This window comes from Pelodiscus sinensis, chromosome 10, assembly GCF_049634645.1.
Source record: "Pelodiscus sinensis isolate JC-2024 chromosome 10, ASM4963464v1, whole genome shotgun sequence".
Classification (NCBI taxonomy): domain Eukaryota; kingdom Metazoa; phylum Chordata; order Testudines; family Trionychidae; genus Pelodiscus; species Pelodiscus sinensis.
Window position 1 is genome coordinate 8,607,792 of NC_134720.1, and position 1,018,301 is coordinate 9,626,092.

At 45.0% G+C, this 1,018,301-nt stretch overlaps 4 protein-coding genes and 2 long non-coding RNA genes across 11 annotated transcripts; 3 read left to right on the plus strand and 3 right to left on the minus strand.

Annotated features, from left to right (window-relative positions):
• Positions 1-53,980: 53,980 nt before the first annotated feature.
• LOC102447587 (glypican-5-like) lies at positions 53,981-795,816 on the minus strand. Of its 5 annotated transcripts, none has more exons than XM_075937487.1 (9): positions 794,915-795,807; positions 770,853-771,014; positions 647,387-648,081; positions 560,944-561,077; positions 533,632-533,691; positions 530,361-530,486; positions 394,919-395,039; positions 310,679-310,829; positions 53,981-54,328 (listed from the first exon to the last, which is right to left on the minus strand). In XM_075937487.1, the coding sequence occupies exons 1-9, from the start codon at positions 795,345-795,347 to the stop codon at positions 54,132-54,134; spliced, it is 2,079 nt and encodes a 692-aa protein (XP_075793602.1). In that variant the 5' UTR covers positions 795,348-795,807; the 3' UTR covers positions 53,981-54,131. The 5 variants fall into 5 exon arrangements, with proteins under 5 accessions (XP_075793602.1, XP_006125252.2, XP_075793601.1 ...); XM_006125190.3 differs by lacking the exon at positions 53,981-54,328 and adding an exon at positions 154,860-163,288 and having other exon boundaries at positions 794,915-795,799; XM_075937484.1 differs by lacking the exon at positions 53,981-54,328 and adding an exon at positions 306,128-307,308 and having other exon boundaries at positions 794,915-795,813.
• Positions 333,131-360,265, plus strand: LOC112546138 (uncharacterized). Its single transcript, XR_003089772.2, has 3 exons — positions 333,131-333,421; positions 338,197-338,313; positions 360,077-360,265. It is a non-coding gene; the product is annotated as an uncharacterized LOC112546138 (long non-coding RNA).
• Positions 795,817-920,884: 125,068 nt separating the features above from the next.
• OTOS (otospiralin) lies at positions 920,885-927,281 on the plus strand. Its single transcript, XM_006125189.4, has 4 exons — positions 920,885-920,962; positions 921,373-921,466; positions 921,795-921,821; positions 926,870-927,281. The coding sequence occupies exons 2-4, from the start codon at positions 921,409-921,411 to the stop codon at positions 927,052-927,054; spliced, it is 270 nt and encodes an 89-aa protein (XP_006125251.1). The 5' UTR covers positions 920,885-920,962; positions 921,373-921,408; the 3' UTR covers positions 927,055-927,281.
• Positions 927,282-932,931: 5,650 nt separating this feature from the next.
• LOC142830744 (uncharacterized) lies at positions 932,932-936,272 on the minus strand. The gene is made up of 2 exons (XR_012906196.1): positions 936,136-936,272; positions 932,932-933,381 (listed from the first exon to the last, which is right to left on the minus strand). It is a non-coding gene; the product is annotated as an uncharacterized LOC142830744 (long non-coding RNA).
• Positions 936,227-944,199, plus strand: COPS9 (COP9 signalosome subunit 9). Its single transcript, XM_075937490.1, has 3 exons — positions 936,227-936,359; positions 937,730-937,802; positions 943,872-944,199. Exons 1-3 carry the CDS (start codon positions 936,297-936,299, stop codon positions 943,907-943,909), a joined length of 174 nt encoding a protein of 57 aa, XP_075793605.1. The 5' UTR covers positions 936,227-936,296; the 3' UTR covers positions 943,910-944,199.
• Positions 944,200-962,054: 17,855 nt separating this feature from the next.
• ADIPOQ (adiponectin, C1Q and collagen domain containing) lies at positions 962,055-979,572 on the minus strand. 2 transcript variants are annotated; one of them, XM_006125187.4, is made up of 3 exons: positions 979,416-979,572; positions 972,533-972,745; positions 962,055-964,000 (listed from the first exon to the last, which is right to left on the minus strand). In XM_006125187.4, the coding sequence occupies exons 2-3, from the start codon at positions 972,735-972,737 to the stop codon at positions 963,474-963,476; spliced, it is 732 nt and encodes a 243-aa protein (XP_006125249.1). In that variant the 5' UTR covers positions 972,738-972,745; positions 979,416-979,572; the 3' UTR covers positions 962,055-963,473. The 2 variants fall into 2 exon arrangements, with proteins under 2 accessions (XP_006125249.1, XP_006125250.1); XM_006125188.4 differs by having other exon boundaries at positions 979,427-979,564.
• Between the last annotated feature and the right edge of the window lie 38,729 nt (positions 979,573-1,018,301).

The window sequence follows — 1,018,301 nt, forward strand, 5'->3', positions numbered from 1 at the left end:
TGCTTCAGCACCATGGTGGTTAGTTGAGGGGGCTGGAGTGCCAACACAGGCTCCACAGTGCTGGGGGGAGGGAGCCCTGAGCCTCAGGGGATGGATTCAGGCAAGCCGGGGGCTGCATCTGGCCCCTGGGCCTTAGGTAACCCTCCCCGGTCTAACGTATAGGAGAAGATTCATTGTTTTATCATGAACATCTATCAGCTTTTAAAGTACTAATATCTCATTCATAACTTGTGCTTGTTACCTTTTACAAGACCCATTTGGTGTATAATCTCTGTATCCAATTCAGCACACACATGAACTCAGCAAAACTTATTTCTGGGGGCCCTCGCTGCTCTTCAGATGGGAGGGCTGGTTGCCGAAGGGATGGCTTCCTTAAGGATTAATGAATACAATTTCTGGTCTACTCTTCACTGTCACTGTGATGGCTTTGCCTGTTATTTCAGATCTGATTTGGAGTTTTTTAAAAAGCCAGACCCAGTCTTCAAATGATTCTAGTGCACATCACCATTCATCTTCCCAACAGCTCTTCAAAATGTGTTCTTGCACACTGCTTTGTTTACCAATGTTTTCATTAAAATATATATGGGCCAGATGCTCAGGTAAGGTAACTTGACTTACCTCTACCACATGAAATGCAGCTATGCCAGCTTGCATCAGTTGAGAATCGGACCCCTCGTATGTAACATTCTGATGGCTCTCACTCAGGGTGGGTAAGGAAGCACTTCCTAATGGTTAGAGCTTAGGCGGAAGATGTGCAAGGAGCTTAGCTGCCAGGCTCTGTATCAGGATCATTTATGGGCCATGAGTGCTTTGACAGCTGGAGAGGCTTTAGACAGCCTGCCCTAGACCACTTCTTATCACCTCCCTGCAGTTGATCCAGTTGTCCTCTTGGGGCAGCTGAGTCCAAGGTTTTCCTCTGCTGGGATAGTGCAAACAAATATAAAGGCGATCAATCCAGTCCGGAGCTCGTAGGAGAGGGTAATGCTTTCCCCTCAGTGTGCCTCTGCAGCAGGCCCCTCCCTTTCCTGCAGGGAGGGGCTTTTCTGCAGCTGTTTTTGGATAAATTCTGCCTTCACTTATTTCATCTCTTGGGATCTGCAGGTTACAGGTCTGCCTTCATAGTATCATAGGGTTGGAAGAGACTACAGGAGTTCATCAGGACCAACCCCAACTAAATCATCCCAAGCCAGGACTTAAAAATCTCTAGGGATGGAGATTCCACCCCCTTTCTAGGTAGCCCATTCCAGTGCTTCACCACTATCCTAGTGAAATAGTTTTTCCTCTGTAATTTGAGACCTTTGCTCCTCATTTCATCTGTCACCACTAAGAACAGCCTCTCTCCATCCTCTTTGGAACAGGGGGGGTTCCAAAGTACTAGGTAGTTGAAGGCTGCTATCAAATCCTCCTTCCCTCTTCTCTTCTGTAGACTAAACAAACCCAAATACCTCAGCCTCTCCTCATAGGTCATGTGCTCCAGCCCCCTCATCATTTTTGTTGTCCACCACTGGATTTTCTGTAATGCGTCCACATCCTTTCTGTAACAGGGGCCCCAGAATTGGACACAATAGTCCAGATGTGGCCTCACCAGAGCTGAATAAAGGGGAATAATCACTTCTCTGGATCTGCTGGAAATGCTCCTTCTAATACAGCCCAATATGCCATTAGCCTTCTTGGCTACAAGGGCACCCTGTTGACTCATATCCAGCTTCTCATCCACTGTGATCTTCGGGTCCTTTTCTGCAAACTGCTGCTTAGCCAGTCGGTCCCCAGCCTGTAACAATGCTTGGGATTCTTCTGTCCCAAGTACAGGAGTCTGCACTTATCTTTATTGAACCTCATCAGATTTCTTTTGGCCCAATCCTCCAATTTGTTCAGGTCACTCTGGACCCTATCCCTACCCTCCAACCTATTTATCTCTTCCCCCCTAGCTTAGTGTTATCTGCCCTCTGGGGCACTCTGCTTGGCACTGATCACCAACCAGACATTGAGCCATTGATCGCTACCCGTTGAGCCCTACAGTCTAGCCAGCTTTCTATCCACCTTATAGTCCATTTATCCAATCCATACGTTCTTAGCTTGCAGGCAAGAATACTGTGTATCCACCACCTTCCCCAAGTCCATAGAGCTAGTTACCCAGTTGTAGAAGGCAATCAGATTGCTGAGGCATGACTTGTCCTTGGTGAATCCATGTTGACTGTTCCTGATCACTTTCCTCTCTTCCAAGTTCTCCAAAATAGATTCCTTGAGGATCCCCTCCATGATTTTTCTGGAAACTGAGGTGGGGCTGACCAGTCTGCAGTTCCCTGGATTGTCCTTCTTCCCTTTTTTAATGATGGGCACTACATTTGCCTTTTTCCAGTCATCTGGAACCTCATCTGATCACTGCACGTTTTCAAAGATAATGGACAATGGCTCTGCAATGACACTAGCCAACTCCCTCAGCACCCTCAGATGCATTAAATCCGGCCCCATGGTTTTGTGTATGTCCAACTTTTCTAAATAGTTCTTAAGTTGTTACTTCTCCACCAAGGGCTGCTCACCTCCTCCCCATACTGCATTACCGAGAGCTGATCTTGTCTGTGATGACAGAGGCAAAGAAGTATTGAGCACTTCAGCTTTTCCCACATCTGCTGTCACTAGATTACCTCCCTCATCCAGTAAAGGCCCCACACCTTCCCTGACCACTTTCTTATTGCTAATGTGCCTGTAGAAACCTTTCTTGTTACCTTTCACATCCCTTTCTAGCTGTAATTCCAACTGCGCTTTGGCCTTCCTGATTACACCCCAGCATGCTCCAGCAATATGTTTATTCTCCTCCCTGGTCATCTGTCCAAGTTTCTAGTTCTTGTCAATTTCCCTTTAGTGTTTAAGCTCGTCAAGGATTTCACTGCTAAGCCAAGCTGGTTGCCTACAATATTTCCTTTTCTTTCTGCCTTGTCTGCCCCCAACTGAGCTGCTGTCCTGCCTTTTAACTCCTTCTCCAGTGGGTACCTTTGCCACCGTCCTGGCATGGTCGGGCTGGCTGAGCGCATAGTAGTTCCTTAACCCCTTGTTGTACTCCCCATCACAAACGTGAACAGAAAAAAGTAAAAATGTAATTTACAGTCCTAGCTATCTAATATTTTTGATCTCTAGTGGATCCCATTTTATCTATAGGGAACCATCCCTCTGTAGCTTAGCCAGAGATGAATCCGATATAACAGAGGTATATAGAATAATTAATGATGCGGAGAAGCTAAATCACTTTGCTTATTTAGTGTCTCAAACAGAAGAACAGAGGACATTCAAAGAAATTAAATGACAAATTTAAAACCAATTAAAACAAAATTTAAATAACTTGCAGAACTCAGGTTTCATGTGTGCATATATCTTTGCAGGGTTGGGGCTTTGGGTACCCAGTTCCTGGCACACAAGTGTGCAAATGTTGCTTGCATTAACCCAAAATCAACATGGATGCTTAGTTGGTAACTGCTTAGAGGACCTGATTCTCAAATATTGAGTACCAACTGGAACCAATCCTCTGACAATCGGATCCCTTCAAGGACCTCAGTTTGCACATGCCAAAAATGGGATCCCCAGTCAGGCTATGAACTGTGAATTTGCTATTCTAGATGTCACATGGAAGGAGCTCAGATACAGTGGGGGCGGGCAGGAATATAAAATGCTAAAATAGATAATATGCTCTTATTAATTAGTCTTTCCATTATATTTATGTATTTTTATTGCTGTCCCATGTATCCCTGCACTACATTGCAGAAGAACGCCCCTCCAAAATCTACCGCATCCCCAGTGCCTTCTGAAAAGAATTGTCAAGCATATTGTGATGCTCATCATCTAGGTTTATTTTCCAGACCCTTGATTCAATTTCTCTGTGTTTGAACCCTTTGTGTTTTTTCTATATCTGCTCATTGGAGGCAAAGGTGCTTTCCCATGTCTTACGACTATTTAGCAATTTGAACATATCTATCACCAATTGAAGGTGGATGTTATAGCGGTTATTGCTCTAGCAGCTATATGTCTCCTTTACAGCTTTCATATTTCTTTGACCACTCTCAAGAAATGTGTTCTGTACAGGAGAAATTCTGTAGCCTGGATATTTGCACATAATTGTACTGTACGTTGTATAGCAATCTTCCATTATGAATTATGTCTGTAGTAGGTCTGTCAATTGATGTGCATTAACGCCTGTGATTAACACAGGGAAGGATTAACATGTTAATTTTTTTAACACGTTAATCGCAGGTGTTAATGCTGCACTGCCCCTTTGAAGTGGTGCTCTGTCACTTCAAAGGGGCAGCCATTAGGAGCCTAGGATCAGCTGGAGTCCCCAGCTGACCCTGGCTCCATGCAGCTCTGCCCCTTTGAAGTGCTGGACTGGTGCTTCAAAGGGGCAGTGCAATGTGGAGCTGGGGAACAGCTGGAGTGCCCAGCTGATCCCTGGCTCCATGTTATGCTACCCCTTTGCAGTGCCTGTCCAGAGCTTCAAAGGGACAGCTCATTAGGAGCTGGGGATCAGCTGGAGTGTCCAGCTGATCCTGGCCTTGGCCTTGTTCTGCCCCTTTGAAGCACCGGTCTAGCGCTTCATCAAAGGGGCAGTGAGACAGAGCCATGGTCAGTGGGGTACTTCAGCTGACCCAGGCTCCTGCGGTGCTGCCCCTAGGAAGCACCGGGGCGGCCTTTCCAAGGGGCAGCTCTGCACTGAGCCAGGGTCAGCTGGGGATCCAGCTGATCCCAGGCTTCCGCAGCCCTGCCCCTTTGAAATGCCGCCGCAGTGTTTGAAAGGGGCAGTGCATGCAATTTATTTTGCAATTAATCGCAATTAAATTTTTTAATTGCACAATTAATCGCGATTAATTTTTTTAATCACTTGGCAGCCCTAGTCTCTACACCTGCATAGTACACTAAAATGATTATGCGTCTAAGTCTGTCCTGACAGAAACAGATACAATTCCCATTGACATCAATATAAATTGCACCCAGTTATTCCAGGGCTAAATTTGACTGTACATTATCAACATCAATGCCCTATAAACCTTCATTAATTTATAAGACCTATAGGAGGGCCAAGCATCAGGTCCTGCCATGATAACATATATTAATTTTATTCATTTTGAATCTTCCCTTCATTACTTTGCTCAATTGGGTCAATAATGCTTTTTCTCAGGTCCTAATCATCTCATGATTTGCAGCTGCCCCCATTGAGGCTTAGAAAACACTGGCTGGCTGCTTCTTTTTACCGTTTTTGTATCTCGACTTCTTAGAGAAATTGTGGGCAAGTTTCTTAAAACTGCTGAAATAAACTAGAATTGGCAAGAATAAAACAATCTAATGAGAACCCAATGGGAAATAGGTGAGAACAGTGGCTAGTGGACAGGTGATGGAAAATGCCGTTTCCGGCACAATGTTTTCCTGTCCCATGTGAACACTGAGAGTTTGGCCAAAGCCCTCTGAAGTCATTTGCAGTCTTTCCATTGCTCTAAATGGGCTTTACATCAGACCCTAAATTCTATTCAGAATAGATACTGACAACTCTGGGGAGACAAATCCATCCAGAAAGGGTGTGCAAATGACATCCCCGTCAACCTGACCTTTGATTGAAATACACATGGCACAAAATGGGTTTGTCGCTAACGTCTCTAGACACCGATCTCTGAGATACAAAAGAAAACGAAAGGCAATGACTGTGGGTTTTGCAAACAGAACTGTGTATTGTCACCGCACATAGGGGACCTTTGGCAAAAATGCACATTGCTCTAGCTTTGAACCTGAATAGATTAGGCCTCAGGGCCTTGCTCCCTTAAAGAAATGAATCAAACACAAGTAGTAAGTTTCACAGTGCTCCAAGGCAATGAGAATTAAACACTTCTATTAGTCAATACACTGCACCCTTCCCACAGCACTGTGTAAAAATCAAACTCATCTACTCGTGTACAAGTTATATCAGGAAGGAGACTGACTCCAGCACTTCAATGCAACCTATAAACAGTGACACAAGAGACTTTGGCTTACTAACATTAATAACACATTTAAGAAACGGTGAATCCTGAGGCTCCTATTAAGAAATATAAAGGGAAAATTGGTAATTTTTATAGTTACCCGGTGGGCTGAAAGGCCTTGCCAATTAAAGCCAACCTATAAATCTTTTCAAAGAAAAACACTGGTATAAGTTATCTCATGGAGAAATGTATTGTGTTTTCTGCCTTTGGGTTCGTAAAGTACGTGGATTTTTTTGGTAGTGAGGAGAGCAATGCTATGTGGCTCTTTAATTTAAAGACTCCGGTGTATGTAGCGTTCTGACTTTTCTATGGTGCATCCAAACCAGAATTGTATTTATAAGGTGTGTCCATTGAACAGAGCTACTTAAGTTCTGTTTCTAAACAGCATGGGTCAAGTTTTCAGCTGGTGTAAACTGGGGACTCTATACTGATTTCAATGGAGCCATGCTGATTTGCACCAGCTGCTGATCTCAGCCCATATGTTTTAAGAGCCAGCATCCTCAGCAAGAAAAGATCCAGTGATGTCAACACATTTTTAGCTGACCAAGGAGTAGAGGGTTAGGACTTGTACAAAGTCACATTTACCCACACACACGGCCCAAGTGTTCATGTTATTGATATTTCCCATGGCTCAGTAATGGAGCAGTATCATTAACACCCATGATACTTAGACCTCAGAAGATATTTTCATACTACGTTGTACCCAAGACCTTGCAGAGGTAAATGATTTAGCATGTGTCCTTTGTAATGCTCATTTTTACAGTTACCCGGTGGGCTGAAAGGCCTTGCCAATTAAAGCCAACCTATAAACCCATGACTTTGGACACTAGCATTAACCATCACCATGGGAAGAGAAAGAAATGGAAAGTGATTGTTGAAGAAGCGCTTTTGCATCTTTATAAATGATGATTTCCAGACTCAGGGGAATGCAAACCTCTCAGCAAGCTGTGCCAGGAGCTGATAACCCTCGAGCACTCAGAGCAGGATTTTCAAAAGCATTCAGCATTGACCTCTGCTCCCACTGACATCAATGGAAATTTTAGTAGGCGTGAGGTAGGGCCAATGACAAGTGACTTTGTACAATTCATGGAGATAGAGACTCATAAAATCCATGACCAGAAGGGGCCTCAGTGACCATCTAGTCTGACTTCATGTGTCCACAGAATTTCCCCAAAATAAATCCTAGAGCAGATCTTCTAGAAAAAAAAATCCAATCCTAAAAATTGTCAGTGATGGAGAATCCGCCATAACCCTTAGGAATTTGTACCAAGATAGTAAGATATGCTTATTTTGCCACAGTGAATCTATAGACATCTTAACATAGAACATATGACTCTGCGGAAAAGCTCCGGAAAACCTTGGGAAAAAGGGTAGGCACAAAATATATATCCTAATTTCTGGTACCTTATTGTGAAGGGCCAGACGGCCAACACATTGGCAGGGTTTATTGTATTCCCCTTTACAAAATATTATATGTCCAAAATTCTAACCCCTTTGTTCACTTTGAGTAGAGCCTTATTTCTGGACTAATCCTATTGAATGCAATGGGCTACTCCAGTGGTAAAGTGCTAATATAAAAAGTCCCAGGTTTGCTGGGATTGGGTGTCTATCACAGACACAAGAGGATGGAAGTCAATGGGCCCTGGTCTACACTAGGAAGTTATTTCGAAATAAGAAGTGGAGCGTCAATGCTACCAAGCCCGTTATTTCAAAATAAGAGGCTGGTTATTTTGAAATAATAACTCCTGCTTTCCTTGAGGAATAACGCTTATTTCAAAAGACTGATTATGAAATCACAGTAGTGTGGATGCTCCACTGCTGCTATTTCAGAATAATTGCTCCCCAGAGTCTTTCAGAGTAACCACTCCTCAGAGCTTCCTAGGGCTGTAAGTCAAGGTGGTGTGTCCACATTAACAGAGCCTGCCTTGGCCTAATTTCGATGCTTCCCTGTAGTGTGAACACACTATTTTGAAATGGTTATTTCCTAGTGTAAACATGCACCACTCAACAAGTAAGATTCTAGCCAATAAGAGATGGGCTCATTGTTTTTTAAGAGTCTGTATGTGGGTTCACCCCTCAGAAGGGACCAACTTCAAGGTAGTAGATACCTTCATAGAATCATAGAATAATAGGACTGAAAGGGACCTCAAGAGGTCATCGAGTCCAGCCCCCCGCCCTCAAGGCAGGACCACGCTCCGTCTACACCATCTCTGACAGATGTCTATCTAACCTGTTCTTAAATATCTCCAGAGAGGGAGATTCCACCACCTCCCTTGGCAATTTATTCCAATATTTGACCACCCTGACAGTTAGGAATTTTTTCCTAATGTCCAATCTAAACCTCCCCTGCTGCACTTTAAGCCCATTACTCCTTGTCCTGTCCTCAGAAACCAAGAGGAACAAATTTTCTCTTTCCTCCTTGTGACACCGTTTTAGATATTTGAAAACCGCTATCATGTCCCCCCTTAATCTTCTTTTTTCCAAACTAAACAAGCCCAGTTCATGAAGCCTGGCTTCATAGGTCATGTTCTCTAAACCTTTAATCATTCTTGTCGCTCTTCTCTGTACCCTTTCCAATTTCTCCACATCTTTCTTGAAATGTGGCGCCCAGAACTGGACACAGTACTCCAGCTGAGGCCTAACTAGTGCAGAGTAGAGCGGCAGAATGACTTCACGAGTTTTGCTTACAACACACCTGTTAATACAACCTAAAATCATATTTGCTTTTTTTGCAACAGCATCACACTGTTGACTCATATTCAACTTGTGGTCCACTATGACCCCTAGATCCCTTTCCGCCATGCTCCTTCCTAGACAGTCGCTTCCCATCTTGTATGTATGGAACTGATTGTTCCTTCCTAAGTGGAGCACTTTGCATTTCTCTTTATTAAACCTCATCCTGTTTACCTCTGACCATTTCTCTAACTTGCTAAGGTCATTTTGAATTATGTCCCTATCCTCCAAAGAAGTTGCAACCCCACCCAGTTTGGTATCATCTGCAAACTTAATAAGCGTACTCTCTATCCCAATATCTACATCATTGATGAAGATATTGAACAGTACGGGTCCCAAAACAGACCCTTGAGGAACTCCACTTGCTATCCCTTTCCAGCAGAATTTAGAACCGTTAACAACAACTCTCTGACTACAGTTATCCAGCCAATTATGCACCCACCTTATCGTGGCCCTATCTAAGTTATATTTGCCTAGTTTATCAATTAGAATATCATGTGAGACCGTATCAAATGCCTTACTAAAGTCTAGGTATATGACATCCACCGCTTCTCCCTTATCCACAAGGCTCGTTATCTTATCAAAGAAAGCTATCAGATTAGTTTGGCATGACTTGTTCTTCATAAACCCATGCTGGCTATTCCCTATCACTTTATTACCTTCCAAGTGTTTGCATATGATTTCCTTAATTACCTGCTCCATTATCTTCCCTGGGAAGAAACCTTGGGAAGAAACATAACAGATGAATGAGGCCAAGGGAAAAGAGAAAGTGAAGCATAGTTAAAACAGAAGCAAAAGACAATGGGGTGAGGTGGAAGAAGCAGAAAAAGAGAAGAATGGTAAAGACAGAAGTGGAGGACTTGTAAAAGCACAAAGTGGAAGAATGGTTGTGAAGCAGAAAGGAAAACGAGAGCTTCCTAATCTAACCAAATTCTTTCTGATTTGCAATTAAATGTGTTGACTTAATATCTAGTCTTTTTACCTTTTAGAAACCAAGAGCCATCACTCTGTGTGTCAGTGCAGAATGCAAAGACTTCAGAACACAAGCAATACACAGTAACACAGAGCAAGGAAAGGAATATTGCATTGCAGCTGTCTCCAACCTTTTTAACCACAAGATCACTTTTTCAACTGAAGTGCAATGTAAGATCTACCTCAAACCCAAATACCCTTGCCTGGCTTCCTTCCCCCCTTCTCTGAGGCCCCCCCTGCTCCATCCCTTCTCTGAGGCCTCACTCTGCTCATTCCACCCCCCTTCCTCCCCGAATCTCATTCACTTTCACCAGGCTAGGGTAGGTGGGTTGGGGTGCAGGGTCTGGTCTTGGGCTAAGGGGTTCGGAGTGTGGGAGAGGACACCCTGAAGATAGGGAGGTGGGATGGGTTCTGGAGTGGCCTAGAGGCGCGGATATTTGCCTGGGAAGTGCAGGGTTGGGGGCTCTAGTCCTCTACCCACCCTGGGAGTGGCCAGACAGCCAGCACAGGCTGCCCTGGGGATGGAGCTGGCTCCTGCATTTGGAAAGCAGGATAAGGGACCTGCTGAAGGTAGGGAGGGTGGGCCTATCCTTGAGTGGCCTAGGGGATAGGGCACTGTCTGGGGAGGGCAGGGGGGTGGGCTTCAGTCATTGCAGCCAGACAGCAGTGGGATGGAGCAGTGGAGTCAAGGCAGCTGACTCCTGCCCTGGCCCTGCACCACTCCTGAAAGCAGCTGACATGCACCTCCAAGTGCTGCTCCTCACCCACAGACACCAACCCCACAGCCTCCACTGGCCATGGTTCTCCATTACTGATCAATGGGAGCTGATCAATGGGAGCGGCAGGAGTGGTGTCCGCAGGCAAGGACAGCATGTGGAGACCCCCTGCTCTGACTTTCCCAGGGGCTGTGGGACATGCCAGCCACATCCAGGAGCACAATTCTCACAGGGGATAATTACGACAGACACAACAGGTTCAGTATTTTAGAAGTCACTCCTCAAAGAATTAAATGTAAGCGTGAGAGAGAAAAGAAAGTTATGAAATGCACAGACCAGTCACAAACTAAAAATGACCCACTTTGCCAGCAGCAAAAGTAGTAACAACCCCCCATGTACGTGTTGGGTTGGGAGATGAAAAGGAAGGACAGTGTGTGTGTGTGTGTGTGTGTGAGAGAGAGAGAGAGAGAGAGAGAGAATGACAGAGATTTGCATTGCCAAGCTCCCTCCATCTCCTTCTCTCAGTGTGGAGACAGGGTCAGCGCCCCCCCTTCTCCCTCCCACACCCTGCACAGCAAGCAGGAGGCTCCCAGGGGGCAGCTCCAAGGCAGGGAGCAGGAGCAGCATGATAGCGGGTGGAGGGGCAACTGAAGTGCCAGCACTTCATAGCTTCCTGGCCAAACCAGTCAGGGTCCCCTGTCAGAGGCTCCAAGATCTCCTGGTAGATGGAAATTCTTACTGAAGTTACAGCCTATTACCAATTACAGCCAGGTGATATTACAAGAACAAAATCAAATCAATGAATCTTGTTGAAAAATCTCTGGAGTTGTTTTTCTGTGCTGAGCACAAGCTAGAAATGGAAAACTCAGCCTCTCCTTCACCAGCAGAAGAGTTCACTTCTGTAGGGTCAGATACCCAAGGAATTTACTGGGGCAAACTCCTCTGAGAAATCTGTCCTGCACACAGGGCTTGTAGCAAAGCTGCAATTTAGGCAATATAGTCTTGTGCTTGAATTAAAAAATAAATTAGAATCAATTTTTAAAAGGAGAACTGGCTAAGTGCTATTCTGATTATGCAATAAAACAACAGTGACGAACTTGGGTTATGACTCAATGGCTAGTTGTTCACTCCAATTGAGGCCTAATCAGCGCAGAATAGAGCAGAAGAATCACTGCTCGTGTCTTGCTCACAACACTCCCGTTTATGCATCCCTGACTCGTGTTTGCTTTGTTTGCAATGGTGTCACACTGTTGACTCATATTTAACTGGGCACTTCCCAGGGTAAGCCACAATGAAGTGCTGAAAACAGCCTACAATGCAATCTGTCCAACCCAGTACATTTGCAGGGTTTGCAAAAAGGGCTGGCTACATAATCTTCACCAGAACATCCAAATCCATGTTTTGTTGTTCAAACCAATGCTAGTGCCTGTTCCCAAGCTGCAGAAAGAGGCTTTTTATTGAGTCCAGTGGATTTTGGATCAAGCTCCCAATGTGACTTGCTAGCAAGCTAGTGAGGAGTTTCAGGTTGGAGAGCGGCCTTAGTCTAGCTTATTACAGAACCTGCATTCAGCATATCACAATGCTATTCAGGCTTCTCCCCCTGCCTGCAAAGGAAATAACACTAAATGGTGATGGATCACACTGAGCTGATTCATTCTTGGTATCGCTCCAGGAAATTGGTGGCGGATGAATTTGGCCCAATATGCAATAAGCACTTGAGAGAAGAGTTTGATTTGCCCTAAAGGAGGGAGCATCCCACCAGAGCTGAGTGATTTACTGACCTTGAAGCCTAAGGCTGATTGTCTGGTGCTTGTGAAAATGAAAAATTCATCATCGTGTACCAAAGATTTTTAACTGTCCGAGAAAACCCAAATATTAATACAGTGTGATTGAAACCCCCGAGCGCAGTAAGACTTTCATATCATGCTGGTCCCGGGATTGGCTTTCATTATTCATGTAGGCAGTGGAATGTCCTTTCCCTTCGTATTTTGAGTCTTCCTTTCCAGGTCTGAAACAAAAGCAGTATGTCTTTGTAATGTCTTTGTGGTCTTCCAGCATGTGGGCTCGCAGGCATTCTCATTCTTTTGCACACTCCTTTCATTCAGCCGCTTGCAGCCACGCCTACTTCAACTCCGGAATGGTTTGGACAACAGGCTGGACATCTACAGTGTGGAGCACGCATGGGGAAAAGCTGGGCCCTGCACTCAGCCATTCCGTCTCCACCCTCCCGGAAATGCTGCAAATAGCTCATGGGGTGTTCAAGCTCAGGGAGGAAGAGGGAGAAGCAAGGATGGGAGGATACTTGGGGGAAGAGGCAGGTTGGCTGTGGAGTCCTGCGGCTGGGAGCCAGGAGTGCAGATCAGTAGCTGGCTGCATAGGCCAGGAGCGCTGCCCGGTGGCCATGGGACTCTGTACATTCTTATGGGACGGTGCTCCTGACCCCTCTTCGTCTGCCCCTGAGCACCTCTCTAGTCCTTGCTTGGTCACTGACAGCCCCTCTGCCACTGCTGGAGCAGAGCCCTGCAGCCTGCACCAGTAGAAGGGCTGGCACTCACCTCCACTGGTCAGGCAAATTCCCTGGTTTGGGACCAGGCAGATGTCAAGGGTGCAGGAATGCACAGCTTGTAGTTCCTAAAACAGCACTTCACCAGCGGTGACATGGGCAACACGAGTGCAACTGTGCAGTGCTTTGGCATTTAGAGCAAATTAGGTTTGTTTAATTTGGAAAAGAGAAGACTGAGAGGGGACATGGCAGCCGTTTTCAGGTATCTAAAATGGTGTCATGGAGTGGGGAGGGGGGAATTGTTCTCCTTGACCTCTGAAGATAGAATAAGAAGCAATGAGCAAGGGAGCTTTAGGTTGGACATTAGGAAAAACTTCCTAACTGTCAGGGTGGTTAAACACTGGGATAAATTGCTGAGGAGGGTTGTGGAATCTCCATTATTGGTGATATTTAAGAACAGGTTAGACAGACACCAGTCAGGGATGATCTAGACGGTGCTTGGTCCTGTCATGAGGGCAGGGGACTGGACTTGATCTCTCGAGGTCCCTTATGGTTCTAGTATGCTATGAATCTATGAAGCCTTCCTGTGGAAAGCCCACTGAGGTAACCATTCAGTTTAGGAAAAACTTAAAAAACAACAAATAGTCTAGTAGCACCTTATAGACTAACATGAGCTTTTGTGGTATCATGAGTTTTCGTGGAAATGTTGGAAGTGGTCATCTGAAGAAATCGGTTGTGTCCATGAAAGCTCATGATGCCATCTACATGTTTTGTTAGTCTTTAAGATGCTGCTAGACTATTACTTGTTTTTTAAAGTTTTTCCTTTTACAGACTAACTTGGCTACCCCTCTGAAGATTCAGTTTAGGGTTTAAGTAAAAAAAAAAATCACTTTAAATCACGTTAGGACAAAGCAAGCAGGACAAAGATGTGCCTTGCAACTTTCCATAAAATACAGGGGGTAAGTCAATCAAAATATTTGAAACTGAGTTTGTTTGAATATGATTAAATCCTTCTCTTTACTCTAACTTGTTTCCCAGAACATGGCCACGTTAGGCACTCACATTTCTTCATCACACTGTATTTGTGTTTTCCCCGTGCTGTCACTTCTGTGTCCTTGTTTGTCCCTTTCATGAACATCTGTCACATCCCCCAGCACTATAGGCCTGATTCAACAGCCCCTGAAGTCACTGGTGATTCTTTGTTTGGTATGTTTAATAAATGGCCTGTTTTGTTTGTTCAAGTTGCCATCCATGTGTTGTTCACGTGTTTTCTAGCAATGAAGTTTGAAAGGAATTAAGAGCTCCACACAGTAAAGATGGGTAGAGTGCAGGCCAAGGCTAAGGTACAAGCTTCTCAGTCTTGTTGACCATGTAACTTAAACATGTCTTGAAAAGGCTTTATAGTGAATTTAGTGCTAGATTGAACAGTGGAGGCTGAAGTCAGATTTACTTATTGCTACATGCTATGAGCTTTAATAATGTGATTTCCATCTTTCACAAAGCTGTATCTTCCCTAAAAAGCAGTCATTGTAAGACACACCTGTTAGTTCCCCCTCTTAGCTGTGCTTAGTAACAACACATCAGTACTGAACCTGGAGCAGGAACAAGAACTCAAGTTGCATTCAAAGTCAGGAACCTGCATTACATGTAGAGCTGTATGGAGCTTTATGGAGACGTGCTCTGACTGCTTGTACACTACAGAGCACTTTAGAACGTAGGAGCTGCTATAGTGGATCAGACCCCTGGTACAACTAGCCCAATATCCTGCCACCAGCAGGGGCCAGCCCCAGATACTTTAGCAGACAGTGCAGAAAAACCCACAGCAGGCAGATGTGGATAATCTGAGGTACTTCCATGGCTCACTATCACAAGGATTTATATCCCTTCCAAAATTTGTTAGCACTGACTTTTTATAACTCTGGATATTGCTATTCATACTCATGTCCGATCCTCCTTTGAATGTGGCTAAATTCAATGACATCCTTAAGGATCCAGGCCAGGAATGAGGTCTATGTGGCTGTAACTCCACCACTTCATTGACTTCAGCTGGACTCCATATGGTTGCTGGAGTTTGCTGGCATGGAACTCATAGCAGAACTGAGGCTGGTGATACCTGCTGTATAAAGACCTAAAGTTGTAGTTCTGAAACGTTTATACTGGTGTGTGTCCCCTTTCATACAGCAAGCCTCTGAGTGCCATCCCCCTCGTACATAACCCATTTGTAATGTATTTAACACCATTACAAATGCTGGAGGCAAAATGTGATTTGGGATGGAGGTTGACAGCTCTTGACCCTCCATGTAGTAACCTCACAACCCCCTGAGGGGTCCTGACCCCCATTTTGAGAATCCCTGATCTAGAGGCAGTGAGAGAAGATGAGGCTAGAGATTACTAGACTAACAACCTGCAACATTTCATTAAAATGTAATTGTAAAACCCAGAATCCTAAAATTGTGCTGATATTTATTTATATGGGTAATTTTTGTTCTAATGAAATTAACAGAAAGATTTAGCCAGGCCAGTATTTTTGGTTCAAGATGTGTAAAACAAGGGAAATGAACATGCTTCTAGGCTCAGCACAAGCCTGGGGCAAACCTTTCTGACTGAGGTACACATTAACCCTCTGAAGAGGAATTCATAATAAAATATAAAGCTGCCAGGCTCGACCAGAGCAATACAAACTGGGCCATTGTTAGTAAAACAACTTGCACTGTGGAGTTTGATTGTAAAGCTTCCTGCCCCTCTCTAGGCTGAGAGAGAGAACACAGCAGTGGCTGCAGTCAGTGCTCTTAGAGTAATAGCAGTTATTTTCGAGTTATAATTTGCCCTCCTTTGATTGTACTTCTTCAGCCTCTTGCAGCTGAGCTTCTGCAAAAAACGTCCCACAATCATTTCCCTAGCAAATATGTTCCCCATATTTGATATACTGGGCTATACTTTGCCAATTAAACCTAAGGTCTATCTGTCTAGATAGCCATTCCCCGAGAATCTGAACACCTCCTGCAGTACCTGAACATTGTAATGGAGTATCACAAATTCCATTGTCTCCTCCTGAGCCACCTGAGATGATAATGAAGATACTATAGTCCAGGGCTACTCAACTTTGGAAGCCCCGGGGGCCCCAATGATACTCTCAGCGTATGCCGAGGGCTGCAACTTAAGTGTGCTTGCATATATATGCAAATTAATGCAAATAGCTTCTTCTACACAATGACCTGGCATTCCTGACACCTCCTCCCTAGGGGCTAGAAACTCCCTGTACCTGTCTGTTCCAGCCAGCCCATCTGCTTGTGTCTTTCAGTGCTCACCCCACCTGGGAGATGCCTCGCCATTGTGGAGTGTGTTCCCAGGGGAGGCCATGTTCAAAGGATCCCACCCGTAGGCTGTGTGTTGAGTCCCACGTAAACCCAAACTGCACCATGGGCCACAAACAAACAAGGAAGTTTTGTTTCTGACTATATGACCAACAGGAAAATTTTGAAGAGAGTTTCATTCTTATCAGATTCACATGTGTACATTGTACTGTAAATAATTTGTTACTTATAATGTAATGGGAAATTATCAAATCAAGTTAGTCCAGAATTGTGATTGTATTTAAAAAAAATACACGGTTACTTATCACACTGCTCCAGACCACATTTTTGCATCTGCAGAAGCAGAGCAGATAAGCACGAGTCTGTAATGTAGTTCCACTGCACACAGACATCGACAGTGGTGGGAATTAGAACAGACGTTATGTGAATGGCAAAACTAAAAGTCTAGTTTTGAATGTCCACAGTGAAAACAAGCGTGTTTCCAACATATACCTAAATCAGATGCCATGATGAATGGGGTTGACTCTGCCTTGGAAAGGTATGAAATGTTGCATGCATAAGTGTGCAGTAAAAAGTGAAGTAAAAAGTGAAGAGCAGGATAATGATTGTGGTATGTTCACAGACTAGATAACCCCATCAGTTCTTTTGCCTTTAAGTTATTCACTATGGGAATGAATTATAGAGACATTCACCCCAATACAAACACTTATTAAGGAGACATCAGTCCCCAGCCACACTTATGTACCAGGAGGATATTATTTTTGGAAGGAGGCTTGGATTTCATTACAACATGCTGGAAGAAAGCACATCTTGTTAACTGACTTCAGGATGAGAGCCAATGGCTCATTACAGGCTTTGGTCTTGTCAGTTTGCCAAGGCTATTTATATCCATCAGTCCAATGCATTGACATTTCTAAAAATGTTCCCAGACCTGGAAAACAATATGAACGAGAGAGAAAACCTCTTCTTTCAAAGTCTTGGACCATTAAGTTGCCCTACCTTGATGAAGGCGTAAAACCACAAAACCAGGATGGAACGTATCACGGTGAGAACACCACTGAAACCATATCCCATGGAGGCCTCCAGCCTACTCCCTACTGGCTTTTTCCCACACAATTCGGAGGTGAACTGATGTTCACATAAGTACAAGGTAAAGAGTGGTGATGCTGTGTACTGGGAATGGTGACCTGCATCACTGGTTGTCATTGAGCAGGTCAAACACAAAATCATATAGCTAAGCATTGCACTAGGATACTGAGGATCACACTGAAGCCCATGTCTTCTGATGTCTGTTCTCCATCTACACCTCTCTATTTCCTTGAGATTAAGGGCATGGAAATGCCAGGAACTTGAGACTGACTTCCACTCATTGTGGTGGAGCAAATCTGTGTGCAACATTATTTCTCAGTGCACAGCCTTTGTGGGTCAAGACCATAATTCTTAGCCAGACTTAGTTAGGGCACTGATAATATATTGCTGTGGGAGCAGTTTGCAGATGAGCATTATACACAATGGATCTACCACTGCAGGCAAAACTCTGATGGCCGGAATATGCTTTACAGGATCAGACCCATTGTGTGTGCAGTTATGGTTGTTAATCAAGCTTCCAGTAGAGAGGTTTGTTACTCAAACATTGTCAGTCTTTGCTTGCCCACTAGATCATTCAGGTCCTTGTTGCATTCTCCACTATAAATAGCTAAGGCTGTTCAAAAGACCAGCTCATCTATTTTTCCTCTATGTAAGGACAGTAATGTAGAAATTACTTTTGTGTGTGGAAATGCTGGGATCGTGTTTTTGCATCACACTACGCTTTACACAGCAAAACTATAAGGCATAATTAATTGATTATCTACTTAGGACTATATGGCTGTGTCTACATTGGCAAGATTTTGCGCAAAAGTGGCCGCTTTTGCGCAAAATCTTGCTACCGGTCTAAACTGGCCGTGAGTATTTGCGCAAGAACACTGACGTTCTAATGTAGGAAATCAGTGCTTCTTGCGCAAATACTCTGACGCTCCCGCTCAGGGATAAGCCCTCTTGTGCAAGTATTCTTGTGCAAGAGGCCAGTGTAGACAGGCAACGTCAATTTCTTGCGCAAGAAAGCCCGATGGCTAAAATGGCCATCGTAGCTTTCTTGCGCAAGAGAGCATCTACACTGGCATGGATGCTTTTGTGCAAAAGCACATCTCTTGCGCAAAAGCACATGCCAGTGTAGATGCTCTCTTGCGCAAATACTTTAATGCAAAAACTTTTGCATTAAAAGTATTTGCGCAAAATCATGCCAGTGTAGATGTAGCTCCTAAGTATACTTAGGACTTTAAGTATTCATATAAACCTTTAATTAGGTTGTTGGGAATAGCAGAATTGTAGCAGTTCTTGGATTGTGCGTCTCCTGATATATGTGATTAAGCAACGAGTGACTGAAATGTAGAGAAAAACTGGATGTTATTGAGCTATCTTAATAGTGAGAAAACATGGTAAATAGAAACGACCCTGTTATGAGTATAAGCTAATCCTAAATATCACATTAAAATATTCTTCCATATAGTCAAACATTCTTTATCCAAGTGATTATTTGTAGAAACATTTTTGAGGTTCTGTATTTGCCTAGATTTAAAATAACTCAGGCCTATCCAAACTGATCAGCAATTCTAGTACTGCAAACATTTGTGCAGTACTTGTATTACATTTCCCCATATGAACCCAAGGAAGGGCATTATATTAGATAAAATGCTGGCAGACAATTAATTGTTTAGATGCAGACTGTTAACACTGAAAATTAGTGCCAGTAACTTAAGAGTAAAGAAGGTTATAGAAGTGAAGTGAAAAGGTCCAAGAAATTTAGAGTTAAGCGTCATATACCAGAAGCTCAAACATTTAAAAGTACGGAACAGGACAGGCAACAACCCTTAAACAATCTAACCCCACCCTTCTACTGATGCTGTTCATGGGTTTCTGGAGCTGGCAGTGACCCTTTCCTGTGTAATGGAGGCCAGGATGGAGCTTAAACCTGTGCTCTGGTACTGGAGGGCAGCTGCTCTTCCTCAGCGCAGTTCCTTATCTGGGCATAAAAAGGGTGCAAATTGCACATCCCTGCTCCACAGAGGGATGATTTCAAGCCCACCATTTCCATTTCAGGAATTGGTGTAATTCTCCTGCTTATGGGCTGTGCTTCTGGGAGGAATGCAATTGCAGAGCACTTTCGGGTACCCATGGTCTCCAAGAAAAGATACGGGCTGAGATTTTCAATAAGTCTAGGGATTTAGTCCATTGAATTAATTGTTCCACTCAGGGCAGGATAGAGACGTGCCAAAGTAGGACACTTGGCGAAAGGCAGGTCTCAGGGCACTGGCAGTCCAGTTAGAAGCAGGATAAAAGTCTTCAACAAACTTGATTTTCAAGAAATCACCAGCCCAGTTTTGTGGACCTATGAGGGTGAAATAGTTTGGTAAGAACTGGCATTTAGGGGCTTATCCAAACTGAACTTCTCCCTGCCCTCCCTCTGACTTATTTCAGTACATCCCCTGTGTAATTTAAGCAGAATAAAACACTTGTAAGATGCTCTCTTTCCTCCAGTGAGCCGTTACAGTCCTTTGTTAGTTTGGCTTTCCTCATCTCTCTTTCTAAAACTAATAACAGTAAGTCTTTCCTATGTTGGTGCTTAGAAGCTACTCTACCACTTCATACATGTGGTCTTTAGCCAGACATTGGATCTATTTAATCTTCCTGTCTGTTTGTTCTTGTATTGTTTCCTCACAGTCTCTGTCCCTGTCTGTCTGCTTTTTACACTCTGGTTAAAGGGTGTTGATTTTCTCTTAGGGTACGTCTACACTACAGCGCTAGTTCGAACTAACTTAGTTCGAATTAGTTAATTCGAACTAAGCTAGTTCGAACTAACGCGTCTAGAACTAAAAACTAGTTCGAACTAGCGTTTTGCTAGTTCGAACTAGCAAGTCCACATTGAGTGGACTCTGAACAGGGCTTAAGGATGGCCGGAAGCAGTGCCGGCAGGGCATAAAAGGAGGACTTAGAGCATGGAGATACTGTCTCAGGCTAGCCGAGGGCTGCGCTTAAAGGGTCCCGACCCCCACCCCGGACACACAGTTCTAAGGGGTGCCCCGCTTGCAAAGAAGTTCTGGCTTGGAGTGCCCTGAGTGCCCACACTGGGCACATCACACCACTCGGCCATCAGCCCGGCTGCACTTGCCGCAGGCTGCCATCTGGGGAGAGGGAGTAATTGGGGGGCTGCAGGAGAGCTTCCACCCCCAGAAGCCCGCAGAGTCAGCCCAGTCCTCCCCATCGGGGGCTCGTACCCCATTCCTCCCTCACCTCCTTCCACTTACCCTTCCCTAGCCCCTCTTCTTATTGATGTACAAAATAAAGATAACGTTTCTTCCAACATTGACTCTGTCTTTATTGAAAAAAACTGGGGGACACTGGGAAAAGGAGGTGGGAGAGGGGAAGAGAAAGGCTGGGAGAGGGGAGGGCAACTAACATGATCAGGGGTTGGGAACAGGTCCCAGATGAAGAAAGGCTACAGAGACTGGGACTGTTCAGCTTAGAAAAGAGGAGACGGAGGGGGGACAGGATAGAGGTCTCTAAAAGCAGGGGTTGGGTGGAGAGGGTGCATTCAGAAAAGTTCTTCCTGAGTTCCCATAAAGAAGGACTAGAGGACACCAAAGGAAAGGAATGGGTAGCAGGCTTGAAACTAGTAAGAGAAAGTTGTTGTTGTTGACAAAGCAAATAGTTAACCTGTGGAACTCCTTGCTGCAGGAGGCTGTGAAGGCTACAACTAGAACAGAGTTTAAAGGGAAGTGAGATAAAGTGATGGAGGTTGGGTCCATGGAGTCCTATTAGCCAGAGGGTAGGAGTGGTGTCCCTGCCCAAAGTTTGTGGAAGGCTGGAGAGGGATGGCACGAGACAAATGGCTTGGTCATTGTCTTCGGTCCATCCCCTCCAGGGTCCCTAGGGTTGGCCGCTGTTGGCAGACAGGCTACTGGGCTAGATGGACCTTTGGTCTGACCCAGTACGGCCATTGTAAGCTCAGGGCTCAGTGTCGGGGGTCTCAGTGGACCCCCTTGATTTTCATGCACACCTGGTCCTGGGTGGCCAGGCTGGCAGCTCTCCTGCCCTAGACAGCCACTTTCCTGTGCCTAGTGCGGAGATCGTGGACGAGGTCCACGATGTCCGCACTAGCCCAGGAAGGTGCCCGCCTCTTGCGGTCCAGGGCAAGCTCCCGGGAGCCGCCAGCCTGGTCCCGGCAAGAGGGGGTGGGCTGGGGGACATCGGGTGGGTGGCTCTGTGCCGTGCCAGGTGCAGGGTCTGCTAGCTGGGTGCTGGCAGGCTTGCACCTGGCACGGGCACCGTAGCCAGCCCGTGCCCCTTTAAGGGGTCCGGGGCCGGGAGGGGGGCATAGAGTTTCCCTGGTGTTGGCCAGAGTGGCCACCAGGGAAACCTGGGGAGGGCTAGCCTCCCACTAGTTCGAACTAAAGGGCTACACAGCCCTTAGTTCGAACTAGCTAGTTCGAACTAGGCGTTAGTCCTCGTAAAATGAGGTTTACCTAGTTCGAACTAAGCGCTCCGCTAGTTCGATTCAAATTCGAACTAGCGGAGCGCTAGTGTAGCACCTATTAAAGTTAGTTCGAACTAACGTCCGTTAGTTCGAACTAACTTTGTAGTGTAGACATACCCTTAGTTCTTCCTAATGCTCAGCTAAGTACCTGCGGGTATGTCTACACTACCCTCCTAGTTCGAACTAGGAGGGTAATGTAGGCATACCGCACTTGCAAATGAAGCCTGGGATTTGAATTTCCCGGGCTTCATTTGCATAAGCGGGGAGCCGCCATTTTTAAATCCCCGCTGGTTCGAACCCCGTGAAACGAGGTGTACCGGTAGTTCGGAATAGGCACCCTAGTCCGAACTACCTAGTTTGAGCCCCGTGTAGCCGCGCTGCATGGGGTTCGAACCAGCAGGGATTTAAAAATGGCGGCTCCCCGCTTATGCAAATGAAGCCCGGGAAATTCAAATCCCGGGCTTCATTTGCAAGTGCGGTATGCCTACATTACCCCGCTAGTTCGAACTAGCGGGGTAGTGTAGACATACCCTATTTGTCCCAGTTTTCAGACATTCATGCAAGTAGTAAGAATTATTCTAGGGGCCAACAAAAGACAGCCCATGGTCTGGATTTAGCCTGCCACACCTTTGGATCTATCCCGCAGCCCACTTGGGCCATCAGGCAGACTCCCTGCCTCCCACAGTCCCAAGCTGCTGAAAAAGGCCAGCTGCTCGGGCCATGTGCCTCTAGGCACCGTGTGTCCCTTGCGGGGGGGGGGGGGGGGGGAAGGGGAGAGACTTTCCATAATGCCTCTGTCCTGTATGATCCTCACAGCTCCCATTGGTCAAAAACTGGCCAATGGGAGCTGTGATGATTGTGCTGGAGGCGGACGGGCGGGGCGGGGGGACGGTAGCTCACAAAGTCTCCCTCTTGGATGTGCGACACAGAGAGGGAGTGGCCAGCCCCGTTGAGCAGCTGGTGCTGTGACAAGCAGGGAGCCTGTCTGAGGGTCATGCTGGGCTGCTGGCTGGAAGCCGCCTTGGTAAACACCTCCCAGCCGGAGCCTGCATCTGGCATCTCCCCACCACCAAGTCACCGCCCACTCCTGTCCCAGGTCACCACCCAAACACTGTAAATCCGCCCTCCCCGGGTCACAACTCCTTCCCAGACCCTGCCCCCTTTTCTACACCTCTCCCCCAGGTCAGAATCCTCTCCTTTACCCATACCCCTCCCAGATCCCGCACCCCAACTCCCTCCCCAGGTCACAACCCCTTTCACCCAGACTCCCTCTCAGACCCTCACACCCTCTACTGTACCCCAGTTCCCTATGCTGAGTTTCCTTCTGCACCCAACGTCTGTCCCTGAGCCCGCATCTCCTCCATAGAAAAGTGCGGCCCTTGACCACTTACCAAACGCTTGGAGTGGCCCCCCAGCAAACATTTTTGCACCCTCCCGAATTATCCATAGATTTTTTTGACAACTCAACAAAGCCTCTGTTCTTTCCCATGCAGAACAAACTTGCTTATACTTATGTTGCACTGCTAATTACAGCAAAAATGAACATATGCAAAATACGTCCCCTAAGGTAATGCAGAGCTACACTAACCAAGTCTGAGGTCATATCTTTATTTCTTTCCCAATGGCTAAATTGTGGATCTCAAATAAAATAAGAACTGGTTACAACAAACTTAAATGCTGCTTGAACACTGGAGCCAGTTATCACATGCTGTTTACCAATGCAACCCGTGGGTTGAGTTTATCTTTGAGAGAGAATTATTGGTTATTTTCTTCCAGCGTTACCTAACTTGAGCGAATTTAGCCCATCTGGAGATATAGACGAGGAAATATTTGAATTCCCATGCCCATGATCAGAGCTGGTCAAAATATTATACCGGAGCAAAAGGACAACAGGGTGTCAAAGTCCAAACATTACATTTCTTCTGAAAGGTTTTGATTTCTTAAATGTTTTTTTTTTAAGAAAAATAATGTCTCTCTTTCTTCCCTCCCCCCCCCCCCCCCCCGAAACAGTCCATTTCTGGCCATCTCAGCTTTTGTAGAAAAACCCTATTAGTCCTGTTACATTCATTAGTGTGGATCCACTTGGTCAGCTTTTTAGATTGAGGTCATTTTTATTATGTGGCCTCCCCAGTGTGGACAGCATGAATGATTAATAGGGGGTAGGGGGTCTCCTTTGCTTGACAAGCTTTCAGCCTGAGGAGCAGCATGAGTCAAGCTGGGGTTATTTTGCATGAAAGCCGAGCAATCTCCATTTGCCCTCTGTGACAAGCCTCACACAGGAGAATGTGTCAGTTTGCTGGCTGAAGGCATCATGGGCTATCAGAGGAAAAAGCATATTGATTTCAAATAATTTAGATAAATATTCTTTTATTACCTGCCTTCATTCAGAACAAACCTGACACAAAAATGGGGTCATTTCACCTAATGGTTACTTAGAGTTTTAGGACTGGATTTAGATAAGCATATTTGTGTATAGAGCCAAATTAACTTATAATTTAAAAGAATATGGAGATTTTGATTTTTTGGTGCGCTGTCTGTCTCTTTGGTATTCATATGAGGTTGCTGTTTGTAGCTGAGGCACCTAAGGGCTCTAGATAGGGTACTTTCAAATCCAAATTAAAAACCACTGCATACGCTAGATATATTAATTTATACCTTAATTCTTTTTGTCGTTTTCTTACTTAAAATCCTACCTATAATATAGAAGAAAACATCTGCATTATTCTGTTGTAATTTCAGTTTTATAATACATTCGTAACAAGCACACACCCATTTACATACAGACTATAGATATTTTATAAATATTTTATTTATATGCTTATAAATAAAATATTTGTGAAGGTTTTCAACTGGAATGTAGAACTCTACGAATATGTATATGCATACATACAAATTAAAATTAAATGAAAACACCCTAAAGCTGCTATTTTGCTTGGTATCTTAATCTAATATTATACCTCTATCATAAAATAAAATGTAAGGTATACACTTATGTATGGAGCATTTCTTGGTGAAGGGTTACAAGGTAGTTAAGCACAGGATGTAGGTGTTCAGCACACAGTATAAATCTATCAGCGTTAGATTAGGGCTATAGATTTTATAGGCAGTTTCCAGATGGCTGAGTGCTGCAGAGCTGCTGAATGGGTTGGGTTCAGACAATGATTTTGTGATCCAGGATTCCCCGACTGTGCCTACAACCGCAGGGCACAGGGCTGAGTCACTGATGGTGATTACAAGGCTAAATCAGAACACAAGGGAAGACACAGGCTAGATTTACTATTATACTCCAACAGAGTACGAGCATTTGCATTGAATTCCCTTCTAGTAGAAAACTTGGGCCAGGTCTGTGTTTGTGCAGCACCTAGCACTAGGTGGACCAAGATTAGGGATCCTAAATGCTAGTCATATACATAATCATTGTGATAGGATTTCAGCACTGGTATGGTGCGTGTTGATTATTTACATCTTTCTTGGTGAGTTAGACTAGCTTTTTTTCCCCCTGTATCTATAATATTTCCATGAGTCTGCATGTCTGGAAGATAAGAACATAAGAACACAAGAACGGCCATCCTGGGTGAGACCAAAGGTCCATCTAGCCCAGTATCCTGTCTTCTGACAGTGGCCAAGCCAGGTACCCCAGAGGGGATGAACAGAACTGCCAATCAGTCACCTGGTGATCCACCCCGTCACCCATTCCCACCTTCTGACAAACTGCTGCTGCACATTGAGTGGATGTTTTCAGCAAACTATTCACAATGACTCCAAGAGCTCTCTCTTGAGTGGTTATAGCTAAACAAGTCCCCATCATTTTGTATATACATATACAGTTGGGATTATGTTTTCCAGTGGGCATCACCTTTCATTTATCAACATTCAATTTCATTTTGTTGAGAGATTTGTTTGAGAGATCCTTTTGTAGCTCTTTGCAATCTGCCTGGGATTTAACTATCTAATAGTTATGGCTATTTTAGTAGATAGCTACACTGCTAATCAGTTTCCTATATCCTTAAATGTAGAGTTATTTTTATACACTACTGGGACATGCAACTAACCCAATATAATATTATACCAAATGCTCTAAAAGCGTTCTCCCAAGTGTACCTTACATATAGACTGCTTAGTATAATGTCCTGGTTTCCAACCTTTTTAAGCACAAGATCACTTTTTGAATTTAAGTCAGTCCAGGATCTACCTCAAACCCAAATACCCCTACCCCCGCCCCTTCTCCAAGGCCCTGCCCCTGCCCTGCCCCTTTGTCGAGGCCCCACCCCGTCACTCTGTGAAGATGGGGTACAGAGCGATATCAGCACCCCCTGCCTCTGTCTCCCCCACCCTGCACAGCAAGCTCTGAGGGGGCAGCACTGAGGCTCTGGGCATGCGCAGCAGGGCAGTGCGAGGAGGGGCAGTGAAGAGCCAACACCTGAGAGCCTCCCAGCCAAATCAGTCAAGATCCCCTGTCAGAGGCTCCGAGATCTACCACTAGATCCCTATCTACTGGTGGTGACAGCTGGTAGAATGTAAAGGAGACTCTTTCCCTCTGTCCCCTTCACACTTGTTTCTTCTATGTCTAAATGCCAATGAAATTATTCCCATTGTCTCCAGTTCAGCAGAGTTGCCACTTACTCAGTCTGCAGGATGTTGTTCCAGAGGGGATTCTTCAGTTAGCCCCGTTTACTTTGACATGGCAGCCTGGGCATCGAACGTATAAGGAAAAGGCTGTTCAGAAGAATTAACTGGAAAAAAAGAAGTCAGGGAAGACCATTGCTTAACATGCATTGGAGCTGCTAGTGCTGGAGTGCAGACCACAAAAAGGCCAATGGTCTGGTTGCACAAAACCGACCGATTGCAAACCTGAACTAGGGAGGCAGCCTGCTACTTCTTTTGACTTTTTTGGGTGCTTGTAGCCACTAGCTTCTACCTCCTCTCCTATATGTTCCTAACATCCCATAATAAGCCCTTTCATTCTGCTGCTAAGACACCTGACAACTTCTTTCAACTGAAAACTCCCAGATGGATCTTCAGCACCTACTAATCTCTGTGTCTGAGTCCTGGCTACCTCTCTCTCTGCTTTTGAACTGTAGCAAGAGCCCTTTCAGACCAGTCGAATCATCGATGGAAATCCCATCGGCTAGTCAATTAGTTAATCTAAATTGAACACCTGAGTGAGAAATACTTTATTGACAGTTCTTATCTTGGACTAATTAGTAGAACCTGGCTTGTGGCTATTGTGGCCACTCATGGTGCTCCCCTGTGGTGTTTGATGCTCCCTCCCCAATTTCACTGAAGGGAAAGGAGGAAGTTGCCTTGTTCATCTATATCCCTTTGTAGTAGAAGCTGCTTGTTCTCCCTTCAGGGAAATGGGGAAGGAGAGAGGGGGCACTGGGGCAGGAGATGCCTTGGGAAGACATGACAACTGGCAAAAGCGGTGGGAAGAGTCGTAGGAGGTGAAGAGGTGTCCCACAAAGATGTTGACTGGAGAAGATGCCCCTGAGGGAGCAGCAGTGGTAGGCAGTCAGTTCAGAAATGAACTCTTTAGGAAGAGGCTGAATGGTGCATCTTCACCCTGAGGATATCCATACCTTCACGACAGCATGCACAGCCCTCTGGTAGCCCACAAACGCTGGCTTATTTGGATTTGGTTCCTGGGAAACTGCTACATTGAGTTTGATCTAGAAAAGATGCACTACTTTCTTCCCACCACCATGGTTCTCTGTGGAGATCAAAAGACACAAAAGTCTGCCATTGATTACAACAAACTCATAAACATGGAGTGGGTGGCTAGGACAGCCCAGATGTGTGGAACCATATGTTATAACCAGAAAATTCTCTGCACATTGCAAAATCCAGGGGCTCATGTGCTCAAGTTAACCAAGCATAATGCATTTGTCGCATACGAACAAACAGTTATTGGAAGGCTATTTTTGGCTTTCCAGATGTCTATTGATTTCAGTCTGTTTTGTTTTACTTGCTGCTAAACTACCAGATGCTGAAATGTTTGCCATGATTTGCTTCATGGAAGCACTTCCCCTGAAAGAAAAGATTGAAACACTTCCTCCCCAAACAAGAATATGTGGTTTAGTATGCCCACACATACAATGCCATGACCTTTGATTTGCTTCTCCCTTGATCCAGCAGAACCCAGAGGATGGCTGGTGTAAATTGTGTAACTCTGCTGACTTTAACAGAGCTATGGCAATTTATGCCAGCAAAGAACCTAACAAGTCTTTGGATCTTCAGATCATGCTATACGACTCATCTATGTGGCAGTCTTGGAGGAGGAGGAATAAATAAATCCCCTTGGTGATTTTGAGGGGAGTGATCCTTAAGTCTAGTTGAGTATTGATGGAATCAGTTGGCTATCAGTAAGGAATAGTCTAATATTTAATTTGTTTAAAAATACAAAAAGCTTCAGTAAGATCAAGGATTCTTTTATTGTGTCTAAAAGTCCGAAACAGATGACAAGAAAGGGGACTGTAGTGAAATTACAGAAGGAATACTTAGCTGAATGTAGCCAGACTTTTTTGTGAAAAAGTGTTTTTGAAATACTTTGGCAAACTTGAAAAATGTTGGGTTTTCAGAGACTTCTCTTTTTTCAGTGGCAAAATGGAGAAAGAAAAAAAAAGCAGGCAGTACAATTGAGGGGAAAACTGAAAAAGGAAAGATTTGCGTATCGTGTCGAAAATATGGAAAAGTTAAAAAAAAAGTTTCCATTAAAATTTTTGGGGAGGGAAGAAGAGTGAATAGAGGAGAAGGCTTTGTCCAAACAAGGCTTGAATGAAAATGTGGACCCTCACTAATATTATTATAAAAGTACCGTTTATGTTGATATCTGATCGGCATGGGAGACATTGTGTTACTTGTGCTTGAAATGGACATAGAATGTGGGAAGAGCCAGCAGTAGTGAATGCCCATAGCAAGAGCATTCGGAAATGTCTGCTTTTTGTGGAAATAATGTGATTGAACACTACTCCTCAGCATAGTTTTGTACATTCCATAAATCATCTGTGGCTGTTGTAAACAGGTTAAAGAGCAAATGAAGTGCTGCAAATGAGTAGCAAGTAGTTTACAATATGAACTTGTAATATGAAAGCACCTGCAAGATGCTTTCAGATACAGAGTAAACACCCACACTTGGCACATGTGTGTGAACAGTGGGGCTTGATGTGGGTTACAGGAGCAGCGGGAGGCGAGTTCATATAACATTCAGCTCTGTAGGCTCTCAGGTATGGTGCAAGATGCAAATCATTTTGGTTTTATCATTTTATCCAGGGCTCTGTCTAGGTGCTGCAGAAATCCAAACAAACCTATAAAATACAGAAAGCACAAACCTCCTCCCAATTGAAACCAATGGGAGCTTCACCAGTGCTCCCCATGAGAGCATTACTGGGGGCATACATCTGTGTACAGTACATTCATTCAGCAGATGTGATGTCCTTGCTGAGGTCTCTCCCTGACTGGAGCATTTTTGGAGCCCCCAGCAGAAACTAAAGTTGCACCTCAACAATTTTTGAGGGGGACAGCGGAGAGCTCCTTTTATAAACCCCCTTGAAAGCAGTGGGCATCTCTGGCCCAAGCAGAATGCACTTTACACCTCCCTGCATTGTGGGTGTGAAGTTTAAGTTTCCCTTTTAACTTCATTACAATGTAAATGCATTAAATATAAACAAATAGGCTGTGTCTACACAGGCATGAATTTCCGGAAATGCTTAAAACGGAATACTATTCCGTTTTCAGTTTTTCCGGAAAAGGAGCGTCTACATTGGCAGGCTGCTTTTCCGGAAAAGCCCTTTTTCCGGAAAAGTGTCTGTGGCCAATGTAGACGCGCTTTTCCGGAAAAGAGCCCCGATGGCCATTTTCGCGATCGGGGCTTTTTTCCGGAAAAGACTACTGGGCTGTCTACACTGGCCCTTTTCCGGAACGGTGTTCTGGAATAAGGACTTATGCCCGAGCGGGAGCAGAATAGTTTTCCTGGAATAGCGGCTGATTTTGTACAGTAGAGCATCGTTGCTTTTCCAGAAATTCAAGGGCCAGTGTAGACAGCTCGCAGCTTATTCCGGAAAAGCGGCTGATTTTCCGGAATAAGTGGCCCAATGTAGACACAGCCCCACATTACACCACATGGAGGCTAAGATCTGACTAACATAAAGGCCAGCAAATGCAAAAGATCAAGCTCCTTCTATGATCTTACCCTGGCTCCTTGTGCATATGACTTCTGCCATTGCACAATGAATACTAACTGGAAGTTGAGAAACAGGAAGCAGGCGGTAGAGCTAAGGCTTTACTATTCCAACTTCGGTGTAATGAAAGCATCAGTCTTTACACTAGTGTGTGAGTGTGTGTGTGTGTGTATAAAAGATATAGATTAAGAAGCTGTATGGTCTCCCAGACAGTGTAGGTATATGGGAATCAAGGGCCTTGCATGCCACTCCCATGACTGCCATTGACTCCCTGTATGACATTGAGTAACTGGGTACATAGGAGTTTTCTGAAAATCCTATCCTAAGGGACTCCAGCTCCTAAACCCCAGTTTCAAAAATGATCTAATCACTTAGGAATACAAGTCCCATTTGCATCAATGGGAAGTAGGTACCCAAACTGTCTAGACACATTTGTAAATACTCAATTGCTGCCTAGATACATTTGCAAATTTAGTTCCAAACCTTTCTGACTCAGTTTTCCGATCTGTAAAATAAGGATTATTTTATTTCTCCACTGTTGGGCTCTCCTGAGAAAAGGCATAAATATGAGTACAAAGTATAATCCCTTTTACATAAGATTTCCAATTAACAAAACTTTAATTAATAACAAAGGGAGTAACTTTTAATAAACATTAATTAGACAGGGTCTTTTTCACTCATATTATGAATAGTAGTTCATTTTACAGCTGATAAATATTTTCCAGCTGACTTAATGTTACTGAAAGCCCTGCAGGCAAACCATGCCACCCTAAGTCGAAGTTGCTTCCAGATGTTACAGAAAGTCTCGATGCACACTGACTACACTAGCAGTTCCTATCTCTGCATATACAGTATCAGAATAATTTAACATACAGTGCAATGCTGCTATCACCATTGGTATATAACATGTTACCTGTGACAATGCAGTGCCAGTTTTTGATACAAGAATAAACAGAACAAGAGATAAAACAGCTTCCATGAGTTTCAGCAGCTCAATTTATTTAAGCAGCTGACGAGACGGCATATTGTCTTGCTGTTTTTTCCCATACTTCTTCCATTTGATTATCTATTCTTTATGAGCCCGAAAGGTATGTTCCACATTATTTCTTTTGCACTGAGCTGTGTTAGGATAGGAACCTAGTGAGTCTCAAAACAGTGTCCAGACTTAGCATTGCTGCATAAACGTGCTTTGATGAAACCAAAAATAAAGATGCTATTGCCAGATGAGATTTTAGCTTTGCACAGGATCCCTCTTTGTTTAGCTCCATCACCTCCTCCCTCCACAGATACAAACTATATTATGCTAGAAATAAGCAATGTAAAAGTGATTGCCTCTGAAAAGCTGTTGGAAGAGCCCTGGTTAATTCTCCATTTTTAGTCAAGTCTGCTGGGAAGACCCTAGGACAGTTGAGAGTTTTAATTCCAGACTGGTTTAGATGGAGTCACTCCGTGATTTTTGGAAAGAAAAAAAGTGTTAAGGGAAGCATAAAAAAGCACTGCTGTGATGGCAAAACAAATCCCATCTTGATCAATATTGCTGTGGCCACCTTGCAGTTGGGCAGACACTGGTGATGTGTTTTGAATACAGTCTGAAGCAGAGCCGCATTCTTCCCAACTGTCCTGATGTTTGCTGGTAATGAAACCCACGTGAAGTCACTGAGCTGTCCTCGTTCTGTTTTCTTTTCCTATCTCCTTTGTGGGGTTGCCAGCATCGCAGAGGAGGCTCCGGAGGAAGGGGTTACAGCCTGAATGATTGAGTATGATCTAAAGCCATCCCAGTGAGGTCTGAAGGACTTAGAAATGGGATTCGAGAAGGAGTTAGCCAAGTAATATCTTGGGCCATTCATATTTTCCCCACATATACACAGGCTAAAAGTGAGGGAGCTGGGGGGGGACGGGACGATTAACTATTTATATCATCACAGGCTCAAGTGTTGATTCTCTCACTGGTGAATTTTCTTCCACATATACAGACTTGTCTTTTCCTTAGAATTATTTATGGCCATTGAAACCTTCCATTTGCTTGTTCATATCATCAGACAAGTGTAGTCACTGAGGCTATGTCTACACTTGTGCAAAAATGGCTACTAATTAATTTTGCAAATGAAGTGTAGCAATATGCTAATCCATGCTTCATTTACATAGGCTTTTGAGGAAGAGGGAAGTTGTGTAGACGTAGCCTCAGAGGCATAAGGATCTTGTGCAAAATGCTTGTTTTTGCGCAAAAACGGCTTGAATAAATTATGCAATTGAAGCACGGCAAAATGCTAATCTGCACTTCATTTGCATAGGCACTTCCAGCAAAGCCGGCAGTGTAGACAAAGCCCCAGACTAACAGATTGTGTATGCAGTGTAAAGAAATTCTAGACTGGCTGGCTAGAATTAGTACACGACCACCCCGACAAATTGGCACTTAGGGACAGTACAGTGATTCCTAATCTTACAGTAGGTGGTGCAAGTACCAGGAAAGGGTTCTGTTGTGCTCGGTACTGTACAGACACAGTAAGAGACTGTCACTATCATGAGCAGATTACATGAAAGCCGAAGTTGGCAGGTTGGGGCACAACCTACAGTACAATCAGAAGGTGGGAAACTGAGTCACAAAAGATTAAAGGATTTGGTCAAAGTCATATAGGAAGCATGTAGAAGAGCAGGGGGCTGACCCCACCTCTCCCGTGTCCCTGTCTAGTGGTTGTGACTACAAGACCATCCTTCCTCCCTATCTCTCTCAATCCCAACTAAAAACACAATCTAGCTAACAGTGAGGATAACAACATCCCCTTTGGGTTACCTGCTGCTCTCACTTTGGGGAGCAGTATGTCATACACTTGGACTAATAGTATTTGCACTGCAAAAAAATGAACATTAAACTAAAGAAAGTGTCCGTCTACTTTCAGAAGAATATCATTGTTTGTGAAGCCATTCCTACGGAGCTCATGTACTGAGCAGTGATGTCCTCCTTTGGCTGTAAGTGTAAGAGAAGCAATTTTATGCTGTGGAGGGAGTAGATGGAAATGTAAGGGTAACCAAAAATCCTGAAGTATTTAAAACACCCTGAAATTTCTTCTAGGTCTTTAAGCTGCAGAGCTTTCCCTCTCTTGACTTCAGACAGCTGTGAGCCATGCTGTGCAAAAATAACATGCATTTTCTGCTTTCTGCAGGCTTGAAAACTAGATGAAAACATTCCCTATCTTTGTCAAAGAAATAAACACACATCCAGACAACTACTTCCCATTATCTTAGAAAGGTAAGTTGCCAACTTTAGAAAGAAAGTTAACAACACTCAGGGTACATCTACACAGCGGCACTATTTCGGGATAACATCTGAAGAGCAAGCCCATTATTTCGAAATACATTTGAAATAACAAGGTTGTTATTCCGAAGTCCCATAAACCTCGTGGCACGAGGAGTAAGGGACTCATCAGAATAGCGCTCTATTTCGAAATTAGGGCTGTTTAGACAGCGCCAAATTTCAAAATAGGCTGTCTCAAAATAAGCTATGCAATTTGCGTAGCTCAAATTGTGGAGCTTATTTCAAGCTACGTGCTACTGTGTAGACGTATCCCAAGTGAGTCAATAACTCTTCCTGTTTGCAATGGCACATCCACAAAACCATAGCTCATTCTGGGTACATCTACACAGACTGGAAGAACCTCCAGTAAGGAAGGTGCTGGGGAAGGCTGGGGGGAAGTGGCACAGGGATTTATAGCTGCCACACACCGGTTACCAGAGACATTACAGACAGCTACTCTTACAGGGTCCCTGGACTGGAACCCAGAGTAGAGGGTGAGCCCAGGTCCCCCCTCCATTTCAGTACTAGAAAGAGACTGGCTTTGGTACAAGGGTTGGTCCTACCCTCTACAGCTGGGAGGGGTTGTAAAGATTATGAAGTTTGGTTTGTGCTCTTTTTTCCATGCTGACCAATGATGGGAGCAGCTCAACAAATAGCAAGCCAGTTTCTAAATTGAGGGCTATTCTGAGAAGTAATCTGCCTGAACATGCAGGACCTACTAAAGTTAAAGAGGAGCTTTGTCACACTAGAGTTTGTAAATATTCGGGGGAAAATTTTGCTCTCCATTTAGCCTGTAGAATCCCTACTGATTTCATGGAATACACAACAGTACAGCTACTTCTGGGTCTTGTGTTCATGTGTGTGGAAATCTGGTCATGTGACTCTGGCTGGTAGTGGGTACTGTAGACTTGAGGCACAAGCAGGGATGTGGGTGTTGGGGGCCCTTGTTCAGGGATGTGGGTGTTTGGAGCCCTTGTGTTTGCCAGCAGGATGCAGAGCATAATCAACACAGAGAAGGAGAAGGCGCTGGAGGAGGCTGAGTATCTCACCCTGGTGCTGAAGGAGTAAAGGTTTAAAGAAACTGGAGTCATCACTCCTGAAGAGTTTTGTAGCAGCTGGAGACAATTTAGTTTATCATTGTCCTACGTGGCAATGGACTTTAGGAGAAGAGTTAAAGGTCAAGGCTTATCTGCCAACAGACAAATAGTTTTTCGTAACTAAAAACGTACCATGCTACAAGCAGTGTAAACAGATAGGCTGTGTCTACATTGGCCCCTATTCCGTAATAGGGATGCAAATGTAGCACTTTAGAATAGGCAAATCCGCGGGGGATTTAAATATCCCCTGCGGCATTTGCATTAACATGGATGCCGCTTTTTTCCGGCTTGTAGATAAGCCGGAGAAAAGCGCCAGTCTGGACGCGATCCTCCGGAAAATAAGCTCTTTTCCGGGGGATCTCTTATTCCTACGTGAATAATGTACTTTCAAGTAGGAATAAGAGATCCCCCGGAAAAGAGCTTATTATGGTCGATGTGTGCTTGTGACTATATTGTGTATCATGCTACAGGACAGCCAAGGTGAGCCAATTCCATAAATGTGATATACTTTGTTACTCAGCAGATGGTTAACCGTGGTTTCACATCAGAGTTACAGCATGGAGACCTCATTAGAGAACTCATTCCATTGCACAAGGCAGTACTTCTTGAGCAGTGTTAAGATGGAAACAGTCAGCCTAGTATGTAGTCTCATAACTCCAGAAGAGACCATCTAGTCCAGTGGTGGGTAATAATTTTTGATGGGAGGGGGCACTCCAAGAATTTGATAAGTGGTTGAGGGCCACACTCTTCCATTATATTAATGGAGGAGGTGTGGGGGTCTGGAATTGAGAGCGGGTGCAGAAGGGAGCTTGGGATAAGGGATTGGGGTGGGGGATCTAGAAGGGAGTTTGGGTGAAGTAATGGATCGTAGATTGAGGCGAGGAGGGGGTGCAGGGTCTGGGAAGGGAGTGTGACCTGGGGTAGAGGTTCATGGGTTTGGATTGTGACCTAGGACAGGGACCTTAGGTGCAGAGTCTGGGTGCAGGAGAGGATTCCGGCCTATGGGAGGGGTGTAGGAGGAGGGAGTGCAGACTCTGGGAGTGGGCTGTAACCTGGAACAGGAGGGCAGGAGTGGATGTAGGGATTTGGGCTGTGACCAGGGATAGTAGATTGGGTGCAAGTCTGGGAGGGGTGTATGACCTGGGGAGGGGCGTAGGAGGGAATCCAGTGTCTAGGAAGGTGCATGGAGGCTGGAGCAGGGGTGCAGAAGGTTTACGAGGGAGTAGGGGGTTACATGGGGTAAGAGGCAGAAAGGGGGGCAGAGGGCTGGGGGAGGGAGATGCTGGGGTGCCGGAGTCAGGCTCTGATTGGGAGACCTTACCTGGCTCCCAGCCAGCAGCCCAGCAGGTTCCTCAGCCTGGGCCCCTGCCTTCCAGTCCCTACATGCTCAGGGGAGCGGCAGGAGCCATGTTTACTGCTCTGAACTGAATGCTGTAAGCCGGGAGATGAGGGAGGAGGGGCACTTTACATGCTGCTTGTCTTGCAAACAGGCAGCTGCTATTGGCTGAAACCAGCCAATGGGAGCTACTTGGGGTGGGGGCACCATGAGAAGCCTGTTTCCCCTTCCTCCAAGCTCTCAGAGTTCAGAAACACACGTGGCCCTACCACCAGCTTTCCTTAGTACTGACTGAGTAGGGGTGGGACAGGCAGGGAGCCGGCTGAGGCTCTCGTGGGCTGGATCCAGCAGCTTGGCAGGTCGGATTTGGTCCGCAGATCATCTTTTGCCTGGCCCTGATCTAGTCTGACCTGCACGTTGCAGACCACAGAGCCTCACTCACCCGCCCACTGCTATAATAGACCCATAACCTCAGGGAGTTACTGAAATCCTCAAATCTTGGTTTAAAGACGCCAAGTTACAGAAAATCTACTTCGACATTTGCTCTAGTTCAAACCAGCAGGTGACCTTGCTGCAGAGGAAGATAAAAACCTCTCAGGGTCTTTGCCAGTTTGGCCTGGGAAAGATTCCTTCCTGCTCCTACGTATGAGGATCGTTTAGACCCTGAGCATGTGGGCAAGACCCACTGGCCAGACATCTGCGTAAGAATTCTCTGTAGTAACTCAGACCCTCCTTATCCCATGTTCCATCCCTAGCCATCGGCGATATTTGCTAACAGCAGTTGCAGATTGCCCGTATGACACTGTAGGCAATCTCATCATACCATCCCCTCCATAAACATAGTAAGCTCAATTATGAAACATGCTAGGTTTTATGCCCCCTACTATTTGCTTTGGAAGACTTCTCCAGAGCGTCTTTCTTCTCTCTTCTCAAGGCTAGAAACCTTTGTCTAATGTCAAGCCTAAACTTTGTGCTGTTCAATTTGTGCTTGTGCCAGGACTGGCCCTTAGCATAAATAATTTCTCTTGCTCCTTGCTGCTTAGCTCTCTGATATATTTATAGAGAACAGTCATGTCTCCCCTCGGCCTCTCTTTGTTTAGGATAAATGAGCCAAGTCCTTGAGTCTTCTCTTGTAAGGTAGATTATCTATTCCTCTGAGCAGCTTAGTAGCTCTTCTCTGCACCCAGTCCAGTTTGAATTCATCTTTCTTAAATATGGGAGACTAGGTTTGCACAGTATTGCAGCTGTCTCAACAGTACCTTGTATCATGATAATAAGACATCCCTTTCTCCACTGAAAGTAACTTGCCTGGTGCATCCTAGGACTACATATCAGTGCCTTGGAGTCATCCTGTGATCAGCCATTATATCCAGGTCTTTCCCATCTTCTGTCACTTCCAGCTGTAGATACCAGATTTCTTGGTATTAAACTCCCTCATAGATTTTCACCATCCCTTCAACAGCCACAATAAATCCATTAAATGTATATTGGAGGGATGTTAAATGTCGGTTAATTGAATAGTCGATTAACCTCATGAATCCTTATTGGTTATTCAACTATTCTATAGTCTCCAGGGGTGGGGCTGACAGCCAGTGCACTCTAGCCTCACTCCCGAGGAGCCCCCAGCCATTCTGCATTGCTGCCTCTGTATCAGTAGTGTGGGGTGCCGGGCGGGAGCTAGGCCACGAGGGGAGCCAGTTTAAAAACCAGCTCCCCTCATGGACCAGATACCTGTTGCCCCATGCTGCCCCTTCTGATACAGAGGCAGCAGCGCAGGGTGGAAGCTGCCTCTGTCTGTGTGTGGGGGCTAAGCTCCTCGAACTGGTGCAAGCCAAACCTGAGCTGGCTGTCTGCCCACCTGCCTGCCTGGCTCCTAATACACTTTAAATGCAGAGCTGCAGCGGGAGTAGGTCTTGGACCTGGCATGAGCCAGGACCGAGCTGGGCTGCTGGCCAGCCTGCTAAGAAAATTACTGGCAGGAGGGTGGGGGGGAAGGAGGGAAATGCATGTAGTCTATAGCATTAACCTATAAGCTTTCGCTTATTGGTTATCAATTACACTATTACATCCCTAGTGTACTGGAACATCCCCTCACTAGCATCAACTTCCAGGACACCACAATCTACTCTGACAATGGAACTCTATAGACAGCTGTGTACAAGAAACCCATAGGTCACCACACCTTGATAACTACTCCTAATACATCAAGAAATCAATCTATAGCACAGTATTCAGATACCACAGAAGAAAGTTAGGGATATTCACCTTAATACACTCAAGACTGCCTTTACCAAACATGAACACTCCACCAGAGAGGAAGATCACATCATGGAATGGCCTACACAACTAAGCTGAGAGGACCTTCTTCAATACAGAAATAAGCCCTTATCTATCCACAACCCTCCACGTTATCACTCACCCTCTACGTTATCAACCACCACTCTACACTGGAACTATATGGGGAATCAAATGACTACAATCCATACTCAATAGGCACCTTATCCTGAAGGAAATCTTTCAGGAACCCCACCTTCTGGCCTTCAAACAGCCCCTTTAAGTTCTCCAGGCTCTTCATCAGAAGCAGGATCCTCATGGACCAGAACACATGAATTCAAAGCAACACTGGACCCTGCCAGAACAACTGATTTGGAACCTGCAGACATATCGCCATTGCTATAATGCCCAGCACCCACCCCAACACATCCTACATGTGGTGTACTTCCTCCAGAGCACTGCATACCTTAGTAACAGCTTTATTGGTGCCACCGGGCAATCACTATGAATTCACACAGAAAAAAGAAAAAAGAAAAAAATGCACTATCCTCCATTTATGAATACTTTTCACAAAGCAGTCACTCTGCATCTGGCCTGTCTGTCCTCATCCTCAAAGGAAATCTGCACAACACTTTCAAAAAGATTAGTCTGGGAGTTTAAATTAATAACTCTGCAGGATACTAAACATCATGGACTGACTGAACGGAGACACTGGATTTATGGCTGGTTACAACAATCTGTAACCTATTAACCGCCTGTTTTTGTCCTATGACCGCAGAGTCATTAAAAAAGAGCCACTCTGCCTCACGTGGTCCCTTCAGATGTGCCCTAGCTGCTCATGCCAATCTGTTCCACCTTGTATTTAGCATCTTAGAACACCTTTTCCGGAGCTGAAGAAGAGTGCCGTGTGGCTTGACAATTCTCTCACCAGTTGAAATTGGTCCAGGTAGATTAGATCTATTGCATTTCCTTTGTCCAGAAAATTGGTTATTGTTCAAAAAATAACTAGATGAGTTCAAGGAGGTTAGGTCCACCAATAGCTATGGGCCAGGTTGGATAGGGATGGTGTCCCTAACTTCTGTTTGTCAGAAGCTGGGAATGGGTGATAAGGGAGGGATCACTTCATGATTGCCTGTTCTGTTCCTTCCCTCTCCGGCACCTGGCATTCGCCACTGCCAGCAGAATGGGCTAGATAGACCTTTGCTCTGATCCTGCATGACCGATTTTATGTTCTGTTATTGTCTCAAAGTAACAGATCAGGCTGGTTTGGCACAACCTAACCTTTGTAAAGCCTGGCTGTATTTTATCACATGATCTGCTGGGCTGAACCTTGCCTGGTACTTTTTTGCTCAGTTAATTTCATCATTAGTTTCAAGATTAATGTTTTAGGGTTGGATTTTGAAAAAAGACCTAGTAGAGTTAGAAATCCCATCTCCCACTGAAAGACTGTGGGAGATAGGACCGATCTTCCTTGTGTGTTTTTGAACCTTAATTGTTGTGGGTTTGCAGAAGTGTAACATTTTCAAAAGCACCTAAGATACTAAAGGGTATAAATCCAATAATTTTCAGTGGGGGCACAGACACTTTTAAAAATTCTATCTAAGCAGAAGTTTAAAAACATAGGTGCTGCTATTCTGGGTCAGTCCATGGTCCATCTTGTCCAGTACCATGTCATCCAACAGGTGTCCATAGCAAAACCTCAATGGGCATGTGCAAAACAGAGCAGTTTCAGTGACCAAATTTGTCAAAAATCAAAGCCCCGAAAGCTATGTGAATCTACTGCTGTTTTTAATATTCAAAAACCAACCTAGCGCCTTTGGAGGCAGAACTAAGCTTACGGTTATCTGAACCTCATATCAGGGAATTTTATATGGATTAGACAAACCAGCCATAGCTGTGCCTCCATAACATCCCTTTGATTCTCAGCAAGTCCTACCATGAAATACTGTGTAGCTTTGCCAGCAAACCAGAAAACATTTTAAAAAAATATAATAAAGACTGAATAATGTTTGATGGAAGTTTAAGTTAAGTACACGAGTAAAAATCACATTCCTGTTTCAGTGTTTGATTCTTCAAATATTTATTCCCTTGAATAATCCTCACCTATCTTAGATGGGCCTGTTATAGTCCGTGGGTGAGTATGAAGCTTTGCACGATTTGGAAAATCAGATGTGCGGACTGAGGATTTGTTGTTGTAGAAGTAGGCTCAAACTCTCTTGCTCCAGACCTGGCATTCAAGAATAACGTATGTGTGGATGTCCATGTCAGAGCAGCTCTTTCTCAGCGGCATTAGATGACCCACTCCCAAAATGTGCCATTTATACATATTTATACTACAAGTTTTATATCCATTTAGCCTCATAATATGTATGGCAGACAAGGCCAAAAATAAACATTTCCCACTCATCTGCATGTTTTAGATAATCTATAGCAGAATTATAGAATCATAGAGTTGGAAGAGACGTCAGGAGGTCATCAAGTCCAAACCCCTGCTAAAAGCAGGACCAATCCCAACTAAATCATCCCAGCCAGGCCTTTGTCAAGTTGGGACTTAAAAACCTCTAGGAGGGAGATTCCACCACCTCCCTACGTAACCCATTCCAGTGCTTCACCACCCTCCTAGGGAAATAGTTTTTCCTACTATCCAACCTAGACCTCCCCACTGCAGCTTGAGACCATTGCTCCTCATTCTGTCATCTGTCACTACTGAGAAAGCCTCTCTCCACCCTCTTTGGAACCTCCCTTCAGGTAGTTAAAGGCTGCTATCAATTCCCCCTTCAGCCTCTCCTCGTAGGTCAGGTGCTCCAGCTCCCTAATTATTTTGGCTGCCCTCCACTGGACTTTCTCCAATTTATCCACATCCTTTGTGTAATGGGGGGCCCCGAACTGAACACAATACTCCAGATGTGGCCACACCAGAGCTGAATAAAGGGGAATAATCACTTCTCTAGATCTGCTGGCAATGCTCCTCATAATGCACCCTAATATGCCATTAGCCTTCTTGGCTAAAAGGGCACATTGTTGACTCATATCCAGCTTCTCATCCATTGTAATCCACAGGTTCTTTTCTGCTGAACTGTTGTTTAGCCAGTCAGTCCCCAGTCTATAACAGTGCTTGGGATCCTTCCATCTCAAGTGCAGGACTTTGTACTTGTCCTTGTTGAACCTCATCAGATTTCTTTTGGACCAATCCTCTGACTTGTCCAGGTCACTCTGGACCCTATCTCTGCCCTCCAACCTATCTGTCTCTTCCCCCCTAGCTTAGTGTCATCTGTGAACTTGCTGAGGGTGCAATCCATCCTCTCATCCAGGTCATTAATAAAGACCTTGAACAAAGCTGGCCCTAGAACTGACCATTGGGGCACCTGCTTGATACCAACTGCCAACCTAACATCGAGCCTTTAATCACTACATGTTGAGCCTGACATTCTAGCCGATTTCTATACACCTTACAGTTCATTTATCCAATACATACTCCCTTAACTTGCTGGCAAGAATATCGTGGGAGACCATATCAAAAGCTTTGCTAAAGTCAATGTATATCACGTCCACCACCTTCCCCGTGTCCACAGAGTCAGTTATCTCATCACAGGAGCTAATCAGGTTGGTCAGGCATGACTTGCCCTTGGTGAATCCATGTTGACTGTTCCTGATCACTGGTCTTTCTTCCAAGTGCTTCAAAATGGATTCCTTGAGGATCTCCTCCATGATTTTTCCAGGGATTGAGGTGGGGCTGACCAGTCTGTAGTTCTCTGAATTCTCTTTCTTCCCTTTTTTTAAAGAGGAGCACTACATTTGCCTTATTCCAATCTTCTGGGACCTCCCCCGATTGCCATGAGTTTTCAAAGATAATGACCAATGGCTCTGCAATCACATCTGCTAACTCTCTCAGGGTATGTCTACACTACTCCGCTAGTTCGAACTAGCGGGGGTAATGTAGTCATCCGCACTTGCAAATGAAGCCCGGGATTTGAATTTCCTGGGCTTCATTTGCATGAAGCTGGCCGGCGCCATTTTTAAATGCCGGCTAGTTTGAACCCCGTGCCGCGTGGTTGGGACCCACAGTTTGAGAAACGTGGCCCTAAGCTGCTGCAAAATGCACCTCCTCCCTCCAGAAGGTTCTTTATTGTGCTTTCCTAATGTGGGAGCCAGCTCAGTCCCTGGAAGGGCCTGTGTTGGTTGCTCCCAGGGTGGGCAGATCTTGAACTTACCACCCTGAGCCCACCCCTTTACAGTAGCTCCCTTATCCTGCTTTCCAAATTCAGGAGCCAGAGCAATGGGACTTGAACCCACCACTTTGGAAACTTCACTCCACCTCCTTATCTTCAGCCCATGCCTGATCTTGCCTTCCTACTCAGAGAGCAAGCTAGCTAGCTCTATTCATGGGGCAGCTTGTGTTGGCTGTCCAGCCATTCCCAGGATGCGTGGGAATCAAGGCCCCAACTCTGCACTCCATACACAAATGCCTTATCCCCTGGTCCACTCACCACTGCCGTATCTTCAGACAATGGATGAGCTGGAAGTCAGAAGGATAAAGCCACCATCTTGTTTTTTCTCCAGAGCTGCCTACAGGTCTTCTCTCTCATGTTAGCTGGGTTCCATTGGCTTGCACTAGAAACAGTTGTGTTTGTATTAACGTGACCAAATCTGAGAAAGGAACCTTTCTGTGCGGGAGGATTTATACAAAGAAAGCTTGAAATCACAACAGAGGGGAAAGAGACACCAAAAGGGGAAGACACTTGCCCTGGATCTCAGCACTGATCAGTAGAAGAGCCAGGAATAGAATCCACCTGCCATGATTCCCAGTCTAGTGCTCTATGCACAGCATTGCTAATTCTTGTACAATTTGGCCACTGCTGCAGGTCATCTGGCAGTGATGGGGGAGCTCCAGTCCTTATGCTGTTTGCAGGCCTACCTCATTGATAGGGTGACTCTCTCCCTTTTCCACCTCCTGGAAAAGAGCAGCCAAGCAGGGCTCCCCGAGGAAGCAAACAGCTCTCCCCGCTTCCTCCAGAAGGGTTTTTAGGTAGGAGTGTGTGTTTGTGGGGGCGGGGGAGGGAGGATGAAGTGAACAAAACCAAGAAGAACGTGAAGAAGAAAGGGAGTGGAAAGTGTTCAGGGTGGCTTGTGCAGCCTCGTCTGATGTAACATGGGTCAGTCTGCGCCTCTCCCTTCTTACACTATCCCTGCCACCTGCGAGGAGATCACCCCAGAGCAGCTGTCCCCCCAGGCCATGGAGAAAGGGCGAAGCGCTCCCAGAGCTGCAGCAAGAGCAGAGGTGTGCTGAGATGTGGGGCTGAATGATGAGATGGGGGGCACAGAATGAATTAAAAGTCAGAGGTTTGGAGGAAGCTGGATGCTCCACACCAGCACAGGCAGCATTTCATGCAACCCTGTGTAATGTGATCTCAGCTGGGTCTCCTAGTACGAACGCCTGCAAAGTTGGCGCTACTAATTGCATGTGCTCACGCACACACAGGGTAAGAGGGAAAAAATTGATCTTTTTTTTAAGTATTAATTTGGGCCGATCTCATAGCCTAGCTCACAAATCACACGGCCTTTCTGATCACCGAAATGTATTTCCTGTCCAAGGGAATGAATTTTCAGAGTCAGAGCACTGGACTCTCACTTCATGCACCATTTTTAAAAAATAAACCCATCTTGGGAACTGGCTGTGATCAGGGGAGTGCTTTAAAAATTCACATGATTCCTTTTCCCTAGGATGACACAACTTGTGGGAAAATAGAGCTTGTTGAAGCCGCTCAGAGAGTATTTCCGTGCATGCAGGTCTCCTGGACAGGCTGCTGGGTCTGCAGGTCTTCTGCCCAATTTCCAGCACTGTATCATTGCCTGTGCTGCAAGCCACAAACCCAGGAGGAGATATAAAAGGAGATCAACCGCACACCGCAGCATTATTATTCAAGTCTAGGTGTTCAGCTAAGGATGTATTAAACGTGGCTGTTGGCTTGTGCCTCTCTTTGGAGATAGCAGGCTTTTTCCCCCCATTTCTCCTGGAGGATGGATAACTGCCTATGGGACTATTGAGCATGCTGCTCTTGCACCAAGCATACTATTGCAGACTGCATGAGTTTTCTCTGCTGTGTATGCAGCCTTCACCTGCGTGATGGGTGTTAGAGAATAATTTCCAAACAGGCCACTGAAGTCAAGGGCAGATTTGCTGCCCCCACTCCCCATTGCTTCAAGAATGTTTTGCAATTAGTGATATTTACTAATTCTCTGTGTAGAGAAAACATTATGAAAAATGTAAAGCTTTATATGACGACGGTTAATCTTCTGCTTTTGTTACATTTGCCCGTGGTTTATGGGCCTCTGAGGAGGATAAATGATCAGGGCATGTGTTCACATTGTTATTTGTCTGTACAGAAATACACATGCTCAGCACTAAGCAAGAGTTATTTTTCATGGCTAATGTAGCTCGAGGACTTTTCAAGGTCAGGAGAGAAAAGCAGCAAGTGACTGCCTCATTTACTGCCAGCGCTTCCCTTTTCAGCAAACTCACACTGACGTAGCCTGGGGAGGTCCTAAGAAGACTAAGAAGCATCAAGGAAGAGCTGCTACCGTAGTGAGTGCTTCCACTGCCATCCTCACGTTAGCATAGCTACTTTAATAAAGTGCAGCATCTAGGAGAATGGTAAGTCTCTAGAAGTAGGAGGGCCACGTTCTCGACGGATGGGAACTGATACTGCTCCAGATTCTTGGCTGATACAAGAGAATGCTTTGAAACTGGCCCATGATGCATTTGGTACATTTCAATACCCTCCTCTCCCCCACCCCCAAAAAAGAATGAAAAACAAAAGGAGTCCATAAAGAATGAGAACACTTTGGCTCAGGTTCATTTGGATAACAGGAAGATATTCCTAGATTTTAAGTTTCCCTGAATAGTATCTCAATATCAATAACGCTTTGTGGGTACTAGCATAATCATGGTAAAAGCTATGTGTGGCCAGGGCCTTCTTTTCATTAGGCACGTACAATGCCCAGCACAGCCAGGCCTGATCCCTGATGGGATGCTTTTCTGTGTGAAAGCTGACCAAAGAAAGTAAGGATCATTGCAGCGATCGCGCTCATATTTCTCAATATGTTTTTAAAAATGATATAAATTGACGATCATGCAGTTCAGCATTTCTGAAACACTTTACTCTAAATACAGAGCATCGGTAATTATAGCTAGGATGATTATTTACCATTTGAAAGACGATAAAGATTAGAAGCACCATTATTTGTCTAGCTCTGACAAGCCAACCGAGCAAGCATTTGTCCCTTTCAGAAGTGCGGCCATCAGTATCTGCTCTATCCCTGGAGCTGGTCTTGTTTCAATGACAAGGCCTGATCCAAAGTCCACTGAAATCAAAATGCATCTTTCCATCACCTCCTGTGGGTCTTGGGTCAAGTCCATATTCCTCAAGGAACCTTGATGAAATGTAAAACATGGATTCAGTGCCATGTAAAATGAAACATGTTGCCAAAGTAGATATCAGAGAGTGCCAAGCATCTGCTGTTTGAATCCTCAAAACAAAGATCCATTCATTCAGAAGTGGTATCAAATAGCACACAGTAACAGAGCAACTCATTCACACCTCCAGTTATCTTTGTTCTGGTATTTTGCCCTTCTCTTTGTTTCCAGTCAGCTAAAGATAGCAAGAAAAAATATGAGAATTAGACTCTTCTCCCAAGTCCTTGTCTGGTTAAATCCGTTCCTTAAGGCAGTTCTTGCTTTCAGAAAACCATTACAGTGTTTGAATTTGTGCATCTCAAATCCACTCAGTTATCTCCACTAGCAGATCGAGCAGTCATTATGCCAAAGCAGCTTTATTATGAGAGTTCTGACTTATCTGCCGGAGACGTAAGGGCAAAACACATTTGAATCCAACCGTGGTTACCTAAACATCATGGAGGACACTGAATGTTTTCAACACATCTAAAAAGCATGTCAGTCTGTTCTGGAGACAGAATAGGTCATGATTTAATCATGATGATGGGGAAGTGGCACTATTTGCAAAATAAGAACTAGGGTGATAAATTATGATTTGTAACAACTTCTCATAGTGTTGAGTATCAGAGGGGTAGCCATGTTAGTCTGAATCTGCAAAAGTGGTGAGGAGTCCTGTGGCTTTCGTGGGCAAAGACCCACTTCGTCAGATGCAACAATGAATGAAGTGGGTCTTTGCCCACGAAAGCTTATGCTCCGATACTTTGGTAGTCTATTAGGTGCCACAGGACTCTTAGCCGCATTCTCGTAGTGTGCTAGGCTTAGCTGGCGTGTTTTATTTTAACTTAGTAACTTATTTAACCAGAGATTCTCAACCTTTTTCTTTCTGAGCTTCCCCCTTGGCAAAGCCCCTGAAACCTGCTGACAGATCTCCAAGGTCCCCAGACTCCTAGTTGAGAACTACTGTACTGCCTTATCAGAGAAGTTATTTGTTCCCACTTTTTGAGGAGGCAGAGTAGGGCACTTGGTAGCAATCCGAAGGGCCACATGGTCTACTCTTATCTCCTGTTATAAATCCGTGGTATGCCCACAGCTTCAATACTCAATAGAGATGTGGTCGCCTCATCTCAAAAGAGATCTATTGACATTGGAAAAGGTTCAAAAAAGGGCAACAAAAGTGATTAGGAGTTTGGAATGGGTGCCATATGAAGAGAGATTAAAAAGAGTGGGACTTTTCAGCTTTAAAAAGAGGGGACTTAAAGGGGATATGATAGAGGTATGGTGAAAGTGACAGGTATGCAGAAAGTGAATAAGGAAAAGTAATTCTCTTGTTCCCACAACATAAGAACTAAATTAAATTAGGTAGCAGATTTAAAACAAACAATAGGAAGTTTTTCTTCACACAGTGCACAGTCAACCTGTGGAACTCCTTGCCAGGGGATGTTGTGAAGACCAGGACTTTAACAGGGTTCAAAAAATAGCTAGATAAATTCATGGAGGTGAGATCCATCAATGGCTATTAGCCAGGATGGGTAGGAATGGCGTCCCTAATCTCTGTTTGTCAAAGGCTGGAAATGGATGACAGGATTGCTTGATGATTCCCTGTTCTGTTCACTCCCTCTGGGGCATCTGGCATGATCACTGTCAGATCTTTGGTCTGAACCAGTACGGCCATTCTAATGTTCTCATGTTCTGTTGAATTAGAGGTTACAATCTTTGTTGGCAGAATGGGAGGGAGTTTGGAAGGGGGCTTCATTCCACCAGCTGCACCTCACTCCCACTAAGCCATTTCCTCCTTGTTTTCTCCTCACTCCCTCTCCCCCCCACCTAGCAGTTCCTGTCTCAGCCTGGCTCCACAGAGCAGTTCCTTCTCCTTGCCGTTGACTGTGAGCAGAGCACCACTCCCCAACTTGCTTATTTGAACTGATGTTGTAGTTGAGAGGAGCAAAAGCCTGCTGCTTGTTCTGCTCCATGGGCTGAAGAACCAAACTCTCCATCATCTCGCTAAGGCTTGAAATTAGATTTACCAAATGGGAATTGCCAGGCTTTTTGAATTCCCTTTTTTTTTGAAACACGCACAAATGATAGACAACTTTCCCACCCACCTGAAGTGTGTTACGGGTCAGAAATGAACCTCAGCGAAAGCCAGGCGATTCAGAATCCAGACACACTGTTCATAATACCCTCTGGACTGCAGGATTGTACTAGAGTAATGAAAGTCGTTTGACAGGAATAAATGAATCTGCTGGCAGTACAGGCATGCTCGAGACATAACCAGCTCAGAGAAGAGGAGAGCTACATAAAGCTACTTTAATACTCTGATTCTATTTCAAATATTTATGTTTAGCAAAGTGTTAAGGAGCAAGACTTCCGCTAGCAGAGGCAAAGCTACTGGAGGAGCGGCTCTCTCCTCATCCTTATGCTGCTGCCACTTACCCGTTTTACACTAGGACGTGCAGGCAGTCTGATGCTCCCCCTTTCTACCTGATGCCTCAGAGATTTCAGCATGCTGCATCTTCCAAGCTTCTCCCCCCTCCTACAATGCTGGACTCTGGACACAGCTGTCCTTTATGCCGCTGGCTCCCTCTGTACATTGAGAGCGGGAGCAGCCTGGCAGGCTCCTGGCCTGTCATGATTTGTGTCATTATTACTCCTGGTAGAGCAGATGCCACACTCACGTCATACACAGGATTTATTGCTAGGTTTCAATATGTCTGCTGTACAGGCTCTCATTTCTGCACTTCCCGCTCCATTTCATTGCCAACATTCCGAGGCTCCGTTGCTATTTCGCATGCCTGTCCTTGGAACCACCCGCAAGGGAGCTGACAGAGGACATGTGGACTCTTTAGTTCCTCTCATCTACTCATTCTACACATGGAATTCCAGATGTGTTTCGTCTAGTGAAGAGAGGATTCCCTCCCTTATCCCATAGTTCAATAGATAAGATCCCACCCCGACTTGCATGACACAAGTTTGTCGTCCCTTGCATTGACCAAGGCTCCCTCTTCCCATTCAGAGTGGGTGGGCACAAGTCATAGAAAATAAAAGGTGATCTGCATTATTCCTCTCATGAACCGAACCTCTAGGTCTCTGCATGTGCTTAACCATCTAATTCAGTTTGCATCTAGCTCTTCATCATTATACGTAATACAGCCATTAATTCCTTCCTAATTCCTCACTACACTGATGGCTGTGCTTGTACAGAGCTAATAACTCAGCAGGAATCCATTTCTGTATGTACAAATGTGCTCGTTTTGCTATAATGGCCTTTTTTATCTTGCTGACAATTGACATGTTGATGTTGTTAAGGTTAATGACCCACTGATAAATACCAGAAAACACTTTTAAAATCAAATAATCTCTAGCTATAGTTGCCATGAAACGTGATAAGAATGTGAATGTGCAGGTTCCTGGAACAGTGCTTCCCAAATATCCCAAGCCAGCTTCTACTAGCAAGGTGGCTTCCCTGATGGTTTTGTTGGTGTCAGATTGTCTTGATGTAGTGTATTAGCTGTGCATGTGACTGTCTGGCTTTTCTGTTACAGTTTTTAATGGTTTGCATTTCCTGTTCTGTGTGGTGCTTAGATGCCTTTGATGTACACCTTATAAATGTCTCAGAGGGGTAGCCGTGTTCGTCTGTAATTAAAAAAAAACGTAAAAAACAATGATGGTCCTGTAGCACCTGAGGGTACATCTATACTGCAAGCTTCTTTCAGAATAAGATTTTCTGGAAGAGGCCTCAGAGGATGCCTGGGGTACCAGCTCCAGGGTGATTGTGCTGACCGTTTCCTCCTCCTCCTCTAGCTCCTCCTCTAGCTCCTCCTCTAGCTCCTCCTCTTCCTGGGCTGGGACCCCTGGGCAGGCAACGACAGGCGTCTCCAGCTCCAAGTCCACCACCAGGGGTGGGGAAGGGGCTTCAGCACCCCCCCAGGATGCTGTGGAGTTCTTCATAATAGGGGGAGGAGTGGAGTTCTGCCCCGAAGCATGAGCTGCGCTCCCTCGCCCTGGTGTAGGCCTCCTGCCCTCCTTCACCTTGCTGTGGACCTGCTCAAGGTTCCTATGGTGGCCCCTTGTGGCCAAGGTCTCGGCCATCTGGCCAAATATGTCTGCATTCCTGCAGCTGGAGTGGAGATCCAGGAGGTTCTCTTTGTTGTCCCATGCCTCCAGGAGGACCAGGATCTCCACCCCAGACCAGGATGGTGCACACCTTTTCCGGTCCCTGGCAGGCTCCTGGGAGCTCTGGGCATGCTCCCTGGGAGGGCAAGTAGGCTCTTGGGGGGGCTCGTGGCTGGGACATTGGTGCCCAGATATGTGGCACTGGCAGCCGCGCAGTGTGTTGCAGCTCTGTGGGCCAGCTTTCTCCATAAGCCCTGTCCCCGGTGTCTGCATCTTTAAGAGCTGTCAGGAGATTGGAATTCTAGAGTTGCGATGAATGTGGATGGTGTGGCCCGCAGGGCACCCGAGTTATGTCTTGGAGGCCTCGTTTTTTGAAATAATTCCCTCTTCCATGTCCACACACGCCTTTTTCGGAAAAAGGCTTATTCCTCGCAGAATGAGGGTTACCGCTGTTGGAAAAAGCCCTCCGTTATTTTGACTTTCTGTCAAAATAACACAATTGTAGTGTGGATGCTTAGTATTGTTTTTCCAGAATAATGGCTGTTATTCCAGAAAACACTACAGTGTAGATGTACCCTTAGGCTGCGTCTAGATTGGCATGATTTTTCCGTTAAAAGCATTTGCGGAAAAGAGCGTCTAGATTGGCACGGATGCTTTTCCACAAAAGCACTTTTTGCGGAAAAGCGTCCGTGCCAATCTAGATGAGCTTTTCTGCAAAAAAGCCCCAATCGCCATTTTTGCGATCGGGGCTTTTTTGCGGAAAACAAATCTGAGCTGTCTACACTGGCCCTTTTGCACAAAAGCTTTGCGCAAAAGGGACTTTTGCCTGAACGAGAGCAGAATAGTATTTGCGCAAGAAGCACTGATTTCTTGCAGTAGGAAGTCTGGGTATGTCTACACTACCCCGCTAGTTCGAACTAGGAGGGTAATGTATGCATACCGCACTTGCTAATGAAGCCCGGGATTTGAATTTCCCGGGCTTCATTAGCATAAGCGGGGAGCCACCATTTTTAAATCCCCGCTGCTTCGAACCCCGTGCAGCGCGGCTACACGGGGCTCGAACTAGGTAGTTCGGACTAGGTTCCTATTCCGAACTACCGTTACTCCTCGTGAAACGAGGTGTACCGGTAGTTCGGAATAGGCACCCTAGTCCGAACTACCTAGTTCGAGCCCCGTGTAGCCGCGCTGCACGGGGTTCGAAGCAGCGGGGATTAAAAAATGGCTGCTCCCCGCTTATGCTAATGAAGCCCGGGAAATTCAAATCCCGGGCTTCATTAGCAAGTGCGGTATGCATACATTACCTTCCTAGTTCGAACTAGGAGGGTAGTGTAGACATACCCTCAGTGCTTTTGTGGAAATTCAAGCGGCCAGTGTAGACAGCTGGCAAGTTTTTCCAGAAAAGCGGCTGATTTTCCGGAAAAACTGGCCAGTCTAGACACAGCCTCAGTAAGCAAATTAATAGAAAGAATATAGGACCTGCAAGAGTAATAGCCTGGAAAGACTGGTGTGTCTGATCAAATGTATTCTTATGTGGTCACACAGTTTTGTGAGTGGGGACATTACTACAAACTGACTGATTTTCACCATGATGGTTTGGAGACTCTAATCCTACTATTGCTTTTTTGCATTTTATTGTTAGAGAAATACTAAAGAGTTCATTGAACCATCATTATTTAAATCAACATGGGCCACATAGAGATGGCTAGAGAAGCACTTACCATCCTTAATTTGAGGTCATTTACAAAATGAGGTGTCTGAATGTTAGCACCAAGCAGCTAATTATAGTTGAAGAGAAAATATCAGGCACTTTTCACATTGTTTTCTTGCGATACTGGCTCAGATTCTTTGTGGAAGTACATCAGTGCAATTACACTGAAGTCAAGGGAAGCTGAGAATCTGGCTCTCTGTGGGAATCTGTGTGACTGAATTTGCTTTGCTGGAACTCTGATAGATACAAATATCACCATTTTAAAATCCCAAACAGAACGAAGGAGAGTCAAGAAAAATATTCCAATTCTAAAATACTTACCAATGCTGGGTGGACTTGGATATAGAAGTCAAAGTCAAAACATGCACCTTAGAGCACGTCTACAGTACCAGGAACATTGATGCTCCTGCGGTTGACCTTCCTGGGTTCCACTTAGTGGGTTTAGTAAAGACACACTAAATCAAACTCAGAGGGTACCCCCTTCAGCATCAGTACTCCTGCTCCTCATGAGGAGCAAGGGAAGTCAACGAGAGCATTTGCTGCTATTGACCTCCCACTGTCTGGACAGTGATTTAAGATATGTTGACTCCAGCTACGCAATTAATGTTGCTGAAGTTGCGTAGTTGGGGTCGACCGTCTGCTCCAGTCTAGACCAGGCCCCAAGTATCAACATTAAAAAAACCCAAAGCTTTACTGACAAGAATAAAGAAAATAGCTTGCTTTGCCTTAGAGTTTATTGCCCTCGACACTGATGCTTTAATTCCAGAAAAAACAGCACCTGCAGAAGTAGCCCATGCTTTGCAAACTTTTTCACTATGCTTTGGATGTGGCAGAGCATACAGATCAAATTCTACACTTAGTTGCTTGTGTGTTCACCATGAACTGAAACCTAAGGACTGAGGCTGAGGATAGGCAGACCGTGGAAGTCTGTTAGATCAGTTGAATAGGTAAGGGGCATACTAGTTGGGTAGGACAGAAGCAAGCAAAATGCTCGCAGAGGCTCTTAGGATAGCATCCTGAGGGATGTCTCTTGCCATGCTCTTTGAAGATGCTGCATCAGTTCTCTTGAGAGGGCAGGCCCCTGTCTACTACCACAGGAGTGGACACTGAAGTAGTGGACTCAGGCCAGACCCTATTTGTTCAGAGGCTGTAGCTAGACTGGTCATCTCTCTTACTTCCCATTGGCCCTCTGGCATGTGTAGCCCCAGCAGGCATGCTAGAGACCAAGGAGCACAAGCCCTGGAATTCTGGCAGCCCTCATGGCAGACACAAAAGGGGAAAATGCGCTCATGCACTTACCTTGTGTAATGTAACCCCCTTTTTCCTCCCTGGGTTACTCAGGGGCAGGCCACGCTCACCTGTGAGCCTGGGCATCTGATGTGTTTAACATAAAAGACGATCTTGAGTACCCCAGTGGTGATGTTGAATAGCTGGGAATCCCCTATCCACTCCTTTGCTGCTGTCCCTTGCCTTTAAACGAATATACAATGGTGATGCTTCCACTTGGCTGCCCCTGTACACACTTAACGGTGTGCCTGGGGAGTCTCCAGGTATAAACTTATTCCAGTAATAAACTGAGTCTAACTCCAAAACAACAATTATAAATAGTGTGTATCTAATTGATTAAATTAGAATTAACACAGCTTTACTTAACTTAAAGAAACAGGGTTTAACAGATTAAAAGTGAATACAATCAATTAAAGTATACAAAAATAAAGGAAACTTATCTAACTGGCATGTACACTGCCACCATTTATCCCACCCTCGAGTGCACACTCCTGTGGATCTCAGGGTATGTCTACACTACAGCATTATTTCAAATTAACTTAATTCGAACTTAAGCTAATTCGAAATAACGCATCTAGACACAAAAACTAATTCAAAATAGCGTTTTTCTAATTCGAAATAGCACGTCCACATTGAGAGGACCCTGAATCGAAGGTAAGGCTGGCCGGAACCAGTGCCGGCAGGGCATCAGGGTCAGACTTAGAGTGTGGGGCTGCTGCCTCAGGCTAGCCAAGGTCTGTGCTTAAAGGGACCGACCCCCCATCTCGGACAGACAGTTCTCAGGTTTCTCTGCTTGCTGGCTACCTCGCTGAGGGACAGCAAAGCATTTGTGTCTCGGAGTGCTCTGCTTGCCCTCACTCCAGACACCACGGCACTCTGCAACATAGAACCAGACCTGCCCCCGGGGACTCTGCTGCGTCTCGTGGACACGTTGACGGCAGCCTGGCTGCACTGTCTGCACTTGCCATTCAGGAGGACCATCGAGGGGCTGTCAGGATCCAGGGGGCCCTGCGGGAGAGCTTCCACCCTGAGGAGCGCTGATAGTCTCTCCGATCTGCCCCACTGGGGGCTTGTGCCCCATTCCTCCCTCTTGCCCTTCCACTTACCCTCCCCTAGCCCCCCTTCCTGATGTCAAATAAAAGACACGTATTTTCAAAAATAACAACTCTCTTTATTCAACTCAACTGGGGAGGGGGAATGAAACTGTGGGGAGACGGGGGAAAGGAGGTGGGAGAGGGCAGGAGAGAGGGTGGGAAAGGGGAGGGGGAAAACTGGGAGGAGGGAGCTGGAAGGGGGAAGCAAGGGGAAGAAGGGGAAGGGGAAGCTCAGGGATCATGGGTGGGGGTCTCGCCAGGCCAACCGCCTCCCGGCACAGCAAGGGAGGGGGCATTGGCGTCCCTGGGGGGATGAGGAGGAGGATGCGCCGGTTGAGGTGGGGGGTGTGGACTTTGAGGGGGAGGGTGTGGAGGTTGAGGTGGGAGGGGGAGCAGGAGTGGGAGGAGGGACAGTAGCTGAGGGGGGCAGCAGGCACAGTACCAGTACAGGGCACCATGGTCTGCAGCAGGGCCTGCAGCTGACAGTTCCTTGCTCAGTCCGCCACAAGCTGCTCCCGGTGGAGCTGCAGGTCCTCCAGCATCCAGGCCTGGATGGTGCGGTACAGGGCTCGCAGGGCCCCCAGGTGCTGGTCCCGGTACTCCTGCCACGTGGTGGTGGTTCGGAGCAGGCCGCGGGTGCGGGAGCGTGTCCCGGGCGGGGTGGTGCACCCTGCACGAGCAGCTGGTGCAGCTGCAGAGAAAGAAGAGAAGTGGTCAGTTCTCCCTGGGGACACAGTGGATGATGCCCAGCCCCTCCCTCCCCGCGACGTGAGGGCAACAGTGCCCTGCACTGTCAGAGCTGCTGTGCTTGCACAGAGGCATGGTGAGGATGTCTGGTTCTCCCCGGGATTGGGAGCTGCCCCAGGACCGTACCCATGCCCCTGTGCCGTGTATAGTGTGGCCGGGGCGGGGGGGAGATGTCCCCTGCCTCTGTGTAGAGGGGGCTTGTGAAGGGAGGGCATCCTGCTGGGTCCCGCTCCGGGGTCGGGAGCGTGTCAAGTCTCTTCACACACGCATGTGCCTATTGGGCCACGGCCCCTGGGTGTCACGCAGCTGGAGCCACCTGCCCAAGGGTGGCATGGCACGTGCTCACACGTGCACAGGTGGCTGCGTGATCCGTGGGAGGCATGGCCCATGCGCACGGTCTCTGGTCTCCCTCTCCGCCTCCCCCCCGGCCAGGGGACAGTGCTAGCACTTACCCGGTATGGCCTCCCTGGACAACCCTGCCAACACTGGTGCTGGAACAGCTGGCGGTGGCCCCTCCGGTGAGCCCAGGTCAGGGCCCTCCGGTCCCAGCTTGCTGCCTCCCAGGCTGGCGTGGACTGCCCCACTCCCCAGGAGTTGGTCGAGGGTGGGGAAGTAGGAGCAGGTGGCAGCTCCTGCTGCGGCGCTGCCCCTGGTGGCCCTGGCGTACACCTGCTGCAGCTCTTTGACTTTCAGGCGCACCTGCTTCTGGGTGCACCTGTGTCCCTTTCGGACCATGGTAGCCGCTATGTGGCCGTAGACAGCCGCGTTCCTCCGTCTAGTGCAGAGATCATGGATGTTGGGGGTCTGCTCCCAAACCTCAACGAGGTCCATGACCTCCGCACTAGTCCAGGAGGGCGTGCGCCTTCTACTGCCCCTGGCTGGCCCCTGGGTGCTGGGGGACTGGGCTGGCTGTCACTGGCTGTCTGGCTCATCCTGGGGCCACTGGGTCGGGGCAGAGACTGTTGGCAGGGCTGGCTCTGGCAAGTGCTCTCTGCTACCCCTTTAAGGGCCCCGGGGCTGGGGGAGAGGAGAGGAGTTTTCCTGGTTTGGCCCAGAGTGGCCACCAGGGGGAACTGGGAAGGGCTGGAGGCCCCCTAATTCAAAATAAGGGTCTACCCAGCACTTACTTCAAATTAGCTATTTCAAATTAGGCGTTATTCCTCGTAGAATGAGATTTACCAAGTTCGAATTAAGTGCTCTGCTATTTCAAATTAAATTTGAAATAGCGGTTTGTATGTACAGACGCTATTAAAATTAATTCGAACTAACGGCTGTTAGTTCTAATTAACTTTGTAGTGTAGACATACCCTTCAGATTGCCAGATGCTTGCTTGGGCGAGCTTGAAGATCTGAGGCTGGAGAGGAGACAGCCTGTGCAGGTTGTGCAGGTGTCAGTCCAGGCAAGGCAGTCCAGCAACTCTGGTTCACTTTTTCAGGAAGAATGGCTCTTGCGCAAGAGGGAGGGTTTGTGCAAAAAGGAGCCGTCTACACAGCTTCTTTTTGCACAAAAGCCTCTTGCGCAAAAGTGGCTGCTAATTAATTATGCAAATGAAGTGCGGCGATATTCCACGCCACGCTTCATTTGCATAAGCTTTTCTGGAAGAAGGCGATAGTGTAGCCGTAGCCTTAGAAAAGGGAGCTAAGAATCTGATCCTGTGTGTGAAGGAAGTGGGCGGGGGAAAAAGCTGTTGGTTTATGTTTATCCTCTTTTCCCCTAATTCTGTACTCTCTTCCCAATCCCAGGGGAGTGGTTAATTTGCAGAGTTTAGTTACAACAGAAAGCTCTCCCCCCCCTCGAGTAATTCTGTCGCAGAGGGCTCACACAATTACAGAATGGCATGCATATCACTGGGTGGCAGAACCCAGCCAGCAAAGCTGTAGAAATACAGCAGGTGACCCTTTTCAATTTGAAAATGCAAAGGAATTAGTGCTCATGAAAGGTGCTGGCTTGATAGCACTGCAGACCAGAAGTATTATCCACAGGATGCACACAGTATGGGCAAGAGAGCACTAAGCAAGTCCACTCTTGCCAGCCTATGTGCCTGAACTCTGTTCTGGAATGTGCTAAATTATAACCATTAATACACAAGCTTTAGCAACTCATTAATTCCTAATACTCTTTCTGCTCAGCAGTGTCATCTTTATCCTGTGCTGAGGAAGAACTCAGCATATTAAGACTATATCTGACAGGGTATGTCTACACTACAAAGTTAATTCAAACTAACAGACGTTAGTTCGAATTAACTTTAATAGGCGCTACACATACAAACCGCTAGTTCGAACTTAATTCGAACTAGGTAAACCTCATTCTACGAGGACTAACGCCTAGTTCGAATTAAGTAGTTCGAATTAAGGGCTGTGTAGCCACTTAATTCGAACTAGTGGGAGGCTAGCCCTCCCCAGCTTTCCCTGGTGGCCACTCTGGGCACAACCAGGGAAACTCTTCTGCCCCCCTCCCGGCCCCGGAGCCCTTAAAGGGGCACAGTCTGGCTACCGTGCCCGTGCCAGGTGCAAGCCTGCCAGCACCCAGCCAGCAGACCCTGCACCTGGCACGGCATGAGCCAGCCACCCGCTGCCACCCAGCCCTCCGCCTCTTCCCGGGACCAGGCTGGCGGCTCCCAGGAGCCTGCCCGGGGCTGCAAGAGGCGGGCACCCGCCTGGTCTAGTGCGGACATCGTGGACCTCATCGAGGTTTGGGGGGAAACCTCCAACGTCCACGACCTCCACACTAGGCACAGGAAAGTGGCCGTCTAGGGCAGGATAGCTGCCAGGCTGGCCACCCAGGAGCAGGTTTGCATGAAAATCAAGGTGGTCCAGTGAGACCCCCGACCCTGAGTCCTGAGCATAGAACATAAGAACATAGGAATGGCTGTACTGGGTCAGACCAAAGGTCCATCTAGCCCAGTAGCCTGTCTGCCGACAGTGGCCAACACTAGGTACCCTGCAGGGGATGGACCGAAGACAATGACCAAGCCATTTGTCTCATGCCATCCATCTCCAGCCTTCCACAAACAGAGGCCTGGGATGAGGTTTACCAGGGTGGTCGACAAATACCTTTGATGTCGGCAGGGGAGCATCCAGACTATCACGCTGAGGTGACAAACAGCTGATCAGCTGTTTGTTGGCTCAGCGCGGCAGCCATGTAAATTTAAATGAAGCGGCGATTATTTAAATCGCTGCTTCATTTTACTATGTTCGGTAGCCTAATCTACATGCCTCTGTCACCAGAGGCATGTAGTCTAGATGTACCCTTTATCTCACTTCTCTTTAAACTCTGCCTTCACAGCCTCCTGCAGCAAGGAGTTCCACAGGTTGACTATTTGCTTTGTGAAGAAGAACTAGCTGTTATTAGTTTGAAGCCTGCTACCCATTCATTTCATTTGGTGTCCTCTAGTCCTTCTATTATGGGAACTAATGAAGAACTTTTCTTTATGCACCCTCTCCATACCACTCGTGCTTTTATAGACCTCTATCATATCCCCCCTTCGTCTCCTCTTTTCTAAGCTGAAAAGTCCCAGTCTCTTTAGCCTCTCTTCATATGGGACCTATTCCAACCCCCTGATCATTTTAGTTGCCCTCCCCTCTCCCACCCTCTCTCTTCCCCTCTCCCACCTCCTTTTCCCAGTCTCCCCGAGTTTTGTTCAATAAAGAGAGTTTCTATTTTTGAACACACGTGTCCTTTATTTTGTACAATAGGAAGGGGGGCTAGGGAGGGGTAAGTGGAAGGAGGTGAGGGAGGAATGGGGCACGAGCCCCCGATGGGGAGGACTGGGGTGGCTCTGCGGGCTTCTCGGGGTGGAAGCTCTCCTGAAGCCCCTCGACTGACCCCCTCCCCCGGATGGCAGCCTGCGGCAAGTGCAGCCGGGCTGATGGCCGAGTGCTGTGATGTGCCGAGTGTGGGCATTCAGGGCACTCCAAGCCAGGACTGCTTTGCTGTCCCTCATCGAATTAGACAAGCGAGCGGGGAACCCCTGAGAACTGTCTGTCCGGGGTGGGGGGTCGGGTCCCTTTAAGCACAGCCCTCGGCTAGCCTGAGACAGCAGCTCCACGCTCTAAGTCCTCATCTGATGCCCTGCCAGCACTGCTTCCGGCCATCCTTAACCCCGGTTCAGGGTCCACTCAATGTGGACATGCTAGTTCGAATTAGCAAAGTGCTAATTCGAACTAGTTTTTAGTTCTAGATGCGTTAGTTCGAATTAGCTTAGTTCGAATTAACTAATTCGAATTAAGTTAGTTCGAATTAGTGCTGTAGTGTAGACATACCCTAAGATATTGCTTGACTATTGCTTTCCATTGATCTATTTCTGTTTGTTTGCCTCATCTATATAGATAGCAAGATGCTCTGGGCAGGGACTGGCTTTGCCTGTAAATGGAATGACTGGATCCATGATCTGGCCCTCTCAGTGCTATTCTGGTATTCATTATTTGCCCAGGAGTGCCCCCATCACAGACAATGGCTGAACAAACACAGAACAAAATGATGGTTTATGCTTCACAGCGCTTACAGTGCAAGCGGCAATAACATTGGCAATTATAGAGCATAAAGGGCACAGTTATGAACCAGAGACTATAACAAAACATTAGAGTGCAAGATCTTTGGGGAGGGACTGTTTCTTTGTTCTGCTGTTGCACACTGCCATAGGCAATGGAACCCTGGTGTGCAGTCCTTGCCATAGAAAAAGTGGTAAGTGTTTGAATACATGTTGCGTTTACAGTGTTAGGTTTCTATACTTCACTGGCAATTCCTGAACTTGTGCTACTTCCATTTATTTGTACCCATATTTATGCTTTTGGTCCTGCAATCAATAAAGCAGTCACTCTGATGGAATTCTATTACTGTTTCTAGGAGACTTGGGCACAGAGCCTATGTCTAGACCGCAGGCTTCTTGCGCAAGAAGCGTTTTTTTAAAGAGATCTTCTGAAAAAACGTCTTCCGAAAGAGAGAATCCACACACAGAAGTGCGTTGAAACCAGACTGATTGGACGCTGTCTTGCATAAAAGGCCACCCGGAACCACTTCAGCCAGGGCTTTCGGTCTCCAGCTGCTTCCGAGTGCTGGTGCCGGAGCCTTGCAGAGACACACGCTTAAAGGGACCCCCCTGGGCAGCCATTTCTCTGCTGCTGCTGCCTGCTTGCTACCTCTTCGAGGGAGAGCAAAGTTTTATCAGTGCCTGCTGTGGTTGCCTGCTTTTTCAGATGCCACAGCTTTGTTCTCTGTGCCATGGAGCGGAGCTGCCCCTGGGCATGCGATGGCCTCAAACGGCCACGCTGCAGTTTTTGCAGCACTTTGTGCCAGCTGCCTTCCTGGTCTTGCATGACCTGGACCCATAGCTCATTCTGGGGATCCTCTCCATGGCTGCGGCTGCTCCACTCTGGCAACTGCACCCCACAGTGGAGAGGCGTTTTTGGAGGCTCGACACCAGTTCGGACTGGTGGGACAGGCTGGTCCTGGAGCAGTGGGACGACCAGCAGTGGCTCAATAACTTCTACATGCAGAAGGCCCCCTTTCTAGAATGCTGTGCCTGGCTCGCCCCCGCCCTCCGGAGACGCGACACCCACCTGCGACCCGCCATCCCCCTGGAGAAGCGGGTCTCAATGGCCCTCTGGAAGCTCGCCACCCCCGACAGCCCCGATGGTGGGCAACCAGTTCAGTGTGTGGAAGTCCGCCGTTGGGGCCCTCCTTATGGAGGTAAGGGACTCTCAGGCTGCAGTCCCTGCAGGGGGGTGGGGACAGTGTTGCATAAGGGGGACCCTCGGGAAAGGGAGCTGCAGGGGGTGGAGTAGAGGTGGGTGAAAGCCCTGGGGGTTTGTGCTGTGCTGCCCTCACACAGCCCTGTTGCTGGGGGAGCAGCCTCATAGGAGGTGGCTCCTGCAGTGTTTGGGGGGAGTGCAAGGGAGAGGAGCAGGGCAGGCACCTCCCAAGGGCTCAGGCATCCCCTCTCTCATTCTCTGTTTTGTGTGTTTCTTTGTCTCCTTCTGCAGGTGGTGAGGGCCATCAACTTGATCCTGCTGCAGCGGGTCGTCTGTCTGGGAGACCTGGATGTGATCGTGGTCGGATTTGCTGCCCTGGGGTTCCCAAACTACAGGGGAGCCATTGATGGGACCCACATCCCGATCCATGCATTGGAGCATCAGAAGGGCTACTTTTCAATGGTGCTGCTGCCAGCCCTGGTTAACCACTTTACAGACATTTTTGTTGGGTGGTTGGGCAGAGCACACGATGACCAAGTCTTCAGGAACTCCAGCCTGTACTGCAAGCTGTAGGCGGGCACATTTTTCTCCTGCCATGAACTTGCCATTGAGGACATGCAGATGCCACTGTGCATCATGGGGGACATGGACTACCCTCTGATACCGTGGCTGATGAAGCCATACACCAGCCACCTGGATCCCAGCAGGAACCAATTTAATGCTCACCTGAACTGGGCCCGAATCCAGGTGGAGTGCACCTTCGGCCACCTCAAGATACATTTCCGGTGCCTGCTGACCCGCCTCATGTGGAGAGGAAGGGGGAGGCCATCCTCCCAGGGTGGGGGGCAGTTGCTGGCCATGAGGAGTGAGCCTTCCAGCAGCCATAGACAGCTGCCATCCACCAGGCCCATTAGGCCGGGGTGCGCATCCAGGAGGCCCTGAGGGAGATGTTCTGTGCAGCCGGCTTCTCTCCCCCATCCCCAGCTCACAGAAAAGCAGCCAAGGGAAGTACCACAGTGGAATTCCCTCATGGGTGGCAGAGGAGCCGGGAGCAGCCTGGGCTGTCTGTGGGAACGGCTGCTGCCTCACATGTGCCTCGGTGTGGCATTCCTCGGTCTGTGTGGGGTTGTGCCTGTGCCCTTTTGGCTAGACTGTGTCCAGCCATGGTGGCCTCCCTTGAGCCTGGGAGCAGGGACTGCCCGCTGAGTCCATGTGCCACACAGTAATGCGCCACGTGATTGCACACACACTGCTGCACGATATCCAGCCCGAGTGACACTCACCCCTGCCCCCTGTGCGCCCGCCTCCCCCGCCCTGTGTGTGTGACAAGGTGAGAACACTCACCTGAAGGTCCCTCCCTGGCATCCGAGGAGGCCTGGGAGACTTCCTGACTCATAGGCACTGGCCCCAGGGAGAGGGTCATGGTGCTGTCTCTTTCTCCTCCGCCACCATCGCTGGCTGGCTCTGGCCCTTCTGCTCTGCAGAGACCTCTGGCTGCGTGATCATGGGGGACTTGAGGCTGGAGTCAATGAGGATGGGTGGGGAGGATGTTTCCCCACCCCCAGGATCTCATGGAGCTCCTTATCCACTGGGCCACTGAAGGAGCCCCCCAGCCTCCCTACAATCTGGACCCCCCTTATCTGTCCTATGTCCCAAGGGTGCCAGGTGCCAGAACTGCACTCTGTGGCCCGGACATATCCCTGGTGGAGCTCCTTCACCTTACTCGGGACCTGTTCCAAGATCCATGGTGGGTGTCCACACTCCGCCAGGGACGCGGCCATCTGGCCATAAATGTCCACATTGTGGCACTTGGCCTGGGGATCCTCTAACGTCTCCTCCTCGCCCCACAGTTCAAGGAGGGACTGGATCTCTGGGCCAGACCAGGATGGGTCGCACCTCTTGGTCCCCCTGGGTGCATCTTGGGACCCCTGGGGCTGCTCCCTGCAAGGGCCAGAGGGGCTGCGGGAGGCTTAAGGCTGTGCCATGGGTCTGAATGCCTGTGGCAGGGAGAGCTGTGTGGTCAGGGTGCTGCTCTGAAGGCTTGTCCAGGGTGCCTGCAGCTTTAAGAGGGACCAGGAGACAGGAACTATAGAGTTGTGATTACTTTGTATGGTGTGGTCACCAGAGCACCTGTGTTATTTCCTGGAGTCCTCTTCTTTCGAAAAAAAACCCTCCTCCCCATCCACACACACCTTTTTCCAAAGGAGCTCTTTCGGAAAAGAGGCTTCTGCCTCATAGAATGAGGATTACCGCTATTGGAAAAAGCCCTCTGTTCTTTCAATTTACTATAGAAAAAATGCAATTGCAGTGTGGACGTTCCTCAAATTTTGTCAGAAAAATGGCTGTTTTTCTGACAAAACTCTGTAGTGTAGCCATACCCAGAGTAAGAAAAATTACTTTTGGAGTGAGGTACCTGGCACTAGAGCATATTATGGGTTGGTATTTTACTGAGTCTCTTGAGACTAATCCTGATCTTGGGTAGATATCTGTACAATAAAAAAAACCTTCTAGGTACATTGTACTACTATTCTATTCCTATCATTGTATGTAGCAATGGAGAGGCTGGAAGAGAAAACACAATGGCTGAGTCTAGACTGGCATGATTTTCCACAAATGCTTTTAACGGAAAAGTTTTTCCATTAAAAGCATTTGCGGAAAAGAGCGTCTAGATTGGCACAGACGCTTTTGTGCAAAAGCACTTTTTGCAGAAAAGCATCCATGCCAATCTAGACGCGGTTTTGCCCAAGAAAGCCCCGATCGCCATTTTTGCCATTGAGGCTTTTTTGCACAAAACAGTTTTTAGTTATCTACACTAGCCCTCTTGCGCAAATACATTTGCGCAAGAGGGCTTTTTCCTAAACGGGATCATCATAGTATTTGTGCAAGGTCACTGACAATCTTATATTAGATCGTCAGTGTTCTTGCGCAAATTCAAGCGGCTAGTATAGACAGCTGGCAAGTTTTTCCGCAAAAGCAGCTGCTTTGGCGTCTAAACTTGTCAGTTTAGACGCAGCCTGGGGGATGAAGTAGTCAGGAATGTTAGGTGGGGGAATTGGTATGCCCCTTTCTTCTATGGTAATGAGAACACATGACCATATACCCCCTTCTAGCCGCCAAGTTCTCTTCTGCGTACCACAGATGACCCCAAGTCCTGCTACACTTTCAAGACAAGATCTGGGTCTCTAAAACTCTCACCTCTGGGAATTAAATCTCTTAAGCTTTCCACACTCCCATCTGATTTCTAACAAGCTGCCAAAGTCCTGCAACATGAGAAACTCTTCACTTCATCCTAGCTGCCAAAATTGTTCTTTCAGCCCCAGAAAGAGCTGCACCCAACCCTATACCCAGGATACTGCTTATTGCCAGAGGCTTGGACTGGATTCCTTTTAGGACACACCACCTTGCTCCTTGATTCAGAATGACATGATGTGTCCCCTCCCTTCAGACAGAGCATCTGCAATGCATTCAGTTCTAGGTAACTGGTTGAGTGAAAGGCCTGCTCCGGAAGTAGTACCTGGAAATGAGTTACATTGTCCACAAAGCAACAGATAGCAATTACTCTTTAGAGATAATATTTGCTGCTGTTAAAAATAAATGATTATGTAATTGGGGTCAACACTTAGAATCCTAAGCAGTAAATTTCCGTGCATCTTCAGGATTCAATCTCAGTCTCCTCTCTGCCTATTTGAAAACAAATGTATCCCCTTCACTCTTCCAGAAGCTCTGCCCAGCCTCTTTGTGTATGGACCTTCTCTGATTCCCTCAGAAGCACTGAAAAGGGTCATCCAACCATGCAGAAAGCTTCTGGCCTCCCAGCTCTGGCCTACCCTGCTGGCTTGTGTCTATACATGGAGCTACAACTTACCCCCTGCCCATCCTGCTCTGCCCACAGCTGCTGTTGCTTTTCTAAGCCTCAGGCACCAACCTGCTGGCCAGAGTGGGGCAAGGTGGAAGCATCAGAAGGAGACTCAGAAGGCTGTATAGAAGAGGAGGCATTCTTGGCAGGGAAGAGGCAGGACTGACTCATGAGAAGAGGAGTATCCAGTGTCTTATTTCTAAAAAGCTTCTCTGTGAAAGGAAAGGAAGAAAATCCGATGGCAGGAGAGATCATACAAGCTTGATATGTGGTCACATGTAGCCTTGCTACCTTCTTAGGCAGGTCACTGTCCAAGGCTGGCAAAACGAAGCAGTCACAAGAGAGGCAAAGAGAAGGCAGACAGTGGTGGGACGTGGGACTTCAGGAAATGGCAAGTCCTGACAGGAAATCCAAAGGTGGTGAAGGAACGTTGTCAGATAGAGGAGTTTAGTGGCTCATTATAACGATAGGCACAGGCAGCCCGGCTCCCCGTGACAAAGTCCCTGTCTGTTATGGATCACTCATCTCGCTCTTTCAATGGATCTTTCTACCATTGATAGCATTGTTGCCAGTCCACATCCTGTTAAATTATCTCATCTCAGTGTTCAGCAGTAAAATGATAAGCCATGACATACGTTATATGAAAAATATCGGTGGCATGTCAAACTCTAAGGTTATGGTATTTCGTCTATTTTATATAAGTATACAGGGCCCTGACCATCGCGATAGTCACTCTCACACACCCCCTTTGGCTGATGAGAGTTGCATGTGTCAGGATTATCGAGACCCAAAGGTAGAAGGAAGGAAGGAATGACAAGCTATCTGCAGTGGTTTATTTACTACCAAACACTTCAGTTAACCTACCTCTCTTTAATTCTCATAGGCATCTGTGGAGCATTCCTTGTTGTCAGAATGTCAGTTAATGTCATTAAGCTTGGCTAGTCACTTGCAAAGTCTTGAATGAGCTTAAGGAATAATAATGAATAGAGAAGCTATTCACCTTCTTCATTCTTTCTCTGGCTCCGTCAGCTTTCTGAAAGGTTTCCAGAGCAAGCTGGTACACTTCCTGCCATGAATTCTTCTGTCTCTGGGTCTGTATGCTAGTGCAAGACCTGGTTTACCGAAGGTAGAAATTCAGTAGGCACAGACCCTTTTCGACATGAATGTCACTGTGACAGGGCGCCTGCCCTGCACTGGCCCTTTTAGACCAGGACTCAAGCCCCGAGCCAGGGCTAGGAACAGAGAGGCCAGCTGAGGCTGTTTGGGCTAGGGAGAGCCCAGCTGGTAGCTATTCGCTGAAGCACAATTTGCCTGGAGGGGCCAGCTGAAGCTATTAGGGCGAGTGAGAGCCCAGCTGACAGCTATAAATGGAGAAGCACAGTTTGCTTAGGGAGAGCTAGTGGAGGGCTGACGGCAGAGGAAGCAGGAGCTCCTTGGAGGGAGACAAGCTGGGGATAACCAGCAAAGGCTGGAAGAGGGCCAGCCAAGACTCCCCCTGGCTAGGGGCTGGAGACAAAGCCCCTGGTTTGCGGGCGGATCGTGAGGCCGGCTAGGTAAGCCGAGCCGTTGAGACAAATGCCAATGATGAGCAACCCGTACAGACTGTAACTTGCCCTGAGAGGGGCTAGATGAGGACAGTTAGGGGGCACAGTGGGGGCTTGCACCCTGACAGTCACCATAATTATAACCTTATTGTGCTTTCAACTATGAAGGTTTCCTTACAACACCAGGCTAAGGAGCATCAGAAATTCTGACTGGGGCCAACCTGGGTAATGTTAACACCAGCCACTGTTAATTTGCTCTCTCCTGAGCGTTATTATGAAATCTTGAGCTGATGCCAGGGTAAAACTGGGAGCTGCGCAGATCTGGCACCACACATAATAGTATGTGTACCAGGAGTGGGCAATTATTTTCACACAGGGGCCACTCCACAAATTATGGTAACTCATCACAGGTCAGCTGGGAGGGTGTCAGGTTGAAGGCAGTGAGAGAGACAGACAGTGCGAGTGAGTGAGAGCGATTCCGTGTGTGTGCAGTGGTGCAAGAACAGTTTTTGGAGTGGGGGTTGCTGAGCTGAACTCCCTCTGTCCACACCCCTCACCACCCTTTAGAGCAGCAGCCGGCAGCCAGGCCCCTGCGTGTGGGGGCTGGTGGCCAGGACCCTGAGCAACAGGGCTCAGTGGCTGGGACCCTGGGCAGCAGGAGCATGTGGCCAAGATGTCCAAATCCTGGGAGTACTGCAGGACCCTCCACACCCTTATTTCCCGCACCTGTGTGTGTGTGTGTGTGTGTGTGTGTGTGTGACAGACAGGTTGTGACATAGACTGATGAGGGGGTTGTGACTGTGCACTGGCTGCTGCTGGGTAAGTTACTGAGAGATGCTGTGCACTGTCTCCTCCAGACAGGGAAAGCTCTCCCTGCCCCGTCTTCTCTTCCCTACTCTTCAGAGAGGGTGTGTGTGGGGGGGGAGAGCGGGGAGTGTGGGTGAGAAAGAGGGAGAGCTGGTTGGCTCCCCGAGAAACATTAGAAACACGTTTGCCTCTTTAAAACGGGCCGGCGTCTCAGACACCATTTACACTTCAGTGACCTTGCTGAGTGACCTTGCTCTGCAGAGATGAGGTACAGAGACATGGGGATGCCCTGAGCTCCCTCTTGCCACCTGCCCCGGCTCTGCACAGCTAGCGGGAGGGTCCCGGGAGCACCTCAGTTGCAGGATGGAGCAAGGTGCCGGGAGGGACAGCTGAACACACGCTGCCGGCTGGAAGTCTGCACCTGCTAATCAGCCTGGCGGGCGGGAGAGAAGTGCTGGGTGGGCTGGATCTAGCTCATGGGCCGTATTTGTCCCACGCCTGCTTAAGAGCCTGGCTCAGGAAGGAGGCTTGCACTGACTGAAAAGGCAGGCTCAGTGGTAGCATCTTAAAGGGGGCTACCGGGTCTCAGTCACCATTCTACGTCCTCTCTCACTATGAAGGAAAGCTGCCCTCACTTCAGTGAGATTCACAATCGTATCGGCTTTGCCTCAGTCAGCCAGCCATGACCATTCTCTTGCCTCTCGTCTCTCTGAGCTCTGCCTTGGGGACAACACTGATCTGCTGATAGCTCCTGAGCCAGCAAAGTATTTACTGTACAGACTCCCATTGACTCCAGTGAGCTTTGAGGCCAGCCCATTGGTTTCAGCAGGGCTACTCCTGTACTTAAAGGTTAGCAGGTGCTCATCTTCTCACTAGCCACAGGGGGCTTCTCCCAAAGCAGACTGTTCTAAGGGCCCACCTGACCAGAAAAGCTTTCAGCATCCAATTGCTGCCTCACCCTGACTAGGTCAGTGCTAGTGCCACTGCACTTACGTTGCACGGGTCATGGTTATTCCAGGTGTACCTCTCATCTTGTTCCACACCAGCAGTTGATCATTTTAACAAGAAGCATCCAGCTAATGTTTCTATCTACTAATTTGAATGAAAATTAAAAGATGGGAAAATATTGAGGTCTGAGGTGAGTGGTGGCTTGAATGGATCTGTGGAGGAGAAGAGCCCCCACGGTGGGAAGGGGGAGGTGAGCAGAGGGGTGCTGTGTGTGTGTGTGTGGTAGGATGAGCAGATTCAGGACTTTTAATAGGGAAGCTTTTGGAAGGAGGCTAACTGCGCGTAGGTTGGTGAAGTTTACCACTCTCTGTAAAGCTGAAGTCTTAACCGACCTCCAAAAAAGCAGAAAAATGTTTTCAGATTATTAAACTCTGGAGGGGAGCAGCTGCCTGTGGGGTCAAGTCACTTGTTTGCAGCTGTCAGGCGAGTGAGACTTACGATGGAAGTTGTGTCCTTTTCCCTTCTATTAGGTGGATGAGTGGGGAATGTACTCAGCTAATGATGGAATGGAAAAAAGCCCTGGTGTTTGCTTGGAATCGCAAACTATTCCCAGGCTGTTTCATGAGTGTTCTTTCCTGCTTTCAGCTTTGGCAGCAAATGCTCCAGAAACCTGAGTTTGACACTTGGGCTTGATCAACTGAATCTTTGACATTCGAGGGGAAACAATTTAGAAATTTTAAAACAGGAGACCTAAACACCATATTTAGGTGCTTGAATAAGTGGCCTGATCTTTGAAATTGTAAAATACCTGGCAGCTCCCAGCAGTGGGAAGCCTTATTTGGTTCAGCACTTTTGAAAACCAGGCCACTTTATTTAGGTGCCTAAAACCTGGGCCTAGACATCTCCTGTTAGCCTCCCCGTTTTGCACATTATAACTGCTGCAGAACCCTTTTCAGGAATACTGAGAAGCTCAGGGTGGTTCCATGACACTATAATGTTCTGTTTTGTTTTGGATGGAGTTTTAATAAGAAAACATCTTGAATTGCCATAAATGCTGCTGAATTAATTATTCAGAGTTAATAAGTGGGCTATGAGTGCAAGACTTTTTGGGAACACTTTTGTTTCTGAACAAAGTTTTGCATGTGTCTTGTAAGAAGAATGTATACTTACAGAAAAAGTAACAATGGCTGAGTTTCTCTCTGATTACAATCTTGTGAACAATTATAAACACATATGGTACATATCTTGGGCTCTTTAGATATTGCCAGTATAGCAATTGGAGCTGCAAAAGTTGGGTTCCTGAATAGTCTTAGATAGTATGTTTCATCCACAGAATTTCAAAGTGCCTTACAAAAATTGGTTACATACTATGTCCACGGGAATACTGAGTTAGAGAAATCAATTGACTTGTTCAAAGTTCAACAGCAAGACAGTGGCATAGTCAGAACCGATTGTCCCAGACATGGAACCTCCATACACAGTATGAATAACTACATAATTTGCATTTAAAGGTTCAACAGGAAGAGATCAGCTTGTATATGGAGCTCTCAAGCATAGTACTAGAGGGTTGGCACGCCAACATTTTTTTTTTTGTATTTTAAATAATTTAACCAGTAGTGTTGAATAATAAATGATTTTAAACATTTTATAAAACGTAACCATTAAACATTAATTTTTAAAACTTTCAGTACTTTTTTATCTTAAGTATTTATATTCATTGGCTTGCTCTAAAAACATGGTCTTAATTACCTCCTAGATGAACACTTGCACTGAAAAACAAAAGCAAAATCCCTCTAGTTTTCCTCCTAAGGTTTTTAATGCTTGTGAAAGCAAATTATATTTTTGTTTGTGATTTTAAGTTCTGCATCCTTTACATTTTTTTCCTTTAAGTTTGAAGATAGTATGGTCTTTGGCTAGGAGTAGGGAAGGTGGAAAATTATTCCGTACCCCAGTCGTATCTACTGCACTTCAAATGGATTTTTTTCTAGTTCTTAAAGGTCCCCTGTGCTTAGTAAAAAGGAGCTCCAATTGCCAGTTCTTAGAATTATCTGACATAATGGTAATTTTTTATCCTGGATGCTTCCAATGTGATATATACAGGAGCTAATCAAATGAGACATTAGTTTAACTGTTTCCCTTGTTTTAATAAAGTGAACTGTATAAAGATTGGTTTGGGGAAGGTTGATGCAGGAGGACAAAGTCATGTGTTTAGATTTTTTTATTTTATTTTGCTACAGAAATTCTTCATTAAAAATGTACAGCGAGATATAGCTGAATAATTTACATTGCCTTTATCTCAACTATGCTGCCCAGTGAGTTAAGAGAGACTACGGTCATTCGTGAAGCAGAAAAAATATATCCTAAGACAAGTATATCAAAAGACATGTTATTTTTATGGTTTTTATGTTTAGCCAGTAATTTTCTGTTCTAATAATAGCAGATTTCCAAATTTAAGACTCTACTTCTGTAGTGGATTTGGATCCCAACCCAACTGTTCACACTGTGGTCATGAAAGAAGGACCTTTGGCATTTCAGATCTTGGCCTAATATTGACTTGAATGATCACATAAAGGTTTAGTCTTAATCCTAAAGGCAAGACACCATAACATTTTGACAGCTGCCTTTGTAGTGATTTATGGCTACACAGAGCACATATAGACATCATGAGAGTCAGGAACATACACAATGCAGTTGGGGTATACAACTTCTGATCTTTAGCTCTATAAACACAGACCTCTAACTGGTGGGCAGCCTCATGAGTTAAGCCTGTGAACGTATTGATAAACACCTCAGGAGGTCTGACAGTTCATGGAATGGTACTGATATTAATTCTGTCAGAACATTAAAAGCTGCCTAAGGGATCTGGATACCCAACTTCCATTCCTTTTATTGTGAATGGGCTCATCTAAATCACTTACGGTACATCTATACTACAGAGAAGATTGAAGCTGCCACTGTTGATGTTCCCAGGTTCGAATTAGCGTGTCTAGTGAAGACAGCTAATTTAAAGTGAGAGGGGCACTCCAGTCAATGCTGGTAGTCCTGCTGCCACGAGAAGTAAGGGAAGTCAAAGGGAGAGTGTTCTTCCTTTGACTTCCTGCAGTGTGGACAGCACCAAAAGTCCAGTTAAGGCTCGTCGACTTCAGCTATGCAATTAACGTAGCTGAAGTTGTGTATCTTAATTTGACCTTATCCCATAGTGTAAACATACCCTTAGACTTTGAGAATCCCACCCCGAAGTTCTAGTTACGAGCTAAAACCAAACTCTGCTTCATCTCCAATCAGTGAGTAGGGAGGTCTGCATATATGAAGCATGGAATTCCATGCAAATCTGCAAGTGAAAGAAAAACCTTGGGTCATGCAGAAAAATCATAAAAAACAATATTAAGCCTTTCTTACAGAGCTTGAAATTGGTGCCTCAATTATACACCGTGGAGTTGGTTTTTTTCACTAGACTACAGAGCAGGCATGCGAAAAAACAGCAATCTTGACTTTTCAAAATTCAGTCAATTTTTTGAAAGAAGACTGGAATCTTTAATTCATGCCAGGACAGCTATAAATTTCAGGAGTAGCCCCACAAAATACATAGAATCTTACCACACTGAGGCTGGACCACATGTTGTCAAGTGCCATCACTTTTACAGAGAATGGTTAATTGATTATGGTGTCCTAATCAATCTCAAGCTGTTGGATGGGCAATATCTGAAAGCAGTAAATTGGGCAATTTACAGAGCAATAGAGATATGCTTCTAGCCTTCATTAAAACACATGGAAATCAGTGAATTTCTAGACAGATTAAGTGAAACAATATTTCTACTTTGGCTAAACTATGACCCTCTCCTTTCTAAATGAAAATACTGTAGTAGAGATGCATGTTGTAAATATTATACTATACACTCTGTATTATGTGTGGTAAAGGCATGTAAAATATCTAGGTTGAAAACTGCTCTAATCACAGATTACTTTTTTACACAAAATGCTAATCATATTCTAAATATTTCTGCAGTACATGTTTTAGCAGAGGCTCAGATAAAGCAAGGATCAAATTCAGCCCTCATTTACAATGCTGTAAATCTGGGGTGACGCCACAGAAGTCAATCTAGTTACACTAGTGTAACTGAGAGCACAATATGGCTCTAAAGAATTATTTTAGGAAGCTTATAATACCCCAGCTGTGTTGTCTGAAAATTGAGTGGCAATGTAGAGTATACATCATAGCTTTATTCATCCAGAATCTTAATTTATCTGTTCTCTCACAGATACGCAAACCCTAATAAAGATATCCTTTATTAAGACTGTCATATTAATTTAGAAAGAAAACAACAGTTACACTGTGATTTCCCCCAAAAAAGTATTAGACCAGAATTGCATCTGATGTGTTAATTAGATTAGTACAAGAAACTGCACATGAATTAAAAGTCAGCCTTCAGGGTTCTTTTTCTGAAAAGGTTACAACAAATTGTGCATCTTTCTAATAAATGTGTTAAGCTCTTGCTAAACCTAAGAACTTCTGTCCATCTTCCACAAGCATGGAGCACCATTTAAGTCTCCAGAATATAATTTCTCCATGTCTGACATGGCCTGGAATATTGGACATAATACAGATGTAGCCAATTTTTTATTGCTGGTTTTTATTGCATATTTAGGAAACCAAAAGTTCAAGGAATTTCATGTGCCAACACATTTTGAAAAGAAGTGGAATACAGGCTAATATGGCCATGCTATCCTTTTAAGCGTGAAAACTCTGTCGAGTAGCTGATTTTAGCATCCTTATCAGCTCCCATGATAAATTCCCATTAAGGGCAAGTTTTGTAGCTAAAAGACAAAGCTAACATTTTCAGAAGTGGGTACCTTAACAGAGGCTCCTGCATTTAGGCATCCAATTAAGGGAGCCAATTTTTGATAATGCTTCCAGCAAAGATGTCATCATTCCACTTTCTACATAGTTCACCTTGTGAATGTAAAAGTTTCTCTGCCGTGGTGTGCTTCAGTTGAGATCCAGTATGTTACATAGGGAATCTGTGTGCTCAATATTTTCATACAGAAAGAGGGTGACCAGATGTCCTGTTATTAAAGACCTCCTGCAGACCTCCTACTGTTTTTTTTTTAAATGGGCAAATTGTCCTGTGTTTTCTGTCTTTCCACTCCCATCACTACTGATGGGTCCTACTGCTGTCCAGATCCTTGCTTGCCAGATGCCCATGCACCAGCAGTGAGTGAGGGGGTCCAGTGGCTTATGATGGGGGTGAGTGTGCAAGGCTGATGGTCGGGCAAAGCTGCAGCATGTGGGGCTGGCTGCTCCCCCTGTTGGTCCATATGTGCAGCCCCTGCTGAGTGCCAGCTCCTGGCCAGCATGCTCCTCTCTCCCTCCATTTCCACTGCTTGCTGAAGGGGCTGGTGAGTGCAGGCAGGCGGTGGCTGGTTACATGTCACCTCTGCTGCCCACCCATTGTCTATTAACATGCTGCCCCTCTCATTGTCCTCTCCCTTCTGTGCCCTTTCACACCTCCCATCCCACCACTCCTCCATATCCCCCTAGAGGTCTGCATCCCACTCCTGGTGCTGGGCAGAGAACCAACCCCTGGTGGGATCATTCAGCTCACCAACACCCTGGCTGACAAGCTCCTTGCTTCCCTCACTGCCTCTGGCTGGGCTGGCACCAGAGAAAGCTCAAGACCCTACAGCCCAGGGTGCTGGTCAGGGGGAGCCAAGCCCTTCGTGTACCAAAGCCTCGCACAGAGCTGGCCTGGGGAAGCTTCTCTGCCCCTCAGCTCAGCTCTGGAGTGGCAGGGAAGAAACTATTTGTAGCCTGTTTGCACCACGACCCTGCAGGTCTTAGCACCCTCTTCACATGATGCCCTCTGCCATAGGTCCTGCCCCAGGCACCCTCCCTGCTGAGCCACCTGCCATGTTCTGGTGTGAACCCTGACAGAAATATGGGGGGAGGGGCTGTGAACCTGCCTATCCCCTATATGTTGCCTCGAGAAGACGAGGTGCCAGATACCAGGGGAGGCAGGTCTGTTCCAGGGACCGAGCCAGGCATGGAGGATGTAGGGAACTGGGTAGTGAGTGCTGGGTCAGGTGGATCAGTCACCCTATCCCCATGTGAGGCAAGCATAGGCAGGGGCAGATGACCATTTTGCAGGGCCCAGGGCAGCCCAATTTCACGGGGCCCCCCTTTGCCATGCGCATGCATGGTGACACCACTGCGCATGCGCAGGGCTTCTTGAAGCTCTGGGCCTGGGGAGGCTGCCCCACTCGCCCTGCCCTATATCCGCCCCGAGCATAGGAATGTGTGGGTGTCACCTCTCCCCATGCAAACCTTGAAGATAAGACAGTAAATAAAAAGACTCCAGCTCTGCAATATTTCTTTAACGGGGGCTCAGTCAGCTGCATGTTAATTTGAATGTTTGTACTAACAGTGCTGACTGATTTCTATTGAACTTGCTTGAGAAATGTAAGAAGGTGTCCCACATTCAGAACAGGGAAATACGGTCACCCTACACAGAAACTTTTTGTCTGTTATTCTCCTTAGTCTGGAATAAATTCAATGTAGACTGAGAAAAATACACGCTTCCTCTTTTTTCTAGGGCATATTTTCAGTTCCTCTCATTTCACTACACATGGAGCTTGTTCTTGTCAGTACACATAAACATGGATTTTGTTCCTTCTTGGGGAAGATAGTGGAGACCATTGGCCAGAGTTTACCGTAAATTAATTTGTTTTCCAATTTTAATTTTGGACACTGAAGAGAGAGATGAAATTTGAATAGTGGGGACTTACTTGTAGTAACATGAAGGGCCCAATTGTAAGAGTGACCGCTACATGTCAGGTCACTGGACCCAGGTCCAAATGCCCCTGGCCTTTGCAGCATTAAAAGCTATAGCTGGAACTAAAGCTAAAGTTTGGGGCCTGAGTTCATATTAATTGACCTCCAAAATTAAGAATTTGGCTCCTGCAAGTGGAAATAAGCAGGAGTCCTACTAGTACAGGTAACTGGGATTCTCAGATCCTGTACTAAATGTGGAAACAGGATTTGTTTCTACAATGTCGTCAGCTGTGTTTGGAAACACAGTCCACAGTCTTTTCCTTTTAAGAGGGATACATTTTTGTAGAACCAGACACACATCTGTCATTTAAAAAGTATTCAATGTTGCCAGTTCATGATTTTATCACAAGATACAATAGTTGGGTCTTTTAAGCTTCTGCTCTCAGAGTTGCAAGAATCTGAGCTTCAATTACAAATTAAATACATTTCTAGGCCTAGTGGTAATGAAAAAAGCTGGGAAATGTGACCCCATTGCACACCAGTGGCTCTGAAATGGGAAGACAAATAAAAAGAACTCAAAATAAATTCTCGTTAAATAAGTTTTGTAGGGTTTTGACTCATTTTGGCATGCTTAGGGTTGGATATGCTGTATACTAAGAAGGGCAAACTATAGCTCATGTGGTCAACACCAGCTCTTTTTATTATAAGTTTTCCTAGATCTGGCTTTAGTCTTTCCCTTGGAGAACATGTGCATTTAATAAAATTATTATTTTCCCTGGTTACATTAGGCTAAACCAGGGGTCTCCAAACTACGGCCCGCGGGCCGGATGCGGCCCGCGAGGCCCTCTCATCCGGCCCGTGGAGACCGTCCCTGGGGCGCCGCCGAACGGGCCCTTCTTGCCGCGGGGGGGGCCCTGTCAGGGGTGTGCGGCGTGTACTCACGCCGCGCCGGGGCAGGAGAAGCGGGCTGCTCTGCTGACAAGCGGCCACGCAGCGGCAAACGGCGCAGGGGGCGGGGGTTAGCACGGGCGGCGTTCCCCCGCCCAGACTGACAGGGCAGCCGGCCAATCAGGGGGCAGGATGGACGGTGGTGGTAACGCCCGCCCGACGACGTGCGGGGGAACGTGAACCCCGGCGGGAACTTTAAAAAGGTGACCCCTTCCGCCCAGGGGGGGGGGAAAGGAGTGAGCGGTGGCAAGCAGGAGGGGAGGACAGCGTGCAGAGGAAGGGGAGAGCAGGGGGAAAAGCCCCCCCCCCCTTCCGGGAGAAACGGATTCGCAAAGCCAGAAATGTCTGCTATTTTGGCATCCAGGAAACAATTTCACCATTCACACTAATACAGGTGTTCATGTGTAGTGTATCAATGTGTTATTAAATAATAACTGAATAAAATAATATTAAATAAATAATTAAAAACAACATCCATGTTTTGATTGTTTTTTATTTGGACCTCAAGTGTGTAGTCGGCCCCCGAACTGCTGTTTGATAGTTAATGCGGCCCTCGGGCTGAAAAGTTTGGAGACCCCTGGGCTAAACAAACCCCAACAAGTAGAGCAGAGAGAGCAGATACACTAGACAAGGCTTTTAGGTATTGGAATGAGTTGGAGGGCACTGGTCATCCCCTTCTTAACAAAATTAATATGAAGGCTTTGCGTGAGCATCATGCTGCTGACCAACAATGCATCCGTACCATGCAGTTGGAACTTCTATACTTCGATGTAGGATGAATTTGAAATACAGGCAGTCCCCAGGTTACATGGATCTGACTTACATCGGATCCCTACTTACAAACGGGGTGAGGCAACCCCGCACTAGCTGCTTCCCCCCAGCAGACCAGGGAGATGCGAAGCTAGCGCTCCCCCCCCCCAGCAGACCAAGGAGATGCGGAGCGGCTTTTTTCAGCAGATACCTCAGCTTGAGAATAAAGGACTGAGGGAAGTGAGGTGTGGGAGAATAAAACTGAGCTCTGGATAAATGTTTGGCTAGAGTTTCCCCTACAATATGTACCAGTTCCGACTTACATACAAATTCAACTTAAGAAAAAACCTACAGTCCCTATCTTGTATGTAACCCGGGGACTGCCTGTACCTACAAAAATAGGTTAGCTCTAAATTAGTTTTATGCAATACCTCAGTCAGGGCACTGGTTGAATGTGTCATTCCTGAATATATTCTCAGTGCATTTATTACGGAGGTACAAAGCTAGATTAACGTGTGAATCCATTCTGCCTGCTGAAATTCTCATATTTTAACTGGGTAAAGTATTTCACCTTGCTTCCTGCCCTAGAAACTGTTGTGAAGTATTGATGGCACCTTTATAAAAGAACTGCTACATCCCATTCCAGCCATGGCTTTGTTTTAGTCAGGGGGAGGAGTGACTGGGAGGTTTATATAGTTTTGCAATTATATAAAGAACCTCAGTGCTCTCAAGAAGAGCTATAAACATAAATAAATAATAATTATAATGCTAAGACATAAACAATGCCCATGGGCTTAGGGCCGTTGTTATCTAGGACTAAGAAATGGCCCTTTGATATGATGTTATTGCTTTAGGGCTGAGAATAGCAGATTGCAGAGTGTTTACTTCCTTCATAATAATGTGTTGCACATTTTTCAGTACTAAGCATTGGGGGAGTAGTAGATATAATAGCATGATGTTCAACAAATCTTGGCATTCTCCCAAGCAAATTTAGCTAATCTTCCACACATCTGTAGTGACTAACCTGATCACTTTCTGATCTTATTTAGAATCACAGAACCGTAGAATCAGAGGATTGTAAGTGACCTCAGGGGGTCACCGAGTCCAACCCTTTGCTAAAAGCAGGACCAAGTCCAACTTGAGTATAATAAACATAAAAGTTTTATATCCATTTAGCCTCATAATATGTATGGCAAACAAGGCCAAAAATAAACATTTCCCACTCATCTGCAAGTTGAAGATAATCACTAGGGCTGTGTCCAGACTCAGGGTTTTTTTCAGAAAAAGTAGCCTTTTTCCGAAAAAACTTCACCTGCGTCTAGACTGCAGCCGCGTTCTTTCGAAATTAAATCGAAAGAACGCGGCTTTTCTTTCGACGGCGGTAAACCTCATTTCACGAGGAAGAACGCCTTCTTTCGAAAGTGCTCTTTCGAAAGAAGGCGTTCTTGAATGTAAATAGGGATTCCTCGAAAGAGCATCCAGACTCACTGGGTGCTTTCTTTCGAAAAAGCGGCTTGCTTTTTTGAAAGTTCCGCGTGCAGTCTAGACGCTCTCTTTCAAAGGAGGCTTGCAGTCTAGACATAGCCTAGCAGAATCATAGAATCATAACACCATAGAATCATAGGGTTGGACGAGATCTCTGGAGATCATCAAATCAAACCCCCTGCTAAAAGGAGGAATAGTCCCAACTAAATCATCCCAGCCAGGGCTTTGTCAAGTGGGGTCTTAAAAACTCTAGGGATGGAGATTCCACCCCCTCCCTGAGTAATCCATTCCAGTGCTTCCCCATCCTCCTAGTGAGGATGGCCAAGACCTCCCCCACTGCATCTTGTTTTATCATCTGTCACAACTCAGAACAGCATCTCTCCATCCTCTTTGGAACCCCCCTTTAGATAGTTGGAGGCTGCTGTCAAATCCCCCCTAACTCTTCTCTTCTGTGGACCAAATCCCTCAGAATTTCTTCATAAGTCATGTACTCCAACCCCCTAATAATTTTTGTTGCCCTCCGTGCACATAGCTGACTGATCGCCTATGAACCTGTGCTGCCATGCAACTTAGAGGGAACACTGCGTAGCACCTCATGATCTAGCCAGCTTTCTATACACCTTATAGTCTATGTATCCAATCCATACTTCCTATTTTGCTGGCAAGAATACTGTGGGAGACTGTATCAAAAGCTTTGCTAAAGTCAAGGTATATCACGTCCACCTCCTTCCCCATACGCAGCCAGTTTCCTCGTCATAGAAGGTAATCAGGTTGGTCAGGCATGACTTGCCCTTTCGTGAATCCATGTTGACTGTTCCTCTCTTTCCTCTCTTCCAAGTGCTTCAGAATGCATTCCTTGTTGGAGGATCCCCTCCATGATATTTCCGGGGACTAAGGTGAGGCTGACCAATCTGTAGTTCTCTGATTTCTCCTTCCTCCCTTTTTAAAAGATGGGCATTACATTTGCCTTTTTCCAATTGTTCAGGACCTCCTCTGAGTGCCACAAGTTTTCAAAGACAATGGCCAATGGCTCTGCAGTCACATCAGCCAACTCCATCAGCTCCCTCAGATGCATTAGATCTGGCCCCATGGATTTGTGTATGTTCAAATTTTCTAAATAGTTCTTAACCTGTTCTTTCTGCACTGAGGCTGCCCACCTTCTTCCCATACTGTGCTGCCTAGTGCCGCAGTCTGGGAGCTGACCTTGTCTGTGATGACAGAGGCAAGAAAAGCATTGAGTACTTCAGCTTTTCCCACATTAGCTGTCTCTAGATTTCCTCCCTCATTCAGTTAGGGCCCCACATCTTCCCTGACCACCTTCTTATTGCTAATGTGCCTGTAGAAACCTTTCTTGTTACCCTTCACATCCCTTGCTAGCTGCAATTCCAATTGATCTTTGGCATTCCTGATTACACCCAGGTATGCACGAGCAATATATTTATACTTTTCCCTCATCTTCTGTCCAAGTTTCCACTTCTTGTAAGTTTTCTTTTTGTGTTTAAATTCACCAGATATTTTACTGTTAAGCCAAGTTTGTCACCTACCATATTTGCTTTTCTTACTGAACATTGGGATGCACACTCAATAAGGCTTCTTTAATAGAAAGCCAGATCTTTTGAATTCCTTCCCCCTCATGTTAGCCTCCCAGGGTATCTTGCCCATCAGTTCTCTGAGGGTACATCTACACTAGCCTCCTAGTTCGAACTAGGGAGGCTAATGAGGGTGACCAAAATTCCACTTCTCGTGGAATGAGGTTTAACAGTTAATTCAAACTAAGGGGTTTATCTCAGAATCCTGCTTCTCTGCCACGTGTAGACTCAGGCAGTTACTTCAGGCTAGTCAGTTTCCAAAATGGTGACCGGCTGGAAATATGCTAATCAAGCACAGGATATTTAAATCCCACGCTTCATTAGCAATTTCGGTTGCCCTCATTAGCCTCCCTAGTTCGAACTAGGGGGCTAGCGTAGATGTACCCTGAGGGAGTCTCAGTCTGCTTTTCTGAAGTCCAGGGTGTGTATTTTGTTGCTTTCCTTTCTTCCTTTGGTCAGGATTTTGAACTTGACCATCTCATGATCACTGCTGCCCAGGTTCCCATCTACATTTGCTTCCCCTGGTATTTCCTCCCTTTTTGCAAGCAGCAGGCCCTGAGCATGGCCCCTACTTGGTTCCTTCAGCACTTGTACCAGAAAGTTGTCCCCAACATTCTCCAAAAACTTCCTGGATTGACTGTGTACTGCTGTCTTGATCTCCCATCAGATGTCAGGGTGACTGAAGTCCTCTAGGAGAATCACAACCTCTGGTCTGGAAGCTTGAGTCAGTTGTCTGAAGAAAGCCTCGTCTACCTCATCCAAGGCATCACCCTTGTTGCTCCCAGCTCTAAACTTAACCCAAAGACTCTCAACAGGCTTTGTTGTTGTTGTTGTTAGAACTCCTGAGCATCTTGTGGAAAAAATCCAGAATGAGTTTTGTAGCAGCAATTATAGAGCATGTTGTCCTACCCTTCCAATCTCAACAATCAGTCATATGGTACAAATAATAAATTGTCATAATTGTCATAAATTGTTTGGTAGAGTATCAGTGGCCATGTCAAGACAATGCTGTTACACTACTGATATAGATTTTCAAATTGCCCTTATTGCAGCTGTATAGGATGGACCTGTAGAAATGGTTTGTCTTCTTCAGTTTTTGGCATTTCTTCCTTTGTCCACTCAAAGAGTTGTCTGAACATTTTATTGCCTTAACTCCTGCCTTTCTGGATGTATTCACTGTATTGCTAATATCAATATCTTCTGAATTTTATGGCTTGGTCTCCATCACTACTCTCTAGTCATCTTCCTCATTAGTAGGATCCTTAAGTAAATCTTTGCTTTCTCTTTTCATCTATGGTGTCTGGCATTTCACAATTTCTATATCAAGAAATACATTTTGGGATGTATTGTAATGTGCTCTGGTGTATGATGAATCTAAAGCTAGAATTTTTCTGCATCGTCTACTAAATCAACTAACCCGATACTCAACACATAAATGAAAGAAAATTGTTTTTCTCCTCTCTGTGTTAAGAAGAATAGAGGATGCTGCTTGGGGACATTAGCATCTATAGCATATTTTGAAAGCTTTTTTTAAAGTGTTTTTCACTAGTCTTAGTTCAGCTGTTGATAAAAATGATGCTACTCTGTATCTGGATGCTTGGAAATGCTCGGTATTGAAATGAGCTGTAAAAAAGTAGAGAAGAGACCATCATGATTATGTAGTTTGACCTGCACATCACAGACCACAGAATCACAGCCAAACTCTCCTGTCACAGGTCCTATACTTTCAATGTTTATTTCATTCAAGTCAATTTTTCAATAGCTCAGCAGTTACAATTGGGTCCATAATTTAAAAAGAGCTCTATTCCCATAGGTACCTAAATAAATATGGCTATATTTTGAAAACAGCTCTTCACAAGCAGCTGGCACTTATGGGAGTTGAGTGACATGGACAGTCTGGGTCTTCAAATTCAAATGCTGTCAAGTAATTCCTTTGACTTTAGTCACTTTAGTTCTGTTCACAGTACAGATGTGATCCTGTAGCTCCTAGTGAAGTTAAGAACATAACCCCCTTGTTATCCTGGAATTGAGGGGTGTCTTATCTAGCATTTGATTAAGCTAACTGCAGCCATATTGCATTCAGCTATCATGAATTAGTAAAATAGACCACCAGATGGAAAAGGGTTAATGCAGACAAGCATGGCTTTTGGAGGTAATGTCAAATACCAGCAGAAACCACAAGCCTGCAGTTAATCACGTTTATACTGCAGCAGAAGGTTGAAGTAAGATATGCAACTCCAGCTATGTAAATTTGCATAGCTGGAGTTAACGTATCTTAAATCACATTTCTGTGTCGACCACACAGCGGGAGGCTGATGGGAGCAAAATGTGCTTGTAGGTTTCCTTCACTCCTTGTGAGGAGCAGGAGTACCAGTGCTGACTGGGGTGCCCTCTGAGTCTGATTTAGCAGAAAGTTCGATCACAGTGGTGTTGATCTTCCGTGTAGTGTAGACACGCCCCAGGGGAGGGGAGAGGGAAAAAAAAGAGTCAACACATTTATAAACAAAGAAAATAAGTGGATAGAGAGTTTGGGCACCTTTAATTAGTAACTTATTATGGTTATGATTGCTAGGAATGTTTTATTGGTAAATAATTGAAGTTAAGAGAAGCGATGGCCCAGTAAGGGTCACTATGAGCTATGCAAAAAGTAAGTTATAAAAAGAGCACACAACAGAGTGCACATTAGAGCAATTCTCTGAAGCTGTCCTGAGAGACTTTTCTGGATACCAGAGTCTTTGTCAGAGAAGTGATTGGCTATCACTGGCCTGATGCTAATTACCTGATACCATTACATATGATAATTATTTGGGATTTTCTAAACCCATGTCCTATGTAACCCTTCTGCCAGGTAGCACCGTCAGCAGCCAGGGCCAGGTTCAATATCTCAGCATTCCTCTCCATCCAGAACTGGCTCAAGCCCCCACCCAGTAACCTGGGAAATTCACACACACACCCTGGGCACCTCTGGGAGGCAATGCTTCCCCACTGCAGCAAGAGTCTGAGTGTAGAAAAGAAACTTTTAATGAAAGAGGGAGAGAAGTAACGTGGCATTAACTTGGAACCCCCCCCTCCCAGAGTTCATAACCAAACCACGAGTAACTGTCCCAGCTCAGCTGGGCTGTGTCCTTTGCCTCTCAGGCTCACAGGTCCAGCAATGTAAGTGTCCCATTCACATGCCCAATCCTTGTCTGCACCCCACTCACAGTTGCTGCCCTTGGTCAGGGCAGACCAGAGCTCAGAGGTGATTTGCAGAGCTCATCTCCCATCCACTGGTCACTCGCCATCCACCTGCTCACTGCTCTCTGGCGCCACTTTGCTGGCTGCCTGCCAGCCACTCCCATGGGCTGCCTGCTGGCCACTTGCCACTGCTCCTGATGGCCACCCCACCTGTCGCTCCTGTCAGTTGTCGTCTGCCTGCTTCAATCAACTCCCACCAGCCACTACTCCTGCCAGCCGCCTGCTGCCACTGGCCTTGTGATGAATTTGGATCTGGCCAAACCTAGTGATTTGAGCTCTCTGTGGTTCCAGCTTCTCAGTGATTTTAGCTCTTGGCCCACAGTGCAGGCCAGCAAAAAGATTTCAGCATCCACTGGAATAACATTTAAAACAATAGAGAGACTCATTATGGAATCTGTTTTAGTTCTATCATTAGAAAGGAGTGGGGGCGGGAAGATAAACAGGTTGAACCAGTCTTCCAGCTCATGCCTGGTTCAGAGTTCAGAGTTCTGCTCTTCCCTCCAATTGACTTCACCGAGTCAGGAAGAGAAAGCCTTGTCCATCTAAGATTCTTTACAATGACACTATCTCTTCTGCAAGCATTGGTGGTCATTTCACAATTCCTACATTTAGGGTTAACATGGTTTGTGACCCCACAACAGCCAAGTTACTTACAATAGACAAAATACCATTCTAAGGTCTATATAGCACTGACTTGACTGTATTTACATAACCACACCCAGGATTCCTTTCCCCTTCCATCTGGCTGCATTGGAAGCATTGATTCAGACCCTGTTTACACTTACATCTGTGTGTGCTTAACTTTAATAAATAGTGGCTGAAGACAAGAGCACACTTACTCGTATCAATCTTTCATCGGCTGGAAGCTCTGCATTGCCATTGATTTCTTCCTGATACCACCTGGAGTGAAACAGTTAAGTTACCACTTCTTTGGTTTGGGATTTTTTGGATAACACCCTCTCAAATTTACAATTTAGTCATCAATATTTTGGCCACTGCTGGTCAAATGCTAAGAAATGCAGAACTGCACGATAACCAAATGACCTTATTTGGCATTTTAAACAGGTTCTAGTGACAGTGTGTTTGACGGTTATACAAGCCAGACACTGATTTATATGGGTTTCCTGGTAATTAGAAAGTTCATAGAATTGTGTAGCATTTTGACATAAGTTTTGTAACTGACTGAACCATTTGAGAAAATGTGACTCTTCACAGAAGTCAACAATTAATTTCTTTTTTGGAGAGACATTAACTGCACTGACACACCCTACAATGTGAATGCATAATGGTTTGTTGGGCGTGTGCCCTCGTTTCCCCCTGTGCTCACAGAAAACAGTACAAATGCAATGAAACACTGGCATCCAGAACAGAGAAGCTGAACCAAAATTCTGATCGGACGCCTCCCACATATGTCCTGTCAATAGCTCTCATGTCACCCTCCCTCGGTGGAAAACTGTTTCTTCCTCCCTGTATATCCACTGTTTCCCCAATACCTTCATTCACCCCCACCCCTTTGGGAAGATCCTGAAAAATTCAGACAGGAACAAGGAAGGTAATGGTAATGGAGGACAGTCTGTTGCAGTGATGGCCAACCTATGGTCCTTTGGGGTTCTATGTGTGGATCACATTGTTTACCATTGTCCACAGTTGCCATATTCTGCTGGTTGTCATCTATAGGTATTTTTCCTATGGGTATTACTAAAGTTAGACATACATAAAGCAAGAGCATATGAAGTGAGGTGCATGCTGATTGCACAAAACATTAACCGTGAGAGACATGTGCTCCCTCTGCATCTAATCAAGGCATTACTATGGTTCAATCGTCACACTTCGCAAATTCTAGTTATGCAAAAGCAGTTAGAAAATGACCCTATCCCACGAGAAAAAATCTTGTGGCCCACTAAAATGAAGGAGGAACACTCATGCGGCCCACTTGCTAATCTTGGTTGCCTATCGGTGCAAGTAACTTCAACCATTAATTTCCAAACTTCTGTGAGTACAGGATCAGGTTGTGAATACCTCAAACATCACAGATAAAGCTTGGTTTGAGTGGATGTGTGGTTTGACAGAAGTATTTTGCACAGCTTTGGTAAACACAAACAGAGGGAACTTATTACAGTGCTAGCAAAAAATCACTTAAGAATAATCATATCAGGTACATGTCATCTAAATGCTTGGTAAATTTTTAAAGAATCTGATTGCAGTGAATGTGGTTCTAAGAGATTAAAAAGAAATAAATGATCATATATTACCATCTAATATTTATCTACGATAATTCAACCTGCTAATGGAATCACCAAATCACTTAACATTTTCATTATCACCTTCTTGAGGACCGCAGGTTGGAAGATGTTGGATGGAAATGTTAAAGTAATAACAATAATAGTTGCTTATTTGAGTAAAAGTAAAACAGTATTAAAAACAAAGTCAGTGATGTTTCCTGTAATATTAGAAAATAGTCAAGTTTCTAGAGTCTGAGACGAGAACACTCAGATTGTAGACTGAAAAACATGCTGGTAATATTTACCACTTAGCTCTCTAAAAATGTTAACTAAATATCCCTCTATCTATAAGCATTTTACAGATGGGGAAACAGAGGCATAGAGGCTTCCCAGACACAACTAGAGATTTTGAGTGCCACAGTTTTTTGGAGCTCAACGTAATGCCTTGTAGGAGCCTGAGATTCTGAGCACTGATGATTTGCACTTTCTGAAAATTAGGCCCCATTAAGGTGTTTCAGGATAGGTCCTCAAAAACAGGCACCATGTAAACAATGTGGAAGAAATGTTGGTAGGAGAGGATGAGCTAAATGAGACGGTAAAGGCAAGAGGAGGAGATTGAAGGCAAGGGCGCCACTTCAGTGTGTGTACGGGGTGCACCTGTTTGTGTACTGTGACTATGCTTGCCCTTCTTCCAATCCCCCTGACTCATGGGGAAGAGAAGGAAAGTATACATCTTAAGTTCATTCCTCTCATTCCCTACTGAGGAGTAATTCATGCAAGGGTGGTCCCCAGGTTTGCTGAACATGCCACTGATACCCACCTTCCTGCTCTCTGGGCTCCCCATGACCCTGTCTTGCTGGGACAGATCCTCTGGTCTCCCTTAGCCAAGGCACAGAGTTGGTGTTACCGCCCTCTGCAGTGCAGCACAGACACTGAACCAGTGTAGCTCTGGGAGAGGACAGTTCTAAGAACTCAGCACCCAGAAAACCAACCCTTAAATGGGACTAAAACCCCAAATAAATCCATCTTAGTGTAAAATTTTTACACAGAGAAAGCTTATAAGGACAGCCCCCTTTATCAATGAAAGAGAGATATGCACAATGGTTGCTTACCCACCAAGTAACAAGTATTTACACTCAGCTTGATAATAAATAAAATATTTTTACCAAGTACAAAAAAGTATGATTTCAGTGACTGGAAGTCAAAACAGATCAAAGTAAAAACTTAAACAGCAAATAGTCTAGTAGCACCTTGAAGACTAACATAACATGTAGATGATATCATGAGCTTTCATGGACAAAACCCACTTCTTCAGATGAGTTATCGCACAGCTAGTTTTAATTTACGAAAAAACATGTTACACGCAAATTCTTACCCTAAACAGCTGTTTTTATTTCAGGCAAAAGCTTTAAATCTGTGTTGATCTTATATTCTGATTTGGGTCTACAGCTTCTTTAAAGTTCATTTGTATCCTCTTAGGGTGGGCCAGGCTGTTTCAAAAGCCAGCTGAAGACAAAAGCTGATTGCTTCCCATTGCTTAAATAGACCTTTCCCTAGGGCGGGAACCCTTTCTTTGGCATCACCCATTTCAATGGAAAAATACCTTTTCTTGCCACCTCTTTTTTTTCATATAATGGATTTTCCTTTGGGCTTCAGCCTTGAGTTGCTTGTCTGAATCTTTCTTCTGCTGACATGATATGTTGTTTTGCCACAGGCAATGAACTTTTTTTTCCTGGTTGAGCAGACTGTGAACATCATTCTCCTCAAACCAATCTTGGTGATGGGAGGTGACACAGCCAATTGACTCAGCACATACTGAAAGAATGGCAGGCTTTAATCCCTTCCAGAGGTCATCATCATCAGTTGCAGGCAAACTTCTCTTGGGGTATGTCTACACTACCCTCCTAGTTCGAACTAGGAGGGTAATGTATGCATACCGCACTTGCTAATGAAGCCCGGGATTTGAATTTCCCGGGCTTCATTAGCATAAGCGGGGAGCCGCCATTTTTAAATCCCCGCTGCTTCGAACCCCGTGTAGCGCGGCTACACGGGGCTCGAACTAGGTAGTTCGGACTAGGGTGCCTATTCCGAACTACCGGTACACCTCGTTTCACGAGGAGTAACGGTAGTTCGGAATAGGACCCTAGTCCGAACTACCTAGTTCGAGCCCCGTGTAGCCGCGCTACACGGGGTTCGAAGCAGCGGGGATTTAAAAATGGCGGCTCCCCGCTTATGCTAATGAAGCCCAGGAAATTCAAATCCCGGGCTTCATTAGCAAGTGCGGTATGCATACATTACCCCGCTAGTTCGAACTAGGAGGGTAGTGTAGACATACCCTTGGAGACTTTGCTGAGGCTGAGTCACTGTATCTTCAAGGGAGTTGACGCTGAACTTCTTTTGTACTGAGTTTGCCTGCTTGTGATGCTTTTGATTTATTGATTTATCAAGTGATGCTTGTGATGGCCCTCGAGATGTGGACATCCTTCTGATCTCAAGACCTAACAATAACATAGTCAAGAAGGTGTCAATGCCTAGAGCGAGGGTGTTTCCAGCTGGTCTTATACTTCTAACTTTGTCTAAAAAGAGTATTTGTGATGACCAGGTCAAGTTCTGTGCATTTGCTCTGGTAGAGGATGCTGCCAGAGTTAGCCTTTCACGCTCCATTCTAGAGGTCTGTCTCCTGCCTGACTTGAGCCTTAACATTTCTGAGGAGAATGATCTTGTCCTCCTTGGGAATGCTGATCAAGACTCTGACAGGATCTGTACAGAACTCTTCCTTAATATCTTCAACAGAATCAAGTGCTGGGGGCTAGGCAGTGATGACAGCAGCAGACTGGTAGTTACTTGATGAAAAGTCATAATACATCCATTGATTCCTGTAGGAAATTCTGTAACCTGACACAGTATTCCTGATTGCAAAACCAACACTATAAGTGCCTCTGCAGGTTTTCCTTTCCAAAGGAGTTGTTTCAGTTGACCTTCATCTGGGCACCTTGTCTCATTGAGGAGAGTGATAGCAATGTTGTATTGCCCAAGATCCCGGGCAATTAATCTTTCCAGCTGTACATTGTCATTGTTAGCCATCAGAGTGTGAAAATTCCATGTAGCAAGTCACTGTCTTTTTACAGCTTTGACCACAGGAAGGGTGATCCTACTGGATGCAGTATTCTAACCAAGGCTATGTCTACACTGGCGCAATCTTACGCCAGAGCTATGCAAATGAGGCTAAGTGGAATATCGCCGAGCCTCATTTGCATATCTAATGAGACACCATTTTTGCAGAAGAGGCTCTTGCACAAGAAGGAGCTGTCTACGCTGCCCCTTCTTGCACAAGAAAAACCCTCTTGCGCAATGCTGTTATGCCTGAAAATAATCAGCACAAGATCACACCAATGTAGACATAGCCCAAAAATGTATGAGAGTATATGGGGACTGGAGTCCAGAGTGACCTAGACAAATTGGAGGATTAGACCAAAAGAAATCTGATGAGGTTCAACAAGTACAAGGGCAGAGTCCTACATTTGGGACAGAAGAATCCCAAGCACTTCTACAGGCTGGGGACTGACTGGCTAAGCAGCAGTTCAGCAGAAAAGGACCTGGGGGTTACAGTGGATGAGAAGCTGGATATGAGTCAACAGTGTGTCCTTGTAGCCAAGAAGGCTAATGGCATATTAGGGTGAATTGCCAGCAGATCTAGAGAAGTGATTATTTCCCTTTATTTGGCTCTGGTGAGGCCACATCTGGAGTATTGCGTCCAGTTCTGGACCCCCCAGGATGTGGATACATTGCAGAAAATCCAGTGGTGGGCAACAAAAATGATTAGGGAGCTGGAGTACATGACGTATGGAGGAGAGGCTGAAGGATTTAGGCTTGCTTAGTCTACAGAAGAGAAGAGCGAGGGGGATTTGATAGCAGCCTTCAACTTCCTGAAAGGAGGTTCCAGAGAGGCTGTTCTCAGTAGTGATGGATGACAGAACAAGGAGCAAAGGTCTCAAGTTCCTGTGGGGGAGGCCTAGGTTGGATATTAGGAAAAACTGTTTCACTAGGAAAGTGGTGAAGCACTGGAATGGGTTATCTAGGGAGGTGGTGGAGTCTCCACCCCTGGAGGTTTTTAAGTCCTGGCTTGACAAAGCCCTGGCTGGGCTGATTTCATTGGGAATGGTCCAGCTTTTAGCAGGGGATTGAGGTCTCTTCCAAACCTATCATTCTATGAGACAGCCTAGATTTAAAGCACCTTTTTTAGCCTTTTCCCCATGTGGGGTGAACAAAGGGGATGCTAAAAAGGACTGCTCAGTTATGATAGAAGCTACTGAATTGCACTCCTGCCTCATTCCAGGGACAGATGATCATCTCACTGTTTCCACCTATGTGTAGATTCAGGGCCAGAGGCTGCCAGATTCACTATCCCTATCCCTGTCATCACTATTCCATTGCCAATTGGCTTGGAAGGTTGGATATGTGTTGTTTCCTTTGGTAGAAGCTTGTGCATGATTTGTTTTTAACTGGGGACACAGCCGTGCCTTCAGTCACCACTCGAATGAGATCTGGGGCCAGTGGCAGGGAAAGTCCCAGATGACTGTATATCTCTAACTTGCCGCAGCTTTCATCTGCTTTCACAGCCACTGAGATCCAAGGACCCTCTTCTGCCTGATCCACCATTCAGGACTTGGGTGACTGGACCGTGCTATACAGGTGGTAAAGATATTGTGTGGATTCATCCTGAATCACACACACACACAGCCGCATATGCGTTCACAGAGGTAAATGTGTTGAGAACTACTGCCACCGTCCTGTTGGTGCTCAGACTCTGCAACTTGGCTGTCATCTTTGACTGGGACCTCTCGCTAGGTCCTTGTGATTTCCAGGTAGTGTCCAAATCTCACCTTTCCATTCTGCCTCGTCTCTCTAAAAGATCACTTTTTCTATCAATATACAGAGCTAAAATTTTCAGCCAGGCTTTCATCATCTCACATCTCTATTACTGCAATATCCTTGTATATGTCAAGGCCAGAGAAAATGTAGTCTTGATCATATTTGCCAGAATGCTGCTGCAAAGATCATTCCCCTAGCCTGTTTCGAGAAAATCTACATGCATGTGTCAGGGACAGGGAAAGTGAAAGCAAGGGAAACAAATTCCATTACTGAAGAGTGCAACACCTGTCTTCAATTGCTGTTTACTAGTCTGCAGATAAGAAAATGGCTTTTTTCACTAAAGATGCTAGCTATTAAGGGAAACATGCATTGCTCTCGTTTAAGTCATTAAAACCACAAAAATTTCTCCCTGGGTGGCATGTGGCTCTTTTCTCTTTCTTCACAGAGCGACTATCAATCATTGCACATTTTTCCACATAGTGATGTGTCCACAGGCTTCCTGCCTTCTTCTATTTGTTATATGCCAGGCTCAAAGCACCAGACTGTTGTGTGTACAGTTTCAAACCATCCTGCCCACCAGTAAGAGGCTTCTTATAATTTAATCACAAAGCTGGAGGGGGTGTGTTTCGCTTACGTCATTCATAGTATGGAGCAGAGAAAAATGAAATGAAACAAAAGCTTTGAAATTTTTCTATATTCTGAGAACCCTCTCAAGAATTGAGCACAACAATGAAACTTTTTTCAGGTGCAGATAGTTCAATGCAAGGGCATTATTTCTTGAACAAAAGCTCTTACATAAAATATACTGTATTTTTTCCATCTTAAAATCAATGGGTGGTTTTCTTTGTCTCACTTCTTTTGTATTTAATGCTGGGGTTTGACTAAAGACTTAGCCGTGTATTGGGTTTGTTTAACAAGCAGGTTTCCTGATGTCATGCCTATTGTTTGTACGTAATGATTTAGTTTGACAAACTTCGAGTCTTTTCTAGATGCAGCTTGTACCACTAGAGACGTGGTTATGGAATTTTTGGAAACAAACTATTGAAACAAACTGCTCTGCAATCGGCACTGCATCCAGGAGCAAGCACCCCACTCTGGGGCCACAGACTTGTGGCTAGCAGGGCTTGAGCTGCATTCTAAAAATAGCCACGAATGGGGCTTTGATGTCGTGGGTCAGTCACTGAAGCCACCTGCCACCTCCCAAGACTTCAGAGCCCATGTTCCATCCTAAGCTGCAAAGTCTGCAGTGCTACTTTAGAGCATTAACCTGCTTCCACCACTACAAGTCTTTGGACCAGAGCTAGGAGGCCGGCTCCGAAATGCAGTGTAGACTTGTCCCCTAACAGCCCTGAGAATGTCCATTCAGCACCCCTCTAACAGACACACATTTGCACTCCTGTGGGTAACTATTCCATGGATCTGTTTTGGCACATCTGTACTGCAGAAAACCCTGTAGCAGCCCAGCCCAACTGACTTGGGTTCAGAGAGCTCACGCTGCAGGGCTAAAAATAGCTGTGTAGATGCTCTGACAGGAGCCCAGCTTTCAAGCTTCTCCTGCTTGCTGGAGCCCAAACATCCACGCTGCCATTTTTAGCCTTGTGAGATGAGCCCTGCAAGCCAGAATCAATTGAAACTTGATGTTATGAAGAGAGAGATTTTTGTGATTGCTGCATAGACCATAGACCCTAAATATATTCCCCACCCCCATGTAAGAAGATGAGAAAAACTATCTATAATGAACTAGTAACCTCTTGGTTAACATGTCTCTGAGAACTATCCCTAACGGGAGGCAGAAAAAAGTTAATTGTAACATACCTTGGTAAAAGCTAATGGTGAAACATGAAATAAAAACACCATATGCAGAAGTTATATTGTTAATGACTCTCCAGGAGATAGTTTTCCAATAGCACTGATGAGTTACGAGGACAATTAGGTCTTTAGAGATTACCACATTTCTTATCATAGATGAGCAACTCACCAGCCAATGTACTCCCTGATGGTGGGACATGCCCTAGCAACCATTTAACCCGGCCCCTGTCAACAGTCACTCTGGCCATAGAGTGGACTGCTGCTTCTTGTGGTGTAGCCCTCCAGTTCACTTATTTTTAAGTTTCATCTTTTCAAGGTGTCCATGTGCCACACAACTCTGATGATCAAAACATCATAATCACCATCCTGGGTTCCTCCACTGCATTCCCACTCTTCTCTTCCAAAGTTCACCCCTCAGCATGCAGAAAACGCCCAGAAAAAAAAAAACACAAACCAACCTTCTGCCTGTCTTAGCTCAAGCCTGTAGTCCCTCCCCAGCTTCCTGCTCCAGAACATCAACATCCTCAACACAGGGCTGCTTTCATGAAGCCTAGGGTGACCAGATGTCCTGTTTTTAAAGGGGCAGTCCTGTATTTAAACCTTTCTGTAGGTGACCCTACTTTTACTTAAAAAAGGGCAAATTATCCCATATTTTTTGTCTCTCCCCTGCCATCAGTACTGGTAGGATCCTTGCTCGCCAGCTGCCCCTTCACCAGCAGTGAGTGGGGGGGGGGGGGGCAGTTGACAGTGGGGGCAGATGTCCAAGCCTGGAGGTCAGGCAAAGCTAAAATGTGGGGGGCCAGCCATTCCCCTCGGTCCATCAGTGCAGCCCCTGCAGTTTCTGTTGCCCACCCACTGGCCCAGTCCCCTCCTGCTGTGCCCCTTCATGCACTCAGTCACGCTGCTCCCTGCCCCACAGCAGGGTGCGTCCTGATCCCAGCACTGTGTGGAGAACAGCCCCTGGTCAGATCACTCAGCTCCCCAACAGCCTGCTGACAGGCTTGCTCCTCCCCCACTGTCTCTGGATGGGCTGGCACCCAGGGAAAGCTCAAGACCCTCCAGCCCAAGATGCTGGCCAGGAGCCAAGCCCTGCGTGTGCTAAAGCCCCAGGGCCAGCCTTAGGGCTGGGCAATCTGGGCCCAGGCCCAGGGCGCTGCAGCCAGGGGGCGCCACAAAGGGGTCTGACCCCACCCCCTTCGGCTCTTTTTTTCCTGCCGGTCGGCTTTTCTCCTCCCCCTCCCCTCAGCTTCTATTTCCTTGCTAGCCAGCAGGCTTTTCTCTGCCCCTTCCATCCAGCCCCTCCCCTCCAGCCCCTTTTTCCACCCTGCCCCTCTGGCCAGCTGAGGGCCCCAGTTCCACCCAGCCCCCGCTGCGACAGCGTCACTCTCTGACAGGCACAAAATGTGAGTGACCAGGTGGGGGCCGGGCAAGGCTGGGTTGAGGGAGTTGAGAGGGAACTGAGCTCAGGGAGCAGAGTCAGGCAGGGACCTGCAGGGAACTGTGTGTGTGTGTGTGGGGGGGGAGAACCACACTGGGGATGGCTGCCACAGGAGAGGGGCTGGCAAGGGAAGGGGGGGGGCATTGCCTGGCTTAGTGAGCTAGAAGTGATTGGGCTAAGGGCACCTGGGGAGCACTCTGGTACCCCTGGGGGTTCCTGGGCATAAGAGGTTGGGTGACACCAGGCAGGGAGTCCGTGTGGTAGGTGCACTGGCAATGCAGGGCTGGAGCTGGAAGTGCAGGTGGGAGGGAAGTGCAGGGGCTGGGGTGAAGATGACAAATGCTGGGGTAGGGACACAGTGTAGGAGTTAGGGGAAGGAGAGGCAGGAGTTAATGGCAAAGGGGAGTCCATGGCAGCCAAGGGAAATGGGGGCACCCTGACCAGAGCAGAGGGGGCAGGAGTGCCAACACACAAGTTCGCCCAGGGCACTGTTTTCCTTAAGGCTGGCCCCGCAAAGCCCCACACAGCGCTAGCCCAGGGAAGCCCCTCTGTTCCGCACCTAAGCTCTGGAGTAGTGGGAGGAAGCTATTTACAACAAGTTTGTGTCCTGACCCTGCAGTCTCTGCAGCAGCTTCCCAGGCAGGGGCTTAGCATCCTCTGCACAGGCTGCCCCTGCCCTAGGTCCTGCCCCAAGGCAGTGCAGGGCTGCTCTGTCCCCTGCAAACCCTCCCCTGCTGAGCCACCTCTTTGGCTAGGTTCGCTGAAGCTATCCTTAGGGATTAATCTCTTCTTGCCCAGGCTCTAGCCAGGGGACAGGAGGTGGCTGGGTTATGTCAATGGTCAGCAGCAGCTTGGAGGTGTTAGCTGCCTTTTTATAGGCAGGAAGGGACAAGCTGCTTCTAGCCACAGGGGAGCGGGGGGAGGTGGAGCAGGTTGAGGGAAGAGATTATCTCTACAAAGACACGGGCCAAGCCATCTCTACCTCCCACCCTTACCCTTTGTGGCTGGGAGCAGCTCCTTTCCCTTCGGTCCTGCACAGAGCTGAAAGGCTGCTGCTGGCCTTGTTATGGTGAAATCTGGGGAGGAGTGCCTGTGACCCTGCATCCCCCCTCATGTTGCCTGGAGAAGACACCACACCAGGTACCAGGAGAGGCTGGTTTATCCTGGAGACCCAGCTAGTCATGGAGGGAAGAGAGTACTGAGTAGGAAGAGTTGGGTCAGGTGCACTGGCCACCCCCATCCTCATGTGAGAGCGGGGCATAGGAAGGTGTGTGTGTGTCACCTCTCCCCATGCAAATCTGAAGATAAGGTAAATGGAAAGAATCCAGGTGCGCAGTATTTCTTTTTAACAGGGGCTCAATCAATTTGATGTTAATTTGAATGTTTGTACTGCACAGTTTTGACTGACTACCACTGAACTCACTTGGATACAAGACATTTTACCTGGAGTCCCGTATTCAGCATAAGGAAATATGGTCACACTACTGAAGTCTTGCCCGTTACAGGGCCTGCCACTGGACACTTCCTTTCCTTCAGCTGCCCCTGGCTCCTTTCCAGAATGAGATCTCTACCAATTTCCCCACTGGGTCTTTGTCCTGGGTCCTTCTCCTAGACCTTTCCTAGCTGTGACCAATTCATGGCAATTAAGCCATCCACGCAGGATCACTGGCAGATAGCCTGACCAGTGACACAACTGTTGAGCCCAGCTCCCCCTACAGGACTAGCCAGCCTGACACACAATCCTCAAAAAGCATATTATAACTTCTGTGTCTGAATTCTTTTGAATGTGCTGTTTATCAGTGTATGATGATTTTATGAAGGAACCTATGTAGGTCTGTTATGAATGGGAGGGGTAATACTCTTATCTGGCCATTCCAGCCATTCACTTAACTACCATGAAAAGACTTTAGCTAATTCTTTAAACCTAACCCAATTGTCTTGCCTGTAAGGGTTAAAACCAAGGCTGTGGGTCCTAGCGAGTCGCCAGGTATGCTAGTGAAGTAGGAAGTCAGTTGGCAGGAGGCCAGGAGAGCCAATGTTAATAGAGCTTGGGCTTTTGATTTGGGAGCAGTGACCTTACTGTTCTCAGTCTTTGTGTGACCAGAGCAGAGCTGGACAGACATGAATTAAGCCAGGAACATAGGCATGGAGAATCTAGCAATACCCATGCTTAGGGAAGAACTAAATCTTGAAACTAGAGATGTGTGAGTAGTACAGGGGATGTTTAGTCAGACGCAATCAGGTTATTGTCTTTATTTTTGGGTTTGTTGGACTTCTCTGTGCTGAGCACATGTAACTCCACTTACACACTAACCTTCCAAACTAAATCCCAGAGAAGCAATTCTCTGTGTTTTAATCCTTTTTTAGTTGCTTTGTAATATCTAGCAACCAAGTAATGTTTCACAAAGTATGTTTTCTTTCTTTGTTTTGTTAATAAATATCACCTCTTAAGATCATGAACCACTGTCCCAAAGGGTAGGAGGTTCTGTGTACAAGTGCCTAAGACTGCAGGCCATACTACTAATAGAAATTAGTTTTTCAAGCTTTCTCCAGAGGGATGGTTAAAGAGCTGAAAGGTACCCCAGAGGAAGGGATTCCCAAATATGTCTTCCTGGGTTTTCAGAGGGGTTTCTGCATTTGGGTGGTGGCAGTAACACCAATCCAAGGCCACAGAATCTGTGACCTTAGAGAGTTTTTAAACAAAAGCCATAGTGACAGAGTATTTTTAAAGTCTTTTGCAGGCCCCCACCTTCTGCATTCAGAGTGCAGTAGTGGGGAACAGCCATGACAAGGCCTTTGCTGCGTTGTGGCTGGCTATTATTACTGATAATATTCTGCTCCCTATTTATTGTGAAAAAAATTTGGGAAATGTGGTAAGGATAATAAAATTGCCCTTGCCCGAATAAACCCACAAATGTTCCTTCATAATTAATACAAGCAACAAAGAAGGAAGCATAGACGCCACATCTCCACCTCTCTAGCCCCAAGGGTGTCTGTCTCACCTGAGGTAGTGAAGTGCACAGAAGGAGATTGTTCCTGACAAATCAGCAAAGAGAAAACCAGCAGTGGCAACACGACAACTTTACAGCCAAGATAGGAAGCAGCTTTTCCTTGCAGAAAAGCCTCTTAAACTCAGCACTTAGGAGGGAATAATGAAGCTAATCCTTAGAGCTAGTCCTTTAATAATGAAAGCTAGTCCTTAGAGTGCTCTCACCCATACACCTCAGAGCACTTTGCAAAGGATGTCAGTAGCGGTACCATTGTGCAGCTAGGATACGGGGAAGCGATGTCTCCTGTCCAAGCTTACTCACTAATCCTGTGTTTGAGGTAGGAGTAGAACCAGGCTCCTGAGTCTTAGTCTAATGCTGTGTGATCTGGGATTTTGTCTTTGTCCCTAAGAACTGAAGTGCAAGCAAGATTTAAAGCAAAGGGCACTTTAGTTTACAAGTACCTCTTACATGGATTACTACATTCAATCAGTCTGCACTTAACATGTAAACATACCTTTACTCTGCATTTCCAAGAATTAAAAAAGTCAGTGATTTATGTCTTCCAGTATTTAGCCATTAAAATGCACACAGCTCAGTGATAATATTGACTAGTAGCAGGCAGTAAACGTTGAAGTGAAGCTGTTGCTTCTTTCCAACACTTCTACAATATCGATCTTTCTTTTTTAAGCTTCACACATGTATTTTATGCCTCTGTAAGTCTGTAATGTAGGCCCACTTCTACTGCAACAGCTGTAAGAATTCACCAACTCAAGGATGGTCCAGGAAGCTCATAGTGTTTTTTTAAAATGATTTTGAAATCATCAAGATGTTCTTTCCCAGATACAGGAAATCATGAATAGTCCCATGCCAGTACATTTCTGCACTTCACACCTTGATTTGAATGGCTGTTAACCCAACCATTTTGGGCTGCAACTTAAGAACTACACAAATAGAACTCTAGGATTTTGGAACTAGCTGGCAGATCATTAACTTGTGTGTAAATGGCCGGTGTGCCACTGACTTTGCTGGAGCTAGTCAATAGGGATGTTAAATATATCGGTTAATTTTATAGTTGAGTAACCTCATGAATTCTTATCGGTTAGTCGACTATTCTATAGTCCCCTGTATCAGAGGGAGCAGCATGGAATGCCAGGCAGGAGCTGGTCTGCAAGGGGAGCCTGTTTAAAAACCAGATCACCTCACAGGACCCAGCGTGAACTGGAACTGAGCTGAGCTGCCTGCCCGTCCGGCTCCTAATACACTTTAAATGCAGAGCCACAGCAGGAGTAAGTCCCAGACCGGTCACAAGCCAGGACTGAGCCAGGTTGCTAGCTAGCCTGTTAAAAAATTTACTGGTGGGGCGAATGTGTGTAGTCTATAGCATTAACCTATAAACTTTTGCTTATTGGTTAATCGGTTAATCAACTACCCTGTTACGTCCCTACTAGTCAAAGCAATGTGGGGGTTTTGTGTCCATAAATTGTATTATAATCTTTGTAAAGTCTCAGAAGGGTAGCCATTTTATGCATCCAACAAAGTGGTTTTTACCCACAAAAGCTTATGCCCAAATAAATCTGTTAGTTTTAAAGTGCCACAGGATTCCTTGTAATCTTTGTAAAGAGTATAGTCCAGGTTCTCCTTGTCCATCTAAAGAATTCAAACATCTCTTGGAATACAAAATTAAAGATGACCTTCAAATAGAAAAAAAACGAGCCTGTAGCATTTTGCATTTTTGCTAATAAAAGACCACCTGAGATTTAAAAAAAAAATCCTTTGTGAGTTTAAACTTAAAACTTAGTCTCCTAGGGTAAGAGAACTTAATGTATGGAAATCTAGTGAATGACAACCTCATAAGGGTTTAAGAGAGTGGGGGAGGAACAAGTGAAACAATCTGTATTAAGTTACAGAGAGCTAGCCATGATAGTCTATAACAGCAGAAACAACAAGGAGTCTGGTGGTACTTTAAAGATTGACCAATTTATTAGGGTATTAGGGCATAAGCTTTCATGAGCTACAATTCATTTCCTCAGATGCTGAAGAGGAAGGAAGGAAGAGATATCAGTGCTACTTAAATCAGAGTGGATGTAGCTCATTTCCAAGAATGGTGAGCCCGTGAGTGTACTTGTATGGGAAATGACCTATTGTAACCACTTCATACGCCTATTTAGACCTTGATTCAGGGTATCAAATTTGCATATGAATTCCAGCTCTGCATTTTCTTCTTGCAGTTTGTTTTTGAAGTTTTGCTTGAGAATGGCAACTTGCAAGTCTGAAACTCTGTGTCCAGGGAGACGAAAGTGCTCCCCCACTGGCTTTGGGATGTTGCCATTCTTAATGATTTGTGTCCATTGATTCTTTTGCATAGAGTCAGTCCGATTTGTCCAATGTGCATGGCAGAGGGGCATTATTAGCACAAGATGACATTAAGACATTAGTAGATTTGAACATGGATGAGCCTTTGATGACATAGCTGAAGCAGTTAGGTCGTGTGATTCTGTCACTAGGGTAGATGTTGAACAGAGTTGGAAGTGGGGTTTGTTGTAGGGATAGGTTTCTGGATTAGTGTTTCTGTTGCGTTGTGTGAAGTTGGTAATGAATATTTGTCTCGGGTTGGGGGGCTTTCTGTAAACGAGGACTGGCCTGCTTCCCAAGGTCTGTGAGGGGTCATCATCTATGATAGGTTGTAGATCCTTGATGGTGTATAGGAGAGGTTTTAGCTGGGGGGTGTAGGTAATGGCAAGTGGTGTTCTGCTGCTTTCTTTGTTGGGTTTGTCCTGTAGTAAGTAACTTCTGATATTGGCCTGGCTTTATCAACCTGTTGCATCACTTCTCCAGATGAGTATTGCAGTTTTAAGAATGCTTTAAGCAACAGAACACGAATAGTCATTATCTATAGCTCCCAGCTTTAAGAATGCTTAAAACTCCAGCAAACCCAACAAAGATCTCAAGGGGGAAAAAAGAATCGTTAGAAAGCAGAAACGAAGGAGCTGTATTCCAAGCAGTAAGTTGACTACAGCATGGTTTTTTCTCACAGAGTTAACACCGAGTGCTACATGTTACTTGGTATACAGAACTAGACAGGACAGGGCAGAGATGGAATATATAAAGATTTTCCTAAGAACTCTAATAATGTGAACATGACCCTCTCTACTGTGTGTAATTTGATACATTTAACACTGCTCCATTGAGACATTTCACTCAATCACCACCTTTCCTGGGAAGGATTTAGGAAGGAATACACTATCAATGCATACATGTGATGTAAAATTAATCATCAATTTATGCTATAGTTTCAGACAAACTATCCTCTCTTCTTATTCCCAGGTGATTTGAAGCATGTTTGATACAACTGAGGAATCTCTCAGAAGGAAGGCAGGTATGGATAGTGATAGGTCTGCTGTTGTTACCTGCACAGCATGCGTCATGTTTGTCTTCCTCCCAGAAGAAAGAAGGGATTTCATCTGCACTAAGTGCAAGCTGGTCACCATTTTGGAAGAAAAAATTAGAGGACTGGAGGCCCAAGTATTGACCCCACGTTCTATCAGAGAGGATGAAGACTTCCTCGATAGAAAGCAGCTTTTAATCTTGCAGGAACAGCAGGCTGAAGAGGCAGTCAGGACAGTACAAGACAAGGAAGAAAACTGGCAGCATGTAACCTCTAGAAGGAGAAGGTGGCCAACCCAGGTATCCCCCATTCCTGTAGAGGTAAGTAACTGCTTTCAGGCTCTCTCCACAGGTACTGTGTAGGAGAATGCTTTGGCAGGGACCTCTCAGGGAAGAAATCAGAAGGGAACACCATCTGCCGGAAGGCCTGGGAAGCATAGTCCTAGGGATGGGGGTTCCACGACCACCACCGCCAAAAGAAAATGGGTGGTGGTGGTCGGGGACTCCCTCCTAAGAGGGACTGAGTCATCCATCTGCCGTCCAGACCTGCAATCTCAAGAAATGTGCTTCTTACCGGGAGCACGCATTCAGGAGTTCCCGAGAGTATTCCAAAAGTGATTAAACCTTCGGATCGCTACCCCTTCCTGGTTCTCCATGCAGGAACTAATGATACAGCCAAGAATGACCTTGAGCAGGTCACAGCAGATTATGTAGCGCTGGGAAGAAAGATCAAGGAATTTGAAGCGCAAGTGGTGTTCTTGTCCATCCTTCCAGTTGAAGGAAAAGGTCCAGGTAGGGATAGTCAAATTGAGGAAGTAAATGGGTGGTTGTGCTGGTGGTGTCGGAGAGAGGGAAAAGACGGGATCCACCCAACCAAGAGAAGAAAGAGCATCTTTGCAAGCAGGCCTGCAAACCTACTGAGGAGGGCTTTAAACTAGGTTCGTTGTGGGACAGTGACCAAAGCTCTGAGGTAAGTGAGGAAGTTGGACACCAGGAAGAATCACAAGGAGGAACAAGCAACAAAGGAGGACCCCTGATTCAGATGGAGAAGGCAGGGTGATCAACTGGTTATCTAAGGTGTTTGTACACCAATGAGAGAAGCCTGGGCAACAAACAGGAAGAATTAGAAGGCCTGGCCCAATCGAAGAACTATGATTTGATTGGAATAATGGAGACTTGGTGGGATGACTGGCACACTGTCATGGAAGGGTATAAACTGTTCAGGAAGAACAGGTGGGGGAGAAAAGGAGGAGGAGTTGCATTGTATGTAACAGAGCAGTATGATTGCTTGGAGCTTCAGTACTTAGAGGGAGAAAAGACTGTTGAGAGTCTATGGGTTAAACTTAGAAGTGGAAGCAACAGGAGTGATGTTGTGATTGGTGTCTGCTATAGACCGCTGGATCAGGTGGATGAGGTAGATGAAGCTTTCTTTGGTCAACTGAGAGAAACTTCCAGATCACAGGCCCTGGTTCTCATGGGCGACTTTAATCATCCTGACATCTGTTGGAAGACCAATAAAGCAGTACACAGACAATCCAAGAAGTTTTTGGACAATGTTGGAGATAACTTCTTGGTACAAGTGTTGAAGGAACCGATTAGGGGCCATGCACAAACAGGGAGGAAGTAGTAGGGGAAGTGGAGGTGGATGACAATCTGGGAAGCAGTGATCATGAGCTGGTAGATTTCAGGATCCTGACCAAAGGAAGAAAGGAGAGTAGCAAGATATTCACCCTGGACTTCAGAAGAGCAGACTGAATCCCTTAGAGAACTGATGGGCAGGATTCCCTGGGATGATTACATGAAGGGGAAAGGAGTCCAGGAGATCTGGCAGTATTTTAAAGAAGCCTTATTAAAGGCACAGGAAGAAACCATCCCGATGCACAGCAAGAAAAGCAAATATGGTAGGCAACCAGATTGGCTTACCGGGGAAATCTATGGTGAGCTTAAACATAAAAAGGAAGCTTACAAGAAGTGGAAACTTGGACAGATGACTAGGGAGGAGTATAAATATATTGCTCGAGAATGCAGGGGAGTTATCAGGAAGGCGAAAGCACAATTGGAATTGCAGCTAGCAAGGGATATGAAGGGCAACAAGAAAGGTTTCTACAGGCATGTTAGCAATAAGAGGGTGATGAGAGAGTGTGGGGCCCTTTCTGGATGAGGGAGGTAACCTAGTGCCAGATGATATGGGAAAAGCTGAAGTACTCAATGCTTTCTTTGCCTCTGTCTTCACCAACAAGGTCAGCTCCCAGACAAATGCACTAGGCAACTCAGTATAGGAAGGACGTGGACAGACCTTGGTGGGGAAAGAACAAGTTAGGAACTATTTATAAAAGCTAAACATACACAAATCCATGGGGCCGTATTTAATGCATCTGAGGGTACTGAGGGAGTTGGCAAATGTTATTGTGGATACTTTGGCCATTATCTTTGAAAACTCGTGGAGATTGGGAGTGACCCCGGATGATTGGAAAAAGGCAAATGTAGTGCCCATCTTTAAAAAAGGGAAGGAGGACGATCCAGGGAACTACAGACCAGTCAGCCTTACCACAGTCCCTGGAAAAATCATGGAGGGGATCCTCAAGGAATCCATTTTGAAGCACCTGGAAGTGGGAAAAGTGATCACGAATAGTCAACATGGATTCACAAAGGGCAAGTCATGCCTGATCAATCTGATTAGATTCTATGATGAGGTAACTGGCTCTGTGGATATGGGAAAGTCAATGGATGTGATATATCTTGACTTTAGCAAAGCTTTTGATATGGACTCCCACAATATTCTTGCCAGCAAGTTAAGGGAATATGGATTGGATAAATGGACTGTAAGATGGATAAAAAGCTGGCTAGACTGTCAGGCCCAATGGGTAGTGATCAACAGCTCGATGTCAGGTTAGTTTCTAGCAGAGTGCCCCAAGGATCTGTTCTTGGACCAGTTTTGTTCAATAACTTTATGAATGACCTGGATGAGGGGATGGATTGCACCCTCAGCAACTTTGCAGATGACACTAAGCTAGGGGGAGAGGTAGATGCATTGGAGGGCAGGGATAAGGTCCAGAGTGACCTAAACAGATTAGAGGATTGGGCCAAAAGGAATCTGATGAGGTTCAACAAGGACAAGTGTAGAGTTCTGCACTTGGGACAGATGAATCCCAAGCATTGTTACAAGCTGGGGACTGAAGGCTAAGTAACAGTTCTGCAGAAAAGGACCTGGGGATTACAGTGGATGAGAAGCTGGATATGAGTCAACAGTGTGCCCTTGTAGCCAAGAAGGCTAATGGCATATTAGGGTGCATTAAGAGGAGCACTGCCAGCAGATCCAGAGGAGTGATTATTCCCCTTTATTCAGCTCTGGTGAGACCACATCTGGAATATTGTGTCCACTTCTGGGCCCCGCACTATAGAAAGGATAAGGATGCATTGGAAAAGTTCCAGCGGAGGGCGTCCAAAATGATTAGGGGGCTGAAGCACATGACCTATGAGGAGAGACTGAGGGTATGTCTACACTACCCTCCTAATTCAAACTAGGAGGGTAATGTAGGCATACCGCACTTGCAAATGAAGGCCGGGATTTGAATTTCCCGGGCTTCATTTGCATAAGCCGGGCGCCGCCATTTTTAAATCCCGGCTGGTTCGAACCCCGTGCCGCGCGGCTACACGCGGCACAAACTATGTAGTTCGGACTAGGCTTCCTAGTTCGAACTGCCGTTACTCCTCATTCTACGAGCTTCCTCATTCCCGGGCTTCATTTGCAAGTGCGGTGTGCCTACATTACCCCGCTAGTTCGAACTAGCGGGGTAGTGTAGACATACCCTGAGGGATTTAGGTTTGTTTAGTCTGCAGAAGAGAAGAGTGAGGGGGGGATTTGACAGCAGCCTACAACTTCCTGAAGGGAGGTTCCAAAGAGGATGGAGAAAGGCTGTTCTCAGTAGTGATGGATGGCAGAACAAGGAGCGATGGTCTCAAGTTACAGTGGGGAAGGTCTAGGTTGGATATTAGGAAAAACTATTTCCGTAGGAGGGTGGTGAAGCACTGGAATGGGTTACCTAGGGAGGTGGTGGAATCTCCACCCCTAGAGGTGTTTAAGTCTTGACTTGACAAAGCCCTGCCTGGGTTGACTTAGTTGGGATTGGTCCTGTCTTGGGCAGGAGATGGATTTGATGACCTCCTGAGGTCTCTTCCAGTTTTATGATTCTATGATTTAATGGTGTATACTTTTCCCTTCAACTAGCCATGTGCATTTTACTTCAGAAGATTCCTGTTCGGCTATTTTACATTTTCTAACAAGTTTCATATATTCAAGAGCTTTTTCTGTGTGTAAGAGGGGAGTTGAGGTCCAGCACTGCCCTGGCTGAATGTCTTTGGCATTATTAGCCGTAGCTCCCTGGCTGTCCAGCTCTTTGCTTTAGAGGACCTGTTCCTACTGGAGCGGATGTTTCTTTCTAAATAGCTTTTCAACACTGAGGTCTTCAGCTGTGTCCTCCCCTTCCCCCCACCTAACTCAGCATTTTTTTGGGATCAGTGTTTAAAACAACCTTGTCATATTGCTGATTTACTTGGCATTGTATGTTGCGGCAGCAGTGGATAGTCAGCAAAACTGTCTTGAAGGGGAAATGAATTTTTATCGTTTTTTCAGCGTGATTCTTCAGTGGTTTTACCCATGCATCCTTACGTACTGTGCACTATAGCGTGAGAAAGGAATGATTGTAGGAACAAGAAATCCAGCAGCAGAAGCACCAAAAGCAGGTTCTTTAACGTGACCCACTGCATCTGAAGGTCACTGCCAGTGAGTAGGTTTAAGGTGCTACTGCCAGTGAGAACCAGACACAGGAGAATAAAAAAGAGGAAATGAAACAATTGCTAATTGTTTACCTAGGTGAGACTGTGCATCCAACCAGATTTCTTCCTAGACTCTGAGGGACAGGATTTGGGGACATGGCCAGACTGTGCTCAGCTCCATTGGGCTAATTGACTCAGGCACGCTCCTTAGCTCCCATCTGGGGCATGCTCTCCATCACGGTAAGAATGCACTGTGCCCACCAACTTACTCTGGCGTTGTAGGTGCCCAGTGACTCTGGCAACCAGACCGGGACTGTACAGCATTTCATTGAATTCTTTAATATATTAATTCACTTGTGCACACACAGCGTGTGCCATAAGCAAGACGAAACTTTGTCAGTAGAAACCTGTTTCCCTCCTTCAGTTCGAACCCAATTCATCTAATTTGCTCATTGCTGAGCCAGTATATCCGGCTCTGTAGAAAGTTCTACTTTGCTTATGTTGGACAGCTTTCCATCTTAACCAACCAATGGAGGTGCTAATGGTTCTTATCAGCCTCTTGTAACTATTTGAACTATTTATGCACTGTCCCTTTTTTTCCCTTCCTCCTCTCCTTTTATTTCTCCTCCCCCCTGCTCTCCTTTCCCTTATTTATTCTTGGATTTGGACTTCTAATACTCCTGTCTGAAGAAGTGTGCTGTGCCCACGAAAACTCATGATGCCATCTACATGTTTTGTTTGTCTTTAAGGTGCTACTAGACTATTTGTTGTTTAAGTTTTTCCTGTTACGGACTAACTCGGCTACCCCTCTGAAGCTTTCGCCTGCGTTTGCTTGGAGCCCATATCAGAGGCAGTGACTATGACCATAAATCAGGGGTGGGCAATAATTTGTAAGGGGGAGGGCACTCCAAGAATTTGGAAAGTGGTCAAGGATCACATTCTTCCATGATATTAATGGAGGAGGTGTGGAGTCTGGATTGGAGGTTGGGTGCAGAAGGGAGCTTGGGGTAAAGGACTGGAGTGTAGGAGGGTATTTGGGTGAAGGAGTGGGGGTGCAGATGGTTTGGGTTACATGGAGTAGGGCTGCAAGAAGAGGGCAGATGGTTGGGGAGAAGAAGGAGCTGAGGTGCCAGAGGCAGGCTCTGGCCAGGAGACACTTACTTGGGTGTCTGGTTCCTCAGGCAGGGTTCCTGCCTCCTGTGCCCCTGCAGGGGCCATATGTGGCTGACTCTGAACACTTTGAGCCCAGAAATGGGAGGGGAACAAACAGGCAGCTCCCATTGACTGGAAACCGACCAATGGAAGCAGCAACATTTTGCTAGGGACAGGGCTTTGTGAGTACAAAGCCTTTCCCCTCCTTTCCCTGGACTGGCAGCATCTGGAGAGCTGCTCTAACTGCAGAATGGGGGCAGAGCAGGCAGAGAGCCTGACAAAGGCTCCGGAGGGCCGGCTCGGGTGGCTTGGAGGGCCATAGTCAGCCCGTGGGTGGTATTTTGCCCACCCCTGCCATAAATCAAGCACATTCAGACCCAAAGGATCTTGAAAAAATGAATGTTTAACTCAACCAGTCTCCATCCACATCTGAGGCCTTATCTATGCTTACCGGGAGATTGACACTGCAGGGATCGAGCTCCTGGGGGTCGATTTGGCAGGTTTGGAAAAGACCTGATAAACTGACTGCTGATCATGCTCCCGTTGACTATCCTGGTCCACCAGGTCGAGAAGAGAAAGGGGGTGTGGTGAGTTGAACTAAGGTATGTAGACTCCAGCTACACTATTCATGTTGCTGGAGTTGTGCACCTTAGTTCTACATTGCCCCCAAGTGTAGACCTGGCCTCAACGAACTAAGCAGGCGCACACATTGACATGGTGAGTACAAGCAACTTGGAGTTCCCAGGCCAGTACAGAACTCAGAATAGAACACAGGCCTGGGCAAAATACGGCCCATGGGCTCAATTCGGCTCTCCAAGCCACCAGGTCAGGCCCACAGATGCTTTGAGGAACCCCAAGCAGGCTCCCTGCTTGCCTCGCCCCACCCTCACGGTGCTCAGAAACACAGCTGTAGGGTGGTTTCACTTTAAAGCTGAGCGTGGAGGGGAGGGGGGAAGCTTTAAGAGCTGCTCCCATCCCCAGCACAAGCCCGTTGGCTAGCTTCTGGCCAGAAACTGGCCAATGGGAGCTGCCTGTTTCAATAACAGACAGCCACAAAGCACAAGGGGCTCATAATTATTCACAGAATACATGGCTGCAGCCTGTGCGGAGACAGGGCAGGGCAGGCAGGGAGGCTGATTCAGGAATGGGCTGCTGGCTGGTAAGTCTCCTGGCCAACCCCTCCCTTCCCCAACCCTCTGCCCCCCTCTCCTGCCTCCCTACTCCACATACCAAAATCCTTTTGCCCCCTTCCTGCACCCATACCCCCTCCCAGATCCAGCACTCCAATCCCCTGCCCCAGATCACAGTCCCCTCCTGCCCTAGCTCACAACCCAAACCTCTGTATTCCCTCCCATACCCGAATTCTATGCCCTAGGTCACAATCAAACCCCCTGCACCTCAGTCCAGTGCCCCAGGTCACAACTGCCTCCTTCATCCAAACTCCTCCTTAGCCCAAGCTCCCATCTGCACCCAACCTCCATCCCATTACCTCCTCCATTAATATCATGGAAGAGTTCAGTCTTCGACCACTTTCCAAATTCTTGAAGTGGCCCCCCACCAAAAATTATTGCCCACCCTTGATCTAACAGCATGGAATTTCAGTCGATCCTCTTAATCTGTTCCCTCAGAAATATGATTTTAGCAATGTTCCTCCAGAAGCTACATTTTTCAAATTACACAGGCTGTGGCTGTTTGGAAAATATACAGCTTGTTTTCCCATTCTGTCCTGCATGTTGAAAGGACTGCAGAAGTCTAGCTGATATTTAGCAGATCCAAGCAAGATGCATTAGGCTTTGAGGTTGTTTGGATCACTGAAATGGAGGCAGAAATCTTTCATTTTGTGTATTTGCACTGGTTATAGTGCAATCACAGTTTTTAACAGAAAAAGTTCTTGACAAAAGGATTTAGTCTGCTGCCACTGAAGCTAATGACAAAACTCCCAACAATTTAACTGGAAACAGAAATAGTTTGGGTGTGAGCTTACAGGGTCAACAAATGAAGCACAGTTCATATTTGCTCTTCACTTTCCATCCTCAACTGTTATGAGGCATTTCTGTGTGCTGTTTGATCCTTTAGCACAAAACACACAGTATAAATTGTCCACAGTATTTTGAATGTACGGGGCTGTCTCTTACTGTCTGTACAGTGCCTGGCTGAATGAGGACCAACAATGGTTGAGACCTCTAGGCACTATGACAATAGGAATATGCAACATGATTTGCACCTCTCTCTCGCTATCATGAGATTAAACAGGTTCAAATGAAACATTACCAACACATCACTCCTATATAGGCTCGGGCGTCACTGTTATATAATAGGCTCATTACACTGCTTCTTCCATTATGGAACATTTTAATAGAATCGGTGGACAAATCCATTAGCCATGGAATAATTTCTCTTACAAATGACGTGATCATTACTTCGGAAGAGCTGCTTCCAATAGTTTGCCAACCAGTTTGTCAGCTGTAGTCATAGTGATGTGAAGATGGAAGTCGTTAACATGAAACAGCTTGGTGGTTTGACTACAGCAAGGCTCAGCTTTGAAGCGACTATTTCTGTTATAGGCTGCTATTTCATTAAGGATTTATGAAACGCCAATGTTCCTGTTAATAAAACACAACTGTAGCCTCTCAGAGAGACTGATGTACAATGCTGTGCTTCCTTTATGATGTAATACCGTGGGTGACTGGTAATGTCTTTGGATAGAAAATTAGAGAAAAGATGAATGATCAAGACAGTAGCTTTGGCCACAATTATGCCTCTTACAAGACAGCATGAGCAATGAAGATCCACAGCCCAAGCAAGGGCACCTGAAGGCATGATTGCCACACAAGGACGGATGCCTCCTGTACACTGTGGGTAAAGCACATGGCATGGCAGGTGCAATCAGCACTTTTACAAATGTGAGCATGTTGGGAACAGAGCTCATGCTCCCTTTACTGGAACTTATCACCCCAGGGCCTGTGGGAGCCATCTTTTCCTGATGCTTTTTCCTCCCTGCTGTCTAATTATGATCCTCCTTTGTCTATGTTGCACATCCACAGTGGAGGGGCTAGGATCCGGCCTTTGTGATGAGAATTTCATGAACACAGTATTGGTCCAACCCAGCTCTAAAATTTCCCATCAGCTTCAATGGGACCAGATTTGGCCAAGGCAGAGAGCTTTGCAAAATCTCCCTCTCACTTTGACCAGCATGACAGGTTTTTCTATGCTTGCCTTTGTTTGTATCTCAGGTCAAATGTGTCTATGGTCATTCTGAGTCAGGATGTGACTCTTGTGCACCGCAGGGGGCAGGGATTTGCCACACTGCGTGCTGCTAAGCCTTTAGATTCGGGACTCTAGCATGAGCCTACATGCCGAATAAGGGTTGTTCTTCCCGCCACCTCGTGCAAACAGCATACAGCTATGTCTGTGTGTATGCGGGAGGGAGGTGTTCCTATCCTAGGGGAATGGTCCCTCTCCTGATCTCGGCCGTGCATTTGTGGAGGGAGCTGTAAGCAGCAGTGGTTGGCAACTTTCTGATAATTGGAAGGTGAGAGGAATCTTCCATAGGGCCCAGACAGACAGAGTGCAGGGGCAGATGATCCGGACTCCCCCCATCCCAGGGTGGCTTAGGTTATCACCACAGCAAACTGGGACACAACACAGCTCACAGTCCTCACCAGGAAGCTCTTCAGTATCGGTTGTAAACATCCCACTAGCATGTCAGGCTAAGTCTAGGCTACAAGCTTTTGTCAACATTATCTGTCGACAAAGCCTCTGTCGAAAAAGAGTGTCTAGACTTCAGCCAGTTCTGTCAACAAAGCAAGCCACTAGAAGCTCTCTTTTGAAAAAAGCACAGTGTGGATGCAGTGGCATCTTTTGTCAACAGGACTCTGTCGACAGAAGGCTTTATTCCTCACAGAATGAGGTTTACTGCCGTAGACAAAACTGCCACGTTCTGTTGACTTACTGTTGACAGAACGCGGCGGTAGTGTAGACGCAGGTATAGTTTTGTCCACAAAAGTCTACTTTTGTCGACAAAACCCTGTAGTCTAGACACATCCTCAGCCTCTCCCTAGTGGAGAGGGGCTCACATGTGAGCCAACAGCAGCTGCAGACTTGGCAGCACGATGGGACCTGACCCTCTTGGCAGGGCACAGTCTGTGGATTTCTATTTTGGGGCTGGCAAAATCTCTCAAGAACTCAAGCTGCCATTCATCATCATCCTGAACTCCCAAGCCCATACAACCCATTGACTGCCCTGGGAGTTAGATGGGGCCTTGCAAACAAGTGCTAGGGCTTTTCTGTAATGGGAATGGATTTGAATTACCCAGAACCTGCTTCTCTGCTTCTTCCAAGAAATAAAAGCTAACCTTTGTCTGTCAGGCGTTGCTTTGATAACCAAGGTCTTAGCATAGAATCTTAGGGCTGGAAGAGATCTCAGGAGTCATTGAGTCCAGTCCCCTGCCCAAAGCACGACCATCCCCAACTCAATCATCCCAGCCAGGCATAGTGATCACTTTCGCCTAATCCCACTTGATGTTTTTGTGCAACAGTGTTCACTCAAAAGCTACAAAATGCCCCTGTCAATACACCCCTCTTGGCTCAGGCTTTTGTGGGCACTTAATAGAAAAAAGTGGACATTTACCTTTTTCTTTTTGAATCCACCTCTTTGGTCTTTTCTGTTTTGGATCTCTACCTCAAGTTTCCCAGTCGCCCCCACCACTACTGGCCAGCCACTATCTAGTTTCTAAACAGAAACTAGTTTCGTGCTCATGAAGCACAAAGTGCCCACATAAATTAGCCTTCTTAAAATAGTTAAGAACATTTAGTTATTGTCAGTGGAGAGAGAGAACCCATGAAATAAGCAAATCAGAATGTCATTGGTTATGCCATAGTTATCCCAGCTTTCCATATTTCTGTATAGTTTTTTTGAACCAAGATTACAATTACAGTATGTGGAATAAACTGAAAAAAAAGATTTACAAAGCAACACTACACTGCAGCAGGAGGCCCACTGATGGTGGTGGGCAAAGGGGCCAATTGCTTTGGGGACCAGCAATTTAGCAACAGCAGGGGTGACCAAAGGTCCGGGCCCTTTAAATCGCTGTTGGAGCTCTGTGCTGTGCGCTCCAGGCAGTGCTAAGGGCTGGGGAAGGGCGGGGGGTGGGGGTGAGGGGGAGCAGGGCACCACGCTCCTGACACACAGGTTGTCAGGCCTAGGGTGCAGCAGTGTCCTCTCCTAAAAAAAGACATTCACTGACTCTCTGGAGATAACAAATACATGGATCCTTGATCCTGCAAAGCTGCATATGCTGAACTTTATGCTTTGCTTAAACGAAGCTACTCAGATTGTGCACATTTAAACAGAGCACAAGTATTTGCATGAGTTGTTTCTAACCTTGGTCCCAGTGAAGTCAACGGGAGATTTGACATTGACCTTAAAATAGAGCAGGATCAAACATTATTTTAGTCTGCATATCAAAGTGACAGCATAGCCAGAAAGCCAAAAGGAAATAATGGTAAAAAAGAACAACTGGCTAGAACAATAAAACACCAGATGGGTAGGTTTACGCTTTTATGAAGTTTATAGAACCAAATACCAAACTGCGAGAAGTATTTCCTAGGGCAGGACATGACAGTTGGGTCAAGATCATTTAGGTTATGCTGTTAAAACTCCCTTGAGCAACTGAGGGGGGACATGATTGCACTTTTTAAATATATTAGAGGGATAAATACCAGGGAGGGAGAGGAATTATTTAAACTTAATACCAATGTGGACACAAGAACAAATGGATATAAGCTGGCTAGTAGGAAGTTTAGACTTGAGATTAGACAAAGGTTTCTAACCATTAGAGGAGTGAAGTTCTGGAACGGCCTTCCAAGGGAAGTAGTGGGGGCAAAAGATCTATCTGGTTTCAAGATTAAACTAGATGGGTTTATGAAGGGGATGGTTTGATGAGATAACATGATCTTGGTACCTAATTGACCATTCATTATCAGTGGGAAATAGGTCAATGGAGGGATGATAGGAGTTACTATAGAGAACTTTCTGGGTGTCTGGCTGATGAGTCTTGCTCACATGCTCAGGGTTTAGCCAATCGCCATATTTGGGGTCGGGAAGGAATTTTCCTCCAGGGTAGATTGGCAGAGGCCCTGGAGGTTTTTCGCCTTCCTTTGTAGCATGGGGTACAGACCACAGCTGGAGGATTCTCTGCATCTTGGGGTCTTCAAAGTATTTGAAGGCTTCAATATCTGAGATATAGGTGAGAGGATTATTCTAGGAGGGGTGGGTGAGATTTTGTGGCCTGCACTGTGCAGGGGGTCAGACTAGATGATCATAATGGTCCCTTCTGACCTTAAAGTCTATGAGAAACCCAAGCAATATACAAAATTGGAATACTAGTCACATATTTTCTTAGTTACAGTATGATTTGAATTTTTCCATGAAACTTTCAGCTATTAAAACATATTACATGCAAAAAATGAACAAACAAATGAAAATTAGAGTTTAAACCTGAAAGTGTTAGTTACATTTGATCTTTTGAGCTTTAGGTAAATACTGCCAGCAATTAAATTCTCAGGTTTTTGCAAACACTCTATACACTGCCTATTAAGTATAATTAAACGTGCAGCAATTAATATTGCAGTGTTAATCATGCTGGAAAAAAAGACAGAAATATGAAGGAAAGAAGAAATTAGGTGAAGCAGAGACATGAAAAAGCAAGAAGTGTAGAGTTACACAGAAAAGTTAGAGTGCAGAAATATAAAGTATCTACTTATAAAGCTTTTTTCATATGTTCAGTGGAAGGGAATCTGCTGGCTAAAGAATAAAAAGAAAGCTGTTGCAAGCAGTTAACCAGTAGATCCTAAAACAAAGATGATAGGACAGAAGAGTCCAATGTAAGGATACATCTACTCAGCAGGGCTAAAATCAGAATAAGCTACACAACTTCAGCTACGTCAATTGCGTAGTTTAAGTCAAAATAGCTTATTTCGGCTTTAGGCACTGTCTACACAGCAGGAAGTAGAAGGAAGAACATTCTTCCTTTGACTTCTCTTACTCCTCATAAAATGAGGGTTACCCTGGAGGACGTCTTACTCCCACTCAGCTCAACATTATGTCAAAAAGGCTTGTAGTGTAGACGTGCTCTTTGTTATTTTGGAATAACTGATGTTATTCTGAAATTATGCATCTTAACTGGCAAGTCTTGAAAAAGGTTAAAGATCTAGCTGTGCACCCATACTCCTTTCAGGATGTCTTGCAGACCCCCAAGTTTCCCCCCTCTTACAAAAATTACTTGCTTACAAAAATCCAACCTAAAAATGTAAGTGTCACAGTACACTATTACAGAGAAATTGCTTACTTTTTCATTTTTACCATACTATAAAATAAATTGATTGGAATATAAATATTGTACTTGCATTTCAGTGTATAGTATATAGAGCAGTATAAACAAGTCATTGTCTGTGAAATTTTAGTTTGCAGTGACTTCGCTAGAGCTTTTTATGCAGCATGTTGTAAAACTAGGCAAATATCTAGCTGAGTTGATGTACCCTGTGCAGACTTCTGAGTCTTCCCTGGTTGGGAACCACTGGTTTAGACTACAGGTTGGACTTCCCTGCTCCGGCACTTTCAGGTCCTGACTGGGAGTTTGCTGTAACAGAGCAGGTAACGCCAGCCTGGGCTCCAGGCTCTCCTCCAGCTGCTGGGCTCCCCTCTGACCGGCCCACCTCACAGCTACCCTTCTGGCTGCTGGCCAAGCTGATGCTGTCCAAGCAGGGCTGCCAGCTGTCAGAACCACTACTGCCAGAGTCCTGACCACTAGGGCTCTCTTGTCCAAGAGCATTCATGGTCCATGTTGCGGGAGAGAGAGATTCAACCTGTACATGGTCCAGGTATCTTCTCCTTGCATTGCATCAGTTTATTTTTCTACCTAGCTATACTTCTGATTCTTCCCCCAGTAGGCTAAGATTTTCAAAGTGATTTGGAAGCCAACTTGATGGTGTCCAACTTGAGGTGCCTTAAAAGAGTCTGATTTTGTGAGCAGGTACTCAGCCCTTTCTGAAAATGCCTCCCCCCCTCCCCCCCCCCCCCCAAGCAGAGAGGATCAAAATAACTAGTTCCCTTTGAACATCTTGGGCTTAATGGGCATTTTTTCACAACTGAAGACATCTGACAGACTTTAGAGAGAGGAATCCACATGTTTCAGGCACCTGCTCCTAAGTTTCTAGAGACCAAAGGAATTTTTAATCAGTGATGATGGTTTTAGAGACACTCATCTTTTTCTTGAGCTGGATTATGCAGATTAGGAGAATTTGAAAAGGAGGCCATCAAGTCATACTTTGAAGTGTAGCCATTTCAATCAAGGGTAATACAGGCAATGTTTCATTTTTAAACCTTACTTACCAGAAGCAATTAATGTTGTGTACATTGAGTGTTTATTCTCCTATATAGGACACATGTGCCAAGCAGCCACTCAAAACTAGGGAGCTGCATTTCAAAATCTAAATGTCCTCTGAGCACTTAGCATACATAGCTGGGACATTAATAATGCTGATCATTATGCCACATGCTGCAGACACTGTTGTTTTAAATTTTTGTGAAATGCATGGGTGTAACTACACAGCAAAGTTATTTCGGAAGAACAGACATTATTCCGAAATAACTATGCGAGCGTCTACACAGCAATTTCATTATTTTGAAATAATTTTGAAATAACAGATGGCTTATTCCGACTTCTGTAAAACTCATTCTATGAAAGTAACGCCTATTTCAAAACAGCCCTTCACCAGGGCCATTCTAAGTTATTCTTCCTGGGGCTCTAAATCAAGATAGCACATCTATGTTACAGAAGCCTCAATATTGAGGCTTCCCTGCAGTGTAGATGTGCTATTTCAAAATAAGCTATTTTGGAATAACTGTTCTGGAATAACTTATTCCTAAATAACTGTGCAGCGTAGACATAGGCTATACAATCCCCTTTTTCTCCATCAAATGTGGGCTTTATTTTTAGGGATTCTGCATTACTCAAAGGAACTTATATGGTGTAAAGAAAGACTGAATTCAGTATCACTAGTGCAGTTGAAATGCATGGTGTCCAACATCCCAGGCAATACTGAAATCAGGGATCCTCCAGGGATGTAGGAAACCAACTGTTCATAAGGTGACCGTATTTCCCTATGCTGAATATGGGACGCTTGGTAAAATTACTCGTACTCAACTGAGTTCAACAGCAATCGATGAGAACTGTACAGTACAAATGTTCAAATTAACATCATGTTGACTGAGCCCCGGTTAAAGAGAAATACTGCGCAGTTGGATACTTTTTACCTTCTTATCTTTAAGGCTTCAGGATTCACCTGGAGAGGGGGCTCACATACACGCTCATATACTCGAACACGCGGGTGGAGCTGCCTGACCCAATCCTCCCTGCCTGGCTGAGCCACAGGGACAGACTAGCCTCCAGTCTTCCCAAGGCAAGGTGTGTGCATGGGGCACAAAGGGTCACATGCCCCATTTTTTCAGGGTTCAGGCCAGTACATGGCCAGCAGCAAACTTTGGAGACAGTGTGGGAGGGAAGAGAAAAGAGCTACTTTCAGTCATGCGGGCTGTGGAGGGGGAGGGGTGACCTAGCCCGTGTCTTTGCGGAACTCCTCTCTTCTCTCCCCTTCCCCGCAGTGCTGGAAGTATCTTGTCCCTTCCTGCCCATAGAGAGGCAGCTCACGAGCCGTGAGTGGGGGGTCCAGTGGCTGATGGTGGCGATGGGTGTGTAAGGCTGGCGGGGGGCAAAGATGTAGCAAATGAATCCCTGTTAAAAAGAAATACTGTGCACTTGGATTCTTTTTATTTAACTTCTTATCTTTATGGTTTGTAGGGTTCATGTGGAGAGGTGACAAACACACACTCCCTCACACAGGGACCAACACAGGGACCCTAGCTACCTGGCACACTCTGCCTCCATACCTGGCTGGGCCCCTAGGATGACCCAGCCTCTGCTGATACCTGACACCCCATTTTCCTGAGGCATCATTGGTAGCATACAGGCCTCCCCTCCTTTCCTGATTTCTTCCAGGGTCCACACCAGATTGTGGCCAGCAGCAGCCTCTTGGCATCATGCAGCAGGGACGGGACGGGAGCTGCAGGGAAGGAGTGGGGAGGGGTGACCTGACCTGTGTCACTGCAGAACTCATCCTTTAGTCCCCTTCCTCACCATGGCTAGGACCAGCTAGTCCCAACTAGTACCAGTAGATCTCGGAGCCTGTGACAGGTGATCCTGACTGGTTTGGCCAGCTGCCTCTTCACCCGCTGTCATGCTGCTCTTGCCCTCTGCCTTGGAGTTGCTCCCCTGGGAGCCTCCTGCTTTCTGTGCGAACCGCAATTTGCGCATCTTGAATTTGAATTTCCCGGGCTTCATTTGCATAAAGCTGGGCGCCGCCATTTTTAAATGTCCGCTAGTGCAGACTCCGTGCCGCGCGGCTACATGCGGCACGGACTAGGTAGTTCGGACTAGGCTTCCTATTCCAAACTACCGTTACTCCTCGTTTCACGTGAAACGAGGCCCCACCTCTGAGGCTCCCATTGGCTGGGAAACATGGCCAATGGGAGCTGTGGAGGGGAGGGAGCAGTGCCTGCAAGTGATTGCAGGGCAGTGTGCAGAGCCATCTTCCCCGCTCTTCTCCCGGGGTCTGTGCCCAAGGGTACCATTTCGAGAAGGGGGCACCAGCTGTGCGTATCAGGATGCTGCATGTTTTTCTTCCCATTCCCCTTGTATCAGGGAGCGAGGGGAAAGTACACAGCTTCTGTGCATGCCTCTCACCCCTGACTGGGGAAGGGAGGGGGCAGAAGAGTAATTCACAATTCGATCCTGATATCAGAGGAATGGGAAGAAAGGCAAGTAGTGTCCCAGTAAATATGGCTGCTGCCCCACTCCCACACCCTTGTCTGTGCCACCAAAGAGGTGCTGCCCCTGGTAAGTGCCCATAACCATAACTCTACCCCAGCCCCGATCCCCCTCCTGCACCTTAATTCCCTCCCAGATCCTGCACCACCACCTTCTGCCCTGAGACCCCTCCCACATGCCAATCCCCTTTGTCCCAGGGGGAGCCCCTTCTCGCACTCCAAATGCCTTATCCCCAACCCCACTCCAGAGCCCGCACCCCCCAGTGTGAGCACTCACCCCCTCCTGAACCCAGCCACCTGCCCTAAACCACAGCCCCCTCCTGCACTCCGAACACCTCGTATTTCCCACCCCGGAGCCCCACAAATCTAGTAGCACTGGTCCCCAGAAGAGTTAATCTGTCCCTGCACACATGGCTCAGCTCCTCCTGGCCAGTGCTCCAGGATCCTGTCCAGCCAGAGGCAGTGGAGGAAGGACGTATGCTACTAATGAGCTGAGTGGTGCCACGAAAGGTCGATTCTGCACACAGTGCTGAGAGCAAGAGGTGCCCCAAGAAGGACAGTTACAGACAGTTATGGAGGAGCTGCAGGTCTGGGGGTGCACGGGGAGCAGCAAAAGGGGGAGCACATAAAGGGTCAACAGGTCAGCAGAGGCAACACAGCTTGCCGCCTGCCCACCCTTACTGGCCACAACATTCTCCCAGGGTGCAGCCAATGTCAGCCAGAAACGGGACCCAGGGCCTGGTGACGAAGAGCCAGCATGCAGTGGGAGCTTTGCCGTCGGACCAGCAGCTGTCACCCCATCACCAGCTTTGCATACCCATGGTCATTCTTGACCACTGGAAACCACCCCCCTCCCGACTCAGTGTTGCTGGGTAAGCAGTTGATGAGCAAGGATCTGGCCAGTAGCAGGACTCGCCAGTGGCAATAGACAGAAAATACAGGATAATTTGCTCATTTTTAAGGAGTCAGGACACTTGCAGGAGGTTTTAAATATGCAACTGCCTCTTTAAAAATGGGTTGTCTGGTCACCCTGTTAGATATCTCAGAACCATGACTGTGATGCCCAAGCCAAGCCTCTGAAAAACAGAGCCACAAAAGGATCTAACTACAGAAAATAGGACCATGCTATGCTATTTGTCAGCTAACTTTGTAAGTTTAACTGGTGTGATCCTTACAAAAGCAATGAGCATAACTGTATGTGCTAATGTGTCTAATTGTATGCAGTAGCCTCCTGGGATTCATCATCTCTGAAAAGAAGTGTAGCTTACCTTGTTTGCACTCAACACATTCTATGCATCTGGCCAACTTTTTCTCACTGAAATCTCACCTTACAACTCATTTGTAAGTGAATTAGAGCATGACATCACAGTACATCCATACTGCTCTGGGAAACACAAGCTTGTGTAAGCATGAACTAAAGGAATGCTTCCCTCACAGCTAGCGGGAAGAGGCTGGGTGGGGTGAGGGAGACCCTGGGTGTCTCTAGATAAGAACATAAGAACGGCCGTACTGGGTCAGACCAAACGTCCTTCTAGCCCAGTATCCTGTCTGCCGACAGTGGCGAGCACCAGGTGCCCCAGAGAAGGTGGACCGAAGACAATGATCAAGCGATTTGTCTCCTGCCATCTACCTCCAGCCTCTGACAAACAGAGGCCAAGAACACCATTTTATCCCCTGGCTAATAGCCTTTTATGGACCTAACCTTAATGAAATTATCTAGCTTCTCTTTAAACTCTGTTATAGTCCTAGCCTTCACAGCCTCCTCTGTCAAGGAGTTCCACAGGTTGACTATACGCTGTGTGAAGAAGAACGTTCTTTTATTAGTTTTAAACCTGCTACCCATTAATTTCCCAAAACTTACCGGTCTGTAATTGCCAGGATCACCTCTAGAGCCCTTTTTAAATATTGGTGTCACATTGGCTACCTTCCAGTCATTAGGTTCGGAAGCCAATTTAAAGGATAGGTTACAAACCACAGATAATAGCTCAGCAATTTCCCATTTGAGTTCTTTTAGAACCCTTGGATGAATGCCATCTGGTCCCGGAGATTTGTTAACATTAAGTTTTTCTATTTGTTCCAAAACCTCCTCTAATGACACTTCAATCCGGGACAGTTCCTCAGATTCATCACCCACAAAGGAAGGTTCAGATTTGGGAATCTCCCCAACGTCCTCAGCCGTGAAGACCGAAGCAAAGAAATCATTTAGTTTCTCCGCGATGGCTTTATCATCCTTGATTACTCCTTTTATAGCTCGATCATCTAGGGGACCCACAGGTTTTTTAGCAGGCTTCCTGCTTCTAATGTACTTAAAAAACATTTTGTTATTTCTTTTTGAGTTTTTGACTAGCTGTTCCTCAAAATTTTTTTTTGCTTTTCTTATTACATTTTTACACTTGATTTGACAGTGTTTATGTTCCTTTCTATTTATCTCACTAGGATTGGATTTCCACTTCTTAAAAGATACCTTTTTGTCCCTCACTGCTTCTTTTACATGGTGGTTAAGCCACGGTGACACTTTTTTTAGGTCTCTTGCTATGTTTTTTAATTTGGGGTATACATTTAAGTTGGGCCTCTATTATGGTGTCTTTAAAAAGTTTCCATGCAGCTTGCAGGGATTTGGCTCTAGTCACTGTGCTTTTAATTTCTGTTTAACTAACCTCCTCATTTTTGTGTAATTCCCCTCTTTGAAATTAAATGCCAGAGTGCTGGACTGCTGAGGTGTTCTTCCCACCACAGGAATGTTGAATGTTATTATATTATGGTCACTATTCCCAAGCGGTCCTGTAACGGTTATTTCCTGGACCTGATCCTGCTCTCCACTCAGGACTAAATCGAGAATTGCCTCTCCCCTTGTGGGTTCCTGCACCAGCTGCTCCAAGAATCAGTCATTTAAGCCATTGAGAAATTTTATCTCCACTTCTCTTCCTGAGGTGACATGTATCCAGTCAATATGGGGGTAATTAAAATCCCCCATTATTATAGAGTTCTCTATTTTGGTAGCCTCTCTAATTTCCCTCAGCATTTCAGTGTCAGTATTGCTGTCCTGGTCAGGTGGTCGGTAATATATCCCTACTGCTAATTTCTTATTATGGGAGCATGGAATTACTATCCATAGCGATTCTATGGAACATGTTGATCCACTTAATATTTTTATTTCATTTGATTCTACATTATCTTTCACATACAGTGCCACTCCGCCACCCACCCGGCCTGCTCTATCCTTTCTATATATTTTATATCCCAGTATGATTGTGTCCCACAGATTTTCCTCATTCCACCAGGTTTCAGTGATGCCTATTATGTCAATCTCCTCATTTAATATGAGGTACTCTAGTTCACCCATCTTATTAGTCAGACTCCTAGCATTTGTGTACAAGCACTTTAAAAATTTGCCACTGCTTATTTGTCTGCCCTTCCCTGATGCATTGGATTCCTTTGTATGCAGTTGTTTGTCTGCTCTGGCCCATGGTTCGCCCTCTCTCCTCCTCTCTTTCTGACTACAGCTTAGAGAATCTCTATCAATGGATTCTCCTCTAAGAGAAGTCTCCCTCCAATTTACGTGCATCTCCGTACCAATCAACTTTCCCCCATCTCTTAGTTTAAAAACTGCTCTACGGCCTTTTTAATGTTTAGTGCCAGCAGTCTGGTTCCACCCTGGTTTAGGTGGAGCCCATCCTTCCTGTATAGGCTCCCCCTCTCCCAAAAGTGTCCCCAGTTTCTAATAAATCTAAACCCCTCTTCCCTACACCATCGTCTCATCCACGCATTGAGACTCAGAAGCTCCGCCTGCCTACCTGGCCCTGCGCGTGGAACTGGAAGCATTTCCGAGAATGCCACCATAGAGGTCCTGTTTGCTCAGATGTTCTACAAATTCAGCAGATGAAATGGTATTTTGTTCATTATAATCAATTGATTTGTGAGCCAGCACAAGCTATGTTTGTATTGAATGCAGAGATAGCTAAAATATGGTTGCCAATGCCTGTGTTTATTGTGAGAATATAGAAAAGCAGGGCTGTGCATAGTCTGTTCCAAAAGGGAAGGGTTCACAGTGAGCAGAAAGAACCTTGCTAAGCAGGGGTTTGAGTTTCAGTGATCTAGGACAGCAAGGCCACGTCTTCACTTGCCATACCAGAAATCGATCTTCTGCTGTTCAATTTAGTGGGTCTCATTAAGACCTGCTAAATCAAAAGCTGAGGGTGGCTCTGGTCCGCACTGATTTTCCACATAGTATTGAGGCCTAAGAGAAGCCAGTGGGAGTGTTTAGTCCCATTGGTATCCCTCTGTGAAGATGGTGCCAAGCTCGGCTTAAGGTAAACCGACTATAGCTACAGAAGAGAAGAGTGAGGGGGGATTTGATAGCAGCCCTCAACTTCCTGAAGGGAGGTTCCAAAGAGGATGGAGAGAGGCTGTTCACAGTAGTGACAGATGGCAGAACAAGGAGCAATGTCTCAAGGTACAGAGGGAGAGGTCTAGCTTGGATATTAGTGTAGTCCCCTTACTAAAGGTCCTTCTGCTTATTTTCTTGGAAGACCCTGTGTGCTGCAATCCCGCCTCACAGACTACAATTCCCAAGAGCCCTTGGGAAAAACAGGAAGGAAGTGACTGGTGTGGGAGATCGAGTCTCTCCACGTGCATGAGAAACGAGGCCTAGCAGTCTGGGTCTCTGCCCTTGGATTTTGGAACAGAAGGGGAGCCAGGCTGCTGTGCAGGAGTTTGACCCAGTCCAGAGGCTGTTAGAGTGCAGCTACAGACTGGGACTAGATGCCTTTGGAACCGGGATCTAGCAGGCTGCTTCCGATAGGCACAGCATGAGACTGGAAGTAATTGGGCATTTTTGGTAAAGTGCTGCCTGGGACAGAGCTGCTTCTTAGCTTGGACCCTCATACACACTGCCTACCGAGAATCTCCATTACAGCTGCAGTTCTTCAAGCGCGCCCACGCAAGCAAGAGTCTGGGACTCTGAGTCCAGGGGTGTGCACACTCTGGGACGGGATCAATATTGGCAGTGCAAATGCCAGATCTATAAGTTCTAATTATTGTTGTGCACTGTGTTAATGCTATTCATTGTTAATCTGTTAAACCCTGTTTAAGTTAAGTAAAGATTGTTTATTTTAATGTAATCTATGAGCTGTATATGATTTGTAGTTGTTGTTCTGGAATTAGATCCAGAGTATAGCTGGAATGAGTTTATTCCTGGAGGCTCTCAAGGCACACCAGTGAGTGTGTACAGGGCCAGCCAGGTGGAGGCACCCCGTTGTACATTCTTTATGAGCAAGGGACTGCAGCAAGGGGGTGAATAGGATTTCCCCAACTAAACAACATCACCATTGGGGTACTCAGGATCTCCAGTTAGGTCAAGGCCATCAGGCGCCCCAGCACACCTGTGACTGTGACCTGCTCCCAAGTAACCCAGGGAGGAAAAAGGGGGTTACAGTAGGAAAAACTATTTCACTAGGAGGGTGGTGAAGCACTGGGATGGGTTACCTAGGGAAGTGGTAGAATCTCCATCCCTAGAGGTTTAAGTCTCATTTTGACAAAGCCCTGGCCGGGTTTGATTTAGTTGGGATTGGTCCTGCCTTGGGCAGGGGGCTGGACTCGATGACCTCCTGATGTCTCCTCCAGCTCTATGATTCTATACCTCTTTTACATAGCTGGACTGTGTAGACCTGTCCCAGAATCTTGTTCTGGTCAGAAGGCTATTTACCATCCCTTGCCTGGCTGGTTTGACCTCTCCCTCTCCCTCTCCCCCCCACACACACACTGTTTAAAGAATAGAGTTAAATAGCATCATCAGAAGCTGTTGTTTCTTCTACCCTGCCTGCTAGGAGTTGAAATGACAAAAATTTTGAATGATCTGGCAATCCCCTAGGATGTGTGGGAGTGAACCATCAGGTTCAGCACATTTTCTAACATGTTTACATGGGGCTGCCCATCTTTCAATCCCTTTTCTGGAGCCCAGTCTATCTGGAAAATATTGTTCCGATTGCTCCCTTGGATATGATCGATGGAAGTGTTCTTTGTATGGGACGTGGGACAGTGTTAATATACAACTCATTAAGCATATCTATGAAGTGAAAAGGAAAAAAAAGTTGAAATTGGGGAGCTGTAATTTCTTGAGACTGACGGGCAGAAGTCACAGCCACGAGGCAGATGACAGGGGACGGTGGCTGATAACCAGTTAGGTGCGGGCAGAGAGGCATGACTAGTGGCCAGCCAGGCAGAAGCAGAGAGCTGTGAGCAGGCAGCTGTCTAGTGACCAGCACAATGAGTAAGGTGCCTCTTTACTTTCCCCTACCTGGGGGAAAGGTGAATTCTACAGCTGCATCTCTGAACTCTGGGCCTGCCCTGACCAAGGACACTAGCTGTGAGTGGGAGGTTGGGTATGTGAAGGGGACATTTACATTGCTGGCCTTAAGAACCTGTGAGGAAAAGGATGCTGTCCAGCCCCCTTGGGGTGGGGCTTTGACTCATGCTTTATGTTTATGAACCCTGTTTGTGGTGTGTTCCCAAATTAGTGCCACATTACTTCCCTCCCTGTTTATTTCAAGTTTATTTTCTACTCTCAGACGCTGTGCATGCGTGTGGGGAAGTATTACCACTCACTGGCACCCAGGGGAGGTGTATTAATTTCTCAGGTAGGGCCTCCATCAAATTCTGTGTTGGATGGATAGAAAGGAACCCCCCTAGACACTGAACCCAGCCCTAGATGCTGCTGGCTGCACCTGCCAGAAAGCTTACACTTGTGCGTGTTACCTATGATCTTAGCTTGCTTGTACTAGTTCCCCCTCCAGATCTTTATGATTAAATCAGTAAAGCTTCTTTCTGGAACAGTTAAGGTTTTAAAATTAAATCACGTAGACCTTCATCCTGATTTTCACACTCTCCCCAGTAGATCACATCTCCTTCTAAGTGCTAGGGGGTACAGCTGCAATCATTTCAAACCAGAAAAACATTAATGCAGTTTGCTCAGGCAGTAATCTACTTGAATGGCATACTGAGAAGAAATTGTTACGTTTAATGGCTAATGATTAAATAGCATATGACACCTTTGCAGTCAAATGAAGTGCAGTAGCAGAGTTACTGAGAGGTGATGGTGAAGTCTGGTCTCTTTCAGTTTTGCACAGCAATACACAATGGGCAGCAGTGTCATTTTACTGAATCGTGACCTGTCATTCAACAACTGCCTCTTTAACCTAATGAATGTTGTGACCAAGTTTTATCATTGGGATGAGGAAGAACTGCTGGTTGAGTAACAGCTACATTTTGAAAAGTCATTTCAGATAGAATTGGCAATTATATAAGTGAGCTTTAAAAAAGAAAAGGTTGTGGAGCGGCAATAGCTACAGGTCAGGAGAACGGCGGACCTTCCCAGCACTTCAGAGAGAGAGAGAGAGAGAGTAGTCCCATCCACTGATACTCTATCACTGGTGGCAGATTCTGCATCATCAGCTGTGATGTGTGGAATAATGGAAGCAGCATGGTTTTGGCCCTGGAGCTATAAGTTGAGAAGAGTGATTTAGCTCCAAAGACCTTGTCTGTATTACATTTTTTCAGACTTGACAGCTAGAGTACAGGTAGCAGCTGGAATTTTTAATCACTGTCTGTACCCAGTCTGAGCAGGGGGAGATGGCACAGAGGTAAAGCCAGTATCCTGCCTATACAGTGCTTCCACTGTCAAACTGTTGCACTGGGTGGGAAATTGTCACATTTAGGTTTTCAAGATTTTGAAGCTTGAGCTGTATCAGGCAAAAATAGACCTTTCAAAGTGTTCTGTGGAAAACTGGAGCACCCCATACCAAAGTACCCAAAAGCTTGGGCTATGTCTACATTGGCAAGATTTTGCGCAAATACTTTTAACGCAAGAGTTTGTGCGTTAAAGTATTTACGCAACAGAGTGTCTACACTGGCATGTGTTTTTGCGCAAGAGATGTGCTTTTGCACAAAAGCATCCATGCCAGTGTAGACACTCTCTTGCGCAAGAAAGCTCCGATGGTCATTTTAGCCATCGGGCTTTCTTGCGCAAGAAATTCATGTTGCCTGTCTACACTGGCCTCTTGCGCAAGAAAAAGGGCTTATTCCTGAGTGGGAGCGCCATAGTTCTTGCGCAAGAAGCACTGATTTCTTACATTAGAACATCAGTGTTCTTGCACAAGAACTCCCCGCTAGTGTAGACAGGCAGCATGTTTTTGCACAAAAGCAGCCGCTTTTGCCCAAAATCATGCCAATGTAGACACAGCCTTGGTGTGCTGAGAGGGGTGGAGTAACACCATTTTTTCGACATTCCAGCCATTCAGTTAGCTAAGTCTTTTTTCAGTAGTTGACTCTTTAGAACTAGCCCTAATTGCCTTGCAATTAAAACCATAGACAGTAAGCCCTAGAGAGTCTGCGGGAATGCTTAGGGAAGCAGAAGGTGAGTTGGCAGGAGGCCAGGAGACCCAATAAAAAGAGAATGGGTTTTTGAATTGGAAGCTGTAGCCTTCCTGTTCCTCTGTGGCCAGAATACAGTTCCTGGAAGGACCCAGGTATGGAGAATCCAGTGACATCCATGCCCAGGTAAGGACTAAGTCTTGCAACTGCAGATATGCGAGTAGAACAGTGACTGCTTAGTCAGACATGATCAGGTTATTTTCGGGTCTGTTGGACTTCTCTATTCTGAGCACATGGAACTACCCCCTTAATCTCTTATTTTTCAAGCAAATTAGACACCACTCTACAGAAAACCCACTGATTCCTACAATTACCTACATGCCTCCAGCTCCCATCCAGAATACACCATATGATCCAGTGTCTATAGCCAAGCCCTTAGATACAATCACATCTGCTCTAATCCCACTGACAGAGACCAGAAACTTCAGGATCTCTACCAAGCATTTATAAACCTCAGTTACCCACCCGGAGAAATAAAAAAAAAGCAAAAACAAATTGAAAGAGCAAGGTGAATACCCAGAAACCATTTACTTCAAGACAGACCCAGGAAAACCAACAGTCATCACCTATAGCCCCCAACTTAAACCCGTCCAACGCATTATCAATAAACTACAGCCTATACTGGATCAGGATACTACACTCCGAGAGGCTCTGGGAGACAGACCCATAGTCTCCTATAGACAACCACCTAACCTCAGGATGATTCTTACCAACAACCACACGACATATCACACTAATACCAATACCAACCCTGGAACTTTCCCTTGCAACAAACCCCGGTGCCAGCTTTGTCCACATGTTTACGCTGCTGACACCATTATTGGACCTAACCATGCCAGTTACAAGATCAAGAACACATATTCCTGTTCATCCAGAAATATAATTTATGCCATCATGTGCCTAAAGTGTCCGGCTGCTATGTACATTGGACAAACGTCTCAGACACTTACCAAAGAATCAATGCACACAAAACAGACATAAGACTCTCACAGGGTATGTCTACACTACCCCGCTCGTTCGAACTAGCGAGGTAATGTAGGCATACCGCACTTGCAAATGAAGCCCGGGATTTGAATTTCCTGGGCTTCATTTGCATAAGCGGGGCGCCGCCATTTTTAAATCCCCGCTTGTTCGAACCCCGTGCAGCGCAGCTACACGGGGCACGAACTAGGTAGTTCAAACTAGGATTCCTAGTTCGAACTACCGTTACTCCACGTAGAATGTAAGTGCGGTATGCCTACATTACCCTCCTAGTTTGAACTAGGAGGGTAGTGTAGACATACCCACAGAGAAAGCTACCCACAGAGAGAAAGCTGTTGCCTGTCATTTCAGCCAGACTGATCTTTCACTTAATGACCTTAAAACATGCATATTGCTTCAAAGAGACTTACTCCAGACTTCAACGAGAAGCTTCAGAATTGTCATTCATGCTTAAAGTTGATACTTTATGTATGGGTTTAAACAAAGACTAATTATCTCACCCATTACAAAGATAGCTTCCCAATTATCACCCCTAATGTCACAGAAACTTACCTTCCCCCTCTCACTCCCACTCTGTTCTAAAATTTGATTTGTCAATTTCACATGCGTTCACTTTTTTTTGATTGTATCACTTTGGTATATATGGTTGTGCCAATTTTCTTCCACATATTGATCTGAGGAAGTGGGTCTGGCCCATGTAAGCTCATCACCTAATAAACCAGCTTGTTAGTCTTTAAAGTGCTACATAGTTCTGTCTTTTATTTTCCAAGGTAAGTCTCAGGGAATCAGTTCTATGTTTTTAATCCTGTTTTTTCACATGTTCTGTAACACCTAGGAACAAAGCAATGTTTCACCAAATGTGGGGTTTTTAAACAAACAAAATCACCCTTTTAAGACCATGATTTGATTCCTGTGTCCTAGGCAGAAGGATCTCTGTGTACATGCCTAACACTGCACAGCCAACTACTAAATAACTATATTTCCACATCCCGTTGATCTCAGAATCTGGGTTTCAAGTTCTGTTACACTGAAGTTTCTGACACTGCAGCATGCAGGAAACTAGGAGTAGGTTGGCTTAGGTAAGTAGATCCACAACTAAACATCCACCAGAAGGTGCCTCTATAGGAGGCCCATAATGCTATGCACGGTTAAGGATGCAGTCACTCAGCTAGAGCTACAGCCTGGGGAAGTAGAGGTACATCCTGTCCTCTCAACTCTACTTGACAGAATCTTGTTCTAAGCTAGGAGAGACTTGGCAGGGAGCTGGTGGAGAAGACTTGCCCTTAGTACGGGAATGGGGAACCTTTTTGGGGTTGGGGAATGCTGACCCACAGAAAAATCATTTGGGGGCTGCACATAAGTGAGTAGCAAAAAACAAAACAACCCAAAAAACAACCACCACCCAACCCTTCACAGATGTGGCCTTCCACGGAGAAGCAGAAAGACACTCCCCACATTCCCCTCACACCAGAGGCAAGGAGGCTCAGGCTAGTAGATTTTGTGTTTTCCAGCCTCATGGGAGGATGACAGGGAGACCAGAGCGGGTTTGCCAATTTTGAGGACGGGGAGCTACAAGTCTCTGGGGACGGATCCAGGCAAGCCAGGGGCTGTATCTGGCCCCCGTGCCTTAGGTTCCCCACTCCTGCCTTAAAGGAATGAAATATAATTCGTGTTTTGAAACCAGATTAGAGGTGCTCCATATGAAGTGTTGAAAAATGTAATTGAGCTCAAGGTACGTGCGTATCAATAAAAGCACTTGTAGAAGTCATGTGAATCACAATTCTTCCTGCATACTAAGCCAAGCCAGAAAGGGAAGTTTACTGTTACCGGAAACCAGATGAACTAAGGTTATTGTGCACCGAAGGGCATTGTCTTATAAAAATAGACTCTATAGGATCTGCAAATCGGCATAAGGACAAAATTCATTATACGCTGAGCAGGTGAGGTGCCTGTTTTGTATCCCACATTTCAAAACAAAATATGAAAGACCTTGTTTGCCATCTCCCTGGTTGTGTTTGCACAGGTGAGGGTGAGCTTGCTAGCCCGTTTTGGAAAGCAGCTGGCAACTTCATTAGCTGGTCTTTCTGGGGAGTCACAGGCGGCACTGGCTCAAGGATACCATGCTTTGGAAGCAATAAAATGACCTCTCCTCTCCTCGACAAAACATGTATACAGCATAACCCTAAAACCAATTGTTCAACTTGGGTTGGTTCCAGTTAAGGGATGTCACTCCCACAGGGTATCCCGACCAAATGAGGGTCAATTTTGAAAAATGAAAGCACAGACTTGAAGAACAAAGGGGGGGAAGAGGAGAAGAGGAGGGCCATTGTTTTCCATTGAGTAATGAAACACTCAGCAAATGACATCACGACACTTGCAGAGGCAGGGGGGGGGGGTGAATTAGCATGCCATTCATGGAGCAACAGGCACTGCACAAGTTAGAAGCATTATAAACCCCAACTGCATCTCATCCTCTGCCATCATCTCCAAGGCTGTTTAAATTAGATGTCTGTGCTGCAGGGCAGTCAAAAAAGCCTTGCATTGCAACAGAGCTCTGGAGTCTCCCACGTACACAGCAGCTCACTTAAGCATCTGTAGTAGTTAAGTTTCATACACCAACCACTGCCAGCAAAAGAGCAGGGTCATTCATCCTAATTTGCCTGTTGCTGTCTGTGCCATAGTTCAGTTTTTGTGCCTGAGACTGAGCCCTGCAATCCTATAGAACAATAGGATGAATTCAGGGTGGAGTCAATCCCAAATTAATCTTCTTGCTTTTGGGTTTGAGTTAGACACTAATCTGCATGTCTTCAGGGAACTGCTGGATTAAATTTACAGACTGTTGTGAGGATAAATCCCATGCAAGACTGAAAGAGGAGGGGTTACTCTTATTTTAAAGTTTAAAATACAAAAATCTTTATCCAGTTTCTTAGGTCAGTTCAGTGCATTGCAGCTACCTGACCCAGTAACTGAAACACCCCCAATAGGATTTTTACTGGTGATTCAGACAACTTAGTAAAAGTTATAAGTTAAGCAAAGCTGCTTTAGTGCTGCTGCAAGGGACAAAAAAGGGACCCAGGTTATTCCTTTAGGCCAGCTTGTCTGACACCTATCAACCTTGCAGGGGTTTCACTCAAAATAGGAACAGGGGAGTCAGATTTTTTCCTTCATACCATCGTTTCCTTCCCTAGTGAAGTCCTGTCTTGGGGATTAAGGATTTTCAGCACAAATGAGGACAATGGTTGGAGAGTCTGAGGCTATGAGTACACTACGAGTTTTCTTGGCAAAAAATATGCTAATGAGGGATTCATTTCACGAGTTGCGGTCTCATTTGCAGAGGAGAAGCTCTGGGTTGCAGCAAGGCAGGGAGTCTGCGAAGTAGCAGACCCAGATTCAAGGGGAGAACCTCAGGTGGGCAAAAAGACAGGAGGAGAGGAGGAAGAGGAGAGATGATGTTGCAAGGCCCAGGGAGGGGGTGAGCACCAGAGAGAGCCACACGCACATGTGTGTGGGGAGCAGCGGGGGAGGGGCATTGTCAGAATACCAGATGGTGGTGGTGGTGGTGGTGGTGGAGCCAAGACAGCAATACAGGAACTGCTAGCCATTTCTTAACCAGGGTGTGGGGCAAGGAGCATGCACACAAGATTAACTGTGAACCTGAAACTATGATGCACATTGACAACGAGGCAGAGGGAGCTAAAAAGGTAAAAAACTAAAAAGCATGGCCTGTTTTTAAAACACTCAATTTGTGGTGTTAAAACTCAGGACTTTTGATATTTTGCAGCAGGCCCATCTCTTGTGTTTGCTGTCTTGATGTTGGCAATACTGCAAGTAGGAAGATGAAGCTGCTGCCTACAGACCACAGGACTAGATTTGTATCAGTATTGAAATCAGTGGTACCCAGGAGCCCGAGTATCTGTAAATATCTGGTACTGCCTGCAAATAAGATCATACAAGTAAGATGAATGAGGCCAGTCGCAGTATGGAGACACGGTCAGTAGAACCATTTGCTAGAGAAGGTTCTGTATGGGGAAGAGTTTTCAGGAGGGGAGTTGAAGGGGGATGGAGAGAGGCCTTGGAACATGGGAAGCCAAAGGCTGGTCCAAGTCTAGAGAGATAGGTTGAAGAAGAAATAAGATATTAAGATATGTGAGAGAATACATGACTTTCTAGTCTACTTCTTTAAGAGTGCAAAAGTCTCTTCAGCTACTAATGTGTATCTTACAATAAGTATAGTAAAACTCCAATAGTCCGGCATCAAAATGGCAAGAGCCTAGTAAGTGAGCTTCAGCAAAAAATGAGTCACAAGGTAACAGCAGCAGCAGCTGAACTGAGAAAAAAAGAGTAAAAAAGGTTTAAAAAAACCTAAAACATTACAGTATACAGTATGTACAATAAAAGGGGTAAGAACACTTTATATACAGTATATAATGTATACAGTATATAAAAATATAACCAGCTTATAGTAACTCCTGATAGTCTGGCATATTTGATAATCCGGCACCACCTAGGTCCCATAGGTTCCGGATTATCAGAAGTCTACTGTAGATGCATGATGTGAGTAACATAAATCAGGCAAAACCTTGGGAATCTAAGTAAAAAACCAAGCACCAAGAAATAGGGATGTTGTCAAGTACCTGCTTAGTTGAATACCCGAAAAGCATAAGCTTATTCGGTAATGTGGCAAAGTTTTCTTGCCATGTCTATGGGTCTCACGTTATTGGCAGATAAGATTAGCCTCAGAAACTCACTCCGGTACTATACACAACCCCTTTCTCTTTACAGGAGGCAGGGTCCACAGCTTAGTGAGCCTTGCTCATCACAGGCTAGTCCATGGTTTTGGAGTGAACCCCTCTGATAGTTCTGGTCTCCCTTCTTGGAACAGGCTCTGTGTTGTTGAGCAAGATGTGAGGGGAAACCAGGCCCACCCACTATTCCAGGTTCCGGTCCTGGGCCCCTACAGTAGTAGCAGCAGCCGCCAAAGTTGTTTTTCCTTCTAAAACAGCTTTTTTCCTGGGCCACTTCCCCAAACAACCCTTCTAAAATATTTCCCTCTGGTACCTATTAACCAACTCTCAGCTCACACACACCGCTTCTTCTTGTTGTTCCTCCCTTTCTCCTTCCAATCTGTCACTCTTTATCTTGCCCCTTTCCCTGCTTGGGGGGAGCCCTTTTAAAGAGGCACCACAGGCCTTAATTAGCTGCAGGTGTTGAGTGACTTGCCCGAGGGAGCAATCTAGTTAATGAGCCCCAGGTGTTTTCCTGCCTTCATTTTATTGCAGCAGGCTTCAGTAGTTCACTCTGGAATGAGAAACCACTTATCCAGTGTCCTGTATATCTGCCTTCCACCAGAGTGTTGAGGCTGCTGGCTTAGGTCTGTCACAGTATTCGACTGGAGTATTGACTACTCTCTTCCCTTCCCCCACCCCAAAGGCAGCAAGGGGGAGGGAAACAGGAGCCAGTGCTGGGCAGAGCTGGCTTAAAAGCTGGTTCTCCCCAGCACGATCTCTGCGATGCTGCCTACCTCCTCTCCCCCTATCAGAATCAGCGGGGAGGATGGGAAGGCAGCTGTGAAGCATCCCCTGTCCATGGGGATCCCAGTGGGGAGCTGAGCCCCCTGTGGACAGGGGCTGCTGACGCCAAGTAGCCTCTGTTCATGGCGGCCCAGGCTGGCTGTGAGCAGGGGCTGCTGGACTCAGTGCGAACCAGACCAAGCAATCCTGGCCCAAGACTCTGCACCTCTGCATTTTAAGCAGTCCCGGCTCAAGCCAACTCCTGGAGCTACCCCCATTATGGCTCTGCAGAATGGTCCTTTTCAACTAATTGTGTATAGCCAGATAACAGCAATTTAACATCCTTACCAAGAAATATAGTTTAAAGGCATAATTAGAGAGAATTGTCTGTCCCCTTGGCAAAAGAAATGCCAGAATGCTTCCCCACATGTCTGCTTTAGTTAATTCTGGTGAAAGAAATGACCAGGATGGCACATCATTGTAGATAAAACCTGCTGTGATGGCTGAACTAAATCATCTCTTGGGCACATTTTGGACTATTCAGGTGTCACGGCTCAATTCCCCAACCTGACTCTCTGAGTGAAGAGATGGGGAGCCAGCTAGTAGAATAAACTCTGTAAAACCTGTCTCTGACTCCCAGAGACAAACTTGTCCAGTCTCAGTTTCCCTGAGATCCAAAAAGACAAAGATTGATTTACTCACTGCCACCACCCGGTGAGTAAAAGAAAATATAAAATAAATCTTTTTCCAGAGAAAAGATCACTTGGGAATCTCCTCCATAAAGCAAAGCTCTCCCCCCTTCCCCAACCTCCATTTTGCTTAGAGTTGGGAAAACAAACAGAGGGAATCCTCAGAGAACAATGGGCTCCTCCTGGACAGTTTAGGTACCCAAGCTTAAAGACACAACAATCAACCAATACTAGTTAATCAAAACAAAAAAGAAAATACTTTTATTATCAAAACAAAACTACTGTGACAAGCATAGTAAATGACCAGGTGTTAAAAAGCCATGAAATGAAATAGACTCAGGGGAAATCCTTAGATTATAATCCTTAGTTACAAAAAAGAAAAACAATTAACCAGCTCAGACATGACTTCCAAACCCCCAATGAAGGAAAACAATAAAACCTGATGGACTATCTAAACTTTTCCTTACTTACACATTTTGAGAAGTCCATTCCTGGGAAAGCCCATCTCCTTCCATATCTGGAGAAACTGCTCTGATCTCAAACGAAGAAAAGAGCAGTTTGAAAATGCCTATCTGCATTTTTATTGGCTGATTGCCCAAGCTCCCGCCCCCCTCCCCCAGGTGCATCTCCAGTTGCTTAACCCTTTCCTCACTCTTCAGGTAAATCAGACTCTCCTTAGCAGCTCCTATTTATGATAGCAGGATTCCACAGTCATGTCTGAACCTTGCTGGAGCAATGTGTGATAAGCTTTAAGAGCATGGCATTGGAAACTGTTCATCACCCTGAAATTTTGGAAACAGTATTTGTGCCCACATGGGTAAAGTCAAAATGATATTCAGCCTTAAGGGGAGTTAGAATGTCCATAGGCCAAACTGACATGTAGTTAGCATCAAACTGAAGCACTTGTACTCATCTTGAATATAAAACCAGGGATTTTGCAGCCACTGAGGTGAACACCAACCTAGTCCCATAATGCAGCTTTACACGAAAATCACTTTAGTATTCTATAAGCAATTCAATGATGAGCCATAAACAAGCAGGACAGAGTCAAATGAGCTATCTAATAGGAAATGCTGGTGATTTAATATGACATTAAGCTGATTTGGATAGTTAAGAATCAGAGGGTGCACTTGCAGTACAATAAACACGTAATAAAATAAACAAACAAGCAACTAAAAATATGTAACCCTTTCAGTGGCTTGACAAGTGGAGGTAAACAGGGAGAATATTTCATGCACAGACTGATGGGATTATATAAATGCAACCAGATGTTTTATGCTTCCCAAAACCCTGTGAACCTGTGAAATAGCCACCGAAAGTGCTTTGAGGATATTATTTTGAAATTCAGCCTTCTGCTTCCTTTTCACTAATATTCTAGTTCCCTTTAAAGTGGACAGATCTGCTTGAAGCAGATGTTTAACTTGATGAAAGTCAATTATCTTTATTTTAGCAGGATAAGGAGATGAAAATAACGCGTGTGTCCTAAAGCAGGTTTCTTGCTTGAGTAGTGCTTGCACCAAACAATCAGTGTGGGTATGTCTACACTACCCTCCTAGTTCGAACTAGGAGGGTAATGTAGGCATACCGCACTTGCAAATGAAGCCCGGGATTTGAATTTCCCGGGCTTCATTTGCATAAGCCGGGCGCCGCCATTTTTAAATCCCGGCTCGTTCGAACCCTGTGCCGTGCGGCTACACGCGGCACGGACTAGGTAGTTCGGACTAGGCTTCCTAGTCCGAACTACCGTTACTCCTCGTGGAATGAGGAGTAACGGTAGTTCGGACTAGGAAGCCAAGTCCGAACTACCTAGTCCGTGCCGCGTGTAGCCGCACGGCACGGGGTTCGAACGAGCCAGGATTTAAAAATGGCGGCACCTGGCTTATGCAAATGAAGCCCGGGAAATTCAAATCCCGGGCTTCATTTGCAAGTGCGGTATGCCTACATTACCCTCCTAGTTCGAACTAGGAGGGTAGTGTAGACATACCCTGTGAGATTAATTTGGGAACTCCCCCATTCTCTCAAGAACGTGTCTATATTTTCAGTTTCATTACATTCTGTATTTTGCAGAGTTTTAGAATCTGGGATTTCATGCTACAGTGTTAATAGCAGAATTTAATGACCATGGTGATGTTTTTTATTCTTCCTAAGATTAATATGAACCTGGCAGGAGAGGGCTGGATCATTCAGGCTTTTTCCTGAGGAATGGATAGTTCAGTGTATAGCATATATACTATCTGTACAAATGCAGATGAGATAGGTGAGCTAAAATGGGCATTAATCTGATCTTCTGTTACTCAGACCTGAAGACGTGTGACATGAAACTCCTATTAATATGTGCCTAATAGTGTCTTTTATCGGAATTCACAGTGAACAGTACAGCTAGCTAATGTCTGTCAAGAAACAAAGGATTGCCTCTGTCCTGAATTCCTCATTTGCCAGCTCAGGATGGAGGATCTGCTAACTGGCAATGGTCCTGCCTACATTTATATCTGCAGTTTCATCTCTACCTCCTTGCTGAATGACTGGCAGAGCCTACTAGCCTCCCAGAGGGGACCGACTCCAACCCAAACGTCTATTTCACTCCAAGGCAAGGGCTAGAGAGTTTATGCCATAAGGTGTCCATTGAAGGCTTCCGGTGGCATTATAGGGCAGGAATGAGGCATGTGGCTGTGACTCCTGGTTCAAGGCCTCCCCCTGAGAGAAGACATTCAGCACCTGGCATGCGAGGGTTGTAAATGAAGCACTTTTGGCTGGATAAAAGTATCACTGGGATCAGCTCTAATGAGCACAGTGTGATGACAGGAGAACAGGATGTAGGGCTGGGGTGGAAGGGGGGGGGGCGAAGTTTGTATAGAGCAGCCATATTAGGATTCTCTTCTGCTTTAATTTTATGCTCCTAGCTGTGCCATTGAAAATCAGTACGGAAAGCTAACAGCTGTACAATACATGGCACCAACACTCGGACGAGTTGTCATGACTAAGTTTATAAACGAACAACACACCAGGCAAGTTTTCTCAAGGTAAAATATAAGCAGAGACTGTCCATCGTTTTAGACAGAGCTGGTGGAGTAGAGGCGGTATTTAACTCTGGGAAAGTCAAGATACCAGGCAGCTGAGAATTAAAACAAAGCTCTCCAATTGTTTTCCTTGGGTGTGGTAGCTGAAGGAGATACATTGTGAAGAAGAATCCAGGAACCTAGTAATGCAGGTGATTACTGTTTGAGAGAAAGCCTTGCACAGATTGAAATCAATGGATGGACTGAGCTCAGAGTGAATGTCTTGCTAATTACTCTAGCTGAGACTTGAACGGGGCATTTTGTGATCTATAAGCAACAATTGTTGTTTGTTACTTGTTCTTGAGTGAGGTGAATCAAAAGAGATTCTCTCAGACCTGTGGTTCCCAACCTGTGGTCCGCAGTCTGCTGGAGGGCCATGATGGTACTGCAGGGGATCTGGGGAAAGTTTAAAAATAAGGATTGGACCCACCACAGTGCACCCCATCTTTTCTTTTCTTTCTCCCCCCAGGAAGCGGGGCGGGGGAGTGGGGGTGCATGAAATGTTAATAGATAGAAAAGGGATCTGTATGCTCAGAAATGTTGGGAACCACTGTCTTAGACAGATGTTCAGACTTTTGTGTATCCAGGCTGACCAGCCAGGCAGTACCTAAGCACTAGCCTTGTTAGAGCCATGTTGGGACTTAGGCTGCATGTTTCACAATTTCTGTCTTGTGTTGTCTTCCTTTGGTTGTTGGCATCTGATCATAAAGAGTGTTGTAATATGTGCAAGCCACAAAAATATAATCATGCAGCCCCCACCCGTCCCCTTTGATGCCCCACTGCCAAGTGCCTGAGTCAAGAAATTCTCAGAATCAAACTGGGGAATTTCCTTTGACTCTAGAATTGCTGGTGTTTTCCAAACAGCCAGTGAAATTAAATCAGGGATGACTTTGATCCAACGAGGCCAGATGGAAGAACTTCTCTAATGTTTAGCCCCATTCTGGTTGTCTCATCACTAGGTAGCAGACAAAGTATGGTCCAGTGAAAAAGATGCTGGACTGGGACCAAGCAAAACTGGTTTCTGTTGTCAGTGCTGCCACTCATCTATTCCAGGACCTTTGGCAGCCATTTTTTCTCTGCATCTCTGGTTTCTCCTCTATGCTTTGTCTAGTTAGATATTAAGCACAGGGACTCATGGTCACTCGATACTTGTGCACTGCAGTGGAGGCCTGATCTCAGTTTAACGAGTAATGATGCTAAGCAGTGGTAAAGAGGTGACCAGAGAGGCAGAATGCAGGAGATGGAGAGCAAGTTGGATGTGTGTGGGTGCAAAAATAGTTCAGCTGCTGCTGGTTGCAGACAATTCCTCCAAACAGGCCTAAAGCTGCAAGAAAGCAGAATCTTCAGCATGATGGCCATTGGATTTCTGCTCTTTGCCCCCGTCTTTGTTCTTGATCTGTTGCCTTCTCCTCAGGAGGAGAGATTAAGTCAGGGTAGGGTTGTCAGCTGGCTAATTACACAAACCCAAACAGCATTGCCTGCCCCCCTGATCCATCACACCCCTTCGCCAAGGCCCCATCTCCACTCACATTCCCTCTTCCTCCCTCACTTTCACTGGGATGGGCAGGATGCTGGGGTGAAGATGTTCAGGCTCTGGGCGGGGCTGAGGGATCTGGAGTGTGGGAGAGGGCTCTGGACTGAGCCTAATGTAGGGTTAGGATGCAGTAGGAGATTCAGGGTGAAGTCAGGAGGTTTAGGTGCAGTGGGGGTTCAGGACACAGAGTTTGGGTCTGGAAAGAAGTACAGACTCTTGGAGGGGGCTCAGGCCTGGGGCAGGAGGTTAGGGTGCAGGAGGAGCTCATGGTGTGGGCTCTGGGAGGGGGCTCAGGCCTGGGGCAGAGGACTGGGGCTCGGGCTCGGGCTCTGGCCAGGCAGTGGTTACCTTGGGTGGCTCCTAGCTGGTGTTGCAGCAGGACTAAGGCAGGCTCCATGCCTGTCCTGGCCCTGCACTGCTCCCAGATCTGGATGGCACATCCCTGAGGCTGCCAGGTGAGTGTACTAGCTTTTGGTGTGAGTGAGTTTGCTCAACTGTTTGAATTTTGATTCTGATTTCAGTTACTGTGGCAGTTGGGATTGTGTGTTTGGGAGCGTTTGACCCTTTGTTCACTTGATTGCCTTTGATCAGCCTCAGGATCAGCCTTTCCCTGTGTGGCTAACGAGGGGTAGGCCTGACTTAAGGGAGCAGGCTTTAAAAGCCAGAGGCAGAGAAATCAAGGGAGCAAAGCAGACAGGGGGCTGCAGGCAGGGGAGTGTAAGAGAGAGTCCTGCTATGGCTAGGAAGACCTACAACACCTGTGCCAGCACTGCTTCTGTTGCCTCCGCCTCCTCCTGTGGCCAGACAGACCACTTGAGCATGGATGCCTCTACCCAGATCCTGGTGTGGTTTCACAGGGACTGTGACTTGCAATTCCCACTTACAGAAATTCAGGCTGGGGGGACCATCCAATGTGAAAGGGGCCTGCTGGTGGAATCTCTCAGGAAGCAGGTGGAAGAACTACAGGAGGTGGTGGGTAGGCTGAGGAGTATCCGAATCCACGAGCAATTCTGGGAGAGTATTCATGTGAAGATAGCTGAGGCTGAGGTAGCTGTCCCACAACAAAAGACCACTGACACACCACTGGTAGAGGAGGAGATGGCTCAGGGGGGACAGTAGTAGCTGGTCACTTATAGCAGCAGGCAGTGCTCCACCACTGCTCCCAACCCTTCCACCATGGGAAATCACTACACTGTTCTGGATACGGGAGATAGGGAATTGCCCCTATCGCTGAAGACAAGATGCTTCATAATCTGATAGCTTTCTTTGATAGGATAATGAGCCTTGTGGATAAGGGAGAAGCGGTGGATGTCATATACCTAGACTTTAGTACGGCATTTGATACGGTCTCGCATGATATTCTTATTGATAAACTAGGCAAATATAACTTAGATAGGGCCACGATAAGGTGGGTGCATAATTGGCTGGATAACCGTAGTCAGAGAGTTGTTGTTAACGGTGCTAAATCCTGCTGGAAAGGGATAACAAGTGGAGTTCCGCAAGGGTCTGTTTTGGGACCCGTACTGTTCAATATCTTCATCAATGATGTAGATACTGGGATAGAGAGTACGCTTATTAAGTTTGCAGATGATACCAAACTGGGTGGGGTTGCAACTTCTTTGGAGGATAGGGACATAATTCAAAATGACCTTAGCAAGTTAGAGAAATGGTCAGAGGTAAACAGGATGAGGTTTAATAAAGAGAAATGCAAAGTGCTCCACTTAGGAAGGAACAATCAGTTCCATACATACAAGATGGGAAGCGACTGTCTAGGAAGGAGCATGGCGGAAAGGGATCTAGGGGTCATAGTGGACCACAAGTTGAATATGAGTCAACAGTGTGATGCTGTTGCAAAAAAAGCAAATATGATTCTAGGTTGTATCAACAGGTGTGTTGTAAGCAAAACTCGTGAAGTCATTCTGCCGCTCTACTCTGCACTAGTTAGGCCTAAGCTGGAGTACTGTGTCCAGTTCTGGGCGCCACATTTCAAGAAAGATGTGGAGAAATTGGAAAGGGTTCAGAGAAGAGCGACAAGAATGATTAAAGGTTTAGAGAACATGACCTATGAAGCCAGGCTTCATGAACTGGGCTTGTTTAGTTTGGAAAAAAGAAGATTAAGGGGGGACATGATAGCGGTTTTCAAATATCTAAAAGGGTGTCACAAGGAGGAAGGAGAAAATTTGTTCCTCTTGGTTTCTGAGGACAGGACAAGGAGTAATGGGCTTAAAGTGCAGCATGGGAGGTTTAGATTGGACATTAGGAAAAAATTCCTAACTGTCAGGGTGGTCAAATATTGGAATAAATTGCCAAGGGAGGTGGTGGAATCTCCCTCTCTGGAGATATTTAAGAACAGGTTAGATAGACATCTGTCAGGGATGGTGTAGGTGGAGCTTGGTCCTGCCTTGAGGGCGGGGGGCTGGACTCGAAGACCTCTCGAGGTCCCTTCCAGTCCTATGATTCTACGATTCTATGTATCCCCAAGGCTGGGAGGTCTGCTGCCACCACTGCAAGGAGGACACGTAGGGTAGTGGTGGTTGGAGACTCTCTTCTGAGGGGGATGGAGGCACTCATCTGTCGCCCTGACATGTCATCTTGGGAGGTGTGCTGCCTGCCAGAGGCCCATATCCAATACTTTATGGAGTATTGTTGAGGATTATCCAGCCCTCTGACTACTACCCCTTGCTACTCATCCAGGTGGGCACTTATGATACTGCAAGGTGTGACCTTGAGCAGATCAAGAGTGACTACAGGGCTCTGGGAGTACGGAGGAAGGAGATTGGAGCACATGTGGTATTCTCTTCAGTTCTTCCTGTCAATGGTAAGGGCCTAGGCAGTGACAGGTGAATGCCTGGCTGTGAAGATGGTGTCGCCAGGAGGGCTTTGGCGTCCTCAGCCATCCAAGAAGGACTGCTAAGCAGGGATGGGGTTCACCTTTTGAGGAAGGGGAAGACCACATTTGGATGCAGACTTGCTAACCTACTGAGGAGGGCTTTAAACTAGGTTCGACGGGGTCAGGTGACCAAAGCCCACAGGTAAGTGAAAAACATGGAGACTGGGGAGTTGGGTCAGAAATGGGAGAGAACATGGGCTATAACAGCAGAGAAAAAGGAGGGACTAGGCAGGACTGGGAGGCAAAAATCAAATCAGTATCTTAGATGCCTGTATACAAATACAAGAAGTATGGGCAATAAGCAGGAAGAACTTGAAATCCTAATAAATAAACACAACTATGACATAGTTGATATCACAGAGACTTGGTGGGATAATACACACAATTGGAATATTGATATAGAAGGGACCAGCTTGCTCAGGAAGAATAGGTGGGGTAAACAGGGAGTAGGTGTTGCCTTATATACTAAAAATATACACACTTGGACTGAGGTGGAGATGGACGTAAGAGACAGATGTGTTGAGAGTCTCTGGGTTAGGTTAAAAAGGGTAAAAAACAAGGGTGATGTCATGCTAAGGGTCTACTACAGACCACCTACCCAGATAGAAGAGGTGGATGAGGCTTTTTCTAAACAACTAACAAAATCATCCAAAGTGCAGGATTTGGTAGTGATGGGGGACTTCAACTATCTAGACATGTTGGGAAACTAACACAGCAGTGCACAGATTATCCAATAAGTTCTTGGACTGCATTGGAGACAATTTTTTATTTCAGAAAGTTGAGAAAGCTACTGGGGAGAATCTGTTCTATATTTGATTTTAACAAATAGGGAGGAACTGGTTGAGAATTTGAAAGTAGAAGGCAGCTTGGATGAAAGTGATCATGAAATCTTAGAGTTTGTGATTCTAAGGAATGGTGGAAGGGAGAACAGCAAAATAGAGACAAAAGATTTCAGGAAGGCAGATTTTGGTAAGCTCAGAGACCTGGTAGGTAAGGTCCCATGGGAAGCGAGACTAAGGGAAAAACAACTGACGAAAGTTGGCAGTTTTTCAAAGGGACATTATTAAGGACCCAAAAGCAAGCTATTCAATTGCATTGGAAAGATAGAAAGTATGGCAAAAGACCGCCTTAGCTTAACCAGGAGATCTTGCATGATCCCAAAATAAAAAAGGAGTCATATAGAAAGTGGAAACTAGGACAAATTACAAAGGATGAATATAAGCAAACAATATAGGCATGCAGGGGCAAGATTAGAAAGACTAAGCTACAAAATGATCTGAAACTAGCTAGAGGCATAAAGGGTAACAAGAGGACACTATAAATATATTAGAAGCAAGAGGAAGACCAAGGACAGGGTAGGCCCACTGCTCAGTGAGGAGGGAAAAACAGTAACAGGAAACCTGGAAATGGCAGAGGCGCTTCACAACTTCTTTCTTTTGGTTTAGAAGATAAAATAAAAAAAGAACAAGTTAAAATTACTTAGAAAAGTTAGATGTCTGAAAACCCAAACATTTATGCAATGGCATGTCTGTAGCCTTAATCTCTTCTTAACCATAGGCAGCTAATAGTTGTCTTACGGCCTAAACATGAGGGTTGATAATCCTTATGTCTTTTGATCCTAGCTCTTTATATAGTCTTAAAATATAGGCCATTCATTAATGTACATATGAGATATATTACAGATACAATATTAGCTATGGAAAAGCTAGGTTCTCTTTATTATGTGACACTGTTGCAAAAAAAGCAAACATGATTCTAGGATGCATTAACAAGTGTGTTGTGAGCAAGACACGAGAAGTCATTCAACCTTCTCTACTCTGCACTGGTTAGGCCTCAGTTGGAGTATTGTGTCCAGTTCTGGGCACCACGTTTCAAAAAAGATGTGGAGAAATTGGAGAAGGTCCAGGGAAGAGCAACAGGAGTGATTAAAGGTCTTGAGAACATGTCCTATGAAGGAAGGCTGAAAGAACTGGGCTTGTTTAGTTTGGAAAAGAGAAGACTGAGGGTGTGTCTAGACTACAGGGTTTTGTCGACAAAAGTGGACTTTTGTCGACAAAACTAAACCGCTGAGTTCTACACTACCGCTGAGTTCTGTCGACATAACATTGACAGAACTCAGCAGTTTTTTTGACGCTGGTAAACCTCATTTTACGAGGAATAACGCCTTTTGTTGACAGAGTTCTGTTGACAGAAGGCGTTATTGCATCTAAACTGTCCTTTGCGTCTACACTGCCATGTCGACAAAGCAGCTTGCTTTGTTGACAGAACTGGATGTAGTCTAGACGCTCTTTGTCAACAGAAGCTTTTTGTCGACAGTACCTGTCGGCAAAACTTCTGTCGACAAAAGCCTGTATTCTAGATGTACCTTAAGAGAGGACATGATAGTGGTTTTCAAGTCTCTAAAAGGGAGTTATAAGAAGGGGGGCGGGGAATTGTTTTCTTTGGCTTCTGATGATAGGACAAGAAGCAATGGGCTAAAACTGCAGGCAAGGTTTAGGTTGGACATTAGGAAACACTTCCTAACTGTCAGGGTGGTTAAACACTGGAATAAATTGACTAGGGAGGTTGTGGAATCTCCATCACCGGAGATATTTAAGAGCTGGTTAGACAGACACCTGTCAGGGATGATCTAGATGGTTCTTGTTCCTGCTGTGAGGGCAGAGGACTGGACTCGATGACCTCTCCAGGTCCCTTCCAGTTCTAGTGTTCTATGATTCTATGGTTCTATAATCATTAAAGCAAAGGCCCTGAAAGTTATTGATAAACTTCTTGCTTTGCTTTGTTCTACCTGAGCTCAGAAGTAAATCCTATTGGATCCAGCATAGACGGTTTGGAAAGGAGTTGCCAGCACCTCTTCTGCAGCCTCACAGCCCAGCCTAACCTCCCCTCTCCCAATAATCGAGGATGTCAGGGGAAAGACGCCTCTCTTCCTATGGCTGATATAACAGAAAGCAGGCCAGGGAAGTCAAGCCTGAATGGTGAGGAGTGACTAGTCACTTTGGCTACGTCTACACTGCAGGCTTCTTGCACAAGAACGGTTTTGCGTAAGAGTTCTTGTGCAAAAGGTCTTGTGCTTTTACGCAAGAAAGTCCATGGCAGTGTGGATAGCTCTGGTGGCCATTTTAGCCATAGGGGTTTCTTGCGCAAGACCTCCTGTTGCCAATCCACTCTGCCTTCTTGCGCAAGAGGGCTTATTCCTCGTTGGGAGAGGAATAACTCTTGTACAAGAAGCCTCTCTTCTGATGCTTTACCGTAAAAGTACTTGCACAAAAATTCACGTGCAGTGTAGAATGTGCGTGCAGTTTTTGTGCAAAAATGGCCATTCTTGTGCAAAAAGCCTGCAGTGTAGACTTAGCCTTTGTGTCACTCCCTTTCTTTGTGACCTCACAGCTCATCTCCCAAACCCCGCATGGGATGTGAGAGAACCCTCTGCTCACCCAGCCGCCAGGTCTCAGTCTCTTGCCCCAAGGTTCGGTTCTAGGACCGGTTTTGTTCAATATCTTTATTAATGACCTGGATGAGGGGATAGATTGCACCCTCAGCAAGTTTGCAGATGACACTAAGCTAGGGGGAGAGGTAGATACGCTTAAGGGCAGAGATAGGGTCCAGAGTGACTTAGACAAATTGGAGGATTGGGCCACTAGAAATCTCATGAGATTCAACAAAGACAAGTGTAGAGTCCTGCACTTGGGACGGAAGAATCCCAAGCATAGTTACAGGCTGGGGACCAACCAGTTAAGTAGTAGTTCTGCAGAAAAAGACCTGGGGGTTACAGTGGATGAGAAGCTAGATATGAGTCAACAGTGTGCCCTTGTAGCCAAGAAGGCTAATGGCATATTAGGATGCATTAAGAGGAGCATTGCCAGCAGATCCAGAGATGTCATTATTCCCCTTTATTCGGCTTTGGTGAGGCCACATCTGGAGTATTGTGTCCAGTTCTGGGCCCCCCACTACAAAAAGGATGCAGAAGCTTTGGAGAGGGTCCAGTGGAGGGCAACCAAAATGATTAGGGGTCTGGAGCATATGACCTACGAGGAGAGGCTGAGGGACTTGGGTCTGTTTAGTCTGCAGAAGCGAAGAGTGAGGGGGGATTTGATAGCAGCCTTCAACTTCCTGAAGGGAGGTTCCGAAGAGGATGGAGAGAGGCTGTTCTCAGTAGTGACAGATGGCAGAACAAGGAGCAATGGTCTCAAGTTGTGGTGGGAGAGGTCCAGATTGGATATTAGGAAAAACTATTTTACTAGGAGGGTAGTGAAGCATTGGAATGGGTTACCTAGGGAAGTAGTGGAGTCTCCATCCCTAGAGGTGTTTAAGTCTCGGCTTGACAAAGCCCTGGCCGGGTTGATTTAGATGGGATTGGTCCTGCCTAGAGCGGAGGGCTGGACTTGACGACCTTCTGAGGTCTCTTCCAGTTCTATGATTCTATGATAAGGGGATGGTGGGATGAAATAACATGATCTTGGTAACTAATTGACCATTCATTATCAGTTGGAAATAGGTCAATGGAGGGATGATAGGAGTTGCTATAGGGAACTTTCTGGGTGTCTGGCTGGTGAGTCTTACCCACATGCTCAGGGTTTAGCTGATCGCCATATTTGGGGTCAGGAAGGAATTTTCCTCCAGGGTAGATTGGCAGAGGCCCTGGAGGTTTTTCGCCTTCCTCTGTAGCATTGGGCACAGATCACAGCTGAAGGACTCTCTGCATGTTGGGGCCTTCAAAGTATTTGAAGGCTTCAATATCTGAGACATAGGTGAGAGGATTATTCTAAGAGGGGTGGGCGAGATTCTGTGGCCTGCACTGTGCAGGGGGTCAGACTAGATGATCATAATGGTCCCTTCTGACCTTAAAGTCTATGAGTCTATGAGTCTATGAGGCAGTAATAAGCACAGGGTGTGGGAAACTCAGCTCACCGACTCCGTCCCATGGGAATCCACCATTTCTGGGGCTAGCAAAGATCTGAGAAACTGAGACCAGATTGCAGCTGACCCCCTGGCAGTCCAGCTCCATGCCCACAGACAAGCCACTTGTAAATAGAATAAAGCAACTGATCAGAGTCTGGCCCACCTTCCACTCAGGGCTGCAAGGGGCAGCAGGCATGCAACCATCCCTGGGCTCAGCCACACTCTGCTCAGGAAGTTAAGGACCCCAGGGCTACTACTAATTGAGCTAATCATCTCCCCTGGTAGGCCCGTTTTCCAGCCCTGACCCAGCTTACAGGTGAGGTGTGTGTGTGTGTGGGGGGGGGGCGGGGGTGGCTGTGCTCATTGAAGTTCAACACCGCTGCGGCGGTTGGCACATACTGTCACTGGTGCCCAACCTGGGACATCCTTAAAAGGGTTTGATTTATACTTTGCTAGATACAAAAAAGTCATGGACTGAATAGAGACCCTGAGTTTACTGCTTATTACAACCCCACTGACCACCCTTCCCTTTGTGACTGGAGAGGTGTTCGTACTTCACACCGAATGTCCCTTGCACTAAACATTTACAGGTTGCGCTAAACAGTCTGCCCCCCTTATTTTTAGCTGTGACACTCAGTGCATGGCCCCCAACCCTGCAGAAGAGCCCCATGGAAAGTGCAGCTCACCAACAGATGTGGAAGTTGGCCCTATAAAAGACACTAGCTCACTCACCCTAGTCTCTCCAAACATCCTGGGACCAACATGGCTATAATTCCACTGCATACTTAGTTCCCGTTGGACCTTTAGTGCCTAACCTTTAAGGAAGCAAATGCACATGCCGGAGAACCGCTTGTTTCCAATCCAGTAACACTGGTTTGAAGCAGAAAGTACTCAAGGAGGCTTGTCCTCTGTGCTGGGCAATGCCTGAATGGGATCGTCTATCACTACCGTTACTCCTCGTGGAATTAGAAAGCCTAATTCGAACTACCTACTCCGTGCTGCGGGCACGGAGTCCGCACTAACGGGGATTTAAAAATGGCGGCGCCCAGCAAGATGCAAATGGAGCCTGGGATATTTAAATCCCAGGCTTCATTTGCAACTTTGAATGACTACATTAACCACCCTAGTTTGAACGAGGGTGGTAGTGTAGACATACCCATAGTGTGTATGCAGGGGACTGTGCTCAACCCCCCTCCATCCCATTCCACCCCTTCCCTCTAACCCCCACCCCACCTTTTCCCATGGCCTCCCCCTCCTTTCCAGAGTCTCTAAATGCCATCAAGCGGTGGTTTCCTAGCAGCCGGAGGAGCTGGGAGGGAGGGAGAGCAGCAGATCAGTGGGTTTCCCAGTGATTGGAAGGTGCTGGGGAAAGAGGAGCAGCTGCCGGTGGGTGCTCAACACCCACTGATTTTTCTCCCTGCATGCTCCAGCCCCCGAGCACCGATGGGGCCAGCACGTATGACTGTGCCAACTACTGCACTCATTCTGCCAGATGCAGCTCACACCCGATGCTGTGCCAGGCCTGCTCTGGTGACTGATGAGGAGATAGGGACATGGCTAGCACCTACCTGTCAGCCCTTGGCCTAAAGGACAAGAAATAGCACAGATCACAGTGGTATCCGGCTGTTACCTACATGGGGAGGGGAGAATGCCAAGACTTGTGATCTGGAGGGAATTTCTTGGGGGAGCTGTACTAGGAGAGTTACAGAAATGGGCCTCAATAGCTCAGCTAGTCCAGTTGCCTGCAGTGAGGCAGGACTAAGAATTATGGGGCTTGAAGATACTGGAAAACGTTGTCTCCCACTTCTCACCTGCCCCAGAGTAGAAGCCCAGACCTTTTCCTGTGTTTGCTGATACCAGTGATGGCTTCCCTGCTAGACCATCTCCTGCAAGATGGTCGTGGTACATGTAGGTACCAATGACGTAGGGAAGGGTTGGAGAGATGTCCTGGAGGCCAAATTTAGGTTGTTAGGAAAGAGACTGAAATCCAGGACCTCTATGGTGGCATTCTTGGAAATGCTCCCAGTTCCGCGTGCAGGGTCAGGTAGGCAGGCAGAGCTTCAGTGTCTCAATGTGTGGATGAGACAATGGTGTAGGGAAGAGGGGTTTGGATTTATTAGGAACTGGGGACACTTTTGGGAGAGGGGGAGACTATACAGGAAGGATGGGCTCCACCTAAACCAGGGTGGAACCAGACTGCTGGCACTAAACATTAAAAAGGCCGGAGAGAAGTTTTTAAATTAAGAGATGAGGGAAAGCCGATTGGTGCGGAGATGCACGTAAATCGGAGGGAGACGTCTCTTAGAGGAGAATCCATTGATAGAGATTCTTTAAGCTGTAGTCAGAAAGAGAGAAGGGGAGAGGACAAACCATGGGTCAGAGCAGACAAACAACTGCATATAAAGGAATCCAATGCATCAGGGAAGGGCAGACAAATAAGCAGTGGAAAATTTTTAAAGTGCTTCTACACAAATGCTAGGAGTCTGACTAATAAGATGGGTGAACTAGAGTACCTAGTATTAAAGGGGGAGATTGACATAATAGGCATCACTGAAACCTGGTAGAATGAGGAAAATCTGTGGGACACAATCACACCGGGATATAAAATATATTGAAAGGATAGAGCAGGCCGGCTGGGTGGCGGAGTGGCACTGTATGTGAAAGATAATGTAGAATCAAATGAAATAAAAATATTAAATGAATCAACCAGTTCAATAGAATCGCTATGGATAGTAATTCCATGCTCCAATAATAAGAAATTAGCAGTAGGGGTATATTACCGACCACCTGACCAGGACAGCGATACTGACATTGAAATGCTGAGGGAGATTAGAGAAGCTACCAAAATAAAGAACTCTGTAATAATGGGGGATTTTAATTACCCCCATATTGACTGGATACATGTCACCTCAGGAAGAGAAGCAGAAATAAAATTTCTCAATGGCTTAAATGACTGCTTCTTGGAGCAGCTGGTACAGGAACTCACAAGGGGTGAGGCAATTCTCGATTTAGTCCTGAGTGGAGTGCAGGATCAGGTCCAGGATATAACCGTTACAGGACTGCTTGGGAATAGTGACCATAATATAATAACATTCAACATTTCTGTCGTGGGAAGAACACCTCAGCAGTCCAGCACTCTGGCATTTAATTTCAAAGAGGGGAATTACACAAAAATGAGGAGGTTAGTTAAACAGAAATTAAAAGCACAATGACTAGAGCCAAATCCCTGCAAGCTGCATGGAAACTTTTTAAAGACACCATAATAGAGGCCCAACTTAAATGTATACCCCAAATTAAAAAACATAGCAAGAGACCTAAAAAAGAGTCACCCTGGCTTAACCACCATGTAAAAGAAGCAGTGAGGGACAAAAAGGCATCTTTGAAGAAGGTGAAGTCCAATCCTCGTGAGATAAATAGAAAGGAACATAAACACTGTCAAATGAAGTGTAAAAATGTAATAAGAAAAGCAAAAAAAGATTTTGAGGAACAGCTAGCCAAAAACTCAAAGAAATAACTAAATGTTTTTTAAGCATATTAGAAGCAGGAAGCCTGCTAAAAAACCTGTGGGTCCCCTAGATGATCGAGATATAAAAGGAGCAATCAAGGACGATAAAGCCATTGGGGAGAAACTAAATGATTTCTTTGCTTCAGTCTTCACGGCTGAGGACGTTAGGGAGATTCCCAAATCTGCACCATCCTTTGCGGGTGATGAATCTGAGGAACTGTCCCGGATTGAAGTGTCATTAGAGGAAGTTTTGGAACAAATAGAAAAACTTAATGTTAACAAATTTCCGGGACCGGATGGCATTCATCCAAGGATTCTAAAAGAACTCAAATGGGAAATTGTTGAACTATTATCTGTGTTTTGTAACCTATCCTTTAAATTGGCTTCCGTACCTAATGACTGGAAGGTAGCCAACATTACACCAATATTCAAAAAGGGCTCTAGAGACGATCCTGGCAATTACAGACCGGTAAGTCTAGCTTTAGTACCGGGCAAATTAGTTGAAACAATAGTATAGAATAAAATTGTGAAGCATGTAGAAGAACATAATTTGTTGGACAAAAGTCAACATGGTTTCTGTAAAGGGAAATCCTGTCTTACTAATCTATTAGAGTTCTTTGAAGGGGTTAACAAACATGTAGACAAGGGGGATCCAGTAGATATAGTATACTTAGATTTTCGAAAGCCTTTGACAAGGTCCCTCACCAAAGGCTGTTGTGTAACTTACATGGCCTTGGGATAAGAGGGAAGGTCCTTTCTTGGATTGAGATCTGGTTAAAAGACAGGAAACAAAGGGTAGGAATAAATGGTAAATTTTCAGAATGGAGAGGGGTAACTAGTGATGTCCCCCAAGGGTCAGTCCTGGGACCAATCCTTTTCAACTTATTCATAAATAATCTGGAGAAAGGGGTAAGCAGTGAGGTGGTAAAGTTTGTGGATGATACCAAACTGTTTAGGATAGTCAAGACAGAAGCCACCTGGAGGGACTCCAAGAAGATCTCACCAAACTGAGTGATTGGGCAACAAACTGCAAATGAAATTTAATGTGGATAAGTGTAAAGTAATGCACATCGGGAAAAATAACCCCAACTATACGTACAATATGATGGGGGCTAATTTGGCTACGACAAATCACGAAAGAGATCTTGGAGTTATCGTGGATAGTTCTCTGAAAACTTCCACACAGTGTGCAGCGGCGGTCAAAAAGGCAAATAGGATGCTAGGAATTATTAAGAAAGGGATAGAAAATAAGACCCAGAATATTTTACTGCCCCTGTATAAAACTATGGTACGCCCACATCTTGTATACTGTGTACAGATGTGGTCTCCTCACCTCAAAAAAATATTTTGGCCTGGGAAAGGGTTCAGAAAAGGGCAACTAAAATGATTAGGGGTTTGGAACGGGTCCCATATGAGGAGAGGTTAAAGCAACTGGGACTTTTCAGTTTAGAAAAGAGAAGACTGAGGGGGGATATGAACTAGAGGACATCAAATGAAGTTAATGGGTAGCAGGTTTAAAACTAATAAAAGAAAGTTCTTCTTCACACAGCGTGTAGTCAATCTGTGGAACTCCTTGCCAGAAGAAGCTGTGAAGGCTAGGACTATAACAGAGTTTAAAGAGAAGCTAGATAATTTCATGGAGGTTAGGTCCATAAAAGGCTATTAGCCAGGGGATAAAATGGTGTCCTTGGCCTCTGTTTGTCAGAGGCTGGAGAGAGATGGCAGGGGACAAATCGCTTGATCATTGCCTTCGGTCCACCCTCTCTGGGGCACCTGGTGCTGGCCACTGTCGGCAGACAGGCTACTGGGCTAGATGGACCTTTGTTCTGACCCAGTACAGCCGTTCTTATGTGCCAGCATTCTTGCTTTCTTCTGTTGTTGTAACTCTGCAAATTTGATCATCAGTTATTGCCATGAAGAAGTGTTTGACGCATTTCAGTTGATTGTCTGACCAGTTACATGTCCCCTGTTATGCCAATTAGACTCTCAGAGTAATTCCAAACCTCATGAGAAATAGTTACTGTCTTGTTTAGAAGATACTATTGAAACCTGTCTCCTCTACGTCAGTTCTCTTGTCCCAACATTCAGAGGCAATCACAAAAGCCAGGCCCCCATATCTAAGTTAGAACTTGCCCCACATATGCTTGCATTTGAAGTGTAATATTCCCTATTCAATGGTGAAAGGGTTCCCTAATTTGCTGCTGCAAAGGTGGCAATAATTTTCCTAGTCCCTGATGAACATGGAGTATATGAAAAGGGCATTGCTTACGCTTGGTCCGCACTTCGAGTTTAGGTCAAACTTAGGTGTTTCCTGTCAGCTGTATAAACAATGAGTCTACACCACCAAGCCCAGGTGGTTAAAGTCAATTTCTGCACTCTCCTTGATGAGAGGAGTAATGCTAAATGTGACCTTGTGTGATCAACTTTGGAGTAGTGCAGATGCAGTACCGTGAAAGTCAATGTTCTTGGACTCCAGGAGTTGTCCCGCAGTGCTCCAAAGGGCCGCTCTGGCCAGCACTTTCAACTCTGCTGCACTCCCAGGCATATATGAAGAGCCCCAGAAAAATTGGAATTTCATTTCCTGCTTGACCAGCATGGCAAGCAGAGCAGCGCATCTCAGCAGCACGCCCAGGGTCGCCAACAAGCTCCAGCATGGAGCATGCAGGAGATCCTGGACCTGCTGTGCAGGGAGAGGAATCTGTGCAGGCAGGGCTCTGAAGCAGCAGAAGAAAGGCTGATATCTGTGCCAACATTGCACAGGGCACAGAGGAAAAAGGGTACAGCAGGCACCCCCAGCAATGCTGCATGAAAATAAAGGAACTCAGGCTGCCATGCCAGAAGCAAAGAGGCAACAGATGGTCTGGGTCAAAGCATGGGATTCTGGGGGTGGATCCAACCATGGTCCCAAAACTGTCAGTGGCTACCTCCCAAGTGGCTCTTCAGGCAGCTATGGGCAACAAGGATTTTTTTAATTTTAATTTTCTATTCTGTTTAATTTTCTATTATATATTGCAACTTACTTGCATGTCTGTCGCTGTGAACATAAGTAAACGACAGTAGAAATTCAGCATTTGCCAGCACGGTTACCACTGAGATGTCCTGTTTGGAGCACAAGTAGTCAGCTGCCACTGGAGAGTAACTTGGCACATGCTGACTCTGTAATGGCTCGTCCCTTTTCCGATGGCGCTCACAATATATGTGATTTGATTTGAGAAGCGGGACAACAAGGCTCAGTGAAGTTAACGAACGTGTCTGTGAACGCTGCATTCTAGTGAATGCTGCGCAACACTCGAAGCTGGAGACTAGTTCTGCTTGTGCTCTGACACTAAGTGATGTGCCTGAGGTGAGCGGACAGCTCTCTGAGCACCATTTTCCCGTCCAGACGCTGACCTGCCATCACTTCGCTGAGGTTGGTTACTTTTCCCACAGGTGGTGTCACCACTTTAACTGTCTTTGTATTTAAACAAAGGCCATCAGGTGATTGAGGCACTAAACGCTTAAGAGCTTTGTATTCAATTTGAATGGAACCAAGGCCTAAAACAATTAAGACGACTGACTGCTAGTGACTCCGCCACAGGGAAAGGCTGTGATTAGCGAGGCGTGTGGGCAGGAACGACCTTGGTCTAGCTCCTTTTATTGCCTCTTGGTGTTATCTAGCCCCAGAGCAGTGGGCAGTGCTGGTGTAGCAAGGGGCTAGTTACCGGTAGGTCAGTAACAATCCACAATCAAATCCAACCAGACCAGAGCACTTGCTGGTTGTGCAGATCGGAATTGCTTTATAATAAAACATCAATTTTCAACATGGAAAATCTGACCCCCGCAGATGGGGAAATGGATGCGGACACCTTAGTATTTTGTGTAACAAAATAAAGGAGCGGATGCTGGTGTTAGCTTGCTGCATCGGACCTGGGGAATCATTCAAATCTCCAGCTAGTGCTGGGGGATCTGCAAAAGGCCCCCCCTTGCCCAAAGGATTATTGTAACACTGCTGAGTCTCTACGGGGCTAGTTCCCAGGTGACTCAGCATCCATAATCCCACAGACGACTTGTCTCAGTGCAGCGCTTGGGAATGGCAGCTTGCTGGGATAGTCTTGCCTCACCCTGATGTTTTCCCTAAAAAGTGTCAACAACTACAGCATGGTGCCCTGTTCCCCAGGCGTTAGAGCTGCAACACTAGCAGCAAGGCTTGCTAATGAGTCTGCAAACCAGGGCAGCCACATGGGCCTCTGGATCTCCCAAGAGTTCTGAATCCAAACGCCAGCCACTTGGATGGATCCCAGCCAATTCCACAGTGCAGCAATCCCAGTGGAACAACTGAGAGGTAACCTTGGGTGGGGGTAAGTTGCTTCCTAACTCCTGTGTGAATATTTTCTCCTCCAGGATATGATCCAGGCCCAACTGAGACATGTGGGATGAGCCTTTAAATATTCACTGAGAAGTCCCTGACAATAGAGAAGATTCACTTCTCCAGGGTAATCTCCTCCTCCCTTCTCAGGGAAAAATAAATCCTTTCATAGAGCTGCATTGCTGTAAAATGGTGCTGCAAGAAGTGACAGTGGTAATTTGTGGCTTCCAGTGCACATTTTGTGCCTGGTTAACTGTTGCCTTTGGAATTCCAGCCCTTCCTGTTTGTGTCCTGCACAGTTCACTTTGAATCTCACTGGAAAGCCAGTACATGTCATTAAAATCAGCCTCGGTGCAAGGCAGCAGAAAGTCTTTTGGCTTAGTCCTCGGGAAAGTCAGGAGATAATAGCTGGTTTCCAGGTTATTAGGCTGTGAGGAGCATTCTTTCCAAAGTGATATTTCCTTCAAGCTAGCAAGCAAAGTTTGAAGAAAAGTCTTTGCACTATAAAAAAGCCAGATTGCTCTATTACTGGCTCTAATTCTGGTGAGGCCCACCACCAGATCTAGGGCTGTATCACAGTGGAATTTCCAGAGTGAGGCTAAAAAGTCACCCTTTGTGGGGATTTCCTGCACAAAAGTTGAACCACAGGTCCTTGAACCAGATATTGCTATTCTGTTAAAAAGGGCTTATTTGGGCCCCTGTAGGGACTCCTTACAAAGTCCTCACACTGTGCTACAATCATTTGTCACTAGCAGGAGGGTATGTAGCCCTGTAGCATTGGAGAATTTGGGCCCTCCATTAGGAAGAATTAGCCTTCTGATCACTAGGGCCCTACCAAATTCACAATCCATTTTGGTCAATTTCATGGTCACAGGATTTTAAAAAATCATACATTTAATTATTCCAGCTATTTTAATGGGAGATTTCATGGTGGTGTAATTGTAGGAACCCTAATCCAAAAAAGATGTTTAGAGTTGCAAGGTTCTTGTGGGGTACGGGGAGAGGGGCGGTTTGCTATATGCTACCCTTAGTTCTGCGCTGCCTTTGGAGCTGGGCTGCTGGAGAGCTGCAGCTCCTGGCCAGGACCCAGCTCCGAAGGCAAAGCCACTGCCAGCAGAATGAGGAAACAAGCATGGTACAGCCACCCTGACTTCTGCACTGCTGCTTGCAGAACTTTGACTTCAGAGCTGGGCACCCAGCTAACAGCTGTTGCTCTCCAGCCACCCAGATGTGAAGCAGCACAGAAAGTAAGGGTGGCAGTAGTACCGTGACCCCTACCTAAAATAACCTTGTGACACCCCATACAATTCCCATTTGGGTCAGAACCCCCAGTTTGAGAAAAACTAGTCTCCCCCGGGGAATCTGTATAGTATGGGGGAAAGATCAGATTTCATGGTGATTGATACATTTCTCATGGCTGAGAATTTGGTAGGTGTACAGGTGCCTACTGATCACACTTGCAGGCACTATATATATATTTTGGAGGAAAATGACTATCCAACTGGGAGGGAATCAGGCTTTTAAAATAATTTTCCTGTCTTGGAATATGAAAGGAAAGATATTTTTAATTAATCAGGAAAAAAAGTTCTTTGAAGTGAAGTGAGTCTAAACTTTAGAATGCAGCTGTTCCACAGATTTAGACACCTACTTAACAGGCAGTTCAGTGTGAAAGCTTTCAGATTAAAAGGCCTTTGATGAACCAGAGCTTCAGAGAGCCTGTGATCATCTTCCCTCAGCAGAGGAGAAGCTGCTATTGTCTGTGAATGTGGATCAAACCCTGCAGCTTAGCAAAGGCTACACTGTGCGGACTATGAGCTCGGGCTTTCACCTTAAGTGCAGGACCTGGCATGGGAAGCGTTTTTAATGAAATATGCATGGTGACAAGGGATGCTTTAAAAGGCACAATTCAAAGCAATCTGAATAAGACCAAAAAGACTTGGCCTGATAGGAGGAGGAGGAGTCATTTATATCCAACATCTGGAACAGTGGTTCAAAAGTGTGCTTTGGCTCATTGCTGTGGTCTGCCATGCCGTCCATTGCCAAGAGGAAGCACAGAGATACTACAATACAGATAAACAGTTTAAACAGATTTAATGTCAAGCCAGCTAGGGTACGTCTAGACTACAGGGTTTTGTTGACAGAAGTTTTGTCAACAGATACTGTCGACAAAGCTTCTGTCGACAAAGAGCGTCTAGACTACATCCAGTTCTGTCGACAAAGCAAGCCGCTTTGTCGACATAACAGTGTGGATGCAAAGGACAGTGTAGATGCAATAATGCCTTCTATTGACAGAACTCTGTCAACAAAAGGCGTTATTCCTCGTAGAATGAGGTTTACATATGTCGACAAAACTGCTGAGTTCTGTCGATGTTATGTCGACATAACTCAAAGGCAGTGTGGACGCAGGTATAGTTTTGTCAACAAAAGTCCACTTTTGTTGACAAAAACCTGTAGTCTAGACACACCCCTACTGTAACAGAAGCAGAGCGAGGCTGTTCTGATATAGGGGGGTAGCATGTTATTCCGTAACTGGAAAAACTTAAAAAAACCCGAATAGTTTAGCAGCACCTTAAAGACTAACAAAACATGTCAATGACATCATGAGTTTTCATGGGCACTTCTTCAGATGAATGTGGATTGTGCCCATGAAAGCTCATGATACTAGCTACACATTTTATTAGTCTCTAAGGTGCTGCAGGACCATTTGTTGTTTTTTAAGTTTTTCATAGGGGTAAAAAGTAGCTCATTAAAGGAATTTAAAACTGCCTTGGTCTTCTTTTGCGTGGCAAAGCAACGGCTGAGGCGAACAATCATAGTCAACTATCTGGTGGGGAACATCTAGGACTGGTTTCCTGTTCCAAGGTGAAGAGCTAGCAAAGTCGACTAGTGCCTGCTGGTGACACTAAGCTCAAAGCGGGCTGTTTCTAATCACTGGACATATGATGGCTGATATTAGGATAGGACAGGACAAGGGCTTGGTCCTAGCAAAAGTATGGGGACTGCATTTCAGAAACCTCAGTCTAGTCTTTGACAAAGGGCATTGCTGTTCCAAGGCCCGTCTTTTTGCCACGGCAAATGAAGAGGTTGGGGCGTGTCTGGGTATGGAGCTTTGGTGAAAAGAGTCTTGTTTACTAGTTGCATTGAGATAGTGATTTACTTGGGAGGTTGCTGCCAATTTTGTGTTATGCAAAAGGATCCAAGAATAGTAGATAGGCACCTGTATGCCTCTTTAGTGACATAAATGGCAAGACAGAGAAAAAACAGCTACACACTAAAGAAAATGGTAATTTCTTAGCCTACCGATATGTGTACACAGTGGTTAGAACAGCACTTGTGGGCACACCCAAGAACTCTGGATCAATGTATGCCTACATAGACTATAAGCATGCCTCTTGACTGCAGTGTAGACGTATTCCAAGTGTGGCTCAAAAGGTTTTCTCAGCAATCGTAAACGTTCTGTATCCGTCATTCAAAGCACAATAGGAAGAAGTTAAAATCTTTTTATTTTAGATTTTTTTCAGTTCTGCAACTTACAATAAAAGGTGACGAAAAATATCCAGAAAAAAAAAGTTACAAACCATTCAAACAGAGGACACAATACCCTGTTGTGGATTATTTATTTTTATTACCATTCACAGCTCACTGTCCTTCACAAATCACACCATTTATTACAGTTTCTCAAAGTACCCTTGCTTGTTATTGTCAAGCCAATGATTCTGGACTGCTTTTAAAAAACATTTTTATCAGGTTCAGTACTGAAAACAAACTGAAGAAAATTGATGAGTTTATTCAATCAAATACAAGCCAAAAATGTAGAAAATAATTTTCAAAGTGCTTGGCTGATATGAATAATTATTAGGGCTTGAATATAGCTGAGGGCCAAAACAATCTACTTTGGAGCTTAAAATACACACAATACAATTAATGTAAAAAAAATATAAATGACCTATTAGTTTCAATAAAGGAAAGTAAACTAAAGAAGACCAAGAGACCATAAACTAATTTTTAAAAGCCTAAATGACAAATCAGGAAATTTTAGTGTAACTTCTATTCCTGAAAAATTGTAAACATTCATAGTATATTAGTTTTGATATATTAAAGTATGGTAAATACAATAAATGGTTGTATATTGCAGGTTTAGTATACTGGTTTCTATTTTTTATTCTAGTACTGCCCCATATAATAATGAGGTACTATACATATTGTATATAGTATTACTGCTACAACTGTCCTTTCCAGTAAAGATTTGGAAAGTAGTTTAGGAACATGTTCCATCCATTTTTTATTGCTAATATTAAACTACAAAAGCACCAGTCAAATTAATGTTTTTATTTTCCAATTAAAGAACATGAAGAGAAGTCATATTACTGTTTCCTCTGGGTACTGTTTATTAAAGCCTTTCCAAAATGCAGTTTTCTTCCAAGAGATTTTGATCTGAGGTCGTAAATTATTGTAGTCAGTGGAGTCCATGCTGAAGCAGTACACACCCTTGTGTCCCGTCTCACTCCAAATGAAGCTTGGAGCTGGTTGGAGGACTAAGTAGTATCAGTTTCCAAAATGTGTTTTTTCACCTCCATTTTGCTAGGAAAATTTGTCTCCTCCTCCCAGATGAGTAGCTGGCCAAAGTGACTCTGTGTTTGTCATCTCTAGGCTGGATTACAGTAACCTGGCTGGATAAATACAACTCCTTGTATCTGAGGCTAAATGTGAAGACACACGACCTTCAACTGGTGCAGAACACGAGTACCCACAATCTTCATGGTGTCGGTTAATTTTCACATCAATAATGAAGCAAGACCCGATTTTGATCTGTGACCTCAGTGCTTCTATGACACAATGCAGATCACAAAGCCCAGGATGATGTGTGCACTTGCACAAAGCTTTCTTTGTTGAGTAGATCTGGGTATGGACCAATCTTCCAGAGGAGATCAAGCACATCCAGTCTGACCATCTTTAAGAAATTTTGCAATAATCTTCTTTGAGAGATCAATTGCACCATAAATAATGCTTACAATACCCTGCTTCTCCTACCCCAAGCAGAGTTTTAACCTCCAAAAATGAGAAGTATCAGAGACTCTATGGCTGTGTCTACACTGGCATGAATTTCCGGAAATGCTTAAAATGGAATACTATTCCATTTTCAGTTATTTCTGAAAAGGAGTGTCTACATTGGCAGGCTGCTTTTCCGGAAAAGCCCTTTTTCCGGAAAAGCGTCTGTGACCAATGTAGATGCGCTTTTCCAGAAAAGTGCCCCGATCGCCATTTTCGCGATTGGGGCTTTTTTCCGGAAAAGACTACTGGGCTGTCTACACTGGCCCTTTTCCAGAACAGTGTTCCGGAATAAGGACTTATGCCCGAGCGGGAGCAGAATAGTTTTTCCGGAATAGCGGCTGATTTTGTACAGTAGAGCATCGTTGCTTTTCCGGAAATTCAAGGGCCAGTGTAGAGAGCTCGCAGCTTATTCCGGAAAAGCAGCTGATTTTCCGGAATAAGTGGCCCAGTGTAGACACAGCCTATGGGTTTGTCTAGAAGGGGACACTCAGGAAAATTAATCTGGATTAACTAAAGGTGTGAATTTAATGTGGATTAGTTAAACTGCATTAAACCTCACATGGATACATTAATTCAGAAGGAAAGCGGCTTTAATTTTATTCCAGTTTAAATTCACATGGTTAGGTAATTCAGATTAATTTTCTTAAGTATCTCCATGTGGTTAAGGCAATTGACTTTATGGGGAAGATGCTCAAATTCTCTAGGTATGGATGGCATTATAAAACCATAAAACAGAGAGAATTGTAGCATTGTTCTGGATTTCCATAATGTAAGTAAGATCAGAATTGTGTCTGAAATAAGATTCTGCTCTTTGGGAAGGATTCCCTATTCTTGGTCCAGATTATTTGAAAATGTAAACTGACATAGCTCCACTGAAATTAGTGGAGGGGATCTGCCCCCTTGCTAAGATTCGGTCTCACAAACACACGGAAGAGTCTCAGAACCTCTCTGCTACACTGACATTTATTAAATAAGTTAATCAAATGTCTGATGACATTTTTTGCTGGAAAGTTTGTCTCAAATCTCCTTTTTTGAAAGACCAAACGATCTTACTCAATTTACTGCATATTTAAATAGAAAATATATCTAGCTAAAATCCAGTCTAATCCAATTTCCACAAATTTAACATCATATCCTTGACAGTCCAGTATTGCAACACTTTTAATATAGTCTCTGATCAGTAGAAGTTCCTAACATATGCAGATACAGGATTCCATTAAGAGATATGTTCTTGGTGTCTCATTCCTTTCTTTTTCATTGCAGAATAAAGCAGGCAATAAATCTGATATATTGTAATGAATTATGGAAAAGCGGTGTCTGACTAATTCCATTTTTAAAGTGCATGAAAAAATGTCAGTTCCTATGCTTGGTATTGCAGTCTAAAAGCCTACTGTGTAAACTCAGAAGATAAATGAAAACATTGTTTTCTACTTAGTTGTACAGTAATTTTACAAGTGTATATTTGGAAGGAATTTACACAACTAGCAATACATTATTGGTCAAATCAAATATCCATGCCTTGTAGAATAATATGACCGGGAACTAATTAGGTGCACAGAAAGGCCATAGTGGATAAATTATATATCCCCCTGTCACAGACAAAGTGAATAAACATTAATTGCTTACATTATGCAACAAATTATTTTTAAAAGATGGTTTTCAATTAAATGCTAATATTATAATTACAAAGCATTGGACAATTTTACTAAAGATTAACCATAATGATAAAGTGCAAACTGTAGAGATTGTGCAAGGCAGTACTAATGCATTTTGCACAGCTATGAGAACTACTTTGAAGTAGGAATAAGAGATCCTCCGGAATAGGGCTTTATTCCGGAGGATCGGGCCAGTCTAGACGCTTTTTTTCCGGCTTTTCCCCAAGCCGGAAAAAAAGCGGCGGACATGTTTATTTAAATCCGTGGGGGATATTTAAATCCCCTGCGGATTTCCCTATTCCCACTTTCAAAATTAGCATGCCCCTTCCGAAAAAGGGGCCAGTGTAGACGTAGCCTAGCAGTTGATACCTGCTATCTAGTGAAGTACTTTCTGTATTGCATAAAAGCATCAGTAGATTTGTGTATGCCCATCTATCACACGGCTTTAGAGTAAGAACTGCTCTGGTATGTTAAAAAAGCCCTGCATGGTCAACACTGTGCCATTGTAAGGACTTGACACTGGTTTCAGTCACAAGCTGCAGCTGTGTCCTGGGGTCCCCTCTCACAACTTTGGCAGTGTCGGGGTAAGGCTGTTTTTCCAGAGATGCTTAAGCCAACTGAAATTTAATCATTAGAAACAGATAGGGAAAAATGCAGGAGAACAGCATTGGGAAGAATTCTGGGCTTTTGTGGAGATGGTATAGCTAATCCATCACCCCAATGACAAATGTGGGTTTTTTGTTTGTTGCTTTTCCGTACGAAGGCATGTCACAGCTAAAAAGCTAACTTTTGACCACCTTACACAGCTCCGTGATAGACAATCCATTCACCGCTAAAAGAAGTAATCCTAAGAGCACAATGCTGCATCAGACTCAAGCATATACTATTCCTAGGTTATTTGAAATGTCACCAATGATATTGTTAGAGATGATGTACTACATTGCACATAGGCAGACTTCACTCTGAATAAAAAATACCATCTGCAGAGAGCATGAGCACTCTTTGAGCAGTGCATTAGCCTTATGGGGACTCTCTGTCCGGGGGGGAAATTTCACCCACACGTTAATTATGCTGTTTGGACTCTGCAATTTTAGCCAAACTTTGAACTCTGCTCATTGCTGAGACCCTAATTCTGCAAAATAAGCAGGAGCTTGAGTGAGTTAAGCCTGTACTGTGTAAATAAGGCTAGCTTGCTGAATCAGGGTCATAATGCTCCTATCAGTTAAAAGAAGGCTTTATAAACATCCAGAAGGGAAATGACAGGGCAATCCATTCCTGATTGGAGAATCGAATCAAAATATATGGGTAAAATAGGTGGCATTTAGTGATAACACACCTAGAGAAAATGCATATGTGTTAACGACAGACTGGATCTGGCATATGGAGAGCGATGGAAACCCTGCCCACAGCCAGAACCCTGTACACAGCTATTCTGAAACAAATCTGGCAGTAGATAATTATTGTTGTACTGCCCTGACAGAGCACAGACAGGCACCACTTGTACATCAGAAGTTTAATTCCAGGGCACGAGTCTTAAATTTTCTTATGCAGCGACACAATAGCTTATGTGCTTGAAAAGAGGTCTCACTGTAACAATATGTGGGCTAGAACTTTCCGGCCCCATTCTGCAGTGCAGTAAATTTCACAGAGCAAAAGGTTGCCTTCATATGCACCTTTACAATCTGCAAATCCTGCTGCAACTGTTTGCAGGGCCATCCTCCCTGTATCTTCAGACTGCTGCTCACCTCAGCAGGGCTTCAATAGCTTAGGAGAGGTTGAAAACAGACCCAGGGATGGACATTGCATCAGGGCATCTCAGCCACCCACAACTCCAACAACCACCTCACTGTTCTCTCTGCACAGAGGAACAAATCTCGCTGCTGCTTAATGCTATCAGGAGCATTGCCCTTGTCCTGGGATGATCCTCACTAACATAACTGCATGCCTCTTACATGGGAGTGACCCTCCCTGGCTCAGGAGAGGTTAGTGGAGCAGTGCAAAGTGGCTACCCACATAGGACAATTTTGCTCTCTATATTAAGTAGTACACATTATTACAGACACCCCCAACAAAGCAAAACCCTCGCCTGACTCACGGTAACCCACAAATGTACAAGTTCTCTCTTTTGCTCCCTTTACTTCCCTGGACCCATCTGTGTTTATTAAAATACGGGCTGAATCCAATTAAATGAGTTGATGAATCTCTGTCTCTGCAGTCTGAGCAGTGTCTGGTTAGTTTGAAGGAAGCTGGATCAGCTATTATTTTGTTTAATACAATAGACATATATGGAAACATCAACCAAAATAGATTAAAATGATTAATTTTTCAGTCTTAAACCAGTTTAGCAACACTATGTACGTCTTCATGATGCAGGGGATAAACCAAACTCTGGCTAATGGGGGATTAGGAAGAAAACTTCTCTTGAGCAGGTTATTGCAGAACTGTCTACTTCAGGGTTTCTTGCACCTTCCTCTGAAGTACTGGGACTAGCCACTCTTGATGCTAGAGTAGATGGATCGCTGTGGTGGGATCTAGTGTCAAGCAACTCTTACAGCACAACCCCCAAAAGCAGGGTTTGTAATGTTGGGGATGTTCAAACTCGCAAACCAGAAGTTTTGCATATCTGGAATTTGGGAGAGCAAAATTCAAACCACAGACCCAAATCCATATTTTGGCACCTGAATACACATTTTCAGGTGCTGATATAGTCACCTAAAGATTGATTTTTAGGTTCCTATCTGTGAAAATTCTGGCTTTAAATCAGAGTGACTTCAGTGGACCTTTGCTGATTAACACCAGCTGAGAATCTTGCCCTAGCTGTCTAAATCAGCATGTGAGTACCCATTACTCACTTTCATCACTAGATTTCCCATCTGGTCCTGTGAAACTATGAGCATTATGATGTCACTGCAGGGTACAAAAGGAACAACTTGCATAACTCTCCATGTGAATGTACACTTTTCTTAAAAAGAGGCAAGGGCGGTAAAAATGTGCATAAATGGCCGTTTTACTGTATGCCCACATAGGCTGATGCTGCTCACTTATTCTATCACTGAACTCTGAAAAACTGTATAACAGTAACTTTCATACTATGTTTGCAAGATTCATTCTCATTAATACAATGTGAACTCACTATTTAATGGTATTACTTCATTAATACATTAAAAAAAATCAAAATTCTTAACACTCAATACTGCTCTGGGAGCATCTTATTCCTTTTTATCTTGGTGGTGCCAGACTGATTTTCCAGCATTATAAGAACTGGGATGCTACTCTGCTTGTCTTGACTGCTTTCAGTTTCTATATAACCTCCCCCTGCAACTACATGTGTATGCTTTTGCTTATACAGCTATCATGTACACATTTGTAAAGACCAAATGCAATAATTTCAAATCTCCAAATATAAAGCTAATTAGTAATTTCCGCTAACAGAACGTGAACACATACAAGTACAATGAGACCCAGGCCTCCTATTTTAGACTGTCATATCCAGCATGTGGTTGATATGATATTCAGTTTTTCTTTTGAATAAACATCAGTGCTTGTATAAATCTAAGTGCTGAAAAAACTGTTTTACTCCCTCTCCTCTCAAAAAAAAGCAAATGTCTTTATATTATATCTTATAAAACAGTACCTCATATTTATCATAATAGTTTGCTGCACGAAAATGGCCATTAAATGGTAGATATGGTTATGAAATTAAACAATTGTTACAATTCCAATAGTTTGTGTATTTATCATTAATCACTATACTCATACCAACTGTATATATTTTCAGTGGCACTATAAATACAGTTGTCAGCAAATACACATATTAGTTCTCAACTTATCTACTTATATCATAGTACCTTTCCACCACAGCATTAAAACACATCAAAGTTTCCTTGATTGAAATAAAAAACCCTTTCATCACAATAAAATGAAGATTTTGACACTGTCTAGTATAGAAAATCAAAGTGAGAAATAACTGAGAATGTTGTTCTAGATTTGAGATGGTTTTAAATTTACTTCTACAGTGATAGCAAAGTTCAAAACATTAACTTAATTAAATAATACATGGTTTATGAAATATATTGTACTGTATAGGTCTACATGGAAAGCATTTTTTGGGTAAGAGGTTTCCACACACTTTATATTTCTGACACCTCCATGAAAACAAGGTCTCCTCCAACAGGAAATAGGTAGTCTGTTTGGACTAAATTATCTTTTTCCATATATAACTGCATTCAGCTGATTAAAACATAATGTTTACTTATGTTTCCCTCTGTCGGACATTCATCCTATAAGCTTTGAGCATATGGTAATGAAGTTTTGTGCGACAGGGAAACTCATTATCTATATGCCTCAGTAAAACGTTAAGTGTTTCTAAAAAAAATGAAATGGTTAAGGTAGCTATACTGATACATTACAGACATACCAAATGCTTTTTATAATGTGTCCTAAAATCTAAACCACAAGAGCAAAAACAAAAGGGTCAAACATGCTCTTATCTTCTTGGCCACTTAGGAAATTTATGAAACGAGTAGAAGTACTTCACTGAACATGGTTCACCACTGTAGACATAGGTTATGAGCTGTTCATTAGAGAAATGACATATGTATTAGCTTTCACCTGAAGAATGATCATTCATTTGAACTTATTTTAAGAATCTAACAAACAGAAACAACTAGTGAGATTATCTCAGTGAGTAAAATGGGGGAAATGCCAACAGAGTAATTTACAATTTTAGTGTTACTTCTACCTCACAATAACTTAAACTAACAAGATCCCCAGTTATCAGTCCCTTTATTTTTTGAGTCAATAACATACTATCAAAGACCCTCTTTAGACACAGTGTAAGTGCTGACACTCACTATCAGCCAATCTCAGCCTTTTTTAAAACATTCGTTCTAACATACCATATAACATTAGAGAGCCATTTCCCTTTGTTTTCCACTGGGTAAGGCTGTAGGCATAAATGACAAGGGACAGAAATTCTTGGACAATTGTTGCAATACAATGTTACTATGACAGAGAGTGCCACAAAATCGCCAGTGCTGTTACAATGAAAAGCAAAGAACTTGAGGCTAGATTGCCCACATTTTCTGCAGTATCATGTTTAGAAGATGACTTGACTATGGTTGTAGTAGCTGTGGTGTCAATCTTTTTCACAGTTGGTTTTGGTTCACTCCTATCTTCCGGATACGCCTTCTTTTTTGTGAGTACATCTGACAACAACAAAAAAAAAAAAACCAAAAAAAAAAAAAAAAAAGGGAAAAGAGAAGAAAAGAGATGTCAATTGCTTATCTTAAGGGGAGGCTTATCACAATGTATAATACTAGAATGCCTTCAAAAGTAAGTACTGTAATTAATGCCCTCATCTGAGCATATAGGGAATAAGACTAAGGTATGTATACCAGAGCTGGTCAAAACTCAGGAGCAGCCTGGGAACTTCCCAGTGGGAAGTCACCTTGGAGGTGGGGTCCTACTGCAGAACTGAGAGCCTTTGCTTCAGCTGTGGCTTCCAGGACTGCTGGCCTTCTCTTGCACGGCAAGGGGTCTGAAAGCCTGGGCTTGCTGGCAGAAAGCGAGTGGACATTCACCGAAACAGAGATTTTCCACAAAACATTGATGTGTGGATGAATTCGTGTTTTCCAACAACAACAACAAAGTTGGAAAATTCCCAACCAGCTTTGAAGGTAATACCTTCTTGTGGAAGGTTCTAAACATTGCTTCCTGTTAGTATCCGCATCCAACTTCCCAATCTCAACTGCAATGGCATCTTGCTGTAGACCAATGGCGGTTTTCTCCCATGGTACTGAACTGAGCAAGTGATAGCACAATGTAAATTCAATCACACTGTAAATCATAATGTTAGGGGTCAAGTGTGGGACTGTGTGGCGCAGTGCGTAGGTGAGCTATCTCAGGAGCAGACTGTCTCCTTCCCTTGCTCTCTGAGGCCTGGGAAGATAGTCCGCACTATCCTTTTACTCAATGGCTACGTCTACATTGGCCCCTTTTCCGAAAGGGGCATGTTAATTTCAGAGATCGTAATAGGGAAATCCGCGGGGGATTTAAATATCCCCCGCGGCATTTAAATAAAAATGTCCGCCGCTTTTTTCCGTCTTTTAGAAAAGCCGGAAAAAAGCGTCTACACTGGCCCCGATCCTCCGGAAAAAGCGCCCTTTTCCGGAGGATCTTATTCCTACTTCAAATGTGTGCCCAATGTGTATCCTTTGACATGCTGGTGTAGCTACACTGGTGAGTGTGGTAAAGCTCTGGCTATTCCCCAAGCCTTTCTGTGCAAGGGAAGTGGATGGAGGATGTAGCAGAATGACATCAGCTGCTTTCTTTCTGCCACGTCTACCCATAGAATGGGAAGCAAACAAGGGAATAAAGGGATGTCTTACCCACCCTGCTTTTCTCCTCATTAGAGTTGCACATTCTGGCTCAAGGAGAAAAATGGTCAGAAGGTAAACATGAAAAGACCTTTCCCCCTCATGCCAATCAGATAAATCTACATGGGTTCCCATATTGAAGCAAATATCTTGTTTAGTACGGTCAGTCCTCCATTTATTTAATTACTCTTCTTGGCCATTAATCACATTAAGGGTGAAATATTAATAATTTACAGACGTTATTTTTCCCTGTTCAAATTTCCTTTTAGGGCCCAAACCCATTAACTCCTTTTTGTTTCTGAGGTTCTCTGGTGGGAGTCTGTGGATATGTTTCTTCCTGCAGATCTTGCCTTAGGGCATGTTTTTTGAAATTTCATTCTTATTAGCTCTGCTGTGCCACTTGTATCCTGATCTGTCTGTTTCCATTAGGATTACTCCAACATGCTTTGGTGCATGTTTGCTGCCTGGCCTCTCCTACAGGGTAATGGGCACACTCAGATTAAGAAGTATTTATGATGTGCCAGTCTTAATTTGTACCGAGTGCATATTAACATGGGTGCATGTGTATGTGTTCTGTTTTGAAGCATGCCCAAGTGGAGCATGAAGCCCAGTAGGCCCAATGCAGCAATGGAGACTGGTGGAAACAGGCTCAAGCTGAACCACTCAGGGTATGTCTACACTGCAGAGTTTTTTCGGGAACAGCTGTTTTCCTGAAAAAACTTCACTTACATCCACACTGCAATCGCGGTCTTTTGAAAAAAAATGAAAAGAAGAGAGGGGTTTTTCCGACACTGGTAAACCTCTTTCTATGAGGAAGAAGCCCTTTTCCAAAAGAGCTCTTTCAGGAAAAGGCATGTGTGGACAGGGAGGAGGGAGTTCTTTCGAAAGAGGAGGAAAGAGGAAAAAGCACGGGTGCCCTGGTGGCCACTCTGTCCATAGTAATCACAGCTTAAATGCGAGATAGCGTCCATTCAGTGTGGATGCTATCTTTTGAAAAAGCAGATAGCTTTTTCAATGCACTTTTGCTTTGTAGATGCTCTCTTTTGGAAGAAGTTTTTTTGGAAGATCTCTTCCGGAAACACTTCTTCCGAAAGAAGCCTGCAGTCTAGACGTAGCTTCAGAGTAAATGCAAATGAAGTCAATATGAAGTTATTTTCTTTCTGTCTGGAATTTGTTAAAATTATTTTATTAAAGGGCTCCTGCACATGTAAAACAATGATGGTAGTTTTGCCAAGTCCAAGTAAATAATGACAGCTACTTGTGTATAGTACTGAAATCCTGCTGCCCCTCAGTTCTTTTAGTAGCACTACTGGAAAAATTCCCATGTCATCCCACGCTGGGTGCATTCATTTTAAAACACCCAAGTGTCTAGCAAAACCCAAATAGTTCATTAGTTAGTGGCCCTTGTTCACATCTGTATTTTGTGAAAAAAGAGGATGCAATGTATATTTGCACAGAGAGCAAAGACATCGATTTGTAATACAAATTAAGCAACAGCTCTATTTTCAGATCACAACTCTGAATTATAGAAATACATTCTCGAAAAGAATTCAGGAAATGTAAATGTAATCTGAGCTCACTGTCTGCAAGTCAGTAGCTTTGAACAACCATCAATAAACTCATTTCATAATAAAATGAACTATTGTATTGGAAAAATACACACTGCTCTTTCACCAATCTAAATTGTAAAACAAATGTTACGCATTCCTTCATCTGTCTCATGATATCAACATTAATCTGAGGAGGAACTAATGAACTTCTAGAACTGAAACAAGGTTGAATTCAGAGAAGGGATATAGGCAAGTATGCAGTGGAAACAGATTAGCCTCTTCAGCGGTTCTTACAGTCGCACAACAGCATATAGCTACAGTTTTTCTTTAATAATAATTTTGTGGTAAAGTTAATAGAAGGAGGAGAAACACATGGTGAACATTTAGAAAATATCAGTATTTTGAGAACACTTGGAAAAATAAATCTTCAAGGGTCATTAAAATAAATTAAGAATAAATCACTGAAATAGGTGTGTTCTGACAGGGCTTAGCTTCCCCTTCCATCACTGTCATTCTGCATTTCAAGTGTGGTACCGACACTGTTTCTCCACTGTGGTTTATATCATCCCAGCCTGCTGACTTCAGCTCTCTTGAGCCAGCTGATTAAATTAAGACTTCACTCAGGTAAATCTATTCTCCTTTCACTTGGCCATGCCCAGCATTGTAACTTGATTGGCCTATATAAATCAGGCAGGCTGAACTGTATTAACTCATTTTTTTATATTGACTTGGCATTAAATCTTACCTTAGATTTTTTGTTATCAGAGAGGCTGTTGGTTTCTGAAAGCCTTTGTCTCAGCAGTGACTGCTTAATGCATTACATAACAGTGCTAAATAATACATTAGAAAATTCTGCTTCTAACATTGCCAGGGCAAGGAGTAACATTTTAATATGCTCTCTCTGCCTTAGTAGCAAAGGGTATTCTCTGATGTCATTCACAGACATTTCTAATTTGGGATTTAACTGTGCAAACCTGATATTTTAAGAAGCATAGCTTTTAAAATGCCATACCAGGGTTTAAATTCTTTTTCAAACATACATTCATTTTTTTTATTCTACAAAGTTAACTCTTCTAAGTATTTCACATTTTATTGCACTTTGAGGGTGTTCCCTTTGCTTACTCATGAATTTTGTTTTTGAGATTTGGGTAGAGTGAGTCTCTTTCTCATCATCTCAGAACTGAATCTGGTTACATTCAGATTGGCATTGACATTCACATGGGAAAGAATAGTACCACAAAGTCATAACAATTTATTCTTAAAATAATAAATTTTGGGTCTTATTACTTTATTTTTCTGGGTTTCTCATGAGGTTTAAACTGTTAATTCGAACTAAGGGGTTTATCTCAAAATCGCACTTCTCTGCCACATGTAGACGCAGGCAGTTAATCCGGGCTAGTCAGTTTCCAAAATGCTAATAAAGCGCAGGATATTTAAATCCTTTGTTTGCAATTTCGGTCGCCCTCAAAAGTTACTTTGAAAGCTCTTTAGAGCAGGACCATCTTCATGTTCTGTGTTTATGTTCTTTATATTCTAACACAATGAGGTTCTAGTCCCACCACAATATAAATAATGTTGAACTAAAATTGAAAAGGAAAAATTTTAAAGTTTTAAAAAGTGGCCATTGCAAATGAATGGGAGGGTTTCAATAGTTCCAGCTCTCATGAGGTGATCTTCAAAGAGGCTCAATAACACCATGAGGGGAGTATTAACAAAGAGGTTACATTAACAGCAGCACTAGCATAGTAAGATGAATGTGAATATAGGATTCTAGAGAATATATGTTTATTTATACACACTTTTTGGAGGGATGGACAAGTGTGGGGGGTATGAGTTCCTGCATTTATATAAAGAAGACTCCTCCCCAAACATTGGTACAAAGAATAAATAATTCCACAAGAGTTAGGGGAAGAAAATCTATGAGCATGGTCAGATCAAATTCCAGTTTTGATCTTCTGAAAATACTTATGAACAATTTCCCAGCATTCAGCCAACTCAGCTGACTTACACATCATGTTTAAGGTATGCAATTGTATTTATTTATACTTTTTCAAACATTTATTGATAATATAATGCCAAATGTATCAGAATACTATATAAAAGTTCAGTCCATGTTAGCTGTTTACAAATTATTTTCCTTTTTACTGAATTAATTTTATTGAAGTGAAGCAATATATATTGCTATTGAAGAGGGATGAAGTGACAACAAATATCTCTGGAAAGTTCTACAGTTTATAAAGGAATTATGAGATTTTATTTGGAATTTTTCAGATGCAAGTATATGTAGATGGCATAAATTAAATATATATTCCAAATAAAATCTCATAATTCCTTTATAAACTGTAGAACTTTCCAGAGATATTTGTTGTCACTTCATCCCTCTTCTCCTCCAAATGTTGTATCCAGTCACAACACATTTTAATCAGAGAGTTCTCTCAAGGCTCAAGGTTGACAACTGTCAAAGTACCAAGGATGTTAAATGCCTACTTTAAAATATAGCCGAGATACAAGCCACATGAAGACTTCATTCAAAAGTTTGAAATAAAATAATTATTGAATGTTCCTCAATGTGCCTTTAAGGAAGATAGTCTATGGCTATATCTTCATTGCTGAATTTACTCAAGTAAATTGGTCCTGCTTTGGGTAGGGGGGTGGACTCGATGACCTCCCGAGGTCTCTTCCAACCCTAGGATTCTATGATTCCATGATTCTAAGTTACTCCTCTCAAGTTAGTCTTGCTTGAGTGAGAGCAGTGACGTTTGAGATACTGTGTTCACACTGACACTGCATGCACCCATGACAGTCACTAATGATTCTGGGAGGCTATCCCATGATCCTTTGCACTGAAATAAGTTGAGCTGCTCTAGGATTTAATTCTCAGTGAATTGTGGGAGAACATGTCTGTTCTTGCTTGACACGAGGGGAATTATGAGAAGGCATTGGAGGACTAACAGCACTCACAGTGCACTAGCCTGTCCCTCACTGCAGATTGCTCATGTTAGCAGCCAACTAGTTATGCTCACACGAACTTTAGCTCAAACCCTCACGCTCAAATTAAGGTTTTTTTTGTGTGGCTAGGACTCAAATAATCTCTGCAGTGAAGACAAGTACTATGATTTCCTTGGGTAGGTAGAAAAGAAAAGTTCAGGAAAAGTGCACCGAAACTCAGCAATTAGCACATAAGTATCTTTTCCTTTGCATAATGCGAGGCCTGGACTATGTGCAACCCAGTTGCCTATGGAAAAAGAGAACAGATTGCAAAACACCTGTTTGTAAAAAACTAAGCATCCTGGAGTAGACGCCTACTGTTTCATGCTGGAGAACAGAAATACACTAACAGGTGACAGTGCGCAACAACTACTGAGTTATTGTTTACATTTAATTTGGTCTTTCATAAATCAGCAGTTCAAGCTAAGTCATCAGGTGACCTACAACCAAAGAAAACCTTGCAGCTAAAACAAGTTGGAAAATTCAGAGATTAAAACAGGAATGTTGAAGCTTTGCCTCTTTTCCAGGAAACAGTGATGTGCATACAGAATCTGGATGATCAGTGATAACTTGGCACTGTCAAATCCTCATTACACTAATCACAATAGAAATGAATAGTGAAGGAATGCCCAGATGTAACCAGAGACCTTTGCTCAAGTTGCAGTCAAGTGATTGATTAATTGCAAAGTTCTGTTTCCAGATCAAATGCCAATTTGCTCACAGTGCTGCTGATAAAACCTAGTAATTTGTTGCCAGAGCCTCAGGGAAACCCTAAGAAGAGGGACAATCACTATATTTATTATGCTGGTTGTGTTGTAAAGCTGTGTGAGAGACTGAAATGTTGATTCACTATGAATATTAAAACAGCAAGTTATGAAATATTCGGCAGAGAATAAATTCAAGTCTTTGTTGTTACTGATCAACAGTGAACTTGGTAGTGCTTCTTTTTGCTTATGTAAGCAAGGGATGTAACATTATGGAAAGTCACCAGCTGATGCTATTGCAGATGGCCTTGGTAGTTGTTTCTCTGAATTTTCTCGAAGTAGATCTTGAAGTCAGTCTACGGCTTCCTTTTCTTTCTTTCTTTTTTTAAAACTGATGATTCTAACAACAGAGCCTAAACCTCATTCCTAAACCTCAAAACCTAAGTTTCCTGCAGTAAGTAAAGGTGGCACATTCAAATTCACTGGGGCAATTAAAGTGTTTACAGTGTGGAAATTCAAAACTGAATAAATACGTTGAGGGTTTATTATGATAAAATAGTAATAAACAACTACAATGGGCAGGATTCAGGACTCTCAAGAGACATGCCAGAAAGCCAGTCTAAAACCAATAAGTAGGCCTATGGCACCTTAGAGATTAGTGAAAATACACAGAATCATGAGCTTTCGTGGGAAAAACCCACTTCATCAGATGAACTGAAGTGCGATGAAATGGGTTTTGCTCACGAAAGCTCATGATTCTTTATATTTTGGTTATCCACAGGACTTCTCATTTTTTAAAGTTACAGACTAACATGAATTTAATACCAGTTTAATACTTCTGCTTGTGGTATTAATATATGGTGCCATACAGGCTACATCTGCAATATAGTGGGGATCAACACTTTGAGATCAATCCACCAGTGGTTGATTTAGTGGGTCTAGTGAAGACCCACTAAATCAAATATGCCAGCCTCTCAGCTTACCCTATGTAATGGGTATGGTTGGAACATCCATACATACCAGTGACCCACAGCTGCTAGAACAGCAGGTCAGGGGTCACTGGGAAGTAGGGATGTTCCAGCCATACCCTTTATACAGGGACAGTTGAATGTCAATTAGAGAAGGCTGCTCTGAGTCCTGCTGAGGGCCACATCTGTCTCCGATCAATGAAGATGGCTCAGAATTTGCTAAGATCCCCCCATTTTGCACTGATCCTTCATCCTTGATAGCTGCTGTTAAAGTTGCCTCTTGACAACACTCTCTCCCGCTCTCTCTTTCTCTCTCTCTCTCAACAAAAATTGCTTGACCTTGAGGCTCAGAGCATTTAGCATTATCTTCACCTCAAAGATCTAACCACAGATTGCGATATACGAATGTAAGTGCCTCTCGGATGGAACGGAGAGTCTCATAAATACTCCCTCCAATCAATAGATTCCTTTGGAGAGGCTAGCCAGCATGCTAGGGAAAGTTCAACATGTCGGGCCTTGTATTGTGTCGCTCTCATGTAATTGTTCTGCAGTGTGTTGCCCTGATCTTACCCTTGATAGGGCAAACCAAAGACCATGCAAGTCTTCACTAGTGTGTACAGATACTACTAACCTCTACTGAACACAACCGGCAAGTCTTGCTTAAGTGTGTGTTGGGTTTTTTTACTGACCCTGAGGCATGGGCAAATGAACTGAATGAAAATGAGAACATCTATTAATTTCTGACCTTCTCTTAGATTGAACTGAGCTCAGACCTTTCTTTGATGTTACAAAAAATGTAGTGTGCTGTAGTGCCTTTCCCCAGACACTGATGTATGTACTGAGCCTCCCTCATCCCCTGACAAACAGTGCTTCCAGTGAGGCAAATGGAGAGACTGCCAAGTCCCTTTCCACTGCCAGCAGTCTGGTTGTCAACGCAGAGGGGCAACAAAGTTAAGAGGTAAGAAGAGCAATGTTCTCTAAGTATACGGAACTTGGATAAGCTTCATTTGAGCTGCCCTGGATATTTTCATGTCCTGGATATTTTCGTTAGACCTGCCCTGGGTATTTTTTCTTCTGCGTTTCACTATCTGGTGGCTGCACTGTTAACAGAATGTTATCGACAGGCAACATTTTCTACTTAAGTCCAAGAGGTAAACCCAGTGATGTCTGTGGACAGGAAGTGAGCCATGGCCACGAGTACTATTCCTCAGGCAGCGTGGCTGTGATCGGCTGACAGCTGCGGAATATGTGCACATATGAGGCCATAGTTCAGGGGTGCCCAAACTTTTTTCAAAGAGGGCCAGATTTGATGAAGTGAACAAGCGTGAGGGCCGACCATTTTGCCTGACATTCTTTGAACCATTAAAATTAAATGCAAATTAACTATTTTATGCAAAGTTTATTGCAAACGGCATACTTTTCATTTCATCACATGGATGACAAATCTAAAAAGGTGTTAAATCACTCTGCCTTTCATATCTGACGGCCAGATGAAAAAAAAATCCAGGAAGCTAAAATTTATGTCAGGAACATTGTAAAGTACATTACATATTATTGGTAATAAAGGTTGTCTGTCAACTTTTAAGTTCAAAAAATATGAACAGGAACATAACACCAAGTATACATGTTGTGTCCAAATATATTTATAACTGATTTAGACCAACTGACATTAACTGAGATTTTACAATGTATTCATCTCAATACATATGGATTCGTTGGGGGCCATAAAAGATAGATATTGCCAAATTACCTGTGGGGCCGTATTAAACCGGAACATGGGCCGCAATTGGCCCGCGGGCCGGACTTTGGACATGCCTGCCATAGTTCATTGCACTAGGTGAATGTACAACCCCTGTGGGATTTGCCCTGAAGAGAGTCACTTTGCTTTGAATAAAAGCAAAACCCAAGATATCTGCCTGTTTACTCATAATGATGTGGGCTTGGTTTGTTGCCGAGAGAGCGTCAGCAACAATGGCTACAGCCACTCAACCACCAGGTTAGGATGAAATAAAATAGGCAGCCTGAGCCAGTTCCCAAACACTTTAAGGAGTGTGAGCTTCTGGGGAGAACTTTTGCCTGGGTTTGCCCCCCTCCGCCCCCCCCACTCCTCCCAGGAACTGCACAAAGTCAGAACTGTCAGGTTCCCTCAGGCTTTCCTGGAAGCACGGTACTTCACAACGACAAAAGGGAGCAGTGTGCATATCTGTGCTGGCCTGTGATCATGACTGAATTATCATGGTTGGAAAGAGAGTCATAATATCTGTCTCAGGGGAGGGGTCAGAACCTGCAGTTACGCTTACCGTTGGTTCGCAGTCACTTGGGGTGCATCTACATAGCATCCTAAACTCGAAATAAGATATCTGACGTGTGCTATGCAGATTGCATGTCTTATTTGAGTCTATTTCAAAATACTGTATTTGGTGTGTCTACACAGTACCAAATTTCAAAATAATACACTATTTCGAGATATTCATTGACCCTCGTGGAATGAGGGTTACAGGGATGCCAAAATGGCGCGCCTGTTACTTCGAAAAATATTTTGAAATAACGGGCAGCTTGTTAAGATGCAGGGTAGCTATTTTTAGACACCTCTGGTATCCCAAGAAAGCTGTGCAGTATAGAGACGTACCCTTAGTGAGTCTAACTTCGATCTTGGGCTCTGTGATGGTTGATAGCTTTGTGAGAAAATTAAAGCAATAGCTCTTAAATTACAGTAGGTGCTGCCAGATTATTATTATTATCTTTTATCACCTTCCATAGCACAAACTGAAATTATATGTCCCAAGGAAGGAGCCCTGAAATCTCCAAACAATGTAATATCCATAAAACATCTAATTATTCAACAGCTTCAACAATCTCCAAAGAAAGCATTATCCTAACATTGTGACCAATACTAATTATTTTCAAATGTAGCTGTGGCAGACAAATGGGAGAAATGAAAGATTATCCCTTGAAGTAGGGAATTTGAGAACTCTCAGTCAGTCAAAAAACCAAACCAAAACAAAAGAAACCCTAAAACTGGAGAATTCATAATGCAATTACAAAAAAGTTGGGGGGTTCTGAGTGTAATAGTTTCTGCAGAAAAAATTTCAAGGTAGATAATGTGACATGTATTGAATCAGTCAGAGGTAAGTTTAGCACACAATCTTTTGGCAACAAAACAATCCCTTAAATAGATAAATAGTAATACCTTTTTGGTCCCTGAATATTCATATAATACTCTTAGTCTATGAAATTATTCATAGGAATTTGAGAAATGTGTACCTCATAAGCCTTTCACACCCAAAGCTCCGTGTAGGATCGGGGCTTAAGGCAGTAGTGAAGGAGGAGCTATAAAAATCCTAACAAAAGCCATCTTGAGTTAATACAGTACATAGTAAATGGATGAATGAAAACTTCAGAACAAGTTTCTGAGGATACCTTCCTTTCCCTTCTGGAGAGCTTGATGTGTGAAGTATTAGAGTACCCAGAACTGTAGTGGTTACTATCAAGTTGCCTCAGTTTACTAATTTAAATAGTTATTTCATGGGTTTAGGTCAGGGAGAAGATACTTTGGGAGATAGGTTGTGAGGATTAGCTGTTCTCTATAGCTGTTACCGGTGCAATTACTGCAGAAATACTGGACCAATTCTGATGTCCACATTTCAAGAGGATGCTGGTAAATTGGAGAGGGTTTGGAGAAGAGCTAGGATAGGAGAATCATTAAAGAATGAGAAAACATGCCTTACACTGATAGACTCGAGGAGCTCAATCTATTTAGCTTAACAAAAAAAACTTAACGAGTGACTTGATCACAGTATAGTACAGTATAGTATCCAGATGAGGAAAATGTATTTGATAAGGTGCTCTTTAATCTAGCAGAGAGAAGTATAACATGATCTAATAGCTGGAAGCGGAAGCTAGGAACATTCAGATAGGAAATAAGGTGTACATTTTTAACAGAGAATTATTAACCATTGGAGCAGTTTAACAAAGGTCATGGCAGATTCTCCATCACTGACAATTTTAAATTAAGTTTGGATGTTTTTTCAAAAAATCTGCTCTAGGAATATTTTGGGGGAAGTTCTATGTTATATGTCATAGAGGAGACCAGATAAGATGATCACAGTGACCTTTTGACCTTGGAATTTATTAATCTATTCCACTGAGGACCTCAGGTGAGGGGCAAGTTCTAGAAAAACTAGGTGGGAGAAAGGATGGCCTTGTAAGTCTAGAACTGGACTGGGTCCCAGAATACCTGGGCTGAAGTCCTTATTCTGCAACTGACTTCCTATGTGCCCATGGGCAAATCACTTAACCTGAATACAATGGAGGTAATATTTCTTCCTTTTTCCCACCCTTTATGCATTTTGAATGTAAGCTCTTCAGGACAGGGACTGTGCCTAGCATCTGGGGCACCAAAGTTGGTAGGAGCTTCTAGGCACTACTGTAATAAAAATAAAATGTATATGAGAGAAAGAAGAGAGTGTGGGATTACTCCAGGACAGTTTGAGATGTCCAGCGCACAGAAGTCACACTTAATTTGCAGTGGCAGCCATGTTGCACCACTCTCAGCAAGCAGTCCCCTATGTAAACTTATGTGCAACCAACATTGACTTAGACATACAGTAGTAAGGAAGCTTGTCCCTATATTTATTTTGTTTTTTATATACAGTTGCTACGGAAAGCTAGGCATGATTTTCAGGAGGCGCAATTAAATTCTAATACTTCCAAGGCCAAAAAGATACCCCACAGAGATAACTGCCTCAGTCTCCACAATGGTAAATCTATCCAGACAGGCCAATCTTCATTCCATTCCTTGGGCAGAAATAGTCAAAGCCACCCAACCTGGCTGCATCAGCGGTAGTTCCGGAATCGGGTAGTCATCCACAACAAAAGGTTTCCTAACATTGTGTGTATTAACGTAGGATCCATTCAAATGCAGAGAAGATGAAAGCATGCGTTCAAAATGTGCCACACATGTTTTACATGTCTTTGAAACATCTGTTTTTACTATAGTTAGCAGGCACACTTTTATCTTGATTTCACGTATTGGCTTAATTAGCTTGCCTGGTATCCCAAGTGTACAAAGTGCAGCTGACATTATATTCTGGTACATAATATGGAAGTATCTGTAAAACATGACGTTCCTGGTATATCTGCTTATCTTTTCTTGTAACTTTTCTTCTAATGAAAGAAGTCATTAAAAAGCTCTGTGACAGCCTCGCTCTGTGCTACCATTAATTAGTTATGCCTAGAAATTCTGTACATACCACACTAGTAACCTACAAAAGCTTAAGAGTGACTCACAGCCTGCATGCTTTGCGCACTCAAGACTCCCATTAAAGTTAATTGGCAATTGGGGGATGCAAGGAATGCCAGATTTGCCTTTATGGCTAAAGACAAATGCATGCTCCGAACTTCAAAGGTTAGGTATTCCTGCCAGTCTAGGGCTGGACGCGATCACAGCACCAAGCACTGAAGGCATCTGCTAAATGTCATGCCACAGCTAAAAGCTGTAATTAAGAAAAATATAAACAGACTCAAGGAAGAAAAATATTAGCAATAATTGAAAATGTGTTGGCTGTTGCATTTGTCTTTGTGATTTCATTCATTTTAGTAAAAGGAACAACTCTCACTTTGGCTGACATGGGGTGTGCTTTGTTTGTGTTTTCATTCTACCCCCATCTTTCCCAGTTAACTTTTATTGCTCAATGCAAAGGTCAAACCAAAGATTTAATTAAATTGAATACAGGGAAACTATAAACTTATTTTGGATAGGGGAAAAAAACCCATTTAAAGTCATCTCATTCCTCTCCTCCACATACTCCTCATTTTCTTCAGACTAAAATAAGCTTGTGTTGAGGATAATTATTTGCTTAAAGGGAAACTGCACCTACTTCACTCGAAAGTTTACATAGCAAGAATAGCTTTAGTCCTTTTAAAACAGTTAATAGTATTTACAAAGCTGAAGTTATAAATGACATTTTTAATTAAGATTGGCCAAGTCTTAGGCAGATGAAGCTCTGTCTTACTAAATGTAGACAGCATTTGGGATGCTGCACCGATTGTAAGGAAGTCCAACCTACAGCAAGGATCTGGTCCACTGTACGCATTTATTGAAGTAAATGCAACTACTTACGTGTTAAAAGCACATGCAAGTCTTTGCAGGAGGTTGGCCTAAGCCTGTAAACCAGATTATCTCACAACTAGAGAGTTAAACCTAAATCAGTTGCTCTCATCAGCCTATATTTAAGAAGCCACGATTCTTGCAGCATGCTCTGCAATTCACCAAATCCAAGTTTCCTCCACACAATTGAGCACAGTAATGAGGAAATGAAATGTTTCCTGCATTCCAGCTTTTGGGGAATTTATTGCAAATAAATCATCATTGAAACAATGATACGATAGTCATGATTTACGTTCAGTTACAGAATACACACCAAAGCTGCATTTAAGCTGACATTAGCCCAGCTTTTTATTGCACCTGTTAAATTAGATGATAGTGGAGGTTAGCCATAATGTCAAGGGAACCTTCAGATCCATACATAAATTCAAAGGAAACATTTATTCATTAAATTTTGATACTGTTCGCCTTCAGTGGGAGGGGAAATAAAAGAAACTAAAGCAAGGTATCATTCTGAACTAAACGTTTTAGACATATTAACAGAGCACTAAAGAGAAGATATGATTCTCCTCTCCTTGGAAAGTTTACACGAAGCTTTTCTTATGCTCTAGTTTGGCAATAATCAGCATGCACACACTCTATTGCACGTTGATAAATTTATCCGGCAACCAGACCTTCCGTTCTATATCAGCTGACAGTTACGGATGGAAAGCCACCACTCCACTGAATATCTATAGCAAGGACATGTTACATGTAGAAATATCAAAAGGCTTAGAAACATTATTGTGTTAATAGCATACTGTGAAACTGATGAACCCTTTTCTTGTCAACAGGATGAATATTCAGATCTATGTAAAGGAGACAAACAATTAAGGATGAAAAGAACTCTTCTAATCATTTGTCTTACAAAATGAAGTGCAGAAAATGACATGCAGGCAGTACGTGGCTGTGCAGCACACAAGATGGGAATTCACATTCAAAGCAGGTACTAATTCAAAGCATTCTAATGGCCCAACTCCATTTCTGGGAGTTTGCACCAATGTCTTTGGCTAGAATCACCCAGGCATGTCTAGGGGTGGAATTTGGCTGTTCCCATGGGTTCTAAACTTGTCTGAGGCCTCCTTTTTCATAGCAGGAGCCTTCCTAAACCTCACTCTGGGTTAGCCAGCAGCTGGCTGAGACTTCCTATCCTGCCATTCAGCAATACTGGAGGGGCAGGGTGATCCACCCTATTGCTCCATAGGGGCATGTCTATAGTTACAAGAAGACTGATGCTCCGGAAGTCGATCTTCTAGTGTTCGATTTAGTGGGTTTAGTACAGACCTGTAACTGAAATGCTTAGGGCAACCCCCTGCTGGAGTCTGGTACTCCTCCTTCTGCCACGAGTAAGGGAAGCCTATGGGAGTGTTTGCTCCCGTCAGCCTCTTGCTGTGTGGACGCCGCCCCGGCTTGGCTTAAGGTAAGCTGACTCCCGCTATGCATTTTGAAGTTGCATACTTCATTTTGAAGGTATGAAGTTGCCTAGTACAGACCATGCCTAAGTGAATAGATGAGGGCCGTAACTCCCATACTGGCAATTCCTATAATGGTCAAACATCACATTAAGACTCAAAACTGAGGACCCCACTGGGTCAAACTTTCAGCAGTCCTGGAGGTGTGCTCATGTATTCAAGCAAGTAGTTTTAGAGATATAAAACTGTCTGCTTCCCACAGCTTCGACTTAACTGCAGTGCCCACCAATGGCTGGATGCCTTGGGGCTGAGACCCGGTAACGCAAAGTGGTTTTGTTTGTAAATAGAAGAAGCTGGAGAGAAGGAGAAAAGCAGGTGCCTCAGGGGAGGTGAGGAAAACAGTTGGAGTCTGTTGGTCAGGGAACCAAAGAAGCTGCCTTCCTGCCTATTAACTGATCCTGGCAGGCTCCTAAAAATATGGGGCCCCAGCAATGCTTGCTTGTGTCTGCAAAACAGATACGTACATATGGAATATGGCTGATTCGGTGACTTGGAGATGGGACTGTGGGGATGACACCGCATAGCTCGGCAGGTTGGGAATGGGGACGGAGCATTTAACCTATGTCAATCTGGCCTGCCACTGGCTCAGGACGAGATGTAGTATTTTTTGCAAAACAAATTTTACTTTCTACAAATCAAATGTAAATGGCTTTTGTCCACCATGTAAAATTAGTGTGAAAGAAGAATTAGGCCCAAGGTTAAAAAACGGTATTCTTAAGAAAAGGCCAAAAAGAGTCAGGGGAGATATTAACACCAGTATAAATCACCAATGCTATCATAGGGTATGTCTACACTGCAACACTATTTCTAAATAACTAGCGCTATTCCAAAATAACTTAGTGTGCATCTGCACAGCAGGCAGTTATTTCGAAATAGTGTCAAAATACCATCAAACTGGAGGACTTCTTACTCCTGTAACCCTTATTGTACGAGAAATAAGGGAAGTTGGAAGAAGATATCTATATCGAAATAAGTGCTATGTAGATGCTCCCTGTTTCAAAATTAGATACGCAATTGATGAAGCTCAATTTGTGTAGCTTATTTAGAGTTACGCCCTGCAAGTGTAGACACACCCTAAGAGTGACGAAGACACACAAGACCTATCTATAATAAGCAGACCAAGATGTGAAGGATTAGACCTGAAGTCCAAAATAATCAGCATGACAAGTCAAGATATGGCAAGATTCTGTGAACTACTGGTTTTGCAATTGGGAAATAATATGTTTCATTAAAACAGCTGAGTCTTTATGACTTCACTAGATTTACTCAGTGTTGCTTGGGTCCTTAATTCAAATTATTTTAAAAAATTTCAGAGGGGTTTTTATTTTCTGTTTCATTTTTTGTTTTGTTATTGGGGATGAGGGGTTCACTATGCAGACTGCCCTGGGGAGAGAGGACAACCTGAGCTCTCCCTCACTGTAGTAGCTTGGAGCCAAGTGAGAAGCGTCTGTCCATGACTGTTGGCTATGCTCCAGTCAGCATAGCCAGGGGAAGGTGCTTGTCCCCTGGCTGGGGCAGGACCAAGTTCATCTGCCCCCTGCACTCCCCAGACAGATGGAGGAATGGAGCAAATGGCGAACTTTCCCTTCATTCCATGATGAAAGGGAACAGCCAGCAATGTTCCTGTAAAAATCAGGGGAGGGAAGAAACTTGCAGCTCTCTGTCCTCTCGACAGGATAGCTGAGGGATGGGAAGCTTGGGGCTACAGCAGTCCTGGATGGGGTAGGGAGGAGGGGAGTGAGGCACCTTTAGCCAGCCCCTTTCACCTGCCTGGTGATTCTGTCTCCTTTCTGTATGGTTTTATGTGTCCTTGTATGAACTGGAGGGAGGGAGCTTGAGACCCCTCTCTTTCCTCCCTCCTGCACAACCAAACCCTTATCTTGCTTTCAGCCCGGGGTGGGGAACCTTTTTTGTGGTCAGGGCCACTGGCACACAGAAAAATCAGTTGAGAGCTGCACACAAGGGAGAAACAAACAAACTTCCCCCCAAAACCATCCCTCACCAGTGCGAGCTCCCCAGTGCTGGAGTAGTCCTGTAGCACCTTGGAGACTAACAAATATATATATATATATAGTATCATGAGCTTTCATGGGTACAACCCGCTTCATCAGATGAGTTGAACAAAAACAGACAGACACACACATACACAATCTCTCTCAAATATTTAGTGGACTATTACACATCTGTGGAAGCTGGGAAAGTATTATGTTCATAGTTCAGGTAACGATAATTGCTAAATGTATAAGAGAAAGCGGCTTTTGAGCTTAAAAATAGATTGTAGAGTGGTCCACAGACATGAGTTTCACCTGATGATTCCTAAAAAACAAGATATCAACTTTCCTACTGTAAGGAAGAAACACAAAAATATCAGTACCCTATCTATAGTGGCACTTTCTTCTTGTTTAATCAGGTATGGCCAAATTTTCAAAATACCTCAGCTGAGTCACTCCCATTTAGGTTGAACTGTCTTGGGCTCTTCTCAAGTGATGAAGCACTGAACATCTTTCATTGTGCTCAGTGAAAACTGCTGGGCACTGACATCCTTTGAAAATCTTGTCCTAATCATATATATAGTAGCCCAATGACTGTGACTCTGTAACGCTGAAATGCTGGCTGTTCCCTCTGGGTGGCGCTGTTGTCTCCCGCTGTGGCACTCGGCTGACTTCTGCACTGCTCAGCTGGGCCGCCACGCGGGAGCAAGCAGCACAAGTGGCTGTTTGGGGTCCACGCTCCCCATGCAGCGGGGCCTGGACGGAGCCTGGACGAGCGTGCATCTCTGGAAAGGGTGCCAGATTCAAAAGGAGGAAAGCGGAGCAGACACAGAAGACGCAGAGGAGAATGGAGGAGGCAGAGGACAGCGAGAGAGAGAGTGAGAGAGACGCAGCAGGAGGAGAAGAGAAACATAGAGTGAGAGGCGGGAGGGGGAGAAGAGAAAGAGAGAGAGACGGAGAGAGAGGCAGGAGGCAGACGAGAGTTGAGAGAGAGAGAGGGCGAGGCAGTAGGAGGAGAAGAGAAAGGGAGGCGGTTTGCGCCGCTTGCTTCCATGCGGTGACCTGGCTGAGTGGCACAGAAGTCAGTCGAGCGCCATGGCAGGACGTGAAGGGGGGCGGGGCGGTGACGTACACGCCCAGGGGGTGGGGCCTGGACGAGTGTGCATCCCCAACAGAGACAGAGGAGAGCAGAGAGAGAGTGAGAGGCAGGAGGGGGAGAAGAGAAAGAGAGAGACAGAGAGAGAGGCAGAAGGCAAGGGAGAGCTGAGAGCTGAGAGAGGGGAAGGCAGTAGGAGGAGGAGAGAGAGAAAGAGATACGGTGTGAGAGACCGGAGGCTCAGGAGAGACCAACGTAGAGGAGAAAACTGAAAAATCCCGTTTTATGAGGGGCTAATTGGCTAGTACTATAGTAGTTTGCTAGAAATTATTCCAGTGAATCTACTTTGGTAAAGAATACAGCAGAATTGTTCTTTCAGGAGAATTAAAACTCGTGTTTGCTGAACTTCATTAAATCCTTGTTTAACTTAACTTGAGATTGGTGAATTAACCTTTATATCCCTGTAGTGCTCTTCTTTTTGAAGCAATTGAATCGAAATAGTGTTAGCCAGGGCATCTATCCATTTTATAACCTCAGAGAACATTTATCCAGAGATAGCAAGTGAACACCACTTAATTGGAACCACTCTACAGGAAAGAGGCTGCATACTAAGTTACAAAAAAAAATCTTAGAAAGGAAGAGAGAGACTTACTTTGAGAAGCGATTGGAAATCCACGGCAAAGGTTAGCAACAATGGCTGTGTTACAAAGTGGAGCTAATCGTTTTCTAGGGTGACAGAGATGTGCAGGACACACTGCAACTGTTCTAATCACGGCTGTTCTTGTTGCATTTGCTGGGGTACATGAACTAGCAAGGAAACACTCTCCCAAAAATCATCAAACCAGCAAGACGTTAGCAGACCATCCCTCTGATTTCTCTATTGCTACATTGTATCGCTTTCACTGACCATGGCAGTCTTTCCTTTTCTGTACATCAGTGGTCACCAACCAGTAGATTGGGATCTACCAGTAAATCTTGGAGCCTCTGACAGGGGATCCTGACTGGCTAGGCTGGGAAGCTCTCACGTGCTGGCACTTCAGTTACCCCTCCACCCACTGGCATGCTGCTCCTGCTCTTTGCCTTGGAGTAACCCCCTGAGAGCCTCCTGCTTGCTGTGCAGGGTCTGGGAGGGAGAACAGGGGGCGCTGATGTCAGGGTATCCTTCTTCCTCTCCCACTTACTCCTGTACTCTGCCTCTACATAGAGAGAAGTGGGTGGAGGGAGCTTGACAATGCAAATCTCTGTCACTCTCACACACCGTGTGTCTCTGTCATTCTCACAAACACGCACTGTCCTTCTCGCTCATCTCCTGACCCAACATGTACATGGAGGGTTGTTACTGTTTTTACTGCTGGCAGAGTGGGGTATTTTGAGTTTTTGACTTGTCTGTGCATTTCATAACTTTAATTTCTCTCTTACGCTTAAATTTAATTCTTTGAGGAGTGAGTTCTAAAATGCTGAACCTGTCCTGCCTGGAGTAATTATCCCTGTGGATATTGCTGCTCCTGGAAGTGGTTGGCATGTCCCTGCAGCCCCTGAGAAAGGCCGAGCAGGGGGTCTCCACATGCTGTCCTTGCCTGCAGACACCACTCCTGCCGCTCCCATTGATCAATAACAGAGAACCATGGCCCACAGAAGCTGTGAGGTTGAGGCCTGTGGATAAGGGGCAGCACATGGAGCCCTTGCTGTACATGCCAGCTGCTTTCAGGAGTGGTGCAGTGCCAGGGTAGAGGTAAGCCTGCCTTAGCTCCGCTGCTTTACCTGTGGGGCAGCTGTCCAACCATTTCGAGGGTGGGCAGAGGGAGAGTGGGACTCAATCCCCTCCACTTCGCTCCCCAGGCTAATGCCCTATCCCTGAAGCAACTTCAGAACCCACTCCACTCCCTCCCTTCTGCGGGTCCCTTATCCTGCCTTCCTAATGGGGGAGCCAGCTCCATCCCCAGCACAGCCCGTGTTGGGTGGCTGGCCACTCCCAGGGAGGGCGGGACTTGAATCCACCATGCTGAACTCCCCAAGCATATGCCCAATCCCTACGTCCACTCCAGAAACAATCCCACCTCCCTATCTTCAGCAGGTCCCTTATCCTGCCTTTCCAATGAGGGATGCATTAACAGAAGTGTTGTGAATGACATAAGTCATTCTTCTGCCTTACTCTGCACTGATTAGGCCTCAGTTGGAGTATTGTGTCCAGTTCTGGGCACCACATTTCAAGGAAGATGTTGAAAAACAGGAGAAGGTCCAAAGAAGAGCAACAAGAATGATTAAAGGTCTAGAGAACATGAGCTATGAAGGAAGACTGAAAGAACTGGGCTTGTTTAATTTGGAAAGGAGAAGACTGAGAGGGGACTTGATAGCAGTTTTCAGGTATCTAAAAGGGTATCACAAAGAGATAGGAGAAAAATTGTTCTCCTTAGTCTCTGAGGATAGAACAAGAAGCAATGGGCTTTAACAGCAGCAAGGGAGATTTAGGTTGGACATTAGGAAAAACTTCCTAACTATCAGGGTGGTTAAACACTGGAATAAGTTGCCTAGGGAGGTTGTGGAATCTCCATCACTGGAGATATTTAAGAGCAGGTTTGACAGACATCTATCAGGGATGGTCTAGATGCTGCCATGAGGGCAGGGGACTGGACTTGATGACCTCTTGAGGTCCCTTCCAGTTTTCTATTACTCTGCCTCCCTATCTTCAGTGTGTCCCTTATCCTGCCTTCCTAATATAGGAGCCAGGTCCATCCCTAGGGGAGCCTGTGTTAGTTGTCCAGCTGCTCCGTGGGTGGGTTGAGGGGGGTGAGACCAAGCCCACCACCCTGTGCCCCAGAGGCTGATGCCCAATCCCTGAGTTCACTGGAGATCCCACTCCACCACCCTACCCTCAGCAGGTCCCTTATCCTGCTTTCCTAATCCTGCAGCAAGCTCCATCCCTAGGCAACCTGTGTTAGCTGTCTGGCTGCTCCCAGGGTGGGCACTCCCAACCCTGCACTCCCCCCACAAATGCCATATCCCCATGGCCACTCCAGAACCCACCTCACCTTACTAAGTTCAGAGGGTCTCTTAGCCTGCCTTCCTAATACAGGAGCCAGCTGTAGTCCTGGGACAGTCTGTGTTAGCTCTCTGGCTGCTCCCAGGGTGGGCTGGGAACTCAAGCCCCTGACCCTGAGCTCCCCAGGCAAATGCCCTATATGTGAGGCCACTCCAGAACCCAGCCCACCACTCTAGCTTCAGGGCATCCTCTCCCACACTCCATCCTCACCCCCTGGCCCAGGACCAGAGTCTGCACCCCAACCCCCTACCCCAGCCTTGTGAAAGGAATGAAATTAGGGGAGGAAGGGGGGGTGGAGTGAGCCAGGTGAGGCCTCGGAGAAGGGGTGGGGCCTCAGAGAAGCGGAGGAAGGAAATGGGGCAAGGGTGTTTGGGTGTGAGGTAGATATTACGTTGCACTTCAGTTGAACAAGTGATCTTGTTGGAGATGACTGCTGTACTGCTGTACATGTTATGTATTTACTAGGGCAGAGACTCTAATTTACCGGCTTTACACAGGGATGGGGAACTTAAGGGCCAGGGCTGGATGTGGGCCCTGGCTTGCCTGGATCCAGCCCCTAGGCTTGGGGCGCCTCCCCTGGAATTGGGGAGCCTGCGATAGAGCTCCAGGCCCCTCCACTACTGTTCCCCTCTGGGGCTGGAGCATACAAAATGTACCAGCCTGGGTCCCCCTAGGCTCTAGTGTGTGTGTGGAGAGTCTCTCCTGAGATGGGGGCCACGCCAGTGAGGGATTTTTGTTTCCTTGTTGTTTGGGGGTTGGTTTTTTTTTTACTTCTTACTTGTGCGCAGCCCCTGACCCCAACCCAAGAAAGGTTCCCTGCCCCTGCTTCACAGTGTCTGCTACAATGGGGCCAAGATCCTGACTGAGCCAGCCAGGCCTCACTGCAATAGCCAGGGCTTGCTGAACTGTGGCAAGCCCCGCTCGCCAGCCACGCTGTCCGGAGATCTGTGCATGTACAGCTCGCCCAAACCCGGCTCTTCCGGGTTGCAATCTACTTGCCTCGGGCGAGTAGATTGTATTATTTGTCGAGCCCTGGCAATAGCAATAACTAGAATTAATCCAAGATAGGGACTGTGAGGGTTAGAAAAGAGCAAAAAAGTAAAATTCACAATTTTGTCTTAATTTCACACTAACCCATTCACAGATAAGCACATCATTATTATCAGCCATCTATTAGTATAAAAACTCAAACCACAAGCCTTCATAAATCTGCAGCCATTTAATAATTAATTTAAGTTGAAGGATTTGCAACTGGGCTGTTCATTTCACTGAATCAATCTGCATCGTAACTGAACGATAATTCATATGCTCTAAAATAATATATGACAACAAACTCTCAACAATCCCAAATTTTATAGACTCGGTAATATATGATTACTAAATCTTCACGTTTACAAGGCTATTAACACTCTATTATCAGATAGCTTGTTACGACAGGGAGTGTAAATATCTTCTACTCTGACACATCACAAATCAAATATCAGCAAATTTTCAATAACTCTGTGAGGAAGGGCTCCTGAGAGGAGGAAGAGTACATAGGGATGTGGTCTTACCCTCAGCCCACCATGCCAGAATGCTGTTCCTTAGGGTACTGCATTGCAATTTCGGGATACTGGAAGTATCCTGAAATAGCAACGCTGCATCTTTAAAAGCACCTGCTATTTCACAAAATAGTGGGTGTGCTATTCCGGCGTCCCTGTAACTCTCATTCCACAAGCGTCAAGGGATTTGTTGGAATAGTGCCTAATTTTGAAATTTGGTGCTGTCTACACAGTGCCAACTTTCAAAATAAGCTCTTTCAACTTAGACTGGGAATAAGCCATTCGCATAGCACAAATGGGGAAGTCAAGAGGGAGGGTTTAGCTCCACTGCCAGTGACAAACATCATGAGGTGCGTGTGCCTGGATGAGGCCAGTGTCTTTACAAGCAACTCTTTAGCCCTGAGTGTGCATTTCAAATAGAAAAAAAGCCTCGAGAAGGGACACAAGTCTAGGAAATGCTGCAATTCCTTCCTCTTATCTACCACAAGATTGACATTCACAACACAGCCACAGCTCCTCCAACTCTTAAACCCTCTACCAACAAGGAGAGAGGAAATGAACACAATGAAAATATCAAATACTCCACCCCAAGCAGTGTTTTGAACCTGAAAAGGGAGACATGCCAGACACTCCATGAAACCCAGCTACTGATGTTATGTGGAAGACATTCAGATATGATGGTGATGAGAGTCAGTAAACGTTTGACAGATAGAATGAACAATCTCATAAAACTGGACAGGTCTAAACATGAGCCTTCTCCCTAGACCCAGTTTCTTAGTTTAAATCACTCTGGCTAAGGAAGCACCCTTCCAACAAGAAAACAAGCCAGTTATCCAGCTCAGCCGTCAGCTTTCTGTGCCTCATGGCCACCTTCTCTTCCTGGCTTCTCTGCTTCCCCCCTGGCAATCTCTCCTGCAGTTTTAATTTGGGCTTCATAACCCATTTCCTTTGGGATGTTCTCCCCCTTATGTCAGGGAGTAGGAGAGAAAGTGGTGCAGAACTCCCAACTCTGTTCCACCCAGAGACTCCCTGCTTTGTGCCACAGGGAAGGGGCTGGCCACAAAAATTAATTCTCATATATGTGAGCATCTGCCTTGACTGACACACTGGGAATTGAACTAGGTACCTCTGGAATTGCAAGAGGAGGGATGACACCTTGACATAAAGAGCAACCTCCCCCCACTTTGTGGGTTGTAACAACTCGTGTAGTCTGATGAGCAGCACAGATGGGGCCAGATTACACACAACCACCGGCCCACGTCCTCCATTACACAGGAAAAGCAAAAGGCATCTGATAGGAATCCGACCTAGCCATACCCACACTATGTACCTTGATAGCTTCAGTACCCTAAGGAACTGCAGTATCCTAAGGAACTCTGCTCAGGGAGTAGCAGAGTTAGTCTGTACAGGATAAACTTAAAAAACGACAAATGTTCTGGCAGCACTTTATAGACTAATGAAGCATGTAGATGGTATCATGAGCTTTCGGGGAACAGCCCACATCTTCAGATGACCGGTCATCTGAAGAAGTGGGCTGTGCCCACAAAAGCTCACGATACCATCTACATGCTTTGTTAGTCTATAAAGTGCTATCAGCACATTTGTTGTTTTGTACTTTGAGTTAACCACTAAGTAATTGCAGTGGGTCAGGTGTTACAGACGGGTGGTGAGGAGGGTTCCGGTTTCATCCACAATTTTTGTAGGGTTTCTAATTAGAATACTAGACATTTAAATATCTGAATACTCTTCTGATTCGAAATGTGAAAAATGGCCAAACATGACTCTCTGGAATGTGCACACCCGTGTATTTACAATCTGAAAAGGCAAATGAAAACTCTGATTAGTGTATGGCTGAATTTGTAATAATCTCTAAAACTGACTGTGAAAAGTATGTAGGTGGACTACTCATTAAGAGCGACTGCTGCAGAAGAGGGAGCCGCCTGGATTATAGCCACAAATGGTACGGTGATGGCAAGTGAGATGAACTGTTGAATTGTATAAAACCTAATATGTAAGATGCATGAAGGGTACATGAAGCAGAAATACAGACATAGGCTGTGTCTACACTGGCCACCTATTACAGAATAGGCATGCAAATGTACAGTGAGCCCTCGCTACTTCGCGGTTCGACCATCGCGGATTCACGACTTCGCGGACTTTTTTCATTACGTATGTATATATTATAAAAGAATTATATCGCGGATTTTTTTAATATTTGTGCCTGTTTTAGTTTAGGGTACTGTAGTACATGCATTAAGTGTTCTGTACATTAAAGGGTGGTTTGTTAACAGTACTACGTAAAGGGAGGGTTTTAAAAGTCTGAATATACATGTTAAATAAATACGTAAATATGGTGTCCCTACTTCGCGGATTTTCAGCTATCGCGGTCGGGTTTGGAACCTATCTACCGCGATAAACGAGGGTTCACTGTAGCACTTTGGAAGAGGCAAATCCGCGGGGGATTTAAATATCCCCCGCGGCATTTTCATTTTCATGGCCGCCGCTTTTTTCCGGCTTGGAGATAAGCCGGAGAAAAGCGTCCAGACTGGCACGATAGGGCTTTATTCCGGAGGATTGCACCAGTCTGGACGCTTTTCTCCGGCTTATCTCCAAGCCGGAAAAAAGCGGCGGCCATGAAAATGTAAATGCCACGGGGGATATTTAAATCCCCCGCGGATTTGCCTCTTCCAAAGTGCTACATTTGCATGCCTATTCCGTAATAGGGGCACAGGGCCATTGGTGCTGAATGTCTGTGCAGGCAGCTCAAAGGCTGGCCAAGTTCCTGTTCATTTTCAGGCATTCATTCCAGCAGCTCAGCTAGGGAGAGAACATTTTCTGTGATGGAAGAGTGCATGTGGTGAAAAGCTGTACAGAGGTGGCTGACTTGGAATATCGCCACAAGCTGCCATAACTCCTTCAAGATGGAGAAAGGCTGTTCACAGTAGCGACGGATGGCAGAACAAGGAGCAATGGTCTCAAGTTACGGTGGGGGAGGTCTAGGATATTAGGAAAAACTATTTCACTAAGAGAGTGGTGAAGTACTGGAATGGGTTACCTAGGGAGGTGGTGGAATCTCCATTCCTAGAGGTTTTGGAATTGGTCCTGCCTTGGTCAGAGAGCTGGACTTGATGACCTCCTGAGGTCTCTTCCAGCTCTATGATTCTATGACAATAGTGCCTCTAAAAACCTCAGTTGTCTTGAACGAAACCGTAAAGAGTGAGCTTCAGCATTCCTCAGCATGGGACAACTGGGACTGTGGGTGGAAGTGCGATGTATTTCTGTCACAGAAAACGTCTGACATTTGGAATCTCTTCTGTTGCAGTTTTACTTTCTGAACACTGGGTACATAGCAACACATTTGTAAAGTGCAATAGGAACATTAGTCATCAGGATTTCAGGGCATAGATAATTGTTTCTCTTCCTCTGAAGTCTTCATTATTTAGCTGGTTTTCTCTTTACTGTTTTTCTCAAGATATCCTATTTCCTTCTACTTAATTATATGAAAGCCTTCCACTTTAATCCTCTAAGTGATCACAGAAGAACAACCAAATGGCTCAGAAAAGCCAGAGGACTCTCTTTTGGCCTAGATTTGTTCAAAAGGAGAATGCCTAATGTAACTAAAGCAAAATGCAGGACAATGTAGCACTTTAAAGACTAAAAAGATGGTTTATTAGATGATGAGCTTTCGTGGGCCAGACCCACTTCCTCAGATCAAATAGTGGAAGAAAATAGTCACAACCATATATACCAAAGGATACAATTAAAAAAAATGAACACATATGAAAAGGACAAATCACATTTCAGAACAGGAGGGAGATGCGGGGGGGGGGAGGGGGGGAGGAAGGAAGGTAAGTGTCTGTGAATTGATGATATTAGAGGTGGGGAGAGTGGGACGTATGTGAGCTAATGGTATTAGAGGTGATAATTGGGGAAGCTATCTTGGTAATGGGTAAGATAGTTTGCGTATTTGTTCATTCCTTCCCGGAGAGTGTTGAATTTTAACACGAATGACAGTTCAGAGGATTCTCTTTCAAGTGCAGATGTAAAAGGTCTTTGTAGCAGAATGCAGGTGGTTAAGTTGTGACTATTTTCTTCCACTATTTGATCTGAGGAAGTGGGTCTGGCCCACGAAAGCTCATCATCTAATAAACCATCTTGTTAGTCTTTAAAGTGCTACATTGTCCTGCATTTTGCTTCAGCTACCCCAGACTGACACGGCTACATTTCTATCACTAATGTAACTAAGCACCCTTATGTTTTATTTTGAGTCAGAAATGATGCGTAAATTAAGTATCAGTCCAAATTGTAATCCAGTGTTCTGATGGCATAACTTCATTGGAACTATTGTGGATTAGGATGTTTGAAGGCTGAATCTGGCTCATCACAGTCATAAATGGATTGATTTAGCAGAGGTGGGAGATTACATTGTGCTTCAGCTGGGGAAAATTACCAGGCTTGGCAAAAAGCTGCAAACCTGACCAAAAGTTTTCCCATTGGAAGATCAGCAAGAATTCTGATTATTACTATTTTAAGAGGATCTGCTATAAATGAAAGCAAGGGACAGGGAGAGTTGGCTGCTAAGAAATTCACTTTAATCTTATTCATGGACATACTTAAAAAAGAGAGCAAAATCCCTGAAAATTATGCACAGCTGATCTGACTGGGGCCTGTGAATATTACTGACCCATGTAAGTGTGTGGAGAACTGTGACATGATAGAACTTATTATGCAGAGGTGTAAATGACTATGTAAGGGCCCAGGCAGTGATGAATAAGGACTACAGAATTTTCTTTCACTTTCACCATTAAATGGTTTCCTAGAGTGTACTAGGAAAACCACATCTACAGAGCTGCATGATGCACCAATCCATCATGTCTGCTGTGCAATTTCAGTTGAATGGAGCTTTAAGAGAACAGTGACACAGCACAAGCACTTGTAAAAAAACCAAAATTTTAGGCAGTTGATATAGCAGCATTAGTAGGTATGAACTGCTTTCAATTTAGGCGATATTATGCCCCATCCCAGTATTTTAGCTGGTACAATTACAGTTACAGACCTCCTTTTACTGCTGCTGCAATTGATGCTGTTAATGCACCCATATAAATTTAAAAAGCTCTCCCTGAAAAACATTATAGAAATAAAAATGTAAATAAACAAACAAAACAAGAGAGGCAGCCCATTCTCTAAAACCATCCTCCTGCTAACACCACATACTTTAAACACTTCTTCAGTGGCTGAAGCAATTGAACTTTGGCTCAGTTCCCAAAGCCTCTTTGAATACAGTTTCTGATACATCAGCTAAGTGATCTATATCCTCCCTTAGAATGAGTCCTCTATAGATGCCAGCTTCTATAGTATCGCCTGTTTGCTATTCAAAGCTTTTCTTTCGTATTAAGCTAATCACGTGGCTTATATTATCTTTGTACCTTTTTTACAAGGAAGGTGCCTTTATTCATAAATCCCCTCTCTATCCTTTTCTATGTTTTTGCCAGGGTTGGGATCCCCATATGCTGAATGGTACTTTACATCAAGAGAAACCCCACTGATGTCAACAGGAATTGCATGCTGGAGTAGCTCAGTCTGGTCAGATGCCTCAGACTGAAATATATACCAAGAGTTATTACTGTAATACGCATGGTAAAGGGAAAGGGGTGGGCCGGTGGAGAACCCATTCACCAGACACGGTATGTAAAGCATTGTTCTTGTCGCCGTTAATTTTCTAATAATCAGAATGTTCAGTGGAAGAACGGATCACGCTGAATTCCATGTCAGGCTCTCAAAGTCATTACAAATGCTGATCTGGCAACAGTACTGTGAGATATTTGCCTCCTTTTTCACATGAGGAAACTGAAGCAGAGAGAAGCTAAAGTAATTTGGCAGAGGTCATGCAGAAGCTTGTGATTGAATCAAGAACACTGCCCACGTCTCTGAGTTCTAGCCTTGTACTTTAACTTCAGACAATTTCTAATTAGGAATGGACTCCTGCTTAGTCATTTGCTGCAGGCATTCTGGCTTGGCTAAGATCACAAAGGATTAATTATACAAAGATATAATATCAGACCTTGTGTAGCTAGGAGCTCATCACTCCTGCTCAGACTCCACAGTGCAATTCACTGACTGCAAGTTACTTGGACCCATAAGACTTTCTCCTCGGATGCTTAGTAGAGTCTTAGTTGTGATCCTTCACCTCTGGAACTCCAACCTATAATACATGTAGATCAGACCCTGGCCACCTTCAGAGAACACTGCAAAAATGCCTGTTTGCTCAGGAATAAATAGTAGATATTGGCACCCCTTGGCTGAGTAGCTCTGGTACCTTCCGGATACACTGAGGGCTCGTCTACACTGGCCCCTTTTCCGGAAGGGGCATGTAAATTTCACCAGTCGTCGTAGGGAAATCCGCGGGGGATTTAAATATCCCCCGCGGCATTTAAATAAAAATGTCCGCCGCTTTTTTCCGGCTTTTAAAAAAGCCGGAAAAGAGCGTCTACACTGGCCCCGATCCTCCGGAAAAAGCGCCCTTTTCCGGAGGTTCTTATTCCTACTTTGAAGTAGGAATAAGACCCTCCGGAAAAGGGCACTTTTTCCGGAGGATCGGGGCCAGTGTAGACGCTCTTTTCCGGCTTTTTTAAAAGCCGGAAAAAAGCGGTGGACATTTTTATTTAAATGCCGCGGGGGATATTTAAATCCTCCGCGGATTTCCCTACGACGACTGGTGAAATTTACATGCCCCTTCCGGAAAAGGGGCCAGTGTAGACGTAGCCCCATTGTTATAGGGGCATGTAAAGTGCAGAAATCACACGTTTAGCTGGCACAGGTGTAAAGAGTAATATAGACGGTGAGGCCAGGTGCACATGAGTCCAGGGCCCGACATGAATGAACCCCCAGGGTACGTAACATTCTGCACGGCAATCTCTATGGTGAAGCAGGGCCGTTCCTATCTTCACTGCTATTTTTAGCAGTGGAGTGTCTTGCTGGCAGAACCTTTCCAACCACAGTGACCAGTTCTAGCAGCAGGATAAGTCTGCAGCAGCGGGGAAAGACTCCAGCTGTGGGGAAGTGCTGGAGCCTTTTCTTGCTGCCTCCCCTCTGCCAGCACCTTTCCTTGTGGCAGTGAAATCCTTCCTTGCCACATACACATTCCCACTGTCAAAAGACCAGTGATAAGGTACCTAAGGGCTCCTATGCAAATTCTTTCCCTGTTCTCATTTGTAACACTATTTAATTCACATTCAAGGCCAGGGGAATACTGTCCAATCTCTATAATCGTCATCTGCACAGCCAATTAAGTCAGGATAAAATGCTCCTTTCTTGTCTTTACAAGCAAGGATGGAAATCCAGTAAGAATAATAATTTGTCACGAGTCCCTGAAATGGTCTATAGAAATTTCTAAATTATTAGTGCAGCTTTTGTTACATTTGTTAGCAAAAAAGCCCTTCTCATTTTAGCAGGACTTGCTCTCTGCAGATTAGGCTGTAAAACAGCAGACCAAACCCCCGCACAATCACTGGGGTCTACACAGGCTTAAGGTAAGTTTAAAGAAGTTGATTTTGTACACCTTGATGCTGCTCTTACTGAGACGTCCCCAAAGAAAGTGCTAGATACACATGGGCCAGGCTGCGCATGTCACGGAGGTCACAGAAGTGATGGACTTCCAGGATTTTCTGGGACTTCCAGGACTACTGTGGCCTGTGCACCTGACCCTATGGCTGCCTGAGCTGCTAGGCCAGCCTTAGGGCCAGCCACGCTCCCCAGCCTCCGCAGCAACAGAGGCAGTCCTGGGCTGCCCCACCCACACCAGCAGCAGTGATCCTGGGCTGTCCTCCAAGCATAGTCAGGCTTACCAGTGCCCCACCAGCAGGCTCCCTGGAGCCCCAGTCCCAACACCAGCAGGTGTCCTGGAGCCGCCCTCTGAACCTGTGGGCACCCCAGAGTCCCCCAAAATACCAAAGATTTAGACAGGGGTGTATAGTACAAGTCACAGGGCCATGAATGTGTATTGCCCGTGTCCTGTCCATGACTTTTACTAAAGATAGTGCTGACTTAGCCTTCCTCATAGGTAACACAGTGATGTCCATAAATGTAGCAAGCAACCATTAGACTCCAGCTTTTTGCACCAGCCCTGCAGATTCTATTTTGACTCAGTTAAGTCTTTAGCAAAGTAGGATTGGTGAATTAAGTGGGGTATACATCTTCTGCCTGGGACTGGATTCCACTCTTAGATAATTGTCATTGTGGCACAGGATTCCACACGCACAGCAAACAAAGACAGAGAATTTAATTTCTTCCTTCTAGAGCAGCACCTTTGGGACAGGATGTGATCTAGAGACAGGCAAATCCTAGTTTGGTGATCTATGGCTTGATCTTGCAAACGTGAAGCCAAGGGGACTATTTATGTCAATAAAGTTGGCAGGTTTGACCTTTGGGGTACTTCAGACCAGTATTATCTCAAGCGTCTCTGAACATCTCTGCGCTAGAAACTAGTTAAGAAATCTTGTGATAAATAGTTCTTGTGGGATTTCCTGGTTTTGATCTGGCCAGAAAAATAGATCTCTCAACTTTTCTCATGAAGTTCCATCTTTCAGCCTGAACCCATCAACAATTCAAAGCCATAAAAACAAGTATGTACAACAACAAAACAATATGCAACCCCAATGAAAGTTCCATTTGGAGTGACGCGGGGGATGATCTGAACTTATTATTTTATTTGACCTCTCCCTCCTAAGATCCCAAGTCCTCGCAAGGCCATGCAAGCAAACACTACCAGCTGATAACATGGACACTAACAGGACCATTTGTCAGGGACTGGAGGCAGCTGCAACAGTGTCCCTGAGCAACTGTTGCAGCGATATCCCTGGAATCCCATGTTCTGTTGTATCATTATAGGCAGTGATTGTAGGCGCTCATTGTTTTGTGTTAGGCTTTTCTGTTACGTTCTTCTGCAGCAAAACTTGCCACTATTGTAAGACATGGGATGCTCTTTTGTATTTGTAATTGGATACTTGTTAAACTAAATTGGATGGGAAGAAATTATAGTTTTCTTTTGTAGTAAAATAACATTGCTGCCTGGAGCACTGTTTGACAGTCCTGTTCCAGACAGCTATCAGTCCATTAGGAAATTCCCAACATCTATTAACTGTTGCCAGGCAACACCACCTCCCTGTTAAGAAATGAAGTTATCCAATGACAACTTACTTCTTAGACAACTTACTTACTTCTGTATATGTGGGACATATACAGTGAAGCTCATTTTCAAAAGCCGGTAGAGGAGCTAACTAGCTTTTTGCCTATCAGTTTAGAACTGCTCTATTATTATAAGATCATCATTGAAACATAATGAGTTATCATGGAAAGATAACTACATATTTGGCCAACTGGAAAATATAATTCACATTTTTAAACCACTTAGCACATATCCATTATTGCTGTTATCTTTGCAAGCAGCGTGTTAAAGAGGCCAAAATGTGGCCATAAATAAAGTTAACTGTGTGCACATCAAAGGATGATTCATATCACAAGGATGGAGGCCCACCACAACAGATTCTGTGTATTTCTAAAATGGCTTGCATAGTAATAGTGATGCAATAGAACAAATTTCAATTTATAAGTCTTTGTAATATGAAATTGTTCCACAGGGTTACAGGCTACCATTTAAGTCATGGGTTGCAAAGATTCCTGGCTTCTCTGAATCTGCATGAAATTAGCGTTATCTTCATCAGACAAATTATACTTATCTAAAAACCTTACTGACAGTATAGTAGACCCCTCAGGAGGTCATCGAGTCCAGCCCCCTGCCCAAGGCAGGACCAATCCCACCTAAATCATCCCAGCCAGGGCTTTCTCAAGTCGGGACTTAAAAACCTTTAGGGATGGAGATTCCGCCACCTCTCTAGGTAACCCATCCCAGTACTTCACCACCCTCCTAGTGAAATAGTTTTTCCTAATATCCAACCTAGACCTCTCTCATTGCAACTTGAGACCATTGCTCCTTGTTCTGCTATCTGCCACCACTGAGAACACCCTCTCTCCTTCCTCTTTGGAACCTCCCTTCAGAAGGTTGGAGGCTGCTATCAAATCCCCCCTCACTCTTCTCTTCTAGGGTATGTCTACTCTACAAAGTTAATTCGAACTAACGGATGTTAGTTCGAATTAACTTTGATAGGCGCTACACTAGCGCTCCGCTAATTCGAACTTAATTCAAACTAGTGGAGCACTTAGTTCGAACTAGGTAAACCTCATTGTACGAGGACTAAGCCTAGTTCGAACTTACTAGTTCGAATTCAGCGGTGTGTAGCCCCTTAATTCGAACTAGTGGGAGGCTAGCCCTCCCCAGCTTTCCCTGGTGGCCACTCTGGCCAACACCAGGGAAACTCGTATGCCCCCCTCCCAGCCCCAGACCTCTTAAAGGGGCACAGGCTGGCTATGGTGCCCGTGCCAGGTGCAAGCCTGCCAGCACTCAGCTAACAGACCCTGCACCTGGCACGGCTCGAGCCAGCCATCCGATGCCCCCCAGCCCTCCCCCTCTTCCCAGGACCAGGCTGGTGGCTCCCGGGAGCTTGCCCGGGACCGCAAGAGGCGGGCACCCACCTGGTCTAGTGCGGACATCGTGGACCTCGTCCACGACCTGTGCACTAGGCACAGGAAAGTGGCCATCGAGGGCAGGAAAGCTGCCAGCCTGGCCACCCAGGAGCAGGTGTGCATGAAAATCAAGGTGATCCACTGAGACCCCCAACCCTGAGCCCTGAGCTTACAATGGCCGTCCTGGGTCAGACCAAAGGTCCATCTAGCCCAGTAGCCTGTCTGCCAACAGCGGCCAACCCTAGGAACCCTGGAGGGGATGGACCGAAGACAGTGACCAAGCCATTTGTCTCGTGCCATTCCTCTCCAGCCTGCCACAAAGTTTGGGCAGGGACACCATTCCTACCCCCTGGCTAATACCACTCCATGGACCCAACCTCCATCACTTTATCTCACTTCTCTTTAAACTCCGTTCTAGTTGTAGCCTTCACAGCCTCCTGCAGCAAGGAGTTCCACAGGTTGACTCTTTACTTCGTGAAGAACAACTTTCTGTTACTAGTTTGAAGCCTGCTACCCATTCCTTTCCTTTGGTGTCCTCTAGTCCTTCTATTATGGGAACTAATGAAGAACTTTTCTTGATGCACCCTGTCCACCCCACTCATGCTTTTAGAGACCTCTATCCTATCCCCCCTCAGTCTCCTCTTTTCAAAACTGAAAAGTCCCAATCTCTTTAGCCTCTCTTCATATGGGAACTCTTCCAAACCTCTGATCATTTTAGTTGCCCTCCCATCTCCCACCCTCTCTCTTCCCCTCTCCCACCTCCTTTTCCCAGTCTCCTCCAGTTTTGTTCAATAAAGAGAGATTCTATTTTTGACCACACGTTTTCTTTATTTTGTACATCAGGAAGGGGGGCTAGGGAAGGGTAAGTGGAAGGAGGTGAGGAAGGAATGGGGTACAAGCCCCCGATGGGGAGGACTGGGCTGGCTCTGTGGGCTTCTGAGGGTGGAACCTCTCCTGCAGCCCCCCAATTGCCCCCTCTCCCCAGATGGCAGCCTGCGGCAAGTGCAGCCGGTCTGATGGCCGAGTGCTGTGATGTGCCCAGTGTGGGCACTCAGGCCACTCCAAGCCAGGACTGCTTTGCAAGCAGGGCACCCCTGAGAACTGTCTGTCCGGGGTGGGGGTCAGGTCCCTTTAAGCACAGCCCTCGGCTAGCCTGAGGCAGCAGCTCCACGCTCTAAGTCCTCATCTGATGCCCTGCCGGCACTGTTTCCGGCCATCCTTAACCCTGGTTCAGGGTCCACTTAATATGGACATGCTAGTTTGAATTAACTAATTCGAACTAAGTTAGTTCGAATTAGCGCTGTAATGTAGACATACCCCCACAGACTAAATAAGCTTAAATCCCTTAGCCTCTCATTGTAGGTCATGTGCTCCAGCCCCCTAATCATTTTCATTGCCCTCCTCTGGACCTCCCCAATGTGTTCACATCCTCTTATAGATTATTGCAAATTAAATTTCTGTTAGAAACTCATCAGAATATGACAGGTTATTTTGCCAATTCGTTTTATGGGTGCATTCACAAGTTCTTGTTAAGATGCAGATTGAAGCATTATAGAAAGTACTGTGTAGCTGCAGTTGAAGGAATATCACAGGAAATTCAAGGCCAATTCCTAACCCCTTCTTATATACCTTAATTACATGGCTATGTGCAGGGATACCTTGTAGATAGCTGAAGGTTTGAAATCCTCCCCCAATACATGTTCAGGATACCAGGGATCTGGGTAATCCCTCTGAGGATGCTATGAGAGATTTAGGCCTTAAGGGCATGACTAGACTACATGGATTCCAGTGGAATTTGCATATCTTCTTCTGATTGCTTTTTTGAAAGCGGGGCTTTCGAAAGTGAAAGTAGTCTGGATGTGGGCTTTTTCCGGGAAAAAAACCCTTTTTCGACCGCCCCCCCCCCCCACACTCTTCCTAAAGAAGGAGGTTTACACAGTTTTTCGAAAAAGGGTTTTTCTGAAAAAAACGTGTCCAGATTACTTTTGCTTTCGAAAGACTCTCTTTTGAAAAAGCGATTGGAAGAAGATATACAAATTCTTGTGGAATTTGCATATCCTCTTTCAAAATTAAAACATAGTCCAGATGTGTCCTCAGTGATAACTAGGGCTCACTACGTACCTTCTCTATGTGGAGGTAGGCCAAACAATTCAGATAGCTGTTGAACCAGAGGTTGTGTCAATGCTCCCCACTCAGTCCCTTCATCAAAGCAACCCTTCCATCAGATGCCAACTGTGGAGGTTTCTGAAGCTCACAAAGGACCGTGGAGCTCCCCTTTGTGATCTCTCCACACCTCACCTCTTCCCACTTAGTAGAAATACACTGGTTTCACTGTGCTCAGGAATTCCAGGCAGGGCAGGAAGAATGCTCTCATGCACAGGACACTGGATTGGGATTCAAGAGGCTGGATTTATCTCCCAGCTCAGCTATAGGCTTCCTATGTGACTCGGGAATGTTTACTCTATCCCAAGCCTCAGTTCTCTATCTGTAAAATGGGAGTAGCACGTCCCTCCTTCACAGTGGTTTTACCCTCATCTATTTATATCTGTTAGACCACAGAAGTACCTAAGCAGACAGATCCCACAGTCACGAAAAAGGAAAATTGTAGATGCATCTGAGAAATGTTACCTACTCTTCTTCAGAAAAAACAGGAAAAGATAGTGAATTTCTGTTTGAATACTACTGATGAGACAAGCCTCTTATTGAAACACCTGCACTGCACAAGCTTTTTTATGTTATCAGTCAGTCAAAGGGTTCATTATCTCAATTCATGGGCTGAAGAAAGTGGGAGAATGACTGATTCCCTTATCTTCCTTATTCAAGGCAAATGTACTTTAAGGAGTGAGGAAATGTATGCTGCAGTCTTTCAGTTTGTATCTAACTTGTGAGATTAAAAAAAAGTTTCTTAACTTAAGGAACTTCAATGGAATATGGAAATACTGTTGTACCTTAGAGCTTTTTTTGATCTACCTAACTTCACATTATGCAGGAAATTGTTGCTGCAGCCTATTTACTACCAATAAGTAGGCCCGCTAGCTTAAAAGAGTTTTATCTATGGAATAATTACTTTTCACAGACCCCAGAGCAGTAATAAACATGCATAAATGAGCTCAGGCAATAGAAAAGAATTCTAAAATAAATTTGTCATAGTTACATTGCTGCAATGAAAACAAATAAATAAATATGCAGTCAAACCTACCATAAACTAAAGGAAAATCTGCCAAATATTTATAAATATTGTGGGTGCTAATCCTCCCCTGAGGTTGTCTGAGACGTCAAGTTTATCTGCCTTGGGTCTCTGAAGAAAGAGTGATTAATTTAAAACACACAGTGCACTGAACAACCCTGTGTCCTCCCCATGCACAGACTACCGCGCTGTGCCACCAAACAGCTGATCGGCACAGCGCGGCGGCCATTTTGATGTAAATGAAGCGGCGATTATTTAAATCGCTGCTTCATTTTCCTATGTCTAATAAACTCATCTACATGACTCTGTCGACGGAGCCATGTAGTCTAGACATATCCAGAGAGTCCAGTGGGAGCAGCAAGAGAGAACCTCTTTGGTCACTGTCCAAATCTCCGCTGGAAAGTGGTGGAGCCAGTGGGGAAGCTGGAGATGCACAGTTTGGTGTCAGTGGTGGGTCTGGGGCTCAGTATGTGCTGGTAAGGAGTAAAGGAGGTCTGAGGCCTCAGTTATTGTGAGGTGCTTAAAAAATCTAAACTCCTGTAAGTGCTGTAGTAATTGTTGCAGTGGTTGCAAGTCAACAGTTCTGAAGAGACCTTGGCCTGTACCAAGTGATCTAATGATGGTTGTCTCGCAGTTGAACCAGGAGCATCCATACCAGGGCATCCATACATAGGCTTCCCAGTGGAGCCTATTGCAGAGGCCTCCTGCATTCTGGGAGTACGGTGCTTATATGCCTTCATGCCATTGATACTGAGGATGTGGCAGGGATCTCCGCTGGGTAGTTTGGATCTCACCATGAGGGCTTGAAGCTCTCCTCTGAGAGGTCTGGCATGGGGAATCCCAAGATTTCTTCCTCAGTTCACTGTTCTTGGAGGTGGACATCACCTTGGGGATTGGGGCCATGGATTCGTTACTGGCTGAAGAGTTCCCTCCATAAGGAGCAGATTCTGTTTTAGTTCCTGTTTTTTTCAGGATCTGACATTCAACACCTGAGAGAAGATACACTTGTGTGGAACGTGGCCCTTGCCAAGGCAATGGACAGAGTGATAATGCCTGTCCGTCACTCTAAGGGGCACCTCCGAAATCTAGGAGAATCAGTCAGGCCCCTAATTGGGGGCAATCCCTAGCATGGAGGAAAAAGGTTAAAAGAACTTAAAAACCAGGGCAAGAAAAAACCAAATGAATCTGTAAGGGTATGTCTATACTAGCCCCCTAGTTCGAACTAGGGAGGCTAATGTAGGCATTCGAAGTTGCAAATGAAGCCCGGGATTTAAATATCCCAGGCTTCATTTGCATCTTCCCAGGCGCCGCCCTTAATCTGAACTCCGTGCCCGCGAGGAGTAACGGTAGTTCGAATTAGAAATCCTCATTCGAACTACCTACTCCATGCCGCGTGTAGCCGCGGGCATGAGTTCAGACTGAGGGGGATTTAAAAATGGCGGCGCTCGGGAAGATGCAAATAAAGCCCAGGATATTTAAATCCTGGGCTTCATTTGCAACTTCGAATGCCTACATTAACCTCCCTAGTTCGAACTGGGGGCTAGTGTAGACATACCCTAAGAGACTAAGAAAAGATCAAAAGCCCTAGACCCCAGCTACAAACACATTTCTAAAGATCAGACTGCTCTGATTGTTCTGCCTCTAGCCAGAGCAGTGGGGGTGGAACTGAAGGTATTTCACCCGTGCAGCACTAATTAGCCTCAAGGCAGAGCATGAGTAGGGCAGTGTGCATGTGCAGGCCAAACAGACAGTGCTACCAAAGATCTCTGGTCAGAAGCACAAACACCTACAGGGACACTACTCAAAGAAGAATCCCAGTATACACCGCCCTAGGGCAGTTTGCGTAGTATGGCTGCCCTGGATCCTGGGAAGCCTTAGCATCTCCTACACAGTTCATGGAATCAAAGAGCTGGAAGAGACCTCAGAAGGTCATCAAGTCCAGCACCTTGCCCAAGGCAGGACCAATCCCAACTAAATCATCCCAGCCAGGGCTTTGTCAAGATGAGACTTGACCTCTCCCACTGTAACTTGAGACCATTGCTCAAGCTGAAACTTAAAAAACTCTAGGGGTGGAGATTCCACCACCTCCCTAGGTGAGTGCTCTTTTGAAAAAAGGCGCTACGTAATGCAAACTGTGCTTTTTAAACCCAGACTGCCTGGGTGTTCTCTTTTGAAAAAGTGTCTTGCTTTTTCGACAGTACTGGTAGTCTAGATGCTCTTTTTCAAAAGAGGCTTGCAGTCTAGATGTAGCCATACTGTCCATTCCGTTATCCACACCACTACTGAAAATATTGAATAGTTCCATGCCACGGACAGATCCCTGCAGGTCCCCACTGGATCCATCCTCCCTGTTGGCCAGCAAATCATTGATAATAACTTTGAATATGGTTTTGTAAGGCAAGCAAGAAATCCACAATTGCTTTCCACCTTTGTGCCTGTGCCCACGAGATCCCATTTTTTGGAGGAGCACCTTACCCTCTCTTCTAATGGTTTGGGTAACTTACTCACTTTCTACCAGTAGCTGAGACGTGAACAGATATTTGTAATTCTCAGTATAGTCAGCTGGAGTTGCAGGAACTCAGTATCTGTGAGGATCAGGCATCTTCTTTGTGGAATGCATCATGCCTATGAAACACCGGCAGCATGTCACGTTTCTGTTGGTCTCTGGTGACCCAGAAAACAGGAGTTCAGAGTGCACTCAGCAACCTGGCAGAATAAGCAGATGCTGATTGACCAAGCAGTTGTAGGGAATTGTTTAAAGCCCATGTTAGCACTGATGAAGAATCCGTTTTGCTTAGCAGACAGAAGAGCTATTGTTGCTTATTTGTATGACTCATATTAAAAAAAGAAATGTAGCCTCAGTTGAAAAGAATCTGCTGAAAATACCCACGACAATTTCTCTATCATTTATCTTCAGTCTAAATGTAATCTTCTGCACTGAGCTGCATTGCACACTGTGAACTAATTTTCAGTTACTGTGGAAGGCTTCAGATAAGCAAAAGTTATCTCAGATTCCAAGCACTGTCCTTGCCTTGGTATTTTGGAAAGAGCTATCTTGTGTATGTCTCTCTGTGGTAAAATAATAGACAGAATGGCTTACTAAAGATTAATTGCATTCTTCTTGACAGTGGATTCCTTACCAAATGTGTTTTTCCCATCATCTTGTCTTGTTGAAATGACAGTACTCTGATAAACATACAGACTTTGTATAATTCATCAGCAAGTTAAATAAACATTGTCTCAGACGTCTAATTCCGTCTTCTTAACCCTAGTGGCAGGTTCCAAAATGATAACTTCTGGCGTATGGAAATAAAGACCAGGCTTTGGTACACTAAGCTTTAATGAGGTCCTACTGCACAACATTTGTATACAAACATTTAAACAGACTCAGAGTAACTGAGTTTACTAGTCTAAGGTCATATTAGGGCCGTAGTTCAGTTTACACAATCTGCTAGTTTGTTTATTGGAGTATGTTACCGTGACTGACTTCGTTTTACACGGTCGGAAGTAGCTGAGGTGGGTTGAAGCTCAGCTGGAGAAGATGGCATAGGGATGGGGATACAGTGTGTACCAGCAGTCAGGAGGTATGTAGGGGCAGATAGGGTAGCCTGGGAAATGTGCAGCTCAAAAGCTTGGGGAAGGAGAAAAGCCAAATAGGAGGAGAGAGTCTGAAAGTGCGGATGGGTCTGTGTGTGCATGTGCACATACTACTACACAGTAGCATGAGCCTAGGGCTATGTCTAGACTGCAGGCTTCTTTCGAAAGAGGCTCTTTCGAAAGCATCTTTCGAAAGAGCCTCTTTCGAAAGATCGCGTCTAGACTGCAGGCGGATCTTTCGAAAGAGAAATCCGCTTTTTCGAAAGAGAGCACCCAGCGAGTCTGGATGCTCTCTTTCGAAGACGGCCTCTTTACATTGAAGAACGCCTTCTTTCGAAAGAGGAACTTTCGAAAGAAGGCGTTCTTCCTCGTAAATTGAGGTTTACTGCCATCGAAAGAAAAGCCGCGTTCTTTCGAAATAATTTCGAAAGAACGCGGCTTGAGTCTGGACGCAGGGGAAGTTCTTTTGAAAAAAGGCTACTTTTTTCGAAAGAACCCCTGAGTCTGGACACGGCCTAGGAGAGAGATGGATGCCGTGGAAAAGGAAGAGGAGCAGAGAGAGAGAGAGCTAAGTTCCTAGGGTAGATGTACACTAGGAAATAAGAATGGAGTAAAACTGAGCTGTGCCAAGTTCAAATCCATCAGTTTCTGGTTGGCTTATATTTGGCACAGTTCAGTCATGCCTCCACTGCCTCAGCCCTTGCTACTGGGGTTACACTGCCCTTTACAGTTGCACTAGCTCAATGACAGCTAGCCTGAGTATCACAACAGCAGAGAATCAAGTCCCTTGCTCATACAGTAAGCCAATGCTCCCTCTATTTTTTTTTCATTCTGGTGCAGAACAAGTTTTGTTACATGCACGGAAGGCATGTGCAAATGTGCACCACCAGTAGAAACACATGCTGCCAGCTGTGGGCACTATGGGAGCTCTGCTAATCAGTTGGGCGGCATTTGAATCTCTCCTGGGTGGCTGCCCTTTTGCCTAGCTTACAGGGAGCACTATCTAAGGGTACGTCTAGACTACATGCCTCTGTTGCCAGAGGTATGTAGATTAGGCTACCCGACATAGTAAAATGAAGCGGTGATTTAAATAATCGCCGCTTCATTTAAATTTACATGGCTGCCGCGCTGAGCTGACAAACAGCTGATCAGCTGTTTGTCGGCTCAGTGCGATAGTCTGGACGCGCGGGTATCGACATCAAAGGTATTTGTCAACCACCCAGGTAAACCTCATCCCAGGAGAAAGACCTTTACATGGTGGAATGGACAGAAATAGGCAAAGGGATGATGCAGAAAGAAGACACTGATTTTCAAATGTGTTGAGCATCTGCCCTGGGAAAAGGCCACTGCAAAAGTCAGGAAAACTTTTGTGTATCACTGAAGTCTCACGTCAGCCCTGTTCTGAGGGCCTGACTGGTGAATAGCCCTGGTGCTTGTCTCCTGCAGAGGTCTCCTGTGGGCCCTTAGCGCACGTCTAAAAATCAGGCTGACTATTTAGGTGCCTCAGGGCCAGATTTAGAGGTCTCTAAAGGAATGTCTCACACAGCAACATAAAACCTGCGTCTGGCCTGTGAATCTTGGCTTGGGTTACGGGCTGTTCCATTGCTGCGTGTACTTCCAGGCTTGGGCTGGATCTTGAGTTCTAGGAAGCCTAGTTCGAACTACCTAGTTCGTGCCGCGTGTAGCCGCGCGGCACGGGGTTCGAACGAGCGGGGATTTAAAAATGGCGGCGCCCCGCTTATGCAAATGAAGCCCGGGAAATTCAAATCCCGGGCTTCATTTGCAAGTGCGGTATGCCTACATTACCCTGCTAGTTCGAACTAAGAGGGTAGTGTAGACATACCCTAATAGAAGCTTACAATAGATTAATGCAAGCCATTTTTAAAGTAACACAGAAGATGTTAAAAATAAATATCCTGAGCTTTAAAACGGTCTTTCTTCTATATTTTGATATATGTAAACACATCTGCACCTATGTATACACAGAAAGCAACATTTAATTATTTTCTTTGAAATGATATAAAATTAATTACTAAGCAGATTCTGAAAATATCAACTAGTGTACTTGAATGATTTTAGTCCACCTTCTAAATCCAGTAATTTGATTAGATTGTCTTCTCTTTGTTTCAAAGGTCCTCATGCAAAACGTATTTTAAATCCTACATTTAAAAAAATGATCTACTTGAAATATGTTCATTTCCTCTTTTATCAGCTCTGACTTTCCTATGAAAACCAAATTAAAATCTATGAGCTGTAATTCAGAACTGTGGCTACAGAATAATGGCTCCATTATGAGGGAGCTGATGAACATTTTAAACATTTATTCTACTGCAGCGGCATCTACATAAAAACAAAGATCTAGTTCAGCAGCAGCACAGCCTTCTTTCCCATTGTGTTTCTTACACACACACACACACACACACACACACACACACACACGACTATTTTGTGCTCAGGGGAGGAGACAGAAAGAGATGGGACAGGTAGGGTTGCCAGGTATCTGGTTTTCGCCCGACAGTCTGGTAAAAAAATAACAGAAAATACCGGACATGTAAAAAGGTCTCCTTTTTCTTTTTTTGTTCAACCAATTTTGTCCCCCACCATGTTCAGGATTTTTGTGAAGGTATCTAGCCACCTTAGGGACAGGCGTGGCGGCTGGGGGAAGGGAAAGGGTGGAGCGGTGCAGGAGGAAGTGGGGCAGGGTTTGGGAGAAGGGATGCAGCAGGGTGGGGTCAAACACTTCTCAGCTAGAGCACAAGTTGGTGCCTATGGTGGTTATAATGCTCGCCTGAGAGGACTTACGTATGTTGAGTTTAATTAAACTCTACTGGATGGCAAACCACTGAATCTCAATGTGCCTTGGGTCCCCATCTGAATAACGGAGCCACCAGTACTGCCCAGAGAGGTGCTGTAAGGCTACAGCTCAGACAGACGATGAGGTGCAGACATACTACATTAATGGCAAGTACCCTACCTTGCTATTATAGCAAAGATTGCATCCTGCATCTGTTTATAGTCAACATTTCTAAGGCCTCAAAAATCCACATGCTGAGTCAGATTTCTTTGAAATTTGCCTCAGGATGGTGCAGCACAATGATAGTGACACAAATCTGGAGTCATTTGAGCCGAGCCTTCTGGAGATACAAGCCCTGAAAAAAAGCTATTTTAAGAAAAAGTTTATGAGAGAGGTTTTTGTGCACAGAGCTAGAGATCAAACTATAGACATGTTGTAGGTCAAAATGGTCTCAATCTGTCAAGTTGTATCCAGGATTGCACACAGAACCCACTAGATATTTGGAGGCCCAAACTGAGAACAATATGTAAGAAAATGTACGTTTTTACATTGCACATGTGCCAACACAGAAAACTAGCTAGAAGTTTTTCCCTCTTGCTATTGTATATGCTGCTGCTAGAAGACAGGACACTGGGATAGATGGACCATTGGTCTGATCCATTACGGATGTTTTTGTGCTCTAAAATCCAAACCATTAATTAGATTGCTGTGAAAACTGGTAAGACTCGTGAGAGTGGAGTGCAGGGTGGCATTAGTGATTCCAATTTTATTAGGGATGTTAAAATGCGGTTAATTGACTAGTCAATAGGCACATCCTCATTCCTCCTTTGAAATGTACAAGAGCCCCTGCTGTGGCTCTTGTGCATTTCAAAGGAGGAATGCCGAACTCTGCATACAGCCTGGGTCCAGCGGGAAACCCCACTGACTCTGGGCTGCATGCAGGTGCCTGCTTTGAAATGCACAAGGGTCCTCAGAGTCCCCTGCTGACCTTGGGCTCCATAATACACTGCAAGCCGGTAGGATCCCGGGGACAGCTGAGGAGTCCCCTGCTGACTCCAGGCTCCACTGCCCCTTTGAAATGCACGGAGGTGGTATTTCAAAGGGGCAGTGGAGCCTAGGGTCAGCTGGGACTTCCCAGCTGATCCCGGGTTCTAGGGAAATGTGGTGGGGAGCCTTGGGTTATCTGGGAGTTCCCAGCTGACCCTGGGTTCCATGGTAGCTGCCCCTTTGAAATACCACCTTGGGTTTTCAAAGCAGCAGCGCCACACAGCTGTGCGACCACTTTGAAATACCTCTTCCCCCCACCTTTGCCTCCTCTATCTTACAGAGGCAGCAAGGAGGGGGAGGGGAATCAACTAGTCAACTAGTCAAAAGACTATCCAATAAGCAAATGATAAACTCATTTGACTAAGAGGTTCCCAAGTTATAGCATCCTCCCCGCAAAAGTTTTCTTCTGCTGCCTTGTGCTGTTGCACGGAGAGGCACTGATGACTGCAGGAATCACAAATTTCCTTGAGATTGAGGGCTGTTAACTTACCTTCAATTAATACAATTAGGGATAAGATTATCACAATTCTCCACCTAAAAGAGAAGGATTTTGGACTGAGAAACTGGAGGTTGCTACAATTTTGAGTTATAGGTGGCGATTTTATTTGGGGGGGAGGTGTAATCAAAGTATTTTTTGGGAAAAAAATTAGATGTAAGTGCTTCATAGGAAGGGATGAGTATTAGGGGCAGAGGAATGGGGCAGTAGCAAGGGGAGGAGGGCTACAGGCAGTGTTCCCCGTAATCCGAGCACTTGGGCAGCCATCCAGGAGAGAGTCAGATGCCACCCAGCTGATCTACAGAGTGCCCACAGCTGCCCACAGCTGGCAGCATGTGTTTCTACTGGTGGTCCACATTGCACATGTCTCAAAATTTATTCTGCACATGTCTGGAAAAAAGTTAGAGGTAACATTGAGGGAGGATAAGCAGAGAGAGCAGTTGGGCAATAAGGCGAGAGAGGGCATGAGAGAGGCTGGGCACACAGGTGAGGGAGGGATTGCAACTCCACACCCTCTGCTCCCCAAACATCCCGCAACCTCTGTTCTGCTGGAGCATCGCAACTCCCTTGCACTCCAGAGCTCTGCCAATGCTCCCCACCCCCTTGAGTCTCCAGTCCTGAACCCAGCCCCTGTACTAGATCCCTCTTCCACACCCGCAGCTCTGTCAACACATCCCAACCCCTGCACTGCATCCCAGCCCCCAGCTCTGCCCAACAGTATTCCTCTATAACGTGGTTGCCTTTCGCTCTAGGCACTGTGTAGAAAATTGGGTTACAGGAGGGGGGAAATAATGGCAATAGAAAGATACTTTGTTTTAACCGTGTAAGATGGAATCCAGAGGGTGAGTGTGAATGGGCTGCAGAAGCAGGTGAATAGCTTGTGTATTTCAGCAACTGTGGGGTTAGCAGCAGATTAAAGGTACGTGTGTTCAGGGTGCCGGGGGTACTGGGGAAAGAGGCACATTTTGGGGGTTTCAGCCGGTTGCGTTTGGCTCAAACCAATGTTCTGGAAGGGGCTGAATCTGTGGTAATGTAGTTTTTGCCATTTAATAGATTATAGTGCCTTTGACTGGAATGTAACATTAACCTTTTGACGACCTAGTAGAATGAAATCCATGTGAAAAAACCTTTGTTTATTAAATCCTCATTAATCCTAATGTCAGGTTATGAAATGAGGAAAGAAGAAAACAGCCACTTGGAAATTTAGGCCAGAATCTGAGTTGCTATAAATTGACATAGCACCCCTGATTATTAGCACACAAGGTTATGCTAATTTACACTAGTGGAAAATCTGCCCCCTACTTTGAGGATTGCCTTTAAACCCCGTGCAACATGAGTCATGGAATATGACTGCTTTGAGCCTGCTCGCTCTGCATTTTACAATGAATTTATTGTTTAGAATTGTGCTGATGAATGTAGTCGGTTACCTGTTTGTTTTCTGTTTGTTACTATCTTTCATAACATCTGTGGCCAGGCTATATACAACTCACACTGAGCATGATGTCAAGGTGAATTACGGTATGTCTCTGCCTGTGTGGACAGTTCAGAAGTGGGGACAAGTTAGAGTTTCTCATCTCATCTTACATACGGAACAGGTGGCATATGGAATACATTACTGAGACTTCACTTGATTTTTAACCCTCAATGAGATCAGTAAAAGAAAGCTATTGTGAAAAAAAAATCGGGTTATTTAGGCCATATTTTACAGCACAAACACAAGAGGCAAGATGAAGTTTGTGGTTTGAGCTTTTTTAAAATTTTTGAGTGCTTGAGTTCTCAGTTGTCATGTCACGCACGCACTGTTTTGCATGGAATTTTGCTGCTCTTTTCCAAAACAATTATTTAAAGAAAAAGAAAGAATAACACTATAAATGCAACATGTCAGCTTCATGAACCAGAAGTATGTAGACTGTTGCTTCTTCAGATGGGTTCACCCTCAACTGAGGCCATCAAAAGCTTGCTACTCTTGACAGGCTCCCCAACTCCCCAGGAAAATATTCCCTTTATATTTTATTTGTCAATTTATGCATTGAAAGGCCACTTCTTAAAATGCAACTTCTGTTTAACACCACTTAACTATTTGGCACTAGCTACATTTGTTGTTACTAAACTGAATGTATGTTAATTAAATAGCAGTTATTATCATTACCTACCATTGGGCTAATCCAGTTGTCAATGAAAAATTACAATTAAGAGGCAATTCAGATTATACTCTAATAATTAACAAATGTATTATTTGATATAGCACCAAGCTATATTTCCAAGCATTTTATCAATGACACATGTCTTGCTCCAATGCACGAGTGCAGCCTTTGGGATGGAGGGAAGTAGCCAACCAGTACACAGAGTACTGCTTACAATGACAGGAAGCAAACAACATTCATTAATGTAAAGATCTACTTTTGCAAAATGCATGTGAATCCAGGAAGCTTGAACATATCAGACCTGATGTTTAGCTCAGAAAGCGTATGTCTACACTTCATTTAGACACCCACAGCTGGGCTTGTGGGCCTCAGGCAAAGGAGGCATTTAACTGCACTGTAGATGCTTTGGCCAGACTAAAGCCCAGTCTGGAACCTTCCTATCTCACAGGGTCCCAGAGTCCAGCCCAAGCCTGACTGTTTACATTGCAATCAGCCAACCCCCTAGCCTAAGCCCTTCGAGGCTGAATCAGCTGCCATGGGCCAGCCATGGGCTTTGAATTGCAGAGAAGACATACCTTGAGTTACAGCTCAAGCAGAGTCTAAAAACTCCGGAGCTACCATTGGCATGTTGCTTCTCTTTCTTTTGAAAAAGTGCGGCTGCTCCTCACTCTCATCCATACACTGAAAAATGTGAGGAGAAGAGAGAGAGGAAACAGAACAGAGAAAAGAAAAAAGGAAAGAGTAAGACAAAAGTGGAAAAGAAAAGAACAAGGGGGAGCTAAGGAGGCAGAACAGAATGAAGGAAGTAAAAAGAAAGAAAACAAGAATGAAACAGATGTAGCATGGGATTTCAAGAGCACTGAACATTGATTATTAATTATTATTAATTATTATTATCATCATCATATTTCCCTGTGCTGAAGATGGGACACCTGGTAAAATTACTTATATTCAAGTGAGTCCAACAGTAAAAAATGAGAAGTGTAAAGTACAAATATTCAAATTAACATCAAGTTGACTGAGCCCCTGTAAAAAAGAAATACTGCATAGCTGGATAGTTTATTACCTTGTTATCTTTAAGGTCTCAGGGTTCTCTCTCTGGCTATGTCTAGACTGCAAGCCTCTTTCGAAAGAGGCTTTTTCAAAAGTATCTTTCGAAAAAGCCTCTTTGAAAAAGAGCGTCTAGACTGCAAGCAGTACTTTTGAAAAAGCAAGCCGCCTTTTCAAAAGAAAGCAGCGAGTGAGTCTGGATGTTCTCTTTCTAAAAAGCCCTGCTGGCATTCAAAAACGCCTTTTTTCGAAAGAGCACTTTCGAAAAAAGGCATTCTTCCTCGTGAAATGAGATTTACCGCCGTCGAAAGAAAAGCTGCATTCTTTCGATTTAATTTTGAAAGAACGCGACTGCAGTCTAGACGCAGGTGATGTTTTTTCAAAAAAAGGCTACTTTTTTCGAAAAAAATCCTGAGTTTGGACACAGCCTCTCTCTCTCTCTCTCTCTGGGTATGTCTACACTACAAAGTTAATTCGTACTAACAGACGTTAGTTCGAATTAACTTTGATAGGCGCTACACACACGAACCGCTAGTTCGAACTTAATTCGAACTAGCGGAGCGCTTAATTCGAACTAGGTGAACCTCATTCTACGAGGACTAACGTCTAGTTCGAATTAAGTAGTTCGAATTAAGGGCTGTGTAGCCACTTAATTCGAACTAGTGGGAGGCTAGCCCTCCCCAGCTTTCCCTGGTGGCCACTCTGGGCACTACCAGGGAAACTCTTCTGCCCCCCCTCCCGACCCTCCCCTTAAAGGGGCGCGGGCTGACTACGGTGCCCGTGCCAGGTGCAAGCCAGCCAGCACCCAGCCAGAAGACCCTGCACCTGGCACGGCTCGAGCCAGCCACCCGCTGCCACCCAGCCCTCTGCCTCTTCCCGGGACCAGGCTGGCGGCTCCCGGGAGCCTGCCCAGGTCCGCAAGAGGCGGGTGCCCGCCTGGTCCAGTGCAGACATCGTGGACCTCATCCATGACCTCCGCACTAGGCACAGGAAAGTGGCCGTCTAGGGCAGGATAGCTGCCAGCCTGGCCACCCAGGAGCAGGTGTGCATGAAAATCAAGGTGGTCCACTGAGACCCCCGATCCTGAGCCCTGAGCTTAGAATGGCCGTACTGGGTCAGACCAAAGGTCCATCTAGCCCAGTAGCCTGTCTGTCAACAGCGGCCAACACTAGGTACCCTGGAGGGGATGGACTGAAGACAATGACCAAGCCATTTGTCTCGTGCCATCCATCTCCAGCATTCCACAAACAGAGGCCAGGAACACCATTTCTACCCCTTGGCTAATACCACTCCATAGACCCAACCTCCATGACTTGATCTCACTTCTCTTTGAACTCTGTTCTAGTTCTAGCCTTCACAGCCTCCTGCAGCAAGGAGTTCCACAGGTTGACTATTTGCTTTGTGAAGAAGAACTTTCTGTTGTTAGTTTGAAGCCTGCTACCCAGTCATTTCATTTGGTGTCCTTTAGTCCTTTTATTATGGGAACTAATGAAGAACTTTTCTTGATGCACCCTCTCCACACCACTCATGCTTTTATAGACCTCTATCATATCCCCCCTGTCTCCTCTTTTCTAAGCTGAAAAGTCCCAGTCTCTTTAGCCTCTCTTCATATGGGACCTGTTCCAAACCCCTGATCATTTTAGTTGCCCTCCCCCTCTCCCACCCTCTCTCTTCCCCTCTCCCACCTCCTTTTCCCAGGCTCCCCGAGTTTTGTTCAATAAAGAGAGTTTCTATTTTTGAACACACGTGTCCTTTATTTTGTACATCAGGAAGGGGGGCTAGGAAGGGGTAAGTGGAAGGAGGTGAGGGAGGAATGGGGGACGAGCCCCCGATGGAGAAGACTGTGGTGGCTCTGCGGGCTCCTCGTAGTGGAAGCTCTCCTGCAGCCCCCTGATTGACTCCCTCCCCGGATGGCAGCCTGCGGCAAGTGCAGCTGGGCTGATGGCTGAGTGCTGTGATGTGCTGAGTGTGGGCACTCAGGGCACTCCAAGCCAGGACTGCTTTGCAAGCGGGGAACCCCTGAGAACTGTCTGTCCGGGGTGGGGGTCGGGTCCCTTTAAGCACAGCCCTCGGCTAGCCTGAGACAGCAGCTCCACGCTCTAAGTCCTAATCTGATGCCCTGCCGGCACTGCTTCTGGCCATCCTTAAGCCCGGTTCAGGGTCCACTCAGTGTGGACATGCTAGTTCGAATTAGCAAAATGCTAATTCGACCTAGTTTTTAAGTCTAGATGCACTAATTCGAATTAGCTTAGTTCGAATTAACTAATTTGAACTAAGTTAGTTCAATTTAGTGCTGTAGTGTAGACATATGCTCTCTCTCTCTCTCTCTCTCTCTCTCACACACACACACACACACACTCATACTTCCATACAACTCTCACATGGAGGGCGATGACCAACTGATCCGGACCCTCCTGGCTTATGCTCTTCACCCTCCATGTCTGGCTGGGCCCCAGGAACAGATTAGCCTCTCTTGGTATTTGATGTCACATCTTTCCAAGGCAACATGTGTATAGGGGGTACACAGGTAACATGACACCTGTGATGGGGTGGACCAGGCCCTGAGGCCCCCTGCTGGAGGCTTGTGGTCCTGCCACACCCCATCCCAGAATAAAGGCCATAGACAAGTCTTCCAGGTTGTTAGAGTAGCTGTGGGGGAACTGACCAATCAGCAGCCAGAAAGGCCTTATAAAAGGAGCTGCAAGACCAGTCAGCTCAGTATCTCTGGAGCCCTGAAGAGGTGAAGAGTGAGTAGCTGGCTGGTTGGCTAAGGGAGCAGTGGCAACCTCGGGAAGCCCTGTGTGGGGAGGTAGTGTGAGAATATGATAAACTGAGATAAACCCCTGAGCTAGGGGCAAGAAATTGTCTCCAGGGGGAGAGTCCCTGGAGACACCACTCTCTCCTGAGCAGGGAAACAAACTGAGACTTACAGACACTCTACAGAGGGCACTGGGATAGGCCTCTGTTAGAGGTGTATCCCGGAAGGGGTTTGTGATGCCACGGTGTGACCCAGCCGGAGGGCTAAGCTGCCAAAGAGGCTTTCATCAGCAGGCAGTGCGGGAACTCACACTTGATTAGAAGGGGGCAATCATGAGAGGTGAGGTGCCGCCCCACTGCACTCGCATATTTCTGTCAGATTTCACAGCAGAACATGGCCAGCAGCAACCTTTCAGCTCTGTGTGGGAAGGAAGGGAAAGGAGCTACCTTCAGCCACAGGGGATGAGGAGGAGGGGGGAAGGGATGCAGAGCTCATTGTTTCTCTCCCTTCCCCTCCAATGCTAGAAGCAGCTTGTCCCTTCCTGTGTGACCAGTGTCAAAACCAGCTAACACCGCCATGCTGCTACTGGCCACCAACATAACCCAGCCACCTCCAGTTCTCCAGCTACAGTGCGGGCAGGAAGGGGTTAAGCCCTAAGAATTCATAGTGCACCAGGACCCCAGGAACCTGACTGCAGGGGCTTCAATGATCCTGGATAGAAAGGTGGCTCAGCAAGGGAGGGTGCCTAGGGGATGGAGCAGCCCCACACTTCCTGGGGGCAGGACCCTGTGTGTGTGTGGATGTGTGTGCAAAGGGGGTGCTAAGCCCCAACCCCAGGGGCTGCTGTGGAGCCTGTGGGTTCAGGATATGAACAGGCTGGAAATCAGTTCCCCACCAGGACTCCAAAGCTTAGCTGATCTGGAGAGGTGTCCCATTGCCAGTGGGGAGCCTCATTTGCATATCTAATGAGCTGCCGTTTTGCAGAAGAGGCTCTTGCGCCAGAAGGAGCTGTTTACACTGTCCCTTCTTGAGCAAGAAAATCCCCTTGTGCAATGCTGTTACGCTGATTATTTTCAGGAATAGTGGTATTGCGCAAAAGGGTTTTTCTTGCGCAAGAAGGGGCAGTGTAAAAAGCTCCTTCTGGCGCAAGTGCCTCTTCTGCAAAAGTGGCGGCTCAGTAGATATGCAAATGAAGCTCAGCGATATTCCACACTTAGCCTCATTTGCATACTTCTGGCACAAGTTCGTGCCAGTGTAGACATAGCCCGACTGAATTCAGGGCAGGCTGAGCTTTGACTGCCAGTGCAGAATATTCTTTCTTTCTTTCTTTCTTTCTTTCTTTCTTTCTTTCTTTCTTTCTTTCTTTCTTTCTTTCTTTCTTTCTTTCTTTCTTTCTTTCTTTCTTTCTTTCTTTCTTTCTTTCTTTCTTTCTTTCTTTCAAAACAAGGGGTGTCTTCTCAGGAAGCTGAGAATGCCTGCAGCTTAATAAATGAAACTTTATCTCCCATGGGCAACATCATAGCTTCATGTTCAAGAGCCCCAACTTTTTTCCAAAATCATTCCACATGTCTAACAATGGACCTACATTACTTTAAAAGCACATAGCTCACAAGAACTAAGTTGTTTTGAACCCTCTTGTCCTCTGCAAGCTCATAATTTCAAAGATCCAGAGAGTACAGGAATACTATATTTCAAGTCATTGTTAGTCAATAAAATGAAATGTCACTCCTGTTTTAGCAGATGGCAGCAGAAATGCAATACAAGGAGCAAGAACACTAATATAGAAATCAATAGCTATTACAGTTTAAATCACATTTTGGTCCTGAAATGATATTAGCACTCCTTTAAATCCTTTAATGCTGATCCTGTTTGTATTAGAAATCAGTTCACTGTGTTTCAGGATTTTGATTCTGTTACTGATATAATTACCTCTTAATCTAAATGTCCAAACATCAAACTCCCTCGTCTCCCCACATTCAACACCCCTTCTTTTTTCCAACACAGTAAAGAACCCAGGGAATGAGCTTTTAGGCAAACCAGATGGAACATCTCTGATATCTGTGGCAATGTAATTTAGAATAATTATTTATGTGGGCATCTTTTACACTTGCCTGGCTTCTATTGAGCACTTTGAGACTAATGTAAAGAGGAAATAAAATTAGTCCTTAGAAACTTGAGATAGAGAGAAGCCTTCAATATTTCAGAAAAAAATGCAGAGTTTTTACAAAACAAATTAGGGTTTTTTATATACTCAGAAATGGGAAAAATGAATCACAACTACAGTGGTAAATTTAGTCATTTTTACTGTTTGCAAATTATCTGTGCTATGGTCATGATCTGCCCCAAACTGAAGCTGATTGGCAAATAATTTCAATGAACAAATGTATCCTGTGGCATGTTTTTTAATATTCACAGTAACTTGTCCTTATTTGGTATTCATGATATAGGACCAGTCACAAAAGTAACTTTGTATAGTTTCTCATTCCAGGCTGGAAGAATGAAGTCTCATATAGAAAATGAACCTGAACAAATAATTGAAATTTTGATTCTCTCAGACAGAGCAGGGACAGGGAAAAAGAGAAATTTGGTGCAAGAGAGAGATAGGAGATAAGCTTGCTTAAGGAAATATTTATCCTCTTTTTCTATTCACATCTGGACAAAGAGGAATATTAGGTTTGTAACATAAGTGAATTCCAGATTTGAAAATAGCTGGCTATTTTGAGAGAGAGAGATGTGACACTTATTGGCTCGCTAGGAAAATTTACATTGTGTTCTGATGTCACATTCACACCAAGTACTTGTCTCCATGTAGATGCATGTCTAAATGTCCATTACTAGATGGAAATGGTAGAATTTTAATAGTAATACTGAAAAAGCAGAAGTGTTACATAAATATTTCTGATCTGTATTTGGGAAAAAGTCAAACAATGTACTCACAGCATATTATAATGTTCCAAAAATAACTCTCAGATGTTAAATGCCTGCTACTAAAGATGGATATTGCTAAATCAGTGAGTCCACATAACTTGCATATTTGAGTTTAAAAAGAGCTGGCTAAGAATGTTCCCTCTGGATCATTAATGCTGATCTTTAATAAGTTATGAAATACTGGAGATGTTCCAGAGGATTGGAAGACAGCTAATATATTAAATATTTAAAAGGACCAGAATAATTATAGGCTTATCAGGCTGATGGATATCTTGGACACATAAAGGAATGCCTGATATAGAGCTTGATTAATAAAGAATTAAGAGATGGTAATTAATTAATGCCAGTCAACACTGATTTATGGAAAGCAGATTGCATCAAACTAACTTGCTATTTTTTGAGATTACAAGTTTGGTTCATGATAGACTTCTTGTAAGGCATTATCTCGGTACAGCATGGCATTTTGATACAGAAACTGGAACAATATAAAATCAGCCTGGCACAAATTAAATGGATCACAAACTGGCTGTCAGATCACAAAATGGGGATCATTACGGAAGGGTCTCACAAGGCATGGACCTTAGGCCCACACTGCTGGAGCTATACACAAATTGGAATTTCCATTCCATGGAAAACATTACAGTTCTGTAATCTGGTATTTTCTGAGATCGAGGAAAGGGTCAGAAACGGGAATTTTTCCACGCAACATGTTTTTTTAAATTTCTGGGCAGGAAGCCAGACAGGCAGCGAGCTATCTGGGCAGCCACAGAGCCCAACCACCTGACTGCCAGGTGGGCAACTTGGAAAGCCTGGCAGCTGGGGAGCTGGTTAGCCAGGGAGAGCAAGAGCCCACCAAATGGACAATTGGGAAGTTAGGGAGCCTGGGGACCCTGAGAAATTGGGAAGCTCACTCACATGCTGGCAGGAAACCAGGCACTTTAGTTAGCCTACTTTTGATGGAATGAACAAAGTCTTGCAGAATGTTTCAATTTGGTGGGATCAGCATTTTCCAAATGAAAAGTGTTGTGTTGGCAACTGTTCAATCAGTTCTATATGCTCCCTGCCTCCCTATCTCTACCTGTCCCATCTGCCCTGCTCCCTGGACTTCCTGGTTCTCCATCTTCCTGCCTCCCCCAGCTGCTTGATAAGCATGCTTCAGTTTTCATTGCTCTTCCATCCTAATATGTCCGTACTGAGAAAGTCACCAAACTTGAACCAATGCTGATGGAGGTTCTTGGTGTGTTCAGCTACCGATATCGTTGTTGAGCTTGTCTTGTTCCTTGCTACAGAGAAGCTGATGAAGACGCATACTTTCTGTTATTATTTTTGCTCAGTAACTAGGGGTGTGTCTAGACTACAGAGTTTTCTTGACAAAAGTGGATTTTTGTCGACAAAACTATACCAACGTCTACACTGCCGCTGAGTTCTGTTGACATAACGTCAACAGAACTCAGCAGTTTTGTCGACGGCTGTAAACCTCATTCTACGAGGAATAACGCCTTTTGTCGACAAAGTTCTGTTGACAGAAGGCGTTATTGCATCTATACTGTCCTTTGTGTCTACACTGTCATGTCAACAAAGCGGCCTGCTTTGTTGACAGAACTGGATGTAGTCTAGACGCTCTTTGTTGACAGAAGCTTTGTCAACAGTATCTGTCGACAAAAGCCTGTAGTCTAGATGTACCCTAGATGGTTTCTCACTGTAGAAGGTCATAAGCTGTTCTCATTTGATTTCAGTGGGGTTAGCTGTTTTGAAATTGGAGTAAATGAGGGCAGTATAAAAGTCAAAATATTTTGACGTGCAGCTTCTACACAAACTGTCATGCTGAGGACGTGCTTGAGTCTACCATGTCTTTCTCCTCTAAGTAACTTCTGAAATCCCTCTAGTGCATACATGTAACTCCTACTCCATTAGGGTACGTCTACACTAGTCCCCTAGTTCCAACTATCTTTCCGACTTCTTATCTCTAGTGATGCCAGCTCAAACCTCCATGGCATGAGGTTTAACTGTTAATTCGAACTAAGGGGTTTATCTCAGAATCACGCTTCTCTGCCACGTATAGATGCAGGCAGTTATTCTGGGCTAGTCAATTTCCAAAATGGCGACCGCCCGGGAACATGCTAATGAAGCGCGGGATATTTAAATCCTGCGCTTCATTTGCAATTTCGGTCGCCCTCATTAGCCTCCCTAGTTCGAACTAGGGGGCTAGTGTAGACGTACCCTTATTGTGTACTGCCCCTAGCTATATTTTAAAGAAGAACTTCATTTCATTCTGTTGTATATATTTTACCAGCAGGAAAGGGACATGTACACAGATGTTCTATGTGAATAATAAATCACAAATATGACTTGTGGTATGAGTTAGGTTGATACCTGTTAAACTGGGTAATTTTACCACTGAATACAGAGGTCCATCTGACTGATACTACAAACTTCTTTTCTCCCCTAGAAAATGCTAATCAGGAAGAATTAATCAGACAACAATATGCTGTGTGAATGGAAATCTGATTGGCAAAGATTTGTATATCTCCTTAAGGAGCGCCTGTTGTAACTTCAAGCTGTCAATATCCAATATCCTATCCAGTATAAGAGTAGAGAAGTAGGTATTGATTGGTTCCTGCAAGGTGTGGGAAGCACCATTAAAGGTCTCATAGGAGCACAGCCCACACTATTTCCTTTGAGATGTGTGAGCTGCCAGTAATCACATTATTCCTGCAATACCCATAACACAAATCTGCAGTGCCATGGAGCAGAACCGATAAAGACTTTGTACACAACATGAAATGAACACGGGAATCACATTTACTAACAATGTCATTTTGAAGCAGATATATTAAATAAAGCCCAATACAATGTTTCTGAGTAGTATATTGTTGTCGGAAAGATATTTTGTACAATGGAGATTTCTTATCTCTAGTGATGCCAGCTCAAAAAGCTAAAATGGATTATATTTGATGTGGTAAATGTCACTTAGTTACAATGTGGGATTTCCCTCCCAAACCTCAGGGATGAGTAGAAAACAGACAGAGCTATAGTCATTTCAACCGACGTAGAGAAAATTTAGTCCCAGAGGTCATGTCTACACTAGGAGATTATTTCAAATTTACTAAATTCGACTTCTGAGCAGCCGATTTTAAACTCTGGGGAGCTGCGGGAGGCCTCTCGGAGACCAAATAGTTTGAATTAGTGGTACTGGAGCATCCACGCTAATGTTATTTCAGACTTACAAGTTCAGGAATAGTGTTAATCCTCATGAAAAGCAGGACTACAGAGTTCAAATTCCATGGCCCCTTATTTTGGAATAACAGGCTTGGTAGAGTGGACGCATTACTTACCATCAGAGGAGTGAAGTTCTGGAACAGCCTTCCAAGGAAAGTAGTGGGGGCAAAAGACCTATCTGGCTTCAAGATAAAGCTAGATGGGTTTATGAAAGGGATGATTTGATGAGGTAACATGATCTTGGCAATTAATTGACCTTTCACTATCAGTGGTAAATCGGCCAATGGTGGGAAGATCGGAGTTGCTATTGAGAACTTTTTTCTGGGTGTCTGGCTCGTGAGACTTGCCCACATGCTCAGGGTTCAGCTGATTGCCATATTTGGGGTCGGGAAGGAATTTTCCTCCAGGGTAGATTGGCAGAGGCCCTGGAGGTTTTTCGCCTTCCTCTGTAGCATGGGGCACGGGTCACGGGTCACTAGTGGGAGGATTCTCTGCATCTTGGGGTCTTTGAACCATTGTTTCAAGGACTTCAATATCTGAGATATAGGGGAGAGGATTATTCTAGCAGTGGGTGGGTGAGATTCTGTGGCCTGCATTGTGCAGGAGGTCAGACTAGGGGTATGTCTACACTACAGCATTAATTCGAACTTAGTTCGAATTAGTTAATTCGAACTCAGCTAATTCGAACTAATGCGTCTAGAACTAAAAACTAGTTCGAATTAGCATTTTGCTAATTCGAACTAGCATGTCCACATTAAGTGGACCCTGAACAGGGCTTGAGGATGGCCGGAAGCAGTGCCGGCAGGGCATCAGAGGAGGACTTAGAGCGTGGAGATGCTGTCTCAGGCTAGCCGAGGGCTGTGCTTAAAGGGTCCCGACCCCCACCCCGGACAGACAGTTCTCAGGGGTGCCCCGCTTGAAAACCAGTCCTGGCTTGGAATGCCCGGAGTGCCCACACTGGGCACATCACACCATCGGCCATCAGCCCGGCTGCACTTGCCGCAGGCTGCCATCTGGGGAGAGGAGGCAATTGGGGGGCTGCAGGAGAGCTTCCACCCCTAGAAGCCCGCAGAGCCAGCCCAGTCCTCCCCATCGGGGGCTCGTGCCCCATTCCTCCCTCACCTCCTTCCACTTACCCTTCCCTAGCCCCTTTTCTTGATGTACAAAATAAAGGACAATTGTGTTCAAAAATGGAATCTGTCTTTATTGAACAAAACTGGGGGAGACTGGGAAAAGGAGGTGGGAGAGGGGAAGAGAGAGGCTGGGAGAGGGGAGGGCAACTAACATGATCAGGGGTTGGGAACAGGTCCCAGATGAAGAGAGGCTACAGAGACTGGGACTTCTCAGCTTAGAAAAGAGGAGACGGAGGGGGGACAGGATAGAGGTCTCTAAAAGCAGGAGTTGGGTGGAGAGGGTGCATATAGAAAAGTTCTTCATTAGTTCCCATAAAGAAGGACTAAAGGACACCAAAGGAAAGGAATGGGTAGCAGGCTTCAAACTAGTAACAGAAAGTTATTCTTCACAAAGCAAAGAGTCAACCTGTGGAACTCCTTGCTGCAGGAGGCTGTGAAGGCTACAACTAGAACAGAGTTTAAAGGGAAGTGCGATCAAGTCATGGAGGTTGGGTCCATGGAGTAGTATTAGCCAGGGGGTAGGAGTGGTGTCTCTGCCCAAAGTTTGTGGAAGGCTGGAGAGGGATGGCACGAGACAAATGGCTTGGTCACTGTCTCCGGTCCATCCCCTCCAGGGTCCCTAGGGTTGGCCGCTGTCGGCAGACAGGCTACTGGGCTAAATGGACCTTTGGTCTGACCCAGGACGGCCATTGTAAGCTCAGGGCTCAGGGTCGGGGGTCTCAGTGGACCCCCCCCCTTGATTTTCATGCACACCTGCTCCTGGGTGGCCAGGCTGGCAGCTCTCCTGCCCTAGACGGCCACCTTCCTGTCCCTAGTGCGGAGATCGTGGACGAGGTCCACGATGTCCTCACTAGCCCAGGCGGGTGCCCGCCTCTTGCGGTCCCGGGCAAGCTCCCGGGAGCCGCCAGCCTGGTCCCGGGAAGAGGGGGAGGGCTGGGGGGCATCGGGTGGGTGGCTCGATCCGTGCCAGGTGCGGGGTCTGCTGGCTGGGTGCTGGCAGGCTTGCACCTGGCACGGGCACCGTAGCCAGCCCGTGCCCCTTTAAGGGGTCCGGGGCCGGGAGGGGGGCATAGAGTTTCCCTGGTGTTGGCCAGAGTGGCCACCAGGGAAACCTGGGAAGCCTTAGCCTCCCACTAGTTCGAATTAAGGGTCTACACAGCCCTTAATTCGAACTAGCTAGTTCGAACTAGGCTTAATCCTCGTAAAATGAGGTTTACCTAGTTCGAACTAAGCGCTCCGCTAGTTCGAATTAAATTCTAACTAGCGGAGCGCTAGTGTAGCACCTATTAAAGTTAATTCGAACTAACGTCCATTAGTTCGAACTAACTCTGTAGTGTAGACATACCCCAAATGATCAAAATGGTCCCTTCTGACCTTAAAGTCTATGACTCTGAGTCTATAAATTCGACCTGAAGGGGGGGCTAATTTTGGAGTAAGGTCCTAGTGTAGATCAGGCCCAAGGCATCAAGAGGGACCCAGAAAACACTGCTAACTAGGCTGAGGTGAACAAAATGGAGGAGGGAAGATTAGGAAAGAGAAATTTCAAATACTTGAATTGTTATGAGAGTTTTAAGGATCTATATTTAATTAACTAAGCAAAATGCTTATTAGCATGATACTCATACTAAAAATTATAACTGGATTGTTTACTGGTATAAAATATGTCATTTGAACTAGCATTTCCATATAATACGCTGTAATTTTGCCTCAAGGGCACATGCTTACTCTTTTTTTTTTGAAGAATTAAATAAAAGGCGATTTTTTTCTCAACTGAATTCTGAATAATTATATAGTTTACACATCAAAAGATACGCTGGAAATGGAGTATTTGGAAATGAATCAGTGTTAAGATCTTTTAGCACTTTTTTGGCAATGATCTTTTGAAGCACTTTGGGGAAATATATTTGTTAAAGTATTTTTAGGTTCCTGGTCAGTACAACTAATTTTGGTGGTGCCGTTGCAATATAAAAAACTATAAACAACTATTTTTCAGGAAAAAATGGTCTCTCACTTGATTTCTTTGCAACAGTTTTTTGGGGGAAGGGTAAGTAGACGAGAGTTACTTACAAACAGCCAGAGTTCTTTGGGATGAGCATTTGTAGACCCTAATGGGATATATGCCAAACCACTGACTTATGTCTCCTTAGTAGGAACATGAAGAAGCCCACCTGAAGTTGAACAAAAGGCCATTTAAACCTTGGGTTCTCAACCTGGAGCGGTCCAGAAATATTCTTCCATTGTAACTGGGGGATCAAGGTGTGGAAAAGATTAAAATATATTTTAATTCTTGAGCAGGGGACAACTTTTACTCTAACCAAGCCTCTTGCACAAAAACCTTTGTGGAAACTGAGTGACATCCTATAACTGATGTATATTTTCTCTTGCAAAAAAGAAATAATAGCGACAGTAGCAGTAAGGCCCAAAGAGTTGATATATCACACTGCTATTTTCAAATACCTGAAAAAACGAGCTATAGTGAATTATTGTTAGCACTATTTATTGCACTTGAAAGAGGCAGAGCCTTTTCTATGCCAGTTTGTTATGGGAGAGGACTATAAAAGATTAGGCTGGCAGCAAATATAGTAGAGTGCATAGAATCATAGGGTTGGAAGAGAGGTCAGGAGTTCACCAAGTCCAACCCCCAATGAATCCTACCTAAATGTTTCAGGGACAAGCAGAATACTGTACATATTGCAACTGAACTGATGCTATGAGCGCCACAGTGATGTGGTTATGAAAAAGACTAGTGCTATCCTAGGATGCAGCAGGTGAGGTATTTCCAGTAGAGGCTGGGAAGTGTATAAAGCATAAGTGAGCCTTCATTTGGAATACCATGTGCAATGACTGGCCTCCCATGATTAAGAGAGATGAATTCAAACTGGGCCAGATGCGGAGAAGGACTACTAGGAAGATTAGAGGAATGGAAAACCTGCCTTGTGAAGGGAGACTCAAAGAGCTTGGCTTGTTTAGTCTAACCAAAAGAAGACTGAGGGGAGGTATGATTGCTCTCTATAAATATATCAGAGGGACACATACCAAGGAGGAAGAGGAATTATGTAAGTTAAGCACCATGTAGATACAAGGACAAATTGATATAAACTGGCCATCAACAAGCTTAGGCTTGAAATCAGATGAAATTTTCTAAATATGAGTGGAGTGAAGTTTTGGGACAACCTTCCTATGGGAACTGTGAGGGCAAAAAAAAAACCCGAACTGGCTTCGAGACTGAGCTTGATAATTTAAGGAGAAGATGGAATGATAAGACTGCCTACAATGGCATGTAGCTCATCTGTGACTATTAATAACAAATATCCCCAATGACTGGTGATGGGGCACTAGATGGATAGGGGTCTGAGTTACTACAAAGAATTCTTCCCCACGTGTCTGGCTTTTGGGTTTGCATACATGCTAAGGGTCCAACTGATCACCATATCTGGGCTCTGGAAGGAATTTCCCTCTATGTCAGATTGGCAAAGACAATTTCCAAAAGAAGGAGGGTTTTCACGGGTCCCATATGAAGACAGATTAAAAAAACTTGGAATTTTCAGCTTAGAAAAGAGGAGACTAAAGGGGGATATGATAGAGAGCAATAAAATCATGACTGCTGTGGAAAAAGGAAGGAAAAGTTATTTATTTGTTCCCATAATATAAGAACTAGGGGTCACCAAATACAATTAATAGGTAGCAGGTTTAAAACAAACAAAAGGAAGCTTTTCTTCACACAGTACACAGTCAACCTGTGGAACTCCTTGCCAGAAGATGTTGTGAAGACTAGGACTTTAACAGGGTTCAAAAAAGAGCTGGATAAATTCATGAAGGGTAGGTCCATGAATGGCTATTAGCCAGGATGGGTAGGAATGGTGTCCTTACCTCTCTTTGTCTGGAAATGGGTGACAGAAGAGGGATCACGTGAGGATTACCTGTTGTGTTCACTCCCTCTGGGGAATCTTGAAATGGCCACTATCAGCAGACAGGATACTGGGCTGGATGGACGGTAGTATGGCTGTCCTTATGTTCTCTGCAGCATGAGGCACAGGTCACTTGCGAGTCTGAATCTGAGTAAATGGTGGATTCTCTGTAACTTGAAGTCTTTAAATCATAATTTGAGGCCTTAAGTAATTCAGCCAGTGATTATGGATTAATTACAGGCATGGATTGGCAAAGTTTGGTGACCTCAAGTATGGAGGAGGTTAGAATAGATTACCATGATGGTCCTTTCTGGCCTTAAAGTTGAGAAGATCAACAAAATGACTTGATTTAAATATCAGTGCTTCTGAAAAAAATAAACACTGCCTGTAATAACAGGGTACAGGGTTTTGAGCCTTTCATCAGAGCACAAGAATAAGTTTTGCAAACTCCTTGACCTCTGCCTCAAAACTTAAAGATGATTACTGCTTCCTGCTGTGATATAGTAAGCATGGTAGATAGAAACTCAGTCAAAATGATGCTTGTCTCTGTGCTAGCCACATCTTGATGAAAAAGTGGAAGCACCTATGCTGTGACTTTAATAGATGGGAAAATCTATGCCCCTGGATACATGTGCCAAGCAAGCAAAGCAAGTATTAACAATGAGAAAAGTGGATTAACACTCAGGGAAACATTTCAGCTGGTTACAAACAATAGATTTTCTGTGTTTCAGCTTTTAATACAAGCCAAGGTTTCTTTTGGAAATTGTTGACACTGGAAGTAGTAAGATGTTTGTAATTCTGACCTCTAGATCAGACAGAGAAACTTTCAGTGTATTGAGGGTTTTGTTTTTTCATCAGATAGGTATCTTCAAAATCTTTGACCTTTCAGTTAACAAAGGACTTTAGAGGAAACACTCAAAGGCTACGTCTAGATTACACCTCTCTATGGATAGAGAGATGTAGATTAGGCACGTTGAAATTGCTAATGAAGCCAGGATTTAAGTATCCTGCGCTTCATTAGCATAAACATGGTCCCCGCTTTTTTTCAAAATGGAGCTTTTTCGGAAGAAAACAGCAGTCTAGATGCGGATCTGTCAAAAATAAACCCTTTTTTGACAGATCCTGTATTCCTCAAAAAATGATGTTTACAGGATCTGTTGAAAAAGGGTTTATTTTCGACAGATCCGTGTCTAGACTGACGGTTTTCTTAGAAAAAGCTCTGTTTATGCTAATGAAGCGCAGGATATTTAAATCACGGCTTCATTAGCAATTTCAACATGCCTAATCTACATCTCTCTGTCGACAGAGAAGTGTAGTCTAGACACACCCAAAGTGTCTAATCACACAGCTAATAGTTACAACTGTTTTATTGACTTGATGCTGGATTTTTCAAAGGACTTATGAAGATCTGCATTTTCTCACCTGCACTATTCAGTACATATTGTAGTACAGTTTAACCTCAGGATAAGATAAACTCTGTCTACCCATTACTTATTCTGCTTTAGATCCACCAGTCTTAGCAATGTTGTGAGACCTAGTTTTGTTAAGCTGCTGCAGCTATACCATACTGTCCTGCTCCGAATATTGGTGTCCTGTCTACACTAGGGTTCCAATGAAACTCACATAAATACCACCAAAGGCAGAAATTACCAGAAATAATTTTGAAAACATCCCTAGAATAGGCAGGGGCACTTCGCTACTAGACTTCTGAAACACAGTTCTATTTCAGAATGTCAGTTTAAATGAAGCTTGGGAAGAAGGGAAGTTGATTACTGTAGAGGCCAAGGGAAGCATAATCAATCTTTTTATTATTAACATTTTAGGCATCTTTTTTTCTTTTCTGATCATCTTCCAACGTTCCCTGTTGCTGTGTGTTAAGGTGAGAGATTATAGAAAACACATAGTAATGAATCACTAGCATTTGGGATATTTTGAATTGCAGTCTTCAGGGTGTTTATACAATATTTACTGTTCATGTGCGTTGCTGTCTTGCTCCCCCTTTTACTGATGTCTGATTCACTAGTTCACCTATTAAACAATAACCTGGATGGTGATCAATTTACCAAATAGAAACAATAAAGATTCCCTAAATTATAGCAGCAGCACCTGCTGTTACATACTGGCATGTGAAACCTGTATTGATAGATTTTAACATCCAGTTTGTTTGCGATACCTGATATTCAATACTTGAATCAATATACCTCAGGAAAATCAGTGATAATTATTGTGTCACCTAACAGATGGCTCTTGTTGCTTGCAATATTTGCCTTGACGTTCAGGATTGTGTGTCTCTGCCTATTAGAATCACATAAAGCAAAGCCATACAATATGCCCAGAGAAAGTCTCCTCTAAAAGTAAAGCAGAGCAGTGAAGCCATGTTGCACAAACAAAAACCTGCCTCTGCTGTGGTGTCTTTAAATCGCAATAGTCTGAAAACCACTTTTGATTCTGGAGGCCACTGTAATGACTAATTTGTGCAAACACAACACAACTGTCTCTCCTATATCATGTTCCTACCCATTCACACAAACCAATACCCAGGACAATAGGTGATGCTTTGAACTTAAATATCAGGAACCACAAACCATTAGTCACTTTTGACTATCTTGGCCTGTTTCCAATAGAAAATCATTACAGGATCACTAGCTCTTGTGTTGAAAATAAGCCTTTTTGTTTTCCCTGCCATGCTACTTCATACAGTGATAGGAGAGAACTTCGAGGCAAGCCAATGGTTCAGGGACCTGGGACTTTCTTTCCTCTAGACTGTCAGCCTGATTTTGGCAGACTGCTAGCATGTGAAGGCCAATACTAACAGGTGGGTTTTCAGTACCCTGCGTAAAATGAAGCAAAATGCAGGACAATATAGCACTTTAAAGACTAACAAGATGGTTTATTAGATGATGAGCTTTCGTGGGCCAGACCCACTTCCTCAGATCTAATAAACCATCTTGTTAGTCTTTAAAGTGCTATATTGTCCTGCATTTTGCTTCAACTACCCCAGACTAACACGGCTACATTTCTATCACTATTCTGCGTAAAATGGACTGACACTCCCGTCTAAACCCAGTTTCTAGGGAACAAGTGTCCTTGCTACAAAACTTCCATCAACACAATCAGCCCCGGCCCCAAATCCACTAGTGCAGGGTTGAAACCTCAGCATGGGAAGCTGTCTAAGCTGGTATTTTACCAGGAATGTTTCTGGGGATGAATAAAGAAATGTAATCTATCCACTGACTTCAGTGGGCTTTGGGTTGGTCCCTAACATCGTCAACCTGCAAACTTCCACAGACACCCAAAATAAGAGTTTGAATAGGGCCTTGATTTTCTTGCATGGGCCTTTCTACATATTAAAATGTGAATGTTGATGAAGGATAAAGCAAGTTATTACTGAATGATAGTTTGCTAAAACAGATCAAACTAAGATTCAAATTTTAAGAAAATCCATGTAAATAAAGACAGATATACCAGACAATTTCTTACAGCAAATCACAGAAAGCAAATGACACTAGGGGTGTGTCTAGACTACATGCCTCCTTCGACGGAGGCATGTAGATTAGCCAGATCGGAAGAGGGAAATGAAGCCGCGATTAAAATAATCGCGGCTTCATTTAAATTTAAATGGCTGCCCCGATCTGCCGATCAGCTGTTTGTCGGCAGATCGGGGGAGTCTGGACGCGATGCCCCGACAAAGAAGCCTTTCTTCATCGACACAGGTAAGCCTCGTGAAACCAGGTTTACCTGTGTCGATGAAGAAAGGCTTCTTTGTCGGGGCATCGCGTCCAGACTGCCCCGATCTGCCGACAAACAGCTGATCGGCAGATCGGGGCAGCCATTTAAATTTAAATGAAGCCGCGATTATTTTAATCGCGGCTTCATTTCCCTCTTCCGATCTGGCTAATCTACATGCCTCCGTCGAAGGAGGCATGTAGTCTAGACACACCCTATGTGACATGGATTACTGACAGCAGCCCAGCAGAAGTCACGTCTTATTTCTACATACCAATCGTCTCCCTCAAAATGTTGCCAGCAAATGCTCTAAACTGCAATACTACAGTGCAGCCTCATAAGTTTCACCTTATTAAACCCTCCTCTGTCATTGTAATTTAATTTATTTGGTGCCAAGCCCATTTCTGCTCAGAATTGTTTTTCAATACCTTTGGTAGTGGACCATTTACCTAGAGGACATTTTATTTCATTTTTACAATTTTATTCTCATCTGCAAGATAATGGAATTGTTTTAGCAGCCATAAATTCAGAGACACATATAACAGTTTGATTAGAAAACAAGGAATTTATTTGGGGATGATTTTAAAAATGAATGTTTCCCTAATTTTCTTGTGTAAGATAATTATAAACTGAATGATAATCTTGAGGTTAGACAGAATAAAAAAGGGCCGTGTTCCAGTACCATAATTTTATTTAAAATATAATAAACATAGAAGGATGCTAAATCTTATTTTATTAACAAAAATCTTAATCAGTCTCTGGAAATGGATGATGTTTCTCAATTTTCATCTTGTGCTTAAACTTTCTTTCACATGAAGTATTTCACTACTTAATCAATACACATTTATACCTTTCAGGTCATTGTACTAAATACTTTGCTCTGAGTGGGAAGCAGTTTTTCCATTCTGCAAATATTTTCAAGAGTTTGAACTTTTCCCCTTCTCAAAGTGGAACAGAAAGTAAAAAACTCAAAAATATCCACAAAATGAAAGAGATATTTTTCATTAAGGTCCACTGAAACATTTTATTTTGGTAATTCTGAAATGATTTGTTTGAATTTTAACTTTGCCTTTTGTCCGTCTAACAAGCTTAAATTTCAAAACAGTCACTTCAAAACAGAGGAGTTTTTCATTTGAAAAACAATAAACTGAAATATTTCCATAGTTTCAAAGTATTTTTTCTTGACACTTTTTAAGTTGAATGAGTTATTTATTTCATGAGCAGTTTTGATTATGACAAATCACCATTTCTTGATGAAAAAATTGTCTGACTATTCCCTACTACCTCTCTATCAGCTATTCCTTTAAATTTCTAAGTAATCTGCTCTTGAAAGAGGCAAGCATCCCTTTTGCTTTCTGCTGGATGCAGACTGCCACACAAAGACACACAGACTGTAGTGAGATTTGATGGTTACCCTTGGCATACAGAAGGGTACAGCAGCTATGGGAAAAGCTCTGTGTTAGTACTGAAGATTTAATTCCATGTGAATTTTCCATCTAGATCTCAGATAACAGAGTCCCTGAATATTCTTCCTGTCTATACTACTAATTCTTTTTAGCAAACTTGGGGGGGGGGGGGGAGTTTTGTATTATCAAAAAAGGGCTTGATCTTGAAGTACTAAATGCCCGATTTTTTGGTTCCCAGTGGCATTCTGAAAAGCATGTAGCACCTAACTCTCATTGGGAATTAGGCATCTGAGTATTTTTGAGACTACGTCCCGATGTCTAGCTGCACCTTTAGATGTCTAAATACTTTTAAAAACCTATCCCCAAGAGCCTTTACATTCCAGTTCAATGATAGCTGAGGGTGTACAGTGCCCTAGAATCCTGAGTCCTTTGTTAAAACTCCCAGTTCAGTTATCTCCAGTGGAGAAGAGGATCTGGTTCTGTATCGCCTTTGAGATTTTTCACAAAAGCTGCAATTCAGCAAAGCATTTAAGCATGTGCTTACGTCTCACTGAAGTCAATGGGATTCAAGCATGTATTTCAGCACTTTCCTGCCCAAAGAGGGACAACTGAACCAGGGCCAGATATGACACTGGGGAAGTGCAGTGTATCCAAATTATGGTCTATCTTAGTCCCTGCATATTGCCAAGAGTGTTTCAATGCTTTAAACTGCAGTTTGCAAGATAATCATAGAATCATAGAATCATAGGACTGGAAGAGACCTCGAAAGGTCATTGAGTCCAGCCCCCCGCCCTCAAGGCAGGACCAAGCCCCGTCTATACCATCCCTGACAGATGTCTATCTAACCTGTTCTTAAATATCTCCAGAGAGGGAGATTCCACCACCTCCCTTGGCAATTTATTCCAATATTTGACCACCCTGACAGTTAGGAATTTGTTCCTAATGTCCAATCTAAACCTCCCTTGCTGCACTTTAAGCCCATTACTCCTTGTCCTGTCCTCAGAAACCAAGAGGAACAAATTTTCTCCATCCTCCTTGTGACACCCTTTTAGATATTTGAAAACCGCTATCATGTCCCCCCTTAATCTTCTTTTTTCCAAACTAAACAAGCCCAGTTCATGAAACCTGGCTTCATAGGTCATGTTCTCTAGACCTTTAATCATTCTTGTCGCTCTTCTCTGCACCCTTTCCAATTTCTCCACATCTTTCTTGAAATGTGGCACCCAGAACTGGACACAGTACTCCAGCTGAGGCCTAATTAGTGCAGAGTAGAGCGGCAGAATGACTTCACGAGTTTTGCTTACAACACACCTGTTGATACAACCTAGAATCATATTTGCTTTTTTTGCAACAGCATTACACTGTTGACTCATATTCAACTTGTGGTCCACTATGACCCCTAGATCCCTTTCCTCCATGCTCCTTCCTAGACAGCCGCTTCCCATCTTGTATGTATGGAACTGATTGTTCCTTCCTAAGTGGAGCACTTTGCATTTCTCTTAATTAAACTTCATCCTGTTTACCTCTGACCATTTCTCTAACTTGCTAAGGTCATTTTGAATTATGTCCCTATCCTCCAAAGAAGTTGCATCCCCACCCAGTTTGGTATCATCTGCAAACTTAATAAGCGTACTCTCTATCCCAATATCTACATCATTGATGAAGATATTGAACAGTACGGGTCCCAAAACAGACCCTTGCGGAACTCCACTTGTTATCCCTTTCCAGCAGGATTTAGCACCGTTAACAACAACTCTCTGACTACGGTTATCCAGCCAATTATGCACCCACCTTATCGTGGCCCTATCTAAGTTATATTTGCCTAGTTTATCAATAAGAATATCATGCGAGACCGTATCAAATGCCTTACTAAAGTCTAGGTATACAACATCCACCGCTTCTCCCTTATCCACAAGGCTCGTTATCCTATCAAAGAAAGCTATCAGATTAGTTTGACATGACTTGTTCTTCACAAACCCATGCTGGCTATTTCCAAGTTTCCTGTTACTGCTTCTCCCTCCTCACTGAGCAGTGGGCCTACCCTGTCCTTGGTCTTCCTCTTTCTTTTAATGTATTTATAAAAGGTCTTCTTGTTTCCCTTTATGCCTGTAGCTAGTTTGATCTCATTTTGTGCCTTTGCCTTTCTAATCTTGCTCCTGCATTCCTGTGTTGCTTGCCTATATTCATCCTTTGTTATTTGTCCAAGTTTCCATTTTTTATATGACTCCTTTTTTATTTTGAGATCATGCAAGATCTCCTTGTTAAGCCAAGCTGGTCTTTTGCCATATTTTGTATCTTTCCTACACAGCGGAATTGTTTGCTTTTGGGCCCTTAACAACGTCCCTTTGAAATACTTCCAACTCTCCTCAGTTGTTTTTCCCTTCAGTCTTGCTTCCCATGGGACCTTACCTACAAGTTCTCTGAGCTTATCAAAATCTGCCTTCCTGAAATCCATTACCTCAATTGTGCCGGTCTCCCTTCTACCTTTCCTTAAGATCATGAACTCTATTATTTCATGATCACTGTCCCCCATATAATACCTGCACACATTTCATTGAACCCTTCAGATATCTCTGCATCTGTCTGAAACACAATCATTTCTTCAACCATAGCTGGATGGGTCAGAATAGGTTACATACAGTGACGCTGTGTCTAGACTGGCCAGTTTTTCCGGAAAATCAGCCGCTTTTCCAGAAAAACTTGCCAGCTGTCTACACTGGCCGCTTGAATTTCCGCAAAAGCACTGACTTCCTATTGTAAGAAATCAGTGCTTCTTGTGGAAATTCTGCTCCCGTTCAGGCAAAAGTCCCTTTTGCGCAAAGCTTTTGCGCAAAAGGGCCAGTGTAGACAGCTCAGATTGCTTTTCCGCAAAAATGGCGATCGGGGCTTTTTTGCAGAAAAGCTCGTCTAGATTGGCACGGACGCTTTTCCGCAAAAAGTGCTTTTGCGGAAAAGCGTCTGTTCTAATCTAGACGCTCTGTTCCAAAAATGCTTGTAACGGAAAACTTTTCCGTTAAAAGCATTTCCGGAAAATCATGCCAATCTAGACGTGAGTGACTGGCTTAGCCAAGCATAAGATCCTTGGACTTACTCTACACTATTGAATCTCCTGAGATAGCAATATCTATGGAACAGATAAGAGAATAAGCAAGCAGCACCTGGCCGGAGCTCTGCCACATCTCCTGCCGCAGCTGAAAAGCTGCCTAGGAAGAACCATTAACAAACACAGATGCTTTAGGAAATTTCTATCTGATCAGTCTGAGGGAATGAATTTTGCTTCATCTCAGATCTGGAGTATAAAGAATGCCTCCAATCACAGCCACTGAGAGCAAAAGCTCCCCTCAGACTTGCTGAGTTACCTGTTGAATTATGGCATATTTTGAATTTTTCTTATGTTGTCCATGAATAGATGCCCCTCAACAAAGCCCACGTGGCGAGGGTTAACTAATTTCTGGCCATACGCCTGCAGTCAGCATTAATTAAAGACACCTGAGCCTTCTGGCAGCTTTCTGAATTAATTGTTGCAGCAGGGATCTTGTTTCCAGGGAATGATTAAAGAGGGTCTGTTTCCTGATCCTGGCAATAGGATTCATACCTGTACCCATGATCTCCAGACCTGTCTTAACCAGCCTTTAGAGCATGCTCAGATTCTTCTGGGACTGGCTTAATTGTGTCTCTGTTTCATCCAAGTACAGCAATTTGATATTTTACAAAATCTCCCTACTCACCTATGGGTTATAGGGAGAGGACGAGGCATACAGCTATTTACCAAAGCCCATGAAATCCTGTTTGATCTAATTTGAATCCTTAGTTATCTTTCCCACAGGGGAGAAATTACTGGGGTTTTGTGATGTTGCTGAGTTTTCTTTCCTACCGGTATTCCAGCCTTTTTTCCTTTTAAATAATACTGCTGCATAGCCCAAGGGAAACTAATGTGCTTTTGATTTGCATACATTTTAAACGACAAATTAAAAGAATAGATTTCATCCTATTTTTAGTCTACTGTATGGGAGCCCCCTCCTATTTATTTAAGATTTTTCTCAGTGCATTTCGGGTTAACCTCTTTGTATACATTTCCCCCCTAAAATAAAAAGGGTTTCATTTTGAATGTAAGACTCTCACTTCCAACCAGGGCTTTGCATAATAAAACTGGCTAATGGCTGCATCCATACTAGCAAGTGAAACAACTTTAGCACTACCACTATGGTTACTTTAAAAACTTTCTTTGAAGTTAAACTGAAAGGTGTGGTGTTCTGTTAGAAGGCATGGGGGCAACCCCATTCAGATTTTCTATTCAATGGTGCTGCTATGACCTGACCCACACACTGAGGGTACGTCTACACTGCATCCCTAGTTCGAACTAGGGATGCAAATGGAGACAACCGAAGTAGTTAATGAAGCGGGGATTTAAATATCCCGCGCTCCATTAACATGATCTCGCCGGCGCGCTAGTTCGAATCACAGCTGATTCGAACCAGGAAGTGCGCGCCGGGATGCGTTAGTTCGGACTAAAGCCCTTAGTCCAAACTAATGTTACTCCTCAAAAATGAGGAGTAACATTAGTTCGGACTAAGGGCTTTAGTCCGAACTAACGCATCCCGGCGCGCACTTCCTGGTTCGAATCAGCTGTGATTCGAACTAGCGCGCCGGCGAGATCATGTTAATGGAGCGCGGGATATTTAAATCCCCGCTTCATTAACTACTTCGGTTGTCTCCATTTGCATCCCTAGTTCGAACTAGGGATGCAGTGTAGACATACCCTGAATTAGATAGTTGCTTTGTTTCCTTTACTTAAGTGACTCACCAGGCTTTTTTGCAGCTCAGTTTGTTGGACATTTCAGGATCTAGGATTAAATTGTAGGGTTGGAAGAGACCTCAGGAGGTCATTCAGTCCAACCCCCTGCTAAAAGCAGGACCAATCCCAACTAAATCATCCCAGCCAGGGCTTTGTCAAGCCGGGACTTGGAATCTCTAGGAATAGAGATTCCAACACCTCCCTAGGTAACCCATCCCAGTACTTCACCACCCTCCTAGTGAAATTGTGTTTTCTAATATCCAACTTAGACCTCCCCCACTGTAACTTGAGACCATTGCTCCTTCTGCCATCTGTCACTATTGATAACAGCCTCTCTCCATCCTCTTTGGGATGCTTTTCAGATAATTGAAGACTGCTATCTAATCCCTCCACTCTTCTCTTCTGTAGATTAAATAAACCCAACTCCCTCAGCCTCCCCTCATAAGTCATGTGCTCCAGGCCCCTAATTATTTTGGTTGCCCTCTGCTGGACCCTCTCCAATGTGTCCACATACTTTCTGTAGTGGGGGGCCCAAAATTGGACACAATACTCCAGATGTGACCTCATCTGTGCCAAATAAAGGGGAATAATCACTTCCCTAGATCTGCTGGCAATGCTCCTAGAAATGCACCCCATTATGCTGTTAGCTTTTTTGGCCACTAGGGCAGACTGACTCATATCCACCTTCTCATGCACTGTAATCCCCAGGTCCTTATCTGCTGAACTGCTGCTTAGCCAGTTGGTCCCCAGCTTGTAACTATGCTTGGGATTCTTCTGTCCCAAGTGCAGGACTCTGCATTTGTCCTTGTTGAACCTCAACAGATTTCTTTTGGCCCAATCCTCCAATTTGTCTACGTCACTCTGGAGCCTATCCCAACCCACAAACGTATCAACCTCTCCCCCAGCTTAATGTCATCTGTGAAGTTGCTGAGGGTGGAATCCATCCCCTCATCCAGGTCATTAATAAAGATGTTGAACAAAACTGGCCTCAGAACTGACCCCTGGGGACACCCACCACCAACCTGACACCGAGCCATTGATCACTACCCATTGGGCCTGACAGTCTAGCCAGCTTTCTATCCATCTTAAAGTCCATTTATCCAATCCATACTTCTTTAACTTGCTAGCAAGAATACTGTGGGAGACTGTATCAGAAGCTTAGCCAAAGTCAAGGTATATCCAGGGGCAGATGACTGTTTTGCGGGGCCCCAGGCAGCGTAACTCCGCGGGGCCCCCCCTTTGCCACAGCGCATGCGCCGTGACGCCATGCGCATGCGCGGGGCTTTTTTAAGCACGGGGCCCGGGGCGGCTGCCCCGTTCGCCCTGCCCTATATCCACCCCTGGGTATATCACATCCACTGCCTTCCCCATATCCACAGAGCCAGCTACCTTGTCATAGAAGGCAATCACGTTGGTCAGGCATGACTTGCCCTTGGTGAATCCGTGTTGACTATGCCTGATCACTTTCCCCTCTTCCAAGTGCTTCAAAATGGATTACTTGAGGATCCCTTCCATCATTTTTCCGGGGGCTGAGGCTGACCAGTCTGTAGTTCCCTGAATTGTCCTTCCCTTTTTAAAAGATGGGCACTCCATTTGCCTTTTTTCAATTGTCCAGGACTCCCCATGAGTTTTCAAAGACAATGGCCAAAGGCTCTGCAATCACATCAGCCAACTCCCTCAGCACCCTCGGATCTATTAGATCAGGCTCCATGGATTTGTGTATGTCCAACTTTTCTAAATAGCTCTTGATCCTTTTTGCATCTCAGGACACGTGTCACCCCTTTCCCTTCTTGCAGTGATTGAGGGGACAGTTGTGCCTTTAAGGTCCAGTGCTTGGGGCGACGTGGAGCCAGCGCAGAGAGGAATTCTGCCTGAGTTCCCCAGCTGCTCTGTCCCACCTCCCCACTCTCTTTGGGAAGGGTGCAGAGATGCAGCAATCCAGCACTCCAGGGAGCACATGGGCTCCTGCTGTGTCTCACTGTTGGGCAGGGATAAACGGGGGAAGAACATCCTGCTACCCTCTCGGCAGAATCTGGACACTATTTGGCTCTTTTTACCAAACACCATTTTGTATTTCAAAATTTTGTCTCTAAATACCAATCCCACTGCCACAGCATTTTCTGATGAGACATTGGACCCTCCTGTGTTGCTCCAAAATACTCAGGAGTATTTAAAAGTCCTTCCAATAATCCTGAACTTATCTGTTTCCAACATGTTAACCAAGATAACTCCCAGGAAACATTTTCTTTCCATCCCTGCCTTTCCCTTTCCCCTCAGAACCAAAGGGAATGAAAGCCACAAATTGTAGCCAAAGCACTGACCCTCCATACTGAGTCCTCAATGCACCTTGCCCAACCTCCTCCGTAAAACAGCAACCGAGAACCAGTGACAGTTAATCTGTACAGCCTCTGACAAGAACTGATCTGAAATAAATCAGCATTGTGCTTTTAATCAAGCCAGAGACTCACAGAACAGAGCACAGTAACCATTTATATAACCTCTTTCCCTGACAGCTTTCAGACAGCACATGGACAGCAACCCTTCTGACTCATGAGGTTGAAAAAACATTTCTTAGGTTGATCATAGTAGTAGCCTAACATGGCAAGACAGTGAGTAGATGGATGAACATAAGCACCTCCATGCATAATGGTCTGGTAGTGTGAAAGTATCAAATTGCTTGTGGACGCTGTCTACATGTAGGTGTGTTATCTGCTACCCTAAAGCCCAGATTGATGCTTATGAAGAGGTGGCTGGAAATGGTGAATTGGAGCCAATAGGAGCTATGAGATTCTGTGGTGACGGACCCTTGAGGTAAACAAAATGACGTGGGCCCACTAGTGATTTGTCAAAAGCAGGTCCATGGCCCACTTTGAGAAACACTGGTGTAAAACATAGGGATTGACTCTGGGTAGCAGCTTTATGTTTTGTCTCCAATGTTCTTCTGCACAGTCAATATTGATATACAAACTACATTACAGCTTCTTTCCCCAATATCTTATTATTTTGTTGATCTACTCTCAGAGCCCAAATCTCTCTCTTAACTATACACATAAGAAAAGGCCTCTTTAACTACGTATAGATACAAGGAAGAGTACATTCACAGAAAAATATGCATTAGGAAAGTGCCCATTATCTATAAAAATGAAAGAAGAGGTAACCTTGTCAGAATTAGCAGAGCATGCTGCTGACACAGTGCACTATGCCTTGGGGGATTAATGTTGTGTAACATGCATAACAAGATGAAATATGTTCATTATTTTGAAAATTAGCATTGGAACATACGGTTCGGAGTTTTAATCTCAATTTATTTCTAATTTAAATTTCAACCAACTCTTTCTAAATGATGCCTGCAATGTTTTGATTTAAACTGTAGTCCTCAGACGCCGTCCAATTGTTCATGTTCGGTATGACAGTAAAAGTTGTATACTGTCAAAATTCATTCTTGACTAACATTAGAGAATCTTTTAAAAAATGGGATTGTCTGAAGTAGCTGAAGCATTCTCTGCATTTGCCTTTAAAATGTCTCTAGAAATATTATGACTAGAGAAGGGCTGTTCTGAATGAAAGTGCTTTCTTTGGACTCCTTACCAAGCAGCACTAGTTGTATACAGAAAAAAAGATGCTAGGTTTGTGTGAAAGCTAAATAGAGACACAAAAAGCACTCTATTCCTGGATGAGGAATGCGTGCATATTCTTATGTGCAATTTGCATAGGATCTTACCTACTAACCCAGACAAATATATAACATGTTCTAATGCACTCAGAGATACAAACCACCCACTCCCATTACTACTGGAAGAAGCCCAAACAAACATCTTGTGAGACATTTCTATCACCATTTTCTTCTCTTAGTTGCTGAAATCTTTTCTTCATTTATTATAATGATGTAACTTTTTCATTCAGCAAGGCTGCCCCTGGCCTCCATAAGCTAGTGTAGAACATCAATGAATTTTATGTATTCTGGGGCACTTCATCTCCAGAGTGCTTTCAGGAGGTGCTAAAAGGTTTGTGGTTAGAGTTCTGTGCTGTGGAAGGGAGTGAGTGGGCAGTCTGACTATCCCAGGGGAACACTGCATCCAGGAAGAATGCTTCCCCTTTCAGAAAGGAGAACTACACAAAAATGAGGAGGTTAGTTAAACAGAAATTAAAAGGTAAAGTGCCAAAAATAAAATCCCTGCAAGCTGCATGGAAACTTTTCAAGATAGAAAAAAAAGGGTAGGAATAAATGGTCAGTTTTCAGAGTGGAGAGAGGTAACTAGTGGTGTCCCCCAAGGGTCTGTACTGGGACCAATACTATTCAACATATTCATACAATATCTGGAGAAAGGGGCAAACAGTGAGGTGGCAAAATTTGCAGATGATACTAAGCTGCTCAAGATAGTTAAGAACAGAAGCGGACTGTGAAAAGCTTCAAAAGGCTCTCACAAAACTGGGTGATTGGGCAACAAAATGGCAAATTAATTTTAATGTTGATAAATACAAAGTAATGCACTGGAAAAAAATAATCCCAAGTATACATGCAAAATGACGGGGACTAATTTAGCTATAACCACTCAAGAGAGAGATCTTGGAGTCATTGTAGATAGTTCTCTGAAAACGTCCACTCAGTATGTAGAAGCAGTCAAAAAAGCAAATAGAATGTTAGGAATCTTTTAAAAAGGGATAGAGAATAAAACAGAAATTATCTTATTGCCACTGTATAAATCCATGGTATGCCCACATCTTTAATATTGTGTATAGATGTGATTGCCTCATCTCAAAAAATATATATTGGCACTGGAAAAAGTTAAGAAAGGGCAACAAAAATTATTAGGGGTTTAGAATGGGTGCCATGTGAAGAGAAATTAAAAAGACGGGGACTTTTCAGATTAGAAAAGACAAAAGTAAGGGGGAGATGGATATGATAGAGTTCTTTAAAATCATGACTAGTGTGGAGAAAGTGTATAAGGAAACGTTATTTACTTATTCCCATAATGTAAGAACTAGAGGTCACCAAACTAAATTAATGGTAGCAGGTTAAAAACAAACAAAGGAAGCTTTTCTTCACACAGTGCATGGTCAACCTGTGGAACTCATTGCCTGAGGATGTTGTGAAGACCTGGACTTTAACAAGGTTCAAAGAAGAACTAGATAAATTCATGGAGGTTAGGTCCATCAATGGCTATCCGCTAGGATGGGTAGGAACAGTGTCAGGGGCTGGAAATGGATGACAGGAGCAGGATCACTAGATGATTACCAGTTCTGTTCAATTCCTTTGGGGCATCTGGTATTGGCCACTGTTGGAAAACAGGATACTGGGTTAAATGGACCTTTAGTCTGATCCAGTATGACTGTTCTTATATTCTTATGTTCAGGAGAAGACGGCAGCAAATCTACCAGCTAGCCCATTGCTGCCAAGAAAAGGATGCTGCAATAACTGTACATCCATTCCCTACTCCTACTGCTGTAAAGTCACTAGGGAGTTGGTTAAAATCTACAGAGGAGTTGTGTGAGGAGAAAACCTCTGCAGGTGAATAATTAATGGATAAGTATAAATAGGATGTGTCCACTGGTAAAAGATCAGTACAAAGGATGTGCAGTGTAGTTTATAAGTAAAGGAATAAATGATTTAAATAAATCAAATGGACAGCTTTTTCTGTGCTATAATTGTTGTAGAGAGTTGAGCAAGGGGGAGAAGACCTGGCTTATTCCCAGAATCCACCACTTGCAGGTCTTTCTCAGACAAGTTGTTTAACTTACCTGTGCCTCTGTTACCTTTGTCTAAAAAAATACTTCGCGGCTAAAAAATACTTGCTCCGCCCTTTAAGATACTTTGAATGGAAAAGAAAAAACATGACGATCTGCAAAGTATTAGTGATAATGCTGAAAATGAAAGCTGTATGACTTGGTATATGAATTGGTACTGCCAACTAGTTTTTGCTTGGATTGTCTCATCAGTTTCACCCATTCTTTCCGCACATGTAACATTCTCAGAGGCACTGTCTGAAAATGATGACGAGAATGTGGAAGACAATGGCTGTCTAGTTCTTTAGGGTCAGAAATGTGATTCACGAGACAGGTAGACAGGCTTGAGCTAGCACACTACAAATTGCAGCACAGATATTCAGGCATGGGTGGCAGTTTTTGCTAGTCCCCAAGTTCAAGACCCCTTGGGTCGCAGCTGGGCAGCTAATCTGAGCTGCTGCCAGTGCTGTGACATCCACACTGCTATTTTTAGGGTGCTCTGATCAAACTAGTGCCTAAAAATAGCAGTGTGACCATCGCAGCACAGCTGGAGCTTGGGTTAGCTGAGGACAATCCCGCCCAACCCATTATGTATCCTCTCCAGCAGCTATCCTTAGCCAATGCCCTTGCTGCCATGGCCACTCTGTTATAGCCTGAGCAGAATGAGCTCACCATGTATGTCTAGCCGAACTGAGAATACACCCCCAAGCAGCAACTGAGAAGACATGCCCCCCCATGGAGAAGAGCCCATCAGATCCAGCAGCAATAGGTTTGTAACTAATTGCTGCAGGAAGGGAAAGAGAAGGCACCTTGATTACTCTCCGTTGCTGTGTGGCTGAGCAAGGATTGTCACGACAAGTGCAGGCGTGCCGAGACGGTTAGTCAGTTAAAGGAGTTACAAACACAGGGCAGTCAATTATATCCTAAGGAAAGTAAGTCACATGAGCAGTATAGAAAACATGGCATTCTGTTACAAGTAAGTCCACAGGAGTCTTGTGTAATGGCAGCTCAGCCCAGGAGCAAAATATAAAATGGCAGGAAAAAAATAGGAAGACCATGTTTCCCTGTATTGAATATGGGACACCTGGTAAAATCACTTGCATTTGAGTGAGCTCCATGGCACTCAATCAGAGCCATGCAGGACAGATGTTCAAAGTCATGTCAAGTTGACTCAACCCCTATTAAAAAGAAATACTGCGTAATGCGATTCTTTGTATTTACCTTCTCCTCTTTAAGGCTTTAGGGTTCCGTGGGGAGGACGCACACGTGCCCTCTCACCTGGAGTGTGTGTGACTGAGTGATCTGATCCTCCTTCCCTACAGCTCTCCACCTTCCATGCCTGGTTGGGCCCCTGGGATGGATCTGCCTCTCCCGGTACCTGACACCATGTCTGCCTGAGGCAACATACGGGGGCGGGTGGGCATGCAAGTAACCCCCCCTCCCCAAAGCCATTTGGCACTGCACAAGAGGGAAGCGATAGGAGCTGAATTTAACCACAGAGGGTCAGACGGGGTTACCTGGCCCATGTAGATGCAGAGCTCATCTCTTTGCCTCCCTCTTCTTCCCCACTCCCCTGTGGCTGGTAGCCCTGCTCACCACTGTTGAGAGGCAGCTACCACTTCCAGGCTGGGCCGGCCACTACCATAACCTAACTACCTGTAGCTACAGTGTGGGCAGGACAGGGTTAAGCTCTAAGAATGCATTGTGCACCAGGGTACAGGGAACATGGCTGCAGCGGCTAAGGAGCACATCCAGAGGGATGGCTCAGCAGGAGATGGAGCCTATGGGATGGAGCAGCCCTGTGCTCCCTGAGGGCAGGGCCTCTCGTGTGCGCGTGAAAAGGCTGCTATACCCCTGCCTCAGGGGCTGCTGTGGAGCCTGCAGGTTTGGAGCATGAACAAATGAACGAGCTGGAAATAGCTCCTCCCTCACCACTTCAGAGCTTAGCTGAGGGGAAGAGAGGCTTTCCTGTGCCAGTGCTGTGTGGGATTTTGGCACATGCAGGGCTTGGCTCCTCCTGCCCAGCACACTTGGCCAGAGGGTCTTCAGGCTTCCTGGGGTGCTGCCCAACTAGAGGCAGTGGGGGAAGGAGGGAACCTGCTGGCCAGGCTGTGGTGAGCTCAGTGTTCTGACCAGGGGATGGTTTTCCGCACAGCACTAGGAGTGGGATGCACTCCACAGGGGGGGATATGAAAGAGCAGCAAGGCTGAGGGGCAGAGGGGCAAAGCAAGGAGAGTAAGAGGGGGAGCATATAAAGGGCTGATGCATGAGCAGCAGAGGCGACATGTAACCACCTGCCTCCACACACTGGCCACTGCAGGTCTGAGTGTGCAGCCAATGCCAGCTTAAAATGGGATGGGGCATGACTCTGGTGGCTGAGAGCTGGATGCAGTGGGAGCTGACAGACCAGCAAGACAAGAGTAGTGGAGGCCCCATGCAATGTGTCTTTGCCCCACCACCAGCCTTGCACATTGACAACTGGATGCCGTCTGCTCACCTCTGGTGGGAGGGCTGATGCCAAGCAGCAATCTGGCCAGCAGCAAGACTTGCTAGCATCAATAGGGGAAGAGAGAAAATTCAAGACAAGTAGCACGTTTCTAAGAAAAAAAATGGGAAACCTGCAGGAGGTATTAAATACGGGATTGTCCTTTTAGAAACGGGACATCTGGGGTACATCTACACTACATGGCTCCGTCGACAGAGCCATTTAGATGAGCTTTGTAGACATAGGAAAATGAAGTGGTGATTTAAATAATTGCCACTTCATTTACATCAAAATGGCTGCTGTGCTGTGCCGATCAGCTTTTTGTCGGCACAGTGTGGTAGTCTGAACACTCCGCAGTTGACATCAAAAGCCTTTGTCGACCGCCCCGTTATGCCTCGTAGGATGAGGTTTACCAGGGCGGTCGACAAAGGCTTTTGATGTTGACTGCGGAGCACCCAGACTACCATGCTGTGCCGCCAAACAGCTGAACGGCACAGCACGGCAGCCATTTTTATGTAAATGAAGTGGCGATTATTTAAATCACCAGTTCATTTTCCTATGTCTACAAAGCTCATCTACATGGCTTTGTTGACGGAGCTATGTAGTTTAGACATACCCCTGGTCACCCTGGGTATGTCTACACTACCCCCCTAGTTCGAACTAGGGGGGTAATGTATGCATACCGAACTTGCTAATGAAGCCCGGGATTTGAATTTCCCGGGCTTCATTAGCATAAAGCCGGCGCCGCCATTTTTAAAAGCTGGCTAGTGCGAACCCCGTGCCGCGCGGCTACACGCGGCACGGACTAGATAGTTCGGATTAGGCTTCCTAATCCGAACTATCTGTACACCTCGTTCCACGAGGCGTACAGATAGTTCGGATTAGAAGCCTAATCCGAACTATCTAGTCCGTGCCGCGTGTAGCCGCGCGGCACGGGGTTCGCACTAGCCAGCTTTTAAAAATGGCGGCGCCGGCTTTATGCTAATGAAGCCCGGGAAATTCAAATCCCGGGCTTCATTAGCAAGTTCGGTATGCATACATTGCCCCCCTAGTTCGAACTAGGGGGGTAGTGTAGACATACCCCCTGAAAATAAGGCACATCCCATTTATGACCTATTTCATAGTCCTCTTCAAGTTCCCTCTGTAGTGTTTACTTCATGATCTTAATTGGTTTGATGGGCTCCTTTTCTTCAAGGTAATTGCAGGTCCCCACCTCCTGGCCCCTTGCTGCCTCTTGTAGTCATTCTACACTATAACTCTTTCTTACCACACCCCATTCTTTCCATTGTATGAGTAACAGTTGAATTCCAGGCACATTTCCTTGTCCTAGTGCAACCAAACCCTGACCTTGCTTTAAGTTAAGATAAGAGGAATCTGTATACCAAATCTGGTGGCCCTAGCTTGTATTGTTTAGGAGGAGTTCTTAAAGAAACGGACTCATAGATGGTCGGACAGACAGACAGATGCACGTTTAAAAAGTAAGATGATAGTTTCTAAACTGAAATTGAAATACACTTCGACCCAATGAAATCATCCCAATTTCATTCTCAAATGCATGCACTCTTTTATATGGAACAATTTCAGGAGCTTTTCATATGTTTATACCATGGATGGGTAAAATATGGCTCGCCAAACCTTCGGATATGGTCCCCCCATGATGTCCTGGGCTGCCAACATCCTGCAGTCTAGCAGGATGCTATGGGAGGCTACTTGCCTGCTGTATCACCGCACACCACTCAAAGCGCTGGCTGCTAGAACTATGTGCTTCTCTGCATCGTGCACCCCATGGGGAGGGGGTTGCGTGTACTGCCTCATCTCCCAGCACTATACCTGCAGCTCCCATTGGCTGAAAACTGCTTGCACTTGGCACCCCACCCTGTCACACACTTCTACAGCACCCAACCTCCTCCATTAACATAAAAGAGTGGGCCCTTCATCACTTATCAAATTCTTGGAGTAGTTGACCATCAAAAATTATTACCAAGTTTACATTCAGCTAACGTCCTCCTATCCTGAACAAATGCGTACTGGACATGTCCTGTCCTTACTTTCTCCTCAGATTCTGCTCCATGTCATATACAGCTATTGCTATCATAATCATTTAAATCATATTGGTAAAATACTTTGAAATTAACATTCTATTTTATACAAATTTTAATTTCCTATTGGTCTGAATGGATCGACTGTTATGGAGCCAGCTGTTCGGAATCATTCCAACTTTCCAACATATATGTAGATCCAATTTTTGAGCTAATTGGTCTAATCAATCAGGCCTGGCATAAACAGGCACGGCTCTATGCTTCAAGAGCATTATACCTGCTTATGCCAAGAATGAACTTGGCCCACTGAACATAAATTAATGTAAAAGAGTTAAATTTGCCTTTGTTATTCCATAAAAGAGAAAATGCTATAAAACTTTAATTGCTAGTTAGTCAACTTATTGCAAAAAAATGAATCATTATCTTGCTTAGCCTCATATGGTTTAAAAAAGCATGAAAATTATATGTTCATTTTCCCTAGAGGGCTCAGCAGTAGTGAGCTACTTCAAAGATGAAACAATTTACCCAGAACCCTTTATTTCAGAGTAATCACAAGCCCGCAGTTGAATGTGTATATGAAAGAACTTCAGGATTTCTGAGCGTGAGAGTTGCCTAAATAAACACACAGAGCTTTCCATATGAAATAGGGCTTGCGGAAGTGAAAGTTTTTTTGGAGATAGTTTTCTAGCGCAATACCACTTCAGTTCTGCAAAATACAGAAAAACTAGCTGCAATGCTGTACAGATGCTGTCTTCATGTCAGCCATAAAAACCTGCCCCCTCACACAAATTCTGAAGACATTAAAAATGAGATGCCGTGAAGCAATGGATTGTTTTGCTTGTTGTTCTCACACTGTGAGTCTCTCTGTGTGTGTGTGCATGTTTGTACTTTTAAGGAGTGGCTTTATACCTGCATAATTCATTGGTTTCAATGGAGTTAGTCTAATTTAGACAGTACATGTTAGAGAAGAATCACAGTCTGTGGGCCAGATATCAGGTGAGCTTTTTGCTGCCTTTCTCTCCTGCTGCTCATTCTTGCCCCCAGGCACCCAGAGCATCCTTTCCTGCTCTTCCAAAGCACCAGTAAGAAAGGCAAGAAGAGGTGTGAAATTTAACTGAGAAATGAATATCTGAATCTTCCATAGAGTTCTTTTAAACCTGCTACTGATCTCAGTGAAACAAATGCTAAAGTCTCAGAGGTCTAAATTAATACCTTGATCTTGCAATGAGCTACCCATTGGCAGACACTTGTATCATTATAAACCCATACTTGGAGAACAGAAAACATTCTGTTCAATTTCCAGCATCTGTTTTGGCCACAGGATGTGAAGTGGTGAAAATATTTCCTTTCCTGTACAATAGCCCAGATAAAATGAGTGTTAAGGTCACCGAGCAATTATGAATGTTTTTTCTTCTGCTCTGTGAGCCAACAGTCTTGACTGAATCAGAGCCTATGGAAGTGGGAGAAGGTGCTTTAGGCTGAGGACATAATGTCTGTAGCTCTGCTGATGCACTGGACAGAATCCCAACATTTTCCATTAAAAAGCACACTGAACTCAATATTTGTGCGCATTACAAATATTACTCTGAATCAGTCCCGTGATTATATTTTTAGAACGTAGCTACACTAAGGATTGCCTCTCCATCACTGTGCTCTTTATGGAATTTTAAAAAACACCTTGCAAACCGTAGTGCACATTTTCTGAGATATTGCACACTGAACATTTATTACAAAAGAACATGGAAATAACTAAAGTTGCAGGTAATCCCTAGATAAAGAAAATTCAGGATTTCTTAACATTTAAGTGAGAATGGAAAATGAAAACCCTGCTGTCTTAAATCACATATGTGATCTGTGCTACAGAAAGGTTTGTTTCACTTTCAACATTACAGCCTCCTTTACAGGTTGTTGTAACAACTGAGAATTTTCCTTTGTACAAGCAAAAATTCTGGGATTATTAGAGTGAGAGTTCACTTTGCATTCAGTATATGCATATACAGTAGGGCTGTGTCTAGACTGCATCCCTTTTCCATAAAAGGGATGCAAATTAGACACATTGCAATTGCAAATGGAGCGGGGATTTAAATCCCCTCCGCTTCATTTGCATAAACATGGCTGCCACTTTTTTCCGGTTCGGAGCTTTGCCGGAAAAAAGCGCCAGTCTAGACATGGATCTTTCGGAAAATAAAGCCTTTTCCGAAAGATCCCTTATTCCTCTTAAAATAAGGAATAAGGGATCTTTCGGAAAAGGCTTTATTTTCCGAAAGATCCCCGTCTAGACTGGCGTTTTTTTCCAGCAAAGCTCTGAGCTGGAAAAAAGTGGCAGCCATGTTTATGCAAATGAAGCGGGGGGGGGTTTAAATCCCCGCTTCATTCACAAATGCGATGTGTCTAATTTGCATACCTTTTCCATAAAAGGAATGCAGTCTAGACACAGCCTAGGTGTGTATCCTGCCTGCTTTTTACACCGCTTGTGAATCAACATTATATTCCTGCATGTTCTTCCCTGTAACTCAGAGAGCTTAGCCACTAAAGTCTATGTTCTGCTATAGCAAGACTTCCATGATTATGCTCCATACACAAGCAACAGCACAGAACCTGAGTGATGAGAAGAGGCCTAATGTACAGGAAGATTCCTTCTACCATCTGAGAAGATGTAAAATGGGGCAAGATGTGTCATGCAAAGGAAGTAGTTACCTGATGCAGAAAAAGGTGAATTTCAGAAATGACTATTGCAGGTCATGGGTGAGAGTCTGAGTTTTTTCTATGGGAGTACCAGGGGAGATAAGCACAAGCAGAGAATACAACGCGGTGGAATTAGCTTTCCATGGTGGAAGAAACTTCAGAAATCACGCATCAAGAATAGGGATGGGAAATGCTGAAGAGAACCTAAAAAACTGGCTGCTAAAGGAAATCGATTCTTGAAGGGTCCCATCAGCACTATGAGAACTGAGTTTGCAATAGCTATGAAATGTTGCTGATATCATGCATTCTGCTTATTCTACGCAGGCTAAAATGATGTCTCTCAGCTTTTAATGATTGTTGAACTTAATCATATGATCATAGTACAAGATATAGTCAAAGAAGGAAGGCAGGGCTTTTAATATTGACTACTGATTGGAAGGCAGGAGGGCCAGAAAAACATCAGGCTTTGGGAAATTGTCTCTCAGGAAAATAAAATAAACAAACAAATAAACAAACAAAAAAAACCCAGGTAAGTGAAAAAATCTAGTGTCAAAGAAATTACATTTGAACCCAGCATAAATAGATAAAACGTACCTGAAGCTAACTAAATTGCACCTTCTTACACTCAATGTGAATTTGGCCTGATCTTTTATTGCTACACCACCTCACTGTGCAGTAATGGCTACACGTATAAGGTAGGGAATAGAATTCCTGTCTGTTCTGCTCATCGTAGCATAGGTAGTGCATAAATAAATATACCCTGTGTGGGCTTTGTCCCTTGTGAATTCTTATATGTGTTCACTTAAGGCATCAATATGATGCCTTACTTTAACCCATCACATATCCTTTCTGTACAAGTCTGTAAAATACACACAGTGTCTTATCATTTGAGAAATGTAACCATTAGATTCAGATCACTTTCTTGTCTAAAAACAGCAAAGAATTTACCCAGAAATGTCTGATATCCAAACTGAAATGGAGGTATGTTAGTGGTACAGTGTAGGACGCAGGGGAATTGTGTGTGTGAGACTTCCTAAGGTTAAGGGCTATGTGTGCTATGTTGGGTACAGATCACAGGCTGACGAGGGGAGAGGTGAAATAAGGCCCTTCTGAGTCTACTGAATTAGACAGGTAACGATACCTCAAGTACCATGGCTTTCTCCCCACAGAAAGTGAAAATACCATTTGTTTGGGGGACCTATGACTTTTACTAAATGTATCTATTCCTTTGTCTTCAATACTATGGAGACAAAGGAATAGATACATTCCTTTGTGACTACTATGAAGCTGGTCTGGAAAAAAATCAAAGATTTTAGAAGCCTTTTCCTTTCTTTGGTTAAAAACAATTGCACACATAGGCTGTGTCTAGACTACACCTAGACAGAGAGATGTAGATTAGGCCAAGTCAAAATTGCTAATGAAGCAGGGATTTAAATATCCCGTGCTTCATTAGCATAAACATAGCCACCGCTTTTTTTCGAAACGGAGCTTTTTCAAAAATAAAAAAACCTGTAGTCTAGATGCGGATCTGTCAAAAAAATAAACCCTTTTTTGAAAGATCCTGTATTCCTCAAAAAATGAGGTTTGGGCACAGTGTCTCCTGGGATGGCTGCCCTTCTCTTTGCTCTTCACAGCTGCACCAGCTGCAAATGGGGTGTGAGCCACATCTCCCATGCCAGCCTCCCGATCCCGCGAGACCCACAGGTGCTGCCGGCCCCACAAGGCCCTCAAGCAGGAACACACAGCCTGCTCCTGTTCCCTACAAGGATCTCTGGAGCAGCACAACCGGAGGTTGGAAGCCGATCTGGAGGAGTGCCGTGCTGACTAGGAGCAGTGCCGCACCATCTGGCAGGATCTGTCCCAGGAGACTAGAAGTGTGTGCGTGGCATACTGCACTGCCGTTAACCACCTGGTCGCCTCAACTGAGTGGTCCAGCAGCTGCTCCTTCCCAAGTCCTCACACCTGCATCTGCTACTGCCCCTCCAGCTTCTCCTCCCTGCCCCTCCCCATGGCTGCAGAGGGCTCTGCACATAAGGCAGTGGGACCACCAGAGGCAGGTGCCAGTGTCAGCCCCATCCCTAGCCACTGCTGGTCGTCCCACTGCTTCATGGCGATACGGTTCCACCAGTTGGAACTGGTGTCCCATTGACAGAAGTGGTGGTGCACTGTGGATGTACAGTTAAATGAGCCTTTGATTTGGTGGCTGATGTCATTGGGTCCAGTGATGAAATCACTGGTATAGATGTGTGTGCAGAGTTGGCACCGGGGCATATCTGATTGCAGGGATCTATCTATCTATCTATCTATCTATCTATCTATCTATCTATCTATCTATCTATCTATCTATCTATCTATCTATCGTAGCCCAATGTCTGTGACTCTGTAAAGCTGTAGTGTTACGTGTTGCCTCTGGGGGACACTGTTTCCTCCCGCCGTGGCGCTCGGCTGACTTCTGAGCCACTCAGCTGGGCCGCCGCGGGGGAGCAAGCGGCACAAGCGGCCGTTTGGGCGCCACGGTTCCCATGCAGCACCCCTTGTGCTGCATGGGGAGCGCGGGGCCCAAATGGCCACTTGCTCCAATTCTCCCTCACAGCGGCCCAGCTGAGTGGCGCAGAAGTCAGCTGAGCACCACGGCGAGAGACAAAGGGGGGAGGGGAGGTGACGTGCGGCGTGATAGCGGCTACAGGCCCCGCCCCCGGCCGTGAACAGACCCTGGCTGGGGGGAGGGCAGGGGAACAAGGGGAAGGGGGAGGTGTAGGACAACTGGGAAGTTGCAGGATCAGTGCGGGGTGAAGGGAAACAGTGCAGGGGGGTAGCTGGAGCTCATAGGCAGCCGCTCAGCTGGGCTGCTGCACGGGAGCAAGCGGTGCAAATAGCCGTTTGGGCTCCGCGCTCCCCATGCAGGAGGAGAAGAGAAAGAGAGTGAGAGGCAAGAGATGGAGGAGAGCTGAGAGAGAGAAGGGAGAGGCAGTAAGAGGAGGGGAGAGAAAGAGAGACGGAGTGAGAGACCGGAGGCTCAGGAGAGAAGACCGAGATAGAAAGGGAATAGGATGTGGAGGAGTGATCTGAAAATCCCGTTTTATGACGGGCTAATTGGCTGGTACAGGCAGTCCCCGGGTTATGTACAAGATAGGGACTATAGGTTTGTTCTTAAGTTGAATCTGTATGTAAGTCGGAACTGGCATCAGCCACTGCTGAAACTGATCAGTTTCAACAGCGGCTGAATCTGGACGCCAGTTCCGACTTACATACAGATTCAACTTAAGAACCCCAGGCATCCCCAAGTCAGCTGCTGCTGAAACTGATCAGCGGCTGATTCCAGGAAGCCCCGGGGCAGGGGCTTCCTGTAGTCAGCCACTGGTCAGTTTCAGCAGCGGCTGACTTGGGGACGCCTGGGGCAGAGCAGCTGGGGTGCTGCTGGGTTGGTCCAGTAGCGCCGCTGCTCCTCGGCGCTACTGGACCAACCCAGCAGCACCCAAGCTGCTCTGCCCCAGGTGTCCCCAAGTCAGCCGCTGCTGAATCTGACCAGCAGTGGCTGAATCAGGACGCCTGGGGCAGAGCAGCTGGGGTGCTGCCCGGTTGGTCCAGTAGCGCCCAGAGCGGGCTACGGGACCAACTGGCAGCGCCTCAGCTGCTGTACCACAGGTGTCTGGAGCAAAGCCACGGAGCACAGGGGCAGCGGGACAGCCCAGACGCGCCGTGGCTGTCCGCTGCCCGCGTGCTCCACGGCTTTGCTCTGCTTTGCACCCCCCCCGTCCTCCTGGTCTGCAGACCAGGGGGAGGGGGGGGGCAAAACAGAGCCAAGCAGAGCCAAGCCGCGGAGCGCGCGATCAGCTGACAGCCCAGACGCGTCTGGGCTGTCAGCTGGCCGGGCGCTCCGGGGCTTGGCTCTGCTTTCCCCTCCCCTCCCCCTGGTCTGCAGACCAGGGGGACGGGGGGGGGGGGCAAAGCAGAGCCAAGCCTCGGAGCGCGTGGGCAGCGGACAGCCCTGTCCGCTGCCCACGTGTTCCGCCACTTTGCTTCCTCTCCCTGGTCTGCTGGAGACCAGGGAGAGGAACCCTGTTCGTAACTGCGGATCCGACATAAGTCGGATCCGCGTAACTCGGGGACTGCCTGTATATAAATAATCACCAATAGTGTAATATCTGAGCACCTCACAGTCTTCAACTGGTTTATCCTCACAGCCTCCCTGTGAGGTATGGAAATGCTATATATCCCCATTTTAGAGATAGGGAACTGAGGCAGTATGAGATGGAGCTTCTTTGGAAAAAAACCAAAACCCTGCAGTGGCAAACCTTGAGTTACACACTTCTGTAAGAACACTTACGTGCCCATTTGAGCTCACACCACAGCCCTTTTAAAGTTAACTGCACTGTTTGTACATGTAGTCACTGTATTTTAACCTAACCTCAGCAGCTATACTCATTTAAAAATGTACTAATTTGCTTGACTCCATGAGTTCCATACATGAATCATACTTCATAACAGCGGTCTTTTATCTGTTTTAAAGTCATAGCATTTTAATAACATAAATAGATCTGTTATTATTTCTAGATTCATTTCTCCACTTATTTATACAATGACTTTACCTTTTCTATATTATAACCTGTCCCTTTCTATTCTATTTATTTTGTAAATTGGTGCGGGACACTGAGCATGTGTTTTCATTGAGTTCTTCAGTTATATACTGTTTGTTTTACAGTTGCATTTATGGGCCCCAACCATGATTAGGGCCCCTGACTTTATACAATTGAGAGAGAATCTTTGCTTGGAAGAGCTTTCAGTCTAAACCAGGGGCGGGCAAAAGGGCCTCCGTGGGCCGGATCCAGCCCACCAAGTGAGTTGATCCGGCCCACGGAGGCCCTGCCACTCCCCCTTGCCCACAGGCCAAAAAGGGCCTGGGTGTAGGGGGAAGCAAGCGAAGTCTCCTCCCTTGCAGGATGGAGGCAGGGTGGGAGGAGATTTTTCATCCCCACCCCCATCCCCATCCCCACCCTCACCCCCAGGCCAATCAGGGCTTGGGGGTAGGGGAAGCACCTGAAGTCTTCTCCCACCATGCAAGGGTCTCTGCTGCTCAGCTGGTGGTTGACTCCCTTGCAGGGAGGGGGCAGGCAGTGAGAGACTTTACATGCTTCCCCTCCCAGGCCCTGACTGACCTGGGGGCAGCAGGGAGGAGCACCTGAAGCCTCCTCCCAACACCAGGGTAAGGTACCTAACCTAGAGGGAACTGCCAGCCGTTCAGAACAGCTGTTGGTTCTCTCTGGGGGAGGAAAAGACTGTGCACTTCCCCAAACCCAGACCAATCAGGGTCTGTGGGTGGGGAAAACATGGAAGTGTCTTGGTCCCACTGCTTCTGCCCTAGGCTCCACCTCTTCCGGGGGGCTCAGGGCCACTTCAAAAATGTCTGAAGTGGCCCCCAGACAAAAACTGGTGCCCAGTCTGGTCAAAACAGACAAGGGAGCAGATGGGGTCCAGGGTCACAGAGGGATCACCCAGCAGTTCAGCACCAGAGTCAGCAACAGAACCCCGCTCGCCTGACTTCCAGTACACTGGGCCCTGTCCATTAGACCATGATGACTCCCAAAAGTACCAAGATTTTTTGAGAGATTAAAATTCGCTGAGGACATAAGGATCACAGGGGGCTAGAGTATGCCAACTCCTCAGTTCCATCCAGCAGCACGTCAGAATCTGAGCAGCTTGTTGCGGTTCCATAGAAGAGGAGAAGATGGTCAGGAGCAATGATCCTTCTAAGCTGCGCGGCAGCACAGCTCTGCCCAGTCAGTCAGCTCCGTGCATGGAGCCCTGAACCCGTGACTGGGCAGGGTTGATTAATCACCTGTGCAGTTGTGCTGCCACCCCGCTTAGAGGGAATCCTGGTCACAAAGTGTAAACGTGCAGATTCCATCTTAAAGAACCCTGGTTACAGGTCAGTAGTCTCCATGGGTATGTCTACACTACAACGTTAATTCGAACTAAGCTAATTCAAACTATCGGATCCAAACTAAAAAACTAGTTCGAATTAGCGTTTTCCTAATTTGAACTAGCATGTCCACATTAAGTGGACCCTGAACCGGGCTTAAGGATGGCCGGAAGCAGTGCCGGCAGGGCATCAGAGAAGAACTTAGAGCATGGAGATGCTGACTCAGGCTAGCCGAGGGCTGTGCTTAAAGGGTCCCGACCCCACCCCCACCCCGGACAGACAGTTCTCAGGGGTGCCCGCTTGCAAAGCAGTCCTGGCTTGGATTGCCCGGAGTACCCACACTGGGCACATCACACCACTCGGCCATCAGCCCGGCTGCACTTGCCGCAGGCTGCCATCTGGGAAGAGGGGGTAATTGGGGGGCTGCAGGAGAGCTTCCACCCCCAGAAGCCTGCAGAGCCAGCCCAGTCCTCCCCATTGGGGGCTCATGCCCCATTCCTCCCTCACCTCCTTCCACTTACCCTTCCCTAGCCCCTCTTCTTGATGTACCAAACAAAGATAACGTGTCTTCCAGCTCAGGGCTCAGGATCGGGGGTCTCACTGGAACCCCTTGATTCTCTTGCACACCTGCTCCTGGGTGGCCAGGCTGGCAGCTCTCCTGCCCTAGATGGCCACTTTCCTGTGCCTAGTGCGGAGATCGTGGACGAGGTCCACGATGTCTGCACTAGCCCAGGCGGGTGCCCGCCTCTTGCGGTCTTGGGCAAGATCCCGGGAGCTGCCAGCCTGGTTCCGGGAAGAGGGGGAGGGCTGGGGGGCATCGGGTGGGTGGCTCGATCCATGCCAGGTGCAGGGTCTGCTGGCTGGGTGCTGGCAGGCTTGCACCTGGCACGGGCACCGTAGCCAGCCCGTGCCCCTTTAAGGGGTCCGGGGCCGGGAGGGGGGCAGAAGAGTTTTCCTGGTGTTGGCCAGAGTGGCAACCAGGGAAACCTGGGGAGGGCTAGCTTCCCACTAGTTCGAATTAAGGGTCTACACACCCCTTAATTCGAACTAGCTAGTTCGAACTAGGCTTAATCCTCGTAAAATGAGTTTTCCTAGTTCGAACTAAGCGCTCCGTTAGTTTGAATTAAATTCGAACTAACGGAGCGCTAGTGTAGCGCCTATCAAAGTTAGTTCGAATTAACGTCCGTTAGTTCGAACTAACTTTGTAGTGTAGACATACCCCATGTGTGCTTGTGTGAGGTGCAGGTACATGCACTACTCTGCCCTAAGGACCTTTGCCCAGTTTGTTATTAAATTCTTTGCGAGTTCCTCACAGAATCCTCCCGTGTTTTAACTGAGCAGAGTAAGCAATTCTGCCAACCAAATAAAATAAATTAAATGAAATAAATTACTGACACATGAGATTGTGTCTCAGCCAGTTGGATAGTATTTTGCAATCTAAAGCTGTAATAGATCTGTTTTAAAAGTGCATTTACACTGCACATTTAACAGTGTGATAAATAAATATACATCAGTTTGAATGACCAGAAATAAATGTGAATCCTACTACATGTTTCATGCTAGGTTTTCAGCGGACATAAATTGGCACTGGTCTCAACAACCAATCGTGAATTTTGTCCATATTCTGCAGTTGAAAGGTTACATGGTACAGTGTAAACATTGATTTAGGTGTACATACAGTGGATGTCAGATTACACTGCACTACTGTTTTTGGAAAGCAGCCAACATGTGGAGCACTCTGTGCTCAGTGAATTGTGTTTTAAACGTTGTGTGCCTGTTTTCATGTTAGGGGGTTGATTTTGCTGTACATTTACTGAATGAGGGTTTAACTGCTACATACAAATGCTGACAAATGGCTCAGTTTCTCTATAGATTCTTTCTATGAGCCTTAGGTTCTTGCCCCCTCCCCCCAGACAAAGAACCCTGACATAAGTGTTTCATCTATTTAGAGCAGAGAATAGGTGGATAGACTGAATGATTATAAAAATGTGGTTATTAAGGATCTTTTAATGACCAGACTAAACAAATCATTCTTCCCCTAAGACACTCCACGCCCTAACGATCACTGTTTTTTAAAAAATATTTCCTCCTCTTAACACTTTTGTAATAGGCTAAATGTGGGCTCACTTGTGGCATTGCCATGAGCCCTGTCTATAGGGCACCAAATACTGCACAGGCCCAAGAGGTAGCAATAAAGTCGAGTATAACTGCTCCCAAAGGTGTACTCTGCCCTGTCCACCAGGATGCAGGCACAGCTGAGCCAGACAGTGCATTGTGGAGGCAGAGCCAACTCATCCATTCTCCACCCACTTTGGGGGGAGGAATGTAGAGGTCCTCCAGAGGCTGTTCTCTCTCCAGGCAGGTACCGCTATGAGTGGTTTAGTGGAGGAAAGAGTAACTTTTGCAGCCCTTTTGTTACCCTGGTTGGATACACAGAATGAGCCATTTATTCTATTTACAAAAGATAGTTTCTTAAGCAAATTTTTTGACAGAATGTGGGAGAGAGAGGGTCACATTGTCTGGAGTAGCTCAAAAGTGGGAGTGTGACTCTCAGGGCAGACTGTCTTGAAGCAGGCCACAAACCCCAACTTAGATTTCACCAAGCAACACGTATTCATGGGTCAGACACTAAAGCAGCCTAACCATGGAGTCACAGACAGTCCTCTTGGACACTCAGGTCTCTCTTGCCACTTCTGCTACCCCCTTTCAAATGCAAAAAACAACACAAAACAAAAACAAAAACAGCATCTCCCACAAATAAGGCAAGCCCACGTTAACCTCAACCAGAAGCACCTCCACAACCCCCTTCTTAAACAGCCACTTATAATATCTTAAGAGATAACACGTACAGATAAGATTGAGAACATTGTACATCTCTTCACTCCCCTACGACTCAAACCCTCCCTCACCCACACCCATAGTTCCCTTGCATGTTGGTGGACAGACAGATGCTGTATTTTCAACAGTTTTGATCTTGTCTCACTTAAACTGGTGAAGTGAGAAAACTTGAGCAACTTTAGCTGGACACAGAAATATTTAACATTACATATTCCGGTGTATTGTGGTGATAATGCAACTCTTTAGAGCCATGTAAAAATGGTAGATTAACTTATTTTCTTATAACTGGGAATTTCATTAAAAAAAGGCCAGAGCAGTCAAATACCAGCCAGGTGGGAACCTACTTGCCACTCAAGCTAACTCACCTTTGCCATAGATGGTCCCTTTACATCAAAAATCGTAATATTCAGGTTACTTCCAGTCCCAAAGGATGAGTCAGTAATCCCAGGTCAGTTGCCCCGAGATTTCATGCCAAAGATAATACTTTCAGCCAATACTTTAAAACCAGGCAATCTACTCGCCCGTGGCAAGTAGATTTTAGCCCGGTGCGGCCGTGTAGCGCGGTCTGTGCATGTGCAGCGTGCACTTCTGCACAGCTGGCAAGCAGGGCTCGCCGCCGCTTGGCGAGCCCTGTTTATAACAAACTAACTAAATGTTTATTAAATAAGAAAAAGAAATTAGAGAGATGTCCAAGGTTAAAGCAGGCAAATATACACACCAAAAGAGTTAGTGTTAGGTTTCAAAATATAACAGTTTGCATATTGCAGCAGTTTCTTTCTGTGTCCTTTAGAACTAAGTAAAGCAGCTTGAGGATACCTATGCCCTTACCATATTCCAAGCAGCAAAGTGAGACAGTTCCTTCTAGTCAGGGATTTTTATTCCTTTTCCCTGGAGTTCAAGGTGTTGGGACAAGCGTTTGCACCCATTCTCTTTTCATGGGTGGGAGGGTGGGAGAGAGGGAGCACAAATCAAAAAGTCTATAGCTCCAGGGGGTAGCCAAGTTAGTCTGTACAGTGTAAACTTAAACATCAAATGGTCTTTATAAAGTGCTACCAGACCATTTGTTGCTTTTTAAGTTTATCAAAAAGTCTCTCTCTTTTGATATTTCAGAATGGCTCATTTGGTTTCAGTGGGCCTTCTTGTATGCTGGAGCAGCAATTTGCATTAATTAATACTTCTTTCCAGTTTGATTAGTTACACAAATGAAGTGGTTTATAATGCACATGCTCAATATAACTTTTTATAACCTTTTATCATGGAATACAAAGATTATAAGTGAGGATAATACATGCAGCATCCTACAAGCATTTTTTTAAATATAAACAATGACAATGCGAACACACAGGTTATCCAGACTGATTTCCAGCTATGTATTTTTCAGTGTCCAGTGAGACTTAGGCTATGTCTAGATTGCAAGCTTCTTTCGGAAGCAGCTTTTCTGGAAGAGATCGTCCGGAAAAACATTTTTCGAAAGAGAGCATCCACACAGCAAAAGTGCAATGAAAAAGTGATGTGCTTTTTTGAAAGATAGCATCCAATCAAGAGAGCATCCACATTTATTGGACGCTATCTTTCATTTAAGCTGTGATTAGTATGGACGGAGTGGCCACCAGGGCACCTGTGTTATTCCCTGGAGACCTCTTCTTCCGAAAGAACTCCCTCTTTTGTGTCCACACACGCCTTTTCCCAAAAAAGCTTTTTCAGAAAAAGGCTTCTTCCTCGTGGAAAGAGGTTTACTTCTGTCAGGAAAACCCCTCTGTTCTTTGTCAAAAGAATGCAATAGCAATGTGGACCTAAGTGTAGTTTTTCTGGAAAAACTCCTGTTTTTCCGGAAGAACACTGCAGTGTAGACATACCCCTAGGAGCCTCAGCATGAGTTGGCATCTCATCTTCCAGTATCACAGGGAGTGTCAAATGATGTTTAAAAAAATGAAAATAGGGCATCAGGCTGTGGTAATTTATCATCACAATGGATGTCACAATGTGTATCTCACCCCTTATTACGTTAATTCTCTAGCCTGTCAGAGCAAGTGTGGAGAGATTGCTTCCCTGTGATAGGATCTGAATAGACAAGGACCACCAATGCTTTGTAGACATAAAGTGAAACACTAGGTTAAAAGGTGCATACCTGTAGCCCTTTGCTGACACTTGGGTTGTGAGGGGTTAATGGGGGCGGATGTGAACCTTTCATGTAGTATACAATAACAATTGGGTTGTGGAAGCCAGTGAGTATCTTTTTAATGTCCTGTTTTGTTAAGAACAGATCTTTCGGGATCCAGCTGCTATGAAGTAACAGAGGCACTAAAACTGTTATAAGTGTAAATATTTCCCAGATACCTAATAATCCCTAATGTCTGAGAGAAGATATTTTTCTGTTTTAAACTGGCATCCTGGAGATAATGTGATAAAGGTGCACATCAGAGACTTTTTTTGTTGACGATGATCCACTAAAACCATCTTATTGAAACCAGTTCCAGATTATTCACTGCTGACCTAACCATGCATGGCTCTTTTCCTAACAACCCTAAAAAATTCCTTGTATTGGAATTGAATAAAATCTCAGCTCAACTGGACTCCTCTTTCAGACTAGTGTTATGCAAAGGATCTTGCTAAAGAAGAAGTAACAGCTAATTTTAAGCAGTATAAAGGAAAAGTTTCTAATTTCTGTATTCAAAAGACTTTTGATGTTGCAGTACTTGCATTTGTTGGGCATTGATTTACTTTTAGCAGCTGTGAATGTTATGTTTTATTGTTGAGTCTTTCTATGGTACATGCACTCACTTTCTTGGCTTGAGTTGCAGTTTTTCTGGGGATTTTTCAGGACAGGAATTTGAGCTTCTGTGTTTTCAATTATATAGATGAAGATTGAACGTGTAGCCAGTCAGGACTAAAGTCCTTATCTCTGACTCAATGAATGAGAGTACTTTTTTCTGTGGATCTGCATGCTCAATTTGGCTATCAATCACTGAGAATGAATGCAAAGTGCTAATGGGTTGCATGCTCAATCTTCAGTCTAAATTTCTAGTCAGAGAGACAGAACTTTACTGACTCAGGAAAGAAAATACATACAGACAGCTTCAAAGAGAGCTTGGAGGAATGAAACAGAGTAAGTTGGAGAAGTGAAGAAGCTAAGTTAACACAACTGCTCAGTTAATTTCTGATTAATGTATAAAACGATATATAGTTAAAGAAAGTGCCATTAAAAACCAGATGTTTACCACCAAAAGCTGCTGTAATATTTCCCATACTACATATGAAGGAAATTGCAAATACACCACAGTTAAATACCACAGAGATGAATATGTATTTAGGGATTGAGGGCAAACCTCTCCTCTCAGATCTCCCAAGCAGCACTCAGCTTTGATATTCTGTTCTTCCTAAACTAGCCAATTAGCCTGTCAGAAGACGGGATTTTCAGGTCTTTCCTCCACCTTGGTCTTCTCTCCTGAGCCTCCGGTCTCTCGCTCCCTCCCTCTCTCTCTCTCTCTCTCCTCCTACTGCCTCCCCCCTCTCTCTCAGCTCTCCTCCGCCTCCTGCCTCTCTCTCCGTCTCTTTCTTTCTCTTCTCCCCCTCCTGCCTCTCACTCTCTCTTTCTCTTCTCCTCCTCCTCCTGCCTCTCTCTCCCCCTCTGTCTCTCTCCTTCCTCTTCCCCTCCCGCCTGCTCAGCCGGGCTCCCGCGAAGGAGGGGAGTGGGGCGGTGATGTACACGGCCAGTGGGTGGGGCCGTGTACGTCACCGCCCCCCCTTCCCCTCCTGCCACAGGGGAGACCAAACGGCCCCTTGCACTGCTGGCTCCCCTGGCGGCACGGCAGAGGGGCGCTGCACTCAGCTGAGTGCCACAGTGGGAGGGGAAGGGGGGCAGTGACATACGCAGCACTCAGGGCCACGGCGGGAGGGGGAAGGGGGGCAGTGACGTACACGGCCCCGCCCCCTGGCCGTGTACGTCAGTGCCCTGCCCCCCTTCTGCTCTTACCGGGGCTCAGCTGAGTGGCGCAGCGTCAGTGCCGCTCAGCTGGGCCCCAGAGGGGGAGCAAGCGGTGGCAAGTGGCCGTTTGGGGTCTGTGCTCCTCATGCATGGGGAGTGCGGACCCCAAACAGCCACTTGCCGCTGCTTGCTCCCCCACCGCGGCCCAGATGAGCAGAACAGCGCTTGGCCAAGCCGTCATGGAGGGAGGGGAAGGGGGGCGGGGTGCTGATGTACATGGCCAGGGGGCGTGGCTGTGTACGTCAGAGTTACAGACTCATAGACACTGGGCTACTAGCCAATTAGCCTGTCATAACACAGGATTTTCAGGCCTCTCCTCCACGTTGGTTTTCTCTCCTGAGCCTCCGGTCTCTTGCTCTGTCTTTGTCTCTTTCTCTCCTCCTCCTGCCTCTCCCTCTCTCTCTTTCAACTCTCCTCTGCCTCCTGCCTCTCTCTCCGTCTGTCTCTTTCTCTTCTCCTCCCCCTCCTGCCTCTCACTTGGGGGACCACGGAGATCAAACGGTCACGTGTGCCGCTTGCTCCCACGTGGCGGCCTGGCTGAGCGGTGCAGAAGTCAGCCGAGAGCCATGACGGGAGGCAAAGGGGGTGGGGCGGTGACATTCACGGCCAGGGGTTGGGGCCTGGAGCCGCTGTCACGCCGCACGTCACCGCACTGCCCCCCTTTCCCTCCCACTGTAGCGTTCGGCTGACTTCTGCGCCGCTCAGCTGGGCCGCCGCGGGGGAGCAAGTGGAGCAAGCGACCATTTGGGCCTTGCACTCCCCATGCAGCACGGGCCACCCAGAGGGAACAGCCAGCATTTCAGCAACAGCACCACCCAGAGGGAAAAGCCAGCATTTCAGCAACAGTGCCGCCCAGAGGGAACAGCGAGCATTTCAGCAACAGTGCCGCCCAGAGGGAACAGCCAGCATTTCAGCAACGGCGCTGCCCAGAGGGAACAGCCAGCATTTCAGCAACGGCGCTGCCCAGAGGGAAAAGCCAGCATTTCAGCAACGGCGCTGCCCAGAGGGAAAAGCCAGCATTTCAGCAACAGCACCACCCAGAGGGAAAAGCCAGCATTTCAGCAACGGCGCTGTCCAGAGGGAACAGCCAGCATTTCAGCAACAGTGCCGCCCAGAGGGAACAGCCAGCATTTCAGCAACGGCGCTGTCCAGAGGGAACAGCCAGCATTTCAGCAACAGTGCCGCCCAGAGGGAACAGACAGCATTTCAGTGTTACAGATTCAGACACTGGGCTACTATATATATGATGTGCAGGTCTCCCATTCACATCAAGCAAAATCATTCACATGGAATATTCTCTTCTCTCTGTGGAGGGTATCTAGTTGAGAGCTGTTGGGCAGGTCTAAGGGAAGACTCTTGCTCTATGTAATTTGAGCAGTGGTAATTGGAATGTAATGAATAATTATACGTAGAAAACAGGCATTTGTTCTATAGGCAGTACAATATGTTCTGTCCTGATTATTCTCCATGTCTGAGGTTCCCAAAATGTGATCTGTGGTGCACAGAGCACTTACTAGTGGCCATATAAAGATCTGGCTAGCCAGGTGGTACTCGCTCCAAGTTTCCAAATGCTGAATTACATTTCAAGATGCAAGCAATGCATTAGATATTATTCTTTGGCACGCTGAAGTTGCCAGCGGGGTATCATACAACTGTTAGCGGAAGGGATTCATGCAATTGTGAATCATGGGATGAAGGTCTTCAAGATAATTTCTCTACTGAAGCTATCATTCATCTTACTGTGAGAACCAAGGTGTGTGTTATTCTTACATTACTAAAGTAGGGTATGTCTACACTACAAAGTTAATTCGAACTAGCAGCCGTTAGTTCAAATTAACTTTCATAGGCGCTACACAGGCAAACCGCTAGTTCGAACTTAATTCAAACTAGCTGAGCACTTAATTCGAACTAGGTAAACCTCATTCTACGAGGACTAACGCCTAGTTCGAATTAAGTAGTTCGAATTAAGGGCTGTGTAGCCACTTAATTCGAACTAGTGGGAGGCTAGCCCTCCCCAGCTTGCGCTGGTGGCCACTCTGGCCAACACCAGGGAAACTCTATTGCCCCCCTCCTGGCCCCAGAGCCCTTAAAGGGGCACGGTCTGGCTATGGTGCCCGTGCCAGGTGCAAGCCTGCCAGCACCCAGCCAGCAGACCCTGCACCTGGCACGGCACGAGCCAGCCACCCGCTGCCACCCAGACCTCTGCCTCTTCCCGGGACCAGGCTGGTGGCTCCCAGGAGCCTGCCCGGGGCCGCAAGAGGCAGGTGCCCGCCTGGTCTAGTGCAGACATCGTGGCCCTCATCGAGGTTTGGGGGTAAGCCTCCAACGTCCACTACCTCCTAGACGGCCACGAGAGCTGCCAACCTGGCCACCCAGGAGTAGGTTTGCATGAAAATCAAGGTGGTCGAGTGAGACTCCGACCCTGAGTCCTGAGCTTAGAACATAAAAACATAGGAATGGCTGTACTGGGTCAGACCAAAGGTCCATCTAGCTCAGTTGCCTGTCTGCCGACAGCAGCCAACACTAGGTACCCTGGAGGGGATGGACCGAAGACAATGACTAAGCCATTTGTCTCATGCCATCCATCTCCAGCCTTCCACAAACAGAGGCCAGGGACACCATTTCTTTTCTGGGGTGAGATCACATCTGTCCTTGAAATCAGAGGGCCTTTAAAACAAGAGTGGGAGTTGAAATCAAGGTTCCTGGTACCAGAAGCTACAGTCTTGGAAGCCACAACAGTGATACAGATGCTGTTGGAGAAAGCAAGGATGCTCTTGGGATTCATATGGGAAAGAAAGGACAATCAGGGCTGTGATTTTTCAAAAGCATCTGAGTGACTTAGGAACAAATGCCAGTCCCATTGCCTTGAACTCTTGACTGAGAAGAGATGGTAGAAACGCAGCATGTGATGCAATCACTGGTCAGGTTCCTAACCGAGTAAAATTAACACGCAATGCTGTTATTAGCACAGGTCGTATGTGCATGAAGGGGCAGGAAAAGGGAATTGCTGCAAGGCAACATGCATCATTTTGAAGCCCACAAGGTAACAGCTTTGGAAGCAGACTACAGTGTGCTTTGAATACCAACCCTACCTAGAAACATGATTAATTTGGCAATGCTAAGATGTGTTGAATGCCAGCAAAGGCCGTTCTAGAAATGGGCTACTTTTGTGAAGTCTCCAGTATGATTTTCCATATTTAGCCTTTTGTACAGAACAAGTGTGATTATTGCCTAAGGAAACATTGAGTCTTATTAATTTAGCTCTGTAGGTTGAAATTATACGTTACGATGCAACTCAGTCCTAGTCGTGGTTTAAGGCATTAAGTTACATTTCACCTTTTAACTCATGAAGAGCTTTTTAGATGCATAATAGACATCTCTGGGGAAGCATTTCCAATCAGGTGAATGTAACATACATGATGAAGGAGAGACTGCAGTGTACAACAGCCACAGAGATGCCTTCTCATGAATCTTACATTAGTGGAGAATATTGGTTCTCTTTGCTAAAGGGTTGCATTTCTGTAAGGGTATGAACATGGCCAGATTAAGGTGTCAGCACTCGGGAGTGTGCTTAGCTCCCCTGCTCCTAGGGTGACTACATGTCCCAATATTGGAGGTTTGTCTTATATATGCAGTCATTCCTCTACCCCACCGGCAGAAAAGTCCTGATTTTTCTCACTTGCTAACTGGACAGCCTACCAGCTCAAAGAGAGCACTAATGACCTCAAACTCTCATCTGTTGTGCTTGTTTCTAGCTCTCGCGTTTGTGAAGTTGGCCCTGGAAATATGAATCAAGTGTTCCAGTGATGTCTGAGTGAGTCTGTGTAGAATATTAGGGTTGGGAAAGACCTCAAGAGATCATCTAGTTAATAAATCCCTTCCTCAAAGCAGGACTGACCTCAACCCACTCATCCCAGGCAAGACTTTGTTTAGTCTGGCCTTAAAAACCTCCAATTATGGAGATTTTACCACCTCCCTAGGCAACTCATTCCAGTGTTTCAGCACCCTCCTAATGAAATAGTTTTTAGACATCTAATATACAATTTAGATCTCCTCTACTGCAACTTGAGACCATTGCTCCTTGTTTTGCCACCACTGAGAATTACCTAGCTCCATCCCTTTTGAAACCCAGTTCCCTCAGCCTCTTCTCAAAAGTCAAGTGCTCCAGCAACCTAATCATTTTTGTTGCCCTCTGCTGGACTCTCTCTAATTCGCCCACATCCTTTCTGAAATGGGGGAGCCCAAAACTGGATGCAGTACTCCAGACATGGCTGCACCATTGCCAAATAAAGGGGAATAATCACTTCCCTAAATCTGCTGGCAGTGCTGCTGCTAATGCGGCTCAATATGCCATTAGCCTTCCTGGAACAAGAGCACACTGTTGACTCACATTCATCTTCTTGTCTACTGTAATCTCCACCTCCTTTTCTGTACAACTATGGCCTAGCCAGTCGGTCCCCAGCCTGGAGCAATGCTCGGGATTCTTCTGTCCCAAGTTGTAAGACTCTGTACTTGTCCTTGTTGAACATCAGATTTCTTTTGGCTCAATCCTCTACTTTGTCTAGGTCACTCTGGACCCTGTCCCTACCCTCCAGCATATTTACCTCTCTCCTCAACTTAGTGTCATCAGCAAACTTGCTGTGGGTGCAATCCTTCCCCTCACCCAGATCATTAACAATGAGCTGTTAACACTGAGATCACTATTCTGACAGAATCTGCACCAAGATCCCTCCAGCAGAGCTCTCTGTGGGTGAATTCCTGGCACCACTGTAGTCAACAGCAAAACTCCCCTGGATTTAAATGGGTTATGGTTTGGTCCTCTGTGTGTGTGTGTGTTCGCATGCGCGCAGGGGACATTTGCTTCCACAGCTTCATTATGGCTCTGCTGAGGTGGTGCTGAAGTACCCACTCCTCCCATTCAGAGGCCTATGCTCAGTTGGGTTGGGCTGAATCTTTTCTCCTGTAGGGAGACTCCAGCTCATCTGAAGACACTGAGGGTATGTCTACACTACCCCGCTAGTTCGAACTAGCGGGGTAAAGTAGGCATACCGCACTTGCAAATGAAGCCCGGGATTTGAATTTCCCAGGCTTCATTTGCATAAACTGGGCGCCGCCATTTTTAAATCCCTGCTCATTCGAACCCCGTGCCACGCGGCTACACGCGGCACGAACTAGGTAGTTCGGACTAGGAAGCTGGTTCCCACAAGCTGAGCAGCCAAACCTCTGTAGACTGTCTTTGCCACTTCCATTTCAAGGATGGGGAGCGGGGGGGATGGGACATCTTGGAGGTGTACTTAAAGTAGTACAATCCCCCTAGTGTGGATGGAGTTATACCAGGGTAAAGGTGCTTTTGTTAGGGTACCTTATTCTAGCACAGGATGGGAAATAATGTAAACCAATCTTAAGGCATTTTTATACCATATAGCTGCACGAGTATAGATAGTTTGGTATAAAAAAAAATCACACATACACTCACCCCAATTGACATTATTTTACCAGTACAAAAACTGTGTTGAGACCAGGCCTGAGAAACAAGCAAAGCCAATAGACTGAATCTTTCCTTCCCAATGCAGTACGTGCACTGTGCAGGGAGGGGGAAGGGAAATCTCCATTCTGTCACAATTACTGCATTTTACAATAATTTAAAAGCTCAAATTACTTACATGTGGAGCTAAAATAGCACTAAGTGCATTTTTATTGCTTGACTCTGCAGTTGCCGTTTACAGGTTAACAGCCCTAATGCTTTTACATAATAAGATGGGGAATATATGCACCACACGCTGTTAGAAAAATGATATATGCCCTGTTATTTGGACATAAGTAAAGCACTAAAAGCCCCTGTTCTGTTCTGTACCTGATGTTTTGTTTTGAAGTAGTTTGGTTGTTTTTAAGAAACAGTCTGTAGGATCAGTCAGCATTAAAAGGCCGTCAGTGTGTAAAAAGGCTGTCATTTAAATGTTATGATCAAGAAAATCAAGCTTGTTCCAAGTGGTTACATTTACAGTGGATTGGCAGGTGGGTGTGGTGGACTATAATGTCCAGTGTCACAGTTTTTACACTTTTAATGAGTGGAGTATTACTCTGCTCCCTTTTCTTCTTGCCAGAAAATACCCAGCTGTTTTAAGATTTAAGTACGTATTGAAGCCCTACAATAGCATATAGACTTGATGGGGTGAGCAGAAAGTGCTCAAAGGGATTGTCTGAAAGGTAGCAGAGTGATAGGTAGCAGAGTGACAGGCTGAGGCTTTTCAGATCATTGAGCAAATAGAAAGCAAAGCCATACAGGTGAAATTCACCTTCATATGAAGAAACAGTGTTTCCTGGGCCACATGAGAATAAGTCCTTTTTACTCATAGATCTCAAGCTATAGCTACACTGCCACTTTCTTGCAGAGGAAGATATGCAAATTGAGCTCGCATTTGCATATCTTCTTCCATTTCTTTTTGCGGAAGAGGTTTTGCCAATAAAAGGCCCTGTGAAGACGGGGCCAAATGTCGGGAAAAAAACCCTTTTTCACAAGACCCTATAAACCTTGATTTACAAAGAGGTCTTGCGAAAAAGGTTTTTTTTCTGACATTTGGCCTTTTATCGGCAAAACCTCTTCTGCAAAAAGAATCAGAAGAAGATATGCAAATGCGAGCATGATTTGCATATCTTCTTCCACAAAAAAAAAGCAGTGTAGCTATAGCCCCACAGTGCATTATAAAGAAGCTCATCCTCCTCCCTTAGCACTTTCCACCTGTATTTTTAAATTGTGAACGTTGTGTTTATCAGAAAAATCAGTGGGGAGTGATTCCCCCCGTCCTCGGGAAATGCCAGAATCCTTGTAGCCTGATATTATATTATTGCAGCATTGAGTGGCTTCAGTCAGACCTGAGGCCTCATTGCACTAGGTGCTCACTAATACACACAAAGGCTACGTTTAGACTGGCATGATTTTCCACAAATGCTTTTAACAGAAAAGCTTTTCCATTAAAAGCATTTGCCGAAAAGAGCATCTAGATTGGCACGGATGCTTTTGCGCAAAAGTGCTTTTGTGCAAAAGCATCTGTGGCCAATCTAGATGCGCTTTTGCACAAAAAAGCCCTGATTGCCATTTTCGCGATCGGGGCTTTTTTGCGCAAAACAAATCTGAGCTGTCTACACTGGCCCTTTTGACCGAACGGGAGCAGCATAGTATTTCCACAAGAAGCACTGAATTCTTACATGAGATCGTCAGTGTTCTTGCGGAAATTCAAGCGGCCAGTGTAGACAGCTGGCAAGTTTTTCCGCAAAAGCAGGTGCTTTTGCGGAAAATCTTGCCAGTCTAGACACAGCCAAAGAGTACTTCTACACTACGCGCTTATTTGGAAATAAGCTATTTCGGAATAAAAACTCCCAAAATAGCAATTCTCTGCAAATGCCAACTGAAATAGCACAGAGCTATTTCGAAATAGAGCATCCACACTGATTGGAGGCTCAATCACATTTAACCTACCTCCCCCTCCCCCCCGAAGCACTCTGGGAAGGGCATCAGGAGGCCCGTGCTTAAAGGGACCCCACCGTACAGTCATGTCTCAGGCTCCTCACCTTTGCCTACTTCCTCGAGGGACAGCAAACCCATCTCACTGTGTGCTCTGGCTTCCCTTGTGGACACCACAGCCCTCCCAGACATGGAGCTGGCCCTGCTGGAAAGCAGTCGCCAGCTCTTAGTCCTGCTGCCACACCTCCTGGTGCAGTTAGTACAGGCAGTCCCCGGGTTACGTACAAGATAGGGACTGTAGGTTTGTTCTTAAGTTGAATTTGTATGTAAGTCGGAACTGGTACATATTGTAGGGGAAAATCTAGACAAACATTTCTCCAGAGCTCAGTTTTATTCTTCCACACCTCACTTCCCTCAGTCCTTTATTCTCAAGTTGAGGTGTCTGCTGAGAAAAGCCGCTCCGCGTCTCCCTGGTCTTCTGGGGGGGGGGGGGAGCGCTAGCTTCGCGTCTCCCTGGTCTGCTGGGGGAAGCAGCTAGTGCGGGATTGCCTCACCCCGTTTGTAAGTAGGGATCTGATGTAAGTCGGATCCATGTAACCCAGGGACTGCCTGTATAGGCTGCCCTTGTGGCTCTGCAAGAACAGGACCTGCCGCTCCCTGTGGGCCATCTCCTCTCCACTCTCCACGTGCTGCTCATGCAGCACAGCCCCTCCTGCCATCCCCTACACTCATTAATGGATCTCCAAGTTGCTGTTTTGTTTCAGACCAATTCCACAAGCCAAAAACACAGAGAAGGATTGGAACTTAACTTAATTCGCAAGTTTAATTCTTATACTAATGGTCTGAACTTAGATATAGGATGGCTTGCACACTATCATCCACCTTTTAATGTCTTAAACAACCAACCAAACAATGGAGTTGCTAATGGTTCTTAACAGCCTCTTGTAACTATTTGCACTATCTACTCACAGTCTCTCTTTTTCTTCTCCCCTTTCTTTTTTCCTCCCCCGCCCCGTCCCTTACTTATTCTGGAATCTGGACTTATTATACTCTGGTCATCTGAAGAAGTGGATTTTGCCCACAAAAGCTCATGATACCATCTACATGTTTTGTTAGTCTTTAAGGTGCTACTAGATTGTTTGTTGTTTTTTAAGTTTTTCCTGTTACAGACTAACTCGGCTACACCTCTAAAGCTTAGATAGACAGACAGACAGACAGACAGACAGACAGATAGATAGGTGAGGTAACATGATGTTCTGGTTTGCAAGGAAATGCCCCAATGGCTGGAAGCAAAGATCGAAAACTGCTAAGGGAGCACACTGCGTATTTTATCTCTATAAAAGTATAGATATAGGTTATTTGTGATTGCCACACTCTCTAGAAAATGTGAACATTGTGTTTGCTAAACAATCCTTAATACCAAGGCAGTGACATATTTCTAAGTCATACTTTTTTTAAGAGACCACTTTCATCAGTGTGCAGATACCGTAGCATACCAAATTGTTGCAAGCACCATCCTTGCAAATGTTTTGTACCCATTTGATCAAACAAATTGGCTAGGTTCTTCACTGCAGCGTGGTTCTGAAACACATATGAATCAAAGACTTTTTCAGATATAATGGGGTAAAACTTGGCGGGTGTCTGCTGCTTCTCAGAGCCAACAAGAGAGGCTGTCATTGTTTACTGTCAGCTATGCTACATAAATACAGTCCATTACAGCACTTGGCTCAGTCTTAGTCTTAGTCGGGAGAACTATTAGATTGATGGGACACATCAAGAACCAAGGCACATCTCTCTCCTGAAATTCATTCTGATATAAGAATGTGCCACTGACATATACTGCTTGCAAGGACAGAAAGCCCTGTAGCTTGGGGTGACCTCTTCCATTTCTTAGGTCACTGTCACCAGTAGCAACAAAACATGCAAAAACAAAACAAACAAATAAACAAATAAAAACACAAAGATGGTTAAATATTAGAGCTAGCTGGGAAGTATTGAACAAAGTACTTCTTTCCTCTGAAAGAAGATTTGTCAAAACTGAAAGGGTCACTTGTTTTTTTAAAGCCGACCTTTCATTTTGCCTTTTTGTCAACAAATAAAAAAATCCAGTTTTCCAATTTAGCATAACTTTTGTTTTTGAAAAATTAAACTTATAATAGTAAAAACCAAAAGGAAAAGAACAAATGGTTGAAATCAAAACAAAATATTTTTGATTGACCTAAACTGAATTTATTTTCATAATTTTGATTGGTGAATATTTTTGAAATTTTGACTTTCCATCTGAATTCAGGAAACTTTTTTGATAACTCAAAAAACTGTCACATTACAGAAAATTGTTTTCTAGTCTGTATTACTAGATAGAGTAATATGCCAAAGAGCTATCTAAATTATGTTGTTGTTTTTTTTTTTTTTTTTTTTTTTTTTTTAAAGATTCAGCACATCTCAGATGCAGGATTCTGTTTCAGGGCTAGATTATATTCTGTAGCTTTATAAAAGAAAATCTCCCCTTGTCTACATAATTCAAAAATTATTTTTGTGTTTTCTCTTAGATATTTCGTTTCTCAAATGCACTAAAATTCCACTCCTGTCATCATTAGGTTGAAACTGCCTTTTAAAGAAAACCAAAATGTTTTGCTTTTAAGGCTATTATACTTTTTCCATGATAAATATTTGTCAGTAATGATAACTATCTAACTGACAGCAATGAGATTGGGTGGGGTGTAAAATTGCACCACTGGCACAATTAGTAAATTCCCATCTCTCCCCAACCTCTACTAGTTTTGTGAAATGCAGTGTTTTCAAATAAAATTTAAATATGAAAACAAACACAGTTTTCGTGATGGGAAAATCTGTTCTTCTGCCTAATTGGGAAAAGGAGGATTATGCATTCCTAAACTGGACCACAATGAGATTTTCCAGTCTTATGATTCAATCAGGCTTTTCCTAAGTGTGGTAATAAGGTCAAAGCCTTAAGAAGAAATTTCTCCCAAATTCCAGATATTTCTTCTCAAGCCCCAGGCTCCCTATAGAATTGTTTTATTAGGTGCTGAACAACAAGGAGCAGAGTTCTGGGTTAACAGCTAGCACTGTAAGGCTATGTCTACACTGCAGCATTATTTCAGAATAACTGACATTATTCCAAAATAATATAGTCCATGTCTACACTACAAGCAGTTCTTTCGACATAATGTTGAAATAATGTCAAACAGGAGGACTTCTTACATTCCTGTAACCCTCATTTTACAAGGAGTAAGGGAAGTCAGAGGAAAAGTGCTTTCTCGTGCAGATGTGTAGACAGGGGTGGCTCGTGGCTATAGGCTGACTCGGCCGTCACCTAGGGCATCGCCTTCAATGGGCCTCGGGCCGCTCCTGTGTGTAGATAGCGCCAAAATCCAAAATAATGCTATTTCGACTTAAGCTATGCAATTGACGTAGCTCAAGTTGCATAGCTTATTTTGGCTTTAGCCCTGTTGTGTAGATGTACCATAATACTGTGAGAATTTCAGCTTTGTGTAAGCTGGGGTTGGAATTCTCAGTGTTATGGTATGTCTACACTACACAACTTCTAGCCATGCAGCTGTGTTGACACAGTCGTGTGGTGCTGCAGAAAGGCAGTGTAAACACCTTCTTTGGGTACAGCCCCTTAGGAGCAGTGTTTGCTTTGTGGTCAGGAGAGCACTCTTGCCAACAAAGCACTGTTTACACTGGCACTTTAGTACTTGTGTAAGCAAAGATTTTATCATTGGAGGAGGGAGGAATTAATCACTTATGAACAAGAAAGCTTTGTCGCTCCACTGCCAGTGTAGACAAAGCCTTAGAAGGGCTAATGAAGCAATGTGTACTCTTCTACTTATATACATCCATAAACATAGCACCTAAGCACCACAAACATTAATAGATTTATCCCCACAAGACACCTGTGAGGTGGGTAAGTTTTATCATCCCCATTTTACAAATAGGGAGATTAATTGACTTTCCCGAGGTCACACAGGAAAGTCTGTGGCAGAGCAAACAAGTTCCTGAGTTCTTGTGTCCCAGGCTGGTGCCTTAGTCATCCTTCCCATCAAACTATCACAGGTGATATCCTGGCCCTACTGAAATGACTGGGAACTTTTGACATTGACTGCAACGTGGGTGTCAACCTCTGATTGCACTCATGAAGTGAATACTTCACTTGTTACACTAGATTTATGCTGCTGTAGCTCCAGAAAGTATGCATGCTTGAGAAACGGGAGACAGAAATGTGTTATGGGCAGCATGCGATGGAAAGGCCAACAGTAACATTCCCCTGTCTATAGAAAGCATTAGAAGACAGTGATTCCCGTCAATGACAACCTATATTAATGTGTTTGCTAACTGAATGACAAGCCAAAGGAATTCAAACTATCGCCCTGAAGCTCCTTGAATTTAAGCTAATGGCAAAACTGAGGTAGGTACCACAGGGATTTCTGCTGTAGACCAAGGAGAGCATAAAGCTCTAAGAATCAGATTTGTTTAAATGGGTTTCTCAAAAGGTCAGGTCACTAGAGACAGATCATATTGCTAAGTATTTCTCTGGTCTGAGTCACTTTTTGTATGCTAGGAACACTGCTGAGCGCAGCTCTGATGCCATCCCCTGCCAGATTGATAGAGGGATAAAATGAAACAATTTCCAGTACAAGAGTATGCTTTTTTCAGGTTGATCTAAGCTATGTAGAAACTTCTTATTTTCCAGGCCTTTACTGTAGCTACAGCATCCCAAGCCCAATTAACATAAAAGGTTAAATACCCATTTATTTATAGGCCAACTAGAGCTTATTCAAGACACCAGTAACAGTATGTATGAGTGACAGGATAGTGACAGAGGTAATGCCCATAAACCTTTTACACTGTACCTAACACAATGGACTCTTGGTCCCTTACAGCAATACCACCACTATTATGTTTTCTTAGCATCCACCTCTTCCACTGCTCAACTTAGATGAGGAGAGACATATAGCAAAAGCATGGTGAGTTACTGCGGTAGGCCTGTGAACCTCCTCCAAACTTGACTTGTGCTGCACCAATGGTAGATATCTATTGTGCTGCTCTAATAAGAATATAACAGTAGGAGTCTATTATCAACCACCAGACCAGGACAGTAATAGTGACTATGAAATGCTAAGGGAGAATAGAGAGACTATTAAAATAAAGAAGTCAATAACAGTCGGGGATTTCAACTATCCCCATATTGACTGGGTCCAGGATGAGTCAGGACGAGATGCAGAGACACAATGTCTTGACACCTTAAACAACAGCTTCTTGGAGCAGCTGGTACAGGAACCCGCAAAGAGAGAGGCAATTCTCGATTTAGTCCTGAGTCGCGCATAGGATCTGGTCCAAGAGGTAACAATAACAGGACTGCTTGGAAATAGTGACCATAATATAATAACATTTAACATTCCTGTGATGGGAAGAACACCTCAGCAGCCCAACACCGTGTACTTTAATTTCAAAAAGGGGAGCTATGCAAAAATGAGGAGATTAGTTAAACAGAAATTAAAAGGTACAGTGACTAAAGTAAAATCCCTGCAATCTGCGTGGAAACTTTTCAAAGACACCATAACAGAGGCCCAACTTAAATGTATACCCCAAATTAAAAAACATGGAAGAACTAAAAAAGAGCCACTGTGGCTTAACCACCATGTAAAAGAAGCAGTGAGAGATAAAAAGATATCTTTTAAAAAGTGGAAGTCAAATCCTAGTGAGGTAAACAGTAAAGAGCATAAACATTGCCAAATTAAGGGTAAAAATGTAATAAGAAAAGCTAAAAAGAAATTTGAAGAACAGCAAGCCAAAAACTCCAAAGGTAAGAACAACATGTTTTTTAAGTACATCAGAAGCAGGAAGCCTGCTAAGCAACCAGTGGGGCCCCTGGACAATTGAGTTACAAAAGGAGCACTTAAAGACGATAAAGTCATTGCGGAGAAATTAAATGAATTCTTTGCTTCAATCTTCACGGTTGAGGATGTTAGGGAGATTCCCAAACCTGACCCGTCCTTTGTAGGTGACAAATCTAAGGACCTGTCTCACATTGAATTGTCATTAGACGAGGTTTTGGAATTAATTGATAAACTTAACAGTAACAAGTCACTGGGACTGAATGACTTTCACCCAAGAGTTCTGAAAGAACTCAAATGTGAAACTGCGGAACTATAAACTGTGGTTTGTAACCTATTCTTTCAATCAGCTTCTGTACCCAGTGACTGGAAGATAGCTAATGTAATGCCAATATTTAAAAAGGGCTCTAGAGGTGATCCCAGCAATTACAGACTGGTAAGTCTAACGTCAGTACCGGGCAAATTAGTTGAAACAATAGTAAAGAATAAAATTGTCAGACACATAGAAGAACATAATTTGTTGGGCAAATTTGTTGGTTTCTGTAAAGGGAAATCATGTTTTACTAATCTATTCGGTATGTCTAAACTACAGTGTTATTTTGAAACAGCTTATTTTGAAATAATGCATCTACACTCAATATGCATTTCGAAATAGCATTTTGCTATTTTGAAATAGTGCGTCCACACTGAGTGGACTCTGAATTGCATTTAAGGCTGGCCGGAACCAGTTCTGGAAGGGCACCAGGTCAGGACTTACTGTGAGGGGCTGCTGCCTGAGGCTATCTGAAGTCTGTGCTTAAACAGACTCTCTCCCCCCCCCAGACTGCCAGATCTGAGGTTTCCCTGCTTGCTTGTCTACCTCAATGAGGGACAGCAAAGCATTTTGTCTCTGCGTGTTATGGTTGCCCTCACTTGGGACACCACAGCACTCTGCAACATGGAGCCGGAGCTGCCCCGAGCACTCTGGTGCTTCTCTTGGACGCGTTGCTGTGAGACTGGTTGCACTTTCTGCAGGCTGACATCTGGGAGGTCCATCAGGGGGCTGTCAGTATCCAGGAAGCCCTGCAGAAGAGCTTCCACCCTGAGGACCACTAAAAGCCTCCCTGGTCTGCCCCCCTGGGGGCTTGTGCCTCATTCCTCCCTCACGGTGAGAGACAGGAGGAAGGGGGAAGCAAGGAGAAGAAGGGGGAGGGGAAACTCAGGGCTCAGGGTTAGGGGTCTCGCTGGACCAACTTGATTTTCATGCAAACCTGCTCCTGGGTTCCCATGTGGCCTTTGGTGGCCAGGCTGGCAGCTATCCTACCATAGATGGCTGCGTTCCTCCATCTAGTGCGGAGATCATGGACGTTAGGGGCATCCCCCCCCAACCTGAATAAGGTCCACGATCTCCACGCTGCACCAGGAAGGCGCCCAACTTCTCCGGGTCCTGGCAAGCTCCTGGGAGCTGGCAGACTGCTCTTGGGGAGCAGTGGAGAACTGGATGCCAGTGGTTTGCTGGCTCATGTTTGGGGCCACTGGGTCAGGGGCAGTGACTGTTGGCTCTGGGCTGGCAGGCTTGGAGCTGAGCTGGTACAGGCACTGTGGCCAGAGTCTACCCCTTTAAGGGCTCTGAGGAGGTGGGGAGAGGATGGAGTGTTCTTGGTTGAGGCTGGAGTGGCTACCAGGGCTCCCTGGGAAGGCTGGAGGCCCCCTATTTCGAAATAAGGGTCTACACAGCACTTATTTCGAAATAGCTATTTTGAATTTGGCGTTATTCCTCATAGAATGAGGTTTACCAAATTTGAAATAAGCACTCCTCGAATAAGAGGGAAGATCCTTTCCTGGACTGAGAACTGGTTAAAAGACAGGAAACAATGGGCAGGAATAAATAGTAAATTTTCAAAATGGAGAGGGGTAACTAGTGGTGTTCCCCAAGGGCCAGTCCTAGGACCAATCCTATTGAACATATTCATAAATGATCTAGAAAAGGGGGTAAACAGTGAGGTGGCAAAGTTTGCAGATGATACTAAACCATTCAAGGTAGTTAAGACCAAAGCAGACTACGAGGCGTACAGCAAGTTCGGATTAGAAGCCTAATCTGAACTAGCTAGTCCATGCCACGTGTAGCCGCGTGGCACGGGGTCCGAACTAACCGGTATTTAAAAATGGTGCCGGCCGGCTTCATGCAAATGAAGCCCGGGAAATTCAAATCCCGGGCTTCATTTGCAACTGCGGATGACTACATTACCCCCGCTAGTTCGAACTAGCGGGGTAGTGTAGACATACCCTTAGCTACAACTAATAATCGAATCATAGAATCATAGAATACTTGGACTAGAAGGGACCTCGAGAGGTCTTCGAGTCCAGTCCCCTGCCCTCATGGCAGGACCAAATACTGTCTAGACTATCCCTGATAGTCATTTATCTAACCTACTCTTAAATATCTCCACAGATGGAGATTCCACAACATCTCTGGGCAATTTATTCCAGTGTTTGACTACCCTGACAGTAAGGAACTTTTTCCTAATGTCCAACCTAAACCCCCCTTGCTGCAGTTTAAGCCCATTGCTTCTTGTTCGATTCTCAGAGGGCAAGATGAACAAGTTGTCTCCCTCCTCCTTATGACACCCTTTTAGATACTTGAAAACAGGTTCCCCCTCAATCATGTCGCCCCTCAATCTTCTCTTTTCTAAACTAAACAAACTCAATTTTTTCAGTCTTCCTTCATAGGTCATGTTCTCTAGACCTTTAATCATTCTTGTTGCTCTTCCCTGGATCCTCTCCAATTTCTCCACATCTTTCTTGAAATGCCTTTCCCAGAACTGGACACAATACTCCAACTGAGGCCTAACCAGCGCAGAGTAGAGCGGAAGAATGACTTCTCGTGTCTTGCTCACAACACACCTGTTAATGCATCCCAGAATCATGTTTGCTTTTTTTGCAACAGCATCACGCTGCTGACTCATATTCAGTTTGTGGTCCACTATAACCCCTAGATCTCTTTCTGTCGTACTCCTTCCTAGACAGTCGCTTCCCATTCTGTATGTGTGAAACTGATTGTTCCTTCCTAAGTGGAGCATTTTGCATTTGTTTTTATTAAACTTCATTCTGCTTACCTCCGACCATTTCTCCAATTTGTCCAGATCATTTTGAATTATGACCCTATCCTCCAGAGCAGTCACAACCCCTCCCAGCTTGATATCATCTGCAAACTTAATAAGCGTACTTTCTATGCCAATATCTAAATAGTTGATGAAGATATTGAATAGAGCCAGTCCCAAAACAGACCCACTTGTTTTACCTTTCCAGCAGGATTGTGAACCATTAATACTTACCATCTGAGTACGGTTATCCAGCCAGTTATGTACCCACCTTATGGTAGCCCCATCTAAGCTGTATTTGCCTAGTTTATTGATAAGAATATCATGCGAGACTGTATCAAATGCCTTACTAAAGTCTAGGTATACCACATCCACTGCTTCTCCCTTATCCACAAGACTTCCTATTGTAATAAAATCTGGAAAAAGATCCTGGAGTATATTGTGGACAGCTCTCTGAAAACATCCACGCAGTGTACAGTAGCAGTCCAAAAAGCAAACAGGATGTTAGGAATCATTAAAAAAGGATAGAGGATAAGATGGAGAATATCTTATTGCCCTTATATAAATCCATGGTATGCCCACATCTGGAATACTGCATACATATGTGGTCTCCTCATCTCAAAAAACATATACTGGCATTAGAAAAAGTTCAGAGAAGGGCAACTAAAATGATTAGGGGGTTGGAACAGGTCCTATATGAGAAGAGATTAAAGAGACTGGGACTTTTCAGCTTGGAAAAGAGGAGACTAAGGGAGGATATGGTAGAGGTATATAAAATCATGAGTGGTGTGGAGAAAGTGAATAAGGAAAAGTTATTTACTTGTTCCCATAATATAAGAATTAGGCACCACCAAATGAAATTAATGGGCAGCAGGTTTAAAACAAATAAAAGGAAGGTCTTCTTCACACAGCGCATAGTCAGTCTGTGGAACTTTTTGCCTGAGGAGGTTGTGAAGGCTAGGACTATAACAGGGTTTAAAAGAGAACTAGATAAATTCATGGAGGTTAAGTCCATAAATGGCTATTAGCCAGTATGGGTAAGGAATGGTGTCCCTGGCCTCTGTTTGTCAGAGGGTGGAGATGGATGGCAGGAGAGAGATCTCTTGATCATTACCTGTTCGATTCACTCCCTCTGGGGCACCTGGCATTGGCCACTGTCGGCAGACAGGGTACTGGGCTGGATGGACCTTTGGTCTGACCCAGTATGGCCATTCTTATGTTCCTATGAATTCAGCAGAAAGGTGTTGAAATATTTGTCACCCAGGTAAAATGCAGAGAACAAAAATAAAAAAAGTTCCTTTAGATAGCCATCATCAATCTCACAAACACTTCTGAACTTGTCAGAAGAAACGGGCTCTTTGCACTTCTAGAAAAGATTGGATGTTCCCCTTCCCCGCCTCAAACTCTTGAGCATGATTTGGTCCTTCCAGTTCAATACAATGGCTCAGTTTCTGAGGCTTTTCAGATTCACAGCGGAGTTAAGCCCTGTTTGGGATTTTCTTCTCCTTGCTACTAAAACAAGTTTTGGGTTCCTCAACCAAAGGAATCTACTTGCACAGAAGATCTGATGGAAATGGTTCAATGTTGCAAGACTCCTATCTAAAAGCAGAACATGGGAGGACCTTATTCAAAACCTCTTCTTTGCCAATGACACAGCAGTGATAACCCACAAAGAAACCCATTTCCAAAACAGTTATGGACAATTTTCCCCAAAGTCACCCAAGACTTTGAGTTTATCATAGTCTAACTAGATGAACACAAGGAGTTGAGGAAGCACCCTCCACCAGATTATGAACTATACTCTCATCAGAAAAAGAGGCTATACAGTTTTTTTATGCATCAAATCTTTGGAATTTCCTGGAAAGACAGATTTATAAACACTGAGATGCTCCAGCAGGCCAGAATACCCAGGATGCAAACACTCCTCAGAGACGTCTCAGATGGCTTCGGGATGTGTGCTGGATGAATGCTGAACACATCCCACAGGAAATCCTCTATGCTGAACTGGCATCTGGAAAAAGACCCAAAGGACATCCAGAAGTATGTTTCAAGGATGTATGCAAACAAGCCCTCAAAGAAATGGGCACAGTTGTGAGAACTGGAAGATCCCACTCAAGACTTCTGCCTTTGGAAACAGAAGCTTAACAAAGGTATCCAGAGTTATAAGAGCAAGTAGTCCAGATTAGCAGAGGAGAAAAAAGCGTGCATAAGGCCGAGACAAAGGGTCAAAATACCAGCTTTAAATGTGGCAGATGCAGAAGATTGTCTCTCTTGAATAGGTCTCTTCAGCCACAGCTGCAACTGCCCTAAAACCAGCTAAGTAAATTCTTATCTCTCAGGGGTGCATACCCATGGTCTCTTGAGACCAAAGGATGCCTAATACTATTCAGTGTTGGGATAAGCAGATGAATTGAACTGAGCGAAGTGAGTCTATTTTATTTGGAAGGCTACACAAGGGATATTCCTTTTAAACAGCAGTCTGACACCTGCATGCCTAAAGGCTTATACCCACTGCTTGAAGAAAATGCATTCTATGTATGATATTAGCACATTACCCAGTATGCTAAAATGTATTCCATTTTCACAAAGTCCATAATTCACTGAGAATCAACTTTCATGGAAAATCAATTTTTGACTTTCATAGCCATGTTTAAGTACTTTACCTTGGTTGCTATGTACTGAAATGGCTTTTATGAATGCTTTCTCAATATTAATAATAGTCGCAAATATGACAGAGCAATAAATATGACACTGAGCACTTAAATCCACCTGGTTTACAGTTATACTTATGACTTTTTATTCCTTCTGCTATGGAGGCTAACGTATTTGTCAACATGGCATTTCTCTGACTTTTCCCCACAGGCTTATTGTTTTGAATGTTCCTCTAGGTCACCATTGGATGCTTTCACAGAAGAGGAAAGAAAAGAGATGAGAGACTGTCTCATATAGAACCATAGAAGATTAGGGTTGGAAGAGACCTCAGGAGGTCATCTAGTCCAATCCCCTGCTCAAAGCTGGACCAACCCCAATCCTAGCCAAGGGGGACTTTGTCAAGCCTGGCCTTAAAAACAACTAAAGATGGAGATTCTACCACCTTCTGAGACAACCCACTCCAGTGCTTCACCACCCTTTCCTAGTGAAATAGTCTTTCCTAATAGCCAATTTAGACTTCTTCACCTGAAACTTGAGACCACTGCTTCTTGTTTGGACATGTATCACCACTGAGAACACACTAACTTCATTCTCTTTGGAAGGCTGCATCTACAGAAATTAGTTATCAAGACGTGTTTAAGAACATCTGGCTTTTTATACATATTTTCAAGACTTTCTTAACTAAAACAAGTGTAATTTTTTCTTCAAATACAGAAGCCAGAGGGCAGGGCATGAACTTAGGAAAAGAAAGGAGATGTGAATCAGCTGGCAGATATGGCTGGGAACAGTTGGGAGTAGATTGCCAAATGGGGTAGCAAGTTGAGTGCAAGTGGAGGATGGGTTTTATTTTCATAGGGATGAAAGTTTTTGAATAGAAGGTATTAAAGAGCCAGAGTTGAGAAGTTACAACCTAAGAAGCTGGCAGCTAAGTTCCCCCTAAAGTGCAGGGCTGCACGACAGCACAGCTATTTTCTGAGCCCCACTCAGAGGTTCAAAGCTCCTGCACAGGCAGGGAGCTCAGCTGACCAGCCAGGGGAGGGGCTGTCACACTCTGAACTGAAGAGCTCCTAGAGCAGATAAGCAGATGAGAGAAACAAGGAATAAGTAGCTGGGGGGAGTGAGTGAGTAATTAATTAATTGGCTTGGGAGGAAGTCAGAGGGGAGGGGAGTTTGGAGAGTTCCATCTGCCCAAGGAAAGAGAGAGACAGACAGCGAGCGAGACAGACAGACAGAGGGTACGTCTACACTACAGCGCTAATTCGAACTAACTTAGTTCGAATTAGTTAATTCGAACAAAGCTAATTCGAACTAACGGATCCAGACTAAAAAACTAGTTCGAATTAGCGTTTTGCTAATTTGAACTAGCATGTCCACATTAAGTGGACCCTGAACAGGGCTTAAGGATGGCCAGAAGCAGTGCCGGCAGGGCATCAGATGAGGACTTAGAGCGTGGAGCTGCTGCCTCAGGCTAGCCGAGGGCTGTGCTTAAAGGTACCCGACCCCCACCCCGGACAGACAGTTCTCAGGGGTGCCCTGCTTGCAAAGCAGTCCTGGCTTGGAGTGCCCTCAGTGCCCACACTGGGCACATCACAGCACTCGGCCATCAGACCGGCTGCACTTGCCACAGGCTGCCATCTGGGGAGAGGAGGCAATTGGGGGGCTGCAGGAGAGCTTCCACCCCCAGAAGCCCGCAGAGCCAGCCCAGTCCTCCCCATCGGGGGTTTGTACCCCATTCCTCCCTCACCTCCTTCCACTCACCCTTCCCTAACCCCCCTTCCTGATGTAAAAAATAAAGAAAACGTATGGTCAAAAATAGAATCTCTCTTTATTGAACAAAACTCGGGGAGACTGGGAAAAGGAGGTGGGAGAGGGGAGGGCAACTAAAATGATCAGAGGTTTGGAACAGGTCCCATATGAAGAGAGGCTAAAGAGACTGGAACTTTTCAGTTTAGAAAAGAGGATACTGAGGGGGGATAGGGTAGAGGTCTATAAAAGCATGAGTGGGGTGGAGAGGGTGCATCAAGAAAAGTTCTTCATTAGTTCCCATAATAGAAGGACTAGAGGACACCAAAGGAAAGGAATGGGTAGCAGACTTCAAACTAGTAACAGAAAGTTGTTCTTCGCAAAGCAAAGAGTCAACCTGTGGAACGCCTTGCTGCAGGAGGCTGTGAAGGCGAGACTTAGAACAGAGTTTAAAGAGAAGTGAGATAAAGTGATGGAGGTTGGGTCCATGGAGTGGTATTAGCCAGGGGGTAGGAGTGGTGTCCCTGCCCAAAGTTTGTGGGAGGCTGGAGAGGGACGGCATGAGACAAATGGCTTGGTCACTGTCTTCGGTCCATCCCTCCAGGGTCCCTAGGGCTGGCCGCTGTCGGCAGACAGGCTACTGGCCTAGATGGACCTTTGGTCTGACCCAGGACAGCCATTGTAAGCTCAGGGCTCAGGGTCGGGGGTCTCAGTGGACCACCTTGATTTTCATGCACACCTGGTCCTGGGTGGCCACGCTGGCAGCTCTCCTGCCCTAGACGGCCACTTTCCTGTGCCTAGTGCATAGGTCGTGGACGAGGTCCATGATCTCCGCACTAGAACAGGCGGGTACCCGCCTCTTGTGCTCTTGGGCAAGCTCCCGGGAGCCGCCAGGCTGGTCCCGGGAAGAGGGGGAGGGCTGGGGGGTATCGGGTGGGTGGCTCAATCCGTGCCAGGTGCAGGGTCTGCTGGCTCGGTGCTGGCAGGCTTGCACCTGGCACGGGCACTGTAGCCAGCCCATGCCCCTTGAAGGGCTCCAGGGCCGGGAGGGGGGCAATAGAGTTTCCCTGGTGTTGGCCAGAGTGGCCACCAGGGAAAGCTGGGGAGGGCTAGCCTCCCACTAGTTCGAATTAAGGGGCTACACACCCCTTAATTCGAACTAGTAAGTTCGAACTAGGCTTAGTCCTCATACAATGAGGTTTACCTAGTTCGAACTAAGCGCTCCGCTAGTTCGAATTAAGTTCGAACTAGCGGAGCGCTAGTGTAGCGCCTATCGAAGTTAATTCGAACTAACGTCCGTTAGTTCGAATTAACTTTGTAGTGTAGACATACCCAGACAGACAGAGGCAGAAACCCAGCAGTCTCTTCAACCCTCCTGGGCTGGGAAGGGGGAAGAAAGGTAGGTGGGGGAAAAGGGATGAGTGGGTGCTGGTATCTGTGAAGTTAGGTGGAGGCAGGGGGGCGGGGAGTTTGTTTAGGGTGTCCTTGACTCACTTGCTGAAGTCTTCTCTGTCTGGCTTTATTGGAGGGGCGTGAAGGGGGAGGAGAAGAGTAGGCTGCATGGGGTGCTTGTGTGCCAGGAGGACATTTGCATGATTACATTTCAAACAAAGTTTACATAGGTTTTAATGGCTTCAGATAAGAAAGAAAAAAATCCTTTTAACAGAATTTTTTGAGTTTTGCAGATATCTAAAACTCTGATCTTAATGTTTTTTTGTCTAAATCCTGTGTTACTAATTAATACATGGTAAATTGTATTGCATTAAGGCCAGATCTTTGCTATGTACATTTCTGGCTCTTATGAATCAGAAGCAGCAAGTACTAGGTGTGATGCTAGTTTTGTAGGATGAAAGCTATGTATTTGTATGCATGTATTTGCAAGCTCTTTGACACATGCACCTGTCTACAAACCGTGAAGCCATATGTTACTTTGTTCTGGGGCTTCTACTCTTCCTTGAGTGGAAGAAGGCTAATTCCCTACCTTTGTACAGCACCCTCTGTAGTCACTAAGGGAACCTCACAGCAACTAGACACAGGTGTGTTGTTTTAATATATTTTCTTCCACACATCTGAACTACTTAATGTGTGTGTGTGTGCGCGCACACACAGAAGATTGGTACTGACTAAGAGTATGTCTACACTGCAAAGTTAATTCAAAATAAGAGCCATTATTTCTAATTAACTTTAATAGCGTCTATACATGCAAACCGTTATTTTGAAATTAATTCGAAATAGCAGAGCACTTAATTAGAATTTGGTAAACCTCATTCTACGAGGAATAACGCCAAATTTGAAATAGCTATTTCAGATTAAGTGCTGTGTAGGCACTTATTCGAAATAAGGGGTCTCCATCCCTTCTCAGGGAGCCCTGGTGGCCACTCTGGGCACAACCAGGAAAACGTACTCTCCTCTTCCCCAGCCCTGCAGCCATTAAAGGGGTAGACCCTGGCCACAGTGCCTGTGCCAGCTCCAAGCCTGCCAGCCCAGAGCCAGCAGTCACTGCCCCTGACCCAGTGGCCCCAAAACATGAGCCAGCAAGCCACTGGCAGCCAGTCCTCCACTGCTCCCCAGGAGCAGTCTGCCAGCTCCCAGGAGCCTGACAGGGGCTAGAGGAGGTAGGCGCCTTCCTGGTCCAGGGTGGAAATCATGGACCTTATTCAGATTTGAGGGGATGCCCCAAACGTCCATGATCTCTGCACTAGATGGAGGAATGCGGCCGTATATGGCAGGATAGCACCAGCCTGGCCACCAAAGGCCATATGTGAACCCAGGAGCAGGTTTGCATGAAAATCAAGTTGGTCTGGCGAGACCCCTGACCCTGGACCTTGAGCTTCCCCTCCCCCTCCTTCCCCTTGATTCCCCCTTCCAGCTCCCTCCTCCCAGGTTTCCCCCTCCCCTCTGTCTTCCCCTCTCCCACCTCCTTTTCCCAGTCTCCCCAGAGGTTCACTCCCCCCCCCAGTTTTGTTCAATAAACCCAGTTTCTATTTTTGAACATCCATGTCTTTTGTTTGACATCAGGAAGGGGGACTAGGGAGGGGTAAGTGGAAGGACGTGAGGGAGGAATGAGGCACGAGCCCCCGGTGGGGAGGACTGGGGTGGCTCTGAGGGCTCCTCGGGGTGGACGCTCTCCTGCAGGGCCTCCTGGATCCTGATAGCCCCCCGATGGACCTCCCAGATGGCAGCCTGCAGCAAGTGCAGCCAGGCTGATGGCAAGGACCCCACGAGATGCCCCGGCATGCCCAGGGGCAGCTCTGGCTCCATGTGGCCGAGTGCTGTGCTGTCCCAAGTGCGGGCACTCAGGGCACTCCAAGACAGGACTGCTTTGCTGTCCCTCATCGAGGTAGACAAGCAAGCAGGGAACCCTGAGAATTGTCTGTCCGGGGTGGGGGTAGGGTCCCTTTAAGCACAGAGCTCAGTTAGCCTCATGGAGCAGCCCCACACAATAAGTCCTAACCTGATGCCCTACCGGAACTGGTTCCGGCCAGCCTTAACTTCGGTTCAGGGTCCACTCAGTGTGGATGCACTATTTTGAAATAGGTTTTGTGTGTAGATGCATTATTTCAAATTAGCTTACCTTAATTTTGAAATAGTTAATTCGAATTAACTCGAATTAATGCTGTAGTGTAGACGTACCCAAAGGGACTCCACTTACAGCTGTATGATTCTGAGTGCTTCTGAAGTCTTGAATAAAATAACTTCTCTTTCTCGTCCCAGTTTTTATTCCCAATGTAAATGAGTGTAAGGGAGAGAAGAACTGTGTTTGTGGTGGACAGCATGTTCTAGAAGGCCTGGTGTTGTGCCAGAGATCGAAGGAAGGTGGGAGCTGTACAAATCAAGCTGGGGATGTTTTCATTGAAACAGAGAGACACGGCTTGGAAATCTGAAGGCTGGGAAAGACTTCTCCTGCTCCAGCTAAGCACTTTAGCACATGCTTAACTTTAAATATGAGAAGTTCTCATGTAATTAAGCACATGCTTTAGTATTTGCTTGGAGTGGGGCCTTTGAAGGCCACCCTCATTTATATCCAAATGTAGGCTCTGATTATATAAACACTTATGCACATCAGTTACTTCATCCCACTGAGCTCTTCTTATCCATTGCAAGACTGGATCCTTACCTTCTCCCCACACAAATGTGCTGTCCATGCCCTTATTTTATATTACTACTATGATGGGAAAATGACACAATGTTATTTATGGTAGAAGGATCAAACCTGTATCAAACTTAGTCTGTTACGTAAGTCAGATCCCTTTGACAGTGCTTTCTACAAGGGATTTTGGCAGGAGTAGACCCAGAATGAGCCAGCCGTGTAGAAAATAGCAGCATTCAAATACAATGTTGCTGACGGGAGGGTTGATTTGCTGCTGACACATAAGGCATTTTTAAATTGCTGAGTCTCTCGAACTGAGGACATTTGGGAGATATTTCTGATCAGGACTAGAAGCATAAATAGCCACTTGAAATGTAGGATTAAACGGAAAATGGTCGTATTTATTTATGATCATGTAGAAATTGCCAAGAAAGTGTCAAAACAATGGACCTGTTTTCAGCAAACCCAAGGGACAGAATCCCACCACAGGCTTACTAGGTCGAGTGGGCACAGACAATGAGGACTTTGCAGAGCTATTTTGAATGGGAGGGAAGCAGAAAGGAGAAAGCTAAAAGGAACTTGGGAAATATCAGGAAGGGAAAGGATCGAATTTCCATGCTAATGATGGACTGGATAAGGGGAGTGTATGTGTATGAAGGAAGGGGAAGCAACAATATCTCTTCATACTTGTGAGGGAGGATGGGAGCATGCTAGTCATTCCCCTCTCTCTCCGGATTGTGCCCTGACTGGCAATAGTTTCTCTGCCTGCAGCATGCACCAGCATAAAAAAACCATGTGAGACTCATGGCTTTTGAAATAGGACCAGGACACTAAGCTCTGGTCTACATTAGGGAATTATTTCAAAATAATCCCCCTTATTTTGAAATAAGCAGAGAGTCCACACTACCAAGCCTGTTATTTCAAAGTAACGGGCTGGTTATTTCAAAACCTGTACTCCTGCTTTCCCTGGGAAATAATGCTTATTTTGAAATAGCAGCCCTGTGGATGCTCCACTGCTATTTCGAAATAACTACTCCTCAGAGTTATTCAAAGTAATTATTCCCCAGGGTTTCCTGGGGCTCCAAGTTGACGTAGCATGTTCACAATAATGGAGCCTGCCTTGAACTAATTTCGAGGCTCCCTCATAGTGGGGACATGCTATTTCAATTTTGTTATTTGGGGAGTTATTTTGAATTTAGTTATTTTGAAATAATTTCCTAGTGTAGCCACGCCCTAAGATTAACTTTTTCTTGTAAAAAAAAAAAGTGCCACAGGATCTTCAATGAGCAAGAATGATCAAGGTTTTCGCTTTACAATTCCCAGCCAAACCAGAGCCCTTCCTACTGGTCTACTGGTATGCTCTTTCCCCACTGAGTGCAATGCTAGAACTATGCTAGGACATTTCTTAGCTACTGATTGGAAAGGAAATATTGCACCTACTGATTTACCAACAGTGCTAACACAAGGAGGCACGAAGTAGCAAGAAAACATATGATAGGTATACTACAAAATGTGAAAAAGTATCATTATAATAAATGTATTACAAACAGAATCTGAGACTTATCTTAATTCGGAGAGATGAACTGTCTAGGGCAATGGGGAGACTAGAGGACATGTAGTCTGAGAAATGACATTGAAAGCTAAACTTTTATGGCAATAACGTTATTTTAAAGTTAGATTTTAATGTAGAAAATATAACTATGTACTTCCTCAACACTGAAAGAAACGCAGACCTCTTAAAACTGTCTCTAGTTTTAAAAATAGAATTATATTTTAATAATAAAAACAGCTCAGATACAAAGAGATCTCCGCTAGTAGTATTAACTGATCATTAATACATTTTATTATAATTTGAAACATATTCTGTAACATAAAACCTGACTGTTCTTTTGGCAGGAGACTATTTTCTGTACAGGGCAAATACTACCTGGCTTTCCTTTACAAATATTTATTTTAAAGTTGGAGTTAATATTTTTAAATTTAAATGCTATATTAAAGGAAAGAGGGTTCTCAGTTAAACTCTCTACATATTTTTATTGCTAAGAATGGCAGTAAGTCCACAATCTGATGTGGTAATCCTAAGTAATATATGTGCAGAATAAATAGATGTAGTCAATACTAAAGAGCAAGTACTCTGCTGTTGTACATTTGCATGGGTAAACTTTGTGGAGCTATGTGAGGATATGGCCTCTGTTTTGTTGACAATATACAGTATAAGAGTATATTCTAGCAGGAAGAAGAGAAGCACTTGCAGACGTTTTCCTCTCTAGCTCCCTTCAAAAGCCTGCACGACAGGCTCAGGGAGTAAATTTTTGGAAGGGTTTATACATTATGGGGCTATGCATAAGATTGATGCTGGCCCTCAAAACCTGTGACTATAGGGGCACCTTTATGGCATTGGATTAGAATTGGGCCGTGAGGCTAAATCCTAAGGCATACTTAGTATTTACAACTCCCATGAAGAAATACCAGGCAAATCCTATGAGTTAACTCTTGGAAGCTGACTTTTGAAATTGTAAATTATACAAAGCCCCTATCAAGCTTTCAGTGCCATGAGGAAAATACTCAACATTTAGTTGGCCTCACTACAATAAAGGAAAATAAAAATAGCAACCAGATCTCAAATTCAGGTCTTCCTACAGAGAAAATGAAATTCCCCAACATTAGGTTCCCCAAGAATCTGTCTAAACCACGCACTTCTAGACTACATCTAGACTACATCCCTTTTTCGGAAAAGGGATATAAATTAGACGTATCGCAATTGCTAATGAGGCGGGGATTTAAATCTCCCGAGCTTCATTAGCACAAAAATGGCTGCCACTGTTTTTCCCGCAGGGAGCTTTGCCGGAAAAAAGCACCAGTCTAGACGCTGATCTTGCGGAAAATAAAGCCTTTTCCGAAAGATCCCTAATCCCTTATTTCATAGAGGGATAAGGGATCTTTCGGAAAAGGCTTTATTTTCCACAAGATCAGCGTCTAGACTGGTGCTTTTTTTCCGGCAAAGCTCCGTGCGGGGAAAAAAAGTGGCAGCCATTTTTATGCTACTGAAGCGCTGGAGATTTAAATCCCCGCTTCATTAGCAATTGCGATACATCTAATTTACATCCCTTTTCCGAAAAAGGGATGTAGTCTAGACGTAGCCCTGCAGTTTTTAGGATTCTGTCCAGAGTAACTTCACAAGCCAAATTTAGACCGGAAAGTAATGAAGAAATGCATCAGTTATAAAGGAGGTTGGTTTAGCATTTAAATTATATGAAAGATATCTAGCTGTGTTTCTATCTACACGTGATTTTTATTTGTGTATGGGCAGCATTAAGATTCTTGAGAAAGAAATCTTACTGCCTGTTGTGACGTGATGCATTTGTTTAGATCAGCTACTGTATTTATTAGGGAAGTGAACGGTTAATTGGTTACCTGGTATTGCTCACCCTTAGAAAGTAATCAGTTAACTGGAGCTCAGGAACAGCGCCCTCCTCCCCTGTGTGCAACGAGCAGGCAGAACCACGTGGAGGCCCGGGAGTGGGAGTCGTCTGAGAGCCCTGCAGGGCCAGGATTAGTAGCCTTTGCTCAGGATCCCGTGTAAGCAGTTCGCTGGCTAACCCTAACGTTTTACATGAGTTTTTACTTCCCTAATATTTATATCATAAATATAAACAAAAATAGCCCAATAAAAATATTTTGGTGCAACAAATTAGCTTGTAGTACTTTAACTAGAATATCTTGTTCCTATATCAAAAAGATACTAAATTAACATAATACTTAAAATCATACTTTTTCTTAGCCCTGTATAATGTGCATGCATTATCACAGGCTACCAAAGCAAATACTGATACTAACACTAAAAGATAATTTTAGAAAAAAGTTATTACTTTTCAGTTATTACATCAGTTATTACTTTCATTTGCCTTATATTACTTGAGAATTTAGTAGTCATGCAGATGACGGTCATTGCATGACAATTTTGTCTAATTTCTTTTCCTTAAGTGTATAGTACCTTACAACTTCATAAAAATATTACATCATGCAACTTTCATGTTAACATACTCTACATATAACACATCTATTTTTACTGAAAACTATTCATGATTCCAAGGCTACATCTAGACTGAAAGCCTCCTTCGAAAAAGAGTGTCTAGACTACAACCAGTACTTTCAAAAAAGCAAGCCACTTTTTCAAAAGAGAGCACCCAGACAGTTTGGATGCTCTCTTTCAAAAAAGCTCAGTTTGCATTACATAGTGCCTTTTTTCGAAAGAACACTTTCGAAAAAAGGCGTTCGTCCTCATAAAATGAGGTTTTCCACGGTCAAAAAAACTCCAGGTTCTTTTGATTTACTTTTGAAAGAATGCGGCAGCAGTCTAGATGCAGCGGAAGTTTTTTCGAAAAAGGCCACTTTTTTTCGAAAAAAACCCTGTAGTCTAGACATACCCCAAGAGAAAGCACATTTTAACAATTGGGAAGTGATGTGGGAATTACTGCAAATGTGTGTTTTGCTGTGAGTCTTTAAACTACTCCTTACAGCATGTGCCCACTAACTTTCCTGAGGTTCTGCGTGGACACACAGGATTGCTTGCAGCATTTGTGCTGAGAAGTACAGGTTGTTATAAATATACAGAAATAAAGCAAACCTTCCCAATCAAAGGAATGGCCTGATCATGCAAACCAATGGGACCACTCACATGGTATAGGTTGTAGAACAAGGCCTCCTATGCCTTAGTTTAGAAATTCTTTCAGTGCCAGATCCTGTACAACTGACGGGAGATATGGCAAAGCATAAAAAATCAAAGATACTGAAAGCTCACCGGGAGAGGAAAAGCTTGTTATTTTTTTTTAATGCCTACTTAACTTTAATAACTATTGAACATTTTGGATAAGGGACATCTTTGTTAAAATTCAACATGCTGGCTCTTTTGTTCATTAAACATCTACATAGGTATCCAGGGAAGCACAGATGTTATTGAGACTTCTAAGCAAAAAGAACATGTAACAAACTTAGACACTACGGCTGTGTCTACATTGCACCCCTTTTCTGGAAAAGGGATGCAGATGAGACAAGTCGGAATTGCAAATGAAGCGGGGGATTTAAATATCCCCCGCTTCATTTGTATAAACATGGCTGCCGCTTTTTTCCGGCTCAAGGCTTTGCTGAGAAAAGCGCCAGTCTAGATGGGATCTTTGGGAAAATAAAGCCTTTTCCGAAAGGTCCCTTATTCCTCTTAAAATCAGGAATAAGGGACCTTTCGGAAAAGGCTTTATTTTCCGAAAGATCCCGTCTAGACTGGCGCTTTTCTCCGGCAAAGCCCCGAGCCGGAAAAAAGCGGCAGCCATGTTTATACAAATGAAGCGGGGGATATTTAAATCCTCTGCTTCATTTGCAATTCTGACTTGTCTCATCTGCATCCCTTTTCCGGAAAAGGGGTGCAGTGTAGAGACAGCCTACAAGTTTCAGTCTTATTTTAAGTCATAAAGAAACCAAAATAAGCACAATTCTAATTAAAAATAATTTGCAGGTCATTTTTAAGGAAACTGCAAATTCTAGGTGTTATACATATGATACAAATCTAGCTAAAAAGAGTAACACAAAAAAGAGTTGCTGTAATGGGTTAAGGTATCCTTCATTACTGATACTGTGTGAAGAATTTAAAATTGATGATATGATTTTTAACAAGATGCAGAGAGTTCGCACATGGCTAGTCAATAGTGTGGTACTTTACATAAATGCTTTACAAATGGTGACACAGTAATTACAATTCCAGCAAATGGTTATTATCTATCTGTTCTGCATTTTACAGACTAAGTAGAAATTTCATGCATATTGAGTGCACTTGTGCCAGTTCAATTCATTTTTTTCTTCTATTCTTTTATCAAAAGTTACATTCTATTAAAAATGCAACTGCACTCAAGCCATATGCAATGTTTCCATAATCTTTTGGAGAAAATTGTTATTCTAGCCATTTATAATTTGCATATCTCTTACAAAACCTTTATTTGACATTCTGTAGATTAGATTGATGGTTTTTCTCTCTCTCTCTCTGTGTGTGTGTGTGTGTGTAAATAAATATTTACTGTTGCGTGCATGTTTGCTCCTCTTTCTAGTTGGCAATATAGTCTTATATTTACTAAAATTTATAAAATTAATTTCAAATCCTCTTGAGTAACAAGTACTTCCAGTTTTTGTTTTGACATAGATTATGCAAATTATCTTGACAATGTATATGCAAGCTGATTTAGAAGTAGGAATTTGGTTATAAAGTTTAGCTGACTGTATCTAGCCCTGTGAATTAAATCAAAGGAATTTTGATATGTTTAGTTTTATGTATGCCTCTTTTGTTAGGGTCTATTGAGGAGATTCCCACTGGGAATTTCTTGGTGATGTATTTGTGTATGATGCTGCTGAACCACAGGTATGTCTCCATTACTGTCATGCATCTTTTAGCCTGTCAAGCCTGTTGAGATGTCACAATATGCCTCCCTTTTCCCCTCCCCCCATCCCTATTTATTTTGGAAGCCTGTGTGGGACTTCTTTTAAAGTGGGGAGACCAGTGCACAAGAGTCACCACACTATCCTTGACAGATTGAGGGCTTGAAACCAATGGCATGGACACCACAACGACTGGAGATCCTCTATCTGCTGCAGCCTTCATCTGCCTTTATAGGTGCTGTAATATTACACAAGAGTTTCACCTCCACTGTGTAGTTATCTTCCGTCTGCTCTGCCACTGAGGACTTCTTGGATCACACTTTGTTAGGAACCTCACCTTTGATCCTTCTGCCATGGGTGACCCTAAGGGAGTACATGACTCCAGCCAGCGTTGCTCTGAGGGGTCATTGGAACATGCAAGCCTCTCCACCACTACAAGGTGATGATCCATGGAGAGCATTAGAACATACAGTGTAGGGTGACCTACAGACATCACTTGAAAGTCTTTGAGAGGTATCCCCAACACTGCCTCCACAAGACCTTGAAGATCAAATGGGAAGACTGGTGCATTAACATCAGTATTCTGGAAGAGGCAAAGACCACCAGTATCAAGACTGCAGCAACTTTGCTGGACTGGTCATGTTCAGATGCCAGACCATCACCTCTCAAAACAGGTCCAGTTTTCTCAGCTGAAACGATACTCTAACGTGGGAGGACAACGGCAGCGTTATAAGAACTTGCTAAAGGATAACTCGAGAAAGTGAAACATTGACTGAGACACTTGGGAGACTCCCAGGATTGCTCAAAATGGAGAGAAGTTCTACGTGATGGCCCTCTTGCATTTTGAGTTCTTGCATTTTGAATTTATCTGCCAACAAGTTGAGGACAAGAAGATGCACAAGAGGAAGGGGAGACTTACTTCTAGTCATGTTCAACTGCCTCCTACTGTACCTGGAAACATCTGTTCTCACTTGTAACAGGACTTGTGGTTCAAGGATCTGCCTTATCAGCCACCTGAGGGTCCACAACTTCCACGAAAGATGATCATACTCAGCAATAAATCACCATCATATTCTAGTGCAACCTCCTCTAGTAGTCATCTTTTCACAGTGCAAGCTAGAGAATACACGCCAGTGATAACCCTGCCACTTCCATCCCCAAGCCCAGTTAACACAGGACATGACACCCTATCCCCAGAAAAGTCTGGCATGCACCCCCTCAGGCTGGAAATCCCATACATATAGTTGCAGGAAATGTTCTTATTTTATTCAGCCGTCACATTCCAAAGCCTCAGACTCAAGATAACATAGAGACATATTTAGGACAATTTTTGAGTGCATCCACCCAACCTGCATGTATGTGTGTGTGTACATGGGTCCTTTGGATGTACTGTCACCCACAGTAGGCTATGTTTAGAGGACAATATGTTTCTTGAAAACTTGTCTTTTCAATGGTAAGGCAGTTCTCCCAGGGAAGTGACGTCAATTTCTAAGGAATCAACTTTATTTCCAAAGAAAAAAAAATCTAAAACAAAATGCTCCTGGGCTTCAAATTCATCAGACGCCGACTGACAAGAAACTAGAAGGTAGACTACATTTTTCAAACCCCAACTGCCCTAAAATTTAGTCCTGGTATTTTAATAGAAATGAAGATATGAAAACCAGTGAGTCTGGATACTTGGGCACTTTCAAGAGAAATACTAAAAATGTGTGTGAGCATAAGAATTTTTCAATCTCCAGCAGTATTATGCAAAACCTTTTTATGATGAGTAATAAAAGTGTTCCAGCTCAGCTGATCTAATGCTCTATTGTTGTAATGGGATTTTATAGCTTTTCATGGGATAAGACAGCATCTCGGGTTTGACTGCACACTTGGTCCATCACAAACAACTAATCTAGAAACTCTGCAAATGGCTCAAAAGACTATAAATAATAATGTGATCAATACAGTATCACGTCTTTGCTATTCTTTCACATAGAACAAACAATATCCTTTCAGACATTTTGGTATAATGAGGTGAAATTCCATCAGTATTATATGACTCGCCATAAGTAGAGTAACTTACTCTGCAAGTATCTTTCTTGATGTCAGCACAACTAGTCAACAAGTGCGATCCTCCCCAGAATGAGTAAGGGAATATAAGTCTGACCTTATATTTATCAAGTGAAATTATCATCCTGCTGAAGTCAGACAAAATTTCTCATTGATATCAATGGGACCAGAATTTAGCTCTTAAACTACCATTCAAACCTGTATCAATCCTCAGAAAGATGCATGATATTTCACAAACCTATTTCCTATACATTACACAATTAATTATAAAACAGAGAATAGTTTATGTATGTAAATGTCATTCTTATTGGAACTTGCTGAACATTTTTCCTGATAAAACATCAGGGACAAAATCTGAAAGTTTCTAGTTTTATCTATGGTTTTTGTCAAAAAAACTGAAACCTCAAACTGAAATTGTTCAGTTTTTTTCTGATGTAATTTTTTACTGTTTTTTTTAATGAAAATGATATATTTCCATTGACACTAACAAATTTTCATAGGGCACAAACTGTATTTCTTGACCAGCTCTAATGATTTCATTGTGTGAAACTCATATTGCTATGGTAATAACTCGGAGAGAGACAAATCCCATAACATGCTCCATTGAGTAAAGCTAATTCTCAGCACTAGTTATAATCTATATCACAGTACTGTATGTACTGCAGCAGTACACAGCATCAGTACACATATTTAAAGTCTGTTCTTTTACAAGCACATTTCAAAAGATTTTACATCAGCAAGCTTTTTTCTTTCACATTGGTGAATCAGATTATTAGGACTTCACTACTGAATGGTCACTAGCATGTCTGAATCACTAAACTTAATTTTGCTCTTTTAATGCCAGGTGATGATTTATTTCCTGGCCACTTCTACGTTGCAAGGCTAATTTGCATTTCTTTAATTGGGGGTAAGCAGAAAATAGTTTTAAAAGGTGAAAAATGTTGAAGTTCTCTGTGCAAAAAATTGATAACATATGGACAAGCAACATGCAGAATTCCTTCAATCTATTCACTTCAATCATTACTTCTTAGTGATTCAAAAGTTTTTCAATTCTCATGAAGATTTAATCCTGCTTATCTTTTTTAATAAACTGCCAGCTGTGGACAACAATTTTCTGGAAAATGGGCTAAAGCTTCCTTTTTAAGAATGTTTAATGATTTTTACAACTAAATTGAATGAAGTGGAAGACCAGTTATTACTGTTGTTTGTATGCCTTCTAGACCATCACTGTTTAACATTTATCCTTCAAGGGTTGCTTTATCACTGTTGACATCTTGACTTTATTTCACATAAGATCTGAGTGCTGCCAGAAATCCTACTATAAACTTGTTTGGAACCTGAAGTTCTCTCTCCAAAATTGCATTTATTGCTCTCACCTCTTCCTAAGGGCTAACTATATATTCATTCTTTTAAAAATAGAAGTAGACTTCACTGCTGTGCAGAAACACTAACTTGATAATGTTAGCTAGTAAAAACACTGTGGATGAAGAAAATGTGTTATGTTCTCAGAACACATAGAAATGTGAAGCAGCCATTTATTTACCCTAAATGAAGACCAGCTTGTAAACTTTTTGAGAGATGTTCATTTGGGAAATGAACAAACTTTAAGTACACTTGGAGATAAAAAAGCAGGATTTATCTTGATGCTGTGGAGTAAAATCAAGTTCAACATTTTTCAATTCCCACCTGGTTCTACAAGCTGTCCAATATTCAGAAAAGTGCAACAAGCTAATCAGGGAGTGGAGGAATTTAGGGACATGCAACTACACTGGGAGTGTAAAGTTCCACAAAAGATGTAAAGACTAGGGAAGGAAAATGTATCATGTGATACATAGAGCTCATCAAACATCAGAATTTTTATTCAGGTTTGGAACTTAAAAGAAGACATTTAAAAACTTCTCATGGAAGGGAAGATCCAGAAACGTTAATTTTAGAAGTAATCCAAAGATTTTGTTTCAAAAGCTTCCAAAGGAAACAGAACCAGGAGCCCAAGCACGTCTATGCCCCCAGCTCTGCAGCAGAGAACCTAGATACCTTGAGCAACCCCCAGATTTCCAGGCTTCAGACGCTACAGCAGGGAAACCGTGGGAATCATTAGCCCAGGGTAGTCTCGCTTGTGGTGCTACAAGCCATGGCTACCTACCAGCCAGATCCATGAAATAATCTTCTGCTGGAAGCGGTAGAGACCCAGTCTCCTGAGCTTTTTAAAACTAGACTACATGTCAGTAGAAGAAGTACCATAAAAAGCAATCGTGCATCCAGACAGAATGATCCAGCAGCTCTCTTCCACCCTTAAGGTATGTCTACATAGCAGAATTATTTCAGAATACCAGCTGTTATTCCAAAATAACATTGCAAGCGTCTACACAGCCATTCCATTATTTCAAAATACATTTGAAATAACGGATGGCTTATTCCGTCTTTGTAAACTTCATTCCATGTGGAATAACGCCTGTTCCAAAATAGCTATTTTGGAACAGCAGTAGTGTGGATGCTCCACTGTTGCTATTTTGAAATAGCTCCTCCCCAAGTACATTCAAAGTAATTACTCCCCAGTGCCTCCTGGGGCTTTAAACCAAGGTAGCATGTTCAGATCAAGGAAGAATTGCAGAATTCCAGCTTTCATATAAATACAATGCTTTTAGCTCCCCTGGTTGAAAGAGCATCTTGACAATAAGAATGGAATGTAAAAAGATGCGCAGTTGCTTTCCTGAGGCTGCACAAAGCCTGAATCAACAGTTCTGATGAGGTGTGAACTGCCCTGTTTATCTCAACAACATATTCAGTCAGAAGCATAATGATGGAAACATAAATGCCAACATTGTTAATTATTTCACTGGTGATAATTTTAGCAGAAATATCCAGATAATGTACTTCACCTGCTGTTTCCTCTACCCCCCCCCCCCCCATGCCTTCTCAGGGGCCCAAACCCCTAGCCATCTCCTACTCATCTGTCAAAACTTCCAGCTTCCCCCAACAACTGTTCCTCTGTCCTAAAGGTGTTCTCTGCACAACAAATTAGCAGCAACTCCCCCCCCCCAAAAAAGGTGAGGACAGCCTGAAATAACTGAATTTAGCATCAAAATAAACAGTGGCTACTGGACCAACTGCATTATTCATTTCTGTATTGTATTAATTAACCCCTCAATTTTTTCATGATAAAGGAAACTGCTGCAGAATTTCTGATCAGTTTCTTTAACTGTTTTCTCCTCCCCTAATGCTTAAATTATGGTGTACAGATGTGAATATGCCCCAAATCTTTTTATGAGCCATCTGTACTAGAAACTCCTTACTGGTCCTTGGGAATCTGGGCAAAGACTGGAAGATGGAAGGAAAAACATAACTCTGCAAGGGAGGATCTGCTGTTAGACATATTCCAAGTACATATTTGCAGGAAAATCTTATTTAACTCCTGCTTTCAAGAAGGAAGAAGACAAGTAAGCAGTTTTGAAACAAGGCCCATAGAGACATTATGGGTCAAATCAAAACTCTTATGTCAAAGTCCTCTTTGGGAGGGGAGGGGGAGAAAGTGACTTCCTGGCAGAAAAGGTACCCAGCAGTGGGCTAGACTCTCAGCTCGTTTAAGTTGTCATAAGTGTATTGATCTCAACTGATGATTTACATAAGTGGATCGACCCAGTAAGATTATGCTCACTGGTATTAAATTTGTTCTTCCCAGGTGACCACAGCGTATTAGTAATATGCTAGTTCCACAGGAAAACTATACAACCAAAATATGTTTTCTTTTGGAATATCACTGCATTCCTAAGTAACCTCCCCTTAGCTGGAGAGGGCAGTTAACATGTTTGTAGGTTTTACGATGCTCAGCCACTCTACCTCAACTTTGTAGCCTTAAGGGCTACCAAAGCTCATAGCGCACATCTGAGACCTTCAGTAAATTCTCTAATAAAAGGAGGAAAGGCCAGAACAGACATTGATGATGTTTGGGGGAGGGGGCAGGGAGAATAAACAAAGATAACCTCCCTCCCATGCTTTAAAAACAACTTACATTCTCAATAACTATGGTCAAACTCTCTGCTGATCTACTTCTATTGACTAGAAGTAGAGAATACAGCATCTCATGTGTAGTAAAGATTAGTTTTACTTAGAATTTGGCTCCATGCATCCACACACTTCTCAGTACATGTACCTTCTCAGACTGGCTCCATCATTTCCATCAGTTGCTTCATAGCTCGATGTCAAGATTTTTTTCTTTTTCAAGGAGTATTTGTGATCTTTTATAGTAATACATGTCTGACAGAGAGCTGAGCAGAAAATTAGTTTGGGGAGTTTTCAGTGTAGGACTATTTACAAAACAAACCCCTGATAGATATATACTTTAGTAATCATTCCGGGTATGTCTACACTACCCCGCTAGTTCGAACTAGCGGGGTAATGTAGGCATACCGCACTTGCAAATGAAGCCCGGGATTTGAATTCCACGAGGAGTACAGCTAGTTCGGATTAGAAGCCTAATCCGAACTAGCTACTCCGTGCCGCGTGTAGCCGCGCGGCACGGGGTTCGAACTAGCCGGGATTTAAAAATGGCGGCGCCCGGCTTATGCAAATGAAGCCCAGGAAATTCAAATCCCGGGCTTCATTTGCAAGTGCGGTATGCCTACATTACCCTCCTAGTTCTAATTAGGAGGGTAGTGTAGACATACCCTCCTTTGTCCAGAAATCAGATCAAATATTCCTGACAAGCTAAGGTTAGTAAAATGTATCACAATATAAGTCTTTCTACACAGTGTCTTCAATGGACTCAGATTAGTAGTACTTATTTTCAGAAAGAAAGTCTTCAAACTGGTCTACAGTAGTGTCTCTGTTTAGGTCTGTTCCAAAAAGAAAAACCCTTATTTCCTGATCTTGATCTCCTCTGTGCTTACTTCACTGTTATTCTACAGTGCATTCAAAAGCTTGCACCACAAGTACCTGAAATGTTCTTACCTTTTAATTATTCCTAAGCCCAGTAAAATAAGCTCATATTTACTGCAATTTACATTCATTTGATGAGAAGGAAAATTAAATTTAATGAATTATTTTGTGAAGATCTGAACAAAGATGACACCAAAGTTATTTAACAATAGTAGCTTTAGTCTTTGGCTCAGTTCATTCTACCCATAGTTTTCTCCTATGGTTAGGAGAAAATTCCTGTGATAGAGCATGGTCACATAGTCAGTTGTAGCATGGAATATTATTAGTAAGGAGAATCTAAAATTTCTAAATCATTCAGTAAATCATATTTTGCCTGGCAATTATTTATGTCTCTTTTATTTGTCCAGATTTGAAAGTGACTATTCTCTGATCTCAGTTACACCAGTGTAAATCCAAAGCAAGTGAATCACACAGCATTTCATTTCCTAGTGTCTCCAAGTCCCTAGTTATGAGTGTTAAGAATGGGAAAGGAGTTAAGAATGAACACCTGCATTCTAATGCTTTTCAGTATAAATTAGGTTGTCCTATGAATGTTACCTAATGACACCACGTTATCTTTACTAAGTTAGTGGACTTTTTTAATGTAAGTGTCACAAATAGGCATAGGAACCTCTTGTATATGAAAATGAAAAATTCTAATGAAAAATCATTTCCCCTTTCCATTCCTTCTCTTCAATGGCTCTGTGCACGGCTTCTGATGATGAACATCACTGATAATGAAGTTAGAACAGTGTAAATCCAAAGTAACTTGGAATCAGAATCCGGTCTTCTGTGTTTGTGTATTTCCCACAATCTTGGATCCATTTTTTCCACGCAGATTTTAATGCATTTTTTCCTTTGCCTCTTCTTGTTCCTCCCCCCTTCTTTTCAGCAAAATGCAGGACAATGTAGCACTTTAAAGACTAACAAGATGGTTTATTAGATGATGAGCTTTCGTGGGCCAGACCCACTTCCTCAGATCAACTCAGAAGTGTTTGACCATCAGACAAATGTTTTAATCCATGGTGTTAAAGGCCAAGTAATAGGCCATGCTTATGCTGTAATTAGAAATAGGTCACCCTCTACACCAACAAATGAAGATGACAAAAATAAAGTTTGAAACCAATGAGCCTTCCTCAAAATAATATTAAGTAAAGAAATACATTGTTGTTATATAGTTCTGTGAATAGTACGGGCAACTTACAAGGGTATAACAAAAAAAGGAATTAGTAAATGTAATAATTCAGTAGGAAACACAATATCTCATGTAACAAAGACTATATAAATGTACAAAGAAAGGCAGTGACTGACACAGGGATGATGTGTGATATAGGGGACCGAAAGGACAGCAGAACAGAACGGCTGAGAAAATGCAATATTGACACCATCTGGGATAATCAGAAATGGAACAGAAGACATGTGGAGATGAGAACTTGACATGTGGGCTGGCTGCCAGTAGATATTCCATCAATATTCTGAGATGATAATGATAATTACACAAATCAGCAGCTGTAGAATTACATATTTAGATAAATACAAGTATACTGTGGTGAATGGGAATGAAGTATGATTAAGACGACAATTTGTACAGTACACTGATATTTGGAAAAGACAGAGAAATGAGGAGGATAAGGACATAATAAAGGATAAAAAGGATCCTGATATGCATAAGAAAATCTGATAATGAGAGAATTCATGAACAATGAGAAAAAATACATTAACCTTCAACAACTGTTGAGATCTCGTACAAATCAGGCAGAAGTTCTCAAGTGAAAAAGCAAGTTCTTTTCTCTAGGGGAAAAAACCTGCTAATTTGCCCTCAAGAGGAAATGCATAACCAGATAAACTACCTGGTTATAATACTTGGAGCAGACAGTAGCCGAGGTGGGGGCAAGGTGCCTCTATCTACACAGTCATGTAAGAATCATAGACACCTAGGGCTGGAAGAGACCTCAGGAGGTCATCGATTCCAGCTCCCTGCCCAAAGCAGGACCAACCCCAACTAAATCAACCCAGCCAGGGCTTTGTCAAGCCGAGACTTAAAAACCTCTAGGGATGGAGATTCCGCCCCCTCCCTAGGTAACCCATTCCAGTGCTTCACCCTCTTCCTAGTGAAATAGTTTTTCCTAATATCCAACCTAGACCTCCCCCACTGTGCTCTAATTAAATAAAATGCCGGGTAGCTTTCAGATGATGAAAAGAAATGTGGTAACAGGCAGGATATACCACCAGGAGAAGGCTTATAGAAGAAGAGACGTATCCAAAGTACTTCAGAAACAGTTGGGAAAGAAAAGGGCTAGTAGTGTAGCAATACAAGTTTGGCGAAATCAGGTGTGAGAATAGACTGCTGCATATAAAAACTTATTGTACACTCTCAATTCACAGATTAAAGCCTGTTAACCATTCAAATATCACAGCCTTTCTTTATTGCCTGCTGTGTCATTTTGGCTTATTGATGAACATTTGTCATTAACAGGAGGCATCATTATTCAGCCTCTTCCCTGCACTTTGTGACCCTCTCCTTTTTGGGTTAGCCCCTGGTTTGTTCTGTTTGGGAGCGGCATTCCCAGGCCCTGGAGTGGGTTATTTCCACAATCCGACCCAAAGGCTCCAGTGTGCAGGTACCAAACAGATTCGTCTTATTTCCTGGGTAATAAGCTGAAGGATTCTCCGATTAGAATATCTACAGTCCAGTAAGGCTCAATTTTGAGCCAGCTCATGCTCTTGTATGGGGCAGTATGAGGAGTTCCTTATGTCCCCGCGCTTCTCATTTGCCAGGGTCTGCTTGACCATCCCTGCACTGTGGACCCTGCCTCCTCTCCACTCTTTCCCTCAAATCCTCACCCTGCCTCCTCCCTGACCTTGCCCCATCCCCTTTCCCCCCTCTCCCTTCCAGCATTTCCAGAGTGCTGAGAATTGGCCAATTCACACCCAATCCCGGCTTCTCCCCCTCCCTCCCAGGCCTTGAATGCCAGGGATCAGCATTCATTGTTCTATGGAAGTTCTGGGAGGAAGGGGGAGGAGTGCATGGTTCCCAGAACATGAGAGGTATGGCGGGAGAAGGGGGAGGGGGCTGCACAGGCTGCACGTAGAAACCCAATGGACTGCATTGCAACCCATGGGCAACAGACTGCCCCCAATCAATAAAATTAAACTCATTTTGTCTCTTTGCATCTAGCTATAGAATAATAGAACACTAGAACTGGAAGGGACCTCAAGAGATCATCAAATCCAGTCCCCTGCCCTCATGGTAGGACCAAGCATTGTCTAGACCTTCCCTGATAGACATTTATCTAACCTAGGGTATGTCTACATAACAGCACTAATTCAAACTAACTTAATTCGAATTAGCTAATTTGAACTAAGCTAATTCGAATTAGCGCATCTAGACTTTAAAACTAGTTCAAATTAACGTTTTGCTAATTCGAACTAGCATGTCCACATTGAGTGGACCCTGAACTGCAGTTAAGGCTGGCCGGAAGCAGTGCCAGCAGGGCATCAGGTTACGACTTAGAGTGCGGAGCTGCTGTCTCAGGCTAGCCGAGGGCTGTGCTTAAAGAGACCCGACCCTCACCCCAGACAGACAGTTCTCAGGGTTCCCCGCTTGCTTGTCTACCTCGATGAGAGACAGCAAAGCAGTCCTGTCTTGGAGTGCCCTGAGTGCTCACACTCGGCACATCACAGCACTCAGCCATCAGCCTGGCTGCACTTGCCACAGGCTGCCATCTCGGGGGTCAATCGGGGGGCTGTCAGGATCCAGGAGATCCTGCAGGAGAGCTTCCACTCCGAGGAGCCCGCAGAGCCACCCCAGTCCTCCCCATCGGGGGCTCATACACCATTCCTCCCTCACCTCCTTCCACTTACCCCTCCCTAGCCCCCCTTCCTGATGTAAAAAATAAAGGACACGTGTTCAAAAATAGAAACTCTCTTTATTTAACAAAACTGGGGAGGGGGGGATTAACCTCTGCGGAGACAGGGAAAAGGAGGTGGGAGAGGGGAAGAGAGAGGGTGGGAGAGGGGAGGGGGAAACCTGGGAGGAGGGAGCTGGAAGGAGGAAGCCAGGGGAAGAAGGAGGAGGGGAAGTATCAAACTATGGTACACCCACATCTTCAGTACTGTGTACAGATGTGATCTCCTCACCCCAGAAAAGATATTTTGGCCTTGGAAAGGCTTCCAAAAAGGGCAACTAAAATGATCAGGGGTTTGGAACAGGTCCCATATGAGGATAGGCTAAAGTGACTGGGACTTTTCAGTTTGGAAAAGAGGAGACTGAGGAGGGATATGATAGAGGTCTATAAAATCATGAGTGGTGTGGAGAGGGTGCATAAAGAAAAGTTCTTCATTAGTTCCCATAACAGAAGGACTAGAGGACACCAAAGGAAAGGAATGGGTAGCAGGCTTCAAACTAATAACAGAAAGTTCTTCTTCACATAGCGCATAGTCAACCTGTGGAACTCCTTGCCACAGGAGGCTGTGAAGGCTAGAACTATAACAGAGTTTAAAGAGAAGTTAGATAAAGTCATGGAGGTTGGATCCATGGCGTGCTATTAGCCAGGGGGTAGGAACGGTGTCCCTGGCCTCTGTTTGTGGAAGGCTGGAGATGGATGGCACGAGATAAATGGCTTGGTCATTGTCTTCGGTCCATCCCCTCCAGGATAACTGGTGTTGGCCTCTGTCAGCAGACAGGCTACTGGTCTAGATGGACCTTTGGTCTAACCCAGTACGGCCATTCTTATGTTCTAAGTTCAGGGCTTAGAGTCAAGGGTCTCACTGGACCACCTTGATTTTCATGCCTTTGATGGCCAGGCTGGCAGCTATCCTTCCCTAGACAGCCACTTTCCTGTGCCTAGTGCGGAGGTCGTGGACGTTGGAGGCCTCCCCCCAAACCTGGATGAGGTCCACGATCTCCGCACTAGACCAGGCGGGCGCCCGCCTCTTGCGGCCCCGGACAGGCTCCTAGGAGCCGCCAGCCTGGTCCTGGGAAGAGGCGGAGGGCTGGGTGGCAGCAGGTGGCTGGCTCGTGCCATGCCAGGTGCAGGGTCTGCTGGCTGGGTGCTGGCAGGCTTGCACCTGGCACGGGCACCATAGCCAGACCGTGCCCCTTTACGGGCTCCGAGGCCGGGAGGGGGGCAGAAGAATTTCCCTGGTTGTGCCCAAAGTGGCCACCAGGGCAAGCTGGGAAGGGCTAGCCTCCTGCTAGTTCGAATTAAGTGGCTACACAGCCCTTAATTCGAACTACTTAATTCAAACTAGGCATTAGTCCTCGTAGAATGAGGTTTACCTAGTTCGAATTAAGCGCTCCGCTAGTTCGAATTAAGTTCGAACTAGTGGTTTGCCTGTGTAGCGCCTATGAAAGTTAATTCGAACTAACGGCTGTTAGTTCAAATTAACTTTGTAGTGTAGACATACCCCTACTCTTAAATATCTCCAGAGATGGAGATTCCACAACCTCCCGAGGCAACTTATTCCAATGTTTACCCACCCTGACACGTAGGAAGTTTTTCCTAATGTCCAACCTAAACCTTCCTTGCTACAGTTTAAGTCCATTGCTTCTTGCCTTATTTTTAGAGGTAACAAAGAAAAATTTTTCTTCCTCCTCCTTGTAATACCCTTTTAGATACTTGAAAACTGCTATTATGTCCCCTCTCAGACTTTTCTTTTCTAAACTAAACAAACTGGCTGTGTCTAGACTGGCAAGATTTTCCGCAAAATCATCTGCTTTTGCTGAAAAACTTGCCAGCTGTCTACACTGGCCGCTTGAATTTCTGCAAAAGCACTGACGATCTCATGTAAGATTGTAAGTGCTTTTGCGGAAATACTATACTACTCCCATTCGGGCAAAAGTCTTTTTCCGAAAAACTTTTGCGCAAAAGGGCCAGTGTAGACAGCAGAGATTTGTTTTCTGCCAGAAAGCCCCGATCACGAAAATGGCGATTGGGGCTTTTTTGCAAAAAAGCGTGTCTAGATTGGCCACGGACGCTTTTCTGCAAAAAGTGCTTTTGCGGAAAAGCGTCCTGCCAATCTAGACGCGCTTTTCCGAAAATGCTTTCAACGGAAAACTTTTCCGTTAAAAGCATTTCCGGAAAACCATGCCAGTGTAGACGTAGCTACCCAGTTCTTTCAGTCCTCTCTGGTAGGTCATGTTTTCTAGACCTTGAATAATTTTTGTTGCCTTTCTCTGAAACCTCTCCCATTTTTCCACATCTTTCTTGAAATGTGCTGGCAAGAATTGGACACAATATTCCAAATGAGGCCTGATCAAGGAAGAGCAGATCAAAAGAATTACTTCTTGTGTCTTGCTCTCAACACTCCTGTTAATGCATTGTAGATTCATGTTTGCTTTTTTTTGCATCAGTGTCATAGTTAGCTTTTAGTCCACTATGACCCCAACCTTTTTACACCCAAGATCACTTTTTAAATGACAGAACAAGCCAAGATCTACTGCCCCGCCTCTTCCTTGAAGCCCTGCCCCTTTCCGAAGTCCCACCCTCTCTATTCTCCTCCTCTCCATCACTTGCTATCCCCAACTCTTATACTGCTGCCTTTTTTCCCAATTCTTCTGTAGGAAGAGGTTTTTCCAACATTTGGCCTGTCTACTCTGGACAAAATGTCAGAAAAAACCCTTCTTTTAGAAGCCCCCTTATTCCTTGTGGAAACAGGAATATAGGGATGATCAAAAGATCATGTTTGCTCTCCACTAAAAGAAGCGAAAGAACAAACGCATCCCCTGGATGCAGAAGAGTTTTTCTGGGATATCTCCGGAATCCTGAAAAACTCATGGGCTGTGTCTAGAGGAATAAGGGATCTTTCAGAAAAGACTTTATTTTCCGAAAGATCCGCATCTAGACTGGCGCTTTTTTCCGGCAAAGCTCTGAGCTGGAAAAAAGCGGCAGCCATGTTTATGCAAATGAAGCGGGGGGATTTAAATCCCCGCTTCATTTGCAATTGCGATGTGTCTAATTTGCATCCCTTTTACGGAAAAGGGATGCAGTCTAGACACAGCCCTGGGCTACGTCTAGACTGGCATGATTTTCCGCAAATGATTTTAACGGAAAAGTTTTCTGTTAAAAGCATTTGCGGAAAAGAGTGTCTAGATTGGCACGGACACTTTTCCACAAAAGCACTTTTTATGGAAAAGCGTCCATGCCAATCTAGACGCGCTTTTGTGCAAAAAAGCCCCGATCGCCATTTTCGTGATCGGGGCTTTTTTGCGCAAAGCAAACCAGAGCTGTCTACACTGGCCCTTTTGTGCAAAAGCTGTGCGCAAAAGGGACTTTTGCCTGAACGGGAGCAGCATGGTATTTCCGCAGGAAGCACTGATTTTGTACATTACAAAGTCAGTGCTCTTGCGGAAATTCAAGCAGCCAGCGTTGACAGCTGGCAAGTTTTTCCGCAAAAGCAAATGCTTTTGCAGAAAAACTTGCCAGTCTAGACACAGCCCTGCAGTCTATCCATACCCTCGCTGGGTTGAGACAGGATGTGTAGGGCTCTGGGGTGGGAATGAGGAATTTGGGTGTGGGAAGAGGTGAGAGGTGCAAGCTCTGGGAGGAAATCTGGATGCAGGAGGAGGTGGATAAGTGGACTCTGGCTCAGGGAGGGTGCTCCAGGCCTGGCAGTGTTGGGGTCAGATGTAGGATTAGGGTACTAAACAAGCCACAGACTTTTGGATGTGAGGGTTCAGGAATTTGGGTTGGGGTATGTGAGGGGCTCAGGGCAGGAGGTTCCAGTGTATGATAGGCTCAGATGCAGGTTCTGGGGGAAAGGGGAGTGCAGGAGTGTTATGATGCTGTGGCCAGATGGGGGCTTGGATCCAATTGGGGGTTTGTTGGCCAGGCTTCATTTTTAAATAAAATATTATGTCAAACACAAAAAGTTTCTGCGTTGTCTTTATTTATGAGAAGGGCGGGGAACCTGTTTTGAGTCAGGGGTCACTGACCCACAGAAAAGTCAGTTGGGGCCACACAAGTGAGATGCAAAAAAACTCTCCCCCCCCGGGTCAAGCTTCACTAATGTGGCCCCAACTGTGTTGGTGGGAGCAGGGGACATAGTACTGGGGAAGGGTGCTAGTGGGTGCTTTGGCAGGGGACAGGGTGCCAGTGGGGACAGAGTTCTGCAGCTGGGGGCAGGGGAGAGGGAACAGCGTTCTGGGAGGCGAGGGAACAGGGTTCCACAGCAGGGGACAGAGTGCCAGTGGGGACAGGTTTCTGCAGCTGGGGACAGGTTGCCGCTGGTGACAGAGTTCTGTGGCTGGGGCCGGGAGTGGGGACAGGGTTCTGTGGCTGGGGAGTGGGAAGAGGGGGCAAGGGGCAGGGAATAGGGGGTAGGGGAGCAGGGGGCCAGTGAGAGCAGGGAGTCTCCTGTACCTGCCTCCTCCCAGGATTCCTCCCATCCCCCAAGAGGGAAGCCAGCGCGTGCCTCCTCCGGGCACGACTCCCCCCTCCTGCAGTATGGGGAAACCCCCACGCGCACCTGTCCCGGGGCCGACCCCTCCCTCCTGTGTGTGCCTGCCCTGGAGCTGACCTCCCACTCCCGCTCGTGCCTCCCCCAGGGCTGACTCACCCCTCCTGTGGCGCAGGGAAGCTGCCGCTCTTCTCCTCTGGGGCTGATGCCTCCTCCCGCAGTGCGCCTGGCATGCCACAGACCTGTGGGAGGGGAGCAGCCAGCACACTTCCAGAATCCCCGCAAGTGGCGTGAAGCTGCAGGACTTCCGTCCACCCCACGGGAAGCCGGCACTACCTCCATTGTTGCTGGAGGTAGGTAATGGGGCTTCTTGGAGGTGGAGGGAAAATAGAGGGGGAGCGAACGCCCTGCGATCGACTGGTCGAGGACTTGCAATCGACCAGTCGATCGCAATCGACCGGTTGGTGACCATGGCCCTAGATCCTTTTTCTAGTCTCCTTAAACTTTAGAGGGGTAGCCGAGTTAGTCTGTAACTGGAAAAACTTAAAAAACAACGAATAGTCTAGCAGCACCTTAAAGACTAACAAAACATGTAGATGGTATCATGTGCTTTCCTTACACCAACATTCCACATGAAGACAGATTACAGGCTATCAGGAACATCATCCCTGGTGACACCACTGAACACCTAGTTACAGAGCTCTGTGACTTTGTCCTCACCCACAACCACTTCTGATTAGGAGACAATTTGTATCTTCAAGTCAGCAGCACATCCATGGGCACCTGCATGGCTCCACAATTTGCCAATGTCTTTATGGCCTATCTTGAACAACGTTTCTTTAGCTCTCGCCCCCTAGCACCCTTACTCTACTTACGCTACACTGATGACATCTTCATCATATGAATGCACGGGAAAGAGACCATTGAAGAATTTCACAGGGTTTTTAACCACTTCCACTGCACCATCAACCTTAGCCTGGATCAGTCCACATGAAAGATCCACTTCCTTGACACTACAGTACAATTGCATGATGGACACATTTCCACCATCCTATGCTGGAAACCTTCCAACTGCAACACTTACCTTCATGCTGCTAGCTTCCATCCAAGACACATTTCTCACAGCCAACCCCTAAGATACAACCGGATTTGCTCCAATCCCACAGACAGAGACAAACACCTACAGGCTCTATATAGACAGGGCTTGCCGAACCACGGTGAGCTGCGCTGTCCGGCGATCTGCGCATGCGCAGATTGCCCAAACCCGGCTCTTCCCTTCCAACACATTATCCCCTTAAACCCTTCCAACACATTATCGACCATTCTGGAAAATGACCCCTCACTCTCACAGGCCTTGCGGGAAAGGCCAGTTCTTACCTACAGAAAACCACCTAACCTCAAACACAGTGACCACGTAGCACATCTCCATCGTAATCATCCAGGAACCCACATCTGCAATCAGCCTCTGTGCCAACTCTGTCCACACACCTACACAAATGATTTCATCACTGGATCTAACTACATCAGCCACTATAACAGGAGCTCATTTAACTGCACATCCACCAATCTGATCAATGCCATCAAATGCGAGCAATGTTCCTCTGCCATACATATTGGCCAAACTGGACAGTCTCTACGGGAAAGAATTAATGGACACAAATCAGATATCTGAAAAGGCAATAAACAGAAACCTGCTGGAGAATACTTTAACCTGCCCGGGCACTCACTAATGGATTTCAAAGTCACTGTGTTGTTTCAGGCCAACTGCACAAGCCAAATACACAGAGAAGTGTTGGAACTTAACTTCATTTACAAATTTGGGAGCCATCAGCTTCTTGTATCATGAACACTGTAATTCACAATTTCCCCTTTCCCCCCCTCCCCCCCCACCCCATCCTGTATTTATTTTGGTACTGGACTTTTAATACTCCATTCATCTGAAGAAGTGGGTTGTACCCACAAGAGCTCATGATACCATCTACATGTTTTATTAGTCTTTAAGGTGCTGCTGGACTATTCATTATTTTTTCAGTTACTCCTTCCTAGATAATCACTTCCCATTCTGTATGTGTGAAATGGATTGTTCCTTCCTAAGTGTAGTACTATGCATTTGTCCTTATTAAACTGCATCCTGTTTACCTCAGACCATTTCTCCAGTTTGTCCAGATCATTTTGAATTATGACCCTATCCTCCAAAGCACTTGCAACCCCTCCCAAGTTGGTATCTGCAAACTTACTGCTAGTAATATAATATATTAATTATGACACACTGTTACACATTTTCAGAAGGAATATCTACTCTTACAGTTCCAAATCTAAAGCATGTGGTCAAATTAATTGTACTTATATTTTAGTTGATATAATACCTACCAAACCAATGAAGGAGCTAGTTATACAAATATTGTTTTTTTCCATCCACAACAATCTCATCATAAATAATTTTATTTCAACAGATTGCTTCCTTATTTCACATTATTAAAGTAAACTATAAACAACATTTTCAAAGCTTCTATTGTTTCATTTTTTAGTTAGAAAAGAGTCACTGTGTGTTTTGGCAGTATAACAATATATAAATAGTTCAATTATCAACTGGAAAGGATTTAGCACCTACTTATTTTTTACAATGTAGCACCTGCAAAGAAAAATCATATTACTTCAAATTTTCATCACTCTGATCTCATGTGTCGGGGGCATAAATAAGAAATTTTTCAGAAGTCAGAACAATATGCAAACAATAGAATATTAATTGTCGAGTAAATATTTTAAAATAAATAATGTATTCATCTTCAGTTCCTAAGCTTTGTTTGTAAAACATTTGCAAGAAGCATGTGGAAAATCTCCACATTTATTTCTTATTCAAAATTATTTATAGTTTCCATGAATACTCTCTTGTCCACATTTGAATATCTCAGAAGCATAGAATCAGAGAATCCTAGGGCTGGAAGAGACGTCAAGAGGTCCTCAAGTCCTGCCCCCTGCCCAACGCAGGAAATAGGGCTGGCCGAGAAACAATTTTTTGTTTCATTTAAAATTTCAATATTCTGAAAATAATTTTCACCCTGACAAACAAAAATGAAACCCATGAAAAGATGCAGACATATACAATCAACCCACCAGAGCAAGGACTTGAACCTAGGTCTATCTACATCCCAGTTAAGAGCTCTGAATGCTGGATTACTGACTATTCTGGGGTAGATTTTTCCTGGCAGCTCTTTCTCAAGACATGAAAAATCTTTTTGTCAAAAATCAATATATTTCTGCTAACAGGTTCATTTCATTAAAAAAAAGTTCTGTTGTCATTCTTTTCAACCAGCTGCAGCTGCAAATATCCAGCATTTCAATTCTGAAAGTGATATTGCTTTGGTTAGTTGCCTAATGCCTCTTTTAAAAAAACCTTGATGACAGTCACCAACACATTTCAGATATTACAATCCAATATGACATTTTGAAATTCACTTTCAACAAATACTTGAGATCTAAGTTTAAATTCACTTTCCACAAGCATCATGTTTTCCTTTACTCATGTTCATGGAAAAACTTCAAAACACAACCCAGTTGAAACCTGCTTTAAAATATGAATGAACATTCATAGAACATTTTTGCTGTGTTTACCTGTTGTGTGAATTCTGTCACCAGATCCTTGACATCCATCCTCATCGTCACAGTCCCCGCTTGATTCCATTGCTTCACTTCTCCCACCTCCACTGCCACTCTCCCTGGAAGCCCATCGTTCTGACTTCAATTTTGTCTTCTCAGTATCCAGCTAAAAGACAAGAAAATAAGTCGCAATGATGTTTAATGTTTTCACACAATTCAAGAAGAAAGCGATGAAGAGGCTGAGGAGGATTCTTGGTTTCTGGAGGTAGAGTCAGCAGAGAGTTGGTGAGAGTGTTTAGTAAATCATCCAAGAGGGCCCCAGGACCTTGCAGAATTGGGCTCTAATGTAGGATTTTAGAGCACTGAGTAGTTGACAAGATTAGATTCAAGGCCCGTGCAGCATTTCACGTTAACTTCAATGAGCACAACATCTGCCAGAAAGTAATTTCTTGGAATCACTAAAGAAAAAGAACAAACTATATCTGCAGCCACTCTGAATTCATGGTGTTATGTCATGCTAACTGCAGTACTGTATGTGCTTATGAAACATTTTTTTTAGCGCTATATGCTATCCCTGTTTTGTGTGTGTAATAGCTGATGGTAATTTGTCATACTTTACCATGTAAGACCACAAAGGTCTACATTACCACTAAAACTTGTTTTCTAAGGCAGGCTAACTGGCCACCTCTCTTCCCTATTTAGGATATAGAAAACTGTGATTGAGGCAGGGCTTTTTCTGTGGTAGTTAAGATGGGGAGAAGGTTGTGACTCATGTTGGTTCTGCGGGAAAAGCTCTCATAATAAAGACATTTTGGTGTGTTTCCTAAACTTGGCCACTCTTGATTTTTCTAATCGCCTCCTGGAAGTCAGGCAAGTCCCCTCAGTTAAGAATTCTTTGTCCTTAGCTCTCACATCCACCATTCTGAGCCTTGGTTATGGCATTCTGAAGAGGGAAATGTGGGCTCTAGTACAGCTGGGATGGATCTGATCTATTTACTGGCTTTGAAGATCAGGACAGATCAAACAAGCAGTGGAAGTGAAGGAGGAGCCAGAAGAGAAAGTGAAGCTCAGGCATGAGACAATCATGGAGACCTAAAAGGCAGGCAGTAGCATTTTGCACTACCAGAAACCCTTGAATTGGTTTCACATTCCACTTCAGATACAAAACCAATGAGGAGTCCTGTGGCACCTTAAAGACTAACAGGTTTATGTATACATAAGCACTCCTGGGTAAAACCCAGTTCATCAGATGCAATCTGTTAGTCTTTAAAGAGCCACAGGACTTCTCATTGTGTTTGCAGCTACAGACTAACACGGCTACCCCTTTGAGATTTGTCTTCAGCTTTCATAATAATCCAGGCTGCAGACAATAAATGTACAAATCACTGTGTGTAGGGGCCTCGTCTAGTGAAAAACAGTTGCTACCTTGTACTGAGACTAAGGCTATGTCTAGACTGCACGCCTTTTTCAACAGAGGCTTTGTCGACAGATACTGTGGACAAAGCCTCTGTCGAAAAAGAGCGTCTAGACTACGATCAGTATTGTCGACAAAGCAAGCTGCTTTTTTGAAAGAGAGTCTAGATGCTATCTTTCGAAAAAAGGCGTTATTCCTCGTAAAATGAGGTTTACCGCTGTCGACAAAACTGCCACATTCTGTCGACTTACTGTCGACAGAACGCGGCGGTAGTGTAGATGCAGGTATAGTTTTGTTGACAAAAGCCAACTTTTGTCAACAAAACCCTGTAGTCTAGACATACCCTAAGTGGGCTAATTTACCTTTTGCCTGAAATTGTCTGTTTTGGTTTTTCTGAAAATGCACACGTCACTGTATTGCACTGGGAAGATGAGTTTGTGAGTGAGAGGAACATAGATTTTTGTTGGGAAAGGCACTGAACACTGTCCAATTGTTGTTGGATTTTTTTAACAAGCTGCCTGATCTTGAGTGTCATTACTCACAGGCTAAAAGTCTGCTGTCACGGGAATGTAAGAGAGCGAATATTTTTAGCAAATATAAAAAATAAATCTGTGTATATGGAGGAAAGGATTATTCAGTTACTTCATAAATATATTGTGCCCTGACCAATCTTGGAGGAGACTCATTCATTCTTGGTTATAATCCTTCAGAATGAAAAGAAATGGCTAAGTGGTGAACGGAACAGATGCAAAATTTAATAAAGGCTTTTAATGATTGTTTGCCAGTCAAGGCAGAAATGTTTACGGCCTGTTAAGGTAATAACTCTTTTTCAAATTGATTTCATTCAGCACTCATGACTCAAAAGTGAATAACCGAACGATGTGTGCTCAGCTGCCTTGGAAAAGGGCAGAGAAATGAGCTCTTTGAAAACACGGGTACACTGCAGCATTTCCAAGATCATTGAAAGTTAAGTCCTGCCTCCCTTTCAGTAAAACAGCTCAATGGCAACTTAGAAAGACATCTATTAGCCCTCTTCCTCACACTCTCCAGTACCAACCCCAAACCTCCTCTTTCCTAAAGTCTTTTCCAGCTGAGACTCCTACATCTCTAGTATACCCCAGATGGTGTAGCAAGGACTCCAGCCAGGTCGCCATCTCTTTTCACTGAAAAGGTACCCACTTACAGTAAGCCTCATGTCTGGGATGTTACCCTGTGACCTTTGGTCACCTGACTCAGCTCCAGGACAAAGTCTTAAAACAGGGCACTAGAAATCAATGCAGGTGCCCAAGAAGTGCCTTATTGTACCACTCATGTATTTTCATGATCCTTGCCCCTACCTATCAATCACACGTCCCATGCAATGGAAAATCATAGAAATAATAGATATGTAAGGCTGGAAGGGACTTTTTAGAGGTCATCTAGTTCAGCCCCCCACAGTGAGCTAGTACCAAGTAAACCAAGGTCTTTCCTGACAGGTTCTAACCTGTTCTTAAAATCTCCAATAATGGGGATGCTACAGACTTCCTTGGAAGCCTATTTCAGAGCTTAACTACGCTCATGGTTAAACAGTTTTTACATAACATTTAACCTAAATCTCTTTTCTACAAATTACACCCATTACGTCTTGTCCTCTTTTCAGTGGGCACGGAGATCAGTTGATCATCAACATCTTTATAAAGGCCTTTAAACATGGTTGAAGCCTGTTATCAGCCTTCCTTTTTTCAAGACTATACATGCAAACTGTTTTCTTTCACTATTTCCTTATAGGTCAGGTTTTTAAACTCTTTTATCACTTGTGTTGCTCTCCCCTGATTCTCTCCAATTTGTTAAAGAGAGGCACACAAAACTGGACCCACTACTCCAGCTAAGGCTTCACTAGTTCCAAGTACAGCAGAACAATTACCTCACCAGTGTCAAGTGGAGTGGAACAATTACACTTCTGTTTATACACATTACATTAACCTTTTGTGCAGCTGCATCATATTGTTGGCTCATATTCAATTTATGATCCATGATAACCCCAGACTTTTTTCTGCAGTACTACCGCTTAGTCAGCTATTCCCATGGTGTAGTTAAGCAATTGTTTTTTTCCTTCCTCCATCTCAGTAAGGATAAATGCAAAGTACTATATTTCTCTTGTTGACTTCAAGTAAATTCTCTAATTTATCAAGCTCTTTTTGAATACCAAGTCTGTCTTCCAATGCACCTGCAACCCCTCTCATTCTAAATATTATAAACATATTCTTCCCACTGCATTATCCATGTCATTAACAAAAAACATTGAATATTACTGGACTATTTTTATGTACTGGAGCAGCTAAATAAAACTAAAAATAGGTTTAATTTGTATAGCAGTTGCAACTTTAATTACTTCTGAAATACTTATGGCATAATAAAGACTCAGATAATCTCTCCAGATGAATGCATGTAGGGCATCCCCAGCATGCAGATCTCTCCTGCACAGAAAGGGACTTAACAGTGCCTGCATGCCTTCTTCAGAGGTTTGAGAATCCGCAAGGAGAAACAAAAGGAGGCAGAGTCTGGGAGGGAACCGGCAGGCTGAGTTGCGGGTGGCAATGAACATTATCCTCCCAGTGGACCTTATGCAAAAAAGAATGACTTGGTCTTACTATCTTTGTGTATATGTTTGTAGGTCCTGGAGGTAGCTAAGTCAGGGGTGGTGCCTGGAGCGTCCTCCAAAGGAGACAGGTAAATTTGGAGGCACCAACCCTCATGGACTTTTCTGTAAGATGGAGGAGGAACGAGTTCCACTCCCTCCATGGACCAAATGGGAGAGAACCTCCCAAAATTGAAAAAACATCATGGGAATTTTCAGAAGAGTTAGTACTCAGAACTTCAGAAAAGCAGAATTTGACTCCTTCAGGGAACTGATGGGCAGGATATCCTGGGATGCTAACATGAGGGGGAAAGGAGTCCAAGAGAGTTGGCTGTATCTTAAAGAAGCCTTATTGAAGGAACAGGAAGAAAAGCAAATGTGGTAGGCAACCAGCTTGGCTTAGCAGTGAAATCCTTGGTGAGCTTAAACACAAAAGGGAAACTTACAAGAAGTGGAAACTTGGACAGATGACTAGGGAAGAGTATAAATATTTTGCTCAAGAATGCAGGGGAGTAATCAGGAAGGTGAAAGCGCAATTGGAATTACAGCTAGCAAGGGATGTGAAGGGTAACAAGAAAGGTTTCTACAGGCATGTTAGCAATAAAGGGGAGGGGGGGTTAAGACGGTGCCTATCTTTTAAAAAGGGAAGAAGGACGATCCAGGGAACTATAGACCTGCCAGCCTTACCTTAGTCCACAGAAAAATCATGGAGAGTAATCATGAAGTACTTGGAAGAGAGGAAATTGATCAGGAATAGTCAACCTGGATTCACCAAAGGCAAATCATGCCTGACCACCCTGATTATCTTCTATGATGAGGTAACTGGCTCTGTAGATATGGGGAAGTTGTGATATGTGATATGTGATATACCTTGCAAGTTAAGGAAGAATGGATAAATGGATTGTAAGGTGGACAGAAAGCTAGCTAGATTGTTGGGCTCAATGGGTAGTGATCAATGGCTCAATGTCTGTCTGATGGTCGGTTTCAATTGAAGTGCCCCATTGAAGTGCCCCAAGGATTGGTTCTAGGGCCAATTTTGTTCAACATCTTTATTAATGACCTGGATGAGGGGGATGGATTGGAACCTCAACAAGTTCACAGATAACAGTAAACGAGGGGGAGAGGTAGATACGTTGGTGGGTAGGGATAGGGTCCAGAGTGACCTAGACAAACTGGAGGCTTGGGCCAAAGAAATCTGATGAGGTTCAATAGGGACAAGTGCAGAGTCCTGCACTTGGGACGGAAGAATCCCAAGCATTGTTACAGGCTGGGGACCAACTGGCTAAGTAGCAGTTCAGCAGAAAAGGACTTGGGGATTAAATCAATTAGAAGCTGGATATGAGTTAACAGTGTGCCCTTGTAGACAAGATAGCTAATGGCATATCAGGGCTCATTAGGAGGAACATTTCCAGGAGGTCTAGATAAATTATTATTTCCCTATATTTGGCATTAGTGAGGCCACATCTGGAATATTGAGTCCAGTTCTGGCACACTCATTATACAAAGGATGTGGACGCATTGAAGAGGGTACAGCGGAGGCAACCAAAATGATTAAGGGGCTGGAGCACATGACCTACGAGGGGAGGCTGGGGGATTTGGGTTTATTTAGTCTGCAGAAAAGAAGAGTGAGAGGGGATTTGACAGCAGCTTTCATCTTCCTGAAGGGGGTTCCAAAGAAGATGGAGAAAGGATATTCTCCAGAGTGACGGATGGCAGAACAAGGAGCAATGGTCTCAAGTTACAGTGAGGGAGGTCTAGGTTAGATATTAGGAAAAACTATTTCACTAGGAGGGTGGTGAAGAACTGGAATGGGTTACCTAGGAAAGTGGTGGAATCTCCGTCCCTAGAGGTTTTTAAGTCTCAGCTTGACAAAGCCCTGTTGGGGTTGATTTACTTGGGTTTGGTCATGCTTTGGGCAGGAGGCTGGACTCAATGACCTCCTGAGGTCTCTTCCCACCCTATGATTCGATGATACTTTAAGAGTTCTATTTTTTCACTTAATCCGATGTCCAAAAGCATAATGCTTTCTAATGCTACGCTGGACCACTGATTAGGTACTGACTTAATTGTAATATTAAACCTGTAATTATTGGAGCCAATCCTACCTACTTTAAGAGAACTGACACATTGACCACCATCAGGTCACTCTGAATTACCAATATTTTATCTTTTGTTCATTAAAAGGCAACATGTTTAGGGCCTAATCCAAAATCCCTCAAAGTTAATGGGACTCGTATTGAATGCAGTAGGCTTTGGATCAAGCCTAAATTCCTCTATAGAGTGTTGAGATCCTATACAGTATTCCTGAATAGATTTCTTTGCATTTCATTTAGCTGAAATTTGTGTGAAATCATATATAACCAGACAGCTCTGAACCAAATACACTGCTGACAAGGTGCATGCATATCGTTTATGCTAACAAATGTCTGGAGTATGTTATATAGAAACATGGTTTACTAAGCTTGTTCCAAATGCTATGTGACACATAGTGCCAAAATCCCCCACTATGAATCAAACTGTAATTCATTATCTTGATCTGTGATCATAGGCAAAGAAGAATATAAATTATATATATATATATATATATATATATATATATATATATATTCTCAAACACTTTTTGTACATTCCAAGTTGAGTATCAGTTTTGTGAATTAACTAATAGCTGTAAAGCTTCTTGAGATACTATTCTGTAAAAGTGCTAACTGTTGTATCTGAGGTGAGAATTCAGCAAAATAGAACAAGGGCTCATTTGATCAGAAAACGGTGTTTTTAAAGTTGTATTTTGCACCATACTTTTAAATGTATCAGATCAATGAACATGACAATGAAAAGCCTATGAGGATTCCATTATGAGCAAAATCACCTAAAGGTGAGTGCTTGGAATATTCAGCGATGACTCTTAAGAATAGAATCATAGAACCATAGAGCTGGAAGAGACCTTAGAAGGCCATCAAGTCCAGCCCCCTGCCTAAGGCAGGACCAATCCCAATTAAATCAATCCAGCCAGGGCTTTGCCAAGCTGAGACTTAAACACCTCTAGGGATGGAGACTCCACTACTTCCCTAGGTAACCCATTATATACTTTCAGGGTATGTCTACACTAGCCACCCTAGTTCAAACTCATTGCAGGAGGAGTAACGGTAGTTCGAATTAGGAGCTTTAATTCGAACTACCTAGCCTGTGCCCTGTGTAGCCGCAGGCAGGGAGTTCGAACCACTGGCCATTTAAAAATGGCGGCGCCCAGGAACATGCAAATAAAGCCCGGGCTTCATTTGCAAGTTCGAATGACTACATTAGCCACCCTAGTTCGAACTAGGGTGGCTAGGGTAGACATACCCTCATATACTAATTATTTCCCAAGTGGTCTGTTAGTTTGCTCTATGATGTTCTTCGGTATTATTATTTTCGAATTTCAAAAAGATGGCCATTGCTATGAACTAAATAAACTTGACAGTGCTCTACCTGTTAGTCAATTGCAAAGAGCATGAGCCAAGACATCTCTCACTTGCAATGTTTTCCTAGACATCAAGGCAGACATAAGATATGCATCATTTAGTAACTGAAGGCAAAATATAAGCCTTTCTAAAGAGACTGAGAAAAAATTTTCTTTCAAAATGCTCTGATGAAATACATATTATTATCTTCAGAGACAATGAATTTTGCACAAACAATGAAAAAAAGCCTACTATGGAAAATAAAGTCACAAATGACTCAGTCCTTCTAGATAGAATATAAGTGGTTTTTTCTCAGCCTGCTCAGCGTTTCACTATGAAAAAAAAGAAGTCCTTACTAAATGTTTCTTAGGTCAGAAATGACTACAACATAATGAAACAATACTCTGCTTCTTAGCCCACTGCCTGTATTTTTTTATAAGAACTGACAAAATTATTACTGTACATAAAGGGCTGGATTTTACTGCTGCCTAGTGACTGACCAGATGCTCTATCAATTCACAAGCACTAGGAATATAAGAAATTTTAGGACATAACAGCCACATATACTTATTCTAAGTGCATCCTTTCCTTTGAGCTGACATTTTATAGTCAATTTTCCTCCATATGTTCATGTAATCTCCCTTTTAAAACTGGTTGTTCTTGTTTCTGCCCTTCACATTTACTCCAAACAGGCAATTTATTTATTTCTCTCGAAATAAAGAAACAAAACCCTTCTTATTCTCCAATCTCTTGTCGGGCATTTTCGTCACTCTGCTCTCTCTCTCAAGTTTGTATTTCACACTAACTCCAAAAGGCTTGTTGCACTCCCTTGTCCAGTTCTTTCAGAGAGGAGTAAAACTCAATAAGGGGACCTCTTAAGTTCATTTTTATCTAAAGAATAAAATGTATAACCTTTTTGAACCACTAAGACCCATGTTTACCCAATTCCTTACAATAATCCTGGAATACCAAAATCTGTCTTCACCTATACAATATCAAACAAATGTAATCAAATTGTTATGCAAATTTCATGAAATTTGGTCCAGTAATTTCAGTAGTTTTAGAATTTCATTAATGTCTTCTGCCTACTCCTTCTAAGGCTCTTCTACTTAGTGTTTTGGCCATTGTGGATAGATTTCCATTGGGTTTCTCCCAGTCTAATCATTTTATTTGTTTATGGGAATTTTGTAAATCACCTTGACAGTGCCCCTAGTTCATGCAAATCATTCTGCATTTTGTTTCTACTTAACTTTTTTCCTCACTACTTTTGTTTCATTAGCAAATTTCAGCAAATGTTCTTTCTCAAGCAGATTATGGAGCACACAACAGACTGCCACCACAAAGATATTTGCTGAGGTCCAACTGAGTCAGGAGACTCCTAAACCTTCCCTTTAAATGTCCAAAAGCACATTCAACCACCATTCTTCACTTGTTCAGCTTGTTGTTGAACTCTTCCTTACTGGGTTCCAGGCTGCCCATATACGGCTTTATGAGTCATGGGAGCAAGGGGTAGGCTAGGTCGCCAAGGATCACAATGGGCATTTCCACCTCTCCAATTCTGATTTTCCTGTCTGGGAAAAAAGTGCCACTCTGCATCTTTCAGAAGAGGCAGGAGTTCCTAAAGATGCACACATCATGCACCTTTCCTGGCCACCCCACGTTGATGTGAGTGAAACATCAACCTTGTGATCCACTAGCACTTGCAGCAGCATGTAGAAGTATCCCTTGCAGTTTATATACTCTGTGAAAAGGTGGTCGGGGCCAAGATGGGGATGTGTGTATTGTTTATCGCCTCATTGCTGCAAAGCTGCCCACTATGGAAACCACATTTCCCAGAGTCACAGCCCTCCTTAGCAGAATGGCATTGATTGCTTTGGCTACTTCTATGACAACATCCCCACTGTAGATTTCTCTGTACCAAACTGATTCCTCACTGAACAGTAGCTGTCTGGCATTGCAAGTTCCATCAGGCTATTGCCATGCACTTCTCCACAGCCACAGTGGGTCTCACTCGGGTATTATGGCACCTCAGCATAGGGGAAAGCCATTCAAAGATCCAAGAAAGTGGCCTTGTACATTCGGAAGTTCTGTAGCCACTGCTGATTGCCCCATCTCTGTATCACAATGCGGTCACACCAATCAGAGCTTGCCTCACAGCACCAGAGCCAACCTTGCATGAGCAGCAACTCCATGCCATGCCGAGATTCGTCCTCCTCCTCTTCCGGAGGAGCAACATGTGTACGCTCTTGAAGTATGACACATCAGCATCACAATAGTTTGCTGCAAACTGCAAACTCTATGCTCGTGCTACTATGGCATCTGCATGGGTGACCAAGGCACAAAATGTGAGAGCACACTTCTTCCTGTTCATCTTGTACAAGGAGGGAGGGATTAGACAAGTACATTATGGGAGGCTGACGATATTAGCCCATAACTTGTGGCCTGCCAAGCTATGCTTTTTCTTATCCTAGCCTATATTTTAATAGGAATGCTGGTAATACAAGGCCTGCAGGATTTAATTTGTCCTGTATGAGTTGTCTTTAGCAGTAGTATTGTGGGATGTATCTTCTATAAATTATTTGTGCTTAATATATTTTTTCTTAGAAATTATGAAAGACCCTGTGGCAAAATTGTCAGTTGGGTCAGTACAGAGATGGATATGTGTGACTCAGTTCCTTGTGAACTTGAGATACCTTAAAAGACCAGATCTGCCAGACCCCGCTAACCATCCTCTTGAATTAAGGAAGCAGGCCTTGTTGCACTTAACCACAAAACACCCACTTTTTCCATATCTGTGACTAGATCCAGGGCAGTAGCAGGTGTTTTATTCATGTATATTCAAAAGACATCCCAATACCACCATCCAATCAAGTATGTGTACCCACTAAATCTTAGGGTGCGAAACTCTAACTTTGACGGGACAGTAAAGACGCATAAAGAGAAATAAAAGCTGCAAGATAAGGAAGCTCGGGGCTCGAGACATTTCTAGCTTCCACTTCAAGTATTTCTTCCTGTAAGCTATTTGCTTAACTTTACTTATTCTTTCTAAGTCTCTGTTTCTAAATTTCCTACTCCAACTATGCCCCAAGGTCCCACAGGTGGAAGGAGGCTGGTCCTTCCATGCTCGCCTTTCAGGAGAAGGGAATGTGCGTATAGGTTTTTATGTCAGGTAAATCTCTCTGTATACTTAGATAAGTACAATCTACAGAACCAGATTTGTATTAATGTTAACCACGGAAGTGATTCAATCAATCTGTGTAATCATTGCTCTGTGCTTTGTGCTGTTTGCCATTTTAATATCTGTCATAATAAAACTTGTTGTAATTTGGTACTTGTGACGGCGCGTTGGGGGTCCCCCGTCTCCTGCACCCCGAAATGGCACAAACAGACTTCACCAGCCAGTAGAATGGAGGTTGTTTATTGTTCCTCCAGCACAGCGCAGCACAGATGTAATCTGGTTACAGGAACTGGGGCTAAGAGGCCTCAGTGCCCCCCTTGAGATAGGGAGTCCCAGCCCCCTCCCCAGCTCCTTCTCCCCTGCTTTTCAGACAGGAACTCACTAACTCTCTTCCAGCCCTGCCCCCCAGCCAGGGCAGCATTCCACCTTCCTTTGTTCCTCTCCATGGGGGGGGTCTGGCCACTGGTTTGCACAGTGACTCATCCTGTTTTGCTGGGTCGTGGTACCCACGGCAGCCAGTGGGGGTTACCCCAGAGCCAGCAGCATAGAAGCCAGCCAGGTACCCCCACTACGTCACAGTTCTCCCCCCTCCGAGAGCGAAATGAGCAGGGTCACTCCGCTCGTGACCTAAGGAAATTCGGGTCCTCTGCGTGGGAACCCGCCCTGGGGACATGGGTGCTCCCCTTGACTCGGGCCGGCCGTGGCGAGGCCCCACATGAGCTGGCTTCCCTCTGTCCACTCACCGCCCCGCTCCAGGGCGACTGGCACAGGCCTGTCCTCGGGGGTCACACCCACCCTTCCGCTGGCCTTGATCTCTGGCCAGGGTCTCTTGGGCCGGGGCCATGAGCCCAGCGAGCCTTCTCTGGACAGACAGGGCGGCTTCCATCCCCGATGCTCCATCCAGGGAGGACTTCCCCTCCCATAACTCTCTCAGCAAACCCAGAGGGTCCTCTATCTGGGGTAGAGACCCCCAAGCTGCTTTCCTACTGTCTTGGGCCTTCCCGCCCCTCTGGCAGGAGTCACAGGACCGGCAGTACCGCTGCACGGCTGTAAAGATTCCCGGCCAATAGAAGTGCTGGAGCAGCCTCAGTCGGGTGCTCCGGATCCCCCGGTGGCCCCCAACGGGGACATCGTGGGCCAAATACAGCAGCTTGAGGCGATACTTTCGGGGAACGACCAGCTGCCGCTGGACCCCCCATGCCCTCGCCCTCCTGGGGGGAAGCAATTCACGGAACAGGAGTCCATGCTCCTGCAGGAATCTCTCCTGGCCACCTCTCCCCCGGGGCTGAGCTGCACGGAGGCCAGCCTGGTCCCTCAGCCTCTGCAAGGAGGGGTCTGCCTGCACCTCAGCCTGGAATTCAGCTGCTGAGGCAGGAATCGGGACCTGTTCCCCACCTTTGCCTAGGTCCGGAGTCCCAGCCTGGCTGGACCCCATGTCCGCTGGGATGGGACCCTGAGGACGCTGCCAGGAGTCCTTCCCTGGACCCACGTTGTCAGCCCCCCGCTGGCTCTGGCTCCGGGTAGTGACTAGAGCCCGCTGGGATTCATGGGGCCACTCCTCTAGGTCATTCCCCATCAGCACCTCGGTGGGCAAGTGCGGGTGCACCCCCACTTCCTTGAGGCCTTCCTTCGCCCCCCATTTCAGATGCACCCGGGCTACAGGCACCTTAAACGGGGACCCATCTATGCCCTTCAGGTTCAGCTGCGTGTGGGGTAGTATCCGGTCTGGGGCCACTATGTCGGATCGGGCCAGAGTCACCTCTGCCCCCGTGTCCTAGAAGCCCATAACCTTCCTACCATCCACCTCCAGGGGTATGAGGCACTCGCTCCGCAGGGGCCGTCCTGCCCCCACCCGGTACACAGAGAAATCCGCCTCCTGAGAATCAGACCTCCCAGGGGAGGTGCACTGAGCATCCTTCCCCTCTCTCTGAGCTGAGGTTTGCCTGCCAGCCCCTGCCTCTGGGGCAGCCTGCCCTTCCTCCCGCCCCAGCCAGTTAACCCTGGAAAGTCCCCGGTCCTGGGACCTGGTGCACTGAGCCCTCTTGTGGCCTTTTTGCCCACAGCGATGGCAAGTTAGGCTTTGGGCTGTCTCCGTCCAGGCCCTGGCTGGTTCTCTGGGGCACAGACGACTTGTTCCTTGGTCTCGCCCCGTAGTTGACTCCCTCCGTCGCTCAGCCGAGATCCGGTCTCTGCGCGGTTCCTTTTCTCTCCGGGACTCCCGTTCACACCCGGACCGGCTCTCCGTGAACTCATCCGCCAGCCTCCCAGCCTCCTGGGGGTTCTCTGGTCTTCGGTCCTTGAGCCACAGCCTCAGTTTGGGTGGGCACGCTTCATAGAGCTGCTCCATCATGACCAGCTTGAGCAGCTCCTCTGCGGTCTGGGCTCCGACTCCAGACACCCACTTGCGGCAGTATTGCACCAGGCGGGAGGCCAGGTCCACATAGGTCTCCCTTGGCCCTTTCTGCACCCCCAGGAACTTCTTCCTGTACATCTCGGGGGTCAGCCCGAACTTGTGCAGCAGGGCCTCCTTGACTCGGTTGTAATCCCCTGGCTGTAGGTCCTCCAGCTGACTGAGGACTCCGGCCGCCTCCTGGTTCAGTGCGGGGACGAGCTCCTGTAGCCAGTCAGCTGGGGGGACCCGTTGCAGTCCACAGGCCCTCTCAAAGGAGCTGAGGAACCCGTCTATGTCGCCCACGTCCTTCAATTGGGCCACCGTAAGCCTCTCCAAGCACCTGGCAGCCCCGGGACCCTGGGGCCCATCCGCACTTGGCGCAGCCGGGGCCCCGCAGGTTCTCCGCTCTGCCATGGCCAGCTCATGCTGTCGCTGCCTCTCTCGATCTTGGCGCTCCTTCTCTCGATCCTGTACTTCCAATTCCTTCATCCGCAGCTGGATCTCCAGCCGCCGCAGCTCCGCTGGGCTGGTCCCTGCCCTAGATGGGCTATGGCTTGCAGGACTCCCGGGAGACGCTGTCTCATCTCTCCGTTGGGTTCCAGCGCTCCTCCCCCTCTCTGAGCCTGACACTCTCAGGGGGGGTCTGGCTGCTTCCCCTGGGGACAAGATCCTGGCCCTGTGGCTGGTCATTATCTTCCAGCTGGGTAATCAGCTGGGCCTTGGTTGCTTTCCGCACAGGCAAGCCCCTCTCTCTGCACAGCCCCACCAGCTCTTCCTTCAAGAGTCGGGCGTAGGCCATCTGCCCGCTGGTCCCCTTGGTGCAGACTCACTAGTCTAGTGCTGCAGCGCCCCACGATTCCCCGGAACCGCTTCGCTCTGCCTCCAGCACGCTTGGCTCCAGGGCTCTTGCTTCTACGGCGACTTGTCGCTTGCCGCTGGGAGCTTCATCCACGGGGTGCAGTGTATCCCACTTCTAACACCAGTGTGACGGCGCGTTGGGGGTCCCCTGTCTCCTGCACCCCGAAATGGCACAAACAGACTTCACCAGCCAGTAGAATGGAGGTTGTTTATTGTTCCTCCAGCACAGCGCAGCACAGATGTAATCTGGTTACAGGAACTGGGGCTAAGAGGCCTCAGTGCCCCCCTTGAGATAGGGGAGTCCCAGCCCCCTCCCCAGCTCCTTCTCCCCTGCTTTTCAGACAGGAACTCACTAACTCTCTTCCAGCCCTCCCCCCAGCCAGGGCAGCATTCCACCTTCCTTTGTTCCTCTCCATGGGGGGTGTCTGGCCACTGGTTTGCACAGTGACTCATCCTGTTTTGCTGGGTCGTGGTACCCACAGCAGCCAGTGGGGGTTACCCCAGAGCCAGCAGCATAGAAACCAGCCAGGTACCCCCACTACGTCACAGTACTATCCTCATTGTCAGCACGGATGCTGTTGTGGACACCCAGATCTACCTGCAGAAGGATAATTCTATGTGAACTGGGGTACAGAGGGTGAAACCTAGAACCTTGTAGTCAGATTGGCAAGGCTTACCCACAAAAATTCTATTATACCCCTTTCCCAGGTTGCATATTTGGCGAGCCATCTAGGAGATCTATGGTGGTTGCAGTACTCCCAGCATAAATTCCCTAAATTCCAAATTCCCCTAAATTCTAAATTTACTGTAGTAGCATTACCTGAGCATGCAGTCTGATTTCCTGTGTTGGTATATAGTGGAGATTTATCACCTTGTGTAACAGCTCACTCAATTATCTGGTTTAAGCCATTAATTTCCTTTGCTAAACACCTATGTTGTGGGGAGTGAGAGAGGATATGTGCAATTTAACTCTTTGCAACCATCCCCATAGGAATTGGATTTGTGTGTGCATGTTAAGGGGGATTGTAACTATTGCGTTGATTGGCCATTTTGTATTTATCACTGGTTGAGTCTGGGCCTGACAACCCGCCCTTTGGGGTTGCAGGAGAGCAGTTTTTGCACTGTCAAGTGGCCAGTGCTGGGAACCCTCACCTGGGTTTTCCTCCTTTTTAGTCTCCACAGCTTCCCCGGGCCATGGCCCCCTAGCCAGCCAGAGTGATTTTCCTCCACAGTTTGAGGACTTCCTGGATGTGGGTTTGATACCCCTTGATTCATCGATATTTTGTGGCTTTCGAGAGAAGAGTAGGATATCTACTCCTGTCCTTCTGTTTTGGATCTTCTCTTTGAAGTAATTGTGAGACCGGTCTGGGGTAATTATTTGTGTGGGCTGGACATCTCCTGATCTCGGGTTCAGGAGATTGTGTAGTTGTATTTGAATGTCTGTAGTGTTATAAGCAGGGCTTGCCAGCTGCGCGGTTCTGCGAGCTATGCATGCGCAGATCATGCGATGCCGGCTGTGCCAGCTTGTAATCTACTTGCCACGGGCAAGTAAATTACATGATTTATCGAGCCCTGGTTATAAGAGCTCTGTGTATTGCAGAGTCATTCTGAGATAAGTGGGTCAGAGCTGGCACAGAGTGCACAGATCCCCCGAGATGGGCATCTGGAATCATATGCTAATCATTATATCCAGAGGCATAGGAGCCTATGAAATGTATAGACAATATTTTGGCGTATGATGACCCATGTGGAAAGGTGAACCAGATATTCAATTCGGTAATAAAGAAACAAGAGAGGGAGCCTCGAGAAGTTAAAGGAATTGCTATGCAGTGCCTCTTAGTTGCTTACCGTATGTTAAGAGACAAGGGGTCTGGGCAGTCTGAACCGATTGAACAGCTCCAGGCAGGAATGACTGAGAAAGGAGAGGAGATTGAGAGGTGAAAAATCCGATTCTGTGACATTATGGAGATGCAAGTGACATTGACTCGTAGCGTATTGCAGGGTGAGTTGGAAATCCGAGTGTGAGAAAAGGATATTGAGGAATGGGAAGAGAGAGGAATAAAGTGTATAAGAGTTGTGTATGCTTCTAGGCTTTCAGTGGCTAGGAAAGATAGAGAAGGAAAGAATGTTAAGAAGAGGTAAGGCAGAAATCACTGAGTTGGTCCCAGTAATAGAAAGTGTACAGAGTATAAAAAGGGAAGGTTCTCCACCAGCTCCACCAGAGGGAAAACTCCCTGTAGCAATAATAACACCTGCCAAGGAAGATTTAGCCCAGGGTCTGGTCACTCACAGGATGGCAAAGGCAGCTGAGGTCTTAATGAAGGAGCTGAAGAAAGCTGATAAGCTGTTAGCAGAGAGTGATCTGACAGAGAAAGAAGGAAGTCTTCCAGCCACAGTGCTGGGGGATGAGTCAGGTTACGCAGACTCGGAGGTGGGTTTGGACACAGACACTATTCTGATAACCTCAGATTCAGAAGGGGAGGGGGTGAAAAAAGCCCCAAGAGATCAGCATCCTCTCTTATATGAAATGTTACAATCATCTCCTTCATCAACAGCACTGTTTACCGGAGCCCTACAAGATCCACAGACCCCAACTGTAAAGATTGAGGGTCCACCAGGGGATCCTCAAGACCAAACCTGATCTAAGTCAAAATTTTCCAGGCCTCAGCGTTGGTCTAGTCAGTCTAATAGCAAAAATTCACGTAATCACAGACAGGGCTACACACCTGAGTTTCAGGAAGAGCTCTGGGACTGTGCTTCTTTCTCTACAGGTGCAGCACGAAAGGCCCTTTTACAAGACTTTCAATCAACACTGCCACCCCAGAGGGGAAGTACCTCAGGGTATGTCTACACTAGCTCATTAATTCGAGCTAAGTAGGCAAATCAGGCAACCGGAGTTGCAAATGAAGCCTGAGATTTAAATATCCCTGGCTTTATTTGCATGATCCTGTCCGGACGCCATTTTTAAATCCCCCTTAGTTCGAATGAACTGCCCATGGCTACACGCGGCAGTTTAAAATTAATCCAAACTAAGTCCTCCTCATTCCACAGGGAGTAACAGTTAATCCGAACTAAGGACTAACACTCTGGGTCCTAGTGGCGCCTCCCCACAGTCTGGCACCTGAGGCAGCCGCCTCAGTTCGCCTCATGGTAAGGCCGGCCCTGCTTTCACCTAAGGTGCCTTCCACTTTCAAATTTTCAACCAGTGCCTCCCTATTTGTTAAAATCAAATCTAGAACAGCTTTGCACCCCCCCCCCCCCCCCCATAGCCTTCTCAAACTTCTGTAATAAAAAATTTTCTCCAATGCAGTCCAAGAACTTATTGGATAGTCTGTGCCCTGCTGTGTTAGTTTCCCAACAGATGTCTGGATAGTTGGAAGTCCCCCATCATTACCAAATCCTGTGCTTTGAATGATTTTGTGAGTTGTTTAAAAAAAGCCTCATCTGCCTCTTCTGCTTTGGCAGGTGGTCTGTGGTAGACTCCTAGCATGACATCACCCTTGTTTTTCATCCCTTTTAACCTAACCCAGAGACTCTCAACAAGTCTGTTCCCCTATGTCCATCTCCACCTCAGTTCAAGTGTATACATTTTTAATATATAAGGCAACACCTCCCCCTCTTTTTTCCCCACCTGTCCATCCTGAGTAAGCTGTACCCTTCTATGCCAATATTCTAACCGTGTTTATTATCCCACTAGGTCTCTCTGGGTATGTGTACACTAGTTCATTAATTTGAGCTAGGTAGGCAAATGAGGCGACTGGAGTTGCAAATGAAGCCCAGTATTTAACTATCCTGGGCTTTATTTGCATGTTCCCGTCTGGTTGCCATTTTGAAATTTCACTAGCCCGAACTCACTGCCGCGTGGCTACACGCAGCAGTGAAACGTTAATTCAAACTAAGTCCTTAGTTCAATTTAACTGTTACTCCTTGTGGATGAATCACTGCTGCGTGGCTACACACGGCAGGGAAATGTTAATTTGAACTAAGTCCTTAGTTCAATTTAACTGTTACTCCTCGTGGATGAGTCACTGCCGTGCGGCTACACATGGCAATGAAACGTTAATTTGAACTAAGTCCTCAGTTCGAATTAACTGTTACTCCTCATCCACGAGGAAACATTTCTTATGAATTTAAAATACATAATACTTTAGTAGATTATGATTATGACAGCCTCACTGATGATGAATTGGAATGTCCCAAGATAAGTTCTGGCCCTCTAGCGGTCTCACTACCACACCAGTATCTGGTGTATTGATTAACCAGGTTCGCTTTATGAATGTTCCTGCTTTATGCACCCGCTGCACAGTTTTGATCCCAGAGGGCACTGTGAACATAGCCTGGAATTCAAAGCTATCCACAGTGCTTATCTCATAGTGTAGACATGCTCTGAGGGAGTAACCCAGAGAGAGTAGTGAACGTAAGAATTGCCTGGGATGGCAAGGAAGAAGTTGGTATTACTCTGGAAGATGAGGACACGGAGGAGGAGGGGCAGGAGGACCAGGGCCAGCCGGAGGAAAAGGAGACAGAGACCATGACCCTGTCCCTGGAGCTGGTGTCTGTGAACCAGGATGTCTCCCAGTGACTTGGCTGAAGGGCTAAACCAAGAGGGTGAGGAGAAAGAGAGTGGGCTGCAGACCAAGAGAGTGAGAAGGTGGGATGAAGAACTACCAAAAGGGCATCAGACTCAGGGCCACATTATGACTTTCATGGGCCCTAGGCACTTTTGCCTTCATGGGCCCCTCCCACCATAATAATATCAATATTAAAAATTATTTTTGATATAACTTTAAATACTTCAACATTTTATTTTTTTTCTGTTTTAGGCAAAGTGTAACAGATTTTTGTGGGCCCTTAAAGTTTTGTTTTTTTCTGATGTGAGAAAAAAATTAAAACATTTTCTTCAACCCTAAAAGTTCATTTTTTTCTTCTGATTTTAAAAGAAATTAAAATATTTTCGTGGGCCCCTAAAAGTATTGTGGGCCCTAGGCACTGTGCCTACTGTGTCTTATGGATAAGCCGGCCCTGATCAGACTGAAACAGCTAGTCCCCACCGTGGCTAAAAGGAGGCTCTGCCAAGTGCTGAACAGAGGTACCCATGACAGTGCACCAAGATCTGGACCACTGGTGGATGGCACTGCTGTGGGACACACATAAGTGCATGACAGGATTAAAGACTTCAGGGAATTATCTGGATTGGGTGAGGGCCTTAAAATAATCAGTGTGTTGTGGTCACTTGCAATAAAACTAGGGTATTGGCATCTCCAATTTGTGTCTCTGTGTGTGAGAGGAGGTCTGCTTGCACTGGACAGATTTTGATGATACCTCTGGCTGAGGTAGCTCTTATTCCTGGGCGCAAGTGTGAGACACACCACAGAATGCCAGCTCAGCATGGATGATTGGGGACACAGACGCACTTTGTCCTGCATTGACTGAGGGAAAACTTCAGGAATTTACTGCAGCCAGGCATCAGCTATTATGTTTAAGTAACATGTTTGATGAAATTGTAAACAGTACAGGGACAGGTGTTTTTATTGTGTGCTACCCCACAAGGTGACACTTGCCAATTCCTTGTTCCTGACTGAACTGGTTTTTTATGTTTATTTATTTTACAGATTTCATTTTCTTCAACACCTGTTTCATATTTTGCTAGATTTTTTTTATTCTGAAATTGTTTTTAATCTCAAAAATCACAAACCATTATCACTAAAATTAACTTAATTTACTGGACCATTATTTTCAAGACTACTTAATATCTTCTTGTCCACACGTCCATGTGTGTAATCCTATTGCAGTGAGCGGGGGTTCACAGGAGAGCAGAATTTGACTCAGCATTTATTAATTGCTGTTCACATTTATGCTGGGATATGGCTGTCCTGTTTAACTGTAGGCTTCAACTTGTTACATTGAAGAGTTCTAATAACAGGATAAGAAGACTCTGTTTGATCAGGATTAGAAAGTGTGAAATGAGAAGTGCATGCAATCAGCAGCTTGGGTGCACTCCATCAGTCTTTGAATGGCACCCTTTTGATAAGATGCATGTTTTTATGGTTTAAATAAGTAAACAGTGGCCTTTCTAAATTGGCTGAAGGAACTGAGCCAAACCTTTCTTGTTGCTTTGTACACAGACAGCAATTACCTTTTTATTTGCTGAAGAAAATGTTCATGGCATGCTCTGCTGCATGTTAATTATGTTTCATGTTCTTGGATAATTATCTGTTTTCAAGCTCTCTGTTATTGGAGACCATTTTCATCACAGTATGACAAGTCTGATGTTTCATTGGGAAGACTAGTGAACAATCCAAATATCTCACTACAGGTACTTGTAGTCAGGTTTTGAATTTTAGGTCTCAAATATTAAAACACACACAGGGCTCTGTTTAGCTTCTTTTGAAATAACTGAGCTATTCAGTTGCAAAATTCATCTAATTCCATGGATATGAAGATGGAAAAGTATCACTAAGAAAGATAAGGGTTTGTGGTTTTAACCAAGACAAGCTAATGTATTAGATAGGCAAGCTAACTTGCTGTAAAGTACAAAAAATTAGCCATCAAAAGAAAAATCTAAAAACAATTGTAACCCCCAAGGACATTACCTAGATTCCTGGGGCTCTGTCTGCTGGCAGCTCAGGGAGAGGCACACTGAGTTTGCCTTGGCTCCTCCTCCCTACCAGGGTCAGAGTCTGCCCTGCAACCCATAGGGAGTGAGATGCCCCTCCCAGGGAGTTCAGGTTGGGGAGGAGAAGCCATTGTTTGAGGAGTCTGGAGCCAGCCAGGGCAAGAGGAGGGCTGCTGTGTGGGAGCCAGTAAGCCCCAGGCCTGCATGCAGGGTTTCCTGCTGAGAACTAGCCTCTAGGGACCTGAAGGCAGGATCCCTCAGCTGGTTTTTCCTTCTCCACTGATGATTCCCAGTTTGTGGAGTTTACTGGGAGGCTTCCCCAGCCAGGCTGAGTTAGCTCTCCAGCTCCCTGGGTGAGACCAGTCACCACGTGGTCAGCTCTGCTCTGTCTGCTAGTTGAGAGCTGCTGCCTGCTGTGTGTGTTTGAATGCTGGGCTAGGAGGTTATAGTTTGAATTTTGGTGCAGTTGTGTAACCTGCACCTTGAGCCTTGCAACCCTTTGTGGTGAGGGGAAATTCTGGGATCAAAGCAGCCTGATTCCTGCCTGAAGAGGATCCCTGCCAGAAGAGACCAGCCATCTGCAGTGACTGAGTCATTGCCAAACCTGAGACTCATTCATGGAGTGTGTGAGTGCACCATCTTTTAGTTAGTCAGGGAATTTGTTTGGGGATTTTATAACCTGCTGCATATTAAACCTGTGGAGGATTTATCACCTTCTCCTACTTGGGAGTCCTTTGGGTTGTACTGGACTTAGCCTAACTGCTAAACCACTGCAGAGAAGACTTTTGCGGTCATAAGTCATCAAGGGCCCCAACAAAGTACGCGTACCAACAGGACACTAATCTTACAGTTTGCTGGGCACCGGTGAACCTAAAAATAGTGTTTTACCCTGTTCTGTTATATTTGTCTCCCGTTTAATATAATTGTGTTTATTATAGTGTATGTGTTTGTGTTATTTTCTGTGAGTCTCCAACTATCTGTACATGGGGATTAGAATTTTCCTTCCAAGCTGCCCTGGTGACCCTGCCAGGAAGGAGTGAGGGGGGTGGAGGCACCGCCAAATAAATCCGTAGGAAAAAATAAAGTTGAGTGGGTGGCGGGATCCAGAAGAACCCAGACCTATCCATCAAAACCTATAAGCAGACTGGCCTTAAAGAAGGTAACCAGGGGAAAAGGGGGTGCTACACAATCTTGCCACTAAGGCATCTAAAGAAGCAGGTTTACAAAAGTATTCTATGGAGCACAAGTCCAATAAGGGATTTCACACAAGATACTCATAAGAAAACTGGGAAAACGTGGTCAGCATCAAATTACTAAAGAGCGGGAGCACAACTGGTTAAAAATCTGTATTCAAAGAATACTTACCACTGGCTCACTGTGAAACAGGAGGGTGTGTCTATTGGGGTACTTTAGAGGTCAGCCCTGGCTCTGGTACTATTCAGTGTATTCATTAATTATTTGGATAATGGAATGGAGAATATAACATCAAGCTGGGAGGGCTGGGAGCACTTTTGGAGGATGGGGGTAGAATTCAAAATAACATTGACAAATTAGGGCATTGGTGTGAAAATCAGTATGATTAAACACATGGGAAGGCAAAAATCATTTGCACTACTACCAAATGAGGAATAACTGCTTAGGCCAGGGGTCAGCAACCTATAGCTCCAGAGCCAAAAATGGCTCAATAGGGAGCCAGATATGGCTCTTTTGAAGCTCAAGCCCAGCCTCCTCCCTTGATCCCCCCCTGCTGCAGGGAGCACATGCTGGCTCTACAGCAGGCCTGGGCAAAACAATCAGGCTGTGGACACAGCAGGGAGCCCCCAGGCAGACTCCCCTGCTTGCTCCACCCCCACATGCCACACAGAAAAGCTGCTGCAGGGCCTTTTGTTTTTCACACCCTGTGAGCCAGCAGAGGGAGGAGAGAGTGGTGCCTCATGGCTGCTCCTACCCCCAGCACAATCCCATTGGCTGGTTCTAATAAAAGCTGCCTTTTTCAAGAACAGGCAGCACATGATGCACCAATCACCCTTCCCTTCAGACTCAGTCACCAAGCACATGGCCAGGCAGCATGTGTGGGGGCAGGGCATGCTCCTGCCTGAGAAATGTATTGGGCTGCTAGTCTCACTGGTAAATGTCCTGGCCAGAGCCTGTCTCTGGCACCCCAGCCCTCTGCCCCCTACTCCAATGTAAACTTCAAAGAAATGTGTGAAAAGATGCAGCAGCAGAAGTCCCATTAACTAAAACCTGTGAGTACAATGTTTCATTTATGCTGTTATTAATCATTATGTCAATTATCAACAATACTCAGTTGCATATTTTCAGTCATGCAAATGGCCATTCTTAAACAGCTCTTCGTTGACCACTTGTTCTGAATTTTGATGAAGTATGACTCTTTGATTTGAAAAAGTTGCCGACCCCTGCATTAAGCATTAGCCATGCTGAAGAAGGTGGAGGGGTATTGTGGAAGATAAGTTGAGTGAATAAACAATGTGACACAGCTGCGAAAATTATCATTCTTGGCTGCATCAACTGGAGTGCTATGTGTCGAGGTTCTCAGTCTTTTCTTTCTGGGCTCTCCCCAACATGTTATAAAAACTCCTTTGCCTGTCTGTAACACAGCTACTCTTTTCTGCATGTAAAAGCCAGGACCAATGTTACAGGGTGACAAGCAGGGCAACTGTTGGCCACAGAGGGCACCAAGAAATTAAGTTGCTCAGGCTTCTTATTTCACCCCAGATGGTGGGGCTCAGAGCCCCGGGGGCTTCAGCCATTGCAGTTGAGCTATGCCTTTCTGTCCTGGACCCCAGCAAGTCTAACACTGGTTCCACTTGGTGGAAACCCTGAAACCTGCTTTGTGGCCTTGCAGAGGGCCCTGGTTGAGAACCACTTTTGTATGTAAGATGGTCTCCTCTTCTCAACACTGATGAGGCCTCAGTTGGACTATCATGTGTAATTCTGGGAGCCATACTTTACAGAAGATGTGGGTAAAATGAAGAGAAGCAGAGGAGAGTAACATCAATGACAAGCTTTTTAGAAAAGCTGACCTACAAGGAAAGATTTAAAAAGCTATTCATGTCTTATGAAGAGGGATCCTATACATCTTTCTTTAAATATGGTGAAGGCTGTTACAAAGAGAATAGGGATTTATTATTTTCCATGTCCACCGAAAGCAGGGAAAAAAGTAATAGGCTTAACCTGAGGCATGGGAGATTTAGATTAGGAATTATGGAAGCCTGTGTAACCCTAAGGGTAGTTAAGTTCTGAGCATGCTTCTAAAGAAGTCTGTGGAATTGCTAAGAACATGTTGGACAAAAACCTGTGAGGGCTGATCTAGGTTTGCTTGGTCCTGCCTCAGTGCCTGGATGTAATGAATTCTTGAGATTGTCTTCTATGATACCTTCACACTAGTGAGTCGGATCAGAAGGCCCAAGATGTAAATCAGCATATTGACTTCAGTGGAGCTACTACAATTGTCACCAGCTAAATATCTTTACCAGAGTATTTAGCATGTTAAACCACTGATTTCTCTGGTGTACCAAATCCTCTATCTAATTTGCTGTGGGTCTGAAATATAAAAAGACACTTATTTCCTTTGTGCTGTACTCTCATGACTGCATTCTAACTTTCCAAGCCACATGACGAACAACTTCTTTGCCAAATCAATTTCAATAAAATAAAACAGGTGTGTGAGAGTCTAGGAAAAGAACCACATACTCTCAGAATAGATTATTAAAGAGAGCAAGAGTACGTGTTGTACCGGTTACCATCTTTGCTTTTCACATCAAAGATTTGGATTCTTCTCTAAAACAAGCACAATACATGAAATGAGCTCTGATGCTTCAGTCCTTTTAGCACATAGACTGTCATCCTATTCTATTGCCTTTTCAGGAAAACACTAACAAGATTATCTGGCCACAAAGATCAAAAGTTGTCAGAGGATGTACTTGAGAAAAATGACAGCCACATTCTGCCTTGTATAGAATATGGCTATCCTGCAGTAAATGGAAATTGGCCCAAACTGCAATACATACTGAAAATGTTTTGAAAGCCAACAATTGCCATCTTTGCATCTCATTCAGGCTGCTTAATTGAGCTATTGTAGTAGAGAAGAGGCATGAAGCCTCCAGGACAGTGCACTGCCTGCACTACTGGTACATTAGCATAGAGGACTCATTCAGGCAGCCTCAGTGTATATTTGCAACATTCATTTGCTCTGCTACTTTTCACACTCATGTATATTTTATTTCAGATCATTTTCTCTATAGTTAAAGTTCCTATTAAATAAATCACTGTCACTGAAGCATGCTTATTGAGACTTCTAAATTTTTTTCCATTTCTGTATTTTTACCTGTCATCATAAAATTTAAAACAAATGCCCTCTCCTCTCTGACGACAGGTCCAAGTTACTCTTGCAGATTTTAACTAAGTTACAAGCAATGGTGGGGAAGAGCAAATAACAGAGGTCAATTCTCTTAGGGTGTGTCTACACTGGACCCATAGATCAAAATAAGCTATGCAATTTGAGCTACACAAATTGTGTATCTTATTTTGAGTCAATTTTGAAATACACAGCACTTATTTCGAAATAAATCGCTATTCTGAAATGTCCCTTACTGCTTGTACAATGAGGGTTACAGGGACGTCAGAATAGCGAGCCTATTATATTTCAAAATAATGGGCACGCTCAAAAGACGAGGAATAGCTATTTCAGGGATATCCTTGGTGTCCCCGAAATAGTGCTGCAGTGTAGACAGCTTTAGTGACTGAAGAGAGATTCCCATTAGAGATTCAATTAGGGCAGGGCTACTCAACACATAGCCCATGGGCCGCATGTGGCCCGTGGCCTGTTGGTTCGCAGCCCATGGGTGGGAACCAAAACAAAAATGTAGTCAATATAATAGTCTTCTGTTGATATGCATTTTAGTAGTTAAATTTCTGGACTCTCGTTGCTCATTAAAAGTGCTATCATATAGGTGGAAATCGGGTAAATATTGCATTTTATTAATATCAGCAGAACTGACTTAAATGGGGCCTGTGTGTTGTGTACTCTTGCCATAATCTTTGTATTCATGCCTGTCAGTGTGAAAGAAGCTATTTGCATATACATTTGAATGTATATGCAACCACATTTAAGCTGCGGCCCTCGGCATGTGTTGTGAGTATCATTGTGGCCCCCGGGACTTCCAATGTTGAGTAGCCCTTGATGAGAGTTAACTTGGAATGGGTGAATGACAAAAATCACAAATATACCAGGCCAAATGGTCTGCCACTAACACTGAAGAATACTCAATTTAGATATACAATTTTGTATTGATACTTAATTTTTTCCTCTTTTCAGAGATACTTTTGCTCGTCATTTTATCTCCATTCCTCTCTATTTCTCCCATCCTGCTCTTCTTCTGTGACATGCATCTGTTGCTCCAAATCATGACGCTACCTAAACATGGATCGCTGGTCCTGTATGCATGTTACAGAGCCATCTGGTCTTCTTCCCCTGCTCCCCTGGACAGTTAGCTATTTCTTGTGAACCTTCCTCTTCTGTTGGTGGCTGGCAGTTTCAGTACCACTTGTGGGCCAGGCTTTAGGGGGACTCCACTCGATCTTTTATAGGTTAATAGTTTTTATGAGGAGAAGACACGAATATGATTATCTAGTCTGACCTGCACAACTCAGGGCTGGGAATTTCACTCAGTTTTTTCATATAGGTGAGGCCTCCAATGATGGAAGATCAGCTCTTTCCCCCTCCATGTTTGTAGCTACTTTCACACACCTCTAGCTTCTCCTTCATACTGAGTAGCATGGGCAGTGTTTGGAAACAAGGAGGTGTAACAAAAACCCTGAGACCAGTCAGCTCTTCAGTGCCATTAGCAAATGCTTCATAGATCATAGTCTGTCAGTTCCTGGACTACTTGAAATCATACTGTTGTAGGTAAGAAATGTGACCTGAGGTGCACTGGAGTTTCCTTGGGTGTGTTTATTATCCATGGAGAACTCACTCTCTGGCTGTAAATTGGTCCATGTTGTGTAATAGCCTTCTAAAGTCTGGCATAGTTATGGCCTCAGGTTTTGGGGTGGTTGGAGAGGGAGAATTAGGAGGGATTGCTAAAATTTTGCTCTTTGTTCCAGCTTAATCATTGTCTAAAATTGCAGCAGGTATCAGAAATTTCTCTCTCTCTGTCTCCGAGCTGGCATTAAGTTTAACATGAAGGGAAGTTACAAATGAAGAAGATTTTAGTTTGGAAGAAAGAAACCTAACACTTAGAGAAAATCAGCAGCTCCAGCTAATGCAAAGTTTCCTTTGAAATGAAGAACTATGTGATTTGGCCAATCTTATTTACATACGCATGTACAGGGTTATTTCTAAATGCGTATCTAATGCTTCAAAAGTGCACGTCATGCTTTACATCAATTATTGGAAGTGATAACAAAGGATATTTTAAGGGGGGAAAAAGCCTTGGGCTCTACTCCAGTTGACTTGTCAGTATTATTAATGATCTGTCATGACATGAGGCGGATTTTTCATGGTATTTGATTTCATGGGCAGCAGGTATAATAGGCCGGGGAAGGCATTGCCTTCCCAAACCACCAGCCTGGCTCCACCTGTGCTCCACCCCCCCAGAACGCCTACTTGGGGGAGGAGCTGCATGCCCTCCTCCCTGCCCATGCTTTGAGGCCAGGGAAGCTTGGGCCACGTGCCGCCCATCCTCCCTGTGCTCTGGGACTGAAGAAACTGGCCGCACGCCCTCTGCCCTTCCAGTGCTCCAGAGCTAGGCAGGCTAGGGCCTTGTGCTGCCCCACCAGCCTGTGATATGGGGGGCGGGGTCTGGGCAGAAGCAGTGGGGCTGGGGGCAAGGCTAGAGGCTTGCATCCACCAGCCCTACCTTTACCCACCATCCATGCTTGACTTGCCCTTGGGCACTGAAGGAAGAAATGGCATGGGGAGATTGTTTGCAATAAAAATCAGGTTTAAATTTCTAAGGTACTTCTTTCCTCTTCCATAACTTCAGTTCTTATCTTGCAGATTCCTGAATGTGACTCGATTCTTCACTGTAGTCAAACATAGAAGTTCTGACTAGCCTGGAAATAGAAGATGCTGAGGTCTCTTAAAGAACCATTGGAGTGATTGCTACATCTCTTGGTAGGTTTTCTTGAGATTCTCCAACATGATCAACAGCAATAACACTGCCCTCAGATATTGTCATCTGACATTCACTGTATATTAACCTATGAAAAGAAGTAATCAGTCTCCAAGATAACAGCCAGCCTCTCTCTTGAAATCAAAATTTCAACATAATTTTGGTAATGGAAGAGACATTTCTGTGATTGCAGCTACAAGCAAAGTAGATGCATTACATTCACAATGGGGAATCTAAGGTAGCAGCAAGGATCCAGAATGTTAACACTGAGCTTTTAATGGCCCTGTTGGGTGAAAGTATTGCTGACTTGTTTTGATTATTCTGGTGGTGTTGTCAATGACCTCCATGTTATAAACATTGGTGAAATTCTGACCCTATTCAATGAAGGCTTGCCATTCAGTTCAATATCGTCAGTTCTTTCATGCTAGGTCTTCTGCCTGTGACTATCAATCTGTTCATCCCAGGGGATACTATGGCTATGTCTACACTACAATGATCTATCAGAAAAAGGTAAGTAAATTGCGCTCTGCAATTTGCATACCTTTTTCCGATAGTTTTTTTTGAAAGAGGCTTGTCCGAAATTTGGCCTGTCTATACTGGGCCAAATTTTGGAAAAATCTTCTTCTTTCAGAACAGCCCTTCTTCCTTGTGGGAGGAAGACAGAGCTTATGAAAGAGTGCGTCTGCTCTTCCTCAAAAAAACCCTGTAATATAGACACAGCGTATGGGATTTCCCTATGAAGCCCCACAAGCTGAATTAGCATTTCACTTGGAAGTTTCAGAAATGTGCTATTGGAATAGGTTATCCCTGTCCCAGTAAAGACACATGAAAGAGTTTTCTAAATGCTAGGGAAGTCTGGATTTCATACAGATGGGGGTAGGGTACTGAGGCTTGTTGAAGTCATAGGAATAGTGCAGTTCATCCCTTAACCCTTTCACTCCCATACAAATCTGACACATTGGCTGTCCACCCAAGACACAGTTCAGAATATCTTTTTAAAAAATTGTGGCACTACCATGAGTTTTACCACCATTACATTGACCTCACCAGTATGTGCTAAATCTCTTTCCCCTCCCCTTTGTATGGTCATGTCTATTTATATTATAAGCTCTCTGAGGCAGGGAGCTACTCTGCTAGGATGTTTACACCACAGTTGGAAGTGTGAGTTGCACTCGGCTAGGCACATGTACTCAGGCTTTAATCTAGCTTGTGCACCTCAAAAGAGTAGTGAAGGTAAAGCTGCACAGACAGCAGTATGGGCTAGGAATGAGAGTTGGGGTGTGCTTGTTCAGCCCATACCGCCACATCTGATTGCAGCGTAGACATCCTCTGTGCAATGCCTAGTATAATGGGATCCTATTCTGGGTCAGTCCCTAGAACCTGCTGTAGTTCACATGATAAATAACAAAAACAACATGCCCTCCTTTTTGTTCTTTTTATACAGTACAGATGATAGGTTATTTTCTTTTTAAATCTGATCTAACCACTTCTACATTACAGTGAATATGCAACAGTTAACTAATTACTCAGTTTTTGTAAGGGAACAGTATTTAAAATTCTGCTCACTTTATATTCAAGCCTTGTCTAAGTCCTTCTAATTTGATAGATTTTATCAAAAGTCATGTCATATGACTCTACACACTGAGAATCTTACCATGAATATTTAAATATAGCTACACACTAATTCTCATTTGCTTCAGGTGTTTTTTTGCTAAGCGAGAAGACAATAAGGAACCATAGTAAAGGATCTCCCTATAAAATGTATCTGTAGGAGGCTTGAATTTATATGAATCCCAGCTGAGGTATCCGTGTTTTGAAGTGCCTGAGACAGTCATTTAATTGCCACAATCTGTTGTGCCTCTTAGATCTATTTGAGAAGGTGTTCGGCACGGTGTGCACTGCATTTCCGGATGAGATTTTCTATGTCTTGTAATGCAGAAATATTTTGTCTTGTGTCGGATGGTAGAGATGCTGATATTTAAATGTTTCAGGATGGGAAATGAAAGGAAGAGTCCGAATACTAACAGGAGAAGAAAAGCAGATGAGACAATGTTAGATGTGATAATATGTGATGTTACTATATTTTGTTTAACTCTTTTACTTAGAGTAACTGGGACTCAAGGGAAAGTGTAATTTCATAATTATTGTATAACAGTTTTCATGACCACTAGTCAAGTAAACTGTGCTCTGTGTGTGTGTATTTGCATACATGCATGGGTATGATATTTTTAACTCTCTAGATATACATAAATAAATTCTTTAGCTCTAAAATATATGTTTTCTATTAGTGGCCTTTTTCTAACATTTCTCTTAATGTTGTAGATACAGTCGGATGTTCAGTAATAATGGTCCACCCTCTTTGGTTTTCTTTCTAAATGTAACTATTATATTGTTTTAAAATCCACTGCTGAAAATGACCGAACATCCCTCCATATGGATGTGAATGCCTTTGGAATATGTAACTCTACTGTGAAAACCATACTTTGATATTAATGTTATTATCTATTATTTTCTTCAACAGTTTAATTATATGATGTGGCAAATCCAGAGCAGGTCAGCAAGTAGTTATCATAGAGCCATAGAATCATAGGGTTGGAAGAGACATCAGGAGTTCATCTAGTCCAATCCTCTACAAAGAGCAGGACTAACCCCAACTAAATCATCCCAGCCAAGGATTTGTCAAGCCGTAACTTAAAAACCTGTAGGGATGGAGATTCTACCATCTCTTTAGGGAACCCGTTCCAGTGCTTCACCACCCTCCTAGTGAAATAGTTTTTCCTAATATCCAACCTAGACTTCCCTGCACTGCAACATGGGACCATTGCTCCTTGTTCTGTCATCTATCACTCTTGAGAGCAGCCTCTCTCCATCCTCTTTGGTACCCCTCTTCACGTAGTTGAAGGCTGCTATCAAATCCCCCTTCACTCTTCTATTCTGAGTACTAAATAAGCCGAAATCCCTCAGCCTCTTCTCATAAATTGCGAATGGGTCTTAATAAAGATGCTAATTACCTTACACATTACAAAGACAGACTCCCCCCACCTTTTGATATTTGTAGCAACGCCAGATTAGCCACTTATTGGTTTACAATAAGCTATTTCCTCCTTCCTTGTCTCTTCTTTGCTCCTCACCCCCACCTTCTGTTCTAGTAGCTGATTTGTTAGTTTATAATCTTTACTTTTTTAGTAAAGATTACTAAAAGTTTACTTTTTTCATTGTATTCCTTTGTTATATGGTCATGCCAATTCGCTTTCAAAATATGATCTGAAGAGTGAGTCTGCCCCACAAAAGCTCATCACCTCATAAACTATCTCATTAGTCTTTAAAATGCTACATAATTTCTTTCCTTTTGTTTTCTCATAAGTCAAGTACTCCAGCCCTCTAATCATTTTGGTTGCCTTCTGCTGGACTCTCTCCATAATGAGAGGTCCAGAATTGGATGCAATACTCCAGATGTGGCCGCACCAGTACTAAATAAAGGGGAATAATCACTTCCCTAGATCTTCTGGCAGTGCTCCTTCTAATGCAGCCTATTACGCAGTTAGCTTTCTTGGCTACCAGGGCACAGTGTTGACTCATATCCAGCTTCTCATTCACTGTAATCTCCAAGTCTTTTTGTGCAGAAGCACTGCTTAACCCGTTATTATTTTATACTCATTGTTTGAAAGCAGTGGTGAGTGAAATTTAGTACCCTCTTGATTAGAAGGCTTATGTAACCCCTATGAAATCTCCCTTCTCTTTTCTCATCCTTCTCCCTACCTCCTCCCAACAAGATTCTTCTCCATTCTGCTGTTCACTGACTCCCATATCACAGTAAGGTCCAATAACTCCTCTCCTAGACCTCCCCCCTAACATCTCTGCCTGCCCCTCACCCATCTTGCTATCTCCCAGAACTGATGCTGGTATCCTTACTCATCAGGCTGATCTTATACAAATCCCATAGCCTGCTGAAACTCAATCATGACTGGTTGCTTAGGTCAGGCACTCTGAAAACCCTCACAGCTGCACTTTAATTGCTATATTAAGTGGAAGTCACCTGTCCTTTTATTCTGCCATATAAACAATAAAAAAATAAAGCATTTTGTGCCCCTTCTAAGCTCCTCAAAATGGAGGAATACCTGGGCAAATATCAGACATTTATTGATATTTGGAACATGATTCTGATCTCACACAATGGTATTAGCCACTATTTGCAAGATAAGAACTGGGTACTCCGAAAATAAATTGTATACCATTTCCCTATTATTGATTGTAATAACCACATGCAAAGATTTCTGTGAAGAATTCCTCTTTGTTTTGTTTCTGATAGACTTGCCAGGATGTCCAACACAGGGTCAGGGATAATGGTCTCCCTCTAGAGCTGTGTTTAATATTTAAAAACCTCAGATTAGTATTTAATTTGAAGCAATCCCATATTGCATGCAATAGAGTTCTCTCTACTGTTCCACATCTGTTAAATATTTTAAATATTTTAGTTTCATATTTACATAACTGGGATGGAGTATAAAATCTGTTAATATGAAAAGTGCATGAGGTTATATTGGGTATTCTGAGAGACACAGAATTTAGCAAGCTTAATAGGAACCATTCAATGCTCTATTGAGATGTCAGATTTGTTTCTCAGAGTTTTGCACATTATATTTAACTCTGTTCTTCCCATCCAAAGCAATTCATATATTCCAGCAACATATTCAGGCTTGACTTCCTATTGAGTTCCAGCTGCAGACCTTCAGAATAAATTATACCATGGACTAACAGAATTTTTCATATGCAAAATGATGTATCTGTACAATAGGACCCAACTTGCTGTCTACAAAGAGAGGGGCTTGTTTTGAGTAGGGGAATATTTTTAACACATGACATTTGGATAACACATTTCCAATGCAAACAAAAACTCTTCTTATCAAATTTCCAAACCTTTGATTAGTCAAGAATGGATGCCTGGTTAAACCACACACAATATGACATTTAAATGTTCTAGATAATTTTCAGCTAGTAGATATACAAGGCTTGAACATCAATAGGTGGCTGTCATGTTGTCAGCATGTCATTTTTAGTCACTCCATTTGGGGGCTCAAGCCTGCATTTACTGAAATCAACAGGCCATTGACTCCAATGAGTCCAGGATCTTCCAACGTATCACAAGTCACTTGTCCTCAGTTATATGAATACTGAGTTTTTGTGATAAATACTGCTGAGGCTGGTGCTGCAGAAGTCTATCCAGATTTAATACTCCTGCCAGGATTCCATACAGTGGGAAGGGTGCGTGTGTATTTTTATGCTATTCTTATAGTTCTATATAAGGATCAGAAGTGGTGCTTGCAGGGAGATGTGGGGTGTTCCCCAGCTTTGCTGCCTGTTGTGTACTGAGCATGCTTGCATGGATGCAGCATACTTACTAACACGGCTGAAGCCAGCTGCTCACTCTGACTCCCCTACCATTGGCAGGCATGAGTTGTCTCTGATAAAGATATTATGATCACAGAAAGCAACTTAAAAGTCAGTGGGACTGTGGAGTATGGCAGACAATCAATAAGAGACATTACTTCTGTGGGTATCTTACCATCGAGTCTCAATGCCATGATTTAAAGAGATCTTAGGGTATGTCTACACTAGCCCCCTAGTTCGAACTAAGGAGGCTAATGTAGGCATTTGAAGTTGCAAGTGAAGTCCGGGATTTAAATATCCTGGGCTTTATTTGCATCTTCCCATCCGGGCGCCATTTTTTAAATCCCCCCTAGTCCGAACTAACAGCCCGCGGCTACACGCGGCAGTCAAACGTTAAGTCCTTAGTTCGAGTTAATGTTTGACTGTCGCGTGTATCCGCGGGCTGTTAGTTCGGACTAGGGGGATTTAAAAATGGCACCTGGACGGGAAGATGCAAATAAAGCCCGGGATATTTAAATCTTGGGCTTCGTTTGCAACTTCTAATGCCTGCATTAACCTCCCTAGTTCAAACCAGGGAGCTAGTGTAGACATACCCTTAGAAACTAGAGACAAATTTTTATGAATAAACTGGGTCATACCAATCCAGAAGTTCTTCAACATCCCAGTGAACGATCAGTTTTGTGTAGCATATCACAATTGGACAGTGGGCTAGTAGGATCGCTATTAAAAAGAAACCGACTCCTTTATCTACTCTATAATTTACAGCCATAATCTTCCAATGAAGCATATATGTAAACAGCATTTATTTTTACTTAGCATAGCAGACCACTGGTATTTGGCTGACAGTAAACACTTAAGCATAATATTAGTCAACCTTATGAGTCAATTCTGAAAAAATAAACATTTAATTTTCAAAATGTTCTATATTTATAGATCATAAATTGTGAAGAAAGATTTAATAAGGCAACTAAGAAGGACAATTAGGAAAGCCCACTCTTGGGGGCTCTACTATAATGCAAAAGGTGCACTGCTGTTCAGTGAATTCCATTTATAAGCACTTGGTCCCTCATTGCAGCACTAATCTTTGCACCTTTGATATACAGTTAATAAGATGACTATTTCACATTTCTGTGAGAGGAACTGATTTACTGCAGAACAGCACAGGCCTCCACTCCTGTGATCAGCATCTCACAGTTTCAAATGCTAACCATGATAAACAGTTTATTATTGTTACATTGGCAGTGCCACTCAGAATGGCTCTGGCGGGCCCAAGAGGTTTAGTTGCCCTTTCTAAAATAATCTGACACACCATCCAAATGAATTTACCAAACCTCCCCTCTGCATCCTCTCCTCTTTTCTCCTTCCACGTAGCCAGGGCGCTGCTCCAGTTTACTCTGTCTAGACCAGCTCTCTATGGACTGGTCCACCAATCAGGGTTCAGCAGATAACATTATGTTCTGCCCCCACCCTCTCCAGCCCCTGTAACATACCCCCCTACCCCAGAATGCCCCCTCCTTTGTCCCCACAACCCAGACAAGGAGGGGCAGGCCCTTCTTGAATTATGGGGGGGGAGAGGGAAAGACGGCAGGACTTAATAACAGAACATTCCCTTCCTCACTTTGACTACAGGTGGAAGTGAGGCAGCCCTAAACGTAGTAAGGGGGCCAAGCCCTTAAAGCCTTTCCCCCACATGATTTAAGCACTGGGGGGAGGGGGGATATGGTGCCTGGGGGAATCCCTCAGAAGCCCCTGCCTGGCACCTTTAAGAACATTTTTCCCTAGTGCAAAGTGATCTTCATAATCAGGATCTGGCCTGAAATGTACAACACCCTGGATCACAGTGTCCAGAACTGTAAAAGATACAGGGGGAGGGGAAAATGTCATAGCATCGTTATTATTCAACACAACATTAGCTTCCAAGGAAAACCAGTAGTCCTCTTCTGATTTCACTTTTGCAATATCACATCATCCCTGGGTGAATTTCAGAGGTCAGCGTAACGTGCTATGAGTCCTAGGAGCTGCAGAACGAGTTCTTGGATGCCACAAATGAATAAACATGTCCAGATAAGACAGTCATTTGAGAATAAAATGCTGTGATTTAAATGTCACTCTCTGAAGTGACATTTAAGCAGAGAAGGGGTCCAACTATCAGGGATGAGGAAGAGGGTATTTGGAAACAGACTGGCTAACACAAAGAAGAGGGCTTTAAAAGAGGCAAGTAATTGTCAGGGATGGTCTAGATGGTGCTGCTTCTTGCCATGTGTGAAGGGGACTGGACTTCATGTCCTCTCTAGTTTCCTTACAGTTCTGTGATTCTATGAATTCTGTGAATACTATTGCTATGAGAACATAAGAACATCCATACTAGGTGAGATCAAAGGTCCATCTAGGCCAGTATCCTGTCTGCCAACAGTGGCCAATGCCAGAGGCCCCAGAGAGAGTGAACAGACAGGTAATCATCATGTGATCTCTCTCCTGTCATCCATTTCCAGACTCTGACAGAGGCTAGGGACACCATTCCTAACCATCCTGGCTAATAGCCGTTGATGGATCCAACCTCCATGAATTTTTCTAGTTCTTTTTTGAACCCTGTTAAATCCCTGGTCTTCACAACATCCTCTGGCAAGGAGTTCCACAAGTTGACTGTGCACTGCATGAAGAAAAACTTCCTCTTGTTTGTTTTAAACCTGCTACCTATTAATTGCATGTGGTGACCCCTAGTTCTTCTATTGTGGGAACAAGTAAATAACTTTTCCTTATTCACTTTCTCAATAGCTGTCATGATTTTATAGACATCTATTATACCCCCCCTTACTCTCCACTTTTCTAAGATGAAAAATCGGAGTCTCTCTAATCTCACTTCATATGGAACCCGTTCCAAACCCCTAATAATTTTTGTTGCTCTTTTCTGAACCTTTTCCAATGCCAATATATCCTTTTTGAGATGAGGTGACTACATCTGTCTTACCGTAAAATCTCGAGTATAATGCATAATGCGCACCTACCTTTTAAACGTCAGAAACCCTGAATAAACTGAACTCTTATCTATAGTGCGCACCCCAACTTTGCCGTGTTTTGTCTTGCCTTTTGTATTGCCGGATAATCATGCGTGAATGCACGAGTATATAGTGCACGGTGTTCCATGCTCTCTTTGGGATGCCATGAGTTGTTGGCAATCTTACACAACCGCTGAAAAACTGAAAATTGTTAGCTATGCTGAGGCTCATGGCAACAGAGCTGGCAACCGTGAATTTGATAACATAGCAGAGTCTAACATTCACCTTTGGAGACGGCAGAAAGAGCACCTGCAAGCGCTGCCTAGGATGAACATGGCTGAGCGAGGTAAAAGCGCTGCATATCCTGAGTTGGAGGCCAAGCTGGCTGAATGGATTGCTGAGCGTAGACAGCAAGGCGGTGGTGTTAGCAATGAAAGGTGTTAGCATTGCGGAGGTTAGAATGAAGGCTTTGACCATTGCCAAAACATGCGCTAACAGCCGTGTTTAAAGCTTCATATCGCTGGGGCTATCGGTTCATGAATTGCACAGAAGCTACCAATGGACTCAGACACCAAGTTACTGCAGTTCCAAAAGTTTATCATAAAGCTACGGAAGCAGCACTGCTACAACTTTTCATTAATTGGCAACGCAGATCTGACACCGTTAAATTTCGATAATCCCTACGACAGAACGCTTGAACTGAAAGGTGCCAAGACAGTCTCCATTGCTACCACAGGCCATGAAAAGTCTAGGTTTACCATAATGCTTGCTTACATGGCCGACGGAACAAAGCTGCCTCCTTATATTGTGTTCAAGCGCAAGACAATGCCAAGGAATATAATTTCCCAAACTCTGTTCACGTGCGTGTTCACCCTAAAGGCTGGATTGATGAAACTTTAATGCTTGATTGGCTACAGACAGTTTGGGCGAAACGGCTGGGTGGACTTATGAGAAAGCAGTCTCTAATTGTTTTGGATGCATTTTGGTGTCATCGTATGCCATCTATGAAGAAAAGTCTTCAGCAGGACAAAACAGACTTGGCCATTATTCCTGGTGGAATGACCAAAATGTTGCAGCCGCTTGACGAGACAGTTAACAAGCTAATGAAAGATGCACTGCGCAGGAAATGGAACACCTGGTTTCTGGAAGGTGAACATACATTTACTGCAGGTGGACATATGCGAACACCAACATTGCAAGATGTTATCCAGTGGATAGCGGATGTCTGGCTTGGACTTGATCCCGCTATATTAAGGAAGGGGTTTCTGAAATGCAGCATCTCTAATGCTATGTATGGCAGAGAGCATGATGCCCTTTGGATGGATCCCAGCGACGATCAATCGGCCGAGGGTGAATTACTGGTATGCGAAGATGACAATAATTTGTATTACCTGGATGAGTATGTCGAGGACTATACCCCGGAAGATATTGCTCAACTGTTCGAGGAAGATTCAAACAAAAGCGAATTTGAGGGCTTTGAAGATAAGTAGATGATCAATTAACATACTGGTATTTGCTTGTTTGTGCTGCAGTGTTGATTTCATTTGTTTAACTTAACTTTTTGAAACTGTGTATATAGTTACTTGTTGATGCTAATAAAAACCAACTTAACCTCTGGTGTTCTGCGATTAATTGATTGCCGCGGAACCGCCAAATGAAAACTTTAAAAAAAAAACTCCTAAGGATAATGCTCACCCTGACTTGAACGCTAAAAACAAGGGGGGGAAAAGTACGCATTATACCCAAGTTTTTATGGTATTCTCTATCCCTTTTTTAATTATTCCTAACATTGTCTTTGCTTTTTTGACTGTCGCTGCACATTAAGTTGATGTTTTCAGAGAACTATGCACAATGACTCCAAGATCTCTCTCTTGAGTAGGTACAGCTAAATTAGTCCCCATCATATTGTATGTATAGTTGGGATTATTTTTCTAGTGTATTACTCTGCATTTATCAACATTACATTTCATCTTCCATTTTGTTGCCCAGTTATTCAGTTTGGTGAGATCTTTTTGAAACTCTTGACAATCTGCTTTGGTCTTAACTGTCTTGAGCAGTTTGGTATCATCTGCAAATTTTGCCACCTCACTGTTTACCCCTTTCTCCAGATCATGTATAAATATGTTGAATAGGATTGGTCCCAGTATGGACCCTTGGGGGGCACCACTAGTTACTTCTCTCCACTCTGAAAACTTGCAGTTTATTCCTACCCTTTTTTTCCTGTCTTTTAACCAGTTATCAGTCTATGAAAGGACCTTCCCTCTTATCCCATGACAACTAACTTTACTTAAGTACCTTTGTTGAGGGACCTTGTGAAAGGCATTCTGGAAATATAAGTACACTATATCCACTGGATCCCCCTTGTCCACATGTTTGTTGGCCCCCTCAAAGAACTCTAGCAGATTAGTAAGGCATGATTTCCTTTTACATAAACTATGTTGACTTTGCCCCAACAAATTATATCCATCTATGTGTCTGACAATATACTATACTATACTTTACAATAGTTTCAACTAATTTGCCTGTTACTGACATTAGACTTAATGGTCTGTAATTGCCAGGATCACCTCGGGAGCCATTTTTACATGTTGGTGTCACATTAGCTATCTTCCAGTCATTAGGTACAGAAGCTGATCTAAAGGATAGGTTCCAAACCACAGCTCTGCAATTTCACATTTGAGTTCTTTCAGAACTTTTGGGTGAATGCCATCTGGTCCTGGTGACTTGTTACTGTTAAGTTTATCAATTTGTTCCAAAACCTCATCTAATGACATCTCAATCTGACAATTCCTCAGATTTGTCACCTAAAAAGAATGGCTTAGGTTTGGGAATCTCCCTAACATCCTCAGCTGTGAAGACTGAATCAAAGAATTCATTTAGCTTCTCCATAATGACCTTACCATCTGTGAGTGCTCCTTTAGCATCTTGATCATCCAGGTGCCCCACTGGTTGTTTAGCAGGCTTCTTGCTTCCGATGTTCTTAAAAACATTTTGCTATTACTTTTTAAATTTTTGGCTAGCTGCTCTTTAAATTCCTTTTTGGCTTTTCGTATGATATTTTTACACTTAGTTTGACAGAGTTATGCTCCTTTCTATTTTCCTCACTTGGAGTTAAACAATGCCTTTTTGTCTCTCACTGCTCCTTTTACTTGGTTGTTAAGCCAAAGTGGCACTTTTTTGGTTTTCTTACTGTGTTTTTTAATTTGGGGTATATGTTTAAGTTGGGCCTCTATTATAATATCTTTGAAAAGTTTCCATGCAGATTGCAGTGATTTTACTTTAGTCAATGTACCTTTTAATTTCTCTTTAACTAACCTCCTTGTTTTTGTGTAGTTTCCCTTTCTGTAATTAAATGCCACAGTGTTGGGCTGCTGAGGTGTTTTCCCCACTACATGGATGTTAAATTTTATTACATTATGGTCACCATTTCTAAGCAGTCCTCTTGGACCAGCTCCTGCGCTCTCCTTAGACTAAATCAAGAATTACCTCTCCCCTTGTGGGTTCCTGTACCAGCTGTTCCAAGAAGCAGTCATTTAAGGTATCAGGAAATTTTATCTCTGCATCCCATCCTGAGGTGATGTGTACCCAGTCAATATGGGTACATCTACACTTGCTCCCTAGTTTGAACTAGGGATGCAAGTGTAGCCGACTGAAATTGCTAATGAAGCGGGAATTTAAATATCTGTGCTTCATTAGCATAAATTTGCCCTCACGCTATTCCACTCGCCAGCTGATTCGAACCAGGAAGTGTGCTCTGGGACGCGTTAGTTCGAATCAAACCCCTTGGTTCAAACTAACGTTATTCCTCATTTTTTGAGGATATGCCATTCATTGTCCTCATTCCACCAAGTTTCTGTGATGCCTATTATGAGCAATCATGGGAGAAAACTCACATGCACACACCCCAAAAACAAACTGTTACCACTGTAATAAACTGATTAAAAGTAGGAGATATCAGAAATTGGGGACATGGAACAGGTGAAGAGAGGAGGAGAAGAAGCAGGAACACATTTAGATATATCAAATAAACATATGTTCTCTTCTACACAGTTCTGTAAACTCATTACACATAAATATCCCCACACATGATCTTGGGTACTCTGAGCTGAGAGCATCAGTGAAAGCACATTCTTAGATATGCTAATGACTTCTTAGGGAGCATGTAGCCATGAGCTGAGCAGAAGTGCAACTGACACTGTCCATTAGTAACCATTGATGGTTCCCATTTAAAAAAGTAGTGCAGGAAATGACTGGATGATAATGTAAGTGGTCATGTAAATTTGTGCAAGCTGGCAGTCAGTCTGTTCATTTGCTTCATGATGGTTACGCGCTTTGAAGATACAGCACTTACCTGGGTGTTTGCAGCTGTATCTGAAGCACATATTAGCTGGTCAAAATGATTTGCTCATAAATTTAGCATCTAGCTCTTTCAGGCACAAAAAAATACCCATGCTTTCAAGCTTTTCTGGAGTTGAAAGGACCATTTTCTTTTTCAGGATCATCTTTAGTTTTTTTTCCCCCTTTTATTTATTTGAAGACTGAAGAGGCAGTTTGATAAATGAGAGAGCGAAGAAGCATACAGAATTCCACTACTGACAAACAATATGCTGCAAATAGTTTTGCCACTTTGAAAATTGCTGGGGAACAGGTTTGAATTTGGTCCAAGATCAATTGAGGAGATCACACAAGGTTATTATGTGGGAGCATATGGCAGTGCTTCACATGTGGTTGGGCTGGAAGCCGGAGCCCATCCAGAATGATTTTTCTTCCCAGGAAAGGGTGTCAAAATAAGTGTTTGCTCCCGGTGCCATTTTCCCTAAGGCTGTCCCTGGGACTGATATCACTTTAGAGAATTTGCTGCTCAGTAGCTGTGGAGCTGCATTAAACTGCTGACAAATTAGAACCCCCAAGTTCAGAAAAAGCGGCTTTGCAAAGCCTCGGGGAAGCCGGCAGCGGAGCAGCCCAGGCACGCCTGGGCTGCCTCGCTGCCCGAGCCCCTCCGCGGCTTTGCAAACTCTCGGGGGAAGCTGGCAGCGGGGCAGCCCAGACGCCCCGCGGCTGTCCCGCTGCTGGTGTCCTCAGAGGCTTTGCTCCCCGTCTCCCTGGTCTGCTGGTCTCCAGCAGACCAGGGAGACGGGGAGCAAAGCTGCGGAGGACCCAGGCGGCGGGACCGCGGTGCGTCTCGGTCCGCCGCCTGCGTCTTCCTGGTCTGCTGGGGTGGGGGGGGGGGGGCGCAGCTAGTACGCCCCCTCCCCCCCCCCCCCAAGCAGACTAGGCTTTTCTCCGGACGCCTGGGGCAGAGCAGATGGGGTGCTGCTGGGTTGGTCCAGTAGCGCCGAGGAGCGGTGCTACTGGAACAACCCAGCAGCACCCCAGCTGCTCTGCCCCAGGCGTCCCCAAGTCAGCTGCTGCTGAAACTGACCAGCGCTGACTACAGGAAGCCCGAGGCAGAGTTGCTCTGCCCCGGGCTTCCTGGAATCAGCTGCTGATCAGTTTCAGCAGCAGCTGACTTGGGGACGCTTGGGGTTCTTAAGTTGATTCTGTATGTAAGTCGGAACTGGCGGTCAGTTTCAGCAGCGGCTGAATCTGGACGCCAGTTCCGACTTACATACAGATTCAACTTAAGAACAAATCTACAGTCCCTATCTTGTACGTAACCCGGGGACTGCCTGTACTAGGTTTGCTGTGAAAAGTGGTGTTGACAAAGTTTTTTCATGTCCTCCCCCCAGTAACCTAGACAAAGCCTTTTCTGCTTATAACAATATTTTGAAAAAAATATCATTTAGCCTTAATTTAAAAGTGGTGTGAAAAGGTAAATTAATTTTAAACAACTGGAATATAAATTTAGCATTTAAAATAGTTAGTCATATATAGTGTTTTTATTGTCAAAGAGGGTTGCTTTCAGAGACTTTCTGTGTAAAAGGGGTCACCAATACAAAAAGTTTGAAAACTACTGCAAGTCTGAATGACTAACATATGAAAGTACAGAATTGGCCCCCAGATTCAGGAAGCAGTAGATGTGGTATACGTAGACTTTAGTAAAGCATTCTTATCAATTAATTAGGGAAATTCAATGTAGATGGGCCGGCTAAAAGGTGAGTGCATAACTGACTGTTCTCTGAGGCTATGTCTACGCTGCAGGCTTCTTGTGCAAGAAGTTTTTGCGGAAGATCTCTTCCGCAAAAAGCTTCTTCTGCAAGAGTGTGTCCACACTGCAAAAGTGCATCAAAAATGTGGTGCGCTTTTGTGCAAGAGAGCATCCAGACTGTATGGACGCTCTCTCTAAAGGAAACTCTGATTGCTATTTACAGAATGGCCACCAGGGCTTTTTTCGATTGCCTCTTTTTGCACAAAAAAACCCATGTCCCCTGCTCACACATACCTTTTTGTGCAAAAAATTGTTCTCCGTGGCCTCTAATGAGAGGACAAAAAGTAAATGGGCTTAAATTGCAGCAAGGGAGGTTTAGGTTGGACATTAGGAAAAACTTCCTGCCTGTTAGGGTGGTTAAATGCTTGCAATAAATCCTATGGAGGTTGATGTAGAATCTCCATCACTGGAGATATTTAAGAGCAGGTTGGATAGACATCTGCCAGGGATAATCTAGATGATGCTTGGTCCTGCCGTGAGGGCAGGAGACTGGACATGATGATCTCCCGAGGTCCCTTCCAGTTCTAGGATTCTAGGATTTGTAGAATGTTTTCTTGTTACCCTTTATGTCTCTGGCTAGAATGAGGTCATTGTGCCTTTGCCTTTTTAATTTTGCCCCTACATACTTGTGATTATTTACATTCATCCTTTGTATTTTTATAGGTCTCCTTTTTTATGCTTAGATCATTTTCAAGGGCCAAGAACCTTCGCTGGAATCAATATCGCTGCACTGATTTCATGAGCACGTGATCCAGTCTTTCGTATTTGCAGTCCAGGTGCCTTTACCCATAAGTTTAGAGTATCTTCTGTACTCCTAAAGCAAAAATTTCAAACAACTTTCTATATAATGATAACCTTTCTACTGAATCCTTAAGCCAAATTAGGCAATTCTATTAGCAAAGCTATAATTCTGTCCTGAGTTATATTATTTGTTCAGAACAATTCCTATACCGTAGCACCCTGTAAATTTCACCCGTTACATTCTGTAGGACTTTTTCATTAGAAAGTACAAAATGTTGGCCTGAAAGCCTAGGGCTTTTAAAAAAAACTGACCTAGGCTTGTGAGCCTCCAGGATTTTTTTTTTTTTTTTTTTTTAGTAGATAGAGCATGCTCACCAGACAAGGTATTTTAAGGTTCTCAGGGCTCTAATGTGAAGTTACTTAACAAGTTGCTGAGTGACTCTAAATATTAAATATGTTTTACAATGAGATGCTTTGCCAGCTGCAGTACAGCTGTAAGCATTAAATATTTAGAGACTTGTCTTTCCCAGTTGCTGAGTGGCTAAGTCTTAATCATATACATCTCTTCCCCACTGGACCTCATTGGAATTCAGTTGATTGTTAAAAGCAAGCGTGAGATTTTGTTGCTTTTCAGTTTGTCTCCCAAATCTCATTTTTCTCTGCATTTGTGGGACCACCCCGCTGATTTACACAGTGAGCTGTAACAAAGTGGGAGGAAATTCTAAATCAGAGTGCATGAAAGAATTCTGAGTGCAGAATACATCATCAAGGCAGAAGGAAAATTTCCTGTAAGCACCCTTCTGGGTGAACATCACTAAGTGGGACTTCACTTATATTCTAGCATGGTAGAAAATAAAGTACTCACTGGATATCTACATTCACATGCTCCGCAGCATAAGTGTTATGAATGAGGAAAAGAGGTTTATATCAGAGAAAGTTTGGCATGCAGGGTACATCCAGATTTAAAATTTCATTGTGCTGGGAAATAATGGTGAAATTTTTGATGGATGGGAGCATCTATAAGCCTCAAAGCAGACTGTATCCATTTAGAATTATCATGAGACTTATCCATATACGATAGCTCCTGTAAGATGAGACCTATTCACAGGAACATTAAACAAGTTTTTCCTTTTTGATGCACAGGGTTTTCTTTTCAACTTGCTCTTTTGGATCTTCTGCAGAGTTTATGCTGCTATCCCATAGTTTACAGTTATGAATATGCCTCATTAGGTTACTTTTTAAAATATGAATAAATGTTAATAATATTTACAGTGATTTCTTTCCATGTAAAATCTTTCAGTCAGAACAATGGAGCATATACAAGATAAGCAGCAGAAATGACAAATTACCTGTTTGGGCAAACAATATGGCTTCTCTGATTAGTCACTTCCATGCACTAAACAGGAATTTTGCAAACTACGTCTACAATGGCCACAGTAACAATATTTTCAAATGGAACAAAAATGGTTGCTATTATTATTTACTTTTATGGTGCCATAAATATGCACAATAAATAAAGCTGAATTTCCTGTCCCAAAGACTGCACATAATAAAGGTGAGATTGTATATTTTAGCTCTGGTCTCGAAAAGTCCATGTATGCTTTGATTTAAGCATGTGAGTAGTCATATTGATGTCAAAACGCATAGGATACGTCTACACTACAGTGTTATTTCAAAATACCTTATTTTGAAATAGTTATTTTGAAATAAAGCATCTACACACAAAATGCATTTCAAAATACCATTTTGCTATTTCGAAATAGCGCATCCACACTGAGTGGACTCTGAATCGCATTTAAGGCCAGCCAGAACCAGTTCCGGCAGGGCACCAGGTCAGGACTTACTGTGTGGGGCTGCTGCCTGAGGCTATCTGAGGTCTGTGCTTAAATGGATCCCCCCCCGGACAGCCAGTTCTCAGGTTTCCCTGCTTGCTTGTCTACCTCGATGAGGGACACCAAAGTATTTTATCTCTGCATGCTCTGGTTGCCCTCACTTGGGACACCACAGAACTCTATAACATGGAGCCAGAGCTTCTCCTGAGCACTCTGGTGCTTCCCTTGGATGCCTTGCTGCGAGCCTGGCTGCACTTTCTGCAGGCTGCCATCCAGGAGGTCCATCGGGGGGCTGTCAGTGTCCAGGAGGCCCTGCGGGAGAGCTTCCACCCTGAGGAGCATTAAGAGCCTCCCTGGTGTGCCCCACTGGGTGCTTGTGCCTCATTCCTCCCTCACGTCCTTCCAATTTGCTCCTGGGTTCCCATGTGGCCTTTGGTGGCCAGGCTGGCAGCTATCCTTCCATAGACTGCAGCGTTCCTCCATCTAGTGTAGAGATCATGGACTTTGGGGTTATTCCCCCCCAAATCTGAATAAGGTCCATCATCTCCACCCTGGACCAGGAAAGCGCTTATCTTCTCCGGGCCCTGGCAGGCTCCTGGAAGCTGGCAGACTGCTCCTGGAGAGCGGTGGAGGTCTGGCTGCTAGTGGCTTGTTGGCTTATGTTTTGGGGCCACTGGGTCGGGGCAGTGACTGCTGGCTCTGGGCTGGCAGGCTTGGAGCTGGCACAGGCACAGTGGCCAGATTCTACCCCTTTAAGGGCTCTGGGGAGGTGGGGAGGGAGTAGAGCGTTCTTGGTGGAGGCTGGAGGGCTCCCTGGGAAGGCTGGAGGCCCCCTATTTCGAAAGAAGTGTCTACACAGCACTAATTTTGAAATAGCTATTTCGAATTTGGCATTGTTCCTCATAGAATGAGGTTTACCAAATTAAAAATAAGCACTCTATTTCAAATTTATTTCAAAATAGCGGTTTGGCTGTGTAGACACTAGGAAAGTTATTTCGAAATAAGGGCTGTTATTTTGAAATACCTTTGCTGTGTAGATATACCCCTACTTAAGTGCTTGCATAGCCCTGAGTTGTGGCATTGTGTAGCTGCACCACCACAGGAGGCACTGGGCTTTCGAGAAGCATAATGAGGCTAAGACACTCTGGCTATGTCTACACTGCAGAGAAAAGTCGGAAAAATATACACAAAAGATCTTCTGCCAAAAACTTCTTGTTCAAGAGAGTGTCCACACTGCAAAAGAACATCAACAAAGCGATGCGCATTTACATGAGAGAGCGTCCACACTGCATGGACGCGCTCTCAAAAGAAAGCGCTGATACCTATCTACAGAATGGCCACCAGGGCACCTGTGCTTTTTCCTCTTCCCTGTTTTTGCACAAAAAAACTTGTTGCCTGTCCACACGTGCCTTTTTGTACAAGAACTCTTGCGCAAAAGAGAGTTATTCCTCATAGGAGGAGGAATACCTACACCGGAAAACCCCCTCTGTTCTTTTGTTTTACTTGCGCAAAAATGCGCTTGAGGTGTGGACGCTCCGAGTTCTTGCACAAAAACCTTGTAGTGTAGACCTAGCCTCAGAGGAATACAGGGAACCCGAAAGAACACATCTGCTTTTTTCAGAAACTACTCGTTGGACGCAGCAGAGCTTTTCTGGGATACCGCCAGTATCCCGGAAACGCTCTACAGTCTAGACGTAGCCTCTGAAAACACCGGGAAGACAATCACTTGCTCCAGTCTTTTTCAGGGTGAGGTTTATTCCTTTGTGCACAGGGGAGGGGGGCAAAGAGGTACTTGCATCCAAGAGTCCACCTACTCCTTGTCCGGTTTCTCCCTGGGAGCAGCTGGGAGCTTTTTAGTTTTGGCTGCTAAGGGGAGCAATGGTCTGGGCAGCCCTAATGCAGCCATACAGGTTAGTCCAAATGGAACCTTAAATGAAGACAAAGAACAAACATGAAGGGTTACAATAGGGCAAGTACTGTACAATTCGTCATTCATTTAGGAGAATAGGAGATGTGCCTTCAAGATAACAATGGTTGGGTTTTTTAAAGCAGGCTCAGAATTTTTGAAAATTAAAGGGATATTTAAAGGGGAAATTACTCACTTAAAAATTAGGATTCCTGATGTGAAATAACCACCTCAGATTTTGTTAACACCTAATATCTTTAGTTTCTGCGTTGAGTGAGAGTTTACAGTTAATTCAACTGTAAACCACTTGGAGTAGGAAGTTCAAAACAGAAATGCTGGCACATCAGACTACAGTAACATGAAATGGCCTGGCCAGAAAAGGAAGATTTTACTCCTTATTTTCGGAGCAAGCCAAATGGAAAGTAATTTGTCATCACAAATATAAACCACATTTATCAGTGCTACAGATGTCACACACAGAATTTTTTGCTGTGCTCTGAGCATGTTCAAAACTAACTGGATGCTGGCTTGAGACGTTTATGTATGTGATATATCACAGATAATAAAGCACAAGATCATGTGTGATATACTGTTAAAAATAACAATATAGATATCTACAGTAGTACCTTGTAAATTGACTCATGGTTTATCAAAACAAAATCTGTACAGCTACCCAGAAACAAAGATTCCACCAACCATTATGGACTTAACTAAAACATAAAGGAAGCTACATCAGAAAGAAAAAAACCCAATTGCAAGTCACAAGGTCTTTTAAATAACTGTGGTAGAAGATGAACTTCTTTGAATTCAGTACAGAAAAAAAGGGTTTTAAGAGTCATTAAGAACAAAGCATCCATAAAATTTATAATATTTAAAAAAATAGGGAGAGATGTTTCATTAATGCTCATATAGCTGAAAAATGACTTGCCTTATGTGAAGCCTTGTTGTACTTTAGTTTTATTATGGCACTCAGTCATTGGAAAGTAATTGATTTTTTAAAAATATACATTGCAGTTTCAAATATTGTTATTTTGAATTTCCATGTCGGGGGGTGGTGCAAAAGCTTAAAGCCCCCAGACTATCATTTCCTTAATAAATAGTTATCACTTTCTATTAACTGAGGCCTAATTTCAAATCCAGATTATATGGGACACAGTGGTATCTTAGCTTCCTGCTGTTCTATTTCTGCTTTAATCAAGATCACTCAAGTTGGTGCAGAAAGACCCAGAGAAGCTTTACAGCTTTGTATGAGATCCTTGTTCCCTCTCCACCTGCTTTGCCCCGTAGATTCTGGTCCCCTTTTTCCCTGCACAGTGCATTGGGATAGCCGAGATATCCCAAGGTCTGTAATGGATTCTCCATCTCTTAAAGTCTTCGGTCATGACCAAATGCCTTTGTAAGCAAGATGCTTTAGCTCACCAAGAAGATGTGGACTTGATGCAGGATTTAATGAGTGAGGTTCTTTGGTCTGTGTTATGCAGGAAATCACACTAGATGACCATAATGACCTTTTTCTGGCATAAGAATCAGCCAGTTTATCAGCTGTATCTTCTCAATGATAAAGGCCATTTAAAAAAAAAGTCAGTAGTTTAGAACATACCATTTCAGACCACAGCAAAAATTATAGGGACATCTTCATATTATGGGATCCACCATTTTTTTTGCACCCTTAAAGTTACAGAACAATAGATTTTCTTCAAGACTATAAATGACCTCTTATCCTGCTCTACAAGACTACGTCTAGACAGGAGGGCTATTTCAGGATACTGAAAGTATCCAAAAATAGCAATTCCATGTCTTTAAATGTGCCTGTAATTTCAAAATATATTTTTAAATAATGGGCATGCTATTCTGGCATTCCTGTAACCCTCATTCCACGAGGGTTAAGGGATTTTTCGGAATAGCGCTTTATTCCAAAATAACCTCGAAATAAGCTATGTAATTTGCATAGCACAAACTATGTAGCTTATTTAAGATAAGGATTCTGTGTAGACACACCCCATGTAAGGCAGAAATATCAAAATACAGATTTATTTGATTATAAATGCAAAGGTCTAATCTATATCACCCTGAGACATATGTGAACAGTGCAAAGGGACTGCATAATGTATTTTGTCAATGTGAACTTTATTATAAATGTCTGTATACCTGAAATATTTAGAGATTCGCAATGTCTCAAAATGGAGTCTAAAACTCCATTTTGATTTTAGAATGCCTTTGGTACCATCCATTAAAGTCCAACATTCTGTCACGTCCGCAGGTGACTGTTAAAGTTTAAAACATCATTCACCTGTCGGTTTCCATTTACATAATATATAAATATTCATGAGCATTCCCAATATCCAATCAGTTTGTACCACGCCCAAGGTGCATCGTTTGGCATCCAATCATTTTAAAACCTTGCAGTTCATGCATATTCATGAGCGGAGGCTATAAAAGCTTCTGCCTAGCATCAGTTCGTTCTGGTCTTCGGGCGTATCCTGAGATCAGGGCGTCGCTTGCGTCGGGCTTAGGCAATAGATTAGGAGTGAATGCCAGTATGAGAGAGGTCCTGTAAAGATCTTGTCTTTAGAGAATTGGACGGAAGGTCTTTTTCTCTCTTTTAGGTTAAGTTAGTTAGTTTAGTGATTAGTTAGTTTAGTTCACGTCGTCGTGTTTGTCCATCAGGCTGCGTCGGGTCAACGCATGTCGGCCGTCATCGAGTCTGTACGTCGGGCACGTCACGTTTTAGCTTAAGGTTTTATCTTCGGCTAGGTTTCGAATAGTTAGAGACGGAGTCTAGCATCCATCGCCTGTTCCAGAGGCGCTGAAGAGCCTGAAGAATCGCACTTCGTGGAAGGTGAAGTCAGCAATTCATCTCAGCTCTTCGTGGGACGCCTGGCTGTTCCTCTCTTGAGGTCCGGAAGGACCGACGGATTGAGGTCGCCAGCTTCGACCCTGAGACAGCCGGCGAGGTACACCTGGTCGTTCCTCTCCTGCGGCTTTCAAATAGCCAAGGGATTGAAGGTCACCAGCATCACCTCAATCGCCCTTTCGTCGCCGCAGACTCTGTGAGTAGGTATAGGGACCTGGAGGGACTTCCCCTTCTTGTCCGTGTAGTTTAATAGGGGACTGCCCCCTTATTTGTTAATTAGAGGTATACCATTTTTACAAATTCTACTGTTTGTTAAATTTAATCTGCTTAATATAGTCTTGTGGTTATCACTGAAAACCCAAGTCTTAAGTTTTTATTTAACGTGCCATCTCAATCTAAGCGCTGACACTCTGCCGGTGATTAGATACGGAATAGGAGTCCCAACCTGAAATACCATTCCTAAGCGGATGAGTCGGGTTATTCAATAACTCTCTGGGAAGTGTCTTTAAACACCTTTGACCTTCCTTATTCTGTTCGATAGACAGGTAACACCCAAAGGGGCTGGAATAATGTTTACTGGGGAAACTGAAAGCCATTGGACCAACCTGTAAACCACTTCCAGCCAGGAGGCACAGCAGCATCTCTGACTGTGTGTGTGTGTGTGTGTGTGTGTGTGTGTGTGTGTGTGTGTGTGTGTGTGTGTGTGTGTGTGTTCGTTTTAAATACTTTTAAATTGTGGGCTGTAGTAGAGAGTTCTTCAGCTATTTAATTCTGAAGATTTTCCTAATGTAGGCCACAATAAATGCACTAAATTAATGTTTTAGTCATCAAAACACTGCCCTATATCATTAATATTGAACTTGCTTTTGTCTCAGTCAGTATTTAATTCTTGGGTCAGTAAGTCTTGATGTTCTCTTCAATGCAAGTCAATATCTGTTTAATATTTCATGATGGAGCTAACTAGAAAGCACCATATAAATTTGTTTCCTTATGCTGTGCGAAATGAATGCAGATCGTCCACATGATCTGTACAGATCTTGGAAAGAATATTTTGAATTCCCCAAAGTTTGTTCTGTGTAAGGGTACAGATTACTGTTTTATTTCTGGATTTGTGTGTGTGTGTGTGTGTGTGTGTGTCTACCGGCTGCAATGGTATCATTTGAAGTCAGAGCGGTCTGTGTTTTCACTGATAAGCAGGTGATTGATACCCAGCCTTACAAACTCTTCCTATCAATATCCATATTGATGCTGTGAAGAACAGGACTTTAACAGAGTTCACAAAAGAACTAGATAAATTCATGGAGGTTAGGTCCATCTATAGCTATTAGTCAGGATGGGTAGAAATGGTTTCCCTAGCCTTTTTTTGCCAAAGGCTGGAAATGGATGACAGGAGAGGGATCACTTGATGATTACCTGTTTCTGTTCACAGCCTCTGGGGCATCTGGCATTGGCCACTGTTGGCAAACAGGATACTGGGTTAGATGGACCTTTGGCCTGACCCAGTATGGCCATTCTTATGTTCTTATATTAACGTGCACTCTTTCTTCAAAAGAGGTCATCTGGTCCAGTCCCCTGCACTCATGGCAGGTCCAACCACCATCTAGGCGACCCCTGTCAGTTGTTTGTCCAACCTGCTCTTAAAGATCTTCAGTGATGGAGATTCCGCCACCTGAAGTCACAATTCAATTCTTCTATGGCCTCCACTACTGAAGCAGCTGAGCAACCCCCAATCTTTAATGTGTTTATCTTCACAACACAAGAGACGTGCTATTGTCTCCCTTCTACAGATGGAAAACAGAGGACTCAGGCCCAGATCCTCAGCAGTATTTAGGGCCCTAACGTCCACTGAAAGCAATGGGAGTTAGGTGCCAAAGGACCATTTAAGTGACTTCCCTGGGTTCACCCAGGAAGTCTGCAACAACACAGGGAACTGAAGTGAGGTCTGCAAAGTCCTAGGCTTGTATCCTGACCCCTGGGTCACTTTTCCAGTGAGTCCCTAGCTAGGCTGAGAACATTGTTTGACCAGAGATATTGGTGGGTCCTTTTGTCATGTGATTTCATTATTGTAATGAATTTATGCAGGACTCCCTATCGTGTCATCCATCAGCTCCAACTCATACAGAACAATAGCTGCCTTTTTTTTTTTTCTTAATGGTGATCAGGCTTTTCAGTAGTTAACACTTTCCTGAGTCAGTCCCTGGACTTGCAATACAATTTTATTTTTTTTACTTTATTTTCATTTTATTGCAAAATAAACAGTAAAACAAATAGTGAAATTATGAGAGGTATAGTAACTTTCAATGAATAAAATATTTCTCTTGCAGTGCATACCTTAAGCAACATTGACTGCTGCATTTTCAGAAGGTTCTTTAATTTTGGCTTACAACTTTGCAGCAGACACCTGCTTTGGGCACACATTAAATAAAAGATGCACGTTGCTTCATAAAACCACCTTTCCACAAACATTCAGGTCTTGTCTACAAATAGAAGTTATGATGGTTTAACTTAAATCTATTTCCAAACCCATTTAGTTAAATCCTTGCATAGCTGCTCTTTATTTTAACTTAAGAGTGTCTCATTTGGGTTTAGCTTAAATTAGTTCCTAACTGACTTGAGCTAAATTAGTACCAGAGAAGTCTGTTTGCTCTGATTTAACTCAAATCAATGTTTGATCACGTTTACTAAGAGAAATGCCTGCAAGCAATTCCCAGTGCATCGGAGTAGTCTCAGGGACTGAGAGGATATGTCTGAACTTGCACCCTAGTTCAAACTAGGGATGCAAATGCAGGCATTCAAAATAGTCAATGAAGCGGGGATTTAAATATCCCATGCTTCATTAGCATGACCTTGCCGGTGCGTTACTCTGAATGCCAGCTGTTTCAAAAGTGAAAGTGCGCACTGGGGCGCGTTAGTTCAAACCAAACCCCTTGGTTCAAACTAACATTACCCCTCATTTTTTGAGGAGTAACATTAGTTCCAACCAAAGGGTTTGGTTCGAAATAATGCGTCCCGGCACAAACTAGGGTGCAAGTGTAGATATACCTAGAGGGATTATTTGTATGCACAGAGTATAGAATCACAGGGTTGGAAGAAACCTTGGAAGGTCATTGAGTCCAGCCCCCTGCCCAAAGCAGGACCAACCCCAACTAAATTATCCCAGCAAGGCCTTTGTCAATCCAGACTTAAAAAGTCTAGAAATGGAGATTCCACCACCTCCCTAAGTATTCTATTCCAGTGCTTCACCACCCTCCTAGTGAAATAGCTTTTCCCAATATCCAGTCTAAACCTCCCCCACTGTAACTTGAGACCATTGCTCCTTGTTCTGTCATCCATCACTACTGTGAACAGCCTCTCTCCATCCTCTTTGGAACCTCCCTTCAGGTAGTTGAAGGCTGCTATCAAATCCCTCCTCACTGTTCTCTTCTGCAGACTAAACAAGCCCAAATCCCTCAGTCTCTTCTCATAACTCATGTACTCCAGCCCCCTAATCATTTTGGTTGTCCTCTGCTGGACTTTCTTCAATGTGTTCACATTCTTTCTGTAATGTGGGCCCCAAAATTGGATGCAGTACTCTAGATGTGGCCTCACCAATTCTGAATAAAGGGGAATAATTGCTAAGATGTGGCCCGCATCAGGAAAAAGTTTAGGAACTCCTGTATGAAATATTAGATAGTATCTTGACTTTTCCTTATATTGATTCTTCTGAACACAGGTGCCTCAAAGCAGAATATTTTAAATTACTGCTTTTAAGTGTTCGTGTTAATGACAAAGAACTATTCATTCACTGCTACATATAATGCAAATATGTTACTGCTATTAACCCTATGAGTAAAACAAATGACATATGTATTTTAATAATGTTCAGATTTTAGCATATGCATCTTCCTTTACATTTATTGACATATGTTCTCAGCAGTTTGTACATTTTATGAGTCAAACAGGTCATGTGAATTATCTGGTGGCTTCTGTACCTTCTCTGGAAACACAAACCTTACAGGTGGAACCAATACACGTAGCTATTTTCCTTTGCATAGGATACAGATCCATTAAATCAAAATCACTTTCCCCAGAAAATAGGAAATACTTATCTGACAGTTTTGTAAGAAAAATGGGAGTTATGACTATTTAAATTCTGCTTGTAGTATATTTTAAAAAGTGAACAGAGCTACAAAAGAGCATGTGAAAACCACTGCTAATCTGACAGAATTCATTTCCAGAAAGCAGTTGGTCTTCATCTGCGTGTTGCATTCTACCAAATTGCTTTGTAGGGTTCACTTGCTGGATGGCATTTCTACGAGAGCAGCACCACTCTAGTACAGAACTACAGCTTCGTATGGAACTTCACCTGTTCTCTGTGCTTTTGGTCTGTTAAGGACTCTGTTCCTGTTCAATAACAATAGCAAAGATCCCACATAAAACATTTGCTGAGGTAACTGTAGTGAATTACTCTGAAATAACCTTAAAACGAACGTGAACTGGCAGTGCTTCATTTTCCCTCATAAATATTCATAACTAATGTATAAAATGCTAATCTTGCCCTCCTCCATTTCCTTTCTGCCTTCTCCGTCTGCCCCTTTTGGAATTAAGCACTTATCTCCCATGTAGTGAATAGGGCTCAATTATGTGAAGGGCTGCAGAATTTTAATGAATTGCAAAATATAGTTAATTATGGAAAAAGACATCTTTTGCATTTTTTCATGTAAATTAGACAAATTAATTGGTGTTTAGTATTTTTTTTTAAATGCACGCAGCCCTTGGTGGGGAAAAAGACCTTGACAATTCAGCATCAGGATCCTGATAGAGAGAGAAAGAAAGAAAAACACAGTGGGGGCATTTTTGATATGTTGAACTAATCTCCAAAGTGAACACTTCCTAATTCTAATCTAGAATGGTGAGAAAGTTATAGAAATCTTTTCTCATAAGCTAAATTATTAATTTTTTGAGCTTAAGATTTCAGCTCATGAACCATAAGAATTAATAGCTCTGACTAGATCTAAACCTTGAAAGGTGTAGGCATTGTGCTAACTTTCCCTGGCTATATCTAGACTGCAGGCTTCTTTCGGAATAAGCTTTTCCGGAAGAGATCTTCTGAAAAACCTTCCAAGAGAGAGCATCCACACTGTTAAAGCGCATCAAAAAAGTGATCTACTTTTTAAAAGATAGTGTCCACACTGAATGGTCTGCATTTACGCTGTGATTACTATGGACCAAGTGGCCACCAGCACACCTGTGCTTTTTCCTCTTTCCTCTTCTTTCAAAAGAACTCCCTCTTCCCTCTCCATACAGGAGCTCTTTCGGAAAAAGGCTTCTTCTTCGTAGAAAGAGGTTTACTAATGTCAGAAAAAACCCTCTGTTCTTACAAGTTTTTTTGAAATAAAGCAATTGCAGTGTGTATGTAAGTGAATTTTTTTTTTTGGAAAAATAGCCGTTTTTCCGAAAAATCTCTGTAGTGTATACATAGATCCAGACTGTTCTGCCAATGCATCTCCATCCTGCTCCTCTCTTCAGATGATGCAAGCAATTCTGTTACGTTGGATAGAAGTTCTGTAATGGGAACAAATGTCCAATATAGACTACACTGAGCCAATTTAGTTAGTTTTCAATTATGGCCTTTCAGTATTTGAGTCCAAGAGTCACACAATGGAAAATAAGCCATTATGTATGGGTGAAATCCTGGTCTCATTGATGTAAGAGGCAAACCGCATAGGACTAAGTATACAATACACAGATTTAAATACACTTTGAGATTGTTTAATTCAGAAAACAATTGTAACTCCCAATTTGCAGTCATTGGTGCCTAGCCAGGATTTCTGGTTGATCATATCAAAATTCAGACAGAGATACACACACATTTTTGTATCTGTCAACTGTGGCATAAAGACTATTGTTAGTTTTAATTTATTTGCTCTATAAAAAGTGTATTTTATAACATTAAAAGACTGTCAGAAGACTTAACACCATGTAATTTCAGTGAATGTTGAGTGCTGCCAGACAACGTATTATGAACATAATAAATAACACAATAATAATACTCAGTTCTTACGAAGCCAAGTGGCCTGTTTCTAAATAACTCCCACAAGATACCTTTTCACGTTTCTGCAGCTGGAAAGTTTTATAACACTAAATGTCCCAAATCATTTCAGGCCAGATTCTGCACATGCTGAATGGTACTTTACGCCTTGAGGAGTCCCAATGAAATCAATTAATTACCACAACCTTTTAGGAATCAGAGCATTCTGCAGAAATATTATTTCCCTTTAAATACTTTGTGATGCAGACATGACTTTGCCCTTATCCTTTAATTAATCTGGATCCTGAATGCCTTTTTCACTCACATAATCCATCTCTCCCTCAAATTTCTCCTGTGTGGTTTTAACATATTCTAATTAATGTACACTTCCCCAATGGGCGGTGGGGGAGGTTGTATTTTTCAGGAAAGGAACCCGGCTTAGGATTTTCTGGTTTTGTTCCCTCCTCCCCCTCAATTTCTGAACATTATAAATATTTGCATTCTAGAAGCGCCTACAGGCCACAATCAGGATCAGAACCCATTGTATTTGGTGGGATACAAACACATCTGAATAATAATACTAATAAGGTCACCTAGGTATTACACTGCATTTTCATCTGCATGGTCATTCAGGGTTATATCTGTCCCCATGCTTGCTGGTCATTCATGAGTACAACTGTCCCTGCTATCACAAAGAAACAATCATACTCCAGGCAAATCTCATTATCAAACCCTGACCTTGCTTTATGTTATGGTTAGAGGAAGATGTGTACTGAATGTGGTGGTCCAAACTCTTACTTTTTAGGAGGAATTCTTGAACAAATGGACTCTCAGACAGACGGGCAGATAGACAGAGACAGATGCACAAACTCTCTCAAATATATAGTAGATATGCAAAAGTGTGAGTGTTGCAACTGTACACATCAGGATACCTAACTATAGAATAATTTAAATACTGGGCCTGATCCTGTGGCAAGAACCTGTTAACCCTTAAATCCATAAGTAATCTATACACTTAATGCATGATCTGAATAACAGGCAACACTGGGGAAAGAGATGACTAAGGTGGGAGGCGCTAGAGATCTATACCATCATGCATGGTGAGGTGGAAGTGAAGAAGGAAGTGTTGTTTACTCCTTCACATAACACAAGAATGAGGAGTCATCTAATGAAATTAATAGGCAGCAGGTTTAGAACAAACAGAAGGAAGTATCTTCCCAAGGCAACATGTGGAGGGAGGCACAAAGGGTCACATGCCCCTGATTTCTGCCAAGGTTCACACCAGAATGTCCATGAGCAAGCTGCACTGGAGGGAAGGGAAAAGAGCTGCTTTCAGCAACAGGCAAGGAGGAGGGGCAAAGGGATGACCTGGCCCATGTCTTCGCAGAACTCATCTGTTCTCTCCCCTTCCTCCCAGCCCTGGAAGCAGCATGTCTCTTCCTGCCTGTATGGTCTCAAAAAGCAGCTAACACTGCCAGGCTGCTGCTGGCCACCAATATAACCCAGCCACCTCCTGCGCCCCAGCTACAGAGCAGGCAGGAACGGGTTAAGCCCTAAGGATGCATAGTGCACCAGGACCCCAGGAACCTGACTGCAGGAGCTTCAGTGAACTTGGACAGAAAAGTGTCTCAGAAAGGGAGGATGCCAAGGTAATGGAGCAGCCCTACACTTCCTGGGGCAGGAACCCAGGCAGGCAGGTGAGGGAAGTGCTAAGGTCCTGCAGGTTCAGGACATGAACAGGCTAGAAACAGCTTCCCCACAAAGACTCTCAGCTGAGGGCTGGAGAGGCTTGCCCCCGCCAGTGCTGTGTGGGGCTTTTGCCAGAGACAGTGGGGGGAGCCTGCCAGCCAGGCTGTTGGTGAGCTGAATGCCCCAACGAGGAGCTGGTTCTTCGGATAGTGGTGGAAGGGGTTGTACCCTGTTGAGGGTGACATGGAGAAGCAGCAGGATTGGTGGAAGGTGAAGGGGCAAAGCACGGAGCAGACAGCAAGAGGGGGGGTACCCAAAGAATCGATGTCTGGGCAGCAAAGGTGACATGTACCCACCAGAACCACTCACCAACCCCACAGCTTGCTGCAGAGCCAGTGCTGGCCCGAAACAAGCTGATGAGCAGGGTCCTGCTGGCTGAGAGCTGGCACGCAGTGGGGGCTGCACTGACGGACTGTAAGGGAAGCAGCCGGCCTTGGTACTATATCTTCCCCCCGGCACCAGCCTTGCACACTTCCCTCTGGTCGGTCACTGGACTCCCCAGCTGGTGGGTGAGTGCCTGGCAAGCAGGGATCTGGCCAGCAGCAGGACCTGCAATACTTGTAGGGGAGACAGAAAATGTGGGGCAATGTGCCTGTTTTTTATGAATGTCAGGATAATTTAAATACAGGATTGTCTTTTTAAAAATAGGACATCCGGTCACCCCATGAATGCCATTAAATTTAGCATTTTGAATCCAAGGTAACTTACCGGGCTCTGCTCTCAGATTGAAGGGCAAGCACCATATATTATGCAACACATTTCAATCAAGTCTTTCAGCAAAAATTTCCTCAGCTGGCATTATCAATCACAGCATGGCTGGTTAAAAAAAGATATGTGGTATCAGGCCCTGATACTCCACCACTGCGTCCGTGAGACCTTTGCCACTGATTTCAGGGGAAGCAGAATCAGTCCATCTGGGTAAAATTTCATAGATATAAGCTCCCTACTAAAGTACCCATTATGATTAAACTGGGCTTGATTAAAGGAAGCAATGTGAGAGAGCTCCAGTTTCTCAGTCACAATTATGACATCTGGAGAAGCAAATGAATGTCAAATAGGATTAACCTATGGTGCAGGGTAGCTGACAAATTTAATTTATTACCAACCAAAGAATGAATTCTCTGCAAATTAAATGGAGAGCTTCCTATGACTTCAAGTGGGCTTTGGATGAGGCCCTAGGTCATCTAATACGACTCTTTACAAAGCGCTAATCAGGACCTTCCATACTCTGCCTATTTAAATCAAATGTTTTCTGAAGAAGATGTCTGCAGTACCACTGCTGTATTGATATCTCCCAAGACTATTGTGAAGACTATATCATTTGCCTATATTAAGGGTTTCAAACATGAAAAGCACTATATAATAATAAGTATTGTTATGATCCCCATAGATAGAGCTGATTGAGAAAAAGTAAATCAGGAGAGAATTTTAAGGTAGACAAAAATATTGTACATAGCATCCCTCAGTTAACATTATCAAGAATGGTTTTTTACCATTACGAGGAGTAATGGTAGTTCGAATTACCTAATTCGAACTACCTACTCCATGCCGCGTGTAGCCACGGGCACGGATTCCACACTAACAGGGATTTAAAAATGGCGGTGCCTGGCAAGATGCAAATGAAGCCCGGGATATTTAAACCCGGGCTTCATTTGCAACTTCGAATGACTACATTAACCACCCTAGTTTGAACTAGGGTGGTAGTGTAGACATACCCCTAGAGGTAATATCTAGGGTAATAAAGAATAGCCAACATGGTAATAGCAGGGTAATAAAGAATAGCCAACATGGAATTGTCAAAACCAAATCATGCCTTAGCAAGTTAATTTCTTTCTTTGACAGGGTTACTGGCCTAGTGGTTGGGGGCAGCAGTAGATGTGATATATCTTGATTTCAGTAAGGCTTAGCCACACACCCACGTGATATTCTTATAGGCAAACTAGTGAAATTTCGATTAGGCTGTGGTGTCCAAGACACTAACCGCTAGCCACATGTGGCTATTTGGCTGGTTGAGCATGGCTAGTTGGCTTGAACAATGTGGCTATTTGGCCGGTTGAATGTGACTAGTTCACTATAGCAGTAGTGATAGAAATGTAGCCGTGTTAGTCTGGTGTAGCTGAAACAAAATACAGGACTAAGTAGCACTTTAAAGACTAACAAGATGGTTTATTAGATGATGAGCTTTTGTGGGCCAGACCCACTTCCTCAGATCAAATAGTGGAAGAAAATAGTTACAACCATATATACCAAAGGATACAATTAAAAAAATGAACACATATGTTCACGAAAAGCTCATCATCTAATAAACCATCTTGTTAGTCTTTAAAGTGCTACATAGTCCTGTATTTTGTTTCAACTATAGCAGTAGACACTATAGTGGCTATTGCTTCAGAACTGGTCCGATACCACAGCAATAAGGGGAGAGCACAATTGGTTGAAAGATTGTACTCAAATAGTATTTACCAATGATTTGCTCTCAAAGTGGAAGATGTATGTAGTGGGGTCACATGACTATTTGATATTTTTATTAATGATTTGAAAAAGGAGGTGAAGTATACTTCTAAAATTTGCACATGACATCAAGCTGGAGGGGTTGAAAGCATTTGAGAGGACAGGCTTAGCATTCAAAATGGCCTGAACAAATTGAGGCGTTGGTTTCAAATCAACAACGTGAAATTAAATAAAGACAAGTGCAAAGTACTACATATAGGAATGAAAAATCAAATGCACAACAACAAAAGAGAAATTAACTTATTACGCAACAGTATTGCTGAAAAGGATATGGGAGTTATAATGAATGACAAGTGCTGGCACTTCAGTTGCCCCTCTACCTGATGTCATGCTGCTCCTCCCCTCTGCCTTGGAGCTGCCCCAGGGGAGCCTCCTGATTGCTGTGCAGGGTGTGGGACAGAGAAGGGGGGGCACTGGCCCCATCTCCACACCGAGAGAAGGGGATGGAGGGAGCTCGGCAATGCAAATCTCTGTCGCTCTCAACACTGTGTGTCTCTGTCACACACTCTCTCTCTCTCTCTCTCTCTCATCTCCTGACCCAGCATGTACATTGGGGGGGGGGGGGGGTTGTTACTACTTGTACTGCTGGCAAAGTGGGTTATTTTTAGTTTGTGACTGGTCTGTGCATTTCATAACTTTCTTTCATCTCTCTCTTACGCTTACATTTAATTCTTTGAGGAGTGAGTTCTAAAATGTCCAGCCTGCTGTGGCTGGAGTAATTATCCCCATGGCAACTGTGCTCCTGGATGTGGCTGGCATGTCCCTGCAGCCCCTGAGAAGGTCAGAGCAGGGGGTCTATACATGCTGTCCTTGGCTGTGGACACCGCTCCTGCAGCTCCTATTGATCAATAATGGAGAACTGTGGCCACTGGTGGCACTGCAGCATATGCCAGCTGCTTTCAGCAGTGGTGCAGGGCCAGGAGTAGGTATTTGGGTTTGAGGTAGATCTTACATTGCACCTATATTGAAAGAGTGATCTAGCGGTTCAAAAGGTTGGAGACCACTGAATGAGAATAAAAAGACTCCAAGAGTAGTTGTGGAATCCTTGTTTCTGGAAGTTTGTAAGCACAGCTTAGACAAACACTCGTTGGCTGTGTCTAGACTGGCCAGTTTTTCTGGAAAATTAGCCGCCTTTCTGGAAAAACTTGCCGGCTGTCTACACTGGCCACTTGAATTTCCGCAAAAGCACTGACGATCTCATGTAAGATTGCTAGTGTTCTTGCAGAAATACTATGCTGTTCCCGTTCGGCAAAAGTCCTTTTGCGCAAAACTTTTGCGCAAAAGGGCCAGTGTAGACAGCTCAGATTTGTTTTGCGCAAAAAAGCCCCAATTGCGAAAATGGCGATTGGGGATTTTTTGCAGAAAAGCGCGTCTAGATTGACCACGGACGCTTTTCCGCAAAAGCATTTTTTGCAGAAAAGTGTCTGTGCCAATCTGGACACTCTGTTCCAAAAATGCTTTTAACGGAAAACTTTTCCATTAAAAGCATTTCTGGAAAATCATGCCAGTCTAGACGTAGCCATTGGGTTAATGTAGGCATAACTTGGTGCTACCTCACTGCAGGGGATAAACTAGATGCTCTCTCAAGATTCCTTCACCAGCCTTATATTTCTATGATTCTGTATTCACTGCAGGCTTTTAAATATGGTCACACTATATTACATTTTGGACCTAAAATGCTGTGCTTTTTTGAACTTATTCCATATGTCCTTAGAGTGATGAACGAAACCTTTAATTATCTATTTACTCCCAGTTTAATCAATTAGGGTATGTCTACACTACCACCCTAGTTTGAACTAGGGTGGTTAATGTAGTCAATCGAAGTTGCAAATGAAGCCCTGGATTTAAATATCCCGGGCTTCATTTGCATCTTGCCAGGCGCCGCCATTTTTAAATCCCCGGTAGTTCGTTACTCCTCATGGCTTCATTTGCAACTTCGATTGACTACATTAACCGCCCTAGTTCGAACTAGGGTGGTAGTGTAGACATACCCTTATAGATTTTACCCACTATAGTAGCACAAAAATTGTATTTATTTGATTGTTGCCCTGTAAAGCTCTGTTTTGCCACCTCTAACTTGACCAGTGAAAAAAACAGTGTTGGCCTCGCAATTTAGGTTGCTGAAAAACTGATTCCCTTGAGATCAGTGCACCTTGGGATTTAACCCTTAAACCCTGTATTGTTTTGTGGCCCTTTTCTTATGAAATGGTGACTAGTCCTGCACTCAGTATTCCAGATGGAGGCACACTGGTGCCAAATACCCTTTACTCTTAGACGACAACAAGACTTCATTAATTTACACGAATAATAGGGAAACCCATAAGAAATAGGCAAAATCTGTGAACCCTTTCTCTGTGAGTGTAGAGGGTCTTCTGCAGCAGCAATTTTGCAGTGCATGTGACAAGTGATTTGAGGAGGCCAAATGGGCTGCACAACCTCAGAGCAACAAGGACTCTCTGAAATCTACTGTGCTGGAAGCATGAGATCAGCCCATGGAATCTTTTCTTGTAGTCGTTACTCCTGCCACTTGAGCAGAGTAAGAGCCATAGTGACTTTGCTGCCCTTCCATGTTCTACGCGTGAGGACCTCACACTCAGGGTACATCCAAGGAACGCGTTTGCTCTTCTGCTTTTTTTTGTGGAAGAGCAGATACACTCTTTTGGGGAGCCTTGTATACCTCGGTCTACGAGGAATAAAGGCTCTGCCGAAAGAGGAGGCTTTTCCGTCATTTGGCCCTGTCTAGACTGGGCCAAATGGTGGAAAAGCCTTTTCCAGAAAAGCAATCGGAAAAAAACTATAAAAATTGTGGAGGGCAATAGTGTAGTGTAGACCTAGCCTCAGTAACAAGCTTAGCCTCACAACATCCCTGGGAGATAGAGAAGTATTATCACCCTTTCACAGGTGAGAAACTAAGGCACAAGCTAGATAACTGACTTGCCCAAAAGTAGACAAGAACCGAACCAGGGTTTCCTGACCCGTCATACAACACCTTACCTACGGGGCCAACCTTCCCATCTGATATAGCTGCCTCTGTTGGACTTCCCCAGCACCTGGCTGATTTCCCCTGCCTGTATGACCACACTTGGGTCATTCACTTTGAGAGGTCTACTGTACAGACTTATAAGCAATCCCATAACCAATATTGCAGTATCTTATCTACTGTGTATTTGAGGGAGTTTGTCTTTCTGTACATCTGTGTCTGTTTAAGAATGCCTCCTCAGTGGTATTCCAACTTCCTCTTATGACAACTTAAAGGTAAGGGTTTAGTTGTGCCAGGAAAACAGGATGTTCCTGGAGTGGGATTGCTTCTCACAAAACCACACAGAAAAGAGACTGAAAAGGGCTGCCTGGGGGCATGCCCCCCAGCCAGGTTTGCCTCAGCTCCAAGCATCCCACCACCCAGGTGCTCTTCAGGGAGGGCTGAAGCTCCCCCCCCCCCCCCCAATTTGTACAGGAACATTGCTGGCTGTTCCCCTTCATCAGAAAGTGAGAGGGCAGTGCACAGTTTGCTGCACTCCTCACCCTGGTGGGGCAGCACAGGGGGCAGATGAACCTGAACCTGCCCCGTTGGGGGACATGTACCTTTCCCCCAGCTGTGTGTGCTGGAGTTGCAGGGGTCATGGAGAGGTGCTTCTCACCTGGCCCCAACGTGCTGCAGTTGAGAGAAGGCTGGGGTTGTCCTCCCTCCCCAGGGCAGCCTGCACACTGAACCCCTCGTGTCCCCCCACCCCCCGAGCAATGATTCAAACAAAGCATGGACATTTTCATTTCAACACAAATGAATTGAGGTAAGGGCCCGAGCAATGCCTGGTAAATCCTCCAGTGCAAAAATAAAGTAGCAGTCTTGCCACTGAGGGAGCTTTCCACAATGCTCTCCTGTTTCAGGTATATTCGGAAGTCAGGAGAAACCAACAACTGCAGATTAGCAAAATGGCGATGAGGGATTTCATAGCAATTATTTCTCATTCAGCTCACTTCACCATTTCATGGCTGTCATGGCTTCTTCCCCATTCTGGCACGATAAATGCAGAAGTGGGGGCCAGCAAACATACCCCAAAACCTTATCTACCAGGCTTTGGTATAAAACTTCCCCCAAAAATCTTAACAACCTAGATTTTGGTAATAAACTCTCCGCTGCCACCACCCAAATATGCTAAAGAAATCTGCGAGAGACTACTTGGGAAATCCCACCCCTAAAGTAAAAATCAGGACATAAAAATTAACCAATACCAAGTTAATACAAATAAAAGAGAAAGAACTTTTATTATCATTACAATATTCCTGTTGCAAGCATAATGACTAGATGGAAAAGTAACATAATAATATACTCATGGAGAAACTCTGCCATGGGCCTAGAACTTCATTACAAAAGAAAGCCAAAACATCAGATCCCATTTTCCAAATCATTAAATAATAAAACCTAATGGATTTATCTAAACTTTACCCTACTTACAGAAAGTGAAGAATTGTTTCTTGGAGAGAGAGGGACATGTCTGTCTTCCTCAGTAGGTAGAGGGAACCCTCTGAAAGGAGGGAAAAACCAAAAATTCCTTTGTCCCAGTTTGAAATTCCTACCTGCATTCCCACTGGCCGCCACTCCTGGCTAGGTTTAGTTAACCCCTTAGTCTCCAGGCCACCAGCCATCTCTCATGATCATGACAATGGCACACTCTCCAGTGCTTGAATCAGGCTGCACTGCTGTTCAGTTTTAATATTGTGCACAAGCCTGGAGTTTTTATTTATAATGTCATTATGTCCATCTATTAAGGGCTAGAATGTTCTGTCCCTTGAGGAAGGATCACCCGCAGCTGTTCTGTCTCAGCAGCTGAGCTGAGAACAATGTTGAGTCACAGTTCCCTCAGCTGCTTCCCGATTTCTCCCACCCAAGGTGTTGCAGGTAGATAACAAAAAAGAATGAAGTAATCAGCTGATCCACAGCCTAGGCTTGCTTGCTCCTGGTTAAGCTCTTTGCTACTGGCATTGGTCCAACTCACTCTGCATGGCCATTTTGGAGTCCAACTGCTTCCAGTCCCTGGTGGCATTCACAGTTGTTGGTTGGGAGCAGCCCTCCATGGCCCCTTGCTTATACCAGGCCTGCAGCATCAGTCTGCCCCCAAACAGGCACGGAGGAAACAGACACCACAGCACAGGGGCTGGGCTCCTTTTTGCTGCTGGAGCTTGCTGGCAGCACCCAGGGAGGTGTCACCTTTTAATCTCCTCTTCTCCAGGTAGCACATGTTCTGCAGGTGCAGCTAATTGGCAATGCCTGTCAGATCTCTCATCAGCCCTCCTCTGGCAGCACAGGTATAACAGACAAAAGTTGGGAGCAGAGATCTGTGCACTCCCTGCTAAATTTAGGAGCCAGATTCCCCTTTACATTCTGCACTAGCAGCTGAAAAGCTGCCAAATCTGTCTGCCTGCAAATTTGTTCTGCATGGGGAAACTCTCAGTTGGCACAGAGTCATTGTAGGTTGCCTGAGTACCACCTCCCTGCTGGAGTTGTTGCAAGAGGCATGCCAGGGCAAGGCTATAACTGGAGCACTGTGCACTCTGGCTATGCTTAGGTGATCTTTGGCCTCTTGGTGACTATAGCCAGATGGCAGAAGACAGAGCAGCCCCTCTGGCTACTCTAAAATTTGTTGTGGCTCATTGCAGTCTGAAGCTATCTTGAGAATCATAATAACTGACTCCTGAAGCAGGAGCTGGGCTCAGTGCGTAGGCCTATTTCGCTACACAGTATTTTCAATAGCATACTTTAACTAGACACTGTTTTCCCTTCTAAACACCATGGCTCTGGTTTATTATGAGCTTACTCAGTGGCAGCTTTGTAGATCATATTTAAGTAGCTATAGCAACAATTAGGCATAGTTGGTCATGGTCTCACTGTTGAGACTTACAATTGGAGGGTATTAGGGTTTTTAAACAAATCTCTTCCATGTGTTTGACATTCATTTGGAGTTATTCAGACCAAATTTGTGTGATTGACAGCTGTCAACTCTGTGATTTAACCCCTCAATTATACAACTTAGCTGTTTGTGATTTAATGAAGTGTTCAGTAATAAAGTGAACATCCAAGATGAAATTAACATTGAAACTTAATGGTGACATCCAGTATAAATGTCACTCCTGAACGCTTAATTTATACTGTCTGGAAGCATGGCAGTTCTTAGCACAGCAGGTCCTGTCAGTAATGGCACTAACTTTCAGCAACTAGTTTTTAACCACAGCACTAAGCTGAGATCTCATAATGGCTGCTGTGTACTATGAATGAGCCTAGCTTAAATTCGGCTCTTTCTTCTCGGGAGTGAGAGGGAAGAGAAATGGAATGCATTTATGCTGTCCTCCTCTTTATAACAATCAGTGTCTTAATTCTGTCCTGGAGTTATGCAGTGTAAAATGGCCATTTCTCCTAACTGGGCCTCCTAGCGATGCCATGTCTCACTCAGCTTTGCAGGCCCCACAAAGGGGCAACTTACTATATTGGCTCTAATGCCCAGGTCCCCACTTCAGAGGTTGGAGAGGAGATGGAAGCTAGATCCAAGAGCAATGAGAAGAACAATGGGACCCGTTAAGTGGGCTCATTGAAAGAAGACTGGACATATGTGTCAGTTAACAATGCCCAAGGACGAACAGGATTATATGATTCATTTCAACACAGAGCCAATAGGGATAATATACTTTATTAAGCTTACTACTCCACCACTACTACACTTCACGGGGTACACCTTAGCAAGTGAAAGCACTACAGAACAATGCTTAAAGGAGTAAAAGGCCCTTGAAATGCTTACGTCCCTTCTGCCATGGGCAGTCCCAATCCCGAGATGCCTCACATCAGGGCCCTGGCGGACATGGCTCCAGCTGGGGGATCTCGGGGCACCTCTGAGGTGGGAGGTCCGCGAGGAGACTCCCTTAGAGGCAGGACTCCCAATGATATTATCCTCTAGCTGTTTACTGTGTGTGCGCAAACTGGCTGAATGCCACCTTCAATGTTCCCAAGGGACTGAGAGCTGAGATCATGTTATTTGCCCCAAAATCAGCTCCCAGCTAACAAGAATAGGGAGTTATGGCTGATGAAGGCCATCTGATAAGAGACATCTGGTGTTTACGCCCTCAGGTACAGGGCTATACTGAACTGCAGACAGCATACATGGAAATTTCCACTCCTGCTCTCTGAGGCTTGCAGGCCTGCAAAAGGCCCGTCGCGTGTCATATGATCATATGTCAGCAGCAAGTACCTACTTTTGGGAGCCCCCTCTTTGAAGGTGAATGTAGCAGCATTGAGACACCACCCAGAAGAAGGAGCCACAAATGTCAAATTGCATATGCATATGATGACACTAACAGATTATGCATATGCATGTGGTGACTCACTGGTGTAGATCTGCAGGAGAGGGAGGATACTATAAATCAAAGGCATCTTGTAGGGAACCCCGGGTTTCATCTTGTCAACATGGGAGCATTGATCCGGATTGGCAGAAGCCCGGCTCCACCCCGCCCCACCTAACTCACTTGGCCAGTGCAGTTAGGAAGAGAAACTATTGGTAACAATAAGACAGAGTGCACTTGTGTGGGTGTGTATGTGTGTGTGTGTGTGTGTATATATATGTATATGTATGTATCATATGCATATAAGTGTTGATTGCTATATGTGTGTATTACCAATAAATGTGGTGTTTTGCCTTATCCCTCTGAAAAGAGCCCGTGCAGCACTTTAAGTACAACACCTACACTTCTGAAGAGACGTGGGTGTGAGTTCTATGCATAGAGATCTTCAAAATATATGAATGACAAGATGGCCCTTGTTTAAATACCCCTCTGTCCTCAAGATGTCTGCTTTTGGAGAGGGAAAACTTGACAGACATTGTATAAAACAAATTATAAACTGTGTAATCCTATTGTGGACTAAATAGTGAAAACAGAAAGCCCACAATGAATAATAGTCCTTTATGCTTCATTTTTACTCAGCTCTCCTGCAAACTCTTAGGTGTCTAAATGCTTGTAAGAGAGACGAAGCAACTAAACTTCAAGGAACAAAGCCCTTTCACATCTGCCTCCCTGAAACAGTCATTCTGAGCCGAGGACAAATCAAGGGGATAGTTGAATTTAGAAATCCCTTACCCTGAAAATAAAAAGCAACACAAACACACAGTACTCAGACTACCTGCCTGCAGACAGACAGCAAGTATCAGTATTGAATACAATACCACTAGGCCGATTATGATTCAGTCCAACCTCAGACCGACAATCTTGCACCTGTCTCAGAGTCAGAGCCAGGACCACGTCTGCAGTCTGACAGGTAACAGACACAAGGAAAGACAGTAGTCACAGCTCTTTATCCCTGAATGCCCATCCTTCCCCAAAAGCTGGTGCCCAGTGAAAACATCTGGGTGAGTTGTTCTCTGCCAGAGAGAATATTCCATTGCAAATGTGAACTGGAGGGGATTGCTAGTCTCAAGATGGGGAATCATAATCGATTAGAGAGGCCTTATCCATTGGAGGAATCCAATACTGAGTTTACTTGAATTTCAGTTCAGAGAGTCCATCTGTCCCTGAAAATTCATGATGAAAATGCTGCTGTCAGGAGTAAATGCTCCATATAGGAAGCTGATGCCATGGGTAATGAGGAGGATCAGGATATTTTTTATTTTATGGATGACCACCAAAATGTCAGTCCATCATGACAGATGGGGGGACGAGTCCCAATATGACAAGCACAGCAGAATAATTACGTGAAATTGCTGAGACAGGCAGATGGTTATCTCTGACAGATTCACAGCCTTTGAACCTGATGTCTCCAAAAGCATTATGTGAAAATGGTAATGACGGTAATTAGCCACCTCGCCCCCTCCCCCCCCGCTCACCCCCACCATACAGAGCTTCAGTGGATAGTTTTCTGAAGGACACTAATTTCTAAATAAAGTGGGAACCACGGTTATTAACAGCACACTCTCAAGTCATGGTTTAATATAATTGGGTCTTTAAGCCGAACCCAGAATAGTATACACTGGCCAAACAGCCTGAGAAACACCACTCTGAGGGGCCAAACTGCAGCCACAGAGCCCTGTGTGCACCGACACTGCAAAGCTTCAACAGATGAGGGAGCAGAGAATTCATGCAGATGAGTTCTCCAAACCCCCATTCCTTAGCTTACTGTCCCTTGAGCCCTGTGCGACTGCTCATTGGTTAGTCCTGTGTTGGGAAGTGGAAAGGAAGAGAATTTAAACCCACCACACTTGCTCTTCATTGGAGAATCACTGCAGGCTACCTCCCTCTCAGCCATGACCATGTCGTGTCCCACAGGAGCCTCATTGACAAGACACTCCTCTGTCAGCTGCCATCTCCTCTGCAGCTTATCTCTGGGGTAGTCCTGGCACAGTGGAGGTCACTGCAGTTATATACACTGATTTCCACAGGGAGATGCATTGAGTGTCTGTCAAAGCAGGGCCTGCTCCACAATCTGGTCCTACTGGACCAGAATCCCTGCAGAGAGTGAGGTTAGGATGCAGAAAGGGGCTAAATGTGCATTAACCGGCTCTCCCTGCTTCTGCCATTCCCCCGCCAGAAGCAGAGGGTGCGGCTCCCCTCAACGGGCAATAGTGGCGTGCGTGTAGCTTAATCTGCGACTATCCATGCACAGACTGTGCAGCCCACGTCAGTCACTTGGGAGGAGATCCTTACTCCAGTCCAGCTATTTCATGCCATGTAAAAGGGCCCCCAACGTAATGTGACCATATTTCCCTATGCAGAATATAGGACACCTGGTAAAATGACTCACATTCAAGTGAGTCCAATGGCAAGCAATAAGAACTATGCAGTACAAACATTAAAATCAACATCAAGTTGACTGAGCTGCTGATAAAAGGAAATTCTGTACAGCTGGGTTCTTGTTATTTACCTCCTTATGTGCTGCCTGCTGTGAGCTGCAGTGCCTGGTGAGTGTGGGCAGACAGCAGGGGGTCTGCTGCCCACCCATCGGCCTTTCACATGCCCTCTCCTGCTCTTCTCTCCCTGCTTTTCCCCTTCACACACCCCCAGCCCTGCTCTTCCTCCATATACCTCTGCCCCCGGTGGGGCGTTGTGCAACGCCCTGGTTGGAGCACTGAGCTTACTCACAGGCTGGCCAACAGGCTCCTTCCTTCCCTGGCCTCTGGCAAGGCTGGCACCCCAGGAAAGCCCAAGACCCTCTGTCTTGGGGCACCAGCTAAGGGGAACCACGCTCTGCATGTGCCAAAGCCCCACACACACTGGCACAGGGAAGCCTCTCTGCCCCTTAATTAGGCTCCAGGTTGGCAGGGGAGAAGGCAGTTTCTAGTCTGGCCCATCCCAAACCTGCAGGCTTGATAGTAGCCCCTGGAGCAGGTGCTTAGCACCTTCTTTGCCTGCCCTCCCCCACTACCTTGGGTCCTGGCCCAGAGAGTGCAGGGCTGCTCTGTCCTCTACACAAACCCCTCTGCTGAGCCACCTCTCTGGCAGGCTCCTTGGCCGTTGAAACCACTGCAGCCGGGTTCTCTAGGCCCTGGAGCTTAACTCTTCCTGCCCACAATGTGGCTGGAGACAGGAGGCGGTTGGGTTGTCAGTGGCTAGCAGCAGCTGGGAGGGACAGGAAAAGACACGCTGATCTCAGCTATGGGGTGGAGGGGCGGCGCAAGGGATTAGCTCTGCAAAGGCACAAGCCAGGTCATCCCTCCCCTCCCCCATATTCTCCCCTGTGGCTGGAAGCAGCTCCTTTCGCTTCCCTCATGCTCAGTGGGAATGGAGGCTGCTGACCACACTGGCAGAAATCTGGGGAGGAGGCATGTGACCCTGAGTGCCTCCCCCATTGCCTTGGGGCCCAGCCCAGCCAGGCATGGGGGCAGAGGGAGAGTACCCAGTGGGGTAGGTGGTCACCTCCTCCCCCGTGTGAGAGAGAGGCACAGGTGTGTACGTGTGTCCTCTCTCCTCATGTGTGAGGTTATTGGGGTGGGTGCATCACCCTCGCCATGTGAACCCAAAAGCCTTAAACAGTGCTGACTGGAAATGGAAAGGGAGGCAGGGCCCTGCTGATTGAGAACCAGCATGTGCTGGGGGCTGGGCTGACGGACTGGCAGGGGGAGCATCCCTGCCCGCGTACTGCATGTTCACCTCATCACCGGCCTCTCGCACCCACCCCCATCGTCCGCCACCGGACACTTGGCTCATTACTGATGGATGGACGGAGCCAAGCAGGGATCTGGCCAGCAGCAGGACGCGCTGGTACCTGTGGGGGAGGCAGAAAGTATGAACAAATATGTGCCCATTATTAGTAAGTCCGGACACCTGCAGGAGGATTTAAATATGGGACTGTCCTTTTAAAAATGGAACATCTGGTGATGCTACATAAACACTCCATATGGAGCCATCTGACATAAAAGATCTCCCCAACACAGACATGATAGAACACAGCTGCTATGACAGCTCCCGAGAACCTCTCTACCAAGCTGGTATGGGACAGGCAGGGAAAGGGCACTAGTACACATGCTGTGCTGTCCGTACAGTGCTCTGGAGTGTACGGACAGCACAGCTTTCTGGTGAAGATGGCACATGGTTCTTAGCCCTGCCGTGAGGAAAGCCCTCTCTGATTTCTATGCCTCAGCTCTGGACAAGCAAGCAGCCCAGCAAAGTTGCTGCAGGAATCAGGCAAGGCTTTTCCCAGCTCTCCTCAAAAGCCAGAGAAATCTTAGGGGAGTGCAGAGGGGAGGAAGTGATCAACATTATTTTCAAAATGGGGGAAGAAGGTGCAGAAAAAACCCAGCAACTCCAGAACTAAAAGCATGAGCTGCTACCGCTTGAACGAAAGAGGCAAAACTTTGGGGATGTAACCTCTGTGGATCATATCTTCTGTTTAACATTCAGACACATCAGTAAGTTGCACCAGGAAAAGGCTTTGAGTTTCTCTTCTACCCTCTTATGAGATTGAAAAGTACCTTATTTCTGGTGCAAAGTGTGCCCCTTTGTACAATATTGAAGTTAGCTTTCTGTTTATCATTATATTATTACAATTATTGTTGCATCAATTTGCATAAATAAAAAAATGAGTGCACTGATGTTGTTCTTAGCATGGCATTTGAAGTGCCACTAGACTAGATTATGAGAAGTAAAAAGTGCATAAAATAAAAAGTCATAGAAAAATAAGCAACATTTTTAATAAATGAGTTAGTTATGCAAAATCTAAAAGGACTATTATTTTCATATATTTTAGTTTTGATTTTGGGGCTTTGTACTTAGTTTGTATCTTAAATTATTAGACCACTGCAGTGCTAAATTAAGACCTCTTATTGCAGACAGTAATTATTCATTTTTCCAAAATAAACTCAGTATAATAGCTATATTTGAGTACCTCAGAACTGAATAGACATTTGTCATCTTTCACCTGGATTATTTGGTAATATATCAAATTACTAGGCTACAGGTATATTGTACATGTGATAGTTGTTCTGTAACTTTTCAGTATGCAAGTAATTTGATATGATTTATAGAACTGAAGGGGAAAAAATCTGTTAAAAAGTTTTCTAAATAATATTTGAGATATTCCTTATGATAAGTAAGTATAATATCATTTTGTATGGTTCATATACATTCTAAATGTAATCCAGAATTGGATTTTTATATTTAAAGAGCTTCATTTTTAAGTATCACAGTTAAAATTCCTTTATCATGCCGCATGACTCAACATTACCTTTGAGACTAAAACTTCATGCATCAAAGTGCCTTAATATTAAAGTTTTATTCAAGCCCCCAGCTCAAATGGTCATTTTATAGAGAATTTCAAACAGGCTTCAACCCCACAATGCATTGAGGTCTCGCTTTATGACTTCATCCAGGCCCAATTTGTATCGTCTCTTCAGAATTGGAAAGCCAGCTCTAAAACTTTCCGTTTACCATTCTAAAATCCATTTTATATGATGGGATTCTGCTATTTCAAATGCCATATTAAATATGATCCTACATCATTTTACTGCAGTGAAAAACAAATCATATTTCATTATATTAACAATCAGTACATTGTTTGTCTTCCAGTTCATTCCCATAAACATGTCATTTTGAACTCTACTGAGAAGCTTGACTAAGAGACTTCAGGAGGAACAAAGTAAACCACAGCCTATCAAAATGAAATTGAACCCATGGGGTCATGTCTGCAAGTCTGAGATGGAATGGGATATATGGCTGCACCTGAAACGCTACTTATCAAATGTCTATATTGGAATCTCTTTGTTTCTGTCCATTCATAGGCTGCATTTAAACTTAATCAAATTGAATTAGTTATTGGAAGGATGTTGATTATATAGAGAAGTGTCCACTACCTCAGATGAAAGCTAGGAAACAGTTTTTAAAAGGTGGAAATCACTGACTGTTCATTAGCCTTTGATTTGCTATTTTTAAATGTAATATACTAAAAGATTTGACGATACCTCAAAAATTCACCCTCAGATATCTGTGGTGTGTGAAAGTGTATTTTGTGTGTGTGAGTGGTTGCTTTGATATTGAATTCTATTGTGTATGTGTGATGAGCATGTGCAGATGCGTGCCCAAAATCAGCAATGCACGTAAGTACTGTATAGGCATAATTTTAAATATACAAATAGTTGCACTGGCTACTCGTTTGCTCATGATTAGGCACATATTGAAGTATCTTACTGAACCAAGCCCTTTGTCAGAACCAAAAAGGGGAAGAAATTATGCTTCTGTGAATATATTAATAGTTTTATGGGAAATACTTGAATTTTTGGAGGAGATGAAAAATGAGTTTCTGTCACTTCCATAACAAAAATCACCTCTCTGAGGAAATATTAAAATTATACAATAGTGAAATTCCATCTGGAACAAAGTTCAAACTTCACACATAACTACTGACATTGGGTGAAATTCATTTGGTACGGAAGTTCAGCACTTCAAGGAGTTAAGTGTGGCTTAAAAGGTGCATAAACCAGGGGTTCCCAAATTTCACTGCACTGGGACCCCCTTCTGACAACAAAAATTACTACACGACCTCTGGAGAGAGAGCAAAGTCTGAGACTGACTGAACCCTACCCCCCAGATTGCGGGGGGGGGGGGGGGAGGATGGTGCAAAGCCAAACCCCAAGCCTCACTGCCCTGGCAAGGCGATGGGATGGGTGAAAAGCCATAGCCATGGGTCTTTAGCTTTGGCCCTGGACACTAGGGCTTGGACTTTGTCCCCAGGACCCAGCAAGTCTAAGTCAACCCAATAAGTCTAAGTGAGCCCATTCAAACAGAGTTGCAGTCCACACTGGGATCCTGACCCACAGTTTGCGAACCACTGGGACAGACTCATCCCACTGAGATGACTTTCAACCTGTGTGAACATGGGCATTTTTACCCAGTGCTAAAGTGAAGTAGGGAAAGCAACAATGAAAACCTAAATTCCCCGTAGATGAAGTGGTACTGCAATTACTGACTACTCAATTTTTCATGTGAGCTATTAGTTTTGAAGTGATGCAAAATCTGCCTGTTTCTGCACAAAATGAAGTTCTGCATGATGGAAAGGATGCCCTTAGTTTTTGGATCCTTGTGTGCTCAAATCCACATAACATCCTTTCCCCAGATGACAGCAGCAAAGGAGCCTTTGATTTTGGATGCATGCGAAAGTGCATGATGAACAAATATAGCATCAAATTATTTACATGCATGAAACCCCAGGATGCTGAGTGTCACTCAAGAGTCCATTGTAATCACCTGATATATCCAGTGCTGGCAACAGGAATGGGGCATCAATTATAACAACCACACAGGTGTTTTCAGAGTGTGAGGCTAGGGCCTAATTATTTTCATGAAGACAGATCCCAAGCCTTAACATTGAACATAGGGACTGGGAGCTCTCTACTTAAGGCATATGTGCTGATGGACCCTGGTCATCAGCAGGTGGAAATTGAACCTGGAGCCTTAGGGCTAACGTGCCCCCATACCAACTGGTTCTTAGCAAAGGCTGTAGAGCACACTTCACACACCCTTTCTCAGGGCCACATACTTCCCTCAACTGAGGAATCACATCCCGAGCTTCGGAGACCTTCCAGCAGTTCCTCCCGGATGAGCCCTCACTTGTAAAGCTGACAGACCCTGGTTGTCAGAAGGTGAGGTTGAACCCAGAACTGTAGGGGCTAATGCCATGTTCCTCTACCACAGGAGCTAAAAAGCCCGCTTCCTCTGAGTTAAGGCTATACAGCAGACTTCACTCTGCCTGTCTCAGTGGTGGCGGTTTTATGTACCTTCTTCATTCTGTTCTTGAATTGGGGACAAGGAAATTGCCAGCCTTGTCCCAACACCACATTTGAACTACGATCAGTCTGATAGCCCTTTCTCTGCTCCAAATGAACCAGCACCAGATTTTACTTCCCCTTTTACCACTGTAATACAATTATCTAAATTAACTCTCAAAATAAATAGATGGTTTAACGTAAGATGTGCTGCTCAGAAAACCATGCACTGGCTGCCACACCCACCCAAGTAGTGCCAATACTGCAAGTCCCAGAATACTGTTAAATACTGAGGAGAGCATTCTTCTTGGCTAATGTAATAATTTCAACCATAAAATAAAAATAATTAAATATTTTATAACTTACAATAACCCTCCGCATGTCCATAAGTAAATTATAACTCTACATATTAAAAATTAATATAAAAGTAATTAATTACAATGAAGAATAAATTAACATATCTGTCAAATATATTCCCTTTTTTTGCCTCATATACTTCTGGTCAAGGGCAGTGACATTCTTGGACAAGCCCAGTTCGACACCCCTTAGCCTTACATCACAAAGGACCCCTTATGGGGTAATAGTTATTGTAGACCAACTATCACATGCTGGCCTTAGTGAATGAAGATTGTCATTAGCTTTTTCCTCCTCACACGGCCCATTCCCCGTGACACAATGAGTCAGCTATCCTTTTATACCCACAGTCAGGTTCCCCACAACGAGTTTCCTTCCCCCCATTGAAGGTACAGGGCAAGCTCTGGTCTCCATCTCTCACTCATCCTACAGCAGTTGACTCTTTCTTGGCTCCTGCCTCTGCTCATTCTTGCATAGTAGCAAATTGCGTCCTTTTGTTGAAAGGACCAAACCTCTCAAGCAGAAATGTAATCGCACAAAGCAGCGTTTCCCAAACTATGGGCCTCGGCCCTGTACCAGGCTGCGGGAAAAAAATACCGGGCCTCAGCGTGCCTGGTGGCTGCCGGCCCTTAGGCCGATTCGACTGATTTGGTCGAATTGGGCCCCGCGCCCCTGAACACAGAAGTGCCGGTGAGTCACACAGCCGGGGCCTTGCTCCACCAATATGTGGAGCTGGGTCTCTCCCCCGGTTCTGCCTGGAGCGGGCCCCGGGCTCTGGACCCCCAGCAAATTCTCCCACCCCAACCCCGGACCGTCCCTGCCGTGCGCAGTGCCTCCTTGCCGCCTGCTGCTGCCCATGGCGAACAGGTGAGTGCTAACAGGGAGTTTAGAGAGGGAGTTCTCCAGGTAAAGGAGAAGCAGATACAGGACTCTTGATGGAAGTGTGTGTTGTGTTTGGGGCTTTCTTGCTGTGTGCTGAGCTTGTGTTTGTGAGTGAGGGTTGGTGTGTGTTCTTTTTTGTTTGTTTGTTTGTTTGTTTGTTTGTTTGTTTGTTTTCCCCTGTGTTTGAGAGTGAGGCTTTTTCCCCCCCCACTTCCCCTTTGCCCTGCCCCTCCCCTTGATGGAGTTTGTGCTGTGATTGGCTATGATTGGTAGGGGCTGTGATTGGCAGGTGGAAACTGTTGGCTTCTAATTCTTCCCAGGACAGCAGACACTTACAATGCCTGGAGAAAAGGACATGACTACATTGTGTGGTCTCTATCTAATGTATGCTCCAAGTTTTCCATGGTTTTATTTTCTCTTCCAATTGGAGCACTGGAGTTAGACATAAGATCCTTAGTAAAACTCATAGCTAATCAGTGAGTATTCTCATCTGAAATCTACAGGCATTACTGCTCATATAGCGACAGGATTTTCCACTGACATGCCACCACTTAGCATATAGTCTGCCACTTCAAGGCAGCGCTGTTATACAGAGAAAGAGTGTTTAAACTAATTCCTTTAGGGCAGTCAAAAGTGTCCAGCAACAAAATGCAGGGCACTTTGTCTCAGCTTTGATTGACAGGTCAATGTAACAATACATTAGATAAGCCAAAAGCAATGAAAACAAAGATGCCTCACTGAAAACTGTATATGACAGAAATGTGCCTGGTTTCACAAAGAAACTAAAGCAGGCTAGATTACGGCTAACCTTTTTTTAAACTGGAGTCAAACCATTGGTGGTATCTTTTCTATGGCAGACATGATAAGACCTGATTCCTCTAGCACGTGCTATGAAATATTAATTACATATGTACATGTATATTTCTTAAGAAATCTGGTAGCCTGGGGATTGAAAATTAAGCTTTGTCTTTGTCTCTAAGAGCATGTCTACACAGCAGGACTAAAGTCGGAATAAGCTATGCAACTTCAGCTACACCAATTGCGCAGCTGAAGCTGAAATAGCTTATTTCGGCTTTGGCGCTGTGTAACACGGTGGACCTCCATCAAGGCACCTCCTACTGGCTCACTCAGGGATTTAGCATTTTTAGTGCTGGAGACCCCCTTCTGGCTCGTGTCTCACCCGCTGTTATTGTTATTCTGCACCACTCTGTGTCAGAGCCCAGGTCTCACCCCAGCTGTGGTGCCCTCCTACTGCAGTGCACCCACACTCTGGAGTCCTCCCCTTCTTGGGTCCCTCAATCCCCCTATGCCCACCTTGCCTCAGTGACCCACTGCCAGTGTTCATCTAGCCCCTTGCCTCAGGGGCAAACTGCAGTCTGAAATGGCCACTCATCATTGGCAAGGGAGATTGTGGACCTGCTGCTTTTGCCTACCCTGACTGTCTCCCCACAGCCCTAGTACCCTGAGGCCTTGCTTCAGGCCTTGCAGCCTGGGAGCTTGCCTGGTCAGAGCTTCCCAAGCTCTGCCTTCCTCTAAGTCCAGAAGCCTCTAGCTTCCCTGGCAGCTAGGTACCTCCTGCTCCCCAGACAGGGTACGTCTAAACTACATGGCTCCGTCGACGGAGCCATGTAGATTCATTGTTTTGGCAAAGGCAAATGAAGCCGCGATATAAATGATCGCGGCTTCATTTACATATACATGGCTGTCGCGCTGAGCCAACAAACAGCTGATCAGCTGTTTGTCCGCTCAGCGCGCTAGTCTGGACGCTCCTCTACCGACATCAAAGCCCTTTGTCGGCAGCCCCGGTAAACCTCATCCCACGAAGAATAACAGGGCTGCCGACAAAGGGCTTTGATGTCGGCAGGGGAGCGTCCAGACTAGCGCGCTGAGCGGACAAACAGCTGATCAGCTGTTTGTTGGCTCAGCGCGGCAGCCTTGTAAATTTAAATAAAGCCGCGATCATTTAAATCACGGCTTCATTTGCCTTTGCCTATGTGTCTAATCTACATGCCTCTGACGACAGAGGCATGTAGTCTAGACACAGCCACAGAGCAAGAGTGAGTCTCTCCCTTCTTCCCACCTGGAGCCCTTATTTATACAGCCCACAGCTGCTATCTGCTGCAGCTGCTTGCTTCATGGCTCCAGCCCTCATCTCTGGGTTGGGGTTTTAACCCCTTAAAGGGCCAGTGCGGGGCAGATGCCCCATCACATGCTCTCTACACAACAGCAAGTCCAAGGTAGAGCACTCTTCCTCCAACTTGCCTTACTCCTTGTAAAAAGATGGTTACAGGAGTCAGAGTAAGAAGATCTCCAGCTCGACATTATTTTGACATTCTGTCGAAATAACTGCTGGTAGTTTAGATGTGGAAGATGTTATTTTGGAATAACAGGCGTTATTCCGAAATCACACTGCTGTGTAGATGTCCCCTACAGGGCCTGGACTGTGTTAAGAGTTGAGATGAATCTCTTCATTTCAAGTGGGCTAGTTAAAAGGTCACAGATTATTTCAGGCCTGGTGGCATTTAGTGTCTATCTCATAAACAAAGAGGAGTCTGACTCCCAGCATGGTGGGAAAGAAACGGCCTAGGTATAATTAAGATGCACACTGTAAAAACAACATACAAGAAGGAGAGGAGGAGAAGGAGAGGGAAACTACCATGCAAATTTGACTAAGTAATTTGGAAATCTATCTATTGGGTTATCTGGAGTGAGAGATCAGCCATCATAACCCCCTGTGGGAGTAGTGAAAATGAGCATAGAAAGAACAAACAAAAAAGTCACAATCTCTCTCAAGCTTCCTGATGTTGTGAGAACTTTAAAGAACAGGTGCTAAATTTCATTAAGTGTCTTTAGTTCTCCCTGGCAAAATACATTGCCTGCTAGCATTTACGAAACTACCAGTATTTGCATTAATATCGTTTCTGTGTATCATTTCCTTGATAGTTTATATTTGGATCTGAAATTGATGAAGAAATGGGTTTTGCCCACAAAAGCTCATGATACCATCTACATGTGGTGTTAGCCTTTAAAGTGCTACTAAACTATTTGTAGTTTTTTGAGGTTTGTTATGTCATCCTTAGTTTCTATGTGAGTAAATAGCACAACCTTCAGTCTGCCATGCATTTCTATATTTACATGCAACAGAAAAAGTCCCAGATGAGGTGGTCAATTTTATATGAGCTGGAAGAAGTTACATAGAGTACCTACATTTCAGATAAGCACTAGGTAAGCTGTTTTACGGAATTGTCCTGTGCTTCTTAACTAGGTTTAAACTATTCTGAATTTGCTTGCTCACACTAATTCTAACAAATATTTCATTGCCATTATTTTAAAGTTTGCTGAAATTGACTAATTTGCAGTCCTGCAAGGAATTTTAGCTTTAAGGATTTCTATGTGAACCAGGTAACCTGTGCATCTAAGTCCCATTGCTTTCCTGAATTAGGACCAGACTTCTGAATATTCACTTCTTCTGGCAATACTTCCAATCTTTGTAGTCTCAGAAATCTCCGAGGACTTAGGTTATGTTTTATTACAGAGGACAAGTGTAACCAAAAGAGCGGAAAGTTAAACATGAGAGCATATAACTTTAGAGAACAGATACAGTAAATGCTTTGTCAGTTTCCTAACATTCTCATCAGCTTCCCAATGTAATTGATCCTTTAGGATTTCTAACCCCAGTCTCAAAGTCTGTCATGTTTGAATTTGGAAAATGTGTTATAATGAAAAAAATACAATAAAATACCTAAGCATGTCTATGTGGTGAAAAGTGCCTATAAAAAGAAGTAGTGTAGGATTTCTTTTTTATCATCTCTCAGTGAACCCTAGATCACATCAGTTTTGTTTACAGAAGGATGGAAAATATATTACGTCTCACTGCTAGTACTTCAAAATCAACCTGGGATTTCATATGCTGTGATGCTTGTGTATTATCAAGAGTAACAAGGATTCCGCAATTGAAACTCAGTTAAATCTGTTGATATGCGAGGCTGCTGGTATTATTATGTCAGTCATGCAAATGTGTCCAATGGTACCAACAGATCAAAATGTAGTAAATTTTGGCTCTGAGACGCATTCGTGAGCCAGTTTTGTTTGCAAATCTATTTGGTGTCCAACAGAGGAGCCAACAGCCCCTCCAGGCCTTTGGGCAAGGGGGGGAGGCCTCCACAATCCTGTGGGGCAGGCCAGAGGACAGATAACCCTCTGTGCCACCTGGAGCTCAGCGTGCATGCCCCCAGGCCTCAGAGTGCACAGAGTGTGCTGCGCGGTGCTTTGGCAGTGATGTAAAGGGCCCAGCTGGAGTAGCTGCCACCGCTGCCACAATAGAAGCAGCAGCAGCTGGGAACCCCATGCCCCTTTGCATTGCTGGGTTCCAGGTGAACTGTCTCCTCTTCCCCCGCCCCATCATCAGCAGGCCTGGTATTCAAAAACACTAGGGCTACGTCTACACTGGCATGATTTTCCGGAAATGCTTTTAACGGAAAAGTTTTCCGTTAAAAGCATTTTCGGAAAAGAGCGTCTAGAAAGCACTTTTTGCGGAAAAGCGTCCGTGGCCAATCTAGACGCACCTTTCCTCAAAAAAGCCCCGATCGCCATTTTCGCAATCGGGGCTTTTTTGTGGAAAATAAGTCTCTGCTGTCTACACTGGACTTTTGCGCAAAAGTTTTCTGGAAAAAGACTTTTGCCCGAACAGGAGCAGCACAGTATTTCCGCAAAAGCACTGAGGATCTTACATGAGATCGTCAGTGCTTTTGTGGAAATTCAAGTGGCCAAGATAGACAGCTGGCAAGTTTTTCCGGAAAAACAGTTGCTTTTCCGGAAAAAATGGCCAGTCTAGACACAGCCTCAGGGTATGTCTATACTACAGTGTTATTTCAAAATAACTTATTTCGAAATAGCGTGTCCACTCTGAGTGGACTCTGAATCACATTTAAGGCCAGCCAGAACTAGTTCCAGCAGAGCACCAGATCAGGACTTACTGTGTGGGGCTGCTGCCTGAGGCTATCTGAGGTCTGTGCTTAAAGGGAACCCTCCGGACAGCCAGTTCTCAAGTTTCCCTGCTTGCTTGTCTACCTTGATGAGGGACAGCAAAGCATTTTGTCTCTTCATGCTCTGGTTGCCCTCACTTGGGACACCACAGCACCCTGCAACATGGATCCAGAGCTGCTCCCGGGCTCTCATGTAAGATTGTCAGTGCTTTTGCGGAAATACTATGCTGCTCCCGTTCGGGCAAAAGTCTTTTTCCAAAAAACTTTTGCGTAAAAGGGCCAGTGTAGACAGCAGAGATTTATTTTCCGCAAAAAAGCCCCGATCACGAAAATGGCGATCGGGGCTTTTTTGCGGAAAAGCGCGTCTAGATTGGCACGGACGCTTTTCCGCAACAAGTGCTTTTGCGGAAAAGCATCCTGCCAATCTAGATGCTCTTTTCTGAAAATGCTTTTAACAGAAAACTTTTCCGTTAAAAGCATTTCCGGAAAATCATGCCAGTGTAGACGTAGCCTGAGAGTGGCAGGAAGGGTTTAGTTCGGCTAGAAAAAACGGATTGTTTGGGGGTGTCTATGACATTTTAATAGATTGAAAAGGATTCTGTATGCTCAAAAAGGTTGGGAACCACTGGCCACTGATCTGGGCTGTCCAGAAAGGGCTGAGAGCGCAGAGCATCAGTTGGGCTTTTCTGATCCCGGACGGGCAATGTAATTCACTGTGCTGCTGCAGGTAATCACCATGGGTGCTGCAGGCTAGAGCGTGGCTGGTGTTTCCTCCCAGGCTGCTGGGGTCAGAGCTGATGTACCAGCATTGTGGTTAAACTCAGATACTCAAACAATCTATTTCTAATTACATTTGATTGCCAGGTTTATAGAAGACAATTACATAGATCAATTATAATTACTATTTATAAAGTAAATTAATGCTATTTGATAACATGCAAAGGCTGATAAATAATGAATCATCACTTTACTCAGTCTGGCTCAATGATACTTATTTCACAGCAGTTTTAATACCACATGCTACTGCAAGTTGTAAATCCCAATGGCAAGTTAAATCAAACAGCATGATACAAAGAATCCCTAAATCTTAAGCTTAGAGAAATCTTAAAAACAGCTTAAATTTAATTTAAATTTAATAGCAGTCCCAACTGATGGCTACATTGTGGATTTGCCATAAGCCCTGGGTAAGGAGAAGTACAAAGTTGCACTTTTCCTGGATCAACTTGTGACACAGAGTCATAACTACTCAGTTCCTCATTGCCTCTCACACCCCAGAAGAAAATAATTCACCTAGCTCATTTTCTGGGGCAGATCATTTTTGCCTCCATATCTTCAAGAGCAGATGAGGTTAGGCCCAATAATCATTGCTTATACATTGCCTGTTTTCTCCCTCATGTTATGCCCTTCACTTATGTTGAATAATTAGGATGAGTTCATGTATAAACATGGCAAATTCTGAAGACAAAAGCTATAAACCAGGGGTCTCAAACTCCTGGCCCGTGGGCCAGTCCCAGCCTGAGTGAGTGCATAATCCAGACCAGGACTTCCCGTGGGCCAGAGGGGGTGGCTATCTGTTACCAGCCCCCAAGCCTCACCTTTTCCCACCATCTACCCTCACTTCCCACCCCACATCTCCTGAGCATGATGCTGTGGGGATTACCATGAGGAATTGCTGTGAGGTACCAGGCTCCCCACTGATCCCCAAAGCTGCGTGCTTGTGGGACAGGGTGCCATGGGGCAGAGGACAGGGCAACGTTGGAAAGTGGTGGGATTTGGGGGCTGGTAATGGACATCCCCCATCCCAGGCTCCCTAACCCACGGGGGAGTCCCGGTCTGGATTGCACAACCACGGCTATAAACATTCTTTCAACTGGACAAGAAAATCTGCTTAATTTAAATGAAAACCAATTGCTCTTAAATCTGTTAGCTCTAGCTAATTTGGATTAATGATATTCCTGCAGCTTGCGAAGAGTTATGTTGAAGCAATTGTACAATAGACCCATGATGAATTCATCCCTGAAACTGAGCAGTTCAGATAGACAGCAAGCCCAGCTAATGGGGAGTGAGGGCAGACTGAGTTAATCATGTTTCTAGTAAACCTGTTGGCAGACCATCTTTCCTTTCATGGCTGAGCAGGTTAGCAATGACGCTCAGATAAGGAGACCTTTTGAAAGTTGAGTATGAGGCTAACTGATCTAGTCAAACTTTATACTGACTCTGGTATTCTATGGAAATCAGTCACCACAGATGTAGGGAGCCACTCTGGCAGCAAACAACTCTGCTCCAGGCTGGAGGAAAATTCCACCAGCATAAGAACATCATAGAGCGGCATAGCCAGCTTCACACTTGTCATAAGCCACTGTGTAATGAACGGAACTACAGATATGGAGGCATCTCCACAGCCCTCAGCCCTCCAAAGGATCTTGGTTGCTTAGTAGTCCAGGGTACGTCTAAACTACATGGCTCCGTCAATGGAGCCATGTAGATTAGTCAGGACAGCAAAGGGAAATGAAGCCACGATTTAAATAATCACAACGTCATTTAAATAAAAATCAGCTGATTGTTGGCTCAGCGCGGCAGTGTCACGTTTCATGAGGCATAAAGGATCTGCCAATGAAGGGTTCTGGGGTTGGCAGATTCCCGTCTAGACTGCTGTGCTGAGCCGACAATCAGCTAATCGGCACATCGCGGCGGCCATTTTGATTTAAATGAAGCCGCGATTATTTAAATAGATCTTGTTTCCTAGATTTGTAATAATTTTTGTTGCTCTTCTCTGGACTTCCTGCAATTAATCCACATCTTTCCTGAAATGTGGGGTCCAGAACTGGACTCAGAACTCCAGCTGAGGCCTAATCAATGCAGAATAGAGCAGAAGAATTACTTTTCCAGATAATAAGGTGATAAATAAAAGAGTTCTTTGGTTCTGTGCTTCCGAATAGCATACGATATACCTCAGCTTTTTAACCTTCAGACTCCTTCTAAGACCCAATATGGAAAAGCTTTTAATTGTGAAGACTTGCTTACCTGGTTAAAATGATGAAGTTTGTCAATTAAATGGCTGATGAGAGGGTCTAATCCTTTGACTTTTAATTCTGGATTGTTAATTTGTGCCTTCAGTCCATTGGAAACAACTCTGCTGGTATAACTAGAAAGGAAAAGGAACCAAAGGTTAATCAGGAAGAAAATATTCACCCTAAAAGAGAGTAATATTTTGCCAGGCTATTTTCATTAGAACATACATACATTTTCCTTAATGTGAAAACAAAGCAAATATATTTGTACATATAAAAACTATAAAATATAAAAAGACTATAATATTTGTAAATGGCATGATTAGTGCAAACAATTCTTTCATCATCAGCAGCAGCAGCTTTAACTATTCAAATATCATGACCAATTCCTAAAAAGACCACGAGAGACTTAATTTTTTTTCAGGTTTCTCATTTGTATTTTGGTGTTTCAGTATTTCCAGTTTATGTTTCAAGCTTTTTGGTGTAACTCTAAGGGCTCAAAAGTTGCTTTAAAATTCAAAATTGAGGTTCTCATATAATCACTGGAATCCAGGAGCTTTAAGAAAGACAACAAACACCACAAGACTTGCAGTAAAATCACAAGTTGGTAACAATTTCTCAGCCAGCAGGGGAAATTTTTCACTCATTGATGAGAGGCTTTTCAGGCTTCTAAGCAATTGTGAAGATGAGACTTCCCACTGGGTTTCAGCCACAGAAATTCTGTAAGAACTCCTTCAGGCATCACAATCTGATAAATCACTGGTCTTCCTCTCAGTCATGCCTTATCTTTATCATATTTTTTGAAATAACAGGCGTGCTGTTTCACCATCCTGGTGAACCTCGTTGCACGAGGGTTAAGGGATGGCTCGAAATAGTGTGTTATTTCTAAATTTGGAGCTGTGTAGATGCACCAGATTTCAAAATAAGCAATTTCTAAATAGATTTGAGATAAGATACTTAATTATCATAGCTGTGTAGACACACCCATAGATTCTCAGGCCGGAGGAGAGCACTGTGATAATCTAGTATGACCTCCTTTACAACAGAAACCAAAGAATTTACCCCAAAATAATTCCTAGAGAAGATCTTTTAGAAAAACATATAACCTTGACTTATAAATTGTCAGTGATGGAGAATCCATCATGAGCTTTGATAAATTGTTCTAACAGTTAATTATTGTAATAATTAAAAATGTACACCCGATTTCAAGTAGTACTTTATTCTTATCAAATCCTGAAATGTCTGTATCAATAACCTACAGATTATAAAGACAAGAAAAGTTGTCTAAAAACATAATCTGTATGCAGCAGTTCTAACCTATTCTAACCCATATGCTATTCTGCCAGCTTGCAATGACTAGCATATGAAGGAAAAATAACTAATCTGTTTCAAAACTGTGGATTTAATAGCTACATTATTCTACTGATCTACTTGAAAAAGCAGAAAATGTAATTTAAAAAATATTAACAGCTTTCAGGGAATGCCATTTCAATGATTTTAGTTCATACAACTATCTTAAGATTGAAATGGGTAAAAAAGCAAACTGTTGGCATGAATAGTATTTTGCATATAAATATACATTTATTTCTTTATTTGTACTAATGTTTTGGCTTAAAGCATTTTTTTCAAAGTCAGAATGATACAGTTTATTTTGAAACGCTGTATTATTTTTTAGTTGTAATCTGAAAGGGGACAAAATAAAAGATCCTCCCAAACTACCAAAGAAAAACTAAGATGAAAGATGCTGCCTATGCAATGTCCAAAGCTATCTCAGTATTTCCATTGGATAGCTAAACATTTCAGAGAACAAACCTTAACCCTGAAAGATTCCAGACAGCTGATGGAGCTGCATTACATATAGGAATGATGCTATTTAGCCACATGAGACTAGGAAATGGGGGTAACATTATCACACTATTCCCTTCCCTGTTCCCTGCAGGAGTTTGGTTACAAGCATCTGATCAAAGCTATGATAGGCAGCAGTCCCATGTATTATTGATCAGTGTCCAGCTGTGAGACCATTTCCCTCGCTCTATTTCCCTCAGGATGCTATTACTGTGAGCAGGGCCACTATATGCCATTAAGCACCCCAGTGTCTAATCTGTGGCAGCTAATGGTCTATGCTCTTCCCGGATCAAAAAGAAACTCTGAATTCAAATTACCAGGCTGAATGGACACAGTCTGAATAATGACGTCAGCTTCTGCATATACTTACGTAGGGATTAAAGAACAACATGAAAACACCACCAAAATTCATGTTTTTATATACACTGAATGTCTTCATTTATTTTTAAAATAACATTAGTATCTGGTGTATTTGATATTACAAGAAGGTCTTTTCAAGGAACACACTGAACTCATATGTGAGGTTTTACAGATTTTAGCCAGTCTGAAAATCAAATGAGTTATGCAGAGATTATTTTGACTAATTATTAATGGTTTTTTATAGACCACTGAATGAATAATTTGAGGTTATAATGAATTTTTTCATGTACAATATTCATAATTTTTTTCTGTAAGCCATTCTTGCATGTTCAAATATTTCCTCTGTCCTGGCAGATTGTGAATTAAAAATCATGTTCTTTTGATCTATAAAAATCATGATAATCCTATGCTCTGTCCTCACATATAAACAGCTGAATACAAAACAATCACATACAAAAAGTTTCCATAACAAAAGTTTCCCCACTATCTCTACCCATCAAGCTGAATAACGCTCCAGAAACATGTCCAAGATAAATCCTTCTCCTTCCAGAAGTCTGGAGAGGCAGATGTGGGTAAGTCACTAATTTTATTAACCAACGAACAAAATAGAGTTAAACTTTACAGTTAACTATCTCATCCCTATCTGTTTTGTGCATCTTTGTATATGCCTGCTCAACAGTAAAAGTATTCTGGAGATATGAATTCCCTTCATGTGAAATCTCCCTTGCTGAAGATTAAGCCCATTACTTATTCTCCACGTCCACCCTGAAAGAAGGACAAAAAACTTTGCACAGTAACCCTTAGAAACTGTTGTTAGGTTTTCCTTCAGTCTTCTTTTCTCAGGGCTAAACACATTCACCTTTTGTAACCTTTCTTCATCTGCCCGGGCTTTTAACTCCTTTTTATATATCCCAGAATATTAGCCTTTTTTGCAGTTGCATCACAACCCTCATTCCATATTTGAACCACAGTCACCCCCAGATCCTCTCCAGCAGTACTACCACTTAGGCAGTTATTCTGCACTTGAGCATTTGATTTTTCCTTCCTAAGTGACATAGGGTATGTCTACACTACAAAGTTAATTCGAACTAACAGACGTTAGTTCAAATTAACTTTGATAGGCGCTACACTAGCGCTCCGCTAGTTCGAACTTAATTCGAACTAGTGGAGCGCTTAATTCGAACTAGGTAAACCTCATTCTACGAGGACTAACACCTAGTTCGAATTAGCTAGTTCGAATTAAGGGCTGTGTAGCCACTTAATTCAAACTAGCGGGAGGCTAACCCTTCCCAGCTTGCCCTGGTGGCCACTCTGGGCACAACCAGGGAAACTTGTCTGCCCCCCTCCCAGCCCCGGAGCCCTTAAAGGGGCACGGGCTGGCTACACAGTTTGTGCCAGTTGCAAGCCTGCCAGCACCCAGCCAGCAGACCCTGCACCTGGCACGCCATGAGCCAGCCACCCGATGCCACCCAGCCCTCCGCCTCTTCCCGGGACCGGCCTGGCGGCTCCCAGGAGCCTGCTCAGGGCCGCAAGAGGCGGGCGCCCGCTTGGTCTAGTGCGGAGATCGTGGACCTCATTGAGGTTTGGGGGGAAGCCTCCAATGTCCACGATCTCCGCACTAGCAACAGGAACGCAGCTGTCTACGGCCGCATGGCTGACAGCCTGGCCGCCAGAGGCCACCAGCGGACCCGGGAGCAGGTCCGCTGTAAAATAAAGGACCTGCGGCAGTCCTACTCCCGGGCCTGCCTGCCAGGGGCCGACCCGGAGGCCTGCCCCCACTTTCAGGCCCTGGACCGCATCCTGGGGGCTCACACTGTCCATGCCCCCCGGGTGGTCATCGACCCTGGGGCAGAGGGACCCATCCTGGACACCGAGGAGGAGGAGCTGGAGGACGCCGCGAGCCAGGAGCCTGCCGGGAGCCTGCCCAGGACCCAGGACCCCCGAGGAACCCCACAGACAACATCTGCTGTGTCGTCCGAGGCCGGGAAGGCCTCCACCTGTGAGTACCATCATGCTCCCCTTATGTGTACCGGGGGGGGTGGAAGGGAGAGGGAGCCCAGGGACTGTGCACCTGGGCCTTGCCCACCATGGAGCAGCAGCTGGGTGTAATGCAGGGGCCTTGGCCTTGCAGAGGGGGGCTGGGTTTCACCCACCTTGTCCCCAGGGAGAACTGACCGCTGCTCTTGTTTCGCAGCACCTGGGACTGCAGAGCGCACCACCCCGCCTGCAACAGCCACCCGCGCCCGGGCCAGCAGGTGTGCCAGGAATGAGGAGGACTACCAGCGGCAGCACCTCCGGTTCATGGTGCAGCTGCTCCGCAACCAGGAGCACTGGGTCCGGGAGGACATTCGGCTGCGCCAGCGGAGTGTGGATGCGCTGGAGGAGCAGGGCCGTGGCCTTAGAGGCCACCTCCAAACCCTGGTGGACAGATTCCTGCCTCCTCCTGCTCCGGCTCCTGCGGCTGCCCCTGCTCCCTCTCCCACTTCCTCCGCACCTCCCATCCCTCCTGTCCCACCGTCCACACCCGCTCTCCCCCAAGGCCCCCGCACCCGCAATGTTGCGAGACGGGAGAGCCATCTGGACCCCCAAGCCTGAGCTTTCCCTTCCCTTCCTCCCCTTCCACCCCCTTCCAGCTCCCTCCTCCCACCCCAGTTATGTAAAATAAAGAGAGGGTTTTTTTTGCCAAAACAGGTGTCTTTATTTGACATTAGGAAGGGAGGTTAGGGAGGGGAAAGGGGAAGAGGGGGAGGGGGGAAGAAGGCCCCAGTGGGGCATGCAGGGAGAGTTCAGTCCTCCTCCTCCACCTGGAAGCTGCAAGGGATCCGGACAGCCCCCCGCTGGGCTTCCCGGACGGCAGCGGTGCGGGGCTGAGCGTACTGGCCATATACGCCTCCCCCTTCCTCTCGCACAAATTGTGCAGCACACAACATGCTGCCACCACGGGAGGGATGTCGTGCTCGGTGAGGTCGAGGCGGGTGAGGAGGCACCTAAATCGGGCTTTCAGTCGCCCGAAGGCCCGCTCTATCACGATGCGGGCCCTGGTCAGCCTCGCATTGAAGGCCTGGTGGGAGGGGTTGAGGTGTCCCGTGTAGGGCTTCATGAGCCAGGGCTGTAGGGGGTAGGCCGCATCCCCCACCAGGCACACGGGCATGTCCACGTCCCCGACCCTGATGTGGCGGTCGGGGAAGAAGGTCCCGGCATGCAGCCTCTGGCACACGGAGGAGTTCCGGTACACCCTGGCGTCGTGTGCCTTGCCGGACCAGCCCACATTAATGTCCGTGAACTGTCCTCGGTGGTCACACATGGCCTGCAGGAGGACGGAGAAGTACCCCTTGCAGTTGACATACTGGGAGGCCTGGTGTTCCGGGGCACGGATGGGGATGTGCATCCCGTCGATGGCCCCCCCGCAGTTGGGGAAGCCAAGGGCGCCAAACCCCCAGATGACGGCGTCCGGGTCGGTGAGGCGGACCACCCTGCGGAGCAGCACCCGGTTGATGGCCTTGACCACCTGCGGAGAGAAAAAGCAAAGCGCAAATCAGTGGGGCACCCGGGTGGCTGGGAGTGCTCATGCCCTGGCAGTGCCCCGCGCCCCACTCCCAGGAGCAACCCCCCCGGGCAGCGTGTAGTAAAGCCGGGAGAGACTGGCCCCTCCGGTGCGGGGCACTTTCGCCTCCTCCCCCCACTCCTCCCATTTTCTCTCGGGCGGCCCATCCCCTCCTTGCAACCCCCCTTTGCCCCCGGCCCAGTGGCTGGCGAGTGCCGTACCTGCATGAGCACCGCTCCGATGGTGGATCTCCCCACGCCGAACTGGTTCCCGACGGATCGGTAGCTGTCCGGCGTGGAGAGCTTCAGGAGGGCGATGGCCACACGCTTCCGGAGGGGGATGGCGGGCCTCATGCGAGTGTCCTTTCTGTGCAGAGCAGGGGCGAGCCACTCACAGAGCTCCAGGAAGGTGTCCCTCTTCATCCTGAAGTTCTGGGTCCACTGTTGGTCTCCCCAGCGCTCCAGGACGATGCGGTCCCACCAGTCGCTGCTGGTGTCCAGACACCAGATGCAGCGGGGCACGCCAGCACCCGGGTGCCGCCGCAGCTGTGCCATGGCCCCCAGGGTGGCCAGGCGGAGAGGCAGAGGGCTGATGTGCACCAGGTGGAACCAGGCAGCCTCCAGCCATTGCTGGCAGGCTTGCAGCAGCAAGTCCATAAACTGCACGAGAAAGTGCAGGGCGAGCTCTGGCTCCATGTTGCCACCTGCGGCGGCGGCCCCGAAGGGAAGCACCAACACAGACGGGCGCAGACAAAAACGCTTTGCTGTCCCTCGGCAAGGTAGGCAAGCAAGCGGAAAAGCTGAGAACCGGCTGTCCAGGGGGGTCCCTTTAAGCACGAGCCTCAGACAGCAGCCACACAAAGCAACTACTGACCTGATGCCCTGCCAGAACCGGTTTCAGCCACCCTTAAATGCTCCCCTGCATCCAATTAGTGTGGACGCGCTAGTTCGAATTAGCAAAATGCTAATTCGAACTAGTTTTTAGTTCTAGATGCGCTAGTTAGAATTAACTAATTCGAACTAAGTTAGTTCGAATTAGCGCTGTAGTGTAGACATACCCATACTTTGAACTTATCTTTATTGACTTCTCCAATTTGTCAAGGTCATTTTGAATTCCAAGCCTGTCCTCTAAAACACTTGCAACTTTATCCACACGGGTGTCATCTGCAAATTTTATAAGCTCATTCCCCACTCCACTGTCTAAGTCATTAAAGAAAAGATTGATTTGTTCCGGGCCCAGAACTGACCCTTCTGGAACGCTACTAGATACAGTCCTCTTCAGGTTGACAGGAAACCACCTATAACTATTCTGTGAGTATGGTCTTTCAGTCAATCATTCACTCATTTTGTAGTAATTTCATTTCAACCACAATATTCTGGTTTGCTTATGAGATTGTCATGTGGGAGTGTGTAAAAAGCCTTACTAAAATGAAGATATAGCACATCTACTGCTTCCCCTAATCACTAGGCCTGTAAACCTGGCAAAGAAGGAATTTGGGTTGCTTTGACATTTGTTCTTGACAAATATAAGCTTGTGCTTTATAATCTTATTGTCCTGCAACAATTTACAAATTGATTGTTTCCAGTGTCTTTCCCACTAGTGAAGTAAGGCTGAGTGGTCTATAATCCCAGGGGCTGTCTTTGTTCCCTTTTTAAAGATAGGAGCTATGTTTGCCCTTTTCTAGTCTTCTGGAACCTCACCCATCCTCCAAGAATTCTCAAAATTAATAATTAAATTTTCAAAATTGCTTCTGCTAGTTCCTTAACTATACTAGGATGAATTTCACTAGACTTTGCTGACTGCAATATACACCTAGCTTATCTAAACATTTTTTAACCTCATCTCTCCCTACTTTGCTTGCATTCCTTCATGATTGTTGTTAATATTTAGTATCTGACCACCTATCCAGTCAATATTAACCTTTCTAGTGAAGAATGAAGCAAATAGCTCAGCTTTCTTGATGCCATCAGTTATTGACTTCCTCCTATACAGGACTACATTTTCCTTCACTTTTCTCTTGCTCCTAATTTATTTAAACAACCTCTTCATTGCCTTTTAAGTCCCTTTCTAGGGGTTACTTATTTAGTGTATTAACCCATCTAATTTTCTTCCTGCATGCTTATACTATTCTTTTGTACTCTTGTTAGCAATTTATCCATGTACTCGCTTTTTTATATTATTCCTTTTTTGATTTTCAGGTCATTAAAGGGGTCCTGATGGAGCCTCTTAATATTCTTTCATATCAAATTAGTTTGTGGGGTTCCTTTAATAGCCTATCTTTGAGATACTTCCAGCTCTTCTGCAGTCCTGTCCCCCTTAGATTTTCTTCCCGTGGAACGTGAGCTTGCAGTAGTCGGAGTGTGTTAAAGTCTGTGGTTTTGAAGTCTGTTGTTCTTATTTTACTGCTATAACTCTTTCCTTTCCTTAGAATCATGAAACCTATCATTTCACGATCACTTTCACCCCAATTGCCTTCCTCCTGGTCAGAGTCAAAATGGCTTGTTATATCCTCCATCCATTTTCTGGAACAAAATGTTGTATCTCATACGTACCAAGAATGAATTGGACATTCTGTGTTTGCCATGTTAGTTTTCTGGCAGATGTCCGAATAATTAAAGTTCCTCATTACTAGTAAGTCTTGTGTTTTGGACATGCCTGTCATTTGTTCCAGAAATGCTTTGCCCATTGATGTAATGATATATAATAGAGCCTCTGCTATATTCACTGTTCGCTGCAAGCTGTACACTTGTGTGGCCACTCATGAGAGATTCAAATGCCACTCGCTGATTAGCACAGTGTCCACAGCTAGATTTTTTGTTTCTATTGGTAGGGCACGTTCTCACATATATCGGTGCACATAAAAATTATTCTGCAAATTTATGAAAAAAATCTTACACAAATAGAAAAGATTAGAGGAACTTTGCCTAATTTTTACCTCTTTCACTCACTCCCAATTTGTACCTCTTTCACCATTACCTACAGTCTCCCAGCTGGTCTGTCTCCCACCTTTTTTTGCCCCTCAGAACAAATATATGTATATATCCTTGATGTATAATACATACTTCATCCCTTTTTACCCAGTCCTTCCTGAATAATCTATACCCAATATAACAATATTCCACTTATAAGAGTTATCCCACATGTCTCTGTAATGCCAATTAGGTTATAATTTAACTTGTGTACTAATACTTCTATTTCTTCCTGTTTATTCCCCATACTCCTTCCATTCAAATACAGACAGCTAATATGCTGAGTAGATTTCCCCACTCCTTTCCCTTTCGGTGCTCCTAATTTTGGGGGAGTAGGAGCCCCCATTATGTTATCATAGAATCATAGAACCATAGAGCTGGAAGAGACCTCAGAAGGCCATCAAGTCCAGTTCCCTGCCCAAGGCAGGACCAATTCCAATTAAATCAACCCAGCCAGGGCTTTGTCAAGCCGAGACTTAAACACCTCTAGGGATGGAGACTTCACTACTTCCCTAGGTAACCCATTCCAGTGCTTCACCACCCTCCTAGTGAAATAGTTTTGCCTAATATCCAACCTGGACCTCTTCCACCGCAACTTAAGACCACTGTTCCTTGTTCTGCCTTCCATCACTACTGTGAACAGTCTTTCTCCATCCTCTTTGGAACCTCCCTTCAGGAAGCTGAAGGCTGCTATCAAATCCCCCCTCACTCTTCTCTTCTGCAGACTAAATAGACCCAACTCCCTCAGCCTCTCGTCGCAGGTCATATGCTCCAGCTCCCTAGTCATTTTGGTTGCCTTCCGCTGGACCCTCTCCAATGCATCCCCATCCTTCCTCTAATTGGAGGCCCAGAACTGAACACAATACTCCATATGTGGCCTCACCAGAGCCGAATAAAGATGAATAATCACATCTCTGGATCTGCTGGCAATGCTCCTCCTAATGCAACCTAATATGCCATTAGCCTTCTTGGCTACAAGCACACTGTTGACTCATATCCAGCTTCTCATCCACTGTAATCCCCAGGTCCTTTTCTGCAGAATTGCTACTTAGCCATTTGGTCCCCAGCCTGTAGCAATGCTTGGGATTCTTCCATCCCAAGTGCAGGACTCTACACTTGTCCTTGTTGAACCTCATCAGTTTTCTTGTGGCCCAATCCTCCAATTTGTCTAAGTCACTCTGGACTCTTTCCCTGCCTCCCAGCATATCTACCTCTCCCCCTAGCTTAGTGTCATCCGCAAACTTGCTGAGGGTGCCATCCAGGTAATTAATAAAGATGTTGAAAAAAATTGGTCCCAGAACCGAACCTTGGGGCACTCCTCTAGAAACCAACCGCCATCCTGACATCGAGCCATTGATCACTACCTGCTGAGCCTGACCTTCCAGCCAGCTTTCTATCCTTCTTACCGTCCATTTATCCAATCCACATTCCGTTAACTTGCTGGCAAAAATATTGTGGGAGACGGTTTCAAAAGCCTTGCTAAAGTCAAGGTATATCACATCCACTGACTTTCCCATATCCACAGAGCCAGTTACCTCATCATAGAAGCTAATCAGATTGGTCAGGCATGACTTGCCTTTCTTGAATCCATGCTGACTATTCCTGATCACCTTCCCCTCTTCCAAGTGCTTCAAAATTGATTCCTTGAGGATCCCCTCCATGATTTTTCTAGGGACTGAGGCAAGGCCTATAGTTCCCTGTATTGTCCTTCTTCCCTTTCTTAAAGATGGGCACTACATTTGCCTTTTTCCAATCATCCGGGATCTCTCCCAATCTCCACGACTTTTCAAAGATAATGGCCAAAGGCTCCTAAATGACATTTGCCAACTCCCTCAGTACCCTCGGATGCACTCATATGCACCATTTCACTTTCTCTTCTGTGTTTTCTTGATTCAGCTCTTTGCATATCTGGCCTTTTGACCCACAGGGCAGTATAACGAGTGTTTTCCCCCTCACCCATGCAGAGGTTAGTGCACAATACAATAGACATAATATCAAGAAAACTGTAACACTAAGGAGTAATTTGAAATAAGTCATCAGCCATATCAACTTACATCTTATCAACACTTTCTTCTGAAAAATGGGCATGCATACTAGAGATGAGTTTTATACCGCCTCGATGGCGATCATGGTATTCCACTGGGTCACCAAACAATTTCCTACAGTCACAGTGGAGACCTTTTATAATAATTTCTGAAACACTAATTATTTGGCTACTGTCTGTTGACCTACTGGATGACACTACCAACTGATGGGCTCCTAGTGATCCCTTTGGAATGAAAGATCCAGTATAAAAAGTGACTGACAGTATGGTGCTTCATCCAGTAGCAATTCCATCAATACCGCTACCCAGTGATACCTGTTGGGTACTATTTTTTGTTTTGTGTTATATTTTTTTTATTTGTGCAAAGAAATATCCCAGTTCTTTGTTATCTGGATTATTGAGTCATTGGTTTGCACAGGGGGAGGTGATACTCACACATTCCCATACTGGTCTTTCATAGAGATGGAGTAACTGACCGACCTGACCCAGACCTCCCTACCCAGTGTTCTCCACCCTCCAGGCCTGGATGGGCCCTCAGGATGGATGTGTCTCTCCTGGTACTAGCACCACATTTTCTCAAGGCAGCATGTGAGGGGCACACAGATTCACAGGCCTCCCGCCTAAGATTTCTGTCAGGGTTCTGACCTGAATAGCAGCCTTTCAGCACTATGTGACAGGGAAGGGAAGGGACCTGCTTGCAGCTGAAAGGGGATGGGGTGAGGATAGGGATAGGGGGACCTGGACTGTTTTCTCCCTTCTGTCCCCCACCCCTGTTCCACTGTGGCTGCAAGCAGCTTGTTCCTTCCTGTTCGCAGTGCAGAAAGGCAGCTAACACCTCCAAGCTGCTGCTGACCAGTGACATAACCCTGCCACTTCCTGTCCTTTGGCTTCAGCATGGGCAGGAAGGGGTTAAGCCTGAGGGATGCATTGAGCACCATGTCCCAGGTATGTCAGCTGGGCCAGAGAGGTGGCTCGGCATAGGGAAGGTGCGTGGGGGAAGGAGTGAGCCAGCACTCCCTGCGGATGGGACCTAGGGCAGGGAGCCACTTGTGAAGAGGGTGCTAAGTGCCCTGCCTGGGAACCTGAAGTGTCGAGATGCGAACAGGCTGGAAATAGTTTCTTCCCGGTCACACCCACACCGCTCCTGCACACAGCGATTCCTCCTTCCTGTCCTTCGCTCTTTTCCTCCCCTCTTCCTTGCCTGGGAGGAGTCCTTTTAAAGCAGCACCCAGGCCTTAATTGGCTGCAAGTGTCTAATCAGCCTATAGCTTCTTGCAAGTTCCAATTGACCCCAGGTGCCTAACTGATTATGCTGCAGTTAGGTTTGGGTCTTTCCTTTACTCCGTGTCTTCCCTCCATCAGTGTGCGGCAGCCATCTAGTCTGGGGTCTTCTCTATAAAGTGAGTGACCATCCAGTTCAAGCTTGAAATACTTCAGAGCACCAGTGGCGCAGCTAAATTAGCAATCAACATTACCCTCCCCCCCAAAAAACCCCACAGTAGTATGCGTCCATTATTTCATTTACTATTTTATAAACATTATACATGATGTATATAAATAATAATATATTATTATTTTATCAACAACAATTGGTTGCTAACATAGTAAAAACATTGTGATTGGTTAATAATTAAATCATGCAGTGTTGTAATATAATGTGTTGCAAAGAGCCACAAGAGACATATTAAAGAGTTACTTGCAGCGCTCAACCTTAATGTGAGTATCACTGCTTTAGAAGAAGCTTGTCATATCCAGGCTGCCATTGGTTTGGTTTGTGGCCAAATCAACGACATAATTCACACGTACAAAATTCACTAAAAAAGAGGTCCAAGAAACTGACTTTTGTGCTATGACAAATTCAAAAGCGAGAACATTTATACCAAAGTCAATTCATTTGGCCTGTATTTTTCAGTTTTTCTGCTGATATTGTTGAAGATTTATGTCTGATTAAGTTTGTTTTTCCTCACAATTCAACTTTTCTTTCTACCTGATCCTGAAGTAAAAGCATAATCCTGGGTTTATGATTTCACAGCCTGCTGCCACGACATGATTGGTGTCACAAATTCAACACTATAATTTCATTGCAGGATTAAATAGGCCAAGGGAGAAAAGCCTTATTTAAACACAATGCCATCAACTGTCAATGCATTTACTGGAAAAATTAAGAAAAACATGTAATGAAAATGGATTTAAATATAATTACCGCTAGTTTACACTATGAAAAACCCTCTTCAAGATTCACATAATTTAGGGCTAAGTTCTGCCATCTTAATTCAGTGAAGATTCTGTTCAGCAAGAGCAAAACTGGTAGAATGTGGTTTTCAACTGGTATTTCTAACCAGAATACTAATTGACATGGTCTGCAATCAACCACTGATGTCTCTTGACATTCAGAGGCTTTACTTGCTGATTCCTTGATAGTCTCAGTTTTTTATCCCATATATATTTCCCCATGACCCTGGCATCCAATGCATAGTTTTTCTCCAATTTTTTGTGACCCCACTTCGAGTCCACCACAAAGGCATTAAGATTTTTGTCAGTTTCACTTTTGATATAGTCAAAATGCTCTGACTACAGAAGAGAAGAGTGAGGGAAATTTGATAGCAGCCTTCACCTACCCGAAGTGGGGTTGCAAAGAGGATAGAGAGGCTGTTCTCAGTAGTCACAGATGACAGAACAAGGAGCAATGGTCTCAAGCTGCATTGGGGGCAGTCCAATCGGAGGCTCAGGACTCCCTGCAGAGAGCTGACTGACTGGGCAGAGCTGATTAATCACCTGTGAAGCTGCGCTGCTGCCAAGCTTAGAGGGAACAGTGATTGGAGGAGGTCTGAATTGGGTATTAGGAAAAACTACTTCACTAAGAGGATGGTGAAGCACTGGGATGGGTTCCCTATGGAGGTGGTGGAATCTCTATCTCCAGAGGTTTTTAAGTCCCAGCTTGACAACGCTCTGGCTGGGATGAGTTAGTTGGGGTTGGTCCTGTTTTAGCAGGGGGTTGGACTCGATGACCTCCTGAGGTCTTTTCCAAACCTGTGATTCTATGATTCTATTCTATAATTCTATGACAGTCTCTAAGTACTGATGAATAAATAAGCTACCAAACAGCTCAACTGTCTCAACAAAAACAACAAGGAGTCCGGTGGCACTTAAAGACTAACAATTGTATTATGCCATAAGCTTTCTTGAGTTGTAACTCACTTCATCAGATGCATGAAGAGAAATAAGAAAAAGATAGTAGGGATACAGGAATAAGAGTTAATTTAATAATGAGGGTGGAGGTGGATAAGAAGGTGAGAATACCTAAAGGGGAAATTTGCTTATGGTAATGAGTGAGCCATTTCCACGCTCTGTTCAGATCCATTCTGATGGTGTCACATTTGCATATTAATCCCAGATCAGCAGTTTCACATTTCAGCCTGGTTTTGAAATCTTTTGCTTGAGGATTGCAACTTTCAAATCTGTAACTGTGTATTTAGGGAGGTTAAAATGTTCTCCTGCTGGTTTTAGTATGTTATCCTCCTCAAATGTCTGATTTATGCCCATGTATTCTTTTGCATAGAGCCAGTCTGGTTTGTTCAATATACATGGCAGAGGGCCATTGGTGGAAATGGCATATATCATATAAGTAGATGTGAAGATGAACGAGCCTTTCATAGTATAGCTGATGTGGTTAGGTCCTATGACGGTGTCTCTAGGGTACATATGTGGACAGAGTTGGCAACAGGGTTTGTTGCAAAGATTGGTTCGTGTGTTAGTGTATCTGTTGTGGGGTGTGTAGTTGGTGGTATGTTTCAGGTTGGGAGCTGTCTGTAAGCGAGGAGTGGCTGGCCTCCCAAGGACCTAACAACATTAGCCAGACTATCAAAGGCTCACTCACTTGCACATTGTGGTGGTGAGATGGTCCCACACTGGCTGAAAGGGGCTAAAGCAGGCTGGAGGGAACCTGCAAAGAGCCTTGTGCAATCGGAGAGGAGCTTTTAAACAGCCAAACAGAGGGTGTCTTGCTGAGGCAGGCCGGTATATAAGGAACTGCTCAGCAGAGTGAACAGTTAGTCCCTGACCAGCAAAGGTGCAGGAACTGCTTCTGAGAGAAGCGCTTTTGGAAGCAGTGATGAGCAGGCTCAGGGGAGACTCCAGACTGATACCTGCCAGGCTGCTGGCCTTGTTACAAGGGCCAGGAAGGTGCAAGGGGTCACAGAGGAAGTGGCCCAGAGAACAAGAGACAGTGGAGGGAGAGTGAAGAAGGGCAAAGCTGCCACCGGAGGGCCCCTGGGTCAGAACCCAGAGTAATGGGAGGACCTGCTTCCCCCTTCCCCACTGCACCACATCTTGCCACCAAGGCATGGCCAATACAGACTGTGGCTTGCCTCTGAGGTAAGTGACTAGACTTTGGGGCCGCAGTTGGCCACAGCAGCAGGTGAAAATGAGAACTCTTGGGAGGGCAGCATGGCCCAGACAGACTGTGCCTTGCCCCTGAGACAGAGGGGCTAGGCTTGGAAGCCACAGCTGGCCACAGTGGCAGTAGAAACCGAACTGCCAATACAACCCCCGGAACGGGGCAAAAAACCAGAGTGGTGGATGCTGCTGGAGGGCAGTGTCCCAAAGAGGATGCCGAGGTCCAGGAGTAACATGGGTCCAGAGTGAGAGTGTGGTGTGAAGAAGGGTGAGACACCACTAGACAGGGATGCCTTACTGAGCAAGAACTAATTTCCCAGAGCAATCAGAGGGAGGCACTGCAGCGGTGAACCTCTCTCCTCATGACACACATTCACTAATAATATCCCATCAAAACACACACCGGAGACTATGTGACTCGGGCCTGTGAGCATGCATGTGGCTGCATTCAGCTGAAAGGAAATGTCTGCAAACATCAGAAAGAAAAGAAACTAAGTGAAGGAGTGAATCTGCTTTCCTGCTAAAACCGACAATAAAGAGGCCACTTTGAAACTGATTGGAAGTCACATTTTTAATGCATATGATAATAAAAGAACACAGCAAACTGAAATCTTTCCAAACACAAGACAAAAGGAATGAAAGAATAGCCAGCAGTTTGCTGTGCCACAGTTGTCAGTTACAAAGCAGCACTTGTTACCCATTCACAAAAATATGATTAATGTCAAGGAAGAAGGAAAAATGAAATAATAGATGAGAGAATGAATGATGTAGAGACTTTAAAACAAAAATAGAAAACTTGTGACATTTCAACATTTACAATAGAATTTGAACCGACTTTGGTTTTCTATAGCATCATTCATCTTCGAGAGATCCTGAAGAGCATTACAAAGCAATGTGTTGAAGTCTGGTGGGGCAGGGACTGCACAGGCTGCTGGAGCAAGCACTATTCCCAAAGCAAATTGCCCACAAACAGCCAAAGACATTAGAAATTTTTTTTTCAATATTAAGAAAAAAATGTGCATGTTCTGTAGCTGTCACGTAATGGCTTCCAAAAGTGACACAGGATCTTTAATTGCCACCTGGGACAAGTGTGGTGGGGTGGTATAAGGCAATTCAGAATAGGCTACCGTTCCTTTTGAAGTCATTGATTTAATTTTCCTATATCAGTGACAGGATACCAACACTGCTCAAAAGTTATTCCGCAGTCAATGTCAAAGTTTTCATTTCCTTCTGGATATCTTAGGTTAAACTTTTCTAAACAGACTGGGGATTTTAGAAGTCCTATTTTTTGAGGGCCTGACTTCAGACACCTTAAGGAGGCATTTTCTAAATATCAAGACTCATTGAGGTGTCTCAAGTTGGGCACCTGTAATGGGATTTGCTACTCTCCATTATGGCACCTCCTTTGTGGCCATGTTTGGGGTTCACTCTTGACCAGTTTGGTGCTCCTCCTTTGGTTGCTTGCCCCATCTCTGCCCTTCTCTGTACTTGATTGCTTCCTCTTTGTACTCAGGGTGCTCCCCCTTCCTGGCTTGGCCCTGCAGCCAGGTCACAGTAGTTTTCCCTTTCTTGAGTAGCAAAGACCCAGTCTCAGGCGGTCTGCCATTCCACTACCCAGACAATGCCATTCCCGAGTGGCTGGCAGGGAGCCAGGCCTGCCCTCTACTGTAAACTCCAACTCAGGGACCTTGTATCCAGCAAATAGAGTCCAAGAACTCCCAGGACCTGTCACACTTTCTCTAGGCACTTTCCTGCCTTCCTTTCTCTGTTTCTGGCCCACCTCTGGGTTACCCCTGGAATATCCTCCATTCCCTGTGATTACTTCACTCTCTCTTGGGTTCCTGCCAGAGACTGTACTCCTAGACAGGAACCCAGGGTTTAGTCCCTGGGACTCCTCCTCTTCCTCCTCCTTTTCCTTCTTCTTTTTTTCCTCTTCCTCCTCACCTTTTACTCAGACCCGTCCTCTCTAGGAAAGAACTGCATCCCTCCTTGCTAGCACCCCCTTTTCCTCACCACTTCCTGGTTTTCTATCAGCTCAGCCTGCCCCTGCCCAGCTGAGCATCATCATCAATTAGAGCTTAGCGGTCCTGACTCATAGAAGGGTTGGAAGAGACCTCAGGATTATTTAATCCAACCCCTGGATCAACCATAAATAAATCATATCAGCCAGGGCTTTGTTAAGCTTGGCCTTAAACATTTTTATAGCTGGAGATTCCACAACCTCCCTAGGAAACCCATTCCAGTGCTTCCCCACCCTCCTAGTGAAATAGTTTTTCTTAATATCCAACCTAGACCTCCCCCACTGCAACTTGAGATCAGACTCTCCTCCAGGTGCAGCCTTTCATGGAATTAATTGGCCCTTTTAATTTATTCAGGCCTTGGGTGGGGTAGATACCCAATCACAGCGGCCAAAATCACGAGTGACTTTTGAAGATTTAGTCCCTATCCGTAAGTGAAACATCTATTGGCAGTCACCGCTGAAAGCCGAGTGACTGAATGGGCATGGTCAGTGAGCTGCCTTGCCATTTCTTGAGTAGCTTGTTAGAGCAGCGATGCCGTTCTCTGGGGAAGTTTTTAACTTCTGACAGACAAACAGAGCACCGTTGTTTCCTTCAGGAAACTAATTTTAAAAATAAACCTCAATGGTTTATTTGAGGGACAAAGAACTTCTGTTCAAAGGACAGTATTGCTGGTAGCTCTGAGTACTGTATTCTAACAGCAGTGGATGTCAGTCTGGATGTGATGTTTGAACCCATCATTTTCTAGCTCTGAGGTAAGAGTGCTACCAGTTCTGCACCACATTCTGAGAGAGAAAAACATGGCCAGCACCAGAAATGTCAGTAATAGCAGTGACAGGCATCCATGATGCTTCCTTTGGAGACCCACTGATAATGTTATGGATTAACATCATGATTTTTATATGATATAAGTCATAAGCCTCAATGTGGTAAACAACCTTGTGTTAAATGGTGAAAATATTTTACTGAAGCTTACACTGGTTTTTCCTTATTTATTTAATGCAACCACAACCTTAAACACACAAAAGAACCAAAAGGAAGCAATGCGGATCCCAAAGCTCTGTGATCATGTACTGTGAGTGATATGTCAGACTCAGTAAGCCCTCCTCTACACTAGGTAGTTATTTTGAAATAACAAGCAGAGCGTTCATACTACTAAGCCTGGGTATGTCTACACTACCCTCCTAGTTCGAACTAGGAGGGTAATGTATGCATACCGCACTTGCTAATGAAGCCCGGGATTTGAATTTCCCGGGCTTCATTAGCATAAGCGGAGAGCCGCCATTTTTAAATCCCCGCTGCTTCGAACCCCGTGTAGCGCGGCTACACGGGGCTCGAACTAGGTAGTTCGGACTAGGGTGCCTATTCCGAACTACCGGTACACCTCGTTTCACGAGGAGTACCGGTAGTTCGGAATAGGACCCTAGTCCGAACTACCTAGTTCGAGCCCCGTGTAGCCGCGCTACACGGGGTTCGAAGCAGCGGGGATTTAAAAATGGCGGCTCTCCGCTTATGCTAATGAAGCCCGGGAAATTCAAATCCCGGGCTTCATTAGCAAGTGCGGTATGCATACATTACCCCGCTAGTTCGAACTAGCGGGGTAGTGTAGACATACCCTCTGTTATTTCAAACTAAGGGGCTGGTTATTTCAAAATAATAACTCCTGCTTACCATGAGGAATAATGCTTATTTCAAAATACTTATTTCGAAATAGCATTAATGTGGACGTTCCCCTTCTGCTATTTTAAAATAATTACTCCCCAGAATCATTCAAACTACTTACTCCCCAGTACTTCCTGGGGCTCTAAGTCAAGGTAGTGCATCCACATTAAGGGAGCCTGCCTCAGACTAATTTCAAGACTTCCCCGTAGTGTGGCCATGCTATTTCAAAATAGTTATTTTGGGAATTATCATTTCGAAATAAGTTATTTCAAAATGATTTCCAAGTGTAGACATGCACATGTATGTCTACACTACAGGACAAAGTTGTATTAAGATATGCAACTTCAGCTACATTAATTGCGTAGCTGAAGTCAGAGTAACTTAACTCAACTTTTGGTGCTGTGTACACAGCAGGAAATAGAAGGAAGAATATTTTTCCTTCAACTTCCCTTACGCCTCATGAAAGCAAAGTTACTGGCATTGACCAAGAGTGCCTCTTTTACTTCGAATTAGCTGTCTTCACTCAACTGCTAATTCAAACCCTGGAAGACCGACAGCAGCAGCTTCACTTTTCCTCTGCTGTGTGGACATACCCTAAATGAGCTATTATCGACAGCATTTGTTTCAGTCTCAAAATAGCCTTAAGGTGTAGTCCTGGGGAGATCATGCTACAGTAGATTTGGGGTCTGTCTATGCAGGAAAATGCTGTGCAGGGCTAGCTTACCCAAGCTAGTTTGAGTCCAACTAACGCAGGTAACAACAGCAGTGAAGACAGTGCATAGAGATAGCCTATGACTCACACAGAGCCTGGGTACATATTCAGGTTTCTGGACAACACATGCTGTGGTCAGTGCAATTATTATGCACACTGGCTGGCTTCAAGTTAGCTTGGGGAGGTTACCCTGTTTATACCATGTAGATATAGCCTAGGTGACACAGGCTTGGATACCAATGTCCAAGAGAAAAAGTTATTATCTTGATAACTAGCTAACTAGGCTGTAATACGACTGAGTTGAGATAGTTGCAGCAAAGCTTGGTAAATGAGGGTGGACATGCTCCTTGCATCAAAGTGACTCTGCCCTCTTCTCTGGCTGCTTCCCCAACCTACTGACAATCTACAGATAAATGAGAGTCAGAGTCAAAGCACACTGAAGTCAATGGGAATCTTTCCACTAACTTCTGAAGGCTTTAGATCAGCCCCTCTTTACTATCTGTGTTTCTAGATATGTACTATAGGGAATACTCAGAATCAGTGATTGGCAACCTGCGGCCACCTGGGGCTCCACCTGCAGCCCACGGACCTCCCGTTGCCAGACCCTTTTTCCCATGAGCCTCTTGCACAGTGGGGAACTGGAGCCCCGCACGTCCTACTCCTCCTCATCCCTCCCAGCACTTCCGGAGCACCATGAATCTGCTGATTTGTAATCGTCCCCCCTTCCCAGAGCTGGAATGATGCAATTCAGTAGTTGTTCAAGCTGAGAGGGGGAGAGAAGTAGGGATGGAGTACGAATGCATGGATTCATGCCACTCCAAGGCTATGTCTAGACTGCAAGCCTCTTTCGAAAGACAGCGTCTAGACTGCACGCGGAATTTCGAAAAAGCAAGCCGCTTTTTCGAAAGAAAGCACCCAGTGAGTCTGGATGCTCTCTTTCTAAAAAGCCTGTTTGCTTTCAAGAACGCCTTCTTTCGAAAGAGCACTTTTGAAAGAAGGCGTTCTTCCTCGTGGAATTAGGTTTACCACCGTCGAAAGAAAAGCCGCATTCTTTCGATTTAATTTCGAAAGAACGTGGCTGCAGTCTAGACGCAGGTGAAGTTTTTTCGAAAAAAGGCTACTTTTTTCGAAAAAACCCCTGAGTCTGGACACAGCCCAAAAGTGCTGGGAGGGAGGGCGAGTAGGGATATTAAATTTTTATTAATCAGCTAATCAAGTCATTGATGGACTTTCCATCACTACTCGATTAGTTAATGCGGGGGGGGGGGGGGGGGGAAGAAACACTCACTATCCTGCACCTCTGCCTTTTAAATGTAGTAAGAGCCGCTTGTGGGCAGAGGCACAGCAGTCGGACTTGGTCCAAGCAGGGACTGCTTAAGTCCCCGCTCATGCCGTTTCCCCCACTGCGCCTCTGCCTCCTCTGCCCCCCGGCGGAGATGATGCTGGGGGGAGCTGGCTTTTAAGACAGCTCCCCTGTGTACTAGCTCCTGCTCCTCTCACCCCCTGCTTGCTGCCTCTGATACAGAAGCAGCAGGAGATGGAGAAGTGACTAGTTGAGTAGTCGACTAGTCACTTACATCCCTAAGGGGGAGGTGTAGGAAATGTGGGGCTCCAGGGCCCCAGTGAGCAAGAGGCACGTGGAGGAGAACGGCAGACAGAGGGGCCACAGGTGGAACCTCAGTGGGCTGATGTCAAAGGGGCTCAAAATGGGCTCCCACTGTGGCACAACCAATGGTATTTTCTTCAGCATGCAGCGGAAATAGAAGAGTTGAATAAGGTTGTGTAAGGGTATGTCTACAAAGCAAAGTTATTTTGAAATAAAAGCTATTAATTTGAAATAGCAAAGGGCTTATTTCGAATTTGGTAAACCTCATTCCACGAGGAATAACACCAAATTCGAAATAGCTATTTTGAAATAAGTGCTGTGTAGACATATTGAATTAGGGGGCCTCCAGCCTTCCCAGGGTGCCCTGGTGGCCACTCCAGCCTCAACCAAGAATACTCCTCTCCCTTCCCCCTCCCTGGAGCCCTTAAAGGGGTTGACTCTGGTCACAGTGACTGTGCCAGCTGCAAGCCTGCCAGCCCAGAGCCAGCAATCACTGCCCCTGACTCAGTGGCCCCAAAACATAAGCCAGCAAGCCACTGGCAGCCAACCCTCCACCGCTCCCCAAGAGCAGTCTACCAGCTCCCAGGAGCCTGCCAGAGGTTGGAGAAGGTGGGTGCTTTCCTTGTCCAGGGTGGAGATCATGGACCTTATTCAGGCTTGGGGGGGTGCCCCCAACGTCCATGAAATCCGCACTAGATGGAGGAACGCAGCCGTTTAAGGCAGGATAGATGCCAGCCTGGCCACCAAAGGGCACATGCGAACACAGGAGCAGGTTCACATGAAAATCAAGTTGGTCTGGCGAGACCCCTCCAACCCTGAGCCCTGAGCTTCCCCTCTCCCTTCTTCCCCTTGCTTTCCCCTTCCAGCTCCCTCCTCCCAGGTTTCCCCCTCCTCTCTCCCACCCTCTCCCGCCTCCTTTCCCCAGTCTCACCAGAGTTTCATTCCTCCTTTCCAGTTTTGTTAAATAAAGGGAGTTTGTGTTTAATAAAATACATGTATTTTATTTGACATCAGGAAGGGGGTTAGGGAGGGGTAAGTGGAAGGACATGAGGGAGGAATGAGGCACAAGCCCCCAGTGGGGCAGACCAGGGAGGCTCTTGGTGCTCCTCAGGGTGGAAGCTCTCCCACAGGGCCTCCTGGATACTGACAGCCCCCCGATGGCCCTCGTGGATGGCAGCCTGCGGAAAGTGCAACCAGGCTCACAGCAACGCGTCCACGAGCTCTGGCTCCATGTTGCAGAGTGCTGTGGTGTCCCAAGTGATGGCAACCAGAGCACGCAGAGACAAAATGCTTTGCTGTCCCTCATCGAGGTAGGCAAGCAAGCAGGGAAACCTGAGAGCCAGCTGTCTGGGGGGGAACCTTTAAGCACAGGTCTCAGATAGCCTCAGGCAGTAGCCACACAAAGTAACTCCTGACCTGATGCCCTGCCAGACCTGGTTCTGGCCGGCCTTAAATGTGATTCAGTGTCCTCAGTGTGGACATGTGATTTCGAAACAGGAAACGCTATTTCAAAATGCATTTTGTGGACATGTTATTTCGAAATAAGCTTTTTCGAAATAACGCTGTAGTGTAGACATACCCTAAGACTGGAGGGAGCCTGCTCAGAGCCCCAGCCAATCAGTGAGAAGCTTGTAAGAAGCCAATGGGAAGGTATCAGGAACTACTCAGCAGAGCAGAGAGCAGGTGGGTCCTGACCGAGGAGGCTGCAGGACTGATTCCCTAAGAAGCACTTTAGAGAGAGCAGTGCTGGGCAGGATCAGGGGAGCTAGAGAAAGAGACTCCACCCTGATACCTCCCAGGATGCTGGCCTAGCTACGGGAGCCAGGATGGTGCAAGGGCCACAGGGGAAGTAGCCCAGGGTATGTCTACACTACCCCGCTAGTTCGAACTAGCGGGGTAATGTATGCATACCGCACTTGCTAATGAAGCCCGGGATTTGAATTTCCCGGGCTTCATTAGCATAAGCGGGGAGCCGCCATTTTTAAATCCCCGCTGCTTCGAACCCCGTGTAGCGCGGCTACACGGGGCTCGAACTAGGTAGTTCGGACTAGGGTCCTATTCCGAACTACCGGTACTCCTCGTGAAACGAGGTGTACCGGTAGTTCGGAATAGGCACCCTAGTCCGAACTACCTAGTTCGAGCCCCGTGTAGCCGCGCTACACGGGGTTCGAAGCAGCGGGGATTTAAAAATGGCGGCTCCCCGCTTATGCTAATGAAGCCCGGGAAATTCAAATCCCGGGCTTCATTAGCAAGTGCGGTATGCATACATTACCCCGCTAGTTCGAACTAGCGGGGTAGTGTAGACATACCCCCAGGGAACAGGAGGCATTTCCTTCTCTGGAAATGTGGCCAGGAAATGTCTGAAGCTGTTTATCTCTGATTCATGGTGAGATTGAAACATTTCTACACTGCAGACCCACTGCCTGTGCAGCTATGCAGAAGAAGAAGATGGGGCAGGGAAGGACCAGCATAATGTTTAACAGCTATGGTGACCGTTCTCAATAATCCTTTCACTTAAACAGCAAGGAAAGAAGATAGGAAATGTATACATTATACTGGGCTAATTTCTGCTCTCAGTTTCACTGGCTTAAATTATTCCACTAAAGTTAAAGAAGTTACTTCAGATTTCATGAAGTGCTTCAGGGAGTAGAATATGTTGTGCTACCTCTTAGCATAGGGCTTGTTAAAATGAAAATACAAATGGTATTACTATTGGAATATCTCCTACTTTAAATCCCCAGCTAGAGGAATCTGCTTAAAGAAGAGAGAAGAAATGCTTTTTGCTCTTGATTGTTACTACTCCATTTGGGACTTCGTAAAATATTCAAAAATGCCTTGGTGATTTATGAACCTAAATCCCATTGAAAATCAATGAGGTGCCTAAAGTTAATTGTGTTTTGGAAATTTTTACCTGCTACTCTTTAGGTTGGGCTAATAAGCTTCCAAAACCATCCGGGCTTAATTGGGGGGGTGAGTGAGGAGGATAACTTCTACACTGATGCCTAAGCATTAGTAATTCAGCTTTAAATCCAACCATTGGGAATCCAGCTATTTAAAAAAAAACGCAGTATGCCAAGTTTGCATCATTACTTTTGAGGTCAGCACATTGTAGCCATATAGCTTTATATACATTAGAAGCTCTTGAGTTGAATGTTGCCCTGGAATGAGAGTAATTACTATAAAAAATTAATAGTCTCCATGTAGACACTTATGGTCAGCAATAATTATTTCTAAAAACATTCCTCCGAAGCATTGCTGGAAACCTTCCTGACAGCTCTTCTTCAGGCATATAGTGCAAGCAGAAGGAACTGCTTGTGGGAAAAACATTTAATCTATTTTTTATTAGTTTTCATTTTGAAAGGAGCAATACAGTACCCACATCAAAAGGAAAGGTATAGAAATAGAAGAAATTACTGGATGATTACTTGTACCAAGTACAAAACTTTGGCAGGCTAGATGATCAAAGCTATGGGGCTTAACGTCTATGTTCCTTTTGGCAGGGAAGTGAGAACCAAGTTCATACAAGTCTTGTACAAATACTGTAACTGCATCCAAACTTTCCATTTTTCACCAAGAATTTTAAAGCCAATCACATTTCCTTAATCGCAGGCTGTATCCATGTATTCATTCACCAGCCTGTATTTAGTCTTTAATGCTGCAAACAGAATCACTAGCCTGGATCTTTTCACCTTCATTGTCTCCATGCGATCCACACAGATGCAGGTGTCCTTGCTTTCTGTATTTGCTACCAGCATCGTAGCTGGCATAGCAGTCAGACCCTTTGCACTACAGATCCACGTAAAGACAGAGCCAAGAACTCCCAGCCATTCCTAATGCCACCTGTTTGAGGCAGTGCAGAGCAAACCCACTCAGGCATGTAGATGGTACAAAAACATCAAATTATGGCTCTTTGGCCAAGACTGTCCTCTGCAGGGCAAACACAAGTGTCTGCATGTAGGCTTTCTGTGGCAGCATGAACCCCCCCCCCCACACACACACACACACACTCACCAGGAATATCAGTGCTTGCTTGCTTTTCATTACTCAGGACTAAAGGTGTTGTATGTTCAGTAAAAGGAGTAATTCATTTCACAGCTGTACACTAGTGGGAGCGGAAATGAAAAGCCTTTTACTGGCACACTTATTGTTTAATGATAATTAGGCCCAAGTGTGACAAAACTGCCTCCAACTTTCGTCTTACAAATAGGAGGCAAATTCCTATTTTCCTTTTCCTACAGCTGTCTTAAAATCTGTGAAATCAGACCCTAAATTGAGCAGGAAGCTGGAAATGCAAAGGCATAGTGGTGTCCCTATAACACCGGTGTGTGTGTGGGGGGGGAAGGGGGGTAATTCCCTCATAAGTGATATTTTAGCTTCCTCCCTTGTTCTTGCAATTTTTCAATGCTGGTCTTGTGCAGCTCTACCTGCCTCATTTCCAGTTTCTACAATTGAAGGAAACACATAGGCATTGCTCACCAGAGCTCACCGGAGCAGTGATCCTGGATTTCCACATCCTAAGTAAGCCAATACCTGGTGCTTTACTGGAAAGCAAAATAAATAAAGAAAAGACAAAGGTGCTGTCCTCAACTAACAGTTAGCAGCTGGTAGCCTCAAGCAGGAGATTATTTTAGTTTGCATCTTCATGCCTTTGCGCCTAGTGGCCTATCATCATCATCATCATCATCATCTAACGATTCTTTGTAAAGGAGGGTTTCTTATCCACTCCCACCCGCACAAACATACATTCACTCCAAGATGGGAAAGCAACCTTTTATCTGAAAAAAGGAAGAATTACTTACGCAAATCAGAACTCGGGGTGAAACCTACTGATCCCACTGATTTCACTGGGGCCAGGGTTTTTCTGAGGTCATGCAGAGACTGAAAGCAGGGCCACAGCATGTCTACCTACAGTTGTACATAGAACTGTTTGCAATGGGTTTGGTCATAGAGATCTCTTTGAGACCGTCACCTGATGTGCTGAAATACCACTGAGCCCACCCACCTGCCTTCTAGGACAGCCCACCATTCTGTTCTCTGGTCTCCTCCAGAGACGGCACTGAGTTGGGGGTCACAGCCCACAATAGAGCAACATAGAGGCTGAGACCAGCTCAGCTCTGGGAAGGCTCAATTAAAGGGACATGACACAGCACCAATGAGACCAGATCCCCAGATAAATCCATCTTACTCTGTATAAAGTTTTACACAGAGTTCGCCTCTTTTATCAATGAAAGAGAGATATGCACAGCTGTTGTCCCGCCCTCCCCATAACAATGATTTACCCTACACAACAGCAGACAGATCAAAGTAAGTTATTAAGAAAAATGGAGCAAAACACACCTGCAAAGCCTAATACTCAAAGAAACTTGTTACATGCAACTTCTTACCTGAACAGTAGTACTAATAATCTTTTCTCTCAAGCTGGGTAGCCTCCCAACTTGGGCCTGATCTTTCTTAATATTCATTTCCAGGTCTTTGCAACAGAGATCTCAGACAGTAAGCAGAGGTGTCCTGGAGACTGCCCCCCCCCCCATTGTTTGGTTTCCCAACTTTTTATTCTTTTTGCCAAAAGTGCTAATCCTTTGTGTTCAGTTTAAACTTATCACGCTTTCAGGCTATGTCTAGACTACAGGGGTTTTCTGGGTTACCACTGGTATCCCGGAAAAACTCCTGTGTCCAGGGAACGTGTCTGCTCTGCCGCTTTTTTTTGTAGAAGAGCAGACGTGCTATTTTGGAAGCCCTGTCTTCCTCTTCCCACGATAAAGAAGGGCTCTTCCGAAATAGGGCTTTTTTCTAAAATTTGGCACAGTGTAGATGTGCCAAATTTTGGAAAAGCCTCTTCCGAAAAAACTGTTGGAAAAAGGTACACAAATCGAGGAGCACAATTTGCGTACCTTTTTCTGATAAAGCCCCTTAGGCTATGTCTAGACTGCAAGCCTCTTTCGAAAGAGGCTCTTTCGAAAGATACTTTCGAAAGAGCCTCTTTCGAAAGAGAGCGTCTAGACTGCATGCGGAATTTCGAAAAAGCAAGCCGCTTTTTCGAAAGAAAGCACCCAGTGAGTCTGGATGCTCTCTTTCTAAAAAGCCTGTTTGCTTTCAAGAACGCCTTCTTTCGAAAGAGCACTTTCGAAAGAAGGCGTTCTTCCTCGTGGAATTAGGTTTACCACCGTCGAAAGAAAAGCCGCATTCTTTCGATTTAATTTCGAAAGAACGCGGCTGCAGTCTAGACGCAGGTGAAGTTTTTTCGAAAAAAGGCTACTTTTTTCGAAAAAACCCCTGAGTCTGGACACAGCCTTAGTGTAGACATAGGCTCAGTGGAAAAGTACAGCATCCAAAAATTGTTTCCAGCATCAGGTGACCTGGCCACTTGTCTTAGAAGAACCAACCATAGTCCAGTTTCACAGGAAAAGCAAGACTATTCACAGATCTTTGTCCCAAGTCCCAGGCTATTAAGTTCTTTAATTACTACTAATGGCCCTCACTTAGCACATCTACATTAGTAAACAGGTTTATACTTCTGTATTTCTGACTTCAAATACAGGACCGGTACATGCACACAAATGATATATACATATTCAGCAGATTACAAGCTTTCCAGTGTTACAAGATGTATTTTGCTTAAAGCATCCTGAAGTCATGCATATTCATATTTATAAGCGTATTTCCACAAAGAATATGGGATGCAATTTCACAGTCTTTATCTACTGAAGAATTAAACTTTTTTTATTCTTTAAGCATGTACTATATTTTTATTTTTAGCTTTTGTGTTGCTGTTTCTGAGCATCACAAATGAACCAGAACATTTTGCAAACATTTGAAATAAAAGGCAGCACTACCTCTAGCAAGTTTTGGCATCAACATAATTTTGAAAACTGCATGGACATAACTTTGAATATGTCAGTCCATGATTCTGTTACGTTCTTAAACCACACTCATCACTGTGGTATCTGAGGTACTGCAAGTGTGTGGGAGTTGTTTAACAGAGCAGGTCTTGATATTTGCATTAATTTTTGACTTTGAGCTTAAGAATTTTAATTTCTAATTTAAAAGAATGTGCAGTCGTTTCTTATCATAGGCAGTCTGAGAGGACACGCCAGTCACAAAAGTGACCTGCAGGAACTGTACTTCAGTTTTAATATAACTGTGGATAATGGCACAGCCATTGTTAATACACAGTTGCTGCCAAGTTACCATTAAAAGTTAATGGTACAATTCAGAACTGCTGCCATAGAACAGCATTGTATCAGCTCACTTGCATTACAAAGCTCCTGAGGGTGTGATGCTAATTCTCAAAGGATACTGTAATGTGGATATTGTAGTGTGGATAGTAACACTGTTTTGATGTCACAACTGTTCTGCATGCATATGAATAATGTATATGCAACTACAGAACTCATGATTGAAAAAGCCTATTTTAGTGCCATTCATGTTGAAAGAACAAAGTAGCTTTATAGTTAAACTCAATAATATTAACCTATAATATTTCAAGTATCAGATACTAGGAAAATCTCCATTTACCATGGAGTCGAATGCACTAAGCAGTTTACAAAACTGTGTCTGGCAAATAAGACATTCCTCCTAAAATGTTGCAATGAATATTTAGCAACTTTTTGAACCTTGAGCTCCCCCTTGTGTCGAATAACCAAATTGCCAATAAACTTACGAGGTTTTCCTTCAGTCAGGGTTAGCGTTCATTTCTGTAGCTGGTTTTACCCAGGGCAACTGTGGAGCATTGTGCGTGTCAGTATAATGTAAAAATTGATGAGCCAAATAGGAAACACAGTGGGACCTAACTGCAGTAATGAGACACCTGTTGTGTGGCCCAAAATTACTCCCATACAGAAGCAGAATTTAGACCCAAAAGGGGAGCATATAACTAATTAATTCATAGTATTGCTAACCCAATTGCTAAGCCCGAGTGTTCAAAAATAATTAATTAGCAGTTCCCCCACATACAAAATACCATGTGGTATTACAGTCATTATATGCGTTATAAATAATACATTGTGTTCTTTTCTTTGCCTTCTGGTTTGTGAAATTGCAGGATTCCTGTTTTCAGGCTTTCCTCTGCACCTATGAGAGCTAAACTTAGTCTTAAAAAAACCAAAAGCCGAGATATTGATGTATTTCAGAAGCTGGGGCTATAAGAAAACACCAAATACTGTGGAACTTTCAATAAAATTGCAAGAGTTGTTCTTGAGATTAAGGCAACTGGAGCACATGGAGTTCTCCTTTTGCTTAGTATGGAGTACAACGAGCAATCATCCTTGGGGTTCATACTACACGTTCCACACAGATTTGTAGGATCGAGACCTCGACTTCCAGGTTTGATTTATATTCATAGGAGCATAATTTGTGGCAGTTTTTAAAAATCAATTTTACATCACAGGGATGGAAATGTAACATAATCTGCTGCTGCAGTACCAAAGAGATGGAATCATGGAATCACAGAACTGGAAGGAAGATACTTCAAGAGATCATCAAGTCCAGTCCCCTCCACTCATGGCAGGACCAAACAAAACCATCCCTGACAGATGTTTTTCTAAGCTGCTCTTAAATCTCCAATGACAGAGATTCCACTGCCTCCCTTGGCAATTTATTTCAGTGCTTACCCACTCTAATAGGAGGTTTTTTCTAATGTCCAACCTAAACATCCCTTGTGGCAATTTGAGCCCATTGCTTCTTGATCTATCACCAAAGGCTGAGGAGAATAATTGTTCTCCCTCCTCCCTTTAACAACATTTTAGGTGCATGAAAGCTGTTATCATGGTCTCTCAAGTCTTCTCTTTTCTGGACTAAAGAATCCTAATTCTTTGTACTCTTGACCATTAATCATTTTTGTTGCTCTTCTCTGCATTGGTCTACCTCTGTCTGCACAATTCAATGATCAAACTCCTTCTGACCTGAAAAGGGGAGTTTATCTAAATCAGGCTGTTTGAAAATGCTACCCTTATTGCTTTCTCTGGGACAGAACTTAGGCAGAACTTTGGCAGACTAATTCATAGGAAAATGTTCAGACTTAAAAGGGTCTTAAATGTAAAGACCTTTGAAGCTTTACTTACTTTTAGTAGTGAACTATCTGAACAGCTACAGAAGTTCTGAAATATTCTGCTAAGGGTTTAATTCCCACCATTTCTGGTTTCTGGACAGGATTAGAACCAAAAGTGGTGAAATTCTGCAACAAAGGCTGTTCCCTAGGCTGTCCTGGATTGGGAGAGACTATGTTGGAAATCCAATAAGAAATCTTAGAAGTGCCAGCACAGCCTTGCATATTCAAGGGGCTCAGATAAGGATCCACATTTAAATTTTTGATAGTTATTCAAATCAAGCCCAGCCTTCAGCTGTACTAGAACACCCTCTTGCAGGAGCTTAGAGATGCAGACCAATAGACTGAGCCATCAGTATGGGCTTGCCACACCTATCTAAGTATTTCAAGGGAAAGGGAGAACTGAGACCCACCCAGGGTTCTTTCCCAGCCAGGCCCAAAACCTTGCAGGGGAAAGCTCCCCTCTCGGGGCACCAGATCCCATGTGGCCTCCTACCTGTCCCCAGACAAATGAGGTAGAGCAGTGGTGGGCAATAAGTTGCCTGCAGCTCACCTAACCCCTGGTGGGCTGCCAGATGCTTTATTTACCTGCGTGCCCAGAGCTACCGTCACTCGCAACTCCCATTGGCCATGGATCGCTGTTCCTTGCCAGTGTGAGCTGCAGGAAGAGGTGCAAACTGGACACTGTTTCCTGCTACTCCCATGGGCAGGGAACAGAGATCCCAGGCCAGTAGTAGCTGTGAGCAGCTGTACCTGCAGGTAATTAAAACATCCAGTGGCCCGCCAGGGTTAGTGAACTGCATATTGCCCACCGCTGAGCTAGGGAAAGAAAACTGCCAGCCAGAAGACCAGCCAGTTTGATCGGAGAGAAGCAGCCCAGGAGGGAATTTTAGCCCCCAATTACATCATCGGTTCCCTGCAACTTCCTACAATTGTATTTCACCCTGGACAATATCTCCTCTGCTGTTCACTCCTACTCCTTCCTGCCCTTCCCTATCAGTTTCCTTACTTCACCCTCACACCACTTGCCCCCAGGCTTCCTTACACCTCTCCTTTACTCTTAGCCTCATCCCTGTGTCCTCTCCCTTCTCTGCTTAGCTCATCTACTTCTAATACAATTCCACCCAAACAATTCTTTGGGAGCAGGATTGTCTCCTAGTCTATGCTTGTGCCATGCCTGGCATGCTCTCGCTTGAGGTTCCTAGGAAACAAAAAGAGGTTACAGTTATCAAGGGTCTGGACACCTGCAGAGGACACAAGTGTGCCAACATCTGATTGACAAGCACAACTTTTTAGGGTGACACTTTGGGGAGAAGCTCCCATCAAATCACTGTTTTTAAACAAAATATTGATTAATTTGGGGTCCACTTGAATCGTGTTGCAGATCTAAGGACCCTCAACCCCGGTGTCCATATCTGTAAGTTACAAATTAAGCCTGAGCCGCGGGTCACAATTGCACAGCTGTGCACTCCTCCAAAGGAACAGAAATGGAGATGAAAAGATGAAATAGCAAGCCAGAGGATACACGATGAAAAAATAAAAGGGGAACAAGATTTTAGGGAATTGTCCAAAATACGATAAATGAGCTGAAAAAGTCCTGCCATGTTTCAGATCTTTTTATTTCCTTGTTCTCGTTTCTCCTTTTTCTCCAGCTATCCTTTCTCTCTTGCTGGTCTGTACATTCCAGTTTCTTCTATCTCTGTGGCTACGTCTACACTGGCATGATTTTCCGAAAATGCTTTTAACGGAAAAGTTTTCCATTAAAAGCATTTTCGGAAAAGCGCGTCTAGATTGGCAGGACGCTTTTCCACAAAAGCACTTTTTGCGGAAAAGCGTCCGTGGCCAATCTAGACGCGGTTTTCCGCAAAAGAACCCCGATCACCATTTTCGCGATCGGGGCTTTTTTTGCGGAAAACACTACTGTGCTGTTTACACTGGTCCTTTTGTGCAAAAGTCTTTCGGAAAAAGACTTTTGCCCAAATGGGAGCAGCATAGTATTTCTGGAAAAGCACTGACGATCTTACATGAGATCGTCAGTGCTTTTCCGGAAATTCAAGCAGCCAGTGTAGACAGCTGGCAAGTTTTTCTGCAAAATCATCTGATTTTGCGGAAAAACTTGCCAGTCTAGACACAGCCTGTGTGTTTAATTCTTGTCTGTCCCCCTTTTATCTCTTGCAGGCAATTCCACCTCCCCTTGATCCTTGAGTTCCTCTTTTCCCTTCTTAAGTACCAATGCCATTCCTAGATGTCCCTTTCCATTCTACATCTCATGAGTTCCCAACCCTATTCTTCCTAGCATGCTATTCCATCTCTGGCGTCAGACCCACTGCTCTTCTTCTACTCACAGCTTCCCCTGCTGTGTTTGTGGAAGCCTAGACATATTGGCAAAACAGTGAAGGGGAGGAAAGAGAAGTTCTAATAGCCAGAGAGGTAGCCAGTTTGGATAGAGAGCACAAAGTGGGAGGAGAAGACTGAAGCCAAAATTTTTGTAGTTTATGTGTACACTGGCATGTCTCAATACTTCTCCCACTGTGGCAGAAGCAGCTGGTTCAGTGCAGCACTACCCTGCTTTAGTTGCCTAAGAGAAGTTGGGGCAACACCAACAATCAGGAGTTCGCTAGAATTTCTGTTATTGTTATCAATGGTGGAGTGGAACCTCTCCAAGAGGAATGGTGGGAGAATATTAGTCCACCAACGTCAAAGTAAACCTGACCTTCATTCACTGGACTGTGATATTGTCTATATAGTAGTTTAAATACAGAGGTGAGGCGATCACATTGTGTAGTGGTGTGTTTATGGTTGTTCATATAGTTTAAAGCTTCCTTTTGCTTTTTGTAACCGGGAATATACTGATTGAGAATCAAGTGTTTTCAGCCTGTATTGAGCTAGCCAAAGAATTGGGAAACGCAACCTTAAAAACAACCAAACTTGAACAGCTGCTCATTTGCATGAGGACCCCAGAGTGTGGGGGCACTGCAGCTGGGCAGTACCCAGAAGGGAGGACCTCACGGTCTGAGAAGGATGTGGGTCCTAACACAGAGATGGAAGAAACATAGGTTATAGCAGGTAAGACACCAGTTGAAAGGAGGCTCCCCAGAGCTGAAAAGCTAATTCCCCAGAGTGTCCAGCAAGAGGTGCCTGTGGCCATGAGTCATGCCATGTTATAGGAAGAAAAAGGACAAAAATGGGAAGGGGGAGGAAAGAGAGAAAACCAAAAGCTAAACTCCTGCAATTGTTTTTCCCAAAATGCCAAATAAACAAAAAATTGTTCCTTTTAGAAATGGTCAGAATGAAACTTATTCTGATTTATGTGTGGGATTATGAGACAACTCCAGATCATTTATGGATCAGCTCTAATTGTTCTGTTAAACAAGATGAACCTTAGTGCTGATTTGTTTAATTCTTGGCAATATTTTTGAAAGTCTATTTTGATTTCTAAAAATACACAAAAAGGTGCCCAATCCAGTATTCTGAATAGAAAATAGCAAAACTTGATGGCTACGTCTAGACTGGCATGATTTTCCGGAAATGCTTTTAACGGAAAAGTTTTCCGTTAAAAAGCATTTTCAGAACAGAGCGTCTAGATTGGCACGGATGCTTTTCCGCAAAAGCACTTTTTGCGGAAAAGGGTCCGTGCCAATTTAGACGTGCTTTTCCGCAAAAAAGCCCCGATCGCCATTTTCGCAATCGGGGCTTTTTTGCGGAAAACAAATCTGAGCTGCCTACACTGGACTTTTGCCCGAACAGGAGCAGCATAGTATTTCCATAAGAACACTGACTATCTTACATGAGATTGTCAGTGCTTTTGCAGAAATTCAAGCGGGCGGCCAGTGTAGACAGCTGGCATGTTTTTCCAGAAAAGTGGCTGATTTTCCGGAAAAACTGGCCAGTCTAGATAAAGCCGATGAGTATATGTCCTGTGAATGAGCTGCAGGAAAATAAAATTGTGGAAGCTTTGTGTTGAGTCTCTGTAGCAGAAATGCATGTGTTGTAATAAAGCAGAGCTGACTTACTGTCATCTCTCTTAATTTTGCTCACCACTTGGATTGAGCACCACAGTTTACCACACAAATAAAGCAGCTAGAAAATCAATTTCTGTACTCTTGTTAAGTAAAAGGATACATCTCCCAAAGCTTGATTGTGGGGAATTACTTCCAAAAGCATAATGTATGATATATTTTCTCATCTCAGTACACACGGCTCTAGTCGTAGATTTCAAAAGAAAAATAATGAAAGTTGCATTGTTAAATCCCACAATGGTGTGCAGACAATATACCTTTCCAATTTAAGTCTGGTAGCTCATTCTTATGTTGACATATTTCACATTTTGTATCTGAAATTGTGACAATGTTATTAAAATATACAGTCATTCAGTAGGTGCTACTAAAACACCACTTTTTACTGCTCTAAGAAACTTTCACCTTTTATCAGAGCCTTCCTCATACTTCAAAAGGAAAAATACCACCAATTCTATATTAAATGTATGGCACCAGTGAGTGTCTGAATTTATTAGGTGCTCACTGTCTCAGAAAGCAATTATTGATCAGTTTAAACTGCAAGTGTTCAGGATTCGTACTCTTGGATAGCTAATCCTACATAGTTTGTCTAAGGGGAAGCCAGCATCTTCAGTGAAAATAAATGGCAAATAGAGAATTTTGAACACATTCTCTATGGCACACATTTTAATAATGAATGAATGGAGAGTGTGGAATTTGATGTTGGTATGACTATTTATGTTTTCCCCTACTATTCTATGCCAGGCAGTACTATTAGTGGTTTTAGGATGAAGTGACAAAAGTTACAGGAATAGCAGCTAAAAAGAACAAAAATCCAGCAGGAAATTGATATCAGAAAAACTCAAACATAAAATAAAATATTATTGCCATGTTTTATTCATCTTCTTTACACCTTCTCCTGTATTGCTCTTGTCCATCTTTTACCCTTTTCTGAGCTGCTCTCATATCTGTTGATAATTGCAGGCAGTGATGAAGTAGAGTCCTGCTAGCAATTGGTATGTTGGCTCAATAATGCAATCTCACTTATGGATAATCCCTAAAAGGCAATCTATCAAAAGACGAATAAGCCTTCCTCTTTGTCCCAAGGGCAGAGTCAGAGTTTTATTAAAAAAGGAGGAGGGGGGTTCAGACAGATTTCTTTTTCAGGAGGCTTTTTTATCATTAGATTTTTGTTTTCATTTCACTATCAAAAAAACATGTGCTCTCTTTTCTGGTCACTCTATATAAACAAAGCTGATGCAACAGGGAGGCCATGAACAGTGGGTTTACAAATGAAAGGCTGTTCAGTGGGGGCCATGCATATAGTATCTCACGTTTCCACTACATGAGAATGACGGGATGATTTTCTTTCTGGAAATCTTGTTGTTCCTGAGAGGTTGAAACCATTCCCCAAACGCACTTTATAACCTATTCTACCCATTCTGAGAGGGGCTCGAGCCAGGGCTCCACGTCTGTTCTGCTCTCTTCCCTGCCTCTCCTCGGTCATCTTCATAAGGAATCTTTCACTATGATGGGCCTGGGGTCAGAAAAGGGCTGGCAGATGCTCCTCACAGATTTGCTCTTCTTCAGTGGTGTTTCAAAGGGCCTGCCCAGCAGCAATGAGAAAGTTTTATGGAAACTCTGGAGTATCTGATTGTGCCCTGGTGTGTCCACTTTGACCATGACTACATTGTCTCTGCCCGGTGCTCTACAAGAGCTTTGCTATTCTCATTCTTTGGGTTTCATTGAAGCCCTTACATCAGCTTTAACCATCTCGTTCTACCTTACTCCCCTCAACACTAAACACTCCCTAGCCTGCTTTGCCCACCTTTTTTCTCCTTTTGTGTTGCCTTGTGTGATTGATCTTAAACTGGAAACTCTTCATTCACAGAATGTGCTTTTGCCAACAGAACAAGACACACGGTACGTTTATAGTGCTACATAAACAACCTCAACTAAATACTAATAGCTCCTTACAAGCCCTGTTTTGGGGAAGTTATAACTGATTCAGAACTCACCCGTGTGCACATGGGTGACATGACAAGTCTCATTTAAACTATTCATTCAAATATACATGACATGTCATTGTCCTTACAGACCCAATTTCAGGAAGACACTTCATCAGATGCCTGTGAATGGATGTATTGACTTTAGTGAGACTATTAATGTACTAAAACTTAGGCAGGCTGTCTGTGTGTGTGTACAACTATGGCTAGCTCCTCCATGAGGAAGGGAAGGAGAGCCATGAACTACAAACAGGGATGGTGTTTGTAATTCACTCTTCTTTTGGGGGATTTGGAAGAATCCAGGGACCAGACTGATTCTGGGATAAGGAGAGATGATGGAAATGATTTTGATCTTGCTTCCACTGGTTTAAATTCAGCTCTGTGCATGGAGTCACTTGGAAGTTATACCAATGTAAGACAGGGCAGAATTTTGCCTTTTGGCTAAAATAAACCCTTCTGCTTTTTTGGATATTTGAACCAGCTTTTAGATTCACATTGCTGGGGTTTCTTTTTAGTGCTGAGTGTCTGATTGCTTGACCTTTGACTCTCACAAATTCACAGCCACTGGATTTTGAAAGAGACCAAACTCTTTTTGTACTTGGACTCACTTTGTATCTGATTCCATCACTTGCTGGCCCTCAGCTCAAGAAGAAATGTATTATAGTTTAATATTGTTTAGCATGTGTACAGCTATGAATTAATCTTTGTCACAGAAGAATAAAGATAATTAGTTTCCTACTATATGTCTTTTTCTTAGCTGTTAATTATCCATGCAGGGACCTGTGATTTTTACAGAGTCAGCACATATACAGCATCCAAATGTCATTACTCAATCTTTCTCTGAGAAAATATTAAACATCTTTGATAAGATGCCTAAACAGTATTGAAAGTTAACTTAATCATCCACATTTTATTAATTCAGTGGATATATTATTATATTATGATGACAGTAAAATTATTAAAATGCAGCAGTCTTCTACACAGTAAACATTCATGTTCAAGTGTCTAAGCAAATTCTTGTGTCCAATTAATGTTAAAATTTACAATCTTTCAAAATTAGAAAAATCTCTGTATTTAAATAGTTAGGAAATTAACTTGAATTTCATTTATGAATGCCTCCATATTTTATTAAAATGCAATAAAATAAAACAACACCATATTTAAGCAGCCATAGAATTAATACTATACTAAATAGAGACCATATGACAGAGTATATAGAGTGCCAGGCTGGGAGTCAGAACATATGTTTTATAGTCACCTCTGCCAGGTACTTTCTATATGACTTTGAACATGTTACTTCTGTGTATCCCTGGTTCTTTTTTTTTTTAAATGAACTGGGATAATGAGGCACTTTGAGCCCCGTGGAGAAAAAGGAACAATTCAGGGGCTAAATATTAATATTACCATGGTACAGTGAGGTTCACTTTCCTCCAAAATGATCCTTGATAACAATATGAACTTTGACCCAAAGAGCATGAACGTGTTTTATTTACAGAGCTGCTCAGTTAAAAAAAAAAAAAGAGCTAGACCTATCCCATGGAGCTGGCAAGGACCTTGAGAGGTCATCAAGTCCAGTCCCCTGCTGTCATGGCAGGACCAGGTACCGTCCCTGATAGATTCACCCCAGATGCCTAAATGGTCCCCTCACTGAGCTCACACCCTTGGGTTTAGGAGGCCAATGCTCAAACCACTGAGCTATCCCTCCACCCCACAAAGATCTTTTGCTAATATGTTTGTTTAGTTATTTCAGTAAAATTTACACATTTTCAGCCAGCTCTGATTATTTATTGCATGAAAGGTCACCAAGCAAATCACATGAATGTATCTGACAATGTTGCTGAAGACCTGAGATGAGGGAAATCTTTTTCTTTTCCTTAACAATAGGTTTGTAATCCAAGAACATCTTCAAATATAAAATAAACATTAAGGTTTTTATTGTGCCAGTAGGCGCTACTCTCTAGTAGGGGCAACAGAGTTCAATCTGCCCCAGAGTTTACCCTTGCATGGAAAGGGCAACACTCCCAATCCTAATCAGAAAGTTCCAACTGGTCACTGTGGAGGGGGAAAGAGAGCTATGCCCCCACCTTCCTTCCATACACTTTGGAGCAGCTAAATTCTTGATGTTTGATTTGTGTCCATTTATTCTGTAGTGTAGTGTTAGTCCTGTTTGTCCAATGTACATGGCAGAGGGGCATTGCTGGCATATGAGCTGGAATTCACATGCAAATTTGACACTCTCAGAAGGCGCCTGAATAGAGACAGGAAAAAGCTGTCTCATTATAATAAGTAATTTCCATTTCAGGTGCTCTCACCTTCTCACCACTGCAGAAGGTGAGACATATCCACCCTGATGTAACTAGCACTGATGTCGCTCCCATCCCAGTAGCCCTGTCTTTCCTACACTCAAGTATGTGAAGCAGTGAGTTGTATCTCAGGAAAACTCAGAGCTAGCGTGAGGTGTTTGCAGATGGTTCCTCGCGTACAGCCCCATGCTTTATTATTGCCCTGCTCCAGGCTCTAGTCTCATGTATTGGAGATTTAGACACTTAATTTTATTACATATTATAACAATAATGACCAAATGTTCAAATTATATTAAAAATATCTATGTACATACATTTATTTTGTAGAAGTAAAATCTTCCTTATGACATTTAAAAAGAATGTTGAAATACGTCCATCCATTTTAAACCAAGTAACATAACAAAGTCTATAATGTGCATGCTGCAATGCAAAACATAGAGATGTGTCCATGCATCGTGCACAGTGGGCTAAAGGCCGTTTTGACAACTTTGAGTGTGTCAGTGATGTTAATATGGTGGAATGTGGTTTTAGTTAACGTTATAGAGTGAATTTGGATTTGTTTTCTGTCATTTTTGCATCACTCAGTATATATATAAATAGACTCCATTCCAACTTCATATATTCAAACTAGACCCAGCAAATAATCACGCCAGCCCTGTGAAAGTTTATGCTCTAATAAATTAGTTAGTCATTACATTAAGTTTCCACCAAATTCCTTGTTGTTTTTGCTGAAACAGACTAACATAGCTATCTCTCTGAGACCCCCTTTTTTAGAGGGCTAACAAGTTGCATGAAATGCTTGCATGTGGTAGCAGAAGTATGGGAAAAGGACATTCATACTTAATCCCTGCCCCTTACTTCTTTGCACACCCGTACAAAGGCCAGTTAGTCTGGACTATAAAGACATCTAACAAATGGAAACATGTCAGAGGGACAATTTTAGGATATAAACCAATGGATGTTTGTATTTTTACTTAATTAGATAGACTCGTGTAACTGTCAAGAAGGTTTCACTGCTAATACTTCTGCTCAGGGTATATTTAAAAGATTATAGCCACAAATTATATCTGTCTTTATAGCACTGAACAGGAAAAGATAACCTCTAAATTAAACTGGTGATAACTCAGGACATCTGAAAAGCCAAATTATTTTGATGGAAAGATGGAAAAGGAAATGGAACTAGCACAAAACAAACTTTCTGTGATGTGAACACTTGGCTAGAAACCTATAACTCCAATTCTTTGAAATCAAAATCCCTGTAGACAAGGACTTAAAAGTGAATTTCAAAGCTGATTTGCAAGAATGGTCTTTTTCATACCACAGATCTATGATAATGGCTCTTACCAAGAAAAGGTTTGAATATTTTCTCCCCTAAGAGACAGAAGATGGCAGTATTTCAGAATGTTAATACTATTTACAAAGAGATACACTAGATGGTTTAGGCGGTTTGGATATCTGCTAGTGCTCTATTATTGTATTTATTAGAATTACAAGTCAGCACAATGCTATGTTGTAATATAGTGACTAGGCTACATGAGGAATGGGAAAACCCATTACAGTGAGTTATTCAAGACAATTCATTCTAGGGAAGGTGTATTAATACCTGTCTGCCATTTGAGGTTGCCTTACTGAATACCAATGATTTTTCTGGAATATGCAAAACGACATTAAATGTCATGAGAATGGAGGTCTCTACGGGTGTGTCTACACAGCAAACTATGTGCAAGTCTACACAGCAATTCCATTATTTCTAAATAATTTTGAAATAATGGGTGGCTTATTCCGACTTCTGTAAACCTGATTCTACGAGGAATAACGCCTATTCCAAAATAGCTATTTTGAAATAAGGTGTGTGTAGCAGAGTTGTTGACTTAAGTCCCACGACTTGAACTTGAGTCTGACTTTAATTGTTTAGGTGATTCGACTTGAGACTCGACTAGGGTTCATTGTTTGCGACTTGAGACTCGACTTGAGACTTGCTAATTCTGTTAAATCGACTTGGTGAAAAAACTGTCCGAAAATGCCGATATTGATGGCTTGTACAAAAGTGACTTGCCATTTTTTAAATTAAGACTTGAGACTCGACTTGGGACTTGACTTGAAAGTGACTTTAGGGACTCGAGATTCGAATTGAGACTTGAACTGTAGTGACTTGAGACTCAACTTGGACTTGACAATGGCAACTTGAAGACAACACTGGAGTGTAGATGCTCCACTGCTGCTATTTCGAAATAGTACCTCACCAGGGCCATTCTAAGTTATTCCTCCTGGAGCTCTAAATCGAGATAACATGTCTACATTAGGGAAGCCTGACTCGGACTAAATTTGAGGCTTCCCTGCAAGGTAGATGTGTAATTTCAAAATAAGCTATTTTGGAATAACTCTTCCGGAATAGCTTATTCTAAAGTAGCTGTGCAGTGTAGACGTAGCCAACAGGAGCACCACAGGCCTAATCTCATAACATTAATGATGACCCCTTTAAAATCAATTCATTCTTTAAAGGTTGGTTTCAGCAAATTTCAAATGAGAACACATTTGATTTCGGTCTGTAAATAAAGGAAGCTGCCAATAAATGAACCTGGCCCAACTTTGAAACCGACACCTGGGTTTACAATCTCATAAGATCTTTCAAAGTTTCCTAAACAAAATCCATTCCCACATAAACAGCAAGAAAAGTATTTGAAGCATTTTTACTCAAAAATAAACAAACTGCTGAAAATCTTGGGACCAGGGCAAAATTGCCATATCCACAATTACCCACCTGGAGAAATAAAAAAACAAATTGAAAGAGCCAGATGAATACCCAGAAACCATCTACTTCAAGACAGACCCAAGAAAACAACAATAGAACACCACTTGTCATCACCTATAGCCCCCAACTTAAACCCATCCAACGCATTATCAATAAACTACAACCTATACTGGAACAGGATACTACCTTCCGAGAGGCTCTGGGAGACAGACCCATAGTCTCCTATAGACAACCACCTAACCTCAAGATGATTCTTACCAACAACCACAGGACATACCACACTAATACCTACCCTGGAACTTTCCCTTGCAACAAACCCCGGTGCCACCTTTGTCCACATATTTAGTCTGCTGACACCATTATTGGACCTAACCATGCCAGTTGCAAGATCAAGAACACATATTCCTGTTCATCCAGAAATATAATTTATGCCATCATGTGCCTAAAGTGTCCGTCTGCTATGTACATTGGACAAACTTCTCAGGGTACGTCTACACTACAATGTTAATTCGAACTAACTTAGTTCGAATTAGTTAATTCGAACTAACGCGTCTAGAACTAAAAACTAGTTAGAATTAGCGTTTTTCTAATTCGAACTAGCATGTCCACATTAAGTGGACCCTGACCCAGGGTTAAGGATGGCCGGAAGCAGTGCCGGCACGGCATCAGAGGAGGACTTAGAGCGTGGAGATGCTGTCTCAGGCTAGCCGAGGGCTGCACTTAAAGGGACCCAACCCCCACCCCGGACAGACAGTTCTCAGGGTGCCCTGCTTGCAAACCAGTCCTGGCTTGGAGTGCCCGGAGTGCCCACACTGGGCACATCACAGCACTCGGCCATCAGACCGGCTGCACTTGCCGCAGGCTGCCATTTGGGGAGAGGGGGCAATTGGGGGGCTGCAGGAGAGCTTCCACCCCCAGAAGCCAGCAGAGCCAGCCCAGTCCTCCCCATTGGGGGCTCGTGCCCCATTCCTCCCTCACCTCCTTCCACTTACCCTCCCTAGCCCCCCTTCCTGATGTACAAAATAAAGGACAATTGTGGTCAAAAATTGAATCTGTCTTTATTGAACAAAACTGGGGGAGACTGGGAAAAGGAGGTGGGAGAGGGGAAGAGAGAGGCTGGGAGAGGGGAGGGCAACTACAATGATCAGGGGTTGGGAACAGGTCCCATATGAAGAGAGGCTAAAGAGACTGGGACTTTTCAGCTTAGAAAAGAGGAGACAGAGGGGGGACAGGATAGAGGTCTCTAAAAGCAGGAGTTGGGTGGAGAGGGTGCATACAGAAAAGTTCTTCGTTAGTTCCCATAAAGAAGGACTAGAGGACACCAAAGGAAAGGAATGGGTAGCAGGCTTCAAACTAGTAACAGAAAGTTGTTCTTCACAAAGCAAAGAGTCAACCTGTGGAACTCCTTGCTGCAGGAGGCTGTGAAGGCTACAACTAGAACAGAGTTTAAAGGGACGTGAGATCAAGTCATGGAGGTTGGGTCCATGGAGTGCTATTAGCCAGGGGTAGGAGTGGTGTCCCTGCCCAAGGTTTGTGGAAGGCTGGAGAGGGATGGCACGAGACAAATGGCTTGGTCACTGTCTTCGGTCCATCCCCTCCAAGGTCCCTAGGGTTGGCCGCTGTTGGCAGACAGGCTACTGGGCTAGATGGACCTTTGGTCTGACCCAGGACGGTCATTGTAAGATCAGGGCTCAGGGTCGGGGGTCTCAGTGGACCCCCTTGATTTTCATGCACACCTGCTCCTGGGTGGCCAGGCTGGCAGCTCTCCTGCCCTAGCAGGCCACTTTCCTGTGCCTAATGCGGAGATCGTGGACGAGGTCCATGATGTCCGCACTAGCCCAGGCGGGTGCCCGCCTCTTGTGGTCCTGGGCAAGCTCCCGGGAGCCGCCAGCCTGGTCCCGGGAAGAGGGGGAGGGCTGGGGGTATCGGGTGGCTGGCTCGAGCTGTGCCAGATGCAGGGTCTGCTGGCTGGGTGCTGGCAGGCTTGCACCTGGCACGGGCACCGTAGCCAGCCCGTGCCCCTTTAAGGGGGCCGGGGCCGGGAGGGGGGCAATAGAGTTTCCCTGGTGTTGGCCAGAGTGGCCACCAGGGAAACCTGGGGAGGGCTAGCCTCCCACTAGTTTGAATTAAGGGGCTACACACCCCTTAATTCGAACTAGCTAGTTCGAACTAGGCTTAATCCTCGTAAAATGAGGTTTTCCTAGTTCGAACTAAGCGCTCCGCTAGTTTGAATTAAGTTCGAACTAGCGGAGTGCTAGTGTAGCGCCTATGAAAGTTAGTTCGAACTAACGTCTGTTAGTTCGAACTAACTCTGTGGTGTAGACATACCCCCAGATACTTCGCCAAAGAATCAATGCACATAAAACAGACATCAATCTCTTTCACAGAGAGAAAACTGTTGCTTGCCATTTTAACCAGACTGACCACTCTCTCAATGACCTTAAAACATGCGTATTGCTTCAAAGAGATTTTAACTCCAGACTTTAAAGAGAAGACTCAGAACTGTCATTCAGGCTTAAATTTGACACTTTACGTATGGGCCTTAACAAAGATACCCATTACAAAGATAGCTTCCCCAATTATCACCCCTAATATCGTTACCTCACAGACGCTAACCTTCCCCCCTCGCCCACCCTCTGTTCTAAAATCTGATTTGTCAATTTTATACGCGTCCACTTTTTTCTGATTGTATCACTTCAGTATGTATGGTCGTGCCAATTTTCTTCCACAAATTGATCTGAGGAAGTGGGTCTGGCCCACGAAAGCTCATCACCTAATAAATCATCTTGTTAGTCTTTAAATTGCGGCATAGTCCTGTCTTTTGTTTCAGCAAGACCACACTAACACGGCTGCATCTCTATCACATATATACAGTGATCTTTGCTTAAACCAGATATGGTTAGTACAAATATTTGGTTATAGAAGACAAAAATGGATGTGCCAACCAAATAAATGGAATGTAATATAAATTAACTAACTTTCTCATTGGCTATGAGGCACAGAAATGAGAGCTTCAAGGTATACTTGCTCACAGTTTATATAGATTTTACTGGAACAGGCACAGAATTGATGGGTTGATGGCAGTTTTGAAAATAAGGTAGAAGAGCTACTAAGATATTTTCCGATCAAACAATATCATTTCAGTTGTGCAAATTAATGTACATATTACCACAGAAACTATAAGTACAAGCATTCTAGCAAGACAGCTCATCACGTGCAATTTTCTTAGGAGTAATGACCAAATCCTCAGAGTCTAATCTCCCCGTTATTCAGTTGTGGGAGTATCTGGGTGCCAGGAAATAAATGGGGACAAGTGCTATGCATCATATCTCTGCCTCCAGTGGGAACCTTTCCTCCACAATTGCTGGCTTCTGTTTTGGGTATCCAGTCCCAGGACTCTTTGGCTATGTCTAGACTGTAAGCTTTTTTCGGAAGAAGCTTTTCCGAAATAGATCTTCCGGAAAAGCTTATTTCAAAAGATAGGGTCCACATTGATTGGATGCTATCTTACATTTAAGTTGTGATTAGTATGGATGGAGTAGCCACTAGGGCACCTGTGTTATTTCCTGGAGGCCTCTTCTTTCAAAAAAACACCCTCTTCCACATCTGTCATTACCATGAGGGCTGGCCAGCACCTGGGGATTAAGGGATTAACCACGTCTCCTGTCCCTAACCAGGTATCTGGTCAGCCAACAGTAAAGCAGGTAGGGATTTCAAACTAGGACAAAGGAATTTTTATCTTTTCCCTCCTTTGTCTGAGTCAGAGCGGGTTTTTTTCTTCTTCCAGGTAACAGGGAGATGGGAAACCATCTCTCTCTCCAACGAAAGTCTCCTCAAAATGTGTAAGTAGGGAAAAGTTAGTTAGCTCATCAGGTTTGATTTGTTTTCTGGTTTGGGGATTTGGAACTGATGTCTGTGCTGTTAAAAGTGTTTTTCCCCCCTCTCTTTTGTAACTAAGTTTTGAGCCCATGGCGGGGGAGGGTCCCTCATCAATTGGTGGCTCTTACCATCTAGTCACCTTAACTATGCTTGCAACGGTAGTATTGTTTTGATAATAAAAGTTTGTTTTCTTTTTCTAATTAACTAGGTATTGGTTCATTTCTGTGTCCTGGAAAATCTGTCTGTGGGTATCTGCATGCCTCTGATTAGGGGGCAGCTACCACAGACTGCAGCTTGTTTTTTCTCTTTTCTTTTTAAGCTCTTTTGGGGAAAAGAGCTTGGAGTACCCCGGGTTGGTTTCAAGTATCCACCCCTGGGTGTGGGTTTAAAAGCACTTGATGGTGGCAGCAGATATTCCCGAAAATCCAAGTATTAGGATTTGGGGGGGGGAGTTTTTGTACCAAAGCCTGTAGAGATCAGGTTTTGGGGTGCTTTTGCAGGCTCCCACTTCTGCATTTGTCATGCCAGAATGGGGAACAGCCTTGACAGCATCCATACATGCCTTTTTTGGAAAAAGGCTTCTTCCTCATAGAAAGAGGTTTACCACCGTTGGAAAACCCCCTCCATTCTTTGACTTTCTGTCGAAAGAACTCAATGGCAGTGGTATAATGTCCTCCAGCTCGACATTACTTTAGAATCATAGAATATTAGGACTGCAAGAGGTCATTGAGTCCAGTCCTCTGCCCTCATAGCAGGACCCAGTACTGTCTAGACCATCCCTGATAGACATTTATCTAACCTACTTTTAAATATCTCCAGAGGTGGAGATTCCACAACCTCCCTAGGCAATTTATTCCAGTGTTTAACCACATTATGTTGAAATAACTGCTTGCTATGGAGATTCAGACTATGTTAGAATCATAGAATAATAGGACTGGAAGGGACCTCGAGAGGTCATCGAGTCCAGTCCCCCGCCCTCAAGGCAGGACCAAGCTCAAGGCAGGACCAAGCTACACCATCCCTGACAGATGTCTATCTAACCTGTTCTTAAATATCTCCAGAGAGGGAGATTCCACCACCTCCCTTGGCAATTTATTCCAATATTTGACCACCCTGACAGTTAGGAATTTTTTCCTAATGTCCAATCTAAACCTCCCCTGCTGCACTTTAAGCCCATTACTCCTTGTATTTATTTCAGAATAACGGCAGTTATTCTGAAATAACGCTGCTGTGTAGACATAGCCTAGATGTCACAATGACACTTATATTGTGCTAAAGTATAAGCAAGATTTCCCAGAGACTCCAGATAATGCTCCATACTCAGAAATATTGTTTTTCTGGAAAAACGGCCATTTTCCTGGAAAATCGCTGCAGTGTACTTTTCCTAAAGAGTAAACCCATTGTATATAGGGAGGAGAAGGCAGAAATTGAACAAGAAATCTGGTTGTTACATTTCTGGAGAAATTTTCACTGGGTCAATGGGGGCTCCTCCCGTTATCTCACCACAAACCTAACTGCTTTAGGACTCCTCAAAAGAGCCTTCCATGGAGTCTTGGGAAACATTGCCACAAAGGATCCCCACTATGTATAGAGCAGGTCTTCATGGAATTTGTCTGGGGAAAGGCTAAATAAAAGCTAAAGTAGGCTCTTGGGATTTGACCTATTATATTCACCCAACTGTCAAGCGAATGCAAGCAAACTTGGCATTATAAGAAAACTTCTGGGTGTGGAGTATTATCTGGAGGCTCTGGGAAATCTTGCTTATATTTTAGCACAATTAAACTCACTTTGACATTTAGGCTACGTCTACACAGCAGCGTTATTTCGGAATAACTGACGTTATTCTGAAATAACACAGTCTGCATCTCCATAGCAAGTAGTTATTTCAACATAACATCAAAATAATGTCGAGCTGGAGGACTTCTTATTCTGACTCCTGTAACCCTCATTTTACGAGGAGTAAGGGAAGTCAGAGGAGGAGTGTTCTAACTCGGACTTCTTGCTGCGTAGATAGTGCCAAAAGCCAAAATAAGCTCTTTCGACTTAAGCTACGCAATTGACGTAACTCAGGTTGCATAGCTTATTTCAGCTTTAGCCCTGCTGCGTAGATGTGCCCTTAGGCACTAACTTCTGATAAAGAAAATAAAAGAGCCCTTATGTAACTTATAGGGATTTTAAAAAGGGGAGAACATACATTTTCTTTCCAGTCTTTTTCCAGTTGTATTGTCGTAAGGCCTTGTTCTGTGGTTGTTGTTCAGACAAAACTCCCACTGAAGTCAACAGGATCTCTACATGATAAAGGACTACAGGGCTAACCACTAACATGTCAAACATTGAGCAACTGACATACCCTGAATTACGATGATTCTTTTGGTAAGGATCACCATTTATTCTATTTATACATCACATTGTATGGCTATTCAACAGCAGCCTCTAAGAAAACAACAAAACAGTCTTTGGGTGTATAATTATAATCCTGTGTTGAGCTCATTTCTGGCAAATGGAAAAAATAGCAGCATTTCCATTTGAGATTCTGGGCTAAATTCTGCTCATGTTTATGCCTGCCCCCGAATGAAATTAGTGGAGTTCCAAGGGCGTTGAGCAGAGCAAATATTGGCTCCCTACCATGTAAACCTCATTTTTTAAGGAAGAATGGTTCTTTCAAAAAAGGAGTTTTTCTCAAAAAAAACCACGTCTAGACTACTTTCTTTTTCAAAAGAAACTCTTTCGAAAAAGCGATCAGAAGAAGAAATGCAAATTCATGCCTAATTTGCATATCTTCTTTTGAAAGTGAAAGCAAGTCTAGACGTACCGTAAGGGTTTGTCTTGAACTTTTAAGGAAACTAGAACAGCATCAAGAATCCTGCACTTCTCTGCTGTTGGGTGGATTCAGTCAGAACACCTGCTGTCCTGTTTCCTCATGGAGAACATAATGTAGCAACAAAGAATCATAAGACTCATAGTATTATAGAGCTGGAAGAGACCTCAGGAGGTCATCAAGTCCAGAAACCTGCCCAAAGCAGGACCAATCCCAACTAAATCAACGCAGCCAAAGCTTTGTCAAGCCAAGATTTAATGTACTCCACCATACCCTGCTGGGGTCAGAAAACAGTGCTTTGCAAATGCCAGGTCTCCTTGGCTCTCTGCAGAACTGTACAGAATCTATGACTTTTTGACTGACAGGAATTCTATACTTAATTGTCGTAACGGGAATATCCTATTAAAATTTATTGATTAGATATTCAGTTGACAACTCCGTGCAATTTAAAGCCACCTCTCCATGAAAGCAGGTGACTAAGTCATAAAATTCTAGTTCATTCATTAATCAAATCCAAAAAAGCTGAGGGCCTTTTCTGTAGAAGTTTTTAGAGCATGGAGCTTGTTCCTATGTGTCTGTCTCTCCTCTTAGGAATTTCAAAGAATACTGGATACTCAATTTCTGCTAATTTTACGAGAACTTGAGCCTCCAAAATACAGGACTATGTAGCACTTTAAAGATTAACAAGATGGTTTATTAGATTATGAGCTTTCGTGGGCCAGACCCACTTCCTCAGATCAAATAGTGGAAGAAAATAGTCACAACCATATATACCAAAGGATACAATTAAAAAAAATGAACACATATGAAAAGGACAAATCACATTTCAGAACAGAAGGGGGATGCGGGGGGGAGAGGGGAAAGAAGGTAAATGTTTGTGAGCTAATGGTATTAGAGGTGATAATTGGGGAAGCTATCTTTGTAATGGGTAAGGTAGTTGGTGTCTTTGTTCAACCCCGCGCGGAGAGTGTCGAATTTTAGCATGAATGACAGTTCAGAGGATTCCCTTTCAAGTGCAGATTTGAAAGTCTTCTGGAGTAGGATGCATGTAATTAGGTCGTTGAGACAGTGTCCTTTCTGGTTGAAATGGCAAGAAACTTTTTTCTTTGTGATCCTGTCTAATATCTGTTTTGTGGGCATTGAGCCTCCAAATATTTTATGCTGAATTGAAAAGCCTACGACTTTATTTTTCAATTTTTAAAATTGTTGGCTGCCACTGTATCATCTTCTCCAAGTCCTTTTCCCTTGAATTTTAAGTGATTGTTTTGTTAATGATTTGATTGTGCTGTATGGACCCTGTTGGCAGAGGGCAATACTTTATAAGTCAACAGCAAGTTCAGAATGTCTGTGTCCTGCTGCACACAGATATTTTCAGAGAAAGAGCATGCAGATCGAAGGGCCTTTCCCAGCGCTAGAGAGGCATTAACTAAGAACGTCTTTCTATCCAGATGCCAGCTAACCCCAGTGCCTTGTATCACAAGAGCTGCAGTTATGAATAAGGGTGCAGTTATGCTCAGAGTGCGATGGGTAAGATTTATCAGTATCAATATGTGCTTACTGTCACTGCTAATAATGCTGGATGGAAATTCTTCACCTAAACCCTTTTTCAAAGAAAACTGCCATTTTTGTCTAAACTGAAGTGATCTGAAAAACAATAGTTTTCAAAATGTACATTTTGGGGAATATTTTGATGTTGGTGCATCATAAGGCATCATGATGACTCCAATCCAATTCCCTCCAGGAATCTTCTTTTATAAGGAGGACAAGGGGATAATTTGCAATGTCCCTTTGCCAAGTGCAGCGTCTAACCCTGAATGTCTCACAAGCACCTCTGGTCAGCAAGGGGAGTGTGGAGTTCTGATTCTGCCATCCCGCATCCCCTACCTCCTGAGGGGGACAGAGGGTGGGTTTCCAGGGAGCTGTAATCCAGGCTATGTGTTCGTACAAATCAGATCCTTACTCTTTCCAACTACCCTGAACAGCTGCATCATAGCTAGGCATGGGAACTCGAAATAGCTAACAGACAACTGGTAATGTAGAAACATGTTTTCTCCTATGGGAACATTTAATGGAGGCAAAGGCTAGAATACTCTGTGGGCACTTCACACACCTGGCTAGCTCTGCATGTACTCTGAAGCATGCTTGTTTGACACATTGAATAACAACAGGATGGCATTAGAATTCCCTCCCTCTAAAATATTTAATTAAGCATTTTGGTGTCTTCAGAAAGGACAATTTCTGTGTAAAGTGCAAACATCTGATTTAATTTCACAGTAGGTTCAGCATCTTTCTGTTCCAATTCTCTCCTCGCCTGGACTTTTTTTTGTTGTGACTCAAGGGTCTCTTAAAAACAAAGCTGGCTTCAATTTATAAATGAATGGGGATTTTACACAGGGAAATGAACAGAGTGGTGGGATTAGTAATGCAGGAGGTTATGCAGATACTAAGAGGCTTTTGAATAAAAAAAGACAGAGCTATGTGCTCAAAGGGAGGTAACCATTGACTTACTTTCAACAAAGCAATGTATGGTTTGCATATACAGCAGAAGCAAATGATTCTAACAAGTATTAGGCATATTCAAGCTTACTGTAAAAATGGATCAACCCTATATCATTTTTGGAAGAGTTTCTTCCTCACTTCATCCATTAGGACATTAACATAACATTCAGTTTATGAAGAAAACAGGAACAGAATTTTTCCCAGGAGAGGGACATCTGAATTAGACAGAAATGATCTGTAATGTAACCTATGTAAGTACTACTAATGTGCCACCATTGTAGTGTTGTATCATCAATTGTTACTGTGTGTCCAAGAAAGAGAGGAGGCACTGATAGCAGAGATGGGAAAAGACAAACAGTTATAGAATAAGAGGGGAAAAGCCTCAACTCCCAAACTAACCCCTCACCCTCCATTGCCACAACTTCCCTCCCTCCTCCTATCTTCCATGTGCCCCAAACCTCTCCCATGCTCGCCAAGCCCCTCACTCTTTAGTGGCAAAGAGCAGGCCCTGAGTCTGTCACTCCCTTCGCATACCCTCATTTAGTTGACGTGAGCAGAGGCAGCAGCAAGAAGCAGACAGAAGAGCAAGAGACTTTAAAGGCAAAGGCTTTTGCTCCCTCTCACTTGGAAGGCTGGGGGGAGGTCAAAGGGTAGGGTGGGGACTTAGGAGGACAAAAGGAGTCTAAACAAGAGGAATGGATCCGAGGTGATGAAGAGCTAGGGCTTCTTGGCTTGGTATGGAAAGTTACTGGGTCAGGTCCTGGGCTGGGATAAATTCAATGGAACTTCACTGTCTCTGTGGGAGGGCAAGGGGCTGACCTAGGAGAAAATGTCAATTTGAGGGGCCCAAATCTTCAGGGTGCAAACGGGGCTGACCCTTACAGGGAGAGGGATAGTTCAGTGGTTTGAGCATTGGCCTGCTAAATCCAGGGCTGGGAGTTCAATTCTTGAGAGGGCCATTTAGGAATGTGGGGAAGTCTGTCAGGGATGGTACCTGGTCCTGCCATAAAGGCAGGGGACTGGACTTGATGACCCTTTCAGCTCTATGAGACAGGTATATCTCCATCCTTACCCAGGGTAGCCTCAATCTGCTGCTACTCTTGATATTACAAAAAGAAGAAATGGGGTCCTTCCCTATGTTCAGTACTTACAAATTTCTTGAACTGGTGATATTGAATTTCAGGAGGCATTAGTTACAAGATGAGGCTGGCAGGCTCTGTTACACCTGGGACGAGACGGGGCACAATTCTCCATGGGCCCATACCACATTTAACAGCACCTCACAGCCAACATTGTACTGGCAGAAATTATTGTATTGCATCAAAGAACCAGGCCCTCCATATAGCTATTCTGAAATGGCACTGGGGGGGAGAGACAGGAATTTGGCCCCTAGACTTTAGAACAAACTCTTCTTCTCAGAACTTTCACATCTTATTTCTCCTTCAGGAAACAAAAATCTCTCTGGTCAGAGACAGGCACGATCAATGATCCAAAGGCAAATATTTCACAGTCTCTTGCTCAAACACAAATGAACGTCTGGCATGGAAAGAGTGTCCATAGGAGTCATGAGATGCCCTGGAGTACTCTGCTCTCTTAAGTGGGACACATTGTGGCTCTTTTCCAAAGTTAAGGTGCAAGAGTGTTTGAAAACATCTGTAGATTATGTTGGCAGAGTTCACACCAGAAAGCATGAGCTGTGCAACTACTGAAATGCTCAGGAGAAAAATTAACTGATGGCAAAACTCAGAGAGAGGGAGGGAAACCGACAGCAAGGCTCCAAGCTGCTAATTCAACCCTCTACTAAATTAGGAAGAGGCCATCTGGTAGTTTGAGAAAAAAGTCTCTTAAATGATAAACAGAGTCATTTAGAACAATTCCAAAGAAGTGTGAATTGCTGGAGCAAGTCTAGTGGCAAATGTGTGTTGTGTAATGGCTCAGACAGCATGGATGGTTTACTCCAGAAACACATTCCTTGGCGAGGGAAAAAAATACATCGCTCGGGGCTGGCAGCACCAAACGGAGACTCTTTTAGGACTCAGAACCAGAATTGTCAGACTTTGTAAACAAAGAAAGAGCTAGAGAGAACTGTCTTGGTTGGCTGCTTTTCATCCCCTTCTGAAAAGGTTCCCTATCTAAAGTTTCCATCCCTGGGTGCTGATGCCATGAGTGCTCGGGGGCACAGGTGCCCACCACCAAAAACTGGGGGTTCCAGGCACCTCCAGGGCCAAATGAATCATTTGTGGGAGCCAGCGCTCAGGTTGTGGCTCTGCACATGCTTTGCCCTGCCTCCACTCAGCCTCTTCCCTCCAAGTTGCTGCCTGCCAATTGCATGGGGAAGAAGGGCCAGAGAGGAGCATCCACTGGCAAAAACATCTGTCCACCCATCCACCAAGCTAGTCTTAAATGTTCCTATAGCTTCCATCTCAGTTGTATATAAGCCCATCACCCTCTGTTATTTTATTCACCCCGCTTGGTCTATCCAGTGTTATGCTAGCTCCTCCCATTTGGGTTCTTTTTATTCTGTTCTCTCTTTTGTACCCGTATTTCCATTTCTCTTCCCTGACCTCTCCTAAAGGAAGAAGACCAGAAGCCAGTTTCTGACCAGTCACAGGTTTTACACTGACGTGATACAACTCATTTTGGTAGGATTATTATAGATATTATGGGTAGGATTTTCAAAAGACTCTAAGCAAATTGGGCACCCAACAAAACCAATTACAGCCTAGCAAAGTTGGGTGCTTGACTCTTGTGCAAAAGGGATCTGAGGAGGAAATGCAAATGAGAGCATGACATATGCAAATGAGCACTCCAATTGCATTTCCTCTTGCGGAAGACAATCGTAGTTTAGATGTAGCCTCAGAGTCACTTAGGAGACCCAAATGAGGTTGTGCCAGGCACTGTACAAAGGGTAAGAGACAGCCCCTGTTTTGAAGTCCTTACAATCTACAATGACAACAATAAGGAGGAATTATTTCACAGATGGGGAATTGAGGGAGAGAGAGACTCAATAAACTGTCTGCACAGACTTTGCAGCAGAGCTGGGAACTGAATCCAGATCTCTTGAAACCTGGCTTAGTACCTTAATGACAAGACCCTCCTTTCTCTTGTCTGTAGTGCAGTCCTAGGATTTCTGGGTACTCCTGATTTAACATGTCAGGTGTAAATGACTTCAGATACCTCAGAGATTACCTATGACATTTAAAGGGTCTAAAAATTCAGGGGCTCCTGGCATAGGTTGACCCTCTTAGAGCCATCATGGCTGGCCAGCCAAGCCAGGTTCTCTTTCAATTGAATAAGAAAAATAATGGGTGTGGGGGGAGCCCAAAATCCTTTTTGTATTGTTGTGTGCCTCAAGAGAAGGACTTTGCCATAGAAATGCAGCTTTCTACCACTGCTTGCCTGCCTTTATACATGCCAAACCACACAGAAAAAAGGACATTCCCTCAGCAACCCTTTTTGCTTCCAGCTTGCGCATTCTCTGTATTGATGCCATCATCCTCACAGTGACAGCTTGTCATAGGTATTTCAAACAGATTGCTGGGCAGAGGGCATGAGGAAGAAGGCGTCAATGTATACAAATGAATAGCCAGTAAATAGAAGTTTAGCAATTCAGAAGCTGCCCCTCAGTATTAACTAAAGCCAAAGCAGGTGAGCAACTATGAACATCAGAAGCACAATTGTATTAGAGTTGTTTTAGTCTAATTTTTTAAATAAATCCTTGTAAATTGAACTCGATCCAGCTTAACAATGTGATTCTTTTCCCCCAGACTGATCAAAGCCATAAGAGCTGCAAGCTTCCTCGGTATTATTGCTTTGCCAAAAATTGTCTGTTTTCAGAATTTTAGTTTGGAGACTGTATTAAATAGTTCAGATCAGACAAGAGCCCCCTCTTCAAGTGATTTGGGGTGGGGGGTTTCTTAGACTTCAAGTAGAGTTGTGAGAATTAGAAAAATCACTCATATTTTGAGAAAGAAACATATTTGCATCTGGCACACACACCTCATCAGCAGGGCAACCCTCATGATCCATTAAAGTATCATGCATTTATATAATAGCATCTTTTTGAAGAAGCACCACACCCTGAAGAGTCTGATAAAAGATTTCATATGTAAAAACATAGAGCCAAGTTAGAAACAGAACAGTTCTGATACATCAAGGTGATGTCTACTTCTCCACTGCCTTATAGTCATTTACACGGCTACGAAGTGGGTACTTTTTCACAGCCACTTTACACAGGTTTAAGGGACTATACAAGAAGCATATCAGGGACAAATCATCAGAGTTGTTGACTCGAGTCCCACAACTTGAACTCGAGTCCGACTTAAGTCACCTACGTAACTTGACTTGAGTTCATTGTTTGTGACTTGAGACTCGACTTAAGACTTGCTAATTTTGTTAAATCAACTTGTTGAAAAAATTGTCCAAAAATGCCGATATTGATGGCTTGACATTTTTTAAATTAAGACTTGAGACTCGACTTGGGACTTGACTTGAAAGTGACTTTAGGGACTCAAGACTTGACTTGAGCCTTGAACTGTAGTGACTTGAGACTCGACTTGGACTTGACAATGACGACTTGAAGACAACACTGCAAATCATATACTCCAAAAGAGTGGCATTAGGAAAGACCTGCCCATGTAAATTGCCAAGTTAAGACAGACACAAGAGTCCATTTCCATCATGGCTTATAGTTATGCAACTCTCATGAGACATGGGTGTACATCGTGGCACAATTTGCTGCACATTTCTTCCTACAGCTTCAAGTAGTAGCTTGAGAGATCAACTCCTGTTTAGCTCAGTTACATGTTTAGGCTCAGGGCCAAGGTAGCAACCACACTAGTGCTTGGTGACCAAGGGAATAAATTCTCCCTCTTCCACCCATCAACCACTCTGAATAAATATCGGATAGCTAGATTTGAATAAAATAAGGGGCAGAGGAAGGGCTTACCCTTGAGTGAGCAGAGTTCTCTCTGAAGGACATGTTTCCATATACAGTACAAACATCAAAGCTCATAGAGAAGGGAGTTGGTTACATTGTTCAGATTGTGGTTAGGTGGCTGAGATCTGGTAAATAAAAAAAACACTTTCACAACTCAATCTGAGTAGTTGTTGGAAATGTTCTCATATCCATTTTCAAGGGGTTGCGGAGAGCCTATATTTTCCTACAGGAGCATTCATTTTGAATGAAATATTCAGTATGAAGCTGCAGGTCAGGCTGAGAAACAGTGACATGTGTTAGTACTTTACATAACTGATAATGGGCAAATTATTAATGGCTTGTTGCTTTTACCTGTTAGGTTTGACAAAAGGGCAGTGTTTGGTATCATCATAAAACAACTGCAAACCAGCCCACGAAGATAAGTGCGTATAACCAGAGCACTTCATCTGGTTTTGCAAGAACAGTTACTATTGTGTTCTGTTATTCTCTACACCATGTGAATAATATTTTCCATGTGTGCGACTGAAGTTTCCACCTAGACTTCATAAAGGAAGCACTGGTCTCTCAGGTCCTGGCCAGAACAATAAATCATAGAAGAGCAGGGCTGGATGGGCCTTTAAGAAGCCATTTAGTCCAACTCCCTGTGCTGAGACAGGACCAAGTATACCTGACAGGTGTACCTGTCACATAACCTTTTCTCACAAAACTTCAGCGATGGGGATTCCACACCTCACTTAGCCTATTCCAGCGCTTCACTATCCTTGCAGTTAGAATTTTTCACCTGTATCAAATCTAAATCTCCACTGTTGCAGCTTAAGCCCATTATGTCGTGCCAGACCTTCAGGTTATGCTCTGACATTACCTTTCCATTACTCTTCAGGGCCAGCTCTTCTCATTAAAGTGAACCACACATGGAAGCTCCTCTGATCCATTTGTAGGGACCCACTGCACATATTTTGGCAATCACTCAAAGAAGCAGAGGTGGATCAGCCACCAACTCAACAGTCAGGACCCCCAGGAAAGCCTTCAGTGAGGTGTCCAAGTGCATGTGCAGAAAGCACAGGCTGAAAAGGGCTGGTAAAGTGCATCATATTCTCTTCCCTCCAGCCCGGGGCAGTGGGGGGAGTAAGATGAAGACCTAAAACATAAGCCCATGCAGCACAGGCCTGGTTTGAGGCCTGAGGCCTAGCTAACAATGGACAAAACATGGCTAACATAAAGCAAAGCTAAGCTGTGAGCAAGAGGCAGGTCCCTGCTCACAGAACTTGGCACAAACAGGGCTGAGAGTGCAAAACACTAATTGGTAATAGGCCCAGGTGCAGAACAATAATTGGTACTGATCATAAGTGGAAAGCACATGATATCACTAGCTCATTAAAAAAGACTTTGGTACCCACTCCTCACAGATACAGACTCAGGTTCAGGAAAGGGTCTAAAATGACGGCAGAATGGATAGAGCTGATCTAATCAAACCACGGGGTACAGGTTGATGGGTGGTATCTAAGTAGTGTCAGAGGGTGGCAACCAGATATGTCAGCAGTGAGGTGTGATTTGTTGTACCTGTACATAAGGCAGTGTCTTGGGGGGACAGTCTTCGTATGACCTGGGGGCAGTGGAAATTTCCCATTGATTGAGTCATTCCATTGCTACGGGGTACATATGCATAGCGGTTCAGTAGAGTCTACTGACAACTATTACTGTACTTTGCTTAGCAATAAACCTGACCTGGTACCTTCAATACTTATCTGGTTTGTAGTCTTTGGGGGCTTTTTACACAGTGAGCATCTCCACAGCAAACCTGTTATTTTGAAATAATATAGAAATAACGGGCTTCTTATCCCGAATTCTGCAACCCTCATTTTACAAGGAATAGCGCTTATTTTGAAATAGTTATTTCAGAATAGGGTGTGTGTAGACAGCACAACTGGAGTTATACTGAAATAAGTGGCCTCCAGGGCTTCCCACAGGTGCCCTCCTGGCCACTCTGTCCACACTCATCAGAACTCTATAGGGGTATGTCTACACTACCCCGCTAGTTCGAACTAGCGGGGAAATGTAGCCATACCGCACTTGCAAATGAAGCCCGGGATTTGAATTTCCCAGGCTTCATTTGCATAAACTGGGCGCCGCCATTTTTAAATCCCTGCTCGTTCGAACCCCGTGCCGCGCGGCTACACGCGGCACGGACTAGGTAGTTCGGACTAGGCTTCCTAGTCCGAACTACCATTACTCCTCATTCCACGAGGAGTAACGGTAGTTCGGACTAGGAAGCCTAGTCCGAACTACCTAGTCCGCGCCGCGTGTAGCCGCACGGCACGGGGTTTGAACGAGCAGGGATTTAAAAATGGAGGCACCCAGTTTATGCAAATGAAGCCCGGGAAATTCAAATCCCAGGCTTCATTTGCAAGTGCGGTATGGCTACATTACCCTCCTAGTTCGAACTACCCTTTCCCCTGCAACCCTCAAAGCAGCAGCCACAGGGGAAAGCCACAGCAGGCAGACCACAGCACACAAGGCCTCCATGGCTGCCAGCCCAGCTGTAGCCACTCCCAAACCCCTGCCTGCACCACCTGGCAGGAGCTCTTGAACCAGGCCCGGACCATGTGTGCAACTTACAACAGCATCATGGACCACCTGCTGGCCGCTTCTGCCCCTGCTCCTGTCCCTCTGGCTTCTTTCCCTAGCCCATCTCCTCGCGGCTGCCAAGGGCTCCGCACACGTGGTGGTGGGACCAACTGAAGCAGATGCCACTCCTACCCCCATCCCTGAGCCTCTCCTCGCCCTTCCTTCACCCATTTTCTCCCTCTTATGGTCCTTCCCCAGTTAAAATGACCCCAATTAAACACAAAAAGGAGTTTCCTGTTTCAAATCAAAAGGTCTGCTTCATTGTACCAACGGGGGAGAGGAGTGGAGGGACAATGCACAGGCCCCTTGTGGGGAGGCCCAGCGGAGACTCTCACTGGAGTCCCTGTCTGAAACTCTCCCTCAGGGCCTCCCAGATGTGCACAGCCCCCTGATGGACTTGCCAGATGGTAGCCATCTGCAGCTGTTCAAAGGCCCTGGCCAGCTGTTTGGCCTCTGCCCCTCACCCTGGCAGGAACGTCTCCCCCTTGTTCTTGCATATATTGTGGAGGACACAGCACACTGCCACCAACTGGGGACGTTTCGCTCGCCAACGTCCAGGTGGGTAAGGAAACAGCAGAACGTCCCTTTCAGCTGGCTGAAGCTTCTGGAAGAGGCTGGAGTTGCAGAAGATGCAGGCATCATACACCTTCCCCAACCACCTAACGTTGATGTCGGTGAACCGGCCTCGGTGCTCCATGAGGGCCTGCAGGACCACAGAAAAGTACCCCTTGTGGTTGATATATTTGGAGGCCTGGTGGTCGGAGGCCAGGGTGAGGATATGGGTGCCATCAGTGCCCCCCCCCTACGGTTGGGGAAGCCCATGGCAGCAAAGCAAGTGATGATGGGGTCCATGTTGCCAAGGATGATGAGCTGGTGCAGCAGGATGGTGTTGACGGCCCTCGCCACCTGTAGGAGACAGAGAATCACAGGGTTGCCACAGCCATCGGGAGATCCCCGAGCCCAAACACCCATCCCCCCACAGACACACCAGGACCAGTGTTCTCTCTAAGCTGCGCAGCAGCCTAGCTTCACAGGTGATTAATCAGCCTCACCCAGTCAGTGAGCTCCCAGCAAGGAACCTTGAGCCTCTGACTGGGCGGGGCTGGTTAATCACCGGTGAAGCTGTGCTATCCTGCAGCTTAGAGGGAACCCTGACCAAGACCAACCCCCTACATACCCATTCCCCGTCAGGGCTTTGTGAACCTGGGACAGAAAAACCTTCCAGGCAGGAGCCTCCACCCATTTCCCTAGGGAACCCCATTCCAGCAGTTCACCACCCTCCTGGGACAAAAGCATGAGAATGCCGTACCTTCATGACCACAGCCCAACAGTCGATCTCCCCTCGCTGAACTGATTCCCGCAGACCAGTAGCTGTCCGGTGTGGAGAACTTCCAAACAGCGACGGAGACCCACGTCTGGAGGGCGAGGGTGGGCTGCATGCGGGTTCCCTGTCGCCTGAGGGCAGAGGTGAGCCACTCACACAGCTCCATGAAGCTGTATAGGGAAGGGCGGGGAGGGGGGCCGTACTGCATGAGCAGCATGTGGAAAGAGGAGAGGAGGTGCCCTGCAGTGAGGTCACAAGGGCAGCCTGCAGTACCTGCAGCAGGAGGTGTGGCGTGGGGTCTAAGAGCTGGCGACCGCTTGGAGGCGCATTCGGCTTCATGGCTGGAGGGCTGTGGTGTCCGCAAGGGCAACCAGAGCAGGCAGTGAGATGGGTTTTCTGTCCCTTGAGGATGTAGGCAAAGGAGAGTTGCCTGAGACTCAACTGTACAGGCGGATCCCTTTAAGCACAAGCTTCAGATGGCTTCAGGCAGCAGCTCCAGGAAGTGACTGCTGTCCTGATGCCCTGCCCAGAGTGCTTCTGAGGGGCTTTAAATGTGATTGAGGCTCCAATCATGTGGATGCTCTATTTTGAAATAGCTCAGTGCTATTTTGATTGGCATTTGCTGTGTAGATGTGCTATTTTGAAATAAGCTTCTTTGGAGTTTTTCTTCCAAAATAGCTTATTTCAAAAGAAGCGTTCAGTGTGGACGCACCCCTAGTGATGTTCACCCTTTGCTTCTGGAAACCCTTGCATGGGGTGGTCTGGGGCCAGCACCAGCTCAAGCACTTCTAGCAGCATGAGCTCCTGACTTGAGGGTCTCTGGCAACTGGCTTTGATGCAACCATGCTGCTTATAACAGGAACAAAGCTACAGGGGCCTACAACTGGCGCAGGAGCATAGGGTGGATCCACATGGGACTGATTTTTTTGTGAATTCCCAGGGATCCACAGAGTTGGGAACAGAACTCCCGCCTTTAAGGCAAAGTTATATGTGCTTTTGTTCCCTCGCTTCTCTGTGCTGTAGATATTTTAATTGCATCAAAGATACAGGCATAATTTATTTCTCTACTCTTTGTTCCACAAGGCAGCCTTACTATAGTTTTTATAGACCTTAGAAAAAGTGAACATTAAACTTTGAAAATTGGTCTATCCAGAAACATATTGTATCTTTACTTCTATGTTACGGGACAATAAATGATGGAAAATCAACCTTTACAGAGTACAAATAGTACTGTTACTAACGCTAAAAACTGTCCACATTTGCTTCTAAGCAAAACCAACTTAATGGCTTCAAAGGGGAATTCCCTTTGCTTCTGGAATGAAACTATGGAATGTATAGCAAGTAGCTGCTGATTTAGAAAATTATCTAAATGTGGACAATTTGTTATCTGGAAACATTCTGCCTTTTGAATATTTATGCAGTAATATTTTTGGGTAGGGAGGAACTAAAAGAAACTAATGCACTGGGTTTACCATTGAAATGCCAATGGTTACAAATGGATATGATATAGTGATAACGTATGGCCATACTGGGTCATACCAGTGGTTCATCTAGCCCCGGGGCCTGTCTTCTCACAGTGCCAGATGCCTTAAAGGTAATGAAAAAAACAGGGAAATTATTGAGTGATCCATCTCTTGTCATCCATTCCCAACTTCTGGTATTTGAAAGTTTAGGGACACCAAAGGTTGGTCTACACTATGGAGAAGATCAACCTTCTGGAGGTCAATCTTCTAGCAGTTGATTTAGCGGGTCTAGTGTAGACCCCCCCCCAAATCAAACGCTGTGGAAAGCCTCCGCCGGCATCCTGTACTCCTCATTCTGTGAGAAGGAAGGAAAGCCGAGGGGAGCGTGTGCTCTCGTCGGCTCCCACAGTGTAGATGGTGGGTCGGCTTAAGATACACCGAATCCAGCTATAAATCCAGCTACGCTAGCTAGATAGCATACCTTAAGCTGACATGCCTCGTTTAGTGAAGACCAAGACCAAGAGCCTGGGACTGCATCCCTGATGATCTTGACTAATAGCCATTGATGGACCTACTCACCATTAATTTATCTAATTCTTTTTGGGACCCAGTCACAACATTCACTGGCAATGGTTCTGTACATTGATTGAGCAGTGTAAGTACTTCCTACTGTTTGTTTTAACTTGTTTCCTATTCATTTCATTGGGTGACCCCTCGGTCTTGTATTATGTGAAGGAGTAAATACTTTAATATTCACTTTTTCCACACCAGTCATTATTTTATAGATCTCTATCATATCCCTCTTTTTTCTAAAATGAATAATCCCAGTCCTCTTAATGTCACCTGGTATGGAAGCTGTTCCGTACCCCTAATCATTTTTGTTGCCCTTCTCTGCGCTTTTTACATTCTAATATACCTTTTTTAAGATAATCATGAAGAGCACAAAAATATATATTACATATATACAAAAGAATATCTAGGTTAATTTTACCTCAGTATAAGAATTTCACCTCAGTATAATAAGTCATCATTTCTCACTATACAGTAAGAAGAAGAAAATATTAGGTTCTTTAAAATCATCACAATTCAATCTTTATTTTTGCTTAAAATCTTGAGATTACGAACCAGATCCTCAATTGCTGAATAGTGGTGTAGCTCCAATGAATTTCATGGAGCTATGCTGATTTATATCTGCAGAAAGTCTGGCTTTATGGTCCTTATTCTACCTTATCTTACCCCAATGCCCAAGCCACTACACCAGTGTTTCTCTCTTCACCTTTTCAGGTTGGGGACCCCTTATTAAAAGGCAAACATTTGACTGCCCAATATGCCCATTTTCTTACTCTGACAGTACAGTATCAGCGGCAAGCCTACACGGTATACTTTTGGTGTGTATATTGCAAGGAGTCAAGAGAACACCTGACCTTGAAGGGAGCAAGATTGCCTTTCCTTTAGTCTGTAATAACATTTTCAATTTCCCACAACCTTGCTGACTGCCTTTTGTGACTCACCAATTGAGAAACACTGTACTATATTGTCCTGCCAGCCTTGCTAATCCATAAACTCTGAACACCAAAGTAGCTGAGAGAGACATGTCTGATATGAGATTAATCACATGAATGATATGATAACCCACAATATGATATGATAACCCGCAATATGAATTCTCCATTTTAGGTTTCCTGTAGGTTATCTCTGGACTCACACATAGACCTAGTCATATACCTCCAGTCCTGGTCAGAGCACTTTCTCTCTCCAGTGGAACATGAAACCTCACGCTCTCCCAAACTCCAAAAATTATTTACAGCAAATTACATCCAACCAGAAAAGAAAGCAGAGGAATAAATAAAGTACCATGACCTCTCCCTGATAACCACAATCCCACAGTTGGGGGGCCACCAGCCAAGCCCACTGAACCACAGGCTACTCCAGCCAGGTCGAGCTGAGCCCACCGTGGGTGGGGGCTGCTTGGCCTGGGCTGGGCACACTATACCAAGCCATAGGTGCAGAAATTTCTGAAGTAGCCCTGGGCCAACCCGGAAGGGGTGGAGCCTCAGGTAGAATGGGCGGGGTCAGGAGACTTCTCATGCTCCCCTGCCCACAGGCACTGATTGGCCTAGCGATGGGGGAGCATGTGAAGTCTTTGCCCCCTCGCCCTCTCCTGGTGCCTAGAGAGAATCACCAGCTCTTTTGAACAGCTGGCGGTTCCCTGTAGGCGCTGTGGTGGGAGGAGACTTCACCCATTTCCCCCACCCCCAGGCCAATCAGGGCTTTGGGGTGTGGGAGCATGTGAAGTCTTTGCTTCCTGCCCCCCCCTGCCAGGGTGCATGGCAGCTAGAGAGAAGCACCAGCTGTTTTAAAACAGTTGGCTGTTCCTTCTGGTGCCATGTGCCCCTGGCAGCGGGGTGGAGACTTCGCATGCTCCCACTGCCCCACAGGCCTATCAGAATCTATGGGTAGGAGGAGTGAACAAAATCTCTAACCCCCTGTCCCCACCCTGTCAGGGGCGCATAGTGACTAGAGAGAACTCGCAGCTTTTTCAAAACAGATGGTAGTTCTCTCTGGTGCTGGGCGCTCCTTTGGGAGGGAAGAGACTTTGTGTGCTCCCCTGTCCCCAGGTCTTGACTGGATCAACCGGGGTGGTGGGCTAAATCTGGCCAGCGGAGGCTGTCTTGCCCACCCCTGGCATAAACTCAAACACAACATAATAAATCTAAACTCTAGCACATCTGTCCATACTTAACACAGATGTGCACATTTCAAAGCATCTTAATATTCAAATACTGATCTTAGTTTCGTGCTTCAAAGGGAACCGGCCAGCCCATGAAGAGTGCTCAGAATTAATGTATTGGAATGACTCTGCTAATATGCAGGAAGTGTGATGAAGTCGATAGCCAAACATTTTCTGAGATGTTTCTAAAGAAGTTATACAGGACTTGCATTATGGATGTCCCTGAGGAAGAAATCTGTCACTTATGATTAGTTTATCAAAATGACCCTGTTTTATCAGGTAGAATGAATTGGTTTAATACTTTGATTTGGTAAATTTTCCTCCTCACATTTTTATTCATGACACATCCAGAAGGCGCTGAATTTTTTGCTACATTCTGACACTTTCCATAGAGGATAATTATTAATAATTCTTCAATGCATGAAGACAAACAAAATTCATTAAGATGATGTCAAATAGCGAGAGATGCCTAAAACAGGAATGAACAGTCATTTAGCTCTGTCAATAGCACTTTCTGTTTTCTGTCTGGATGTGCCCTTCAGCTTAGCCTTCTAGGCTTTCTGCAAAATGAATCCTTCCTACTATTAACAACCATAGATCCTCCTGCGGACACTGCACAATGGTTATAAGTTAAAAGAAATGATGGAGGCTTAAATTCTGCATCCACTGAAATAACAGAAAGATCGCAAGAAGGATGCAAACATTTATATTCATTTTATGAATGTTAAAAGAAGTCAGGGTCAGTCCTTATTTGAGGGCAGATTCTTATACCGTTCTGAGTAGGATCTTATTCTATTCACTACTTGCTGAGTAAGATGCATGAGAAAGAGTCTTGTAGCAATTTCCCCATCTATTCAATGTACCATTTAACTGTGTGTTCCCCTCCATCTGGGTGCATAAGGAAAAATGAGAAATCACTGTCAATTAAGCAATGCTAATCTTTTAAATAGAAGTAATTTAAAACTGTTACCTCAATAGTTCACACATAAACTGCAACGGCAGCACCAGCTTTTACAACTACTCAATGCATTCAATGCAGACATTCATGAGGCTACGTCTACACTGGCATGATTTTGCATAAGAACTCTTTTGCAGAAGAGTTCATGTGCAAAAACTCTTCCAGAAGAGAGCGTCTACACTGGCATGTGCCTTTGCGCAAGAGATGTGCTTTTCCGCAAGAGCATCCATGCCAGTGTAGATGCTCTCTTGTGCAAGAAAGCTCTGATGGCCATTTTAACCATAGGGCTTTCTTGCACAAGAAATTCATGTTGCCTGTCTTCACTGGCCTTTTGCGCAAGAACAGTTGCACAAGAGGGCTTATTCCTTAGCAGGAGCATCATAGTTCTTGCACAAGAAGCACTGATTTCATAAATTAGAACGTCAGTGTTCTTGCGCAAGAACTCATGGCCAGTGTAGACAGGCAGCAAGTTTTGGCGCAAAACTGGCTGCTTTTGCACAAGATCGCGCCAATGTAGACAGAGCCTCAGAGTATTGTCTGAAATAATACTTGAAGCCCCAAGAAAAACAAAAGTGAGGTTTTCTTTTCCTTTAATACTTTTGTCATCTTTTACATTACTGAGAAAATAATTCTTCTAAAAAGTACCTGCTGGTATTCTTAAAAGGCTACAAGATTCAACTCTCTGAAGTCAAAGCAGCTATTTCTGTCAAAGAAAACAACACAGTAATTTGTAACTCCACTCCCAAGTTTTATGTTATTGCAGAAAATTTGGTCCTTTAACAATTAATCATAAATCATCACTGACAAGATATTGGGCTCCGTTCCTCTGAGAGAGGAATAGAATGTATTTCAAAATGTAAAAATAGCAGGCGGTTTGCCAATTTGTCAGAACAAAGCCCTGTTCAGGGATGTCTGAATTTCCTACCATATCAGTAATATGGAATTTCTGATTCAGCATTAAGCTAGTGACCTGAACAACCAAGCTTCAGATGGAGTGTATAGGTTTTGAAATGAGTTGCTGTTTTGGAAAATTTCATTAATTTACATGTAATGGTGTAAGAGTTACAAAGCCTAATGGAACAGTTATAATACTGCATTTTTGTTTTACATCAGGGAAAGACAGGGAGAAGCTAGGAGAGAAGACTTTATATAAATGGCAAGAGGGTAATCATAATTTCAAGGCACAGTTGAAGAGTCAGGGACATGAATTTTTCACATGAGACATGGGCAATTGGTTTCATTTAATCAATAACCATTCAAAGACACTGATGGTAATGTGAAGGCTCCAGCATTCCATCAACAGTGGTGTTAGAGATGTCTGAAGCAATTCATACTGAAAGCGAGAACTGCAAACTACGAAAACAAATTCCCCAAAAGTGTTTAAAATGTCCAAAATTCCTGTGTATGTCATTTATATATGCTGCCTAATTAGCTACCAAAATCTTAGGCTGCAATTTATCTGGTTTCCTTGTTTGTGAAGTAGGATGCAGTGTACAATACCTACCCATTGTATTTGAGAGAAAGGATTTCATCAAAGGAAAAGACCCAGTTCTTTGGATTCATGCACAAGACTTTAAATGTGCAAAATTAATAGATGTGTTTTTCCTCTGGTCCTTAAAGACAGCCCAGCAAAACAGCCCTGATGCAGTTAGTCACATTCCCACAGAAGGAAAGGAAAAGGTTAGGTTGAGCTCTCTCTCTCTCTCTCTCTCTCTCTATAAGTCTGCTTCATCTTCTCCTACGGCCTTGGCTCAGTCGAACTTCTGAGCCCCAGAGACCAAAATTTGGCTCCAGCTGTAGGTGGTGCAAAATCACATCCATGGCACTGATCTCAATCAATACAGCTGAATCCAGTGGAGATATTCGGCATCTGCAAGTGAGAGCAAAACTTGGGCCTGGTGTTCTGAACGGAGCAGATGAGCTGACAGTGATTAGATTTCTTATCCAGAGCTTTAGCACAGAAACATGTAGTCAATGTTGCTCAAAATAAAGTGGATTTAATTGAGAATGACAATGGGAAGACAGTGGTGCTAACAAGCAAAAAGGATTAACTAATGGTCCCGTTGCCATAGTAACACTACTCCTTGTCTAAGTGCAAGGCCCAACTCCGTGAAGGTTCAATTGAGAGGGAAAGGCTGGCAGAAGTTCCACTGAGCCAAGGCCATGGGAAAAGATGAAGCAAACCGACTGGTGTTTGCCAGGGTAAAGCTCAACCTAACCTTTTCCTTTCCTTCTGTGGGAATGTGACTAACTGCAGCAGGGCTGTTTTGCTAGGCTGTCCAGCTTAGCTGCATGTTAAACAGCCATCCCAAATTCAGGTTGATAATTAGATGCAAAGGGTGCACAGCTACAATTTCAAAAGTTCACACCACTAGTTTGGTTAGCACATCCCAGGGGATTTCTCATTAGCAGCAAATAAACCGTCAGTCTTTTCCCTGGCAGATCTCACCTAGCTTCTACAGTTCAGTTATTTTTCATGTTGAACTAAGTACATTATTAGCACCGTTATCGTGCCTACAGGATTTCTGACAAATATACTGCCTGCAGCATATTTTTTATTAAAAAGGCTTAACCCTACAGTGTTCACATTCATTGGTAAAACAAGTTAGTTTGAAAAATAAAATATTCAAGACTTCCCAGTGTCTTTAAAACAAGTGCAGAGTTCTACTCACTAAAGGTGTTCGAAAGTCCTACTTCTCACATTGCCATTCTTTACATTTGAGGCTCTTCAAGCTCTGGAAGGGAGGGGGAGGAGTAAGAAATGTGGGGCTCCAGTGTCCCAGGGCATGAGGAGGTGTGGGGGAAGGGAGGAGAGAGGGGGTGCACGGGCTACAGATGCAATCCCAGTGGGCTGCAGATTGCCCACCACTGGTCATGCAGCCCACTGGGATGAAGGAGGGCCACTCATGTGTGGTTAACAAGGGGGTAGAACTGTACTAGGAGAGAAGGCCTACAAAGCCAGAGACAAAGCAACCAGGAATAGTGAAGCCAATAGGGGCTGCAAACGGGAGTTTGAGAGCAAGAGAAGGAGAGCCCCTCAAGGCGAAAGTACTAGCTTTGGAGTGAGTGAATTTGCTTGACTGTTTGCATTTTTTTTTCTATTTCAGGTGATTTCAATTGCTGCTTTTAGGGCATGTCTACACTGCAGGGCTTAATTCAAAATAAGCTACGCAAATTGAGCTACATCAATTGCGTAGCTTATTTCGGAACAGGGAGCGTCTACACAGCACTTATTTCGAAATAGAGCACTCTTCCTCCGACTTCCCTTACTCCTCGTACAATGAGGATTACAGGAGTCAGAGTAAGGAGTCCTCCAGCTTGACAATATTTTGACATTATTTCAAAATAACTGCCTGCTACGTACTCTCGAACTGAGCTATTTCAAAATAATGTTGCTGTGTAGATGTACCTTCAGAGTGCTAGCACAAGTCTCTTGCCTGGGCTTTGAAACTCACTTGCAGCAGCAGCACATCCTTAGGGTGGTTTCTTGAGCCAAAAGAATCTTTTGCATTTCAAGACAGTTTCTAGGAAAACTATTTTATTAAAAAAATTGGAAAAGCAAAATATTATGCAAAGATGCTGCATTTTGCAGAAATTTCACAGGCTCAGAAATAGGAATATATAATTAAAAATCACTTTTCATGATGAATAATGCCTCAGTGATAACATTCCACTACACAATACCTTAATTCTACATTTCTTGGCTTTTGTAGCATTTTGCCCCAGGGTTTTGTTATAATAGCACTACTTTTTATACAAAGATGGATTTGACTGACATAAGAACAAATAATATACCTTCTCTTTTACTGAAATGCTCTTATCAGTTTGACCTGTATTTGTTGGGCGGGTAGTAGGACAGTGGTAGTTCATGCCTTGTAACTCCTAGGTAAACATAAGGGTGACCTGCTTGGTCTTGGAGTAACATGATGCCAGACACCACATTAAAGTACTACTTTTAACTATGGAATAAGCAATAATGGCTTTAAGAGATTAAGTGAGTTTACGTTGTCATTTCAATACCTTCTTACATCAACTTGGTAAGGACTAGATACAGGCGAAACTATACTCATGCTAAGGAACAAAATGGGGGAGAGGGAGAGAGAGTGCGAGTAAACTCTTGGTATAACATACATGATATTAGGTCAAACGTTTCCTGCCAAATGTTCCCAGGCAGTCATTCTTACATTTCATTATGGATTGCATTATAAGTTATGCCTCCCTTGCAGGTGTTCCTATAAATTGAAAAAAAATAATAATAGAAGCATTCATGGGGCCTCTCTGTGTGAAATAAAGTTAATCTCTTACAAATTGACACAGCTGAAATACAACAGAATGGCAAACATCTTTCTGCACTGTGCCTGTGTTACAGTAAGTCTGGTATTCTCAGCTTTTGCTACAGGACACTGAGAAGTATTTTAATTATGTCATGCTGGCTCCCTTCTCGCTGACAGCATTTGTAGAGTAGCAAAGGACCAGCAGGGTTCCTAAAATCACTCAGCAGAATCCCTGCTGGAACTTAGAACAGCCCATCCTTTGAAAAGCCTATTTTGTTACACAACAATTCCACCAACATAATTATGTTTTTCTCATCCGTTGACACAAAGGCTGTTTTCAGATATGGGGTGAAGTGTCACAAAGCAGCACACAATTCTTTTCTTCATGACAATTACAGATTTGAGAAGACTGATGCTAATGATATTTTATTAAATTCTACCCTCCAGCACCCTCCTACTCCTTATGTTACAGTAAACCAGGAGATATTAAATGCCATTACCCATTCTTAATTCTCCTAGTTTATTATTTTGAAGTTCCACAACTTTAATACAAAATTAAATACTTCTCATCTCTTTTCTTTGAACTATCACTGCTGGAAATACAGGAATATCATACTGTCAGAGCAATACCATTTACCTTGAAGCATCTTGAGAGAGTTCTGTTGTAACCTTCTGATGCAGGGTTGTGATAATTACTTTGATAACTTTGAAATAACTACACATCTCAGGGGTAGGAAGGATTCATTTAAGCAGCTGATTGAAATTTTTGCACTTTTTGGCTTAGAAGCTAGAATGGAAAAAGTAGCTAAACTTCCGCAATCATGCAACTTTATTATTAGAAGTACTAGCAGCCAGGCCCAGCCTCAGGGCAAGGTGAGCAAGGTGGTTGCCTTGGACCCTGTGGTTTCAAGGTCTCGCGGTGCCAGGTGCCCGCCCACCTGGCTGCTCACTTTCTGCCCTAGCTGGGAGCTGTCAGGCCACGCAGTGCAGCCAACCACAACATGCTGCTTTTGGCCCTGAAAACTCTTTGGACAGGCCTGCTAACAGCAATAGTATTTTAATTACAGTAGTGCCAAAAGCTCCAACCGCTAGTTGTGCTAGGCACTGCCCCCACACATACACATGTGCACATTTACCAGTCCTTACCTGGAAAAGCTTACAATTTAAATAGAGAAAGGCTGGGAAAGGAACAGGCCCAGAGCTGATTGATTTGATCAGGTCAAACAGTAGGTTTGTGGCAGAGCCAGAAATAGAAAACAGGTCTCACAAGTCTGGTAGTTTTCACAAGGCAGAAGCATCAGGAGCACTTTTGCAGGAAGGCACTTGTAAACTGCATTGGATTGGAGACTGCTTTATTCTGACTCCCCCACTACTGATAGTGCAATAAGATTTAGGAACTGCAGAGCCCAACAGACCCAGTCCCTCCATCATTTTTGTTTTGCTTTTTAAAAAATCTTCTCTAGAGAAACAACATTAGTTTCAAACCCCATTTCCAACTAGATTTTGGCATTTTGTGCCCCATTGCCTGTGGAAACTGTGTAAAAAGCTATCTGCTAACTCCAGCTCCAGGAGATGCTGTTCCTGGGGCCCCTAAGAGCACTGGCAAGCACATGCAACTGCTCTGCATGAGGTTTCAATCTCTCTTGTCAGAGTCTGAGAGCCCCAAGAGTCCCTGAACCAAGTTGCAATTGGACTCTGCACAGAGGCACAAGGATGAAAGCCCCTGGTAAGCTGTGCCCCTTGTAAGACTCACTCAAGTCTAATTTAATCCCTGAACTGTAAGAACGTAAGAACATAAGGATGACCAGACTGGGTCAGGCCAAAGGTCTGTCAAGCCCCATATCCTGTCTGCCGACAGTGGTCAATGGCATGTGCCCCAGAGGCTGTGAACAGAATCAGGTAAACATCGCGGCTGTGTCTACACTGGCATGAATTTCCGGAAATGCTTAAAACAGAATATTTTTCATTGTAAGTATTTCCGGAAAAAGAGCGTCTACATTGGCAGGCTGCTTTTCCGGAAAAGCCCTTTTCCCGGAAAAGTGTCTGTGGCCAATGTAGACGCGCTTTTCCGGAAAAGAGCCCCGATCGCCATTTTCGCTATTGGGGCTTTTTTCCGGAAAAGACTACTGGGCTGTCTACACTGGCCCTTTTCCAGAACAGTGTTCCGGAATAAGGACTTATGCCCGAGCGGGAGTAGAATAGTTTTTCCGGAATAGCGGCTGATCGTTGCTTTTCCGGAAATTCAAGGGCCAGTGTAGACAGCTCGCAGCTTATTCCGGAAAAGCGGCTCATTTTCCGGAATAAGTGGCCCAGTGTAGACACAGCCCAAGTGATCCCTCTCCTGTCATCTATTTCCAGCCCTGACAAACAGAGGCTAGGGACACCATTCTGGCTAATAGCCATGGATGGACCTAACCTCCATGAATTTATCCAGTTCTTTTTTGCAGCCCATTAAAGTCTTGGTCTTCACAACATCCTCAACACTGTGATATTTTACACACATATGACCCAGAATCTTAGCTAGTGCAAACTTGGCATCATTTCATTGAAGCTAATTTGAACTAGTCAAGGATCTGGCTCAGTTACGTTAAATTAACTACATGGAAATAGCTAGATGAAATAATCCTCCTAATTTTTTAACAATTAACAGGAATTGCAGATGCCTGGATTGTGCAGAGCAATTCTCATGCCAGGTTTTCTTGTACTGATTTCCTTATTCATCTTTACTGCATTAAAATAAATGACAGGCAATACAAAACACAAGCAGATGATGCTCTCCTAATGGAAACCATGTTATAAATGTCTCCGCTGCAACATGCACCTGTTGGGTGGGACATGGGAAAAGATTTACACAGAGATAGTCGTAACTTCTGCAGAAATGTAATGCAGAAATGGAATACCCTTTTGCTTGGGAAATCTGATATTTTCCAGAACATATTCCAGCAATGAATGCAAGTAGAGTAGATTTAATGGTCTATTACTTTTGCATTTTTCATATTCATATGCGTTCTTTTACTTCTTTTTGATACAAGTTGTAAAAGAAAAATACGACTGACAGAATGTGTCACCCCTTGTTTTCTATTCCAAGAGGATGATGTGTTAATTTTGTGGAACACAAAAACTGAATAGTACTCTCCAGATGTATAAAATTTAGTTTTAATGACCAACTCGGGTGGGAAATTCTTTCATAGGATCACTGTTTCCTCAATTAAATTTTAAGAGAAGTCTGCCTTGGAAACACTGAGTGCTATATTTTTCAGTTCTCTCTGGGGAAAACAAAGAAAGGAATATGTATGCTTGCTTTCAAAGTGCATAGGGTCAATAGAGCCTATTACTTCAAATTAATCAATTTTACACTCAGCTGTGCTTGTTTGCCTAAATTTTCACTGTGTAAATATACTACAGTTGATAACACACTTTAGATTTTTAATACCGTTACCATACTCTCCAGAGTACTATAGTCACACAGTTTGAAAGAGTAATTCAATATTTAGTCTTAAGAAGAAGAGAGAGAAACACAGCTAACTTTATGGCTGAGATTGACAATTATTATTTATACTGTGATAGCACCTGAAGGCCCTGAGCTGGGATCAGGGTCTCATTATTCTAGGCCTGCATAAAAATACAGTCCCTGCTTCAAAGAATTTACAACCCATACAAAACAGACATTGCAATCTAGCATGGATATAGTGATTTTAATGTTGGGATGGAGCAAGCAAGTTGAACGTATAGTACAGAATCTGCATTTATGCACTGCGTTATTTGAGGGAAGGCCATAACTTTAATGAAAGAAACAGTTGGTTGTCCCAAACTCATGTACTATTGGGACCTCTTTAGGCAGAGGCATGCTTGCATGTATCATGTGTTTACATAAATAAAGACTGCAGTGGAAATCCGGATCTACACTGTATTAGTTAAAGCCAACAAAGTCAACCAACAAAGCTGCCAATAACTGGCTCCCAGTGGGATAGAAAAAGAATTGATATAACACAAATTAAAAAAAGAACTGAAGAAGCTGAAAGAATTTGCAAGCAGACTTTCAAAACAAATGGTTTCTTGGTGTCTTGCTGACATCACAGACCTGCAGTAGAAAACTGTCAACACGCTCTTCCAGATTTTACTGAAGCCAGATTTGTAAGATGGTGACCAAAGTTTACCATCCCAGCTTCAACATTTAATAAATGAAAAAAAAAGAAAAAGAAAAAAAATCCTAATGATATTTTACTCACTTTTTGAAGAAAAACAATAAAACTCCTGCCAGGTGAGAAGAATTTTTCAAGACTGATTTAAAAGCACAAGTTTGGATGTAGGGTTGGCTCCAAAATATGAGATCAATCACTTGTATCTTGGCAGCATTTAGCTATCCAGATTATATCCTGAACATAGATTTGAAATATTGGCAAACAGTTTGGAGAACAGCACAGCCTTCATGACTGGACAAGAGCTGACTAGTTTCATAGAAGAGTGTGGGAGAACTTCTTTCCCAGGATTTGTTCATACTGATAGAGGCCCTAACTCAGGAGAGCATTTTTGTACAGAACAGCATTTAACCATGTGCTTAACCAAGAAATGAATGTAGTCCTTTCTGAAGAGAAATGAGAGGACACAGATACAGTATGCCATTTTAGTTATTTTAAACTAGCAGATTTACCAGGTGTTGATCAGGTCTGTAACTCAATTACATTTTTTTAATGACACTGGTTCTATTATTTTTTGTGATACTATGGCTGATACAAAACTTTCTCTTATCTGTCTACTTCCTATATGCACTTTGAATTTTAATCTACTATATATTTCAGAGAATTCGATCAAGAACTCCTCCTAAACAGTTAGGACCTGCAAATGTAGTCTGCTAGGACTGTACTTGTTTTGGTGAATCTGCCTCTCTTCTGTTTGGTTTTATGAGAAGCAGTCCCATTTCAGGCACATCCCAATTTCCTGGCACAACTGAATCCTTATGATAAGAGGAAGCTATGTACTGAATTTGTTGGTCCTAGCTCTTACCATTTAGGAGGAGTTCTTCATCAGACAGACAAACTCTCAAAAATATATATAGTAAATTTGCCGTATATATGCACAATTCCTGTTCTACTATTGCTCTGCGATGATGTGGGTAGTAATGAGCAAAGATCATCAAGACAAACTAGCTGCCTCTAAATAAATTAACCTTAGGGCTGGGCTATAAGAAATTGAACAGCCCTGTTCAAGGACATGTAAATACCATAATATGTGTCTTTATTTGTGTTTTTATTTCTTATGGGCTTTTGGCCTTTAGGAACAATTCATGGGTCTGAAATAATGTAAGAGCTGGTTTTCAGAAGGTATTTCCACTCTCTAGGAGCAGAAAGATAATATTTCTTCATTCTGAAATACTGCTTACTGAGGCATTAAATATGGGCTTTAAGACACTGTTAATATGAGAAAAATAAACCAAACAATTTCAGGTCTGAACTGGAACTAAACAATTTCAGCAACTGGGGACATTCCTGAAAATGGAAATCACACTGTATACACACATGTAGCTGTTACTATATCCTGCTTTTCCAACTTATAGTTACACAGAGGAACATGAATCTGTACATAAGCCTCTCTCCCCTTGTATGACCATGCTACATCAAACATATACCAACCCTAAGAAACCTAGAGACATTTATAATGGAACATCAATAACTGTACATATTCTTGTGAATATCAGCCGCTTTTCCGGAAAAACTTGCCAGCTGTCTACACTGGCTGCTTGAATTTCCGCAAAAGCACTGACTTCCTACTGTAAGAAATCAGTGCTTTTTGCGGAAATACCATGCTGCTCCCATTTGGGCAAAAGTCCCTTTTGCGCAAAACTTTTGTGCAAAAGGGCCAGTGTAGACAGCTGAGATTTGTTTTCCGCAAAAAGGCCCCGATCGCGAAAATGGTGATCGGGGCTTTTTTGCGCAAAAGCGTGTCTAGATTGGCCACAGACGCTTTTCCGCAAAAAGTGCTTTTGCGGAAAAGCGTCCGTACCAATCCAGACGCTCTTTTCCGAAAATGCTTTTAACGGAAAACTTTTCCGTTAAAAGCATTTCCGGAAAATCATGCCAGTCTAGACAAAGCCATGCTGTATTTAATCTAGGATTTCTAATGAGGTTGGAAGAGAGAATCTGGCTGTTCATCATGGTGAATGGATTTTGAGACATCCTTGTCAATTCAACTGTATCATTGGCTAACAAAAACCTGCTGTAAGGTTCTGCCCTGGTTAGCCTGTAAAGAAAGCAATGTCTAAGAGGGATGGGGAGACAGAGAGAGGTGATACTTTGAAATGGGGTGCATTTCAATCCCTCTGGCTTTGCCATTAGTGACCTTGTTGGATCATTTCACCTCTCCCTGAGCGTGCGAAGGCAGGACCTGTATTAGGAGAGCTATTTCTTGCCCTATCTATCAAGGACATCACTATAAGGAAAACTTGACCCTTGCCAGTAGCAGATTACTAACTCCCCTCCACCCCAACATGTGTGTGCACTGGAAAACAGAGCCAAGGCTCATCCAATCTCTGCAGCTATCAATACATCCAGTGCTGGATAAAACAGATGAAGATGTTTCCTTCTCAACAGATCTGAATCTTATGAACTAATGAAGGACCTTATCCAATACAAGGGTGGACACCGCATCTATGAAATTACAGGACGGTATTTGAGAGCACTAGATTAGATGATACAAGATGAACGCAACAAACCAGCTGCATAAAGTACTGGCTGTCCAGGCAAGGGACCTTGCACATGGTACAGTATTTTCTCTCTGAGTAGGTTTTCAATAAAGTATACAAATAACAGCCTATCTGCACATAGTTGAACATCTCTTCTTTTATGCAAGAAAGTTCCAATGAAGACATCAAATATGCTGTAGTATTTTCAATCAAGTAATTCCTTTTAGTGCTAATTTTCCCTCACACTGTGTAGAGGCACTCCGCGGGTTACGTACAAGATAGGGACTGTAGGTTTGTTCTTAAGTTGAATCTGTATGTAAGTCAGAACCGGCGTCCAGATTCAGCCGCTGCTGAAACTGATCAGTTTCAACAGCGGCTGAATCTGGATGCCAGTTCTGACTTACATACAGATTCAACTTAAGAACCCCAGGCATCCCCAAGTCAGCTGCTGCTGCAACTGATCAGCGGCTGATTCCTGTAGTCAGCCACTGGTCAGTTTCAGCAGCGGCTGACTTGGGGATGCTTGGGGCAGAGCAGCTGGGGTGCTGCTGGGTTGGTCCAGTAGCGCCGCCGCTCCTCGGCGCTACTGAACCAACCCAGCAGCACCCAAGCTGCTCTGCCCCAGGCGTCCTGATTCAGCCGCTGCTGAAACTGACCAGCAGTGGCTGAATCAGGACGCCTGGGGCAGAGCAGCTGGGGTGCTGCCGGGTTGGTCCAGTAGCGCCCAGAGCGGCACTACAGGACCAACCAGCAGCGCCCCAGCTGCTGTACCACAGGCGTCTGGAGCAAAGCCGCGGAGCACGGGGGCAGCGGGACAGCCCAGACGCGCCGTGGCTGTCCTGCTGTCCTGCTGCCCTCGGACTCCGCGGCTTTGCTCTGCTTTGCTCCCCGTCCCCCTGGTCTGCAGACCAGAAGGACGGGGAGCAAAGCGGCGGAACACGCGGGCAGCAGACAGCGTCTGGGCTGTCCGCTGCCCGCATGCTCCGCCGCTTTGCTTCCTCTCCCTGGTCTGCTGGAGACCAGGGAGAGGGCCCCGTTCGTAACTGCGGATCCGACGTAAGTCGGATCCGCGTAACTCGGGGACTGCCTGTATCTCAATCAAAAGTTCTCTCAAACAGTGGGATTACCTGACAGGTGGGAAAGTCCCATCATTGTAAATACATCTGTGCTATTCTGAGGATTTCTCAGGCTATGTCCAGACTGCAGCTTGTTTTCGGCGAAAGGTACACAAATTGTGCTCCGCAATTTGCGTACCTTTCTCCGATAGTTTTGTCAGAAGAGGCTTTTTAGAAATTTGGCCCATCTACACCGGGCCAAATTTCAGAAAAACCTCCTCTTTTGGAAGAGCCCTTCACCCTCATGGAATGAGGAAGACAGGACTTTCGAAAGAGCGTGTCTGCTCTTCCGCAAAAAATGTCAGAAGAGCAGATGCATTCCCTGATACCCCATAGTATAGATATAACCTCAGTGGCCTTAAAGTTAGTTTGTTTCTACAAATGGACATATTTTCTTATTTCCTGTTTGTAATTCTTTTCATGGAAATTCCTTTTAAGTTCAAATGACTTTGTCTGTGTAGATTTCAATTTACACAATAATACTTCTTTCAGAGTAAAAAAAACCCCCAAACCTAACAACAACATGTATTTTTTCCAGGGAACTAATGTTGAGCAATGTGAAGCCATGGTAACCGACAACTACATAAGGTTGTGCTTCAAAGGAAAATAAACTGGTGTAACAATCTCTTAAACATTTCTGTGGGTTGTCACCATAGTAAATCTAACAACAATACATCCTATAACTAGATTTTCATTTCAGTAAAGGAAACCATTGATCATTTTAACCAGCTATTCAAGACCTACAGTCAGTAGCTCCCATAGGAAGTAAATCTGAGCTGGAGGAGAGGAAAAAAAGAAAATGTGTCTTTTTCAATAGTTTCTTTTTTGAGGAGTATGGGGCAAAGGTTACCAGCAAAGATGAGATTTAGGGGCCCTTGCTGCATTAGGAAATGCTAGAGGCAGATATAGATTTTGTGCAGTATAACAATCTACAACAATGTTCAATTCCACTGTCATATGAGCAAGGGAAAATCAATGTCTGTGGGGCCAATTAACTATATTGAATTGCTTGAAGTTATAACAAATACCAAATAAACCTTAGAATAGCAGAGTCACAGGTAAGAGCTCTTGTGAAGGCTGCTATGGAGCTGTAATCTTCAGGTCTCGACAAATAATACAATCTACTCACCCGGGGCGAGTAGATTGTAACCCGGAAGAGCCGGGTTCGGGCGATCTGTGCATGCGCAGAATGATCTGTGCATGCGCAGATCGCCGGACAGCGCAGCTGGCGAGCAGGGTTTGCTGCGGTTCAGCAAGCCCTGGTAATCTTATAAATGAATATCAAAGACTCCAAAATCTCATTGTTAAAAGTAAAATTGTAACTTCAGTGGGGTGGCCGAGTTAGTCTGTAACAGGAAAAACTTAAAAAACAACAAATAGTCTAGTAGCACCTTAAAGACTAACAAAACATGAAGATGGTCTCATGAGCTTTCGTGGGCACAATCCACTTCTTCAGATAACAGGAGTGTTAGAAGTCCATATCCAAGAATAAATAAATAAGGGAAGAAGGGAGGGGTTAGGGAAGAAGGAAAAAAGAGGAAAAAAAGCAGGGGAGGAAGGAAAAAAAGAGTACATAAGCTTCAGAGGGGTAGCCGAGTTGGTCTGTAACAGGAAAAACTTTAAAAAACTGTTGTATGGAATTGAATTGTAACTGTTGACACTGTTAACTAGGTGTACGTAGATGCTTTTACAGATGAAGGAAACAATGAGTAGGAGATAAGTGCATTTAGGAGGATCCTGAAAAGCCTGTATTTTTGGCAATGCCCACTGAGGTCCCAAACTGCTCTACCTTGACTCCCTTTTTCTACCATTTTATACACTTTATTTGGTTGATCTCATATACTTTCCTGGTTCCAAATATCTAAGGGTGCGTCTACACAGGAGGGCTTAACTTGAAATAAGCTATACAAATTGGACTATGTCAATTGTGTAGCTTATTTCAAAATAGCTACACAGCACTTATTTCAAAAGAGAGCTTCCTTCCTTCCCTTATTCCTTGTACAATGAAGGTTACAGGAGTCGGAGTAAGAAGTCCTCCAGCTTGACAGTATTTCAAAATTATTTTGAAATAACAGCCTGCTGTAGAGATGTGGACTAAATTATTTCACAGAACACTAGAACTAAAAGGGACCTCGAGAGGTCATCGAGTCCAGTAACGCTAGTTATTTCAAAATAATGTTGCTGTGTAGACGTACCCTAAGGTTACATCTAGACTGCCCCCTCTTGTGCAAAAAAAATGCAAATGAGGTGAAGTGTGGAATATTGCCATGCCTCATTTGCATAATTAGCGAGACTCTGTTTTTGTAAAAGAGGCTTTTGTGCAAAAAGGAGTTATCTACACGGCTCTTGCGTAAGAGCGGGTCTGCACAATAAGGAGCTGTATAGCCGTATTGCACAAAAAATGGAGCCTCGTTAATTATGCAAATGAGACATGGTGATATTCCACGCTTTGCCTCTTTTGCATATTTTTTGCGCAAGAGGGGGCAGTCTAGACCTAGCCCAAGAGTATGCTCCTCATTCCTCAGATCTGTAAGGAGAGAACTTCTCTCTCTCCTTCGCCCCAGCACATCCAAATTCTGCACATTCTTTCATCTCAACAGATCTAGGATCTGATTTTTAATCCATCCAGTGAAAGCTTTCTCCCAAGCTCTGCTCGACATCTGCAATTTCTTCCTCTCTGATTTCCCAGACACCCATTAAGATAATCTTCCTTGCCCTGGCTTTTGTTTTGGCCATGTCACCTCTCCCATACTCCTCCACTGGCTCTCGTTCCTCTCCGGATCTTGTGAAGGGCCTCACAGCTCTCCTCTCCACACCTCTGTACTGACCTCCACTTGCTGTGGTACTTCACTGATTCCAGGCTCGGCCATCAGCTTCCTGCACAAGCTTCTTCATGATGTTCCCCTAGGAATGGGATGTTCTTTCTGAGTTCATCCACAATGCCCCCGGGTCTCTTCATATTAAAATCCCTCCCAAGGAGCCTCACAGAGCCTATGCGAATCTCACTGGTGGATAATGTTTGTGTTTCTGTGGTTATTTGTGTTTAAATTTTATGTCCTCATTGCCAGGATTTGCCATATCTCTGTTTGGAAAGATCAGAGCACAACAAACATTAAAAATACCACACACAACGTATGCTGAACACTGTAACTGCATAATACTGGTCTCTGAACACCATTCTAAAGATGCCCAAGGGATGTCTGTATTGAGCACAGTGTTTTAGAGGTAGGAAATCCCAATCAGCCAATGTCAACTTCAGATCTTAGTATCTGTACTCCCAACACTAAATGTGATTAGCTACCTTTTAGATTGATGTCTGGTTGATCACTATTACAATCACAGAATGGACGGTAAGGGCATAGGCACCAATTAACAATTTGTAAAAGCATTATAACATTTGTTTTGACAAACTATTGTTCTACAGAATGAGCTTCTGGGTTCTTTGTGTTACTACAAAACAATCTGTAGAGAAAGATGACAGATTTCATGTTTTAGACAATGAATCTGGTAGTAAGCAAAGAAGGGACAGTGATATCCTACTGGCCAGGGCTGCATTCCCACTACCAGCCCAGTCCCTGAACTTGACCCGGCTGGGGCTCTCTGGTCCAGCAATATCCGAGGTTCAACCTGTAGTATTTACAGTAGTTCTGTAAAAACAGTCTGTAAATACAAAGGGAGAAACAATAAATTTAAAATTTTGAGTGTGACTTCTCTAAAAGCCACACACACAAAAGTCAGCATCTTTGTAGTACTGAAATTAGGGACTTTTTTATTTTTAGCTGGATGAGTGCCTGTTATTGAATGCAAGTCCTTGTACATATAGGATATATAGATTATGTAAACAATTTGTGACAGTCTGTGAGGATGTGAATGGAAATTTTCTTCCTATTAGAAAGAATACTTTGTTACGTTCTAAGCCTGTTTGCAATCAGCAGTCCTCTGTAGGCACAAGACTTAGCATCAGTTGCCAAATCTCAATATGTGGCCATTGTGTGAAACTGACTAATTCAGAGCACTTGGCATTCACAAGATGCCTGGTTTTCCAATAAATGTGTCAGATAAGGAAACCTATCACATTACTTTATATTTCTCTTGGATTATAAGATCTCTGAAATTTTTCAAATACAAGTTTAACAAATAGTGAATAAAAAACACGTGTTCACAAATATAATTTGTCAGGGGCACTGAGAGCTACTGAACCAAACTGTAAAACCTGTATATGATGGAAACCAATTCAAGCCAGAGCTGCAGCAGCAACTATATACTTTTTTCCCCCCAAAAAAAGTACTTTTCAGCTCTTAAGCAGCTGACGTCTTTTCCATCCAGCTCTGACGCTCATGTTTATTGGTGGGACAGCCTGGGGAAGCTTGCACTCCTAATGCTCACAGTTCTGTCCAGCAGCACAACAAAGCACATTGGCTTCTGTAACTACCAGTTCAGAGCCTTTCACAAGCATGACACATTGGTGCCCTGGGTGAAGACTGGGCTTTCTGCCCCCACTGGACAAATACACTACACAATGGAGTTGGTGTGCCACTGCAATCAGCAAAAGTAATTCTGGGGTGAATAAGTGTTTGTCTTTCCTGCTCCTCTGTCATTGTTTTAATAGCGCTTTCCTTTTTTGCCTTTTCTTCTTTTGATCTTTTAAATCTCTTTACCCGTTTTTTCTCTTGCTTTCCTCCCCTTTTCTTTCTCGGCTTTTGTTGTTGCATATTTAGCTGTTTTATCTTGTTTGTGCCATTTGGGTTTGTTTTGCCCATCTTGCATTCCTTTCATGAACTCTATGGGATCACCAGCAGTGGCATTTTAAAATATGCAAAGAATACAGCCTCCAGAAAAACACACTTCAGAGGTTGTCTAGACTAGGAATTTATTGTAGCAGCATAGAAGGACCCTTCTTTTTCAGTGGTTTTGTTTAAAATTTTCAATTAATGCATCACTGTTTATTACAAAAATTGTAAAATAGGTGAATATCAGTGCAAAGATGGCAGTTTTCTCTATACAGGCAGTCCCAGAGTTACGCGGATCCGACTTACGTTGGATCCGCAGTTATGAACGGGGTTTGCTGCCCGTCTCCCTGGTCTGCTGGAGACCAGCAGACCAGGGAGACGGAGAGCAAAGCCGCGGAGCACGCGGGCAGCAGGACAGCCGCGGCGCGTCTGGGCTGTCCCGCTGCCCCCGTTCTCCGCGGCTTTGCTCCGGACGCCTGTGGTACAGCAGCTGGGGCACTGCCGATTGGTCCCGTAGCGCCGCACTGCGTGCTACTGGACCAACCCAGCAGCACCCCAGCTGCTCTGCCCCAGGTGTCCTGATTCAGCCACTGCTGGTCAGTTTCAGCAGCGGCTGAATCAGGACGCCTGGGGCAGAGCAGCTTGGGTGCTGCTGGGTTGGTCCAGTAGCGCCGAGGAGCGGCGCTACTGGACCAACCCAGCAGCACCCAAGCTGCTCTGCCCCAGGCGTCCCCAAGTCAGCAGCTGCTGAAACTGACCAGGGCTGACTACAGGAAGCCCGAGGCAGAGTTGCTCTGCCCTGGGCTTCCTGGAATCAGCCGCTGATCAGTTTCAGCAGCAGCTGACTTGGGGACGCCTGGGGTTCTTAAGTTGAATCTGTATGTAAGAACTGGCCTTGACCAGTCGATCGCAAGGCGTCCGGCCCTCCCCCCCATTTTCCACCCACCCCGGAGAAGCCCCAGTACTTACCTCCAGCGAAAATGGAGGTAGTGCCGGCTCCCTGCGGGTGGATGGAAGTCCCACAGCTTAGCGCCTCTTCCGGGAGTTCCAGAAGTGCGCTGGCTGCTTTGCCAGGCGTGCTGTGGGAGGGGGCCCTGGCTCTGGAATAGGAGCATGGTGACTTCCCTGCACCAGCACAGGAGGCGTGAGTTGTTCCCGGGACAGGCACACGCCGGGTTTCCCTGCGCCGCGGGGTGTGTGTGTGTGTGTTGGCCCCAGGGCAGGCGTGCATGGGGTTTTCCTGCACCATGCGGGGGGGGAGGGGTGTTTCAGCCCCCGGTGCAGGCATGCACAGGGGTTTTCCTGCACCGCGGAGGGGGGTGGGTGGGCGTTGGCCCCAGGGCAAGCACGCGCGGAGGTTTCGGCCCCGGGGCTAGCGCACGTGTGGGGGAACACCCCCGAGGGGTTGCCTGAGTGGGCTTCCCTGCTCGGTGGGAGGAGGGGTCAGGCCCAGCAGAGGCGCACAATGGGGCTTCCTTCCTTCGCGGTGGGAGGGGGGAAGGAGGGGAGAGGAGGGCCAGCCCCAGAGAGAGCGTGGGATGGAGGCTTCCCTCTGTGGCTGGTATAGGGGACTCCCTACCCCCGAACCTTGTTCCCTCTCCCCTGCCCCAAACCTGTCCCCTGCCCTCCTGCCCCCCTGTTCACTCTCCCCTGCCTCCTCCCCCCCCCCCCGCTGCAGACACCTGCCCCCTCTCTGTGGAAACCTGCCCCCCTGGCACTCTGCTCCCCCTGCAGAAACCCGTCCCCACTGGCACCCTGTCCCCTACTGCAGAAACATGTCCCCCTGCCTTCCCCACTACAGAAACCTGTCCCCCTGCTCCCCGCTGCAGAAACCTGTCCCCTCCTTCTCCCCAGCACCCTGTCCCCTGCTGCAGAAACCTGTCCCCCTCTGGCACCCTGTCCCCTGCTGCAGAAACCTGTCCATCTGGCACCCTGCCCCCTATCTCCTGCCCCCACTGGCACCCTGTTCCCTGCCCCAGAACCCACTAGCACCCCTCCCCAGTACTGTGTCCCCTGCTCCCAACTGACTTTTCTATGGGTCAGTGACCCCTGACTCAAGGCAGGTTCCCTGCCATTCTCATAAATAAAGACAATGCAGAAACGTTTTGTGTTTAACATAGTATTCTATTTAAAAATGAAGCCTGGCCAACAAACGCCCAATTGGGGCCAAGCCCCCATCTGGCCACAACCACTCCTGCATTCCTCCTTCCCCAGACCCTAGATCTGAGCCTATCATACACTGGAACCCCCTGCCCGGAGCCCCTCACATACTCCAACCCAAATTCCTGCACCCTCACATCCACAAGCCTGTTGCTTGCTTAGTACCCCAACACTGCCTGGCCTGGAACCCCTCCCAGAACCAGTGTCCCCTTTCTCCACCTCCCAGATTTCCTCCCAGAGTTTGCACCTCTCACCCCTTCCCACACCCAATCCCTCATTCCCACCGCAGAGGCTACACATCCTGTGTCAACCCAGCGAGGGACCGGCTAGACTGCAGGAGTTTTTCAGGATTCTGGAGATATCCCAGAAAAACTCTTCTGCGTCCAGGGTTGCATTTGTTCTTCCGCTTTTTTTAATGGAAAAGCAAACATACTCTTTCAGTCACCCCTATATTCCTCTTTCCACGAGGAATAAGGGGGCTTCCAAAAGAAGGGTTTTTTTCTCACATTTGGTCCAGTCTAGACAGGCCAAATGTTGGAAAAACCTCTTCCTACAGAAGATTTTTTTTTAAAGCAGCAGTATAAGGATTGGGGATAGCAAGTGATGGAGAGGAGGAGAATAGAGAGGGCGGGGCTTCAAGGAAGGGGTGGGGTTTCAAAGAAGGGGCGGGGTGGTAGATCTTGGCTTGGTCTGTCATTTAATAAGTGATCTTGGGTGTAAAAAGGTTGGAGACCACTGGATTAGAGGATTGGGCCAAAAGAAATCTGATGAGGTTCAGCACAGACAAGTGTAAAGTCCTGCATTTGGGACGGAAGAATCCCAAGCACTGTTACAGGCTGGGAACTGAATGGCTAAGTTGTTCTGCAGAAAAGGACCTGGGGATTACTGTGGATGAGAATCTGGATATGAGTCAACAGTGTGCCCTTGTACCCAAGAAGGCTAGTGGCATATTAGGGTGCATTAGGAGGAGCATTGCCAGCAGATCCAGAGAAGTGATTATTTCCCTTTATTCGGCTCAAGTGAGGCCACATCTGGAGTATTGTGTCCAGTTCTGAGCCTCCCACTATAGAAAGGATGTGGGCACATTGGAGAGGGTCCAGCGGGAGGGTGACCAAAATGATTAGGGGACTGGAGCGCATGACCTATGAGGAGAGACTGAGGGATTTGGGTTTGTTTAGTCTGCAGAAGAGAAGAGTGAGGGGGGATTTGATAGCAGCCTTCAACTTCCTGAAGGGAGGTTCCAAAGAGGATGGAGAGAGGCTCTTCACATTAGTGACAGATGGCAGAACAAGGAGCAATGTCTCAAGTTACAGTGGGAGAGGTCTAGGTTGGATATTAGGAACAACTATTTCCCTAGGAGGGTGGTGAAGCACTGGAATGGGTTACCTAGGGAGGTGGTGGAATCTCCATCCCTAGAGATTTTTAAGTCTCAGCTTAACAAAGCCCTGGCTGGGTTGATTTAGTTGGGATTGGTCCTGCCTGGACTTGATGACCTTCTGTGGTCTCTTCCAGCTCTATGATTCTGTGATTCTGCTCAAATCTACTGCAGTACTAGCCAGTTTATCTTGCACTTCTTTGGTGCCCCTGCACACAAGGCTGGATTTAGGAGGTAATCCAGGCAACCTCCTACAGAACTGGGACTGGGGGCCATGGGCTCGGAGTGCTGTATGGTGTCTGAAAGTTTAACACATTGGGGGTTGAGAGGAGGCTTGCCAAAGATGCTCCTTGTATGAAAGGCCTTTGGTCTCTGGCTGGCCCTACCAGCACAGAGTCAACACCCTGATCCTTACAAGATTTCTTAAGAACCCCTGGTTCTTTTAAAAACGGGGAGCACTGGCACTCTCAACAGTACTAGACGCACTAAGGCTACCATGTCTACACTACTAGCCGGGGGTGATTCCCCTGCTTATGTACAATACTCGCATGAGTCAGCACGTGTACAACATAGTGCAATGGCAGAGACACTGTTATTTATGCTCACTCTAATCGATGGGAGCTAGCACAACTACGTGTACATGAGAATGAGCATAAGACCCCTAGCTCCTAAGGTGCACCTGAAAGGGTGCTGGCAAAGGAAAGGGAAGCCCCAATTAACTTAAACCAACATAACTAAGGCAATCTAGGTTCATTTCCCAACTCTGCTATGGATTATCAGCACAAACTTGGGTGCGTTACTTAATCTCACTATGCCTCACTGTCTGTGATATAATACTTTGTCTTTCTTGTCAAAGCTTTTTAGGGCAGGGGTTGGGGCTTGCTCGGTGTTTGTACAGCTACTACCACAAGGGAACACCAAACACCAAAAGGCTACTGGTATTCACATTCCTTAAACTTACAGACTACTTCATCAAAGAGCATTCTCCCTTTAAATTTTGATATGTGGCTAGCGCCGTCGTGCCAAATACCAAAATCTTGGGGATTTTGAGTTCATTCATTCATTATACAGCGCCTCACTTTGCATTTTGGAAGCACACTGCATATTATTTTGAATCCTATTTGAAAGGCTTTATGATCATTACTTAGTGCTGAGAAAAAAGTAACAGAGAAACCCAAGAGACGACACTATTTAATGAAGTCCCCAGAATTAAAAACAAAGGGATTAAAGCATGGATATATCCCAATGTAGTTCATAATTAAACTTGGATTCTTACTTGCAAAAGCCGTATCAAATCTAAAAAATTGCTTGAACATTCCTTTATCTTCATATGAAAAAATATGAGACAGTGTTCTCAGAAGTAAAACTGTACCAAGTTAGGAACAAAGGGGTTTTTTTTCAATGGTTTTGATCAAAGTTATAGCAGTTCCACATGTAGTTTGAATTAGTATGGCAGACACGTTTTTTAAAAGGTATGACCATGAAAACAGCTCTGTGTTCTCATGAATGCTAGATACAGTGCTAGCAATTAAAAGGCAGCATTTGCCAAGTGTTATTGTGTACTGGAGATCCCACAGACAGTTGTAGGGAAGTGGTCCCCAAACTTTGTTCCCCTGAGATCCTCTTTGGTAGTGATTAGATGTCTTGGGTGCCTTTCATTTCCTGTATCAACAGGTGCCCTTCTCCAATATGGGATTCCCCTGGCCTGCATAACCTCTCGCACACAGTGTACTAGGCAGATTACATACTGAGAACAAAATGTGGCAAAATGCTGGAATGCAGTTCTGGCCCCAGGACAAACACATGTATAAACCGGGGCCTGAGAGCATCACCTTTTTGGGTTCCCCAGAGACCCTCCACTTGGTTCCCTAAGAACTCAATCTAAGTCCAACTTCATCATTCTGGATCCTTTGTTTGGCAAACAGCAAAACTATGCTGAATTGGTCAGACTCAAGCCTAGGGGGTGGGTCTAGGGTGTACCACACAAGCAAAGGTACACAACAGATCTTCCTTTCTAAGCATTTACACATTGCATCTATTGCACATGGCATTACATGTGTCGGTCACATTGTAGGGACCAATCCCTGCACTGGACTCGCTGGCTGGGCAGTGTCCATGCTCAGCTTACTCTTCTCTCACCTTATGTTCCAATCTTATCTTCTCCATTGTTACCTTGTCCATGGTAAATGGTTCCTGAGGTGTTCCACCCCTTATCTTACCAGTACAGACATTCTGTTTCCAGCCTGCTGATCCATTTACTCCCATTACTCGGTATCCCAGGAAGTTGGTTCAGTTCAGTTACCCATGTCAAACCAAGCCTACAGTCTGTTATTTTTGTTGTTCTGTTTTCTGTTAGTGTTGAATTCACTGCCCTTGTGTTCCAGTCTCTGCTTTTTAAAACAATGTGCTACTGAGCAAGACATGCCCAAGACCAAAGTCATTGTTAACACCCTCCCCCATTAATCAAAATGTAATCCAGGGGGTGCAAAGTCTGTCAGGCCTCCTGACAGAGGGGACCAACGGGGGCAACCACCCTGGGGCCTGGCAATTAAAAAGGTGCACTCTAGGCCGTGGGAGGAAGTCAGAGTGCAGTGCGCTGCCCTGAGCCCCACCTCTTCTGGAGCCACCCCTCCCCTTCACCCAGGGGTCTGGCAACTCTGTTGGCCACCTCACTGTAACATTCAAAGTTGGACAGCGCTTTTGAACAGGATTTTGACAGTTGGGCCTCACTCCTTATATTTACGGATTTTTCTTGGTGCTGGCTTGATTATCGCTTTAAATGCTGCGGTCCCTTTCTATCTTGTAAACAGTTTTTTATGAGAGACTACAAAATATATTTAACATGCTTGGATTAGCTCTGCAAGCAGAGCCTTTCAACATTTATATGTTGAACTTTTAAACTTTTGAAGTGGTTTTGGTTTTTTGTTTTTTTTTTTTGTTAAATTGAAAGTTCTGAGCAGATGACATATTCTGAGCAGATGACATATTTCAGTAGTTAACAGTTTTAAACTGCAATTTTTAATTTTTATATTTAATCTTTGAATAAGTTTGTTTTAAAAGGACAGAGAAGTTTCTTGCCCTGGGCTTTGATAATTGTTATCTTTTACAGACATTTTCTTTACTGTTATTTCAATTTCTTTTGCTTTGTACTTTATTTGAGCTTTTAGTGAAATTACTGTTGCTCTTAATATTTATAGGCAAATTTCACTTATTATTTGTGTATGTTTAGATTATATTTTTCTAGTATATTCAGAAATAGTTAAGCTATACAGGAATGTTTATTTTTTAAAATAATTCAAATTATTTTTATAGTTACTGTGTATACTCGTTGCACTTTTTGGAAAGACCTGATTTTTTTCTTCCAGGTCTTTAGGCAGCTTTTGTGTTATCTTTGTTCTCTGACAAAAATAGAGATCACTGATGGTTTCTGAAGCAAGTACACCAACCCACTGATGCAACAATTATTGATGACTTTATTGACTTGTATATGCCATTTTGCCACATTTGTGAGAACATGGATGAATTCCAGTTCTAGTGATAAGTTACCTTTGTGTCGACATTCAACAATCCAATCATTGAGATCTTTTCCAGCACAGAAAATGAAGTGCACCTAGTTGGACATGTTTTCTTGCTTCTTGGAATGTCTTTTAGTGTTGTTTTATTTTTTCACCATTCTCTTACCTGCTTCTCATTGATAGAAAATTCACAAACAGCAGCACAATTATTATTTGCTTCTGCATATTCAAGAACTTTGAAGTTTGAATGCCCAGCTGATCTCCGGCTCTGTGTTACACTGCCCCTTTGCAGTGCCACTCAAGCGCTTAATAGGGGTAGCGCTGCACAGAGCCCGGGGTCAGCGGAGGACTCCAGCTGATTTCGGGATCCCGTGGTGCTGCCACGGGGGCAGCCTTTCCAAGGGGCAGCACTGCACGGAGCTGGGGTCAGTTGGGAACTCCGTCTGATCCTGGGCCCCTGTGATGCTGCCTCTTTGAAACGCCGCCACTGAGTTTCAAAGGGGCAGCACACGTGATTAATCACGCGATTAATTTTTGTAATTGCTCGACAGCCCTAATTTTTACCTTTTCATCTTGGGGACTTGGCTTATAAACAAATGGGCTAATGAACAAGTATATACAGTAACTTAAATTAGATGTTTTTTGTACTTGCAGCAGCCAGTACAATTTATTATTGACAAATACATGTACTGGAACCGGCCCTTTAAAAAAAATATCTGTAAAGGATTTCTTGGGGAAAATGTATTGCATAATTTGATTACTAAGAATGTTAGTAAGTACAACAACAGAGGTATATTGCTAAAACTGCATTTTATTATTTGAGCATTTTTTTCTTTAAGAGACTTTAACCTTCTTTTTAAATATTTTAACTTTTTAAAATGTATTTACTACTTTTGAATGTTTCGGGTTTTTTGAGCCAGTGTTGATATGTGCAAACGTTCCTTTTAACTACACTAACCTTTTTTCTTTAATCACTTCAGTTTTTCATTGTTTAATAAGACATTTTTAAGACCTCTCTAGCTGCAGTATTATAGGACTCTAACCCTTATTTCATTTTTTAAATGTCACAAATTTTAGCCAATTTTTTGTTCTAATTTTGTTTTTATGTCGTTTGCAGGTTTTTTTAATTTAGTAGACTTTGCCTGCAAAGCTGCAGTCTCTATATAGAATTCTTAAAGAATAGCTGGATTTTTACTTTCGATTTATGCAAATAGGTAACAGCTATTTTGTACTTCTTGATCTTTCAGGAATCTTTTCAGTTTAATCCTTTCCATTCTACAAGTCTGATTTGCTTGTGTGTGGTTTTTCAAAATTCCTCTTAAACTGGCAAATTATGTTTGCAAATTTTTAGCAACCAGAAATAATCCTTGTTAAACTGCTGTTTCAGTCTGGGTATTCTTTGCCTTAGGCAGCCATGGGCAAAATACAGCCTGTGAGCTGAATTCAGCCCTTGAAACATTTTTCTGCAGCCCATCATGGCCCCCTGGGCTGGGGCTGGAAGAAAACGTCCCACAGTGCAGCAAGGCCCTCAGGCAGTCTGCCTGGCTGCAGCAGCCCCAGCCATGCCACTCCCAAAGCACCATGGCTGGCTGCTGAGCAAGTGTATCTGTGCACTCCCGCCTTGTGGGGAGAGGGTTTCCGCACACTGCCCCACCCCCAGTGCCATCCTCACTGCAGGGCCGGTGCTTGTCACTGCAAATGGCACAGGTGATCAAAGGGCTGGAATGTGAGACAGATGAGTCAAGGCTGGAGGGATTAGGTATGGTTAGTTAGGAAAAGAGGTTATTGGGGGGGATTTGACACCTGCTCTAAATGAGTGGATCTACATCATGGCACCACGATGCTGGAGTTTCTCCAAAACCTCTATCGTTCGGTTTTCCAAGGACTCCCTCCAACTTTGGCGTTGTCACTCAAACTCCTTTATTTTGTGTACAGCAAATCTATGCTAAATGCATCATACTTAAGCACAGAGGGGGTGTATAGGCCATACCACACACCCAAAGTCACACAGAAAACATCTTTGTATACACTAACTGTACATTGCATTACACATTCTGGGATTGGCTTGGTCACTTTGCAGGAACTGATCTCATGCTCTGTCATACCTAAGGGTATGTCTACACTACAGCGTTATTGCAAAATATCTTATTTCAAAATAGTTAATTCAAAATAAGTTATTTCGAAATAACGCATTTATACACAAAATGCATTTCGAAATAACATTCTGCTATTTCAAAATAGCACATCCACACTGAGTGGATGCTGAATCGCATTTAAGGCCAGCAAGAAACAGGTCCGGTAGGGTATCAGGTCAAGAATTACTTTGTTTGGCTGCTACCTGAGGCTATCTGAGGCCTGTGCTTAAAGGGACCCCCCAGACATCCGGTTCTCAGTTTTCCTTGCTTGCTTGCCTTCCTCGATGAGGGACAGCAAAGCATTTTGTCTCTGGTTGCCCTCACTTGGGACACCACAGTACTCTGCAACATAGGCATGCGCAGCACATTTCATTAGGGTGTGCACCCAAAGAATTTTTTAAAATTGTACTCTTGACCCCCATTAGCCACACCTCTGGAGGTGGCAATATGGACACATGACCAGAAATAAAAGGTGTCATGTGACACCCCCCCCCAAGGACTTTTCCCACCATCCTCTTACCAATAGGGATTAGTTTGGCCCTCACCAAACCCCCCTCATGCAACTATCCTGCAACTGCATTAACCCAATGTGTGTGACATTAACTCGAGGGGCGAAGAGGCTGGGGGAAGAGTTTCGTCCCATGAGCACAATACATTTTGTGTTGTGCACCACTACTGAGTTTGTGGCTTGTTTGGATGTGCCACTGTGGCACCCAAGTTATTAATAAATATCTTATGAACCTCCACCTTTCCTCTCTGCTGCTCGGTCTTCTCCGCTTGCTCCATCAGCTCCCCTGGTGCCTACTGCCCCTTCAAGCCCTCACCCACCTCTGCTGTCCTGACTCCTGTCCTTCTCACTGCTCTCAGCCTTCCTGAGACCTGCCCCCCTCCACCAGACTTTCTCTCCCCCCGTGCCCACTCCTCCAGTAGCCCCACTCTGATCATGTGAGCTACCCCTCCTCATCCCCTCTCCTAACACCTTCCTCTACACACCTGCCCTGCCTCTCTCCTCTGGTGCTGGTCCCTCCCCTGCAGGTGTCTGCCCTTCTGCTTCACCCCCCAGAATCCCCTGGCACCTGCACCTTCCCTTACTTCTGCACCCTCCTGGTGCCTCCCCCTTCCCTCACTGCCCCTGCCCCCTTTGCCTTCTTTTTCCCTGATGCCCACCCCCTCTCCACCCTCTGCCCCCGTTCCCCTCATGCCCTTGTGCCCTCACACGTGCCTTGCTCCATCCCCGCCTTCCTCATGCCCACCCCTTCTTTCAAGCCTTCTCCCAGCACCTCCCCTTCTCCCTCTAGCCCCCAAAGCCCTTCCCCTCTTCTCTCCTCGCATCATCCTGTCCCCCGCTCCACTGACACCTCCCCTCCTGTCCTTTTCCTCATTGTCTCCACTTGACCCCCTCGCATTTGTCTCTCTCCTACTCCCTGTCCCTTGGTGCCTTCCCCTTTCTTCTCCTGACCTGCCCCCCTCCCCTCAGCACAAGCCCCTTCCTCTCCCATGCTTCCCCCTATTTTTCCCTCCTCTTCCAGCAGCCGCCAGCTGGTCTGTAACAGAGTTCTAGGGTCGCCCTGACTGTCACCCTTCTGGTGCTCCCCTACTCTGTCTTTCTTAGGTTTCTCAGCCCCCTTTTGGGCCACAAACTCCCACCCCACAGTCTCTGGTTCTCAATGTTCCGGCAGTCCCCATCACTTGGTGCCTGCACCAGGTCCGACTCATAGGGTTGCCAGGTAGACCCTCCCCCAAAAAACTGGACACACTTGATCTTGGGCAGGGGGGGGAGAGGAAGAGGGACTGGCTGGGGGGCAGGGACTGGCTGGGAAGAAGAGGGGGGGCCAGGACTCATAGACTCATAGGCTACGTCTACACTGGCCCCTTTTCCGAAAGGGGCATGTTAATTTTACAGGTCGTAATAGGGAAATCCGCGGGGGATTTAAATATCCCCCACGGCATTTAAATAAAAATGTCTGCTGCTTTTTTCCGGCTTTTAGAAAAGCCGGAAAAGAGCGTCTACACTGGCCCCGATCCTCCGGAAAAAAAGCCCTTTTCCGGAGGATCTTATTCCTACTTCAAAGAAGGGAGAGGGGAAGCTCAGGTCTCAGGGATGGGGGGTCTTGACGGACCAACTTGATTTACATGCAAACCTGCTCTTGGATTTGCAAGTGGCCTTTGGTGGCCAAGCTGGCAGCTATCCTGCCATATACGGCCGTGTTCCTCCATCTAGTGCGGAGATCATGGACATCCCCCCCAAACCTGAATAAGGTCCATGATCTCCATCCTGGACCAGGAAGGCACCCACCTTCTCCGGGCCCTGGCAGGCTCCTTGGAGCTGGCAGACTGCTCCTAGGGAGCAGTGGAGGTCTGGCTGCCAGTGGCTTGCTGGCTTATGTTTGGGGCCACTGGGTCAGCGGCAGTCACTGCTGGCTCTGGGCTGGCAGGCTTGGAGCTGGCACAGGCACTGTAGCCAAAGTCAATCCCTTTAAGGGCTCTGGGGAGGGAGGAGGGAGAGGAGTGTTCTTGGTTGAGGCTGGAGGGGCCACCAGGGCACCCTGGGAAGGCTGGAGGCCTCCTATTTCAATATAAATGTCTACAAGCACTTATTTCAAAATAGCTATTTCAAATTTGGCGTTATTGCTCGTGGAATGAGGTTTACCAAATTCGAAATAAGCCCGCCACTATTTTGAATTAATTTCGAAATAGCGGTTTGTCTGTGTAGATGCTAGTAACGGCTGTTATTTCAAAATAATTTTGCTGTGTAGACATACCCTTATCTACTTCCCGGAGATATGGTAGAGAAGTCTGCCATCAGCAAAAGAATGTCTCCACTAACATACTACAGAACACAAGTTGTTTACTGTGTGACAATCCATTTACCTCCCTAAACCTGTCTGCGAAGAAGTGAGGCCTCACCCACACCCAATTACTCATGTCCAACCAGGCCTACATCACTGGGATCCACTGCTTCAGGGACCTTCCATGAATAAATATCTCACTGGCTTCCCAGCTCTGTGGATTGAAGCCTCAAGCAGAAGGGGTTCACAGTGGGTTGGTGCTGGAACTAGTTGAAACTCAGTGGTTTCACAAGGGAAAGGGAAAGCCTTGGAATGTGAATGTTTCCATATGGGACGTGATGAAGCTTCCTTCCGAGAAGCAGTCAGACATTACTCAGTGTGCTAATCAAACCACTGATGCCCATCTTCCTGCCTTCTGGGGCTCCCCATCATCCTGTCCTACTGGGCTAGAAGCTCTGGTCTACTCCAGCCAAGGCACATAGTTAGGGTTACAGTCCCCCTGCAGAGCGACACAGACACTGAACCAGGGACAGGGGAACACTGAGAGGGCATAACTATAAGGACTCAACGCCCAGGAACCCAATCCCCAAAGGGGACCAACCCCCAGATAAATCCATCTTATCCCGTGTGAAAGTTTTACACAGAGAAAGCTCATAAGGTCAGCACCTTTTATCAATGAAAGAGAGAGATGCACAGAGGTTGTTCCCCATAGGTAACAAATACTTACACGGGGTTTGATAATAAACAAAAATATTTTTAAGTATTAAAAGTAGGATTTAAATGACTGCAGTGAAAACAGTCAGATAAAAGAATCAAAAAACACCAGCTTGTCCTAATCCATTAAGAAACTTGTTAAATGCAAATTCTTACTCTGAACAGTTGTTTTAAACATCTCTTTCACAGCTTAAGCAGCCTCCTAGCGTAGGCCCAATCCTTTCTCCTGTTCATTCCTTCCTTAGATATACCCAGCAGGCATCCTTAGATGGTAAGAGGGGTCTCCTGGCATCTGGCAACTGCCTCTATTATTTGGTTCTCCCCCTTCTAACACACACACTAATTAAAATTAGGCTCTAGAATTTTATATTGTTCCCAATACCTCTAACTGCTCTCACTGGGATCACTATAACTTCTTTTCACCATAAGGTTATCTGCATGTGCTGTGTTGAACAGAGTGGGGTGCTGAGGTAGAACTGGTAAACTGCTGTTCACAACCGCTTTGGAAGCTATGAAGTGAGTGCCAGGTGGAACAGAACATGCTCGCAGCACTCAAGGGTTGCAATGTGCTACTGGCTGACCTGTAGGGAGAACGTGGGGTCCATGTAGGTCTAGTATGGTGCTGGGGAGCTGACTGAAGGGAGATACAGACCAGGCTTCCTTATTCTAAGGGTAGGAGGTAGCAGCATGCTTCACAATCCTGGGTGCTCCTGGGAAGTGTCACAAGATATGCCTAACTTCAGGCATGTAAATAGTTCTACTGTATTCTATGGGACTACTCACGTCTTAAAGTCAGGCAGAGTTTAAGAAGGTTGTTGAATCAGTCCTGAAATAGCAAGCGGCACATGCTGCTTTATACTGTGTGTCTGAGAAGAATGAACGGAAACCAGCTGCGTAGGCTGCAGCAAACTCAGAACTGACTGCCTAAGCAGAGCACCAAGATGAGACTATCAGGGCTGCAAGTTACTCAAGAGCATCATTACAATTCAGAAAATCAACGGGAACAATTTAGGTCACATTTGTTGGCCTAATGATTAACGAGAGTGCTGGCATGTCTATTAACATGATTTTATTTACACTTATAAATAATCATATTTAAATTAAAATGAAACTGAAATGAAACTTGGCCCAACAGGTTTTTTCTTGGGCTATGTCTACGCTACAAGTTTTTGCGGAAGAAAATATGCTAATGAGGGACTCATGAGTCATGACACCATATTTTCTGCCTTTTCTTTTTGCACAAGGCGTTTTTGTGCAAAAAGAAGCAGTGTGGATGTTTCCTTTTTACGCAAAAACCCCATTTCGCACAAGATCCTTATGCCTCTCTGGGACAGGAGATGTAGCCTTGGTGATTTTCTTCTCATTGCCTTAACATGTCACCTACAAGCAGCCACTAGCATCACTAGCAATGCTACAGCAAAACTTTAAGAAACATCCCTGTTTTCCATCCTTTCAAGTAACTTTTCTCAACTGTAGCAAACCCAAGTATAATATTATGGGCAAGTACATATTCAGTTCTGCTTTTACACACAGGCTACGTCTAGACTGGCCCCTTCTCCGGAAGAGGCATGCAAAGCAGGCAAGTCAGAATAGGGAAATCCACGGGGGATTTAAATATCCCCCGCGGGATTTAAATAAACATGGCCGCCGCTTTTTTCCCGGCTTGGGGAAAAGCCAGAAAAGAGCGTCTAGACTGGCGCGATCCTCCGGAATAAAGCCCTTTTCCGGAGGATCTCTTATTCCTACTTGCAAGGCTAGACTGCAGGCTTCTTTTGGAATAAGGTTTTTTTGAAGAGATCTTCTGGAAAAATGTCTTCCAAAAGACAGCGTCCACACTGCAAAAGCGCATAGAAAAAGTCCACATTGATTGGACGCTACCTCACATTTAAGCTGTGATTACTATTGGCGGAGTGGCCACCACAGCACCTGTGCTTTTTCTTCTTTTTTAGAAAGAACTCCCTCTTCCCCGTCCACACACACCTTTTTCTGAAAGAGCTATTTCGGAAAAAGGCTTCTTCCTCATAGAATGAGGATTACCAATGTCGAAAAAATCCTCTGTTCTTTCGATTTACTTTTGGAAGAATGTGATTGCAGTGTGGATGTAGTTGACATTTTTTCTGAAAAAACTCTGTAGTGTTTTTTATTTGTATTAAAATTTCTACACTCAGACTCTGTGCTTGCGATTAGGGAAGCATTGCCTCCCAGAGGTGCCCAGAGGTGTGTGTGAATTTCCCAGGTTACTGGGTGCGGGCTCAAACCAGTTCTTTGTTGGATGGATGGAGAGGAACCCCTAGATATTGAACTTGGCCCTGGCTGCTGCTGGTGGTACCTGGCAGAAGGGTTACAGAAAAACTATTCTAAACTTTCTGGAGATGCACTTGTCATTTCAACTGCATGATAAAACACATGACTGATTAACCTTCATGTTCCAGCTGCTTTGGGTCATTCATGTGATGCAGAGCAGCAATAAGCCCATTTTAATTGGAAACTGAAACAGACTGGTGAATCTGGCCCTATAATTTTAGGTATGAGAATTAGGTAGAATATTAAAAGTGATTTTAATATGCTTGTCTAACTTAACTGATACGCTGTGGATTTTATGAGTTTCCAGATCCTCAACCCTGACTTAAAGTAAAATTTGCTTTTTCTTGTTGATGCCACCATATGCACATAGCTACTGCAAACAAATGAAAATAAAATTAAATCCTCTGGCTGGAAAAGTCATTGATTAAGAAAACAAAGAAAGCAATACTAGGCAGCCTCAGAAATCAAATAATGCTCTCCCTTTCCATGTACCTTTCTAATGGAAATTTGCCTTTGACCTTTGTACTGGGAATGGGTGGAAAGTCATTATGTAGGATTAAAAACAAGAAAATAAACATTAGCTTGCATATTTTCCACTGAAAAATAAAATGTTGACATTAGCCATGCCTATGTTGTTTTTCTTAGAGGAGTTTCAATGACTGGAACATTACTATACTATTACTGCACTATTGTAATTAGTTAGTTTCACTTTTCTGAGAAAACAAGGGCTGTTCTTTGTTTCTTCTCAACAACAGAATGGGAAGGAAAAATGTTTTATAAAATAAAACAAACCTGCTAGTCATTTCTTTTCACTGCCCTTCAGAAATGATGACCCTCCAGTTGCCAGAGATTATACTACTATAGACAGATGCTAAAATTAGCACCCATTACAATTACAGGTTGAACCTCTCTAAACAGGGATTCTCTGGTCTGGCAACATCCATAGTCTGTCCGGACTGGCTGCAGGGGTGTCAGAGGCCCGGAGCTCTGCCACAGACCTCCACCTGCGCTGGAGGCCAGGTGGCTAGAGCACCAGAGGGCTCTAGCGGGGCAGTGGGCACAGCAGCAGGCTGCTGCGGCATGGCCAGCAGGATTGGGAGCCAAGTACAACAGCAGGGCTGGCAGGACAGTGAAGCCAGTGGCCGGGGGGAGTTAGCAGAGAAGCCTGCAGCCAGGCCAGGAATGGAGCCAGGTTAGGGGACCATTGGCAGGGGGACCAGAAATGACCTCCCCTGATCAGTCAGGTCCCAAGGGTGCCAGACCAGGGAGGTTGTCAGCTGACGGTCAGGGCAGTGTGTGTGTGTGTGTTACTGGGAAAAGGTTTAATGTCCGTGACTTTACCGCTAGGACCGGGGTCCTGTCGCGGAGGGCAGCCAACAAGCTGACAGATGCCCCAGAGTTTATAGGAAGAGCTTATTACATCATATGGTTACAATGGCTATTGCTCTCTTTCTTAACTGCTAGCAAATACAGATCTTAAAAATGGTTACAAAGAAAATAAAGATAGAAAATAGAAATAATGGTACTAAGTGACAGCTTAATCTTTAAAGAGCTCTAAGTCTATGTGTACACTTAAGACAAAGGACCACATCCAGGTACAATTTTTACCCCTTCTGTGCCTCTCGACTCCAGCGGGTCAAGCCAGGGCCGGTCCCTCAATTCCTAGGAAAGACGAATACGGGCAGGGGCAGGGATCCTTTTTTGGGGTGGAGGCCGCTGACCCACAGAAAAATCAGTTGGGGGCCACACACAAGTGAGAAGCAGGGGGAAAACTCCCACAAACCCTCGCTGATGTGGCCCCTGACTAAGAAGGAGAAAGATGCTCCCCACATTCTTCTCGCACACCAGAGCCCACGGGGGCCTGAGCAAGTAGATTTTGTGTATTCCAGCCCATGGGTCGATGGTAGGGGGGCTGGTACCTGCCCAGGCTCCCCAATGCTGGCGGGGGGGAAGCCCTGAGCCTCAGAGGCCAGATCCAGACAAGCCAAGGGCCTCATCCAGTCCCTGAGCCTTAGGTTCCCCACCCCTGGCTGAATGGATCGTCCCAACATGGTAAAAACAACAAGCATTGATGTATCCAAAAATATCTTAAGGACGCTTTTACTACTTGAAGCATGATTCACGGCTAGGAGAAACAGCATCCAGTATTGTTACTGTTTTGTGCCATCAGCATGTACTGTGTTGACATCTCATGCTAGTAATATTCAGAAAGCAGGATAAACACTTTCAACAGCACAACATGAACGATAGTTGTGTTTCAACAAAACAATGGCCTTGCTCTCAACAGTGCGATTGTATTTAGTCAAAGAATGGAGTGCTCCTCAGTGGCAGATACCAGCTCAACTATAGCTCCCAACCTAATGCACAAGGCTGGATGAGATCCAAATGGTTTGGTGAGGCTGCCAAGCCGTTCTCTCCAGGGACCCAATATCACACTGAGGAATGCAGTGGTTGGTCACTGTGCAGGATCATGCTCAATCCCCAAGGCCACACACTACAGTAAACTTCCGATAATCCAGCACCTTTAGGACTCAGGGGGTGCCAGATTATCAAATATGCCGGACTATCAGAAGGGGGGGCTATAAGCGGTCTAGGGTGGTGTGGGAGCGGATGCCACCCCAGACCCCTCATAGCCCCCCCTTCTGATAGTCCGGCTCTGCCCCAGGCGTCCCCAATTCAGCTGCTTCTGGTCAGTTTCAGCATCAGCTGAATCAGGACGCCTTGGCAGAGCAGCTGGGGTGCTGCCGGGTTGGTCCCACAGCGCCGAGGGGCGGCGCTACCTGACCAACCCAGCAGCTCCCCAGCTGCTCTGCCCCAAGTGTCCCCAAGTCAGCTGCTGCTGAAACTGATCAGCGGCTGATTCCAGGAAGCCCGGGGCAGAACAGCTCTGCCTCGGGCTTCCCGGAGTCAGCCGCTGGTCAGTTTCAGCAGCGGCTGAATCTGGGACAGCTGGGGTGCTGCCGGGTTGGTCCCGCAGCGCCAAGGGGCAGTGCTATGGGACCTACCGGCAGCACTCCAGCTGCTCTGCCCCCGGCTTCCCCGATTCAGCCACTAGTCAGTTTCAGCAGTGGCTGAATGGGGAAGCCAGGGGCAGAGCAGCTCTTATGGTCTGGCTGCCCAGAGCACTTCCAGGTTCCTGATGGTGCCGGACCATCAGGAGTGCCGGACCATCAGATGCCAAACCAATGGAGTTTTACTGTACTTCCTTGCACCTTCGTGTGCTCTGATCCCGCAAATATTTGCTCAAACAAGTAATTCCACTCATCTCACCTCAATGGCACTACTCAGGTGGGTACAATTACTGATGTGCTTACATGTTTGCAGAATCAGTCTTTTGGCATTCTGTTTGCACACCTTCTGAATGACACCTCATGCAAACTGCATTCCTCTCCTCCTAGTGCCACCATACACCTGGCAAAGGGTAATCGGGTACTTCATTCCTTCTCTCTGCTAGCTCCTCTATTGGCCAGAATTTCAAGTTAAAATAAAAATCCCTTTAGCAGAAGATTCTGTCTACAGTTTCTGTCTATTCTGTCTACATCAGCTCAGATTTCCCTCCCCGGTTCATTACTAGACAAAGGAAAGACACAACTAGCCCAAAAACTATAAAAATAGTCCCATTTTCACTTTGCAGATTCTTCATTCTTCTCAAACACATGCTAACTGCTCTCGACTAGGTGTGAGTTTGCTGCACAGCTTGCTTCCAGCAAAACACTAAACAATAAAAGCCCTGGAGACAGACTAGCAGACTGGCTCAATTCATCCTTGTGCAACAGTGCCAAGCCTTTGCTTGTGTTTCAGTTATCTCAAGTCTGGCAGGCAGTAAGTGACAATGTTATCCTAGGAAATTTCTGGATCTCAGTTGCAATGACCATGTAGACCTTCTGGGAATGAAAGTGGTGGCCTCTGTGAGAAGAGGAAATTAGACCACAAATAATCTTATGCATGCCAATGGCCAGCAGCACATACTGTGAACCTGTACACTCTTTTGATCAGGAGCAGATGTTGGCTAGGAAGCAGTTACAGGGAGTCTGTAGCTATAGATGTCTCGGGGAAGTACATTTCTTGGCAGAATAACATTCTTCAAAGAGAACCTGATTTCTTCAGCTAACAAGTTTGAACAAAATGATAAATGCTCCTTATTTGTTGCATGTCTATAGCTGTCTCTATTTGGATTTAAAGCTGGTAACACCTTGAATCTTCAAATTACTTTCACGTAGTTCATAGACACCTTTTTTTCTGAAGTCTTGAGAGCGAAGACAAAGTTCCTTAAGACAGTCAAACCATACACAAGACAGGGTGCAAAGCTGGGGTAAAGCTTCCCCCAACCTGCTTTGCACTAACCTGAACCTGAGGCTACTGTGTGTAGAGTTGGCTGCATCCTCACTGTCACAGAGCAGAATTAGGGCTACTCTGGAGGATGCAGTCCGCTAACAGCTAAAAAAGCAAAAGTTGCTGTTTTCCCCTCCACCAGGAGAGCAGATGCACCAAAAGACACATGCCCCACAGTGTCCCATTTGGCCACTCCCCTATGCCTGCAGCAAATTGGGCAACAGTGACGTAGGAACCTCTATGGTGGCTCTGTCCCCCTTGTACTGGAATGATCTTACCTGTGCTGAAGGTGCTGACTTTAAGGCCAGAAGTTGAGTGTAGTTGTTTGGTACAAAGCAGTTTCTTTGCAACAAAGGATCTGGTTGCAAATGTCTTTTCCACTTCCACAGTGAAAGTACTTCTGTGGTTCTCTCAGTATTCAACATATGTTAAATAGCAAATAAATAAATGAAACCACAATAAAGATGAAGAAAAAGAGATTTGCAATGATCAGAGCATGATTTGGACACATTCTTATCAAGAGGAGAAAGATTTGTAACAGAGTTTACAGACAGATTTTCAAAAGTGCCTGGCATTGACCACTTTCCACTACAACACTTGTAGGAATCGTTTTCTAAAGGGCTCAGCACCCAATGGGTTGAATTCTTCTGAAAATCTGGCCCCAGTTGTGGGGGCTGTGCACTTTGGAACATCTGCTCTTCAGTGCAGATCAGAACTTCAAAGCAGAACTTAAAAGAAATCAGTGCTGATCTTAGGGCATTTTTTTCTTGAGTATTCTTGCCAGTGTCTGAAACATGTTTCTGTATTAATTCATACTGACATAACTCTCCACCCTCTTCCCCCTCCTTTTTATCGAGTCTTAATAGACCAGCCTGAGATCATATTTACAAGCCTGATACAGCCAAAAGGAACTGCTGAGGATGTTTGATAGAGTTGAACAGAACTCAATGGCTTAAGATTATCAGGGGTTTGTTTAAGCTTTTTTTTGGCTTGGATGCTTATGGAATTATGTCTCCAAAATTTTCTTATGACCTTGAGTTCAAATGAACCTAAACTCCTGTAGCAAAACTCTGGTGAAAATGACAGTTCAGGTCAAGACCACACAAAATGTCTTATATTGGTAGCACATGGCTTTATTCATTTTAAAAGCTTTTCACTACAGGCAGCAGAGCAATCAAAACACAGTTAAAGTGAGGATCTGAAATGATCAATGCAGACAGCACCTCCACCATAGGGCTGCGTCTAGATTGGCAAGTTTTTCCGCAAAAGCAGCTGCTTTTGTGGAAAAACTTGCCAGCTGTCTACACTGGCTGCTTGAATTCCCGCAAGAACACTGATGATCTCATGATAGATTGTCAGTGTTCTTGCGGAAATACTATGCTTTTGTGCAAGAGGGCCAGTGTAGACAACGCGGTATTGTTTTGCACAAAAAAGCCCCGATCGCAAAAATGGCGACCGAGGCTTTCTTGCGCAAAACCGCGTCTAGATTGGCACGGATGCTTTTTCCGCAAAAAGTGCTTTTGCAGAAAAGCGTCCGTGCCAATATAGACGCTCTTTTCCACAAATGCTTTTAACAGAAAAACTTTTCCGTTAAAAGCATTTGCGGAAAATCATGCCAGTTGAGACGTAGCTTAGGTGTGCTGTATCTTTATCTTACTCTTTCCGCACTGTGTTGTTGTCTCGGAGGGGAGCTAAGAAAAAATGGTGTCCTTCCTGTTGTTACTTATGTGTCCCAATAAATCTATTTATTTCTATAAGTAAATATCACAGATCCCTACCTCAACACAGAGCTCCCAAGACCAGAGAAGGCCTTTCACCTTCCATATTTGTACAATGGTCAGTATAAGTCTCTGGGAGATTTCATGCTCCTCTTCTCAGTAAACTCTCTTTTCAGCATAAGTACAGGAGAGCAGTTGGTCCTGAACAACAGATTTCTCTGGAGTAGGGTAGGTCCACCCTGCTCCTCACTGCAGGTCCGCTGCCCCCAGCCCTGCTGGGGGTCCACTTCCTGCCCAGGGTTAGGGCTTCGCTCCCTAATGCACTGACTCTGGCTGGAGCTGTGCTCTGACCACCAGCCAGGGCTGCACTCCTAGGCTCCAGTCCAGGCTACGCTTCTTGGCGCTGGCCCTGCTGCCTTCGGTGGGGCTCCCTGCGATACCAGCCCGGCTGGGGCTGTGCTGCCACGCCCCCTCCCTCCAACCCTGCTGCCTCCAGCTGGTAAACACTGCACTCCCTGCTGTGCTCCAAGGCGGGGCTGTGCTTCTCACCAGCCCAGCCCCTGAACCAGGCCAGCCAGGGCTCTCTGGTCCTGCAATATCTGTGGTCCTTCCAAACCAGTGATGTTGCCTGACCAGAGTGTCCCAGATTTTAGAGGTGCAACCTGTACCTAAATCCTTTAACGTAAGTACTTAAATCCTTCTTTTGTGTTTGTCTCTACACTTGTGGAGGGGAAGGCAGTTCTGGAGTCACTTTGTGGATTGTAATTACTTGTATGTGGAATGTGTTTTGTTAGCTGAAGTCACTGTGCTTTCTTTTTAATAAAAATCCCTTATTTATTGTATGTGCCATATATAAATATCCTCTGCTAAGTGCCTATTTTTGCTATATGTTTGTATATACGGTAGGAAACAGTTGGTTTTTTTGTGATTTTACAACATTTTTGGACCGTGCCTTTTTTTATTAAATTTTATTAAATTAAGCTCAGATTTTACATATCCTGTTGTACTGGAAAGAGTGCAGACAAATATATCACATTGTCCACATATCTATTTCCTACTGTGAAACAATTATTTCTGAGAATCATGGAATACTAGAATTGGAAGGAACCTCCAGAGGCCATCAAGTCCAGTCCCCTGCACTCATGGCAGGATCAGGTACCATCTAGATCACCTCTGACGGGTGTTTAACCTGCTCTTGAATATCTCAAGTGATGGAGATTCTACAGCCTCTCTAGGCAATTTATTTCATTGCTTAACTAGCCTGACACTTAGGAAGTTTTTCTTAATATATAACCTAAACAACGCTCTACTTTAGCTGAGTTCTGACTTTGTAAGTATCTTTTTAAAATGTAGATGCAAGTTAAAACAGCACTATGTGAAGGCACTATTTAAGCCACATGTATTTTAATGAAAGTACTGTAGTTTATTAATCCAAAATAAGGAATAGTACTAATCCCATACTGTGCATAGAGCTCTGGGTTTAAAATATAATTGTCTCTTTCTGGCATGAATGAAGTCTCTTGCCTTATAAAAATGGAATATAATTCAGGCTTCTACTTTTTTCGGTGCATCTGACAGCTATTAAATAATTCAGCTATGCAATGAAACTTGTTAGCTTGCTGGCAGCGTGAACCTCGAAAGCTTAAAAGTCACCTCAAAATATCTATCATTTTAAAATCATGCCATTTTGAATATTTTTCCAAATGCCCCACATAACAAGGGTAAGAGGGACATTCAAGTAATGCTTAATTTAAACCTCAACATTTTGTCCCTCTTTTTTGTCAGTATGGCCCAGGACTCCCCAAACTAGATTTCTGATCTCAGTTACACTAGTGCAGGGGTCGTCAACATTTCCAAAGTGGTGTGCTAAGATTTAACCCTTCTGCCCTGGGCTGTACCACACTCCCGCAGGGGAAACAGGGGCTCTCTCCAACTGAGCACCCTGCTTGGTCTCCTGCCCTGGGCTCCACTTTGGCTTTCCCTGTGGCAATGGGAAGAGCAGCGCATATGCGCTTCCCCGGAAGCTGGATGTGGTGCGAAGCCTCGGGGTTTCTCCCATGCAGGAAGCCGGCGCTGGCTACAATTGTGTGGGAGGTGGTGGAGGGCACGATAGTGGATTGCCAGCATGGGCTGAGGTCGGGGGGGGGGGGGGGGAGTGTTCAGGGAAATGGAAGAGGTGGGGGCACGTGGGTGACCCCGGCGTATCCAGCCCTTCTGGGGGTGGGGTCTCATAGATGTCTGGTCCATAGCACCTTCACCTTCCTGCCAGGGACCCTGGCTCTCAGGGGCCACATTGGCTTTGGGGAAGGGGGACCTCCTCCCACATGTTTTCCTCTCCCCTTAGCCACTCCCTGCCCCTCCCATGGCCCAGCTCTAGAGCTGCAGCCCAGGCAGCATTCACCCTCTAGCACAGTGGTTCTCAAACTTTTTAGTCCATGGGCTACCTGGCTCAATGCAAACCTTTCTGTGGACCACCAGTTGCTAATGGAAACTCACCATTAATTACATAATTACACCCAAGCCATTTTGCTAGTGCTGCAACTAGGGAGAATGGTTTAATTTAAATTGTTAAACAGACGAAGGTTTTAACTTTCTCATACAAAAAACAGGAATGTGTAGCACTTTAAAGACTAACAAGATGGTTTATTAGATGATGAGCTTTCATGGGCCAGACCCACTTCCTCAGATCAAATAGTGGAAGAAAATTGTCACAACCATATATACCAAAGGATACAATTAAAAAAAATGAACACATATGAAAAGGACAAATCAAACTTCAGAACACAAGGGGGATGGAGGGGGGGAAGGAGGGGAAGTAAATGTCTGTGAGCTAATGATATTAGAGGTGATAATTGGGGAAGCTATCTTTGTAATGGGTAAGATAATTAGCATCTTTATTCAAATTTGCATGTAAAGTGTCGAATTTAAGCATGAATGACAATTCAGAGGATTCTCTTTGAAGTGAAGTCTTAAAAGGTCTTTGAAGCAGGATGCAGGTAATCAAGTCGTTGGGTCCCTGTGCTGCCCAGTGGAAGTGGGCAGGGTGTTGGGGTGGTACTTTGGGGCAGCTCCCCGGGGCACTGAGGGTGAGCTCCCTCCCCGCATTCTGGTGGGGCTAGAAGGGGGCAGAGCAGCAACGGCACACAAGCAGGGGCAGGGACTCAATCCCGCAAGGGGGGAGGAGGTAATCCCAACTCTGTGCGGGGTTCCCGTGACACCCAATGGAAGTGGGTGGGGTGCTGGGGTGACTCTCAGGGACACTGAGGATGGATGCAAGTTGGGGCTTTCTCAACCTTCCCCTCTCCCATGTGCCCACAAGCCAAAGCTGGTGCTCCAAGTCTCATGGCTGTGTGGGCTCCAGGGTGTGTGTGGGGGTGCTGAGCTCCCACTGCAGACTCTGCATGCCACTGAAAATCAGTTTGTAAGCCATAATTTGCTGACACCTGTACTAGTGTGATGATAGGCAATCAATTGTTGCGGAATATGATCATCTTCCATGGGAGTTATGGACCCTCAGGTGGCCAATAAGGCTGATTCTTGAACCACAACTTCTATTACAGTGAGGACAGATGTTTCCAGCTGCAGCAGGAGGCTGTTGACCATGACTAGAAGCCAGTCTCTCCTTCCTCCTGTGCCTCTTCTCCTCAGCTTGTTGGTGGGCAAATTCAAATGCAGGGAGCCACTGCGTAGGACTTGTCTCCATCTTGGGTGATCCTAGGCGAGTGTTTCCCAAGTGTCAACGTCAATGTTGCACTTCTTTACATTATCCTTTAGCAAGTCCTTATAATGCTTCTGTTGTCCTCTGATGTTACAGTATCCTTCTTTCAGCTGAGAAAACAGGACCTGTTTTGGGAAGCAATGATCTGGCATACAAGCAACATAACCAGTCCAGCAAAGCTACTGATCAGTGTCTCAATACTGGCCATCTTTGCGTCTTCCAGAACACTGGTGTTAGTGCACCTGTCTTCCTATTTGATCTTCAAGATCTTGCAAAGGCAACATTGGTGGTACCTCTCAAGGACTTTCAAGTGATGTCTGTAGGTTGTCCAGGTTTCAGATCCATAAAATAGTATTGGAGATCGATGGCTTGATAGACAAGAAGTTTGTTGTCTGTTTGAATGTCATGATCTTCAAAAACCCTGTGCCATAAATGAGCAAAGACCGCACTGGCACAGCTCAGATGATTTTGGATTTCTACATCAATATTTGCCGTGGGTGAAAGACAAGATAGAGAAAATGATCAACATTGTCCAGTGCCTCTCCATTGATTTTAATAGATGGGATGCATGGTACCTCATTTTGAAAGAGCCGATGGAGCACTTTAGTTTTCTTGATGTTGAGGGCGACACCAAGAAATGCATAAGCATTACCAAACACATTCAAGATAGCCTGAAGATCTTTCTCAGAATGGGCAAAAATTGCATTGTCATCAGGATACTGATGTTCCACGATAGCTGTGGTGGAAATCTTACTCTTAGGTTTCAGCCTGCTTTCCATCCCTTCTGTAGATGTTTTCAATGCCAGCTGGGAGCTTCCCAGCAATTAGGTTGAAAATGACTGCAATAAAGACTGCAAACATGGTTGGGGCGATGATACAACCCTGTCTGACTCTTGTTTGTACTTTGAAAGGTTTGCTCTGGGAGCCAGTGCTGCTTAGAACAGTCACTTTCATGTCATCATTAAGCAACTTTAGAACACTGATGTATTTATTAGGACATCCAATCTTCGAAAACACAGTCCAAAGGGTATGACGATTCACTGAGTCAAAGGCTTTAGTTAGATCAATAAAAGCCATGTACCATAAAAGCCATGGTTGGTTTTGCTCCTGACACTTCTCTTGCAACTGCTGTGCAATGAAAATCATGTCCGCAGTTCCGTGACATGGTTGGAAGCCACTCTGTGACTCAGTAAAATTTCTTCTGACGGGGCAGAAGACGAGTTGAAAGGACCCATGCCAGAATTTTGCCTGCAACATCAAGGAGAGAGATACTATGATAGTTTCCACAGTCCGCTTTATCCTCTGTCTTAATGAGGGTTACAATGAAGGCATCCCTCATTTCACTGGGTATCTTCTCCTTTATACAGATTTTAAGGATAAGCAGGCTAAAGATGCCAAATTAAGTCTGGTCCACTGTCATTAAAGATTTCAGCAGGAATCCCATCTGGACATGCTGCTTTGTTGTTCTTCACCTGCTTGATGAAATTATGAGGGTCTCCAAGCTTATCACTAGAAGGTCGTTGGGGGATTTGATCAAGAACTTCATCTGCAACCATGGAATTATAATTAACAAGATCCTTAAAAAGTTACTTCCAGTAAACATTAGTGGCTTCATTGTCCTTTAAAAGTGTGGCTCTGTCCTTTGAGCAAAGGGGGTTCATGCCATGATAAGCTGGCCTGTAAACAGCCTTAAAAGCAGTAAAGAAACCACATGTATTATGGTTATGCACAAAATGTTAGAATTCTTGTGCTTTTTCAGTCCACCGTTTGTTCTTGAGTTCTTTGATTTTACATTGGACTCCTGCCCTTACCTTAGCATGGGCTTCTCTCTGGCTGTGTCTAGACCACACCACTCTTTCGACAGAAAGATGTAGATTAGGCAAGTTGAAATTGCTAATGAAGCAAGGATTTAAATATCCTGCACTTCATTAGCATAAACAAGGCCACCGCTTTTTTCGAAACGGAGCTTTTTCGAAAAAAAAAAAACCCAGCAGTCTAGACACGGATCTGTCGAAAATAAACCCTTTTTCGACAGATCCTGTAACCTCATTTTTTGAGAGATACAGGATCTGTTGAAAAAGGGTTTATTTTCGACAGATCTGCATCTAGACTGCCATTTTTTTTTCAAAAAAGCTCTGTTTCAAAAAAAAAGCAGTGGCTATTTTTATGCTAAAGAAGCATGGGATATTTAAATCCCTGCTTCATTAGCAATTTCAATGTGCTTGATTTGCATCCCTCTGTCGACAGAGGAATGCAGTCTAGCTGTAGCCTCTTTGTCTTGCAATTTATATCATTCTGCCAAGCACGAAATGCCATTCTCTTCTGATTGATGAGCTGCTCGAGTTCAACAGCATTCTCATCAAACCAGTCCTAATGCTGTCTGGTGTGGTAGCCTATGGTTTCCCACAGTTATTAATGATTGCACCTTTCAGCTGTCTCCAATTCCTCAATTTTTTCAAAACTCTGATGGAAACTTTTATTCTCAGACTGGTTGTAGGTGGTCACACTTAATGCGGTCCTTCAGATCTTGATCCTTCAGCTTGCACCTGATCTGTTTCTTTTGCAGCCTCCATTTGGGGGTGATCTCAATTTTCATTGTGGATTGAATGAGGCAATGATCAGTCCAGCAGTCATCAGCACTTGTCATTGCTCTTGTGAGTATTACGTCACTACGAGCTCGAGCACGAACTATGAGATAGCCAAGAAGATGCCAGTGTTTTGAATGTGGGTGTTTCCAAGATGTTTTGAACTTGTCCTTTTGTCAAAAAAGGGTGTTTGTGATGATAAGTTCACTTGGACAGGAGCAAGATTCCATTTGAGTTGCTTTGGCCAACTCCTTCTTTCCTGATTGTTCCTTTCCACAGGTCTAAGTCTCATCCAACACGTGCATTGAAATCCACCAGAAGAACTATCTTCTCTTCTTTAGGGGTCTCCAATAAAACAGTTTCCATTTGAGAGTAGAAATCTTCCTTTACATCCACTGTTGGGCGCACAGGCACTCACAATAGTTACCTGTTGGTTTTTGGTGAGCCTCAATCTAAATGTCATAAGCCGCTCATTGATGCCTACTGGCAGCTCAGAGGCATCTTACGAACCTGTATAGCAAAGCCTACTCCATACAATCAAGGTTCATCTAAAGATTTTCCCTTCCAGAAGTAGGTGTATCCTCGTTTCTCCACTCTCCCCTGTCCTTCATCAGCTCTTCTAGTTTCAGACAAGGCAGCAATATTGATGTGAAACCAATTCAATTCACGAGCAAGTATGTCGCTCTGGTTGGACACTGTCTGAGATAAAAAAAAACAAATGGTCTGGTAGCACTTTATAGACTAATGAAACATGTAGATGGTATCATGAGCTTTCGTGGGCACAACCCACTTCTTCAGATGACCGGAGTTCTGAGTTGGGGATATGAAAACTCAAAATAAATAGGAGAGGGGAAGGGGAGAGGGAAAGAGAAAGAAGAAGGGAGTAGGGGTCCCTTCAGGGTACATACATTCCAGGTTCCAAAGTTGAAAAGTTTCTTACATTTTCGACCACTGGGGTGGTGATCCTGCTGGATGTGGCTATCCAGCCAGGAGCAAAAGAAGCAAGACAATTTTTAGGGCACTTTTTCTAGACTTCTCCCATGTGGGGTAAGCAGAGTGGGTCCTAAAGAGGACTGCTCAGTCATGGGTGCAGCAGCCGAGATGCTCGACCTGCCTCAGTCCTTAAGCAAGATGACTGAATCACAAACCCACCACCTATGTCAGTCTGCAACTAGGAACTTCCGGATATCACTGTCCTGTTCTTATCGCCACTAACCGATCGCCACTGGACTTTTGACTTGTGCAGGTGTTGTTTTCCCAGAAACTGGAAGATGCCTGCGTGGGATTTCTTTTAAAGTGGTTAGACTGATGCACAACAGTCACCACAATGTCCTTGACAGATAGCGGGATTGAAATGAATGGCATTGGCACCACGACGACTAGAGATCCTCTATCTGCTGCAGCCTTCATCTGCCTTTACAGCCGCTGTAACATTACACAAGAGTTTCACCTCCACTGTGCAGTTATCTTCTGTCTACTCTGCCACTGAGGACTTCTTGGATCACATTTTGTCTAGAACCTCGCCTGTGACCGTTCTGCCATGGGTGACCCTAAGGGAGTACGACTCCCAGGCAGCGTCGCTCTTGGGGGTCACTGGAACACACAAGCATCACCACCACTACAAGGTGATGATCCAAGGAGAGGATAAATCCAGAATAACTTCACTGGAGTTACTGTGGATTCATCCCCCAGTAAAATGACATCAGAATTTGACCTCTTGTGCCCAGATGATCTGGTTTCCAGTATGCACAGCTCAAGAACACCTCAAACCCACTGTAATGTTTTCCTTTCCACCAGTAGCTTCCATCCCTGTCCTGACTCCCAAATCCCCCTTCCCTTACCTCAGTCTCCATGTGCACATATCACAACTTAGCAGGGGTGAAAGAAACTTAAATTTTGTACATATCCTGTTGTACTGCAACCTCCCTGCAAGAGGCTAAAACTGAAAATAGAAGGGGAGCATTTTGTTGCTAGTGAATGTAAAATGCAGGCAATTAAAGTGATACATCAGATATTCTGTCATTAATATATTTTTGTTCCCATTAGATTATTTAAAGTGATATGACGCTGTAGCAAACGAAGTCCTTTGATGCACAAGCTTAGAGCAGAGGACTGAGGTGTGGAGCGGGGCTCATGGCAGGAGGCTGGGTTGTGTGGGGACTCAGAGCAGGGGGCTCAAGGCCAGGGCAGTCCCAGTTGTGATCAGTTGACCTTGCCCTGCATGGCTCCTGTTCCCAGCCAATTAGGAGCTGTGAGGGTGGTGCCTACAGGCAAGCCAGTTGCAAAGACCCTCTGCTGCTTCCTTCCTTCCTCCAGGGGCTGCATACTGCAGAGACATGCTTGTGCTGCTTCCAGATGCAGTGCAGGGCCAGCAGGAGAGGCTGGGAGCCCTACATTGCTGGCTGGAGCCTGGCTGGGAGCATGCACGCCTGCACCTGCAGCACCAGGGCCAGTCAAGCCAGTTCCCAGCCTAGTTCCCAGCCCTGCCCACAGAGCATGGCTGCCAGCCTCTCACCCCAGTGGCACTGGCCTAGGGGAGCAGCAGCTCCGGCCACTTTCAAATTCCCTGCAGCAGTGGGAGTTCTGCTTCTAGATCCCCCAGCCTCAGCATCAGCACTACATGGAAAACTGTTACTCAGCATCCAGCGCCCAACCCCCCCGCCAGACACTTTCTTACTGGCACAGTGTACCAGGGTGCACTGGCCTATGATCACCACTGCAGCTTAAGAGGCTTCCTCCCTGCATGACAGGACACTATATCAGTTTTTAAGCCATCTTCCCAGCCCTTTCTCTGTTTTCTTCATAGTCTCGGGTCATGCCTGCCTCCTGGCCCTCAATACCTCCACTCATACTCCCCCCACCCCCACCTCTTGTCCTTAAATCTGCGTGCTTCCTCATACCCCCGCTGCCCCAGGAGTGCCCTGGAACTGCTCTGCAGGCAGGAACTGAAACCTCAAAGTGTAAAGTTCACACATGCAGCTGTTCACACTGCTGCCACCGGGAGAGCACACGGGGGGGCTTTTCCTTCTCCTCTCACACCCCACCCCTGGGCAGCATCTGGGCAGCCCAACAGTCCTCCATAATCGAACAGGATATCTTGAATTGTCTTCTGGACTTCCGGGGGGAAGGGGGGAGCCCAAACACGTGGAGCCAGACACTGAGCTGCACAATGATAGATGTTTGCCAAGGTTCTTGTTGGTGAATTAGCGGAGTCTAATGCCACTTGGCGGGGGGAGCCATCATTCTGTCCACACCCAGTGCTGCCACAAACTCTTGTTGAGACTCCACCAGGAGAAGCTTCTGGAATTTTGACAGTGTTTCAGGAGTTGTCTGAATACTGGCTCAACACAGCCTGCTGATTCAATCCGTGAAGCTGAAGCCTTCTGGTTGAGTACACTATATGGCTGAAGAGATCCAGCTTCTTAGTCTCTTTATTCTTACGGACTGCTCCTGTCTGTCCCCGCCTTTCCTTGTGGTTGAAAGCAACAACCACTAGGGATTCTGGCAGGGGGTGAATAAATAAATGTTCATATCTCTGCTGCAGGATGAAGTAGCATCTCTTGACTCCCTTAGCTGGTGATACGAAGGTGCCTGACAAAGTATTTTTGTTGTAGACTGAATCATCTTACGTGGCAAAGACAATCTGGACAGTTCCTCCAGGGTCCGATGTCCACCATGGGGTCAAATTCCTCCATCACCTCCTTGATGGGCACACTGAGAGTGCAGGCTACCCATCTCAGGAGGTCCTGAAGTGCCTTTGCATCCAGGCTAGGCAAAGATGAAGAAGTGCCTGCTACTGCCTCATCTGGTGGGGACGACGAAGATGCTCTCGGAAAGGGTACTCCTGACCTGCAGGCTCACTGGTGTCCTTGAAGATGCTGAGCAGGAGAGTTGCCCATAGCAGGGAACCGGGTGTTCTGGCAGCGCTTGTGCTGGGTCAATCTTGGGCCCCTTTTGATGGTCTGGGGTGACTAATGTGGCTGAAGATGACTGGTGGATGGAGAAGATCACCAATGCTACCCTTGACACCAGGCTCTGACCCTGATGGTGTCCCTTGAGGACCAGGAGGCCATTGTTCTAGAGCCTGCCACTGCGGGGGCCAGGACATCTGTGGTGCTGCGGGCCTTCCCACTGTTGGTGCAGGAGGGAAATTGATACCGAGCACCATGTGATACTGATGACTCTTATTTGGACCCTGTAGTATACTTGGAAGCTGACCAATGTGGGGAGGTTCCCAACAGTGCCAGTAATTTGGTCCTGGGGTGATGGTGAGCATTGCCTTAACATGGCTGGTTTGCCTTGGTGCTGAATGGGGGCTGGTGCCAGCATTAACTCAGTGCTGGTGCCACTAACATTGGTGCCACAGAAGATGGGTGTTCCAAAGGCAGTGCTGAGGGGAGGACTGGGGTTGGTGCTGGTTCCATGTACAGTACTGCAGGCAGTGCTGGTGTCAAGGCCAAGCCAACACTGAAGTTTGGCTTGAAGTTTAGGAATGAGTGGCTGGCAAGTGCACTGTCACAAGGAGGGTGCAGGAGCGCAGTGGGGGTAAGGTACAAGGTGTAGGAGGGCCATATGTGGGTCCAGCCCATGGGTGTTCTCAGATCACAGGCACCCGGAATAAGTTCAAGTGTAGTTTTTAAGCACTCTTTTTAATGGCATACGTGTCAAATTGAGAATATGCCTTTGAATTAGACATGGACTGTAGAAGGTTCACACACTAGCTAGTGTGGTCCCTCATTGCTAGACATAGTGTAATAGCCCTTCTGTGTCTGCTGTCTCTGCTGGCATCTACTCTATTGCTTCTTACGACAGTCTTTTGAACTGGGGGCTTACAGCCTCCCCTGTCCAGGGTAGGAAAACTCTTGATAAAACAGGATGTCTGAGTGACCATGCACCAGAACTTGAGCTCTAGTTTGGGCTCCATAGTCCTTGTACCCTTATTCCATAGGTTTACACCATCCATCCCTGTAGGGTTCATAAAGGGAACCCCGTCCTGCCTTTTCCTATGGTTTCAGCCTTAGGCCCTTGTGATAAGCAACTAGGGTTTGCTTCTTCTGATCCCTCCCAAGGCTGTTTCTTTCTGTTGCCTATAGCATCCATCTTGAAGCTGTGCTCTCCTGCCACTTCTCCCCGTAGTTTTGTCTTTGTGCCCCTTTTCTCAGATTGCTGCTTAGAGCTTTACCAGAGTGGGTCATGGCTTCTGGACCACCCTAGAGGTCTGCTTTAGTGCAAACAATCACAGGATCAAGGGTCATAATTAATCTTAATCTTCAATTAAAAAACTTTAGTAAAGCCATAACATTCCTTCTTCATTTAAAATAAGGAGCATATGTTCAGTACTTGATACATTATATAATTTGAAACTCCATTTACTTTTTCAATGAATTTACTTGACATTTATTGAAAATCTATTACAAACTTATAAAATTCTACTTATTGAAAACTGTAGGTTGTGTAACATCCATCATATGCACAGAGACTGTGATAACACAATGTTATGACTGCACGTGCTGATTTGTAATGTCCAAAATACAGCAGTTTCGTATCAGCAGATGTCAAAACCATATGACAGAGGAAGATTTGTAAGTTTTAGTCCTGTCTTTTTAAAACAGATACAAATGTGACCCGGAAAGAGTTTTACTGCAAGTTTTGGTCTTTCTGGGAAGATAAAAGCAACAAAAATTACTTCATAGCTAGGATTTTTACTAGTAATTTCTGATTTAAATGTAGTCCAATTAAGAATATGAATGCTTTCACTTTTGGTCCTAAATTAAGCACTGCTATTTTTTTTAACGATTAGTGTCCCGCTCTATTTTCATGGGAAAATTCTGATTGATTTAAATGAAAGCAAAACTCTGGGCCCAAGATAAAGATATTAGGCTCTGAACCATTCATTAAAAAATTGGTAAATATTTTGGATGGACTGGCCAGAAGGGAGCTCTGGGGAATGGTGGATAATCATCCACATTTTAGGGCAGTATTTCATTTACTATGGAAATATTTAAATGATTATGGGAAACCAGAAACATGTAAGTTACATTCAGTTCTTCTTGATGTGGTCTATCTTTTCAATTCTTCAGATTAATCATTTTTAATACATACTGTGGTTCAATGAACCACAATAATCATTTTAGCCACTCTCCTTCTCTGTAGAGATTCACTTCTCCAAAGCCCATTTTGTCTGCAGTGCACTAACACCCTCACCTTAGCGCTACTGAAATGCTATGATGGAATGAAAAGTCTTAAACTGTTAGAGAAATTGCAAAATGTCAATACATAATCATTAACTAAGCACTTTTGCTTTCTACCTTATGCATTCATTTGCAAGTATTTTGCAACCTCTGCATCTACACTTTTCTGCTAATTGGCTTTGCGTCTGATATACTTTTATGCAAAGGAGAAAAATTAACCCCCGTCTGATAGCTCTGAAAAATTTCTGGGGCAGTCAATGAATGAGTCATCTCTGCATCCCTTAAAACTACACACTAGTCATATATGCACCATGCATATTACATGCATGTTGCAATAAATCAGAGAATCAGTGGACTGAAGGGACTACATATAGTCCAATCCCCTGCACTCCTAGTTTTATTTATCCCTGACAGGTGTTTGTCTACCCTATTCTTAAAAATCTCAAATGAAGGAGATTCTACAACCCTTGTAGGCAATTCATTCCAATGTTTAAATTCCCTGAGTTACGAAGTATTTCTTAATGTTCAAACTACACATCCCTTGCAGCAATTTAAACCTATTGCTTCTTGTCCTCTACTCAATGATTAAGGAGAACAATTGTTCTCCCTTCTCCTTGTAACAACCTTTTAGGTACTTGAAAACTTATCACATCTCCCTCTCAGCCTTCTCTTTTTCAGATGAAACAAATCAATTTTTTTAAATCTTCCTTTATAAGTCATATTTTCTAGACCTTTAATCTTATTTTGTTGCTCTTCTCTGGATTTTCTCCAGTTTGTTCACATTTTTCCTGAAATGTAGTGCCGAGAAATGGACACAATACTCCAAGGCTACGTCTACACTGGCCCCTTCTTCGGAAGGGGCATGCTAATTTTGAAAGTGGGAATAGGGAAATCCGTGGGGGATTTAAATATCCCCCGCGGGATTTAAATAAACATGGCCGCCGCTTTTTTTCCGGCTTGGGGAAAAGCCGGAAAAAAGCGTCTAGACTTCAGGAAAGTAGGAATAAGAGATCCTCCGGAAAAGGGCTTTATTCCGGAGGATCGGGCCAGTCTAGACACTTTTTTCCGGCTTTTCCCCAAGCCGGAAAAAAAGCGGCGGCCATGTTTATTTAAATCCCGCGGGGGATATTTAAATCCCCCACGGATTTCCCTATTCCCACTTTCAAAATTAGCATGCCACTTCCGAAGAAGGGGCCAGTGTAGACGTAGCCCAAGGGAACATCTACACAGCAGTGTTATTTTGGAGTAACTGACGTTATTCTGAAATAACAAAGTTCGCGTCTACACTACAAGCCTTTATTTCAAAATAATGTTGAGCTGGAGGACCTCTTACTCTGACTCATGGTAACCCTCATTTCACAAGGAGTAAGGGAAGTTGAAGGAAGAGTGCTCTTCCTTCCACTTGCTGCTGTATAGACAGCACCAGAAAACTGAGTTCAGCTATTTCAACTTCGGCTACCCAATTGATGTAGCAGAAGTTGCGTAGCTTAGTTTGACTTTAGCCCTGCTGTGTCAATGAACCCCAAGCGAGGCCTAATCAGCACAGAACAGAGCAGAAGAATTACTTTCAGTATCACTTACAACACTCCTGCTAATACTTCCCAGGTGATATTTGCTTTTTGGCAACAGTGCTACAGTATTGATTCATATTTAGCTTGTTGTCCACTGTGACCCCAGATACTATTCTGCAGTACTGTGTCCTAGATAGTCATTTCCCATTTTGCATGTGTGCAACTGATTGTGGAGTACTTTGCATTTCTCCATATTGAATTTAATTCTGTTTACTTCAGACTAATTCTCCAGTTTTTCTCAGATCATTTTGACTTTTAATCTTATACAATTTAACAGTCATTATTCCCCTGCTGGAACATTGGTTTAAAAGTGGATCCAACGTCACGTTAATCAGCAATGGCCATATAAAATGACTTTACCTCATGGCCATGATTATGGGTTTTTTCCTTCTGGGAAACAATTTCCTGTTGAACTTGAAAGCTTTCGATTGCACTACCTAGACCTATGCGAAGATTGAATATGTTCAAATAGTGATAGAAATGTAGCCGTGTTAGTCTGGTGTAGCTGAAACAAAATACAGGACTATGTAGCACTTTAAAGACTAACAAGATGGTTTATTAGATGATGAGCTTTCGTGGGCCAGACCTACTTCCTCAGATCAAATAGTGGAAGAAAATAGTCACAACCATATATACCAAAGGATACAATTAAAAAAAATTATCACCTCTAATACCATTAGCTCATAGACATTTACCTTCCTTCCTCCCCTACCCCTACATCCTCCTTCTGTTCTGAAATGTGATTTGTCCTTTTCATATGTGTTCACTTTTTTTTAATTGTATTCTTTGGTATATGTGGTTGTGACTATTTTCTTCCACTATTTGATCTGAGGAAGTGGGTCTGGCCCACGAAAGCTCATCATCTAATAAACCATCTTGTTAGCCTTTAAAGTGCTACATAGTCCTGTATTATGTTCATATAAGCTTTAGAAACTGAAAAAGTAACTTTAAAAACAGCCACAGAAGCAGTCCAGATTTGGGTTATGACTTGCAGCCAAACCAATAGATACTATGATCCCATTAGAGCTTACAAACTGACAGAGACAAATGCATCAGTACTGGGATAAGGGATTTCTGGGGCTACAGGGAGGGATGTTGGTGATTCAACAAGGAGCCATTGCACAAGGAAGGCAATAGAGGGCACTCTGCTGCTGGAGTTCTACCAGTTTGTAACACAAGCTAATTTATACAGCATCTTCCAACTGAAGGTTTTGTTATGCCTTGGGTACACTAATTATAGCTTCATAGTACACTTGGGAGATCTGGATAATGGGAAGCATGAAGCAATTAAAGACAAAAATTTCAAATTTGGGTGCTTAGGTTCGGGATTTAAAGGCATATTTAGGAAACTAAACACAAGTGGCCTAATTTTTCTGAAGCGCTGCTGCTCCCACGGAAGCCAATTACATAGGCTTTCCCTTACTCCTGTCTTCTCTCTACATAGGAATGATCATACTGTTCTTCAGTTTAATGCAATGCCACTATACAAAAATAGCAATGATGTCAGCAGCAGGGTTCCCTCTAAGCTGAAGGGCAGCACAGCTTCACAGGTGATTAATCAGCCCTGCCCAGTCAGAGACTCAGGGTTCTGTGCAGGGAGCTGACTGACTGGGCGGGACTGATGAATCACCTGTGAACCGGTGCTACCAGGCACCTTAGAGGGAACACTGATCAGTAATTTCACATTTCTCATTGGGACCTGCTAAATCCTGCATTTGAATCACAGGACTGCGAAATGTACAGAATAACAATGCAGATCACAGCGTATTAACCAGTTTAGATGATATGTGAAAAAGAGGGAGGATGTGTCCACCTAGCAGATATGGATGAATATTCATACTGCAAGACATGACATGGTAATTGCTCTAGATTTGGATTAATTGTGTTTGATTAATATTTATTGCTGCTTCATCTGCCTTGACTGTCTAAGTTCAGTGTAGTATTTGTAAGTACCTGTACATCTATTAAAATGCTGTATCCCTAATGAGCATCACCAGAGAATTGCTAACGTGCATCTGGACTAAGAATGCACCAGTTATAGACTATTTTTTCCTTTCTCCAGCCTCAGAGAAAGGACCACATCAGAAAAGACTGTTTGACTATAAATCAAGACCATATGAAGTTAGATTCTATGGGTTTTTAAACTTGGGATCTGATCCAAATCCCCTTGGGATCAATGGAAAACCTCTCATTGTGACTTTGGATAAGGCCCTTAGGCCTATGTATTATTTTCATAAAAGATGAGCATGTGGGAAATCCCTCTGAATTCCCATGGACTCCAGAGCTGAACTTTCGGCACTGAGATGTGAAAATCATCACCCATTTCTCTAATTCCTCTCTTTGCTAACAATAGCAAAGCCCATACATACAGCCGGAGCCTCGTACCTTCAGCTCCCAGTGAAGCCTGCACCTTGCAGGACTGGGCATTTACAACCCTTCAAAATTTGTTGGGTCTTTTTACACCAGTGGTTGGTAAGAAGAGAGCAAAGAGGGTCACAATCTTCTAGTGACTGATGAAGAACCCTCCCTAAAGAGAATAAAGGGATTGTAATTAAAACAGCAGCGGGGAAGAAGTAGTATTTGCAAATCACATAAGGTTTCTCACAGGGGAGTTGTGAGGTACTACAGTAAGGGCTGGGAAGGCCATATATCCTATGAATATGACAAACAGACTTTTTTTCTCCAAGGTTTCATGAAATAACAGTGAACAGTGAAACTTTCTATCCTGAAAGAAAAATCTCTAATCACAGGCAGGGTAGCATTAGTGGCAAGTGGGTGTGAGGGACCCTCTTCCCATTGGTGCCATTCCAAAACCCATGAAGGCCCTAGGATTTCAACTTGGAGGTCATTGGCGGGGCTGTCTTTTGCTGTCCCGCTGAACAGCATGTCGCCGCAGAGTCACAACTCTGCACAAACCACTCTATCTCAAACATTCTTCCTCACAAAAATTCATGCAAAATATATCAACACAAGGGCAACTTTTTACACTGCCAGGCTGCGTCTAGACTGGCATGATTTTGCGTAAATACTTTTCACGGAAAAGTTTTTCCATTAAAAGTATTTCCGCAAAACAGCATCTAGATTGGCACGGATGCTTTTGCGCAAAAGCATCCATGCCCATTATAGACGTGCTTTTGCGCAAGAGAGCTCTGATGGCCATTTTAGCCATTGGGCTTTCTTGCACAAAAAATTAAGGTGCCTGTCTACACTGGCCCTCTTGTGTAGACAGCTGGCAAGTTTTTGCGCAAAAGCGGTCGCTTTTTCGCAAAATCTTGCCAGTCTAGACACACACCCAATGTATTACATCGTAGTATGAGCTTTCAAGTCTCCAGCATGATTTGAAAAGGTACAGTAGAAAAAATCATTTTACAGTATGAATGCTGCACACCAATTCATTTGGCAGAACTTAACCATCAGCTATGTCTGCTGACTGATACACAAGCCCATTTTCAAATACTGTCTTGTGGTGGTTTATGTTGCATTTGTGTGTTATAAATAATGTCAGCATTGCATTTGTTTTTCCTAAGTAGCCTGAATGTCAATTAGTGTATGCCATAAATAAATACTGCTCAGTTTCCAGATATCCTTATGAAATACAAGAAGGGACAATGAAATAAAAACTGGGATTGCTGCCAGTTTCAAAGGCTGTGTAACCTCAAACTAAGGTTCACAAGATCCCACCATATTAATACTGGAGTTCTATTTTCTGAATCAGTAGTAAATCTCTATTTTGGGTTCAGTGTTATTTATTATCAAAGAAATCTTACCCTTGCTGTTTTGGTATCCTACGAAGGGAGAAAGAGCATAGAGAAATGAATTCTTCAGGCAAGTAGCAGAGCAGCATTCCTGCTCATGGCTGAAGAGGGCATAAGGAAGAAGAACTGGTTACTATGCTAGCTTGTTAAACAGGTTCTGAAAGAAGCTAAATATGCCAGCAAGAGGGCATATCCACCCCCCACCAATTGTTACACATAGTATTGTCAGCAGTATTCATTCCCTGGTGTACATTCTCCCACTTTCCAGGGGGACAGCCATGTGGAGAACTGGTTAAAAAACATGTTTTTTTTCCTGCCATAATTTCTGAATGAACAATTTTCATTTTGTTCAGAGGGGTAGCCATGTTAGTCTGTATCTTCCTTTGACTTCCTGCGGTGCAGACAGCACCAAAAAGCTGAATTAAGCTATTTCAAATTCAGATATGCAATTCATGTAGTTGAAGTTGTGTATCTTAATTCGATTTTTGCCCTGTTGTGTAGACGTACCCCTAGGGCATAAGCTTTCTTGGGTAAAACACACTTGCTGTAATAAATCTGTTAGTCTCTAAAGTGCCATAGGACTCTACCTCGATTTTAATTCCAAATTTTTTCACTTTTGGCTGGACATTTTAGATATGAATCAAAATTTCCATTGCACTTTGGATTTGAAAAGGAAATGCTTTCAACATTTCAGATTTTTCTTTTCCCCTTTCTAACTCCACTTTTCCTGTTTTCTACCATCTACCTCCCTCCACTTCCACTTTTTTAAATTTTCTCAAATTTTTCGAAACGTATAAATTGTCAAGAGGAAAAATGAATCATTGTAACATTACCACTATATAATATTTCAAATGTCCTTAGCTTCCAATATTTGGAACATGCTGGGGGATTATCAAAAACTAAAGGAACAATCCAGATTTGACATCAAACAAAATGTTTCATTATTTTAGAAGCCTTCCACTGAAAAATTGAAAAAAGAATTTTTTGACAAGCACCCTCCAGCATGTCTCTTGTACTGTATGATCCTGGAATAGAAGCACTGACCAGAATTACAAACGTATAGACCAGATGGCTTCTTGAGTTCTCTTCCCAGCCCTATATTTCTATGACTCTACTCCTGTTAATCAGTGAAGGGCTTGACACTTTTTTTTATCACTATAAACTATGATTTAGAATATTACATTGTTGCTGTCAATTCTGAGATTAATTTACATGCAAATCACTTGTCATACAAGTAGCTCCTCAAATACTAAATTTCCAAGTTATCTTCAGATACCATCTTTTTTATTCAATTAAGCTGAAGCTATTTACGCATAGTGTTATAGATACAGCTGTTGGGGAAGTGGAAGCTCCGCTTCATGGGAAACATGATGAGGTCAACATTTGTTGTTGTTCCAGACTGGACCAAAATAGATATCTCATTTTGAAATTTCTACTGAAATGAAATGTCAAAAAACCCTCAAATTGTTTCAGATCAACTGAGTCATATTGTTTTGACTAAACATTTTGAAACAATGTGATGTTTTCAAACAATGTAATGTTATTTCTATACTATAAAATAATACACAGTTCATAACATAATTTTGTCAAAATCCGCACATTCCTACTGAATGTTTTGATTTCAATGGATTGGCATTTTCCGATGGAAAAAAACATTCAGCTAGAAATTTTTTTACCTGCTTGAGTTATAATGCCCTGAAACACATTTTGTCAATAACAGTACTGGATAGAGCTAGACTCTAAGGCCTTCTTCTATCCCTAGACTAGATGTTATCTTATACTTCAAAGTCATCACATGCAGAGCACCAGAAATGACATCGGAAAGAGTCCCACAGAGAGAGCACTCTACAGCACTAACTTCTCTGGGCTAGGGCAAGGTGTGAGAAACTAAAATAACTGGTTTTTCATCTCCTTGTCAGTTAACAAAAATATACTTTCACACGACATAGCTCCCTGCCTGTTTCCATGCCAGATGATATCTATATATGGGCTCCCCTCTTTCTTTCTTTCTTTCTTTCTTTCTTTCTTTCTTTCTTTCTTTCTTTCTTTCTTTCTTTCTTTCTTTCTTTCTTTCTTTCTTTCTTTCTTTCTTTCTTTCTTTCTTTCTTTCTTTCTTTCTTTCTTTCTTAAGTGCCCTTGTGAGGTCTTTGGGCAATTCCTAGAACTACAGCTGTAGAGCACTTGCTAATTAGAGGATGAAAGTGGTAGCGGAATCCTTTAAAAAACAGGATCTTGATGGCACTTGTGTGTGCAGAGTCACATATTTCTAGAAATGTCTAAGGAATGGCTAATGCAAAAAAACCAAAATCTCCAACTCTGAATCTCAGGACAAAGTCTTTAATTGGTTGCTAGCACCTGAGGAACCAGAGAAGCTTATTCAAGAACTTTTTTTCACCTGATGCATTTCACTTGGGTTTAAAGCCAAGCATGGGCAGTTGGTGACACTGACTCTTGGGGAGGCAAACTCCCCAGCCCACGTCTTCTGCCTATGATTCTGCCCATACATCACTCTACTCTGCTCCATGCCCGATCTCCTCCCTCGTCTCCCTCTTTCTCTTCTCTCCCACTCTCTTCTCACCCTCTACAAACCCAAAGGAAGCCAGTGGTATTTGGAAAAAGCCCCCACTCTTCTGCATTTTCTTTCTAAAGAAAATGGAGCATGTTTTCCTCTTCATGCCAGATGGTGAAGATTGGAATTGCAGAAGGTATCTAATTAAAAGCACTAAATTTGGGAATAAAAAATGTCAGTCACAGGTTTTTTGTTATACCCAGAGATTTATTTGCAGTTAGGGAAAGTCAGCTATCTTGCTATATACAACATTAAATATTATTAAATACATGATGCTTCTTTTCTTTACATTTTCTTAATATTTCTAAGCTGATTTTACTTAAGCCTTCCAGATTACTACATACTTAACTCACTAAAACAAATTAATCAGTCACAGAGATTTAGGGTGTTCATAACAATGTTCACTGTTGTTAGAAAAAGGGAACACTAATTTACTTTGATCTCTCTAACGATAGACATGTTTATGAAATTTCACTAACTTTAAAAATATGTTTCCAAAGATTTTAGGCATGAAAAATAATTTCATATCTTATTAAAGTACTGATTTTGGTGAAGGGTTCTCTTAAAAATAGATAATCAAATAGTAAGAAATGGAAACTTTCTGGAAGTAAAGGGGTGTTGTCCCTTGAGGTAAGGGTTGAAGGGAGAAAGATTAAATTTACAGAGATAGTTAGAAAACACAGGAGAACTTGGAAATAAGTTTTTGTGCTATAGTAATTAAAATTAAAGTGTGTATTTTAGATACTGGTATTCTTTTGAGGGATTTATTTAAAGATATGTTTGAAGAGCCACGCATTTAAGGCAAAAGAGGAATACTCACTTTGTGCACCTAAAGGTCTATGCAAGGATTTTTTAGATATGAGATTTTTATAATCTTTAGCAGCACCTTAAGGAAATATTTGAAAGCAAATTTTAAACTAAGGTCCTGTAAATTAATATGTTCTGAGTAAATAGTACAGTAATGCACAACTGTTTGTCAATACATTCAGAAACTGGCAGTATATATGTGGAAGATGGCAAATGCCTGTTAAATGGTTTCATTGCCACTTGAATGGCTCTCTAACAGTATAAATGTTCTGCTAATCGGTCTGGCATGATGGAAGGCTTTTCACTTTTAAGTTACTAGATCTGAGACTTAGCTGGCTGCAGGAAGGGTCAGAACAGGGATAGGAAGAGCTGAAAGGTTGGGCACTAAGTCCCAGGAGAGGCAACACATTCCCTTCCCTTTTATACTGCCCATGAAGTTAAGGTTTCAAAATAAAAGCCTAAAGGCAGTGCTGTGCCCCTTGCAGCTTCCATCCCAGGCAGACACCAGCACTTCTGGTTTTCAGGGATAACCTAGCGGCACAGGAGCCAATCTGCCCAGCACTTTCCCTCTCCCAGCTGCTGGAACAGAAAACATGGTTGGAGGCATTTCTAGAGTTTCCCTACTCTCCCCTGCCCACTGACTCCCATTATGACCTGTCAGGGATGTCAGAAGCTGGCGTAACTTTAAATAGGTTTTCGGCTGCTCTTTTGTTGATGCCTGCCTGCCAAGAATGCCCTCTGCAACCCTGTAGCTAGACTGCATGCTCCTCCAATGAGAGTGGAGGGCTGGACTGGGCTTCTGAAAAGAGAAAAGAATGGTTACTTACCTGTAACTGTTGTTCTTCGAGATGTGTTGCTCATGTCCATTCGAAGTAGGTGTGCGCACCGCGTGCACCACGTCTTCCGGAGTGTTTTCCCTAGCGGTACCCGTAGCGCCGGCGGGGCGCCCCTTGGATTGGCGCCGCCATGGCGGGGCATAAGTATCCCTGCCGGCGCTGCCCCACCTCAGTTCCTTCTTGCTGGATATTCCGACGAAGGGGAGGTAGGGTGGGAGTCAAATGGACATGAGCAACACATCTCGAAGAACAACAGTTACAGGTAAGTAACCATTCTTTTCTTCTTCGAGTGGTTGCTCATGTCCGTTCGAAGTAGGTGACTACCAAGCTAACCCCAAGGAGTAGGGGTCGGAACAGTCATAGCACCAGAGTCATAAAGGAAGGTGAACAATAAACAGATTTATTTGAACAATTAAACAGTGACAAGTCACCAACCCAGAACAAAGACAACCAGATCTACATATTTGCATATTTACATCACAGATTTGAAGACTGCAGAGCCCACCCTTGCATCCTCCCTGGCCTGTTGAGGTAGCGCATAATGTGTTGCAAACGTGTGGAGGGAAGACCAGATGGCTGCTCTGCAAACTTCTGTGATAGGTACTTGGGCACCAAAGGCTACCGAGGACGCCTGCGCCCTGGTAGAGTGTGCCTTCACCCTGAGTGGGGTTTTGCCAGCCAGTTGATAACACTCTGCTATACATTGCACTACCCATCTTGATAACCTTTGCGTAGAAATAGGTGAACCTTTCCCCTTATCCCCAAATGCAACGAACAATTGTTGGGATTTACGGAAGGGCTTGGTTCGGTCAATATAAAAAGCCAGCGCTCGCTTGGCATCCAGGGAGTGTAGAACACGCTCCTTAGGGGATGCGTGAGGTTTAGGGAAGAACACCGGTAGATAAATCTCCTGAAATAGGTGAAAAGGAGAAACCACCTTCGGAAGGAAGGTTGGATGAGGCAGTAGCCTTACGTTATCATGTGAAAAGACAAGATAGGGCGGCTCTATAGTCAGCGCCCTTAACTCTGATACCCTTCTGGCAGATGTAATGGCTACTATGAAAGCAACCTTCAATGAAAGGTGCTTCAGCGAGCATGTAGCCAAAGGCTCAAAAGGAAGGGACATAAGCCTGTGAAGGACCAGGTTGAGGTTCCATTCAGGGAATGGAGCCCTCACCAAGGGGTACCATTTCTCCAAACCAGTAAGAAACCTTTTAACCACCTGGTTAGAAAAAAGAGAGGCTCCCGCCGTACCAACATGGAAGGTGGAGAGAGATGCCACATGGACTTTAATAGAAGAAAAGGACAGGCCAGAAGAACGGAGTTGAAAGAGATAGTCGAGAATAGTTGGAATAGGGGCCGAGGATGGTTGTACTCCTCTCCGGGACGCCCAAGACGACAAGTGCCGCCACTTGGCAGCATACGACCGTCTAGTAGAGGGCTCCCTGATGCTAAGGAGCACCATCTGTACCTCTCGGGAACATTCCCTTTCTGGTTGGTTCAACCATGGATAAACCAGGCCGTTAGGTGAAGAGACCGGAGATCCGGGTGAACCATTACCCCCCCCGTCCCAAGGTTGGGTTAGCAGATCCCGAACTGGAGGGAGTGCTATAGGGTCTTGGGTCAGCATGTCCACCAGGATGGGGAACCAGAACTGCCTGGGCCACCTGGGGGCTATGAGGATGATCGAGCACCTGAAAGTTCTCGCTCTGGTCAATACCCTGGAAATTAGTGGAAATGGGGGAAAAGCATAGAGAACGCCCTTTGGCCACATGGTCATCAGGGCATCCCCCAGGGAATATTCCCCCAGCCCCAGCAGGGAACAGTAGTTCCTGCACTTTGCATTGCGCACTGAGGCAAACAGGTCTAGGTGGGGATAGCCCCACCTGCGCAAAACCTGGCTGAGGACAGAGTTCTTGAGTGACCACTCGTGGGCTCCAAAGGATCTGCTCAGTGTGTCTACAAGTAGGTTTTTGCACCCAGGAAGGTATTCCGCCTGAGGCGTGATATTGTGTGTGACACACAGATGCCATAGACGCAGGGCCTCCTTGCATAGGGGTGACGAATGCGCCCCACCCTGCTTGTTGAGGTAGAAAACCGCTACAGTGTTGTCCATACATACCAGGATGGAGTGGTGGGAGAGCCTTGGCAGGAATGCTTCGCAGGCCCTCCTCACCGCCCGCAGTTCCCGGACGTTGATGTGCAGGGACTGTTCGGGAGGGGACCAGAGGCCCTGAGTTCTGTGGCACCCGAGGTGTGCACACAATCCCAGGTCGGACGCATCGGTGACCAGCGTCAGCGAGGGGGGAGGGGTGTTGAAGGGAACCCCGCTGCGCACCACGGATTCCTGGGTCCACCAGAGTAGGGAGTCCAGAATGTCCGAGGGCACTGATACTATGGAGTCCCATAGACCCTTGGACTGGCAGAATGCCTTCGCCAACCACGCCTGCAGAGGTCTCATCCTCATCCTGGCATGCCGCACCGTGTAAGTGCATGCCGCCATATGGCCCAGGAGCCTGGAGCAGACCCGAGGAGTCATGATGGGGGACTGGGTTAGTTCCGAGATCAGCTCCACTATGGAGAGGAACCTGCTGTGAGGCAGGAACGCTCCTCCACCTTCGCATCGAGGAGGGCTCCCACAAACTCTATGCTCTGGGAGGGGATCAGGGATGACTTCTCAACATTTATCATGAGCCCTAACCTTAAGAAGAGAGCTCTTATGAGTGATACGTGAGCTTCTACCTGCTCGTATGAGCGACCTCGGATTAACCAATCGTCGAGGTACAGGAACACATGTACCCCTCGATTGCGCAGAAAGGCGGCAACCACAGCCATACATTTTGTGAATACCCTTGGTGCAGTACATAACCCAAAGGGGAGTACCGTAAACTGAAAATGGTAACGGCCCACCATAAACTGGAGGAACCTCCTGTGACCGGGCCTGATAGCCACATGGAAGTAGGCGTCCTTTAGATCGAGAGTCGCGTACCAGTCGCCCAGTTGTAGCACTGGGATGACCGAGGCTAAAGTCACCATTCTGAACTTGTGTTTTACCACCGCCTTGTTTAAGTGTCGAAGGTCCAGGATAGGACGGACTCCCCCTTTTGGTTTTCGGACGACAAAATAATGGGAGTAGAACCCCTTGCCCCGCAGATGCGGGGGGACCCTTTCTATTGCTCCTTTTTCGAGGAGTGCCCCCACTTCCTGAAATAGGATGTGTTCGTGAGGGGTGTCCCTTATTAGGGTCAGGGTAGGGGGTTTTGAAGGCGGTGGGCCCAGGAACGGGATAGAATAGCCGAATGTACAATGTTCAGGACCCAGGCATCTGATGTTATTCGGGCCCATGCCTGGGCAAAACAGGAAAGCCGGGCCCCAAACGGGGGGTCAGGGTGGCAGACTGGTACGGGACTCTCGAACACCATGTCAAAATTGAGGCTTACCCTGATTGGAAGGGTCGTGGGGACCTGCCCGTTGGGGATCTGACCTGGGGCGACGATGTCGACCCCTAGGCCCTTGAGGGTGTGCAGCCGCCCCGGAACTTCCACCGGAGGCCCGGGAGCGGCACCTCCAGAAATCCCCAGGGGGGACCTGGGGCTGCGCTCTACCCTGCTGCCTAAACGGCAGTTGTCGCCGCTGCATGGCTGGCGTGTGTATGCCTAAGGACTTCAGAGTTGACCTCGTGTCCTTTAGGGTATGGAGCCTGGAATCTGTGTGCTCTGAGAACAAGGCCTTCCTTTCAAAGGGCAAGTCCTGGATGGTATGCTGCACGTCCGAGGGAATCCCCGAGACGTGGAGCCATGCTCCACGGCGCATAACAACACCCGCCGCCATGGTGCGGGCTGCCGAGTCCACAGCCGCTTGGAGGGCAGTTTGTGTGATGACTTTACCCTCGGAAGCCATAGCTGCAAACTCCCGGCAGGAGTCGGTCTCTAAATTTTTCGACTGCCTGCCAGGTGTTGAAAGCATACCTGCTCAGCATCGCCTGTTGGTTAGCGATACGGAGCTGCAGAGCACCCGTAGCGTAGACCTTGCGGCCCAACAAGTCCAGCTTCTTGGGCTCCCTTGCCTTCAGAGAAGGCCCGGGCTGGGGAAGCCTTTCTTTTTGGGCCACGGCCTGTACGACCAATGATCCCGGGATGGGCTGGAAGTAAAGAAACTTGTGACCCGACTGTGGGACGAAATAACGCCTTTCTACCCCTTTTTGGGTAGGAGTCAGGGTTGCTGGCGTTTGCCACAGGGCATTAGTAATCTTTGAAACTGTTTTATTGAGCGGTAGAGCGAAACGCACAGGGGTGTCCTCAGTGAGGATGTCTACCATTGGATCAGTATCCTCAATTATGGGATCAACCGGAACAGCCAGGTTGGAAGCCATGCGCCGCAGGAGGTCCTGATGTGCTCTGGCATCCATTGATGGTAGCCCAGGCGCTGGGTCTGCCAGTGCCTCATCGGGGGAGGACGACGAAGATGACTCCTGAATCAACAGGGGAGCAGTCGTGAGACCAGCTGCGGGGCCGGTTGGACGGTCTGAGCTTCCGGAGGAACTGTCTCCGGTACCGGTGGTTGCGGTGCCGCAGGATCTTGTTGCGGCACTCGAAGGGCGGAGGAGGGCGCCCTAGACAGGGACGCAGAGGGGCGGGAACGGTGCCCTGAAGCCTCCGACCCCATAGATGGTGGTGGTTGTCCCTGCCACTGATGATAGGCCCAGAGAGTCCAAAAAGGCCACTGCGGATGAGGGGGCCACATCTGCTGGTTGTGGTCCCTCCGGTGCCTGGATCTGGACCTGTGGGTCGAGGAAGCTCCCGAAGACCCTGACCGCACAGACACCGCGTCCGAGTCCGAAGAGTAATCGGATTCTGGCCAAGGGAGAGCCGATGAGGAGTGCAGTGCAAACTTGGCCATCGACTCCGGTTTGCCCTCATGGGTGCGGCAAGGATGTGCCGTCTGAGGTACCGGGGGACCCATGCCCGGTGCCGTAAGGGCCGCTGATAACTGCGGCACTGGGGGACCCAGACCCAGTGCAGTGAACTGCGCTGGAGCAGTCAGCTGTGGCACCGGGGGGGCCCAGGCCCAGTGCCGGTTGCACCGTCAGTAACTGTGGCACGGGGGTACCCAAGCCCGGTGCTGTTTGCAATGCCATTTGCGGCACCGAGGTGCTCAGGCTCGGTGCCGGTTGCACCATTTGTGGCACCGGGGTACCTAGGCCTGGTGCCGAGTGCGTCGCGTGAAGTTGTGGCACCAGGGTGCCCAGGCACAGTGCCCGCTGCATCACCAGTAACTGCGGCACCGAGGTGCTCAGGCTCGGTATCGGTTGCGATGCCTGGAGTTGCGGCACCGGGGTGCCTAGGCCTGGTGCCAGGTGCATCGCGTGTAGCTGTGGCACCGGGGTGCCCATGCCCGGTGCCGATTGCGCCGACTGAAGCTGCGGTACTGGGGTGCTCAGGCCCAGTGCCGATAGTGTGGCCAGCAGCTGTGGCACCGGGGTGCTCAGGCGCGGTGCTGATTGCGTGGCCAGCAGATGCAGCACCGAGGTGCTCAGGCTCGATGCCGAGTGAGTCGTGCTCGACTGAAACAGTACCAGGGTGCCCAGGCCCGGTACCAGGGTAGACCACTGGGTCGATGCCGGTGCCGATGACAGCACGGAGACGGACGCCGACTCCTAGGAGGCCACATGGCCATGGGGGTATGGCACCGGTACGGCCAAGAGGGGCTCTGGCAACTTGGAGAGCAACGACCTGCCATGGCTTGAAGCTCCCTGAGAATGACGATTAGGCATCGTGAAGGGTGCCGTAGTAGTAGCGGGAGCCGACCCCACCGGGGTTGGTCCCGATGCATAATCCACCATAGCATGCCGACCCTGGCCATGCATGGGCAACGGCAGTGCCCTCCAAGCTTCCACCGGGGGCGACCTCGACCCGTCCGAGTCGACCGACGACAGCGGGGAGGTTGTAAGACTTATTAGGTCCTGCGCCGCTTCAAAGGTGTCCAGCGTAGACGGACGATGAGAGGGCAGGCGACCAGGGCTCACTAGACCCCGTCGGTGCCAACGGTGCACCGGAGGGGAAACACACACCGGTGAACTGCCGGTGCGGAATCCAGCAGACGTCGGCTTCTTAGATGGAGACCTGCCTCGGGACTTCTTCACCCTCTTAGATGGTAGAGAGTGAGATCGGTGCTGGGATCTTGACATCGATGCCCAGTGCCGGTGTGCGGCCTTGCACGTGGAAGCTGGTGCGCTGTGCACCGCAGGCTGGTCCGGCGGTACCGGTTGAAGCACCGTCTCCATGAGGAGAAGCTTCAAGTGGGAAACTCTTTCTTTCCTTGTACCGGGCTTGAAAGACTTGCAGATTTTGCAGGCAATTGCCAAATGAGCCTCACCCAGACACTTAAGGCAGCTGTCGTGTGGGTCACCCCTGGGCATAAACTTCCCGCAGTTAGCGCACCCCTTGAAGCCTTGCGGCCCTGGCATTCCTTATCCCCAAGGGGGAAGGAACAAAAACAAAAAACCTAACTATCTAACTACACAAACTATTTACAATGTGAGAAACGGGAACCATTAACTATCTAAGCCTAACAGCTAGAGAGAGAGCTGCTCCAACGACCGACACGGCGGTAAGAAGGAACTGAGGTGGGGCAGCGCTGGCAGGGGTACTCATGCCCCGCCATGGCAGCGCAACTCCAGGGGGCGCCCCGCCGGTGCTATGGGTACCGCTAGGGAAAACGCTCCGGAAGACGCGGTGCACGCGACGCGCACACCTACTTCGAATGGACATGAACAACCACTTGAAGAAGAAACATCATTTTGTCGCCAGTGCTCCAGGAGTGCTGGAAAGCAGGAGACCATCTCATATAGTCCACAGCATTCAAGTCCCAGGAGGACTAGACAGGGCACTGGCCTGCTCCCTTCCCATCTTTTGAGCAGTGGCCTAGCTTCAGAGCAATCTAACCTGCCAGTAGAGCACATTCCCTTCAACAATCCATGGCATTATGCCTGCTCCTTGACTATTCATCTATCTCACTTTCAGAGGCCTTACCACAGTGGTGCTCCCCTAGCAGGACTCAGACTAACCAAGGCACAAAACCCCTTCTATGCTGGCTCCTTGGAAAGCAAATGTACAAATAGAAATGCTTGAGTTCCAGTGAGGACTGTTCAGCCAACATCATTCTCTGAATGGGCGTGACGACCTCCCTCCACTTGCAGACCACTGAGCTTCTGCATAATAATGGCTTTAAAGACACTATTCTGTGAAGCTGTTGTGGTCTTGGTCTGTAACAAGAATGCATCGTGCATTGTTACATGTAGACAAGCAATATCCTGAATGTCCAGGAACCTATAGGAAAGGATGTTTTGTTTCATTTTTCTGGTAAATTAGAGGAAGAATAAATGAATTAAAAATAAACAATTTCAGCAAAGACTTGCAGCAGGCTCTAGACAATGGAACATGCTGCATTAAGGTGCAGAATATCAACATGCAGCGTTTGTGTACAGAAATGCCAGCAGAGCGCAGGGCAGGCAGGAGCTTTACGACCACAGCAAGCCATTTTTCAGTGGGAGAAGCTTGTCTGAGTTCTGTAACTGAGCTGGTCACATTTGTCACGTTGCAGTATCTCGGCTTCACAGGAAACATGGCATGGGCTCACCGTACCAGAGCTCCACAGTCCCTATGACTAGGCATGTCAATGTCACTTTAAACGACAACCATGTAAACTATTCAAATGACATCTGTGAACTGGTTCAGGTCTCATATGCAGGCCTCCCTCTCTCCAGGTCAGGCAGGACCTTTGTTCCTAGGATGGCGTGTCTCCCCTCCCCCTTTGCCCTAGACAGATGGGGAAGGACTAAGGTTGCTAGGGTTGCCAGCTTTCTAATGGTACAAAACCAAACACCCTTGACTTGCCCCATGTCCCACCCCTGCCCTGCCCCTTCTCTGAGACCCTGACCCCACTCGCTCCATGCTCCTCCCTTCCTCTGTTGTTCATACTTCCCCACTCTCACTCACTTTCACCAAGCTGGAGCAGAGGGTGGGGTGCAGAGGTGTCCAGGTTCTGGGGTGGAGCAGTGGGTTCCAGATGGGCTCAGAAATGAGGGGTTTGAGGTGTGGGAGAGGGCTCCAGGTTGGGGAAGAGAAGTTGGGTGCAGAGAGGGTGAAAGCTCCACTTGGAAGTTTAGGTTCTTGGGTGGCACCAGGGAAGAAGGATTTGAGATGCAGGAGGCGGCTTGGGGGCGGGTGCAGGCTCCAGGAGGGAGTTTTGGTGCAGGAGGGACCCCGTGGACTGGGGCAGAGGTTGAAGTGTGGCAGAGGTGCTTACTACAGCTCCAAACTCCTTTAAGAGGGGGCTGGTCTCCCAGTGACCCCTTGTGATGCCTGCCCTTCCTGGTTCCCATAGTCACCTCTTGCCAGCAGCCCAAAATGGCATCTCTGCTGCAGGAGAACCATTCTGAGACCTGCATGCAGGGGGTTAACCGTCAGAGCGGGTCAATGGTGACACTCAGACTTACCATTTAACTGTTAATGTTTTGCTCCGTAGCTCAGGGAGTACACAAAACAGAACTGGTTTTATGCTTTCAATCACCCCGGTCTCTGCAATAATCAGGTTATTTGCTCCCCCTGGCTTGAGAATTTTTTCATCTAATGTGAGGGCAAGTTTACACTCAGCCCCACATGGACTGGAAGGCGAAGAGGGAAGATGGCATACAAGAGCTCTCCTTTGTGCACACAGGCAGCAACTGGCCAAAGTATGGTCCTTCCACGCTCCTGATCTCAACAACTACACAGAACTACTGCTGCAGACAGTTCACAGTGGCTTTGTACTTCAAAACACACACACACTCACTGACCAGCAGCACTAGGAAAGCACAAGAAGGGACAGACACTGAGCTCTCTTCATGGGTGATGAAGTGGCTGCATTCCTAGGAAGTGCCAAAGACCACTGCTATTTCGGGCACAGTCACACTGCCTCCCCAGCACAGGTGCACAACAGAGCCTGTGAACCCCAATCAGCAATGTGAAGCACATGGATGAATTGCTTTTCTGACTGGCTTCAACAAGGTCTGCAGGGGCGCAGCAGTCTGACTAGGTGCAACATATGCAGGGGTGGGGCCTTCATCTGGACCATCATTAGCTGTAAAGTGTTCACACCCTCTATGTGGACTGCACAAAAGTCACCGACCCACCCTCCCCTAGAAACCAGTGCAATCTTCAGCAACTGTCACAATTATTGTATCTAGGAAATTAATATTGTTGTCTGCTAACAAGGCATCATGGGGGTTTTTACAGCACTACATGGGGCCATGGTGTTTAAGAGGCCAAAGCAGCACACACTTGGAAGGGGGAGGTTTGTACAAAAGAAGCCAAACTAAAGGAAATAGAGCATCCAACTGAAAGTTGCTTGCCATTCCATTCCTACCCTTCCAATCCATTAACCCCTAGGGCCGTGGTCCCCAACACGGTGCCCGCGGGCGCCATGGCGCCCGCGGGGGCATTCGTGTGCGCCCGCCACGTGCTCGGGGCTGGGCTGGCCCTGGGCACATGGCGCATGCACAGTGCCGGAGCCGGCTCCAGGCGCATGGTGAGCGCCGGCCCCGGGGGGGCAGCGGCCCCGGGTGCGCGGTGCTTGGGGGGGGAGGGGGCGCTGGCCCCGGCCCCGGGTGCTTGGAGGAGGGGAGGGCGCCGACCCCGGCCCCCGGCGCTTGGAGGAGGGGGGGGGGCGCCGGCCCCGGGCGCACGGAGCTTGGGGGGGAGGGGGCGCCGGCCCTGGGCGCGTGGCGCTTGGGGGGGGGGCGCGCGGCTATGAGGGGGCCCCGCCCCCGCCCCCTGGCGCCCGGTGGGCGAACGGCCACGCCCCCTGGCGCCCGGCAACCTCCACAGGTTGGGGACCACTGCCCTAGGGGAATGTCTACGCTGCCGTGAAATATCTGCTGTTGGCCCGTGTCAGCAGAATAAGGCTTGTTGGGCTGTTAAACTGCTGTGTAGACATATTGGCACTCTGGAGCCCTATGAAGAGAGAGGGTCCCAGAGCTCAGTCTCCATGCTGAGCCGGAATGCTTACACTGACATTTTATAGCTCAGCAACTCAAGCCCTGCAAGTCCAGAACTGCTGACCCAAGCCACTCCTGGGTGTTTTATTACAATGTAGACATATCTTGGAGGTCTAATCAACAAATGTGGTACAGGCAGAACCACTCTAGTATGGGACCCTCAGGACCTGACTGGTGCCAAACCAGAGAATTTGCCAATCCATGGGAGATCAATATTGTCTAGCAGCATTACCACACTTCCCCTGCTTACTGGGCTCTTCGAAGACATTTAGGGGTAAATTAGAGCAAAATACCACTGAGAGCCAGGACTCTATGGGACCGTGGGAAACAGCTATACCCATGATAACTGGACATCTGGCCAACTAAAATGATGCTGGATCATGGATGTTGCCAGACCACAGAGTGCCTGATTAGAGAGGTGCAGCCTGTACATGCTCTTTACCCTCACCTTTTTTTTATAAAACAAAGGAGCCTGCACACTAAGAATGAACTACATACCACAGATGCACCATTTCCCTCTTTCTTCTTACTTTTAAAACTCAAAGCAACTAACTTACCCTCATAAAAAAACTTTAGTGGTATGCAGGTTAAAACAATATCAAGAAAGTATGATCTGGTATTTCTGAACCTAGAATGTTACCGACTTACTGTTAAAAAGTATGACCATTATCCTCCCAGAAAGTATGATCTATGATGGGGTCGGCAAATTACTGTAGGACTTCCATTTGTGAAAGGTGGGTCCCCAAAATCATTGTTACTCAGTCTTCTTTGGATGTGTTTCAGTTCACTGCATAATTCGCTATCATTCAAAATGTATTTTTCATGGAGATTTTTATGACACTATTTATAAAACCCATAGGCTTTAATAAAGTGATCAGATACTTACGGTCCACAAAGGTCATCACACTGTTTATAGTATAAAAAGTGATACGACGTTTCAAGATAACACATAATTTCTAATACAACACTTTTTAAAGCACCAAGAAGAGCTGGAAAGCCTAATTTTATGTGCCCAAATATAGCTATTTTCAGCACAAAATTTGACTCTCACAATTACCTTTCCACAACATCCTCTCCATTCCAGCAAGTCGAGCTGTCACGCATCACCAAGTCCCCATCGCACAGCCTTTCTGCTACAGAGGCATAAAAGGTTCGGGATCGTTTCATGTAGTTGATGAACTCTCTACAAATTAGGAAGAGAAGAAATTAACAGTGGAACAATGAATTCCTCGGGTAAGTTAAATCTTTGGTTCAGGGTTCTGTAAGATTAAAAGGCTGCATTCCTTTCAAAAAGAAAAAAAATAGCAAAGATAATTTGCTCTCGTTTAAAACGTATTCCTGGTGGTGATGTATCCTCCACCCCTTTACCACTGTATTAACAGATGAATTTGGGTTTAAAAGTGTTGTATTAGTGTTAACAAAGAGCAGCAATGCATGACACAATGACTGAAAAAATCTTCATTTAAAGCTTTTGTATCAACAGATAATATATTAGCAGGAGGTTCTTCTGTTAAACTAGATGCTTTTTTGTCAGTAACTAGAAGTCAATATTTTCACCTCCACCTCAAGCTGGGGGAAATTAATTAAGTGTGTTGTCATTACTGATACTGGATGGGGAAGGCTACCCACAGCCAACCATGCAATGCTCCATTAGATGACTTGAGCATAGAATTTAAATGTAGAAAAGCCAACCTCCTGGTTGGTGAGGGGGTTAGCACCACCCCACCACTGCCATCCGTGTAAGGTTGATCTGACATAGGATGCTCCCTCTCATCAGGTCTGGCTCCCTGCCTGTAGTAACACCCTGTGCTTTATGTTTTGGAGGGAAAACCAAAACCCTGGGAAGTGCAAATAGCCTGTTGTCTGATGTTGCATGGAGAAAAAAATCCTTCCCAGGGGCACCAGCAGATATCCCAATACACGATTATACCTGTCTTACTGAGGTGCCCATCTAAAATAAACAGTGGCCACAGCTCTAGCTCAGGCACAAGAGTCCTTCTCTGTATTTAGAACACCAACGTAGTGAGATTATGGGGAGTATTTCTATGGCCTTAGGTACTTCAAACTGGTACCTTGGATGTCTATACCTTGGTGCTCTGAAGATACTGTTCTAGACACGATGCAAAGTCACGCACAAAGACTGAAACTAGAGCTCTGATGGTCTAATAGCTCTGTTGCTATTCCTGTTTTCCCTTGGAATCGACACCACACTACAGAATGGCCATGGCGCCAGAATAGTTCCATGGGGCAGGCTGTGCAGGGGACATTCCATGGGCGAGAGGTTTGGGGAAATAGCGAGGAGCATTGCAGAGGAATTGTCAGGATATTTGTTCCATTTGTTGCGAATGGGGCTGTTAGCAATACTCAAGTCTGGAGGATGTAGCCAACATAGCAGAGTCACTGGACACCCACTCCTGCCAAAGGGTTTGGGAGAGTGGATTCCTCTTCCTTTAACCCTTCTTAAACCTGGTTTTCATATGGTAAAAAAGATTTTACCATCAAATTTTAGCTACTATGTGGTAACTAACACTCAGTTAAATCCCAGTATGAATGCAGCTTTTTAATATGAGGCCATTGCACGGTCCTAAGGAAAGTGGGAACGGACCTCATTCATGTCATTTTAGAAGAACTATTCAGTCACTCAGGGTTCACAAGCATGTAATGAGCACCACCACCTCTCTCTTTCTTCCCTCTCCCAAATTTTCTCTTTGTGTGGTGCAGTAATTAATTACAGGCAGTCCCCGAGTTACGCGGATCCGACTTATGTCGGATCCGCAGTTACGAATGGGGCTTTTCTCACCCCGGAGGACTGGAGCGGCGGGATGCCCAGATGCACTGCAGTCCCGCCGCCCCCGTCCTCCGGGGCGAGAAAAGCTGCTCCCTGTCTCTCTGGTCTGCAGGGAGACCGGGAGCAAAGCCGCGGAGCACGCCCGCAGCGGGACAGCGGGACAGCCCGCTGTGGGCGTGCTCCAAGGCTTTGCTCCCCGTCTCCCTGGTCAGCAGACCAGGGACATGGAGCAAAGCCGTGGAGGACGCGGGCGGTCCCGCCACCCGCGTCTCCCTGGTCTGCGGGGGGGGGGGGGGGGGAGGTGCAGCTAGTGCCCCCCCTCCCCCCCAGCAGACCAGGCTTTTCTTGCCTACACCTGGGGTAGAGCAGCTGGGGCGCTGCCAGGTTGGTCCCACAGTACCGCTCCTCAGCGCTACTGTACCAACCCGGCAGCACCCCAGCTGCTCTGCCCCAGGCGTCCTGATTCAGCCGCTGCTGGTCAGTTTCAGCAGTGGCTGAATCAGGACGCCTGGGGCAGAGCAGCTGGGGTGCTGCTGGGTTGCTCCAGTAGCGCCGAGGAGCGGTGCTACTGGAGCAACCCAGCAGCACCCCAGCTGCTCTGCCCCAGGAGTCTCCAAGTCAGCAGCTGCTGAAACTGACCAGGGCTGACTACAGGAAGCCGGAGGCAGAGTTGCTCTGCCCCGGGCTTCCTGGAATCAGCCGCTGATCAGTTTCAGCAGCAGCTGACTTGGGGACACCTGGGTTTCTTAAGTTGAATCCGTATGTAAGTCAGAACTGGCGTCCAGATTCAGCCGCTGTTGAAACTGATCAGTTTCAGCAGCGGCTGACGCCAGTTCCGACTTACATACAGTTTCAACTTAAGAACAAACCTACAGTCCCGATCTTGTACGTAACCCGGGGACAGCCTGTATGTAGTGAACCTGTAGGATCGGATAGGATCACCATTGTTTGAAAGTTGCATAAAGGCCTAGCTTTAAGGCTGGTCACTCTACCAAGCATCAGGGGTATTTGTATTCATCTGAATCTGAAAGAACAATGAGAAGCCCTGTGGCACCTTATAGACTAACAGATATATTGGAGCATAAGCTTTCATGACGAAGTGGGTCTTTGCCCACGAAAGCTTATCCTCCAATATATCTGTTAGTCTATAAGGTGCCACAGGACTTCTTGTTGTTCTTGCAGTCTACCAAAGAGCACTGTTCTCTCAAAGTGCACTCTTCTAATAGTCTGCTGTTTGTTTTATCCTATTTTGCCAAAGTTGAAAAGTCCTTCATTGTACTTGAAAGGTTCAGGTTATACCGTACATACATAAATACAAAATTTTAAAGTAAGTATCTTTACAAGTGTAAAATTATATGTTGATTTTTACTATTTTCATTTCTTACAACATCAAACTCTTTACATTTTAATGGGAAATATGTATCTTCCAAATGTGGCCATAAACCATTATTGATTTCTAAAGTTTCTCTATTCAAGAGCCTTATAATTTGGATGAGCTACACAGAGACAACAAAATATGTCACCTTGTTTTCATTCTTACCGAGAGATTTTTTTCAAACTTCTGGATTTGTCATTCTTTGAAGCTTTCAGTGGCAGAGAACTGGAATATGCCGGGGAGAATAAGCATCAGTCAGAAGAGGTTGGGGGTGGGGGGAAAGCAGGATTTCAGGCAAATGAAGAAAAGAAATGAGAAACAAAGAAAAAAAGTAAAAATTATTTGAAAGAAAAGGTAATCAAGCACATGCATAGGATTATATCAGAAAACAAATGAGGAAAACTATCTTGAGATTTCCCAAACTATAGGCCCAATTAAAAATATGTCAATGCATTTCTAAAAACACCAGGCTGCTGGTTAAAGAAATTTCTCCTAAGATAGTTTCAAACAAAAAATACAACAATTACACATGTAGAAAATATTACAACATGCTAAAAAAATTCTGTGGACTTGAAATCTACCATATCCATATATGGAATGAATGAATATACAAAAGGAAAAAATGGCTTTACATGGGCACCACGCAGAAGGGAGTACAAGTGGAAAGTCTTTGTTTTTCAGGGTAATGAGCAATTTGTTGTATTTCTTAATGGTTGTGTGAGGACAGATATTTTGTGCTGTTCAGTTCTAGAACTCAACAGCTGATAGTGCTGCACGAGACATGTAGACAAATAGAAACGATATCTCACAGGGTCATGCCTCAGGAAACATCCCAAAGGGATCTTTCTAGCAGCCCCCCAGTTTCCACAAGATGATGGATCTTTTACCTGACTGGGCTAAAGCCCTTTCCATGCATACGTAGAAGTTTTGTGGTACTGCCACCCTGAGCTGTATACAAATATATGGCTTAAAGATGTCACATATGGTGAGGAGCCTGATTATGCTCTCACTTACCCTACAGTAAATGAGTAAATTTACTAGCTAGAGTGAGATTAGGCTCGGGATGTCTACTATACCCTCAATACCTATGCATATGGCAATGGCTTCAGTGGGAGCCACACATACACATAAAGGGCAACACAGACCCTTGTGCACCTTATATAACTTTACTGGAGAAAATATTTTCAACGGCACTGAGCAGCACAAAGCCAAAGTCAGATAGGATGGCAAAGGAAGACTGTTCTAAATTACTAAGGCTGCTAACAGCCCCAAGAAGCCATTATAACACCCATGGGGTGTCAATGTGCAGAAATGCCCTCTCTACCTTCTCATTCACCCACCACACTCCCTATATTGATCACAGGGAGGCAAGGTAGTAAAGGAGTGCTGCTGTGCCAGTCTCATGCTGTGCCACTAGTGGGTCCCCCCTGCTCCTAGAGGGTCAGCTAAACATAAAGCAACCATGATGATGTGGGGGAATGGGTAATGGGCTCTATGTGCTTGAGTCAGACTAGCAACACTTGGCTGAAATGTGTTAATCTTCTCCATAGCCATTTGATTTGCAGTTGGCATTAACAATGTGTTTTGTACTTTCTCTGTAGTGCTTGAATTTATCAAACATATGTACAGGTGGAAACATTTAATTCAAATAGAATAAATGGAACTGATTTCATACATTTCTTAAGACACTTAAAATCAGTTATTTTAATAAGAACAGAAAACCTAAGATATTAAGATTTCAATTGTTGCCTTCTCTAATCAGAGACCAAACATCATGTTTTATTTCTTTGCTAAGCAGAATATATGGTTATATGTATAGGTATATCTGTAGCCAATCTTTGTTTAATGGAGTGAAATATATTGAGTACAGTACAGATATTAAAGGAAGGTATCTTTGCCAAATGTTCTGCCAAGCCTCAAAAGTGTATTGTGCTGAAATCTGCAATAAAATCTCAATTTACTGACTGAGATATAGTCTATGTGCATTCCTACATCATGTAGCTTCTCTTTCCTGACATCTCTGCTGTACAGTACAGTAACACATTAAAAAATGACTACAACAGCCATGTTGCCAGTTTCAGTTAATCTCTGAAGAGTGTTGTGCAATTTAAAAGGTTATAAAATCTATAAATCTTCTTCATGCCATAGCATTATAAATACATTCAGAATTAGAAATTGACTAAGATCATGCAATATTGTACAAATGTCAGTTATCATGCATTGTACCAAAAGAGACAGACTTAGCAGAATTAAGAAAAAAAGTGCAGGAACTGAACTTAACTGAAGGTAAAGTAAAGAATCTATTTTAGGGAGACAACAAGTCTAGCAAAATACAAGCATGTTTTACCAGGAGAGTACATAAACATGAGCTTAGTTTTAAAGTGCATGAGTTGTCCCAGAGCTGAGCACGTGATTAAGGATTTAATACAGAAGTCCATCCCTATTCAACACAGGATTTAGGCACATGCTTAACCTGAAACACATCTTTAAATCCCATTGCACTCAAAGGGTATGTCTACACTACCCCGCTAGTTCGAACAAGCGGGGTAATGTAGGCATACCGCACTTGCAAATGAAGCCCGGGATTTGAATTTTCCGGGCTTCATTTGCATAAGCGGGGAGCCACCATTTTTAAAACCCCACTGGTTCGAACGCCATGCAGCGCGGCTACACGGGGCACGAAGTAGGTAGTTCGAACTAGGAAGCCTAGTTCGAACTAGGAGGGTAGTGTAGACATACCCAGAGGGATTTAAGCAGGTGCTTATAAGCTAGGTACTTCTTGGAAGTCCTGGGCTCAACAGGGATGAACTTAAGCATGTACTTGTCAGATCAGGGATAATGTCAGTTCTTTGAATTCGTTTACTGAGTGACATCGACTCTATCCTACAGTATACTGGCATCTCTCAGTAGATCAATGGCGCCATCGCCCTTTACAGAACATGGTGTATGTGCTGATGACTTCTTTGATGGCTCTGAGTCCGATGCATGACAGTCCAGTCCACAAGTAGGTCAAATCCATTCACTAGCAATGATCTGAATCCGAGCAGCAGATTCTTTCTTCCTCTCTCCCTGGTCATCACAAAGCTTGATCCAGTCCACCCTACAACACTGCATTCTACAAGATGACACCAGCAACCAGAGTACCATTCTGCATTCCTTTCCAATCATACACAGAGATTCTAAAGATACTACACGATCTTTGTGAGCAACCCAAAATCTGTGCAGAGGTCTGCTTCTCCTTCTTGTCCCTTTGAGAGCTTCAGAGTACAGTGCGCTCTATGGGATGCAGTAATATGGCATTCACTTGACATATCCAAGCTTCCCGAGTCCTTTCTTACTAATCAGTGTTCCCATTGAATGACATATCAGCATGTTTAACACTTTCACATTTGTCCCCCCTGTCTTTCTATGTTCATCAAATAATTTTATGTGAACATCTATATGAAAGCTGTTTAGTCCTATGGTATATTTGGCATCAGTTGTCCATGCTTCTGAGCCACATACAAGAGGGAATAAAACACATGTTTTGTAAACATAGATTTTTCACTTCAGTTTACAATTTGTTATTGTTCCAGGCTCTGTCTTGCAAAAGACCACAGTTCTTGGATGTTTTCCTGGTTCTACTAGTGAGTGCAGCTGGTGTCCATATTGCTGGTAACAGTAGAGCCGAGGTGGTAAAATTGGTCAGTAACATCCTGATGAATACTATCTAAGGTGTCACCTGTTTCTGAAGAGCCTTGGTGCATGATGCTTCAAGCTTATTGATAACCCAAAGATTTTTCATGAATCACAGAACATAGTAATAAGATGTTGAAGGGCATGAACACCACAAACAACAGGTCCCTCATGAGGATCTCCTTCAACTTCATCTTAGTTCTGAACCTTGCAATGTTAAACAAACCTCTGTCATGGTTAGTGCTAAGATGGACACCCTCTTGAATGTCACAGAATGTATGCGGAAGCAGGAAAGAGAAATATTAAACCATGTAGACCCTAGTATACTGCCCTGCTTCACTCCTTTATTGATGTTAAATGAATCAGACTTTTTGTTTTCTTACATTACAATTGTCTTCATTCCATAGTGTAAGGATTCCATTGCGTAAGTTTCTTCAGAACAAAGTAAAGCCCCAACTAACTAACCACATCAAAGGCTTTTGTTAAATCTATAAAAGTCATGGACTTCTCTCTGCACTTTTCCTACAGCTGTCTTACAGAGAACCATGTCTATTTTGTACCTTCCCAAAGCAGAAGCCATACAAGCTCTCACAATAGATTCTCTCAGCTAAAATTTTAAGTCTGGGTAAAAATATACGTCTTAAGATTTTTCCCATGATATTAAGAAGAAATATACCCCTGTGGTTATTACAATCATTCTGTTTCTTCTATTATGATAGAGTTAGATGAAAAGAGCAACCTTAGCATCTTGCAGAACAGTTTCTTCCTTCCAATAGTGCAGCAATGCCTTGTGCAATCGTTTCAGCAAGTCTTTATTTGCTCATTTATAGATTTTAGCAGGTAAATTCAGCTACTAAAGCTTTGTGGTTGGGAATCTTTTTGATGCTTTGTTCAAGTTCCTCTAGAGTAGGTTTGGCATCCTGCAAAGTCATAACTTCAAACCCGGGAAATTCAGCTAACACAGATTAGTCTACTATAGTACTTGAGTATACCATTCCATAGTGCTCAAACCATCTCAATCCAGTTGTTTCCCTTTATTATCTATGCTAGTGCCATCCAGATCTTTCAGTGAAGCTGTCTTCTTCATTATAGGCCTTTCTATTGTTGCATAAATTGCAAGGTTCATCCCCTGGAGGCCAGTCTAATTTGCCCACAGAAGAGAGTCACACTTTCAGGCTGGGTCCAACTCCATTTTATTGTTTGCAAGCAATGGTCAGCCAAGGAGCTATTGCTCAAAGCAAAGCTGACCCTGGGCTTTGGCTAAGCATCCTTTTTTATACTTTCTTTAACTTTCTTATCCAACTTGGCACGTCTTGATTTGTTACCTTAGCTTCGTGTTGCAGCGTTATTGGTTAGCATATTTCAACTCTATTCCACTCAGTAACAACCACCAGTACAGCTTACTTAAGCAATAGCAATTAGCAAATTTTCCTAACTCAAGTAATACGTATAATCCAGTCCTTGAGAAATGGGTCTAAACAGCTAGTTCCCCTTTTTACTACAGCTTCTAAAACATGCGCAATTAGATATGTGCTGTTTCAAGCTTAAGTAATGGAAGGGGGAAGAAGCACACATAGTTTTTACTATATTTTACTACAATTCCCTCCTCAAGATGCTTTCTTCGAATTATACTTAATCTGTTTCAGCCATTGCTAGATTCTGGTAATGTACATTTCACGTTTTACAACTGACTGCACAGTCCGCTGTACAAGAGCTATAAGACATGGTGCTAGACAAGGCAATAAGCATAACATTATCATAACAAAACAGAACTAAACAGGAATGTGTACCAACATAGCACAATAAGATTCGTGTTCATGTTCTTCTTACTAATTTTCAGTTTTAGTCTCTTTGTAGTCAGAAATCTTTGGGCTTTGGCGGTGTCCTAGAAGCTGAGTTTTCCTCTTTTTCTTTGCATGCAGGGGAGAGGTTACTAGCACATCACCCTGTAATATTTTATTTTGGTTCTTCTGGTATCCAACAGGTGGGAAAGCAGGACCAGAAGAGAGAGGCTTATCAGCAGTCGGGGTAGGATCATTTTGAGATGGAAGGATCTTTTTGCAGTGAGAAGCCTTGGCCAACAGTCAGTTCTTGGTACTTCACAGCGGTGTTGGTGGTTAGCAAAACTTGGTAAAGGTCTTTCTAGAGTGGTCTTTCGCTGATGGACATAAGAGTATTCTCTGAGCCAAAAGCCAGCTAGCTCTTTTAGAACCAAGGTTATTTCCTAGGAATGAAGCAAACCGTAAAAACAATCCCGCGCGGTTGTTTGACACCGGCCTTATCAAAGTGAGGCCTTTTTGGCATGTGGTTGCCAGGGGAACCAGGGTCACAGTAACTGCTGTAGCATATGCTTCTCAGGCTGACTTAATGATTTGAGTTTGTCAGTCCTCAGCAAGATACCATGGACTGCCTCAGCTTACTCCTATAGTTCTTTTCTCTTGACTTTGGGGTTCTTCTTAATCTACTAGGTTAAATACAACAATTTAAGGGGTTTTAATTTACTCTGGAAGTGCCGGTACAGCACTAACATTATTATAAATGTTAAAATCAAAACTCCTCACATAATTTGGCAAACATTATTCAAATCCATTCCCAAGATATTTCGTCGCCTTACTGGCGCTGCCCATGATTATAGGTTTGACCTCTACTGCCTGGTTGAGTGCTGCAGAGATAGGTGTTTGGCATGGTCCACGGTGTTTCCCCATCTGTGCGTACCTCAGACAGCCAGCCCCGATATATCTTTGGGCATTGGCCACCAACTTCTTGATCTTTGCCTGCAGGGCCAGTAAACCCTCCTCTGGTACTTACTTCCGCCGTGCCACTCAGCATCTCATGTGAGGTTATCTCCACTACCGAAGTGCGATAGAGCCACATTCTATTGACGGTCAGGCCGCTTGATGAGGGACTGTTATGCACACAGACGGATATATAGAGGGGCAGGATGGAGTGATCAGTCTGGGTAGTCAAACACCAGTAGGTACCGTTCATTTGGACCAGCTCGATGTTCATTTGTTTCTCTGAGACAACCACATCAAACCTAGGCAGATTCGTCATGATGTTAAATGGGCAGATACATAAAATTTCCTTATCAAAGTGGGTGCAACAATCCCTGGGTATAGGGAGGCTCCCACACCTTCAGAATAAACAATGCTTCTTATTTATGTATATGCCCCTGCTTTGGTACAGGCAGGGAGGTTACTATTCTGATCTGATCTGAGTGAGGAATCCCCAGAGAGGCCAAAAACGAATGGTTGTACTATGCCCTGTCCAGGTGGGCCTTTGGGTCCTCATGGATTCTTTCTTTCCCCACTCCCATGGGTAGGCACAGGGGAGATAATCTCCAGTCCAAACATCAGGTTAGGTCTAGTGAAGTAGACACAGAGCTGGACAGATCCTTCAAACTATTTAGGATCAATTGATTAGCTTGGCTGGTGTGTAGGCCTTCACGGGCACTGGATATTACTGCATTTACAAGCCTGGATTCTTATACAATTTCTGGGCTATGACATAAGTGTTGCTGACAGAGTTTCCAGGCTCAAACCAATCTGCGATGGTATCTGCTAAGCCTTGTCATTGCCTACTCAGGCATTTGCCAATTTGATTAGCCAGTTCTAGCACACAGCTGGTCTGTACCAGTGTGGAACATCATCAAGGTAAAGATCAGTGACAGTTGTCCTGGTTCTGGGACAGGGGCCTGTTCAGGGCATGATGCACAGTTGGGAGGTTCTATTTTGTCCTTAAAGTCCTGGTTGATGATATCCAAATGAGGGCAAGTTAGCAATGGCCATTCATTAAAGCAAAACCAAACCAGTCTGGTGGGAAGGGGCTAGTACCCATCTCCCATCCTTCTGTTCACGTGATGCACTCTTTGCTTCTTTCCAGTTCTTTTTGTTCACCTGTGGAGACATTGTTAACATTCTCCCAGCCTAAACAATTTTCTATACACATCATTTGCAATACGTATTACAATTACGACATACAAGACAAACTTGGACAGAACACAAACTTATTATGTCATGACACAGAACCATGGTTTTTTTGTTGTTGTTGTTTTTCTTCAACTGGCACCAGCACTTTCTGATGATCTGAAAGACAAGAAAACATTTCTCCCCCATCGGGGTGGCCTATTATAACTTAAAATACTGCCTAAGATCTGTTAGGGGAACCGGTTACAGCTAGTTCCTTACCACTTTCATGTGCGAGTGAGCTGCAACTTTCTGAGAACAAGAGCGCTTCATCGGTACTCGTGACCTTCCACTCCCTTGAATTACCTTAGAGTTGCTAGCCCTCCCCAACAGTGGCATGGCTCAGTTTCCCTCTTGTATTGCAGACCGGACTTTTTTTTTTATCTTATGATCTGTCTTGATCCTGCTAAATGACTTTTCTTAATTACACAGATTGTCTAGCATTAATTTGGTAAGGAGAGTGGGCTTTCCAATTAGCCCCCACACCTCCTAATTCTTTTCAGTATAAGATTTTCATAACATCCAGGCTGCAGCAGTTGATTTATGCTGCTGACTCTGGGGTGGATCACTTACTCATGCTCTGTAAGGAGATTTATGTGTCTCCTTGTTAGGGCAGATTTAGCTTTTAGTGATTACATCTTTACATCCAATGTCTACCGGTTGACATTAGGGTGGCTTTTAAGTTACCTTCCCCCACGCCCTCGAACTAATTATAACGGCGTGTGAGGGAAAGTTTTTAACTTTTTTTTTTTTTTTCTGGACGGCCCCTACTCATGTGTTGTGAAACATCCTTGGGTTGCCTGCGATTCCAGCCGGAGAGGCTGTCGTTATCTATTTGCTAAGAAGGGCTTGAGAATTTCCTGAAGTTGCTTGGATTCGATCCTTGCTCAAAGCTCGCACTCTCTTTTTAATCTCATAGCCTAAGAAGGTGACCTTTGGCTGGGGCTTTTTCTTGTGAGACTTTATATCTCCCTTTTTCCTAGGGCATCCAACAGGGACTCCATTGCCCTTTTCTAGTTTTCTAAGTCTTTCTGCAATGTGATCTCAAAGACATGGGGGAGCTGATACAAAACCCTGGGGCAACACAGTCCACAACAACTGAGTTTTGTCATGGGTATGTGGGTCCTCCCACTCAAAGGCAAATAGTTTCTAACTGTCTTTATGCAAAAGGATAGAGAAGAAAGCATCTTTTAAATCTAACACTGAGAACACCTTTGCATCTGCCAGAACTTGTGTTACAATGGTGTGTGGATTTGGGACCATAGGTGATCCACAAGAACCTTCTTATTTACAGCCTTCAGGTCCCGCACTAATCTATACGAGGTGCCATCTGCTTTGCGTACTCCTAAAACCGGGGTGTTAAAAGGGGAAGAACCCTGTTTCACCGGCAGCTGCACTACAATCCGACCACCACGGAAGAAAATTTCAGCCTGCAGCTTAGTTAGCATATCTCGCCCTAGTTAGGCAACTGGGCATGCAGATGAAACTACAAAGGCATGCTCCAGCATATTATCTCTAATCTTCGTGAGGAGGGGCTTACATACAGGTAGCTTGCTTCGCCTTCTTCCTTCCCCTCCTCATGTTGCTCCACCATGGGAGTTTTTCTACGCCTGCCTTGAGTCAGATCAACTTCACTACTAGAATCATTTAAAACCTTGGGGCACGCTCTCTTGCCTCCCGTGGCCTTAGTTTTTGCTATCATAACTCTACAAGCTCCTATACTACACTTCAGCAGCCACGCAGGTCGCCTCTGCATGTGATTCAACCAACAATTAATATTTGGGAACTAATCTCAGTGCCTATCTCGAGTAACAATACTATGCACAGAGGCAACTAGATTTACATTAAAAGACTCTGTATCTAGCCAGCCTATCCCAAAGGTTGGCCACTCTAGCTGACAGAACTTGATTAAATAATCCTTTGTCATTTTAATCCCAAAATCACCCTTAAATTTACTGAAATTGCGCAACATGCATCCCAATGGGGTTACGGAGTTTTCTACCCGGGAGCGACCTGGACTCATGTCTATATATTTATTACACACACACACACACACACACACACACACACACACACACACACACACAGTCAACACGCTTTTACCACGGCTCCGTATGTCGATAGAATGACACCACACCAGCTTTTAGCGTCCGAACTCAGAGAGGGTCCAGCGCTTGGCTGCCTCACTAGAGACACCGGTGTGCCCTTGTGGAACCGTGACACTTAAGACAGGTCTATCAGACAGCAACAAATATAGACAAACAGGGGGCTTGGAGACTCACTGGGTCACGAGGTTCGGCTGACCCCCCTTGCAATCAAGAAATCCTGGTCCTCGGGTTTCCCCTTGCAGGATTCTTGGGGCGGCTGGAGTCAGCTTAAGTCTCAGACCTGGTCAGCGACAGTCATTCTTACACACAAACTTTTAGTTTAACAATTTAGGTTTCTAACAAATCATTAATATCAAGAACAGAAGTACTCCTACTAAAACCAAAAGCAATCCCCTGGGGTTTTTCTAACTCCTCATAATTTCCCCACGCAACCCACTGGTTCGTGGTGTTCCTTCTGGGGCTTACAGAGGTTTTTACCATTTGGGTGCGACCCAATTCCACAATATTGTGTTCTTTCCAATGTTCAGACCTATGTGCTGAACGCAACGCCCCCGGGGGACAAACAAATACTCAGACCTCTGTGCTGAGTGCAAACTTACAGATCAATATCTACAAGAACACAGGAATAGGTATACTCACTCCGTCTATACCCCGGCGCCTTCCTCTTTTCTTCGGACCTGACAGCCTCGTGTGACTCATTCAATAGAGACTCCTTTAACTTTCCGGATGTCCCGACTCACGCTTTCGGTGCCGTGACGGACTCAAACAGTCCGGTGCGCACTTCACGGTCACCTACGGCGAATCTTGTCGTCCGACTCCGGAGTAGTCCAAGGGGAGTCCCATCTGGGTCGCCAATTTGTTGCATAAATTGCAAGGTTCATCCCCTGGAGGCCAGTCTAATTTGCCCACAGAAGAGAGTCACACTTTCAGGCTGGGTCCAACTCCATTTTATTGTTTGCAAGCAATGGTCAGCCAAGGAGCTATTGCTCAAAGCAAAGCTGACCCTGGGCTTTGGCTAAGCATCCTTTTTTATACTTTCTTTAACTTTCTTATCCAACTTGGCACGTCTTGATTTGTTACCTTAGCTTCGTGTTGCAGCGTTATTGGTTAGCATATTTCAACTCTATTCCACTCAGTAACAACCACCAGTACAGCTTACTTAAGCAATAGCAATTAGCAAATTTTCCTAACTCAAGTAATACGTATAATCCAGTCCTTGAGAAATGGGTCTAAACAGCTAGTTCCCCTTTTTACTACAGCTTCTAAAACATGCGCAATTAGATATGTGCTGTTTCAAGCTTAAGTAATGGAAGGGGGAAGAAGCACACATAGTTTTTACTATATTTTACTACACTATTGTCCTCATATAGCCACCTATTCTCACGTTCATTGGCTGCTTGTTGGATGCTGTAGCAGTGATCCAACCAAAATACTTAAACACATTCCCGGAATTATTTAAACAATCTTATGAGTCTCTCTTAATTTGCTGAGCGAATCAGTAGTGGGAGTAGACTTGTAGGTAATCAAGGCAGATCTTTTCCTCTCAATGAGGGGCAGGAGGATTGCCAAACGGTCTACAAGCTAGTCAGCTTCTTTTTTTTTTATACTCTTCCCAGTGCTCTTGAGCGCCACATTGTACATACTTGTCTTCAGGAATTTCCATGCATCTGAAGAAGATTCAGTAGAAACTCTATTGCAAAACCTCTCTTTGGAACACTCAAACACATAGCAATATAACTTACTATTTTCACCTTGACTTAGTTTAAGAGGTGTGACCCCTATTAAAAGGTGCTGTTTAGCCAGAGGTATATATACTGTGAGGTAAGGTAGTAGCTTGTGTAGTGCTCCTCTCCACCTGGTTACCTTCTTTAAAGCCAATCTGCCTACAGGTTTTGGTGGACAGATCTGGGTTCTTCTGGATCCCACCACCCACTCAGCAGGGTGTATCTTCTTTATTTTTTCCTATGAATTTATTTGGCAGTGCTTCCACCCCCCTCACTCCTTCCTGGCAGGGTCACCAGGACAGCTTGGAAGGAAAATTCTAACCACAGGGTAATCCCCATGTACTTGCCAGATAGTTGGAGACTTCAAAAAATAACACAAACACATACAATATATTCAACACAATAATTAAATTAAACAGGAGACAATTATAACATAACAGTGTAAAACACTAATTTTAGGTTCACTGGTGCCCACGCTGCTAATACCTGTGACTTTCCCCAGTCACGTGACTTGATGTGCCAAATGTAAGTGTCCCGTTGGTACGCGTACTTTGTTGGGGCCCTTGATGACTTGTGACCACAAAATTCTTCTCTGCAGTGGTTTAGCACCGAGGCTGACTGGGTCCAGTACAGCCCAAAGGACTCACAAGCGGGAGAAGGTGGTAAATCCCTCTACAGGTTTAATATGCAGCAGGATATAAAATCCCCAAACCCTTACTTCCTGGTTTGAGGACACAGTTCAGGGAGTAGGGGGTCCCCAAAAACAAATTCCCTGACTAACTAAAAGATGGTGCACTCACAAACTCTATGAATGATCCTCCGGCTCAGAGATGACTCTGGACTCCACAGACACTGCAGAGGGGCTGATCTCTGCTAGCAGGCATTCTATTCAGGCAGGAATCAGGCTGCTTCGGTCCCAGAATTTCCCCTCACCACAAAGGGGTGCAGGGCTCAAGGTGCAGATTACGCAACTGTACTAAAATCCAAACTGTAATCTCCTAGCCCAGCACCCAGACACACACACAACAGGCTGCAGTCCTGAATTAGCAGACAGAGCAGAGCTGACCACGTGGTGACTGGTCTCACCTAAGGAGCTGGAGGGCTAACTCAACCTGGCTGGGGAAGTTTCCCAGCAAACACTACAAACTGGGAATCATCAGTAGAGAAGGAAAACCCTGCTGAGGGATCTTGGTAGAGGAAGGGCCGGGTTAAGGAAGTGCGGGGCCCAATTCGAACCACTTTGACGGGGCTCCCCCACTCCACCCGCAACCAGGATTTTTTGTTGAGCAAAAAAAAAAACCACGCACCCACACAACAAACCACAACCACAAACAAATATCACATCAGAAGTAGATCTGATCAAAATGTAGTTGAACATTTTCACAAAAAAATGCCATCCTTTATTATGCAAAATTTTACACAAAATTAAATCAGTTGCCTTAAGTGTAGGTCAAATATTTTCAATTGCAAACTATCCAATTTTTTCAATAAAGTTAAAAGTTTGATTTTTAAAAAGTTACCAAAAGGCGATGCAGTTTTCTGTTACATTGATTTACTTTTTATATAGCAAAAATTGAGTCTTTGTTAAGAAAGTGTCAGTTCTGTGGTCAAATTCCAGGCCTTAGTGATTTCAGCACCAATGACTTCACTAGGTAATATGGTACCTCACCACCATTGCCTCCTTTGCACTGCTCTTCAATGCATATTGCCTGCATGTTGAGTCCAAGATCAGTCTAGACAAGATTTTATCAATGATTTTTGCTCAAGCGATCACTGACACAAGACAAGGACTCTCAATTGATTCTAGTCAGCTCTGCCTTTAAACACTGGGGCTACGTCTACACTGGCCCCTTCTCCGGAAGGGGCATGCTAATTTCTAACTTTGGAATAGGGAAATCGCGGGGGATTTAAATATCCCCTGCGGGATTTAAATAAACATGGCCGCCGCTTTTTTCCGGCTTGGGGAAAAGCTGGAAAAGAGCGTCCAGACCGGCGCAACCAGACTGGCGCGATCCTCCGGAATAAAGCCCTTTTCCGGAGGATCTCTTATTCCTACTTGAAAGTTAAAAGCCCTTTTCTGGAGGATTGCACCAGTCTGGATGCTCTTTTCCGGCTTTTCCCCAAGCCAGAAAAAAAGCGGCGGCCATGTTTATTTAAATCCCGCCGGGGATATTTAAATCCCCCGTGGATTTCCCTATTCCAAAGTTAGAAATTAGCATGGCTCTTCCGGAGAAGGGGCCAGTGTAGACGTAGCCTGGATGTAAAGTGTCAGATATAATTGAGGACTCCCAAATAGACTCTACGCCACCAGAAATAAAGCATGTTTCCATCTTTTGTGACTTTCAGTTAGATGTGACTCACTATCCTCTGGCTTAGTGTTCAAGTTATGATAGACCCTAAGCCAGGTCATATTGAGTTCAAGTCTTTTAATCATACAATATGGATAACAACATTTCATTCTCCCAGCTCCAAGTCTGAAGTGAATTTCAACCCAAAAGAGCCAAAATTGATCACCTTGACACAGCAAGTGTGTCTACTGATCTCTGTGGCAAAGTAAGTTATCTATATAAATAAGGTCTGCTCCTGAAGCCTTTTCCTATAGTTAATTAACAGATGGCAGTAGATGGCTCATTCAGACCACTGGCTGATAATAGTTAGTCACCCTGACCAATCATTAATCATAGTCATGGACTCACCCTACTCTCCATTGTCTCTATGATTCTCTGATGACCTGTGACAAAAAAGGAGGGTGGAAAGGGAAACTGAAGGAAGAGACCTCTCTAAATTCACCAATCAAAGAGCAGTATTGCCAAACCAAAAATCACAAGGAACGCCTACACAAAGTTATGAGAATGGTCTACAAATCATAAAATATTTTAAAAATAAAACATGTTGGATTTTATTGGCCTTTTGTTTGAGTATTTAGGGTTCATGTTTTAAAGCTTTCCTCCTTAGCTGTAAGGTCCAGAATTATAGAGAACTTTTTTAAAATAAAAACTGAGATTCCTACATAATCAACTGACTCCAGGCCTTCAGAAAAACACCAAATGTTTTGTGACTCATGGTAAAACAATGGAGGAATTCTTATGAGCCCATGCTTTGCCCACAGTATAAATAAAAAAACAACAACAACAATATCGTCTCCACTAAACATCCTAATGAGATGCTGCAAATGGTGAACTGAATTCAACAGCTCCTGATATGAACATGTATCAACCTAGTTTTTCATATTTGAGATGAGTTACCAGGAATCATATATGATAATATGAAACCTTTCCACTCTCAAGTCAGCATATTCACAAAGCACCTATAATTTTGATCCATTTTATATTATTTTTCTCCTGGGGCAACTGATCCCTCTGGCCCCCTCACTACGCCACTGCCCACCGCCCTCCTGCAGATCTCTCATCTTATGCATGTGCAAGATCTATGAGAGCTGTCCCATGAATCTGCAGTTACTGTCTGTGGCGCCTGCTTCTGTGTGGTGTCTCAATGCTGCCACATTCACCTCCAAAGAGGGGGCTTCCCAAAGCAGGCCCTTGCTGCTGACCCCCAAGGCATCCACAGGTCCAGTCTCCTTTCAATGGTCCCACTTCCCAGGGCTCATTGACCTTGGATCTGGATTCCATCCCCTCTCCAACCCCCTTCAGAACTACTGTGCCCTCCTGGCTTAGGAAAAGAATAAACAGGAGGACTGGAAATTAACCCACCCAGTCTCACATCCCCTAGGCAGGGAATGAGCCTACATTAGGCCCCAGCTGGAGTATCATGTCCAGTTCTGGGTGCCAAATTTCAGGAAATATGGAGAAACTAGAGAAAGTCCAGAGAAGATCAACACAAATGATGAAAGGTCTAGAGAACATGAGATATGAGGCAAGGCTGAAGAAATTGGAAAAGAGAAGACTGAAAAGGGACATGAGAGCAGCTTTCAAGTATCTAAAAGAGTATCATAAGGAAGAGGATGAAAAATTGTTCTGCTTGGCCTCTGAGGTTAGGATGAGAAGCAATGGGCTTAAATTGCAGCAAGGGAGGTTTAGGTTGGACATTAGGAAAAAATTCCTGCCTGTCAGGGTGGTTAAACACTGGAATAAATTGCCTAGAGAGATTGTGGAATCTCCATCACTGGAGATATTTAAGACCACGTTAGACAGACACCTGTCAGGGATGAGCTAGGGCAACTCAACTTTGGAAGCCCCAGGGGCCACACTGATACTTACAGAACATGCTGAGGGCCTCAACTTAAGTGTGGTTGCATACGCAAGCAAATATATACAGATAGCTTCTCTCCCACTGACAGGCATGAATACAAAGATTAAGGGAAGACTACACAACACACAGGCCCCATTTAAGTCCGTTCTGCTGATATTAATAAAATGCAATATTTACCCGATTTCTACCCATGTGACAGCACTTTCCGTGAGCAATGACAGTCCAAGAATTTAACTACTAAATCACATCAACAGAAGATCATTACACTGACTACTTTTTTGTTTTGGCTCGCACTCACCGGCCATGTGTTGATCCCCACATAAACCCAAACTGCACCGCGGGTCGCAAACAAACTGGCCATGGGCAGCATACCATGTTATTAATAAATATTTTATAAGCCTTTATCTTTTCTCTCTGCTGCCATGTCTCCTCTCCTTGTTCCATCATCTCCCCTGGTGCTTGCTGCCCCCGAACTCCTCACCCTCCTCTGCTGTCCTGACTCCTGACCTTCTCACTGCCCTTAGCCCTTCTCTCCCACCTGTGCCCACTCCTCCAGTAGCCCCACTCTGAACATGTGAGCTACCCCTTCTCATTCCCTCTTCTAACACCTCCCTCTACATACCTGCCCTGCCTCTCTCCTCTGGTGCTGGTCCCTCCCCTGCAGGTGTCTGCCCTTCTGCTTCACCCCCAGAATCCCCTGGCACCTGCACCTTCCCTTAGCCCTGCACCCTCCTGGTGCCTCCCCCTTCCCTCACTGCCCCTGCCCCCTTTGCCCTCTTTTTCCCTGATACCCATCCCCTCACCACCCTCTGCCCTCAGTTCCCTTCCTGCCCTTCTGTGCCCTCACACATGCCTTGCTCCATCCCCACCTTTCTCATGCCCACCCCTTCTTTCAAGCCCCTCTAGCCGCCAATGCCCTTCCCCTCTCCTCTCCTCTCCCAGCATCACCCTGTCCCCCCTCCCACTGATACCTCCCCTCCTGCCCCTTAGCCCCCTGGCATTTGTCTCTCCTGCACCCGTCTCTTGGTGCCTTCCCGTCCCCCCGCCCAAGCCCCCTCTCCTTCCACCCCTCCCCCTCCACCCAAGCCTTCCCCCCCCCTCCTAAGCCTAAGCCCCTTACCTTCCCCTCGTCCCGCCGCCGCTGCACAAGCCCGTTCCCTGCATTCTGCCTTTCATGTTGCGGTTGCGGTTGCTGGGCCGGGGTCTGCACTCAGGCCCCAGAGGCCGAAGCCGGAGCCAGCGAGGCCCTGCAACATGGCCTCCCAGGACTTTTAAGTTCCGGGACTGTGACATCACATCATGGCCCGGGCGTCCTCCCCGCCCATGTGCAACGCCGCACATGGGCAGCAGCAGGCGGCTAGGAGGAGCCGCGCATGGCAGGGACTGAGGGGGATGCTCTGGGGGCGGGGTGGGAGGATGCGTGGGGGGGCCAGCAGGAGATTCCGGGGCCCGCTCTGGGCAGAGTCGGGGAGAGAACCAGCTCCACATACTGGTGGAGCAAGGCCCCCGGCTCTGTGACTCGCCAGCCAGCACTTCCGGGTCCAGGGGCGCGGGGCCCCCTTAGGCGCGGGGCCCGATTCGACCAATCAGCCTAAGGCCGGCCCTGCCTAGAGGCCAGTTCTCAGGGGGACTCTGTATGTAGGCCTGGGGTTTACCAGCTTCCCACACAGCCAGCCCTCCCCTTGCCCTAGCTCGCTCCAGACTGACTCATAAAAAAACAATGGCCTCTCCCCTTTCCTGAACTCCCTGGGAGGCGCATCTCACTCCCTATTTGTTGCCGGGCAGACTCTGAGTTTGCCTTGGCTCCTCCTCCCTGCCAGACAGAACCCCAGGAATCTAGGTAATCTCCTTGGGGGTTACACTTGTTTTTTTCTGGTCATAGGGAAATACCAAGGAAGAGGAAGCGGGGTGGTCTGCATCTGCCAGCCAAGGCTTAGGTTGTGGTGAGATAGAAAGGAAAAGAATCAGTACAGAGGATGTGTGCTGGTTACAGACATGAGTAAGTCTGGGGAAGCCTGTCATGGTGGATGAGCTGACTCATGTCCTGCTCCTAGCTCTGTGGAGCCTGAGAAGGGAGGAGCTGAGAGAAAACAAAGCAGAGAGTGTTATCACCCCAGGACAAGCCAAAGAAGACAGGGCATCCAAAAACAAAACAGCGGTTTACGGGCAAAAGAGGGGAAAGAACTCCGAACTGGGGAAAGGAACTCAAATGCAAATGGGCACAGATTCATTGATCAGCACAGCGAGGCTATGTCTAGACTGCAAGCCTCTTTCGAAAGAGAGCATCTAGACTGCACGCGGAACTTTCGAAAAAGCAAGCCGCTTTTTTGAAAGAAAGCACCCAGTGAGTCTGGATGCTCTCTTTCGAAGAAGCCCTATTTACATTCAAGAACGCCTTCTTTCGAAAGAGCACTTTCGAAAGAAGGCGTTCTTCCTCGTGAAATGAGGTTTACCACCGTCGAAAGAAAAGCTGCGTTCTTTCGATTTAATTTTGAAAGAACGCGGCTGCAGTCTAGACGCAGGTGACGTTTTTTCGAAAAAAGGCTACTTTTTTCGAAAAAACCCCTGAGTCTGGACCCAGCCCAAGGGATTTCACTGGTGCACAAGAGGACCCATTTGGGGATCATAAAGCAACAAGGCACAGACAGCACCAGAGGACTGGGCGTTCCATGGAAAGGAACACTGAACTGAGATGGTCCTACTGCCTGCCAGACCATACTAGTACGAGGATGGAAAGCAAAAACAGACCAAGAGTTATCCCTGGGAAACACAGCAAGGGGGAAAGGTTCACTCAGGGTACGTCTACACTACAGCACTAATTCGAACTAACTTAGTTCGAATTAGTTAATTCAAACTAACGCGTCTAGAACTAAAAACTAGTTCGAATTAGCGTTTTGCTAATTCGAACTAGCATGTCCACATTAAGTGGACCCTGAACCAGGCTTAAGGATGGCTGGAAGCAGTGCCGGCAAGGCATCAGAGGAGGACTTAGAGCGTGGAGATGATGTCTCAGGCTAGCCAAGGGCTGCGCTTAAAGGGTCCCGACCCCCATCCCGGACAGACAGTTCTTAGGGGTGCCCTGCTTGCAAACCAGTCCTGGCTTGGAGTGCCCGGAGTGCCCACACTGGGCACATCACAGCACTCGGCCATCAGCCCGGCTGCACTTGCCGCAGGCTGCCATCTGGGGAGAGGGGGCAATTGGGGGGCTGCAGGAGAGCTTCCACCCCCAGAAGCCCGCAGAGCCAGCCCTGTCCTCCCCATCGGGGGTGCGTACTCCATTCCTCCCTCACCTCCTTCCACTTACCCCTCCCTAGCCCCTTTTCTTGATGTACAAAATAAAGGACAATTGTGTTCAAAAATGGAATCTGTCTTTATTGAACAAAACTGGGGGAGACTGGGAAAAGGAGGTGGGAGAGGGGAAGAGAGAGGCTGGGAGAGGGGAGGGCAAACTACAATGATCAGAGGTTGGGAACAGGTCCCATATAAACAGAGGCTAAAGAGACTGGGACTTTTCAGCTTAGAAAAGAGGAGACGGAGGGGGGCAGGATAGAGGTCTCTAAAAGCAGGAGTTGGGTGGAGAGGGTGCATACAGAAAAGTTCTTCATAAGTTCCCATAAAGAAGGACTAGAGGACACCAAAGGAAAGGAATGGGTAGCAGGCTTCAAACTAGTAACAGAAAGTTGTTCTTCACAAAGCAAAGAGTCAACCTGTGGAACTCCTTGCTGCAGGAGGCTGTGAAGGCTACAACTAGAACAGAGTTTAAAGAGAAGTGAGATAAAGTGATGGAGGTTGGGTCCATGGAGTGGTATTAGCCAGGGGGTAGGAGTGGTGTCTCTGCCCAAGGTTTGTGGCAGGCTGGAGAGGGATGGCACGAGACAAATGGCTTGGTCACTGTCTTCAGTCCATCCCCTCCAGGGTCCCTAGGGTTGGCCGCTGTCGGCAGACAGGGTACTGGGCTAGATGGACCTTTGGTCTGACCCAGTACGGCCATTGTAAGCTCAGGGCTCAGGGTCGGGGGTGTCAGTGGACCACCTTGATTTTCATGCACGCCTGCTCCTGGATGGCCAGGCTGGCAGCTCTCCTGCCCTAGCCAGCCACTTTCCTGTGCCTAGTGCGGACATCGTGGACGAGGTCCACGATGTCCGCTCTAGACCAGGCGGGTGCCCGCCTCTTGCGGTCCTGGGCAAACTCCCGGGAGCCGCCAGCCTGGTCCCGGGAAGAGGGGGAGCGCTGGGGGGCATCAGGTGGCTGGCTCGATCCGTGCCAGGTGCAGGGTCTGCAGGCTGGGTGCTGGCAGGCTTGCACCTGGCACGGGCACCGTAGCCAGCCCGTGCCCCTTTAAGGGGGCCGGGGCCGGGAGGGGGGGCAATAGAGTTTCCCTGGTGTTGGCCAGAGTGGCCACCAGGGAAACCTGGGGAGGGCTAGCCTCCCACTAGTTCGAATTAAGGGGCTACACACCCCTTCATTCGAACTAGCTAGTTCGAACTAGGCTTAATCCTCGTAAAATGAGGTTTTCCTAGTCCGAACTAAGCGCTCCGCTAGTTCGAATTAAGTTCGAACTAGCGGAGCGCTAGTGTAGCACCTATGAAAGTTAGTTCGAACTAACGTCTGTTAGTTCGAACTAACTCTGTAGTGTAGACATACCCCCAGTCTGCTATTCATTCACCATATTATGGCCTGATTTTCAAATATGCTGAGCACTGTCAGCCCCACTGAAGTGAGTGTGTCATGCAGCTGCACTGCATCTTTTGATTGTGTAAATGGCTCTGTGTAGATGGAGCCCTGTGTCCACATGGAGCTTAACTGCAGAATAGTGGACTACTTAACAAACAGCTCAACACCTACTTGCTCTATTTATTTTTTTTTAAATACAGGCTGTCTAATTAGGAGCTGAGAGATTACTGTGATTCCCTCAGTTTGTTGGGGAAGGAAACATAATAAAGTAGACCACTACTTCTTTTTGAATTGGGGATCATTCTTCGAAGGTTATGGGCCTGATCTAGAGCTGATGTACACTGGCTATCTCCACTGAATTTAAGTGGAGTAGGATGGATCATCTGGTTTGCAAGGCAACTGACTAGGACTCAGGATCCCTGTGTCCTATTCCTGGCTCAGCAAATCACAACATCTATCTGATGTCACACTCCCATCTATGTATCCCATCCTTTTTTTCTTTTGTTTTCTCTTCAGCATCTGAGGAGGTGAGTTGTAGCTCATGAAAGCTCATGTCCTAGTGCCCTAATAAATGTGCTAGTCTTTAAAGTGCCACTCGACTCCTTGTTGTTCTTACCTCTACCTAGTTCTTCAGTTTCCTCTCTCTAAAGCAGGGCTAACACTTTCCTACCTCCCTAAGTGCCATGTTAATACTGAGATACACAGCTGAAAAGCTAGCTTATTTAAATTCCCAAAACGTCATATCACCACAAAGCATTATAATTTAATTGATCCCATAATCTAGATTCCCTATAATGGTTAAGATATCTGCCTGGATAAATACATTTTGACATTACTCACTTCAATTTCATACATCAGTTCTAAAATTTAGTATTAGCTAAAACTTCTTTACACTAATACCACGTGTGAATAAATGACATATATGAAGAATAGTAATTACATCCCGGTATGTGTCAAGGTATTTATAGTTCTCCAGTTATTTCCAAAAGCAAAGACCAATGCACCTCGTCTCTCACTATATTTCCATCACACGTCAAATTAATCAGTGAAATGCAAGGATGTGCTCAGCTCAGTTAATTTTCTGATGTAAGCGCCACCAGGCAGCTTTGAACCTGGGACCTCTGAAAGTTAGTGTAGGAGCCTCTAACCGCTGAGCTAAAAGCTGGTTGGCTCCTAACGTATACTGTAGAGGTCTCTTAGGCTTCTCTGTTGCTGTGGTCTAGGTGCTATTGCATTAGTCAGTGAAACGTATTAGGTGTGTGATTTACACTGACACTTTATAATTAGTGGCATATTTATTTTATTATATGTTCTTTGGTAACTTTAGTAATAAACATCAAAAGGTTGCTCTCTGGTAAATTACCAATTCTCAAGGGCAGATCCTCAGCCATAAAAACTGGTGTGGCTCCATTGGAATTGCTCATTTACCCCAGGTCTGGATCTAGCACAGAGGCTGCAATTCTGCTAAAATGCAATTCTGAGTGCAGATAATGAGATAGAGATCACTGGGGACAGAACCAAACTGTAAATTTAAAGAACAAATTCCGTCAACTGTATTTTAGTTTATACTTCATATTACCTATATTGCCAGTAAATTTTAAAAATCTAATTTACTTTCTATCAGCCATGCTGCTTGCTTCATTATTCAGCTTGTATAATGAAAACCAACTAGCCCCAAACACCAGCATTAGCTGTTGCAAACTGCAGAAGAATGTGGTAAGTAAGTACACTGTACTTGCCAATTTCTTTCTTTTTTTTTTTTTTTAGGACACTGTATTTGGTTTTCAGAATGCATGTAGGCTTGTACAAGAATCAAAACAGATGGGGCTGTAAATCTTACAGCCTGAACTCATCTATACAGGCACCCAGATGGAATAAAGCCAAAATCTGCTCTCGGTTCTGGATTTACACTCACTGGTGTGACCATTTCCACTAATTTCAGTGAAGTTATTCCAGGTTTATGATGCCATGGCAAAATGAAATTTAGGCAGCAATTTTAATTCTGTTGTAAGCTGGCACTGAAATTCACCTCTACATCTGCTGGGTGGGATCAGCCTCTCAGAGCCACACACAGAAAAGCCTCTCCACATAGAGACAAGCCCCCTTCTTGGCACATCCTCCTTCCCCACCCAAATCCTAAAGGTCCAAAGTCCATGGGGGAGGGGAGAAGGAGGTTGAAAACTAGACAACTTGGAAGCAGGAATGTATAGGTTAGGGAGGAACCAAAGAGTATGCACATCACAAAACTCTCTCTCCTACACCACACAGGGTATGGCTACACTGTGGAGGATTTTTTTTTGAAGAAGGTATGCAAATTGTGCTCGCATTTGCATATCTTGTTCCATTTTTTTTCCAGAAGAGGACTTTCTGATATGTGGCCCACCTACACAGGGCCAAATGTCAGAAAAAAACTCTCTTTCAGAAGCCCCCTTATTCCTCATAAAATGAGGTGTACGGGGGGCTTTTGAAAGAGGGTTTTTTTCCGACATTTGTCCCCGTGTAGACAGGCCAAATATCAGAAAATCCTCTCCGGAAAAAAAGGAAGAAGATATGCAAATGCAAGCACAATTTGCATACCTTCTTCAAAAAAAATCCCCCACAGTGTAGCCGTACCCATAGTTTAGGCACAAAAGAACCAGAATCATCTGTGAAAGATTCAGTCCAATGCCCTTGAGACTGTCACCCGATGCACTGATTATATCACTGAGCCCACCCACCTACTCTCTAGGTTGTCTCTCCATGCTGTTCTGCTCAGCCAAAAACACTGATCTCCCCCCTGAAATGGTATAGAGATGGGGTCACAACCCACAGCAGAGAGTCACTGAGATCTACTCAGCTCTGGGAAGGCTCAGTTAAAGGGACTTGACACAGCACCCAAGTGCAGAGCCCCAATGGGACCAAACCCCCAGATAAATCTGTCTCACTAGGCATAAAATGTATACAGTTCATAAGTTGGTCACCCCCTTTATCAATGAAAGATATTTATCATCCCCCTGTAATAATTATTTACACTGAGTTTATTAATAAACAAAGGTAGTTTTATTAGGTATAAAAAGTTGGATTTAAGAGATTGCAAATAATAGCAGATAGATCAAAGTAAGTTACTAAGCAATGGAAAACAAAAATACACAAGCTAAGAAACATGTTACAAGCAATTTTGTACCTTAGCAATAGTTTTAATCACCTTTTCTCACAAGATAGGCAGCCTCCTAGCTTGGGCTCAATCCTTCCCCCTATTTAGTCTTAGATGTTTTCAGCAGTCAATTTAGGTGGTAATCAGGGGTCTCTTGTCATCTGGCAGTAGCTCCTAATGTTTGGTTTCATGCCTTTATACAGATTTTGCCTAAGGTGGGAATCATTTGTGTTCTGTTCAAACTTTTCTCACCTTGAGTGGAAAAGTCAGCATCCAAAATGGCTTCCAGTATCAGGTGCCTGGTCACATGTCTTTGTAGAACCAACCACAGTCCAGGCTCACAGGAGAAGCAAGACTATTCACAGCTCATTGAACCATGTATCAGGCCATTAAGTTCCTAAAGTATCACTAATGCAGAGGTGGCCATTCCGGGCAAAGAGCCAACATATCAGTGGATCCAGTGCGAAGAGCCAGGGCAAAGTTGTTGAGCAAAAAAAAAAAGTCTGCTTTTAGAGGCTTTTTAGCCACATCAGGCTCCCGCCGGCTGACACCATCTTTATACTACATCTTTAATGGCTGTGCCGGACGGCTCCCCTGCCCTGGTGAGCACAGGGAGCTGGGAGGAGAAGGCCATTTTCGGGGGCACAGGGACGGCTTTACAAACCATGGGGGACGGCTTTACAAGGTTTGCGAGCTGCACCCGTGGGGAGGGAAGAAGAACCGCATGCGGCTCGCGAGCCATGGGTTGGCCATGGCTGCACTAACAACTCTTTCTTAGCATGTCTAAATCAGTAAACAAGTTTATGCTTTGTATTTCTAGCTCCAAATACAGGAATGATACATGCACACAAGTAGAATATATACATCCAGCAGATTACAACTTTTAAAATGATATGTTACATGGGATATTTTGCATCAAGCATATTCAAGTTAAGCATATTTATATTCAAAAGCATATTTCCATAAAGAATATGGGAGTCCAAGGTCATGCCATGGCAGAGACAACTTGGTAACAAAGCTCCATTGCAGCTGCACTGACAGGTGGCTGGAAGGCTGAGGCCCACATGGAAGCATGGGGCCTATGCACAGATGAGGCTGGCCTGGCTCAAATCCCTGAAAATTCATGGATTTAACAGAAGCCCCCTGCCTAATCCAATGAGGAAGGAATAATTTAAAAACAAGAATAGTCTAGCAGCACCTTAAAGGCAAACAAAACGTGTAGATGGGAGGAAGGAATGTGTGTACAAAATTCTTTCCTCCCCTACAGAATAGAGGAGTGACTCCACATCATGGAAATTCCCTTCCTCCCCGCATGCAGCCCCATTCCATGGACTATCCATCCCAATAACAACAGGCCCTAAAGACCTGGAGCAAACAGGCTCCCATAAGAAATGTCCTGAAGTCACCCAGTTTTTACTCTGCCAAAGCTCCCACTGTAAGGCTATGTCTAGACTACACTGATCTATCGGAAAAAGGTGCAATTTGCACTCCGGAATTTGCGCACCTTTGTCCGATAGTTTTTTAGAAGAGGCTTTTCCAAAATTTGGCCCGTGTATACTGGACCAAATTTTGGAAAAGCCACCTCTTTCAGAAGAGCCCTTCTTCCTCGTGGGAGGAGGAAGACAGGGCTTCCGAAAGAGCGCGTCTTCTCTTCTGCAAAAAAAAGGAGAAGAGCAGACATGTTCCCTGGTCATGGTGGTATCCCGGAAAAACCCCGTAATGTAGACATAGCCCAGGAGTTTGTCAAATTAAAGGTTTAGTCAATAATGCACAATGACATCAGGAATGGCTTGAAAGAAATATTGTCAGACTTCAACTGGAATCTCTACAGGGACCAGTTATTCCCTCAAACACATCTACACAAGACAGTGCTTTTTTTGTGATGGTACTGCCCAGTACGTAGTACCGGCACCTCCAGATGCAGTGCCAACACCTCCCGTCAGAGCTCAACAACTTTTCCCCTGGAGTACTGGCACCTTTTTTTTTTAACAAAAAAAGCACTGTACACAACTATGAGGAAAGCCGCACCACTGTAGGCCTAAGCAGACTAAGCAATTCCTTAGGCACCAAAGCAGCTCAAGACAGCCCCTATTTGCTTTTGATTATGTGTTGTATGTATGTGGGGGGCGGGGGGGGATAGGTAGGTGAAGAGGGATTTGCAGTGAACTTGAGAACAGCACATCAGCCTCTGGAGCACAGGGTGGTGGGCTTGATCCCACTCAGGCAGCAGCTGGGCAGCCAACACCGATTCTCCAGGGAGGAACCTGGCTCCTGCATGATGAAAGCAGGATAAGGGGACCCTCTGGATAAGGGGATCCTCTAAAGGTAGGGAGATGGAGCAGCTTAGGGGATGGGGGCATTGCCTAAGGAATGCAGGGTGGTAGGCTCAAGTCCCACCCATCCGGGGAGCAGCTGGACAGCCAACACAAGCTGCCCCAGGGATGGAGCCAGCTCTGGTTTAGAAAAGCAGGATAAGGGACCCTTGAGGTGGGTTCGGGAGTGGCTTCAGGGATACAGCATTTGCCTGGGGAGCACAGGGTTGGGGGCCTAAATCCTGCCTACCCTGGGAGAGAGTGGACAACCAACACAGGATGAGAGATCTGCTGACGGTAGGGTGGGTTCTTGAATGGCTTAGGGCATTTACCTGGGGAGGGCAGAGCTGTGGGCTTGAGACCCATCCTGAGGCTATGTCTATAGTGGCAGCATCTTGAGCAAAAGTTCTTGCACAAGAACACGTCCACACAGCCATGTGTTTTTGCACAAGAGCATTCATGGCAGTGTGGACGCTTTCTTGCGCAAGAAACCCCTGCCGCAGATCCACACTGCCCTCTTGTGCAAGAGAGCTTACACTTGTTAGAAAAGAGTGTAGCTCTTGCGCAAGAAGCCCTCTCTTACCACGCTTTACGGTAAATCTTCTTGCGCAAGAGCAGGCGGGCAGTGTGGATGCTCTGTGGAAGAATGGCCGTTCTTGCGCAAGAACCCGCCAGTGTAGACATAGCCTGGGAGTGGACAAACAGCTTCTCAAGGGATGCAGCAGTGGAGTAAAGGAAGGCTTGCTCCTGCCCTGGCCCTGCACCACTCCTGAAAGCAGCTGACATGCACAGCAGTGGCTCCATGTGCTGCCCCTCATCCACAGACACCCACCCCACGGCCTCCACTGGCCATGGTTGTCCACTATAGATCAATGGGAGCTGCAAGAGTGGTGTCCACAGGCAAGGACAGCATGTAGAGACCCCCTGCTCTGACTTTCTCAGGGGCTGCAGAGACATGCCAATCACCTCCAGGAGCAGCAATTACCACAGGGATAATTATTCCAGACACAACAGGTTCAGCAGTTTAGAAGTCACTACTCAAAGAATTAAATTTAAGCGTAAGAGAGACATGAAAGTTATGAAATGCACAGACCAGTCAAAAACTAAAAATGACCCACTTTGGAAGCAGTAAAAGTAGAAACAACCCCCCATGTACGTGTTGGGTCAGGAGATGAGAGGGAAGGACAGTGTGTGTGTGTGAGAAAGACAGACACACACACAGTGTGTGAGAGTGACAGAGATTTGTATTGCTGAGCTTCCTCCATCCCCTTCTCTCTGTGTGGAGATGGGGTACAGGAGTGGGGGGGAGCAGGGCACTTCCCTGATATCAGCACTCCTCCCCCCTTCTCCCTCCCAGACCCTGCACAACAAGCAGGAGGCTCCCAGGAGGCAGCTCCAAGGCAGAGGGCAGGAGCAGCATGATAGCGGGTGCAGGGGCAACTGAAGTGCCAGCACTTGAGAGCTTCCCCACCAAACCAGTCAGGACCCCCTATCAGAGGCTCTAAGATCTACTGGTAGATCCTGATCTACTGGTTGGTGACCCTGCTCTAAGGAAAGCCCAGTGGTGTTGTGGGTGGACAGAATTGGGTTTAAACATTCCCACATAAGAAACAATGCCAACTATGAGGAATAAGGTTTATTTCAATGAACTTAGAAACATGATTTATGTAGGGTTACCTCCTTTTATTGTTTAGATTAGCAGAGTGAGCCATCGTGAGAGCCTGTGTATCAAACACATCCTTTGCTTGCACTATATTATCTGCCGAAGGTTTTCCTTCTCTTTCTTGGGGCTGGCCACACACTTTATCAACCTGTAAAGATGAAGGAGGGGAAAAAACACAGATGTAATTGTGCTGTTTGAAGTATAAAAAAATTATGAATAGTACAGAGGTAAATTTGTCCATTTTGGCTCATGTGGAGTACAAGAGAATCTCTGCATCACACCACAAGAGGCTGTCCAGGGGAGGGTAAGGATGAATCCTTTTTTGTGGGATCAGACCCCTACATTAGTGTGTTAATATCAACAGGCAGAGCATAGATGATTATTACCAGCAATTTACTGGTATATCATTCAGTGTCCAACTGTGCCACACCTAGATATGGACTCCAAGAGTATGTCTCATTCCCTTCTTCCCTCTCACAATTTCACTTGACTTGATAGCCAACCTGAAATGCTATGTGTACCTGGAATCCGGAAGCTGCACAGCAGGAACTACACGTAGGTGAAGGGCTTTTCCTTAAGAAAGGGGTCAATAAAGTATTTCCACACCCACTTGTGTTTACCTGGCAGTCTGGCTAGTAAATATAGCATGTAGAGTTGCCACATGGTTTAACCAAAAATACTGACCCCGCAAAGAAACCACCACCACAAGGGAAAAAAATTATGTTAAGAAAAAAAAAGAAGGGAGACCAAAGTTGTTGACAAAAAAAAAAAAAAAAGGATTCCGACAGTTATTAAGCAAAAAAAAATTTAAAATTTAAAAAAAACCAGCATGGCCCCTTTAAGGCTTTTTGACTGCGGCTATCTTGTTCTCCTTCTCCAAGCCAGAAGACAGCTCCCCTGCAGAGCCAGATAAGCGGATGGACGGGGGACCTGGGGGTAGTCTGGGGGAGACCTGGGGGCTGGGCCCGGTTGCTGAGTGTGTGTAGGGTTGCCAGGTGTCTGGTATTTTCACCTCCTGGCAGGGAAAAAAAAATCAAAAAATACCAGACATTTTTGGTGTCCGGTATTTTCTGAATTTTTTTTACCGGACAGGAGGCAAAAATACCAGATTGTCCAGGTCAGTATCGAACACCTGGCTATCACATTAGCATGTATGGAACAAAATGGGTAAAGTCTTGAACCGTATTCTGAAGATGAACAGGCTAGTTACAAAAGTTTTTCTAGCCTATATCAGGAGGGTGTGTAGGTTTAAATGGGGGTCTCCAGACCTTACTGGGGTTTAAATTATGTAGGCTCTACTCTGTAGCAGAAGGATGGGTGGAGGCAGGGCTGTGTCTCCAGCTTGTATGAGATGGTAAAAAGTGAATTGTTGGTTTCTCTGGTCAGAACTGGTGGTTGAACTGGAGAGGACTGGGCATCTAGTGCATATTTGTTGTTTACCAGTCAAAACACAGGAAGTAGCTAGGCCTAATGGATGCCTGTGACCCCCAAAGAAAATGCAACTGGCATAGGGTGAGATATTGGGGTCAGAGGTAGGTAATGAAAATCTTCACTGAATATCCTGGCTTAAATATTTTGTTTCTTTTAACTGCTTCTCAATGGTCTACTAATAGAATTTTTAAGAGTGATATTTCCAGTAGTAACTCACTCTTAGCTAAGGTTTGCTTGGGATTTATGGCCAAATTTGAGCACCTAATTTGAACACCCACTTCCACATTTAGGAACTTAAGTAAAGATAGCCTCACTTTTAGCAAGCCCTCCCAGCCGTCACCAGTTCCCATTTTAGTGCCTAGACTTTAATGGACACCCATGTTTCAAAATTTTAGTCTGCATATATTTTTTGTCCCTAGATTATTCCATCCTAATTAAATAACAGCTGAATTAAACTGCTTGTTGTAAACTAATTTCTTCCTGAAAGGAGGTTTCGCTGGAACTGGAAACGCTCACTTTGAGAGTGTAGAAGGGAGATATGGGGGCAGGTATTAGTCCTGCTTTTAAAGCCTGCTGCAATCAAGAAGAGTCAGTCAGAAGACATCCAATTAAAGCAAGGTGATGTGAGGTGTGTCTCTCTGCCTGGGATCAGCCTGGTTTCTGCTTTTGTTTTGGGGTTCTCGTGCATTACAGATCTGATTTCAAAGAAAAAAAAGGAGTTTCACTGTAGCCTTGCAGCAAGAATATTGATGGTATTTAACTGACTACTTTGTGTATATGCTGTGAACACAACACCTGTGTGCTGGAGGTGTCTCTGCAGGGCTAAACAAGTAGGAATCATCAGGAGCAAATCTTAGTCAATGAAAATCACTGCATGTTTCCATAAGCAACACCATTTTGGGGAATCACTCAGCTCCCAGTTCATCCCATAAACATTCCCCTCTGCTCTCTTTCCAGCAGGCTTTCCCAGGAAAATTTTCCAAAGGGAAATAATCTCATAGTCAACATAGACCATTATTAATCTAAAACAACAAATAGGCACCTTAGAGACTCACAAAAATATAGATAGTATCATGAGCTTTTGTGGCAAAACCCTCTTCTTCAGATGGGCTTCAGGTATTTTTCAAACTTGCCTATTTGACTTTCCAGGTCTCCGTATGAAGCCTGCCGCACTTCAGTTCCTAATAGATGAAAAGTTATGTCTCTTTGTCACCCAGGATAGTGCCAAACCCCTCCTATTGTCTCATTTTAATAATAATGAAAATAAAAACCCTATTTTCACCTATTTTCTAAAGGCGAAGAACTACATGGGGAAACTGAGATTCCTGAAATGCTGTGGCCACCTGAATATCAACAATCTTTTATGATGCCATATATTTTTCTTGGGTATTTTGCTTTAAATGTCAAGGACTGTTAAATCCTAGATTCTCTAAGTTTTGATCTAAGTGTCTCTCTGGCGGTTTCTTTTGTGGGTTTTCCTAAGTAGGGAAACATACACTTATGTACATAAAGGATTACTTCACCCTTGCCATTTGTCCCTTATAAGACTGATTATTTGTAATTATTGCAAAGGCTTAACAAAAATAAATTGAAAAAATGTCATTCAAAATCCTTTGAACTCTCACAGCTTGAGCGACCTTAAAAATATAGGCCGTATTTAATATATCTAATATAATCAAACAAGGAGAAAATGTCATGCCCTTCTAGATTGGAAGAGAATGTTATTTCCCTAAATCAGGAGACAGTCTCCCCATTTCAGAAAACAATGTTCTCTGATTCCATAGAGGGAAGCTTTGAAATTTTCCAATATGAGATTTTCATGTGGTCCTGCCTTGGGCAGGGGGCTGGACTTGATGACCTCCTGAGGTCTCTTCCAGCTCTATGATTCTATGATTCTATGTGGTTAAGACGGCAGTTACTATTCAAGACCTTGTGTTCCTTCAAACAGCTTTCTGCCTTGTGCTGTAGCCACACAGCCCCAGCAAAATCTAGTCCAGCACCTCCCTGCCCGGACAAACTTCACAATCCTGTGACTTCTAGGGGGTTGCCCTGGTGTAAAGAAGGGCACAGTTTTGACTAGTAAAGTCACATGGGCAAAATAAGGGTAGAGCTGCTCCCCTGAGGTCTGCCCAAGCTGACTCAGAGTCCTCGACTGGTTCAAAATTATTCCGCTGTGCTTCTTTCACTTAAAGCTTGCCTTGCCGGTCTTGCCCATGTCCAATTGCTGTATTTATCTACCTGTTGCTTTTTATGAGGCCTGACTCAGCATCCTGAACTTGTCTCTGAAACAACAGGGAGTGCCCCACCCCCATGTGCCAACAATTCATAAAGGCACTGAACTCTCTCTGCCACAGGGCAGACCATAAGATTTATGGGGCCCAAACAGTCCCTTGAGCCCGACTTACTCTCAGCAACACAAACATACGCTGACAGCCCAGGAGGGACAAGGCAGGAAAGGATTCTGAGACATCCGAATGGCCTCATGGCAGCAGAGGGTCACAGTTCCTCACAGATACCCAGCCACCCTCCCTTATGCCTAAGGAGACAGCAGCGTGCGTTCTGTGTATGGCCGGGCCAGATTAACTTTTGGTGGCTCTGGCTCCAAGCAAATTTGTAGGCCCCAATGGAGGCAGTGGAACATGGCATAGAGAGACTGGTCCTTGTGGACCACAGGGCAATAGGGCATGGCACAGTGGGGGCAATCCTGCTCTACCTAGCACAAGAGCCCAGCTTATAAACCAGCAGTCCTGTGATGCCAGGGTGCCCCTTCTCTGTGGGGGTGGGCCCATGCCATGTCACCCTCCCTCCCACCCTGCACCCCATGGACCCACCACACCCAGCAGTCCCCCACAAATACGCATTGCCCTTTACCCTGCCACCTCTGCACAAGACCCCTTCCTCAGCCCTGTACCCCAGACAGAGCCCCCCACCTCCCAAAATCCTTCCCCACAGTCACCCACTACAACTATACAGAGCCTCACCCAGACCTCCCCACGCTGCATGGCACCCCAAAATACAAACCTTCCTCATTGCCCAATACCAACCACTGCCTCATACGCCAACACCATCCTCTACAGACACATTCCCCAAAGCTGTGCCCCCAGCCCAGCCCTGCTGAGCCAGCAGGGATCCCACCAGACATCAGACGCTCAGGAGCACAAAGCAGCCCGTCCCCTGGGGCCCCAGCCTTATGTGTTTGGTGTTGATGGTGCCTGTGGCACAAGGGAGGCACTTCCTGGAATGGGCGGGGGAGGCAGCCTCCAACTTCCCCTGCCTGCTGCTTCTGCCTCACCCTAGGAGCTCAAAAGGGATGGTCATCAGCTTACAGCAGTAGCAGCTGGGGGCTCCTCTCTACCCCTAGTTCTCCCAATGGCAATTGTCTGTGATGGAGGCAGAGATGAGCCCTCACCCAGGGCCTGGGGTAGAGAGAAACCCTGACGAGTCGGCCAAGAGGAGCAGCAGGGCGGTGGGAGGAGGAGGAGTTCAGGGTGGAGAGCAACCAGCAACTCTGGGCTGGGCCCCTTTTCTGTGTGGGTCTAGTGTTGTGATGCCAATGTAAAGCCGGTACTAGTTTGCGAGAGCTAACCTGCTCAACTGCTGTCCCAGTGGTGCCCAAATGAGGCATACAGATGCATATGTTACACATGCCTAAGGGCAGCTCTATGGCCATACCAAATAACTGTAATAATTGCAGGTTGAAGTAATATTCTCCCTTCAAGAGTGACATGTGCAGGCCAATTTTGATCTTAGGTTAGCTAGGGTATGTCTACACTACCCTCCTAGTTCGAACTAGGAGGGTAATGTATGCATACCGCACTTGCTAATGAAGTCCGGGATTTGAATTTCCCGGGCTTCATTAGCATAAGCGGGGAGCCGCCATTTTTAAATCCCCGCTGCTTCGAACCCCGTGCAGTGCGGCTACACGGGGCTCGAACTAGGTAGTTCGGACTAGGGTGCCTATTCCGAACTACCGGTACACCTCGTTTCACGAGGAGTAACGGTAGTTCGGAATAGGAACCTAGTCCGAACTACCTAGTTCGAGCCCCGTGTAGCCGCGCTGCACGGGGTTCGAAGCAGCGGGGATTTAAAAATGGCGGCTCCCCGCTTATGCTAATGAAGCCCGGGAAATTCAAATCCCGGGCTTCATTAGCAAGTGCGGTATGCATACATTACCCCGCTAGTTCGAACTAGCGGGGTAGTGTAGACATACCCCTAGAGACAAATCCTGCAAGCCCTTACTCTTTATGGGTATGTCTACACTACGCTGCTAGTTCGAACTAGCGGGGTAATGTAGTCATACCGCAATTGCAAATGAAGCCTGGGATTTGAATTTCCCGGGCTTCATTTGCATAAGCGGGGGGCCGCCATTTTTAAATCCCCGTTCATTCAAACCCCGTGCCGCGCGCCTACACGCGGCACGAATTCCATGAGGAGTAACGGTAGTTCAAACTAGGAAGCCTAGTTCGAACTACCTAGTTCGTGCCACGTGTAGCACGAGCGGGGATTTAAAAATGGCGGCGCCCCGCTTATGCAAATGAAGCCCGGGAAATTCAAATCCCAGGCTTCATTTGCAATTGCGGTATGCCTACATTACCCCGCTAGTTCAAACTAGCGGGGTAGTGTAGACATACCCTATGACTTCTCGGGAACAGGACATTGTGGACAACTCAGCTAATGCAAACCACCGCTCAAAGTGAAGTGGAAATAAAAAAAATAAAAAACAAATTAAAAAATTAAAAAACAAGAAATTGAGGGGGATAAGTAATGGTACAGAAAATACATAACTTATTGCTAGGGTTGCCAGGTGTCCGGGTTTGAACTGGACAATCCAGTATTTGAACATTCTCTTCAGGAAACAAATTGTAAAAATATAAATGAGAAAATATAAATGTCTGGTATTTTGTAAATAATATGTAATGTAGATTGTGATGGAATGTCAAGTGTGTCCAGTATTTCTGTTGAAACCATCTGGCAACCCTAATTATTGCTAAGCTCTCACCTGAATACCGTGATTGGTTTGGATTCCAATAGTCGAGATTTCCACAAATGAATCAATTTGCAAATACTGAGTGTTTCAATATTTTTTGTGCTAAATTTGGAGCATCTTAAAGCAGTTTGAGTCTCACAGAGGGGTTGCTAGGAACTCTGAAAACCAAGGCCTTTAGAGCAGGGCCACTCAACATGCGGCCTGTTTGTTTGCGGCCTGTGGTGAGGTTTGGGTTTACGCAGGGCTCAACATGTGGACCGCGGATGGGATCCTTTGAACATGGCCTCCACTGGGAACATGCTCCACAACAGCAAGATGTCTCCCTGGCAGGGTGAGCATTGAAAGACACAAGCGGACGGGATGGCTGGAACAAACGAATACAGGATGTTGGTGTTTCTAGTCCCCAAAGAGGAGGTGCCAGAAGCAATGTGGCATTGTGGGAAGTGCTTTATATTCATGCCAGTCAGAGTGAAAGAAGCTATTTGCATATATTTGCATATATATTTGCATGTATATGCAACCACACTTAACTTGTGGGCCCCGGTGTATGCTGTGAGTATCACTGTGGCCCCTGGGGCTTCCAAAGTTGAGTAACCCTGCTTTAGAGCACCTAAATCAGAGAACTAAAAAATGAAGGCCAAGTCACTTTTAAAAATATTGCCTATTTACAAAAAAGGACATATGCAAAAACAGAGGGGAGTTCAGAAATGAGTGACAAGAGATATGAGAGGTACAAAAGAGACATCCAGGTAAAGGGAGATTGAAAATATTGCAGCTATTTAGCTTATAGAGAAGATAAACAGATGAACCAGTGCTTCACAGAATCTTTTTTCCTAATCCAGGAACAAGAAGTCATGAAATGGAAAGGTGATGTTTAAAAGTAATAAAAGGAAATGTATTTTACACAATAATGACAAGACCTATTGTTTAAGTAATGCTTTGCATAACAAATCTTAAAGATCTTTAGAAAGGAGGTTGGTATCATTATCCCCATTTTACAGATGGAAAAACTGGCTGCTCACAAACTGATTGATTGAAACCTTTGCCTCAAGCTCAAGCTCTCTGTTTGGCCCTCATTCCTCATACTCATATTGGCAAGTGAGATCTACTATAAGCTTTTTATAGAATACTAGAACTGGAAGGAACCTCATGAGGTCATCAAGTCCAGCCCCTGCTCTCATGGCAGGATCATCTAGACCAGGGGTGGGCAAAAGGGCCTCTGCGGGCCAGATCAAGCATGCCAAGTGGCCCTGGGCTGCCCCGAAAGGGGCACGGCCCAAAATGGAAGGAGCAGGGCCAGGATGCTTTTGGGCTTCCCCACCCCCAGACCATGACTGGTCTGGGGGTAGGGGAGCCCCTTTGCCCCCTCCTTCCCACGAAGCACCCATGCCCCTGGCAGGGCGGGAAGAGGCTTCTCATGCTCCCCCACCCCCAGGCCAATTAGAGGCTGGTGGTGGGGAAGCACACAAAGTTTCCTTCACCCTGCCAGAAGCATGTAGCACTTTGCAGAGCCACGTGCTCCTGGCAGGGTGGGAGGAGACTTCACCTGATTGGCCTGGGGGTGGGAGGAGCACATGAAGTTTCCTCCACCTTACGCCCACCCTGCGAGGAGCGCACAGCACTTAGAAAAATGGCACGTGCTCCTAGCAGAGCGGAAGAAACTTTGTGCGCTCCCCCACCCCCAAGCTCTGACCGGCCTAGGGGCAGGGGAGTGTGCAAAGCCTCCTCGCAGGGCGAGGGAAACTTCATGTCCTTCCCCCGCCCCCAGGCCTTAATTGGCCTGGGGGTGGGAGAGCATGCGAAGCTTCTTTTCGCCCTGCCAGGGGCATGGATGCTTAGTGGGAAGGAGGAGCAAAGGAGCTCCCCCAACCCCAGACCAATCATGGTCTGTGGGTGTGGAAGCCCGGAAGCATCCTGGCCCTGCCCCTTCTATTTTAGACCCCGCCCCTTCCAGGGCTGCCCACGGTCACTTCAAAAATTTTTGAAGTGACCCCCAGCCAAAAATTATTGCCCTGACCTAGACCATCCCTGAAAGATGTTTGTATAATCTGCTCTTAACAGTCCCCAGTGGTTGAGATTTCACAACCTCCCTTGGCAATTTATTCCCATTTTTAGCCACTGTGGGTATGTCTACACTACCCCGCTAGTTCGAACTAGCATGGAACGAGGCGTACAGATAGTTCGGAATGGCTTGCTAGTTCGAACTATCTAGCCCGTGCCGCGTGTAGCCGTGCGGCACGGGGTTCGAACAAGCCGGCATTTAAAAATGGCGCCGGCCGGCTTATGCAAATGAAGCCCGGGAAATTCAAATCTCGGGCTTCATTTGCACGTTCGGTATGCATACATTACCCCGCTAGTTCGAACTAGCGGGGTAGTGTAGACATGCCCTGTGATAGTTAGGAAGTTTTTAAACCTTTCTTGCTACAATTTAAGCCCATAGCTCCCGGAAACAGCCTTTTAGGTTAGGAGTGGGGAACCTGCGGCCCCCACTTGCCTGAATCTGGCCCTCGAAGCTTCCCCCAGCATTGGGGACGGGGTTGGCACTCCAGCCCCTTTCCCCCCTCTGCACTATCCTATCATGGGGATGGAGGACACAAAATCTACTTGCCTGGGTGTCAACAGACCCTGACCTAAAAAAGGTTCCTCACCCCTGTTTCAAGTACTTGAAAGCTGTTATCATGTCCCCTCTCCATTTTTCAGACTAAACAAGTCCAGTTCTTTCAGTCTTTCCTCATAAGACATGTTTTCTTCACCTTTAATTATTTTTGTTGCTCTTCTCTGTACTTTTTCAAATTTGCTCATATCTCTCCTGCAATGAGGTGCCCAAACCTGGACACATTGCTCCAGCAGTGTGGAATAGAATAGCAGAATTATTTCTGGTGTTTGGTTTACAACACTCCTATTAATGAATTCCAGAATTTGGTTTTTTACAACAGTGTCACACTCTTGACTCATATTTAGCTTGTCGTCCCCGACTGTGACCCCTAGGTCCCGTTCCACAATAGTCATTTCACATTTTGTATGCGTGAAACTGTTCTTTCTTAAGTAGCGTACTTTACATTTGTCCTTATTGAATTTAATCCTATTTACTTCAGACCATTTCTCCAGATCATTTTGAATTATGACCCTAAACTCAAACTTGGTAAGTGTACTCTCTATGCCATTACCTAAATCAGGGGTGGAGAACCTTTTTTGGGTCAGGGGCCGCTGACCCACAGAAAAATCAGTCAGGCCCAGGCTAGTAGATTGTGTGTGCTCTAGCCCCACAGGGGAAAGAGTGAAGGGTGGAGTGGAGGCTGAAGCACCAGCATGGGCTCCCCAATGCTGAGGGGGAGCCTTGAGCCTCAGGGTCCAGATCCAGGCAAGCCTTACATTTACTCCTTATTTGTTAAAATCAAATCTAGAACAGACTCCCCCTAGTAGCTTTCTCCACTGTCTCCAATACACTCCAAGAGCTTGTTGGATAATCTATACTCTGCTGTGTTATTATCCCAGCAGATGTCGGGATAGTTGATTTTACCCATCACAACTAGGTGTCTAAGGTGTGAAGGCAAAATGTCTTGGGAAGTTGTCACATCTTGAATGCAATCCAGATCAGTGAGGGGCCATGTCACTGGCTGACATAAAACCCTGAGGCTATGTCTACACTGCCCCCGTTTTGCGCAAAAAATGATGCAAATGAGGTGAAGCGTGAAATGTCGCTGTGCCTCATTTGCATAATTAATGAGGCTCCGGTTTTGCGCAAGCAGCTTTTGTGTAAAACCCCCCTCTTGCGCAAGAGCCGTTCTTCCGCATTAATTTCAGGAAGAACGGTTCTTGTGCAAGAGGGAGGTGGTGTGCAAAAACAGAGCCTCATTCATTATGCAAATGAGATGCGGTGATATTCCACACTTCGCCTCATTTGCATATTTTTGCGCAAAATGAGGGCAGTGTAGACACAGCCCGAGTGTCTTCTGGAGCCAGAAAACAAGCAAGCATGCAATGACTGTGTGTTACACAGCCTCAGTTACTTTGACTCAGTGATCTGATTTCAGCAGCCTGCCTTTTACACTCACACTATATTCTAGTACTCAACAACCTTGGTTGCTATGGGCCAAGAGACTCCAACACACTCTTCATAAGGTTGCCAACTTTCTAATGATAGAAAACTGAACACTCTTGCCCCACCTCTTCTCTGAGGCCTCATCCCTGTGTCCATCCCTTCCCCCAGATCCCATGTCTCATTCACTACATTCCCCTCCCTCAGGGGGCTCACTCTCCTCCACATTCACTTTCAATGAGCTGGGACAGTGGGGGAGGGCTCTGAGGTGGGGTTAGAAATGACGGGTTCAGTGTTCAGGAGGGGGCAGGGCATTAGGATGTCGGGGGGCAAAGGCTCCTGCTGAGTGTGTTGGCTGTGCCCTGGGGCCAGAGGTGAGGGGGTTGGGGTCCAGGAGGGGGCTCTAGGCCATGGATGAGACCAGGGAATTCAGTGTATACAGATTGAGGGAGGCAGTTGGGGTGCAAAGGGTCTGAGGGCTCTGAGGTGGAGCTGGGCATGAGAGGTTCATGGTCTCGGAGCGGGCTCTGGGCTGGGAGTGCAGATATGAGGAGTCTGAGACACAGGAAGGGGCTCCAGGACAGGGAGGAGACCAAGGGATTCAGACTATGCAAGGGGGCTACAAGTTGAGGCAGGGGGTTGAGGTGGATAAGTGGGTTCAGCTAGGAATGAGGGGTTCAAGGCTTTGGCATGAGCTCTGGGCTAGAGCAAGGGGTTGGGGTGCAGGGGGAGAAGGGATCCAACTGGGGGTGCAGGCTCTGGGGTGTGGCCATATAGGAGGGGTTTGGGGCTCTAGACTGGGGGGCTCAGGGCTGGGGAAAGGAGTTGGATCTCAGGGTAGCAGTGCAGGCTCACCTCAAGCAGCTCCCAGGCAATGACACAGAGGGGCCAAGGCAGGTGGCAGGTCCAGCTCCTAGGCAGGAGGGCCAGGGGTTCCACCCACTGCTCTTGCCTGAAGGCACTGCCCCCACAGTTCCCACTAGCTCAGTTGGCAGTGCTGAGCAGAGTTGCCAGGGTCCCTTTCTTCACCAGGAATTCCAGTAAAAAATTGGATCCCTGGTAATCTTAATTCCCTCCGTCAAATTTCCCTAAAAGTCCCATGTTTACAATGCTCAGCCCTTTCTTGGGCCACTCAGAGGGATGAGAAGGGTTGTGTTCACCTTTCAAGAGTCAGCACCCAGCAGAGTTAACAATCACTGGAGTTAACAATTACTTCAATTGCAACACAGAACTGGGTTGGTTTAGACTAAAATAAAATAAGTTTATTAAGAAGACATAGGCTAAGTGATGCCAAGTAAAAGAAATAAAGGTAGAGATAGCTGAAGCAAATAAAAATGAAAAATATGCATTTAAAAATACAAAAATTAATCTCACAAGAACAAGTCTTTTAAGATGGTTTCTCTCACCAACCACACTTTGCCCAGCATGGCCAACTGTCTCTCAGTGAAGATCTACCACTGAACTATAGGGTGCTGATTCCCCTTATCTTCCTAGGTAAAAGAAAACTTGGGGTTCTTTGCGTCTCCCTACTATGGTCCAGTGGACAATTTAAATGGATTCTGAGGGGTACCCCCCACCCAAATATAGTTTTCTGATGCTATGAAGGAGACATGGAGTGAGCGGGTTTGCTGATTACAATTGATCTGCTCCTGTCCTCTCCTATATAAATGAATTGCCACTTGATATAAGTGACTCATCATCAACTTTGATGGCATTTAGTGGGAAGCACTGGCTCGCAATTTGTCTGAGAGAAACCGGTTTACCCACTACCCACACTTGTCTGGTCAACACAAATTCGGCATTTCCTTCACATTTGTCTGGTCTCTTGGGCATATATCATAGAATCCTATGGCTGGAAGAGACCTCAGGAGGTCAGTGAGTCCAACCCCTTGCCCAGAGCAGGACCAACTCCAGTTAAATCATCTCAACTGGGGCTTGGTCAAGGTGGGACTTAAAAACCTCTAGGGATGGAGATTCCACCCCCTCCCTAGGTAACCCATTCCAGTGCTTCACCACCCCCCTAGGGAAATAGCTTTTCCTAATATCCAATCTAGACCTCTCCCACTGTAACTTCAGATCACTGCCCTTCGTTCTGCCATCCGTCACTACTGAGAACAGCCTCTCTCCATTCTCTTTGGAACCCCCCTTCAGGTAGTTAAAGGCTGTTATCAAATCCCCCTTTTTCTTCTTTTCTGCAGACTAACCAAGCCCAAATCCCTCAGCCTCTCCTCATAAGAGATGTGCTCCAGGGCCCTCATAATTTTTGTTTGCCTGGACCCTTTTCAATGAGTCTACATCCTTTCTGCAATAGGGTCTGCAGAGTTGGATGCAATACTCCAGATGTGGACTCATCAGTGTCGAATACAGAGGAATCTCCATGTACATTCCATGCAAAAATATTAATGATCAGTGTGTTATTCATTTTTCAATGGTACCTTAAATGACACATATCTGATACAGTTTAAGATATTCATGAATTGGGGTACACTTAAATTGGCCAGGCCAGATGAAACCCATGAGTAGATACCAGTGAGCCCCTTGCCCTCTTGCACTGGGATGCAGCTAGGGTCACAAACGTGGCCCAAGCTTACAATCAAAGCTCTTCCTCTCAGAGGACCATGTCCCATATATAAAAAGAAATAATAATAACCGTGTGTTATTTACTCAAAATACTGAAATATGATCACAGAATCCTAGAAGAAACCTCGAGAGGTCATTGAGCCCTCAAGACAGGACTTAGTACCATCTAGACCATCCCTGATAGATGTCTATCTAACCTGCTCTTAAAATCAATAAATCAAAAAAGCACCAATAAATTCCCTGGTTCAGAATGGGGCAGTACATTCAGGCAGTCATTTCCTTTAAGGTCATGTGAAGAGTAAATGAAATTAGTAGCTAGCTGGACCTCAATCCTATGACAGAGGTGCTAGGAAACTATTAATTACACAGATTAAGAGAAGAGAAATTAAGGAGGAAGTTGCTTTGTAGGACCAACTAATAGATTGGGCAAATGCAGCTGATCAATCGATAATCAAGCATTTCCTAACCTGTTTTTACGGGAAAAAATAAAAGACAAAGTCATATAGTAGTTTACAATTTGTGAACATTAAATAAACTAATTTCTCTCCGTTAGCAAAAGAAGAGCCAAAATAACCTCTCTGCTGATGTCCCTGACTGTGAGGGACAGACGGGTATGTCTACACTTGTCCCCTAAGTCGAAGTAGGGAGGCACATGAAGCATACCGAAGTTGCAAATCAAGCCCGGGATTTAAATATCCCGTGCTTGATTTGCATGTTCCTGACCGGTCGCCATTTTAGAAATTCACTAGCTTGGAGTAACTGCCTGCGTCTACACACAGCAGTGAAAACGGGAGTCCGATTTAAAGCCCCTAATTCAAATTAGCTGGTAAACCTCATTGCAGGAGGAATACCAGCTAATTCGAGTTAGGACTTTAAATCAGACTCCCATTTCACTGGGCAGTTACTCTGGGCTAGTGAATTTCTAAAATGGCGACCGGCCGGGAACATGCAAATCAAGCGCGGGATATTTAAATCCTGGGCTTGATTTGCAACTTCGGTATGCTTCATTTGCCTCCCTACTTCGAAGAAGGGGGCAAGTGTAAACATACCCTCTGCCAGGGAATCAGAACCAATAACATGGGACCAGCCCTAACTAATCATCTTGAAACTCAAAAATGTTTTGCTAAATGCAGAGCAGGAATTTTCACAGATATACAGATAATGGGGAGAGAAAACAGTGCCAATCTAGCGGCAATGTTCATGAATATGAAACCTTGCACAAGAAATGTAAGTTTCATTAACTCCAAAGGGACAGATTTCAAGTATTTAGAATTTCATAGTGAATAATTCTTTAATAAACTCTAATGAAAAGTGAAAGCTCTAGTGAACTCTAGTGAACTCTCTCCACACACAGGCATCCCACACACATTCTCGCTGTCTCTCTCTCTCTCTCTCTCTCTCTCTCTCTCTCTGTCTCTCTGTTTAATCTGAGGCCCTGTGAAGTCAGCTTATGTTTCTGAATATCTCTGGGGAAAGTATCATATAATAATTCTGTCCATCTATACAAAAAGGATTAATCTAGCTTCCTTTTTTAACAAAAAGTTCAAACTTTCAAGCTAGCCTATTTATTAGAAAAGATGAGCACTTTGAAAAGTATGACAGCAAAGTATAGTTTGCAAATCAGCCATGAAATTGCTTATTAAAAATAAATTTAGACTTTTGGCTTATATGAATATACATTGTTTTCATTTGCAGGACTCTTCTATGGCAGCAAAGACATGCTCCGTGATATGCTGCCCATTCATGCACAGTGCATCAGATTTTGCAGTTAAGAACCATCAGTCCAAAGGTACATTTAGCCCAGTATCCTGTCTGCCAACAGTGACCAATACCAGGTGCCCTAGAGGGTGGGAACACAACAGAAAATCATCATGTGATCCCTCTCCTTGTCACTCACCTCCAGAAAAACAGAGGCTAGGGACACCATTCCTACTCATCCTGGCTTATAGCCATTGATGGACTTAACCTCCACGAATCTATTTAGCTCTTTTTTGAACCCTGTTAAAGTCCTGGTCTTCACAACATGAAGGAGTTCCACAGGTTGATTGTGTGCAGAGTGAAGAAAAACTTCCCTTTTTGTTTGTTTTAAACCTGCTGCGTATTTATTTCATTTGATAACCCCCAGTTCTTCTATTGTGGGAACAAGTATATAACTTTTCCTGATTCACTTTTTCCGTATCAATCATGATTTTATAGACCTCTATTCACATCCCCCCTTAGACTCCTCTTTTCTAAGCTGAAAAGTCCACGTTTTTTAATCTCTCTTCATATGGGATCCATTCCAAACCCCTAATCATTTTTGTTGCCCTTTTTTGAATCTTTTCCAATGCAAATATATCTTTTTTGAGATGAGACAATCACATCTGTACTCAGTATTCAACCATGATTTTATATAGAGGCAATACTATATTCTCTGTCTTATTCTCTATCCCTTTGTTAATGATTCCCAACAATGTTTGCTTTTTAACTGCCGCTGCACATTGACTGTATGTTTTCAAAGAACTATCCACAATGACTCCAAGATCTCTCTCTTGAGTAGTTGCAGCTAACTTAGTCCCCATTACATTGTTTATATATAGTTGGGGTTATTTTTTTCCAATGTGCATTACTTTACATTTATCAACATTAAATTTTATTTGCCATTTTGTTGCCTAATCTCTTAGCTTGGTAAGATCTTTTTGAAGCTCTTCACAGTCTGCTTTAACTATCTTGAGCAGTTTGGTATCATCTGCAAATTTTGCTACCTCACTGTTTACCCCTTTCTCTAGATCATTTATAAACAAGTTGAATAGGATGGGTCCCAGAACAGACCCTTGGGGGACCCCACTAGTTACCTCTCTCCACTCTGAAAACTGACCATTTATCCCTACCCTTTGCTTCCTGTCTTTTAACCAGTTATCAGTCCATGAAATAACCTTCCCTCTTATCCTATGACAACTTACTATTTACCAGTTACTATTTGAACAACATTGCCAACATCTTCCACAGGTATTTTGCTCAAATACGGAATGCAAAGTTTACCCCACAGTGATTTGGGAGAGGACTAAAGCCAGAATCAGCCACACCCTTAAGAATATTCTTTTGGTTATTTCTATTAATCAAAGCAGTTGAGTACGTGCTTGAACACAACTAGAATCCCACTGATTTTGGATGTAAACATATACAGTACTGAAAATGAAGTTCATATTCATGTTCCTCATTGAATACATATAATTTGCTTAATTGGGCCTTAGAAGCATATCTTTTGAAAACTTCATGTAAAGTCATGGTGGCATCTTTTTACATGAACATTTAAGAAAGCAGCTGTATATTATTCTGCCAGCCACTGGCTGGTAAAAGGCACATTCGTCTAAACAAAAATATTTGAATGGCACTTCATGTAATCTGAGATCAATTATTTTTCTTCTTTATTTCCTTTTCAAATTGCACATAGGACTGTGTATCGAAAAATCTACACAATAACTGAATATACACATTCCACTAGTTAGACTGTCAGCATTTATTTAGTGATTTGCTATTCAGTAAACTTGAATGACGGATAAATACATTTATAAAATAAAACAATATACCAGTACCAGAAGAGGACAATATTCAGTTGTCCCTATTAATACACCTGACATCACATATGGAAAATTTCTGACAGTCACTCCATGTTAGTGGTGACATCTGTCCCTAGATATAGACAAACTGGAAAGGATCAGCCTAATTTTCTTATCAATTACAATAATCTAGTAAAGAAAGAGAATTCTGTGGGGAATCCATCCAAATTAATCACTTTAAAAGCTCTCCAAAAATTAGATCACTCTCTAAAGTGAACATAAGAAGAAATCCATTAACAGATTTTAATTTCATTTGCTTTCCTTTTATCGCTTTTGAAATTAATTACATTAAATCAGAAATGTAACGATGCATCATACTTTCATTATTCATTTTCATTCTGACATGTCTCATAGCATGTCAAATTTACAAAAATTAATATGTGAAATAGTTCAGTTTAATAACAGTATTAGACTAAAAAGCATACTCTAGCTACACTGGCATATTTTCCCACGTAGAGAAGCCTCCATGCCTCAAGCTTTGCCACACTTCCTGATGTTGCATCCTATCGTAGCTCTTAATTAGGCCCTGTGATTTCAATGAGATCCCACACCCATGTGGTCAGCCCCAATAACCAGCTACATGTTCTGTTAGGGTATGTCTACACTACAGCACTAATTCGAACTAACTTAATTCAAATTAGTTAATTCAAACTAAGCTAATTTGAATTAGTGCATCTAGATCTAAAAACTAATTCGAATTAGCATTTTGCTAATTCGAAATAGCATGTCCACATTGAGTGGACCCTGAACCGAAGTTAAGGCTGGCCGGAACCAGTGCCGGAAGGGCATCAGGTTAGGACTTGCAGTGTGGAGCTGCTGCCTCAGGCTAGCCGAGGGCTGTGCTTAAAGGGACCAGACCCCCCCACCCTGGACAGACAGTTCTCAGGGTTTCCCGCTTGCTTGTCTACCTCGATGAGAGACAGCTAGCAGTCATCTCTTGGAGTGCCCTCAGTGCCCACACTCGGCAAATCACAGTACTTGGCCATCAGCCCGGCTGCACTTGCCGCAGGCTGCCATCCGGGGGGGTCAATCGATGGGATGTCAGGATCCAGGAGGCCCTGCAGAAGAGCTTCCACCCCGAGGAGCCCGCAGAGCACCCTGGTCCTCCCCATCGGGGGCTTGTGCCCCATTCCTCCCTCACCTCCTTCCAATTACCCCTCCCTAGCCCCCCTTCCTGATGTAAACAATAAAGGACACGTGTGTTCAAAAATAGAAACTCTCATTATTTAACAAAACTGGGGGCGGGGGGGATTAACCTCTGGGGAGACTGGGAAAAGGAGGTGGGAGAGGGGAAGAGAGAGGTTGGGAGAGGGGAGAGGGAAACCTGGGAGGAGGGAGCTGGAAGAGGGAAGTCAGCGGAAGAAGGAAGAGGGGAAGTATAAAACTATGGTACGCCAGATCTTCAGTACTGTGTAAAGATGTGATCTCCTCACCTCAAAAAAGATATTTTGGCCTTGGAAAGGGTTCAGAAAAGGGCAACTAAAATGATTAGGGGTTTGGAACAGGTCCCATAGGAAGAAAGGCTAAAGAGACTGGGACTTTTCAGCATAGAAAAGAGGAGCCTGAGGGGGGATAAAATAGAGGTCTATAAAATCATGAGTGGTGTGGAGAGGGTGAATAAAGAAAAGTTCTTCATTAGTTCCCATAATATAAGGACTAGAGGACACCAAATGAAATGAATGGGCTGCGGGTTTAAAACTAATAAGCGAAAGTTCTTCTTCACACAGCACATAGTCAACCTGTGGAACTCCTTGCTACAGGAGGCTGTGAAGGCTAGAACTATAACAGAGTTTAAAGAGAAATTAGATAAATTCATGGAGGTTGGGTCCATGGAGTGCTATTAGCCAGGGGGTAAGAACGGTGTCCCTGGCCTCTGCTTGTGGAACGCTGGAGATGGGTGGCAAGAGACAAATCGCTTGGTCATTGTCTTCTGTCCATCCACTCCGGGGGTATCTGGTGTTTGCCGCTGTCGGCAGACAGGCTACTGGGCTAGATGGACCTATGGTCTGACCCAGTACAGCCATTCTTATGTTCTTAAGTTCTAAGCTCAGGGCTCAGAGTCGGGGGTCTCACTGGACCAACTTGATTTTCATGCAAACCTGCTCCTGGGTTTTGCATGTGGCCTTTGGTGGCCAGACTGGCAGCTATCCTGCCCTAGACAGCCGCATTCCTGTGCCTAGTGCAGAGATCATGGGCATTGGAGACCTCCCCCCAAACCTTGACGAGGTCCACGAGCTCCACACTAGACCAGGCAGGGGCCTGCCTCTTGCGGCCCCGGGCAGGCTCCTGGGAGCCGCCAACCTGGTTCTGGGAAGAGGAGGAGGGCTGGGTGGCAGCGGGTGGCTGGCTCATGCCGTGCCAGGTGCAGGGTCTGCTGGCTGGGTGCTGGCAGGCTTTCAACTGGCACAAGCACTGTAGCCAGACCGTGCCTCTTTAAGGGCTCCGGGGCCGGGAGGGGGGCAGAAGAGTTTCCCTGGTTTGGCCCAGAGTGGCCACCAGGGCAATCTGGGAAGGGCTAGCCTCCAACTAGTTCGAATTAAGTGGCTACACAGCCCTTAATTGGAACTACGTAATTCGAACTAGGCGTTAGTCCTCTTAGAATGAGGTTTACCTAGTTCAAACTAAGCGCTCCACTAGTTCAATTTAAATTCAAACTAGCGGTTTGTATGTGTAGCCCCTATTAAAGTTAATTCGAACTAATGGCTGCTAGTTCGAATTAACTTTGTAGTGTAGACATACCCTTAGTCTTTAAGGTGCTGCTAGACTATTAATTGTTTTTAATGTTTTTCAAGTAACAGACCAACTCGGCTCCCCCCTGAAGCTTTCAATGGACTACTCATGGTACTAATTGTCCTCAAGGGTCTGTTTTGGGACCCGTACTGTTCAATATCTTCATCAATGATGTAGATATTGGGATAGAGAGTACGCTTATTAAGTTTGCAGATGATACCAAACTGGGTGGGGTTGCGACTTCTTTGGAGGATAGGGACATAATTCAAAATGACCTTAGCAAGTTAGAGAAATGGTCAGAGGTAAACAGGATGAGGTTTAATAAAGAGAAATGCAAAGTGCTCCACTTAGGAAGGAACAATCAGTTCCATACATACAAGATGGGAAGCGACTGTCTAGGAAGGAGCATGGCGGAAAGGGATCTAGGGGTCATAGTGGACCACAAGTTGAATATGAGCCAACAGTGTGATGCTGTTGCAAAAAAAGCAAATATGATTCTAGGTTGTATCAACAGGTGTGTTGTAAGCAAAACTCGTGAAGTCATTCTGCCACTCTACTCTGCACTAGTTAGGCCTCAGCTGGAGTACTGTGTCCAGTTCTGGGCGCCACATTTCAAGAAAGATGTGGAGAAATTGGAAAGGGTACAGAGAAGAGCGACAAGAATGATTAAAGGTTTAGAGAACATGACCTATGAAGCCAGGCTTCATGAACTGGGCTTGTTTAGTTTGGAAAAAAGAAGATTAAGGGGGGACATGATAGCGGTTTTCAAATATCTAAAAGGGTGTCACAAGGAGGAAGGAGAAAATTTGTTCCTCTTGGTTTCTGAGGACAGGACAAGGAGTAATGGGCTTAAAGTGCAGCAGGGGAGGTTTAGATTGGACATTAGGAAAAAATTCCTAACTGTCAGGGTGGTCAAATATTGGAATAAATTGCCAAGGGAGGTGGTGGAATCTCCCTCTCTGGAGATATTTAAGAACAGGTTAGATAGACATCTGTCAGGGATGGTGTAGACGGAGCTTGATCCTGCCTTGAGGGCGGGGGGCTGGACTCGATGACCTCTCGAGGTCCCTTCCAGTCCTATTATTCTATGATTCTATGATTCTATGATCAGCATGAGCAAAGAATTTCCAGTCCAGTCCATGGACACGAATGGAACCACTTGAAGCGTAAGGTACCACTCAAAAGAGAGCAATTCTGACAGAAGCTGGTCTTAAATTTAGGCTCCTCGTTACCGATGGAGTATAATTACACTGAGGACGGCTTCCTGCAATTATACTGGAGCTAGAGTCTGTGATACTAATACCTCATTGATTTGACCCAGAGATCACCACTGGGAGGCTGGGCAATTTATTTATATATAAGATGTTTCCTGTCATTAAATTACACTTATATTTTCCCATCCCTGAGGCTAGTTTTTGGTAGTTTTTTTCAATGAGACATGGAGACTTAAATTCCTGCATTTATCTAAACAACAGCTACAGCTTAAACAACACTAGTAAAAGCTTCTCCGCATGGTCTAAGCAGCGCTTATTTGAAAGAACAATCTTTGTGGTTGAGTCTTCATTGTTGTTCATTCCTTGGCTCCTTTAGGACCACCAACAAGCATGCTAATTAGCGACAAATGCAGTTGTAATTTCTATGAAGCAGAGAAGCCACCAACTTCACACACAAACAGTTAACAGTTTATAATAGTTCATTGTGAACCTGCTCTGGATTTGAACCAATGGTGATTTAGAGTGGAAAGTTTCAATAGTTGCTTAATTCTCTGTGCAAAACACACCCACACGCAATGGATGACTTCATAGCCTGTGCAGTTTTGCATTTAGTTATGAGGGTAGATGTGCAATTATTTCAGTGGCAAGACTGATGCCAATATTGTTACACTGATTAGTCCAAAGATGACTCTAAATTGATGCACCTTGTCACCAGTTATTAGAGGTCTGGCATCCGGAACATTTTCATGAGACTTATTCATTAAGCACCATCACGTGCTCAGTGTTGTACAATAAAACAATGGCCCATGGTTCAGGATATGCTTGCTCATACCTTGACTTGTATTACTTTCACTGTCTGCATATTACTGTTAATTGTTTTCTGCTTTTTTACAACTTGCTATCACCTTCAAGCTTTGAAATTGTTTAGCTGAATGTATGTCTCTCTACACACATTGCACTAGTTGAGCTTATAATGAGAATTATCATTTATCTGTCGCATTACTGCCGCTGTAACAACACTATCATCCTGTCCTTTTTCTTTCTTTGTAAAACTATAGATAACTTGAAATGCCTCTCAGAATAGTTTACATTATCTGCAAAGGTTTCCCCTCTGGTTTGATTTGAAATGACTATTTGTATTTCTCAGGTGTCTTTCAGAATTAAATCAAATTGTGTATTCCCATTGAAGATACTCAATGCACAGCTTTAGAAGGCTATTCCCCATTCCTAACTTTGCCCACCATCAAATCATTATAAATCTATGCCGAATTATACGGCAGCATATTCAAAAAGTCCACTGTTGGCTGAGTCTTCCTTCACCTGATGTAAATCAGCATAACTCCAGGTAAATCATCTGTGTCAATTTATCTCAGCAGAGGCTCTGGCCTCATATTTAAAGCCAACATATCAGATAATGAAGTAAAAAATCGTGATAGTTGATTACCACTATACGGAGGCAATGACACAAATGCATAAACATAAGACACACTATGATGAGACGTAAACTAATATAGTACAATTCACTGTGTACATTAACTTACTTGAGCTAAGTGCGGCCAGATCATATCTCTTAAATAGCTGGGCCTCAGATTAATGAAACTCCTGGAAGAAGGAAATCTCCCTCAGAATCAACGGAAGAGATGCTAGTCATGGCTAATGGTCAGGCGAGATGGTGGCTAACTTCTAATGAGAGGGAATCTCACAAGGGAAGCGCTGCCCTCAGTATCCCCAGTGGGTCTAATGACCCCTTGGACGCTAATACAGTAACCTGTTAAAAGAGTGCTGCAACCTTCTCCACAGAAATCGGATCAAAGCATGCTTCTAGAAATGTTCCGAGCAAGGGTCCCTCCGAGCATGACCCCGCAGCAGCTTAATGAGCCCTGCCCAGGGACTCTGGGCTGCCAAGCATTGAGCTGCCTGGCAGGGGGAGGGACACTTCTCCCTTGGCTACAGCAGCAGCTCCCTACACTGTGACTATTTCCCCAACCAGGCAGCTCTATGCATGGGGCTCATTAAGCAGCTGCAGTCATGCTGCCACACAACTTAGAAGGAACCTTGGGACTCCCAAGAGAAGCCTCACCATGTGGTAAGTGGAAAAAAACAGACTCTGAACTTTCTTTGGTTTGACAGAGCCCTTTTTCCATCAGCCACATGAAGATTTTGACAGAACAGTGCCATCTTGAGTGCCTACAATCCTTCTGTGATTGCCATGTCTGCAAGAGGAATTATACGCTGGCAGGCTCATGAGCTGAAAGAAGGAAGAGGAAGCATCATAGGACTGGTAAACTACAAGATACTGTGAGCTTGGCCTATTTTCCCATGAGATTTTGTTCATACTATTAAGGCAAATATCTTCTCTCTAGCTGGGAAAAGACGACTCGGTGTAACTGAGGGGCTGCCCTTCACAGAGCTGACAATGAAAAATCCCAGAACTCTTCACTATGGAGGCATTGTATCTAAGAAGCAACTTTTGAGAAAATAAATGGGGGAATGTTTCTCAAGAAGAACAGGAGAAAAACATCTAGCCTGCCATTCCCTTCTGGAGACTAACACAACTGAGTTGTAAGCTAGTTCAGATAAAGTGCAAATCTGTGCCTGAAATTCTAATAGAATTCAAATGTCAGTTACTGAGGTTCCAAAATTGTCACCCAGATTTTTAACAGTGTCTGACTTGACTCTATAACAGCACAATGTGAAATCCATTTAACAATGAAAACACTATTTGTGCTAGTCACTTAAAACAGTGGCTACTGTACCCTTTTCACAAGTCTTTGTCCTGTTCACCCTAAGAAACTTTACGGTAACACTACTGAGAGGAGAACTTACTCAAGAACTGTCAGAGGTATTATAACAACAGACAACATCAATATGAAGAACCAGAGCAGCAACTGATATATAGGTAGTGGTTAATGTATTACAAACTATATCCAAAATGGCAACAAGATACACTATATGAGACAGCTAGTTCTCAGATTTCTCGCATTTCTCCTATACAAGTGGACTGCTTCTCTTCCAATGTATAGTCGACAATGGAGCAAAGAAAGTGCTTCACTGTCTCTCCCCTCTCAGCTTCTGCTGTTGTTTATGGATGTTGGATAATCTGCCTTCTTATCTTTCTTGGTCTTCTTTTTAATGACTGACACTCTTCCTAGACAAATGAACACAAAAGAATATCTGAACACACAGGGGTAGCCGAGTTAGTCTGTAACTGGAAAAACTTAAAAAACAACAAATAGTCTTCTAGCATCTTAGGGTATGTCTACACTACCACCCTAGTTCGAACTAGGGTGGTAATGGAGGCAACCGGAGTTGCAAATGAAGCCCGGGATTTGAATTTCCCAGGCTTCATTTGCATCTCGCCGGGCGCCGCCATTTTTAAATGTCCACTAGTGTGGACTCCGTGCCGCACTAGGCTTCTTATTCCAAACTACCGTTACTCCTCGTGGAAGGGGTCTATAAAATCATGACTGATGTGGAAAAAGTGAATACGGAAAAGTTATTTACCTTTTCCCACAATAGAAGAGCTAGGGGTCACCAAGTGAAATTAATAGGCAGAAGGTTTAAAACAAACAAATGGAAGTTCTTCTTTACTCAGTGCACACTCAACCTGTGGAACTCCTTGCCAGAGGATGTTGTGAAAACTAGGACTTTAACAGGGTTTAAAAGAGAGCTAGACAGATTTGTAGAGGTTAGGTCAATCAATGGCTATTAGCCAGGATGAGTAGGAATGGTGTCCCTAGCCTCTGTTTCTCTGGAGGTGAGTGACAGGGGAGGGATCACATGATGATTCTCTGTTGTGTTCCCTCCCTCTGAGGCATTTGGTATTGGCCACTGTCGGCAGACAGGATACTGAATTAGATGGACCTTTGTTCTGACCCAGTATGGCTGTTTTTATGTTCTTATGAGCTTTTGTGGGCAAAACCCACTTCTTCAGATGAATGAAGTTATTAAAGGTCCGGTTTCTAAATAGATAGGGGATGGGAAGGAGAAGGAAAAAGAAGGGTAAACAAAGAAAAAAAAAGAAAAAAAAAGGAAAGCTATTGTCAGTTAAGTGTCCATGCTACATGAAGCTGATTGAGAAGGTACTCGTTGTTCTTAAGTACATTGTTTGCTTTTTTATGGATTAGGATATGGAAGGTAGAAGGCCATACAAACAATGTTTTTATTCATAGCTCTGTTACAGGAATCAAATGTGTAAATGAAATTAAGTTCTAAGGCTTCCCTGTGAAGTTGGTTTGTGGAATTGGCCTGAAACAATACGGTGACTTTGAGATCCATTAATGAGTGCCCAGGGAAGTTAAAATGTTCCCCAACAGGTTTCTGTGTGTTGCCTTTTTGGATATCTGATTTGTGTCCATTAATTCTTTCTTTTGGAGACTGCCCAGTTTGGCCAATATACATGGCAGAGGGGCATTGCTGGCATTTGATAGCACAGATCACATTAGTGGATGTGCTGTTATATGAGTCTGATGTAGGGGTTTATGTGGTTAGGTCCTGCGATAATGTTACTTGTATAGATGTGTAGACAGATTCAGCACTGGTGTTGATTGCCAGGGTGGGTTCCTGGATGAGTACGATGGAGATGTGCTGCATGGTGGCCATTTTGATGTAAATGAAGTGGCGATTATTTAAATCGCCGCTTCATTTCCCTTTGCCAAGTACACTCATCTACATGGCTCTGTCGACAGAGCCATGTAGTTTAGACACACCCTTCGTGATGACAAGTGGTATCCTGATTGGTTTTTTTTCTGGGCCTATCTTGAAGTAGCTGATGTCTGGGTACTTGTCTGGCTCTGTCGATGTGTTTTTTTCACTTCTCCACGTGGGAATTTCAGTTTTAAGAATGCTCTATATAGATCCTGTAGGTGTTTGTCTGTGGGATTGGAGCAAATCCAACTGTATTTTAGTGCTTGGCTATAAACAATAGAGGTGCGAAGGTAAGTGTAACAATTGGTAGGTTTCTGATGTAAGCTGGTAGAAATATGTCCATCATGTAACTATACTATAGTGTCAAGGAAGTGGATATCTTGCACAGACTGAGGTTGATGGTGCGGTAGAAGTTGTTGAAATCCCTGTGAAATTCTTCAAGGGTCTCTTTCCCATGGGTCCATATGATGATGTCATCAATGTAGCATAAGCAGAGTAAGAGTACTAAGGGGCAAGAGGTGAGAAATGTTGTTCAAGGTCAGCCATAAAGATGTTAGCAAATTGTGGGGCCATGTGGCTGCCAGTGGCTGTGCTGTTGACTTGAAGACATAAATGGTCTCCAAATCGGAAGTAGTTGTGGGTGAGGACAAAGTCACAGAGCTCTGTAACCAGTGCTATGTCTATACTGCTTCCTTCTTGCGCAAAAGCCTATACAAAAGCTTGAAAAAATAAGGAAGAATGGTTATTGCGCAAGAGTGGGGTTTTGTGCAAAAAGGAGCTGTGGAGACAGCTCCTTTTAGTGCAAAAACCTCTTGCGCAAAAATGCCCCCTAATTAATTATGCAAATGAAGTGTGATAATATGCTAATTTGTGCTTCATTTGCATAGGCTTTTGCTCAAGAAGGAAGCAGTATTGACGTAGCCCAGGTGTACAGTGGTGTCATCAGGAATGGTGTTCCTGTTAACCTGTAGTCTGTCTTCATGTGGAATGTTGGTTAAAGAGCTTCTATGTCCATGGTGGCCAGAATGGTGTTTTCAGGAAGATTACTGATGTTCTGTAGTTTCCTCAGGAAGTCAGTGGTGTCTCGAAGATAGCTAAGTGTGCTGCATAATCTTGCTGTAAGTGTGCCAGTGCTTGAGATGATGGATCATCCGAGATTTCCAGATCTGGGTAGTAGATAGAAAACTCCAGTCGAGAATTAGGGGGGGCAGTGTTTGTGTAGATTTGATCCTGAACAGTATTAGGGGAGTTTTATGAGCAGTTATTTTAGGGTTGGGTTTTTTTTGTGGTGTTCTTTAGTGGGACCAGAAGAGAGAAGCCTATAGAATCTGGTGTTGGTGAGGTGTCTGGCAGCCTCCTGTTGATAATCTCATAGACTTTAAGGTCAGAAGGAACCATTATGATCATCTAGTCTGACCCCCTGCACAGTGCAGGTCACAGAATCTCACCCACCCCTCCTAGAATAATCCTTTCACCTATATTTCAGATATTGAAGTCTTCAAATAGTTTGAAGACCACAAGATGTAGAGAATCCTCCAGCTGTCATCTGTGTCCCATGCTACACAGGAAGGCGAAAAACCTCCAGGGCCTCTGCCAATCTACCCTGGAGGAAAATTCCTTCCTGACCCCAAATATGGCGATCAGCTAAACCCTGAGCATGTGGGCAAGACTCACCAGCCAAAGACCCAGAAAGTTCTCTACAGTAACTCCTATCATCCCTCCATCTGTTCTGTTCATGATGAATACAGTGCCCCCTTTGTCAGCCTCTTTGATTATGATGTTAGAATTGTTTTTGAGGCTGTGGATAGCATTATGTTCTGCACAGCTAAGGTTATATGTTACATGTTGTTGTTTGCTTACAGTGTCAGCCCGTGCTATACACAGCCTCAAAAACAATTCTAACATCATAATTAGGGCCCCACAAACCATGGCGAAATCCACTCGCCAGCCCCGCACTGCACATGCACCAGACACACACTGAGCATGCGCACACCGCCGGTGAACGGGGCGACCGGCTGAAATCTACTCACCATGGGCGAGTAGATAAACGGATTTGTCGAACCCTGATCATAATCAAAGAGGCTGACAAAGGGGGCACTCTTTTCCCTTCTTTCTTTTCCTTGTTTCTTTTCCTTTCTTTCCTTCTTTTTTTCCTTCTTTTTCCTTCTCTCCCCCCATCCCTATTTATTTAGAAACTACACCTTTAATAACTCCATTCATCTGAAGAAGTGGGTTATGCCCACAAAAGCTCATGACACCATCAATATGTTTTGTTAGTATCTAATGCTATGTCTACACTGCGCAATTTTTTCGGAATAAGCAACTCCAGAATAGTTATTCCGAAATACCTTATTTCGAAATAGCACATCTACACGCAGGGAAGCCTCAAAATTAGTCCGAGGCAGGCTTCCCTAATATAGACATGCTATCTCAGTTTAGAGCCCAGGAAGAATAACTTAGAATGGTCCTGTTGAGGGGCTCTTTCGAAATAGAAAAAGTGGAGCATCTACACATGCCTTATTTCAAAATTGCTATTTCGGAATAGGTGTTATTCATTGTAGAATGAGTTTTACAGAAGTCGGAATAAGCTGTCCGTTATTTTGAAATTATTTTTAAATAAATTCCATTATTGCTGTATAGATGCTTGCACAGTTATTTCAGAATAACAGTCATTATTCCAAAATAACTTTGCTGTGTAGACACACCCTAAGGTACTACAAGACTATTAATTGTTTTTTAAGTTTTTACAAAATAATATGTTATTGTTAAAACCCAAACTATAAATCAGATATTTAACAGTGTACCTTTAGACTGTATCATGCTAAATGTCAGCCTGGTAAGCAAAAGTTATTTTTGTGTATTTCCCCACTTAAACCTTAGAAATCTCAGGTTAGAAAATAAGCAGTCATACAGAGGTGTCCTGTTAAATTGTTTGCTTCCTGCAGAACTCTGATGCATTCTTCTGAATGTGCTATAAGGCACTGTTATTAGTATGGCAAAGTGTGGTGATAGAAGAAAGAAACAGTATGAAGTCCAACAGAGCAGGAAACAAGGATGGAAAATATTTATTATGAAGCCATGACTATGACTGTCAGGTCTATTCCATTCCAGGCTCTATCTCTGACCCATTCTTTGTTAAAACAAAAACAACAAAAGGGTCCACTTCACACCATTGTATCTAGCCAAGAAGTCCCGTCATTATTTCTCAGTCTATAAACCATTTCTTCACTGGTAGCACACTGTGACATTTCTTAAGTCCTTTCATGTACTTGTCTGGCCCACTTCTGGTGAAGTTGTGCACAAGGATGAGGGGGAGAAAGAAGATGCTTCCTTTCAACCTGAAAATTCTCATGCTTAGTCAGAAACTTAGGAAAAATTGTGGAAAAATTAATTGCAAATTAGACAGGCTGTTTCTGATTTATAGAGGTTATAGAAAATTTGATGTTGAGCTTTAAAAAAAACAAAAGTATATTTCTGGGAACAAATCATACATCATTTGTACCCCATCCCCCAAAACACTTGCATAACTTTAAGCATATGAATAGTCTTACTGAAATTAGGCAGCAAGTTGATAGTGAAAGTATGTTAAAGTTACACATGCAGCTCATTCGTTCCAAAGAACTAATTATAGTGTCCCGTCCCCTCTCAATTGGTATAAAAATTCAATAATTAGAACATGTCATTGCAGACTGACTAGATCTGAGAAACTAACTCTGGCAACATGTTAAATTTCTGTCACCAGTTTTGTGAGACACTGATTATGCATCAATAGCCAGGATACGTAGTAAACACATTACAAAGCACACAATATTTACAGAGGGGCTAAGTAAATGTGTTGAGCCTACGGAAGAGCTAGACAGGTCCTCAGCAGGCTGAGGAGAACAAGATGAGTCAGAAATGTTCTGTCGAGAGGGAAACCTGGACTTGCAAGGAAAGAGGTTCTTGTGGGTATTGATTGGGACTCAGGAGACCTTATATCCACTTCCAGGATTAGCCACAGATATCCTGTGTGATACTAAAGCAGATCAGGTAACTTCTGAGAGTCTGATCCAGCTCCCGCTGAAGTCAATGGTGCAGGATCAAGTCCTCTGTGTCTTACTTTCCCATTTGTAAAATAGAGGTAAGTATTTTCCTACCTCAAATCTATTTGAAGTTGTGATGGCTCAGGTCATAGATATTGCTCTGAGGCCATTGAAATACCTAGATGATCACCAGAACTTTTGCATCACATCATTTCTAATCACTGCAGCTAGTAAATATTTATTATTCTCTAGTAAATAAATAACAGCCTGCAAGTTCTATTGTTTAATATATTTAAACATATAATGTCTATAGGCATAATAAAAACAAATAAGAAAATTCCCAAAGCAAAAAAACCTTGGTTAGTGGAAAGACATAGTAGCCCATTTAAAAAAGAGAGTCCAGGAAATGTTCAGTAAAGGTTCCCAGTCCAAACTTTGTCATCTTTTTATAGGCAGACATTACCTATAGGACAATTACACTCCTGTTTTATCTATTTTAGTGGGGGTGGAAGAATCCTTCTTCTCACCTCTTGTTGCAGCAGTCTTTAGTGTCAAATAATAATATACCTTTGCACCTTTCGTGAAAAGAGCTCACAGAGCTTTACAACAACATTCATTATTCTAACAACCTCGGACACCCATATCAGAAAGATACATATTTATACCATCGCCATTTTATATAAATAGAGGGCAGCTAAATGATTTGAGAAAGGTTATATAGGACTGATACAAAATCCACAATGCTTGACAGCTAGATCTGTTCTTCAATAAATCATATTCCCTTCTCAGGAGATCAGGCAAAGCAACCAGATGTTTTGATGTTTACCCTACTATCCAACACTCTTGCATATAGAATCAAGCTGTACATATCACCAGGAGGGGGGGCTCACAATTTTTTTGTGAATCAAATGTTCTCCATCCAAACACCAACCTGCAGTCTCGCATCAAAAGGCATAATGCATCCAATTAGTGCCCATGGCCACCCATCAGCATAGCAAAACAATGGGCATTGGCACTGCTTACTGTTTAGAGCTGTAATTAAAATTGTCTGAACACACAAACTTGTTTTCCTTACATGAAACAAGAACTGTCAGCACTTCATGGATTTAAAAGTGATTCATTTTAGAACAACTTTCTCACCCACTTTTCTATGCTTTGCACTTTGAAAAACTTATACATGGAATTCTTTATGAATAAGAGATATCTCTACACTTTCTCCAGTAACCTCACACAAGAGACGTAAACCCATCTCTTGCAAACAATGGAAACACACCTCCTGGATCAAACTTATGCTAAATAAGCTGCTGGCCCTGTCAGCACTGATGCCAAGAGACCCTGCCCTCAAAGTACAGGTCCGTACTAATGTAAAACACAAGGAAGCAAAAAGAAATTTATTGTTCCCTGGCTTATCCTGAAAAACCTGATCTCCAACCTGTGATCATCTCCCTGAGTTGACAAACTGGTTCTCCCGTTAGCCAAGAACCTGGGGTGGCTGGTTCCTCTTATTTTGTGGCTGTGGCAACATCTGTTTAAACTCAGTAAATACATGCTACAATGTCACTCTGGGTTTAGTATTTCTAGCTTTTTGAGGATCTTGTCCATGGCTTGTTTTGCTTCATGTGCAATTCAACACATAGCTAACCTGAAGGCCATTTTCTGTTTGTTGCTAAGAACAAATATGATATTTTATTAAAAATAGAAAACATTTCATTCTTCTTAGTCCCTGATGTTAATATTGGTATTGACATCTTGTTCCACAATAACGAGACCAGATCAAATCAGATCAGGCCTTGACGTTTGTGAATGAATTTCATGATTCTTACAAAGTGCTTTCTACGGACTTAATCCAAAGTACTATCATTTTCCTTACAATATGGTGTCAACTCACAGGGCCATGGCCAAACCATGGATTATGGATTCACTTCAATACAGAGTACATTAGGGATACAGGCAGTCCCCGGGTTACGTACAAGATAGGGACTGTAGGTTTGTTCTTAAGTTGAATCTGTATGTAAGTCGGAACTGGCGTCCAGATTCAGCCGCTGCTGAAACTGATCAGTTTCAACAGTGGCTGAATCTGGACGCCAGTTCTGACTTACATACAGATTCAACTTAAGAACCCCAGGCATCCCCAAGTCAGCTGCTGCTGAAACTGATCAGCAGCTGATTCCAGGAAGCCCGGGGCAGGGGCTTCCTGTAGTCAGCCACTGGTCATTTTCAGCAGCTGCTGACTAGGGGACACCTAGTTATGGAACAGCAGAACAAAGGAAGCAGCCTGACCATCAGAAGGCATTTAAATAAGATCCCAGGTGGTAGAAGCAGCATTGAGTGGGAGTTAGCAAGGTTACACAAGCTGGAAAGGACACTCCCTGACGGAAAAGCCACCTAGCATGTAACATCCTGCATGAGGCAGGAATCACTGCCTGACTTCCAGAATAGATGGCTGCATGGACTCCCAAAAGACTCTCACCCCAGCTCACAAATGCCCTGCAGAGGTGAGGAAACAGAGGCAGGAAATGTGTGCAGGGTATATTGCTTTGTATAATCTCTACTTTCTCTCATGCTTAATGTGATTAAGTATAAACCACCAATAACGTGCTTGCCTTATGCAAATCATTAAGTGTTGAAAGATTCACAACAACTGCGCATCTTCGGTGAGAGCTCAGCTGTAACTAGAATATTCACAGCTTTGGGGCGGTGTTCTGGGGTGGCATGTGCTGAAGTACAGGGAAGTCTGTGGGGTCAGCGCTGTGCCCAGGGGCTCAGCAGCTGGACAGCAGATTCCAGCTCTCAGAAGTGGGTGCCAGATAGAAGGTCTGCAACCCAGAGCCTGGCCAGAAGCAATGGCTTGACTCTGGTCAGGTACCAGTAGACTTAGAAACACTCGGGGATCCAGGAACGCAGAGGCTCGGATTCCCCTCAGAGCATTGTGGTGGGTGGCCCAACCTAATTTGTGATGGATAGTCAAAGTCTTCATCTTGCAAAGTGCAGTACACGCTGGCTCCAATTCAGCAGAGTGCTTGAACACATGGTCCTGACATGCTGAAAAACGTGCATGTGCTTAAGTACTTTCCTGGGTTGGGGCTAGGGAAGCAATAATGTAGTCAATTAACCGATTAATTGAAAAGCAAAAGCTTATAGGTTAATGCTATAGACTACATGCATTTCCCTCCCACCCCTTGCCAGTAATTTTTTTAGCAAGATGGCCAAGCAGCCCGGCTCAGTCCTGGCTCGCATCAGGTCTGGGACCTACCCCTGCTGCAGCTCTGCATTTAAAGCGTATTAGGAGCCAGGCAGGCAGGCAGCCTGGCTCAGTTCTGGCCCATACCGGGATCTCAGACTCTCCCCTCAACAGGGGCTGCTGCCACCCCGCACTGCTGCCTCTTTATCAGCCGGTCTGCAAAGGGACCTAGTTTTTAAACTGGTTCCCCTCATGGACCAGCTCCCACCTGGCACCCCACACTGCTGCCTCTGAGGCAGGCTCCCTTAATGTGGATGCGCTACCTCAACTTAGAGCCCCAGGAAGCACTGGGGCGTAATTACTTTGAAAGACTCAGGGGAGTAGTTATTTTAAAATAGCTGCAGTGGAGCATCCACACTAATGTTATTTTGAAATAACTATTTCGAAATAAGCATTATTCCTCGTGGAAAGCAGGAGTTATTATTAGAAAATAACCATCCTGTTATTTTGACATAATAGACTTGGCAGTGTGGACACTCCGCTTGTTATTTCGAAGTAATTCCCTAGTGTAGATCAGGGCCTAATGGCCTATGGCCATGCTGAACTGAATGGCAAAACTCCTATTGACTTCAACAGGGGCAGGGTTTTACCCACAGAGCAGTTCTGTTTCTGAGAAAGAGGTACCCATGGAATGCCTAATGTTTAACCTAAGGATCAGCTTTTATTACTATAGATCTATAGAGGCTCATTTTGAATCAGGCTCATTTGCAATAACATTAGAAAATCTAAGGTCTGGCAGATGGGCAAATTACTGAAAGAACTTAGTAGATCTGTGATATTAACACATGGTCATCCGGATGTAAACAAAAGATTACCACAGATACATACATTTTAAAACTCTCTTGGCTGTATAAAGGCATCCTGTAGCTTTAATTCCAATTTCACTCTACTGCATAGCAATAGTAAACATAAGCAAGTAGTTTAGCTGTAAAACCAAATAATATTCTAGCAAGAAATAACAACAACAAATACTATTTATTTCCCATTTTCAATTCCCTGCATTCAGATTTTATGTATTTTATTGTTATCTGTATGAGTTGATTATTCCTTCTAGACAGTGGGGCAAACCCTGCATTTCCACTGATTCAGCACCAATGACGCCCGTGCACCAATGTAACGGAGCTCAGATTGGCCCTTTATCTTCATGAAGTGGGGGCTCAATGTTAAAACATACAGAAAATACGTTGAAAATATTAAACTGTTCACTGATCAGACAGGGGTTAAACGTTAGAGTGCAGGTACTGGCTGGCTCAGGGGACTGGTAATGAGATACAGAGACTCTCGCACAGGTCATCCATTCAAATCCAGCAATCATGACTGGAAATGGATACTATGGGATGGCTATTCAGTTATCCATGTGCAAGCAGGTGATGTTAGCCTAGTTCCCAGGAGGCATAAACTGACAATGCAAAATTCATCATCACCAGACTCAGCCTTACCAAAGGAGCCACAGATACAGAATGCTTTTCTGTATCCTTGGTGTGATTCCCTCCTGTTCAGAGTTAAAGAATATTTGGAAGTACAGGCAGTCCCCGAGTTACGCGGATCCGACTTATGTCGGATCCGCAGTTACGAACGGGGATTTCTCACCCCGGAGGACTGGAGCGGTGGGACGCCTGGTCCCGCTGCCCGCCTCCTCCGGGGCGAGAAAAGCTGCTCCCCGTCTCCCTGGTCTGCTGGGGGAGCCAGCAGACCAGGGAGACGGGGAGCAAAGCGGCGGAGGACCCGGGGCCGGACCCGCGGCCACTTCCAGATCAGCTGGAAGCGCCGCGGGTCTGGCAGGGTCCTCCGCGGCTTTGCTCAGCGTCTCCCTGGTCTGCAGACCAGGGAGACACTGAGCAAAGCCGTGGAGGACCCAGGCCGGACTGCGGCGCTGACCTGGAAGCGTCGCGGTCCGGCCTGGGTCCTCCACCACTTTGCTCTGCGTCTCCCTGGTCTGCTGGGGTGGGGACGCAGCTAGTGCCCCCCCCCCCAGCAGACCAGGGAGATGTGGAGCAAAGCCGGGGGCCTGTGGTAGAGCAGGTGGGGCACTGCCGGTTGGTCCCGCAGCACCGCTCCTTGGTGCTACTGGACCAACCCGGCAGCACCCCAGCTGCTCTGCCCCAGGCGTCCTGATTCAGCCACTGCTGATCAGTTGCAGCAGTGGCTGAATCAGGACGCCTGGGGCAGAGCAGCTGGGGTGCTGCTGGGTTGGTCCAGTAGCGCCAAGGAGCTGCTCTGCCCCAGGCGTCCCCAAGTCAGCCGCTGCTGAAACTGACCAGCGGCTGACTACAGGAAGCCCGAGGCAGAGTTGCTCTGCCCTGGGCTTCCTGGAATCAGCTGCTGATCAGTTTCAGCAGCAGCTGACTTGGGGACGCTTGGGGTTCTTAAGTTGAATCTGTATGTAAGTGGAACTGGTGTCCAGATTCAGCCGCTGTTGAAACTGATCAGTTTCAGCAGCGGCTGAATCTGGATGCCAGTTCCGACTTACATACAGATTCAACTTAAGAACAAACCTACAGTCCCTATCTTGTACCCTATCTTGTACGTAACCCGGGGACTGCCTGTAATATAAAACTGGTACTCCCATGACCTATGCTGTCCCATATGGTCTTCAGTATACTGAGCTGTCAAACCATAGCAATAACATCCATATCATACATTATATTGCATGATTAACGCGTGCATACCATAAACGAGAGCTGAAATTTTGCAAAAAAGTGCTCAGCTCTCTCAGAGGACAATTACAAGTTTAAGGTAATTGAGACACAAAGGGTCTGGTTCTGATTTATGCTGTACTAGCCATGAAAAGGGACTGATTTATACCTCCTTTAACATTACCCTGTACACTGACAGAACACTGGAAAGGGACCTTCATGAAAGTTAGAATTCAGCCAAAAATTAAAAACATCTCTCCACTAACCAAAAAGCCCATTCATTTTTCAGCAGTAAGATAAAAATAAAATAGGCTTATTCCTAGAAAAGATCTTAACACAGAGTATGTCTCTAATGATGAAAAAGAATAAATGAAAGGCATGCCTACCCATTTTATTCTTTGAGTAAAGCCTTGCCCTTAGGTAATATATGAAACACCAGAAATGTAAAATATGAAAGTAATAAGCATACAATTGCTCGGAACCTGATAATGATCTTTGCAAAACAAAATCTGAAGATTTTTGGCGGGCTTTGAAACTGAACATAGAATTAAATTGAATATATTTTAAATTAAACATAAAATAAAAGCAGCTGTTGGAAAACAGGCATAAAAATTCCATCTGAGCATGTGCTGCTTTTAGCTATTTTGTTTTAGCTTATTCTAAAACTTCAATGGCATTTGTTAAATTCAATTTCAATATAAAGCAATTTACAGTAGCTCTTATTGACATTTAACTAAGCCAACCTGATTTTAGACATTTATCAAACTCATCAAAACTAGACCATCAGACTGACAATTCTACCAACATGCTGCCCCACTGTAGCTGCATTTTTATGATGCAATGGAGCTAGAGCAGGGCTGGGCAAACTACGGCCCGGGGGACATATTCGGCCTGCCAAGCCACAGGATTCGGCCCGTGGACCACCCTGCCAGGACCCTCAGGCACGCAGCTGCTGAGGTTTAAAGTGCAGCCAGTGCGGCTCTCTGCTCTGTGGGAAGGGGGAGGCTTTGTGTGATCTCCCGGCTCCCAGTCTAATCCTCAGCTCCTATAGGCAGGAAACAACCGGCCAATAGGAACTGACCCCAGCCAATCTCTCAGCTCCTACTGGCTGAAAACAACCAGCCAATAGGAGCTGAGTGATTGGGCTGGGGATGAGGGCAGCACAAGCCTCTTTTCCCTTCCCAGAGCTGAGAGCCACATGGAGGGAACAAGCCTGCAGTTTAAAGTGATCTGGAGCTGCAGCAGGCAGGGAGCCCAACCTGCCTTGAGGGTGCTGAAGGGCTGCTGGCTTAGGTAAGCGCCTCCCAGTCAGAGCCTACCTCTGGCATCCGTGCCCCTCCCGCACCCCAACTCCCTCCCCCAGGTCACCGTCCAAACCCTCTACATCCCCGAGCCCCAGGTCTCAACTCCCTCCCAGACAGTCAGGCCCAGCCCTAGGACAAGGTGAGCAAGGCAAGTGCCTTGGGCCCCGCGCTTTCGGGGCCCCACTTTGCTGAAAAGTCACCATCCACCGCCCGGGCCCTGCAAACCCTGTGGTCGGGCCTGCAGACCCTGAACCCTCTCCTTCACTCCTCCCCCAGGCCAGAATCCTCTCCTGCACCCAAACATCCTCCCAGATCCTGCACCTCAATCTGCTGCACCGGGTCACCACCCAAACCCTCCATAGTCTGCACCCCTTTTCCCCTTCTCCCAGGTCACAATCCCCTCCCAGACTTTACACCTCCTTCTAGAGCTCCTCTCCCCGGGCCAGAATCCTCTCCTGCACCCATACTCCCTCCCTGACCCTACACTCCAATCCCCTGACCCAGGTCACAACCTCCTCTTTCACCCAAACTCCTCCCAGACCTCACACTATCTCCTGCACCCCAGTCCCTTACTTCATGAGCCCTTCTGCACACAATCTCCATCCTAGACCACACACGCCCTCCACAGAAAAGTGCAGCCCTTGATCACTTTCCAAAATCTTGAAGTGGCCCCGCAACAAAAATTATTGCCCACACCTGGGCCAGAGACATGCACTTAAGGTTAATACACTGATCTACAGCAACTCCTTGTACCCTAAGCATCAATGGAAAAAGGACCCATCAACCAAGATTAAGATTTCTATAGTCCTGAATGAATCTGAAAGTATAAAATACGTTGGTTCTAAATTCTCCCATTTTGAAGGGCTCATGCACATCCCTTCAACAAGTCAGTATGGGAAAAAGTCATGGTGAATTATCTGAAGAAATATTCAGGAGGAGAAATCTCCACTTGCTCTAATGAATACAAGTAAGAGTAGGGTAAGGCAGAGTATATGATTAACAAAAATACAGAATTTGCATCTGTTTAGGAATCTGATTCCTGGGCAAAGGCTATCGGTGTCAGAGTGGAAATGCTTGTAACTGATTAAGTTTTTAAATGCTATTTCTTTGGGAATTTATCTATTCTCTGCTCTGTGACTACTGCAAGATTTTGGAGAAATTCAACAAGACATATGAAACAGAAAGTACTCTGCAGAGTTTTGATCTCAAAATAATTTTCATTCCTGTAGGCTGTGTCTACATTGGCACCCCTTTCTGGAAAAGGGATGCTAATGTAGCACGTTGGAATAGGCAAATCCGCGGGGGATTTAAATATCCCCCGCGGCATTTGCATTAACATGGCTGCCGCTTTTTTCTGGCTTGGCGAAAAGCCGGAGAAAAGCACCAGTCTAGCCGTGATTCTCCGGAAAATAAAGCCTTTTCTGGAGGATTTCTTATTCCTACTTGAAAGGAAAGTAGGAATAAGAAATCCTCCGGAAAAGGCTTTATTTTCCGGAGAATCACGGCTAGACTGGCACTTTTCTCCGGCTTTTCCCCAAGCCGGAAAAAAGCGGCAGCCATGTTAATGCAAATGTCGCGGGGGATATTTAAATCCCCCGCGGATTTGCCTATTCCAACGTGCTACATTAGCATCCCTTTTCCGGAAGGGATGCCAGTATAGACACAGCCGTAATGTTTTTGTAGATATCCAAAAATCTTAAATCATCATTCTGAGTGATTCTGTTGCAGTTGTTCGAGTGACAGCACAAAATTTAAAACATGCCTTTGTAGAATACATGACTAAAAGCCATCCTTAATCCCATGTTAAGGGAGCTTCTTTTAGGCATGTATGCAGAGTGACACCATCTGAAGAGGCAGCAAACTGTAATTTGTAACGATTTCCTGCAAAAACACTGCAGGAAGATGTATAGCTCCAGATCCTCAAGTGGTGTAAATTGGTTTAATTCTATCAAACTCTCTGGAACTACAGAGATTTCCTCCAGCAGAAGATATGGTCTGTTATGTTTAGGATGTACAAATATTGCTGCAATAAAATTATTAACAAATATAGCACACTCTTCTGCAAATGAATGAAAACTAGCTTATCATCCTATTTGGTCAAACAGGCGTGGTGTTTGTTTCCTTCAATATTTGTAAAGATTATTCCCATGAAATCACACACTTCCTGCTTTCTGTTGTAACATCATCTGAACGTCTTCATGTCTGAGATCTCACTGCAACACTTTGCAATGGAAAGATCAAGATTTGTCATTAAGGGAACAATGAGGGATCATGCAGTTATTTACAAAACTCACCAGCTACCTGATCCAAAACATAGACAGTTAAGATGCTGGCTAATACTCGAAAATGGTAGATCCATTTTTAGTTGGAGAAAGCAAAATAGCTATTTATGTTAGAATTGACAAACTGCCTATATATAACTTACATACTTTGTTACTATCCTGTGTGAAAGGAAATGATAGGGTCATTATGTGAGAAATAAGCTCAAAGCGGAATTAAAAACAAAACAAATGCAAACATTTAATTACAATGCCCTTTTAAAATATGATATGAACAAATTACAAAGATGAAGGAGGATAAATGCCACAGGACCAGTGTTCTTCTCTGACATTTGATTTTGGACACAAAACCAGGAGAGGAAAGAATTCACTGGCCATAAGAGTGAACACCCAAATCAGGATCCACACATGCTTCTCTCAAAGGTTTCCTGGTCTTCCTCATCAACAGTTTAAGAATAGACTTATTCCTTCATTATGCTGCACAAAATTCATCCCTCTACCCCAGCCACCCATGACTTGCATCTATTTCACTTGCAAATGGAGTATCATTAAAAAGAAACTTAGGCAATTACACCCAAGATAATCATAATGCAATCAGTCTTCCCTGATCCCCACAGAGGTAACAGTGATACTTGACTGAATATTGCTTTACGTTTTGCAGACATGTGGGAAGCACTCTTGACTCTGAGTCTGGTTTAATTACTGGTATGTTCAGCAGGACTTTCCCAGGTTTTCAACAGTTTTCATTGAAAAAGGTTTTACGGAAAATGACTTGCTTTGTCATGGGTTTATTTACTAATTTATTTCAAAATATTAAAGGTTCCAGGAATCTGGCTTGGGAACTTCTCAAGAGACAGTAGGTCTTGCAAGAAAAGCCTACGCAATACAGTTCTCAGTATAGAAAACACATTGAAAACCATATTGATAATGTTTTCAATACTTTTTAAAGCAAAAATCTTTCACGAAAATTAAAGGACAACAGTTTTTCATAATACAAATTTGTTGTTGGAAAGAAGTAATTTTTCAACAAGAAAATCTTTTATGGAAATCTACTCATCTATAAGAAGCTTCAGGGGGTAGCCAAGTTAGTCTGTTACAGAAAAAAACAACAATGGTCTGGTAGCACTTTATGGCTGTGTCTACACTGGGCCACTTATTCCGGAAAATCAGCCGCTTTTCCAGAATAAGCTGCGAGTTGTCTACACTGGCCCTTGAATTTCCGGAAAAGAAACGATGCTCTACTGTACAAAATCAGCCGCTATTCCGGAAAAACTATTCTGCTCCCGCTCAGGCATAAGTCCTTATTCCGGAACACTGTTCCAGAAAAGGGCCAGTGTAGACAGCCCAGTAGTCTTTTCCGGAAAAAAGCCCCGATCGCGAAAATGGCGATCGGGGCTCTTTTCCGGAAAAGCGCGTCTACATTGGCCATGGACGCTTTTCCAGAAAAAGGGCTTTTCCGGAAAAGCAGCCTGCCAATGTAGACGCTCCTTTTCCGGAAAAACTGAAAACGGAATAATATTCCGTTTTAAGCATTTCCGGAAATTCATGCCAGTGTAGACACAGCCTATATGTTTTGTAGTCTATAAAGTCCTACTAGACCATTTGTTGTTTTAATCTATAAGAAGTTAATGTCATATCTCTCAAAGCCACTGTTTTATAAAGAAAAAGAACACGAAGAATTCACAAACACATCACAAATAATTGGTTGCTTACAAATATAAGCACTCTTTGACTTCTATACATTCTTTAGTACCCACAACACACCACAGGGAAGAATGCAAGTTACTTTCAGTACAGAAATGTACTAAGAAGCATGTTCCCTTCCAAGAGCTAGTCTTCATGATAGCACTACAATGGCTAACCAGCATGTCTGATGAAGATGCACTATGTCAACATCAGAGTGCTTTTTTGCCACCATAATTACTCCACCTAATTGGGAGGCAGAATCTATGTCAGCAGGAGAGTGTCTCCTCTCAACATAACATGGCATTATCACCTCTTTAAGTCAATGTAACTTACATCACTCCAAGGCTATGTCTACACTACAAGATTTGCCAGAAGAGGCAATGCAAATGAAGCACAGATTAGCATTTTCTCATGCTTCATTTCCATATTCTCTTCCAATCCGTTTTTGCACAAGGGGTTTTTGTAGTGTAGATATAGCCCAAGAGGATAGCTTTTTCAAACCCCTGAGCAATGTAAATTACATCAACTGAAGCAGTAGTGTAGACAAGCCCTAAGAATTCAAATCGCAAGCTCTTGAATTTAATGGGACTTTTGCCACTGACATCATTTGAAATACTACTGGATCCTATTTTAAATGGCTACACTGGAAATTCATGCTACATCCATTTCCAGTGAATCACTCTAGCACTGTATCTATGCTCCTACAAGAACCATTTAGAACAGTTTTTAAGAAAATCTACAAATTACTCTTGATTTTGTGTTCACATTAAGACAAAGATACAAAATTACAAAACATAACCATGGATCCTGTTATTGCAGTAACTAATAGGCTGACAATCCTATTTGTTCAGAAAAAGATGACAAATTAAAAGTTTATACATTTACATTGGATTAGTAGACAAATCCTCTTCATGAGCTAATGCCATTTATTTGTCAACATTCCAAATGAGAAAGTTGTTGTCAATTTGAACTATATAACTACACGGCTACGTCTACACTGGCCCCTTTTCCGGAAGGGGCATGTAAATTTCACGAGTCGTCGTAGGGAAATCCGCGGGGGATTTAAATATCCCCCGCGGCATTTAAATAAAAATGAAGTAGGAATAAGAGCCTCCGGAAAAGGGCGCTTTTTCCGGAGGATCAGGGCCAGTCTAGACGCTCTTTTCCGGCTTTTTTAAAAGCCGTAAAAAAGCGACGGACATTTTATTTAAATGCCGCGGGGGATATTTAAATCCCCCGCGGATTTCCCTACGACGACTCGTGAAATTTACATGCCCCTTCCGGAAAAGGGGCCAGTATAGACGTAGCCCACATGTTTTATGATATAGGAATGGAGCATGGAAGTTTATTTACAAAAGATGTAGGGAGAATAAAAAAGGGATTCTAGATTGTAGGGAAGAAGCTGTAGAAAATTCAAGATTGGAGGGAAAAGGGATGCAGACATCAACAGTAACAATAAAAAAAGAAAAGCAGATATTTTGCTATGCTACTCACAGTAATATCACTTTCCTTTTCCAAAGGCTATTATTTCTTTATATAATTTACATTAGAAAGCATTATCTTGACATAAAATGTATATCCTATTTAAAAGGTTGTTACTTTTATTTGAGAGAATTTAGAAGTTTTGAGAATGTTTAAGTGGAAAAAGATAATACTCAGAGGTATAATCTTACAATTTTCAGCAGTGGCCTACTAAAACAATTTATTTGTGAAAGGATGGTCTTCAGCGGTTTAAACTTTCTCACCAAGTTCTCTTCTCATTACTATGCAGCATGGGAGGTAAGTGTAATTGCAATGCTAAACATGTCTATCGAATCAGAACTAACCTTTTGTTCTAAATATTTTCTTTGCCACTTTTCTCCATTGGGATACACTCCAGGAAAATGTATTTTTATACATTTGATGTCTTAGTGTCTTTCAGATAATTCACTTGCATGCTAGTTCAATGCCTGTTAAGATTCATCATTTTACAGGAATGGTGGTTCAGGACTATCATGTAAAGCAGAAAAGTGTAGCCTTGTTTTGTCACAAATACCTTATGAAAGCTAGATGTCTCATAATATATCAACCAAACAAAGCATCTAAGATAACGTAATTGAAAAATTATATTGCAGACCAGTATAAAATTACAAGCTAGAAGACAGATTCCCACGGCTTATAAATGTAGCTACATGGCACAATTATAGTAGATGCCAAAACTAAATTAATTTCTAAAAAACAAAAAAATCAACATATTAAATACCAATGTATTCATAATAGCACAAAACGTATGAAAAGGAACAAAGAAAGACTGAAGATCAGGCTACTAATTTTATACTATGAAAAAGAAATATTTCCCAAGGGGATGACTATTCACATTGTATATGACAGAAGAATTAGGTTTCATTCTCTCTATATATTGTATATACATACAAAACAATAAAATACATATGCAGTTACCACATAAAACAAAAAAAATTGCTATGTCTTGATCTTTGAATGGAACACACACACCACACTAGGCATATAAGGCTTTTACTACACTGCAAGTTTTTGCGGCAGAATATATGCTAACGAGGGACTCATTAGCATAAGTCGTGATATCATTAGCATATTTTCTGCCGTTTCTTTTTGCTCAAGGGGTTTTTCCACAAAAAGAAGCAGTGCAGCCACTTCCGTTTTGCGCAGAAATGGCTATGCTGCTTCTTTTTATGCAAAAACCCCTTGAGCAAAAAGAAACAGCAGAAAATATGCTAATGATATCGCAACTTATGCTAACGAGTCCCTCATTAGCATATATTCTGCCACAAAAACTCAGAGTGTAGACAAAACCTAAGTGAAAAAACATATCAAACAAATGTTGCTTATATAGTAAAAGCATAATTTTGATCAAAACTATACATAAATTAAGCTTAAAATTAAAAAAAGATTTCCTATGACTTAGTTAAAAACAACAACAGGTGAAGTGGTATTCTGGAAGAACAACACTAGGAAAATAAAAATAAAAAATTCAGCTTTTTCATCAGCCAAGTCACAAAGTATCCACATAGCCCAACTCACCATAACAAGGCCTGAACATTTGACAGCTAATTGACAGGCTAGCCCTTCCACTTGCTCCCTTCTCCTCCTGTAGGGGGGACTCTTTGATATCACATGCTTATTCCTCATGCACAAATATCCACACAGAGTGGTTAATGACTGGATTTTAACTAGGGAAGCAGACGGGCACAACTGATGCAAAGGGGATAGAGAACTGCCCCAATGGGGCAGAAATTCTCTGGGTGAAGAGACACGCCTATATGGTGTGAAAACACCACTGCTACCCCTTTGCCTCCCCAGATACAAGGCATTCCTGGCAGGCTAAGGGCACTGAGGAGTATAGCTAGACTTTGCTGTATTTCAGCAATCTCCTGCCCATTTGGCAGTCACAAGGGGATCAGTCTAGCTTCTGTAATTTAGAATCCCAGCCCATTCCAGGTAGGAGCAACGACTGGCTGTGGTTCAGTAGAGTAAATCATCTGGGTCAGACTCCCTTTGTAATGCTGAGGATTTTCAGCTCATGGCAGCTGAGTGCCAATAGAGCAACTCACTTAACATAAAACAAAGCTTCTACATAAGTGCTCTATTGGATCAGGGCCAAAGTGATCAGCACCTTGCAGACTGACCCCCGCAAAACAGTGCCAGCTGAGACTTTCATGCAAGCAAGTCCTTTAACTTGAGATGTGTTTACTTTTTCATGAATGAGCCCATTTCTTTTAAAGACTGTGGGCTCTGAATTGGATTCTATTTGCTGAGGTGATTTTACGCTGCTCAAGTAGGTATAAATGTAATTTACATCCACTTTAAGGTTTCTTTATGCTGTCAGAGTGATCCAAAGATGTACATCTTCTGTTTCTGAGGGAACAGACCCATGACTTTGAAATCCATATTCTTCACAGTGATATTGTGATATGATTATGGCATAATTATAATGCCTTGTGTGCTTGCCTACCTCAGTGAGGGGCAGCTAAGTATTTTATCTCTGCATGCTCTGGTTGCCCTCACTTGGGACATCACAGCACTCTGCAACATGGAGCCGGAGCCGCCCCTGGGCGCTCTGGTGCTTCTTTTGGACGTGTTGTTGTGAGCTTGGCTACACTTTCTGCAGGCTGCCATCTGGGAGGTCTATTGGGGGGTGTCAGTATCTAGGAGGCCCTGCGGGAGAGCTTCCACCCTGAGGAGCACTAAGAGCTTACCTGAATTGCCCCACTGGGGGCTTGTGCCTCATTCCCCCATCACGTCCTTCCACTTACCCCTCCCTAACGCCCCTTCCTGACGTCAAATAAAATACATGTATTTTCATAAACACAAACTCTCTTTATTTAACAAAACTGGGGCGGGGGGGGGGGGAGGAATGAAACTGGTGAGACTGGGGAAAGGAGGCAGGAGAGGGGAGAAGAGAGGGTAGGAGAGCAGAAGGGGAAACTTAGGAGAAGGTAGCTGGAAGGGGGAAGCAAGGGGAAGAAGGGGGAGGGGAAGCTCAGGGTTGGGGGTTATTGCTAGACCAACTTGATTATCATGCAAACCTGCTCCTGGGTTCACATGTGGCCTTTGGTGGCCAGGCTGGCAGCTATCCTGCCATAGATGGCCACATTCCTCCGTCCAGTGCAGAGATCATGGACATTGGGGGCATCCCCCCAAACGTAAATAAGGTCCATGAGCTCCACCCTGGACCAGGAAGGCGCCCACCTTCTTCAGGCCCTGGCAGGCTCCTGGGAGCTGGGAGACTGCTCCTGGGGAGTGGTGGAAGGTTGGCTGCCAGTTGCTTGCTGGCTCATGTTTTGGGGCCCCTGGGTCAGCAGCAGGGACTGCTGGCTCTGGGCTGGCAGGCTTGGAGCTGGCACAGGCACTGTAGCCAGAGTCAACCCCTTTAAGGGCTCTGGGGAGGGAGGAGGGAGAGAAGTGTTCTTGGTTGAGGCTGGAGTGGCCACCAGAGCACCCTGGGAAGGCTGGAGGCCCCCTATTTTGAAATAAGTGTTTACACGGCACTTATTTCAAAATAGCTATTTCAAATTTGGCGTTATTCCTCGTGGAATGAGGTTTACCAAATTCAAAATTGGCTGTGTAGACACTAGTAAAGTTATTTTGAAATAACGGCTGTTATTTCGAAATAATTTTGCTGTGTAGACATACCCTATGATTTACTGAATTTGATTATCCCAGTAGTTCCCAATCTTTGATCCAAAGACACCGTGGGGGGGGGGGGTCCGCGGTGGTCCTGTAGGGGGGGTCTGAGTGGCGCCTCTCTCAGCCAGCACATCCTTCAACATGCGTTGCCTCCCGTGACTCAGGAAGCAGTGTGAGCTGAGGGGCTTGCTAGGTGCCAGTACTGAGAGGCTCCATGCTAGTAGCCAGCAAATCCCTCAGCCCACGTTGGTTCCCCAGTGGTCTGAGGGACGCCGCTCAGGAAGCAACACAGGCTGAGGGACGTGCAGGCTAGAGGCACAGCTATATTGCTGTGGGGTCCGTGATATGTTAATAGATTGAAAAGGGGTCTGTGTCCTCAAAGAGGCTGGGAGCTACTGGATTATCCTATATGTATGCATGTATCATTTTTGTAACTAAAGTTACAAATATTAACTATGTATTTCAGCCACACTTACTGTGGGTGACACCCACAATTAGCTTTTCTAGTACCGTACAACAGTGAAGAAGTCAGAAAGTGCTGGTGGCCCATGATTAAAGACAAAGATCCCTGGAAAAGCTTAACCTTCCCATGAATATTTAGGCCAGCCTGTAACCAATGGCTTCTATAATAGTGCAAGGGCATGTGACCAAACCACATGACTCTGGCCTCCATTTTGGGATGTTTGTATTTTTCCACAACCTGGTCTCAGAACCAAGTTTTGAAATGAAGTGTTCCTACCATATGCTAAACCTATCTAAGGCAGGGAATGACATCACTGGGCATTCTTCACTCCCTACCCAAGAGGACTCCTGGAAACATCTAGGTAACATAAACTGAATGGGGGAAATGCCTCACCAATCTGATTAGCTTCTGTGATGAGGTAACTGGACATGAGGAAGTCAGTAAATATGATACATTAACTTTAGCAAAGTTTTTGATATGGTCTCCCACAATATTCTTGCCAGCAAATTAAGGAAGTACGGACTGGATTAATGGACAAGGTGGATAGACAGCTGAATACATTGTGGGGCTCAACAGGTAGTGATCAACGGCTTGATGTCCTGTTGGCAGCTGGTTTCAAGCAGAGTGCCCCAAGGATCAGTTCTAGGGCTGGTTTTGTTCAAAATCTTTATTAATGACCTGGAGGATGAGGGGATGGATTGCACCCTCAGCATGTTTGTGGGTGACACTAAGCTAAGGGGAGAGGTAGATAGGTTGGAGGGTAGGGAAAGGGTTCAGAGTGACCTGGACAAATTGGAAGATTGGGCCAAAAGAAGTCTGATGAGGTTCAACAAGGACAAGTGCAGAGTCCTGCACTTGGGAGGGAAGACTCCCAAGCATTGTTACATGCTGGGGAACGACTGGGTAAATAGCAGTTCAGCAGAAAAGGACCTGGGGATTACAGTGGATGAGAATATGGATATATAGCCAAGAAGGCTAATGGCATATTAGGGTGCATTAGAAGGAGCACTGCCAGCAGATCTAGAGAAGTGATTATTCCCCTTTATTTGGCACTGGTGAGGCCACATCTGGAGTATTGTGTCCAGTTCTGGCCCCCCAATATAAAAAGGGTCCAGCGGAGGGCAATCAAAATGATTAGGGGCTGGAGCACATGACCTATGAAGAGAGGCTGAGGGATATGGGCTTATTTAGTCTACAGAAGAGAAGAGTGAGGGGGGATTTGACAGCAGCCCCTCTTAGGAGGTTCCAAAGAGGATGGAGAGAGGCTGTTCACAGTGGTGACAGATGGCATTACAAGGAGCAATAGGTATGTCAACACTTGCCCCCTAGTTCGGGCTAGGGAGGCAAATGAAGCATACTGAAGTTGCTAATGAAGCGCGGGATTTCAATATCCCATGCTTGATTAGCACATTCGCAGTCGGTCGCCATTTTAAAATGCCGGTCACCCAATTTAACTTGCTGCTTGTAGACGCGGTAGTCCGATCCAAAATCCTTCCCTCGAATTAACTGTTAGTCCTACTGTAATGATTATCCTCCTGCAATGAGGAGTAACAGTTAATTCGAGGGAAGGGTTTTGAATCAGACTACCGCGTCTACATACGGCAAGTTAAATCGGGCAACCAGCATTTTAAAATGGTGACTGGCCACGAATATGCTAATCATGCGTGGGATATTTAAATCCCACCTTCATTAGCAACTTTGGTATGCTTCATTTGCCTCCCTAGTCCAAACTAGGGGGCAAGTGTAGACATACCCAATGGTATCAAGTTGAAGGAGGAGGTCTAGGTTGGATATTAGGGAAAACTATTTCACTAGGAGGTGGTGAAGCACTGGAATGGGTTACCTAGGGAGGTGGTGGAATCTCCATCCCTAGAGGTTTTTAGGTCCCAGCTTGATTTAGTTGAGATTGGTCCTGCTTTGGGCGGGGGGCTGGACTCGATGACCTCCTGAGCTCTCTTCCAGCCCTATGATTCTATGAAATGCCCCTTTCTGCATCTGCCTTACACTTACTCTCTACTTTTCTACATAAATCTATATTAATTGTAATTCAAGAAATCTGGAGACAGGCTAAGAGGCAGAGCCGCAGAACCAGCTACTACATGGATTGCAGGAAGGCAAGGCATTGTAGAAAGGATATTCAAGGCTCTGCTGCTGCTTCACAGCATGAATGATGTTTCCCTTCTGCTTTCTCCTGCAGCTTTGTAAAGTAGATTTTTGGCCAGTACTCTCACAACCCAAGCATCAGCTTTACTCAACATATCCCTGCTCAAAAGACAACCCCACATATGCCCAAAGCAACTTGGGGAGGCAACAAAAGTAAGTTCTTCTCATTTGCCATTCCACAATGCAGTATCCTAAGTGGCTGGGTTACAGCAGCCTTAGTTCTCAGTGGTGGTGTTACACGGCCACAAGCTACTCTCTGTTTCTGTACATGTGCCCTCTTGATCCTTTTGCATAGGGTCCAGGTGTTGTCATTGCCACGTGTCTTTTCTTGAGTTATTTCTGATGCAGTTGTTTGTGACACAGTGAGTTAGCCACAGCCACTGATGGATATTTCTTGTTCTGTGCATCAACTAGTATGTTCTGAAGCTACTTTTGATAGCACTCTCATGCCTATGATTTCTGTGTATATCACTTTCCTCTGTACTGTTCTATGGAAAGGAAACTTGGGCACAAAGAACAGTGTCATTAAATTATTTGCTATTCTAACAGAGAACAGACCACCGTACATGTCAGCAGGGAAAAAGAACAGGTTTGGGGGATCTGAATTGAGAAGTTATGATTGCTACTTCTTCATTTTGAAGAATATCTAAAAGCATGTCTGATTCTGACCTCGTGCATACCAGAGTATATTTGAAGTAACTCAACTGAAATCAATGAAGCAAAACTGATATATGCACCTTTTGAGAGACCAGAAGCTACAGGTTTAATACTTTTATATGTTCACCTGACAAGACGAGTACTCCTAAGCTCAATTCAGTTGTGCTGAGAACTCAGGATGTTCAGAGTATATTAATAAGGATGTGATATTACCCACTGATCAACAAATCTCTTCTTGGTTAGCCACATTCACCTTATGCTGACAGGTAAGCTTTAAAAGGTCAACCAGGTTTCAGACAGGCATCTTTTGTTTCTCCTCAAGAAAAGTACACCAAGGAAGGCTTTCATTTCTCAAGGACCATTCAAGGTGAAAGGACCTGTTAACATTGCTGTAGTTATCGGACAAAATGGATGGTTAGTGGGTTACAGTTGCTGTAATAAGCCATGAATCCAGTGTCTTGATCAAGAAAGCGATTTTAGTGTCTATCAAATATATGAATTTACGTTCCCAGGCTCACCTTTTAAAAGTATCGTGCAGGTTTCCTTTAAGGATGAGGACTGGTACATGAAGGATAAGTGACTGTCTTGTGAAAAGTGTTCACACACAGGTGACAGAAAAAAATGATAAAATATAAAAACTAGGGATGTAATAGTATAGTTGAGTAACTGCTAAACCGATAAGCAAAAGCTTATAGGTTAATGCTATAGACTACCCGCATTTCCCCCCACCCCATCCCTGCCAGAAATTTTTTTAGCAGGCTGGCCAGCAGCCCAGTTCAGACCTACCCATGTTGTGACTCTGCATTTAAAGTGTATTAGGAGCCAAGCGGGCAGGCAGCCTGGCTTAGTTTCGGCTCGTGCTGGGTCCGGAAGCTCAGACCCTTCCCCTCCAGACGGGGTAACCCAGGGACTATAGACTAGTTGACTAACCGATAAGAATTTATGAGGTTAAGTGACTATTCAATTAACTAATATTTAATATCCCTAATTAAAACACCCTATACAAGTTCATATGCCAGGATTGTCTGGCTTGACCCACATAGTTGCTATTGAGGCATTCAGTGCCATGTTACACATGGCTTAGGTCCCAGGGATCTTGAGAACTGTTTTGGGGACTGGGGATGTTGACCACTGTAGCAGTTGAGATATGTTTGCAGGTTTTGACTCTGTTGTCCTGGCAAGGCCTGATGTGTTTTTGAGCTGATGGGTCTTGGTCTATGGGGAGGCTGCTTCTCATGACAAGCTGGGGGGTATTTGAAGGCCAGAAAAGGGGTTTCAGGAAATATTTTTTCCTGATTGAGTCCCCTGAGGGTATGGGTTGTAGTTGTTTGATGATACCCCATTGAGGTTCTACCATGAGGTGGTAGGTGACAACTATGGGTGAATAGCCAGAAAGGGTTTTCTTTATATTTATGTTGAACAGGTTTCGGGGGGATTTGGGAGGCCCACTCTATGATGCAATCAACTTCTATGGTTTTGTTCCTTTGTTTGAGGAAAGTGTTTTTCGATGGTAAAAGTGTATATCCAGGACTTTCTCCTCAGAGAATATTCTGTGGTCTCTGTGTGTGCCTGATTCTAAATAACAAACTTTTTAGTGTGCTTGGGTGTGGTTCCTGGACCTAGGAGTGTTTTTTTCCAGAGAAACTAAAAATTTTCAGTCAACACTAGTTTCTACGTTTGTCTTTTCTCAATGATTTCCAAACCAAGTGATCTCATCTTACACATTAAAAGAAAGTTCTCTTTTCCTAAAGCTCAACTTGGAATATTCAATCTAGGCTCTAAATGTAAAATTGGGTTGTATCCTGCTCCCACATCATATTCATCTATCTAGGGGTATGTCTACACTACAAAGTTAATTCAAACTAACGGACATTAGTTCAAATTAACTTTGATAGGCGCTACACTAGCGCTCCGCTAGTTCGAACTTAATTCGAACTAGCGGAGCGCTTAGTTTGAACTAGATAAACCTCATTCTACGAGGACTAAGCCTAGTTCGAACTTACTAGTTCGAATTAAGGGGTGTGTAGTCCCTTAATTCGAACTAGTGGGAGGCTAGCCCTCCCCAGCTTGCCCTGGTGGCCACTCTGGCCAACACCAGGGAAACTCTATTGCCCCCTCCCGGCCCCGGCCCCCTTAAAGGGGCACGGGCTGGCTACGGTGCCCGTGCCAGGAGCAAGCCTGCCAGCACCCAGCTAGCAGACCCTGCACCTGGCACGGCTCAAGCCAGCCACCCGCTGCCACCCAGCCCTCTGCCTCTTCCCGGGACCAGGCTGGTGGCTCCCGGGAGCTTGCCCGGGACCGCAAGAGGCGGGCACCCGCCTGGTCTAGTGCAGACATCGTGGACCTCGTCCACGACCTCCGCACTAGGCACAGGAAAGTGGCCATCTAGGGCAGGAGAGCTGCCAGCCTGGCCACCCAGGAGCAGGCGTGCATGAAAATCAAGGTGGTCCACTGACACCCCCGACCCTGAGCCCTGAGCTTACAATGGCCGTACTGGGTCAGACCAAAGGTCCATCTAGCCCAGTACCCTGTCTGCCGACAGCGGCCAACCCTAGGGACCCTGGAGGGGATGGACTGAAGACAGTGACCAAGCCATTTGTCTCGTGCCATCCCTCTCCAGCCTGCCACAAACCTTGGGCAGAGACACCACTCCTACCCCCTGGCTAATACCACTCCATGGACCCAACCTCCATCACTTTATCTCACTTCTCTTTAAACTCTGTTCTAGTTGTAGCCTTCACAGCCTCCTGCAGCAAGGAGTTCCACAGGTTGACTCTTTGCTTTGTGAAGAACAACTTTATTTTACTAGTTTGAAGCCTGCTACCCATTCCTTTCCTTTGGTGTCCTCTAGTCCTTCTATTATGGGAACTAATGAAGAACTTTTCTTGATGCACCGTCTCCACCCACTCATGCTTTTATAGACCTCTATCATATCCCCCCTCCATCTCCTCTTTTCTAAGCTGAAAAGTCCCAGTCTCTTTAGCCTCTCTTCATATGGGACCTGTTCCCAACCCCTGATCATTTTAGTTGCCCTCCCCTCTCCCACCCTCTCTCTTCCGCTCTCCCACCTCCTTTTCCCAGTCTCCCCCAGTTTTGTTCAATAAAGAAAGATTATATTTTTGAACACAATTGTCCTTTATTTAGTACATCAGGAAGGGGGGCTAGGGAAGGGTAAGTGGAAGGAAGTGAGGGAGGAATGGGGTACGCACCCCCGATGGGAAGGACTGGGCTGGCTCTGCGGGCTTTTGGGGTGGAACCTCTCCTGCAGCCCCCCGATTGCCTCCTCTCCCCAGATGGCAGCCTGCGGCAAGTGCAGCCGGTCTGATGGCCGAGTGCTGTGATGTGCCCAGTGTGGGTAGTCCGGGCACTCCAAGCCAGGACTGCTTTGCAAGCAGGGCACCCCTGAGAACTGTCTCTCCGGGGTGGAGGTTGGGACCCTTTAAGCACAGCCCTCGGCTAGCCTGAGACAGCATCTCCACGCTCTAAGTCCTCCTCTGATGCCCTGCCGGCACTGCTTCCGGCCATCCTTAAGCCCGGTTCAGGGTCCACTGAATGTGGACATGCTAGTTCGAATTAGCAAAACGCTAATTTGAACTAGTTTTTTAGTCTAGATCCGTTAGTTCGAATTAGCTTAGTTCGAATTAACTAATTTGAACTAAGTTAGTATGAATTAACGTTGTAGTGTAGACGTACCATAGGTACTTATATTGTCCTCATCAATTAATGCATTTCTGTCCTCAATACTTCTGTGATGCAAGGCAGCATTGCTCCCATTTTATAGACAGTGAACTGAAGCACAGAATAGATTAGGTAACTTCCCAAGGTCAAAAGGTCCAGCAGAGCTGGTAACTGAACTAAACCCCAATCTACTGCCTAATCCACTAATCCTCCTTCCTACCCTTAGCCAGTGATGAAGATCCTTCAAGCAGGTCAGTCACAATGGTACACCATCATAGTCTACAAACTATTGTCTCAGTGGCTTGTAGGTTTGCACACATATAACTGAATGGAACTTAGCAAAAATGTCACTGCTGATTTCTATGGAGAAATAGAATTCAGCTCATTCAATCACACCTGTGTTGGCCCATAGACAAGAGACTTTTAAAAACTAAAAAGGAGCAAAAACTTATTTTGTAACTAACGTCAGTAAACCGGACACTGAAGAGTAAAATGTCACCATTTTTACATAGCCACTATTCACTGCAGAACCATGTACTGAGTGCTGCTATACGTGTTCAAAACTGATCTCATATTTTATATTATGTTATGCATAGCTCATGGAAGGGGGTTTTAGGAGAGGAAATCTTCATAATGATGCTTACACTGAGTTCCGTTGGTGCTGGGGAGAGAGATGGGCAACCCCAGGGAATGAGCTGTGGGGGTTGTTCACTAAACCCCTGCAGTGGCTCTACCCCTTCAAAGGGTATGTCTACACCGCCACCCTAGTTCGAACTAGGGTGGCTAACGTAGGCATTTGAAATTGCAAATGAAGCCCGGGATTTAAATATCCTGGGCTTCATTTGCATCTTGCCGGGCGCCACCATTTTTAAATCCCCCTTAGTGCGGACTCCGTGCCCGCGGATACACGCGGCACGGAGTAGGTAGTTCGAATTAGGCTCTCTAATTCAAACTACTGTTACTCCTCGTGGAACAAGGTGTAATGGTAGTTTGAATTAGAGAGCCTAATTTGAACTACCTACTCCGTGCCGCGTGTAGCCGCGGGCACGGAGGCCGCACTAAGGCGGATTTAAAAATGGCGGCGCCCGGCAAGATTCAAATGAAGCCTGGGATATTTAAATCGCAGGCTTCATTTGCAACTTCGAATGCCTACATTAGCCACCCTAGTTCGAACTAGGGTGGCAGTGTAGACATACCCAAAGTTCTCAGCAGTGCAATGCTGTGACCTGTATTTTAATTTTCTGGGAGTTTCTTTGGGGCTGCCAGGGGGAAGTAGATGGTGTTTGTAGCCCTGATCCTGTTCGGTATCTCACCTGTTCCCCAGCATGGACCAAAGACCTGCCGGAACACTCCCAGTGTATAGATCTAAAGGGTTGTGTACCATGCCTCACGTTCATCTAACACTTTTACAAATAAGCTCTTCATAAATCTGGGATAAGGGGGAAGCATTTTCTAGAGAAGAATCACATGGAAAGTGGATAAGTCTATGAACATAAACTGGGAATGCTGGTAGTTCTACCTACATTTATCACAGTTTTTCTACGTCTGATTGAAATGTAACTCCTCTGCCCAGTGGAGCCACGGCCAGGTCAAACACCTAGGGATTCCTTTCTATTGACCCAAATCAGAACTGGCCTGAGCCCCCACCAAGTCACCTGGGAAATGGGGAGATCGGGGTGGAAAGAGAGCAAAGGAGAGCAACTGGGCCAGGGCCCAGCAATTTAAAAGGGCCTGAGGCTCCTGGCCACCACTGATGCTACTGTGGCAGTGGTGGTACCTGGAGCCCCAGCCCCTTTAAATCACTGGGAGGTACTAAAGGGCTGTAGGGAGGAGGCTAACATAAACTCTTCCCCTTCTGCTTGAGGCCCCGCCCCATCCAGGAGTGCAGAGCTGGGCCCACAACACTTTGCTCAAGGGTCCAGCAAGAACTAGAGGTCACCAAATAAAATTGATAAGTAGCAGGTTTAAAATAAACAAAATGAAATTTTTCTTCACATAGCACATGGTCAGCCTGTCGAATTCCTTACCAGAGGATGCTGTGAACACCAGGACTTTATCAGAGTTCAAGAAAGAACTAGACAGTTTCCTGGAGGTTAGGTCCATCAATAGCTATTAGCCAGGATGGGTAGGAATAGTGTCCCTAGCCTCTGCAATTAAGATGTAGAAAATCATAAGAACATAAGAACAGCCATACTGGGTCAGACCCAAGGTCCGTCTAGCCCAGTATTCTGTCTACTGACAGTGGCCAATACCAGATGCCCCAGATAATCCTCATGTGATCCCTCCCCTCTCATCCATTTCCAGACAAACAGAGGCTAGGACACCATTCCTACCCATTCTGGCTAATAGCCATTAATGGACAGCAAAGTCTCCCACTGTTTGCCACAAAGGACTATTGCAAAACCTAACTAACAACTATCTTTCCTTCAAAGACAAAACTCTTGCAAACTAAGAAAAGTAACTAGGCAGATAGTGAGTGTGTAATAGTACCACCTGTTGACATCAGCCATAACAATATGGTGTAAGTTAGTTAGCTGAGGAATATGGTGTAAGTTAGCTAGCTGAGGTAATGAACCTCCCCTTCGCAGTTCCATTCCTTTATATATATTATGGCTTCCCTTAAAAGAACAACGCTCCCTCTTTCGCCATTGTCTCTCTATGACATGCCCTGCCTATGGCCCTCTGTTCCTCTGTCCCTTACCTTCTTAAATGTATAGTCTATCTTCATGGACTTGACTTTCTTTCTAGCTCACTCTCCCCTGCACATCTGTCATCCAGTTTTCTTTCTTTTTCATTCCATGCCAAGTGCCCTCTTCAAGGATACCAGCTATAAATAATTATTTCTTTATTCTTCTCCTCCTCACTCTACTCACTCTGTCACTCCATTTTCCTCAGTCCTTGGGCTTTTGTGATACTGCTCTTCTGGTTCTCTTTTCTCTCTCTCCATTTATCACTTTAATATCTTCTTCAGTGGCTTCTCTTTCTCATGTTGTTCACATCCCATCAAAATTTTTCCTCTGATCTTTCCTATCACTCCGCCCCAAGGTTCGGTTCTAGGACCGGTTTTGTTCAATATCTTTATTAATGACCTGGATGAGGGGATGAATTGCACACTCAGCAAGTTTGCAGATGACACTAAGCTACGGGTGAGGTAGATACGATTAAGGGCAGAGATAGGGTCCAGAGTGACTTAGACAAATTGGAGGATTGGGCCACAAGAAATCTGATGAGGTTCAACAAGGACAAGTGCAGAGTCCTGCACTTGGGACGGAAGAATCCCAAGCATAGTTACAAGCTGGGGACCAACCAGTTAAGTAGTAGTTCTGCAGAAAAGGACCTGGGGGTTACAGTGGATGAGAAGCTGGATATGAGTCAACAGTGTGCCGTTGTAGCCAAGAAGGCTAATAGCATATTAGGTTGCATTAAGAGGAGCATTGCGAGCAGATCCAGAGATGTCATTATTCCCCTTTATTCGGCTTTGGTGAGGCCACATCTGGGCTGTGTCTAGACTTCATCCCTTTTCCGTAAAAGGGATGCAAATTAGACACCTCACAATAGCAAATGAAGCGGGGATTTAAATCCCCCCCCGCTTCATTTGCATGAACATGGCTGCCGCTTTTTTCCAGCTCGGCGCTTTGCCGGAAAAAAGCGCCAGTCTAGACGGGGATCTTTCGGAAAATAAAGCCTTTTCCAAAAGATCCCTTATTCCTCTTAAAAAAAGGAATAAGGGATCTTTTGGAAAAGGCTTTATTTTCCAAAAGATCCCCATCTAGACCGGCACTTTTTTCCGGCAAAACTCCGAACCAGAAAAAAAGTGGCAGCCATGTTTATGCAAATGAAACGGGGGAGATTTAAATCCCCGCTTCATTTGCAATTGTGATGTGTGTAATTTGCATCCCTTTTACGGAAAAGGGATGCAGTCTAGACACAGCCTTCCAGTACTGTGTCCAGTTCTGGGCCCCCCACTACAAAAAGGATGTGGACGCATTAGAGAGGGTCCAGCGGAGGGCAACCAAAATGATTAGGGGGCTGGAGTATATGACTTATGAGGAGAGGCTGAGGGACTTGGGTCTGTTTAGTCTTCAGAAGCGAAGAGTGAAGGGGGATTTGATAGCAGCATTCAACTTCCTGAAGAGAGGTTCCAAAGAGGATGGAGAGATGCTGTTCTCAGTAGTGACAGATGGCAGAACAAGGAGCAATGGTCTCAAGTTGTGGAGGGAGAGGTCCAGGTTGGATATTAGGAAAAACTATTTCACTAGGAGGGTAGTGAAGCACTGGAATGGGTTACCTAGGGAAGTAGTGGAGTCTCCATCCCTAGAGGTGTTTAAGTCTCAGCTTGACAAAGCTCTGGCCGGGTTGATTTAATTGGGATTGGTCCTGCCTAGAGCAGGGGGCTGGACTTGATGACCTTCTGAGTCTCTTCCAGTTTTATGGTTCTATGATTCTATGATCTACACTTCAGATGAGCTCATCAGCTATATTATAACTGTAATCACCACCTCTATGCCAGTGACTCCACATTTTCTTTTATATTCCAAACTTTTTCACCGTCCATTTACCCTTTTGCCAAGGCTGCCAGCAACAACTCATCTCTGGCCTTCCTCTTTCTCACCCTACTCCTTTTGTCCTTAAAGAAAGGTGATTCTAAAATCGTATCCCTTTTCTCCTTTTCTAATCATGGGGGGGAGCAAGTCCACCTAATGTGGAGCCTTCCCCCAGGTCTGTCAGTAGCAAAAATGAAGCTAACAGAGAAAAGGCAGAATCAGAGCTCAAGTTCTCATCATAAAAGCAAATGACAAATATAGCCCAATGGAATCATTGTCCTGTTAGGGTCAGCATTACAAACCTTAGCTCTGGCATAGGCTCCCAAGGTGCTGCACTTCAAAATCAGGGGAATTTCAGCAGCCAAGATAGGGAATTTCAGCTTCCTAGCTAAAAGCCTCTTTCGGCTAGGAAGCACATGTTATCATGCTTCAGGAAACACACTTGACTACTGACACACAATCAATTAATTTCTGGTTTGCCGTAAGGTCTAACCTCCATCAATCCAATGTGGGATAGCGAGGAATTTTAGCCACACTTGTTTCATAGTCTGGTCCAAATGATGTTAATGAATGGCAGGCTATAAAAGTGAACAACCTGACTCTGATCAATGTTTACAAACCTCCACCAGCCAATGGGCCAACTTCTGCCTTAACCTTTTCCTCAGGACCTTTGATCTTTTGGGGTGATCTTAATTCATACCACCCTCACTGCCGATGCCCTGTTAATTCTATAAATGAAGTAAGAGTAGAGAAGTGGGTGTTCACAATTGAACTAAAGCTTCTATATGATCTTAAGCAGCCACCCACTTTCCATAGCAAAGATGGACTTGGGGTACTTTTTCTGACCTTTTTTTTCTGGCTGAATTACATCCTAGGATGATCACGGATCATATTTCCTTGATCTTAGCATGGCCATGCCTGATCACAACAGGCATGCAAATGCAACAACAGCAGGCTTCCGAAACCTCGGTAAAATTTCCACAGGGCAAGATGGGATCTGTTCCAATCCAGGTGAAGACTCAGAACAATATTAATGTTACCTACCAAGCTTTCTTCAATAAAGATCTGGCCATTGCAAAGAAATTACACCTTGGGGATTTCATCAACAATTCATTCTTGTGTGGTCATCTGAGACAGCCACATAATATCAGGAATTTAAATCCTCCAAGAATGAAAAGGAAGTTTTTTAACAGAAATAGAGACCCATTTTCACCTTCTAGATCATACCAGGCAAGAATGATGGAAAGAAACCATTTCCAAATTGGCTTTCACACATGACAGTTTTAAAGCCCAGCAAACTATGAAGTGTTTGAGCAGCGGTTCTAATCTGGGCAAGAGGGAATACCCAATCACTGCAAACTCCATCACATCCCAGCAGGTAGCCAATGGCAGAGCTCCTAATTGAGACAAAATTTTCAGCCATGCAGTTGAATGATTTCCTGATGCTGGGAATCTATTCAATGATAGAGCCAAGCAATAAGTACCATAGTAGGAGAAATTTCCCAAGCTTCCCCAGAAAAAAATACTCTAAGTGCTAATATAAAATGTTTTCTTTTTACAACATCTTCCTAGAAGAGCAGGTGTTTGAATCATGACCCATCCCTTCCCCACCTGCCAAGAAATTAAATACAATAGAAATTGAGAGTAGACCCTGTAGTGGCTTTACTATAGACAAGTAATTGTTGATAAATCAACTGCAATCAAACAAGGCTCCTGACCTAGATAACATCCACAACAAAGTTTCTCTCTCATTTTAGCAAATCACCAAAAGCTGGCATCTTCGATTTCTGAATCACTGTGCTCAGGATTGTAGCATCCCAAATGTCGCAGAGCAAAGATCATAGCTATTGGGAATAGCTAAGGAAACAATGACAGGTCCTTCCTCCCCCCAAAAAACTACTAACCAAGTTCCCTGCTGCATATTACCTATGAATTAGTGAAGACATTAATCCTGATGCAGATTAAGGAATTAGCCAGTGCTTGGCCAAATCACATTCCAGGCGGATTCAGAAGGAGACGATGAACCCAGGAATAGGAACCTCAACTCAAGACGTTACGTCTGAATCATGAAAGAAAACTAGTGCAGTCTTTACTGACCTGATGGCTGCCTACAGCACTGAGTAGCACATTGGACGGACTACCCCAAGTGCGGGTCAATCAAGGTTGTCCCATCTTACTCCATGGATGACTGATACTACCATTCCAACCACTTGTCACATAGAGTAAATAGGAGTATTTAACCATACCCCTACACACCAGCATCACACGGAATCAGTGTTCCCGCTACGCTGGGGGGAAACAGAGCATGACAGGTGATTAATCAGCCCCACCCAGTCAGTGAGCTCCCTGAACTGAGCTCTGAGCCCCGGACTAGGCGGGGCTGATTAATCACCTGAGAACTGTGCTGCCCCAGCTTAGAGGGAACACAGCATGGAACACTTGAAAATTTCCTCACGCTGCCTTGACAGAAATCTTCTTAGGGAGCAGACCTCTTGGTCCTTTGCACATCAGTATTAACACCGGTGTTTGTGCCAGCTGAATACTGCTCTGTGGTCTGGGGCTTTGGGAGACACACTCAGATATTTTTTTTTTTTTACAGAGGTGAATTCAGCCCATTGTGTGGCTATTTGAATTATATACCAGCCACAGTTTGCATGTGCAGGCATGCACAGTTCCACAGGACCTTTGATGAGATACTGTTAAGTCTGCACAGAGAGCTTCACAGATGAAACCAACCTAGTACACTTCTGTTTGACTGATGACCCATTCTTAATCAGGAATACATAGATCGGATTCGGGGGAAGAATCCCTGACCAGACATGGAAACTAAAGATTGGAATAGTCAGCATTCAGCACAGATTCTGAAAGAAATATCTTTGTTTAGTACAATTCTAATATTCTTGGAATCTGCAGCAGACACCAAAGACCTGAACGGCAATAAAACCCCAAACAAACAAACAAATAAAAAACCTGTAGCTGCATCCTAAGGGTCAAATCCAGCTAAATTTGCTCACACTACAAATCCTGCCGATGAAGTCCCCTGGAGTTTTAACAAAGAACGAATAGCTGTGCTTTGAAGTGAGATCTCAGGGGGTTACTAGGGGATGATATTTAAATAACACTTATGCCATTTCTAGTCAACAAGGCTGTGATGTGCTGGTGGGAATGTATGACTGAATATGAGGGATGTTAAATTTAAATTAATTGTTTAATTGAATAGTCGATGCAATTTGCAACAATTATTCGATTAGTCGATAAGGGTGCCTCCGCCAGGGCTGCTGCTACAGTTCAGAGGCAAAAGCGCTGTGGGGAGCATGGGGCCAGTGGGAGACTTAAGCAGTCTCCCACAGGCCCCGTGCTCCCCGCAGCGTTTCAAAGCAGCAGCTCTGCATGGAGCCTGAGGTCAGTTGGGGACTCTGAAACACCATGGGGAGCCCAGCATCAGGCTCCCTGCAGCGTTTCAAAGTGGCAGCACCGCATGGAGCCCAGGGTCTGGCCCCAAGCTCCACACAGCGCTGGATAGCTGGTCTCAGACTGCATGCGGTGTTTCAAAGCAGCAGCACCGTGTGGTGCCCAGGATCTGGCCCCAAGCTCCATACAGTGCTGTCATTTTGAAACACCTCCTCTTTCCCTCCACTAGCTGCCTCTTTCTGATAGAGGCAACAAGGATTGGGGGAAGCAACTAGTTAACTAGTGTGTCAACTAGTTGTTCACATCCCTACTGAATACACCCCTGTATTCATACCATCTTTGTCCAAGGTATGGCTTGTAAGGTATTATTTGCAAACTCATAATTTCCTGGTCCTGATAAAATGTCTGGGAACTTAGCATATAAAGTTATAAAACTCCCTGTATTGTAGACAACAGTGTTTTATAATGTCTTAGGTCATATGCTTAATGGCAGTGTGAGAATAAATGTTAAACAACTATAACTCTGCCAGCTGCCCTTCTCTGGTTAGCAGGGAAGAACAGTCTTCTAGGCCCTTAATAAATAATCAGGCAAACTGCTTCTATCTGTATCTGATGTTAGCACAGAAAGAGATCAGAAGGATCCTTGTGATTCAGCATAATCACACTGTTGCTGAATACAGACTGTGTTATACAGAAAATATTATGAAAGATTAAAAGTTTGTACTAACAGAAGCTTTGTATTAGAAGTAGATTGATACTTTTTCCCATGTGACAACTGTGGAGTTCTTTTGGGGGGATAAATGAGTTTCGAATGTGAGTGTTCAGAAAAGATAGCAACTTAAAGATTCTGCAGTTTCAGAGTTCAGATGGTCGAAGAAAGGGGAAAAGGAGTTGGAAGACTCAGGGGCGTAAACTGAGCCCAAGATAAAGCCAACTGTGCAGGACATACAGACGGCCTTGGAGTTAAGACCAAGCATCCCTTTTCAGACAAACACTGGGAAGGAGGCACTAACATGCTGATGTCAGATGACAAAGAAGAACAATTTCCAGATAAACTGATGTTACACAAACTGATGGTGATTGATTAAGAACTGACACAGCAAAATATATATAGACCTGAATAGGAGAAAAGTCCTATAAAAAATGGGGCGTGTCGTATGAATCTTCAGGTCTTGTCTTTAACTCACCAGGCCAATGAGTTAAATGTTAGCAAACTGGTAACTTTAAGCAATGACAAGACAGGGTATATGTCTGTGTGTTTTTTGGGGGGGGGGCGATATGTGTAAATACACACGTAACAGAGTAATGTTACATTGTCCATAAATGTGGCATTTTGCTTTACTCCCCCTAAAAAGATCCTGTGAAATTCTTTCAAGTATAAAAGTATGACACGTGTCAAAATTATTAACACGTGTTCAAAATCCCACAGCTCTGACAAGCAGAAGTCTGCAAACAGGTATGCTGTAAACAAAGGAATATGGGCCTTAATTTTCATTTAAGCAGTAAACAGAGTCATAGAACAGGCAGGCAAAACAAGTAAGCTCAATCAGGCAAAAAAAGATAGTAGAGGATATTGCTTTTGCTGCACCTGAGAAGACAAAAGGAAACAGCTGTTGGATCATAGGGGTGGGGTTCTGATCTGAAGACCTTGGTCAGTCATCTTGCTGAAAGCATGTGGTGTTTTTGGACTGACGTGGAGAGGGCTGGCTGGGCAGTATACAACACACATGTGGGGGGAAAGTCTGAGACTGGGAGTGTGTTGGGGTTATTCCAGAAGTGAAAGTGGGCCAGTGAGGCACCCAGGTAAGAAATGGCCACCAGACCAGTCTATACACAGCCCACTTTTTGCTCCCCCGCACTCCCATCGATGGCCCTGCTGCTGTGGCAGCACTTCATTGCCCCTTTAAAGCACTGTCACAGACCCTATTGGCAGGGCTGCCATTGAGAGGGAAGGGAGGCAAAGGGGACAGCTGCCTTGGGGCCCAGTGATTTAAAAGGGCCTGGGGCTTCCAGCCACCATGGCAGTGGCCAAGAGCCCAGGTCTTTCAAATCACTGCAGGAGCCCTGGGGCTCCCAGCTTCCTCCACTGCAGCCCCGGGGCTCTTAGCTATCCTCCATAAAAGACTGGCTCGGGGGGATCTGCCCCAACAACCCCACCCCCTAAGGCCTCACCCCTTTTGTGGGCCCAGAGCTGACCCTGCTAAGGATGCTGGGCCCAGTGCAGGGTGCACCAGTAACTGCTAGCAGGGGCGGATATACGGCAGGGCGAACGGGGCAGCCGCCCCGGGCCCCGCACTTTGGAAAGCCCTGTGCATGCGCCGTGGCAAAGGGGGGGCCCTGCGGAATTATGCTGCCCGGGACCCCGCAAAACTGTCATCTGCCCCTGACTGCTAGCATCTACTTTGACCCTGTTACCCTGCAGTATTACCAGGGCTGTGACAGCTGGGATTTGACTAGCAGGCTGCAGTTACACAAATACTTCAGGGGACAACATGCACGCTTGTGGCTGGTTGTGAGCAGGCCAGGTTGGAGACTACAGAAGCTAGGCACTGCGATGTGTGTTGCCTGCCTTTTGCCTAGTGCTTTAATAGTATGGATTCCATCTCTGACAGATGTGCCCTGTTGGCCCCAAAAGCTGGGGGGACATTTGTAACTGGGCAAAGGTGAGCCTGCACGCTCATCACTCAGATGTTAATTAGTTCTACCTTGAGAAAAACAATGGGGGGTAATGAGACAATCAGGCTGGCCAGCTGGATGGGACAGAGAGCAATCACCACACTAGTGCCAGGGCTCCTATCCCTGGAAGGATCCTACAGCTACCTCTTTTTCTTCTGTCTCAAGAAGAAGAAGGGGAAACAGGGAGCCCTTCCCTGTGAAAATGTCCAATTTCCTCCCAGGCCATAGTCTCATCCACAACCCCAGGGCTTCCAGCTCCTCCAATTCTTGCTCCTTGCAGGTCAATTTCACTTGCTCCTGTAAAACTACCTGCAATACTCTTTCATACCATCACTCCATGCTGCTGCATCTGATTCCTCTGGCTGCTCTTCAGCAGTGCAAGCTGCAGGCCATTGGTGCTCCTGCCTCCTGTCACACCCTGATTGTACTATCCATTGGGTTCTGCAAACTACTCAGGGTGGGCGCTTCTGCAGACAACCATGTTACCCATCCTAGCTCATTATGTAACCCCCTCCTACAAACATAACACTGCTCCTGAGCCACAGGATACTAACATACCAACATGTTATAACTGTCCTCAACTAAGATCATAGAATGTGCTGCCACCCAGCAACTCCCACAGGCATCTAAAGGCACAGGCCAATTGCTGGTAAGACAATTTTTATTTCTTGATGTTGACATAATTACTTGACAGTGAAAGAAAAACAGGAGGGAAACCAATTTGCAGCCAACTATATGGAATAATTAAAAAAAAAACCTGTTACACCGAAGAAAAATATTTTGGTACAAGTGACAATGTGAGCTGGGACAAGGGGGGAAGAATTACCCCATGCAGCTTATGATCCCAAGTTCACTTGAGCACCTGACCCCAGCAGATACAAATCCTGCCCCTGTACATTCAGTAGTGTCCTTTGACCTCCTTTTACTTCCCAGACCCTCGGCAGATATTTCAGTAGATTACACCATTTTATGGCAGTTGAGGTTCTGGGTGGCTGACTGAACCATTCTCATTCTGCAACTCTGCAATAACATCTGGGAGGGCTGGATTCTCTTGCTTCTACTATGTGCTTGTCCTCTCCAAAAAAATGAGGAGTAACGTTAATTCGAATCAAGGGGTTTGATTCGAACTAATGCGTCCCGGCGCGCACTTCCTGGTTCGAATCAGCTGTTGAGCAGAGCAACAGGCTGGCGAGATCATGCTAATGAAGCAGGGGGATAATTAAATCCCCACTTCATTAGCAATTTTGGTCCCCTACATTTGCATCCCTAGTTTGAACTAGGGAGTAAGTATAGATGTACCCTCTGAAGAGAAAAATAGCATATCCCCACTGCTCGAATTTTTCCTTGATGATGAGATTGAAAACTATTCCTAATGGGGAAATTAGAAAATACACTTGAGTTTGTAATGCTACATAATTATAATAATGGGTTGGAGATGTTTTCAAATATTGGTTTTGCTCCTGCAAAAGAATTAAGTTAGATCAGATGTGAAATCAATGAAAAGCCCATACAAACAACTTAAGCATGTTTACTTTTTGAATTGGCAAATCTTCTACCAGCAACCAAACAGTTAAAAATGCCCTAAAAGACCCAAGAGAATTAGCTGTTGCTAAAACAATTTTATGGTCCTTTCCACTTCAGTGGAGGTAGTTTGTATGGCTGACTGGAATCTATTCAATGCTGTCAAACATCTAACACTCCCATAGCTAGATGCCTTACAATGAATAACAAGCAGCCTAGCTGCCAATATGCTGGAACTGCATTTTTCACCAGGGACTGGACCCCAACCCAGCAACACTCTACCTTCATTGTCTCAGGCCTTGTTAATTTATAAGACTGATAATTAACCACAACAAACAGAAGTGCCCAAAATTCCAAACTACTGCAGCTACAGAAATGTGTTATTTTAAATAAATAGGTTTAAAAGGTTTAAAATATAAAAAAAATAGTTAGCTCCATAAAAAAGCTCCATTTCTCTTTTTTAGAGTCAATTGATCTTCTAATACAGAACTCCATGAAAGCTTATGCCCACATAGATTTATTAGTGTTTAAGAAGCCATAGGATCCCTCATTGTTTTTACTGGAATAGACCAACACAGCTACGCCTCTGAAATCTATAATACAGAGTAACTCGTATATTTTCAATAAATGTGAGTTTGATGACAACACCAACAAACAAATACAGAAGAAAAAAAAAGGACACAAAGAATAGAGCAGATTAAGTTTTTGTGGAAACATTAGGCATATTTGATGCATGCTGCTTAACTATGATTGGTCAGGTAAACCAAGTAAAATTGCAAAAGTATTCTGATGAGAACTCTCCCATTAACAAATTATTGTTTTTGTGAAAACTTGCACATGCCAATGTGAAGTTCACTTTCTCCTCACATTTGTGGCGTAATCGCTGATTCGACTAATGTTCTGGAATGTGAAATGGAGAAATAAATGAAGCACATTTACTAAACCATTCAAATGACCATTTCCAGAAAAGGTTTTGCAGTAATAGTCTAGGTTCAAAATACTGGAAAACCAAGAAAACAATTGAGGGTGAAGTTTTCCAAAGTGCCTATAGCAGTTAGGTAAGCACTACCAACAAATCTCAATAAGTGTGTGACAACTAATTCCCTTGGAGGATTTTGAAATATTTCACTCTTAACCAGGGGTGGGCAATAATTTTTGATGAGGAGACCACTCCAAGATTTTGAAAAGTGGTCGAGGGCCGCACTCCTCCATTATATTAGTGGAGATGCGGGGTCTGGAATGGAGATTGGGTGCAGAAGGGAGCTTGGAGTAAGGGACTGGGGTGCAGGAGGGAGACTGGAGTCTGGGAGGGAGCTGGGATGAAGCAAGCAGTTGTGACCTAGGGCAGGGGACTGGAGTGCAGAGGTTTGGGATGTGACCTAGGGTATGAGGGAATTGTGATATGGGGCAGGAGATTGGGGTGCCAGATCTGGAAAGGGGTATGGGTGCAAGAGGGAACAGAGGGTTTGGGTAAGTTGGGTGGAGGGTGCAGAGAGTTGGGGCAGGAAAGGGCTGGGGTGCCAGAAGCAGGCGGTGGCCAAGAGATAGGGTATGTCTACACTACAAAGTTAATTCGAACTAACAGCCGTTAGTTGGAATTAACTTTGCTAGGCGCTACACACGCGAACCACTAGTTCAAACTTAATTCGAACTAGCGGAGCGCTTAATTCGAATTAGGTAAACCTCATTCCATGAGGACTAATGCCTAGTTTGAATTAACTAGTTCGAATTAAGGGCTGTGTAGCCACTTAATTCGAACTAGTGGGAGGCTAGCCCTTCCCAGCTTGCCCTGGTGGCCACTCTGGCCAACACCAGGGAAACTCTTCTGCCCCCCCTCCCGGCCCGGAGCCCTTAAAGGGCCACGGTCTGGCTACAGTGTTTGTGCCAGTTGCAAGCCTGCCAGCACTCAGCTAGCAGACCCTGCACCTGCCACCTGATGAGCCAGCCACCCGCTGCCCCCCAGCCATCCCCCTCTTCCTGGGACCAGGCTGGCAGCTCACAGGAGCCTGCCCAGGGCTGCAAGAGGCAGGCGCCCGCTTTGTCAAGTGCAGAGATCGTGGACCTCATCCAGGTTTGGGGGGAAGGCTCCAACGTCCACGATCTCTGCACTAGCCACAGGAACGCGGCCGTCTACAGCCATATGGCTGCCAGCCTGGCCACCAGAGGCCACCAGCGGAGCCAGGATCAGGACCGCTGTAAAATTAAGGACCTGTGGCAGGCCTACTCCCAGGCCTGCCAGCCAGGGGCCGACCTGGAGGCCTGCCCCCACTTTGAGGCCCTGGACCGAATCCTGGGGGCTCATGCCGTCCATGCGCCCTGGGTGGTGATCAACCCCGGGGCAGAGGGACCCGTCCCGGACACAGAGGAGGAGAAGCAGGAGGATGATGAGAGCCAGGAGCCTGCCGGGAGCCTGCCCAGGACCCAGGACCCCCGAGGAACCCCACAGAGCACAATGCCTGTGTCGTCCGAGGCCGGGGAGGCCTCCACATGTGAGTACCATCATGCTCCCCTTATGTGTACGAAGGGTTGTGGGGGGAGAGGGAGCCCAGGGACCGTGAAGATAATTTTAGGCTGTAAAAGACTCATTTAGGCTATGTCTACAATGCAGAGCTTTTCCGGGATACTTGAGGTATCTCGGAAGAGCTCTGTGACATCCAAGAAACGCATCTGCTATTCTGAAAAAAGTTCAGAAAAAAAATTTTGGAAAAAGTTTTCTGAAAGCAGACATGTTTTTTCAGCATCCCTGTAAACCTCATTCTACGAGGAAGAAGGGATGTTCTGAAAGAGGGGCAATAAGCCTAATATATTGGGACCAATGTTCCCTCTAATTTTTTCCATCCATGTGCAGCATAAATTTTATGTGCACTGAGGTTATGTGTGGATGTGCACCACCAGTAAAAACACACACTGCTGGCTACGGGCTTGGTCCTGCCAAGAAGGTCAGGGCACTGGACTAGATGATCTCTTGAGGTTCCTTCCAGTTCTAGAATTCTATGATTCCTCGTTGCTCCAATAGCAGAGGGGAAAGCATCCGGTGCCTGGGAGTGGCACGAAAACACGTAAGTGCCCTTTCCCACATCCTCGTGCCCAGACTCCCAGCCCCGTTAGACACCTCCTCCCCCTGCATCACCTGCCTGCTTCTGACCCCCACTCCAGCCAGACATCCTACCCCCAGACCACTCTTTCCCCTTGGACAGACACCTACCCCAGCCTTGCTCCTGCACCCTCTCCCTGGCCAGACACCCTGCCGCCAGCCTACTCCTGCCCCCACCTTTTTGGCCGGACACTCTGCCCAGCCTCCTCCAGCAAATCCCCTCTAGCCAGACATCCTATCCACCCCCAGCCTGCTCCTCCAGCCTCCCTTGCTCCTGCCCACTGCCCCTCGCTAGACACCCTAGTCCCAGCCTTTTCTGGTTCCATAACTCTCACCTTAACCTCACCCGTTCATCCCCCTCTGTACCCCACCTAGATCCTGCACTCCCAACATTATCCCACTCACTAGCAGCCCTGTCCTGCACACCTAACTCCTCATTTTTGGCCCCACTCCAGTGCCTGGGGGGAGGCACAAATTCTACTAATCCTGGAACCACAAGCGAGTAAATCTGGCCTGAGGCCTTGAACCTCAGTCCCCTTGCCCCTCCCCACATCATGAGGCTGGAGCACCAGGGGAGTGAGGTATAAGTTGGAGGTTTGTGGGGGAGAGTTGTTGATTTTTGTTTTTTTGCTTCTCACTTGTGTGGACCCCGACTTGATTCTTCTGTGTTTCAGTGGCCCCTGACTCGAAAAAGGTCCCTCACACCTGCCATAAATAAAGACAATGTTGAAACCTTTTTGTGATGGACATAATATTTTGCTTTATATAAAGATGAAGCCTGGCCAGCCCCATCTGGCTACACGACACTCTTGCGCCCTCCCACACACAACCCAACCCTGAATCCGTTATACACCTGAGCCCTCTGCCCTGAGCCCCACATCTCCAGTCCCCTACCATAAGACTGACAGAAGACAGCCTGAATGTGTGCACGAAGCTGAATTTGACCAGTTATGATGTAAACTTCAAAAAAACATGAGAAGAGATGCAGCAGCAGAAGTCCCATTAACTAAAGTTTGTGAGTACAATGTTTCGTTTATGCTGTTATTAATCATTATGTCAATTATCAATAATATTAAGTTGTATATTTTCAGTCATACAAATGGGCATTCTTATACGGCTCTTAGTTGACCACTTGGTCTGAATTTTGATGTAGTTTGGCTCTTTGGTTTGAAAAGGTTGCCAACCCCTGCTCTAGTAGGTGCCTTCCCTGTGGAATTGCATTAACATATATTTCACTGCCCAGTTCTATTGCTATTGTTCTTTTCAACAATTTAGCCACAAGAAATTAAATGTGACATTTTAAACTACACAAGCTATGATTTTTATACTTGTTGGCAGCTGGTATTGGTCCCCTGACATGGATAAGATTCAAGAAAGAAGCACCTGGGTTCAGTTCCAGGGTTTCTCCAGTCTCCATAAGTTGTTTCATCAACAAGGAGTTCTGTGGGACCACATTGTCAGATGCATCTGACCAAGTAGTTTTTACCCACGAAAGCTTATGCCCAATTAAATCTGTTAGGATATGTCTACACTACCACCCTAGTTCGAACTAGGGTGGTTAATGTAGGCAACCGAAGTTGCAAATGAAGCCCGGGATTTGAATTTCCCGGGCTTCATTTGCATCTTGCCGGGCGCCATTTTCGGACTCCGTGCCTGCAGCTACACGCGGCACAAAGTAGGTAGTTTGGATTAGGCTTCCTATTCCAAACTACCGGTACACCTTGTTCCACGAGGAGTAACGGTAGTTCGGAATAGGAAGCCTAATCCGAACTACCTACTCCGTGCCACGTGTAGCCGCGGGCACGGAGTCCAAACTAGCGGGTCTTTAAAAATGGCAGCGCCCAGCAAGATGCAAATGAAGCCCGGGAAATTCAAATCCCGGGCTTCATTTGCAACTTCGGTTGCCTACATTAACCACCCTAGTTCGAACTAGGGTGGTAGTGTAGACATACCCTTAGTCTTTAAAGAGCCACAGGACTCCTCATTGGTTTTGCAGCTAGAGACTAACACAAACTAACTCTACACGTTGTTTAATGACACTGATCAATCTATTTACCCAAATAGTCAGTTTCTGCTTGACCATTACCCTTTGTTGCTGCAAACTCAGCACTAAGTTATTTTATTCACGGTATTGCATTAGGAAGAGCACTGCCAGCAAAGCAAGAGAAATGATAATTCCCCATTATTCGGCACTGGTGAGACTACATCTGGAGCACTGAGTCCAATGCTGGGCCCACCATTACAGAAAGGATGTGGACATTTTGAAGAAAGTCCAGTGGAGGGCAACAAAAATGATTAGGGGGCTGGAGCACATGACTTACGAGGAGCAGCTGAGGGATTTAGGCTTATGTAGTCTACAGAAGAGAAGGGCCGGGGGGTAGAGGGGGCAGATTTGACAGCAGCCTTCAGCTAATTTAAGGGGGTTTCCAAAGAGGATGGAGAGAGACTGCTCTCAGTGGTGACAGATAACAGAACAAGGAGTAATGGTCTCAAGTTGCAGTGGCGGAGGTGTAGGTTGGATATTAGGAAAACCTATGTCACTCAGAGGGTGGTGAAGTACTGGAATGGGTTACCTAGGGAGGGGGTGGAATCTCCGTCCCTAGAGGTTTTTAAGTCCCGGCTTGACAAAGGCCTGGCTGAGATGAGTTAGTTGGGCTTGGTCCTGCTTTGGGCAGGGGGTTGGACTCAATGACCTCCTGAAGTCTCTTCCCACCCTAAGATTCTATGATTCTATGATTGCCATTTCCTCTTCAAATTTGTAAATGTACTCTACAGTTATTTCCTGCTGCTATATGCTTAGTAGCTTTTTCTTTATAGTCAGTTATTTTCCTAAGAGATACTATTTTAAGAACATTACCTTCCTCCTAGATTTTTTTTCTGTTCTGTTCCTGATTGCTTTCACCCAAATTACTGTCTGAAAAAACTTTGGGTCCTTTGATGAATTTGCCTTAAGAAACGTGTTGCATTATTTCATTTTGCTCTCTATCTTTTTGTCCTGCAGCTGGCTCCAACTTCAGCCAAAGTGCTACCTGTTCTCTATTTCAGTCTCTTTGAAAAGAGCATATCCCCGAGGATAGTGCTGGTGTTGGAAACTAGGAAGAATTCCTGATCTAATTCCACCTCTGCTGCTTTCTCATTCAGTACTGTGGGACAAGTCACTTCACCTCTCTGGGTCTGTTTCTCCATCTGTAAAATGGTGGTACTGTAATACTTACCTACAGCAAATACTTCACAAGGGTGTGAAGCCACCCGAAGATTGGATGGGTTTGTACTCTGGTGTCTAGCCTAAGCCACTTCCTCTGCCCTCTCAGTCACACTGCTGATTTTAGGCATTAGCTCAAACAAAGCTAGCCCATATATCTCTATATACATTGGGACCTACACCTCCCAGCTGCTGTACTTGTACAGTACCTTGCAGTGTTTAACCATACATTGAGATTAGCTCCTAGCTCTAAGTGTGATTAAACACTACATCAATTTACCAGTGGGGGAGGTGGGCTCATCTTCACTAAGATGTATAATAAGATTAGATCTCTTGTTAATGGATATACTTTCATCTAGCTTTAGGAAGAAATTATGCAGCCTGTGCCTGCAAGTACTCAGGGTCGGTAGTCATGGTGATCCCCTCTGGCCCTGGAGTCTGACCAATCTGATTAGCTTCTATGATGAGGTTTAATGGCTCTGTGTATATTGAAAAGTCAGTGGAAGTGATATACCTTGATTTTAGCAAAGCTTTTGATATGGTCTCCTACAGTATTCTTGCCAGCAAGTAAAGGAAATATGGATTGGATAAATGGACTGTAAGATGTATAGAAAGCTGGCTAGACTGTCGGGCCGAACGGGTAGTGATCAACAGATCGATGTCAGGTTGGCGGTCGGTTTCTAGCAGAGTGCCCCAAGGATCAGTTCTAGGGCCGGTTTTGTTCAACATCTTTATTAATGACCTGGATGAGGGGATGGATTGTACCCTTAGCAAGTTTGCGGATGACACTAAGGTAGGGGGAAAGTTAGATACATTGGAGGTCAGTGATAAGGTCTAGAGTGACCTAGACAGATTATAGGATTGGCCCAAAAGAAATCTGATGAGGTTCAACAAGGACAAGTGTAGAGTCCTGCATTTGGGATGGAAGAATCCCAAGCATTGTTACAGGCTGGGGACCGAATGGCTAAGTAGCAGTTCGGCAGAAAAGGACCTAGGGATTACAGTGAATGAGAAGCTGGATATGAGTCAACAATTTGTCCTTGTAGCCAAGAAGGTGAATGGAATATTAGGTTGCATTAGGAGGCGCATTGCCAGCAGATCTAGAAAAATGATTATTCCCCTTTATTTGGCTTTGGGGAGGCCACATCTGTAATATTGCTTCCAGTTCTGGGCCCCCCACTATAGAAAGGGTGTGAACACATTGGAGATGGTCCAGCAGAGGGAAACAAAAATGATTAGGGAGCTGGAGCACATGACCTACGAGGAGAGGCTGAGGGATTTGGGCATATTTAGTCTGCTGAAGAAAAGAGGGGGGGGGGGGGTTGATAGCAGCCTTCAACTTCCTGAAGGGGGTTTCCAAAGAGGATGGAGAGAGACTGTTCTCAGTAGTGATGGATGGCAGAACAAGGAGCAATGGTCTCAAGTTACAGTGGGGGAGGGCTAGGTTGGATATTAGGAAAAACTATTTCACTAGGAGGGTGGTGAAGCTCTGGAATGGGTTACCTAGGGAAGTAGTGGAGTCTGCATCCCTACAGGTGTTTAAGTCTCGGCTTGACAAATCCCTGGCTAGGTTGATTTAGTTGGGATTGGTCCTGCTTTTGGACTTGATGACCTCCTGAGGTCTCTTCCAGTCCTATGACTCTGTGACTCTCCCTCTTTATCCCCTTCCTTCAGGAGCCACGGGGGGGGACAAGAATGCCCACATTGCCTTCAACATGCTCTTAATATGTGTAGCTCTGTATTAAGCTAATAACTATAATCAAGTCTCACACTTCAAGGCTTCAGCCCAACATCTGCAGGGCTCAGGAAAGAATTTTTGTCATCACACAAAATTGTCTTGCTGTATTCTGATGTGTTTTTCATCTTCTTCTGAATCATCTGGGAGTGATCACTGCTGGTGATGGGAAAACAAACAGGCTGGACCAGTGCTCTGATGTGGTACAGAGAATCCATTCTAGAAGCCTGGATGGTGTTCCCTACTCAAATTCTTAGGGTCTCATGGATTGCCTTTCACGGTCTTTTGCAGCCTGGGTCAGTGATAATCAAGGACCAGGCACCCCAACTGCAGAGCAGGAAGGTCTGAATCCTCAAACAAGTAGCTGAATCAACTACTGGCTGTAGACAAAGCTACTGGGTGCAAAAATATGTCAAGGAAGGTTTTTCATGAAAGTTTGTAATGGCATGAACTTGATGAGCACTAGAGATCTGTATACAGATTCTTGTTATGGACAAATGCGTATTTATACATGTAAAATACTGTAATCATAGCGATAGTTGAATGACACCATCACTGACAGCAATGTCATGAGGTTGTAGATTGTATCCCTAAAACCTACCTGAGGCACTGAGGGCACCTCATGGCTCAGGTGTTCACACAAAACAGCCCCAAAGTCACCAACATTGTCCAACCAGGAAGACCCAGTGGTGGACTATTCATGTTAATGGAATAACTGAAACAATTTAAAATTGAAAAGAAAATCTCAGTTGGTGAATCCTCCCCCAGGCTGTGTGACCATGAACCACCATAACCCATGTCTACAAAAAGTATTAGGTTGATCTCAGGGGGCCTGACAGACTTGGGTAAAATGGGGGGGCAAAGTAGAAGGGTGTCCCCTCACTCCCAGAAGGGATGGGGCCTCAGGCCACAGGGGCAGGGATGTGGTCTAGCCTCCCTCTGGCATCTTCAGCTCTGCCAGGACTTCTCCTGGCAGTCCACAGTGCCACCGGGAGTGCACTGCATGGGGCTCTGGCAGCAATATAAAGGGCCTGGGGGTCCAGATGTTGCCACTGCCTTGGGGCAACTGCCCTCTTTGCCCCCCATCAATCTAACTTATGTTGGTATGCAGCTATTGCAGTTAAATTGCTTTTGTGTGCGCACACTTGGCTCCTTGCATCAGCAGTGCCCGTCCTCACCAGGAGCTTTTGTATCCATTGTATTGTCTGTGCAAGACAGCTTCTGAAAGCAAATAACAGTCAACATAAACAATGCAGCATCGACACTGACACTGCATCGACCTAACTGCACACGGAAACAATGCAGCATCGACACTGACACTGCATCGACCTAACTACACATGGAAACAATGCAGCATCGACACTGACACTGCATCGACCTAACTACTTTGACACTGACTCTACATGTCTTGTGGACATCATCTTATTTAATCATTGAAGAAAGGCAGAAGCCAGATTTTAGTGATGATGCTTCCCCAGCAAAGCTGACACAAGGCAGCTATTGATGACCTAACCCAGCGGCATGCAAGATATAGCCCATGTACCGAATCCGACCCACCAAGCCACTGGATCCAGCCCACAGGTCCCTCAAGCACACAGCAGCCAGATACCCCTGTGGCTCTCTGTTCTGGGTGCTGGAGGGAGGAAGAGGATACTTCAAGGAAACTGGCCAAAGGGAGCTGAGAGATTTTGCTAGGGGCAAGGACAGCACGCAAAGCCTCCCACTCTCTTTGGCACCCAGAAGAAAGAGCCTCAGGGAGCAGCCAGACATTTTGAGCAGCCAGGGACTGCAGCAAGCAGTGAGCCTGCCCTGGGGTCCTGCAGGACTGCTGGCTGGGAGCCACCTAGGTAGGCGCTTCCTGGCCATAGTCTGACTCTGGCATCCCAGGTTCTCCCTTCTCACAACCCCCTGCCTCAAGTCACCACCCCCTCCAGCCCCAGGTTATCACCCAAAACCTCTGCACTCCTCTCCCTGTCTTCACAACTCCTTCCCAGACCTGCACTCACTCATACATCCCTCTCCCAGACCAGAATCCTCTCCTGGACCCAGGCCCCCTTCCAGATCCTACACCCCATGACTCTGCTCCAGATCATAACCCGCTCCTTCGCCCAAACTCCCCCTCAGATTCCACACCCTCTCCCACACCCCAATTGCCTACCCCAAGCTCTTTTCTGCACCCAACGTTGGTCCCTGACCTCGCACTCCCCTTCATAGAAAAGTGTAGCCCTTGACCACTTGCCAAAAGCTTGGTGTGGTCCCCCCCCCCCCCCATCAAAAATTATTGCCCTCCCCAAGCTAACCCCATAGTACAGACCAGGCCATAGCATGAGAAAAAGGGGGGAAACTACAAACCTTGTTAATAAAGAAGAGGGTTGAAGTGAAGACTGTCCAGAAACTGAGGGACAGCATCTAAGCACGGAGCTTTCTATGTAGCACTGGGTCCCTTCTAGGACACAGGGCACACTGAGAAACAGTTTAGAGGCAACAGGTGTCTTGGATTGGAGAAGGGAATTTCACTAATGGAGCAGTGTTAAGCCCCAGCGGGTATGTTTAATGTTTGTTTTCTGTGCCACTGGTCTGTGTTTGCTCTTCCTTACTAGTTCATATTTGAAGCCGTGGTATTTTTACTAAATACACTTTTTCTATTTTGATCCCAAGCGGGTGTCCTTTGTGCAAACTATGGTGTGTGTGCCAAAGTGAAGTCCTAACTGGGTGCTGGTTTCATGCCTTCAGGAATGATGAACCAGAGAAGAAAAGGCCATGGCTACATCTAGACTGGCATGATTTACCGCAAATGCTTTTAACGGAAAAGTTTTCTGTTAAAAGCATTTGTGGAAAAGAGCATCTAGATTGACACGGACACTTTTCCACAAAAGCACTTTTTGCGGAAAAGCGTCCATGCCAATCTAGATGCTTTTTTGCGCAAAACAAATCTGAGCTGTCTACATTTGCCCTTTTGCACAAAAGCTTTGCGCAAAAGGACTTTTGCCCCAATGGGAGCAGCATAGTATTTCCGCAAGAAGTACTGATTTCAGACTGTAAGAAGTCTGTGTTCTTGCGGAAATTCAAGCGGCCAGTGTAGACAGCTGGCAAGCTTTTCCGCAAAAGCAACTGCTTTTGTGGAAAAACTTGCCAGTCTAGACACAGACCATGTGTTCAGCAGCTAAGAATTCAGAGAGATGGATTTGGGGAAATTCAAATGGGTGCCTGCCATGTGACATTTATAAAACACTAACACTATAGATAAAGTATAGTTCATGGACACATTATTTTTTCTGTGAGAGTTTTGAATTAAAATCCCAAAATGATCCCCCTCTTTCACAAACAGCCCTGCTTAGCAGGCATTCTCCCTAGTGATTTCTAATCTAACAAGACACTTTTTATTTTTCCTTTCAGGTTGTGGGAGGTAATTAATGTGATCCTAAATGTTTTGCTCACTTGCACAAGTTCTATCTGGTTTCTATTCTCTGGCATAATTGAACTACCTTTTGCCCTCAGGAAAATGTATCAAAACTTTTGGGGATGAACATACAGCAGAAGGCAAAGATTCATTTTTATTTGGACTCCCTTTGTTGTCAACCTCATGCCTCACTAGCTTCCCATGCCTGTCCCTTAATGGTATCACTGACTCTGTGCCAAAGTATTTCTGCTTCTTATGTATTAGTGCCAGTGCTATACTACATCCAATTTCAAAATTGAAACATTAACAATGATGTCATATAAACATCCAGGTAAATATTATTTAAAGCCCTTAGGGAGAAGATTTTAGAAGAAAGGGAAGATGATGCATCTTGGGTTGACATTTCACCCCATCTGCAGGATGAATGTCATTTTAAAAACCACTCAGAAGGGAAGGGGCTGAAGGAACTCCACTAGTTCTTGTCCCACAAACCGTATCTTGCTGTAGAGTCTAATTTTCCTCAAATATCTCTATCAGTCACTTCAAGGCTCTACAGTCTCTGATTTCATGCCCTCTGTTGCACAATCTGCTGACCATGTCACCTCATTTTTTGAGGAGTAACTCCTCATTTTTTGAGGAGTAACGTTAGTTCGAACCAAGGGGGTTGGTTCAAACTACCGCGTCCCAGTGCGCACTTCCTGGTTCGAATCAGCTGTGATTCGAACTAGCGCGCCAGCGAGATCATGCTAATGAAGTGTGGGATATTCAAATCCCCGCTTCATTAGCAATTTCAAATACCTGCATTTGCATCCCTAGTTCGAACTAAGGTGCAAGTGTGGACATACCCTAAGGTGCTAGAGGACCACTCATTTTTAAGCTTTTTTTTAAGTTACAGACTAACATGGCTACCCCTGAGACTTTTGATCATCACTTCAGGAATTAGTGCCTATCAGGACTTTCACTTCCCACTTTCACTTGGGAAAGATTGTTCCTTTCCCTTTCATGAAAGCAAAGGAACACTACTGAAAAGATTTGTCCAAACCTGCACACCCTGGTTTCACTACAACCTTCTCTCTTTTCCCCTTCCCTCACTGCTGAAGTCAACCCAATCTCTTCTAACCTGCCTTTTTTCAACCTCAACTATCAACCCCACTTTGGGTTCCCTGTGCACCCAACCTAACTCCCACTGAAGTCAGTGAAAACAACTCCCACTGTCACTGAATCAGCCCCGTATCCACCACTACCAACTACCCCATTTTCACTGGATCTTTCCCTAGCAAACTTTAAAGTGCCATTTACAAGTCAGAAAATTCCCTCCCTTGCTAATTCCCATCCTGTCTCCATTGTCTTTCTTTCCCCCAGTAAGGTTAGCTCTTATCTCACAACTAGGGTTGCCAGATAGTCTCTCAAAACATACCGGACACATGGTATTGTGTGGTCGAGCAAAAAAAAAAAAAAGGGAGACGGGGCCACGATAGGTACTGAGAGCCTGTGATTGCGCAGAAGCCTTGCAGGGGTGGGGGGAGTGGCTGGGGGTCACAGCCACTCCCCCTGCCCTGGCTAGACTTCTGAAGCGCACAGTGCAGCGATGATGGCCCCGCCTACCATCTGGAACTCTGTCAGCCGACGGTCAGGGCAGTGAGTGGTGTGTGTGTGTGCTATACACCCGAGACTTCAACTGCTGAGACCGGGGTCCCTTGCAGCGGGCAACCTGGAGGAGGTTGACGAGCGCCCCAATAAGCTTACAGGGAGAGCTTATTACACTTCAGATTTTAGCTGCTAGAATCTGTGATTCCTTCGCAGCGGGCAGCCTGAGGGAGGCTGAGAAGTGCCCCAACGGATCTGCCACCTGGGAGTGACACAAATCCAAACGCCCAAGCTCTCCCTATATCTGTCCCTTAAAACCGGCTGAAGTTCTTTTAAATTGTGCCTGGTTCTGTTACAGCAACTGAAGGAGTCAGGTTAAAGCTTAAACAGTTACAGGTTTATTGAGGAAGCTTATAAATCATATGGTTGCAATGGCTATTGCTCTATTTCTTAACTGCTAGCAAAATATAGATCTTAAAAATGGTTACAAAGAAGATAAAGATAGGAAAACAGAAATAATAGTACCAAGTAACAGCTTAATCTTTAAAGAGCTCCAAGTCTGTGTACACTTAAGACAGAGGACCACATCCAGGTACAATTTTTACCCCCTTCTGTGCCTCTCAACTCCAGTGTGTCAGGCCAGGGCCGGTCCCTCAATTCCTAGGAAAGACGAAAATATGAGGTTGGCGTCCCCATAGAACCTCGGGAGGTCAAACACCTAACCCGACCAGCAGGTAGAGGGTAGATTGACACTCAAAGTGAGTGTGCTGCTGGACCCATCTTTATACCCATGGGGTCACGTATTTCTCTTTCTTATCTGTGATGCCAAATGGTGCTAGTCTGTCTTTTGTGACACCATTTCTTACAAGGGAGTTGTGAACTTAATTTACACTTGTAAGAGAGAGTTGAGAGGATTAAATTGGAAGTACTGGGCATTCTTTTCTCAGTGGGAGATTCCTCTCCCAGGGACGGCTGTGTGTGTTCATATCAACATGGGTGCCAGCCGGGCACTTCTTGCAGCCTCGAGCTCAGCTTATTGCCGTAATCGTTCTCTCCTCATATCCATGTTTTCAGCTTACTCAGAGTCAGAGAAACCACGCATATCCTGATCTCGCATCAAAGCAGATCAAAGCTTAATGGCTATGCTGATTTTCCTTATTGTTCCTTCTCTGCCCTGTATACAGACATCTCAGAGGGCAAGCAAGATTGATGAGATGGAGGGGGCTGTCTGGCTACAGACTCCCAAGCTAGGAGGCGGGGCCGCCATTGGCACTGTGAGCCTGTGATTGCGCAGAAGCCTGGCGAGGGCGGGGGGAGTGTCTGGGAGTCCCAGCCACTCCCTCTCCCCCACCAGGCTTCTGAGCAATCACAGGCTCCTAGCGCCAATCGTGGCCCTGCCTTTCAGCTGCTTCCCCCCGCCCCCACCAGGCTTCTGTCTGGTGCACAGCTGGAAAAATCAGAGAATACCAGACATTGCACATGTCCGGTATTTTCTGATTTTTTTATTGGACAAAAAGCGCAAATACCAGACTCTCCAGTAAAATACTGGACACCTGGCAACCCCCAGCTCTCAATATTATGATCATACTCCATCAAGCTTTCTCTCAGCTGTTTCTTTAGTATAGCACAGACAATACAATGTGGCAGATCCTCAGAGGATGTAAATCAATGGAGCTAACTAGAGATCAGTTGAGTTATGGCTCTTTATCTCACCTCAGAATTTCATCCCAGCTCTCTCCTATACACCATTTTCAGACACTAAAATAGTGTTAAGAAGGAAATACACAGTTGTTCATGAAGCACAAAGAACACTCCAGACATAGGAAAATGTGTCTTTCCCACATTCTACTGGTGTCCTCTTTTTTAAAAAGAGCCCTAATGTAGCTGCACAAATGAACACTTTTGCACCTTGGGTTTTAAGACCTTGATTCTATAAAGAAAACGTTCTGGATGGGCTCCTTAGCCTAGGCACAGGCCTACTGAAGTTAATATACAAAATGCAATAAGTGACCCCCGCACAACACTCCATAAGTGCTGAAGGGCTGAAATCCCCCGACTTATATCCTTGGCCCCGCATTTATGACGGCGTACAATGTCTGTCGTAAATGTGGACTTGAGTTACGACGCTTCTGACTTACAATGCTATCTCCGGAACCGATCGCGTCGCAAGTTGGGGGCAGCTGATATTTCAATTTGACACTGATTTTCTATGAGTAAGAACTGGCACTCCTCATGAAGGGCTTGGTCTTCCATGCTTCTGAATGCTGCTGCAAGAAGTGAAGAGCCAAAGCACTAACACCCAGCTGTGGCTGCCCTCCCCAAGATCTGATGGGGTTAAGGTGGCCAGATAGGCCAATGAATGGCACAGTGTGCAGCTGGAGGAGGAGCCAGGCAGCAGGAATTAATTAGAGAGGAAGCTCAACTGGACAGGAACTGGAGCAGATCAGCTGAGAGCAGCTGAGGCGTGATGGGAAGTAGCCTGCAGTCACTCCCTAGGCGAAGGGAGCTGTGTTTGGGACTATGGAGCATAATCTACAGTAATCCCTGGGAGGAGGGAGTTTGATCTGGCAAACCAGAGAGACAGGAAGCCAGGAAGGTAGGCAAGGTTCAGGGGGAAGCAGTGGGCATAGGGTAGTTCAGACCTTGGCAGGTGATCAGAGGGTCTCTGAGCTGAAACCCTGAGAGAAGGGCAGGCCTGCATTTCCCTGCCAGACACTGGGGAAGTGGCAAAGACCAGGCAGAGTAGAGTGACTGCCTGGGAAAGTTGCTTCTGAAAGACTCTGATGCCTCGAGAGGGAGGAGCATAGAAGAATGAGAAGGGTTGCAGAGAGAGCGAGGATAACGGGGACACAGACCATCAGAGGGTGCGGCCCCCGGCAGGAGCTAATCCCCAGAGCAGAAAGGAGGAAATGCCCCTTGTGATGAGAGGTTCCCATGAAACCAGCACTCAGCATTTGCCCAACACTTCTGCAGAGCGGGTTCTAGATCACATGAAGAAACACACCTGGTGCTCAGCAATGTGAACTAGCCTGAGGACCACCAGCACACTTCTCAAAATGCATAAAGGGACACTAGGTGCCCAATTTCCATTGAAAATCAATGGGAGCTGGGCTCCTAACTCATTTGTTTCTTTGTGGCAATGAACTGAGCAGTGGTAAGGAGCAGCATGAGGAGCTTCGGGGAGGGGTATTTCAAATGAGAACTCACATAGTCATGTGCCACCAGAAAACACCAAGCAGAAAACAGTTGGCAATGCTGCAGGCTGGGATGCTTAAATGCAACCCAGCGATTGCAACTCAGGCAGTAACCAGCTGGTTTTAGCTTGCTTGGCGGAGTCACTCAGACATGCTTAACGGCTGCATTTAGAAAAAACTGAGACTTGGGCAGTCAGCCATGAGAGCCAGCCACTGGCACAGAAGTGTGTTCCAGGGCTCCCCGAAAACATTATACTCATAGCAAGCAGCTCAATCCTTCCCAAGATCGATGAGACACAGAGCCCGTGCCAACCCACCAGCCTCCATGCCCACCTTCTTGGATTATGAGCAAAAAGCCACCACGATATAGCACTCTCAGGCGCACGGTGCATGAGGAGCGCCGGCCCGGGCGTGCAGCGAATGGGCGGACCCACCCCTGGGCGTGCGGCAAATGTGCAGCCCCGTGCGCAGACCTGTGCCGCATGGGGGGTGCCGGCCCCGGGCACACAGCTATGGGGGCGATGGCCCTGGGCGTGTAGCGAATGTGCGGCCCGCGCCGGGATGCGCGGCTATGGGGGCACCGGCCCCAAACGCGTGGCTATGGGGGGGCGCTGACCCTGGGTGCGCGGCAAATTTCTGGCCCTGCTCCCGGACGCATGGCACATGGGGTCGTCACCCCCGGGCACGCAGCGCATGCACGGCCCCGCCCCCGAGCGCGCAAGCAGCCCCGCCCTCGGGCACTCAGCAGCTCTAAAAGGTTGGGGACCACTGTTCTACAGGTATCATTTGCTGGTATAAAATGTACCTATGTATGAGTAACTGTTCATCAGTGCCAGAAAGGATTCTACTACCAAGCCTCTCTCAACCCCCCACAAACAGCTGCAATACCACCTTATTATGACTTCATTCACGGAATTACTAATGCAAAGCAGCACTTGATATACTAGTTAACTGATATATAGCAGTGAGTGCGGCATGCATTCAGCAATGCTTAAATGTGTGCTTTATTTTCACTGGAGTAAACACAACTTTATGGTAAGAGTGTATTTAAGTGCTTTTCTGAGTAGGAATGGACTAAGAACACATTTTAAATGCTTTGTTAAAAGCCATTATTTCTTTAATCATCATCCTTTATGGTACATCTATACAGCACGGTGTAGCTCGAAATAAGTTATGCAATTCGAGCTATGCAAATTGCGCAGCTTATTTCGAGATTATCTATTTTGAAATTTTGAAATAGACCGCTATTCCGACAAGTCCCTTAATCCTCATGAAACGAGGTTTATCAGGATGTTGGAATAGCAAGCCCATGATTCTGAATATATTTTGAAATAAAGGGCTTGTTGCAAAGACGTGGAAACCGCTATTTCGAGATACCGGACATATCATGAAATTGCGCTAATGTCTAGTCATACCCTTAGGGACTATGACCTTTAACTGATGGTGAATGTGAGAATTCGGATCATCTGCAGATAAGAAAATTGTGCACAGTTCTCACCAGTGCCAGTGGGTAGCATGCATTTCAGGCCTGCTTTACCTCAATTATCATTTTGCTCAGGAGTATATTTCTTCCACCTTGCAAGAAATAATAAAAATGCGCTGTTGCATGCAATGCACAGACTGAACCACACAACTAAGGTTGAGTTTATGTATGAAAATACTGAGCTTTAGAAAGCAAAAACAAAAAGGGAGGGGGAGGGAAAAGAGGAAAGTTTCTCTCAAACTGGTATCAAGAGCATACAACTAGGGCTACATCTCTGGCACCAGGAGGCCGTCAGCATTCCTTCCAATATGACACACAATCAGATTCTAGCAGACAAAACAGAAAATAATTATTATGATTGCGGATGCTGCAGCTCATTGCAGATCCACATTAGTTTAAGTAGCTGGGTGTATGCCAGCCTCATTGCACAAATGGCACTGCCTGTTCTGTAGGAACCCTAGGAGAAAGAGAGTTCTAATAGCTTTGTCATGGCTTTTCACACGTGTCATCCAGGTGAATCAGACATGTCTTTTGGCTCTAATGAAACTGACAAGGGAGGCCGTTGGCAGGCCTCTGGGCTCCATATTCCTGGATGGGGTGGGGCCCTCAGCACCACCCAGAAGGCATTCCAGCAGTGATGTAAAGTGCTCAAGGTGCAGGCACTCTGCCATTGTTGCTGCGGTAGCAGTAGCAGCAGCAGTGGCTGGAAAGCCCTAGCCTTTTTGAATCGCCAGGCCCTGGTGATTGCCCCCTTTGCCTCGCCTCTGTCAGTGGGCCTAGGAATAAATTGCTATAGGCCAAACTCACATATTCATGCACACAGATGTTTTGTTCTTACAAGTGTGGTGCACACTTCTTGTGAGTAAAAAACATAGTAAGTACTTTATCTGGTTTACTTAACCCTTTCTGTGAGTATGGTAAAAAAGTCAGATCTCTATTATTCATTAGCACTTAGCCAATCAGCTAACAAGAAACTTCAGTTTTTATCATGGAAGCTCCATGTGGCTGTTTCAAAAAGTATAAGTTTCCTAAAAAAGAAGGAGCATTAAGGTTGTCTTAAGATAAATGGAAGTGAATAGTCGTGCTCTGCTACTGGATTGAATTTTCCATGGTTAGAGTATTTATTATTGAATGAAGTATAGTGTTTGTTACAGACATGGTTATCATAAAAGACACACATCTCCTAGTTTCCTAAATCTACAAAAATAAACTGCATAGATATAAACTGATCACTACATTGTGTAGTGATGATATAAAGAAGAGTGGGAAGTTCATGTACATACGTGAAAGCATGTTTCAAATAAAGCAACATAATAGATACAAATAATGTCAGAATAGCATAAAGAGGAATGAGTGTATTTGAGGATCTGGCTGCAGGATTTTAATCAGTCATCACACAACTGGAAGTTCTAAAATCATATCCAGAACTCTCATACATTTCTTCGGAGAAGTCAGACTCACTAGAGGGAACAGCATGATTGGGCTTAATCTTCTAAGGAACGGTTATCCCCTGTAACTAATCTCAAACATTTTAAATCAATATCAGACTACATGCTTACTCAATATAAGAGAATATGCTTTATCACAGAAATATAATCTTACCCTGACAACTAAAATGAGAGGAAAACTGAGGACAACATGAACTGCAATATATGTATCAATTTCAAAATACCAAATATTTTTGATGGACTAAAGATGAGCCCATGAAATAGTAAAGAAAAAAATACACTGAGATAGTCTTAGTGAAGGAAAAAGAAAAGCTCTTGAAAAGAAGAATTAAGAATTCCCCTTAAGCGACAAGAAGTCCTGTGGCACCTTATAGACTAACAGATGTATTGGAGCGTAAGCTTTCGTGGGCAAAGACCCACTTCATCAGATGCATGTAAATGTGTTGCTTTTGCAGATCCAGACTAACATGGCGATCCCTCTGATATTTGATTTCCCCATAGTTATCTAGTTGAGGTCATCTGGAAAGTTGAAGGAAAATGTTTAAATTTAATGAAAGGAAATCATGTATGACTCAGATGAGATTCTTAAATTAGGATTAAACAGAAACTTTCCCACCCTGAAAGACATCTGAAGGCCCAAATGTGCTTCCATTGAAATCAAAGACAAAATTCTCATCGACTTCAAGGTGCAGGATAAGATCCTAGATTGTCTGATATTCACCTGCATTGTATATTTCCCTTTCCCCAAAATTAAATGTCAAAATTACAACATGCTGACTATTGTGCAATGTAATATTGACATCAAAATGCATGCTAGAATATAATACTTCTTACGACAGATAGAATATGTCAGGTCATTTTTTCTCCAATAGCAAGAAACCCTAAGTTTGCTCTCATTTACCTCTTTGGAAGTCAATGGCACTACATGGGTCAGGTTTAGGGGTGAATTAGGTCTATGTATTGTATTCTAGCTATCAGATGTGCCTTTTATACAGTACATAGACATATACAACATATCATGATCACCGTATCTACACCTAAAGTATCACAACAATGGTATCACTTCATGAAGGAATGGAATGGGTCTCTAACATTGATGATTTGTTATTTAAGTGTTTCCTGGGGTATGGGTGAATTGTTCTTTTGTTGTTTTATTTTTAGGCATACAATGGGTTATGGCATTACAATGGACTCATCATCAAATGGAAGAAAGTTCCAGGAATCATGAACTTTGCACAAGATCTATAGAAGAAACAATCAGGAACCATTCCATGAACCTAGACATCCCTGTCCTGATTTTCCAAGCTTTTTCTTGGATGCCAGATAGAGTAGAAAATATCTCCTCAAATTCAAGTATGATTGAAGAAAGAACATTCATGAGCCTGAGAAAACATGGATCATGACACTGTCTCGAAGTATATATTTAACAAATGTTTTATAATCATACAGTATATTCTTATTTTTTACATTTTCATTTTGCTCTCACTGCCTTGTTTTGTCATCTGTTTCAAACTGAAAATGTTGCTGAATTTGATCTCTTCACTATGGCTCTAAACTGTAAACAGTTCGGGTTGCAATGCAGACATACCCATCTGGCACATATTTTCCTGGTTTGAATTACATTCTTTATGCCTCCCAAAGATTCCCCCTTCCTCCAAATAATATGGTAACAAAGTTCAGCACAGGAATTAAACTTCTAACACTGTGCAACAAATTTCCTTCTCACTTTGTAGTGAGGTTTCCTTTTCTTCCAAGTCAATGGGATCAATTTGAATTTTCCTAGATTAGTCTCTACCCTGTTTTGAGCACAGCTGCCATGATTCTTTATTGATGGTGGTATTGGACTTCATACAAGTGTAGCCAGCTGCATCATTAGTCATTTCAATAATTTCTGGACTACTTTCCTACAATTTATCAGAAGGCTTGTTTGTTATGTGTTGCTGTTATTTATTTGTAATTCTAACACCCTAGCTCTGCCTCCTTAATCCTATCACCCATACAAGATGGATTCACTATCAGCATATTTTTATCCTTTGCTCACATAAATGCTGTACATTAAAATAGCACTTCTAATAATCTCACCACTCTTTCATTCTGGCCATTTTCTCATCATCATCTTCATATCATGTTACTCTTGCTCCCTCCCTCCCTCCCTCCCTCCCTTCCTTCCTTCCTCCTTTCCTTCCTTCCTTCCTTCACATTGATATTTAACTCTAAAGAAAGTACTTTCAGGAATTCTTAGCAAATAAAGATATTTACATGAACAGTCCCACACTTCCTAGATACAGCACATTGATTCCTTTGGAATGTCCCTGTGCCCTTTGCTAAAAAGTCCTATTACAATGAGACTTCTGAAAATGTTTCTAGGAGTTCTAGCATGAAAATGTGCAACTGAAATCCCATCATGCATCAACCAGATATGTAAAATACTCTAAATATTCTGTTTAGGAAATTCCACTGAAAGTTTACATTGTTTTTTCATTTTAAGTCAGTTGCTTGCTACAGACTCCCATTGTAATTATCTGTGATATATACACGCACTATTGACAGAGGTCTTGTTGACTGCTAATTGATGCAAACCCAACATTAAGTGATGATATGTTTATTCATCTAATAACGAAAGCTGAAAAGTGAACTTCAAAATAATCAAGAAGTACTTACTGTGGCAGAGAGTTGTGGCCCATTCAGTTGTGCATGAAGGATGGCTTCATTGATTAAATTCCTGATTCCTAGAAGTGCAAGTTCCAGATCATGTGACCCAGCCATTTCATTAGTCAGATATTCCAGTGTGGAAATATACTCCCTCCATTGAATATCCAGCTCTGACACACTGGCCAAACAGCCCCGCATTACATTTAGACAATATCCCACACAAGGTCTGATTAGTGTCAGACCTTGGCAATGTGGACAGTACTGCATCTTCACTAGCGCTTTACTACATTCCTTTGTAAGAGCAGCATGTTCAGTCGTGTTTATCACCTCAATGCCCATATTGAGGGCCTGGTTTAGCTTCCTACTTGCCCAAAGAGATTTTGACAGCTCTGTAACCACTTCTTTAGAATAACGTCCAAAGGGATTTATGTCTTGTCTTGTTAGTCGTAGACATTCAGTGTATTCCTCTGATAAATCTGTCATTCCAGGGTTTATTAGCCGACTGTAAACCAAAGGAAAGAGACTGTCGAAGAAACGTAAAACTGCATTTTCCACTGTAGTCTCAGCACCCAAAATATATAGAGAGAGGTCTGTAAAAAGTTCTTTGATGGGCTCTGCAGCTTCTTTTGCCATGGCTCTGTAAGCACTCTCAAACAGGGTTGTTGTGTGATTCTCTGCAAAGCGAAGCAATGACTCAAAGGCCTCTGCAAAACATAGACACAGTTAGAGGTTGATAGAGAAGTGGTTTATAACTTACTGATGCACATGAACACTGATGATTAAATTATATGACTCTGGCAGACTGTCCCAACAAGATTACCAGATTTGGATTATTAAGTGCCTGATCAGCAGCCAGTTGAAGTCAATGGAAATATTCCCATTAATTTCAATAAGCTTTGGTTCAGTCCTATGGGCAATACTTGGCAGAGTAAACCACACAACTTTAGTAGCTGCCATTGTATGTGCACATGTCCATTTGGTACATGTCCAAAGTAGCACTGTTTTTGACCAATACATGACATATCTCCAGCTTACAATGAACAGTCTGGCATTCTAGTAACGAGCACAAGGGAACCAAGAAATCAGGCATCAAATTCCTGAACTGGCAAAACCCTGTTTAATGCAACCCATGTCTTGCTGTTACATGACAGTAAGGATTGCGGGTAGGATTGCTCTATGAGGAAATGCATTGCAACTGTAAGAAGCCATTTCTACAATCATTGCTTCTATAGTCCGGACTTCCGTAGTCCGTCAACATCTGTGGTCTGGCACACTTGTGGGCGCTCCCAGGCTGGGGAACTCATGAGAAAAATCCAGGCCCCGAGCTCAGTAACTCCTCCCCCACCCTCCCAGAGTGCCCCAAATAACTCATCTGTGACATTCAAGCTCAGACAGGGAGGGGATGCCTAGTCAGTGTCGGCCCCTCTGTTGCCACTGGAGCAGAGTCCCACAGCTGGCAGGTGGCAGCAGCAGAAGGGCCAGCATTGATATCCTCTGGTCCAGCAGATTCCCTAGTTTGGGGAGTGGTTAAGTCCTAAGGGTGCTGGACCAGGGAGATATAACCTGTATTATGACTTTCAGCATCTTGTCATTCAGAAGTCTATATCATCAGAATCAGTGATGAAGCTTTATAATGTTAAGTTAAAAAAAAACCATCTGAGAGAGACTCCATCAATGGAGCCTCTGATCATAGAGCATATTTGCCCTTCTTAAATATTACCATGCTAAAAGGACTTGACAATTTAAAAATTCTATACCATGTGACTAAAACATTCCTTGATCCCATGACCATTGGCTAGTGTTTAATTTGCTTTCCATCTCACAAATTACCCGTATTGGAAAGACAGAAAAAATGAACCATTTATATTTCTCTAAAGACTTATGAAACGTATACTTGGAATGATATGGACTTTTGACGTAGAAAGTGAATATGGACTAGAATGAAGAGTAGATAAAACTTGGCATAAAAAAACAATTTCAAATAAGTATGGGCAGTACCTCAAAGAGCATCTGAAAAGTAACTGACTAAGAAATTACACTGACGTTTCCATTTCATAAGGCAGTCACTAGGGTGAACAGCACTTAGAATCATAGAATCATACCATCATAGGTTGGAAGAGACCTCAGGAGGTCATCAAGACCAATCCCCTGCTAAAAGCAGGACCAATCCCAACTAAATCATCCCTGCCAGGTCTTTGTCAAGCTCTAGGGATGGAGATTCCACCACTTTCCTAGGTAACTCATTCCAGTACTTCACCACCCTCCTAGTGAAATAGTTTTTTCCTAACATCCAACCTAGACCTCCCCCACCACAACTTGAGCCCATTGCTCCTTGTTCTGTCATCTGTCACTACTCACAACAGCCTCTCTCCATCCTCTTTGGAAACCCCCTTCAGGTAGTTAAAGGCTATCCATTGAGCCCAACAATCTAGCCAGCTTTCTACCCACCTTACTGTCCATTTACCCAATCCATGCTTTCTTAACATGCTGGCAAGAATTATGTGGGAGACCATATCAAAAGCTTTGCTAAAGTCAAGATATATCACATCCACCACATTATCCATGGCCACAGACCCAGTTACCTCATCATAGAAGGCAATCAGGTTGGTCAGGCCCTTGGTGAATCCATGTTGACTATTCCTGATCACTTTCCTCTCTTACAAGTGCTTCAGAATAGATTCCTTGATGATCCCCCACATGAATTTTTCTGGTTTATTCGGCATAGGCAAAGAAGTGGGGATTTAAATAACCTCCGCTTCATTAAAATAAAAATGGCCGCCGCGCTGTGCCAACGATCAGCTGATCTGGCACAGTGGGGCAGTCTAGACGTGCCGCGGTCGACAAGGGAAGCCTTTGTCAACCGCTCCGGTATGCTTCGTGAAAATTAAGCATGTATCTAAAAATAAAAAACCACCCAAAAACCCAAAACACCGAGGCCCCTTTAAAAACCGTGTGGTGAGACTTTTTGGCCTTAACAGGCTGCCGGCGGCATGCCTTCCTGCGCCGGGCCACACAGCTCCCCAGTAAGCACTGGGGGTATGTCTACACTACCCTCCTAGTTCGAACTAGGAGGGTAATGTAGGCATACAGCACTTGCAAATGAAGCCCGGGATTTGAATTTCCTGGGCTTCATTTGCATAAGCGGGGAGCCGCCATTTTTAAAACCCCGCTGGTTCGAACCCCGTGCAGCACGGCTACACAGGGCACGAACTAGGTAGTTTGAACTAGTCTTCCTAGTTCGAACTACCGTTACTCCTCATTTCACATTTTAGGTGTCCGGTATTTTCTGAATTTTTTTACCAGGCAAGAGGCGAAAATAATGGACTGTCCAGTTCAATACCGGACACCTGGCAACCCTAGTCTAAAACAGTGCAGGATCCAGGCCACAACTACTTTGCTATCAAACCCACCAATATTGTTTAAAAATATCTAGGACTAAAGTTGTTGCTTTTGTAGCACAAGAGGTTAAAGCTCTATTAAAACCATAATGTATGAAAACCGACAGCAGTAAGTAGGGTGAGATTTTCAAAGGCAAAAGGCTCCAAAATCCCATTAAAAGTTAATGGAATTTGAACACGTAACTTCAAATCTCCACTCTTTAAGGGTAAGCATATGATCAACGGTAGCAGAGGAATATGATCAGACTGTGCTATGACTCATCAATCTACTGCTAATGTTCACATTATTACCATATAGTCTCATTCTTCTGAAACTGAGCTTATTTAACATGGAAATAACATGGTGACTAGAGGCTCTATAGATAATAAAGGGCAATACCTGCCCTAAAGGTCTTAACTAGTAAAATAGCTTTCACCCGCCCAGCTTTCTTGGGACATTTGGTTGTCAGATGACAATACGCTTTATTTCTAGACTCTGTGTTGTGAAAATTCTGCACTCAAACGTAAGAATGAAAATGTAATACATTAGAAATATTTCTGACAATGCTACTTATTTCCTAGGGAAGGTCATGACGTCATTGTAGATGTAGTTTCCTCCTGGAAACTAAACTGAAATGTGTTAAAAAATAATATTTTTGTTCATTTTAGACTTGCAGAAAAGTGTGTAAGTATATTAAATGACATCTTATTCAATCACAAAAAATGAAAACTGTAATTTCTAGGCACTCAACAATCTTGAAGGAAGGAAATCTGCATGCTTTTTTCCATTGGTATAAAACAATATGAAAGCACTAGATTGACTGAATAGCCTTCGCCCTCTAATTAAGAATAATGGGGTCTCATACTGTTGAATGGATTCTGTAACAATGGACAGTTTCCACTTGGATTGTAGAAGGGAAGCAAGTTGACCATCTTGTTTGAAAAGTTTTTAGTTATATACTTTTAATGCACTTTGTGGAGTATGTTGTATAACATTTATAAATTACTACAAAGTTTCCCCTTTTTCTGAAGCAGTGGGGGCTTACTGTGGACTCCAATAGAGAGAATGTTGGAGACATTTATAGATTTTCAAAAGATCATTCTAAGCCTGATCCAAAGATCATTCAAATCAACAGAAAGACATGGACAGGTTTTGGATCCAGCCTTTTAACAGCACTGTCTATTCCAACACAATTTTACAAGTCATTTCTGTTATGAAAAGAGATGAGCTTGACACAAAATCCCGGAATGGAATGAATCTGAATTTAAGGGACATTCAAATTTTAACTCACATTTTGTGTTTTGGGCCTCTTTCTAGTTCTGCAGGGAAACATCTTTATTTTCAGGTTCATTATCTGCCCACTTCAATGTGAGCCAATGTGAAACTCGGGATGTTTTCAGGCAACTTTTCAATTTTAAAACTACGTGAGCTCAGTGAAAGCCAAGCAATGACATCTTCCGTGGAGAGAGTTTTGCTCAAGTTGTTTATTATGTTCAGAGTGCACATGACAGTGAAGTTGATGTGTCTGTGATGGCCCAACACAGCTGATCAAACACAGCTCACCTCTGGAAACTTTACATATGAACTGCTGGTGCTTTAAAATTAGCTTCTGGAGATCAGCCAAGTCATTAGAAATTCCAGGCTGTCCCTGCTTTGCACTTGAGGTGTAGAAACCATAATGCGGAGCAGCTGATTATTTTGTACACTGGGGTTGGCAATGCAAGTGCACAGTAAGAAATCATGCTTGATGCAGGGCACACACACACACAAAGAACAAACTTTCACTGAGACACAGGATGGGTGGAGGTAATATATTTTATGGGGCCACCTTCAGTTCGTGAGAAAGACAAGCTCTCAAGTTATGCATTACCATCACACACCTTGTCTCGCTAATGTCCTGGGACTGATATGGCTACAACTATTCTCCATACCAACTTTCACTTTGCATTTCACTTTGCTTATTCTTTAGCAATAAGCGCTGCTTTCTAGAGCAGGGATGGGCAAATTCTGGCCCATGGGCCAGATGTGGTCCGCAGGGTTAGTCCCTGGCGGTCCCCCACCTCCATGTTTACCTGAGCCTCTGCAGATATTGGAGGATCACAGCTCTAACCAGCCACAAATCACTGTTCGCAGCCAGTGTGAGCGGCGGGAAGTGGCATCCTGGTCCATGATGCTTCCCACTGTTCACATTGGCCATGAAACAAGAGCTGCGATCCTCTGATACCTGTAGAGATGCAGGTAAACATGGACATGGGGACCAGCCAGGGACTAACCCTGCGGACAAGATCTGGCCCACGAGCCAGAATTTGCCCATCCCTGCCATAATGCCTAACTCTTTTCTGTGAGTTTCCTGTGGAAAGGGGCCATTGAGCCCTTAGCACCAAAGTAAACAAAATGTAATCACCTACACAAATTGAGCCAGACCCTCAATTGGTATAATTCAGTGTCACACCACTGAAATCCATGGCTCTATGGTGATTTACTCAGGATAGGAACTGACGCATTGTTGTGATTTCACATGTCATTTTTAAATTGATATATCAATGATTCAGTGCCTGCTGTTCTCCACAAAACAAATAATTTGTTACCCTGCAATAACTGAACAAATGTTGCATTTAAGCAAAGTTATTTTAAAAAAATCCCTTTAACAACCAACACACCATATCAATGCCAGTTAGAACATTCAGTAGTCATCAGTAGCGAAACTATAAGCTATGACAGAATATAGAAATACTTATTCATGTAAAATGTACATGCAGGGTAACATAAGGAAGCAAACATGACTAATAATTCTTTGTTTAGATCTAATATAGTCTCTTAAGGCTATACTAATATTTGGCTTTTTAACTTTTGACTTTGCACTTATTACAAAGCTACAAGCAGCCAGAAACCCCATGATGTAGAATAGAAGCTTTTGAATGCTTTTAGGTCCTTTAAGATTTTGGTGTGATTGTTACAGTGTTTGCTACTTTACAGTACAATCTCCAGACTTCCTTCAGTACCTGGATTACAAATCAAACATTTCTTTTCAATCTGACACAGAGGCTTTGTGAATGCAAGTCAAATTCACCGTTAGAGGAGTTATACCTACAACCCTCTTGAAGTGTGGATGTTAAATTTGGTTAACAGAAGAGTGGACAAAAATCTATGTTTTTATTAATTTTAAAATCTTGGGGGGGGGGGGGTTAAATCAGATTTTTTAAAATTTATATTATAACATGTTTTTTTTCTTTTTAAAAATAAACCTCTTTAAAATGAAATCTGAATTTAATATAAAATATGCTAAGGCCTAAACTTATTATATCATCTTAAAACATTCAAATAACTAATAAATATGCTGAATCCATGAGTCTTTATCACAGATTTTGAGTTAAAGGCTGCTTTTCTTCAGAAAGAATCAAGGGACAAACATGTAACTTTTATGGTCAAGCTTTATGAATATGCACAGATAGCAGATCTCGTACTATATTAAGGGCTTGTTTTGTTTTATTAAAATTAAATTTGATATGCTGTTTAAGTTAATTCCAATTACCAATGCAGAGAAACTTGACAAAAATCAAGAATAAAAAGTTAAAAATTTAGTAAATAAGCAATATATCATTCATTTCTCTAACATAATAAAATGCATTAGAAGAATCTGGAAATATTAAGCTATATAATCACTTAAATAAATATAGCTCTACTGTATTCCCTTGGATAGCAAAAAGATTTACAAACTCTAGAACAAAAGCTCTATTTAGCTGTAAATGAATGATTTAAGGTTATATCAAGCAATGAGAATGTGTCTTCCTGTGGCAAATAACTGAAATGCAAATGGAAAAGTTGATTAATGTCAATTATTTAAATTGAGACTTTTCACTTGGCAATTTAAATTGTGATTTAAATCTACTTGATGTAAATCAGTCTACTCATCAGGTTCACAGGGATGTCATCCAAATGTATAAAGATAGCTATCCTTTGGAAATCTCAAGAGATCAGACTCTCACTAGGGACTTCCAGAACTTCTGCTAACAGCAATAAATCTAAAATAAGTGGATTTTACTTTCAGGTGTAGCCTTATTTTCTCTCTTGAATGAAGGGCGAAAGCTGTTTATTCATGTAAAATCTTTGTGCATGTTATTAGGTTTACACTGGCAGCTCAAACAATTAAAATATGTAAAGAATAGGGTTATCATATCAGCAATCTTGGGGCAGCAAAATGCCCATCAGGCAGGAAATTCTGACAGAGGGCTTCCAAAGTCCTCTGGCCAACAGGAGCTGCAAACACTCAGCCCCTCAGACAAGAAAAAGACCCGTATATTGCTCTCTAGAGACCCTCTATGGCTAATATTGAATGGAGCTAAATGACAGCGCAGGTGGTGTTCTCTTCCATCCTCCCTGTTGAAGGGAAAGGACTGGGCAGGGATCGTCGAATTGAGGACGTAAATGTGTGGTTGCGCAGGTGGTGTCGCAGAGAGGGCTTCGGTTTCTTCGACCATGGGACTCTGTTCCGGGCAGAAGGATTGTTAGGAAGAGATGGAATCCACCTAACGAAGAGAGGAAGGAGCATCTTCGCGGGCAGGCTTGCGAACCTAGTGAGGAGGGCTTTAAACTAGGTTCGTCGGGGGACGGTGACCAAAACCCTGAGGGGAGTGGGAAAGTCAGATACCGGGAAGAAATGCATAGAGCAAGGAGCGAGAAAGGAGGACCCCAGTTTCGAATGGAGAAGATAGTGCAATCAACTGGTTACCTGAAGTGTTTGTACACTAATGCGAGAAGCCTGGGCAACAAGCAGGAAGAACTGGAGGCCCTGGCCCAGGCCAAGAAATATGATTTAATTGGGATAACAGAGACTTGGTGGGATGACTCGCATGACTGGAGCGCTGTCATGGAAGGGTATAGATTGTTCAGGAAGAATAGGCAGGGGAGAAAAGGAGGAGGAGTTGCACTATATGTAAGAGAGCACTATGATTGCTCTGAACTCCAGTATAAAGAGGGAGAAAAACTTGTTGAAAGTCTATGGGTCAGGTTTAAAGGAGCAAACAGCAGTGATGTTGTGGTTGGTGTCTGCTACAGGCCACCGAACCAGGTGGATGAGGTAGATGAGGCTTTCTTCGAACAACTGAGCGAAGCTTCCAGATCGCAGGCCCTGGTTCTCATGGGGGACTTTAATCACCCTGACATCTGTTGGGAAACCAATACGGCAGTACACAGGCAATCCAGGAAGTTTTTGGAGAATGTTGGGGATAACTTCTTGGTACAAGTGCTGAAGGATCCGACCAGGGGCCGTGCACAGCTTGACCTTCTCCTCACAAACAGGGAGGAACTAATAGGGGACGTAGAGGTGGGTGACAACCTGGGAAGCAGTGATCATGAGATGGTAGATTTCAGGATCCTGACCAAAGGAAGGAAAGAGAGTAGTAAAATACACACCTTGGACTTCAAAAAAGCAGATTTTGACTCCCTCAGAGATCTGATGGAAAGAATCCCCTGGGATGTTAACATGAAGGGGAAAGGAGTCCAGGACAGCTGGCAGTATTTTAAAGAAGCCTTATTGAAGGCACAGAAAGAAACCATCCCGACACGTAGCAAGAGAGGCAAACCTGGTAGGAGACCGGATTGGCTTACAGGGGAAATCCTTGGTGTACTTAAGCACAAAAAGGAAGCTTACAGAAAGTGGAAACTTGGACAAATGACTAGGGAGGAGCTTAAATGTATAGTTCGAGAATGCCGGGGGGTTATCAGGAAGGCGAAAGCGCAAATGGAGTTGCGACTGGCTAAGGATGTGAAGGATAACAAGAAAGGTTTCTACAGGCATGTCAACAAGAAGAAGGTGATCAGAGAGGGTGTGCAGTCCCTAATGGATGAAGGAGGTAACCTAGTGACAGAGGATGTGGGGAAAGCTGAAGTACTCAATGCTTTCTTTGCCTCTGTATTCACGGACAAGGTCGGCTCCTGGACTTCTGTGCTAAGCGACGCAAGATGGGAAGAAGATGGACAGCCCTTGGTGGGTAAAGAACAGGTTAGGAACTATTTAGAAAAACTAAACGTACACAAATCCATGGGTCCAGACTTAATGCACCCAAGGGTACTGAAGGAGTTGGCAAATGTCATTGAGGAGCCTTTGGCCATTATCTTTGAAAAGTCGTGGAGATCGGGCGAAATCCCGGATGATTGGAAAAAGGCAAATGTAGTGCCCATCTTCAAAAAAGGGAAGAAGGACGATCCAGGGAACTATAGGCCGGTCAGTCTTACCTCGGTTCCTGGAAAAATCATGGAAGGGATCATAAAGGAGTCCATTTTGAGACACTTGAATGAGAGGAAAGTGATCAGGAATAGTCAGCATGGATTCACAAAGGGCAAGTCGTGCTTGACCAATCTGATTAGCTTCTATGATGAGGTAACTGGCTCAGTGGACATGGGAAAGTCAGTGGATGTTATATACCTTGACTTTAGCAAGGCTTTTGATACGGTCTCCCACAATATTCTTGCCAGCAAGTTAAGGGAATGCGGATTGGATAAATGGACGGTAAGATGGATAGAAAGATGGCTAGAAGGCCGGGCCCAGCGGGTAGTGATCAACGGTTCGATGTCAGGATGGAGGTCGGTTTCTAGTGGAGTGCCCCAAGGTTCGGTTCTAGGACCGGTTTTGATCAATATCTTTATTAATGACCTGGATGAGGGGATAGATTGCACCCTCAGCAAGTTTGCAGATGACACTAAGCTAGGGGGAGAGGTAGATACGCTTAAGGGCAGAGATAGGGTCCAGAGTGACTTGGACAAATTGGAAGATTGGGCCACTAGAAATCTCATGAGATTCAACAAAGACAAGTGTAGAGTCCTGCACTTGGGACGGAAGAATCCCAAGCATAGTTACAGGCTGGGGACCAACCAGTTAAGTAGTAGTTCTGCAGAAAAGGACCTGGGGGTTACAGTGGATGAGAAGCTGGATATGAGTCAACAGTGTGCCCTTGTAGCCAAGAAGGCTAATGGCATATTAGGATGCATTAAGAGGAGCATTGCCAGCAGATCCAGAGATGTCATTATTCCCCTTTATTCGGCTTTGGTGAGGCCACATCTGGAGTACTGTGTCCAGTTCTGGGCCCCCCACTACAAAAAGGATGCGGACGCATTGGAGAGGGTCCAGCGGAGGGCAACCAAAATGATTAGGGGTCTGGAGCATATGACCTACGAGGAGAGGCTGAGGGACTTGGGTCTGTTTAGTCTGCAGAAGCGAAGAGTGAGGGGGGACTTGATAGCAGCCTTCAACTTCCTGAAGGGAGGTTCCAAAGAGGATGGAGAGAGGCTGTTCTCAGTAGTGACAGATGGCAGAACAAGGAGCAATGGTCTCAAGTTGTGGTGGGAGAGGTCCAGATTGGATATTAGGAAAAACTATTTTACTAGGAGGGTAGTGAAGCATTGGAATGGGTTACCTAGGGAAGTAGTGGAGTCTCCATCCCTAGAGGTGTTTAAGTCTCAGCTTGACAAAGCCCTGGCCGGGTTGATTTAGATGGGATTGGTCCTGCCTAGAGCGGAGGGCTGGACTTGACGACCTTCTGAGGTCTCTTCCAGTACTGATTCTATGATAAGGGGATGGTTGGATGAAATAACATGATCTTGGTAACTAATTGACCATTCATTTCCAGTTGGAAATAGGTCAATGGAGGGATGATAGGAGTTGCTATAGGGAACTTTCTGGGTGTCTGGCTGGTGAGTCTTGCCCACATGCTCAGGGTTTAGCTGATCGCCATATTTGGGGTCAGGAAGGAATTTTCCTCCAGGGTAGATTGGCAGAGGCCCTGGAGGTTTTTCGCCTTCCTCTGTAGCATTGGGCACAGATCACAGCTGAAGGACTCTCTGCATGTTGGGGCCTTCAAAGTATTGGAAGGCTTCAATATCTGAGACATAGGTGAGAGGATTATTCTAAGAGGGGTGGGCGAGATTCTGTGGCCTGCACGGTGCAGGGGGTCAGACTAGATGATCATAATGGTCCCTTCTGACCTTAAAGTCTATGAGTCTATGAGACAGAATCAGAGACCTGGTCTACATTAGGGAGTTATTTTGAAAGAAGCCCCCTTAGTTCAAAATAATAATAAGAGTATCCACACTACCAAGCCTTTTATTTCCAAATAATGGGTTGGTTCTTTCAAAATCTGTACTCCTGCTTTCCTCTGAGAATTAAGCTAATTTAGAAATTGTTATTTTGAAATAGCAGTAGTGTGTATCATAGAATCAAAGACATCTAGGGCTGGAAGAGATCTCAGGAGTCATCGAGTCCAACCCCTGCCCAAAGCAGGACCAACCCCAACTAAATCATCCCACCCAGGGCTTTGTCAAGCCAAGACTGTTGCATAAAATCCTTTGCTCGAGCCATTACTTGATTTGACACATGAATTTTCTGGAAATGCACTAAACTGTAAGGCCCTGCCAACACAAGACTTAGGGTATGTCTACACTTGATTCCTCCTTCGAGGGAGGAATGCATATGTAGACATCTGAAACTGCAAATGAAGCGAGGATTTAAATATTTGCATAATCATGGACTGCCACTTTTCCGCAATGGCGCTATTTCGGGATATCAAACTCGGTCCCCGTGGGGTTATTTCAAGAGAAAACCCTTCCCTTGACCAGCTCCCCAGCCATGATCAGCAGACAGACGCTCCAGAAACAACATGCCTTGGCTTCTTCTGCAACATACATGCCTGTGTAACTGTGTGAGTGCCGGAGGGCAGGAATGAATGTGTGTGAATGAGTGAATGAATGAAGGTGTGTGTGTGTGAGAGAGAGAGAGCTGGTTCCCCTTTAGTTTAAACCTTTAGTGGCAGCTCTATCCTCTTTAGTTTAACCATATAGTGCATATAGTGGAGTGTTAATTCCTCAATCAATAAATCCATACTAGAGTAACCTTGGAATGGTCTCCAGTGGAAATTCTTGGGGTAATAAGGACTTTAAAAACCTCTAGGGATGGAGATTCCACCACCTCCTTAGGGAACCCATTCCAGTACTTCACCACCCTCCTAGTGAAATAGTTTTTCCTAATATCCAACCTAGACCTCGTCCACTGTAACTTGAGACCATTGCTCCTTGTTCTGTCATCCATCACTACTGAGAACAGCTTCTCTCCATCCCCTTTGGATCCTTCCTTCAGGAAGTGGAAGGCTGCTATCGAATCCCCCCTCACTCTTCTCTTCTGCAGACTAAATAAGCCCAAATCCCCCAGCCTCTCCCCATAGGTCATGTGGTCCAGCCGCCTAATCATTTTGGTTGCCCTCTGCTGAACCCTCTCCAATGCGTCCACATCCTTTCTGTAGTGGGGGGCCCAGAACTGGATGCAGTACTCCAGATGTGGCCTCACCAGTGCCGAATAAAGGGGAATAATCACTTCTCTAGATCTGTTGGCAATGCTTCTCCTAATGTAACCTAATATGCCATTAGCTTTCATGGATGATCCGCTGCTGCTAATTTCAAATAATTGGCTTCCAGAGGTCTCTCACAGCAGCACTTGTGACCGCTCTGGCCACATCTGCCATCTCCACTGCTCCCCTTCTGCGGAGCTTAAAACTACAGGCTGCAGGAGAAGGAGTGGCAGGAATACTTGTGGGCTTGTGCCACTTGGAGAGCTTTACCAGCCCCATGCCACACAGCAGCATCCCAGGAGCCATGGCAGACCCCGTCAGATACTGTCACAGCTGCTAGTATTCCTGCCACTCCTTCAGCTGCCACTAGCCAGGGATACAGGAAAGCTCTGGCCTGGATTGGTATGGAGATCCTGGATCTCATGGAGGTGTGGGGGGAGGAGACCAACCTCCAGGATCTCTGCACCAGAAAGTGGAATGCTCACGTCTACAGCTGGATCTCCGCCAGCCTGGCTAACAAATGCCACACCCAATCCCTGGACCAGGTCCAGATGAAGGTCAAGGAGCTCTTGCAGGCCTACCACAAAGCCAGAGAGCAGAGCAGATGCTCTGGGGTGGCGTCGCACATGTACCAATACTACAAGCAGCAGGATGCCATCCTGGGAGGGTGGCCAGTCACCTCCTCCCCATCATCATCAAGTCCAGCCAGGACACGCCAGGTGTCAGCCTCCATGAGGGCAGGGTTGCAGAAAAGAAGGACAAAGAGAAGGACGAGGCAAGCCAGATGACCATGCCCACCAGCCAGGACCTGCTCCGCACTCTGGAGACAGTCTCCCCCTGTCCCAGGATGTCTCCCAGGCCTTGGATGATTCTGGGGAGGGCAGTTCAGATAAGTTCTATAACTTTTCCTATATATACCTGAGGGCAGGGGCAGGCTGCTAGGAGCTATACACTCCTCGCTCAGCCTACTCAATCTGGGGATTACACAACGACCTGTGCACATTGATGCACATGGAAAAAAGTGCTGGCATGCATCCTTTGTAAAAGGCAGGAGTTCCGGAAGATGCAGACATCATGCACCTTCCCCAGTCACCTGATGTCAATGTGTCCCCTGTGATCCACAAGGGCCTGCGGCACCATGGAAAAACACCCTTTTTCATTTATGTATTCTGAGGCACTATGGTCGGGAGTAGGATGGGGATATGAGTGCTGTCTATGGCCTCCCTGCATTTGGGGAAGCCGATGGCAGCAAAGCCATCCACAATGGTTCCCCAGAGTGACAACCCTCTGTAGTAGCTTCTGGTTAATGGTCTTGGCTACTTCCAGGAGCATGGCCTCCACTGTGTATTTCCCCACGTCAAATTGGTTCCAGATGAAGCGGTAGATGTCCAGTGTGGAAAGCTTTCACAGGGCGACGGCAAAAGCTCCTCCTCCAAAAGGCATACCGCAATTGCAAATGAAGCCCGGGATTTGAATTTCCCGGGCTTCATTTGCATAAGCGGGGCGCTGCCATTTTTAAATCCCTGCTCGTTCGAACCCCGTGCCGCGTAGCTACTATCTGAGGTAAATAGGATAAAGCAGTGGTCCCCAACGCAGTGCCCGTGGGCGCCATAGCTCCTGCCGGGCCATTTCAGTGCACCCGCCGACTGATCGAGGCCAGCCCCGCCCCTGGGCATGTGATGCATGGGCTGTGCCAGCCCTGGGAGTGTGGCGTATGGGCATCCCCACCCCTGGGCACGTGGCACAGGAGCTGCGCTGGCCCCAGGCGCGCGGTGCACAGGCGCTGCCGGCTCTTGGGCACACGGCACAGGAGCAGCAGCGGCCCCGGGCATGCTGCGCATGGGCTGTTCCGGCCCCAGGCGCGTGGCGTATAGGTAGCTCCACCCCTGGGCGTGCGGCACAGGAGTGGCGCCAGCCCCAGGAATGCAGCGCATGGGTGGCGCCGGCTCCAGGCATGCGGCGTGAGCGCGGTCCCGCCCTCATGCGCGTGTGCTGCCCTGCCCCCGGGTGCCCAGTGCGTGAGTGGCCCCGCCCTCTGGATGCCCGGCAGCCCTAAAAGGTTGGGGACCACTGGGATAAAGTTTAATAAGAAGAAATACAAAGTACTCCACTTGGGAAGGAACAATCAGTTTCACACATACAGAATGGGAAACGACTGTTTGGGAAGGAGTACTGCAGAAAGGGATCTAGAGGTCATAGTGGACCACAAGCTAAATATGAGTCAACAGTGTGATGCTGTTGCAAAAAAAGCAAACATGATTCTGGGATGCATTAACAGGAGTGTTGTGAGCAAGACATGAAAAGTCATTCTTCCGTTCTACTCTGCACTGATTAGGCCTCAGTTGGAGTATTATTTTCTGGGCACCACATTACAAGAAAGATGTGGAGAAATTGGAGAAGGTCCAGAGAAGAGCAACAAAGATGATTAAAGGTCTAGAGAACATAATCTATGAAGGAAGACTGAAAGAAATGAGCTTGTTCAGTTTGGAAAGGAGAAGATTGAGAGGGGACATGATAGCGGTTTTCAGGTATCTAAAAGGATGTCACAAGGAGGAGGGAGAAAAATTGTTCTTCTTAGCCTATGAGGACTGGACAAGAAGCAATGGACTTAAAATGCAGCAAGGGAGGTTTAGGTTGGACATTAGGAAAAACTTCTAATAATAAATTGGAATAAATTGCTAGGGAGGTTGTAGAATCTCCATCTCTGGAGATATTTTAGAGCAGGTTAGATAGACACCTATCAGGGATGGTCTAGTCAGTACTGGGTCCTTCCGTAAGGGCAGGGGACTGGACTCGATGACCTCTCGAGATCCCTTCCAATTTTAGTGTTCTATTATTCTACGGGGATGGCAGATCTCAGTCGGGTGTCCTGTCACATAGGGGTAGGGTTGAGCCACTTGCAGAGATCCAGGAAAATGGCTTTCCACATGCAGAAGTTCTGGAACCATTGCTGGTCGTTTTATAGCTGCACGATGATGCCGTCCCAGCAGTCCAAACTGGTTACCTGCTGCCAAAAGCAGCACTCCACGGTGTCCAAGGGATTGAGGGGCATTTGCAATAGCAGGAGTCCCAAGACCTGGGTAATGAGGGCCTGAGGTGCCAAGAACTGGGTGGTTTGGGCTGGTCCTCATCCTCCTGGAGCAGCATGCGGGCAGTGTGGAAGTACTGTGCCATGAGGCGCAGCATGAGGCTCACGAGCCTGGTACCACTCTGCAGCAGCTCTGGCTCCATGTTGTGAGTGCTGTAGCATCTGCAAGGGCAAGCAGAGCACACCAAATCCCTTTTTAGTCCCGCGAGGGGGAGGTAGTGGAGGAGAGGTATGTGAGACAGAGCCATAGAGAGGAGCCCCTGAAAACACGCATCACAGCTTGCCTGACCCAGCAGCCACAGGAAGTGTCTGCCCTCCCCAGAGTGCTTCCAGGGACTCTAGTGTGAGGTAGTCTCCAGTCAGTGTGGACATGCTATTTCAAAATAATTCTGACTAATTTCAATGCTCCCCCATTGTAGGGACAAGCTATTTCAATTTTAGTTATTTTGAAATAATTTCCTAGTGTAGACATGCCCTAAGGATATGTCTACACGTAGCTGGCCTGAGACATAAGAACAGCCATACAGGGTCAGACCAAAAGTCTACCTAGCCCAGTATCCTGTCTGCCAACAGTGGCCAATACCAGATACCCCAAAGGGAGGGAACACAACAGGTAATCCTCACGTGATCCCTCTCCTGTCTTTCATTTCCAGACAAACAGAGACTAGGGTTACCATTCCTACCCACCCTGGCTAATAGCCATGGATGGAACTAACCTCCATGAATCTATCTAGCTCTTTTTGAACCCTATTAAAATCCTAGTCTTCACCACATCCTCTGGCAAGGAGTTCCACAGTTTGGCTGTGCGCTGAGTGAAGAAAACTTCTTTTGTTTGGTTTAAGCCTGCTTCCTATTAATTTAATTTGGTGACCCCTAGTTCTTGTGTAATGGGAACAAGTGAATAACTTTTCCGTATTCACTTTTTCCACACCAGTCATGATTTTATAGACCTCTATCATATCCCCCCCTTAGTCTCCTTTTTTCTAAGCTGAAAAGTCCAAGTCTTTTTAATCTTTCTTCATATGGAGCGAGCTGACTTGGTGTACAGGCTCAGGTTGTGGAGATCCTGAGACAGATGGGGATCTTGTCTTCCAGCCCAAGCCTGAATATGTACACTGCAATTTTACAGCCCAATCCCCACACACTTGCATAGACAACACCCAGACCTCGTCTGCTGCTGGGAAATGGACCATAGCCTAGATCATTTAAATGGGGAAAACAGAGACATCAAAGAAATAGGAGAGGGGGGAAAGAAATCATACCACTTGTCTTTATTTAAAGCAAGTTTCATTATCTGTCTGAATCTTCTTATACCACAAACTGGGGGCTGTAAGGCAAATGACTAGACCCTCAGCTGGTGTAAACTGGCGTAGCTTTACTGAAACCACTGGAACTGTGCAATTTATAGCAGTTGAGGATCTGACCTAGTTCTAATAATAATAATAGTCTGAAAAGCAAATTATTTTATTTTAACAGCTGTTAGCATTTCCTCAGGATAACGCATCATTACAAGTCGCATTTCAAAGGTCACAAGTTTGGAAATGGATATGCTGATGTATGACAACCTTCCCATACATTCTCTATTCTATTGCACCCGTTTTACACCAGTTCAACCCCACAGTAATAATTAGAATGGAATAACACTGCTCTAAATCAAGTGTTAGAGTGTAGAATCCAACCCTCAGGGGATGTCCACACTGCAGCACAAGCCCAGGGTCGATAAAACTTGAGTTAGCAGACCCTGACTTTGTTAACCCTGAGCGTCTACACTCATTTGTAACCCCAGGTTTGGAATTGTCAAACCCTCGGTTCCAACCTGGGACTCCAGTGGCTATTCTGCATTACATGGGTCTGAGTTCCAACCTTCATATCCCAGACTTTCTAGTGACCCGTAAAATGTGGCCACTCTCGCCTTTTCTTTGTGGTGCAGCATGGGAAAACTTGACTATACACCAAACTTGACTGTCTAGAGCACAATGACAGTTGACCACTGGGATTGTAGAATACTTCTGGCGGAGTCCCAGATCACGAGACCTGTGGGGCTGCACCTATACTGCAAAGAAACAGGGCTTCAATGCTGGGTCCTAGTTTGACTCAGACTTGGATCCTGCATACTCCTGATGTCTGGGGACCGTGGGTCTGAGCCACCGAGGTAGTGTAATTTGCATGTAGACAGAAGGGGGAAGGTTAGGCTTCAGACTTACACAGCAGTGCAGATATACCTTGTGGCTGTGTCTACATTGGCATCCCTTTCCGGAAAAGGGATGCTAATGAGACTAGTCGGAATTGCAAATCCGCGGGGGATTTAAATATCCCCCGCGGCATTTGCATTTACATGGCTGCCGCTTTTTTCCGGCTCGGGTTTTTGCCGGAGAAAAGCGCCAGTCTAGACGCGATTCTCCGGAAAAATAAGCCCTTTTCCGGAGGATCCCTTATTCCTACTTGAAAGAAAGTAGATAGTATCATGAGTACCCGTAGATAGTATCATGAGCTTTCGTGGGCACAACCCACTTCTTCAGATGAATGGAGTTAAGGGGTTCAGGGTACAAATAAATAGCAGAGAAAGAGAGGAGATGGGGAGGCTATCCACAGTAGATAGATGGGTGTCTATCCATAAATAGATGGTGATGGTCTGATTATTTTCACATGCTTGGGTACATCATAAGTGATGTTAGTTTTTACACTGATAATAAAGGGAGATGAGAATCAGACCAAATATAGGGATAGGCATGATTTTATTCTTAATATGTTCTCTGCCGCTAACCCTTTAAAAAACAGAATCTGTGCAGATCCTGGTATTTGAAAGGAAACTATTGCTTATCTCATGGATGGGCTACTAGTGGCCACATCTGGTCTCAAGTAACTGTATTTAGCCCCACACAGCCCAACTGAGGTTAGGATGGGGGCAGGATCAGACCCTCTCCCCCATATCACACAAGCCATGTGCCTCACTCCCTGCCACATCACCCACCCCAGCCAGACAACAGGCTTTAGTGGATTTTGAGGCCCTCCAGTACCTTAATGTTACCCGTCCCTGGCTTATCTTATTGTAGTATGATACTAAATTACTATGAACCTGATCTTCAGGTACAAATTACTCAGGCTGTTACCATATTGGGAGTCTCTAGTTACTTCAGAAGGAACAAAGCTAGAGGCAAAATGTTTTGGCATCAGCTAGCAAAAGGGATTCAATGGACGCAAAATACTTTGAAGTTATGACAAGAGAACTTTAATGGCAGCCATACCCTACATAGACAAACAAAGCCAGGGTGTGACTGCTGCCCAAAAAACATATTATATCTACTGCACAAAACAGCAATCCAGTGTCCAGTCACCATGAGCAAATAAATCTGTATAGTAGCCTATCTTGCATAAGTCAGTTACAGACAATCTGGGGAAAATAAACTATTTTATCTATTGCATTTACATTATAGATAATCAAAAGTTTCAGAGGTGTGGCCGAGTTAGTCTGTAACAGGAAAAACTTAAAAAACAACAAATAGTCTAGTAGCATCTTAAAGACTAACAAAACATGAAGATGGGATCATGGGCTTTCGTGAGCACAATGCACTTAAACATTTCTGTCATCTGAAGAAGTGAGTTGTGCCCATGAAAGCTCATGATACCATCTACATGATACCATCTACTAGACTATTTGTTGTTTTTTAAGTTTTTCCATTATAAATAATGTTTTTAACGGCCCCTATGATGAAATGGCCAGTATTGCTCTCCAAAAGAGCACACAAGAACCTGGTAGATCCTTTCGACAGACATCAGCACTTAAATTCTCTGCTCTGGCCAATCAGTACTCAGTGCAACACAAAGGGTTGGAAGTTTGTACAGTGCCTTATACTAGATAGGTAGGTAGGCAGGTAGCTATAGCTACTTATCTGCTCTTCTTATTCTGCAGTTGGCCAAAGACAGATCCATCACCTTCCAAGTTGGCAGCAGAATAAGCAATAGTTGGCTAGACAGGAGGCAGTCATGTTACAAAATCAATTTAGATATAGATACTGTATATAGTTTCCTTGGTGCTGACTTAGCCATTCCCAGGAAAAAGTGAGCAGTAAATTCTGCAGTCCATATTTTGGAAATATTTCTGCCTTGCTGTATATAAGCCATCATAATATGCCCTTGCCAATCTTAGGAGCCCTCTTACTTGACTGCTAACAAAACAGCAATATCCAATGAAGTCAATATTGGCGGTAGAAATGTGAATCAAGGACCCAGTCTATGGAGAGCTGCATATATTTCAGTGCCAAACTGCAGCTGTCAGTGTTCTTTGCTTTGTCTTCATCATTTCTAAAGAAAATACTAAATGGAAAAGTTTATCCTAAAACTTCTTGCCAAGTTTATATACTTTGGACAACTATCTACGAGATTTTTAATTTTTTAACTCATCACCATTTAGTCCATCTTCATTCTTTTGATACATACAAGCACTGGCCACTTATCTAAACAAGTAAGTTGGAACAGTCCATTATTTTGCTATATGGCATTTCTATATAATTGTACAGACAGTAACTGTTTATTTGTTTTAAGATAAGCATTTTAGAACAGAACTAGTTCATTTGAGCGGTGAAAAGGCTGGAGTTCACATGTGGTGTAACCTCTAATGGCACTAGGGTGCTTCTGCTGACAGAAAAATAAAACAAATAGTTCTACTATTGCAGTAGGAGTCTGAGGGAATTCTAATGCTGCAAGGGGACAGTGAGCTAGATAAATAGAAAACCTTGAGGACTGTGCAGCTGTCTGTATTTTTCATCAACCCAAATACCTCCGAGCATAATTCACATGATCTAAACCTGCTGAAATTGAGCCTTGTATCTACTATTTTATGCTCCAGCTGAGGGTATTAACAAGAGCTGGGCAAATACATTGAAATAAAAGCTCTGAATGTGCTTCTCGAGAACAACTGTGTTAGGAAAAAATGGTCTTAAGAATGTGCAAGGAAAGGAAAATGCTGCAAATATGTATTTGCAATCCTGTATATGTGTATTCAGAGCTATCCCTTGTGTTCATGCAGCAAACTTGAAAGTTCTTTGTGGATTTGGTAGCCATTCAGATCCAGAAGCAGATACAACATCATTTGATCTAGCTGACCAACAACCACAGTATTCCCATGAATAGGGAATACTCAAAGCTACCAGTGAGTAATCCATGAGCTATCTACTGGCTGAAATACATTTGTACAAATTATTTGTCAAATAACTTTGACTAGCAAATCTGTAACAAAATCTGTTGGCAGACAAAACACACAGGCTAGGCAGTTGGCTATGAAGAGATCACCTCCCTGAGCTATTTTCAGAGATAGGAAAGGTTTTTTTGAAAGGACAGCAGTTGAACTAATTGGACTACGTTTAAAAGTACCTGCACAGATGCATATTTGCATAGGGAAGTGAAGAAAGTGTGCACTGACTTCTTCTGATAAGCACATTCTGTTAAAAAACTGCAAACACCTTTTTAAAGGTGCAATATTTTTAAAAAGTAAAAATAGAAATCAGTCAAAGGCAACTTTATCACTCTACTTTACTTAGCTTTACTCTTAATTCTCAGTCACGCTCTTTAAAATCAGGGCCTTGCTCAGCTTTTAGGTAGGGCAGGGTATAATGTTTAAAATGTTGTTAGAAAGATTAAGTCCTTGATTCAATAATGGAATGAATTTAATTGAGTCTGCCCTGACTGCTCCTCTTAAAGGTTTTGGAGTTTGAACAGATTCTTGTGCCATTACATCCTAGATAGCTTGATGGTGAATTGCTCAATATCTAAGTCTGAGCATCATATTGGAGAAGGAGAAGTAGTGGGTCACAACTGTACCTTTAGAATCCATAAGTATTTGATTTGATCCTGCAGCACAGTATTGAGTAATTGTTATATAACTGTTCTGATACATTGCGGCATGATATAGTTGTATATTTTCTGGCAGGGAAGTACTTTAAAAGTCCAAGTAACTTTGGGGAAAAGTAGAAAATGAGATATTTTACTCATATACTTACGGTTTATTATAAGCTATTAAGGAAGGAATAGTAAGTATTTTGAAAAAATTATAGCGATTAAAAGATTTTTTTTCTTTTAAAGCCGTTAAGGCAAAACAGGAATATGATCTGCTCAGATATAAGACTTTCTTAATACTTCTGGGAACTTTTTCATTAAAGAGCAGCAACCAGACATGAGTCTCTAGAAGGACTTTTCTTGACACTCTGATTAGACAGTTTAACTGGCAGTAAGAAAACTAATACGTTTGCTTCAGAAGGTCATGAACTGTTTCATGATTTCCAGCTGAATTGGTTAGGTCATTGCCCTGTTCCTAAAAATCTAAGAGAAAATAACAGACAGTACTAAGTTTAACCAAGTTAAAGAATTTTTCAATGGTGGTCCTTTTGTGCTATTGTTTATTTCCCCAAGTAGAAATATTCCAAATATTTTTGAGTCCCATTTGAATAGTGAGGCCATGGTGAGGATGAAACTTTAAAAAACCTGCAATTTAAAAAAACAGATTAAGTGCACATTTATCAACGACTTTAAGCTGAAGAAAACAGTCTTTTATATAGGGAACATCAATAATGCAACCTTGTGTGCTCCACAATGAAGAGCTTCTAACCAAGAACTGCCAACTGGCTTGGAAACTGAACTCCGTGTGCCCACATGCCAAGATTCCAATTCCCAGTTGCAAGAGGAAAAAGGATCATCACTCACCATGGCAGCTAGATACTGAATGGCACTTTTCACAATAACTGAGCTTCTAATTTCTTCAAAAGCGTGGGCCACAAACAGATCTGAGCCATTTTTCCTGGTGCTGAACTGGTTAATGTGAAATGGATGCACTCTATTGAGTTCACTAAATTCATCCACCCACTTTTCTTAGAACTTGTTTGATATCAGACAGTCTCAAGAAATTTACAGGGAATTTCCAGCACCAGGTTTCTCTCCTTTAAGAAACAGTAGGTATTCATTAATTCCCTTTTCAGTTAGACCTAAGGACTAGTTCCAGTGGCCACTGAAGTCAATGGAAAGGCTCCCATTGACTTTAAATGGACGTTGGATCAGGTCCACCATGAGTATGGGAAGCCATAGCTGGTTTTGCTTTCTAAAAGCTTGACATGTTCACAAGCCCAGGGACAACTTAACTAAACTCAGAGGAAAGATTAAAAGCTGAGAGACATTTCAGATAACCACATAGAAAAACATGTTAAATTTCTTTCTTATGGTAAAGATTTCCTTCTTAATTCATCTTCCTGATTCCCTTTGAGTAAAACGACTGGCATGTGTTCAGCATATGGACCTGCACTGGCAGAGGTACAGGTGTTGGTGATTTTATACTTAGCCAGATGTTTCAGGGAAACCAGTTACAGTTATTCCACAGAGAGAATGCACAGTCCATTAGTGCTAATAAATCAATAACTTATTTCCCCTTTAAATAAGAGTGCATGTGCATATGTGTGTGCATGAGAGTAACTATTCCAATCTCACTGACTACTGGAGGATAGCCCAGGACAAGAGCAACTATAACCATCAAGAACCATTATACAGGTTGCACTCTCTGGTCTGGCAACATATGAGGTCTGGCAGGACCACTGTTGTTCCCAGGCCAGAGAACGCTGGTGGCTGGGAGCCAGGCAGCAGACTGGCCAGCAGAAGGGCCGGTGATGGCAGGCGAGGAGGCCAGTGGCAGGGGACCTCCCCATGACTTGTAAATCATTCAGGGCCAGTCACGTCCTGAGGACGTGCACCAGGGAGGTCCAATTTGTAGGTTTTGTCTCAATAAAACACAATAACTGCCAACATTTTAAATAATAAAATAATCACATCACGCTACACACTGCTACAAGCTACTATGCCACTGAAGCCAGCAGGGTTCCACAAGGTCACAGAACTTTGCCTAAGGACAAGAAGTTGCAGGCTCAAGGTCTACGCTTGTTCATTTGTCATATACTTAAGCAACAATCTGTTGTTCTCGATGCCCCGGGCCAGATACAGACCACCACAGTGGATGGAGCAATGGGAGAGGAGCATTAGGATCAGCTTTGTCAAGATTTAATATATAAAACTGGCCTTTGATTAATTCTTGTTTAACTTATCCCTGCCAAAACCAAACCCTCTAGGGTTTAGGACTAAGCCAGTCAATTCATGCTCCATTTTGCCCAATGAGATCAGTGGAGACTTCTGGAGTCTAGCATCAAGGCAATATCAGTGGAGGGCCCTTAATACTGGAATTTTCCCTTTAGTCCAACAGAGCTGGACCTTCTGGGTATGCTGAAAGGCCTGCCCATTTATCCAGGCTTCTGGCTGAAGGGCCAGTATATAGGGAACTGGAGGTTCTTCTGTTTGTGGCAGCTTTTGAGTTCTCTTCAGATACGAGAGTCAGTGATGTTTTCATTTAAGCAGCGTTATTATGTACATTCATCTAGACAATGTGGTAGACATTTCTAATACATGTGAAATAGTGCAGGATTGCTCTCCGGGGCAGGGCAGGGAGGGCACCCTCTCTGTGTTACTTCTTCATTCGCAGGTGAAAAGGGCTCTTGTGCGTGTAGGCAGGGGGAAGGGTGAGAGTCAGCTGTTTCTATGGCCAGACCCATGAACGCTCATCACCTATTAAACCATCTTGTTAGTCTTTAAAGTGCTACATAGTCCTGTTTTTTGTTTCAGCTACACCAGACTAACAGGGCTACATCTCTATCACTATGGTACCTCTGTTAGCCAGAAAATTGATGGTTTTAACTTAAGCTGGCTTTCAGGCCCGTCCCCAAACCCATGTCTATCGTTGGGAGCTATTAGACCTTCCCCAAGGACTAGGACAAAGAATAAGGTAAACTAACAAGGATTTATTAACAGTAAACAAGGTAAACAAGGTAAGTATAGACAGGAATGGTTTAGGACCCCACAACAGAAATAAAATACACAAGCTTAACTGCATATCAGGTAAACACCAAGTAAGAACCTAGATGACTGGAGGAGGGTCATAGGGATATTACCATCTCTCACAGGTAAGGACCTCACACCGAGTTTGGCTTGGCACCGAGTTTCAGACTTGGTCTCTCTCGTCTGGAACTGCAGCTGGATTGAACAGCAGAAACCCTGCTGCGGCTGGATCTGTTCAGCCTAACACCTAATGAACCCCTTTCTCCCTGCATCGTCATGGCCCTTTGCTGAACTGGGACCTTATAAATAAAATAAAAAATAGAAAACTTTCATTGAGAAGTGGGGGATTACTTCTTTCTGGGCTAAAAGGGGATAAAAGGCTGGGAAGAAGGAAAAATACATGAGGTTTTCCTTTTGAGGGGTTGTCCCACTTTCCAGGAGTTAAGAGGTGACAACTTCTGTTACATGGTGGAAGAGTTTGGAGGAGGCACTAGGAAGTCAGTTGGGGTGCATCTTCCCAGCAGGGCTTAACTTGAAATAAATTACACAAATTGAGCTACGTCAATTGCATAGTTTATTTCAAAATTGGGAGCATCTACACAGCACTTATTTTGAAATAGAGAACTCTTCCTTCGACTTCCATTGCTCCTTGTACAATGAGGGTTACAGGAGTCAGAATAAGAAGTTCTCCAGCTTGACAGTATTTCAATGAGGTGTAACAGTTAACTTGAACTAAGGAGTTAGCTCGAGTTAACGTTTGACTGCCACGTGTAGCAGTCAGTTTGGACTAGGGGGATTTAAAAATGGCGCCCGGATGGGAACATGCAAATAAAGCCCGGGATATTTAAATCCCGGGCTTCATTGGCAACTTCGAATGCCTACATTAGCCTCCCTAGTTCGAACTAGTGGGCTAGTGTAGACATACCCTTATAGCCCCAGCGCAAGACTGGAACATCAGTGCTGGCTTCCTGCGGAAAGAGGGAGGGAAAGGGTAGACAGGGGAAGAAAGCCCTGAGCCTCCACATTTGAGCCTGTATGCAGTGAACAAAATGGCTCTGTGCACTGCCCTTTTCCTTCCCCCAGCTTGCAAGAAACCAGGAACCAAAAATGGCTCCATGCACTGCCATTTTCTTTCCTCAAGGAAACACTTCCTGCATGCTTTCCCTGTGAATCCTACCTGGCACATGGAAGCAGCAGGAGGTAGCATCAAATGTAGTGCAAAAGCAATTAAGTGCCCCCCAACCCTCTTGCCCAGACCCCACATCCCCCAAGTCATCCCCCCCTCGGCCAGATAGTCTGCCCCAGCCTGCTTCTTCTCCCCGGCCAGACACCCTACCTCCAGCCTGCTCCTGCCAGACAGTCTGCCCCCAGCCCACTCCTGTGCCCCAGCCAGACAGTCTGCCTCCAGTCCTTTCCTGTACCCAGCCCACTCCTGCCCCCTGAACAGACAGCCTGTCCCCAGCCTGCTCCTACACCCTACCTCGCACCCTCACAACTGCTTACACACCACTTCCTGCTCAGATCCTGCATCCCATCCCTATCTCATTCACTGGCAGCCCTGTCCTGCACAATTTAACCCCTCATTTTTGGCCCCACCCCAAAGCCTAGGGGGAGCCACAAAATCCCTAACCCCAGAAGAGTAAATCTTGCCTTGAATCTCAGTCCTCCCTGCCACTCCCGCCACGATGGGGCAGGAGGATCAGGGAAATGAGGTGTTTCAGTGGGGGGCCACATCAGTGAGGGTTGGGGGATTTTGGAGGATTTTTTTTGCTTCTCACTCGTGTGGTCCCCAACTGATTTTTCTGGGGTCCAGTGTCACATTAAATAAAGTCTGTGAGTACAATATTTCATTTATGCTATTATTAACCATTATGTTAATTATCAATAATATTAAGTTGTATATTTTCAGTCATGCAAATGGGCAGTCTTTTTCGGCTCTTTGTTGACCACTTGTTCTCAATTTTGATGTAGTTTGGCTCTTGGTTTGAGAAGGTTGCCAACCCCTGCTGTAGACAGAGAGAAAAACCCTGCAGCCAGACCTGGGTCAGTATACTTAGGCCCACAGAGCACTGGTTCCAGGGCTTAAACATTGTTGGGTAGACGTTTGGGCTCACAATGGAACCAAGTTCTTGGATCCTGCTAGAACTCAGGCTCCAGCCCAGGCCCAAACATCTACACAGCAAGTTTTAGCCTGTGAGCCCAAGTCACTTGACTCATGCCAGCCACAGTCACATCACAGGTCTTTTATCCCTGTGTAGGTGTTCTTAAAGCCATGTCTACACCGCAGCACTATTTCGGGGTACCAGAGATATCCCAAAATAGCTATTCCACATCCTTTGAGCATGCCCGTTATTTTGATATATAACGGGCTCGCTATTCCGACATCCCTGTAACCTCATTCCACGAGGAGTAAGGGACATTTCAGAGCACTGATTTATTTCAAAATTAAGTGCTGTGTTGACAGCACCAAATTTAAAAATAAGCTATTTTGAAATTGACTCGAAATAAGCCACGCAATTTGCATAGCTCAAATTGCATAGTTTATTTCAAGATACAGGTGCAATGTGAATGCACCCTAATTATCCTAACAAGTTAGTAGCACTCCATGTAAGAAGAGGAATTGGTCCACAAGCTATGATTTAAAGGATCAGGGCAGGAACAAGCCGCACAAGTAAATACATTAAGAAAGGGTAGCAAAAGAGTGAAAATTATTAAAATTGAAGTAAAAATAGATCAACAGGCCGCACCAGTTATAGACAGATTGAGATACCATGACACTCACTTTGTGCAGAACCTTCTTCCACCAGCAGTATCACTGATTTCAGTGGGACACCGCAATGTAGTATTCACTGTGAGTAAGAATGAGAACCGGTAAAATTGTTTGGCCAAAAAATTTTTGAGAGGAAAATGCAGATTCAGCTACAACAAAAGAACTGGTGTCTGTTTCACCAAATTTTTTATATTAAAAAAAGTCCAAACATGTAGCTTCAATATTTTGATTCAAAACATTTTGATTCAAACAACTTTTAAGTTTGAAATGTCCTTCCATTTTATCTCTCTATATATTTTAGAGCAGGGGTGGGGAATCATTTTTGGGTCGGGGGCCACTGACCCATGGAAAAATCAGTCGGGAGCCATGCACAAGTGAGAAGCAAAAAATACAAAAAAAAAAAAAAAAAAAAAACCAACAAAAAAAAAAAAAAAAAGCAAACAAAAAAACCCTCATTGGGAAGAAGAAGGAGAAAGACACTCTAAACATTCCCCTTGTGCACCAGAGCCTAGGAAGCCCCAGACTAATAGATTTTGTGTGCTCCAGCCCCACAGTGAAGCAGCAGGACAGGTGGGGAGAGTCAGGCCTGGAGCACCAGCGCAGACTCCCCAGTGCTGGGGCGAGAACCCGAGCTTTGGGGGCCGGATCCAGGCAAGCCGGGGGGGGGCTGAGGTTTCCCACCCGTTTTAGAGTGTGTCTGTCTGTCTCTGTGTCTGTTTGTCTGTTTGATTAAGGACTCCTCCTAAACCATAAGAGCTAGGACCACCAAATTCGGAATGCAGCTTGGTTTGGGATTGTTTTCCATAACGTGGAAAGGGAAGGGCAAAGAGTAGAGGGATGCCAAGGGGAGCGGCACAGACAGGAGGGACGCAATACTGAGAGTGGCCACAGGGGGCAGCTGCAACACAAAGAGAGTGGCGAGCAGGGCTGGGGCTCTGCCATCTTATCTGCCTCCAGACTGGATAAGGAGCCCCTCTGGGAGAACCTGCAGGACGTGGGGGGAACCTGCCGAAGAAGGGGGCAGCCCCCAGAGCCTGGCCCCTCCCCAGACAGCCTTCAGCCTGAAGGGAGAAGGCTGGAGGAGAGGGCAGCCCACAGAACTTCACCCCCTCCCCCAACAGGCTGTAGGACAGGGTGGTCACTGCCCCAAACGAGCTCCTCCCCGCCCCGAGGCCAGCGACTGCTCCCCTCTGACAGGCTGCAGGCTGGAAGGGACAGTAGGAGGCCCGGGCCAGCCCGCAGACCTGGGTCCCCCTGCCTCAGGAGGAGCCGCCTTCCAGAGAGCTCAGCCCCAGCCCCTTGGGAGCACTGTCAGAGCAGCACTCCCCTCCCTGCCATGGGCAGCCCCGGGAAGCTCCCCCCCCCGTCCTGCATCCTGTGCCCTGAGTCCTGCACCTCTCACCTGCCCTCTACACCCTGACCTTCTTCCCCATGAGCCCCTACCATTTCCTTCCCTCTGCCCTGAGCCCCCCACACCTTCCAACACTCTGCCCTGCCTCTCCCTACCCCCAAGCCCGCAGTCCAGCCTTCGTTTTCAACAAAATACAGTCATTGAAATCAAGCTTGTATATTTTTCATTTATTTTCCAAAAAAAAAAAAAAATCCAAAAAAATTCCTTCAGTTAAAGACCCGAGCAGTGCCAGATACATCTGCTAGTTAAAGAATAAGTAAAACTATTTTTTTAAATGCTGGCTAATAATATTCTTTTTTGTGTCCACCCAAGAGGAACTTTTCTACAAAGTTTTGAACAGCCAGTGAACTAAAATACCAGTTATTTGCACTGCTCCAACGGGGACAGGGGAGCCAACAATCTCTGCAGACCCCTAGGCCAGGGGGGGTGGGAGCTCCCAGAAGGGGCAGAAGTGGGGGCCGCCAGCTCACCCTGCTGCGAGCAATGCAGTGCTTCTCCCCCACGCCCATCCCACAGCCTTCAGAGCTTCACAGAGCAAGCAGCAAGGTGCTCCAGTGGCGATTTAAAGGGCCCAGGGTGCTGGCTGCCACAGTGGAAGTGTGACGGGGCGGGCCGCCTCCACCCCGCGGAGGCAGACACACCCCGCACTGAACCCGTGGTCGCCCTCACGCTCCTGGGGGCAGCCCGGGGCGCACCGGCAGTGTGTGGCCCCTGCACTGCTGCCGCCACTCAGCTGAGAGGTAGGGGCGGGGCCGCGTGGGGGGAGCGCGAGAGGCAATGTGCATCGTGGCTGACATCAAGCCACTAGGACGCCAGCGCGGGCCATTTAAGCCCGGGAGCAGGGCCAGGAAGCGGGGAAGGAAGCGGAGTCTGGAAGGAGAGGAGGAAGCGGAGGCTGGGGGAGAGCGGCAGCGGAGGCTGGGAGAGACAGCGGAGGTAAAGGAGGCTGGGGAGAAGCACGCGCAGGAAGACTGAGCCGGGGACAGGGTGCACGGGGCGACCAGGGTCTGGTCGGACGGTAGGAGGATAGGAAGTAGCCCAGGGCAGGGCACGGAGCCGGTGAGCCAGTGAGTTTCGGGCATTGGCCCCACCGGCTGGACAGGTCTTCACGAACCTGTCCTTAGGGCCATGGGCTGGGGTCCGGGAGTGAGGGTGGGCCTGGACACCCCTATCCCCATGAACCGGGGGTCTCGGGCAATTTGCGCGCCTGACAGTGGGTTAGGGTGAACAAAGACGGTCAAGGACTCACTCCAAAGTAGGAGAATACGGGGGGGGGGTGGCCCCCCACTCATACATGTGGTGGAGAATGTGGGTATGACCCAAGACCCCATAGACAGAGAGCTAGGGGGAGGGATATAAAAAAAAAACCCTGGAAAAGAGAAAAAAATAGACTGGCAGAAGGCGAGCCGGAATGAGTCAACACACCTGCAGGGTGTGAGGCGCAAGTACACCGGAGGACGGAGGCTGCGGATGTGTTCAAATGGCTGACCGAGAATCAGCTGCAGCAACAGCAGCAGCAGACGGCCCTCTTGCAGCAACTGGCTGCCCAGCAGTAGGACCAGCAGAGGCAGCTCCTGAAAGACGTGGCGGAAGAATACCAGGCCCAACAGGAATGATGAGTGAGACAATGGGGGAGCCTGGGACGGGGGCAGCCCCTGATGCAAGGGGGGGAAACGGCGGGGGGGAAGGGGTGCCCTGGCTCAGCTGCCGGTGCGGCTAGCCAAGATGGGGCCCTCAGACGATCCCGAGGCGTTTCTAATCACTTTCGAAAGGGTGGCCACCACCACCAGGTGGCCAGAGCAACACTGGGCCACGCTTCTGGCTTTGTATTTTACGGGCCCGGCCCAGCTGGCCTATCAGAGCTTAGATCCGCGGGATGCCCTACCTTACTTCAAAGTAAAGGAGGCCATTTTGGACCAACTAGGGATCACCCCAGAGACATACCGTCAGCAGTTTCGGCAGGAAAAATACCCTCCTGGGGTGCGGCCCTGGGTGGTGGCCCAACAACTGTGGGAGGCTGGCTGGTGTTGGCTGGAATCAGACCAGCAAACGGGGCCTCAGGTGGCAGAGAAAGTGGTATTAGAAGAGTTCGTCCACATTCTGCCAGGGGAAGGGCAGCATTGGGTCCGACGGCACCACCCCTCCTCGCTTAGCGAGGCGGTGACGCTGATGGAGGACTACTTAGCGGCCGAGGTGGGTGAAGGAGGGAGTGTAGGCCGGAGGGAGCACGTTCCTGGTGTAGCAAGGGGGGTCCGCCCACCCCTACGACAAGGGGAGGGCCGGACGATAGGAGGGCCTCCCAGTCTGGGGAAGGAGGGAGCGAGGTGTTTGGTCCCCGTGTGGAGCAGAACCCATAAGGGAGGAACCCGCACCCCGGCAACCACCCCGAGAAGCCCGGAAGGAAAGCCCACCACGACCCCCGACCGGAGCCTGCTACCAATGCAGCCAAGAGGGGCACTTCAAATGGGACTACCTGTACATGGACTGCTCATATGGCCAGGTAATGGTCAGATGAAGCCAACCGGGGTCGCGGTTTGACGGGAGGATATTAAGGGAGGTGGAGGTGGAAGGGCGGGTGGTCACCGCCTTGGTAGACTCAGGGTGACCACTGGTGCGGGCCGACCTCGTGAAAGGGGCCCCTGGTGCTCGTCCAATGTGTGCATGGGTAGGGGGAATTGTACCCCACGACCTGGGTACGCCTTAGGGAAGGGGACCAGGAAGGGTGGTCGTACGTAGCGCTCGTCCCAGGACTGGTGTACCCAGTCCTCCTCGGCCGGGATTGGAGGGGCTTTGCACAGGCCCTCTGCAAATGGCCAGGGCAGGAACCAAGGGAGGGAGAACCCTCTTTGGCCGCAGACCCCATGGACACGCGGCGAAAGAGAGCTGGTAGGGCGGGGGAGGTAGACAAGGACCTGGGGGAGGAGGAGTGGTCCACAGACTTTGTGCAAGAACAGAGAGAAGACCCCCTCCTTCATCAAGCCTGGGAGAACACCGCCGCGAGCATGGAAGCAGAAGATGCTCCGAAAGGGGCCTTGACCTTCCCACATTTCGAGATCCAAGGGGACCACCTCTATCGGATTAACAAGGGGAGGGAGGACAAAGAAGTGACCTCCTAGCTGTTGGTGCCGGGCAAGTACCACCGGCAACTGATGGAACTAGCCCATAGTAACCCCTGGGCGGGACACCTGGGGTACGAGAAAACCGTATGCCGCTTGCTCCAAAGGTTTTACTGGCCAGGTATTTATTGGGCTGTGAGGGACTTCTGTGACTCCTGTCCCGAGTGTCAAAAGATGGGACCTGGGCGGGTGCCTAAGGCTCCACTGGTCTGCTGCCAGTTGTAGATGTCCCGTTCCAGAGGGTAGCGATGGACCTGGTTGGCCCCTTAGAACGAACGCGGAATCGATATCAATATATTCTTGTAGTGATCGACTATGCAACCCACTACCCAGAGGCGGTACCCCTGCGGAACACCACAGCCCCCACACTAGCAGGGGAGCTAATCAAGATCTTCTCGCGAGTGGGCCTGCCAAAAGAGATCCTTACAGATCAGGGAACAAACTTCACTTCAGCACTGATGAAAGAGCTATGCCGCCTACTCCAGGTGAGGACTCTAAGGACCTCAGTTTACCATCCACAGACCGACAGGCTCGTCGAAATATTTAACCGGACGCTTAAAGGTATGCTTAGGAAATTTGTGGAGGAGTAACCTAAGGAGTGGGACCGGGCCCTAACTGCGTTAATGTTTGCAGTAAGGGAAGTGCCGCAAGCCTCCACGGGCTTCTCACCCTTTGAGTTGTTGTATGGTAGGCAGCCCCGGGGGATCCTAGACATTATTAGGGAATCCTGGGAGGAACAGTCGACAAGGGTGCAGGGGACTGTACCGTATATCTTCAAGTTGAGAGAAAGGTTGCGTCAGGCAAAGAGCAAGAACAAATAAGTGTACGTCCACACTGCAGGGCAAAAGTCGAATTAAGATATGCAACTTCAGCTACGTCATTTGCATAGCTGAAGACAAAATAGCTTAATTTGGCTTTTGGCACTGACCACACAACAGGAAGTCGAAGGAAGAACATTCTTCCTTCGACTTCCCTTACTCCTTCTGAAATGAGGGTTACAAGAGATGGAGTAAGAAGTCCTCCAGCTCAACATTATTTCGAAATAATGGTTTGCTGTGTAGACATATCGCAAGAGATAGGGGTTACTTTCTCTTTTGTTCTTTTGGGGGTTAGAAAGAAAGAGAAATTATACAACACTTTGGCAGCAATCACATTACTTTGGTTTCACAAGAAGCCACAACATACAGCACATTTTATGGTCAACTTCATACTTTCCCCCTTCTTCTGGATTTTCCAATTCATTTTAAAAAAATCTCACATAGCGTAAGTTCTACTCTCTGCAGTCCCAGAGACAGCTATTCACCTCAGAGATCCACCAGTGTGAAATTTTATCCAAATAACCTGCAATTAAATCAACCCTACTATCTCCATTGAAAAAAAGAAACAAAACAACCAAATAAAGAAATGACGACTATAGAAACAGGAGAAACAAGCCATAAGTGCTTTGCCAGCTCAGGGCCTTAGTTATTTTGCTAAATGATTTGAACACTAGATGGCTACTTAAAAATCCCTTAAGAGACACCTCTCCTCTTTTTTTACACCAATCTCTTTTTGCTGGATGAACACCCACTCAGCTCCTGTCTACCCTCCAACAATAGAACTGCACAAATTCTGATGCCAGGGCATTGGCTGTGTTCTGTGGAGGATTGGATTTCCCTCTCAGAACAAACTGTTTCCCAGATGTGCTTAGAGACATACCACTTGGAAATCTTCCCTATCTTCCTACACCATCACACAAAGAGGCTCTCTTAGACTCAAGAGCTTCCCAATTGAAAATAACATCAAAGCAGCCTTTAAATGGGAATGCATCAATGCTGAAAAGCAAATTTAGAGAGGCAGGGGCTGGAGAGAATTCTCCAAACAATAATTGAGCAGAAGCTGACACAGCAAGCCTGGAGACATGAGTCATTAAAAAAAAAGTGGCACCAGATGAGGCATTTTCAAATGTATGGAGAGGGTGACCTTGGGGACTAGTAGTGAATCTTCTCTTCAAAAGGCGGGGGGAGAGGTTTGGTTCCTGGGGAATTTCATTCTGATGAAGGAGGCAAGAATTGCAGAGAAGCATTTGATAGGAGTCATTAATGGATTCTGAACAGTGCATAAAGAGTTAATATTTAGAAGCTTTATGAAATTTGGGGGCATGGATTTGTTTAATATTATCTGGTAATTCCAGCAGGTCCAGGAGCATCATACATCCCTTACAATGACAGATCCTTACATTTGCCAGTCCTGAATACACACCATTTGGATACAGGATTGTGTATGTGCAGCCTTTCAAATTGACAAAAGCAAACACCAACCTGCTGTTATTAGTCTATTGACAACAGTAGTGGAGACAAAAGTCTCCAGGCAGCAATGAGAGCTTGAGGTGCACAAAGTATGCAGCACTAGGTCTTCAGTTGAGATTTGATTCGGTGCAAAACTGCAGAAGTGTCATGAAATAGGCAGGGAATTTGATCACTGTGTATTGGGGGTGGAAATTTTGCAGCCCATTTTAATTGTCACATTCAAAATATAGGAATTGTCATACTGGATCAGAGCAGTGATTCATCTCGTCCAGCACTCTCCAGTAGACAATTGTGGAGTATAGAGTAACTTGCCCATAGGGAAATATCCAGTTTCTCACAGATTTCCTGTTTCTGATATACAGGCAGTCCCCGACTTACGCGGATCCGACTTACGCCGGATCCGCACTTACGAACGGAGCTTTCTCGCCCCGGAAGTCGGGGCGAGAAAGCCCCGTTCGTAAGCTGCTCCGATGCCCCTGGTCTGCTGGAGACCGTCTCCAGCAGACCAGGGGCACCGGGCGGGTTCCCGCGCTTCTGAGGCTTTGCCAGAGCAAAGCCTCAGAAGCGCGGAAACCGCTGCTGCTGCCCCTTGACACCCGGTGCCTGTGGTCTGCTGGGGACGGTCCCCAGCAGACCACAGGCACCCGGACTGAAGCCGCAGCCGCGGGGGGGTCCCACGCCTCTGAGGCTTTGCCAGAGCAAAGCCTCAGAGGCGCGGGGAACCGCCGCTGCTGCCGCTTTGACTGAAGCGGCAGCAGCGGCGGTTCCCCGCGCGGCTGCGGCTTCAGTCCGGGTGCCTGTGGTCTGCTGGGGACCGTCCCCAGCAGACCACAGGCACCCAGACTGGAGCGGCAGCAGCGGCGGTTCCCCGCGCCTCTGAGGCTTTGCTCTAGCAAAGCCTCAGAGGCGCGGGACCCCCCCGCGGCTGCAGCTTCAGTCAGGGTGCCTGTGGTCTGCTGGGGACCGTCCGCAGCAGACCACAGGCACCCAGACTGAAGCCGCAGCCGTGGCGGGGTCCCTCGCCTCTGAGGCATTGCCAGAGCAAAGCCTCAGAGGCGCGGCACCCCGCTGCCGCTGCGGCTCTGCTCCCCGTGTCCCTGGTCTGCTGGGGGGGGGGGGGGGGCACAGCTAGTGTGCTCCCCCCCCCCAGCAGACCAGGCTTTTGTTTTGGACTCTGGGGCAGAGCAGCTGGGGCGCTGCCGATTGGTCCTGCAGCGCCCGTGGGCACTACTGGACCAACCTGGCAGCACCCCAGCTGCTCTGCCCCAGGTCCTGATTCAGCCGCTGCTGGTCAGTTTCAGCAGCGGCTGAATCAGGACGTCTGGGGCAGAGCAGATGGGGTGCTGCTGGGTTGGTCCAGTAGCACCCCAGCTGCTCTGCCCCAGGCGTCCCCAAGTCAGCTTCTGCTGAAACTGACCAGCGCTGACTACAGGAAGCCCCAGGCAGAGTTGCTCTGCCCTGGGCTTCCTGGAATCAGCTGCTGATCAGTTTCAGCAGCAGCTGACTTGTGGACGCCTGGGGTTCTTAAGTTGATTCTGTATGTAAGTCAGAACTGGCGGTCAGTTTCAGCAGTGTCTGAATCTGGACGCCAGTTCCGACTTACATACAGATTCAACTTAAGAACAAACCTACAGTCCCTATCTTGTACGTAACCCGGGGACTGCCTGTACAGCAAGAATTCCTTGTTATTTGTTTTTATGTCTTGGACTATTTGCTCTTCAAATTCCATCTCACCCCTGCTACTATTCTTTTCACACGTTAGCCAACATAGATTATATCGCTGTCTACTGGATTCAATTGAGTTGGATATCCATTTTCTGAAAGATCTCTTTTTGGCTCAAATAACGTCTTGAATTTTGCCATTTAACCGTACGGATTCACCTCTTGCCTTTCTGCTTTTTTCATCTGCTGTGACTGTTCTGTAGTGTGAAGTCGCAGAGGGGTAACCGTTATAGTCTGTATCTTTAAAAATGACGAGGATTCTTGTGACACCTCAGAAACTAACACATTTATTATGTTATGAGCTTTTGTGGGTAAAATCCATTTCATCAGACAAGTTGAAGTGGAAATTACAGAATGAGAGTATATATAACAGCAAAACAAGTTACCTATCAATAACAGGACAAGTGTTAATGAAGCTAATTAAATCAGGCTGGCTGTGTCTCATCACAGCATTTGATGTGGAAATGTGAATATCAAAGGTTGGGAAATTGCCTTTGTAGTGCATTCACTGGTTAATATCTTTATTCAAGCCTCAGGGTATTGAACTTGTAAATGAATCCAAGTTCAGCAGTTTCCCTGTGTAAGCGGGTGCTAAAATTCCTTTGTAGAAGAATGGCTACTTTTAAATCCATTATTGAATGTCCAGGGAGTTTAAAGTGCTCTCCTACAGGTTTTTGTGGGTTACCATTCCTGATGACTGATTTGTTTCCATTTATCCTTCAGCACAGACACTGCCCACTCTGGTCCAGTCCTGTCTGCTATAGTATGCTGAAGTAGCCTTCATGCCAAATCAAAGGGACTTTATTGGTTTAGTCACAATTATATATTTAAACCAAATTTCTATGAGGATAGCAGGCCACTCAGACCAAACTTAGCTCTACAAAGCAGTAGTCTGGTGTTTGCATGTGGGTAGACAGAAAGCAGAAGACCCAAGCTTATATCCAAGATCAGTCTGCCACTCCCTAATTTTATAAGGGGCTGGGTCTTTGTGAAGGTATGACAATGGAATGATATCTACTGAGAGTTCAGATAAGGTGCAGAAAACTATGACTACCATATCCCCATTCTAGCTGCTTGTAGCACTGGTTAAAGAAAGGAACATTCGACCTTCTCCTGTGGTGACTGTTAGGAAGGAAATAAACAGGAAAGAACTTGCAGGCTAAGTGGGTATAGGCCACTACATCTTTTCAGGATGGACGGTATGACAGCAAGGGTCCCTCGTGTTTTGATGAACAAATGAAAAATAAAATTTGGACAAGAGAAGACAATTGTTTATTAGTTTCATGGGGGGAGGGCTCCAACTAGACCAAAGACAATGTATTAAAACTCAAGCAAATACTCTGAATTTCTGACAGGGTTTATGTTGCCCTGCTAAATAGATGAATGCCCTAAATAGGCTGGCAGTTGTTTTCTCTAGTGCCTAAGTAGGATGAGAAGCATTTGAAAAGTTTATACTTTGAGTGTAAGAAATGCCTGTCCTGGGGGCGTGAGAGGATTTGCACAATTAAGAATGACTCTTCATAACCCAGGTTCAGCCACAAATTAACAAAGCCAGCCAAAGAAGAAAGTTATTGGAATATGAGATGAGAACGAGCGAGTATTAGAGGTCTCCCTCACCCAAAAGATCAATTTCCCCTTAATGACAAAAGTAAATCTCAGTATGTTATCCCCCCTCCAGCCTTTGAGAAACTGTGGCTATGTCTCATCCAACCTGTGTTTCAGCCCATTCACAATGCTATTCACAAGCCCAACTTCTTCCTCTTCTACTGCCCATTCTCTTCAGAGCCCATGGTATCTTTCATGTCTCTTGAAAGCCTTCTCCAAAAGCTCTCTTTTCCATGACATTCAATTTCTAATCTCTTTGAAATTAAATAATTAAATCCTACTCCCTATACCTCTGCTTTCCTTGCATCACTGTTCCTAAATTTGGTCATTGTCTGCCCCCCTTTGTGTCTAGCCCTTCATATCTTCACTTGCTAGCTGTGGCTATGTCTACAATGCCGGCTTTTGCCAGCAGAGACTATGCAAATGAAGTGCTGATTAGCATTGTTCAAACTTCATTTGCATAATCTATTTGAGCAAGGGGTTTTTGCGTAAAAACAAGCAGTGTGGACGTTTCCTTTTTGCGCAAAAACCCCTTTCTGCTCAAGATCCTTACCCTAGAGGCATAAGGATCTTGTGCAAAAAGGGGGTTTTGCACAAAAAGGAAATGTCCACACTGATTGTTTTTATGGAAAAACCCCTTGCACAAAAATGGCTTGAATAGGTTATACAAATGGTGTGTGACAAAATGCTAATCAGTGCTTCATTTGCATGTTCTCTACCAGCAAAAGCCAGCAGTGTAGACAAAGCCTGTATGGACATAATTTAAACTCCAAACTTACATTGGCATTTCTAGGGATGGACACTCCATAGATGAAAATTAGCAGAGTGAATGGAAGGACACCCATTTACAACAGCTGAAGATTTGACACATCACAGGCTACAACCAGTTTGGTAGGACTGTGGTGTTTTTGTAAGACAAATGGATGGAGTTTGCCTATATCCTAGAACTAGAAGGGACCTTGAAAGGTCATCCAGTCCAGTCCAGTCCCCTGCCTTCACAGCAGGCCCAAGTATTGTCCCTGACAAATTTTTGCCCCAAATCCCTAAATGGCCTCTGCAAGGATTGAACTCACAATCCTGGGTTTAACAGACCAATGCTCAAACCACTGAGCTATCCCTCCCCCCACAAATGTAAGTATAAATTTAATTTACTATGGGGCTGTCTTCGAATACCAGTAGAATTTTGAAAGGAATTACCCAAGTGTCAGACATTTCACGTCTTTTAGTGACAGCAACTGCATGCAAAAATGTTTGCAAAAATAGTTTCAAACTGTAAATTTTGTAGAATACCATTTTCAGGGGTGTTTCCCCAAAATAGCCTCTCTGCTTTACATTACTGTCAGATATTTTACATAAAAATAAGCAGCACAAAATCACTCAGTTTCAATACTGTGTTTATAGACGACCAACAATTTCAGTGGCCAGATTTGGGAAACTTTATGAAAACAGAATGGATCCTGTTCTGCTCTCCTTACAACATATGTACTGTTTAAGTGAGCAGGCTCCACTAACAACTGAAGGCAGAATTTCACCCATTAAATTTTATCTATATTCATTTATCTACATCTACATCTATTTACTCCATCTCTGACAATTTAATTCTCCAATGACTCAGGACTGTGTACTCAATAAAACAGCATAATAAATCTCTGCTAAGTAAAACAGCACAGTAAAGAGTGACTGGTCAGAGCAATGGGGTCAGACCCATTCAGACTGTGTACAGAATGCATTCTACCTAAAGGACAAGAGGTCACAGCTGATACTGTGGGGTAGATTCTCTGCACTATTCTCCTCCCTTTGCAACACCAAGGTGCACAAAAGGAAAAGAAATCACCCACATGTTCCCTGCTGGCAACTGCTGTGGCAGGGGGGAGATATGAGCAGGCATTGAGCCCGTGTAGCTAGCTCCCATGGCATGGCTCCCTCTCTGAAGTGCCTGAGACAGAGGGCACCAGAGTGGGGAGGAGGAGTGGTTATTCCTAGCTCATGTATGGTCCATTGAAACTGATGCCAGCTACTACAACTACAGCATCGTGTGCTATTAAAACCAGGCAAAGACTTATTTCTTCAGTCAGAAACCCTTTAATCTAAAAATCAGGAATCAGACTGGTTCAGCAGTGACAAGAAATGAACTGTACTAATCTGTCAAATATTCGTAATACACATACAGGCATGAAGAAAACCCCCTCCTGGCCCATCCCTGCCATGAAAACACCTGAAGTCAAGGTGTTACATTCAGTAAGGGTACGTCTAGACTACAGGGTTTTGTCGACGGAAGTTTTGTCGACGGATACTGTCGACAAAACTTCTGTCGACATAGAGCGTCTAGACACATTCAGTTTTGTCGACAAAGCAAGCTGCTTTGTCGACAAAACCCTGTAGTCTAGACACAACCCTACAGACAGAACTCTGTCGACAGAAGGTGTTATGCCTCGTAAAATGAGGTTTACCAGCGTCGACAAAACTGCTGAGGTCTGTCGACGTTATGTCGACAGAACTCAGCAGTAGTGTAGACGCAGGTATAGTTTTGTCGACAAAAGTCCACTTTTGTCGACAAAACTCAGTAGTCTAGACACACCCTAAGTCTCCCTAGTAGTGAAGCTCAACCTGAACTGCACTGTTAAGATCACAGGCACAGCAGAGGGGGCATGCCACAGACTAGATGCCCAGCTGCAGGATTTCAGGGATGACTTGCTGCTACCATGTTTTAAGTTTTCATTAAGGGCAAGAATGAGGGTTGGTGGCTGGGGAGGGGCTCAGGGCGGGAGGTCCCATCTGGCACAGACCTCTTCTTTCCTCCCCAACTCCCACAAGCTCCCAGGGGCCGGCCTTTTCTTTCCCCCCAGCCTCTCTCCCCCAGCCACTAAGGGCTAGGAGGGAGGGGAAGGGTTTGGGGCAGGGCGGCTACTTACCCGTGTGCTGGCAGGCAAGATGGTGGAGCCCCAGCCCTGCAGGCCATCCCCTTGGTGGTACGGCTGCCCCAGTGGACACTGCAGGTAGCTCTTCCCTGTGGGCTCACTGCCCCTAGTGACCACTCTCATATCGCATCCTTCCGAACAGCAGCCTCTCCCTTTGCAAAGGGAACACAGTCCTTTTCCCAGGACTTCTGGCTGTCTGGCATTGGCACAACCAAATCCTGACAGTGCATTAAGTTAGGAGAAGAGGAAGCTGCCTATCAAAATGGTCATTTAGGAGGAGTTCTTGAACAAACGTACTTGCAGACAGACACACAGACAGACACACCCTAAAATATATAAAGAGAGATTGAGTAGTATAAACAAGTCAATATCTATATTACATTTTAGTTTGTACTGTCTTCACTAGTGCTTTCTATGTAGCATGCTGTAAAACTCCGCAAATACCTAGATGTGTTGATGTACCCTGTGGAAAACCTCTGTATCCCCCCAGGAGCACATGTACCCTGGGCTGAGAACTACTGACTTAGGTAAAAGCAGTTACACCTTATAGGCCATTATTCTGTAGGTTTCCTTATCAGCAAGACAGAAGCTGCTGCACAACATAAATGAAGGCTGCACCACATTAACTGCCTTGAGACTTTGAACAAGTTCTCGGCTTTTAGGGTATAGGTAATATCTATTTTTTATTAGTCCTTTGGGCTCCTAATGGAGCATCGGGCCTCCACAGTCATTCTTCATCTCTTGTGATCCTTAGCAATAGTCTTGATTTGATCCCATGTTAAGCCAGCTGCTTTTACTCCATCCAGGCAGCTTCATTACCATGTTTGTTTGGGATGTCCCCTTTTCCTCTCTCCCTTTGGATTCCATTCTAACGCTTGTCTCATGATACATTCCTCATAGTCCTTAGGCAGGATGTGGCCTGCCCATTGCAATTTTCTTTTCTTAATCTGAACCTCCATTGGTTTCTGATTTCTTTTGGTCCATAAGGTTTCATTTGGCATTCTATCATACCACTTTAGCTGGAGAATGTGTCTATGGGTGGGGATTTAAATATACCGTGCTTCATTAGTATAATCTTGCCCACGCGCTGTTCCGCTCAACAGCTGATTCGAACCAGGAAGTGCGCTCCGGGACGTATTAGTTCAAATCAAACCTCCTCAAAAAATGAGGAGTAACGTTAGTTCGAACCAAGAGGTTTGATTTGAACTAATGCGTCCCGGAGTGCACTTCCTGGTTTGAATCAGCTGTTGAGCGGAATAACGCGCGGGAGAGATTATATCCCCACTTCATTAGCAATTTTGGTCGCCTACATTTGCATCCATAGCTCGAACTAGGCATTTATTGACAAATGTCTGAATTCTTTTAGTGTTGCTCTGTACAAAGTGCCATGCCTCCGAGCCATACAGCAGCACTGATTTCACATTGGAAGTGAAAATACGTAGTCTGGTTCTTGTTGAAATGGCTCTTGTACCCCAGACTGGTCATAGTATGGCAAAGGCTTGGTGCGCCTTTCATACTGTTACACTGCTGTCCTCTTCAGTTCCCCCATTCTTGCTGATAACACTCCCCAAATATACAAACTGATCTACCTCTTGCACTGCATTTCCTTCAATTGTAATTTTACCTTCCTGTCTGTTGTTAATGCGCATCAACTTGGTCTTCTCTAGACTAATCCTGAGGCCCACTCGCTCAGCTGTTTCCTGTAGGGCATATATCTTCTCTTGCATATGCTCTCATTTGTCTGCAAGCAAAGCTAAGTCATCTGCAAACTCTTGATCAGTGTTTCTTAAACGGTGTTCCGTGGCACACCGACGTGCCGTGAGACAGTCGGAGGCGTGCCGTAGAAAACAACAGAATTCAAAATGGCCGCCCTTAAAGGGGCAGGCGACTTCCCCCCGACCCTTTTTTTCCCCCTTAAACAAAAAATCCTTGGTCTTCCCCATTAAAAAAAATTATTGTTTGGTGTTCCTCGGTCATAAAAAGTTTAAGAAACACTGCTCTAGATCTTCAAGTTTCCTAGTTTGAGTCCATTGGTGGTTGTATAGTAAACATGAATCAACAGAAAAGTTATTCGGTATCTGCTGGCTGTACGACAGGCGCCCAGAGGCGGGGCCACTCACATTCCACACTTCTGGGGGTGAGACCACGCATGCGCCGCACGCCTGGAGGTAAGAGCCACCCACGCGCCCTGAGCCCAAGGCTGGCACCGCGCATATGCCATGCGTCCGGGGCAGGGGCCGCGCACACGCCCTGTGCCTGGGGCCGTCACCGCGCATGTGCCACACGCCGGGGAGAGGGGCCGCTCATGTGCTCTGAGCCCAGGGCCGGTACCACACATGTGCCACACGTCCAGAGCAGGGGCCGCACATGCGCCCTGCACCTGGGGCCATCACCGCACATGTGCCACACGCCCGGGGCAGGAGCTGCCCACGCGCCCTGCGCCTGGAGCCATCACCGTGCATGTGCCGTGTGCCCGGGGTAGGGGCCACCCATGCGCTCTGAGCCCAGGGCCAGCACCACACATGTGTCGTGCGCCTGGGGCAGGGGACGCCCATGTGCCATGCGCCCGGGGCCGGCACCACGCATGTGCCATGCGCTGGGGGTGGGACCAGCCCAGATGTTTCGGCGGGTGCACATAAATGACCCGGTGGGCGCCATGTTGCCCACATGCACCGTGTTGGGGACCACTGCTGTAAGAGATCACAATAATGAAAACAGGAAAACTAACTACAAATGGCATTAGAATGAAAGCAAGAACGCTCAGATGGGCAACTATAATATAGATAAGTCAAAAGTTAAGTGCCCACTTAGGAATACAGTCACATCTTAATGCAAGTTCACAGCTCCTTTTACATTAATGGGAGTTAAGTAAAAGCACCAAGATAAGGTAATGCCCCAAGTATGCAGCCAGAGATTAACATTAGCGTAGCTACACATGCAAAAAGGAGCTTGATTTACCTGAAATGGAGACCAAAAGGCAGCTGCAGTGGAATAGATGATTTCAAAGCAAACATTAAATTCATATCTAGCCATACACACACAAAATATCAATCAATCAATAGCTGTGCTACTTCAAGCATTCACTATCTTTTTCTGGACCCATACAATCTAGAATTTGAACAGCAATACACACTGTTGATATCTATTATATATTTTGAAGAGTTTGTTTGTTTGTGAATTTGTTTGTACAAAATAAAGTCATACTTTGCAATTACCCACAGATACCAAATTTTGCATAAACAATCCTGCCACTTAAATTAACTGAATGCACTACTTTTTACACTGGATAATGCTAGGTGAAAGGTTTAAATAATTATTTTTGGTTTTCTTTGGGAAAAAAGCCATGACTATTATGATTAGAGTTCATAAAAAATATTTGCTAACAAAATTAAAATTGAATTGCTTATTCAACTGCCATTTTAGTACAAAGAAAATGTTTACTGTTACAAATCACAAAATAATTCAAATTAGTTACAGAAAGACTAAAGGAAGCTTTACAAGTTTCTGATTCAAATTTACTATGTATGGTAATTATTCAATAGAACGAATAATGTTTGAAGTTGAAATCCTACAAATTTAAAACTGTTTAAAACTTTTACCTCCCCTTTGCAAGCACATTAATAAAAAATTCTATTGCATGTATTTAATTTCTTGAACTTTCCTATAAGTGTAATCTACACAAAATGATTTTGCCTGGTCAATGACAGGCCTCGCCTGCTAGTCTACTATACCTCTGAATAGTCTAATGCAGTTCTAATATTCATTTGCTTATGTACACTGTTTTATTATTATTTGTCTGTACTTCCTTTGATATATAGAAAATTGAAAGTCAATAGTTAAGAGTTTTTATCATAGAACCAACCCTGCACATTCCCATGCCATGACTACCACTTTGGAATGTGAAAGAGCTGTATTTCTTTTCCATCCTGCTACATGGACTAATTTACTCACGCTGTGTGATTGGGTGAGGTTCTCAACATAAATATTGGCTTCTCACTGCCAAAATTAATTAAAAACTTCAGACAGCATAACGTTTACTGTTTGGAAAAAGAGCTTTGACCCAGTCTTGCAAACATACAGGCACATGCTTAATTTTACATAATTAGTTCCACTGAAGCCTATGACATTATCTACATGCATAAAATTAAGTGTTTAAGTCTTTGCAGGTCTGAGCCTGTATTTGTATCATTGCACTGTCACATGGAACTGTAGGGCCAATATCTGCCCTCTGACACCAATGCAAATTCTGAATCACTCCACTGAACCCAAGGGAGCATGTTCCATTTCCACCACATGAACAGAGCAGAATTTTCAGTCTCCATATAGCTCTAAGAAAGGACTCTAAGCCCTGGTCTACACTGGGGAGTTATTTTGAAATAACCCCCCTTATTACAAAATACAGATTGAACCTCCTCGTCCGGCACTCTTGGGACCTGACCGATTCCAAATGGGAGAATTTTCTGGACCACAGAAGATCAATATTTTCTAGCAGCAGCATCCACACTTTCACTGCGTATTGGGCTGTTAGAGGACATTTAGGGGTAAATTAGAGCTAAATAACAGCACAGAACACTGAGAACCAGGACTGGCGGCTGTAAACAAACTTTATGAAACCGGGGGAAACATGGCCACACCCATGGAAAAGTGGACATCCAGCTAACTAAAATCATCCTGGACGACGGATGTTTCTGGACCAGAGAGTTCTGGACTAGAGAGTTTCAACCTGTAATAAGCAAAGTGTCCACATTACCAAGTTCATTATATTGAAATAACGGGCTGGTTATTTCGAAATCTGTACTCCTGCTTCCCTCGGAAAATAAGCTTATTTTGAAATAGTTATTTTGGGAGTTATTTTGAATTTGGTTATTTTGAAATAATTTCCTAGTGTAGACATGCCCTAAGCTTTTTCTTTTCTGCCGAGTTTTGCCCCTAAGACTGGTCCCCTGACATTGTATGTCAGAAAAGTTTGCTTTTGTTTTAAACTGACAGGCTAGCAATTAACCTGCTTCCTTAAAAAGTAATAAAGGACAAAACAATAAAAATTGAGATATGAAAGTTTAATCCCTTGTGTCAGAGACAAGTCTAAAAACAGCAGAATTTTTGTTTGGGATTCTTCTCCCTTCCCAGTCATGTAGTCTCTCCCTTCAAAATATGCAACTTTTCAGTTATTATTTCAGCTTCAATATTTTATTTTCCCTAGGCATTTGAGAGGCAGGAACAGAAAGCAAAAAAGAATGAAAAATAAAAATAAAAAAAGGAACCATGAACATCTCTTCTTAGCTTTAAAAGATATAATTCAGCAAGTAACCTGAATCTAGAGCTGCAAGAATTTAAACTGCTTTGGATTCAAATGGAAAAATCACAACGACAGCTACAGCTAGTTGCAATATACCATTTTTTTCAGAAAATTTCAATATATTTAAAAAACCAAAAACGGCCTACTCAAATTTTTTTCAGTTTTTTGATGAAAACCAAAACCAGAAACATTTTATACAACTATTTACAATAGAAATTTTGGGGGAGTTGGTAAGAATTTTTTATTAAAAAAAACAGAAAAAAGTTAAAATTGTTTTTCATAAAAAAGTCCAAAATGTCAACCAATATGAACATTTTCCATACAAGTTCTCTCACTTTTTAAAAAAATCAAAAAGCCTTTTTTATTAAAAAAAACAAGCATTTCACTGAAATAATTCTACCGGTTCTACTCAAAACTGTCAACTCTCTACATTTAATTGCATTCCCCAAAAGATGCTAATTCTGGGAATGACAATATTATTTTATTGGGCCTGCTATTTCACATTCCTACTCACTCCACACATCTACATATATTGACCCATGAATTAATTCAATACCCTTCAAAGCACCGTAAACCCTCAGGCTATGTCTATACTGCAGGCTTTTGCCGGAAGGGAGTATGCTAATTAAGTGCTCATTAGCATTTGTCGTGCTGTCATTTGCATATTCTCTGCCGATGCTTTTTGCACAAGAAGTTTTTGCGCAAAAACAAGCAGTGTAGATGGGTCTGTTTTGCGCAAAAAAAACCTAACATATTTTGACATCTGTGGCAAGTCACTTAAGGGACACTGGGTAGACATAACATTTTAATGTATATTCTTACTTTGTTACTAACTTTGTGGAGAGAGAGACCCCATCAGGACTCTCGGGCTCTATCTAGGCTCTGGAAGAGGACTGGGGTCTAGCAGGTTACAGCAAGGGGGCAAATACATTTCAGCTCTATAAAAGAAAATCAGAACAGCCATATGGGGTCAGACCAAAGGTCCTTCTAGCCCAGTATCCTGTCTTCCAACAGTGACCAATGCCAGGTGCTTCAGAAGGAATAAATAGAAGAGTCAATCATCATGATCCATCCTCTGTAGCCCATTCCCAGCTTCTGGCAAACAAGACCTGGGAACACCATTCCTACCCATTCTAACGGCATTGATGGACCGATCCACTTTAACTTACTTTGTTCTTATTGGATCCCTGTTATAGTTTGGGCTTTTTCATCATCTTCCAGCAAAGAGTTCCACAAGTTGATTGTGGAAAAAAATAATTTATTTTGTTTGTCTTAAATCTGTTGCCCATACATTTAATCGGGTCAACTTCTTGTGTTATGTTAATGAAGGAACAAATAACATTTCCTTATTCTATTTTTCCATACCATTAATGATTTTCTAGACCTCTAACACATCCCCTCACCATTTAGTCATTTCTTTTTCCAAATTGAGAAGTCCCAGTCTTGTTAATCTCTCTTCATATGGAAGCTGTTCCTTACCCCTAATCATTTCTGTTGCCCTTTCTGTACCTTTTCCAAATATAATATATCTTTCTTAATCTGCATACAGTATTGAAGATGTGGGCATACAGTGACTTTGTCTTATTATCAATTCCTTTCCTAACGATTCCCAATATTCTGTTAGCTTTTCGGTTTTAGAGTGCCACTGCACCTTGAACAGCTGTTGTCAGGGAACTATCCGCAATGATTCCAAGATCTCTTTCTTGACTGGTAACAGCTATTTTGTATCTATAATTAGGATTCTATTTTTCCATGTGCATTACTTTGCACTGACCAACACCAAATTCCATCTGCCCTTGTGTTGCCCACTCACCACTCAATTTTGTAAAATCCCTTTGTAGCTCTTTGCAGTCAGTTTTGGATTAGTCCCCGTTCACCCCTTTTTCAAGAACATTTGTAAGTTTAACAGCGGTGATCCAGATTCAAATCTCAGTAGCACAATACTGATTCCTACTCTTTCCCCGCTATACTTTAAGTGAAGTACCCAGCAATGTTTTCGTGGTGATCTAATGATCCTTCAATTGCCTGAATAATTAGCCTTTTGTTATTCTTAATCACCTGCCTCCTTCTGTTTATAACAAACTCCCCGCCCCAAAGGCAAACTGGGAGCAGCTCAAACTCTGTTGCATTTAAGAACTGCCTCTGGAGTCAGGGCATGCATCTTTAAACAGACCTCAAATGTGAAATCCAGGGGGTCCAAACTCGGGAGGGGGACTATTACCCCTGTAACCACCCATAAATGGCGCCCTTGCTGAACTCCTCATCCCTAGTCCCAACCCAGAGCAATTATTTAAATGAAGCGTGTACATTTTCAGTTTATTTTCCAAAAAATGAAAATTAATTGAGATAAGGACCCGAGCAATGCCAGGTAAATCTTCTAGTGCTCTATAAATCTCTTATACACTCCACCCCCGATCTCTCACTTCCTGTACCCTGATCATATATTAAGTATTTGATATATGTCCACATTCTCCTTCCCCCAAAGCACATTCATCCCATTATTGCTCCTTATTCTGCCCTGAGCAATAGGCTGCAAAAAGCCTCTGAGGGGATTGCACACCAATTAGCAAAATGAGGGTATTTAAGATTTTATCTTCATTTGATGTAATGGCATTCAGGCAGGCATTTATAATGGATGTTTGTGCTTAGTGTCAGCAGCAGAGAACTTTTTTGGTAGGAAGTATATACAGTAAATACAAACGTGGCTTTGAATGACTCTCCCTATGGAAAATAAATCTTTTGCTTTAAAGTAAGATTCTTTGATTAATTTCACTATGGAACAAGACACCAGCCAAAAGGGCGCACTCCAGAGTGGAAAAATTAATTTCCTAGGGAGCAGCAGGAGCAGCAGGCAGTGAGACCCATTGTGTTACAGTCCCCAACTTGGAAGCAACAGCTCTTTCCCTCTACAGCACTAGAGCTGCAAGTATCTTGTTAGCGTCACATGAAATTAACAAGTCCCTTCCAGCCTGGCAGAGGTGAAGCTGAAAAATTACCCAGTGGTGTGGGTGGGCAAGAAGGGGGAGGAGCAGGACAAAAGGAAAGGGGAGATAAGCCCCAACCCCACACCCTGGCTGGAGCGGAGTAAGGTAAACCCCGAGGGGATGGGTCTGGTTGCAAAGTGGGTGAGTAGACAATGAGGACCCACCTGTGGCTAAACTCCTGTACCCAACACAGAATTGTTCTTGAAAATTAATCCTGTGGATAAATTCACACACACACTTCACAGGAAGGGATTTTCATTTTCTGTTCAGCAGAATACAACAACAGCTTTGATTGTATCAATATTTCACTGTGCTCTCCAATAACTATTGATTACACTTAATACCCATTTCACTGAACCATCTGTAGCAAATTCTATTTGGAACGGTAATATGCATCAAATAAACTTTTTTTAGTTATAAAAAACAAAGATTCTGACTATTAAATGAATAACTGGGATCTTTCAGGTACCCCAAAAGGAAGATTTGGATATAACATGAAACATTGAAACTTATGAAGTTTTTTTTGGTTGATATTTTAATTAAAAATGGATATCAAAACAGTATGTGTTTTTCTTAGAATAAGGAAGTTGTAAGCGAATCAGGGTCTTTTCCACCTAACCCAAGCTCCCCCCCCCCAAAAAAAAAGTAGTATAGAAAGAACACTAATTTTAGTCTACCACTCTCATGAAAAAATTTAAGTCTACAGTCATGAAAATTTCACATAGGTTTTAATATGTCATGTTTTCTGTCTAAGAAATAGAGAAGAGTACATCTGTCACAGAAACACTTAAACAATAAACAAATAGCTCTATTCCTAATTAAGGTGAATATCAGCCATCTGTTATGGAGGTGGACAACCAATTAGAGGGAAGGTGTCTAATTTGATCAGTCTTCATTGGCCAGATTAATCCATTAGAGAAAACAAACAATGTCTAATCTTTTCTAATCACTATTGGGTTAGATTCGATTAATTAAGCAGAAAGTAGCAGACCTTCCAACAAAACCCAAACACCAATACAGTACTATATGTGCTTTCATTATTTCATTTTTCATTTGTATTCCTTGTGGTCAACACTAAAACACTTGCTGAAGAAAAGGTTTTCCAAAAATTGTCATTCTTACCAAAGTAGAATAAGAACTATGTAATTCTTCAGTAAGATAGTAGATCTTTTTTTCACCCTTAGGGTGTGTCTAGACTACAGGGTTTTGTTGACAAAAGTGGACTTTTGTCAACAAAACTATACCTGTGTCCACACTGCCTTTGAGTTATGTCGACATAACGTCGACAAAACTCAGCAGTTTTGTTGACGTATGTAAACCTCATTCTACGAGGAATAACGCCTTTTGTCGACAGAGTTCTGTCGATAGAAGGCATTATTGCATCTACACTGTCCTTTGCATCCACATTGTTATGTCGACCAAGTGTCTTGCTTTGTCGACAGAACTGGATGTAGTCTAGATGCTCTTTGTCAACATAAGTTTTGTCGACAGATTCTGTCGACAAAACTTATGTCGACGTAAGCCTGTAGTCTAGACATACCCTTTCTGTTGAAATATTTGTCTCAAGAATGGTAAGGTTAAAACTAACGTCTACCTTACATCTACCTTACGTCTACTTTGCAACAGAAGCTCTGTTACTAAAGCTTACTAAAAACCAGGCCTCATCTGTGAAACATAAGCACCTAATTCTAAATACATTTGGATGGGCTTGTAGACTACAACAGATCTATATAATGAGTATATAACATGTAGCAAGGAATCTCTCATCAGCTGTGCAAAACCATGTCAGCTTTTAACATGGGACAGGTGGTGTTCTTAATTCACCTATTGGTACCTTCCTGATTATGGGACCATATGGATTCCCAAATTCTGAGAGGTCTTTAACTCTAAAGAATCTACAAGCGGACTGAAGGAAAGCTGCTCCATCTGGAGCTGCTCTACTCAATATTTATCATGGACAAAGTACTGGGAAAACAGTGAGAAAAGATATTGGTACACGTTTAGGTGACTTGTCAGCAGAGGTTTCCTTTGCTCGTGTTCACATTTTTTTATTCACTTTTTCATAAGCATTTGCTTGAGTGAAAATCTGTTCATATGACTGTTCAGAGGAAATGAATTCTGGGTCCAGAGACAAGATGCTTTTCATCATGAAACAAAATTCAATTTATGAATCAAGTTGGAAATAGCAATAGCTTATTAAAAAAAGCCAACCAAGCAGGGAACAGCCACAGCAGTATATAAGTTAAGATGTCTAAGCACACCACTCTTATAATGAACCATGAACAATGATTGATCAACGGAATGCAGTAAAGAATGCATAGTCTAAAAACTGATTCAGTTCATATGCACAAAGCATTAATTACATAATCAGAAACTGAAATGTATTCAGTAAACACTATGTAAAATCAAAAGTTAGTCGGCCATGCTAGATTGTGGGAATGCATGAATCTGTTAAATGTCCATGGTAAGTATTCATTTGCATGCTACAAAGTAAATCTGCACCTAAAACTCTGCATTTAACAAATCACACCAGAGTCATTCCTTGTGGAACTCCATTGGCCTCATAAAGGTCAAGTCATCCATGATTTCACACCAATGACTGTTATCATTTCATACTATCAAGAGTGTCTGTGGCAACGAAACTATTTTTCATTTCAACATGACTTTACTATTCTTATTTTCAAATCTGGAGGGATTGTTTTAAAGAACTCTTTTAACAGGATGAATTTGCTCAGCCAAAATTAATTGAAAAGCATGCAGTAACAGAGGTCTTTATCTATAATTATTAAATTATGTTGCATTCAGCAAACCAACTATTCCTTGAAAATGACATCCCATTGCAAGTGCAATAGAAGACATGAATAAAGGGAAGCTGTCACCCTTTGAAAGTGCACATCACTTTACAATTGCACTAAGAACCTTAAAAGGAATCTAAACCAAATGGTGGGGCATCATTTAAGCTTTTAAGATGGGATCTTCAAAACAGCCTAAGGGAATTACACACCCATCTCCCTCAGGGCTTATTGAAAACCTCAGCATTAAATCACTTCTCCTGTGCAGCCTTGTTCTTTGGCAGCATCTCATGTTCACTATCTCTGGATATGTCTACACTACAAAGTTAATTCGAACTAACAGCCGTTAGTTCGAATTAACTTTGATAGGCACTACACAGGCAAACCGCTAGTTCGAACTTAATTCGAACTAGCGGAGCACTTAATTCGAACTAGGTAAACCTCATTCTACGAGGACTAACGCCTAGTTCGAATTAAGTAGTTCGAATTAAGGGCTGTGTAGCCACTTAATTCGAACTAGTGGGAGGCTAGCCCTCCCCAGCTTGTCCTGGTGGCCACTCTGGGCACCACCAGGGAAACTCTTCTGCCCCCCTCCCGGCCCCGGAGCCCTTAAAGGGGCACAGTCTGGCTACGGTGCCCGTGCCAGGTGCAAGCCTGCCAGCACCCAGCCAGCACATCCTGCACCTGGCACCTGGCACAGCATGAGCCAGCCACCCGCTGCCACCCAGCCCTCCGCCTCTTCCCGGGACCAGGCTCCGCCTCCTCCCAGGAGCCTGCCCAGGTCCGCAAGAGGCGGGCGCCCACCTGGTCTAGTGCAGAGATCGTGGACCTCACCCACGACCTCTGCACTAGGCACAGGAAAGTGGCCGTCTAGGGCAGGATAGCTGCCAGGAGCAGGTTTGCATGAAAATCAGGGTGGTCCAGTGAGACCCCCGACCCTGAGCCCTGAGCTTACAATGGCCATACTGGGTCAGACCAAAGGACCATATAGCCCAGTAGCCTGTCTGCCAACAGTGGCCAACACTGGGGACCCTGGAGGGGATGGACCGAAGACAATGACCAAGCCATTTGTCTCGTGCCATCCATCTCCAGCCTTCCACAAACTTTGGGCAGGGACACCACTCCTACCCCCTGGCTAATACCACTCCATGGACCCAACCTCCATGACTTGATCTCACTTCCCTTTAAACTCTGTTCTAGTTGTAGCCTTCAGAGCCTCCTGCAGCAAGGAGTTCCACAGGTTGACTATTTGCTTTGTAAAGAAGAACTTTCTGTTATTAGTTTGAAGCCTGCTACCCATTCATTTCATTTGGTGTCCTCTAGTCCTTCTATTATGGGAACTAATGAAGAACTTTTCCTTATGCACCCTCTCCACACCACTCATGCTTTTATAGACCTCTATCATATCCCCCCTCAGTCTCCTCTTTTCTAAGCTGAAAAGTCCCAGTCTCTTTAGCCTCTCTTCATATGGGACCTGTTCCAAACCCCTGACCATTTTAGTTGCCCTCCCCTCTCCCACCCTCTCTCTTCCCCTCTCCCACCTCCTTTTCCCAGTCTCCCTGAGTTTTGTTCAATAAAGAGAGTTTCTATATTTGAACACACGTGTCCTTTATTTTGTACATCAGGAAGGGGGGGGTAGGGAAGGGTAAGTTGAAGGTGAGGGAGGAATGGGGTACGAGCCCCCAATGGGAGGACTGGGGTGGCTCTGCAGGCTCCTCGGGGTGGAAGCTCTCCTGCAGCTCCCCGATTGACTCCCCCCGGGCACTCAGGGCACTCCAAGCCAGGACTGCTTTGCAAGCGGGGAACCCCTGAGAACTGTCTGTCCGGGGTGGGGGGTCAGGTCCCTTTAAGCACAGCCCTTGGCTAGCCTGAGACAGCAGCTTCACACTCTAAATCCTAATCTGATGCCCTGCCGGCACTGCTTCTGGCCATCCTTAACCTCAGTTCAGGGTCCACTCAATGTGGACATGCTAGTTCGAATTAGCAAAATGCTAATTCGAATTAGTTTTTAGGTCTAGATGCACTAGTTCGAATTAGCTTAGTTCGAATTAACTAATTCGAATTAAATTAGTTCGAATTAGTGCTGTAGTGTAGACATACCCTCTTAGTGTAGTGGTCAGAATCCTCATTTGCCTGTTATCATCATTTAGGGTGAATGTCACCTGATCACTATCAAAGGGAAAGTACAGCATTAGCGGTACGTCTAGACTGGCAATAATTTGCGCAAAAACTTGTTAGCTGTCTACACTGGCCACCTGAATTTGAGCAAGAGCACTGACTTTATAATGTACAAAATCAGTGCTTCTTGCGCAAATACTTTCACGCTCCCACTCAGGGATAAGCCCTCTTGTGCAAGAATACTTGTGCAAGAGGGCCAGTGTAGACAGGTACCTTAATTTTTTGCGCAAGAAAGCCCAATGGCTAAAATGGCCATCGGAGCTTTCTTGTGCAAAAGCGCGTCTAGATTGGCACGGATGCATTTGCACAAAAGCATCCTTGCCAATCTAGACGCTCTTTTGCAGAAATACTTTTATAGGAAAAACTTTTCCGTTAAAAGTATTTCCGCAAAATCATGCCAGTCTAGACGTAGCCTAGGTGTATTATACTTTGCCTTCCATAGGGCATAGAGCTATACAAGAAAAAAAAGTTCACCAATGTCACTGTTCTGTTTCCTCCATTCCAAAAGTGCAAGACACATTGCAAGAAAGAAGGAAAAATAAAATAAAAACTAAGGGAAAAGCAGCCTCCAGGTCCATTATTTTGAAAAATATATCTTCAAATTAAAAGGACACCAAGTCAAAGGCTTGTGGGGAAAGCACATTTTGCAGATGTCAATCAGCCTGCCAGTTTTCTAGAAGGGGAAAGGTTACAACTTCACCTGATTGACTTGTCTGTGTGTTTAGTTCCATAGCCTCCGGTACTTTCAGAAGCTCATCTCATTAAGATCCCATCTCTAGATGGACTCACTCTCGTTCTTGGCCTATATGTTTTCTATCCATTTTACAGGCAGAGGTGACTCAGAGGTAGGGTTGCCAGGTGTCCCATATTGTACCGGACAGTCCGGTATTTGCACGCTGTGTTCTGTAAAAATAAAAAATCAGAAAATACCGGACATGTGCAATGTCTGGTATTTTCTGATTTTTCTGGCTGCGCACGGGACGGAAGCCTGGCGTGGGCTGGGGGAGCAGCTGGGAGTCCCAGCTGGGAGGCAGGGCCACGATTGCTGCCGGGAGCTCTCGGTTGAGCGTGAGGAGGAGGGGAAGCCTCCTTCTCGCTCGTGCGTCGCCGGGAGCCTGCGCAGGACAGGCAGCAAGTGCCCAGGTCAGTCCTGCCCGCCGGCCAATTTGCTCACCACCCCCTTCCCGGCCGGCCAGTTCTCCCCCACTTCCCCTCCTGATCTTCCCCGGCCAGCCCCCCTGCACCCTCCCCAGCTCTGCTTCCCGCCGGCCCATTCCTCTTCCTGATCTCCTCCAGTCAGTGCTGCTGCACCTCTCCCCGCCCCCGCCAGCGCTGCTTCCCGCTCCCCCTTCCTCCTGGCCAGCGTCGCTGCACTCCTCCACCCCCCGCCAGCTCTGCTTCCCGCTCCCCCTTCCTTCTGCCCCTCCTGCTCTGCTAAACCCCCCCATTCCCCACCAGCTCTGCTTCCCGCTCCCCCTTCCTCCCAGCCACCCTCGCAGCCCCTGATCTCCCCCAGCTGTGCTTCCCGCCCCCCTTACTCCCAGCCAGCCCCGCCCCCTTCTGGCTGGTCCCCCCTCTCCCGATATTCCGCAGCCAGCCCCGTTCCACCCGATCCCAACCCCTCGACCAGCCCTGTTTCCCGTTGGCCCCCCCATGTTCCCTGGCCAGGCCCGTTGCCGCTGCTCCCTGTTAGCTATTTCCAGCCCCCCTCCCCTTCTCGGCCAGCAGTACTCCCTTCCTGGCCGCCCCCCAATGAAGCGTGTTCCGGGTTTTGTTTTGGTTTTTTAAATGATTACCCGATAACTGCTAGCAGTGATCCAGGTTCTCTGAGGTTGTGTATGTGTGTGTCGGGGGGGGGGTCCTCAACAACTTTGGTCCCCCCCCTTTTTTTTTCCTTCAACAAAATTTTTTCACTGTGTTTTTTTTGGGGGGGGAGGGTGTTTGGTATTTTTCTCTCAGCCCTCTGGCAACCCTACTCAGAGGAGGGGGTCACTGGGGTTCATGTGCCTTTTCAACTCCCTCTCCCCCCCCCGCTAAATGTTCCGAGGGGCTCCATCCAGAGAAGCTGCTGCAGACTCCGTTCCACAGGGCACTGAGGTGCCCCTTGCCAGGACATCCCGTAGCAAGGAGGCAGCACTCACTGGGTGCCCATGCAATGCAAGAAAGGAGGAAGCAGCAGGGCTGAGCAGTGCCTGCTACACGGGGCTGCTTGTCTTTTCCTGTTGCTGGAGTTCCAACGCTTTGCAGATCACTCTGAGGCAAACATCCCTAGGTTGTTCACAGGGCCGGAGCTGTTCTGTGCTGAGGGGAAACTGCTCCCCTCACACTGCCTTGCAGCTTCTCCTGCCTTTCATTTTCCAACAACTTTGGTCCCCCTCCCCTTTTTTTTTCCTTCAACAAAATTTTTTCACAGTGTTTCTTGCCTCTGCTTGCAGGTCCCAATCTTGCTTTGGTCAAATACAGATACATGCACTTCAGGCAACCAGCAATGAATAGCAAGTAAGCAGGTCTAACAACTTGTCCCCCAAACAGCTGTGTCACAACAACTGAGCTAAGCCGTAATACTGCCTCTCCATCGTCACCCCTACTGTCTGCCCACACTTTGCCTTCTCTGTGCCTCTCTTTTGGATCACAGACAAAGTGGGATAATCATCCACACGTTCAGTGTGCACTGAAATCCTGTTCTATTTGTGCCTCTTACCAATGTGCACAAACCCTTGCATTCCTTCTTTCGCTGCACCCGGCATCAGCCACACTGTTTTCAGGAATTTTCAGTAAGATGTGAAGAACTTCAGGAATAACAGATTTCCAAGTTTTGTAATAACTAGTATTTGTTTCTACAGCAAACAACACTTGTTTTTAATTATAGTTGGGCCACACATCTTACTATGAGTTTAGTAATCATATATATAAAACCTGCTGACTATCATGAGGTCTAAAGGACTGTCTTATTTTTATGCAACTAGGAGCTTATCTCCACTTACTGCTGCAAAAGCACTACCATAGTAAATAGAGGAAGCTGTGCGAATGAAATCATTTGCAGAAAAAGGGCAGCTTAATTAGGTTATGTCTACACAGCAGCATTATTTCAAAATAACTGACACTACAAGCCTTTGAGCTGGAGGACCTCTTATTCCAACTCATGGTAACCCTCATTTCACGAGGAGTAAGGGAAGTCAAGGGAAGAATGTTCTTCCTTTGACTTACTGCTGCATAGACAGCGCCTAAAGCCAAATTACTGGGGGCTGAACAAAGACCCCAACTATCTTACCCATTACAAAGATAGCTTCCCCAATTATCACCTCTAATACCATTAATTCACAGACATCTCCCCTTCCCCACCTCTAATATCATTAACTCACAGGCATTTACCTTCCTTCCGCCCCCTCCCCCCGCATCGCCCCTCTGTTCTGAAATGTGATTTGTCCTTTTCATATGTGTTCATTTTTTTAAATTGTATCCTTTGGTATATATGGTTGTGACTATTTTCTTCCACTATTTGATCTGAGGCAGTGGGTCTGGCCCACGAAAACTCATCATCTAATAAACCATCTTGTTAGTCTTTAAAGTGCTACATAGTCCTGTATTTTGTTTCAGCTACACCAGACTAACACGGCTACATTTCTATCACTAAAGTCAAATTAAGCTATTTCGAATTAAGCCACACAATTGAGGTAGCTGAAGTTGCATATCTTAAGTCAACTTTAGCCCTGCTGTGTAGACATGCCCTCACTGTCCTGAAGAGAATTATAATTATGACTACTTCTGCAGTTAGAGACTGTTACTCACCTTGTGCAGTAACATCTGTTCTTCGAGATGTGTGGCCCCGTGGGTGCTCCACTGAAGGTGTCGGGCTCGTCCCAGCGCCACAAACGGAGAGTTTTTGCCAGCAGTAGCCCCCTCCGGAGGACCGCGCATGCACAGAAGTGCCTCGCGCCGTTCGCGCTCTTTTCTGCATTGAGCGGTCCGACGCGCCAGTTCCTCCTAGCCGGAACATCTGTAAGACGCAAACGTAAGAGTTCCGAAGCAGGGAGGAGGGCGGGTCGTGAAGCACCCACGGGAACACACATCTCGAAGAACAGATGTTACTGCACAAGGTGAGTAACAGTCTCTTCTTCTTTAAGTGATGTCCCCGTGGGTGCTCCACTGAAGGTGAGTAGGAAGCAGTAGCCCAAACAGAGACGTCGTGCTTCGGAATTATCTGTGCACAGAAGAGAGAACTGCTTGAGCGACTGCTATGTCTGTAGCCCTGAAGCGATCCAGGGCATAATGCCTAGCAAACGTGGACGAAGACAACCAAGTAGCCACACGGCACATGTCCTGCAGGGGAACGTTCTTCAGGAATGCAATGGAAGTGGACATGCTCCTAGTCGAGTGTGCTTTTGGTCTACAGGGCAGGGGTCTGCCGCGGATGGTGTAACAGCGAGTGATGCAATTCACAATATGTGAGGAGATGCGTTGCGAGGAGATCTGTTGGCCTTTAGAGAGTTTTGCCAGGGATAGTAGTAGGTGTGAGGACTTTCGAAAAGAGCGCGTTCTGTCCAAGTAGAATGCGAGAGCTCTCCTGATGTCTAGTGTGTGCCAGCGTGCCTCCTCGGGGTTAGCGTGTGGTTTTGGAAAGAAAATGGGAAAAACCATGGGCTCGTTGACGTGGAATGGTGAATTGACTTTTGGCAAGAAGGCTGGGTGACAGCGCAATGTGACCCCCTGTTGGGTGAATAACGTATACGGAGGATCGGCAGAAAGTGCTGCAAGTTCAGAAACGCGGCGGGCCGACGTGATTGCCAGGAGAAAGGTGGCCTTAGTGGTGAGAGTCTGCATGTCACAAGTTGCCAGCGGTTCAAATGGTGGCCGAGTAAGAGTGTCCAACACCAAGGCAAGGTCCCAGGGCTCAGGAGTGGGCCTGTATGTTGGGTAAAGATTGGTAATTCCCTTCATGAACCTCTTCGCTAGTGGATGTGCAAAGACAGAAGATCCGTCTACGGGAGAATGGAAAGCTGAGATTGCAGCCAGATGAACCTTAAGTGAAGTTATCGCCAAGCTCTGTGAGCGTAAGTAGAGCATACAGTCCAGGATTGATTGTATAGGTGCACTTCGAGGGTCCGTGTCCTGTGAGTGGCACCACGTGTGGAAACGCCGCCACTTGTAGAGGTAGGATCTCCTGGTGGATTGGCGCCTGCTTTGTATGAGGACTTCTCTGACTGCTTGGGAACAGGTTAATTCCGGTCCTTGGAGCCAGTCAGGAGCCATGCTGTTAGGTGCAGCTGGTTGACACTGGGGTGGAGAAGGGTGCCATGCTGCTGGGAGAGGAGGTTGGGCCGCTGCGGGAGCTGGAGCGGCTGAGAGCTCGACATGTGCATAAGTTGCGGCAGCCAAGTCTGGCGGGGCCAAAAAGGAGCGACCATGATTACTGTTGCTGCGTCCGCCAGTATCTTCTCTATCACCCAAGGAATGAGGGGAATTGGGGGAAAGGCGAATAGAAGACGGTACTTCCCCCAATGAAGCAGAAAGGCATCTCCTATTGATCCGCTGCCTATGCCAGCCCTCGAGCAGTAAGAACAGCATTTCTTGTTGTCTCGAGTGGCAAAGAGGTCCACTTGCGGGTGGCCCCATAATTGGAAGAGGCCATGGACTACCTCGTCGAGGAGCTCCCATTCGTGTTGGGAGTGGAAAGATCTGCTCAGTGTGTCCACAATGGTATTGCTCTTGCCCGGTAGGTAAGCAGCTTTAAGCGTGATGCCGTGGCAAATTGCCCAGTTCCAAAGGCGTATTGATTCTGCACACAGGGTTCTGGATCTGGCTCCACCCTGGCGATTGATATAGTATACGGTGCAGATGTTGTCCGTAAGAATCTGTACTGAGGCACCTTGGATGTAATGAACAAAGTGACGGCATACATTGAAAACTGCTCTGAGCTCCAGAAAGTTTATGTGGAGTAGGGCTTCTTGGTAAGACCATAGACCTTGGACCTGATGTTGTAGCATCTTAGCACCCCAGCCCACGAGGGATGCGTCGGTGGTAATTTGTAGAGATGGAGCTGGAGCGCGGAATGGGACACCGACAAGTACCTTGGTCAGATCGAGCCACCACGTCAGTGAGTCTTTGACACGAGCGGGGATGGATGCCAGCTTGTGTATATCGGTGATGCCGGGAGTGTATATCATCTGGAGCCAGTGCTGCAGACACTGCATGCGGAGACGCGAATGTGCAACGACATACGTCGTAGAAGCCATGTGACCTAATAACTTCAGGCATGTGAGGAGCGAGACCGCCAGAGCGGTGCGCAGGACATTCACTAGGTCTTGGATGGCGTGGGCTCTGACCGTGGGTAAGTACGCCTTGGCGGTTATAGAGTCTATCCTGGCCCCAATGAACTCGATGGACTGGGACGGAATCAGAGACGATTTTGGTAAATTGATTACCAGTCCTAGAGCTTCAAAGATGTCTCTCACGATGGTAACTGCCGTTCCGATCTGTTGCATGGAATGGGCCTTGAGTAGACAATCGTCAAGAGAGGGGAAGATGGTGATGCCAGTGCGTCGGAGGTATGCGGCTACAACTGCTAGGGTCTTTGAGAATACCCTGGGAGCCGCAGAAAGACCGAAAGGAAGTACGGCATATTGGTAGTGGTCGGTGCCTAGGGTAAAACGTAGAAATCTCCTGTGTACCGGATGGATGGAGATATGAAAGTATGCGTCTTGGAGATCGAGGGACCCGAACCAATCCCCTTGATGTAGTGATGGTATGATGGAACCCAGAGTAATCATTTTGAATTTTTGCTTCTGTAGGTAGTGGTTGAGGCCACGCAGGTCTAAAATTGGTCTCCAGCCGCCGGACTTCTTTCGCGTGAGAACGTACCGGGAGTAGAAGCCTTTGCCTCTGAAGTGGGAAGGAACCTCCTCCTCCACTGCCCCGGTAATAAGTAGGCGCGTGACCTCCTGGCGCAGTAGAAGATCGTGAGAGGGGTCCCTGACAAGGGACGGGGATGGAGGGTTGGAGGGGGGGGAGGGTGGTGAAGGGGATAGCGAGGCCGGAAGTGACTATCTCCCTGACCCAATGGTCCGTGGTGATGGCGAACCAACGGCGGTAGTAGGGCCTCAGGCGGTACTGGAATAACTTGGTTACCTGCGGGTAGGGTTCCAACAAGGGTATGGCGCGCAGTCCCTCGACAAGGGCGTCAAACCTGCTGTCGAGGTTGTTGCTGGTTGTGCGGCTTATTGGGTGGTTGGCGCCATCGCTGAGGGCGCTGCCTCTGCCTGTGTTGCTCATATGGTCTAAAGCGTTGGGCAGTATAGGAGGAGGAGGGCCTCTGCCTGTTGTAGGGCCAAGCTCTCTTGTGTCTGAAAGGCAGGGTATACATGCCAAGGGTTATCAATGTAGTTTGGGAATCCTTTCCCGAATGGAACACTTGATCGGTGTTCTGTGCGAACAACGAGGCACGATCAAAGGGAAGGTCCGCCACCTTGGGTTGTAGGTCTTTGGGTACGGATGCCAGGTGTAGCCAAGAGGCACGTCGCATGACGATAGACGTCGCCGTGGTGCGGGAAGCGGAATCAGCAATATCGAGAGAGATCTGGAGTGTGGTGAGGGCCGCTGTATAGCCCTCCTGCATGATGAATTTTAGTACCTCTCTCTTGGACTCCGGTAAATGATGTATGAGGGGAGCCAGCTTAGAGTAGTTGTCGAAATTGTGGTTAGCGAGCTGGGCGGAGTAGGTGGCCATTCTCAGGGTGGCCGTAGCAGACGAATAGACCTTCCTGCCAAGGAGGTCTACACGCTTCGCTTCCTTGTCCGCCGCCGAATTTCTAGATTGTGTAGACTTCGCCTTTTGTTGGGCAGCTTCAACGACGATAGAGTTGGGGACGGGATGGGTGAAAAGAAATTCCGCATCCTTTGCATCAATAAAGTATTTCCTATCCGTGCGCTTGTTTGTAGGAGGCGCGGATGCTGGCATCTGCCAGATGTCATTGGAGATTTCAAGGATTGCCGCATCGAAAGGAAGGGCCAGCTTTGATTTGCTGGATTGTTGAAGGTTCCTAAGGAGCGCGTGCTGCTTCTGAGGTGCTTCCGAAGCATGTAGATTCTGTGAATAGGCGACCCTTTTAAAAAGCTCATGAAATTGTTTATAATCATCCCCCAGAGAGGGCTCATCATTAAAAACCGCATCATCTGGGGAGGAGGAGGAAAGGTCCGTCGGGGAACCTGTAGGCTGTTGGTCTGTTACCGGGGATTGAGGAGCGCCTCCATGGGAAGCATCACTGGTGGGCGTTGGAGGGCGCTGTACCGGTGGGATGGAGTCTTGGGTTTCTGGCTGTGGTGAATATGATCGACGTTCTTGCGGAGGCGAGGGTTGTGAGAGCCTTGTGGGGGAGCGTGAGCGGTCACGATAGTGCGAGGTGTCTCGCTGGCAGTGATAATCGTAGACAGGTGAATGTGAGGTGGCACTCCTGCGATGGTGATAATACGCACGGGAGGGAGATCGTGATCGACAGAAATAGTGAAATGGAGACCTCGAATAGTATGAGTAGCGGTAGCGAGGTGAGAAGGACCGCCTCGAGAATTGCCGGTAGTGTTGAGAGGGAGAATGACTGCAGAAATGTCGTCCCCTATGACGAGGTGAGAGAGAAGGCTCAGGAGAGAAGACTGATCTGCCCAAGCTGGTGGAAGGCGTACGGACATGGTGTGTTTTCCTCTGTGCCTTAGTTGGAATACTCTTAGGTGGAGGAGCCATTGAGACTTGGCTGCCCTGGACCGATATGACTGAGACAGAATCGGAGAGGTGTGGTGACCTTGGCACCGAGGTTGGGGATGGCGGTGCCGTATCCCCTCCTGATGCACTAATTTGTTGGGCCGCGGGAGCAGGCTCCGCAGAGATTGGTGCGACAGAGCTGTGCTGGTGTTCGCTCTGACGTGTGGGTTGCTCCCCAGTCTTTGAATGAAGCCAGGCTGGTCTCGACACCGATTGCTTTCTCGGCGCTGGGTCAGATCGGCGCGCCTCTTGACCTCTCGGCACCGGGCTGGCTATCGGTGCCATTTTAGCTGATGGCGCGGTGCCGCCCGCCGGTGCCAACTCCACCCTCGCCGGCAGGTGCTTCGACAGTGCCGGTCAATACCCCGGTGCTGCGGGCGCCGTGATGGTAAGCGGTGCCGCGTGGAGGCTCAGTGCCGTAGATGACGGTGCTGAATCCGGGCGCACTGTCGGTGCCAGTGGTACGGAAAGCGCGGGACTAGGCGCCGATGTACTGCAGGCTTTAAGTGCCTTATCCGCTCCCTGTCTGGGAGGGAAGCCCGATGATCTCTGTGCTTCTCCTGCACTTACACTCCTAGAGGGAGCGGAGCTTTTTCCGTCCCGAGACTTACGTGGGACTGAAGCCTCCCGTTGCTCAGTTGACGGGGGACAGAGCGCCTTACTAAAAAGCAACATCTTCAGGTGCATTTCTCTGTCACGCCTAGCCCGAGCAGTAAGCTTCGAGCAGTGACTGCATTTTTGTGGGATATGGCCTTCTCCCAGACAGCGGATGCAGCGGGAGTGGCCGTCCGAGGCAGGCATAGGGTCGGCGCAAGAGGCGCACTTCTTGAAGCCCGGAGATCCAGGCATGACCACGGCACTAAAGGGGCCGGTTGGTAGAGGCCTAGGAAGGCCGTTAATTCTAACTTTAACTTTTTTTTTTAAACAATTAACTCACTAACTAGATAAAGCTAATAATACAGGGGAGGGGCTAACTGGGAATAGAACTAGTAATACTAATAATCTTAATAATAATCTTAATTCTCCTCAGAAAAGGAGGAGTGTGTTCTAACTCCGTCTGCGACCGTGGACGGTTAGGAGGAACTGGCGCGTCGGACCGCTCAACGCAGAAAAGAGTGCGAACGGCGCGAGGCACTTCTGTGCATGCGCGGTCCTCCGGAGGGGGCTACTGCTTTCAAAAACTCTCCGTTTGCGGCACCGGGACGAGCCCGACAACTTCAGTGGAGCACCCACGGGGACATCACTCGAAGAAGAACCAAAAGTTTCTATTATGACACACAAAACAGTGCTTAACATTTGCCTTTGGTACTGAACATTTTCATGCTTGGTCTAGGAATGTCAATGAATAACCAGTTAACCAAAGTTTGATCCGGCCAGAGCAGCCCCTCTCCTCCCCACTGCCCTGCATGGCCTGGCTGGAGAGGACCCCCGCCCATGGCACTCCAGTCAGCCACACCATGGGGCTGGGAGCCATGTGGGACTGAGAGCCATAAAGGATCATGAAGCATAAAGGATCTGACAACAAAGGGATCTGGGGTCGGCTGATCCCCATCTAGACTACCGCGCTGTGCCAACAATCAGCTGATCGGCACAACGCGGTGGCCATTTTGATGTAAATGAAACAGCGATTATTTAAATCGCCGCTTCATTTCCCTCTGCCGAGTACACTCGTCTACATGACTCCGTCAACGGAGCCATGTGGCCTAGACACACCCTTTGAGAGCTCCTTAGCTGAAGGAGTGATGAGTGTCGATAACTGCAGCTAGAATCAATGAAAACTTTGCTTTGAACAGATGAAGTGATATACAATGCTAAGTTTTCTAAAATATCACAACAGACACATAATTAGCATGCACTTTTACTACTCCTCTTTCTGTACTTCTTGTATGAAATGGGAATAATTATAGCATCTCACCTCAAAAGAAACACACATTAATGTTGAAGCAAAATGCAGGACAATGTAGCACTTTAAAGACTAACAAGATGGTTTATTAGATGATGAGCTTTCGTGGGCCAGACCCACTTCCTCAGATCTGAGGAAGTGGGTCTGGCCCACGAAAGCTCATCATCTAATAAACCATCTTGTTAGTCTTTAAAGTGCTACATTGTCCTGCATTTTGCTTCAACTACCCCAGACTAACACGGCTACATTTCTATCACTATTACACATTAATGTTGGTAGAGGAACACTATACTATAGTGCTGAAAGCCATGGTAAAATCCATGAGGAAATAACCAATTCTGTATTTACTATAAGGTTTGAATGGGGCATAGTAAATAAAGGATGGGCCACACTTTGAACAATGACAATAACACAAAATAGTTGCTTTGTCACTCAGCACTATCTGTCCTGTGCATTGATTGAGGCAAGTTCCCAAAGAAAAAAATAGCTTTTGCTCTTGTAAGTAAGGATTTTATCATAATGCAAAAGCACAAGAGGACTAATTAAGGTTGCACAGGCAACTGAATTCTGGTAATCTTTGGAGTGCTTGATGTTGCAACTTTATTATCCTTTTAATGTTTTTTTCATGTAATTTTAAATGTATACTGAAATACACATGGGGAAAGCCTCTAAACCCCCAACTATCGTATCAGAGATAGAGGAATATCATAGATATTTTTAAAAATGAAGCAAACCTGGACATTTAGGCTCTTTGGTAAATACGGCCGTTTCTGTGAAATCCAAATTTGCATATAAAACCCCCAATGTATACTTTTGGGCACAGTCCTCAGCCTTTACTCCAAACATCCCTTTGCTGCAAGAACTGCCATTTTTCATTGTAAATGTGATCTCAGTAAGCATCAGCATTGCCTTGGATCCCTCTGACAATGCAGAGTCTCGAACTCTCAGCCTGCTGCTAAGAGGCTAGTTATCGGATTACCGCCGACCTCTCACAGGTGTACAAGTGGAACAACATGGCAAAGCTGGGCCCTGCAGGTGCTAGTCAACACGCAGAGGAAAACCAAGGACCTCTGTTAGCACTTAACTGAGTCAGGGAGGCAGAGCTTTAAGTAGGGAGGCAAATGCAGCCTTGCTGGTCATAACTCAACTTCCATTTTACATGAAATTTCAATATTTGTTGTTGTTCCAAATTAGAATGGAAACCTCCTATGAAATAGAAATACTGGAGGAAAATCCTTTTTGAATGTTTTACGTAGGCACATTTTTAAAAATATATCTCAACATTACATTTTTGTTTGAACATTACTTTGTTGTTTTTAATTTTATATTTTTTATATTTTTACAATGTCATGACATATCAGTAGTAATAACAACCTGACACTTGGCACACAAACATTAAATAAGCATTCAGTGTACTAATTTAGAAGACTGTCTTGTGTTGACCTGGAATCATTTTTCAGTAGTAGGCATCTACCTCATGATATGGCAATGTCCTATTATGATGTAAATAATAATAAAGGTGGCAAACACAAAATTAGAATACATTTCAAACTGAAAATTTAATTTATAACTTTTCTGCAAGTCAACTCATTTTTGTTGTTTCAATTTTCTTGCAGGAGTTTTGTCAAAAGCTACCCCTTCACAAAATGTGGGGTTCCATCAAAACTGTATTTGCTGATGAAACTCGATGAAAATTTTCTAACCAACCAGCTTTACAATAAAGAACCATACAGTCTCTCAGGTGTTGCTTGCCATCCTTTCAATATGCAGTTTTAGATGTTTCTAGGTATGTTTAGATGTTTCTAGGTATGTTGCAAGATACAGCAACACATGCAGGATGTGAGATTCTAAATGAGTTGGCCATCCCTCCTTCACTCCCTTGTGGACGGGCTGCCTCTGCAATGCCCTGCTCCTTATTCTCCCTGTTCCAGGCCATTTCAGACAAAGTCCACAAACCTGCTCATCTAATCACCACCCTGGGCAGGGATTATTCAGACAAAATGAACTAAAAAATTAACTCAACATCCCAAAAGCCTGTCCCAGGGCATGGCTCTTATTCAGAGTGAGCAAAAGGTTCCCTCACAAGATCCCTTTTATTAATTCTGGGTGGGGTGGGGTGACTCACTCTTGGGTCTGGTTTGCTGCTACCCTGCTCCCTTGCAGATTTCCCACAGTCAGCTCTTACCAGCTCCTTGAGGTTCCTTCTCTGCGCCAAGTGCCTCTGGTTGGCTCATTTCGCCTGCTCCAGGCTTCCAGTCTCTGCACAGAACTTCCTCACTCCCTCTGCTTGCTCACAGAAGCCTGGTCTACACAAGACCAGCCAGGTCGATTTAAGGTTTGCAACTTCAGCTATGCAAAATGCATAGCTAGAGTCGGCTTACCTTAAGCCAAGTTGTGTCAGTGTCCACACAGTTGGAGGCTGATGGGAGCACATACTCCTATCAGCTTCCCTTAATCCTCCCAGATCGAGGAGTACAGGACACCGGTGGGGGCTGCCCTCAGCATTCAATTAACGAGTCTACATTAGACCCACTAAATCTAATGCTTAAAGATCTACCTCTGAAGGGTCAATCTTCTCGCTAGTGTTGACATACCTTATTGTGGGAACTTTGTCTTTTGCATTTCCTTGCTTACTGAAATATAATCAGTGCAAATTTAACATTGCGTTAATCCAGAGTATCCACACTTAGCATATACATGCATTTGTTAGTGGAGAAAGACAGAGAAATATTCCTTTCTGAAATACTGTGCAATTTGAAAGTGATTTCAAAGGTCTCAAGCTAGTATGACTCAGTTCAGACTTCCAAAAGATTCACATAAAACAATAAACTTTTAATTTCCTCCTCCAATATTTCTCTGCATCGTATCCTTTTTCCCGTCATTAACACTGGTACAGGAAATCTGTAACCAATGATCTAAGGGGTTCTACAACATTTGTTCTTTATTACTTAATAAAAATATTTAATTTACAAATGTCTGGAGAACAGTATATTACATTTATTTTTAAAGGGTTAAAAATATCAAACTTGAATTTTCTAGGAGATTTTTCACACCTCAATGCTTAGATTGAAAGATGCACAGAAATGGCAATAAACTGAACAATTCAGCAAACACTTAATATAGACTGTAAATAAAGTATAAAGATATTAAAATGTAATTTTTAGACAAAGATGGAGATGGTAATTTGGAAGAGGAGACTATTAAATACAAATGTATTGGAAACAGGTCTAGTTTTCAAAGTATTTGTTTCTTTTGTTTAAAGTATAATGAAAACAAATTAGTTGTCCTAGCAGAAATTGATTGTGTTAATAATATAAAGTTAGTTCAGCCATATTTCATTCAAATATGAGACCTATTTATGAATCATCATTTTACCTTTTCACTTTTTAGTTAAGCCAGATGCAAAATGTACATGAAGCATTTAGAATTTTTGGTTCACATACTTAGCTGGTCTAAAGCAGTGTAACTCCAATGACTTCCTAGAAGCTATACTGATTTACACCAGCTAAGATCTGGTTCTTTGCCAGCAGCTCCATTAGCTTGGCATAAAATAGCTCAGCACAGTATGATATTTCCTTTTAGAGTTCATTTTATAGGGCTTTGTTGTTGTTGTTCAGAAGTCATTTGTCTGGACAAGATTCAGGGATGTAATATTCAAGTTATATAAAGAGAGAGATAATAATTGCTCAATTCAACATTTTAATATATACAATTAATTTAGCTTCCTGTATAACACCAGGCATTATCCATCATCAAGGCAGTGCGAAAAATATATAGCTCAAGAAATACAGCAGATAGAAACTTGGAAGACCGCCTCATACACTGTATTGCTCATAGTATACTATGTACGCAGAGGAAATGATGTTTGAATGCTAATTTAACAAATGCTTTGATCTAGTGAAATCATCTTGTGCACTTTTAGATCTCTAAGTACTCTGGTCTTACTTTCCATTTATAGGCCTGCAGGTTTATTGGGCCATTCTTCAAGTCCATAAGAAGTTTTAAAGATATATTTAGTCTCCTATTAGCAGCTGCACAATACAACTGCACTATTACTGATTGCTCACTTCAGACCAAATATGGCAGGGCCTACTCAGGCAAAACTCTTGCTCTTGCTGTTCCTTAGACCATGTGACATTTTACACATTAACTTAATGTACTTTTCTTAATATCAATGACAAAGAATTGTTTATTCAGCCCAGAATGGAGCCCTTCTGTGTTATATGACTGCTTTTAAGAGTCAGTAGGCAGCAGGAGAACCCTAGCAAGGGAGCCTTCCTGATAGTGATTTTAGGGAAAGGGACCTCAAGGAAGCCCAGAGTCCTAGGAGGAGTGTAACAGAAATAGAATAAACAACGTTTTGTGACTACATAAAAGTCATATTCTCCCTGTGATCTCTGTGCAAACATCATACTCACGGTGAGCTCTTCAGTCCTAAATTTATATCCTAACACATGGACTATAATTCAACATGCTCTCCTCTCCCCCCACAAAAAAAGCGTCTGACACCTCTGACTTAAGCAATGAAGTTCCAAGACAAAGCATCCATAACTCTTCTAGCTGCAAACTGCAGCTGCACACCTGCTATAATCTGACAATGCTATGGGGCCCCGATAATCAGCCCTGATCTACACTAGGGAGTTATTTCAAAATAACAAGCAGAGCATCCACACTACCCAGCCCATCATTTAGAAATAATGGGCAGGTTATTTTGAAATAGCGTGAGTGTGCATGCTCAGCTGCTGCTATTTCGAAACAATTGGCCTCCAGAGGCCTCTCACACCTGCACTTGTGGCAAGTCAGCACCAGCCTGCACTGGTATGGAGATCCTGGCCAGTACCTTCCCATTCCTACTTATCCTCGGGCCATCGGTGTAGTGATGCTACTCTGTGATGTCCGTGCCCCTGCAGGAAAGTGCTCCCTATCTAGGTAACAGAGCACACGGGGGGGATGGCAGGTCTCATGCGGGTGCCCTGTAGCCTGAGGGCTGAGGAGAGCCATTCACAGAGCTCCAGGAAGGCGGCCTCCTGCATGGGGAAGTTCTGGTCATCCCATGGCTGAAGGATGATGTGGTCCCACCAGTTGGAACTGGTCTCCCTCCACCAGAAGTAGCGTTCAACGATGTGCATGGGATTAAGGGGCATTTGCAGCAGCAGGAGCATCAGGATCTGGGTAAAGGGGTTGTCCGGTTGAGGCTGGTCATTGTCCTGCTGGAGAAGCATGCAAGCAATGTAGACAAATTGTGCCATGAGGTGCAGCATGAGGCCTGTGAGCCTAGCACTGCTTTGCAGCAGCTCCAGCTCCATGATGTGAGTGCTGTGGCATCCGCAAGGACAACTAGCGCACACTGTGTGGGTTTGGCCATTCTACACTGCAACTCATTTTCATACACAGTCACCCTCACCTGAAGGGACGAGATGGTTTGAGGTGAGCTGAACAGAAATGGAAGCGGGGGAACTGCTGGCTGGCAGAATCAACGTTTGCAATTGTATTCTGCTCATATTGTCCAAGTAGCTGGCAGCCAAGCTCTCTAATGAGGATCTGTAATCTTCCCTCCACATGCAGGCTAATCCCCTCCTTAAAGTCCCATGAAAGAAAACAATAGCGATAGAGAAAGCATCGAAGTTAAGCATTATCGCAGAAATGTGTTAGGACTGAAAAACAAATGGACCCTGTATGGAGGAATAGGAAAGCAACTTTGTTTCTTCCTGGCTTTGAAGCAAGGACCATTTGCACATGAGACACACATGATAACCCCTATACCACAGAAACCAGCTGCTGTAGCATTTTAGGGCCCTTTCTAAAGCTTTCTGTGTAGCCAGGGCACCAGACAGTTTCCCTTTGGAAAAAAGAAGGGCACCTGATAAATAACAATAATTTATGTTCAAAAGCTTCAGAGGGGTAGCCAAGTTAGTGTATGCTGGGAAAAAACTTAAAAAACAACTAATAGTCTAGCAGCACCTTGAAGACTAACAAACATGTTGTTTTTTAAATAATTTATGGGGCACCAATGATCAGAAATGTAACTTATACTCAAAAAAGCCCACCTGCAAAAGCTGCCAAAAATAAACATTCATCGGGCAGCTATTATCCAGAATGTGAACCTGGGTCATTTCTCCAAACAGCTGCTGGCAGAGAATCCGATGGATGTGCGCATCAAAGCGAATGGAGGAAGAGAAGGGCCAGTCTCAGAAAATCACTGCCTTCAGAAGGCAGCAGATACAATGTCTCAAGTGATCCAGAGAAGCACAGTCCTATCAGCCCAAAGACTCCCATTTAACTCAATTGATTTGAATCAAGACTGTATTATTCAGAAATGTTTCTTGGACTGGGAAGTGCATTTAGTGATAATTACTCTAGCAAGGGTAGGATTTCAGAAATGCTGTATAGGCTACTGAGAGCTGCTTACACTAAACTCTCAGGGTGTGTCTACACTTACTCCCTATCTCTAGATAGGGATGCAAATGTAGTGTACCGAAATTTCTAATGAAGCACGGGATTTAAATATCCCACACTTAATTAGCATAATCGTGTCCGGCTACCATTTTAAAATCGCATTATTGCAATATAAAACTCCCTGTGTAGCAGTGTTATTTCAAGAGAAAACCCTTCTCTCGAAATAACTGTTATTCCCCATACAATAGAGGTTGGCAATGCAAATCTCTGTCACACTCACATACTGTGTGTGTGTGTATGTCTCTGGTACTCTCACAAACACACACTGTCCTGACCAAACACGTACCTGGGGAATTAGTCTTACTTTTACTGCTTGCAAAGTGGGTGGGTTTTTCGTTCTTAGTTGCTGACTGGTGTGTGCATTTCATAACTTGCATTTCATAAACAACGAGGTTTAACAGTTATTTCGAGAGAAGGGTTTTCTCTCGAAATAACGCTGCTACTTGGGGCGTTTTATTTTGCAATAACGTGATTTCAAAATGGCAGACGGATGCGATTATGCTAATTAAGCACGGGATATTTAAATCCCCCGCTTCATTAGCAATTTCAGTACACTTCATTTGCATCCCTATCTCGAGATAAGGAGGATAAGGAGCAAGTGTAGACACACCTTCAGTGAACACAATGAACTTTGGTGAGGGCTGTATGGGAGTGAAATAAGATTTTGTTCAAAATAAATAATCAGTGGCAGAGAACTCAGATCATCGTAATTTTAAGAAAACATTTTTCTTATACTGGTAGAATGCAAATAACTTGTAGTTATACACATAGATAAATGCTGCCCCTCTCAGATCCAGTACAATAATCCAGACAGAAAAACCATCTGCAGAATAAAGGTCAAATTATTGCAAATTACTGTTCTAGTCCCCTCCAAGATGTTCCCCACACTTCCTTCTTTGAGTTTAATTAATAACTGTCATGTTCATTGGCACTCTCTGCAAGAGAGATCAATATGAATTAATATGATGACTACATGGACATTGTGGGGATTAATCTAAATGTTTTAAAATGCAGTCTCAGACACTATTTCTGCCCCGAGTTCCCGCTGATCATTTCTGGGAGCTTTTCAATCTCATTTTCATTTCTATTAAAATGTTTCACAGCTCTGTTGCCATGTGAAAAGTTCCTAACCCCAGCCAAGGAAATTGACCAAATTGCATGAGTTTACAAATCAAATGCAAGATTCAGTCATGCACAAAGTACTGCTAAATGCACAAAGTTAAAATACTAGGAACATACATTTTACGTTAAGCCCTGGCATGTCTAGCAATGATCAGGAGTTAATTACAATGTGATCTGGCTTGCAGAGAAGAAGCGCTGCCCACGTGCTACTGTTCCCCAGCCAGGAGAGAGGAAATGCTTCGTCCCTACAAGTGGGATCGTGCAGAAAAGCTCAGGGCTTTCTCTACCCTCCCTCCCCACAGTGGGAAGCCAGTGCTGGTGCTTCAACGGTGCAGGGTGGGGCGAGGTGGGAGGGCGATACTACAACCCCTGCAAGCCAGCTGCTGTGCGGTGGCTCAGAAAGCCAGAGTGTATCCAAGCCATGGCCCCCAGAACCCTGCCATGAACAGCTGGCTTCAACTACAGCAGCCACCATGGTCCACCAGCCAGCAGTTCGCAGCCTGGCACAGATCTGTGAACTGGTGGTTGGGAACCACTGTATTACAGTACAATAAAGTATATTTTGCTTTTCTTTAAAGAAGATGCCAAGTTAGAATTTGTTTGCTGGGTCATTTTCCATTCACAAATACCTAGGTGAATGCAATTCCAAAGAAACTCACCTTATCTATTTGTCTTACCAACACCAGTGTCTGAATCCATGTCTGAATTTATCCACAAACAGGGTTGCTCTACAGCAGGCTCTTGAAGCAATCAGAGTATTTTCACAGGTACCACCTCATCATTCTCTTAGTTTTCATTTGTTATTGTCTATTGTGCATCTTTTTCTCTAAGGGAAGGATTAGGAATTATCAGTGTATTGGATGGGAAAGACTTGTTGAATTACATTTCTGTAACATCACGTGCTCGGAGAGGATTTCAAACACAGGGATCTTGATACAGTGCTGGATCCCAATCATACAGGAGCAACTTTGCTGGACTGGTCACCTGGTACATATGCATGCTGCTTATCTCCCCAAAGCCATATTTTATAAGAGCCGACTATGGGAGCATGTGTGCTAGAGGCCAACCAAAACGACACATGACCTCTCTCAAAGCTGGCCTAGTCAACCCGTTAACAGGGAAGCTGCTGATGATGACAAATCATGATGGCAGTGATCCTGCTGGTTGGCAAGTGGAGCCATAAAGAACAGCCGAAGAGAAGTGTGAGTGAAGAAAGCAGGGTGCAGCAAAAACCCATGGCCACATCCACCCAACACATACATACAACTGCAGATCCCTTGTTGGTTTAGATTCACACAGGAAAACGAGCTGAAATAAACTGATCCTCATACATCACCTCTGTAGAGACCCTTCCCCCCATGCTGAGCTGAGCAGAGGGGTCAGGCACACTATGGGTATGTCTAGACTGCATCCCTCTGTCAGCAGAGGGATGCAATTAGGCAGGTTGACATTGCAAATGAGGCAGAGATTTAAATATCCCATGCCTAATTTGCATAAAAATGGCCACCGTGTTTTGCCAACTCAGCACTTTGTCAGAAAAAAAGTGGCAGTCTAGAGGGGGATCTGTTGAGAAAGAAAGCCTTTTTCAACAGATCCCTTATGCCTCCTGCAAAGAGGTTTAAAGGACCTGTCGGAAAAGGCTTTCTTTCTCGACAGATCCCCCTCTAGACTGCCACTTTTTGCCAACATAGTGCTGAGTTGGCAAAAGGCGGTGGCCATGTTTATGCAAATTAGGCACGGGATATTTAAATCCCTGCCTCATTTGCAATGTCTACCTGCCTAATCTGCATCCCTCTGCCAACATAGGGGGAAGGGATAGTTCAGTGGTTTGAGCATTGGCCTGCTAAAGCCAGGGTTGTGAGTTCAATCCAATACAAACACAAGCTTTTATTTAAGATGTTTGTAATCAAACTGCTTTGAAAGTATTATGAGGCATGGAAGATTTAGTTTTTGAATCAGTAAATGTCAATCATAGAATCATAGAATACTAGGAGTGGAAGGGAGCTCGAGAGGTCATCGAGTCTGGTCCCCTGCCCTCATGGCAGGACTAAATACTGTCTAGACCCGTGGTCCCCAACATGGTGCCCCAACACGGGGCAATTGCATGCGCCCGCCAGGTGCTCGGGGCTGGGCTGGCCCTGGGCACATGGCGCACAGTGAGCGCCGGCCCCGGGCGCGCGGCGCTTGCAGGGGGGAGTGCCGGCCCCGGCCTTAGGCGCACGGCGCTTGCGGGGGGGAGGAGCGCCGGCTCCGGGCGCGCAGCCCTTGGAGGGGGCACCGGCCCCGGGCGCGTGGCAATGGGGGGGGGGGGGGACCGGCCCCGGGCATGCGGCTATGGGGGGGGGCCGCCCCCGGGCGCGCAAGTGTCCCCACCCCCTGGCGCCCAGCGGGCGAATGGCCATGCCCCCTGGCGCCCGACAACCTCAAAAGGTTGGGGACCACTGATCTAGACCATCCCTGACAGACATTTATCTAACCTACTCTTAAATAATTCCACTGATGGAGATTCCACAACCTCCCTGGGCAACTTATTCCAATGTTTGACTACCCTGACAGTTAGGAACTTTTTCCTAATGTCCAACCTAAACCTCCCGTGCTGCAGTTTAAGCCCATTGCTGCTTCTTCTATCCTCAGAGGCCAAGATGGACAGGTTTTCTCCCTCCTCCTTATGACACCCTTTTAGATACCTGAAAACTACTATCATGTCCCCCCTCAATCTTCTTTTCTAAACTGAACAAACCCAATTCTTTCAGCCTTCTTTCATAGATCATGTTCTCTAGACCTTTAATCATTCTTGTTTCTCTTCTCTAGACCCTCTCCAATTTCCACATCTTTCTTGAAATACTGTGCCCAAAACTGGACACAATACTCCAACTGAGACCTAACCAGCGCAGAGTAGAGCGGAAGAATGACTTCTCGTGTCTTGCTCACAACACACCTGTTAATGCATCCCAGAATCATGTTTGCTTTTTTGCAACAGCATCACACTGCACACTCATATTCAACTTGTGGTCCACTATAACCCCTAGATCCCTTTCTGCCGTACTCCTTCTTAGACAGTCGCTTCCCATTCTGTATGTGTGAAACTGATTGTTCCTTCCTAAGTGGAGCACTTTGCATTTATTTTTATTAAACTTCATTCTGCTTACCTCAGACCATTTCTCCAATTTGTCCAGATCATTTTGAATTATGACACTATCCCCCAGAGCAGTCGCAACCCCTCCCATCTTGGTATCATCTGCAAACTTAATAAGCGTACTTTCTATGCCAATATCTAAATCGTTCATGAAGATATTGAACAGAGCCGGTCCCAAAACAGACTCCTGTGGAACCCCACTTGTTATACCTTTCCAGCAGGATTGTGAACCATTAATAACTACAGGCAGTCCCCGGGTTACGTACAAGATAGGGACTGTAGGTTTGTTCTTAAGTTGAATCTCTATGTAAGTCGGAACTGGCATCAGCCACTGCTGAAACTGATCAGTTTCAACAGCGGCTGAATCTGGATGCCAGTTCTGACTTACATATGGATTCAACTTAAGAAACCCAGGTGTCCCCAAGTCAGCTGCTGCTGAAACTGATCAGTGGCTGATTCCAGGAAGCCCGGGGCAGAGCAACTCTGCCTCGGGCTTCCTGTAGTCAGCCCCTGGTCAGTTTCAGCAGCGGCTGACTTGGGGACGCCTGGGGCAGAGCAGCTGGGGTGCTGCTGGGTTGCTCCAGTAGCCGCTCCTCGGCGCTACTGGAGCAACCCAGCAGCACCCCAGCTGCTCTGCCCCAGGCGTCCTGATTCAGCCACTGCTGAAACTGACCAACAGCAGCTGAATCAGGACGCCTGGGGCAGAGCAGCTGGGGTGCTGCCAGGTTGGTACAGTAGCGCCGAGGAGCGGCGCTGCAGGACCAACCCGGCAGCGCCCCAGCTGCTCTATCCCAGGCGTAGGCAAGAAAAGCCTGGTCTGCTGGGGGGGAGGGGGAGCACTAGCTGCACCCCCCCTCCCCCCAGCAGACCAGGGAGACGTGGGTGGCGGGACCGCATGCGTCCTCCACAGCTTTGCTCCGTCTCCCTGGTCTGCTGACCAGGGAGATGGGAGCAAAGCCATGGAGCACGCCCGCAGCGGGACAGCCTGGGCGCGCCTGGGCTGTCCCGCTGCGGGCGTGCTCCGCGGCTTTGCTCCGCATCTCCCTGGTCTGCTGGGGGGGGGAGGCTCCCACCCCCAGCAGACCAGGGAGACGTGGAGCAGCTTTTCTCGCCCCGGAGGACGGGGGCGGCGGGACTGCAGCGCATCTGGGTGTCCCGCCGCTCCAGTCCTCCGGGGTGAGAAAAGCCCCGTTTGTAACTGCGGATCCAACATAAGTCGGATCCGCGTAACTCGGGGACTGCCGGTACTCTCTGAGTACAGTTATCCAGCCAGTTATGCACCTACCTTATAGTAGCCCCATCTAAGTTGTATTTGTCTAGTTTATTGCTAAGAATATCATGCGAGACCGAATCAAACGCCTTACTAAAGTCTACATATACCACATCCACTGCTTCTCCCTTATCCACAAGACTCGTTATCCTATCAAAGAAAGCTATCATAGACTCATAGACTTTAAGGTCAGAAGGGACCATTATGATCATCTAGTCTGACCCCCTGCACAGTACAGGCCACAGAATCTCACCCACCTCTCCTAGAATAATCCTCTCACTTATATCTCAGATATTGAAGCCTTCAAATACTTTGAAGACCCCAAGATGCAGAGATCCTCCAGCTGTGATCTGTGCCCCATGCTACAGAGGAAGGCAAAAAACCTCCAGGGTCTCTGCCAATCTACCCTGGAGGAAAATTCCTTCCCAACCCCAAATATGGCGATCAGCTAAACCCTGACCATGCGGGCAAGACTCACCAGCCAGAAACCCAGAAAGTAACTCCTATCATCCCTCCATTGACCTATTTCCCACTGATAATGAATGGTCAATTAGTTACCAAGATCGTGTTATCTCATCAAACCATCCCCTTCATAAACCCATCTAGTTTAATCTTGAAACCAGATAGATCTTTTGCCCCCACTACTTCCCTTGGAAGGCCGTTCCAGAACCTCCCTCTTCTAATGGTTAGAAACCTTCGTCTAATCTCAAGTCTAAACTTCCTACTAGCCAGCTTATATCCATTTATTCTTGTGTCCATATTGGTATTAAACTTAAATTATTCCTCTCCCTCCCTGGTATTTATCCCTCTAATATACTTAAAGGCTACGTCTACACTGGCCCCTTCTTCGGAAGAGGCATGCTAGTTTCTAACTTTGGAATGGGGAATACTTCTAACTTTGAAGTAGGAATAAGAGATCCTCCGGAATAGGGCTTTATTCCGGAGGATCGCGCCAGTCTGGACGCTCTTTTCCGGCTTTTCCCCAAGCCGGAAAAAAAGCGGTGGCCATGTTTATTTAAATCCCCCGCGCATTTCCCTATTCCAAAGTTAGAAACTAGCATGCCTCTTCCGAAGAAGGGGCCAGTGTAGACACAGCCAAAGAGTGCAGTCATGTCCCCCCTCAGCCTTCTTTTGGTTAAGGTAAACAAGCCAAGCTCCTTAAGTCTCCTTTCATAAGACAGGTTTTCCATTCCTCGGATCATCCTAGTGGCCCTTCTTTGTTCCTGTTCCAGTTTGAATTCATCCTTCTTAAACATGGGAGACCAGAACTGCACACAGTATTCCAAATGGGGTCTCACCAATGCCTTGTATAATGGCACTAACACCTCCTTATCAGATTGGTTTGACATGATTTGTTCTTTACAAATCCATGCTGGCTGTTCCCTATCACCTTGCCACCTTCCAAGTGTTTACAGATGATTTCTTTAATGACTTGCTCTATTATCTTCCCTGGCACAGAAGTTAAACTAACTGGTCTGTAGTTTCCTGGGTTGTTCTTATTTCCCTTTTTATAGATGGGCACTATATTTGCCCTTTTCCAGTCTTCTAGAATCTCTCCTGTCTCCCATGATTTTCCAAAGATGATATCTAGAGGCTCAGATACCACGTCTATTAGCTCCTTGAGTATTCTAGGATGCATTTCATCAGGCTCCGGTGACTTGTAGGCATCTAACTTTTCTAGGTGATTTTTAACTTGTTCTTTTTTTATTTTATCTTCTAAACCTACCCCCTTCGCACTAGCATTCACTATGTTGGGCATTCCTTCAGATTTCTCCGTGAAGACTGAAACCAAGAAGTCATTAAGCATCTCTGCCATTTCCAAGTTTCCTGTTACTGTTTCTCCCTCCTCACTGACCAGTGGACCTAACCTGTCCTTGGTCTTCCTCTTGCTTCTAATGTATTTATAAAAAGTCTTCTTGTTTCCCTTTATTCTCATAGCTAGTTTGAGCTCATTTTGTGCCTTTGCCTTTCTAATCTTGCCCCTGCAAGATTAAATGTTACTATACACATACAAACCAATTACAGATATTTCCAATGATGATAATCACATTTCAATGCTACTTGAGAACTTATCAGAATTTTATTAAAGGACATTTACTTGATATATTTTGACAAGTGATTTTGACAATGTGTGTTTTAACAGATATAAAGCTTTAATTTTTTAAATCTCAGAATTTTCTGTTGAATAATTGTCTGACTTCCCCCAGAATTCATATGCAATTGTGCAAATGAATATCAATAAAAGTTAAAAAAAAAAAAAAAGAAGGGAGAGAGAAAAACCCCTGTTATTCATCGAAATGATAAAAAAAATCTAAGCCAAGCCTATTTTTGGTCATTTTGTTTACTATGCCAATCTCAATGATGGAAAACAACATTATGATGGGAACATTTGGAAAAGGATATAATACTTATTAGTTATGGGAAAGTAACCTTTGAACCAAGTCACATCATGGTCTGAAACTTACTGGGAAAATATTATAGAGAGAAGATACTTTGGAATGAACGCTTCATATTCAAGTCCATTTATCAAACCCATATGTACACAAAGTTCTTCATTTCAGCTACTGTACGTGGCAAGACTCACACTCAAAGCTGAGTGAACACTACAGAAATAAGCTTTCATTATGAGAATTTAGCATTTTAATGAATTATCCAAGAACAGCTTATGATATTTCCTGATTTAAGCCTTCATTTAGCAAAGTGCTTAAGCATATGCTCAGTTTTAAATATGTCTGAAGCTGATGCCAGTGAAATATTCATAGGTTTATCTAAATTGCTATCAGAACAACAGCAGCTTTTCTTATTTGCTATCTTTAGGGAAAATAGTTTTCAGCCGATGAATTGCTTGCACACCTAGTCAGTGTCAATAGGCATGCAAATATTCCTTTCTTGTGCTATATGATTGGCCATCCATGTCAAAATGGATTACTTGTGTACCTAATACGAACAAATAGAAGTGTCTAATGAATCACTGGGCGCTGATATTGTTAGGGAAAGAATGAAGATAATTTGGGGTGGGGAAGGAAGAGAGCAGGTGATGAGTAGGTTTAGAGATTTATAGAACTTTAAAACATTTTCCTGTACCTGACTGCATTTTGATTGGCTCAATGCATGGACTCCAGATTTTTCAGAACACCTGGGATTCTTCGTGACTAAAGAGCAGTGGATTGAATCCAGTGGTCTCTATTTTGTATCAAGAAGTTCACTACAGTCACTAACTGCATGTACAAGCTTGATCTTAGTGCAAAGGAAGTGGTCATGTACCCATTGTACAGACCATATTGGTGAACCCATTTGCTACTCCTTGGGTCTTGGGAACGTTGCCTTACTGCTGTGTTAAATTCAATTGAATTTGGAGTCTCCATTTTTTTCTCACCACAATCATTGCCAACTGTCAACAACTAACACTTTTGCATTGTCTGTCTCCTTTGGCAAAAGATAGTCTCTTACTTTCATACCTCTCCTTTAGCTAACAGCCTGAAGGGTAGAAGGTTAAGGAAGTACTGTTTTAATTACCCTGTTATTTTATATAAAATTCAGCACAACCATTTAATTAGGATGTTGGGCCCCATATGTGTAAGCATTCGCATTGTTATCACCTGCAAGTTAGCAGCAGAGCATATGTCCTCACTACTATTAGAGAAGGGTGCAGCTCTTGTCGATAGCCTGTTCCCCAGCAGATTTGGGATTATTTCTGTCCTCCTACTGTGTAAATATTAAGCAGTGTCATTATAGTTTATTTTATGGTTACTCTTTATGTATCCCTGACAATAATTTAAAATCACAACCCATGAGACAGACAGTAGCATCCCCACAAAACAGTAGTTAAAGAAACTGCACAATGCAGATAACATAAAAGATATACTGCACCTCCCTAATCACTACCCTTCAAACAGCAATTCTGCCTCCAAAAAGCTCGATTAAAGAGATCTGTGCCCTAAAGGGCAAAGAGGGGGGAAGTGGAATCCAAAGGAAAGGGACCCTTGTATGGCATACCCTGCTCAACGCTTCCTCTTGTCTCTAGCTGAGGCTATGCATCTGACCCGTAGCAGCATGGCTCAGAGAGAAAGATGATCTCACAACTAGAGAAATCTCAGGCCATTTAGAACTTTATAGATCAATGTCAGTGTAAGCAGGGGCTGAACTACTGCTTGTTATCAGCCAGCTAAAAGGAGAGAGCTGCCCTGGGCGTGGGTATGCTCACTCCAATTGTTTAGCTCTGCAAGATAATTAACTGTTAACTGTAATATGTAAATACAGCTTATGCCAGGAGGGTGGAGGAATCCGAGGTGTGGCTCTGTAAATCCAATTCAGGCAGGGCTGATGGAAGATCAGTGTTGAAATGGAATGTGGTGTACTGAAAATAATTTGGGGCTGTTGTGGGGGTCACAAATCATGCTACCCCTAAATGTGAGAACTGTAAAACATGACATCAGTGCGCAGGAGAGACACCATCCTTGTAAGAGGTCTCCGAGGAACAAGCCCCTCCCCTTCCAGAGTTGAGTGAACTGAGCTGGGGGGAAGGGCTAAAGGGCTTGAGTCAGCCTGCTCCACACCTGCCAGGTGTGAGCTGTAAGACTGGCCCAACCTGCCCCTTTAACAACAGACCTAAAGCAGACTCCATGAGGAGTCTTTGTGCTAGTCCAGTGGAAGCTGGAATATTTTGCCAGTTTAGGTGGTGGCTAAAGAGTTGAAATCACTAAAAGCTGAAATCACTGGTTTGGCTGGGAGCCAGACCTGTTGCAGCCAGTGAAGCAGCTGGCAGGAATGACCGGTGGGTGGCCGGTAGGAGCGGCAGCGGCCAGCAGAGTGGCTGGTGGGAACAACTGACAGGCGGCTGGTAGGAGTGGCAGCAGGCGACCAGTGGCACGGCCAGTAGGAGCGGTGGCAGATGACCAGCGGAGCGGCCGGTGGGAACGACCGGCGAGCGGCCGGTAGGAGCAGCTACAGACGACCAGCGGAATGGCAGCAGGTGACCAGTAGAGCAGCCGGTGGGAACAACCAGGGAGCGGCCGGTAGGAGCGGACTAAGACAGCTGGTGGAGCGTGGCGGAGTGGCTCGCGTTAAAGACTGCAGCAGAACCCTACGGAGAGGTGGGGCCGTCGGCCTCGGACCACGTAAGGTGCCTCTATCAATCCCCCCGCTCCCTTTCTGCCCAGGTTGGGAGGTAAAACCCTACAGGTGAACTTTTGGACTCTGGGTGGCACTGACCAGGGACAGAGTCTTTTGGGGGTGTCGGACTTTGGGACTTCGGGTGATTCTTGGCTGTGGGGGGACCTTAGCTCGTGGTTTGGACTATGAACTCTGTTTGTGTTATTTTCCCAAGTTAATGCCATATGACTTCTCTCTCTGTTTCATTAAATGTTTCTTTCCTACACTCAGACTCTGTGCTTACGAGTGGGGAAGCATTGCATCTCAGAGGCGCCCAGGAGTGTGTGAATTTCCCAGGTTACTGGGTGCGGGCTCGAGCCGGTTCTGTATGAGATGGACCCCTAGATATTGAACCCGGCACTGGTTGCTGCCGGGCCTACCCGGCAGAAGGGTTATATCAGCATCATATGCTTTACTCAGATGCCCACATATAGCCAGTACAAAACAATGAGTGTAATAGTTCATGGAGGAAGACTCTGCTTACCCAGGAGGTTGCCACATTCTGCTCTAGCTTCAGTGGCCAAATGTTGTGAACATGGAGCAAACACACCTGCAAATCACAGGGCTGGAAATCATTTCTGTCATATCTTCCAATCACTGCCCCCAATCCACCAACATCTTCTTTGTTTTCTCTGGATTGAGCCTCCGACACTTAACAGCATAAAGGTACTTCCAAGATTCCAGAAATATTACTGCAGCTTGTGCCACCGCCCCGCCGGGAAGGATCCTGTCAACATACCTGCAGTCTAGGTTCCTCAGTTATTTATACTGCAGTGCAATGGACTATCCAAATTCTCTACCAGGGAGCTAATACTATGCCTGAACTCTGGTCTCCCACATGACAGTGCACAGCGCCTCTGTTGGCTTCACAAGATTTGAAATTGTACAAAGGAAAGCATTGAAATACTGATATAAAAGGATAGATAGGTAACATTGTTAGCTTGGCTGAGATCAAACATTCATCAGATCAATCCCTCTTGAGTCTGCCCCTTTTATACAAGCAAAGAGGAACAGCAAGATGTACTATTTTTATCCACATTATAAATCCAAGAACCAGCCAAAATGTAGAACACTCACTGGCAGTGCATTTTCAAAGACACATTGAATTGCAGACATTTTAGTTAAAAAAATGAGTGAAAAGGGTTTCATGGGTTATATGGGTTTCATTTTTTTAAGTTTACATAAAAATAATATTTACTGGAACTCAAAGATGAGTTGACTATTCATCATTATCATGCAACCATAATGCCCTCAAGTTCAGTATACTCTGAATGAGCCTTACATTTATCTTTTGTGAGATTAATACAAGAGAGAAATTGCAAGGAATAATTTGAGGTCTGACAGATTTAAGGGTTATTTGATCAAATGTGGTCTGCAATAATCATCTGATAAAACTGACCATTTGATAACATGAAACTATTTCCTCCTACTTCCTGAGCCCTAGAAGTGATGCTGGCGCACAGTACTTTCATAAGGTTAATACTGTAGAAGCGATTTTAGAAAGAGGAGAACAGGAATTTTCAAACCCATGGGAGGATAAGGAATTTTACCTCAGCATCACAATGGTCTGTTCTGGTATTGATTAAATTGGTTTCTTACATTGCTAATCATATCTGTAATTCATCTTTTTTAGACAGTTTGCTCCGTAGGGCCAGATCCTCAGCAGATGTGACTTGAAGTATCTTCATTGAAGACTTCAATGGAGCAATGTCAGAGATTTACGTCTTCACAGGTTTAAAGCCAGAAGGGACAGTTCCATAACGCAGACTATACAGAAATGACTGTAGTTGGAGCATCACTCTTCTGCTCTGTGTGGCTCTGTGGGCTTGGGGGGCACACCATGGTCTGGGCAGTACTAAAGGCCTTTTAGCCCTTGCCCCACCCCTTCCACCTAATGCCCGACCTCTTCAGGGAGAGCACAGATGACTCCTCACACACATACCTTGCCCTGGGGCCCACAGTGGCTGTCAGCCCTGCTGCCCAGAGTTCTTACGTGAAACTGTGGCAAAGGCTGCTTACTGCAGTATTCAGTGATCACTCAGTGCTCAAGGTGCTTATAAAATGTCGACACTATTCTGTGACCTGTTCCAACCAGTTATTCCGTTCAGCCCTTAAAGGCACCTCCTCAGCACCACATTTAAGAGTCATCCAACAACACTCTTCCCCACAAGTGGAAAATGTTGACGGAGTTCTATTTCTGATCTGCGTAAGAGCGATGGCTATACTTCTGGCATTTCAAAATATTACCCATACTAGGGAGAGGGCTATAAGAAAAATTAAAAGCTGAGATCTGACATCTGGCCAAGAATTGACCAATTCCTCACTGACTCACTTTGCTCAATTAGCAAAAAAAACCAAAACACCGGTTGAATTACAAGCATTTAACCATTGCATACTGAACACATGCAATGGGCATAAAGACACCCCTAAAGTCTTGTCCGGGTTGAGGCCTCATGGACTGATCCAGAGACTACTTGAGTTTCTTCATTTACTTCAGTGGGATATGGAGCAAGCCCTGAATGCACACTTTTCACTGCCAGTTTACGGTCTTCAAAAACCTATAACTTAATACAACTATACCAAGTTTCTTCTTGCTTGACTTGTGTGCTAGATTCTACTAAGACCTAAAAGTCTGCAGAAAGGCAGATCAGTTATGTACAAATATTTAAAATCAACAAGTAGCAAGTCTTTCCTTTTTTCATTAGAATTCACATTGAACCAATAAACAGAGCATTTTGTCAAACTGCATTCGACTACACAAAGCTGCTGTCAGTAGGCGATCTGACTTTTTATATTGCCAAATGTTATACTGAAGCTAAACTCAGCAGCATCACTGAGATTTATTGGTCTGGAAAGAGCAAGGAGTCTCAAACCAAAAGAGTGATCTACTACGAGAGTTTAGTTGGATCAAAATACGGGATACAGTAACACCAATGAAACTAAATGAAAGCACTGAAATTTCACTTATTTTTATAATTATGATGAAGTCAGCATTTGGCTTTTGCTAATAACAAACATTTTTCATTGATATGCTGTATGGCTGGAGCCAATTTATACTCTTCCAGACAGACACATTCAGTAGGAGGATTAACAAATAATGTGACAAAAAAATATTTTGTCCTGCAAAGCTGGGGGATATTTAAATCCCTGCTTCATTAGCAATTTCGACATGCCTAATCTACATCTATCTGTTGACAGAGAAGTGTAGTCTAGACACAGCCTGAGACTCAAGAAAGCTGGACAGAGAATATACAGAAACTTCTACCAAAAATTTTTTAGGAGATTTTGTCATTTGTTTGTTGTTATTTTTTTATGAAAACCAAAAACAGAACATTTTTGGTGCTTCATTTTTTGATGAAAGACAAAAAAAATGGGAAAAATATTAATCAGTTCTACTCTTCAACTACAGCTCATAGAGTGGTGTATTTTTCTAGCTGTAGGACAAATCAACAAAAGTTGGACACTTTTCCATGTGTGACTGCACCCTGCAGTTTGTACCCAAATTCAAATGTTGGTGGAAAACACCAGTAACTGTGAGTATGTGTTTTGTATATTTTGTAGGTGGAAATTGCACTAGTAATTTGGGAACTTAAAGCTTTTGAAAATCTATGTATTTTAACTTTGACAAACTTTCAAAAATCAACTCATAATTTTGGAATAAAAATATAACTTGGACATGGATTAGTAGGTCTCAAAATTAGACTGCAGCAATAGGGAACTATTTCTTGAAATATTTTCGAACCATAAAAGAGTCCATCATAGCTTCCTACCCCCAAGCGCATATTACAATTTTACTTTCTCTAGCTAGTCTGTACAATTTTTCTTTAAAAAAAAAAATCACTGATTCTCTAACACACTTGGCTTGTGAGCTCAGTGCCATCTTTTTGTTCTGTGTCTGTGATCCATGCCTGGGGATCCTAGGAACTATAATAATACAACCACTATCCATAACCTTTTCTATGTACATAAGGAAAAGAGGCACTATCAGGAAAGTTACATAAAGCTTAATCTAGCTAGTGGGACTGTATCTAGGATATAGTATTCTCAGGTCCCACTGAGGCAATGTTTATTCAAGCGCAGTAATTTGGATTGAGCTAATAATCTCTGCTCTGTTTCTGGTGCAATATCCATTATGCACAATAAATAGTACCCACTCTAACTCTTTCCATTACATACTAAAGGTACATTGAAAGAACACTAAGGTTGCAAGTCAAACAATCAATATTTTTGAAATGTAACAAATTTACCTCTGCAACCGTAATTTGGCCCTCTAACTCCATGATGCTGTCTTTAATTACATGATCACATGCTATTTTTCCATGGGATCCCTACCTAATTCAATGCATAGGATGGACAGGGTTCACTTAAAGAGCAACTAAAATTGTTTTGCCTGCACCATTTGATGTGTGGTCCCCAAGCCTTATTTATGGTCACTGTCCAAACCCTGCTCTGAAGCAGATTTAATTTCCTCTAGGGAAGAGGCAGGGGTAGAATCCAGTTCACAAGGGGCACTATTCAGTGAACTAAACCATGGGACAATCCTTCCTCTTCCTGCAGTCCTTTGTGAGAGTCACTATGTACCTTCCAAATTCTGCAGCAAAGTACTTATCTAAAGTGCACTTTTCAATTACTACAGTACAAAAAACTTTCATTCATAGTCTTCCTATCCTTTCTTTCCATTCCTGCTGTAATATTTCTCTCTATACCCCCTTCCCTTTGAAGAAAGCCCTTAAAGAGACAACATTCCTTTTCTTCCACATAGCTGGATAAATGAGTTCCCCTTTCTTTACTTCTACTTGATGAAGTAGTTTTAAAAGAGCCCTCCACCAAATCAATACCTTAGTAGCATATAAAATCCTTTGTTATACCTACAATCTTTGGAAACAAATGTTTAACATAAGCACAAGGTGAAATTTCATAAACTTGTCTATTCTTATGCGGACCACATAGGATAGTGTTCCCTTTTTCTAAAAACAATGAAATTTGTTATGAACATACTTAAACCGCTATGACCGATTAATTTAAAATAATGTCTCTGTTTCAATGTGTTGAATATGTGACAATCTGAAATGATTATTTCATGAAAGCTTAAGAGTACATACAAAAAATAAAATCAGCTTAAAATACTGGTCAAGAAAATATAAAACGGAGAAAAGCAGCATCATCATGTATTCCATAATATTTAATGGAGTATTCAGCAGGACAGTTGGCTTGCCCTTACTAAAAAGATTTAGCAAATAATTCCGGAGGATCTCTTATTCCTACTTAAAATAGGGCTTTATTCCGGAGGATAGCACCAGTCTGGACGCTCTTTTCCGGCTTTTCCCCAAATCCCCCGCGCATTTCCCTATTCCAAAGTTCTAAATTAGCATGCCTCTTCCGAAGAAGGGGCCAGTGTAGACGTAGCCGCTCTGTTTTCTTTAGAAAAAAATTGTAGAACAGTTGTTGGCTTTTTTCAAAAGGGTTCAGGAATTTGGCTGGGAGTGGGTGAGCAGAGAGAGGGTATCACAGAATCACAGAACACTAGAAGACCTCGAGAGGTCATCGAGTCTAGTCTCCTGCCCACACGGCAGGACCAAGCACCATCTAGACCATCCCTGATAGATGTCTATCTAGCCGTCTCTTAAATATCTCCAGAGATGGAGATTCCACAACCTCCCTAAGTAATTTATTCCAGTGTTTAACCACCCTGATAGTTAGGAAGTTTCTTCCTTGTAACACCCTTGTAGATACCTGAAAACCACTATCATGTCCCCTCTCAGTCTTCTCTTTTCTAAACTAAAAAAGCCCAATTCTTTCAGTCTTCCTTCATAGGTTATTTTCTCTAGACCTTTAATCATTCTTGTTGCTTTTCTCTGGACTTTCTCCAATTTCTCCACACCTTTCTTTAAATGTGGTGCCCAGAACCGGACACAGTTCTCCAATTGAGGCCTAATCAGCACAGAGTAGAGCAGAAGAATCACTTCTTGTGTCTTGCTCACAACACTCCTGTTAATACATCCCAGAATCATGTTTGCTTTTTTTTGCAATAGTGTCATACTGTTGACTCATATTTAGCTTGTGGTCCACTATGACCATAAGATCCATTTTAGCAGTACTCCTTCCTAGATAGTCACGTCCCATTCTGTATGTGTGAAACTGACTGTTCCTTCCTAAGTGGAGGACTTTGCATATGTCCTTATTAAACTTTATCCTGTTTACCTCAGACCATTTCTCTAGTTTGTCCCTTTTGAATTCTGATCCTATCTCCAAAGCACTTGCAACCCCTCCCAGCTTGGTATCATCTGCAAACTTAAGCATACTCTCTATGCCATCATCGAAATAATTGATGAAGATATATTGAACAGAATCAGCCCCACAACAGACCACTGCAGAACCCCACTTGTTATGCCCTTCTAACATGATTATGAATCGTTAAAACTACTCTCTGAAAACGGTTATCCAGCCAGTTATGCACCCACCTTATAGTAGCCCCATCTAAGTTTATATGCCTAGTTTATCCATAAGAAGATCAAGCAAGAACATATCAAATGCCTTACTTTAGTCTAGGTATACCACATCCACCGCTTTTCTCTTATCCATAAGACTTGTTATCCTATCAAAGAAAGCTATCATATTTGATTTGACATGATCTGTTCTTTAAAAATCCATGCTGGCTGTTACCTATCATCTTATTTTCTTCCAGATGCTTGCAGATGAATTCCTTAGTTACTTGCTCCATTATCTTTCCTGGTTTCCAATATGTTTCCTGGCACAAAAGTTAGACTGACTTGTCCGGAAGGAAAAGAAGAGGGGAGAAAGAGAAGAGAGGAGAAAGTGGGAAGGCATGGGGACTGAGCAGATTGGGGGCAGTGTCTGGTGTGGAGCGTAGGTGGAATAAATGTGGGGCCACAGCTGTAGAAAACTTGCCTCCCCAAATGGCAATTTTCCCCCTTAAAATAAGAGGTAGATTCTTCATCCCTTGATGTCCTGAAATCAAGACTAGATGTCTTTCTGAAAGTTTTATTTTAGTTATCACGTTATACTTAAATGAAACACAAGCTTATGAAATTATTGGGCTCAATATAAGGGTAACTGGATGAAAATTAATGACCTGTGAAATACAGAAAGTCAGACTAAATGATCTAATGGTCTCTGCAGGCCTTAAATACTGAAATCATCTTCACATCTGCGCAAATTATCGATGCCAGCAACAAAATCTACAAGGGATGCAAAGATTTGTTAGATCTGCATTGAAGTTATAAAACTTGTATTTATTAATATGTTTTGGATGGAGATTCACATTCTCTGTTCCATATTTATAACAGGTTCACTTGCCTTGGAAATGGAATATGTCAACTCTTTGGAAAGTATCTCTGCAAGCAGCTCTGGGACCTTTGCTGAAATAGAATTATATAATTTCCTACAACTGTGTTGTAAACCAGCATTTAAGTGCTGGGTTTTTCATTTCATTCTCTTTTTAGTATGTATGTATCAACTCTTGGTTAGACTGAAAAACTATATGCATTTTTTCAATTTAAGGTATTCAAGAGATCCAGATTCAACAAACTGCTTAAACATGTGCTTAAGTTTAATACTATTAAGTCCACACCTATAAACTAAACAATTAATTCTTAAATCTCACTGATTTCTATAAAATGTAATCTTATGTTTAAGCAGAAGCTGAACCCAGACCTCCCACCATACAGTGGAGTTGTATAATCCTGCTTTATATGCTGATGTTTTTACAATGTACAGAAAGATACAACATTTAGATAAATACAGACTCATTCACCATTTATCAGTTTTCAGATTTTAATAAACAATGTCATTTCTCAGGTACAATATTTTAAAACAAACCTATCTTTGATCCTGCAAATACTTCTATAACTGTTTTGCTTGTGGCTCAAGAATAGAAATTAAAATATTTTCAAGATCAGAGCCTTGTTAACCCTTTACATTTTATAATCTATGTTACTGGCCAATTATGATCATAGGAGTGCTCTAATTGTGAAACAATTAGTGAATATAAACACTTGCCTTCATCAGTCATGGAAATGGAATTCCAAGAGCCACCTTAGATTTTAATTTGAAGATCCACACACAACATAATAGCATCTTGAGGTAAATTCAGAGTCTTGGTCCTTATCTTCAAAGTGCTCAGTGGCATGGGTTCAGTATACTAAAAGAACTTTAACTTCAGGATGAACAACTGTATGGCACACATCTTCTCCTTGCCTTCTCTAACACACACAGAAGAACTCATACATACAAATCAAAATAAAACCCTACCAAAACACTCCACTGCACTCACAATCCTCCTTCCAGGGAGCAATTGAGAGAACAACGCCAAGTTAATCACACCACTAAACAGACTATTGGATGGCACTCAGGTGCAACAATAATGCGCAAGTTATGAGACTATACATAACAGAACACAGGAAACATATCGTGTGCTAATTAATTAATAAAATATGCTAAGATGAAAAGGTATAGAAAAAAGTCTATGAAAAATGAATGAAAGAAAATTTTAAATTGACATGTCTCTAAAATTCCTTGTGCATCCACAAGGAGAACAGAAGTACCTTGTCACTAGTGGAATTCAGCACCCTGGCGCAGGTGCCCAATACAATGATTGGGGAGAATTAAGCATTTGACTATGGGATTCACAGATGCCAGCACACTGAATGAGGAGCTGCCTTAGCTAGCCAATAGCAAATGCAAAGGAGCAGAATGTGGCTCTTGGGAGTTAGGTGCCTTTCTCCCCACCTCCCAGATGAGTGTTCTGACATGGGTTATGGAGACATCCTCTCTCTGTCTGCCTCAATGAATATTTAATGATTTATACACACTGGAAAAGCTTCAACAGGGAAGAGAGGGAGAGACTCAACCCAGAATAGCTCATCACCCATTGGTAAGGAGTAAGGCTGAAATTAAAATCTTTCTACGCCTCAACTACAGGTGGGGAGCAGATTGAACCCAGGTCTTGCATCTCCCAGGTGAGTGCCCCAACCACTGGGATAAAGATTATAAGGGGACCTTTTATATGGTTTAGGCATGCTCAGAGCACTCCTCTAGATTGGGCCTCAAGGCAAAATAGTGGAATACCTAATGCTGGAACTTCAGTGCCAAGCTTCTGGGTGGTGGTTGGCCTGAGATGGCTATGGCATGCCCAGCTGCCAAAAGTAGATACTTTGGGCATTTTAATGGTGGAAACTTAGACATCAATGGAACTTGATGCACGTACGGGGTTAGGTGGCAAATGAGCAGTGATTTTGTAAATCCCAGTAGTACATTAAGGTGGGGCTCAGAGGCCTACTTCCTCCTTGTGAATTTCAACCCTGTGTGATTCATTCCAAGCTTTCCAGAAAAAAATATTTTGGAATGACATGCAGCACGTGAAATTTGAGGTAGACACTCTTGAGTTTGTTGAAGTGAGAGGTGAGAATCCCTGATCCAAAAACATCAGGCTTTTAGCATGAAGCTAACTTCAGCCACGAACAGACTAGACACCTCTCCATAATAAAGGGGATATTTCTTTTAAACAGAAGTGCCAGCTCTACGGAAGAGTGGTTCAATTAAATGTAGTTTAATCAACCAATAAAGGTGCTCAGATCCCATGGGGATAAATATGGTGTCAATGCCTAGACAAATGGATGGTATTTCGAGGGGTACAATTATTTTTCCTATGTGAAAAATGGAAAACAGAAACCTTCACAATTGTTCTTTGCTGACATATATATCTGATAATTAATTAATTTTATTTAAATGTGAGGAAATATATGAGACATAAAAGTCCCTTTATTTTCAGACAAAGGCTGGGGACACATCTGCAGATGGAATGTGAATGAAATCAGATTTAAAAAAGATCACACAAGCCCATGCTTGATGCTTGCAAGCTGGGTAGAAGCAAGCCAAAAATATATTCATCACAAATATTAATGCAGACCCAGAGATCATTATGTCATAATGGCATTATCTGCAGCATGGGTTAGTAGCCACTCAAAGGGTAGCCAAGATGAAAATGTACCCAAATAACTCTAAACATCACCTGAAATGGTTCATTCCATTTTTGAACCAAATCACTAATCATCCAACAAACCATTAGATTCAAGAATCTAGGGAAGCCAAAGGTTGATCTGTAAATAGTCCAGGGTTGCATTGCTCAAAAGCCCTGAGATGGTTGCCATTCATTTCCTGAGAGAGAAACTAAAATGTGTAAGTAAGGGGAAAGGGACTGATCCTACAAGGTGGTAACCCATCTCACTCCAACCCAGCTACATTTTTAAGCACATCAGGAGTCCCAATGAAGTCAAAAGTGCATCCCAACTGTGTAAAATCACCATCTCTGCTGCAGAGGGAAACCAGCCTAGAACTGCTGACCCGAGGGGTCAAAGAACTCAAACAACAGAATGAACAAGGCCTGCTAAAACAGACAGCGATTAATTCATTACTGTGCTGCAGAAAATAAGCAACAAATAAACTGCTTTGTTGATTTCAGAAATAAATTGTTTTCCTGTTTAACCTACAAAAATCTGTGGAAAACACACAGGATTTAGTTCTGCTGCACTGAATAGTAGCTTCTGCCATGAGCAGTTCCACAGAAAACAGGACTACAACAGGGCTGGGCAAGATGCAGCCCGGGGGCCAGATACAGCCCAGCAAACACTTTGATCCAACCCATGGACGGCATCTGGCCACTTTCTGTTTATATCCTGCTTCCCGTGCCACTGAATTTCCAGGCGATGGCTGAGGCAGAAGGATCCTATTGAAATGCCTCATGGCTCCTGTTCGCAGCACTACCCTGGCTGCAGCAACCCCAGGAGGCTGCCAGGCAATGCATTAATGGTGGGGCAGGGAGCCATGAGCCCTTTGCTGTGTTTTTAATTCAAAGCTTCCTGTCCCAGACATCTCGGGGGCTTACGCACAGACTAGTGGGACTACATTGGCAGTGGCTGCAAAACTTCCAAATGCACAAGGCCACTTTCATGAAATTTTGCAACTTGCTTTCCCCCTCCTAACGTGCAGGAACACCCAAATGTGACTCAGTCTGACTGTGGAGAAGCATATGACAATTGCCCTGGGGAAGGTGCAACACCAGACATTTACTGCAGGTGAGTTGGGAAATCTACAGTGGGGGCTGCTGTTATCCAAGTGATCACTAACATTCTGCAACAGAGAGTAGTGACTCTTGGAAACATGAGGCCGTAGTGGAGGGTTTTGCTGCGACGGGGTCTCATAAGAGTGATTCCTGAAGAAGGATGGGGAAGGTGGTTGTGTAGGTGGAGTAGACAGGAAAGGAATGCAGTAACCCTGTGATATTATTTCCAGCATGCAGTTGTCCATAATTTGCTCCGAGGCCAGATAGTATGGAAGGAGGTAGAATACAAAATTGTGATGGTAAAGTTGGCAATCCCATTGAATAAGGGTTGTTGGGCCCTCAACTAAGATCTCAAAATGACTGATGAAATGTAGAGGATTGAGAAGGTAGAGATACTTGATTTTGTCTCCTTTTAGGCTGTTTCTGCCTGTGTCTCTGGTCATAGGCTCATTATTGTTGATTGTAATGCGACAGGCCGAACTGTTGTGTATATTGTTGAGTTTCTTCCTGGACTGAGGAATGTACATGCGTAGTGTCTTGAGCATTGCCCTGGAATCTTTTAGGTTATTCAGGGAGGTATTGGGATTTTCTGCAAAAAGCTTCTGACCTTCAAAAGACTCCACCGTTATGTGAACTTCCTTAGGAAAACCAGGGAGATGGAGCCAGGATGTTCAATGCATCACAACTACAGTTGCTAAGGATCTAGTAATGGTGTTGGTTAAGTTGAAAGATGCCTATAGAGCTGTCTGTGCTATAAGTCACCCTTTGTATATGTTTGCTCTCTATATATCTCCTTGCTATTCTCTGGCAACTGATCAATAAAAGGTCTCATGTTCTCAAATAAGATGTAAGTATATTTTATCAGTAGGGCAACGTAGTTCACGATATGACACTGCAAGGAGGCAGATGAGTATGATTTCCTGCCAAAGATCTCTAATCTCTCCCAAACCTTGTCTTACAGGGTGGTTTTGTATTGGGTCTGCTGGCCCTATGATGTACTGCATCTACAACTAATGAAATTGGGGCAGAATGGGAAAAAAGCAATTTGGCTTCCTTGGCTGGAACATAGAACTTTCAGTCCACCCTCTTGGAAGAGGGTGGGATGTAAGCAGGTGTTTACCAAATTACCTTTTCCGGGTCCATTATGGCTTAATTTATTGCCAAGGCTATCTTTGCTGAAGGGGAGGACTGTTGGGCATCAGTCAATTTTTGTTGTGTTTCAGGTAACTCTGAAAGAGAGATGTCCAAAGAACCTGCCACCCTTTTAAAAAGGTCTTGGAACAATTTAAATTTGCCTCCAATGGTCAGGGGTGAGGCCATGATAGTCTCATCCAGTGATGATGGGGATAGACGTATAGCAGTCATGATGCCGTCCTCCTGGGCCTCCTCTGTGCCCTCTGTGTACCTTGAGATGTGTTTGAGTGGGGCTGCCTCTGTGGAGCAACTGTCTATGTTCCTGAAGGATCAGATTGTTGGGGAAAGGAATAGGTGGCAGCCATGGAAATGGTTGCCAAGCCTATCCATATATCTGTGGTGGTTGAAGCTGTGTTGAGGCTTGGAAATGAATGATGGGGTGAGAAGGAGATCTCGTCCTCATCTTCATTTTCATTTCTGTCACTTGAAAAGGGGGGAGGGACGAACTAGTTGGTGTAATTAGTCTGCTAGGTCCCTGGTGCATAAACTGCTGTCAGTATGAAAAGTGGAGTGCCTAGTACCAAAGATAAAGCCAAGTCTGAGTGGGAATTGAGCGGGCGTCATACAGTGAAGATTGCTCTGATGACAGTATGGGGTAGGTCACTGTCTGTACCAAAGGAGGAGAAGGCTATGGAGTGGGTTCCTTCGGTGCTGGCGGTGCAGACATTTGCTGTGCCGTTGGTTCCTTTGGTCTCAGAACAGCTATTTTGCTCTTGGATTTTGAGCCTGGAGGGTGTGGCTGCTTATGAGCCATAGCCCCTCAGGACTTGTCCATGCCAGATACATCCAGCACCTGTTGGTCCAATGAGGAAAATGCTGTTAGTACTGAGGCAGATTTGGCTGCGGGCGACCGCTTTTCTGAAGGGAAATCATTCCTGAGCAAGGGCTGGATTTTTTGTTTGATATTTTTCTTAGTTGGAGGGTCCTGAGGAGGGGACGTTGATATGAGGCCGCTATGGGTGAGGCTCAGAAGCCAGTATTAGTGATTTCTCCAGGAGGAGAAGTTATAACTGGAAGTCCCATGCTGTAAGTGATCTTGCTGACAGCTTCTTGCACATGGGGCATTTGGGGGAATGGGTGTCCCTGAGGCATCTGATTCACTGAGCATGACCAGCCAAAATGGGTATGGAGAGCCCACAAGCGAGGCATCTTTGAAACCAAGGGAGCCTGGCATGATGGAGGCCTCATAAAGGGAAGATATGGGGAAGGGATTTTTTTTAATGATAGGTTAATGAAATAAGAAGAGAATAACAAGGGGCCTGGGTAAAAAGGAAAGTAAAGAGGAAGTTAAAGGGGGTATCTCAGATAGAAAATATGAAACAAGGAACGTGTCTGCGTTCTGATCTAAGCCTAGGACGGTAGAGAAAAAATTGAGGGACTTTTAATGACACGTGCCGGTTACACACTCACAGCATTGTAACACGGTGCCACACGCACATCACCACCCAGGGTACTGCTGCTGTAACTCTTCAGCTGTAAACGAAAGGTACTGAAACACCTCCATTGAAAAACCCCAGGGACACTACTCAAAGAACTAAAAAGATGGCTCTCAGCTATAGGAACATAGATCAGAGGGAACTGTTGGCTTCTAGGTATAATTCCTTATTCTGCAATGGATTTCCCAGAGATCAGGCTTCTCTGGAGCTTGGGAGTAGTCTGGAGAAGTCATATTTTTCAGGATGCAGATGCACTCCACTCCTGGCACAGTCAGTTCTCCCAGAAGCAGCGTTAAGTGAGACGGCATCTTACCTCTCTGCAGAGGGAGGATTTGGATAAATGTTGAACAACATTAGCATGGGAGAGGAGGAGGGCAGCAACCTAGGAGAGAAAGGTGTTCCTTGAGGCTAGAGGATCCAAACCCCCACTTCATCCCCTCTCCCAACAAGGAAAGGGAAGTGTTTTGTGGTCTCCCTGTTCTTCCCCCATGAGTTTGGCCTTTTCAGGCTTTGGCTGAAACACTTATTGGTCAAAGCAGTAAGGATGAATGCATGAATATCAGTAAATAGTTCCCACTTCCCCCTGTAATGCCAGATTGCTACATTTCTTCTAACCACTTGCCAAGCCCTGAAAGGTGTTGTTTGCCAGCCAGTGAAACCTGTTCTGACTCCTGTCCCATTGAGGTTCAATGGCTGTTTTGCCACTTGCAGTGACAGCAAGCCTAGCGGCATTGTGGGGAGACTCTGCAGATGCTCTGTGCCTCTTCGCAGCTGGCTTTTTATGTTTTACTGACTTTGAAACAAGTTGCAAAAAGTGAGTATGCAAAAACCCACAGCCATCAAAAACCAAGATCAAATGCAAAGACAGGATACTGTACAAGGAGCAGATTTGATGATGACTCAGAAAAGCACATTCTTAAATAATGTTTATAGCCGTAAGAATACTCCATTTAGATGGATTATAAAATGAGATAAAACCATCTGTTGCCTTAAGGGATGAGAGGGAAATGAACATGTTTCACCTCTGCAAAGACTTCAGATAAGATCTGTCAATTTTTATGGGATAAATCATGATGGGCCTCTCTCAGCTACAAGATGTAACTTTATGAAATTTAGCCAAGTTACTCCAGATTCATACCTATGTGACTAACTGCAAATAACTAAGAAGTTTCAGGAACCTTCATTAATTTCTTTTGTGACGTGACTTCCTTCAATCTATGCCATTTCTGAACTTATTTTATCTTTGCCTTTCATCATCTGACTATTTCTAAACACGCTGTTGTCAGATATATAGATAAACACCAAAATACTTTACTATATTTCTGTTTCTTGTATTTGAATTCCTAAATATTCTTACATGCAGTACCAAAGTCATTAAAATATTGCTGAGGATAACTGCATCAAAGAGATCCAATACAGAAATAAAAATCAGAGCCAGTAAAAAAAAAAAAAAAGTAAAGTCTGTAACATTTGCTGCTTTGAAGTAGGAATAAGAGATCCTCCGGAAAAGGGCTTTATTCCGGAGGATCGCGCCAGTCTAGACGCTTTTTTCCAGCTTTTCCCCAAGCCGGAAAAAAAGCGGCGGCCATGTTTATTTAAATCCCACGGGGGATATTTAAATCCCCCGCGGATTTCCCTATTCCCACTTTCAAAATTAGCATGCCCCTTCCGAAGAAGAGGCCAGTGTAGATGTAGCCTGTGTGTGCAGGATTTGTCCCATAAATTGTAAAGGCCAAAATGTTTTCTATGGCCCTCCAGGGGTGCAATAGAGGGAAAAGGCAAAAGTGGCATACCTCTGTGAGAACGAGGCCAGTTGGGGCTGAACTTGTGCCCATTTAAGTCAATGACTATGCTCATTTAAGTCGATGGATGTTAAAGATCATAGCTCTCTACACAAAGGCCTCATGAATAAGTGCAACTTTAATTGTTCCATAACAACACCTTTTTGTGCATTGAGACTAACAGCCTTTGTAAATTTCTGTCTTCACATTTTGGTATCAAAGTATCTATTTCCTCGCAGTATGTCACATCACTTCTTCCAGCCAATGACAATATGAGCTAGATCCTCAGCTACAGTAAAACGCTATGGTGGTTCCAGTCAATGGATTAATACCAGTTTATACCAGGTGAGGATCCAACCCTCTGGGCTTCAAATTGTTTAATCAAAGCATTTTTAATTAATATCTCTAACCTGTCTGTAATAAAATAACTTTATTTGGTTTTGAACTGAATCTTCATAAGGCTAGATTTTAATTCCTACTATAATTACAGTCCTGTAAATACGATTATTCACCTCTAAATGAAACAATTAGACTTTTTATGTATTTTATTCTAATATTTCTAATATTTCTTGCTTTCTTGCAAGTTGCCTGCATGAGCAGAGAGTAATTTTCCTGTGAAGAGTGAGTAGGAGAGAAATTACCGATTTCAAGAGTGAAAGGAGCCCGTCTGTCTCCTGCGGGGGGAGAGGCAGGTCAAATAGCAGGTTGCCAGGAGAAGATTTCTCCATAATATTGTCTTATTAGGAATCATGCTAACTGTGATTCACGTATCTATTCCACTTAGCTTTCCAATTACGTATCTGTGCTTGGGAAAATAAAGCCTCTCCTTGAGCTTTTGGAGGTGTAGGCAGCCATTTTTAAATGTTTGTTGGCATCATGCCAACTAGCAGCTGGAATGTGAATACAAAGTCACGGTAAGACTTCGCTGAGCTTCAAGTCAGGTTGTGGGTGAATGCTTCAACCAGCTGCATGAAGACTATTTTGAACAATTTTCAACCATGGGGGAATATTTTCATTTGTTTTAACAGGTGAGAAAGAACATTCATCTTGATACCAGCTACTCTGCCCCATGCTGGCAAGCCACCTCTCCGTATCTACCTTCATTCTGTGACTCAATAGCTCGATATTTAAAGGAAGAGCTCCATTGACTTCAGTGCAGGTCCAACAATTTACATTAGCTGGGGATCTGCTCCTTCATGTTCATATTTTCGCAAGATTTGAAAGAACTTTAAGTACTGTATGTGAATCTCCAAGTGAAATCCAAAACAAGAAAAGGGCTATCAAGGCACTGCTCCTGTACTCCATGGCTGATGTATCACAAATCACTTTACTTCCAAATTAAGAGCTGACACATTTATTGATCCACTCAGCACCAAAATAATTGTCTCTATTGGAGATAAAGACACCAGTATATGGAACTGTTTTGTGCTCTCTGGCAGCCATCTTTTCCCCTCATCTATTTGCTCCAAGAGGACCAGTGAAGGGTTCTAGAACTATACCCCAAAGTAGGATCAACAAGGGACATCTCTGCCTGGTTGCTATGGTTAGGTGAAATGGAAAAGGAATATTTCCATTAATAGCAGTATCAGACATAGCACATGGAGTATTTTGAACAACTGAATGAAATTCTGTACCTAGGCCTAATCTGGCAATAACTTGAAACATGAACAGTAAAGCAAACGGTCAAGCACCTTCTCTGTATCTTACAGAAATCATCATAATTTCAATGTTTGGTTTTGATGTATAAATAGGATTTCCTGTGGCTCTTCTCTTTCACAAAGGCTGCTTGGTTATTCTGTGTCCTATCTAACCCGACAGTCAATATTTTAGATAAATTCACACGCAACATTTATCTCCAAGATTAGCTTTCACACATGTCAGAAAAAGAGAAGAGAGGAAGTTGTTTTCTAAGTTTATGAATTGCTCAAGGGAAGTGTTTTGCTTTCATAAGAGACCTTAGAAATTTTTTAAAGGGATAATGAATTGATTTGTATATGTCTGGGAGACATCAGCAAAGTAACAAAGCAATTTGGGCTCAAGGATTTCTTTTCCTTTTGTTGTTTTATTGTCCTTTTCATTTCAAATTCATCTAATAGTTCTCCTAAAACTTCCCTTTATTCATCATTAATTTAGGTAAAATTATCTTTTCTATGTATTGTTTTATAGATGACTGTAGTTATATGAGTTTTTTGGGGGAGAGGAGAGCATTTACAAGAATAAGTGAAAAACATTTTGCAAAAGTCCTTAATATTCACAAATGTACCTCAACTTTTGCTTTTCAGACTGTGTTTTGGCCACAGAGTTATGGTGCTTTAATCTATCTATATATTTTAGAAATAGCTGTCTGTCTGTGACTCTGTTTGTTTATGGACTCCTCCTAAACGGTACGAGCTAGGGCCACCAAAGTTGGTATGCAGCTTCCTCTTATCTTAACTTAAAGAAAGGTCAGGGTTTGGTTGTGCCAAGAAAATAGGAAGTGCCAGGAATGGGACTGTTTTCTATAACATGGAAAGAGGTGGTCCAGAGAGAAGAGGGCCAGAATGGGGTATAGAAGCCTGCCACCAGATGGGGTAAGTAGCTCCCCTGCCCCAAACCCTCCCCCCATCCCCTGACTGCAGTGCTGCAAGGGACAGGAAAGAGAAAAGGCCCCTGTTGGCCAGGGAGGCTGAAGGGAGACAAGGCCTCTGGGCTTGGGCATTTGGGGGGATAGAGAAGGCCCCTAGTGGCTGGGGTGCCTGGGGGTGTAGAACATGCCCTGCCAGCTGGGGGGGGCAAGGGAGAGAAAACCCACCAGATGAGACCCCCTTTCCCTGAGCTCCTCCTCACTCTCCAACCCTCAGACTACGTCTACATTATAAGTTTTCTCAGCAAAAACTATGCTAATGAGGGACTCATTTGCATGAGTCACAATCTCATTTGCATATTTTCTGCCAATCCGTTTTTGTGCTGGGGTTTTTCCACAAGATCCGTTTAGGGGTTTTGCGCAAAAAGAAAACGTCCACATTGCTTGTTTTTCTGCAAAAACCCCAGCGCAAAAATGGATCGACTCTCACATCTCACCTTGCTCATAGCTTCCTGCCCTGCCCCCTACATCTCAAGGCCTTGCCCTAACTCCTGCACCCTCCCACACACCACCAGCTCTCTGCACTGAAGGACCAGGGCAATGCCAGATAAGTCTTCTAGTCTACTAAATATTCAAGAGAGTTTGTGTATCTGTCTGTCTGTCTGCGAGTCTGTTCGAGAATTTCTCTTAAACAGTAAAAGCTAGAACCACAAATTTTATATGTAGCTTCTTCATTAACTTAAAACAGTCAGAGTTTGGCTGTGCCAGGACAATGGAATGTGTGTGAAATGTGATTGTTTCTCATCAAATGGAAAAGGAGGGCTGTGATAGCAGGACAGTTATACTCCAGAATGAACAAAAGGGGGCAGCAAACAAGCATGCCTCCAACAGCCCTGGAGAGCCACAGAGTAGCCCTTGTCATCATCGTTCCCCAGCCCAGCCCCATGAGCAATGCCACCAACCAGGCCACCCCACCGCGCCTGCCTCAGGATGGCCCCAAGGAACAATGGCACCGGCCACTCCAGATCAGCTCTGGGGAGCAATGCCACTGCCCCGGGCCAGCCCAGGGAGCATTGCTGCCAGCTGGGCCAACCCCTAGCCCTGACTCCTGTACCCCCACACCTCCCCCCTCTGCCCCCGAGCCCTCAAACCTCCCAAGACTCTGCCCTGACTCCTACACTCCCCTCGCTCTTAGGTCCCTGCCCCGAGGGACCCAAGCAATGCTGGGTAAATCTTCTAGTTGTACTACAGTATATAGAAATGTATTCAGTGTGTTCCCTTTTCATTCAAAAAAAGAAAAGACGTCTCAAGAAGGCAAACTATACTGCAGCAGCTAAAATAAATTAAAAACGTACCTTGCTTCCTGGAGTTTTCAAATTACATTTCAGAGAAGGGAGTTAGACATTTCTTTTTCTTGAAATACCATTAAAGGGTCCAATCCTGCAAACCCTAACTCTAGCATGCAATCTGATGGGATGATACCAGCAGGGCCGACCTTAAACCGATTCAGCCGATTTGCTTAAAGGGGCCCCACGCCCCTGCACCCGGAAGTTGCTCCCTCGGCTCAGCTCAGCTCAGCTCCCCCCCTGCCCTTACCTGCGCAGGTTGCTGGCTGCTCCTGCTGTGCGTGCAGTTTGCAGGTGGGCAGGGAGACGCTCAGGCATGATGTGACGTCACACCCGGGATTTTAAAACTGAAAATTGCCACGCGGCTGCCGCGTTCACAGTTGACAGTCCAGCCCGGCAGATGGCAGAAGGTAGGGGAGCGGGAGCAGGAGGGGCTTGGACGGGGTGGGAAAGGAAGGGGCTTGAATGGAGGGGGGAAGAAAAAGCTTGTACGGAGGGAAGGGGGAGAGAGGAAGAGGCTTGTGCAGAGGGGGAGGAGGAAGAAAGGGGAAGGCACCAAGAGGCAGGGTGGAGGAGAGACAAATGGTAGGAGGCCAAGTACAGACAAATCAGAAAAAGGGCAGGAGGGGAGGTGTCAGTGGGAGGGGGGACAGGGTGATGCTGGGAGAGGAGAAGAGAGGGGAAGGGCATTGGAGGCTGGAGGGGAAGGTGATGAGAGAAGGCTTGAAAGAAGGGGTGGGCATAAGAAAGGTGGAGATGGAGCAAGTCATGTGTGAGGGCACAGAGGGGCAGGAGGGTAATGGGGCAGAGAGTGGTGAGAGAATGGGCATCAGGGAAAAAGAGGACAAAGGGGGCAGGGGCAGTGAGGGAAGGGGGAGCACCAGGAGGGTGCAGGGCTAAGGGAAGGTGCAGGTCCCAGGGGATTCTGGGGGTGAAGCAGAAGGGCAGACACCTGCAGGGAAGGGACCAGCACCAGAGGAGAGAGGCAGGGCAAGTGTGTAGAGAGAGGTGTTAGAAGAGGGATAACTCACATGATCAGAGTGGGGCTACTGGAGGAGTGGGCACAGGGGGGAGAGAAGGGCTGGTGGAGGGGGGGCAGGTCGCAGGAGAGCTGAGGGCAGTGAGAAGGGCAGGAGTCAGGACAGCAGAGGAGGGTGAGGAGTTGGGGGACAGTAGGCACCACGGGGGATGATGGAGCAATGAGAAGAGACATAGCAGCAGAGAGGAAAGGTAAAGGTTTATAAAATATTTATTAATAACATGGTATGCTGCCCACGGCCAGTTTGTTTGCGCCCCGCGGTGCAGTTTGGGTTTATGTGGGGATCAACACATGGCCGGCGAGTGGGAGCCAAAACAAAAGTAGTCAGTGTAATGCTCTTCTGTTGATGTGTTTTAGTAGTTAAATTCTTGGACTGTCATTGCTCATGAAAAGTGCTGTCACCTAGATAGAAATCAGGTAAATATTGCGTTTTGTTAATATCAGCAGAACTGACTTAAATGGGGCCTGTGTGTTGTGTAGTCTTGCCTTAATCTTTGTATTCATGCCTGTCAGTGTGAGAGAAGCTATCTGTATATATTTGCTTGCATAAGCAACCACACTTAAGTTGAGGCCCTCAGCATATTCTGTAAGTATCAGTGTGGCCCCTGGGGCTTCCAAAGTTGAGTTGCCCTAGCTCATCCCTGACAGGTGTCTGTCTAACCTGGTCTTAAATATCTGCAAGTTAAGCTCATTGCTTCTCATCCTAACCTCAGAGGCCAAGCAGAACAATTTTTCTTCCTCCTCCTTATGATACTCTTTTAGATACTTGAAAGCTGCTCTCATGTCCCTTTTTGGTCTTCTCTTTTCCAAGGTAAACAAGGCCGATTTCTTCAGCCTTGACTCATATCTCATGTTCTCTAGACCTTTCATCATTTGTGTTGATCTTCTCTGGACTTTCTCCAGTTTGTCCACATTTCCTGAAATGTGGCGCCTAGAACTGGACATGATACTCCAGCTGGGGCCTAATGTAGATGGCTCATTCCCCGCCTAGGGAACGTGGGCAGGTAAATTTCCAATCCTCCTGTTTATTCTTTTCCTAAGGAGGGCACAGTAGTTCTGATGGGGCTTGGAGAAGGGATGGAAGCCAAGATCAATGAGCCCTGGGAAGTGGGCTCATTGAAAGGAGACTGGACCTGTGGATGCCTTGGGGGTCAGCAGCAAGGGCCTGCTTTGGGAAGCCCCCTCTTTGGAGGTAAATGTGGCAGCATTGAGATAGCACCCAGAAGCAGGCGCCACTGACACTAACTGCATATTCATGGGACGGCTCTCACAGATCTTGCACATGCATAAGAGGATAGATCTGCAGTAGGGGGGGCAGTGGCATAGTGAGGGGGCCAAAGGGGTCAGTTGCCCCTGTGAGAAAAATAATATAAAATGTAGCTAAAAATAGATGTCACATGTTTTTAAAAGGAATACCACATCTCCTGCCTTTTGTCTATTTTTGTCTCTTTAGGCCCCCAGTTAAAATTTTCAAAGGCACTTGACTGACTAAAGTCATTTTTGAAAATTGGACTTGGAAATATAAGCTCAGATTTTCAAAGGTAATTTAGCTCCTAAAGAGACAGTTGCCAACTCGGATCTTCAAAGATATCTATCTGATCTTTACACACCTTTGAAAATCTGGTCATAAGTGTCCTAGTCAGTTCTGAACATGAAATGTAAGAGCCCAGTCCTAATTCCTTCAGGCTTTTTTTTTTTTTTTAAGTTGAACATTTATCTACACTAATTCCCCTCCTTTCTCTTTCACTATCCCATAAATGCATGGATCAAAATGATAGGTGCTTTTTGAATATGCTGACTTGAAAGTGAAAAGATTTCATATTGTCATGTATGATTCCTGGTAACCCATCTCAAATATGAAAAACTAGGTTGATACCTGTTCATATCAGGAGCTGTTGAATTCAGTTCACCATTTGCAGTATCTCATGAGGATGTTTAGTGGAGAAGATTTTTTTATTTATTTATACTGTGGGCAAAGCATGGGCTCACAAGAATTCCTCCATGGTTTTACCATGAGTCACAAAACATTTGGTGTTTTTCTAAAGGCCTGGAGTCAATTGATTATGTAGGAATCTCAGCTTTCATTTAAAAAAGGTTCTCTATACTTCTGGGCCTTACAGCTAAGGAGGAAAGCTTTAAAACATGAACCTTAAATACTCAAGAAACAAAAGGCCAATAAAAATCCAACATGTTTTATTTTTAAAATATCTTATGATTTGTAGACCATTTTCATAACTTTGTGTAGGTGTTCCTTGTGAGTTTTTGGTTTGGCAATACTGCTCTTTGGTGAATTTAGAGAGGTCTCTCCCTTCAGTTTCCCTTTCCACCCTCCTTTTTTGTCACAGGTCATCAGAGAATCATAGAGACAATGGAGAGTAGGGTGAGTTTATGACTATGGTTAATGACTGGTCAGGGTAACTAACTATTATCAGCCAGTGGTCTGAATGAGCTATCTACTGCCATCTGTTAATCAACTGTAGGAAAAGGCTTCACAAGCAGACCTTAACTGTAGGAAAGTTGAGACTAGATGATCATAATGGTCCCTTCTGACCTTAAAGTCTATATGAGTCTATATAGTCAACTTACTTTGCCAGAGATCAGTAGACACACTTGCTGTGTCAAGGTGATCAATTTTGGCTCTTTTGGGTTGAAATTCACTTAAGACTTGGAGCTGGGCAAATGAAATGTTGTTATCTGTATTGTATGATTAAAAGGTTAAAGACCTGAACTTATTATGACGTGGCTTAGGGTCTACCATAACTTGAACACTAAGCAGAGGATAGTGAGTCACATCTAACTGAAAGCCACAAAAGATGGAAACAGGTTTTATTTCTGGTGGTGTAGAGTCTGTTTGGGAGTCCTCAATTACATCTGACACTTTACATCCAGGCTACGACTACACTGGCATGATTTTCCGCAAATGCTTTTAACGGAAAAGTTTTCCATTAAAAGCATTTTCGGAAAAGCGCGTCTAGATTGGCAGGACGCTTTTCCGCAAAAGCACTTTTTGTGGAAAAGTGTCCGTGGCCAATCTAGAGGTGCTTTTCCGCAAAAAAGCCCCAATCGCCATTTTCACGATCGGGGCTTTTTTGTGGAAAACAGTACTGTGCTGTCTACACTGGCTCTTTTGCGCAAAAGTCTTTCGGAAAAAGACTTTTGCCCGAACGGGAGCAGCCATAGTATTTCCGCAAAAGCACTGACAATCTTACATGAGATCGTCAGTGCTTTTGCGGAAATTCAAGCGGCCAGTGTAGACAGCTGGCAAGTTTTTTCGCAAAATCTAATGATTTTGCAGAAAAACTTGCCAGTCTAGACATAGCCCCAGTATTTAAAGGCAGAGCTGACTAGAATCAATTGAGAGTCCTTGTCTTGTCTCAGTGATTGCTTGAGCAAAAATCATTGATAAAATCTTGTGTAGACTGACCTTGGACTCAACATGCAGGCAATGCGTTGAAGGGCAGTGCAAGGAGGCAATGGTGGTGAGGTACCATATTACCTAGTGAAATCATTGGTGCTGAAATCACTAAGGACTGGAATTTGACCACAGAACTGACACTTTCTTAACAAAGACTCCATTTTTGTTATTTAAAAAGTAAATTAATGTAACAGAAAACTGCAATGCTCTCTGGATACTTTATAAAAATCAAATTTTAAACTTTATTGAAAAAATTGGATAGTTTGCAATTGAAAATATTTGACCTACACTTAAGACAACTGATTTAATTTTGTGTAAAATTTTGCATAACAACAGATGGCATTTTTTTAAAAAAATGTTCAATTATATAGATATGATTTTGATCAGATCTACTTGATGTAATATTTATGTGTGGTTGTGGTTTGGTTTTTGGTTTTTTTTTTTGGCTCAACAAAAAATCCGGGGGGAGGGGTGGTGCACCAAAATGGTTCGAATTGGACCCCACACTTCCTAAAGCTGGCCCTGGCTACCAGTATATAAGGACTACTCCTATGTGTAAAAGCTTGCAGTCTTGGGCCCTTAGACCTCCCACGCTGCAAAGGAAGAAAGCAGAGGTTTATTTCCAAGGAAGATAATGGCAGTTAAATACAGACTGAACCTCTCTAGTTTGGTGCTCTCTGGTCTGGCAACATCTATGGTCCAGCATGATTTTAGTGAGCCAGATGTCCACTTATCTTGGGTACAGCCAACTTTCCCATGGTCCCATAAAGTTTATTTACAGCCACCAGTCCTGGTTCTCAGTGTTCTGTGCTGTTGTGTAGCTCTAATATACCCTAAGTGCCTTCTAAGAGCCCAGTAAGCAGTGGAAGTGTTGGTAATGCTGCTAGAGCATATTGACCTCCTCCCACCACCCTAGTGGTTCAGCAAATTCTCTGGCTCAGCATCTCTCAGGTCCCGGGGGTGCTGGACTGGAGAGGTTCAATCTGTACATGTTTAAAGTTAAGCAAGTCTGTAGAGTCCAGATGTATAGAGATTGTTAGGTACTGCTCCTCTCCTGTGTTGGAGCACATAACCGACGCAGGAGCCTCAATCTCATTTGAAAAGCAACATATGCAACTTAGGTTCCTAAATGCCATGAAACTGAATGGCATTTAAGCTCCTCTTGCAGATGAGACAGCCTCAGAAAATCAGTGTGGCATTGCAATTCTGAGCAGAGCAATGCACAAATGCCTTCAGAACTCTGGGCCTTATAAGTGACTTGCTGAATCTTCAAGTCTCATGGGTTTCCCTTTAGTATAAATTAGCATATCACCCCCAGAAGCTGGTGGAGCTATACCAGCTGAGGGTCCTCATTCAAAGGAAATAATCTGTACTCTCAGGATGACAACTGACTGACTGACTCCTCTGAGTCACCAGGCATACAAATAAAGAAAGTACCTTTTCAGAATGGCCTGGTGTGACGTAGTGGGGGTACCTGGCTGGTTTCTATGCTGCTGGCTCTGGGGTAACCCCCACTGGCTGCCGTGGGTACCACGACCCAGCAAAACAGGATGAGTCACTATGCAAACCAGTGGCCAGACACCCCCCATGGAGAGGAACAAAGGAAGGTGGAATGCTGCCCTGGCTGGGGGGCAGGGCTGGAAGAGGGTTAGTTAGTTGCTGGCTGTCTGGGAGCATGGAGGAGACAGGCTAGGGAAAGGGGCTGGAGTTTAGGGGCCTGGTCTCCCCCATCTCAAGGGGGCCTGAGGCATCCTAGCCCAGCTCTGTGACCAGATTACATCTGTGCTGTGCTGTGCTGTATCCTGGAGAGGCAATAAACTTCCTCTATTCCACCGACTGGTGAAGTCTGTTTGTGCCATTTCGGGGTGCAGGAGACGGGGGACCCCCAACGCGCCGTCACACCTGGATCCTCCCTTCACTGAGCCATGCATGGATTGAGACTCCATGTGAAGGTCTCGCCCATAAGGAAGGGAAGTAAAGTCACAGCAAGACTCCCACCAACTTTTCTTTATGACACTTTCTCCCCCAACCATGTTTATGTCCCTTCTGCGGTGGGTGGAGCAAATGGAGGAAAGAGGAAACTTCTCTCAAAAGACATTACCCCTACCCCTACAGTCTGCTGAGCAGCCACAATCAATGGACACATGGATCCTGCTGACTTTCTGGTGCCAGGAGGAAGCAGATATGAAGCAGCAGCAAATCTCCACACAAATTTACGTGCTCAAGGGGGAGCCTAATCTCCAAAATTTGTAGCCACCTAAATTTGAATTAAGCCCTCAACATCAATGCAACACCTGTCTCCTCTTGCACGGCACCGAGTGCCAGGAACACCAAAAAGGAGACTCTGCTCAGCAAGCTGTTCTGCTTGTCCCCCAACAACAGCCATTGAATGCAAAGGAGCAGAACAAAGGACATTAAATTAATGGCTCTTTGAGACTTATTCCTTCCAGCAAGAAACCTTGTTGATTTATGTTATCTGGTCGTCCTGATCGATTTGCACTATTTTCCCCATTTCAACCGGAGAATGACTAATCAATGTAACTATAAAATGAGCTTCTGCAGACCCCTCTGGCTTTTGAATTGAGCATGGCTTGGCAAGTGACTGCCAGAGACCCAAGTTTTCATTCATTGCTGCTATCAGCCTCTCGCTTTTCCTTTCACCCTCACATGCACCCTTCCCACTGAGACCCAGCACCCCGATCCTGCACCCTCCTTCCTGCTCCGATCTCATGTCCCTATCTGCACCCCACCTCCTGCCCAGAACCCGCACCCTTAGCCCACTCCTGCCCCCAACCTCCGAACCAGACCCCACCGCCAGCCTTTTCCTGAATCCAGCCTCTCAGCCAGCCCCACCACCCAGCCTGCTTCTGCGCTCAATACTCTGGCCAGACCACCCCACCCACTCCTATACTCCAGCTTCACCCAGACCCTACACCCTCATCCCTATGCTGCTTCTTGGCAGCCCCCTCATACGCCCTGATCCCCTCATTTTTGGCCCACACCAGAGCCTAAGGGGGCCCACAAAATCAAAGATGAAATCAAGATGGTAATTGTGATTATAGGTGTCTGCAATAGGGAAACCTGATCATTGAAAATGAATAAACACCACATATCACATATTAGGGGAGTCAGTGGATATGATATACCTTGACTTTAGCAAAACTTTTGATACGGTCTCTCACATAAACCTTGCCAGCAAGTTAAGGAAGCATGAATTAGATAAATGGACTGTAAGGTGGATAGAAAGCTGGCTAAATTTTCAGGCCCAGCGGGTAGTGATCAATGGCTGGTTGGCGGTCAGTATCAAGTGGAGTGCCCCAAAGGTTGGGTCAAGGGCCGGTTTTGTTCAACATCTTTATTATAATAGACTATTGGTTGTTTAAGTTTTTCCTGTTACAGACTGGCTAGGCTATCCCTTTGTAATGTATCTAACCACTGTCTCCCTCCCCTCCCCTTTATTTATTCTTGGTTCTGGACTTCCAACACTCTGGTCATCTGAAGAAGTGGGCCATGCCCACAAAAGTTCATGATACCATCTACATGTTCTGTTAGTCTTTACAGTGCTACTAAACTATCTGTTGTTTTTTAAGTTTTGATTGTTACAGACTAACTTGGCTATCCCTTTAAATCTTTATTAATGACCTGGATGAGGGGGATGGATTTCACCCTCAGCAAATTTGCGGATGATACTAAGCTGGGGAAGAGATAGATACGTTGGAGGGCAGGGATAGGGTCCAGAGTTACCTAAACAAATCGGAGGATTGGGCCAAAAGAAATCTGATGCCGTTCAACAGGGACAAGTCCTGCATTTGGGACAGAAGAATCCCAAGCTCTGATACAGGCTGGGGACTGCCTGTCTAGGCAGCAGTTCGGCAGACCAGGGGATTACAGTGGATGAGAAGCTGGATATGAGTCAGCAGTGTGCCCTTGCACCCAAGAAGGCTAATGGCATATTAGGGTTCATTAAAAGGAGCATTTCCAGAAGATCTAGAGAAGTGATTATTCCCCTGTATTTGGCACTGATAAGGCCACATCTGAAGTATTCCGTCCAGGTCTGGGGGCCCCCACTATAGAAAGGATGTGGATGCATTGGAGAGGGTCCAGTGGAGGGCAACCAAAATGATTAGGGGGCTGTAGCACATGACCTATGAGGAGAGGCTGAGGGATTTGTGCTTGTTTAGTCTGCAGAGTGAGGGGGGATTTGATAGCAGCCTTTAACTACCTGAAGGGAGGTTCCAAAGGGGATAGAGAGAGGCTGTCCTCAGTAGTGACGGATGGCAGAACAAGGAGCAATGGTTTCAAGTTACAGTGGGGAGATCTGGGTTGGATATTAGGAAAAACTATTTCACTAGTAGGGTGGTGAAGAACTGGAATGGGTTACCTAGGGAGGTGGTGGCATCTCCATCCCTAGAGGTTTTTAAGTCCTGGCTTCAACAAGGCCTGGCTAGGATGATTTAGTTGGGGGTGGTCCTGCTTTGGGCGGGAGCCTGGACTCGGTGGCTTCCTGAGGTCTCTTCCAGCCCTATGATTCTATGATTAGCTGTACTGAAGTAGCATTTTAAGGTCCTAGTACCAGCCCCATTCTGTTAGGCACTGGATAAGTAGCTTATGAAGAGAGGATCCCTGCATGAAATTGCTTACAATCTAGGTATCCGATAACAACCACTAAATACAGTAAAAAAGACAGACTGGGGAACCCCAACAACAATCTGATGGCTATTTGGAATAAACTGGATCTTTTTTGTTTGTTTGTTTTAAACTAAAATTAATACTTACTGTAATTTGATATTACATTGACTCAATTTTAAAAATCAAGTTCACCAAATGCAAGTTTCCTGATTCTAAATATTCATATTCAGAATATTTAAATTACACATGGGTATAATAAAATCAAATCTATCAGTTTAGAAGTCCAAGCAATGCATTTCTAATAACCAGTCAGAAAAGAAATGTTTTGATATTCATAGCACTGTTATTAACAAAAACAGTGCAGTTATGTTGCCTGGAATCTGCTTGAGTTGCAATGGTTGTCAGTCACCCAGAGTTCAGAGTTCTGCAAACCATACAGTTGGAAAATAAGCACATAATGCTTACACAGAGCAGACTTGCACACAGGTTACTTGAAATTGTAACAGAGGACTCACTCTACTGTTATCCAATAATACTTCTATAGAATCCCTCTACTCTGATTAGCCCACTTTAGTGAAATTAATTACAAGACTGGATAGAAAGGTCTTCTCAATGTTTAAAAGGAAATAGATTGTGTTTGCAGTGCAGTAAGTTACCAATTTAGAGATTATGTAATGACTTGTTTGGACATGATTTATGTCAGTGAACCTGGTTTGCAAGACAGTGATTTATGACTGAAAGCTAGGTAGTGTTTGTTCTCATTAGGTTTTCGTTTAATTTTTCATGTGAGGCTACTATTTGGAATGCTTATTTTAGCTGAAGAAGTTTTAGGATACTTTTTCCCTCCCTTCTATTTTTCATTTTTTTAAAAAATATATATCCTGCCTAATCACACAGTCAATATAACAAAATGCCAAAGGTGAAAAAATAGCTTTTTCCTGGTTCATCCAGAAAAAGCTGCAAAACTCAGAAGACAAATAAGAACAACAATAATGTTATTAGTATTTCTGAGTATTATTATTATTATGGAGTAGACACTTCATATGGCCCAATCTAAGCACGTCTACACTACGAAAATATTTCAAAATAACTAAATTCAACTTAATAACTCCCAATTTTACAAAATTGAAATAGTGTGTCCCCAATTCGAGAAGCCTCAAAATTAGTCCAAGGCAGGCTCTGTTAATGTGGACACACTAACTAGACTTAGAGCCCCAGGAAGTACCGGGGAGTAATTAATTTGAAATAGCAGCACTGGGGCATCCACATTACTGCTATTTTGCAAGGAAAGCAGGAGTATAGATTTCAAAATAAGCAGCCCATTAGCTTAGTAGTGTGGACATGCCACTTATTTCAAAATAACACCCTGGTGTAGACCACGATTAAGTGAGAATTTATAATGAATACTTTCAACTCAGTGACCAAACACTCAGCCCAGTCATCGTATCAGCAACTCAATAATTCCTAAAGTTTCTCATCTGGGCCATAAAACAAGCCAAACAGGCTTTGGAATAGGAATGTTGAAAGCCTCTTATTGCATTATTGGCAAAATGCAAGTAACTTGGAAATTTGCTGAAGATTTACAACATCGATATCCTCATGTTGCATCATTTTTCATATTAGAAAACAGAAGACTTGCTGGTGTAGTCTGGATTTTTAAAATTATGCCGAATTTAATTAAATAGATTCTTGAAAACTTCTTTAGACCACCAACATCTTCAGGAAAAACAAAGTTTAAAAAGGCATAAAATTAGAAAGCAAACAATCAAACCAAATTCAAAGGAGAACCTTATTTCCAGCTGCTAGAAAACAAAATAAAAAAGCAAAAAAGAAGGTAGGACTAATACAGATGTTTGTCCAATTGTTGGGCCAAATTCAGAACTAGTCAAGTCAGAGGACCTATGATAATTTACACCAGTTGAGAATTTTCTCCTTCCCTCTTCACATTCATGCTTATGGATTTTCCCAAATGAATCTCAATTTCATATTCACAGAAGAAGATCAGGACCTCAGCAATACAGTGATGTTCTTGCCACAGTTGAGGATAGCCTTACTACATGCTAAAATATGTAGGGAGTGTTGTGCTGAATCATGTGAAAATGAGTGACCAAACTGCATGAGAAATGTGCCTTGTTGGAAATCCAGGCTTCTTTTTTATCCAAAGAACCCAAGAATTCTACCAGCCACTGTAGAAGAGCTCAGGAAACATAACTGCTTTTTGAAAGGAAACAGCTATGACCTGTCAAAGATTACTAATCTGAATTCAAAATGAATAAGGATTTGGACTATCAATACACATAATGACTGATTACATTGAGTCTCAATTTGTTTTTAAAAATACCATCCAAACTATACAAAATATTCAATGTTTCTATTCTGGACTACATACAAGTCTTCTAAATATATGTTATATGCATAAACATATCTACTGGACTATAGTTTTGATTACTTTTTCCCATATTACTTGAAGATTTAAATCATTATATTGAACACAGCTGGATGCAATGTTAAAAACACTTTCCTTTCATTCATTATATGTGTAGAAAATCACCACACTGACATTTTTTTGCAAATTAGGGAACAAGAGTAGACACACCACACTTTTCTATTATGTATCAGAAGTTACAATTGTTTCTTATGCATATATGTCAGCCTGAATTTAAAAATACAGACAAGAGTCATGTACAACTTGTGAAAATGTACTCAGAAAATACACACTCATAGAAATAGAAAATAATCCTATTGCAGTACACAGCCAAACAAATGTTCCATTCTGATTTAAGAGTTTGGAGGTCAAGTATGCACAAGATGCACACTGCAGCACAAGCTTAAAAATCATTTGTTCACAATGTGAAGCTAATTCATGCTCCCTGGCACAACTCAAAGAGTTTTTTAATTTTACATACTTAGAAGATAAAAAGGCCAAAACTTCACAGAATATTGGATGCTGCAAAGTATAATTCAGTATAGGGCTAAGAAAAGGATACTGATCAGAAAGAAGTTTGAACCTTTACTCTCCACATATAGACTAAGGCTGAAGAAGGGTTAGTGAAGCTGTGATGGAAAGTTCATAACACTGGCATATTCTCTGGTTCCTGATGCACAGAATGAGAGGGAGCCAGTGGAGAAAGAAGGGGTACAGTCATTAGGGTTGCCAGATGGTTGAAACAAAAATACCGAACACCGTCCTCCCCCCAAAAAAGGGGGGGAAATTCTGTTAAGGGGGGGGAGACCAAAGTTGTTGAGCCCAAAAAAAAAAAAAAAAAAAAAAAAAGGACTCCAAGCAAGCCCCCCCCACAAAAAAATTAAAATAAAACAGCATTAAAACAGCATGTCCTCTTTAAGAGTTAGTGCAGGGATACGAACAGGGGAGAGGTTGAGCACTAAAACCCAGGGGAAAACATTGCTTCCCCTACGTCTTTTGGCCAGCAGCCATTTTGTGCTGGAAGTTCGGGGAACCAGGTAAGCATGGGGGCTGGGGTCGGGGGACTGGGGGCGTTGGGAGCCGGGGGGGAATACGGGAGGGAGGGAGGCCAGGCGCTGAGTGTTTGTCAGGTTGTCAGGTGCCCGGCATTTTTGCCTTCTGGCTGGGGAAAAATTCAGAAAATACTGAACACATCTCAGGTGTCTGGTATTCTCTGAATTTTTTTACCAGACAGGAGCCAAAAATCCCAGACTGTCCAGGTGAATACCGGACACCTGGCAACCCTCACAGTCATAACGTGGGGGATGAATAGCTTCAACAAAAACGATCCTTCATTCAGAATCCCAAGCCAGTATCTTATCCATTACTCCATGCTGCCTCTCACGAGGGACAAAACAGACTGTGGAAATCTGAAGTTTATTCTAGTTTCTGCTTCAGGCCTGCTGGGTGACGGTGGACAAATTACTTCAGCTCTGTGTCTCAGTTTCCCTAGCTCCCCATCTGCAAACTGGGGAAATGATACTAACCTTTGTCAAGTGCTTTGAGATCCATGGATTAAAAGTGCTACAAAGAGCTAGATACTGTAAACACACACACACAGCAGTGGTAATATGACAGTGATTGATGTAAGCAAATGTATCTTACTCCTGTGAAGATGCAGAGGCATCCGAACTGGTAAACACAAGCACAGCACAAAGCCAACAGGAGACCAGAGAATACCCATCTTGCATAAGATGCCCAGGCTAAAAGGGATATTACAATCTTCCTTTCAGACTGAAATATTTTTCAGAAATAAGAAGGAGATTTGGCAGCTATACACAGAAATCATTTGGCCCATTTAAATAAGACTGAACATTGTACAGGAGGGGAAAAGAAACACGCCAGAAGAGCCTCTCCCTGGTCTCTCTCTCTCTCTCTAGGAAGCCCTTTGTTCACCAAGCCAAAACAAAATTATACACACTGGCCAACTTTTTGCTCAGTAGGTCAGTAGGGTGCAGGACTCTACTTAGCAGACGGGTCGTGCATGTGGAAAGGGATGTGTAACACTTTCTCCAGATAAAAGACTAAGTATTATCGGATTACAAAAAAAAAAAAAAAAACACTATTTAAAAATAAGACTCCTACATCTCTAGCATCTGCAGTAAATAATGGAAACCACAGGCAGGATTTTTTTAAATAGCTCATTGATTTTGGATGCCATCCATTTACCACACTGTTCCTACATTTCATATAGTAATTAACTACAAACCTGACCGTATTCTGCAGCCCAGTCTTTTTTGTTTGTTTTGCAAATTTCATTGCACATCAGCTTTGCTAACCAGTCGCCCACATTTCAAGCCAATATTTCCGAGTTCAGTAAAATGCATGTGTCAGCACCCTTGTGACTCAGCAAAGTAAGCTGTTTAATGTCATTTCATACACCAGCCACAAGGCAGATGGTGCTGGCTAGTAAAATTACGCCTTTCTTAAGGTGCCGGCTATCATGCAGGAACATGGCATGATTGATCACTGTGCTATCAGTCATCTTACTGCCTGCACGGAGAAACAGCCAGCCTGGACCTGGCTTTTGCAATGGGGAATGCTGGCCTGGGTGTCAGGAGTGTTTAGGTCTGTGCCTGGATTGCTACTGACCTGCAAGGCAAAGGCACTCCACCTGTCTGTGCCTCCATTTTCCCTCCCATATACTGCCTGTTTAGAACACAAACTCTGGGGGCAGGGATTGACCCTTACCATGCATACAATCTCAGCATGGAGTCTAGGTACTCTGATTATTAACAATACAATAGTAACAGGGAGTCACTCCAGCTTGCATTCCCCTGCCTTGTGAAGAGCAAGCCATCCTCACAGTATCGCCAGATACTTCGGGAACAGCAAGGCCAGAGAATAGAACTAGCTATGGTTTCACAATATGTTAGGATACCGTAAAATCATAGGACTGGAAGCAACCTTGTGAGGTCATTTGCACTCCCTTGCACTCATGGCAGAACTATGTATTATCATTATCAAGACCATCCTTGTGACAGCTATTCGTCTAACCTGCTCTTAAAAATCTCCAATGATGGAGATTCCACAACCACCCTAGGCAATTTTTTCTAGTGCTTAACTATCTGGACAGTTCGGAAGTTTTTTCTTAATGTCCAACCTAATCCCTGCTGCAATTTAGGGGTGTGTCTAGACTACATGCCTCCTTCGACGGAGGCATGTAGATTAGCCAGATCGGAAGAGGGAAATGAAGCCGCGATTAAAATAATCGCGGCTTCATTTAAATTTAAATGGCTGCCCCGATCTGCCGATCAGCTGTTTGTCGGCAGATCGGGGGAGTCTGGACGCGATGCCCCGACAAAGAAGCCTTTCTTCATCGACACAGGTAAGCCTCGTGAAACCAGGTTTACCTGTGTCGATGAAGAAAGGCTTCTTTGTCGGGGCATCGCGTCCAGACTCCCCCGATCTGCCGACAAACAGCTGATCGGCAGATCGGGGCAGCCATTTAAATTTAAATGAAGCCGCGATTATTTTAATCGCGGCTTCATTTCCCTCTTCCGATCTGGCTAATCTACATGCCTCCGTTGAAGGAGGCATGTAGTCTAGACACACCCTAAGTCCGCTGCTTCTTGTCCTATTTTTAGAAGTTACAAAGAACAAGTTTTCTCCTTCTTGAAACAACTTTTTATGGATGTGAAAACTGTTATGCTCTTCTCTGGACTTTCTTCAATTTGTCCACATCTTTCCTGAAATGTAGAACCCAGAACTGGACACAATACACCAGTTGAGGCCTAATCAGCACGGAGTACAGAGGAAGAAATATTTCTCAGGTCTTTCTTACAATGTTCCTATTAATACATCCCAGAATGAAGTTTGCTTTTTCTGCAACAATGTCACACTGTTGACTCATATTTAGTTTGTGATCCACTATGGCCCTCGGACCCCTTTCCACAGTACAGGCAGTCCCCGGGTTACGTACAAGATGGGGACTGTAGGTTTGTTCTTAAGTTGAATCTGTATGTAAGTCGGAACTGGCGTCCAGATTCAGACACTGCTGAAACTGACCGCCAGTTCTGACTTACATACAGAATCAACTTAAGAACCCCAGGCATCCCCAAGTCAGCTGCTGCTGAAACTGATCAGCAGCTGATTCCAGGAAGCCCGGGGCAGAGCAACTCTGCCTGGGGCTTCCCGTAGTCAGCGCTGGTCAGTTTCAGCAGAAGCTGACTTGGGGACGCCTGGGGCAGAGCAGCTGGGGTGCTACTGGACCAACCCAGCAGCACCCCATCTGCTCTGCCCCAGACGTCCTGATTCAGCCGCTGCTGAAACTGACCAGCAGCGGCTGAATCAGGACCTGGGGCAGAGCAGCTGGGGTGCTGCCGGGTTGGTCCAGTAGTGCCCACGGCAAAGCCTCAGAAGCGCGGGAACCCGCCCGGTGCCCCTGGTCTGCTGGAGACGGTCTCCAGCAGACCAGGGGCACCGGAGCAGCTTACGAACGGGGCTTTCTCGCCCCGACTTCCGGGGCGAGAAAGCTCCGTTCGTAAGTGCGGATCCGACGTAAGTCGGATCCGCGTAAGTCGGGGACTGCCTGTACTCCTTCCTAGGTAGTCATTTCCCATTTCGTATGTGTGCAACTGATTGTTCCTTTCTAAGTGGTGTACTTTGCATTTGTCCTTATTGAATTTACACCCTATTTACTTCAGACCATTTTTCCAGTTTGTCCAGATCACTTTGAATTTCAGTCTTCTCTTCTAAGAGCACTTGCAACCCCTCCCTTCTGGTACCATCCACAAACTTTATAAGTGTACTCTCTACGTCATTATCTAAATCACTGGTGAAGATATTGAACAGAAACAGACCCAGAAATGGTCGCTATGGAACCCCACTCTTTATGCACTTACAGCATGACCTCTGATAAATACTCTTTGAATTGTTTTCCAACCTGTTTTGCACCCACCTTATAGTAGGTCCACCAAGTTTGTATTTCCCTAGTTTGTTTATGACAGTCATGCAAAACAGTATCAAAAGTTTTACCAAGTCAAGATACACCATGTTTACCACTTCCCCCATCCACAAGATTTGTTACCCCGTCCAAAAAAAAAAAAAAAAAAAAAAAAAGTTATCAGGTTGATTTGACAAGATTTGTTCTTGAAAAGCCCATGGTGACGGTTACTCATCTGCTAAATGTTTGCAAACTGATTGCTTAATTATTCGCTCCAATATCTGTCCAGGCACAGAAGTTAAGCAGACTGGAGAGAAGAATACTACAGACAGTCCATCTTCCGTGAAGTAGGCAGAAATAAGGGGTGGGCAATCGCTTTTGATGGGGGGGGGGGGGCACTCCAAGAATTTGTAAGTGGCAACGGCCACACTCTTCTATGATATTAATGGAGGAGGTGCAGGGTGTGGGATGGAGGCTAGGTTCAGAAGAGAGTTTGTGGTAAAGGATTGGGGTGCAGGAGAGAGTTTGGGTGAAAAGAGGTGGTTGTGACCTGGGGCAGGGGTTGGGTGCAGAGATGGTGCAAGGTCCAGAAGAGGATTCTGACATGGAGGAGGGATGCAGGAGGGAGTGCAGGGTCTGGGAGGGGTTTGTGATCTGGGGCAGGAATGCAGGAAGGGGTGCAGGGATTTGGGTTGTGGCTGGAGGGGTAGGATTCTGGGGTACAATGTCTGGGAGGGGGTTGTGACCTGGAAGGATGTAGAAGAGGTTACAGGGTTTGGGAGGGGGTGTGGGTGCAGGAATGGGGATGCACAGAGTTTGGGTTATGTGAGGTAAGGGGCAGGAGGAAGGCAGAGGGTTGGAGGGATGAAGGGGTTGAGGTGCCAGAGGCAAGCTCTGGCTGGGAGGCGCTTACCAGTCAGCAGCCCAGCAAGTTCCCTAGCCAGGGTGCCTGCCTTCCATGCCCCTGCACGTGCTCATAGCAGCTGTAGGGACCATGTGTACTGCTCTGAACTGAACTTGTGACCCCGGAAGGAAACCAGCCAATGGGAGCTGCAAGATTTTGCCTGGGGTGAGAGCAATGTGAGAAGCCTCACCCCTTTCCCCCAGGCACACAGCGTCTGCAGATGGCTTTTCTCAGCACCATGTTACCTAGTCCTGCCTTAGATCTAACTTGTTTTGGGTTAAACACTGCCTTTCCCCAGAGAATATCAGTCAAATGAATAAATTACTAGCAGTTGGATTCTTATTACTGCAAATTAGCCTCAGCATAAAATGACAAGATCAGAGCCAGGCTTCTGTATGTCCATACAAAGCACCTGTTAACGCTCCATTGAAAAAGTCACTGAGGAGGGAAGTTGGGTTTCTCTCTGCTGTCTGCAGCAACAAAGCTTTATTGTCAGATTATTGATACCTCTTCTGACAGCAACTTTCAGTCTCCACACTAGCGCCATTTTTAATCCATTAACAATGAATCAAAGTCTCCTTGTTTGGAACTCTCCCAGTGAGGAATGTGGCCAGTGTGGAGGGTAGGGGGAAGAGAACCTGGCAGGATAGGTGTCAAATATGCAATATCACCAAAAGCAAATTAATCTGTTACACTTTAACCTACAGCAGTTCAGCTCTTGACTTGTGATCAGAAAAGCTAGAGAAAGGCCCTCTTAGGTGAAGTAAGGATTTTGTGCTATCAAAATGAATTCAAGATGGAAAGGTTTTGTTAGTGATAAGGTTGCATTTTAGATTCTATTCAATTCAAAAAGGGGAAAAAAAGGATTAGTTGGTCATCCCAGGCCGGGCACTGAGGGACTGCTGGACAGTGGGGTTGAGGAGTGGGACCGACTCATCTTTCCTATGCTGCATATAGTGAAGAACAACGTGATAGTGGCTAGGACGTTGGTGTCCTTAGCACTAAATCTGACCATCGAAGACCTGTAAAACACTCTATTCTATTTATTACACTGTTTATGTACTCTGCCTACTCCCTTGCCCTAGCCACCTTGTCTTGTCTTTAGGCTCGCAAGGACTGTGGCTGGGACTGTCGTTAACAATATGTCTGTACAATGGTTGTGGCTTTTAGATTTTTACCTGACAGAACATGTTAAATAATAGCCCATGAAATCTTTACAAGGGAGCCTGACTATACACAATATGCCAAATACACCAAGACTTTTTGATTTTGCATCAAAGATGCTCAATGCCCGATTTAGAGGACAGGGCTCTTTCATAGTGTAGAACCCAGTTGCTGGTGGAGATTCTCAGGATCCAATCAGCCAACTGAAATCAACCTACCAACATCCATTCCCAACATTACCAAAACTGTAGCCAGTGCCAAGTGGTCCCTTTTCCTGTTCAAGTCAGGTGCTGAAGCAGTAATGTAACAGCCAGGAACTTACACGAAGACAGTTGCAAACTGTGAATGCTTGATTTATTAAGTGTTTGCACTAGCACAGTTTTGCTAAGATTGCAAAATTAAAAGAAAAAAGAGATTTGGCAGTTGTGCTAAAGTTGTCCATAGGTCTGAAACTGGCACTTATCCAAACATAACAAGACAGTCCACAGATGTAATACATTTAATTGAGTTTTATACACTAATCATTTTGCATTACTCTGGCAGCTCCTAAATATAGTTAGAGTCCAGCTTTGACTGCAGAATAATACCTTTTTTAAATTAAAAATAAAATGAAGTCTCCTCCGTTCAAAACAGTCTTTTGGGGTTCACATGCATGTCAGAGAGCACTCAGTTGAACCCTATTCAAATTGCCTTACTTACATCATAATCTTCTCTAATCAAATACACAAGCCTTCCTACTAATATTCTTATAGCTCAGTTAGGCTGTGTCTACACCACAAGATTATTTCAAACTAAGTTATTTAGAAATGATAACTCCCAAAATAACTATTTTGAAATAAGCTTATTCCTCTTCACAAGCAGGAGTTATTATTTTGAAATAACAAGCCTATTCAAAATAACAGGATTGGTAGTGTGGACGCTCGCCTCGTTATTTCCAAATAAGGGGAGTTATTTTGAAATAAGTCACCAGTGTAGACATACTCTTATGGCCCCATCTAAGTAAATGGGATTTAGCCTCCAAACAGTAAAAAGAGAAACAACATTGCCCATATGGGAGAATTTTTAGAATGCATTTTTCTCATGTTAACCCATCTCTTTAGTATCTTACTCGTATATGTCCACAGCACTGGCCCAACTAGTCTCACATCAAAGTCCAGCTGCCACTGACTCCAACAGGAGCCAAGTTATGCCAAAACTGAACCCTCTTAAAATCCCATCCTAAAAGCCATATTATAGTTTTAAGAATCACATACTGACAAAGTGTGCATAACACAATGGCTACGTCTAGACTGCATCCCTTTTTCATAAAAGGGATGCAAATTAAACGTATCGCAATTGCTAATGAAGCGGGGAATTAAATCTTCCCCGCTTCATTAGCATAAAAATGGCTGCCGCTTTTTTCAGCACGGAGCATTGCCGGAAAAAAGCGCCAGTCTAGACGCGGATCTTTCGGAAAATAAAGTCTTTTCCAAAAGATCCCTTATCCTTTATTTTAAGAGGGATAAGGGATCTTTCGGAAAAGGCTTTATTTTCCGAAAGATCCGCATCTAGACTGGCGCTTTTTTCCAGCAAAGCTCCATGCCGAAAAAAAGCGGCAGCCATTTTTATGCTAATGAAGCGGGGGAGATTTAAATCCCCGCTTGATTAGCAATTGCAATACGTCTAATTTGCATCCCTTTTACGAAAAAGGGATGCAATCTAGACGTAGCCAATGGCTTTGACTTGGGGAAAAAATAAGCCTCAGATGGTATCATACACTCCCACAACGGTAGGCAACAAGACCAACACAGAAGCTACCCTCTAAAAGGGGGAGAAGAAAGAAGACAAAGAAAATCACACAAATAGCAGATGTCCTCAGCAATAAGCCACTAGATAAGTGGCAACTCTAGCTAAGCTTGAATGATGTTCTATTGCCCCTACTGCACAAAGCATAAGGCCCTTTAAAACAAGGTTTGTTGAGAATATGTTGATTCATCTGTCTGCAGCCCTCACTTTTTATAATAACACAAAACAGCAGCAAAACAAAATGGACAAAAAGAAACAATACAAAGATCTCTCTCAGTAAGTGTCTCATATGATACCACTCTTAGCAACAGAATGTTTATACAGCATCAGCTGAAGAAAGCAATGTTTGCACAAAACTAAGGAAAGCGTAAAGAGAAAATGAAGCTCTCAATCTAACAAGGTAAAGTTATATTATCAGAGTTTTCATATAACCTAGACAGAAAACAGTCCATAACTTACAATAAACAATGTATTTGCCCAATTCTAAGAAACACTTGTAAATTTAAGCTTCTTGAAATGCCAACAGACTCTTTTGCCTTCCTTAAAAGGCTTCATCAGCATCAGGGAATAAAGCTGCTGACTTGACCTAAGGGGGTTACAGGTTAATCTATTCTGACCTTATCTTTATTCCGTAACGATACTGAAAGATCACTTGAATCACTCACCAGCATTCAACAATGCCGACGTATTTCCCTGCTTTACTACAGTGCTGCTCAAAAGGGCCTTGCTACTGGATTTTAAAGCCATGTGGAATACTGAAGAATTTTCCAAGACTAACTGTGAAATAAAGCAAAATGCCATGTCTCTCATGGTGTCCCCCTCCTGCTCTCACCTTTCTTCAACTAGTAACATCTAAAAAAGTAAAGGCAAACTTTTAGTTTATAATTTGACTCTTTTTAAGCTGTCAGCATGTTTTATGATTATACTTTAAAACAGAGGTTTTCAAGCTTTTTAATTTTCAGATCCCTAAAAATGTTCAGATGGAGAACAGACCTCTTGGAAAATTTCAGACAACATGTTGATCCCCTGGAATTCACAGACCATAGGCTGAAAACAACTGCTTTAAGAGGTTTACAATTTTTTTATTTCTTTTAAATTCTCTTTCCCCACCCAAAGGCTGTATCTAGACAAGAGATCTACAAACCTGCTGGTAATGCCCAGTATACACGACAATGCTAATTATATTAATCAAATTAATCCTGATCTAATTTGGTATATTTTAAGTTCTCTTCAAGGCTTAATCCTGAAAGGTGCTGAGTGCTCAGAAACAGAGCACTTAAGTATGGCTTGTTTTTAAGCATAGAAATCAATGGGCCCACTCACCTGTTTAAAGTGAATCCTGTGTTTAAGTATTTTGTTGGACTGTCTGCAGAATTCTCAGCAGTTTGCAGTATAAAGTCCTACACAAGCATTTGATTTACCTTAGTAATACTGTGTCTAGAAGACACTAGCCCAAACGTAGCAATCACTTGAAGAAAGGCAATTCTACCCATTATCATCATGATAATGTAGAGCCTGGAAGATAATCTTTCAAGTATCTATTCTTCTATGCATTCACATTCACCATGTGTGCCACGACTCTTCAAGAAGAGATCAGGCTTCAAGAGACTTCATTGTTTGTGAAACATTTTAAGGCATTAGTTAATTATAGTTCTCTCTCTGAACTGCATCAGTGATAGTGCCCACTCTTTAACAACCAGGAAGAAAATCATTTTATTCTGCTTTCTGGACTTCTACATTCCTTGGCATTGATTGGGAGAATATAGATACAAATGCTTGCAGTATTGTTGTACCTATGTTGGTTCCAGGATATTAGACACACAAAATGGGTGAGGTAATATCTTTTATTGTACCGATGTTGTGAAAGAGACAAACTTTTGAGCTACCGAGCTCTTTTTCAGGTCTTAGTACCTATCTCTATGTATGCCTTTGAAAGTCCCAGTCTGAGTCTTTTTATAAACCTAGAAGGTAGGCCTTAGATCAGTTAAATACTTAGGCATGTGATTAAATCTATTTCTAGTTAATAGAGAATTTAAGCAAACACTTAAAATAACACACATACCCAAGTGTTCTCCCAAATAGGGATGTTTTCCTGAATCAAATCTTTAGAACTGAGGCACAAACCATGACCTAGTTTCTTGCAAAAATAATAAAAACAAGCGAGAGAAGCTTGCCCACAATTGTACAGTAGAATCAATATATTTTCTACAACTTTTGAACTCTTATTTTGTTGGGTCATTAAGTTTCATGTGTTTCCTACCTTGAAAAGCTGTGATATGACCAACTATCATATATTTCAATTCAAAGTTCAAGGCCTGGATGGTCTGAGTCCTTTCTCTCCGAACAGCTGTCTGGTAACTTTCTTCCATCTTTTTCGTGCAACAGGTTGGTGCTCTGTGTTGACAAATCTGCAAATCCGATTCTTTTGAAAAATAAAACCAGAAATTTAAAAATTAAAACGACCTTCTAAATAAATACGAAGTCAAAGAAAACATTTCTTTTATAGTCAGATTAATAACCTAAGGGGATGTCCTACAATAGACAAAAACCGTCAGGAACGAACATTGAAATTGAGGTTACACTGATGATAATTTATATTTTAGTTAGCTATAATTTATATTTTATGTCAGTGTCAACTAGGTCTGGATATCTTCATAATGCCATTGTGATTCCCACTCTATTCCATATCACTCTGACCCTGCTTGTCAGAGATTCCATCACTGGTCAATGCCGAATGTCAGGATAAAGCAGTAAAATAAATAAATAAAAACAAGACATAACAATAGAATAAACAATAAGCATAAATATCACCTGGTCTAAAATATTGAGAGCCAAATGATATGCTAGCGATACCTTAAACCCACTACATTTAAAGGAGCAGCATTTCCAGTGGAAACCATGGAACACAAAGCATTAGCCCAGAAGTGTGAAATGCACGTGTCAAACTCCGCTAGGAGTTCTGTGGCCTATAGGTGCTACTGTAATATAAACAAGATTACCTATTTTTAATCACAATCTTATATTGAAAATTCTCCTTACTAACAAAAAAATATTTTGGGAAAGTTTTATTTAAATAAAATGTAACTTTAAATCCTTCCCTACTTTACAATGCAATGGAACTGAAGTCACATTTGCTTTGTAACCACAGAGAAAACCTGAGTCATCAGATTTTGTATAAAATTACAGGTTCTTCTGGATGATACCTCTCTGAATATTCTTGTGTTTTTTATGGAACTTCAGTATTCCTGATTATGGAATTCATACTCTATACAGTCAGGATGGATATTCAGAAGTTTTCACAGTATTTTTTCCACAGTGATAGCAAAAGTCAAAGTCCAATAAAAGGAAAGATTGTGGAACATAATCAAATATCCCGATGATTTAGAGGAAAACCCCCCAGAAACTATCACGAAGAATGGAGAAAAGAGAAGTAACTGAACACACCGAGAAAATACTTGTGCAAAGACAAAAGGTTTAAAAGAAAGAGTGCATACTCTTCTTGAGTATGCAATTTTTAATTAAAGGTTAAGAAAGTCTCTTGAAGAAAAACTGCCTAAAATGAGTGGCCTTAGGAGTTAAAGACATTTTCTTTCAATGTAAAAATAAAACTTCCAGAGGGTGGGCAAATCCTGAGTGCAACCACTTTTAGAAAATGTTGCAAAATCTTCCTTTTAAAAACAAAAATCAAAACAACCTCTCAACACTGACTCTTCCTTTCTTTTACTCTCCCCTGCCCCCCCCCCCCAAAAAAAACCTCTATGAAATTAAGAAATATCTAGGAATAAATATCCCAAGCAGACTTTTGACCTCAAAAGGGAGAAGTGCCAGAGACTCCATCAAGTCCATTAGGGATTTGGCTATTGTGATTGATTTTAGTTGTAAGGTGTGATAGATATGGCAATTTCCTGCATATCCTTGGGAGACTTTATTGAATTAAGATTAAGTACCTTTGAGCTCTGCTATATTAAATGTGAAGTTCATATAATATTGTGGGCCAGGACTGCACGTAACCTCTCTAGGGGACAGCTGTGAAGGAAGCACTAGGAGTGTAAAGGACTACACTGAAAATGTTCCAGACAAGAATGGACTTTTAGAAAAATATATATGAAGTGGATCTCCTGGAGAATATCTAGGGACAGGTAAATGCAACATTCTCACATCCGGCTATACAAAAACCCAGTGTTTTGCAGTCCACGATGAGGAGAGGAGTTGCCTGTTTCTGGACACCCAAAGCTCAAGCCGTATAAAGAAACAGCTGAATTCTATGGCCTTGGTTCTAGTTCTGATTCTGAGACAGTCATGAACTTGTAGCCAAGGGCAAACCCAGCTGTAGGCTTTGTAGGCCCAACACATATCATACCCTAAGACCTGAGCTACCGTGGCCTCTGGTATTTTTATTAGCATGTAAGTAAGTTTTTAATATGCTTACACATTAGGAATAACTGTTTGTATTCATGAGGGACCATCGTAGCTATAGATATTACTACTTCATTAGGGGAAGATGAGTAGTTGTGTTCTGGTGATTCTTCATTATCAGAGTTGTTGTCCTTCTCTTCTTCCCCTTTGTCTCCTCAGATGATTTGGGTACTGATGTTGTTGCCAACCTTATGGGCTTTCTGTGCATAAAGACAGGTCTCCCCCCCCAATCTCACTAAGTCCTGTAGCGATGGGAAAGGGGCGAAATCGGCAGGTGTAAGATGACACTGGCAGCCGCAGTCTCAATCCTGCATGCAGGAGGCTCAGGCGTTAGTGGTCGTCTGATGATGAGCTGGACAACATCATCACTCGGCAGCACCCTGAGCGACCAAGCAGCCTTTTTTAGGTACAGCACTGCTTGCTCCACATGGAGAGGGGCCTAGAAAAGGTGGCCTAAACAAAGCTCGTCTCCTTCTCCCCCAGTTGGCTTACCGCGGCCAACGGGCATCTCCATATGCGGTCGAACTATATCAAAGAATCAATGGCGCATCTCACTCGCCTTAAAAGGTGGGAAAGGACTTAAACTCGCATGCTGGAACATCAGAACCATGTTAGACTCAGCCGACAGCACTCGACCTGAGCGACGATCCGCTTTAATTGCACATGAATTCAATAGGCTGGATGTTGACATCGCTGCACTCAGCGAAATCCGCTTTTCAGAGGAAGGCAGTCTAAGAGAGCATGGCGCAGGTTACACCCTCTACTGGTCAGGCAAACCAGCGACAGAGAGATGCCTGAGGGAAAGATGAGCTATGAGGGAAAGCTGAAAGAACTGGGATTCTTTAGTTTGGAAAGGAAAAGACAGAGTGGAGATGACAGCAGTTTTCAATTATCTAAAAGGGTGTTACAAGCAAGAGGGAAAAAATTGTTCTCTGTGGACTCCGATGATAGGATAAGAAGCAATGGGCTTAAACTGCAGCAAGGGCGGTTTAGGTTGGACATTAGAAAAAAAAACTTTGTCAGAGTGGTTAAACACTGAAATAAATTGCCTAGGGAGGTTGTGGAATGTCCATCCCTGGAGACATGTAAGGGCAGGTTGGATAGACATCTGTCAGGGATGATCTGTAACCACCACAAGGTGGATTTGAACCTGGGACCTCAGTATACCAGCCTCTACCCTTTGAGCTAAAAGCAACTTGACTCTAAACCCATGCTGTAGAGATCTCTTGTTCTTATCTGTTTGGGGGTATGTCTACACTAGCCCCCTAGTTCAAACTAGGGAGGCTAATGTAGGTATTCGAACTTGCAAATGAAGCCCGGGATTTAAATATCCCGGACTTTATTTGCATGTTTCCGTCCGGTCGCCATTTTTAAATGTCACTAGTCCGGACCAACTGCCCGTGGCTACACATGGCAGTTAAATGGTAATTCAAACCAAGTCCTTAGTTCAAATTACCTGTTACTCCTCCTGGAATGAGTCCCTAGGTGTGTGGGTTACACTTGGATCTGCCATGAGGGCAGGAGAATGGACCTGATGATTTCTCAAGGTCCCTTCCAGTTCTGGTATTCTATGATTATAAAGCTCTTCCAGATTGCCTGTATAAATTCACGTACCTCTAAGATCATGTACCATCCTGGTGGGAGGCAACCTTAACGTGCCATTGCTCCATTTGCGATATACTCTGGCTCCTCTTGCCCAGTAGCCACACAAAAACCCCAATTATCATTTGATGATAACTGAGGGGAGAGCCAGCTGGTAGCATACCACGTACCTGAGGCAGTATGGCCTTTCCAACTACATAACCCCCATCTTTCATTTTTGCTAACATACATAAGAACGGCCATACTGGATCAGACCAAAGGTCCATCTAGCCCAGTATCCTGTCTTCTGACCATGGCCCGTGCCAGATTCCCCAGAGGGAGTGAACAGAAACAGGTAATCATCAAGTGATCTCTCTCCTGTCTCCCATTTCCAGCCCCTGACAAACAGAGGATAGGGACACCATTTCTACCCATCCTGGCTAATAGCCATTGATGGACCTAACCTCCATGAATTTATCTAGTTCTTTTTTGAATCTTGTTAAAGTCCTGGTCTTCACAACAACCTGTAGCAAGGAGTTCCACAAGTTGACGCTGCACTGAATGAAGAAAAACTTCCTTTTGTTTTTTTTAATTTGTTACTTATTAATTTCGTTTGGTGACTCCTAGTTCTTATGTTATGGGAACAAGTAAATAACTTTTCCTTATTCACTTTTTCCACACCAGTCATGATTTTATAGACGTCTACCATCTCCCCCCTCAGTCTCCTCTTTTCTAAGCTGAAAAGTCCCACATTTGTACACAGTATTCAAGATGTGGGCATACTATCAATTTATATAGAGACAATAAGTCTCTGTCTTATTCTCTGTCCCTTTTTCAATGATTCCTAACATTCTGTTCACTTTTTTGACTATTGCTGTACACTGAGTACATGTTTTCAGAGAACTATCCACAATGACTCCAAGATCTCTCTCAAGTGGTTATAGCTAAATTAGTCCCCATCATTTTGCATCTGTAGATTATTTTTTCCAGTGTGCATTACTTTGCATTTCTCAACATTAAAAAAGACTGGGACTTTTCAGCTTACAAAAGAGGAGACTAAAGGGCAGATATGATAGAGGTGTATAAAATCATGACTGGTGTGGAGAAAGTGAAAAAGAAAAAGTTATTTACTTGTTCCCATAACACAAGAACTAGGGGTCACTAAATGAAATTAATAGGTAGCAGGTTTAAAAAACAAAAGGAAGTTTTTCTTCACGCAGCATAGACAGGAAGCCTGCTTCCCTGGTTGGGACATTTGCCTAGGAGTTGGATTTAACTCTCAGCTCTGGCCCAAGCTGCATGATCTTAAGCAAGTCATTTGAGATCAGATCCTCTATAGGGCTTGTGCACCTAGATAGTGTTGTGAATTTAAACCTTAGCTCCGCTGTTCCCTATCTGTGAAATAGGGATATGTATTTCCATACTTCAGAGGCATGCTGTGAGGATAAAGTGGTGTTCAGATACTACACTGATATATGCATGAGATGAGATGAAATAGAATAACATCAGCCGGCCAAAATACAGGGGAGAGCATATCCAGCATCTTCAATGAAGCAGTCTTAATGACAGCATTGCTTACTGCTGGCTTGGAAGGGCTATACCAGTGGTCCCCAACCTTTTTGGGTGGTGGGCGCCACGCAGGGCTGCTGGGCCACCCGGGGGCGGGGTCTGGGCTACCTGGGGGCAGGGCCACCCGGGGGAGGGGCTGCGCATAGGCCGCGCACTCGGGGGTGGGGCCAGGGCCAGCTCCAGGTGTTTTGCTGCCCCAAGCAAAACATTTTTTTGGCCGCCCCCCCAGGACAGGCACTGAGGAGGAAAGCGCCCCTTTCTCTTTGACTCCCACCACACTCTCCGGCCAAACCCAGCCTACGTCCTGTCTCCCCTCCGTACACATCCCTGTCCACACACATCCCGACTCCCCCCGCTCCTCCCCATGCACGCACGGAACCCAATTTCCACCTTCTCTCCCCTCCCAGGCAAACCCGACCTCTCAGTGACTGGACCCAGCCCCCCCTTTCTCTCCCCCACCTGATCCACCCTGTACCCTCTTCCCTCCCAGCCAAACCAGATCCCGACCAGACCCAGTTTGCTCCCCTCTCCCCAATGACTGAATTCCGTCTCCTTTCCCTCTCCCCACCAAATCCTTGTGTCCCCTCCCCACAGCACACGCGGAAATGTCGGAGCACTCTGGGGGAGAGGTGAAAAGTGTCACGGGTCCCCCACCTTCCCTTTCTCTGCAGCTGTACACACCTTTCCCCGATGTGAAGCGGGGCGCCGCAGGCGCCCCTCCCCTGCAAGAGGAGAGAGAGGAGCCGCCAGGCCAGGGCTCGCCTGCAGCCGCTGCAAGGGATTCTGTGGCCAGCAGCTCCCGGGGGTGCTGCGCAAGTGCGGAGGGGCTGGTGTGGTAGTGCAGCTGGCTGGCAGCCCTGTACAAACACCTGGGAGCAGGAGTGAGGCACAGCGCTGGGTGGGGTGCTGCCTGCGCCAGGGTCCAAGCTCCTCGTGGAGCAGGCGGGGGGTCTCCCGAGCTCTCCTGGAGCTGATTAGACAAGAGGCCGGAGGGAAGGGGATAGATGGGGGGAGGGGCTGAAATCAACAACAAGCGGCGTGGCGCGGCAGCAGTGCGAGTGGGGCAGCGCTAGGCGGGCGCACATAAATGCCCCGGCGGGCGCCGTGTTGGGGACCACTGGGCTATACCATACTACCTTGTGCAAACAATGTCTCAAGCCATCTCCATGCACCTGCAGCACTCCAGCTTCATGTTATCGTGCTGCATTTCTCATGAGCATCACTCACGAGACATGCATAAATGTGGCCCTTTGTGAATAGTGTTTCTTGGGTATCCATCCTCTTCTCTTTCACTATGCCACAAAGGGGGACTGAAGCAGCTTGGGAGTTTTGCTTTATTAAATCTGGTATTTGATGTACATTTGGTAAGTGGTTCTATAACCTGTCTACCATGCACAAGAAGAAATGTTTAGTCTAATATTAACCTTTGTAAAAAGATCCTCAGCTAGTGTAAATTAACATAACTCCATTGAGTTCAATGGCCTTAAACCTGTAATTTTCTGATAGACATATTGCTCTCCTTTTACAGGCATCTACCAGGACAGATATGTATGGCAAACAGTTTTGGAGACAAGACTTTGATGGAGCTACACTGATGGACATTTATTGAGGATCTGGCCTGTAAACGTTTTCAAGTGTAGTGTTTTCACTGCACAGCACTCATTTTACTCCATCTTTACAGAGAACAAAAGGAAAGACTGTGCCAATATCCTGCTACTTTGTTCAAGTCTAAGTGGAAATGAACATGTAGCTGTTGTAAAGTCAGGTCTTTTCAAAAGGCAAATGAGCAAGGATAGTTTGCAAGAAAACACACAAAAATGCTGGCTTTGCATATCATCCATGTTGAAAACAGTAATGAATTGAAGAACTTTTTCAGAACTGAAAAGCTCTCTCAGACAACATTGAGCTTCTTTATCCTGCTTTGATGTGCCCCAAAGAGTGAAGAATCTCAATGTGTCAGGTACGTGAGACAGCTGTATATGGAAATACCCCTAATGTACATAGACTCTACCCTTATTAATCCAACTCAAAATTTTTCCAAACTCGGTACCAAAGTTAGGGTCCTGGGTCTTTATTTTGATGTATGAAGTATGCTGAATTTCCAAAGTACTAGACACCCAAAAGCTCCCACATGGGTTTCCCATTAACAACATCATAGTAATATTTGTATTTACTGACTGTCCAGATACCCTTTAGAACTCTGAATCTTTCAAAGTTTTCCATGATAAACCAATATTTAATGAAGTAAAGAGAGATTTTAAAAGTTAGGGCATTTATTAAAGATTTGATTCACTTCTTGTGCATAGTACACAAAACGTCTTTTCTAATCGCATGTATCAATATGTAAACATAAGCTTTATTCTCCTACTGACTATGCAAACATAATCCTCGGTAGCATTAATGGGAATGATGCATGCATAATGAATGGAGAATAGACCCTTCATGAATAGGGTCCTTGTTGACATAATGAATACATTTAGCCATTAAAGTTTAGGGATGTGCTGAGCTACCATGACCTGATACTGTGAGATTCTAAATGTGGATCTCTGAAATTTCTCTTTTGTTTGTTTGCACACAATGAAGATACATCAAAACGAGGGTCGTGTACAGGTTGTACCTCCCTTAACCGGAACTCCTTGGTCTGGCAACATCTGTGGTCAGACATGGACCATGGATGTTCCTGGACCACAGAGCCCAGGAACAGGGAGGCCTGGTGGCAAGGCAGGAGTGCATCGGGGGCACCGGCAACCCAGTGTTTAGGGGGTTGGGTGGCACAGCAGGGAGTTCTGGTGCCAGCAGCGGCCATGGAGATCCAGCCCCAGCAGCGGCCAGAGAGCTCTGTGCCCGGCCATGGAGCTCCAGCCCTGGCTGTGCAGCTAGGTGGTTATTGAGCTCCGGCCCCAGACCTCCGTTCCAGCCCCGGCTGTGCAGAGCTCCAGACCCAGCTGCAGAGCTCCAGCCATGGTGCTCTGCCCGTGCAGCAGCGGGGCCAGCAGTATCTAGAGGGCCCCGGAGGGCTGGGGCCCTAACCTAGTGGCACCACAGGCCAGGAGGAGAGGGGCCTTCACTGGTCTGGCAAATCCCCTTGTTTGGGACCAGTCAGGTCCCGAGGGTGCCGGGGCAGTGAGGTCCAACCTGTACTAATATGTCAAATGCCAACAATGTGCTTGGTGCTGTACAAGATGAGAAATAAAGACACTTACTGCCCCAAAGGAGCTTCAGTTTAGCAGGTCATACCACACATGAGATCACTGGGTCAGGCACCAGGACATTTTGTGCATTTGTATAGCACCCAACAAGATGGACTCTCCAACTGAATGGGCCTTTAGATGCTATTATGAGGTGGCCAAACTGTGGCTCATGAGCCTCATGCAGCTCTCTTCCTGTTAAAGCATAACTTATATGACCCCTCCTCCACTTCCCATCTATCAGACGGGAGGGAAGGAGCTCAGAACCTCTGCTCTGCAGTGCAGTAGTGGCTTCTGCCCAACAGCGAGGAAGAGGTTTTGGAGAATCTGCCCAGAGTGCACCTGGGGCTTGAGGATTCAGCAGGATCTTTGGCTATTATCTTTGAAAAGTCGTGGAGATCGGGAGAAATCCTGGATGATTGGAAAAAGGCAAATGTAGTGCCCATCTTCAAAAAAGGGAAGAAGGACGACCCAGGGAACTATAGGCCGGTTTTTACCTCGATTCCTGGAAAAATCATGGAAGGGATCCTTAAGGAATCCATTTTGAGGCACTTGGATGAGAGGAGAGTGATTAGGAATAGTCAGCATGGATTCACAAAGGGCAAGTCGTTCCTGACCAATCTGATTAGCTTCTATGATGAGGTATCTGGCTCTGTGGACATGGGAAAGTCAGTGGATGTTATATACCTTCACTTTAGCAAGGCTTTTGATACGGTCTCCCACAATATTCTTGCCAGCAAGTTAAGGGCTTGTGGATTGGATAAATGGACGGTAAGATGGATAGAAAGATGGCTAGGAGGCCGGGCCCAGTGGGTAGTGATCGACGGCTCGATGTCAGGATGGCGGTCAGTTTCTAGCGGAGTGCCCCAAAGTTCGGTTCTAGGACCGGTTTTGTTCAATATCTTTATTAAGGATCTGGATGAGGGGATGGATTGCACCCTCAGCAAGTTTGCAGATGACACTAAGCTAGGGGGAGAGGTAGATACGCTTAAGGGCAGAGATAGGCTCCAGGATTGGGCCACAAGAAATCTGATGATGTTCAACAAGGACAAGTGTAGAGTCCTGCACTTGGGACGGAAGAATCCCAAGCATAGTTACAAGCTGGGGACCAACCAGTTAAGTAGTAGTTCTGCAGAAAAGGACCTGGGGGTTACAGTGGATGAGAAGCTGGATATGAGTCAACATTGTGCCCTTGTAGGCAAGAAGGTTAATGGCATAGGTTGCATTAAGAGGAGCATTTCCAGCAGATCCAGAGATGTCATCATTCCCCTTTATTTGGCTTTGGTGAGGCCACATCTGGAGTATTGTGTCCAGTTCTGGGCCCCCACTACAAAAGGATGTGGATCCATTGGAGAGGGTCCAGTGGAGGGCAACCAAAATGATTTGGAGGCTGGAGCATATGACCTTCGAGGAGAGGCTGAGGGACTTGGGTCTGTTTAGTCTGCAGAAGCGAAGAGTGAGGGGGGATTTGATAGCAGCCTTCAACTTCCTGAAGGGAGGTTCCAAAGAGGATGGAGAGAGGCTTTTCTCAGTAGTGACAGATGGCAGAACAAGGAGCAATGGTCTCAAGTTGTGGTGGGAGAGGTCCAGGTTGGATATTAGGAAAAACTATTTCCCTAGGAGGGTGGTGAAGCACTGGAATGAGTTACCTAGGGAGGTGGTGGAATCTCCATCCCTAGAGGTGTTTAAGTCTCGGCTTGACAAAGCCCTGGCTGGGTTGATTTAGTTGGAATTGGTCCTGCCTAGAGTAGGGGGCTGGACTTGATGACCTTCTGAGGTCTCTTCCAGTTCTATGATTCTATGATAGGAGAGGGGCCGAAGCCCCAAGCCATGTCAGGCACCTTCAGTATGGCTGAAGCCCTAAGCCCTGGTTCAGGTGCCCTGGCTCTCGAACTTCTGAAGATTGTCATTTGTGGCTCAGGTCAGTAAGTTTGGCCACCTCTGTGCTATTACAATGTTGAATAATAGAATAGTGCTGAGGAGCACCCTGTATAACTTTCCATACCCAAAAACCGTGAGAATGAGAAACCTATTTTAATAATACATTCTCCCACAAAAGCTGAAACCTCTATTACTGCAATTCAATAGAGTCTAGCATATTGTACATCTGAGTTATACAATATATAGCCCTGTGGCATCATGGGTTAGGCACATCCACTGAGTAGTCTTAAAGGAGTATTAACCTCCCTGGTTCTACTTCCTTCTCTGCAAAATAGGAACAACAATACTATCCTGCATCACGTGGGTGTTTGCTAAATACTTAGGCCTGGTCTACACAAGAGCAGAAGGTCAATTTAAGATATGCAATTTAAGCTACATTAATTACAAAATAGCTGGAGTTGACGTACAGTATCTTAAATCACTGTCGACAAAGCAGGAGGTCAATGGCTTCCTTTACTCCTTGTGAGGAACAGGAATACCGGCACGGATGGGGGCGCCGTCTCAGTTCAAATGAGCAGGTCCCACTAAATTAAACCCTGAACCCTAAACTGCAGCAGCTTCGATCTTCTGCATAGTGTAGACATGGCCTAAGGGCATTTGAAGTACTAATCTGGATATCATTATTAATAAAAACGTTTATATCTGACCAGCAAAACCAACTACGGGTGGAAAACCAACTATATATTTCTAAATGCAGATCTAGAAACCACCATGAACCCCTTCTACTGCAGCAGTAGTTCCATCACACTTATGTCTGAATTAGCTAACCATCTGAACTGTGCTCTTGGTCTGGCACAGAACAGTTGCTTTAAAAAGCCAAATATAAAATATCATGCACAAACATTTCTCTACTTTAAGCAATTCCCCCACTTCCAAAACAGCATGTGGCCACAACTGCTTAGCAGGACTTGGTGACAATCCATTGTTCCCAGTTTTCTTTATTCACAGAAAAAGATAATTTGTTATATATTAGGTGAAGCCTATAAATCGTTTCTTCTAGTGGTGCTTCCAACAAATGTACTTTATATAGGATATACAAGTTTCATTCATATTAAGAGGTAGTTAGAGCACATACAATATGTAAACTAAGATGATTCCATCACATTAAACAGGGATATCTAATCCAACTGACTGACAAGATTGAAAGATTGGGCATAACTTGTCATTGTGTCACAGACTTGGCTGCTGTTAGGAAATTAATTCTGATCCATCAAAACACATTTTCCCATAGAAGCAGATGTATTTTATACTGATTGAGGATGAGTACCTTATGAAGCATTATTAAGCACATGTTTTTATCGTGTCATTTTATGCTTTCATTTAATGGGGCTCTAACTGCAAAGTCTTTGCAACATGCTGAACTTTGTCTATAGGTTTTATAAACATGTTTGTTTATAGATAAGAGAAAAGTCTGCAGTATTTTTTAAGTACATTTTACATATATCTTTGCATTTTATGATCCTCAGCTTCATGCCAGTTTACATGATTAATTCTCATATATGGTCTTACTAATTTTGATGTTATTTATTTACATACCACCTATTACTATGGGAGCCATGTTTCCATTTGTCATATTAGTGCCTTTTTATTAGCGCAGCCGCTTTTTGTAGAAAATCTATTATTGTAAGTAGAAGGAGGCTTAAAAAGACTTACTCTACTGCCTGTAGATTAAAAAAAATCCCAAACATTAGTGCCATCATTACCACCAGGTCAACTTCTGCCATGTGAAAGCTAGTGTAAAGAAACAAGCAGCATTTAAAAGGACTATGTCATGCAACCTTGGTTTTTTTGTAAACTTGTTCTGAGTGTGAGATACAGTACACTATTAGAACAACTAGATCTTAGGATAATCAATATAAGTAAGTTCAATAGAAACTAGAGAGCCTGTAGGACAGGTGGCAGATAAATCATCTTAGCCTGTGATGAAATCTATCAAGTTGTTATTAAAATCTTTGTGAGGTAATTCTTCCAAACTCATCCAGTACCCACCAGTTTTAATGAGTGCTAAGTATCTAGAACAAAGGACTAGAATCCAGTGCCTATGAACATGTCCTTCTTGACAGGATGAATTTGAAGTTATCTGCTTCCACTGTTTCTGGAGAAGGAATTGGGTCTGGCAGAGAAGTCTCATCTAATGAAAGATATGAAGTCTAGATACATTGAATCTTCATCTGAAGAACCTGAGAAATTTGGTTCTGGAATAAGGATGTTAAAATGCGGTTATCAGGCTAATCATATAGTCGATACAAATTATAATGACTATATGATTAGTCAATAGGACCCTGCTGTAGAGCTGCAGTGGTGGTAGCTCCAGGAGCCAGCTCGAGCTGGGACCGAGCAGTCCCAGCTTGTGCTGGCTCTGGCAGCCACCTGCACTGCCACTCTGCCTTTTAAATGTAGTGATCAGCGCGAGCTGGGATTGCTGGGCCCTGGCTTGCGCTGAGTCCAGCAGCTCGTGTTCGTGGCAGACAGCTCTGTCTGCCACAAACAAGGGCTGGTGCCAGAGCAACCGCTGTTCATGGCAGCCAGTGCTCTGTTCACAGTGGCCAAAGCAGCCTCTCCATAAAACCATCCCTGGCTGCCTCAAACAGGGGCTGCTTGGTGGCTACAGCCCCTGTCCACAGGAGAGGCCTAGCTCCTTGCTGGGACTCCTGCAGACATGGGCAGCGGGGCAGGAGGAAGCAGGTGAAAATTTCTGCAAAATGGGTGTGGACCTTCTTTGTTCATTATCTTCACATCTATACATGAGAAAATGGCTCTTCTCAGGCATAATGATGGCATGAAAGCAGTAAGTTAAAGCGCTCTCATACATTTTGACTTTAAGAACATGTCTTCTCACATCCCTATGTTCTTTGGCTAGAAATGTCCCACAGAGGGGACTATCATGTCTTTAACTAGAGAGAAAAGAAAAGCATTTCCAAGCCTATTCCCCGGCTAGTAAAAGACAGAGACAGCTGGATTTGCTTTCATTTACTGACCAGAACCACTAAGTTTCCCTACTATCTGAGCAATTCTATACAGCTTCTAGGTCTGTTTGAAGTTTTGAACACGAAGGGTTATAAAGTTCCTTTTCTGAACCTGAAGAGAAATGCTACCTAGTCAGTCAGCTGTCTTCCTGAGCTTTCTTACCCCTTTTTCACTCAGTAGCTCTTGCTCAGGCTGAATGTCCAGAATGTAGTGGTCTATTTTTAATCATGAACTCCAAATATGAATAGGGATATGGATGTAGGCTAAGGATATCATCCCCAGAAAAGTCATGCTTAATTTCAGAAAGTGTGCCTTTCTGAAAATCCAAAGTGCATCTCCTGACAAAAAATTTCAAAACAATCTAAGGCAGTTTATAGATTCATAGATTCCAAGGCTAGAACGGACCATTGTGATAGAACTTCCCCAGACTAATGCTTAGACATAATTTCTAGAAATACATCCAATCTGGAATTTAAAATTGATCCGAGATAGAGTCTCATCTGTAGCGGTTGGCAGGTTATTCAAGAGGTTAATTGCACTTACTTTTGAAAAATATATCCTTCATTTCCAGTCTCCCAGCTTCCAACCATTGAGTTATGCTAAAATGTTTCTCTGCTAGAATGAAGAGCCCATTTTAAAATATCTGGTGCCCGTATAGGTTGTTACAGACTGGGATGGAATAACCCCTTAAACTTGTGTGTGTTAAACTAAATAGACTGAGTTCCCCAAGTCTCTCAGGCATGTTTTCTAATCTTTTAAATCATTTTTGTGGCTCTTCTCTGAAGACTCCCCCAAATTGATCAACATCCATAATGGGTCCCCAACTCGACTGAAAGGCAATAAATTGATAACTAAACACTAATTACTTCCTTTTATATTTCTGAGGGATGTTTATAACTATTTGATTATGGACTTCAACTATGGGACCATGTGTTTTTTCCTTTTTTTAACACTAGGGGCTGGTCAAATTCCTCTGTTTTTGCTAGAGAAAAGGAAGATAAACCTGAGGATAAGAGCCTGGCATCAATCCTCCGCTTGTTCTATTGGATTTCTTTCCTTTGTTATATTTAGAGAAGTGTCTGATCTCAATCACTAAAACACGTTTTGCTCACCTGTGCCAAATGTCCACAAAAATCACTGGGGATATTGCTCAGAGATAAGATGCTGAAAATTTCCATGTAGCTGTGAAGCAGCAATAAATTCTATTTTTATGGAGGAACTAAACACATTTAGGCAGATTTTCTGCATATGGATTGCACCAGGGGGGAGGAAGAGATTACAGAATGGGTGGCTGGTCTCATGTCAGCTAGAGACTTGAGAAGACATGAAGGAAAAAAAAGGAGAGAAAGGAACATATTGCCACTGGTATGTTGTTATAGAAACATAAGTCCTGCCTGTTTGTACAACCACATACCTGCTGAGGTTCACACTTGTGGTGGAAGGATGGAACTTGAAGACCTATGAAATGATAGCTAAGAAAAGCAATGGATGAAGAGTCACTTATCCTATAACTCTGAGGCAGCAGAGAAATGGGTGCAGCCTCTGGAGTAACTGCTGCCTTACCTGACCTGTCTTGCCTCAGAGTGGAGAAGCTGGGGGATGAGAGAATTTCAAATTCATCCTCCTATTGATCAGGAATCTAGTCTAATCTCTGGTTGCTATGGAGGTAGCGACACCAAGAAGGAATTTGCTGGAGGAATGAATCATAGAATAATAGGACTGGAAGGGACCTCGAGAGGTCATCGAGTCCAGCCCCCCGCCCTCAAGGCAGGATCAAGCTCCGTCTACACCATCCCTGACAGATGTCTATCTAACCTGTTCTTAAATATCTCCAGAGAGGGAGATTCCACCACCTCCCTTGGCAATTTATTCCAATATTTGACCACCCTGACAGTTAGGAATTTTTTCCTAATGTCCAATCTAAACCTCCCCTGCTGCACTTTAAGCCCATTACTCCTTGTCCTGTCCTCAGAAACCAAGAGGAACAAATTTTCGCCTTCCTCCTTGTGACACCCTTTTAGATATTTGAAAACCGCTATCATGTCCCCCCTTAATCTTCTTTTTTCCAAACTAAACAAGCCCAGTTCATGAAGCCTGGCTTCATAGGTCATGTTCTCTAAACCTTTAATCATTCTTGTCGCTCTTCTCTGTACCCTTTCCAATTTCTCCACATCTTTCTTGAAATGTGGCGCCCAGAACTGGACACAGTACTCCAGCTGAGGCCTAACTAGTGCAGAGTAGAGCGGCAGAATGACTTCACGAGTTTTGCTTACAACACACCTGTTGATACAACCTAGAATCATATTTGCTTTTTTTGCAACAGCATCACACTGTTGACTCATATTCAACTTGTGGTCCACTATGACCCCTAGATCCCTTTCCGCCATGCTCCTTCCTAGACAGTCGCTTCCCATCTTGTATGTATGGAACTGATTGTTCCTTCCTAAGTGGAGCACTCTGCATTTCTCCTTATTAAACCTCATCCTGTTTACCTCTGACCATTTCTCTAACTTGCTAAGGTCATTTTGAATTATGTCCCTATCCTCCAAAGAAGTTGCAACCCCACCCAGTTTGGTATCATCTGCAAACTTAATAAGAGTACTCTCTATCCCAATATCTACATCATTGATGAAGATATTGAATAGTACGGGTCCCAAAACAGACCCTTGAGGAACTCCACTTGTTATCCCTTTCCAGCAGGATTTAGAACCGTTAACAACCACTCTCTGACTACGGTTATCCAGCCAATTATGCACCCACCTTATCGTGGCCCTATCTAAGTTATATTTGCCTAGTTTATCAATAAGAATATCATGCGAGACCGTATCAAATGCCTTACTAAAGTCTAGGTATATGACATCCACCGCTTCTCCCTTATCCACAAGGCTCGTTATCTTTTCAAAGAAAGCTATCAGATTAGTTTGGCATGACTTGTTCTTCACAAACCCATGCTGGCTATTCCCTATCACTTTATTACTTTCCAAGTGTTTGCATACGATTTCCTTAATTACCTGCTCCATTATCTTCCCTGGGACAGACGTTAAACTGACCGGTCTATAATTTCCTGGGTTGTTCTTATTCCCCTTTTTATAGATGGGCACAATATTTGCCCTTTTCCAGTCTTCTGGAATCTCCCCTGTCTGCCATGATTTTTCAAAGATCATAGCTAAAGGCTCAGATACCTCCTCTATCAGCTCCTTGAGTATCCTGGGATGCATTTCATCAGGACCTGGTGACTTGCTGACATCTAACTTTCCTAAGTGATTTTTAACTTGTTCTTTGTGTATCCTATCTTCTAAACTTACCCTCTCTCTGCTTGTATTCACTACGTTAGGCACACCTCCAGACTTCTCGGTGAAGACCGAAACAAAGAAGTCATTGAGCATCTCCGCCATTTCCAAGTTCCCTGTTACTGCTTCTCCCTCCTCGCTAAGCAGTGGGCCTACCCTGTCCTTGGTCTTCCTCTTGCTTTTAATGTATTTATAAAAGGTCTTCTTGTTTCCCTTTATGCCTGTAGCTAGTTTGATCTCATTTTGTGCCTTTGCCTTTCTAATCTTGCCCCTGCATTCCCGTGTTGCTTGCCTATATTCATCCTTTGTTAGTTGTCCTAGTTTCCATTTTTTATATGACTCCTTTTTTATTTTGAGATCATGCAAGATCTCCTTGTTAAGCCAAGCTGGTCTTTTGCCATATTTTCTATCTTTCCTGAAGAGACCTCAGGAGAGAATGCTCTCAGTCAGGCAGAGTATTTTGCTCTTTTAAAGCTGCTTTTCTTCTGCAGAGCTCAAAGCATTTCACCAAAGAATTATCACTATCCCCATTTTACAGTGCGGAAAACTGAAGTACGGCGCTACTTCCTCAAGGTCATCCAGCAGCAGAGCTGGAAAGAGAAGCCAGCCAGATCTACTGAAATGTTTATCTACTAGAGCTTTACCAAATATGGCACAAGTCTGAGCCAGGATTCATAGAATCATAGACTAGTAGGACTGGAAGAGACCTCCAGAAGTCCCCTGCCCACATGCCTCAAGCCAGTGGTTTCCAATCTTTTTTATACCGCAGACCAGCAAATTCATTAAAAAAAACTTTTGTGGGAACAGCACACATTTGCATATTAATTACAGTAAATAATGAATATGCGTGTTTGAAAATTAATTATGACAATTAATTGTAAGCTGTCACATGTTATTTTGCCACCCGCCCTCCTGCCATGCAGTTCCTCCAGTACCGGCCAGCCAGAGTAGCCACTGCCCCTCCTGCCCACCAGCTGTTTGGTTCCTCCGGCCCCAGCCAGCTGGGACAGCTGCCTGCCTGCTCGCCACGTGGTTTCCTCGGCTCCAGCCAACTGAAGCAACTGCCCACCTGCCAGCCAGCCATGTGGTTCCTTTGGCCCCAGCAGCCCAAGTGAACCTCCTGCAAAGCTGCTGCATGGCTTTGCTTGGGAGGTGGGCGGGGTAGAAATTTCCTTTGTACGCAGAAGCGCACAGCTTAGAGAGAACCATGGTGCTTGGCACATGGCCCCACACTGTCATTTACTGGCCTGGGCAGCCAGGTGCTCTGAGCCCTACTGGAAGGGGAAGCAGAAGAGCAGTTGGGAACCACTGCCGTTAGCCACTAGGAAGGCAACAAATATGTACCCAGTGTACACATGAATTTTAAATAGGAGAAGGTAACATTGTACAATCTGGGAGCTTTGGCTGAAACAGCTGCTTCATTTCTAAGCTTTAATGGAATCAGACTTCAACACCAGCCACAACTCCTCAGCTATGTCCCTGGTGCAATGCTATTGATTTCAATGGCACTCCATCACTGATGACCTGGAACCCAAAACAGCATATACCAGAGTCAAGAGCAAACTTGATTATAAATTGCAAATCAGAACCAATAATTTCAGACACTTGTTCTGATGTGGCAAAGCTTTCCAGGGCCAATGAAATGAGAACATTTTGCATCTGGCCCACACAGACCTCTCTCTGCAGTGAAGAGCCCTTAAGGAGTTGAATACGTATTTTCATAAAGGAGTGGTTTGCTCTTATGTTCCTGGGCAAAAATTTCCATTCTCCACAATATTGTGCAGCATGCAGGCTCCCTTCCTCTAATGCCATGTAACTGAATTTCATTCAGGAAGTGACTTGTGTGTGTGCTGCAGATACAGCAAAGGGGCAGATCCTCAGATGGTGCAAGTCTCCAAAGCTCCACTGAAATCATTAACAGGGACTACAATGATTGACTTCAGTGGAACGACACCCATGTCTACCACACAAGGATCTGAAGAGTAATTTAAAAAGTAATTTAGGACATTCAAAATAGTTTTCTTATTAGTTTAACAGGAACTACTCAGAGGAAAAATATTTCCCCCAGGTGTCCCTCCTCAGCCTGATATGCAACAATGCAGCTCAGATTTTTCATGCTATTCTGTTCAGCTCTTTTGCACAGTAGTATGCGAGCACCTCTCAGTAACACGTTTAGCAGTTAGATGGTGCTTGGTCCAGCATGAGTGCAGGTGACTGAATCTGATGATCTCTCGAGCTTCCTTCCAGTTCTCTGACTAACATTTGTTACATGGATCTTATTCCGTCTCTCAGCTTCCCCAGAGTGAGTAAATTATGAGCACAGTGAAACGTTTTATTTCAGTGGTGGGATGGGGGGGGGGGGGTGTTGACACCATACTTCTACAGGTGAGTAGAGTTCTCCCTTCTACTAGTAGTAAATACTTGACAACCTGCAGATGGCAGGACTGGACCTGTTACATCTGTTCACAAGCTTCACCAAAAAAAAAAAAAAAAACGACACAGTTGCCTCTTACTGAGAAAACAGTTTGGAAACAAACCTTCCCTGAACTGAACTAAAAAGTTCATCACAATACACCTCAGCCATGATGCCTATAAGAAAACAGACATCTACAGCTGGCCAAGTCAAAAGGAGCCATGATTCAGAACTATCTAAGGGTATGTCTACACTACCCTCCTAGTTCGAACTAGGAGGGTAATGTAGGCATACCGCACTTGCAAATGAAGCCCGGGATTTGAATTTCCCGGGCTTCATTTGCATAAGCGGGGAGCCGCCATTTTTAAAACCCCGCTGGTTCGAACCTCGTGCAGCGCGGCTACACGGGGCACGAACTAGGTAGTTCGAACTAGGAAGCCTAGTTCGAACATTTCACGAGGAGTAACGGTAGTTCGAACTAGGAAGCCTAGTTTGAACTACCTAGTTCGTGTCCCATATAGCCGCGCTGCACAGGGTTCGAACCAGCGGGGTTTTAAAAATGGCAGCTCCCCTATGCCTACATTACCCCGCTAGTTCGAACTAGGAGGGTAGTGTAGACATACCCTAACTGTGGTCGCAAGCAGGAGCCAGACTCACTGAAGACTGAGGGGACTCTTTCCATTGGTTTCAATAAATGTTGGATTAGGCCCTCTATAACTGCTCCTATTGTGTGTTAAGGGTAAGCTTGAATATAAATTACAATTCAGAACAGATAATTTCAGCCACTTAGGCTGTCTCTAGACTACATGCCTCTGTCGTCAGAGGCATGTAGATTAGAAACATAAGCAAAGTCAAATGAAGCCGCGATTTAAATGATCGCAGCTTCATTTAAATTTACATGGCTGCCACGCTGAGCCGACAAACAGCTGATCAGCTGTTTGTCCGCTCAGCGCGCTAGTCTGGACGCTCCCCTGCCGACATTAAAGCCCTTTGTCGGCAGCCCCGTTATTCCTCGCGGGATGAGGTTTACCGGGGCTGCCGACAAAGGGCTTTGATGTCGGCAGGGGAGCGTCCAGACTAGTGCACTGAGCGGACAAACAGCTGATCAGCTGTTTGTCAGCTCAGCGTGACAGCCATGTAAATTTAAATGAAGCCGCGATCATTTAAATCGCGGCTTCATTTGTCTTTGCCAAAACAACAAATCTACATGGCTCCGTCGACGGAGCCATGTAGTTTAGACATACCCTTTGTCTGATGTGGCAAACCTTTTCAGGGCCATAGTCTAATTAGATTGTAGACTCTGCAGCAGGGAATTTGTCTGAGGCCTGGAAATGATACCACAATGTGAACAACAAACAAAAAAAAGCTGGTCTATGTAAAAATAATGTGTGGTTTCCTGCTAGAGGGAAGAAAACCCCACAAATACAAAAAGTAACCAAATGAAGAACTGATGTACTGGGAAATAGCATACCATTTAATGAACAGGACAGTGGATAATAGGCCTTATAGCCTAACAGATACTGTTAAGTAGTTCAGAGGAGTTGGGAACACTTAATGCACAGAGAAGATCAGTATTGCCCTTTGTGCACTTCTTCTATCCCCCTACTAAATTAAAGAGAAACGTCCATGTCAGGCAAAGTTTAAAAGCACATTACATTTCAAACATCTGTAGCTATTCTAAAAAATAAGTGATGAGACATTCGGTGTGAACCTAGCACATTATGAAGGCTCTCTCTCTTCCCAACAGATTGAGCCAAACCTTCCCTAAACTCACTGAAAAACCTAACTGCACTGTGCATGGGCATAGCAACAGGCCAACTCTTCCTTCTGAGCACAGCCCTTTCTCCCGTGTTGGTAGGAGTTTCTTGAAAGAATGGAAAGCAAACAGGCAATCTTTCTATTATGGTTGGAGAGTTTCCTTCAGAAAGAGGTTTTTTTATTTCTGTCCACAGAGACAGTCATCCACTACCGTGTAAACTTTCTGAAACAATTATGGGTTAGATAGTCCCATGCATGGCTGGAACTAAGGCATCCTCTGCCCTTACTTTTCCCAGCCCTTCCAGGTTGTGACTTTGCCACGGTGTGACAAACAGGTGCTACTTGTTCGCTACTCCCCATTGCAGAGGAACAGGTTGTGCAATGAGCCCTGACAGATCCACCAGGAAAAGAGTAGCCTGCTGGTCACGCAAGAGGAAAGAAGCTGCTCCACAAAACAGGGTGAAGCAACTTATTCCACTCCTAGAGCATGCAAGGAGTAAGAGAAGAATTAGAGTGTTCCAGGTCACAGTTCATTTGCTGGTCTGCTCCTGGGATGATACACGTATGAGCCTTGCTTTATATGGGACAGACCAGAAGATCACAATCTAGCAGCAGGTAAACAGGTGTAATAAATGCTTCTTTTGCAAAGATAATGCACAAATTTTAAGAAGCAAAATCTACGGTGTGTCTAGCCACATCTCATCACGCATTTCATTACCTTTTATACTTATCCCTCAAACCCTTTTGCAATGCTTACTGCTCCTCGTGTCTAGTATTTCACTAACCCAGGAGACTACTAAAATAGCTCAAGTTTTCAAAGCATTGCTCTTATTAATATCTTTGTGTCATCAAATAATAAATACATAACTTTCATACAGAACTTTTATCCACAAAACTCAAAGCTCTTTACAAAGGAGAAGGAACTGATCACCTGCACTCATGGCGCACACAATGGGTTACAAACAATGAAGTTGCAATAACAAAACAGTCCATTTAGCTCAGTGGCCATTTAGTCCAGAGTCCTGATCCAAACCCCAGTTAAGATGAAATTCAAAGACTCCCATAAATGGGATTTGGATCAGGCCCCAAATTATTAGAGAAAGCATTAAAAAAAAAAAAACCAAACATTTATGCAATGGCATGTCTATAGCCTTAATCTCTTCTTAACCATAGGCAGCTAATAGTTGTCCTACAGCCTAAATATAAGGCTTGATAATCCTTATGCCTTTTGATCCTAGCTCTTTATATAGTCTTTAGGCCATTCATTAATGTACATGCGATAAATATTACAGATACAATATTAGCTATGTAAAACCTAGGTTCTCTTTATTATTCTGTACCTCCATGTTGCCCCTTATTCATGCTAAGCAGAACCTTTTTCCTATTTCATCTTGACCATGACTCAGAAAGCTAGAGTACATCTGTTCAGAGAAAGCAAAGAAAAAAACAAACTAAAATGTATACTTTATGGGCATGTCTACATTAGGAAATTATTTCAAAATTTCAAAATAACAACTCCCAAAATAACTATTTTGAAGTAGCATGTCCACACTATAGGGAAGCCTCGAAATTAGTCCGAGGCAGGCACCCTTAATGTGGACGCACTACCTTGACTTACAGCCCCAGGAAGCACTGGGGCGTAATTAATTTGAATGACTCTGGGGAGTAGTTATTTCAAAATAGCAGCAGGGGAGCATCCACACTACTGCTCTTTCGAAATAACCATTATTCCTCATGGAAAGCAGGAGTTATTATTTCGAAACAACAGGCTTGGTAGTTTGGATGCTCCAATTCTGATTCCAAATAAGGGGAGTTATTTTGGAATAACTCCCTAGTGTAGACCAGGGCTGTAAGAGCTCCCTATGTCACAATTATTAGTCCATTTTCCATGTAAGAAATTATGAGACATGTTCCAGTCATAAGTCTTTCCCAGACATCATAAAGTTGAGATTTTTTAAGTTAAAAGTATGGTTAAAAACAGTAAATTCGTATATAATGTTTTTACATGTTTTAGTGAAATCAGATGTATTTTTTTAAATGTAACCAGCAAAAGTGCACCTATTTCTAATTATAAAAAATTCCTTTTATTTTAATGTGTCCCAAATGTATTTAATTTAATCCTACCTGTGATCTAGTTAAAAATTGGTGCTATAAAATGTTCCACAAAAATTGTATGGGTCAAATTCTCCAATGAGATTAGGTCAGGAGATAATTGGACTCTATAAATTTAAACTGCTGCTACCCTCCTATACTCTCTTCTGTGGCAGGTACCCAAGAGTCTTTGAAAGTCTGATCCCATCCAGAGAGCCACAGTTATTTTTGGGATGTCTGTTGAAATCACAGCTTCTTGGGCAATAAATGTAATGCTGGTCTGTGTAACAAAACCTGGGTTCTCTGGAGCTTAGTGCATGAGCCTCTTCTGCTTGAGCTAAAAGCCAGCTGGCTCTCAGAGAATGCTGTAGAGCAAACTCATTATTCTTTCCTTAAGTGGTCTTGGTGCCACTACAGGGGACAGTACAGCACACCCAGAAGGTGGGTGGTTTACATAAGCACAGTGGGTGTAAAATCGAACTGGAAGAAGCAGACCACCAAAACTGTCCAGGATAAAGAGGGTCTAGTTTTGTTAGATGTGAGGGAATTTTGAAAACATTCCTGTTTTGTTCCCTGTCTTCAATCTTTCTCAAACTTCCACAACAGTGCATGGTTTTGTTTCGCATTTAAAAGCCACAGGATCCCAGCAAAGAGACGCTCACAGCTGCTGTTGTGAAGGGAACTGTGGTCTCCACCGTGCAAACGAGTCAGGACATTCAGGAAAGTTTGCAGCGATATGGAAGTGTAGTTCAGTCTGAGGGACGAAGTATTTAGTATTGTTTAGGTGTAAGTGTAGTTCAGTCTTGGTCCCCATGTGGCCCGTGAGCCCGGCCCTTTCGTCCACTCAGAAAAGCTGCATGGAACCCGCACCACCAGCCCAACGTGGGCCCGGAGCTGACTAGGAGGAAAGTTGCACCAGCTCTTAAAGGGGACACTCTGCCCGACTGCGGCCGGTAGCAGCCCCTACGCAAAGCCCATTGCATCCTCCCACCCTCCCTCTCTCGGGCCCTCCCGTCTCCCCTTGCCCGAGGCTGACCCTGGTGCTGCTCGGCCTCTGTCCGAGGCTGGCGGGGCTGGGGAGGGGAAGGGTTAAGAGGGCAGCACTGACCTGCAATGGGCACGTCGGGAACCAGCTTGAGGGGACCGATCTGCCGGATCTGAAACGCCGTCCGCACTTCGTGGCAGCTGGGAGACTTGGCGGCAGAGACCCCGCCGCCCAGCCCCGCGGCCGCCGCCAGCAGCAGCAAGAGCCCGAAGCGCCGCCGCCGCCAGACCCCCGGGCTCCTGCCCCCGGCCATTTCCACCTTCCCGGGGCACAGCCGAGCCGAGCACCGCAGCGCCCCCGCCCCGCTACTCGGAGCCCGGCACGGGACTGGCCGCTGGGAGAAGTTGCGAGCTCGGGCACCGAGCGCCGGCCCCAGCTGAGCTCGCCGACGCGTCCGAGCTCGCGGTCCTGCCGCCTGCCTGGAGGGAGGGCGCCGGGCGCTCGTCGCTGCCGCCCAGCCCCGCTCGCTAGGCAGGGGCGCCGCCGAACTGCTCATTGGCTTGCGCTATAATTAGCCTGCGGGGAGCCTCCTTTAAAGCCGCCTGCCTGCAGCTAGTGGCGAGCCCGCTGCCGAGCGGGCCCAAGGGGCGCCGGGCGACACGCCCAGCCCCCAGCGGGCCGCGGGGAGAGAGCTCCCGACAGCAGACGCCGGGCTGCTCGGTTCCCCCCGGAGCGAAAGGGCCGCCCCCGCCCAGCAGCGGGAGAACGGAGCCGGCCTCAGGCTAGGCTCGACGCTGAGCAGTCTCCGCTACCCCCGATTAGGGAGCGCCGTGGCCTGGCAGCGCAGTCCGGCACAGGGCTTCGAGCGGGGAGAGGCTCCCACCTGTCCCGGCGCGGCCACTGGCTTCTCCGGCCGGCCCTGAGACGAGCCAGCCGCTTCTCCGCTTTCTGCCTCAACTTCCCTCTCTGTGACCGCAAAGGGAGGCGATCCCCATGGTCGATTTGAAACCTCACGTCTGTGTCACGCGCTCTGAGATCCTCCGCTGGAAGGGACGCTAAGGGACGAAGTATTTAGTATTGTTTAGATGTAAGTTGTTCTGTATGCCATGCAAAATGCATGGCACTCAGGTACAAGGACGGGGCAACAGATAGCTCTCCACTGGGGTTAAGTTAAAGTGAAAGCAGGAGCCAGAGGTTAGCCAGCTTTGAAGTGGAGCTATCTGAGCAGACAAAAGGGGGAGAGAGGAGAAAGGCATGCTTGCTGGTCTTCAGAGTCACTGGAACTTTTTAAAAAGTTTTGCAAAACATCTGACAGTCCCTGTGGTTTATAAAACCACAGCTACACCCTTCCACTATCAAGGACCTTTGAGTAGGATCAATTTAAAGAAAGTTTTTCCAGACAAGGAAAGTGTATACTAAAAGGCTGCGTCTAGACTGGCAAGTTTTTCTGCAAAAGCAGGTGCTTTTGCAGAAAAACTTGCCAGCTGTCTACACTGGCCGCTTGAATTTCCGCAAGAACACTGATGATCTCATGTAAGATTGTCAGTGTTCTTGCGGAAATGCTATGCTGCTCCCGTTCTGGCAAAAGCCCTCTTGCGCAAAAGCATTTGCGCAAGAGGGCCAGTGTAGACAAGGCGGTATTGTTTTACGCAAAAAAGCCCCAATCGCAAAAATGGCGATCGGGGCTTTCTTGTGCAAAACCACATCTAGATTGGCACGGACGCTTTTCCGCAAAAAGTGCTTTTGCAGAAAAGCGTCCGTGCCAATCCACGGTCTTTTCTGCATATGCTTTTAACTGGAAAACTTTTCCGTTAAAGCATTTGCGGAAAATCATGCCAGTCTAGACGTAGCCAAAGACAGAAACTCTTGGGCCACAAGAAATCTGATGAGGTTCAACAAGGACAAGTGCAGAGTCCTGCACTTGGGACGGAAGAATCCCAAGCATTGTTACAGGCTGGGGAGCAACCAGATAAGTAGTTCTGCAGAAAAGGACCTGAGGATGAAAGTGGATGAGAAGCTGGATATGAGTCAACAATGTGCCCTTGTAGCCAAGAAGCCTAATGGCATATTGGGTTGTATTAGGAGGAGCATTGTGAGCAGATCCAGCGATGTGCTTATTCCCCTTCATTCGGCTCTGGTGAGGCCACATCTGGAGTACTGAGTCCAGTTCTGGGGACCCCGCTACAAAAAGGATGCAGACGCATTGGAGAGGGTCCAGCAGAGAGCAACCAAAATGATTAGGGGGCTGGAGCATATGACCTACGAGGAGATGCTGAGGGAGTTGGGTCTGTTTAATCTGCAGAAGTGAAGAGTGAGGGGGGATTTGATAGCAGCCTTCAACTTCCTGAAGGGAGGTTCCAAAGAGCCTGGAGAAAGGCTGTTCTCAGTAGTGATGGATGGCAGAACAAGGAACAATGGTCTCAGGTTGTGGTGGGAGAGGTCCAGGTTGGATATTAGGAAAAACTATTTCAGTAGGAGGGTGGTGAAGCACTGGAATGGGTTACCTAGGAAAGTAGTGGAGTCTCTATCCCTAGAGATTTTTAAGTCTTAGCTTGACAAAGCCCTGGCTGGGTTAGTTGGGATTGGTCCTGCTTAGGGCAAGGGGCTGGACTTGATGACCTTCTGAGGTCTCTTCCAGTTCTATATTTCTATGAACTTCCCTGGGGAAAATAATGCAGGTCCCAAGGGAAGTAGGTGTAAAGATGAGGGAGGAAACAGTGTTTAATGGCATCACTAGATTTAAAAACAAAACTCTAAACACAACAGGGTGGAAAATCCTGGGCAGAGGTACTTGTTTTATATTACAACAATCTTATATATAGGACATTGATTGCCAAAGGAAAATCTTTGGAAAATTCATAATTATGACCAATATGCACTATTGTAAATAGGAGTGTTTCACACCAAGGAAATACATACATTTCTGTGTACTGCTAATAGTTCTTGCCATAACTCAGGAGCAGTTAAATTCTGTTGCAATTATATAATTTTTCAAGCAACACAACACTGATTACATTGCAAATCCATTTGCTTCTTTAGATGATTCTTGGAGGCATTAAAAACACATAAACCAATAAATCTGCCTGCATGTGTATCAAGTGTCAGGAAGAGCTTTGCCCACTAAAGCTACATATCCATTTATAAATGCTCTATAACAGGGTTTGCATGCTGACTGTGTTACCAAAATTAGCTATTTTCCTGTTTGAGGGCCTGATCCTATATTACCTACATAGGAAAAACTTCTATTCCCTAAGGGAAATTTGCGTATCAAATATAAAATTGGACCTACTAGCCAGAGTCTGATCTCAATTACAACTGGGTGAATCCAAAATAACTATTGACTTCAGTGGAATTAGATAATTGTAAACATGGCGTAACTGAGATCAGAATCTGGCGCTCCGTGTTTAGAAACTTGCCATTCCCCAGGCAAGCTGAGAGAGATTCTGTGTGTTTCCTGACAGATGCACTACCAAAGATGATGCAGCCCAGGTACAGAGTGAAAGTTGCTATTGTGCTACTTATTCCCTAGCACAGTGGTCACCAACCAGTAGATCAGGATTTACAGGTAGATCTTGGAGCCTCTGACAGGTGATCCTGACTGGTTTGGCCAGGAGGCCATCAAGTGCTGGTACTTCAGTTGCCTCTCCACTTATTGTTATGCTGCTCCTCCCCTCTGCCTTGGAGCTGCTCCTTGGAAGCATCCTGCTTGCTGTGCTGGGTATGGGAGGGAGAAGAGGGAGGTGCTGATGTCAGGATGTCCCTTCCCCCCCCCCCTACTTCTGTACCCCATCTCCACTCAGAGAGAAGGGGATGGAGGGAGCTCGGCAATGCAAATCTCTGTCACTCTCACACACTGTGTGTGTCTCTGTCATTCTCACAAACACACATTGTCCTTCTCGCTTATCTCCTGGCCCAAAGCGTACATGGAGGGTTGTTACTACGTTTACTGCTTCCAAAATGGGTTATTTTTAGTTTGTGACTGGTCTGTGCATTTCATAACTTTCATTTCTCTCTTATGCTTACATTTAATTAAGTACTAAAATGCTGAATGTTTAATCTCTGAAGTAATTATCCCTTATCTTTGTGGTAATTGTGCTCCTGGAGGTGGCTGGCATGTCCTCGCAGCCCCTGAGAAAGGCAGAGCAGGGGTTCTCCACATGCTGTCTTTGCAGGCAGACACCATTCCTGCAGCTCCTTCTGATCAATAATGGAGGACTGTGGCGGCTTTGGGGTCAGTGCCCATGGATGAAGGGCAGCACACGGAGCCATTGCTGTACAGGCCAGCTGTTTTTGGGGGTGGAGCAGGGCGGGGCAAAGGGTGGGGCTGCCTTGGCTCTGTTGTTCTCAGAACAGACAGGACTTGAACCCACCACTTTGTGCTTCTAGCTAAATGTCCCATCCCCTAGTCCACTCCAGATTCTGCCTTACCTTCAGCGGGTCCCTTATCCTGTGTCTGGTCACTTCCAGGGTGGCTGGAAGGGGTGGGCTTGAAGGTAGGGAGGTGGAATAGGATTTCCAGTGAACTTGGGTATGGGCATCAGCCTCTGAAGCACAGGATAGTGGGCTCGATCCTCCACCCACTCAGGCAACGGCTGGGCTGCCAACGCCGGCTAACCCAGGGATGGACCTGACGCCCATATTAGGAAGGCAGGATAAGGGGGCCTTCTGAAGGTAAGGGGGGGGGGGGGGGGTGCTAGAGTGGCTTACGGGAATAGAGCATTTGCCTGGGGAACACAAATGGGTGGGTTCATGTCCCATATGTGTCCCCCCCCCCACACCCTGGGGAAGTCTGAGCTCCCCCACCCACCTCCAGGAGCAACCAAACACAGAATAAGACAGGGACCCCCTAGAAGGCAGGGAGGTGGGATAGGCTGTCGAGTGGACTTAGGGAATACAGCACTTTCCTGAGGAGGGCAAGGTTGTGGGTGGGAGTCTCCACCCCAGCAGCCCAAACCTCACCCACCCTGAGAGCAACCAGAGAGCTGATACAGGACCCACCAAAGGTAGTGCAGTAGCTTGGGCAGTGGAATGGCATGACATAGGGCATTTGCCTGGAGAGCACAGGGTGGTGGGCTCAAGTCCTTGGAGCAGCAGGACAGGCAGCTGCTGCAGGGATGGACCAGGTTCCTGCCTTAGGAAAGCAGTGTAAGGGACCTCATGAAGGTGTGTTTTTTGGGGGGGACCCTGGAGCTGCTGAGGGGATAGGGCATTTGCCACAAGTGCAAGACCAAAGCCTGTACCCCTACCCCAGCCTGGTGACAATGAATGAAATTTGGGGAGGAAGGGCAACAGAGCAAGCAGGGAAAGGCATCAGAGAAGGGGGGAAGGAAGCCAGGTAAAGGTATTTGGGTTGGAGGTAAATCTTCCATTGCACTTACATTGAAAAAGTGATCTCATGCTTAAAAAGGTTGGAGACTACTGCCCTAGCATAAGTTAGAGAAGCACTATTCTCCTATTCCCTTTGCCCCCTTGCCTCTCTGGGTCTTATAAAGTGTTGCTGAATAGACCCTATGTTAGCCCTCTCCTGTTCCTGGACTGGGGGACTTATGCCCAGCCCCTTGTGACCTCTATGGACCGGAGAATATCAGGGTTGTGTATTTACCTACTTGACTAGTGTGCAGTAGCAAATTCCACTGCCACTGAGATCATCTGCAGACTTTGCTGAGGTTGCAGAAGTTGCCGGGCAGTGTTCTGCACCAAGAAAATGTTTGTGTGTTCCCAAAGCATCCCTCCCAAGCCAGTAAATTGGATTGATTTGCATGACATCATGTGCGCAGAGCATGTTATATACTAGAAGAACTAGCTTTCTTTCAGGCCATTATATTTGACTTTTAAAAATTACTCGTAATTGTCAATAAGCTTTTAATGCTCTGAAGGAACAATAGGAGAGCCCAGAGCCCACCTGCAGCTAGTTTAACCTTTATAAATTCCCATAAGTATTAATGAAAGCCTGAGCAGCTTAATACTGCAGATCAGTTGCCTTGTTGTATTTCAAAGGTGAGGAACACAGATCCTCTGAGGTTTTTGCCTTTATTAACTTCATCAAGGCAGTTATAGATTAATACTTACCACTTTGTAAACTACAACCCAGTTTAATTCAAAACATTTATCATGCAAACTAAAATCAAGACATATAGTCTGACAAAAAAAAGCCCAGCCACACTAGAAAAGCACAGATTGTCCTTCAGTTCTGAGCTCCAATTATTATTTATTTGAATTGCAATAGTTCTAAAGATGAGGATCCAGTTGAGGATCAGGACCTCATGCTATAAAAAAGAATTTGCAATCAAAGGCTGCAGTGCCATGAACACACATGTACATGTTTAATTTTAATATGGGAGTGGTACATTGCCTTCACTGTGATGAAGCTAGTTTATGTTTAGCTAAAAGCCATCTTGTATAACAGAAACCATTTCAGCTTTTTGTCTTTGCACGTAGGCCAGAGTAAACTTTCTATCACCCCATGCGCCAGGCCAAGACAGATGTGCTATTGAAATGTGTTAATTGGGCTGGTTCAGAGAGGAGAGGTACTCCCTCGTACCTGTCCGCCATCATGTTAATAAGGCTTTGTTTTTCCTAGTCTAATTGATTATTTCTGTAATTGGATGCCCTAACGTCAGACTGTTTGGTTAAGGGTATAAAGATACTAGGATTGATTGTATTAGGTAGCCTTACTAAACCCGGCTTTGCTGAAACCATGTTTGGCTCACTTTGCTTTTATTGGCCAATAAAACTGTCTGTTTAGCCGCGTAAACTGAGTGAGGCGTTTGCTTCAACAAGTGGAATTGTTCAAGTGCTTGCAGGATCAGGGCCTGGATAGAAGATGAAATTAAAAAACAGACAGGTGAGCAGGATGTAACAGTACAATGATTATTAGCATAATAACCTTGGGTCAAAGAACCCAGCTGCTTCGTCATTATCAAGTGCGTGGGCCTATGGGTATCTCTACGCTACAGAGAAGATCAAAGTTGCTGTTGTCAATCTTCCAGTATTTGAATTAGCAGGTCTAGATAATTCAAACTGAGAGGAGTGCTCTGATCGATGGAGTAAGGGAAGTCGATGGAAGAATGCACACCCTTCGACTTCCTGCAGTGTGGTCAGCGCCAAAAGTCAAGTTAAGGTACTTCGACTTCAGCTGTGCAATTAATGTAACTGAAGCTGCATATCTTAATTTGATCTTATCCCATAATGTAGACATACCCTATGGCTGTGTCTAGACTGGCCAGTTTTTCCGGAAAATCAGCCGCTTTTCCGGAAAAACTTGCCAGCTGTCTACACTGGCCGCTTGAATTTCCGTAAAAGCACTGACTTCCTACTGTAAGAAATCAGTGCTTTTTGCAGAAATACTATGCTGCTCCCGTTCGGGCAAAAGTCCCTTTTGCGCAAAACTTTTGTGCAAAAGGGCCAGTGTAGACAGCTGAGATTTGTTTTCCGCAAAAAAAGCCCGGATCACGAAAATGGCGATCGGAGCTTTTTTCGGAAAAGCGCGTCTAGATTGGCCATGGACGCTTTTCCGCAAAAAGTGCTTTTGCGGAAAAGCGTCCGTGCCAATCTAGACGCTCTGTTCCAAAAATGCTTTTAACGGAAAACTTTTCTATTAAAAGCATTTGCGGAAAATCATGCCAGTCTAGACGTAGCCTATGTGTCCAAGGAAAAATCAATGATTTAACCATAGTCACATAGGCTACGTCTACACTGGCCCCTTCTTCGCAATAGCCATGCTAATTTAGAACTTTGGAATAGGGAAATGCGCGGGGGATTTAAATAAACATGGCCGTCGCTTTTTTTCCGGCTTGGGGAAAAGCTGGAAAAGAGCGTCCAGACTGGCGCGATCCTCCAGAATAAAGCCCTATTCCGGAGGATCTCTTATTCCTATATATTTTCAAAATGTGTTTTCATTTTGTTATAATAAAGCCATCCCATCATATTACTATTAAACTGCAAAAAACACTATTAAGAGCCTAAATTACACACACAAAAACAAAGAAAATTCAGCCCTGGACTACAGCTATATGTTGTCTGAGTTATTACAGTACATAAATTATGAAAAAGCATTCAAGAGCTTTGTAATAACTAAGTAGGAAAAGGTGTATGGCCCATTTGGATATATATATATGTGTGTCTGAATTTCTGAATTTTTATGTCTGAATTTCTTTTCTTTGCATATAAAACACAGCCCATACACATTATATTAATTTAGCTTTTGCCACTGATTAAAATTGTATTTTAAATACAATAGTCTAAACTGTAGGACAATTTTTATAGTACATACACATTTGTTAGGCAATATTTAGACCTCACAGTAATAATCATTTTATTGTTACATTCTGCTCCCCTGTCTTTTTTTAAATTTTAGATTAACTATCTAAATACCTATAAATATGTAATATACAAATTAAAAACAAATATACAGTGTTGTCAGTCCATGTGCAAACTAGTGAGATGTGATCATCGTCAACATTAATATATACTATTTTTTAATATGCACTGAGTCAGATTTTGTTCTCATTTACACTGATAGGCTGTGTCTAGACTGCATCCCTTTTCCGTAAAAGGGATGCAAATTAGACACATCGCAATTGCAAATGAAGCGTGGATTTAAATTCCCCCCGCTTCCATTTGCATAAACATGGCTGCCACTTTCTTCCGGCTCGGAGCTTTGCCGGAAAAAAGCACCAGTCTAGACGCGGATCTTTCAGAAAATAAAGCCTTTTCCGAAAGATCCTTTATTCCTCTTAAAATAAGGAATAAGGGATCTTTCGGAAAAGGCTTTATTTTCCGAAAGATCTGCGTCTAGACTGGCGCTTTTTTCCGGCAAAGCTCCGAGCCAGAAAAAAGCGGAAGCCATGTTTATGCAAATGAAGCAGGGGGGATTTAAATCCACGCTTCATTTGCAATTGCGATGTGTCTAATTTGCATCCCTTTTACGGAAAAGGGATGCAGTCTAGACACAGCCATATAGTTCTATTAAAGCCACTGAATGTATGTCTGGGGAACATTATGGCTACGTATAGACTGGCATGATTTTCCGCACATGCTTTTAATGGAAAAGTTCTTCCGTTAAAAGCATTTGTGGAAAAGAGTGTCTAGATTGGCACGGACGCTTTTGCGCAAAAGCACTTTTTGCGGAAAAGTGTCCGTGCCAATCTAGACACTGTTTTGCACGAGAAAGCCCCGATCGCCATTTTCACCATCGGGGCTTTTTTGCACAAAACAGTCCTGAGCTGTCTACACTGGCCCATTTGTGCAAGGGGGCTTTTTTCCGAACGGAAGAGTCATTGTATTTGTGGAAGAACACTGACAATCTTACATCAGATCGCCAGTGTTCTTGCGCAAATTCAAGCGGCCAGTGTAGCCAGCTGGCAAGTTTTTCCGCAAAAGCAGCTAGTCTAGACGCAGCCTATATGTTCCATGTGATAATTTGTTGATAGTCTAACAGTAAGTCTCAATGAACTTTTAGAAAAATAATCTATACCGTAAGAACATAAGAATGGCCATACTGGGTCAGACCAAAGGTCCATCCACCTCAGTATCCTGTCTGCCAACAGTGGCCAATGCCAGGTGCCCCAGAGGGAGTGAACCGAACAGGCAATCTCCCTCTTGCCAGCCATCTCCACCCTCTGACAAACAGAGGCTAGGGACACCATTCCTTACCCATACTGGCTAATAGCCCTTAATGGACTTAACCTGCATCAATTTATCTAGTTCTCTTTTAAACCCTGTTATAGTCCTAGCCTTCACAACCTCCTCAGGCAAGGAGTTCCACAGGTTGACTGTGCGCTGTGTGAAGAAGAACTTCTTTTTATTTGTTTTAAACCTGCTGCCCCTTATTTTCATTTGGTGGCTCCTAGTTCTTATATTATGGGAACAAGTAAATCACTTTTCCTTATTCACTTTCTCCACACCACTCATGATTTTATATACCCGTATCATATACCCCCTTAGTCTCCTCTTTTCCAAGCTGAAAAGTCCTAGTCTCTTTAATCTCTCCTCATTTGGGACCCGTTCCAAAACCCTAATCATTTTAGTTGCCCTTCTCTGAACTTTTTCTAATGCCAGTATATCTTTTTTGAGATGAGGAGACCACATCTGTACGCAGTATTCAGGATGTGGGCGTACGATGGATTTATATAAGGGCAATAAGATATTCTCTGTGTTATTCTCTATCCCATTTTTAATGATTCCTGACATCCTGTTTGCTTTTCTGACTGCCGCTGCACACTGCGTGGATGTCTTCAGAGAACTATCCACGATGACTCCAAGATCTCTTTCCTGGCTAATTGTAGCTAAATTATCCCCCATCAGCTTCTGCAGGCCCAGCAGCTGAGCAGAATGCCAGGCAGGCATTGAAGGCCCCGCACGGGCAGTTGGGGTCAGCAGCTGGGAGCTCTGCATATGGGGTGGGAGGCCAGGACCCCAGAACCAGCAGCAGAGCCCCTGGAACTGGCAGTCCAGCCGGATGCAGGGCTGGCAGTGAAGCATCCAGGCAGATGTAGTCAGCAGTGCTGACAGCCTCTCTGGGCCCCTGGGAAGACAGGGAGGGAGCCCTGGGTGGAAGGAGCAGGAACGGGGCAGCCATACTTCAGTCTACACTGCCGGCGGGTTTCGGCAAATCGCACTCTCATTTGCGTATCTTCTGCCGATCCTTTCTGCAGAAGAGGTTTTGCCGCTAAAAAGCACTGTATAGACGGGGCCATTTGTCGGGTGAAAAAAAGCTTTTTCACAAGATCCCTTAGTCTTCAAAAAATGAAGTTTACAGGATCATGCGAAAAAGGGTTTTTTTTCCAACAAATGGCCCCGTCTACATGGGGCTTTTTAGTGGCAAAACCTCTTACACAAAAAGGATCGGCAGAAGATATGCAAATGAGAGCACGATTTGCAGATCTTCTGCCGAACAAAACCAGCAGTGTAGACATAGCCTCAATGGGCCACAAGACTATCATAACCAAGATGGCCTCCCAGGTTGGGAAGCTTCAGGGGGCAGCCAAGTTAGTCTGTACAGGATACACTTCAAAAACAACAAATGGGCTGTGCCCATGAAAGCTCATGATCCCATCGACATGTTTTGTTAGTCTATAAAGTGCTGCCAGACCATTGGTTGTTTTTTAAGTTTATGCCCAGGTTAGGGTTAGTTCTGTTACTAACTGCACTTGTGTGCCGAGGATTTGTGGGCTTTGCCAACTGAACTGTAGCAGCGCTTTGATTGGATACAGAAGGAGTACATGTCTGTCACAGTCAATGTTGTGTGCAATCGGCATGCTCCTCACTTCATGAGCCATTGCTTTACGTGTGTATCACTTTAGTAATCCACATAGGAAAAAAGCTATATGGATGGAAACCAACAGAATCTAGCAACACAGTGGGCAATGGTAAACAAAATGTCTCAGGGTCACCCACAGATCTAAGATGACTAGTGATCTCATTGGGAATTTTGAAGTCAGGATCTGGTTCTGTATGTCAGTCATGCTCCCATTGAATTCACTGGGAGTTTTGGCAAGGATTTCAATAAAAGCAGTCAGTTCCCATACATAAAAAACATTAAAGGCAGGTCTCAGCCCTGAGACAGGATCCAACTGTGATGAACCCTTAAATCTTCAGTGTAATGGATTCTGAGTCTGTGCATGCTGGTTTAGGTGGGGGATCAGGCCCTCAATGTGCATGTCCATTAGACAGTTCATAAAAGTGAATAACCTAACTATTATCAACTTATTTTATTTGTAGAGGCCACAGTTCCACAAAATGAACATCTGAGCACTCTCAGTGATTTCTGTGAGATTATTCACATGCTAAACGTAAAACATCTGCGGAAGTAACTTACTGAATCAGGGCCTAAACACCAAAAGAGCCATCACCGCATGCAAATTTTCATATTAAAACAGTGGAAGTTGTCTTTGGACTTGTCTACAGGAAGAGTTAATGCCTGGAAAGCCTGGCTGTGAATCTTCAGTGCACTAATTGGCCAGATGGGCCCTGAAACTACACATTAAAAATATGCATCCATCAAAGCTCATTATGGAACTTTTAGTAAGTCCAAGCAAAGCCCACAAAGCCAGTTAGTGTGAAGCAAGCTGGTGCTCCATAGGTTCACACTTCAGCTTGTTCTGCAGTAAGTCTCCATTCAGACAATCCCTTTGACCTAAAATAAGTTCAAAATATTTTGTTTATAACAATCAATATGCTTGGTACATTTTTCTTTTTTCATTCAGTAATTTACAATAGAATAGAATAGAATATGGGTACCATGCTTCAACTCAGGATATATTTTTTAAAAACTGAGTTCTAAATTTCTCAAAATGGACATTTCCATATTAAAAATACTCGCTCACCCATAAAATCATCCTTAGCTATATCAAGGCCAACAAGCACTTCTCAGATGTTGTTTCTGGTGATTTTTACAATAAGTTTTCTATCCTGTCAAAAATGGTGAACATCATTAAATGCTAACAGAACACAAAAACTGCCATGCTCCTTTGGCTATGGATTCTATTACCTTCTCTTCTAATTTACCTTCAGTACTTCAGCAACCATAATGGAAATAAGTGTTTCCATAACATGAATTGTTTCCTGTGCTGTATGAATTCCATATGGAAAAATGTGTGCAGCCCTTTTTGATGGTCAAAATGTAGTTACTTTATTCTATATTATTCTGGGGACATTTTCCCTTCACTATGCATTACCAGACCAACCTGTTCAAATGCCTACAAGAAAAGCAGCTTCTGCACCTATAACTTTTGGAGGTTAAGAGAAGAAAAATTCATGTATGAAAGGCACAGCTCTTAGGTATTCAGTAAGGCTCCTATGTTCTATTTAGACCACCACCAACAAAACAATCAACGAAAAAAATATTAACAGCATAAATACCCAGGGCACTCTCTTATAAAGCTTATGATTAAAAGTCTGCCCTCATATTCCAATAAGGGCAAAATTTCCTCTCAGCAGAGTAGGCCCAAAGCACATGTGATACTGTACAGGGCTCCACTTTGTAAGCACTCAGCCCTCCTGTGCCAAATTTTCTTAGCACCCACTAGACCATTTCTAGCATGTCGCACAGGACTAAGCAATTGGTGTGATTGGGTGGTGGATGCTGAGAAAGAAGGATGGGCTGTGAAAGGAATAAGACTTCTCCTGGACCATCTGAAACAAGCAAAGGGCTTTGATACTCCATGTGATAGAGGGCATAACTATAACTGTTGCAGTCCAGACAATAAATCTTCATTGGCTGTCACAAACATGGTATAGAAGATATAATTAACATTTATTGTCTGGACTGCAACAGGCAAAGGTGAGATAGAAAAGGAGATGAAATAAACAAGGAGAATACAGGAGACCACACACACTCACACACCACACACACAGAGTCCTTCATCTCTGGGTCACCACTTCAACTCTCTCCCTTATTGCTAATGACCAAAGAACATTATAACCTGGAGACCAATGTGTGCTCCATGTGAAACTAGCAATGGATCTAAATCTAGTTACCAGCAGAATACTGCTCATGGCATGAAAACACCATTCCAAGTAGTCCTCTGGATGGAAGTGTCACCAGAGATGCCAGGAGCTGAATAGGTATGGATACTGAACCACATTGTGAGTCAAAATATGGGGTCACAGTCAGAGCTGAGCTTCAATGCATGTGCAGGTTTGGGAAGCTAGGCCTATAGATAAATAGAAGTACAGCCACAAGTGCTACTGGTCTGTTTCTTTCAGATTCCTATGTTGCCTCTAGTATTGGTACCAAACACCAGTAAGCAATAATACAATCATGGGCTTTATCCTGTACCTTTTAGTCACATGTGCTAGATCAGGGGTGGGCAATAATTTTTGCCTGGGGGGTCACTTCAGAAATTTTTGAAGTAGCCCCAGACCACCCCAGAAGGGGTGGGGTCTAAACAGGAAGGGGCAGGGCTACCCTACCCTCAGACCATAATTGGTCTGAGGGTGAGGAACCCCTTTGCCCCCCCTTCCCACTAGGTACCCATGCCCTGGAAGAGGCTTGTCATACTCTCCCACCCCCAGGCTAATCCAGGCCTGGGGGTGGGGGAGTTCAGGAAGCCTCCTCCCGCCCTGTGAGGAGCACGTGGCACTTTGAAGGAACTCCGGGGTGAAGGAAATTTCAGGCCCTAGGGTTTCCAGATGGTTTAACCAAAACTACCAAACACCCCCCTGCCCCGCAAAAAAAAAGGGGGGGGGGAGACCAAAGTTGTTGAGCAAAAAAGGACCCTGAGAGTTGTTAAGCAAAAAAAAAAAACATAAAAAAAATTAAAAATTTTAAAAAAATAGCCTGGCCCTTTTAAGAAATGCTTGTGAGGCTTTTTGGCCCTAACAGGCTGCCGATGGCCATACGCCATCTTGTCTCCCTGCTCTGGGCTGGACAGCTTCCCTGTGGAACCCGTAAGCACCCATAGGGTTGCCAGGTGTCCGGTATTCAACCGGACAGTCCAGTATTTGAGCTTTCTGTTCAGGAAACAAATTGAGAAAATAGAACTGTCCGGTATTTCCTAAATCAGACGCGATGTAGATTGTGATGTCATGTCAAGTGTGTCTGGTATTTCTGTTGAAACCATCTGGCAGCCCTTTAGCACCCGGGATTTTCGCCTTCTGGCTGGGAAAAAATCAGAAAATACCAGACTGGCCGGGTCAATACCGGACACCTGGCAACCCAACCAGGCCCTGATTGGCCGGGGGTGGAGGAGCATGTGAAGCCTCCGCTCTCCCGCCCGCCCTGCAAGCAGCGCGTGGCACTTCAAATCACCACACACTCCTGGCAGGGCAGGAGGAGGCTTTGCATGATCCCCCACCTAATTGGCCTGGGGGCAAGGTAGCAGCAGGGCCTCCGCAGGCCAGATCCACCTGCTTGGTGGGCCGGATCCTGCCCACGGAGGCCCTTTAGCCCACCTCTGAGCTAGATGCTAATCCAGGCCTGGGCAAAATACAGCCTGCGGACTGGATTTGGCCTGCCAAGCCACCAGATCCCGCCCGCGGAGGCAGTGGGGAGCCGCAGGCAGGATCCCCTGCACCCTGGCACGCCACTCCGAAATGTGGCTACAGGGCAATTTCTTTTTATGAATCTGGAGGGGAGGGGGCAAAGATTCAGGTGCTGCTCCTGCCCCTAGCACAATCCCATTGGCCAGTTTCTGGGCAGAAACTGGCCAATAGGAGGTGCCTGCTTGAGTAACAAGCATCCACCCTCCTGCTCAGTCACTCACTCAAGCACGTGGCTAAGCAGGCAGAAACATTTTAAGCTCTGCAAATCTTTAGCTCAGCAGGCAGGCAGGCTAGTTTGGCTGCTGGCCTCTATGTCTTCTGACCAGAACCTGCCTCTGACACCCCAGCCCTCTGCCCCCCATTCCTGCCCTGCTACTCCACATGCTCCCATACACCCTCCCAGATCTGGCACCCCAATCTCCTGCCCGAGACTCATCCCAAAACTCTACACCCTAGTTCCCTAGGTCACAACTGTCTCCTTCACCCAAACTCCCTCCCAGACTCCATTCTCCCTCCTGCACACCAATCCCTTACCCCAAGTTCCCTTCTGCACTGAACCTCTGTCCCAGACCCCGCACCTCCTCCATTAATAGCAGGGAAGAGTGTGGCCCTTAACCACTTTCCAAAATCTTGGTGTGGCCCCTCCATCAAAAATTATTGCACAGCCCTGTTCTAATCCCTATCTCCCTTTTGAATTGCAGTCTTCCTGAAGTCACTGAAAGTAACTGTGGATTATGGAGCTATACAACATAAATCAAAGCATATGACTCTGGCCCACATTGATTTTCACTAGCATCACCCATCCCATTGCGATGGTAGATGTACACGTGGCCTCCTCCCTCCCCACTGTTCCCCGGGGGTGGGGAGGCTGGAGGCAAGTGGCTTCCTCCTTCCCTGCTGCTCCAGGGATGCTAGGGCAAACTCACACTCTTCCCCTCCCCGTAGTGGTAAGGAGGAGCACACGTGCATGGCCTCCTCTCTTCCCACTGTTCCTGGGGCCAGGGAGATTTGGCCTGGCTCATGCCACAGGGCCTCTTCCTTCCATGCTGCTCCCAGGGGAGGGGAGATCAGGGCCATGCATCCTCTTCCCTTCCTGCTGCTCCAGAGATGCTTGCGCGTTCTTCCCCTCACTGTGGTGGGAGATGTGTGCACTTGGAGGGCTGCTCCTCCTCCTCCTCCCTTCCCTGTGGTGGGGCGGGGCCTCAGCTGAGGGGACAGGGCTGTAAGTGGAGCTGAGGGTCTGCCTCCCCCTAGAAACTTCTCAAGTCTTCTCTGTGACAGATGGCATGACAGACACCTCTCCTTTATAATAGTATAGATATAGATTTACTTCAGTGAAACTAATCATAAGAGAAAGGGAGACAGGAATAAATCTCATAGGCAGGTAAATTACTTATGCGCTGTGATTCTTTTAGGAATTCCCTTCCTAAAGACAGCTTTGCTGAGAATGGCATTATAGATGGTGCAAATTATTTTAAGTACAATCTTCTCCAAGGTATGGTTGAGCTCCATATTTAACTGAACAAAAAAATGTAAAAAGAAATCTTTTTTTTTTCATTGATCTCAGACAGGGACTTTTGCACTAACATATGGTACCAAATTGAATGGTACCATTTTCCAAATATAGAATAATTCAACGCTAAATATATAGAATAAAAATCTGTCCAAAAATGTGGATAGCCTGTAAAACAAATTAAGTGTCTTTAAAAGAAGTAAAATAATTGGTTCCTATTATAGGCAAATTACATCACATTTGCATTTCTTTGTTTGAAGTTGTTTATGAAGTGATTGAGCATCTAAAACCAACCAATTTTTCAAAATAAAATATTCCTGCTAAACAAAGTGTCTGCTGCATTAAGGAAATTCACCATAAAAATTACTAAGCCCTAAAAAAATTAAAGATGGCATAACACAACAGAAGTGCAAATAGCTTCATAATATTTATAATAGCTTTTTCTGGCAGAACAAAATGGTCTAACTTTCAATTGTCAAGCTGGACACTCAGAAAAGAGGATGTTTAACAATGTGTCAGAATTTGAACTTAATTAAAACTAATTGCTTGCTGTATTGTAAGTGATGCCACTGAATTTTCAAATAGCTGTATTGCCATGCAATGGATTTACTTCAAGCTGATCTCTCACATGTTAAATTCTGGTTTTGCCTTAGTTTGTATTGTTTGAGTTTGTCCTTCCTCTACCTTGTTTTGTTATGCAGAAAGTTATCAGTACTGCAAGGTTCATAATTAGGGTCAACACTGTATTATAAACATATAATGAAAACTCTTCTTAGCAGATTGTCAAGATAAATACACATACCTGAAATTTCATACTCCTGCTCACACTAGAAACCAGTTTTCTTCTCTCTAAATATTTGTTTACCTCTCATTTTGATTCTTAGCAAAACAGCAATTTTCTACAGCTCCAAATGAAAGCACCTTGTAAATGGCAGTGTTCTGTGCATCTTCATTACCATCTGACAATCTATTAGCATGGATGTGATCCACCCACTAATGGGAAACATCATGATACTACCAGGTTAGTTAGTTCCCAGTACAGTCTTGTATGCAGTAGCAGAATCCCATCAGCAAGCATACATCAATGTATGTGCATTAGGGAGTTTGTTTTCCTTTCTAGCTTTCTTCTCCTTACACATCTGGAGAGCAATTAAAGCCAGGTTTCTAGGATTACTGGGGGCTCAAGTCTGTACATTTAAATACCATATACCTTCTTAAGTAATTATATTTTTGGCCATACATTCTACACTAGTTCAGATTCCAGGGGTCAAATCTTTCCATAATGCCAAGCAAAGTGGTCAAAACAAAGACTACAAGTACACAGGAGTATTTTATACACTGCGCATGCCATGAAGCAGAGCTGTACATTAGCTCTCTGTAGCTGCACGAAGTGGAAAGTCATGAGAAGTGATAACATGACCAGTGAGTGTATCCATTGGTCAAAGCCACCATGCAGGGATCAGGGGTGCCGGCTCTTCCTACAGCTCATGTGACTGAGTATTAGTTTTGCTGAGTACTAGTTTTGGTAGAAGATCATTCTGTTTCAAGTGGACTACACAGAGATCACCTGTGCAAAGCATCCCAGCTTAGTGTGGCAAGAACTTGGTTTGTGAATTTTTACTCTTTCAAAGTAAAAAATAAAGAATGCACGTTTTAGTTTAAGACCAGTTACCGTCTCCTGAAAAAAATGAAATAATGCTGATTCATATGTAGAAATATATAAAAATATGTGTACAGTGTTCCACAATGTTGATCAAAGGTTAAGCTATTTGTTTCATGACACTCCTAATTTATTACATAACGAAGGACTGTGACACTTTGATGGCTTCAGGCAAGAATGTTCTGAGTAGGACTGGCACAAAGAAATGTTCTACAATACCAGGTGCTTGTCACATTTTAACACATAGGGTATGTCTGGACTGCACCCCTATGCCGGCAGAGGGATACAGATTAGACAGGTCGAAATTGCTAATGAAACGGGGATTTGAATATCCCATGCTTCATTAGCATAAAAATGACCACCACTTTTTTTTCCAGCACGGAGCTTTGTCGGAGAAAAGCGGCAGTCTAGAGGCTGATCTTTTGCTCAAGAAAGCCTTTTCCAATAGATCCCTTATGCCTTGTAAAATGAGGTATACAGGATCTATCGGAAAAAGCTTTCTTTAGCAAAAGATCAGCCTCTAGACTGCCGCTTTTCTCCGACAAAGCTCCGTGCTGAAAAAAAGCGGCGGCCATTTTTATGCTAATGAAGCGTGGGATATTTAAATCCCCGCTTCATTAGAAATTTTGACCTGTCTAATCTGCATCCCTCTGCTGGCAGAGGGGTACAGTCTAGACATACCCATAGTTGTAAAACCATAATCTTCATTAAATTTACATACTGGGAAGAGTTTGTATTCAATTAGTATTCAATTGTGTTGATTTTAGCCAAAATAATGCTACATCTAAAACATGCAGCATTTGCAAATTGGGGATTAAATCTGTAGTGTTGGAAAAACCAATGAACACTTTTATTTTCAATAAATGAAGAGAAATTAAAATAAAATTCTGTGATATTAGTGTAACTTCACTGTCTTCACATTCTTTCTTGTAATCACATCTGAGCTAGCTCCATAAGTGTTAAATGGGCTTGCAGAGGTGTCACTGGGAGCATAACTTGAAGACAATAGGTTGAGCACAGATAACACTGAGGGCATAAATTAGAAAGTGTGTATTTTAGGCCATGGTTTAGAATCATAGAATCATAGAGCTGGAAGAGACCTCAGGAAGTTATCAAGTCCAGCCCCATGCACAAGGCAGGACCAATCCCAACTAAATCATCCCAGCCAGGGCTTTGTCAAGCCGAGACTTAAAAACCTCTAGGGATGGAGATTCCACCACTTCCCTAGGTAACCCATTCCAGTGCTTCACCACCCTCCCAGTGAAAAAGTTTTCCCTAATATCCAACCTAGACCTCTCCCACTGTAATTTGAGACTATTGTTCCTTGTTCTGCCATCTGTCACTGTCTAGGAAGGAGTACAGCAGAAAGGGATTTAGGGGTTATAGTGGACCACAAGCTAAATATGAGTCAAGAGTGTGACGCTGTTGCAAAAAAAGCAAACATGATTCTAGGATGCATTAACAGGTGTGTTGTGAGCCAGACACGAGAAGTCATTTTTCCGCTCTACACTGTGCTGATTTGGAGTATTGTGTCCAGTTCTGGGCACCACATTTCAAGAAAGATGTGGAAACATTGGAGAAGTTCCAGAGAAGAGCAACAAGAATGATTAAAGGCCTAGAGACCATGACCTATGAAAGAAGACTGAAAGAATTGGGCTTGTTTAGCTTGGAAAAAAGAAGATTGAGAGGGGACATGATAGCGGTTTTGAGGTATCTAAAAGGGTGACACAAGGAGGAGGGAGAAAAATTATTCTTCCTGGCTTCTGAGGATAGAACAAGAAGCAATAGGCTTAAACTGCAGCAAGGGAGGTTTAGGCTGGACATTAGGAAAAAGTTCCTAACTGTCAGGGTGGTTAAACACTGGAATAAATTGTCCAGGGAGGTTGTGGAATCTCCATCTGTGGAGATATTTAAGAGTAGGTTAGAGAAATGTCTATCAAAGATGGTCTAGACAGTACTGGGTCATGTCATGAGGGCAGGGGGCTGGACTTGATGACCACTCAAGGTCCCTTCCAGTCCTAGTATTCTATGATTCTTTGGAGCATCCCTTCAGGAAGTTGAAGGTTGCTGTCAAATCCCCCCTCACTCTTCTCTTCTGTAGACTAAACCAACCCAAATCCCTCAGGGTATGTCTACACCGCAAAGTTATTTCGAAATAACAGCCCTTATTTCAAAATCACTTTCCTAGCATCTACACAGCCAAACCGCTATTTCGAAATAAATTCGAAATAGCGGAGTGCTTATTTCAAATTTGGTAAACCTCATTCTACAAGGAATAACGCCAAATTCAAAATAGCTATTTTGAAATAAGTGCTGTGTAGACACTTATTTCAAAATAGGGGGCCTCCAGCCTTCCCAGGGTGCCCCGGTGGCCACTCCAGCCTCAACCAAGAACACTCCAATCCCTCCCCCCTCCCGGGAGCCCTTAAGGAGGTAGACTCTGGCCACAGTGCCTGTGCCAGCTTCTAGCCTGTCAGCCCAGAGCCAGCAGTCACTGCCCCTGACTCAGTGGCCTCAAAACATGAGCCAGCAAGCCACTGGCAGCCAGCCCTCCACTGCTCCCCAAGAGCAGTCTGCCAGCTCCCAGGAGCCTGCCAGGGCTCAGAGAAGGCAGGCGCCTTCCTGGTCCAGGGTGGAGATCATGGACCTTATTCAGGATTGGAGGGGATGCCCTCAACGTCCATGATCTCCGCACTAGATGGAGGAATGTGGCCATCTATGGCAGGATAGCTGCCAGCCTGGCCAACAAAGGCCACATGCGAACCCAGGAGCAGGTTTGCATGAAAGTCAAGTTGGTCCGGCGAGACCCCCAACCCTGAGCCCTGAGCTTCCCCTCCCGCTTCTTCTCCTTGCTTCCTCCTTCCAGTTCCCTCCTCCCAGGTTTCCCCCTCCCCTCTCCCATCCTCTCTCCTTCTCTCTCCCGCCTCCTTTCCCCAGTCTCACCAGAGTTTCATTCCCTCCCCCGCCCCAGTTTTGTTAAATAAAGAGAGTTTGTGTTCATGAAAATACGTGTATTTAATTTGACATCAGGAAAGGAGGTTAGGGAGGGGTAAGAGGAAGGATGTGAGGGAGGAATGAGGCACAAGCCCCCAGTGGGGCAGTCCAGGTAGGCTCTTACTGCTCCTCAGGGTGGAAGCTCTCCCGCAGGGCCTCCTGGATACTGACAGCCCCCCGATGGACCTCCTGGATGGCAGCCAGGCTCAGAGCAACACATCTAAGAGAAGCACCAGAGTGCCCAGGGGCAGCTCTGACTCCATGTTGCAGAGTGCTGTGGTATCCCGAGTGAGGGCAACCAGAGTATGCAGAGACAAAATGCTTTGCTGTCCCTCATTGAGGTAGACAAGCAAGCAGGGAAACCTGAGAACTGGCTGTCCAGAGGGGTCCCTTTAAGCACAGACCTCAGATAGCCTCAGGCAGCAGCCCCACACAGTAAGTCCTGACCTGGTGTTCTGCTGGACCTCTTCTGGCCAGCTTTAAATGCGATTCAGAGTCCACTCAGTGTGGATGCGCTATTTTGAAATAGCAAAATGCTATTTCAAAATGCATTTTGTGTGTAGACTCATTATTTCGAAATAAGCTATTTCTAAATAACTATTTTGAAATAAGCTATTTCTAAATAACACTATAGTGTAGACATACCCTCAGTCTCTCCTCATAGGTCATGTACTCCAGCCCCCTAATCATTTTGGTCACCCTCCACTGGACCCTCTCCAATGCGTCCCTCAACAATGCTTGGGATTCTTCCGTCCCAAGTGCAGGACTCTACACTTGTTCTTGTTGAACCTTTTTGTAGTGGGGGAGCCCAGAACTGGACACAATATTTCAGATGTGGCCTCACCAGAGCCGAATAAAGGGGAATAATTACTTCTCTGGATCTGCTGGAAATGTTCCTCCGAATGCACCCTAATATGCCATTAACTTTCTTGGCTACAAAGGCACACTGGTGACTCATATCCAGCTTCTCATCCACTATAATCCCCAAGTCCTTTTCTGCAGAACTGCTGCATAGCCATTCAGTCCCCAGCCTGTAACAATGCTTGGGATTCTTCTGTCCCAAGTACAGGACTCTACACTTGTCCTTTTTGAACCTCATCAGATTTCTTTTGGCCCAATCCTCTAATCTGTCAAGGTCACTCTGGACCCTATCCCTGCCCTCCAATGCATGTATCTCTCCCCCTAGCTTAGTGTCATCTGCGAACTTGCTGAGGGTGCAATCCATCCCCTCATTCAGGTCATTAATAAAGATGTTGAACAAAACTGGCCCTAGAATCAATCCTTGGGGCACTCCGCTAGAAACCGACTGACAATCTGACATCGAGCCTTTGATCACTCTCCGTTGGGCCTGACAGTCTAGCCAGCTTTCTATCCATCTTAAAGTCCATTTATACAATCCATAGTCCCTTAACTTGCTGGCAAGAATATTGTGGGAGACCGTAGCTTTGCTAAAGTCTAGGTATATCACATCCACTGACTTTCTCATATCCACAGAACCTCATCACAGAAGCTAATCAGATTGGTCAGGAACAACTTGCCCTTCTTGAATCCATCTTGACTATTCCTGATCACTTTCTTCTCTTTCAAGTGCTTCGAAATGGAGTCCTTGAGGATCCCCTCCATGATTTTTCTAGGGACTGAGGTAAAGCTGCCCAGTCTGTAGTTCCCTGGATTGTCCTCCTTCCCTTTTTCAAAGATGGGCACTACATTTCCCTTTTTCCAATCATCCTGGATCTCTCCCGATCTCCACAAGTTTTCAAAGATAATGGCCAAAGGCTCCGCAATGACATTTGCCAACTCCCTCAGTACCCTCAGATGCATTAAATCCGGCCCCATGGATCTGTGTATGATTAGCTTTTCTAAATAGTTCCTAACTTGTTCTTTCCCCACCAAGGGCTGTCCACCTCCTTCCCATACTGCATTGCCTAGTGCATTTGTCTGGGAGCTGACCTTGTCCATGAAGACGGAGGCAAAGAAAGCATTGAGTACTTCAGCTTTTCCCACATCATCTGTCACTAGGTTACCTCCTTCATCCAATAAGGGCCCCGCACTCTCTCTGATCACTCTCTTCTTGCTAACATGCCTGTAGAAACCTTTCTTGTTGCCCTTCACATCCCTTGCTAGCTGCAATTCCAGTTCCAATTTGTCTTCCTGATAACTCCCCTGCATTCTCGAGCAATATATTTATACTCCTCCCTAGTCATCTGTCCATGTTTCCACTTCTTGTTAGCTTCCTTTTTGTGTTTAAGCTCACCAAGGATATCCCTGGTAAGCCAATCTGGTCGCCCACTATATATGCTTTTCTTCCTGCGCATCGGGATGGTTTCTTCCTGTGCCTTCAATAAGGATTCTTTAAAATACTGCCAGCTATCCTGGACTCCTTTCCCCTTCATGTTAGCATCCCAGAGAATCCTGCCTATCAGTTCTCTGAGGCAGTTAAAGTCTGCTTTTCTGAAGTCCAGGGTGTGTATTTTGCTTGTCTTTCTTCCTTTGGTCAGTATCCTGAAATCTACCATCTCATGATCACTGCTTCCCAGGTTGTCACCCTCCTCTATTTTCCCTACTAGTTCCTCCCTGTTTGTGAGCAGCAGGTCAAGCTGCGCATGGTCCCTGGTCAGTTCTTTCAGCACTTGTCCCAAAAAGTTATCCCCAACATTCTCCAAAAACTTCTTGGATTGTCTGTGTACTGCTGTGTTGGTCTCCCAACAGATGCCAGGATGATTAAAGCAAAATGCAGGACAATGTAGCACTTTATGTCCTGCATTTTGCTTCAACTACCCCAGACTAACACGGCTACATTTCTATCACTATTCCAGGATGATTAAAGTCGCCCATGAGAACCAGGGCCTGCAATCTGGAAGTTTCTTTCAGTTGTCTGAAGAAAGCCTCCTCTACCTCATCCACCTGATCTGGTGGTCTATAGCAGACACCAATCACAACATTATCCCTGTTGCTTCCACCTCCAAACTTAATTCATAGACTCTCAACAGTCTTTTCTCCTTCTAATTACTGGAGCTCCGAGCAATCATACTGTTCTCTTACATACAATGCAACTTCTCCTCTTTTCTCCTTTGCCTGTTCTTCCTGAATAGTTTATTAGTGCTCCAGTCATGCGAGTCATCCCACCAAGTCTCCATTATTCCAATCAAATCATAGTTCTTCGACTGGGCCAGGGCTTCTAATTCTTTCTGTTTGTTTCCCAGGCTTCTCTCATTGGTGTACAAACACCTTAGATAACCAGTTGATCACCTTACCCTCTCCATACAAATCAGGGGTCCTCCTTTATTTCTCATTCCTCCTTGTGATTCTTCCCAGTGTCTGACTTCCTCACTTACCTCAGGATTTTGGTCACTGTCCCCCAACGAACCTAGTTGAAAGCCCTCCTCACTAGGTTTGCAAGCCTGCTTGTGAAGATGCTCTTTCCTCTCTTGGGGTATGTCTACACTACAATGTTAGTTCGAACTAACATTCATAGGCGCTACACTAGCGCTCCGCTAGTTCAAATTTAAATCGAACTAGCGGAGCGCTTAGTTCAAACTCGGAAAACCTCATTTTACGAGGATTAAGCCTAGTTCGAACTTACTAGTTCGAATTAAGGGGTGTGTAGCCCCTTAATTCAAACTACTGGGAGGCTAGCCCTCCCCTGGTTTCCCTGGTGGCCACTCTGGCCAACACCAGGGAAACTCTATTGCCCCCCTCCCGGCCCCGGACCCCTTAAAGGGGCACGGGCTGGCTACGGTGCCTGTGCCAGGTGCAAGCCTGCCAGCACCCAGCCAGCAGACCCTGCACCTGAGACGGCTCAGAGCCACCCACCCGATGTCCCCCAGCCCACCCCCTCTTCCCGGGACCAGGCTGGCGGCTCCCGGGAGCTTGCCCGGGACCGCAAGAGGCGGGCACCTTCTTGGGCTAGTGCAGACACTGTGGACCTCGTCCACGATCTCCGCACTAGGCACAGGAAAGTGGTCGGCTAGGGCAGGAGAGCTGCCAGCCTGGCCACCCAGGAGCAGGTGTGCATGAAAATCAAGGGGGTCCACTGAGACCCCCGACCCTGAGCCCTGAGCTTACAATGGCCGTACTGGGTCAGACCAAAGGTCCATCTATCCCAGTAGCCTGTCTGCTGACAGAGGCCAACACTAGGGACCCTGGAGGGGATGGACCGAATACAGTGACCAAGCCATTTGTCTCGTGCCATCCCTCTCCAGCCTTCCACAAACTTTGGGCAGGGACACCACTCCTACCCCCTGGCTAAGACTACTCCATGGACCCAACCTCCATGACTTGATCTCACTTCCCTTTAAACTCTGTTCTAGTTGTAGCCTTCACAGCCTCCTGCAGCAAGGAGTTCCACAGGTTAACTATTTGCTTTGTGAACAACAACTTTCTCTTACTAGTTTGAAGCCTGCTACCCATTCATTTCCTTTGGTGTCCTCTAGTCCTTCTTTATGGGAACTCATGAAGAACTTTTCTGAATGCACCCTCTCCACCCAACCCCTGCTTTTAGAGACCTCTATCCTCTCCCCGCTCCATCTCCTCTTTTCTAAGCTGAACAGTCCCAGTCTCTGTAGCCTCTCTTCATCTGGGACCTGTTCCCAACCCCTGATCATTGTAGTTGCCCTCCCCTCTCCCAGCCTTTCTCTTCCCCTCTCCCACCTCCTTTTCCCAGTCTCCCCCAGTTTTGTTCAATAAAGACAGAGTCAATGTTGGAAGAAACGTTATGTTTATTTTGTACATCAGGAAGGGGGGCTAGGGAAGGGTAAATGGAAGGAGGTGAGGGAGGAATGGGGCACGAGCCCCTGATCGGGAGGACTGGGCTGGCTCTGCGGGCTTCTGGGGGTGGAAGCTCTCCTGCAGCCCCCCAATTGCCCCCTCTCCCAAGATGGCAGCCTGCGGCAAGTGCAGCCGGTCTGATGGCCGAGTGCTGTGATGTGCCCAGTGTGGGCATTCCGGGCACTCCAAGCCATGACTGGTTTTCAAGCGGGGCACCCCTGAGAACTGTCTGTCCGGGGTGGGGGTCGGGTCCCTTTAAGCGCAGCCCTCGGCTAGCCTGAGACAGCATCTCCACGCTCTAAGTCCTCCTCTGATGCCCTGCCGGCACTGCTTCCGGCCATCCTTAAGCCCTGTTCAGGGTCCACTCAATGTGGACATGCTAGTTCGAATTAGCAAAATGCTAATTCGAACTAGTTTTTAGTTCTAGACGCGTTAGTTCGAATTAGCTTAGTTCGAATTAACTAATTCGAACTAAGTTAGTTCGAACTAACTCTGTAGTGTAGACATACCCTTGGTTAGGTGGATCCCATATCTTCCTAACAATCCTTGTGCCTGGAACAGAGTTCCATGGTTGAAGAAATCAAAGCCCTCTCTCTGACACCACCTGTGCAAGCATGCATTTACTTTCTGAATTCGACAATCCCTACCTGGGCCTTTTCCTTCAACCGGAAGGATGGACGAGAACACCACTTGTGCTTCAGATTCCTTGATCCTTCTTCCCAGTGCTACATAATCTTCTGTAACCCACTCAAGGTCATTCTTGGCTGTATTGTTAGTTCCTACATGGAGAAGCAGGAAGGGGTAGCAATCCGAAGGTTTAATCACTTTCGGAATACTCTTGGTCACATCCTGAATGCAAGCTCCCTGTAAGCAGCACACTTCTCGAGATTGCAGGTCTGGATGGCAGATGGATGGTTCAGTCACTCTTAGGAGGGAGTCCCCGACCACCAACACCCGTCTTCTTCTTTTGGGGGTGGTGGTCATGAAACCCCCATTCCTAGGAATATGCATCCCATGCCTTCCGGTAGATGGTGTTCCCTTCTGATTTCTTCCCTGAGATGTCCCTGCCAAAGCGTTCTCCACCGCAGTGCCTGTGGAGAGAACCTGATAGCGGTTGCTTACCTCTGCAGGAATGGGGGATACCTGAGTTGGCCTTCTTCTCCAAGAGGTTACATGCTACCGGTTTTCTTCCTTGTCCTGTACTGCTCTGAATGGCTCCTCAGCCTGCTGTGCCTGCAGGATTAAACGCTGCCTTCTATCGAGGAAGTCTTCATCCTCTCTGATAGAACGTAGGGTCGATACTTGGGTCTCAAGTCCTCTAATTTTTTCTTCCAAAATGGTGACCAGCTTGCACTTAGTGCAGATGAAATCCCTTCTTTCTTCTGGGAGGAAGACAAACATGACACATGCTGTGCAGGTAACAACAGCAAACCTATCACCATCTATACCTGCCTTCCTTCTGAGAGATTCCTCAGTTGTTATTATTAAATGCCTCCTTGAAGGGAGGAGTGTAGTGAAAAGATGTGAAAATGATTTGGCCTGCAAAAGCTTTGCTGTTGGTTATGATGTACAAGATGTAAATGTTCCAGTATGATTGTCAAAGCCCTGGCCTGAGTTTCCTCAGCTGACAGCTCAAAATATCGTTTTGCTTGCAACCTAAGCAAATGTATTCCAGAAATCAGTGAGAGATCATGTGTTTGGAACCCCACAATGTCATCTGTATTCAGAAGAAATGCACTTTGCAACTTAGTCTTTTGGCGAGTCTTCTACTATCATCAACTGCTTTCTTGCCTTCCACCCAAATATAACACAGACAGCACAAAATGTTATAAACCCACTATTAAAAATTCCAGCTCTGAAAAAAGTTAGCCAAACTGAAATGAAAGTCTGTGATTTCCTTAAATCTAAGTACTCAACCTAAATTTTCTTGCTTGGCTTGCTCACAGCAGTAAAGCCAGAGATGTCAATGGGATTCTTCAGAGAAAATAAACAGGATTTGACCTTTAAGCCTTAGTCTTGCATCTGAATCTACTATCTTCTTACAGACTCCCATGGACTCCTGAGGTTAATGAGATTTTGCTTGCTGTACTGAAGGGATCCATGCAAGTGGATCTTGACTTAGGAACTGGGTCTTAAATTGTAAACTCATTGGAAGCTCCATAATCGCTCCAGTATCATGCCTTCTACCTAAGGAGTCCTCCTCCCACTATCCCAACTCCTTGCAGAGCTCACTTTTCAGTCCAGGATTCTGACTGGGTGCAATGCTTATTACCTGCTATAGATTTTTTCCAGTGTATGGAAGTAACCTTTGACATGTCCAGAAAATGCAGGGGGCCCTTAGTGAGTGTAAATTAATGATGACATGAGCCTACACATCTATAATGTCCATAAGCAGCTGTCAGATGACATGAGTTTTTACACATGCCTAAATCAGAGTATCTACCGCACAAATCAAGCACTTGCAAGACACTGTTGAGATTTACAGTGTTGCCTTCAGGACCTGTGGGGCCATAAAGCTATGAGCAGGTTACACACCATCTATTTGTCTTATGACTTGCAAGAGTTCTTAGTGAGAATGGGGAGTCAGTACTTCCTGAGGTAATGGTTTGTTTTACTATGAAGTACACAGTCCTGTGGGGGCAACAGTACAATTATTACACAATGTTTCGACTGAATGGGCTGCATGCTAGCATTCTCCCCGGGCAACACCACTGAAATTGCCTGGTGAGGAATTAGACATAAAACCAAACTTTGCACCAAGAAATCTTTCCCCCTAGTCTTCCCTACACTGCAGAACTTAAAGTCTGAGGGTACGTCTACACTACAACGTTAATTCGAACTAACTTAGTTTGAATTAGTTAATTCGAACTAAGCTAATTTGAACAAACGGATCCAGACTAAAAAACTAGTTCGATTAGCAGGTCATCAGAGGAGGACTTAGAGCGTGGAGCTGCTGTCTCAGGCTAGCCGAGGGCTGCGCTTAAAGGATCCCGAACCCCACCCCGGACAGACTGTTCTCAGGGGTGCCCCGCTTGCAAAGCAGTCCTGGCTTGGATTGCCCGAAGTACCCACACTGGGCACATCACAGCACTCGGCCATCAGCCCGGCTGCACTTGCCACAGGCTGTCATCTCGGGAGAGGGGACAATTGGGGGGCTGCAGGAGAGCTTCCACCCCCAGAAGCCCACAGAGCCAGCCCAGCCCTCCCCATCGGGGGCGCGTACCCCATTCCTCCCTCACCTCCTTCCACTTACCCTTCCCTAGCCCCTCTTCTTGATGTACAAAATAAAGGACAATTGTGTTCAAAAATGGAATCTGTCTTTATTGAACAAAACTGAGGGAGACTGGGAAAAGGAGGTGGGAGAGGGGAAGAGAGAGGCTGGGAGAGGGGAGGGCAACTAAAATGATCAGGGGTTGGGAACAGGTCCCATATGAAGAGAGGCTACAGAGACTGGGACTTTTCAGCTTATAAAAGAGGAGATGGAGGGGGGACAGGATAGAGGTCTCTAAAAGCAGGAGTTGGGTGGAGAGGGTGCATACAGAAAAGTTCTTCATTAGCTCCCATAAAGAAGGACTAGAGGACACCAAAGGAAAGGAATGGGTAGCAGGCTTCAAGGTAGTAACAGAAAGTTGTTCTTCACAAAGCAAAGAGTCAACCTGTGGAACTCCTTGCTGCAGGAGGCTGTGAAGGCTAGAACTAGAACAGAGTTTAAAGGGACATGAGATCAAGTCATGGAGGTTGGGTCCATGGAGTAGTCTTAGCCAGGGGGTAGGAGTGGTGTCCCTGCCCAAGGTTTGTGGAAGGCTGGAGAGGGATGGCACGAGACAAATGGCTTGGTCACTGTCTTCGGTCCATCCCCTCCAGGGTCCCTAGTGTTGGCCGTTGTCAGCAGACAGGCTACTGGGCTAGACGGACCTTTGGTCTGACCCAGTACGGCCATTGTAAGCTCAGGGCTCAGGGTCGGGGGTCTCAGTGGACCCCCTTGATTTTCATGCACACCTGCTCCTGGGTGGCCAGGCTGGCAGCTCTCCTGCCCTAGCCGACCACTTTCCTGTGCCTAGTGCGGAGGTCGTGGACGAGGTCCACGATGTCCGCACTAGCCCAGGCGGGTGCCCGCCTCTTGCGATCCCAGGCAAGCTCCCGGGAGCCGCCAGCCTGGTCCCGGGAAGAGGGGGAGGGCTGGGGGGCATTGGGTGGGTGTCTCGATCCGTGCCAGGTGCAGGGTCTGCTGGCTGGGTGCTGGCAGGCTTGCACCTGGCACGGGCACCATAGCCAGCCCGTGCCCCTTTAAGGGGTCCGGGGCCGGGAGGGGGGGCAGACGAGTTTCCCTAGTGTTGGCCAGAGTGGCCACCAGGGAAACCTGGGGAGCGCTAGCCTCCCACTAGTTCGAATTTAGGGGCTACACACCCCTTAATTTGAGCTAGCTAGTTCGAACTAGGCTTAATCCTCATAAAATGAGGTTTTCCTAGTTCGGAGCGCTAGTGTAGCACCTATTAAAGTTAGTTCGAACTAACGTCCGTTAGTTCGAACTAACTTTGTAGTGTAGACATACCCTGAGAGTGGTTTTTTTTTTAATGTCTACTATGGGCCTCATCTGAATCCTATTAAAGTTAATGGAAAGACTTAGACTTTGGATCAGGCCCTATGTGCTATAAAATGTGGCTAAAGATGGAAATTTCCGATGTCAGAATGACAGCCCTGCTTTCACAGCTGGGCCCCAGTGAAGTGTCTACGTGGCCTGCAGGTACCTAGGACCTGCCTTTGTTCTAGCTGTCTGATCTGGCCATTTCTTTATTGCATATATATCAACATAAAACAAAACATAATAACTTAAGGTCAGATTTTGAGTCACATGCTGACACTGAATAATATCTTGCACCACAAATAATCATGCTGACTTCAAGTGGGACTGCTCATTAAGTAGGATATGAGAATTCAAACCTTAAGTAAAGATTGCATGAAAAATAAATAATCTTTGACAGAAACTACTGGCCCTAAGATTAGCCAATATCCACATCAGCAATAAATTCCATGTTAAATGCTCCCCCATCACAGTCACACATACTACATAAACTAGTATTGCATAAACCTGACCAGAATTGCAACATTTTGCACGTAGAGTTGCAGAATTTGACATGTTAGTTATTCAATGCAAACTATTATCCTATAGCCATAAGAAATGGAAATGGCTGAGTGTAATCCATTAATTGGTTTATGGAGCCAAAGACCTTCAGAGAGCATTATTAACACATTTCATATTCCTATGTCAGATTTAATACTTGGATATGTGCATGGTCTGAAAGATGCCTAAGATCATATGTAGGTCTCCTATTAGCAGGCTTCAAACACTTTTTTTAAGTCAGCAACAACATTGAATATACTGAACTAATTAACTGTTTTCCTGATATGTTGCTTTCAAGATAGAGATGCTTATTGCATGCTGATGTTAGGTTTTAATGGATGCAACATCCCCATAAAAAGGGCGTAGATGTTTATCTAATAAACATCAGAAAAGGTTACTCAGTTTGTGTTTACTTCAACCCTTTCCTGATGCAGGTTATTTACACAGGCAATGTCCCTGCTGCATGGCTTGTATCTAAGCGTTTGTCTGCATGCAATAGCAAAGCAGACAGACAACAGGGGTGTGGTTTCGAAGGTGTACTAATATGTTGCACATTAATTGGTTTGTGTAGACCCTAGTGTGGAGAACTAATGGTTCCCAAGTGTACTTGAATGTAGCACTGCCTGAAAGAGTATTATGTGTACATACAAAGAGAAAGCCCTGAAAACCCCAGATCTTTGGTCACTTACATAAACTCAAAAATTGCTACAAATACACTCTGAAAAATGAAATTAATAAACTTCAAACCGCAGAATCCTGATTGGTGCATCAGCTATTTTAGTCAAACCACGTCATATTGGGCGATAGGCAAGGATAGGCAGTTTAATCAGGCATCTCTTGTAACCTGCCATTTGGAGGACAGCAATTAGTCTGCTGCAGACAGTTGTAGTAGGGAGCGGGGGATGAAGCCTTTGGGGGAGATTTTCAAAGGGCTGCTAGGTGCCAAGCTTCCCTTAAGAGTCAACAGGAGAAAGTTGCCTTCGCTGGCCTTTGGATGACAGTTCTCAGACTGGAAGCAGGAGGCCTGGATTAACTGGAGACTTCCGGAGGACAGGATTTAACAAAGCTCAGTGCCTCCACCCATGGAGACAGTTTTTATACCACAAAAACTGGCTTTAATTTTCACTCACCCTCAGTAAACTTTACAGGGGAAATTCAGAGCATCCCACTGATACTAATAGGAGCACTACATGGTTCTTGGAGGGAGCAGGGCACCACAAAATCTGATAGGTGCTTTTTTGAAGATCAGGCCTTAATTCCTCTGTGGCTCAGTTTCTCCATCTGTAAAATGGAAAGAATAGCAGTTCCCAATCTCATCGAGCTATTGTGAGGATAAATTTCCCAATATTTGTGAGGTGCTAAGATACTGCAGTGACAGTACTCAACCAAATTTGACTTTGTTGTAACTGTTACATATGGGACTTTGTTAACTTGAGAGGAGGAAAAGAATGAGAAGGCCCAGGAGGGTGCAGGTGCAAAGAATTAGCCTGAAGAACTTCTAGCTCTGGTCTATCCTAAAGTGTTATTTAGAAATAACCTTGTGACGGGGCAGCCCTGCCCCGCACCATGAACAACGCCGAACAGGCGCTGCTCGGCGTTCGGGGGGGGTCAGCCCGAGCTTGCGCGGCTTGCACGCAGGCCGTGCCAGGGTGGAAGGCGCCGGCCGTCGCGCCAGCTCGTTGCCGGAGCGCGGCGGTAGAGGAGGGGCTAGGGCGGGAGGAGTTCCCCCACCCTGACAGGCCCGGACAGCAGCCAATCCGTGGCAAAGAGGGACGGCCGCACCCCCGCCCAGGCCGGTGACGTCAGGAGGGGTGGCTACGGCAGGACATTTAAAATGCCACCGCCATGGTCGGGGGGGGGGGGAAGGAAGAGAGAAAGAGAGAGCTAGGCGCGGGGCCATGGGAGGGTGAGATCCGGGGCGACCCCCAGGGGACTGACGGAAGTCCCAGCCGCGGACATACTAAACCCCTCCCCTTTTTCCCAGCGCAGGAGGGGTTGTGATAGTGCTGGCAGCCTGTCGGCCCGGAGTAAGGTAAACACCCTGGCCGGGGAACGCCGTGGGAGGGGAAAGGAAGCAGCCCAGGGCAGAGCCCATACGGGCTGGTGGGCTGGCGCGTTACGGCAGGACGCCCCGCCAGCCAGACAGGAGCGAGGCAGTTCCGTGTCCTTAGGGCCCTGGGCTGGGGCCCGTGAGTGAGGGTGGGCCTGGGCTCCCCTTTTCCCCCACCCCTCAATTGGAGGCAGAGCCGCACCAAGGGGAAAAAAATACCCGAATGCCCCTCAACGAGGGCTTGCAGGCAGCCATAGCGCCGCCTTCACCCCCCTCCGGAGGTCGGAGGGGGGGGGGGAACCGAAGGTACCGGACAAAAGGGAAGGGTACAAACCCCCTTAGGTCAAATTTATAAGCAGAACATCCACAGTACCAAACCCATTATTTTGAAGTCACAGGCCACTTATTTCAAAATCTGTAATCCTGCTTTCCTCAGGGAATAACTCTAATTTTGAAATAGTTATTTCAAAATAGTGTGAGGAGGTGCCTCTGTTTCAAAATAACTACTCCCCATAGTAATTCGAACTAATCACTCCCTACTGCTTCCTTGAGCTCTAAGTCGAGGTAGTGTGTCCACATTAATGGAGCCTGCCTCATACTAATTTCAAGACTTCCCCATAGTGGGGACACACTTTTTTGATTTTCTAAAATGGGGAGTTATTTAAGTTGGATTTAGTTATTCCAAAATAATTTGCTAGTGTGGACATGCCCTTTATGGAGCAGCATTCAGAGCAGGATAAGCACAGTGAGGATAAGTTCTTGAGCGGATGGCTATGTGTGGGGAAAATCAGATCTGTAATTTTCAAAAAAAATAGCTGCCTTATTTTGCCTACATTTCAGATGACCTTGTGCTCCAATCTTAATTTCCCAAAGATCAGATGCTTCCTTTATCTAGAGGAAGGGAGAGGTGATCTCCAAGATATACAGAGAACAGATATGAGCCTTAGTAGAACTGTCCTGTGATTGGAAAGAACACCACCATTGATACTCAATTCAATGTGGTATGTTAGGCCTCTCTTCTTGCCTAAGTTTATGAATATCTCTTTTCTTCAGGAAGAGAGAAGAAAGTGGACAGTACTTTTTCTGAAAAAGAAAGAAAAAGTGCTAAAAAGAGCATTATTCACACACTGCTGCATTTCATTTCCTCCTGAGTACAGGAGACTGGTGTTTCTTCTTCTTCTTCTTCTTCAAGCCACTGTATTGGATAACCTACTACAGTAAACTTCCACTAATCCAGCACCTTTAGGACCCAGGGGGTGCCAGATGATCAGCTATGCCAGACTATCAGAAGGGGGGGCTATGAGGGGTCTGGGGTGGAGTGGGGGGGATGCGCCCCTCGGCGCTGCGGGACCAACCCAACAGCACCCAGCTGCTCTGCCCCAGACTTCCCGGAGGGTATGTCTACACTACAGCGCTAATTCGAACTAATTTAATTCGAATTAGTTAATTCGAAATAAGATCATTCGAATTAGTGCAGCTAGACCTAAAAACTAATTCGAATTAGCGTTTTGCCTCCCGGGCTGGCGCGGATCGCCCAGCTCCCCAGGAGTTGGTCGAGGGCGGGGAAGTAGGGGCAGGTGGCAGCTCCTGCTGCGGCGCTGCCCCTGGTGGCCCTGGCGTAGGCCTGCTGCAGCTCCTTAACTTTCAGGCGCACGTGCTCCTGGGTGCACCTGTGTCCCTTTCGGACCATGGTGGCTGCTATGCAGCCATAGACAGCCGCGTTCCTCCTCCTAGTGCGGAGATCATGGATGTTGGGGGCCTGCCCCCAAACCTCAATGAGGTCCATGATCTCCACACTAGTTCAGGAGGGCACGTGCTGTCTACGGCCCCTGGCTGGCCCCTGGGTGCTGGGGGACTGGGCTGGCTGTCACTGGCTTCCTGGCTCATCCTGGGGCCACTGGGTCAGGGGCAGAGACTGCTGGCAGGGCTGGCTCTGGCAAGTGCTCTCTGGCCAGAGTCTACCCCTTTAAGGGCCTCGGGGCTGGGGGAGAGGAGAGGAGTTTCCCTGGTTTGGCCCAGAGTGGCCATCAGGGGGAACCTGGGAAGGGCTAGCCTCCAGCTAGTTCGAATTAAGTGGCTACACAGCCCTTAATTCAAACTACTTTAATGTGTAGCCCCTATTAAAGTTAATTCGAACTAACGGCTGTTAGTAAGAATTAACTTTGCAGTGTAGACATACCCTAAGTCAGCTGCTGCTGAAACTGACCAGCGGCTGACTCTGGGAAGCCCGGGGCAGAGCTGCTCCAATTGTCCGGCTGCCTGGAGCACTTCCGGAGTGCCGGACCATTGGATGCCGGACCACTGGAGTTTTATTGTAGTATGCAATCCTTACTTAAGTAAGTTCAGAGCTCTCTCTCTCTCTCTCTTTCTCTTTCTGGCCTGGTCCTGCCTCTGCTCTGTGCAAAGCAAAAGAAGAACTTCTGAAGTTCCACTATGCAGGGGACAAGCTGCACAAAAGAACCTGTCCCACAAAGGGACCCATCCACCCTTTCCAATGGGCACAGTCAGACCTCAAATGTGCTGCTGTGGAGGGACACTCTGCCATAGCAACCAGGGAATCTCTGGAAGTGGACAGCAGGAGTGGGAGGGATGTGCCTGGGGAGCCAGCATTAACCAAGAGATACTGTATTTAGGGTGGACTAGAGATGTGCCTCCATCAAATGCCTTCTGGCTCAGCAGAATGTGCACTGAGCTGCAAGTCATACACGCAGGAGTCCTATTCCCGCCTAAACATGACTAATGTATAGGTTATTCTAACCATTAACAGGGATGATTGTTCCTGGTACGCCAGGGTCCTCTATCAGGATTTTTCCAGGAACTCTTTCTTGTTACTCAGCAGACAGGCTTTGAACAGACACTTGCACAGTGGTTCAGAGCTGAGAATGGAGTCCTGTACCCCGTGTAGTGGCAAGTTAGAGAAAACTGAGTAATAGAACCACAAGCATTTATGGAGTCAGGAATATGGCCCCATGGAAACAATTTCTTAATGGGATTATGGCTGTCCTACAGAATACCCTAGGTTAGAAAACATGACATTGTGATAAATCCTTTGCTTTCCCCCCGGCATTTGGATTCTGCATCAATCACATGGCAAGAAGGGTAAAAGTCAAAAAGGAGGCATATAAAAAGTAGAAGCTAGGTCAAATTACAAATGATGAATATAAGCAAACAACACACGTATGCAGGGGCAAGATTAGAAAGGCAAAGGCATAAAACGAGAAAAATCTAGCTAGAGGCATAAAGGGTAAGAAGATGTTCTACAAATATACTAGGAGCAAGAGGAATACCAAGGAGAGGGTAGGCCCATTGCTCAGTGAAGAGGGAGAAACAATAACAGGAAACTTGGAAATGGCAGAGGTGCTTAATGACTTCTTTGTTTCAGTTTTCATCAAGAAGAATGATGGTGACGGGATGCCTAACATAGTGAATGCTAGTGGAAATGGGGTAGGCTTAAAAGTTAAAATAAAAGAACAAAAAAGTTACTTAGAAAAGTTAGATGTCTGCAAGTCACCAGGGCCTGATGAAATGCATCCTAGAATACTCAAGGAGCTGATAGAGGAGCCTTTAGCTATCATCTTTGAAAAATCATGAAAGTAGGGAGAGATACCAGAAGACAGGAAAAGGGCAAATACAGTTTGTCCCATGTATAAAAAGGGAAATAAGAATAACCCAGGAAACTATAGACCAGTCATTTTAATTTCTGTGCTAGGGAAGATAATGGAGGAAGTAATTCAGGAATTCATCTGCAAACATCTAGAAGAAAATAAGGTATTAGGTAACAGCCAGCATGGATTTGTAAAGAACAAATCATGTCAAACCAATCTGATAGCTTTCTGTGAAGGGATAACAAGTCTTGTGGAAAAGGGGGAAGCAGTGGACATGGTATACTAAGACTTTAGTAAAGCATTTCACACAGTCTCGCATGATCTTCTTATCAATAAACTAGGCAAATACAACTTATATGGTGCTACTATATGGTGGGTGCATAACTGGCTGGATAACCATTCTCAGGGTATGTCTACACTACCCCGCTAGTTCGAACTAGCGGGGTAATGTATGCATACCGCACTTGCTAATGAAGCCCGGGATTTGAATTTCCCGGGCTTCATTAGCATAAGCGGGGAGCCGCCATTTTTAAATCCCCGCTGCTTCGAACCCCGTGTAGCGCGGCTACACGGGGCTCGAACTAGGTAGTTCGGACTAGGGTCCTATTCCGAACTACCGGTACTCCTCGTGAAACGAGGTGTACCGGTAGTTCGGAATAGGCACCCTAGTCCGAACTACCTAGTTCGAGCCCCGTGTAGCCGCGCTACACGGGGTTCGAAGCAGCGGGGATTTAAAAATGGCGGCTCCCCGCTTATGCTAATGAAGCCCGGGAAATTCAAATCCCGGGCTTCATTAGCAAGTGCGGTATGCATACATTACCCCGCTAGTTCGAACTAGCGGGGTAGTGTAGACATACCCTCAGAGAGTAGTTATTAATGGTTCACAATCCTGCTGAAAGGGCATAACAAGTGGGATTCCTCAGGGGTCTTTTTTTTTGGGGGGGGCTGATTCTCTAAAAATCTTCCTCAATGATTTAGATGATGGCATAATCAATCATTTAGATGATGGAGAGTACGATTATTAAGTTTTCAGATGATACCAAGTTGGGAGGGGTTGCAAGCACTTTGGAGGATAGGGTCAAAATTCAAAATGATCTGGACAAACTAGAGAAATGGTCTGAGGTAAACAGAATGAAGTTTAATAAGGACAAATGCAAAGTGCTCCACTTAGGAAGGAACAATCAGTTTCACACATACAGAAGGGGAAGCGACTCTCTAGGAAGGAGTACTGCTGAAAGAGATCTAGGAGTCATAGTGGACAAGTTAAACATGAGTCAACAGTGTGATACTGTTGCAAAAAAGCAAACATGATGCATTAACAGGAGTATTGTGAGCAAGACACGAGAAGTCATTCTTCTGCTCTACTCTGCGCTGATTAGGCCTCAATTGGAGTATTGTGTCCGGTTCTGGGCACCACATTTCAAGAAAGATGGGGAGAAATTGGAGAAGGTCCAGGAAAGAGCAACAAAAATGATTAAAGGTCTAGAAAACATGAGCTATGAGGGAAGACTGAAAGAATTGGGCTTGTTTAGTTTAGAAAAGAGAAGACTGAGAGGGGACACAATAGTGGTTTTCAAGTATCTAAAAGGGTGTTATAAGGAGAAAGGAGATAAATAGTTCAGACATTTTTGGAAGCTCAACATCAGTTCAGACTGGTGGGACCGGCTGGTCATGGAGTGGTGGGACAACCAGCAGTGGCTCCAAAACTTCTGCATGCGGAAGGCCACCTTTTGGAGCTGTGTGCCTGGCTCGCACCCACCCTCTGGAGAGGCAACACCCACCTACTGCCTGCCATCCCCCTGGAGACGTGGGTCGCAATAGCCCTCTGGAAGCTCGCACTCCCAGACAGCTACTCGTCAGTGGGCAACCAACTGGCCAGTGTGGGGAATTCCACTTTCAGGGCCCTCCCTATGGAGGTAAGGCACTCTCAGGGCTTCAGTCCCTGCAGGGGGGAAGAGTCCTGGAAAAGGGGTCCCTCAGGAATGGGGATTGGGGACTCTGGAGGAAGTGTGGGTAGGGGGAAGCCCTGTGCCATCGCGCCCTTACACAGACCTGCTCCTGAGGGGTGGGGTGGCCTCATAGGGGGTGGCTCCTGGAGTGTTTGGGGGGGCAGGAGAGGGGAGCAGGGCGGGCACCTCCCAAGGGCTCAGGCATCCCCTCTCTCATTCTCTGTTTTGTGTGTTTGTTTGTCTCCTTCTGCTGGTGCTAAGGGCCATCAACTTGATCCTGCTGGGAGACCTGAATGTGACCGTGGCCGGACTTGCTGCCCTGGGGGATATTAATTGGAAGGGCTACTTTTCAGTGGTGCTGCAGGCCCTGGTCAACCACTGGGAATACTTTACAGATGTTTTTGTTGGGTGGTCAGGCAGGGCACACAATGCCTGAGTCTTCAGAAACTCCAGCCTATACCGCAAGTTGGAGGCAAGTACATTTTTCCCCCGCTGTGAACTTGCTGTTGGGGATGTGCAGATGCCACTGTGCATTGTGGGGGACATGGCCTACCCCCTCATGCAGTGGCTGATGAAGCTGTACTCTGGCCACCTGGACCCCAGCAGGGACCAATTTAATGCCCACCTGATTTAGGTGGAGTGCGCCGTCAGCCACCTCAGGGCATCATTCAGGTGCCTCCTGACCTGCCTGGATGTGGGGGAGCACAACATCCCTGATGTAGTGTTGTCATGTTGTGTCCACCACAACATTGTGGCGAGGAAGGAAGGGGACTTCCTCCCAGGGTGGGGGGCAGGCACTGGCCATGAGGAGCGAGCGTTCGAGCAGCCGAGGACAGCTGCCATCCAACAGGCCCATCAGGCTGTGATGCGCATCCGGGAGGCCCTGAGGGAGAGGTTCTCTCAAGGACCCCAGTAATTCTTCCCACGGCCTTCCCAATAGGGGCCTCTGGCTTGCTGCCCTATCCCTTCCCCACCGCAACCCCTCCCTTTGCCCCTTCCCTGACCTCTCAATAAAAACACCTGTTTGATTTTGAACAAAACAAAGTCTGAATTTATATTGCATTAAAAAAAGGTGGAGGGGGGGCTCATAACTGGGAGGGGAAGGGGGCTCAGGGCTGAGAGGAGCAAGGGAGGCAGCTCGATGTGCCTCCACAGGTATGGAGACCTCATCAGAGTTGGGGTTGGGTGGGTCCGGGGACCAAAAGGGTGTAGACAGGAGGGGGGCTGGAGAGGGGTCAGGGATGGCAGGGGGGCAGGGGATGGGCCATAGGCATGGGTGGGGGCATGGGCATTGCTAGGGGAGGGGCCATGGGCATCACCTGGGGAGGGAGCAGAGGCAATGCTTGGGAAGGGAGCAGTGGCATAGCAGGGGAGGCAGGCAGAGGGGGAATGGGAATAGCAGGGGAGGGGGACGGATGGTGGAAGCCAGGAACAGCGGCATCAGGTGGGTATGCCATCCTGAATGACATGACGGCACACATTGTCACACCGCTGCACCAGCTGGTCCCATGCACAATTCCGCCACTCCAAGTCCTTGTGCGCCAGGGTCTGCTGCATGTCGCACAGGACACTGATGTGCTGATGCATCAGGTCTTCATGGACCCTGGCACGCCTTGGGGTACCCTGGGCTCTGGCAGGTGGCTGCGGTGGTGTGGCTCACCTATCAGTCCCGGCTGGTCCGGCTGTGGAGAACACAGAGAGAGAGGCGGTCAGTCATCCCTGCAGACACTGTCCCTGGGGCCTCCTCTGTGAGCAGTGACCAACAGTCCTTGGGCCAGAGGAGGGGGATGTCCTGGGAGCAAGGCCTGTGTGATTGCTCCTGGCCTCACAGGGGCCCTGATGTGCTCAGAGGTCTGTGCTGCCTACTTCCCACCCGCCCTCCCCCCCAGACCATGGACAAGCAGGCAAGTGAAGTGTCCTGCCACAGTGAGATTCCCTTCATGAATGGCAGAAGAGCCGGAAGCAGCCTGGGCCTCCCTAGGGTCCACACACACAGCTGCAGCGGACAGCATTGTCCACATGCAGGCATGCCCATGTACTGTGTGTGGCACTCCTCGGTCTGTGTGGGGTCGTGCCTGCACCCTTGTGGCTAGCCTGCTCACAGCCGTGGTGGCCCCCTCCCCGCCACATGGCAGGATGTGAGTGGCCTCTCCTGAGCCAGGCAGCAGGATGCCTGGCAGCAGAATGCTGGGTGTGCTCAGGGGTTGCCTGCTGCATCCATGTGCCACACACTAATGCTGCACATGGCTGCACATGCACGGACTGCAGCACGATGTCCAGCACGAGCCTGAGCTCTTTCAGAAAAAGGCTTCTTCCTCCTAGAATGAGGATTACCGCTATTGGAAAACGCCCTCTGTTCTTTCGATTTACTTTTGAAAGAACACAATTGCAACTGGATGTTCTGCAACTTTTGTCAGAAAAACGGCCCTTTTTTTCAATACAACTCTGTAGTGTAGACATACCCTAACAATACTGCCTAAGTAAAAGCGTGATACAAAAATAAATCAGTCCAAAAAATAAATGTACTAAACACTGGTTTCATAAATCCTCCATTGGCACTTTAACTTTTCATAAATGAACAACTGAAAGAAAAAGACAAAAAAAAAAAGAAAAGTCCTTGAAAAAGAAAAATAATGTCTCCCCCAAAAAACCAGTGCCAATGATTAAACAGGTTGAATATATACAACTGGAATATGATATGTTTTATACATCAGCATATATATCAATAGCATATGCAATGAAATCTCTCCTTCCCTGCAATGTATAACACAGGAATGAACATATTTGCAGCAGTAGATTTACTGCACATCAAAACAGCATAGTTAAGAAGTCTCCAGAGCAGTATTATCTGCTAGGTACTCACTGATTGATAGCAACTTTCAATTCAGATGCCTTTATTCCCTGACATATTTCATTATTACATTAAGGGGGTTGGTTTGTTTGCTTTTTTTTCTTTCCATGCAGAGAATTAAGAACACAGACACTAGCTTTGCTGTCTCAGTCAGGGCTGAGGAATCTTTTTTGGGCCGGGGGCCGCTGACCCACAAAACAGATCAGTCAGGGGCTGCATACAAGTGAGAAGCAAAGAAAAAACTCTTGTTGATGTGGCCCCCAACTGAGAAGGCTAAAGACACTCCGCAAATTTCCCTCGCACACCAGAGCCTAGGGGACCCCAGGCTAGTAGATTTTGTGTGTTCCAGCCCTGTGGGAGAAGAGCAGGGGACTGGATCATCAGCACAGGCTCCCCAATGCTGTGGAGCAGCCCTGAGCCTTGGGGGCCAGATCCAGGAAAGCTGGGGGCCTCATCCAGGCCCTGGGCCTTAGGTCCCCCACCCCTGGTCTAAATCATGAGAGCCAGATTCTGACATTCATGCTCACAAAATAATACTACACTCATATATTTCCACAGATATTCAGGCTACTCTCTATGGCTACGTCTAGACTGGCATGATTTTCCGCAAATGCTTTTAATGGAAAAGTTTTCCGTTAAATGCATTTGTGGAACAGAGAGTCTAGATTGGCACGGACGCTTTTCCGCAAAAGCACTTTTGCGCAAAAAAGCCCTGATTACCATTTTTGCAATCGGGGCTTTTTTGCGCAAAACAAATCTGAGCTGTCTACACTGGCCCTTTTGCGCTAAAGCTTTGCGCAAAAGGACTTTTGCCCGAATGGGAGCAGCATGGTATTTCCACAAGAAGCACTGATTTCAGACAGTAGGAAGTCAGTGTTCTTGAGGAAATTCAAGCGGCCAGTGTAGACAGCTGGCAAGTTGTCTAGACACAGCCTATGAGTACGTGTAGAAGCTTGCCCAATGGAAAAAGCCTAAATATAAAGTCCACTGAAAACCACTGCGCTGTCTGCAAAGAACTGGTCCAAAGTCCAGTGAAAACAATGAGCTTTGGATGTCCACATAGCACAAAGAAGTAGCCGGAAAATGGTTTAATTTTACTCCTTTTCTCTGAAATGCTTATTTTCTTCAGCAATGGCTGAAATTTGTTACAGTTTCTGAGCATTCTGTGCCACGTTTCTGTACCCTATTATTATGCAACTAGCCAAGCAGTATGAGTAATGTAATAAAAATACCGATCCATATCATGCAATTGATTTTATAGCACAACTCCCCGTTGAAAATGATGTCATGATATGACCCAACATTACTGTTTGATTCAATTACTGAAGGTTCACTTTCCAACCATAACCCCCAAGATTGGTGGATTTTCATTTTCATGTTGCTATAAAGAAGATCATGATGATTTCATTAATTAAATTTATTAATGGCATGCATGAAACCTAACGCAAATCAATAACACAAGATCCCAGTGCTACAAGCACTTACATGCTTAACATCAGACACATATTTAGCCCTGTCCAAGTCATTGTAACTGATTCTGCAAAAGCATTTGCAGAATCAGAATGTAAGTCAGAGGGCAAATGGGTTTACATTTATATCTGACCTGCAATATATTTGTCTGTCTTATTCCAAATCTGAAAATAGGTCGCTCTCCTTCTATGAGTAGATTTTGCTTTATTTCATTGAGTAGCACAGGAGGGGAATCAGATATAGTTTGGGACTCTGAAGGCTGGCCCTGGCCTGTCGCTGCTCCTGGGTGCGGGCCATGCTTGGTGCAGTGGCCACCCTGCCCTGTGTCCTATTGTATGGGGCAGCGCTATGCAGGCTGGCCCCACCCTCCAATGGCCCCTCCATGTAGGGTTGCCAGATAGTTTCACAAAAAATACCGAATATAGCGGGAAAATAATTGGTTGAGCAAAAAAAAAGTCGCGGTGCCTTTAAATCCTCACAGTCCCCCTGCCCCGCACTCCCCACCAGAAGTAGCAGGGAAAGAATGTCCCAAGTAGCCTTCCATCTGAGAAAAACAGAAAATATCAGACATTTTATATGTCCGGTATTTTCTTGTTTTTTTACTGGACAGGAGCTGCAAATACTGGGCACCTGGCAACCCCACCTCCATGGCCTGAAGACTGTCTGGGGAGGAGCCAGGCTCTGGATGCTCCCTCCCTCCAGCTGTTTCCCTGCCGCCTGCAGGCTGTTTGGGAGGAGAGGCTCCAGGGGCTGACCCCTTCAGCTGCCTCTCTCCAGCAGCCCCCTATGGCCTGCAGACTGTCCTGGGTGTGGGGGGTGAGGCTCTGGGGGCTGCCCCCGGCCTCGAGCAACCTCATTATAGCCTGCAGGCTGTCAGGACAGGCAAGGCTCAGAGGGGCTGCCCCCTCCTTCAGTAGGTCCCCCCCCCAACCTGCAGGCTGTGGGGTGGCAGGCTCTGGGGGCTTCCCCTCTACACTCCAAGGGGCTCCTGGAGGCAGGCAAAATGGCAGAGCCCCAGCCCTGCTGGCCACTCTGTGCTGCAGCTGGCCCAGTGGCCACTCTCAGTATCACATCCCTCCTTCCTGTCTGTGCCCCTCCCTTTGCGTCCCTCTACTCTCTGCCCCCTCTCTCTCCATGGTATTGAAAATAGTCCAATTCCTGGCACTTCCCATTTTCCTGTCACAACCAAACCCTAGCCTTGGTTTAAGTTATGGTAAGAGGAAGCTGCATACCAAATTTAGTGGTCCCCGCTCTTAGGCTACATCTAGACTTGCATGATTTTCCAGAAATGCTTTTAACGGAAAAGTTTTCCGTTAAATGCATTTGTGGAACAGAGAGTCTAGATTGGCACTGACGCTTTTCCGCAAAAGCACTTTTTGTGGAAAAGCGTCCACGGCCAATGTAGACGCGCTTTTCCGCAAAAAAGCCCCGATCACCATTTTCGTGATTGGGGCTTTTTTGCGCAAAACAAATCTGAGCTGTCTACACTGGCCCTTTTGCACAAAAGATTTGCGCAAAAGGGACTTTTGCCCAAACTGGAGCAGCGTAGTATTTCTGCAAAAAGCACTGATTTCTTACAGTGGGAAGTCAGTGCTTTTGCGGAAATTCAAGCGGCCAGTGTAGACAGCTGGCAAGTTTTTCCGGAAAAGCAGCTGATTTTCTGGAAAAACTGGCCAGTCTAGACACAGCCTTACTGTTTAGGAGTTCCTGAACAAATGGACAAACAGATGCACAGACAGACGGACATACTCTGAAATATATAGAGAGATTCTTTCCTATTTCCTTTAACAACTCTGTGTTTGTGCATGTGTGTGTGTAAGTGTAATATGAATGGGTAACTGAATATAGTTCCTTTGTTACCATTCTGTTTGTTTTTATATAAAGAACTAACCTGTCACCTCAGAGTAAATAAAAGGTGGCAGTCATTTTAAAAAGAGTTTGTGTGAGAGAAAGTCTGTTTCCTTTATGTCCATATTTGCTGTCTTCATGCTAATCCACACTTTTCCTTACTGCTGGGACATGCCCAAATAAATCTAGGTTTTTGTTTTGTTTTGTTTTTACAGTTTAAAACAAGTGTTGCATGGCTGGATTGCTCTGGTCCTCAATTTTAATATAATATTCAGGTTCATAAATCAGACTATATCTCAAGTATGTGTTTGAACATAAGAACGGCCATACTGGATCAGACCAAAAGTCCATCTAGCCCAGTATCCTGTCTTCTGACAATGACCAATGTCAGGTATCCCAGAGGGAATGAAAAGAACAAGTGGATTAAGCGATCCCACCCTGTCGCTCATTCCATGAGGAGTAACGGTAGTTCGAATTAGGATCTTTAATTCGAACTACCTACTCCATGCCGCGTATAGCCGTGGGCATGGAGTTCGGACTAAGGGGGATTTAAAAATGGTGGCGACCGGGAACATGCAAATGAAGCCCGGGATATTTAAATCCCGGGCTTCATTTGCAACTCCGCTTGCCCTAATTACCCTACCTAGCTCGAACTAACGAGCTAGTGTAGACGTACCCCTATATATTTTAGAAATGTGTGTCTGGTCTGCCTGTCTGTCCATCCATCTATGAGTCTGTTTGTTGAAGAACTCCTCCCAAATGGTAAGAGCTAGGACAACCAGATTTGGTAGGCAGCTTCCTCTCATCCGAACTTAAAGCCAGGTCAGGGTTTGGTTGTGTCAGGAAAGTGAGATGTGCCTGGACTGGGATGGTTTTCCATAATACAGAAAGGGAGGAGACTGCTAAGAGAGGCTGTTATACTGCAGAGGGGCTATGAGGGAGAGGCTGCAACAGTAAGACAGTGGTCAACTGGGGAAGGACTCTGAATGTTGCCAGCCATCCTACATGGGTAAGGTTCCCATGCTGATACCAGGCAGGGCTCCCTCCTGCCATGTTGGTCCCCATACTCCACAGCACAGGGCTTTCCTTAAAATTATGGGGCCCTACACAACTGAGGGTCCCTACCAGCTCCTGCTGAGGAGCGAGGATTTCCCGCCCTTTCACCTCCTCCAATGTGGCTCCTGACAGAGACTGGGGGTTTCCATCCCTGTCCACTCTCACAGCTTTTGCTGGGGGCTTCATTTCCTCCTGCCCCCGCATGCAGTTCCTACTGGGGGCTGAGGACTTTCCTCCCCACCCTTCCACAGCTTCCCAGGACTTGGGGACTTCTCTGGGGCTGGAGCGGAGCCGCAGGGGCTGGGGGCTCCTCTCTGTCCCCAGTTTGGCAGCAGGGAGCACTCTGCTGGCTGACAGGAACATGTGAGGGAGGAGGCAAGGAGAAGCCCTGTAGTAGCTGTGGCCAGACAAGCGCACACCACTGCAAAGGGGCAGCCAAACATTTGATGCCCTACATTTTCAGGTGCCCTACGCAGCTGCATATTTCACATATGCCTAGGGACAGCCCTGCCACAGTGGCTGCTCAATCCACTCTCCCCTCTGGCCCACGCCTCCCCTGCCATTCGCAGGGAACAGCTGCATGGCCCCCACCCCCACAACTGACCCCAGGAAGCCACCACTGGCAGAGCAGCATGGCCCTGGGTGGCCCTAGGGAGGAGCCACTGCCAGAAAAGTGATGTGGCCCCAGACAGTGCTGCTCTGTTGCTGTGGGTGGCCCTGGTAAATCCCCGCCCCACACACACCTCCTGAACCACTGCCCTATCTCCTGCAGTCCCACCCCCTGCCCTGAACTCCCCCCACACAACCCTGTGCCCTGACTCCTGCACCCCTCATGCCTCTGTCCTGAGCCCCCTTCCAACACCACCCAACTGCCTGCCCTGATTCCTCCATCCCCATTTTCCTTTTAATTTCCCTCCCAACCCCCCCCCCCCCCAAAACAAAACCCCACCACGATTGCTAAAATTAAGGACCCAAGCAACGTCTGGTACATCTGCTAGTTACAGCTAGTTTTATAGTACCATGTTCTGACTCAGGGGGAGAAAAAAATCTGTGTCACATATACTTTTCCTTTGTTTTTAGACTTCCACACCAGGGCAAATGGCTCTTGCATTGAAACCCTATGTTGGATGTAATGAGATGCAAGACTTTTCTGCTTCCATGGTGACTATTTACTAACAAAATTGATGATGTCAGGAATTTAATTGGGTTGTTTCTAGCACAGAGATTTTAAACCATGAAATCATTATACTGTCTAATCTGTCTTTTCCTTTTTTTATAAACCCACCTCCAACAAAAAGCGAAGCACCATTTTTTCTGTTGCAGAAATCTGAATTCTAAACATTTTGCCAGGTATAACATACTATCAGGTTTAAGAGTAATTAACATAAACTATTCCATACAAATTATTTTTTCAAGCCACACAGCAGCAAGTGCCACTAGCATTCCTGTGATTAAGGAGGTATATTTGTTATAAAACCTTATTTTTCAGAGGTATAATTTGATTATAAATATGAGCTTTGGACAAAATTTAGCATGTGTGTTCAAGCAATATTTTTTTAAACCAAAATTGCTATAAGTTCAATTAGTTGATTTTTTTTCTTTTTTAAGGTGTGCAAATGTAGTGTTTTTATAATGTTAAATGTTTTCTGTGTTCCTTTTTCACAACTGTACCTTTATATAGGTGAAGCTAGACAACTACTATGCTCTTGGATTAACTCACTCAGAAAAATGATAAAAAACAAAAACACCATATCACCCATGGGCAAACACTTTCTACAAAGCAATGATTCCATGGCTGACTTCTCAGTCCTCATCCTCAAAGAAAACCTGTACAACACCTTCAAAGGATTTGCCTGTGAGCTTACAGTCACACCTCTGCCAGACACACTAAAAACACATTTAACCAGGGTTGAAAGTAACTTAAATTTCTCACAGATAACTTAACTCGAAATAAGCAATGCAATTTGAGCTATGCAAACTGTGTAGCTTATTTTGAGTTAATTTCAAAATAGCTTATTTTGTAATTTGGTGCTGTCTACACGCACCAAATTTCAAAATAAACCGCTATTTCAAAATGCTCCTTAATCCTCGTGCAACAAGGTTTACAGGGATGTCGGAATAGCAAGCCCGTTATCTTTCAAAATAACGGGCTTGCTTAAAAGACACTGAATAGCTATTTCGGGATACCAGAAGTATCCTGAAATAGGCTGTGTCCAGACTCAGGGTTTTTTTCGAAAAAAGTAGCCTTTTTTCGAAAAAACCTCACCTGCGTCTAGACTGCAGCCGCGTTCTTTCGAAATTAAATCGAAAGAACGCGGCTTTTCTTTCGATGGCGGTAAACCTCATTTCACGAGGAAGAACGCCTTCTTTCGAAAGTTCCTCTTTCGAAAGAAGGCGTTCTTCAATGTAAATAGGGCTTCTTCGAAAGAGAGCATTCAGACTCACTGGATGCTTTCTTTCGAAAAAGCAAGCCGCTTTTTCGAAAGTTCAACGTGCAGTCTAGACGCTCTCTTTCGAAAGAGGCTCTTTCGAAAGTATCTTTCGAAAGAGCCTCTTTCGAAAGAGGCTTGCAGTCTAGACATAGCCATAGTGACGCAGTGTAGACGTACCCTTACTGTCCTAATGCAACCTCCCTGCAGGTTGCGATACGACAGTGTTACTATGTCACTGGGCTAGTGAAAGGATCTGAAGCCCTGTTCCTGCTTCCTTTACCCTGAGGCCTGCCTGACCTCAAGGGCTCCCCTTTGGCTCTCCTGTGAGGCAGAGTCCTTGTAAACCCAACAAGGCTGGGCCCAGAATTCCTGGGGGCTCAGCCCCTAACCTTGTGGTGCTCACCTAGGGAGTTAGGGGGTCCCTTCCGGGATTCTCTCTTCACATTTAATGCTTTCCTGACCCATGGATGATAACATACAATTCAAAGCAAATACAATTTTTTAAACAGCAATTTAAAAAACACAAGGAAAGGATGGGAAAAGTTCCTGGCAAACACATCTCCCTGCGCTATGGCATAGAGTAACTGTCTAGAATGTAAGGGCAGTTCAGAGTCTGGACCTTGCAGGTCCCAGGCCTCGTCCTCAGGCCCTGGCTGTACTGCAGGGATGCTGATGATCACAGGGCCGGCCCAAGCCATTTTGGTGCCCCAGGCCCCGGGTGGGCGGCGCCGCCCCAGGCGCATGATGTATGCGTGGGCCCACCACCAGGGCGAATGGGCCTGCCCCCGGGTGCACGGCGCACACGCGAGCCCGCCCCCGGGGTGCGTGGGCGGGCGCATGGCGTGGGCGGGCGCACGGCACATGCGCTGCCCGGCCAACGCCGCTGGCGCGCAGCCTGGGGCCGCCTGGGTGGGCCGCGCCTGGCCATGCAGGGGGGAAGGGCTCTGTGGAGGTTAACACGGCCCCCGCCCTGGGTGGCCACTGCAGCCACCGGGAGCCGGGCGTGCGGCACCTGATGGCAGCTGTAAGGGGCACCGCGTGCCCCTTACAGCTGCCATCAGGCGGCCCCCATCGGTTGGCGCCTCGGGCGGATGCCCAGCTCACCCACCCCTTAGTCCGGCCCTGGACGATCGGAGTATGTCTACACTGCCACCCTAGTTTGAACTAGGGTGGCTAATGTAGGCAATCGAAGTTGCAAATGAAGCCCGCGTGCTACTGAGTAGGTAGTTCGAATTAGGCTTTCTAATTCGAACTACCGTTACTCCTTGTGGAACGAGATGTAATGGTAGTTCAAATTAGAAAGCCTAATTCGAACTACCTACTCCGTGCCATGTGTAGCTGCGGGCACGGAGTCCGCACTAACAGGGATTTAAAAATGGCGGCGCCCGGCAAGATGCAAATGGAGCCTGGGATATTTAAATCCCGGGCTTCATTTGCAACTTCGATTGCCTACATTAGCCACCCTAGTTCGAACTAGGGTGGTAGTGTAGACATACCCTCGGATACCTGCTCTGGGTAGCAGGGTCCTTCTCCCCCTCATCTGGCCTCAAAGGCCTCGTGGGTGATGGAGTCCCCCTGTGTTGGGCCTCTTCCTTGGTCCCTTCTGCTGCTCACCACACCCAGCATGCTCCATCCCCAACTCCACTCCCTGCTGGCTCCGCTCTACTCCACAGCTCAGCTCAGGCCCCTGCTCTCCCCTTAGCTCAGCCCCACTCAGTTTGACCCAGGCAAACGCAGCTCACACAGAGGACAGAACACCATCTGGCCTGCTGACTCCCTCTTTAGCCTGTCTGCCTTGTCAGTCAGGATGACCTGTGGTGATGGCCTCTTCCCATTGTTCCTGGGCACTGTCAGTCTCAGGGTACTGATTTCTCATTGGCCCTTCCCCACTTTCTTTTGGTAGTGGTGCTAGCCAGCCAAACACCCAATGAGTTTTAGTAAGGGGCCAATAGACCCTTGCACTTACCAAAGGGGCCAACAAGTGTTGGGGGCAGGCAGAACACAGCAGAGTGTGGTCAACAGTGTTCCCTCTAATTTTTCCCACTCCTGGGTGAAATGAATTTTTGTATGCACACCAGTGGAGGTCATGTGTGATACATAATAAAATTCATGTGATAGGGTGGAGTCAAGGGTTTTAAGTGTGGGAGGCCTGGGGCAGAGGGTTGGGGTGTAAGAGCAGGCTATGGGGGGGGTTAGGGTGCAAGAGCACTGGCAGGGGGTGTGAGCTCTGGGGTGGACCTGGTGATAAGTGGCTCAGGGTTGTGACAAAAAGTGGGGTGCAGGAGTGTGAGAGGTGGGGGTTTCCAAATGGGTTTGCAGGCTATAAGGTAGGACTGGGTTGAGGGGGCTTGGGGTGAAACAGGATGCTCCAATGCTACTGTGGCTGAGATAGGGCTCTCTGGGGCTGAGGCATCGAGGCCACAGCAGGGGGGTTCAGGACTGGTCCATGGCAGGGAGGCTCCAGGACTAGTCCATGTCAGAGGAACTCTGGACCTAGTCCACAACGAGCCGGTCCACAACTCTGTCCACACATCTACACAAGCAATTTCATCACTGGATCCAACCACATCAAGGTGCTCGTTTAACTGCACATCCACTAAGGCGATCTATGTCATCATATGCCAGCAATTCCCCACTGCTGTGTATATTGGCCAGACTGGACAGTCTCTACAGGAAAGAATTAATGGACACAAATCAGATATCCAAAAGGGCAACACACAGAAACCTATTGGAGAACACTTTAACCTGCCTGGGCACTCATTAATGGATCTCAAGGTCACTGTGTTGTTTCAGGCCAATTCCTCAAGCCAAATACACAGGGAAGCATTGGAACTTAACTTCATTTACAAGTTTGGGAGCCATCAAAAAGGTATGAATAAAGATATTACCTGACTAGCACACTACCACTGTGTCTAGACTACATCTCTCTGTCGGCAGAGTAATGTAAACGAGGCACTTGGAAAGTGCAAACGAAGTGGGGATTTAAATATCCCATGCTTCATTTGCATAATTGCATCATGGTGCTTTTCGAAAAAGCACCATTTCGAAAGTAATACCATGGTCTAGACGTGGTTCTTTCGAAAACGTACAGGCTCTTTTGAAAAAGCCTGCCATTTCGAAAGAACCGCATCTAGACTGTGGTTTTACTTTTGAAATGGCGCTTTTTGGAAAAAGTGCCATGATGCGATTATGCAAATGAAGCACGGGATATTTAAATCCCCGCTTCATTTGCACTTTCGAAGTGCCGACAGAGGGATGTAGTCTATACACAGGGTACCTTCCCCATCCTAATGATTCAAACAACTAAACAATGGGCATTTAAGAAGAATTTGCACCTTCTCTTTCAGCTTCTTGTGACTTGAAAACACACTTGAATACTTGACTAATTCACTATTTTTTCCTTTCCTTCCCCCCTTCCTCCCCATCCCCTATTTATTTTTGGATCTGGACTTTAATACTCCATTCATCTGAAGAAGTGGGTTGTACTCACAAAAGCTCATGATACCATCTACATATTTTGTTAGTCTTTAAGGTGCTGCTAGATTATTTGTTGTTTTTCAAGTTTTTTCAGTTCAACTTTGGTTCATATCAGTGTTTCCCAAATAGTGTTCTGTGAAACCCCGGGGTTCCGAGAAGTGAAAATCAGGGTTCCGTGAGAACCTGATCACTCCCCCTAACCAGAGCAGGTTTTGGGGATGGGCGAGCTGGGCGGGGCCATCGTCTTCTACTTTTCATTAGTCCTAACACAATTCTACAGTATAGGGTAAACCCTCTAGTAGCTGACACTTTCATGTTTTAGCCATTTTTAGATGTACACAGTGTTTGTCATCAGCACTATACACAGTTGCAAGTGCCTTCCTTCCAAGGGTATATAAAAGAGAATAATAGAAATGATTCCTCAGGCTTTTTTTTTTTTTTATTCCTTGCAGTAATCCATGTTCTGAATTTGTTGTCAGTGATGCTGCCAGATGCTGTTTGAAGGTAAATGGTTTATGGTAAACTAAAACATAAATGAATCAAAATGATTAGTAAATGTGGAGTAAATAACACATGGAGAGAGAAAAATTATAAATGTGCTATGCATGCGATAATAGAGCATTGTAGCACTCTATCTATTGAAGTCTTTCCTGATGAGTTACTGTGCATGCGCTGACATCATAGTAACATAAATCTGGTACATTTTAATTTATTTTATCATTTCAACTTTCACTTAAAACTATTTAAAAAATTAAACAGAAAGTCAGAATTTCTATTATTGAAAATTGCTGGGATTAGAACAGAAAGGAATTAATATGTTAAGTGGTTTATGCTAACATTAGTAGTCAGGTGTTCAAAAATCAAGGATTTACTAAAAATTAACAATAATAGTCTACAGTAATTACACAATCTTAATGTTACAAGTACACGTGAGTCTTCTTTTACAATCTTGTTAAAACCTTTTACCACATTTTTCAAGTCCAACACAAATCAAATTCTTTGTGGGCACAGTGTCTTCAGGATCACTACTCTTAACACAGCAGAACTACTGTTTTGGGTCGCTGACTGGCCCTCACTATGTGGGCAGAAACACTGACTTGGCTATATGATTGGCCAACACTGGCTACTATGAATGACTGAGCTGCCAAACCCCACCAAGGCAAATGGTTGATTTCTTGACAGCAAGATCACAAAGGTTTTTTGCTTTTTTCAGGAGCACAAAAATTAATATTAAATCTTTTTATTTTAATTGAAACAAGGTTTATTTTTAGGCATGGCACCTGACAGAGGATTTTGTCCAGAAATAATAAATCTTTCTCCTATGTACATAGTACATTAAGCTGTCAGGGCAGAAGGTGGTGAATTGCCAAAGAGATTTTGGCTTTCATTTAACTGAGGATGACTGCAGAAAAATAGTCCGGCTGACAACCCAACTCAACAGTTTGCCAGAGCTGCGTCTAAATGCAAGCTATTTCACAAGCCTCATTGGGCCCCCCATGAAACTTAATTTCATGGATAATAAGTTCTGATAGAAACACAGAAATGAATTTGAACCTTTTCAACTTACGGTGTTCAGCACAACTCCCAACATAAGCATCTGATGTTTACAATAAACCTGGCTTGGCACCTTCTGTCCTTTTCTGATTTTGTGGTCTTTCAGACATCTGTTGAAGTCTTCTGTGTTGACTCCTTGTGCAAGCCAACACAACACAGCAGGGCCAAGCACACAGCCAAATGGCTATCATCACTGAATCGAGAGCAAGAGACCTGTCAGGATGCCACAGTGATGACTTTTGGCAACCACAATACTTATTGTCACTTAGGGTATGTCTAGACTGCATCTCTCTGTCAGTGGAGGGATGCAGATTAGGCAGGTCGACATTGCAAATGAGGCAGGGATTTAAATGTCCCATGCCTAATTTGCATAAAAATGGCCGCCGCGTTTTGCCAACTCAGCACTTTGTTGGCAAAAAGCTGCAGTCTATAGGGGGATCTGTCGAGAAAGAAAGCCTTTTTCGACAGATCCTGTAAACCTACTTGCAGGAGGCATAAGGGATCTGTCGAAAAAGGCTTTCTTTCTCAACAGATCCCCCTTTAGATGGCCACTTTTTGCCAACAAAGTGCTGAGTCGGCAAAATGCGGCAGCCATTTTTATGCAAATTAGGCATGGGATATTTAAATCCCTGCCTAATTTGCAACGTTGACCTGCCTAATCTGCATCCCTTTGCTGACAAAAGCTTTCAAACAAGAGCGTCTAGATTGCACTAAGCAGATCGAAAAATCTATCTGCTTTTTCAGAAAAGAGTGTCCAGACTGCCTGGATGCTCTTTTGAAAAAAGGGCACCTAGAAGCACTTCTGGCAGGGCATGGGGGCAGCCTTTACTTCCGGGTCCTGCAGCATGCTTTTTGCAGAGATGCATGCTTAAAGGGACCCCCCTGAACAGCTGTTCCTCTGCTCCTGCAGATGGCTTGCCTACCTCCTAGAGGGACTGCAAAGCTTCTGTAGCGCTTGCTTTGAGTGCCCTGCTTTCTGGGACACCACAACATTTTTTTTCCTGGTTCTGTGCTTTGAATTGTTTTTTTGCCATGGAGCCAGAGCTGCCTCTGGGCAGGCGATGACCCCACTCTACAGTGCTTCAAATTCTGCTGCAACTCCATGAAACCTTCATGATGTTCATAGCAGATCTGGATTCAGAACCCAACTTTGAGCCCCTCACTCAAGCTGCAGCCCCACTGCCCTTGCCACCTAACTTACTCCTGGAGAGGCGAGTTTGGAGGCTGGACACCCGTTCAGACAGGTGGGACCGTCTTGTTATGGAGCAGCAGGAGAACAAGGCTTGGCTCTGAAACTTCCGTATGTGGAAGTCCACATTCCAGGAACTGTGTGCTTGGCTTGCCCCTGCCCTACAATGCCAAGACACCCACTTGTGGTGCACCATCCCCCTGGAAAAGCGAGTCACTATTGCCCTGTAGAAGCTGGCCACCTCCAACAGCTATCGCTTGATGGGATACCAGTTTGGCGTGGGGAAGTCTACTGTTGGGGCTGTCTTGATGGAGGTAAAAGCGACGAGGAGTCCTGTGGCACCTTATAGACTAACTGAAGTGTAGGAGCATAAGCTTTCGTGGCAAAGACCCACTTCGTCAGATACTTGATGGAGGTAAGTCTTTCTTTGGGGATGTCACTCTTTGGGGACAGTCCGGGGAGGGGCGGATAAGGGGGATGGTCAGGAACAGGCAGAGGGAAGGGGGGATGGGGTGGGAGTGGTAGAAGCCCTCCTGGTCTCACCCTGCCATGGTGCAGGGGGTAGGGTTGCCTGAGGGTGGGCTCTTGGGGTCTGGGAGGGAAGGGGTGGGGGAGCACTGCTCATCAGCTCAGGCAACTCCTCTAATGTCCTGTTATGTGTGTTTCTATTTGTCCCTTTCTGCAGGTGGTGACGGTCATTGATTCAGAGCTGCTTCACGGGACTGTCCGCCTTGGAGACCTGGATACCATTGTGGCTGGATTTGCGGGGCTAGGATTTCTGAACTGGGATGGAGCCTCCTGGGACTCACATCCTGATCCGTACACCACCCTATCGAGCAGCCATTAACAGAAAGGGCTACTTTTTTATGGTGCTGAAGACCCTGGTCGACCACTAGGGACAATTCACAGACATTTGTGTAGGGTGGTTAGGCTGAGCACATGATGCCCGAATCTTCCGGAACTCGTACCCATACCGCAGGCTGCAGGCTGGGACATTCTTTCCAGAGCGCAACTTTGCAGTCGGGGATGTGCAGATGCCTATGTGTAGTGTGGCTGATGCGGCGTATCCCCTTATGCCCTGGCTCATGAAGCTGATCACTGGACACCTGGATGTGAGCAGGAAACTGTTTAACTCCCACCTGAACCAGGCTCACTTGCTGGTAGAATGTGCCTTTGGGCATCTGAAGGGCAGGTTTAGATGCCTGCTTACTCACCTGGACATGGGGGAATGCAACATCCCCAAGGTAGTTGCTGCCTGTTGTATGCTGCACAACCTGGTGGAGGGGAAAGGAGAGACCTTCCTCCCAGGGTGGGGGACACGGGCTGATGTGGAGGGGAGGCAGTTTGAGCAACCCCGGAGAGCTGCCATCCGCCAAGCCCACCAGTCAGGATTGCGAATTCGGGAGGCCCTGAGGGACAGATTCTCCCAAGGAGCCCGATGACTTTCCCCAGGGCCTTCCAAATGTGGGTTTGCTCCATGCCCCCAGTGTCTTCCCCCCAGAACCCATCCCTGCCCCACTTTGTACACATACACAGAGAAGAGAGACAGGTGTGGTTTACAAAATGCTTTCAGTTTATTGCACTGTTGTATGTAACAAAACCAGTATAACTCTTTTGTAAAGAAAAATAAACTTTGTTAACAAATTAAAATGCTTCCCTTACTGACTTTCACTGGTGGGAAGGGGGACGTAAACTTGGAAGGGGGGAGAGGAATGTAAACCTGGAAGGGAGGAGGGAGGCTCAGGGCTGAGGGTGCCACCTGGGTGAAGAGCTCCTGCCACCTCGGGTACAGAAGTCTGCTCGGAGATGGCCATGCATGCGGGCTGGGACAGTAGGGAGCTGGCCAGGAGATGGGGCAGCACCTGGGTCTGGGATGGCAGCAGGTGGGGTGGGGAAGAGGTGAGGGGAGGCAGGCTGAGCAGGAGGGGCAGGAACAGGGAGAGGACCTCGGAAGGCCATCACCTCCCAGATAGCAGCGCAAATTGCAGTGCGCTGCTGGACGAACTCATACAGCAAGCGACTGTACCACTCTACCTCTGCCTGCATCCTCCATGTAAATGTCTCCTGCATCCCTTGCAGGACCGAGATGTGCTGGCATCTCATGTCCAGGTATATGCACCAGCGCCGACGGGCTCGATGCAGCCATCTGGGTGGTGGGACAGGTGTGACGTGCCCCTCCTGGACAGCTGGTCTGGCTGTGGAGGACAGGAGGGAAAAGTCATCAGTCATGCATGTTTACACTTTCCCTGAGAGGGCCTGCTCTCCTTCTCAGCAGTCAGTGCCTATCCTAGGGTCAGAGGATGCTCGTGTGGTCTCAGCAAGGTGTGGTGTGGCCTGGCCAGCAGCCATGGCCTCCCTGGAACCCAGAAGATGTGCAGGCCACCATCCTGTCCCCCTGCTCTCCCCACACCCTGGCCAAGCAGCACAGACAAGTGTCAGGGGTTCCCACAGGTTGCTGAGAGGCCTGAAGCTGTGTGGCAATCTCAGGGTTCCCAACCCATGCCTGCACCTGGCACCACTGTCTGCAGGAGCAGGTGGTGCCTCACACCCATGTGGGGGCAGGGATAGGACGGCTGTCCCTGTGGTCAGCCATGTGTGTGCCCCTTCAGGCTGTGATCAGCATGACACATCACAGCACCGCACCATCCACTTTGCTCCTGCCTCCCCTGCCCTGGGTGTGTTGGACCCTCACAGCTCTCACCTGATGTTCCCTCCCTGGTGTCCAAAGTTGTCTGGGAGGCCTCCTGCATCTGGGTGTCCAGCTCCTGGGTGAGAGTCACTGTGCTCCTGCTGTCCTCCTCCTCCTCCTCCTCCTCCTCTTCGTCTTGGAGCTGCTGGTTCTCAGTGATGTCACCCTGGAGCTGTGGCCACTGCTGCACAGGTGTCTCCCTCCCAGACTCCACAACCTTCTGTGGAGACAGGGGTTCCCCTCCCCCCAGGATCTGGCCCAGGTCCTCATAGTATGCACAATAGCGTGCTGCTTCCCCAGAGCGGGAGCTGCACTCACAGGCCCTAACATACCCCTGCCACAGCTCCTTGACCTTTGCTCTACCTTGGTCTAGTGTGCAGGGGTGGTGGCCTTTCTTTGCAAGGCCAGTGGCCATTCAGGCATAAATGGCCACATTTCTCCTCCTGGACTGCAGGGCCTGCAGAGACTTCTCCTCGGACCAGAGCTCCAAGAGGACTTTGATCTCAGGCACAGACCAGGAGGGTGTCCGGCGTTTGGTGCCCCTGGCTTGGTGTGGGGATGTATCCCTGGAAGGGGCAAGGGAGTCTGGGGGGGCTTGTGCCTGGGATATGGCTCTGAGTGGGCCTTCCAGCAAAAGCCAAGCAGTCTGAGTCCAGCTTGGAACTGGCTTGCTGCCACAACACTACTCCTGGATGTCTGTGCCTTTAAAAGATGGCTACAGGTGGGAACAATAAAGGTGAAAGGTCTGGCAAGGAGTGTCCACCAGGGCTTCTTCCTGGAGGCCTTTATTTTTGAAAAAACAAAAAACCTTCCCCATGTTCACACATACCTTTTTTTTTGACAGATCTCTGTCGAAAATAGCATTATTCCTCATAAAACGAGGTTTACCGCCATCGACAAAACCACTGCGTTCTTTAGATTTACTGTCGGCAGAACGTGGCAGCAGTCTAGATGCAGGTAAAGATTTTTTAAAAAAAGGCCACTTTTTTCTAAAAATCCCTGTAGTGTAGACACACCCTAGGTTGGCTACAACTTACGTGGCAACCACTTACAACAGAATTTGGAAGCAAGAACATTACTTAGGAACAGGAGTGGCCTGAGGCGGGCTGCGGCAGCTGGCGCCCCAGGCGGAACGCACAATCGGCAGCCCCGCCTGCAGGGCCATCAATGGACTGACATCATCATCGGGAGCCCCGGGCGCCCCGTTGAAGGTGGCGCCCTTGGCGGTGGCTGAGTCCACCTATAGTCACGGGCCATCCCTGCTTAGGAAGAAACTATTAATCTTGCTATACACCTCTGTCCATAGCCTTTCTACTCTGCTAAGCCTGGGGAATGAATGAATGTGCTAATGGGAGTTAAGTATAATATTTTGTGACTGTTTGAAATCAGGGTGACAAGTTGTTACTGGTGTAGAAAATGAAAGAGTCCCTGTCCTGCATAGCGACCAAACACATCAGAAAAACAAGGCACTTGAACATGCTGCATTTGTCCTGTGCTCATAAATTCTCTACTTTGTCTTCTCTAAGGTTTATTAAGGTTGGTGATGATTGCATAGTCTTAGGTAGATTATCACCAAAAAAGACTGAGAAATTCTGAATAGTCTTCTTATATCCAGAATCTGTTTTTTGTTGTGCATGTCACTTCTAGGAAAAAGAAAGGAGCTGTAGGGTATCTCCACAGTACAAAGTATTGTCAATAATTGGGAAAATATGCCGAATCTTCACCCCCTCATCTTACTTTTATGCTTTCTTGCTGACATTCAAACATAATATATATATATATATATTTGGGATGAGATCTTTTCACAATGACTCAGTCTGAACATTACCATATGGTTTTAGAAGTTTTGTTGGCTCCTACATTGGAAGCAATTTAAGTTTTCCAGAAGCTCAGTGACCCACTTTAAGAAAAGAAAACAAACAAACAAAAAAAACCCCCAAAAGTTTTGGACCAAATTAATCCTTGGTGCAGTTCCAAGCCAGTGAATGGATCTACATTAAGGAGAATTGGGCACTCTGTTTCATATACATATATACCTAATATACTACATAATAAACAGTGCTAACATTTTAAAAGAAATGAAGCCATGTATTTTACAAACAAAAATAAAGAAAGCAGATGCCTCAATTTAAACAAGAGTCAGCCATTTATAATCCATTTATGTTGGTCTATGTCTGTATTTCATCTACAGTATCAAGAAGAAAATAATGCGGACATTCCACCAATAAAAACATTCAGAAACCTCAAAAGTATATAACACTGCCACAAATTTAAAAGACCAATAACCTTAACATATAGATTCCAGGCCTCAGCTATTATTACCAAACGTTGGGGCCATTGCTAAAATATTCTTTAGAGTTATGGAATGAAAACGTTGGTGTTTGAGTCCTTCCTAAAATTATATGGCCTTGATTTACTCAACAAATTGTTATCAAAATCCATCCTCCAGAAAGTCTATCCTACTGTATATGTTCAACAAAAACAAAGTCAAGGCAATACAAAGTTATATTGCCCCTTAACATATACAATCATGAGTTGTATATGCTTACACTTTAGTATTCAATGTATCACAAGTGGCTGGTATGATGCAATAATCCAGAAAAGCTTTCTTAATTCAAACCATAAAAACGAGTAGTCCTGTGGCACCTTAGGGTGCATCTACAAAGCAATTTCGAAATAACAGACATTAGTTCAAAATAACAATGTGAGCATCTGCACAGCAATTCCGTTATTTCAAAATAATTCTGAAATAACAGCCAGCTTACTTCGAAATCTGTAAACCTCATTCCACAAGCAATAACGCCCATTTTGAAATAGCTATGTCGAAATAGAGCATGTGTAGACTTGGCAGCTGGAGCTATTTTGAAATAAGGGGCCTCCAGGAAATCCCACAGCTACCCTGCTGGCCACTCCATCCACAGTCATCAGGACTCTATAGTGCCTCTTCCCCTGCAGCTCTTAAAGCTGCAGCCACAGGGGAAAGGGCTTGTGGCAGGAAGCTGGCCCTGGCAGCCTCCAGTCACACTGCTGCTGCCACAGCACGTCATCAGGCCATCATGAGTGATCCTCGAGCCCCCCACGAGCCCTCCCCTGCTCCCAGGGAGCAGTCTGATGGTTCCCAGGAGCCTGCCAGGCACTGCAAGAGGTGTGTACCATCCTGGTCTGGGGCGCAGATCCTGGCCCCTGTTGAGATTTGGGGCAAGGAGGAAAAGCTCCAGGCTCTCCGAACCAGACGACACAATGCCAATATATACAGCTGCATGGCTGACAGCCTGGCCACAAAGGGCCACATCCAGACCCAGGAGCAGGTCTGTATGAAGGTTAAGGAGCCCTGCCAGGTCTATTCTAGAGCAAGGGAGAGCAGCTCCTGATCCGGGGCAGAACCAAACTCCTGCACCTATTACCTGGATCTACACCACATCCTGGGGAGTGGTGCAGCTCCGTCCCCACCCCTGATGGTTGACTCAGGGCTGGAGATGCCCATTATCACCTGCCCATTGGGCAGAGCTGGTCATGTTGAGGAGGAAGAGAAGGAGGAGGAGGAGGACCCAGTTGCAGCCAGCATTCAGTTGCAGCCAGTTGCAGTCACCACATTGACACTTGAGCTGGTACTCCACAGCCTGGATGTGTCCCAGGAATCCTCCGAGGCCAGAGAAAGATCAACAGGTGAGTGATCTTAGGTATGTGACATAGACATGATGGAGGTGGCAGGCAGTGAGGGGCTGCAGCCTTCTCAGCCTGGGGATTGTGCTACAGTCCGTGAACATGGATGCACATGCAGCACCAGTCTGGGCCACACATCCCCAGGAGGCTGCACCAGAGCACCCCTGGGCTCCTGCTCATAGGGTCTGAGGAGGCCGGCCACATGTCTGACACCCGGGTAGCACAGGTGCGATGCCCTTCCACCAGAACCCACCACTAGAAGAAGGCTGGGGACATGGCCACACACACACACACACGCAGGAGTGCTACACACGGCACAGGGGCATGCCTGTATGCTCGAGGCAGCACTCACTCCCAGGGACAGTGCTGCTAGGCACAGAAGCATCTGCTGCTCACACACCCTTCCCCCCTACACCCTGACCCCATCTCCCCCAGTGGCCAGTGACACAAGTCCTCCTCCCTTGGGATGCCACCACTGCTGGACCTGGCGTGTGTGCGGCCCCAAGGCAAAGCCAGCTGGCCCTAGGCCCCCCTCCAACCCGTAGGATCCCGGTGTGGCCGGCAACTTCCCATGCCTACTTGTCCCTGGGACATGGGTTGAGGGAGCCTGCTCCCCTGGAGACATTTGGGCCTCTGTAAGAAAAGGCCTGCTGTCCAGTCCATGCATGGCCTTGCTCCCAGAAAATCACCTTCATCTGCCCCAAGAACTGTCGCTCAGCTCACAGATAAGGACAAGGCTTCAGGGACAGTGACTTCAGGGATGACTGACCCTCTTTCTTTACTGCTCAGCTACACCAGCTGTGCCAGGGGGGCGGCCAACACGACCTGAGGCAGATGCACCGTAAAATGCAGGAGGAACTGCTGTGAGAGCACAGTTATTCCTCACAGAATGAGGTTTACAGCCATCAACAAAACTGCTGAGTTCTGTCGACATAATGACAACAGAACTCAGCGGCGGTGTAGACGCAGGTATAGTTTTGTCGACAAAAGTCCACTTTTGTCGACAAAACCCTGTAATCTAGACACTCCCACAGTCACATGAATCCTAGTATGATGGGAACTACCACATCCAGATCCAGAATTTATGCAATTAGTCCTGCCAGACCACGGATGTTGCTGGACCAGAGAGTCCCAGTTGAGAGGTTCAACCTGTACATGGGAGCTGTTGGATGCTGAGCTTTTTTGAAAATCTGGCCCTTTTCTAGTAACATCTCCAGATAGATCATCATCAAAGACTGGATCCACTACCTCTAGACAGAAAAAAGGAACATGTCTTGCCTGAACTCAAGGTCTAGGAGCTACATTTACAAAGCTATTTAGTAGGATTTATAAAAATACCTAAGTCAGTAGCCTAACTAGTAGACAGTCAATGGGAGTTAGGTCCCTAACCAGCTTAGACACTTGAAAATCTCACTAGGTATATATCTGTATCTTTGGGCACCTTTTAAAATACCTTTTAAATACTGGTCCCAGGCCTATTAACTCAAAGGCAGTAAAAGACTCAACCTCTGTTTGTGGTCTAGCCACTCATCACGATCATCATCATGGGAAATCCCCAGAAGACATGGCCTTCTTTCAGACCAAGTGCCAGACCTTTGCCAGTCTTCCATTCTAATAACATGTCCATACAAAATCTGAACCTTCACTGGTGGAGGTAGCTGCTGAGTTTGGTCTCAAATATCCTTATTGATGATCTTCTCCTGGTACTTGATCTAGAGGAGTTGATGAGGATGAGGAGAACTGCAAACATCAATCCTGTGCTCTTCAGCTTTCCTGAGCTTTAATGTTTCATTTCTGTCCAAAAGAGTTGGTATAACAATGGTTCTATAGATCCATAGCTTCACAGTAAGCTTGATGTGACAGTCACCCCACAAAGGCTGCTGATGGACACAAAAAATGGCAGTAGCTGTTTGTGTACAAACATCCAAATCTTTTGAGCATCCTCGTGCATTACCTGTGATGCTGCCCAAATATTTGACAACTGTCACCTACTTGATGTCCCATCTGGACAGGTTCATACTGAGCTGATAGTAATCTGAAGCTGTTGTCTGCTTGATGGTGTAGACAGGAATTTAGCTTTTTATCCGTATTAGTAACCCGCCTAAAGCATACTGCTTTTTGCCCTACTGGGCTGGCCATCAGTTGCAGGCTTCACCAAATGGAGCCAACAAGACAATTTCATCTGCACATTTGAGACCTTGAAGCAGACTGGTATGCAGCTTCCCATCGCCACAATGGCTGCCTCTCAGTGCCAATACAGACAGAACACAGCCTTGCTGAGCTCCCATGGAGATGGGAAACCATTCTGCGTTTCTACCATTGACTCAAACTCTGCTTTCTATTCTTTTATAGAGCTCTTCTATTAATGACACTGTCATTAATTGTTTTCTCAATGTCTTATTAATTGTCTATTAATGACTCTGCTGAATTGTCTTATAAAAGCCCACAAATTTGCTTGGAGTGCTGACAGAAGTCTAAAAAAAGTGTTGTGCAAGGCTCATTGAATTCAAGCATCTTGTCAAAAAGCTGCCTCGAGGTAAAGATCTCATCAACAATGGAACAAATAGCGTGAATGCCACATGCAGTATCCCAGCCTTTGCCATGAAGCACATCACTGAACTGAGATTTTAACATGGAAGCAGAGGCTTTTCCTGAGACCAACAGCAGCGAATCACCTCTGCCTCTGCTGAATTTGGCCTCGTCTTTTTTTGAACAGCGGCAGAATAACACCCTTCTTCCAGTGCTTAGAGGTGATGTGAATGTGCCAAATTGCAATGACTCCTCCAGGCTGTCACAGCACATTACTCCAACTCTAACGTGTCTTCAGAAATCCAGCGTGCCGTTAGGAGCCCCTCGGGCTTTGCCAACGTGTGGACTGCTATCCAGAGTTCTTCTTGGTTGGAGGAAGGTGACTGTTCTGGAACTTCTGACTTCTCAGGTGGAAGAGGGGACTGCAGGTAATGGACAATTAAACTTGCAATGATCTTCTCATCAACGCAACTGATCCTGAAGACACTGGTTGGTGCTGCCATCTTGACTCTTTACTGGGCAAGCTATTGTCACCTTACTCCACTGCAAAACTGAATGGAAGTGCAGAGATTGTGCTGGTTGGGAACTTGTTCTCAACTAGCTGCCGGATTCCTTATCTTTTTGGGACTAGATGACAGAGGATGGATCACTTGATAGTTGCCCTGTTCTGTTCATTCCCTCTGAAGCATCTTCCACTGGCCACTATTGGAAGACAGGATTCTGGACTAGCTGGACTCAGTGTGGATTCTCGTATCCTCCTATACAATGGCTTGATAATGTTCAAAGTTAAACACATGACTTTTGTTCTCAGTGACCATGTCTCCAAAGACTCAAATTGTAGCCTTGCTTCTTCTGGCCGCCCTTGCAGTAAGTGTCAACTGACTGATCCATAGATGATATTTGGAGGGCTGAGGCTCCAGCACTGAACTTGTAGTGACCAGCACAAATGACAAGAAACAATGTCATTCCTCATCAGATGCCAGAGGAAGTGAAACCAATTTCTAATGATTCAATGGCCCTAAGAAGTTTAGAACAGAACACCATCTGATAGCTCGTTTGTTATTAGAGCTTTTAGTTGTCTCCCACTAATGCTGATGCATAAACTGGCTGTCTTTTGAAATCAGATGTGCACTATTATCAGCAGAAACCAATGGTCAGTGTCAGTTTCAGCTCTTCTGTAAACTCCTGCATCCATGACTGTAGGCCACTACTAATTGTTCATGAGGACATGATCAATAATATTATTATTCATGAACTGTATCAGGTCTGCTTGTGAATCTCTGAATTATGGAAGAGCAAGTCAGCAATAAGCATGTCATTAGCAATTGCCAAGTCTTTTGCCTACTATCAAATTTCTTTAGCATGCTTCCTCGGGTGTCATTATCCTTTTCTACCAGTGCATTAAAATGAGACAGGATCAGGATGGAAACTCTTCTCAGAGTTTCATTAATGATTGTAGTGTCTGGTAAAAATTATCTACAGTGGTATTGTTAACCACGGCATTGCTGAGACCTTACACTCTGATAATGACAAGATGTTCACAGTCAATATAAAATCACTCACTGATAAGTTGTTCATTAATCACCCACAAACCCTGCAACCCCAGTCAGTCAGTGGATGAAAGTGCAATGGCTACCCCTTTTTGGAATAACCTGGCAGGACAGTTTACTCTGACAACAAAAGGTCCACCAACTTTATTTTCACTCCTTCCTGGCCAATGCATTTCAAATAAAGTGCAGATATTGATGTTTAGAGTTTTCAATTACTTTGCAAGGGGAATAGCTTTAGCTGTTTTGAACAATCTTCATGCATTCCATGCACCATTTTTACATTTACACCAAAATACAGGATATTGGAATGGACCCTTCACAAAGTTTCATTGGTCATTTTTTTCCTTAGCAGCAGAGAAACCCGAGGCTATTCCAGCTACAATGACAATAAAGTAGACTGTCTTGAGTGGTCGGCTTCAATTATAAATACCCTCGCAATGTGAATGTACTATTACTCCAGGTCCAGCCACTAGAGGGAGACAAAGTCACACTGTTTTAGTGTGATTTACAGAAAAGTTATGTTCATTGAGTTTCAAATGTCTTCATTTAAATAAGAATAAAACATCAACACGCTAAAAAAACTATAAAAATAAAAGCTTCTTAACAGATTTTAAAAATTCTGGAAAAAATGGATAAGCACCTTGTGCTGGATCTCCCCACCCCCATGCTTTATTAAATGGACTTATGGACATGACTATATATAACTCAAAGGTGCTTTGAGCAAATGATTTAATGTAACCTATCAATCTTCATGTCATGATCTGCTGGTTCTGTTTATCTTACTTTGATGTAAGTATCATTCTAGTGTGTGCAATTAGACTTGTGGAGTGGTGAATACTTTGTGGGTTTTAAATGTGTGAGTGAGAGGCATGGAGGGTGTTTCCCTCAATGATTTGTTGAGCAACTGCTAAACAATTCCTTTTGTCCTTAAGACGGAGCAGTGGTTGGTAGGGAGTGGCCTCAATTATTTAAAAAAGAGTAGGAAAGCAGGGGCCTTGGTCTTTTGGCAGGGCTGCACCTGAAGGAAAGGAGCTGAAGACCCCAGGATGGGGAGACAGCCCTGATTTGGAGGGGCAGCTGGAAAAGAGGTTTTAGGGTGAGTTTGAAGAATTTATACTGAGGTTTCAGCCAAGCGTTTTCGTTTCTCTTGATTTGTAACCTACTTTGTTCTGCCTGTTTTCACTTATTACCCCTTAAATCCTACTGCTTCTACTTAATTAAATCACTTTTAATTTCTATCAAACCCAGTATAAAAAATTTTTTACCTGGAGGGGCAACAGGTGTGCACATTCCACCTTTCATTGTTAAAGGTGGCTTACCTAATTCTTTGGGATTTGATCCCATCTGGGAAGTGGTATCCCAGGAAGTTGGGTCCTAAACTGCACACTCCTCTGACCTGAAGAGGTTCGGTGTCTGTGCTGCTTCTAGGGGGTAGGGGTGACAGGGATCTAAGCTCGGGGTCTTGGCTGGGGCATACCAAAGAGCTGGCCCAACAGCACCGGGCAGTGAGAAGCCCCAGAGAGTGGGAAGATGAGTGGCCGTGGCTGTATCAGCACCCCAGGAGGCACCCCCGAGGGGTCTTCTGGGGCCTCATCCCGTCACACATCCTTCCATTTGAATACTCAGACCACTAATACCGGTAGAAATAAATATGGCATAAGAGTGGCCAGAAAGATCCTTAGCACAGCAAATGATAAACAGGGAGGATTTCAATTCATTATGGAAACAGAAAGATGGAGAAAAAAGTTTCCAAAGCTAACATTTCAACAGAAAACCGGCTTCTCTATGACAGTAAATTAGACAGAACCTTGCCAAAGTGTAAATTATCTGAATGTCTTTTCTCTCATTTCTCTCTCTTTCAAATGATGAATGGAATTAATACTTTCTTTTCTATCCTCCTGCTGTGTTAACATTTTTCCCCATTAGTCAGTTCTTATGGAGTTTATTTTCCATCATGTCATCCTGTTATTCTTTAGATGACTCAAGAAGCCCTCCGTGTTGCCCATCTGCTGCAAATGGAGCTCCAGCAAGTCTTCATTAATGCCACTGATAGTATCAAATTAAGGTCTCTATAAAATAATAGTCTTGATTTGGCACTGGATTTAGATCTGTGTAAATCCATTGCCTTCAATGGAACTAATTCTGGTTTATAGCAGTGTGTAAAAGATCAAACTCAGGCCCCAAATAACATGTTCAGAACTCAAGATTGATGGAGTTGTGTACAAAGCCAGCTGATGAAAATGGCAGATGACAAGAAAGCCAGATACCTTGATCTTCTAAAAGTTTGATTTGATTTATCTTTCTTGTTAATCTTCCAGATGCCATGGTGCTGGAAAATCCAGTCTGAAAACAAACCCCTCTCTAGAGAACTAAACGAAAACTAAAAACAGTGCAGAAAAAAAGTCAAAATGTCAAGTGGAGATGGATTTCCATCCATAAGCAGATGAGGGAGGCCAACCAACTTGGTGCCTTGCTGGTATTATTTTTAGTAGATTGTATAGGCTTATCTGGCAAGTCAAGATGATATGCGAGTGCACTTCACCCTATGGAGTTAATCAAGAGCAAGCTCATTAAAATCCATGTTGTCAAACTTGTTGTTGAAAAATCCAAAAATCGGTCTGAAGTTCTAGTTATTTGTTTGGCTATAGGTGTTTCTTCGTGTGCCCTGAGGGGGACCAGAATTAAGGATTCTTGCTAAAGATAGTCACCAGACTGGAGGGATTTGCTCAGAAGTTCAACCTGTGTACATCTTGCGGAAGCTTTGTATTTCTGTATGACCTTGATATCCAACTGCACAGTACCTCAGTTAAAGCGCTGCTGCCTTTGACAACCGTAACCACCAAAGAACTCTGAGTTTAGTGCTAAATTGAAAAATAACATTGAAAATCATTTCATCCTCTGATTACTGTCTCATCATAACTCAAATGTTAATTAAATGGAAACCACAGGCAAGCTCAAAGAATTGGTAATATGGCACCGAGCTTTACTTCCGAGTCACTGATTTGACTTCGGCCCAGGTTGATAATGTTCATTGCCATCTGATGCCAGTTTGAGTCAGCCTTTCGAAACAATTTGGTTGTCTCAATCCAATTCAATGAGCAGGGATCATTATATTTGACCCTAACTGGCATGCTTGATTATCAGAGCAGTTTTATTTAATGGAAGGATAAGGATTTTAGTCTGTCCTATGTTCTGTTATCAAGTGATTTCTCATTATTGAAAGAGAAAATGCTGTAAGAAGCGATTATCACGACTTTGAATGGAATGTCTGGAAGTAAGTCCCATTAAAAGAGAATAAGGAGAATGATGAACAATTTGGGGGGGTACACAATTAACACTTCTGTTGCACTTCCAATGAGCTGGAGCAACCGTGAACATTAGACAAAAGTTTAAACTCTGTTTGGGGGCAATTTAAGCTTTTATGGTCTGTTGAACTTTCACATTTAAGGAAAATGGTCTGCTAAGTCAAAAATGAAACTGAAAAACATTGGGATTTATTTAATGTGCTTGGGGTTTATTTAATGAGTTTGTTGGATTACAGGATGAGTAAGGGCTCATCCTGTGCTGGTGCAGAGTCTGCTGGCTGGGTGCTGGCAGACTTGCAACAGGCACAAGCACCGAAGCCAGACCATGACCCTTTAAGGACTCCGGGGCTGGGAGGGGGGGGCAGAAGAGTTTCCCTGGTTGTGCCCAGAGTGGCCATCAGGGCAAGCTGGGGAGGGCTAGCCTCCCACTAGTTCCAATTAAGTGGCTACACACCCCTTAATTGGAACTACTTAATTCGAACTAGGTGTTAGTCCTTGTAGAATTAGGTTTACCTAGTTCGAATTAAGCGCTCCGCTATTTTGAATTAAATTTGAACTAGCGGTTTGCATGTATAAACACTATGAAAGTTAATTCGAACTAATGGCTGTTGGTTCGAATTAACTTTGTAGTGTAGACATACCCGGGGTAATTATTTCAAAATAACAGGCTTGCTGTGTGGACACTCACCTTGCTATTTTAAATAAGGGGAGTTATTTTGAAATCACCTGAAAAATTAAGCAATGAAAGGCATGTCTCAAAACATTAATTGAAAAAGTATTTGCTTGACTCTGCATTTTGAAAATGTCCTCCTTTGGTGACTGTTGCCATACCAATTAAATCAGATTCGCTAAAGCCCTAAGATTTTAGATGCATACACTGCTCAGTCTGTTGGAACACTGATTTAGAATGTGATCATGTTTTGCTGAAAGTGTTATCTGACTGAATTTGTGATTTATGGACTATATTTAAGATGAAGAACCACAAACTAACCCATTTACCATCTTAGGACGAAACAGAAAGATTATCCTTGGCCTTTTTCATGAAAGTAAAAAATCCTTCAAGTCAGCCTGATTAGATATTTAACACTCACTTATTTTTTTAAAGGTCATGAGTCTGAACAGTATGCTCAGTCTAGTAAAAAGAGAGAAGAGGATAAGGGATCAGCACAAGTACAGGTTCATTGCTCATAGGCCCCGGCTTGGTGGATGGATGTCTGAGGAATGCTCCTGAAAGGCAAGAAGAAGATGAGATTGGGAAGAAGAGACAAAGGGATATTTGAATGGGAGATATAAAAACCTTGGAGGAAATGAGAGTAGATACATATACAGAGATATAATACTGAAGTTCTCCAATGGCACCTTTTTTCTGCCGGTCAGCGTCTCTATTCTTTACAGAAAGTGGTAAAACTTGCCATCCATAGCTTATAGTTTGTGGGGGAGGGGGTGGGGACCTGCCTCTGATATCAATGGGAATTTTGCCCATATAAGTTTTTGCTCTATATACATATGAGGCACAGGAAACATCCTTTTGTGGTACCATCTGAGGTAAGCATCTGAGAACTTCATGAGTGTACCCCAAAACAATCAGAGTAGAATTTCTGTTACTGTTATCATATCTCCATCTTCACATAGGCTGTGACTAGACTGGCCAGTTTTTTTGGAAAATCAGTCGCTTTTCCAGAAAAACTTGCCAGCTGTCTACACTGGCCGCTTGAATTTCTGCAAAAGCACTGACTTCCTACTGTAAGAAATCAGTGCTTCTTGTGGAAATACTATGCTACTCCCATTTGGGCAAAAGTCCTTTTGCGCAAAGCTTTTGTGCAAAAGGGCCAGTGTAGATAGCTGAGATTTGTTTTGCACAAAAAAGCCCCAATTGCAAAAATGGCAATCGGGGCTTTTTTGCGGAAAAGCGCGTCTAGATTGGCACGGACGCTTTTCTGCAAAAAGTGCTTTTGTGGAAAAGCGTCCGTGCCAATCTAAACGCTCTTTTCCACAAATGCTTTTAATAGAAAACTTTTCCGTTAAAAGCATTTGCGGAAAATCATGCCAGTCTAGACGTAGCCATGGGTATTGGCTATGCAAACTCAACTCCTGAGTATGGAATTCCATGTATTTTGATTTTATCTGAGAGAGCCTCCTGCGACCAAAAGGGATGATTTTGGGTTTCTACAAACTCTAGTTAAGGTTTCCCTGGGCCTTCAGTACCTTAACGCCTGCAAACACTAAAGCAGAAATAAGGAACAATGACAAAATACACTTTTCAGACTTCTCTGTTGATCACTTGCCCTGCGTTCAGTGATTGGGCCCAATCCTGCACCATTTACATTGGCTTCAAATGAGAGCAGGAGAAAGTCTTATGCCCAGGATTTTCAAAAGGAGTCTGATTTGTAGATAGTGTTGTGCACTAAGGAATCAGACCCCATAAGATACCTCAACTAAAGAAACCAAAAGATCACACAAAATGAACAGTCACTTTGAAAATCTTGGCATGCCTACCTTTTGCAAAATAAAACAACCAATTCCATGTCACCAGAAATACTGACTGCCACAAGGATGAAGTCCTGATATGCTTTTTGTTGTGGGCTGGGGAGGTTCTGACATTCCAATAAAGTGAAGAATCCCAGTCAAACAGCTTTTGTCTTAATTCCTGTGGACTCCTTGAGGCTGAGTAATAGGCTTTGCTTTCCTGATGATAGAAAAAACAGTCTGGCTGCGTCTAGACTGGCAAGTTTTTCCACAAAAGCAATTGCTTTTGCGGAAAAACTTGCCTGCTGTCTACACTGGCTGCTTGAATTTGCACAAGAACACTGACGATCTAATGTAAGATTGTCAGTGTACTTGCACAAATACTATGATGCTCCCGCTCACGAATAAGTCCTCTTGAACAAATGTTTTGCGCAAGAGTGCCAGTGTAGACAGGTAAACACTGTTTTGCGCAAAAAAGCCCCGATGGCGAAAATGGTGATCGGGGCTTTCTTGCGCAAAACCGTGTCTAGATTGGCATGGACGCTTTTGTGCAAAAAGTGAGTTTGCACAAAAGCATCCGTGCCAATCTAGATGCTCTTTTCCACAAAGGCTTTTTAATGGAAAAACTTTTCTGTTAAAAGCCTTTGCGGAAAATCATGCCAGTCTAGACGCAGCCTCTATGTTTTCCAAACATGGCCTCCAATGCTTGTAGTTAGTCATCTATATAGCAGGATCAAATAATCCATACTAACTCCAGATTTAAGTGCCTAATCTTAGAAAAACAAGATTGAAAGGTTTGGCCAAAAGTTTTTAGGATCAGCCAGTCTGGATGTCAGCAGTGGGCAGCTGATTGGCACCAAAAGACAACTTCTTGAGCAAATATCCCAGTTGTGCTTCTGAGCAGTTGGTTTTCTTAACTGGCATCTGAACATCTTAACAGCAGCACCTAATCACAACACTTCACACAGAGGCGAGAGTGCAGCCATTCTTTGAGCTGGGCAGGCAGAGAGCTGGGGAGCCCTCTGGGAAAGCTTCTGTCAGTGTTATGGGTGGAAAGCTCTGGGGAGAACAGTGTTCCCTCTAAGCGGTGCGGCAGCTCAGCTTCACAGGTGATTAATCAGACCCACCCAGTCAGTCAGCCCTGAGCCTCTGGTTAATTAATCACCAGTGAAGCTGAGCTACCCCACAGCTTAGAGGGAACCCTGGTGGAGAGGCGTCCTTGTGCCAGTATGGCCTGATTTTGTCCTGGGGAGTGTCCATCTACTTGCCTTGTTTTCTACCCTGGGAGGACAAGTGTAATCAGCACATGACCCCTGGTGGTGGAATCTGCCTGCTGGTTGAGCTGAGTGAGGGCACAGGTCCTGCCCCAGGCAATCAGGCCAGTTTCTGAGCAGTGCTGCAGCTGTGAATCTCGCAGGACAGGAGGGTGAGGATTCCTGGCTCCACTTCAGAACGCCCTTCCAGAAAGACTGCCTGTTGCTGGGAACCCGCTGCTAGTGGCTATCCTGGCTGATTCTAACCTATTGCATGTAATGCTGATGGGCAATTTCTGATCTCTCTTATACAGGTGTAAGATCATTGGCTTCAGAAGAGTTGGTGAGGATTTACACAAATGTAAGAGTATATGTCTTAGTGGTAGATGCTGATAAAGATTTGCAGAATTCCTTTCATGATTCCCATATTGCATAAATTAAGCCAGTTGGTTTTGCTAGAGACTAAAAAGGAAAAAAGGAGAGCAGCAAAATACACACCCTGGACTTCAGAAAAGCAGACTTTGACTCCTTCAGAGAACTGGTGGGCAGCATCCCCTGGGATGCTAACATGAAGGGGAAAGGAGTCCAGGAGAGCTGGCTGTATTTGAAAGAAGCCTTATTGAAGGCACAGGAACAAATCATCCTAATGCGCAGTAAGAAAAGCAAATATCATAGGTGACTAGCTTGGCTTAGCAGGGAAATCCTTGCTGAACTTAAATTCAAAAAGGAAGCTTAAAAGAAGTAGAAACTTGGAAAGATGACTAGGGAGAAGTATAAATATATTACTTGAGCATGCAGGGGAGCAATCAGGAAGGTGAAAGCACAATGGGAATTGCAGCTAGCAAGGGGTGTGAAGAGTAACAAGAAAGGTTTCTACAGGCATGTTATCAATAAAAGGGTGATCAAAAAGGGTGTGGGGCCCTTACTGGATGAGGGAGTAATAAGTAAAATTAATAGTAATACCACTTCATTGGGCCTGCCTATAAAGGCTTGACCAAGAGATCTTGCATGATCTAAAAATCAAAAAGGAGTCATATAAAAAGTGGAAACTAGGTCAAATTGCAAAAGATGAATATAAGCAAACAATATAGATATGCAGGGGCAAGATTAGAAAGGCAAAGGCCTAAAATGAGCTCAAATGAGCTGTAGACATAGACGGAAAGAAGACGACTTTCTTTAAATATATTAGAAGCAAGAAGAAGACCAAGGACAGGCTAGACCCATTGCTCAGTGAGGAGGGAGAAACAACAACAGGAAACTTGGAAGTGGCAGAGATGCTCAATGACTTCTTTGTTCTGGTCTTAACCAAGAAGTCTGATGATGAAGGAATGCCCAACATAGTGAATGCTAGTGGGAAGGGGGTAGGGTTAGAAGATAAAATAACAAAAGAACAAGCTAACAATCATTTAGAAAAGTTAGCTGTCTGCAAGTCACCAGGGCCATTCTGAAGTGGCATGCCAAGATTTAAGCCTCCTGCCCTAGGCTGTGCTGCTCTCCCAGGAAGGGGGTGGGAGGGGCTTTCTTCACCACATGCCCTGCTTGGTCTCCTGCTCTGGGCTCTGCTCTGGTTTTTCCTCTGGGGAGGGGAGGAGCAATGTATGTGCTTCCGCTCAAGCCAGATCCAGTGCGGAGCCTCAGGGCCTCCCCGCCCCCCACAGGAAGCTGGTGCTGGCTCCAATCTTGCAGGAGGCATAATGCTGGATCACCAGCACAGGCTTTCCATTGTGTGTGTGGGGGGGAAGCGAGGGGGAGCCTGTTCATTATACATGCCACTGAAAATCATCTTGCATGTCCTTATGGCAGGTGTGCCAACCCCTGTACTAGCACATTGAAAGGAGGGAGTTACCTTACCCAGTGGAGGACAATTCAGTGAGGGTAGATGTGGCCCGCTCCCACAGTTGATGAGGAGGTGTGAATACCTACAGAGACCAGCAGGAGAACACTTCAGTCTCCCTGGACACATAGTAAGGGATCTAAAAGTGGCCATCCTTCAACAAAAAGCAACTTCAAAATCAGATTTCAAAGATACATTGCAGAGCTGCCCTGCAAACTTGACACTATTATCCTGGGTTTGAATGGGCACTGGGAATGGCTGGCTCACTACAAAAGCAATTTTCCCTGTCTTGGTATTCACACCTTCTCCTCAACTGTTGGGAGTGGGTGGGCCACGTCCACCCTGACTTAGTACTGGTCTTCCACTTTTTATGGTAACTCTCTTCTTTTCATGTGCTAGTATATTTATGCCTGGCTCTAATTTCCACTCCAATGCATCTGAAAGAAGTGGGTCTTTGCCCGTGAAAGTTTATGCCCAAATAAATCTGTTAGTTTTCAGGGTGCCACAGGATTCTTCAGCCTATTGCTTGTGAGGCCATTTTCCATGGTAACAGAGCAGTATCTCAGAAAGAAGGCTGTTTGGTGCTCAGAGATGTATTTCATAACATCCTTCATCCCACACAGATTACACACTGAGCAGGAGCAGAACAGCTTGGTCCACAACTTCCATGACATCTGGAGGGTTATGCTTCAGGAAGGGAGGAGACTGTGCCGGTCCTGTCCCCCCAGCACCGGGGGGCGGAGTGGCTGTGTCCCCCCCACCCACCTCAGAGCACTAGGGAGGGAGGTGGTCATACGGCTCCCACCCTGGCCCCCTGCATACTGGGGACTCCACGTGGCTCTTGCCCCGGACCACTGGGAAGACAGCACAGCTTCTGTCCTGCCCTCGGAGCACCAGGGAGACTGGGGAGGCCATATGACTCTTCCCTGCCCCCTGGAACACTGGGGAGGCCACGTGGCTACTGCCCCTGAGCACCGGGGAGGGACGGAGGGAGGAAGGACACTGGACAGCTACGGGGGGAAGGGCGTTGGGACACAGAGTGATGTGTTGATGTCACTCTTCATCCCGCAGGAAAAGTTTTTTTATATAGAGAGAGAAAATATCACTCTATTTGCTGAATTTCTAGCAAATCTAAGCAAAGCAGAAGCAACCTGTATTTACACAGACCAAGCCTGGGTCTCTACCTCCGTCCAGCCAGCTGTCAGGGAAGTGTGCATTCAGATCCCACTTACACAAATAAATTCACACAGTAACACAACACAAAAGCTTTTCCCCGACCACTGGTCACAGGAATCAATCTACTGACTGCAGTTCCCTTTACTCGGAGCTCTTTCAATTCTTTATAGAAATAATTTGCTGCCTTCCCAGCTGGATCTGATCCATGAACAAGTCTGGCTGGGCCCAGGCCCCCTGGCTCTTAAAGGGATGGACCACCCTGTAATAGTAAACCCATTGCAGGAGGAGAAAGACAGTGGCACTGCTGAATCCCCCTTCCAAGCAGTTGCCCTATAGGAGTTTATTAAGTTTCCATTTATCACCTGATTAAAACACATGAAAGCACAACAGCATACAAGTAATCCCACCAAAGTCACTAGCCTTACTCACATGAAAGGCAGCAGACCCACTCACATGTTTAACTTCATGCTATTGCCTACCAAGTTTGCTGGGTCAGGGCCTAAATCTGGAATTTTGCAATGATCAGCATTTTGCAAAGAATTTTCAAAGTCCAGCTTGAGGGGGCCCAGAGCCAACTGAAGAATAATTACCAGACAAATCACCTGAGTGAAGGAAACAAAGTGCTTTGACAAGCCCCAGAATTCCGAGGTTATTCCCCTCCCATCTCTTTTCAATATTGAGTATCGTCGATTCCTTTCTTAAATGTAGGTAGATTCTCTCCTGCCTCCATATGCTATCTGTTTATACATTTGTTTGGTTATTGTAACCACTACATATCTTTCTTAAAAGGCTTGAAAGTATTCTTGGCAATGTTGTACTGCCTGCCCAAAAATGCAGTTTCTTGACAGAGCTCTAAAGAAAGTGCAGCTGGACTTTTTCAGGGTGGGAATTTTCCTTGGGGGATCTGGCTTAATTTCTTATTGGATACATCCAACTTCTTGGATGTAAAAGGCAAATAAAGGCAAAAATTTAAACTAAAAGGCACAATGGGTAGACCATTATGTTTCATGGCCATCTTGTACTGCTTAGCACACAAGCACTCTGTTATAATAACTTTATAGAGAATTCAATGCATGCACCATATAACTTAGAACAAAAACTTTGATAAGGACTTGAGAACAAAGACATTTACTTTAGCTGACTTACATTTCTGAAAATATAAGCTAGAAAATGTCTGTGCTACTCTTTCCCCTCTCGGCTCATTATCATATCTGTGGTCACCCAGTAAAAAAAATAAAAAGGGGAAGGATACATTCATCTGTAATTGATGCCAGATTACTCTGTTCCTTCTTTGTTTTTATTATGTTTCCATAGCAAACTTGCTGCAATACTTCTTTACATGTGGCCATGCAAGTAGGAGGTCTGCAGTTCAAGGGACGCACTACTGCAATGATGGTTGTACAAAATTTGAAAACTAATAGCACACTGCTCATTTAATATTATTGTAAAATGCACATTTTAAACTTATGTGTATAGTCATGGAGTCCTTCTGTGTAATGTTATTAGAACCAGTGTTCAGAAGAAAGCCTAGCCCAGGTAAAGGGAACAAAAAGGTTGGTCTTAGACAAAGGAATGTAGACTTGCCTCAATGTACATATAAGCCATAAGCAAAGCTATCCAGCAAACCAATAAGAGTTGTCCTGAGCCTGAACTCGAGAGGAGTTTTTACATCCTGATTTGAGGACTTTAGTAACTCAGCCAGAGGTTATGGGCCTATTACAGGTGGGTGCAATGTGTAGGGGGTGAGACTAGATTATCGCGATGATCCCTTTTGAACTTAAAGTCTATGAGACAGAAAATTAACATGGCTCCTGCACCCCAGAGAGACAGAGGGGACTGAATCCCCAGGACACCTTTCCACCGTTGAGAACATAACCAGTCCCTTGGGACTATAAGGAGCCCAGAGATATTCCATCTTATTCTTTGCCTAAGGAGGCAAGGGAAACCACCTCCTCCAATTTCTCTAGAAAATACTGACCGAGAGACAGAGAACCATGCTGTGTGTTTATGTTTTTATTGGTGACTCAACCCATCTTAAAACAAAGATTGTACCTTGATAGATTACATGAGACAGGTCCTGATCAAGGGAGTTTGCCAGACCAGAGCAGGTCATTTTCCCTCACCCTGCCCTCCTCTGCACAGTACTGTTTTGCGCAAAAAAGCCCCGATGGCTAAAATGGCGATCGGGGCTTTTTTGCACAAAAGCACGTCTAGATTGGCATGGATGCTTCTTGGCATGCAGTCTGTGTAACATCTTGATGTGATAGGATTTTAAATCTTTATTGCTGTACAAAAAGTGGACAGCTGAATTTTTCCCATTGAGGTACAGTGCTTTAAACTCTAGTAATTTAAAATTAAATACCCATGAATAATCTGTTGGCTGTTGTGCTAGAAAAAATGGCAACTACTTCTAAACTAATTCAGACATTAGTGAGCATCATTTGCCAACCATTTTATGAGAACTATCCCTTGTTTTACAGAGATGCATAACTCATATGTAGTCCTCTGTACTCCCCACAATTGAGGCAGGCTAAAAGTAGGTCTGACCTTAGGTATTTTGCTGATACCTCCTCTCTCTCTATTTCTCTCGGCACTGACTTCATATCAAAAGGTGACTGATAGATCAGCAGTATAGTCTATGGGCTAGATTCTGTGATTACAAGTGTCAGTACCATGTGCTCCAGCCCCCTAAACATTTTGGTCTCCCTCCGCTGGACCCTCTCCAATGCGTCCACATCCTTTCTATAGTGGGGGGCCCAGAGCTAGACACAATACTTCAGATTTGGCCTCACCAACGCCAAATAAAGGGGAATAATCACTTCTCTGCATCTGCTGGCAATGTTCCTTCTAATGCACCCTAATATGCCATTAGCCCTCTTGGCTTCAGCTTTTCTCACATTATCTGTAACTAGGTTACCTCCCTCATCCACTAAGGGCCCCACAGCCTCTCTAATCACCCTCTTATTGCTAACATGCCTGTAGAAACCTTTCTTGTTATCCTTGACATCCCTTGCTAGCTGCAATTCCAATTGTGCTTTCGCCTTCCTGATAATTCCCCTGCATTCTTGAGCAACATATTTATACTCCTCCCTAGTCATCAGTCCAAGTTTCCACTTCTTGTAAGCTTTCTTTTTGTGTTTAAGCTCACCATGGATGTCCCCGGTAAGCCAATCTGGTCACCTACCATATTTGCTTTTCTTGCTGCGCATCGGGATGGTTTCTTCCTGTGCCTTTAATAAGGCTTCTTTAAAATACTGCCAGCTCTCCTGCCCCCTCCCCTCTTCCAGGTTCTTTCCCTGGTCCCTCCCCACTTACTTCTATCCCAAATAAATAACCAAAGAGTTCTTTTTTTTCAAAATCAAACAGTTTTTTTATTGTCTCTGCAGGGGAGAGGGATGGAGAGGGGAAGAGAGGGGTTGTTGAAGGAAAGGCAGAAAGGGGCAAGGCACAGGCCCCTAATGGGGAGGCCCTGGGGAAAGTGCCACTGGATGGGGTGCGTGTGCTGTCAATAGCCCCCCTGCTGTTGGAGAAGCCCATGGCAGAAAAGCTGGCGATAATAGGGTCCATGTTGCTGAGGTGGAAGACCTCACGCAGCAGGACAGTGTTTGATGGCCTTCATCACCTGCAGAAGGAGACAAACAAACAAAACAGAGAATCACGGGGGTGCCAGAGCCCTTGGGAGGTCACCGAGCCCCTCTCCTTCCCCCTCCAACCACACCAGGAGCCATCCCATAGGGCATGACTGGAGAACTGCCCAGAGAAGGAGGCTTCCCTCCCCCCCAGCCTCCCCTTTTCCTAGTGTTCCGCTTTCCAGCACTTCCCCCTCCCCCTCCTGGGACTGCAGCCCTAGAGCACCATAGTTGCATGATGAGGGCCCCGATGGTCGATTTCCCCAGGCTGAACTGGTTTCCAACAGATCAGTAACAGTCCAGCGTGGTGAGCTTCCACTGCACAATGGCAACCCGCTTGTCTAGGGGATGACGGGTCTCATCTGGGTGTCCCGTTGCATGAGGGCAGGCACACAGCTCCCAAAAGCTCTCCTTCCTCATTCACTGCTGGTTGTCCCACTGCTCCATCACAAGCCAGTCTCACCAGTCAGAACTGGTGCCCAGCTGCCAGAAGTGGCTGTGCACTTTGGGGTGCAGCTGGAAGAGCTGCACTCCCACACAGAAGTTGAGGGTCTCCTCAAGCAGATGGGGGTTGTGTTCCCTCAGGACTAGAGGGCAGCCTGCAGAAACTGCAGCATGATAGACAGGGGCCGTTGTGTGCCCAGAGGCAGCTCCGACTCCATAGCTGGGAGTGCAGTGGTGTCCAACAGGGAATATGCTTTGCTTTCCCTCAGAGAGGTAGGCAAGCAAGAGAAGAAGATGAGAAATGGCTGTACGGGGGGGGCCTTTTAAGCTCGCATCTCTGAGGAAGTAACTGCTGACCTGATGCCCTGCCTGACGTGGTTCCGGGTGGCCTTACATGCGAGTTAGCATCCAGTCAGTTTGGATGCTCTGTTTTGAAGTAGCTCAGCACTATTTTCATGTGCTTTTTGTATGTAGACGTGCTATTTGAAAATAAGCTCTTCTGGAAAATAAATTCTGGAATAGCTTATTTCGAAACAAGCATGCAGTGTAGACGTACCCTAACTGACAAGATGCTGCTGTCCAACTGGCTCTGGTCCCAGCAGTACAGAGGCAATGAGTTCCTAGGGCAAGCAAAAGCACAGAGGAGCCAGCACAGTTAGGACGAATGGCTGACCAGCAGGCCATAAACCAATCAAGTGACTCCTCTCTGTCCCAGAACCATATCTGGTTGCTGGTACTGTACACTGTGTGTTGCTCAGCATTGTGACATGTGTTCTATAATTTCCCAACATGGATTTACTTAATCCCAGGCCTGTGGTATGTGCAGAGCATGCTGATGAGGGCCCAGCTCCTGTGGGCATGCCCTCTTTCCGCACGTCGACTGTCCCTGAGACCATGCCCCCGCTGCCTTAGCATATCATAGGAACGTGTTCTGTATATGTTGCTGGTGCCCAGTAGCACAGTGCCCCTTCTGACCCCCTTTTTGGCTACATGGCCCATTAGCCACTTTCATTGGCTCTGCGTGCTGCAGAAAGGAGTGTCAATCAGATCCCAAGTGTTAAAATGAAGCATTATGAAGGCACCCTATTCAGTACATACCTGTTATTTGTCAGCTTGAGAAACCCCGGGGAGTGATGCAGTCCACAAGGACTAGGGTCTGAAGAGAGCTGCAGGTTCTAGGCACCACTTGGGATTTGGCAATGCAAACTGAATGTTTTATTGGAAGCCACACCTGATAAGTGGTGCACTATTTATAAAGGGGAAGAGGTCAGTTTCAGAACTGGTTCATCTGCTGCTAGCTTAAACCTATCTACAGCTTCCAGGAATCATTTGCAACCTATTCAGTGTCATTACTGTATGTTGCTATGTTGTGACAGTATTTTCATTCCTAGGATTTTACTCTGTGCTGGGTACACTGGGCATTAAGTCAGTGGTAAATGCATCCCCTGCGTCCTACAGCTGCATCATTAGTCATCAGCGCCATTTCGAGGGCATATCCAGAGTGTCAACTGTTCAGTCTGATGATATGACTAGTAAATTTAGTTCCCTCAACCCAGATTGCAAAAGTTTTAAGGAAGTCTGCCATGTCAATTACAATGAAAATACCAGCATGCTGTGTACCAATCCAGGCAACCCATCCGTGAAAATTATTATTAACCTGTTGTTCAAAGGGTGGAATCTCCTCCAGCAACAAAGGATCTTAACACCATCATTTTGTAGACTAAAAAAAGCTGAAGTGAGCACAGTCCCTTTGAAAAATTATTATTGCTTGTCTAAGATTTCATTATTACACTGTCTTTGACGGCCATTGTGCCTAACACCACATCAAAAAGCAGCAGGAGTCTGTATTCCCAGCACAAACGTCTGTCAGTTTCCTTCTTCGTTAACAGTTACCATAGGAGCTGAAAGTCAGCTGTGTGTAAATAGCAAAGATTGTGTACTTATTGAAGGAAGAAGGAGTAAAAAGGGGCTTTTGCAGCAGGCATATGTAATGGATTAACATTTTATTCCAAATAGGACTATGAAGAGAGTGGAACTTTAGGAAATATTTCATACTCTGCTATATTAAGGATGCAACATTTTGCATACAGGTCAATGTCTTAGGCTACGTTTAGACTACAAGCCTCTTTCGAAAAAGAATGTCTAGACTACAGCCAAATTTTTCAAAAAAGCAAGTCGCTTTTTCAAAAGAGAGTCTAGACACTCTCTTTTGAAAAATCCCTGTTTGCATTCAGTAGCGCCTTTTTTCAAAAGACGACTTTTGAAAAAAGGCATTATTCCTCGTAGAATGAGGTTTACCGTGATCGAAAAAACTGCTGCATTCTTTCGAAAGAACGCAGCTGTAGTCTAGACGTAGGTGAAGTTTTTTCGAAAAAAGGCCACTTATTTTGAAAAAAGTCTATAGTCTAGACACACCCTTAGTGGGAAAGTTGAAGTGGCATGGTGAAAATATAGGATTTTTGAGCATTTATTATGGAAGAACTTAAATACTCACCCCAGTTAGCTTATTTCAACTAGCCCAACTAGCTTATTTCAAGAATACAAATCCAAAATAATCATCATAACAATGTTGAATAAGCTAGAGAAGCATTCTGGGTACTGGCATTCAAAGAAGCATAGCAACATTTTTCATCTTAGATTCTTGTATCTGAAGATACTACCACGGACATGTTGTATAAAGAGGCATCTGAGGTGACTTTGGCTCAGTCACACGGGTGCAACCCCATTAGTTTCAGTAGGACTAGACTGGCATAACCAAGAGAAGAATGTAGCTCACTGTATTGAATCTGTTCTCAGAACAATAGCAATGATCAGACTTCCTGCCTTAGCACAGTGAACTGAAGAAAATCCTCAAGCTGTGAGTTTACCTGGTGCCATTAGTGCATAGTTGTGGAGTAACTGTAAGGAATGTTCAGGTTTCTGAACTCATGCCTGGAGCAATTTAACTATTGGAAAGGAAATATTTGAAAAGGAGTCTTATATAAGCATGATTTTCTGCAACAAGCCACATCTTTTTGCTGTCCTAACCACACATAAGCAAGCAAGGCTCACGTCCACAACAGGAGTTTTGAATACCAGTGGTCTTGAACCATGCTAAGCCAAGACTGCACATTAACCCATTTCTACCACTTATTCCTTTAGCCTAGTATATCATCCTCATCCAAACCCCTCTCTGCAGCATTTAAAACAGACGTAATTCTGGCTCTTCCCTATGCTTACATTTTTTATACTGTGGCACCATGTAATGTTTTAGTCCAGTGGTCCCCAACCTTTTGAGGTTGTCGGGCGCCAGGGGGCGTGGCCGTTTGCCCGCCGGGCGCCAGGGGGCGGGGACACTAGCGCGCCCGGGGGCGGGGCCCCGCCATAGCTGCGCGCCCGGGGGCAGGGCCCCCTCAAAGGGCCGCGTGCCCGGGGCCGGCGCTCCCCCCCCGCCGAGTGCCGCGTGCCCGGGGCCGGCACTCCCCCCCTCCCGCCGAGTGCCGCACACCCGGCACTCCCCCCCCCCCCGCCGAGTGCCGCGCGCCCGGGGCCGGCACTCCCCCCCTCCCGCCGAGTGCCGCACGCCCGGCACTCCCCCCCCTCCCGCCGAGTGCCGCGCGCCCGGGGCCGGCACTCCCCCCCTCCCGCCGAGTGCCGCGCGCCCGGCGCTCCCCCCCTCCCGCCGAGTGCTGCGCACCCGGGGCTGGCGCCCGCCCCTGCCGAGTGCTGCGTGCCCGGCGCTCCCCCCGCCAAGCGCGCTCCCCCCGCAAGCGCCCGTGCGCCATGTGCCCGGGGCCAAACCAGCCCCGAGCACCTGGCGGGTGCATTGAAATGCCCCCGCGGGTGCCATGGCGCCCGCAGGCACCGTGTTGGGGACCACGGTTTTAGTCCATATGGACATATCTGTGCACCTAAACAAAAATTGTTAGAGGAGGTTCAGGCACCTCCGGGAGGGGTCGGTCCAACCCAGCCACGCTACAGACTGCCCACGGTGGCCAGGATTGCAGCGGTGGATACTCCTGAGAGTGGGGCACGGGGCAGTGGCGGGGAAAGAACACTCCCAGCCAAACGGGCACCCCAGTGAACCTTGATTTTGTGTGTCTCTCTGCAGGTGGTCAAGGCCATCAACAGAATGCTGCTCCACAGAGTCAGCCACCTCACCGGCCTAGGCGCGGTCATCCAGGGGTCATCCTCAGCATCCCCAACTTTGGGGGGGCAATCGACGGGACGCACATCCCCATCTGTGCCCCGGACCACCAGGACTCCCTCTTCATCAACAGGAAGGGGTACTTCTCCATGATCCTGCAGGCTGTGTCTGACCACCGGGGCCAGTTCATGGACATCAGTGTGGGCTGGTCCGGCAAGGCACACGATGCACGTGTGTACCGCGACTGCTTCATGTGCCAGAGGCTGCACGCCGGGACTTTCTTCCCTGACCACCACATCAGGGTCTGAGCCGTGGACAAGCCAGTGTGCCTCGTTGGGGATGTGGAATAAGGGAATAAGGGATCTTTCGGAAAAGGGTTTATTTTCTGAAAGATCCCCGTCTAGACTGGCGCTTTTTTCCGGCAAATCTCCAAGACGGAAAAAAGCGGCAGCTATGTTTATGCAAATGAAGTGGGGGGGATTTAAATCCCTGCTTCATTTGCAATTGCGATGTGTCTAATTTGCATCCCTTTTACAGAAAAGGGATGCAGTCTAGACACAGCCTATGTGTAGACAGCTATTACAGTTAATTCGAAATAACGTCTGTTATTTTGAATTAACTCTGTAGTGTAGACATACCCTCAGGGCTGAGGCTCCTTTGAGTCTGCATATTTTGTTTCCTCAAAATACAGCTTCTATGGCTGAAATCCTGGTCTCATTGGAATCAATGGCAGGTTTGATCTCCCCATATGTTTTTAGAGTACATAACACATGATACCTCATCTGGTTGGCCTCTATCAACAGCAATAATTACACGGTAACACAGAGCTGACTTTTTCCTTTGCTGCATCAGAAGCTTATTTTTTTGAAAAAATGAGTAATACATGTGCATGCAGAATGTTCTGTCTGGGTATGTCTACACTACCCCGTTAGTTCGAACTAGCGGGGTAATGTAGGCATACCGCACTTGCAAATGAAGCCCGGGATTTGAATTTCCTGGGCTTCATTTGCATGAAGCCGGCTGGCACCATTTTTAAATGCCGGCAGTTCGAACCCCGTGCTGCTTAGGCTTCCTAATCCGAACTAGCTACTCCGTGCCGCGTGTAGCCGTGCGGCATGGGGTTCGAACTAGCCGGGATTTAAAAATGGCGGCGCCCGGCTTATGGAAATGAAGCCCAGGAAATTCAAATCCCGGGCTTCATTTGCAAGTGCGGTATGCCTACATTACCCTCCTAGTTCGAATTAGGAGGGTAGTGTAGACATACCCCCAGAGGTTATGAAAATGCCTAACTCTGATATATCAGAAGGTCTGAGGGTATAACAATTACTCACAGACACTGATCCCTGATCTAAACTAGTTGCCGGGGACATGGATCAGCATTCATATCATGCTCCCTGTCAGTACCCGTCCTGGCCAGGAAAGTTAATGATCCAACCAGCTGACCAAATTTGGTGATGAATCTTGGTCACGTGCCACCTAAGGGACGTTGCACATATACTAATTAAGTTGCTTCTTGGGCTCTTAATATGAAATTCTTCGAGTCTCTAGAGCAATATCATTAATCTTGATAAACTTTAATTGGCAATAATGCCAGTGCCATCTCTCGTAAGTGCTTTCCATTGTAAAGCAGCACTAATTGGACTATTACGTGTAAGAGTAAGTGGCAATTTTTCAGAACAATCACATCGTTTTTCAAATCCTGACAGTGATGTCCTCTCACCTTCTGTGTCAACTCCAAGTGTGTTTTCCTCACCACTGCTTCTTCCTGGCCCAACCAGACTCCAGCCTCTGTCCTCATTGTCTCCTCCTCCTGTCTATGCTCCTTCCTACACTTGCTCCACAAGGGTCCACTCCCATTCTCATGCCTTCACCTTTTTCTCTGAGACTTGCATGCCATATTAGCACCTCTTCATTAAATCCCCTTGTTCTCTCTGGACTTGGCGCTGACTGTTTTGGATTCATGTCTTTGCATTATTGTAGGGAGGGATTCCAGTATTAAGCTTAAACTGATATTTATTGGTAATAAAAGCCTATAAAAACATACTGGCAAATACACATCATTAAAAAACAACTTTTTTCCTAATGTGCTGGATTTCTGCACTCAGAGCCATCTCATCCATAAGATGAAGGGGGGCAGTCACCCCAGACTCCACACTTTTGGGGCCCTGCAGTGACTGCCCCAACCATCCTATGGATAGAAGGGACCCAGAGGATTATGGGGTGCTGGTGCTGTTGCAGCAGGGGTCCCCCCTGCACTCACCACATTGCTCCGCCGACTGCGCTGTGCCGTCCTCCCACTGTGTTCAGCCTCTCTATGGCAGTAGGGGGCAGAGTGCCCCAGGCCCAAGGTGCTCCAGTTCCCACTGCCATGGAGAAGCAGGGCACGGCAGGACAGAGCTGAGCAGGTTGCTAGGCAACTCAGGCTCCCACTGCCTGCACCCCCGAGTGGGGGGTGACACTTGCTGCTGCTGCACCAGGTCCCCATAATTCTCCAGCTTGTGATCCTCTGGGGAGAGGGGCAAGGGGACAGTTCAGGGGCCTGGTTGGGTGAAGGAGTGAAGCAGGATGGGGCTTGTGGCGGAGTGTGGGAGGGTTACCCCAGGCCCTGTGGCCCCCTCGGGACAGCCCTGTCTGCACTGTAGGTCAGTTTCATGCCACTTAATTTCTAGTTTGTGGTTTATACATGATAAAGGCAGGGCCAGCTGCAATATTCAGATCCAGATTGGGGTCTGTATTAAAGTGAGGAGTAGTTTGGATCAAGCCCATCTCTGTTTCATAATGTATCTCAAGGTATATCTACACTAGCTCGTTAATTCGAGCTAGGTAGGCAATGAGGCAACCGGAGTTGCAAATGAAGCCCGGGATTTAAATATCCTGGGCTTTATTTGCATGTTCCCATCCAGTTGCCATTTTGAAATTTCACTCTCCCAAACTCACTGCCGCACGGCTACACGCGGCAGTGAAACGTTAATTCGAACTAAGTCCTCAGTTCGAATGAACTGTTACTCCTCATCCACGAGGAGTAACAGTTAATTAGAACTAAGGACTTAGTTCAAATTAATGTTTCACTGCAGCGCGGCTACACGTGGCAGTGAGTTCGGGCTAGTGAAATTTCAAAATGGCGACCGGATGGGAACATGCAAATAAAGCCCGGGATATTTAAATCCCGGGCTTCATTTGCAACTCAGGTTGCCTCATTTGCCTACCTAGCTCGAATTAACAAGCTAGTGTAGACACACCCTCACAGAATCATAGAAGATTAGAGTTGGAAAATACCTCAGGAGACCCCCTCCCCCCCCCCCCCCCGCTCAAAGCAGGACCAACCCAACTAAATCATTCCAAGCCTTGCCTTCAAAATCCTCCAAAGACAGAGATCCCACCACTTCTCTAGGTAACCCATTCCAGTGCCTCACCACCCTCCTAGGGAAATAGTTTTTCCTAATATCTACCCTAGACCTCTCCCACTGCAACTTGAGACCATTGCTCTTTGTACTATCATCTGTCACCACTGAGAACAGCCTCTCTCCATTCTCTTTTGAAGCCCACTTCAAGTAGTTGAAGTCTGCTATCAAATCCCCCATCACTCTTCTCTTCTGAAGACTATGTAAGGCCAGTTCCCTCAGTCTCTGCTTTTCAGTCATGTGTCCCAGCCTAGCCCCCTAATCATTTTGTTGCCCTCTGCTGGACTCTCTCCAAAGCATCCACATCCTTTCTGTAGTGGGGGGTTCAGAATTGGATGCAATACTCCAGATGTGGCCTCACATGTGCTGAATGGAGGGAAATAATTGCTTCCCTAGATCTGCTGGCTCCTAGATCTGCTCCTACTAATGCAATACATGTAAATACATGGAGACATCATCATTTGTCAGTTTAAAATGCTCTTTCCCCTACCGCCTCAATACTGTACTAAATGGTACAGAATGCCCTCTATTACTGCCATGTATTCTTATGCGCTCATCCTGGCTGATGTAGTTGCATTGTAGCCTTCCAATCTATAGAATCATTCCCTTGCCAGATGGGTCATTGGAAGCGCCACACATTTCAGCAGAAAGAAAGGTGTAAAAGACTAATCAAGAGATTGAGAGAAGTCAGATCAGCTTTTAATTGGTGCTAGGTGTACCATTTAAACCCTTTCAAGACTGATGTAAAGTGAAAGACCCCTTCACACTCCCAGTGAAGTAAATGAGTTGGCCGGAACTAAGACCATGTAAAAACTGAAGAAGGAACTCAAGGTTCACCACTGGGCTTTACTGCTGATAAATATACTAAGCTCTCAGGGTACGTCTACACTACAGCACCAATTCGAACTAACTTAATTTGAATTAGTTAATTCGAACTAAGCTAATTTGAACTAGTGCATCTAGACCTAAAAACTAGTTCGAATGAGCATTTTGCTAATTCGAACTAGCATGTCCACACAGAGTGGACCCTGAACTGAGGTTAAGGATGGCTGGAAGCAGTGCCAGCAGGGCATCAGATTAGGACTTAGAGCATGGAGCTGCTGCCTCAGGCTAGCTGAGGGCTGTGCTTAAAGGGACCTGACCCCCATCCCGGACAGACAGTTCTCAGGGGTTTCCTGCTCGCTTGTCTAACTCGATGAGGGACAGCAAAGCAGTCCTGGCTTGGAGTGCCCTGAGTGCCCTCACTCAGCACATCACAGCACTCGGCCATCAGCCCGGCTGCATTTGCCGCAGGCTGCCATCCGGGGGGGGAGGGTGTAAATCGGGGGGCTGCAGGACAGCTTCCACCCCGAGGATCCCGCAGATCCACCCCAGTCCTCCCCATCGGGGGCTCGTACCCCATTCCTCCCTCACCTGCTTCCACTTACCCCTCCCTAGCCCCCCTTCCTGATGTACAAAATAAAGGACAAGTGTTCAAAAATAGAAACTCTCTTTATTGAACAAAACTCAGGGAGACTGGGAAAAGGAGGTGGGAGAGGGGAAGAGAGAGGGTGGGAGAGGGGAGGAGGAAACCTGGGAGGAGGGAACTGGAAGGCGGAAGCCAGGGGAAGAAGGAGGAGGGGAAGTATCAAACTATGGTACACCATATCTTCAGTACTGTGTACAGATGTGATCTCCTCACCCCAGAAAAGATATTTTGGCCTTGGAAAAGGTTCCGAAAAGGGCAACTAAAATGATCAGGGGTTTGGAACAAGTCCCATATGAAGAGAGGCTAGAGAGACTGGGACTTTTCAACTTAGAAAAGAGGAGATGGAGGGGGGATATGATAGAGGTCTATAAAATCATGAGTGGTGTGGAGAGGGTGCATAAAGAAAAGTTCTTTATTAGTTCCCATAATAGAAGGACTAGAGGACACCAAATGAAATGAATGGGTAGCAGGCTTCAAACTAATAACAGAAAGTTCTTCTTCACAAAGCAAATAGTTTACCTGTGGAACTCCTTGCTGCAGGAGGCTGTGAAGGCTAGAACTAGAACAGAGTTTAAAGAGAAGTTAGATAAAGTCATGGAGGTTGGGTCCATGGAGTGCTATTAGCCAGGGGGTAGAAATGCTGTCCCTGGCTGCTGTTTGTGGAAGGCTGGAGATGGATGGCACGACACAAATGAATTGGTCATTGTCTTTGGTCCATCCCCTCCAGGGTACCTACTGTTGGCCTCTGTTGGCAGACAGGCTACTGGGCTAGATGGACTTTTGGTCTGACCCAGTACGGCCATTCTTATGTTTTTATGTTCTAAGTTCAGGGCTCAGATTCGGGGTCTCACTCGACCACCTTGATTTTCATGCAAACCTGCTCCTGGGTGGCCAGGCTGGCAGCTCTCCTGCCCTAGACGGCCACTTTCCTGTGCCTAGTGCAGAGGTCGTGGACATTGGAGGCTTCCCCCCAAACCTTGATGAGGTCCACAATCTCCGCACTAGACCAGGTGGGCGCCCTCCTCTTGTGGCCCCAGGCAGGCTCCTGTGAGCCTCCAGCCTGGTCCCAGGAAGAGGCGGAGAGCTGGGTGGTAGCGGGTGGCTGGCGCGTGCCGTGCCAGGTGCAGGGTCTGCTGGCTGGGTGCTGGCAGGCTTGCACCTGGCACAGGCACCGTAGCCAGACCGTGCCCCTTTAAGGTCTCCGGGACTGGGAGGGGGGCAGACGAGTTTCCCTGGTGGTGCCCAGAGTGGCCACCAGGGCAAGCGGGGGAGGGCTAGCCTCCCACTAGTTCGAATTAAGTGGCTACACAGCCCTTAATTCGAACTACTTAATTCAAACTAGGCGTTATCCTCGTGGAATGAGGTTTACCTAGTTCGAATTAAGCGCTCCACTAGTTCGAATTAAGTTCGAACTAGCGGTTTGCCTGTGTAGCGCCTAGTAAAGTTAATTCGAACTAACGGCTGTTAGTTCGAATTAACTTTGTAGTGTAGACATACCCTCATTGAGTTCAAGTAAGTTTAATTCTTCTCTCTTTACAGATGGGAAATGAAACATGGAGGGTTTGAATCTCTCCTGCCTTGCACTTTATGGAGACATATACATCTGGGCAAAGTGGAGGCAATGTTCTGATTTGGTAGCATATCGTAACCTCTTTGTAAGTGGCTATAAAAGGCAACTGATTCCGCTCTTCTACAGCCGTTGTACTCCAGTACTTCATTCTCTTTAAGAGAATTTCTCCTGCCTTACTCCACAAGGAGTGAGATCATAGTCAGGCCCAATTAAAGTAGGTGATTTGACTGAAACCCAACTGCAAGCTAGTTCATAAGCAGGACTAGTCTGAGAGCTGCTGATTCCTAGTCCCATGTTCAGTGTAGCAGACCATTCACAAATAATACCATTGAGCCAAAATAGTGGGTGATATGACTTACCCTTCACCAAGCATTCTAGCCAGGCTAATTATGGCTGAGGAGCTTCACTGAGATTCATTGCTCTGGAAGAAGTGTGGAGTCTCTCAAGAGAGGCAGATAGTCAAAGGAAACTATTACAGTGAACATGGTATTAGATTGCAACATTAGATACAATTTCACCAAAGGGACTGGACGGACCATAGATATTATTGGTTTTCTATCACTAGGATGGAGGCAGCAGCTGGCATCATTTCTTTAAAATGCTCATTTTAGTGTAATTTTTTTATTTCATTAGATGATATAACTGTGTATGTGCACACGTGCTCCTATCACCCAATAGCGTGGTGGTGGTTAAAATAATTATGCACATTCCATGTAACTTTCAGACATTTGCATCTGGTCAGCCTTCCCCTGTGTGACTCATGAGGGGGCAGGCCTGGCCGAGGCAAGCAGGCCAGAGGCAGAGCGATCAGGGAGCGAAAGTGTACAGGGGGCTACAGACAGGGGAATTTAAGAGGGAGTTTGACAGAGGGAGGCCTACTATGGTCACGGAGACCCACAACACCTGTACCAGCACTACTTCTGTCTCCTCCATCTGTGCCTGTAGCCAGACAGAGTGCCTGAGCATGGAAGCCTCCACCCAGATACTGGTGTAGTTTTGCATGGACTCTGGCTTGCACTTACTGATATCCAGGCTGGGGAGATTATCCAATGCGAAAGGTGCCTGCTGGTGGAATCTCTCAGGGTATGTCTACACTACCCCGCTAGTTCGAACTAGCGGGGTAATGTATGCATACCGCACTTGCTAATGAAGCCCGGGATTTGAATTTCCCGGGCTTCATTAGCATAAGCGGGGAGCCGCCATTTTTAAATCCCCGCTGCTTCGAACCCCGTGCAGCGCGGCTACACGGGGCTCAAACTAGGTAGTTCGGACTAGGTGCCTATTCCGAACTACCGTTACTCCTCGTGAAACTCCTCAATTCTACATTTCTGGCGGAATGTCTAGTGGTCACATACCTGTCTGTCCCATATTCTCCCAGTGCTGCCTGTGTCCCTTCCAGTCTGTCCCCCGCATCAATCCAATCTCCTTCCTCCCAGGTCCAAGATACATCCCCGTGGCTCTGCTCCCTGACTCTTATTCTCAATCTGTCCCCAGGCTCCTTGCCTCTCTCTATTCCCTCCCCATTCTCTGGTCCAGCTCTTGCCTTCTCTGCATTTGTGTCATGCAGCCTTGTCCAGCTTCCTGACATCTGCATAGGAACACAAGAGAGAGTCTCTCTCTGCTCTGATTTCCTGTGCCTGGCACCACTGCTACTCACTGCAGATAGGAGAAGCAATTGCAGAGATACTCCTGCTTAGCCCTAACCTGCAGTGTCCAGTGCAAATGGATTAACTGGAAAATGTAGGTACCAAACTAGCACACTGAACATGCACAAACTTAGAATTTTCAAGTATTATAACTTGGTAAAATTTGGGTAGCTTTTCACAGAGACAGAAAGGTGAATGTTTGCTGTCATTAAGGCAATCTCCTTCCAAATTTGAAGCCTCCTACTCCGAAGCATGGAGGTTCTAGGGCTCCCCAAAGAAAAGATTTTTAACGTGGGCAAAACCATGTATTTTCTCTAATCTTGTTCCTGGAATTGGCTGATTTTTTTCTGAAGCTTTCCAAATACATCCAGTTAGAGGCAGACTCCCTCCAGGGAAAATTTAGCCCCAAAAGATCAAGTTTGACAAAGACATAAGCAACTGAAAATAAGTCTTATAGGTTTGGTCAAGCATAACTGTAGGTGGTAATAGCAGCTCCATCTATAATTCTGAAGAAAAGTGATTTCTAGAGAGCCCCTAATATCCATCACATTTGAAAGAGTAACTAAAAGCAAGGGACTTTCACTATATTCTTCTTGCTGTTCCCCATATTATCAGGGCTATATGCAAAGAGTTGTCTCCTTCAGCTCAATTTTACAGAGAAGCCATAAGCTTGTGTTAACACCACCACAGTTTGTTACTATGGAAGTAATTATGATGTCAACATTTTGATTTTAATGTAGGATGAAAGGTAGCAACAAGATTGGTTTGCACTGAAAAAAAACCCAGTTCAAACAAACATCTTGATTAATTATTATTAAAAATTAGAGACAGGCTCAAACTGCAACATCTGGATGTGGATTTGGAACAGCCTCAAAGTTCAATAGCACTGAGCTCTCAAGTGTTGGTTTTGCCCATTATAAATCTAAGGACCATTTGCAAACTTTGGACCCAAATCTGGGTTCAATTTTTGAAAACCCCTAAAGTCCACGGCTTAAGTCCATTAGGTTGTGAGGTTTGAGCATGGCTCTCATCAAACGGAGAGGGCAAGGAAGGTGACAAACATAGCAAGAAATACTTCCTATAACTTCCATGTCAGATACTAGGCACATATCCAAATCATTGGCATAATACAAAGCACTGCAAATTTCATATCAATTAAATGTAGTAACATTGGAACAAAAGCACTGTATTGAGTGTCAGTAATGATGATGAGAAGGTTTAGCTAGGAAAAAAGCAGATACTGTCTGACAGATGGAACAGCAGCAATAGAGTGGAAATTAAAGATCCAGACATATGCTTTCTAAAATTGTCCATGAAACTAGTACCAAGGGCGACATACTTAAAATATTTTTTCCAGCGAGCCTGCAGACAATCTGAATACAAGCTGCAGGACTGCTGCCAGGAGAAGGGAACTGCAAAGCAGCCTTTTGTGTCCTGCCTGGAATCTGCCTTTGATACTAAAGCCCTGGACTTTGACACCTGGTTATCCTGCCCTGTCCTCCCCAATATCTGTTGCCTATAGTGACACTCATTGTTAACATTCATAGTACAGTTCTGCGGGATCTTGTTACATACTAGAAGGTTCAAGCAATGTAGTCCACATTTATTTTGTAATGGCTTAACTGACTTTCCTACCCCCAGGCTAACATTAAAAACAGTGAGAGTGACCCTCTGGTTTGATGTAAGGAGATTTTAAATGGACTGTGGAAACCAGTTTAACTTTTGAGGACAAAAATGAAACCGCAGATACTTCTGCGGAGTTAGGGTAGGATTCATGGCAATTCTCATGTAGAAGGGTGGTATATTTTGGCTGTCTTCTCTCTCAGCTCCCCATCTGTATAATGGGGATAGCATTTGTCTACTTTATAGAGATGTTGTGAGGCTAAATCTATTAATAATGGTGAGTCATTCATATAATAGTGACAAGAGCCATATTAGCACTTAGACTGGGGTGGGGACCCTCAGGCCCTGGGTCTGGATGCAGCCCCCAGCTTGCCTGATTCTGGCCACCGAGGCTCAACAGCCTCCCCAGCATTGGGGAGACTGTGCTGGCACTCCAGCCCTTCCTCTCCTTCTCTCCTCCCCCTACATTTCTCCACCACAGGGCTGGAACACATAGAATCTAGTAGGCTGGGCCCCTCAGGCTCTGGTGTGGGAGGGGAATGTGGGGAGTGTCTTTCTCATTCTCAGATACAGGCCACATCAGTGAGGGTGTTGTTTTTTTAATTTCTCACTTGTGTGCAGCCCCTGACTGATTTTTCAGCGGCCAGTGGTCCTGACCCAAAAAAGGTTCCCCACCCCTAACTTAGATAGATAGTGCACTGACAGGGAAACTCAATAAATTCCTTCAGCTGATAGTATTTCATAGCATTTCATGCAACTTGTAGCCAAGAATATTTTATTCAATGCAAACTAGAGGATCCATAGCCAATGATATTATTTAATCTAGGTGAGATCAAGCTACATGATAAATCCCACCCCTTTATTGTAGTGTCAGAAGGTGAGTGGAGCTCTCATTTAAGATCTCTTGTTTTAAACCTGGGGTAGGATGTAGACAGAGTCCTCTCAGACTTGGGAAGACGGCACCAGAACTTTGCAATCATGGAGATGGAGAGATGGAGAACCAGACCTGTGTTTGTGGGATGGGGACCTCCTTATAACTGCCCAGATATTCTGAAGAAGAGAAAAAGAGACTAGATATTAATCTCTGGAGAATGGGACAGTTCCAGTGGCCAAGGAATACTGCCTCTTGTACTGAGTCTGAAAAGGGGGAAGATGCAGGCTTTTAATTACAATAGGCACAAAATACATTGAATACCTTGACCAAAAGTCATGTTCCCATTTAAAGATGCAACAGTCACAAAACAACTTGGCTCCTTTAAGATGTAGATGGGGTAAGATAGAATTTTGAATTCTACAGGAACATAAAAAAATGCTCCTCCTGCCTGCCCAGTTGGAAAAGTAAATGATGGGCCAAAGTGCACAGCTCAGATCTAACACCCCACTTCCCTTACTTCTGTGGGGTGCTTGGAGTCAGCAACCACTTATATTTCATTTCACACTCAGGTGTAATCCCATGACATGGCTATTTTCTGATCCTAATTTCAAGGGAACTATTTCCTAATGTAATATTCAATAAGCTAACTTCTTGCAGCATGAGGGCCTTGATTTGGGCCCAGTTCTAGCAAAGATGGATCAACAACTTGCCACAAAGAGTGCGTCTACACAGCACCCTAAACTTGAAATAAGTTACGCAATTTGTGCTACACAAATTGCGTATCTTATATCGATTCAACTTCAAAATAACTTATTTTGAAATTTGGCACGTCTACAGAGCACCACATTTTGAAATAACGCACTATTTTGAGACGTCCCTTTACCCTCGTAGAATGGCATCCATTAAAATATTTTGAAATAACAGGCATCTTGTTAAGACGCGGCGTAGCTATTTCTGGATACTTCTGGTATCTCAAAATAGACATGCAGTGTAGATGTACCCAAAGGAAAATAGTGAAGAGCACTATTTGAGATTTTTGGCAGCAGACACCCAGCCCAGTAGCACAATTTCAAATGAGGTAACTAAAATGTGTGTTACATCTGAGCCTCTTAACAAGGCAACATAGAGACATCAAAATCTTTACTAAAGACAAATTTTAAAAAAATGTTTTGCTATTCCAACAAAATAGCCATATGCCATACCTTTACCCTAACAGTAATCTGGCAGCTGACAACAAGGTGTGCTCTGAGGTTTGTGGAAAAAAAATTATGTCTTAGTGCAGAATATTCCAAGGAACAATTTTTAAACTTGGATACTCAAGTTGGGCTCCCATCCTGCACCTGCTTCAGTGCAAGAAAATCTCTGTTCCAGTGCAATAGCTATTACAGGATCAGGGCCTTTGGCACCTAAATAAATTTTTAAGCAGCTAGGTACCCACTTTAAGGATCTTAGTGCTAATTTTAGTGCATAAACTGTGAATTGTGGCATGCTGTGGCATGCTGAGCATTATAAATTCCCAGTGACATTGGTGATATTTGGAGCATGTGTAAACTCATAGGATCTGGCTCTATACAAATGGAAAGAAATAGTATTGTGATTAAGCTAGTAACTACTTGTACATCATGCAGGAAGTTGAGAGGCACTGAATGCTGCTGTTCTGTAGCTCAATGGTGGGGATTAAAAACAAAAGTAGGAGATGTTGCAAACTGTGAGTTGTTGCAGCCTAGTGAATTTTGTCAGTGGTAGACTTCAACTTCTAATGTATAGGAAGAAAAAAATCAGGAGGATATGAGATAAATATTTATAAGACTGAAATAGTTAAAGGTTAATTAAGCATATGACTCTGAGGAGATTCTCTATAATAATCACAAGACTTAATTATTAAGTTTCTAAGATCCATTTTGTCTCATTCAAAAAGACCTTGACTGGAGTATGAGAAAAGTTCACCAAGCTGGTGAAAACCTTCATGGCTTGTTCCTGGGATCATTTTTCTCTCAAACTATGACACAACCTGAGGTACCCCTGGATCACTGTGTATAGAACCATTTGTATGTTCCGTACCTCACTGAGACTAAATAAGAACAATAAATTTTTTTTAAAACAACAACAAAACAATCACAAAAACAAGAGGTGCAAAAGGAGTTTGCTCTCTTCCATTCTGCCACAGTGAAACATTCCTTATGGTGAGTATTCTAGCACTGTCAAGTTTTAACTACCCCAAGTAACAGGGCTCCCCCACTCCACCTCGGAAAACCATTCCACAGTCTCATATATGGTAGGTTGTATCTCATTGTTTCAACGCATCAGTGGGTGAAACTGAACCTTGGACAAAAGGTGTCAATTAGCAGCTGCCCAGATGTCATTTTAATGCTACCTGGATATTGAAAGAGCGGCGCGGAGTCCTGTGGCACCTTATAGACTAACCGAAGTGTTGGAGCATACGCTTTCGTGGACAAAGACCCACTTCGTCAGATGAATGTAGTGGAAATTTCCAGAGGCAGGTATAAATATGCAGGCCAGAATCAGGCTAGAGATGACAAGGTGGATCCAGTCAGGGAGGGTGAGGCCCACTTCTAGTAGCTGATCTGGAGGTGTGAATGCCAAAAGAGGAGAAGCTGCTTTTGTAGTTAGATAGTCATTTCACAGTCTTTGTTTAATCCTGAGTTGATTGTGTCAAACTTGAAGATGAACTGTAGCTTAGCAGTTTCTCTTTGAAGTCTGGTCTTGAAGTTTTTTTGCTGCAGGATGGCTACTTTTAGATCTGCAATTGTGTGTCAAGGGAGATTGAAGTGTTCCCCTACAAGTTTTTGTATATTGCCGTTCCTAATATCTGATTTGTGTCCATTTATTCTTTTACGTAGGGACTGTCCAGTTTGGCTGATGTATATAGCAGAGGGGCATTGTTGGCATATGATGGCATATATTACGTTAGTAGATGTGCAGGAGAATGAACCAGTGACATTATGGCTGATCTGGTTAGGTCCTGTGATGGTGTTGCTGGTGTATATATGTGGGAAGAGTTGGCACCGAGGTTTGTTGAATGGTTTGGTTCCTGAGTTACAGTTATAATAATGCGGTGAATAGTTGCTGGTGAGAATATGCTTCAGGTTGGTGTGTTGTCTCTGGGCGAGGAATGGCCTGCCTCCCAAGGCCTGTGAAAGTGAGGGATCATTGTCCAGAATGAGTAGATCACTAATGATGTGTTGGAGAGTTTTAGCTGACGACTGTAGGTGATGGCCAGTGGTGTTCTGTTGGTTTCTTTCTTGGGCTTGTCCTGTAGCAGGAGGCTTTTGGGTACACGTCTGGCTCTGTTAATCTGTCTCCTCACTTCCTCGTGTGGGTATCGTAGTTTACAGAATGCTTGTTGAAGATCTTGTAGGTGAAGGTCTCTGTCTGAGGGGTTGGAGCATATGCGGTTGTACCTCAGTGCTTGGCTGTAAACAATGGATCGTGTGATGTTTCCGGGATGGAAGCTGGAGACGTGCAGGTAAGCAGAGCGACGTGCATGGGCAGAAACTGTGGAAAAACAGCATCACTTGTCTTGTAACCTCAGTCGTGTAGAACACAATGCCATCCACAGCCTCTGGAACAACTCTGACATTATAATCAAAGAGGCTGATAAAGGAGGTGCTGTTGTCATCATGAACAGGCCTGACTACCAAAAGGAGGCTGCCAGACAACTTTCCAATATCAAATTCTACAGGCCACTTTCTAAGGAATACACTAAGAAACTGCACCATCTGCTCAGGACACTCCCCACACAAGCACAGGAACAAATCAACACACCCTTAGAGCCCCAACCAGGGTTGTTCTATCTATTACCCAAGATCCACAAACCTGGGAATCCTGGACGCCCCATCATCTCCGGCATTGGCACTCTCACTGAAGGGCTGTCTGGATATGTGGACTCTACTCAGACCCTATGCCACCAGCACTCCCAGTTACCTCTGTGACACTACTGATTTCCTGAGAAAACTACAATGCATTGGTGATCTTTCAGAAAACACCATCCTAGCCACCATGGATGTAGAGGCTCTCTACACTAACATCACACATGCAGATGGAGTACAAGCTGTCAGGAACAGTATCCCTGATGATGCCACAGCACAACTGGTGGCTGAACTCTGTGACTTTATCTTCACATACAACTATTGCAGATTCAGACTAATATGGTTACCCCTCTGATACTGGATATTGAAGTTACCACATAGTATAGTGCCTGTATAATGCTGGGATTTTAAAATGAGCCTAAGGGAATAAGGCACTCTACTCCCATTGAACTTCACAAGGAGTTTAGCTCCTAATTATTTGAGATGCTTCTGAAAATTTCAGCCTTAAATTCTAAGGTCCATCTATTGTCCCTTCATATGTGAGTTCCTACATTCCATTGATTAAACATAATGTATCAGGGCAGGAGAAATCTTTTCAATGCAGATACCATAGTGTGTTCTCTGCCAAATTACCTTTGTAATAATAATGTTTATTGTTTTCATTTTAGAAGTTATTATGAGGGGGGAAATTTTTTAGCAATATAAGGGCAATGTCTTTAGCTTCACTGTTGTCGCTGATGTTTGGTGCCCTCTAGTGGTACTAATATAGTAACACTATTTGTCTCATTTTCAGAATGTGTATTCACAAATCACTCAAAAAAGACTTCTCAAGGTAGCCCCAAAGGTTCACTCCTCACTAAAATGTGTTGAACAAGATCCAAGAGGGGATAGCTATTAAACCAAATTGGCAGAGATAAGGGAGCTGGGCCAAATGGGATATTACAAAATTAAAGGGGTGCAAAAGAGATGATATTCTGTGGAATTAAAAGAAATCATGTTTTATAAAGTCACCTATTCCACACACACCTTCATTTTCCATTATGAAGTTCTGCAGACTCACAGGCTGTGTCTAGACTGGAGGCTTCTTTCGAAAGAGCCTCTTTCGAAAGCATCTTTCGAAAGAGCCTCTTTCGAAAGATCGCGTCTAGACAGCAGGCGGATCTTTCGATAGAGGAAATCCGCTTTTTCGAAAGAGAGCACCCAGCGAGTCTGGATGCTCTCTTTCGAAGACGGCCTCTTTACATTGTAGAACGCCTTCTTTCGAAAGAGGAACTTTCGAAAGAAGGCGTTCTTCCTCGTGAAACGAGGTTTACCGCCATCGAAAGAAAAGCCGCGTTCTTTCGAAATAATTTCGAAAGAACGCGGCTTGAGTCTGGATGCAGGGGAAGTTCTTTCGAAAAAAGGGTACTTTTTTTGAAAGAACCCCTGAGTGTGGACACGGCCACAGTGTAGAAGTAAGAAATGAGGTCCTAAATATGGGAAACACCTTACTGACAGGCAAGGTAGGGAATCAGACGTGCGCCGAATGTGACAACCGTAATTAATGTGGCGATTATAGTTTTCACTGCAATTCAACATTAAATATCACTCGTGCTGTAGTGTTATAAAACCTATTCTAATTTTCTATTCTAATCACTTTATGGTGATTTTAAAATATATATATTAAAAGAATAAAAGGTGTGAAACTGAAAAGAGCCAACTTCTGAATGAACAAAAGGAAGTTGTTTTTTCACACAAACCTACAGTTAGCCAATGGAACTCATTGTCACAAGATATTATTGAGCCCAAGAGCCTGCCAGGACTCCGAAAGGGTTCCAATATGTTTAAGGATAACAAAAATATCCAGAATTGTAACAGTAACTCTTAAGGGCATAGAATCATAGAATCATAGGGTTAGCAGAGACGCCAGGAGGTCATCGAGTCCAACCCCTTGCTAAAGCAGGACCAGTCCCTATTAAATCATCCCAGCCAGGGCTTTGTCAAGTTGGAACTTAAAAACCACTAGGGATGGAGAATCCACCACTTCCCTAGGTATCCCATTCCAGTGCTTCACCACTCTCCTAGTGAAATAGCTTTTCCTATTATCCAACCAAGGAAACTCGACTGCAACTTGAAACCTGAAGTGTAGATGTAGCCTCAGAGATCATATCAAAAGCTTTGCTAAAGTCAAGGTATAGCACATGCACCGTCTTCCCCATATCCACGGAGCCAGGGAATTAGGTTGGTCAGGCATCACCAATATGCCAATGCCTGGGGAAATAAAGTGATAGAAATGTAGCCGTGTTAGTCTGGGGTAGCTGAAGCAAAATGCTGGACAATGTAGCACTTTAAAGACTAACAAGATGGTTTATTAGATGATGAGCTTTCGTGGGCCAGATCCACTTCCTCAGATCAAATAGTGGAAGAAAGTAGTCACAACCATATATACCAAAGGATACAATTAAAAAAATGAACAAATATGAAAAGGACAAATCACATTGCAGAACAGGAGGGGGATGCCGGGGGGGGGGGGGGGGGAGGAAGGAAGGTAAGTGTCTATGAATTGATGATATTAGAGGTAGGGAGAGTGGGATGTTTGTGAGTTAATGGTATTAGAGGTGATAATTGGGGAAACTATCTTGGTAATGGGTGAGATAGTTCAAGTGTTTGTTGAGTCCTTTTTGGAAAGTGTCGAATTTTAACATGAATGACAGTTCAGAGGATTCCCTTTCAAGTGCAGATGTAAAAGGTCTTTGTAGCAGAATGCAGGTGGTTAAGTCAATGAGAGAGTGTCCTTTCTGGTTAAAATGGCAAGAAACTGTTTTTTCTTTGTGATCTTGTCTGATATCTGTTTTGTGGGCATTAATCCTTTGGCGAAGTGTCTGAGATGTTTGTCCAATGTACATAGCAGACGGACACTTTCAGCACATGATAGCATAGATTATATTTCTGGATGCGCAGGAATATGTGTTCTTGATCTTATAACTCACTTGGTTAGGTCCAATAATGGTATCAGCAGAATGAATATGTGGACAAAGCTGGCAACGGGGTTTGTTGCAAGGGAAGGTACCAGGGTTGGTATTAGTGTGGTATGTCCTGTGGTGGTTGGTAAGAATCATCTTGAGGTTAGGTGGTTGTCTATAGGAGAATATGGGTCTGTCTCCCAGAGCCTCTTTGAGTATGGTATCCTGTTCCAGTATAGGCTGTAGTTTATTGATAATGTGTTGGACAGGTTTAAGTTGGGGGTTGTAGGTGATGACAAGTGGTGTTCTATTGTTGGTTTTCTTGGGTCTGTCTTGAAGTAGATGGTTTCTAGGTATTCGTCTGGCTCTTTCAATTTGCTTTTTTATTTCTCTGGGTGGGTAGTTGAGGTTTATAAATGCTTGGTAGAGATCCTGAAGCTTCTGGTCTCTGTCAGTGGGATTAGAGCAGATGCGGTTGTATCGAAGGGCTTGGTTATAGACGATGGATCGTGTGGTGTGTTCTGGATGGGAGCTGGAAGCATGTAGGTAACTGTATGAGTCGGTGGGTTTTCTGTAGAGAGTGGTGTCTAATTTTCCATTGTTGGTTTGTACTGTGGTGTCCAGGAAGTGGATCTCTCGTGTAGAATGGTCCAGGCTGAGGTTGATGGTGGGGTGTAGGTTGTTGAAATCTCTGTGGAATATCTCCAGTGTTTCTTGGCCATGCGTCCAGATCATAAAGATGTCATCGATGTACCGTAGGTAGAGGAGGGGTGAAAGGGGATGGGAGTTGAGGAAACGTTGTTCTAGGTCAGCCATAAAGATGTTAGCATACTGTGGGGCCATGCGTGTACCCATGGCTGTGCCGCTGATCTGGAGGTATAAGTTGTTCTCAAACTGGAAATAATTGTGGGTGAGAACAAAGTTACATAGGTCTGCTATCAGGTTGGCAGTAGTGTCCTCTGGGATAGTGTTTCTAATTGCTTGTAATCAGTCTTCATGTGGGATGTTGGTATATAGAGCTTCTACATCCATGGTGGCAAGGATGGTATTATTGGGGAGGTTATCGATGTTTTGTAGTTTCCTTAGGAAGTCAGTAGTGTCTCGGAGATAGCTGGGGGTATTGGTTATGAAGGGTTTGAGAAGAGTGTCTACATAGCTGGATAGACCAGTAGTGAGCATGCCAATACCAGAGATGATGGGACGTCCGGGGTACCCAGGTCTATGGATCTTGGAAGTAGATAGAACAATCCTGGTCGGGGGTCAGAAGGTGATTCTGTGTGGATTTGTTCCCGAGTAGCTGTGGGGAGGCTTTTAAGGACACAGTGTAGTTTCTTTTGGTATTCCAAGGTGGGATCAGAGGGGAGAGGTTTGTAAAATGTGGTGTTTGAGAGTTGTCTGGTTGCCTCCTGGTTATAGTCGGCCTTATTCATAATGACCACAGCACCCTTATTTACATTGCATTGGCATCCAGGACAAACACAGAGCAGGTATTATCTTTTCTGTCTTTGATCTTCTGTTTCACAAAATTTGGAGATGGAAATTTAGACTGTCCAGTCATGTAGTCTACTCCTTGCAGAATTGTTTGGAACAGTATTTTTCTCTTCCTTCCATCTCTCCTCTGCTTCTTTTTGTCCAGTCCTGTTACTATTGACACTACAGTAGAGCCCAGTTTATGACATGCACAGGAAGACAACTGGTGTCCTTTCCCAGTGAGATTAGGGATGATAACAACAGAGAGAGATGAGGTGAGAAGGAAAGGGATGTAACACACAAGCCCGGGCCTTGGGGAAGTGCTTTTCAATCCTTTTTCATTTGCTGAGGGTGCAGTCCATAAAATCTACCAACTCTGAGGGTTTAGACATCTGAGTTTGCTCCAAAATGCACATTTGTCCTCTGGCAGAAAACAGAAGGAAATATTTTAAGGAACAATCCACCCATAACTCCCATTCCTCTGCTGCCTAACCCTCTGCCCTCTCTTGCCCTTCTCACCTGGAGCAGAAGAGTCCCTGAGATAGGAGACTGTTCTGCTTGGCTAAGTGTGTAGCTGGATAGATTAACAATATTGTTGGGTGAGTTAAGAGTATCGCTATTGTGGCCCCTTGTGGAATGACGCAGTTTAGATAGTTTAGTGTCCTTATTTCTCTGTAGAGAAGTAAAAGGTCTACTGTAAATAGATTGTCTTGTTTTTATAAAGTCCAGACACATGGAAGTTTGTGCAGAAGGTTGTCTTTTTATGAGAGTCTCCAAGTTTGACAGCTCATTCTTTATGTTCTTCTGTTTGCTTTGCAGAATTCTGCTGATCAGGTGGTTTGTCAGTTTCTTTGAGTGTGTGTGTTTCACCACTGAGAAAGAGGAACAAGGTAAAAAAAGGTAACCCTCCCCCTACAAGACAATAGGAAAAGAAGAAGCTAAACTATGATTTTCTTGGGAAAGAGGAAGAATTTTTTGAAAAAAGTGATATTGGTGGGAAAAAATGGCTTGGTGGTTGACGCTAAATGCTGCAATCCTGAGGGCAGGATGACAGAGACTTCGCATGCTCCCCTCACCCCCCGGCCACTCAGAGCTCGAGGGTGGGGGAAATGTGCAAAGTCTCCTCCCACTGCCAGGGGCATGAGCACCTAGAGAGAGCCACCAGCTGTTCAGAACAGCTGATGGTTCTCTCAAGGGGGAGGGAGCAAAGACTTCATGCACTCCCCTACCCCAAGACCAATCAGGGTCTCTGGGCAGTGAAGCATGGAAGAGTCCACCCCTTCTGCTCAGGGCCCTCATCCCTTTTGGGACAGCTTGGGGCCACTTTAAATTTTTTTGAAGTGGCCCCCGGTCAAAAATTGTTGCCCACCCTGGCCTATCTGCTCAATTCTTGTGACTCAGCAAAGATCTCAGCAGGAAAAGAAAGCTGACTGATCTAATATTATATTCAGCTTCATTGAAAGTAATCCCATCTTCCCTTTAAAACAGTGGCTGCCCATTGACCCCTAGGGTATGAAGAGAGATGAGTAAGACTGGGACTACTAAGGGGGATATGACTGATGTCTATAAAACCATGACTAGTGTGGAGAAGGTAAATAACAAAATGTTGTTTACTCTTCTTCGTAACACAAGAACTAATAGTCACCAATTTCTAGTAATAGGCAGCAGGTTTAAAACAAACAAAAGGAAGTTATTTCTTTACCTAACACAAGTAAAGGAAATTAACATAAGTAAGCATGATTTTGTCTCTCTATTTTAGCCCTATCTCAGTGCCCCACTGTCTGCAATGTATTTATCCTCACAACATGCCAGCAAAGCATGGAAGTGCTACCATTTCATTGATGGACAACCAAGGCACAAAGATGCTAAGTCTGAGGTCCCAGGAAGTCTTTGGCAGAACAAGGAAGTGAATCTAAGAACGTGTTAGGCTAGTTCCAGCTTCCCTAGCCTAATCTGTCTCTTGTGGGGCTGAGGCAGTGGGGCTCGGAGTAGAAGGATCTGGGCACAATTCTCATCTCTACCATAGCCTTCCTGGCTGACTTTGGATGCATCACTTATGCTGAATCCCAGTTTCCCATGTATGAAATGGGGACATTACAACTCTGTTTTCTGCTTTTTATCTATGTAGACCCTGGACTTGCAAAAACTTCTGCAGGGTCTTCACTGTACGCACTCGAGTAACCCCACTGAGGTCAAATTCATGCTCCACAAACTTTTTGGTTTAAGGTCCCAATCCTGCAAAGACTTATTCATGGTCTTACAAGTTTGCTTGTAAGTAGTTCCATTGGAAAATCTGTTGTTAGTTTTGCTTTTTTTTTTTTTTTTTTTTTTTTTTTAAATGTTATTTTAAATAGGGGAATGTTCACTGAAATAGCTTCATCCTGAAGTTTTTACTTGGACAAAACTCTCATTGAAATCCATCAGGTTTGGGAATGGGCCCAACCTTTGCAACTACATTCCTGTCAAAGCAATGTATCTGATTTATAGATTTTTGAATAAGAACTTTTTATCGTTTTATGTTTTTTTAAATAAACCTGATTTAGCAGTGCAATAAAATGATACATACTTTTACAGCACTAGTAAAGCAGATTAATATTTTTAAATGTTATTAAAAATTATTTCTGACTGCTTTCATAGTTTAGCACTAATCTAACTGCTTTTGTCTCATGAGCAAAGCAACATTCATGATGAAATAGAAAGCATGGGGATGCCAGATGTTGTTTAATTGAATAATCATGTAACTGCACCAAATCCTACTGGTCACATGATTATTTGATGGTCCCCGGGGGTGGGGCTGGCAGCCAGTATGCTCCTAGACCCACTCCAAGGAGCCCCTGCCAGCATAGCAGCAGTGGGAGGTGGAGGGAGGTGGCTCCATTGTGGGAGGCAGCAAAGTGTGGGGGCACAGGCAACTCCATGGAGTTGGCATGTGTGGAGAGCTGGTTTGAAATCTGGCTCCCTGGGCATATCAGCTCCCGCTCGACCCCCTCCCTCCATTGTCTCTGATAGAGAGGTAGCAATGCGGGGAGGGGGGGAGGAGGGGAGAAGCAAGAGGCTCCATAGGAGCTGATATGCACAGGGACCTGGCTTAAAAGCTCCTGCCTGTCCCCTCACCATTTGCACTGCTTACCAGTTCCTTACACCCCTTATACTCTTACTCCTTACTCTTTACACCCCTTACCAGCTCCTGCGTCCCCCCTCACCGTTTGCACTGCTGCCTCTCTATCAGAGCTGCCTGATATCAGTGCAGCTGGGAAGGCTCCACAGAATTTGGTGCTCATGGGAAGAAGACATAAATTCAGCTCCCCATCGGCACCAGCTCCCACCTTCTCCCTCTCCACCCCTCCCCCCTCCCCATGGCTGCCTCTGATATATTTGCAGTGGGGGGAAGGGAGAGTGTGTGTAGTCCTTAGGATTAACCAATGAATGAGGGTTCACGGTTAATTATTTACATGACTAATCGCTAACAACCCTAGTAGGTCGATCACCAATTCTTTAGTGACCTCCACATGGGATTGAAGACTTTAAAAGTTGAAAGAAAGCTAACTTGAGGCATGTTGCAATGGTAAAGTATTCAGACATTGACATAACATTCCTTTCTACCTAAGGCCAGTTAGGGGATTTTCAAAGGGGCCCAGGAAAGTTAGGTGCCAAAACTAATGGGCTTTTGAAAGATCTCAGCCTGGAGCAATTGGAGCTGGGTGTTTGTGCCAAATAGCACGTGCATGAATACTCATGCAAGTAATCTTACTGAAGTCAATAGTGCTACTCACGTGAATGAGGCTTGTAGCCTCATGAAACCATGCACCTATTTCAGTTATCTGAAGTTGAGACCTTAAAGGGATACTTAATGCCTACAGTGGCTTCTAATGTTACATTTTCTTTCTCTAAAGTTCTGCTTGGCTAATTGTTTTACATACATGATAAGGAAAATTCTCTGCTTGCAAAAGACCCAGAAAGCAGTGGAACAAGTCCAGTTTCATTCACAAATAAGGGGTCTGCTAGGATTCCGGGATCCCACAATATAGCTCTGCTTTGTGGTGCTCCCTGTTCTCTGTTAGAGGAGTGTTCTTTAGATGGGGCAACTAGCAGATCTATAGAAGGACTCCACAAAGAAGAAGGGCTGTGACAGATATGGTGGCACTGGTAGCCTCAAAGCAGCAAACAGTTCCTTCTTGGGCCTGAGGAAGAAAATGCTAGTTACTTGAGCTGTAGAGAAGAACAAGGATTTGCTGCAGCCCACCTTTCACTTCATAGAAGTAAGGCTTGGGATTGTAAAAAAGCATAATACGTAAGAGCAGAATCAGGCCTCATATGTACAATATGTTACATATATGTACTATCATGTAACAACATAATTAAAGTAACAGAGCTGTGAAGTTTTGGAACTTGCATGAAAGACTTTCAGCAATTGACCTTTGATACATATTGGAAGCCCATTGTAACCTGGAGCACATGCAAACTGAAACCAAAAAAGACACACTGCAATTATCCAGTATCAACTGAATTTGCTCTGGAATATCGTCACCCATAAAATAGCCCTCAGTAAGAAATAAAAGTGCTTAGGTGAAAGACCATGACTGACCATTTTCTTAACATGGTCTAGTAATTACAGACTGTTCACTGCTGGTCAGCATTATACTGCAGCAGAGCTCTCATTTTTCTCTCCAGTTCAGCCTGTTTGAGTTCAATATATAACAGATTTGGAAACTAGAAACACCTATGGATATATTAACATACTATATGGCTTCTTCAATGAATAGTCTGTCACCATCTAGAATACTTTTTATATTGCTGGCCTGTTTTATACCCAAAACTGGGGCTGATCAAAAATCCAAATGAAAAAGATGAAAAATCCAAAGAGAAGTACTCAGAAATCCACCTTGCAGGATAGGATAATGGCTCAGGCCCTGATCCTACAAAGACTTACACACTGCAAATACTCCATTAAAGTCAATGTTATTCATAGTTCTAATGTTAAGCATGTGCTTAAATCATTGCAGGGACAAGGCCTCAATTTGTGAACAATGCTGACAGCTTGGGTGTGTCTAAACTACATGACTCTGTCGAGGGAGCCATGTAGATTAGGCTGATCGGCAGAGAGAAATGAAGCCGCAATTTAAATAATCATGACTTCATTTAAATTTAAATGGCTGCCACGCTCTGCCGACCAGCTGATGATCAGCTGTTTGTTGGCAGATCGGGACAGTCTGGACACGCCGTGGTCGACAAGGAAGCCTTTGTCGACCGGTGCAGGTAAACCTGGTTTCACGAGGCATACTGCAACTAAGATTTGGAAACATAAATAAAGCTAAATTTTATTATTAGTTGTATTGCAAGATCTTGAACCCTATCCCCGCCGCTCAGACTCTGAAAGTGCCTTTATTCTAATAAGAATTTTGCAGCTTAGGTTCATTTTTTTTTTTAATCTCGTTTGTACCAGGAAAGAGATATATATTTTTAAAATATTTTTTTCAGGCCATGTTGTCAAAGTTTCTCATTTCTCTCTGTCTAACCAGACCTAGCCAGATCTCAGGTCCTGAAAGTAAAGGTTAGAAACTTTGGAGGTTTTCCCATCCTTTGATATTTACATTATAAAATGTTTCACAGCGTAGGAATCTGAGTGGCAGTCAGACTGATCTTCATGTATTTGTTTATCTAAACTGATTGACACGGTAGCAGAGTAAATTATGAAATAGTAATGAGGCTGCTCCACTGTGACACCCTGGGAACTGAACTTTTATTAACATTCCAAGTCATGCCCGACTATGGTGGGACTATTTGTCATGCCTATAGCTAAGTCAAATCTTAATAGCTGAAAACTTTAAACCAATGTAGCTAATTTACATTATTTATGTAATGAAATCATGTAAATATAGACCAGGGCTACTCAATACGCATCCCGTGGGCCGCATGCAGCCCGTGGCCCGTTTGTTTGTGGCCTGCGATGCAGTTTGGGTTTACATGGAGCTCAACATGTGGCCTGCAGTTGGGATCCCTTGAACATGCCCTCCACTGGGAACACTCTCCACAATGGCGAGCGCCTCCCAGACAGGGTGAGCGCTGAAAGACGCAAGCAGATGGACTGGCTGGAACAGACGGGTGCAGGGTGTTGGCATTTCTAGCCCCCAGGAAGGAGGTGCCAGAAGTGCCAGGGCATTGTGGGGAGTCTTTTGTATGCGTGCCTGTCAGTGCGAAAGAAGCTATTTGCATCTATATGCAACCACACTTAAGTTGCAACCCTCAGCGTATGCTGTATCATTGTGGCCCCCGGGGCTTCCAAAGCTGAGTAGCCCTGATATAGACAATGAGGCTATGATTGCACATAGGGGCTTTAACCACGTGAGGGACAAGGGTTGCAAGGTGGTTTCAACAAAAATACCGGACACTCTTGACATTACATCACAATCTACATTACATCTTATTTAGAAAATACCGGACATTGATATTTTCTCATTTATATTTTCTCAATTTTTTTCCCGAACAGAAAGCTCAAATACTGGACTGTCCAGTTCGAAACCAGACACCTGGCAACCCTCTGAGGGGCACATTGTGGCAAGTACTGTTTAAACGTACAGAGTAAAATCCTGGCATAATTCCCACTCATCTAAATATAGCCAGGATTTCACTCCTAGTAAATGATAATCCCTAACCCAAACAGTTTATAATTTATCAAGACAAAACAGAGTAAGTGAGTGAGTACAAGCAGGCAAGAGGGAGGGAGGATGAGACAGCACCATTGACTGGAGACTAAACTGTGGGCACTATTTGCAAATATAGCAAGTCAATTCGAAGCAGCAATCTCATTGGTGGACTGTACATTCCATTCTGGAGAGTCTTGGATTTTGAATAATCTAAGGGCTCAGTCCTTGATTCGCTGAAGGCAATGGAGCCCCTCACAGGCTCAGGCTCTGCTCATGTGGGTATGTTTGCAGGATCAAGGCCTAAAATACTAATAATTCTGATAAAAACATTATTTTAAAAATATGGAGCCTGTTCTCTAGCTGAAATCCAACTGACTTGCCACATTTGCAAATAGAGTCCACAGTTTAGTCTCTACTAAGCCATCCAGTTAGTGGTGCTGTCTCATCCTTGCTGAAATCAGCAGGGACTGTGGGTGCTCAGTACTTTTGAAATACAAGCCAAGGGCTTTTATCTAGAGATCAAATATCTTTCTGCAGGGGCAGATGAGAGTGCCGCAGGGCCCAGGGCAGTGCCGCGGGCCCTGGGCAGCAAAATTTCGCGGGGCCCCCCCTTTGACACAGCGCATGCGCCGTGGTGCCAAGGCGCATGCACGGGGCCTCGGGAAGCGCAGGGCCCGGGGCAGCCGCCCCGCTCGCCCTGCCCTAAATCCGCCGCTGTCTTTCTGTTTCTTTTCTCTTTGCTCAGTGGAATACTTTTGGCATCTATAGGAACCCAATAAGCAGCACACACGTAAAGACCATCTAATTCATTACTTGACCTTCAGTTGTAACCTAAATCCTTCCTCCCAGTTCCTATTTCTTCTACTTCTTCTGCCATTCCATATAAACTTCAGTGATGGACTCAGTTCTTGTCCTTTCTCTAAAATGTGTATGGAAAAAGGATGGGATGCCAGTGCCTCTTCTCCTACAAGCCGGATATGTCTCATCTGAGCCACATGAATCCATGAAGAATTTTCCAAGTCTGAAGCACTTTCCATCTGGTTCCCTTTAGTCTGATCTGCTGACCTATTGGGTTCAGTCCCTTTGCAGAACCAGATGCTGTCTGCTAAGTTAGCCAAACCAATTTTTCATCTGCTTTGTGTCATGGGCCTTAAACTGATGGAAGGAGGACTTAAAAACTGATTCAGTACAATCTGCTGAACTTTACACTGACGCTATTTAAGAGTCATTGATTGGGACATTCCGCACTTCTGTTTCCTCAAGCCCCACTCAGGTCAACTTGCGTACAAGAAAATACCTGACTAGAGAGGGTTAGGAAGCTGAGTTATAGGCACACTCTGCTGTGCAGTGAATGATAATGAGATACAATAGAAACCAAAACTGTAGAGAGAGTAGAGCAACATTTGCAGCGTATTCTGCTTCCTACTCCCTACACTAGGGATCCACACGATGGAGAATAGAAAGGGGGAAGGCAGCTGTGCCTCCCAGTATTCTCTCCTCAGGGAGAAATCTATCCCAAAGTTCCTGCTGTTTGAACCCACGGTAACAACCACTCTACAGCTGCAGGTGCATTAGGAGGGTGTTTCACTGAAGCCATAGGTGGAGACTAGGGATCAGGCAGCCATGGGAGGAGGCAATGGAGCAGCATGGTGGTCATGGGGCACAGAAAGGGTATCTTGGTATCTAGGCAGACCTCAAGCGTAGGAGGAAGTGACATAGGCCAGTTCTGAGGGCATGTAACTCTCCTTCTGGCCTCTGGGAAGCTGGAGAGAATTTACAAAAAGGAAACCTAGTGAATTTCCTACTAACTGGGCCTCCATCCTACCCAGGCACAGAAAAGCCCACAGTGTAGATACAGTACAGAGGTAAAAGTAAAAAACCCATTGTCTCCTTACTGGACATGACGATCAACCCTCAGTGCAACATGCAGGCCTCCAGAGTCCTGCACTTGAGACGGAAGAATCTCAAGCATTGTTACAGGCTGGGGACCAACCAGCTAAGTTGGGGATTACAATGGATGAGAATCTGGATATGAGTCAACAGTGTGGCCTTGTAGCCAAGAAGGCTAATGGCATATTAGGTTGCATTAGGAGGAGCATTGCCAGCAGATCCAGAGAAGTGATTATTCCCCTTTATTTGGCTCTGGTGAGGCCACATCTGAGTATTGTGTCCAGTTCTGGGGCCCCCACTACAAAAAGGATGTGGAGAGGCTGTTCTCAGTAGTGACAGATGGCAGAACAAGAAACAATCGTCTCAAGTTGCGGTGGGAAAGGTCCAGGTTGGATATTAGGAAAAACTATTTCACTAGGAGAGTGGTGAAGCACTGGAATGGGTTCCCTAGGGAGGTGGTGGAATCTCCATCCCTAGAGATGTTTAAGTCTTGGCTTGACAAAGCCCTGGCTGGGTTGATTTAATTGGGATTGGTCCTGCCTAGGGGGCTGGACTTGATGACCTCCTGAGGTCTCTTCCAGTCCTATGGTTCTATGATTCTATCATTCTATAACCCTTCCCTGCACAGGTAAGGATTGTGCTTTCAGAACTCAGAGGGCACTCAGAGGACACCTGAGCAACAGGCAGGAGACAGCGTCCTGGGAAATGACTGCAGAAGGAAGCCCTGATGGCAAGCCACCCAATTCTGGGTTTGCGTGGCCAGACAGCTGGGCTGAGATGCACCATATTGCTGGAAGGGGCCTGCAGTGACCACAGCAACACACAGATCTGTAACTTACAGGCAAAAGAATAATGCAGAAGGGTTACACTGGAATATTGTTACCTATTCTCTCTATGGACTGCACTGCCCCAAGGAGCTGGCTTGGGAATGTCTGGATTCATGTTTCAGTTAGAAATGTTCATTGTGCTGGCAGCCCTGGCAAAGGAATCCTCTGTTGTGTATGAAGTGTATGAGTGTCCCTAGCCTCCCCCGAAGTAGGAATAAGACCCTCCGGAAAAGGGCGCTTTTTCCGGAGGATCGGGGCCAGTGTAGACGCTCTTTTCCGGCTTTTTTAAAAGCCGGAAAAAAGCGGCGGACATTTTTATTTAAATGCCGCGGGGGATATTTAAATCCCCCGCGGATTTCCCTACGATGACTGGTGAAATTTACATGCCCCTTCCGGAAAAGGGGCCAGTGTAGACGTAGCCTAGAGGTTTTTAAGTCCCAGCTCGACAAAGCCCTGGTTGAAATGATTTAGTTGGGGTTGGTCCTGCTTTGGACAGGGGGTTGGACTTAAAGACCTCCTGTGGGCTCTTCCAACTCTGATTCTATGATCTGCCAACACAGCTGAGTGGTCTAAAGGCCTATCTGTGATGGACAGAAACACCACATGCACCTGAGATGTTCCATGCTGAGGTACCCTGAGGCTGAGTGAAGAACAAAACAAGAAACTGACTGGATAGGATGGAAACTGTTTTACAAGCAGTCTGGCTGCATGCCTGCCGAGGGAAAAGCCAGTTTATCAGGTTGAATTAGGAGATCTGCCGCAATACAAAGTAGAACTTTTGGATGAGGTATTGTATTGGGACTGAGAAACTCTGGGTTCAATTCCTAGTTCTGCTACACCCTTCAGCTGTGACCTCAGGCAACTCATATGTAAATGGGGATAATATGATTTCCCTCCCACACTGGGATGTTGTGAAGATACAGGCATAAATGACTATGAGTTGCTCAGGTGATATAGTTATTGGATCATGTAAGTACCTAGAGAGAGCCGTGATTGCATTATAGATCAAACTTTCAGACTTGTATTTCTTGTGCATCCCAATTCCCATTTCACTTCTGTGGCATGCAAAGGTTTTAGGATAAATAAAGACCCATAATCAAATCCTAAACCTGTCAAGGAAACTTGATCTTTCTGTACCAGAGTCATAATGAGAAGCACACTGCCTGGGGGGGGGGGGGGGGGGGGAGGGGGTTGAGTTTGAATGCTTGCTACACATTCAAATTCTTTCACATCCCTTCCTAAATAGCATCTCTCAGCGCTGTTGGGAACCTATCATGGTGGCATTCCAGCTGTCCAGTGGCTGATCCAAATAATGAAAAGCATATGTCTCCCTATTGTGCAAATTACTTACAAGTCTTTTGCAAGTAATTGATGTCAGAATCAACACAGCAGGAAAAGAAGTGTATCTTAGCAGAGTTTATGTTTCTCTTTACTGTACTTTCATTTTTTCAATGTCCTGATTTTAGAATCCTGTCCAGTAAATTCCTTGAATTATTGTTATGGAGTTTTTCAACATGTTTCTTAGCGGTTAATTCTTTTGGCATGTCTCAGGCACTGAGGAGTTCAAAAGAATTATCACTGACAAGGTATTTCACCAGGGCAGGTGTTCTTCATTAAGACAAGGTTCTATTTTCTACTTATAAAAACAAACTTCCTGCATATTGTGATTACAAGGAAATAGTCATAGTTTTATATAGATGAACTGATATTTAAAACCAAAGACGTTGGAGTTAGACTGGGCCTTTTCTCACATTGTTTGCTTTTCGTGCCCTTGCATAACTTCTGAGGAGCTTCTCTCAGTAGTTCAGCGGTTTTGTGTCCTAAGCATAACAATCCCACATGTTACTATAGTCTAGATTCCTCCTGCCAGTTCACCCCTTTCCCTGGTCCCATTTTGTGCATGTTTGTCTTAATAAGCAGTCTTAGCTCTTATGTAGTGCTTTGCATTTTACAAAAGCAGATCAGTACCATTACCCCAGTCTTACAGATGAGGAAACTGAGGCACAGGGAGGTGACAAATCTTGCCCAAGGTCAGCCTCAAGGCCAGCATTGTTTTAGTCTTTTCTTGCATCCTGAGTAAAAGGTTTTAAAATATGGTGGCTGTTCAAATGGAAGTGAACCAGTGATAACTAATGGCAACACCACCACCAATGGTAGGACGGAGAGCACAAGAAACCCTCTGCATCAGGTAACTTTGGTGCTAGCTATTTCCAGCATAAAATGGGAAGTGATCTTACCTAGTAAAGTCTAAAAAACATTCAGAATAGTTTTAAGCACTTTGCTTATTAAGAAGAGAATTTGTTCCTATGCTTATAATTGAGCACACACTTAAGTGCTTTCATGAACCAGGGCCTCAATAAAGGTCCAGAGTCCATTAAAGATAATGGGAGACTCTCTGTGACCCCTCTAGGACCACAATCCACAAAACAATTCAGCGCATATTCATCTGAGCATTTGCTGTTAGCCATACAGATGCCTCAGTGCCACAAGGATACTTTGAAGTATGCAAGAGATGAGGGGAAGGCAATAGAGAAAGGGACTAGAGGGCTGTGTCTAGACTGCATCCCTTTTTCGTAAAAGAGATGCAAATTAGACCTATTGCAATTGCAAATGAAGCGAGGATTTAAATCCCCCCCACTTCATTAGCATAAAAATGGTTGCCGCTTTTTTCCGGCTTGGAGCTTTGCCGGAAAAAAGCGCCAGTCTAGACGCGGATCTTTCGGAAAATAAAGCCTTTTCTGAAAGATCCCTTCTCCCATGAAGAGAATTTTGTTTACAATGCACAGAAGTTTGTTTTTATGCATATATTTTACACATTCTGATGTAACTTCTGTGCTTGCTTTCTGGGTGATACTGTATGACTGCTCCACAATTAGGGTTACCAGATGGTTTAAAAAAAATACCGGACACACTTGATCTCAGTCTTCTGGCATCTGTCCCAACTACCACGACTTTTCAAAGATGATAGCTAATACCTTAGGGTATATCTACACTACAAAGTTAATTCGAAATAACAGCCGTTATTTTGAATTAACTTGAATAGTGTCTATACATGCAAACCGCTATTTCTAATTTAATTTAAAATAGCAGAGCCCTTAATTCGAATTTGGTAAACCTCATTCTATGAGGAGTAATGCCAAATTTGAAATAGCTATTTCTAATTAAGTGCTGTGTAGACACTCAATTCGAAATAGGGGGCCTCCAGCCCTTCCCAGGGAGCCCTGGTGGCTACTCTGGGCACAACCAGGAAAACTTACTCTCCTCTCCCCCATCCCCAGAAACATTAAAGGGGTAGACCCTGGCCACAGTGCCTGTTCCAGCTCCAAGCCTGCCAGCCAAGCCAGACGTCACTGCCCCTGACCCAGTAGCCCCAAAACATGAGCCAGCAAGCCACTGGCAGCCAGCCCTCCACCGCTCCCCAGGAACAGTCTGCCAGCTCCCAGGAGCCTGACAGGGGCTGGAGAAGGCAGGCGCCTTCCTGGTCCAGGGTGGAGATCATGGACCTTATTCAGGTTTGGGGGGATGCCCCCAACGTCCATGATCTCCGCACTAGATGGAGGAATGCGGCCATCTATGGCAGGATAGCTGTCAGCCTGGCCACCAAAGGCCACATGCGAACCCAGGAGCATGTTAGCATGAAAGTCAAGTTGGTTTGGCAAGACCCCCAACCCCGAGCCCTGATCTTCCCCTCTCCCTTCTTCCCCTTGCTTTCCCCTTCCAGCTCCCTTCTCCCAGGTTTCCCTCTCCCCTCTCCCACCTCCTTTTCCCAGTCTCCCCAGAGGTTCATCCCCCTCTCCCTGCAGTTTTGTTCAATAAACCCAGTTTCTATTTTTCAACATAGGTGTCTTTTATTTTACATCAGGAAGGGGGACTAGGGAGGGGTAAGTGGAAGGACGTGAGGGAGGAATGGGGCACGAGCCCCCAGTGGGGAGGGCTGGGGAGGCTCTGGGGGCTCCTCGGGGTGGACGCTCTCTCTCAGGGCCTTCTGGATCCTGACAGCCCCCCAGTGAACTCCCCGGATGGCAGCTTGCAACAAGTGCAGCTGGGCTGATGGCAACTACTCCACGAGATGCACCGGCGTGCCCAGGGGCAGCTCTGGCTCCATTTGGCCAAGTGCTGTGGTGTCCCGAGTTCGGGCACTCAGGGCACTCCAAGACAGGACTGCTTTGCTGTCCCTCATCGAGGTAGACAAGCAAGTGGGGAACCCTGAGAACTGTCTGTCCGGGATGAGGGTAGGGTCCCTTTAAGCATGGAACTCAGTTAGCCTCAGGCAGCAGCCCCACACAGTAAGTCCTAATCTGATGCCCTGCTGGCACTGGTTCCGGCCAGCCTTAACTTTGGTTCAAGGCCCACTCAGTGTGGACATGCTATTTCAAAATAGCAAAATGTTATTTTGAAATAGTTTTTGTGTCTAGATGCGTTATTTCGAATTAGCTTAATTCAAATTAGCTATTTTGAATTAAGATAATTTGAAATAGCGCTGTAGTATAGACATACCTCCTGATACCTCTTCTATCAATTCCTTGAGTATTCTAGGATGCATTTCATAAGGCCCTGGTGACTTGGAGACATTTAACTTATCTAAATAATTTTTATCTTGTTCTTTTCCTATTTTAACTTCTAAACCTACTCCATTATGTTAGGCATCCAGTCACCAACAACCTTCTTGGTGAAAACCGAGACAAAGAAGTTGTTAAGCATTTGCATGTTTTCTTTTAGGCTATGTCACACTACATTCTTCTTGCACAAGAAGCCTTTTGCACAAGAGTTTTTTACACAATAACTTCTTGCGCAAGAAGACAGAAGAAGGTATGCAAATGCGAATGCTATTTGTATACCTCTTCTGGAAAAAAAAGACAGTGTAGCTGTACTCTTACTAATGGGTGTTGAGAGAATGTTCCTCTCCTTCCCCAGCAGTCATAGGAAGCGTGTGTGCCAGACACAGGCAGCAGAGGGTGCTCATTCCCTTTCCATGATGGCAAACTGACTGAACAGCATGATCAGCTGTGGAAATGCTGTAAAAATAGCCTTTTGGAGGCAACATTCCATTTCCTGCAAAGACCTCATTCATTTATCCGAACAAAACCACAACAAAAGTGAAAGCACTATTGAACAAAAACAAAGGGTAAAGGAGCATTATTCACATAAGTGTAAGACAAATTTTTCGGTAGCCAAATGTTATCTATATCATTGCTCGGCTGAGATCTACCTGATCACAATTTAAAATACATTCAAGTGTAATTTAGGAAACTTGCTACTGATGGCAGTACCAAACCATATGATACATTGTTTGAAGGTTGAGTAAATAATTTAGATGAAAGATTAATATGATTTACAGTGAGCATTAAATATGACAAATGGTTTAGATTAGGTTTATAAAGGATGTATTGATATTATCAATGTGCTAGGGACATTAATATATGTATTGAGGCTTGTTATAAGCACATAAGTAGCTGTGTTACAGCTGGTACTAAGCCATGTTTATAAGCAATTTCTTGACCTGTTTGGACCATATAATAATCTATAACAATTGAGCAACCATTAATTTTTTGCAAGATACTTACATGTGAAACTAAAGCGTGACCAATATGACTGTTTGTAATCAAACAATCAGACCAATCTGGGAATTAAAGAGTACATGTTTTCAATGGATTAAAAGAAATGTATTATTGAACATATACCCAACACAGAATGTGGAACTCAGTGAGGCAAACAGATTCAATAAGGATTAAATGCTTATCTAAATAAAAAGAGTGCCTGTAAGTATATTAGCTAGAATGTGAGAATCACAGGATCACAGAATCCCAGGGCTGGAAGAGTCCTTATGGGGTCATCGAGTCCAGCCCCCTGCCCAAAGCAGGACCAATCCCAGCCAGGGCTTTGTCAAGCCGGGACATAAAAACCTCTTTGGATGGCGATTCCACTACCTCCTTCAGTAACCCATTCCAGTGCTTCACCGCCCTCCTAGTGAGATAGTTTTTCCTAATATCCAACCTAGACCACCCCCCAAATGTAATTTGACACCATTGCTCCTTGTTCTGCCATCCACCACTACTGAGAACAGCCTCTCTCCATCCTCTTTGGAACCCCCCTTCAGGAAGTTAAAGGCTTCTATCAAATTCCCCCTCACTCTTCTCTTCTGCAGATTAAATAAGCCCAAATCCCTCAGCCTCTCCTCGTCCGGAGAAAGCTCTGTCCATGTCCACAGTTCATTGTCCATTCTTATATAAAGCAAGTTTGGGGCCACAGTTTGAGTCTCCATCTTACCCTTCTACATAACCCCATTACAGCTTTTCCATAGTTTTTGTTCTCTTCATGCCACACATCAACAGGTAGCATAGAAATGTATTGGCCACATTCTGATGCCCTTGATTGCATTGAAGAGAAGGACCATTCACTTCAGCGAAGCTACATAATGCGAGCAAGGGTATAAGAATCTGGCCCCTTTCTTGCACATTATAGTAGAGTACAAGCTCTGATCCTTGGCACAAGGGTCAAACTTGGCTACAGGCTAGTCCCGGAGGGTGCGTCTACACAGAAGGTCTTAACTTGAAATAAGCTACACAAATTGAGCTACGTCAGGTGTGTATATTATTTTGAAATTGGGAGCATCTATACAGCACTTATTTCGAAATAGAGAATGCTTCCTCCAACTTCCTTTATTCCATGTACAATGAGGGTTACAGAAGTCAGAGTAAGAAGTCCTCCAGCTTGACAGTATTTTGACACTATTTCAAAATAACTGCTGTGTAGACACAGACTAAGGGTATGTCTACACTAGCCCCCTAGTTCAAACTAGGGAGGCTAATGTAGGCATTCGAAGTTGCAAATCAAGCCCGGGATATAATATCCCGCGCTTGATTTGCATCTTCCCGGCCTTGCAGGAGGAATAACAGGTAGTTCAATTTAAGGGCTTTAATTCGAAATACTGGGTCCCTGCCACGTGTAGATGCGGGCAGTTAGTCCGGACTTGTAAATTTAAAAAATGGCGACTGGCCGGGAAGATGCAAATCAAGCGTGGGATACTTAAATCCCGGGCTTGATTTGCAACTTCAAATGCCTACATTAGCCTCCCTAGTTCGAACTAGGGGGCTAGTGTGGACATACCCTAAGTTTTTTCAGAATAGTGCTAGTTATTTCAAAATAGTGTTGCAATGTAGACATACCCAAAGAATGCATGGCATGCATTAGCTCTTTGGCAGAGAGCAAAACTATTGCTATTTGCTATTAGCAAGGAGTTTGGTTCTCCAGTTAAGTGTCTATGGGACTGAGGGTCAAACACCAAAACATATTACACTGATCATGAGCAGAGAGAGGGACTAAAAGGACCTGTAGACAGAAACATTTTATGGCAGCTGAGTAGCACAAGGGGTGTAGATGTAAACCTGAACCCAGCCAACTAGTGTCACTTGAATTCCCTTCCCACTCAGGAATCAAGAAAAGTTTTGAAGGTCTTTTGTTAAAAGTTCTGTTCACTGTGTTATTTTGGAGAAAATTAGCCAAAGAAATTTGGGGGAGAAAAGATACAAATGATTGCTGGAGGGAGGGTAGTTAGGAGCCCAGTAGGTAGGGGAGAAGGATTGGGACTACAACAAGGAGAGATTTGTACCTCATGACTGGGGGTTAGCTAATATAACAGAAATATTACAGCAAAGCAACAGGTGTGCTACAGTTAATATTAAGAAAAAAATGTTTAAAGGGTGATCTTTCGGAGTGTTCCAAAATCCTCATCTTTGCCTAGAATGTCTTGAAATTTGCTGTGCTTTATGAGAGCAGATGTAATTCTTGTACCTAATAGGGAGAGATCTCTTTAAGGGTATGTCTACGCAGCAACGTTATTTCCCAGGCTGCCATCTGGGAGGTCCATCAAGGGGCTGTCAGTATCCAGAAGGCCCTGCAGAACAGCTTCCACCCTGAGGAGCACTAAGAGCCTCCCCGGTCTGTCCCGCTGGGGGCTTGTGTCTCATTCCTCCCTCACATCCTTCCACCTACCCCTCCCTAACTCCCCTTCCTGCTGTAAAATAAAATACACATATTTTCATGAACACAAACTCTCTTTATTTAACAAAACTGGGTGGGGGAGAATGAGACTGAGGAAAGGAGGCGGGAGAGGGGAAGAGAGAAGCTGGGAGAGGGGAGGGAGAAACCCGGGTGGAGGGAGCTGGAAGGGGGAGGCAAGAGGAAGAAGGGGGAGGGGAAGATCAGGGCTCAGGGTTGGGGGGGTCTCGCCGGACCAACTTGATTATCATGCAAACCTGCTCCTGGGTTCGCATGTGGCCTTTGCTGGCCAGGCTGGCAGCTATCCTGCCATAGATGACCACATTCCTCCATCTAGTGCGGAGATCATTGACGTTGAGGGCATCCCCCCTCCAAAACTTAATAAGGTCCATGTTCTCCAACCTGGACCAGGAAGGCGCCCACCTTTTGTGGCTCCTGGCAGGCTTGTGGGAGCTGGCAGACTGCTCCTGGGGAGTGGCGGAGGACTGGCTGCCAGTAGTTTGCTGGCTCATGTTTTGGGGCCACTGGGTTGGGCAGTGACTGCTGGCTCTGGGCTGGCAGGCTTGGAGCTGGTACAGGCACTGTGGCCAGTGTCTACTCCTTTAAGGGCTCTGGGGAGGAGGGGAAGAAGAGGCGTGTTCTTGGTTGAGGCCAGAGTGGCCTCACGGCACGGCACTTATTTCGAAATATCAATTTCGAATTTGACGTTATTCCTCGTGGAATGAAGTTTACCAATTGCGAAATAAGCCCTCTGCTATTTCAATTTAATTTTGAAATAAGAGAATGGCTGCGTAGATGCTAGGATAGTTATTTTGAAATAACAGCTGTTATCATATATATAGTAGACCAATGTCTGTGACTCTGTAACACTGAAATGCTGGCTGTTGCCTCTGGGCAGCGTTGTTGCCTCAGTCACGTCCATCTCCGGCTGTGGCACACAGCTGACTTTTGGCGCCGCTCAGCTGGGCCTCCGCAGGGGAGCAAGCGGTGCAAGCGGCTGTTTGGGGCCGGGTCTGGGGGCGGGGCCTGGCCATGTATGTCACTGCCCCGCCCCCCTTTGCCTCCCGTTGTGGTGCTCAGCTGACTTCTGCGCCTAAACAGCAAGCGGCATAAACAGCAGTTTGGGCTCCGCGCTCCACATGCAGCACGGGGAGTATGGAGCCCAAACGGCCGCTTGTGCTGCTTGCTCCTGTTTGGGCTCCATGGTCCCCCGAGTGAGAGGCAGGAAGGGGAGGAGAAGAGAAAGAGAGAGACGGAGAGAGAGGCAGAAGGCGGAGGAGAGCTGAGAGAGAGAAAGGGGGAGGCGGAAGGAGGAGGAGGATAGAGAGAGAGAGATGCATGTGAAGGAGAGACCCAAAAATCCCGTCTTATGACGGGCTATTGGCTAGTTTCGAAATAACTTTGCTGTGTAGACATAACCTATATGAGCTTTGCTGGGTGTGTTTCCTGCGCAAAAAGAGATTGCATTGCCCTAGAGGACCATCCCATTTTTGCTGTGTTTTGGATTCTAACTTCATCCCATTATTAAGGCAAAAGAATCCATGTGTTCATTTGTATTTCTAGTCAGTAATAGAAAGAAACCTGGTTTGTTCCAAAGAACATTGCACATTACTTAGGTCTGTGCAAAATAGATTGCTTGACGGTTAGAAATAGGACCACCTGGGGACAGATACCTCTGTCAGCTCCAGAACTATTCCCCATTAGGGAGCAAGTCACATAAACAAGTATGCTGTCCAAACAGTATTTTCCTCTTCTCAAGAGACGCTTGTGAATTCTACCTTTGATTCTGGTGTCTGACAGAGTTGATTGATGTGCCTGCTTTTGCTTCCCAGGGCGATATCTACAAAAAGTACTTCATGATTGGACAGTCTTTGGTTAGGTTAGTGGAATGTACTCTTTAGCACATGCTCCTTCTATAATTAATAAAAAGGCCATTAGTTCACAAAAACTTGGTTACTGCAAAGAGTCTTTAGCAAACTTTGGAATTTAGATTCTGAAGAACTGAGCCTTGCTCTTTACATGATACAAGCCATTTGAATTAATGTCTTTTCCTGATAAAGAAGCACAAATATTTGCAAGTAACTTAGAAATAAAATATGTGTTTATTCCAGAGTAGCAATCGGGAAAATAGTGGGCTCTTTCAGTAGATGCTGTGGTGTTAAATGTTATAGTATCAGCAGGAAAGTCATGGCTGTACCAAATTTGCATTTGTGGGCATGATGGAGTTTTCAGTTACTGCTCAGTAGCATGCAAGTCAGTGATCACTGACAAAATGTTCTGCTAATTGATCTATATAAGTATTTGTGTTGAGCACAGTACACTATGGCTTTCACAGTATTGTCACAAATGAACTTTGACAAAGAGAGGACAATCAAATGAGAATGCATGCAACATATTAAAAATGTTGCAAAATAGTCTACAGTGTATGTGTTGGGCAGCTTCCAGAAAATGTGGAGGAATTTGGTTTGGCACACAGTGTTAAGAATGCAATTTATTCTACCTAGGAAAGTAACAAGGGGTAGTTAGTCTGTAACTTTAAAAACAACTTTTAAAAAAATGAGTAGTCCTGTGGAACCTTAGAGACTAATAAAAACATATGTATAGTATCATAAGCTTTTGTGGGCAAAACCCACTTCCTCGGATGAGATGATCTTGATATTTATGATATTTGATATATAATATGATATTTATGTCTCATGTTATATATTTTTGTTAGCTCTGGTCTATCCTAGGAAGTTACTCTGAAATAACAAGTGGAGTATGCACACTACCAAGCCCGTTATTTCAAAATAACGGGCTGGTTATTTCAAAATAATAACTCCTGCTTTCCATAAAGAATAATGCTTTTCAAAATAGTTATTTCAAAAAAACAGTAGTGTGGATGCTCTGGTGCTGCTATTTCAAAATAACTACATGCCAGAGTAATTCAAACCAATTACTCCCTAGTGCTTCCTGGGGCTCTAAATCGAAGTAGTGCATCCATATTAAAGGAGCCTGGACTAATTTCAAGGCTTCCCCATAGTGTGGACACACTATTTCAAAATTATTATTTCAAGAGTTATCATTTTGAAATAAGTTATTTCAAAATAATGTCCTAGAGCAGACATGCCCTATGTCTCTAAGGTGCCACAGGACTACTATTTTTTTTTTAGGAATGTAAACAATCTGACTAGCATTCTTCCATCCCAGTTCTGAATTTAAAAGTCAGCTCAAATGCCTCAATCTTTCTGTATTTCAATGTCATTTTAGTCTGAAACAGGTATAGCCAGGAAGCAGAAAATATCACAAGTCAGAGCACTTGTTCAGTTTTATCTACAACAGAAAGAGTGGTTTTAAATTTCCTTTTAGTCCTCTGTTTATAATTGCCCAGGTTCCGTTTAGTGTTGCAGAATGGATATCCTTCACATTTGCATTTTCAATTTGTTGTTAGTAAGCAGAAAAGCAATATGAGATCATTAAGACTGAAAGCATGTATTGACCAGTACAGAGTTATTGCCGCATCAGGTCCATCTAAGTTTGCTGTTCTGTCTCCAACATTGGGAGAGGGATCATTAGATACTTCAGAAGAAGATATGAGACACCCCGCAGTAGATAGTAGATGTAAGATAGTCTGCCACCAAGGGAGGTCTCATCCTAATCTCTATACAGCAGAGCTAAACTCAAAATAAGCTATGGAACTTGAGCTATGTTAAATGAGTAGTTTAAGTTGAAAATGCTTATTTTGAATTTGGGCATGTCTACACAGCACTTATTTCACAATAGAGCACTCTTCCTCCAACTTCCCTTATACTCCTCAAACAATGGGGTTTACAGAAGTCAGTGTAAGAAGCCCATTAAAACCTGCAATGTGTTTTTAGCACTTGTAGAACCCCCTTCTTGTCAGCATTAATTCCTATAACTTTGGATGTTCTTGTTACTCATAAAAGCGCCTAATTCCTCTCTAAATCTCTAAATTGGTATCTTAGCCTAAACAACTTCCTGTGGCAAGGAGTTCCACAGTAACTATGGTGACTACCTACAGCCCAGAAAATGTATTACCATGTTCATATACTTATTCTTCTATTTCAAAAATAAAAAAATAAAAGTGAGGGTCTGGAAAGGATCAGTTAAAGTCTACTTCAGTTGTGTCCTTATTCTGCCTTGTCATCATCCCATATGAGTTATGTCTCCTCACCTGGGGTATTCTAAAGCCACGGAGATGTTATGTTTTTGAGCTGCCTTTGTGATAAATGTGGCGAAGTCAGTCATCACCCATGCACTCGCTCATGGCCAAAGGTCACTCTGCAAGACCCTGCCTGGTTTCTACTGAAGGGTCAATGCCAGACATTTTGTCAGTGGTCAAAGTGCCTCTTCTGAGGGCTTGGGTTTATTCATAGAAGATATAGTCCCAAATTAAAGTCTAATAAACAAACATTTACCTTCTTCCTCCTAACTCTTCCTGCCTGGGGCCTCTTCTGCTTTGGCAGGACACTCTGAAGCTCTACACGGCTGGAGTCTCAGTCCTGGCTCTCTGCTAGAGCTTCCTCACTTCTATTAGTCTGGATGTCTGAGCATCCCTCCTTCTCCTTCTCCTCTTCTTGCAGACTCACTTGAAGATAGAGTCTAAGACTGCCATGCACTGTGCTTTGTGTCTTGCTCATGACTTAAGAGTTTGTACTGGAGACAGATATTGCAAGGAAAATTCTTTTCACTGATGCTTCCAGCTGCCCTTTAGAGGGGAAATCACCAGATCCTCTCAGCTGCACCTCTTTAGTAATCTGTGTTGGCCAGGCCCAGGCCCTCCAATAAGGCCCTCTCTTATTTACATGAGAAGCCATCCTTTTGCAGTGGCCACAGAATAATTCCTGCAGGAATATATACAGACAGGGATAATTTCCACTGCAAACCCCTGCAAAGCTGTTTGGTTGGACCCCCCACACACTAGGACCAAAGTTGAGGGTGCAGTCTTCTAAAGCCCCCAGTTTTCCAAGACTGTATTTCTTTTCTACCTAAGCAGGTTCAGAGTGTGGGCATGGGCCAGTCCCATTATGCAAGGAAAAGGGAAATGATAGCAGGTATGTCTGCAGGGAGTGAAAGGAGCAGTGGATGGAAGCTCTTGGTTAAGCAGGGCGTAGGCAAACCTAAGACGGGGTGGGGAAGAGCCTCTGTGGGCCGGATCTAGCCCGACAACCGGGTTGATCCAGCCCATGGAGGCGCTGCTGCAACCCTTCCCCCAAGCCAATTAGGGTTTGGGGACAGGAGGAGGAGCATGAAATTTCCTGCACCCTGCCAGGAGCCACCACATGCTCTTGGCAGGGTGGGAGGAGAGTACATGCGCTCCTGCACCCCCAACCCCTGATTGGCCTGGGTGCGGGGGGAACACGCAAAGTTTCCTCTGCCCTGACCCCAACCTGTGAGAAGCGTGCAGCACTTAGAATTGCCACATGCTTCTGGCAGGGCAGTAGGAGGCTTTGTGTGCTCCCCCGCCTCCAGACCCTGATCAGCCTGGAGCGTGGAGGAACACAGGAAGTCTCCTGCCATGCCAGGGGCATGGGTACCTAGGGGAAACTTGGGGGGGACAAACGGGCTCCCCCACCCCCAGACCAATCATGGGTGGAGAAGCCCAGTAGCATCCTGGTCCCGCCCCTTCCGGCACAGCCCAGGGACACTTCAAAAAATTATTGCCCACCCCTGACCTAAGATGACCCCAATGAAAGGATAGCTCACATTATGATGACCATGGATCTCTCCATCTGTTATGAAGCAGCTTGCACCCTATACCTATGGGCCTGGCACATGAGCTGTGAACATCATCCTGACATTTCAACCTGGTCTGAGCGGGTGAGGAAGTTAGAAGCCCCTGCAACTGTAGATTCAGCAGCATGATCTGAATTGGCCCTGCCAAATAGATGTACATGAATCCTCTGCACCCCTTAATGAGAACACTTTTATTTGCTCCCCTTTATCCCACAGATAAACCTCTTGTCGGCATGGTTTTTATGCATACAAAAAGGGGAAAGTGTGGTACAAATTAAAATCACCAATGGTAAAGACCTGTCTCCTCCTCCAAATGATTTTAAAGTCCAGTCAGCAATCTCAGTAGCCAGCATAGAAGTGAATCCACAGTACCCATTGCCCATGGGAAACCAGCCTCTCCCCTCTGGTAAGTCGATATCTATATTTTTATAAAAGGACAGGTGTCTGTCACAGAGAACATTTGAGAATATACAGGAAGACTTGAGAAGCCTGGGTCTGGGGTGGATCCTTCAGTGGCCTAGTGAATAAGGTGTCAGCCTCCAGAAGTTGGAGTTGTGATTTTGAGTCCTGAAGCTGGGCAGCTGCCTCCAGATTCCCCAAGGCTAGAGCTGGTCCAGCTGAGGACAGGGAGGTGGGTTATCAGCTTCCCTGGAGATGGCAGGGGCAAGCTTCCTGGGAGGGGGGATCCACCTCAAAATTTACAATAAGTGCCAATGAAAATTCTGAGAAGACCTTTTCCCAAAGAAAAAAAAATTAGAGAGATAGTGTTATCTGTAATTACTGAATTAGTTACTGGATATTTTTTTCTAGTTTTATAATATAGGAATTTTATTCCCAAAGTTTTTCTAGACATTTCTAACCACAGATGGATCTGCAATATATTATAGATGTATGACAGCGACATGTTTCTAGATTAATCTGAAAAAAATCAGATTGGTGAATTAAGTAAGTGACGTTCCTTTCCTTATTCCCCACCCTTCTGTAAACTGTGGTGCTATTTACAGCAATAGAAGCCGATTCAGATTCTTGCAACTGACACAGAGCTGAAGACTCATTCCAAAGAAAGGTAGGGGAAAGGGTCATTTCTACAGTGAAACTAAAGTAACTACAAAACAAAATATTTCCAGAACACTTAATTTCATGACAATGCAGGTGAACTTCTATTAATTTTAACATTCCATAAATCCAGAAGAACAGCAAGTCTCAGCACTGCAGTTATTGTAACATACTGAAAGTTTTTTTAAATCAACAATTTTCATGAGAACAGCTATATTGGGTCAAAACATCAGTTCCTCTGGCCCAGTAGCCTGTCTCTGGCAGTGGCCAGTGCCAATTGCTTCTAGGATTTGGAGGATTGGAGACATCTGGATATGTCATAAATATCTTACTGTCACTTTAGTGAAAAATAGATTATTCCAATCTTTTTTTGTAGAAGATAAATGTATTTTGATATATTCTCTCTATATCATTTTATAGATATTTTGAAAACAGGAATAATAATTTGCAGAGATCATGAGAGTTATCTTTATTGGCTTAATTTTCTTCTACATGTTGATGAATGCATTAACAGGTAAGTTAACTTTTATATTTATTTTCTTTATTTTTTCCAACTGTCTTAAATGTTTTAATCAACATCTGTCAACTTGCATATGATATCAAATGTTATTTGTACACCAGCCATTATAGGCAAACATTATTCAGATTGTATCACTGAATAACTGGAAACAGTGGTCTTTATTCAGTGGTCTCAAACACACTAGTTTAGCTGTCAGTAGGCGTAGCTGTCAGTAGGCATCAATGCATTGCAGAGTTGGTCAGCTTCTGGGCTATACAGCACATCTTTGTATACTGCAAACCCTTCAGAGACCTGCTACTGATTATTGTGTATTTATTTACAGATGCCCGGCCAATACAGGATGAAGACGGTAATGTTTTTCAGTCATTTTCTCCCCCCTACATTTCTAAAAATTGGAAGAGACATTTGTAATTGGTGGACCAATTCCAAAATGCATTATAGTCAGTGGGGAAGACTCTTATTGCATCAAAGGGCTTTGAATCAGGCTCTGACAGAGATGTTTTCATCTGTTGCTGATGATAGTGTATGAAATAAGAAGTAAATAAATAAATGCATGAAGTGTTGTTAGGCAATTGATTAAAGTAAAAACATTTTTCATATTACAAAGAGAGAAGATTTGTTAGCAAAAACAGAAAAACTGGTAACTAAGGAAAGACCTTAGATGATCAGCAGACTGTGTGTTTTACAATACTATCATGAATTAAGAACAACGAAATGGCAAATTAAATGTAATGTTGATAAATGCAAAGTAATGCACATTGGAAAAAATAATCCCAACTATACATACAATATGATGGGGACTAATTTATGCCTCATGAGGTTTAACTGGTAATTCAAAGTAAGGGGTTTATTTTGGAATCGCCCTTCTCTGCGGCAGTTCTTCCGGGCTAGTCAATTTCCAAAATGGCGACCACCCGGGAACATTCTAATTTGCTATTTCAGTTGCCCTCATTAGCCTGCCTAGTTCAAACTAGGGGGCTAGTGTAGACATACTTTAAGCGGGGAGGGGGGGCGGGGGGATATGTTAGAGGACTATAAAATCATGACTGGTTTGGAAAAAGTGAATAAGGAAAAGTTATTTACTTATTCCCACAATAGAAGAACTAGGGGTCACCAAATAAAATTAATAGGCAGCAGGAAGTTTTTCTTCACTCAGCGCACAGTCAACCTGTGGAACTCCTTGCCAGGGGATGTGGATGGTGAAGACTAGGACTTTAACAGGGTTAAAAAAAGAGCTAGATGGAGTCATGGAAGTTGGGTCCATCAATGGCTATTAGCCAGGATGGGTACAAATGGTGTCTCTAGCCTCTGTTTGTCTGGAAATGGGAGACAGGAGAGGGAGGGATCACGTGAGGATTACCTGTTGTGTTCCCTCTCTCTGGGCATCTGGTGTTGACCACTGTCAGAAGACAGGATACTGGGCTAGATGGACCATTGGTCTGACCCAGTATGGCCATTCTTATGTTCTTATTTAACACCAGACTTTTAAATATACTGGATTTGCAGGAACCTCTGGATGCATGTCTACTTATTGGCAAGAAATCCCATCATCCAGGACAAAAAAAGCTTAAAATCAAATTACCAGAAAACCAATTAAAAAAGAAAATAGTTACACACTCTCAGACGGCACATATCAGTACAGAGTCTGGAGCAATGCAGATTTTACATCAACTGAGGGATAGTATGCAATGTTCGCCTTTACTTTTAAAATGTCACCCTAACAATATTTAAAATGCCTTATTGATTGATAGGTGTTGGTGCTTCAGAGCAGTGGTTCTCAAACTTTTTGACCTCTAGCTCAACACAAACATTTCTGTGGACTACCAGTCAACCAACCATGACAAAATGGGTGCCGGAGCAGGCGAAGGATGGAGGGAGTCTGGGAGGGGGACAGAAAGGGTGCAGGAGTGGAGTGGGGGGCAGGGAGAGAGGATACAGAAGTAGGTGTGGGTCTTAGGGGTGGAGGTGATGGGGAAATGAGGTCTGGACATGAGGGGGATAGGGGTACTTACCTCTTTCCATGCCCCCTGCTGCTCCCAGGCATGGCCAAGCCTCCAGGTGAGCTGTTTCCTGTGCTGTCATTTCCCCAGCCAGGGGAAGGAGCAGCAGCAGTATGCAGAGCTGCTTCCTCACCCTGCAAGCTGCATCTGGCCCACGAGGCTCCCCCTGCCCGCACCAGGAACCTGGCACTGGCACTCCAATCTCATGATGAGGGGCCATGGGGCTGGAGCACCAGCACAGACTTCCTGCTGCGGGGGGTGGAGGGAACCCACAGCCTACCTGCAAGACATTTGCTGACCACTAGTAGTCTGCAGACCGCACTTCGAGAACCACTGATTTAGAGTTAGCTAGTTATTTCTGAGGACAACATGGGGGAATTTTGTTGACCATATGTTTGCTTAAATTCTAATTCAGAGCAAAGAGCATATGACAGACAATTTTTCTATGACTGCTAGAAAAAAAGCTGAACACAAATACTATACCACATTCACTGGCATGTGTGTTGTCATAAGAGCAAAGAACTGTTTTGAATATGCTGATACCCAATAATGTAACATTCCACAGGTAAAAAGCAATGCCCATCAAAACATGAACCTTGGTAGACAATGGGGGTTGGGTTGGAAAGAATGTGAGTATATGTTATTGAAAACAAATGTTTTAATTCCATGCAACAAGCCTCATTGTCTTACTTTAATTATACCTCACAACTCAGTGTTTTTCTGCACATTAACAAATTTAAGATGTAATAAGGAAAGTGAAATATTTTATTTGAACACAGGAAATAATTTTAACCCCACAGCCCAATTAAAAAACACACACTTCTTCTTGGTGTGTATTTTATAATATAATAACCTAGCGGGGGTAATATTTTACAGTGCACACCAGCAAATGTTTTTGTTTTGCACTGTTCCAAGGAGCAGACTGCAGCATGAACCTGGAGGCCATCTAATACAAGCAGTGGACTCAATTCCACAGATATCAGTATCTGATTCACTTGATTTTGTTTTGTTGCTATCTGTGACTATGCACTGCAAATTCTAGCTTGTGAAATTAGGGCTTGATCCCAGGACTCCAGACAACCACTAGTTCCCACTAAAGGGTCTGATCTGAAGCTCATCAAAGTCAATAGAAACACTCTCACTGTCTTCAATGGGGTTTGGACATATCCAAAATATTAGGAGAGCAGATGTCTTCATCCAGCAAAGCACTGAAGTACACACGTTAACTTTATGCCTGTTGGCACTTCAACTAAGTACCATGTATGCTGAAGCGATTTACTGGATCAAGACCTAAAGGTGTTCAGAACCTGGAAGCATCAGGCCCTTAGCACACTGAACTGGCAGCCTAAGCCATTTTCTTTACAAACAAAGTCAAAACCTGGCTGTGTGCACATTGGGCAGTGTCTGCAACTTCTAGACACTTCCTATTTCTATCTCTCTTTCCATCTTTGTAGCCTTTTGGTTTTGCTACCTACAGAGAAGTGACACAATTCCAAGGCTTTAGAATTCTGCAAGCCACCTTAGACCCTGATACACTTGAACCTCTTTAATCTGGCAAGTCTGGGAAACAGGGATGCCAGATTAAAGATTTTGCTGGGCTATGGAGAGTGCTGCAGGGTCTGGGTGTGAAAGAGTGGGGGGTAGGGAGCTTACACTGCCACCCCACTTCTGAGGGCAAACGTAGCTCCATGCTCTCCGCTGCTCCCAGGCACTGCCCTCTGCCATTATGGGAGCAGTGGAGAAAAGCTGCAGGGGAAGCGGCTCTGCACACTACCTCCAGCTGGGGATAAGGGGGAGTGGCAGTGCGCAGAGCCCCTCCATACCATGGGTGTTCCCAGATTAGGATCACCCAAAGTACAGAGGTTTAAGTGTATTTTGTGCCTTACCCTCACCGAGCTCTATTGATGCAAGGGTCAACCTGCAGGGAGCCACTTGTACAATCAGGTCTCAGAGTGGGTATGAGAAGTCTCGGAATGTGGCCTGTACCCTGCAGGAAGCTGAAGCCAAATAAATGTTAATTGTGTTATCATGGAAAAGTATAGAAAAGTTCTGTGCTATTCACGTTGTTTAAGTGGAAAGGATTCTAGTTGGGGATCCTCTTAGCTGATAGCAAGAATCAAATTGTTTGGCATCCAAGCGGTCATTTGCAGTGTGTGTAGGAAAAGTTGTCTTTGTTTGCAGAATAATTAATACCAATGTCAGAGGATTTTGGAAAACCTTCCTGTATAAAGTCACACAATGCCATCAGTTGTCATTCAAAACTTCCATTGATTCCATTACTCTATGAAATATCCTAATATTGAGAACAGCATTTTCAGTTACAACCTGCTCAATTTAGAGTGCTTCTCACTAGGCTAATAACAAGCAGTACTTTACAATCACATAGCACGTCTTCACTCACTGCGCTGGAGATCAACGTTCTCATGTTTGATTTAGTGGGTCTAGTATAGCGCCATAAATGGAATGCGGAGGACTGCTCCAGCTGACATCTGTGCTTCTCTCAGTCGCAAGAAGTAAGGGAAATCGATGGGAGCATTTGCTCCCATCGGCCTCCCACAGTGCCACACTGGGCTTAAGGTAGCCAATTCCAGCTACATATTCTACATAGCTGGAGTTCCGTACCTTAAGCCAACCTTCCCGGTCTAGTGTAGACCTGGCCTAAGTGAGTAAGTACTTCAGTACCCCTGTAAGATAGTTTACAAGGATTATACCTTTAAGAGATGGATCTAATGACACATGGCCAGATTCTTAGATACACCATTCCTGTCCTGGGCAGAGGAAAGTGGTGGAAGGGGATGGCAGAGGTTATTTAAAGCCAAGGTTCCCTCCAAGCTGCATGACAACACAGTCCTGGAGCTGCTTATTCAGCCAGCCAGGGGCTCAGGGCTCCATGCACAGAACTGCCTGACTGGGCTATTAAGCAGCTGAGGGGCCATGTTACTGCACAGCTTAGAGGGAATCTTGCTTAAAGCCACCTTTAGGTGTTGTAATTTTAACTACGTCTAGTCCTCAATCAGCCTACAACACAAAGTACAACAGCCCCAGGCCTGTTCTATTTTGGGCCAGCATCTAACAATCCTCTGTGGCCATTATACCAGACCACAAATACTTTGGCCATGCCCTTCTTCATTCCCTCTCTGGTCTGCCCATCGTCTCCCCTGCACAAGGGACAAATGAGTCGGCAGTGTACAACTTTTACAGTGGCTGTATGGCAGGCAGAAAACCACCTGGTGGCATAAAGGGCAACAGGTCTAGAGAATCAGGGCTTCAGTAAGGGTAAGTGACCTACTTCATACAGAAATCTAGGACTAGAACCCAGGAGTCTTGGCTCCCAGTCTCATGCTCTAACCAACACATTTCATATTCTCTTCATCTAATTCTGCAATTTTTATTGTAGACACGTATCAGGAACCTGCAGCCCTCCCGTACTGGCCTTTCTGGTCCAGTGATTTTTGGTCATACGTTGAGTATTTCCGGACCCTGGGAGCATACACCAGAATCAACGAAATGGCCAGAACCCTCTTTGCTCAATATCCTTTTGGGAATACTCTTGGTTATGATGTTCCTTATCATGAGCACTAATGATTCATACTTCTGCTAATGCTAATGCTGAAATCTTTAAATGAATTTACTGCTGCCAGTAAGCACACCTGAATTGCTTATTCAGTCTGTAATGTTATTTCAATATTTTATATATTCAAGCACTCTTATATTGTATAGCATTTCCATGCTTGTAAAATGGCAGATAATTAGTCCAGCTTTTCATTTCAATACAGTGTATTCTTTTGTGCAAAAATAAAAAAATCATTTATTCCAATCTTGGTTTTGGTTATTTTGTATTTTAAAATGTACACACTGAGTAGTCTGTAGACTTTGACTAATATATAAAGAGTAACATCAAACATATATTGACCCAAATCATTATTATAAGAGTCACTTTTTGCAAAAGGCCTTCATATATTTAACCAATGGAAGTGGGCTCAGATAACCCAGGCTGGACAGGGAATTCCACATTAAGGGCTCTCAATTGACAGTGCTTTGCAACCTGCTCCCTGATTTTCACATTGAGAGTTTATGGTCCCAATTCTTTCACTATGTCCGAGTGCAATTGTACAGAGTTGATTTGGGGTCCCTTGTTACATGCAAGTGAGTGCAGAACAGATTGCACTTTAACTTTTGCTGCTGCCACTGAGGGCATAAAGTCCTTTACACTAGCAGAGGACAAACGTAGCAGAGATCAGTTTGGCTGTATATCCTCCATCTTTAACACCTTTTTGTTGTGGGGAGGAACATGTGGCACAGGTTGGGGGATTATCGTAGGTTGTGCTTCCTCACCCTGTATTTCTTTGCAAGCAATCCTCACACATGCTTACATAAATTCACCACACTATAGACATTCAACAACGGATAACTTCATGTCCCATCACGATAAGGCTTTCCCCAGGTTTCAGTGTATTCCCTAGGCATAACATGAGAGGCTGGGGATAGAGATCTCATTTCTCTGGACTTCTTAGTCTTTTTCCACTACCTCCCACCACCTCTATTTAACAGTCCCCAGCTGATGAGCTGACTCCTACCAGTCCTAATCAATTACCTCTCAACTTGGCCCATGCAAGGGCACTTGCAAGGTGTGCAGAGTGGTGAGCTAACCCTAGCCTATTCCCACTCTGTCACACGGATACACTTCCTCCACTTGCTCTATGCAAGCAGAGCATTTCCTTACACCATGGGAACACTCTTCTAGGATCCTCCAACCAAGTCAAGACTATTAGTTCAAGAGTCTCCAGCTGGAGACAGAGACAGTCTTGCAGATTGCTGAAACCCAATGGGATTTTGAGAGCCTTCTATCAATATCTTAATTCATCATAATCCCTTTCCTTTATCAATCAATGTATTTTTTTCCTTAAATGATGTACTAAAGATACTGTCATCACTAGTCAAACCAAAAAACAGGACTGTGTAGCACTTCAAAGACTAACAAGATGGTTTAATAGGTGATGAGCTTTCGTGGACCAGACCCACCTCCTCAGGTCTGGCCCACAGAAGCTCATCACCTATTAAACCATCTTGTTAGTCTTTAAAGTGCTACACAGTCCTGTTTTTTGTTTCAGCAAGCCCAGACTAACACGGCTACATTTCTACCACTAGTCAAACCAGTTAGTCTCCCCTTCTTGGTATCAGTGATTTGCTCTAGTAGTTACAAACTGAGAACAAACATCCTTGAGGCAAGAGACACCTTATGTCCTGATTCTCCAAAGCTTTGCACCTTGAGTAGTCATTTACATGTGGGCAGAATGGACAGAAAGTGCTACTATTCTGTTTTGGTAACATGTTACAATCACCCTGCACAGATTTAAATAGCTGTACAAAGTTGTAGGGCAATGAAGAAACAGGACATCTATCACCAGAATATCACAGAGCAAGTCTTCCCTAAACAGAAGACTTGCATAGCACAGCCGTTCTTATGGTAGTTCATCAACAAGAATTATTCTGCCTGTTTTAGGTCCTTGTAGGCTAAGCTAGCCTACTCTTGGGCCCCAGACCTGTGCTCAGGCCCATAAATAAACAGTGGTCCCCCTTAAGCCTGGGCCCAGACTACATGTAGTGGAGCCCGCAACCCAAAGCAGTTCAGCAATCTTTACACTGGCCCATTGGTGCAGGGTGGGGCAGACAACAGTTCAACAGTTTAAAGGCTGGATAAATAGTTGATAAGGTCCAGTCACTGGTCAGGGCAGGGCAACAAGCCAGGTAAGGGGCTCAAGCCTTGCTACAGGCTGAGCAGCAGTTTATCAATTCAAGCCACATCAGGGCAGGGGCAATAAACAAACAGTATAATCAGTTAAACAGTTTAAAGCTCACGCCTGTCTGAAGGATGAGCAGGGATTGGGTCTCCTTGCTGGTGAAAAGCCAACAAAGGGTTTTTTTTTTATCCCCATGGGGAAAACCTGCCACCCAAGGTGAGGGGGGGTGGGACACAGGCCCACCCACTCCACGGCCTCCCAGCTCAGGGCCCTTACAGGAATCTGGGCTGCAACGCACCAACCAGGTCACTGGTTAAGTGGGGATCCTGACTGCAAGGTGCTGCCCTGTTGACCTCTATTTCCTCAGCCAAACCAATGTTGTCTATCCCTGGTCTGCTTCCCGGTTCCCCCTGTGAGCCTACGTTCTCCTTTGAGAGATGTCCCTGTGGGTGCTCCACTAGGTCAAGGTGCATCCCAGCGTCTTTGATCGGAGATTTTTCTCAGCAGTGCCCCTCCCTGGGGCCATGCGCCACTTTGCTGCCTAAATGGTCCGGGCTCGGCAGTTCCTTCTCTACAGTCTGGGCCAGAGATAGAGTCCAGCTGTCATGCTGCCCACCTCAGCAACATAGTTTCTTAGTTACACATAGTTACATAGCTACTTAGTTTCAGTTAACATACAGCTAGTTGGTTAGTATCTTTCTTCTTCCTGTTTATTTAAAAAACCCACTTCCGTTTCAACATGCTGGCGTCTCCCAGTTTCAAGAGCTGTTCCCTTTGTAAAGAAGCCATCCCTGTCTCTGATGACTGCTCTGAGTGTGTCAGATGTTTGGGGGAGTCCCATGACCTCCAAAAATGCTCTCGCTGCCAAAAATTAAAAGCAGGGACTCGGACGGACAGGGAGCTATGTCTGAAGCTATCCCTGCTCCACGACTCCCTCAGACCTGCATGGGACTCTGAACAAAACTCTGCAGAGTCTCAGCAAAAACCCTCTAAGTCCAGGAGAAAGCCTGCTTCTTGTGCTTCCCCAGGCAGAAGGAAGAAGCATGGACTTTCAGTCTCGTCAGCAAAACAAACACACAAACGGTCCTGTAACGCTTTATAGACTAACAAAACATGTAGATGGTATCTATATTTCTGAGTTCTCTGTATCTGATTTCTCGCTTACAGACAACCCCTCAACCTGAAATGAATTCTTTCCAGTAACCATGTCACACAACCACATCATAAGCATCCAGGAACCCAGCCCTGCAACCAAACACGATGCCAACTCTGCCCACATATCTTTACTAGCGAATTTATCACTGCAGCCAACAACATAAGCTACCAAATCAAAAGGTCATTTGACGCACATCCAGTAATTTGATCTATGCCATCAAATGCCAGCAATGTCCCACTGCTCTATATACTGGACAAACTGGATCGTCTCTGTGGGAAAGAATCAATGGACACAAATCAGATATACGTAAAGGAAACATACAGAAACCTATGGGAGAACTCTTTAATCTTCCTAATCACCGTTTAAAAAATCTTCAAGTGGCTGTCTTGTCACAAACCAATCCTACTAGCCAGATACACAGAGAAGCATTGGAATTAGAGTTCATCCGCAAATTCAATTCTCATGCTAATGGACTCAATCCTGATGAAGGATGATTAGGACACTATCTACCTAACAGTCAATGAAGGTGCAAACAGCTCTTTGTGTAGATTTCTAAGCCAGGAAGGATACTATGCCAGGAAGTATACTGCTTCGCTTTAACTACCCATTCTTCAGATACTTACTGATTCCCTCTACCTTCCTGAATTTTCTATAACCTCTGCTCCCTGTCTCCCCTCTCCTCCTCCTTCTCTCCTATTTATTTTGGGTCTGTACATCCTAAACTCAAAACTCTGGTCATCTGAAGAAGTGGACTGTGCCCGTGAAAGCTCATGATACCATCTACATGTTTTAACAAAAGACAGGACTTCAGCAAGACCAGACTAACACGGCTACATCTCTATTACTATCTACGGGTATGTCTACACTACCCCGCTAGTTCGAACTAGCGGGGTAATGTATGCATACCGCACTTGCTAATGAAGCCCGGGATTTGAATTTCCCGGGCTTCATTAGCATAAGCGGGGAGCCGCCATTTTTAAATCCCCGCTGCTTCGAACCCCGTGTAGCGCGGCTACACGGGGCTCGAACTAGGTAGTTCGGACTAGGGTGCCTATTCCGAACTACCGGTACACCTCGTTTCACGAGGAGTACCGGTAGTTCGGAATAGGACCCTAGTCCGAACTACCTAGTTCGAGCCCCGTGTAGCCGCGCTACACGGGGTTCGAAGCAGCGGGGATTTAAAAATGGCGGCTCCCCGCTTATGCTAATGAAGCCCGGGAAATTCAAATCCCGGGCTTCATTAGCAAGTGCGGTATGCATACATTACCCCGCTAGTTCGAACTAGCGGGGTAGTGTAGACATACCCTACATGTTTTGTTAGTCTATAAAGTACTACCAGATCATTTGTTGTTTTTTTTCTGTATGGCTACTCCCTGAAGCTTCAGTCTCATCAGCGTCAGCCACTCTGTGGCTGAGCGCTTTTGACTCTGCAGTGCCAAGGCAAAGAGCTTTCAGCATCCGCCTTTCTGAATGCACCCACGGTCCCCCCAGTGATCCCAGTGCTGACCTCAGGCTCACAGCAGCCTATTCAAACAGCAGAAGCAGCACTTCCCTCTGATTCTGCAGCTCTGCTTGAGCCTTTGAAGCTGCAGAGGCTGCCTGCCTGCTCAGCAGGGAGCAACAAACAGCTGTGACTCACACCAACTCAGCTTCCAGCTTCCACAGTGCCATCACCAGCTCACCTCACATGGCACCACAGTCCCTCTGCACCAGGACACAGGCTGCAGTTTGGTTCTGCTCAGCACCAATGCCACAGTGCAGCAGAGCTCACCTTCTTCCCGCTCCAGGGTCTCTTCTTCTGGATGGGGATTTTTCACCAGAGCCACAAATACAACACTGCCAGTCCCCCACCACCCTTCCCCACTTTTCCAGTGGGGAGGAAGATGACTTAGAAAACAAAAATCTTTCTCCACCTTATTACCCACCTGAGTCTAGAACCCCACGCAGGCAAAATACACCTGCCACACGATACCTGTGTTATGCCCACCCATGGGTGGCACCACCTATACCATTCCCTGGCTACCTGCCATACTGGGGTAACTGGGAACACTACAGAGCATGGCATACATGGAAGCAAGTCCACAACCCTCCCCCCGCCAACCCTTCAAGTGGAGGTGGACTCTAATGCTGAATCTCTACTAGACATACACACGGAAATCACAGGGGAAGATTCACCTATGGCTACTAGGGCACCCCCTCCACCCCAACAAGCCAAACTGCCCACCATATCCACATCAACGGATGAACTCTCCCACTTTCAGCACCTCTTTAAGAGGGTGGTGGACAACCTCAATATTGCTTTGGAGGAGGTCTCAGATAACCAACATGAGCTCACAGACATATTGCAAGTCACTGCTACCTCCAAAAGAGCACTCTCCATTAATGCAGCTATCCTGCAGCCTGCACAAACGATATGTCAGATCCCTGCCTCCATCGCACCCACAAGCAAGTGCATGGACTGGAAGTATTTTGTTCCCTCTAAGGACACAAAATTCCTCTACATACACCCTGCTCCCAACTTGCTAGTAGTGGAAGCAGCTAACCAGAAGAACAAATAACACCAAAAGTTCAAGATCACTTTATTCATCAAAGATAATAGAAGGATGGGGGCATTTGGGTGGAAAGTATACTCCTCCACCTCGCAAATTCAGGGTGGCTAATTACATGGTGCTATTGGTGAAATACGACCACAGAAACTACTCCAAAATACTAACTTTTATTGATGACATGCCTCAAGACAGGAAACAATTGCAGGCACTGGTCTCTGAAGGCCAATTAATATCCCACACAGCACTCCAATCTGCACTAGTTGTGGACACAGCCACCAGGTCCATAGCCACAGCAGTTGTTGTGCATCATAGCTCTCATCTTCCTCCTTCCCAAGGGAAATCCACACTGTAATAGAGGAGCTTCCATATGACTGCCAAAAGCTCTTTGCTGCCAGCACCGGTGAAGTCTTCTACTCCATGAAGGACTCTCGAGCAACCCTGAGATCCTTGGGCATACAAACACCTATGCCAAAGAAAAAAACAATGCAGGTATCAGCCATACCAATGATATCCCTGCTACTCACACCAAGCACAGCGTTGAAAATATAGGTACTGTCCCATGGGAATCGAGACTGAAGGGGAAAAACAACTGAGGAGAGTTGGCAGTTTTCCAAAGGGACATTGTTAAGGGCCCAAGAGCAAGCTATTCCGATGCATCGGAAAGATAGAAAATATGGCAAAAGACTGCCTTGGCTTAACTGCGAGATCTTGCATGATCTAAAAATAAAAATGGAGTCCTATAAAAAATGGAAAGTAGGACAAATTACAAAGGATGAATATATGCAAACAGCACAGGAATGCAGGGGCAAGATTAGAAAGGCAAAGGCACAAAATGAGCTCAAACTGGCTACGGGAATAAAGGGAAACAAGAAGACTTTTTATAAATACATTAGAAGCAAGAGGAAGACCAAGGACAGGGTAGGCCCACTAGTCAGTGAGGAGGGAGAAATAGTAACAGGAAACTTGGAAATGGCAGAGATGCTCAATAACTTCTTTGTTTCAATCTTCACCGAGAAGTCTGTAGGAATGCCTAACATAGTGAATGCTAGTGGGAAGGGGTTAGTTTTAGAAGGTAAAATAAAAAAAGAACAATTTTAAAATCACCTAGAAAAGTTAGATGCCTGCAAGTCACCAAGGCCTGATGAAATGCATCCTAGAATATGCAAGGAGCTGATAGAGGAGGTATCTGAGCCTGTAGCTATCATCTTTGGAAAATCATGGGAGACAGGAGAGATTCCAGAGGACTGGAAAAGGGCAAATATAATGCCCATTTATAAAAAGGGAAATAAGAACAACCCAGGAAACTACAGACCAGTTAGTTTAACTTCTGTGCCAGAGAAGATAATAGAGCAAGTAATTAAGGAAATCATCTGTAAACACTTGGAAAGTGGCAAGGTGATAGGGAACAGCCAGCATGGATTTGTACAGAACAAATCATGTCAAACCAATCTGATAGCTTTCTTTAATAGGATAATGAGTCTTGTGGACAAGGAAGAAGTGGTGGACGTGGTATACAGGCAGTCCCCGGGTTACGTACAAGATAGGGACTGTAGGTTTGTTCTTAAGTTGAATCTGTATGTAAGTCAGAACTGGCGGTCAGATTCAGCCGCTGCTGAAACTGACCGCCAGTTCTGACTTACATACAGATTCAACTTAAGAACCCCAAGCGTCCCCAAGTCAGCTGCTGCTGAAACTGATCAGCAGCTGATTCCAGGAAGCCCGGGGCAGAGCAACTCTGCCTCGGGCTTCCTGTAGTCAGCGCTGGTCAGTTTCAGCAGCGGCTGACTTGGGGATGCCTGGGGCAGAGCAGCTGGGTTGCTGCTGGGTTGCTCCAGTAGCACCGCTCCTCGGCGCTACTGGACCAACCCAGCAGCACCCCAGCTGCTCTGCCCCAGGCGTCCTGATTCAGCCGCTGCTGAAACTGACCAGCAGCGGCTGAATCAGGACGCCTGGGGCAGAGCAGCTGGGGTGCTGCCGGGTTGGTCCAGTAGCGCCCAGAGCGGCGCTGTGGGACCAACCGGCAGCGCCCCAGCTGCTCTGCCCCAGGGTCCACAACAAAAGCCTGGTCTGCTGGGGGGGGGGCACACTAGCTGCGCCCCCCCCCCCAGCAGACCAGGGACACGGGAGCAAAGCTGCTGCGGCTTTGCTCCCAGTGCCCCTGGTCTGCTGGAGACGGTCCCCAGCAGACCAGGGTCACCGGGAGCAGCTTTTCTCGCCCCGGAGGTCGATCCGCATAAGTCGGGGACTGCCTGTACTTAGACTTTAGTAAGGCATTTGATTCGGTCTCGCATTATAGTCTTATCAATAAACTAGGCAAACACAACTTAGATGGGGCTACTATAAGGTGGGTGTATAACTGGCTGGATAATAGTACTCAGAGAGTAGTTATTAATGGTTCACAATCCTGCTGGAAAGGTATAACAAGTGGAGTTCCGCAGGGGTCTGTTTTGGGACCGGCTCTGTGGAATATCTTTATCAACAATTTAGATATTGGCATAGAAAGTACGCTTATTAAGTTTGCAGATGATACCAAGCTGGGAGGATAGGGTCTGGAGGAGAGGGTCTGGAGGATAGGGTCATCATTCAAAATGATCTGGACAAATTGGAGAAATGGTCAGAGGTAAACAGGATGAGGTTTAATAAAGAGAAATGCAAAGTGCTCCACTTAGGAAGGAACAATCAGTTTCATACATACAGAATGGGAAACAACTGTCTGGGAAGGAGTATGGCAGAAAGGGATCTAGGGGTCATAGTGGATCACAAGCTGAATATGAATATGATTTGGGGGAATCGGAACATGGGCCTAAGGCCGGCCCTGGCTGCATCTATACTGCGCTGGTGGGGGGTGGGAGGGAGTGATCTCAGCTCTGTGCCTTGACTCAGGAACTGGGCGGTGAGAAGCCCCAGAGAACAATGTGGCAAGTGTCCGTGGCTTTATCACCACGCTCAGGAGCAGCCCCAAGGGGTCTAGCCCTTCACGGGTGACTTAGAAGTGGTGGGAATTAGGCTCCGGCGCCTGCCCCAGAGTGTGGATCTGGCAAGGCCGCCACTGCCAGGGGATTCCCTGCCCCTTGCAAAGGGCCGGGGGAAGCAGCAGGGATCATGATTTAGGCTTTGCAAGAGGCTCTGGTGCCCCGCAGGAAGCAGGCGGCTCCCGCCCCAGCTGGGCGCCGCCACCAGGCAGCAAGGGAGCCCGCCACCAGGCCGGACTGCGCACCATAGAGCGACCAGTCCTCCACGCTTCCAGAACGCCACGACAGCGGCGCTGGGCAGACGCTCCTGACGCCGGAAGCTGGCGACGTGAGCTCAGAGCGCAAGTGGTTCCCGCAGCGGAAGCCGCGCGCCGGGCCCGTTCGCGAGCCGACCCGTGACGGAGCGATGAAGCCAGCAGTGGACGAGATGTTCCCTGAGGGCGCGGGGCCCTACGTGGACCTGGACGAGGTAATGACGCTAGCGGGCAAGGTGGCGCGCGCAGCCCCGTTCTCCCTCCGCTAGGGATGGCGGCGCGGGCTGAGCTGGCGGTTACCGGCTCGCGCTGGGAGAGGCGGGCGGAGCCCGTCACGTGTTGAGTGAGGGTCGGAGCGGGGCAGTGGTCGCACGCCCATTGGCTGGTCCCTAACTCCTCCCACAGGGCGGGGCGCCCGGGCCGTGCTGCTGCGGAGCTCAGTGCGACCGGGCGGGTTCCTGGGCCGCTGGTCGGGCCTGGCCTGGCTGTCCTGTAGCGCGGCGCCCAGCGGCAGCCCCTGTGTGTGAGACTCAGCACCTACCAATCCCCGGCCTTGGCCCGAGTCCTCCGCTGCCATCGTGCAGGCTCTTATTTTGAAATGTAATTCGAAATAACGGGCTCGCTCTTCCGACATCCCTCCACAAGGGTTAAGGGACGTTTCGGAACAGCATTTTATTTCAAAATTGGATCAAAATAAGATACGTGTAAGTTGTGCATCTTATTCCAAGCTAAGGGTGTGGACTGACTGACTTACAAACAATAGTCCATTATTGTAATGTTCTAGGTGGCTCTGTCTGCATAGCATTTACTGCAGGATTGGGATCGTGGTTATTTCTCACAGTTACACTAGGAAATGTAGCATATGACAGACTGGGAGAAAATGAAGGTTATTGCTGATAATACCAGCCGGCTGTGTCTAGATTGGCATGATTTTCCGGAAATGCTTTTAATGGAAAAGTTTTCCGTTAAAAGCATTTTCGGAACAGAGCGTGTAGATTGGCACGGACGCTTTTCCACAAAAGCACTTTTTGCGGAAAAGTGTCCATGCCAATCTAGACGCGCTTTTGAGCAAAAAAGCCCCGATTGCTATTTTCGCGATCGGGGCTTTTTTGCGGAAAACAAATCTGAGCTGTCTACACTGGCCCTTTTGTGCAAAAGCTTTGAGCAAAAGGGACTTTTGCCCGAATGGGAGCAGAATAGTATTTCCGCAAGAAGCACTGGTTTCTTACAGTAGGAAGTCAGTGCTTTTGTGGAAATTCAAGCGGCCAGTGTAGACAGCTGGCAAGTTTTTCTGGAAAAGCGGCTGATTTTCTGGAAAAACTGGCCAGTCTAGACACAGCCGCCAAGTATAAGCTCTCCAGAAAGAGGCAAACAATTACACTACTCAAATGAGTTGTACAGATGGTAGCAGAAGTGGGAAAAAGATGGGACAATGTATTGTACCTCAAGTGTTATTTGCTAGGTATATAAATGTTTTTATGAACCATAACAATATGTAAAGATAAATAAAGCTTTACATAGTGAATGTTGTTATAAGTTGCCACTAAACTATGCACATCAGATGATAAAAACACTTCTTTCTTAGGCAGGAGGAAGTACAGGTTTATTGATGGACTTAGCAGCTAATGAAAAGGCAGTTCATGCAGATTTCTTTAATGGTAAGGCAATTCAACACACTCTGGTCCCAGTGCTACTTTATTTTTATATGTTAGTTTTATACTTCGTTATTGATAGTTTTCTAAGTTTGCAGTATTTAGTGCTAGAAATTAACAGCTACGTTAATTATTGTTAATAGCATGACAGGTTTTGTTGTTTTTGAGATAAACCTGCTTTTGGGTTATTATGATCTTTATATATCTTGAATTTCAGTTTTTTAATGGGAAAAATATTTTGTGATATTCCAGTTTGTATTTTGTCACATTTGTAATAATTAAATGACATTAAATATAAAACTGCAGAATGTATAAACACTACTTGCCTGCCTCCAGCATCTCAAATAGGTTGGTTGAGTTATTGCTCAGATTTGGTCATTCTAAAAGAAATTGCCCAGTCATACTTCATAACTGACTCTGTGCTAGTAACCTTTAAAAGTACAGTAAAAGCTAAGCTGTGTTATCTAACATGATGAGGAAATAGAGGGTGCCGATTCATTAAAAATTCTGGTTAACAAAGCGTTGCACTTACCAATGGAATACCAATTTTCAAAGAATTAGAATGCAATAAAATGAATAAAGCATAAAATAGTGTAAATCACCAGTCTAGTAGTAGTACTTCACTGCAGAGAAGTTGATGACTTGAAGTACTTAGGTGTATACAGGTGGGCTACATCTACACTGGCATGATTTTCCGAAAATGTTTTTAACGGAAAAGTTTTCCGTTAAAAGCATTTTCGGAAAAGCACGTCTAGATTGGCAGGATGCTTTTCTGCAAAAGCACTTTTTGCGGAAGAGCGTCCGTGGCCAATCTAGACGCGGTTTTCCGCAAAAAAGCCCCGATTGCCATTTTCGCAATCGGGGCTTTTTTGCAGAAAACAGTACTGTGCTGTCTACACTGGCCCTTTTGCACAAAAGTCTTTCGGAAAAAGACTTTTGCTCGAACGGGAGCAGAATAGTATTTCCGGAAAAGCACTGACGATCTTACATGAGATCGTCAGTGCTTTTCCGGAAATTCCAGCGGCCAGTGTAGACAGCTGGCAAGTTTTTCCGCAAAAGCAGATGATTTTGCAGAAAAACTTGCCAGTCTAGACATAGCTGTGAAGTTTTCTATACGGTACGTTGTCTTACGACACTATGTATCTCGAAGCATGGCATACATCCAGATCACTAAAAACACATTTGACATTAAAACTACTATATACAACATAATTTAATCTTTCTTTGATTCAGAAAGAACTTTGGGATCTTGCAGTGTCTCAGGTCATTGTTATCAAAATCTGTCATATGGGCTACGTCTAGATTGGCATGATTTTCCAGAAATGCTTTAACAGAAAAGTTTTCAGTTAAAAAAAACGAAAAAAGAAGAAGTAGGACTGCTAATTACTAAGGATGGAGTGGAGGTTAAGGATAATCTAGGAATGGCCCAATATTTGAACAAATACTTTGCTTCAGTCTTTAATGAAGAGCTTAGGGATAATGGTAACTTAACAAATGGGACTAAAGATAAGGAGGTAGATATTACCATATCTGAGGTAAAAGCCAAACTTGAACAGCTTAATGGGAGTAAATCGGGGGGCCCAGATAATCTTCATCCAAGACTATTAAAGGAACTGGCACATGAACTTGCAAGTCCATTAGCAAAAATTTTTAATAAATCTGTAAACTCAGGGTTCTACCATTTGACTGGAGAATTGCTAATATAGTTCCGATTTTTACAAAAGGGGAAAAAAAGCGACCCGGGTAAATATAGGCCTGTTAGTTTGACATCTGTAGTATGTAAGATCCTGGAAAAAATTTTGAAGGAGAAAGTAGTTAGAGACATTGAGGCTAATGGCAATTGGGACAAATTACAACATGGTTTTACAAAAGGTAGATCGTGCCAAACCAACCTGATCTCCTTTTTTGAGAAAGTAACAGATTTTTTAGATAAAGGAAATGCAGTGGATCTAATCTACCTCGACTTTAGTAAGGCATTTGATACAGTACCACATGGGGAATTATTGGTTAAATTGGAAATGATAGGGATTTATATGAAAGTTGAGAGGTGGATAAGCAACTGGTTAAAGGGGAGACTACAGCGGGTCATATTGAAAGGTGAACTGTCAGGTTGGAGGAAGGTTACTAGCGGAGTTCCTCAGGGATCAGTTTTGGGGCCAATTTTATTTAATCTTTTTATTGCTGACCTTGGCACCAAAAGTGGAAGTGTCCTGATAAAATTTGCGGATGACACAAAGTTGGGAGCTATTGCCAATTCAGAAAAGGATCGGGATATCATACAGGAAGATCTGGATGATCTTGTAAATTGGAGTGATAGCAATAGGATGAAATTTAATAGTGAGAAGTGTAAGGTTATGCATTTAGGGATTCATAACAAGAATTTTAGTTATAAGCTGGGGACACATCAGTTGGAAGTAACGGAGGAGGAGTCTGCAGGGGGTCAGACTAGATGATCATAATGGAAGGCTTCAATATCTGAGATATAGGCGAGAGGATTATTCTGGGAGGGGTGGGTGAGATTCTGTGGCCTACACTGTGCAGGGGGTCAGACTAGATGATCATAATGGTCCGTTCTGACCTTAAAGTCTATAAGTCTAAAAGCATTTTTGGAAAAGCACGTCTAGATTGGCACGGACGCTTTTCCGCAAAAGCACCTTTTGCGGAAAAGCGTCCGTGGCCAATCTAGACGCGCTATTGCGCAAAAAAGCCCCTATCGCCTTTTTCGTGATCGGGGCTTTTTTGTGGAAAACAAATCTCAGCTGTCTACACTGGCCCTTTTGGTATTTCCACAAAAAGCACTGATTTCTTACAGTAGGAAGTCAGTGCTTTTGCAGAAATTCAAGCGGCCAGTATAGACAGCTGGCAAGTTTTTCCGGAAAAGCAGCTGATTTTCTGGAAAAACTGGGCAGTCTAGACACAGCCATGCAGTATAAAGTGTAAGTGATTTGGTTAAATCTGTAATGACCAGGGCTCGACAAGCTATGTAATCTACTCAGTAGATTACAACCCGAAAGAGCCAGATTTGGGCAATCTATGCATGTGCAGAACGATCTGCACATGCGCAGATCGCCGGACAGCGCGGCTGGCGAGCAGGGCTCGCCGTGACTCAGCGAGCCCTGGTAATGAACCTTTGACACATCTTGGAAATTGCTTTTTTGAATATATCTCTGATATCAGATTGCTTACTTGTCTTTTACCTCTTTTGCATAAAAGTAGAGTGCAGAATGTGGAATTGCATAACCTCCTGCGAAGTATACTAGTCCCTGTTACTAGATTGAAGTTTTGTACTGGGAGTAGGGATGTAAGCAACTAGTCAAGTAGTGACTCAGCTAGTCGCTTGCCCCCCCCCCCACTTTCCTTGCTGCCTCCATCAGAGAGAGGCAGCAAGCAAGGGGAGCTGGTGCTTGGGGGAGCTGGCTTAAAAGCCGGTTCCCCGAGCACCGTCTCCGCAGGGAGGGCAAGGGAGGCAGAGGCACAGCGGGGAAATGGCGCAAGTGGGGACTGAAGCAGTCCTTGCTCGAGCTGGGTCCCAACCTGCAGAAGTGCAGAACGCAGAAGTGCAGCAGTTGGAACTGTGACAAGGGGGGATTGCTTGGGGTCCCCGCTCGTCCCAGGTTCCTTGCTGCTCTTCTGCCTTTTAAACGTAGTAAGAGTTGCCTGTGGTTCTTACTATATATAAAAGGCAGAGGCGCGGCTGGGATTGTGAGCGTCCCACCTCCTCCTTATCGGCTAATTGAGTGGTGGATGGAATTTCCATCGACTACTTGATTAGCTGATTAATTGAAATTTAACATCCCCATTTGGCAGGGCTTGACAAGTGGCGGTGAGCCCCACTCTCCAGCTGCATGGTTTGGCACGCTGAGCATACATAGACTGCGCTGCACATGCGCTGATCGTGCTGTGGCGCCGTGCCAGCTAAAATCTACTCACCACGGGCGAGTAGATTGCCCTAATTGTCGAGCCCTGCTAATTGGGAGATATCAGAAATGCCAGTTATTAGAGCTTTCTGGTTGCTAAAGTGCTGAATAATACAACTTTTACTGTATATTGAAATTGTGAACCAAGTTATTGTTTACAAGAGATGTGTCATTTATCAGTACCACAATTCTTTACATGGTACAATAGTTTCAAGAATAGCCAGTTGAATAATAGGGATGTGAATGTTTAACCAGTTAAATCCTTAATGGGCGAGGCTTATTGGTTAAGGTTAACTGGTAGGGGCTAAAGCAACTCCCAGCCTGCCAAGAACAAAAGGCTGCTCCAGCCCCATAGGGGGCCTGCTACAGATAGGAGCTTCTCTGGCCAAGCTGGAGCAGCCCCTTCCTGCAGCGAGCCCAAGCAGGCAGGGGCTGCTCTGGCCAGGATGATGGAACAGCCCCTGCTTGTAGCAGAGGGAAAGGGAGGGGGGGACGCTTCAGCCCCCATCTAATATGTTTAACCAGTTGACCAATTAAATGGACAATTTAAGAACAATCTTCTTTAGCCTGTTTGGACAGGAAATACAATATACGCTTCGGCAATACACATTTTTTATGCTTGGTAATTAATCCAGAAAAGTCCTTACAAATCCAGAGTATTATTAAACCTTACTACAGTTGAAGCATAATTGTCACAAACTATGGAGGATGTTTAATCTCAGAAATGTCTTGAGACTATTCTGCATTTCTGCCTGTGTTCAAAGTACTGTAGGTTTAGTTTTGTTTTGCTTAAGTTTTTACATCTGGTTAATCAACCCATAGACTATGTCTAGACTGCAGGCTTCTTTCGGAAGAAGCTTTTCCAGAAGAGATCTTCTGAAAAACCTTCTTCCAAAAGAGAGCATCCACACTGCAAAAGTGCATCAAAAAAGCGATTTTGCTTTTTCAAAAGATAGTGTCCACACTGAATGGATGCTATCTTGCATGTAAGCTGTGATTACCAGGGCTTGCCGAACCGCAGCGAGCCCCGCTCACCAGCCACGCTGTCTGGCAATCTGCGCATGCACATATCGCCCAAATCCGGCTCTTCTGGGTTGCAATCTACTCGCCATGGGTGAGTAAATTGCATTATTTGTCGAGCCCTGGTGATTACTATGGATGGAGTTGCCACCAGGGCACCTGTGCTTTTTCCTCTTCTTTTGAAAGAACTTCCTCTTCCCCGTCCACACACAACTTTTTCTGAAAGAGCTCTTTTGGAAAAGGCTTCTTCCTCATATAGAAAGAGGTTTACCAGTTTCGGAAAAACTCTACAGCGTAGACATACCCATAGATTAAAGTGGTTTTACTTAGAATGACCCAGTGTTTAGTGCATGTGTCTTACAGCTGTGTCACTCTGTACAATGGAGACAGGCACAATTGTCATGCAACCATCTCCATAAAGTTCCACCAATACATTTAAGTCAAGACATCGGAGTAGCAAGGGGATCTAATTGTCCAAGTTTCTAAACAGGAATTGTGAGTACTAGCAAATTGTGTGACCGTGTTCTTACATAAGCAAGTGTCTAATAAGTTTTCAATAACAAGGCTCATTTGCACATGAAACCTTGGCAAACCCCATAGTTCAGTACGTATAATAAAAAAACCAGTCCCAAAATTATTTAATAAAACAAAGGTTGTTTTGGAGTTCATCAGAAGCATATCGTGGTGAGAGTATAGTGTGTTCTTAGACAAAGAAATATGAGTATAGCAGACATGGTTATGATCTGAAACCCAGAATCCTGAATCTGCAAAGCTGTTAATCATGAGTGTCAAATTCATCTTGAATAGTGGTACATTATCAGTTAAATCCCCAGTCCTGCAAAAATGCATATAAATGAGACAGGTTACATGTTTAACATTAACTACTTCATTGTTATGCTGAGTGCTCTGTCCCGCTTGAACTGTTGCCCTCTAAATAACTTCAAGGTTTGTTTTTGTTCTCATTGAAGTTAGTGGCGAAACTCTCAGAATTCTCTGATGCAGGATAAGGGCCTCATCCCACATCTTGAATCTGTTTTTTTCTCTTCCTTCTTTCCTACATTACTTGCTACAGTAATTTTTATACTTCAGGTCAATGTGCATAAGCATTATATTAATTTCTTTGTTGTTTTCTGAATAGATTTTGAAGATCTTTTTGATGATGATGACATCCAGTGAAATTAGTCTTCCAGCTATGCAATGCTAAGTTGCGGAATCCTCCTGTGGCATTGTCTCTTTTGTTTCTTTTAAAAAAAAAAAGGAGAATCTATATTTTATCTCTGAAGAGTTATTGGAAACTAGAAGATTGGTAAAGATGTCAGAAGAAAGGAATCATCACTCTGTCATCCCTTGGGCTCTACACAATTATTGACTACAACTGTTATCGTTAGAAGGTTACATGTAGATTTTCTTCAGTTTTACTTGCTGATGTGCTTGTTGAATAAAGTATGAACAAATTCTCTCCCCAAGATGTACTTTCAATTTAATAATGTTGTCATGCAGAGAAATTCCCTGATGAGCTGTAATTTTGTAAAATCATTCATCGTAATTTTTATTATTAGGCAAAGACAAATTACAGTCTTTACCATCTGTTAGGGTATGTCTACACTACAGCGCTAATTCGAATTAGCGCAGCTAGACTTAAAAACCAGTTCGAATTAGCGTTTTGCTAATTCAAACTAGCATGTCCACATTGAGTGGACCCTGAACAGAGGTTAAGGATGGCCGGAAGCAGTGCCGGCAGGGCATCAGATGAGGACTTGGAGCGTGGAGCTGCTGTCTCAGGCTAGCCGAGGGCTGTGCTTAAAGGGACCCGACCCCCACCCCGGACAGTCAGTACTCAGGGTTCCCCGCTTGCAAAGTAGTCCTGGCTTGGAGTGCCCTGAGTGCCCACACGCGGAACATCACAGCACTCGGCCATCACCCCGGTTGCACTTGCCACAGGCTGCCATCTGGGGGGAGGAGGCAATCGGGGGGCTGCTGGAGAACTTCCACCCCGAGAAGCCCGCAGAGCCAGCCCAGTCCTCCCCATCGGGGGCGCGTACCCCATTCCTCCCTCACCTCCTTCCACTTACCCTTCCCTAGCCCCCCTTCCTGATGTACAAAATAAAGAAAACATGTGTTCAAAAATAGAATCTCTCTTTATTGAACAAAACTGGGGGAGACTGGGAAAAAGAGGTGGGAGAGGGGAAGAGAGAGGGTGGGAGAGGGAAGGGCAACTAAAATGATCAGGGGTTTGGAACAGGTCCCATATGAAGAGAGGCTAAAGAGACTGGGACTTTTCAGCTTAGAGAAGAGGAGACGGAGGGGGGATATGATAGAGGTCTATAAAAGCAAGAGTGGTGTGGAGAGGGTGCATAAAGAAAAGTTCTCCATTAGTTCCCATAATAGAAGGACTAGAGGACACCAAAGGAAAGGAATGGGTAGCAGGCTTCAAACTAGTAAAAGAAAGTTGTTCTTCACAAAGCAAAGAGTCAACCTGTGGAACTCCTTGCTGCAGGAGGCTGTGAAGGCTAGAACTAGAACAGAGTTCAAAGAGAAGTTAGATCAAGTCATGGAGGTTGGGTCCATGGAGTGGTATTAGCCAGGGGGTAGAAATGGTGTCCCTTCCCAAATTTTGTGGAAGGCTGGAGATGGATGGCACGAGACAAATGGCTTGGTCACTGTCTTTGGTCCATCCCCTTCAGGGTACCTAGGGTTGGCTGCTGTCGGCAGACAGGCTACTGGACTAGATGGACCTTTGGTCTGACCCAGTACAGCCATTCTAAGCTCAGGGCTCAGGGTCGGGGGTCTCAGTGGACCACCTTGATTTTCATGCAAACCTGCTCCTGGGTGGTCAGGCTGGCAGCTCTCTTGGCCTAGACGGCCACTTTCCTGTGCCTAGTGCGGAGTTCGTGGACGAGGTCCACGATGTCTGCACTAGACCAGGCGGGTGCCCGCCTCTTACGGTCCTGGCAAGGCTCCCGAGAGCCGCCAGCCTGGTCCCGGGAAGAGGGGGAGGGCTGGGGGGCAGCGGGTGGCTGGCTCATGCCGTGCCAGGTGCAGGGTCTGCTGGCTGGGTGCTGGCAGGCTTGCACCTGGCACGGGCACTGTAGCCAGCCCGTGCCCCTTTAAGGGCTCCGGGGCCGGGAGGGAGGGGCATACGAATTTCCCTGGTGGTGCGTCAGAGCTCAGCAACCACCAAGCTCCGTGGCTGGGGTGGAGAAAACTGAGCATATTTATAAATATTTATATAATTCATATTCACATTTTACAGTTCAATTTCTATTGGAGAGACAAAAGGCAGATAACCTTGTCAAATAATTGTGAGGCCTAACGTAGTGAATACAAGCAGAGAGAGGGTAAGTTTAGAAGATAGGATACACAAAGAACAAGTTAAAAATCACTTAGGAAAGTTAGATGTCAGCAAGTCACCAGGTCCTGATGTAATGCATCCCAGGATACTCAAGGAGCTGATAGAGGAGGTATCTGAGCCTTTAGCTATGATCTTTGAAAAATCATGGAAGACAGGAGATTCCAGAAGACTGGAAAAAGGCAAATATTGTGCCCATCAGACGGGTCAGTTTAACGTCTGTCCCAGGGAAGATAATGGAGCAGGTAATTAAGGAAATCATATGCAAACACTTGGAAGGTAATAAAGTGATAGGGAATAGCCAGCATGGGTTTGTGAAGAACAAGTCATGCCAAACTAATCTGATAGCTTTCTTTGATAGGATAACGAGCCTGTGGATAAGGGAGAAGCGGTGGATGTCATATACCTAGACTTTAGTAAGGCATTTGATACGGTCTCGCATGATATTCTTATTGATAAACTAGGCAAATATAACTTAGATAGGGCCACGATAAGGTGGGTGCATAATTGGCTGGATAACCATAGTCAGAGAGTTGTTGTTAACGGTGCTAAATCCTGCTGGAAAGGGATAACAAGTGGAGTTCCGCAAGGGTCTGTTTTGGTACCCATACTGTTCAATATCTTCATCAATGGTGTAGATACTGGGATAGAGAGTACTCTTAAGTTTGCAGATGATACCAAACTGGGTAGGGTTGCAACTTCTTTGGAGGATAGGGACATAATTCAAAATGACCTTAGCAAGTTAGAGAAATGGTCAGAGGTAAACAGGATGAAGTTTAATAAAGAGAAATGCAAAGTGCTCTACTTAGGAAGGAACAATCAGTTTCATACATACAAGATGGGAAGCGACTGTCTAGGAAGGAGCATGGCGGAAAGGGATCTAGGGGTCATAGTGGACCACAAGTTGAATATGAGTCAACAGTGTGATGCTGTTGCAAAAAAAGCAAATATGATTCTAGGTTGTATCAACAGGTGTGTTGTAAGCAAAACTCGTGAAGTCATTCTGCCGCTCTACTCTGCACTAGTTTGGCCTCAGCTGGAGTACTGTGTCCAGTTCTGGGTGCCACATTTCAAGAAAGATGTAGAGAAATTGGAAAGGGTACAGAGAAGAGCGACAAGAATGATTAAAAGTCTAGAGAACATGACCTATGAAGCCAGGCTTCATGAACTGGGCTTGTTTAGTTTGGAAAAAAGAAGATTAAGGGGGGACATGATAGCAGTTTTCAAATATCTAAAAGGGTGTCACATGGAGGAAGGAGAAAATTTGTTCCTCTTGGTTTCTGAGGACAGGACAAGGAGTAATGGGCTTAAAGTGCAGCAAGGGAGGTTTAGATTGGACATTAGGAAAAAATTCCTAACTGTCAGGGTGGTCAAATATTGGAATAAATTGCCAAGGGAGGTGGTGGAATCTCCCTCTCTGGAGATATTTAAGAACAGGTTAGATAGACATCTGTCAGGGATGGTGTAGACAGAGCTTGGTCCTGCCTTGAGGGCGGGGGGCTGGACTCGATGACCTCTTGAGGTCCCTTCCAGTCCTATGATTCTATGATTTAAAAGTAGCAGATACAAAAAAGGCTACAAGAAATGCTCTACTCTGTGTACAGCATTTCTGCAGCACCTCTTCTGAACTACCAGTTTAGCAGGGGAACCTAAAGTTCCACAGCTGTAGACAAGCTCTCATAAGATTAATAAACAAGATCTATTTCTGTCCTTGCATGGCTTTTAGTTTTGTTTGGTTCTTTTGTGTTAAAATTAATATTTCTGGAGCTGAAAAGAAATGTCTGTGCCAGAAATATTGTATACGAATAAAGGAAATTCATGGTATTTTTTCAATGATCAAAGAATTGATTTGAATCAGTATTCAGCTAGACAGAATTTGATTTTTTTTATAGTTTTGATGGATAAATTCAGTGTTGTGATATTTTTTAGGTTTTTATTAAATTAGATTTTCATAGATGTGTGAAATTATGTGGTTGGGGTGACTGTCCAGCCAATTACTGAATGGCAGTAAACACTTGTTTTTCTAAAAGTTAAAGCTTCATAAACTTAACACAAATTATAAACATCACATGTCACTATCCTTAAGTCAACAAATTATAGCTGTTTTAAATATTTGTTTTCCAATCCTTTTGTAACAAACCTTATTCAAAAGTCACCAGCTTTTGACTCTTAAGTTCTCAAGCAGCATTTTTCTTTCTGTTTATTTTGATTATTTTTGATTGCAATATTTTTTCATCAGTTAGTGTGAGTATGGTGAAGTCAACATTTACTGACATTTACAAATGAAAATCTAACCCTCTCAAGCCTAGATGTCTTAGCTGAAATAATCCAGCTTTCTCAGTCTGTGAGGAAGCGGGTAATTTCTTTCTCACACATTCTGAGCAACACACAAAGTGACACTATTCTTCTTTGAAAATCCTAGCTACCAGTGATGTCAGATGAAATGTTCATGCAAAGTCAGGGCTGTCTCCGAAAAAAATGGGAACAGTTCAGACTAAAGTTCTTTAAGCGGGGGAGAATTTGTACAAAATATGTGATAGTTTCTATTTTTCATCTTCCAGGTATGTAGTTTGTATAATTTAGCTCACCTTTGCTAGGCAGCATTGTGAAAATTCCCAAAACACCACTGTAGCCCTTGACCACAGCTCCTGACAAGGTGGGTAGAGCCTGACTTAGGAGCAATGGAGCAGTGTTTTTAAGAGCAGGTTTTAGGCCAGCAGGTTTGCAAGTCTCCCTTGTGAAAAAATATATTCATTTTTAGAGCACTGAATTTCCAATTTAGAAAACTTCCGTCCAGCTCTCCTTTAAACCATCTTCGCTTTGGCCAGTTGTGCCTTCGTCCTTGGGATCCTCACAGGAATTGTTGGGTGCAGGGAATCCTAGGTCCCACTCAAGATGGAGAAACCACAGTAACATGACAATGGAAAATGCACTGTCTGGAAGATGGAGAAAGCTGCGGGGGGCAGGGAGACAGCACACTTGTATCCTGTACAGAAGCACACAATCTCACTGAGGCTAGCGACAACACCTGCCAGGGCAAGATTAAAGCTACTGCAATAGCAACCATTAAACAGTAGCAAGGCCACACAAGAGCATGAAAAGGAAAGAAAATACCACAAATCGCTCCTTCATTCCAGTGGGGAAACCACCTGAGAAAGTGCTTGTGCCCCTTGTCATGGTAGCCCATTTTCAGTGATAGTACTGTCCGTCACTCAGTCCCAGCCAACCGCTGTTATTTGGAATAGGAATAGGAGCTGTGCTGCTTTGGGAATACATAGCAGTGAAAAGTCACTGCTTGGGTTTTTCTTTAAAGCTGTTTTAAGGAGACTTCAGGCATGAAAGAAAGCAAAGGAATTGGGATAAAGCCCTACACTTAGCTAACATACCATTGTATCATTGTGCAGCAAACATATGAATGATTCATAGTTTATTTTTCACCATTTTAAAAATCTACAAAGAAATTCTGGATGGACTCTGCTTTGCTTGCTAGAGGTATATTGCTAATGAGCTCTTCATCCAAGCAAGTTTCTTAGGCCCCAATTTAGCAAAGCATGTAAGGATTTTAAAATACTTGGAGGAGAGGAAAATGATCAGGAGCAGTCAACATGGATCACCAAGGGCAAGTCATGCCTGACCAACTTGATTGCCTTCTATGATGATGGGCTTAAACTGAAGCAAGGGAGGTTTAGGTTAGACATAAGGAAAAACTTCTTAACTGTCAGGCATGACTGGAATAAATTGCCTAGGGAGGTTATATAATCTCCATCCCTGGAGATATTTAAGAGCAGGTTAGACAGACATCTATCAGGGATGATATAGACCATGCTTGGTCCTGGCATGAGGGAAGGGGACTGGACTTGATGATCTCTTGAGGTCCCTTCCAGTTCTAGTATTCTATGATTCTGTGAGATACCAGGCTCTGTGGGTTTGGGGAAAAAAGTAGATGTGACTTTAGCAAAACATTTTATATGGTCTCCTACTAGGACTGTCAATTGAACCATCAATATTTATTAGCCAGAATGGGTAGGAATGGTGTCCCTAGTCTCTGTTTGTCAGAGGCTGGAAATGGGTGACCAGAGAGGGAGGATTACCTGTTCTGTTTACTCCCTCTTGGGTACCTGGCACTGGTCACTATCAGAAGATGGTATACTGGGCTAAATGGTAATTTGGTCTCACCCAGGATGGCCATTCTTATGATTAATTTCTTTGCACCATCTAGTGGACATACATGATCGTTGCACTCCAAACTAATGCACAGGGCACTGATTCTTAAGCCTTTTCATAGAGTAGGCTGCTTATGAACACAGCAGTTGTCTTTTAGAGCATTTTCTCATGCATTATTCAGATCACTTCTTCTCACCTGTAATTGTTAGATTTCTGGGAAAATTGGTATTGATTGTATGAAGTATATATTTTTTAGTATTATTACTTGCTCTGATTGTATTTAAGTGTCATATAACATGACACTTCATGAACTGGGCTTGTTTAGTTTGGAAAAAAGAAGATTAAGGAGGGACATGATAGCGGTTTTCAAATATCTAAAAGGGTGTCACAAGGAGGAAGGAGAAAATTTGTTCCTCTTGGTTTCTGAGGACAGGACAAGGAGTAATGGGCTTAAAGTGCAGCAGGGGAGGTTTAGATTAGACATTAGGAAAAAATTCCTAACTGTCAGGGTGGTCAAATATTGGAATAAATTGCCAAGGGAGGTGGTGGAATCTGCCTCTCTGGAGATATTTAAGAACAGGTTAGATAGACATCTGTCAGGGATGGTGTAGACGGAGCTTGGTCCTGCCTTGAGGGCGGGGGACTGGACTCGATGACCTCTCGAGGTCTCTTCCAGTCCTATTATTCTATGAACATTATTTTGCAGAGTGCCTCTGATATGACTACAGTGAAAAATCACATAGCAAATTGAAAACAATGCATCGTACAATGAGTCATTAGAATGTGTGAGTATAGTAAGTATTCCATTGGAAAATGGCAATGTGGGAACGAATCAAATCCAGTTAATTGTGTCATTCTAACCTGGGCAGATTTTGGCATGGGCTTTGAAATGGAGTTAAATTTCACAATTTTTTTCTATTAATTTTAATAAAAAAATATATTTCTCTCTGTTCACAGTCTTCATTATATACATAATTAAGCTTTCAGCTCAAACAGTTCAAGTTTGACAAAATTATAAGCAATGAAAAGCTGGCTTTTATTGTAAGACAACTTTAGCTATTGACAGGGCTAACCTGCACCTCTTTTAGGGGAATTCTGCAGTTTCAGATGCAAATTACAGGCCTAGAATTAGGTTGCAAAATTGTAATGCCTCTAATACTATTAAGCTCCGGGCCCAAGATGAACAGCAAAATATTCAGTGACTTACTTCACTGAATTACAACTTTCAGAAAACAAGAGTTTAGGCTGTTCGCTGTTGCAATAACAATTTGACATCTCTCTCTGAATTCATTAGACAGTCAAGGTGGGTAATCTTCTATTGGACCTTGTCAAGGGGCGACCTACTCTCGGAAGCCCCTCAGCCAGCTGGGCCAAGGCCATTCCTTTAGCTTCAGTGCAGGGTTGGTACACCCCGTCACAGACCTGAAGAGCCCTATGTAAGCTGGAAGCTTCACTCTCTCACCAATAGATGTGGGTCCAATAAAAAATACTAAAGGGCGCTCTCCAGCCCCCCTCTCTGAGGGTAGGCAGTGTGGACTCCCCTGCTGGCCTCTGGGTAGTGTCAGGCTGAGGAGTGGCAGTCCTGGCCAGCATTGTCTCTCTCCTCTTCCCTGCAAGGACCCCCTCGAGGCCAGACCAGCCTCGGCTCTCCCGCTCCCACCTGCCAGCTGCTGGGGGTTGGGCCGGGCTGAAGCCACGGCTGGCCCAGCTCTCTCCCTCTGGCTGCTGGGAGGCAGAGGGCCTCTTTAGGGCCTTGAAGGTCCCACACTCTTCCTCACAGCCTTCCCCCACAGTCAGCCCTGGTCATTCCAAACCTTACGTAAGCACATGTGTTCAATGAAGTTTTACCCATTTACACCAGGTTTAAGTAGGCCCTCGGTGTCCAGCACGCTAGCCACCAGGCACATGTGGCTATTTGGCTGGTTGAGTGTGGAAATTAAGCTGCAGAGGGACAAATGGGCAGGGACAATCACTCAGGGTTAGAGTTGCCAGATGGTTGAACCAAAAATACCGAACATTCCCCCCTGTAAAAAAAAAAAAAAACACTGGGGAAAAAATTTGGTTGAGGAAAAAAAGGGGAGGAGTGAGACCAAAGTTGTTGAGAGAAAAAAAGGACTCCAAGACTTATTAAGCAAACATAAATAAATATATAAATAAAATAAAACAGCATGAAAACAGTATGGCCCCTTTCAGAGTGAGTGCAGAGTTAGAATAGGGATAGGAACAGGGGAGTAGTTGAGCACTGAGACCCAGGGAAGGCATTGCTTCCCCTTGGTCTTTAGGCTTTTTGCTGGCAGCCATTTTGTGTTCTTGTTCATGCCAGAACTTAGTTTCCCTGTGAAACTAGGTAAGCATAAGGTCTGGGGGGAAGGGTCTCAGGGTGTTGGGGGCCCGGGCAGAGGCCAGGGGCTGGGCCCAGGCCTAGGCACTAGGGTTGCCAGGTGTATGGTATTTTCACCTCCTGGCCAGTAAAAAAAAAAAAAAATCAGAAAATACCAGACATTTTAGGTGTACGGTATTTTCTGAATATTTTTACCAGACAGGAGGTAAAAATACTGCACAGTCTGGTTCAATACTGGGCACCTGGCAACCCTACTCAGGGGAGGTCTAAACTAGAAAATGATTTTGAAATAGTTATTTTGGGAGTTATTATTTCAAAATAAGTTATTTCAAAATAGTGTTTCCACACTACAGGGAAGCCTTGAAATTAGTCTGAGGCAGGCTCCCTTAATGTGGACATGCTACCTCAACTTAGAGCTCTAGGAAGTACTGGAGAGTAATTAATTTGAATAACTCTCGGCAGTGGAGAGTCCACACTATTGCTATTTCGACATGTTTTACCTTCATTATATTTTGTTAGCGCAAGAAAACAATGAATTATTAATGTATGGCATTAAATTCTAAGCAATAGCCCAACTGATATATTTAATAGAATCATAAAATGATAGGGTTGGAAGAGACCTCAGGAGGTCATCGAGACCAACCTCCTGCTAAAAGCAGGACCAAACCCAACTAAATCATCCCAGCCAGGGCTTTGTCAAGTCAGGACTCAAAAACCTCTAGCGATAGAGATTCTACCAACTTCCTAAGTTACCCATTCCAGTGCTTCCCCTAGTGAAATAGTTTTTCCTAAGACCAGCCTCTCTCCATCTGCTTTGGAACCCCCCTTCAGGTAATTAAATTCCCCCTCACTCTTCTCTTCTGTAGACTAATCAAGCCCAAATCCCTCAGCCGTTCCTCATAAGTCATTTGCTCTAGTCCCCTAATAATTTTTGTTGCCTTCCTCTGGATCCTCTCTAATGTGTCTACATCCTTCCTGTAATGGAGGGCCACAGAATTAGATGCAATACCCCAGATATGGCCTAACCAGTGATGAATAAAGGGGAATAAGGATATCTCTAGACCTGTTGGCAATGATTCTCCTAATGCATCCTAATATGCCGTTAACCTTCTTGGCTACAAGGGCACACTATTGACTCATATCCATCTTCTCATCCTCTATAATCCCCACGTCTTTTTCTGCTGAACTGTTGCTTAGCCAGTTCGTCCTCAGCCTAAAACAGTGCTTGGGAATCTTCCGTCCCAAGCACAGGACCCTGACATGTCCTTGTTGAACCTCATCAGATTGCTTTTGACCCAATTCTCCAACCTAGTATCTAAGTCACTCTGGACCCTATCTTTACCCTCACCCTCCAACATATCTCCCTCTCCCTCTCCCTTAGTGTAATCTGCAAACTTTCTAGGGTGCAATCCATCCCCTCATCCAGGTCATTAATAAGCACGTTATTTTAGGCACAAAACTGGCCTAAAACTAACCCTTGGAGCACTCTGCTTGATACCAACTGCCAACTAGACATCGAGCCGTCGGGACAATCTAGCCAGCTTTCTATCTACCTTACAGTCCATTTATCCAATCCATATTTCCTTAACTTGCTGGCAAGAATACTGTGGGAAACTGAATCAAAAGCTTTGCTAAAGTCAAGGTACCTCATGTCTACCGCCTTCCTCTTTTCCACAGAGCCAGTTGATTTGTCATAGATGCTAATCAGGTTGGTCAGTCACGACTTGCCCTTGGTGAATCCATGTTGACTATTCCTGATCACTTTCCTCTCTTCCAAGTGCTTCAAAATGGATTCCTTGAGGATCCCCTCCATGATTTTTCTGGGGACTGAGGTAAGACTGACTGGTCTGAAGTTCCTTGGATTGTCCTTCTTCCCTTTTTTAAAGATTTTTATATTATAGAAGACACATTGGCTGCCTCTGTAACAACCCAAATCTTTGAAGTGTTAACTGTTTGTAAATTGGACCTACTAAACCTTTTTGGAAGATATGATAGCGTACCATCTTTGCTCAGAGAAAAGTGTAACCCTAATGTCTCCTATACACAGTGCAGAGACCATCTTAATTTAAGTACCTAGAAAGATAATGGAACAAATAATTAAGCCATCAAGTTGCAAACAACTAAAGACAATAAGAAGGTAAGTAATAGTCAGCATGGAGTTATGAGAATAAATCATGTCTAATCATCCTGATAGCTCTCTTTAACAAGGTAACAAGTCTCATGGATAGGGGAAAAGCAGTTGATATGGTATACCTAGACTTTAGTAAGGCTTTTCATACAGTCTCTCATGACCTTCTCATTAACAAACTAGGGAAATGCAGCCTAGGTAATGCTACTATTAGGAAGGCACATAATTGGTTGGAAAATTGTTTCCAGGAAGTAGTTATCAATTGCTCACAGTCAAGCTGGAAAGCATAATGAGTAGAGATTATAGAGAATAGAGAGCTGAGTAGGGATTGGTCCCAATCTAGTTCTGTTCCATATTTTCATGATAATTGATAAATGATGTAGATAAAAGTATAGAATGAAGTTTTCAGATGACACTGAACTGAAAGGGGTTGCAAGAGCTCTGGAGGTTAGGATTAATATTAAAAATAATTTGGACAAGCTGGAGAAGTGCTCTAAAGTAAGTAGAATGAAATTCAATACGGACAAATGAAAATTATTCCATTTAGGAAGGAAGAATCAACAGCAAATTTACAAAATGGGACATGACTGCCTAGGAAAAGGTACTGCAGAAAGGAATCTGGGGGTGCTAGTAGACTGCAAGCTAAGTATGAATCACCAGTGTCACAATGTTGCAAGAATAAACAGCAAACATCATTCTGTGATGCATTAGCAGGAGAGTTGTAAGCAATACATGAGAACTCATTTTTCCACTCTACTGACAGGCCCCAACTAGAGCATTGTGTGTCTAGTTCTGGGTGCCACATTTCATGAAAGATGTGGACAAATTTCATAAAATCTAAAGGAAATCAACAAAACTTATTTAAGATATAGAAAACAATTTCTATGAGGGAAAATTGAAAGAATTGGGGTTGTTTAGTCTAGAGAAGAAAAGACTGAGGAGGGACATGATAGCAGTTTTCAAGTACATAAAAAGTTGTTACAAGGAGGAGGAGAAAAATTGTTCTCAACCTCTGAGGACAGGACAAGAAGTAGTGGGCTTAAATTGCAGCAAGGGAAGTTTAGGTTGGATATTAGAAAAACCTAATTAACTGCTAGGGTATTTAAGTGCTGGCATAAATGGTCTGGGGAGCTTTTAAGAGGTTAGAAAATTACCTGTCAGGGATGGTCTGAGTCAGTGGCTCTCAACCTTTCCAGGCTATTGTACCCCTTTTAGGAAACTGATCTTTCTTGCGTAGCCCCAAATTATACCTCACTTTAAAACTACTAGCTTAAAAAGTCAGTCAAAAAGTGTCTCAGCACACTATTACTGAAAAATTGCTTACTTTTTCATTTTTACTACATCATTATACAAATAAATTGGCATTTAAATACTGTACTTACATTTCAGTATGTAATATATAGGGCAATATAAACAAGTCATATGAATTGTAGTTTGTACTGTCTTTACTAGTTAATTGTATGTAGTCTTTGTAAAACTAGGCAAATATCTAGATACGTGGATGTACTGCCTGGAAGATCTCTTTTCTACTTGTTTAAATACTATTTATTCCTACCTTGTATGCAGGAAACTGGATTAGAAGGCCTCTCAAGGTCCCTTCCAATCCTATGGCACTAGCACAAGATGCAGAATCTTCACAAGACATTTAAAAACATATATTTAATATTTTGGTATGGAAAAAGTGAATAAAAAGTTATTTACTCCTTCCCATAACACAAGAGCTAGGAGTTACCAAATGAAATGAATTTCTAGCAAATTTAAAACAAACAAAAGGAAGTATTTATACATGCAGCACCCAGTTAACCTGTGAAACTGCTTGCCACAGGTTGTTGTGAATCATAGAATCATAGAGCTGGAGGAGACCTCAGGAGGTCATCAAATCCAGTCCCCTGCCCAAGTCAGAACCAATCCCAACTAAATCAACCTAGCCAGGGCTTTGTCAAGCTGAGACCTAAAAACCTCCAGGGTGGAGATTCCACCACCTCCCTAGGTAACCCATTCCAATACTTCACCACCCTCCTAGGGAAATAGTTTTTCCTAATATCCAACCTAGACCTCCCTGTGACGGTGATTCGAGGTTCCTCCTGATCCTGCAGCCCCGTAGCAGCAAGAACAGAGTCCGCCAGCCAGTAGAACAGAGAGGGTTTATTGCTTCTCCAGGAAACACTACAGCATAGACGTGATGTGGTTACAGGAGTCAGGGCCAGGATGCCTCAGACCCCTTGGGTTAAGGGGTCCATTGTCACCCCTAGACCCTCAGCCCTCAGCTTCGGCTGTTTACTTCATGACTCCAGGCCAAGACTGCCCCTTCCCTCGAACACTCACTTCCTTAGTTCCCTCACTGCCCTCAACCAGCCAGACCGGTTAGGTTTTTGTCTACGTGACCTAGGCAGTCCACCTGCTGGGCAATGCTCTGGACACCAGCCAGTAGGGGTCACCCACAGCCCAGACACAGCCACCAGTGAATGCCCAGAGTGTGCTGCCTGTCCGCTACACCACATCGCTCCCCGCTCTGAGAGCGAACTGAGTGGGCCACTCCGCTTGTGGCCTGGGGAAGTTCGATCCCCCTGCCAGGTAAAGCCACAGTGGTGACATAGGCGCTCCCCTTATCTTGGGACAGCCACTGCGGTGCCCTGCTACAGCCGGCTCCCCCATGTTCTGCTGCTGCATGGCTTGGAGGGGATCAGCGCAACTCCACTCTCTGTGGTCGTACCAGCCTTTCCACTTCCCTTGGGCTCTGCCCATGGTCTCTCTGGCCGGGCCCATGAGCTCAGTGAGCTTCTCACGGAAAGCCAGGACATCCTCCACCCCCGACTCTCAATTCGGGGATGTCTCCCCGTCTCACAACTCTCTCAGCAAGTCCAGGGGGTCCTTCCCCCTTCTGCGTCCTGACTCGGTCGGGGAGAACCTGGCAGATCCTTGGAGTGCCTCCCTGTGTGCAGACAGAAGGTTGGGCAGGTACATGTCCCAGTCCTGCAGATGCCGGTGCATGAAGGCCTCCAACATCTGCTTCAGGGTCCACTGGAACCTCCTCACCAACCCACTGGAACGGGAGCCATATGCTGGGCCCAGATGAGCCGGGCCCTGTGTTTCTCCCACAAGCACCGGAGTGGGGCCAACATGAAGTTGGATCCCTGGTCCGTAACGACCTGCTGGGGGAACCCCACCCTGCTGAAAATGGCCAGCAGTGCGTCTGCCACCGCGTCCGCCTCGATAGAGGGCAGAGCCATGGCTTTGGGGCAGTTGGTAGCCAAATCCACTGCTACCAGGATGTATTTGTTCCCCATCTGGGTCACCTGGTTCATAGGCCCCGCTATCTCTATTGCTGCCCTCTGGAACCGCTCCTCTATACGGGGTAGGGGCCTCAAAGCAGCTTTCCTCCCATCTTGGGCCTTCCCCACCCTCTGGCAGGCGTCGCAGGACCGGCAATACCTCTTCACAGCCGCAAATATCCCTGGCCAGTAGAAGTTTTGGAGCAGCATCAGCTGGGTGCACCAGATACCCAGGTGCCCTGCAAATGGGACATCATGGGCCAGATACAGCAGTTTGCGGCAATAGTTTTGGGGAACTGCCAGCTGCCGTTGGACCCCCCCCCCCCCCATGCCTCCACCTTCCCGGGGGTGAGCCATTCCCGGTACAGGAATCCCCTCTCCCACAGGACTCTCTCCTGGCATCCTTTCCCCAGGGGTGAGCTGCGCCAAGGCTAGCCTGGCCCCTCAGCATCTGCAAGGAGGGATCTGCCTGCACTTCCGCCTGGAATTCGGCATCTGGGGCAGGGACAGGGACCTGCTTCCCCACCTACCTAGGTTCCAAGTCCCAGCCTGGCCGGGCTCCATGTCTGCTGGGATGGGGCCCTGCGCTCCCTACAGGGAGCCCTCCCTTGGGTCAGGGTCACCAGCCCCTTGCTGGCTCTGGCTACAGATAGTGACCGGGACCCTATGGGGTCTGTCTGGCAACTCCTCTAGGTCACCCCCCCCCCCATCAGCATCTCCATGGGAAAGTGCTGGTGCACCCCCACTTCTTTGGGGCCCTCCTTGGCCCCCCATTTCAGATGCACCCAGGCTATGGGTACCTTAAATGGGGTTCTGTCTATGCCCCTCAGGGTCAGCTGAGTGTTAGGTATCATATGGTCTGGGGCTACTACGTCGGGCCAGGCCAGCATCACCTCCGCACCCGTGTCCCAGTAGCTCATCAACCTCCCTACCATTCACCTCCAGGGACATGTACTCACTCCTCAGGGGCCTCCCTGCCCCCACCTGGTACATGGAGAAATCCACCTCCAGAGGATCAGATCTCCCAGGGGAGGTGAGATGACCATCCTTCCCCCCACTCTGAGCTGAGGTTTGCCTGCCAACCCCTGCCTCTGAGGCAGCCTGCCCTTCCCCTAGCTGCAGCCAGTTAATCCTGGAAAGTATCAGGTCGTGGGACCTGTCCAGGGGCCAAGTGAACTGAGCCCTCTTGTGGCATCCTTGCCCACAGCGATAGCAAGTGAAGACCTGTGGGCCATTTTGGGCCAGCTCCGCCCAGTCCCTGGCTGTTTCTGTTAACTGAAGAATCACTCCACTGAAGTCGAGTAGACGTACAGCTGAAGAGGAGAACCGGGGCGCAGATGGCTGGTCCTTGTCTCTTGGGTTTGCCTCATAGGTGATTCTCTCTGTTGCTCAGCCAAGAACCGGTCTCTGTGCAATTCCCTTTCTCTCTGGGACTCCCGTTCACACCCGGACCGGCTCTCTGTGAACTCATCCACCATCCACGGCTTCCTGGGGGTCCTCTGGCTTCCTGTCCTGGAGCCACAGCCTCAGGCTGGGTGGGCACGCTTCATAGAACTGTTCCAACACCATCAGCTTAAGCAGGTCCTCTGCAGTCTGGGCTCTGACCCCAAACACTCACTTGTGGCAGTATTGTGCCAGGCGGGAGGCCATATCTACATAGGTTTCCCATGGCCCCTTCTGCACACCCCAGATCTTCTTCCTGTATGTTTCCGGGGTAAGCCCGAACTTGCACAGCAGGGCCTCTTTGACCCGTTTGTAATCACTCAGCTGCAGATCCTCCAGCTGGTTGAGCACCCCTACAGCCTCTTGATCTATCAAGGGGGTGAGCTGTTGCAGCCTGTCCACTCGGGGGATCTGGTGCAGTTCACAGGCCCGGTCAAAGGAGCTAAGGAACCTGTCCATGTCCCCCATGTTTTTACATGGGGCCAACACGAGCGTCTCCAAGCATCTGGCCATTCCGGGCCCCTGGGGTCCACCCCACTCACCGCAGCCGGGGCCCCTCGGCTTCTCTGCTCTGCCATAGCCAGCTCATGCTGCCGCTGCCTCTCTCAGTGCTGGCGTTCCTTCTCTTGATCCTGTACCTCCAATTCCTTCATCCGCAGCTCGCTCTCCTGCTGCTGTAGCTCTGCCAGGATGGACCCCGCCCTGGACGAACCGCTGCTGGTAGAGCGTGGCCTGATGAGCACCGCGTCTCTCTGGTGGGCTCCAGCTCTCCGACCGGTCTGAGTGCCTGAGACGCTCCCAAGGGGTGGCTGGCTGTTCCCTGCTAGGACAGGGTCCAGGCCCCTGGACTGGTCATTCTCTTCCAGCCGGGCAATCAACTGGGCCTTGGTTGCTTTCCCCACGGCCAGGCCCCTCTCTCTGCACCACCCCACAAAGTCTGCCTTCAGGAGTCAGGAGTAGGCCGTCTCTCCACTGATCCCCGGGGTGTAGAGTCACCAACTGAAGGCTGCAGTGCACCATGACTCCCAGGAATCACTTCGCTCTGTCTCCAGCACGTCTGGCTCTTGCAAGCCCCTTATCTCTACTGCTCCTCGACACTCACAGCTAGAAGCTCCATCCATGGGGTGCAGTGCATTCCACTTCTGACACCACTGTGACAGTGAGTCGGGGTTTCTCCTGATCCTGCAGCCCTGTAGCAGCAAGAACAGAGTCCGCCAGCCAGTAGAACAGAGAGGGTTTATTGCTTCTCCAGGATACACCACAGCATAGACGTGATGTGGTTACAGGAGTCAGGGCCAGGATGCTTCAGACCCCTTGGGTTAGGGGGTCCATTGTCACCTCTAGACCTACAGCCCTCAGCGTTGGCTATTTCTTTCATGACTCCAGCCCAAGACTGCCCCTTCCCCCGAACACTCACTTCCTTAGTTCCCTCACTACCCTCAACCAGCCAGACCGGTTAGGTCTTTGTCTACGTGACCTAGGCAGCCCACCTGCTGGGCAATGCTCTGGACACCGGCCAGTAGGGATCACCCACAGCCCAGACACAGCCACCAGTGAATGCCCAGAGTGTGCTGCCTGTCCACCACCTCCCTAGGTAACCCATTCCAGTGCTTCACCACCCTCCTAGGGAAATAGTTTTTCCTAATATCCAACCTAGACCTTACCCACTGTAACTTGAGACCATTGCTCCTTGTTCTGCCATCCATCACTACTGTGAACAGCCTTTTTCCATCCTCTTTGGAATCTCCCTTCAGGAAGTTGAAGGCTGATATCAATGCCCCCCTCACACTTCTCTTCTGCAGACTAAATAAACCCAAATCCCTCAGTCTCTGCTCATAGGTCATGCACTCCAGCCCCCTATATATTTTGGTCACCCTCTGCTGGACCCTATCCAATTCATCCACATTCTTCCTGTAATTGGGGGCCTAGAACTGGACACAATACTCCAGATGTGGCCTCATCAGATCTGAATAAAGGACAATAATCACTCCTCTGGATCTGCTGGCAATGCTCTTCCTAATGCACCCTAATATGCCATTAGCCTTCTTGGCTACCAGGGCTCACTGTTGACTCATATCCATCTTCTCATCCATTGTAATCCCCAAGTCCTTTTCTGCAGAACTGCTACTTAGCCCGTGTATGTTGGGGGGGAAAATGTCCCTTTGTCAACCTCTTCCAAAATACCAATAACATGACAATCAAACAAAAAAAGACATAGTCTTTAGTGACAGAGCCAAATCTTTTTATTTATAAGTTAACTCATTGGCATGTAGAAAATACTGCTATGAAAATGATTTTTTGTGAAAGCAATGATACTACTCTACAATTATAGTAATGTGTCAGTTTAGGAACCATGCAAAACAATCAGCTTATCAAAGCAAAACTGAATTCTTCATCTCCAAATCTAGCTGAAAAACTAATTTTCTTTTAGATAAAATCAAGCATAGCAACATAGAACTAGCCTTGCAGATAAGTGAGCTGATTTCTCTTCTAGTGTGAATCAGTGTTGTTCTATTGATGTTAATGAAGGAATGCTCATTTACACCAGGTGAGAATCTCCTCCATAGATGAGATGGATGTATATGTTTAGAAAGTAAAGGTGATTACTAAATTGTAGGTTCTACTGGGTATTTTACAGAGGAGAAGGCACAGAAGACTAAAGCCTTGTCTACACAACAGGATAGGTCGAATTAAGATTCACAACTTAAGCTACGTTAATTGCATAGCTTAAGTCGAAGTATCTTAACTTGACGTTTGGTGCTGTCCACACTTCAGTACACTCTCTTTCATCTTCCTTTACTCCTCATAGAAGCAGAACTACCGGCATTGATGGGAGTACCCTCTCAGTTTGAGTTAGTGTGTCTTCACTAGATTCACTAATTCAAACGCCGGAAGATCAACAGTGACTGTTTTGATCTTATCTGTAGAGTAGATGAATTAACAATTCAATCTTGACCTCCAGTTGAAATTAAAGCTATACAATGCTCTCAAACCAAACACACATTCCAGCATGAGTACTGAACTGCTACTTCTTTAAATACTGTGCAGTTTCAATATTTTAATTAGAAATGTGTTTATCTTTAAATACCTGCCCCTCTGCCTGTTGGTGTCTCCCATTCTCCTAATAACTAGTATGTTGTTTGCAGGGAGATGCCATGAATTTAGAACAGCCACAGAAATATGGTCTCCAAAGAAATGAAACTTCTAGTACAATCTACTATTCAAGATGTAGTAACCATGAGTTGTTGTTATGGCTGTTTATGTAGCCTGATAATTGTATGTAATGCTTCACTGATAAATAAAAAGGTACAACACCAGCATTAAAGAGCTTACCATGGAAATTAAACATAATGTTAGTAGGCAGAGAGGGGTAGCCATGTTAGTCTGGATCTGTAAAAACAACATGGAGTCCTGTGGCACCTTAGAGACAAACAGATTTATTAAGGTATATGCTTTTGTGGGTAAAACCCACTTCATCAGATGAATTGGAGTGGAGTTTAGAGAGGCCTGAATGTGTGTGTGTGTGTACACAACAAAAGAAAGAGGGTACTTGTGGAAATAAGGCTAATCAAGTCAGAGTGGAAATGGCTCATTCACAGCAGTGGATGTGGAAATGTGGATATCAAGAGAGGGGAAATTGCTTTTATGGTGAGTTAACCAGTTAAGATCTTTATTCAGTCCTAAATTGGTACTGAGAAGCTAATTTTCCTTTAGATAAAATCAAACAAGAAACTACAATGAAGATCAGCTGCAGGAATGTTACTAAGATCACTAATCATAGCAACATAGAACTAGCATAGCAGATAAGTGGGCCAGCAACTTAGGACTGAATAAAGATCTAAACTGATTAACTCACTACAAAGACAATTTCCCCTCTTTTGATATCCACATTTCCATATAATCAGTTGTGAATGTGCCCTATGAAACACTGTGTTTGCCAGTAAGTACAGTTTGGAAATAGTGCTTGGGAAAACCTTGAGTGTATCCAAACCGTTTCCTTGACTAATCCTCCCTTCTCCCTCCCCCATGTACTGTCTCACACTTTAATAAAGATCCAGGTCTGGATAAAGGAGGAAACCCATGAACGTAGAATCATTGACATTATCAGCATAGACTCCATTGTTTTCTTCTTCTCCATACACTTGAAGCCAAATTTCTTCTCCAGCACTCAGGTGAAGCAAAACAGACCCAGAAGCTTGGTCAACATTATTTTTCTGGAACTGATCATAGGTGATCAGCACTGCCTTGTCCTTCTTATACAGGCTGACTTTCACATCTGTCATATACACAGTGAGGTGGTATGCAAAATAGTACAGGCCTGGGATGCTGCAGCGGAACTTCCCTGTGGTTTCATCGTAGTGATTCTGTTCATTGTAGAAGATCTTTGTGAATCTGATGGGAACTTTGGGGTGAGGGACTCTGCTTGTGAGCCCCACACTGAAAGCAGAACGGTAAACATATGCACCTTCTCCCTTCTCCCCTTTCATCCCTTGGACTCCTGGAAATCCTCTTGGACCTTCAGTCCCAGGATTTCCTCCCTCTCCAATATCCCCTTTGGGGCCTGGCTCACCTATAAAGAAAAATTATTTTGGTTAGTGATCATGTTAGGAATTTCCAGCATTAAACCAAATCAGACTCACTTCAACATATGTGCTAATATAGTAGTTTTGTAGCAGTAGATGAGAAAACAATCAGTCCTTGAGAACAGGGTGACCAGTTGGGTGATTTTTTATAAGCTCACAAATGCCTATGGAAAATAAACAGAGCCATGGGTTTTTTAATCCTTATTCAAAAAACTTCAATAAAAAAAGCTTGGATTTCAATTTATCTCAGAGGGACCCTGCTGGAATTCACACCCATATTTCAAGGGAACAGAGATACTTCAAATCTGATGCTTTGCTTCACTAAGTTGTCTCCTTGGATTATAGCAAATACTGCTACAATAGTCTTTGAGCTCTTTGGGACTATCATTTGCAGCCAGCATGGACATATAGGGCACCCTTTTGGTCCCATCATAACATTTACTTTGAAGTTTTTGCTGTTATAATTTTTGATTGATTGTTTTTACTGATTTTCTTAAAGAAACAGTGAAAAATACAAAAAGGGGAATGACTTACAGCTAGTGTGTTTCCAAACACTCCATGCTTTATGGACTCTCCAATAGAATATGGAATCACACTCTTTTACAAGCTGTCAAGGCTGCAAGACCTGAACAGGCAATACTACATAGACATAAAATGGGGTAATAGACATAACATGGCAGAGGGAAGTGGAACATGGAGAGGAGTAGAAGGGACCTATGAGTGATTTCAGCATTTTTATACAAAAAGGCTGTAAGCTATTCGTTCTTTGGCTGCTAACACAGACAGGTCCAGACACTACTACTCCATGTTCAGTGTAGGGTTAGGGTTAGTAAAATCATATACTTTGTCTAAATGAACCCTGAGATTTGGCTGCTAAAGATGATCATTATTTCAATTTTTGTGACTGCTTTCTTTCAGAGTGGCTTGACTGTTGAAGAGTCCCATTACATATGCATCACAACACTCAAATGTCAGAGGATATGGCTTTTTGCAACCTCTGTTGTGTCCAACATATTTGGACAAAAATTTTTGTTGCAGCAAGTGTATTCTGAAATCCACAGAAGCATTTTTAACTTTTTGTAATATGCTGTACCATTGGTATTCTTTTAAGGGCTGTGATAAATCCTCTTCCCATGCTTCCACAAAGAACTCGAGACTAATCGATGAGTGGTCCTGTGGTACCTTACAGACTAACCAAAATATATAGAATTGTGAGCTTTCATGGGCAATACCCACTTCAGACAAATTGGAGTGGAAATACACACACACACACACACACACACACCTGCAGAAGAAGTACCTGTCAATTGTAAGACCATGTTAATGGGGCTAATTAGGTGGACTGGATGTGTCCCATACATATCTTTTGATGTGGAAATGCTGATGTTAATGGAAGGAGAAATTAGTTTTATAATGCATCAACGAGTTAATGTCTTTGCTTAACTCCCGGAGAAGAGTGTCAAATTTGTAGATAAATTCCAGTTCTGCAGACTCTCTCTAACTGATTATGAAATTTCTTTGTAGAAGAATGGCGACTTTTAAATCCATTATTGGGTGATCAGGCAGGTTACAATGTCCCCTACAGGTTTATGTGTGCTACCATTTCTGATGTCTGATTTCTGTCCATTTATCCTTTGCCGTAGAGACTGTCCAGTTTGGACAATACACATGGCAGAGGAGCATTGCTGGTGCTTGATGGCATATATCACATTAGAGGATGTGCAGTTGTATGAGCCCTTGATGTTGTGGCTTAAGCGGTTAGGTCAGAACACCACTGGTTATCACCTAAAACCCACACATTAAACCAGTGGTCTCCAACCTTTTTAACCACAAGATCACTTTATGCAATGTAAGATCTACCTCAAACCCAAATAACCTTGCCCGACTTCCTTCCCCCACTTCTGTGAAGCCCTGCTCCTGCTCCACCCCTTCTCCAAGGCCTCAGCCTGTGAACTCCATCCCCCTTCCTCCCCGAATCTCATTCACTTTAACCAGGCTGAGGTAGGGATTTGGGGTGAAGATTCTGGTCTTGGGCCAAGGGGTTTGGTGTGTGGGAGGGGGCACCCTGAGGGTACGTCTAGACTACAGAGTTTTGTCGACAGAAGTTTTGTCGACAGATACTGTCGACAAAGCTTCTGTCGACAAAGAGCGTCTACACTACATTCAGTTCTGTCGACAAAGCAAGCTGCTTTGTCGACATGGCAGTGTAGACACAAGGGCAGTTTACATGCAATAAACCTTCTGTCAACAGAACTCTGTCGACAGAAGGCGTTAGGCCTCATAAAATGAGGTTTACCAGCGTCGACAAAACTGCTGAGTTCTGTCGACGTTATGTCAACAGAACTCAGCGATAGTGTAGACGCAGGTATAGTTTTGTTGACAAAAGTCCACTTTTGTCGACAAAACTCTGTAGTCTAGACACACCCTGAAGGTAGAGAGATGGGGTGGCTTCTGGAGTGGCCTAGGGGATAGGGCATTTGTCTGGGAAGTGCAGGGTTGTGGGCTCAATCCTCGCTCGCTCTGGGAGCAGCCAGATAGCCAACACAGGCTGCCCCAGAGATGGAGCTGGGTCCTCCATTAGGAAGGCAGGATAAGCCACTTCGGAACCCTGAAGGTGGGGTGGGTTCCAAAGTGGCTTAGAGCATTCAGCATTTGTCTGGGGAAACACAGGGTGGTGGGTTCAAGTCCAGCAGTGCCAGTCCAGCCTCCTGGGCCCCCCATCAGTAGCCTCAACACAGGCTGCCTCAGGGATGGGACGAGGCTCCAGCATTAGGAAGGCAGGATAAGGGACCTGCTGAAAGTGGTGTGGGTTGGGTTGAGCTCTGGAGTGGCTTAGAGGATGCAGCATGCACCTGAGGAGGGGAAGGCAGAGTGGTGGGCTCAAGTCCCCCCTTCACTAGCCCAAGGTCCACCCACCTGGGGCACAGACAGCAGCCAACACTGGCTGTCCCATGGATGAGCCTGACTCCTCATTAGGAAGGCAGGATAAGGGACCCACAGGTGGGGTGGGTTCTGGAGTGTCTTAGAGGATAGGGTATCAGCCTGGGGAGTGCAGGGTGGCGGGCTTGAGGCCCACCTTGGAAGCAGCCAGATAGCTGCCCCACAGATGGAGCAGCAGCAGATCTAAGGCAGGGTCACCTCTGCCCCACCCTGCGATTCTCTTGACAGCAGTGGCTGCATGTGCTGCCCCTCATCTACTGGCACTGACCCCACAGCTTCTGCTGACCACAGTTCTCTGTTACTGATACTGATCAATGGGAGCTGCAGGAGTGGTGTCTGCTGGCAAGGACAGCATGTGGAGACCCCCTGCTCAGCCTTTCTCAGGGGTTGCGGGGACATGCCAGCCACCTCCAGGAACACAATTCCCGCAGGGATAATTACTCCAGCCATAGCGGGTTCAGCATTTTAGAACTCCCTCCTCAAAGAATTAAATGTAAGCGTAAGAGAGAAATGAACATTATGAAATACACAGACCAGTCCAAAAACAAAAATAACCCACTTTGCCAGCAGTAAAAGCAGTAACAGGGGATCAGAGGGAAGGACAGTGCGTGTTTGTGAGAATGACAGAGACACACAGTGTGTAAGAGTGACAGAGATTTGCATTGTCAAGCTCCCTCCACCCACTTCTCTCTATGTAGAGACAGAGTACAGGAGTGGGGGAAGAGGGACACCCTGACATCAAGTGCTCCTCGACTTCTACCTCCCACACCCTGCACAGCAAGCAGGAGGCTGCCAAGGGGCAGCTCCAAGGCAGGGGAAAGGAGCAGCATGACAGTGGGGGTAGGGGCAACTGAAGTACCAGCATTTGACAGCTTCCTGGCCAAGCCAGTCAGGATCCCGTCAGAGGCTCCAAGATCTACTGGTGGATCCTGATGTACTGGTTGGTGACTACGGGATTAGACCCCTCCAGCACATCACTGACAATCTACAACCTATTCTGGAAAATGATCCCTCGCTCTGACAGACCTTGGGAGACAGGTCAGTCCTTGACAGTTTCTCCTGCCATTAGCATCTGCATTCCCATATCAAATGGGACACCTCGAGTCCACTTAATCAGCCTCATTAACATGGGTCTTACAATTGACAAGTACTTCTGCTGTTATATGTATGTCTTGGTTTCTGTTATTTCCACTCCAATTCATCTGATAAAGTAGGTTTTGCCCACGACAGCTCGTGATTCTCTATATTTTGGTTAGTCTCTAAGGGTATGTCTACACTACCCCCTAGTTCGAACTAGGAGGGTAATGTAGGCATACCGCACTTGCAAATGAAGCCCAGGATTTGAATTTCCCGGGCTTCATTTGCATAAGCCGGCCGGCGCCATTTTTAAATGCCGGCTCGTTTGAACCCCGTGCCGCGCGGCTAGACGCGGCACGGGCTAGATAGTGCGGACTAGCTAGCTACTCCGCACTATCTGTACGCCTCGTGGAACGAGGTGTACAGGTAGTTCGGATGAGGAAGCCTAATCCGAACTAGCTAGTTCGTGCCGCGTGTAGCGGCGCAGTCCGAACTAGCCGGCATTTAAAAATGGCGCCGGCCGGCTTTATGCAAATGAAGCCCGGGAAATTCAAATCCCGGGCTTCATTTGCAACTCCGTATGACTACATTACCCCCCTAGTTCGAACTAGGGGGGTAGTGAAGACATACCCTAAGGTGCCTTGGGATCACTCATTTTTAAAGTTACAGACTAACACGGCTACCTCTCTCAGACTAATCAAGTTCCTCTTCACTGACAAAGTAAATGTAGTAGACATGGATCTGGGAACTTTTTGGAGCAATTTTAATGTTCCCAGTACTTAGAACAGAAATGGGCGAGAGAGCCTCTGAGGGCGGGATCTGGCCCGCTAAGTGAGTTGATTTGGCCTGCAGATGCCCTGCTGCTCCCCTGACCCCAGGCCAATCAGAGCCTCCTCTCCCACCAGGGCAGGGCAGGCAGTGAGAGACTTCACATACTCCCCTGCACCCAGGTCCTGATTGACCTGGCGACGGAGGAGTGTATGAAGCCTCCTCTCACTGCCAGGGACACAGACGACTAGAGGGAACCACCAGCTGTTCAGAACAGGTAGCACTTCTCTTTGGGAGTTGGGGCAAAGACTTCATGTGCTCCCCCACCCTCAGACCAATCAGGGTCCATGGGCAGGGGAGCACAGAAGTGTCATGGCCCCGCCCCTCTCTGCATGAGGGAAAACTTGGGGCCACTTTAAAAACTCTTCTAAAATTATTACCCTCCCCTGATTTAAAATAATAAAATCCTAAAAATAACAAAAATCCTAATAAAAGAGTCCTCAGGTCACAGAGTCCAACCCCCTGTCCAAAGCAGGATCAACTCCAACTAAATCATCCCAGCCAGGGCTTTGTCAACCTAGGACTTAAAAACCTCTGGGAATGGAGATTCCACCATCTCCCTAGGGAACCCATCCCAGTGCTGCACCACCCTCCTACTGAAGAAATGTTTCCTAATACACACCCTAGACCTTCCCCACTGCAGCTTGAGGCCATTGCTCTTTGTTCTATCATCTGTCACCACTGAGAACAGCCTCTCTCCATCCTCACTGGAACTCCTCTTCAGGAAGTTAAAGGCTGTTATCAGCTCCTCCCTCAATCTTCTCTTCTGTAGACAAAATAAGCCCAAATCATTGTGGTAACCCCCTCTTCCCCCAGAGGACTTTCTCCAATACATCCATATCCTTTCTGAAATGGGGGCCCAGACCTGGATGCAATACTCAAATGTGGCCTCACCAGTGCCAATTAAAGGGTTATAATAATTTCTCTAGATCTGCTGGCAATGCTCCTGCTAATTCAGTCTAATATTCTGTTACCCTTCTTAGCTAAAAGGACACACTGTTGAGTCATATCCAGTTTCTCATCCACTGTAATCCCCAGGTCTTTTTCTGCTGACTTGATGCTTAGCCAGTTGGTCCTCAGCCTATAGCAATGCTTTGGATTCTTCTGTCCCAAGCACAGGACCCTGAACTTGTCCTTGTTGAACCTCATCAGATTTCTTTTGGCCCAATCCCCCAATTTGTCTAGATTACTCTGACCCTGTCCCTACCCTCCAGCATATCTACCTCTCCCCCTAGTTTAGTGTCATCTGCAAACTTGCTGAGGGTGCAATCCATCCCCTCATCCAGGTCATTAATAAAGATGTTGAATAAAACCAGCCCTAAAACTGACCCCTGGGGCACTTCACTTGATACCAACTGCCAACCAGACATCAAGCCATTGATCACTACCCATTGAGTCCTACATTCTAGCCAGCTTTCTACCCACCTTACAGTCCATTTATCCAATCCATACTTCCTTAACTTGCTGGCTGGCAAGAATACTGTGGGAGACTGGATCAAAAGCTTTGCTAAAGTCAAAGGTAAATCATGTCCACTGCATTCCTCTTTTCCGCAGAGCCAGTTGACTCATCTTAGAAGGAAATCAGGTTTATCAGGCATCACTTGCTCTTGATTAATCCATGTTGACTATTCCTGATCACTTTCCTCTCTTCCAAGTGCTTTAAAATGGATTCCTTGGGGATCCCCTCCATGATATTTCTGGGGACTGAGGTGAGGCTGACTGGTCTGTAGTTCCCTGGATCATCCTTCCCTTTTTTAACTATGGGCACTACATTTGCTTTTTCTAATTATCTGGGACCTCCCCCAATCACCACGAGTGGCCAAAGGCTCTGCAATCACATCAGCCAGCTCCCTGAGCACCCTCGGATGCATTAGATCCGTCCCCATGGAATTGGATATGTCTAACTTTTCTAAATAGTTCTTAATCTGTTCTTTCTGCACTGAGATCTACCCACCTCCTTTCCATACTGTGCTGCCTAGTGCAGCAGTCTGGATGCTGACCTTTTCTGTGAAGACAAAGCCAAAAAAAAAGCATTGAGTACTTCGGCTTGCCCCACCTCATCTGTCATTAGATTACCTCCCTTATCCAGGAAAGTTCCCACATCTTCCCTGATCACCCTCTTATTGCTAACATGCCTGTAGATACCTTTCTTGTTACCTTTCACATCCCTTGTCAGCAATTCCATTTGCGCTTTGGCTTTCCTGATTACACCCCGGCATGGTCGAGCAATAGATTTGTAACTCAAGGTCCAGTGTGTTTCAACAGCACCCCTGGGAACTACAAGTTGTGAACTACAAACTGGCATGTTGGGAGAACTTCCTGGTTGCTGCCAGGATGTACACTGTGCCCCAGCAGGGTCTCAGCAGGGACTGTACTGGAAGCAGCACGCAGGCTGCATGCAGAGAGGAAGGGCTGCTGAACTGTGGTCCTGTTTTGTGTTCTTTACAGCCTGTTCCTGGTGTTTTTTCTGAGAGGGTCTGGTCTGAGGTGCACACACATAATACACAATGCAGAGCACACCAGTGAGCTAGGCTCCCACAGTTGTGTAGAGAGTCACAAGGCTTCCCCTATGCTGAATAACCTCACACTGGGCTAGCCAACAGGAGAGGATACATATTATACTCCTCCCTAGTCATCTGTCCAAGGTTCCACATCTTTTAAGCTTCCTTTTTGTGTTTAAGCTCACCAAGGATTTTACTGCTAAGCCAAGCTAGTCACCTACTATATTTGCTTTTCTTCCTGCACATCGGGATGATTTGTTCCTGCACCTTCAATAAGGCTTCTTTAAATACTGTCAGCTCTCCTGGACTCCTTTCCCCTTTATGTTAGCATCCCGGGAGATCCTGCCCATCAGTTCTCTGAGGGAGTCAAAGTCTGCTTTTCTGAAGGCCATGGTTTGTATTTTGCTGCTCTCCTTTCTTCCTTTTGTCAGGATCCTGAAATCTACCATCAATGCTACATAGGTAGCCACCCACATCTGCTTCCCCTACTAATTCCTCCTTGTTTGTAAACTGCAGGTCAAGCTGCTCCCTGGTCAGTTCCCTCAGCACTTCTACCAGGAAGTTGTCCCCAATATTCTCCAAAAACTTCCTGGATTGTCTCCCAACAGATGTCAATGGGCTCTGGAGTGGCAGAGGGGATAGCAACCGAGCATAGGGTGGTGGGTTCAAGTCCCTCCCCATGCTGTGGCTGAGCTGCCCTAGGGATGGACCTGGCTGCTGCATTAGGAAGGTGGAGTGGGCTCTGGAGTGTCCTAGGGGATAGTGGTTCAAGTCTGCTCCCTGCCCATCCAGGCAGCTGCTGGGCAGCCAACTCAGGCTGCCTTTGCTTTCCCCCATTAGGAACACCAAATTAGGGATGGGCTGTGGGGTGGTTTCTGGAGTGGCTTAGGGGATAGAGAATTTGCTTGGGCAGTGCAGCACAGCAGAGGGTGGTGGGCTCAAATCTCAATTCCCTCTGTCCACGCAAGCCACAAGGTAAATTACATGTGGCAGCCACCACATGTAATTTACCTCCAAACAGTTGTGAGAACTTTAGACCTGATCAAAAGCCCATGGAAGTCTTCCATCAATCTCCATGAACTTTGAATCCTGTCCCTATTGAGGCTTCCATCCTGCAGAAGTTTAAGACATGTTTGATTGAAATGACATAGAATATTTAGGCCTCACACAGACCTGGCTCTCCATTCTCTCCCTTTTGCCCATCTTTCCCATCCTTTCCATCTCTGCCTGGGACACCGTTGTGGCCTGGGTAGCCAGGTGCTCCTCCCATCCAATTTGCACAAGGCTCTTTTGGTAACTGTGGTTCATCATCTGTTCTTTCAGTGTGATGTAGTTTCACCAGCAGCAACAAGTAAAGGAGGTTTGGCACCAGCTTCATTGTGTTCTCTGCAATGGAAAATCACTCTATTAGCATTTTAGTACAAGGAACCTGAATGTCAAAGTGGTGATGGTCACTGGGCCAGAGAGACAGAGAGGACAAAGAGTTGAATGCATAACCCTTCCCTGGGAAACCTCCATTCTCATTGAGCCTGAGGGTCTGTCTACACTACAGCGTTATTTCAAAATATCTTATTTCGAAATAGTTAATTCGAAATAGCTTATTTCAAAATAACGCGCCTACACACAAAATGCATTTCGAAATACCGTGTCCACACTGAGTGGACACTGATTCAGATTTAAGGCTGGCTGGAACCATTCCTACCCATCCTAGCTAATAAGTATTGATAGACTTAACCTCCATTAATTTATCTTGTTCTTTTTTGAACACTGTTAAAGTACAGGTCTTCGCAACAACCTCTGGCAAGGAGTTCCATAGGTTGACTGTGCGCAGCATGAAGAAAAACTTCCTTTTGTTTGTTTTAAGCCTGATAGCTATTAATTTCATTTGGGGACCCCTAGTTCTTACGTTATGGAACAAGTGAATAATTTTTCCTTATGCACTTTCTCTATACCAGTCATGATTTTATAGACCTCTATCATATTCCCTCTTAATTGTCTCTTTTCCAAGCTGACAAGTCCCAGTCTTTTAAATCTCTGCATACAGCATCCTTTCCAAATCCCTAATCATTTGTTTTGCCCTTTTCTGAACTGTTTCCAATGCCGATATATCTTTTTTTAGATGAGGCAACCACATCTAAATGCAGTATTCAAGATGTAGGCGTAATATGGATTTATACAGAAGCCACATGATATTTTCAAAGTGAGAAGTGAAGCAAAAAAAACGAAACCAAAACAACCTAACCATACACTCATGCACACACATAAAAATTCCACAAAATGCCTGGTGTTCTTTTTCATATGTTTTATTTAGAATTTTAGTGTGATGGCTGTTTACTTTTCCTTGAAATTGTTACTATTTGTAACTGGCTTTCCAGATTCATATCTGTTAGTTTGGCATGCAGGGAATTCTTTTCAAGAGAAGGCTTTAAAAAGAACTGATCACAGCAGTATGCAGTGCCAAATAGTGATGTGTGTCTCCTCAAGTTCAGAAATTTATTGGCACCTATTTAGAGTCCATAGAATTCTAGCATAGGCAGGTTTTTTAATTTAGCCATAAATTCATCGCTGCTTTGCATTTCTATAAGTTCCTGTTGAAAGGCTTCAGATACATTGAGTAATTCTACATTGAATGGATTGGAAAACATTTTTAATTTCAATTCCTTCTATCTTAGGTCTTGAAGTTGGATACAAAATTTGTGAAGGAAACTTTCGCTCTCCCTGCTGTAATCTACTGTTGATGCAGTTTTTTTGTTCCTGAAGTGTTGGGAAATGCACCATGTTGCCCTTTTCCAGCTGCATTCTCCACATCTTTAATTTATTTTCAAGCTGATTAGGCCCTTGCAATTTGATATTGAACTCTGATAAGTTCTCAGTGATGTCAGCTATGAATCAAGGTCACACAGCCACTTGGGCTGCGTCTATACTGGCATGATTTTGCGGAAATATTTTTAACAGAAAAGTTTTTCCGTTACAAGTATTTCCGCAAAAGAGTGTCTAGATTGGCATGGATGCTTTTGTGCAAAAAGTGCGTTTGTGCAAAAGCATCTGTGCCCAGTATAGATGCACTTTTGCGCAAGAAAGCTCCGATGGCCATTTTAGCCATTGGGCTTTCTTGCGCAAAAAATTAAGGTGCCTGTCTACACTGGCCCTCTTGCGCAAGTATTCTTCCGCAAGAGGGCTTATCCCTGAGGGGGAGCGTCAAAGTATTTGCGCAAGAAGCACTGAATTCTTACATTAGAACGTCAGTGTTCTTGCGCAAATTCAAGTGGCCAGTGTAGACAGCTGGCAAGTTTTTGCGCAAAAGCAGCTGCTTTTGTGCAAAATCTTGCCAGTCTAGACGCACCCTTGGAGTTGCTCAGCTGAGCCACAGGCTTTCCCTTCATTTCCATGAAAAGTTTCACTTCATTCCTCAATTCATGAAACCGCTTCAGCATACTCCTTTGGCTCAGCCACCACGCTTCACAATAATAAACTATATCACCATATGCTGCTTCAAGATCTTTCAATAGCTTGTAAACTGGCAGCTGTTTAATTCTTTACTTGTAATAAAATTAATACTTGATACTTCTGTTGACATTACCTTGTTTAGTTGCAGAAAGATTCTCTTGATGAATGATGCAATGACACACAATCAACTTATTTGGCTCAAGACCAACATGATCCATTTCTTTCTTGACTAAGGCAACTAATCCCTTCTGAGATCCAATGTACCTGGAGCACCATCAGTAGTAAGACCACTCAGTTTTTTAAATGATAACTGAAGTCTGTGCAGTGCCAATGTAACCTTCTCAAAAATATCTTCACCTCTCACAGTGTCATGTAATGGTGCTTCAGAAACTAAATTCTCTTGAAGCTGAAATCCTGGTGTGATTCCATGCAGGAAAGAGTCAGCTGGGCTGTATTTGTTACGTCATCCAGAGAATAGAACTCAAAATCAGCTAAAGAATCTTTCAGAGACATTTCAATATCTCGAGCCATATCCTGAATTCAATCTGACACTGTTCTGCAAGATCAGCTTAAACTCTCAAACTACCTTTCTCTGGTGCCAGTAAAGCTGCAGTTGCAACGATTCATTTACAAACTCTCTGTCTGCATGAGGCTGATTCTTTTTGCAATAAGTTCACTCAACATAAAACTTGCTTGGGTAACACAATCCTTCTCCTTTTGGGGTTTTGTTAATATTGTTTGCTGCATATGCAAATTCTTTTTAAGTTCTTTAATTTTGTCCACATGCAGCTGTCCATGATATTCTTCGTATTTGATATGGGGTTTTTGTGCAGTCTATTTAGGTTTAATTTTCTAGTTTAATCTTTCTAGTTTTGCTGACTTTCCAGGTTTAATTTTTTTAAGACAGAAATTGCTTCTCCACAAATCAGGCAAACAGGCTTGCATTTTCACCTTCACAACTAAATAGTCATTAGTCCATTTTTCATTAAAAACATAACACTCTGCATGTATTTTTCTTCTTTTGCTTGAAAAAGCAATCTTCAATTTGAAAAGTGTTGCAAGCAGTCACCTGTGCCATCAACACATATGCAATGAAGAAAGCCAGCATGTGCGGAAAATGCTATTCTAAAAATGTTTTTTAGAAAATGTTGCAGATACCCCAGCCTGAGCAAAGCCTCTGGGGCTAGATGAGCTATGACCACTTCTTCCTCCCTTTTCCTAGCTCCCCATGCTGAGAAGGGCTCTGGAGCTTGTCCAGCTGGCTGCCCCTTCCTCCCTAAAGGCACCCCATGCAGGGAAAGTGTTGGGAGGGAGTTGGGAGGGTTTCCCTGCACTCCCATTTCTGCAAGGGATTCTCCTCCTCCACTTCCCTCAGGTCCCACATGCCTCCTTAACTGTTAAGGAGGCACTGCTGGAAGTCTGGGTTACCAGTCACTGTTCCCTGCTGAAGCCACACCACAGGGAAGGGCTTCTGGGGCTTGCCCAGCTGTATAGCATCATAGAGTCATAGAACACTAGAGATGGAAGGAACCTTGAGAGAGCAACAAGTCCAGCCTCTTGCCCTCATGGCAGGACCAAACACTGTCTAAATAATCCCTGATTGATTTCTATCTAACCTGCTTTTAAATATCTCCAGGGATGGAGATTCCATAACCTCGTTAGGCAATTTATTCCAGTGATTAATCACCTAAGTTTTTCCTAATGTCCAACCTAAACTTTCCATGCTGCAGTTTAAGCCCATTGCTTCTTGTCCTATCATCAGAAGCCAAGAACAATTTCCCCCCTCCTCCCTTTTAGATACTTAAAAACCGCTCTCATGTACCCTCTCAATCTTCTCTTTTCTGAACTAAACTAGCCCAGTTCTTTCAGTCTTCCCTCATAGCTCATGTTCTCTAGACTTTTAATCATTCTTGTTGCTCTTCTCTGGACCTATGTTTCCTGGCACAGAAGTTAAACTGATTGGTCTGTAAGGGTATGTCTACACTACCACCCTAGTTCAAACTAGGGTGGTAATGTAGGCAACTGGAGTTGCAAATGAAGCCCAGGATTTGAATTTCCCGGGCTTCATTTGCATAAAGCCAGGCGCCGCCATTTTTAAATGTCCGCTAGTGCGGACTCCATGCGGCGTGGCTACACGCGGCACGGACTAGGTAGTTCAGACTAGGCTTCCTAGTCCAAACTACCGTTACTCCTCGTTTCAAAGTAGGAATAAGAGATCCTCCGGAAAAGGGCTTATTTTCCGGAGAATCACGTCTAGACTGGCGCTTTTCTCTGGCTTATCCCCAAGCCGGAAAAAAGCGGCAGCCATGTTAATGCAAATGCCGCGGGGGATATTTAAATCCCCGCGGATTTTGCTATTCCGATGTGTCTAATCTGCATCCCTTTTCCGGAAAAGACACAGCCAGGGTGAAGCAGTGGTTTTCTGAGCTGAGTGAAATTGATGCCTGTAAACTCCAGAAAAAATATCTTCAAAGTGAAGACATCTGTTTGGCAAACAGTGGGGTACATAACTGGGCACAGCCTAGCAACGCCTCTTCACTGTACCCTGGTGGTATGAGATAAGCAAAGGGAGTGTTGGTATGATTGTCATTTGAGGAATACATATTCAGTATCCAGCCATGCTCAGAACACATGCATATTCAGTGTGCCAACTAAGTACTTTGCCCTAGCTATCTATAAGTTCTTTAGAGATACTTGTATGGTTTTATTGTCACATATGATGTAATTAAATACAGAAAGACATTAAAAAATTAAATATTTTAAGCAGTATGTTTTGATTATTTTATTGGGGCCATATTCGGTTATCACACATACCCCATGTATCTGACGTATGTGTGTGGTATTAACAATCTGGTCAAATTTTACAGTCCTTGGGACAGATCCACAGCTGGCTTTTATATGCTGATAGTCAGGTCCCCTTTATTGAAATTACACAAAAGTAGAATTCTGAGATCAATTAAATCAAACATTTCTTGAGGAGGCTTCTGATTATATTAAAGGGACAAGAAATCTCTCGGAAGTCCTATATTTTAACTATCCACCACAGAACCCAGTGAATGTTATCTATTTGCCTTGTCGGACAGGCAAATCACAGTGCAGATGACATGCTTGTTGAGTCATGTAGACAGAAGGATAAGTATACAAAAATAAAACAGACAGATTAGAGCTTTAAGTATGCATTGGGCAGCTAGCATAGAGAGTCAACAATATTTTAAACTATTTTTATAGCTACATTTTTTATTTTTCTTCTTTATGATATGAAAAGCAACACTGTCCCATAGTGTTTTAATGAGGATTCATTGCAACTAGATACAAACCTATTCTGTGCTTGACTCTGGTTTGAAATCTTTGGTTCATTACTTTTCAAAGATGTCCATATGTTGCTAATGGCACAAAAACAAATGGGTATAACCTGGCCATGAATACAATTCAGCTAGAAATTAGAAGCAGCCTGCTAAACACGAGAGGTTCTGTAACTGCCTCTTAGTTGGAGTTCTGGGGGCAAACAATCTAATTCTAGTTTGAAAATTGAGTTTGATAAATTTAAGAATGAGATTATGTGATGAGGCTGCCTGCAATAGCATGGACTAGCTTTAATTTGTAAGAGGTTTCTTCCAGTCCTGTGTCCTCTGTTTCTACATCCTATCTTGCACAGCAGAAAATTTTCTAGAATATGTTGAACATTGGGAAATGGTTGTGAAGAAGAACAGAATTTTGCATTAGGTACAACACATTTACACTGTCTGCATTTGCATTCCTTTTTTATCCTAGCATTTATTAGCATAATATAAAACCATAAAAAGATATATGCAATTTATTGGTGATTCAGTTTGAAAGGCTTAACTGAATTGGCAACTAATGGATGAGCTAGTTTTAGTGGTCTCGGTTAATTTTAGTACCTTTTGAAAATATTTAAATTAAAATACATTTATAAAGAGGACTTGTTTATCAACATCAGTCTCATTAATACAAATGATGCCATTATAACATGGTTAAATAAGTATTTTCAAACACTTTGATGAAGCTGTATCAAAACACCTTGTTGCACATAGTATAGAAATAATGTTATGTTGCAATATCAAACTCAAATCTTTTCTTTCAGAGAGGACTCACCAATGAGGATGGTATTATTCATTATTATTATTTATCTGGATTAAAAGCACGGTACTGAACACTGTGCAAGATGAAACTACGTTCACAAGGTCCTTACAAGTCAAAACTCTGCTCCATAAATCTTTACATCTCTGTATGGTAAGTGTGCAGACAGCTCATAATTTTAAGATCATTAGAGCAAAATCAAGCTTTCCACGATTCTTCTAAGAAAAAGGAATTAAATCTAAATGAACTCATTACTGTAAAAATATCGTTATTTTCCCTGTTGTTCCAGATCTGTTTAGCATTAGTTTTTTGATTGTTAACTCAAAGGAGTGTTTTTAAAAGCAAAGATCACTAACTGCCTAAAATAATTTTTTTTAATAATCACTGCGTTTTCCAATAATAACAATATCCAAACTTAGCAATAAATGAAGTTTCCTTAAAATATGAATATCTACATGAATGATTCAGTCCAAAAGAGAAAAAATACAAAGCTTTAAAAAATGAGTCTTACCAGCAGCTTACCAGCAGCTTTCAAGTCCTGGCTGGGTCGTTGCAGTCCCTTTAGAAATGCAGAAGAGAGAACAGTATTTCCACCACATCATTATCTCCAAGGGGCATGTGGAACTGTCAGTTAAGATGCTTTCCTTTCTATTTGCTGTAGAACATGATGATTTAAAGCTTGGTATTTCTCATCAGTTTTCCTGTCGGCAGCTCAATTTTAGGCCATTTTTCTAAATTATATACATGTATTCTAGTTTTCACTAGTATTACTTCATAAATGGTTGTGTAACATTTTTTCCTTTCACTTTTTAACAGAAAAGCCATTCAAACCTTCCGGAATACATATGCTGTGATGTCAAGTGTATTATTTGCAACACCTACCACCACCAAAGGAATGGACTGATGAAAAGAGCAGTTCAGGTTTCTGCAAGAACTTGACAACAAAAAGCTCCCGTTTTAGTTTAATTCTTCTGAACTATTGGGCAACCCAAACCATTATCCATCAGCAGAGTAATCACAGTTCCACTGCTTATGGATCAACATATCAATAACTTACTGCCAGCCATAGGAGTACAAATAAGTCTTTGTTCTATGTGGTCTTACTTAAAAGGTGAGAAGTTCAGAAATGTCAAACCAAAGAGGTCTTAGGCTTTCTTCTGTCATCATCAGAATGCAGCCCCAAACTTCCCTAAATGTATATTAGAGACTGATAAAAATGAATGAGGACAAATATTATACAACATGTGCTGTAGGAACAGGATGTAGCTGAATACTGAGGTCCAGGACCTCAAACATTTTTGGGAGCCTAACTTCCACTGGCACCTAAAATTGATGGGAATTAGGCAACTAAATATCTTTCAGGGTCTGGTCTGGAGATCCTACCTAGCTGAGCATGATCAAGGTACTCAATAAGAAATATACAGCTTTGGATCTGAAACCACTTTCACAGGCAGCAGAATTGCTGTGCAACTCTAGTAACTGGTGTCACAGTGTTATTGAAGTGACTGTAATGCTATTGAACAAGATATGACCATTAAAGTTAATTGACCAGAAATGCCCCAATCTGAGGTGCTGACTTACCTGGATCATTGAGAGCTTTAATATAAATTCTTGCAGTAAACATTAGTTACATAGAAAGGGGCAGGGACAGGAGGCAGTAAGGTAAAAATATCTGTGGAGGAGAAAGGCAGCAGGATGTAGCCGGGTAGGATTTCAGGCAGCAGCTTTGCAGACAGACACTAGCTTCAGTGATAATGCTGTTCTGAGAAAGTTCATTTTTCAGTGTTTGAAGACAGGGATTTATTTTGTGGCTCTTTACTATTGTCACCTAACTATGATCTTATAGACAAAAACTGAGAGTACACATGTGCCTAATCTTTTCTCTAAATACAGATGCAATCTGGGGAAAATCCAGACCTGAAGTCAATAGAGTTAAGCTGCATACACTAGGTCTGATTTTGGCCCGTGAGTTATATTTTACTTTAATATTTTAACAATGCTAAACTACAACATCTGTTGTGGGAAACCAGGGCATCAGCTATACTGATTGCTGGATGACTTGCAGAACATGCATATTACTGAGGTCTGGGTGAAAGTTTTTGATCCACTCCTGTAGTCCTCACCTAGAGCCACACCTCTTACCTGCCCATATCAAAGATGATGCATGCCTATGTGGATCGATAGATTGCAGTAGCAGCTGCGGAGCTGCTGAACAGGTGCTTTACAACCTAAGAGGAGGATCCTATCCCACCAACCCAGTACAACTTCTCAGAACAAAGAACCGGGCTCAGCTCTTCTATGGTCATTGATCATCAATCTGCACAGTGCCAAAATCTCTTCCTTTTGTCCAGTGCACCCCACAGATACAGCCATTGGGTGCACTGCCAAAATATAGACCATATCTGCATGAGTATTCTGTGGCCTTCCCTCGCTTATGCAATCCAATGTCTTTCAATCTCTACATGTCCAAGTGAGCTTTGTGGGGTACATGCGAGAGAGGAGAAGGACTTCAAAGCAAGCTGGCGACTCCATGTTTGAACCCCTCCTTTGGAAAGTCAGTTTGAAAGTTAGGCCTGTTTTCTCTGCCTACAAATCAAACAGTAATAGAGATGTAGCCGTGTTAGTCTGGGCTTGCTGAAACAAAAGACAGGACTATGCAGCACTTTAAAGACTAACAAGATGGTTTATTCGGTGATGAGCTTTCGTGGGCCAGAGCCACTTCCTCAGATCAAATTGTGGAAGAAAATTGGCATGACCATATATACCACAGGGATACAGTCAAAAAAAGTGAACATATAGAAAATAGACAAATCAGATTTTAGAACAGAGAGAGGATGGGGGGGAGGAGGTTAATGGGTGATGTCTGTCTGGATCTGTGCAAGTTTTTTCATATGGTTGATGGATTTCCATTCCAAATGGCTAAATCTCCGCCCCCCCCCCTCCCCCCGCCCCGTGACCCCTTCTGTTCTAAAATCTGATTTGTCTATTTTATATGTGTGCACTTTTTTTTATTGTATCCCTCTGGTATATATGGTCATGCCAATTTTCTTCCACAATTTGATCTGAGGAAGTGGGTCTGGCCCATGAAAGCTCATCATCTAATAAACCATCTTGTTAGTCTTTAAAGTGTTGCACAGTCCTGACTTTTGTTTCTACAAGTCAAACAGAACATTGAAATGCCAGATTTGGATACCTTGTGAAGTTGTTGGTACTTGAAAAATGGGTCCAACATGTTTACTTGCTGATGTTTCTTTTAAAGAATGGTATTTGGATTTAGCGCTCTGTAAAATACAATGGTGACAATCAAGCTTACTGAAGACATGCAAAAAGCAACATGAATGCTTTGTGTCTGGAGAAACAATCAACAGATCAACCATTCTGCAGCCTTTGACATTTGCAGTTATTTGTGTTTTATATATACCTGACTTGCAAATCAGTGCAGGGCTTAACACAGCCAGCTCTTTTTTCATTGGCCAGTAAGTTATATTTGTCTCCATGATGCAAAAGCATTTGAAATGCTCTACATTCTGCCTGGGGACAAGCAAAAATCACACCACCAAATTAGAACTAGTACAGTGGTGTCAAATGTTAAGATTTTATTCAGATGCAGCTGGTGTATGCACCATATCAAGCAGCACAGGAGAGCGGTCCCACAGTAGTAAGGCTATGTCTACACTGCAGAGTTTTTCTGGGGTACATGTCTGTTTTTCTGAAGAAAAAAACTCGTAAAAGCAGACACATTTCATTGGCATCCCTGTAAATCTCGTTCTTAGTGTCAGGAAAAAAAAATCTTTTTTTTCTCCTGACACTTAAAACAAGGTTTACAGGGAAAGAGATTTTTTTCCTGACATTCGGCCCTGGGTAGATGGGGTCTTCTCTGCTCTATAACTCTGGAGTCCTAAATGCTCTCACAGCCTGCACCCCAGCAGCCATGTATACATTTTAGTGTCTGTGCCATGCAACCCATTTGATAAAGGCCAGTACAGTGAGGTTAAGCTAGTTATTGCTAAGAGAGGGGAAAATAAAGATCTCCCTCTCTTTTGAGCTCATGCTGGGTGGGTAAAATTCGGGACTACTGTATAGTACTTAATGAGATATTGGCCTGTTATGTTCAAGAGACCCATGGGTCCTGAACCTTCTTACAAGTGGTTTAGTGGTGCAACTCCACTAACTTCTTTGAAATAACTCTTGGTTTGGGACCCGTTGAAGATTCAGGGAGAATCTACTGATTGCCAGGCTTTGGATCAGGCCCTTACCTTCAGGAATTAAGAACTAGGATCAAAATATTGATTTTATGTGACTTCATTCCATGACTTATAGTGCTTATACATGTCACGGCTACTCAGTGCCAGGCCATAAGGTTAAATGTCTCTTCACTCCAGATTCTCAGCAATCATATGCCAGAGCCAAGACTATCAGGACTCTACACTAAACTTTACCACCTACTAACTACCTTGCCACAAAACCAAAAACTGCTACAGAACGAACCAGCAGTATTAACATGCTTAAAATCATAGGCTCTGTCTACACTCGTGGCTTCTTGCAGCAGAAATATGCAAATAGGGCTAAGTGTGGAATATCACTGAGCCTCATTTGCATACTTAATGAGCCCACCATTTTTGCAGAAGAGGTGCTTGCGCCAGAAGGAGCTGTCTACATTGCCCCTTCTTGCACAAGAAAACCGCTCTTGCGCAATGATTATTTTCAGGAATAACGGCATTGCGCAAGAGGGGTTTTCTTGTGCAAGAAGGGACAGTGTAGACAGCTTCTTCTGGTGCAAGAGCCTCTTCTGCAAAAATGGCGGCTCATTAGGTATGCAAATGAGGCTCGGCAATATTCCACACTTAGCCTCATTTGCACATTTCTGCCGCAAGAAGCCGCGAGTGTAGACATAGCCCTAGAGTCAGACTTCACAAACAAAAAGAACCATTAGAACTGTTAATCTGACCTGTTGTATAACACAGTAAACATGCCTCTCTGGGGCCCAAGGATCCCTGATCACGGTTCATTATTCACAGAGCAGAAGGTTGGGTGTTGAGTCACAGCTTTTCCCAGGGTTGTGGAAGGACAGAGACACTGGAGAAAAAACTCAAGGGATCCTTTCAGGCCCAGTCGAAGAGTGGGAGAGATGAGGGAGCATATCTGGCTTGAACACACCATTGTTAGCTCATTGTTTTAATCTAATCTAATCATAAAATATCAATTTAGGCAGAACTCCCACTGTCATTGCTGAGATGTTTGCCTAGGTGAGGACTCAATAGTACAGTTTGCTGTAGAGCCATGGTCACCAACCAGTAGATCAGGATGTACTGGTAGATCTTGGAGCCTCTGACTGGTTTGGCCAAGAGGCTATCAAGTGCAGCACTTCAGCTGCTCCTTCCCCCATTGCCGTGCATCTCCTGCCCTTTGCCTTGGAGCTGTAACTTCCCCCCCCCCCACCCCGAGCCTCCTGCTCTCTGTGCAGGGGCAGGAGAGGGAGAGGAAGGGTTGCTGATGTCAGGGTGCCCCCCTCCCACCCTGTATTCTATCTCCACAGAATGGAGCGAGGTCACAACAGGGCTTGGGATGGAGGGAGTTTGCTGGCTGTCTTTGAGAGTGGGGAAGGTCCAGGGCAGGGGTAAACCTGCCTTAGCCTCACTGCACAACCACCCAGGAGCCACCTGAGATAAGCACCTGTGGTAAGCAGTGGAGCCAGTATCCCGAACTCCTGTCCCAGTCATGAACCTTCTCTTGTACCCCAACTCCCTGCCCCAGGCTTAGTTCAGATCCTCTCTCACACTCCAAATCCCTTTGCCCAAGACCAGAGCCTGTGCCCCAACCCTCTGCCCCTGCCTGGTGAAAAAGAGGGAGAATGGTGGGCAAAAGTGAGAGTAGAGTGAGCAGGGGCAGGGCCTTAGAAAATGGGCACAACAGAGGCAGGGCAAGGGTATTTGGGTCTGAGGTAGATCCTGGATTACACTTACATTCAAAAAGTGATCTTATGCTTAAAAAGATTGGAGACCACTGCTGTAGAGGGTGAAAATGGCTCTCATATCTGGTAAACATTGTGTAAAAACAATCCCTCTGTGGCAGAACTGGGCGTCATATTGGAATCCCATTCAATGCTCCAATTGACTGGTGCAGGCAAAGCAGATTAGAGAACTCAGTCATTGCTGACAAAAGTGTCTCAAGTCTGCCTTGTGTTCTCAGGTGCCAGAAGTCTACGGATACATCTAGACTGCAAGCCTCTTTCGAAAGAGGCTTTTTCAAAAGATAATTTCAAAAAAGCCTCTTTTGAAAAAGAGCATCTAGACTACAACCAGTACTTTCGAAAAAGCAAACTGCTGTTCCAAAAGACAGCACCCAGGCAGTCTGGATGCTCTCTTTCGAAAAAGCACAGTTGCATTACATAGCGCCTTTTTTCGAAAGAGCGCTTTTGAAAAAAGGCATTCTTCCTCATAAAACAAGGTTTTCTGTGGTTGAAAAAACTACCACGTTCTTTTGTAAATCAAAAGAATGCAGCAGCAGTCTAGATGCAGGCGAAGTTTTTTTTGAAAAAAGGCTACCCTGTAGTCTAGACACACCCTTTGAGGGTATGTCTACACTGGAGAGTTTTTTTTTTTAAATCAGCCCTTATGTGCACACTGAAATCGTGTTCTTTTGACAAAAATTGGAAAGAACAGAGGGGATTTTCCGACAGTGGCAAACCTCTTTCTACGAGGAAGAACACCTTTTCCAAAAGAGCTCTTTCGGAAGAAGGCGAGTGTGGACGGGGAAGAGGCTTTTCTTTTGAAAGAAGAGGCCTCCAGGAAATAACACAGGTGCTCTGGTGGCCACTCTGTTCAAAGTCACAGCTCTATAGTTCCTGTCTCCTGGCACCTCTTAAAGCTGCAGGCACCCTGGACAAGTCTTATGGCAGGAAGCTGGCCCTGAGAGCAGCACTGACCACGCAGCTGTCCTTGCCACAGTCATTCTGAACAATGGCCGAGCCACAAGCCCCCCAAGACCTTTCTGGCCCTCACAAGGAGCACCCACCAAGCGGTACCAAGTGGCGGTCACCTTCCTGGTCTGGAGTGGAGATCCTGTCCCTCCTCGAGCTGTGGGGGGAGGAGGACATGCTACAGGATCTCCGCTTCAAATGCCACAATGTGGACATTTATGGATGGATGGTCAAGTCCTTGGTGGAGCGGGGAAACCCACCCCGGACCTTTCAACAGATCCGGAGTAAGGTGAAGGAGCTCCACCAGGGCTATGTGAGGGCCAGAGAGTGCAGCTTATGCTTCGGGGCAGGACCCAACACCTGCCCCTATTTCAACGAGTTGCACCAGATCCTGGGGGTGGGAAAGCCCTTTCCCCACTGTAGTTGTCGATTCTGGCCTTGGATGCCTGTCGTCACCCAGCAGGAGGTCATGGAGGAGGAGGAGGAGGGTCAGCAGGGGCAGGAGGAGGATGACATGGTGACCACAGTCATGCTGTCCCTGGAGCTGGTACCCATAAGCCTGGACGTGTCACAGGCATCGTCTGATGCCGGGGAGGGATCTTCAGGTGAGTGCTCTCAGTTTTCCACACACAGGGTGGGGGAGACAGGTGCAGAGGGGATGGGGTGTGAGTGTTGCTCAGCCTGCTTGGGCTGGACATTGTGCTGCAGTCCGTGCATGTGGAACCACCTGCAGCATTAGTGTGCGCCAGGCAGTCTTAGCAGGCAGCCCCTGACCATGCCCAGGATCCTGCTCCCAGGCTCAGGGGAGGCCACACACACATCTGGCCCCAGGGTGGGGGGGCCGCCTTCCCACTGCCTGCCATGGCTGGAAGAAGGCCAGCCAGAAGGGCACAGGCATGACCCCAGACACACACAGCACATGGGCATGCCTGCACGCATGAGGCACCGCCTGCTCCAGTGGACGGCACTGTGTGTGCAGTGTGTGTGCGGGCCCCAGGGAGGGCCAGGCTGCTCCAGGTTCCTCTGCCGCCCATGGGATCCCACTGTGGCCAGACACTTCCCTTGCCTGCTTGTGCATGGGGGGGTGGAAGCGAGCAGCATGATTCTCTGGGCACCTTGGGGCCACTGTGAGGCAGGGCCTGCTGTTCAGGTCACTCATGGCCTTGCTCCCGGGACATCCCCCTCCTCTGGCCCAAGGACTGTTGGTCACTGCTCACAGAGGAGGGCACGGCCCCAGGGACAGTGTCTGCAGGGATGACTCACCGCCTCTCCCTCTGTGCTCTCCACAGCTGGACCAGCTGTGACTGAGAAATGCCACCCGAGTCAGCTGCCTGACCCCGGCAGACCCACAAGCGCTCCAGGGTGCAGGAGGAGCTGATGTTGTGCATCCTGCACAACATGCAGCAGACTCTGGCGCAGGAGGTCTTGGAGGACACAGAGTGGCAGACCCGCATGGGACCAGCTCATGCGGCAGGGCGATAACATGTGTGCCATTATGTGCAAAATGATGGCACCCACCCGGCTACTGTCGCTGCTCCTGCCTATCACCTTCTTGCCCCCCTGATATGCCCATTCCCCCTCTCCCTGCCCCCCAAGCGATGCCTCTGCTCCCTCCACAAGCAATGCCAATGCCCCCTCCCCAAGTGTTGCCCATGCCCCCTTCCACTGCCCCCCTGCCATCCCTGACTTTGCTCCAGCCCTCTCCCCTCCGCCCCCCATCTATCCCCCTGTGGTCCCAGGACCCACTCAACCCCAAGTTCACCAACGTCCCTGCACTGAAGTTGGCACTTCCAGCTGCCCCCCATGCCACTGTCAGCCCCAACCCCCCTCCCCGTCCTGGCTATGAGCCCCCTCCCCTTCCCCAACTTTTTAAAATGAAAGATAAATACAAAGCTCATTCTGTTAAAATCCAAATAGGTGTCTTTATTCAGAGTTCTGGGAAGGGGGGAAGAGAGAGGTTGTGGTGGAAAAAGGGATATTGGAGCAGGGCCCAAGCCCCTAGTGGGGAGGCCCTGGGGAGAGTTACTTGAGAGAAACTCTTGCTCAGGGCCTCCCAGATGCGCATCCCCAACTGATGGGCTTGGCGGATGGCAGCTGTCCGTGGCTACTCGAAGGGTATCCCTTTTTGGCTGGCCTCTGCCCCCACCCAGGTAGGAAGGTCTTTCCCTTCCTCTCCACAATGTTGTGGAGGACACAACACACCAGCACATCCTCAGGGATGTTGTGCTTCTCCATGTCAAGGTGATTCAGAAGGTACCTGAACCGTGCCTTGAGGTAGCTGAAGGCGAACTCCACCTGCATCCTTGCCTGGCTGAGGTGGGAGTTAAATTGTTCCCTGCTGGGGCTGAGGTAGCTGGTATAGGGTTTCATCAGCCATGGCATGAGAGGGTAGACCGTGTCCCCCATGATGCACAGTGGCAACTGCATGCCCCCAACTGCAAAGTCATGGTGGGGGAAGAATGTGCCCACTCCAGCTTGTCGTAGAGGCTTGAGTTACGAAATATGCAGGTGTTGTGTGCCCTGCCTAACCACCAGACAAAAATGTCAGTAAACTGTCCACAGTGGTCTCATCCACGACCTCCACACTAGGCACAGGAATGCGGCCATCTAGGGCAGGATAGCTGCCAGCCTGGCCACCAAAGCCCACATGCGAACCCAGGAGCAGGTTTGCATGAAAATCAAGTTGGTCCAGTGAGATCCCCAACCCTGAGCCTTGAGCTTAGAACATAAGAACATAAGAACGGCTGTACTGGGTCAGACCAAAGGTCCATCTAGCCCAGTAGCCTTTCTGCCGACAGCGGCCAACATCAGCTACTCTGGAGGGGATGGGCCGAAGACAATGACCAAGTGATTTGTCTCATGCCATCCATCTCCAGCCTTCCACAAACAGAGGCCAGGGACACCATTCCTACTTGAAAGGGAATGTGACATTAACTCGGGGGCAGAGAGGCTGGGGGAAGTGTTCCTGTCAGTGTTCCCAGGTCTTATTTTCCGCAAGATCCCGTCTAGACTGGCGCTTTTCTCCGGCAAAACCCAGAGCCAGAAAAAAACGGCAGCTATGTTCATGCAAATGCCGCGGGGGATATTTAAATCCCCCACGGAATTTGCAATTCCGAAGTGTCTCATTAGCATCCCTTTTACGGAAAAGGGTGCCAGTGTAGACACAGCCCAAGGGTCCAGCTAGACTGCAGGAGTTTTTCAGGATTCTGGAGATATCCCAGAAAAACTCTTCTGCATCCAGGGTTGTGTTTGTTCTTCCACTTCTTTAGTGGACAAGCAAACAGGCTCTTTTGGTCACCCCTATATTCCTCTTTCCACAAGTAATAAGGTGGTTTCCAAAAGAAGAATTTTTTTTCTGACATTTGGTCCAGTGTAGACAGGCCAAATGTTGGAAAAACCTCTTCCTACAGAAGAATAAAATAAAAATAAAAAAATAAGCAGCAGTATAAGGATTGGAGATAGCAAGTGATGGAGAGGAGGAGAATAGAGAGGGTGGGGCTTCAAGGAAGGGGTGGGGCTTCAAGGAAGGGGCGGGGTGGTAGATCTTGGCTTGGTCTGTCATTTAAAAAGTGATCTTGGGTGTAAAAAGGGTGGAGACCACTGCACTGGAAGAACCTCAGTACACAGTGTTTTAGTTTTTTTCACTCCCCAGGCTCTCTCTCAAGGATTTTAAACTCACTTGTTCTATGAATGACAGCCTGGATGAGGCTCAGACCATTTGCTGGGTCTCTAGCAGTTCAGTCCATCATAACTTATGAGTTTTATTCCAAAACTCAAAATTAAATAAACCTGACGTTAGTCCTCATTTTTCTGCCCTAACTCAAACTAATTTCTTTCCCAAGTGGAAATGATAAGTAAGGGTATGTTGAATTAAGCTACAAGAAATAAACTAATTCGAAATAAGGCATCTAGACACAAAATCTAATTCAAAATAGTGTTTTGCTATTTTGAAATAGTGTGTCCACACTGATTGGACGCAGGGGGGCATTTAAGGGCAGCTGAAACTGGTTCCAGCAGGGCATCAGGTCAGTAGTTGCTTTGTGTGGCTGCTGTTTGAGCCTCATGCTTAAAGGGACCTCCCTGGACAGCTGGGTCTCAGCTTTCCCGCTTGCTTGCCTACCTCGCTGAGGAACAGCAAAGCATTTTCCTCTCTGTCTGCTTTGGCCGCTCTCATTTGGGACACCACAGCACTCGGCACTATTGAGTCAGACCTGTCCCTGGGCACTCTGGTGCTCATGTTGAATGTCTTGCTGCAAGCCTGGCAGCACTTGCTGGAGGCTGCCTGGCACCTTCTGCTGCAGGCCAGTCCCCTGGCCCTCCCCCTGCCTCCCCGGGAGCCGTGGAGGAGCGGCGCCCGGAAGCCAGCATGCCCTGCTGCATCTGGTGTCGGGACACCAGCAGCAACTGGTGGGACCACATCATCCTGGAGCACTGGGGAGACCAACAGTGGACCCAGAACTTCAGGATGAAGAAGGACACCTTCCTCGAGCTCTGCGAGTGGCTCGTCCCTGCTCTGCGGCAACGGGACACACGCATGAGGCCCGCCATTCCCCTCCAAAAGTGGGTGGCCATCTCCCTCTGGAAGCTCTCCACACAAGATAGCTACCGATCTGTCAGCAACCAGTTTGGCGTGGGGAGATCCACCGTCGGAGCGGTGCTCATGCAGGTACGGCACTCACAGGCCACTTGGCCAGGAGTGGGGGCTGGAAGGAGGAGATGGGTTGCCCCAGGGAAAACAGGGGGGAGGTGGTGTAAGTGCCCTCCCTGGGAGGGTTCAGTCTGTCCCAGCTGCACTACAGACCACCTGCAGTGGCCAGGACTGCAGTGGGAGTTGCTCCTGGGAGTGGGACGCGGGGCAGTGGTGGGGAACGAACACTCCCAGCAACCCGGGCACCCCAGTGACCCTCGGTTTTGTGTGTCTCTTTGCAGGTGGTCAAGGCCATCAACAGGGTACTGCCCCCGCAGAGGCGTCTGCCTCACTGACCTGGATGCAGTCATCTAGGAGTTCGGCACCCTGGGCTTCCCCAACTGCGGGAGGGCCATCGACGAGACGCACATCCCCATCCATGCCCCGGAACACCAGGACTCCCTCTATATCAACAGGAAGGGGTACTTCTCCATGATGCTGCAGGCCGTGTCTGACTACCAGGGCCAGTTCATGGACATCAATGTGGGCTGGTCCAGCAAGGCACATGACGTGCAGGTGTACCGCAACTCCTCCATATGCCAGAGGCTGCACGCCGGGACCTTCTTCCCTGATCGCCACATCAGGGTCTGGGACGTGGACATGCCTGTGTGCCTGCTGGGGGATGCGGCCTGCCAACTACAGCCCTGACTCATGAAGCCCTACACGGGACACCTCAACCCCTCCTGGCAGGTCTTCAATGCTGGTCGAGGGGGCCTTTGGCTGACTGAAAGCCTGATTTAGATGCCTCCTCACCCACCTCGACCTCTCTCAGCACAATATTCTGCATGTGGTGGCAGCGTGCTGTGTGCTCCACAATTTTTGTGAGAGGAAGGGGAGGCTTTCCTGCCAGCCTGGATGGCAGAGCTGACCACCTGGCTGGCCAGTATGCACAGCCCCGCATGGCTGCCAGCCGGGAGGCCCTCTGGGGGGGCTGTCAGCATCCGGGAAGCCCTGCGGGAGAGCTTCCAGGTGGATGAGGACTGAAGTTGCCCTAGCGTACCCCACTGGGTCCTCGTGCCTTACATTCCACCCTCACCTCCTTCCCCTTTCCCCTCCCTAACCCCCCTTCCTGATGTACAATAAAAACACCTGTGTTGCCACAAAAAACTCTCTTTATTTAACATAACTGGGGTGGAGGGTGGGGGAGAATGAGGGTGGGAGAGGGGAGGGGGGAAACCTGGGAGGAGGGAGCTGGAAGGGGGAGGCAAGGGGAGGAAGGGGGAGGGGAAGCTCAGAGTTGGGGGTCTTGCCGGCCCTCCTGTCTTGCAGCACTGTGGGTACGGGGGCCTCAGCGTTCACAGTGGAGGAGTGGGTATGGAGGGTGGGACAGGAGGGATGGGGGGCGGAAGAAGCGGGAGAGGGAGCAGGGGTGGGAGGAGGAGCGATAGCTAGGGCGGCCGCAGGGGCTGGAACAGCAGGAGGCAGCAATTGGTCCACCAGGGCCTGCAGGTGCTCTTGGAGGGCACCATTCTGCTCCCGCAAGCTCTCCCGCCACAGCTGCAGGTCTTCTTGCACCCACTGCTCTTGGCTGTGGACCTGCTGTCCCTGTAACTGCAGCTGCTGCCTCTGGTACTCCTCCTGGTTGCGGGTGCGCCTGCTGGCCAAGGTGCGGGTGGATGTTCCAGGCTGGGTGATGCGCCCTGCACTCACAGGTGCTTTGGCTGTGGTGAAACAAGAGAAGTGGTCAGTTCTCCCTGGGGACACAGTGGGTGAAACCCAGCCCCCCTCTGTAAGGCGAGGACGGCAGGTCTCTGCACCATCACGTCCTGCTATCCCCAGGAGTGTGAGCTGGCCCAGGACTGTACCCCAGCCCTTGTGCTGCCTATAGTGTGGTGGGGGGGGGGGAGGGGAGATGTGCCCTGCCTCTGTGTAGAGGGGGCATCTGGAGGGAGGGCCGCTGACCCACACAAAAATCAGTCAGGGCCACAGAAACAGGAAGCAAAACAAACAAACAAACAAATAAATGAGAGAGAGAGAGAGAGATTATACCAGCCCAGTAAACAAACATGGGCTTTTGAGATGCTAATTTTCAATTAAGCCTTTTTGTTAAGGTGGGCAGAGAACACAACCAGGAATAACTCTGTTCTATCTTCATCATTCAAAAGCTGCAAAGCTTTAGATTAAATTTGTTTAATGTTTGTACACTGAGTATTGAAGGGCTATAGAACAACAGATATGTGCATTTTACCTTTTCCTTACAGAAAGCTTAAAACAAATAAATGTTTCATGACTTTATAATATTCTTTGCCATTCATACTTAGGCTCTTCCCTCTCATTAGCCTTAGACCTCTCATAACCTTAATCTGGCATTACCTCCACTTCAGTCTTTGGCAGCGATAGCATAGTAGAGCTAATAAGAATAAAGTGCATCTAAAACAAATGTTAGCATGCTTACCTTTTGCTTAATCCAGGCATTACTCAAAAAGAGTGACTTCCTCTCAATGGCTGTGTCTACACTGGGCCACTTATTCCGGAAAATCAGCCGCTTTTCCGGAATAAGTTGCGAGCTGTCTACACTGGCCCTTGAATTTCCAGAAAAGCAACAATGCTCTACTGTACAAAATCAGCCGCTATTCCGGAAAAACTATTCTGCTCCCGCTCGGGCATAAGTCCTTATTCCGGAACACTGTTCCGGAAAAGGGCCAGTGTAGACAGCCCAGTAGTCTTTTCCGGAAAAGCGTCCGTGGCCAATGTAGACGTGCTTTTCCGGAAATACTTATAACGAAAACTATTCCGTTTTAAGCATCTCCGGAAATTCATGCCAGTATAGACACAGCCCATGGGTATGTCTAGACTACATGCCTCTGCCAATAGAGGCATGTAAAATAGGCTACCCGACATAGTCAATGAAGCGGGTATTTAAATATCCCCAGCTTCATTAAAATAAAAATGGCCGCTGCGCTGTGCTGGCTCAGCTGATTGTCGGCCCAGCGCAGCAGTCAAGACGAGGATTGGTCGACAGGGGAAGCCTTTGTTGATCACTCCTGTAAACCTCTTTTCATGAGGCATAAGGGAGCGGTCGACAAAGGCTTTTCCTGTTGACCGATCCGCATCTCGACTCGCGCACTGTGCCCACAGTCAGCTGAGCCGGCACGGCACGGCAGCCATTTTTATTTTAATGAAGCTGGGGATATTTAAATCCCCGCTTCATTGACTATGTCGGGTAGCCTATTTTACAGGCCTCTGTTGGCAGAGGCATGTAGTCTAGACATACCCAATCTGTCCACCCCATAGGCCCTGGATAAACCCTGTAATGGAGACAGGTTCTGAGCCATCAGCCTCTGGCTGAGAACTGTAAATGCTGGAATCCATCAGAGCCATTCTCTGGACTGACAGGTGGAGATTTCTGTTGAGTAATATTCTGAGCCACTGGTGATCAGAAGAATGAGCCCAAACCTGGCATGAATGAATTTTAGAATCGTCTCAGAGAGGTCGCCATGTACATCTGTAACTAAAAACAATGAGTAATCCTGTGGCACTTTAGAGACTAATTAAAATATATAGAATCATGAGTTTTCATGGGCAAAAACCACTTAATCAGATGAATGATCAGGAATATAATCAAGTATGGATTTGAATTGTAGACACCAGATATGTATCTAAAACTATGGGGAGTATTAAGAGGCTTCAGTTGGTTATTGTGCCACCTTAATTGATAATAGTGGAAATATAGGGTTGAAAGGGACTTCAAGTGTTTGTAGAGTTCATCCACCTGCACTGAAACAGGACCAAGTAAAACTAGACTATCTCAAATAGGTACTTGTCTAATATGTTGTTTAAACATTTCGGCTACGTTTAGATTGCATCCCTTTTTCGTAAAAGAGATGCAAATTAGACGTATCGCAATTGCTAATTAAGCGGGGATTTAAATCTCCCCCACTTCATTAGCATAAAAATGGCTGCTGCTTTTTTTTCGTCTCGGAGCTTTGCCGGAAAAAAGCGCCAGTCTAGATGCGGATCTTTCAGAAAATAAAGCCTTTTCCGAAAGATCCCTTATCCCTCTTAAAATAAGAGATAAGGGATCTTTCGGAAAAGGCTTTATTTTCCGAAAGATCCGCGTCTAGACTGGTGCTTTTTTCCGGCAAAGCTCCGAGCTGAAAAAAAGCGGCAGCCATTTTTATGCTAATGAAGCGGGGGAGATTTAAATCCCCGCTTCATTAGCAATTGCGATACGTCTAATTTGCATCCCTTTTACGTAGCCTTCTAGTGTGGGTCATAATTACTCTTGGTAATCTATTCCAATGCAATATTTTCCTCATTATGTAACTTATATCTCTTCATTATGTGAAGAACCCTACATTCTCCACTGTATGCTAAAGGTCAGTTAATGTTTGTTGTTGTGGGTCAGAGTGAACACCCACTGACCCAGAAGGGAAGGAGCCCCTCCAAGAGCCCTGATGGGCAGTAATTGATTGGAAGTCAGGAGGCGGGCCCAGAACTATAAAAGGCCAGCCTGAGAGGCCAGTGACCTCCCAGCTGCCAGAGGCTTCCCCTGCACTCCCAAGCTGGAAGGTGAACCTGAAGAAAGCTGAGGGCCTTCAGGAGGTCATTGAGTCCAGCCCCCTGCCCTCACAGCAGGACCAAGAACCATCTAGATCATCCCTGACAGGTGTCTGTCTAACCTGCTCTTGAATATCTCTAGTGATGAAGATTCCACAACCCCCCTACTCAATGAATTCCAGTATTTAAACTCCCTGACAAGCAGGAAGTTTTTCCTAATGTCCAACCTAAACCTCCCTTGCTGCAATTTAATCCCATTGCTTCTTGTCCTATCCTCAGAGGCCAAGGAGACCAATTTTTCTCCAGCCCCACTTTTAAAAGCCACTGGAAAGGCACTATTGTGTCCCCTGTAACAGGGCAGCTGCCCTGTCCTGGCCCTTTAAGAGCCAAACCCCAGCCTGGAGCAGGCCTGGGGAGTTCAGCCCAGCTGGGCGGCGTTGGCCCATTAAGGCCCAGCTGGAGGCTATAAAAGGGAAGTGCTGCTTCAGCCAAGGCAGTGTGAGCCTGGCTGCCGAGGGAGCAGGATGCTCTCTGGAGCTAGGGCAGGGCTAGAGAATCAGGCTGGGCCAGGGCGCTTGGACAGCCAACCGGCCAGCCTGCTAGGCCTGCGGCAAGGCCATGAGCCTGGCTGCCGAGGGAGCAGGACGCTCTCTGGAGCTAGGGCAGGGCTAGAGAGTTAGGCTGGGCCAGGGCGCTCGGACAGCCAACCGGCCAGCCTGCTAGGCCTGCAGACAGGCCTGCTGGAGAGACACCAAACCCCTGGAAGGGGGGCTCAGAGCGAGTGACTTGGGCACTGCCGGAGGGCAGTGTGGCGAAGAGAGCAACGCGACCGGAAGATTCCAGAGGGGAAACGCCACGTGAGCGGGGGCCTGTGCGGGCGGAATGGACTGATTCCGGGGGACAGACGACGGACCCCCGCTACGGTGGTGAGTGACCCCCTCACACTCCTTTAAGTCTTCTCTTTTCTAAACTAAACTAGTCCAGTTATTTCAGTCTTCCATCATAGGTCATGTTTTCTAGACCTTTAATCATTTTTGTTGCACTTCTCTGGATCTTCTCCAATTTCTCCACATCATTCTTGAAATGTGGTGCCCAGAACTGCACACAATACTCCAACTGAGGCCTAATCAGCACAGAGTAGAATGGAAGAATGACTTCTCATGTCTTGCTCACAACACACCTGTTAATGCATCCTGGAATCATGTTTGCTTTTTTTGCAACAGCGTCACTCTGTTGACATATTTAGCTTGTGGTCCACTATGACTCCTAGATCTCTTTCTGCAGTTCTCCTTCTAAGACAATCATTTCCCATTCAGTATGTGTGAAATTGATTGTTCCAGGAAATATTAACCAGTGGATCTAGGCTTTGGCTGGATCCCAAGCTCTGAGGTCTTCCCACCTGGCAGATTTTTCTTTTCTCGGTAGACATACCCTGAAAGAGAAAAGCTCTAGTAAACAGTCTTCACTCAGCTGTAGTAAACAGTCTTCTGTGAGGACCCTAGAGTGCTGCAGTTCACCAGTCACTGTGGTGTGACACACTTCTTGGTAGCTAAGTTGGCACTTCTGCTGCTCAGGTTCCCTGGGCACGAATACCTATATACATTCTGAAATTATATTAACACTGTGGTCCTCCCAGAGCCGCCCCCCCCCCCACTCCATTCCTGTGCCCACCAACTGCCACGGAGCTTTCCCCTCCCACTGAGTCTCCCGCCTGATAGGAACAGAGAAGCCATGAATTCACTCCAGATGGATTTACCACATTGCCCTCCCCTCTGAAAGGGATATGCTGGTGTTTTTACATCTGTGTGAAACTCACAAGAAGCTCCACCATCTTCAGAGAGCAACAGCTATTGATTATGAAATTACAGTCCAACAAGATCCACCCTGATACCGTCCTCTCAGCCGTTAATTGTTACAGCTCACTGAAATAACCCCAGATCTCTGCCATACTAAATATGGCTGGGCAAAATTTTCCAGATGCAACATTTTTTGCTTTTGCTATATATGTGGATTTTGAGTGGACAGAAATATTTCACTATTTGTATCAAATTATTTTGGTCACAACATCCAAAATTTAAAAAAAATTCAAGACTGATTGACTATGGCTTTTTGTTTCATATTTCACCTCAGCTTTATTAATTCTTTTACAAGGTTTTAAAACATAACCTCAGAAAGTATGTGCAATATATTAAGGTCTTGACAGAGATATATTGGAGCATTTCAGCAACATGTTCACAGGATAGGACTCTTGAGCGTCTTAATCATGGAGAAGCAGTGCTGGGCTGGACATTGCCTGTAAAGTTAAGCCTTTCATATTTTAATTTAGGTCTGACACTTTCCCAAGATTTTGAATTATTTTTACGCCCTGTATAGTGTGAAGTTGAGGCTTTGATATGTGGGCATGGATGGTTAATTTAGCTATGTAAATATGTTTATCTTGCCAGAGTTCTGCAGGAGCCACTATTAAGTCGGATAGTACTACTTGTTCCTTTATTATGTAATAATCTTCTAATATCACTTATAAAACCCAGTTGTTCAAGCAAGGAAGTGAATCATTAAAGGCATCATAAATCTTACACTGCCCACACTGTAAGTAATTCTTATCAAGAATAAGGAATCCATATTTCATGGGAAAGCAGCTATCACTTTGACCCTAAAAGAATACTATATCACTTCTTCAGGAATTTTAGAATGTAAACACAACCCATTTGATAAACAGTCCTTGTGCTTAATTTGACAGTTCATGGCAATTATGGGGATTGCATAAGACTTATGAAGCCCTTAAATATTTATTTCCTTGTTTTTAAGCACTTAGGTTTGTAGTTTAGGCAATTAAATTACAGTATAACTGGTTTTAGCCCCCAATTTTTGTTTTGGGAATTAAATTAATTGTCTTTATTGTGCCTGTGTTACAGAATTTCATACAAGGGGAGCCAATGAGCTACCAGTCTCTCAGCAGCTAATGCCAATAGTGCAAATCAAGCTAGTTTTTAAAGCAGTCTCTTAAGCTATGTCTAGACTACATTTTTTTTCCGAAAGGAGATATGTAAATTAGTGCCATATTTGCATGTCTTTTTCTGATTGCTTTTTCGAAAGTGGGTTTTTCAAAAGTGAAAGTAGTCTGGATGCAGTTTTTCAGAAAAAACCCCTTTTCGAAAAACCACGTAAACCTCCTTTTTTTAGGAAGAGCAGTTTTTTGAAAGGTTTTTTTCCTGAAAAATACCGCGTCCAGACTACTTTTACTTTCTAAAAACCTGCTTTCGAAAAAGTGATCAGAAGAAGATATGCAAATTAGCAACAAATTTGCATATCACCTTTCAAAAAAAAACAAAAAACCCTGTGCCTTTAGAAAGAATCAGAATCCTAGGGCTAGAAGAGACATCCAGTAAGGGCCTCACACCCTCTCTGATCACCCTCTTATTGCTAACATGCCTGTAGAAACATTTCTTGTTATTCTTCACTTTCCTTGCTAGCTGCAATTCCAATTGCGCTTTCTCCTTACTGTGTACTCCCCTGCATTCTCAAGCAATATATTTATACTCCTCCCTAGTCATCTGTCCAAGTTTCCACTTACTGTAAGCTTTCCTTTTTGTGTTTAAGCTCACCAAGGATTTTCCTGGTAAGACAATCTGGTCACCTACCATATTTGCTTTTCTTACTGGTATGTTCCTATTCATTCAAATAGGCTTCTTTAAAATACTGCCAAGGCAGATAGCTAGAGCACATAATCCATATTTCTGACTGCTTCATAATAGATATGTTTAACTTAATTTAATCAAGTAATCAACTAGTCAATGGATTTTCCATTGACTAGTCCATTAGTCAATAAGCGAGGGAGCTGCAGTGGAGTTAGCTCCTGGCCTACGAGCTAACCCCGCTGTGGCTCTGCCTTTTAAATATATTCAGGGCTGGAGGATCTTAATACATTTAAAAGGCTGAAGTGCAGCGGGGGGGGGACCCAGTCTGAGCTGGGAATCAGATGTCTTGGCTACCCCCCCTCCCCTCCTGCTGCGCTTCTGCTAGGCTCCTAATAAATTTAAAAAGCAGAGGTGCAGCTACAGGGACTGGATACAAACTGGGAATCAGCTTATTCCTGGCTCATGCCCAGTCCTCGCTACCCCCTACCTTCTGCAAAGATGGTGCTGGGGAACTGGCTTTTAAGTCTGTGGTGGCAGACTGTTGTGTGCTCTATAATCTTTATGAGAACAAAGGAGAAACTTATTTGGCAGGATGGGGTACTCAGGCAGAGCACCTAAGCAGATAGTTTGAGCAGCTGGAAATGAGGGTGATAAGGGGAGTACAAGTCAGAGAGGCCTTGAAGGACAGTTTTATGAATGGCCAGTTTTGAGTCTCTTCCACGTTGCTCTCAATACGTTGCCCCTGAATTCCCTGGCTGTGTCTACACTGCACCCCTTTTCCGGAAAAGGGATGCAGATTAGACACTTTGGAATAGCAAAATCCGCGGGGGATTTAAATATCCCCCGCGGTATTTGTATTAACATGGCTGCCGCTTTTTTCCAGCTTGGGGATTTAAACCCTTTCAAGGGTTTATTTTCCGGAGAATCACGTCTAGACTGCCGCTTTCAAGTAGGAATAAAAGATCCTCCGGAAAAGGGTTTATTTTCTGGAGAATCAGGTCTAGACTGCCGCTTTTCTCCGGCTTATCCCCAAGCCAGAAAAAAGCGGCAGCCATGTTAATGCAAATACTGCGGGGGATTTTTAAATCCCCCGCGGATTTTGCTATTCCAAAGTGTCTAATCTGCATCCCTTTTCCAGAAAAGGGGTGCAGTGTAGACACAGCCTCTGTGTTTGCTTTTAACCCTCCACCCCACTCCTGCAGTTCAAGGAATAAAGAGACTGTTGTTCAAAGAATGTGAGGGGTTTTTTTTATTTGGTGAAAACATTTGGGAAATGAAAGAAGTGGGAACCAAAAGGGAGAGGGGGCTCAGAAACGTGTGTGGGACAGCCTTTTGCCTCCCGTGGTCCTCGAGGGTAAGACTGCCCTTGATTCCCTCCTCCCTCCCATATCCTCGGACCACTGATGGTGGAAGCAACAGGGCTGGGAGAGGGGGAAATTGGTGTTGTCTTTGGGGCGACAGGGTTCTGGGAGGAGTCCCTCTCGAGACATGCTCCATCACAACTGTCAGGGAGGCAAACATAGAGTCCTGCTGGCTAGCCTGCTGCTCCCTGGCGGCTCTCCTATCATGACATTTAGCAGTCCAGTCCTGGCACTCTGCACACATCTCATCCAATAGGGAGTTCATGCACTCCATCTGCTCCCTGAACATGCCCTCTCTTGTGTGTTTTCACCTGCAGATCTGAGCCAGGCAGGCAGATGCTGAAAGAGAAGGAATATGCAGTGAACTGCCTGCAGTCCCAGCTGCAATGAAGTTACAAGGGCACACATTACAGCACATGTGGTTTCCTAGGGAGAGTGCTAATAGCTTTCTCTCCTCCTTCCACTACATTTCCATGTGAAATATCAGTCTTCTCTGAATTACATAGAGTGAGCAGGAGCAGATGCTGACTGAATGTGGCCATTCTCTTCCTCGTCCTCCTCCTCACCCTCTGCCACCGCACTGTCCTCCATGCTGACACCAGGAGTGTCTTTGCTGGACTCCACAGTAACACCGGAGAAGCTGGTCTGGTCAGGTTCCTCCCCCCCTCCACCCCAGAATTGCATCCAGCTTCCTGTAGAAGCAGCATCTGTGAGGTGCTGCACCAGACTGGTTTTTCTGCCTCCTTTGCCTTGTGGTAGGACTGCTCAGCTCCTTGATTTTGACTTGGCACTGCTGGGTGCTCTTCACATAAATGTCCATGTTCCTCTTGCTCGTTTGGAACTCAGAGAAAATGGATTCATCTTCCCACACCTTGATGAGGTCTGAGATTTCCTGGACACTCCATGCTGTCACTTTTCTGTGCCCTGGGGAACTGGAGCCCATGGAAGCAGAAGTATTCAAAGTTTTCACAGTATTTGAATTAGTCAAAGTCATGTCCATATGTGCCATGGTGTGCTGCTTGCTCTGAGATATGCTTGCAACACTGGCCACATGGGAAATTAAATTCAAACTTTCCTGGGGCTTTTTCTATTTACCTTGTGAGCAGTAGAGGTGCAAGTTCTGGCCACAGTGGTCAGAGCAGGGAACTATGGGATGCCTCCCAAGGACCCATGCCCTCAGCTGTCACCAATGTTGCATCTACTTTACTGTAAACTTGACCATGCACAGTCAGAAATAGCATTAATTCTCATGAAATCAGGAATAATAACATTGACTTCTTCAAGAGAGAGAAATGTCCCCATGGGTGCACCACATTAGGTCAGTGCGCAGCTGCTGAGCCTCAGAGCGGAGATTTTGTAGCAGTGTCCTTGGGGCTGCGTAAACACGCACCAGCAGTCGTGTGCTGTTAGGCTGCAGGCATCGCACATGCACGAATCTCCCCTCCCACTCAGTTCCTTCTCTACCACCTCCGGCTACAGACAGACTCAGCAGTCTCTCTAGCTTCTTCATGTCTAGATGATTATACTTCTTAAAACCAGTAAAATTCATTATACTAGCTAATTAGTTAGAGAGTTTAAATACTTAGTTAAAAAAATCTAGATTAGTATAAGGGGTTTTTTCTTTTTCTCTCAGTTAATCCCTTCCTGCAGTCTCTGACTGTTTCTACAGGTGTGCCTGGCTCACCGGGGTTTAAGCACTGCACCTCATGTAAGAGCCTATCCCGATATCGGAAGGTCACTCACAATGTGTCTGTTGCCTCAGAAAGCAGCATAATGCTCAGAAATGCCCTCATTGTGCAAAGCTAAAATTGTGGGCACAGAAAGATCTCCGGCTCAAGTTAATTTTTATTGGAAAACTCGCTTAGACCAGCCTCTGATCCGGACCAGTAGCCAGAGAAACTTAAGCAGTGGGGATCCAGAAAGCCTGACAAAAAAGTGAGCCTCCTCAGCACCGCAAGGGGCTATGGCACCGAAGCTGGTGCCGAGAGCAGCACTGGCACTGAGCCACAGCACGTGTGACGCCGCTGGCGTCTTCGGAGCCCCCACAGAGATGAACCGCATATGGACTAAATCACACTCTGAGGCAACAGGCTTCAAGTTGCCTGCCTCATTAGCTGCAGCACCATCCGGCAATGATACAATCTTGCCGACGCAGCATGAGAGCACGGTGCTGATCACATTAAAAGGTGCCTCAGCTGCCACCACAGAGCCACCTGATGTGGCACAACTGCACCGAGGCATGATTCAGAGCCTCACATAGCCTCTGTGCCTCCCACTATGGCACCAACAGCACCTGTTGGGCATTACACCCAACACAGAAACTTATTAGTCTCACCTACTTTTAACTCATCCTTTTTACAAGCTGAGCGCTCTCTGCTATGTTCACACCACAGAGATCACTCTCTCAAGAAAAAATTTCATCCGAATCTGATGACGTCTTCTCTAGGGGCTTTTCAACAGAGAATTCTCCTTACACAGCTCAGAGTATTTACTTTTCCAGATTTGGGAATATGCCTTCATATTATGGCAGTCTCTGGGTACCTCCACCTGAACCTCACCACTACTGCCAATACTGATACAAAGGGCAATACTATCACAAATACCAGCATGGCCAGAAATGACAGAGTGCAATATTCCCCCTCCAAACAAATACAAGAAGGGGACCCACTCACACAGGAGGCAGTATCCTCTCTCGACCCAAATAACCTCCCTCCGGGAGAGGAAGGATTTCTGGACCCAGCTTTCCAGGAGGAGTAACAGTTAATTCGAACTAAGGACTTAGTTCGAATTACCGTTTCACTGCCGCGTGTAGCTGCTTGTTACTTCGGACTAATGGAATTTAAAAATGGCGACCGGACAGGAACATGCAAATAAAGCCCGAGATATTTAAATCCTGGGCTTCTTTTGCAATTTCTAATGCCTACATTAGCCTCCCTAGTTTGAACTAGGAGGCTAGTGTAGACATACCCCAAGATAGACAACTCATCAGTATTTGCTTATCCACCAAGAGGTTCTTAAAGGGCCTGCAGGCACTTTATCCAGATATCATTCTACCAATGCAACTGGGAGACCTGCATTTAGTATTGAATGCTTTAACTAGGCTGCCCTTCAAACCAGTGATGACCACCTCGTTATTACACTTATCCATGAAAACTATTTTTTCTCGTAGCTATTACCTCAGCCAGATGGCTATGAGAGATCACAGCCCTAATGGCAGATTCCGCATACACAACCTTTTTTAAAGACAAGGTCACGTTATGTATCCATCCCAAATTCCTCCCAAGTACACTCTTCCTTCCCCATCAACCAGACAATACACCTTCCCACCTTCTTCCCCAAACCACACGCCAGCTCTTTTGTGATGAAAATGCGCACCCTTGACCTGTGCAGAGCGCTCTCTCTTTACCTGCAGCGAACAAGACCGTCTCCCAGACTATTTGTTTCAATAGCAAACCGCAATGAGAGCCAGGCTGTCTCATCACAGAGACTCTCCCACTGGATCTCAGATTGCATCAAGCTTTGCTTCACACAGTCAGACGTGCTGCCTCCAGAGAGCATACGGGCACACTCAACCAGAGCTATGGCTACTTCAATAGCATTCCTCCATAAAGTACCCATAAGAGACATCCGCGCAGCTGCACATGGTCCTCTAACCACACATTTGCAAAGTACTGAACACTTATGCAAGGACCTCTTTTTTTTTTTTTTTTTTTCCCCCAACCTGAAAATAGCTAAGGTGGTTCTTTCCACTGCTTTTCTGCCAGATCCGAAATCCCTACCTCCCTAAAGGGAAATTGCTTTGTAGTCACCTAATGTGGAGCACCCACAGGGACATTTCTCTCTCAAAAAGGAGGTTACTTACCTCAATACTAACTGATGTTCTTCAAGATGAGTGTCCCCGTGGGCGCTCCACAACCCTCCCTTCCTTCCCTTTACTTTGGGATCTTGGCCTTCTCAAGCCATCATTTCAGGGTAGAAGAACTGAGGAGTGGGGAGAAGGGGTTCATGCATACGTGATGCCTGCAGCCTAATAGTGCATGGCTGTTGGTGCACACGTGTGTGGCCCCAGGGACACTGCTACAAAATCTCTGCTCTGAGGCTCAGCAGTGGTGCACTGACCTAATGTGGAGCACCCCCGGGGACACTCATCTCGAACTTCAGTTACTATTGAGTTAAGTAACTTCCTCATCAGAGGCTCTTAAAGTCGACACAACAGTCTTGGTAGTGTGGACGCATTATTTAGAATATCTACCTGATGCAGCTAAATTCAATCTAACCTCCTAGTGGATCAGGCCTTAGAATCCTATATTCACAAAGCCCTCTAAAAATGTACCTTAAAACTTGCAGTTGCACCCAACTGTTTGTAGAGGCCCTCGTTTATGGATGACTGTATTTGCATGTAGACCTTGGTTACATGCAGGTGCAACAGACAGATAAATGCAGTTATCCCAGCTGCACATGACTGACACATCCACAAATCTTGCAGGTGTAGTTGGGAATGTCTTTTGAAATTATTCCCCTATTGGCAGGTTCTGGGAGTAAACAGTGTTTTACTTTTTAAAAAAACATGCAGACAAATCCAGGTGTTGATCACTATGCAGTGCAGGTGCAGAATATTGCACAGAAGATAAATGCAAAGTCAAAAGGATATGCTGCCCTAGAGTCCCCAAATCTTAATGAGTATGGTACTTTGGAATCACTGAGTTGTCCAAGCCTCATAGCATGAGGATGGCTACAGCAAGGTATGCAGAGGTAAGGACCTTATTAGCTGTCTCCTCAGACACACCAGTTCTATGTCTATGGCCCACAGTTTTGGGTTTTTTTTTAAACTTTGAACTACTAAGAGTAAAAGGCTGTGAATATAGCTTGAGCCTTCTGACCACTTAGTAAAGATTGCACTACCTAGTAATGGTTAATTTTTGGGGCACCCAGGTGTACACTCTACTCACTAAAACCTGCTCACCTGCACCTCTTGGGAATACCCCTTCAAAGTGCTGTGCGCTCTGAGCCTGATCTAGCAAAGCACTCATGATCTCATCAAAGCTTGTATGTCCCTTGTAGTATCCAATCCTAAAAGATCAAACCCACACGGAGTGAAATGTCCTCACTTCCACTGAACCATAGTGCCATTGAGCACAGCATTCTGGCCACTCCTTGTCTGACACCTTTTCTGCCAGAGGCTGTAGGGGATGCCAAGAGCCAGCATTGCCAGTTCTGTGCTGCCCTGACCTTCCCCTGTAATGTATGTCGGAGCAGCACTCTCGTGTAGGTGTAGAGGGGCCAGCACCACAGAGAGGATCTGTTCCAGTGTCACCACAGAGCTCTCAATTGGCATGAAGAAGCTCATATGCCACAGCACTGCAGCATGAGCAGTGACATCACCCTAGTGCTATCAGTTGTGGGTGAAAGTCTCCATGGCTGAAGTCACTGATCAGGTTTGTCAGTCATCTGAACTGCTTCCCACATAGCCACTTTTCAGTCTGTGCACAAGGCTGTCTCTCTCTTTCCACTGCTCATGGCACGGTCACCACCACAGCGCCTCCTGCCGGTAGCACTGGGAATGAACTCATCCCCAGGGTGCCTACCTCTGGCTGGTGTTTCCCTGTGTCCTCATTCCACGTTCCAATTCTGGACTCATGTCACTCCCAGACCACGGCGTCCTCCTGTTAGTCCCCCTTGTGGGGAGAGGGGTGTTAGACCAGGACTCGATCCTGCTTACTGGAACATAGGTTCTACACCTGCACCGTATCTGTATCATCGTGTATTAATCAAGTAAAACAAAAATAGCTAGAACAATAACTGCTTTATTTAACAAAATAGTAAACTTAGAAAACAGTCATAAAATCCAGTTGTCACAAATGAAACCTGGCGTGAGGTCAGAACCCAAAATAGGAATAGTCTAAACAGTCCTCCCATTGTGTCGATGACCAGAGAAGAGAAGTAGGTGAATGTCTTCAGACTTACTTCCACGAGGAGTAACGGTAATTCGGAATAGGAAGCCTAGTCCGAACTACCTAGTTTATGCCGCATGTAGCCGCGGGGCACGGAGTCCGAACTAGCAGACATTTCAAAATGGCGGCACCCGGCAACATGCAAATGAAGCCTGGGAAATTCAAATCCTGGGCTTCATTTGCAACTCCGGTTGACTACATTACCACCCTAGTTCGAACTAGGGTGGTAGTGTAGACATACCCTTCGGTCGTCTTTCTTCCTTTCTTCTATACTTGACATGTTGTCCTGCATGTGGTGTGTGGTCCAGAGGATGAGATGGTACATACATGTGTGTCTATGACTGGCCCTGCTGCAGACTCCCTAACTAAAAACAAATAAACCCTGTGCTGGCAGTCATTAGGCTGTGAAACTGGATTGCTGCACCACGAAGGGCTAGCTTCTGCCCCAGATGGCCTACAAAGCCAAACAGCCTGCTTGCTGTCACCCTAGCACTGCTGGGTTGTGCTAATGACATGCACACAGAGAGCCCTGCCGGGTGCGTGAACACTCCTTATGAATCCTTTGGTTACTGGGCAGATTAGAGTCATGTGACCCATTTCCCCCGCCTTTTCTCTTTCCCCCACTTTTTTCTGACAGGAGATGGTGACCAGGAGACTGGCCACCATCTTTAAGAGGAAATAAAAATCGAGGACATAAAAAAATCAACAGTCCCACATCTCTGCACTCTGGGGTCCTCTCCTCCCAGAGAACCCCCAATCCTGTAGTACCCACCTTGCCTCAGTGACCCACTGCCAGTTGTCATCTAGCCCCTTACCACAGGGGCAAACTGCAGCCTGAAATGGCCACTCATCATTGGCAAGGGGGTGTGGACCACCGGCTTTCTCCTATTTCTGGCTGTGTTCCTGTATCCTTAGGACACAGGCCTAGCCTCAGTCCCTGCAGCCTGGGAGTGAGGTCAGGCCAGACCTCCCCAGCTCTGCCTGGCTTCTCCCTGCACTGCCCACTCTCAGGGAGCCTCCAGCTTCCCTGGCAGCCAGGCCCCTCCTGACCCCAGCTAACGCAAGAGTGTGTGTCAGTCCTTGCTCCCCTCCCAGAGCTCTTATTTATACAACTCCTACCTGGGCCCTAATTGGCAGTATCTGCCTCAGCTATGGGCTTTACTCTCAGCCCTCTTCCTGGCTACATCTACACTGCAGACTTCTTGTGCAAGAATGGTTGTTCTTGCACAAAAACATGCGGAGTGTCTACACTGCACACGCATGAGGGGGTAGGCCTGACCTAGGTGAGCAGGCTTTAAAAGCCAGAGGCAGAGCAACCAGGGGAGCGAAGCAGACGGGGGCTGCACACTTCAGAGTTTAAGAGGGAGTTTGACAGAGGGAGGCCTACGATGGTCAGGAAGACCTGTAAACACCTCTGCCAGCACTTCTCCTGTCTCCTCCACCTACGCCTGTGGCCAGACAGACCACCTGAGCATGGAAGCCTCTACCCAGATCCTGGTGTAGTTTTGCAGGGACTCTGGCTTGCAATTCTCATTTACTGATAACCAGGCTGATATCTCATTTACTGATATCCAGACCATCCAATGTGAAAGGTGCCTACAGGTAGAATCTCACAGACAGCAGGTGGGAGAGCTACAGGAGGAGGTGGCTACGTTAAGGAGCATCCGAATCCACGAGCAATTCCTGGACACAATTAATGTGGAGACAGCTGAGGTAGCTGTCCCAGTACACAGGACTGCGGACACACCACTGGTGGAGGAGGAGACGGCTCAGGGTGGACACTGGCAGCTGGTTACTTCTGGCAGCAGGCACTGCTCCACCCCTGCTCTGAACCCTCCAACTGTGGTACTAGGAAACCGTTATGCTCTTCTTGATACAGGAGATAAGGAATCACGCCCTACAACAGAGGAGGAGAAGACTCGTACCCCCAAGGCTAGGAGGTCTGCTGCCACCACTGCGAATGGGAAACGTAGGGTAGTGGTGGTCAGAGACTCTCTTCTGAAGGGGACCGAGGCGCCCATCTGTCGCCCTGACATGTCATCTCAGAAGGTGCTGCCTGCCGGAGGCCCATATCTGAGACGTTATGGAGACATTGTTAAGGATTATCCGGCCCTGTGACTACTACCCCATGCTACTCATCCATGTGGGCACTAATGATACTGTGAGGTGTGACACAGAGTGAATCAAGAGTGACTACAGGGCTCTGGGAGTATGGGTGAAGGAGTTTGGAGCGCAGGTGGCATTCTCTTCAATTCTTCCTGTCAAAGGTAGGGGCACAGGCAGAGACAGGTGCATCCTGGAGGCGAATGCCTGGCTGCAAAGCTGGTGTTGCCAGGAGGGCTTTGACTTCCTCGACCATGGGAAGGAAGAAATTCCATTCCATTCCATTCCATTCCATTCCAGGAAGGACTGCTAAGCAGGGATGGTGTTCACCTTTCGAGAAAGGGAAAGACCACATTTGGATACAGACTGACTAACCTAGGGAGGAGGGCTTTAAACTAGGTTCGATGGGAACAGGTGAGCAAAGCCCACAGGTAAGTGGAGAACATGGAGACCTGGAAGATGGGTCAGAAATGGGAAGGAACATGGGCTATAATAGTAGAGAGAAAGGCGGGACAAGGTAGAACTGGGAGGAAGATCAAATCAGTATCTTAGGTGCCTATATACAAATGCAAAAAGTATGGGTAATAAGCAGGAAGAAATTGAAGTGCTAATAAATAAACACAACTATGACATCACAGAGACTTGGTGGGATAATATACATGATTGGAATATTGGTATAGAAGGGTACAGCTTACTCAGGAAGGACAGGCAGGAAAAAAAGGGAGGAGGTGTTGCCTTATGTATTAAAAATTTACACACTTGGACTGAGGTGGAGATGGACATAGGAGACGGAAGTGTTGAAAGTCTCTGGGTTAGGCTAAAAGGGGAAAAAAATAAGGGTGATGTTATGCTAGGGGTCTACTACAGGCCACCTACCCAAGCAGAAGAGGTGGACGAGGCCTTTTTTAAACAACTAACAATATCATCCAAAGCACAAGATTTGGTGGTGATGGGGGACTTCAACTATCCAGATATATGTTGGGAAAATAACACAGCTGGGCATAGACTATCCAATAAGTTCTTGAACTGCATTGAAGACAACTTTTTATTTCAGAAGATTGAAAAAGGTACTGGGGAGAAGCTGTTCTCGATTTGATTTTACAAATAGGGGGGAAATGGTTGAGAATTTGAAAGTGGAAGGCAGCTCGGGTGAAAGTGATCATGAAATCATAGAGTTCACGATTCTCAGGTACGGTAGAAGGGATAACTGCAAATTAGAGACAATGGATTTCAGGAAGGCAGATTTTGGTAAGCTCAGAGAGCTGGTAGGTAACGTCCCATGGGAAGCAAGACTGAGAGGAAAAACAATGGAATAGAGCTGGTAGTTTTTCAAAGGGACATTATTAAGGGCCCTAAAGCAAGCTATTCTGCTGTGTAGGAAAGATAGAAAATATGGCAAAAGACTGCCTGGGATCAACCAGGAGATCTTGCATGATCTAAAAATAAAAAAAAAGAACAAGTTAAAAATCACTTAGAAAAGTTAGATGCCGGCAAGTCACCAGGGCCTGATGAAATGCATCCAAGAATACTCAAGGAGCTGATAGAAGAGGTATCTGAGCCTTTAGCTATCATCTCTGGAAAATGGTAGAAGATAGGAGAGATTACAGAAGATCGGAAAAGGGCAAATATAGTGCCCTTCTATAAAAAGGGAAATAAAAACAACCCAGGAAACTACAGACCAGTCATTTTAACTTCTGTGCCAGGAAAGATAATGGATCAAGTTATTAAGGAAATCATCTGCAAATACTTGGAAGATAATAAGGTGATAGGGAACAGCCAGCATGGATTTGTAAAGAACAAATCATGTCAAACCAATCTGATAGCTTTCTTTGATAGGATAACGAGTCTTGTGGATAAGGGAGGAGCGGTGGACGTGGTATACCTAGACTTTAGTATGGCATTTGATATGGCCACACGATATTCTTATTAATAAACTAGGCAAATACAACTTAGATGGGGCTACTATAAGGTGGGTGTATAACTGACTGGATAACCATTCCCAGAAAGTAGTTATTAACAGTCCACAATCCTGCTGGAAAGGTATAACAAGTGGGATTGCTCAGGGGTCTGTTTTGGGACTGGTTCTGTTCAATATTTTCATCAAAGATTTAGATATCAGCATAGAGAGTACACTTATTAAGTTTGCAGATGATACCAAGCTGGGAGGGGTTGCAACTGCTTTGGAGGATAGGGTCATAATTCAAAATGATCTGGACAAATAGGAGAAATGGTCTGAGGTAAACAGGATGAAGTTTAATAGAGACAAATGCAAAATGCTCCACTTAGGAAGGAACAATCAGTTTCACACATACAGAATGGGAAGCTACTGTCTCGGAAGGAGTATGGCAGAAAGGGATCTAGGGGTCATAGTGGACCACAAGCTAAATATGAGTCAACAGCGTGACGCTGTTGCAAAAAAAGCAAACATGAGTCTAGAATGCATTAACAGGTGTGTTGTGAGCAAGATACAAGAAATCATTCTTCTGCTCTTCTCTGTGCTGATTAGGCCTCAGTTGGAGTACTGTGTGCAGTTCTGGGCACCACATTTCAAGAAAGATGTGGAGAAATTGGAGAGGGTCCAGAGAAGAGAAACAAGAACGATTAAAGGTCTAGAGAACATAACCTATGAAGGAAGATTGAAATAATTGGGCTTGTTTAGTTTGGAAAGGAAAAGATTGAGCGGGGACATGATAGCAGTTTTCAGGTATCTAAAAGGGTGTCACAAGGACGAGGGAGAAAACTTGTTCTTCCTAGCCTCTCAGGATAGAACAAGAAGCAATGGGCTTAAACTGCAGCAAGGGAGGTTTAGGTTGGACATTAGGAAAAAGTTCCAAACTGTCAGGGTGGTTAAACCCTGGAATAAATTACCTAGGGAGGTTGTGGAATCTCCATCTGTGGAGATATTTAAGGATTGGTTAGATAACTGTCTATCAGGGATGGTCTAGACAGTAGTGGGTCTTTCTATGAGGGCAGGGGACTCGATGACCTATCGAGGTTCCTTCCAGTCCTAGTATTCCAAGATTCTATATTTTTTGTGCAAGTAAATTTACAGTGAAGCATCAGAACAGAGGGCTTCTTGTGCAAGAGTTATTCCTCTCCCAACGAGGAATAAGCCCTCTTGCACAAGAAGACAGTGTGGATGGTCAACAGGGGTTTCTTGAGCAAGAAACCCCTATGGCTAAAATGGCCATCAGAGCTTTCTTGCGCAAACAAATGTCCACACAGCCAAGGATGCTCTTGCACAAAAGCACATCTCTTGCGCAAAAGCACATGGCAGTGTGGATGCGCTCTTGCGCAAGACCTTTTGCACAAGAACTCTTGCACAAAACAGTCCTTGCATAAGAAGCCTGCAGTGTAGATGTAACGCCAGGGCTGGGTTTTACCCTGAAAGGGCCAGTGCAGGACAGGACACTCATCACACAACTCTATCTCCTCTCCCTGGGTATGTCTACACTACAAAGTTAATTCGAACTAACAGCCGTGAGTTAACTGTAATAGGCGCTACACATACAAACCACTAGTTCAAACTTAATTCGAACTAGCGGAGCGCTTAATTCAAACTAGGTAAACCTCATTCTACGAGGACTAACACCGAGTTCGAATTAAGGGCTGTGTAGCCACTTAATTCGAACTAGTGGGAGGCTAGCCCTTCCCAGCTTGCCCTGGTGGCCACTCTGGGCATCACCAGGGAAACTCTTCTGCCTCCCTCCCGGCCCCGGAGCTCTTAAAGGGGCATGGTCTGGCTATGGTGCCCGTGCCAGGTGCAAGCCTGCCAGCACCCAGCCAGCAGACCCTGCACCTGGCACGGCACGAACCAGCCACCCGCTGCCACCCAGCCCTCCGCCTCTTCCCAGGACCAGACTGGCAGCTCCCAGGAGCCTGCCCAGGGCCGCAAGAGGCGGGCACCCGCCTGGTTTAGTGCGGAGATCGTGGACCTCATCCATGACCTCCGCACTAGGCACAGGAAAGTGGCCGTCTAGGGCAGGATAGCTGCCAGCCTGGCCACCCAGGAGCAGGTTTGCATGAAAATCAAGGTGGTCCAGTGAGACCCCCAAACCTGAGCCCTGAGCTTAGAATGGCCGTACTGGGTCAAACCGAAGGTCCATCTAGCCCAGTAGCCTGTCTGCCGACAGCGGCCAACACCAGCTACCCCGGAGGGGATGGACCGAAGACAATGACCAAGCCATTTGTCTCGTGCTATCCATCTCCAGCCTTCCAAAACAGAGGCCAGGGACACCATTTCTATCCCCTTTCTGAGATCAGAAAGTTCAAATTGTAGCCCTCCAGAAAGAAAGATGGGAAAAAGAAGTCAAACATAAAAATGAGAATCTAAAAGGATTTATGTTTGCACAATGCTAAATGTGAGAACAGATACAAAAGGGGAACAACTTTTGGTAACAAGAAGACAGAGTGTGCTTGTGGGTGTGTAAAGAGTAGATGAGTGTAATGTATCATATGCATATGATAAGTATTGATTGATCTATGTATATTCAATAAATGTGGCATGTTGCCTTATCCCCTGAAAGAAAAAAAAAGGAGGTATTGGTATTGCTATTTTAGTCCCAATAGGAGGTTGGGTATACTAGAAAATGTTTAAATGCAAGCAGTCTTTTAAGAAGGCTCCCAGAGAGAAGACTGAGAAATTGGAGTTTGTAAAAGATGTTACCCCTTTTGAACAAAATCTTGCAAAGGTTCGAGCATAGCCCTTGGTCTGATCAAGTGTTAGCTGCTTCTCCATACAATTTCAGACCTAGAAGACAAATTGGCTAACTACTTGTGGATATGTAAACCCTTGGCTCCAATGGAGAGGGAAGCAACTGCAGCTTGTCTTCTATGGAAAACCTTGAGGTGTTCTTCAAAATTGACTGAATATAAGAATGCAAATATGAAACTGCAAAAATGTAAAAGCCTCTGCTACAGAAGTGGAGAGGTAGAAATGCATGTCCCTCAGTACCCAGATGAGCTAGATTCCCTTAGGGATGGGTGCTGAGAGTTAAAGCAACTCTCGGATTTATTTATTTTTCTTCCCTCAGGAATATGCTTAAGAAAAGGACCAGGAGGTATGAGGCTTAGTGAACAAGCTCACCCTCCTTACCAAATTAATAGTAGACAAACCTGTGTCATTGGGAAAAGTCATTTAGCAGGAATTAGGATGGACCATAAGAAGGAAAAAGCATGTGAAAAGGGGAAGGCAAAAAGTTTGGAGCTCTATGGGCATAGTTGAAGGAATAAGGAAAGTAGAGCAGACATTGGAAAGTTACTAGGAATGAGAAACATTTTCTTTGAAAGGACAAAGCAAGTGATTTGAGGGAATGTGAAGATAAAAAGTGGACTCCGTGGGAGTGTAAAAGGAATTAAGTGATGGTTGTAATATGTGAAGGGAAATCTTGTTTTAAAAATGACACCTTGTTTCTTTGCAGACTCTTCCTTAAGCACTGTGCAAACCATGTAGGCAAAGAAACAATCAAATGTAAACATTTTGTCTATGGACACCTTTGTTAAATCTGAAAAGGAAAATTAGGGATTCTACTGAAATTTAATTGGTTAACTGCATAAAAGAATGAGCTCTATATACTGTAACTCTATTTTATGGGTTTCAAATGAACTAGTTCTATTTTGTTTTGGATAATGTCCTCTTGCTTAAAATTGCAAACAGACAAGGCACAAATTGGTTAGTGCTTCTGTTGGCATTCAACTCTTAAGGTTAAATTTAACTTTCTAGAAACCAAATTATTAGTTTAGAAATTCAATCTTTGAAATTTAACTGTCTCTTTTCAAGGCTGAGTTGATAAAACTTTTGGCTTGCTTTTAAATTCAACATTATATGTAAATACAGGCTGCCTGGCTATTTCAAAGGAAAGTGGACCGGGAAGGCTGCTGCTGTCTCAGCAGACACATCTGCTGCACCCCTGACCACAAACATAGAAGGAACAGCTCAGCTTGCAGAGCTGGCAGCAATCAAACTAGCTTGTGAGGCAGGTGCCAGTACCATTTACACTAACTCCTATGCTGTATGGGCTGGAGCCACCCAGTGGCCACCTAACTGGAAGAAGAATAACTGGGAAATAGGGGGAAAGCCTGTTTGGAGATTGGAATATTGGAAATGGATATACCAGCATGCAACCCAACATGCCTTAAGCATAAGTCATGTGTCAGCTCACCAGAAGAACAACATCCTGGCTGCACAGCTAAATAACCTAGCAGATGCAGCAGTACACATTTTTGCAGCCCAGGTGGATTGGGAACGCCTGTACATTTGACTACATGAAACCTTGGGACACATAGGAAGCGATGAGCTGGTGCGGCAGGCACATGCCAGGGGGTGGCCTATCACCCACAAACAAGCCAGAGATCTGGTACAAGCTTGCACCCTATGTGCTGAACTCATAGACTTTAAGGTCAGAAGGAACCATTATGATCATCTAGTCTGATCCCCTGCACAATGCAGGCCACAGAATCTCACCCACCCCTCCTAGAATAATCGTCTCACCTATATCTCAGATATTGAAGCCTTCAAATACTTTGAAGACCACAAGATGCAGAGAATCCTCTAGCTGTGATCTGTACCCCATGCTACAGAGGAAGGTGAAAAACCTCCAGGGTCTCTGCCAATCTACCCTGGAGGAAAATTCCTTCCCGACCCCAAATATGGCGATCAGCTAAACCCTGAGCATGTGGGCAAGACTCACCAGCCAGACACCCAGAAAGTTCTCTATAACAACTCCTATCATCCCTCCATTGACCTATTTCCCACTGATAATGAATGGTCAATTAGTTACCAAGATCATGTTATCTCATCAAACCATCCCCTTCATAAACCCATCTAGTTTAATCTTGAAACCAGATAGATCTTTTGCCCCCACTACTTCCCTTGGAAGGCCGTTCCAGAACCTCACTCCTCTAATGGTTAGAAACCTTCGTCTAATCTCGTCTAAACTTCCTACTAGCCAGCTTATATCCATTTGTTCTTGTGTCCACATTGGTATTAAGCTTAAAAAATTCCTCTCCCTCCCTGGTATTTATCCCTCTAATATATTTAAAGAGTGCAATCATGTCCCCCCTCAGCCTTCTTTTGGTTAAGGTAAACAAGCCAGGCTCCTTAAGTATTCTTTCATAAGACAGGTTTTCCATTCCTCGGATCATCCTAGTGGCCCTTCTTTGTACCGGTTCCAGTTTGAATTCATCCTTCTTAAACACGGGAGACCAGAACTGCACACAGTATTCCAAATGGGGTCTCACCAATGCCTTGTATAATGGCACTAACACCTCCTTATCCCTACTGGAAATACCTCGCCTAATACATCCCAAGACCGTATTAGCCTTTTGCATGGCCATGTCATAATGGCGGCTCATAGTCATCCTATAATCTACCAGGACTCCGAGGTCCTTCTCCTCCTCTAAACCCCTGAGTTAGAGATTTATTACAAATTTTTGCTAATGGACTTGCAAGTTCATGTGCCAGTTCCTTTAATATTCTTGGATGAAGATTATCTGGGCCCCCCGATTTACTCCCATTAAGCTGTTCAAGTTTGGCTTTTACCTCGGATATGGTAATATCTACCTCCACATCCTTAGTCCCATTTGTTATGTTACCATTATCCCTAAGCTCTTCATTAGCCTCATTAAAGACTGAAGCAAAGTATTTGTTTAGATATTGGGCCATTCCTAGATTATCCTTAACCTCCACTCCATCCTTAGTAATTAGTGGTCCTACTTCTTCTTTTTTTGTTTTTTCCTATTTATATGGCTATAAAACCTTTTACTATTGGTTTTAATTCCCTTTGCAAGGTCCAACTCTACCTGACTTTTAGCCTCTCTCACTTTGTCCCTACATGCTCTAACCTCAATAAGGTAGCTTTCTTTACTGATCCCTCCCATTTTCCACTCTGTAAGGGGCTCCCCTTACCCAGAGTGCTCCCCTCTCGGGTTCCCTTCAACAAACCCACTTAGTCTGGTTAGTATCTATAAGTTTATTACCCTTAGGTCTTGCTATCGATGCGCCGGGGCGAACTATTCCCCGCCCGAATTAACGCCGACTGGTATGACGGCCCACTGGGGGGGAGGGGAAGGGGGTTCGGGCCCGCCCTTGCTCCAAACCCCGACCCAAGGCCCGGATCTAAGTCCGGCCTAGCGGAGGGAGTTGGAAAACCCCTAAACTCCCCCGCTCTCGGGGTCCACTCCCCCGTCCTGGGCTGCTTCTTCCCCCACATGGGTGCTCGTGTAGGCTGTGGTCCTTGGGGTTATACCTCACCCCAAGGCCTCCAAATCCCGATGGTCTCCGCAGGCTGCCGGCTCCATTTCCCGCACCCCCGGGAGTCCTCCCTTTCTCCCGGCCCAGCCTCTTCTTTTAAACCTCCTTCCCTGATGGCGTCCCCCCTGACGCCATTTCCCATCGTTACTTCCGGGTTGCGGGGGGATGACGTCACAAGTGACGTCATGCCGGCCATTTCCCGGCTGGCCCGTTGCTGCCTCTCTGCCCGTCCGCCCATTGTGGGCCCCGTTGCTGTCCGCCCGGGGTTCTTCACGGCGCTTTGCCCTCGCGCCGCACTGCCGCCGTCCGCTGGGCTCAGCGCGGGCCCGGCGGCTTCCGGAGGGGGTGGGTCCGACCCACCACACACCTTCTCCCTCAAATCCCTTGACATACCTGCCGGTACCTCCCCCTGAGTCTCGGTTATGCGGGACAAACAGTCCGCATTCCTGTTCGCAGCCCCTGCCCCGTGCATTACTTGGAACTGATAGGGTTGTAAGCTGAGGTACCAGCGCAAAATCCGTGGGTTTGTGTCCTTTATGCATTGCATCCATTTCAGGGGGGCATGGTCCGTTACCACGGTAAATTTGTCTCCTAAAAGAAAATAGCGTAATGAGTCAATGGCCCATTTTAAAGCTAGGGCCTCCTCGATTGTTGCATACCCCTTCTCCTGGGGAAAGAGCTTACGGCTTAGGTATAGGATGGGATGTTCCCTGCCTTCCTCCTCTTGAGTAAGCCCGGCTCCCAACCCCACCTCAGAAGCATCTGTTTGTAGGGTGAAGGGCTTCGAGAAGTCTGGTTGAATCAGTACAGGGGCCCGTACCAATCTCTCTTTAAGCTCTCGGAACGCCGTGTCATATTGCACCGTCCATGTCACCCTCTCGGGTTGTCCTTTCTTTGTTAAATCTGTGAGTGGGGCTGCTAATGACGAGAAGTTCGCTATGAACCTCCTGTAATATCCCGCTAACCCCAGGAATTGACGTACCTTCCGTTTTCTAGTTGGAGTGGGGTAGTGGCAAACGGCTTGGACTTTATCGATCAGGGGTTTGAGTTTCCCACGTCCTACCGTATACCCCAGGTACGAGACTTCTGACTTCCCAAACTGACACTTTTTGGGATTAGCTGTCAGTCCTGCTTGCTGCAAAGCCTTCAATACTGATTAGAAAATATTGCTAAGGTCCACTGAACACTTCAAAATAAAATCATATTGTAATCAAGTTGAGGATAACTGCTGTCCCTAATATGGTTGTATTTGTCTTATAGACAAGCTCAATTCTTTCACTGGGGAAAAGATGCAGTCTTTTTCAAAAATCTACCTGCAGGGAGCAGGGGTAAGGGCTTAATGGATTGATCTAAGAGTGCTGCAATGAAAGGGGAAACTGCAGTACACCAATAGACTGTCCAAACACTCTTCTTGCAAGGGAATAATTAAGTTTATTGTTGGCAGCTTCATATTTAAATTCACTCACCATTTCTGCTGGCAGTGACAATGGCAGACCAGGTCTACAACCCCCATGACTTTGTCTATACTACATGCTTTGATGAAAGAGGCAATGCAAATGAAGCATGGATTAGCATTTTCTAGCACTTCATTTGCATAATCTCTTCCGGTCCATTTTTGTGCAAGGGTTTTTGTGCAAAAACAAGCAGTGTGGACATTTCCTTTTTGCGCAAGATCCTTATGCCTGTCCACAGCTGTATTGGTACAGCAGGGCCATTATAAGTTTGCTAGTGTAGTTTGCATGCCCTTAATGAAATCTTGGCTAGTGGAATAGAAACAGGTAATATGGCCTTCTAGTGTAGTACCAGAAAGAAGGTAGGGAGAGTATGATCTTTGAGTCAGAGTTCCTGAGCTTTTAAAAATAGTATATTTGTTCTTTTTATCTGCCTTTAGGGTGTGCTGAGTCATATTTCCACATTTTCTCTATTGCCATTAAGGCTAGAAACTTATTTTTTCTTTAAAAATTAAGGCTGAAATCATCATACTCCA

Excerpts from the sequence above, each read along its gene's own strand:
- LOC102447587 (XM_075937484.1), bottom strand. The coding sequence starts at position 795,347 with ATGAGCAGTTCGGCGGCGCCCCTGCCTAGCGAGCGGGGCTGGGCGGCA. Across the intron at positions 648,082-770,852 it reads TCATATCACAGCTTTTCAAG|AGGCCTTTGAGTCATTGCTT; the intron begins GTAGGAAACACA and ends TATGTTTTGCAG. Across the intron at positions 307,309-310,678 it reads TGACAGAATTCACACAACAG|GTCTGTGGCATGCCAGGCGC; the intron begins GTAAACACAGCA and ends CCCCTCCCACAG.
- OTOS (XM_006125189.4), top strand. The coding sequence starts at position 921,409 with ATGAGAGTTATCTTTATTGGCTTAATTTTCTTCTACATGTTGATGAAT. Across the intron at positions 921,467-921,794 it reads GTTGATGAATGCATTAACAG|ATGCCCGGCCAATACAGGAT; the intron begins GTAAGTTAACTT and ends ATTTATTTACAG. Across the intron at positions 921,822-926,869 it reads GCCAATACAGGATGAAGACG|ACACGTATCAGGAACCTGCA; the intron begins GTAATGTTTTTC and ends TTTTTATTGTAG.
- COPS9 (XM_075937490.1), top strand. The coding sequence starts at position 936,297 with ATGAAGCCAGCAGTGGACGAGATGTTCCCTGAGGGCGCGGGGCCCTAC. Across the intron at positions 936,360-937,729 it reads CCTACGTGGACCTGGACGAG|GCAGGAGGAAGTACAGGTTT; the intron begins GTAATGACGCTA and ends CTTCTTTCTTAG. Across the intron at positions 937,803-943,871 it reads TCATGCAGATTTCTTTAATG|ATTTTGAAGATCTTTTTGAT; the intron begins GTAAGGCAATTC and ends TTTTCTGAATAG.
- ADIPOQ (XM_006125187.4), bottom strand. The coding sequence starts at position 972,737 with ATGAAGCTGGTGCCAAACCTCCTTTACTTGTTGCTGCTGGTGAAACTA. Across the intron at positions 964,001-972,532 it reads GGGAGAGAATGGAGAGCCAG|GTGAGCCAGGCCCCAAAGGG; the intron begins GTCTGTGTGAGG and ends TTTTCTTTATAG.